The sequence below is a fragment of the Pleurodeles waltl genome, chromosome 4_1 (assembly GCF_031143425.1).
Source record: "Pleurodeles waltl isolate 20211129_DDA chromosome 4_1, aPleWal1.hap1.20221129, whole genome shotgun sequence".
NCBI lineage: Eukaryota > Metazoa > Chordata > Amphibia > Caudata > Salamandridae > Pleurodeles > Pleurodeles waltl.
Genome location: NC_090442.1, coordinates 635176506 through 636160533, shown reverse-complemented (window position 1 = coordinate 636160533; position 984028 = coordinate 635176506). Strand labels below are relative to the sequence as shown.

The window sequence follows — 984028 nt, the reverse complement described above, 5'->3', positions numbered from 1 at the left end:
CTTGATGGATTGCAGGAAAGCCTCAATGACCAGATTAATGGCCCTCAGCTCAGGCAGGCTGATGTAAGACAGCCCTCCAGTTGAGACCAGAGAACTCTCATCTCCTCCTCTCCCAGTTAAACCCTTCAACCCAGCAGTGATGCATCCCCAGCAGTGATGCATCCATCACTACTGCAGAGCATGCATCACTGGGCATAGTTAACAAGGGGAATGCATGAGGCGAAGAGACCAAGAAGCCTCTGTGCCACCCTCACTGTAATAAAGGACCAAGCTTGAAATATTGGGATATTAGCCCGAATGTCCTGGACCCGCAGCTGTGGAGGATAAGCCCTGAACTCCACAGTGTACAGTATTGACCCAAAAAATGACCCAATGAGGTCAAGAGTTTCTCTGGGGTCTAGAGCTGGTCTTCGACTGGCCAAGGTGACCCCCCCTTAAGCAACCAGTCATCAAAGTACAGAAATACAGGAAGTCCTGACCTCCAAAGACTGGTTGTGTCTCTTTCATGAACACTCGAGTGCCACTGGTGAGGCGAAAGGGGAGCACAGCAAACTGAAAATACACCTTGCCCAGGTAACACCTGTGGGACTACAGGACCTGTATAGGAAAGATTGCATCTTGCAAGCCCAAGGGCATCATCCAGTTACCCAGGCTAAGAGCAGATAGAATCTCGGCCAATGTGAGCATTTAGAATTTGTCCTTTCTTAAGAAATAATTCATGGGACAAAGGTCTAGAAAGAACCTGAGGCCCTTGCCCTTTTATAGGATGAGGAAATAGTGACTCCTGCTTTTCTCTGAATCCGGTACTTTCTCTAAGGCACCCTTGGAGAGCAACAAGCATACCTCCTGTAGCAGGATGGACAAAAACTTTTTCAAAATGTGTTCTTGTGGTGAGAGGGATATTGAGCAGGATGGAGAAAAGAACAGGTCAACAAGTTACTTACCTTTGGTAATACCTATTCTGGTGGATACTCACAGAATCCTCACCTTTAGAAATCCCAGGCCAGATCTGGAAATTTTCTCAAGAGGGCTCTCACTTGCTACTAGGTGGTTCCATGCAGAGCAGCGTTGGCTTTGTTCTGCTCCAGAGGTGATGGAGCGGAGCAGTGTGTCAGCACCATTTCTGTGCACAGACATCAGTTTCTTGCTTACCTATTTATTTGGAGGTGGAGCACAAAACAGCTGTTGGTACCAGAGTGTAATTTGGGAGTATTTTTATGGGTAAAAAGAGACTTTTCAATGGAATGGGGAGGTAGGACGGCAGTGCGAAATATGCAGGTAGAATATCCATCAGAAAGAGTGTTACCAAAGGTTAACAATTTGTTCTTCTGATGGATATTCTGAACTGCAGATTAGTTGCCATAGAATAAATACCAAAGCAGTATCTCCAGAAGGTGGATGGTCACAGACACTTCACGCACTGCTACAGTTGTGTCACCCTTAGCCCTAGTCAAATGGGCTCTCAGACTATCCAGAAGTTGCTTTTCAGCTAATTCGTAGCCATATATTAATGCAAAGTACTGTCCCTTTTGAGGTCGAGCAGATGGAGTCTCTCCTGTTTCGCGGGGTGAGGCAGGGAGAAGAAAGCTGGAAAAGTGATGAATTGTCCAATGTGAAAAGAAGTCACAACTTGTGGCAAGGAAGCTGTCCCGATCCTTAGCAACAACTTGTCTCCAAAAAAGGTTGTGTAGAACTAAAAGAGCCTGGAATTCACTTGCTTGACAAGCTGAAGTGACTGAAAATAGGAATACAGTCTTGAGAGTCAAACTGTTGTGAATAGGCTTGAAGGACGTACATGTGAGGAATGTCAAGACCAACCTAAAAGTCCCACTGTGGCATCACAAATGGTTTGGAAGTTAATATATGTGTTAAAACTTTAAGAAACCACATAACAACAGGTGATTAAAAGAAGGATGGTTGGTCTGATAAATGCAAAAAAGTCAAAAGAGCCTTAAAAATAGCCTTTAATACTGTACACTGAAAGACCTTGCTCAGTCAAAGACAAACCAAACAATACAACATCCAACAGTTTGGCTTAGAAAGGGTCTGTGTTGCAGACTGCACATCAAGCCACAATTTTGCACCAGCGCCAGGTGTAAATGGACTTTATAGGGCGACACATGGCAGTAAGGATGTCATCCACAACCTTGGATAGAGATCTAATACAGTCTACTGCTGCCACTCAACCTCCACACATGGAGATGTAGGTTGCACCGATTTAGGTGCAGAACTACTGCAGCAACAGAAAGTTCTCTGGAAGCTGTTGGCTGATTTGAGGACAGATACTCATGCCCAGAAGTCAAGGATAGGGCACTCTCCTGGCCCAATCCGAAGCCACAAGGATGGTTTGGGGCAGATGTTCCTGAGATTCTTCAGGGTAGGTGAGGTAGAGGTGGAAAGGCGTACAGGATTCCTGTGCTCAACTCCCTGGAAAGCTACTCTCAGAGAGAACTTTCTTGACAAAAATCTATATTCAGGCTTCTCCCTACTGTTGGAAGATGCCTTGAACTACCTAGGGTTGCAGCTACCATTTATGATCCCACCCACTGCACCTTCAGAGATACAGTGCTTTCTGACACAGGACCCAGAATCCTACTCCACACTACTTTCTGTAGTACCACATGTCAGTGGTGTTGCCTATGAGAAGTAGCAACAACTTCCCTTTGATGGATGGCATGAAGGCCTTCAGCACCAGGTGAATGCCCCGCAACCCCAGCAGATTGATGTAGAGCCAGGATGCAGATGGAGACCAGAGTTCTTGGTCCTCCACCTCTTCGAGATGACCTTAGCAACCTAACACAGACAGGCAGGGAGAGGTGTCTGTTGCTAGTCCAATTGTAGTCGAAAAGTCTCCACTGTAGAACTATCACATACGAAGACTGGATGGAATCAGAAGGTTTCCTTGGTGCTGGTCCCACAAGGATTTCAGATTCCATGGCAGAGCCTGCATATGCCACCTAGCTTAGTCGACATAAGGATGCAGGAGGCTACAGGCCCAGAAGCCTTAGAGCTACTCTCATCAAGATCCAGAACAAAGGCTAAAACATCAGGATCATAGCTCGAATGTCCTGCTCTAGTTGTGATGGAGGGAAAGCCCTGAACTGCACCGTGTCCAAGACAGCTCATGTAAAATGGAGACTCTGCAAAGGAGTCAGATACAACTTCTGCATGTTGAACAAAAGCCCCTGGAGGTTCACAGTCACCTGGAGGTGGTCTTCAACTGACTGCAGTGAGCCCACCTTCAGCAGCTAGTCCTCGATATAGGGGATAACTGGTACCCCTCACCACCAAAGATGGGCAGCTATCACTCCCATCACTTTCATGAACACCTGAGGATCACTGGTAAGGCAGAAAGAGAGCATGGCAAACAGAAAATGCTCCTAGTGTATTTTAAATTGTTACCTGTGGGATCGCAGGACAGGTGTATTAAATTACATGTCCTGCAAGTCCGAAGCCACCATCCAGTTGCCAGATCAATGGCAGACAAAACCTGGGATAACATGAGCAGTTTGAATCTGCCCTGTTGCAGGGAGCCATTCAGAGTGCGGAGATCTAAAATAGGATGATGGCCTCCATCCTTCTTAGGCACATGAAAATAGTGGGAGTAATACCCGATTCCTATCTGTGTGCCTGGAACATTCTCAATGACACCCTCGGGGAAGGGGAGCTCACATCTCTTGCAGCTATATTGTAAGGAAATGCCTCCTTGGCATGGTTACCCCCTGCCTTTTTACTTTTGCTGATGCCAAGTTATGATTTGAAAGTGTGCTGAGGCCTGCTAACCAGGCCGCAGCACCAGTGTTCTTTCCCTAACCTGTACCTTTGTCTCCACAATTGGCACACCCTGGCATCCAGGTAAGTCCCTTGCAACTGGTACCCCTGGTACCAAGGGCTCTGATGCCAGGGAAGGTCTCTAAGGGCTGCAGCATGTCTTATGCCACCCTGGGGACCCCTCACTCAGCACATACACACTGCTTGCCAGCTTGTGTGTGCTGGTGGGGAGAAAATGACTACGTCGACATGGCATTCCCCTCAGGGTACCATGCCAACCTCACACTGCCTGTGGCATAGATAAGTCACCCCTCTAGCAGGCCCTACAGCCCTAAGGCAGGGTGCACTATACCACAGGTGAAGGCATAGGTGCATGGGCACTATGCCCCTACAGTGTCTAAGCAAAACCTTAGACATTGTAAGTGCAGGGTAGCCATAAGAGTATATGGTCTGGGAGTCTGTCATACACGAACTCCACAGCACCATAATGGCTACACTGAAAACTGGAAAGTTTGGTATCAAACTTCTCAGCACAATAAATGCACACTGATGCCAGTGTACATTTTTTTGTGAAATACACCCAGAGAGCATCTTAGAGATGCCCCCTTAAAACATACCCGACTTCCAGTGTGGGCTGACTAGTTTTACCAGCCTGCCACACACCAGACATGTTGCTAGCCACATGGGGAGAGTGCCTTTGTCACTCTGTGGCTAGTAACAAAGCCTGTACTGGGTGGAGGTGCTTCTCACCTCCCCCTGCAGTAACTGTAAATCCTGGCGGTGAGCCTCAAAGGCTCACCCCCTTTGTTACAGCGTCACAGGGCATCCCAGCTAGTGGAGATGCCTGCCTCCTCCGACCACGACCCCACTTTTGGCGGCTAGGCCAGAGGAGATAATAAGAAAAACAAGGAGGAGTCACTGGCCAGTCAGGACAACCCCTAAGGCGTCCTGAGCTGAGGTGACTCTGACTTTTAAAAATCCTCCATCTTGCAGATGGAGGATTCCCCCAATAGGATTAGAGATGTGCCCCCTCCCCTCAGGGAGGAGGCACAAAGAGGGTGTAGCCACCCTCAGGGCCAGTAGCCATTGGCTGCTAACCTCCTAGACCTAAACACACCCCTAAATTGACTATTTAGGGGCCCCCAGAACCAAGCAAGAGAGAGTCCTGCAACCTGAAGACGAAGAAGGACTGCTGACCTGAAGCTCTGCAGAGAAGACGGAGACACCAACTGCTTTGGCCCCAGCCCTACTGGCCTGTCTCCCCACTTCAAGAAAAACTGCAACAGCGACGCATCCCCCAGGGTCCAGCGACCTCTGAAGCCTCAGAGGACTACCCTGCATCTAAAAGGACCAAGAACTCCTGAGGACAGCGGCCCTGTTCCACAAAGACTGCAACTTTGCAACAAAGAAGCAACTTTTAAAGGACACACGTTTCCCGCCGGAAGTGTAAGACTTTCCACTCTGCACCCAACGCCCCCGGCTCGACCTGCGGAGAACCAACACTACAGGGAGGACTCCCCGGTGACTGCGACCCTGTGAGTAGCCAGAGTTGACCCCCCTCAGCCCCCCCAGCGACGCCTGCAGAGGGAATCCAGAGGCTCCCCCTGACCGCGACTGCCTGCTTCAAAGAACGCGACGCCTGGGAAACACACTGCACCTGCAGCCCCCAGGACCTGAAAGATCCGACCTCCAGTGCAGGAGCGACCCCCAGGTGGCCCTCTTCCTTGCCCAGGTGATGGCTACCCCGAGGAGCCCCCCCCCTTGCCTGCCTGCATCGCTGAAGAGACCCCTGGGTCTCCCATTGAAACCTATTGCAAACCCGACGCCTGTTTGCACTCTGCACCCGGCCGCCCCTGTGCCGCTGAGGGTGTACTTTTTGTGCTGACTTGTGTCCCCCCCGGTGCCCTTCAAAACCCCCCTGGTCTGCCCTCCGAAGTCACGGGTACTTACCTGCTGGCAGACTGGAACCGGGGCACCCCCCCTTCTCCATTGAAGTCTATGCGTTTTGGGCACCACTTTGACCTCTGCACCTGACCGGCCCTCAGCTGCTGGTGTGGTAACTTTGGGGTTGCCCTGAACCCCCAACGGTGGGCTACCTTGGACCCAACTTTGAACCCTGTAAAGTAAACAAATACTTACCTCCCCCAGGAACTGTTGAATTTTGCACTGTGTCCAATTTTAAAATAGCTTATTGCCATTTTTGCCAAAACTGTACATGCTATTGTGATGATTCAAAGTTCCTAAGATACCCGAGTGAAATACCTTTCATTTAAAGTATGGTTTGTAAATCTTGAACCTGTGGTTCTTAAAATAAATTAAGAAAATATATTTTTCTATATAGAAACCTATTGGCCTGGAATTGTCTTTGAGTGTGTGTTCCTCATTTATTGCCTGTGTGTGTACAACAAATGCTTAACACTACCCTCTGATAAGCCTACTGCTCGACCACACTACCACAAAATAGAGCATTAGAATTATCTCTTTTTGCCACTATCTTACCTCTAAGGGCAACCCTTGGACTCTGTGCATGCTATTTCTTACTTTGAAATAGTACATACAGAGCCAACTTCCTACATATATGAAATATGCTCCACTGACAGCTGCTCTAACATAGAAGGAAACTATGGTGGGTCAGAAAGAAAAGTATGGACATAACCCTGTGGGACTATTTGGAGGGCCATCTATCAGATATGATAGGCTGCCATCCTTACAGTGTTGGATCCTGCCACCCACAGGATGGGTAGGAGTGCTAAGAGCGAGGGCGGCTTGGTAGCTGATACCTAAGGGGAAGGAGACTGGGAAGATTGGTGCCTTTGGGGAACTGAATGATGCCTGCCTGAAACCCGTCCCCGATCACAAAAGGACTGGGTTGACTGGTTGTTGTGGGGATGAGGGAGCCTTGCACTGCCTGTACAGCAACCCTCTGAGTAGCCCCAGAAAGAGGCTGAATGATGCCTGCATGAAATTCTTCCTGCCTGGAACCCGTCCCTGGCTACGAAAGGACTGAGTTGACTGATGTGCGTGTAGGGAAGTGTGGCACTGCCTATACAGCAACCCTCTTGAGTAGCCCCGGAGAGGCCAAAATTCATGGGGGATCTATCTGGCAGAGGTTCAGAGACATAAAGAATATGCCCCTGCCTGGCTCTCCTTAGAGCATCTTAAGGTGGAATCAACATTTTGGCCACATAAGCAGGATCATCACCATGTATATCCATAAGGGATGCCTCCACTTCTGCTGAGAAACTAGTGGATCTCATCCACTCATGGCAACAGAGCACCACGCTAGGGTAGACCGCTCATCTCAGACAGTCAATCGTATTTAGGCCAGCATGGTTTGGCGTCTTCTGCTGGAATCAATAAGATCCACTCAGGAAGAAAGGTTTCATGAAGTGTAATCTCTAACAAAGGACTCCATCCATCTTCAATCCCAACAGCCAAGAACAGTTTCTCCTGCAACTTATAAAGTGTCACTCTAGTTGTTGAGTACAGGGTATACCTAAAAACCTCAACACAAACTAATTTCTCTCCAATCTCTACCCCCACTTGTAGCATTTTGTTACTTCCCTTCAGTTTTCTGTGGATTCTTTCCAGCATGTTATTTTTTCGCACATGGTAGAGGGGACTTTGTTTTATGGGTTATACCACTAACTTAAAAAAAAAACATTACATTTCACAAGATATCAGCTGAATGCAATTAGTAGAAAGAATGGGACATAATTGCTTTATTTTCCAAACATTTAAAAAAAAACTTGATAACTGAACAGGTAGCTACACCCTTTACTAAACTGCCACTGATCAATGTCAAACGAAAGCTTTTCCAAGGGTCTGGTTGGTAAATCTCTACATATCATTGCTGGCATTGCAGTCTTCTTAATTTTATCACTTTAAATACACTCCACACAATCTCTCAATTCTCTGTCTGCTTCCATTCCTGGCCACTAATAAAAATAATCTTAGCCTTTCCTTGGTTTCACAGGTGTCTTGATGACCAATTGAGACTCATTTGAGATGTCATCAAATTATGTCAGAACATGTCATCAGTGATGTAATATGTGAGGTCATAAGCAGTGCAAACTATAACTGGTGAATTTATGTATTTTTTTTGTTCAAAACGTTAATGTTGTCACTGACATATTCACCAAACTATACCGTTACTTTAACATTTGTTTCTTCAGTGAATTTCTAAAGCTTTTTTTTAAGAAAAGCAGATCATTTTATCACACCTAACTATTATGTTACTTTACCCTTTGTTTTTTCAGTGAATTATTAGGTTTTTTTAATTGCAAAGTAATATTTTATTACCATATATAAAGTCAACCTCCCCCGCACACTGAATTCAGCTGTGCGGGGTGGGGGGTGGCAACAGGGCCATACCATGTGACCAAATGACCCAGAGGCAGCCAACCCCTCCACTGGAGGCAAACACCACATTGTGCACTGCATTTTGTCGCATGTGCTGTTGGCCACAGGCAGCTACTGAGAGGCAGCCAACCCAACACTCCACACAGCCTTTGGCTGTGCATGGTTAGTCTCCCCGCACAGCCAACTCCATACTGCACACCAACATGGGCCATGCACAGTGGGTGGTGGCCACAGGGCTTGGCCGGCTGCCAGACCATGTGGCCAAAACCCCAGCAGGCTGCCAACCACACACCATGGACAGCCTTTGGTGTGTGCAGCACAGGGTTGGCCTTCAGGCTCCTGCAACCCTATCCCCCGGGGCCAAAACGTATATATTAAGGGAAGGGGGCATGAGGCCCGTTGTCATGACCACACAAACTTGCCAAGTCAAATCAAAGAAGTGCATGAGAAAAGCAAAGAGATATCCTCAGTGGAGAAGCAAAGCCCAAACTGGAAGAAGGTTTGCAGAGTAATCTTGCGCTTATTTCAAAGGAAGAATCAAGAAGAAAAGATCCAAGATGGCCGCTGTGAGTCCTGAAGGTTAGTTACAGTTCTAGTCTTGCAATCGGTTGGTTGCTAGGTTACGAGCTCTCCAGCTGGAAGCCTTGCACTTCAACTGAGGTCTAACAGGAATCAGCTGTGTGGAGAGAGAGCGCGCTTCAGAACAGAAACTCCTGTGAGGTAAAATTACATTTGAAGATTATATTACAGAAAACGGATAAATATTGTCAAGGTTTATTCGAAGAGTTTGATAGTAGACCGTTCCCGTGGAAGTCGGCAAGGCTACAGAGTTAATGTATGAATTAACCTTATGTTTACAAGGTTCTTGTTTAAGATATTAAAGTCAAAGAAAAAACAAACTTTAAAAGAGCAAGCATCTACAAATGTCAAGGTTATAAACAAAGGCCAAGTTTAAAGGAGAAACGAACTGTTAACAAACAAGCATTTACAAATTCAATGGTAATAAACCAAAATAGAGTTTAAAAGAGAAACAAACTTAAATAAACAAGCATTTACAACTACAAGTTATCGACAGATGTCGAAGTAAGGAAGGAGAAACTAACTGTAAGAAACAAGCATTAACAAATACAAGTTATCAACAAATGTCGAAGTAAGAAAGGAGAAACGAACTTTAATAAACAAGCATTTACAAATACAAGTATTGACAGAAGTCACAATAAGACAGGAGAAATTAAATAATATCAGCTGATTTGAAGAACGCATTATCACCAACTATATATATATATATAGCAACATAAAACCAATCTCTAACAAAGGTTGAGAAGTTCTTCCAGAATCAGTAATAAGCATTTTTTAAGAAGAGCTATCATTTATAGAGAGAAGCAAGGCTACAGAGAACTCAGGGTGAGTGAAGAAATAATAGAATTAAAGAGAATTAAGTGTTGAGAGTAGAAAGTGAAAAAACTGATGTTGTATGTGCCTAGTAATTGCGACTGTGACTCTTGCAGGTGCTGTATCCAATCTTAGATGTGAAGAGGCAGACTGAGTACTGGCGTTCATCATCTCTGTGGCAGTCTCTCTACCATCCCATTCCCCTTTCCCCCTTCGGGGTACTCAGCACGAAGGATTAATATTCGTTGTGAGTAGCTCGGGTCGGGACTGAGGAGTTATCTTCTGCTTCTGAGGAAATCGAATTGAAGTATCCTGACAGATTGAAGTGCCCATCACCCTAATTTTAGGGAAAAAACAGATTTCCTCCTGAGCAGAATGGCAGAAGGAATTGATATAAAAGCATTAGCCACCGTTTTGGAAGGGTTACAGAAACAATTAAATAACACCATAGAAGAAACAGTCCAAATAAAACAGCAAATAAATGAGTTAGGGAACACCGCTAAATCAAATGAATCTGTGTTTTCACAAATCCCTAGCCCTTCACAATCTGCAGGTATATCCACTCAAGTAATTCATGCGGTTTCCCCTATTATTCCTTTGGCTCAACCCGAGCGCTTCGGTGGGGATCCAAATAAGGCGCAGATTTTTCTGACCCAATGCTCATTGAGTTTTTTATGTAGACCAGTCATTTTTTCCGAAGACCAGTCCAAAGTGGCATTTATATTGTCTTATCTGACAGGAGATGCGGCCGCATGGTCCATGCCAATAATTTCCAGAAATGATCCTGTTTTATATAATTTCCAAAATTTCAAGGAAGAGTTCTTAAGAATATTTGATCGGCGAACTGCAGCTCAAGCCACTGACAATGAACTACTGGAAATCAGGCAAGGTAATAAAGATCTAGTAGCCTATCTGGCTCATTTCAATAAACTCATTGTAGAGACTGCCTGTCCGGAGTCAAAAAGAGCCGCCATATTTTATCGTGGACTGAGAGATGAATTGAAAGATGCCTTAGCACAAGTTCCAAATAGACCCACCGAAATTTCGGAGTTAATTGATCTTGTGTTACAGATTGACCACCGGTTAACTGAACGAAGAGCAGAAAAGAGAAGAGAGTATCGACCATTTCCCCTGAGAATTGATCGTGTAAGAAATGATCATACGAGAGCCGGAGAAGGGATAACGATAGAAGAACCAATGCAAATTGGTTCCATCCGAGGTCCTTTATCTAAGGAAGAAAAAGAGAAAAGAAGAGTGAATCAACTATGTTTATATTGCGGTGCATCTGGGCATTTTGTTAAAAACTGTCCCAAGAAACCCAAAGCTCTTCAGTCGGGAAAAGGCCAGCTTCATCAGTAGAGGGAGTTGCCCTGATGAAAGCAGAACCCAAGACAACTCCTTTAGATCAACGAGTGGCGAATACCTTACAAACCGCAGCGCCACATTTGGTACAAACAGTATCAGTTAAGACCCTTGAGAAGGAAATTCAAGGGATCTCAGTTATGATAGACTCTGGAGCTACGGGCAACTTCTGTGATATCAAATACGCTCGTAAAATGGGTATTCGATTTATCAAGAAATCTACTTTGGAAGTAGTAAGGGCTGTGGATGGAACCAATCTTTCTTCAGGACCCATTTCCCATGAGACCGAACCAATTCAGATGCAAGGTTTTGGTGGACATCAGGGGCAGATAATCTTTAATTTGATAGATGCTCCACAATTTCAACTCATTTTGGGTCTGCCCTGGCTTACAGAACATAATCCACAAATTGATTGGAGCAAAAGAACGATCAAGATGAATTCCTCTTACTGCAAAGAGAATTGCTTTCATGATGGAGTGGAAGTGTCCACCAAGTCCCAAGCGGCCTGTTTATCATCACACTCTTCAATGATCTGTGCACTAAAGACAGCAGAAATCCCAAAAGAATATGAGGATTTAGTCGCCGTTTTTGATGAAAAGGAGGCTGAGAAATTGCCACCACATCGACCCTACGACTGCAAAATTGAACTGGAGCCAGGTGCGATATTGCCATGTAGCAGAATATACGCATTGACCGAAGCAGAGAATCAACATTTAAAGGAGTATTTGGATCAATATCTTGCTAATGGTTTCATTCGTCCTTCTGAATCTCCAGTGTCATCCCCACTATTTTTCATACCAAAGAAGGATAGGAGTCTTCGAACTTGCATTGATTATCGAGCCCTCAATCAGGTTACCATCAAGAATCGATACCCACTGCCTTTAGTGTCAGTTTTATTAGATCAAGTAAAGAATGCTAGAATCTACACCAAATTGGACCTGCGAGGAGCATATCATTTGATTCGAGTGGCTTCAGGGGATGAATGGAAAACCGCTTTTCGGACTCAATACGGATTATTTGAATATCAAGTGAGCCCTTATGGGTTATGCAATGCTACCGCTGCCTTCCAGCATTTCGTTAATGATATATTACGAGAATTCCTCGACCGGATTGCCGTGGTTTATATAGATGACATTTTAATCTTTTCCGGCAATCTACAGGAGCACATTTCCCATGTTCGATCCATCCTCACAAGGTTGCAAGAAAACCATCTCTATGTAAAATTGGAGAAGTGTGCATTTCATGTGTAACGAGTTGAGTTCTTAGGATTCATTTGGTCACCAGAAGGAGTTAGTATGGATCCTGCCAAGATAAAGACAGTGCAACATTGGCCTTCTCCTTGCAATGTCAAAGAGATCCAGAGTTTCTTGGGGTTCGCTAATTTTTATTGAAGATTCATATCCAATTTTTCTCAAACAGTTACACCCATTACTCGATTGTTGAAGAAAAGAGTGAAGTATGAGTGGACAAAAGAAGCTGAAAATGCTTTTAATTTTTTGAAGAATTCCTTCGTCTCAGCTCCAATCTTGCTCCACCCCAATCCAGATGAGCCATATTATGTGGAGGCAGATGCTTCAGGTGTTGTCATAGGAGGTATCCTTTCCCAGCGTCATAAAGATACAGGTCAATTACATCCAGTGGCCTATTTCTCTCGAAAATTAACACCACAAGAGATAAATTATTCAATTGCGGATAAGGAGCTATTGGCAGTCAAAGAAACTTTTCGTGAGTGGAGGCATTACATTTTGGGAGCTAAGCATAAAGTGACCGTTTACACGGACCACCAAAATTTACAGTTTTTAAAATCAGCTTGAACTCTAACAGCTAGACAACTGCGTTGGTCCCTATATTTTGCAGACTTTGATTTTGTTATCACTTTCAGACCAGGAAAAGTAAATGGGAAGGCAGATGCTCTATCTCGAATTGATACCGGTGCAGTTAAAGAGCCTCCAGAAAAAGAATTGATTATTCCACAAGAGAAGTTCGTATCTGCCATATTGTATGAAAATTTAACCAAAGAAATTCAAGAAAACTTAACATTCGAAGGAATGCTGAAGTGGTCCAAAGAAGGCCAAGGAAGAGAAATCAAAAAAGGTTTGCCATACTTTAAAGGTGCACTGTATGTTCCGACTGTGGAGCTGTAAGAAAAAATTCTTCAGGCTTATCATGACGATCAATTGGCTGGACACAAAGGAATTCAAAAGACTCAAAATCTAATACAACGAGAATTTTGGTGGCCAAAAATGAAAACTCAGATAAGACAATATGTGTCAACTTGTGACAAATGTCAAAGAGGGAAATCAAATAGAACAGCTTCACAAGGTCTGTTAAGACCTTTTCCCACTGCACCCCATGCCTGGCATACTGTTACTATGGATCTTATAGTGGACCTCCCTAGTAGCCAAGGTTTTAACACTATCCTAGTTTTTGTAGACACTTTCACTAAAATGGCGCATTTCATTCTTTTGAAAGAAATCCCTCGAGCCCCACAGGTTGCACAGTTGTTTACAAAACACATAGTACGCGCCCATGGTATCCCAAAAATTCTAGTTTCAGACAGGGGATCCCAATTTGTTTCTTGCTTTTGGAAGGCCTTTAGTAAAAGATTAGGAATTGATTCTCGTTACTCTACCAGTTACCATCCTGAAACCGATGGGCAAACAGAGAGAGTGAATCAAGAGTTAGAACAGTATTTAAGACTCAATTTATTCGATAAAGAGAAGGAATGGCCCGAGTTGATGTGGGCAGCTGAATTTGCTTACAATAATGCTGTTCATTCCACCACTGGGTTCACCCCCTTTTATCTGAACCATGGTAGACATCCTAATGTAATGTTGGGTAAAGAAGATGATTCAGTGCCTGCAGTAGAAGAGATGGTGAGGGATTTGCAGACCACGTTAGTTAGGGCTAGAAAAAACATAATTCAAGCAAAAGACTCATATAAGACTCAGGCTGATAGAAAAAGAAGAGAGAGCCCCATTTATTCGAAAGGAGACAAAGTTTGGTTATCCACTTATCATTTACATCTCAAAGGAAATCGCTAATTTCAGCCACGATTTATAGGCCCATTCAAAGTTGACAAGATGATCAATCCAGTGGCAGTTAAATTGCAGTTGCCAGTTCATCTAAAGATACATCCTGTTTTCCATGTCTCCTTGTTAAAGAACAGTCCTCCAAATTTACGTCAAAACTCCCTGTGGTAGGCTGGACGGTATAAACAAGACTGAGACCGGGCAGTAGGGTAAGTAAGGGTTTTATTTTTAATTTTCTTTGTTCCAAGAGATTACAGTCTACTATAGGGTCTTTGGCTGGGGTTCTTCTCTTTTTTTTAACTCTGTCTTCTTCTTCTTCTCCTTGCTTCCTAGGTCGGTGGATTCTGGGAAACTCCGACGGCTCCAGTGGATTACCGCCACGAGAAACAGAAGAACGCCAAGGTAAGTGACTGGGTATTTCTGGGGTTTTCCTTACTATAGAGGAGGGGAAAAGGGTTGTAGGGAGATAGGGATAGAGTGCCGATACACCAGTGCAAGGGACAACAAATAGTGGTGACGGGTGCCTAGTTACCACATCGTGCTCCCGGGTTGGGCAAGATAGCCAGTCTCCCCTCGATTACTGGAACTGCGCCCCTCCCCCTTTCTCCTCTCCCAACTCCCCGGTTCCCTTCCCCAGTGCCCTTTTAGTTCTAGGTTCTCGTGTCCCCAAGAGGGACCGTACCTTTGCAAGCCACGACCCTCCGGGGTCGTGGCTGGCTCCTCGGTTTTCCGTCTCCGGTTCGTCTCCGTGGGCGGTCTCCTTCTCCTCGTCTCCTGCCACGGCTGCTTCCTCGTCTGTCTCGTCACGCTGCTCTTCTTCTCTCCGTTCCGATCCACAATCGTTTGCTCCTCCGACTCCTTCTCCCTCCGTTCTGCGCACCTTCCCCTTTTCACCCTCGATGGCCCGGAAGTCCTTGAGCGTTTCCCTGGAAACAGGGAAACGCGTCATCGACGCCTGGAGCGTTCCCATGTTGCCATGGGAACGCGGAACTGACGTGTCGGGTTTGCCCGACACGGAGTTAGATGACGCTGACGTGGACGTGGTCGGGCGGCCCGGTCACACACCCCATCCCAAGAGCGGTCCTGATCGAGGACCGAAGAGGAGCAGGGGAACCGGGACAAGTAATCCGTAGGGCCCTGTTGCGACCCAGGCACATGGCAAACCTGGAAGGTAAAAGGTTGTAGCTCAAGGAACCATCGTAAGACCCTAGAGTTGGAATCCTTGTGGGAGGCACGCCAGGTAAGAGGAGCGTGATCGGTATACAGTATAAAAGGCCTGCCCAGAAGATAATATTGCAAGTTCTCCACCGCCCATTTAATGGCCAAACACTCCTTCTCAATGATAGGGTAATGACATTCTCGGGGAAGAAGTTTCCTGCTGATAAACACAACCGGGTGATCCCGACCCACCTTATCAGGCTGAGCGAGCACCGCCCCGAGACCCACGTTAGAAGCATCAGTGTATAGATGAAAAGGTCTAGAGAAATCAGGACATTGTAAGACAGGATCCGATGTAAGGGAGGACTTTAAACGCTCAAAACTAGCCTTTTGACATTCCGTAAAGGGTTCTAACCTGTTAGGGTGATGTTTGGCCAATAGATCAGTAAGTGGGGCCGCAATAGTGGAATATCCCGGTATAAATCTACGGTAATAGCCCACTAAACCTAAGAAAGAATGCAGGTCTTTTTTCATTTTTGGGGTTGGGGCTTGGTTAATGGCCTCAATTTTAGTTGTTTGCGGTTGTAGGGTACCATTGCCTATCTTATAGCCTAGATACGATATGTCAGTATTCCCTAATATGCACTTCTTGGGGTTAGCTGTCAATCCGGCTTCTGCCAGGGTGGTAAAGATTTGGTTGAGATGGTGCAGATGGTCCGCCCATGTATCGCTAAAAATGACGACATCATCTAGATAGGCTGCAGAGAATGTGTGAAAGGGTTTTAGTAGCCTATCCATTAATCTCTGAAAGGTAGCCGGGGCTCCGTGAAGACCAAAGTGTAGAACTGTGAATTGATAAAGACCGGATTGTGTAGAGAAGGCTGTTTTCTCTTTGTCTTCAGGGGAAAGGGGAATCTGCCAATACCCTTTAGTGAGGTCCAATGTAGACAAATATTTGGCTCTCCCTAGCTTCTCGAGGACATCATCCACTCGAGGAATAGGATATGTGTCGAACAGGGATATTGCATTGAGTTTGCGGAAGTCAATACAAAATCGGACTGATCCGTCAGGCTTTGGAACCAAGACTACTGGAGAGCTCCAAGGGCTACTAGAGGGCTCAATTACTCCTAAGGTTATCATTTTCTCTATTTCCTCTTCTATGACATGTTTCCTAGCCTCGGGAATGCGATAAAGTCGTAATCGGATAGTTTGTCCTGGTGGTGTTTTTATTTTGTGACAGATCAGGGAAGTTCTTCCGGGTATTTCCGAAAAGAAATGTGGGTATTGTTTTAACAGGGAGAATAGCTGCCCCCTCTCTGACATTGCCAGAGAGGCGTTGATACAGGGAATACTCTCCCTTTGTCGGTTTTCCAAGGGAAACAGTTCTATGTCCAACTCCTTACTGGGAGAGACAAAACGCCCCATCTCCACTTGGCCGCCAAACTCTTCTACGGCTTCCCATTTCTTGAGGAGATTTATATGGTAGATTTGGTTTTTTTTGGGGTTGACACTCAGTTCTATGAGATAGGTGACGGGGGAGACTGCTCTAATAACCCTATAGGGTCCCTGCCATCTAGCCAATAATTTTTGTTCAGACGTGGGTCGCATTATCAAGACTTGATCATTCGGAAGAAATGTACGTAATTTACTTCCCTTATCATAATAGTGTTTTTGTGTCTCTTGGGCCCTTTCCAGATGTTGCCGTACATCCTCCCATAATTCTCGTAAGTGTGATTAAAGTTTTTGGACATACTCTAACAATGGCCTTCCTTCCTCTTCCTCTTCTTCCTCCCAGGTTTCTACGGCCATATCCAAAAGACAACGTGGTTGCCTTCCGAAAACCAGTTCGAACGGGCTATGTCCCGTTGAGGCCTGTTCGTGGGTTCTAATGGCATAAAGAACTAAAGGTAATTTCTGGTCCCAATCCCTCCCAGAGTCGTCTACTACCTTCCTCAATAACGTTTTAATGGTCCGGTTATAGCGTTCCACTAGTCCGCCCGTCTGTGGATGATAAACTGAAGTTTTTATTTGGGTAATTCCTAATAACCTACATATCTGTTTCATGAGGTTCGACATGAATGGTGTACCTTGGTCAGTGAGGATCTCTTGGGGAAACCCTGTCCGAGTGAAGACCGTTATCATGGCTTGTGCTACTGTTTTAGTCGTCATGCTTGCTAGGGGGAGGGCTTCTGGGTACCTCGTAGCATAGTCTACGATAACCAAAATATATGTGTGTCCTCTAGATGAGGGAAGTAGGGGTCCAATTAAATCCATACCCACCCTGCTAAACAGAATGTCAATGATGGGAAGAGGTAGTAGGGGTGCTTTCCTGGGCATGCCTGGTTCTGTGAGCTGACACCTAGGGCATTGTAAGCAATATTTCCTAATGTGGGCGAAGACCCCTGGCCAATAGAACTTCCGGAGGAGATATTCCTCGGTCTTTTTTCTGCCGAAATGGCCCCCTCCCGGTTGATTGTGTGCTAGGAAGAGTACTTGGGTCCTGTAGGTTTCTGGGACTACTAATTGGTGTTTGCGTTCCCCTGTTTTGGTCGTGGTAACCCTGTAAAGAAGCTTTCTTTGTACAAGGAAATAGGGACCCACCTCATCTGTTTCTTCGGTTTTCGCTGTTCTCCAAGCATGAGTGAGGGTAGGGTCTTCTCTCTGATGGTGGCGGAAGCTTATGGGTGCGCTACAATTCTCTGCTACAACTCTTATGGGGTGGTTGTTCTCTTTGGTCGCCTGAAATTTCAATTTCTCGTATCTTTTTTCCCTTCTGGAGAGTTTCCTGCGGTGTGGGGGACACTCAATGGGGCTACTAAAAAAGGGAGCCTCATTCCACCATTCGGGGTTCTCCTTCTGGGTTTGGGTGTGATTTAAGAGTTGTTGAAAACGCATATAGTCTGTGCCGATAATACAATCTTCAATCAGTTGGTCCATAACTCCCATGGGAAGGAAGTCTCTATATTCACCCCACTCGAGCTCAACTACCGTTAGGGGATATTGCTCCTTATCGCCATGTATACAGCAGATAGTGACCCATTGACTGGAGGTCGTACCAACAGGGCCTACTGAATTTTGTCGTATGACGGATTGACTACAACCCGAATCTATGAGGGCAGAGAGGAAGCGTCCATTTATTTTTATGATTTGTTTAAATTTGGCATCCCCCCCTCCAGTACATAGGACTCTGCGTCGGGTTACCCCTATCTCCATAGGTTCAACTCCTTCTATTTTCCTGGGGCATACTCGGGCTATGTGACCCCATTCGCCACAGTTAAAACATTGTGGTCCCTGCATCGGGTGACCCTCCCCTTGCTTACGGGGGCTCGGGTCTTCCAAAGGATATCTCAGGACGGGTTTTGGTGGTGGTGCGAGGGGTTTTATGTTGAGTCTGGGTTGTAGTGGTCTCACGTCGGTGGACCTGTGCTAAGCACAGGCCAAATCTATGGCAAGCTCTGTATCCACCTTTGGATGTTGCCTTATCCAATTTTTGGTACTGGTGGGTAGGGAGTCTAAGTATTGTTCGAGGATGATTGTCTTTATAACATCTTCTCTGCTGGTTCCTATAGGGCCTAACCATTTAAGTGCTAAATCTTTAACCCGGAAGTAAAAGGTTCGGGGTTCCTCATTCTGTCCCCATTTTACTTTCCGGAATTTTACTCTATAGTACTCAGCATTGTGGCCAACCCTTTCCAAAATGCTCCTCTTTATGTCCTTATATGACGTGGTACCACCTGGATTAGCCGCTTGATAAGCCGCCTGCATAAGTCCTGTGAGCAAAGGGGCGATGTATTGTCCCCACCTTTCCTCCGGCCATTGGGCGGAGGAAGCCACCCGTTCGAAGTTGGTAAAGAAAGAGTCCGGGTCTTCCCCCTCCTGGAATTTTTGTAGAACCGAACTGGGGACATGTGACAGACCGAACAAGATGAGGACAACTGAGACAAGAAGTTGTGGTGCTCAGGTAAGTGTTTTATTATTCTCTAAACAAAAGGATAAATCAAGTGAGAGTCCGTTCTGCTGTTACTCTTAGTCTCTTGTGAAGTCCTTTTTGGAAATGATGTATCTCTTCTCTTTAGGTGGAGGCACTGTCAGTCTCTCGGACGTCCCATGTGGATATCAGGAAAAGAAATAAAGAAAACGAGGGTAAGTGGGACGTTTAAGAGATACGTCTTTCTTATTAAATTTATCGGGCTGGGGTAGACAACAAAGGGAAGGGGGTGGTGTCTGTGTGGAACAGAGGGAAGTGCTTATTAATAATTTTTACTAGCGTGTTATTGTGTCCCTAGTGCTTCTTTGTGCCCTCCCACCTCTTTTCCCCATTCACCCTCTACCCCTTCCCTAGTTCCCTTCCCCAGTCCCCTTCCCTGCCGTGTGCCCTTTACTGGCCCAGAAGGACCGTACCTTCGTAAGCCACGACCCTCCGGGGCCGTGGCTGGCGTTGAGGGGGTCCTCCCTGAGGTAGGTCTCAACAGGGCTTCCTGGCTCCAGTTCTCCGTCCTCCAGGTGGTGTTCCCTCTCTTGGTCTCTCGTCGCGCTGGGTGTCGGATCCCTTGCCTCGGTCTCCCTCCGTTCTTCGTCGTCTCCGTCTTCCTCCACCTCGTCTCCGTCACCTTCCTCCTCCTCCTTCTCTCTCCCCTTCCTTGCCGGCTCCACCGGCTTTTCATGGCCGACCTCCTTCCGTGGCCAATCCGTGGCCGAGAAACCTATCCAGGTTTCCCTGGCAACGTCCTGACGCCGGCCTCCATCGGGACGCGTCTCCCCGGTAACAGGGGGACGCGGAGATGACGTGTCAGAGGAGTCCGATACGTCATCTCCGGCCTCCCGTCTCGCGGTGATCAGGTTTACCCCGTCACATACCCCTTCCCAAGACAGGTCCTGCTCCAGGACCGAATCGGAAACAGGGAAGCGAGAGAGATAATCCGCAGGGACTTGCAAACTCCCAGGAACATGTCGGACCTGAAAGGAGAATGGTTGAAGTTCAAGGAACCATCGGAGGATCCGGGCATTCGTATCTTTATGAGCGGCAAGCCAAGTGAGGGGGCGTGATCCGTAAAAAGTACAAAAGGCCGGCCCAACAGGTAATATTGTAGACAATCCACGGCCCATTTAATGGCCAAACACTCCCTTTCTATTATGGGGAAACGACGTTCCCGAAGGCTCAGTTTGCGGCTGATATACACAACGGGATGGTCGAGTCCCTCTGCTCCAGGCTGCGTCAGAACCCCCCCGAGCCCCACATCGGAGGCATCAGTGTAAAGGTGAAAGGGTTTTGAAAAATCCGGGCATAACAATATGGGTTCTTTGGTTAAAGAGTTCCTCAAGCGTTCAAAACTAGAAGTTTGAATAGCAGAGAAAGGTAATAGTTGATTTGGATGTGATTTGGACAGGAGGTCCGTAAGGGGAGCGGCTAGAGTGGAATAGTGAGGTATGAAACGCCGATAATATCCTACTAGGCCCAAGAAAGAGCGCAAGTCTTTTTTATTTTTCGGGAGAGGGGCATGTAAGATCGCGTCCACCTTCTGAGCTTGGGGTTGAAGTGTTCCCTGACTGATTCTGTATCCCAGATATGAAATGTCGGTTTTCCCGATAACGCATTTCTTGGGATTGGCTGTCAAACCAGCCTCGGTGAGTGCATTAAAAACTTGGCTTAGATGGTCTAAATGGTTTACCCAGGTATCGCTAAAAACAACTACATCATCTAAGTAGGCTGCTGAAAAAGCAGGGTATGGTTTTAATATGTTATCCATTAACCTTTGGAAAGTGGCTGGTGCACCATGTAGTCCAAAAGGTAATACAGTAAAATGATACAGCCCGGACTGGGTAGAAAATGCAGTTTTTTCTTTATCTTCGGGGGCTAAGGGTATTTGCCAATATCCTTTGGTTAAATCTATTGTGGACATATATTTCGCTTTTCCTAGTTTCTCTAGGACATCGTCCACCCTAGGGATTGGATACGTGTCAAATAATGAATTCTCATTAAGTTTTCGGAAGTCTATGCAAAACCTGACCGTACCGTCAGGTTTTGGTACAAGAACTACGGGCGAACACCAGGGACTGGTAGAGGGCTCTATTACTCCTAGTGTCAACATTTTCTGTATTTCATCTTCTATAACTTGCTTTCTTGCTGCTGGGATGCGATAAGGTCTGACCCGGACTACTGTGTCGGGGTTTGTTCGTATTTTATGACGGATTAGTGTGGTTCTACCGGGGTCTTCTGAAAACAATTGGTGGTATTGCTGCAACAAGCGGTATACCTGCCTCTTTTCCGTTTCCGTTAATGCTTCGTCTATAGTGGGTAGGGTTGTCCCCTTGGCTAGTGTGGTAGGGCAAAATTCAATTTTCAATTCCTTACTCGGGCACAGAAGGCTAACCAATCTTGGGGCAGTGTCGGGTGTCTCGGGTGTCTCCCACTTCTTCAAAAGATTTACATGATATATTTGGGTTTTCCTGGGGTTGGTCGTTATTTCCACTAGGTAAGTTACAGGGGAGACGGCTCGGATGATTCTATGGGGGCCTTGCCATTTCGCAAGCAATTTATGTTCGGACGTGGGTCGCATGATTAAGACCTGTTCATTGGGTTGGAAAACTCTTAACTTACTCCCCTTATCATAATAATGCTTTTGGGTTCGTTGAGCCTGTTCCATATTGTCTCGTACTTCGTCCCACAATCCCTGTAAATGCGTTCTCAAGTTATGAGCATATTCCAACAAAGGAGTCCCTCCCTCCATGGCTTCTTCCTCCCAGGCCTCCACCGCCATGTCCAGAAGGGAACGCGGTTGTCGTCCGAACACTAGCTCGAATGGACTATGCCCCGTGGAAGCCTGTTCGTGCGTTCGAATCGCGTATAATACCAATGGTAATTTCTGGTCCCAGTCTCTCCCTGTGTCATGCACAATTTTTCGAAGTAACGTTTTGATAGTACGATTATATCGTTCGACCAAACCATCCGTTTGAGGATGGTAAACGGATGTTTTGATCTGAGATATGCCTAAAGTTTTACATACTTGTTTCATCAAGGTGGACGTAAAGGGAGTGCCCTGATCGGTGAGTATTTCCTGAGGGAATCCCAGACGCGAAAACACCGTTATCATCGCCTGGGCTACGGTCTTTGTTGTCATACTGGTCAGGGGAATAGCCTCGGGGTAGCGGGTAGCATAATCAACTATGACCAGTATGTAAGTGTGTCCTTTTGAAGAAGGAACCAAGGGTCCAACCAAATCCATCCCTATCCGTCTAAACGGAATATCTATAATGGGGAGGGGTATGAGTGGTGCTTTTTTTGGTTTACCTGGTTCAGTCAGTTGACACCTGGGACATTGGGCACAATATTTCCTTATGTTGGCAAAGACACCGGGCCAATAAAATCGCCTGAGGAGATATTCTTCTGTTTTGTCCCTCCCAAAGTGTCCCCCTCCCGGATGATTATGAGCGAGCGTAAGGATGTGATCCCTATAGTATTCAGGTACTATGAGTTGTTTTCTTTTTTCCCCTGTTCGTGTGGTGTTTACCCGATATAGGAGATTATTTTTGATTAGGAAGTAGGGACCCACCTCATCCATTTCCTCTGACACTGCAGCTCTCCAGGCGTGAGACAGGGAGGGGTCTTCTCTCTGTTGTTGAGCAAAACTGACAGGTGCTTCGTGGATTTCTGCTACCACTCCTCGTATGGTGTTTTGGCTAGTACTATTTCGGAACTGTTCTCTTTCTATTCTTTTGTCCCTTCGGGTCAGTTTTCTACGGGTTATTGGACATTCAATTGTACTTCCTGAAAACGGGGCTTCACCCCACGAGTCCTGTGAGATTTTAGAGTCTCTAACCTGATCCAATAGTTCTTGAAAGTGAAGGTAATCTGTTCCCACGATACAATCCTCGATCAATTTTGGCATTATCCCCATCGGGAGACTATCCCGGTAGGGCCCCCATTCTATCTGTAGTACTTTTAAAGGGTATTGCTCCTTGTCCCCGTGAATACAACAAATTTGTACCCACTGTCTTGTCTCTGAACCCAAAGTGGTTATCAGGTCTTCTCTTATCACGGACTGGCTGCACCCGGAGTCAACGAGGGCACACACATAACGTCCATTGATTTTTACAGTCTGCTTGAACTTGTGGTTACCCTTCCCTGTACATAGGACCCTACGCCTTGTAACCCCTATTTCCATAGGCTCACCTCCTTCGTGTTTCTGAGGACACATACGGGCGATATGTCCCCATTCCCCGCAGTGGTAACATTGGGGTCCCTGTACAGGGGGGCCTTCCGGTATTCTACAGGAAACTGTATTGTCCAGTGGATTCTTTGGGAGGGTTTTTATAGGTGGCAAGACAGGTTTTATGTTGGGCCGTGGTGGTATATTTCTTATGTCGGTGGAGCGGTGATACGCGCAGGCCAAATCAATTGCCGTGTTAGTGTCTACTTTTGGATGCTGCCGTATCCAGTGTTTTGTGGCTAAGGGTAGAGCATCTAAGTATTGTTCCAGTATAATTATTTGTATCACTTCTTCACGGCTATCGCCAATAGGCCCCAACCATTTTAAGGCCAAATCTTTTACCCGGAAATAAAATGTACGGGGGTCCTCATTTGGTCCCCACTTGACCTTGCGGAATTTCACCCGGTAGTATTCAGTATCATGCCCGACACGTTCCAGAATACTGGATTTTATATCCTTGTAGGGTGTGAGACCTCCGGGATTAGCAGCCTGATAGGCTGCTTGTAAGAGGCCAGTCAGTAACGGAGCAACATATTGTCCCCAGCGTTCTTCAGGCCATTGAGCTGACGACGCCACCCTTTCAAAGTTAGTAAAGAAAGACTCTGGGTCTTCCCCCTCTTGATATTTCTGCAATACTGAGCTGGGAACGTTCGGGTGGACCTTACTAGCGGCAATGGTCTTGGTTAATCTTTTCATGGCCGTTTCGTGTACCAGCTGGTTATTTGCAAGAATGGTGGCCTGGCTTTTCAAGGCCGATTGTAAAGCCTCTCTGTCCTCTTTTGCTTCCTGCTGGTGAGCCTCCCATACCAGCTGCAAATGTCTTTGTCCTTCCGCTAACTGTTTGATCATATCCTCGAGGGAAGGGTTGTCACTCATTGTGTACCCTGTTCGGTTGTCGTAGGGCCCCTAAGGATCCCACTTCTGACACCACTGTGACAGACCGAACAAGATGAGGACAACTGAGACAAGAAGTTGTGGTGCTCAGGTAAGTGTTTTATTATTCTCTAAACAAAAGGATAAATCAAGTGAGAGTCCGTTCTGCTGTTACTCTTAGTCTCTTGTGAAGTCCTTTTTGGAAATGATGTATCTCTTCTCTTTAGGTGGAGGCACTGTCAGTCTCTCGGACGTCCCATGTGGATATCAGGAAAAGAAATAAAGAAAACGAGGGTAAGTGGGACGTTTAAGAGATACGTCTTTCTTATTAAATTTATCGGGCTGGGGTAGACAACAAAGGGAAGGGGGTGGTGTCTGTGTGGAACAGAGGGAAGTGCTTATTAATAATTTTTACTAGCGTGTTATTGTGTCCCTAGTGCTTCTTTGTGCCCTCCCACCTCTTTTCCCCATTCACCCTCTACCCCTTCCCTAGTTCCCTTCCCCAGTCCCCTTCCCTGCCGTGTGCCCTTTACTGGCCCAGAAGGACCGTACCTTCGTAAGCCACGACCCTCCGGGGCCGTGGCTGGCGTTGAGGGGGTCCTCCCTGAGGTAGGTTTCAACAGGGCTTCCTGGCTCCAGTTCTCCGTCCTCCAGGTGGTGTTCCCTCTCTTGGTCTCTCGTTGCGCTGGGTGTCGGATCCCTTGCCTCGGTCTCCCTCCGTTCTTCGTCGTCTCCGTCTTCCTCCACCTCGTCTCCGTCACCTTCCTCCTCCTCCTTCTCTCTCCCCTTCCTTGCCGGCTCCACCGGCTTTTCATGGCCGACCTCCTTCCGTGGCCAATCCGTGGCCGAGAAACCTATCCAGGTTTCCCTGGCAACGTCCTGACGCCGGCCTCCATCGGGACGCGTCTCCCCGGTAACAGGGGGACGCGGAGATGACGTGTCAGAGGAGTCCGATACGTCATCTCCGGCCTCCCGTCTCGCGGTGATCGGGTTTACCCCGTCACAGGACATTAGGGTGAACTTTACTGGCAGCTATTGTATCTGTTAACTTCTGCAGTGCCGTCTCATGCACAAGTTGATTGTTCGCCAAGATAGTAGCTTGGCTCTTTAGGGCGGACTGCAAGGCCTCCCTATCTTCCTTGGCCTCTCGCTGGTGGGCTTCCCATACCAACTGTAAATGGCGCTGGCCTTCTGCCAGCTGTTTAATCATGTCCTCCAGAGTAGGGCTCTCACTCATTGTCTATACCGTTCCTCAGCCTTAGGGGGGGTTCCAATCCCACTTCTGACACCACTATGGTAGGCTGGATGGTATAAACAAGACTGAGACCGGGCAGTAGGGTAAGTAACGGTTTTATTTTTAATTTTCTTTGTTCCAAGAGATTACAGTCTACTATAGGGTCTTTGGCTGGGGTTCTTCTCTTTTTTTTAACTCTGTCTTCTTCTTCTTCTCCTTGCTTCCTAGGTCGGTGGATTCTGGGAAACTCGGGCGGCTCCAGTGGATTACCGGCAAGAGAAACAGAAGAACGCCAAGGTAAGTGACTGGGTATTTCTGGGGTTTTCCTTACTATAGAGGAGGGGAAAAGGGTTGTAGGGAGTTAGGGATAGAGTGCCGATACACCAGTGCAAGGGACAACAAATAGTGGTGACGGGTGCCTAGTTACCACATTGTGCTCCCGGGTTGGGCAAGATAGCCAGTCTCCCCTCGATTACTGGAACTGCGCCCCTCCCCCTTTCTCCTCTCCCAACTCCCCGGTTCCCTTCCCCAGTGCCCTTTTAGTTCTAGGTTCTCGTGTGCCCAAGAGGGACCGTACCTTTGCAAGCCACGACCATCCGGGGTCGTGGCTGGCTCCTCGGTTTTCCGTCTCCGGTTCGTCTCCGTGGGCGGTCTCCTTCTCCTCGTCTCCTGCCACGGCTGCTTCCTCGTCCGTCTCGTCACGCTGCTCTTCTTCTCTCCGTTCCGATCCACAATCGTTTGCTCCTCCGACTCCTTCTCCCTCTGTTCCGCGCACCTTCCCCTTTTCACCCTCGATGGACCGGAAGTCCTTGAACGTTTCCCTGGAAACAGGGAAACGCGTCATCGACGCCTGGAGCGTTCCCATGTTGCCATGGGAACGTGGAACTGACGTGTCGGGTTTGCCCGACACGGAGTTAGATGACGCTGACGTGGACGTGGTCGGGGCGGCCCGGTCACACTCCCCTCCAGGGGATGAGGCTGTGTGACCCCCCCGCCCAAGCCTTACTTGACCCTAGGAACCCAATTTCCTGGCACCAAATATAATAAAAAAGGGGAGGGGTTGCACTGACTCCCCTACCCTACTGTGAGCCTTATTAGAACCTGAGGACCCCATCCCTGGGGTCATGTGTTTTATTTAAAGGGGTGGGGGCCACACAGCCTCCCTCCTCAAGCCTTTTCAGACCCGGGCAACCCCATCCATCGGCCCATCAATTTTTGTACGAAGGGGAGATGGGCCACACAACACCCACCCCTGAGCCTAATTTGGGTTCAGGTACTCTATACCCCAGGGCCTCTATTGTTTAAAGGTGGATGTCTCAGAGACCACCAGAGGCACCCACCAAGCACAGCATTGGGAGCTGCGGAGCAGCCCCAGGGCCAGCTCCTCCCATACCACAGGATCTGGCATTGCTCCCACTGATAGGGAGCAGCTATCTATGCTGCTCCCTCGAGGCAGGCATCTGTTGTTCAGTTTACCTGACTGCATTAGTGGGGGTGTAAGGAAATGCCTCCTTGGCATGGTTACCCCCTGACATTTTGCCTTTGCTGTGCCAAGTTATGATTTTAAAGTGTGCTGAGGCCTGCTAACCAGGCCCCAGCACCAGTGTTCTTTCCCTAACCTGTACCTTTGTCTCCACAATTGGCACATCCTGACATCCAGGTAAGTCCCTTGTAACTGGTACCCCTGGTACCAAGGGCCCTGATGCCAGGGAAGGTCTCTAAGGGCTGCAGCATGTCTTATGCCACCCTGGAGACCCCTCACTCAGCACAGACACACTGCTTGCCAGCTTGTGTGTGCTGGTGGGGAGAAAATGACTAAGTCGACATGGCACTCCCCTCAGGGTGCCATGCCAACCTCACATAGCCTATGGCATAGATAAGTCACCCCTCTAGAAGGCCTTACAGCCCTAAGGCAGGGTGCACTTAGGGCACATAGGTGAGGGCATAGGTGCATGAGCACTATGCCCCTACAGTGTCTAAGCAAAACCTTAGACATTGTAAGTGCAGGGTAGCCATAAGAGTATATGGTCTGGGAGTCTGTCATACACAAACTCCACAGCACCATAATGGCTACACTGAAAACTGGGAAGTTTGGTATCAAACTTCTCAGCACAATACATGCACACTGATGCCAGTGTACATTTTATTGTGAAATACACCCCAGAGGGCATCTTAGAGATGCCCCCTGAAAACATGCCCGACTTCCAGTGTGGGCTGACTAGTTTTACCAGCCTGCCACACACCAGACATGTTGCTGGCCACATGGGGAGAGTGTCTTTGTCACTCTGTGGCTAGTAACAAAGCCTGTACTGGGTGGAGGCGCTTCTCACCTCCCCCTGCAGGAACTGTAACACCTGGCGGTGAGCCTCAAAGGCTCACCCCCTTTGTTACACCACCCCAGGGCACTCCAGCTAGTGGAGATGCCCGCCCCATCCGGCCACGGCCACACTTTTGGCGGCAAGGCCAGAGGAGATAACGAGAAAAACAAGGAGGAGTCACTGGCCAGCCAGGACAGCCCCTAAGGTGTCCTGAGCTGAGGTGACTCTGACTTTTAGAAATCCTCCATCTCGCAGATGGAGGATTTCCCCAATAGGATTAGGGATGTGCCCCCCTCCCCTCGGGGAGGAGGCACAAAGAGGGTGTAGCCACCCACAGGGCTAGTAGCCATTGACTACTAACCCCCCAGACCTAAACACACCCCTAAATTGAGTATTTAGGGGCTCCCAGAACCTAGCAAGATAGATTCCTGCAATCTAAGACGAAGAAGGACTGCTGACCTGAAAGCCCTGCAGAGAAGACGGAGACACCAACTGCTTTGGCCCTAGCCCTACCGGCCTGTCTCCCCAATTCAAGAAAAACTGCAACAGCGACGCGTTCCACAGGGTCCAGCGACCTCTGAAGCCTCAAGGACTACCCTGCATCTAAAAGGACCAAGAACTCCCGAGGACAGCGGCTCTGCTCCAAAGAAGAAACATCTTTGCAACAAAGAAGCAACTTTTAAAGACCACACGTTTCCCGCCGGAAGCGTGAGACTTTGCACTCTGCACCCGACGCCCCCAGCTCGACCTGCGGAGAAACAACACTACAGGGAGGACTCCCCGGCGACTGCGACCCTGTGAGTAGCCAGAGCTAACCCCCCCTGAGCCCCTCCAGCGACGCTTGCAGAGCGAATCCAGAGGCTCCCCCTGACTGTGACTGCCTGCTTCCAAGAACCCGACGCCTGGTGAAGACACTGCACCCGCAGCCCCCAGGACCTGAAGGATCCGACCTCCAGTGCAGAAGCGACCCCCAGGTGGCCCTCTCCCTTGCGCAGGTGGTAGCTACCCCGAGCAGCCCCCCCCTTGCCTGCCTGCTTCGCTGAAGAGACCCCTGGGTCTCCCATTGAAACCTATTGCAAACCCAACGCCTGTTTGCACTCTGCACCTGGCCGCCCCCGTGCCGCTGAGGGTGTACTTTTTGTGCTGACTTGTGTCCCCCCCGGTGCCCTACAAAATCCCCCTGGTCTGCCCTCCGAAGACGCGGGTACTTACCTGCTGGCAGACTGGAACCGGGGCACCCCCTTCTCCATTGAAGCCTATGCATTTTGGGCACCACTTTGACCTCTGCACCTGACTGGCCCTGAGCTGCTGGTGTGGTAACTTTGGGGTTGCTCTGAACCCCCAACGGTGGGCTACCTTGGACCCAACTTTGAACCCTGTAGGTGGTTTACTTACCTGCAAAACTAACAAACACTTACCTCCCCCAGGAACTGTTGAAAATTGCACTGTCTAGTTTTAAAATAGCTTATTGCCATTTTTGTGAAAACTGTACATGATATTTTGCTAATTCAAAGTTCCTAAAGTACCTAAGTGAAATACCTTTCATTTGAAGTATTACTTGTAAATCTTGAACCTGTGGTTCTTAAAATAAACTAAGAAAATATATTTTTCTATACAAAAACCTATTGGCCTGGAATTGTCTTTGAGTGTGTGTTCCTCATTTATTGCCTGTGTGTGTACAACAAATGCTTAATACTACCCTCTGATACGCCTACTGCTTGACCACACTACCACAAAATAGAGCATTGGAATTATCTCTTTTTGCCACTATCTTACCTCTAAGGGGAACCCTTGGACTCTGTGCATGGTATTTCTTACTTTGAAATAGTACATACAGAGCCAACTTCCTACATTGGTGGATCAGCGGTGGGGTAAAAGACTTTGCATTTGCTGGACTACTCAGCCAATACCTGATCACATGACTAAGTTCCAAAAATTGTCATTAGAAACTGATTTTTGAAATTTGATCTATTTTTCAAAAATTTTAAAAGTCCTGCTAGGGCCTTGTGTTAGTCCCTGTTAGCATTTCTTTTAGAGTTTAAAAGCTTTGTAAAAGTTTGAATTAAGTTCTAGAGATAGTTTTAGATTCTTGAAAAGTATTCCAACTTTTAGAAACATAGGCGGTCATTCTGACCTTGCCGGACGGCAGAGGCCGTCCGCCAAGGTACCGCCGTCAGAACACCGCACCGCGGTCGAAAGACCGCGGCGGTGATTCTGACATTTGCCCTGGGCTGGCGGGCGGCCGCCAAAAGGCCGCCCGCCAGCCCAGGGCAAATCAACCTTCCCACTAGGATGCCGGCTCAGAATTGAGCCGGCGGAGTGGGAAGGTGCGACGGGTGCAGTTGCACCCGTCGCGTATTTCAGTGTCTGCTGGGCAGACACTGAAATACTTTTTGGGGCCCTCTTACGGGGGCCCCGCGGCACCCCCTACCGCCATCCTGTTCATGGCGGGAGAGCCGCCATGAACAGGATGGCGGTAGGGGGTGTCTGAATCCCCATGGCGGCGGAGCGCGCTCCGCCGCCATGGAGGATTCAGGCGGGCAGCGGAAAGTCGGCGGTAGCCCGCCGGCTTTCCGCTTCTGGCCGCGGCTGAACCGCCGCGGTCAGAATGCCCAGCGGTGCACCGCCAGCCTGTTGGCGGTGCTACCGCCAACCTCCGCCATGGCGGAAATTACCGCCAGGGTCAGAATGACCCCCATAATGTCTGCTGCAGAAGAGATAGTGTTGGAACTCAACCTCACCCCTTACCTGCATCTTAGGATGTCAGAGTTAAGGTCTCTCTGCAAAATAAAAAAGATAAAGACTGGTTCAAACCCTACCAAAGTACAGCTCCAGGAGCTTTTGGCAGAGTTTGCTAAAAACAACCCCTCTGATGATACCTTCCCAGAGGGGGAAGCTAGTGATGTGGAGGATTTCCCACCCCCACTCCTAGTTAGGGAGACCAGGGTTCCTCCAACCCTGACTCCACAAGTGATAGTCAGAGATACTGCTTCTCTCACAGCAACTCTGGAAGCATTGAGGGCAGCCTCAATGAAGATGACCTCCTGTTAGCCAGGATGGCCAAAAGATTGGCTTTGGAAAGACAGATCCTAGCCATAGAAAGGGAAAGACAAGAGATGGGCCTAGGTCCCATCAATGGTGGCAGCAACATAAATAGGGTCAGAGATTCTCCTGACATGTTGAAAATCCCTAAAGGGATTGTAACTAAAAATGAAGATGGTGATGATATCACCAAATGGTTCACAGCTTTTGAGAGGGCTTGTGCAACCAGAAAAGTAAACAGATCTCACTGGGGTGCTCTCCTTTGGGAAATGTTCACTGGAAAGTGTAGGGATAGACTCCTCACACTCTCTGGAAAAGATGCAGAATCCTATGACCTCATGAAGGCTACCCCACAGGGGGTGACCAAAAGAAAGGGGTCACAAAGGCTCCCCAGGGGAAGAGTGTTAAGACATCCAAGGGAAAAAGTAAAGAGTCTTCTACAGGGCCACAAAAACCTGCTCAGGAGGGACGGTCCAAAGCCTCTTCACAATCCAATTTTGGATACAAGGGTAAAAACTTTGATCCCAAAAAGGCCTGGTGTCGTAGCTGTAATCAGCAGGGACACCAAACTGGAGACAAGGCCTGTCCCAAGAAAGGTTCCACTTCTAACTCTACTCCAGCTAACACTGGAATGGCCAGTCTCCAAGTGGGATCAACAGTGTGCCCAGAGCAAATCAGGGTTCACACTGAAGCTACATTAGTCTCTGAGGGTGGGGTGGACTTAGCCACACTGGCTGCTTGGCCCCCTAATATGCAAAAATACAGGCAGCAACTCTTAATTAATGGGACAAGTGTAGAAGGCCTGAGGGATACAGGTGCCAGTGTCACCATGGTGACAGAGAAACTGGTTTCCCCTGGTCAAAACCTGGCTGGACAAACTTATCCAGTCACCAATGCTGACAATAAGACTAAAGTACATCCCATGGCTATGGTAACTTTAGAGTGGGGAGGGGTCAATGGCTTGAAACAGGTGGTGGTCTCCTCAAATATCCCAGTAGACTGTTTGCTTGGAAATGACCTGGAGTCCTCAGCATGGGCTGAGGTAGAACTCAAAACCCATGCAGCCATGCTGGGTATCCCTGAACTGGTGTGTGTCAAGACAAGGACACAGTGCAAGCCTCAGGGTGAAAAAGTGGTATTGGAGGCTGGAAAAAGGGCCCAACCCTCCAAGAGAAAAGGAAAGAAGACTGGGAAACCAGCTTCAACACAAGAAGAGAAAGAGAACCTCTCTTCCCAGGAAGAAGTTCTGCCCTCTGAGGGAACTGAGCCCATGGAGTTAGAACCTTATCAGGTTGAGCTCCTAGACCTAGGGGGAACCACAAGGGAACAGTTGTGTAAGGGGCAAGAAACCTGTCCCTCTCCTGAAGGCCTTAGGCAGCAAGCTGCTGAAGAGTCCAAAGGAAAAATCACTGGAACACATAGAGTTTATTGGGAAGATGGACTCCTCTACACTGAGGCAAGAGATCCCATACCTGGTGCCACTAGGAGAGTGGTAGTGCCTCAGGAGTTTAGGGAGTTCATTCTAACCTTAGCGCATGATATTCCACTTGCTGGGCATTTGGGACAGACCAAGACTTGGGAGAGGTTAGTCAACCATTTCTATTGGCCCAACATGTCCCCGAACGTAAAGGAGTTTTGTGTCTCCTGTGCCACCTGTCAAGCCAGTGGTAAGACAGTTGGACACCCAAAGGCCCACCTCATTCCACTTCCAGCGGTGGGGTCCCCTTTGAAAGAGTGGGTATGGACATAGTGGGTCCACTTGAACCTCCCACAGCCTCAGGGAAACAATACATACTAGTAGTACTGGATCATGCTACTAGATACCCTGAAGCAATTCCCCTTAGGTTCACTACTGCCCCTGCAGTAGCAAAAGCACTCATTGGTATTTTTACCAGAGTGGGATTTCCTAAGGAGGTGGTGTCTGACAGGGGTCCCAACTTTGTGTCAGCATACCTGAAGCATATGTGGAATGAGTGTGGGGTGACTTACAAATTCACCACACCATACCATCCACAAACCAATGGTCTTGTAGAAAGATTGAAAGGCATGATCATGGGGCTCCCTGAAAAACTCAAAAGGAGATGGGATGTCCTCTTGCCATGTCTGCTTTTCGCCTACAGAGAGGTGCCTTAGAAGGGAGTAGGGTTTTCCCCCTTTGAACTTCTGTTTGGCCATCCTTTAAGAGGACCACTAGCTCTTGTAAAAGAAGTCTGGGAGAGACCTCTTTATGAGCCTAAACAAGATATAGTGGACTATGTACTAGGCCTACGTTCAAGGATGGCAGAGTACATGGAAAAGGCAAGCAAAAACCTTGAGGCCAGCCAACAACTCCAGAAGATGTTGTCTGACCAAAAGGCTGCTATGGTTGAGCTTCAGCCAGGGCAGAAAGTCTGGGTTCTGGAGCCTGTGGCTCCCAGGGCACTTCAGGACAGATGGAGTGGCCCTTACCCAGTGCTAGAAAGAAAGAGCCAGGTCACCTACCTGTTAGACCTAGGCACTAGCAGGACCCCCAAAAGTGTGATCCATGTGAACCGCCTCAAACTCTTTCATGACAGGGCAGATGTGAATATGTTGATGGTAACAGATGAGGACCAGGAAGCTGAGAGTGAACCTCTCCCTGATCTCCTCTCCACAGACCCTAAAGATGGCTCAGTTGATGGAGTGATCTATTCAGGCACCCTCTCTGGCCAACAGCAATCTGACTGTAGGAAGGTCCTACAACAGTTTGCTGAGCTCTTTTCCCTAACCCCTGGTCAGACACACCTGTGTACCCATGATGTGGACACAGGAGACAGCATGCCTGTCAAAAACAACATTTTCAGACAGTCTGACCAAGTTAAGGAAAGCATCAAAGTGGAAGTCCACAAGATGCTGGAATTGGGAGTCATTGAGCATTCTGACAGCCCCTGGGCTAGCCCAGTGGTCTTAGTCCCCAAACCTCACACCAAAGATGGAAAGAGAGAGATGAGGTTTTGTGTGGACTACAGAGGACTTAATTCTGTCACATGGACAGATGCCCATCCCATTCCAAGGGCAGATGAATTAATTGACAAACTAGGTGCTGCCAGATACTTAAGTACCTTTGACTTGACAGCAGGGTACTGGCAAATCAAAATGGCACCAGGAGCAAAAGAAAAGACAGCATTCTCCACACCTGATGGGCACTATCAGTTCACTGTTATGCCCTTTGGTTTAAAGAATGCCCCTGCCACCTTCCAAAAATTGGTGAATTAAGTCCTTGCTGGCTTGGAGTCCTTTAGTGCAGCTTATCTTGACGATATTGCTGTCTTTAGCTCCAGCTGGCAGGATCACCTGGTCCACCTGAAGAAGGTTTTGAAGGCCCTGCAAGCAGCAGGCCTCTCTATCAAGGCATCCAAATGTCAGATAGGGCAGGGAACTGTGGTTTACTTGGGACACCTTGTAGGTGGAGGCCAAGTTCAGCCACTCCAGCCCAAGATCCAGACTATTCTGGACTGGGCAGCTCCAAAAACCCAGACTCAAGTCAGGGCATTCCTTGGCTTGACTGGGTACTACAGGAGGTTTGTGAAGGGATATGGATCCATAGTGACAGCCCTCACAGAACTTACCTCCAAGAAAATGCCCAAGAAGGTAAACTGGACTGTAGAATGCCAACAGGCCTTTGAAAACCCTGAAACAAGCTATGTGCACGGCACCAGTTCTCAAAGCTCCAGATTACTCCAAGCAGTTCATTGTGCAGACTGATGCCTCTGAACATGGGATATGGGCAGTTTTGTCCCAAACAAATGATGATGGCCTTGACCAGCCTGTTGCTTTCATTAGCAGGAGGTTACTCCCCAGAGAGCAGCGTTGGAGTGCCATTGAGAGGGAGGCCTTTGCCTTGGTTTGGTCCCTGAAGAAGCTGAGACCATACCTCTTTGGTACTCACTTTGTAGTTCAAACTGACCACATACCTCTCAGATGGCTAATGCAAATGAAAGGTGAAAATCCAAAACTGTTGAGGTGGTCCATCTCCCTACAGGGAATGGACTTTATAGTGGAACACAGACCTGGGACTGCCCATGCCAATGCAGATGGCCTTTCCAGGTTCTTCCACTTAGAAAATGAAGACTCTCTTGGGAAAGGCTAGTCTCATCCTCTTTCGTTTGGGGGGGGTTGTGTAAGGAAATGCCTCCTTGACATGGTTACCCCATGACTTTTTGCCTTTGCTGATGCCAAGTTATGATTTGAAAGTGTACTGAGGCCTGCTAACCAGGCCCCAGCAACAGTGTTCTTTCCCTAACCTGTACCTTTGTCTCCACAATTGGCACACCCTGGCATCCAGGTAAGTCCCTTGTAACTGGTACCCCTGGTACCAAGGGCCCTGATGCCAGGGAAGGTCTCCAAGGGCTGCAGCATGTCTTATGCCACCCTGGAGACCCCTCACTCAGCACAGACACACTGCTTGCCAGCTTGTGTGTGCAGGTGGGGAGAAAATGACTAAGTCGACATGGCACTCCCCTCAGGGTGCCATGCCAACCTCACACTGTCTATGGCATAGATACTTCACCCCTCTAGCAGGCCTTACAGCCCTAAGGCAGGGTGCACTATACCATAGGTGAGGGCAAAGGTGCATGAGCACTATGCCCCTACAGTGTCTAAGCAAAACCTTAGACATTGTAAGTGCAGGGTAGCCATAAGAGTATATGGTCTGGGAGTCTGTCATACACAAACTATACACAGCACCATAATGGCTACACTGAAAACTGGGAAGTTTGGTATCAAACTTCTCTGCACAATAAATGCACACTGATGCCAGTGTAAATTTTATTGTGAAATACACCCCAGAGGGCATCTTAGAGATGCCCCCTGAAAACATACCCGACTTCCAGTGTGGGCTGACTAGTTTTACCAGCCTGCCACACACCAGACATGTTCCTGGCCACATGGGGAGAGTGTCTTTGTCACTCTGTGGCTAGTAACAAAGCCAGTAATGGCTGGAGGTGCTTCTCATCTCCCCCTGCAGGAACTGTAACACCTGGCGGTGAGCCTCAAAGGCTCACCCCCTTTGTTACAGCACCCCAGGGCACTCCAGCTAGTGGAGATGCCCGCCCCCTCCGGCCACGGCCCCACTTTTGGCGGCAAGGCCGGAGGAGATAATGAGAAAAACAAGGAGGAGTCACTGGCCAGTCAGGACAGTCCCTAAGGTGTCCTGAGCTGAGGTGACTCTGACTTTTAGAAATCCTCAATCTTGCAGATGGAGGATTCCCCCAATAGGATTAGGGATGTGCCTCCCCCCCCTCAGGGCTAGTAGCCATTGGCTACTAACCCCCCAGACCTAAACACCCCCCTAAATTGAGTATTTAGGGGCTCCCAGAACCTAGCAAGATAGATTCCTGCAACCTAAGACGAAAAAGGACTGCTGACCTGAAAGCCCTGCAGAGAAGACGGAGACACCAACTGCTTTAGCCCCAGCCCTACCGGCCGGTCTCCCCACTTCAAGAAAAACTGCAACAGCGACGCGTTCCACAAGGTCCAGCGACCTCTGAAGCCTCAGAGGACTACCCTGCATCTAAAGGACCAAGAACTCCTGAGGACAGCGGCTCTGCTCCAAAGAAGAAACACCTTTGCAACAAAGAAGCAACTTTTAAAGACCACACGTTTCCCGCCGGAAGCGTGAGACTTTGCACTCTGCACCCGACGCCCCCAGATCGACCTGCGGAGAAACAACACTACAGGGAGGACTCCCCGGCGACTGCGAGCCTGAGAGTAGTAAGAGTTGACCCCCCTGATACGCCCCACGACGCCTGCAGAGGGAATCCAGAGGCTCCCCCTGACCGCAACTGCCTGCTTCCAAGAACCCGATGCCTGGTAAGGACACTGCACCCGCAGCCCCCAGGACCTGAAGGATCTGACCTCCAGTGCAGAAGCAACCCCCAGGTGGCCCTCTCCCTTGCCCAGGTGGTGGCTACCCGAGGAGCCCCCCCCTTGCCTGCCTGCTTCGATGAAGAGACCCCTGGGTCTCCCATTGAAACCTATTGCAAACCTGACGCCTGTTTGCACTCTGCACCCAGCCGCCCCCGTGCCGCTGAGGGTGTACTTTTTGTGCTGACTTGTGTCCCCCCCCGGTGCCCTACAAAACCCCCCTGGTCTGCCCTCCGAAGACGCGGGTACTTACCTGCTGGCAGACTGGAACCGGGGCACCCCCTTCTCCATTGAAGCCTATGCGTTTTGGGCACCACTTTGCCCTCTGCACCTGACCGGCCCTGAGCTGCTGGTGTGGTAACTTTGGGGTTACTCTGAACCCCCAACGGTGGACTACCTTGGACCAAACTTTGAACCCTGCAAGTGGTTTACTTACCTGCAAAACTAACAAACACTTACCTCCCCAGGAACTGTTGAAAATTGCAGTGTGTCTAGTTTTAAAATAGCTTATTGCCATTTTTGTGAAAACTGTACATGCTATTTTTCTAATTCAAAGTTCCTAAAGTACCTAAGTGAAATACCTTTCATTTGAAGTATTACTTGTAAATCTTGAACCTGTGGTTCTTAAAATAAACTAAGAAAATATATTTTTCTATACAAAAACCTATTGGCCTGGAATTGTCTTTAAGTGTGTGTTCCTCATTTATTGCCTGTGTGTGTACAACAAATGCTTAACACTACCCTCTGATAAGCCTACTGCTTGACCACACTACCAAAAAATAGAGCATTGGAATTATCTCTTTTTGCCACTATCTTACCTCTAAGGGGAACCCTTGGACTCTGTGCATGCTATTTCTTACTTTGAAATAGTACATACAGAGCCAACTTCCTACATGGGGCAAGGAAACTAATTACAAGTATGATTCCAGCTGGCGGGAGCATTTTTAAAGCTCTCACCTGCTGGGAACAGCTCTTGTGTTTCCTCTTGTTTGGTGGGAAATTTGAAAATGCTCCTGCCAAATGGGAGCAAACACATGTTTCCCTGCCCGCGCCGGTGCGGGCAGGGAAGCCACTGTTTCGGGGGTGGGCTCCCTGGGACACAGTAAGTGTGTCGGCCCCGGGGGTTGGGGTCCCAGGGGCCAATAAGGCCTCATGTAGGTGAGCTTTGTAGCCCCCATCCCTTTTAGTGTATGTATCAGCCCTGGGGGGGAGTCCCTAGGGCCCTTTTAAAGGCCGGACTGCACGGCCTACTTCCCCTTATTGAATACATTAGCCATAGGGGATGGGTCCCTGGGGCATTATATGGCTTGGGAGGGGGGTCCCCAGGACCAAAAACAGCTGGGGGAGGAGGACCGAAAAGAGCTCATGTTGGGAGCCGCGAACTGCCCTCCTCTTCATAACTAGTATCGGCCCAGGGTATGGGCTCCCTGTGGCCAAAAAAGGCTTGGGGAGGGGGTGTGTGCCTCCTCCTCCTTAAATATACATACACATCCCCAGCGGATGAGTCCCCAGGTTCTAAATGGACTGGGGAGGACACCCTCCTCCAAAAATATATTTTAAATAATCGCGATTGCCATTTTTTAAATTTTTTATTATTATTATTTTTGGGGGGGGCCAGGATACCCCACACCTCCTAATCGGGCCTAGTGGGGCAGGGTATCCCTACCATGCCCCCCTTGTATCATTTTTTTTTCAATTTCAGAACAGGGGCCTAAGTCCCTGAGTCCTGTAATAGCCACCAGCAACATTTTTCTCATGTTGCTGGCAGCCAATCAGAGCTCTTGTTGCAGCAGGAAGCTGACTCCCGCAGGAGCAAATTGGCCAAGGGGAAAAAAAGCTTTGTGGGCCAAACAGAACACTCTATTTTTTAAAGTAAATTATCACACTGTACCTAGGAATTTTTTTATGTGTCCATTCAAAGGATGTACTCCAGAACTCAGCTGGTAACACCCCCCCTTCATTGCCTCTCAAGGAGAACCAGTCTTTGTCACTGTGGTACAAGTAACTCCATAAATTAATGCATACACTAGCCTAGCTGCCAAGCAGCCTTTATACTTGGTGACATACCTATATTTCTTTCAGGTAGCAAGCACCCTGGTGAGAAGGCTTGTTTCTTCTTTAGTCTTCTGTCCCTCCCTCAGCTTCATAGCACAGAAATAACCCCTCTTCACTTACAGGCAGAGGCTTAGTAAGGTTAGCCTTAACCTTTCAAGTACAGTTGTTTTTGTAAAAGGGTGAGTCCGGTGTGTGGCCGGGAGGAAGCCAGAAGGGTTGCATTTGAATGGAGAGGCCCGATCATCTGGGGCCCCAGAGCAATGGTCCAAGTCAAAGAGGAGAGGGGTCAGATCCATGGATAGTGTCAAAGAGAATGCATGAGGTGTGGGATTTGTTTTTCTTGTTTATAAATGTACAGAGACAGCTTCCTTGGAGAGATGCCCCTGGGTAAGGGGGAGATATATGGTGTTTTTCTTATGAGGTGTTATCATTACCTTTAGTGGAACATGTGGTGTGGCACTAGGACCAAAGATGTGAGTGGCCACTGAATCCAAATTATGTCTGTCTTAATACCAAAAGCTAGTATTAGAGCCCAAGTCACCCTTGCTGTGCACAGAAGAGGGCCCAAGGGAGTGATGAGATGTGGGTCTTTTTCCTTTTTTTTTTCTTTTAAACCAATGAAGGGAAAGCATGCCTTGTGTCCCAAGCCTAGGAATGATGGACCACTGGAGGAGTCTGAGCATGCAGACTGTTTCGCAGAACTCTAGTCATCACTGGTGCTGCGGTTCCAGGGCCCAGCTTTAAGAGGGAGCAACTAAACCCCAAATATGGTTGTTTTAGTATCCTTCTTTGTTTGCATTATGGCCCAGTGCACATTTGCTGTGCCAATCGTGAGCTGGGCCTCCTACACATGGCCTAGGGGAGATGCAAATTAAAGCAGAAGAGTTACCTTAGTTTGGACTTTATGGAGATGACAGGGAGAGGTATGAGTCAATATGCGAGCCCATATTCTTAATAAAGGACTGAGGAGCCAGCCCTTTTCTCAAGGCAGTAACTTTTATTAGTGAAGCAGGTGTAGCTGGGGTCTAAGGGCCCATTGCATCAAAATTATGATTGCCTTTCTGTAATAAAGGGGTATAGGGAACACGTTTTCTTTCTAGTATTAGGGTTGAGAGCACCTTTACTGCAAAAACAGGCGCAACACATAGGAGCTAATTTTTTTCTGAAAGGGACTAAGGGCCATATGTATGAAGAAATGGCTTTGCGAATCTCAAATAGCGATTTTTAAGAAATCGCGATTTCCTAGTTGCAATAGGCCATGTATCATAATTGCGATTCATTCAGAATTAGCGATTTCTTAAAAATCGCTATTTGTGATTTGCAAGGCCCATTTACCGAATCGCAATTTGCATTTTCGCAAATTGCGATTCGGTAATTGAAAATCGCAAATTGCGAGAAATTGCGAGAAAGCACACCTGGAGGAGCCTGATGGCATCACAAGCCGGAAGTGAGTCATCCCAGGCAGGTTCAGGTGCCACACCCAAACTAGCATCCAGGGAGAGTCAGCCCAGTCACACTGAGCAACACTCTGAAGGAGGCAGTACGACAGAACAACCAAGGACACCTCAGCCCATGGAAATGAGAAGGGAGAAAGAAAGCGTAAGCTCAAATTTAGCGAGCAAGAGCTGGAGGTGCTGACAGAGGAGGTGGTCAGGAGCCATGACCGGCTTTTTGGCAAAAGCTCACTCAAGGTGCCTGAGAGTGAGAAAAGGAGACTCTGGGCAGACATACAAACAAAGATCTGCGCTGTTGGAGTGGCACAGGGCTCGGTTGAAGAAATTAAGAAGAGGTGTTACGACCTGCGGTCCCATGCCAAGGAGAGGGTGGCAAGAAGACTGCAGGACGCCAGGAGCACAGGAGGCGGCCCACCCACAGAGTCACCCTCCACCCCATTAGAGGACCTAGTGGAGTCCACACTCCTCCCTGAAGCAGTGAGTGGGGTCACAGAGATAGACACCTCCGGCACACCAAGTACCAGCAAAGGTAAGTGCAATATTGAATTGTAACCCCAAATGTGTATGCACAAAAGCCCCTTAGGAATTAGCAAGTAATGTAAAACATTGTGAGAAGTAGTCCATTCCACATCCTAGAAGCAGCACAACAATGCATTATGGGAGTGGCAGTCCACAACCCAGAGCTGAAAGTAGCACATACAATGTAATTAAGTAGAGCGACACCGAGAAGAACACAACACCCACAACACAGTGAAGAGAAGTACCTGTACCTTTATTACCATTGTGTGACCGTAATTGTAACAAACATAACTGACATGCTGCATACTGTCGTTGCAGGTGGGCCAGGCCCAGCAGCCACAGCATGTACCAGCTTAGGGGAGACTGACACCCATCCAGCTTCAGACTCCAACACGAGTGGGTCTCGGACCATTGCGCCACTCCGACGCAGGCCCATGGCACTGCCACTGCCAGAGCTCAGTCAGGACTCCGATGAGCAGCAGGAAGGCCCACATACACCATCCCCAACTGGCCGATGCACCCAGATGCAGGACCCTAGTTCGCAGCAGACCACAGCACCCTGCAGGATGGCTACAAATGCAGGTGCACAGGCGTATGAGGCAGGTGAGGGAACCTCCTTTGGTGGCCTGGAATCGGCTATGTTGCCGCAGCAGCGCCTGCAGAATAAAAAGATCACTGCATTACACAAACAGATGCAGCAACATAATGCCAACCTTGGGGGCCTGCATTGCCAGCTGGAGTGCCTGAATGCAAACATTGAACAGCTGCATGAGGGACAGGTCCAGGCATCGCAGGACACAAGGGAGCTCACTTCTGCTGTGCGTGAACTATGTCAGGAGCTGCGCCATGACAGTGTGAGCCACAGCAGGCAGGAGCGACGCTTCATGAACATGTTCGGGGGATTTTGTCGCTCTGTCGACAGGCTGGCTAATTCCACCTCCCAAATTTCACGTCGTGCAGTGGCTGCACAGGTGGAGGCAGCACACAGCAGCAGGGATGTGGCTCATGGACTAGTCCAAATCACAAATGTGATTGACAACATCATGGGAAACAGGTCAGCCACACCTAGCGAGCTTGGACTGGGGGACATGGAGAACACATCCAGCCTCAGCAGCCTAGCTGTGCCTGCAATGGACACCAGCCGGGCAGTGCAAGGCCCAGCACTGCCACAGAGGCAGACAATTGAGGTGCCAGTGAGGCAACTGGGCACCCGAGTGGCGTGCATGGGCGCAAGAAGTGACTGTGGTGGCCAGAGGGGTAATGAGTACACTATGAAGGAATAGTGCTTTACTGTGGATTGTTTTTTGTTAAAATCACTTTTGCTGGTATTCGTTGGACTAACATTGCCTGACATTAAGGTAATAAATTTACTCACTACAGGTACATTTGTGAGTGGATTTGTGTTGTTCATACTTACATCTGAAATGGTTGTGTGTGATGTCAGCACGCCTTTGCCTTCCCTCTGCTGCACTGGTCCTGTCTGCTGGCTGTAGGGGTGGTATGGGATCATCATCCTCATCAGATGCAGAATCACATATTTCTACGGGTATGCCCTTGGTGGTAGCTATATTGTGCAAGATTGCACAAGTAGCCATATTCTACATGTTGTCTCTGGGCTGTACTGTAGTGCCCCTCCACTTTTGTGGAGGCACCGGAAGCAACTCTTCAGCAGTCCAAATGTGCACTCCACCACATTGCGGGTCGCCCTGTGTGCTGCATTGTATCTCTGTTCAGAAGGTGTAGTAGGATTTAGGTAGGGCGTCATCATGTAGTTGCGCACTGCGTAGGCACTGTCTCCTGGAAGGGACAGAGGGTATATTGAGTAACTGAGCCATCTGACATCAGCACGCCATCAATACACAAGTGTACAGAGGGACAATACCTAGTAGATGTCCTTCTCCAAACTCCCCAGCTAGCAGTCTTGTGTGAATGCCGCTATGGCGAAAGATGTATGAATCATGGGTGCTCCCTGGGTACCTGGCCATGAGATCAGTTATGATGTAGGAGACATTGCATATCATCTGTATGTTCATGGAATGTTGGTATTTACGGTTGCGGTACACATACTCTGTGGCTGATGGTGGACAGATTGCAACATGTGTCCCATCTATGGCACCTAGGACATGGGGGAACTGTGCTATCTGGTAGAAATCTATTTTTGTCTGCTGTATTTCCTGTGGGGTGTGGGGGAATCTGATGTACTGGTGTATCCTGCTCAGCATGGCGTTAATAAATGCATTGAAACATCTAGAGAGGGTACTCTGTGAGACCCCTCCAGCTGCTGCTATGACCCCATGATAGCTCCCTGAGGCAAGTAGGTGGAGGGAGCATAATACCTGCAAATGGGTGGGGATGCTATGAGTCCTATGTGTTCTGCACTGCAGTATGGGTTGTAGCTCAGCTATCAGATCAAGTATCATGGCTGAGTTCAACCTATACCTCTCAAATATTTCCTCCTCAGTCTGGTCAAAAAGTGTAATGCGCATTCTGAAAATGCGCTCCTGTCTCCTCCTCCCTCTCCTCCAACCTGCCAAGATCCTAATCCTCCTCGCCATGTCATGGAGTGCAGCCATTGTTGAAAAAGTCTGAGGCATTCTGGGCCTCTTTATATAGGTTGCACCTGGTTACCACCTGGTTTCACTTAGTGGTATTTTGCATGTGCAAAATGCCATTCTGCGAAAAATCTCAATTTGCGATTTTTTGGGGCATCGATTTGCGACTTGGATTTTGCAAATTGCATTTTGCGCCTCGCAATTTCCTACTGGAAATACCGAATCGCAAAATGTGACTCGCAAAAACAGGTCTGCGAATGCCTTTCATGCATCGCAGACCACGTTTTTGCATTTGCAAACAGTCGAATTTTGTGATTCGCACCGTTTTCGAATGCAAAAACGTTTCATACATCTGGCCCTAAGAGCATGTTACAAGACTCGAGTGAGATTAGACATGGTGGTGAAGGAATGAAAGAGGCAGAGGAGATAGCCTGCTACTCAGGGTGCAAGATATCATTAGGGTAGCATGTGCAGTTGAATTGTGGCTCTGGATTGCCAGCTGAGAGCACCCCAATTGTGGTGAACAGAGTTTTTTTAGTCACTGTTTGTTTGATGCATTTGCACTTTTATAACTCTTACTTTTAATGTGAACTACTCCCTGAACATTAAACATTTAATGTGAACATCCTCCCTGTGCTCATCAATGCCTTTCCCATTCCCCAATCCTTGCAATATACTTTTGGAGGGGGGTCCCAAATTAAAAACATTTATTATGGGATGCAGGGGACTCTGCCATGCGTTTCTCAACACAACTAGAGCACCAGCACTGGATACAATGCATGGATTACTTATACAGCTGCATCTTGACCATCTTGAATAGTTTCACCTATATAGGACATAAATACATCTGGGGCAACTGGCAAGATCCCATTGGCCATGTCCCAAAGAACATGGGTGCAGTCACCTAACAGGCAAACAGCATTAACCGACCTCAAGGCTACGATGGCTGAAGAGTTTAGTTGTTTCAAGAATGCTTCAATCCCCTGTGACTTCTTGTCCAGGGATGGGCAGGGGATGGGGGGGTCAGGGGCTAGAGGGATAGGGAATTCATTGGCATTCACCATGCTGGTGGTAGAACGGACCACCAAACTCTCTGGAGTAGGATGCTGGTGTAGGGAAACCAGGGTTGCAGGGTGCTGGTCTGTGGCATTTGGCACTCTACCTGTTCACCGGTGGGCAAGAGCAAGGCTTAGACAAAGTGTCTAAGGCTTCGTTGAATGGCAAAAGAGCTCAGAGGGCACATGCCCTGGATGCAGAGCTTATTTAAGGATGTTTAATTTCCACTGAGGGCAGTTTTATGTCCAGGACCTTAGCATTAAATCGATTTACAACAGCAAAGGAAGCCCTCTCTTCTTTTGGGGACCCAAGATGGGAAACCAACCCCATATCAGGGGAAGTATCAAGTCCACCGGCTTTCTGTAGAAATATATGTAATTTGTCATCATCATTATATGCGGGTAAATCAACCTCATCATCACCACTATCATCTTTGGCCTGAATTAGACTCAAATGGTGATGGAGCCTGTGGACAGCTATGCGGTTGTAAAATGTCAGAATCAGTCTGTACAGGAACCGGGTGCACTGGAGTAGAATCAGAGTGAGGCCTGGGTTGGGTCAAGATGGATTTGGCTAGGGCTGGACATCAGAGTTGGCCCCAGGTGCTATCATCTTTGATGAAAGGACCGGTGCAGGTCTTGGAGCTGAAATGGAAGTCAGCACTAAAGTCGATGCAGAGCCGGAGACAGGTTCTACAGGTTCAGATGGTGTTGAGATGGAATCTGACTGAAGGCCCCTGCGGATCTTTGGGGCCAGAAAGTGTACAAGAGAGAGCCAGGAGAGTGCCAAAACAAAGCAGCATGGCCTCCTTATAGGACCAGTCTCGACCTGCTGCTGCATCTTGAATGGCACCGGTAATTCAGGGCACATCGTGATCAATTGCAGAATTGGTTCCACAATCGGGGATCATAAGTGAGATTGATTGGCAAAACTTTTCTTTAGATAGAGAGCGGTGGCATGGAATCAAGTCCCACTCTCCTTATTATGTTCGGACTTATACAATAATTTTGAACTTTATGAAGAACTTTCCCGGGATCAACCTCGAGAGTAGGAGCAGGTCAGTGCCCTCGATTTGGAGGCCTGGGGGGTTTAATGCAAGTTCTGTGACTTCACTTGATGTTCTGCAACGTACAGCTGTGCTTCATGATCCCAGATGACATTTGGGTGCATAAAGGTACACTCATTGCACAACTTGAGAGACGTGCCCCTAGCCCAGACAGCAAATGCACATCTTGTGGGGGGCCATTACTGACATCTTTTATTAACAGTTACAGCATGGTAGCTTTAAGTGGGGAGATCATTCCATTGCAAACTGGATTAAAATGGAAAAACTTGTTGAAAACTAATGAAAAAGTGAATTAAGCTCTGGATCCAGGTTTGAAGGTAATGCAAGAATGGAACTGACATCGGTGTGTAGGGGTGATGCTTACTGCGGGCTCTGCTCCAACACTTCCAGGGTGGTACAAAGCCAACGTGGTGCTGAGCAGTTGTGCTCAGGGGCACGTCTGAGAAAATTTCCAGAACCAGTGTGGCGCCACAGGATAATTTAAAGGACAGAAATCTGCAGCTAGAGGTATCCATCAGAAAAGAGGGGCATAGCCTTTTTGAAACAATTTGCAGGACCCATCTGAAGGACATGATGGATCACCAATCTGGGAAGACATGCTGGGTCCCGTCTCCCACTACCTGGGTATGTGTTGCTGAGGGCAAACTAAAGTGGTTCACTGTCTGTTGGATCAGGGAAGGGGAAGTTGGAAGACTGCATCACTGGCTGGGAAAACTGTCTCTTATACTCCATCCCTCTGGGATGGATCCTAAATTCCCGGAACTGATGCGGAAATTGTCTAGCAGGGCTGATGAGCAGCAAGGAATGTGCAGTACGTCTACTCGCTTTAAAGCATTTCAAAACGGTATGGTTTCTCTCTGGAGAGGCATGACTTATCAAAGGCCGTCCCCATTAGGGAAGGCTGTACTTTGTCAGAGAACCTAGTGGACCACATCCAAGCATGTCTATGAAGGCCAACACTGTTATCAACTGCCCTATCCAGGCAATCTATGGTGATTGGATCTGCAGAGATAACATACTTGGCTATGTCCTGCCCATAATATATCATCTGAGCCAAAGAGACTCTGAGCTTCTCAAGGACTTTAGGGCAAGATCGCCCAGTCCATGTTCCAAAGGGCATGTTTGTAATGGCCAGATTGACAGACTGCAGTGCTAAAATGTTGGAGGAAAACATGTTGGCAAAAGGCATCACTCTTCTTGGTTCCTCCATCTGGGGAGTTAGGATTCACTTTCCTAGCTGAGGCCTTTACAATATGGATCTCTTGAGTGGAGTGCTTGATCAGAAAATCTGTTTTACAAGGTGTTAGTCTATAAAGTCTGGCAACCTGCCTGTTCTGAAACAGGAAGAACATAGTTTCAATGAGGTTGCAAACACTGTGGCCCTCATTATGACATTGGTGGTAAATCCCACTTACCGCCACGCTGAGTGCTGCCAACTTACCACCGCCGCAGAGGATATCCGTTCACCATATTAGGACACACACACCAATCCGTCAGTATTCAGCCACAGACACAAATTCGCCACACCAAAGGTCAGTGATAAACTGGCGGTATCCAAACCCACACTGTTACGCCAACAGAACAACACCCACCACATTATGACCCACGGATCACCACCGCAGACATTCAACAGTGGTAAACCATTGGTGGTACATACCGTTGCATTCAAAATGGACACCCACAGACAAAACACCACCACATTGGACAATTCAAACAACACACACGTGACACCCATACACACACCATATCCACACCACTATAAAACACACACCACATTACCCACAACCCTTTACTATTCCAAACCATTGCCAGCAGATAGACATCAAGACCACAGACACAACCAGAGCCACACACTATACACACCTATACACCACTCACGCACCCCACATCACACACCCTCAACACATTACCCAACACACCCTCAACCTACACACCTTACACAACACCCATGGCACCACAAAGACACCCCCGTTTCACAGAGGAGGAGCTAAGGGTCATGGTGGAGGAAATAATCAGGATATAGCCACAGCTATTTGGAGCACAAGTGCAGTAGATATCGATAGCTAGGAAGATGGAGCTATGGTGGAGAATCGTGGACAGGGTCAACGCCGAGGGATAGCACCCAAAAACTAGGGATGACATCAGGAAGAGGTGGAACGACCTACGGGGTAAGGTACGTTTCATTACAGCAAGACACCAGCTTGCTGTACAGAGGACTGGCGGTGGACCCCCACCTCCTCCCCCACAACTAACAGCATGGGATGAGCAAGTCTTGGCAATCCTGAGTGCCTGGCCGGAATAGGAGGAGGACTGGATTCTGGTAAGTCAACTCTCTAATACTACCACCCCTTACCTGCATGCCATCACATAGCCCCACACCCACCTTCACTCCCATCACTCCACCACTTCCCACTCACCCCACCATCACATCTCACTCATCCCAATGCCAACCCCTGCATGCTCTACCAATGTATGGACACCACACACAGCACTGCATGGACACTCATCACTAAAGCATGCACACTATAGAGAACTAATCATCCCACCATACACCAACATACACAAGTGAAAGCTGCCAGAGTAAATACAACCAAAGAGGGCAAGCCACAGATGCACAACATGTCAGACACAGAAACCATAACACATCATTTACATTCCCACAGGTACCCCAGCCAATGCCAGCAGAGAGGAGGTGCCAGCAATATCCAGTCCCCCAACAGAAGAAGCCCACAGTGATGACAGCAACTCCAGTCTTCAGGATCTGGATGACCTACCTGGCCCATCAGGGACCACTAGACAGCCGGTTATCCAGGCCCAGTCACACACCACCACAGAGCCTCCCCCATCAGGAAACAACACCACAGCACCCAACCAGCGTACCCGCACCTCTGTCTCCAGGACACATCAATCAGCAGTGTGTCCACCTCTACAGGGACCCCAGGCCACACCTCATACCCAAGACAATCAGGGACCTGGGGTCAGTGGCAGTGGGCACACGGTTCAGGGGACAGAGGCACAGGCCAACAGGGAAACTAGGAGGACTGCTGTGCACCAGAGGAGGACAGGCCCAGGGAACCGACTCTCCAGGAGGCACTTGCAGAGATCCCTGGACTTTCCTTTATCATCACCCCATCCCATTGCACTTGCCTCTCTATATTTTAAACACCCTTGAAAAAAAAAGGTTTGGAGTATGTCATGTATATCAATTATGCATTCATTGAAAGAGGTACAAACATTGCAATTCAACTGCACAGAAAATGAGCATAGATTAACGACCTGTAGCTGGCTGCAGTGATCACACCAGGTCACCAACATCTGCAAAATAAATTGCCAGAGGGAACAGTGGGCCACATGTACAAAATGTCGGATTTGCAACCAATTTGCGGGTCGCAAATCCAAATGTAGGATGGTGTCCCTGACACCATCTGCGATTCGCAAGGGGGTCACAAATGCCCACCTCATGAATAATCATGAGGTGGGTCGCAATTTGCGACCTCCTTGCGAATGGCGGCCCTCACCGGGATGGTGGCCTGCTGCAGACAGCAGACCACCATGTCTGTGACTGCATTTCAATAAAGCAGTTTTTTTTGTAATGCAGCCCGTTTTCCTTAAAGGAAAACGAGACGCATTACAAAAACAAAAAATTAAACGTTTTTGTTTCATTTTTTCAGAGCAGGCAGTGGTCCATAGGACCACTGCCTGCTCTGAATTTTTTTTTACAGTGACATTCACAATGGGGAAGGGGTCCCATGGGGACCCCTTCACTTTTGCGAAAATGGGTTAGCACCCATTTGAAATGGGTGCAAACTGCGATTGGTTTGCGACCGCGATCACAAAACAATCCTACATTGCACTGCGAGTTGCTATTAGGAAGGGAACACCCCTTCCTAATTGCGAGTCGCAAACCCGTTTTGCGATTCGGTAACCAGGTTACTGAACCGCAAAACTGGGTTTGTGCATAATGACGTGCTTTTTGCACGTGGCAAACAGCAAAATTCGCTGTTTGCGGCAAAGATACCTACATGTGGCCCAGTAAGTGGGCACAGAGGTGGGAAAAAGCATGCCAATGCCATAGAAATTCAAACAAATGTCATTGAAATGTGAAGTAACACTTTCCTACCTGTGTGTCATTGGAAGTATTGTCTTATCACAGATGTTCTGTTGTCCTCATCCTCAACCTCTGTCTCCTTATCCTCACTGTCCACAGGGTCCACTGCTGGCACACAGGCCTCTCCAGCCTCCTCCTCCTGCAGGAATGGGACATGGCGTCTGAGGGACAGGTTATGCAACATGCAGCATGCCACCACTATCTGGCAGACCTTCTTGGGTGAGTAGTACAGGGATCCACCTGTCAGAGGAAGGCACCGGGACCTGGCTTTCAGGAGGCCAAAGGTCCTTTCAATTATCCTTCTGGATCGCCCATGGGCCTCATTATAATGTTCCTCTGCCCTTGTCCTGGCATTCCGCACAGGGGTCAGCAGCCATGAGAGGTTGGGGTAACCAGAGTCACCTGAAATATTTAGGGACAACATTTAGCCACACACTATCCATTATGGCCCACACCATACCCATACACCAACATCTACTGGGTGGGAACAAGGGCTCACCTATTAGCCACATCCTGTGCCTATGTAGTTGGCCCATCACATTTGGGATGCTGCTATTCCTCAGGACAAAGGCATCATGTGCCAACCCAGGATACTTAGCATTGACGTGGGAGATGTACTGGTCCGCCAAGCACACCATCTGTACATTCATAGAGTGGAAACTCTTCTGATTTCTGAACACCTTTTCATTCTGGCAGGGGGGGGGACAAATGCAATATGTGTTTCATCAATCACCCCAATTCTTGTTGGGGATATGTCCCATTGCATAGAACTTGGCCTTCACTGTGGCCAAATCTTCAACCTGGGGGAAAACAATGTAGCTGCACATGCATGTGTTTAATCAGGGCAGAGAATACTCTTGTCAGCACTATGGAGAACATTGGCTGTGACATTCCTGCTACCAAGCCCACTGTCACTTGGAAAGAACCAGTCGTCAGGAAATGGAGCACTGCTAGAACTTGCACAAGAGGGGGGATCCCAGTGGGGTGATGGATAGCAGATATCAGGTCAGGCTCCAATTGGGCACACAGCTCTGTGATTGTAGCCCTGTCAAGTCTATAGGTGAGTATAATGTGCCTATCCTCCTGTGTTGCCAAGTCCACTAGTGGTCTGTACACAGGGGTATGTCTCCATCTCCTATTCATCCGCAGCGGAAGGAATCTATGGGGCAAAAGAGTGAGGAGCTAGTCACAAACTGAACATGGAGCTACAACAGAACTTTGCATGCTGTTAACTTGTAGTGGGTCAGTATAATTTGTCCAGTATGTCCTAAGTTTACCAGTGATGCAGCAATTTTCCAGGGCTTGCACCCCCCCACCGAAATGGCATCCGCCTGTCCTGTGTGGACAGACAGGTGGAAGTAAGATAATTCCACTGACGTTGGGTGCCATTGAGGGAGGCGGTCGGGAACCGCCGTGCAACTCCTCATTGGCTAACATTGGGCCCTATGGGTTACAGTGACCAATGATGATATACGCCGGTGGTGACTGTATGCACCGCCAAGGACGTGACTGCCATTTTCTATCTGATTCCTCACTTGCTACCTGATCTTCCATAGGAGAGGACCTACACTGCATGTGCTCTTGTGACCTGTGTCTGGAACCTACCATGGCACGTCTGACTGGGGAAAGGGCCCCAGCCTTCAATTAGGAGGAGTTGGAGAGACTGGTGGATGGGGTCATTCCCCAGTACGGACTGCTGTATGGGCTTCCAGGTGAGTATACTGTGGGCACGATGCATGTGGCATGAATGCATGGAGTGGTGTGTGTGAAGGCCTCGTGTAAGGGGGGTGGGTAGATGTCCTCTGGGCGCTGTATAGGTTGTGTACTGGGCCATGTGTGTGCCAATGGTGATGGAAACGGGTATGGTGGGCCATATGTGTAACAGGCAGGACTGTTTGTGTAATTCAATTTTCATGTGTGTATTGCCTCTGCAGGTCAGCGCCTATCAAAAGAAGGGTATATGGTGTGCCATCCCCAAGGAGGTGCAGACCCTGGGGGTCTATGGCAGGCGGAGCACCCACTGTCGCAAACGGTGGGAGAACCTGAGACGCTGGGCATGGAAGACTGCGGAGGCCCAGCTGGGGATGGCCTCCCAAGGAGGAAGGGGTGCCTGTCAAACACTGCCCCCCCCCCCGATGGCCCGCATACTGGCGGTGGGCTATCCTGAGGTGGATGGGCGCCTGAGGGCATCACTGCAGCCACAAGGGGGTGAGTACAGTGCCCATCAGTACAACGTACGCATGGTAGGGAGGTATCCGGGTGGGGAATGTGTGTCAGTGGGTGCCCCAAGGCCAGGCCTGACATTGCAGTGTAGGTCTCCTGGAGGCTAGGATTCTGAAGGGAAAATCTTGCTACCTAGCTCGTATGCATCCACTACTGGTCAGGGCTGCAGGGGTCCCAGGTTTGCTGCTTTGGCGGTGTGTGCCCCTCCCCATGCCTTGGCTGCTAACTATTTCTCTGGTAGAGCTATGGCATATTGCATATTGAGTGAGGGTGCTGTGTACGCCAACAGTGTTGTTAGTGCAGCCATTGACCAAGTGTATCCTTTGTCTCTCCCCAGCACTTTTGTTTTGTCATCTTGTCCTTATGTGCATCAGCATCATCTGGCGGAGGAGCAGAGGCACCGGCAACGGAGGGAGCTGCATCCCACAGGACCCAGGAGGCAGAGTCCACCAACACTGAGGGCATCAGTGGGAGAGAGGGCTAGGGGAGCACCACGCCAGAGATTGGAGGGGACAATTCTGACATAGATACCTCCTCCGAAGGAAGCTCCCTGGTGGTGGTGGACACTTCTGTGACCAACCCAGCTACAGGTACATCTGCCACCCCTGTACCAGCACCGCCCTCCCAGCAGACCCTCATCGAGTTTCCCGTGCCCGCTCACCCAGGAGGGTGGGCATCTCCTTCTCCCCGGGCACCTCAGACCCTGCCCCAGTTAGCCCTGCTGCCCTGCTGCCCTGAGTGAGAAGGCTATTGATATCCTGAGATCCATCTCTATAGGGCAGTCAACCTTTGAGAATGCCATCCAGGGGCTGGCAGCCAAGATGCAACAATCTAATGTATTCCTGGAGGGCATTCACAGTGGATTGGCAGCCCAACAGAGATCGATCCAGGCTCTGGCCTTCTCTCTGATGGCAGCCATTGTCCCTGTTTCTACCCTCCCCCCTCCAACTTCCACTGCCCAGTCCCATTCTCCTCAACCCCAACCCATCCCAAGCACACAGGTAGATGAGTATGCACACAAGACAATACACAAGATTGGTACAGGCAAACTAAAAGTGCTCTCTTCCCAAACTGGTACATATGAATTGGTATTCCCAATTGGAAAGTACTTTAACCCCCTTATAGGCCCTAATATATGGTACCAGTGGTACCCAGGGCATGGGTATTAAAGGGGTCACCAGGGCCTGAAGCACTGGTGGTCCACCCTAAGTGACCGAAGTGAACTTCTGACAGCAGGCCTGCCATTGCAAAGTGCAGGAGCAGTCTAATATGCTTGAACTCGACAGTGCCCACAGACTGTGCCCACACCATGTGTGGCACAGCCAAAGCACTATCTTTAATATATGTCAGTCTCCCCTAAGGAAGTCCTCCTGAGTCCAGAAGGCAGGGTGCATTATATTAAAGGTGTGCACATATAAAGGCAAGCTTATAGGTCCCTATAATGTCCTTTCCATTGAAAGCTACTATAGGTGAACACAGGATAACATGGGCTGGAGGCTGAGCAGACCCAAAACTCCATTATGGTACCTCCAAAATGGGTCAAGTTTGGTATCAAACAACTTGCCTTCTGACCCCTGACATGAATCTCATGACAAGGGTGATGTGGCATGGACCCACAGAGCAACCTTAGTGGTTGCCAAATGAGTTGTCTCAGTTTTCCTGTGCTCTGGCTACCAGCGCGCAGCTGCTGCTGCCAAGACAGGATTCTGACCCCCTGGAAAGAAGTGTGAACACTCCCAGGAGTCACAACAATGGCCTGGATGGGAAGGAGGCCATACCTCCCTCCCTCCCAGGAAAACTAGTGAAGTGGCACATCAAGGCGGTGAGCTTCAAAGGGCACACTGCCTCTGATATATGAGCACTCGGTCCCCGAGTGGAGAACAAAGCTACTACCCTTCCCCTAGGAACATTTGTACCCGGGCAGGTAGGAAAATTAGTCAGGAGGCGTACACCCCCAGAAGGATAGCCACACCTCTAGGGTGGAAGCCTGATCTTTACAATCGAGGAGAACTCTGCCGTTTTGAAAAGAGGCAAAATAGAGGGTTCTGGGTAGAAAAATGTGCCACAACCCACCAGCTGTGGTCACCTCATGGGTGGATAAGTGGCTGGGGTTAGTAGCCTATCGGCTACTTGTACCCACACCCCTAACACCTCTAAATCTAGGATTTAAGAGGCACCCTTGGCGCTAGAACCTGAGATCTGCAAAAACTTGTGAAGAAAGTACAAGAGGAGACCCACAACAATGACAACAGGAACCTGGATAAACCAAAGGTGTGATACCTTGAACCTGTGGTAAGCTTCTTGGAATTGCTCAACTGCAGCTTCTCCTGGACCAATGATTGATTACCCCAGTCAGAGGGAACCTTTTGTGATCCAAAGGCAAGACCAGACTCCCTTGGACTAGTGGCACTAGTCCCCTGACCACCGCAGGTAAAAAGCACCTACCGGAACAGAAGAAGCACTGGCCATACTGCCCTCTCAGGGGTCGCTCAAAAGCAGGTGTTCCAGTGCGTTGTGCGAAGTGTATTCCAGCTCGCCACCAATTACAGCCAGCTACCTTTTACCTAACGACCTCTGGAAGAGAAGATAGCTTCTTCTCCACATTACCACTGCCAAGGCTTATTGGTGGCCAGTCTAGGAAGCTGGCTTGTATATACTATACCAAAATGAGCTATTGTGTGCACAGATTCCAGTGGATCCCCAGTGGCTTAACAAAGGCTAAAGTAGATAATACCAATGCTCTGTTTTATGGTAGTGTGGTCGAACAGTTAGGCTTATCAGAGGGTAGTGCAAAGCATGTGTTGTACACACACAGTCAAGAAATGAGGCACACACTCAGGCCCATATTTATACTTTTTGACGCAAAACTGCGCTAACGCAGTTTTGCGTCAAAAAAATTAGCGCCGGCTAACGCCATTCTGAAGCGCCATGCGGGCGCCGTATTTATTGAATGACGTTAGCCGGCGTTAGGCGCCGTCTGGTGTGCGTTAAAAAAAACTACGTACACCAGGCAGCGCCGGCGTAGGGGAAAATGGAGCTTGGGCGTCAAGAAATGGGGCAAGTCAGGTTGAGGCAATTTTTTCGCCTCAACCCGATTTGCGCCATTTTTTTTCACTCCCAACCCCCATAGAAATTACTCCTGTCTTAGCAAAGACAGGAGTCATGCCCCCTTGCCCAATGGCCATGCCCAGGGGACTTCTGTCCCCTGGGCATGGTCATTGGGCATAGTGGCATGTAGGGGGGCACAAATCAGGCCCCCCTATGCCACAAAAAAAAAAAAAAACACTTACCTGAACTTACCTTAATGTCCCTGGGATGGGTCCCTCCAGCCTTGGGTGTCCTCCTGGGGTGGGCAAGGGTGACAGGGGGTGTCCCTGGGGGCATGGGAGGGCACCTCTGGGCTCCTTCAGAGCCCACAGGTCCCTTAACGCCTGCCTTTTGCAGGTGCTAAAAAACGGCGCAAAAGCGGCCGTACGTCATTTTTTTTGACCCGCCCACTCTCGGGCGTGAATTTTGCCCGGGAGTATAAATCCGACGCATATGCCTCGGAGTCGATTTTTTAGACGTGAACGCCTACCTTGCATCTCATTAACGCAAAGTAGGTGTCCACGCAAAAAAATGACGCAAACTCCATGGACTTTGGCGCTAGACGCGTCTAACGCCAAAGTATAAATATGGAGTTAGTTTTGCGTCGAAATTGCGTAAAAAAAAACAACGCAATTCCGGCGCAAACGGAGTATAAATATGCCCCTCAATGACTAACTCGAGGCCAATGTTTCTCTATAGCAAAAATATATTTTGTTACTTTATTTCTGGAACCGAAAGGATCTTTGTTGCAGGTATTTTGGTAAGTTTGTATCAAGCTTATGTATCAAATGCATTTTGTTTAGGTTTTTCAGATAAAACAGTTTACAAGTAAGTAACACTTTTCAGTTTCAAAAGTAGACAATGCAATTTCTCCAATATACTCCTTGGGGAGGGAAAGACTTAATACAGTTCACAGGTAAGTACTCGACTTACGATCCAAACCTTCGGGGTTTAGGATGTCCACATGTCAAGGTTCAAGTTGACCTCAAAAGTGAACCACCAGCAACACAGGGCGGGCCGAATGAAGAGGTCAAAGTTGGTGTTGAGTTTTAATGGAATCCTATGGAGACTGGGGAAACTCGGAAAGAAACAGGTTGTAGGTAAGTACCCACGACTTCAGGGCACAGATCTGGGGGGTTTAGATGAGCATCGGGGGGCCACAGGTCAGCACCAAACACACACCCTCAGTGGCACAGGGGCGGCCGGGAGCAGGGTGCAAACACAGCGTTGATCTCCCAATGTTTTTCAATGGGGAACCCCAGGGGTCACAAAAGTGCTGCAGGGTGAGTCCAGGGAGTCGGTTGCGGAAAACCAAAGGCTGAACAAGTAGAAGATTTGCCACTGGATGAAGATCAGGGGGCTTTAGCTGCAAGGGTACCTTTAGGCATCGTGAATCTTCGTCCGATCCGGTCGAGGGGGTCCTCTAGGTTTAGGCTGCAGGTGTCGTCGTCCTGGCCAGGAGGGGTCAATCCAGGGTGGACTTGAGGTTGGAATCATCTGGGGACCTTCTCTGGACTGATGGGCCACCTGGACATGAGTCGTGGACATCAGGTGCGGAGTGGGCAGGGCTCACGGATCCAGGGCGGTTCTGGAGTCCTTCTTGGATGTTTCTTTGTGGACAGGGCCGGAGTCCTCTTGAGTTCTTGGCCCTCTGGTGGGCAGGCAGTCCTATGGCGGGGTTGTAGAGGTCGCTGGTCCTGCAGGACGCATCGCCTTTTTGTAGCAGGAGTCTTGAAGTTGCAGACAGGTTGGTAGGGCTGGGGCAAAGTCAGTTGCCATCTGGAGTCACTGCTGGTGTTGGCTCTTCACTCCTTCTTCTTTTTCTTGAACTCACCAGGAATCTGATGAACAAGGTTCAGAGGTGCCCCTAAATTATAGATTTTGGGGTGTTACAGGGATCAGAGGGCAGGAGCCAATGGCTACTGTCCCTGAGAGTGGCTACACCCATTCTGTGCCCACTCCCTTCAGGGAGGGGTGGCACATTCCTATCCCTATTGGCTCTTCTCCTCCAAAGCAAGATGGGAGATTCTGCAAGGAGGGGGTCACTTCAGCTGTGGACACCCTGGCAGTGGTCCCAGCTGCAGTGGTCACTCCTTGTTTTTCCTAATTTTCCCACTGGACCTGCCTCTAAAAGTGGGGCTTGGTCCGGGGGCAGGCATTTCCACTAGCAGGAGTGCCCTGGGACAGTGTAACAGGAGGGCTGAGCCTTAGAGGCTCAATGTCAAGTGTTGCAGTTCCTGTAGGGGGAGGCATGGAGAACCTCTACCCAGATCAGGCTTTGTTCCTGACCACAGAGGGCACAAAGGTTCTCCCCCAATGGGGTCAGAAACTTGTCTGTTAGTGGCAGGGTGGCACAGACCGGTCAGCCTTGCACCGTAGGGTTGAGTGAAATACAGGGGCATCTCTAAGCTGCCCTATGTGAGTATTTTTCAATAATTCCAACACTGTCATCAGTGTGGGTTTATTGTTTCTGAGAAGTTTGATACCAAACGCCCCATTCTTCAGTGAAGCCATTTTGGTGCTGTGGAGTTCGTAACGACAAAATCCCAGCCTGTGTACTTTATATGTCCACACTGCACTTACAATATCTAAGAATGGACTTAGACACCGTAGGGGCATATTGCTCTTGCAGCTATGCCCTCAACAGTGGTATAGTGCACCCTGCTTTAGGGCTGTAAGGCCTGCTAGAGGGGTGACTTACCTATGCTACAGGCAGTGGTTTGTGGGCATGGCACCCAGAGAGCGATGCCATGTCAACTTCACCTTTTTCTCCCCACCAGCACACACAAGCTGCAAGGGTAGTGTGCACGTGTTTGGTGGTGGGGTCCCTTAGGGTGAGATAATACATGCTGCAGCCCTTAGGGACCCTCCCGGGCCACAGGGCCCTTGGTACAACTGGTACCTTTTACAAGGGGCTTAGCTGTGTGCCAGGGGTGTGTCAATTGTGGAAGCAAAGGGACAGTTTTAGGGAAAGAATACAGTTGCTGGGGCCTGGTTAGCAGCATCCCAGCCCACTCAGACAAGTTATCATCAAATATCAGAACTGGGGGGGTACTGCAACAAGGGGCCAGTTTCCTGCAAACAGTCTGATCATCACCACCTTTACTTGATGCTCCAACTTGAGGGTAGACTGCAACACCTGCATCCGACATCACCAGTGACTCCCTTGATGAGTTTTTGCATCCGTTTCCTTGCCTGCACTGTCACAGTGGTAAAGCCAGCAACTGTAGATCCCATTCAGCACCACACAAAGCGAAGCACACTTCTGCCCCCGAGACACCTGAGCTAGGTGGAGTTGTTCTGCCTGGTGATCCCTGGTCCAGGAGCCCACACAAGTCTATCCCCCGTGGGCTTCTAAGAACTCGACCTGCAAGTGACAGAGTGTCACAAGTACAATTTTTCAGCAGCCTCGGCTCCCGCGTTCAACATTAAAGAGAGCAAGGATACCTCAGCACCCAGGGCCCACAAACCAGGTAAAATTGGTCTGAGTGTCACAGACCCTCACAAGCTTAACTACCAGTGGGTTCTTTTGAAATCACCCCACAAGTGATCAAGTGCCACTAGTGAGTTTCTCCATTGACCACAATGGTAAAGGTTTGACAGCATGAGCTGCACTGAATTGTTTTTCCTTCGAAAATCCATAAGTCTGGTTATATGTATGCGACTTACTTTGTTTTGGTGTCTGAATATAAAAATCTACTATATTTTCATAAATTAGTGTCGGATTTCTTTTGAGTTGTGTCAATTACGTATTGCCCATGTTGGTACTCTGAAATGCATAACACATGTTCCTCTAATAAAGCCTGACTGCTCTACCAGGATTGAGCTAAGGATTTATTATTGTGAATCCAAAGGACCATCTTTGTGGTACTGTGAGAGTATTACATAGTTAAGCCTAACTGGCATCACTACATAATACTCCACTTTCCTACATTGGTGTTACAGCAGTGGAATCATGAACTTGCACAGTACCACTTGGTCATAAGTATTTTTAGTGCACAAGAAATCCTCAATTGTCATTAGAATCAAAGTAAATTTTCAGATTTTTTAAAACAGGTTTTTAAAATGGAATTGTTAGGGTTGTGTGTAGACCCCCATTCCAGCAGTGTTTTAAAAGTAAACAAAACGTTTTAGAAAGTTAGGCATAAGTTTTTAAAAGTTGTAACATTATAATAAGGTCCCAAATTCCAAATAAAAGTTAGCTTGACCTGTCAGTCATCCTGTACCCTGAGGATCAGTAATCTAAGGGTTCTGTGCAAAGCCAGGGGCATTAGCTATAGAGCTAACGCTGAAAAGGAGGAGCTTGAAAAACTCCTTAGGTCCTACGAAGAAGAGAGGTTAAAGAGGGAGGCCCGTACCTCAGAAAGTGACCTTGGAAAAGGTGATGCCCAAAGCTAGAACCCCTTCATCAGTGGGAAGTGACAGGAGTGACTCTAGCAGCCCCTTCCCCTCCATTGGTAAGGTGGTAGCAAAACTTTGAGAATGATCTTGACCTACACTCTCTAGAGGAGAGAAAGCTGGAACGTGAGGAAAGGAAACTAGTCCTTGAAGAAAGAAGGGTCAAAATTGGACTTAAGCCCAAGGAGGATGGTTGCAGCAATACTGTCATGGGTTCATTTTACTTAATCGCTTGAGCACAGTGACAGCTTAGCCTAAGCTTGCAGCCTGTACCCTTTTACTCAGTTATGCTCTGTTGTTTTTATTCATTTTTATTTTCTTACATTTTTAGATGTATTATTTTAAATTCAATATCAGCTGCTATTCTGCAAAAGTGTCATTATCAGTGCTATGGATAACATGCTTTGCATCATGTTCTTTTTCTCAGAATCACAAGAATGGAATGCGAGGCACACAGCATAATATTTTGCATTGCCGGCCCCAAGCCTGAGCAAATACTCCAGTACTTAGGTACATACCAGCGTCAGGCTTCTATGCATGAACATAAACATGTCCCCTATAAAAATATCTTGTAGGGCAAAGGGCATTAGAGGGGGTTCCAGCCATAATTTCCATCCATGGTGCATGCTGGTTTTCGGCCAACCTCAGCCTTTGTGTCTCCACGGATCCTGATCTGGAGGCTGACGGCCTGACCTTGTACCAAGGTTACGGAGGTGGGCTGTGTTTCTCATGGACACTGTACGGACAGATTTAGCTTACATCAGCTTGATCTTGCTTAGGGCTAGGGATTCAGCTTTTAGGTAGGAATTGCGTATTAATGTTATGACCAATATGTTGAGGCTGTTTATAATCATATCTCTGATTTTCACAATCCTGATTTTGTTATTCCTCATTATCCTAATCATTGCAGCTCATGCATTTTATAGTAGATTGCAGTCTTTTAATACGTGTTTTGAAAACTGTCCTTCTTCTCTTTTCTTGCTCTGTGTGTATTCAGAGTCCATACAGGGCTCCCACAAATCACCTTTACTGGTTGGGTTTTGGTGAGGTGCTGCTAATGAGCTGGGAAGGTTGGGCCAACAGCTGCCAACTGGTGTGGGAGTGACTCAATGGCCTACAATGAAGAGGTGCTGCTGCCCCAAATCCTGCAGTTTTGTTACTTTGCGAGAGTCCATATGACAATACCCACAGGGAAAAAGAGGAATCTTTTGTCCCTAAGATCACCAAAGGGATTGTTCCCAAGTTTAGTGATGGTGATGACATTGATAGATGGTTTGCATGTGCTTGAGAGGGCCTGCAAAATGAGAACACTGGGGCTTTCTACTCTGAGACTTATTCTCAGTGAAGGGCAGAGATACTTCTGACCCTTAATGAGGAAGTGGCCGTGTCCTATCAGCACATGATGGGAACCCTCATAAAAGGGTTTGGACTCACCACAGAGAACTTCAGAGTCAAGTTTATGGACACCCAAAAAGGCTAAAACCAAACTTGTGTGGACTTTGTAGACTCCTCAGTCAAAGCACTAGAGGACTGGGTTAAAGGCAGTGAGGAGGACACATGCAAATGGCTTTATAATTAAATTATAAAGGAGCACATTCTAGCCAGCTCCATCACAGCAAAATTGAGACAGTATCTAGTAGATTCTAAGTTGTCTTTTCCCAGAGAGCTGGTGAGGATAGCTGACAAGTGGGTCAGAATCAGGGTGTCCAGGAAGACCCAGGGTGGGGGTGACATCAAGAAGGGTGGTCAAACTTCCCAGCAGGAGAAAGAGGTGAGTACTACCAAGAATAAAAAGCAAGAGTTCTCTAAAGGTCTCACAAAATCTTCTCAGGAGAGTAAGCCAGAGACTCTTCCCAGTCCAAAGAAAAGGGGTATCAAGGTAAAAACTGGAATCCTAAGAAGGCTAGGGTATGCGAAGACTGCCTGCAGTCATGGCAGAAGAACGAGGATGCAGCATGCACCAAGGAGTCCCCTAGTGTTGCACAATTCAAGGGAGTGGGGGTGCAACTGTACTGTGGAGAGGCCAGAGGTTACACTGAAGCTACTTTAGTTTCTCTGGGAGGGGTGGATATCGAAGCCCTGGCAGTCTTACCTCCAAGCTTGGAGAAATATAGACAAGGTCCTAAAATCAATGGGACTGAGGTAGAGGCTCTGAGGGATACAGATGCCAGTGGCACCATGGTAGCAGCCAGGCTGGTTTCCCCACAACAAATGATACCTGGTGTTAGTCACTAGGTGAGCAGTGCTGACAATAAGACTAAGGTCCATCCAATGGCACTGGTAAGCTAAGAGTGGGGAGGGGTTGCGGGCCCACAAAAGGCTGTTGTATCCCCTGAATGTCTGTTGGAAAATGATGCCGAAACTTCTGCATGGGCAGAGGTAGAAAGGAAGGCTCTTGCAGAAATGCTGGGTCTCCCAGAGTGGGTGTGCATGACAACATGAGCACAGGTAGCACAACATGGGAGTCAAAGGGACTTGGAGCCTGAAATAATGTCCCAAGACACTAAGATGGTCATTATGACATTGGCGGTCTATCTGGAAGACCGCCATGGTGACGTGCACCAACAGACTGCCATGGAGGCGGTAATCTGCCCACCAGATTATGACACACAAACACAAAACTGACAGAAACCAACCTCAACTATAAGTCCGCCAGACCCAACAAAGGTGAAAAACTGTCAGACCCACCACCCTCACCGCTACACCAGCAAAACACTGCCCTCCAAATCATGACCCACGAATTACCACAGCAGACATTCAACGGCAGTCAGCCATTGGGGGTGCACACCGCTGCAGCAGAATTGGGCACCCAACACCACTTCAAGCCAACATTGGCCAGAACAAAAATCCCACACCTGACACATATACACACACCCACCAATAGCACTATAAAACACCCCCCCACACATAACCCAGAATCCTTTGCAAACACAAAAAGACTGCTACACTTTGCCAGACCTACCCCTTAGAGAACAGCACACACACACCACCTCTACCTATACATCTGTCATGTATCACACACCACACACCCTACCACAACACTGAACACCCTCTGCACAACACACACAATAGGCATGTCCCCAGAAAAGCACCCCCGTTTCACTGATGAGGAGTTGAGGGTGATGGTGGAGGAAATCGTCAGGGTAGAGCCACAGCTGGTTGTTGCACAGGTCCAGCAGATCTCCAGTGCCAGGAAGATGGAGCTATGGCGGAGGATGGTGGACAGGGTGAACTCCATGGGACAATAGCCACACACAAGGGACGGCATTCGAAAGAGGTGGAACATCCTACGGGGGAAGGTGCGTTCCATTGCATCAAGGCACCAGCTCGCCATCATGAGCACTGGCAAAGGTGGGAGGACAACACGAAACCCATAGAGAAAGGTAGAAATGCGGAAAATGTGACAGAGAATAACCCTAATAAATCACTTCCATCCCTACAGGTGCCCCAGCCAATGTCAGCAGCGAGCAGGTGCCATGGCAATCCAGTCCTCCACCAGAAGATGCCCTCAGGGATGAAAGCAACTCTGGATGGTCTGAGCTGGATGAACTCCCTGGCCCATCTGGGACCACTGGTCTGTAGGCTTCCACATCCCACAGTCAGTCCACCACAGGCCCCCCTCTCTGACTCCAACACCACAGCAACCACTGATCATCCCAAGACCCTTGTCCCCAGAACATGTCGATCAATAGTATGCCCACCTGTACAGGGACCACAGTCAACAACACACAGGCAAGACGGTGAAGGTCCTGGTGTAAGTGGGAGTGGGCACACCATTCATGGGACACAGGCAAGGGGGGCCAGGGACAGTGGTATGTCAGCTGTGCGCCAGGGGGAGGCCAGGCCCAGGGAACCAACTGCCCAGGAGGCACTCACACCTGTCCTGGGGGCATAGCAACAATCCCAAGACAGGATGGGCCAAGTAATAACCATCTTGCAGGAGAACCAGCGGCTGCAGGGGGAACACCACCAGGAGGTCATGCAGCAGCTGCAGGGCTTAAATGCAAACATGGCCTCCATTGCAGGGGTACTGGGTGACATGGCGAACATTATGCGTGAGTACACAACACACCAGGGGGCACCTTCCACTAGCCATTCCACTCACCAGCCATCAACATCTGCTATAGCTAGTGGGCAGGAGGACCTGCCACAAGACTCACAGGCCACCAGCACCCCTCCCTCTGCAGCAGAAGAACCACCCCGCAAATGCTTCCTGTGACCCAGACAGACACCAGAGACTGTTGCCAAGACCAGCGCCAGGAAATGACCCTTTCCAGAAGGTCCCCCTTGTGTGACATTGAGTCACCTTGTTCACTTTAGACTGCCATTGCTCCTCTTCCTACGGCCCCCTGGACAATGGACCTCTGCTACAAACCAACTGGGCTACTAGACTTTTCCTCAACCATTACCCCACTCTATTGCACTATCCCTTCATCATTATCACTTAAATAAACACCCTTGAACACAACTTCAGTATTAGTGCTTTATCAGACAGAAATGTGCAATGTTTTGAATTGTATTATCCTGTGCAAATGTCCTGTAATGTGTGAATACTTCCAACAAATGTGTTTCAGCAGTCTGTAGACATCACATCAGTACACAGTTTTAACCACACCAATATCTGCAAAAAGGGAAGGCATAAGTGACAGTCAATTGTAATTTAAAGGTAGTGATTGGCACAACACAGCTGGCACAAAGCACTTAACTAAGATAGAGATATGAACAGATCAACAGTCTTACCTGAGTGTCACTGGAAGTACTGTTGTACAATATGTGTCCTGTTGTCCACATTCTCCTCCTCTTCATCCTCCTCACTGTCTTCGATGTCCACTACTGCCACAGGTGCATTGTCTCCCCCCTCCTGCAGGTAGGGCACATGGCGTCTGAGGGTCACATTGTGCAGCATGAAGCAGACCACCACAATCTGGCAGACCTTCTTAGGGACGTAGCAAAGGGACCCACCTGTCAAATGGAGGCACCTGAACCAGGCTTTCAGTAGACCAAATGTGCATTCTACAACCCTCCTGGTACAACCATGTCCCTCATTGTGCTGATTTTCAGCCCCAGTTCTCGGATTCATAACAGGGGTCAACAGCCAGGACAGGTCTGGGTAGCCATGGTCACCTAGAACAGGCAGGACAGGTTTGGGTAGCTGGAGTCACCTGAAAGAAGTGAGGTACACACATTACCATGTACAATGGCATGGAGCACAATGGCATGGAGTACAACTCCAACACCAACTACATTGTGTGGAGACTCAAGCTCATCTATGAGCCACACTCTGGGGGTCATTCTGACCTCGGCGGTAAAAGGCGCTTACCGCCGGTCAGAAGACCGCCATAACACCGCCACGGCCGCGGTAAACCGCCACGGTCATTCTGACCCGCAACTGGCAAACCGCCAAAAACCCGACATCCACAAAAGTCCGCCACACCAAAGGTCAGCAAAAAAAAGGCGATGACCAAACCTCCACCGTCACGCCAACAGAAATACGCCCATACCATTACGACCCACGAATCCACGCGGCGGTCTTTCAAACGCGGTATTCCATTGGCGGTACACACCGCCGCGGTCAAAATACACACACCCTTACAAAACACAACCACATTGGACAATTTGAATACACACACCTGAGACACATACACACACCACCCCCACACACCCAATACAATATAAAACACACACCCACATTACCCACAAACCCTTACTTCCACAATTGCGAATCAAGGACAGAGAGAGACAGCACTGCTTAGAGTAGACCATCACACAGAGGCTAATCACAACACCACCCACACAATTACAACGCACAAAACACCATACACCACCACATTCACCACACTCCACAACACATACAACATCCCTCACCTCATCCACACCACCCCATGGCACCCCAAAGACACCCCAGGTTCTCTGACGTAGAACTCAGGGTCATGGTGGAGGAAATAGTCCGTGTAGAGCCCCAGCTCTTCGGGGCACAGGTGCAGCATACAACAATTGCTATTAAGATGGAGCTATGGCAAAGGATAGTCGACAGGGTCAACGCGGTGGGACAGCATCCACGCAATCGGGAGGACATCAGGAAGAGATGGAACGACCTACGGGGGAAGGTGCGTTCCATGGTATCAAGGCACAACATTGCGGTGCAGAAGACTGGCGGCGGACCCCCACCTACTCCCCCAGAATTCACAGCATGGGAGGAGGAAGTCTTGCACATCCTGCATCCTGAGGGCCTCGCAGGAGTAGCTGGAGGAATGGACACTGGTAAGTCAAATCTTAACTACTACTTCCCACCCCCACCCCATCTGCATGCCAGCACATAGCCCCACCCTCACCCACACCCCCATCACACCAACTCCTTCTAAATGTACCACCATCACAACCCACCCATCCCAACACCTAGACCTGCATGCGACCACAAAGCATGGACACCCATCACCAAAGCATGCCCACTGCACATAACCATCTCCCCCACAAGACACCCTCACAAAAGCCCCCACACGGGAATGCCTGCACTTGGGTACACGGACACCCATCCATCCCACGAAAAACTACACACAGAACCAATAACCATACCCTTATACCCCTGCAGGACCCGAATGCCACCACACCGCCACGGAGGGTACAGAGATGTCCATCCCACCCCCAGAAGAGTCCCCCAGCGATGACAGCAGCTCTGTCGACCTGGACCCAGATGACCAGCCCGGCCCATCGGGGACCTCTGGATAGTCGGTTCCCCACAGACAGCCACAGGCTACACCAGACCTAACCCCCTCTGGGAACACCAGCACAGCTCCCACCCAGCGGGCCCATGCCTCTGTCTCCAGGACACGTCAATCAGCGGTGTGTCCGCCACTACAGGGCACCCAGGTTGACCCACCACCCCAACAACAACAGGGACCTGGGGGCAGTGGTAGTGGGCACACCGTCCAGGGGACAGAGGCCCAGGGAAACAGGGGAACTGGGAGGGCTGCTGTGCGACAGGGGGGGACAGGCCCAGGGAACCGACTCTCCAAGAGGCCCTCACCATCATCATGGGAGCATACCACCACTCCCAGGAGACGATGGCGACGGTACTGGCCAGGTTCCAGGAGATCCAGGCACAGCAGGAGGAACGGTACATGGGGTTCAGAGAGGAACTGAGGAACATCGGTTCCGCAATGGGGACCATCGTCCTGGCCCTTAACCAGATAGTCACCACATTGCAGGACCATGTGGCACCCCAAAGGGCCCCTGTCACTAGCCCAGGCCAGGAACAGCCTACCACCTCCGCCGGCGCTAGTGGACAGGAGGCCCCCACACAACGTCAGGCCACCAGAACCCCACCTCCTGCTGAAGAACAACCACCCCGCAAGCGGAACCTGAGATCACACAAGAAGACAGAGTAGGATTGCAAGACCCCCGCCAGCATAAGATACCCCCTGATGTCATCCCACTGTCCCACATTGTCACCCTGTCCAACCTTGAACTGCCCCTGCTCCATCCTTCCACAGGCATATGGACAATGCACCTGTGCGACTGAGAACTGGACTCTGCCATGGACATTTCTCCACCCCCACCCATCACCGTTTTACTATCATGTACCTATATGTAGCACTTATAATAAATCACCTATTGCACTTACAATTTCAGGAGTCTGCTTTTATTTTACTATTATGTATCACACATAACGATGCAATTATGTTCTGTCACATTGTAATGACAACATACCAATGACAACAAGCTGTAGTCCATGGGCAAACAAAGCAGAAGTCACCCAGTTGGTCAAACAGCTCTGAAAAGTGAAGGGAAAGTCACAATTCAGCTAAAAGGAAATGGTGGGAAACACAGAAAGTAGAGACGCAGGAGGCCTCAAGTAAATGTAAAATGGCGTGGGTGAATCTTACCTGTGTGCTACTGAAAATACTGTTGTATAACTGTATCCCTGTTGTCCGTGTCGTCCCCGTCGTCTTCCTCCTCTTTACTCTCCACAGGCTCCACAGCTGCTACAACACCACCATCTGGACCATCCTCCTGCAGGAAAGGCACCTGGCGTTGCAATGCAAGATTGTGAAGCATACAGCAGGCCACGATGATATGGCACACCTTCTTTGGTGAGTACATTAGGGATCCACCTGTCATATGCAGGCACCTAAACCTGGCCTTCAGGACCCCGAAGGTCCTTTCGATTATCCTCCTAGTTCGCCCATGGGCCTCATTGTACCGTTCCTCTGCCCTTGTCCTGGGATTCCTCACTGGGGTCAATAGCCAGGAGAGGTTGGGGTAACCAGAGTCACCTAATAACCACACACGGTGTCTCTGTAGCTGTTCCATCACATAGGGGACGCTGCTATTTCGCAGAACATACGCGTCATGCACTGACCCAGGGAACTTGGCATTCACATGGGAGATGTACTGGTTTGCCAAACAGACCACCTGGACATTCATAGAATGATAACTCTTTCTATTTCTGTACACCTGCTCACTGCCTTTGGGGGGTACCAAAGCCACATGGGTCCCATCAATGGCACCAATGATGTTGGGAATATGTCCAAGGGCATAGAAATCACCCTTCACTGTAGCCAATTCATCCTCCTCAGGGAAAACAATGTATCTCTGCATGTATTTCATCATGGCAGACAACACTCTGGACAAAACCTTAGAAAACATAGGCTGAGACATCCCTGATGACATGGCCACTGTTGTCTGAAAAGACCCACTTGCCAAAAAATGGAGTACTGACAGAACCTGCATCAGAGGGGGAAACCCTGTGGGTTGGCGGATGGGGGACATCAGGTCTGGCTCCAGCTGGGCACACAGTTCATGAATAGTGGCTCTGTCAAGTCTGTAACGAAGTATAATATGTCGTTCTTCCATTGTCGACAGGTCCACCAGCGGTCTGTACACGGGAGGATTCATCCTTCTCCTCGCAAGTCCCAGCGGACGGTGCCTAGGAAGGACAACATGGAGTACAGAGTCAAGCAAGCCACAGGTTCGTTCAAACAGCTTGCACAGTAAATGAATCGCAATGCAGTGAAAGGCGTGTATGAGTGGCAATGCACGGCCTAGGCCTGTGTGACGCAGTAGAAATTAAGCCATGTGGGCCTTTGAAATGGCGGCTGCCTGACCTGTGAAGTGTGACAATGGGATGTGAGGTCAATGCGCTGGCGTGGCACACCGTGGCGGTAGGCGGTCGAAGACCGCGGTGCGAAGCCGCATTGGTTAACATTGAACCCTATGGGTCTCAGTAGCCAATGACGATGTGCGCCGGCGGTCGCGGTACGCACCGCAGCGGTATGCACCGCCGTGGGCGTGACCGCCATTTTGTAGCTGCCTAATCACTCGAGACCTGATCATCCACAGGAGAGGACCTATACTGCAACTGCTGCTGTGACCTCGGTCTGGGAGATACTATGGCTGCTGCGACTGGGGAAAGGGCCCCTGCCTTCACTTCAGAAGAGTTGGAGAAACTTGTTGATGGGGTCCTCCCCCAGTATGCGCTACTCTACGGTCCTCCAGACCAACAGGTGAGTACACTGGGTGCACGTTGAATGGGCTATGCCTGTGTTGAGTGGGGTGTATGTAAGATGGTGGGGAGGGGAGCGAATGAGGACTGCAACGCACAACAGATGAGAGCATGTGCCACATGCCAAGGTTGGGGAGGGGGGGCCACTCACATCTACCATGCAGAAAAGTGATGATATTTCGTTTCCCACCCTGTACATGTCACATAGGTCAGCGCCCATCAGAAGATTGAGATTTGGCGTGCCATCACCAAGGACGTCCGGGTCCTGGGGGTCCACAACAGACGGGGCACCCACTGCCGAAAGAGGTGGGAGGACATCCGCCGCGGGACCAGGAAGACCGCCGAGTCTCTGCTGGGGATGGCCTCCCAACGTAGGAGGGGTGCCAGCCGCCAATTGACCCCCCTGATGTCCCGGATCCTGGCGGTGGCCTACCCCGATTTGGATGGGTGCGTGGGGACATCACAGCAGACACAAGGGGGTGAGTATCAGCACATTCTGCTATCTTTGCGCACAGTGGAGGTGTCTGGGTTGGGGAGGAGGGCTGTGGGTGACTTTAGGCCAGGGCGCTTTTTGTAGGCTAGTCCCCTCCTTTAGGCATGGCCCTGTGCCCCCGCCCCCCACCTCTGTAGGGTGCCAGGTCGAGCTATCCATGGTCCTGCATCACCCATGTGTGCATTTGTTGTCCATAGACCTGTAGGCCTAGTCACAAGTACTGAGTAGTGTACCCCGATTGCGCGGCGTAGTGCAGGGGGCTTCTGTGTCTGTCCTCTCCGCCAACGGTGTTGCCAATGCATGCACTCAACCTGTCTTTATTTCTCCCCCCACCCATTTTCTTTATCTTCCTGTGCATGTGTGCATTAGCATCATCAGGCGGAGGAGAATTGGCATCGGAGCACGAGGGAGCTGCAACTCACATGGCCCCGGAGGGCCATGCTACAGACACCGAGTTCACCAGTGAGACGGAGGGCGAGGGGAGCTCCACAACGGGGACCCGTGGAGACGTCAGCGACACCGACACGTCCTCGGAAGGGAGCTCCCTTGCGGTGGCGGCAACATCCGTGCCCACCGCCACAACATGTACAGCCGCCACCCAGCGCATCAGCCCCGCCCTCCCAGCAGCCCCTCTGCCTTCGCTCCGTGCCCACTCGCCCAGGAAGGCGGGCATCTCCTTCGCCCCAGGCACCTCAGGCCCTGCCCCAGTTACCCCTGCTGCCCTCAGTGAGGAGGTCATTGACTTCCTCAGAACACTCATTGTTGGGCAGTCTACCCTCTTGAATGCCATCCAGGGTGTAGAAAGGGAGGTGCATCGGAGCAATGCATACCTGGAGGGCATTCATTCGGGTCAGGCTGCCCATCAACGATCGTTCAATGCTCTGGCCTCAGCACTGACGGCAGCCATTGTCCCGGTTTCCAGCCTCCCTCTTCTAACTCCCTCCACCCAGTCCCAGTCTCCTGTTCCTCTGCCTATCCCATCCACACCATCAGACCAGCCTGCACACACCTCAACACCCAAGGGCAGCTCATCCAGACATAAGCACCACAGATCCCACAAGCATTCACACAAACAACATCCAGATGCAGACATGGCAACAGTCACAACCACCTCTCTGTCCCCCTCCTCCTCGTCTCCCTCCTCCCTCCCTGTGACGTCTCCACTCACACCTGCATGCACACCACCATCAACCAGTACTTCCATCACCAGCACACCCTCCAGTACAGTCCGCACACGTGCAGTCACCACCCCCACTGCCATTTACACGTCCCCTGTGTCCTCTCCCAGTGTGTCTGTCACCCCCTCTTCCAAAACACACAATCGCAGGCAGCCACCCACCCAACAGCCATCCACCTCACCACAGCCTACGTCACAAGCACCTGCACCCAAAGACAGCACACTTGACTCTCCTACAACCACATCCTCTTCCTCTTCCTCCACTCCCATACCCACTGCACCTACCATTCCCATTGCTCCTAAAAAACTTTTCCTCTCCAAAGTTAACCTCTTTGCATCACCTGGCCCACCCCCTCCATCTGGTAAGAGTCCTAAGAGCACCTCAGCCACCACCAGCCCTGCATCGAGGGCGACCATTGTGCACGGGTTTTGGAGTTCACCTTTCCCGAGTGCAGATACATCGGCCAGCAGCAAGGGGACAGCCAGCCCACCCCCTGGGAAGAGAACCCGAAAAACAAAGGGCCGGCGCGAGAAGGCTGAGACGGCTGCCACCAAGGAGCGTAGTCGTGGCCCGTCACCTGCCACAACATCAAGGGGAGGCAAGGGCCAGAGAGCTTCATCGAAGGAGGGCAAGGGCAGCAGGGCGGAGAAGTCAGCCAGCAGGCGCGCGGACCAGGAGGGCCCCACCAGCCCCATACCGGGTGTGACGGAGGACACCCACGGGCCCAGGACTCCATCACAGGAGGAGCCAGCAACCGCACGGTCGGAGGGCGACTAAGCGGGGAGTCCTGGCCAGGTCTGGCTCCCTTGAAAGACAGGACAAGCACCGCTGAAGAGGGCCCCGCCAAGACAGGCACCGCTGAAGAGGGCCCCGCCAAGACAGGCACCGCTGAAGAGGGCCCCGCCGTGAAGAGCACCGCTGAAGTGGGCCCCGCCAAGACAGGCACCGCTGAACAGGGCCCCGCCAAGACAGGCACCGCTGACGAGGGCCCCGCCAAGACAGGCACCGCTGAAGAGGGCCCCGCCGTGAAGAGCAACGCTGAAGAGGGCCCCGCTGAACAGGGCCCGCCAAGACAGGCACCGCTGAAGAGGGCCCCGCCGTGAAGAGCACCGCTGAAGAGGGCCCCGCCAAGACAGGCACCGCTGAAGAGGACCCCGCCAAGACAGGCACCGCTGAAGAGGGCCCCGCCGTGAAGAGCACCGCTGAAGAGGGCCCCGCCAAGACAGGCACCGCTGAAGAGGGCCCCGCCAAGACAGGCACCGCTCCGCTGGGCCCCGCCGTCTCAAGCACCGCTCCGCTGGGCCCTTCATCTCAAGCACCGCTCCGCTGGGCCCTTCATCTCAAGCACCGCTCCGCTGGGCCCTTCCTGTCAAGCACCGCTCCGCTGGGCCCCGCCGTCTCAAGCATCGCTCCGCTGGGCCCTTCATCTCAAGCACCGCTCCGCTGGGCCCTTCCTGTCAAGCACCGCTCCGCTGGGCCCTTCATCTCAAGCACCGCTCCGCTGGGCCCTTCGTCTCAAGCACCGCTCCGCTGGGCCCTTCCTGTCAAGCACCGCTCCGCTGGGCCCCGCCGTCTCAAGCACCGCTCCGCTGGGCCCTTCATCTCAAGCACCGCTCCGCTGGGCCCTTCCTGTCAAGCACCGCTCCGCTGGGCCCCGCCGTCTCAAGCACCGCTCCGCTGGGCCCTTCCTGTCAAGCACCGCTCCGCTGGGCCCCGCCGTCTCAAGCACCGCTGGACCATTGACAGTGCCGGTTCTGTGTCGAGCTGGTGTTCACGCTGCACTCTGAGCACCCTGCCTCCTCCAATACCAGTGGAGTCGGTTATTCATCTGATGGACTGTGGCTTTGAACTCCCCAGGATGGCACAGTGGGCAACCCACCCACTGTAGAGACTTGAGAGACTGTGGCATTGCACTCCCCAGGATGGCACAGTGGGCAATCCACCCACTGTAGAGACTTGTGAGACTGTGGCTTTACACTCCCCAGGATGGCACAGTAGGCAAACCACCCACTGTAGAGACTTGTGAGACTGTGGCTTTGCACTCCCCAGGATGGCACAGTGGCCATGGAGGCCCCTCGTGGATCTGGCGTCGTGGACTCCTGTGGCTGTGGTGCCCCCCCTTCCCTTCCCCCTGAGGTGCCTGTAGTTTTATCATCTGATGCCCCAGCAGTGTTCTCTCCAACGGTATCTGGTCTCCTGTGTGGGCTTTGCCCATGTGTTTGTGGACATTGGCCCACGGACTGTGGAACTTTAACAAAATGAGCTGGACATCTTGCCTATGTATTTAAATAAAAAGCACTGTTCATTTGTTTTTTTTAATATTTAAAATAGATGATTTTCCATGACTTCAATTAACCTCTGAGTTGTTGCTCTGCATTGGTGTGTAGATAGTTGGGGGGGGGGGGGGGGGGGTGGGTGTATGGCATATGTGTGTGCCCGTAAGCTTTCCTCCTCCCCCTCCCCTGTGTCGTCGGTGCAGTACTCACCGTTGTCGTCTGCGCCGGCGTTCGTACTCGTGGTAGATGAGCAGGTAGACAATAGCTGGTAGGATGTTTAATTCAGGTTCCATGCTGTCCAGGTTCCTCGTGGAGTGTGTATATGTGAGCGTTTTCCCGTTCGTAGTCTGTTTCCGCCGTGTTTTTATCGGCGGGGCTCCCGCCCCGGAAAAGTTGGCGGATTGGTGAGTTGTGAGAGGGTGGGCGGTACATTGTCTGCCGCCTGCCTGTTGGCGGTGACCGCCGCGCTCTTTGTCTGTCCCGCCGTGGCGGTCGGAGTGTTAAAGTGGCGGGCTGTGTTGGCGGTTCCCGCCAGGGTCAGAATTCCTTTTTTTTAACCGCCTGCCTGTTCGCGGGTTGGCCGCCGATTTATCACCGACCGCCAGGGTTGGAATGACCCCCTTTGTGCCTGTGTAGTTGTGCCATCACCTGTGGGACGCTGCTATTCCTCAATACATAGGCATTATGCACAGACCCAGGAAATTTGGCAGTGGCGTAGTGTGGGAAATGTGCCTGCCATGTTACCCCCATTTTTACTTGTGTGTCAGTTTGTTTTTGCATGTGTCACTGGGATCCTGCAAGCCAGGACCCCAGTGCTCATAGTTTGTGGCCTATATGTGTTCCTTGTGTGGTGCCTAATTGTATCACTGAGGCTATGCTAACCAGAACCTCAGTGTTTATGCTCTCTCTGCTTTTAAAATTGTCACTGCAGGCTAGTGACCATTTTCACCAATTCTGATTGGCACACTGGAACACCCTTACAATTCCCTAGTATATGGTACCTAGGTACCCAGGGTATTGGGGTTCCAGGAGATCCCTATGGGCTGCAGCATTTCTTTTGCCACCCATAGGGAGCTCAGACAATTCTTACACAGGACTGCCACTGCAGCCTGTGTGAAATAGCGTCCACGTTATTTCACAGCCATTTTACACTGCACTTAAGTAACTTATAAGTCACCTATATGTCTAACCCTCACTTGGTGATGGTTAGGTGCAAAGTTTCTAAGTGTGAGGGCACCCTGGCATTAGCCAAGGTTCCCCCATATTGTTCAGGGCAATTTCCCTGGACTTTGTGAGTGCGGGGACACCATTACAGGCGTGAACTACATATAGGTCAATACCTATATGTAGCTTCACAATGGTAACTCCGAATATGGCCATGTAACATGTCTAAGATCATGGAATTGTCCCCCCAAGACAAATTTGGTATTGGGGTGCCAATCCTATGCATCCCCGGGGCTCCAGCATGGACCCCGGGTACTGCCAAACTAGCTCTCTGGGGTTTTCTCTGCAAATACTGCTGCTGCCAACCCTCAGACAGGTTTCTGCCCTCGTGGGGTCTGGGCAGCCCAGTCCCAGGAAGGCAGAACAAAGGATTTCCTCTGAGAGAGGGTGTTACACCCTCTCCGAGGAGTAGCATCCCCCAGCCTCTGGAAATGCTTTGAAGGGCACAGATGGTGCCCTCCTTGCATAAGCCAGTCTACACTGGTTCAGGGAGCCCCCAGCCTCTGCTATGGTGCGAAACTGGACAAAGGAAAGGGGACTGACCACTCCCATGTCCATCACCACCCCAGGGGTGGTTCCCAGAGCTCCTCCAGTGTGTCCCAGACCTCTGCCATCTTGAATGCAGAGGCGTGAGGGCACAATGGAGACCTCTGAGTGGCCAGTGCCAGCAGGTGATGTCAGAAACCCCTCCTGATAGGCTCTTACCTGGTTAGGTAGCCAATCCTCCTCTGAGGGCTATTTAGGGTCTCTCCTGTGGGTTTCTCTTGAGATAATGAATGCAAGAGCTCACCAGAGTTCCTCTGCATCTCTCTCTTCGACTTCTGCCAAGGATCGACCACTGACTGCTCCAGGACACCTGCAAAACCGCAACAAAGTAGCAAGACGACTACCAGCAACATTGTAGCGCCTAATCCTGCCGGCTTTCTCGACTGTTTCCTGGTGGTGCATGCTCTGAGGGTTGTCTGCCTTCACCCTGCATTGGAAGCCAAGAAGAAATCTCCTGTGGGTCGGTGGAATCTTCCCCCTGCAAACGCAGGCACCAAACCTCTGCATCACCGGTCCTCTGGGTCCCCTCTAATCTTGACGAGCCTGGTCGCTGGAACACAGGAGCTAGAGCCACATGACCCTGACAGTCCAGTGGTCCTTCTGTCCAAATTTGGTGGAGGTAAGTCCTTTCCTCCCCACGCCAGACAGTAATCCTGTGTCCTGCATGATCTGCATCTGCTAGGGCTTCTGTGCACTTTTGCAAGGATTCCTTTGTGCACAGCACAGCACAGGTCCTGCATTGCTCAACTTGCTGAGTTGACCACCGGCTTCGTGGGGCCCTCTTTTGTTGTGTTGAGACCACCCCTGTGCTCAGATTTCTTGAATGCCTGTTCAAGTGCTTATGCGGGTGCTGCCTGCTTCTGCATGGGCTCTCTCTGTTGCTGAGTGCCCCTTCTGTCCCCTCCTCTAAGGGGCGACCTCCTGGTCCTTCCTGGGCCCGGGCAGCACCCATTATCTTCAACCGTGACTCTTGCAGCTAGCAAGGCTTGTTTGAGGTCTTTCTGCGTGGAAACAACTCTGCATCCTGCAGCACGCCGTGGGACATCTTCTGACCAAAGGAGAAGTTCCTGGCACCTTCCGTTGTTGGAGAATCTTTGGCTTCTTCCACCCAGAGGCAGCCCTTTTGCACCTTCATCCGGGGTTTAGTGGGCTCCTGCCCCCCTGGACACTTGTGTGACTCTTGGACTTGGTCCCCTTCCTTTATAGGTCCTCAGGTCCAGAATCTGTCTTCAGTGCTTTGCCGTTAGTTGTTGCCTTTGCAGAATCCCCTGTCTCGACTTTACTGTCTTTCTGGGGTAGTAGGGTAGCTTTACTCCTACTTTTCAGGGTCTTGGGGTGGGGTATCTTGGACACCCTTAGTGTTTTCTTACACTCCCAGCAACCCTCTACACACTACACTAGGCCTGGGGTCCATTCGTGGTTCGCATTCCACTTTTGGAGTATATGGTTTGTGTTGCCCCTAGGCCTATTGTCTTCTATTGCATTCTATTGTGTTCTACAGTATTTGCACTACTTTTCTAAGTGTTTACTTACCTGATTTTTGGTTTGTGTGTCTATTTTGTGTATTTTACTTACCTCCTAAGGGAGTATATCCTCTGAGATACTTTTGGTATATTGTCACTAAAATAAAGTACCTTTATTTTTAGTAACTCTGAGTATTGTGTTTCTTATGATATAGTGCTATGTGATATAAGTGGTATGGTAGGAGCTTTGCATGTCTCCTAGTTCAGCCTAAGCTGCTCTGCTATAGCTACCTCTATCAGCTTAAGCTGCTAGAACACTACTAATGAGGGATAAGTGGACCTGGCACAAGGTGAAGGAACCATCAGGTACCCACTATAAGCCAGGCCAGCCTCCTACATGTTGGAGATGTATTGATCAGCAAGGCACACCATCTGAACACTTAGAGAGTGGTAACTCTTCCTATTCCTATAAACCTGTTCATTTGCCCTGGGAGGGACCAAGGCAATATGGGTCCCGTCAATGGCCCCAGTCACGGGGAAACATCCTTTTTTACGACTTTTTTATTACGAAAGTCGTGGTTAACGAAAGCGTAACAACGCTTTTTTTAACCACGACTTTGTATTTTTGTGCCTTAACTACGTATGTTCTGAACAACAAACATGCATGGTTAAGGTACAAAGAAGGGAGTTGGCGAAGGTAAGTGGTGGGTTTAGGTTTTGGGGTGGGGGTGGGGGGTCAGGGGGTTTTAGGTTTTGGGGTGGGGTGGGGGGGTGTGGCGTTTTTGGTTTTGGGGAGGGGGTGGGGGTTAGGGGGTTTTAGGTTTTGGGGTGGGGTTGGGGGGTGGGGCGTTTTTGGTTTTGGGGAGGGGGTGGGGGGTTAGGGGGTTTTAGGTTTTGGGGTGGGGTTGGGGGGGTGGGGCGTTTTTGGTTTTGGGTAGGGGGTGGGGGGTCAGGGGTTTTTAGGTTTTGGGGTGGGGTTGGGGGGGTGGGGCGTTTTTGGTTTTGGGGAGTGGGTGGGGGGTCAGGGGGTTTTAGGTTTTGGGGTGGGGTTGGGGGGGTGGGGCGTTTTTGGTTTTGGGGAGTGGGTGGGGGGTCAGGGGGTTTTAGGTTTTAGGGTGGGGTTGGGGGGTGGGGCGTTTTTGGTTTTGGGGAGTGGGTGGGTGGTCAGGGGGTTTTAGGTTTTAGGGTGGGGTTGGGGGGTGGGGCGTTTTTGGTTTTGGGGAGTGGGTGGGGGGTCAGCGGGTTTTAGGTTTTGGGGTGGGGTTAGGGGGGTGGGGTGAGGGATGTAGGGTGAATGGTGCCTATTGCTAATGATTTTATCAGGAATGCCTTTACAACGAAATATCGTTGTTAAGGCATTCGTGGTAAAATCATTAGTAGTAAGGACGAGGTCGGTGTTCCGACCTCGTTGTTAAGGTTAGTAGTTGTTTTTAATTTGGTGTTCCGTCATATAATCCCAGTCACGTGGTATATGTCCCATAGCGTAGAATCCAGCCTTCACAGCGGGCACATCTTCAACCTGGGTGAATGAGATGTTGCTGCTCATGTGTTTGAGCAAGACAGCCAAACCCTTTCAAGCACAATCAAAAACATTGGCTGTGACATTCCTGCAGGCAAGCCCACTGTCACCTTGAAAGAACCACTTGCCAGGAAGTGGAGCACTGACAGTACCTGTACAACAGGGGGAATTGCAATAGTTCTACAGATAGCAGGAATTAGATTAGGCTCCAATTGTGCACACAGCTCAGTGATTGTGGCCCTGTCCAGAGGATAGGTGAGTATGATGTGCCGGTTCTCCAGTGTAGCCAAGTCCACCAGGGGTTTGTACACAGGTGCTTGCCTCCTCCTCCTCATCATCATCATCCGCAGTGGTTGGTATCTAAGTTAGCCAAAATTAAAATGTGTGTGACTACAGGAAGTATGGACACAATATCACAGTGCACAGAGCATGTAAGTATGTAGAACACTGGAATTGTATAGGTGGGTACAGTCTATACCAATGATGCACATAAATGAGTCCAACATGAGTACTAGCATTAGGAAATGGCAACCGCCTGTCCTGTATCCAGGGACAGTTGGAAGTGACTTCACTCCGCCGGTGTTTGGCGTCATGGCGGAAGGCAGTCTGCACCGCCGTGCAACTCCTCATTGGTAAACATGTAGCTCTATGGAGTACAGGAACAAGTGATGATCAACGCTGGTGGTGACGGTGTTCACTGCCGCCGACTTGACCGCCATTTTCTCTGTACCACTTCACTTGATTCCTGACTCTCTCTGGATTAACACCTCCACTGCTTGTGCTGCTGTGACCTGTGTCTGGAACCTGCGATGGCGAAAAGGCGCCAGCCTTCACAACGGAGGAGCATAAGAAACTTGTGGATGGGTCCTACTCCTGTATGGGCAGTTGTATGGGCCTCAAGATGAACAGGTGAGTACATCATGGGTACGTTAGATGCAACACGGCTGCATGTAGATGTATGTGTGTGCTGGCAGTGTGTCATATGGTGGGGGTGTTTGGTAGCATTCAATGTGTATGCAGAGGTAAGGGTCATGTGTGTGCTTAATGTGGGTAATATGCAGAATGTATGCCATCTGTCTTACAGAATGGATTGTTGAGTTCATAGTGTCCTTCTGCCTGGGTCTTCTCTGCAGGTCAGCACCCATCAAAAGAAAGGGTTGTGGTGTACCATCGCCAAGGACGTGCCCGTGCAGACCCTGGGGGTCCACAGTCAGCGTTGCACCCACTGCAGGAAACGGTGGGAGGATCTGAGATGCTGGGCCCGGAAGACTGCGGAGGCCCAGCTGGGGACAGACTTCCAACGAGGGAGGGGTGCCCGCCGGAGCTGTAGTGTTGGGGGCCCTAGGCCCGCATGCTACGAAAGAAGGTGACACAGACATAGTGGTATGCTTCTGGTAACTGGCCACGGACACGTGCCCCCAGTCCTTTTTATTGGCAGGGTCACCTGATTGTGACACCTATGTTGGATGGGTGTGGGTGGGGTGTAAGGCCAGCTGTAGGAAGTTGGCTCTGTATATACTATTTCAAAGTAAGAAATAGTGTGCACAGAGTCCAAGGGTTCCCCTTAGAGGTAAGATAGTGGCAAAAAGAGATAATTCTAATGCTCTATTTTGTGGTAGTGTGGTCGAGCAGTAGGCTTATCAGAGGGTAGTGTTAAGCATTTGTTGTACACACACAAGCAATAAATGAGGAACACACACTCAAAGACAATTCCAGATCAATAGATTTTTATAACAAAAATGTCTTTTCTCAGTTTATTTTAAGAACCACAGGTTCAAGATTTACAAACAATACTTTAAATGAAAGGTATTTTACTTAGGTACTTTAAGAACTTTGAATTATCACAATAGCATGTACGGTTTTGGCAAAAATGGCAATGAGCTATTTTAAAAGTGGACACAGTGCAAAAATCAACAGTTCCTGGGGGAGGTAAGTAAATGTTAAGTTCACAGGTAAGTAAAACACTTACAGGGTTCAAAGTTGGGTCCAAGGTAGCCCACTGTTGGGGGTTCAAGGCAACCCCAAAGTTACCACACCAGCAGCTCAGGGCCGGTCAGGAGCAGAGGTCAAAGTGGTGCCCAAAACACATAGGCTTCAATTGAAATAGGGGTGCCCCAGTTCCAGTCTGCCAGCAGGTAAGTACCCATGACTTCGGAGGGCAGACCAGGGGGGTTTTGTAGGGCACCAGGGGGGACACAAGTAGGCACAGAAAGTACACCCTCAGCGGCACAGGGGCGGCCGGGTGCAGAGTGCAAACAGGCGTCGGGTTTTCAATAGGAATCAATGGGGAGACCCGGAGGTCTCTTCAACAATGCAGGAAGGCACAGGGGGGGCTCCTCGGGATAGCCACCACCTGGGCTAGGCAGAGGGTCACCTGGGGGTCGCTCCTGCACTGGAGTTCGGTTCCTTCAGGCCCTGGGGGCTGCGGGTGCAGTGTCGGGTTCCTTGAAGCAGGCAGTCGCGGTCAGGGGGAGCCTCTGGATTTCCTCTGCAAGTGTCGCTGTGGGGGCTAAGGGGGTCAACTCTGGCTACTCACGGCCTTGCAGTCGCCAGGGAGTCCTCCCTGTAGAGTTAGTTTTCCGCAGATCGAGCCGGGGGCTGTCGGGTGCAGAGTGAAAAGTCTCACGCTTCCGGCGGGAAATGTGTGGTCTTTAAAAGTTGCTTCTTTGTTGCAAAGAGTTGCAGTTTCTTGAACAGGGCCGCTGTTCTCGGGAGCTTCTTGGTCCTTTAGATGCAGGGTAGTCCTCTGAGGCTTCAGAGGTCGCTGAACCCTGTTGGATGCGTTGCTGTTGCAGTTTTCTTCAAAGTAGGGAAACAGGCCGGTGGGGCTGGGGCCAAGTCAGTGGTCTTCTCCGTCTTCACTGCAGGGCTTCAGGTCAGCAGTCCTTCTTCTTCTTTAGGTTGCAGGAATCTATCTTCCTCGGTTCTGGGAGCCCCTAAATACTCAATTTAGGGGTGTCTTTAGGTCTGGTAGGGCAGTAGCCAATGGCTTCCTGTGGGGAGGGGGTCACATCCCTAATCCTATTGGGGGAATCTTCCATCTGCAAGATGGAGGATTTCTAAAAGTAAGAGTCACCTCAGCTCAGGACACCTTAGGGGCTGTCCTGACTGGGGTAGTGACTCCTCCTTGTTTTTCTCATTATCTCATCCAGCCTTGCTGCCAAAAGTGGGGGCAGTGGCCGAAGGGGCGGGCATCTCCACTAGCTGGGATGCCCTGTGGCGCTGTAACAAAGGGGGTGAGCCTTTGAGGCTCACCGCCAGGTGTTACAGTTCCTGCAGGGGGAGGTGAGAAGCACCTCCACCCAGTACAAGCTTTGTTCCTGGCCACAGAGTGACAAAGGCACTCTCCCCATGTGGCCAGCAACATGTCTGGTGTGTGGCAGGCTGGCAAAAACTAGTCAGCCCACTCTGGAGTCGGGTATGTTTTCAGGGGGCATCTCTAAGATGCCCTCTGGGTGTATTTTTACAATAAAGTGCACACTGGCATCAGTGTGCATTTATTGTGCTGAGAAGTTTGATACCAAACTTCACAGTTTTCAGTGTAGCCATTATGGTGCTGTGGAGTTTGTGTTTGACAGACTCCCAGACCATATACTCTTATGGCTACCCTGCACTTACAATGTGTAAGGTTTTGCTTAGACACTGTGGGGCATAGTGCTCATGCACCTATGCCCTCACCTGTGGTATAGCGCACCCTGCCTTAGGGGTGTAAGGCCTGCTAGAGGGGTGACTTATCTATGCTATAGGCAGTGTGAGGTTGGCATGGCACCCTGTAGGGAGTGCCATGTCGACGTAGTCATTTTCTCCCCACCAGCACACACAAGCTGGCAAGCAGTGTGTATGTGCTAAGTGAGGGGTCCCCAGGGTGGCATAAGACATGCTGCAGCCCTTAGAGACCTTCCCTGGCATCAGGGCCCTTGGTACCAGGGGTACCAGTTACAAAGGACTTACCTGGGTGCCAGGGTTGTGCCAATTGTGGAGACAAAGGTACAGTTTAGGGAAAGAACACTGGTGCTGGGGCCTGGTTAGCAGAGTCCCAGCACACTTTCAAATCATAACTTGGCATCAGCAAAGGCAAAAAGTCAGGGGGTAACCATGCCAAGGAGGCATTTCCTTACCCCAGCACTCAGCCGAGTGTCTGGTGAAACACTTGAACGTGTCCAGCAGGACATTATAAGAGCCTGACCACCCTAATGGTCCGCATACTGGCGGTGACCAATCCTGAATTGGATGGGCGCTTGAGGGCAGCACAGCAGCCACAAGGTGGTTAGTACAGATTGTGTGGTATTTATTGTTTGAGTGCACAGGTTCTAGTCAGTGGGTGCCCCAATATGCTGTTTTAGCTATTCCAATGTGGCCCTGCTTAGCTATGTAGGGTGGTATGCATATTTGGTATTGGTAAGTAGCTAGCATACTATGGCAGACAGGGCTTAATGAGTCCCTATAGGTGTGCAGATGGTAGTGTTTGGGTTCATTACTGCTGTTGTACCCAGGTAATGGCTTGTTATACTGGTCCATACTGTACTGTGTTAATTACTGTGTTAATTACCAGTGACTGATAGTGATGTGTATGCCATATGTGATGTTAGGTGCTGTGATTGACCCTGTGCTCCCTTTCTTTCTCCCCCACCTCCTCTCCTTTTCTCATCCTGTCCTTGTGTGCATTAGTATCATCTGGCAAAGGAGCAGGGGCATCGGCGAGTGGGGAGTTGCAGCCCATGGGACCCAGGAGGCAGACAGCACAGACGACGAGGGGACCAGTGGTTTGGAGGGCGACAGGAGCCACAACTACAGACTCAGATTCCTCCTCCGATGGAAGATCCCTGGTGGTGGCAGACCCCTCTGCGACCAATCCAGCTACTAGATCTTCCACCACCCCCTCTACTAGTACCACCCTCCCAGTAGCTCCCCACCCAGTTGCCCGTGCCCGCTCTCCCAGGAGGGTGGGCGTCTCCTTTGCCCCAGGCACCTCAGGCCCTGCCCCCATCAGCCCTGCTGTCCTTAGTGAGGAGGCTATTGACCTCCTGAGATCCATCTCTGCAGGGCAGTCAACCATAGTGAATGCCATCCAGGGGCTGCAATGCGTACCTGGAGGGCATTAACTGTGGATTGGCGGCCCTACAGAGATTGTTTCAGGCTCTGGCCTCCTCCCTGATGTCAGCAAGTGTCCCTGGTTCTTCAGTTCCCCCCCAACTACCTGTTCCCAGTCCCAAAGCCCTCTCCCCAACCCATCCCACACACACAATCTGACAAGCATGCACCCAAACTTCAGACAGGACTCGCACAAACACACTTCTGTCCACAAGCACACAAACAGCCAACACACACATGCACATACTACAACAGCCACTGCCTCCACTATCTCCCCCTCCTCCTCCTCCCTCACAGTCACATCAACACCCACACCTACATGCACTCCATCATTGAGGGCAGCATCTCAATGCCATCTGTACAGCCTTGCCCACAGTCACCACAACAGCAGACACGCAGACATGCACCCCACACACCACATGCGCAGTCACCACCACCACTATCACATCCTCATGCAGCACACCCACCTCACTTGCAGACACCATCACAACATACATACACATGTCCTGTTTGTCCTCTCCCACCCTGTCTGTCCCCCTCCAGGTACACATAAACGCTCCCACTCAGACACCCAACAGCCATCCACCTCACACACGCACACTGTCCATGCATGCGCACCCAAGTCCAGCACACCTACTCCTCCTACAACCACTCCCTCTACCTACCCTCCCAAACCTCCTCCCACAACCCGCCCCATTGGTCCTAAGAAGCTTTTCCTTTCCCGCCTTGACCTCTGCCCCCTCCCTACCCCATCCAGCCGGTAAGAGGAAGATCCTTCCCCCAGCCCAGTACCTCCAACTCCCATTCGACTCCTGTTCCTCCCCCTAAGACTTCACCACTAAGGGGCACAAGAGTGGCACTCCGCCCCCTAAACAGAAGGGTAAAGACCCAGCCCTCCCAAGCCCAAGGACCCCCCTCCGAAGAAGAAACACACACCACAATCCCCACCCTGCCACCCCATGAGGTGCCTGCCTATTTACAACAAGATGCCACTGCCCAGTGGAGTGACCGGGCTGTCAGAAGTCAAGTTGGGCCTTGGACATTGCCCTGTGGCTATCCAATGACATTGGACAGGCTAATGGCCCTTTCTGTAAACATATATATGGATATATATATATATATATATAATTTTTCAATTGAGGTCGCTGTTCCCAACTAAATACAGTGGTTGGACAAAAGGTATGTATTCTGGCTTTCTTTGCCCCTGGGTTATGCTGTTGTTGAATAACTCTGCAGATGTTTCTCGGAGTGTGGTTTGTGTGTTTGTTGTGTGTTGTTCGTGTGGGTGTGTCTCTCTCCCCTCCCTTTCTTGTGTGTTAGATGGCTGCACTCACCATCGTCTTCGTTGGCACTCCTGGACTGCCATCGCATGGTACAGCATCAACAGGACTTACAGTTCCGGTTCCATGGTGGCCGGGGACTCCTCTGTGTCCCTGGAGGTGAGTGTCTCCTTTTATATGATGTGTTTCTGCCAGGCTTTTGGTGGCAGTGGTCCCGCCCTGGAAATCCTGGTGGTCTGCTATGTCATAATATGGTGGGCGGGTCGTTGTCTTTCACCTGCCTGGAGAAGGCAACCGCCGTGGTCAGTGGACGGACAGCACTGGCGGTCGGGGTGGTACATTGGCTTTCTATGGGAGGGATCACAGCCATGGTCATAATTTGGGGGTCTTCACTGCCAGCCTGAAGAGGATACTACAGCCATCGCCGGCATGGTGGTCAGCTGACTGCCAATGGCATAATGAGGGCCTAAGTTCAAGAGAAATGGAAGAAGTCTGAGAAGGCAGCTTCAAAGAGGTCACAGGAGTAGGGGAAGAGTTCTCCTGAAGGAGATGCCCTGGCACATGAGGAGGGAACTGCAGCTGATTGAGCCTGGCCGGACCTGGCAAAGGCAAATTACATACCCTACTCTGGAAGGCCTTAGGCATCCGGCTGCAAGGGAAGAAGAGCGTGATGATAGTGGAACTCACAAGGTCTGTTGAGAAGATGGGCTCTTGTACACTGAGGTCAGGGACCCAAACCAGAGGCAGCTATGAGAGTGGTGGTCCCCCAAGTGTACAGAGAGTTTATTCTGACTTTAGCCCATGAAATCCCCCTTGCTAGACATCTGGGACAAACCAAAACCTGGGAAAGGCTGGTTGCTTGTTTTTATTGGGCCCAGATGTCTGAGACGGTGAAGTGGTTTTGCCGCTCCTGCACTACCTGTCAAGCCAGTGGCAAGACAGGAGGACAAACAAAGGCTCCCTTAATTCCACTTCCAGTGTTTGGGACACTTTCCGAGAGGGTAGGGGTGGGCATTCTTGGTCCCCTTGACCCTCTCACTACATCTGGAAACATATTTATTCTAGTGGTAGTGGACCATGCCACTAAGTACCCAGAGGCGATTCCCCTCAGGGCTGCCACTGCCCTTGCAGTGGCAAAGACTCTCTTTGGAATCTTCACCAGGGTAGGGTTTCCTAAAGAGATGGGTTCTGATAGAGAGACACATTTCATGCCTGCATACCTAAAAGCTATGTATGTGGTGTAAGTTACAAGTTCTCTACTCCTAGTCATCCCCAGACAAATGGTTTAGTTGAGAGATTCAACAAAACCACGATAGGCATGATAATGGGCCTCCCTGAAAAAGATGGGATGTCCTGTTACCATACCTCGTGTTTGCTAAAGAGAGGTGCCTCAGAAGAGGGTTGTCTTCAGCCCCTTTGAACTTCTCTTTGGCCATCCTGTAGGGGTCTTCCAAGTCTGGTAAGGGAAGGTTGGAATACACCTCTCAAAGTCTCCAAACAAGATACAGTGAACTATATGCTGGATGAATCCAAAACTTGTATACCAAGGCACACCGCAATAGTTCTGATAATCCATTCCTTGATGTACTGAGTCAATTGAAGTTCAACATAAACATATATGCGTGATAAACATTTTATTCATCCAATGCAAAGTGAATCCAATGGAACAACAGCCAATCCGATGACACAACATTCGACACGTTTCGTCAATATGACTTTCTCAAGGCTGTAAGTTGAACATACAAGAAAAGGCGTATAATCAAAACATTTTGAACCTTTTTAGTTTACTTTTTGTACATATAGAAGGTGCAAACCAAGAGCATAGCCACTGTGTTTGTATCGTACCTATATGCTGGGTGTCAGTTCACACATGGCTGAGTACATGAAGAAAGCAAACAAAAAACCTAGAGGCCAACCAAGAGTTTTTCAAGCTTTGGTTTGACCAAAGGTCAGCACCAGATGAGTACCAACCAGGTCAAGTGGTTTGGATGTTGCAGCCTGTGGCTCTCAGGGCCCTCCAAAACAAGTGTACTTGGCCCTTTCGCATTTTGGAGAAGAAAGGGGAAGTCACTTATCTGGCAGACATAGGCACTACTAAAAAACCCACACAGGGTGCTCTATGTGAACCGCCTGAAGTCACACCAAGACAGGGCTGACATGACCATGCTGATGGTCACTCATGAAGGATAGGAGGAGGAAAGTGAACCCCTCCCTGACCTGCTGTCAACAAATTCACAAGATGGTTCAGTGGAAGGGTTTCTTTTATCTGACACCCTCACTGCACAGCAACAAGCTGACTGCATGCCAGTCCTCAGCCAGTTTGTAGAGCTTTTCTTTTTGACCCTTGGTCAAACAACCTGGTGTATCCATGATGTGGACACAGGTGACAGCCTCCCTGCCCTGTCAAAAATAGGACATATAAACTGTCTGATCAAGTCAAAGCATGCATCAAAGCTAAAGTAAGCAAGATGCCAGAGATAGGGGAAATGGAACCGTCTGACAGTCCTTGGGCTAGCCCAGTGGTACAGGTCCCCAAGCCTCACCCAAAGGGTGGAAAACCAGAGAGGAGGTTTTGTGGGGATTACAGGGGTTTGAATGCAAGCGCCAAAACTGATGCACATCCCATACTGAGAGCAAAATGAGCTAATTGATAAGCTGGATGTACCAAATTTCCTCAGTGCTTTTGATTTAACATCAGAATGCTCCCAAATTGGACTTACTGAAGATGTCAAGGAGAGATCTTCATTTTCTACCCTTGAAGGACACCTGCCACTTTTCAAAGGCTGGTGAATAGAGTTTGTTCAGGAGCAGGTGCTTTTAGTACAGCATATCTTGATGACATTGCTGTCTTTAACTCCACCTGGGAGGATCACCTGATCAACCTGAGAGAGGTTTTACAGGCTCTGCAACAGGCAGGCCTAACTGTCAAGGCCAGTTAGTGCCAGATAGGACAGAGTTATGTTGTCTACTTGGGGCACCTTGTAGTTGGAGGTCAACAGACCCTGTTCAACCCAAAATCCAGACCATTCTGGATTGGGAGGCTCACAAGACGCAGACCCAAGTCAGGACATTCTATGGCTTGACTGGGTACCAGAGGAGGTTTCTGGAGGGGAATGGTACCATTGCCACCCCCCTCCCCTCACTGAGCTTGTATTCAAGAAGCAGCCTTAGAAGGCTATTTGGACCACTGGATGTCAAAAGGCCTTTGACACCCTGAAAGCAGCCATGTGCTCAGCACCAATCCTAGAAGCACCAGACTATGGGAAAGAGTTAATTGTTCACACAGATGCTTCTGAACAAGGGATTGGGGCAGTGTTGCCACAAACAAATGAGGAGGGCCAGGATCAAGTAGTGGCCTACATAAGGAGGCGACTCCTCCCTAGAGAGCAACATTGAGAAGGATGCCTTTGCTGCTAACCAGGCCCCAGTGCCAGTGACCTCTCACTAAATTGGTCAATATTAGTTGGTATTCCCAGTTGACAAGTACTTTAACCCCCTTATAAGTACCTAGTATATGGTACCAGTGGTACCCAGGACAATGGTGTTAAATTGGTCACCAGGGCCTGAAGCACTTGTGCCACCCTGCGTGACTATTGACAGCTGACCTACCATTGCAGACTGCAGGAGCAGTGTAATCTGCTAGAACTCAACTGTGCCAAAGCACTATCTTTAATATATGTCAGTCACCCACAAGGAAGGCCTCCTGAGCCCAGAAGGCAGGGTACATTCCATTAAAGGTGTGAACATACAGGGCTAGCGTATAGGTCTCTATAGTGGCCTTTTTCATTGAAGGTTACTCTAAGTGATCAATGGTTCATAGGATAACATGGGCTAGCACGAGGGCAAACCCGAGGTCGCTGGCTCCATTATTGTACTGCCAAAATGGGTCATATTTGGTATAAAAAAACATACCTTTTCACCCCTGACACAAATCTCATGTCAAGTGGCATGGACCTAGAGAGCAACCTTAGAGATTGCCCACAGAGTTGCCCCAGTTTTCCTGTGCTCTGTCTGCCAGCTCGCAGCTGCTGCCTCCAAGACTGGAAGCTGACCCTCTGAAAAGAAATGTGAATGGCCTGGACGGGAAGGATGTCACACCCCCCTCCCTCCCAGGGAGGATGGTGAAGTGGCACATCACGGTGGTGAGCCTCAAAGGACAAACTGCCTCTGATATGTGTGCAGGCTGTCTCCCAGTGGAGGACAAAACCATCTGCTTGCCCCCAGGTAAATGTACACCTCTTAAAGTCTTGCCACATCCCTTGGATGGGCAGCCTGGTCTGTACCTCTCAGGAAGACTTCTGCCATTTGGAAAAGTGGCAAAATAGAGGGTTCTGGGTAGAAAAGGTGCCACAACTCCCTGGATGTGGTCACCACAGAGGCAGATTAGCTGCTTGGGCTAGTAACCCATTGTTTACTTGCATCTACGCCCCTAACCCCCTAAATCTAGGATTTAAAGGGCACCAGCACCTCAAATCTGCAACAACTTGTGAAGAAAGGACACGAGGAGACAAGCATCGATGACAATGGGAACCTGCACAACCCAAAGGCTTGATACCTTAAACCTGTGGCAACCTTCCTGGAACTGCTCGACTGTGGCTCATCCTGGACCAAAGACCGATTCCCCCAAGAAGTGGGAACCCTTTGTGAGCTAAAGGCAAGACCAGACTCCCCTGGACTAGTGGCTCTAGAACCCTGCCCACTGCAGGTACAACAAGCATTTGCAATGCAACAGGTGTCACATTATCTTGAGTTAGAGCTATTGGCATTGTAAATTCATAACAGGAATTTTCCTGCCATACAATTCCAGTGGCCCACCATTTAACTAGAGCACTTCAATTTACCTTCTTCCTTTATCTTAAAACGTATACAATGATCATACAAACCTTTATCAGAAATAAACTTTTGGCATTAGAGTGTAATGACCAAGACTTCATGACAAAAATATAATTTGGGACGGATTGGAGGGTGAAAGGAAAGAGGGAGTTGAGACTAAAGATGGAGAGGTCAAGTGGCGTAGTAACAGTCTCATGGGCCCTGGAGAAGGAAAGGAAAATGGTTGACTGCAATTTTGGTAGGAAAATACAGCAGTGATTAGAATTCAGTGAGGTCCATAGGTCTCTGAGCTCAGGTGCCACTGCACCTGTTGCTTTGTTGATAACTAGGCCTCAGGAGAGAAAGGGGATGGAGCAGAAAGAGAGAAGTGAAAGGAATATAACAGACAAAAGGAAGAAAGAGAACAGGTTGCAAAGAAGTAAAAGAAAGAAGGGAGAGAAAGAGTGAGAACATGAAAACACTACTAAGAAGAAATAGAGCAAATGTGTGAGACAAAAGAAAAAAGGGCAGGAAGCTAGCGAGGGAAAGATAAAAAGGAAAAAATAATAATGAGAAAAATGTGAAAAGAAATTAAAATGAACATTAAAAGAAAAAAATGAGAGATGGTGCGAGAAACAAGCAGAAAAAGAACCAGGGCATATATGTACTGATACATTTCCCACAGTCACAGAATGGGAAAACCACTTTGACACTTCGGGACCCGACACTTAAATTGTGGTTTCCACATACAGACGGGAAAAAGAGGGATTTATAGTAAGACGTGAATTGACAGATAAAGATAAGAAGAACACCAGAGAAAGGAAGGAAGAATTATCTAAAAAAAAAAGTGAAAGACTGCATACTGAGTCTAAGGAAAGAGCAAATAAAAAAGACAAGGAAAGAATGAAGGGAAAAGAAAAAACTGTGAAAGAATGAACGCCTGATGAAGAAAAAAGAAATGACCGAAACAAGGAAAGAAATAACCAAGTTTTTGCGAGTTTGAAAGAAGAGGTAGCAAGAGGATGAGGGAAATAAAAAAGGGAGAGTAGTAGAGAGAAAGAGCAAAACTGTTAAAGTGTGGATTTTAAGAACTGGGAAGAGAAAAGTGGGGGAGAAAGAAAACATTAAGATTAAACAGAGTAAGGGAAAGAACAGAGTGAGATAGATGAAACAGACCCTCTCACACAAAGAATAGATTTAATTGGCTGCCCCACATCCTCAAACAGAAGTCAGAAGGGGCACTGCAGAACAGCGGGAGGTGCATTAGCAGAATTGTATGTGAACCCCAAATACAGTAATATTGGGGCACTTCAGATCAGGATTAGGGGTACAGACAGAGCTGTGTCGAGGCCCAGTGCTCGAATAAAAGAAAGATAGCAGGTGAGGCATGAGAAACGGAGTGCCGTGTAATTCCTAGTATTGGAATAATGGGGCGCTGCAGGTTAGGGTTGAGGTGCACTGACAGAGTTGTATGTGGGCTGAAGTACTGGAATGGTAACGGGTACACAAGGTCATAAATGAGGTATGTTAATGAAGCTATGTGTGGAACCTAGTATTGGCATGCTAGTGTTGCCGAGTGTTAGCCTGGAGGTGCCCTGGTGAAGCTGTGAGTGGGGCCGAGTATGGGAGTGGCATTGCCTCTGAACTACAGAAGCGAGAAATCCTGAAAAAGAGAGAGAGGGGGGAGGGGTGTGTGTGTGTGTGCCTTAGTACTGAGAAGAAATGTGCACTGAATTGATGGATTCTGGCGGAGCTGTAGTGGTTCCCATCAACAGTGGCGTTGGATGTTAGTCTTAAGGGGTACAGGCTGAGCTGTGTTTTGCTCTTTTGGGTCCAGTATTGGCTTGGCAGTGGGACTGAATATTAGAATGGAGCTGCTGTAATGGAACTGTATGTGAGTGGTGTCCCAGTTTAGGAAAGGAAGTGACCTCACAGGGTTAGAACTGAGGTGCACTGACAGAGCTGTGCCCGAGGTCCCAGTACTGGAACAGCAGAGTGTACGTACTGCAAGAACTGAGGTGCTCTAGCAGACAGTGTGGGTGGGGTTCTGGCACGGCTGAGGGCTTGGACCGAGTGAACTGAGATGCACTGATGGAGCTGCGCCCGAGTTCCCAGTACTAGAACAGCAGTGTGTACGGACTGTAAGAACTGAGGTGCTCTGGCCGACATAGTGTGGGGTTCTGGCACTGGCACGGCTGAGGGCTTGGAGTGAGTGAACTGAGATGCACTGATGGGGCTCCGCCTGAGGTCCCAGTACTAGAAAAGCAGTGTGTACTGACTGTAAGAACTGAGGTGCACTGGCAGGCAGACAGAGTGTGGGGTGCTGGCACTGGCACAGCTGAGAGCTTGGAGTGTGTGAACTGAGGTGCACCGATGGAGCTGGGAGTGGGATCCCAGTATGGAGCAGAAGTGGGCACAGTCCTCTAGGACTGCAGAGCCCTGGTAAAGCTGGGTGAGGGGTCCCAGCACTAGGACAGCAGTGGGCACTGAGTGCTTGGAAGGAGGTGCATGTGGGTATCAGAGCTGAAAGAACAGGGATGCCTTACAAAGGTTTCCTAGGTGACATCAGGTTATATCTGGGGGCGGGGCCTCTGGATGGGGGAACATTCCTGTATGCTCATTGAGACAAATGTGGAGGTGGCAGGTTCATTTACACATCACTGAATTACTTAATTAGGAAAGATCAGGCACATCTGACTAATATAGCAGGAAATGTCAAGCAGTCACAGTTTGTTCCAAAGTTCATGAAAACAATTTTGTGGTGCGCAGATACCACTGCTAATTTTGTTGCAGACCTTGATGTAAGAAGCCCTGAGTGGCTAGGCTATAAGCAATTACAAGCCATCATCCCTTGCTCTCAGCACCATGGACTATGGGCAGGCAGACCAAATGTGACCAAGATAACAGCCTGCTTTATAGCCTTGTTTACAGCTAAGCTCTGAAACTGAGGTGCTCTGGCAGACAGTGTGTGAGGGGTTCTGGCAGGGGCCCCTGTGAAAGCTTGGAGTGCTTGAACTGAGCTGCACTGAAGGAGTTGCGCCCAAGGTCCCAGTACTAGAGCAGCAGAATGTACTGACTGCAAGAACTGAGGTGCTCTGGCAGATAGCATGCGTGGGGTTCCTGGCACTGGCACAGTTGAGGGCTTGGAGTGTGTAAACTGCGGTGCACTGATGAAGCTGGGCCGAAGGTCCCAGTACTGGAACAGCAGAGTGTACTGACCGCGAGAACTAAGGTGTTCTGGCAGACAGCGTGTTTGGGGTTCTTGGCACTGGCACGGCTGAGGGCTTGGAGTGTTTGAACTATGGTGCACTGATGGAGCTGCACCCAAGGTCAAAGTACTGGAGCAGCAGAGTGTACTGACTGCAAGAACTGAGGTGCTCTGGAAGACAGCGTGTGTGGGGTTACTGGCACGGCTGAGGGCTTGGAGTGTGTGAACTGCGGTGCACTGATGAAGCTGCGCCCAAGGTCCCAGTACTGGAGCAGCAGAGTGTATCAACTGCAAGAACTGAGGTGCTCTGGCAAACAGGGTGTGTGAGGTTCCTGGCACTGGCACGGCTAAGGGCTTGGAGTGTGTGAACTGCAGTGCACTGATGGAGCTGCACCCAAGGTCCCAGTACTGGAGCAGCAGTGTACTGACTGCAAGAACTGAGGTGCTCTTCCAGACTGTGTGTGTGGGGTTCCTGGCACTGGCACAGCTGAGGGCTTGGAGTGTGTTAACTTTGGTGTACTAATGGAGCTTCGCCCGAGGTCCCAGTACTGCAGCATCAGAGAGTACTGACTGCAAGAACTGAGGTGCTCTGGCAGACAGTGTGTGTGGGGTTCCTAGACCTAGCCCGGCTGTGGGCTTGGAGTGTGTGAAGTGAGGTGCACTGATAGAGCTGCATTATGGGGCAGAAATGGGCACTGTCTCTAAGGATTGCGGAGCCCTGGTACAGCTAGGTGCCTAGGCTATAAGCAATTACAAGCAATCCTCTGCCCTTGCGCTCAGCACACAGGGAGGCACACTTGGTAAAGAAAATCCAAGCAAGCCAATAAAGGGCTCGAGCCAGGCAGCTGAGAGAGGGTGCAGAGAGCCCACAAAGACCAAATGTGACCAAGATAGCAGCCTGATTTATTGCCTTGATTACAGCTAAGCTCAGAAGAAGAATGCTCTACAAATGAAAAGGGAAGCTTCGCTGGACAGGAGTCCCCTGCAGACCAGATAAACAGGGAAAAGCGTAATTATACAGTAGTTGGTCCCTGCTCCCACACAGAAGAAGGAGGGTCAAAGAGGCATGCCTGACGACTAGCAAGCAAGGATTTTCCAATGAAACTGAAACTAACAAATGAAATAGCTGGAAGCCCAAAAAATAGGTATACCTAAAAGTATACAAGAAAGTATACAAACTAGACCTTCAAGTGACCGAGTGTCCCAAGTAGCATTTTTCAGTACCGGGGTCAGCACAAAGGACAGCCAGGACACCTCTGCACCCGGCCCTCATGAACTAGGTAAAACTGGTTGATTGTCTCAGTTCGGTCCTGGGACCCACACACCCTTAAATACCAGTGGTTTCCTCTGATCTCACCCTGCAAGGGACTGAGTTTCATCAGTGATTTTCCCCATTGACAGCAAATGTAAATGTTTGACAGCTTGAACTGCATTTAATTATTTTTCCCTAGAACATCTGTAAATGTGGTTATGCATATCTGACTTACTTTGTTTTGGTGTCTAAATTAATATAAAAATCTGCTTTCTAATGATAAATTGGTGCCAGATTTCTTTCGAGACATGTCCATTACTTATCCGTTGAAAAACTAATGGAGGATGTTTCACCATCAATAATTATCCATAACCAAATGTGTCCTGTTCGTATCTTGACAGATGATTCAACAAACAGAGATACAAATATGTTTCCTTCCAAAGATCCTTGAATATAGACAGCACATACAGCCAACCAACGTTTTTCGTTTACGACATGTAAACTTCTTCAGGGCTGTAACATTAATAAAAACATACACTTATAGTCATTTAAAAACCATGTTGTATACAAACACAAGTACAAAAATACAGCACACCATCCATTGTATTATACCAACCCAATTCCAATATGCACATCCATAAAACAGCAATAGTAAAGAAAACAATCCCAAATAGTGCACCCACAATTTAAATAGTGTATATATTCAATACATTTAAATACTTTAAAATACAAGTCTAACATATCCGGCAATTCCTACGAGCACAAACTGCTTCCTATACTGTGAAATAAAAAGTATAGCAACATTCCATCATCAATTCAAACCCAATCCTATGGACATGAGAACAAGCAGAAGGAAGTACCTTAAACATTCCAAAGAAAAGGTTATTGACATGATTCAAATAATGCCATGGTGAGAAAATGTAAAATTATTCAATTTAATTCCACATAACATTAATCCTTCGGAATTATCTGATTACAATCGTAGGTGATCAATCAAGTCCCCCACACAACTATATATGGTCATATAGTTCAGCAGGCAAGTAGTTAAGTCCAACTAACACCAAACATTATATTAATACTATGGTTAGGATACCCCTTTGTGGCACCTATTGGAACAACAAAATATTTTTTTCTTGTGAGCAATATACACAGTAATGTACATATATATGCATGCATATAACAATTCCCCTGCAGAGGAATATCAAGTAACAAATAGCAACCACCACTTCCCTATTTCTCCTACAGTCGGCTCACATCAATGATAAAGATTTTAGTATCTACCTCGATTATTCTCAAAAGAAGATCATTATTATGTATATATATATATATATATATAGAAAGAAATCAATGATAAATCATCCAGCATCTGTGACTTTAAAAAAACATACCAACTCGACAGAAATTTACAGTCCTTTCATATCAGGCATATTATGCGCGCTAAATCATCCAATCAGTATGTTGCTGCATTGAGAATCCTCTTTTGATAATATTAATCTTGACATAACCAGATATTATATGTTACATCACAACCATGAGAAAATCATTATCAAAGGCCAGACTGCCCAATCAATGCCTAGATAGATCAAAGAGCTCCATGTTAGACGGCGTGAGAAAAGTTGTGTTAGAAGAACAAGTTACTTACCTTCGGTAACAAACTATCTGGTAGAGATATATTCTAGTTGCAGATTCCTCACCTTAGAATTTCCCCCAGGCATCAGACTGGATCTGGAGATTTTTCTTTGAGCAGTACCCTTGCACGCTATCAGGTGGCCTTGGTTGACTCAGTGTCTGTGTTGGCATCGTGGTTGCCCTGATGACATCATGGCCGTATATAGGTGCCACCCTGGCGCGCTGACATCAGTATCTTTTCAAGACTTTTCACACCAGAAGCGCGGAGCCATGAAGTACACTGAGACTGGTGGGCCAGAACTAGGGCCCTGAAATGGAAGTCCCTGTCACTAGAAAACAGTTTTGCAGAGCGAGAAAGATGGGTGGGTCAGTAAGGAATGTGAAATAAGAATACATCTCTATCAGATAATTTGTTACCAAAGGTAAGTAACTTGATCATCTGATAGAGACTTCTAGTTGAAGAATCCTTTCCCTAGAATAGAAACCCAAGCAATATCATCCTTGGAAAAGGATGTGTGAACTAAGATCATACTAGGAAGTCCTACAGGAATGAATGTGCAAAGTAGCTGTCCCTACGGACCTGACTGTCCAGGCAGTAGTGTTTAGTGAGCATGACCAGGAATGCCTACGTTGCCACCTGGCAGATGTCCAGGATTGGAACTCCGCATGCTGATGCAGTGGATGCAGCTGTTGATGTGGTAGAATGAGAACCTCAGAAGGTTGCTTCTTAGCCAAAGCATAGCACATTTTGATGCAGAAAACAACCCATCTAGAGATGGTTCTCTTATGCACTGCCTTTCCTTTCTTCGCACCCACATAACTTGAAAGAGTTGATCATCTACACGGAAGACTTTGGTACAAATAAGGTAGGACGCCAACGCTCTTTTTGGATCCAGGCGATGGAGTCTCTCCTCTTCACGAGAAGGATGTGTGGGTGCGTAAAAAGTAGGCACTGTGATGTGTTGGCCCATATGAAAGGGTGTGACCACTTTAAGTAGTAAAGAGGCCTTGGTAAGAAGCATCACTTTGTTAGGATGGACAGAGACGAAGGGTACCTTCGAAGAAAGAGCTTGCTGCTCACTCACGCTACATGCAGAGATGATGGCAACAAGGAAGGCTGTTTTTAAAGTGAGAAGCTGAAGAGGACAATTGTGAAGAGACTCACAAATAGCACACATGAGGAAAGTGAGTACCAGGTTCAAATCCCACTGGGGCATTACGAACAGGGTAGGCGGAAACATGTGGGTAAGATCTTTGAGGAATCTCCCAACAATAGAAGATTTAAACAAGGAGGGTTGATCAGGTAATCTGAGGAAAGCAGAGATGACAGACAGATAACCCTTAAGGGTTCCCAAAGCAGAGCCCTGCTGGGCAAGAGAGAGTATTAACATTAGAACCTCAGACAGAGGTGCAGAAAGAGGATCAACAGACATGTTGGTACACCATGCCACAAATTTATTCCAACAACAGGCGTATACCATTTTGGTGGAGGGACGCCTGGCTGCTATGATAACATTGCAGACTTCGGGTGGAAGGTCGAAAGCTGTCAACTGCTGCCGCTCAATCTTCATGCAAGAAGACAGAGACTAGACAGGTTTGGGTGGAGAACTGTCCCCTGCTGCTGCGACAGAAGATCCTCCCAAAGAGGCTGAGTGGAGAATTAATGGTCATGTTCAGAAGTTCGGGATACCATACTTTTGGTGCCCAGTCGGGAGCCACAAGAATTACTTGGGCCCGGTTGTTCTTGATTTTCTTGAGAACTCTGGGCAGAAGTGGTATTGATGGAAAGGCGTAATGGAGGCCTGAGTTCCACTGAAACGAAGGACGTGGCTGACCGAGTGCCGCATTGTAAACCCCAAAACAGCCGACATTGCTCATCTCGGCGGAGGCAAACAGATCTAACCAAGGGTCTCCTCACTGCTGAGAGAGAGCTTGTGCCACCTCTGGATGGAGATGTCATTCGTGATCGACTATGCACTGAGGGCTGAGTTTGTCTGCTCTGGTGTTCATAGAGCCCGCTAGATGTTGAACCACTAGGAATATGTCCAGAAGTTCCATCCATGGCCAGACATGCAGGGCCTCTTGACAAAGGGTCCATGACCCCACCCCACCCTGCTTGTTGCAGTACCACATGGCGGTGGTGTTGTCCGTTAACAGCTGCACCACATTCCCTTTGAGAGAGGGAAGGAATGCTTTTAATGCAAGCCCGATCGCCCTGACCTCCAGAAGGTTTATAGGGAGCCCAGACTCCGCTGGAGACCAGAGGCCTCTGATCTCCGCCTCCCCCATGTGGTCACCCCATCCCATGAGTGACTCATCTGTTGCTACTGTTAGATCTGGTTGGGGAAGGGAGAGTGATCTGCCCTTGACCCAATCGCAGTTCAAAAGCCGCCACTGCAGATCAGCGCAGTTCCTTCTGATATCTGGACTATGTTGGAGAGATTCCCCTTATGCTGCACACACTGGAACTTCAGGTCCCACTGCAGAGCCCCCATATGCCACCAGGCATGTGTGACTAGCAGGATGCAGGAGGCCATGAGTTCCAGCAGCATCAGAGTCATTCTCACTGAAACCCAGTTCTGAGGCTGAAACATCAGTATCATAGCTTGAATATCCTGGATTCACCGCTTGGGGGGTAGGCCCAAAATTGCACTTTGTCCAGAACAGCTCAGATTAAAGGCAACGTCTGAGAGAGAGTCTGGTGTGGCACGTTTGCAGTGAACACCAGTGAATGCAGGAGGTCCGCCGTAGTCTGGTAGTGGGAGACAACATCCTGGGGCGAGCCCGACTTCAACAGCCAGTCGTTGAGGTAGGGGAGGACTGAAACTCCTAGCCGGCGTAGGTGAGCTACGACCACTGCCATCACTTTTGTGAAAACCCGAGGGGTGCTGGTAAGGCCAAAGGGGAGCACGGTGAATTTAAAGTGCCCATGAACTACAACTAACCACAAGTAACGTCTGTGGGCAGGCAGGACGGGATTGTGAAAGTAGGTGTCCTGCTAGTCCAATGCTGTCATCCAGTCTTCTAGATCCGGGGCCAGCTAGGGCCTGAGCCAGAGTGATCATTTAGAACTTCTCCTTTCTGAGGTAGAGAACTAGGGACAGGAGGTCCAGGATAGGGCGGAGGCCCTTGTCCTTTTTCGGGCACTAGAAAGTAGTGAGACTAACATCCACAGCCTACTTCTGGCATAGGGGCCCTCTCTATGGCTCCCTTGGCCAAGAGAGCTGTAACTTCCTCGCGGAGAAGTGGCATCTGATCGTAGAATGGTGGCATGGCCGGAGGGGTAGTCTCGAAGGGGTGGGAGTAGCCCTTTCAGACAATTTGCAAAAGCCACCGGTCCATCGTGATTAATTCACAGTGGGGCAGGTGATGGCGAATCCTGCTGCAAATGGTCTGTGATGTAACGATGGACTAGGAAGGTTTGGAGGCTGCAGTGGTGGGGGAAGAGGGTGCCGTGGTGGTAGACTAGGCCACCTCTGGCTCCCTGATTCACAGGAACGTAGGATCCCGCATCCTCATCCATGCAGAAGTTGGGCAGCATGCGCAGCAGGGTGGTTGGAGGTAAATGGACGTGGTTGGGCTCCCCTTCCGTAGCCATGAAAAGGGGCAAAAAGCAGACTGAGGGGGAAAGGAGCAGCTGTGAGGGCAATTGACGAAGTCGTAGCCTGGGACTCCATAAAGCACTTGAGCGCTGAGGCTGCTTCATCTCCGAGGAGACAGGTGCCACTGAAAGGCGTGTCCATAAGCGATTGATAGACACCCCCAAAAAGCCAGATGTCCTCCGCCAAGCGTGGCGCCTCAAGGCCAATGTCGACGCAACAGATCTGCCTAGTTTGACGGTCATGTCCAGCCCACAACAAATAGGGAACTTGGCTGCATTTCTCCTGTCAGCAACAGATTGCGAGAGAACAGCCAGGGCCTCCCCTGGAACCTGCAGCAGCACCTGCGCCACTATACCCCATAAAGTATGGGAATAGTGACCCAAAAGGCATGCGGTGTTCATGGACAGCAATGCCAGACTGGAGAAAGAGAATACCTTCTTCCCAAGTTGATCCAGTTGTTTTGATCCCGTATCCGGCGGTACGGATGGGAATGTGCCAGAAGAGGAAGAGACCTGGATCTGGCTGGAATTCTAAAGGGTCCAGTGACCCCTCCATCCTCTCATCGCACCCAAAGGAATAAGGGTCAGAATCCAACTTGGGGAGCAAGTGACAGACGTCACACAGATTGAATCCAGTCTTGCGTTACATCTCGATGCACCAAGTAGTGTCAAAAAAACTTAAGCAAAAAGTCAAAAAGTGACTCAAGGTACCTCTTTCTCTGGATCTGTGCGTAAGCTGGCACAGAAAGAAAAATACTGATGTCAGCACACCAGGGTGGTGCCTACATATGACCGCAACATCATCATGGCAACCACAACGCCAACAACGGATGCAGAATTGCCCCACGCCACCTGACGGCACGCAAGGGTACTACTAGAAGAAAAATCTTCAGATCCAGTCTGACGCCTGGAGGAAATTCTAAGGTAAGGAATCTGCAACTAGATGTCTCAATCATATAAGACTATATAAAGATTAAAACACTATGGCCCTCATTAAAACATTGGCAGTAAGTGCCGCCTGCCTCAGTGGCGACGGGCACCAAAAGACCATCACTGTGGCTAACATCCATCCGCCATAATATGACCACAGCCGGATTTCCGGTACAAAAAAGGCAGAAATCCGGCTGTGGACATACTGGCGGATGGTGTTAAGGTGGCGCTGCTACCACCACCAGCGCCACGCCAGTAGACCGGCACCAGCCGTATCATGAAAAATAATACGGCCTGGCGGTGTTCTGCTGGCGGGTGCTGCTGGCAGTAGCAGCGCCCCGCTCCGTCCCGTCCCATGCCGGAAGACTCCCTGGATTCAGGTAAGTCAGGTTTCCGACAGGGGAGGGGGATGGCGGGTGTTGTGTGTGTGTTTGGGTGTGTGCACGACTGTGTGAGTGGGTGCGTGCATGCACATGAGTGTGTAGTATTGCGTCCGTGTGTGGATGCATGTGTGGGAATGCGTGTATGAATGGAAAAGTGAATGTGTGCCTGCATGTACGTTTGGATGTGTGTACAGATGTGTGTGTAAATGAATGGATACATGCGTGTATGAATAAGTGTATGCCTGTCTGAGTGAGTCTGTGAATGCATGGTGTGTGCCTGTAGGTGGGGGGAGGGGAACATGGATGGAGGGGGGTTTGGGGGCTGTATGGGGAGTGTTGGGGGGGTGGGCCTCCTACCAGTGTCGTGGCTTGGTAGGCAGGGTCATAATGCCGCCGCCGGGACAGTAGCGGCCGCCGGGTTGGTGATAGTTATCTCCAGTCCGGTGGCTGCTACCGCCATGGAGTTCGGTCTGGTTCATTGGCGGTTGGCTTCAGCCAACCAGCCAATGTCATAATGACCGCCGGGGTCATAATGACCCCCTATGTCACAATAGGCCCCAATGTGAAAACGGCCAACCCCTAGATCTTAATACAACCATGAGTGACCTTACAGTACCATTAAACGCTTGAATGAGAATAACGATATACTAAATTAAGGCAATACTGCAGGTCTTTTAAGCAATATCATTAAATCCTCACAGTCACATGAAGTTCATTATTAAAGTAATGAAAGGAAAACTTGTAGTTAAACATATGGTCAGATGCCGTATACGCTCAACAATTGTACCCACCAAGCTACTTGGATAGATAATTCACAGCCCAGAAAGTAATCTTTACCATAATAAGTGACTCACTAATCGGACAATACTATGTCCGCCGTGGCCATGTCCGTGTTTAAATACATGCTACAATAACCATAATTAACGCCAAAGAGACCCACGCCAAGGGCCGAAAGTCTACTCATCGGCAGTTTGTAATATAAAATAAGATCTTATATAGCATAATAGATACCACAACATTTTTTAAACCCTTCTTAACCATCTTGGGGAAACGCTGCAGAGGATTATTCTGTATCTATATATGTCAAATATGCATAAACAATGATTTTAGTTATCCCTTAATGGCCACCACCAAAAGCCTGTTTTGTTCTCATATGTGCCTCAATGACCAGACCGGATCAGACCTTTTGTCCCTGATGAAACAAACTATATTTAAAAAAAATTGTTGGCCATATTGAAAATGCTCACTCTCATGAATCCTGCATGATGATGTACATCAATACAAACAAACTACCTGGTAGATAATGTTTTAATTCAACAATGTGTTCCAGGTTTAGCAATGGGTGGCCACTGTTGAGAATATTCCTCCCAGTGACAAGTAACTTAAGTCAGCATTAACAATTCAGTAATCCAACACACTGGACTAAATTGGAAAGAGGTGTCAGCCAAATTGGAACAGTGTTTTTCACATACACAACAAGTCGTGGTTATTGCAAGTAAAAACAGGTAAACATCTGGGTTGGTATCTACCTACCTCAAATGGGCGGACTCAGTTCAAGCAAATGCAACCCATTACAGCCTTCAACTGTAAACACAATTACAATTATTCTAACATAAGCTAAAGCCAACAAAACAAACTAAATTTAAAGATGTGTCAGCCATATTGAAAAATTGTTTCTCACATACACATACACACCAAGTTGCAATTCTTGCAAGTAAAAGCAAATACATGTCTGGGTTGGTAATTTTCTAACCCAACAGGGTAAATATGATTTTAACAATTGCCAGCCATTATAGAGAATCTTATCTCCAAATATAAACACATTTACATTGATACAAACCTGGGCTTAAGAACCCTGTCAGCCAGGTAGAAAAGCGTTGTCGCTCTATATACAATATTTAACACTAATAAAAAAGCATACAGGTCATTAAAGCTAATCTAAAACAACCAGCAGTTTACACTCCTATTTCCATCCAGCAAAACTTAGGGGGTCATTCTGACCTCGGCGGTAAAAGCCACTTACCGCCGGTCAGAAGGCCGCCACAATACCGCCGCAGACGCGGTCAGCCGCCACGGACATTCTGACCCACAACTGCAAAACCTCCGAAAATCCGCCCTCCACTGCAGTCCGCCACATCAGCGGCCAGCGGTAAACTGGAGAAGACCAAACCTCCACCGCCACGCCAACAGAAATACGCCCATACCATTATGACCCGCAAATCCACGCGGCGGTCATTCAACCGCGGTATTCCATTGGCGGTACACACCGCCGCGGTCAAAATACACACACCTTTACAAACCCCTACCACATTGGACAATTTGAAAGGCACACACCTGAAACACATACACACACCATCACCTAAGCATGACCACTGCACATACCCATCACCCCCCCACAAAACACCCTCACAACACCTCCCCCAAGGGAATGCCAGCATTGGGGGACAAGGGCACCTATAAAACGCAAGCTAATGCACACACAGAAACAATAACCATACCCTCTTACCCCATGCAGGACCCGAACGACAACACACCGGTCAGGAGGGACCAGAAATGTCCATCCCACCCCCGGAACAGGCCACTAGTGAAGACAGCAGCTCTGTCGACCTGGAACCTGACGACCAGCCCGGACCATCGGGGACCTCTGGGCAGTCGGTTCCCCTCACCCAGACACAGGCCACTGCAGACCCAACCCCCTCTGGGAACAACCGCACAGCTCCCACCCAGCGGGCCCATGCCTCTGTCTCTAGGACAGGTCAAGCAGCGGTGTGTCTACCACTACAGGGCCCCCAGGGTAACCCACCAACCCAACAACAACAGGGACCTGGGGGCAGTGGGAGTGGGCACACCATCCAGGGGACAGAGGCCCAGGGAAACAGGGCAACTCGGAGGGCTGCTGTGCGACAGGGGGGGGAGGAGAGGCCCAGGGAACCCACTCTCCAAGAGGCCCTCACCACCATCATGGCTGCCTACCACCACTCACAAGAGACGATGGCGACGGTACTGGCCAGGTTCCAGGAGATCCAGGCACAGCAGGAGCAACGCTACATGGGGTTCAGCGACCAACTAACCAACATCTCAACCGCTATGGGGAGCATAGTCCAGGCCCTGAACCGCATAGAGGACACGTTTCGGGACCATGTGGCATCACACCGGGCCCCTGTCACTACCCAGGAACAGGAACAGCCTACCACCTCCGCCGGCGCTAGTGGACAGGAGGCCCCACCACAACGACAGCCCCCCAGAACCCCACCTCCTGCTGAACAACAACCGCCCGCAAAAGGAGCCTGAGATAAAAAAAAACGACAGAGTAGGATGTCAAGTCCCCCGCCAGCATCACATACCCCCTGAAGTCCTCCCACTGTCCCACATGGCCACCCTGTCAAACCTTGAACTGCCCCTGCTCCATCCTGCCACAGGCGTATGGACAATGCACCTGTGAGACTGAGAACTGGACTCCGCCATGGACATTACTCCACCCCCACCCATCACTGTTTCACCATCATGTACCAATATCTATGCACTAATAATAAATCACACATTGCACTGAAATCAATCAGGACTCAGGCTGTCTTATTTACAAAAGTATGACACATTACATATCAATTACGTATTGTGAACATTGTGAATTACACATACTGAGGTAACTTAGCATTAGTCCATGGGCCAACCAAGCCGAGGTCACGCAGTGGCTCATACAGCACAGAAAAGGCAAGGGAAATTCAAACATCATGTCCATAGGTCTGGGGGGAAACCGACAAAGTTGAGATGCAGGAGGCTTTCAGGAAATGTAAAATGGCATGGGTGATCATTACCTGTGTGCTACTGGAAATACTGTGCTATTACTCTGTCCCTGTTGTCTGTGTCGTCCTCTGAGTCTTCCTCCTCTTCACTCTCCGCAGGCTCCACAGCTACTTCAACACCACCATCTGCACCATCCTCCTGCAGGAAAGGGACCTGACGTTGCAATGCCAGATTGTGAAGCATACAGCAGGCCACGATGATGTGGCACACCTTCTTTGGTGAGTACATCAGGGATCCCCCAGTCATATGCAGGCACCTAAACCTGGCCTTCAGGAGGCCAAAGGTCCTTTCGATGATCCTCCTAGTTCGCCCATGGGCCTCATTGTACCGTTCCTCTGCCCTGGTCCGGGGATTCCTTACTGGGGTCAGTAGCCAAGGCAGGTTGGGGTAACCAGAGTCACCTATTAGCCACACACGTTGTCTCTGTAGCTGCTCCATCACATAGGGGATGCTGCTATTTCGCATCACATACGCGTCATGCACTGACCCTGGGAACTTGGCATTTACATGGGAGATGTACTGGTCAGCCAAACAGACCACCTGGACATTCATCGAATGATAACTTTTTCTGTTTCGGTACACCTGCTCATCGTCTTTTGGTGGTACCAAGGCCACATGGGTTCCATCAATGGCACCAATGATGTTGGGGATATGTCCAAGGGCATAGAAATCACCCTTCACTGTAGGCAAGTCACCCTCCTCTGGGAAAATGATGTAGCTCCGCATGAGTTTCATCAGGGCAGACAACACTCTACTCAAAATCTTTGAAAACATAGGCTGAGACATTCCAGATGACATGGCCACTGTGGTCTGGAATGACCCACTCGCCAAAAAATGGAGGACTGACAAAACCTGCACCAGAGGGGGAATCCCTGTGGGTTGGCGGATGGGGGACATCAGGGCTGGCTCCAGCTGGGCACACAGTTCATGGATAGTGGCTCGGTCAAGTCGGTATCGTAGTATGATGTGGCGTTCTTCCATTGTCGACAGGTCCACCAGCGGTCGGTACACGCGAGGATTCCTCCTTCTCATCGCAAGTCCCAGCGGACGGTGCCTAGGAAGGACAACATGGAGCACAGAGTCAGCCAAACCACAGGTACGTACAGACAGCTTGCACAGTTAAAGAATGGCAATGGGTTGAAAGGCGTGTATGTGTGGCAATGCAAGGCCTAGGCCTGTGTGTCGCATTCAAAATTAAGCCATGTAGGCCCTTGAAATGGCGGCTGCCTGACCTGTGAAGTGGGACAATGGGATGTGAGGTCAATGCGCTGGTGGGGCACACCGTGGCGGTAGGCGGTCGAAGACCGCGGCGCAAAGCCGCATTGGTTAACATTGAAGCCTATGGGTTTCAGGAGCCAATGACGAAGTGTGCCGGCGGTCGCGGTACGCACCGCCGCTGTACGCACCGCCGCGGGCGTGACCGCCATTTTCTATCTGCTTAATCACTCGAGACCAGATCATCCACAGGAGAGGACCTATACTGCAAGTGCTGCTGTGACCTCGGTCTGGAAGATACAATGGCTGCTGCGACTGGGGAAAGGGCCCCTGCCTTCACATCTGAAGAGTTGGAGAAGCTCGTGGATGGGGTCCTCCCCCAGTATGCGCTACTCTACGGTCCTCCAGACCAACAAGTGAGTACACCGGGTGCACATGGAATGGGCTATGCCTGTGTGGATTGGGGTGGATGTAAGTTGGTGGGGTGGGGGGCGAATGAGGAGTGCAACGCCCGACACATGAGAGCATGTGCCATATGGCAAAGTTGGTGGGGGGGGGCAATCACATCTAACATGCAGGTCATTGATGAATTCCTCCTTTCCACCCTGTACATGTCAAATAGGTCAGCGCCCATCAGAAGATCGAGATTTGGCGTGCCATCGCCAAGGAAGTTCGGAACTTGGGGGTCCACAACAGACGGGGCACCCACTGCCGCAAGAGGTGGGAGGACATCCGCCACGGAACAAGGAAGACCGCAGAAACACTGCTGGGGATGGCCTCCCAACCTAGGAGGGGTGCCAGTCGCACCATGACCCCCCTGATGTCCCTGATCCTGGCGGTGGCTTACCCAGAATTGGATGGGCGCTTTAAGACATCACAGCAGACACAAGGGGGTGAGTATCAGCACATTCTCCTATCTTTCTGTGCAGTGGAGGCGTCTGGGTGGGGGAAGAGGGCTGTGGGTGACATTAGGCCAGGGTACTTTCTGTAGTGTAGTCCTCTCCCTTAGGCATGGCCCTGTGCCCCCGGCCCCCACCTCGGTAGGGTGACAAGTACAGCCATTGAAGGTCCTGCATCTCCCATGTGCGTGTTTGACGTCTCTTGGCCTGTTGTCCTAGTCAGTAGTACTGAGTAGTGTACCCCGAATGCGCGGCTTAGTGCATTAGGCTCCTGTGTCTGTCCTCTCCGCCAACGGTGTTGACATTGCATGCACTCAACCTGGTCTTCTTTTTTCTCCCCCCACCCTTTCTCTTCATCTTCTTGTGCATGTGTGCATTAGCATCATCAGGCGGAGGAGATTTGGCATCGGAGCACGAGGGAGCTGCAGGACACAAGGCCCCGGTGGGCCCAGGAACAGACACCGAGGGCACCAGTGATCCGGAGGGCGAGGGGAGCACCACGACGGGGACCGCTGGTGAGAGCACCGAAAGCGACACGTCCTCGGACGGGAGCTCCCTAGCGGTGGCGGCAACATCCGTGCCCCCCGCCTCTACAGGTACAGCCGCCACCCAGCGCACCAGCCCCGCCCTCCCAGCAGCCCCTCAGTCTTCGCTCCGTGCCGGTTCGCCCAGGAAGGCGTGCGTCTCCTTCGCCCCAGGCACCTCAGCCCCTGCTGCCCTCAGTGCGGAGCTCATTGACCTGGTAAGGACGCTCATTGTTGGGCAGACGACCCTTTTGAATGCCATCCAGGGTGTGCAAAGGGAGGTGCAACAGAGCAATGCGTACCTGGAGGGCATTCATTCGGGTCAGGCTGCCCATCAACGAGCGTTCACTGCTCTGGCCTCAGCACTGACGGCAGCCATTGTCCCTGTTTCCAGCCTCCCTCTTCTTACTGCCTCCAGCCTTTCTCTGTCTCCTGTCCCTCAGCCTATCCCATCCACACCATCAGACCAGCCTGCACACACCTCAACACCCAAGAGCAGCTCATCCAAACACAAGCACCACAGATCCCACAAACACTCACCTAAGCAACACCCAGATGCAGACATGCCAACAGCCACTGCCACCCCTGTTTCCCCCTCCTCCTCGTCTCCCTCCTCCCTCCCTGTGACGTCTACACTCACACCTGCATGCACCCCAACATCAGCCAGTGCTTCCATCACCACCTCACCCTCCAGTACAGTCCACACTCGTGCAGTCACCACCCCCACTGCCATTTACACGTCCCCTGTGTCCTCTCCCACTGTGTCTGTCACCCCCTCTTCCAAGACACACAAACGCAGGCAGCCACCCACCCAACAGCCATCCACCTCACGACAGCCTACAGCACCAGCACCTTTCCCCAATGACAGCACACCTGACTCTCCCACATCCACCTCCTCTACCTCCACTTCCATCTCCACTTCTCCTACCTTTTACCTTGGCCCTAAAAAACTTTTCCTGGCTAACCTTGACCTCTTTCCCCCCGATGAGCTCCCCCATCCATCTTCAAAGAGTCCCAAGAGCACCGCAGCCACCACCAGCCCAGCTTCGGGTGTCACTGTTGTGCATGGGTTCTGGAGCCCACCCTTTGCCAGCAGTGACACATCCATCAGCAGCAAGGACACGTCCAGCCCCCCCCCCCGGCAAGAGGACCCGCAAAAACAAGGGCCGCCGTGCGAGGACCGACAGGGCTGCCCCCAAGGAGCAATGTGCGGCCACTTCACCACCCACACCATCTAGGGGAGGCAAGGGCCCGAGAGCCCCATCAAAGGAGCGGAAGGGCAGCAGGAGCGTGGAGAAGGTGGACCCCACATGCCACATCCCAGCTGGGAAGGAGGACACTAAGGAGGCCAGGAGTCCGTCCCCGAAGGGTCCAGAAACGTCACAGTCCGAGGGCGACTGAGACGGGAGTCCAGGCCAGGTCTGGCTCCCTTGACCTGCTGGATGAGCACCGCTGAACAGGGCCCGCGGGGCAGAAGAGCACCGCTGAACAGGGCCCCGCCGCCCGCGGTGCAGAAGAGCACCGCTGAACAGGGCCCCGCCGTGGAGATAGGCACCGCTGAACAGGGCCCGCGGTGCAGAAGAGCACCGCTGAACAGGGCCCCGCCGTGGAGATAGGCACCGCTGAACAGGGCCCGCGGTGCAGAAGAGCACCGCTGAACAGGGCCCCGCCGTGGAGATAGGCACCGCTGAACAGGGCCCACGGGGCAGAAGAGCACCGCTGAACAGGGCCCCGCCGTGGAGATATGCACCGCTGAACCGGGCCCGCGGGGCAGAAGAGCACCGCTGAACAGGGCCCCGCCGTGGAGATAGGCACCGCTGAACAGGGCCCGCGGTGCAGAAGAGCACCGCTGAACAGGGCCCCGCCGTGGAGATATGCACCGCTGAACCGGGCCCGCGGGGCAGAAGAGCACCGCTGAACAGGGCCCCGCCGTGGAGATAGGCACCGCTGAACAGGGCCCGCGGTGCAGAAGAGCACCGCTGAACAGGGCCCGCGGGGCAGAAGAGCACCGCTGAACAGGGCCCCGCCGTGGAGATAGGCACCGCTGAACAGGGCCCGCGGTGCAGAAGAGCACCGCTGAACAGGGCCCCGCCATCTCAAGCACCGCTCCGCTGGGCCCTTCATCTCAAGCACCGCTCCGCTGGGCCCTTCTTCTCAAGCACCGCTCCGCTGGGCCCCGCCGTCTCAAGCACCGCTCCGCTGGGCACCGCCGTCTCAAGCACCGCTCCGCTGGGCCCTTCATCTCAAGCACCGCTCCGCTGGGCCCTTCTTCTCAAGCACCGCTCCGCTGGGCCCCGCCGTCTCAAGCACCGCTCCGCTGGGCACCGCCGTCTCAAGCACCGCTCCGCTGGGCCCTTCATCTCGTGCACCGCTCCGCTGGGCCCTTCTTCTCAAGCACCGCTCCGCTGGGCCCCGCTGTCTCAAGCACCGCTCCGCTGGGCCCTTCATCTCAAGCACCGCTCCGCTGGGCCCTTCCTGTCATGCACCGCTCCGCTGGGCACCGCCGTCTCAAGCACCGCTCCGCTGGGCCCTTCATCTCAAGCACCGCTCTGCTGGGCCCTTCTTCTCAAGCACCGCTCCGCTGGGCACCGCTGTCTCAATCACTGTTTATGGTTCACTGTGCCCACCATGCCTCCTCCTTGACCAGTGGAGACTGTCATCCACCTGATGGCCTGTGGCTTTGCACTCCCCAGGATGGTCCAGTGGGCAGCCCACCCACTGTAGAGACATTGAGAGACTGTAGCTTTGCACTCCCCAGGATGGTCCAGTGGGCAGCCCACCCACTGTAGAGACATTGAGAGACTGTGGCTTTGCACTCCCCAGGATGGTACAGTGGGCATGGTGGCTCCTCGTGGATCTGGCGTCGTGGACTCATGTGGCTGTGGTGCCCCCCCCTTCCCTTCCCCCTGAGGTGCCTGTAGTTTTTACATCTGATGCCCCTGCAGTGTTCTCTCCAAAGGACTCAGGTCTCCTGTGTGGGCTTTGCCCTTATTTCTCAAGACTTTGGCCCACGGACATGATGAATTCGTAGGATGTGCAGGACTTGGTACTTCAGTTATACACTGATGTGTATGTCATTAGTTTTCTTGTGAATATCTTTCATGGTTGTACGATAATTTTCTGGAGCTTTTTGGTACATAAATATTTATTCCAAATTGGATTATGTCCTAGCATTTTTCAGGGGTGTTTGGGTGGTGTCACTGTGACTTGTTGCTCTGCATTGGTGTGACAATAGTTGGGGGGGGGGGGGCGCATATGTGTGTGGCCGTAACCTTTCGTCCTCCCCCTCCCGTGTGTCGTAGGTGCAGTACTCACCGTTGTCGTCTGCGCCGGACTTCGTACTCGTGGTAGATGAGAAGGTAGACGAGAGCAGGTAGGATGTTTAATTCGGGTTCCATGCTGTCCTCCTTCCTCCTGGAGTGGACAGAGTGAACGACTAAAGGTTACGGCCACACACATATGCGCCCCCCCCCCCCCAACTATTGTCACACCAATGCAGAGCAACAAGTCACAGTGACACCACCCAAACACCCCTGAAAAATGCTAGGACATAATCCAATTTGGAATAAATATTTATGTACCAAAAAGCTCCAGAAAATTATCGTACAACCATGAAAGATATTCACAAGAAAACTAATGACATACACATCAGTGTATAACTGAAGTACCAAGTCCTGCACATCCTACGAATTCATCATGTCCGTAGGCCAAAGTCTTGAGAAATAAGGGCAAAGCCCACACAGGAGACCTGAGTCCTTTGGAGAGAACACTGCAGGGGCATCAGATGTAAAAACTACAGGCACCTCAGGGGGAAGGGAAGGGGGGGGCACCACAGCCACATGAGTCCACAACGCCAGATCCACGAGGAGCCACCATGCCCACTGTACCATCCTGGGGAGTGCAAAGCCACAGTCTCTCAATGTCTCTACAGTGGGTGGGCTGCCCACTGGACCATCCTGGGGAGTGCAAAGCTACAGTCTCTCAATGTCTCTACAGTGGGTGGGCTGCCCACTGGACCATCCTGGGGAGTGCAAAGCCACAGGCCATCAGGTGGATGACAGTCTCCACTGGTCAAGGAGGAGGCATGGTGAGCACAGTGAACCATAAACAGTGATTGAGACAGCGGTGCCCAGCGGAGCGGTGCTTGAGAAGAAGGGCCCAGCGGAGCGGTGCTTGAGATGAAGGGCCCAGTGGAGCGGTGCTTGAGACGGCGGTGCCCAGCGGAGCGGTGCATGACAGGAAGGGCCCAGCGGAGCGGTGCTTGAGATGAAGGGCCCAGCGGAGCGGTGCTTGAGACGGCGGTGCCCAGCGGAGCGGTGCATGACAGGAAGGGCCCAGCGGAGCGGTGCTTGAGATAAAGGGCCCAGCGGAGCGGTGCTTGAGACGGCGGTGCCCAGCGGAGCGGTGCTTGAGAAGAAGGGCCCAGCGGAGCGGTGCTTGAGACGGCGGGGCCCAGCGGAGCGGTGCTTGAGAAGAAGGGCCCAGCGGAGCGGTGCTTGAGATGAAGGGCCCAGCGGAGCGGTGCTTGAGACGGCGGTGCACAGCGGAGCAGTGCTTGAGACGGCGGGGCCCAGCGGAGCGGTTCTTGAGAAGAAGGGCCCAGTGGAGCGGTACTTGAGAAGAAGGGCCCAGCGGAGCAGTGCTTGAGATGAAGGGCCCAGCGGAGCGGTGCTTGAGACGGCGTTGCCCAGCGGAGCGGTGCTTGAGACGGCGGGGCCCAGCGGAGCGGTGCTTGAGAAGAAGGGCCCAGCGGAGCGGTGCTTGAGATGAAGGGCCCAGCGGAGTGGTGCTTGAGACGGCGGTGCCCAGCGGAGCGGTGCTTGAGACGGCGGGGCCCAGCGAAGCGGTGCTTGAGAAGAAGGGCCCAGCGGAGCGGTGCTTGAGATGAAGGGCCCAGCGGAGCGGTGCTTGAGACGGCGGGCCCTGTTCAGCGGTGCCTATCTCCACGGCGGGGCCCTGTTCAGCGGTGCTCTTCTGCCCCACGGGCCCTGTTCAGCGGTGCCTATCTCCACGGCGGGGCCCTGTTCAGCGGTGCTCTTCTGCCCCGCGGCCCCGGTTCAGCGGTGCTCATCCAGCAGGTCAAGGGAGCCAGACCTGGCCTGGACTCCCGTCTCAGTCGCCCTCGGACCGTGACGTTTCTGGACCCTTCGGGGACGGACTCCTGGCCTCCTTAGTGTCCTCCTTCCCAGCTGGGATGTGGCATGTGGGGTCCACCTTCTCCGCGCTCCTGCTGCCCTTCCGCTCCTTTTTCTCGGGCCCTTGCCTCCCCTAGATGGTGTGGGTGGTGAAGTGGCCGCACATTGCTCCTTGGGGGCAGCCCTGTCGGTCCTCGCACGGCGGCCCTTGTTTTTGCGGGTCCTCTTGCCGGGGGGGGGGCTGGACGTGTCCTTGCTGCTGATGGATGTGTCACTGCTGGCAAAGGGTGGGCTCCAGAACCCATGCACAACAGTGACACCCGAAGCTGGGCTGGTGGTGGCTGCGGTGCTCTTGGACTCTTTGAAGATGGATGGGGGAGCTCATCGGTGGGAAAGAGGTCAAGGTTAGCCAGGAAAAGTTTTTTAGGGCCAAGGTAAAAGGTAGGAGAAGTGGAGATGGAAGTGGAGGTAGAGGAGGTGGTTGTAGGAGAGTCAGGTGTGCTGTCATTGGGTGAAGGTGCTGGTGCTGTAGGCTGTCGTGAGGTGGATGGCTGTTGGGTGGGTGGCTGCCTGCGTTTGTGTGTCTTGGAAGAGGGGGTGACAGACACAGTGGGAGAGGACACAGGGGACGTGTAAATGGCAGTGGGGGTGGTGACTGCACGAGTGTGGACTGTACTGGAGGGTGAGGTGGTGATGGAAGCACTGGCTGATGTTGGGGTGCATGCAGGTGTGAGTGTAGACGTCACAGGGAGGGAGGAGGGAGACGAGGAGGAGGGGGATACAGGGGTGGCAGTGGCTGTTGGCATGTCTGCATCTGGGTGTTGCTTGGGTGAGTGTTTGTGGGATCTGTGGTGCTTGTGTTTGGATGAGCTGCTCTTGGGTGTTGAGGTGTGTGCAGGCTGGTCTGATGGTGTGGATGGGATAGGCTGAGGGACAGGAGACAGAGAAAGGCTGGAGGCAGTAAGAAGAGGGAGGCTGGAAACAGGGACAAAGGCTGCCGTCAGTGCTGAGGCAAGAGCAGTGAACGCTCGTTGATGGGCAGCCTGACCCGAATGAATGCCCTCCAGGTACGCATTGCTCTGTTGCGCCTCCCTTTGCACACCCTGGATGGCATTCAAAAGGGTCGTCTGCCCAACAATGAGCGTCCTTACCAGGTCAATGAGCTCCGCACTGAGGGCAGCAGGGGCAACAGGGGCAGGGGCTGAGGTGCCTGGGGCGAAGGAGACGCGCACCTTCCTGGGCGAACCGGCACGGAGCGAAGACTGAGGGGCTGCTGGGAGGGCGGGGCTGGTGCGCTGGGTGGCGGCTGTACCTGTAGAGGCGGGGGGCACAGATGTTGCCGCCACCGCTAGGGAGCTCCCGTCCGAGGACGTGTCGCTTTCGCTGCTCTCACCAGCGGTCCCCGTCGTGGTGCTCCCCTCGCCCTCCGGATCACTGGTGCCCTCGGTGTCTGTTCCTGGGCCCACCGGGGCCTTGTGTCCTGCAGCTCCCTCGTGCTCCGATGCCAAATCTCCTCCGCCTGATGATGCTAATGCACACATGCACAAGAAGATGAAGAGAAAGGGTGGGGGGAGAAAAAAGAAGACCAGGTTGAGTGCATGCAATGTCAACACCGTTGGCGGAGAGGACAGACACAGGAGCCTAATGCACTAAGCCGCGCATTCGGGGTACACTACTCAGTACTACTGACTAGGACAACAGGCCAAGAGACGTCAAACACGCACATGGGAGATGCAGGACCTTCAATGGCTGTACTTGTCACCCTACCGAGGTGGGGGCCGGGGGCACAGGGCCATGCCTAAGGGAGAGGACTACACTACAGAAAGCGCCCTGGCCTAATGTCACCCACAGCCCTCCTCCCCCACCCAGACGCCTCCACTGCACAGAAAGATAGGAGAATGTGCTGATACTCACCCCCTTGTGTCTGCTGTGATGTCTTAAAGCGCCCATCCAATTCTGGGTAAGCCACCGCCAGGATCCGGGACATCAGGGGGGTCATGGTGCGACTGGCACCCCTCCTAGGTTGGGAGGCCATCCCCAGCAGTGTTTCTGCGGTCTTCCTTGTTCCGCGGCGGATGTCCTCCCACCTCATGCGGCAGTGGGTGCCCCGTCTGTTGTGGACCCCCAAGTTCCGAACTTCCTTGGCGATGGCACGCCAAATCTCGATCTTCTGATGGGCGCTGACCTATTTGACATGTACAGGGTGGAAAGGAGGAATTCATCAATGACCTGCATGTTAGATGTGATTGCCCCCCCCACCAACTTTGCCATATGGCACATGCTCTCATGTGTCGGGCGTTGCACTCCTCATTCGCCCCCCACCCCACCAACTTACATCCACCCCAATCCACACAGGCATAGCCCATTCCATGTGCACCCGGTGTACTCACTTGTTGGTCTGGAGGACCGTAGAGTAGCGCATACTGGGGGAGGACCCCATCCACGAGCTTCTCCAACTCTTCAGACGTGAAGGCAGGGGCCCTTTCCCCAGTCGCAGCAGCCATTGTATCTTCCAGACCGAGGTCACAGCAGCACTTGCAGTATAGGTCCTCTCCTGTGGATGATCAGGTCTCGAGTGATTAAGCAGATAGAAAATGGCGGTCACGCCCGCGGCGGTGCGTACCGCGACCGCCGGCGCACTTCGTCATTGGCTCCTGAAACCCATAGGCTTCAATGTTAACCAATGCGGCTTTGCGCCGCGGTCTTCGACCGCCTACCGCCACGGTGTGCCCCGCCAGCGCATTGACCTCACATCCCATTGTCCCACTTCACAGGTCAGGCAGCCGCCATTTCAAGGGCCTACATGGCTTAATTTTGAATGCGACACACAGGCCTAGGCCTTGCATTGCCACACAAACACGCCTTTCAACCCATTGCCATTCTTTAACTGTGCAAGCTGTCTGTACGTACCTGTGGTTTGGCTGACTCTGTGCTCCATGTTGTCCTTCCTAGGCACCGTCCGCTGGGACTTGCGATGAGAAGGAGGAATCCTCGCGTGTACCGACCGCTGGTGGACCTGTCGACAATGGAAGAACGCCACATCATACTACGATACCGACTTGACCGAGCCACTATCCATGAACTGTGTGCCCAGCTGGAGCCAGCCCTGATGTCCCCCATCCGCCAACCCACAGGGATTCCCCCTCTGGTGCAGGTTTTGTCAGTCCTCCATTTTTTGGCGAGTGGGTCATTCCAGACCACAGTGGCCATGTCATCTGGAATGTCTCAGCCTATGTTTTCAAAGAATTTGAGTAGAGTGTTGTCTGCCCTGATGAAACTCATGCGAAGCTACATCATTTTCCCAGAGGAGGGTGACTTGCCTACAGTGAAGGGTGATTTCTATGCCCTTGGACATATCCCCAACATCATTGGTGCCATTGATGGGACCCATGTGGCTTTGGTACCCCCAAAAGACGATGAGCAGGTGTACCGAAACAGAAAAAGTTATCATTCGATGAATGTCCAGGTGGTCTGTTTGGCTGACCAGTACATCTCCCATGTAAATGCTAAGTTCCCAGGGTCAGTGCATGACGCGTATGTGATGCGAAATAGCAGCATCCCCTATGTGATGGAGCAGCTACAGAGACAACGTGTGTGGCTAATAGGTGACTCTGGTTACCCCAACCTGCCTTGGCTACTGACCCCAGTAAGGAATCCCCGGACCAGGGCAGAGGAACGGTACAATGAGGCCCATGGGCGAACTAGGAGGATCATCGAAAGGACCTTTGGCCTCCTGAAGGCCAGGTTTAGGTGCCTGCATATGACTGGGGGATCCCTGATGTACTCACCAAAGAAGGTGTGCCAGATCATCGTGGCCTGCTGTATGCTTCACAATCTGGCATTGCGACGTCAGGTCCCTTTCCTGCAGGAGGATGGTGCAGATGGTGGTGTTGAAGTAGCTGTGGAGCCTGCGGAGAGTGGAGAGGAGGAAGACTCAGAGGACGACACAGACAACAGGGACAGAGTAATAGCACAGTATTTCCAGTAGCACACAGGTAATGATCACCCATGCCATTTTACATTTCCTGAAAGCCTCCTGCATCTCAACTTTGTCGGTTTCCCCCCAGACCTATGGACATGATGTTTGAATTTCCCTTGCCTTTTCTGTGCTGTATGAGCCACTGCGTGACCTCGGCTTGGTTGGCCCATGGACTAATGCTAAGTTACCTCGGTATGTGTAATTCACAATGTTCACAATACGTAATTGATATGTAATGTGTCATACTTTTGTAAATAAGACAGCCTGAGTCCTGATTGATTTCAGTGCAATGTGTGATTTATTATTAGTGCATAGATATTGGTACATGATGGTGAAACAGTGATGGGTGGGGGTGGAGTAATGTCCATGGCGGAGTCCAGTTCTCAGTCTCACAGGTGCATTGTCCATACGCCTGTGGCAGGATGGAGCAGGGGCAGTTCAAGGTTTGACAGGGTGGCCATGTGGGACAGTGGGAGGACTTCAGGGGGTATGTGATGCTGGCGGGGGACTTGACATCCTACTCGGTCGGTTTTTTTGATCTCAGGCTCCTTTTGCGGGCGGTTGTTGTTCAGCAGGAGGTGGGGTTCTGGGGGGCTGTCGTTGTGGTGGGGCCTCCTGTCCACTAGCGCCGGCGGAGGTGGTAGGCTGTTCCTGTTCCTGGGTAGTGACAGGGGCCCGGTGTGATGCCACATGGTCCCGAAACGTGTCCTCTATGCGGTTCAGGGCCTGGACTATGCTCCCCATAGCGGTTGAGATGTTGGTTAGTTGGTCGCTGAACCCCATGTAGCGTTGCTCCTGCTGTGCCTGGATCTCCTGGAACCTGGCCAGTACCGTCGCCATCGTCTCTTGTGAGTGGTGGTAGGCAGCCATGATGGTGGTGAGGGCCTCTTGGAGAGTGGGTTCCCTGGGCCTCTCCTCCCCCCCCTGTCGCACAGCAGCCCTCCGAGTTGCCCTGTTTCCCTGGGCCTCTGTCCCCTGGACGGTGTGCCCACTCCCACTGCCCCCAGGTCCCTGTTGTTGTTGGGTTGGTGGGTTACCCTGGGGGCCCTGTAGTGGTAGACACACCGCTGCTTGACCTGTCCTAGAGACAGAGGCATGGGCCCGCTGGGTGGGAGCTGTGCGGTTGTTCCCAGAGGGGGTTGGGTCTGCAGTGGCCTGTGTCTGGGTGAGGGGAACCGACTGCCCAGAGGTCCCCGATGGTCCGGGCTGGTCGTCAGGTTCCAGGTCGACAGAGCTGCTGTCATCACTAGTGGCCTGTTCCGGGGGTGGGATGGACATTTCTGGTCCCTCCTGACTGGTGTGTTGTCGTTCGGGTCCTGCATGGGGTAAGAGGGTATGGTTATTGTTTCTGTGTGTGCATTAGCTTGCGTTTTATAGGTGCCCTTGTCCCCCAGTGCTGGCATTCCCTTGGGGGAGGTGTTGTGAGGGTGTTTTGTGGGGGGGGTGATGGGTATGTGCAGTGGTCATGCTTAGGTGATGGGTGTCCATAGTTTGGGGGTGGCATGCAGGGGTTGGTGTTGGGTGGGTTGTGCTGGGGAGACATTCTCAGGGAGGATGTGTGCTGGGGGGTTGGGGGTGAGGGTGGGGGTTAGCATGCTGGGGGTGGGGTGAAGTGGTTGGCCTTGTACTTACCAGAGTCCATTCCTCCGTGTACTCCAGCGAGGCCATCAGGATGCAGGATGTTGAGTACCTCCTGCTCCCATGTTGTGAATTCGGGTGGAGTGGGTGGGGGTCCCCCGCCAGTCTTCTGCACTGCGATGTTGTGTCGCGAGACCATCGAGCGCACCTTCCCCCGTAGGTCGTTCCATCGTTTGCGGATGTCCTCTCTATTTCTGGGATGCTGTCCCACCGCGTTGACCCTGTCCACGATCCGCTGCCAGAGCTCCGCCTTCCTCGCTATGGTGGTGTGCTGGACCTGTGAGCCGAAGAGCTGGGGTTCCACTCTTATGATCTCCTCCACCATGACCCGGAGTTCTTGGTCCGAAAAGCGTGGGTGCCTTTGTGGTGCCTTTGTGGTGCCATGGGGTGGTGTGTATGAGGTGTGGGGTGGTGTATGTGATGATGTGTGTGTTGGTGTGTGGTGCTTTGTGCTTCTATGTGGTGTGTGTGATGTTGCGGTGTGCCTCTGTGTGTCTGGCTATCTATTCTCTGATGTGTGTCTCTCTCTCCTTCGTCTCTGGTTTTTGTTGGTAGGGGTTTGTGGATGATGTGGGTGTGTGTTTTATATGGTATTGGATGTGTGGGAGTGGTGTGTGTATGTGTTTCAGGTGTGTGCCTTTCAAATTGTCCAATGTGGTAGGGGTTTGTAAAGGTGTGTGTATTTTGACCGCGGCGGTGTGTACCGCCAATGGAATACCGCGGTTGAATGACCGCCGCGTGGATTTGCGGGTCATAATGGTATGGGCGTATTTCTGTTGGCGTGGCGGTGGAGGTTTGGTCTTCTCCAGTTTACCGCTGGCCGCTGATGTGGCGGACTGCAGCGGAGGGCGGATTTTCAGAGGTTTTGCAGTTGTGGGTCAGAATGTCCGTGGCGGCTGGCCGCGGCGGTATTGTGGCGGCCTTCTGACCGGCGGTAAGCGGCTTTTACCGCCGAGGTCAGAATGACCCCCATAGTCAATGTACTTCCCCAAAAGGACAATAAACTCCATCCAGACTCCAGGCATGCTCTCTCTCATAGGAGGTAGCAAACCTGTAACCCGTCGCTGTATCCTGAAGATGGTGGTACCAATGACCATCGTGCATGAAAAAATGTTCTTAGACAAAATAATTTCAAACATTTTAATGAGCATTTCATTACGCTCCAAAACATCCACAGTTCTTGCCCTCAGAAAGGACTCCACTACCAATATTCCAAATTCCTTATGAATGCATGTGTAGAGACTAGTCACATCAAATGTCACAAAGATCAACTCCTCTGATCATGTCACATCATTAAACGTAAGAATATCTTTACCATCCTGAATATAGGACGGAAGATTATATACAAAACTTTGTAGAAATGTGTCTACATATTCAGATATATGCTCTGTAGGAGAGGCCGCCCCAGATATTTTAGGTCTACCAGGGGTAACCCTCCCATTATGGATATTGGTTAATATTTATATGTAGGAAGTTGGCTCTGTATATACTATCCCAGAGTGAGAGATAGCCTGCACAGAGTGCAATGGTTCCCCTTAGAGGTTGATAGTGGCAAAATTAGATAATACTAATGCGTAGTAGTGTGGTCGAGCAGTAGGCTTGTCAGAGGGCAGTGTTAAGCATTTGTTGTACACACACAGGCAAAAAATAAGGAACACACGCTCAAAGCCTGAACTCCAGGCCAATAGTTTTTATATAGAAAAAATATTTTCTTAATTTATTTTAGAACCACAAGATTCAGGATTTGAGGTAAGTACATAAAATGCAAGGCACTTCACACAGGTAAGTATCGAACTTTGATTTAAAACGGTAGTACACACAGTTTAGATTAAAATGGCAATAGGCTAATTTAAATTGGACACTGCAAAAATCAACAGTTCCTGGGGGAGGTAATTTGATTAAGTTTCTCAGGTAAATAAAGCACTGACACAGTCAGTCTCCTGGGCATAGGCAGCCCACCATTGGGGGTTCAAGGCAATCCCAAAGCCACCGCACCAGCAACACAGGGCCGGTCAGGTGCAGAGGTCAAAGGAGGGCCCAAAACACAACACATAGGTGCCAATGAATAACAGGGGTGCTCTGGACCTAGCCTGCTTACAGGTAAGTACCTGTGTCCTCGGGGAGCATACTAGGGGGTTTTGTAGAGCACTGGGGGGGATGGGGGTGAGGGCACACACAGGCCCACAAAACACACCCACAGCGGCACAGGGGCAGCCGGGTGCAGTAGGCAAAGTAGGTGTCGGGTTTGCTATTGAAAGCAATGGAGGGACCCGGGGGTCACTTAGGCGATGCAGGCAGGCCACAGGGGGGCTAGGATGAGGGGCGCCTCCTGGTCACTCCTGCACTGGTAGGTGGTTCCTCTTGGTCCTGGGGGCTGCGGGTGCAGTGCTTGGTCCAGGCATCGGGTTCCTTTGTTACCAGGCAGTCGCGGTCACGGGGAGCCTCTGGATCCTCTCTGCAGGCGTTGCTGTGGGGGTGCAGGGAGGTTGACTCAGGGTGCCCACGTCGTCGTAGTCGCCTGGGAGTCCTCTCTGCGGTGTTCTCCTGAACTCAAGCCGGTGGCGTCGGGTGCAGAGTGTGAAGTCTCACGTTTCCGGCGGGAAGAGAGAGTTCTTTAAAAGTTTTTTCTTTGTCGCAAAGTTGTTGCAGGTTCTGAACAGTGTCACTGTTCTTTGGAGTTTCTTCGTCCTTTAGGTTCAGGGCAGTCCTCTGAGTCCTCAGAGGTCGCTGGACCCCGTCTGATGCATCGCTGTGCAGGTTCTTTGAGTCTGGAGACAGGCCGGTAGGGCTGGGGGCAAGTCAGTTGATGTCTCCGTCGTCTCTGTGGGGTTTTCAGGTCAGCAGTCCTTCTTTCTTCAGGTTGCAGAAATCTGATTTCCTGGGTTCAGGGTCACCCCTAATTACTAAATTTAGGGGTGTGTTTAGGTCTGGGGGGCAGTTGCCAGTGGCTACTGTCCTTGAGGGTGGCTACACCCTCTTTGTGCCTCCTCCTTGAGGGGAGGGGGGCACATCCCTATTCCTATTGGGGGGATCCTCCAAACTCAAGATGGAGGATTTCTAAAGGCAGGGTGGGTCACCTCAGCTCAGGGCACCTTAGGGGCTGCCCTGATTGGTAGGTGACTCCTCCTTGTTTTTCTCATTATCTCCCTTGCCGCCAAAAGTGGGGGCTGTGGCCGGAGGGGTGGGCATCTCCACTAGCTGGGATGCCCTGGGGTGCTGTAACAAAAGGCATGAGCCTTTGAGGCTCACCGCCATGTGTTACAGTTCCTGCAGGGGGAAGTGAGAAGCACTTCCACCCAGTACAGGCTTTGTTCCTGGCCACAAAGGCACACACCCCATGTGGCCAGAAACTCGTCTAGTTGTGGCAGGCTGGCAGAAACTCGTCAGCCTAGCACTAGGGGTCGGACTGGTATTCAGGGGGCATCTCTAAGACGCCCTCTGGGTGTATTTTACAATAAATCCCACACTGGCATCAGTGTGCATCTATTGTGCTGAGAAGTGTGATACCAAACTTTCCAGATTTCAGTGTAGCCATTATGGAACTGTGGAGTTCGTAATTGACAGACTCTCAGACCACATACTCTTTATGGCTACCCTGCACTTACAATGTCTAATGCTTTTGCTTAGACAGTGTAGGGGCATAGTGCTCATGCAACTATGCCCTCACCTGTGGAATAGTGCACCCTGCCTTAGGGCTGTAAGGCCTGTTACAGGGGTGACTTACCTATGCCACAGGCAGTGAGAGGTGGGGATGGCACCCTGAGGGGAATGCCAGGTCGACTTAGTCATTTTCTTCCCACCAGCACACACAGGCTGTGAGGCAGTGTGCATGTGCTGAGTGAAGGGTCCCCATGGTAGCATAATACATGCTGCAGCCCTTAGAGATGTTCCCTGGCCATAGGGCCCTTGGTACCAGGGGTACCATTTATAAGAGACTTATCTGTGTGCCAGGGCTGTGCCAATTTTGGGAACAAAGGTACAGTTTAGGGAAAGAACACTGGTGTTGGGGCCTGGTTAGCAGGGTCCCAGCACACTTTCAATCATAACTGGCATCAACAAAAGGCAAAAAGTTAGGGTGTAACCATGCCAAAGAAGGAATGTCCTTACAGTATAAACAAGGGAATCTTGGATGTTCCAGCCGGGAGGTATTTATATTCTTCCTTAGAGATCAAACAGCGCTCTCTGCAAACATTCAACGTAATTTCAATAAATGTATTCAATTCCTTCATGGGATTTTGGTTAACACACTCATAACAACTGGTATGTGACAGTTGCCTATCTCTTTCCTGTATATAATTGGATTTATTAATTAGCACAACATTGCCCCCCCTTATCCACTTCTCTAATAACATTCGAGGAGTCTTTCTGTAATCTGTGTAATGCCAATATTTTACCCTGTGTCAGGTTGTCACAAGATCTAACAAATCTCAATGGCTTATCAAATACATTACTTAAGTCATCCATAACTTTTGTTCTGAAAGAATATATATATAGGGTGTGGGTTAGATTAAATACATTTTGACCTAGGTCTCAATCCACTGTCCACATCCACATTACTCATTATACTCAATTCCTCCATTACTGTTTGGACATCCATTGATTCTCCACCTGATAGAGACAAACGTACCTGTAGATCATAAATATCAAATACTATATGTACAGAAGCTTTAACTTTAGGAATTGGAACTGGCCAGTGATTTATTTTTCCAGTGAAAATTTCCTTTAATTTTAAGAGGCGTTTAAAGTTGAACAAATCAATATGTGTCTAAAACATTAGGAGTTCCCCCAGCCCACAGTTACTTTCAATGGATGCTAAACCACTGCTGCTGGCAGTATTAGTCTCAACAGTCTCATCCCGTCCTCTCTTTCTCTTACCAGTCATGTTAACATTGCTACATATCGTCCATGTTGGTACTTTGAAATGCTTAACACACAGGCCCTCATTTCAACCTCGGCGGTCTTTTTCTAAGACCGCTGAGGTACCGCTGTGCTAAAGACCGCCAGTGCAGGCGGTTTTCCGCGCAGCGAATCATGACTGCTGGCAGCCGTCCGTCCTTTTTCACGCGGAGAGCCGCCAGCAGCCATACTGGTGGTCGGTGGGGAAGTGGAGGCTGCTCCACCTCCACCGCCCCGTCATCAGAACACCGCCCACCGAATCCCAACCCAGGAATCGGTGTGGCAGTGTTCTGGTGACGCGGAGCTGGTGGCGGAGCAGCCCCATAGATCCCGTCCACTCACGGAGGATCAGCGGACAAGGTAAGGTGATCGTCCGTTAGGGGAGGGGGGGTGTTGTGTGCGTGCATGGGGGTGTGCGTGTGAGTATGTAGAGGGTGTGTGTGAGTGCGTGTATGCATGCAGGGTGTGTTGTGTGTCTGGAAAATGTGTGCGGGTCGGTCTGTTTGCATGTCTGTTTGTATGTGTGCGGGTATGTGTTGTAGTGTATGTGTGCGTGTGTATGTTGATGTTGGGGGTGGAGAGTGTATGTTGATGTTGGGGGTGGAGGTGGGGAGGGGGGTGTGTATGTTGATGTTGGGGGTGGGGAGGAGGGTCCTGCCACCTTTAAGGGGTGGTAGGGGGGGTCGGGGTGTGGGGGGAGGACTCAGGGTGGGGGAAGGGGGTGGGGAGACCCCTATCAGTGCCAGGGAAGTAATTCTCTGGCACTGATAGTGCCTACCGCCATGGATTTTGTGGCAGTTCCAAAACCACCCGAAATCCATGGCGGTATGCAGGGTCCTGATACCGATGGCGGTCTGGTGACGGAAGTCTCCAGCCCAACGGTCGGAGTGGAGAAGTGGGGGATGACCATGGCGGTTACCGTCATGGTCATAATTCCATTATTTTTCCGCTGGCCTTTTGGCGGTATGACCGCTACTTCTCCCCCGCCCGCCAGGGTCGTAATGAGGGCCATAATCCTTTAGTAAAGCTTCACTGCTCTTTCCCACGCTACCAGGACTGAGCTAATGATTTATAATTGTGAATCCAAAGGACCATTTTTGGGGTATTGTGAGATTATTACATAGTGAAGTGTAACCAGCATCACAGACAGCCTTAGTTACAATCAGTGGCTACTACTGCTCCAAATTAAGCAGGATACCAAACATCTACAACATAACAGTGGGTGAGTGCTAATGCATGATGATCATTGTCTGGGACCAAGGAGTGACCAGACAGATTTTGATAATTCTCCTTCTAACACTAAAGAAGGATGAACAAGTAGATGAGTGTTGAATCCTGTAGTTTTAAACACGGAAATATGGAACACCAGATAAATGGCCCGGGGTTACACAAGACAAATAGACAACCACTAGTTTACTGATCTTGGGGATGTTATCTAGACCAAACAAACCCTGCAAAGCCAATAGGTTTTGCCTATGCAAGATCTATTGACTGTCAATGGCTTTTAGATGTGAGCTGATGTGCCTTATTACAGCTTTTTTTTTCTTTAAGCCATGTTGCACAGCAGCCTGTGGCGATGTGCAATATTTCTAAAAACAAATTGACAAAGCCAAATAGCTCTTGCGTATGTGAATGCTATTTGGCTTTATTTAATGTTTTGCTTTGGCAGATGAGAGGATTCGGAGGGAGCATGTAGAACTGTGGAGTCAGTGGGAGGGGTTGGGGTAAGCAACACAAGGGAGGTTTCTGTTACACTGCTGCAGCACCCCTCCCCCACACTCATCTCCGACTTTTCAGCTTTATTGGAAACCCGATACATCTATCCTTGACATTTTCCCAGTGCGCAGGAGTGCTTTGAAGGTAAAGTAGTGTTTGACGGGCCTAGCGGGAGGTCATTCACACAGTCATGCATGTCTCTCTCTTTATGGGCGTGGTATGGGCATGCTACCAATCCCAGATTTCATTTTGCACAATTTTGTGATCTTCCACTTCCACTGAATTCTTGTTACTGGACTCGCACTGTTTCTGATTTTACATTTTTCGTCCCTGTAAAACACCTTCTACCAAAAGTATGACAGGCACCAAAGCACTTTCTTAATTTACACCCCCTCACACTTGGATATATCTAAGAAAATCACATAAAAGGGAGGGTGGAATGGGCAGACAACCATTAACTGCAGCCCAGTCTCTTGAAAAACAGAATACATGCAGTTAAGTGATAGTCTAGCGCCTAGATACGGGTAAGCTCATACACAAGGAGCTAAAAAACCCACTTTGAATGTCTTTGGGGCATACAATTCTTAAGAGGGGCAGCGTGGCTGTGGAGCCCATGCAAACACATGCTTGTCCAGTCTCTGCCTCAATCACGTGTTCCAGGGTTCCGAGGGAGTAGCAAAATGATGGACAGAAGGAGGAGGGCAAGGAACAAACAACACGGGGGAGATGTTGGGAAGGAGTGAGGGTGCAGCAACATAACAGACCGTTGGAGGAGGCAAGCAACATGAGTGCGATGTGGAGGAAGAGGGAGAAGCAACACAACGGGCGGCTGGGAGCAAGCAACATGAGGTCGGTGTGGGGGTAGGGAGCAGCAACACAATAGACAGTGGAAGGAGGGCTTGGAAGTTTGGGCAAGAGCACGGAGAGTGGGAGAAGGGAGGGACAGCAGACACATGCACTCTTATAGAGTGCATGGAAAAAAAAAAGAAAAAAAAAAAAGAGTACCTGCAGGAGCAGGTCAGTGGAAGGACACTGGCTGCACACAGGAAGTTGTACTTTGTCCATGCTCCACAACAGGTACAACTCAAAGTTCAGACGCTGACCAGTAAGAAGCAAGGAAATGAGAGGGCTCTAAGCCCATAAGTGTTTTGTTTTTTACAAAAGATTTCACAGACAGCATAACCTAAAAATCAAGTAAATAGTTTCTCTTTACTACCAGAAATATGCTAAGATAACCAGAACTAGCCCTCCACAGAAAATCAAGATGCCCTTCCTTTCGGCTGTGTCAAAAACGCATGCATGCTTGTGAATGTATAGTTTGAATACATTGTAAACATTAATTGACCTTTGGTGCAAAAGTTGGATTAAGTATTTCCTAACAAAACAAAAGGGAAATTCTTGTGGATGAATGGACAGTTGTAGGCATACTCGACTGTCGTCTGCTAATTAGGTCCAACCAATTTTCTTCAATTTTGTAACAACAACAAAATAAATAAATAAATAATTTCCATGGTGTTGCTCTGCCACCAAGTCTGGCCATCTTATTCTGGATGAGAGCTTGATAAGAAACAAAGGTCTTAGATTTATTCCAAATGCTCCCTGTAGGAAAACAGAAAACTCACTTGTCCGCACAGATACTCTAATATTTCTCTGCTAAAGTCTGCTGGTATTTTGACTCTGCACAGTTCATTGTCTGCTGTCTCATTTCTTGTGCCTTAAATGCAGAAAGACTGCAAGCTGCATCAAAGGAGAGCTTGTTATTTAATTTCTCAGTTGCACTTCCTGGCTATATTTTGTACTGATGAACTATACTCCCTTTGCAGGAATCCTGACATGTAGCACACGGACAAGGAAGAGGTCCCAAAGTAATGTGTAGTGAGGGGCTAGGCCCAGCAACCGCAGCACAGCCTTCATGTGCCCATTATATAAAATGGAACAGATAAGACCTGTTTTCCTAAAGGGACTGGGTTCCTGGGTAATGAAACCAGTTTGAAAGAAAGGAATTTTGTTTTACCATAAGAGGGAGTTAATGTACATGGCCTTTTGTCAGCGGTACAGTATTTTTACTGCTAACAGTTGTCATATCTTGAAAAGCTTCAAACTGACCACGGAAAATTGAAAAGTTTTAGCCATAAGTAATTAACCCGTAGTAGACGAGGGAGTGGCAGGGGGTGTCTGTTCAACCTAAGGACACCACCCGCCCAGCTATATCTGATGGTGTCTGAGGTCAAAGATTCGGAGTTGCAATATCCATGCTGGGAGGGTATCTGAGGAGGCGAGTGTGCGTTGATCGCACGGCTAGGGAGCATGTTGTTTGGTTACATGGTCATCACTTGAATCGGCAACCTTGCGGTTCAAACTGCAACAGCATTCATGGTCAACCCCAAGGGTGCTCTGTGACTTGAGAGGAGGATTAGGTTGGCAGAGCAGTGACAGTACTGTGGAGTTCAGCATTGGACAAAAGATATCCAACTTGGTCGTCTTCTTCATGTGACTCATCTACAGTATAAGAATTCAAAAAGAACTTGTCTAGCATACCCTGAGAGCATTTGAACTTGAAGATATGCCTCATCAATTCTAGCAGGTAGAGAGCTTCCAAAACTGGTATCAGGATTCGATTCAGAAATATCTGAATCATGACTTAAATAACTACAACCCTCTAAGAAGGAGAAGAAGCTTCCCTGCAGGTTGAGTCCGCATAGCACTGATGAAACTAAGTCTCCAAGTGGGAGCAAGGAGGGACTTATGGATGTTAAAGGAGATGCTGTGTCATGCAAAACAGTTATTGTGCACTAAAGAGGGCCATTGTTTAGTGTAGTAAACTCCACGATCACCAACCTTTTGTCAAAGTAAAGAAAAACAATGGCTTCTGATCTCCTGAGTTAAGTTGCCATCACAGTCAGTCTTTGGGTGAATATTTGAAGCCAGCCCAACTGGAAGAACCACAAATTGGTGATGCTGGGTACCCACCATGATTTGGAGATAACACCAGTGAAATGGAAGGAAGGAATTATTGGAAAATGTAAATAGACATCCTGGAGATCCAGGGACAAGATCTAATCACCCACACACCGAGGCCATGGAGCACTTGGCTTCAGGAAAACATTTTAAACATGTTCAGTGTGATGAAAAGAATGAAGAGTCTCAGGTCCAGAACGATAACCAATAAGTAAGGTGAGTAAAATCCCTTCACCTCCAGGGACAGCATCTCTGTGGTTCTCTTGATCAGTAGATCAGATCAAGTACCTCCATTTCCAAGATTAAAGGGTGTGCCACAGAGCACATCCCTGTCAAAAAGGTGGTCCTGAAAGAGACTGCAAGGGTAGGGTGTAGCCCTTGAAGAGAAGAGAAGATAAGCTAAGTGCCCAATGAAACCTTATAATCATCTCTCCATTGGAGATGAACTGTGAGAATAATCCACCCCACCTGAAACAGGGCGTACAGAGGAGTCACAGAGGTTTGGATGCTACAGATCCAGCTGAAGATGGGGAGACTGGATCTACTACTGCTGCTGTTCTTGGCATGCCGTATGCCCTTTTCTCCCAATAAAGAACAGACTGGACTGCTTGGAGACCTGGACCATCTGTGATGGTTGGTATTTCCATGAGAGCTGTTCTCTGGAGAAGCCCTAGTATTGTAGGCATAATTGTTTCATTGGCAAGGACAGGAATAGTGAATGGGCAATGGCATAGCAGTTCTTGAAATGTTTTAAGGAGGTATATGTCTTCTTTCTGTTAAGCGATTTGCTGTCAAAGGGCATGTCCATCAGTTCTGCCTCGACATCTCATGTGACATCCATTGAATAAAACCATGTATGCCTGTGGAGTATGACCACTGAGACCATGAACTTTGCCATCAGGTCAGCAGACTTGGCTTGAATAACCGGGTTTACAAGTGACAGATTTGTAGATTAAAAACTAGCTGGTTTATGGTGCCGTGCAATCTGTCTGTAGACTGCTGGGCCCAAAATGTAAGCAACCAATACAGACTCCAAAACAGCTTTGTTGAAAGGATTACGAGACTGTGGAGCTGCAAAAGCATGTTGGACTTTGCCTCAGCAGTTGATAAGGGCAATTATAGTGCCTCTTCGGCACTCTGTACCACAGTTGTTAAAAAACCGACAACCTTATAAGAGGTACTACAGGGATAAGGAATGTCCCCCTCTGGGGATGTGTGATGAACATTACCACTTTGGAAGTGTAGGAAAAGGAAAACATCCATGTCCAAAGGAGGGAGAAGGTTATCAGCCTTTGAGTCATTTTCTGTGCACTATCAATCTCTGCCGGATATTTCCATGTAATCAAGACTAAGAGATGAAAAGTTCATCTATTTGAAAGAATCGAGGGAGCTGACTTTGAAGGTAGAGGCAGTGGTGAACGCAGCTCTGAGAATGTGGCAGGAATTGTGATCGCCCCGAAGTTAAAGTGGTCAATGCCTTGGTAGGTAGGGGTTTTCTCAGAAATGGCGCTAAGGCTGGAGCATGTGGAATTAGGAGGCAGCTCAGTGGCCTGATTCACCAACTTCTCAAGCTCTGGGTTGCTTCTGGGGTGTGGTACAAAAGTATAAGGGCCCATTCTGAAGCTATGCAGCATAACCTTTTGAAAAGCCTCCACCGAGGCAGACTAGGCAGATGGAATCAGAAAAATTCAGTTTTGTGCTTTTAAGTAACAGAATCTGCTCTGAAGATGAAGAAGAGAACAGCATCAATCAAAGGGGCTGCAAAATCTTGCAATGTTCCCAGGAACAGCAATGTTTTCTCAAGGAAGAAAATAATATCTCCCTCCTATGAAGTTGTTTTGTGTTTCCTGTACGGAGCCCATTAGGTGTTTGCTCCCTGTCAGGAGTCTTACATGTGGGGAGACGGACCATTTTGTAGTATATACCTGTAAGCCTGTACCAAAATTAGCATGGCCTACCGCTTCCTGATGGCTATCATGTTCATGAGCGAACAAAAAGTAGCATGACTAGGAATCATGACTGAATCTCAGATACAACATGAAGCTGTTGTGAGGATCTGATGATGACATCTTATGAGACACTGACGTAGACTGAATTCAAACAGTAATTTAGATGGTGAAAAAACATGAGGTGCTCCAGGCCCTCATTGTTAAAGCGCAAAAAACATGTCAGATGGAGACATGATTGGAGTCATGGGGTACCACATGGCAGCAATAAAGAGATATTGTTGGGAAAACGTTTTCCCTATTTGGTATAGTGCCTGGAGAATATTCATAAGGTGAGGAATTTGCAGGAAGACGTTCTCCATATTAATCAGCTTTCAACTTTTTTTTCCAAAGAATCCAGATGTTGCAAGAACATTTTGATGTAACACCATGCACATTAATGTAACACTCTAGGATATTATTTATCCAACTGAAGCAAGTTTTAACATTATAAATCTTCTCTTCTTGGACTGTTTCACGACAGTCCAATATCTATCTTTCAAAAGAAGTTGACAATTTGCAAAAAAAAATAAAAATAATAATAATAAAAAAATAAAGGTTAGTGGATACGGAGCGTGATTCTAGTTTCTACGCATTAGAAAATGTGAATACCAATACAAAAGCTTTGTGGCTAATACCCTTATGTTCTAAATCAGGGGAAATGAAAGCCCATTGTAACACAATGGAACCTCAGGCTTTGCAGTGCATCAAAAAAATTGAAGAAACTAAATAAGGCCTTAAATATCTTTATTGAAATTTGTATAAATAAATAAACATGCACATTTCAAATGTAAACCCAGGTGAACTCAAGTGCAGACCAGATTGTAACCTCTGTCATGCAGGAGGTTGTTTACATAAAAAAGCAGCTTTAAAATACCAGGATGTAACACCAGCTTCAATATCAAGGTACAAAGCAAAGCCAAGTCCAACATACCTCATTTATCCTGGTCAATGTTTAATGCTAATGTATAAATAAAATAATTTACCAAAATGTGCACTCACAGAGTGAACTTTTATTTACAATACACAATTTATAACCTATTGTATCTGTATTACATTAGTTCGAGTGAAGAACATACTTTTCCATTCTTTTCATAGCAGTGGGAGAAAGATTAATTCCTCAGGTAGTAGATATGCAGTGTTTTGTCCCGTAGTATGCAGACGTTCTTAACAAAGGCAGAATTGTATACAATTTAAAAATGCCTGCTTTTTAAAGCCATTTTTGCCCATTTTGGCATCAGGTACCCTTGAAATGGTTAGATGAAGTAAGTTTCAAGGTTTATATGTTATCTTTACTGCACAATTTCTGAATCTTTCATGCAAATGCCAGTTCTCCGACCGTGTCACAAATTGTATTTTGAGATGAGCTGTAAGGCTACGGTGAATTCCACGAGGAACACAAATAAATTGAATAGACCTGCCTTACAACAGTCTGGTTGCAATTTAAAGGCAAGCTATTTCAAAATAAAAAAGCGAAGCTTGATGCACCTTCTTTAGAATGGCCATGTCGAAATGCCAAATGAAACAGTTCTACGATAGTTGGGAGGGTGAAAATCACCAAGCTACCAGAACTAGAGAATGCCCACAGCACAACTTTGAAGATGACAGGCAGGCGAAATGTAAGAGCTCAGAAAGAAAAGCGAGAGAACAAGAATCCAACAAGCAACAATGGATACATACATTCAGGTGAAACACAACTTTTTTTGTGTGTCATGAACACCCTTCAACCCGTTCCACAGCAGCGATAAGTAAACCATAATACTCTGAAAATGTAACTATACCACAAAAGGTTAAAACACCTTTGCTATCCATTGTCTCTTTTCATTAACATAATTAGGTTTTCACAAAGGCCTGCACTGCTTTCAGGGTAACCCTAGAAAGCATAGTGTTTAACAGTACAGCATTTTTACATGCCACACTTGCTAACTACCATCATAATACAGCGAGTATGATGAATGAGTTAAGTGTGTGTGGCTGCCTAAGAAGACAGACAGTTCATTCAAAACTAGAGCCTTGCACCAGTTTTCTTGGAAATACACAACAGGATAAATTACCAATGCCCACAAATTTAACATATTAACTCACATCCAAAACAATCAATGAAAAACATACAGTTCTTCTAAACAGCAGCAGAAAACGTATATCAAGGTTTGTGAATTCCTAAATATATGTACCTTTTGGAGACAAGACTGCAAATGAATTATAGGCAGTGCCTGTCAAAGGTTTCATTGGGATTAACATCAAGATGCTCGCTGCTGATAAAAATTGAAAAACGATCTACATTCGGTCATCTCAGATGTCCCAACATTTTGTAAAATTTATTACCACACACACACATATGTATGTGTGTGTATATATATATATATATATATATATATATATATATATATATATATATATATATATATATATATATATATATAGAGAGAGAGAGAGAGATTTATACACACATTTATTTGTGTGTATGATTTCTGGTGGATAGTACGTGTTTTAGAAGCTCATTCATTAGTGTTCATACAATTTTCATTTTCTATATCATTGTCATTCTCATTGCTATCTTCGTCACTTTCAACTGGAAGGCTTGAGGCATATGAAGCGCTAGGCAGAGAATCCTTTTCCACAGGAAAAAAGCCTGTTCCACTGATGGTGTCTTGCCGCTGGTAGAAGAGTACATATGCTGCCTTGGACTGTTAAACAAAAATAGCAAATCAAAAAACAATTAGTCAAAGTTCAAGGTATGTTTGATTGCAAAGATTATTAAAATGATGCACACCATTCTGCTCATTTCATTTCTGAAATATGTGTACAGTAGGTTTAAATTCTGTAAGACGAGGTCTTCAAGGGGCACATCTCATAAAGGCAAACAATAAACACTGTTTTTGAAAGGTAGTCAAGTTTTAATAAGTTGCACAATTCACTGATTTTTACAAAGCCATTACATTTCTTATGCACCTCTACCGGTACAAAAAGAGCATAATATCTACTATTTTGGGGTGATTTTACAGATATCTTCATATTCTGCTTCATACAAAAGCATATGTGTGACAAAGTCACCCTTTTAGCAAGCTCACCCCAATTTGTCTGTCTGATAATGATGGTTACTGACCCTGTCAGTGCTCTAGGCTCTTCTTAACAGGCCCAGCATCAGTGCTGTGAATCAAAGGTATATGGTCAAACGGTACAATGTTATAATTTTAATTGGCAATGACAGACCTTGTAAGACCTTCGTAGATAAAAGGGCAAGGGGGATTCAAACTACCTTTAAGTCCTCAGTATATAATAGGGCAGGACATTTAGAGGACCAGTAGATTTGCTGCACTGAAGTGTGCAGTGCTGTGTGTCTGGTGTCAATTTTAAAGGCAGCCCTTCCTTGCAGACTGTCTGTAAAATGCAAAATGTATGCAAATTCGTCTTTGGGATTAAAGGTACTTCCAAAGTAACAATCAACCTTATTGTTACATATAGGTCACCCCTAAGGTCTCTCCTAGATGTCCCAGGGGGTAAGGTGCCATGTGACTATAAGCAGGGACATTTTAAAAGATGTTTTGTAACGACATGGTGAGGGCAAAAACTGCACCTTTCATTTCCCCCCATTGTAGAAAGATGGCTCTATAGGCTAAAATGGAAATATTTTTCATAAGCCTAAATATTGCTAGGAAAAAGATAAAAATGCAAAGACTCAAACTAATGTAATGATAAATGCAACAGTTTGCAATTGCTGAATTTATCGTAACTTATACAGAAAAGAAGTTATGAGACTTACTTTACTGTAAGCCAAATTCCAGGCAGCTAATGGTCTCTCCTGATTGGTAAAGCCCTAATAGGATTAGCTAGGCTTCTTTGATTAGGTGACAAGTGGCCTGCACTGAGAAGAGGGTATCTGATGGGGGAGGTAATGTTCATCTCTCTTTGAGGTCGATTCCCCTTATAGGCTCTGGTCCTGAGCTGTTGCTTAATCCAGCTGTGAATCCGGCAAGTGACTGTTTGTTTCTCTACGACCCTTCAGTGTCTTGATAGAATTTTGTATTCTATTTTGCAGCTGCTGGACAAAAAGACTGACAGCTCTGATCCTATGCTGGACATTAACAATAATTTTGAAAGAGCTTCTAATAAAATGTGAGGGGGTTGATGGTTCTGGTTGTGTGCAACCGGGTTTGATAAAATGATCAGTAAATGTAGTACAAGTTGGTTGGTCAACATTGAAACTCTTAGCTCCTGTTGATGTGAATAAAACTTGGAACGGTGAGATGGAATTATCATCACTAGAGCTCTTAATTTATGGAGAAAGATTGTACCCCAGTTGTTGATTTGGAGGGTAGGGAATTTAAAGTCCCCTTGCATGTATTCCAGTGGTATAAAACTATTCCCAATATTTCAAACAAAGGGAATCACAAAAGAAACAAATCATAATCGTACAAGTTACTTACCTTCGGTAACAAAATATCTGGTAGAGACATACCAGATGGAGGTTTCGATGAAAAGGCTTGAAGCTCACTCACCCTGCGAGCAGAGTTGATAGCAACAAGAAAGACAGAGTTGAAGGTGAGGAGCCGCAAGGGGCAATTGTGCATTGGCTCAAAGGGAGTACACATTTAATAAGTAAGGACAAGATTGAGGTCCCACTGAGGCATGATAAATGGAGTCGGAGGAAATAAATGGGTGAGGCCTTTTAGGAATCTACTCAAAACAGGAGATTTAAAATGTGAAAGGCTGATCAGGTAACCTAAGGAAGGCCAAAATGGCGGATAAATACCCTTTAAGGGTGCCCAAAGCAGAGCCCTGCTGGGCAAAAGAAAGAATGAACAGAAGAACCTCGGATAGAGGGGCAGAGAGGGGATCAACAGATTTGTTGGTGCACCATGCCACAAATGTATTCTAACGACAGGCGAATACAGTTTTGGCTGAGGGACGCCTGGCTGCCAAGGTAACATCGCAGACTTCAGGTGGAAGATCAAAAGTCGTCAACTGTCGCCGCTCAATCTCCACGCATGAAGGCGGAGGTTGGACAGGTTCGGGTGAAGAACCGTCCCCTGTTGCTGGGACAGAAGATCCACCCGAAGAGGCAGTCTGAGTGGAGGATCTATGGACATGCTCAATAGCTCTGGATACCAGACTCTGTGCCCAGTCCGGAGCCACCTAGATGACTTGGGCCCAGTTGTTCCTGATCTTCGTGGGAACTCTGGGCAGAAGGGGTATAGGTGGAAAGGCGTAAAGGAGGCCAGAGTTCCACTTGAGACGAAAAGCGTCTCTGAGCGAGTGCTGCCTTGGAAATTCCAACGTGAAAAACAGCTGACATTGCGCGTTCTCTGCGGAGGCGAACAGATCTAACCAAGGCCTCTGATCTCTGCCTCTCCCATGTGGCTGCCGCAACCCAGAAGTGACGCATCTGTCACTATAGAGAGATCTCGTTGGGGGAGGGAGATGGATGTGACGTTGTCCCAATGTGGATTCGAAAGCCACCACTGAAGGTCTTTGGCAGTCCCCTCTGAGATCTGGACCATGTTCGGAGAGATTCCCCTGATGCTGCACCCACTGGAACTTCAGGTCCCACTGCAGAGCCCGCATTTGCCATCTGGCATGTGTCACTAGCAGGAAGCAGGAGGCCATGAGGCCCAGCAGCCTCAGAGTCAGTCTTACCGAAACCCAAGACCTAGGCCGAAAGATTGGAATCACAGCTTGAATGTCTTGGACCCGCTTTTCGGGAGGATAAGCCCGAAACTGCATTGGGTCCAGAACAGCTCTGATGAGAGGGGGGGGCGTCTGAGAGGGAGTCAGGTGTGACTCTGGCACGTTTATAGTGAAACCCAGCATGTGCAGGAGGTACGTCATAGTCTGAAGGTGGGAGATGACTTTCTTTGGTGAGTCCGCCTTCAACAGCCAGTCGTTGAGGCAGGGGAAGACTGACACCCCTACCCTGCGCAGATGAGCTGCAACCACCGCCATCACTTTCGTGAACACCTGAGGGGCGCTGGCAAGGTCGAAAGGGAGCACCGTAAGTTGAAAGTGCTTGTGACCTACCATGAATCATAGGTAACGTCTGTGGGCAGGCAGGGTGGGGATGTGGAAATAAGCGTCCTGCAAGTCCAACGCTACCATCCAGTCTTCTGGGTCCAAGGCAGACAGAACCTGACCTTTAAAGTAGGAAGCTCAAGGCCAAGGACCTCAGCTGCCCTACTGACCACCATACCATAAGTCGGTCCCTCTGCTGTAGCCCCGGTAGGCGGAGACAGCATGCCAGCATCAGGAGAAGTATCCAGACCACTAGCGTCGCCCAATTCCTGAGCCCAGTCCAAAGATGGGTCATCCTGGTATTCATGAGGGTCCCGGGATCCCTCCAAACCCTCCCCAAGTTCGTACCCATAGGAAAAAGGGTCTGAATCCACCTGGGGTGAATAGGCCCAATCGAAGACAAAGGTGGCATCGGCCGACGCTGCTCCGAGTCGTCGGGGATAAGGATCAGGTCAATGTCCATAGTGGGCACTACTGACTTCGAGAGCGATCCAGCGCCAGGGAAGGTCTCAAGGGTGCGACCGGCGCCAGTGCGGATCCGCAAGCGGATCTGGAGGTGACCTCGGTGGCCGCAGCCGAAGCCGCCGGCGTGGAACCCAAAGGCCCCTCAACCGAACCCCTTGGGCCTGAAGGCACCATATCGGGGCCAGTGCGGCCAAAGATGAGGCGCATGGCCTCATAGAACTCTTTAAGCTGGGCGAGGGGCACTCCGGGAAACTCAGGGAAGTGCGGAGCCGACCCAGACGCAGGCTCCGAGGACAGAGGCCTTGAGCGTCGATGCTCTTCCCGCATCGCATTAGCCGAGTGACGGGGCAAAGTCTGAGAGCGATGGGACCTCTTTGACTTCTTCTTCTTATCTGTACTCGAATATTTAGAAGAAGACGAGTGGTGATGGCTCAGTGAATGGTCTTGAGACCATGACTTACGCGGAGTCGAGTGCCGGGCCGCCATTAGCTTTAGGGACCGCTCCCTCAAAGGCTTCGGGTGCATGGCCCGGCACTCGGAGCATGACTTTGGGTCATGGTGGCGTTCTAGACACCGCAGTCAAACCCGATGCGGATCAGTCACCGACATCGCGTGGTGACAGTCCTCGCACGGCTTGAAACCGGTCTTCGGGGACATCCTCGACGCACCAAAAGTCTCACAAAAGCTCGACAAAAAGGTCAATGCCGGTCAAAAACACAGGGTAGCTCTTCTCCGGATCAGCGCATGGCGTTGAAATAAAAGAACTGACGTTACTGGGCGGAGCCGGCATCTATATACTACTCCCGACGTCATCACAGCGACTACAACGCAAACGACGCGCCTGTGGAGTCTACCGACGACGCCTACCGACGTGCAAGGATTTTGCTCTAAGAAAAATCTCCAGATCCAGTCTGAAACCTGGGGGAAATTCTATGGTAAGGAATCTGCAATTAGAAGCGCCTATCAGATATTTGGATTTAGGTGTAGTTCCTGGGAGAAGAACAAAAAAAGTGGGGAAAAAGGCTAAATGAAAATTAAGACGCTTTAAGAAAAGAGGAATTAGGAAATTCAAGTTCCCAACTGAGCCCTCTCAGTTAGCAGTTCCTAGGGAAAGTGTGCAGGCCACCCCGATGCAGTACAATTGGTTACTCAGTCTGTGAAAGGGGGTGGGGGCTGTAGGAAACTGCCCCTTTTGGGATCGTTACCCCCCACTTTTTGCCTGAAATTGATGCTGACTTGACTGAGAGTGTGCAGGGATCAAGCTAATCAGGCCCCAGCACCAGTGTTCTTTTCCTAAAAATGTTCCATTGTTCCCACAATTGGCACACACAGGGCACATAGCTAAGTCCCTTGTAAACAGTACCCATGGTACCAAGGGCCCTGTGGCCAGGGAAAGTTCCAAAGGTCTGCTGCATGTATTATGCCACCCTAGGGGACCCCTCCTACATGGCACCCTTCTCAGGGTGCCATGCCCAAAACCACTGCCTGTGGCATAGGTAAGTCACCCCTCTAGCAGGCCTTACAGCCCTAAGGCAAGGTGCAATATACCACAGGTGAAGGCATAGGTGCATGAGCAATATGCCCCTACATTGTCTAAGTCCATTCTTAGACATTGTAAGTGCAGTGTGGCCATATAAAGTACATGAGCTAGGAGTTTGTCATTATGAACTCCACAAATCTATGATGCCTTCACGGAAGTCTGAGAAGTTTGGTATCAAACTTCTCAGCACAATAAACCCACACTGATGATAGTGTTGTATTTATTGACAAATGCACCCAGAGGGCATCTTAGAGATGCCTCCTGTATTTTAGCCAAACTTCTAGTGGAGGTTTGACCAGTCTGTGCCAGCCTGCCACTTCCAAAAAGTTTGTATCTTTGTGCTCTCTGTAGCCAGAAACAAGGCCTGCACTGGGTGGAAGTGCTTCCCACCTCCCCCCAGCATGAACTGTAATGCCTTTCGGTGAGTCTCAAAGGCTCAGGCCTCTTGTTAGAGTTCCCCAGAGCACTCCAGCTAGTGAAGATGCCCCTCCCACCGGACAAAGCCCCACTTCTGGCAGCAAGTCTGGCGGAAGAATTAGGAAATTAGGAAAACCAAGGAGTGACCACTTCAGCTCAGACCACACCTAAGGTGTTCAAGTGTTCAAAACTGAAGTGACCCCCTTCCTGCAAAATCCTCCATCTTGGTTTGGAGGACAGGAACCCAATAGGGTTAGGTCTGTGTGTCCCCTGTCCCCCAAAAGGGAGTGGACACTGGAAGGGCGTAGTCACCCTCAGAGACAGTAGCCATTGGCTACTGCCCCTGAAGCCTGACCCCTGTAATGCCACTAAATCCACGATTTAAGTGCTCCTCTGAACCTAGCTCGTCAGATTCCTGGCAGCCTCAAGAAGACAACCAGAAGGAAAAAGAAGGGCTGCTAAGCTGATCCCTAGCAGAGAAGGCTGAAGACACCAACTGCTTTGGCCCCAGCCCTACCGGCCAGTCTCCAGCTTTTGAAGCCCCTGCTACAAAAAAACGACGCATCCTGCAGGACCAGTGACCTCTTAAAAGCCTCAATAGGACTGCCTGCATACATTAGGACCAAGATCTCCCATGGACAGCGGCCCTGTCTGGAAAGAAACTCCAACAAAGGACTCCAGAACCGCCCCAGATCCGCGAGCCCTGCTCACACTGCCCATGGCCCGTGTCCAGCTGGCCCAACGGACTAGAGCTGATCCCCAGGCAATTCTGACCTACTGTCCACCCTGGGGTGACCCCTCCTGTGCCCCACGACGACGTCTGCAGTTAAATCCAGAGGACTCCACTGCCTGTGAAGGATCCTGATGAAGATACCCAATGCTAAATGGTACCCTGTACCTGTAGCCCCCTGGCCTTTGGGAACCTGACATCCGGTGCAGCAATGTGCAGCAGGCGGCCCTCCTCACTGTTCAGCCTGTGGTTTCTCTTAACCGACCCCCTGGACCCAGCCTGCAGCCTACTTGTGATCCCCGGGGTCCCCCTACTGAAAAGCATTGGGAGCTGAACGCTAAGTTTGCACCCTGCCGCCCCTGTGCCGCCGAGGGTGTGTGTTTGGTGCTGACCTGTGCCCCCCCTGGTGCTCTCCTAAACCCCACAGTTCTGCTCTCCGAAGACGCAAGTACTTACCTGCAATCAGGCCTGCTTCCGAGTGCCCTTGTCTCCATAGGAACCCATTTTAAATCTTGAAACAACTTTGACCTCTACACCTGTCTGGCCACATGCAGTCTTGTACTTACCATGGAATTGTACTAACCTTTCTTTCTCCCTAGAACTACCTTTGAAAATTGCTGTCAACTTTTAAAATAGATAATTGCTATTTTATAGAAAACCGTTTTACTTGCCAAATTGAAACTAAATGGTGTTGATACATATGCTTGCTACTTACTTGCAAATGTGCTCACCTGCAAACTGAATCTTGTGGTTCTAGAAATAAAGTAACAAAATATATTTTTGCTATATAAAAACAATTGGTCTGGAGTTAGTCATTGAGTGTGTGCTTCATTTATTGCCTGTGTGTATACAACAAATGTTTTGCACTACCCTCTGATAAGCCTAACTGCTCAACCACACTACCACAAAAGAGACCATTAGTATTATCTACTTTAGCCTCTGTTAAGCCTCTGGGGAACACTTGGACTCTGTGCACACTTTGGCCCTCATTCTGACCCTGGCGGTTCCCTACCGCCAGGGCCAACGGGGGCGGGAGCACCGCCGACAGGCCGGCGGTGCTCCCTTGGTCATTCTGACCGCGGCGCTTTGGCCGCGGTCAGAACGGGAAAACCGGCGGTCTCCCGCCGGTTTTCCAATGACCCTTAGAATCCTCCAAGGCGGCGCAGCTCGCTGCGCCGCCGAGGGGATTCTGACCCCCCCTACCGCCATCCTGTTCATGGCGGGAAAGCCGCCATGAACAGGATGGCGGTAGGGGGGGTCGCGGGGCCCCTGGGGGCCCCTGCCGTGCCCATGCCCATGGCATGGGCACGGCAGGGGCCCCCTAACAGGGCCCAACTAGGCTTTTCAGTGTCTGCGATGCAGACACTGAAAAGCGCGACGGGTGCTGCTGCACCAGTCGCACGCCTTCCACTCCGCCGGCTCGATTCCGAGCCGGCTTCCTTGTGGAAGGCGCTTTCCCGCTGGGCCGGCGGGCGATCTGAATCAGATCGCCCGCCGGCCCAGCGGGAAAGTCAGAATACCCCTCGCGGTCAATTGACCGCGGGGCGGTATTCAGGCGGATTCCGACGGGCGGGCGGCAACCGCCACCCGCCTAGGTCGGAATGACCACCTATATCTAATTTAGATATAGTATATACAGAGGCAGTTTCCTACAGGGGCGTTATCAACCATGGAAATGTGGGTGTCCCTGTTGGGGAACTTGGGGTGGAAAAGGAAGTCATTATGGCCAAAGAGTTTGAGACTGATCCTTTTAAAACTACGGCTACAGTACCAAATATTTTTATGCTAAGAGATAGGAAAGACCTAAAAAAGTTGATAAGTTCTCCTCTGGTGACTATGGATTCCATCCCTTCAGTTTTGGTGCCCCAGAATATATCAGATAAAGCAATTAATAGCAATCAAAATTATCAAGTTTCTTAAAGTACAAGATTTAATAATATAAAAGAAATAACATCCTTAGACTTTATTGCTTTATATGATGATGACTCTTATTGTTTGAACCGCTCCTTTTTGTTAAATCTTCTAACACATGGTACATCTACTTAGATTGGTTAGGAGTAGTGATTTAGAATTGGTAGAACTGCTATATTCCGGTAGGGAGAAGAAAACAAGGATTAATTAAAAGTCCTCCGTAATAGTAAACTTGATTCTGATAAATAGTGGCTTTTTCTTGTCCCAAGGAATAGATATTATTCTCTCTTCTCTTCAGAGGAAAGGTTTGCTGGATGGGGTGGGTCAGTGTGCACAAATGTCATGTGTTCTTGAGGAGAGTTGAGTGTCTTAATAAGAAATTAAAGTTCATGCTAAATTGTCTGTGATGTCTTGTAAAGATGGTAGGCAACTGGTTGAATGCACTGATCAAACGTCAGGTTTGTTATTCAATTATGAAGCTGTTCTAAATGAGTTTGGCTTGCTGGTTGCTTAAATACAAGAAACCCTTTACTTCAAAGTTTTTGAAGAGGGGTGTTTACTAGTATGTTGAATGATATCAGAATACTGTCATGGAATATTGCTGGCTGCTGGACTAATTTATGGAAAATCTGGAATCTAGACGCATGGGATGCCGCAATAAGTTACCTTTACAAAACTTGGGCTCATGCCCATTTTGAGACTGAAAGTTTTTATGTCATTAGCAGTCCAGCAAAAAAATCTGAGCGGCCATGCTAGTGGTGGCATAGCCACACTTCTGTCTACAAAATCTCCTTGGGTGTATCAAGTCTTTAATCGTCATTCAAATATATTACATTGTATTGCAATCCCTCAGTAGAACTGGATTAGATGTCGCCTTGCTCCTTTTATCTTAGCCAATTTGTATATCCTACCAGGTCAAGAAAACACTTGTTTGCTGAATGATTTTTCGATTATATCACCATGGTAATGTCTAAGGTGGTGACTTCTAGGGTCTTAATTATGGGAGATTTGAATGCCACTATTTCTAATCACTCCCTTGCTCTTTCTGCAGATAAGAAAAGGGAGCAGGTGTTAAATATTCCGGTTGCCGTGTTCCCTCAATCCCCTAGGACAAATAGAAGGGGTGCTCTTCTCCTGGGTGCTTGTAGGAAACACAATACTGTTGTTCTCAATGTGAGGCTTCAGAGACACACTCCGGCTTCTTATACCCACACTTCAACAAAATCTGCAACCGTTATTATGTTATTAGCTCTTTTTCGGGTTTCCCTTGAATGTCCGATTTAAAAGTAATAAAGAACGTCTGGGGTGACCATAACATAACACTCTCTACTATCCTAGGGAATCAGGAGCTTAGTTTCCCCTGGCAGATATCTGATGACTAGGAGATTTTGTTTAGTACTGAGAATGGGAAGGTTCTACGAAAGACAAACAATGACTCACCAACAAATTAAGGAAAATTATTGAGTCTATGTCCTCCTCTTGTTGGCTACCAATCCGTTTTTGAGGAGGCTAGGAGGAAATTTGTGTGTAGATATTCAACCCCGGAAAGCCCTATCAGGAAGAAATATCTAATGCAGTCAAATAATTTTGATAAAAGATTTGCTTTTAATTGTCTTATTAATAATCTACAAAGAAGGCAATTCGCCCCTTATTCCAAAGAGAGGAAATAAATAGATTTGATGTCTAACACGAAAAAGGACTAGATGGCTAAGAACCCAAAAAGGGTGTAGTTGTGATGATATCTGGATCAAGCTAGCAAGTGTAACAACTCAAAAACCTTCTGGAGAATTTCCAGTGGAAAACACAGGTTCTCTGGTTGAGCCAAAAATAAAGACCATTACTAGTATGGAATGGCAGGATTATATAAAAAAGTTTATATGCCATGAATCCCCAGTCCTCTGTTGGGCATATTGAAAAGCTCCAAGATGTTGGGGTAGCTGAAAGAACTTTCTCCCTTTTGCTCCCTTTGCAAAAGGAAGTATTGCACCACCTTAAGGCTGCTAGAAACACAGGGGCTAGAGGTCCAGATCAATTGCGTATTTATATTTCAAAATTAGATATGGATTGTTGGGCCACTTACCTATCTGGACTTTTTCGTTATTATTATTCCAGTGGGAGGGTTCCAAACTCATGGAAAGGGAGCATTATATTGCCGCTCCATAAGAAGAGATCTACAAATTCTTTGGGCAATTATAAGAAGATTACCTTATTAGATGCTACAGTAAACATCTCTGACAGATGTATTTGAAATAACTTACTAGACAGGGTAGAAAAAAAAAATATCATCCCACTGGAACAAGCTGGGTTTGGAGTTGGGTATTCGATCCTCGATAATGTAACAGTGATTCATCTGCTGTTGGGAAAATATGTGAAGTGGAAGAAAAGCCTGCCTACGCAGCTTTTATAGATTTTTGAAATGCGTTATATCGCATGACAGGCCTATTCTATGGAAGAAGTTGAATGCCATGGGTATCCCTAGGGGCCTTTTCAAATGTATTATTGCCCTTCATACAGACACATGGTGTCATGTCATGTTAAGGGGTAGGCGGGCATGACACCGAAAATTTCAACTAGAAATGGGATTAAACAGGGCTGTTTATTGGTTCCTTTGCTTTTCTCTTATATCTGGCGGATTTACCCTTGGGGTTGAGTAAGATTGGTGGAGATGCTCGAAGTTAGGTTAGTCTTTGAGGACTCTGCTTTATGCGGATGGCACTGTCGTATTAGAGTGGACTCCTAAAGGTCTTCAGAAGTGTTTAGATGCTTTATCAACTTACTCTGATGCCCAGTTTCTAAAGGTTCATTTCAATAAGACTTAAGTTATGAGATGCTCTACAAAAGGTTGTCCGAGGGATAAAGGGTATAGGTGGTCCTTTAAAAATATATCTTTAGAGGTAGTAAAATCGTACCCCTAACTGGACAGAATTATCTCCGCAAATTTGGCAGATAATGATCATATTGCCCATATTTCAAATAAGGCTTATGCCCATGGAAATGCATTAAAAGTACTCTATGGGGAAACAGGTTACAGACATTTTAAACACCTTATAAAGGTATATAAAATGAAGGTTCCTTAGACTTTTCTTTATGCTGCTGAAACAATCAAAGTTAGAGGTTTGCCCTTAATGCATAAGGTGGAAGGTAAGATTTTTCGTTTTATTTGCACTTTAAATTCCATGGCCTCGGTGGAAACTTTACAATTAGAATTAGGACTAGTGAGTATGTATATTAGAGGATTAGCAGCTATCTTGAGATGGTATTAATGTATTTTACATGCTAATACTTTGAGTTTTATAGCTGTGCAAATTCGTCTTGGCTATGTTTGTTCTGTTTCTATCAAACATTCAATTTGTACTGAAGCACTTAACATTGTCTAAATCAGACATTCAGAATGTGAGGTATGTTCCTCTTATGTCATTTTTAAAGTGTCACATGAAGAATTCTTCCATGCTGTATGATGTGAAGATCCATAACGCCAAGCCTCATTTTATTAATGCGATTCATTCATGTTATCCGGCTACCCCTCAGGCATATTTAAACTGGAATTTGGAGCATAGGGTGCGAAGGTGTATGTTGTTCTTCAGTATAAATTGCGTACCGGTAAAGGTCATAACTGATGCTAGGAGGGGATTTCCTAGGAAATAAAGAATTTGTAACCTGTGTCATTCAGATATACAGACTACTAAGCATGTTATTTATGTTTGCCCAGTTTTAAGGATATTTTAATTAAGATTTTTAAAACCATTATTTAAAAAATATGTAGTAAGAACTGCAAAGGAAGCTATGTAGTTGTTAAAATATCTGATTAATGAATTAATGTGTGAAAAACTAATTTTTTTAAAGTTCCTTTATGAATTTGTATTGAATTGTTTTATATACTGTAGATCTTGATGCAAGATCTAAACCTTTAATAAAAACCCAGTCAAACCTTGATGGGGGAGGTAGGCAGATGGTAGAGCCAGGCCAGGAAGGAGGCTGGGTGAATCAAGCTAAAGGTTCAAAAGAATACCAGTCAGAAAGGAATGAAGCCAGGACTGCCCTCTCACCCCTGTACTGCACAGACAGATGGTGGGCTTTGGAAAGGAATTTGCAGATGCCCAGAGGGGGAGTTAATCGAAAAGAACTACGCCAGAGGTATGGTTTAGCCAAATCTTACTCCCACTGAGGAAAACCATCCATCTTGGAATGTTAGAGTGCAGTGCTTTGTGAGACAAGAAGATGCCACACTTTGGAGGAAGTTGTGATACTTCACGGTGGAACTCTGAAGCTCATTGTTCAAGGATGCCCACTGACTGTCCCCCAAGATGATTAAATAAAAACGGGCTGGCCTGAATTGGAATTCAGATCTGCTGCCTAAAATCGCAACAAGTAGGACTGTCCTGTTGCACACTGCAACCACAGCCCAAAGGACTTTGCCTTGCTTCAAAAAGGACTCAGAGGTAATCTCCCTGAAGCAAGAGCTTAAAAGAGCTTCCCTACACCAACTTCCACAAAAGTCCTCAGCCTGGAGTGGGTCCAGTGGACTTGCATGGGTTTGGCCAGGTGCATTGTGCGAACCGAAGTCCCAAGAAGCAACTCAGAGATTCTGGAACCTTGGATTGGGGTTGTGGATCACTTTTGTGCATCAGGAAGTAAGGGCCAGATGTAGCAAGGTCTGAATTTCCGAATCGCAAATTCGGATGCAGAACGGTGTCTCAGACACCGTCTGCGACTCGCTATGGGGTCGCAAAGACCCACCTCATTAATATTAATGAGGTGGGTCGCATTTTGCGACCCCACAGCGAGTCCCTGCACTCACAGGGATGGTGGCCTGCTGAAGTCAGCAGACCTCCATGTCTGTGACTGCTTTTTCAATAAAGCAGTTTTTTTCTTTCATTTTGGAGCCCGTTTTCCTTAAAGGAAAACGAGTTGCAAAATGAAAAAAATTACTAAACCATTTGGCTTCGTTTTTTCAGTGTAGGCAGTGGTCCATTGGACCACTGCCTGCTCTGAAAAAACCCTTTTGCGAATGAGTTACCACCAGTGTGACACTGGTGGTAACTGTGAATTGCTTTGCAACCGCATTTGTGGTCACAAAGCAATTCTGCATTGCGATGCGAGTCGCAAATAGGAAGGGGACACCCCTTCCTATCTGCGAGTCACATTCACAATTTGCGAGTCGGTACGACTCGCAAATTGTGAATGAGCATCGCGTTAGGCTGTTTGCATGGCGCAAACTGCGATTTTCGCAGTTTGCACCATGCAAACGGCTTCCTACATCTGGCCCTAAGTTTGAAAGTGTTACATTGCAGACGGCTGGAACTCGGGTGCCGATCCAGTGCAACCTTCCCTTTGTGTGCTATTTGCTTCAAAGTGTCGTTTTACTTTTTATCTTCAAAAACTCATATCTCTGGTTCCCTATTTTGGAGTTTTGTTGTTCTGGTGTCATTGTAAAGATACAAATATTTCCTATTTTTATAAATTGGTTATGTAATTTTATTGTGTGTTGGGTATTACTTATTTACTGTATTGGTGTACTTAAATGTTTTACATTCCTGTCTCCTGAATTAAGCCTGACTGTTCGTTGCAAAGCTACCAGGGGTTGAGTTGAGCCAGGGGGCTACTTTGTGGGACCTTAAGTGGGCACAACCCTGTGTTGTGGGTGTATTGTTAGTGGTAGCTGTGTACTTACCTCTACCAACACCCAACCTCTAACAATATGCCCATTAGTACTACACATGTTATGGAAAATTCAGTCTATATGTACTTTGCTGAATACCTTCCAGTATGAAAAGCTTACAGCAAACAATCAGATCTGTTGGATGATGTAATCAGTGATGCCAGCAATGATGAAATTTAACATATGAGTGATGTAATATGTTAGATAATAAGCAGTGTACAACAGGACACAAATTATCAGTAGCACAGTATAATATAACAAGTGAATTTCAGTATTTTTTGTTTTTAAAACATAAATTTTTGGATTAATCCAACACCTAACTATAGCGCCACTTTAACCTTTGTTTTTTTTTCCAGAGGATTTTTAGATTTTTAAACCTTTGTTTTTTCAGTGACTATCTTGTTTTTTAATCATATTTACCAAACTCTGTCTCTATGCATACATTTAAGACTGTAGGTGTCCATCCCCCACGGCCTTCAGTCATGCACAGTGTGGGTTGGACACAAGTCCTGGCCTGCAGTCAGGCCCTGCATTCATGCCCGTGCTGGCTGTCAACCCCAGTTTTTAAACCATAGTGCTTTTTAAGTCAATTTCTATATATATTTTTTTTTAAACGTAAGTTGAAATCCTAATAACTTCCTTAGATGTAACTAACATATTTTTACTTTAATCATGGCACGTTTTAACACACCAAAACTCCACGCTCCGGATTTGTGAGCAGTGATTAGTTTATTGTGCTAGTGACAATTATATGGAAGCACAAATTGTATTTTCATCTAATGGACTCGTCCGCCTCTTCTTCAGCATCCCCATGGAGTAAAAGAGCACTGGAGCCGATGTGCGAGTCAGAAGCTATATATTCCATATATGGAAAATGTCACTTACCGAGTGTACATCAGTTCTAGTGGCATGTAGTGCTGCAGATTCACATGCTATGCATATCTCCCCTGGCATCTAGTGTTGGGCTCGGAGTGTTACAAGTTGTTTTTCTTCGAAGAAGTCTTTTCAGAGTCAAGGGATCAAGTGACTCCTCCTCTCGGTTACAGTGTGCATGGGCATCGACTCCATTGTTAGATTGTTTTGCCGCAAAGGGTGAAGGAAGGAGTGATAGAGTATAAGAATATAAAGAGATGTCCATGCAAATGTAAATGTATCTACATATGTACAAATGATAAACTTAAACGACTACAGGCTTCCGGGGAGGAGGGAGGGTGCATGTGAATCTGCGGCACTACATGCCACGAACAAATGTACACTAGGTAAGTGAAATTTTAAGTTCAATGGCATGTGTAGCTGCAGATACACATGCTATGCATAGACTACAAAGTAGTTAATCCTCCCAAAAATAAGCAGTGGCTAGCCTGTAGGAGTTGAAGTTGTCTGAAATAGTGTTCATAAGACAGCTTGTCTAACATTGGCCTGTTGCTTTGAAAATACATCTACACAATAATGTTTTGTAAATGTATGAGGAGTAGACCATGTGGCAGCTTTACATATATCAGCCATTGGTATGTTTACTAAGAATGCCATAGACGCACCTTTCTTTCTTGTAGAATGTGCTCTATGTGTGATCAAAAGTTGTCTTTTTGCCTTAATGTAACATGTTTCTATGCATCTAACAATCCATCGTGCTAACCCTTTGCCTTTATGTGGTTACTGAAAAGCAACAAAATGTTGTTTTGTTTTCCTAAAATCTTTAGTTCTATCTAGTACATAAGAGCTCTTTTGAGATCCAGAGTATGAAGGGCTCTTTCTGCAACAGTTCAGGCTGTGGAAAGAAGACTGGCAATTCCACTGTTTGGTTGATGTGAAAAAGAGGTACTACATTTGGAAGAAATTTAGGATTTGTTCTAAGCACAACTTTATGTTTGTGTACTTGGAAAAAAGGTTCCTCAAGAGTGAATGCTTGTATTTCACTAACTCTTCGTAATGAAGTAATAGCTACGAGGAAGCAACCTTCCATGTCAAAAATTGAATTTGACAAGAGTGCATGTGTTCAAAAGGTGGGCCCATGAGTCTGGTAAGTACGATATTTAAATTCCAAGACGGGACAGGTGGTGTTCTAGGTGGAATAATGTGTTTTAATCCTTCCATGAAAGAAGTGTGTTGAATAGTCTGTAAGTATGCAGATATTGTAGAAAGGTGAATTTTGATGGATGAAAAAGCCAAATTAGATTTTTGCAAATGAAGTAGGTAGCAAACAATATCTTGTATTGATGCTGTAAGTGGATCAGTGTTTTTAGATTGACAGTAGTAAACAAATCTTTTCCATTTGTTAGCATAACATTGTCTATTAATAGGTTTACATGCCTGCTTAAGCACTTCCATACATTCTAATGGAGTGTTCAGGTATCCAAATTCTATGACTTCAGGAGCTAAATCGCTAAATTGAGAGCACTGGGATTTGGGGGCCTGATTTTACCTTTTTTTTGTGTTAACACATCTGGTCTGTTTGGGAGTTTGGAATGAGGTACTACAGACAAGTCTAGGAGAGTTGTGTACCAATGTTGTCGTGCCCACGTTCGGGCTATGAGTATCATGGTGAGAAAAGTCTGACGTAGTTTGTTGACCAGAAAGGGAAGGAGTGGGAGAGGGGGAAAAGCCCAACACTAGATGTCGAAAGAGATATGCATAGCAGTTACACATGCTATTGAACATATGTATATATGGAAAAAGTCACTTACCCAGTGTACATCTGATCGTGGCATGTTCTGCTGCAGCTTCACATGCTATGCATAGGTCCTGCCATCTAGTGTTGGGGAGGCGGTGGGCGCATGTGAATCTGCAGCGGAACATGCCAAGAACAGATGTACACTGGGTAAGTGACATTTTCCGTTCAATGGCATGTGTAGCTGCAGATACACATGCTATGCATAGACTACAAAGCAGTAATCCTCCCCAAAGCGGTGGTCAGCCTGTAGGAGTTGAACTCGTTTGAAATAATGTTCTTAGTACAGCCTGTCCTACTGTGGCTTGTTGTGTTGCTAACACATCTACACAGTAGTGTTTGGTAAACGTATGAGGTGTAGACCAAGTGGCTGCCTTACAAATCTCTGTCACTGGTATGTTACCTAGAAAGACCATTGTTGCTCCTTTCTTTCTAGTGGAGTGTGCCTTTGGTGTAATGAGTAACTCTCTTTTAGCTTTGAGGTAACAGGTTTGTATGCATTTGACTATCCATATGGCTATGCCCTGTTTGGATATAGGGTTACCAGCATGGGGTTTTTGGAAAGCAACAAACAATTGCTTAGTTTTACTAAATGGTTTTGTTCTGTCTATATAATACATTAGTGCTCTTTTTATGTCTAATGTATGCAGCGCTCATTCTGCTACTGAGTCTGGCTGTGGGAAGAAGACTGGGAGCTCCACAGTTTGGTTTAAATGAAACGGTGAAATGACTTTTGGCAGAAATTTTGGATTTGTGCGGAGAACCACTTTATGTCTGTGTACTTGTATAAATGGTTCTTCGATAGTGAATGCCTGTATTTCGCTAACTCTTCGTCGTGAAGTGATGGCTACTAGAAATGCTACCTTCCAAGTTAAGAATTGGATTTGGCAAGAATGCATGGGTTCAAAAGGTGGGCCCATGAGCCGTGTAAGTACAATATTAAGATTCCACGAGGGCACCGGTGGGGTTCTTGGAGGTATGATCCTTTTTAGTCCTTCCATAATGGCTTTAATAACTGGTATTCTAAAAAGTGACTTTGTATGTTTAATCTGCAGGTAAGCAGAGATTGCAGTGAGATGAATTTTGATGGAAGAAAAAGCGAGATTTGCTTTTTGTAGGTTTAGTAAATAACTCACAATGTTTTGTATGGAGGCATCTAACGTGTGATTTGGTTTGCTTGGTAGTAAAAAACAAACCTTTTCCATTTATTAGCATAACAATGCCTTGTTGTCGGTTTTCTTGCCTGTTTAATGACTTCCATACACTCATTTGAAAGATTTAGATAGCCAAACTCTAAGACTTCAGGAGCCAGATTGCTAGGTTGAGCGATGCTGGATTGGGGTGTCTGATCTGTTGTTTGTGTTGTGTTAACAGATCTGGACTGTTTGGGAGTTTGATGTGAGGTACAACTGAGAGGTCCAACAGTGTGGTGTACCACGGTTGGCGAGCCCATGTTGGTGCTATGAGTATTAGTTTGAGTTTGTTTTGACTCAGTTTGTTGACTAGGAAAGGAATGAGTGGGAGAGGGGGAAAAGCGTAAGCAAATATCCCTGACCAATTGATCCATACAGCATTGCCCTTGGACTGAGGGTGTGGGTACCTGGATGCGAAGTTTTAGCATTTAACATTTTGTTTTGTTGCGAACAGATCTATGTCTGGTGTTCCCCAGTGGTGAAAGTATTCTTGTAGAATCTGGGGATGTATTTCCCACTCGTGAGTTAGCTGGTGATCTCGACTGAGATTGTCGGCTAACTCATTGTGAATGCCTGGTATATATTGTGCTATTAGGCGAATGTTGTTGTGAATTGCCCAATGCCAAATTTTTTGTGGTAGGAGGCATAGTTGTGATGAGTGTGTCTCCCATGTTTGTTTAGGTAGTACATTGTTGTCATATTGTCTGTTTTGACAAGAATGTGTTTGTGAACTAGAAGGGGTCAAAAAGCTTTTAGTGCTAGGGAGACCACTAGCAGTTCTAAGTGATTTATGTGTCATTTTCTTTGTTTATTGTCCCATTGTCCTTGTATATTGTGATTGTTGAGGTGTGCTCCCCAGCCAATCATTGAAGCATCTGTTGTGAGAATGGCGTGAGGCACAGGGTCTTGAAAACGCCGCCCTTTGTTTAAATTTACAGGTTTCATCCATTTAAGCGGATAGTGTGTTTGGCGGTCTATCAACACTAGATCTTGAAGTTGACCCTGTGCCTGCGTCCATTGTTTTGCTAGGCACTGCTGTAAGGGCCGCATGTGTAGCCGTGTTTGGGACAACAGCGATGCATGATGCCATCATAGGAGTTTCATGACAAATCTGACTGTGTAGTGCTGATTTGGTTGTATGTTTGACACCATGTTTTGAAAAGATTGAACTCTTTGCAGGCTTGGAGTGGCAATTGCTCTTTGTGTGTTGAGTGTTGCTCCCAAGTATTGTTGTAGTTGGGATGGTTGTAAGTGAGATTTTTGGTAATTTATAGAGAAATCTAATCTGTGTAGGGTATCTATTACATACTGCGTGTGATTTTGACACCGATGTTGAGTGTTGGCTTTAATTAGCCAATCGTCCAGATATGGAAATACATGCATGTGATATCTCCTTATATGAGTTGCTACTAAAGCGAGGCATTTTGTAAATACTTTGGGTGCTGTTGTTATCCCGAAGAGCAATACCTTGAATAGGTAATGTTTGCCCTGTATGACAATCCTGAGGTATTTTCTGTGAGATGGATGGATGGGTATATGGAAATACGCATCCTTTAGATCCAGTGTTGTCATGTATTCTCTGTGTTTTAGTAAGGGGACTACATCTTGTAGTGTGACCATGTGGAAGTGTTCTGATTTGATGAAAAGGTTTAAAGTTCTGAGATCTAAGATTGGTCTAAGTGTTTTGTCCTTTTTGGGAATAAGGAAATATAGGGAATAAACCCCTGTTCCTTTTTGTTGGTGAGGTACTAGTTCTATGGCTTGTTTTGTTAATAGTGCTTGTACCTTTATTTGTAACATGTCTAGATTTTGTGCCGACAGTTTGTGCACTCTTGGGAGAATATCTGGAGGGAAATGTGTGAATTCTATGCAGTAACCATGTTGGATAATTGATAGGACCCATGTGTCTGTGGTTATGTCTGACCAATGTTTGTGGTAAAATGTTAATCTTCCCCTTACTGGTGATGTGTGTTGAGGAAGGGTGACAGTGAAGTCACTGTTTGTTGTTGGTGGCCTGCTTGGTAGGCTGAAACTTTCCCCTTGATCTTGGGAATTGTCCCCTGAATGATCCGCAAAACCCCCCTCTTTGATATTGGGATTGGTAGGTGGGTTTTGCTTGAGAGGTGGATGCCTCTGAAAGTTGCTGTCTGAAACCTCCCCTAAATTGCGGTTTCCTAAATGTCCCTCTATACTGGGACGAGTAGAGCGCGCCCATGGCTTTGGCCGTGTCAGTGTCTTTCTTCATCTTTTCGATGGCTGTGTCCACTTGTGGCCCAAACAGTTGTTGCTGGTTAAATGACATGGTCAATACTGCCTGCTGTATCTCAGGTTTGAATCCTGAGGACCTTAACCAAGCATGTCGCCTAATTGTGACTGCCATGTTCACAGTTCTTGCGGCAGTGTCAGCGGAATCCAATGCTAAACGAATTTGATTGTTCGAAATTGCTTTCCCTTCCTCTACCACCAGTTGAGCCCGTTTTTAATACTCTTTAGGTAGATGCTGGATGATATCACACATTTCATCCCAGTGAGCTCGGTCGTAACGGACGAGGAAGACTTGTGAATTTGCAATATGCCGTTGGTTGGCAGCTTGTGACGCCACTCTCTTTCCCGCTGCGTCTAATTTGCGACTCTCTTTATCCGGAGGTGGTGCATCTCCCGAGTTTGCTTTTTTCTTGCGGAACCAACCACTACGGAGTCCGGTGGGAGCTGTTGCGTAATGAACACTGGGTCCAATGGGGGTGGTTTGTACTTTTTTTCCACCTGCGGTGTGATGGCTCTTCCTTTTATCGGCTCTTGAAAATCTTGCTGTGCATGTTTAAGCATGCCTGGTAGCATAGGCAGGCTCTGGTATGATGCATGCGTGGAGGCCAGGGTATTGAAGAGGAAGTCATCCTCCAAAGGCTCAGAATGCATACTAACATTATGGAATGCAGCAGCCCTGGCCAAGACTTGGGTGTATGAGATGCTATCCTCCGGTGGAGATGGTTTTGAGGGGTAGCACTCAGGGCTACTGTCCGAGACAGGGCGATCGCAGAGGTCCCAGGGGTCTACATCATCTTGCGTTTGCATAGTATGTGTGGGTGACTGTGCAGTGGGCGTGCCAATTGGTGACCCTGTCCTTTGTGGCGAATGCGGGGGAGAAAGATCCGGCGAAAATGGTGAGTTGGTGATTTCTCCCTAGCCACTTTAGCTCTTGGCTGATCAGTCTCAGTATCTGATTGAGGTTGGAAAGCCAGCTTTCTCTTGAGAGGAGGGGCAGTTTGGATCTTTCCAGTATCCTTATGGATCTGTATCCGTGCCTGTGTTTGGTCAAACTCTTCAATGTCCAACTCCTCTTCAAATCTGTGCCTCTCCTTTAGTTGTTTAGAGAGCCCATGTTCCTCTTTGTAAGAGGTCTTTTTCGGCTACGAAGCCGGTTTTCTCGGCACCGAAATGCCCATGGTGATGGTTGGCCTCGGCTCCGAAAGGCTCTTTCGAGGCTTAGTCGATTAAACCAGGCGATGTCGACTTTTTTCAATGCCGGGTTCTCTGCTCGAGTCGGAAGACTTCGGCACGATTTTGCCCTTTTTCAGTGCCGAAGGTGTTGCTTGGTCACCGCTTTTTTTTTATGGGTCGAGCCATGGCCTTCAGGCAGTGGCGTCCCTGAGGCCTTATGTTTTTTCGGTTGACTTTGGGATTGGGTCGGGGCAGGCGTACTCACTTGTTGGCCTGCTGTAGGCGGTCGGTCTCCGTCGGAGTCGTCCGAGTCCTGGATGGAGATAGCCATCTCCTCCTCTTCAACGTCGAGGTGTTCCGATGATTTCGACACCATCTGCATGCGCCTTGCCCTCTGATCTCTCAAGGTCTTTTTCGATCGAAAGGACTTACAGGCCTCGCAAGTATCTTCTCTGTGCTCCGGTGAGAGACACAGATTACAGACCCGATGCTGGTCTGTATATGGATACTTAGCGTGGCACTTCGGACAGAAACGGACGGGGTCCAGTCCATGAGGCTTCGATGACGTGTGTGGTCGGGCCAACCAGGCCTTGGCTGGGCGCGGAAGCCCCGAAGGGTCACCGAAACGGTTGTCTCGTCGGTGTTGACAGAAGATCTTTCCTGATTGCAAACAATACCAACGCTTTTTTCGAGGATTTTTATACTTTCCCGATTCGAATCACGGAGCGAAGAGGAACACGTCCGAACCCGATGGCGGAAAGAAAACAATCTAAGATGGAGTCGATGACCATGCGCAATGGAGCCGAAAGGGAGGAGTCACTTGGTCCCGTGACTCGAAAAGACTTCTTAGAAGAAAAACAACTTGTAACACTTCGAGTCCAACACTAGATGGCAGGAACAGTGCACAGCATGTGTATCTGCAGCTACACATGCCATTGAACATATAATTATTTCTTATTTTATTTACTTGAGGAATATGAACAATTTTAGTCTTTAAATTAAAAAAGTACTACACTGATAACAGGCAAGGTGAGGGCCATCAAGTAGTTTCTGAACAAGGTATGGGAGGAGTACAAAATATACAGAGGCATAGGTGAGGAGGTCCTAAAGATCTAAATATTAACAGCAATATAGTCAGCTGTACAAGGACTATACCCTATTCCTAAATTTGACAGACGCCTTCGACTCAGGCCTTTAACGCTGGAGCGGGGCTTTAATGGCCGGTACAGCCCAGCTACGAAGGGGTATAAGGCTAATAGAACATTCTGCCACTAAAAGGCAGAATCTTCTAATAAATAAAACAAAGTCCTCACTTGAGGTCCGAGGGGATTAAAATCCCCTTGGGCTCTGTGAGGCCTTTGTTCACAGATGTTGCTGTTAACAAAGAACGTTGGAATGTTAATGCTCAGGCTTTTACTAGCCACTAAAAGCCCATAGCATTCCAATGTTCTAATAAAACTGAACTCTTTCCTAATCCATTTTAGCACAGGAAAAAAAAATGAAAACTCTATTGCATAACTACCACACTCCTTTACCCATGTATGTGTTTCTACATCATTGAGCACATTTATAATTTACGAAAGAGAAATTTCTGTGACGCTGACAGTATCTTCTACAGGGGAGCGGGAGCAATTAAGATGTTCGCAAGAGAGGTAGCCTTTTTGATAACTGCTACTAAAGTCAGACGTTATTTTTATTATTGAGTATTCATATTGTATTTGGTATAGTCCGCAATCTCTGGCTCAAATGCTTTCCATGCTAGCCTAAGTTACTCCACTGTACATTAAGTGGCACTGCGATTTAAGCAAACTCAGATACACGTTCAGCTTTGTATTGTTTTTATGACAGGTCGCACCATTTATTTTCAGTCAGACCAACATACAGTGACGGAAGCATAACAGAGACGAATCCTCCCTCACAAGCACGCTACATTTAGAAATCCCTGCCTGTTCCACTGAAAATTCTATGCTTCAATGAATCCAGTGCTACAGCCGATGCTATAAAGGAACAGATGAATGCTGAGTGCACACTAGGGATGAGTAGGCCACTGAAAGCTCGAGCCAACGCGAGGACCGCTTGGAACCTCGAGCTCAAAACAAGCTGGGAGGTGGCATGGCATAGTGTTTACTGCAACTCATGATGTATCACCAGAGAACTGTGTTCGATTCATGGCCTCAGCATCTACTGATTCCAGGCAAATCCTTCTTGTGCTGATAAAAAAGGCAAGTGTGCCCTTGGGCAAGGTTCACAATAAGTTAAACTTTGACAATGGAATGTGGATTCTGCCGTCACCCGCATTCTAATCTCACCCTCTTAGAATTGAGGACAAAGCATCAACGTTTGAAATCAGAAAGAGATGCTGGGTTGTGCAGTGTGAACGTGTGAAATCAATACCAGCTTTCTTGCTTGACCAAACTGTGTAAACTTGGGTAATTTTTTTATCTCACAAGACCTCCTTTTTCATTATTACCCAAGAGAGCATCTTTGCATACGTGAGTTCAGAATGTATGCTGTACAAAACCCTCTTGTTTTAATAGCCTATAATGTTGATATCCGTAATAATAACAGGGCCATATTTAATATATGGCAACTGACTATCTTAGTTCACTGGCATGCATCCTTATCTGGGTGGAGGAAGGAATGTTTCTCAGTTCATGTTTAAAAACTTCGACTTTTAATAAATATTCTACAATAAAATCTGTACTAAGGTGATACCCTTTTGTGTGTTAAACAAATATGCATTCATGAAATATGACGTAATTTCATCATATTTAAGATAATGTTTGCTGCATGATTTATATGCCTAATGCACTGCAACTTCTGAGATGAAAGGGGCCCCCTCAACTTTCTTAGGGACCTCATTCAGCACAATGCCAATGAATATCTGTGAGCTATGGGAGGCGCTAGGTGCCCCTTTTCACATTCTGTAGGGGGCTCCATCATTTTGTCTTAAGCCACTGGTTTGTTAAGGTCGCCCAGCGTTCATATTTTGTTTTTACTGACACATCCCAAGACGGGAGTCTGTTTCCATAAAACAAAAATAAAATGGCTCTGAAGCACAGGACGTTTTCTCACTGTTACCCCTACTCTAAATAAGGCAGGGGACTGCGACGCTGGCAGGTGTGAGCATTGCCAGTTTAAGGCATTTCACCCGTCTTACCAAACTCTAAATGAGGCCCTAAATCAACTTGACTAGATATGTATTATAGGGATTTTCCGTTTTGAGATGAACAGCTTCTCGCATTATCAGCTATTTGTTAATCAATGTTCTTTCTCACATACTGCTTCCTTTACCACCCAGTTCCCAATTCTCAATTTCCTAATGAAATCACCAATCTACGATACGTACCACTATTTGATCTTGTGATGCAGTTGAGACACTACTGTCATCAAAGTAGTACCATTTTCCGTCATCTTTATTCTTTGCAAAAGCTGTATCTAAGAAAGGAAAATAAGATTGTAGATGTTAATGATATTGACTACTGTTCAAAGTAAAATGTTTCTGTATTCTTCAGAGTGCTATTCATCTTGCCACTTAGACTAATCATAATACAACATAATGAAGCAAGGCAATAAAAAGAGAGTCATAACTCGCCCACTGTCGAAGACCTATTTATTTCTTAAATAGTGCAATAATAGTGTTTGTGCTGCCTTTCTTGATCAAACGTTTCCAGCTCCTCTTAGGCATTGCCAAGATGCCAAAACTCTGTCAACTGAAAGTATATTTAAAATGCGTTTTAAATATTTTAGTACTTCAGCAATACTCTTGGTGAGAATAAGATGAATAATTGTTATGAATTAAAGGTCTGTTTCATAATCCACTGCTTGCAATATTAACGTACATATTGGCATTCTTACACAGTTGCCAAACCTGACAATATATGACAACATCTTGGAGTGTACCGGTTATATTACTCCCTTTGAATGCTCCTACTGCGTTTAACCTGGGTACCGAGCTGAGGCCCTGATTAGGACCTTGGTGGCAAATGCCGCCTACCGCCAAGGCGATGGCCACCAACATACCATTGCCGTGGCTACCGACCGTCCATGGCATTATGACCGTAGACGGAATACCGCCAGAAGGCTGGTGGTATTTCGTCTACGGTCATGGCAGTGGACGGCGGTAAGGTGACGCTGCTCCCAGTAGCAGCGCCACGCCAGCAAATCGCCAGCAAATCACCACCATCGTATCATGTTCCATGATACGGCCTGGCGGTGTTTTTTCTGGTGGATGCTGCTGCTGGCAGCAGCGCCGCGTCTCGTCTCCTGTCGGAGGACCCCTGCAAGCAGGTAAATCGGGTTCTCTGACAGGAGAAGCAGGTGGGGGTTGTTTTGTGGATGTGTGGGGGTGTGTGTGTGTGAGTGTGTGTGAATGCGTGCATGTGTGTGTAATGCGTGTGTGCATGAGTGTACGTGCATGTTGTGTCGTGAGATTGAGTGTGTCTGGATGTATGTTTGTGAGTGTTGCTGTGAGTGTGTACAAATGTATGAATGCGTGGGTGAATGTGTGTATGCATGTGTGTTTGGAGGGTGGGGGAGGATTCTGGGGTAGGGGGCGGGGGAGACCCCTATGAGTGCCAGGCAAGGAATTCCCTGGCACTGATAGTGCCTACAACCATGGTTTCAGTAGCGGTACTGAAACCACTGAAACCATGGCAGTGGGTGGGGTCATAATGCCATGGACGGCCGCCGGGCTGGAGATTGAAGTCTCCAGCCTGGCGGTCATTACCGCTGTGCCGGTCGGTGTGGTACATTGGGGGTTTGGCTTTGGACAAACCGCCAATATCATAATAGTGGAGGTATGTACCGCCAGCCTGTTGGCGGTAATACCTCCACTATACCACCGACCGCCGTGGTGGTAATGACCCCAGCAGTTTCTTTTTGCTACTTGCGACTTCATAGAGAAAAATTCCTTAACAAAGAGTCTTATTTAATAATGACCACTGTGTAAGCACATCTAAAAATAAAATATGAAACTACTATATTTATCCATTCGCCCATTGATTTCTAGTAGGTCATTAGCATTTGGAGAAGTTAAACTTTGGAGACTGGCGCTATGTCAGGCAACACAATAGAAATAGCTTAGTAGAGACTCATGTTTAAAGTTATTCAGAGCACAACTCCCAGCGATCCCTTAGTGTTTTCTTTTCTCTACTGTTTTTGTATAAATAGCTTTATTATTAAAACTAAATCCAATACATCCACAACTACCAAAATAAGCACGCTTGTAAATATTCAGTTATGAAGATTGATGTTTGTTTACATATATCTGAAATAAAATTATTTTATCTGTTATTCAATTCAATAATTAGAAAAGGAACCCTTTAGAAACACACACACACACACATATATATATATATATATATATATATATATATATATATATATATATACATAAACAAATCCTGGAGTTAAAACTAATGTTAAGAAGCTGATATGGCAAACTATTCCATTGATGCAACTGCTCTTAATCCTCCGTAATCCTCCCAAAACTGGTGGAAAACTACAGAAGGTCAGACTGGTTAGCAATGGCCATAAAGTGGCTTTGAAAATCTGAACAATGGGCATCTCAAATCACACCACAATCTTAACGCCAGCACACAGTACTTTTGCAATGTATTTTGTTGGAATACGTCTTTGGTAGCGCAAATCAGCTTCAAAAATTCCCTGATGAGCATAACCTAATCCTTCAGGAATTACATTTGGAAGCTAAAAAAATATTTTATTTCCTGGCAAATTACTGTGGTGTGGTTTTTAGCTCCCATTCCCTTCACTGCTAAGGCATGATGGAATTTATTTCTTCATTGTGACATTCATTGCAGCATCCACGCAGGTAGTATATCTTGTTGTAGGGTATAGTTCTTTAGTAATTACGCATGCTACCTCCTAAACCTATAGGGCCTAGCAGTATTTGTCTATATGTATGCTGCCATAACGATATGATAGTGCTAACACAGTATATTCTTTTGGAAACTAGATGCACAAATTGTGCATTGCCATAACAATGCGTGATTTACCAACAATTTTCATGCCGATTTCTTGGGAGAACTCAGTAAGACATGGGGTAGCAATACCACCTTGCCTGGCCACTAAGCAACCGGGCCGATAAAGGGTACAAAGTGCTCTCATCGAGCAAAGGATTACTAAGCACCCATGTCCAGTAACAGATTCCCATGCCAGATTCAGTAGGCATCCCACTGTAACGGTACTGAGACTATGCAGTCCTGTGTTTCCTTATGACGGGGAAGGACCACCGACACCCCTGGGAGCCATGTCCGCCCGAAGGATATTCTCGCTACTAAACCAACAGCCTAATCATCTGGGTCGTAGCAAGTTGCGAGGGGCAGTTTTACTTGACTCAGCAAGTCTCAAAACAAAGGTAAACTAGGATTCTCGATAATGAATTCCAATGTGTGTCATTTTTATTCGCTTTACTGTAATTTCATTTACTTTTGCTTCTATTTGTATTATAGCTATCAGTAAAACGATCCCTATTTTGTATAACAAGTTGGTGTATAATAAATTAATGTTAGAGAATAATGTTAGTTTACAATAAAAACATAATTGCGACTTGTGTGTATATAGATTTGGGAACTGAAACAGGGTAAAATCTACTAATTCCATACAAATCCTCTCTACATTACCTGTCCTCCAAACAACTTTTTTTCCCCACTATGCTCTTCCCAAAGGGAGGGGCAGGAGATATATGTGCGTTTTCTATTCCTCCGCACAGATGCGTTTGTACACACGGCTCTGAGGGCTAAAGAATCTAATCAATGTGGCCTCTCGAAAGGGTTAAGTATGCAACAGACAACCCACTCATTAAGAATGCCCGGGATTTAATTATTGGACCAGAGTATAGATCCCGAAACCCACTGTTGAAATTGAGGCAGTGTTTGCAGGTCGGGCTCACAGACACTCAATTTTGGAGATCAGTACTTTATATTTTTCCTCCTCAGACTTTCACTTAGAGGAAGAGACAGAAAAATAGAAAAGGAATTAGAGGTAGAAAAAGGCGTAAAAACAAATACACAGGAGAAAGCAGAGATGAAATAGAACGTGCCAGATGAATCTGGCAACCCCAATTTTCTTACCAATGGCCACAGGCTTCTGACCAAAACTTAAGACCTCAAAGCTTTAGTTCCCAGAACTTATTGTTTTAGAAATTAAACATTGCTAAAACCTAGTACTGTCAGGTTTAGGCTGGTACTATAAACATTAGGGAGAAGTTGAATCTATCTCTGAACATTTTTGTACACGTTTACTCTATGAGAAACCTAGGGAACTATGGAGCACCAGATCAAATCCAAACTAAAAGACTACAGAGGGCAATAACATTGTTATAACTGGTAAGAGTAAGCCCAAGTGTTTATTATCAAATGTAGCAATTGCTAGTATAGTGTAAGGAGCAACTATAGAGTAGTTATACATCCTTATTTTTGAATCTCTATTGACGGGTAGACGTTAACTCTAGTTAGCATTAAAGCAGGTTTATAAATGGGAACTTGTTTCTTCACATTTGTCAAGGTATTACATGGCAATAGTTATGTCAATATAAATGTGGACCACTTCCCGTAGGCAGAAAGATTATCTAATCGAGAATATTGATGTGCAACCTGGAAACCTCCTACGAGCAAAAGGCTGAATTGAAATAGAATCAACTGTAAATGAGTTCAAACTTTGAGAGGTAAATCCTTAAAAACGAAACAGGGAAGAGTTTAGAGGTTATGACTTGGAAGAATAAGGCGTCAGCTTTTGTTATAATAAAAGAAACAAATAGAGGTAAAGACAGTTAAGTAAACTTCTAGAGCATACAAACTAACCTGGAAATAATCTGTGCAGATACTGTGTGAATAAATCGTACCCCAAAATGTTGACACTCCAAAAACCTACCTCATTCAGTTCTCCCACAGTTTACTGGATCAGAGACAGTGTTAAACATCAATTACATGAGGCAGTGTGTCCCCGCGATTAGGCACCTCCCAGAACATTAAATGAGCAGATTAAAAACAATTCAAAAGTTAATGGGGTCCACTCAATAACTGAGTTCTAGATCAATGAAAACTTAAAGGGTTTTATTTCATTAATTCAAAATAAGCGGTACAGAGCCAACGCCATGAAGGCTCTCAGATGCAAATTAGACAGACTGTAAAAATCTGAAAATATTCGAAGACCCAAGTCAGAAGCAAGATCACTATAAAATTGGGCAGCATCCATAGCTGCAAAGACAAGCTAAGGAAATTTCCATAGCTCGCCCAAAATTCAAGATGTTCTTATGAACAGGAGTGGGTGATGAATTCTGCTTTGCCAGCGGAGTTGGCGGAATTCCGCAGAGGTCTGGATGAATTTCGCCACCTGCCGTGTGATGGAGTTTTTTCTCATGTGTGGCTCACCAACGGTAAGTTGGCGAGTGCAAATTAGCATCAACTAGTGCAGTTTTAAGCAGTGAAATCTTCCCAACTCAAGTGGCAACAAAATCAACTCGCAGCAGCTTCGCTTGGTGCCATTCACATTGATTTTTCAGTGTGGAAACACACTCCTTGCGCAAAACATCAGCGCAAGTAGCTTAATGTGCCGATTTCTGCCCATTTGCATAGCTCCTGGCAATCTCACAGTTTTCACGTAACTCCGAAGAGTGAAACTCCACAAATTCTGCCCACCCCTTCTTATAAAGGATGTATGTGAAATAATGGAAATATAAACAAGCATTTGCAATAGGTTTTGCTTTTGTGAGAGTTAGAGCTACTGGCACTGTAAATGACAATGTCTTTTACCTATGTGTTTTGGTTTGTGGTGTAGTAGTGGATGTATGCCAGGTGCCATAGCAACCATCCCAGGCCTGTTGCTGCAGGAGAGAGGACACAATAAGTCCGCCATATACCTACGAGTGTTTTTGCCTCATTCTTACAGACTGGCTGTGATACCCTAGAGATGCAACCCTTTTTCCTAAATCTACCCCTCCCCCCTCGAGCCACACAATGAATATTAGCCTGATTCTGTGAAGCAGTGGTTGTTTTCACCATTTCTTTATCTGCCACCTTAACTCTTTTCGTGTAAGCAGCCTGGATCCACTGCAGAATTCCAGCATATTTCACTGAGGTGTTTGTCATTAAGATATCTGATAGGGTTCACACCAATGTTCCTCAAAGCAATTCTTCCTCACGTTATCCGACTACCATCCAGTCTCTAGCATTCAATCCATTACATAGTATGTCTTTTGTTGCTTCTGTTGCTCAATTCACCATATCAGCCAGACCTTTTCAGTAATATGCATGATCTCATCAATTATTGAAACTATGGAGGATGTCACAAAACCTCTATGCAACCACAGTTCACCATCTAGTGCAACACACCAACACCATACTGGCTATTTATACAGACTGTAACATTTACATTTTCTGACAAGCAATAAACTCTTGTCAATGCAACCAACTCTGCTACTTTTGCTGGTTACATTTGGCAGATGGGATGCTTTAAGAATTTCAGAAATGGAACATACTGCAAAGGCAGCCTTCAATGTTCCACAGTCACATCAGCCATTTCCACAGGAGTTTCTTTAATATCTGATCTTGATTTCGTACATAATTTGGTAACTGCAATGTAATCATGCTCACTTTCATTACATTCACCCTCCTTTTCGTCAGTGTCTCTGTTTTCACAACTTTTGTCCAGAATAAGAACCAGTGACTCTGGATTCAGTTAATTGAATCTCTTAATTCAAATATTTTCTGCAGCAAGACTTGCTCATATCTGGTTAGCTGACTGTTTGTCATGTCCTTGTACGTGGGACATATACAATGAGAGTATGACCCATTGCTATGACTTCACTCCATTCTAAGGCAATGTAAACACCTGCAAACCATTAAGAGAGCCAATGTAGGAATCTGGCTCTGTATATACTATTTCAAAGTAAGAAATAGCATGCACAGAGTCCAAGGGTTCCCCTTAGAGGTAAGATAGAGGCAAAATTAGATAATTCTAATGCTCTATTTTGTGGTAGTGTGTTCGAGCAGTAGGCTTATCAGAGGCTAGTGTTAAGCATTTGTTGTACACACACAGGCAATAAATGAGGAACACACACTCAAAGACTTACTCCAGGCCAATAGGTTTTAATATAGAAAAATATATTTTCTTAATTTATTTTTAGAACCACAAATTCAAGATTTGAAGTAAATACATAAAATGCAAGGTACTCCACACAGGTAAGTAAGGAACTTTGAATTAGAGCAATAACATATACAGTTTTTGTTAAAATGGCAAGAAGCTATTTTAAAAGTAGACAGTGCAAAAATCAACAGTTCCTGGGGGAGGTAAGTATTGGTTAGATTGTGAGGTAAGTAAGACACTTACAAGTCTCAGTCCACCGTTGGGGGTTCAGGGCACAGGAGTCCGCCCTGTGTTGTTAGTTCTCTGGATCTCGAGCCAGGGGCGTCGGGTGCAGAGTGTGAAGTCTCACGCTTCCGGCGGGAAGAGTGAAGTTCTGTAAAGTTGCAAAGTTGTTGCTGAAGTTGAGCAGAGCCGCTGCTCACGGGAGTTTCTTGGTCCTTAGGTTCAGGGCAGTCCTCTCAGGCTTCAGAGGTCGCTGGTCCCTGTCGGATGCATCACTGGTTGCAGGTTTTTGAGTCAGGAGACAGGCTGGTAGGGCTGGGGCCAAAGCAGTTGTCGTCTTCCGTCTTCTCTTCAGGGCTTGTAGGTCAGCAGTTATTCTTGTTTCTTCAGGTTACAGGAATCTCCTTTCCTGGGTTCTTGGGTGCCCCTTAATACTAGATTTAGGGGTGTGTTTAGGTCTGGGAGGGCAGTAGCCAATGGCTACTGTCCTTGAGGGTGGCTACACCCTCTTTGTGCCTCCTCCCTCTGGGGATGGGGGTATATCCCTAATCCAATGGGGGGAATCCTCCAAAACTAAGATGGAGGGTTTCCAAAGGCAGGGGTCACCTCAGCTCAGGGCACCTTAGGGGCTGTCCTGACTGGTGGGTGACTCCTCCTTGTTTTTCTAATTATCTCCTCCAGCCTTGCTGCCAAAAGTGGGGGCAGTGGCCGGAGGGGCGAGTATCTCTACTAGCTGGGATGCCCTAGGGTGTTGTAACAAAGGGGGTGAGCCTCTGAGGCTCACCGCCAGGTGTTACAATTCCTGCCGGGGGAGGTGTGAAGCACCTCCACCCAGTGCAGGCTTTGTTCCTGGCTGGTCCATGGCCTGGTCCATGGCTACACTGAAATCTGGGAAGTTTGGTATCAAACTTCTCAGCACAATAAATGCACACTGATGCCAGTGTGAATTTATTGTAACATGCACCCAGAGGGCATCGTAGAGACGCCGCCTGAATACCAATCCGACTTCTAGTGTGGGGCTGACCAGTTTCTGCCAGCCTGCTGCAACCAGACGAGTTGCCATTATGGAACTGTGGAGTTCGTTGTTGACAAACTCCCAGATCATATACGGTTATGGCTACCCTGCACTTACAATATTTAAGGTTTTGCTTAGACACTGTAGGAGCATAGTGCTCATGCACATATGCCCTCACCTGTGGTATAGTGCACCCTGCCTTAGGGCTGTAAGGCCTGCTAGAGGGGTGATTTACTTATGCCACAGGCAGTGTAAGGGGAGTGCCATGTCGACTTAGTCATTTTCTCCCCACCAGCACACACAAGCTGTGAGGCAATGAGCATGTGCTGAGTGAGTGGTCCCCAGGGTGGCATAAGACATGCTGCAGCCCTTAGAGACCTTTCCCTGGCATTAGGGCCCTTGGTACCAGGAGTACCAGTTACAAGGGACTTATCGGAGTGCCAGGGCTGTGGCAATTGTGGAAGCAAAGGTACAGTTTATGGAAAGAACACTGGTGAGGGGCCTGGTTAGCTGGGTCCCAGCACACTTTCAATCAAAACTTAGCATCAGCAAAGGCAAAAAGTCAGGGGGTAACCATGCCAAGGAGGCATTTCCTTACAGCCAGGAAGACTTAAAGCTACTGGATCTAAAACAGCTGAGAGCCAGGCTACTGGTCTCATCATCCCGCCATGTTTCTGTGTATGAATTGATAATGCATACCCACCTTTCTCATTCATTGCATAAACTCGCTCTCAATACCTGAAATGCCTCTGAACACTATTCGCCAAATGGCCAGGTCCATCATAAGTTAAAAAGGTTTTGCAACCAATGAAAAGTTTGGAATCCACTGACGACAGCAGCCAACAATTCCTAGAAACATTCTTAACTCCCTCTGGATGGGAGAAGGATTAATTTTTCAGAACTGTAGAACCATGTTCTTTTGAGTCTTTCCCCCCATTTTCCTCAATATGTAGGCCAAGAGAAATTACTTCCTGTTTACAATACTGCTTATTTGTTAGGGAAATGTTATGACCACAATCAGCTGAATGATTCAGCAAAGCAAATGTGTTAAGTTCACAGTCCTCTTTTGTCTTTGATACAACCAATAGGTTATCAGCAGAATGTACTGAGTTGTAAAGCAGCCTTACATTTTCTAGGTATTTGTTTGGAATTTGGCTGTAGACTGAAGGACTACCAGTATATCTTTGTGGAATTCTACACCACACAAGAACTTTATTTTGAAATTGAAACGCAAAAAGGAATTGGCTCTCCTTGCGAAGAGGAACTGAGGAACATGTAGAATAAGTGATTGACTATATAACATTCTGCATCTGTAGGAATCTGGAACAAAATCACTGCAGGATTCGGTATTCTGGACAATAAGGAATGACAATTTTAGTAACATTCTTAGGCTCTGCACAATTTCCCACTGAGTTTATTTATTCCCATCACAGGAGAGGGCTAGCAAGCACTCCCGAAGGATTCCCTGCTCAATCAGTTTTTTCAATAACCGGCTTCATTCCTTCCGCTGCTCCTCCTGAAAGTTTATACTGCTAATTTCTAGGAAAACCTGCATCAGGTTTTATTAGAATGTTAACAGGTTCTGCACTTTCCATCAGTTCCATCTCTTTACTAGAGAAATAACACATCTTTACTTTGACAGCATGTATTAAATCCAGAGACAAATAATCTTTTGTTAAAGCTGAACCCTCGAATCTTGTGATTTGATTTTGAACACTAAATCTTCATCTTGTGTTTCAATCACAACACCATCTGGTATGCAGTAAATCTTACAATTCATTTTGTAAATCTTACAATTCATATCTCCTGCCTAACAAATGTACAGGAGTTACATCACACAAAATGGACTGATGATTGTTCTCCATTAACCCTAATTCACCGGGGACATCTGCAGTAACCTGATTAACAAATTGTCTTTTACTGATCCCTACAACTTGGACTTTAGTTCAGAAGAGGGATAGATCTGGAACTTCCACAGAACGAACTACAGAATGGGTAGCAGGTTATACGTCGGAACAACGCATGCTGGAACCATGCATACCTGAACAACTAGGTCGGAACAACGACCTCGTTGTTACCACTAATACCTTTACCACAAATGCCTTAACAGCGATTTTTCGTTGTAAAGGCATTCCTGGTAAAGGCATTAGTGAACGGCACGCATGGTTCCAGCATGCGTCCCCCCTGGACATCCACCCCCACCCCTAAAAATTACCGCGACCCCCACAACCACCCTAACCTTCACCCCTAAAATTACTGCAACCCCTCACCCGCACCTTAAACCACCCCAACCCCTACCCCTAAAACCTAAAGCATCCCAACCCCCCACCCCACCTCTCAAACCTAAACCCTGACCCCCGCACCGTTAAACCTTAATCACCCTGAGCCCCCCACCACACCCCCAAAAACTAAAAATACCCCGACTCCCCACCCCTGCCCCTAAAACTAAAAATACCCTGACTCCCCACCCCGCCCCAAACCACCCCAACCCCCACCCCCTAAATCTAAAAATACCCCGACCCCTCTGCCCTTAAAACAGCCCCAGTCCCAGCCCAACTTACCTCCTCCTTGATCGCATCGTCCTCCTCCGCCGACTCCCTTCTTCTGTGCCTTAACCATGCATGTACGTGGTTCAGCACATGCGTGGTTAAGGCTCTGACCAAGAAAGTTGTGGAAAACGAAAGCGTTGTTCCGCTTTCGTTTTCCACGACTTCGTTGTTCAGGAGTCGTTGTTCAGGATGCTTCCCTGAGTAGCATCTGTATTATTCATTACTCATAATCAGATTCGGTTGGTACCCTGGAATATATGGCATTTTCATTTTTGACATTTTAGCTGCACCACAGGGCTGAAGTCATTGCCATGCAAAATTGTTTTTTATCATGCATACTCTGCACAGAAGTCGATTGGGTTGGAACCATGGACAATGTATCTTTCTGCATCTGAGGAATAAAACTTGGATTCTCTCTGGATTTTGTTTGAAGCCCTGTTTCCAGTGCCCAAATTTACTGTTTACCATGGAGTGACAAGCAGTGTTCCTCCTCAAAATTTCTATTAATTCTAGAATTATTCATCATTTGCCCCACCTTAAATTAGAATGTACCCATTTCCCATACCTTTTAAGTCATTCCATTCACTCCAGCCTTTCTAATCTGAACATAACCCATGTCTGAACTTATCAACTCATTTCCCTAATGTCCTCCTTCATTTAACATTCTTCTTGAGAGCAAATGTCTTTTGTGAAAAATATGTATGAAACTCACCTTCCATGGACAATACTTAAATCTGACCTGTGTGTGATTGATTCCATTCAATATGCGCACATATACACGATGAACAACCTAAAAATTCTATGCCTAAATCTTAATGATAGCAACCATCCAGTAAAAGACACAAAATACTGAATTACTGAGGAAGATATAATGACATACTATCCCTCAAGAAACCAAGAAACATCAAAGAGAAGCCCTAAAAGCACATTAAAACTGGGCAAGGCGAGAATTTTCTTCTTGAGGCAACACCAAAAAAAGACTAGCCTTTTTGCATTACAAAACTGATAATTTTTTTCTTGGATTTCTACATTTGTGTTCATTAAAGGTTTTAACATGTATAACCAATACTTACATAAAGAAACAAGTTACTTACCTTTGGTAACACTCTTTCTGGTACAAATTCTATCTAGCTTCAGATTTTTCATCTTCTGAATACTCCGCAGGTGTCAGACTGGAACTGCAAACGTTTCAACAGTAACCTCTGTGCGCCGGAAGGTAGCACGGTGCAGCTAAGCACCGACACTGTCCTGCTCTGGAAATGACCAGCAGAGCCTATATAGGAGCCACGCTTCCGTGTTGTCAGTTGCTTTTGAAAACTCTCTGCGGTTCCAGACGTAGAACCCCAATAGCAAATTGATTGACCAGTGAGATTATTTCTAGACTTGGGATCTTATTAATTGATGGAGTCCAATCACAGAACGGGGAGGAAGGGAGAGATGGTGAGGAATCTGTGGCTAGATAGAATTGGAAAGGACATTACCAAAGGTAAGTAACTAGGGGCCAGATGTAGGAAAGGAATTGCAACTCGCAAACGGCAAAAACTGCAGTTTGCGAGTTGCAAATCACATTTTCCTATGCAGAAATGCATTCTGCGAGTCGGAGAGACTCGCAAAATGCATTTCAGAATCGCAAATAGGAAGGGGTGTTCCCTTCCTATTTGCGATTCCTAGTGGTATGCAACACCATTTGCGACCGCATATGCGGTCGCAAATGGTGTTGCAGTTACCATCCACTTCAAGTGGATGGTAACCCACTCGCAAATTGGAAGGGGTCCCCATGGGACCCCTTCCAGTTTGTGACTGGACCCAGAAACATTTTTTCAGGGCAGGGAGTGGTCCAAGGGACCACTCCCTGACCTGAAAAAATACCGAAACTAAAGGTTTCGTTTTTTTTTTTTAAGTGCAGCTCGTTTTCCTTTAAGGAAAACGGGCTACACTTAAAAAAAAAAAAATGCTTTATTTAAAGCAGTCACGAACACGGAGGTCTGCTGACTACAGCAGGCCTCCATGTTTGCGAGTGCCCATAGTCGGTATGGGGCCGCAATTTGCGACCCACCTCATGAATATTCATGAGGTGGGTCATTGCGACCCTATACCGACTTGCAGACGGTGTCTGAGACACCGTTCTGCATAACATTTTGCGACTTGCTAACAGCGAGTCGCAATGACTCGCTATTTGCAAGTCGCAAAATGTTATTTTGCTACATCTGGCCCTTGGTTTTCTGATAGAGACTTCTAGCTGCAGATTCATCACCTTTCAAATAAATACTAAAGTAGTCCCTATTTGGAGGTGGACCTGTAATGGACTCAAACAAGGAAGTCATACAGAACCAAGTGCACAAAATGTCACTCTCAGCAAACCTGACTGTCTAGGCATTAGTGCTTTGTGAATGTATGGAGAGATGCACACATAGCCGCCTGGCATATGTCCAGGATTTTGGACTCAGCGTGCCAATGTTATGGTAGCAGCTTTGGCCCTGGTAGAATGACCACATAGTTGCTTTTTGGCTAATGTGTAGCAGATCTTAATGCAAAGCACGATCTAGCAAGAGATAGTCCTCTTCTACACAGCCTTGCATTTTCACTCCAGAGAAACCCACAAAGAGCTGATATCCACTCTGTGTACTTCGGTACGATCAATATAAAAGCTTGGCGCTCAAACAGTGGGTTCTGTTAGAGGGGAGAGGCTGATCACAGAACGCTGGCAGGGAGAAGTTTTGACAAACATAGAACAACCCACAAATTTAGGCAAGAAAAATGCCAGTGTCCACAAAAAACAGCTTGTCTAAGAAGAAGGTGGTGTATGGCAGGTTGACAAAGAGAGCATGAAGCTCACTCAAACGCTGCACCAATGTATGTGGTGAAAAGCTGGCGCTAAGGTTGTCCCCATTTGCAGGAGAGACCATGTGCCACCTCAGGTGTAACTGCCACTGTTGATTCACTAGGTGCAGACAGCTGAGCTCATCAGCCCTGGCATTCAACGATCTTGCTGTGGGCTTTACCACCAATAAAATTCCCTGGTGGTCCAGCCATTTCTAGAGCCACAGGGTGTCCTGGCACAGGGTCTGTGACCCTGTACTGTCTGTTGCAGTACCACATGGCAGTGGTTTTGTTGGTGAGCACCTGTACCAGCCTTCCCTTGATGGATAGAAGGCTTTTAACACCAAGTGGATGACCAGCTCCAAAAGGCTGATATGGAGCGGGGACTTTGCAGGAGACCTGAGGCTTCTAATCTTCACCTCTCCTGGATGGCCACCCCAACCCAGAAGCAATGCATCAGTCACCACTGTCAGCTCTGGTGGCAAGTGTAGAGAGGTCGCAGTAGTCTTGCAACTATCAATGCAGATCTTTTGCAGTCTCCTCCGAAATCTTGGGCAGAGAGAGACTTCAGATCCCACATATGCCATCTGTCGTGCTTTAAACTGCAGGATGCAGAAGGCCATCCATTTCCAGCAGCTTCAGAGTCGACCTCACTGAAATCCAGGACCAAGGCAGATAGATTAGGATCATATCCTGAATGCCCTGATCTATCTTTCCTGGGGAAAAAGGCACAAAACCAAATAGTGTCTAGAATGAATCCGATGAAGGTGAGTGTCTGAGAAGGAGTAAGGTGTGACTTTGGCACATTGATAGTGAACAAATGGTTCACTGTGATCTGGAGGTTGTTGACGAATGCCAGTTGTCGACGAAGGGGAAATGGTGTTAGGTGTTAAAGCAGAAGGAGTGCTGCTACCACTATTGCTTTCGTTAACACTCAAGGGGTACTAGGGAGATCAAAAGAAAAGCACAACAAAATGGAAATACTTCTATCCCACTATGAATTAGAAGTGGCAACCGCTAGACTGGTATTAGGAAATAGGCATCCTGCAAACCTTATGGCAACAACCAGTTTTCAGGGTCAAGGACAAACAAGACTTTGGACAGTGTGAGCATTCTGTAATTTAACTTCTAGAGGAAGGCACTGAAAGGATGCAGGTCTAAAATGGGACAAAGGCCTCCGTATTTCTAGTGGACTAGAAAGCAACAGGGCTTACAACCACATCCTAAATCCGGGGCCAGCCACCCTCTCGATAGTCCCTTTGGCCAAAAAAGTTTGCACTTCCTGCTACAAACCGGACAGAGGGTCCTCTATCTGTAATTGGGGGGGGGAGGGGGGGCGGGGAACAGTGGAAGGTGTGGTTGCATGAAAAGGAAGGATAGGGCTGATCCCTTCCAAACAATTTGCAGGACCCACCTATCTGATTTTATGGCTTGCCAACCCAGCAAGAATTGTCAGATTCTGCCTCCCACCAAGGGGCTCTACGACACTTAAGGCACACTAAGTGGTTTGGCAAGTGGGGGCTGCGGAGGTGGGGGGATGGACTGGGAGGCTCATTACCGTTACTTCAGGAACAATGTGCACCATGTCCTCACACACAAAACTGTTATGCAACTTGCTGAGAATGGGTTGGCTGAAGGTATGTGGTACCTCTGCCTAAGCTGTGAAAGGAGCGATAGAGCTGATGCAGTTGGGCAGATAAGCTCAGGGAGCGTGGCGTAGCCCTACTCTCCTTAAATCACCAGCGAGTGCAATCCGCCTTGCCTCAAAACAGACGAGTCCAGTCAAAAGACATGTCCATGAGGAAGACTGGACACATCACAAACATTTTTCTTTACAGCAGCCAAGCATGGCGTGGAATGTCAACACAAGTGCCAATAGCCCACCCGATGAAGTCAGTGGTGTCCAAACCACAAAGAATTTTGAACTTGGACACGTCATGACCACTCTGTATAGCCTGAGTGAGGAAGGTCAGTGATCTTCAGGAACACATAGGAGGATTGGAGCCACAAAATCTGAAATGGTGTGGGAATATCAGGCCAGGAGGGAACTGGCATTCACTGATTTAAGAGCCAAGCTGGCGGGCGAGAAGACTCTCTTCCCAAACATCTCTCCTTGTTCTGACCTCCCTAATGGGGGTGAGTAGTTGGATTTGTTTTTCTTCTGCTTGTAGATGCCTGCATCACCAAGCTGTCAGTCAAGGAGTGCTGTGCTAAAAACGCAGGGTAGACTGGGCAGGGCGGTGACACCATGCAATCTGGCAGTCGATTGGGGGACTAGCACAAGACTTGGCCCACGACCCCAATAAGGTATCCATAAGTACCTTGTTAAAAGGCAAGGGGGCTGAGTGGATGTTTGCCCCAACTGGAGAATTTCTGTCAGGACATTAGTCTTGACCTTCAATGGAGGGAGCTAGAGGTCATGGACACCACCCGCCCTACGCATCACCATGATATAAGAAGCCCTGTCCTTATTGGCAGGACCAGGGTGTGAGAGAAGCGGCAACTACGCGGATGTGCCAAAGCAACTAGCTTCCTGCAAGTAATCACATCAATTTTCCTTGTAGTATGGCTGCCCAATCTCATCACTGGCATTTTAGTCATTGCCTGAATCCATCCTGAGCAGGGAAAGCAGGGTGTGTGGTCTCCTTCGTGAAAGCAGCAGAATGAGTGGAGAAGTGAGGCCTCTACAGGCGTCGATGGAGTCAGCTCTGGCGTTCAAGTGCCAGGAACTGGTGTGGAGCTGGAGGTGGCACCGGGATGGTCTCAGAGGGTCCACCTAATGCAGAAGGTGAAACCACTGGTTGTATTCTAGAAAGAGAAATTCTCAGCTCCGTGAGGCCTAAATGTGCTCCAGAGGAAGTCAGCAAGGATCTAAAGAGTCAGAGCATGGCTTCAAGGAACTCGTAGATCAGTTTTGGAATAGCTGTCAGCCCTGAAAAAAGGACTTGCTGGGACAAGTTGCTAGATAGGCTCCAAAGTCGATCAACTTCAGTAGCGCGACTGAGACAATTGAAGCCGCCTCTTCTTAGGAGTGTGTGAGTAGTGGGTAGGGGCTGAGTTCAGCTTAGATTTCTTGTGCATTTTCTTTACTTACCTGACAACGTTGATGAAGATGGAAGATCGACCTCTCGAACAACTCCTGCGACTTCTGGATCTGGAAAAGGCCTGGACCAATCTTTTGACTTGGATCAGTCTCTTCGTGGAGCCTTCTGGCGCTTAGCGATGTAAAGTTTCACATTGATGCGCAATCACTGCTGGCCTTAGAGTCATGACTTGACCTCAAGCACCATAAGCGGATCTGAAACAGACATTTGTTTCCAACAGTCCTTAAAGGGCTTAAAACCTGCCATTTGCGAGGTGACATTTCCCTAGCACACTGAAATTAGAAAGATTTTAAAGAGGTAACGGTCTCAAACAAAGAGGTGGTACCTCTGGATCCACACCTGGAAGCACAGAAAGAAAGAAATAGACGTCAACACACTGGAGAGGTGCCTATATAGGCCCTGCACATAATTTGTGGAGCGCAATGCCATCAGTGCAGAGCCACCTGGAGCAACTGTCAGTCAAACTCAAATCTGACCAATGAGGAATATTCAAAAGATTAAGAATCTGTGGGTAGAAGCTATTTTACAAAGCACCTATACACATGTTATCTTCCACTACTGAATAACGTACGTTACTACAATATACAGATGTTGACAGTTTTGATTTTCTGACAAAAGAATCACATCATAAATCTGTGCATTGAATTTACCATTGCACATAAGGTGCTCCTAAGTCAGTGGGGAGAAAGAGCAGGAGTAGAACTAAAAATCAAGACAGGGTATAGGAGATAAGGAAGGTAGAGGAAGTTCACTATGCATTAAAACTACTTCAATTTTAACATTACAATTGAAATATATAATTCATTAATAAAATACTGTCAGATTTCTGCATATAAATTTCAACACTGTAGTGGCCTTCTCCTGGCTTACCAATTCAACCATATCTTCAAGGTAGTATGGGTTTCTAGACACTTTCAAGGAGTAAGAGGTTCATTCTTTACACATCACAGCTCTCAACATCCACATTTCCTTAAGACTAAAGAGCTAACTTACATTCTAATATAACTAAAATGATATCTAGCTTCACTTACCCAAAATCATCCCCATACTTTCAAGCTTTCTTTCCAGAATTAGTAGTTTTGTTTGGGCGCAACCAAAATATATGTTTTAAAGTACCCTCCTCCTACTTACAACTCCAGCAAACATGTGAATTTACCAATCCTAAAAGTGTGTTTTTATCAGTGACCAACATATCCTAAATGTGTTTTTGTTGCATCCAATATATCTTGAAAACCCTAGCACTTTTATGGTATGGATATTAGCAACAAGTTTTAACCAGTCACTTAGCTAATGTTACAAGCTAATTCCTTCTATTAATCCGTAGGAGTTGTATTACTAAGCACACGATCTGCTTTAACACCTAACACCATTTAAATGGGTCAAGTTTACAGCACTTAGTGCCAGAACGGACTTAGAATAGCATCCCTATCAGTTTAATTTAGAAGAATCAGATCTCTGCCTTCTTATTCCATTTAGGTGGAAAGGAACATGGAATAAAGTAGGAACATAAACATGTCTACTTTAAAGCCACTACTTAAATTGTGGTAGGAAAGTAACATTTGGATTACTTCATAAAGATAAAGATGCACTTTTAAATTTGCAGCTAAACGTGGTCATTCTTTTCATAGCTCATATCACAGTTGGGAGAGATTTTGTACTTGAAGGGTGCCCGTGGCGGATTTGGCGTTGCGGGTCCTATATAGATGCCGCCGGGCGCGTTGATGTCAATTTCTTTTCAAGACTTTCCACGTCAGAAGCACAGAACTATGAACAACAATGACCACTGGTGTGTCAAAACTAAGGCCCTGAAAGGGAAGTCACTGTCCCAAAAAATCAGTTTGCAGAGAGGGGATGGGTAGGCCGGTAAGAAATTCGCAACTAGATATTGGCTCTACTAGATAAGGTATTACCCAAGGTAAGTAACTTGTTCATCTGGTAGAGACTTCTAGTTGCAGATTCCTTACCTTAGAATAGATACCCAAGCAATATCATACCATGCAGGTGTGCAAACTAAGATTATACTAGAAAGTCCTGCAAGACCTAACAGGCAAAATACCTGTCCCTATGGACCTGGCTGTCCATGCAGTAGTGTTTGGTAAACGTGTGCCACCTGACAGATGTCAAAGACTGGAACTCCGCATGCTAACACAGTAGTTGCAGCTGTAGCTCTGGTAGAATGAGCATGCAAACCCTCAGAAGTTTGTTTCTTGGCCAGTGCGTAGCAGATTTTAATGCAGAGTATGACCCATCTGGAGATGGTCCGCTTCTACACTGCCTGACCTTTCTTCGCACCCACATAACCAACAAAGAGTTGATCATCCACCCCTCTTCGGTACAATAAAGGTAGAATGCCAATGTTATTTTTGGGTCCAGGTGGTGGTGTCTCTCCTCCTCCTTAGAGGGATGTGGGTATGCGTAAAAGTAGGCAAGGTGATGGATTGGCCTACATGAAAGGGCGTAACCACTTTTGGCAAAAAGGAAGCCCTTGTGTGAAATAACACTTTGTCAGGATAGATGGAAAGATAGGTGACAATGCCTGCAGCACACTCACCCTGTAGCAGATGTAATGGCCACAAAGAAGGCAAGGCTGTTTTCAAAGTGAGAAGCCTGAGAGGACGATTGTGGAGAGACTCAAAAGGAGCACACATAAGGAATGTCAGAACCAAATTCGAATCCCATTGGGGCATAATAAATGGGGATGGAGAAAACATGTAAGTAAGAACTTTGAAGAACCTATTAACAGTAGGAGACTTTCACAAAGAAGGTTGATCAGGCAACCTCAGAAACACAGAAACAAGAGATAAATAACCTTTGAGAGTGCCCATAGCAGAGGCCTGCTGAATGATAAACAATAGAACCTCAGAGAGCGGTGAAGAAAGGGGGTCAACAGACCTGTCTGTGCACCATGCCACAAATTTCTTCCAACAGCAGGTGTATACCGTTTTGGTGAAGGGACAATTACGTTACAGACCTGGCGGAAGGTCAAAAGCTGTCAACTGTCTCCGCTCAATCTCCATGCAAGAAGGCAGAGAATGGACAGGTTCAGGTGAAGAACCCTCCACTGCTGCTGCTGGTAATTCTTAACAGCTCAGGATACCCGACTCTCCGTGCTCAGACCTGAGCTATAAGAATGACTTGCCCTGGTCGTTTGTGATCTTCTTGAGAACTCTGGGCAATAGTGGTATAGGTGGAAAGACGTACAGGAGGCCGAAGCTCCACTTGAGATGAAAAGTGTCACTGATTGAGAACCACCTTGGAAACTCCAATCTGCGGAACTAATGATATTGAGCATTCTCAGCAGTGGCGAACAGATCTAACAAAGGCTCTTCCTGCTGCTGAAAGAGATCTTGCACCACTAGGATCCGCTAGGCATCTTTGTTTGAATTTGTCCACTCTGGCATTCAGAGGGCCTGCAGGATGTTGAACCACCGGGGAAATGCCCTGATGTTCCAGCCCTGTCCAAAGATTCAGGGTCTCCTGACATAGAGTACATGACCCTACTTCACCCTGTTCACTTCAGTACCACCTGGCGTTGGTGCTGTCGGTAAACACCTGCATTAGCCTTCTCTTGATGGGAGGGCAGAAAGGCATTTAATGTCAATAGAAACTGCACCGTGTCCAGAACAACTCTGATGAAAGGAAGCATCTGAGAGGGAGTCAGGTGTGACTTTGGCATGGAGGTGGGAGATGAAAGCCTAGAGAGCGCACACCTTTAACAGCCAGTCCACATTATATGGAAAAACTGGACCTCTGATATCTGTAAGTCCAAAACAACCGTCCAGTCTTCTGGGTCCAGGGCAGATAGGGCCTGAGTTAGAGTGAGTATTTTAAACTTCTCCTTCTTGAGGAAGAAATTGAGAGGACGCAGGTCGAGGATAGGACGAAGGCCTCTGTCCTTTTTGGGCACCAGATATTAACGGGAATAGCAATCACAATCTACTTCTGACTTTACACCTTCTCCCCTCTATGGATCCCTTGACTAAGACAGCCATCACTTCCTGGTGGAGAAGGGGAAAGGTTGTTCTCCATCATCCTGTTGCTTGAGGATGGCATGGGTGGAGGGGTAGTCTTAAAGCAGAGGGAGCTGCACCCTTTGGACAAGCTGCAAACCCACCTCGCAGTGATGTTATGAGGGCAGACTAGGAGGGTATAGAAGCTGTAGATGCCATGAGCGGGGAGGGAGTTGGTGGACTGCCCTAACCTCTGGCTGTCTGTCCCACAGAGTCTGTAGGCACCGTATCCTCAGCCTTGCAGACGTTGGGACGCATGCACATGACGCTGGCTGGGTGGGTAAGGATGCCGATGGAATCCCTTTCCATGGCCACAAAAGGAGAAAAAGGTGTACTTTGGGGGGGAGCCCAAGGACCTGGCCGTAGCCCTGTTGTCCTTAAAGTGCTCCAGTGCTGAATCCACCTTGTCTTCGAAGAGACAGAGCCATCAAAGGGCATGTCCATGAACGATGCGTGGACTTACCCAGAAAAGCTAGTTTTTCTCAATCAGGCTTGGCGCTGTAAGGCCACCGTTGATAAAAACGCTCTGCTAAGTGAGTCGGTGGTATCCAGTCCACATCTGACGGTGATCTTTGCTGCATCTCTCCTGTCAGCAACAGCCTGAGAAAGCAAGACCCGGGCCTCCTCTGGGAATGTTGCCAACATCTGTGCAACTGTATTCCACAGTGCATGGGAGTAGCCACCCAAAAGGCATGTAAAACATCTTCTTTCCTAAGGTTTTCAGCCTCTTGGATTCTTGATCTGGTGGTGCTGCTGTGAATGTGTCAGGATTTACATGAGAGGTGGAGGCTTGGACCATCAAGCTCTCCGGAGTGGGGTGTTATGTAAAAACACTTGGGTCCCCTGTTACAGAGCGGTGGGCAATCGTCCTGTTCACAGGAGCCCCTGTGTTGGGCTTGGACAAAGTCCCTTTGAGGACGTTAGTAGGTGCCTCATTAGAAAGAGAGAAGCAGTTCAGAAGGAGACACTCCTGACTGGCGCATTTTTGCCAAGACGTGTGTTGACTGCTACTGATGGCAAACTGAGGCCCAAGACCTTGGCCGCCCTCCTCACCACCACTGCGAATGATGCTCCCTCATACGCAGCCAGAATAGGGGCAGAAAACATACCAGTGCCTGGGGAAGTGTCCAGTTCCCTGGCCTCAGCCAGATCTTCAGACCAGTCCAAGCTGTCATAAATCTGGTATTTCTCAGGTTCCAGAAACCCCTAACATTCCTTCCCGAATCCTAGCCTATAAGATTAGGGCATAGGCTCTGGCCTGGAAGGTATGGCTCCAGATGGTGCTGGAGCCTGTGTCAGCGGACACCCCTCTGAACCCTTATCGGAGTCTAAAATGGGGACAGCGCCAGGAGCTTCAGCATTGGAACCGGCATCAGGGAAGGTCGGGGTAGCATGGCCAGCGTCGGTCCGGATCCAGAAGTGGATCTGAGGGCCCCTGTTGGCACTCGGGCCTAAGCCATCAGTACAGAACCAGGAGGGGCACCTGCCAACCCCTCAGAGCCCGAAGGCGTGCCAGAGGGTTGGCCCGCCCATACATAAGGCACATGGTCTTATAGAACTTTTGCAGTTGGCCGGGGTTTGAGCTGCCTCCTAGCAACTCGGGGAGGCACAGAGACGGCCCAGGCGCAAGCTCTACTGTGGAGCCAGGCCTCATATGCGAACACTCCCTCATGGCCTCTGCTGATGGACATGGAGAAGTAGAAGAGCTCTTTGATGTCTTCTTCTTATGACAGGACTTTCCCGAGAGACCTGATGACTAGGAGTGCGTCAAGGATCTTGGAGTCCGTGACCGCTCCCGGGACCTTCCTCTCAACCGGGATCTCAACCGTTAAGGCGTCATACGCCATGCCGTCAGGAGCTTGAGGGATCCCTCCCTCAAGGCCTTTGGGTTTATGGCGCGGCAATTGGAGCAGGACTTGAGATCATGGTTGCGCTTGAGGCACCAAAGTCATACAAGATGAGGGTTCCTCACTGACATCGGCCAGTGACAGAAGCTGCAGGCTTGAAGCTGGCCTTCTTAAATGACATTCTTGCCATACTAGGAGGAAAAACCCCAAAAGAAGTCGACAAAATTTCAAAAAAGTTAGTCAAAATTTTTCTAGGGCTAGCTCCCCTCTGGACCTGTGCTGACTGGTGCAGAAAGAAAAGAACTTACATCAGCGTGCTATATAGGCACTACGCATGTCACTGCCAGCATGTTTGATGCCAACAAAGCCACGCAGAGCCGAATGACGACACCTACCGACATGCCGGGGTACTGCTCACAAAAAAGTTTCCTAGAATGGTCTATCAAATTAAGGAACGTAGGTCAGATACAAAAACAACCTGATAGGGTAGTCAGATATCCTTTCACAGGAGAGACTGACAAGCTTTGCAGAGTAAAGCAAAGTGCAGCATGACAGAAAGGCTAGCCATGAAAGGGTTTATGTCTGCAGATTCGCTCCTAAAAACAAACTCAATCAATCAAATGGCCTGCAAAGACAGACTTGGTAACAGGTTTCTGGGCAGCGAAATTACATCTGCACATGTAGCAGCAGGCACAAAGCATTTAATTGACTTAGTCAAGCACCATAAATGTAGAAAAAGGTGCCTAATGAGTGCGGTGGAGGACCAGACCACTCGGCTGCAAAAGAGGGTGGCTTCTGGGAAAGAGGAGGAGGGCGAATACAGCGTTTCACCAATCCTTCTAGCCCATTGCGGGTGATAAGAATCAATTGTGTGCAATTCTCTTGCACCATCTGCGGGACTTTCAAAAGCAGAGGAACTGGAAGCAAATGTCACTTCTTGAGCGGAAAGAGCTGAGACTGAAGCTACATGGTGCCACCTGCTGGCATTAGAGAGCTACTGGTGGGGGAGAAAGATTTTTTGATCTAGTCTGGCACCTGGGAATAGTCACAAGGAATGGAAGCTGTCAGAAGGCATACACAGAATATAGCATACAACATTCTTCAATCATTTTTTCATAATCAGACCCTCCTTCAACAAGTTTTAAAAAAAACATTTTTGTCCTCCTATAAGCAAACAAAAGACCACATGTCAGATCTGCAACAATACCGATCTGAAGGAATAATCTGCTAGAACCTCTCAACTGAACTAGCTAGACTTTTAACCCAATAGGTGCGGGCATCGGCCACTGGCACACCCTCCCTGGTGTGGGTCATGACCAGTGGCCGACACCAGTGAGGGGTTTGAAAAATCCTCCGGTGCATTACACCAGAGAATTTGTTTTTATTTAAATATCTCCTGGGAGACACGGAAGAGCTTCCATGTCTTCCCCCATCCACCCACCAGTCCCTTTGTGACATCACCGCGCAGCAAGGCGCACTGACGTCACACTTGTTTTCCCCACCGGAGCAGGAAGCAGCAGGTAAAGCTGAGGGGAAAAAGGGCCCAAACTGGCCTCCCCACCGTTTGGAAATACCTTGTTTGAAAGGAGAGGTTCTCCCCGTTCAAAACAAAGCCTTCCTGAAACTGTTTCCTGGCCGTGGATCGCAGCTGCACTGCGATCCAGGGCCAAGAATCCCCACTAGACACCAGGGATTTCACTTGGGGGGGTGGGGGGTGGGGGTGGGGGGGGTGGACACGAGGGGTCGGCCCCCTCTGAAAGAAAAAAATTGTTGTTTACCCCTGTGGGGGTTAAAAAATAACTGAAAATGTAAAAAAAAAAAAAAAAAAAAAAAAAATATGAAATTGACAGGGGGTCGCCGTGAGCAGGGTTGGCCCCTTGTGAGGGCAATTTTTTTCATAGCTTTATAGTTTAATTTCGGGGGATAATATGCCCCCCACAGAACCACACAGTTATTAAAAAATATATGTAGATATATATATATAGATAGATCTATATAAATAGATATATCTTTATGTAGAAATGTGTATCTATCTCTCTCTCTCGATATATGGAAAATGTCACTTACCCAGTGTACATCAGTTTGTGGCATGTTCCGCTGCAGATTCACATGCTGTGCACTGTTCCTGCCATCTAGTGTTGGGCACGGAGTGTTACAAGTTGTTTTTCTTCAAAGAAGTCTTTTCGAGTCACGGAACCGAGTGACTCCTCCCTTTCGGCTCCATTACGCATGGGCATCGACTCCATCTTAGATTGTTTTCCCACATAGGGTGAGGTAGGAGTGGTAGAATGAGAATAGTAAAGATGTCCATGCAATGGAATAGATATGTATGTACATAGTTTGTGCTAAAGGAATGTTTATTTACATATATACAATTTCTAATTGCAACTTAAACGGCTACAGGCTCCCGGGGAGGTGGGAGGGCGCATGTGAATCTGCAGCGGAACATGCCACGAACAGATGTACACTGGGTAAGTGACATTTTCCGTTGTATTGCATGTGTAGCTGCAGATTCACATGCTGTGCATAGACTACAAAGCAGTAATCCTCTCAAAAGCGGTGGTCAGCCTGTAGGAGTTGAAGTTGTTTGAAATAATGTTCTTAGTACAGCCTGTCCTACTGTGGCTTGTTGTGTTGCTAACACATCAACACAGTAGTGTTTGGTAAACGTATGAGGTGTAGACCAAGTGGCTGCCTTACAAATCTCTGTCATTGGTATGTTACCTAGAAAGGCCATTGTTGCCCATTTCTTCCTAGTGGAGTGAGCCTTTAGTGTAATGAGTAACTCTCTTTTTAGGTAACAGGTTTGTATGCATTTAACTATCCATCTGGCTATACCTTGTTTGGATATAGGGTTACCAGCATGGGGTTTTTGGAAAGCTACGAACAACTGCATAGTTTTACGAAATGTTTTTGTTCTGTCTATATAGTACATTAGTGCTCTTTTTATGTCTAATGTATGCAGTGCTCTTTCTGCTACTGAGTCTGGCTGTGGAAAGAAGACTGGGAGCTCCACAGTTTGGTTTAAATGAAACAGTGGAATTAATTTAGGCAGAAATTTTGGATTTGTGTGGAGAACCACTTTATGTTTGTGTACTTGTATAAAGGGTTCTTCGATAGTGAATGCCTGTATTTCGCTAACTCTTCGTAGTGACGTGATGGCTATTAGAAATGCTACCTTCCAAGTTAAGAATTGGATTTGGCAAGAATGCATGGGTTCAAAAGGTGGACCCATGAGTCGTGTAAGTACGATATTAAGATTCTACAAGGGTACCGGTGGGGTTCTTGGAGGTATGATCCTTTTTAGTCCTTCCATAAAGGCTTTAATAACTGGTATTCTAAATAGTGATTTTGTGTGTTTAATCTGCAAGTAAGCAGCGATTGCAGTGAGATGAATTTTGATGGAAGAAAAAGCGAGATTTGCTTTTTGTAGGTGTAGTAAATAACTCACAATGTCTTGTATGGAGGCATCTAACGGTGTGATTTGGTTTGCTTGGCAGAAGAAAACAAACCTTTTCCATTTATTAGCATAGCAATGCCTTGTGGTAGGTTTTCTTGCCTGTTTAATGACTTCCATACACTCATTTGGAAGATTTAGATAGCCAAACTCTAAGACTTCAGGAGCCAGATTGCTAGGTTGAGCGTTGCTGGATTGGGGTGTCTGATCTGTTGTTTGTGTTGTGTTAACAGATCTGGTCTGTTTGGGAGTTTGATGTGAGGTACTACTGAGAGGTCCAACAGTGTGGTGTACCGCGACTGGCGTGCCCACGTTGATGCGATGAGTATTAGTTTGAGTTTGTTTTGACTCAGTTTGTTGACTAGGAAAGGAATGAGTGGGAAAGGGGGAAAAGCGTAAGCAAATATCCCTGACCAATTGATCCATAGAGCATTGCCCTTGGACTGAGGGTGTGGGTACCTGGATGTGAAGTTTTGGCATTTTGCGTTTTGTTGCCAACAGATCTATGTCTGGTGTCCCCCAGTGGTGAAAGTATTCTTGTAGTATCTAGGGATTCATTTCCCACTCGTGAGTTTGCTGGTGATCTCGACTGAGATTGACGGCTAATTGATTGTGAATGCCTGGAATATATTGCGCTATTAGGCGAATGTTGTTGTGAATTGCCCAATGCCAAATCTTTTGTGCTAGGAGGCATAGTTGTGATGAGTGTGTTCCCCCCTGTTTGTTTAGGTAGTACATTGTTATCAAATTGTCTGTTTTGACAAGAATGTGTTTGTGAACTAGAAGAGGTTGAAAAGCTTTTAGTGCTAGGAAGACCGCTAGCAGTTCTAAGTGATTTATGTGTAGTTGTCTTTGTTGACTTTCCCATTGCCCTTGTATATTGTGATTCTTGAGGTGTGCTCCCCACCCAATCATTGATGCATCTGTTGTGAGAATGGCGTGGGGCACAGGGTCTTGAAAAGGCCGCCCTTTGTTTAAATTTACAGGGTTCCACCATTGAAGCGAATAGTATGTTTGGTGGTCCATCAACACTAGATGTTGGAGTTGACCCTGTGCCTGCGTCCATTGTTTTGCAAGGCACTGCTGTAAGGGCCGCATGTGTAGCCGAACGTTTGGGACAACTGCGATGCATGATGCCATCATGCCTAGGAATTTCATGACAAATCTGACTGTGTAGTGCTGATTTGGTTGTATGTTTGATACCATGGTTTGGAATGATTGAACTCTTTGTGGGCTTGGAGTGGCAATTGCTCTTTGTGTGTTGAGTGTTGCTCCCAAGTATTGCTGTAGTTGGGATGGTTGTAATTGAGATTTTTGGTAATTTATAGAGAACCCTAGTCTGTGTAGGGTATCTATTACATACTGTGTGTGATTTTGACACCGATGTTGAGTGTTGGCTTTTATTAGCCAATCGTCGAGATATGGGAATACGTGTATGTGGTTTCTCCTTATATGAGCTGCTACTACAGCAAGGCATTTTGTACATACTCTGGGTGCTGTTGTTATCCCGAAGAGCAATACCTTGAATTGGTAATGTTTGCCCTGTATGACAAACCTGAGGTATTTTCTGTGAGATAGATGGATGGGTATATGGAAATACGGATCTTTTAGATCCAATGTTGACATGTATTCTCCGTGTTTTAGTAAGGGGACTACATCTTGCAGTGTGACCATGTGGAAGTGTTTTGATTTGATGAAAAGGTTTAGAGTTATGAGATCTAAAATTGGTCTTAGTGTTTTGTCCTTTTTGGGAATGAGGAAATATAGGGAATAAACCCCTGTTCCTTTTTGTTGGTGAGGTATAGTTCTATGGCTTGTTTTGTTAATAGTGCTTGCACCTCTATTTGTAACATGTCTAGATGTTGCGCCGACAGTTTGTGAACTCTTTGGGGAATATCTGGAGGGAAATGTGTGAATTCTATACAGTAACCATGTTGGATAATTGATAGGACCCATGTGTCCGTGGTTATGTCTGACCAATGTCTGTGGTAAAATGTTAGTCTTCCCCCCACTGGTGATGTGTGTTGGGGAAGGGAGACAGTCAAGTCACTGTTATTAGTGGTCTGCTTGGTGGGCTGAAACTTTCCCCTTGATCTTGGGAATTGTCCCCTTAAGGAGCCGTGAAGCCCCCCTCTCTGATATTGGGATTAGTAGGTGGGTTTTGCTTGAGAGGTGGATGCCTCTGAAGGCTGTTGTCTGAAACCTCCCCTAAATTGCGGTTTCCTGAATGTCCCTCTATATTGGGACGAGTAGAGCGCGCCCATGGCTTTGGCCGTGTCAGTGTCTTTCTTCATCTTTTTGATGGCTGTGCCCACTTGTGGCCCAAACAGTTGTTGCTGGTTAAATGGCATGTTCAGTACTACCTGCTGTATCTCAGGTTTGAACCCTGAGGACCTTAGCCAAGTGTGCCGTCTAATTGTGACTGCTGTGTTCACAGTTCTTGCGGCAGTATCAGCGGAATCCAATGCCGAACGAATTTGATTGTTCGATATTGCTTGCCCTTCCTCCACTACCTGTTGAGCCAGTTTTTGATATTCCTTGGGGAGATGCTGGATGATATCACTCATCTCGTCCCAGTGAGCTCGGTCATAAAGTGCGAGGAGGGCTTGTGAATTTGCGATACGCCACTGGTTGGCAGACTGTGATGCCACTCTCTTTCCCGCAGCGTCAAATGTGTGACTCTAAAGTTGGCTCTTTTTTCTTGCAGCACCAACCACTACAGAGTCCGGTGACAGCTGTTGCGTGATGAACACTGGGTCCGACGGGGATGGTTTGTACTTTTTCTCCTCCCGCGGTGTGATGGCTCTTCCTTTTACCGGCTCTTGAAAAACTTGCTGAGCATGTTTAAGCATGCCTGGGAGCATAGGCAGGCTCTGGTATGAGGTATGCGTGGAGGCCAGGGTATTAAAGAGGAAGTCACCCTCCAATGGCTCTGAATGCATGCTAACATTATGGAATGCAGCAGCCCTGGCCAAGACTTGGGTGTACGAGGTGCTATCCTCCGGTGGAAGCGGTTTTGAAGGGTAGCACTCAGGGCTATTGTCCGAGACAGGGGGATCGTAGAGGTCCCAGGGGTCTACATCATCTTGCGACTGCACAGTGTGTGTGGGTGACTGTGCAGTGGGCGTGGCAATAGGTGACCCTGTCCTTTGTGGCGAATGCGGGGGAGAAAGTTCTGGCAAAAAATGGCGAGTTGGCAATTTTTCCCTGGCCACTTTAGCTCTTGGCTGATCAGTCTCTGATTCTGGTTGGAAAGCCAGCTTTCTCTTGAATTTGAGAGGAGGGGGAGTTTGGATCTTTCCAGTATCCTTATGGATCTGTATCCGTGCCTGTGTTTGGTCAAACTCTTCAATTTGAAGCTCCTCTTCAAATCTGTGCCTCTCTTTTAGCTGTTTAGAGAGCCCATGTTCCTCGGTGTACAAGGTCTTTTTCGGCTCCGAAGCCGGTTTTCTCGGCACTGAAATGCCCATGCTGATGGAAGGCCTCGGCTCCGAAAGGCTCTTTCGAGGCTTAGTCGATTCGACAAGGCGATGTCGAGATTTTTCAACGTCGGATTCTCAGCTCGAGTCCGAAGGCTTTGGCACGATTTTGGCCTTTTTCGGTGCCGAAGGTGTTGCTTGGTCACCGCTTAATTTTTTTATGGGTCGAGCCATGGCCTTCATGCAGTGGCGTCCCGAGGCCTTATGTTTCTTCAGTTGACTGTGGGGTTGGGTCGGGGCAGGCGTACTCACTTTCTGGCCTGCTGTAGGTGGTCGGTCTCCATCGGAGTCGTCCGAGTCCGATCCCTGTATGGAGATAGCCATCTCCTCCTCTTCGACGTCGAGGTGTTCTGAAGTTTTCGACGCCATCTGCATCCGCCTCGCCCTCCGATCCCTCAAGGTCTTTTTTGATCGAAAGGACTTGCAGGCCTCGCAAGTATCTTCTCTGTGCTCCGGTGACAGACACAGATTACAGACCCGATGGTGGTCTGTTTAGGGACACTTAGCATGGCACTTCGGGCAGAAATGGAAAGGGGTCTGGTCCATGAGGCTTCGACGACATCTGTGGTTGGGCCGAGCAGGCCTCGGCGGGGCGCAGAAGCCCCGAAGGGCCACCAAAATGGTTGTCTCGTCGGTGTCGATGGAAGATGTTTCCCGATTGCAAACAATACCGACGCTTTTTGAGGATTTATAGTCTTTTTCCGATCCGAATAACGGAGCGAAGAGGAACACGTCCGAACCCGATGGCGGAAAGAAAACAATCTAAGATGGAGTCGATGCCTATGCGCAATGGAGCCGAAAGGGAGGAGTCACTCGGTCCTGTGACTCGAAAAGACTTCTTCAAAGAAAAACAACTTGTAACACTCCGAGCCCAACACTATGGGGGTCATTCTGACCCTGGCGGCCGGTGGCCGCCAGGGCCACCGACCACGGGAGCACCGCCAACAGGCTGGCGGTGCTCCCACGAGCATTCTGACCGCGGCGGTTCAGCCGCGGTCAGAAGCGGCAAGTCGGCGGGCTCCCGCCGACTTACCGCTGCTCGGGGGAATCCTTCATGGCAGCGGAGCGCGCTCCGCCGCCATGAGGATTCTGACCCCCCCTACCGCCATCCTGTTCATGGCGGGAAAGCCGCCATGAACAGGATGGCGGTAGGGGGGGTCGCGGGGCCCCTGGGGGCCCCTGCCGTGCCCATGCCAATGGCATGGGCACGGCAGGGGCCCCCGTGAGAGGGCCCCGCAAAGTATTTCAGTGTCTGCCTTGCAGACACTGAAATACGCGACGGGTGCCACTGCACCCGTCGCACCTTCCCACTCCGCCGGCTCGATTACGAGCCGGCATCCTCGTGGGAAGGGAGTTATTCCCTGGGCTGGCGGCGGTCTTTTGGAGACCGCCCGCCAGCCCAGGGAAAAACTCATAATACCCTCCGCGGTCTTCTGACCGCGGAGCGGTATAATGGAGGCGGAATTCTGGCGGGCGGCCTCCGCCAGAATCAGAATCACCCCCTATATGTCAGGAACAGTGCACAGCATGTGTATCTGCAGCTACACATGCCATCAAACACACACACATATATATATATATATATATATATATATATATATATATATATAGATCACTTTTGTCAATGCGTGTGTGGTTTCCCTGTGGGCTGCAATCGTCCCTCAGGTAAACCACACCCACATATAAAAGTGATCTCTTCACATATATATAAAAAATGGAAAATGTCACTTACCCAGTGTACATCTGTTCGTGGCATGTAGTGCTGCAGATTCACATGCTATGCATTATTCTGCCATCTAGTGTTGGGCTCGGAGTATTACAAGTTGTTTTTCTTCAAAGAAGTCTTTTTGGAGTCACCGGATCGAGTGACTCCTCCTCTCGGTCATACTGCGCATGGCCATCAACTCCATTGTTAGATTGTTTTCCCACAAAAGGGTGCAGGAAGGAGTGATAAGAGTGTAAGAATATAAATGTTCTATAAAATTATAAAGTAAAAACAGATGTCCATGCAAATGTAAATGTATCTAGGTAAGTACAAATAATAAAACTGCAATGACTACAGGCTTCCGGGGAGGAGGCAGGGTGCATGTGAATCTGCAGCACTACATGCCACGAACAGCTGTACACTGGGTAAGTGACATTTTCTGTTTGATGGCATGTGTAGCTGCAGATACACATGCTTTGCATAGACTACAATGCAGTTACTCTCCGCAAAAATTGAGGTGGCTAGCCTGTAGGAGATGAATTTGTTTGAAATAATGTTCTTAAGACAGCTTGTCTAACATTGGCCTGTTGCTTTGAAAATACAGCTACACAATAATGTTTCGTAAATGTATGAGGAGTAGACCATGTGGCAGCCTTATGTATGTCTGCCATTGTTATGTTTCCTAAGAATGCCATAGATGCACCTTTCTTTCTAGTGGAATGTGCTCTAGGTGTGATCAAAAGTTGTCTTTTTGCCTTAATGTAACATGTTTGTATGCATTTAACAATCCATTTTGCTAATCCTTGCTTAGAGATAGGATTGCCTTTATGTGGTTGTTGAAAGGCAACAAAAAGTTGTTTTTTTCTAAATTCTTTGGTTCTATCTACATAATACATAAGAGCTATTTTGAAGTCAAGAGTATGAAGGGCTCTTTCTGCAACTGAGTCTGGCTGTGGAAAGAAGACTGTCAATTCCACTGTTTGGTTTATGTGAAAAGGTGATACCACTTTTGGCAGAAATTTGGGATTTGTTCTAAGTACAATTTTATGTTTGTGTACTTGGAAAAAAGGTTCTTCAACAGTGAATGCTTGTAGTTCACTAACTCTTCGCAATGAAGTAATGGCTACTAGGAAGGCGACCTTCCATGTTAAAAATTGAATCACACAAGAATGCATGGGTTCAAAAGGTGGGCCCATGAGTCTGGTGAGTACGATATTTAGATTCCAAGTAGGAACAGGTGGTGTCCTAAGGGGAACAATATGTTTTAATCCTTCCATGAAGGCTTTTATAACTGGAACTCTGAATAGAGAGGTGTGTTGAATAGTCTGCAAGTATGCTGATATTGCAGTAAGATGGATTTTAATGGATGAGAAAGCTAGATTTGATTTTTGCAAATGAAGTAGATAGTATATAATATCTTGTATTCAGGGTGTAAGTGGATCAGTATTTTTAGATTGACATTATTAAACCAATCTTTTCTATTTGTTACTATATCATTGTCTAGTCGTAGGTTTACGTGCCTGCTTGAGCACTTCCATGCATTGCAATGGAAGTTTTAGATATCCAAATTCTATGACTTCAGGAGCCAAATCGCTAAGTTGAGAGCACTGGGGTTTGGATGCCTGCTTTGTCCATTGTTTTGTGTTAACAAATCCAGCCTGCTTGGAAGTTTGGAGTGAGGTACTACCGACAGGCCTAGGAGTGTGGTGTACCAATGTTGTCATGGCCACGTTGGGGCTATGATTATCATGGTGAGAGATGTCTGACATAGTTTGTTGACCAGAAAGGGAAGTAGTGGGAGAGGGGGAAAAGCATAAGCAAATATCCCTGACCAGTTGATCCATAGAGCATTGGCCTTGGATAGAGGATGTGGGTTTCTGGATGTAAAGTTTTGGCATTTTATGTTTTTGCTTGTTGCGAATAGGTCTATTTCTGGTGTTCCCCACTTGTGAAAGTACTTTTGAAGTACCTGAAAGTGAATCTCCCATTTGTGTATCTGTTGGTGGGTCCTGCTTAGGAGATCCGCCAACTGATTGTGTATTCCTGGAATGTATTCTGCTAATAGATTAATGTGATTATGAATTACCATTTCCATATTGTTCGGGCTAAAAGGGACAGTTGAAATAAATGTGTACTGCCATGTTTCTTCAGGTAACACAAGGTCGTCATATTGTCTGTTTTTATCAGAACAATCTTGTGTTTGAGAACGGGTTGAAACGCTTTTAGGGCAAGGAACACAGCTAATAATTCTAAATGGTTTATGTGAATCTTTTGCTGTTTTGAATCCCATTCTCCTTGAATGGTAAGGTTGTTGAGATGAGCTCCCCAACCTATCATTGATGCATCTGTTGTTATTGTGGTCAGAGGCACAGGGTCTTGAAATGACCGCCCCTCCATTAAATTGCTGAGATTCCACCATTGAAGAGACTTGTGCGTTTGGTGGTCCAACAACACTAGATCTTGCAATTGACCCTGTGCTTGAGGCCACTGTTGTGAGAGACACTGTTGTAGTGTCCTCATGTTCAGTCTTGCATGCGGTACTATTGCTATGCAGGATGCCATCATTCCTAAGATTTTCATGATAAATCTTACAGTGTATTGTTGATTTGGCTGTATTTGTGGTATGGTATTTTGGAAACCTTGTATCCTTTGTGTATTTGGATACGCTAGGGCTCTTTGCGTATTTAAAATAGCACCTAGGTAAGGTTGTACTTGTGCTGGTTGAAGATGAGATTTTTGGTAGTTGACAGTGAACCCTAGTGTATGTAGGGTCTCTATTACGTATTGAGTGTGTTACTGGCATTGTATACAATTGCTTGATTTTATTAGCCAATCGTCTAGATATGGAAAGACATCTATGTGTTGCCTTCTTAGGTAGGCTGCCACTATCGCTAGGCATTTCGTGAATACCCTTGCAGCTGTTGTGTTATGCCGAATGGTAGAACTTTGAACTGATAATGTTTTCCTGCTATGACAAACCTGAGGTATTTTCTGTGAGCTGGATGGATGGGTATATGGAAATACGCATCATTGAGGTCTAATGCAATCATGTAATCTTGTTTTGTAGTAGTGGACTGACGTCTTGTAGAGTTATCATGTGAAAGTGTTCTGACAGGATATATAGATTTAGAGATCTGAGGTCTAATATGGGCCGGAGTGTGCCATCCTTTTTGGGAATAAGGAAGTATTGTGAGTATACTTCTGTTCCTTGTTGAGAATGTGGGACCAATTCTATTGCTTATTTTAGTAGTAGCAATTGTAATTCTTGCTGAAATAGAACATTGTGTTTTGGGGACAGCTTGTGGTACGTGGATGAATGTTTGGAGGGGTAGAAATCAATTCTAGGCAATAGCCATTGCGGATAATTGGCAATACCCAATGGTCTGATGTGACCTTTAGCCAATGGGAGTGGAATTGCTGCAGTGTTCCCCCCACAGTAGATGTGTGGGGTTGAGGGATGGCAAATAAGTCACTGTTTAGATGGGGTAGTGGCTTGTTTTGAAGATTGGAACTTGCCTCTGTTTCCAAAGTATTGGCCTCGGTAAGACCCTCTAAATCCCCCTCTCTGATGTTGCTGGTGCTGTTGCCCTTGCTTTGCCTGGGAGGTAGAAGCCCCAGTGGATTGTGGCTTGAATCCTCCTCTGAACTGTTGTCTGCGAAAGGAGCCTCTATATGGTGTTGTGTATAATGCTCCTATTGCTTTGGCAGTGTCTGAGTCTTTCCTCAGTTTTTCTATGGCTATATCGACTTCAGGGCCAAACAAATGCTTTTTATCAAAAGGCATGTTGAGCACTGCCTGCTTGATTTCTGGTTTAAAAGCAGAAGAGCGTAGCCGTGCATTCTTTGTATAGTAATGGCAGTATTGACACTTCTAGCTGCTGTATCTGCTGCATCAAGGGCAGATCGTATCTGATTATTGCTTATGACCTGACCCTCCTACACAATCTGCTGTGCCCTTTTTTGGTGTTCCTTTCGGAGATGCGGTAGGAGTTCCTGCATCTTGTCCAAGTGGGCTCTATCATATCTCACTAGCAAGGCTTGCGAGTTGGCAATTCGTCATTGGTTGGCTGCCTGTGTGGCCACTCTTGCCAGCAGCACATAATTTCCTATTCTCCTTATCAGGGGGAGGAGCATCCCCTGATGATTGGCTATTAGCCCTCTTTCTAGCCGCACTTACTACCACAGAGTCTGGAGGAACTTGGTGTGTAATATAATCAGGGTCTGTAAGAGCAGGTTTATATTTTTTTAATCAATGTGTTGAGTAGCTACTCTAGCTTTGACTGGCTCATTAAACATTTGATCTGCACATTTAACCATACCAGGTAACATAGGAAGGCATTGATATCTTGAGTGGGTTAAGGATAGAGTGCTAAACAGAAAATACTCTTCTAGGGGCTCAGTGTGCATAAGCACCCCATGGTATGCAGCTGCCCTGGAAACAACCTGCGTGTATGCAGTAGTGTCCTCTGGTGGAGAAGGTTTGGAAGGGTATAAATCAGGGTCATTGTCAGGAATAGAATCTGGGTCATATAGATCCCAAGGATCCACTGTATCGCCATGTGAATACTGCAAATGAGTTGGTGAAGATAAAGGTGGTGGGCTAGTGGGTGGAGGCAAAAAAGAAATTTGTGGTGAATGAGGGGGAGAAGTAGGGGCAGGTGCTGGCTTCTCCTTCTGTTTATAATTTTTTTCTGGTGGTTGAGCAGTGTCTAATTGTTGCTGAAAGGCCAGCTTCCTTTTGGTTTGCAGAGGAGGTGCAGTAACTATTCTGCCAGTCTCTTTGTGGATGTGAATCCTGGATTGTCTTTCATCCATAACCTCAGGGATAGGCTGAATCTCAGTGTCCTCATCAGAATGTTTATAAGATTGTTCAAGCAGTGATTTTGAGCTCTCTTTAAGATGACTGGAAAGTTCTTGCTCTTCTGAATAAGAAGATGTTTTGGGTTCCGAAGATGGAACCATTTTCGGTCCCAAAAATGGGGTCGGTTGTTTCGGCTCCGAAGCAGGGCGTCGAGGCTTCGATTCCAAGGAGTGAGTCCGAAGCAGAACTCTTCATGGATTTACTCGACTCTGATACCGACGAAGGAGTGGCCTTTTTTGGCACCGAACCCGAAGGTCGGTCGACGATAGTCTTTTTTCAGGTCGAACCATGCTCTCTGGCAGTGGTGTACCCAAGACCTTCAATGGTTTTTTATATGTGGGCGTAGGGGCAGACGTACTCACGTGCTGTCCAGCAGTGATAGGCCTATCTTCTCCCGATTCTTGTTCGGAGCCGGTGTCTCTGATGGAGACCGCTGCCTGCGCCTGTTCTTCCTCCATGATGTCAAGATGTTCCGTACTCTTCGACGTCATTTTCAATCTTCTGCCTCTTCTGCCTCTTCTTGGATCGAAACGATCGTCAGGCCTCCCAATCTTCTTTGTGATCGGAAGAAAGACACAGATTACAAACAAGGTGTAGGGAAATTTTGTGTGGCATCAAGGACAAAATCGAAATGGAGTCCGATTCAACAGGCTTCAACGGCGTAGGCCCGAACAGGCCCGAGTCGGGCGCACGTGCCCGGAAGGGTGAAAATCTAGATTCCGACAGTACTATCGGTTCGATGCTAGGTGGAAACCTGATCGAAACAATACCGATGATTAAGGGAGTTTTCTCAAGTTTCCGATTCGAAACTTGGAGCGAGAGGAAACACGTCTGAATCTGACAGCGGAAAGAAAACAACCTAACAATGGAGTCGATGCCCATGCGCAGTAGGACATAGCGGAGGAGTCACTCGATCCCGTAACTCCGAAAAGACGTCTTCGAAGAAAAACAACTTGTAACACTCCAAGCCCAACACTAGATGGCGGAATAATGCATAGCATGTGTATCTGCAGCTACACATGCCATCGAACATATATATGGAAAATGTCACTTACCCAGTGTACTAATGCGACTAATGCCACAAACAGATGTACACTGGGTAAGTGACATTTTCCGTTCGATGGCATGTGTAGCTGCAGATACACATGCTGTGCATAGACTAGTAAGCAGTTATCTCCCCAAAAGCGGTGGGTCAGCCTGTAGGAGTTGAAGTAGTTTGAAATAATGTTCTTAATACAGCTTGACCTACTGTTGCTTGTTGTGCAGTTAGCACATCTACACAGTAGTGCTTGGTAAATGTATGAGGCGTAGACCATGTTGCTGCCTTACATATTTTGTTCATTGGAATATTTCCTAGAAAGGCCATGGTAGCACCTTTCTTTCTGGTTGAGTGTGCCTTTTGTGTAATAGGCAGTTCTCTTTTAGCTTTAAGATAGCAGGTTTGAATGCACTTAACTATCCATCTAGCAATGCCTTGTTTTGAAATTGGATTTCCTGTATGAGGTTTTTGAAAGGCGATAAATAGTTGTTTTGTCTTTCGAATTAGTTTTGTTCTGTCAATGTAGTACATTAGTGCTCTTTTGATGTCTAATGTATGTAGTGCTCTTTCGGCTACAGAATCTGGCTGTGGGAAGAACACTGGTAATTCTACCGTTTGATTTAAGTGGAACGGTGAGATTACTTTTGGTAAAAATTTAGGATTGGTCCGTAGAACAACTTTATTTTTGTGTATTTGAATAAATGGTTCTTGAATGGTAAATGCTTGAATTTCACTCACTCTTCTTAGAGATGTGATGGCAATTAAAAATGCAACTTTCCACGTTACGTATTGCATTTCACAAGAGTGCATGGGCTCAAAAGGTGGACCCATGAGTCGTGTTAGGACAATGTTGAGGTTCCATGAAGGAACTGGTGGTGTTCTTGGTGGTATAATTCTCTTTAGGCCTTCCATAAACGGCTTTATGACTGGTATCCTAAACAATGAAATTGAGTGCGTAATTTGTAGGTAAGCAGAAATTGCTGTAAGATGTATTTTAATGGAAGAGAAAGCTAGGTTAGATTTTTGCAAATATAGTAAGTATCCTACTATTTCTTTTGCAGATGCGTGTAAAGGTTAATGAAAATGTCACTTACCCAGTGTACATCTGTTCGTGGCATCGGTCGCAGTAGATTCGCATGTTTTGCAATAGCTCGCCATCTGGTGTTGGGCCGGAGTGTTACAAGTTGTTTTTCTTCGAAGAAGTCTTTCGAGTCACGGGACCGAGTGACTCCTCCTTTTGTCTCCATTGCGCATGGGCGTCGACTCCATCTTCGATTGTTTTTCCCCGCAGAGGGTGAGGTAGGAGTTGAATTGTAGTAATAGTGCCCATGCAATGGAGTGACTAAGTATGCACCTATTTAAGGTTGAGATGATACATATATAAATAATTGAAGGTAACTTCCAAACTGCTACAGGCTCCCGGGGAGGCGGGTGGGCACATGCGAATCTACTGCGACCGATGCCACGAACAGATGTACACTGGGTAAGTGACATTTTCAGTTCGATGGCATCTGTCGCTGTAGATACGCATGTTTTGCATAGACTAGTAAGCAGTTATCTCCCCAAAAGCGGTGGATCAGCCTGTAGGAGTGGAAGTAGTCTGAAATAATGTTCTTAATACGGCTTGACCTACTGTGGCTTGTTGTGCGGACAACACGTCTACACAGTAGTGCTTGGTGAATGTGTGAGGCGTAGACCATGTGGCTGCCTTACATATTTCTTGCATTGGGATGTTTCCTAGAAAGGCCATGGTAGCACCTTTCTTTCTGGTTGAGTGTGCCCTTGGTGTAATGGGCAGCTGTCGTTTAGCTTTAAGGTAGCAGATTTGGATGCATTTAACTATCCATCTGGCTATACCTTGTTTTGATATTGGGTTTCCTGCATGAGGTTTTTGAAATGCAATAAATAGTTGTTTAGTCTTTCTGATGTTTTTTGTTCTGTCAATGTAATACATCAATGCTCTTTTGACATCTAATGTATGTAGTGCCCTTTCAGCTACAGTATCTGGCTGTGGAAAGAACACTGGAAGTTCCACTGTTTGATTTAGATGGAACGGTGAAATAACCTTTGGCAAAAATTTAGGATTGGTCCTTAGGACGACCTTATTCTTGTGTAGTTGTATAAAAGGTTCCTGTATTGTAAATGCCTGAATCTCGCTTACTCTTCTTAGGGAAGTAATGGCGATGAGAAATGCCACCTTCCAGGTTAGGAACTGTATGTCGCAGGAGTGCATGGGTTTAAAAGGTGGACCCATAAGTCTAGTTAGGACAACATTTAGGTTCCATGAAGGAACAGGTGGTGTTCTTGGTGGTATAATTCTCCTAAGGCCCTCCATGAATGCTTTAATGACTGGTATCTTATATAGGGAAGTTGAATAGGTAGTCTGCAGGTATGCAGATATTGCTGCAAGGTGTATTTTAATGGAAGAGAAAGCCAGGTTAGATTTTTGTAAGTGAAGCAAGTAACCCACTACATGTTCTGGAGTTGTGTGTAATGGTTGTATTTGATTAATATGGCAGTAGCAAACACACCTCTTCCATTTACTTGCATAGCAGTGCCTGGTGGATGGCCTTCTGGCTTGTTTTATGACTTCCATACATTCTTGGGTAAGTTGTAAGTGCCCGAATTCTAGGATTTCAGGAGCCAGATTGCTAGATTCAGCGATGCTGGATCTGGGTGTCTGATCTTTTGGTTGTGCTGTGTCAACAGATCTGGCCTGTTGGGCAATTTGATGCAGGGTACTACTGATAGGTCTAGCAGCGTTGTGTACCAGGGTTGCCTTGCCCAAGTTGGTGCTATCAATATGAGTTTGAGTTTGTTTTGACTGAGTTTGTTTACCAGGTAAGGAAGGAGAGGGAGAGGAGGAAAAGCGTAAGCAAATATCCCTGACCAGTTCATCCATAGGGCATTGCCTTGGGACTGTTTGTGTGGGTATCTGGATGCGAAGTTTTGGCATTTTGCGTTCTCCCTTGTCGCAAACAAGTCTATCTGAGGTGTTCCCCAGAGTTTGAAATAAGTGTTCAGAATTTGGAGGTGAATTTCCCATTCGTGGACCTGTTGGTGATCTCGAGAGAGATTGTCTGCGAGTTGATTTTGGATCCCTGGTATAAATTGTGCTATTAGGCGAATTTGGTTGTGAATTGCCCAACGCCAAATCTTTTGTGCTAGCAGGCTTAACTGCGTGGAGTGCGTCCCCCCTTGCTTGTTTAGATAATACATTGTTGTCATGTTGTCTGTTTTGACGAGAATGTATTTGTGAACTATTATTGGTTGGAAAGCTTTTAGTGCTTGAAAAACTGCTAGAAGTTCTAGGTGATTTATATGCAGTGTTGTTTGATGTACGTTCCATTGTCCTTGTATGCTGTGTTGATTGAGGTGTGCTCCCCACCCTGTCATGGAAGCATCTGTTGTTATTACGTATTGTGGCACTGGGTCTTGGAAAGGCCGCCCTTTGTTTAAATTTATGTTGTTCCACCACAGAAGCGAGAGGTAAGTTTGGCGGTCTATTAACACCAGATCTAGAAGGTGACCCTGTGCTTGTGACCATTGTGATGCTAGGCACTGTTGTAAGGGCCTCATGTGCAGTCTTGCATTTGGGACAATGGCTATGCATGAAGACATCATGCCTAGGAGTTGTAGTACCATCTTTGCGTGTATCCTTTGTGTTGGATACATGCGTTGTATGATGGTGTTGAATTTTCGAATTCTTTGTGGACTTGGAGTGGCTACTCCTTTTGATGTGTGTATTATGGCTCCCAGGTATTGTTGTACCTTGCGCGGCAGAATTTTGGATTTTGTGAAATTGACGGTGAACCCTAGTTTGAAGAGGGTTTGTATGATATGATTTGTGTGATTTGAGCACTGTATTAACGAATGGGCCTTGATTAGCCAGTCGTCTAGATATGGGAACACATGTATTTGCTGCCTTCTTATGTGTGCAGCGACTACCGCTAGACATTTGGTAAAGACTCTTGGTGCGGTTGTTAATCCGAAAGGCAGTACCTTGAATTGGTAATGTATTCCCTTGAATACAAACCTTAGGTATTTCCTGTGCGATGGGTGTATTGGTATATGGAAATAAGCATCCTTGAGGTCTAAAGTTGCCATGTAGTCGTGTAGTTTTAGCAATGGCAATACTTCTTGTAGTGTGACCATGTGAAAGTGGTCTGATTTGATGAAAGTGTTCACTACTCTGAGGTCTAGGATTGGTCTCAGCGTTTTGTCCTTCTTTGGTATCAGAAAGTACAGTGAGTAAACTCCTGTGTTTATTTGTGTGTTTGGCACTAATTCGATTGCATTCTTTTGCAATAGTGCCTGCACTTCTATCTCCAGGAGATTGGAATGGTGCTTTTGGTGGTATGTTTGGAGGGAATTGTAGAAATTCTATGCAATAACCATGTTGGATAATTGCTAGAACCCAAGTGTCTGTAGTGATTTCCTCCCATGCTTTGTAATAATGACTTATTCTTCCCCCCACTGGTGTTGTGTGGAGGGGGTGAGTGACATGTGAGTCACTGTTTAGTAGTAGGGGTTTGGGGGCTCTGAAATCTTCCTCTATTTCTAGGGAATTGCCCTCCTCTATATTGTCCCCGAAAACCTCCTCTATACTGTCCCTGGTAACTGGACGGTGTTGCTTGTGAGGTGCTGGCTTGTGTGCTCTGACCCCGAAACCCCCCTCGAAAGGGTGTTTTACGGAATGTGCTGTAATTCCCTCTGCTCTGCGGGGAGTAGAGTGCGCCCATGGCTTTGGCAGTGTCCGTATCTTTTTTGAGTTTCTCAATCGCTGTGTCCACTTCTGGACCGAACAGTTCTTTTTCATTAAAAGGCATATTGAGAACTGCTTGTTGAATCTCTGGTTTAAATCCAGACGTTCGGAGCCATGCATGCCTTCTGATAGTTACAGATGTATTAATTGTCCGTGCAGCTGTATCTGCAGCGTCCATGGAGGAGCGGATCTGGTTGTTGGAAATGGTCTGTCCCTCCTCAACCACTTGTTTTGCCCTATTTTGTAAGTCCTTGGGCAGATGTTCAATGAGATGTTGCATCTCGTCCCAGTGGGCTCTGTCATAGCGCGCAAGTAGTGCCTGGGAGTTCGCGATGCGCCACTGGTTTGCAGCTTGTGCTGCGACTCTTTTACCAGCTGCATCGAACTTGCGGCTTTCTTTATCTGGGGGTGGTGCATCTCCAGATGTGTGAGAGTTGGCCCTTTTCCTAGCTGCTCCTACAACGACAGAGTCTGGTGGCAGCTGTGTAGTGATGAAAACCGGGTCTGTAGGAGGCGCCTTATACTTTTTTTCCACCCTTGGTGTGATTGCCCTACTTTTGACCGGCTCCTTAAAGATTTATTTCGCGTGCCGGAGCATACCAGGGAGCATAGGCAGGCTTTGGTATGAGCTGTGGGTGGAGGAGAGTGTGTTGAATAAAAAATCATCCTCGACCTGTTCTGAGTGGAGGCTTACGTTGTGAAATTGTGCTGCTCTAGCCACCACTTGAGAATACGCGGTGCTGTCTTCTGGTGGAGATGGCTTCGTAGGGTATGCCTCCGGACTGTTATCTGACACTGGGGCGTCATATAGGTCCCATGCGTCTTGATCTTGGTCACCCTGGCTTATGGTGGTGTGAGCTGGGGAGTGTGATGGAGTTCGTGCTGGTGAGACGTTAATCACGGGCGGAGGAGAGGGTGGTGGGGTAACTCTTTTCACCACTTTTGGTTGTGGTGTCTGTTCAGTTTGGAACTCCAACCTTCTCTTTCTTCTAATGGGGGGAAGGGTGCTTATTTTTCCTGTCCCCTGCTGTATGAAGATACGCTTTTGCGTATGGTCCACATCAGTCGATTGTAGCTCTTCCTCAAACCTATGCTTTTGCATTTGGGAGGTTAGCGAGTGCTCTTCTGTATAAGAGCCTGAAGCTGGGTCGCTTGCAGTTTGTTTCGGCACCGAAACCTTGTCTGCGTGTTTTTTCGGCTCCGAGGTGACTTTTTTCTTTTTCGGGGCCGAAACCTCTCGGCGTCGATCTTCTTCGGTGCCGCTGTCTCGGCGTCGAGCCGTGTCCACACCGGCATCTCGGTGTCGAGGCTTGTCTCCAGCACTTTCTCGGTCCCGAGAAGGCTGCGTGCCAGTGTCTCGACCGGAGTCGGACGATCTCGGCACTGTTTGGGCCTTTTTCGGTGCCGAGGGTCGGTCACCGAATTTATGGGTGGAGCCATGGCCTGATGGCAGTGGCGTCCCCCGGGCCTTGTAAATCTTCCTCTGTGTGGTTTTCGACGTCTTACTCACGGTTTGTGTATCGTCGAATCCTTCGGAGTCCGATTCTTGGATCGAGAAGGTACCTTCCTCTTCCTGCTCCTCGAACTCTCGGTGGGCTGTCGGCGCGGACGCCATCTGAAGTCTTCTGGCTCGACGGTCTCGGAGTGTCTTTCGGGACCGGAACGCACGACAGGCCTCACAGGTGTCTTCACTGTGCTCAGGTGACAGGCACAGGTTACAGACCAAGTGTTGGTCTGTATAGGGGTATTTATTGTGGCATTTGGGGCAGAAACGGAACGGGGTCCGTTCCATCGGCGTTCTTCAGCACGCGGTCGGGCCGACCAGGCTCCGACGGGGGATCGAAAAACTACCCCGAAGGGCACCGGAGCTCTTCGATCTTCGATGCGGTGTTGAATCTAAGTACGCCGATCCCGAACGCAACAATACCGACGAAAATCTTCCGAAATTAGCTAATTTTCCGTTCCGAAACTCGGAGCGACAGGAACACGTCCGAACCCGATGGCGGAAAAAAAACAATCGAAGATGGAGTCGACGCCCATGCGCAATGGAGACAAAAGGAGGAGTCACTCGGTCCCGTGACTCGAAAGACTTCTTCGAAGAAAAACAACTTGTAACACTCCGGCCCAACACCAGATGGCGAGCTATTGCAAAACATGCGTATCTACAGCGACAGATGCCATCGAACATTTGATTATTATGGCAGTAATAAACAAATCTTTTCCACTTATTTGCATATTAGTGTCTAGTGGTAGGTTTTCTAGCTTGTTTTATGACCTCCATACATTCCTGTGTGAGGTCTAAGTGCCCGAATTCTAGGATTTCAGGAGCCAAATTGCTAGATTCAACGATGCTGGATTTGGATGTCTGATCTGTTGTTTGTGTTGTGTTAACAGATCTGGTCTGTTGGGTAGTTTGACATGAGGTACTACTGAAAGGTCTAGTAGTGTTGTGTACCAAGGTTGCCTTGCCCATGTTGGTGCTATTAGTATGAGTTTGAGTTTGTTTTGACTCAACCTGTTTACTAGATATGGAAGGAGAGGGAGAGGGGGAAAAGCGTACGCAAATATCCCTGACCAGTTCATCCATAGAGCATTGCCTTGGGATTGATCTTGTGGGTACCTGGATGCGAAGTTTTGGCATTTTGAGTTTTCCTTTGTTGCAAATAGATCTATTTGAGGTGTTCCCCAAATTTGAAAGTAATTGTTTAGTATTTGGGGGTGAATTTCCCATTCGTGGGTTTGTTGGTGATCTCGAGAGAGATTGTCTGCCAACTGGTTCTGAATCCCTGGAATAAATTGTGCTATTAGGCAAATGTGGTTGTGAATCGCCCAATGCCATATTTTTTGTGTTAGGAGGCACAACTGTGTCGAGTGTGTCCCTCCTTGTTTGTTTAGATAATACATTGTTGTCATGTTGTCTGTTTTGACAAGAATGTATTTTTGGGTTATTATGGGTTGAAATGCTTTCAGCGTTAGAAATACTGCTAACATTTCTAAGTGATTTATGTGAAACTGCCTCTGATGTATGTCCCATTGTCCTTGGATGCTGTGTTGATTGAGGTGTGCTCCCCACCCTGTCATGGAAGCATCCGTCGTTATGACGTATTGTGGCACTGGGTCTTGGAAAGGCCGCCCTCGGTTTAAATTTGTACTGTTCCACCATAGAAGCGAGATGTATGTTTGGCGGTCTATCAACACCAGATCTAGAAGTTGACCCTGTGATGGTGACCATTGTGATGCTAGGCACTGTTGTAAGGGCCGCATGTGCAATCTTGCGTTTGGAACAATGGCTATGCATGAAGACATCATGCCTAGGAGTTTCATTACCATTTTGACTTGTATCTTTTGTGTTGGATACATGGCCTGTATTACCTTGTGAAATGTTTGAACCCTTTGTGGACTTGGAGTGGCAATCCCTTTTGCTGTGTTGATTGTCGCTCCTAAGTATTGCTGTGTCTGACACGGCAAAAGGTGTGACTTCGCGTAGTTGATGGAGAAACCTAGCCTCTGAAGGGTCTGTATGACATATTTTGTGTGCTGTGAACACTGTCTTAGCGTGTTGGTTTTGATTAACCAGTCGTCTAAGTACGGGAACACATGTATTTGCTGCCTTCTGATATGTGCAGCTACTACTGCCAGGCATTTTGTAAAAACTCTTGGCGCAGTTGTTATTCCGAATGGCAACACTTTGAATTGGTAATGTATTCCTTGGAATACGAACCTTAGGTATTTCCTGTGTGAAGGATGTATTGGTATATGGAAATACACATCTGTTAGGTCTAATGTTGTCATGTAATCTTGCTGTTTGAGCTGACCATGTGAAAGTGGTCTGATTTGATGTAGGTATTTAGTGTTCTGAGATCTAGTATTGGTCTCAGAGTTTTGTCCTTTTTGGGTATTAGAAAGTACAGTGAGTAAACTCCTGTGTTTTTTTGTAGATTTGGTACTAATTCTATTGCGTCCTTTTGTAGCAATGCTTGAACTTCTAGTCCTAGAAGATCTATATGTTGTTTTGACATATTGTGTGTTTTCGGTGGGACGTTTGGAGGGAATTGGTGAAATTCTATGCAATAACCATGCTGGATAATTGCTAAGACCCAAGTGTCTGTTGTTATTTCCTCCCAAAGTTTGTAAAATTGGCTTAGTCTTCCCCCCACAGGTGTTATGTGATGGGGTTGTGTGGCTTGTGAGTCACTGTTTATTTTGAGGAGTTTTGGGGCCTTGGAATTTTCCTCGATTTCTGGGGAATTGGCCCCCTCTATATTGCCCCCGAAAACCTCCCCTCTGATATTGACCCTGGTAAGTAGGCCTTGTTTGTGAGGTTGTGGTTTCTGTGGGTTGACCTCGAAACCCTCCCCTAAAAGGTGTTTTTCGAAATGTGCCTCTGCTCTGCGGGGAGTAGAGTGCGCCCATGGCTTTGGCTGTATCAGTGTCTTTTTTGAGTTTCTCAATGGCAGTGTCTACCTCCGGCCCAAACAGTTGCTGTTCATTAAATGGCATATTGAGCACAGCTTGTTGGATTTCCGGCTTGAACCCTGAAGTGCGCAGCCATGCGTGCCTTCGTATCGTGATTGCAGTGTTTATTGTCCTTGCAGCTGTATCTGCTGCATCCATGGAAGACCGTATCTGATTATTTGAGATACTTTGTCCCTCTTCTACCACCTGTTGCGCTCTTTTTTGGAACTCCTTGGGTAAGTGTTCGATGAAATGTTGCATTTCATCCCAATGAGCTCTGTCGTATCTTGCCAAAAGTGCTTGTGAATTGGCAATACGCCATTGATTTGCTGCTTGTGCTGCAACCCTTTTTCCCGCAGCATCAAATTTGCGGCTCTCTTTGTCTGGAGGTGGTGCGTCTCCTGAGGTATGAGAGTTGGCTCTCTTACGAGCTGCCCTGACAACTACTGAGTCTGGTGTTAGTTGTGTTGTAATATAGATTGGATCTGTTGGCGGTGGCTTGTACTTTTTCTCCACCCTTGGAGTTATGGCTCTGCCTTTAACTGGATCCTGAAATATTTGTTTGGATTGTCTTAGCATTCCTGGGAGCATGGGAAGGCTTTGGTACTGGCTATGGGTGGAGGATAGGGTGTTAAACAGAAAGTCATCCTCAATTGGTTCAGAATGTAAGGTGACGTTGTGAAATTCCGCTGCCTTTGCGACCACCTGTGTGTAGGATGTACTGTCCTCAGGTGGTGACAGTTTTGTAGGATAGGAGTCTGGGCTGTTGTCAGACACTGGAGCATCGTAAAGGTCCCATGCATCGGGATCATCCTGACTCATTGTAATATGAGCTGGTGAGTGCATCAGTGGTGGAGTTGTTGCTGGTGATGCATGTATTGATGGTGGTGGGGACGGTGGTGGGGTTGTTTTCCTTGCCACTTTTGCCTGTGGTTGCTTGTCCTTTTGTTGAAAGGCAAGTTTCCTTTTTATTTTGATTGGGGGAAGAGTGGTTATCTTCCCTGTGTCCTCATGAATATGAAGCCTTCTTTGCGTGTAGTCAGGCTCTACAGCTTGAAGCTCCTCTCCAAATCTATGTAATTGGGAGGTTAATCCTTATTCCTCTGTATAGGAACTAGTTTTCAGCTCCGAGGCTGGATGTTTCGGAACCGAAACCTTTTCGGAAGTCTTTTTAGGCTCCGAAGAAACCTTCTTTGTTTTCGGCGTGGTGTCTCTGTGCCGAAATTCTTCGGTGCCGCTATCTCTGTGTCGAAGTTTCTCGGAGCCGCTGTCTCGGCTCCGAGGTTGCTGTGTGGCGGTATCTCGACCGGAGTCGGATGACTTCGACACCAGCATGCCCTTTTTCGGTGCCTTGGATCGGTCACCTAGTTTTCGGGTTAAGCCATGGCCTGTTGGCGGTGGCGTCCCCTGGGCTTTTGTGGACTTCTCGTGAGTCTTGATTTTCGACGTCTTACTCACGGTTTGGGGTGTTTCTTCGGCGTCGAGTTCTTCAGAATCCGACTCGTGGACGGAGAAAGCTTCTTCTTCCTCCTCGAAACGTTCTTGACCTGTCGGCGTGGACGCCATTTGTAGTCTCCTGGCTCTTCGGTCTCTCAGCGTCTTCCTCGACCGAAACGCTCAACAGGCTTCACAAGTATCCTCCTTGTGCTCGGGGGACAAGCACAAGTTACAGACGAGATGCTGATCCGTATACGGATACTTGTTATGGCATTTTGGGCAGAAGCGGAATGGGGTCCGTTCCATCAGCCTTGAAGTCGCACGTGGCCGGGCCGACCAGGCCCCGACGGGGGATCGAAAAAACCCCGAAGGGCCACCGGAGCTCTTCAAAATTCAGTGTCGATTTGTTCTAACTAACCCGATACCGAACGCAAACAATACCGACGATTTTTTCCGAGATTCTAACTGACTTTTCGACCCGAAACACGGAGCGAAAAGGAACACGTCCGAACCCGATGGCGGAAAAAAAACAATCTAAGATGGAGTCGACGCCCATGCGCAATGGAGTCGAAATGGGAGGAGTCCCTCGGTCTCGTGACTCGAAAAGACTTCTTCGAAGAAAAACAACTTGTAACACTCCGAGCCCAACACCAGATGGCGGACTGTGCACAGCATGTGTATCTGCAGCTACACATGCCATCGAACATATATATATATTTGTCACCAGTTCTCTTGCAGCTTGCGTCTTCAAGCAATGTATACTTCAACTGACGCTTTTCAACTGTAGCTTTTAGGCAGCAATAAAAAAAAAAAGGTAAGTAACTCTTGTGATTATGTTTCTGATAGAAAAGGATCTGTCTTTTGTCTAATGGCAGTGGCAGGTTTAATGCCATAAAGTAGCGCAGAAGGTTTATATGCGTACTGCAAAGATCAAAACTGTATTACATGTAAATAGCTGAGTGGATTAGTAAAGCCAGCCATTAACTGTGCTATAATATAAATTAAATGCATGTGCGAGGGGGGCTATGGTGAGATGAAGGGCACTTTTGCTGGGTGGTAGTGAGGTAATCAGAAGAGGAGGTCACGGGAGTAGGAGCACCAATAATAATTGTTGGACTGGGCTCTAGCGGTGCTAAAGACTGTGATGATTGGTATGTAACAAGGTGAAGTAATTGTGTGTCTTTTTGGGGTTTTTTGTGTGTATTGAGAGAACGTGCTGATTGAAGGAAGAAGCGAAGGTAAGGTGACTTTTAATGTTGCACACATCACACACACACCCACCAGCAATTTTGTGACTGTCTTCGTAGGCTAGTGTTTTAGAGCGACAGTTTCGTCAGTAGCAGAGATGGCGTATCGTTAGATGACTGCTGCTCAAGCCCTAATTCGGGTTACAGAGGACAGCTCTGACGTAGGATCAGAGACTGAGACAACAGATGCTGAGACAGCATCTGAGGGATAACTCCCTTTCCAGTGATTCTGAGGGAGGTGATGAGGACAGTCCTGCTGTCCCTTCGCACGCAGTCTTTGCAGCGGGACAATAGTGGGTTAGCCAAACCCAGAGAGCAGGTTCATGTGGCGGCAAACAAAGAGATTGGTCTCTTGGGAGCGCACTAATTTAGTTCAGCCCCAAATTCCACCGCCTAAATCGTAATGAGGAGACATTAAAATTATCTACCACAAAACAACCTGGCTTTGTAAGGCCACACCATGGAAACTGTTGCAGTTGCTGGCTGGGGCTGAAGTTGCAGGTCACAGGAGTCGTCCTGGATACTTTGTTGCAGTTACAGGGGTTTCTAGAGCAGTCTGTTGTTGATCCAACAGTTAGAAGGTGAAGCAGAGGATGCAGAGGATTCCTGGAGGAGTCCTGCAAGCTGAATTTGTAGCAGCTGTAGCTGCAGTGCAAGCCTCAGAGAGCTGGCTTGGCAGTACTGGGGGTCTATGGTGGAGTCCCCAGGATGCATGGGATAGGCCCCCCAATAGCAGCTTTGGAATGGGGGGACAATTCCATGATCTTTGACACCCTCACATGGCCATATTCGGAGTTACCATTGTGAAGCTACATATAGGTATTGACCTATATGTAATGCACATGTGTAATGGTATCCTCGCACTCACGAAGTCCGGGGAATTGGCCCTGCACAGCGTGGGGGCACCTCTGCTAGGGCAAGGGTGCCCTCACACTTAGTAACTTTGCATCTAGCCTTCAGTAAATGAAGGTTAGACATATAGGTGACTTATAAGTTACTTATGTGCAGTGAAAATGGCTGTGAAATAGTGTGTGCACTATTTCACTCAGGCTGCAGTGGCAGTCCTGAAGGTTTGTCTGAGCTCCTTATGGGGGGCAAAAGAAATTCTGCAGCCCATAAGGATCTCCTAGAACCCCAATGCCCTGGGTACCTAGGTACCAAATACTAGGGACTTATAGGGGTGGTTCAGTGTGCCAACTGGAATTGGAATATGAAGTCACTAAACTATAGTGACTAATTAGGAAGCAGAGAGAGCATAAGCACTGGAGTTCTGGTTAGCAGAACTTCAGTGACACAGTTAAGCACTACTAACAACACACACATTAGGCCAACCACACTGACAAACAGGCAGAAATTGGGGGTAACATGCCAAGAAAGATGGTACTTTCCCACACAGATATTCCTGGAAACTAGACACAGAGGTGTGGCTTGTGTGGATTCCCCGACGTTTTCTTACCCAGAATACCCTGCAAGGGTGAAATGTTGAATAAAAACAATTTTTTTGCATTTCTGTCACACAAACTACAGGAATATTCTGGGATCCACAACAATCCTACCACCCAGTGTTTCCACACCTGTCCTGATAAAAACACTACCTCACTTGAGTGCCTGCGTCAGGAATGGATCACCCCAGGGTCAACAGTTGCCCTCAGGTAAAGACTAACATTGACTGTTGTGTGATCTATTCCTGACACTGGTACTAGGCCTACCCACACAAGTGAGGTACCATTTTTTATCAGGAGACTTGGGGGAATGCTGGGTGGAAAAACATTTGTGGCTCCTCTCAGATTCCCGAACTTTCTACCACCGAAATGTGTTTTTTGCCATATTTTGAGGTTTGTAAAGAATTCTGTGTAACAGACCCTGGTGAGAGTGCCACAAGATACCCATTCTGGGTTCCCCTAGGTGTCTAGGTTTCAGAAAGGTCCAGGCTTGCTAGGTTTTCCTAGCTGCTGGCTGAGCTGGAGGCCAACATCCACAGCTAGGCACTTCGCAAAAATCAGGTCAGTTTTTTGGGGAAAATGTGATGTGCCATGTTGTGTTTTAGCGCATTTCCCGTTGTGGGCACTAGGCCTACCCACACAAGTGAGGTACTACTTTCATCGGGAGACTTGGGTGAATGCTGGATGGAAGGAAATTTGTGGCTCTTCTCAGATTCAGAACCTTCTATCACCGAAATGTGAGGAAAAGGTGCTTTTCTGGCCAAAAGAGAAACCTTGAAGGATGTACACAAATGACCCTTTGCTGAATTCAGAATATTGTCTACTTTTGAGAAATGTTTCACACCCATTTCGTTCACTAACTGGAAGGAGGCTGAATGCACACAAACTGTAAAAATGGGATATGTCCCAGGAAAAAGCCAAAATTGTGTTGAAAAATGTGGTTTTCTGATTCAAGTCTGCCTGTTCCTGAAACCTGTGAAGATGGTGAGTTTAGCACCGCAAACCCTTTGTTGATGCCATTTTCAGGGGAAAAAACACATACTTTCTTCTGCAGCCCTTTCCCCCCATTTTTCTGAAATTTTAGCTGTATTTTGGCAAATTTCTTGGTATCCTCCAGGGGAAGCCACAAACACTGGGTACCTTTAGAATCCCCAGGATATTGGAAAAAGCACGCAAATTTGGCGTGGACAGCTTATGTGGACAAAACGTTATGATGGCCTACACGTGAACTACCCCAAATAGCCAAAAAAGGGATAGAACCTCAAAGATCTTTTTGGATCCAGACGGTGGAGTCTCTTCTCCTCATGAAAAGGATGTGGTAGTGCGTTAAAAGTAGGCAAAATGATGGACTGGTTCACGTGAAAGGGTGTGACAACCTTGGGAAGTAAGGAGGCCCTTGTGCGTAGCATTACTTTGTCAGGATGTACAGACAAAAATGGAGGCTTCAAAGAAAGAGCCTGGAGCTCACTTCACTCTGTGAGCAGAGGTGATAGCCACCAGAAAGACAGTATTGAGGGAAAGGAGCCGTAGAGGACAACTGTGTAATGGCTCAAATGGAACAAACATCAAGTAGGTGAGGACAAGATTGAGATCCCACTGAGGCATAGTAAATGGAGTGGCCGTATACAAATGAGTAAGACCTTTGAGGAAACTCCCCACAAAAGAGGATTTGAAAAGCTGAAATAGCCTGAAATTAGCCTTTAAGAGTGCCCAAAATAGAACCCTGATGGGCTAAGGAAAGAATGAACAAAAGAACCTGCGAAAGAAGGGGCAGAGAGAGAATCAACTGACTTGTCTGTGCACCATGCCACAAATTTATGCCAACAACAGGCGTATACTGTTTTGGTGGAGGGGCGCCTGGCTGCCAAGATAACATCTCAGACTTTGGGCAGAAGGTCAAAAGCTGTCAACTGCTACCGCTCAATCTCCACACAAGAAGGCAGAGACTGGACAGGTTCGGGTGGAGAACCATCCCCTGCTTCTGCAACAGAAGATCCTCCCAAAGGGGCTTTCTGATGGGAGGATCTGTGGCCATGCTCAATAGCTCTGGATACCATACTCTTCGTGCCCAGTCCGGAGCCACAGGAATGAGTTGGGCCCGGTCATTCTCAATCTTCTTCATAAATCCGGGAAGAAACTTTATTAGTTGAAAGGTGTACAAAAGGCCTGAGTTCCATTCGAGATGAAAAGTGTAGCTGAGAACCGATTTGGAAACTCCAACGTGCAAAACTGCTGACATTGCGCGTTCTCTGCAGAGGTGAGCAGATCTAACCAGCGCTCTCCCCAATGCTGAAAGAGGCATTGTGCCACCTCCGGATGGAGACGCCATTATGATCGACTGTGCATCGATGGCTGAGTTCATCTGCCCTGGTGTTCAGATAGCCTGCCTGATGTTGAACCACCAAAGAAATGCCCTGATGTGCCGGTCGTGTCCAGAGGCCCAGCTCCTCTTGACAAAGGGTCCGGGACCCCACACCATCCTGTTTGCTGCAGTACCACATGGCGGTGGCGTTGTCTATGAACATCTACACCACTTTCCCCTTGATAGAGGGAAGGAATGCTTTCAACGCAAGCCTGATCACCCGGAGCTCCAGCAGGTTGATGTGAAGTCTGGACTCCGCCAGAGACCAGAGGTCTCTGATCTTCACCTCTACCATGTGGCCACCCCAGAATCCCAGAAGTGACACGTCTTTCACAGTCCCCTCCGAGATCTGGTTAATGTCAGAGAGATGCTGCGCGCACTGGAACTTCAGATCATACTGCAGAGCTTCCATATGTCACCCTGCATGTGTCACTAGCAGGATGCAGGCGGCCATGAGGTCCAGCAGCATCAGAGTCATTCTCACCGAAACCCTGGTTTTAGGCTGGAACATTGGAATCCTAGCCTGAATATCCTGGACTCGCTGATCGGGAAAATAACCCCGAAATTGTGCTGTGTCCAGAACAGCTTCGATGAAAAGGAGCATTTGAAAGGGGGTCAGGTGTGACTATGGCATGTTTATAGTGAACCCCAGTATTTGCAGGAGACGACTTTCTGGGGCGTATCTGGCTTCAACAGACAGTCGTTGAGGTAGGGGAAGATTGAAATCCCCGATCTGTGCAGATGAGCTGCAACCACCGCCATCACTTTCGTGAAGACTCGAGGGGTGCTGGTAAGGCCGAAGGGGAGCAAGATAAACTGAAAGTGCTCATGACCTACCACAAACATAGGTAACGTCTGGGGGCAGGCATGACGGGAATATGAAAATAAGCGTCTTGCAAGTCCAACGTCACCATCCAGTCTCCTGGGTCCAATGCAGAAAGGACCTGAGCCAAGGTGAGCATTTTGAACTTCTCCTTTCTGAGGTAGAGATTGAGGGTCCTGAGGTCGAGGATAGGACTTAAGCTCTTGTCCTTTTTAGGCACCAGAAAGGAATAACAACCACAGCCTACTTCTGGTGCAGGAACCCTCTCTAAGGTCCCCTTGGCCAAGAGAGACGAAACTTCCTCGTGGAGAAGTGCCGAATGATCCTCTGTCAAGTGGCCAAAAGATGGAGGTATGGTCGGAGGGGAAGTCTTGAAGGGGAGGGAGTAGCCCCTTCGAATGATCTGCAAAACCCACTTGTCCGTTGTGATGGATTCCCAGTGGGGTAGGTGATGGCATATCCTGCTGTCAACTGGTCGGAGGTGGGGGGGACAGAAGGACTAGGAAGGTTTGGATCCCACAGCCTCAACATCCTTTCCTACGCTGACGACACTCAGCTCATCCTCTCCCTCACGATGGACCCTGCATCCGCTAAGAACAACATCCACACCGGACTCCACGCCATCGCCAACTGGATGAAAGCAAGCCGCCTCAAACTGAACTCAGAAAAGACAGAGATCATCATCTTCGTCCCAACAGCTCTGCATGGGACGACTCCTGGTGGCCTGCCACTCTGTGGTTGGCCCCAACGTCAACCACCCACACACGCAACCTCGGCTTCATACTGGACTCTGCAATCTCTATGAGCCAGCAAGTCAACGCCATCTCGTCCTCATGCTACAACACCCTTCGAATGCGCCGCAAGACCTCACCCACACCCACGTCAGCAGCAGACTGGACTACGGCAACGCCCTCTACATGGGAACAACGGCCAAGCTCCAGAAGAAACTCCAGGGCATCCAGAACGCCTCAGCACGACTCATCCTCAACCTCCCTCGCCACAAACACATCTCAGCCCACCTCAAAGACCTCCACTGGCTACCCGTCAACAAAAGGATCGTCTTCAAACTCCTAATCCACGCCCACAAAGATCTCCATGACGACGGACCAGCCTACCTCAACGAGCGCCTCCACTTCCACGTCCCGACACGCCAGCTCCGCTTCGCCAACCTCGCCCTTGCATCCGTCCCCTGCATTCACCGTACCACAACCGGCAGCAGATCCTTCTCCCACCTTGCCACCAAAACCTGGAACTCCCTCCCCGTCAACCTACGTACTGTAATGTGGTTAGTTTTACGTATTCATTGCGCTTTAGCTTCAGGCTTTAGGCCTTTGTGCACTTTGCCCTGAATATATTTTATTCATTTGCTGACAGCTTAGAGCCTCTGTGCACTTTGCTCTACATGCTTTTTATTAGGCTTCGTACTGTTATTTTTCAAATAGCCAGTTCTACGGTGTTGTGTTTTTATTCATATCACACTGTTTTGCCTACTTCAGCACTGGAGTTCTCCATAACATATTTACTCTGTGCTTCAGTCAAGGATACAGTCTGGTACATTGCCGATAGACGTGGTAAGAGTTTAGACTTGGCATTCCTGCGTAGGGACATTTTGTGATCACGATGACATGTTAGTTATAAAATCACTTCCTCGTCCCAATACACGCAAGAGGGAGATTCCGACCAGGGAACCACAACTAGACGCTGACTGCCTCGTTGCAGATGCTGAACCAAGATCACAGGTCTTTGCTCAGGTATGAGGGCTGATGTCTCCACAGTGATTCTAATAGGCAAGCTAGAATTTTAACATGCTGTGCTCTAGATAGAACAAGCAGAGGGAGAGTAGAAACTGTTTGACAATATGATAGCTTTGTTTTTATGTTTTACTCTCCTGGTAACTATTACAATCCTACTGTGTTGTATCGTTCTGGTTATTGCGGCTCACGCCTTAATATCTAAAATACAGTCGTTTTCTTAAAACATTATATAAAACTTATACTGTCTTTGTCATTTGTATATGAGATCATATTGGAAATAAGAGAGTTGGTTTGGATCTGAGTAACCACGACTTCCCTGAGAAGTTCCAAAGATGTCATGCGCTCAGCTGCCAAATCATTCCTTCCACATGGGAGAAATGAGGCACTGCTAGTTAGCCGGAGCAAAAACCGGATTTAGGGTGACAGAGTTCTTTACACGTGGGTCAGACTCAGTCCCCCACACCGTTATAGATCCTGCTACCTAGAAATCCAGTAGTCTCATTTAGAATAATGAGAGCCCACGCGACAGTACGACCTAGGACCTCCTTACCTTTAGGAAGCACCTCAAGACCTAGCTCTTCGAACAGTAGCACCCCACCTACCCCAGCGACTTGAGCCCCTCTGGTTGAGTAGTGTGCTTAACAAATATCTGATTGATTGATTGAGGCCGCATCGGGGGCAGGGGTGGACTGGGCAGACCTTGGGCTGGGAAAGTCCAAGGGACTGAGCCGTAGCCCGGGAGTCCTTAAATATCTCCAGTGCCAAGTCCGCCTTATCTCCGAAGACATGAGAGCCATCAAAGGGCATGTCCATGAGGGTCTGCTAGACATCCCCCTAAAAACCAGAAGTTCTCAACCAGACATGGCGTCATAATGCCACTGTTGATGCAACCAATCTACCTAGAGAGTCAGTCGTGTCCAGCCTATATCGTATGGTGATCTTGGACGCGTCTCTCCTGTCGACAACAGCCTGGGAGACGGTCGCACAGACCTCCTCCGGGATCTGCGGCAGAACTTTCGAGGCCCTATCCCACAAAGAGTGAGTATAACAGCCCACGAGGCATGCGGTGTTCACTGACCGCAACGCCAGACTGGAGGAAGAAAACATAATCTTTCCAAGATGGTTCAATCTTTTTGATTCCCTATCCGGGGGAGCGGAAGGGAATGCGCCAGATGACGAAGATGCCAGAATGACCAAGCTTTAGGCGTGGGGTGTTCGGTCAGGAATTTAGGGTTGTTCGGAGTGGACCGATGGCGTCAAGCGATTGCCCTATTCACAGGAGCCCCTGTGCTAGGTTAGGACCAGGTACCCAGAAGGACATCGGTGAGGGCTTCATTGAATCGAAGGAGAGGCTCTGAAGCAGACGGTTCAGGCTGAAGCACCTCTGTCAGGAGATTAGTCCTGACCGCAATAGGAGGAAGTTCAAGGCCAAGGACCTAGGCTGCCCTACTGACCACCATGGAGTAAGAAGCTCCCTCTGGGGTAGCCATGGTAGGAGGAGACAGCATGCCAGTGTCTGGGGAGGAATCAAGGTCTTCTTGCTGGTATTCATAAGGGCCCAGCAATCTCTCCAACACTTCCCCATTCATACCCATAGTAAAAAGGGCCTAAACCTGGGGACATCCTTAGACGCACCAACAGTCACCACAAAATTCGATTAAAGTGTCGGGCCGGTCAAAAAGCGACCAGGGTAGCTCTTTCCGGATCAGCACATGGCGCGGAAAGAAAAGAACTGACGTCACTGTGCCGAGGCGGTGCCTATATTCGACTTCGACATCAGCGATGGACACGGAGCCGACCGACGCCACCTAATGGTGCGCAAGAGTACTGCTTGAAGAAAAGTCTCCTGACCCAGTCTAACGTCTGGGTGAAATTCTACAGTAAGGAATCTGTAACTAGAAATCTCTATCAGATTGAATGTTTTTATAATCAACGCACCTCTACCTTTAATAAGGGAACCTATTTTTTGGTTGGAAATCTGATGGTAGAGTCTACTATATCTAGCAATAATAGTGGACTAGGAAATGACCCCAAAGAGGGTACCATCTTGGCAACTGAGAATGCAAAAACGTGATTGTCTGATAACAAAATCTTAATCTTCACAAACAGCTGAAAAATCATTATAGAACACATTATGAATCACACCACGTAAGTCAAAATGTAAATAAAGAACTAGACCAGGTTATCGCTGCTTTAACGCTACAGTCCACATAAAATTGGAAATTAAAAGAGGTCTATAACAACCTATGGAAAACAATATTATCACAATACGCACACGATTGAGGATTTTAAATAATCTCAGAACTAGGGCACATTAAGAAACACAGCATATTGTCAAACTGTTTTTGAATGCCCATTTTTGATATATTATGGAGACAGTAGTTGATGGATCTAAAAGCGGAATGTGCAAACAGGCAAATTGCGAAGTTTCTCAAGAAAGCTCAGCGTTATCCTTCCAGGAAGAAGGAGCTAATGATGGCTTTGGTTCATGCTGAACAAGATTAACCACCTCAAAAGTAAAATGAAGTCATAACCTTCTTGTTGGAGTATGACTCCATTAATTGACAAATCAGCTACTCAGAAAATCTGATGTTACTCAGTCACAAGAACCACGGCTATGAAAGAAAAATAAAAAATGTTTGAAAAAGCTTAGGTAAAAGTATGGAATAACTGACTACATGTACAATGCACGATAAGGATAAACTCAAATTAATTGAGAAGTTGAGTAAGACAATTTAAGCAGTTCAGATCACACTTGACCCCCAAGTTCAACAAACTGAAACATACTATTCACACAATAAGAATACTGCAGCAACAGCAGTAGGGCTTGGAGTAACATGCTCACATTTACTAAAAGATGTTAGTCCTACAAACAGACAAGAAATCATTCAACACAGCAAATTAACAATTAAACAGGAAGGTGGCATAGTAAGGCAGTTGATCTACCTAGTGGGTGTAGGGAACAAAAACACCATAAAACTGTTTACAACTTTTATCTTAAACTCTCACAGAACATGTATCAATTAATACTTTAAATTCACTAACTAGGTCATTCAAATATTGCATTATTCATAATATTTCAACAGTGAAACATTCAGAGTAAAACCAAGCTCAAAATGGTCCCCCTGGAACATCTCAAGTACAAGCCTTTTTAAAATCTGTTTCACCTATAAGGTGTATGTTAAGTAATTCACACAATTTACCAGTCTCTAAGGATAAGACCATTATTACTCCCCAGGCATAGCAGCTGAGCACTTTCCTCACTCTCAATCGACTATTGAGACTGGAGGCAGGAAAGCTACTATTGTGACATCCTCTGCATGTTTTTTGTTTAAGAGCGAGCAAAGGCTGGGGCAGAACAAGGAAATAACTACAAGGGCATTAATCTAGTTATATTTCACTACCAGGAGTCAAATCTGATATTCTCAATATGGGGAACATACTATTTCTCTTTAGAGCAATCCCTGACTTAAAAACGTTTGGCACAGAAGCAATCAAATGTGCTAGTTTCAAGTTTTGGGCAACTAGGAGATTCACATCTGCCTGTGCAGACACAGGCAGATGTGAAGGACGCCAAGTTAATTCACTCGTATAGTAAGACGCCCGCAGCATGAGGTATTTGTGCCCCAAGATCAACTTCTGATTATAACCCACAAATATTAGGTCCCAAAACAGAAGAATCATGTAATGCTCACATAAACATCCTGGCAAAGCTAAGGTCAAAGTATTTTCTGGCAGATGTCTTCTAAGGTAGGCTAAAGGGCAGAATGAGCAGCAATTTCAAGCAAAAGCCAAAGAAAAAGAAAAAATATGCATAGCGGTAAAGGGCCACAATCCAGACGGGGGATGGTTGGCAGGTGCATTACAACAGGCCCATCAGTTGCCACATCACACTATCAATTCCTAGCAAAATGAGGATGAGTTTACTGAATGATTTTGCAGTTTCTATGAAGAAATGTTTATCAATGTGCTTTTGAAAAGCTAGAGAGTGTAATTGTTTTTTAATTCACATGATATTGTTTGTTTTCACAAAACCTTGTTCTTGCACATCCAGTTATCCGGGGATTAAAGCATCAGCAAGCCAGGCAGTTTAAACAAACATTGGCAGAGCCAGTAAGTCATGTGCCCTTATAAGCCATTAGTTTTGCCAATGTGTTTTGCTGATACTACGTAATGTCAGTAAAGAGAAAAATGTTTAGCATTTAACAAAATAAAAAAGGCGCTGCTGGCAGTTGCATCATTTCTTATGTGCATGCATGATACCAAATGCATGCACATGCATGATGTATACACACACACACACATGCAAGCTCCTAAGGAATTGAGGTAAGCGCATTGTTAATTAACAGATAGTATATAGCAGATGACATTCGGATTGGTAAATAGAAAAACAATTTTAGTAGAATGCAGCATTTTTTCGCACTGCAGAGAGGCAACATGACGGCTGCATGGCCCTTCGAAACAAAAATAATAAAAAAACATTACAGACTGTGAGGGGGCTTGGGGAGCAATGGAAGGGCAGATGGGGGAATTGATGGAGAAGCAACAGTGGGGGAAAGGGTGCCAAGGAGGTGCTTGAGGCTTAAATAAAAATGCCACAGCCGAGTGGTGAAAGCAATGGCCGAGCTTGGGTGGAGGGTTGAGGGAGCAACAAGGGCCACACAGGGGGCTTGACCTTGGGAGTAGGGAAGAAGCACACGAGGGCAAGAGCTAGAAAATCCATGCCCTCTCACAGAGTGCTGAAGGAAAAAGAAAAATGTAGTCCCCTAAATGGGAGCAGTGGAAGGATACAAGTCAGCCATTCAAAAGGATGGTAAAGAAGCTATGCTACGGGGGTGGAGGACAACACAAGAAGGTGGCGGCCAGCCATGGAATAATAAGAAGCAAGCAAATGATAGTGATAATAAAACCATCCAGTGGTAATCAGTGGGCTTTCACCTACAAACAGTTAAAAGCTGTCTGGTAAGTGAGACCTAAATATCACAGAAAGGTAGGGCAAAGGGGAGGAAGTTGGCTGTTTTTGAATCTACAAACTATCAACGCACGATCCAGGAAGTTAACTTAAATATGACATTTGTGCAAGCATTAAAATTTATATCAATTTAGTATTCAAAATAAGGAGTGATTATGTTCTTATGAATTTGTATATTAACAATGCTTTACAGGATAAAAGGAAACTAGATCATTTAGCAAATGTTGGGGAGATTTCAGACATCAACATATTACCTTAGAGTTTATTGTCAAATGACACTTTAATCTACATTTGAGCTATCACAATCTGGAGGAAGAAACGGTATCAGTCTGTCTTTCACTGTAGTATGCCACAAAATATCAGCTCCTTGTCGGTGAATAAATAAGTATGGATGTGGACCTTTAGATTCCCTACAAGTTTTAGTAATAAATGACTGGTCGTGGCTAGATCCAGCAATTTAATACAATCATATATCATCAAACAGGTCAGCTGTTCTAGATTACAGATTATTTTCTTTGGAGTTACTGGAAACCAACCCCTTCATGAAAAATTGGTAGGAAAAGTCTTTTATCAGTAGAGGTCTCCTTCATCTATAGAGGCACTGGGCACCTTTAAAATAAAGCAGAAGAAGACCTCAGGGGTAAAATGACCCCTGCAATCAATATAAAGATTCTAAAGACCTTTGGACCGAGATTCACATTTCAAACAAGGACACAAAGTAATTATAATTAAGTAAATTTGATGGCATTTTTTACAATACCTTCTATTAATCAGCAATATTACCACACAGATTTTATGTTGCATCTATAAAAATGCTTCCCACTCTGAGCAAGTAATTACCAAGCCAATGGTTTCCTAAATATAGATGTTTAATAGTATGCCTTATTGTTTCTGGTGGATATGGCAGTATGGGCTAAAGGCGGTCCCCTGTTACCAAGCTGGTTTTAGGGCAGACAGCGGAACACAGGATAACACCTTTTCTCTGTCAATGTTAGCCCATCATCATGTGAGAGCAGTAACACATATATTATGTGCTTGCTTCATTGGTTTTTAAAAATTCTCATGAGATTGACTGGAGAAGGAAATAGCATAATTGTACAGCTTGGGATATACAGGCTAATCTGCTAAGAGCAATACACGATCTTTCTACTAACAACTTGGTCCAAGAATGGGGACAATTCAAAGCTGATGAAGACAGGGTTTTAAAAAAGTGTGGGTTCTTACAACAATGCTATTAAATCTCTACGTCACTGAGACGGGAACCACTTTATCAAATGATCAGGTTTGGTCACCCAAGATGAGGGAGGAGGTAATTTCAATAAGTCAATATGTTGATGATACAGTATTACTAGATAAAACGAAAGTTGGATTTCTCAGGTTACTGTATTGCCACTAATTAAATAATGCGTACTGTAAACTCTAATGACAATATTTGGGAGAAGGAGAAACAAGAGAGGAAAGCAGTTTTAAAATAGCGAGGAAATCAACAGTGTGTGGCTATAAATATCTGGGTCTTTAGTTCCATGCTAGAGGCCATCTGATGCCTTTGACATCACTGGAATCCAAGAATGAGTCACTGAAATTTAATTATTGTGTATAGCAAAATGCTGAATAACTAATCTTTCCATAAAACATCTCTTAGAGATTATGAAAGAAAAAGATCATGCCCTCTGATATACGGTTGTGAGGTGTTCATGGGTTAACTTGACAGCTGGTCAGAAACCGTGAAACGTAATTACTTCAGAAGGATTGTTCGGTTTCCCAACTGTGACAACAGAAGCATACGTTTTGAATGTACTCTCTCCTCTGATAAACTGTGCCGCTACAAGCTTGTGTTCTGGGATTTTGGCATCAATGGGCAATCGGAGGGGGATCTGTTAAAAGCTATTCGTTAGCTAGAGAAGGAGGCCTTATCTAACCCCCCTTAATCCATGGATAAGCACAATTGGTTTGGCATTAGACATGCAGAACATGAGATCAGAAAAAGATTCAACAGCTTTGTACTTGAATTTCAATATTTTATGCGGTTGAAAAGCATTCCTAAATTAACAGGATTATTATCTTTAGCAATGTGAGCACCTACTACTCTAATGATGTAGTTAAGTTTTAACAGTACTGACATGCAGCTAGTCATTGGCTTCACAATATTTATGAAGGCCGCGAGCAATAGATTGGAAACAATAATTTTATTAAAATGCATAAAGCCTTGTAGGATCTGCCATTTTATGTTGTTGAAAAGCATTCCTAAATTAACAGGATTATTATCTTTAGCAATGTGAGCACCTACTAGTCTAATGATGTAGTTATGTTTTAACAGTACTGATATGCAGCTAGTCATTGGCTTCACTATATTTATGAAGGCCACAAGCAATAGATTGGATACAATAATTTTATAAAAATGCATAAAGCCTTGTAGGATCTGCCAGGGGCCTTCCCCACCTTTACTAACTCATTTAGTGCCTGTATTTCAGGGCAGACGTGAGGCTTTTATGCTGCATAGTTTCTTTATCTACATTTTATTCTCAATGTTTAATGTTATTTTTCATCTATTTTAATTTGGATTGTGATTACTGAACACAAGCATTACCTTTTTTCTAATAGTTTGATTCAGCCAATCAATAAAGATACATCCAACACCACGAAGACCACATTGAAAGCTTGGTTCTACACATTTCAACACTAGCTGACACTACCAGATCTCTACAGATACCTGACTATATATTATGTATGAATTGCGTACAATGAGACAATCTGTGGGCCAAAATCAGAGAAGAATAAAGAGAAAGTTTAGATGTACACTCAGGAAAGTTCTTTTGGGATTGTCTGCAGACACACCTACAGTACCAATGGACAAGAAAGGATATATAATATTGCTATAATTATTGACAGCACCATCATCTAAAACATTACTCTGCAATTGTAAAGAGCCTGGAAACAAAATAAATTATCACTCCATGCTTGGTGGTGGTCATGGGTGTGTTAAGCACTCAGGTGTGATGCTAAAGCAATCAATAATTGATACTTCAACATATCGACTGGACAGAGTATGAGATACATGTGATCTTCTAAACTACTGTAATCTTACAAATAAAATAGAACTGCAGTAAATAGCTAAAATGAGACTTGCTGTTACTTTTGTTAATGGGTGATACTGGACAGGAACACCAGTTTCCCTCTTTCATACTGCTATACAAAAGAGTCTGCTTGACCTCATAAAAGTCCATGGGACATAATGGAGGTAGTTATTTTCTTTTCCTTTCCTTCTTTTGCTTTTCCTTCCTTTCTTTCCTCTCTCTCTCTCCTCTTCTTTGTCTTGGTTCACTTCTCACTCCTCTCCCTTTGCAGCTCCTCCCTTATTTCTTGTTCTCTTCCTCATTTTCTCTGCTCCATTTGAAAACTACACATTAACCTATGAACACAAAACCATTAAAGGGTGGATGTAGATGAAATATTATACCCTACCATGGATATTATATAAACATTATGAAAAATAAATATATAAAAGTCGCGGAGTCAACCCATCAAAGATAAATACACTGTGTGTTCAAGACTTGTGTTGTGATCTCACTTTGCTCTAAATCATTACATTGGTAATGGTTAGTGAAAAGTTTATGTCTGCCAATTCTGTTGCCATGGTGATACTTAGAACTCTGCAGAACGGCAGTTGCCGCTGCCTGGTGAGAGGAGCACCACATAATGAAGAGCTGTGAACCTAATAAACCTTTTTACAAGTACCGATGGCGTGTTGGACCCCTCCCTGATTACAGCTTAAATTTGTGATGAGGAGCCAGCCAAGGGGACCTAGATCTCTTCATGCGTGGGTGAGAAACAATGGGTTAAAGGCACACAGATAAGTGGCTTATAGAAATGAGTGGGCTAATAGCGCTAAACACAGGTGAAATCAAGCACAACATATACTCTGTGGCAAAGGTTATCAGCATATTAGGTGTGGGGCAAAGACTTTAATTGAACTTGAGTGTTAATTTTAGAGCAAGCTAAAGTGGCACTGTACACGCACTGCTGTGCGCAAAAGGCTAAAAGCACTAACATCATTGCAAAGAAATGCGAGGAGAGGCCTGCGCGACCTACGGTCAGCGGCCAGCCACTATAGAGGAATGCAAAGCGCAACATGCGTCTAGTAGAGCTAGATCAGCTGTCACTGGAAATTGGATGCACCACAAAGTTTCTAGCTTTCAAGACTTTTTGTGGTAGCAGTGAATGCTCCGCTGCAAGTGCTGTATATGTGCTAACGCGTCCCTTTATGATAATTTATTACACATCAGGACTCCTTTTAGGCCAATGAATCTTTTGACCCAGTTGAGAGACACCTTAGGACGAGATAGCTAATCAATATGTCAATCAATACGTCAATAATGTCATCAATGTTTATTACCACAATGCATTTCACTTTAGAAAAAGACATTAATCGATTCAAGGCAACACCATGACCTCGCAGTCATGAATAACCACACCAGTTTAGTAGAATTTTTATGAGTTTTATTCCCTATTGGTTACAATTCTGAAAGTAGGTGTGTTAATCTCAAAATCAAGAAACACAATAGAATAGTCACAATATGGCAACTCTGATAAGATTTCATTAAGGCAAGAATCACAAACATTAAAACATAACACAGTGTGAACATAGATCGATTTTAGCAGAGTGTCATTAACGCATCAGTTCAACGAAGCATAGATTCAGTCGTTTGTCTATTTGCGTCAGTTTTAGTGAACCCCTATCCTAACCACTGATTAGCATTGGCATGTTGGGCTTCAGGCAAAATAATTTGGAACACCAATTTGGAAAACATCTAGCTATGGTCTCTGTCAAAAGTAAGCAGTTGGTACCTAGAAAGGAAAAGCAAACAGACAAATCACAATTGTATTGTCATAGTTACCCTCCAAGGTTTAGATCAGCACTCAGATTCAGTCTTGGTCTTCAGGACCTCAGTCTAATCGCCATCAATCAGAATTCAGCTCCAGGGCAAAAGGGAGCACTTCCCTCATAAGGAGGGTAAGTGCAAATGGGCAATCTAAGGAAGAGGATGGTTCTAAGTAAAATCAGCAAAGTCACCAAACAGAGTGACAAAGTTTCTGGATAAAATCAATAGCATTCCCTACCTAATTCTAAATGGTTCCATGTGTCATGGGTTTTAATCCCTTTTTCGTAGTACATTCCCCTAAAACTTGATTGGTTGAACATTATACCCCACTATCTTTTACCCAATTAGAAAATGGATTGTGTCATTTAATCTTTCACCCTATATTATTTTACAAGCTTCTTATTGGTCCACATGATTGACGTCTTCGGAGGTAGCACGTCCTTTTGCATGTCAGCACACTGCACGTTAGGAAAAATACGCTTAATATGAGAGCCAGGCAGCTAAGCTTTGGCTCATGCTAACTTAAGGCCTACAAGGATTTCAACCCAAATTCAATAACGCAATCATTAATAATTCGTATAAATCTTATACAGTATAATAATTCATAAACATTTAGTTAATTTATTAGTCCACGTATACATTGGCGGCCACTCCCCGTGGTCACATTTCAAGTGCACGTTTAAGAAAATTACATTAATACAATTTCTAAGCGACATTATCACACATAGTTCATAAACATTTCAAGTTAATATAGATTATATAAGCTACGCTCTCTCAGTCCCTCCTCTGATGACGTTCGTCATCACACAAACCTTTCACCTTTCAACCTTTTCACATTTAATTTCTCACCTTGCGCATAATGCACATTTCAACATCTTGTCCCTTGTGTGAACTTTCCCAAATTTCATTGAACATTTTCTCCCTTTCACTTTCCTCATTTCTCTTTGTCCAATTTCTTTTAATTTTGCCATAAATTTTGCATGCTACCCATAAGCCTAATAAACAGACCAGAACAATTAATAGACCCCCTAGTATTTTTGCAAGAACCCCATTCCAAATGTTGCTAAACCAGCTCCCTACTCTGGCAATTCCTTTTCCCACTTTCTCCCACACTCCAGGTTCCTTCAGTTCCTTCAAATCTGTACTGTCTCTAGTTAGGTTAGTAAGCATACCTTTAATCTTTTTACTATTGTCCGGTATAAACGAGCAACAATGATGCTCGTTGAGCATCTTGCAGACTCCGCCGCTCTTTGCTAAAAGAATGTCTAAAGCAAGCCGATTTTGAAGAGTCAGCTCTTTCCGCAGCAAGTTCAGTATCCATCAGGAGTATAGCCCCTGTAAAATTTGTCAGCATGTTATCCACAATAGTGGACAACTTTCGAATCTTTATGGAGTTTAGAATAACCCCTACTGAAGGAATTATGGCTCCAAATATGTCACCAACGACAGTAGCCGCTGTCTCTCGTTTTTGTCTAGCATGTTGTAATTCGGACATTTTAGGTATTTGCTTTAAGTCATCAATCTGGTATATCTTTGGGAAGACTATTCCCAAATAACATGTCTCATACCATCCCTTAGGGAGATGGTAATAAGCATTAAGTCCACAGATATAATAGATCCCAGGGATCCCTGGATCCTGTCCATTTAACATGAATGTCCTTTTACTCTGAAACAAAAATACATGCCTGCATTCACTCGTTCCCACAAATAAAGTGTCATGATCCGATTTTGGCCTGTATATACAAAGCCTCCCTACATGTAATGCATCTATAGCTAATTTGCCTTGCGTCTTTATTGCAGTGTAAGCATAATCATTTGTGTATGTGCGTTTCTCTAGCCCCTTTTCTAATCTTTCATTCAGTGCTTTGCGTCTATCATCAGTGTGATCTAAGAAGCTTTTCTCTACAGGTGTTAATAAGCAAGTCAGATTGTTGCGGTGTGCATAAGCTGTCCCAAATGTACGTGTCGGTTCAAAGAAACCTCTAACAAATTTTATACTATGCTCCTTAGCTAATTTATTCAGAAACTCAATCACTGGCACAAAGGAAAACACCACATCCAAATTTGAGTAAAAATATTGCACATGCTCCTGGTCATAAAATCTTGTTAGTAGCAAACTACAACTTATCCCATATGTTAATGGCAAGCTATGATAAGTGACTCCCTCCTGTACTGATGAAGGAATCTTTGTGCACACATAACAGTTTCTCGCATCCATGGTTTCAACATACCCATTCAGCAAGCGATAGAAGACGTTAATGGAGAGTTCCCCTTTTGAATTAGTTCCCTCATGCAAGTGTTTTGTATCTTGCTCAAACTTTTCCCACGGTGTTAGTGTTGTAGTCTCAGGTTTTGAAGCATTGTTAGTCGCTTTCTTATCCAACCACGGCATTCCCACAATCACACCTACAATTATTATCGCACACACAATACCTAATATAGCACTTAACCAACCACATACTTTACCTTTCTTGCTACTACCTCTATAATGAGCAATGGTCTGTAAAGAATCAGATAGCAGAATAACTCAAAGCAAATCAATCAACTTGAGGACAATTTAAAAGCTCTTCTTTTTTTTTCTCTTGATGCAAAGTCTCTCTTTCTCTCTGCGTGTATTTACAGCTTTTCACTCACTCCAGGAACCTTTTGTCAAATTAGGTTAGCAGCTTGTCATAATTGGGTTTTCAAAGTCAATTCAGGTTATCAGTGCCACATCCGGAAGTTTATAAGTCTCTTTCTCAGCTTTTCAGCTTTCAATTTCAATTTTAGTTTTAACACAGTCTCTTTCTCTGATTGATTTCAGGTACCGTAATATTGGCCTGGTACTTCTCGATCAAAACAGAACGCTAAGAATTCTCGTTGCCATTCGGATATTGTTGCATATGCCCATTCAGGACCTGCGTACCTTCTATTTGCGGTTCTTTTTCTTTTCAACCTGCGTTCACTTTGTAATTCTCCTTCACTTAGATCCTCTACTCGGGTTGTATCGATTTCCTCCACTATTGTTTCACCTGGTACGACCTTTTCTTTCGCAGCCTGCTTCTCTGGCCAGTTATCACCTTTATGCGTCTTCTTCTTGCTTGGTCTTTCAGGACGCTGAACAGCACCCTCCTCTTGTGCTATGGTGTTTTCTCTTGACGGACCTGCAATTGGCTCAGGGGATGCCGGTGTGCTTTGACCTCTCTACTATTTCCCCTTCTTCTTCTTCTTCTGGGTCTGTAACAGGTTCAAGCTCTAACCCGCACCCGTCTACTTCTGGGAGAACCTCTCCTTGACTTAGTTCTCCTGCTGCCTCTACTGAGATAGGCTCACTGTCACCTGTAAGGAAATGCCTCCTTGGCATGGTTACCCCCTGACTTTTTGCCTTTGCTGATGCAATGTTTTGAATTGAAAGTGTGCTGAGGCCTGCTAACCAGGCCCCAGCACCAGTGTTCTTTCCCTAACCTGTACTTTTGTATCCACAATTGGCACACCCTGGCATCCAGATAAGTCCCTTGTAAGTGGTACCCCTGGTACCAAGGGCCCTGATGCCAAGGAAGGTCTCTAAGGGCTGCAGCATGTCTTATGCCACCCTGGAGACCCCTCACTCAGCACAGACACACTGCTTGCCAGCTTGTGTGTGCTGGTGAGAACAAAACGAGTAAGTCGACATGGCATTCCCCTCAGGGTGCCATGCCAGCCTCTCACTGCCTATGCAGGTATAGATAAGTCACCCCTCTAGTAGGCCTTACAGCCCTAAGGCAGGGTGCACTATACCATAGGTGAGGGCACCAGTGCATGAGCACTGTGCCCCTACAGTGTCTAAGCAATACCTTAGACATTGTAAGTGCAGGGTAGCCATAAGAGTATATGGTCTGGGAGTCTGTTTTACACGAACTCCACAGCACCATAATGGCTACACTGAAAACTGGGAAGTTTGGTATCAATAAATGATTACAGTGTACATTTTATTGTAAACTACACCCCAGAGGGCACCTTAGAGGTGCCCCCTGAAACCTTAACCGACTATCTGTGTAGGCTGTGTACCCACCCTCAGGGCTAGTAGCCATTGGCTACTAACCCCCCAGACCTAAACACGCCCTTAAATTTAGTATTTAAGGGCTCCCCTGAACCTAAGAATTTAGATTCCTGAAACTACAAGAAGAAGAGGACTGCTGAGCTGAAAAACCCCTGCAGAGGAAGAACAGAAGACACCAACTGCTTTGGCCCCAGACTTACCGGCTTGTCTCCTGCCTTCCAAAGAAACCTGCTCCAGCGACGCTTTCCAAGGGACCAGCGACCTCTGAATCCTCTGAGGACTGCCCTGCTTCAAGAAAGACAAGAAACTCTTGAGGACAGCGGCACTGCTCCAAAAGAACTGCAACTTTGTTTCAAGGAGCAGATTTAAAGACCCCTGCAACTCCCCGCAAGAAGCGTGAGACTTGCAACACTGCACCCGGCGACCCCGACTCGACTGGTGGAGAACCAACACCTCAGGGAGGACCCTCCGGCGACTCCGAGACCGTGAGTAACCAAAGTTGTCCCCCCTGAGCCCCCACAGCGACGCCTGCAGAGGGAATCCCGAGGCTCCCCCTGACCGCGACTGCCTGAACTCCATTTCCCGACGGCTGGAAAAGACCCTGCACCCGCAGCCCCCAGCATCTCAAGGAACGGAACTCCTGTGCAGGAGTGACCCCCAGGAGGCCCTCTCCCTTGCCCAGGTGGTGGCTACCCCGAGGAGCCCCCCCCTTGCCTGCCTGCACAGCTGAAGAGATCCCTTGATCTCTCATTGAAAACCATTGTAAACCTGACGCGTGTTTGCACACTGCACCCGGCCGCCCCCGCGCTGCTGAGGGTGTACTTTTTGTGCTGACTTGTGTCCCCCCCGGTGCCCTACAAAACCCCCCTGGTCTGCCCTCCGAAGACGCGGGTACTTACCTGCTGGCAGACTGGAACCGGGGCACCCCCTTCTCTCCATTGAAGCCTATGTGTTTTGGGCACCTCTTTGACCTCTGCACCTGACCGGCCCTGAGCTGCTGGTGTGGTAACTTTGGGGTTGCTCTGAACCCCCAACGGTGGGCTACCTTGGACCAAAAACTGAGACCTGTAAGTGACTTACTTACCTGTTAAAAATAACCATACTTTACCTCCCCCAGGAACTGTGAAAATTGCACTTTTAAAACAGCTTATTGTGTTTTATGTAAAAAGTATACATGCTAATGTAATGATTCAAAGTTCCTAAAGTACTTACCTGCAATACCTTTCAAATGAGATATTACATGTAGAATTTGAACCTGTGGTTCTTAAAATAAACTAAGAAAATATATTTTTCTATAACAAAACCTATTGGCTGGATTTGTCTCTGAGTGTGTGTTCCTCATTTATTGCCTGTGTGTATGTACAACAAATGCTTAACACTACTCCTTGGATAAGCCTACTGCTCGACCACACTACCACAAAATAGAGCATTAGTATTATCTCTTTTTGCCACTATCTTACCTCTAAGGGGAACCCTTGGACTCTGTGCATGCTATTCCTTACTTTGAAATAGCACATATAGAGCCAACTTCCTACATCACCTCTCTCTAACTCGTTTACTGTTTGAGGGACTAGGTCGTCCTCAGTGGGCTCTCCAGTAGTCTCAGTTCCCCCTTGGCTGTTTTCTGGCCCTGAGACTTCCTTCTCTGGAATTGCTGAGTTGGAAACTTCAAGTTCCTCATCAGTCAGACATGTTACCTTCTTTGTGTGACTGGCATGTATCCAATTTGGAACGCCTGCACATTTCACAGCAGTGGTTGTTGTCAGTATTACTTGATATGGCCCCTTCCAGCGTGGCTCCAAACATGACTTTCTCACGTGCTTCTTGACAACCACCCAGTCACCGGTAATGCAGGTTGTGACCTGGATCACTGATCGGTGGCAATGTGTTGGCATCCACCTGGAGGAAAAAGAGTGAACCACATCAGCCAAACCTTTGCAGTAGTCCAACACCATATCATCTGTGATATTCACCAGAGCATTTGCGGGTACTGCAGGTAGCCTCATAGCTCTGCCCATCAATATCTCGTGGGGAGATAGTCCTGTCTTCTTATCGGGTGTGTTTCTCATTGACATTAGCACTAAAGGCAATGCCTCTGGCCATTTCATATTGGTAGCTGCACACATTTTTGCCATTCTTGACTTCAAGGTACCGTTCATCTGTTCCACTAGTTCTGATGCTTCGGGGCGGTAGCTACAATGCAGCTTTTGTTCAATGTCTAATGCAGCACACAAGAGCTTAATCACCTCATTGTCGAAGTGTCTGCCCCTATCTGAGACCGGAAAACCAAACCTGGGTATTAGTTCTCAAAGCAACAGCTTTGCAACTGTGAGACTGTCATTCCTAAGTGTGGGGTAAAATTCAATCCAGTGGCTGAAAACACACACAATCACCAACACGTACCTCAATCCTCCACAAACAGGCATTTCAATTAAATCCATTTGCATCTTGCTAAATGGACCTCCAGCTCTCCCTATGTGGCTCAAAGTTACCACAGTTCCTTTTCCAGCATTCATCTGTTGACAGATGATGCACCTGTGACAAGTAACCTCTGCAGCTTGTCTGAATTTCGGGTTAAACCAGTCAATTTTGAATAACCTGATCATTGCATCTCTCCCAAGATGTGCCTGTCCATGATAAAGCCTTGCAAATTGTGACAAAAGACTGTTTGGTAAAACCAGTTTCCCCTCCTCTGAGACCCACAAGTCGTCAGCTCTTTGCACGCATTGCATTCTCTGCCAAGACCGTTTCTCCTCCCTGCTTGCACGACCCTGCAGTGATTTTAACATACTAAGGTATCAACTACTCTTAAGGCCAAGTTCAAACATGTTTCATTTTCAGTTTGCGGTAACAATTCCCACTGATCCTTGAACGATATACAGTTTAATGCGCAAAACCTTGCGACTTGATCTGCATAGCCGTTTCCCATTGACACAAAGTTTTGTGATTTAACATGAGCATTGCATTTCACCACGGCAATTTCAAGAGGTAACTGAATCGCATGTAACAAATCCTTAATCTGTTCACCATTTTTCACTGGAGAACCAGAAGATGTCATGAAACTCCTCTGTGACCACAATTGGCCAAAATCATGTACAATGCCAAATCCGTATCTGCTGTCAGTATAGATAGTGACTTTCAAATTTTCAGCTGCGTGGCATGCCTTAGTAAGGGCAATTAATTCCGCCACTTGTGCGGAATACACTCTCTCGAGCCAAGAAGCTTCAATAATACCAGCGATTGTACACACAGCATAACCGTCTCTCAGTATTTCGACTGAGTCTCTCAAACAGGATCCATCAACAAACATAATGCCGTCATTTTCTTTTAACTGCGTATCTTGAATGTCAGGTCGAGGCTTGGTACATAGTTCTGTTACCTCAAGACAATCATGCTCAACTTCCTCTTCATTATTGATCTCAGTACTTTCAACAGGAAGTAGAGTTGCCGGGTTCAATACAGTACATCTCTTTAAGGAGACATTTGGCGACCCCAAAATAATTGTCTCATATCGGGTAAGTCGAGCATTTGTCATGTGCTGGGTTTTAGTTCGAGTCAACAGAATTTCAACGGAATGTGGAACCATTACTGTTAAGGGATGTCCCATCACTATGCCTTCACACTGCGTGAGGCTCTGACCAACTGCTGCAACTGCACGCAAACAACCCGGTAAGGCTGCTGCGACTGGGTCCAGAGTAGCTGAAAAATATGCTACTGGGCGGTTTGCACCTCCATGGACCTGTGTCAAAACAGACAAAGAACAAGCATCACGTTCATGACAACACAGTAGAAAAGGCTTTGTGTAATCAGGCATACCTAAAGCTGGTGCCCTGCACATACACTCTCTCAATTCCATGAATGACTCAAGCTCTTCCTTGGACAGGGTTATAGTATGCGGTTCATCCTTAGTTTCCTTGCCTGTCAGCTTTATTAATGGTTTAGAGATAATTGATAAGTTGGGTATCCACTGGCGACAGTAGCCCACCATTCCCAAAAACATCCTGACATCTCTTTTTGTTGTCGGTGGGTTCATCTGTAGTATAGCTGTCACCCTTTCCTTTGATATTCTTCTAGACCCTCTCTCAATCAAGTGCCCTAAGTATTTTACCTCTTTCTGACAGTACTGCAGCTTCTTTGGAGACACTTTATGTCAGTTTTTCCCAAATGATCCAGTAAGGCAATTGTGTCATACCTGCAGTCGTCTTTTGTCCTGGACGTAATCAGTAAGTCATCAATGTATTGTACCAGAGTCGAACTGAAAGGCAGTTCTAATGACTCCAAATCCTTCTTCAATATCTGATTGAAGATAGACGGTGACTCAGAAAACCCTTGAGGAATTCTGCACCAACTGTACACCTTGTCCAGGAATTTGAAACTGAAGAGAAATTGGCTGTCCTCATGAAGAGGCACTGAAAAGAAGGCTTGTGACAAGTCTACAACGGTGAACCATTCTGCATCACACAGGACTTGAAACATAATCACTGCTGGGTTCGGCACTATGGGGCAACATTTTACCACAATCTCGTTTATTTTCCTTAAGTCCTGCACAATTCGAACCTTCCCACAAGGCTTCTTCAGACCCATTATTGGTGAATTACATGGGCTGCTCAATACTTCTTTCAGAACTCCTTGTTTCACAAAATCTGCAATTATCTGCGACACCTGAATAAGGACATCTTGTACCATGTGGTACTGCGGCACCTGGGGAAACACCGCATTCCGCTCAACCTGTACTTTAACTGGTTCAACTCCTTTTATCAGTCCCACTTCCTTTCCTGTTAGGTCCCACACCTTCTCTGTCACTGTTCCCTGTAACTCAGCTGGTAAGTCAGTCACTGTAAGCATCAGGAATAAGGTTATCAAAGGGTAATCCTCATTTGCGGTCTCTGTCTCTAACTCTGAGAACTGACCATCATCCCCTTCATCATCACTGTTTGTCTGCACCTCAATTCCATCGTTGGAACAGGTAATTGAACATTTTGTCTTGGACAGTAAGTCTCTTCCCAGTAGGGACACTGGACTAGAATCGCAGACTACAAACTTATGCAGTCCCTGAAAGTTGCCAATCTCAACTTGCACCGGATCTGTGATCGGGTTTGTCAAGTACTGGTTTGCTACTCCTAACACTCTTATGGTACGCCCTGAAAGTGGCAATTTCGGAACCTCTGCACTTCTGACTGTAGAGCGTGTAGCTCCGGTGTCAACGAAGAATGAAACCTTGTGACCCATCACTTTACCCTCTACATAGGGTCCCCTCTGGTCTACTTCTAGGGACACTGAAAGCCTGCACTCTTCACTGTCTGAACTCTCATACGACCATTCATCATTAATTCCATCTTCACCACGTAATGGGAACTGCTGTACTGTATTGTTTTGACTCACTACTTGACCTGTGACCTGCTGAGGAAGCATCACCTGTTGCTGTACCATTGGAGCTAATGGTAATTGCATTTGCTGTCTAGGTACCATGGGAACCTGCTGTTGTACCTGCTGCATTTGTGCTGGTTGAACATGCGGCATTTGCATTTGCTGCATGGGCTGTAGCCCCTGCATCTGAACCATGTTATTCTGAAAGTTCTGATTTTGACCTCTCATTTTTGGACCTCTCACGTTTTGAAATGTACTGACATCAGTGCTTTGTTGAACAACACCATCATGTGCCACATTTGGACATTCCCGCTTCTAATGCCCCACGCATGACATGGTGACATCTTTTTCCTCCCTTGTACGTCATTTTGAACCACAACAGTATTTAAGTCTGGACCGCGATTCACAAAACCTCGACCTCGGCCTCTCGGTTGCGCCTGAAACACGCCATTCCCTTGCGGTTGTTGCTGTATCATCTGCTGGATTCCATTCCCTTGCATACCTGCCTGCGCTGCCCTTATCTGCATCACCATCTCTTTCTCCTTCAATTTTCTCTGCTTCAGCTCAATCTCGTCACTACAGTATTTTGCATACTGCAACACCTCATCAATCGGCTTCGCTTGCCAACAAATCAAATGATTCTTAATCATCTGGCTAACCTCTGGTCTTAGCCCTTCAACAAATCTAAACACAAGATGGTTCATGTCTTTCGGCTCAATAGCCTCAGTGCCACTGTAATGTTTGAACGCTTCCAATAACCTCTCATAGTAAGCATGGATTGACTCTTTAACCTCCTGTGAGGTCCAGTCGATTTTCTGCCAATCTGTTACTTTCGGCGAAACCTTTTGATTCAAAAACTCAATCACTTTATGATAGTATTTCATCACCTCCTCAGATGGTGCTCTGGTCGCTTTATCTCTTGCCGGCTCCTGTGTCGGCCAGTCTACACCTCTCTTGCACTCAAGTCATAAGTCTGGTGGGACAATAATCTCAAACGGGTATTCAAGTCTTCCCAGAGACACTTCGCAAGTTTCACAAACCTGTCTGTCTGCTGATACCACTCTATTGGTTCCTCCCTCAATCTGGGGGAAAGACAGAATGTCTCCCCTGTGAAAGACAGAATGTCTCCCCCGGACCACGGTACATGGACTAAAACCCCCCCAGCTGTTTCTCTTATTGGTAGTATCTTTACTGTCCCAGTGTCTGGTGAGGCTTTAGTCGGACTCGATCCCGGACTGTCACTTTTCTCCTTATCTCTTTTCTTTGCCCATCTGCCTTCCCATTTCTCTAAGGCTCTCCAGATCTGAGCACTCTGCAGTATTTCTTTAAGATGCGCTTTTATTCCGGACGACCTCATATGGTAAACATCTTTAGAGTCGAAGTCTAGTCTGTACCTTCTTTTCAAATGCTTCGTATTCTCAATATCAATATTGTATTTGTCTGCCAGGTTCGCCAACCTCTGATGCACCTTAACCACTTCTTTAGTAAACTTGGGGCACAGATACCTTAGCTCCGCTTCTGTGTATGACTCTAATCTGTTTACCCCTATTGTTCCTTCCACTAGTTCAGCAGCTTCCACACACAGTCTCACAAAGTTCAGGTACTCATCTTTTTCTGACCTTTCTGGCTTCTCTGCAGTTACTGCAGTCTTTTGTGAAGCGTACGTTTTTTCTAGCCACTCATTTAATTGTTGTACCGTAAAACCTTGCAGTGAAATATTCCCTGCATGCATCATTGGCGACTGCGAAGCATTCGTACTTATTGTCTGTGGGGTTAGCACACCTAGCCCTGTCTGTCTCATTGCCTCCAAAGGTGTTTCAACCGGGCTAAGGTCTAACAAAGACCTTGGTCTTTCGACTGATTGCTCTCCCGGGGCCATTAACTGGGGAGTTCCTATGGATCCTCCTCTTATTGCATCTTGGGCCATTACTCTCTGATCACACATACCAGGCTTACCTTGTGCATACAATGGTACCGGGGGACCAACAGTAATTGGTAATGATATGACAGCAGGTGTCTGGCCTGGTCCAAAACACAGCGGGGCAGCAACTCCCAGAGTTTGATTCTCTGAAGCCGGGGCAGGTACTAATGGAGGTCCTGCTGCTGGATTATACCCTGGTATCAGCTGTTGCTGTGACTGGGGCAGCAATTGTGGAGTTGGCTCAATCTGTACTAACCTCGATTTTGTATATATCGGGTCAGGCGGCACTATCAGATTTGTAGTATTCTCTAGTACTGGGACACCTGGATAGATCCTCTGTATCTACGGTGGAGGTTGCAACTGTATCTGCATGTCTGGCGCAGTGGGTACACTGACACCATTCTGTATCAAACCTGTATCACTAGTCTGTACTGTATCAGTAACTCCCTTCTCCTGCGTCTGGTTCCCAGGACCCGCACTGGTGCTCGGGACATTGTTGTCTACCGCATAAGGTGGCAGGCGATCATGTAATAACTGATTTAGGAATTCTTCATTGTCTGAATCATCTTCTTCTATCCAAGACCTCTTAGTCTCTTTGGGCTTATTAGAGTCCCTGTCGGTCTTACAGGTGGCTTTCTTCCCCTGCGTCTCGTCTCCCTGTGCTATTGCTGGAAACAATTTGAGTCAGTCAACTATTCCCCGTCTCCACATTTTGCTCTCATTGTCCCATCTAGCCTCAGCTAAAGTCTTTTCTGCCCTTTTCATTCTCCTCTCGAATTTCTGCTGTCTTTGTTTAATAGCCATTAAATCCCAGACTGCTAAAGCCTCGTAACTGAGCTGGCCTCGGAGGTGGCTTTTGTACACTTAACATCCACCTCAAATTCTATAAATTTCTCGTATTGAACGTTCCATGCTTCGGAAACGCCAAGCATCCCTCCTTTTCTGTCAGTTTGCGCCACTGTTTCATCCACAAGCAAGGCGCGACACCCTTTTCCTCCATGACTATATAAGCTGGAGTAACCTCAGGCGGTGTAGGCCCCCCTTCACTCGCCATAATGTATGCGTCTCCTTTCAGAGCGCTCTTAAAGGCTTTGATCAAATACATTTTTGCGTCTTTCCTTTTGCTTTGTATTTAATCAGGTAGTGACTTTAATTCCCAGGACATTCTTCACCCACCTTTCTCAACCTTTTGCCTCTCATGGACGGCAGCCAATCCGTGCGCGACCCCTCTCGGCAACTGACCTATCTCAGCTCGGCACCACTGACGTTACACTCACACACTGCAGCTGACAAAGTCTTGCGGCTTGTCCGCCCCTCACTGGATTCACACCAAACTAATGCAACATATTGCGAGCACCTTTAACAACAACAACAACAACAACTCAAATTTGCCGGTGTACTACAGGAAGGGTACACAATCGTTTCAGAACTTTACAGAGATTTCACTTGGAGCCTCGGCCGCTACTCTCTCCTTCTCAGTTCCCGCATACGCAAGCAGAATTCGACCCGCAAATCCTACTCTTGACTTGTCAATGGTTTGTCCTAGTGCACTTTAGAACTTGCCAAATCTCCATCGAAGATTTCATTCACACAATTGACTCAAACTCGACTTGTCAACCACGTCCGATTGACCTATTAAACCGCACAAATTACAACATAAGCCCAAGTGTCTCCTACACTTGTCAATGTACTCCGGATTCTTAGACCGCAACGGGTCCGTACATTAACAACCAACCACGTGGATAATTTTGAGCACAAAGCGCCACACTCATATGAAGTTCGCCGACTTCCCTCCTCTCATACTGTGGAGTACGACCACTTCTACTAAAACAACATTTACCTGGCCTAAACACACAAACTTCACAAATCACCTGCAAAATGCATAAGCTGAGCAAGCGCAAATTCTACACCACACATGCTATGACGCCGAGAACATTCCCAACTCACTTAGGCAGGTTCCGAGATCCCGGGAAAGTCATGGTGAATTTAGAAACACATCATACCTCCAATTTGTATTATCTCAGAAAAACAATCTAAACAATAATTCTCCGTCCTAGGGCCCCAAAGGGCCAAATCGTCGCTCTGCTACCAGAAACTGCTAACGTGTCCCTTTATGATAATTTATTACACATCAGGACTCGTTTTAGGCCAATGAATCTTTTGACCCAGCTGAGAGACACCTTAGGAGGAGATAGCTAATCAATATGTCAATCAATACGTCAATAATGTCATCATTGTTTATTACCACAATGCATTTCACTTTAGACAAAGACATTAATCGATTCAAGGCACCACCATGACCTCGCAGTCATGAATAACCACACCAGTTTAGTAGAATGTTTATGAGTTTTATTCCCTATTGGTTACAATTCTAAAAGTAGGTGCGTTAATCTCAAAACCAAGAAACACAATAGAATAGTCACAATATGGCAACTCTGATAAGATTTCATTAAGGCAAGAATCACAAACATTAAAACATAACACAGCGTGAACCTAGATCGATTTTAGCAGAGTGTCATTAACGCATCAGTTCAACAAAGCATAGATTCAGACATTTTTCTATTTGCGTCAGTTTTAGTGAACCCCTGTCCTAACCACTGATTAGCATTGGCATGTTGGGCTTCATGCAAAATAATATGGAACACCAATTTGGAAAACATCTAGCTATGGTCTCTGTCAAAAGTAAGCAGTTGGTACCTAGAAAGGAAAAGCAAACAGACAAATCACAATTGTATTGTCATAGTTACCCTCCAAGGTTTAGATCAGCACTCAGATTCATTCTTCGTCTTCAGGACCTCAGTCTAATCACCATCAATCAGAATTCAGCTCCAGGGCAAAAGGGAGCACTTCCCTCATAAGGAGGTAAAGTGCAAATGGGCAATCTAAGGAAGAGGATGGTTCTAAGTAAAATCAGCAAAGTCACCAAACAGAGTGACAACGTTTCTGGATAAAATCAATAGCATTCCCTACCTAATTCTAAATGGCTCCCCGTGTCATGGGTTTTCATCCCTTTTTCGTAGTACATTCCCCTAAAACTTGATTGGTTGAACATTATGCCCCACTATCTTTTACCCAATTAGAAAATGGATTGTGTCATTTAATCTTTCACCCCATATTATTTTACAAGCTTTTTAATTGGTCCACATGATTAACGTCTTCAGAGGTAGCACGTCTGGTATGATTTCATCCTTCTGTAATTCTTTGCACATCTTTTGGTCAGTAGCTCCATTGTCTTCACCGGTTTAAACAACCTTGTACATTACATTAATCTACACTGTTGCATTTTGTCTAATATTTTCTACAAGCAATGGGGATTTCATGAGAACCGATCTACTATGGTTACATTCAGCTTCTAGTTTGAAGAAAACAAGAGGTCATATCCTTTTGCGAGTCAGCACACTGCACGTTAGGAAAAATACGTTTAATATGAGAGCCAGGCAGCTAAGCTTTGGCTCATGCTAACTTAAGGGCTACAAGGATTTCAACACAAATTCAATAACGCAATCATTAATAATTAGTATAAATCTTATTCAGTATAATAATTCATAAACATTTAGTTAATTTATTAGTCCACCTATAAATTGACGGCCACTCCCCGTGGTCACATTTCAAGTGCACGTTTAAGCAAATTACATTAATCCAATTTCTAAGCGGCATTATCACACATTAGTTTATAAACATTTCAAGTTAATATAGATTATATAAGCTACGCTCTCTCATATGCATGCCTTGTGCTTGCCTTACTGAAGAAAATGTGTACAGGAAATCATGACGCATCGAGTAGCCACACCCATTAAAGGGAAAACCACAATTATTAAAGAAAATGAGTCTATGAATGCACATGGAAAAGAAAGAAAACAAGCAAAGGAAGCAGCTTTTGTAGAAAAACTTGTTTGTTTTAGTGTACACTTGTACTATGGCAAATACATATACATTTTACAGTTGGAAAATTGGCCGGCTCTAGGCCAATCAAAACAAAATAAAAAATGGATGTCACTGCAATTACACCGCCACCATGTTTTTTAAACTCAACTTGCAGTTTAAACATAGAATGGGAGGAATGGGTGGATATGTTCGACAATTGTTTTGAGGCACTAGATGGGAAAGCATTTATACTTATCAGAAAGAGAGCGATTCTTCTTAGTACCTCAGGAAAAGAGGGGCAACAGTGAATAACGATGGTCAACCTAAAGAGATTGTGAATACTAAAGCCCGGAAAAGACTAGTGATGAGATTTGCAAAAGAGACCAATGTTGTGATGAGAAGGTATAAGTTCTATACAAAACCACAGAGGGTTGGTGAATCCTTAAATGATTTCATTACAATGTTACGCGAAATATCAGCCAAGTGCAGATTTGAAGCATCGGCTGGGGAAATCAGTTTATTGTTCAATGCAAAAGTAGGAAAATGCAGGAGCGTTTATGGGCTGCTAAGGATCCATCTCTGAAGGATGCAAATGGGATTGCAAAATAGTAGAAGAATCGGAGTACTGTATGAAAGAGATGGAGCGTAGGGACATTAAAGGAGACACCAGGGGAGAGAGCGAGGCAACTGCAGTGGACAAAGTAGATGAAGTAGCGACAACGTCCAAGAGGAGCTCGAAAGGAGGAAAGAATTTTTCAGGAAATGAAAATGTTGGCAATAAATCTACTAATAGGATGTGCAGCAAGTGTGGGAGTAATTATCATAATTCTGAGTCAAAAAACTGTTTTGCTATTGCGAAAGAAAGCAGGCGGTGTGGCCACAAAAAGGCACTTTGCCAGGATATGTAAGGAGGTTGGCAAGGGCAAGGTGGAAGTGTTGACAGTGGAAATTTCTAATGCAGACCATAATCCACACCCAGATACAGTTTTATATGTAGGTGCATCAAACAGTGAAGACAGGAGGGATACTGCAGAAAGTAGTGTATGTACAGACAAGTGTCTTGTTTGGAGGGAGGAGAGGGCAAGGAAGTGGGTCTAACAGTGAAGACAGGAGGAAGAATAGTGGGAAGGCAGAATTTACCATTCTGGACTAAAGAAGTGGAATTAATGGTAGATTCTGGATCAGTGTATACTATTGTATCCAAAAGTTTATTCCTAAAAGAGTGGACCAATGTGAGATTGTTACTGAAAGATACTAATCCAGGAGGGTAACAAGGTGAACAGATAAACATTATAGGGTATACGCATACATATATTGAGTTCAAGAGCAAGCATGTTAAAGGTAATGTTTACCTAGCAGAGTCGAGGCCACCAACATTAGGTTGGTTTCACCAATATGACCATCACAGAAGAACTCATCCACATGCAGCAGTGGAAGTGATGGTGGTGGACAACTTAACAGTGGGTGGCATAGTGGAACGTGCAAATGAAGTATTCACAGAAATGTTAGGGCAATCAAAAGGGTATAAACATTAAATAAAGCTCAAACAAAGAGGCATACCGGTCTAACACAAGGTCAGGAGGGTTCCAATCATAGTAAGGGAGTAGATAAAAAAGATAAATGCTGGACAAAATGTTGGGCAATAGCATTATTAAACCCCTTGAGGTATCTCCATGGATTTCCCCAGTGGTGATCACAGAAAAAAGCAGATGGTAAATTGCGTTTTTGCGTAGATTTGAGAAGTTTATTTCAGAATACTGTCTAAGATACCGTCCTGCTACCAAACATCACTAAGCTAATCATACTGCTGGGAGGAGAAAAGTATTTCTCTAAATTAGACTCGCAGCATATGCACCACCAAATTCGTCTTAATGATTCCTCTTGATTGAAACCCTTGACTGCTTTCATTACCATGAAAGGTGCTTTCCAAGGAATGGGCCTTTCTGTTTGTAATGTTGCCGTGATGTGGTATTGGAAGCCATTTTATTTGTCTGGTAAAGTTACTACACTCCCTAAAATTAGCCAAGGTCAAAACAGGCCCCTTTAATCTCAGAACCAATACACATACACAGAGGCACCCGTCAGATGCCTGCTCTCCCTCTGCTCTGGCAATACAGCCACAGGCCCTTCGTGAGTGGGGTGGCTAATGGGGCACTCCCTGGGAGAAGGCACACATATCTTCTTACTTTATGCAGAATATCTGCTTCTTTATCGCTGAGATGTGTAATCAATTCATGCCACAATCGATCAGTTGTTATGCTGAACTTTCTGGCCTGAGGGTCAATTGGGCAAAGTCATGATGGTTCCCATTCACACCATCCATCCCAGACTTCATCCTCAAAGGGGCCAAATAGCTTGGCAACCCACTATGTTTTGGTATTTGGGCATCCGGGTTTATCACTCACCCCTAGTCCTGTTAGATGAAAATCTCACACGTCACCACTTAGGTCCCAGACACTTCTGTTGAAGGTAGGGTGCATAGCAATCCTCAAGATGGTAGCGCTCCCTGAACTTGTATATTATTTCACCAACCTTCCCATTTACATCTTGCCATCTTTTTTCACTCCTTTGAGATTTCAATGAGAGACTTCATTTAGAATAAGTTCTGATGCGGAGTGGCCCTCCTGAAACTCTACCTACCTACGGATCGTGGAGGCCCTGCTGTACAAAACGTTGAACAATATCACCTTGCATCTCAACTCCAGTGGGTGGCCAAATGGTTTGTGGGTTTACAACTGGCTGAGACTGCCACAACACTACCTGCCTGGACTCTTTCCCACATCCTCCACCTGTTCCACCTTTGCTCCAGGATACCCACACCTGATGCCACCATCCTGAAAGCGGCAAGCTGCTCCTTCAGGCCAATGCCTTTATATTACATGATCCTCAACTCCCTAAGTTCTAGCAATGGCCTTATTTGGTACACCCAGAGAGAAGGCACTACTTCATCAATGGAGCAGGCTGTTTGGCATGCTGTAGGCATACACACCCTGGGAGAACTCTATCAGGAAGGAATTCTTCTTCCCTATGAGACCTTGATGGAGGAAGAATGTCTACCCCCTGGTCACTTCTTCCTTCACAACTCCTTGATCAGAACACTGAGGAACAAGTGCGGTGACATGACACAAGAACACCAAACACATCTCACCATGCAGTATCTTCAAGTGATCGGGTCAGGCAGACTCTTTATCCACTGGTTCTCTGACTCACTATTTGTTCACACCGTGCCATCGCTCACATCTCTCCGCCGTCAGTGGGAAAAGGACTTGATCCACCCATGCACAATCAAGGAGTGGTCTGCTTATTGGAAAGTCCAACACAAATTCCCTGTAATACTCGTTTCAGACTTATCCAATATTACGTTATCCACAGAGCCTACCTTACGCCTTCAAAAATCAACAGTTATTTCTATAGCACTGATGCTGTCTACCCTTGTTGCTATTTCATTGATGCAGACATACTTCACATGTTGCGGGCCTGCCCATACCTCCATCAATCCTAGCAGGGAGTCACATCACAGCTCTTCATTGCACAAGGCATCCTACACTACACACAAGAGTTTTACCTCCTGGGTCTCTATCACAGAGACAAGAAACACAGGGCCACCTCCCACTTCCCAGACCTAGGCTTTCTGATAGCTAAATGTCACATTAAAAGGAGATGGAAATGACATGAACCTCCAGCCCTTGTGGCCTGGACACAATCCCTTATCACACTGGCCCAGGTGGAAAGTGTTGCCCCACACAGGGAAGATAACCTGGGGCTACATAAATATCCAACAGAGTCCAGCTGGTGTGTGATTCTGACAGATCTTCAGATGGCCACGCAGTCCATCCCTGATACACCAGGTAATTCATCAGCGAATGGGGAAAGTTGCCAGGGACGTTTAAGGATCCATTTAATCACAGGATCTTGATGAGATGCATGGCCTTCCCCTATGCACTCTATTCCTGCAATTAGAATTGTTGTCATGTCATATCCTACTCACTTTCATGGTCTCCTATCTAAAAGTGATGAGGGTTGCTGTGTGGGGGACGGGGATGGGCTCAGGCATCTTCTTAGTTTTTCTTTACCCTTGTTTTATTATCAAATTGAACTGTTGCCCTCTGTAGCAACTGCTGTTGATTCTTCCAATACCCAAACGGACAAGCACTGTACTTAAGCTCACCTAAACTTGCTCTTATCCTGGAAGCCATGTGTGCCATTGTATCTTTGTTAGATTATGCAACTCACTGTCTCATACACTCTACTGTACTCGCCTGTAATCTAAGGGGAAATTGTAATGACTATATAATTGCATTTATGATTTGACTGTAAGCGCGACTCTTTAAAACCTTCCAGTTCGCAAGAATGCCGTTCGTTCTGCCATCAGAGGATAGTGTCTTCCAAAAGGATTGTATGTGAGGAATTCAAGGGTTTAAAAAATGTGATCTATTTCCAGGATGACATATTGATATTTAGCTTCTGTGTGAGTACCCATAACAAAAGCTTTGAAGGAGGCACTGGGCAGACATGCAGAGGGACGTTTAGCTTTCACACCAGGAGAAATGTGCGTTCCTGGTCCAATTGGGTACTTGAAACACACACTGTCACTGAAAGGAGTGAAACCAAAAAATACTTGCTTGCAGCAATAAGACTGGTGCATATTCCACACAACAAAGACCTGCTACAGACCCTTTCTAGGACTTATAAATTATTATTCAAAATTTGTTAAAAATATTGCCAGCAAAACTAAGTGCCTGAAAGCATGAAAAGAAAGGGGATTGATTTCTAATGGGGTGCTGGGCAATACAAATGTTTTGATAATACAAAGAAAGATTTGTGAATCAAGCATCCTTGTACTGCTTCATATCAATAGGAACACAATTTTAACGTGTGATGCCAGTGACACTGGCATTGGTGCAGTGTTATGGCAGAAGGTTGGCCAATCTGAGAGAACTGCTGCATTGCATTTGTGCTCCTTGACTACTGTTGTGCTTCCATACTCTGTTATAGAGAAGGAGACTGTAATACAGTGACTGGGGATAGCAATGTTTCCGACATGGCCCCGAAGGATGTACCTTGTGTGGAATCCGGCAACACTCCAGTAACCCGCACTGACGTCATTCCGGCATCCTATGGACCGAGAAAAACAGTAGTCACAATGGGAGTTTAAAGGAGCGTGGCACAAGAAGGAAGTGTCGACTGGAGGCCGAGAGGCAAAGGACCCGCAGAGTGGAGACCAGAGCGGCTGCCCGAAAACTGAGGATGTGGCGGAATGGAGACAAGGAGGGAGGCGGCTTGCGTGCAGACCAGATGGGGACCGGAGGAAGCACTCTGAGTCAAAAGCACATGTCCAGCTGTCCCAAGGAGCAGGAGGATGCTGTGGCACCTCACACTGCGACCCAGGAGGGTTGCAGCCTCAGGCATGTGTTGGGGCTGGGTCCAGCAAAATAAGGAGGTAGTGGGGGGTCTGAAGGGCACACATTAGTGCACAGTATTTTTATTTACCAAGTGTGCATGTTTTCAGTCACCACGTAGAGTCACTGGCATAAGGTAAAGGCCACATGAAGAGTGAAATGTGAGTGATACAGGGACAGGGAAATCAGTCAAACACTAAGCAGGCAAGTAGTGAGGTACAAAAAGGAAGCACCTAGCCCTGGGTACATCTTGCCTAACTAAACGCCAATACTTTCTTTATTCCGACGCTGCTGGGACCACTTTTCCATCCTTGCCCAGAAAGGATGGCCGAGACAGGACACCTTAAGGCAACTCAAAGATATTCGGTCTTAAAATACAGGAGAAAGTGGAGACACCAGAAAATGGAGCAGTCCACAGATAGAAGGACTTTTGTTTTGGGATCACTACTTACCTTTTACAACAATAATAATAATAATAATAATAATAATAATAATAATAATAATAATAATGAAAGTACCTGAGAACTCCCACTGCAGTATCAGACTGCCTGTTCCTCCCAGGGACCTATACCAGAGAGACCATGGCAGCAGCTTGGGGTGTGGACCATTTTAGGACATATGACTGAGACATCAAATTACTCTTCGTACTAACCATAATCCTCTGTTGAAGATTTTCTTCCCTGTGGAACTCGAAAAGGTTTAGCAAGGCTTGCGAGACTGGCTTCATGGTTTCAAGAATACAGTTTCATCATAGCATATATACTGGGATGGGGGAATGTTCAGGCCAATTGCTTGTCTCTGAAGTTGTAGACAGGTGTGTGAAGGAAGGTGGGGGAGCGTGGATTATGTGGTCCAGTGGAACCGGAGAGCAGCTGATACGCTAGTGTGGTCTCACGCCATGGAGAATCATGAGGTGTTAAAGGCAGTATAAGTGATGATCAAAAAAGGAGGGGGAAGAGAGCCCCTTAACCAATATGCTGAGGCTTTCAACAAACTGTTGGATGGGTTGTCAGTAGTGGCTGATCAAATGATTGTGCGAAGGGATACAATTGTACCACCCAATGACATCTGGAAAAGACTGTTTGAGATAGTGCATAAAGGACATCTTGGCCAGACAGTAACCAAATGGTGGAGAATTGAGTTTTGGTGGTCGGGCATGGCCAATGATGTGGTGTTGTGGGTTGAACAGTGTGTGGAAAGCAAGGAATGCAAGAGGAGATTGAAAGTGGGTGCCCAAGCAGATTTAAGCAATATTCAAGATCCTGGTCGGGTATGGCACAGTGTGTGTCTTGTGTCAATAGATGTCGACTCTAAGTGGATGATTGTGCGGTTCCTTCCTGTGATTTCCACAAAGATCACAACTGGTGAGAAAAAAAGGCTTTCCTGCAGCATTTATAACTGATAATGGAACTCAACTGACTTCCTACGAAATGAGATAATTTTTGTATGTCTTTGGTGTCAAGCACTCACGCACTGTACTTTACCATCCCCAAGGCAATGGGATCGTGGAGAGGCCCAACCAAATGGTTAAGGGCACATTAGAATTGGCCTTAGTCAGTAAGTTGGACATTGAGGAAGTTGTTTCAGATTTTGTTTGTGCATACCACACCACAAAAATGCTACCACTAAAGTGGTGCCCTTTTGTGCCCTGAGAGGGAGGACACCCACAACTAAGCTGTTTTCATCATGGATTATAGAACTGATTGAAAGAGAAAATGGGACAATAAATGGTGGGACTGTGGTTCCTACAAGGCCTAGGGCTGTTAAGAGCAAGGGAACGAACAATCCTGGTGATTCGGTCAAAGTGAGGTTAAGACACATCAAAAGGGGATTGAGCAAGTTCCATTGCCTATTTCAAGTGAAGGAAGTACATCAATGTGGTGTTTGTCAATGGGGATAGATAGAATCTCTCTACAGTGGCAAAATATTGTTCTGCTGACAGTGAGGAAGACAAACAAATGAATAAAGAAAGTAGTGTTGGTGTATATGGTATGGATGCTTGTAATGGATACAAGTTGGCACAGGATCATCAGATTTTGGGGAATACAAGATTGAATGGCATTCTGAGAGCTATAGGGCCAGGAGGAGACAACTTAGGAAGTTACAGAGTTTTTTATGAAGAGGTCATATAAACACCATGTAGGCAGAGACCACTAAGAATCCTGAAGTCCCAAAGTTACTTGCAAGAATATGTGTGTTAATCGAAACTATTTTTACATGAAAACAGTTTTCTTACATGTGGTACGTGAATTAGTGTCACTGATGTTTCTGTGTTATTTTGCTCAGTAGATGAAAAGTTATACTGTTTATGTTTATCAGTTTTTGCTGTTCAATTGGTTTTCCTATGCTTTTAGTGCTTGTAAATATTCTATATATTTATACATTTCAGTTCTTCACCCTACGTTTCAGGCACATACATTCTTCACCAAGCATTTACTTAGCAGTGTGAAGAAAGTGAGATGTTGTGATCTCACTTTGCTCTATATCATCACATGGTAGCGGTTAGTGGAATATTTACGTCCAACAAATCTGATGTCATGGTGCTCTCAGAATTCAGGGAGAACTTAGCGAGACTGGCAGTGGCTGCTTGCTGGTGAGAAGGACACCATGTAATGAAGAGCTGTGAACCTAATAAGCCTTTTTACAAGTACTGATGGCGTGGTGGACCCCGATTACAGCAACCTGCAAGTCTTTGCCACCATCATAGTGCTGATCAAAGTACTTGCAATGGTTTGACTAACATGCAACAAAGCACAATGGTTTTTCAGTTTAAATTTGTTTCTACAGTGTGCATTTTGTTCACTATAAAAGTTACATATCTTAAAAAGATAAGGAGTTAAAACAATTGCACCAAGACTCTATCATACCTAGAATGAGACACTATTTCTCTTCAGGTATATTGTGTGGTCTGCAAAGGAATGGTTAGAGGTTGAATGAACTTTGATTAAAATTGTATTAAGATTTCCTTGAGAGAGAGTAAGCCCATCTCTCTGAGATAAAGATGGTCTGGGCAACATAAATGAAGGAGATGAAAATCATATTTCAAAGCCCTAGCCCTCTGCTTCTCCAGTTGGCCTGGAATATGTCCCTTGATTTGAAAGCAAGGATGATGTTTTGCTCACTAGAAAATCTTTTGTTAGTGCTTTAGGAAGGTGCCTGACCGGGGCCTGCTGGAGAAGGTTATAGCTGATGAGAACCTCACTTAGGTTTTATTTCCTTGCTGTGAGTGGAATGGATAGAAATAAGCCTTGACTTTCAGAAGTTCTTGGCTATCTACTATTTGATTGTCATGGAAGCAAATTGTGATGTTGCCCCTTGATGGGTCTTTGCATACTACTTCTCAAGCACTGGGGGATATTGTGCCATATATAACGTAGTAGTTGGTAAAAGCCTGAACAATTCAGAACAATGTCTTTTGTGAGCAATAAAGGTCTTGTATTTTTTATGTTTTATTTTATGGGCATGGTCCATCAATAGGATTTATTGACTCTTGATTAGTATGAATTCTGCATTTCCTTTTCAGATTATCTGAGTTGTGTCTGGTTCAATAACACTTTGGAATAAACTGATTCATCATTGGGAAAGACTGAGGAGCGTGGAAGGAAAGCTTCTTAAAGAATCTCAGATACTCTCGGGAAGGGGAGTTTGATAACTGAGTGTCAAGAGGACCAGTTTACAGTGTGGCTTAATTCCAAGTGTCATGTACTGATTCATGATAATGCTTTTTTGGTCACCCTTTCACCCCACTGTGCAGCAGGGACGAGCACAGACTGAGTGAAAATCAGCCAGAATCAATACTCTAATTTTCTTCAGCAAAAATGCTCTTTAGGTTTTGTTAAAGGAGCAAGACAGTGAAACAAAGTCTTCTTAGATGAGTATATAAATCCATGAGACCTTAAACTGTTGAACTTTATTCATCTGCAACTGCAGCAGGTGTGGCCATCACTGACTGCCACACGATTTGATCGTACAAGTAAAAATAAACATCTCTCTAACAAGATTTTTTAGCAATATCAGCAGACCACTGCAAGGTTGAAAGAGCTGCAATTTATTTGTTGTTTACAGAAAATCCCCAGTGTTTAGATACATAATGCTTTTTGACCAACATGGTCTTGATGAACAGGTTACTTACCTTCGATAACATCTTATCTTTTAGAGACTTTCTAGCTGCAGATTCCTTACCTTACAATATTGCCCAGGCGTCAGGCTGGACCTAGATCTAGCACGCAAGTAGGTGGTGGTGTTCGGGTCTGCAAGGGCATAAAAAAACTGAAGCACCAAAAAAAAAAAAAAAAAAAAAAAAAACTTACCTGGGCATCCACAAAATTCCATCCCAAATATTAAAAAAGAAAATAAAAACAACACACACACATCCCAGAAATACCTCTGCATGCACGCAGGCAGACCCACAGCATCCCTACACAAATCTAAGGTCAAATGTAACCTATAAGGGGAGCTATGTATAAGCACAGATTGTTTACAGGACAACTGTAGTCACTCTAAAGCACCTATAGAGAGATTCACATCCCCAACTTTATGCTGTGAGACTCTGGGATAAACAGGCTCCAGCATTCATGCAGCAGCTATGTCAAGAGGAACAAAGGCATATAAAACACATACACCCAACTGAAGATCATCATTTACACAAATGGCTTCATCCCTCTGCCTCCATATGCATCTTTTGCACCCTCTCCGCTATCAAACTCTTTATGGGAGGTACAAAATAAGAAACTGTATGGGTTTACTACGTCTGATTAAAGTTCTTTATCTTCAGAGTAATGGATGGCGAAGGCCCACACAGTAACCATAGGTACTTCAGGAAAGACACTTTTTTGTGCAGGTTGGGTCAGGTATCCATACACTCAGTGGACCTAATGGTAGAAATATTTGAGACTTCTGTAAAACAATAACTCTCCTGTATGAGGGCAATGTGAGAGAAAAGTCACAGGTGTGGAAAAATTGCAGAATTACACAAGAACTACATTTCAGTGTCATTTCCTGACAATGTTCTTAGATTTCTTAGAGTTTAATCAAGTGTTTGGGGGGGGGCAGAGCTCTGATGTGCAACTCTGCAAATAAGGTGTCACCACATTCAGAATACCAGAGATCTGTCACACTGTTCGAATGAACCCAACATTTCATAAGTGCTTCTGCAGTTCACTAACCATATGAAAATCTACACACATTTTGTGGGACATACAAGGCACTTCCTTTTTAAATGATATAGGTCTTGTGAATGTTTGTACGTAAAACAGCAAATCAGTGGGAAAGACTGCAAGAAATATTTATGTTTCACAATATCTTCAGTGTGTAAACAAATACTGAAGCAGAGTTGAATCCAGAATAATTTCTAGGGTTAACATCCACTTTCCTGGTGGGAAGCTTCAAAATGGAATAGCAAGAATAGAATTCCTGGTGTTCTAACATGTTTGAGACTATATAAATACTGATTTCTATGTGTCTTGACAGGTCAAAGGGAATTACAAAAAGTTGTTTTTTGCAGGGGTGCGGTAGACTTTGGCAACAAAGTTACCAGAAAGGTGGACATTTTGATCATACTGAAGTGGCCTCCTACCAGAATTTGAGGAGTGGGCCCTGCCTATCGATGACAAACTTCTTGGTCTCCTAACTGGCAGGAGATGAGGAAATGTCTACAGGTTCTGTTTTATTCTTGCAAATACCTTGGTTGAGATGGCACTGATCATCCAAGAGTTCAACAACACATTTGTTTCAGTGAGATTCTGCCATAAAATAGAAAGTGACTGTTTTATAGAGCAATGTACTGATAGCACAGTACTGAAATGTGTCTATTATGACATTCAACAAATACATTTGTTTACTTGACGCTTGAATGTTATGCTGTAGTTCATGGTTTAGCCATTTTTAAGGAAATCTAAAATAAGAACTGCATGCAAAAACCCTTTAAAGCAAAACCCATAGGCCAATAGCAAACACATTGAAAAAAATATCGAAGCACAGGAGTGAATTAAATTATCTTACTGCTTAAAAACAAACAGATGTCATCCTAATTAGGGCCACTGGTGGCATGCTAGTTAAAGGATACAATGCACATTTTCAGCTTCTGTATCTAAATAACTGGGAGGGGTGGAATGGTAGATGAGGGGGTGATAGTTCTTATATAAACAACAGAGCTGATTATGATATTATAAAACTGAATCTATACCCCACGTACAGAGAGTAGTTTTACAGTAATGACTCATTACCACTTAATAAGACATAAAAAGACATCAAAGAGGAACTTACAATGACCTCCTCCCATTCCTCCATAATGGTTTGACACAGCAATCAAATTATAACGGCTAGGTCCAGCATTTGGATTTATCAGGAATTCAGCCATGTCCAAGTCACTGTAAAAAGAAAACAAAAGACTAAGAATGTACTTTTAAATTAATCGATCCCATCATTATAAAAAGGTACTTAAATACCACCAAGGCACACATGCTCCCAAATTCAATAACACATATAGTAAGAAATCAATAATAACAAAGTGACATGCAGTCCTTTACTGGTATACTACAGCTTTGGTATCCTTGCAAAAGCAGTGGCCTTTGGGTGCCAACGTGGTCCACGTGAACCATATCATGGTGTGAAGGCTGTAGCAATGACAATTTATATTTTTAACCAAAAACAGTATTTCACTAGAATGGCTACTCCAAAAGATAGATGCCCACAAAAATTGTCTTGCAAATCAATATGACCCGGAAATACTTTTCAAGAAATGTTTAACTTAATAATAAAATGAGACTTCAGATTTTCAGGTTCCCTGAAAGCACCATCCCAAAATGTATTCTGTTCGAGGTGACCTAGAAGAAAAACATGTAAACACTAGTTCAGTACTCTTCCTAAAACAGTATTGGGAAGGGTCAGTCAGGTGTATGAGCAAGACAGACAAATGCTGAAGAACTAGGGCCACAGCGACAAACTTTTCTGTGGTAAGAATTAATCTTCCTCATATTCACAAGCATACAATCCTAATTACCAAAAAGTATAAAAATAATGGTTGGATGAATTTTGTTGAAAAACCTTGGTAAATAAGGAAAAGAATCATGGGAGGTGACCAACACGCGTCCAAGCTGGCATAAAAATACACAACTGTGAACATAAACATACCAAGTCTAGTAGGGTAGGAATCCCCAATTCACAACTGTGTACATAAGCATCTCATGTCTATTAGGGCAACCACTTTTGGCTTTCTGTGTGCAGATTAAGTTTGCCTCCCCTTTTAAAAGCTGTGTTCAAATAAATACAAAAAACTTCCACCCTGATACTTGATTGAAAACTGTCTGATCTACAACAAGTACTATTTTTATGAAGATCATATTCAAGGGCGATAGCAGCCTCTAAAAAATAACACAAGGCCGTAGCTCACTTGCACTTTTTTGGAAAGTGACTGGTCAAATAGCTGGATGCTCTTCAGACACCTACGCGACAAGACAAGCCTCCCTGAGCTGCTTCTCGCAAATTCACCATCAGCCGACATCTGCTAATTTAAAAAGCTGGGATGCCCCTTCTGTTGCAGGGAGAGAGCAGACAGTAGAAGAGCTCATCCATGTGAGGAGGCAATAAGGGCCTTGGTTAAATGGTGCTGTGCGTGCTGACAGACGGCAGCAGCTGCGAGCGCGGTGCACCACCAGGGAAAGAATCCTAACGGCACAGACAAACTTTACTCATCCCGAGGGTGCTGGCCTGTGCAGTGCGTGCACCTAGGACTGCATTCGAGCGGAGTGTGCTCCTCACCCTCTCCTTGCTATCACCGCGCCTGTAGCCAAGGTAGGCTGTTGACTGCCCCGTTGCCATTGGTGTGTTTGGTTCTGACCTGTGGCCCCTCCGGTGCTGATCTAAACTCTTCAGATCGGTGCCCTGAAGTCGCAGGTACTTACCTGCAAGCTGTTTCTTTCTAAGTGCCCCCTGTCTCCATAGGATTCCATGGGGTGCCCGACATCACCCGGCTGGTCCCGTGTTGCTGGTGGTACACCCTGGGTGTCTTTCTAAACTTTGCCTTGTGGACACCTTAAGCTCCTGCAAGTTGTTTTTTTCACTTTTCCTCCCCTAGGACTGCATTGCTTTCCATAATAGATTGCACTGTATCCACTTTTGAAACTTAGAAGTCTAACTTACCTGTAAACTGTTTTACTTGTACATTCTAAACAAAGTGTATTTAATACTTGAAAGTGATGCATTCTTGAAACTACATACCTGCAACAAAGATCCTTTTAGTTTTAGAAATAAAGTAACAAAGTATATTTTTGATACATAAAACAACTGGCCTGGAGTTAGTCATTGAGTGTGTTCCTCATTTCTTGACTGTGTGTACAACAAATGCTCAGCACTACCCTCTGATAAGCCTAACTGCTTGACCACACTACCACAAAAGACAACTTTAGTATTATCACTCGACTCTGTGCACACTACACCTTACTTTGGTATAATATACACAGCACTAGCTTCCTAAAACCCCCTCTTCAAGGGGGTGCTCTACACTCCCTACTGCCGGAGGAGTCAGGCCCATTAAAGAGAGAGACCAGGACACCGGGTCCAGGCTCACAGGTGAACCGGCTGCTGTATAGGAGGAGACGATCCATGAAAAATAGCTGGGCCAGGCGATAGCGGGCCCAACATTACAGGACATTCTTCAGGCCTCTGGGGATGCACTCGACTCTGTGCACACTACACCTTACTTTGGTATAATATACACAGAGCCAGCTTCCTAAAACCCCCTCTTCAAGGGAGTTCTCTACCACTTCCTACTGCCGGAGGAGTGAGGCCCATTAAAGAGAGAGACCAGGCGATAGCGTGCCCAACATTACAGGACATTCTTCAGGCCTCTGGGGATACACTCGATTCTGTGCACACTACACCCTACTTTGGTATAATATACACAACGCCAGCTTCCTAAAACAGAGAGGGTCACGGAAGCGGAGCACCTAGTGGCGGAAATACCATGATTCGGATCTTGGAGACTAGAGCTGAGGACAGCGAAAACAGATCGTGTAGGAACAACATGCGAGTTATTGGCATCCTGGAGCGAGCCAAGGGTACGAATGTGGTGGCCTTTCTTGAGAACTGGCTGTGGAATGAGGTGGCTCTGGAGGGCCTGTCCTCCTTTTACGCACTTGAACGCGCGCATAAAGAACCTTCTTGTCTGCCTGCACCAGAAGTGCCGCCAAGACCAGTGGTTGCCAGATTATTGTATTATGGGATCTGGACTACATTCTGGCACAGGCCAGAGCTTGAGGAGAGCTCAAAATAGAAAACAGCAACATTATGATTTTCCCTGACTTTACAAAAGAGGTTAAGAAACAACAATCATAATTTCAAGAAGCCAAGAAGCAACTCCGAGCCTATGGCCTACAATATGCCATGTTGTTTCCAGGCAAGATGGGAGTGGTCACACCTGAGAGGGTACAATTTTTTCAGTCTCCTAGCGAATTGAGGGACTGGTTGGAGGCTAACCCACAAACCGGGCCGAGCGGTCACAAGCGGTGACGTACACCCCCAACGTCCAAATCAACGACACTTAGAAAGACGGCCCTGTCCACAGGTTCCACCGGACACAGAGGCAGAGAGAGAACATTGATGAGCACTTGTAGCCGTGGCAGCAATGAATAGGGAGGACGGCAGCCCTGTGCCTTCCCCGGACCTGGGGGCTGCTGGGCACTCTGCTGTCACATCTGACTCCGGATCAGAGGCATCTAGTGACCCACTACCTGTACTCATGCCATGAATAGCTGATGACTTCAGCTAGAAATTTGAGAAAACTCCCAATTACTGTAAAGTAGAGAGCCACTGGGTCCACGAAGACCACCGTAGAGTGTTGTTGGTTACCATAACGCATTCAGCCCCCTAGGGCTGCAATTTCTATTATGTCACTTGTATGTAGGCTGTATGCCGGAGGCATGGCAGCAGAGTCAGGCACCATCACCTCCCCTCCCCCCCCCAAACGCTGCATGATTAGATGGAGGTATATTTGCAACTGCACCTGTTCAGAGTTTTGCTGAATATTTGGATGAGTGGAATTGTGCTGCTTGTCCTGGGGAGTCGGAGTTGGAAAGTTTATGTTTATGTTTTTGTGAAAGAGGGAATTATTGCATGCAGAGCCTTGACCATCTACCTTATGTCTTTGGTGGGGAGGGGGGACCTGCTGATGTGGAAATTAACCCTGAAGCAGGGATTAGAGGGCCACTTCAAGCATGTCAAACGGCTACCTCCTTGAATTATAAAATGCTCACATGGAATGTAAAGGCAATGACCAAACATCAAAGTATTCTCCCATCTCATTAGACGGGGTGTTCAGATAGAACTTCTCCAAGAGTCCCACCTTGACGTTAAGGAAGGACTAGCATTACACCGCAAATGGAGAGGACAAGTATATTATACAACATAATCTGCATATGCAAGGGTGGTCCTCGTTTGGGTAAAACCCACGGTTCCATTTCAACATACTCTATCCGTAACTGACCCCATGGGACACTATGTAGTGGTAACAGGGAGACTGGATAGCCATGAGGTTACAGTATGAAATATCTATGGCCGAAATACCGACTAAACAGCCTTCTTGGTCACCCTGTCTACCCACCTGGCCCCGTATTTGGCAGGTTCAGTTATACTGAGTGGAGACTTCAATTGCATGGCGCACTCTGCCGGTAGAAACACCACGCCCTTCCTCCCCCTCTTAGATTAATCAGTTTACCACAGCACCAGGGCCTTTACCGCTTGGCAATTGGAAGGGGCCTTATCGACTCATGGATAGCTCATCATCCCAGAGAACATGATTACCTGTTCTAGTCCCCTCTCTATGAGCTTCAGGTTTGCTTGCACACTTTTTTGTGTTCGCCTGATAGTCATGAGTGAATATTGGACTCTGAATATTTAACTAGGACTATATCAGACCACAATCCACTACTGCTAAGCCTACACTGGAGCCGATCCTGAGCTCCCAACCCTACATTGGAGGCTTAAACCTGAATCATTGGAAGACCAAGGTTTCTGAGACACCATTGGTACTGCCATAAGAGCCTATTTCGAGACTAATGAGGGGTCTATCCCATCACCAATAACATAATATGAGACATTTAAAGCAGTGCTCAGGGACTGTTGTATTTTTGTGGCTGATGTGGTATGTGGTACACTGATGCAGGATATTACGGCGGCGGAAAAGTAGCTAAGAACACTGGTACAGAGCAGACCAGGCAACCCAGACCTCTAGACTAAAATCTTGGAGGCCAAGGGAAAAGTGGCAAAAGGGGTGGAAAGATTACAATGTTTTGATTATAAGAACTACATGGTCCAGGCACACACGGAGGGAGAATGTACTGGTTCACTCCTGGCGTGGCTGGCGAACCCCACTAAAAGGGGATCAGTTAGAGTGAAGCTTCAAATCGCCCAAAACCGCAAGGTTTACTGGCAGGCTGATATCAATCAGGATTTTTTCTTCTACTATTCTAAATTATATCACAGTTCTGCTACTGCTACGGTTATGGATATCTGAGAGTTCTTGTCCCGGGTAGACATACCAACACTCCTGCTTCAGGACACTGAGGTCTTAGGTCAAGACATCCTGCTTCCGGAGATCTCTCTGTGCAGCCATCAAGGCCAGAAACAAAACACCAGGTAAAGATGGAGTCTCCACTGAATTTTACTTGTCCTATATCAAGGACTTAGCCTCTCGAATGGGGACCCTCTATAAGGCAGCTAAAGACCGAGGGACACTGCCTCCGTCCACCCAAGAGGAACTCATTATTCCCCTTTTAAAAGTGCGGAAATCGCCTACGGATGTCACTGCTTATCACCCGCTCTCAATGCTGAATATGCATTATAAAATACTAAGTAGGATCTTAGCTACCCGGTTACTTCGGCTTATGCCTTCCCTTGTCCCACGGGACCAAGCAGTTTTCATACCAAGCCTAAATATGCCTCTAAATATTCAGAGATTATTCTCGATTTTAGAAGACACTACTTATGATAAGGTCTGAACGTCTACTTTTGCTGTAGACATTGAAAAAGCTTTTGATGGAGCTTGGAATGGGCCTATCTTTATGATGTGCTATGTAAATTTGGGCTCGGTGAGAGCTTTGTAACCTCGACCCGGCTGCTCTATGCAGCACTGAGGGCGAGAGTCCGCACGAGCAGAACTATTTTTGAGACCTATGAGGTGGAACGGGGTACTCAACAGGGCTGCCCTTTATCGGCCCTCCTGTTCCCCCTTGCCATGGAGCGGCTGGCCTATTGTGCTTGTACAGAGAATGACTTTGAGGGGCTCTACGTTGGAGGGCAGCAGCAGTATATTGCACTGTATGCAGACAACCTCCTGTTATTCCTGAGATACTGAAGGCGGCAAGGACCCTGTTGGAGCGCTTTGGTTCCTTTTCAGGGCTTTGTGTGAATTGGCAAAAATCTTGACTATTTCCTGCATCGGCCACAAGGCGGACTCCTGATGACACTGGCACCCTGCAATGAGAGCCACAATGTTTACACTATTTGGGTTGCATGTGTATCATGACTCACTTGATCTCCTCGAGAGAAATGTGAGACGGGCCGTGTGGGGTGTCCGCGGCCATATGGATTTCTGGAAGTCACTACCTCCGGCAGTAGCGGGATGGGCAGCGAGATGATAGCCCTGCCCTGTCTCCTCTATTTTTTTATTACTTTACCACTGTGGATACCGGGAGTGATCTTCACCACAAGCTTTCTGTGGGGCTGTGGACGGAGGAGGGTGACCTTGACCACAATTCAGAGGCCGATAGCAGAAGGAGGAATGGGCATTCCAGATTTTGAGTCCTATTACCTAGCGGCCAATTATAGTGGCTGAGCCCAATGGATTGCGAGTTGAACAATGCCTGGCAGAGATGTAGGCCCCTTTACCCTGGTTGTGCATACTCTGGCCAAGAAGCTACTTTGGATACGGCGTCCTGCTGTTGGCGACTCTGTGGAGCTTTGGGTGCTGCACCACTACTGTCTTCTGTGTCTTCGCAAATCCAGGTGGCCTATACCCTACTCCCCGGATCTACTGCTGCGATTTCTGCTGCAGCTGCCTCAAGGAGGTGACTGGCAGGAACTTTGAGACAGGGTGGAGGCGGGGGCGATCACCATGGGCACCCTGTAAGAGTCGAAGACGTTTCTGCCCTTCGACAATTTCCGCTCAAATTATGACTTGTCCCAGGTACAGTTCTGCTATAAAGAGCGGTCACAAACATGATCAGCAAGCACTGGAAGCAAGGGCACACAGAACCACTTCGGTCTAATGTCTGAGATTACCTAACGGTAGCAACGGGCACGTACAAAACAGTCACCTTCCTCTATAGGAGGATGCGAGGAGTTATCATGCTTCCCCTAAGTGCCATTAAGCAAAAGTGGGAAGAGGACCTGTAGGCCCTCATTACTGATGAGGCCTGGGCGGGAATCCTTGAACATACCCCTACAGTATCAAGGAATGCCAGATTTAAGCGTATTAACTTTTATATCCTCCTTAGAGCATACCTCACTCCAGGGAAACTACGTCGCCACTTTGGGGTAAAGGATGGCAAATGCCTGAGGTGCGGGGAGGGAGCTGCTGAATTTCTCAATATACTCTGGAGCTACCCAAGCCTGAAGGAATATTGGGGAGCTGTCATGGATACGTTAACTAAGGTAGTAGAAAGAGACATTCCATGCACCCCAGAGCATGGCATGTTAAGTTGGTTCCCTTACACTGCTAAAATGAAGATCACTAGTCAGTTCCAAGACCTGGCGTACCTCCTGGCCAAATGGGAAATCACTAGAAATTGGAAGGCCCCGAGGGCCCAAGATACACCCCACGAGACAGGCGCTGCTGAAATGGGTGGGCTAAAAGGGTATGGTGCACCTTAGAGAAGCCAAGGACACCCGGGGTACCCTTTAGGGAGCCAGGACCTGGAGCACCTTAATACATGCCCTCAAGAGTACAGACCCTCATCCTTTTGAACATAGCCGCCCCACCCTCCACCCCCTCGCTTAGCAGATAGGGCACAAGTAGAGTTCCCTGAGTATGGGAAACAGGTTATCCATATTACACACCACAATGGAATACGGCAGCTAGTCGATTCTTTAATGCTAAACACCGCATCGTGCTCACCCCTCCCACTACTAGGCAGACGAAGGTCATTAGACTGGCTAAGACAAAAAGGCATGGGTGAGGGGGAGAGTAAAGGGGTTTAGGTTCATCGAGAGTCAAACTCTACTCGACTCATTTTGAACGACACTGAATGACTAATTCAATTATCCTGCAATGAAGTGGGTTTATCACGCGCATAAGAACGCATCGAGCCCAGTTGTCTTCTCATGATGCTGTGTTACCCAATAGTAAATAACCCTGCATGGCATGAAGTAATATAATCCTGTGACATTAGAAGGCAACTCTTGACTTGTTTAGTTGTATGTGTGCTCAAAAGTTAATAAAAAAAGAGCAACAAAACAAAACGTAAGAAAAACACCGCTTGATACTATTGAAGGCAAATACCGAGACGTATGGAAGTAAAGTACATTGGAGCATGGCATCAAATACAACTAAACATAATTATTTAAAAAATAACAGAACATCTATAAGTCACTTTGGGATGATGACTCGCATTTGAATAAGTGACAAGAAGAGAATAAATATAGAAGAATTAAGAATGACTGATTTGTGTATGGGATTAGGTTTATGGATGGGAGAAGGAGAGAGCTAGAGAGTCAGGGGAGACATTGGAGAGTTTGTTTAGTCAAGGTTGCAACCAGGGGTCGTAATCAAATGATAAGGATTGGTAAGTCCCCCACTATGAGGATACGCTGTGAGTAAAGATGTCAAGTGTTTCCCATATACATTGAGAAATTATAGGATTGCTTTTATTGAGGAATTGGTGTATATGTGTGCTTCGCAGGCAGGTAACCTAAGCCCACCAAGTATGGCAATATACAGTGTTGATGGATTTCTAATCGATGAAAATTAATTTTAGGGCAATGCTGAATAGAAGATCAAGTAAGGTGACGTCTGAATCCGGGAGATCAATTGGAGGATCTGCAAAGTGTGGGCCCACAATAATTAGTGGAACGGATAATGGGATGGTGGTCCTGAAAATGTTATGTGGCTGGGAAGAGATATCAAGCCAAAAGGAAGACAGGCATGTACAAGGGAAGAACAAGTGTTCCTTTATCACCAGATGATGAGTCGCCAGCCCAACATGTGTCTGCGTTTTAATCTGAATAGCTTAGCAGGACTCCAGTAGAGGAAGTGAGGGGCGAAAAGTTTGGTTTGTGTTAATAAAGGGATTAGCTTGCTTTAGAGCAGATGTGACCTGATCTTCAACCATGCCTTCTCACTAGGAGGTGTGGACTCTTTGGAAGAGAACTATGAAGACCATTTGTATGGTAGTGGGGAATGATATTGTTCCATGTGTATATGGAGAAGGATTTATGTATGTCAGTCTCAAGTGCTTTATCCGGGGCCAATAAGGAAGAAATACTGTCTTTGAAAATTTTCTTAGAGTGGCTATTTGAATGTTGTGACATTGTCAGATTGGCTAATAGAGTAAAAGGGTGGCTGACTGACACTTCCATGTCAAGCCATAGGGGTTGTATGAATGGATCAGTGGCGAACCAGTGTGAACCTTGTGCAGCTAAGTATGCTGTTTGAAATGTATTCCAATTTGGGAAACTACAACCGCCTACTGTGTGGGGGGTTCTCAGTTTTTTTAAGACTCATTAGAGATTTTTACTATTCCAAAGAAATTCTGAGACAACTCCAACAGTCTCATGGACGAATACTTGAGATAGGCGGACAGGGAGCATACTAGTCAAAAAAATGATTCAGTGGTGTTCCCATATTGTTTATGGTTTCAAGCCTGCCCCACCATGAAATATGTTTGGGTAACCATGCAGACAGCAAGTCCTTTATTTTATTCAACGTTTTACTTTTATTGACAGAGACAGATTCAGAGAGGTCATTGGAGAACCAGATACCAAGACACTGAATAGTAGATTTCCACTGACTCTTGAAAGGGTCAACAAACGAAGGACTGAAATGAATATTCAGGGGAAGGATCTTAGTTGTGTCTCTATTTAAGGAGTAGCCAGAGAAATGGGAAAATTGGTCAATAATATTTAGTGTTGCGAGAATAGCTAGGTTTGGATATTCTGTGAACATCAAAATGCCATTTGCATATGCAGCCATTTTATATGGGACATCCAAGAAAGGCAAGCGTGGGATATCAGGGGACTAAGCACCCTCTGATAAATCCTGTTTGGGCTAGATGGACTTATTTCAGAATCAGGGGAGCAAGGAAGTTGGCAAGGATTATTGTATATATCTTTGCCTCCATGTTAATAAGGGATATGGGTGAAATGTTTAGGGTCTTACTGGTCTTTTCCATCCTTGGGAATGACCACAATGGTGGCAGACCATGACACAGAGCCAGAAGTTGTGATGTGGGACAGAGCCAATTCTAGCGGAGCAACGATTGTAGGGACAAATGTTTTATAGAAGCCAACTGGGAAACTTTCTGGTCCTGGTGCTTTACCAGCTAGTATACTTTTTATGGTGAGCCTAATCTCTTGCCTGGTAATTGGACAGTTGTTCGTTGTTAGAAATTTGTTTAATTGGTAAGGTATTCTAAACAAGGGTTTTTAGGAGTATTGATGAAGGGGGAGTATAGTTTAGTGTAGAAGCTTTAAAACACCTTGAGTATTGCTTCTGTTGAGGTCTGTATCTTTCCTTGTTCATCTTTGATTGTCTGGATGAGGTTGGAGTAGCGCTTTAACTTAAAATTGGCTGACAGTGACTTTTTGGCTTTATTCAGCTAGAACAGTTTTTTGCCCTTTTGGGCATGTACCAATAAGTGGGCATGTTTACTAATAATGGAGTTGAATTCGTATTTGAGACATTTTTATGTTGTCATGATAATGGGATCATTACTTTGCATATAAGTCAGTTCCTTAGATTTTATTTTGGGGGCTAGTTTGTCTAGGAAGATTTTATTTATTTATGTTTCTGGACATTTGGCTTATGATTTGGCGCCTAAAAAAGCATTTTAGGGTATCCCAAAGCATTGCTGTAGAGGATGTAGTCTTTATTTAGCTGAATGAATTGAGACACCACTTTGTCAAGCTTGGCAACCCTGTCAGTATCATCTAGTACCTTGAAGTTCATTCGCCAAGCTTTTGTTTTTAGTGGAATGGGAGGGAGATGAAGGGTAATTCAAATTGGTGTATGATCTGAAATTGTGATGGGCTCTAAGGAGGCTGAATAGGTCTGATGAAGTAGGGAGGGATCGACTAAGAGGTAGTCGATTCTCGAAAAAGTATTGTGTGGGGGAGTGAAAATGTGAAGTTGCTACCGGAGCGGCTATGAAGTCTCCAAGCGTCAGATAGCTTATGGGCTGTACAGTGGGCATGTAATGCTTGGTGGGACTTGGGAATTCTATATCTAAAGGCAGATTGTCTAAGATGGGGTCCATTGGGAGATTAAAGTGTCTGCCAAGGAAAATATGTGCATATGTGTGGGGATGGGGTGGGATGGGGGTAAGGGGAATTTGTAGGGCGAAGAAGTGTGAGCTTAGCAGACAGGTTGTCCCAGAATCTAGGGGGTTGTTTATGGTGGGGCGTTTAAGTTTGCTGCATATAATTCTGTAGTGTTATTCTGGAGACGTGCTATCGACCATCTGCCGGCGTTACCGGGTTCTGATGAAACAATCGTGAGGCCTGAATTTCTGGAAACACCAAGGGCCTGATTCAGAACTCAGCAGACGGATATACTGCCTGAAGAAATATAAATCCCATCATATTCTATGGGATTTATATTTTGGCTGATGGGATAACCGTCACAGTTGTGATGGAGTAACCGATCCGCCGAATTTTAAATCAGGCCCAAAGTCACTTTTAAGAGAGTGACAATAAACAGAGAATTTCCTGCTTTTACATGGTGGTTGAGCCCCTTGGCATTGAGGGAAACAACCTTGAGTGTAACGACGTTTAGGTCAACCATTTGCATAAGGGATATCAATGGTGGACATAATACGACGTATGACCATTGATTTTGGTAAGGACAGTGAGAAATTGAAGCAATCACATGACTCAGGGTGGGTGCTGGCAACAGAACAAAACTTATTGCTTAAGAGAGAACAAAGGGTTATGGGGATCTTTAGCAACACTCCCCAATGAGGGCAGAATGTTTCTAAGAGACGAGGTGTTGAGTGCAGGGCAGTGGGTATCGCTCATAAGTAGCAGGAGACAGAGTAATAAGGAGGGCACGAGTCCACCGCATCAATAACCAGTTGGTAAAGAGATAAACAAGGCCCTGTTGGGCGATAAATGCATAGAGAAAACATTTTAGAACCTAATACAATTGTCCTGTCTGCAAAAAGGGACACTATCCATATAAAGGATATGCAAGGTAACCAAAGGTCTGGGTATACCATAATAACAAGAAATGCTATTGCAGTAGTCACAGAAGCAATGGGGTACACTGGTGTGTAGGTAACCACAGTTGGTGTGTGGGGATCTGTTACACAAAGTGGTAAAATGTACTAAATTTAACTGAGTAATAATGAAAATGTCACTTACCCAGTGTACATCTGTTCGTGGCATCAGTCGCAGTAGATTCGCATGTTCTGCAATAGCTCGCCATCTGGTGTTGGGCCGGAGTGTTACAAGTTGTTTTTCTTTGAAGAAGTCTTTCGAGTCACGGGACCGAGTGACTCCTCCTTTTGTCTCCATTGCGCATGGGCGTCGACTCCATCTTCGATTGTTTTTCCCCCGCAGAGGGTGAGGTAGGAGTTGAATTGTAGTAATAGTGCCCATGCAATGGAGTGACTAAGTATGCACCTATTTAAGGTTGAGATGATACATATATAAATAATTGAAGGTAACTTCCAAACTGCTACAGGCTCCCGGGGAGGCGGGTGGGCACATGCGAATCTACTGCGACTGATGCCACGAACAGATGTACACTGGGTAAGTGACATTTTCAGTTCGATGGCATCTGTCGCTGTAGATACGCATGTTCTGCATAGACTAGTAAGCAGTTATTTCCCCAAAGCGGTGGATCAGCCTGTAGGAGTGGAAGTAGTCTGAAATAATGTCCTTAATACGGCTTGACCTACTGTGGCTTGTTGTGCGGATAACACGTCTACACAGTAGTGCTTGGTGAAAGTGTGAGGCGTAGACCATGTGGCTGCCTTACATATTTCTTGCATTGGGATGTTTCCTAGAAAGGCCATGGTAGCACCTTTCTTTCTGGTTGAGTGTGCCCTTGGTGTAATGGGCAGCTGTCGTTTAGCTTTAAGGTAGCAGATTTGGATGCATTTAACTATCCATCTGGCTATACCTTGTTTTGAAATTGGGTTTCCTGCGTGAGGTTTTTGAAATGCAATAAAGAGTTGTTTAGTCTTTCTGATGTTTTTTGTTCTGTCAATGTAATACATTAATGCTCTTTTGACATCTAATGTATGTAGTGCCCTTTCAGCTACGGTATCTGGCTGTGGAAAGAACACTGGAAGTTCCACTGTTTGATTTAGATGGAACGGTGAAATAACCTTTGGCAAAAATTTAGGATTGGTCCTTAGGACGACTTTATTTTTGTGTAGTTGTATAAAAGGTTCCTGTATAGTAAACGCCTGAATCTCGCTTACTCTTCTTAGGGAAGTAATGGCGATGAGAAATGCCACCTTCCAGGTTAGGAACTGTATGTCGCAGGAGTGCATGGGTTCAAAAGGTGGACCCATAAGTCTAGTTAGGACAACATTTAGGTTCCATGAAGGAACAGGTAGTGTTCTTGGTGGTATAATTCTCCTAAGGCCCTCCATGAATGCTTTAATGACTGGTATTTTATATAGGGAAGTTGAATAGGTAGTTTGCAGGTATGCAGATATTGCTGCAAGGTGAATCTTAATGGAAGAGAAAGCTAGGTTAGATTTTTGTAAGTGAAGCAAGTAACCCACTACTTGTTCTGGAGTTGTGTGTAATGGTTGTATTTGATTAATATGGCAGTAGCAAACAAACCTCTTCCATTTACTTGCATAGCAGTGCCTGGTGGATGGCCTTCTTGCTTGTTTTATGACTTCCATACATTCTTGTGTAAGTTGTAAGTGCCCGAATTCTAGGATTTCAGGAGCCAGATTGCTAGATTCAGCGATGCTGGATCTGGGTGTCTGATCTTTTGGTTGTGCTGTGTCAACAGATCTGGCCTGTTGGGCAATTTGATGCAGGGTACCACTGATAGGTCTAGCAGCGTTGTGTACCAGGGTTGCCTTGCCCAAGTTGGTGCTATCAATATGAGTTTGAGTTTGCTTTGACTGAGTTTGTTTACCAGGTAAGGAAGGAGAGGGAGAGGAGGAAAAGCGTAAGCAAATATCCCTGACCAGTTCATCCATAGGGCATTGCCTTGGGATTGTTTGTGTGGGTATCTGGATGCGAAGTTTTGGCATTTTGCGTTCTCCCTTGTCGCAAACAAGTCTATCTGAGGTGTTCCCCAGAGTTTGAAATAAGTGTTCAGAATTTGGGGGTGAATTTCCCATTCGTGGACCTGTTGGTGATCTCGAGAGAGATTGTCTGCGAGTTGGTTTTGTATCCCTGGTATAAACTGTGCAATTAGGCGAATTTGGTTGTGAATTGCCCAATGCCAAATTTTTTGTGCTAGCAGGCTTAACTGCGTGGAGTGCGTCCCCCCCTGCTTGTTTAGATAATACATTGTTGTCATGTTGTCTGTTTTGACGAGAATGTATCTGTGAACTATTATTGGTTGGAAAGCTTTTAGTGCTTGAAAAACTGCTAGAAGTTCTAGGTGATTGATATGCAGTTTTGTTTGATGTACGTTCCATTGTCCTTGTATGCTGTGTTGATCGAGGTGTGCTCCCCACCCTGTCATGGAAGCATCTGTTGTTATTACGTATTGTGGCACTGGGTCTTGGAAAGGCCGCCCCTTGTTTAAGTTTATGTTGTTCCACCACAGAAGCGAGAGGTAAGTTTGGCGGTCTATTAATACCAGATCTAGAAGGTGACCCTGTGCTTGAGACCACTGTGATGCTAGGCATTGTTGTAAGGGCCTCATGTGCAGTCTTGCGTTTGGGACAATGGCTATGCATGATGACATCATGCCTAGGAGTTGTAATACCATCTTTGCTTGTATGTTTTGTGTTGGATACATGCGTTGTATGATGGTGTTGAAATTTTGAATTCTTTGTGGACTTGGAGTGGCTACTGCTTTTGATGTGTCTATTATGGCTCCCAGGTATTGTTGTACCTTGCGTGGCAGAATTTTGGATTTTGTGAAATTGACGGTGAACCCTAGTTTGAAGAGGGTTTGTATGATATGATTTGTGTGATTTGAGCACTGTATTAACGAATGGGCCTTGATTAGCCAGTCGTCTAGATATGGGAACACATGTATTTGCTGCCTTCTTATGTGTGCTGCGACTACCGCTAGACATTTGGTAAAGACTCTTGGTGCGGTTGTTAATCCGAAAGGCAGTACCTTGAATTGGTAATGTATTCCTTTGAATACAAACCTTAGGTATTTCCTGTGCGATGGGTGTATTGGTATATGGAAATAAGCATCCTTGAGGTCTAAAGTTGCCATGTAGTCGTGCAGCTTTAGCAATGGCAATACTTCTTGTAGTGTGACCATGTGGAAGTGGTCTGATTTGATGAAAGTGTTCACTACTCTGAGGTCTAGGATTGGTCTCAGTGTTTTGTCCTTCTTTGGTATCAGAAAGTACAGTGAGTAAACTCCTGTGTTTATTTGTGTGTTTGGCACTAATTCGATTGCATTCTTTTGCAATAATGCCTGCACTTCTATCTCCAGGAGATTGGAATGGTGTGTTGTTAAATTTTGTGCTTTTGGTGGTATGTTTGGAGGGAATTGTAGAAATTCTATGCAATAACCATGTTGGATAATTGCTAGAACCCAAGTGTCTGTAGTGATTTCCTCCCATGCTTTGTAATAATGACCTATTCTTCCCCCCACTGGTGTTGTGTGGAGGGGGTGAGTGACCTGTGAGTCACTGTTTAGTAGTAGGGGCTTTGGGGCTTTGAAATCTTCCTCTATTTCTAGGGAATTGCCCTCCTCTATATTGTCCCCGAAAACCTCCTCTATACTGTCCCTGGTAACTGGACGGTGTGGCTTGTGAGGTGCTGGCTTGTGTGCTTTGACCTCGAAACCCCCCTCGAAAGGGCGTTTTACGGAATGTGCTGTAATTCCCTCTGCTCTGCGGGGAGTAGAGTGCGCCCATGGCTTTGGCAGTGTCCGTATCTTTTTTGAGTTTCTCAATCGCTGTGTCCACTTCTGGACCGAACAGTTCTTTTTCATTAAAAGGCATATTGAGAACTGCTTGTTGAATCTCTGGTTTAAATCCAGACGTTCGGAGCCATGCATGCCTTCTGATAGTTACAGATGTATTAATTGTCCGTGCAGCTGTATCTGCAGCGTCCATGGAGGAGCGGATCTGGTTGTTGGAAATGGTCTGTCCTTCCTCGACCACTTGCTTTGCCCTATTTTGTAAGTCCTTGGGCAGATGTTCAATGAGATGTTGCATCTCGTCCCAGTGGGCTCTGTCATAGCGCGCAAGTAGTGCCTGGGAGTTCGCGATGCGCCACTGGTTTGCAGCTTGTGCTGCGACTCTCTTACCAGCTGCATCGAACTTGCGGCTTTCTTTATCTGGGGGTGGTGCATCTCCAGATGTGTGGGAGTTGGCCCTTTTCCTAGCTGCTCCTACAACAACAGAGTCTGGTGGCAGCTGTGTAGTGATGAAAACCGGGTCCGTAGGAGGCGGCTTATACTTTTTTTCCACCCTTGGTGTGATTGCCCTACTTTTGACCGGCTCCTTAAATATGTCTTTTGCGTGCCGGAGCATACCAGGGAGCATAGGCAGGCTTTGGTATGAGCTGTGGGTGGAGGAGAGTGTGTTGAACAAGAAATCATCCTCGACCTGTTCTGAGTGGAGGCTTACATTGTGATCTTGTGCTGCTCTAGCCACCACCTGAGAGTACGCGGTGCTGTCTTCTGGTGGAGATGGCTTTGTAGGGTATGCCTCCGGGCTGTTATCTGACACTGGGGCGTCGTATAGGTCCCATGCGTCCTGATCTTGGTCACCGTGGCTGATGGTGGTGTGAGCTGGGGAGTGTGATGGAGTTTGTGCTGGTGAAACGTCAATCACGGGCGGAGGAGAGGGTGGTGGTGTAACTCTTTTCACCACTTTTGGTTGTGGTGTTTGATCCGTCTGGAACTCCAACCTCCTCTTTCTCCTAATGGGGGGAAGGGTGCTTATTTTTCCTGTCCCCTGCTGAATGAAGATACGCTTTTGCGTATGGTCCACATCAGTTGCTTGTAGCTCTTCCTTAAATCTATGCTTCTGCATTTGGGAGGTTAGCGAGTGCTCTTCTGTATAAGAGCCTGAAGCTGGGTCGCTTGCAGTTTGTTTCGGCATCGAAACTTTGTCTGCGTGTTTTTTCGGCTCTGAGGTGACTTTTTTCCTTTTCGGGGCCGAAACCTCTCGGCGTCGATCTGTTTCGGTGCCGCTGTCTCGGCGTCGAGCCGTGTCCACCCCGGCATCACGGTGTCGAGGCTTGTCTCCAGCACTTTCTCGGTCCCGAGAAGGCTGCGTGCCGGTGTCTCGACCGGAGTCGGATGATCTCGGCACTGTTTGGGCCTTTTTCGGTGCCGACGGTCGGTCACCGAATTTATGGGTCGAGCCATGGCCTGGTGGCAGTGGCGTCCCCTGGGCCTTGTAAATGTTTCTCTGTGTGGTTTTCGACGTCTTACTCACGGTTTGTGTATCGTCGAATCCTTCGGAGTCTGAGTCTTGGATCGAGAAGGTACCTTCCTCTTCCTGTTCCTCGAACTCCCGTTGGGCTGTCGGTGCGGACGCCATCTGAAGTCTTCTGGCTCGACGGTCTCGGAGTGTTTTTCGGGACCGGAACGCACGACAGGCCTCGCAGGTGTCTTCGCTGTGCTCAGGTGACAGGCACAGGTTGCAGACCAAGTGTTGGTCTGTGTAGGGGTATTTATTGTGGCATTTGGGGCAGAAACGAAACGGGGTCCGTTCCATCGGCGTTCTTCAGCACGCGGTCGGGCCGACCAGGCCCTGACGGAGGATCGAAAAACTACCCCGAAGGGCACCGGAGCTCTTCGATCTTCGATGCGGTGTTGAATGTAAGTAAGCCGATCCCGAACGCAACAATACCGACGAAAATCTTCTGAAATTAGCTAATTTTCCGTTCCGAAACTCGGAGCGACAGGAACACGTCCGAACCCGATGGCGGAAAAAAAACAATCGAAGATGGAGTCGACGCCCATGCGCAATGGAGACAAAAGGAGGAGTCACTCGGTCCCGTGACTCGAAAGACTTCTTCGAAGAAAAACAACTTGTAACACTCCGGCCCAACACCAGATGGCGAGCTATTGCAGAACATGCGTATCTACAGCGACAGATGCCATCGAACAATATGATATTGGCAGCATAATGTTGCAATAATAACATGGACTATTAAATGATATCACTGATGAACGTGGATCGCAATATAAAGTTCGAAGCACAGGACTGAGGATTGGCAGGTAGCCAGGTATGTTAAACAGTAATGTCAATGGAACTCAATATAGATTAACAGAGAACAAGGAACTTGACTCGGATGACAGGGATCACCCTTGTCCACTCTGGCAGTCTTCCATTTGAATTTCCCAGGTTTTGTCTAAGAAAGCTCTTAATTCAGCGTGTTCCAGGAATACATGAGTCTTGCCTTGATAGCTGACTTTAGATTTGGAGGGTTCAATAAAAGAATGGTGGATAGTTTCAGTGATTTCTTAAGAGCTAGAAAACCCTTATTCTTAGCAATTGTCTCTCTGGCATAGTTGTGGGAGATGGAGACCCTGGCACCCTACCGGGAAGTGATTTGGCCTTCTCAGTGTAGGAAAGAATACGTTCTGCATGCTGGTATCGTAAGGGTCTGAAGATCATTGCATGTAGCATAGAAGCATTCTTTGATCTAAAGGAGAGCACTCTATGGGCTTTCTTGAGCTCAAAATTATTATTAAATGAGATTCCAAGAGTCACCGGTATCCAGGCTTTAAGGAAGGCTATTGTAGAAAAGGCTTTGTCTTCTGTTTCTTCTGGGAGACCAACTATTCTGGGAATTCCCTCCTGTTGCGGTTCTCTAATTCAGTAATTTTGCGCTTGTGAGATGAGAGTACATTGTCATGTCTGAGTAGTTGTTTAGATTGTGCAGTGTGACGGTCCTCTGTCGTACTTATTCAGCTTTCGGTGTTCAGTACTTTTAGATTCAGTTCTTTAAGGTCACTTGTGATTGCAGCTACTTCCACTTGGAACATGTCAGTAATGGTGTTGGTGCTCTGAGCAATGTCATGGATGTTGTTTAGTTTTTTAAGGATCGCTTCCAGGGTGGAATGGTTCTCGTGTGTGTCTTTAATAGGTGATTCAGGAATTGAGGATTCCTGTTTAGATCTCTGTAGGCCACTTTTTGTTCCCCTTCTGGTCTGCCATGACACAGCATGTCAAAATGAGTATGGAGAGTGCGACTGAGCAATGCACCAGGTCTTAGAAATGGACTCAGGCAGGTGTTCCAATAAAAAACACACACAAGCCTTTAACTAGTTTGCACTTAAACCATGCGAATGTATCCAATACACTGTGGGAGCACTGTAGAGGGCACAGGTATCTGAATGGAATATTTTACTTAACCTGAAAGCATCTGTTTGCCGCATGTAGTGCTGTAGATTCACATGCTCTGCATACTCCTGTCATCTAGTGTTGGGTCCGGAGTTGTGCAAGTTGTTTTTCTTCGAAGAAGTCTTATGAGTCACAAGGTCGTCTGACTCCTCCTCTCAGTGACGGTGCACCTGGGCATCAACTCAACAGTTAGACTGATTTCCCGCAGGCAGGTGAGAAAGGAGTTTAAAGTATGTTGAAGCATTGTAATGTCCATACTAAATGTAAATGTATAATGAAACTGTAGACACAAACGTAAATGTATAATGAAACTGTAGCAGTCACAGGTGTCCGTGGAGAAGGGAGGATGCAGGTGAATCTACAGCACTACATGCCATGAACAGATGAGTACAGGGTTATTAACAAATTCAGTTTGAATGCATTTGTGGCTGTAGACACACATGCTCTGCATAGACTGTAAAGCAGTCCCTCTGTAGAAGCAGTGGCTAGCATGTGGGTGCTGCAGTGGCTTGAAAGGGAGTACGTAGCACTGCCTGTCCTAAACTGGCTTATTGGCGTGCTAATACATCCACACAACAGTGTTTGGTGAAAGTGTGTGGTGTGGACCACGTAGGTGCTTTACATATGTCAGCTATGGGAATATTTCCTAAAGGACCATGGTTGCTCCCTTTGTGAGAGTAGAGTGTTGTTTGAAATAGGGTCTTTGGTTGGCAGTCAGGTTACCCCCTGTCCAAGCAAGGACCCTCACTCTAGTCTGGGTAAGTCACACACAATCCAAATTATCCTGTGCCCACCCTCTGGTAGGTTGGCACTGAGCAGTTGGGGTTAACTTAGAAGGCAATGTGTAAAGTATTTGTGCATTAAATCATGCAATAACACAGTAGAACACCACAAAAAACACCACACAGTGTTTAAAAAAATATATATTTATCTGGTAAGATGTAGGTCAAAACGATTAAGATGCAATAAGTATATGCTGAAAATATCACTGTAGAAATGATATATAGTGTCTTTAGTGTCTTAAAAGCAACAAATGTCTCTTGCAAGCACAAAGTACCTGGTTTGCGTTCAAAATCTCCGCAAAGAACCGCAGAGGAGGAGATGCATGGAAAACAGGGAGGTGTGTGTCGATTTTTTCGGGCCGCACACAGCGACACGTAATTTATATTTCACGCAGGAAAGGCTTTGCTTCGTTTTTCAACGCTCGGTCTTGGATCCTCTTCGGGTTGTGGGATTTTTGGACGCACTGGGGACAATGCATTGAAATCCAGCGCTGACAGGAAGAAGTCACAGGGGCTGCGTTGATCTGGTGGGCGTGGAAATTTCTACTGCTGCGTCCATACCTCTCAGGAAGTTGGGCTGCATCGTTCCGACTCGGCGTCGATTCAGAGGGCTGTGCGTCGGAATTCCGGTCACTAAGCTGGTGCTGCGTCAATCTTCTCCTTGTGAAGTCAGGCTGCGTCATTCCGGTTTGGCGTGTGGTGAATTTTTCACTGCGATGCAGGCTGTGCATCGTTTTCTGCAGGCTGTGCGTCGATTTCTGCCTCACAGGGAGTTTTTCTTGCAGGAATGAATTATTTTTGGTCCTGAGACTTCAGTGAACAGGAGGCAAGCTCTATCCAAGCCCTTGGAGAGCACTTCTCAGCCCATCCAGAGAGCAGCAAGGCAGCAGGGCAACAGCAAGGCAGCAGTCCTTCTTAGAAAAGCAGCCAGTTGAGTCCTTTGGGCAGCAAGGCAGTTCTTCTTGGCAGGTTGTAGGTTCTGGTTCAGGGTTTCTTCACCAGGGAGTGTCTGACAAAAGTGTCTTGTCAAGGAGTGTCTGAGCTGGTAGGGGCAGAGGCCCTGTTTAAATACCCAAATGTGCCTTTGAAGTGGGGGAGACTTCAAAGAGTGGCTTAGAAGTACACAAGGTCCCATTTCAGTTCCATAATGTCTGCCAGGGTCCCAGTAGGGTGTGTGGCAGTCCTTTGTGTGAGGCCAGGCCCTCCACCCTCCCAGCCCAGGAAGACCCATTCAGTATGCAGATGTATGCAAGTGTGAATGAACATCCTGTGTTTGGGGTTTGTCTGAGTGAATGCACAAGGGAGCTGTCAAAGAAACCTAGCCAGACGTGGATTGGAAGGCACTGAAGGATTTAAGTGTAGAGAAATGCTCACTTTCTAAAAGTAGGATTTCTAAATTAGTAATATAAAATTAAACTTCACCATTAAGCAGGATTTTGTATCACCATTCTGGCTATACTAAATATGACCTGGCTACTCCTTTCAGATCAGGATCTACCACTCAAACAGTATATGAGGGTAGCCCTAATGCTATCCTATGAAAGGAGCAGGCCTCACAGCAGTGTAAAAACGAATTTAGGAGGTTTACACTACCAGGACATATAGAACACACATGGTAATGTCCTGCCTTTTACCTACATAGCACCCTGCCCTATGGGCTACCTAGGGCCTACCTTAGGGGTGACAAGTAGAAAAAGGGGAGTTTAAGGCTTGGCAAGTACTTTTAAATGCCAAGTCGAAGTGGCAGTGGAACTGCACACACAGGCCCTGCAATGGCAGGCCTGAGACATGGTTAGGCGGCTACTTATGTAGGTGGCACAACCAGTGCTGCAACCGACCAGTAGCATTTCATGTACGGGCCCTGAGCACATGTAGTGCACTTGACTAGGGACTTACAAGTAAATTAAATAAGCCAATTGGGTATAAGCCAATGTCACCATGTTTTAAGGAGAGACCATATTCACTTTAGCACTGATTAGCAGTGGTAAAGTCCTAAAGCCAGCAAAAATGAGGTCAGAAAAAAAGAAGGAGGAAGGCAAAATGTTTGGGGGTGACCCTGCAGAAAGGCCATTTCCAGCAAGTGTGCTCTGAGCGGAACAGGTACAGGTATTTTGACTTTAGCATAACATGTTTGAAAACATTTTACTATTCATCTGGCTATGCTTGATTTGGATATAGGGTTATTGAAAAGAAATGCCTCCTTAGCATGGTTACCCCCTGACTTTTTGCCTTTGCTGATGCTAAGTTTTGATTTGAAAGTGTGCTGAGGCCTGCTAACCAGGCCCCAGCACCAGTGTTCTTTCCCTAACCTGTACTTTTGTTTTGACAATTGGCACACCCTGGCATCCAGGCAAGTCCCTTGTAACTGGTACCCCTGGTACCAAGGGCCCTGATGCCAGGGAAGGTCTCTAAGCAAAACCTTAGACATTGTAAGTGCAGGGTTTCCATAAGTGTATATGGTCTGGGAGTCTGTCATGCACGAACTCCACAGCACCATAATGGCTACACTGAAAACTGTGAAGTTTGGTATCAAACTTCTCAGCACAATAAATGCACACTGATGCCAGTGTACATTTTATTGTAACAAACACCCCAGAGGGCACCTTAGAGGTGCCCCCTGAAACCTTAACCGACCACCCGTGTAGGCTGACTGGTTTTAGCAGCCTGCCACACTCGAGACATGTTGCTGGCCACATGGGGAGAGTGCCTTTGTCACTCTGTGGCTAGTAACAAAGCCTGTACTGGGTGGAGATGCTTATCACCTCCCCCTTGCAGGAACTGTAACACCTGGCGGTGAGCCTCAAAGGCTCACCCCCTTTGTTACAGCACCCCAGGGCATTCCAGCTAGTGGAGTTGCCCGCCCCCTCCGGCCACGGCCCCACTATTGGCGGCAAGGCCAGAGGAGATAATGAGAAAAACAAGGAGGAGTCACTGGCCAGTCAGGACAGCCCCTAAGGCAACCTGCGCTGAGGTGACTCTGACTTTTAGAAATCCTCCATCTTGCAGATGGAGGATTCCCCCAATAGGGATAGGAAAGTGACCCCCTCCCCTTGGGAGGAGGCACAAAGAGGGTCTACCCACCCTCAGGGCTAGTAGCCATTGGCTACTAACCCCCCAGACCTAAACACACCCCTAAATTTAGTATTTAGGGGCTCCCTAGAACCTAGGAACTCAGATTCCTGCAACCTAGAAGAAGAGGACTGCTAAGCTGAAAAACCCTGCAGAGAAGACGGAGACACCAACTGCTTTGGCCCCAGCTCTACCGGCCTGTCTCCCCCCTTCTAAAGACACAGCTCCAGCGACGCTTTCCCCAGGGACCAGTGACCTCTGAATCCTCAGAGGACTGCCCTGCTCTAGAAGGACCAAGAACTCCAGAGGACAGCGGCTCTGTTCACTCAAGACTGCAACTTTGTAACAAAGGAGCAACTTTAAAACAACTTGTGTTTCCTGCCGGAAGCGTGAGACTTGCTATTCTGCACCCGACGCCCCCGGCTGTGGACTCCCCGGCGACTGCGAAACCGTGAGTAGCCAGAGTTTCCCTCCCCCCCCCAGAGCCCCAACAGCGACGCCTGCAGAGGGAATCCCGAGGCTCCCCCTGACCGCGACTGCCTGTTCCTCAGATCCCGACGCCTGGTAAAGACTCTGCACCCGCAGCCCCCAGGACCTGAAGGATCCGAACTCCAGTGCAGGAGTGACCCCCAGGAGGCCCTCTCCCTTGCCCAGGTGGTGGCTACCCTGAGGAGCCCCCCCCCCCCCTGCCTGCATCGCTGAAGAGACCCCTTGGTCTCCCATTGATTTCTATTGTTAACCCGACGCTTGTTTGCACACTGCACCCGGCCGCCCCGTGCTGCTGAGGGTGTACTTTCAGTGCTGACTTGTGTCCCCCCCAGTGCCCTACAAAACCCCCCTGGTCTGCCCTCCGAAGACGCAGGTACTTACCTGCTGGCAGACTGGAACCGGGGCACCCCCTTCTCCATTGAAGCCTATGCGTTTTGGGCACCACTTTGACCTCTGCATCTGACCGGCCCTGAGCTGCTGGTGTGGTAACTTTGGGGTTGCTCTGAACCCCCAACGGTGGGCTACCTTGGACCCAAACTTGAACCCCGTAGGTGGTTTACTTACCTGCAAAAACTAACTAACTCTTACTCCCCCCAGGAACTGTTGAAAATTGCACTGTGTCCAGTTTTAAAATAGCTATTTGTGATTTATATGAAAACTGTGTATGCTATTTTGATTATTCAAAGTTCCTAAAGTACCTACCTGCAATACCTTTCATTTGAAGTATTACATGTAAAATTTGAACCTGTGGTTCTTAAAATAAACTAAGAAAATATATTTTTCTATACAAAAACCTATTGGCCTGGAATTGTCTTGAGTGTGTGTTCCTCATTTATTGCCTGTGTGTGTACAACAAATGCTTAACACTACTCCTTTGATAAGCCTACTGCTCGACCACACTACCACAAAATAGAGCATTAGTATTATCTCTTTTTGCCACTATCTTACCTCTAAGGGGAACCCTTGGACTCTGTGCATACTATTCTTTACTATGAAATAGTGCATACAGAGCCAACTTCCTACAGTTATCTTTGTGAGTTGTTGAAAAGACAACAATAACTTGTCTAGACTATCTAAAAGTTTTAGTTCTATCAATGTAGAACATAAGTGCTCTTTTAACATTTAATGTATGAAGAGCTAACTCCGCAACAGTATCTGGTTAAGGGAAAAAAATGGCAATTCGCTTGGATTCGTTGAGATGAAATTGAGATACATCCTTAGATAGGAATTTAGGGTTGGTACAAAGAACCACCTTATCTCTGTGTATTTGGAAGAAAGGTTCTTCCGCGGTTAAAGCCTGGGACTCACTAACACACCTAAGTGAGGTGATGGAGACTAAGAATGCCACTTTTCGAGATAGAAATTGAATAGGGCATGAGTGTAGGGGTCAAATGGAGGCCTCATAAGTTTTGTAAGTACTACATTAGGATTTTAAGAAGGTGCAGGAGGAGTCCTTGGTGGAATTACTCTTTCAAGACCTTCCATGAAGGCTTTGATGACTGGAATTTTGAAAAGAGAAAGGTGCTGCCTATTTTGTAGTTAAGCAGCTATTGCAACCATTATGCAACCATATAGAAGTGTATGCTAAGTTAGTCTTCTATAAATGAAGCAGGTAGCAGAGAATGTCTTGCACCGGGCTTTGAAAGAGTCAAGTTGTTTTGAGTGGCAGTAGCAAACAAAACATTTCCATTTTGCTGCATAACATGATCTAGTGGTGGGTTTGCATGCTTCCTTAAGACTACTCATACATTCCTATGGCAAGTTAAGGTAGTCAAACTCTATGACCTCAGGAGCCAAATTGCTAGGCTGTGAGTTTTGGGGTCTGGGTGTCTGATTTGTCTTTGATTCTGAAGGAGAAGTTCCGGTCTGCAGAGGAGCTTAACATGTGGAACTACTGAGAGAGCTAGCAGTGTTGTGAACCAGGACTGACATGCCCAAGTGGGAGCTACCAGGATCATTGTGAGAGTCATTTGCCTGAGCTTCTGCTTTGGTGAAAAGGTCTATTTGAGGGACCCTCCCCACTTTTGGAGGTATGACTGGAGGACTTGTGGCTGGAGTTCCCACTCGTGGACTTGTTGCTGCATCTTGCTGTGCAGGTCTACAAAATCATTGTCCTGATAGGTATTCCGCTAGCAGATGAATGTTGTGATGTGGAGCCCACTTACAAACGGCCTGCGACAGGAGTGATAGTTGTGGGGATCATGTCCCTCCCTGTTTCTATAGGTAATACATGGCATTCATACTGTCCGTCTGGACTTAGGCAACTTTGTGAGTGAGGTGAGGAAGGAACACTTTCAAAGTTAGGTGAATAGCTTGAAGCTCTTGGTAGTTGATGTGGAGATTCTGGTTTTTGGCATCCCAGAGACCCTGAACTGTTAGGTCTAGTAGGTGTGCACCCCATCCCGTCTCTGATGCGTCTGTTGTGAGAGTGATGTGGAGAACAGGGTCAAGAAAAAAGCCGCCCTTTAAAAAAGTTCCCCCATCGCAGACAACGTGAGTGTGGTGGTTTAAAAACACTGGATCCTCTAGCTAGACTGAGACCACTGACGCGCCAGACATTCCTGTAACGGATGCATGTGTAGTATTGTTTGGCAGACCTATGGCAATGCATGAAGTCATCATCCCTAGACGTATAACTATCCTCACTGTGAGTTGGTTATTTGTCTGAAACTGGTCCGATGACAGATCTTAAGTATTTGCAATGAGCTGGATGTATTGGTGTAGGCATCCTTCAGTGAAGGAGAAGGTAGTCACTGTTTTGCTATGGGTGTAGCACCGCAAGAGAAGGCACACTGGTCCCTACCTTTGTTATTATTTCCTCTGACAGAGCCTCTGTAATGACCTGGGTGTAAGAGGTCTGGGACTGTTTCTATTGGAAGGCAGAAGCCTCTGCGGAGGTGGCTTATAGGTAACCCTGTAGCTTGGGTGATGAAAGGTGCCTTGGGAGTGGTCATTTGTAATTTATTCCTCTAGCTGCAGTACCTGCACTGTTGAGGGCACAGTGAATAGAGTTGTTGGTAATGGCCCGCCCTTCTGTAACAATCTGTTGGCCCCTCTTTCTGTGTTCTACAGGGAGGTACTGTAGGAGTACCTCCATCACGTCCCAATGGGCTCTACCATAATGGGTCAAGAGGGCCGGGGTATTGGCAATACACTAATGGTTGGCAGCCTGCGCTGCAACCCTTTTCCCAGCAGCATCTTTGAGTTTGCTTTCCCTTCCTGGGAGGAGGTGAGGTATACCCAGTAGCCTGAGAATTAGCCCTTTTGCATGTAGTGTTTTTAACTAGAGAGCCTGGTGAAAGTTGACCCCGAATGAATAAGAGGTCTGATGGTGCTGTCTTATATTTTTCGTCCACCCTAGGGGGATGACCCTAGCTTTAACAGAATGAATAAGGTGTTTGATGGTGCTACCTTATATTTTTGCCCACCACAAGGGTGATGGCCCTGGCTCTAACAGGGTCCTTGACGATGTAGTCTGCATGTCTCATTATGCCTTGTAACATTGCCAGGTATTGTGTGTGGCTGTGTGTAGAGGCTAATGTATCAAATATGAAATCCTGTTCAAAGGATTCTTTGTGTAATTCAACATTATGGAAAGCTGCCACTCTCACAATGACCACCTGGTAGGAGGTTGCGTCTTCAGGAGGGGAGGGATGAGCTGGGCACAGGTACGGATCGTTTGGTGTAGTGGGATTCGTATCATATGTCTCAAGGGTCAGGATCTCCTAATGGCCCCACTAGTTCACCAGTATCCAAATGTGTTGATCTCTGATGTGAGGTATCTAGTGGATCATGTGTTGGTGACAATGGATGAGGAGAATGAGGGGGGATGGAGCTGGTGGTGGATGATAGGCAGGGCTGGTAGCCTTGTCCTTTGTTTTTTTCCTGGGAGAAAGGGGTATATCCAGTGCCTTCTCAAAAGTCTATTTCCTCTTTAGAGGTGGAGAGAGGAAGTAGGAACAATAATTCGACAAGTTCCACTTGGAATTGTATTTTCCTGAGAAGAATGTCAAACTTCTCCAGAATGGGCTCGACAGGAGATGTGGAAGCCAATGAAATTCTGAGGTTTTTCAGCTCCAGAGGTTTCGGTAGTGAGTGTTTCGGCTTCGAAGTCTGCAGCGTCGTTGGTGCTGGGGAAGATGGAGTCACCACCGAGGGCCTGTGCCAAAACATACACTTGGTCCAAGGAGGTCGATTCCAAAGGCTAGTCCTTGGTAGCAATCTTAAGTGCTGGGCTCGAGGGAGAGGTGTCCAAAACAGTTTTTTGGGTCCGACCGTGGCCAGAAGGCAGTGGTGGTCCAGCGACCTCTAATGGTGGGAGTGCTGAAACTACAGATTTTTTGGTAAGCTTGGGTGGAGGAGCAGGGGCAGGAGTGGTGGTGGACGGATGGGACTTCCTGCATCTCCAGTCTATCTCAATGTCAGAGCCGGAGCTGTCCCAGATTAAGAAGGCTGCTTCTTCCTCAACGGTTGGTTCTTCTTGGGCATGTTCTTTGCCAAAGAGGTTGGGAATGTCGTCTGTGCCCTTCTGCAAAATTTCGAGCCAACAAGCCCTGTGGTCCCGAAGGATCTTTGATCCAAACGATTTACAGGCTTCGTAGTCGGCCTCTATGTGTTAATGTGAAAGGCACACAAAGTGTAAGTCAGTGTGCGGAATCTAAAAGGCATGCGCTCCATCAACAGAAACGCATTTTCTTTGAAGCTGGTGATACACTGAAGGTAAGCCAGAATGAGCGGTAACCCGAGGGTCAGTCAAAAGAACCTGAACCGACAAATTTTCCAAAAGATGCAGATGTGGAAAAGCACAATCGAAAACTATAATGTTGAGGACAACAAAGAACAGAAGAACTGAACCACACCGAGTGGAAGCACGAAGCAAAGGCACACACCTCTGAACCAGATGGCAGAGACAAAATCTAATAATGGAGTCGATGCCCATGTGCAATATCACCGAGAGGATGAGTCACTCAACCTCTTGAACCAAAAGACGTTTTCGCAGAAAAACAACTTGCACAACTTCGGGCTCAATACTAGATGGCAGGAGTATGCAGAGCATATCTATCAACAGCCACAAAAACCATCAAAAAATAGCTATGCGGGTTGTGGAGAGAAAGGCTGCAGCACTATTTATCCCCAATTGGAGCTTCTAGATAGTTAACTGTGGTTAATAGTTGCCCTAGATCAGATGGGGGGGGGGGTTGAAGCAGTGGTATTAGACAGAATGGTTTGGTGAGACAGATTAGGCTGCTGCACTAAACTGTTAGGCGGTGGAGCTGGTCTGCAGTAATAGACACTGATGACTGTGTAGTGGGCTTCTGCATCTACATCTGAACTGCTGTTTTGATGGGATTAACTGAAGATTGCACCAATTTACATTTGGCTAGTAGTCAACACTATTGATGGTTATATTCGTATCATGTTATGTATGCATCTGTCAAAACTGAATTATTGCAGTAATTGTGCTGTTAGTGCGTAAATTAAATGAGGAAGCACATTATGTCACACGTGCAGATTGAACTCAGACATGTCCAGTAGGTAACGTTTATATTTGACTCTTAGGAGGACGTAGGGACTGCTTATCACGCTGCACAAGTATTGCAGACAGAGTGCTGTTTAAGTAGAAAGTCTCACTGCATTACACTTCACGCTTTGTGGGCATAGTGATCCATAAGCAGATGAACAACGCTGTGAGGGAACCGATCTGCAGGTCCAGTAGCGGGGGCTGTATGTCGTCTGATCAGAGCAAGGAGCGCCAAATTCTTTAGATGCTAGTCCTGGTGAGGGTCAGTTGAAGCAGCCTCCCGGAGTCCTTCGAGGCTGGAAAAGTCCTTGGAGGTGTAAACAGGTACATCAGGGCAAAGATCCTTGTGAGAGAGAGGCTAAGTTGTGTGGGGCCAAGAAGTGAGGTTGACAATGTGGCAGACTCAGCGGAGCTTAGCAGGGAGCTGCCATCTTGTGCGGATGCTAGCCACGCCCCTCTGATGGATACCTCTAACTGCAGATTATTGACCTTGTGAAGCGATATCAAAGAAGTACCTTCACAAGGTCTGTGGAATGGATCAAGTTGACACAGATACCAGATGTGCAGTGGTTCAAACAGGGAGCACATAAGGAAAGTGAGAATCAAATTAAGATCCCACTGAGACGTTACAAATAGCACTGATGGAAACAAGTGAGTCAACCCTCTCGCAAATGCCTTACAACAGCTGAAGGGATGTTAAATAATCTGTAACTGTTGCAACAGCAAGGACTTGCTGGGTTAGCAAAAATAACAAAATAACAGTATGCCAGACAACTGTGCCGGCAGAGGATGGATATTCTGGGAGGAACACCAAACATTAATCTTCTTCCAGTGTCCCATATAAACTGCTTTAGTGGAGGGACACTGGCCGTCAAGAGGACATCTGCTACCTCAAGGGAAAGATCAAATGCCATCAACTGTTGTCACTCAATTTCCATGCAAGGAGGTGGAAGCTGGGCAGGTTTGGGTGGAGGACCCTGCCTTGTTGCGGTGACATGAAGTGATCCGGAAGGGGCAGCCGGATTGGAGGAAAGTTACAGACTCTCCTTGCCTAGTCCAGATCCACTAGGATGAATTGGGCCCGGACTTTCCTGATCTTCTTTAGAACTATGAGCAACAGAGGTAGATGCAGGAAGGCATAAAGAAGTCTTGTGCTCCAATCCAATGAAAGGTGCCTCCAAATGAGTTCTGCCTTGGGAACTCCAACGTGCTAAAGTCTGGACACCATGCGTTTTTTGCAATGGCAAAATAACCAAGTCAGGGTTTTCTCTATTGCTGAAAGATGCCCTGTGCCACCTCCGAATGTGGCTGGCATTCGTGATCTGCTACGCAACGTTGATTGAGTTAATCCGCTCTGATGTTTAACGATCCTGATAGGTGGTGTATGACTGGGGAGATGCCTTGGTGATTCAGCCACTTCCAAAACTGCAAAGCCTCCTGGAACACACGGCCATGTTTGTTGCAGTACCACATGGCAATAGAGTTGCCTGTGAGAACCTGAACTCATTCCCCCTTAATCAACAGAAGAAACGCTTTCAGTGCCAAGTGTATGGACCCCAGCACCAACAATTTGATGTAGAGACAGGCTTCAGCCAGAGACCAGAGTACTCTGATCTCCACCTCTCCCAGGTGACTTTCCCCAGCACAGCAATGATGCATCTGTAACAACTGCGGGCCTTGGCGGGAATCTAATCTCAAATCTCGGAGGTGAGTCACCAGGTGCAGAACCCCACTGAGCTGGTGAGGCTCTTAAAAAGCAGGGCCAAAGATGCATAAAGCAGAGCCAGGCACAGCAACATCTGAATAGTGAACAGCATCAAGTGCAGCAACATGGCTGAATACTTAAGATAACTGGATTTCAGGATTAGCTACCCCACAAAAACTATTCCCTTTCTTCTCCATTGAGAGAGCTTATCGGGTTCCTATGCTATATCTGGATCCATGAACCGCGTACAAGTCCACAGTGGCCAAACTAAACACACTAAACTAAACAGACCCAACTCATGACCCCAACTGTGAAGCAGGTAGAGGAGAATAAAAAGGAGGCACCGCTGGTGGTAGCCACCTTGCTTCTGTGACCTGATCACCCAGTCAAAGTGATGAAGACGGTGACAGATCAAATATACTAAGCACAAGCACTGGGCAGCTGTCAAAGGTGATGCCTTAATAAAACTTAATAGACAACCTCTCTGTGCCAAGAGTTTATGTGGCCCAGATTGTGGGTACAAGTTGCTTAGACTAGGGAATTGCCTGTCAGAGGCTTATATACTAGCACTTTATAACTGTCTAACTTGCAATGTTTGAGGGCTGGGACATGTTGAAAAGAGGCATCAAGTGCACACCTATTTAAAAATGCAGGGGTCTACACTGCCATATTGCAGGGAACATATCTAACCGAGCTAAAAGGAAGAAACTGCATCACAATTGGAGTAATCAGTTGTTTTATATGTCATACACTGTGTACTCGAGTGGGATATTAATCTGGATCTGACCCGGGGTTCTCTTCAAGACAACACAGCACCAGATAGATCCAAAGGGGTAGTATGTTTATGTATCTGGGCATCTTGAAACAGGAAGCTCCAACGTTTGGCTTTATTTATTATTATCACTGGGCAGGTGGGTCTGCTACAAGAGGTCACCTGACTAATGAGTAAGGAGCTGCTTTAGCATCAACTGAAAGGTGGCGACTTTACTTGTGTTTTGAACAACAATGTGGGTAGTGCTACAGGACAGCTACCTGAGAACATCTTTGCCTGGGCATGTAATCGAAACCTGACAGGATATGTCCATGCACCGCAAGTATTTATACTACTGCCCAATTCATTACCTACTCACTCTTACAGATTTGCCCTTTTCGACTGCGTTCCTCCAGGGCTACATCCACAGAGCAGAGTATCTAGTAATGACAGAACTACAATGTGTCAGAGTACTAATAAGACTGCCCGAATGGCGGTTGCAATAACTGACACTTGAAGATGCAGTATATAGGAGCACTATGGCAGATGAAGTAAAAAACTATTTAAGGGTTAACAAGGGCTCCACTGTGGATTTCGAAACTGAATGGGAGTCTTTCAAGCTCTAAATGAGGGTGATCAGCATCAAAACCACAGTGGGAGTGCAGGCAACTCTACAGGACCAAGAGGATAGATAGAGGAAGAGCTATGCAATCTGTAGAAGAAAGCTATAAGCTTCAAATACAAACAGGAATTTACACTTTAAAGACAAATGCACAAGGAAGTGTGGGCAGATTAGGGCAACATTACCACAAAGAGCATATTTCCCAATGATATTTGTAGGGGGATAAGGCAGGTTGACTGCTGGATTGGTTAAGTAGATAGGATACTCAACAGATCCACACAGGATGAGGAGACATGGCGATGGTCATCTGCTGCATTCATACGCTGACATTAATGAGCTAATGGCAGAATATTGCAGACAACTGTACGCCAGACAGTTAGCAGTCAGTAATGACACACAGGAGACCTACATATGTAGAGCTCAACTCCACTGACTGACTTTTAAACAATCAGCAGATCTGGAAGCCTTTCTCTTGTTGGGAGACATAAGGGAGGTTCTGAAGCGGCTAGCAGTGGGCAAAATGTCTTGCAGTAACTGGCTCCCAGCAGAGATTTATAGGACTTTCCACCCACAATTGGTAAAACAGTTGGAAGAGTTGTATATTGCAGCTAAAGATAAAGGAACACTGCTGATCACAACATGGATGGCAATCAGTTTAGTATTACCCAAGGCTGACCAAGTATGCTGACTCTCCCACGTATTGTATCAGATAGACCACAGAGACGCAACCAAAATTTCCATTGATATGTAAAGAGTTTGATATGCTAGATTGGAGATACCTGTTTAAAGTATTGGAGTACATGGGTGTGGGGATGGATTATTGTACACCAATCCTACAGCCCATGTGAAATTTGAGACAGCAATAGCAGAAGTCTGGCAAGCTCACAGGGGAACTAGACAGGGATGCCTCCTGTCCCTGCTGCTTTTTTGCCCTGGCCATGAGGCAGTTAGCCAGCCATAAGAGAAACGCGATACAAGTTACTTACCTTAGGCAATGCTCTTTCTGGTGGACACTCTAACAACAGATTCCTCATCATCGGAATATTCCTTAGGAGTCAGACTGGATCAAGAAATGTTTTGCTCTGGAAATGAGGCACGGAGCCGCATGCAAGCACCACCCAAGCATGCAGTTGTCACTTGCTTTCTAGGCTGTCTGTGCCTCCAGAAAAAAAAACAATAGCAGACTGGTCTTGACTAGTTTGCATATTTCTAGACTAGAAAATAGCCCAGTTCACAAACTGAGAGAATGGGAGGGTTGGTAAGGAGTTGGAGAGAATATCCACCAGAAACAGCATCACCAAAGGTAAGGGACATGTTTTTTATATGGATACTTCTAAACACAGATTACTCACCTTTTGAATAGGTACCAACGTAGTACATCCCAGATGGTTGGTCTCTGAAATGGCCAAAACCAAAAAGTTCTGCAGGACTGAGCATTCAAAGTGCCCTTCTCATCGGACACGGCTGACCAGTCAATAGTGTTTTGTTAATGTGTGGAGAGACGTCCACATAGCAGTATGGCAAAAGTCTAGAAAAAGCACTCTGTGTGCCAGCGCAGTGGTAGCAGCTTTTGCTTTGGTGGAACGAAACTGGAAGGCTTCTGGAGACTGCTTCTTAGAGTGTAGCAGATTTTGATACAGACAACTATCCAGTGAGCAGCAGCGTAACAAAACTTGACGCAGCTCCCCTGCAATGTACATGGAGGGGGGCCCCCTTCATTGCCTACCACCTTACACCTGCAAGACCCAGTCAGTGTAGCAAGCTGAGGGTGCCTGATGGAGCTCAGGGCCCCCGCCTGCCCCTTTGGTTATGCTTTTTCAGGTAGAGACTATCACAGCGCAGATTCCTGACTAGAATATTCCCCAGGTAGCAGATGGGATCCGGAAAATCTTCAGCACAACCTCTTTGTGCCTGTAGGTGGCTTTGTGTGGCCCAGCATCTGCATCGTCTGTGTCAATGTTGTGGTGCCCATATAGGTGCCACCCAGTTGCCCTCACATCTGTTTCTTCTGTGACTATTTCCGTGCCAAAAACAGGTGGAGCCATGTAAAAACTAATGTTTCTGTTTTGGCCAGTATGCAGAGTCTAACAAGATCTTTTGAAAGTGTGGAAACAGGTACGGTTGGGTAAGAATCCACGGTCCTTAACAGAAAAGCATTACCGAAGGTAAGTAACTTGTTCTTCTGATAGAAACTTCTAAACGCAGATTCCTCACCTCAGCATAGATACCTCCCTGGAGGTGGGTATGTGAACTGGCTCAGACCAAAAAGTCCCAGAAGGCCTAACGGGCAAAATGCCATCATGAAAGACCTGACTGTCCAAGCAGTTGTGCTTTGTGAACATGTGGAGGGATGTCCATGTAGCAGCTTGGCAGATGGCCTGGACAGGTACCCAGCACACTAACACAGTAGGGCTAGCCTTGGTCCTTGTGGAGTGACCCTGCAAGCCCTCAGTGGGTGCATCTTCATCAATGAGTAGCATATTTTTATGCAGATTACTATCTACTGGGAGATGGTGTGTTGCTGCACAGCTTTGCACATCTGCTTTCTGGTGAACTCAGTGAGCAGTTGGCCATCCACTCAATGGTCTTTGGTGTGTCTTCTGCTCTTGGGAAGGACTAGGCAGAGTGTAAAAAGCAGGCAGAGTGATGCTCTGGCCAAAACTAAAAGAGGTGACTACATTTGGGAGGAAAGAGGCATGAATCCAAAGAACTAGCTTGTCCGGGAAGGAGTTGGTGTATAAAGGGTGAACTGACAGAGCCTGAAGCTCACTGACCCTTCTGGTTGATGTAAAAGTCACCAGAAAAAAAACATTTTGATGGTCAAGAGTCACAAAAAGTTGCAATGCAGGGGCTCAAAGTGAAAACACAAGAGGTAAGTAAGGACCATATTAAGATCCCACTGGGGCATCACAAAGGAGAAGGCTGGAATAAATGTTGTAAACCTTTCAAAAAACAAGTCACAACTGGTCACTGGAAACAGAAAGGGCTGATCAGCCAGCTGCAGAGAAGTGGAGAGAAGTGACAAGTAACCCTTAATGGTAGTCAGATCAATGTCTCTCCAGGCTAAAGACAGAATAAACAGCAAAACCTCCAGGAAATCCACATGACAGAAGGTACACCAAGGCACAAACTTATCCCAATGGTAGGCATACACAGTTTTAGTGGATAGACGCCTTGCTGTCAAGATGACCTTACAAACTTCGGAATGGAGTTTGAAAACACTCAATTGTTGCCGTTCAATATCCAGGCATGAAAGTGGCGTGTGAGAAGGTTCGGGTGCCAAGCCCGTCCCTGTTGCTGTGACAGGAGATCATAATAAAGGGGTAGTCTAACCAGAGGACAGATTCTCATGAGTCTGGGTTACCATATTACCATAATCTCCGTGCCTAATTTGGAGTCATTAGTACGACTTGAGCCTGGTTGAGCCTGATCTTGATAATTCTGGGCAGGAGTGGTATCAGTGGAAAGGCATACAGGAGTACCAGGTTCCACTCGATGAAGAACACAGCTCTGAGTGAGAGCCATGTCTAAAGTTCCGATGAGCAGAAGGGATGACACTGCATGTTCTCTGCAGTGGCAAACAGATCAAGCCAATGTTCCATCCATTCTTGGAAGAAACCCCCTGCCACATCGAGATGTAGCTGTTATTCGTGCCTTGCAAGGCATTGATGGCTGAGTTAATTCGCTCTGGCGTTCAAGGAGCCTGTCAGGTGCTGCACGACCAGGAAGATGTCTTGGCCTGCCAACCAAGTCAATAGGCGCAGAGCCTCCTGGCACAGGGTCCATGATCCCACCCTGCCCTGTTTGTTGCAATACCAGATGGCAGTGGTGTTGTCCGTGAACACCTGAACCAGCCTTCCCTTGACAGACAGATTGAAGGCCTTCAATGCGAAGCAATCAGCCTTCAACTCCAACAAATTGATGTGGAGATGAAACTCTGCCAGAGAACAGATAGCTCTGATTTTCACCTCTCCCAGGTGGCCACCCAATCAAGGAGTAATTTATCTGTCCCCACTGTGTACTCTGGATGAGGAAGAAAGAGGTCTGCTGCTGACTCAATCGCAGTTCATCCGCCACCACTGCAGATCTTTAGCAGGCCCCTGAGATATTTGGACCAGGTTGGAAAGGATCACCCGCATGCTGCGCCTACTGGGACTTCAGATCTCACTCCAGGGCTCACATTGGCTGAGTTAATTTGCCCTAGTGTTTAATGAGCCTATCAGGTGCAGAATAACCAGGAAGATGACTTGGTCTGCCAGCCGAGACTAGAAGTGCTGAGCCTCCTGGCAAAAGGTCCATGATACCACCCTGCCATGTTTGCTGCAATACCAGATGGCAGTGGTGTTGTCCGTGAACACCTGTATCAGCCTTCCCTTGACAGACAGAAGGAAGGCCTTCAATGGCAAGCAAACAGCCCTCAGCCACCACTGCAGATCTTTAGCAGTTCCCGCCAATATCTGGACAAGGTTGGAAAGATACTGGAACTTCAGATCCCACTGCAGAACCCGCATATGGGTCTGGCTCCTGGGCCCATTTTAGGCTCCACGGCCCAGCCATCAAAAGGACTGGCAGACTGCTGGACTGGGTATGGCTGGTACAGCAGATGGCCAAAGTAGCCGCTTCCACATCTGCGATAGGGGGAGAAAGGTCTGCTGTTGTGTCCGGGTCAATAAAGAAATGACAAGGGATCTGGCAGTGACCTTGCTCTTGCAAAAGCGCTCGAATGCTGAGTTGGTGTTAACACCAAACAGGTGGGAGCCATTGAAGGGCATGTCAATCAGTGAGGATTGGACATCCCCCAAGAACCCAATGGGCCATAACCAGGCATGGTGACGCAGTGCCACTGTAGAAGCCATTGCTCTACCTCGGGAGACTGTGGTTTCCAGTCCGCACTGGATGGCAAACATTGCTGCATTTCTGCCATCCATGAAAGCTTAGTTGAGGGTGGTAGGGCCTCCCTCAAACAGCTTGGGAAGCCGCTGTGTAACTGAGTCCCACAGTGCATAGAAATAATGGCCCAAGAGAAATGTGATGCTCACTTCGAGGCAAGGCTGGTGGAAGAGAATATGCGCTTTCCAAAGGTGTCAAGTCACTTGGGTTCCCTATCCAGTGGAGTGGTAGGAACGTTCTTGGGTTAACTTTCGTTTTTGTGAGTCGTGCACCATCAGACTCTCAGGGGTGGGGTGCTAGATAGATAGTGTGGGGCTCTCGAAGCAAGACAATGTCAACAGGCAATTATTCTGATGCACAGGGTTTGGCCCAGGTCCCCAGGAAAACGACGGTGACGGCTTCATTAAAGGGGATTAGGAGCTCAGATAAGCTCACCCAAGGTTGAAGCACCTCCATCAAGACATGGACTTGACCTTGACAGCAGGAAGGTGGAAGTTGAGGGCCCTTGCCGACTTGTGCATCACAGTGGCAAAATATGTGTCTTCCTCCGATGCATGACTTGAACGGGAAAGCAGGTCAGAGTCTGGGGAGGTATCCAAGCCACTGGAGTCATCCAGCTTTTCATACCAGTTTCCTCTTCAGTGTACTCCTCTTGGGGACCTTCAGGGAGGTGGGGCCTGCCAGTGAGTGGAAAGTCCCAGGACTGGAAGGACCTGGAAGGCACTAGCATTGACAGAGTGGCGTAAGGGTGGCAGTGGGTCAGAATCAGGGATTATGATTGGCTTGTTGTGGAGCTGCGCCCATGTGGGGGCGGAAAGGATTTAGTGCCGGATGGGATGGAACCAAGCTGGATGGAGGCACCCGTGGTGGCGTCAGTCTGGATTCTGGAGCTGAGCTCAAGGGAATGGCTAGCGTCAAGGTTGAACCTGCCGGTGTTAACCCAGCAGGGGCACCTCTTGGATCAGTGGATGAAAGATGGCATGCTTAAATTGGGTGGGAGTTGCTCTGCCGTCGGGAAACTCAGGGTAGCAGGAAGCAGGCCCTGATAATGTCTCTGCAGGTAGAGTGTGGGAGCGGGGTACATCTTCCTGTGCTTCTTCGGTTTATCCGACTTTGACGAGGATCCCTGGAGTTCGAAGACAATCACCAACGCGAATGGCCCCAACATCGTCCACGGAACAGCGCAAAGCCATACTGCCAGGAGGTTCATTGTATGCTTGCAAATTGCCTTTGGGTGCATCAACATGCTCCCGACGCAGGCCTTGGGGGTTGTGTCCCAACCCCAGGCACCAAAGACAGACCAAGTAGAGACCAATTGGGGATGAGAACCAGACATCTGCCTGTTTTTCTCATTATCACCTCCCACCTTGCTGCCAAAAGTGGGGGCAGTGGCCGGAGGAACGAGCATCTCCACTAGCTGGGATTCCCTGGGGTGCTGTAACAAAAGGCATGAGCCTTTGAGGCTCACTGTCATGTGTTACAGTTCCTGCAGGGGGAGGTGAGAAACACCTCCACCCAGTACAGGCTTTGTTCCTGGCCACAGAGTGTCAAAGGCACTCACCCCATGTGGCCAGAAGCTCGTCTGGTTGTGGAGGCTGGCAGAAACTGATCAGCTTAGCACTAGGAGTCGGACTGGTATTCAGGGGGCATTTCTAAGATGCCCTCTGGGTGTCTTTTACAATAAACTCCACACTGGCATCAGTGTGCATTTATTGTGCTGAGACGTTTGATACCAAACTTCCCAGATTTCAGTGTAGCCATTATGGAACTGTGGAGTTCGTTATTGACAGACTCCCAGACCATATACTCTTTATGGCTACCCTGCACTTACAATGTCTAAGGTTTTGCTTAAACACTGTAGGGGCAAAGTGCTCATTCACCTATGCCCTCACCTGTGGTATAGTGTACCCTGTCTTGGGCTAAAAGGCCTGTTAGAGGGGTGACTTACCTATGCCACAGGCAGTGAGAGGTGAGCATGGCACCCTGATGGGAGTGCCATGTCGACTTAGTCATTTTCTCACCACCAGCACACACAAGCTGTGAGGCAGTGTGCATGTGCTGAGTGAGGGGTTCCCAGGGTGGCATAAGACATGCTGCAGTCCTTAGAGACCTTCCCTGGCCACAGGGCCCTTGGTACCAGGGGTACCATTTACAAGGGACTTATCTGTGTGCCAGGGCTGTGCCAATTGTGGAAACAAAGGTACAGTTTAGGGAAAGAACACTGTTGCTGGGGCCTCGTTAGCAGGGTCCCAGCACACTTTCAATCATAACTGGCATCAACAAAAGGCAAAAAATCAGGGGGTAACCATGCCAAGGAAGGCATTTCCTTACAGGAGGGAAGAATACTTGGTGGGTGAAATTTTTCCCAACATGAAAAGGAGTTACTACTTTCTGTAGAAAAAACGCTCCGGTCCTCAACACCAGTTCGTCTGGAAAGATTGTCATGGACGGCAGGGTGACATAAAGGGGTTGTAGCTTACTCACATGCCTCACTGATGTTATAGGGATGAGGAAAAATGTATTTTAAGTAAGATGCGGCAACGGACAACAGTGCAGTAGTACAAACGGAGTACACATTAGAAATGTGAGAATGGAAACAAATGTTGCAGTCCTACCACAAATCTCATCACAACATGTGGGCTAAATAAAGTGGGTTGGTCTGGCAAGAGTCACGACAGAAAGCAACACGTCGAAACGTTTGGTTTGAAGTGGGTAAAATTGCCAACGACAGGCGTATTGGGATTTTGTGGAGGGATGCCATCAAATACTTTGGGAGGAAGGTCAAATGAAGTCAGTTGCAGCCACAGAATCTCTAAGCATGGAGAGGAAGAAATGCTAGATCCAGGATGCAGGATCCCGCTCTGCTGCAACAGGAGATCCTTCCAAAGTGGCAGCCTGATGAAAGGACAGATGTTAATGACCTGGAGTTACGGGTACCACACACTCCTTGGCCAATCTGGGAAAAGGATGATTCAGGCCTGTTCATTCATGATCAATGGAATGTGTCTCCATTAGAGAGCTGTCTTGGGAACGTCATACGAAAGAATGAAACAAAAGGAACACATAGGTCTGAAAAACACAATGAATTACATGTATTTTCTGAAAGTACAATATCAATGATCAATTTCATCTAAAGTGCTCGGTATAGGCACAGTGCAAAACATGTGATTGCAATGCAACCAGAGCAGCAGACTGTACATATAAGCAAATTACAAATTCAAATTGTTTGTTAAGGGCCTGTCCAATCCGTACAAGTATTGGTAAGGGCCTGTCCAATCCATACAAGTATTGAGTCTCTATTTAGTGGGCCAAATGAACAAGGTCTTTACCTTCTGGAACAACTTATCTGGTGGAGACTATTTTGCTGCAGATGCCTTACCTTAGAACAGTGGTTCCCAACCTGTGGTCCGGGGACCCCTGGGGGTCCGCAAAGCCTCCTCAGGGGGGTCCGTGACTGCTTAAAAAATTAAATAATATTAACCTATATGATCCCCAGCTTTCAGTAATGATTCAGAGGGGGGTCCCCGGATTCCAATAATGGTTCAGTAGGAGTCCCTGGGTTCCAGTAATGAAAAAGTGGGGGAATACAGAAGTCAGAAGGTTGGGAACCACTGCCTTAGAACATTTCCCAGGCATTAGACCTGATACAGAAGATTTTTGAGCAGTATCCCTGCATGACAGTACGTGGCATTATTTGGGTCCGCATCAGGGTTGTCCGTGCCAGAAAGGAAGTGCGCAGCACATATATGAGCGTTACCCCAGTGCACTGACGTCAGTTACTTTCTCAACTTTCAACACCAGGAGTGCAGAGCCACGTTCAGAACTGACCACTGGTGTGACAAGCTAAGGTCCTGAGAAGGGTGTCCCTTACACGGTAATCGGTTCGCACAGTGGGGAGGATGAGAGGATCAGTGAGGAACCTGCGGCTAAATAATCTCTCTACTGGATAAAGCGTTAATGAAGAAAAGTAACTTGTTCATCTGACAGACTTCTAGCCGCCGATTCCTTACCGCCAAATAGATAACCAAGCAAAGTCTCCCTAGAGGTGGGACTACAAAGTCAAATAAATTATAAAGTCCTGCAGGATCGAATGGTGAAGTACCTGTCATAACAGACCTGACTGCCCAGTCCTTACTGCTTGGTTAACGTGTGCAATGAAGACCATGTTGCTAACGCAGTGGTTACAACCTTGGCTCTGGTGGAGTGAGCCTGCAAGCCCTTAGGGGGTTGCTCCTTGGCCAGTGTGTAGCAGATCTTAATGCATAGAACTGTCCACCTCAAGATGATCCATTTCTGCACCACCTTCCATTTTTATTTTTTAGCTCCAACACATCACAAGAAGAGCGGATTGTCCACCCAGAATTCTTTTGTATGGTCAAGGAAAAACAACAAGAGTCTTTTTGGGTCCAGACGGTAGAGTCCCTTCTCCTCTTTGGAGGGATAATGCAGGGAAAACAAGACAGGCACGTTGATATTCTGCCCTACAAGAAAGGTAGGCCTAACCTTCCGAAGGAAAGAGGCATGTGTCCGGAGAACCAGCTTGTCCAGGTACAAGAAGGGTGCAGAGTGACTGAAATTCATTTTACATCCTATACCTGCACTATTTCTCATCCCATGCTTCACCTGCCTGCAACACCTGCAGTCTTCACTGATATCCTGTCCATCACTATTTTACACCTAGTGCCTATACTCTCTTAGCTTTACTAGATGGATTAACACCTCCATTCTGCAGTGAAGTTACCATCCTGTACTGTTGCACATCCTGTGCCTGCATTGTTCTACCCTTTGGGATTACTAGATATCCCCATATTGTGCCAGGTTCCAACATGGACTAACATCTGGTGTCTGCATTGCTCTGTAGCAGTAGGAAGCCCAGGCTACAAAGTTAGGCAATTTGGCTCGTTTAATTTCCTCACCACCTTCAAAGTGCCCTCAGAGGACCTTTAGCAGTGTGTGTATTGTGTGGTTGTTGGCTGGTAGTACGGTGGTTGCGGTTTGAAGGAGTTGTATCTTTTTAATACAGTTTCTGTTAAGCGCACTAGACAGCATTGCCAAAGGCAAATTATCTTGAATTGCGTTGAAATGTCAGCATGTATAAACTCACTTAAACATGCAGTGCTCTTGCATTATCTGAAATGTGCACATCTTTCTTGTCCCTAAAATAAAACCACCACTCATCACATTTATTACTTTGTAATTTTAAATATGATTTAACATACATTTAATTTACATGCTGTATAAGTACCCCTTTTATCGTATGATCTGCCCTCTAAAGTCTATATAACCCAATAAACGTTTTAATCCTCTCAAAAATGTGTGATGTCCAAAAGCTAACCCTCTAAAACATGAATCAAGCACACAAGATATATATAATCCATTTAAAGCAGTTACCTTATATTATATCAAATTATATTCAAGGTACGTGTTACTCCCACGTTCTTGTTAGTCACTTTACTGTTAATTGGCTGGTGGTTCTAACTTTTTAGACGAGTCTAAAGAGTCGACCCTTAATTTACAACCCCAGCTTTTCGCTAGAGTATTTCAAACGTGTATTTGTCTAAAAAACAGTGTTTTGTTCTGTGGAAAGCAGTATACCACTGGCAATTTCAAAATGATATACTAATTTTCGAATAAACTTTATTCAGTCAAATTCTGACCATAAAAGCACATAATAAAATACACAATCACATATCAAAAAGATGACACTTGCTAAAGCAATAAATAAATAAAACATTACTAACCACAAAACAACTCAATCTTTTTGCAGCATATTTCTCCCTCAGTTTCAAAGCAGCAAGAATAAAATGTTAAATGTTATTCTTGACACACTAGTCATTTACGATGGAAAGATACACAATTAAAATGTGTAATATTTTTACACACAGTGCCAAGGTTTGGCCCAAATCATACCGATTTAGAACCAGTTTGTTTTTTTAATGTTCCTTGGATCCCTTTCACATTTGCCTCCCTGTGAGACATTTCCAATTGTACACTTTATTTTGGTAAACTTGCGTCAATAAGGGGACCAATAAGCGTTTGCCCCGTTTTATAGAACTCTCCCAGATATGCGTCCTCTCTTGGTGATTTACATGTGGGTAGGGCAAAAATGGCCTCCACCACCTCTTCCTCTATACAATTTCCTTCCAAGTACTCCAGCCATTCTCTGTGAGGTGCATTTTGGCCAACTCCAGTTTTTTCTGCAGTGCACTAGACGGACAGCTCAGGACTTGGATCGTCTTCTCTAGACCGTGTAGCTCTATGTGGGTCTTATGCTTTGCCACAGCTAGGTCCTTAGTCAGGACCTCCCTATTGTACCTTTAACTGATGCCCAGAGTATCCTATGAGAGTCTAATGAGCCCTATTTGCTCAGGTAGTTTATAGGTGAACATCATCATTCTCCGTCTTACCAGTGGGGGCATGTCTAGTGCCAGTTAGATCTGGCTGTGGTCAGTAAGAGCTGTTCTATGGAGTGTAGGGCTCGGGGTGGGGGTGGGGGGGAGGAAGGTGTATATGTAGGCCCGAAGAGGAAAGCACTGCTGCTGGGAACTTAACTCAGAGGAATTGTCAACAGGCGAATAGGGACATGTATTTTCTAACAAAAGTTGTGGAGTGAAAAGTAAACCCTGTACTCCAATGGGAGGGGGTACTAACAAGAAGAAAGGATAAGCCCTTTGGCTCTTGAGCTAACTCCTGTGCTGAGCTGCATGACTAGCATCCTTCGCTCAATAAGAGGAAAAGAACCAGAGTGGGGCTAAACATGCTTCTGAGGCTTAATGCTACATTGGGGAGCTAGTAAGGAAATGGGGAGGGCAACAATATTAGTACTGAAGTCACGGGGAACTCCAAATCCTTTGGTTAATAAAGTGTTGTACAAGTAATCCTGCTGCACTGTTAATGCACCGCCAGAGGAACTCTCATTGTACGAGTGACCGGTTTATTGGACTGGCACTACTTCCACCCGATCTGAGTAATGTCCGTGAGAAGATTGGATATCATTACTTTATCACCACTCAGGGGTTACATCTAATCCCCTGAGTAAGTACATTAAGTTATTATCAGCACTAGTGATCGATACAACGTGTCAACCTAGTTTGGACTGATTACTACTGATTAATTTCCATAATCTGCCAGTATGTCCCTCCATCAAGTAGGTGCTAATGAGTCCCCAGTATCACACTGAAGGTCAAAACACTGTTGACAGTACAAGGTAACAAAAAAAAAAATAGATCATGCCATTGTACTAAAGATCATGCCATTGTACTAACATTTTACCATGAATTGATGATTGATATCTACACAAGAAATCCTGATGAGTTGCTGCCCATCAAGCACCACCACTCCTCACATGAGGTAGGTGCAGCAGTTTTCTTAAAGCAGGTCATGTACTCCATTTTTCCAGCCTTGCTCAGTGCATATACTTCTATGATGATCTGCAGATGTCTGTCCTGCTCAGGAGTGTGGTAAACTAGTATAAGATTATAAGATTAGTTTACTTTCTTTTGGCTTTGTACCGTGCTTATCCAGAGCATATTTTTTTCAAGTTGTGACTTGGATCATAGAGAAGTATGGCCGGACGCTGAAGGACTGATGACAAGGCTACAAGACCAGATTAGTGCACGGCCTTCTTGGAGGCTACCTCTCTGCTCAGTCAACCTCCGCCACCTCAGAGTAAAAACAATTTACATGAAGGAACGTTCTCGTAATTTGGCCTAGGATAAACAGGATGATAATTCAAGACTTAAGTCTTCTAACACCTTCTACATTTAGCTGAAATCATGATATAAACCCCATGTAAAATGTAAGCCAGGCCAACTTAATATTATGTTATATTTACAAATAATCGTGCAGGTTAGACATTAATTACTGCATGCATGCACTTTATTCTTACAGTATGGGGAAATCAACTAGGGTGTCCAATTTATCTCTCATGTATCGGCTGTAGGAAAAGCGTTTCAAGTGGACCACAAGCACTGGAGGTAATGACCAGAGATCAAGCTTTTTAGTTGCTTGCTGATGCTCCTTGCAATTTGGACAGTACCTAAAATTTAAGAAAACATATTATACACAAATAAGACAAAACAAGTACAAAATCTTGTACTAAGGAACCTTTTTAAAGTGAATGCATAACTGTGGGTTGCTACTTTTTTAAACCAAATAAGAACATTCCTCAAGACAAATATTCCCAAGAAACAAATACATGTTTTGCAAGCATGATAGGGTGAGACAATCTGGTGTACTGCAAAACAAAGCAATTGCACAGGCTATTTAATACCAAAGAAAACACAAGGAGGTATTACTGCTCTGTAATTTGGTTCCGCCAACCATAAATTTTACTGAACTGGACAATTTACTCATTCAATTTAACACCGATTCTAAAACAAACAAGTAAAAATTCGGACCCATTCAAATCTAAATCATAAGTAGTGGGAATTATGGCCCATATTTATACTTTTTGACGCAAAACTGCGCTAACGCAGTTTTGCGTCAAAAAAATTAGCGCCGGCTAACGCCATTCTGAAGCACCATGCGGGCGCCGTATTTATTGAATGACGTTAGCCGGCGTTAGCCGCCGGCGCCGTCTGGTGTGCGTTAAAAAAAACGGCGTACACCAGGCAGCGCCGGCGTAGGGGGATATGGCGCTTGGGCGTCAAGAAATGTGGCAAGTCAGGTTGAGGCATTTTTTTCGCCTCAACCCGTTTTGCGCCATTTTGTTTCACTCCCAACCCCCATAGAAATGACTCCTGTCTTAGCAAAGACAGGAGTCATGCCCCCTTGCCCAATGGCCATGCCCAGGGGACTTCTGTCCCCTGGGCATGGTCATTGGGCATAGTGGCATGTAGGGGGGCACAAATCAGGCCCCCCTATGCCACAATTTTTTTTTTTTAAAAACACTTACCTGAACTTACCTTAATGTCCCTGGGATGGGTCTCTCCAGCCTTGGGTGTCCTCCTGGGGTGTGCAAGGGTGACAGTGGGTGTCCCTGGGGGCATGGGAGGGCACCTCTGGGCTCCTTCAGAGCCCACAGGTCCCTTAACGCCTGCCTTTTGCAGGCGCAAAAAACGGCGCAAAAGCGGCCGTACGTCATTTTTTTGGACCCGCCCACTCCCGGGTGTGAATTTTGCCCGGGAGTATAAATCCGACGCACATGCCTCGGAGTCGATTTTTTTAGACGGGAACGCCTACCTTGCATATAATTAACGCAAAGTAGGTGTCCACGCTAAAAAATGACGCTAACTCCATGGACTTTGGCGCTAGACGCGTCTAACGCCAAAGTATAAATATGGAGTTAGATTTGCGTCGGAATTGCGTAAAAAAAAACGACGCAATTCCGGCGCAAACGGAGTATAAATATGCCCCTATATTTTTTATTTATTTATAATGTGTACATGATGGACTGAGCCATATTAAAGAGTGGTGAAATTCACATTAAAAAAAACAGATAATGAATCCTTTCTCTACCATCGAAAAACCAACCTCTGGTTCTCCTCTGAGCTCAGGACAGTCATGCTTGACAAGCAGAGAAGAGGTGAAAGATTTAAAATTCAAAACACACCAGGGGTCTAACGGGAGCTAATGACTGAACCAACTACATATCACTCCCTGCACAAATCCAAATGACAAAAAAGTATATCAGGTTCCAGAAAGAGAATGTGTGTGAATGCAAAATAATATAAATAATTTAGCGTGAGAACCCACACCCAACCAAAGGTGGCATGCGTCTTCATAGGGTCCCTCCTAACACCTGGGCTGATGGTACCAGGTACGGGCTACAACCCTCTGTAACTGAGAGGAGTTCTTGAGGTAATTTTTTGAAGGGTCCTAAACCTAGGTGAGAGTGTAGATGTGGGTGAGAGGTACAGAGTGCTAACTAAATGAAAACGAATTGGGTTAAAACTACCTCTTGGTAGGCTAATACTGAATTTTATTCTGGTACCTAACAGTGGAACACCGGAGTTCAATGAGTTGTAAACGATCCAACACTAAGCTGACCCGACATTACAAACAGTACAACACAATAAGGATGATATTAGGTGGATGGTCATAGCCTTATTATACCTCTCATATGGGTAGTTTAGAAGAGGTACTATTCCGGAGAGAACAACACTGGGTTTTTAGACTGAATAGTCATATTGAGGGACTGAATTATGACTTCCTTGGACTGCTCTGTCTATGAAAATCCTTGACTATCAGGTGAGGTAGGAAAGCCTTTAGTGCTCGGTGAACTGCTAGAAGTTCCAGGTAATTGATAAGGAGGCCCTTATGTCTGGGTTCCCACTGTCCCTGGACAGTCAGATCTTTTAAGTGTGTGCCCCAACCCATAAGGGAGGTGTCCAATGTAAGCATCTTCTGCGGAACTGGGTCAAGGGAATGTCACCCCTGCATCAGGTTGTTGGTGTTCCACCACTGCAGAGAGCAATAAGTGCGGCGGCTGATCAACACTAGATTGTCCCAATGACCCTCCAACTGAGACCACTGTTGCGCTAAGCATTCAAGCAGTGGACGCATGTGCAGCCTGGCATGTGATAATATGACAATGCATGAGGCCGTCATGCTTACGAGGCACATGATTGTTCCCACAGTGAGTTGTTGATTTGGTTGGAAAAGAGACAGCAGGGCCTGAAAGGACTGGATCCTGGCAGAGTTTGGATAGGCAATGCCTACCTCTGAGTTGAGAATAGCTTTTAGGTAGGGTTGGAAATGGAGGGGTTAGAGGTGGGATTATGTGGTGATGATGGTACACCTTAACTGATGAAGGTCTATTGTGACCTGTGTGTTCGTGGCACTACTGGCAGGTGGCACTTTTGATCAGCCAGTCATCCAGATATGGGAAACGCGGGTGGCCTGTAGGTGCAGTTGTGCAACCACCACTGTGAGGCACTTAGTAAATACCAGAGGAGCAGTAGTAACCCCAAATGAGAATATTTTGAATTGGTAATGATTTCTGCCGACCACAAATGTGAGATATTGGTGATGGGCCGGATGTATGGGTATGTGGAAATAGGCATCCTTCAGGGCAAGCACGACTATGAAATCACCTTGCTGGAGAAGCAGAATGGCATCCTGAAGGATGACCACAGGGAAGTGCTCTGATAAGATGGATTCATTTAGGGGGCCTGAAGTCAGGAATAGGTCTGAGGTGCCTGTCTTTTTTGGGTATTAGGTAGTACACTCCTGTGACTTGCTGATGGCGAGGGATGGGATCTATAGCCCCTTTGAGGTGGTGCGCCTTCGCCTCCTCTCTTAGCAGCCTTTGGTGTTCTGGTGAGAGTCTGTGAGCTCCAGACAATAACCAGGTTGGATAATATCTAACACCCACTGGTCAGAGGTGATGCTTCACTATGTGGGAAAGAAGCCTATTGGTGCCCCAGTATCCTCACCCGCTGTGCGGGAAAATTAATTTAACAATAGAGTTGGCCCCCGACAAATGTTTGTGAGATCAGGGGGAAGAGGCAAGTCCGAATTTGGTGTTGCTGTAGATCCTTTAGGGGAGCCACCTTTGCCTCTGCTCTAGAGTTGGTGCCCCAGTAGGACCCTCTAAAATACCCCCTGAGAAGTGTATGGCTGGCCCTAGGTGAACTGATAGGATGTGGAGGCTTCGGGGGAGGTGGTATTCAAGCCTCATCAGTAAAGTGTGGAGTGAAAAGAGAAGTGGCCCCATCACTTTAGCTGTCCTGGTATCTTATTTGATATTTTCTAAAGTTTGGTTCCCTGTGGACCAAAGAGATGCTGACCATCATAAGGCATGTTCAACAGGTTCTGCTGAACTTCTTGCTTAAAGCCGAAGATAGGGAGCCAGGCATGTCTTCGTAATAGGGTGGTGGAATTTACCCCCCCTGGCAGGGGTGTCTGCTGCATCCAGGTCACAGCAAATCGAGGTGTTAAATATCTGCTTGCCCTCAGAAACTATTTTGTGTGCCCTTTTTCTGTGCTCCTCTAGGAGGTATTGAAGGAGCTCCTCCAGCTAATACAAGTGGGCACGATCATATCTAACAAGAAGGCGGTAGTATTAGCTATATGCCATTGGTTGGCTGATTGCGCAGCCACCTTTTCCCTGCAGCATCTATGCGTTTATGTTTCTTCTCTGGTGGGAGAGCATCCACGCTGGGCTGAGAGTTGGCTCGTTTACGAGCAGTAGTCAGTATTAGTGAGTCGGGTGGGAGCTGACCCCAAAAATATGAGGTCAGTAAGGGAGGTTTTATATTTCTTATCCACCTTAGGTGTTATGCCCTAGCGTGGACGGGGTCTTTGAAAATGTCAGGAGAATGGCATAGCATGTCTTTGAGCATGAGTTCCTGATAGGATAGGAAAGGGCGGGCAGGGTAAAGGTCAGGGTCTGTGTCCCCTGGAGGGTCTACATCGTAGGAGTCTCATGGGTCACCCTATGGAAATGTGTCAAATGTGTCACCCCCATGCCTACCCATGTCAGAGTGTAGTGAGCCCCCTGTGTGATGGTAAAAGGGGTCCCCTGGAGAAGTAGGCAGGGAGGGTGAAGGCTGAGGAATAGGGCAAAGGAATGGTTGTGCATGGGGTAAGGGGTTGGTAACCTTATCATCTTTATTATGTTGTTTTGTTAGAATCTGAACAACGCTTCCTTGAAGGACAACTAACGTTACAAAGAAGGAGCAGCAGGGCCCGAAGGCCGGGCTAGGATTCTGTCCATCTAGGGATGGATAACCAGATGTGTGTCATGAGTTAAGCTCCTCTTGCAGCTTGTGAAGAACTGCCTCGGCTGCGCCAGTTTCGGATGTGGAGACTGACAGAGAGGTCTTAGGCTCTGTGGTTACCTTTGAATTTGGGGCCAAGGTTCTGGTCAGCATTGAGGCAGATTTAGTCGGGGACAAGGGTCAGCTTGGTGCGGGTGTTCGAGTAGCAGGCACCGAACCGGCCAGTCTCTAAGGCTTCTTCAGGGCAGAGCTGGAGCTGGGAAGAGCATCCAAAGTGGTTTGTCAGTGCTGACCTTGGCCCGAAGGCAGTGGTGGGCCACAGGCCTGTCTCTGGTGCTCCAGAGTAGCTGAGTGCCTTTTAGCAGGAGGTTGTTCGAGTTGCAAGCAACGTTGAGGGGGAGGGGGTTGCTGTACTCATGGACTGCTGGAAGGTCCTTCATCTCCAGGTCGAAGCAGGAGCTTTCTTCAGGGGAGAAAGCCTCTTCATCTGCAGCCCACAGTTGCCCCTCAATGTCCTCGGAACCACAGAGTTCCAGGGTGTCGCTGCCACCCGTGCATGACATCTCGTATCAATAAGCCTGACAGTCACAATGTTTCTTCTTTAGTAGAAGGAGCAGCAGGCGCTGTAGGCAGTTTCATTGTGTTTGGGCGAGAGGCACAGACTGTAGACCTGATGGAGATATACTTGACGATATTTTGTGTGGCAGCAAGGACAATACCAATATGGCGTGTATTGCATCACCGTCAAGGCATGGTGGAAAGATGCGACAGACAGATGGGAGGACTCTGGAGAGGCTAAAACCCGACACCGGACAGCACCACTGCACCTGTGCCCCTAGTCCAAGTCAAAGTGGGCCAACTGTGTCAGCGTGGTTCCCAGGCCTTCCAGGGCAAAAGCCCACCCTAAGTTCCTCAGCTGTGGACTCTCGCATGTCGAATGCAACCTCTTTGAGCAGGCCCCCTCTATCGTCTCTGGTGACAAAGACTTGTCGCCTCAGGACATCTCTGCACCCGGCCGACTCGAACTGAGGAGAAGAGGACCAAAAAAGTCTCTACGTCCCAGAGCATTCCAAGGCTTGAGCCCCACTGTTGGTTTAGTCAGACTGGACTCCCAGTCCTCACTTGCAGCTTATTTTCCCCAGGAGAGTTTCCTATTAAAACCAACTGGGCACATGACATCGCGAAACTCCTCTGCACCCAGACGCCCCAGAGTTCCCCGAGGTCACCTGTTGGTGCTGCCTTGGACAGTGCCATATACTTACCTTAACTCCTGAAGACTGGTCCTGTAAGTCACTGTTGAATGCCCGGACGCAATACATGTGTTTTTCTCCATAGGTGTGCATTACCACTTTAAAGACACTACAAGTATTTGCCTGTTCTCTTCAAAACTGCACCAGTATTTATTCTTGCAACAGTATTCTGGTGTTGAAACATAATATAAACAAAATATTTTCGAGTTCCTTCTTGAGTGTGTTTCTCATTTATTGCCTCTGAGTACAACAAATGCTTAGCACTACCTCCTGATAAGCCTAACTGCTTGCCCACACTACTAAAAAAGAAAGCTTTTGGGATTGTCATCTGTAACCCTGTAAACCAATAAGGGTCACCAGCACTATCTGCATAGTCTCCCTACACACAAGTGCACTACAAAGAGAGCCAGCTTCCTACACCCACAGTCTGGAACTCAATTGTAGTTGAATCTCAGCTTCAGAAAACTCTCCTAAAATGACTGAAGAAATATTTGCTTGCTGTCTTAGGAACCTTTTTTGGCAAGTTGTTCTAAAAGCTTGCTTCTAACCAAATGCAGAAATCTGTAGAAAAGAACAAGTTTACTGGACTTATTTCAAGTAGGTTTTTAATCTGTCTGTAGCTTAAAGTAGTGGTACTCTTTGTTCTACATGATTGAGGAAGCTTGTTATTGGCAGTAGTGTTGGCTCGCTGGACATTTTGATTTGTTAGTGGCTTTGATGCAACAGGCCACCATATGTTAAGAGCTTGTCAAAAGCCAGCTTTGCAGGCACTCTCACAGAGTGGGTTGAACCCTCCTGAATCTATCTGATAAGGCAATTGTTTGCCCAGCCTCTTCTGCTGAAATTCAGGAAATTAGCTGATGTGTAGGGTACTGCCTAAACTTCTTTCTATTTAGTTTGTGTATGTGTACCCTTACTAAGCTTCTACATGAATACACATTACACCCTGCTCATGCTTCAGATTAGCTCACAACAGGAACATGGAGGTCATGACCATCTGTCTGGCTATCAAACAGTGGTGGATATCTTCAAACTTCCTGAAGCTCAGGCCAAACAAACACATAGCTTCTTACACTGCTGACGCAGCATAGAAGAGCAACATTGTGTGGCTTTTGGGCAGGAGTCCACCTCCTAAACCAGCCAAAGTAGTAAGCAATTTGAGGAAACACATTGATTCCAGCTTGTCTCATGGCCCCCCAAGTGACCATGGCTGCTTGCACTTGTTTTGTACTCCAGTGGAGCCTTAAAGAGATCATTCAATTTACTTACGCTCGCATCCTCATTTAAAGTCATAGAAACTGCAGGTAACATGGGTAGAATACAAGTTAAAAATGTGGTTGGAATATCTCCTGTCCTAACTATGAAAGCAATGGTAGCAGGAGGATGATCAAAAGCACCCAAGAATGCAGCGATATGGTAGACAATAGGTAAGAACTGACAGTCCTTTTTATTCAAGTTTTCTTTGTGGGTTTTTTAGGTACATGCAAAACATTTCTTGACTGACAGTTGAGTGCATAGATACACAAACCATTTAACTGTGCATGATACACATAATAACATGTTCATAACCTATTGAAGCATGTATCACCGGCTTTGTCATATAGTGTCTGCACCCATATACAAGTATGAATATTTTACTAATTTGTATTGGAAGCTTCAGGTGCATAGCGTTACTTGTTACTTCTGTCTCTACCAAGTAAAAAAGAACTTATAATTAACCGTAACAATTAACAAAGAATTTGCTCAGTTTTGATCAATGTGGAGTTGAGTACCTCTGCTTAAGGTGTCAGTGGTATAGTTTACTCAGATGGGGTGATACGAACTGACAGTCCTTTAAGGTGCACTTTTTATGAACGTTTTCTTGTTTTCAGTTTTTTGAGTTTAGGACTACATTTAAATCTGCCTGCCACCTGGTCTGAGTTGAAAGATGTGGGACGGAATATGTCTCCAAAGGTACAATTATTTCATGGTGAAGCGTTTAAATAGTTAAGTGTGGCCCACATGGTTGGCTTTGTTTTTCTGTCAAGTAGTGAAATTGGCAACCATAACTCCATCCTGTTCCAGTTGTGGCTGAAACATGAAGACAAATAAAAATATTAGCCATTAACTTTTGTGTGTCCCAAGAGGGTCTCACTCAGCATGCACAGTTTAGTCTCCATTTAGTTGGCTGCATCTTAGTTTTGTATAAAGAACGGCACAGTTATTGTTTTGCAATGAGCACATCATTTCCATAAATAAAACTAAAAAGATGAATGGGCAAGGTGGCTCAGTATGCTATAAGTCTGATCTGACATTAGGCAGCTTTGAGTCAAGGTTTGGAACATCAGCCATGTTATTTATCCATTCACCTTAAACACAAGTAGAAAAGAACATCAAAAGAATGAGAGGATTATGGTTGGATTCAAGTTTATAAACATGAAAGGTGATAGGTTCCAGAACATGTTTTCTACAAACAGAGTTACCAAGCCGCCTTACTGCATAAGATGGCAAACAACTTAAAGCGGGAGTAAATGTGATGGATGCTTCTTGCATCGTTGTCAAAGTAAAGAGCTGAGAACTGTTGACAAATATTCATAGATAGGTGGTCACTTCTATCACCAGAAATCATCTGGAGCAAATTACTTCTATAAGTATTGCACTCAAACATTAATCGGCTATAAGGAATCAATAACATATGAGCGAACAACATATCTTGCACTACCCATACAAGGATGCAAGTGTCACCTCATTTCCCATTGTTTTCTGATGGCTTTCTCCTGCTTTTCCCTCAGTTTTAACTGTTTTCCCCCTCCTTTCCCAGCATTTTCTGAATTCTTTCTTCTGATTTTCCCTTGTTTTTGATAGCTTTCTCTTTCCTCCCCCCCCCCCGTTTTCTGAGTGCTTTCCCCTCCTTTTCCCTTGTTTTTCACTGCTTTCCCCTTCCTTCTCTTACCTTTTTTGAGGGCATTCTCCTGCTTTTCCCTCATTTTTTTTTACTGCTTTCCCTGTCCTTTCCCCTTGTTTTTGGAGTGCTTCCTCCTGCTTTTGCCTCATTTTTTAACCACTTTCCCCTTCCTTCCCCCCCTTTTCTGAGTGCTTTCTCCTGCTTTCCCCTCAGTTTTCACTGCTTTCTCCTTCCTCCCCATTTCTGAGTGCTTTCTCCTGCTTTTCCCTCATTTTTCACTGATTGCCCCTTGCTCCCACCTTCGCTTTCACTGCTTCTCCTTGTTTTTCCCTCATCTGCCACTCCTGCCTGTTCTCCAGCCTAGCCCCGCCCATCGCCTCCCAGCACCCCTCCCTCCTCCACGCCAAAGGCAAGCCTGGTTCTTACAACCCAGGCACATCGACAACTGTTGCCGCACATCTCTACGCACCATCAGTGGGCCATTCTCCTGCCAGCACTGCCACTTCACCTGCAACACCGAAGAAACCAACAATGCCGGAGACACCGCAAACATGAACTCACTCACCAACCGCGCCGACCCACACCACCGCAGCACAACTCCAGTGCATTCTACTCAATGCACAATCGCTGTGCAAACATGCCACGGATACCTGGGTCACGATCTTATCCCTCCCCCTGGACGGCATCTTCCTCACAGTGACCTGGCTGAACCCCCACTCTGCGCCAGACATCGGCATCACCAAACCCAAAGGCTACAACACCGGGACAGAATGAACAAACATGGAGGTGGAATTGTCATCATCTACAAGGACACCACTTGCTGCACAGCCTCCTCAGATAACTCAACCCTGATAACAGAGCATCTCAATTTCCAACTTCACACAGTCTGAAAAAGCACCATCAGAGGCACCCTCGGGACCACGCCCAAGCTTCTGCAACACCATCCCTGACCTCATTGCCTCAATTGCAGTCAACCTCAAGCACTACATCTTCCTAGGAAATCCTAACTTCCACCTCGATGACCCCCAACAACAGCAACACAACCGACCTCCTGGAAAGCAGGAGCAAAATCGGTCTCCAACAACTTGTAACCGACCCCACCTACATCTCAGGACACACGCTTTACCCCATTGTTATGTTCAGCAAAGGATTCAAGTACAACCACGTCTCACAGCTTACCTGGACCGACCACTACAGTGTCCACTTCACCATTTCATGATCTACCAACACTGGCACCATGCCTTCCCTGCTCCACATGCAGAAAATGGAAAAAGGTATCAGAAGACCAGGGAAACAACGCTCTCAATTCCCACCTCTCAGACATCACCAGACCCAGAACAGGCTGAGAAGACCTTCTCCCAGTGGATCACAGGATACCCCAACAAACGCCCCCACCACCAGTCAAACCCAAAGTCCCAGCTACAAGAGCAAGCTGCTTCACCCCGGAGCTGAAATCCTCCAAATGCAACTGCTGGCCACTAAAAAGGAAGTTGCATCCTAGCAAAAAGACAGAAGACCATACAGTCTTCAAAACAGCACTCAACCAGTACCACCGCCTCCTGAGAGAAACAAAGAAGAACGCTCTAGCAGACTGTATAGAGGCCAGCAGAAAATACAGCAAGGAGCTCTTTGCCATCGTGAAGGAGTTCCCTAAACCCGCTGCCACCAGGAACTACATCACCCCCTCCAAAGAACTGCGTGAACCTGTTTCCTACCATTCACCTCAGAACCCAAGACTATCATTTACAGCATTTCTCAAGGATAGTCCCTCAGCCCCACTCTCTTCAGCACATACATGAGCCCACTGGCCAAAACCATCAGATCACATGGACTAAACATCATCTCCTATGCCCCCAGCTCATCATCTTGCAGTCAGAAGACCCCTCCACCACCAGAACTAACTTCCTCAGCAGTATGATGAACGTTGCTGCCTGGATGAAGGACAACTGTCTCAAGCTTAACAAGGACAAGACGGAAGTCCTCATCTTTGGGAACAACACCTCGCCATGGAATAACACTTGGTGGCCTGCTGAACTCGACCCTTTCCACGCCCCAACAGACTAGGCCTGCAACCTCTGCATCATCTTGGACAGAATGTTATCTATGTAGAAACCGGTAAACGCAAGCTTGTTTGCTGCTTCCACATTCTACGCATGATCCGTAAGATCTTCAGGAGGCTCCCAATCAACACCAGATGAACCGTCGCTCAAGCCATCGTCACCAGCAGGGTGGACTACGGTAACACTCTTTACGTAGGATTCACTGCATGCCTCAAGAAGAAACAATGGCTCCACATCCAGAAGAGATGCAAGTTCCAGATGTTGACCCACGCATATAAAGCCCTGCACAATGATGGACCAGCATACATCAACAAATGAATGAACGAACGAAAGCAACGCCGAGCGAGTGCCACCTTGGAAACTCCAAAAAGCAAAAGAGCTGATATTGCACATTCTCTGCTGAGACGAACAGCTCTAACCAAGGCTCTTCCCACTGCTGAAAGAGAGCTTGTGCCACCTACTGCTGAAAGAGAGCTTGTGCCACCTATTTGTGATCGACTATGAATCAATGGCTGAGTTTGTCTGCTCTGGTATTCAGAGAGCCTGCCAGATGTTGAACCAACAGGGAAGGTAGAGCCTCTTGGCAAAGGGTCCAGGACTCCACTCCGCCCTGTTTGTTGCAGTATCACATGGCGGTAGTGTTGTCCGTGATAACCTGCACCACTTTCCCTTTGAGAGAGGGAAGGAATGCTTTCAATGCAAGCCTGATCACCCGGAGCTCCAGAAGACTAATGTGGAGTCCAGACTCCACCGGAGACCAAGCAACTCTGATCTCTGCCTCTCCCATGTGGCCGCCCCATCACAGGAGTGAAGCGTCTGTCACTACTGAAAGATTTGTCTAAGGAAGGGAGAGAGATCTGCCTTTGATCTAATCTGGATTCGAAAGTCACCACTGCAGATCTTTTGCAGTCCCTTCTGAGATCTGGCCCATGTCAGAGAGATTCCCCTGATGCTGCGCCCACTGGAACTTTAAGTTCTACTACAAAGCCTGCATATGCCATCTGGCATGTGTCACCAGCAGGATGCAGGAGGCCATGAGGCCCAGCATCCTCTGAATCATTCTGACCGAAACCCAGGATAGAGGCGGAAACATCGGAATCATAGTCTGAATATCCTAGATTCGCTTTTCGGGAGGAAAGGCCCGAAACTGCACTGTGTCCAGATCAGCTCTGATGAAAGGGAGCATCTGAGAGGGAATCAGGTGTGACTTCGGCATGTTTATAGTAAACCCCAGTGTGTGCAGAAGGTTCGCCATAGTCTGATGGTGGGCGATGACTCCCTGGGGTGTGTCCGCCTTCAACAGCCAGTCATCGAGGTAGGGGAGGACTTAAACCCCTAACCTGCACGGATGAGCTGCAACCACCGCCATCACTTTCGTGAACACTGAGGGGCACTGGTAAGGCAGAAGGGGAGCAAGGTAAATTGAAAGTGCTCATTGTATTAATCTGGCCTGGTGTGTGGTGAGCACCTATGGTGTTATCACCTTATACTAGGTCCAGGTAGTGAGGTGCAGTCAGTGTCTAGGAAGCCAGGGCTCTCTATAAGGTAGCTGTGGATGAGCAGCCAAGACCTATCTAGGAGACATGCAAAGCTTATGCTGTACCAATGTAGTCATACAGCATTTACACACAGAAAGAACCACAAAGTGTTACAAAAATATAGGTACTTTAATATGATAACCCAAATACCAAAATTCTGTATAGGCAAATATCCCAAATGGAGGTAAGTATACACACTATTATGTACACATTAGGAGTCCGTGATTAGCATAAAAGGCAATTGAAAACAATGAAAACAATAGCAAGTACTGAAGAGGGGGTTAGGGAGGGGAGAATGTCGAACCAAACAATATACTAAGTAAGTGGAATGCGAAAGTCAGAATCGGTAGAGGGGAGATGCAAGATCCGTTCAGCTCTAGAGGAAAGGAGATCTACGTAGCAGGTCGTCATTGCAGTTGGTGACTGCCGATAAGATTCCTTCTTGCTTCTTGTGCAGACTGAAGACTCGTCGTCCTCAGAAGATGCACAGCCAGAGAAATGTTGCAGTAGCTGGAAGGAGCCAAAGAAACAATGTTGCAGAGTGGAGTCATCGCTGAAGTTGCAGATTGTCGGTTCCTGGAGAGTCCAGTTGCAGTCCCAGCGGCCAGAAGATGAAGTAAACAGATGCAGAGGAGTCATGCTGGAATCTTGCACATCGAATCTGAGGACCCACCTAAGAGGGAGACCCTAAATAGCCCAGGAAGGGGGACTGGCCGCCTAAAAGGTTGACCAACTATCAGGAGGGGGCTGTGATGTCACCTACCTGACCAGGCCACTCAGATGCTCCCAGGGGCCTCTGCCCACCTTAGATTCAAGTGGCCACCTGGAAGATCTCTGGGCACGACCCCTGGGGGTCATGATGGACAGGGGGGTGGTCACTCCCTTTTCCTTTGTCCAGTTTCACGGCAGGGTGGCGACCGGGGGTCCTGGACTGGTGCAAACCGGTTTATGCAAGGAGGGCATCGAATGTGCCCTTCAAATCATACCGGTGGCTTGGGGAGGCTACCCCTTCTAAACCATTTAACACTTATTTCCAAAGGAGAGGGTGCTACCTCCTTCTCCCACAGGAAATCCTTTGTTCTATCCTCCTCTGCCTGAGCTTGTCAAGCAGCAGGAGGACAGAAACCTGTCTGAGGGGTGACAGCAGTGCAGGCTGCCCGGAAAACCCAGAAGGCTGGTAGGTGCAATGCTGGGGGGTCATCTAAGGAGCCCCAAGAGTGCATGGGATCATACAACCAATACTGGCCACAGTACTGTGGTATGATTTTGGCATGTTTGATACCAAACATGCCCAGGTTCGGAGTTACCATCATGTAGCCTGTGTCTAGTACAGGGGTAAAATGGCTTCTCCGCACTTATGAAGTCCAGTGCAATGGAGCTGGAGTTCGTAGGGGCACCTTTGCTCATGCAGGGTGCCCTCACACACAGGTATCTGCACCATGACTTGCAGTGACCTGTAGTGAAAGGGCATGCACCTTTTCACGCAGGATGCAATGGCAGGCCTGCAGACACACTTTGCATAGGCTCAAATGGGTGGCACAATACATGCTGCAGTCCATGGGGAACCCCTGGTGCCCAAATGCCCTGGGTGCCTAAGTACCATATACTAGGGACTTATATGGGGACACCAGTACGCCAATTGTGGGGTGTGCAAAGTCCTAAGCAACCAATGCTTGATGCTGTATCACCTTACATAGGACTGACGCCTGGTTGGTGTAACTGTTTAGGCCTGGAGACAAGTCAAAATGTATGAAACAAAATAGCATACTATTCCTGTTCTGGATAATGGAAAAGAAATTCTCAAAAAGAAACCTTAATCTGTAGCATATCACCCTATCATTTTTAGGGTGAAGCTATCTTCGTGGTCCTACGGGAAAAGTGCTTGAAAGCATCTAACCTCATGCTATCTCATGCTGAGGAAGCCTGAGGGGCTGCTAAGTAAACCACAGCAGGAACATTTCCTGTTGATACATCCTCTTCCACAGGTGAATCGCTGCTGAACATAGTATCCTCATTCCCACACTTCCTTGCATGTTGACATTATTTACGGTAGTGGTGTTGTCTGCCAGAATTAGGACTTTGGCCCCTGAGTTGGAAGGACAAAGGCCTTCAAAGCAAGCCAGACCACCCACAGATTGAGCACATTTGCATGCTACCACTGCTCTGTTATGGATCAAACGCCCTGTGCCTTCATGTTGCCCAGATAAGACCCTAACCAGCAAAAAGGCTTGCATATCTATGGTAGCCTGAGCATTCACAGGGTAGAATCTGAGACCTCTTAGAATGTTGAAGGGGTTCCATCACCAGAGCAGATTCAGATGTACTGATAATGACTGGAAAATCTGCATCTGAACCAAAAGATTGCCTTGGTGGTACTGCCAATGCCATTTCAGACACCACTGGAAGACTAGCATACACCATCTAGAGCCAGGCACCAAGGGGATGCACAAGGCTTTAAGCCTGAAAGCCTTCAGGATCTGCAGGACTGGAATCCATGTTTTAGCCTGACCAATTGGAATCAGCCCCTGTATATCACCCATCCTCTCAGGGGGAATGCTTCCATAATGGGCTGTATTGAGTAACGTCCCAATAAAAGTCAGTCTCTGTGCGGGAGTGAAATGAGGCCCTAGGACAGTGAAAGAAAAGCCAGATTGTGGAAGACAATAGTCACCTGCTGGAGATGTTCCTGGACCAGCGTTGGGGATTCTCTCTTGACCACACAGTTGTCCAAACCGGGAAGTGCATGGACTTCTGAACTCTATTGCAGGGCTGCCATGCTAGCTCGCACTTTTGTAAAGATGGGGGGATGCCTTCAGCTTGAACGGGAGGACCGCAAATGTTAGGCTTACACTGTGAACCTCAAGTAGCACCTGTGGGTGGTGAAAACTGGAAGATGGAACAGGCATCCTGGGCATTCAGTTACATCAATTAAACCCAAGAGTTCAAGGCTAACAAGACATGGCTCAGGGACAACCGAGTGAACTTGTCCGTTGGATGAACAGGTTTAGAAGGTGTTGAACCAAGAAAGGCTTCAGAACTCCGTCCTTGTTGGGGACCAAAAAAAACATAAATAATGGGGGCTGCCCATCTCACCACACGTAAACTGGGCACTGCAGAACTACACAAGTGTGGTACACCATAGGTACAAATTAATGTGCAAAACCACAAATCAACAATGAAACAATCAGTTTTCACTGGATAATGAATTTAATTCCACATAAATCAAATTGTTAGGCCTACCTGCATACAAGTACACCCTGTGTGGTTATTTCATAATCTCTGATTCAAAAACAACAATAAATGTGAGCGCGTCACAAGCACCTTACAAAATGGCCACCGGACTTTGAGCCTCCCGGCCAGCCTCGACTGTTTATTTAATACGACGCACAGATTCCAGTCAGTGCTGGATCTCGGATTTTGATATCTGAAGGTGGCGTCCTTCCGTTGATGCGTTTGTTTTGACCCTGGAGGCAGCAATTCTTTAGATAATACCAGGGAAGTGGAATGCACTTAATCTTCTGTCGCCATATTTACTGCCTGACAGGAACTCATGAGGAAAACAGCGCAACGGAACGGATACTCTTGTCTTCTACTTCGTGAAAAAAGAATGTTCTGATTGTGGAGTTCAGTGTCAGAAAGTAACGACCTTCACATGACATATTTTCAATGCTTTCTGCAGGATGCTTTTGCTTACATACCCATTCAAGAATGCGAAGAGCTTTTCTGTCAGAATCCCTGAGGTGAAATACAGTTTGTTTCCCAGCCTTCAAATTAAAATCTACGAAGATTACTAGTAAGACATTCATTTCCAATTGCTTCATATTACTAGTGCTTTTATCCACAATAACTGCTATTGTGTTCATATCAATTTAAAGACCACGTTTTATTTTGGCTCTTTTTAATAAATTAACTTTGACCTATTTTATATATGGGCAAACCGCCAAAGCAAAAAGATAAAGATTCTTCTTTTTCCTTCTCGTCTAAAAGTATTAAGGCTCAAAGGCTCATAAGTTATTTTAGTCCCTAAATCTTTGTCGATTTAAATGGAAGGAGCAAGGGAAATCGGAACAGGTTGCTTGTCCACATCTTCTGGTGCAACTCCCAAGAAGCTTTCTGCCACAGTTAAACGACATAAAAAAAGACACAGAATCACCTTCAAAGTCACCTTCACCATGGATGATGTTATGGAGGAACTGAGAACCTTAAAGCCTTTTGTGGTAGACACCAATGCCTCCCTTCGAAGGATTGAAGATAAACTATCTTCTCACGATCAATGTATTACTGCAACAGAACAAGGGATTACCGATCTTGAGCAATCCATTCCAAACATGAACACACTTACTAAGGAAATTGAGTCTCTCAAGCGGGCCAGTGAAGATTTAGAAAAAAAGAAATAGCAGGAATAACTTTTGTTTAAATGGTATTCTGGCGAACTCAGAAGGACCAAATATGATCTCTTTTTTTTTTTTACAACGGATACTACCTTCTATTGTTCAATTACAAGACCATGGTCCGCTCAATATACAAAGAGCACATTGACTGTGTCCAAAACTATCAACAAACGAGAAAAATGTGATGCCAAAAGGTATCATTATGTTATTTATTAAGTATACTGATTTAATGTGGATTCTTGTAGCAGCTAAAAGCACAAAACTTATACAACTGTCTGGTCATAAGGTCTTCTTGTCTTAAGATGTCTCTAATGCAACAGCTGCCAGCTGGTAAACGGTGTTTGGCTTTTCGTCCACAACTTAATTCTCTGAATATAAGATGCGGCTTACTTCATCCTTGCATCTTTAAGATAACATATAAAGAAACATCTTATTCATTTGAAGATCCTGCTAAACTTCAAGATTTCCTTTGTTAGCATTGTCATGAAGACATGGAACTTGGAGCTACAGCGAAATGACTTTTCATTTATTTGCATTTACTATACTGAGTTTACTTCATACTTTCTTCATGGTCCTTGCTTCTTGATATTATATATCATTACATTTATTTAAATATTGTGTTTCTTTTTTATTATTATCCAGTATCAACAACTCTGGATTGTTTATCTTCTGTGTCGTGGTCATCTGTTGATTATCACATATGCCTACCTCTGTTATTTCCGGTAAGTCCACTGGTATTTTATTTTCCTCATGTTCCTGTATTTTTTTCATTTTTGTTCTATGTGTCTTAAACCCCTGTTTTCATTGATTCGTATAAAACGTTGTTTCTTTTAACTGTCACTATTACCACTTAGATTTTTTTTTCCACCGGGGTAGAGTTTGTCCATCTTTTTTGGCTCTCCACACATATACTTTGGAATATATCTCTATTACCTTAAGGTTCTTTTTGCAACTAAGATTTCTTCTGCCTGAGTAGCCTTCTTTTCTAACATGCTTTTTAAGTATTTTTTTTTTTTTACCCTTTTTCTCTCTTTTTCTCTCTCTCTCTATTCCTTGTTCAGGACTTTTTCTTCATTTACGAAACTCCTTTTGTCTGTCTTAAAGGAATTAAGTAATACTCCTAATGTATATAGATGACTTCACACGACACACCGCTCAGAATTACTTCTTGGAATGTTAAGGGTTTGAAGAACCCAGTTAAACGCCAACGTGTGCTTTATCACCTCTCTTGCTTACATTGCCATTTGGCACTTCTTCAATAAACTCACATAACAAATGCAGATTCACGCAAGTTTAAATGGGTGGGGGACATATATCTTTCTCCATCAGTTCAAGGTAAAAATAGGGTAGCAATCCTTTTTCATAAAAGACTAAACATTAATTTTGTAAAGCAAGAGACTGACAATGAAGGTTGGTGGGCCATTATACAAATTAACATACATGATATTCTATATACTGTTATGAACGTGTACGGGCCCACAAATCCAGACCCTCGTTTTTGGAGAGCAGTTTCCCAAAAGATTTTAGAACATTATACCAATAACCTTAATGTAGGAGGATATTTCAATACTATTTTTGATACTTTTTTAGATTGAAAATCCACAAGCAAATTAATTCAGAACAATGCACATAAAGCCTTTATTCATACACTTAAACATAACCCTCTTTCAGATTCTTGGAGATAAGCCCACCCTTCTCTTCTAGAAAACACCTTCTATTCTAATCCCCAGGGGTCCCAAACTAGAATAGATTCTATTTTTCTTAGTCAACATCTTATAGTCAGAAATAATATCCATCTTATTTTCAGAGCATGCTCCGGTCTCTACAGATATAGACATTCCCCAGAATTTTTCCCCAAAATCTAGATGGAGTTTTAATAATTCTTTGCTTTCAGATAAAAGTGTCATATTCGCATTTAAAGAATTTATTTCAGAATACTTTGCTAATAATGACAAATGATAATTCCTTTCAATTTGTTTGGGATACTTTTAAGGCTGGCTACAGAGGTTTCATTATCAATTACGAGTCCAATAAACGGAAAACTATGGAAAAACAATCAGCTTCAATCTTAAGTAATATTAAAGCACTGGATCAAAAATTCTATACTTCCAAACAAAACAAAAAGGACCTCCAGGAGCTACTTACTGCTAAGATTCAGTTCAATAAAGTCACAACAGAAAAGGCATGCAGGACTTTTAAAGATTAACACACAATACTATGGAGGCAAGAATAAATCAGGTGCTCTCTTAGCTAATTATCTTAAAGGAAGAAGGGAAAAGAGTTCTGTTAAATCTATTATCAATTCATCTGGAGATACTCTTTTTACAAGATACAGATATTGTGAAAACTTTGCAGAAGTTTATAAAAACCTCTACACCCCGGAATGCATACCGTCCAATGATCTAATAAGTAACTATTTCTCTCTTCCTTCAATGCGCAAGCACTCTCAAATTGGTTTATCTCTTGTATATGCTCCATTAAAATTAGATGAATTATATACAGCTGTCAGAAATCTCCCATCTGGTGAAGCACCAGGTCCTGATGGATTTACTATAGAATTCTACCTCCAATTTTCTAATAAAATTTTTCCTCAATTATTTAAACTCATTACCCATTTCACCACAAATAACAATTCATCTGGTACCTTCACAGAAGCAATGATTTGCGTCACCTCTAAAAATCAAAGAGATCTCTCTCATTGTAAAAATTATCATCATATTTCCCTCACAAATACAGACTGTAAAATCTATGCAAAGGCACTTGCCATTAAATACATGTATTACTGATTTAATGGAGGTCGAACAGTCAGGTTTTGTCAAAGGTAGGAATATAGTAGATAACTATAGTAGATAACTAACATGGCTTTCTGAATATTCTCAGCAAAAGCCCCCAAACAAATTCTTTAACTGCGATTGTTCTAGATGCCGAAAAAACATTTGACTGAGTCAACTAGAAATGTATGAATCAGGCCCTACGCTGGCTTGGCTTTGGTGCAGGATTCATTAAATTAATATCATTATTATACTCTTCTCCACTCTCTTCTGTATTAGTTAATGAAATTCAATCATCATACTTCTCTTTAAATAGAGATATGCAACAGGAATGCCCGTTATCCCCATAGCTTTTCATATTAGCATTAGAACCTTTTTTTACACAGACTCAAAAATTCTGACAATTTCTCTGGTTTTCAATATAGAGATGTCCATGTTAAATTTACCGCTTACAATATTTTATTATACATTTCCAAACCAGACTCCTCCCTTCCTTTTTTTTTGACCAATTGCATCAATATTTAAATGTCTCGGGTTGTAAACTTAACATAGATGAATCCGAAATAATTCCTTTAAATAAATACTGTCGTAGAAGTGAATCTGCAGATACAGGTCTGGCGTGGAAACCTGATAAAATTAAATGCTTGGGAATATTATACTGTAATAACCGTAGAGACACTATTAAAATCAATATGGACGTTATGCTTTCCAAAATTACTAAGCTGCCCCAAAACTGGTCTCCTCTTTTTCTTACTTGGTGGAGAAGACTTGATTCTATTAAAATTATGTTTCTCCCAATTATCAATTATGTTTTAATGATGTCGACTCTTAAAATACCTGGGAAATGTTTTAAGTCAATTGATAAGATTTTAACACACTTCTTATGGAATGGGAAAACACCTCGTATTTCTCCAAATTTAGTTAAATGTCCTAACTTTTGCCTATATCATACTATATTTAATATTAAACAATGTCAAGGATGTTTTTTAAATGATTTGCAGTCTCAAACTAAACAATGGTATCAATTAGAACAAGCTTTAATTTGTCCCTTCCTTCATGAACATATCTTATATATGTCGCAGCCCCCTAAATATTGGATACCATCATTGCTTTCATTCTCATGCTCCCTATTCCGACCTTATCTTATCAGTAACTCTTCTTCTAGAGAACACTTTCTACGTAGTCCTATTTGGTACAACAAACATCTTTTGCATAATGGCAAACCAGTTTTTTGGTATACTTGGTTAAACAAAGGAATTGTTATAATCTCTCAACTCCTTCTTCCTGATTGGGTCATTATTTCCATTAGTTTCCTTTCCTACACTTATAATCTATCTACCACCTGTAATCAGCAATATCAGATTCTGAAACTCCTTCTTTCACATACTATAACAACGTTTTCTTCTTCCTTTTCACACCAAACTAATTTACAGTCACCCCCAGATCCTATCACAACCTATTTCAAAGCAGCACTTATATATAAAACCCTCATAACTCCTTCAATAGATAGGTCTAAATCTAAAACAGAAAAGCTATGGGAACAAGACCCACTTTCTGATTAGCCTATCTCTTTATGGCAATGAATATGGGATAAACTCCACTTCACTGTGTGCCCAGCACATCTTACTCAGACTTTATATTATTTTTACAATAGAATGTTTCATGCACTAGATCACCTTTTTAAACAAAAAATTCTGAAAACACTTGTTGGTTTTGTAACTCTAGTTCCGGAACTTATATTCATATGTTTTTCTAATGTTCCACGGTTACCCAGTTTTGGGCAAATGTTTGGGTTACCACTGAGAAAATCACTGGTTCTCATGTTCCTTTTTCTATCAACGCACTTTTCTTAGGAAGTTTGAGCAAACTCTGGCTTCATAACAAAAGGTGTCATAAATTAATAGATCTGCTCCTTGATATCGCTTACCAGGTGATTACTTCCAACTGGATTCCTACTGAAAATGTTTCTTATGTGCAGTGGTGGATGGAATTTTGTGTGCCACAGTCACCGTCTGAATCGCTATAATTTACCTTCAACTTTATTAGCGACCAAGAGGTAAAATTATGGGAACCACTCACGTTATTTTTATCAACTACTACTAAGATCCTTTGTTAGGAATCCTTCAGTTTCAGCAGATTACGTTACTCTACAGTTGTATTTTATTTATTATATTACTAAACACTTCTTTTATATACAAAAAGCTTTTTGCTTATTGTTTTTATAGTTTTATCACTTATACTATGCTATTGTTATATAACGTTGAGGTTTTGGTATACTTGTCTTTATATAACCAATATTGTATGAATTATGATACTTATTATATCCAGATTTTACTTCTTTTTCTTCTCTTTATATCTTTCCTTTCTTTTTCACTCTTTTCTCCTTTCCTTAAAAATTTCTTTTTACTGATACATTGCTATAATTCGTTTAACATACAGCTGTATATAATATTGAGTATATTTTATTTGTACATGATATATTGGAGTTGTCATGAACAATTGTGTTGCTATCACTCCATTTACTCAACAAATTGTTATTCTTGAATATTTGTTCTATATTAATCTTCATCTCAATAAAAATATTAAAATTAAAAACAATACACACTAATAACTACATTTATACACACACACACATATATTCACACACACATATACAACGTTTTGTGTCACATATTTAACAATTTTTACTTCACATATGTAGAAAGTTGGCTCTGTATGAACTATTTCAAAGTAAGAAATAGCATACACAGAGTCCAAGGGTTCCCCTTAGAGGTAAGATAGTGGCAAAAAGAGATAATTCTAATGCTCTATTTTGTGGTAGTGTGGTCGAGCAGTAGGCTTATCAGAGGGTAGTGTTAAGCATTTGTTGTACACACATATGCAATAAGTGAGGAACACACACTCAAAGACAATTCCATTCCAATAGGTTTTTATATAGAAAAATATATTTTCTTAGTTTATTTTAAGAACTACAGGTTCAAGATTTACAAACAATACTTTAAATGAAAGGTATTTCACTCAGGTATATTAGGAACTTTGAATCATCACAATAGCATGTACAGTTTTGGCAAAAATGGCAATAAGCTATTTTAAAATTGGACACAGTGCAAAAGTCAACAGTTCCTGGGGGAGGTAAGTATGGGTTATTTTCGCAGGTAAGTAAAGCACTTACAGGGTTCAAAGTTGGGGGTTCAAGGCAACCTCAAAGTTACCACACCAGCAGCTTAGGGCCGGTCAGGTGCAGAGGTCAAAGTGGTGCCCAAAACGCATAGGCTTCAATGGATAGGGGTGCCCCGGTTCTAGTCTGCCAGCAGGTAGGTGCCCGTGACTTCGGAGGGCAGACCGGGGGGGTTTTGTAGGGCACAGGGGGGGAGGGGGGGGGGATGGGGGGCAAGAGACACACAAGTCAGCACAGAAAGTACACCCTCAGCGGCACAGGGGCGGCCGGGTGATGAGTGCAAACAGGCATTCGCAATAGGTTTCAATGGGAGACCCGGGGTTCTCTTCAGCAATGCAGGCAGGCAAAGGGGGGGAAGGGGGGGGGAGAGGTGCTCCTCGGGGTAGCCACCACCTGGGCTAGGGAGAGGGCCTCCTGGGGGTCGCTCCTGCACTGGAGGTCGGATCCTTCAGGTTCTGGGGGCTGCGGGTGCAGTGTGTTTACCAGGCGTCGGATTCTTTGAAGCAGGCAGTCACGGTCAAGGGAGCCTCTGGATTCCCTCTACAGGAGTCGCTGTGGGGGCTCAGGGGGGGTCAACTCTGGCTACTCACGGGCTCACAGTCGCTAGGGAGTCCTCCCTGTAGTGTTGGTTTTCCGCAGGTCGAGCCAGGGGCGTCGGGTGCAGAGTGGAAAGTCTCCTGCTCCCGGCGGGAAATGTGTGGTCTTTAAAAGTTGCTTCTTTGTTGCAAAGTCGCCGTTTCTTTGGAACAGGGCCGCTGTCCTCGGGAGTTCTTGGTCCTTTTAGATGCAGGGTAGTCCTCTGAGGTTTCAGAGGTCGCTGGACCCTGGGGGATGTGTCGCCGTTGCAGTTTTTCTCGAAGTGGGGAGACAGGCCGGTAGGGCTGGGGCCAAAGCAGTTGGTGTCTCCGTCTTCTCAGCAGGGCTTCAGATCAGCAGTCCTTCTTCGTCTTCAGGTTGGAGGAATCTATCTTCCTAGGTTCTGGGGGCCCCTAAATACTCAATTTAGGGGTGTGTTTAGGACTGAGAGGTTAGTAGCCAATTGCTACTAGCCCTGAGGGTGGCTACACCCTCTTTGTGCCTCCTCTTGGTGGGGTGGGGATGGGGTCACATCCCTAATCCTATTGGGGGAATCCTCCATCTGCAAGATGGAGGATTTCTAAAAGTCAGAGTCACCTCAGCTCAGGACACCTTAGGGGTTGTCCTGACCGGCCAGTGACTCCTCCTTGTTTTTCTCATTATCTCCTCCGGCCTTGCCACGAAAAGTGGGGGCTGTGGCCGGAGGGGGGACCATCTCCACTAGCTGGGATGCCCTGTGGCGCTGTATTAGAGGGGGTGAGCCTTTGAGGCTCACCGTCAGGTGTTACAGTTCCTGCAGGGGGAGGTGAGAAGCACCTCCACCCAGTACAGGCTTTGTTCCTGGCCACAGAGTGACAAAGGCACTCTCCCCATGTGGCCAGCAACATGTCTGGTGTGTGGCAGGCTGGTAGAAACTAGTCAGCCCACACTGGAAGTCGGGTATGTTTTCAGGGGGCATCTCTAAGATGCCCTCTGGGGTGTATGTCACAATAAAATGTACACTGGCATCAGTGTGCATTTATTGTGCTGAGAAGTTTGATACCACACTTCCCAGTTTTCAGTGTAGCCATTATGGTGCTGTGGAGTTCGTGTTTGACAGACTCCCAGACCATATACTCTTATGGCTACACTGCACTTACAATGTCTAAGGTTTTGCTTAGACACTGTAGGGGCATAGTGCTCATGCACCTATGCCCTCATTTATGGTATAGTGCACCCTGCCTTAGGGCTGTAAGGCCTGCTAGAGGGGTGACTTATCTATGCCATAGGCAGTGTGAGGTTGGCATGGCACCCTGAGGGGAGTGCCATGTTGACTTAGTCATTTTCTCCCCACCAGCACACACAAGCTGGCAAGCAGTGTGTCTGTGCTGAGTTAGGTGTCCCCAGGGTGGCATAAGACATGCTGCAGCCCTTAGAGACCTTCAGGGCCCTTGGTACCAGGGGTACCAGTTACAAGGGACTTACCTGGATGCCAGGGTGTGCCAATTGTGGAGACAAAGGTACAGGTTAGGAAAAGAACACTGGTGCTGGGGCCTGGCATCAGCAAAGGCAAAAAGTCAGGGGGTAACCATGCCAAGGAGACATTTCCTTACAACATAGGAGTAAATTGTCCTTTCATTTCTTTTTCCCTTCCTTTCCTTATTGTTCAAAATAAGGTGGTTACAGGAAGAATTCAAATGTGATTCCACCTCGAGATAGCCGCAGAGTTGCAGAAGTTCTAGGGCATTCCCCTTTACCAAATCTCCTATGGCTCAATATTAATCTCACAGTCTATCTTATGGCGCTTCTCCAAAACAAAGGTCCTTGACCCCCATAAGACATATTGTTAGACTGATATTGAGTTCTAGGAGATTTGGCAAAGGGTGACGCCAGGAGACTCCAGAGAGACTGCCTACCTCAAGGTGGAATCACATTTGCTCTAGTTCTCTGGGAAGTTAATATGAGAACTACTCATTCATAGCTTACTAATAGTAATACTGTACTGCAAAAACGATCTCAAACACTGCAGTCCTAATATAACCTGCATCATGAAGACACATGTTAGCTTATATATAAGGGAAAACACTTATTACCAGTAACATGTACTACCAGAATAAAGGGAGGCGAAGGCACTACTCAGTGGTCACTAGTAGTCTCACCTGCTTTAACACAACAAATAGTTAGATGTTGGGGGGTGGACAAGCAGTGGGGTTATGTTTTAGTGATGGGACTAGGTTTTTCTGCTTTTGGTTCCTTTGCTTGATTGCCCTCAATTCTATTTCTCCTTTGTTGGACCTGGCTCTTTTTGAAGGGTTATCCCCAAACTGTGTGTGCAGTGTTAAGCTGCCATTTGGACCTGGCAAGCGCCCAAACATTCAGTTTCTTTACCTATAAGTTACACCTAAGGTAGGCCCAAGGTACCCCATGGGCAGGGAACAGGGTACAGGGTACTTAAAGGGTAGGACATGAAATAGTGTGGTTTACACGTCCTGATAGTGAAATACTGCTAATTTTGTTTCTCACTATTGCAAGGCCTATCTCTCCAATAGGTCTCTGAACTCCCAATTGAAAACTACATATTTTGGTGAAGTTGGTTTTTGAATCGTTAATGCCACTTTTAGAAAGTGGGTGTTTTCTTGCTTAATCATTCTGTGACTCTGCCTATCTGCTGAATACACGTCTGGGTCAGGATGAGAGTTGGGTTGTCTGTGCATTCACTCTAGACAATCACACAAAGGTAGCTGAGGTGAGCCCTGTATATCCTGATGGCCCATCACCAGGCTGATGGGTCTTCCTGAGCCAGAGTGGTGGGAGGAGCTGACACTTGCACCTGAATAGGGCTGTGCCTCTCCTCGCACAAAGCAGTCTCCAATCCCCTGAAGTGTGTCTGGGGCCAGGATAGTAGTTTGCCTACTTCAAAGACAGAAATGGGTATAGGTAATGGACCTCTGACACCACATAGTTAGAATCCTTCTGGACTGAGGACTTTCTGCCAGGAAGAAGAGCTGGATGCTGTAGGAGGAACTGCCACTCTTCATGCTGCTTTGCTGTGCTAGCCTACTGCTTCCTTCCTGGGAGTGAAAGGACTGGACTTGGCTTTCTACATCCTGCTTCCAAAGGTTCTCCCAGGGCTTGGACTGAGCTTTACTCCTGTTAAGAAGACTGAGGAGAATGAAAGACTTCACATGCCAGAGCATGGGCTCTCTTGCTGAATCCTAACTTGCCAAGTGGTGCCAAATACAGTTCCTAGGCCATTGGGAGTGAGTTCTGATCCAACAAGGAAGAAACTAGTGCATCGACTTCCAGAACGACTTTGGAACTGGCGGCGCTCTCTGACCCCGTGCCACTGCCTGCATCCGAGCCGGGGTCCCCGTTGAGTGCTGTGTCACCGACATCCATGGCACCTAACTCCAACTCCGCCGCACCTGTAGCCCAGTAGTGTGATTGTGACTGCAAAGTTAATGCCTCGCGTCTTGACCTGCTGGATTCATCAACCCTGCCTTGTCATAAGAAACCAATGCCTTGCTGCCACCACCACATCACCTATTCTGCAACAGTAAGGAGCTGACACCTCATCTCTCTTGCCTAGCAGTAGGGAACTGACACCTCACCTCCCCGGTGGCAGTAAGGAACTGATGCCGCACCGGCTCAAGCTACGCCTCACCTCCCCAACTCCATTCAACGTCTTTGTTTCCTCATCCTTTCCAAGGTACTGTAACAAACAAGTCCCTTACCTTCAGTAATGCCTTATCTCATAGAGACATATCCTAGTTGCAAATTCCTTACCTTAGGTTCCTTACCTTAGAATTTCCCCCAGGCATTAGTCTGGATCCGGAGATTGTTCAGGGCAGAGGAAGAGGCAGAAGGAGAGGAAGAGGCAGAAGGGTCCATTGGGCACCGGCGGAACCACGGATGGTGACTCGGAGTCAAGGAAAGAATCAACTAAATCGGACTTAGTAGACCTGTGGGAGGAGTCTTCCCTTTATGAATCTTAGGGAGACAATAGAAATAAGGGATACCTGGGTCCTTGGTGTCCAGGAACTCCGCCTCTTTTTGAGAGATCCACGAGTTGCCGCACGCTTCCTCTATCATCCCTCGTATCTCTATTTGTAGTCTCTCAGTCGGGTCTCGTGTGATCTGAGCATAATAAGTCGAATCTCCCAGAAGCCGTTAACACTCTTGCCTGTAGTCTACGGTATTCATGACAACTATTGCACCGCCCTTATCCGCTGGTTTAATTACAATGCTAGTATTGGATGCTAGTGTTCTGAGAGCATTCCGTTCAGTGTTAGGTAGGTTGACAAAGCTCCGTCTGGGATGCAAAGCCAAGAGATCATTCATGACCGCCTTCTCAAAGGCTAACACCTCACAGGGCAAGGAAGCTGCGGCGGGCATGAACTTGGATGGTTTCCTAAGGCCTGAATCTTCAGGCTAATTGTCGAAAGGTCTATCTTTGAAAAAGACCTGAAGTCTGATCTTTCTGAAACATTGGGAAAGCTCACAATGAAGATGAAAGAAATCTTCGGAGGGGGGTTGGGACAAAGCCTAATCCTCTATTCAAGACCCTATTCTCATCAGGAGATAGTAGTCTAGAAGATAGATTTACTACTAAGTCCGATTTAGTTGATTCTTTCCTTGACTCTGAGTCACCATCTGTGGTTCCGCCGGTGCCCAATGGACCCTTCTGCCTCTTCCTCTCCTTCTGCCTCTTCCTCTGCCCCGGCCTTGGCCTACAAAAGGCAAGTATGGTCCCATTGGGAGTGGTTGGTAGAAGGGGAATGGAGGTTGCCATGCTAACGGCTGGCCATGAGGGTACTGTGGAAAGTGGAAGTAAGGTTGAGATCTATCGTCATCTGTGCTCCATCCATCCGAGGAAGAGCTGTTACTGAATTTACGAGTTTTCTTGACAGTGGAGTAGGAATCCTTGGAAGAGAGAGATTGAGTATCAGCTGCAAAGTCCTCCCTAATATATGGATAGACCTTCTCTCTGCTGAACTTGGTGATTGCAAACCAAGATCATACTAGGAAGTTCTGTAGGACCGAAAGGGCAAAGTACCCGTCCCTACGGACCTGGCTGTCCAGGCAGTAGTGCTTGGTAAATGTGTGCAGAAATGCCCACGTTGCTCCCTGACAGACATCCAGGACTGGAACTCTGCATGCTAAAACAGTGGTTGCAGCTGTTGATCTGGTAGAGTGAGCATGCAAACCATCCGGGGGTTGCTTTTTAGCCAATGAGTAGCACATTTTAATGCAGAGACAAACCATCTGAAGATGGTTCTCTTCTGCACTGCCCGACCTTTCCTTGCACCCACATAACCAATGAAGAGTTGATTGTCCACCTGGAACCCTTTGATACTATCAAGGTAGAACGCCAATGCTCTTTTTTGGTCCAAGCAGTGGAGTCTCTCCTCCTCCTTAGAAGGATGTGTGGGTGCGTAAAATGTAGGCAAAGTGATAGACTGGCCTACATGAAAGGACGTGACCACCTTTGGCAAAAAGAAAGCCCTGGTGCAAAGCATCACCTTGTCAGGATAGATGAAAAGGAAAGGAAGAGTGGCTTAGATGACAGTGCCTCCAGCTCACTCACCCTGCGGGCATAAGTGATGGCCACAAGGAAGGCTCTTTTTGATGTCAGACACCTGAGTGGACAATTATGAAGCAGCTCAAAAGGAGAACACATTAGGAAAGTAAGAAATAGATACAAATCCCAGTGGGCCAATATAAATGGTGATGGAGGATATATGTGGGTAAGACCCTTCAGGAATCTGCTAACAATAGGAGATTTAAACACAGGGGGTCGGTCAGGTAATTTCAGAAAAACAGAGATAGCGGACAAATTACCTCTGAGGGTGTCCAAAGCAGAGTCCTGCTGGGCCAAAGAAAGCATAAACAACAAGACCTCAAAAAGAGGGGCAGAAAGGGGGTCAACAGATTTGTCTGCGTAGAATGGTATTAATTTGTTCCATCCGCAAGCGTATACCGTTTTGGTTGATGGACGCCTTGCGGCCAAGATAATGATACAGACTTTGGGCGGAGGGTCGAAAGCTGTCATGCAAGAAGGCGGAGACTGGACAGGTTTCGGTGGAGAACCGTCCCTTGCTGCTAAGACAGAAGATCCTCCCAAAGGGGCAGTCTGATCGGAAGATCGATGGCCATGTTCAACAGCTCGGGATACCATACGCTATGTGCCCAGTCGTGCCAAGGATTACTTGGCCCTGGTCATTCATGATATTCTTGAGAACTCTGGGCAGTAGTGGTATGGACGGAAAGGTGTACAGGAGCCCTGAGCTCCACTCGAGACAAAAAGGGTTGCCAAGCGAGTGCCGCCTTGGAAACTCCAATGTGCAAAACAGCTGACATTGCACGTTCTCTGCGGAGGTGAAGAGATATAACCAAGGCTCTCCTCACTTCTGAAAGAGACCTTGCGCCACCTCTAGATGGAGACATCATTCATGATTGACCAAGCATTATCGGCTAAGTTTGTCCACTCTGGTGTTCAAAGTGCCCTGCAGGTGTTGACAAACAAGAGAAACCCCTGATGTTCAAAACATGTCCAGTGGCGCAGAGCCTACTGACAAAGGGTCCACAACCCCATCCCGCCCTGCTAGTTGCAGTACCACATGGCGGTGGTTTTGTACGTGAACACCTGCATTACTTTCCCTTTGAGAAAGGGGAGGAATGCTTCTAATGCCAGCCTGATCGCCATGAGCTCCAAAAGACTGATGCGGTGCCCGGAGTCCGCCGGAGACCAGACGCCTCTGATTTCTGCCTCTCCCATCTGGCTGTCCCATCCGAGGAGTGACACATCTGTCACTGTCAGATCTAGTTGGGGAAGAGAGAGGGATCTGCTTCTGACCCAATCACGGTCCAATATTCACCACTGTAGATCTTGGCCATTTCTCTCCGAGATCTGGACCATGTAAGATAGAGTTCCCTGATGCTGCGCCCACTGAAATTTCAGCTTCCATTGCACAGCCTGTTTATGCCACCTGGCATGTGTCACCAGCAGGATGCAGGAGGCCATGAGGCCCAGCAGCCTCAGAGTCATTCTCACCGAAATCCAGGATAGAAGCTGAAACATCAGTATCATAACCTGAATATCCTAGACTTGCCGCTCAGGATAGGCCCGAAAATGCACTGTGCCCAAAACACCTCCAATGAGGGTGAGCATTTGAGAGGGAGTCAGGTGTGACTTTGGTACGTTTATAGTGAACCCTAGTGAATGCAGGAGGTCTGCTGTCGTCTGGAGGTGAGAAACGACAGCCAGGGGCGAGCTTGCTTTTAACAGCCATAGGTCGAGATATGGGAAAAATGAAACCCCTAACCTGCGCTGTGGTGAATCCAATTTAGTTTCATTGGGACTCAGGAAATTAGCTTAGCCCTTTAACTTGCAGGTCTTTGCCCCGTCACCCAGTGACTTTTAACCTACTTAGCTTGCTCTGTTTTAATCCATTTATTTTATTAATTCTTTTAAGATGGCTGCCTTTGTTTATAGTTATAGGAATGTTTTGATTTGCATTAGCAGTGCCACTCTGTGAAGGCATCACTATCAGCGTCATAATCAAGTGATGTACGTAGGTATTAACATCATGTCCCTTTCCCACTTACGTGCAACAGGAACATAATGTACACTTGTTGGGGATTGTTTATATAATTCCCGCCACAAGTCTGCCTCCTTATCAATTGTTTGGGAACATACTTGCGTCAGGGGTCCTACATGATCTGTATAAATACATCTCACAGGGACAAGGTCATTAGAGGGATTCCTTCCAGATGCCATCTACACTGCATGTCACCTTGCTGCAGAACTCAGCCTTTGTGTCACCACATTCCAAGATAACGAGGGTTGGAGGGCGATTCTTATGGATATCGTACAGGCAGATTAGATTTCATATAACTAGCTCTCATTAGGTTAGAGATTAGGATCTCTATGCTAGGGATTTTGCATCTCATTTTTATTGCAAGATGGTGAGATTTTTTGTATTCACAACTCTCATCTTCACAATTATGTTTCTTTTATTGTTCTTTATCCTAATCATTGCAGCTGATGCATTTTAGCGTAGATTGCAGTCTTTTCAATAAACCTACTGAAAACTCTCTTGAATCTCCTTTATTGCCTGTGTGGGACTGAGACTTATTACCAACAAGAGAAAAGGGTAACTTCTGTTGCACCACGACTTCCCTTAGAGGTCTTAACTAGAGTCCATGAGTAAGGCTGCCTGAAATCACCTTTTAATGTTTGGGTTTTGGTGAAGTACTGCTTGTGAACCGGGAGGGTTGGGCCGACAGATGCGACTTGTTGTAGGAGTGGCTTAGTTGCCTACAAACAAAAGTGCTGTCATCCCTAAACCAGCAGCCTTGTCTAGAAGTGAGAGTCCAACCACGACATGGTGTCACCAATGATGTTTTAGCACTAATTTATGGATATCCTGGATATCCTGAGTATCTCTGTCTCACACACAGCAGGTACCCTAACTACCATTATACAGAGATGTCTATGGTGTTAGTGGTAATCCTCCCCAGCTGAATAGGGATTACTTAACTAGGCTGTAGGTTGTTCAAGCTTGAACTCTTAAAAGGACTTTCGCCCCATTTGGTGTTCCATCTCTGCATCTATTATTCAACGTGGCTAAAGCCAAAGACATTTCAGAAAATGTCAGACACACATTAAAACAAAGCTTAGAAGCCCATGGCTTAACAAATGAGGACGGGGATGTCACATTTATCGTGGAAGCTTATGACGCTCACCAAACGGAAACATTCTATTCCTGGGTCACCTTTACTGAAGAAAATGACAGAACACATACACTTCACATTCATAAAATAGCAAACGTACCACAGCGGTACAAAGCTTAGCGGTATTTAGACATATGGCTTTCCTATCAAGAACATCAAAATTGGTTCAATGGCGCCCTACCACATGTAATACAACCCGTGAGTTTAGGTCCTTTAAGTAATGACGGACCAATATGGCCCATGTTTGCCACATACACACCGCATCCTGGCGTGCAGGAAATGCAAGTAGCTGACGTATGTACACTTTATAATGAGCTAGTACAACTTTACAGAGGATTAGTACTATTCGCTCTGCGAACACTGAACAAGCTTGGGCTGCACCAGCTGGTCACCAATTGGCCGTTACTAGGATTAACCCACAAACAGTACATTCTATCATGGGCAAAGCGCCCACGGAACATGAGAAGATTCTGTTCTGTATAGCTCAAAAAAATAACCAGCTGGAAGCACAGGTTTAGAAAAACAGGAAATATTTATCTAAACAAAACAAGATAAAAACGACAAAAATCCAACATACACAAGTCAAGATATTAATTAAAAAGCAAAAAGAATGTTAAATCCTTGAGAACACAGTAAAAACACTGTTAGCGTTGAAAAGTACCTGGGTAGTGTCAAAATAACACGCACGGGCGATTGTGTGTCGAAAAAGGTAAGCGGTGCGTCGATTTCTCACCCGCAAGCAATACCGTGCGTCGTTTCTCCTTCTCCGGTCGGCGTGCGTTGTTTTTTCTCCCCGCAGAGGAGCGATGCGTCAATCCGGGCAGGCATTGGGTCATTTTTCCACGCCCAGCAAGGTTTGCATTGAAAATCCTGCTGCACGGTATTAGCAAAACCACACAATGTGGGTTGCGACGTTAACAGCCTCCAGCGGGTGTTGCACGTCGTTATTCCATCTACGTGTGTTGATTTTCCAGCCACGATGGCGGTGGAGCAGCAATTTCTGCAGCGAAGCCGGCGGTGCATCGTTTTTCAGCTGCGTCTCGGAAGGTACGTTGAAATTTTCACTGCACGGCAGTCTGTGCGTGGATTTTCAGTCTTGATCTGCCAGCTTCACATTCCAAGGCTCCACGAAAAGGATAGGGCACCACTTGGCAGGGCAGGAGTCTCAGCAGAGAGTGCAGGTGCTTGCAGGAGAAGTCTTTGTTGGCCTTGTGACTTCAACAACAGGAGGCAAGCTCAGGACAAGCCCTTGGAGATTTCTTCACAAGCAGGAATGCACAACAAAATCCAGTCTTTGTCCCCTTGCATATGCAGAAGCAGCAACTGCAGGATAGCTCCACAAAGCACAGTCACAGGCAGGGCAGCACTTCTCCTCAGCTCTTCTCCAGGCAGAGGTTCCACTTGATGTGCAGAAGTGATCTAAAGTCTGTGGTTTTGGGTACCCTTCTTATACCCATTTCGCCCTTTGAAGTAGGCTTACTTCAAAGGAAAGACTCTCTTGTTTGTGAAATCCTGCCTTGCCCAGGCCAGGCCCCAGACACACAGGAGGGGGTTGGAGACTGCATTGTGTGAGGGCAGGCACAGCCCTTTGTAAGTGACCACTCCTCCCCTCCCTCCTAGCACAGATGGCTCATCAGGATATGCAGGCTACACCCCAGCTCCCTTTGTGTCACTGTCTAGAGAGAGGTGCAAACAGCCTAGCCCAGACAGGGAATCCACAAACAGGCAGAGTCACAGAATGGTTTAAGCAAGAAAATGCCCACTTTCTAAAAGTGGCATTTTCAAACACACAATCTTAAAACCAACTTTACTGAAGGATGCATTTTTAAATTGTGAGCTCAGAGACCCCAAATTCCACATGTCTATCTGCTCCCAAAGGGAATCTACGCTTTAATCATTTTTAAAGGTAGCCCCTGTGTTAACCTATGAGAGAGATAGGCCTGTCAACAGTGAAAACCAAATTTGGCAGTATTTCACTGTCAGGACATATAAAACACATTAGTATATGTCCTACCTTAAACTTACACTGCACCCTGCACGAGGCTACCTAGGGCCTACCTTAGGGGTGTCTTCCACATAAGAAAAGGGAAGGTTTAGGCCTGGCAAATGGGTATACTTGCCAAGTCGAATTGGCAGTTAAAATCTGCAAACACAGACACTGCAGTGGCAGGTCTGAGACATGTTTACAGGGCTACTAAGGTGGGTGGCACAACCAGTGCTGCAGGCCCACTAGCAGCGTTTGATTTACAAGCCCTGGGCACCTCTAGTGCACAGTACTAGGGACTTACCCGTAAATCAAATATACCAATCAAGGAAAGCCAATTACATACATATTTTATACAGGAGCACTTGCACTTTAGCACTGGATAGCAGTGGTAAAGTGCCCAGAGCAACAAAAACAGCAAAAACAGAGTCCACCACACATCAACAACCTGGGAAACAGAGGCAAAAAGTCAGGGGAGACCACACCAAAGAAGAAAAGTCTTTACAGGTCTTCCTCTCCAGAAATCCACTGCTGGTTTCATGCAGTCTTTTCTGGGTGTCTTCTTTTCCTTCCTTTTGGTTTGTTTTAGGAAATTCCAGTGATTTACTCCTGCATTCCTGGTTGCTGGGTGTTACGGTGTTACTTACCTCTGTGGTTTTCTAGTACTCCTAGCTCCTCTCTACACATTCCACTTACCTAGGTGGGGGTCCTGTGTTCGCATTCCATTTTTTTAGTATATGGTTTGTGCTCCTCCTAGGGTCACTATTGGTTATTGCTATTTGCACTGTTTTCTAACCTTTTCTATGCTTATTACTGTTTAGCGGTGTATATATATATAGTGTATTACTTACCTCATATTGGAGGGTTGCGCTTCTAGTACTTAGTAGCATTGTGTTTCAAAAATAAAGTACCTTTACTTTTGTACAATTGAGTGTTTCTTTCATGTGTGTAAGCGCTTTGTGACTACAGTGGTTTTGCATGAGCTCTGCATGTCTCCTAGACAAGCCTTTGCTGCTCATCCACAACTACCTCAAGAGAGCCTGGCTTCTAGACACTGCCTACACTTCACTAAAAGGGGTACCTGGACCTGGTATAAGTACCTTGGGTGCCCATCACACACCAGGCCAGCTTCCCACACCATGGAATTATCTGTGGATACTACTGACATTGCATAAGTTTCTGTTATGGATTGGTTTTGTGACTGTTTTCTTCCTCTTGATAAATGGTAATTTTCTTCCTGAACGTTCTTCTGTCGAGCCAGTGGATAAAGTTCTAAAATCATATCTTTCCTCACATAAGGTCCGAACAGACTTGCCCTTTGTGAACATTTCAGAAGTACCAAATCCAGGTGGGATTGTTTGGGATGAAACTCCTTTTGATATTTAGGGTCCTACTGGGTTATCCAAAATCCATATGTAGTTAAGATATCAATAACTGATGAAATCACACCTGGTGTTGTTTCTGATGACAGGGATGTTAAAACAGTTGATTCTATGCTTGTTGAGCGGCAGGATTACACCGTATTTGAAAAGTGATTAAGTGTATATGAACACAGCAAATTATGGGGACATTTTCTGTTCTCACCATTGGGGGCATTACTTTCTGCACCGAGCAGCTAAACTTAGATCAGTATTTAATTACACACAGTGGGGACACTATTCATATCCACCTGTGGGGGGTGCGAAAAGATATGTAGACAAATATGCATACTTTTCTGGGCATGACATTACAAATGCAGAGTCATATTATTTCAAACTACCACCTTCTAAAATACTAAAGATTTTGATGACACCAAATTAATCTATTCAGATTCCTTTGTTTCCCGACTTGCTGCTGAAGGTTATGAATACTGGAAGAGCACTATAGATGTGAAAAGTGTATGGTGAACACAAGATTGGCAAATTCAGGTTAGGGAAACTTTGTTTAGAGCACGCCTTATTCCTGTCCAAATTATATTTCTAAATGACACAGTTCAACAAACATCCTGCCTACAGTTAACAAAAATAAAGGACATAAAGGACATTAATGCACCCATTATCCCCACACCAGTCAAATTCACTGATTGGCAAACATTCCTAAATGTCACAGAGGAAGAACTGAATGCTTGGGTTCAGGATGGTTCCTATAATTCCACACTTTTAAGTCCCAGCGGGTGGTTATTGTGGCAGGTAGACGCAAATGGGCATCAGGTGCGTTTTGTCAATTTCTTAGGGGGAGTGGCTTCAAGATTAGCTGTCCGGACCCTCGCTATGTCTCAGGTCAACACTCGGGCATAGTTACCACATACACTGTGGGTAAACTGTGCCAACAATGGTTACGCACTAACACCTTAGCTGCAGTTAAAGAACATCTAAGTCTCCTATCAGAGGAAGCAGACTTGCACGATTTCTTGCTAGGCCCAAAAAACCCCGTTCTAAACGATTCCAGTATGCCATATACAATGAAATAGGGAAGCTTTCTCAAATGTAAGCGGCTGCACGTTTTAAGGAAGATTGATAAGGAAAATATAGAAAAAGCTTTAGCTGTTGTCGATAATGGCATAATTACTCTGCCCAACAGAATATACACACTTAATAATATAATCTCTTCTGTGACTGAATGACATGTCCCTCTTATATCGTGGGCAAAGTCAGCTGCGCTCCATCATGCAGTTGGGTTGGATGTTACATACTCTGAAAAATGGCCGCGTCCCATGGAAATACATCAACAGTGGTGACTTGTTTGCTGCTTTTAATTTGTCCAGGGAGCAACAAATAATGACTAAAAAGGAAGCAAGTTACACCATGCTCAATATTGAAAAGTTAGAAAAGCTGCCTTTCACAGTAGCTGAAAGTCCTTCAACAGCATGGCTCGTAAATGGCGTTATAAATCTGCCAATTTCCATCTTTTGTTTCAGAAAACGTTTGAAACATTTTGCTGTGGGCACATACCAGTGGCTAGGAGATAGCTATATAAAAGAAGAATGGGAGTTGCCTTTTGAGTTCAAATGTCTGAACGGTGAAACAGAAGTCTTTCTGAGCAGAAGCGAATGTGAGAGAACTATTAGTCATTCAATGATTTTCAAACAGGTGTCACTTCACAGTTTTTGCAATGCAGGGGTCGCGAACTTGGCATGCTTTCTGAAGGGTACTCCTGTCTCTTTGATTCGTCCGGCATTTCATATACTTTCAAATGGAAGTTATGTGGTCTTGAATGATCAGAACTGTTGCGGAATGAGACCAGGAATTGCCTACGCAATGTCAATCTGTGAAATTGTAGCTGGTTGTGGACATGTTCTATTCCCCCCCACACAAGAGAGAAGAGCAGCAGAAATGTGGCCTCACATTGATACTACTAATGTAAATGATGATAAGCTAAGCAGACTAAAGGGGCTACTGTTCCAAAAACAAGTGGTGTTGACATTGGCCAAAGAGACATATGCTCTCCAGATAGCAAGATGATCAGCCAAGATACGATCCCTATTAAATACCAACTTCCGCAAGCACAATGGAGAGCTGGTCTTCAGAATTTTCAACACCTTGAGCGCTGTGGGGATTGTACACTTCCTCAAGGTGTTGGGTTTGGATTTGTTTCCATCTTCCAGACTGTCTTCTGAGTCATTCCATCAGCTATACATTCACTCATTTCAAGTGTGTTTGGCGGCTTTCCTGTGACTTTGGCACCAATTGGTGGGATACTGCTGCTTCTATTCTTAATACATAGTTGTTGTGCCTTCTCAGCTAAACGGAGTGATGGAGCTACTACCACCAGCCCAGCTATGCCGTGATCTCGCATGGTAGAGTTCTTTGGTGCTGTGTTGCTAGAAGAATTGGAGCATGATCTGACAATGCCATTCCGACCAGTCCTGTGGTGCGTGCAAGCTTTCATTGCACCTGGTGCCTCTCTGAGTGTCACAGCCTACTGTGGACAAGGAACTTCTAATGTCCCTGATGAGGGTTAATTCACAAGTGTGCCTCATGAGACTGAGGTTGATTTGCGAGGCCACTTATGAGCCACCGCTGGTTAACTATTTGGCTCCATCGACTTAGGGCACTATGGATGGTGCTGCCTACGATCCTGCGCACTTCTGCTCCGTGGATCCATCTGTCAATCCTGTAATTGATCTGAAATCTCATGATGTGGAGTCATTCCTGGAAATGCTCCCATTCAATGACTTCGGAGACATTCTTCAAGACCACGATTATGGTTAAATGATTTGAATATTGGCCTTACTCAAAAGATTTAAAGTTTAATGCTAAATTGCCTTATTAATTCGATTCGCATTTGGCCTGCTGTGCTGGTCATGGTTGACATTTTATCTCTTTGTATGTTTTTAGCCTAGTTTTTAATTAGATTGTAACCTGTTTTTAGCTCAGAGCATTTTATCTTGGACCCATGCACCCTCAATAGAGATAATTGGGAGGGTGTGTTGAATCCTATTGCGTTTTATTGGGACGCAGGAGATTAGCATCGCCCTTTGGCTTGCAGGAAGGTGTCCACATCACCTAGTGACTTTTAATCTACTTAGCTTGCTCTGTTTTAATCCACTTATTTTAATATTGTTTTTAAGATGGCTGCCTTTGTTTATAAAGATGTTTTGATTAGCATTAGCAGTGTCAATTAGTGAAGATGTCACTATCAGCGTCATAATCAAGTGATGTACGTAGGTATTAACACCATGTCTCTTTCCCTCTTACATGTGACAGGAACATAATGTACACTTGTTGGGGATTGTTTATGTAACTGTCACCACAAGTCTGCCTCCTTATCAATTGTTTTGGAACATACCTGTGTCAGGGGTCCTACATGATATGTATAAACATATCTCACACGGACAAGGTCAAAAGAGGGATTCCTTCCAGATGCCATCTACACTGCATGTCACCTTGCTGCATTCCTCAGCCTTTGTGTCACCACAAAGTCTGACCCAGAGTCCTCATTCCAAGTTAACGAAGGTTGGGGGGGTCCTTTTCATGAACATGTTACTGGCAGATTAGGTTTATCATACCTAGCTTTCATTAGGATTAGAGATTAGGTTCTCTATGCTAGGGATTTTACATCTCATGTTTATTGCATTGCACGATGGTGGGGGTTTTGTATTCACAACTCTCATCTTCACAATTATGCTTCTTTTATTGCTTGTTATCCTAATCATTGCAGCTCATCCATTTTACCGTATATTGCTAGTCTTTTCAATAAACCTACTGAAAACTCTCCTGCATCTCTTTTATTGCCTTTGTGTGACTGAGACTTATGGCTAACAAGAGAAAAGCTTTACTTTCGTTCCACCAGGTCTTCTCTGAGGGGTCTTATCTAGAGTCCACCGGTAAGGCTATCACATATAACCTTTTACTGTTTGGGTTTTTGGTGAGATACTGCTTGTGAGCTGGGAGGGTTGGGCTGGCAGTTGCGACTTGTTGTAGGAGTGGCTTGGTAGCCTACAAACAAAAGTGCTGTCACCCCTAAACCAGCAGTCTCGCCTAGGAGTGAGAGTCCAACTACGAAAGCACAGATTGCAGTAAAGTACCCCAGTGACTGTGCTCTCTCTCTCGAAATTTAGTTGCTTAGGCCATTGCACATCCCACAATTGGCATACTGATACCTCCGTATAAATCCCTAGTATATGGTACTTAGGTTCCCAGGGCATTGGGTACCAGGGGTCCCCCATGGGCTGCAGCATGTATTGTGCCAATCATGGGAGCCCATGCAAAAGGTGTTTGCAGGCCTGCCATTGCAGCCTGTGTGAAAAGGTGCAAAGGTGCATTCACCCTTTCACTACAGGTCACTGCACCAGGTCGCTGAAAGTCACTCCTATGGTAGGCCCTCCTAGCCCAGAGTGAAGGGTGCAGATACTTTTGTGCGAGGGCACACCTGCATGAGCAGAGGTGCCCCTATGAACTCAAGCTCCATTGTAGTGGACTTCGTAAGTCTGGGGAAGCCATTTTACCCGTGTACGGGACACAGGTGTCCAGCTACATAATGTTAACTCTGAACCTGGGCATGTTTGGATTCAAACATGTTGGAATCATACCTCAGTACTGTTGCCAGTATTGGTTGTATGATTCAATGCACTATGGGGGATCCTTAGAGGATACTCCCAGTATTGCTCCTACCATTCTTTCAGGGTTTTGCAGGCAGCCCACGCTGCTGCCACCATCCAGATGGGTTTCTGCCCTCATGTTGCTTGACAAGCTCAGGCAGAGGATGGCAGAACAAAGGATTTCCTGTCGGAGAGGGAGGTAACACCCTCCCCCTTGGAAATAGGTGTTACATGGCTTGGGAGGGGTATCCTTCCCAAGCCACAGGTATGCTTTGAGGGCACATCTGGTGCCCTCCTTGCATAAACCCGTTTGCACCAATCCATGGACCCCTGGTCTCAGCTCTGCGGTGAAACTGGGCAATGGAAAGGGGAGTGACTACTCCCCTAGCCATAACCACCCCAGGACTGGGGCCCAGAGCTCCTTCAGGTGGCCACTTGAGTCTGCCATCTTGAATCCAAGGCGGGCAGGGGCTCCTGGAAGCATCTGACTGGCCAGGTCAGGCAAGCGATGTCACAGCCCCCTCCTGATGGGTGGCCACCCTGCTAGGTGACTAAACCCCTTTCCTGCGCTATTTAGGGACTAACTCTGGGGTGGGTTCACAGATTCGACGTGCAAGATTCCAGCATGACTCCTCTGCATCGTTTACATCATCTTCTGACGCTGAGACTACTGCTGGACCCTCCAGGAACTGACAATCTGCAACTTCAGCGACGACTCCGCTCTGCAACATTGTTTTCCCGGCTCCTTCCAGCACCTGCAACATTTTCCCGGCTGTACATCCTTTGAGGACGACGAGTCTTCAGCCTTCACAAGAAGTAAGAAGGAATCTCCTTGGAGTGGAGTCACTCTCCTGCATCCGCAATCACCAACTGCAACGACGATCGGCTACGTGGATCTTCTCTCCTCCGGAGCTGCGTGGATCCTGCATCACAGGCAGTGGTCCGGAGTGGTCCCCTTTGTCCTCTCTACCAGCTGTCCAACTTGGGAGACGGTAACCCCTTGCCTCTCATTGCAGGACAGTACCCCTGTGCACTGCAACTCTTGCAGCTAACAGGGCTTGTTTGGACCTCATCCAAGGAATTTTCAGGCTCTCCAGCAGTCCCTTCTGCAAAGCCCAGTCTCCTGCCTGCTGCTCCAGCGACTGGGAATCCCCTTCAGGTGTGCTGAGTGGGCCTCACTGCGACTCCTGTGCCTGCTGCCAGTGGGTTGCCCCTTGGGGGCTGCCTCCTCTTCTTGTGACTCTCCCAGCTGCTGAGGGTCACACCGGACTCCCCTCCTTGAGTAAAGTTCCCTGGACCTTGCTGGTCCTTTGCAGCCTTGCAAAACCTTCTTCTCTGACTTTTGCATTTGCCAAGGCTTGTTGGTGGTTTTCCAGCACCACTGACCGACTGCATCAGGACCGTCAACGTGGAACATCACTTGCATCCCTTCTGGAACTCCTCTTCTGCTCCTGTGCTGCACTGCTGACTTTCTCTGTCCACCGTCGGCCTCGTCTGGCATCCACAGAAGGCTCCTGCCACAACTTGACACTCCATCATGAAGTGGACTTGGTCCCCTTCCTTTGCAGGTTTTCTTCTGTCAGGATCCACCTTTGGGTTCTTCCAATCTTGTCTGGGTCTTGCACAATCCTTTTCTAAAGTCGCCCTGTTGGTTTTAGGGAAAACCAGGGACTTACCTCTGCTCTCCAGGTTGCTGGGGGTCACTCTGGGACTCACCTCTAGGGGTTCCTAGTTCCTCCAGCTCCCATCTACTGATTCCACTTCCATGGGTGGGGGAACTGCCTTTCACATTTCACTTTTTTAGTATATGGTTTGGCCCTCCCCTAGGGCCCTCACTGTTTGCAATTGCTTTTATCGAAGCCTATTGCCTTCTATGTTATTTTCTGATTGCTAAGGTGTATATAACAGGGTGATTACTTACCTCCAGTTGGGGTATTGACTATAGTATGTCAGTTACTATAATTAAGGACCTTTATTTTTGTAACACTGCGTGGTTCTTTCATGTGTATAAGTGCTGTGTGACTGCAGTGGTATTGCATAAGCTTTGCATGTCTCCTAGATAAGCCCACAGCTACCTCTAGAGAGCACTGGCTTCCTAGACACTGCCTGCACGTCACTAATAGGGAATACCTGGACCTAAGGTAATAACACCATAGGTGCTCACCACACACCAGGTCAGCTTCCTACACAGATGAGCTGCAAGCAGCACCACTACTTTGAGGAACACCTGAGGGGCGCTGGTAGGGCTGAGGGGGAGTAAGGCAAACTCCCATGAAGCGCAAGTAACATCTGTGGGCAGGCAGGACAGGAATATGGAAAAAGGCGCCCTGCAAGTCCAATGCTACCATCCTGTCTCCTGGATCCAGGGCAGATAAAACTTGAGCCATGGTGAGCATTTTGAACTTCTCGTTTCTGAGGAAGAGATTGAGGGGCCACAGGTTTAGGATTTTGCAAAGGCCCTTGTCCTTTTTGAGCACCAGAAATTAGTGGGAATAGCAACCACGGCCTACTTCTGGCACAGGGACCCTCTTTATCGCGCCCTTGGCCAAGAGAGCCTAACCGCCTCGCAGAGAAGTGCCACATGATCCTCCGTCATCTGATCCTAGGATGGTGGCATGGATGGAGGAGTGGTCTCGAGGGGGGGGGGAGGAACCCCTTCGGACTATATGCAAAACCCACCTGCCTTAGGGTGATGGCCTCCAACAGGGCAGGTGATCGCAAATCCTGCCTACGACGGGTCCCTGACGGAGAAGTGTCAGACTAGGACGGTGTGGAGTCTGCAGCAGGGGAGGCAGTGGGTGGGCTGGGTAGACCGCTGGGTCCCTGAGCCACAAGGACATTGGATCCCACGTCCCTGGCCATGCAAAGGCTGGGCAGCATGCAGGCATGGTGGCTGGAGGGAAACAGACATGGTGGGACGCTACTTACGTATGCCATGAAAGGGGCAAAAAGCAGACTGAGGGGGAAGAGGGGCAGCTGCGAGGTCCACGGACCTGGCCATAGCCCAGAACTCCTTAAAAGACTTGAGCACTGATTCTGCTTTGTCTCCAAAGAGATGGGTGCCATCAAAGAGCATGTCTGTAAGAGTGGATTGGACATTACCCGAAAAGTCAGACATCCTTAACCAAGTGTAGCGCCTTAAGGACACTGTCAATGTAACCGATCTGCCTAGTGAGTCCATTGCATCCAGCCCACATCGTATTGTGAACTTAGCTGCGTCTCTCCCATCAGCAGCAGCTTGGGAAGGAATGTCCCGGGGTTCCTCCGGGACCTATGGCAGCACCTGTGCAACTGTGTCCCATAAGGTGTAGTGTGGCCATTTTTAGTGCCATTTTAGTGTAGCGTTATGCACGTTAGGTTTTCATATTAGGCCTCAGTGCACTTTACCCTAGACATTATTTTATAATAACCAGTTTTACGGTCTTGTTTTATTCTTTCTATCACACTGTTTAGCCTAATTCAGCTCTGTGTTCACTAACACTGCATTCTTTCTCACTCTGTGCTTCAGTCAAGGCTACAGTCTGGTACATTGCTGGTACATGTGGTAGAAGTTTAGTCTCTGGCAGTGCTTGAAATGGAGAAAAAAAAAGTGCTGGTACTCTGTGCCAGAGTACCTGCTTGTTTCCGAGAAGTGCCGGTACTCTCCAATTAAAAGTATTACGTTTTTCCTGAGATGTGCCGGTACTCACCCTCTCAAAATAAAAAAGTGCCGGTACTCAGTACCGGACAGTACCGGCCCATTTAAAGCACTGGTCTCTGGTATTCGTAGACGATACACATCCTTACGTAGGGACCTCTTCTTAGAATGTCTGCATGTTAGTTATAAAATCACTCCCTAGTCCTAGTACAGGCAGAGGGAGATTCCGACCAGGAACCTACAACTAGATGCTGACTGCCCCGTTGCAGATGCTGATGCAGCTTACAGGCCTTTGCTCAGGTATTTGGGTTGATGTCCTCCCGGGGAAACCAGAAAGGCAGGTTTAGAGCTTCCCATGCTGTGCTCATAATATAACTTAAAGAGAACTTAATATAGTTGTACTATGATAGCCTTATTCTTGTGCTTCACTCTCACAGTCACTATTTTAATCCTACTGTGTTGTTTCGTTCTGGTTATCGCAGCTCATGCCTTACTATATAAAATGCAGTCGTTTTATTAAACCAATCTTTAAAACTTAAACTGCCTTTGTCATTTTTATATGAGACCGTACTATGTATGAGAGCACCGGTTGTGACCTGAGTGACCATGACTTCCCTGGGAAGTAATAAGATGTCATGCGCTCGGCTGCCCAATTGTCCCTTCCCTTCGGGAGAGATAATGCACTGCTAGTTAGCCGGAGCATAACCTGGATTTGGGGTGACAAGGGTCCTTCACCGTGAGTCAGACTTAGTCCCTCACACTTTGAAATGATCTTTCCGCCCAAAAATCCAGTAGTCTCATAAGGATAATCAGAGCCTACGCGACAAAGGTATGAGTGCAAAGGCCCAAAAGGTATGCAATGTTCACTGACCACAATGTCAGGCTGGAGGAAGAAAACATCCCCTTCCAAAGCTAATCCAGCCTTTTTGGATTCCCTATCAGGGGGTGTGGAAGGGAATGCGCCTGGGGACATAGAGGCTTGGATAACCAAGCTCACAGGGGTCGGGTGTTGCGTGAAGAGCACTGGGTCATTTGGAGCTGGTATATGGTGGTATATGGTGATGGGCGATTGTTCTGTTTACAGGAGACCCTGTGCTGTGTGTGGTTCCCAGCAGGACATCAGTCAGGGCTTCGTTAAAGGGCAAAAATGGTTCAGAAGAGGAAGCGCCAGACTGAAGCACTGTAATCCAGATCTCGGACACTTTTCGCACCACTATGGAGCAGGACGCTCTCTCCTCTGTAGCCACAGGAGGCCACAGTAGGGGGAGAAAGCATGCCAGCGTCAAGAGAAAAGCTTCACCGAGGTCCGTACGCCAGTCCATAGGACCTTCAAGCTAGTATTCTAAAGGGTCGAGCAACTCCTTTCAATCCTCACAGTACCCCAACCCAAGGAAATAAGGGTCAGGGTCCGATTTACTGAGTAAGGTCCCTGTAAAAGTCAGAATCTGCATGCACGACGTCGGTCGAGCTCTGTGTCAGAGTCAGCAATGAGAATGGGGTTGATGCCAACAAAGGGCATGGGAGGCGTCAGAAACTAACCATCCTCGGCGAAGGTTGAGGTGGTACGACCGATGCTGGTTCGGATCCAGGAATGGAACAATGTGGGCCCTCGGTGCTGAGGCCAAAGTCGCTGGTGCAGAACCTGAGAGGCCCCTGCCAACTCCGCATGCCCAAAGGCGCTCCAGCGGTGTCGGACTGCCCAAATATGAGGCGCTTGGCCTTATAGAACTCACAGAGTAGGGCAGGTGGGCTCTGGCCTCCTGGAAAATTGGCGAGGAGCAGAGCCAGGAAGCAGGGTCCGAGGACGGAGGCCTAGAGTGACAACGCTCCTTTTTCTGCATCGTGTCAGCCGACGTGAATCTGAAGAACGTTTGAGTTTCTTCGAGAAGTTCTTATGCCTTGACTTTCCTGATCGTCCTGAGGACTTAGAGTGGGACGACAAAGAATGGGGGCTCTGCGGCTGTTCTCGGGACCTTCATCTCGACCGAGATCAGAAGCGACGTGGAGCGGAGAGCCGGGTCACAAGTAGCTTTAGGGGCCGCTCCATCAAAGCTTTTGGATTCATGGCCCGGTATTCTGAGCACGACTTCGGGTCTTGGTCACACTCTAAACACCTTAAGTAAACGAGATGCGGATCCGTCATGTCGCAGGGCATGAACCCGGTCTTCTGTGACGACATCTCAATGCACCAGGAGTGAAACACTAAAAAATATTCGACAAAACATCGAAAAAGATCAGTCAAAAAGTGACGGGGTAGCTCTTCTTCAGATCTGCGATTGGCGGGTGCAGAAAGAAAAGAACTGATATCAGCATGCCGGGGTGACGCCTATATCGGTCATGTGACGTTATATTCGGCGCACACGACACCAACAACGGACGCAGAGCTGACCAACACCACCTAACTGCATGCAGGGGTACTGCTCGAGTAAAATCTCTGGATCTAGACTGATGCCTGAGGGAAATTCTAAGGTAAGGGATCAAAAATAGAAGTCTCTATTAGATAGCGGTCTCTACAAATCTGTGGCCAACTGCGCTCCATGGCGGCTGGCACCAGAATGTTGGAAGCGACTCGATCAAGCCATTTTGATAGCCCGAGTTGGAGCTATTGTGTTTTTAAGAGCTATACTACATTCAATCTTTAAAAATGTTTACATTTAATTGTGTATGTTGGATTTTTGTCGTTTTGGTCTTGTTTCACTCAGATAAATATTGGCTATTTTTCTAAACTGGTGTGGAGTATTTTTTGTGGTGTTATCACTGTGCTACTGTGTGTGTGTGTGTGTGTGTATATACTTTACATTTGCCTCTGAGATAATCCTAAATGCTTGAGCTAAACTCAAGTAGGTGAGCAGGGGTTATCTTAGAGGTGTGACTCACTTAGCCTGACTAAAGTGAGGGCCCCTACTGTCAACTAGAGACCCCATTTCTTGTATCCTTCCTTTGATTTTCCCTTCCGACTAGTCACTCAAAGATGTCTCTATTCATGTAGTCCAACTGACTTGCTACCCTCATTACTTGGATAACACTAAACTTGCAAAGGTGTACATCGCCAATGAGTCAAGTAGATGACAACCACCTCTAAGACAGCAAACCTACCATGGGAGTCCCTAGGGTAATGGCCTTTAAACTTATAATAGCATCCCCCTTTCTTGTATAAAAGCTGATAGCTCCTTCTCCCAACAATGACAAACATATTTTCTCAAAGTTATTCGATAAAATTGGCAGCTTTTTTTTTTTTAAACCTATTTACAAAGTCAAAAATTGCAGTTATACTTGGTTATTTCTTTTAAACAGGCATAATTTGCAGTGTTCTATTGAAAGCTATGTCGTCTCAAAGGTGTGAAAGTATCTACAGTGTGATCCTTTATCAGAAATAGGTGGAGGGACTTCGATGGTTATTTGCATCACTTCCACCACCTCACTATGAGTTACCCCAGCCAGACCGTAAGTGGCAAAGTATTACTGATAGCCCATTACAGAATGGCTCACGGCCACTGTGTTTTCTTTCACCAAAAACACAGCACTGTTTTCACCATGGTGTTTGTCTCTGCGCTCTAGAGCATAACAAATACTTTTCTTGGCCAGAGCCACTTGGTAAGTCTGCTTCTCCTCTTGGTGTTCCACTTTCCTCTTTATTAACATTTCAAGATTTCTAGTATATCTTTTAGGTACTATCTTCTCTCAGTTTGTGGTATGAACTGTTGGGACTTTAGCAAAGAAAGAGTGAACACACATCATTCTGAAACATGTTGAAAACATATGGTGCCTTTACTCACTGAAATGTGTGAAGGTATATCTATTTTTAATATACACAGGACATTCTAGCTTTAGCCTTCCCTCCTTGGTGAGTAACACTCTTTCATTTCTCTTTTTTTGTAGAATCTTCACCAAGCCGGATGCTATCCAAACCTTCTCAACTTCACTCCTAACTCGTTCATTTGACTGTCTCAATATCCCACAAATTAAGAAATCATCTCCAACTGGGGCATCCAATTCTCTAATTAAAATATGTTTTGATGAGAAGATTACCTTGGTAATATACTTTGCGTTTCCTTTGATTGTCTCACAAGGTTAGTTAAGGTCAATCACTAGAATCACGTAATAGTAAATTTAACTAGGACTTCACTAAGTTAGTTAGGTCCACTACATAACACTATTATCTAGTTTCATTCAATCTAAAACAATTGAAATAATACTAATAAAGAGTCTTGGATACATTAGGAAAATAAAGCTTAGGTCCAATCACCGACGGGACAATAAGATTTATCCGTAAAAAGCAGTTGAACACTATCTGCTATGTATGATGAATTTACTGTCTCTCTTTGAATGTGCAGGTACAATCCAGGTACTATGGAAAATAGTGGCAAGTCGCTCAATCAGAGATTAGAGGTAATTCTGCAAAGTAAAATAATATCAGGCACATTCTGCACATCTGAATTAAAAGCTAGAACAAACTACAATTTATACTGAATGACCAAAAGTGTTTCTTGCAGTCGAGCAGAGCGAGTGCATTTCAACATTTAGATTAATGTACATTTTTAAATAAATAAATAAAAAAGAACTAAATTTAGTTTCAAACAGTAGCTTAGTAGACTTAAAAATCCACACAATAATGTCACGTAATAAGTCTATTTTTTTTTCTTCACAGGACCAGTGCTTTAAGCAGCCTAAAAGCAGAACAATTTCATGCTTTGTTCTCTTGCTTTAAGTCGCCAAGGAAAGGCAGCAGTAAACATCAAACAGCTGAGTCGCATCAGTTACTTTGCTAGATAGCAGCACATGGAAGTGGCTGGAATGTGGTTTATGTTAAAAGTTGTTAACCAAACATTCATGGCAAACATGTACAGATGCTGTCTAGGGGCTGATGAAGGTATAGACGTTGTATGGACACCTGGAAGTGCACCTACAATTAATCTTTTGCACCCATGCATGAGAATCAGCACTGATACGTCACTATGGCACAGTAACAGCTGAGGGAGGTTAAATATTTTGAAGAACAGCAGCCTTTTATAAGGGCAAGGGGCTATGTTGAGTGGAAGTGTTCTCTTCTAAGAGCATACACTATTTTATGCTGCAGCTTTTTATCTAGAACCATGGGAGATACAACATGATCAAGAACAGTTCAGATTGAATCATTTTATAATGCACACAAACTACAAACCTAGGAAAGGACAAAAAACCTTGAGAAGTCCACTAATGGGTGCCCATCTGAAAGACACTGGAGCTGCAGTTTAACCTATTTTTATTTTAACATGGATAGTGGAAACTTCAAATGGTTTATAAAATAAGTGTAGGGGAAGCCTGAAAAGAACGAGGCAACACACCAGGAATTAACCAGAGAGTCTTGAGAATAAAAGAATATGTAGACTCTGCTCGAACATCAATTGCAGGAGTAAAAAAAACTGTGGAATAAAAGAGAAACAGCATCAAAAACAATTAACTAAAATGGAACAGCTAGGACCGTGCACTAGTACCACTTGTGTGCTGTGAACCCTTAAGCATCTTGCCTACTTACAACTTCATGGTAACACGTTTTCGTAGGCAGTCATTTGTTAAAAGTTTTTTAAAAAAATGCCCGCACTGTCATGCAATTTCGGAAAAGAAACTGCTGGCAAGTTTAAAAAATGTCTCTCCTTCCTGGAAGAGGATTACTCGCTAATGGTACAATGCATGCAAAAGCACTTTACTAAACTTGGTAAACTCAGACACATATGATAATGCAATCAAACTTACCATGGATCTTCAGCACCTAGTTTTTCCTTGGTCGTAAATAGTTCAATGCAATCTTTTAATTTCACAGATACTTTTTTCTGGGGCTTATATTCCATGCTTTCATGTTTTTCAAAATCCTAAAGAGAATTATTTCTTCAGTTAAGAAAGAACAGATGAAATAAAACTAAATTTAGTGATTTCTTATTGCGGTGGAAAATGTCTAGTTAAGCCTCTTTCTAGGACATTTGTACCCTGCAAAATGAGTAATACCTTTTTTAATGTGTTTTCTGTTATTATTTCTACATCATCTATTTTTCTTAAAACTAAGGTTTTAAAAAAATTGAATAAACATGCTATCACTTAAATACAACATATTAAAATTAGTGAAAACAAAACGTAAACTACTTCTAAGGGACTGAATCTGTTTAGCCATTCTGTTTTGCTAGACATACCACACCAAGGACAGGCTATAAATAGGCACCTCCTGATCCCCTGTAACCATATGGGCAAGGGGTAGAGTGAGTGGGTCTTAGGTATTCTCTCTGTTTCTATTAACAGTAGAATGTCTCCGTGCTTTACGTGGGTGCCCAAGACTACCAAGATTAAAAACATTTTTACTAAGGAATCATGTGTGTAAGATGAAAATATTTGTTACCAGGGGTAAATCACCAATAGGGCAGGCACCAGCATCACACTGAGTGCTGCAGTTTTCCCAACTGGTTTGGATGTGAACTGTTTTATATAAATATACAACACTGAGAAAATAAAAAATTAAAGTGAAATGGGTAAGAAGACCTTAATGTGCATTTAAAAAGATTCTCAGAAATTCACTTAAAAACACACAGTTAATTTGCAGTTATGTCTACAAAACAAAACACCACTGAAATTCACTGGTTATGGAAACTAACCAATGTCACACACTGCTTATGATCTTACACATGACATCACTCCTGACATGTTAAATGGCATCACTGACAGTATATCAAATAGCATCATCAAGGACATCAATGATGTCAGCAATGAGAGAGACCAATGATCTGCCTCTGGCCATGCTTGGTGGGGGCTAGGGACCAGACTAGACTTGCCTAGCTCTCTGTGAGTCACGAATCCATGCTGCGCACTTCGTTTAGCTGTGCAGAGTAGGGGGGTTGTCCAGCCCTTCCACAGGCAGAAAACCTTGCTGCACGTCGCCGTTCAGCTGTGCACAAGAGGTGCAGGTCCTGACTGTCAGCTAGGTCCTGAGCCCAACTATCCACAGTTGGTCAACTCCTACTGCACATGGCCTTTGCTTTCAGCCAGACCCTTCGCCCAAACTACCTGCAGCACAATCAAGGGGTTGGCCACAGAGCAGCCTCTACCGTGCCTCAGCAGTTCATCAATCCCCGGTGCAGGCAGTCAAAGGCTATGCTTAGCGGGTCCTGGGCAAGCACAGCTGTAGCTTATAAAGTTCTTTATAAAAATTACAATTTGTCAAAATTCTGGCACCCCAGGAAGGTTTGTGGGACCCAGGGGTGATCTCAGAGTTGATGAATCCTACAATAAAATCATTATTTGTCAATATTTATTTGAATGTCAAAGGGGCCCCTTAGGAGGTCCCCTCACATGATCCTGGAAGTCAGGTAGGATCAATCTCCCCCTTATGCCTTTTTTGTTTCTCATATATCATGAACAGAATGCCAAGATAAAATACGCTTCGCCCTCGTGGATGGTTCCAAAGGTGAGGTCAAAGAGACAAAACTATTGACCAATGACTCAAACATACCACAGTTCTGGTGTTAGTGTCAATTCAGTATTGTCTGGTGAACTGTCTCATTTTCAGGATGCCAAATTACAGATACCTGGAACTTGAACATTCGGCTTCAGCAGTGGCTGCTTTTCCACATTTGGAATGTGCATTAGGCTTACTCAATGTGGTCTGAGTGTATTTTGGTATAACTATAGAGGACAATATCCATCTAGCTATGGCTTGTTTTGATGAAGCCACACTGGTCTGAGCCTCTGATTTAATTTAAAAACAGCTGTTTGGTTTCTCTAATAGCTTTAGTCTTACCTAACTAGTATTTTTGTGCCCCTCTCACATCTAGGTTATGGGATGGTCTTTCTACCAGTGCTGAATGGTCTATAAAGAAAGTTGAAAGAGAGATTATCTGTTTGATATGAAAATCTGAAATTACGTTTAAGAGGAAAAAATGATGGGTTCTTGAAATAGTGTTCCAGAGCAACAACAAAAACAGTTCCTTTGGAAAAAAGAGCTTTAAGCTCACTCACGCATCTAGCTGATGTTATAACACCAAGAAATGACAATTCTTAAGAACTGTGTTGCAAGTCTGCCTTGTGCATGGATTCAAAGGAAGGGCTGATTAGTTTGGAAAGGCCAATATTAAAACCCTGCAGACAAACAAGTATCCTGTCCAAGGGTAAAAAAAAACAAAAAAAAACATAACGACATGGATGCTGAAACAAAATGGCTGAGAACGGTTCTTCTATTAGCACTGATGGCAGACAAATGTACTTTAAAAGAGGAAAATTGAAGGACAGATTTTTCTAGGTAAAAAGGATTAGTAAATACATGTTTCTTCTTGGCAAGATCTAGGGTGCACCTGCCTGTAAATGCACCAGTCGAAGGCCCTCTTCCACTTGAAGGTAGAATAAAAGTGAGTGGTTAGTCATTTTGCTTCTTTCAGGACCTTTATGACGTCATTTCAAAGACTCTGGTGGCTGTAATGTGGGTACTTAGGAGCCAGGTAGACAAGTTCAGCGAGTGCAGCCTGTAATTAAATATTCTACCCTGAATCTTGGAAAGCCAATATGGCATAAGAATAAGTCTCTTGTGCGGTTGAAGCAACAGGTGAAGCATACCCAGATAGCATTACTGCCCTGGCTAATTCAGATGAATGAGGATCATTGTAATACTGCACTGCATCGTGTTGATGATAATATGGAAAGCAAGGGAATTAAAGGATAGTGATAAGTGAATGTCCTTAACCAATCTGTCAAAAGGACATTACACCTGGATCTGTGAGCAAAAGTGTGGAATTTATATATCTTATCTTGTGGTAATCAAGTCAATTTGTGGAGTACTCAGTGTGTGAAAGAGGTTTTGTAAACTGTTGTCTAGTACTCACTTGTGCTGCTGTAGAATATGTGCTGAGCTCATTCTGCTTTCCTGTTATGTAAACATGGTAGGTGATCTGACATCAGAAACTGCTTCTTGCTACAGCGCAGTGACAGATTAATTGTACTCCGTTGGTTGTTGGAATACTACATGGCTGGTTGCTTGACTTACAAATGTTGATGAAGAAATGGGCTGAAGAAAGATTAGGCTATATTAACACCTCAATGCTAGCATGCTGATATATTACGGTTTCTCCACTGGAGGCCATCTGGCCTGGATAGGTATGTCTCAGATGAACTCTCCAGACTACAAGACCGGCATCTGTACATGAAATAGGAGTGGGAGCTTTCTGGAACAGGGCTCCCAGTAGCACATTTACTCTCTTGTACCACTGCCCGAGAGACTGAGCGATAGTTGTTCAGTGTTACTGTGTCTTCCCTATCATCCGTCTTCTGACACCACTGGTCCTCAGCTATTCTTGTAGTCAGTGTATATGTAGTCTGGCATTGGGAACCAGAAAAATGCATGACACCATTCCGCCTAGGAAGAATGCAGTTGTTTTTCATGTTCATTTGGATAGATGACAATCTTTCCTGCAAATGAGGCACACTTACTTGTAGAATGTCTGTTGTAGCCCCCAAGTATTGCATTCTTTGCACAAAGTGTAGAATCAATTTTGTTAAATTGATGTGAAGACCCAGATCATAGAGAAAGGACAGGACAGTCTCCATGTCATGTTGAAGTGTCAATGCAGAATCATTCTAGTATGGGTCAAATATTATTTTCTCCCGTAGAGCTGCTGCTGCCACCATACATTCCGAATTAAAACTTAGAGCCGATGTCCAGCCCAGTGTAAGGACACACTATAGATAAAGAAGATTTCACACTCATAGGGGGAGAGACAGTGTATCTTGCAGATGGGAATGTGAAATAGGCATCTTTGTCTATTGATTTCATACAATCTCCTTGGTGACAGTGATGAAATATTTGTTTTAGAGCCGGAATGCACAATGTCTCTCTCTGAACTCATCTGTTGGCACATATTAGGTACAGGATGGGATTCCAGGCTCTGACTTATCTTGTTTTTCTGCCATATGCTGATTTTCGCTATGTGACAAATGTGAGTTTTCAACGTCTGAGTCAAAAGTTTCAAGTGTAATGATCAACACCTTCGAAGAACTGGAAGGCAGATGAGCTGGAATTTTATTTTGTAACTGAATTTGACAATGACAATGTATCCTGCTTGGCAGGAAAAATGCCAAAATAAGCTGCTTCGATGTTCAATTTTGCCGCTTTGTTCGTCACTTCATGAAAGGAAACCATGTCAACTACAGGGGAAACTCTAGGAGGTTGCGAACTGGGAGATCTTACTGATCCATAGGAGGACGGAAACATTCTCCATGGAGTGTGGCATCTGGATCTGTGGGAGCTAGCAGAACCTTTCTTCTTAGGGCACCTACGTGGTTGGTGGTGGTTCTTTCGGCTTCAATCCTTCTTTACTGAATTTTCAGCAAGCTAGTATTACAACATATGGGTCTACTGACACCGCCCCTAGCCTCAGAACTCTCAAATGTTTGAAGTGAGATATCCCTCTAAAGTTTGTTTTGCAGAAATGAAGGAGAGGACCTAAAATTTTACAGAACATCTTATCTAAATTCAAGGCACCATAAAGAAGCTTCTTATAACTCATCCACACCCACACTCGTTGAGTCCAGAGGTCGATCATCAGAATCTGGTCCTTGCCCCACAGTATCAAAATTACTTGCTTTGCCACTAAAAGGGTGGAGGGGGTGGGGTGAGAAAGTCTTTCCCCTACAGGAGTGTAGGGGATAGCCCCCCCCCCTCCAATGCCAGGTGTCTCAACAGAGCAGTTTCAGGAAAGCATGTTACCTGCAGTGCAGATATGAGTACCAGGATATCCCAACTGATAATTACGATTAATATAATTAATGTGGTGTAAGTAAATGCCTCTTTTTGTATGGTCATCCCCATGTCTTTGGACTGATGCTACTGATTTACCGACTCCACTGAGGCCTGCTAACCAGACCTCAGTGCCAGCGCAATGACCTTAAACATGTATGCTGAATTGGATTATACCCAATTGGCATAAGCTAACTTATCGATATGTCCCTATTAAATGGTACCAAGGGTACCCATGGCATGTACGTTAAAAGGTACCCCAAGGGACTGCAGCACTATTTGTGCTACCCTTGGTGTGACATAGGTAAAATGAGTCTCTAAGTCCGCCACTGCAGACAGGAAAGGCAGTTTTAAACTGCTAGCCCGGCTTTGGCATTTAAAGCAATGGCAAAGCCAAGCATACCTTGTAATATGTGTAAGTGATTCCTATGGCAGGTCTACCTAAGGCAGGGTGCAGCATATTTCATGGACAGGATATGCATTTTATATGTCCTGACAGTAAAAATGCAAAAGTTTCATTTTTACTGGGGAAAGACTTTGTCACCCCACAGGTAAGTACAAGGTCACATGCTGGCTCCTGAATGGTGTGATCAAATTTGATACTCCAAGAAATGAAACAGCTTGCTAAATTAAGCCCAACTTGCTTTTCAAGCCCAAATTAATTTAACTTGCTGAAGTATGTAACATTAACAAAGTTGCTACTTTGTTTCCTTTAGTCTCCTGTGCCCTTAACGGTTGCACAAGGAAGGTTATCTCCGAGACAGCTTTCTGCCCTCCTGGGGAGGCGTGCTAATGACTCCCAGTAAAGATTACAATAGAAGCCTGCACAGGAGGGAAGTGTTACCTCAATTAAAGGAAGCATACAGGTGTGTACCCAAAAGGCGACTGATGGAAGCTGGCTCTGTATATACTGTATCAAGATGAGATATAGGTGGTCATTACAACCCTGGTGGACGGTGTTAAAGCTGCGGTAATACCGCAAACAGGCCGGCGGTAAAAAAAAGGGAATTATGACCGTGGCGGAAACCGCCAACATAGACAGAAACTTTAAGACTCCGACCGCCACGGCGGTACAGGCAAGCAGCGCGGCGGTCACCGCCAACAGACAGGCGGAAGACAATGTACCGCCCACAGTATCACAACCCGCCAATCCGCCACCTTTTCCGGGGCGAATTCACCGTGGATAAAAACACGGCGGAAACAGCTCTTACAATGGGAAAACGCTCACCTCAACACACTCCACGAGGAAGGAGGCCACCATGGAGCCGGAACTACAAATACTCCCTGCGCTTGTCTTCCTGCTCCTCTACGAACACCAGCAACGTAGGCGCCGAAGACAACGGTGAGTACTGCACCTATGACATAGGGGATGGGGGAGGCAAAAGTCAGGGGGAGACACACGCAACACCCCCACCCCCAACCCGACCCTCACCCACTACAACACACACACCAATGCATTTCCAAACAGCACAGTAACAACCCACAATCCCCCCGGAAGAATGCAAAGACAAAAGGAAATCAGTTCAAACATTGTAATGTATCAAAATACAGTAACCAAATATATACATATATATATAAACATTCGAAAAACCATACATCACGATTAGTACTGCAGGTATGCACATATCAATGTCCGTGGACCACTGGGCCCACACTAGATATCTGTCCACAAACGGAGAGAACACTGCAGGGGCATCAGATAGAAATACAACAGGCACCTCAGGGGGAATGGAAGGGGGGGGGCATCTCAGCCAGATTACAACACCACGCCAGATCCACGACGGGGCTCCATGCCCATTGATGTATCCTGGGGAGTGCAAAGCCACAGTCTCTCAAGTCACTCCAGTGGGTGGTTTGCCCACTGCTTTATCCTGGGGAGTGCAAAGCCACTGTCTCTCAAGTCTCTGCAGTGGGTGGGTTGCCCACTGCTTTATCCTGGGGAGTGCAAAGCCACAGTCTCTCAAGTCACTCCAGTGGGTGGTTTGCCCACTGCTTTATCCTGCGGAGTGCAAAGCCACAGTCTCTTAATTCTCTGCAGGGGGTGGGTTGCCCACTGCTTTATCCTGGGGAGTGCAAAGCCACAGTCTCTCAAGTCACTCCAGTGGGTGGTTTGCCCACTGCTTTATCCTGCGGAGTGCAAAGCCACAGTCTCTGAATTCTCTGCAGGGGGTGGGTTGCCCACTGCTTTATCCTGGGGAGTGCAAAGCCACAGTCTCTCAAGTCTCTCCAGTGGGTGGTTTGCCCACTGCTTTATCCTGGGGAGTGCAAAGCCACAGTCTCTCAAGTCTATACAGTGGGTGGGTTGCCCACTGTTCCATCCTGGGGAGTGCAAAGCCACAGTCTGTCAAGTCACTCCAGTGGGTGGTTTGCCTACTGCTTTATCCTTGGGAGTGCAAAGCCACAGTCTCTCAAGTCACTTCAGTGGGTGGTTTGCCCACTGTACCATCCTGGGGAGTGCAAAGCCACAGTCTCTCAAGTGAATAACAGTCTCCACTGGTTCTGGAGGGGGAACGGTGCCCAGAGTGCATCACGCTCCCCGTGACGGTCCCAGTTCTGTCACTGTCCCAGCTGCACATGGGCTAACGATGCTTGATTTGGTGGTCTTTGCCCTGTTCAGTGGTCTTCACCATGGCGGTCTTTGCCCTGTTCAGCGGTTTTCACTATGGCGGTCTTTGCCCTGTTCAGCAGTGCTTTGCCCTGTTCAGCGGTGCTTGCCTTTGCTGTCTCTGACCTGTTCAGCAGTCTTCACCATGGCGGTCTTTGCCCTGTTCAGCGGTCTTCACCATGGCGGTCTTTGCCCTGTTCAGCGGTGCTTGCCTTTGCTGTCTCTGACCTGTGCAGCGGTGTGTGGCATGACGGTCCCTCAGTGCCCAGCAGGGCTGTGGCTGCCGGGGCCCTCCAGGGCACTGACGCTGGCGGTGGTCTCTGGACCAGTGACGATACTGCTGCCCTCCAGGGCACTGGCTCTGGCGGTGGTCTCCGGACCAGTGACGATACTGCTGCTCCGGACCAGTGACGATAGTGCTGCCCTCCAGGGCACTGACTCTGGCGGTGGTCTCCGGACCAGTGACGATACTGCTGCCCTCCAGGGCACTGACCCTGGTGGTGGTTCCGGACCAGTGACGATAGTGCTGCCCTCCAAGGCACTGACTCTGTCGGTGGTCTCCGGACCAGTGACAATAGTGCTGCCCTCCAGGGCACTGACTCTGGCGGTGGTCTCCGGACCAGTGACGATACTGCTGGCGGTGGCGTCCCGGCCGGCGGGGAGGATGGCGCCCTTATCTGCCGTGCTGCTCTTCCCAGACTTTGGAGACTTCTTCTGCCCCTTCACCACCTTGGGAGGAGTCACAGCTGACTCGGCACTCCCCCTGGGACCCTTGTGAGCTGTTTTGCCAGCAGGAGTCTTCACCCTCTCCCGTCGGGCACTTTCCAACTTAAGGTGCTTTACAGGTGGTGGACTGGCAGTGCTTTGGCTCCGTGTCACACTGGCTGCCCTGGTGGCCGGTGCACTCCACAGACCTTTAACACGCACCACTGGTACCGGACTTTTTTTTGGCTGAGGTGCTACTACGGGACCTATGAATTGGAGGGGTGGGGGTGGTGGGAAAGAGGTCAACGTTGCTGAGGAAGAGTTTCTGACGAACACTGGGATGGGTAGCCGGAGGGGGTCTGGGAGTGGAGGAAGTGGTTGTAGGAGGTGTAACTTTAGGTGATTTGGGTGCAGGTGCAGGTACTGGAGGCTGTCGTGAGGTGGATGGATGTTGGGTGTGTGGGTGCCCGCGTTTGTGTACTTTGGGAGGGGGCGTCACAGACACACTGGGAGTGGACACAGGGGAGGTGTAAATGGTAGTGGGGGTGGTGAGTGCAGGTGAGCGGGTGTGGTGCTGGGTGTTCTGGTGCGAGTCCTAGTGCCTGTAGATGTAGTGCATGCAGGTGAGAGAGTAGACGAGACTGGGAGGGAGGAAGGAGACGACGAGGAGGGGGACACAGTGGAGGCAGTGGATGTTGCTGTGTCTGTATGTGGGTGATGCTTGTGTGAGTGCCTGTGGGATGTGTGGTGCCTATGTTTGCCTGAGCTACTTTTGTGTGTTGAGGTGTGTGCATGCTTGTCTGATGGTGTGCTTGGGATAGGCTGGGGTACAGGGGACTGGGTCTGGGTGGAGGAAGTTGGAGGGGGAAGGCTAGACACAGGGACAATGTCTGCCATCAGTGCTGAGGCCAGAGATTGCAGGGTTCGATGATGGGAAGCCTGACCAGAATTAATGCCCTCCAGGAATGCATTAGTGTGTTGCAACTCCCTTTCTACACCCTGGATGGCATTCACAATGGTAGACTGCCCAACAGTGAGTGACCTGACGAGGTCAAATGCGTCCTCACTGAGGGCAGCAGGGGTGACAGGGGCAGGGGCTGAGGTGCCTGGGGCGAAGGGGATGCCCACCCTCCTGGGTGAGCGGTCACGGAGCGAAGGCTGAGGGGCTGCGGGGAGGGCGGTGCTGGTAAGGGGGGTGGCGGCTGTACCTGTAGAAGAGGGGGGCACAGATGGTGCCGCCACCACAAGGGAGCTCCCATCGGTGGACGAGTCCGTGTCGCTGTTTGCTGATCCGCTGACCGACGTGAAGCTCCCCTCGCCCTCCGTCCCACTGGTGTATTCAGAGTCTGTGGTATGGCCCTCCATGGCCATGTGGGATGCAGCTCCCTCGTGCTCCGGTGCCACTGTACCGCCGCCTGATGATGCTGATGCCCAAAAGAACAGGGAGAGCACAAAAAGGGGGCAGAAGAAAGACAGGTTGAGTGCATGGCTTACCGCTACCGTTGGCTGACAATACAGACAGCAGCCCCCTGCACTACGCCGTGCTCTTGGCCTCTACAGATGCAATTCCTGGGATATGGCCTACATGCATATGAGTGTCATCTGTCCACATAGATGACACAGGGGCATGTATACCTGTACTTGGCACTCTACAGAGGTGGGGTGGGGGCCACAGGGCCATGCCTTACGAAGAGGCCTAGCCTACGTAACTCGCCCTGGCCTAGGAAAACCCACAGCCCTCCTCCCCCACCCAGACACCTCCACTGCGCGCAAAGTCCGCAGAATGAGAGTGTACTCACCCCCTTGTGTCTGCTGTGATGCCCTCAAGCGCCCATCCAACTCAGGGTAGGCCACCGCCAGGATCCGGAACATCAGGGGGGTAATGGTGCGACGGGCACCCCTCCCACGTTGGGAGGCCATCCCCAGCTGAGCCTCCGCCGTCTTCTTGCTCCAGCGGCGAATGTCCTCCCATCTTGTGGCACAATGGTTAGAGCGGCAGACCCTGAAGCAGAGATCTGGCTCAGGACCAGTGTTCAAGTCCTGTCTCTGCAGGTCTTGGGCTCAATTCCCTTGGACCAGATAATTCTCGCCTCGGTGCCTAATCTAATTAATGGGTCCCACTCTGTAACTCTGGGCAATAGCTTGCTTAATCTCCACAACGGCCCCAACAGCGCTTGGATGCCTGGCTTCACCCTGGGGGTGCCCAGGAGTGAGCACCTCACAGGGAAAAGCCAGGAGGGGTTCCATAGCGGTATGCGTACAGTGCCTTGAGACCCTAACGGGTGAGTAGTGCGCTATACAAGTGCAAAGTTTACAGTTTACAGTTTTCCGGCAGTGGGTGCCCCGCCTCTGGTGGACCCCCAGGGTCCGGACGTCCTTGGCGATGGCACGCCAAATGTCCTTCTTCTGATGGGCGCTGACCTACATGACATGTACAGGGGAAGAAGAGAAGTCATTACCAACTGCACCGTCGAAGTGAGTGGCCCCCATCCCTACCCTTGCCATGTGGCACATGCATTCACACTTCTTCATGGTAGCAGACCTGTGCCCCCTTCCTGACATCCAGCCCTCTCCACCCAGCATAGCCCATACAACGTGCTCCCTGTGTACTTACCTGTTGGTCTGGAGGACCGTAGAGTAGTGTGTACTGGGGGAGGACCCCGTCCACGAGCTTCTCCAACTCCTGAGCAGTGAAGGCAGGGGCCCTTTCCCCAGACGCAGCAGCCATTGTCTCTTCCAGACCGAGGTTACAGCAGCACTTGCAGTGTAGGTCCTCTCCTGTCGAAGATCAGGTATCGAGTGATTGAACAGATAGAAAATGGCGGTCACGTCCGCGGCGGTGACGTTCGCGGCGGTGTGTATCATCACCGCCGGCGCACTTCATCATTGGCTCCTGGGACCCGTAGCGTCCAATGTTAACCAATGCAGCATTGCGCTGCGGTCTACGACCGCCTACCGCGACGGTGTACAACGCCAGCGCAGGTACCTCACATCCCATTGTCCCAGTTTAGAGGTCAGGCAGCCGCCATTTCAGGGGCCCACATGGCTTCATTTACACCTGCGTCACACATACCTAGGCCTACACTCAACACACATAGAGGAAGAGTTTTGTATTTGGTGTCGTGTTCTGTGTAGCTGTGGGTACATACCTGAGAATTTGTTGACTCTGTGGTCGCTGTTGTCCTTCTTAGGCACCGTCAGCTGGGACATTTGAGGAGATGGCGGAATCCTCTGGTGTACCGACCGCTGGTGGACCTGTTAACAATGGAGGAGCGACATTTGATCATCACCTACAGGTTTGACCGTGCCACAATCCAGGAACTGTGTACCCAGTTGGAGCCAGACCTGATCTCACCAATCCGCCATCCCACAGGAATCCCCCCTGAAGTGCAGGTGCTATCAGTGCTCCATTTCCTTGCAAGTGGATCATTTCAAACAACAGTGGTCATGGCATCAGGGATGTCCCAGCCTATGGTTTCCAACGTGTTGTCCAGAGTGTTGTCTGCCCTGCTGAAACACGTGAGGAGCTACATCGTTTTCCCTCAGGTGGAGGATTTGGCTACAGTAAAAGGTGACTTCTATGCCCTGGGACATATCCCCAACATCATATGCTATTGATGGCACCCATATAGCTCTGGCCCCCCCGCAGGAGTGAACAGGTGTACAGGAACCGGAAGAGTTATCATTCGATGAATGTACAGAAGGTATTTTTGGCAGACCAGTACATCTCCCAGGTAAATGCTATGTTCCCTGGCTCTGTGCATGACGCCTACATCCTGCGGAATAGCAGCATCCCGTATGTGATGGGTCAACTCCAGAGGCACCGTGTGTGGCTATTAGGGGACTCTGGTTACCCCAACCTGTCATGGCTATTGACCCCAGTGAGGAATCCCAGGACCAGGGCAGAGGAACGCTACAATGAGGCCCATGGGCGGACTAGGAGGGTGATCGAACACACCTTCGGCCTCCTGAAGGCCAGGTTCAGGTGCCTCCATATGACAGGTGGTTCCCTCTTCTACTCACCAAGGAAGGTGTGCCAGATCATCATCGCCTGCTCGATGCTTCACAATCTTGCTTTGCGACGCCAGGTGCCTTTTCTGCAGGAGGATGGTCCAAATGACGGTGTTGTGGCAGCTGTGGAGCCTGTGGAGAGTGATGAGGAGGAAGCTGAGGAAGAAGACATAGACCACAGGGAGTCAGTCATACAGCAATATTTCCAGTGACACACAGGTGAGAACAATTTTTTTACTATTACATTCACTTTCACACTTCTACCTCTATCCTGTCTGTTAATTAGAAGCAGTACTTGGTAACTGAGTTGTACATTTCCATTACGGTTTCACAAGTGTGGTTACCAACGTGTGTCATCTGCGTGCATCCTTCATGGACTTGTGATGTGTGACATAGGTATGTTGGCATTGCATTTGAAAAAGGATTTTGCCACTGTCATTGCTAATAATACACAATTTAAAAATCACAGACTGACTCCAGATTGTTTTGTGGTTCAAGGGTGTTTATTGAAGTGCTAATTATTGGAGGGGGTGGCAAAATGGTGATGGTGGAGGAATGTCCATGGCAGAGTCCAGTCTATTAGTCTCACAGGTGCACTGCCCATATGGGCATTGGAAGTGGAGCTGGGGCAGTTCCAATCTGTACAGGGTAACAAAGTGGGACAGTAGGATGACAATCAGGGTGGTTTCATTTCCTGGTGGGGGTCTTGCTATCTTGCTCTGTTCTGTTCCTGGATCTCAGGGACCGCCTGCGGGGTGGTTCTCCGTCTGCAGGGTGTGGGGTGCTGGTGTGGTGGTCCTGTGGTGGGGCGTCCTGTCCACTAGCGCCGGCGGAGGTGGTGGGCAGTTCATCGTCCAGGCTAGTGTCTGGGGCCCCTTGGAGTGCCACGGTGTCCCTCATGGTCTTTTGTATGTCCTCCCTGAACCCCAAATACTGTTCGTCCTGCAGGCGCTGGGTCTCCTGAAACTTGGCCAGGACCGTAGCCATCGTCTCCTGGGAGTGGTGGTATGCTCCCATGATGGAGGAGAGGGCCTCGTGGAGAGTGGGTTCCCTTGGCCTGTCCGCCCCCTGTCGCACAGCAGCCCTCCCAGTTCCCCTGTGTTCCCGTGCCTCCGTCCCCTGGACCGTGTGCCCACTACCACTGCCCCCAGGTCCCTGTTGTTGTTGGGGTGGTGGGTTATCCTGGGTTCCCTGTAGTGGTGGACACACAGCTGATTGACGTGTCCTGGGTACGGAGGTATGGGCCCGCTGGGTGGGTGCTGTGCTGGTGTTACCAGAGGGTGGAAGGTCAGTGTTGGGCTGTGCCTGTGCAAGGGGAACCGACTGTCCCGAGGCCCAGGATGGTCCGGGCTGGTCATCTGGATCCAGTTGGCCAGAGCTGCTGTCGTCACTGTGGGCCTCTTCTGTGGGTGGGGTGGAGATGTCTGGACCCTCCTGTGTGGCGACGTTACCTAGTGGTCCTGCAGGGGTATAAGAGCATGATTATTGCATGTGTGTGTGTGTCATGGTGTGCAATGGGTGGGTGTGCGTGTACCCCAGTGCAAGCATTCCTGTGTGGGGGCTTGTGTGATGATGGTTGGGGGGGTGTTATGGGTATGTGCAGTGAGCATGCTTTAGTGATGGGTGTCCATGCTTAGTTGTGTCATGCAGGGCTTGGTGTTGGGATGTGTGGTTTGTGTTATTAGTACATTAGTGAGGAGTTGGAGTGATGGGGAGGGGTGAGGGTGGGGATGTGTGATAGCATGCAGGTAGGGTGGGGGATATGATAGTTAAGATTGGACTTACCAGTGTCCATTCCTCCACCGACTCCTCCGAGGCCCTCTGGATGCATGATGGTCAAGACCTGCTCCTCCCATGTTGTTAGTTGTGGGGGAGGAGGTGGGGGTCCGCCGCCAGTCCGCTGAATCGCGATGTGCCTAGAGACCACTGAACGCACCTTCCCCCGTAGGTCGTTCCACCTCTTCCAGATGTCCTCCCGATTTCTTGGATGCTGTCCCACAGCGTTGACCCTGTCGACGATTCTTCGCCATATCTCCATCTTCCTGGCTATGGACGTGTGCTGCACCTGTGATCCAAATAGCTGTGGCTCTACCCGTATGATTTCCTCCACCATGACCCTGAGCTCCTCCTCGGAAAACCTGGGGTGTCTTTGGCGTGACATGGAGTGGTGTAGGTGATGTGTGGGGTGGTGTATGTGTTGATGAGTGTGGTGATGTGTGGTGGTGTAGGGTGTTTTGAGTGTGGATGTTGTATGGGTGATGGTGTTGTGTGCCTCTGTGTGGTGGGGTTGTCTATTGCTGTGGTCTCTGTCTGTCGCCTTCGTCTCTGATTTTGGGTTGTAGGGGTTTGTGGGTGATGTGGGTGTGTGTTTTATATTGTGTTGGGTATGTGGGAGTGTTGTTTGAATGTGTATCAGGTGTGTGTATTTTGAATTGTCCAATGTGGCAGTGTTTTGGAGATGTGTGTGTATTTTGAGCACAGCGGTGTGTACCGCCAATGGAATACCGCGGTTGAAAGACCGCCGCGTGGATTCGTGTGTCGTGATAGCATGGGCGTGTTTCTGTTGGCGTGACGGTGGAGGAATTGCTTTCGCCAGTTTATCACTGACCTTTGTTGTGGCGGACTTATGTGGGTGTCTGAATTTTGGCGGATTCCGTGCTGTGGGTCATAATAGCTGTGGAGGAATTCTGCGGCCGCGGCGGTGTATTGGCGGTCTTCTGCACGGCCGTAAGCGGCTTTTACCGCCAATGTTGTAATGACCCCCATAGTGTGCACAGAGTCCAGGAGTTCCCCAGAGGCTTAACACAGGTTAAAGTAGATAATACTAATGCTCTCTTTTGTGTTAGTGCGGTCGAGCAGTTAGGTTTATCATCGGGTAGGGAAAAACATTTGTTGTACACACAGTCAAGAAATGAGGCACACACTCAATGACTAACTCCAGGCCAATGTATTTATATTGGAAAATATATTTTGTTATTTTATTTCTAGAACCAGAAGGATCTTGTTGCAGGTAAGTATACTTGTAAGTAAGTAGCAAGCATATGTATCAAAGATACTTTTTTGGATTTCACAAATAAAACAGTTTACAGGCAAGTAACACTTTTCACTGAAGTTGACAGTGCAATTTTCCAAACAGCCTGGGAAGGAAGAGGTGGGTGGAGGTTTGGTGCTATTTTGAGGTAAGTACTCGACTTACAGTTCCAGTCTCCAGGGGTTAGGATGTCCACTGGTCAGGGTTCAGGTTGACCCCAAACTTGCACCATTAGCAACATGGGGCCATCCGGGTGCAGACGTAAAAGTTGAGGTTAGATGTAGAATGGGATCCTCACCGCTAAGTATTACAGTTCCTGCAGGGGAGAGGTGAAAGACCCTTACCCCCATGGGATCAGAAACTCGTCTTTTAGTAACAGGCTGGCACAGACTGGTCAGCCTCACACTAAAGGTTGGTTAAAATACAATGGGCATCTTTAAGATGCCCTCTGGTTGCATTGTACAATAAATCCGGGTTTATTGTGCTGAGAAGTTTGATACCAAACTTCCCAGCCTTCAGTGAAGCCATCATGGAGCTGTGGAGTTCGTTATGACAAACTCCCAGCCCATGTACTTAATATCGACACACTGCACTTACAAAGTCTAAGAATGGACTTAGACACTGTAAGGGCACATTGCTCATGCAGCTATGCCCTCACCTGTGGTACAGTTCACCCTGCCTTAGGGTGGTAAGGCCTCCTAGAAGGGTGACTTACCTATGCCATAGGAAGTGGTTGGTGGGCATGGCACTTTCGGAGGGATGCCATGTCGACTTTACCTTTTTCTCCCCATTAGCACACACAATCAGCAATGGCAGTGTGCATGTGCTTCGTGAGGGGTTCCTTAGGGTGCCATAATACATGTTGCTGCCCTTAAGGACCCTCCCTGATCACAGAGCCCTCGGTACCACTGGTACGTTTTACAAGGGACTTAGCTGTGTGCCAATTGTGGGAACTATGATACAGTTTTAGGGAAAGAACACTGGTGCTGGGGCCTGCTTAGCAGGATTCTAGCAAACTCTCAATCAAGTCATCATCAATATGCAAAAATGTGTGTGGCGGGGGCTAACCATGCCAAAAGGGACACTTTCCTACAGCGAGCTTCAAAGGAAAAGTCACCTTTGCAGGTTAAGTAGGAAACACTAGGGAGAGGAGCTGCTCTATTGTCTAAGTAGACAGGCTGGCACTAGGGAAAGGGAAGGGGAACCAAGTTGCCAAACCAATTTTCCAGGGTCGGGTAGCACTTTTTCTAGCCACACCTCTTCATTAGGCTAGGGAGAACTGGACACCAAGAGAGGGTTTTTGTCATGCTGGAAGTGAGCAGGAAGGTGCATCCTGGGATAGCCAGATGCCACACTTCACAAGAAGTGATCATCAGGAGCGAGGGAATCTGGTAGCCCACTGGCTAACAACCACATACTATCCTGAGGGCATTTCCTGGGTATAAAAAGGGCACCCAGAACTCAGACCTCGACTGGACTGGAAAAAGGACTGCCCTGCTGCACCACGTTTCCGGTGAAGAGAGGCTGTACTGAAGCAGACTGCCCCCTGCCACACCTGGTGGCTAGCAAAGGAGAAGAGACTGTGCCTTCTGTGTCCTGCCCATGGAGAAGTCATTTCCTAAGCTCAGCCGAACCAAGAGACTCCAAGGATCAGTTGGCTGACCTCCCATTTGCTGCACAGGGTCATAACAGATGAAGTCTGTGAAGGGCGAGTGATAGCCCAGATCACTGCTCCTCATCGCCGTGCAGCACTAGGGCCAGAGACCTGAAGCTCAGAAGTTGCCCCCAAGTCAGCTGGACCCTGGAAAGTTGATGGAGTACAGCTTGATCGCCCAGAAGGCAACTACAATCCAGTGGCTACTGGACTTCTGTCACACCTTGAGAGGACCCTGAAAGACGTCGATACCTGTGGGCAGGACCGCCTCTCCAAGCCAGTGGACTGAGGAGTACCTGTAGGAAGATCCCCATCGACCACATCACATCTACAGAACCTTCTTGCTCAAAAAGTTTCCAGGTCTTAAATTTGTTGAATTTGCCAATGCTTGTTCACGGATGAGTAAAAGGTGCATAATTAACGCACCCTGGAAGATATATATCCCCAGAACCCTCTGGTAAATCTTTTTCATTGTGGTATCCGAACGTACATAACAATACAGTCTATATTTATAAAATGGAAGGGATATATACCACATTGAATCTATCAAGAGTTGAGCCACGGCCATAGGAGAAAGCCTTGTCTTTTATATTTATTCACTTCATTAAGGGATCGATGTCTGCCCTGCTGGTAATTTATCTGTGTCTTATAACCACTATCAATGCCAAACCAAATTGGGATGCACTGTAGGAGGCTGGCTCCGTTGATGGTGTACACCTATGGTGTGGCACCCTATACTGAGTCCAGAAAACCCTTAGTGATAGTGTTTTGGTGCCTAGATAACCAAAGCTCTCTAGAGGTAGCTGTGGAGAGCAGCTCAGGCTTATCAAGGAGGAATGTAAAGCACTTACAATACCACAGTAGTCAGTCAGTGATGTTCACACAAGAAAGTGTTACAAAAATAAAGTACTCTTTTTATAACACTAGTGCTATCCTAATGTTGATATAGCTCCACTTGAAGATATCTACACCCAGAAAATATACTTAGAACAAATAGGTAAAGCACAGAAATAAATGGATCCCTATGGGTGGGGTGGAACCATATACTAAGAAAGTGGTATAAGAAAGGAGATGGGTGTTGGGATTTTGAGGATACAGGACCCTTCCCAGAGGACCATGAGAAAGCCAGATGGCACAAGGAAGGTTTGATAGTGCCCCCACCTGTGGATAATCAGGAAAATGGAGTACCTACACAAGGGAGCCTGGGTGCTTAATGGTGAAGTGATGTTGGAAACCTTTGTTGGAGTCAATGGGAGTCTTGTTTGTCCAGCTGCTGTCACAACCCGTGGACCAAGTTGGTGGTTGTGTATTCCAGACAAGAAGAACCTAAAAAAGAAGGAGACAGTGTCCAGGCGGTGGCATAGGTAAGCCAGCCGTTCTTGGGGAGAGGTTCCTGCAGGTCGGTGAAGGAAGGAGTACGTCTGCGGAGTCTGGTGTTTCAGAAAGATCCTTGGAGTTGCCCACAAGCTGTCCCACGTTAGTCGCCGGATTGCAGAGGGGACAGTGGTCAGCAGAACTACCAACAAGCTTTGGCAAAAGCATGAAGAAGCTGCAGGGAAGTTTGTAGGATCTTGGGGACCAGCAAGGTACAAACGACTCGTCCCTTGGAGGGGGGTCAGAGCTGGCCCTCGGCATGCAGGAGAGCCAGCAGGAATCTCTGGGGGCCCCATGAGGAACCAATGGCAACAGGCTCAGGGAGTCCCAGGGAGGCCTCTGCAGCACAACAAAGAAAGAGTCCCACGCCATGGGAGATGCAGGGTGGATGCTGCTCTTGCAGTTGCAGAGTGTTGGAGGCTGGGACTTCTTGGAGCTCCAAGGTCTGCTGGTGGAAGAGGCAATAAGCCTTGGTAACAGCAACAGACATGGTGCACAAGGGTTCCGTCCCTGTGGCTACAGCAAAGACCCACCGTCTCCCAAGTTGGATAGAAGACAAGTTGGACCTGAAGAGGGCCAAAAAAAAAAACCACCTGTGTTGCAGAACCTTTTCGTGTCTGTGCAATAGCAGGATCCACCAGCTGGTTGTTGTCGTTGGGATGCCTGCAGATGCGGGGGAGTGAATCCTTCACTCCAAGGAAGATTCCTTCTTATTTTCTGATGCAAACAGAGTCCTTGTGACCCTGGAGGATGCACAACCACGGATGTTGCAGAATTCGTGCAGGAGCTCTCAAAACAATGTTGCAGTGGGAGCCCACCCAACTGGATAGTCTTCTTTCAGTTTCTAAGGCAGACCAGCAGCGGTTCCAGAGGCCAGGTTGCAGAAGTGTCTTGCAGAGAGTTCCTTGAAGAGTCTTGCTTAACAAATCTGGGGACCCATCCTCAGGGGAGTCTTTTAGTAACCCTAAAAGGGGGTTGGACACTATCAGCAGTGACCCACCTCTCAGAGGGGGTCAGGAATGTCACCTAGCTGGCTTAACCAGTCAGATACTCCCAGGGGCCTCTGCACATCTTATTTTCAAGATGGCAGAATCACGTGGCCACCTAGTGGAGCTCTGTGCACCTCCCTAGGTGAGGAGCTGGACAGGGAGGTGGTCACTCCCCTGTCCTTTGTGTGGTTTCATGCCAGAGTGGGAACTCTGGTGCAAACCGGGTTATGCAAGGAGGGCACCAAATGTGCCCTTCAAAGCAGTCTGGTGGTGCTGAGCGGCCACCCTACCCCAGCCCAGAGACACCTAGTTCTAAAGGAGAGGAGGTCACACCTCTCTCCTACAGGAAACTCTTTGTTCTGCCTTTGCCTGCTCGAGTTAGGGTCAGTTGCATTAGGGCAGAACAATGTCTGGGGTCGGCTGCAGCACGGGCTGGAATGCAGACCCTGCAAGGCTGTACAGACAGACCTGGTGAATCCTCTAAGGAACCCCTGAAGTACATGGTATCATGCAACACTGGAATCAGTGTATGTAGGAAGTTGGCTCTGTATGCACTATTTCAAAGTAAGGAATAGTATGCACAGAGTCCAAGGGTTCCCCTTAGAGGTAAGATAGTGGCAAAAAGAGATAATACTAATGCTCTATTTTGTGGTAGTGTGGTCGAGCAGTAGGCTTATCAAAGGAGTAGTGTTAAGCATTTGTTGTACATACACACAGGCAATAAATGAGGAACACACACTCAGAAACAATTCCAGGCCAATAGGTTTTGTTATAGAAAAATATATTTTCTTAGTTTATTTTAAGAACCACAGGTTCAAATTCTACATGTAATATCTCATTTGAAAGGTATTGCAGGTAAGTACTTTAGGAACTTTGAATAATTACAGTAGCATATATACTTTTCACATAAAACACAAATAGCTGTTTTAAAAGTGGACACAGTGCAATTTTCACAGTTCCTGGGGGAGGTAAAGTATTGTTAGGTTTTGCAGGTAAGTAAACCACCTACGGGGTTAAGATTGTGGTCCAAGGTAGCCCACCGTTGGGGGTTCAGAGCAACCCCAAAGTTACCACACCAGCAGCTCAGGGCCGGTCAGGTGCAGAGTTCAAAGCGGTGCCCAAAACGCATAGGCTTCAATGGAGAGAAGGGGGTGCCCCGGTTCCAGTCTGCAAGCAGGTAAGTACCCGCGTCTTCGGAGGGCAGACCAGGGGGGGTTTTGTAGGGCACCGGGGGGGACACAAGTTCACACAAAAAGTACACCCTCAGCGGCACTGGGGCGGCCGGGTGCAGTGTAGAAACAAGCGTCGGGTTTCCAATGTAAATCAATGGGAGACCAAGGGGTCTCTTCAGCGATGCAGGTAGGCAAGGGGGGGGCTCCTCGGGGTAGCCACCACCTGGGCAAGTGAGAGGGCCTCCTGGGGGTCACTCCTGCACTGAAGTTCCGATCCTTCAGGTGCTGGGGGCTGCGGGTGCAGGGTCTTTTCCAGCCGTCGGGATTTTAGAGTCAGGCAGTCGCGGTCAGGGGGAGCCTGGGGATTCCCTCTGCAGGCGTCGCTGTGGGGGCTCAGGGGGGACAACTTTGGTTACTCACAGTCTCGGAGTCGCCGGAGGGTCCTCCCTGAGGTGTTGGTTCTCCACCAGTCGAGTCGGGGTCGCCGGGTGCAGTGTTGCAAGTCTCACGCTTCTTGCGGGGATTGCAGGGGTCTTTAAATCTGCTACTTTGTAACAAAGTTGCAGTCCTTTTTGGAGCAGGTCCGCTGTCCTCGGGAGTTTCTTGTTCCTCTTGAAGCAGGGCAGCCCTCTGAGGATTCAGAGGTCGCTGGTCCTTGAGAGAGCGTCGCTGGAGCAGGTTTCTTTAGAAGGCAGGAGACAGGCCGGTAGGACAAGGGCCAAAGCAGTTGGTGTCTTCTTTCTTCTTCTGCAGGGGTTTTCAGCTCAGCAGTCTTCTTCTTCGGTAAGTTGCAGGAATCTCAATTCTTAGGTTCAGGGGAGTCCTTAAATACTAAATTTAAGGGCATGTTTAGGTCTGGGGGGTTAGTAGCCAATGGCTACTAGCCCTGAGGGTGGGTACACCCTCTTTGTGCCTCCTCCCAAGGGGAGGGGGTCACATTCCTATCCCTATTGGGGGAATCCTCCATCTGCAAGATGGAGGATTTCTAAAAGTTAGAGTCACTTCAGCTCAGGACACCTTAGGGGCTGTCCTGACTGGACAGTGACTCCTTGTTATTCTCATTATCTCCTCCGGCCTTGCCGCCAAAAGTGGGGCCGTGGCCGGAGGGGGCGGGCAACTCCACTAGCTGGAGTGCCCTGCGGTGCTGGAACAAAGGGGGTAAGCCTTTGAGGCTCACCGCCAGGTGTTACAGCTCCTGCCTGGGGGAGGTGATAGCATTCCACCCAGTGCAGGCTTTGTTACAGGCCACAGAGTGACAAAGGCACTCTCCCCATGTGGCCAGCAACATGTCTCGAGTGTGGCAGGCTGCTAGAACCAGTCAGCCTACACGGGTAGTTGGTTAAGGTTTCAGGGGGCATCTCTAAGGTGCCCTCTGGGGTGTATTCCCAGACCATACACTCTTATGGCTACCCTGCACTTACAATGTCTAAGATTTTGCTTAGACACTGTAGGGGCACAGTGCTCATGCACTGGTGCCCTCACCTATGGTATAGTGCACCCTGCCTTAGGGCTGTAAGGCCTGCTAGAGGGGTGACTTATCTATACTGCGTAGGCAGTGTGAGGTTGGCATGGCACCCTGAGTGTGTCTGGGCTGAGTGAGGGGTCCCCAGGGTGGCATAAGTTATGCTGCAGCCCTTAGAGACCTTCCCTGGCATCAGGGCCCTTGATACCAGGGGTACCAGTTACAAGGGACTTACCTGGATGCCAGGGTGTGCCAATTGTGTAAAACAAAAAGTACAGGTTAGGGAAAGAACACTGGTGCTGGGGCCTGGTTAGCAGGCCTCAGCACACTTTCAGATCAAAACATAGCATCAGCAAAGGCAAAAAGTCAGGGGGTAACCATGCCAAGGAGGCAGTGTAGTTGCATGATTCCAACATGTTTGATACCAAGCATGCCATAGATTCAGAGAAGCCAGTATTTCGTTGGACTACTCGTGTTGGCCAGTGTCCACTAGCTACCTCAAAATGGCTTCCCCGCACTTACAAAACCCAGGGAATGGAGTCTGAGGTTTGTAGGGCACCTCTGCTCATGCAGGGGTGCCCATACACTGAGGACCATTCACCCTGCACTTGGGATGAAAGGCCTACCATAGGGGTGACTTACAGTGTCCATGTGCAATGACCCCCTTATATCTAAAGTGAAAGGTGCATGCACCATTTCATGCAGGCTGCATAGGCAGGCCTGCAGACACAGTTTGCATGGACGGCATAATACATTTTGCAGCCCATGTGAGCATGTACCAGCCCATGTACCAATGCCATGGGTTCCTAACATGGGTGCAACAGTACGCCAATTGTAGGGTGTAAGGGTTATCATACAACCAAATTTAGAGGAGAGAGCACTAACACCGGGATCGCACTGTACTACAGTCTAAACACACTGGCAAAAAAAGGGGATAACTACTTTACTACATACATTGTGTATTTTCATCCCGTAACAATATGTACAGATACCACTCACAGTGATTTACTGTAGTCCTGTATTTATAGGGGTGATACATTGACAGTGCAAATAAAGACATGATGAAGATTGGACTTAGTAGGTTCATTTTTTCCACAGTGTCTTATTATAGGGAGAAGCTCCTCCTCAATCCCAGTGGTAAAAATGTATCTTAAATATGCAGGGCAAGCTCCCACGAAGAAGTGACTTGCTTCTTCCTCCTCAAATGTGTGCAGTTTCTCACTGTGTGACATCATTCACTCAATAATGCATGACTGTCATTCCATAACCTGTGTGTCTATGTTAATAATCAGTAGTAGGAAAATGCCTCTCATGGCATGGTTACCCCCTAACTTTTTGCCTTTTGTTGATGCTAGTTATGATTGAAAGTGAGCTGGGATCCTGCTAACCAGGCCCCAGCACCAGTGTTCTTTCCCTAAACTGTACCTTTGTTTCCACAATTGGCTCAGCCCTGACACATAGATAAGTCCCTTGTAAATGGTACCCCTGGAACCAGGGGCCCTGTGACCAGGGAAGGTAAAAACTTATTGGCCTGGAGTTAAGTCTTTGAGTTTGTGTTCTCATGTATTGCCTGTGTGTGTACAACAAATGCTTAACACTACCCTCTGATAAGTCTACTGCTCGACCACACTACCACAAAATAGAGCATTAGTATTATCTAATCTTGCCACTATCAACCTCTAAGGGGAACCCTTGGACTCTGTGCACACTATTTCTCACTTTGAGGTAGTATATACAGAGCCAACTTCCTACATTGCTGGATCAGTGGTGGGGTCTAAGACTGCATTTGCTGGACTGCTCAGCCGATACCCGATCACATGACAAAATTCCAAATATTAGAAACTGATTTTTGAATTTTTGACCTGCTAGGGCCTTGTATAAGTCCCTGTTAGCATTTCTTTTGAATTTTAAACGTTTGTAAAAGTTAGGATTTAAGTTCTAGAAGTAGTTTTTAGATTCTTAAAAAGTAATCCCAACTTTTAGAGTCATAGTGAGTCAAACAGATGAGATAGTGATGGAACTCAACCTCACCCCTTACCTGCATCTAGGCATGTCAGACTTAAGTTCTCACTGTAAGACAAAAAATATAAAAACTGGGTCCAACCCTACCAAAGCAAAGCTCCAGGAGCTCTTGGCAAAGATCACGAGGGACCACCCCTCTGATATGGAGGATACTCCTTCAGATGGGGAAATTAGTGAACAGGAGGAAGAAACCTCAACCCCTCACCCTTCCCCCCTCACCAGCCCCCTTTTCCTGTCGTAAATAGGGAGGACAGGGCTCCTAGAACGCTGTCCCCAAAAATCATAGTCAGAGAGCCTGGTTCTTCCAAATAGGAGTCCAGTGCCTCTGTAAGCGTTGAGGACAGCCTCAATGAAGAGGACATCCTGTTAGCCAGGATGGCCAAGAGATTGGCTTTGGAGAAGCAGCTCCTAGCCATAGAAAGGGAAAGAAAAGAAATGGGTTTAAGTCCCATAAATGGTGGCAGCAACTTAAATAGGGTCAGAGAGAATACTGACATCCCAAAAACCCCCAAAGGGATTGCAACCAAATATGAAGAAGGTGATGACATCACCAAATGGTTCACAGCTTTTGAGAGGGCTTGTGCAACCAGAAAAGTAAGCAGATCTCACTGGGGATCTCTCCTTAGGGAAATGTTCACTGGAAAGTGTAGGGATAGACTCCTCACACTTTCGGGTAAAGACGCAGAATCTTAAGACCTCATGAAGGCTACCCTGATTGAGGGCTTTGGATTCTCATCTGAGGAGTACAGGATTAGGTTCAGGGGGGCTCACAAATCCTCAAGCCAGACCTGGGTTGATTTTGTTGACTTCTCAGTCAAAACACTAGATGGTTGTATAACTGGCAGTGGTGTAAGTGACTATGATGGGCTGTATAATTTATTTATGAAAGAACATCTGTTAAGTAATTGCTTCAATGACAAACTGCATCAACATCTGGTAGACGTAGGTCCTATTTCTCCCCAAGAACTGGGAAAGAAGGCAGACCACTGGGTCACGACTAGGGTGACCAAGACTTCGAGACGGGGTGACCAAAAGAAGAGTTTCACAAAGCCTCTCAAGGGGAAGGATGGTGAGACATCCAAGGACAAAAACAAAGTCTTCTACAGGGCCCACAAACCTGCTCAGGAGGGTGGGCCCGAGCCTCTTCACAGTCCACAAATGGGTATAAGGGTAAAAACTTTGATCCCAAGAAGGTCTGGTGTCACAACTGTAGACAGCATGGATACCAAACTGGAGACAAGGCCTGTCCAAAGAAAAGTCCCACAACAACTACTGCTCCAGTTAGTACTGGAATAGCCAGTCTCCAGGTGGGATCAACAGTGTGCCCAGAGCAAATCAGGGTCCACACTGAAGCTACTTTAGTCTCAGAGGGTAGGGTGGATATAGCTACACTTGCTGCCTGTCTGCCTAACATGCAAAAATACAGGCAGCAGCTCTTGATAAATGGGAATAGAGTAGAAGCCCTGAGGGATACAGGTGCCAGTGTCACCATGGTGACAAACTGGTATCCCTAGGACAGTACCTAGCTGGACAGACATATCCAGTCACAAATGCTGACAATCAAACTAAAGTCCATCCCATGGGAATGGAAACTTTAGAATGGGGAGGGGGTCACTGGCCTGAAACCGGTGGTAGTCTCCTCTGCAATTCCAGTAGAGTATCTGCTAGGGAATGATCTGGAGTCCTCAGCATGGGCTGAGGTAGAGCTCAAGACCCATGCAGCCAGGCTGAACTGGTGTGTGTCAAGACTAGAGCACATTGCAGAGCACAGGGTGAAAAAGAAGTGTTGGAGTCTGGAATAATGGCCCAACCTTCCAAGAGGAAAGGAAAGAAGACTGGGGGACCAGCTTCTTCACAGCAGAAGATACAGAACCTCTCTTCTCAGGAAGATGTTATATACCCTGAAGGAACTGAGTCCACGGAGCTGGAGCCATCTCAGGTAGAGCTCTTGGGGCCAAGGGGGACCCTCAAGGGAACAGCTGTGTCAGGGACAAACGAGTTGTCCCACTCTTGAAGGCCTAAGACAGAAAACAGCTGAGCAAGAAAAAGGTAATGTTCGCGGAACCCACAGGGTCTATTGGGAAGATGGACTACTTTACACGGAGGCAAGAGATCCCAAAACTGGTGCGACTAGGAGAGTGGTAGTGCCTCAGGAGTTTAGGGAGTTAATTCTGACCTTAGCCCATGACATTCCCCTTGCTGGGCATTTGGGAGAGATTAGTTAACCATTTCTATTGGCCCAATATTTCCCAGACGGTTAAGGAGTGTTGCAGCTCCTGTGTCACCTGTCAAGCCAGTGGTAAGACAGGTGGCCATCCAAAGGCTCCCCTCATTCCACTTCCAGTGGTGGGGGTCCCCTTTGAGAGAGTGAGAGTGGACATACTGGGTCCACTTGAACCTCCCACAGCATTAGGGAACCAATATATACTGGTAGTAGTGGATAATGCTACCAGGTACCCTGAGGCAATTCCCCTGAGGTCCACACCTGCCCCTGCAGTAGCTAAAGCACTCATAGGTATTTTTTACCAGAGTGTGTTTTCCTAAGGAGGTGGTTTCTGACAGAGGTACCAACTTCATATCAGCTTACTTAAAGCATATGTGGAATGAGTGTGGGGTGACTTACAAGTTCACCACACCATACCACCCACAAACCAATGGTCTTGTAGAAAGGTTTAACACGACACTGAAGGGCATGATCATGGGGCTCCGTGAAAAACTCAATAGGAGATGGGATGTCATCTTGCCATGCGTGCTTTTCGCGTACAGAGAGGTGCCACAGAAGGGAGTAGGGTTTTCCCCCTTTGAGCTTCTGTTTGGCCATCGTGTAAGGGGACCACTGGCACTTGTAAAAGAAGGCTGGGAGAGACCTCTCCATGAGCCCAAGCAAGATGTCGTGGACTATGTACTAGACCTCTGCTTTAGGATGGCACAGTACATGGAAAAGGCAAACAAAAACTTGGAGGCCAGCCAACAACTCCAGAAGTTGTGGTATGACCAAAAAGCTGCTATGGTTGCGTTTCAGCCAGGGCAGAAAGTCTGGGTTCTGGAGCCTGTGGCTCCCAGGGCATTTCAAGACAGATAGAGTGGCCCTTACCCAGTGCTAGAGACAAAGAGCCAGGTCACTTACTTAGTGGATCTGGGGACTAGCAGGACACCCAAAAGGGTGATCCTTGTTAACCGCCTCAAAGTCTACCATGACAGGGCAAATGTAAACATGCTGATGGTTATTGATGAGGATCAGGAAGCAGAGAGTGAACCTCTCCTTGACCTCCTCTCAACTGACCCTAAAGATGGCTCAGTAGATGGAGTTATCTACTCAGACACCCTCTCAGGCCAACAACAAGCTGACTGCAGGAAAGTCCTTCAGTAGTTTGCTGAACTCTTTTCCTTGAGCCCTGGTCATACACACATGTGTACTCATGATGTGGACACAGGAGATCAGTTTACCTGTCAAGAATAAAATATTCAGACAGTCTGACTAAATCAAGGAAAGCATCAAAGTGGAAGTCCACAAGATCCTGGAATTGGGAGTGATAGAGCACTTTGACAGACCCTGGGCTAGCCCAGTGGTCTTGGTCCCAAACCTCACACCAAGGATGGAAAGAGAGAGATGAGGTTTTGTGTGGACTACTGAGGGCTCAATTCTGTCACCAAGACAGATACTCACCCCATACCAAGGGCAGATGAATTAACTGACAAATGAGGTGCAGCCAAATTCGTAAGTACCTTTGACTTGACAGCAGGGTACTGGCAAATCAAAATGGCACCTGGAGCAAAAGAAAAGACAGCATTCTCTACACCTGATGGGCATTATCAGTTTACTTTTATGCCCTTTGGCTCAAAGAATGTCCCCGCCACCTTCTAAAGGTTGGTGAACCAAGTCCTTGCTGGCTTGGAGTCCTTTAGTGCAGCATATCTAGAGGATATTGCTGTCTTTAGCTCCAACTGGCAGGATCACCTGGTCCACCTGGAGAAGGTTTTGCAGGCCTTACAAGCAGCAGGCCTCTTTATCAAGGCACCTAAATGTCAGATAGGGAAGAGTACTGTGATTTACTTGGGACACCTTGTAGGTGGAGGCCAAGTTCAGCCACTCCAACCCAAGATCCAGACTATCTGGTCTGGGAAACTCCAAAAACCCAGACTCAAGTCAGGGCATTCCTTGGCTTGACTGGCAACTACAGGAGGCTTGTGAAGGGATATGGATCCATAGTGACTCCCCTCACAGAACTTACCTCGAAGAAAATGCCCAGAAACGTTAACTGGACCTTGATCTGTCAAAATGCCTTTGACACCATGAAAGAAGCTATGTGCTCAGCACCAGTTTTGAAAGCTCCAGATTATTCAAAGCAGTTCATTGTGCAAACAGATGCCTCTGAACATGGGATAGGAGCAGTTCTATCCCAAACCAATGATGATGGCCTTGACCAGCCTGTTGCTTTTATTAGCAGGAGGTTACTCCCCAGGGAGCAGCGTTGGAGTGCCATTGAGAGGGAGGCCTTTGCTGTGGTTTGGTCCCTGAAGAAGTTGAGACGATACCTGTTTGGTACTCAGTACACAGTTCAAACTGACCACAGACCTCTCAGATGGCTAATGCAAATGAAAGGAGAGAACCCTAAATTGTTGAGGTGGTCCATACCCCTACAGGGAATGGACTTTGTGGTGAAACACAGACCTGGGACTGCACATGCCAATGCAGATGGCCTTTCCAGGTTCGTTCGCTTAGAAAATGAAGACTCTCTTGGGTAAGGTTAGTCTCCTCCTCTTTCGTTACTGGGGGGGGGGGAGGGTTCTGTAGGAAAATGCCTCTCATGGCATCGTTACCCCCAAACGTTTTGCCTTTTGTTGATGCTAGTTATGATTGAAAGTGTGTTGGCATCCTGCTAACCAGGCCCCAGCACCAGTGTTCTTTCCCTAAAACTGTACCTTTGTTTCCACAATTGGCACAGCCCTGGCACACAGATAACTCCCTTGTAAATGGTACCCCTAGTACAAAGGGCCCTGTGACCAGGGAAGGTCTCTAAGGGCTGAAGCATGTATTATGCCACCCTGGGCACCCCTCCCTCAGCACATGCACACTGCCTCACAGTGTGTGTGCTGGTGGGGGAGAAAATGACATGCACACAACACAGTGCCTGTGGCATAGGTAAGTCACCCCTCTAGCAGGCCTTACCGCCCTAAGGCAGGGTGCACTATACTACAGGTTAAGGCATGGTGCTGTTAAGGCATAGTAGCATAAGCACTATGCCCCTACAGTGTCTAAGCCAAATCTTAGACATTGTAAGTGCAGGGTAGCCATAAAGAGTATATGGTCTGGGAGTTTGTCAAACACGAATTCCACAGTTCCATAATGGTAACACTGATTTCTGGGAAGTTTGGTATCAAACTTCTCAGCACAATAAATCCACACTGATGCCAGTGTGGGATTTATTGAAAAATGCACAGAGAGGGCATCTTAGAGATGCCCCCTGTATACCAGGCCAATTCCTAGTGTTAGGCTGACCAGTTCCTGCCATCCTGCCACATCCAGATGGGTTTCAGGCCACATCGGTGAGTGCCTTTGTCACTGTGTGGCCAGGAACAAAGCCTGTACTGGGTGGAGGTGCTTCTCACCTCCCTCTACAGGAACTTTAACACCTGGCGGTGAGCCTCCAAGGCTCAAGCCTGGTATTACAGTGCCCCAGGGCACTCCAGCTAGTGGAGATGCCTGCCCCTTTGGACACAGACCCCACTTTTGGCGGCAAGTCCGGAGGAGATAATGAGAAAAACAAGGAGGAGTCACCCACCAGTCAGAACAGCCCTTAAGGTGTCCTGAGCTTAGGTGACCCCTGCCTTAAGAAATCCTCTATCTTGTTTTGGAGGATTCCCCCAATAGGATTAGGGATGTGCCCTACTCCCCACAGGGAGGAGGCACAAAGAGGGTGTAGCCACTCTGCAGGACAGTAGCCATTGGCTACTGCTCCCCAGACCTAACCACCCCCCCTAAATTTAGTATTTAGGGGTGACCCTGAACCCAGGAAATCAGATTCCTGCAACCTGTAGAAAGAAGGACTGCTGACCTGAAAGCCCCACAGAGACAATGGAGACGGCAACTGACTTGGCCACAGCTCTACCGGCCTGTCTCGAGACTCAAAGAACCTGCAAAGTGACGCATCCAGAGGGACCAGCAACCTCTGAGGACTCGGGGGACTGACCAGCACCTAAAGGACCAAGAAACTCCAGAGGACAGCGGCTGTGTCCAAAAACAGCAACCAAGAAACCAACTTTAAAGAGACTCCTGCCTCACTCCGGAAGCGTGAGTCTTCACACTCTGCACCGAACGCCCCCCCGGCTCGAGTTCAGGAGACCCAACACCGCAGAGAGGACCCCCAGGTGACTCCAACGACGTGGAAATCCTGAGTTGACCTCCCTGCACCCCCACAGCGATGCCTGCAGAGAGGATCCAGAGGTGAATGTCTGGTAACAAAGGAACCTGTCGCCTGGAAAAAGCACTGCACCCACAGCCCCAAGGACCGAGAGGAGCCAACCACCCGTGCAGAAGTGACCAGCAGGCGGCCCTCATCCTAGCCCAGTCGGTGGCTGGCCTGAGAAGCCCCCCGTAACCCTGCCTGCATAACCAGAGTGACACCGGGTCCCTCCATTGCTTTCAACACAGTAGATTATTCAAGTTACTCGACCTGCAGGTCTAGTAAAAAGTTTTTGATTTTTCGAGGTCTGCATTGGTCAATACGAGTTCCCCGGCTACATGATGGCTTCACTGAAAATAGGGATGTTTGGTATCAGGCATCTTGTATTAATAAACCCTCACTGATTCCAGTAATGGATTTACTAATACACGCACCCAGAGGGCACCTTAGACGTGCCTCCTGAAAAACTACCAACTGCTGGTGAGCCTGACTATTTCTAACCAGTCTGCCACCAACAGACGAGAATCTGACCCTCAAGGGTGAGAGCCTTTGTTCTCTGGAGGTCAGAAACAACGCCTCCTCAGGCTGAGGTGTAACACACCCCTCCTCCACAGAATGATCTGCATTCCAAGGCAGTAGGCTTCAAAAGAGCCCACTGCCTTTGGTATACAGAACTGGCCTTCCTCAGATGGAGAGGCCAACCCTACTGCTCGAGGGCCCATTTGGGACCTGGCAGACTGAAAATTAGCTATGCAGGAGACATGCTGCATATCCAGACTGGACACTCTGAAATGAACACAGCCTCAGGAATTCTGCCATCTTGTGTGTGGTGGATTTGGAATTCTGGGACAGGGGATGCCCACTCCCCAAAGGAAGTGGTCATCTAGGGGGTGAAGTGACCCCAAGGGTAAGTAGCCCATTGGCTACTATCCTTCACTCCTCTTAATGTCCCCTAATGAAAATGTCACTTACCCAGTGTACATCTGTTCGTGGCATCAGTCGCAGTAGATTCGCATGTTCTGCAATAGCTCGCCATCTGGTGTTGGGCCGGAGTGTTACAAGTTGTTTTTCTTCGAAGAAGTCTTTCGAGTCACGGGACCGAGTGACTCCTCCTTTTGTCTCCATTGCGCATGGGCGTCGACTCCATCTTTGATTGTTTTTCCCCGTAGAGGGTGAGGTAGGAGTTGAATTGTAGTAATAGTGCCCATGCAATGTAGTGACTAAGTATGCACGTATTTAAGGTTGAGATGATACATATATAAATAATTGAAGGTAACTTCCAAACTGCTACAGGCTCCCGGGGAGGCGGGTGGGCACATGCGAATCTACTGCGACTGATGCCACGAACAGATGTACACTGGGTAAGTGACATTTTCAGTTCGATGGCATCTGTCGCTGTAGATACGCATGTTCTGCATAGACTAGTAAGCAGTTATTTCCCCAAAAGCGGTGGATCAGCCTGTAGGAGTGGAAGTAGTGTGAAATAATGTTCTTAATACGGCTTGACCTACTGTGGCTTGTTGTGCGGATAACACGTCTACACAGTAGTGCTTGGTGAATGTGTGAGGCGTAGACCATGTGGCTGCCTTACATATTTCTTGCATTGGGATGTTTCCTAGAAAGGCCATGGTAGCACCTTTCTTTCTGGTTGAGTGTGCCCTTGGTGTAATGGGCAGCTGTCGTTTAGCTTTAAGGTAGCAGATTTGGATGCATTTAACTATCCATCTGGCTATACCTTGTTTTGATATTGGGTTTCCTGCATGAGGTTTTTGAAATGCAATAAATAGTTGTTTAGTCTTTCTGATGTTTTTTGTTCTGTCAATGTAATACATCAATGCTCTTTTGACATCTAATGTATGTAGTGCCCTTTCAGCTACGGTATCTGGCTGTGGAAAAAACACTGGAAGTTCCACTGTTTGATTTAGATGGAACGGTGAAATAACCTTTGGCAAAAATTTAGGATTGGTCCTTAGGACGACTTTATTTTTGTGTAGTTGTATAAAAGGTTCCTGTATTGTAAACGCCTGAATCTCGCTTACTCTTCTTAGGGAAGTAATGGCGATGAGAAATGCCACCTTCCAGGTTAGGAACTGTATGTCGCAGGAGTGCATGGGTTCAAAAGGTGGACCCATAAGTCTAGTTAGGACCACATTTAGGTTCCATGAAGGAACAGGTGGTGTTCTTGGTGGTATAATTCTCCTGAGGCCCTCCATGAATGCTTTAATGACTGGTATCTTATATAGGGAAGTTGAATAGGTAGTCTGCAGGTATGCAGATATTGCAGCAAGGTGTATTTTAATGGAAGAGAAAGCCAGGTTAGATTTTTGTAAGTGAAGCAAGTAACCCACTACATGTTCTGGAGTTGTGTGTAATGGTTGTATTTGATTAATATGGCAGTAGCAAACAAACCTCTTCCATTTACTTGCATAGCAGTGCCTGGTGGATGGCCTTCTAGCTTGTTTTATGACTTCCATACATTCTTGGGTAAGTTGTAAGTGCCCGAATTCTAGGATTTCAGGAGCCAGATTGCTAGATTCAGCGATGCTGGATCTGGGTGTCTGATCTTTTGGTTGTGCTGTGTCAACAGATCTGGCCTGTTGGGCAATTTGATGCAGGGTACCACTGATAGGTCTAGCAGCGTTGTGTACCAGGGTTGCCTTGCCCAAGTTGGTGCTATCAATATGAGTTTGAGTTTGCTTTGACTGAGTTTGTTTACCAGGTAAGGAAGGAGAGGGAGAGGAGGAAAAGCGTAAGCAAATATCCCTGACCAGTTCATCCATAGTGCATTGCCTTGGGATTGTTCGTGTGGGTATCTGGATGCGAAGTTTTGGCATTTTGCGTTCTCCCTTGTCGCAAACAAGTCTATCTGAGGTGTTCCCCAGAGTTTGAAATAAGTGTTCAGAATTTGGGGGTGAATCTCCCATTCGTGGACCTGTTGGTGATCTCGAGAGAGATTGTCTGCGAGTTGATTTTGGATCCCTGGTATAAATTGTGCTATTAGGCGAATTTGGTTGTGAATTGCCCAACGCCAAATCTTTTGTGCTAGCAGGCTTAACTGCGTGGAGTGCGTCCCCCCCTGCTTGTTTAGATAATACATTGTTGTCATGTTGTCTGTTTTGACGAGAATGTATTTGTGAACTATTATTGGTTGGAAAGCTTTTAGTGCTTGAAAAACTGCTAGAAGTTCTAGGAGATTGATATGCAGTTTTGTTTGATGTACGTTCAATTGTCCTTGTATGCTGTGTTGATCGAGGTGTGCTCCCCACCCTGTCATGGAAGCATCTGTTGTTATTACGTATTGTGGCACTGGGTCTTGGAAAGGCCGCCCCTTGTTTAAATTTATGTTGTTCCACCACAGAAGCGAGAGGTAAGTTTGGCGGTCTATTAACACCAGATCTAGAAGGTGACCCTGTGCTTGAGACCACTGTGATGCTAGGCATTGTTGTAAGGGCCTCATGTGCAGTCTTGCGTTTGGGACAATAGCTATGCATGAAGACATCATGCCTAGGAGTTGTAATACCATTTTTGCTTGTATCTTTTGTGTTGGATACATGCGTTGTATGATGGTGTTGAAATTTAGAATTCTTTGTGGACTTGGAGTGGCTACTCCCTTTGATGTGTCTATTATGGCTCCTAGGTATTGTTGTACCTTGCGCGGCAGAATGTTGGATTTTGTAAAGTTGACGGTGAACCCGAGTTTGAAGAGGGTTTGTATGATCTGATTTGTGTGATTTGAGCACTCTATGAACGAATGGGCCTTGATTAGCCAGTCGTCCAAATATGGGAACACATGTATTTGCTGCCTTCTTATGTGTGCAGCGACTACCGCTAGGCATTTGGTAAAGACTCTTGGTGCGGTTGTTAATCCGAAAGGCAGTACCTTGAATTGGTAATGTATTCCTTTGAATACAAACCTTAGGTATTTCCTGTGCGATGGGTGTATTGGTATATGGAAATAAGCGTCCTTGAGGTCTAAAGTTGCCATGTAGTCGTGTAGTTTTAGCAATGGCAATACTTCTTGTAGTGTGACCATGTGGAAGTGGTCCGATTTGATGAAAGTGTTCACTACTCTGAGGTCTAGGATTGGTCTCAGCGTTTTGTCCTTCTTTGGTATCAGAAAGTACAGTGAGTAAACTCCTGTGTTTATTTGTGTGTTTGGCACTAATTCGATTGCATTCTTTTGCAATAGTGCCTGCACTTCTATCTCCAGGAGATTGGAGTGGTGTGTTGTTAAATTTTGTGCTTTTGGTGGTATGTTTGGAGGGAATTGTAGAAATTCTATGCAATAACCATGCTGGATAATTGCTAGAACCCAAGTGTCTGTAGTGATTTCCTCCCATGCTTTGTAATAATGACCTATTCTTCCCCCCACTGGTGTTGTGTGGAGGGGGTGAGTGACATGTGAGTCACTGTTTAGTAGTAGGGGTTTTGGGGCTTTGAAATCTTCCTCTATTTCTAGGGAATTGCCCTCCTCTATATTGTCCCCGAAAACCTCCTCTATACTGTCCCTGGTAACTGGACGGTGTTGCTTGTGAGGTGCTGGCTTGTGTGCTCTGACCCCGAAACCCCCCTCGAAAGGGCGTTTTACGGAATGTGCTGTAATTCCCTCTGCTCTGCGGGGAGTAGAGTGCGCCCATGGCTTTGGCAGTGTCCGTATCTTTTTTGAGTTTCTCAATCGCTGTGTCCACTTCTGGACCGAACAGTTCTTTTTCATTAAAAGGCATATTGAGAACTGCTTGTTGAATCTCTGGTTTAAATCCAGACGTTCGGAGCCATGCATGCCTTCTGATAGTTACAGATGTATTAATTGTCCGTGCAGCTGTATCTGCAGCGTCCATGGAGGAGCGGATCTGGTTGTTGGAAATGGCCTGTCCCTCCTCAACCACTTGTTTTGCCCTATTTTGTAAGTCCTTGGGCAGATGTTCAATGAGATGTTGCATCTCGTCCCAGTGGGCTCTGTCATAGCGCGCAAGTAGTGCCTGGGAGTTCGCGATGCGCCACTGGTTTGCAGCTTGTGCTGCGACTCTTTTACCAGCTGCATCGAACTTGCGGCTTTCTTTATCTGGGGGTGGTGCATCTCCAGATGTGTGAGAGTTGGCCCTTTTCCTAGCTGCTCCTACAACGACAGAGTCTGGTGGCAGCTGTGTAGTGATGAAAACCGGGTCTGTAGGAGGCGCCTTATACTTTTTTTCCACCCTTGGTGTGATTGACCTGCTTTTGACCGGCTCCTTAAAGATGTCTTTTGCGTGCCGGAGCATACCAGGGAGCATAGGCAGGCTTTGGTACGAGCTGTGGGTGGAGGAGAGTGTGTTGAATAAAAAATCATCCTCGACCTGTTCTGAGTGGAGGCTTACGTTGTGAAATTGTGCTGCTCTAGCCACCACTTGAGAATACGCGGTGCTGTCCTCTGGTGGAGATGGCTTCGTAGGGTATGCCTCCGGACTATTATCTGACACTGGGGCGTCGTATAGGTCCCATGCGTCCTGATCTTGGTCACCCTGGCTCATGGTGGTGTGAGCTGGGGAGAGTGATGGAGTTTGTGCTGGTGAGACGTGAATCACGGGCGGAGGAGAGGGTGGTGGGGTAACTCTTTTCACCACTTTTGGTTGTGGTGTCTGTTCAGTCTGGAACTCCAACCTTCTCTTTCTCCTAATAGGGGGAAGGGTGCTTATCTTTCCTGTCCCCTGCTGTATGAAGATACGCTTTTGCGTATGGTCCACATCAGTTGCTTGTAGCTCTTCCTCAAACCTATGCTTTTGCATTTGGGAGGTTAGCGAGTGCTCTTCTGTATAAGAGCCTGAAGCTGGGTCGCTTGCAGTCTGTTTCGGCATCGAAACCCTGTCTGCGTGTTTTTTCGGCTCCGAGGTGACTTTTTTCTTTTTCGGGGCCGAAACCTCTCGGCGTCGATCTGCTTCGGTGCCGCTGTCTCGGCGTCGAGCCGTGTCCACACCGGCATCTCGGTGTCGAGGCTTGTCTCCAGCACTTTCTCGGTGTCGAGAAGGCTGCGTGCCGGTGTCTCGACCGGAGTCGGACGACCTCGGCACTGTTTGGGCCTTTTTCGGTGCCGACGGTCGGTCACCGAATTTATGGGTGGAGCCATGGCCGGATGGCAGTGGCGTCCCCTGGGCCTTGTAAATGTGTCTCTGTGTGGTTTTCGACGTTTTACTCACGGTTTGTGTATCGTCGAATCCTTCGGAGTCTGAGTCTTGGATCGAGAAGGTACCTTCCTCTTCCTGTTCCTCGAACTCCTGTTGGGCTGTCGGTGCGGACGCCATCTGAAGTCTTCTGGCTCGACGGTCTCGGAGTGTTTTTCGGGACCGGAACGCACGACAGGCCTCGCAGGTGTCTTCGCTGTGCTCAGGTGACAGGCACAGGTTGCAGACCAAGTGTTGGTCTGTGTAGGGGTATTTATTGTGGCATTTGGGGCAGAAACGGAACGGGGTCCGTTCCATCGGCGTTCTTCAGCACGCGGTCGGGCCGACCAGGCCCCGACGGGGGATCGAAAAAACTACCCTGAAGGGCACCGGAGCTCTTCGATCTTCGATGCGGCGTGGAATCTAAGTACGCCGATCCCGAACGCAACAATACCGACGAAAATCTTCCGAAATTAGCTAATTTTCCGTTCCGAAACTCGGAGCGACAGGAACACGTCCGAACCCGATGGCGGAAAAAAAACAATCAAAGATGGAGTCGACGCCCATGCGCAATGGAGACAAAAGGAGGAGTCACTCGGTCCCGTGACTCGAAAGACTTCTTCGAAGAAAAACAACTTGTAACACTCCGGCCCAACACCAGATGGCGAGCTATTGCAGAACATGCGTATCTACAGCGACAGATGCCATCGAACATTTAGTATTTAGGGGAATCCCTGATACCATGACCTCAGATCTTTGCTGGACACAAAAGGAGTGGACAAGAAGCCTGCTGAACCTGAGAACAGAGGAACACGACTGGCTTATCGGCAACCCTGGCAGTCTGCCTCCTGCACCAGACCTTTGAGGAGCAATTGACCTGTCCGGCCGCTGCAACCTCCAAAAAGCCAGGAGAGCTGCCAATGCTTTGCAAATCGCCAAGAGGAACTCCCTTGGAACAGAGGAGTTGCTTCCCTGCATCTGCAGGTACCCAAGAGAGAACTGTGAGGAACAGAGCTGCCAAAAACCTGAAGCCAGATTTCACCACTGCACCTGAGCCACCTAGCCCGAGCTGAAGTAGGCCCATGGTGTCAGTGCGGTTCCCAGGCCCTCCAGAGGCGAAGCCCACCTTGAGTTTGCCCACTGTGGACTTCCTGATGGTGTCTGCTGCCTGTTTCTGCAGACCCCCAGCAACCGCGAGTGACCTGAAGACAAAGACCCAATGCTTCAGGACACCTCTGCATCCGTCCGCCCCAGACAGAGGAAAAGAGGACCAAGGGTGTCCCCATGACCTGAGCGCACTTGTTAGCTTGGTTGGACTGGACCCCCAGTCCACACCTGAAGACTGTTTCTGTGCACCCCATTCACCCCCCCATCCCCTCCTGCCTGCAACTGCTAGGAACTCCAGCCCCAGACCCAAAGCCAGAAGACACCACTGCACTTGAGCCCCACAGCCAGAAGAGAAGTGGACTGACTGTGTCCCCACATGCCCGACGACCTCAAGGGTCGAACACCCTGTGGGTTTTCCTGGACTTATCTTCCAGTCCATCCATGCAGCAACTTTGTAACAGGACCAATCCCCATAGATTTACAAGGGGCACCCAATGCTGAACTGCACCCCTGCACCCAGCCACCCCAGTGTTGCCTGAGGTGACCTGCCGGTGTAGTCTTGGACCTTGCCCCAAACTTATCCTAAGTCCAGGAGATTGCTCCCATCAGTCGCTGTAAAGTGCCCGAATGGAGTACATGTTTCCCCCCCATAGGATAACATTACCGCACAAAACAATTGCACTGTCAACTTTTCAAAACTCAAAAAATTCCTATCTCGAAAATACTCATCTGATTCCGGTGATATTGGTATCAAAGTTTATATAAAAGTATGTGTTATTTATATAAACTGGTGTCGGATTTCTCTTTTGAGTGAGTGCCTACTTACTGTATGAGTGTGTGTTACATGCTTAGCACTACCCAGTAATATGCCTAACTGCTCGACCACACTACCACAAAAGAGAGCATTTGGGATGTCATTTGTGCCTCTGTGCCACCTCTGGAGTTGGCTTGGACTCTTTGCACAGTGTACCTCATTTTGGTCCACTACATAAAGAGCCAGCTTACTACACCCTGAAGTCCGAGAGACTGTCCAAAGGAACAACCCCATAATGCTCTGGGTGTGGAAACAGCCAGAGAGAGTGAGCAACTGCCAGGTTCTGATCAAGTCTTCTTTAAAAAGCAACCACTGAGAGAAATTGCCACAGTTGAAAAATTGCAGTTGCATTCAGAGCCTGAGTGCTCCTGTAAAGTCAAGGTATGCATCCTGATCAGTCTGGAGAGGTCTTACTTGCCAAGACCATCTGCAAAAATGAGATTAGCCCAAAGGCCAAACTGGTTGAACCAGAATTCCTCCAGCTGTCGATCTACAAAGCCTACTAATGCTGAATCTGCCAGACGCAGCCACCTCACTGAGGTCATATAATTCTACACAACCCCAGTGACAACGCAAGCCTGACTGCTGAACATGTCTGTCCTGCAGCAGCAAGGACTCCTACTGCCCAAAGCTGGTAACTAGAGGGCTACAGAGCATATGTGAATGAGAAACTGTGACACGGATGGAAGCATGCTGCACAAACTAAGACTTCTTCCAAGCTAATATTGCTCTGAAGGAAAGGCAAACCGAAATATAGGTGCACATCCTCAGAAGGGTGTGGTGACTCAAGCAGAACTTTAACCCTGTTCTGCTTTCCCCAGTTGCTCTGCTGTGTGTATGAAGTGAAAAGAAAAGTAAATTAGGATGTGCACTGTGTGTATTACACACCATACTTTTGTTAAATATTGTAACCACAGAGTTTTTTTCAGTTGATATCCATTTCTGTTGCAATACACTTTTTATTCCCTAAAAATGTGATTTCTCCCTGGCAAACAATTGTCATTGCCTTTTTCCATGTCTCTGAGTTCACCCCCTAAATGCTGTGGAATTTGTTTTCTACAGTACAACATTTTGTTTTTACACTGCCTATTTTAAAATGGTGAAAAAAACAAAACAATTCCTCTCATCAGCTAATCGCATTTGAGAAAATATTCAAATGAGACTGCCGGAATTCATTACTTTTACAATCATGATTACACCACTGATATACAAAAGGGTCCACCCTTTAAAACTTCCATTGCAACTTTTTTAAACAATTGTGTCTCAAACAAACTTAATGGATTAACACCAAACTAATGAAAGCACAATTTCTGAGTAAAGTTCCAATTTCATGCCGATTTAAGTGCAGATGCACAGGCAAAACTGGGGAAACACATCTCTATTCCCCATCATTTATCTTTCAGTTCTGTGTATGGATGTGCACAAAAACTAGCACTGCAAAGTGATCGGCATACTTGGTGCAGATGAGTTCATAATTTCACACATTATAGGCAAATCAAAAAAAGATCTTTCAATTGAAAGTGTGGCTAAATCATAATACAAAACGTTGAACTTATAGGTATGTTTTCTTAGTAAAAATGTTTTTACAAAAGGTATTCTGGGGATCCCTTATGTATCCTGAGATATTTAACTTCATTGGGAGCCGCAGGTGCACTTTAAGAGCCTTTGGCCCAAAGGAGAAGGTTCGGTCATCTGGGTATTATTGTATCAAACTTTATGGTAAAGAAATATCCATTCCTCTTAAGACCCCACTGACCACCAAAACACAGTGTGAATATAGTAACAAGATGGAGACAATTGCTAATTAAGGGCTTAGTCAATGCAAGAGGCCCTCACGATCAACCTTGAGACAGAGAGTCTTAGTTTAAAGGTCATCAGTGCATGTAACTTAGAAACCACATTAGTAACCAAAGACCCAGACAGCCCTTTGGAAGGGAAGTGGCTAGTTCAATCCTTATTGCCTAAAAAACACACCACTCACAGCAGGGCCTCCTGGAACAAATACACAACATGTCTCATTGTGCAGGTGCTAACTCTAGTGTTGGGTCTCTTAATGGCACGATGCGATAAGCAGAGACTACTCTTGTGCTACAGAAGGCACTGATTATGCTTGCAACAAGTTAACACTCTTACAAAGCTACAGGGCTCGACAGAGATGGAGAGAGAGTCAATAGTCTCATCTAATTTTCTTTATTAAGAAAGAATATGGCAGAAGTATTTCACAAACTGGACACACCAGATTACAGTCTATCTGCTTGTTTCAAAACACTTGGGCTGTCCTTGGCTGGGGTACAGATCTTTCTACATTCTGGCAATAATGGGCTCTAAAATAGGCCACACTGAGGCCTAACTACATAGATCCATATTCAACTGTAGAGTCAATGTAACAGGCAATGGCTAGCCCGAATGTGCAACAGTTGCTATTCACTTGCAAATATGGAAGGTATTTGATGCTCTTCAATATTTATAATGGGGTATGTAGCACAAAGATGAATCACACGTTTCAAACTCCAGGTTTAACGCGCCCAAAGGCATATTAAGAATTAAGAGTTTAGAAAGGTTTATGAAAGTAGTTGCGGGTGGCTTTATTACAACATTTAAATCATGTAGTTCAACCTGCTGTTCAGGAGCTGGTCATCACTTACCATTGATAGCTTCATCACATGGTTTGTGTGCGTATTTTGGGAGATCTGTCTCTGATTTAGATAGGAGACACCTTTAAAAATGGTTTGAACATCAGCATAATTGATTATACTAGACTGGAGATCCCAGCCGGAACCTTATGCTTTGAGGAGGACAACACTCTGGTTTTACATTGTACAACAAGTGCTTTTAAAAGACTAGAACGACATTCTGAGACTAGTGATAACGTCTTAGCCTCAAATAATGAACAAAAGTTGAAAGTGGATTATGTAGAGTGAGGTGCACTACTCTATTCTGTATCAAATCTGGCTGCATCTGTAATAACTTCACCCAACCTTGCCTCTCTAGATTCACATCAACTCCCAGTGTTACACTTGATCACCTGTGAGCGTATTGTTTTGCACATCACCAAACCCACATGCCACTAAAACCTAAAATGCACAAATGTTTTGACAGAGACTCAAGATTAGCCAAGGTCTACCCATTGGAGGCTAAAAAAAGCATGATTCCAAGGGAAATTAGAGAATACAGAAAACAATATAAAATCATCTGGTCCCAGAAAAAGGGAGAGTGGGAACAGATGGCACAACTTAGTCAGGACAGCCGGGTCGTGCAATATGACACTATTCTGGCCATTGAATGGCAACAATATGCTCATCCAAAAGCCTGAAATGCATAGAGCATAAGAACACTAGCTGCCACACTATTCGTGGCTGGATTAGGAGGTTACGGGCTAGACTGGTTGTGGGCCTTCTTGTCCTATGCTGTTTGCTGTCAGCTCTCTTTTAGAACTCCTTACATTAAGTGAGGTCCATTCAGTTATGAGAGGAAAAAAAATGGGAAAGAGGTCTGGGCCCAGATAAAAATCTGGCAGACATATACAAATCTGAGACTGTGCTATTGGGCAAACGCATTTTGCTCGTAAGCACTGCAACTCTGCCGAAATTCTGTCTGGGCACTAGAATAGTGTGTTTACATAACAAGGGCAGCAAGGATACAGCCGATTATGATTCAATAAACCTTTTAGACAATGCACAAACAATGTTTTAATGGGTCTTATTAACTAGATGGGAACCTTAGGCCTAGGATAATAGCATTCTCTCAGATGGTCATGCAGGATTTAGAACAAATGAACAGTACAGTGGGCCAAATGTTCAAGTTTCACCAGAGCCAGGCAATAGACATTACACTTAAGAGCTGTGTTGCATGTGGCACTTGTAGACCTGCGGTCCGCATGCAACAACGTCCCTAGACATCATCTTCAAAGCTTGCTGGGTAATCCAGGAATTTCACCTGCCTTTCTTAGTATTTTGGAAAAACGAAAGCAGGGAATTATGCCGCAGTGCATTGAGGTGCATCCGGGGGAAAATACAAGTCCCTTCCTGGTGGGTTGGGGTATGTGAGACTCCAGAGCTAAGTCACTACAATGACTGCTTCCACAACGTGTTGGAGTATTCCATTTGGCTGGTTTAGACAAGTTAGTAAATCTGCAACACATATAGACAGAAATACATTTTTCTGTGCCGGCGGTATGCTATGCTGCAAACCAACTAGTCAGGATATTTAAAGGGAAATGTGAGCACATGCAAGCTGATGCAGGGTTTAGGCAATGTGTTAATCTGATACATCTAGAAAGGTGATTTTTGTTGCGTCATGCTATTTATTGGCATCATGTATGAGGAGGACTTTCACAAGACCAATACACTTGTATCTGATGCGGGGTCCAACGCAGTCACCCCCAAATTGTACACTGCTCACAGTTTTGGGCCTCTTTCCTCTGTAAGGAGTGACCTCCTTGTCTTGCTTCACCTGGTCACGGAAACCTACATAGCATCACCAGGCCAGTCAGTTCTCTTGCAGATAAGGAACTCGGTTCCTGTACAGGAGCCTCAGCACACCTTAATAAGATTCATGTAAGATTCACGTAAGGGGCAAAAAGGAACGCACCAATTCTCTGCTTACCATCCACCCTTAGGGATAGATCTGAAAGTGCTGGATCTCTCAAGTACATCTCCTAGGATGGAATTGCCAACTGAAGGTGGGCACAGCAGCAGTTTATAGAGGGGCCATTAGGAAATCAGTGAGAGATAGTTATATCAGAATCCACATTATCCATATTTAATACATTAATATCCTAGGGTTATAAGAGAATAAACAGAATGATGTTTGCAGTGGGATTGTCGGGGAACAAGAATGCATTTTTCTGAATGCAAGTAGTTCAGCATCTAGTGGCTTAATATGGGTAGAAGTAATGTATATCAGCTTACTAAACCGAGAAGGGAAGTAGTTTTAGGTGTTATAACCTCAATTTGATTTTTTGAATTCAGCTATTTCTCCAACAGGGCAGTCATGAACATTAAATAAAAGAATAAAGCAAAAACAATATAGTTAATGTACAGCAGATTATAGATTAAGATGCAATACCTACCTCTGCAGTGTTTTCATCAAAGAATTTATTTTTCAAATCGGGATCCCAGTCCAAAGCAAGATATGACCGTTCTACAACAAGAGAAGATATAATAATTTTTTCTAAAATTATATGCAATGACAAAGGCATACAGGTTGACAGTATAGCTTCTAAATCATATTATGAGCTATTTCTTCTTACTCAAAAAACTATGCCTTTACTGCTCTTAGACGACATTTAAAAGTAATCTAACCAAAAATCTAGAGCTGCTTGTTTTGGGATTTTCTCCCCTGCATTGCTATAGAGATCTCATCAATTAGGCTGCTGTAATGTACTTAAATACTGTCATATTCTGCACGTTGTCTTGCAACTTCACATATCTAAACAATAAATGAACAGGAACGCCTCCTCTGTGAGAGCGGGGAGGGTCGCACCGCTGAAAAAGTGCCCCAGAGCAGGGGAAAAATAAAATGGTAATATTGTTTATTTATAAGCATTTTATTTTTCAGCAACCTTGTAACCAACCAAACAGCAGGGAGCTTGCCAGCATCCTTAACACCTCCATCACCATGGCAGCCTTCCTGAGCAGATGCCAATATGCAGAGATCATACCCCTCCAAAAGAAACCCTCCTCCGACCCCAGCAAAGAAAAATTATCGATCAATCTCTTTGCTCCTTTACCATGTCAAAGTACTTGAGAAGGCCATCAACCAACAGCTCACAGAATACCTAGAACAAAACACTTGCTTGACGCCTCCCATTCAGGATTCTGAGGCAACCACAGCATGGAGACAGCACTGATCGCAGCCACAGACAACACCAGAACTCTCCTCCATCACGGAGAAACTGCAGCCCTGATCTTCCTTGACCACTCTGCTGCATTCGACACCGTATCCCACCACACCCTCATCAACAGACTCTACATCAGCATACCACAAAACACCCTCAGGTGGATTGCCTCCTTCCTTACAAGACACACGCAGAGCATCTGGCTACCTACATTCACCTCCGAACCAAAGGACATCATATGCCGCACACCCCAAGTATCCCTCAGGCCCACGTTTTTCAACACCTACATGACCCTCTTCGTTGACATTGTCAGATCCCACAGTCTCAACATAATTTCCTACACAGATGTCACACAACTTATCCTCTCACTCACTGAAGACCCCTTTACCACCAGAACAAACTTCTGAGGCGCCGTGACCTAAGTAGCCAACTCGATGAAAGGCAATTGCCTTAAACTCAACTCTGACAAGACAGAAGCACTGGTCTCCGGGAAAAACACATCCATATGGGGTCACAGCAGGTGGCAAGTTGAACTCGGACCTACACCAGCGCCAACAGACCAAGCATGCAACGTAGGCATCATCCTCAACAGCAAACTGACCATGAAAAGACAAGTCAAACCAGTTGCCTTTTCCTGCTACCACACACTCCACAGAATCTTCAGATGGATCCCAGTCAACACCAGAAAGACCATCACCCAGGCCCTCGTCACCAGCCACTTCGACTAAGGAAATGCACTCTACACCAGCATCTCCACCCAGCTCCTCAAAAGACTCCAGATCATAAAGAACGCTGTAGCCAGACCTGGCTTTTCGATGGAAATCTTGCACCCTGGCACCCAGATACCCCTAGGTGTGATGTTGGTGTTTCGCTTGATTGATAAACAAAAACAGAGAAACTGGATCAACCTTATATCTTTTCTGCAATACAGATATGCTAGAAACAGGCCACAACTGCCACAGTCAGAGGAACTTGCAAAGTTCTCTTCAAAAGTTCAACCTCAAAGAACTACATGCTGTCTTTATTTATTCTTATCACCATAACGTTAGGCCACACCTCCACGGTCATGCCTCACTCTTTTTGCCACAGTCTTCTTGGAGGCTCAAAGACATGACTTCCGATTATAACAACAGCACGCCTCACTCTGACTCCCAGACACTCCTCCTGTCCCATGCTACCCGCTTTACATTCTGTGCATGCATGGCAAACTTATAATTCTGCGGAAGCCATGCAGCACCTGTTGGACACTCAGGCTTGCACCTCATGATTAGGGGAGTGCGAAAGTCACATCATTTTCTTTTGCATAATCATTTCAAATATCAGCAAAATTGTGCAGAAATAGATGGAGCACAAATCTGCCATTTTGCACTAATATTTTCATTGAAGTACTCCCTTGCATCGAAAATTTACAGTGTGCCTTTAGCACTTAAAAAAAAAAGAAGCAATTAACACATGTGCTACAAACAATAGGACCTGCTCGTATTCTGTCCTTTTGCATTGTTCCATTGCATCTCTTTCTGCAGAAACAGTTGAATGTGTCATAGTACAAATATATCCCCATGGGCAATGCTTTCAGACGGGTTCTGGGTCATAACGCTCTTTCATGATCGTAGGTGAAAGTGAACCAACAGAATATCAAACGCATTGATGTTTCAGTAAAAACTGAACTGAGCTCAGACCTCTGTGTACCTGTTGTGGTCTTCGAGTTACAGTAAAAATGTCTACATTTGAAATAATTATGTTACTGTTGCACAATGAGCTATGAATGAGAATTATTTTTTCTGAAATAAAATGAGAACTCACCATCCAGCCTTAATTGCTTATCATCAAATCTAATGTGCCTTGTGTCATCTTTGATGTAGTTGACATCGGTGTTGCCTAAGTTGTTAAACTGGAATGTAAAGAAACGTTTCTTGTGTCCCACAGGTAGCTGGCCTTTACAACTCTCCTCACTGCACAATCCATTTTCAGAATCGTTATCTCCCCCAACAGAATCTTCCGACTGGCTGTTTTCATTTTCTGAAGGAAGCTCCTGGTCCTGACTAGATTCGTCATCTGGCTCATCCGTTTCCATCTCACCTGTGGCAGCAAAAACAACTGGTTCCATAAATTAAGAGTACTTTGAACGTTTAGAAAAAACAAAGGGAGTCTTGACATATTGTGTATCATGGCATAAACATATAACGTAAGTGATACATTTTACAAAAAAAGTGTGATAAGGAAAAGTGGACTCAAGATTAAAAGATTGGAAAGTAACATTACTTAGGGCAAATTTCACGGCAAACAATATGTTGGGTGTAGTCAAGAAATGACAGGGAAGAACAAGGATTAAGTTAATACACAAAAGGCCAGCTGAATGAACCCTTTGCATAGAATTACACCGTTTGAAACGGCACAAAGGCTTTTTATGTACGAAACCCAAACTGTGATTCTGTACTGAATCGCAATTTGAGTTTGCAATCAAATACCGGTTCGGTATTTGGAAGGTGAGTGTTTAGGGCATCCCTTTCAAATACCAAATCAGATTTGCATGTATAGATGTTTTGCGATCAAAATCTGGCTGCAAATCATTATTACTTTACAGACTACTGAAAGGTAGTGATAAGGTATTCGCAAACTGGAAGGGTCCCCAACACTTCCCCTTTTTGAAGGCTGAAACATTTGTTTGAAGAGTAGACCACTGTCCTAGAGACTACTGTCTCATCCTACAATTTTTTTTTTTTGTAAATGCATCCTGTTTCCTTTCAGGATAATGGGGGCAGTTAATTGTTTTTTCCTTCAATGCAATCACAGACATAGTGATCTGCTGACGTCACAAGGCCAGAATCTCTGTGATGGCTGCGATTCATTGTGGGTCGCAATTTGCAACCTACCTCATTAATGTTCATGATGGTAGGTCACACCGTAACCCACTATGAATCAGTATTTACGAGCCAACCTATTAGTGAGGCCAGGCCACTTTGCAAAATACCACATTGGTCACAAAAACACTGATATTGCATCCAATATTTTGCAACCACTGCTGTGTGTATCTGGCCCAAAATCTGTAAACAAACTATTATGGCTAGGTTAATGACATACAAAATGGACACATAAGTAATTTATCCTACTAAAGCTAAATTTTCTTAGGCATACTGAACTTTATAATGGCTCCCTTCAGCATTGTATATCTCCTGAAGAAGGCCAAAATACATTTTATTGCAATTCATATTGTTATGTTCTATACCAACCTTTCTGTAACCTTCATTCTTATCATTTACTCAACTCAACCCTTCATTTCAAATAACATATTACTAAAGAGTAAGGAACATATACATTGATGGGCACTAACATGACAAAAACAATTATTGCGTAATTACCTTCCTGCATGTATAAAACCACAATAGGGTGGTTTAGGTGAAGTCTGCACATTTTATGGTTTGTCCCATCCATGTACAAAAGAATCATTTGAATCTTCATCCCTTCATCTAATACATAGCTCAATATAAGGAATTGCAATGAAGGAATAAGGCTAGTAAGGAAAATGTCACTTACTCAGTGTACATCTCTTCGTGGCATGAAGTGCTGCAGATTTACATCCTGTGGATAGCTCGTCTGACATCTAGTGTTGGGCTTGGAGTGTCACAGGTTGTTTTTTTTCGAAGAAGTCTTTTCGGAGTCACAGGATCGAGTGACTCCTTCTCTCAGCTACAGTGCGCATGGGCATCGACTCCATTGTTAGACTGTTTTCGCAAAGGGTGAAGGAAGGAGTGATAGAGTATAAGAATACAAAGAGATGTCTATGCAAATGTAAATGTATCTACATATGTACAAATGTTAAACTTGAATGACTACAGGCTTTCGGGGAGGAGGGAGGGCGCATGTTAATCTGCAGCACTTCCTGCCACAAACAGATGTACACTGGGTAAGTGACATTTTCCGTTCGATGGCATGTGTTGCTGCAGATACACATGATATGCATAGACTACAAAGCAGTTAGTCCTCCGAAAAAAGTGGAGGCTTGCCTGTAGGGGTTGAAGTTGTGTAAAATAGTGTTCTTAAGACAGCTTGGCCTAAAGTGGCTTGTTGCTGTGAAAAAACATCAACATAATAGTGTTTTGTAAATGTATGAGGAGTAGACCATGTGGCTGGTCTACATATATATCAACCATTGGTACGTTCCCTAAGAATGCCTTTGACACACCTTTCTTTCTTGTACAATGTGCTCTAGGAGTAATAAAAAATTGTCTTTTTGCTTTGATGTAGCATGTTTGTATGCATCTAACAATCCATCTTGCTAAACCTTGTTTTGATATAGGATTGCCTTTATGTGGTTGTTGGAAAGCAACAAAAAGTTGTTTTGTTTTCCTAAAATCTTTGGTTCTGTCTATATAGTGCATAAGAGTTCTTTTAAGATCTAGGGTATGAAGAGCTCTTTCTGCCACAGAGTCTGGCTGTGGAAAGAAGACTAGCAATTCCACTGTTTGGTTGATATGAAAAGGAGATACTACCTTTGGTAGACATTTGGGATTTGTTTTAAGTACAACTTTATGTTTGTGCCCTTGGGAAAAAAAGGTTCCTCAAGAGTGAAGGCTTGTATTTCACTAACCCCTTTTAAAGAAGTAATAACTACAAGGAAAGTGACCTTCCATGTCAAGTACTGTATTTGATAAGAGTACATGGGTTCAAAAGGTGGTTCCATAAGTCTGGTAAGTACAATATTTAAATTCCATGATGGAACAGGTGGTGTTCTAGGTGGAATAATGTGTTTTAATCCTTCCATGAAGGCTTTAATAACAGGAATTCTGAACAGAGAAGTATGTTGAATATTCTGTAAGTATGCAGGTATTGCAGTGAGATGTGTTTTGATAGATGAGAAAGCCAAATTTGACTTTTGCAAATGATGTAAATAACATACAATATATTGTATGGATGCTGTAAGTGGGTCAGTGTTTTTAGATTGACAGTAGTATACAAATCTTTTCCACTTGTTTGCGTAGCATTGTCTAGTAGTAGGTTTACGTGCTTGTTTAACTACTTCCATACATTCTGGTGGAAGTTTTAGGTAACCAAATTCTAGGACTTCAGGAGCCAAATCGCTAGATTGAGAGCATTGGGATTTGGATGCCTGATTTGACCTTTGTTCTGGGTTAACAAATGTGGTCTGTTTGGAATAGGGTACTACAGACAAATCTAGGAGTGTTGTGTACCAATGCTGACATGCCCATGTTGGTGCTATTAGAATCATGGTAAGTGATGGTTGATGTAGTTTGCTGACCAGAAAGGGAAGTAGTGGGAGAGGGGGAAAAGCGTAAGCAAATATCCCTGACGAATTGATCCATAGAGCATTGCCCTTGGATAGAAGATGTGGGCATCTGGATGCAAAGTTTAGGCATTTTGAGTTTTCGCTTGTTGCGAATAGGTCTATCTCTGGTGTTTCCTACTTTTGAAGTACTTGAGAGTGAATCTCCCATTCGTGTGTTTGTTGGTGATTTCTGCTTAGGAGATATGTCAGCTGATTGTCTGAGATGAGTGTGTCCCACCCTGTTTGTTGAGATAATACATGGTTGTCATGTTGTCTGTTTTTATGAGAAGAGGTTGAAACACTTTTAGAGCAAGAAATACAGCTAGTAGTTCTAGGTGGTTTATATGAAGCGGTTTCTGTTGTGCATCCCATTGCCCTTGAATGGTCTGATTGTTGAGGTGAGCTCCCCAACCGATCATTGCTGCGTCTGTTGAGATTATGGTCTGAGGAACAGGGTCCTGGAATGACCGCCCCCTCATTAAATTGTTGCTATTCCACCATTGAAGGGACATATGTGTTTGGCGGTCCATCAACACTAGATCCTGAAGTTGACCGTGTGCCTGAGACCATTGTTGTGAGAGGCACTTTTGTAAAGGCCTCATGTTTAGTCTTGCATGTGGAACTATGTCTATGCAAGATGCTATCATTCCTAGGATCCTCACGATAAACTTTACAGTATATTGTTGATTTTGCTGTATGTCTGGTATGAGATTTTGGAAAGCTTGTATCCTTTGTGTATTTGGATAAGCTTTGCCTTTTGAGTATTTAGGATAGCACCTGAGTAAGGGTGTAATATTGTAATATTGCTGGTTGAAGATGTGATTTTTGATAATTGAGAGTGAAACCTAGGGTATGCAAGGTTTCTATCACACAACAAGTGTGTTATTGGCATTGTGTAAAATTGCTTGATTTTATTAGCCCGTCGTCTAGATATAGAAAGACGTGGATGTGTTGTTTTCTTAAGGAGGCTGCTACTACTGCTAGACATTTTGTGAACACTCTTGGAGCTGTTGTTATGCCGAATGGCAACACCTTGAACTGGTAATGTTTTCCTGCTATGACACACCTGAGGTATTTTCTGTGAGCTGGATGGATTGGTATGTGGAAATACGCGACTTTGAGGTCTAAAGCAGTCATGTAATCTTGTCTTTGTAGTAGTGGAATAACATCTTGCAGAGTTACCATGTGAAAATGTTCTGACAGGATGTACAGTTTGAGGGGCCTGAGGTCCAAGATGGGCCTGAGTGTGCCGTATTTTTGGGGAATGAGGAAGTATAGTGAGTATACTCCTGTTCCTTGTTGATAATGTGGAACTAATTCTACTGCTTGTTTTAACAGTCGAGATCGTACCTCTTGTTGCAACAGAACAGTGTGTTCTGGGGACAGCCTATGGTATCCTGGTGGAATGTTTGGGGGGGGAGGGGGTGGAAATGATTTATTCTAGGCAATAGCCATTGCGGATAATTGATAATACCCAATTGTCTGTGGTGATATTTTACCAGTGAGAGTGGAACTGCTGTACTCTTCACCCCACAGGAGAAGTGTGGAGTAGAAGGAAGTCACTGTTTAGGTTGTGTTGTGGTTTGCTTTGAGGTTTGAAATGTAACTCTGCTTCTGAAATATTGTCCTCTATAGGACCCTCCAAACACCCCTCTCTGGTATTGGGTTTTCTTGTCCCTGTTTTGTTTGGGAGGTGGAAGCCTCAGAGGATTGTGGTTTAAACCCTCTTCTAAACTGTGGTCTGCGAAAGAAGCTTCTATATGGTGTGGTGTATAAAGCCCCCATTGCTTTCTCAGTATCTGAGCCCTTCCTCAGTTTTTCAATAGTAGTGTCTACTTCTGGACCAAATAGATGTTTCTTGTCAAAAGGCATATTAAGTATTGTCTGTTGAATTTCTGGTTTGAAACCAGGGGAGGGTAGCCATGCATGTGTTCTAATTGTGATGGTTGTATTGACACTTCTTGCAGCTGTAGCTGCAGCATCAAGGGCAAATCTTATTTGGTTATTGCTGATAGCTTGTCCCTCTTCCACCACCTGTTGTGCTCTTTTTTGATGCTCCTTTGGCAAATGCAGTATAAGATCCTGCATTTTGTCCCAATGGGCCCTGTCATACCTGGCTAGAAGTGCCTGAGAATTGGCAATTTTCTATTGGTTTGCTGCTTTTGTGGCAACTCTCTTCCCATCTGCATCAAATTTTCTACTTTCCTTATCAGGAGGAGGTGTGTCTCCTGATGATAGGCTGTTTGCCCTTTTCCTTGCCGCACTGACTACTACTAAGTCTGGAGGGACACGATGAGTGATATAGCCTGGGTCAGTGGGAGCAGGCTTATACTTTTTATCAATTCTAGGGCTGATGATTCTAGCTTTGACAGGCTCATTAAAAGTTTGGTCTGCATGTTTAACAATTCCAGGTAACATTTGGAGACACTGGTATCTGGAATGAGTAGAAGACAGTGTGTTAAATAAAAAGTCTTCTTCCAGGGGTTCAGAATGCATAACCACTCCATGATAAGCTGCTGCCCTAGATGTTACTTGGGTGTAGACAGTGGTGTCTTCTGGAGGAGACGTTTTAGATGGGTAAAGGTCTGGATCATTGTCTGGGATGGGATCAGGGTCATAGAGATCCCATGGGTCTACCGTATCTCCATGTGAGTATAATGAATGTGCTGGAGAAGGCAATGGTGGTGGACTATTATGAGGTGAGAAAGAAAGCTGTGGAGAGTGAGGAGGAGAAGTTTGGAGAGGTGCTGGCTTCTCCTTTTGTTTCTGCTATTTTGCTGGTGGTTGAACAGAATCCAAGTCCTCTTGGAAAGCCAGCTTTCTTTTGGTTTTCAAAGGAGATGCAATGATGATTCATCCTGTCTTCTTATGTATATGGATTCTTGATTGTCTCTCATCTATAACCTCTAGTATTGGTTCAATCTCAGTCTCTTCTTCAGAAGTCTTATTGATTCCATGATGGGCTTTGAGATTTGCTTTAATTTTCTCAAAAGTCCCTGTTCTTCTGTATATGAGGATTTTTTCGGCTCCGAGGTGTGTATCTTTTTCGGTCCCGAAAAAGTAGTCAGAGGTCTCGCTCCGAAACCGATTGCCGAATTTTCGACTCCGAGGAATGGGGTCTTTTACCGGAGTGAGAAGTGGAGGTTTTAATCGATTTAGTCGACTCCGAGGTAGACGGAGGAGTGGTCTTTAGGGGCGCCGACCCCAAAGGTTGGTCGCCAACAGTGTTTTTCAGGCCGAACCATGCCCTTCCGCCAGTGGTGTACCCAAGGCCTTCAAATGTTTTTTCTGCAGTGGTGTAGGGGCAGACGTACTCACCTGCTGGCCAGCTGTGATGGGTCTGTCGTCTTCCGATTCCTGTTCGGAGTCTGTGTCTTGGATGGAGACTGCTATTTGCGCCTGCTCTTCCTCCATGACGTCGAGATGTTCGGTGCTTTTCAACGTCATTTCGAGTCTTCGAGCTCTGCGATCTCTCAGGGTCTTCTTTGATCGAAATGATCGACAGGCCTCGCAAACTTCCTCCCGATGGTCTGGAGAAAGGCAAAAATTACAAACCAGGTGTTGGTCTTCACGTGGCACTGAGGGCAGAATCGGAACGGAGTCCGATCCATCAGGTCTAACACACGGTAGGCCCAAACAGGCCTAAGTTGGGCACGCGCACCCCAAAGGGCAAGATGAAGGTTTCGACGGTGCTACCGGTTCGATGCTAGATGGAAAACGCAATCGAAAAATTACTGACGAATAATGAAAATGTCACTTACCCAGTGTACATCTGTTCGTGGCATCAGTCGCAGTAGATTCGCATGTTCTGCATAGTTCGCCATCTGGTGTTGGGCCGGAGTGTTACAAGTTGTTTTTCTTCGAAGAAGTCTTTCGAGTCACGGGACCGAGTGACTCCTCCTTTTGTCTCCATTGCGCATGGGCGTCGACTCCATCTTCGATTGTTTTTCCCCGCAGAGGGTGAGGTAGGAGTTGAATTGTAGTAATAGTGCCCATGCAATGGAGTGACTAAGTATGTACCTATTTAAGGTTGAGATGATACATATACAAATATTTGAAGGTAACTTCCAAACTGCTACAGGCTCCCGGGGAGGCGGGTGGGCACATGCGAATCTACTGCGACTGATGCCACGAACAGATGTACATTGGGTAAGTGACATTTTCAGTTCGATGGCATCTGTCGCTGTAGATACGCATGTTCTGCATAGACTAGTAAGCAGTTATCTCCCCAAAAGCGGTGGATCAGCCTGTAGGAGTGGAAGTAGTTTGAAATAATGTTCTTAATACGGCTTGACCTACTGTGGCTTGTTGTGCGGATAACACGTCTACACAGTAGTGCTTGGTGAATGTGTGAGGCGTAGACCATGTGGCTGCCTTACATATTTCTTGCATTGGGATGTTTCCTAGAAAGGCCATGGTAGCACCTTTCTTTCTGGTTGAGTGTGCCCTTGGTGTAATGGGCAGCTGTCGTTTAGCTTTAAGGTAGCAGATTTGGATGCATTTAACTATCCATCTGGCTATACCTTGTTTTGATATTGGGTTTCCTGCATGAGGTTTTTGAAATGCAATAAATAGTTGTTTAGTCTTTCTGATGTTCTTTGTTCTGTCAATGTAATACATCAATGCTCTTTTGACATCTAATGTATGTAGTGCCCTTTCAGCTATGGTATCTGGCTGTGGAAAGAACACTGGAAGTTCCACTGTTTGATTTAGATGGAACGGTGAAATAACCTTTGGCAAAATTTTAGGATTGGTCCTTAGGACGACCTTATTCTTGTGTAGTTGTATAAAAGGTTCTTGTATTGTAAACGCCTGAATCTCGCTTACTCTTCTTAGGGAAGTAATGGCGATGAGAAATGCCACCTTCCAGGTTAGGAACTGTATTTCGCAGGAGTGCATGGGTTCAAAAGGTGGACCCATAAGTCTAGTTAGGACAACATTTAGGTTCCATGAAGGAACAGGTGGTGTTCTTGGTGGTATAATTCTCCTAAGGCCCTCCATGAATGCTTTAATGACTGGTATCTTATATAGGGAAGTTGAATAGGTAGTCTGCAGGTATGCAGATATTGCTGCAAGGTGTATTTTAATGGAAGAGAAAGCCAGGTTAGATTTCTGTAAGTGAAGCAAGTAACCCACTACATGTTCTGGAGTTGTGTGTAATGGTTGTATTTGATTAATATGGCAGTAGCAAACAGACCTCTTCCATTTACTTGCATAGCAGTGCCTGGTGGATGGCCTTCTGGCTTGCTTTATGACTTCCATACATTCTTGGGTAAGTTGTAAGTGCCCGAATTCTAGGATTTCAGGAGCCAGATTGCTAGATTCAGCGATGCTGGATCTGGGTGTCTGATCTTTTGGTTGTGTTGTGTCAACAGATCTGGCCTGTTGGGCAATTTGATGCAGGGTACTACTGATAGGTCTAGCAGCGTTGTGTACCAGGGTTGCCTTGCCCAAGTTGGTGCTATTAATATGAGTTTGAGTTTGTTTTGACTGAGTTTGTTTACCAGGTAAGGAAGGAGAGGGAGAGGAGGAAAAGCGTAAGCAAATATCCCTGACCAGTTCATCCATAGGGCATTGCCTTGGGACTGTTTGTGTGGGTATCTGGATGCGAAGTTTTGGCATTTTGCGTTCTCCTTCGTCGCAAACAAGTCTATCTGAGGTGTTCCCCAGAGTTTGAAATAAGTGTTCAGAATTTGGGGGTGAATTTCCCATTCGTGGACCTGTTGGTGATCTCGAGTGAGATTGTCTGCGAGTTGATTTTGGATCCCTGGTATAAATTGTGCTATTAGGCGAATTTGGTTGTGAATTGCCCAACGCCAAATTTTTTGTGCTAGAAGGCTTAACTGCGTGGAGTGCGTCCCCCCTTGCTTGTTTAGATAATACATTGTTGTCATGTTGTCTGTTTTGACGAGAATGTATTTGTGAACTATTATTGGTTGGAAAGCTTTTGGTGCTTGAAAAACTGCTAGAAGTTCTAGGTGATTTATATGCAGTTTTGTTTGATGTACGTTCCATTGTCCTTTTATGCTGTGTTGATCGAGGTGTGCTCCCCACCCTGTCATGGAAGCATCTGTTGTTATTACGTATTGTGGCACTGGGTCTTGGAAAGGCCGCCCTTTGTTTAAATTTATGTTGTTCCACCACAGAAGCGAGAGGTAAGTTTGGCGGTCTATTAACACCAGATCTAGAAGATGACCCTGTGCTTGAGACCACTGTGATGCTAGGCACTGTTGTAAGGGCCTCATGTGCAGTCTTGCGTTTGGGACAATGGCTATGCATGAAGACATCATGCCTAGGAGTTGTAATACCATCTTTGCTTGTATCCTTTGTGTTGGATACATGCGTTGTATGATGGTGTTGAAATTTTGAATTCTTTGGGGACTTGGAGTGGCTACTCCCTTTGATGTGTCTATTATGGCTCCTAGGTATTGTTGTACCTTGCACGGCAGAATGTTGGATTTTGTGAAGTTGACGGTGAACCCTAGTTTGAAGAGGGTTTGTATGATCTGATTTGCGTGATTTGAGCACTCTATTAACGAATGGGCCTTGATTAGCCAGTCGTCTAGATATGGGAACACATGTATTTGCTGCCTTCTTATGTGTGCAGCGACTACCGCTAGACATTTGGTAAAGACTCTTGGTGCGGTTGTTAATCCGAAAGGCAGTACCTTGAATTGGTAATGTATTCCTTTGAATACAAACCTTAGGTATTTCCTGTGCGATGGGTGTATTGGTATATGGAAATAAGCATCCTTGAGGTCTAAAGTTGCCATATAGTCGTGTAGTTTTAGCAATGGTAATACCTCTTGTAGTGTGACCATGTGAAAGTGGTCTGATTTGATGAAAGTGTTCACTACTCTGAGGTCTAGGATTGGTCTCAGCGTTTTGTCCTTCTTTGGTATCAGAAAGTACAGTGAGTAAACTCCTGTGTTTATTTGTGTGTTTGGCACTAATTCGATTGCATTCTTTTGCAATAGTGCCTGCACTTCTATCTCCAGGAGATTGGAATGATGTTTTGTCAAATTTTGTGCTTTTGGTGGTATGTTTGGAGGGAATTGTAGAAATTCTATGCAATAACCATGTTGGATAATTGCTAGAACCCAAGTGTCTGTAGTGATTTCCTCCCATGCTTTGTAATAATGACTTATTCTTCCCCCCACTGGTGTTGTGTGGAGGGGGTGAGTGACATGTGAGTCACTGTTTAGTAGTAGTGGTTTTGGGGCTCTGAAATCTTCCTCTATTCCTAGGGAATTGCCCTCCTTTATATTGTCCCCGAAAACCTCCTCTATACTGTCCCTGGTAACTGGACGGTGTTGCTTGTGAGGTGCTGGCTTGTGTGCTCTGACCCCGAAACCCCCCTCTAAAGGGTGTTTTACGGAATGTGCTGTAATTCCCTCTGCTCTGCGGGGAGTAGAGTGCGCCCATGGCTTTGGCAGTGTCCGTGTCTTTTTTAAGTTTCTCAATCGCTGTGTCCACTTCTGGACCGAACAGTTCTTTTTCGTTAAAAGGCATATTGAGAACTGCTTGCTGAATCTCTGGCTTAAATCCAGACGTTCGGAGCCATGCATGCCTTCTAATAGTTACAGATGTATTAATTGTCCGTGCAGCTGTATCTGCAGCGTCCATGGAGGAGCGGATCTGGTTGTTCGAAATGGTCTGTCCCTCCTCAACCACTTGTTTTGCCCTATTTTGTAGGTCCTTGGGCAGATGTTCAATGAGATGTTGCATCTCATCCCAATGGGCTCTGTCATAGCGCGCAAGTAGTGCCTGGGAGTTCGCGATGCGCCACTGGTTTGCAGCTTGTGCTGCGACTCTCTTACCAGCTGCATCGAACTTGCGGCTTTCTTTATCTGGGGGTGGTGCATCTCCAGATGTGTGGGAGTTGGCCCTTTTCCTAGCTGCACCTACAACGACAGAGTCTGGTGGCAGCTGTGTAGTGATGAAAGCCGGGTCTGTAGGAGGCGCCTTATACTTTTTTTCCACCCTTGGTGTGATTGCCCTACTTTTGACCGGCTCCTTAAAGATGTCTTTTGCGTGCCGGAGCATACCAGGGAGCATAGGCAGGCTTTGGTATGAGCTGTGGGTGGAGGAGAGTGTGTTGAATAAAAAATCATCCTCGACCTGTTCTGAGTGGAGGCTTACATTGTGAAATTGTGCTGCTCTAGCCACCACTTGAGAATACGCGGTGCTGTCCTCTGGTGGAGATGGCTTCGTAGGGTATGCCTCCGGACTGTTATCTGACACTGGGGCGTCATATAGTTCCCATGCGTCTTGATCTTGGTCACCCTGGCTCATGGTGGTGTGAGCTGGGGAGTGTGATGGAGTTTGTGCTGGTGAGACGTTAATCACGGGCGGAGGAGAGGGTGGTGGGGTAACTTTTTTCACCACTTTTGGTTGTGGTGTCTGTTCAGTTTGGAACTCCAACCTTCTCTTTCTTCTAATAGGGGGAAGGGTGCTTATTTTTCCTGTCCCCTGCTGTATGAAAATACGCTTTTGCGTATGGTCCACATCAGTTGATTGTAGCTCTTCCTCAAACCTATGCTTTTGCATTTGGGAGGTTAGCGAGTGCTCTTCTGTATAAGAGCCTGAAGCTGGGTCGGTTGCAGTTTGTTTCGGGACCGAAACCCTGTCTGCGTCTTTTTTTGGCTCCGAGGTGACTTTTTTCTTTTTCGGGGCCGAAACCTCTCGGCGCCGATCTTCTTCGGGGCCGCTGTCTCGGCGTCGAGCCGTGTCTACACCGGCATCTCGGTGTCGATGCTTGTCTCCAGCACTTTCTCGGTCCTGAGAAGGCTGCGTGCCGGTGTCTCGACCGGAGTCGGACGATCTCGGCACTGTTTGGGCCTTTTTAGGTGCCGACGGTCGGTCACCGAATTTATGGGTCGAGCCATGGCCTGGTGGCAGTGGCGTCCCCTGGGCCTTGTAAATCTTCCTCTGAGTGGTTTTCGACGTCTTACTCACGGTTTGTGTATCGTCGAATCCTTCGGAGTCCGAGTCTTGGATCGAGAAGGTACCTTCCTCTTCGTGTTCCTCGAACTCTCGGTGGGCTGTCGGCGCGGACGCCATCTGAAGTCTTCTGGCTCGACGGTCTCGGAGTGTTTTTCGGGACCGGAACGCACAACAGGCCTCGCAGGTGTCTTCACTGTGCTCAGGTGACAGGCACAGGTTACAGACCAAGTGTTGGTCTGTATAGGGGTATTTATTGTGGCATTTGGGGCAGAAACGGAACGGGGTCCGTTCCATCGGCGTTCTTCAGCACGCGGTCGGGCCGACCAGGCCCCGACGGGGGATCGAAAAACTACCCCGAAGGGCACCGGAGCTCTTCGATCCTTCGACGCGGTGTTGAATCTAACTACGCCGATCCCGAACGCAACAATACCGACGAAAATCTTCCGAAATTAGCTATCTTTCCGTTCCGAAACTCGGAGCGACAGGAACACGTCCGAACCCGATGGCGGAAAAAAAACAATCGAAGATGGAGTCGACGCCCATGCGCAATGGAGACAAAAGGAGGAGTCACTCGGTCCCGTGACTCGAAAGACTTCTTCAAAGAAAAACAACTTGTAACACTCCGGCCCAACACCAGATGGCGAACTATGCAGAACATGCGTATCTACAGCGACAGATGCCATCGAACGTAGGTTTTCTGAAGTTTTCTGAATTGAAATCGATGCCCATGCGCACTGTAGCCGAGAGGAGGAGTCACTCGATCCCTTGACTCCGAAAAGACTTCTTCGAAGAAAAACAACTTGTAACACTCCGAGCCCAACACTAGATGTTGGAAGAGCTATGCATAGCATGTGTATCTGCAGCTACACATGCCATCGAACATATTAAAACAGTAGTGATGCTGATATCAAAATATGATGCTTGATAGGGAATGTTTGAAAACATTTATAAGTTAACTCATTGCTACCTCAGTGCACACATTTCTGCAGGTCAAACAATTTATTGTTACCTAGTAGAAAAAAACAATAAATGGTGATGGGGTGTTCTGAGAGAAGGAAAGACTGTGTGGAGTGAGAGCATAGACAAGCTTGCTGTTCTTCCTTCGCTGGGGAAGGACTTCAGTTGAGTGATACTATTTACAAAATCAAGAGGGTGGGCCTTTGGTAATTAATATGAGCTGCAAAGTGACTTGGAGGCTCTGTAAAAGTCAATGTTGTCCCCACTCATGCCAACATGACTCCAGTATGTCGCCCAATGACATTTGAGATGACACAAGCATTGCCAGCATGTTAGTATGTGGATAGGTTTCAGCTTAGAAGAGCATAGGCTGCAAAGATCAGGCCCAGTGAGTACAAGGGAAATGGTACCATTTGATGTGTATTCTAAGTCTTGGAAGCAGTGGCACAGGTAAATACAGATGGAAGCATGTAGCCTTAGCAGTGACTATGGGGCCAACTGAGCAGGGGCCTGAGGCCTACCGCGGTCCTGACAGGTGATAGGTGAATCACAATCCTGGTTCAAGAGTAGAGGCACTGTTCTGCACTCTTGGGATAAAGTAGAGCAGTAATCATATCCTGAAGCAATGACTGACTTGAGATCAAGCCATACAGTTCCTACATCTCCTTGAACCCTTTTTACATTTGTTGCATCAGAGCGTCAGAATGACTAATTCATTACACCTTTCTCAACACCATACTCCACATTTAACAGGAAAAAAGGTTTTATTGTGACAAATTAAGGTAAGTGTCACTCCAGTGCTCCCTTGTCAGAAAAGTTAACATTTGGTCAAGGCACCTTTGGTAGCCATCACAGCTATAGGCCTGTTGGGAGAGGTCTAAACAATTTTGCATATCTAGCTCTGCCATGTTCAATGAGGAGCTATGGACAGCAATCCTCAAGACATGCAACAAAGGTTCTATTGGATTAAGGTCAGACCTCTGGCTGGGTCAATAAAGGGCATTTTCCTTTTAGTTTATTGGCCATTCCACTGTTCTTTTGATTGTCTGCATTTCTTCACTCGTTTGCTGAAAGATCACCAACATCTGGTTTAGATTGATCACTCAACAAATGGGATTCAAGGGGGTATTTCTTGAGTAATGAGGTCCTTCTTGCCACTCTACCACACCGCTCAGATTTGGGGAGTTCTTGAAATATTGTTGCTATGTGCACAGATTCAAATTTGCCCAAAAACTGTAGTGCCTTCTTAATTGGCAATAGCTTCTTGGCAGCCTCCCGGATAAGTGTTCTTCTTGCCCTATCATCCAGCTGTTGAGGTGAACTAATACAAGCAGGGTCTTGGTGGTGCTAAACATCTCCCATTATGTTATAATTGTCTTGGATATTCAAGGCCTATGATTTTTTTTAAATCCATCTCCTGATCTGTGTCTTTCCACAACATTGTCACAACATTTGTTTAAAAGCTCCACAGTGGTCATGGTTGAATATTTGCTTTGTAATTTACTGAAATACTTTAGAATTTTATTTTTGCTTGGAAGATGTATAAATAAAATCAACCATGTTTATGCCTTTTAATTACAGACTATAAGGAAAAAAGACAAATATTTTGCAAGGGTATGTCGAGTTTCTATATGCACTGTATATTGTCAGGTGAAAGAAGGAGCTTACTGACCCCTCTTCTTAAAATGTCATTTGAACAGTACAAGGAGCAATGCAAGAAGAAAAACGAATTAAACATTATACTGCCCTGCATCACAGCACTAAATGAACAATCAGAGAAAGAAAAATCTAAAATTTCACCAGACATTACAGCATTTACTCAGCAGGAAGTTCTGATTAAAAACGTTCATAAGACAATTGAGTCAAAGATGAAATGAAATGAAATTAATAAACTGGAAGTTTGAAACAATGGAATGGGAGTGAAACTATGTATAGAAACCAGAAAATATATGACAGTTTGATTTTACACCTGGGGTTGAAGTCAAGAATCTTGAAGCCAAAATAAATGGATGCTGTGGTCAAGTTAATGCATGTTATGAGATCCGGCAAAGTGAAAGAAGCTACTGAATGAGCATTAATCAATATTGCAATATTGAAAGCAAAGAAAATAGTTTATTTTCCCAGAGCACAGAGACTGAAACAAGCAGAACAGAGAGGAATTGCAAAATCATTGAGCTGAACGTGAAGGGGACCATCTGCAACTGGCCAGACTTCATGGGAACATGGACATATATATGACAATGGTGACAAATGATCTTTGAGGACTCCTGAAGTTTAACTAAAAAGCAGGACACGGCTATGCACACATTACTGATTCTGGACAACAGCATGCATTTAGTTAGAACATTCCAACCATTTCTTTACACAGTCCTGCTTTTAATCATATGACATTAAAATATGATAATGGTTTTTAGCTTTTTCAGATTCTTATTTTAATTGAATCTAAACATTTGGTCATAAGGGACTTTTAGTAACAGCTGCTAATGAAGAATTCCTGAAGATACCATACTAAAAGTCTATTCTACAACTGATTGTGAAAGGGAGCAGTGACTATTTCCAGCTATCTAACCACATACACTGCACAAAGTTATGCTAATCTTACTGGTGACAGAGCAAACTTGCATAGAAAATGCAACACACAAAAAGGTTCAGACCCTACTTCAAATGTCAGTAGAGACTACTACCACAGTGAAGGGTCTTGCCTTTACTTTAGGGTAATTGCTTGGTAGACTGTGTAAGTACTGCCAGAGAGGTAAGGGAGCACTAGCACTAGCATTGCAACATTTGTACTACTGACCATCCCAGTTAGATGCACTGGTTGAAGAAAGTACAAACATGCATATTTTACATACCTTGAGTCAAAATATTGTAATAATGATAAACTGTCTGCCTTGTGTTAGTTATTAATCTGGTTTGCTGTTGAACGACACTTGTCTTTCCGACTTTCAAAACATTTGAGATAGTTATGATCACACTTTTATTGATGCCGTTGCTACTCTTTATTCTACTTGAAAGCTAAGCAAAGTGTCACAGAAACATGTGTCTTATTTCAATTATTGCCAGAGCCATACATTTCTCTTATGCTACACTGCTGTTTTCTTATATCATATTTTGAAATCTAGAGTTTTGTGGACAACTTATACGCATGTAATGTAGCTTTGCCTACTCACATGTATCAAACTCTATTTTTTAAAACAGGGCTATTTTCTTGAGAACAATGTGAACCACGTAGGGTTATTTCTAAAGCACTGTGTCTGGAACACTCAAATCTTACTGGGGGAGCCTTCTTCATGTATTCCGTTTGGGCCATTTCCATTGATGCTGAGATCTTTACAACAACGTGACGTTCCTTCGCTGTCTTCACATTCCACTGCTGTTTTTACATATCGACTGCAACACAAAATGGCAAAGATAAAAAGTTATTCAATGTCAATAGTTTAGATATTGGCTAAGCTACTGGGGCATAAATCATAACTAAACAGTTTAAATATATGTTCCATTTGCAGCTATCAGCTTTGAATTTTAACAGGTATAGGTAGTTGCATAAAGTATTAAAACATGTATTTTCTAAAAATATAAAATAAAAATAAATAAAATTTTGCTAACAGAGTACAAAATCACGGACCATGTATTCTACTTTTTGTTGTTTTAAGTATTTAATATGTATATTTTTACTGTACAGCCCTGATTTACCATTCAAACTAACACATTCAACATGAATAAGGCAAATCTTTAGTTCAGCAAATATCATTGTGCAAGATCACCATTTCTATAACATGTCTAATTTCACATACTCACTGACTTGATCTTATACAAACATCATCTCCCCTCGTGGTAAGACTCATACCATATTTATTCCAGTATGCTACAACTGTTTAATCAAAACAGTGGTATTCTGTGCAGGAGGCCTATTTTTTTTTTTTTTAAAGTCTGGAGCATGCCATGCACAAGTCAATTTTTCAACCCTATTATTTTCTAAAAGAGACATTAACACACCACGTTTGTGCTATATCCCTTTTTATAATTATCAATCCCACAATAATAAATGGTGTCTGATATCCTGTGATATCCTGCTTTTTTATATTATTTTAATATATCCTACATCGTTTTTTCTGTGGCCAGCGATGTTAAATGTTAGCACATTCCCATAATACGTGGATAAAACTACCCACTGCCTAAACACCATAAGGCAGGGATAATGTTCCACTTTTACAATTAACTGAAGATGTGTATACAAATATCATATGCAGTGTAAAATTGTACTGGATCGGGCAGAAACATGAATTAATGGACACTGAGTAAGTTAAGCCTTTTTCCATACTGCACAATTTATCTCACTTTTGTCACGTTTCAAATGCAGTTTTAAACTTAAATTTACACAGAGATATGGCTTTTTTTATTCGGCCTACTCATAAACCATCTAGCTTTCTGGGCGACTCACCGGGATGTCTATGTTTCTCAGGATACATTTTAGCAGGCCATGGTTGAGTTGTAAAAACTGAAAGAATTGAGCTTTGTCCTCCTCAAATTTGGATTGTAGCTGGTTACATCTTTTTGTCTTAACGCTATCCCAGATATCATCAAACGGGGAAATAGGTGTGACATCCCATTACATGAATTGGTAGTTGGGTTCCCGCCGTAAGGATCTCTTCCGTGTCAGTTTATATTTCCATTCCGTTTTCTTATTGGTTCACTTCAAGACGTCTAGGGAGCTCTTCCGTGTCAGGTCATATTTCAATTCAGTTTCCCACTGGTTCACTTCCAGGTGTCTATCATTCGTTTTTTTCCCTGGATATCTGGAATGCAGGAGGAGTTCTACCCCATAAAGTATCTGCGAAAATCCTCCTGCTGATATAGCATGATAATCTATTCTAGTTGCTACTTAAAGGGCCAGGAATTCACTATCATGAGGTAGGTACCTTATAATACACCTTAGCATATGGCAATGTGGTCCCACCTTCAAATGTACTGTCCTTTAACGTTTTCAGCAAGACACTAGCCTTCTTTCCACCACATCCAATAAGGTGGTTCATGTTAAATAATATATTACAAAAAATCTGGTACTGAAAATGCCACATTCTGCAGTGCATATACAAAACAGGACAGTAACATTATTGTGAATTTCATAGGTCAGAGGAAGAGAGAGAGAGAGACATCTGCCTTCAATGTGACACATCCGCACTACATTTACTCAATAGAGGGTCTAAATTATTCATCATGAATCTGTTCGGGTTTTGTGAGATGCACACTGCTAAATATTTGGAGTACTTTTGCTACTCTCTGTGACATAGCTATAATGGTAAAGAACCACTTTGTCTCTAGATACAACAATGATTCTAGCAATTGATATGAAAAACAGTATATTGGCCTAAATTGGACTGACACAATCGACAAGGCAATATTTTCCAGTTCTGAATATGTATTCTCACTATATAATTAATTCCATTAGTGTTTTCCATGCACACTTCTAGGTCTATTTGACCTTCACAGATGATAATCAATTGGGTATAAAGTAAATAAAAGTAAGTCTATCCATCCAGCCCTGGATTTTAGTTTTACCTCCTAATATTTGCTGGAGTCACAGATTTAGAATGGCCTCTCTTCCTCAAGTTCTACCTGCGGTGACATTTGAAGTCTCTCCAAATCTGCAGGGCTGCCATGCTGCTGTTTCACCCAGCTCTGTCAGAAAGTGCATCTTTCTTTGCCCTGCTCTGATCAGTTTCAACTCACCTGCACTTTTTGCAGCATGTTATGTAAACCTGTGGGGTGCCTTTGGCTTGCATAATGACGGCCTCCTTTACATCTGTATGAAATCACCTTATCAACTACGGAGGTCACTAGGATTTACTGTTTGTGAATGGTGTCTGAGTTGATAGGTGACTGCTTTTCAGTCACACTGACATTGTGTAAAGTATTTAGCAGTAATAAAAGTGTTAAGAAGTCAAAACACAAACCAAGAAAAATCCCACAGCCAATTTTGAAAAAAGGGTGAAAATTTAGTGAGCAAAATGACAACAATCTAATCTGGGGAATCACAGATATGACCTTTTAAGGAATTAGGGCAAACAGTGCCAAGAAAAGGTAAAGCACCAATCTGAAGTCACTATTCAAGGTTGACCGGGACCAGACCCAGGTGCGACCTCGATGGAGCGTGTGTCAGATAAACCAAGAAGGTCGTCCCAGCTAAATAATTTATCTTCTGACTTAGGGGGACAATCCGAGTCTTGAGGTCACTAGACTGATAGACTCACAGATGGCAGTCAGAACGCCCCCAAGGCGGTGGTCTAAGCGCCAGATTACACCCCTGGTCAGCCCGCCAGGGTAACATCAGCTCCACCAGGATCGGAGATCCCAGCGGTCTGGAGGTGGTGGCGGTCCTAATGCACCAGGGCAGTGCTGCAAGCAATGCTGCCCTGGGGATTACGACCCCCCTTCTCTGTCAGTGGTTTTATGGCAGTACCACTGCCATGAAAATGCTAGTGGCAAACGGATGCATCAGGCCCCAGGGGGGGCCCTGCAATGCCCATGCACTTGGCATGGGCAGTGCAGGGACCCCTTGGCCAGTACTCTGCAGGCTACAGCACTGCCGCCAGCTCAATTACGAGCCAGAGACAATGCTGTAGCATGTTTCCCGCTAGGCCAACGGGCGGAAACTTAGGTTTCCGCCCACTGACCTTGCAGGAATCTCTAACTCCGGTGGGGAGGTCGCCATGTAGGCGGCATCCACTCTGTCAGGAGTTTAGAGGACGGAGTTTTCCATCCGCCAACCTCAAAATCGAGCCTGTAGACTCTGAAACGGAAGCTGAAAGCCGCTAACCGGGCAAGGTTAGAGGCTGCTTCCAACAAAGTCCTCTTGAAGCCAATAGATTTTGAATGAGGATCCACTGAAGCCTTTTGGCAAGAAACGCTCAGAGTTGGAGAAATTTAATTTGCAGTTGCCAAAGCCCTTACATTTGGTGGACATTTTTCACGCCTTTGCCCATTCATGATTTGTAGCTCTGGACTTCGTCTTTTTTATGGAGCTCAAAACCTTCCAGTGGGGCAAGGTTGATGCGGTATTCAATGAGGTTCCCTCTAAATCAGACACCTTTCCTGCAAAGTTCTACTGACGCTCCAGAGATCCTGGAAGGACAAATATTTTGTAAGTTCACTTTTCTGACTTTTTGGAGAACATCTTTTTTGTCCCTTCTAAGGCTCCTAGCACTTAAGGGGCTGGAGTTATTCTTAAAGAGGCCACTAATAAGGTCCAGTTGATACTAGTCAGTAAAAAGGTCTTCTAAAGCTTGTAGTGTCCTTGTAGTCCTTAAGTCGTCATCAAAATGACCCTTAAGTCCACACGTGGGAGCAGGTGCCACCTTTTATCTCTCCACACAAGTCGCAAACAGCAAGTCCAGTCTTCTGTTCATACACAGTCCAGAGAGTGTTCTGATGATGATGAACTATGGATAAAATACCCCTTTTGTATATTTTACTAGCCAGAGAGTGGGGGGTGACTCCTGGCCACTTCCTAACCAATGAGAAAAAAGTGGCAACCGTACTCATTCTTTTCAGTGCAACCTGTTTGTCTTACTGCAAACTATTCCACTGTGCACTATTCTGAAACAAATCCAAAACAGAAGCAGATTTCTGCCCTTGGGGGCTGCTGCTGTGCTAGGCCAGGGTGTATTTAGGAATAAGAGCAGTTCCCTCTTCTGAAACTGCACTAAACTTGTTCTGGGACCAACCTCCCTCTCAGTGGGATGATGACAGGCTGGCCCAGAAAGCAAAGGCTTCTGTTCCCCAGCTATCCCTTTACACCATACTATGAATGGAAGGCTTTATCCTGGCCCCTTTCAAGTTACTGAAGTTCCTGAACGCTCCCTAGCTGCCAATCCTAAACTGATAGGAGCCAAATTACTCACACCTAGGTCTTCCTACCAAAATGACTAAGCCATTGTTTCTTCTCAGACAGTTGTTTTCAAACCACAAAAAGGGGAAACACTGACAGTAGCATGCAGCTGGTTGGCAGGCTAATGCTAATTAACCTACTGCTGGTTCAAGCAGATACAGTCTAGCCAATTAAAAGTTACATTTCCTAAATATTTATTACAATTGGCCTTCACCACATTAACAACAGTAGTTGAATTATTCAGGTAACTTGTCCCAAATCAGAGAGAGCAGAGTTATGAATTTATTGTGACTTTAATTTTTCTCATAGGACAGCTACAGCCCTGTTTACAAGGAAAATAGTTTTGAATGTTAGTCACCGTAGGTACACAAAAACACTAAATCTTGCTATGCAACACTTTAAACGCTAGACATTCTACTGTGGGGGCTACAAAGGCTACTTAGGGGTGATTTATTTAATATTTAAAAGTAGGGTAACTTCCTGTGCAAAACAGTTATTCTGACAGGGTCATTTGCAGGTTTAAAAGCTGAATGGCAGTCAAGCTGCGAGGTAGGCGTGAAGCCAGAGGATGGCACAACATGTGCTGCAGCCCACAGCAGAGATTTACATTTTCCATGCCATTGGTATACTTTTCTAAAGCGTATACTATGGCCTTATTAGGAAGCTAAATACGGCATTTATGAGTTAGATAACTTTACAATGGCTTAGAGCTCAAATCACATTTACTGGAGACTGCTAAGCAGTTCCTCAGTGTGAATATTTATAACAGCATCAATCTACAAAAAATGAGGGTGGCCATGCAACAAGAGGCACTTTCTCACAGTCTCCTTCACTTTTCATCTACTATACTCCACTTGCTTTGATTCTTCTTGTAGGTAGTGCTGTGAATTTTAGATCAAAGTCTGGCAAGTTGTTATTTCCTTCAAGTCCTTCTTTGATTGTCTGCAAGCAACTGACTTCCAATGTCTATTGTCCTTAATATTTGTCCCACTCTTTTTTCTTGCAACATCAAATACTGCTCAAAACCCATGGGCAGTTTCTGATTCTATCTTTATCATTCATGTCCTACAATGCCTATAGGTGCTGCTATCCAATCTTTATTATCTTCAAGATGCAGTCTTTCTTACCCATTATCTTATTCTGTTTTTTTTCCTCACAATTACTGTTCATTGCTTCACCTTGCCATTCTGGGGGGACTTGCTTCCTATTAGAAGCACAGTATTATTTGTAAGTTAGGCCATGTAAAAGAAAGTACTTGAATTTTTGAAAAATACATTTTCAGCAGCTGCAACCACTACCTGGAATATGCTGCCCTTTGTCGAATCTCACACTATTTTTAGACCTCACTTGAAAACCTGGCTTTTTAATAAAAAAGTAATTTACCTCTACCAGGTATAGTTTACTGCTTAGGTTATTCCTAGGGATTTGAAGCTGTGTCAAGAAGTGCCAAGAAGTTCAGTGAATGAGTGCTTCACAAAATAAATACAGCTCCCCCATATTCAGTTGCAACATATATTTTCATTTCTCAGCATTTTCATTGTGGTTATTTTGTTACTGGGTACTATAATGCATTTCTTTACATTTTCATTTTGGTTATTTTGTTATTCAGTACTAATTATCTTAATCTTTATCTGTCCAATGTCTTTAGTCTCTATATTCCTTCTCAGTCTCTCTGTGTGAAAACTTAAAAGTCTACCTGCTCGTGCCCTTTCTACATGTGTGCAATAAGGTTCAATTACTTTAAATGCTCCAACATTCTGGAATATTTCACCTTTTGACTCTGATTTCTCTCATTCTTTGGTCTGATTTCCAGAATCTCCTCCTCGGGGATAGAACGTTAAGACTTCTCTTTAACTGAATGACTCCTGAGCCATCTATTATGCTTTCCTGAACCAGCAAGACCATCAACTGTTCATGTGCTAAAGTCCACGCCCTAAGGACTACCACCTGGGTACAGGTAATGTGGTTCTAAGGAGGTAAATGAGTTCAGAATGCAACTACAAAATTCTACCACATAGGTCATAATATCAAGTGGGAAGCAGACCCGCACAATTAATTCTCTTAACAATAGTCTAACAGGCGGGCCAAAATGTTTAACTCATCAAGATGACTACAAGACAAGAAAAATACACAAGGCATGTATTTTGCACAATAATACACCACAGCCCAATAAGCCCATGTATTACCAAATGTATCATTACTACAATGGACTAACTATGGCCAAGTTGGTATGGTGTTTCATATTTGGTGGCGTTCTAAAGAAATAAACATTTACTGAAAAGGAATCTTATTTTGCAAAGAGAATATCACAAGATTACCAATCCGACTAAAACTTTAATTGTGTTTGTGTGGGATTCAGAAGGCAACTATATTTTCTTCTTGAGATATAATATAAGCAATCATATTACACAGTTAATGGTATCGCTAACATTGATCACAGACCACTTGAACATAAAATGCAGCATCTCCTTGAAATAATCTATGGTAGCAAGGTTGAGGTGATAAGAGACTAATGGTGACAAGGTGTCCAAATACTTTAGAAGATATGTAGCGTGAAGGGAGAGGAGGGAAGAGAAAGGGTATGACTGATATCCTTGAGTGTCTGTATTTAATACTATTAGCTGCCATGTTTTCAGTTTGTTCCTGTGTAATAATCCCAGTGTGCTTTTGTGCGTTGTTGTGTTGTTACTGTGTGGTATTTAGCACAGGAAGAACAAAGCAGTCATGTCCATTCAGTGAAGTAAATTTATAAACTACACTTTCACTCGCTTTATTGTGTCTAAAATGCCCTTACAACAATGGTAATGCTCTTGAAGTATAGAGGTACAAGATACATAACATACTACTTTGTTCGAACATAGGTGTCCCTCCCCTATTTGAAAATGGGACATTTCAACAGTGGACTGGGATAGTATAAGCAACAAGCTAGTAGGAGGTACATTTCACTATGCCGCATACTGCAAATATTAGCTTTGTAGAAGTGGTTGTGAGTAGCCAGTCTTTTTATATGAAAGATTGGGAAGATGAGGTGTAGTTGAAAGGCTGTAATGCACAACACGAATTCAGATACTGATTCACCTCTAGTCATGCTAATAAAGAGAAACACGAGCACATGAAGTGATGCACGCTTAAACCAACAGGCAACCAGTCCAAAAGCCTGTAGTGAACCAAGTGAAAAAGATCTGACTTTGTAAAGCTAATGGTCAGTCAACTCTTGTGAAAAGATCAACTACACACCCCAGAATGGAAATTGCTCTTATCTAAAACCCAAATAATAGCCAAAGGTTTCATGCCATTTGAAATACAGCCATTTCATGGGCTCAGCTCACACCTCCTCCACACACAACATTATAAGAAAGGATTTCAACTGAATGATGTTCCCCATCCTCAAACAAGGAAATTAAAACTATGCAATTTCTTTCCATTTGCTTAAAATTCTTTTTTAACATAAAGATGGACCTGAAAATAACAATTCACAGAGGTCCTTGCTATACATTAGTATTCAATTGTTGGCACAATCTGACCACAAGGTAAGACTTGTATGACTCACTTGCACTTAAAAAAGAAGAAATGGGTGTTCCCAAGGCAGCAATGGCAAAGAAAGTGATCTCCCTGTTCTTTGTCCACACCTTGTCATTCTAACACTTGATATCAGCGGCCACCTGGTGCTGCCTTATCCTGCGTGCCCTTACAATTGGGGGAACCGAGCACCCATACATGGACATAGGAGACTGGCCTAGTAGTGCATCCAGGGAACACACTCTATGGCATCAGACTAGGACCAAGATTGTGGCATCGGAGTGCAAGCTTGAAGCAGAGCCTCCAGCTTGTATACTGGACACAACAGCAGACAACAGTGTCTGCTGAGTAGACCCTCTGAGACTCCCCTGTTATGTGCATCAGGTGAGGCCCACAAATTCTTGGTGGCACCTGATACGAAAAAAGAGGTTAGAGCAGCAGAGAAAGGGAAGTTTGAGGAAGAGGAGGAGTGTACTAGGCAGTTACCCTCAGGTCACTGGGGACATACACTGAAATGATGGGAGCTAACCATCACTGAAAGACTGAGGGCCAAACCACTGCTTGCAACCAGGGTCAGACAGGGGTCCCTGCAGAGCTATCCAAGGATGCACAATAGACCCAAGTAGTCTCAACAGAATCAATGCCAGCCAGTGGCCCAAATGGGCTCTCGGCACAACTGATGCAACCTAAGCTATCACGTCAAAGACCTGTAAAGGGCTACAGGCTCATATTCAGGACTCTGCAGGCCATGGTGGCCCAGCAGTCAGACCACTAGGGATTGCATCTGAAGAAAGGCCCAGAAGGTTGGACACAGTGAGATTTCTTTGGTGAGACAAGCATACTCATTCAAAAAGAGCAGGGTTTTTCCGGCCACCTCGATTCAATACCTGGGAGGTACAACAGGTGAAGACCACCCACCCACAATTGGTGTAGAACTAAAAAACAAACAGAGCTGCTGCCACGTGGTGATCTCTCTAAGGGCATCTAGCATGGAATAAAGGGGAACTTCTGGGTACTATACAGACACTTTTGATAAACACAAGGTTCAACCAAATTCTCGCATCAGTTGTTCTCTGCTGAGTTACACACTAGCCCCTATAGAAGTGGCGGTCTAGGACACATGCTTCTATGGAAGTAAGCGGCCCAAAATACATGTTTTGGGAGTCCCCATATGTTCATATTGAAGCTGACATTATCTTGACTAGCTAAGCTGTTTTTAAACAGCTATATCAGTTATTAAAAATAAAAAGGAGCCCTCTGTGATGAGGTTGTTGTCATGTCAGGCCAACACAAGCGAGATTCACACAAAAGAATGAAAAGGGCGGAGGAACTGGCCCCAATAAAGTCCTAAGATGTGCATGACCAAAGTTCTAGAGACTTTATGGTGTTGCTTTTCCGTGGCCTGAAGAAGAAACTTTACTTGTAAAAAAACAACCCTAAAAAAGATTTACAACCGGTCATAAAAGAGGTGCACAACTTGCAGGACACGGCTTTTCCTTTGAGGAATCTACAGACAACACATCAATGGAACAGGAGTATCCAAAGTAACAGTGGTGGCCACTGAGGAGCAAAACTTGAGCACTTGGAAAATGCTCACAGAGAAAGGACCTTGACGGGTTTATCAATGTGCACATGTACAAAACTAAGAAATAAATCCAGAGGCTTTTCTAGTCACTTCGGGACTGGGAGTTTCAGAAACTTTGAAAACACCTGGCATCCACAAAATGGTGCCAGCAACAGTATATTCAAACAAAGAGCTTAAACCAGAGGTCTTCAAACTATGGGGCACAACCCACTGGGGTGCTGTGGATGTGTTCCCACGGGTGATAGGGGTGGAAATGGATCTGCAATTACATGTAAATTAAGATAGCCTGGAAGAGCGAAAAGCGCGTTTCTTGGCTGTCTTTATTTGCATGCAGCAGTTAAAGCCCACTAAAAAAGTACTGGGAGGGTACTACTGAGTGGCATGGGGTAGAATCAGCGAATGTGAAAAAAGGTTAAAAGGCATGACTAAAAGAGGAACAAACAGGGCATTTTATTGTTTTTCTTTTCACCACCGTGTAACTGCATATAAAAACACACACCTCAAATAAAAAATAAGTGCAAGAAACAAATCAAAAGGAAATGTACTATTTTACCTTATGAAACCTCAGTTGGTTAATAGATGCCTTTTCGTGTAACCAGAGTCACAGAATTAAATCCTGATTGGTGCAGTAAGGAATAGAGACTTGTTTATAGTGCTATGAGGTCCTTGTCTGTGACAAAAAGCACTGTGAATGTCATTATTTCAAAACTGTATATCACACTGTATAAAACAGACTGCTGCAAAATACTGTTTAAGATAAAACAAGTCCCTTAAAAATACACTTTATTTTTTAATGATAAGCATTCAGACTGTATTTAGGGTAAATATTTTATATGTCTTCATTAAAAGGGTGCACTGGACAAATATATTACCTCTCAAAAAGATGAGATATTTATCTCCATGAAGCTGAGCGACTCCTTTATTTAAAACCTACTCTCACTCCAAAGCAGCCTTTACATTTGGTGATTAACCACTGCACACACATTTCTTTTAGATAGCGGGCACATTGGTGAGAAGGCTTTTTTCTTTTCTTTTTTTAGCTCTCACTATCTGTTTCACAGCACAGAAGCCATCCTCCACAGCCACCCTGCTGATAGTGGGCACTGGACCCCAGTTATGGCAGCCTTCCTATGAAAAAGAATACAGGGTGTTTTTTCCTTGCTAGTATTTGGCTCATTTCACGACTGTTGTGCACGGAACAGGGCCCGAGCAACAATGTGTGTGTGTGTGGGGGGGGAGGGGGGGGGGGATAGGGGGAGGGTGGTGAATGTGCTTTTTGTTGTTATTTTTTACACATAGAAGAAGAAAGCCTGCTTTGCAGAGCTGCAGGTATCATTACTGCTGCAGCTACATTAGAGGCCCAGGGCATACTTCCTAAGCCAGTGTTTCTTTGAGCAATGGCCCAAGGGAGGGGATAATGAAGCAAAGAAGACACCTTGATTTGGACATCAGAGAGATTGGAGGGAGAAAGATGGTGTGACATAAGAGCTTGTGTTGTTAATAAAGGTCAGAAGCGACACAAGACAGCAGCTATCATTAGTAAAACAGGTGCAATAACACTTCTGCTCAGGGGCCCACTATATCACAATTATGAATGTTTCACAATAATAAATTGGGCACGAGGGCTCATTTTCCTTCCTAGCAATAGGGGAGATGGCGACCGTGGTGCATGAAAGGGGTGTGGCATGTAGTAGCTCATTTTCTTTCAGAAATAGACAGGACTTGTTTTGAGACCCAAGTGATGGCCAGACATAGTGGGGAAGGAGTGAAAGAAGAGGAGCTAGCCTACTTCTCAGGGCTACATACATTATTAATGCAGCAGGTGGAATGCACTGGGGCCCACAGCACCTTGTTTGGTGTTGTTGCTTTTTTTTTTTTTTTTTTACCATGCCCTGCAATCATCCCTCCACCTCCAACTTTCGAAATTCTCAAATCATTGTCATATAGTTTTGGAGGGACGGGGGGGAGGGAAACTTCAAACCATTTTGCAGTGCAGTGGAGGGGAGAAGTCAGAGCAAAAAAGTTTGCAAACCTCTAGCTTATGCAGAGAATTATGGTTGCAACAAGAGGGACTTCACTGTTGACAGTCACAAGATATAATTCTTACAGGATCTGTCAATAGGTATTCTATCCAGTTGCAGACTCCCTGTGGTTCAGTAACATGTTGTACAGGTAGGATCAGACCTTCAGGTCAATTTACCAATTGCAAGATAAGCTTTACATGGCAAAATTGCCATCTGATGCAAAAACAATCCTTCAGATGTATGAAAAACCAAAGAGAGAAGACAATAGTCGAGACCCATAGTTGCCACAAATCACCTAAGACTCTTGATGAAGACAAAAGCAACAAGACCCAAGAAGGATATTGGGCCCACTGTGGAAGGCATAGAAAAGGAGAGTAAAGAGAGAAGGAAGTGTCTCCTAACAGCCTGGCAGGTTAGCCAAGAACATGAAGGTGCATTGATTGGAGGATGTGGTTCCTCAGCCCACTCTGGGCACTCAGTGACTCTCGGATATGGGAATGGTTGACCCATATCAGCAAGGGCTTTATATCGAGAACGATTGTTCAAACTTCTTAGCAGCACACAGCACTTATGGCACAACACACTTATTTCTGACAGATTGCAGATAAAAAAAATTCTACAACAGGCAGACCATGCGGATATCACCATATCCAATCATTCACCTGTAACATGTACACTTGTTTGAGCTTGAGAGGAGGAGTCTTTGAAGGTAACATGGAGGCTCAACTATGGGCTTCTTATCAACCCAGTAGTCCAGGACAAAATAAAGGAATGTTTGGCTTATGACAACATTAGAGATTGCATTCGGGATGAAGTCTGATACTTGTTAAAATTGATTGTAATGGTGCACCTAACAGCTGAAGCTGCAGGTCTCATAAAGATCATGGAGGTGAAATCTTACTCCAGAAGCAATTGGGAGAACACAAAACTCAATTATCAATGGAACAAATAGCCAGTGGTGTGGCAGAAAAAAATGGTGTTAATAGTAAAGGATAGGGAGCTTATTAACACAGAATACTTCCTGGCTAGGTATATCCAGAAATTGAAATCTATGAGGTAGTGATAAAGCAAGCCTTGAAACTCAAAGCTCGCCAGGCCACCTTGTTTATAGCAGCTGTTATAGAAGAAAGAAGCATTCAACACGAGGCGGAACAAGATCAATTGTTCCTTTGGAATGAATTTACCAGCATTTATACTCATCTAAAACTACATTTTTGTAGACCACCAGGGAGTACCTTCAGGGGCACAATTACTGGCTTATTGCCATTCAAGTTGACAGGTTTGAGAAAACAATTTCAGAAAGCTGTAGGTATCATTGGTGCTGCAGCAGCATTAGAGAACCTTAAAGACTGAGAGACTTAATTGATTCAACATGCATTTTACAAAATAGCCTACACATCCATTTTGGGTGTCCTAACCGGACATTTTTAAGAACTTCATGTCCACCTCATTGTTCAGTATGTCAGAGGCAAACCTGTAGCTTTTATTTTAAACCAAAAGGGTCTATGTAGCATATGATTCTTACAGGTCCCTCTTACTCAGTACTGACATGAAAGTTTTCACTAAAGAGTTGCCTATGAGGTTAAGTCTCATACGTCACCTGACCCACCCAGATCCCGTTGGCTTCACAATAAAACACAGTGGGTAATAACACTAGGTATGTAATGTATATTACTGAATTACTGATAAAGTGGGCCGTGACAGAAGGCAATTAACATTCCTGTAAGAAGATGAAGGAAATGTCTTTTACAAGGTAGACTGTATATTCCTAAAGAAAGCTTTACTAGTCAGTCCTGGCCCTACATTTTTAAGCATTATGTTGGAAGGCTATGCTGACCACTTGGCAATAATACAAGTGAATGGGCTCGACACTCCCCCAGAAGCTGAGACAGGGCATGAGACAGTGACACTCTTTCTTCCCTTCTGTTTACCCTAGATCTTGAACTTTTGGTGGAGTATATCTTTGAGCAGGAGGCAATCAAAGGTGCCTGACTTTCTGCTGTTTGCTGTCTCTTTCTGCAGACAACATTATGGTGCCACTTCCCATTCTGATGTCCTATCTTCTTTCCCACCTGCAAGAGCTGCAAAATTTTCAGAATTAATATGGCCAACCCTAAATCTTCTGACAACTAACCACAGATTTCAGGAGGATCTGAAAAAACTAACCTTCGTACGGAGCATTACATCTATTTAATACTTCAGAACATACCAGACACACTCTATTCCGGCCCTCTTCAAGGCAAATTATTCCATCTAGACTTTAAGAGATTAGGGTTAAACTCTGTTTACCAAAAGGTGTTACAGAGGGTTAAAATAGAGGATAGCACCTAATCTTACACAGATACATAAGGATTTAACTTGATTTAAACATGCAAGTTAGGTGGCATTTCTAAAGAGTTTGGGGGTATTTATGCAGGGTGTTTGACGATAACCAACTAGGGATAGTGTGGGAATGGGGTACTGCCTGGAATATCCATAAGGGAAACACTCATTCATAAAGGTTGGAATCCAGCATCAAAAACCTATTTAGAGAGCCATTCATGCTTGCAAGCTAACATGTGATGGACCATTCAGATACCTTCTGAGGGGGACTATGGTCACAAGAGCACGATTTCACACATTGTGTGGAAGTGTGAACCGAAAAGATTCTTAGAAAGAAATACTGCTAGATATTGAATAGGACATAGCAATCAAGGTCAGGTCAGGTCAGCTGCAGATTGTCAGCTCCTGGAGAGTCCAACTGCAGTCCCAGTGGCCACAAGATGAAGTAAACGATGCAGAGGAGTCCTGCTGGAATCTTGCATGCCGAATCTGAGGACCCACCAAAAGGGAGACCCTAAATAGCCCACCTAGCATGGTGACCACCTATCAGGAGGGGCCTGTGACGTCACCTACCTTACCTGGCCACTCAGATGCTTCCAGGGGCCTTTGCCCAACTTGAATTCAGGATGGCAGAATCTAGTGACCACCTAGAGGAGCTCTGGGCATCACCCCTGGGGAGGTGTTGGACAGGGGAGTAGTCACTCGCCTTTCCTTATACAGTTTTGCGCCAGAGCCGGGACCGGTGGTCCCATGACTGGTGCAAACTGGTTTATGCAAGGAGGGAACCAAATATGCCCTTCAAAACATACCGTGGCTTGGGGAGGCTACCCCTCCCAAGCCATGTAACACACCTATTTTCAAGGGAGAAGGGTGTTACCTCCCTCTCCCACAGGTTATTCTTTGTTCTGCCTTCCTCTGCGTGAGCTGGTCAACCAGCAGGAGGGCAGAAACCCTTCTGGAGGGTGGCAGCAGCTCGGGCTTCTTGTAAAACCCTGAAAGACTAGTAGGTGCAATACTGTGGGGTCCTCTAAGGAGCCCCCACAGTGCATGGAACCATGCAACCAATACTGGTAACAGTACTGGGGTATGATTCAGACATGTTTGATTCCAAACATGCACTGGTTCGGGGTTACTATTATGTAGCTGGACACTACAGTGACCTGTAGTGAAAGGGTGCATGCACCTTTTCACGCAGGCTGTAATGGCAGGCCTGCAGACACATGTTGCATGGGCTCCCATGGGTGGCATATTACATGCGGCAGCCCATGGGGAACCGATGGTGCCCCAATGCCATAGGTACCATATACTAGGGACTTACAAGGGGGCAACGTATGCCAGTTGAGGGTTATGCAAAGTCCTAGGCAACCAAATTTAGAGGGAGCGAGCACAATAACTAGAGTCCTGGTTAGCAGGATCCCAGTGAAAAAAAAAAAAGTGGGTAGTTTCCTACAGTGAGCAATAAGTATAATAAAGTACAACTGTGCTTCTATCTATCTCCCTAATATGTTGCCTGGGTAACACTTTAGAGGTTTCTAGATGTCTTGAGAGAATTGCTGTCACTTATATATATGAGAAATGGCAATTTTTGTTTGCACGATAGATGACTCGAGAGCAAGTCTAGGGCATGAATACCTAGTACAAGTTGATCTTATAGATATATGGTTTTCAAAAACTGGGATAAGAAGGGGATATATGTTCCACAGTATGGCATTTCTCAATGGCCTACTTTTTTGTTTGGTTCAGGGATCCTTGTGGAAGGATATGAAGGAAATAATCTTCTAGTTCGTCCATGTATCTGACCATGCGTGGGAGAAAAATGGTACTGAATGGAAGCTATTTTTGGACTCAAAATTGTAGACAGTGAATTCAGCTACATCTAGATATTTCAAATATAACTGTATGGCTACTTCCCTTCAAATGTTGTGGGCTAAATACAAGGTTTTCTTTAAAAATAAATCCTTATGTACCTTCATATAGAAAAAAGACACAGGAATCACAAGGAAGGTCATCCTGGGTTATGTTAGAGCACGAAAGACAAAGGCAAAGACTAGGAGTTGTTTTATTTGCACAGTTAGAGATCCAGAATCCCATCTAGGATTGTAAGCTAATTATAAGATTCAAACAGCTTTTTTACAGCTTTTTCAAAACCTATATAAGTAAGCCAAAAAGAACTCGCCTAGAAGACCAGGTTACTTAACTTTGGACGCCTTATCTGGTAGAAACTCTAACTAGCAGCAGATTCTTTAACTTCCCCAGGAGTCAGACTAAATCTGGAAATTTCTGAGCAATCCCCTCATGTCATCATTCAGTTCCACATGGCGTCACTGGCATTGTCTACGATGTAAGTGACGTGAACTGTGCCTACATAGGAGCCACCCCAGCACAGAGAACTCAGTTTTCAACTGTTTTTCGGCCCAAAAAGCACAGAGCCAAGCAAAGGTAGTAATGATTAGTGTGCCTGAGGTCCTAAAGGAACTTTGTAGTTGAGAGTTACAAACAATCCGCAGAACGGGGAAGATGGGAGGGCCAGCAAGGAATCCGCTGCTATATCGAGTCTCTAACAGATAAGACGATACCGAAGGTGAGTAACTTATTCATTTCATAGACTTCTAGCCACAGATGCCATTTAGAACAGTTACCAAATCCGGGCATATGAGCCTGGTCGGTGCAGGAGCAGACATTGCGCAAAGCTCATCTTGCTCTGTATCGGAGTCGGAAATCATGATGGGATTGGTACCATCAACTCACGTTGGTGGCCCTAGAACGGTTCCTGGTGGAGGTTGCAAAGTCACAGTTGGAGGTGGTCCAGATCCACCAATGGATCCTGAGGGGGTGACTGGCGTGGAGGGCGGTGCCCCCGGCAGAGCTCCAGTCAAAGACCCTACTGAACATATGGGATCCAAAGGCACTCCAGAGGGGTTCGGCCGAGCAAGTATGAGGCTCATGACCTTTTAGAATTCACAGAGTTGGGCAGGGATCGCTCCAGCTCAGGGAAACTCTAGGCAGCGAGGTGCAGACCCAGTGTCAGACGTCAGCTGCTTAGGAACAACCTGTGAGTGGGGCCTGTATTTGTGGCATTCAAGTGCAGTGGATTTGAGCGCTTTGACCTCTTTGACTCCTTCTTAGGGACTTACCAGAAGAAATCCTGGGGCATGACTAGAATTGACGCAAGCATCTCTGGGGTCTTGAGACCTCCCTCGCGAACAGGACCTGGAGCACTGCTGAGTCAAATAGCGAGCACCCAAGAGCTCCATAGCCCACATGCAAAGGGCCTGAAGGTTTGTGGTCTGGCACTACATGCATAACGCTCTGCAGGCACCAAAGACACACCAACTGGGGGGGTCCGTCGATGAAAGGCTGTAGGAAGTTGGGCTCTCGTTGCCAAAAGCCCTTAACTTTTTGCATGTTTTTTGATGCACCTTTGACTGAGGTGCCCTGGGTTCCTGCTAACCAGGTCCCTAGTGCCAGTATTCCTACCCCAAAAAAAGACACCCCGTCACTTGATTCCCAAAGTGGCCAGGCCCTTTAAATGGTGCCTCTTGTACTAAAGAGGATCCCCCAAGAGTTGCAGCACAGCTCACCAAGCATCAAACTCATACAGACTGCCACTGCGTGACAAGGTGCTCCAAAAAGTGAAAACATGACATAGCACACACTTGTGTGAAATGTCCCGGAACACTGCCTGTAATACTTGTAGGCCACCCCTACAGCAGGCCTTACATTCCTAATGCAGGGTACATTATGTTACAGGTGAGGGCATAGCTGCATGAGCGAATATGCCCCTACTATGTCTTTGTCAATTCTTAAGACATAGGTGGTCATTTTGAACACGGCGGAAACAACCGCCGTGTTCATGCTGGCGGTCAAAACACTGACCGCAAGCGACCCTGGAACCCCGCCGCCCAGATATTGAACATTTCTGTGAGCCGGCGGGTGGAAACCTCGTTTCCGCCCGCCGGCTCACAGAAAGGCTCGCCGGGACATTGTCAATGCCTCTGTGCGGCAGGTGCAGTTGCACCCGTCGCCCAGATCACTGACTGAAAATCGGGCAGTGACCTGCGCGACAGGGCTCTGCACCTGGGCCCCTGCACTGCCCATGCAAAGTGCATACACAGTGCAGGAGCCCCCAGGGGTGCCTGGGGCACCCCCTCCGCCAGCCTTTTCCTGGCGGGATATGGTGTTTCAACCTGCCGCCAGGCTGCCTGACGCGGGAGCCTGGCAGTGGATGACGGCTGCTGCTGGCAGCCGTCACCATGTACATTATATGGCGGTTTTGACCCCCATGCCGGCTGGCGGCTTCAGCCGCCACTGCTGGCATGGCGGGCCAACCCACCATGATCATAATGAGGGCCATAGTAACTGAATAGGAAAGCCATTTTAAATACATTTGCTGAACACCGGTCAATACCAGTTCCCTAGCTACATGATGGCATCATCTCTAGCATTAATAAACCCTCATTGATTCCAGTGATGGATTTATTAAAACATGCAACTAGAGGGCACCTTAGAGGTGTCCCCTGAAATCCTACCAACTGCTGGTGGTGTGTCTGACTAGTTTCCACCAGCCTGCCACCAACGGACGAGTTTCTGACCCCCCCTAGTGGTGAAAGCCTTTGCTGCTGGGCGTTCAGGAGCAAAGTCTGCTGTGGCAGGGGTGTTAATCTAAACGCAAATCAGCATTCCAAGGCAGGCGAGCTTCAAGGAAGCCCACCGCCCCATGGTATGCAGATCTGGCTTTCCTCAGAAAGGTGCTGGCGATGCCCCAGCCCCAGGGCCCATTTGGCACTTGGGCATGCAGGAAAATTAGCTATGCAAGAGGAGTGTTGTATTTGCAGGCTGGACACACTTCTAGGGTGACCACCCTGAAACAAACGCAGCCTTAGGATTTTCACCATCTTGTGTGTGCTGGAATTAGGAATTTTGAGACAAGGTGATGCCAACTCCCCAAAGTAAGTGGTCATCCCTGGGGCATAGTGACCCCAGGGGTAATTAGACTATTGGTTACTACCCTTCACTCCCCTTAACGCCCCTAAATTGAGTATTTAGGGAACCCCCTGATACCATCACCTCAGATCCGCCGGACTACAGAAGAAGGAAGACTCAAGTAGCCGCGAAAAGCAAGAACTGAGGAGTAGCAACTGACTCGGTCCCAACCCTGCCAGCCTGCCTGCTGTCCTCAACGATTCCGCCAAAGACGACTTCCCTGCAGATGTTCTGCCTCCAAAAGCCTGGGAAGACTGCCAGCACTTTGAGAAGCAACCAGGCTTTCCAGTGGAGTTGCTTTCCTGCACCCCGAAGATACCAAAGAAAACTCACGAGGTATAGAAAAATGTAAGAAGGGTATTGACCAAATTACACCAGTCATGACAAGTTTGTTCAAACTTATTCTATCTTGAGGGGTGACAACTACCATCTGGTCTCAATCATGAAGCGTGTCAAACACCCAACTACATGTGAAATGTATTGAACTATCTCGCTTAATTGTGTTTATAAATGTTTCTCAGTTATAATGGTGAACAAGATGAATAAAGAAATAGGGTTCTAGTTCTTGACTATAAAAAAGGTTTTATCCCAAAAATAAGATCTTATCCACATGTAAATTTGCACCATTGTGTTGGCGGTGTCATATTGAGCAATACTAGCTGTATACAATATAGATCCTGCTAAGGCATTTGACTGTGTTATTTTCCAGGTTTTGTTGTGTACCCTAAAATGTCGTGGCAACATAGTAATCATGGCAATTAATGCATTGTATAATTCTCATGGGCTCATTTATATATGAAATGTCACCCAACAAATTTGCCATTACTACGATGGCAAAACAGATGTGCTCACTCTTGCCAAGTCTGGTTGATATATATATTGAACTTCTAGCTCAAAGGTTAGTGATAGACCCTGAAGTTATTCCAGACAGTCAACTAAGCTACAAAAATAAGAGCTATCTGCAGATGATGTGATTTTCACTTCAAACCCTGGAGAAACTATTCCTAGGGTGAATGGGATTACAGTTGAGTTGGAGGGCTTATGAGATATTTAGAGGTGTTAATCACAAAGGATGTATATACCCTAGTTACTGCCAATACACAAGTAGTAAGAGAGAAAAAGAATTGATGTTGAAGCTGTATGTCCATTTAACACTCGCTGTCTATGGTAAGGTTAATTTAGTAATAATGTTGATATTTCTGCAAATCACCTTTTTATTTGATGCAATTGCGTTGTACTTTGGTAATGAAGGCACAGCAGAGAACAGGGGGCGGGGGGAATTAACAGCTTTATCTGGTAGGTGGCGTAACAAAACAAATTATTGCCCCCCCAGCAGAATATGATGAGGGGGCACTCTGCCTATCATGTCTCACAGATGTGCATGGATCTTAGCCTGATAGGTGCCCCCTTAGAAGCTGGGCCACCCCTGCACCACAGGGGTTGCAGGGGCTTTTGTTACGCCCCGGTGTCTGTTCCTCCATAGGGCGCAACTACCCCGGAAAAAGTAAAAGTTAAGGAGATCTATAAACGGTTAGGGAATTAGAACTGCCAGATATACAAATATGTTTCTGGCAGAGCTAAAAATATCAGCAATATGAGTTATCAATTACTTGGGGATAGACCAGGTGACTTTTGATGCCCATTTTACAAGGGTTTTGCATTTAAATATTCAACACCTAAAAGCTTAAAAAAGGTGAGATTGAAGGCTCTTCAAACCATAGTAAGGAGTCTATTATATATTATCCGGGGAGCAGTAAGAATCTCATGCTTTGGGTGCTGCCAACCAATCTGGGATACTCCTAGCGTCCCAGAATGCATGTGTGACACTCTTATGGCACCAATCTGAAGGGCACACCAGAGTTTCTGGCCATGAGATGCAGCCCTCCTGCATAACATATTTTTGGGGAAAGTTAAAAACGTAGAATTATTTAAAAACAGAAGGTTCAAAAGTTACAGTTTTGCATTACTGAGAAGAGCTGCACTGATAGCAGCGCTCAAGGTAAAAAATGTAAAATACTATTTGGAAGACAGGATGTTTAACCCCTTCCGTGCTGAGGACGGCTTGGAGCCATCCTTAGCTCTGGTGGGCAAGTGCACCCACCCGTGTTGAGAATGCTGGTGCTCGCCCCACGGGTCCCAGTGCAATATACCTCCATTGGGGATGGCAGCTGGAATGCTCCTGTTGCCATACTGATCCCCCACCCCACCCACAGCGATCTGATGATATCAGCACACACACTGACCTCATCAAAACACGCCGGGGACGCGCTGGAAACTACTTGCTTCCAGTGCGTTGGAAGACAGAGGTAAGTTTTCTCTCCCAGGAGGGATAGTAAGAGCAGAGGGAGAACGGAAAGCTTTTTTTTCTTTCCCCTGGAAAGCTTTTGTTTCTTTCCCCTGCTGCCTTTCAGCAATGCATTACTGCTACAGCAGGGATACTCAAAATGTGGCCCCTCTGACCTTTACATGCGGCCCCTGGGGCAACAGGAGCACTGGGCAGCTGTTTGCTTCACTCCGCACTAACAAAAATATTAAATACACACACAATCATTTATTTCAAACTTAATTGGTGTTAATGAAAGGAAGTAACTAGGGACTCCTGCACTAAACTTTAGAAACGCCTTCATTTTTAAAGACATCTTGCAGCATACGTGGAAAACTAAGACAGTCTCTTCAAAATTAATTACGTGTATTTAGTTAACATGCAAAACCTTTTTGCCTTAGTACAATTTATTTTATCAGTGCATTGAGATGTATCCATTTTAAAGTGATAGTTTTCAAACATAAATTTGGAAACATTAATTATTTCCCTTACCCTGAGAACACCACCAATAGTAAATTAAAGAGGCAAGTCACTTGGTATGTGCCCTTTATGGGGGGCCTGGGTTCCTATCATACATAAACAACATTATAGTTTATTAAATCAAACATAGAAGAAGTTTTTGTGCAGCGCACACCATTAATCATGTATTTCGAGGTCATCTTAAATGTGATAATGCAGAAAAAGGAGGGAAAGTGACACTAAACAATTGCCTAGGATCACAAAATTTGCAAAAGTGGGTAAGCCGGGATTAATTCCAGGTTTTCTGGTTTCCCATTGTTTATTTCACCCACTAGATGTATATCCTTTGGTTCCCCTACCCCTACCTTGCCACCAATCCCCCTAGTCACCCCACCCGACCTTCACCGCCCTGGCATCAATGCGGCCCCCAGGCACGTCACAGACCAAACTTTTTGGCCCCTGGGAAAATGTTTGCGAGTACCCATGTGCTACAGGATCGCTGGTGGGACTGCGATCCCGAGCATGAATGTACCCACTAGCCACCAGGGATTTTATTTTGTTTTGGGGAGCAGCCCCTTAGACAAGGGTCGTTCACCTTTTATGCGGGCACATATTTTCGCTGTTTTTGTCTCTCCCAATCCCCCAAGGCGGAAGATTGGCATACAAATATGACCGATCTGCCCACAAGTAGGGCAGAAAGCCACGAGACACCAGGGATATAAGTATAATGTACATGTCGGGAAGCAGCACTTTGGGCAACGGTCACCCCCCTATTTTGGGGGCACTTATTTTAGCAATGTTTTGCCCCCCTGAGGGCAGATCAGCCATATTTATAGGTCGATCTGCCTCTTAAGGAGGCAGAAAGCCACTAGATACCAAGGATTTAATTGATGTGCATGTTGGGAAGTGGCCCTGTAATGGACAATGAAAAACCCAGAGGCACAAGTATGGTGTAAGGTGTTTAATGAGAGAGCCTTTTGGCAGTCCTCTGGCGCGGCTCTTGTTAGATAACCTTGGGGAAATAAAAGGGGTAGAGGCCGTAAGTCCTAGGCAGTAAGGATTGAGAGAGTACCCTCCACCCCACTTTTGATCAGGCTTTTGAGGTCAAGGAGTTACCTCTCGGTGCACAGCAAACATAACAAGGGAAATTTAGTTTCTCAAAGTAGTTAGAGGTTTTGCTCTTTATCACCTAAGTGCTCCCCAATTTGTCTCATGCTTTGGTAGAGTATTTTCCTTAGTGGTATTGGACAGATGGATAATTGTGCCTCCCTAACACTCCCACCAAGGACCCCCAAGCAGTGACCCAGCATAAAAGAATGTAACCCCTGTCTGATTACTTGTATGAAGCTGCAACTCTAGCTTAGAGTTGCGGCTGCCTCGCCCTCCATGCCTTAACCCGGGTTGGTCTGGAATTCTGGATCTGTAGCCAGAGGGGTGTCGTCGGGTTTTCTCTCTCTCTCTTCTTCCATGTAGGTAACCTCCGCTCGGGGTCCGGAGTCTCCATCAGCTCTCTGGCGTCCTCGGGTGTAGTTGGCTTCGGGCTCACTCGCTTCTGTCTCGGTGGTGGTGTCTCCTTCCATACGCAGGTCTCTCTCCTTCCTCCATTTGCCGTGCGCCATGTCTTCGTTGCATGCCAGATGTAAAAAAGGATTGCAGCTGATGGGGAAGACATCACAAGAAAGTGTTTACCTGTGTACTCTAGCTGACCCCGGGCTTCCCACCAGGGGCACTGTTGCATATACTCCTGTTCTTCCTGTCATAGGCCCCTTGGGCAAGGGTCACTCCCCTTCAACCTACCCAGGGGGCAGACTCAACATATTGTTAGGCCCATCTGCCCTCAGCGGGGGGAGAAAACCACTAGATACCAGGGAATAAGTTTGTGTGTTTGGCTGACGGTTTGCGTGTATTGGCATTTGGCTAGCTGAGTTTGTAATGTGATTTGGCTGGTGGTTGTGGACAGGCTTTTGGCTGATGGTGTGTTTGAACTGGGGATTTTGCTTTGTATGGACTGGATTCTGGGAGGCGATGTGTGTGGCAGGCATTTGGATGGTGGTGTATGTGAAGTGGTGTTTGGCTAGGGTAAGGGTAGCTTCTTCAAGTCAAGTCAATTTCTTGCCTTTGCTTTGTGCCCTCCGTGGGGGCAGATCAGACATCTGTGATGCTGATCTGACCCCAAGGTCATACTTCATAGTGTTTTATAAAATTAACTAAATTATTTCTTGTCATCATTTGTATTTGTGATCTTAATGTTTTCATTCTATTTTTCAATTTAGTGCAAAGCTTTTCATTTCCTTGGAAGCGGCTACTTCTCGCGGTTTCAGCAATGGTATATCTGGAGTTTGTGTAGTTGCATGTGTTTGGTAAGAAAGCATTTTTGTGCTGTTTACTTCAAATGAGCATCTTCTCCCTGCATGAATCTGTTTTTATTTTAAATGGGGTAATAATTGCATAATATATAGCTTCTGTTTTATTGTCTGTCAAATTTTCTTTGGATTTGTAAAAGATGTGTAATGTGTTGTCTTGTGTGTATTTTTATTTTGGCTTTCTTTTTTTGGCTTTATTTTTGGTTTCTAGTGGGAAATCACTGGTTCTTGCTGTGTGTATGCAGAATAGGTGCAAGTGATCTTCAGTCTAGCTATCTACGACAAGTTAGTGGTATCGTTTTTGAGTATATAGGCGTCTGCATGCTTTGTACTGATTGACTTTTCCTTCCAGATTACTATATGCCAGTAGTTTTACTTTCTGTATGATAAAGCTACAGTTTGTTTATTACTTATTTTACACAGTGTTGGTTTATTGTTGACTTATTTGTTATGTTACTTTTATTAGTAAGGATTATAACTAGCTGCAGGATTACCACTCAGCCGGTTGTTGGCTTGCTTTCTGAAAGACTGCATCAGAGGCAGAGGAAGAAGTCCAAAATTCTGGCAGTGATTTTCTGTCCTAGATGAATCATCTGATGATGAAGCCCTCTCAGTGCGGTGGAAGTGCCTCTTTTAGAGGAGGCCACTAATATGCTGAAAGTGTAGCAAGAGGAATGTGGTTTGAAGCCTAGGGCTCAAAGGCTTCCCATTGGAAGTGCTGAACTCTGGGTTGCCACAAACATGGTGCAGCCTGTATTGCCTGTCTTTACTGGTGGCACAGGGTGTAGAGTGAATACTGAAAACATTTTGCCTAAAAATGTCTTTCAGTTGTTTATGGACGATGTATTTTTGGATGAGATTGTTGACCAGACTAATTTGTATGCTGAACAGTAGTTGAGGGACAACAGTGCCAGACTTGAGCCCCACTCTAGAGCTTGCAGGTTGACTCCCACAAATCTGAATAAGTTGAATGTGGGTTTAACTTTTTTGATGGGCTTGTTAAAAAAGCCAATATAGATAATACACTGTTTCAGCTGGAAAAAGAGAGAGGATACCGGGGAAGGGTCGTAAAATTTAGGAGCAAAAAACCTCACACACCCAGAAGAGTGTCATGCTTCATCATCGGAGTTGCTCCTCGTCAGACCGGCACTGCAATGTCTGACGGGCAACACCCCAAACGGGGGGGCTCTTTGCCGGAGATCTTATCAGTGATGATGCCACGACCCTAAGTATGAGTATGAAAGGAAAGGGAGAACTAGGAGATCAAAGATGGGGGTTAAAATTGGCTCTCGAAACATACAGTGGGTAATCAATTTATTAATCCAAATGAGGGATAGAGGCCAAGATTAAAAATAGTCACAAGAGTGAAACAGAGGTAATGGTCAATCACTCTATAACGGAAAGGGAATGAGGGTGGGGAATTTCCAAGCCATCCCTATCAAGGGTCAACATGTTTCGTGGCTCTGTGGCCCATACGGGTCCGGTGACGCTTCTTCAGGACCTACTGACTATGTGTTACCTCCTAATCATGAAAAGCGTGGATAACTGCAGCCTGAAATTATCAGAAAAAAGTATCCAATCACTTACACTAGTCTGGGAAGGATCTATTATTCCTAACTGTCGCCCTGTAATCAAATGAACACAGGTCAATCAAGGGAAATGAAATCAATACGTATCCACACAATGACGTAATCATCAATATGAGAATAGGGAAAAGGTGGTGTCAAAACAGTAGTGCGGCACAGTGAAAGTGTCAACGCGTGATAAAAGGATGCATGCACATGTAAATGGACAGGCTTACCGTCCTCATTAGGGAGCGCGCTACATGGGACCACACAGACCAGTGGTCAGGCGCAAAGCTGCTCTAGAGGCGGAGTGCAAAGAATTGAGAAGTAGTACAATAATTAGTTATTGTAACAAGTAACACGTCTTAATCAAACATAGAGGCAGTTCATATATATATATATATATATATATATATATATATATATATATATATATATATATATATATATATATATAAAAAAATATGTATGTCTTGGTACTGAGGTTATAATCTCTAATTTAGTGCAGACGTCTTCATCACAAATCAAGAAGTATCATGTGCGTGATGGAATCAACACTCATCAGTATAGCAAGGATCGAATTAACTCGTAAGGGTAAGATTTTAAGGTCTACAGATGGCCACGCCATGAAGGCGGCGTTCTAATGGTTCAAATTAGTGAGTAATAAACAGGGAGTAATGAGCGTCTGGCCGAGGCGCAGCGTAGGTGAGTTTATCTCACTCTCCTGGAGATTAGAGTCTGTATATTTAAAAATAAAAGGCAGGCTCGGGTCTTAGTAAAAGACGTGAGTCGCCGACATCGTTAGAAACAGGGTCTGTATAAAAAGAAAACAAGACTTACTCACTTTTGCTGACCCCAATGGTGGGTAACCTACCCGGGTCCGTGTCTCCCGAATGGATAGGGAAACGCGGTGCGACCCGGTTAAGAACATTGCGGCCCGGAAATGAACCACACGTAACTCAGAGAAGTGCTGGGTCACGTGGTATTCCAAGAGTCAGAGGGAGAGTGAAAAGTGAGAAAGAACTCTGTAATAAGAGCCAAGGGGATAGACACAAAAGAAGGACTTGAAAACAGCAGAGAGTCCGAGGGTTGGCAAATAAATAGAACCTCCAAGGGAAATGTCATGATTAAAGAGACTTCCCTGCTCAGGAATGATAAGTATATGTAAAACAACAAATGAACACCAAAAAATGGAACAAATGTATGATACAAGGTAATAATCAGGGTAATGTCAATGAGACCAGAAATATAGCACCAGTCAGAAGAACTAATGGGACAGACTGGTCCAAGGGATATCGTCATTCAGTCCAATGATGTGGGTGCGCAATTTGAACACCCACCGTTGTTCTAGTTCAAAAAGGGAGCTGGTGTTGTTGTGTGGGCTAGTCTGTAGAACAACCCACCACATGTCGTCTGGGCTGTGTTTAACCTCCAGGAAGTGAATGCTCAGTTTGGTGGTAGCACAGCCGCACCTAATATTACTGCGATGTTTGTTAATTCGCAGTTTTACTGCTCGTGTGGTCATCCCCACGTAGTGTAACCCACACGGGCATGTGATCAAATATACACAATTTCGAGTGTTGCAATTAGTATGTTTAAAGAGGTGCCACGTACCTATTGGTTCAAGGATGAGGGACTTAAGCCGTTTTGTAAGGGTACATACATTACAACTGCCACACGGAAAATGACTGGCGACAGGGGGAATATCCCACAGAGACTTCTGTCTGGGTGGTCGAGTGGCAGAGAGGGGTCTAGTATGGACTAATAGATCTTTAATATTAGTGGTTCGTTTGAAGGCAAAGAGGGGTTTTGGAATCTGTACCCCTCCACTGCATAAAATGGACTATCTCTTATTCACCACTTTCTTAATGGAATTAGATAGGGGGGTGAAAGTGGACACACAAGTGAGTTTAGTGACAACAGTGCGTGGAATGGTGGAAAGCAAAGTACCTCTACTGCAAAATTTCGCCCGCTTGTAAGCTGCCTTCACCACCGGGTTGGGGTAGTGGCTATTGCCAAGTTTGTTAGACAGGTCTCTAGCTTGAGAGTTAAACGTGTGTATACTGCTGAAGTTACGTCGTAACCGAGGGAACTGACCGTATGGTAGATTATCTCTTAGTGCTTTTGGATGATGGCTGTCATATAACAAGAGACTATTGCGGTCAGTAGTTTTTTGGTAGGTGCATGTGTATAGTTTGCCGCCCTCTATCTAGATCAAAAGGTCCAGAAAAGGTATCTGTGTACTAGATACAGAGGACGTGAAGTTCAAAAACGGGTCCAAAGTGTTGACTCAAACTGTAAATTGGTAGACCTTAGCCAGAGTGCCTTACCAAACCATCAGGATGTCGTCAATATATCTGCGCCATAATTTGATGTCGCCATGAAATGGATTACTATTAGGCAATATGAACCGTGACTCAAAGTTAAACATGTAGAGGCAGGCGAGACTAGGGGCAAAGGTACTGCCCATAGAAGTCCCGCGGATTTGATGGAAAAGGAGGTTCTCAAATTGAAAAAAAATTTATTTCATAGCTAAGGCAGCACAGTGCATGATAAAATGATGGGTTTGGGTTTATCGCAACAAAAACAAATCAAGCTAACATCACATCCTCACAAAGGGACCCTCATTGATCTTGGTTTGATTTCTTTTGTCGGGATACTAGGCCCAGTCACACAAGTGAGGTACCATTATTACCAGAAGGCTTAGGGGAATGCTGAGTGGAAGAAGGTTTGTGGCTCCCTCCCTGCAGATTCCAGAACTTTCCATCACAGAAATGTGAGGGAAATGTGTTTTATTCAAATTTTTAAGTTTGAAAGGGTTTCCAGGCAACACAACCTAGCGAGAAACACGCAAGATACCCAATCCTGGATTCACCTATGTGTCTGGTTGTCAAAAATGTACAGATTTGCTAGGTTTCCCTTCGTGCAGGCTGAACTGGGCCCAAAACGTTCAGCTAGGCACACTGAAAACAAAGGGTCAGTTTTCAGCGGAAAAATGCTATGTATCCACACTGTGTTTTGGGATGTTTCCTGTCGCAGGCACTAAGCCTACCAACACAAATGAGGTACCATTTTCATCAGAAGACTTCAGAGAATGCTGGCTGGAAGGAAATGTGTGGCTCCCTGCAGATTCCAGAACTTTCCCCCACAGAAATGTGAAGAAAATGTGTTTTTAGTTAAAGTTTGAGGTTTGCAAGAGATTCTGGGTATCGCAACCTGGAGAGAGAAATGCAAGTCACCCCATCCTGGATTCCCCTTGGTGTTTAGTTTTAAAAAATACACAGGCTTGTTAGATTTTCCTAGGTTCCAGCTGAGCTAGGGCCCAAAAACAACAGCTAGGCACACAGTAAAATAATGATGAGTTTTCAGTGAAAAGATTTGATGTGTCCATGTTGCGTTTTGGGCCCTCAGGAAACAGTTTGAGGGAAACGTTATCCAACCAAAGACGTGGAGACGTGTTACAACCTGTTGCAGAGCAATGCTGAAGAAAACTAAAAGCCACCCAAAAAAGTGTATGGGACTTAAGGCATATCTTTTCTAAATACAGTGAAGAAAGCTGCACCCACTCAAAAAGAAACAACTTTTTTTTTTAAACAATCCATCCGCTTCCCCAGTATCAAGTTAGCTCATGAAAGTCTTGAACTGTCCTGAATTGCTATTTAGGCACACCACTTGCAATAGCCTTTCCCGACTGGCATTTGTGGTTAATCTCCTTTTTCTGCATGCTCACCCCGGATCTTTAACCTGCTGCTGGACTCCATATTTTTGCTGCCTTTAGAACTCTGTGCACTTTACCTCTGCTAACCTGTAGTAAAGTGTCCAGTCTCCCTCTTTTCACCACAGCTGAATTGGCATATGTAACTTGTTTTCACTTCCTTAGTAAATGCACTTAGAGCCTATAAGTTAAATATCACTAATGGACTGCAGCACCTATTGTGTCACCCACTACAATGGTAGTGCTAACCCGGCTTCAAGCCCACCATTGGAACACAACTGTAGCAGTGTAAAAACTGCAATTCAGCCAGTGAAAATAAACCCTTAGACAGGTTACTTTTAAATACTAGGAAGTCACCCCGATGTAGGCCTTGTAGCAGGGTGTATGGAATTTAAAAGTAGGACATGAAAAAAATAATTTTAACCTGCCCTTAAAGTGACTACCAAACAAAAGCTCTTTTCACTGTTGCAGGCCCATCTGTCCTATGCAGAAAAACAACACAGAGAATAAAATACTAATACTGTATTTTGCAAATGGAACCATCTAGAAAAATATTTAAACAACTATTTTTAATAGTTATTAAAATCCACTTCAATGGCGAAGTTCGATATTTAGTAAATATTAAGGAAATATTTATTATAGAAAAGTTGCCTTTTCCCTGACTGAAATCGCTGGAGGTTAATTTGCATTGGCTCTCTAGTTTCTCCTAGTCAGTAATTAGCCTTGAATAAGTGTGAATTTCCTTCCAGGATCAAACAATAGGCTGACCTGAACTGGTAAAGATGACTCCTCTAATCCCCACAAAATATGCAGCACTGTGCTGTGGGAATGTTTTTTGACACTAGTGTCAAAGCCTTTGTTCAATGTCAAATATTGTTTGATAAGTCTGGTAGGTTCACATATTATACTAGGAACACACATGAAAGGAAGAAAAAAAAGTTTCCAAGACCATTCTTGTGAAATTCTTGTTGCCGAATGACTCTTACTTTTGTCTTACCAGACTTCAGTCTCTGGCTTTGTATTGGGTTAAGTGGCCACCTCAAACTGGATTTTACTGTTACACGTGGGAGAACACTTGATTACCAAAGTTCACACCCCACACCCACCAACATCCCTCAGAGTACAGGTTTCCGGTGACCAAAGTTTTTTTGGCCATCTTGCAAATGCCAAAAGCCGGTATGGTTGCCCTGGGAACCGTTAACCCATTCGTTGTAGAATATACAGGATTCCTTCCCACCCACTAGCTAGTGCCAGGAATAAGTGTTACACCCAAGGCACCAAATTCCAAGAACATCTGGACCTGCGGATGATCAGAAGACCTGCTGTCTGTCACCTGGGAGAACCCTTGAAGGACTGGACCTGGAAGGACATTAAAAGTGGCATAAGGCTGGCCTCCTGTTCAAGCTACAGGAATACATTAAGATATAAGAGGTCTGACATCCTGCGAGTCTCCAAGTGCCGTCCCTACGGTCCAGGGGGGCTTTAGAAGTGTACTCCTGTGGTGATTTGGGGCTAAAAGGAATGAGTTAGAAGGTAAAATCTTTGACCAGGGCAATCCTGGTTTCTGTATCCAACCCACACTCCTTCATGAGCAGCCTCAAATTGCATCTCGGTTCCAGCCTACTGCGTTCCCTGACTTTCACTGGCACTTTGTGTTCTTTTGCTCTATTTCTACTTAAAACCTTAAAATTCATCTCTCTGGTTCTCTTATTGGATTTTTGAAATTTTGGTGTCAATTTGTTTATTAACGTTTCCTCTATTTTTCTGATTTCTTTTGGGGTGATTATCGTTTTGCATTTGGACTTTAACATTAGTTTGGTACTATATAAATGCTTTTCACATTTCCCTAAATTAAGCCTGTCTGTTATATGGGGGTTGAACGCAGATTAATTTAGTGACTTTGAGGGTTCATCTGACAAGGCTTGTGATTATTCCTTGAGGTGGTTAGTTACCCACCCCAAATAATAATCCAGTTTCTTACAGAATTCTCTCTTAATATTGACATCCTCACAAGCCTTACCGAGAGCATTTTTAATATGTGCCTTTTACTATCTTCCTATCCATATAATACTATGCAAAACTAGAGTGCCTAGTATTCTTCTTTCAAAATGGAGGCATATAAAGTATGGTTTACTAGCAATTTATAGCCAGTCAGAATGACTCAATTATGTTCCACCGATCTTTGGGTTTTGGATTTATTCTGTTTCAAACATTCGCCGAATAGCATACAGCAGCCTCAAATTAAGCCAGAAGGAGAACGAAACCATGGTTAGGCTATGACTGATCCTCAACAAGCATCATCCAAATCTAGAAAAAAGTTTGCATTAGTATGATATGTTATGATGTTTCAACTGTTACATCTTTCTAAATTCTTACACATTAAAAAAGCTGTGACCTGATATAGAAACACTGGGGAGTGCTTACTTCTATATCCTAAACAGAATTTTAATCAGTTAATAGTGCCCAAAATGATCACTGGTGGTACAATTCAAATTTAATACTCAAAATTGCACAAACACATAAATAAAACAAGTGCTCACCACATTCTCAACAATAACAGGTTGTAAAGCTTATCTTCAGTGATGTTCCTAGGTACTGTCATAAGAAAAGGTTGGCCAAATAATGTTGAGCCATGATGACTATAACCCGTGTGGCGATACTTTTCTCTTAAATAAATAGGAATAACAACTTGTTCTGTATCTTCTGTTCCATTTATGGCAGTTTCAAATCTGAAAAACAAATATAACAGTAATTATGAAAAGGTTCTTGTCAACAAAATATTCACATATTTGTAAGCAGTGAGGGGTGATGGATTGGAGACATTCAAAATGCAGACTGGCACCACCTTCATAAGTATGTTTTTATTATTACTAGATATCAACAAGTGAAAATCCCTGAGGCTTTGCATTTGGAAGGTGTTAAACCTGTACGAACAGCTCAAAAATGTAAAAAAAACATTTACTTTTATATGTATTTAGTATTCTCAGCATAACACCACAAAGCTTAAGTGCATGTAAAGACCTTTCCACTGGAGTTGTAGAATTCTGCATAAATGGATGTTAGCCAAATGATGTAATTAATGCAAGAATCATTTTAAATACATTTTCAAGAGCTGGTACTGTATCAACTCAGGAACCAGATGCTTCAATTCAGAGATGGTAGGCTGAGATGGAGGATCCAGTTTGGTATTGTAGTATTCAACCCCAATTTGCTATACCTTTGGAAAGTACAGTGGTTAAAGAAAAACAAGAGAAATCCTCTCTACCAAAGAACTCAAGGAGTATTCCACAGACAACATGGTCCTATAAATATGAAGGTGTAACTGTGGCATTTAGGGTTTTCATTTTGGGGTAGGGGGACCAATTTGCACAGCTCAGATGGATTCTCAACTCATTGGTCTTTGAGTTCTTCAGACCTGTCTGCTGAACAGTTGTATGTTTCTCACCAGAACCTGTTGCAGATGGACTCTCGCTCCTAAGCGAGACTGCTGGTTTAAAGATGACAGCACTTTTGTTTGTAGGCGACCAAGCCACTCCTACAACAAGTCACACCTGTCAGCCCACCCCTCCCAGCTCACAAGCAGTACCTCACCAAAACTCAAAAAGCAAAGGGTATTTCTGAAGCCTTATGCATAGACTTCGGATAAGACCTCTCAGGTAAATTGTGGTGGAAGGGAAATTGCCCTTTTCTCTCGTTAGCAACAAGTCTCAGGCACACCCAGGTAATGAAGGAGATGCAGGAAAGTTTTCAATATATTCATTGAAAAGACTACAATCTATGATAAAATGCATGTGCTGCAATGATTAGGATATTAAACAGCACAAAAAAACTAAAAAACTAAAAAACAATTGTGAAGATGAGAGCTGTCAACATAAAACCCCCCACCATGTTACAATAAACATGACATATAACATCCCTAGCCAAGAGATCCTAATCTCTAACCTAATGAGAGCTAGGTGTACTAAACCGAATCTGCCAGCACAACATCCATGAGAAGCGCTCCCCAACCCCCATAACCTTGGAATGAAGTCTCTTGGTCACACTCCCTGGTGATACAAAGGCTGAGTTCTGAAGCTAGGTGGTGTGCCGCATAGATGGCATCTGGAAGGAACCCCTCTAATGACCTTGTCCGTGTGAGATGTATTTATACAGATCCTGTAGAACCCCTGATGCAGTTATGTTCCCAAATAACTGATAAGGAGGCAGACTTGTAGCAGCACTTATATAAACAATACCCAACAAGTGTACATTATGTTCCTATCACACATATGTGAGAAAGGGACATGATGATAATACCCAAGTATATCACTGATCATGACGCTGATAATGACGCCTTCACAGAGTGACACTGATAATGCAAATCAATAAATTTCTATGAACTATAAACAATGGTAGCCATCTTAGAAAAAATAATAAAATAAATGTAATAAGACAGAGCAAGTTAAGTAGGTTAAAAGTCACTATATGACGGGGGCACAGGCCTGCAAGCCAATGGCTAAGCTACACTCGTCCCAATAAGAACTAGAATGGATTCACCACAAACCCAATACAATATTGCCTGATCTTCCTGTGAAAAGTCTGGATTAAGTCTCTCCCTCTTTTTCAGACATACACAGTGGTCAACATAGATAAAATAGATGTCATATTGACTGTCTGCAGAAGAACAGGAGAGGACGTGCTTGATGGAAGGAAGGATATGAAAGGTAGACGGACTGTCTGTTCTACAGTTCTTTTATATCTGTATGACACACCATTCCACTGGAGACCATGTTCTCTGGGTTGATAGATCTATTTCCCTGTGTGGGTTTGATATCCATTCGGAAACATGTCATCAGTGTTCAAGAAGTGAAAAAGGAACTCAGCCAAGCAAATTCTTCTTTCAGCCCCACCACTGAAGAAACTTGATTGCTTTTGAAGACATCAGGAATTTTCTCAAAACAATTCTCTATCTTCTGGTAACACTGATCCTCTAGGCACTCTTAAAGGGGTGTCATCTGTAGTGTGACATCCTACATGAGAGAGGCAGGATGCCAAGGAGCTCAGAAGATGCAAAACTACCCTTACTCAACCAGATGAAATTGTTGACATTCAGTTGTACAGAAAGTTCTACCCTTCTCGGCATCTAAATACATTATGGGGCTCATTCAGACCCCGGCGGGCGGCGGGAGCCGCCCGCCTGGAGGGAACCGCCATATGGCCGCTCCGCGGTCGAAAGACCGCGGAGGCCATTCTGGCTTTCCCGCTGGGCTGGCGGGCGACCGCCAGCAGGCCGCCCGCCAGCCCAGCGGGAAACCCCTTCCCACGAGGAAGCCGGCACCGAATGGAGCCGGCGGAGTGGGAAGGTGCGACGCGTGCAGTTGCACCCGTCGCGAATTCCAGTGTCTGCTGTGCAGACACTGGAATTCAAAGTGGGGCCCCCAGGGGCCCCACGACACCCCTCACCGCCATCCTGTTCCACCAGGAACAGGATGGCGGTGAGGGGGTCGGAATCCCCCATGGCGGCGCAGCAAGCTGCGCCGCCATGGGGGATTCCCAGGGCAGCGGAAAACCGGCAGGAGACCGCCGGTTTTCCTGGTCTGACCGCGGCCAAACCGCCGCAGTCAGAATGCCCTGCGGGGCACCGCCAGCCTGTTGACGGTGCTCCCGCATCCCGGAATGAGCCCCTCTGTGTGGAACTTAGACTAGGTCACCTTTTATTGATTTGAAGATCCACATCATGAAGAAGCATTGTCATCTGAAGATCTCGAACAAATCTTGCATAGGGAAAAGCTTTACCGCAGCAACACCTTAGCAAAGTGTAGATGTAACTCCTTCTCTCTGAAGAGATGTGACCACCAACATGAATTTCAATAAAGCTCTGCTAACTGACTTCAGTCACAAAATAAGCTCCATGTAATGAAAATGTTTCTTCTCCACTTTTAATTGCAGGAATCTCACATGTCTTGTTCAGATCAGAACATGAAGCATGCATCCTGTAGAGCTATTGCACATATACATCCCCTGCTGCAAGTACGGAAAAACTGGATACGAGCTAACATCTTGAACGGTTCTCTTCTGATTCATTTGGTCACTCTAAATATTTAAATAGGATGAAATTTCTGATTGGGGCTTTTTTCTTCATCAGGAATTCATAAGGGTTTACAAAACTGATATTTTTGTTACATCGGTAGTTGCTTTTTCTTGAAAAGAGTTTCTAGGGAATCAGTCAGCACCACAATGCAGAATCTGACCTGTCTTGTGAAATCTGGAGAGGGGCACTAGAAACAGATTTTTTTTACCCATTCAGTACAATATGTATTATTTACTAATCTTGCATCACAGCCTGCAAAGTTGAGCAATACGTGCAAATATTCCTTGTCACTGGGGCGCTGGACATGGGGCCAGCACAATGGCAGCCTCTGTAAATTTCTGACCTTTGCCCCTACCTTGTGAAGACTTTAGGTGCTGAAATTGCTACTGCTGCCATTGTTCCATAAGAGGTCTACTCCAAAATGGAATACGAGTGTGACGCTTCCTTTGCCACATCCTTTTACCTCAACTTTTGGAAATGCCTTCCATTTTATACAATCTTATAGATTTTAAATTCTAGGATTTAGTCCTCATATCTCATCTTCTGAATGAAAGCCAAAACAAAAAAGCTTCATTGAAGGGTAGATCCTGTATGCTCTGTTGAACCAGTACAGATTACATTTTAGCAATTAGACAGGCCACATTTAGAAACCATGACAGTAGTCTGAAGTGGAATGGTTAGCAGTAGATCTTGCTGCTCTGGCAATGCTGTCTGATGGTGACATTCCCCACTTTAATACCTTCAAAACTCTTCTCTTTCTTAGTAGATACTACAAGAACTGACTGAATCCCAAAGGGACCTATCATAAAGGTGACAATCAATCTTCCTTAAATTGTCCAGTTTTCTAGACTTCCTTTTCAGGATGTCCTGTGGAGATGGTAATGGATACTGTTACTTTCCGTAGCGTCTACAAGACAGCCTAGAATAGATTTCCCCTTAAGGAACTTGGATCATATCATGTTCTGAATTTCTTCTATAGTCACCTCTTTACAGAGAAGAGATTTGAAAAATAAGCTCTACTAACCCAGGAACCAGAGGCTTGATAGGTCTTTCTTGCTGTCTGCTATGGTCTTGTGTAAACAAATAACATTGGAGAAGGTGGACAGAAGGTGCCCCCATCAGTAAAACATTCATAGTCAGAAGTGCTGCTGTGAGTTATATTTCTGTGACATCCCTCCACCTTAAGGTGGGAGATTTTCTGTAAGGGCTCAGACCTTGTTGCTTCCTTAGAATTTTTTCAATGGACTGTTCTTCTAGATTCTTTCTTTGAGATTGGCAGTTTTACAGCTCCTACTTAGTTAATAGGACTGAGTGTTAGGACAACAGAACTTCAGAATGCGAGGGACTAACCATCGGGTGCACCATCAGAAATTGTTGGCCCAATTACACTCTAACTTGCCATGGAAGTCATCAAAAGTAGATCTCACACTTTTGTTGCATTACTTAAGCACATTTCATTATATTTATTGAAATATTCATAATCTTGCATTAATAGAATGGGGTGCGATAATTAGGCAGATAAAACAAAGTAAAGTAACCCGCATTATTAACATGGTAAAGACAATAAATAATCCAACTATGATAAATTAGTTTGAACAAATATGACCACAGCACTCAACAACATATAGAAGCTGAGCTTCGTTTCTCACACAACAAGGAGCTCCCGGACTCTATGTCGGAATTACCAAGGTCCTTCCAACCTTTTACGTGCCTGGGATGTACCTACCTTGTACTCTTTGACGATACCACATCTGAATACAGCTTATTACATTTAGCGGATCGACACACAGTATTGGACTCCCATGTTCTACTTATACTAACACAGGTGCCACGGTACTTACCTCGATTGGATACTCCATTCGTACACTACCACTTTAGCCTTGATAAAGTCACCGTTGTGACGAAACACGTGTTGGCTGTGCCTGTTTGACTGTATTTCTGGATTTACGAAAATGAATCCTAATAAACGACCTTCTGGAACACCAAGAAGAATACCGATTAATTTATAAAATTGCTACACGCAAGCTTTCACCTGTACTTTCCTAATCTATACGTTGTTGAGTGCTGTGGTCATATTTGTTCATGATATGCTATGTAGATCCTTATACACTATACTGTGCCTTCAGGTAGTAGGGCACTTGGTCGCGCGCACCTAAGTATACTGTATTGCTGTTTACACTAACCACTGCGGACACCACATGGAAGTGCAATTTTCTGCCATTTACTACCTGTGCGTTTTTTATTACATTTGCTAGGATAAATTAGTTCTTGAGGTTCCTACCTAACCCTAAGACTATACTGAGAGCATAGTAGGTGTACCCTTCTGCCTGGCCCGATCTAAGGGAATAACCTTAGCCCCATACCTGGAAATAGCGTCTTTCTGCAGTATGGATGGCAATTATCTCAGGAAGGTGGAAGATTAGCACCAGCAAATCTGCATGTTGAATACAGCATTCATCCTGGGATGGGGGCAGCTGAATGTCAGTCTGTCCCTTCTGGGTCAGTACACCACTTATACAATAAACCCACACTCTGCTGCAAGCACAGTTCTGATGTAATACTATGTCTGGATGTTAGAAACTGTCTCCTGAACAGGCAACAGAAATGGCAAAGTGGAAATGCTGGACCATGTTTGGAGATGTCACAGTGATAAATGGAGTTAGGAAAAAGTGTGATCCTCTGAAGATGGATTGGTGATGACTTCTTCTCAAGCCAGAAGATGCTCTGCACATAAAGACTGTTCTGGTTTTCCTAAGTGTGAAGGCTGAAGAAGATCATGCTCCAGTCAGAAAAGGGTAGAATCTGTCTAATAAAGACACTATGGCCACTGAGATCTGCCTCAATGACAACTCCAACTACTCTGAGATCTCACCATCAAAACAGGAAAAAAAGCCAACACTGAATGCTTCAATGCTGATTGGTGGGATGAAGCTATCCTCAGCATTAAGGGCCTCATTATGACCCTGGCGGCCGGAGGTAAGCGGTAACACCACAAACAGGCTGGCGGTGTTCCTACAGATATTATGACCATGGTGTTATAGCCACAGCCATACTGCCGGCCCCTTCACAATACCGCTGCCCTGGGGATTATGAGTCCCCGACCACCAGCCTGGCCACTGCAGTAAACACCGCCACTGAAAGGCTGGCGGTAAGGGGGACTTGGTGTGCCCCTGCACTGCCCAGGCACTTGGCATGGGCAGTGCAAGGCCCCCTAGACATAGCCCCGAACTTAGGGCAGTGTAATGTGTGACGGGTGCTACTGCACCCGCTGCACATCAGCATTGCCGCCTGCTCTATTACGAGCCGGCAGCAATGTTGATGTGACTTTTCCACTGGCCCAGCTGAAAATTCGCAATAGGGAGCCAGAAATACCGCTGGCACTGGCGGTATTCTGGCTTCCGCAGCATTGGCGGTCTTTTGAAAAGACCACCGAGGTTGTAATGAGGGCCTAAGTGTCTTACAACACACCATCAGCAAGCTTCCGATGCCCCCCCTCGTTTTTCAAAGTGACAGAAGCATTCCCTTGAAATGCAGAGAGAGAAGTGAACATCAAATTCAACATCAAAGTGGCATATATAACCCTAATGATTTCCCCTCTTTTAGCCTTCAATATTCAATTATCCTCTTGCATTTTCCTACAACTGCTTCAGTCCTTAATGGAGGGAGGATCCAGAAGGCAGACCACCAGGGGATTATGGATTTTTTTTTTCTAAACATAATACCATCACATTTTTGACACTCCATGAAAAGTACAGCAATTGCGACCAAAGACAAAAAACGGGTGAAAACAACTTTAGAGCGAAAGGAAAAAATAAAACAACCATCCTCCTGAGAAGAAAAGGCTGAAAATAACTTTACTGGCATAGATAGATGTAGAGTGAAGTAAAAAAAAAAAAAAAACAGGTTTGGTGTTTTAAGCATTGGAAGAAGGCAGCAAGTATTTTGGACTTTCTCCATTCAGTGGAAAAACAAGCTATCTCATTTCCTGTATGGCATGATGATATAGTGCCTTCTCCAAAATTCCTAAATTAGTAGGGGTAGTTCTCATTTGTTTAGCAGGCTAACAAAAGGTCTTACTTTGCTACTTTCATCTCCTAGTGTTCAGGGGCTAAATATTGTTTTAATCTGCAATAGTTTTAATTTAACTCAATGATTTAACAGAAAATAAAAAACATACTTTCGCCTACTGGAATGTTTACTAGCTTATTTTTAAGGGAAATTGCATGAGGTATGGTTAAAAATGGTAGAGAATCCGAAGAATCAGTAAAAGTACCTAACTATATTGAGAAATAGGAATCATAGGACAGCATACTCTTTATTACTTCAGGATAAAGTACAATGGTGTCTAACTTTCACCCAATATATTGGACTCTATCATAGAGAAGAAGTGTCATACACAAACCCAACATAATCTACATACTAGCAACTTTGAATATTAAATTGCCAGATGATACACTATGCATTAAGAGTTGTTTTTGGTGAATTAAAAACAGCAAAAGCTTGAAAAAGAGTGTAAGGGTAACTAAGAAAGGTATTTTATACAAGTCTTTATGTGCACTTAGGTTTCACAACCACAACTTGGTGCCTAAAATGTCTAGCTAATAGCTGCATAAAAGGTTTGTAGCAGGACAAAGCTGCACAATTCCAAAACCAAGATTTGGAGATCTAGCCAAGTTTCAAGTAAGTGGCAATCATCCTGACTGTTGCAATCAGTTATAAACACCAACATGAATTCCCATAATGCCCAATTTAAACATCATACATGTACACAAAGAACACCTTGGGAATACTGATTATATTGCCTTTTGAAACGAAAGATATTATTTCTGTCTTTTGGTCATGCGAATCAGTAACTTTGCTCTCCCCACTGCTGAAAGAGACCTTGTGCCACCTCTGGATGGAGACGCCATTCGTGATCGACTATGCATCGATGACTGAGTTTGTCTGCTCTGGTGTTCAGAGAGCCCGTCTGATGTTGAACCACCAGGGAAATGCCCTGCCATTCCAGCCATGGTCAGAGGCGAAGAGTCTCTTGACAGAGGGTCCGTGACACCACTCTGCCCTGCAAGATGCAGTACCACAGGGCAGTGCTGTTGACGGTGAACACCAGAACCACTTTCCCTTTGAGAGTGAAGAAATGCTTTCAAAGCAAGTCTAATCGCCTGGAGCTCCAAAAGGTTGATGTGGAGCCCGGACTCCGCAGGAGACCAGAGGCCTCTGATCTCTGCCTATGCCATGCGGCCGCCCCATCCCAGGAGTGACGCACCTGTCACTACAGTGAGATCTGGATTGGGAAGGGAGAGAGATCTGCCGCTGACCCAATCTGGATTAAACAGCCACCACTGCGGATCTAGTGCAGTCCCAGCCGAGATCTGGACCATGTCAGAGAGATTCCCATGATACTGGACCTTTAGGTCCTACTACAGAGCCTGCACACGCCATCTGGCATGTTGGACCACCAGGATGCAGGGGGCCATGAGGCCCAGAAGCCTCAGAGTCATTCTTACCGAAATCCATGATAGGGACTGAAACATCAGAATCATAGCCTGAATATCCTGGACTCACTTTTAGGGAGGATAAGCCTGAAACTACACTGTTTCCAGAACAGCTCTGATGAAAGGAAGCATATGAGAGGGAGTCAAGTGTGACTTTGTCACGCTGATAGTGAACCACAGCAAATGCAGGAGGTTTGCCGTAGGTGGGGGACCACATCCTGGGGAGAGTTTGCCTTCAACAGCCAGTCGTTAAGGTAGGGGAGGACTGAAACCCCTATCCGGCGCACATGAGCTTCAACCACTACCATCACTTTCGTGAACACCCGAGGGGTGCTGCTAAAGCCCAAGGGGAGCACGATGAACTGAAAGTGCTTGTGACCTACGACGTATAGCAAGTAACGTCTGTGAATATGGAAATAGGTGTCCTGCAAGTCCAACGCTACCATCCCGTCTACAGGGTCCAGGGCAGACAGGACCTGGGCTAGAGTTAGCATTTTGAACTTCTCCTTTTTGAGGAATATATTGAGGGACCAGAGATCTAAGATAGGGCAAAGGAACTTGTACTTTTTGGGCACTAGAAAGTAGCAGGAATAACAACCACGACCTACTTCTGGTACACTGACCCTCTCTGTGACTCCCTTGGCCAAGACAGCCGTGACTTCCTCATGGAGAAGTGCCAAATGATCCTCCGACAGACAACTGTATGATGGTGATATTGCCGGATGGGGAAGTCTTGAAGGAGAGGGAGTAGCCCTTTTGGACAATTTGCAAAACCCACCTGTCCGTAGTGATGGATTCGCAGTGGGGCAGGTGATGGTGGATCCTGCAGCCAACTTTTTCCAATGGACTAGAAAGGCTTGGAGTTGGTGGAGGGGGTGGGAGTGGACTGGGTGGATCGCTGGCTCCCTGATCTATGAGCACGTGGGATCCCGTGTCCACGCAGAGGATATGAAGCATGTGTGGGTTGCCACGAAAGGGGCAAAAAGAAAGCCGGGCAGGGCGAGGAGAAGCTATGAGGCCAAAGCACCAAGCCGTAGCCCGGGAATCCTTAAGCACTCGAGCACTGAGTCCGCTTTGTCTCCGAAGAGACCGGTGCCATCAAAGGGCTTGTCCATTAGAGATTGCTGGACATCTTCTGAAAAGCCAGATGTCCTCAACCAGACATGGCGCCTCAAGGCCACTGTTGATGCAACCAATCTACCTAATGAGTCGGTCGTATCCACCCCACAACGAATCATGAACTTTTCTGCATCTATCCCGTCAGTAACAGCTTGAGAAAGGACCACCAGGGTCTCCTCCAGGACTCAAAGTAGCACCTGTGCGACAGTGGGTATGGTACTATCGGCCCAAAAGGCATTCGGTGTTCGCGGACCGCAACACTAGACTGGCGAAAGAAAATAATTTCTTCCCAAAGTTATCCAGTATTTTTGATTCCATATCCGGGGCAGGGGAAGGAAATACACCAGAAGAAGGGAAGCCTGGATTACAAGGCTCTCAGGCCTTGTAGGAAAGTCCTGTATTTTTGGCATGGTTAGCCCCACTTTTTGCCTGCTGTCAGTGTGTTTTGACTGTTTTCACTGGGATCCTCCTAACCAGGACCCCAGTGATTATGCTCTCTTCCCCTAAATTAGGACTTTGCACACCCCACAATTGGTATACTGGTGTCCCCATATAAGTCTCTAGTATATGGTACCTAGGTACCCAGGTGTAAGGAAATGCCTCCTTGGCATGGTTACCCCCTGACTTTTTGCCTTTGCTGATGCTAAGTTATGATTTGAAAGTGTGTTGGGACCCTGCTAACCAGGCCCCAGCACCAGTGTTCTTTCCCTAAACTGTACCTTTGTCTCCACAATTGGCACAACCCTGGCACTCAGGTAAGTCCCTTGTAACTGGTACCCTGGTACCAAGGGCCCTGATGCCAGGGAAGGTCTCTTAGGGCTGCAGCATGTCTTATGCCACCCTGGGGACCCCTCACTCACCACATGCACACTGCCTCACAGCTTGTGTGTGCTGGTGGGGAGAAAATGACTAAGTCGACATGGCACTCCCCTCAGAGTGCCATGCCAACCTCACACTGCCTGTGGCATAGGTAAGTCACCCCTCTAGCAGGCCGTATAGCCCTAAGGCAGGGTGCACTATACCACAGGTGAGGGCATAGGTGCATGAGCACTATGCCCCTACAGTGTCTAAGCAAAACCTTAGACATTGTAAGTGCAGGGTAGCCATAAGAGTATATGGTCTGGGAGTTTGTCACACACAAACTCCACAGTTATAATGGGCATAATTGCATAATGGCTACACTGAAAACTGGGAAGTTTGGTATCAAACCTCTCAGCACAATAAATGCACACTGATGCCAGTGTGCAATTTATTGTAACATACACCCAGAGGGCACCTGAGAGGTGCCCCCTGAATACCAACCCGACTTCCAGTGTAGGCTGACTAGTTTCTGCCAGCATGCCACACACCAGACATGTTGCTGCCCACATGGGGAGAGTGCCTTTGTCACCCTGTGGCCAGGAACAAAGCCTGTACTGGGTGGAGGTGCTTCTCACCTCCCCCTGCAGGAACTGTAACACCTGGCGGTGAGTCTCAAAGGCTCACCCCTTTTGTTACAGCACCACAGGGCATCCCAGCTAGTGGAGATGCCCGCCCCTCCAGCCACTGCCCCCACTTTTGGCGGCAAGGCTGGAGGAGATAATTAGAAAAACAAGGAGGAGCCACCCACCATTCAGGACAGCCCCTAAGGTGTCCTGAGCTGAGGTGACTCCTGCTTTTAGAAATCCTCCATCTTGAGAGTGGAGGATTCCCCCGATAGGATTAAGGATGTGTCCCCCTCCCCACAGGGAGGAGGCACAAAGAGGGTGTAGCCACACTCCAGGACAGTTGCCATTGGCTACTGCCCTCCCAGACCTAAACACCCCCCTAAATCTAGTATTTAGGGGCACCCCAGAACCTAGGAAACTAGATTCCTGCAACCTTAACAAGAAGGACTGCTAACCTGAAGCCCTGCAGAGAAGACGGAGACGACAACTGCCTTGGCCCCAGCCCTACCGGCCTGTCTCCAAACTTCGAAGAAAACTGCAACAGCGACACATCCAACAGGGACCAGCAACCTCTGAAGCCTCAGAGGACTGCCTGGCACCCAAGGACCAAGAAACTCCTGTGACCAGCGGCCCTGTTCAAAAACCTGCAACTTCTTTTCAACAAAGAAGCAACTTTAAAGACTTCACGTTTCCCGCGGGAAGCGTGAGACTTCCCACTCTGCACCCGACACCCCCGGCTCAACCTGCAGAAAACCAACACCTCAGGGAGGACTTCCCGGCGACTGCGAGCCCGTGAGTTACTAGAGACGACTCCCCTGTGCCCCCACAGCGACGCCTGCAGAGAGAATCCAGAGGCTCCCCCTGACCGTGACTGCCTGTAACAAGGGACCCGATGCCTGGAACCAACACTGCACCCGCAGCCCCCAGGACCTGAAGGAACCGAACTCCAGTGCAAGAGCGACCCCCAGGAGACCCTCTGCCTAGCCCAGGTGGTGGCTGCCCCAAGGAGGACCCCCCTATGCCCGTCTGCATCGCTGAAGTGACCCCGAGTCCCTCCATTACTTCCTATACAAAACCCGGGCCTGTTTGCATACTGCACCATGTCACCCCTGTGCCGCTGAGGGTGTACGTTCTGTGCCTTCTTGTGTCCCCCCCCTGTGCCCTACAAAACCCCCCTGGTCTGACCCCGAGGAAGCGGGCACTTACCTGCTGGCAGACTGGAACCGGGGCACCCCTGTTCTCCATAGAAAGCCGCCTAGAAAACAACGCCCACGACTGCAAAGAACTTTTCAACATCGTAAAAGAACTCTCCAGCCTAAGCGCCACCGTCAACGACATCGCCCCCTCCCAAGAACTATGCGACGCCCTAGCAACCACCTTTCACCGAAAAATCACTGACATCCACGACAGCTTCAACTCCCCCCATACATCGGCACTCCTATTCCGCCCTCCACGAACTCCACCCGCTCCAGCCGACTGACCTCCTGGACCAGCATCAGCGACGACGAAACCCGCAAGACCATGAACTCCATCCACTCAAGATCACCATCAGACCCCTGCCCACACCACATTTTTAACAAAGCAGACACAGCCATCGCACCACACCTACGGAAAGTCATCAACATCTCCTTCGAAACTGCAAGATTCCCAGAAAGCTGGAAACACGCCGAAATCAACGCTCTTCTCAAGAAACCAAAGGCAGACCCCAAGGACCTAAAAAACTTCCGGCCCATCTCCCTGCTCCCTTTCCCGGCAAAGGTCATTGAGAAAATCGTCAACACTCAGCTCACTCGGTACCTCGAAGACAACAACATCCTCAACCCCTCCCAGTCCGGCTTCACATTCAACCACAGCACCGAAACCGCCCTCCTCACCGCCACATACATCAGAAGCCACCTAGACAATGGAGAAACATCAGCCCTCATCCTCCTAGACCTATCAGCCGCCTTTGACACTGTCTGTCACCACACTCTGAAAACCCGCCTCCGCGCAGCAGGAATCCATGACCAGGCCCTCGAATGGACCGCATCCTTCCTCGCTGGCAGAACCCAAAGAGTCCATCTCCCCCCGTTCCAATCCAAGGCCTTCAACATCATATGCGGCGTACCCCAGGGCTCATCCCTCAGCCCGACGCTGTTCAACATCTATATGGCCCCCCTCGCACAAGTGGCCCGTCAGTACAAACTCAACATCATCTCCTACGCCAACAACACCCAACTCATCCTTTCCCTCACCACGGACACACACTGCCAAAACCAACCTCCACGAGGGATTAAAGCCATCGCCGACTGGATGAGAGACAGCTGGCTAAAAGTGAACTCGGACAAAACAGAGTTCCTCATCCTTGGGCCCACCCCCTCCGCCTAGGACAACTCATGGTGGCCGACAACGCTGGGTCCCCCACCAACACCTACCGACAGCGCACGAAACCTCAGCTTCACCCTCAACTCATCACTCTCCATGTCAAAGCAGGTCAGCGCCATCTCCTCCTCTTGCTACAACACCCTCTGCATGCTTCGCAGAGTCTACAAATGGATCCCAACAGAAACAAGAAAAACAGTAACCCTGGCCCTCGTCAGCAGCAGACTCGACTTCGGCAACGCCCTCTATGCCGGTATCCCATCCAAACTCCTCCAACGCCTCCAACGCATCCAAACGCCTCCGCCCGACTCATCCTCAACATCCCTCGCCACAGCCACATCGCTCCCCACCTAAGAGACCTTCATGGGCTCCCCGTCAACAAGAGGAACACCTTCAAGCTCCTCACCCACGCACACAAGGCACTCCACAACACCGGACCAACATACCTGAACAACACTCTCAGCTTCTACACCCCCACCCGGCAACTCCGCTCCGCCAACCTCACCTCCATCCCCTGCATCCGGCACAAATCTTCCGGCGGAAGATCGTTCTCGTACCTCGCCGCCAAGACCTGGAACACCCTCCCGTCTGACCTAAGACAGACCCAGGACCTTCTTTCCTTCAGAACACACCTCAAGACCTGGCTCTTCGTGCAGTAGCAGCACCCCCCCTCCCCAGCGCCTTGAAACCCTCATTGGTATGTAGCGCGCTTTACAAATATTTCCGATTGATTGATTGATAGAGTCCTATGTGTTTTGGGCACCTCTTTGATCTCTGCACCTGACCGGCCCTGAGCTGCTGGTGTGGTAACTTTGGGATTGCCTTGAACCCCCAACGGTGGGCTTCCTATGCCCCAACTTTGAGACTTGTAAGTGTTTTACTTACCTTCAAAACTAACCTTTAATTACCTACCCCCAGGAACTGTTGATTTTTGCACTGTGTCCACTTTGAAAATAACTTATTGCAATTTTTACAAAGACTGTATGTGATATTGCTTTTATTCAAAGTTCCTAAAGTATCTAAGTGAAGTACCTTACATTTAAAGTATTACTTGTAAATCTTGAACCTGTGGTTCTTAAAATAAACTAAGAAAATATATTTTTCAATATAAAAACCTATTGGTCTGGAGTAAGTCTTTGAGTATGTGTTCCTCACTTATTGCCTGTGTGTGTTCAACAAATGCTTAACACTACCCTCTGATAAGCCTACTTCACCACACTACCACAAAATAGAGCATTATAATTATCTACTTTTGCCACTATCTTACCTCTAAGGGGAACCCTTGGACTCTGTGCACACTATTTCTTACTTTGAAATAGTATATGCAGAGCCAACTTCCTACACCAGGGCATTGGGGCATCAGGGGTTCCCCGTGTGCTGCAGCATGCACTGTGTCACTCATGGGAGCCCATGCAAAATGTGTCTGCAGGCCTGCCATTGCAGCCTCTGTGAAAAGGTGCATGCACCCTTTCACTACAGGTCACTTCGCCGGGTCACTGTAAGTCACCCTTATTGTAGGCCCTCCTAGCCCAGAGGGCATAGTGCAGGTACCTGTGTGTGAGGGCACCCCTGCATGACCAGAAGGGCCCCTACGAACTCCAGCTCCATTGCAGTCGACTTCGTAAGTGCTGGGAAGCTATTTTACCCCTGTACATAATGGTAACTCCGAACCTGGGCATGTTTGGTATCAAACATGTCGGAATCATACCCTAATACTTTTACCAGTATTGGCTGCATGATTCCGAGCATTCTGGGGGCTCCTTAGAGGACCCCCACAATATTGCTCCTACTAGTCTTTCAGTGTTTTGCAAGCAGCCGGCGCTTCTGCCACCCTCTGGGCGGGTTTCTGCCCTCCTGCTGCTTGACCAGCTCAAGCAGGGGAAGGCAGAACAAAGGATTTCCTGTGGGAGAGGGAGGCAACATCCTCTCCCCATGGAAATAGGTGTGACATGGCTTGGGAGGTGTGGCCTCCCGAAGCCACCGGTATGCTTTGAAGGGCACATTTGGTGCCCTCCTAGCATGAACCAGTTTGCACCAGTCAGGGACCACCGGTCCCTGCTCTGGTACGAATCTGGACAATGGAAAGGGGAGTGACTACTCCCCTGTCCATCACCACCCCAGGGGTGGTGCCCAGATCTCCTCTGGGTGGCCACTTAGTTTTGCCATCTTGAACCCAAGATGTGCAGTGGCCCCTGGAAGCATCCGAGGGGCCAGGTCAGGAAAGTGACGTCACAGCCCCCTCCTGATACGTGGTCACCTTGCAGGTGACCAAACCCCCTTTTAGCGCTATAAAGGGTCTCCCTCTTGGGTGGGTCCTCAAATTCAACGTGCAAGAATCCAGCAGGACTCCTCTCCATTGTTTACTTCATCTTCTAGCCACTGGGACTGCAACTGGACCCTCCAGGAACTGACAAACTGCAACTTCAGCGACAGCTCCGCTCTGGAACATTGTTTCAACGGCTCCTTCCAGCAACTTCAACATTTCCCTGGCTATGCATCCGCTGAGGGTGGTGAGTCTTCAGCCTGCACAAGAAGTAAGAAGGAATTTCCCTTGGAGTGAAGGAGTCACTCCCCTGCGTCCGCAGGCACCAACTCCAACGACGACCTGCTGCGTGGATCTTCTCTCCTCTGGAACTGCAATGATCCTGCATCACAGGTGGTGGTCTGGAGTGGTCCTCTCTACCAGCTGTCCAACTTGGGAGATAGTAAGTCCTTGCCTGTCCTTCCAGGCCAGTACCCCTGTGCACTGAAATTCTTGCAGCTATCAAGGCTTGTTTGCTCCTCCTCAAAGGGAACTTCAGGCTTTGCGTAGCTCCGGCCCCTAGCACTCCTTCCTGCAAAGCACAGTCTCCTGCCTGCTGCTCAAGTGACGTGGTTCTCCTCTTCAGGGGTACTGAGTGGGCTTCACTGCGACTCCTGTTCCTGCTGCCAGTGGGTTGCCTCTGGGGGCTGCCTCCTCTTCTTGTGACTCTTCCAGTTGCTAAGGGCCACCCTGGACACCCCTTCTTGGGTCAAGTCCCCAGGACCTTGCTGGTCCTCTTCAGCCTTGCAAACCTTCTCCGTCTCTTGCATTTGCCAAGGTGTGTTGGTGGTTTTCCAGCACCACTAACCGACTGCATCACGACCGCCGACGTGAGACATCACTTGCATCACTTCTGGAACTCCTCTTCAGCTCCTGTGCTGCACTACTGACATTCTTCTTCCACTGTCGACCTGGTCCTACATCCACCAAAGGGTGGGTAGTGGTTTCTGCCACAACCGGACACTCAATCTCGAACTGGACTTCATTTTTAGGTCTTCTGCAGTCAGGATTCACCTTTGTGGCCTTCCAGTCTTGGTTGGTTATTGCATAATCCTTTGCCAAAGTCCTCCTTTTGGTTTTGAGGAAAACCAGGTACTTACCTCTACTCTACTGTTTGCTGGGGGTCACTGGTACTCACCCCTTGGGGTACCTACTTCCTCCAGCTCTCTTCTACTGATTCCATTTCCTTTGGTGGGGGACTGCCTTTCACATTCCACTTTTTTAGTATATGGTTTGGCCCTCCCAAGGGCCCTCATTATTTTCTATTGCTTTCACCAATGCCTATTGCTTTCGATGTTATTTACGGATTGCTAATGTGTATATAATAGTATGTTTACTCACCTCCAGTTGGGGTATTGCCTATTCAGTATTCTAGTGTCTGTGTTACTATAATAAAGTAACTTTATTTTTGTATCACTGTTTGGTTCTTTCATGTGTGTAAGTGCTGTGTGACTATAGTGGTTTTGCATAAGCTTTGCATGTCTCCTAGATAAGCCTTGATTGCTCATCTACAGCTACCTCTAGAGAGCCCTGGCTTCCTAGACACTGCCTACACCTCACTAATAGGGGATACCTGGACCTGTTTTTTCAAGGTGATAACACCATAGGTGCTCACCACACACCAGGCCAACTTCCTACATTGGTGGTGCAGTGGTGGGATAAGACACTTGCAATTGCGCTACCACTTTGTCACTAACCACTTTCCACAGAAGAGACCATTACTAGTTGTAAGGTGCACACTGCACTTAGTTATCAGGATTTCTAACCTTCTAGTTTGGGTAAGGTAGGGGTCTAGCATTGCCTATTGGTTCTGGAGATTGAGGACACTATGGACTGAGGTATGCTTTTGTTGTGAACAAATTGAATATGGCTCCAAGATAACTTTGTATCTGGAGAGGCTGTGAATGGGATTTGGTAGCATTGATTATAAACTCCTGTCTGTGTAAAAGATTGATTGGGGCTTGGGGATCGTGTAGATTATTGTGTTTGCTGGATCTCTTATATGAGCCAATTGTTTAGATAAGGAATGAAAATGTCACTTACCCAGTGTACATCTGTTCGTGGCATTAGTCGCTGCAGATTCACATGTTTGGCACAGTCCGCTGCCTGGTGTTGGGCTTGGAGTATTACAAGTTGTTTTTCTTCGAAGAAGTCTTTTTGGTCACGGGACCGAAGGACTCCTCCCTCTTTGGCTCCATTGCGCATGGGCGTCGACTCCATCTTAGATTGTTTTCCCCGCAGAGGGTGAGGATGGAGTTGTTTGGTATAAATAGTGCCCATGCAATGGAGTGAATATGTATGTATGATAAGAGTTTCTAATAATTATTTACAAATGTTCAGATGTTTAAGGTTTATGATCTACTTCTAAACGGCTACAGGCTTCCCGGGGAGGTGGGAGGGTACATGTGAATCTGCAGCGACTAATGCCACGAACAGATGTACACTGGGTAAGTGACATTTTCAGTTCGATGGCATATGTTGCTGCAGATACACATGTTTGGCATAGACTATAAAGCAGTTACCTCCCCTAAAAGCGGTGGTTTAGCCTGTAGGAGTTGAAGTAGTTTGGAATAATGTTCTTAGTACAGCTTGGCCCACTGTAGCTTGTTGTGCATTTAGTACGTCTACACAGTAGTGTTTAGTAAACGTATGAGGCGTAGACCAGGTTGCAGCCTTACATATTTCGCTCATAGGAATGTTTCCTAGAAAGGCCATTGTAGCACCTTTCTTTCTGGTTGAGTGTGCCTTTGGTGTAATAGGCAATTTTCTTTTGGCTTTAAGATAGCATGTTTGGATGCATCTGACTATCCATCTAGCAATGCCTTGTTTAGAGATTGGATTTCCTATGTGTGGTTTTTGAAAAGCTATGAACAGTTGTTTTGTTTTCCTGATTAGCTTTGTTCTGTCAATGTAATACATTAGTGCTCTTTTGATGTCTAATGTATGTAGTGCCCTTTCAGCCACAGAATTTGGTTGTGGGAAGAACACTGGCAATTCTACTGTTTGATTTAAATGGAATGGTGAGATTACTTTTGGCAGAAATTTTGGATTTGTTCTTAGAACTATTTTATTGTTGTGTATTTGAATAAATGGTTCTTGTATGGTAAATGCCTGTATTTCACTTACTCTTCTGAGGGATGTGATTGCAATGAGAAATGCGACCTTCCAGGTTAGATATTGCATTTCACAGGAATGCATGGGTTCGAAAGGGGGACCCATGAGTCTTGTTAAGACGATGTTAAGATTCCATGAAGGAACTGGTGGTGTTCTTGGTGGTATAATTCTTTTTAGCCCTTCCATGAATGCTTTAATAACTGGTATTCTAAATAGAGACGATGAATGAGTAGTTTGTAGGTAAGCAGATATAGCTGCGAGGTGTATTTTTATAGATGAAAAAGCGAGATTTGCTTTTTGCAAATGTAGTAAGTATCCTACTATGTCTTTAGTAGAGGCATGTACTGGTTGTATTTGATTGGCATGGCAGTAGTAAACAAATCTTTTCCACTTAGATGCATAGCAGTGTCTAGTGGAAGGTTTTCTAGCTTGTTTTATGACCTCCATGCATTCTGGTGTGAGGTCCAAGTGTCCGAATTCTAGGATTTCAGGAGCCAAATTGCCAGATTCAATGATGCTGGGTTTGGATGTCTGATCTGTTGTTTGTGTTGTGTTAACAGATCTGGCCTGTTGGGTAGTTTGACATGCGGTACTAGTGAAAGGTCTAGTAGAGTTGTATACCAAGGTTGTCTTGCCCATGTGGGTGCTATCAGTATGAGTTTGAGTTGGTTTTGACTTAACTTGTTTACTAGATATGGAAGGAGAGGGAGAGGGGGAAAAGCGTACGCAAATATCCCTGACCAATTCATCCATAGAGCATTGCCTTGTGATTCGCGGTGTGGGTACCTGGATGCGAAGTTTTGGCATTTTGAGTTTTCTCTTGTTGCGAACAAATCTATCTGGGGTGTTCCCCAAATTTGAAAGTACTTGTTCAGAACTTGGGGGTGAATTTCCCATTCGTGGACTTGTTGGTGGTCTCGCGAAAGGTTGTCTGCTAGTTGGTTTTGTATTCCTGGAATAAATTGTGCTATTAGGCGAATGTTGTTGTGAATCGCCCACTGCCAAATTTTTTGTGTTAGGAGGCACAATTGTGTTGAGTGTGTTCCTCCTTGTTTGTTTAGATAATACATTGTTGTCATGTTGTCTGTTTTGACAAGAATGTATTTGTGTGTTATTATGGGTTGGAAGGCTTTTAACGCTAGAAATACTGCCAACAGTTCTAGGTAATTGATATGAAATTTTGTTTCGTGTATATCCCATTGTCCTTGAATGCTGTGGTGATTGAGGTGTGCTCCCCACCCTGTCTTGGAAGCATCTGTTGTTATAACGTATTGAGGCACTGGGTCCTGAAATGTCCGCCCTTTGTTTAAATTTTTGCTGTTCCACCATAGAAGCGAGAGGTATGTTTGGCGGTCTACCAACACTAGATTTTGAAGTTGACCCTGTGCCTGTGACCATTGTGATGCTAGACACTGTTGTAAGGGTCGCATGTGTAGTCTTGCGTTTGGGACAATGGCTATGCATGATGACATCATGCCTAGAAGTTTTAGCGCAAATTTTGCTTGTATCTTTTGGTTTGGAAACATAGCACTTATTAGCTTGTGGAATGCCTGCACTCTTTGTGGACTTGGAGTGGCAATTCCTTTTGATGTGTTGATGGTTGCTCCTAGATATTGTTGTGTTTGACACGGTTCTAGGTGTGATTTTGTGTAGTTGATGGAAAACCCCAGTTTGTGAAGGGTTTGTATGACAAAGGTGGTGTCGCTTGCGCATTTTTTTACTGTGTTGGTTTTGATTAGCCAGTCGTCTAGGTAAGGGAACACATGTATCTGTTGTCTCCTGATGTGTGCTGCTACTACTGCTAGACATTTTGTGAACACTCTTGGTGCAGTTGTTATTCCGAATGGCAACACCTTGAATTGGTAATGTATTCCTTTGAATACGAACCGTAGGTACTTTCTGTGAGAAGGGTGTATTGGTATATGAAAGTACGCATCCTTTAGGTCTAATGTGGTCATGTAATCTTGCTGTTTGAGCAGTGGAATGATGTCTTGTAGTGTGACCATGTGAAAATGGTCCGATATGATGTAGGTATTTAGTGTCCTGAGATCTAATATTGGTCTCAATGTTTCGTCTCTTTTTGGAATTAGAAAGTACAGGGAGTAAACTCCTGTGTTTTTTTGTTGTACTGTTACTAATTCTATTGCATCCTTTTGCAGTAGTGCTTGAACTTCTAGTCCTAAAAGTTCTAAATGATGTTGTGACATTTTGCGTGTTTTGGGGGGGATGTTTGGTGGGAAGTTGTGGAATTCTATGCAATAGCCATGGTGGATTACTGCTAATACCCAATTGTCTGTTGTAATCTGTTGCCAAGATTGGTAGAATTGGCTTAGTCTTCCCCCCACTGGTGTTGAGTGAAGGGGTTGCGTGACGTGAAAGTCACTGTTTAGGTGGAGGTGTTTTTGGAGTTTGGAATCTTCCCCTACTCCTTGGGAATTGACCCCCCCGATATCCCCTGAAACCTCCCCTTTGGAAGGAACCCTGATATGGTGTGGTTCTTGATTGTTGGCTGGTGGTGTCTGTGGGTTGGCCACGAAACCCCCCTCTAAATGGAGTTTTCCTGAAAGAGCCTCTGCTCTGCGGGGAGTAGAGTGCGCCCATGGCTTTGGCCGTGTCTGTGTCCTTTTTAAGTTTTTCAATGGCTGTATCCACTTCCGAGCCAAACAGTTGTTTCTCGTTGAAGGGCATATTAAGGACAGCCTGCTGGATTTCAGGTTTGAAGCCTGAAGTGCGTAGCCAAGCGTGTCTCCTTATGGTGACAGCAGTGTTGACTGTTCTTGCTGCAGTATCGGCTGCGTCTAGTGAAGAGCGGATTTGATTGTTTGAGATCGTTTGTCCCTCTTCCACTATTTGCTGCGCCCTTTTTTGGTATTCCTGGGGAAGATGGTCTACGAGAAGTTGCATCTCGTCCCAGTGTGCGCGGTCATATCTGGCCAGCAGCGCTTGTGAATTTGCGATGCGCCACTGGTTGGCTGCCTGTGACGCCACTCTTTTCCCTGCCGCGTCAAATTTTCGGCTTTCTTTGTCCGGAGGTGGGGCGTCGCCAGATGTATGTGAATTTGCTCTTTTGCGAGCTGCCCCTACTACCACAGAGTCGGGTGGTAACTGCGAAGTAATAAACACTGGGTCTGTGGGTGGTGGTTTGTATTTCTTATCCACCCTTGGGGCGATGGCTCTTGATTTTACGGGCTCCTCAAAAATTTGTTTTGCGTGCCGTAACATCCCTGGTAGCATTGGGAGACATTGATATTGGCTATGTGTAGCCGAGAGGGTGTTAAATAAGAAATCATCCTCTATAGGATCGGAATGCAGTTGGACATTGTGGAAGTCTGCAGCCCTAGCCACCAGTTGCGAGTATGAGGTACTGTCCTCTGGCGGTGACGGCTTTGTGGGGTATGACTCGGGATCATTGTCCGGCACTGGGGTGTCATACAGGTCCCAAGCGTCTTGATCCTGATCGTCATGACTTATGGTAGTTTGCGCTGGTGAGTGCATTTGTGGCGGTGTTTGTGCCGGTGATGCCTGTGGAGGAGAGGGCGGAGGCGTGACTTTTTTAACCACTTTGGCTTGTGGTTGTGTGTCATCCTTTGGAAGTCCGATCCTTCTTTTCCTCATGATTGGGGGAAGGGTTGATATCTTCCCTGTATCTTGCTGGATGCACAGTCTCTTTTGTGTGTAGTCCGATTCTACACTTTGGAGCTCTTGTACAAATTTGTGCATTTGGCCACTTAGTCCTTGTTCCTCTGAGTAGGATGAAGGTGTGGTATTTTTCGGCGCCGAGAGAGAATCTTTTTTCGGTTTCGGCACCGACAGAATTTTTGTTCCTTTCGGCAAGGATTCTCGGTGCCGATGTTTTTCGGTGCCGGTATCTTGTTTCTGTCTCTCGGAGCCGCTTTCTCGGCTCCGAGGTTGCTCCATGGCGGTCCCTCGACCGGAGTCGGGTGTCTTCGCTATGGGCGTGCCCTTTTTCGGCCCCTTCGACGGGTCGCCTGATTTATGGGTCGAGCCATGGCCTGTTGGCAGTGGCGTCCCCTGGGCTTTCGGTTTGTCGATGGATTTACTTTTCAACGTCTTACTCACAGTTTGTTGCTGTTGTTCGACGTCAGAGTCTCCGGATTCTGATTCCGGAACCGAGAATGTTTCCTCTTCGTCGTCGAAACGTTGTTTTGTCGACGTGGACGCCATTTGGTGACGCCTGGCTCTTCGGTCCCGGAGTGTTTTTCTGGACCGGAAGGCTCGACAGGCTTCACAGGTATCCTCCTTGTGCTCGGGGGACAAGCACAAGTTACAGACCAAGTGCTGATCTGTATAAGGATACTTACTGTGACATTTTGGGCAGAAACGAAACGGGGTCCGTTCCATCGGCTTCGATGTCGCACGCGGTCGGGCCGACCAGGCCCCGATGGGGGATCGAAACTGCCCCAAAGTCTTCCGATGATCGGTGTCGATGTACCTAACTATCCCGATACCGAACGGAACAATACCGACGCTTTCTTCCGAGATTCTGACTAACTTTCCGAACCGAAACACGGAGCGAAAAGGAATACGTCCGAACCCGACAGCGGAAAAAAACAATCTAAGATGGAGTCGACGCCCATGCGCAATGGAGCCAAAGAGGGAGGAGTCCTTCGGTCCCGTGACCAAAAAGACTTCTTCGAAGAAAAACAACTTGTAATACTCCGAGCCCAACACCAGGCAGCGGACTGTGCCAAACATGTGTATCTGCAGCAACATATGCCATCGAACATATATTTATGTTTTCCCTTCTTAGTTTTGCCGCTTCTATAGCTAGACATTTTGTGATGTGCAAGGTGGATATGCATCATTTAGATCTAATGCAGTCATGAAATCGCCTTCCTGTAGTAATGGTATTACATATTGAAGAGTTACCATGTGGAAGTGTTCAGATATAATATACTCATTGAGAAGGCATGACTTCAGTTTTGGACATAGTGAGCCATCCTTTATGGGTATTAGAAAATATAGGGAGTATAACCCCTTGTTGTGATGTCTGAATGGGACTGGTTCTATTGCCCTTTTTTGTAACAAGGCTTTTACCTTTTCCTTTAGCAAATGCAGATGCTATGGATTTAGAATGTGCCTCTTTGGTGGGATATTTGGTGTTTGTTGTTTCAATTCCAGGCAATATCCCTGACTGGCTATATCTAACACCCATTGATCTGATGTTATTTCTGACCACAACAGGTGGAACTGTTGCAGCCTTCCCCTGAAAGGTAATTTGTGGGGTGAAGTGTTGGGGAGTCATTGTTTAGTGGGTGAGGCTCCATTTGAGGGTGTGCCTCTGCCTTTTTTCGTCTAGATTTGTATCTACATCTATGGTACCCTTGTCCTGCTTGTTGGTGGTGTTGTTGTATTGTCTGATAGGTAGGGGTCTCTGTGGTGGTAGTTTTTGAGGCCCCTCTCTCTCTCCTCGTAGCAGCGAAACACCCATTAATTTTGCTGTGTCTATCCTTTTTGATTTTTCTAATTGCTTCTCTACAACTTGGACAAAGAGATGTCTCCATCAAAAGCAATATTATGAATGGACTGTTGCACTTCTGAGTTAAAACCAGATATAAGTAGCCTTGCATGCCTACATAGTGTAACAGAAGAATTATTGCCTCCTGTCGCAGTGTCTGCACAATCCAGTGCACACCTGATGGTCCAGGCTTCGAAAAATCATAAAAATGTTACTAGACCTGCAGGTCGAGTAGCTCGAGTAAACTACTCGACCTAACTGTAATGTACTCGACCTAACTGTAATGTACCAGGAAAAGGGTCTCAAACTGTGTGATCCTAGGCAAATATTGCATTTTACAGTCACCTTTTTCTTTGTTCTCACATATGAGTGCACCTTCAAATATGTGACACCAACATTTTTACTGTAAAAAAAATCCTATTTTGTTTGCTTAAAAACACTAAACGTTTGCTCCATGTATACAAAATCGAGCCCACATATTGGGTACACATGATCGATGCATGACTTGCCTCTTAGTCTACTAATAGCTTTGCCATCAGTGCAGGAGTGTCTCTCAGTTTATGTTTAAACACAAACTTTTAATAAATATATTACTAAAGCATGATGTGGTAGCGCACTGTCATTTACAGACAGTAAATTTTCAATAAATATCCAAAAACCTTACCACTAACTTGTCGCTTTACTGATAAAACTATATAGTGTATTAAAACTATTCTGTGAAAATTGTGGTTTCAGAAAGCAATTATCATTTGCACAGCTCCAAGTAAAGTGTTCTAACTTTTTTCATTCTATTAAAATATATTTTTCATCACACAGAAGTAGAAAAAATGGTCTTTCACAGCTACTGAAATATTTTTTTTAATGTTTGTAAAGTTGATTTAGTTATATAAATGTTGTGTGTTAGGAAAAACCTGATACCAAAAGCCTTTCATCTCACATAGGTCAGACAGTTCACCGTAAAAAAGTATTTGCATAGTAAGAAGACAAACTGACTTTTGACCTGTGTCTCTGAACACAGAGCAAGTGTTACAAGTATAAGATTTAAAGACATCCGAATCTTTGTCCACTCACCAGAAGGGTAGAGTGGGATCTAAATATAGCTCAACCTCATAAATTAAAACTCCCCATAGCGAGTGGTCGAGTAGATTTTTCGAGCCCTGTGGTTGCAATGGAGATTTGTTTAGCTTCAGCCACTTAGGCCCTCATTACAACCCTGGCGGTCGGTGATAAAGCGGCGGTAATACCGCCAACAGGCCGGTGGTAAAAAAATTGGAATCATGACCACAGTGGAAACCGCCAACACAAACAGCCACTTTAACAGTCCGACCGCCATGGCGGTAGCAACAAACACTGCAGCGGTAACCGCCAACAGCCAGGCGGAAGACAATGTTCCGCCCACTGCATTTAAACACACCCATCCGCCAGCTTTTCCGAGGCAGTACCAACGCCATCAAAAGCACGGCGGAAACAGAACACAGAAGGTAAACGACTCACCTCTCGACACTCAAGGAAGAACCAGGACGCAATGGAGCCCGAACTGCAGGTGTTCCCCATGCTGGTGTACCTTCTCATACACCAGGAGCATGAATGCCAGCGAAGACGACCACAGTGAGTACTGCATCTAGCACCCAGGGGAGGGGGGGGGAGGAAAAAGAGTGACACAAACACGCAGCACCCCCACCCTCACCCCCAACACCATACACACAAACACATGCATTAACATTACATATACACCCCGTAACCCAGGAATAACGCAAGGACAACAAGGAATGGAGTAAAATAAGTGTAATATTAGTAATTTTGAGAAATACGTTCATAAAGAAATAAACCGTATGTACAATATATACAATATATACAAAAGGAGGGACAATGCCCACTCCAAAATGTCCGTGGACCACTGGGCCAAAACACATAGGCCAAGGCCTCACTTGACTCCTGCCTCAATACGGAGAGAACACTGGAGGGGCATCAGGTTGATAACACACAGGCACCTCAGGGGGACGGGGAATGGGGGAGCACCTCAGCCAGAAGATGGTATAACGCCACTGGCCTGGGGGAGGGGGGCTCCATGCTTACTGCTTGGTCCTGGGGAGTGCAAAGCCACAGTCTCTCAAGTGGGTGGTTTGCCCACTGCTTGGTCCTGGGGAGTGCAAGGCCACAGTCTCTCAAGTGGGTGGTTTGCCCACTGCTTGGTACTGGGGAGTGCAAGGCCACAGTCTCTCAAGTGGGTGGCTTGCCCTCTGCTTGGTCCTGGGGAGTGCAAAGCCACAGTGTCTCATGTTGGTGGTTTGCCCACTGCGTGGTCCTGGGGAGTGCAAGGTCACAGTCTCTCAAGTGGGTGGTTTGCCCACTGCTTGGTACTGGGGAGTGCAAGGCCACAGTCTCTCAAGTGGGTGGCTTGCCCTCTGCTTGGTCCTGGGTAGTGCAAAGCCACAGTGTCTCATGTTGGTGGTTTGCCCACTGCGTGGTCCTGGGGAGTGCAAGGTCACAGTCTCTTAAGTGGGTGCCAGTTTTCCACTGGTTCTGGAGGGGGCCTTGTGCCAAGTGTGCTTCATCCTGGCAATGAGGGGCTAAGTGGATGCCTTCTTCCACTGGTTCTGGAGGGGGCCTTGTTCCCAGTGTGCTTAATCCTGGAAAGGAGGGACTGAGTGGATCCCTTCTTCCACTGGTTTTGGAGGGGGCCCTGTGCCCAGTGTGCTTCATCCTGGCAAGGAGGAGCTGAGTGGATGCATTCTTCCACTGGTTCTGGAGGGGGCCTTGTGCCCAGTGTGCTTCATCCTGGCAAGGAGGGGCTAAGTGGATCCTTTCTTCCACTGGTTCTGGAGGGGGCACTGTGCCCAGTCTGCTTCATCCTGGATGGGGCAAGGTCACAGTCTATCACCTGTGTATCACACCGACAGGTGTTGCAGGGTCCAGGACACACTGCAGACCATGTGGTCACCACTAAACACTGCTCTCCGGCGGTGACGGCTGCTCAGTGGATGCCAGTTGCGCTGCAGGTGGCAGTGCAGGCAGTGGTGGTGGTAGCCTCCAGGTCATCACCTGCAGCCTCGGACTGCTGCCCACTGGGGCTGCTGCTGCTGGCAGTGGTGCTGCTGGAAGCAGGGCAGGTGGCGGTGCTGGCCGCGGTGCAGGTGGCGGTTCAGGCAGTGGTGCTGGTAGCCTCCAGGCCTTCACCTGCAGCCTCGGACGGCTGAAGTGCCATGGCTGGTGTTCTGTGCCCCTTCCTGCCCTTGGCAGATGGTGGTGCCTCCTTGCTTCTGCCAGCTAGAATCTTTGTCTTGCCCTTTCTGGCTGGTTGTGCCTCCTTCCCCTTGCTGGCTGGTGTCCCCTTCTTGGCCTTGGCAGGTTGTGCTGGCACACTGGCTGGGCTGACGGGAGCCTCCTTGGAGCCTCTCACAGCTGCAGAAACCACAGTGGCCGTGGACTGGGTGGCTGAGGTGCTGTGCTCAGTTCTGGCCACCCTGGCCCGACGTAAACGACTGGTGGGGGGTTGATTTAGTTGTTAGGGGTAGGGAATAGGTCAATGTTGGCGAGGAAAAGTTTCTTAGGGACATTGGGGCGGGAAGAGGGTGAAGGTGTGGGAGTGGAGGAAGAGGGAGTGGTTGTAGGAGGTGTCAGTCTGCTGTGTTTGGATGCAGGTGCATGGGCTGGATGCTGTTGTGAGGTGGATGGCTGTTAGGTGTGTGTGTGTGTGCGCTTGCATTTGTGTACTTTGGGAGGAGGGGTCACAGACACAGTGGGAGAGGACACAGGGGACGTGTGCATGGATGTGGGGGTGGTGACTGCCAGTGAGGGGCGTGTAGTGATAGGCGTGCTGGTGATGGAGGTAGTGGATGAGGTTGTAGTGTATGCAGGTATGAGTAAAGATGGTACTGGGAGGGACGTGGACGAGGAGGAGGAGCGGGACACAGTGGAGGCAGTGGATGTTGGTGTGTCTGCATGGGGATGGTGCTTGTGTGAGTGCCTGTGAGATGGTGTGGTGCTTGTGTTTGCCTGAACCACTTCTGTGTGGTGATATGGGTGATTGCTGGTCTGAAGGTGTGCTTGGGATAGGCTGGGGTTGAAGGGATTGGGTAGAGGAAGTTGGAGGGGGGAGGTTGGAGACAGGGACAATGGCTGCCATCAGTGCAGAAGCCAGAGCCTGGAATGCTCTCTGTTGGGCCGCCACGCCAGAGTGAATGCCCTCCAGGTATGCATTTGTTTGCTGCAAATGCCCTGCTACACCCTGGATGGCATTCAGTATGGTTGCTGGATGAGGGATCTCAGGAGGTCAATAGCCTCCTCACAGAGGGCAGCATGGCTGACTGGGGCAGTGTCTGAGGTGCCTGGGGTGAAGGAGATGCCCACCCTCCTGAGTGAGCGGGCACGGGAAACTCGCTGGGAGGGCGGTGCTGGTACCGGTGTGGCGGCTGTACCTGTAGTTAGAGTGGGCACAGAGGTGTCTGTCACTGCCAGGGAGCTTCCATCGGAGGAGGAGTCACTGTCGGTAGTGTCCCCTCCTGTCTCCGTCGTGGTGCTCCCCTCGCCCTCCGTCCCACTGGTGCCTTCACCCTTGGTGGATTCGGCCTCAAGGCCCATGTGGGATGCAGCTCCCTCCGTCGCCTCTGCTCCTCCGACAGATGATGCTAATGCACACAAGACAGGGTGACAAAACAAAAAGGGGGGGGGGGGGGGGAGAAGACAGAGGATACACTTGGTCAATGCCAGCAACAACACTACAGTTGGAGTACACAACACACAGGGAACAGCCCTATGCACTAGGCCATGCATTACCAGTTACAAAGCTAGTCACCAGCCCATGGGGTACAATGCCTAACGCCATTAGCTGCACACCTGAAACCCACAGGACCCTGCCCAGTAGTAGATGCCCACTAACACTATTGGGGTTGGCGTGCATCTGAGCTTGCCCAACATTGAACATAACCTGCCATGTTCGTCCTGGCCTAGGGGCACCCACAGCCCAATCCCCCACTCAGGTAAAACCTTAACGCGCGCAAAGTAATGATTCTGAATCTGTGCTCTCCCCCTTGTGGCTGCTGTGATGCCTTCATGCGCCCATCCAACTCCAGATAGGCAGCTGCCAGGATGCGGAACAGCAGGGGCGTCAGGGTACGACCCCTTCCTCTTTGGGAGACCAGCCCTACCTGGGCCTCTGCCGTCTTCCTTGCCCAGCGGCGCAGGTCCTCCCACCGTTTGCGGCAGTGGGTGCTCTGCCTGTCAAAGACCTCCTTAGCGATGGCATGCCAAATACCCTTTTTCTGATGGGCGTTGACCTGCAGAAAAAACACAGCAGAAAAGGGATTAGTCATACCGTCCGGACTGTCATACTCATGGCCCACCATATCCCTTTCATCCCCTTACGCACATACATTGACCACCATACATGCAGCACTCTTCCCAGGACCCCTCAGACACCCACCTACAAAGGGCTTACACACACACACAGCAATCCATACATTCATGGCCTATGCATCATGCTCACAGTGTACTCACCCGTTTGTCTGGAGGACCATTGAGTAAAGTGTACTGAGGTAGGACCCCATCCACTAATCTCTCCAACTCCTCAGAAGTGAAGGCAGGGGCCCTTTCCCCAAACACTTGAGCCATTGTCGCTTCCAGACACAGGTCACAGCAGCACTTGCAGTGTAGGTCCTCTCCTGTTGAAGGTCAGGTAGCAAGTGAGAGCACAGATAGAAAATGGGGGTCACGTCCGCGGCGGTGCGTACCGTCACCGCCGGCGTACATTGCCATTGGCTCCTGGAACCCATAGGGCCCAATGATAACCAATGCGATCTTGCGCGGCAGTCGTCGACCACAATGGCGCACAACGCCAGCGAAACTACCTCATTTCCACTTGTCTCTCCTCACAGATCAGGCAGCCACCATTTCAGGGGGGCACAGGCCATGGCAACTAACTGCGTCACAGCAGACATTGGCACATAACTGACTCACGAGTTCAAATACTGTTGAAATGCATATTAATATTGACATATGTGTGAATATGACCTTCTGCTCACCGTTTGTCACCCTATAGTTCAACCACTGAGAATGAATAGGAGATGGAGACATACCCCCTTGTACAGACCCCTGGTGGACCTGGCAACAATGGAGGACAGGCACATTATCCTGACCTACAGATTTGATAGGGCCACAATCCAAGAACTGTGTGCCCAATTGGAGCCAGACCTGATTTCAGCTATCCGCCACCCCACAGGTATCCCCCCCCCCCCCCTTTACTGCAGGTCCTGTCAGTGCTCCATTTCCTGGCAAGTGGTTCCTTCCAAGCGACAGTGAACATGGCATCAGGGATGTCTCAGCCAATATTCTCAAAGGTGCTGACCAGAGTGTTGTCTGCCCTGCTGTAACACATGCGCAGATACATCGTATTCCCCCAGGGGGAGGATTTGGCCACAGTGAAGGCTGACTTTTATGTACTGGGACATATCCCAAACATCATTGGTGCCATTGATGGTACACATATTGCATTTGTCCCCCAATACCACCGATAAATGAACAAGTGCTCAGAAATAGGAAAAGCTTTCACTCTCTGAAAGTGCAGATGGTGAGTTTGGCGGACCAGTACATCTCCCATGTCAATGCCAAGTATTCTGGCTCTGTGCGTGATGCCTTTATCTGGAGGAATAGCACCATTCGATATGTGATGTCTCAACTCCAGAGGCACAGGGTGTGGCTAATAGGTGAGCCCATGGTCCCCACCCAGTTGATGTAGGTATATGGGTGTGGGTTTGGCCCTAAGGGTAAGTGTGTGGCTAACAGGTATCCCTTGAATATTTGCAGGTGACTCTGGTTACCCCAACCTCTCATGGCTACCGACCCCAGCAACGAATGCCAGGACAGCTCAGAGGAATGTTACAATGAGGCACATGGGCGAACAAGAAGGATCATTGAGAGAACCTTTGGGCTCCTGAAGGCCAGATTCTGGTGCCTCCATCTGACAGGTGGATCCCTGTACTACTCACCCAAGAAGGTGTGCCAGATCATCGTTGCATGTTGCACAACCTGGCCTTGAGATGCCAAGTGCCTTTTCTGCAGGAGGATGAGCCTGGGGATGGTCGTGTGGCAGCGGTGGAGCCTGTGGACAGTGACGAAGAGGTGTCAGAGGAAGAAGTTGTAGACAACAGAAGTACACTAATTCAACAGTACTTCCAGTGACACACAGGTAAGACACAGTAACTTCACCTTCCATTGCAGTTTTGTGTTTGACATTGAATATGCCAGCCTGATTTCCCTATTTCTGTGGCCACTTACTGTACTCTTTGGCATCTCTATTTTCAGATCTCTGTGCCCTACTCTGGCTCCTGGTGTGTTTACTGCTGCCCACTGCATGTCATACCTATGTAAATATTACAGTACATTTGAATTTCAATGTTTACAGTTTGTGAAACCAATACATAGAATTCACAGACTCCAAACTTGAATTTGCTCCAAGGGTATTTATTAATGTGGTAATAAGTGTATGGGGTATTGCAATGAGCTGGGCTGCTGATGGAGGAAAGTCCAGGGTAGAGTCCAGCCTATATGAATCACAGTCTATTTGTAGCACAGGTGCATTGTTCAATGTGGCATAGGAAGTGGAGCAATGGCAGTTCAAGGTGGACAGGGTGACAGAGTGGGACAGAAGGGTGACAATCAGGAGAGTCTTATTTCCTGGAGGGGGTCTTGACAATGTTCTCTGGCTTCTGCATGGATCGCAGGGACCGTTTGTGTGGTGGTTCTCCTTCTGCAGGGGGTAGGGTGCTGGTGGCCTGCTGTTCCTGTGGCGGGGCCTCCTGTCCACTAGCGCCGGCAGAGGTCTGTTCTTTGGTTTGGCTAGTGTCAGGGGCCGGTTTGTGTGCCACTGCCTCCCTCCTGGTGTTGGCCATGTGTAAGGAAATGGCTCCCTGTTGCAATTATCCCCCACTTTTTGCCTGATACTGATGTTGACTTAACTGAGAAGTGTGCTGGGACCCTGCTAACCAGGCCCCAGCACCAGTGTTCTTTCACCTAAAATGTACCATTGTTTCCACAATTGGCACACAGATAAGTCCCTTGTAAAAGGTACCAGTGGTACCAAGGACCCTGTGACCAGGGAAGGTCCCTAAGGGCTGCTGCATATATTGTGCTACCCTAAGGGACCCCTCACCTAACACATGCACACTGCCATTGCAGATTGTGTGTGTTGGTGGGGAGAAAAAGGGAAAGTCAACATGGCATCCCCCTCATGATGCCATGCACACAAAATGCTGCCTGTGGCATAGGTAAGTCACCCCTCTAGCAGGCCTTACAGCCCTAAGGCAGGGTGCACTATACCACAGGTGAGGGCATAGCTGCATGAGCAATATGCCCCTACAGTATCCAAGTCTATTCTTAGACATTGTAGGTACAGTGTGGCCATATTAAGTATATGGTCTGGGAGTTTGTCAAAAACGAATTCCACAGCTCCATAATGGCTACCCTGAATACTGGGAAGTTTGGCATCATACTTCTCTGAATAATAAACCCACACTGATGCCAGTGTTGGATTTATTAAAAAATGCACACAGAGGGCATCTTAGAGATGCCCCCTGTATTTTACCCAATTGTTCAGTGCAGGACTGACTGGTCTGTGCCAGCCTGCTGCTGAGAGACGAGTTTCTGACCCCATGTGGTGAGGGCCTTTGTGCTCTCTGAGGACAGAAACAAAAGCCTGCTCTGGGTGGAGGTGCTTCACACCTCCCCCCTGCAGGAACTGTAACACGTAGCAGTGAGCCTCAAAGGCTCAGGCTTCGTGTTACAATGCCCCGGGGCACTCCAGCTAGTGGAGATGCCTGTCCCCTGGACACAGCCCCCACTTTTGGCAGCAAGTCCAGGGGAGATAATGAGAAAAACTAGGAGGAGTCACCCACCAGTCAGGACAGCCTCTAAGGTGTCCTGAGCTGAGGTGACCCCTGCCTTTAGAAATCCTCCATCTTGATTTTGGAGGATTGCCCCAATAGGAATAGGGATGTGCCCCCCTCCCCTCAGGGAGGAGGCACAAAGAGGGTGTAGCCACCCTCAAGGACAGTAGCCATTGGCTACTGCCCTCCCAGACCTAAACACACCCCTAAATTCTGTATTTAGGGGCTCCCCAGAACCTAGGAAACTAGATTCCTGCAACCTGAAGACGAAGAAGGGCTGCTGACCTGAAGCCCTGCAGAGAAGACGGAGACACCAACTGCTTTGGCCCCAGCCCTACCAGCCTGTCTCCCCACTTCAAGAAAAACTTCAATAGCGACGCATCCCCCAGGGTCCAGCGACCTCTGAAGCCTCAGAGGACTACCCTGCATCTAAAAGGACCAAGAAGCTTCCGAGAACAGCAGCCCTGTTCAACAAACCTGCAACTTTGCAACAAAGAAGCAACTTTTAAAGACCACACGTTTCCCGCCGGAAGCGTGAGACTTTCCACTCTGCACCCGAAGCCCCCGACTTGACCTGCGGAAAACTAACTCTACAGGGAGGAATCCCCGGCGACTGGGAGCCCGTGAGTAGCCAGAGTTGACCCCCCTGCACCCCCACAGCGACGCCTGCAGTGGAAATCCAGAGGCTCCCCATGACCGCGACTGCCTGCTTCAAGGAACCCGACGCCTGGAAACCACACTTCACCCGCAGCCCCCAGGACCTGAAGGAACCTAACTCCAGTGCAGGAGCGACCCCCAGGCGACCCTCTGCCTAGCCCAGGTGGTGGCTACCCTGAGGAGCCCCCCCCTGTGCCTGCCTGCATAGTTGAAGAGACCCCCGGGTTTCCCATTGATTCCTATTGAAAACCTGACACCTGTTTGCACTCTGCACCCGGCCGCCCCTGTGCTGCTGAGGGTGTACTTTCTGTGCCTGCTTGTGTCCCCCCGAGTGCCCAATCTTAAACTAAGAAAATATATTTTTCTATATAAAAACCTATTGGCCTGGAATTGTCTTTGAGTGTGTGTTCCTCATTTATTGCCTGTGTGTGCACAACAAATGCTTAACACTACCCTCTGATAAGCCTACTGCTCGACCACACTACCACAAAATAGAGCATTAGAATGATCTCCTTTTGCCACTATCTTACCTCTAAGGGGAACCCTTGGACTCTGTGCACACTATTTCTTACTTTGAAATAGTATTTACAGAGCCAACTTCCTACACCATGTCTGCCAACACCCCTGCAATAGTGACCAGGGTGGTGTGTTTGTCCCTCAGGTCCTCCATTATCCCCAGGTACTGTCCCTCCTGCAGCCGCTGGGTCTCATAAAGCTTTGCTAGTATCTGGCCCATGGTCTCCTGGGAATGGTGGTATGCTCCCAGGATCCCTGCAAGTGCCTTGTGGAGAGTTGGTTCCCTGGGCCTGTTCTTCCCCTTTCGCACAGCAGTCCTCTGAGCTTCCCTGTTGTCCTGTGCCTCTGTCCCCTGAACCGTATGCCCACTGCCACTGACCCCAGGTCCCTGATCGTCCTGTGTTTGTGGGGATGCCTGTAGTGGTCACCTGTAGTGGTGGACACACTGCTGATTGACTTGTCCTGGGGACAGAGGGATGGGCCCACTGGGTGGGTGCTGTGGTGGTGTTTCCTGAAGGGGGAGGCTCTGTGGTGGGTTGGGACTGTGGCTGGATCACCGACTGTCCAGAGGTCCCTGATGGGCCAGGTTGGTCATCGTGATCCAAGCGTACAGAGCTGCTGTCATCACTGTGGGCCTCTTCAGGGGTGGGACTGGATGTGGCTGGCCCCTCCTCTCCGGTGACGTTGAGTGAGAGTCCTGTGGGGATGTAAATGCAGTGTTTTGTATCTGCGTGTGCCATCTTGTGCATGGATATGTTTCCCTCTATGGTTGTTATTAGCAAGGCAGCTTTGGCTTGTGTGAGTTGTGTTTGGTTTGGCTAAGTGCTTGTCACTAGTGTGCATGCTGTGGTGATGGATGTCCATTCAGGTCTGTGATAGGGTCCATAAATTGGTGTTGCATGCAGGGCTTGGTATTGGGGTGGGTGGGTTGTGATGGAGGGGTATATGTGAGGTGGCGGAGTGATGGGGGTGAGGGTAGGGGTTGTTGTTTGTGATGGTATGCAGGTAGGGTGGGGGATAAAGTAGTAAAGATTTGACTTACCAGAGTCCAGTCCTCCTGCTACTCCTGCGAGGCCCTCAGGATGCATGATCGCCAAGACTTGCCCCTCCCATGTTGTTAGTTGTGGGGGAGGAGGTGGGGTCCATCGCCAGTCCTCGTACAGCTACCTGGTGTCTTGCTACCACGGGACGCACCTTCCCCTGTATGCCGTTCCACCTCTTCCTGATCTCATCCCTTGTTCTTGGGTGCTGCCCCACGGCGTTGACCCTGTCCACGACTCTCCGCCATAGCTCCATCTTCCTTGCAAAAGATGTCTGCTGCACCTGTGATCCAAATAGCTGTGGCTCTACCCAGATGATTTCCTCCACCATGACCCCTAGTTCCTCCGTAGAGAACCTGGGGTGTCTTTGAGGTGATATGGGTGTAGTGTGAGTGGTATGTATGAGGGTCTGTGGGGTGATGTGTTGGGGTGTGTGCTGTGAGGTGCGTAGATTGTGTACGGGTGATGATGTTTTGTTGCTCAGATTCAGTGGGTGCTCCTGGCTTGTCTCTATCTCACTTGCCAAAATGTTTGGGTCGTAAAGGGTTGTGGGTATTGTGGGTGTGTGTTTTATAGTGTTGTGGGTGTGGTGTGTGTATGTGTGTCTGGTGTGTGTAGTTTGAATTGTCCAATGTGGAGCTGTTTTGTTAGTGTGTGTGTATTTTGGGCGCGGCGGTATGTACCGCCAATGGTTTACCGTGGTTGAATGTCCGCCGCAGTGATTCGTGGGTCATGATGCTGTGGGCATATTTCTGTTGGCGTAATGGTGTGGGTTTTGGTACCGCCAGTTTATCACTGACCTTTGGGCTGGCGGACTTGTGTGGGTGTCTGTATAGTGGCGAATTTCTATGTGTGGGTCATAATACCCGTAGCAGTATACTGCCACGGTCACAGTATGTTGGTGGCAGTCAGCATGGTGGTAAGCGGCACTTACCGCCAATGTTGTAATTAGGTCCTAAGTCTTCCCCTCACTTTCAATGTTGTTCTGGGAGATGTTGCATTAGTTCTTGCATTTCGTCCCAAGTTGCCCTGTTGTATCTTGACAGTATGCCCCCACTGAATTTTCGATTCTCCAGTGATGTACTCTGGCCACCCTGTTACCTGCAGCATTGATGTGCTTACTCTCCTCAGGAGGTGTAGCTTCCCCAGTGCCCTGCAATGCTTTTTCTTTTCCTTGCTACTGTGTCTGCTAGGAAGTCTGTTGTAGGGTGACCCCTGATAACCTAATATATTGGGTCTGAAGGTGAAGGTCTGCATTTTCTTTTAAATCGTGGAGTAAGTACCCTGGATTTCAATGGGTAGTTAAAGATGTTCTTCGAAACATTTATCATAGAACCAATCATAGGCAGATACTGCACTGTGTGCTCTTCTTCTGTGGTTTGCACTGGAAGTTTATGATATTCTGCACCTCTCTGTATGACACTATGGTAAGATGAAGTGTCATCAGGTGGTGAGGCTTTTGTAGGGACTGGTGGTTCTGTATCTGTGTCAGGCAGAACCACATCATAATCGACCCATGGGTCTGGGCTGAGGTGGGTATCTCCTCGTGAGTCATAGCCCTGCTGAGAAGTATCCCCACCTTCCTCTTCATGTGTAGGTGAAGGAGAACTAGGTTATGGGGACTGAGGTTGTTCAAATGTAATAGGGCTTGTGGCCCTGTGTTCGATAGCCACTCTCTCTGGTGGTGGTGGTGTGACTTCTAAGTCCTGTGCCTAACTTTTGAAAGTACTGTTATTGTTTCTTTGGCATATACTTGTGCAGGCCTTCAAACGCATTGCCTTCCTCTTCTAGTGGCTTTTGTTTTTGTGTTGATTTTAACTGCTTCTCTTGCACTGTTATTGTGGCTGAGGAAGGCGTCTGTCTTTGCTACCACTGTAGCATAGGTCTTCTTCAGCATCAAAGAATGACCTTGCTGTTTTGCTTTTGTAAATGGATACCTGGATTCAGAGTGGCTTGATGTCGAGTTTTTCTTCAGCGCTGATGATGTTTCCGGTGTCAAAGCCGGTGTTGTCTTCTTTGGCGCTAATGCATGTGTCGCTGTTGATGTGGGTTTCGGTACTGAAATGGTGTCGGTGCCATCCCCATGTTTTGGACTTGCTGCCCAATTGGGATCGAGAATATTCTTGTCCCTGCTCGGCTCTGAGGCATGCTTGTGGTGTCAACCAGAACACAAAGGTTGTGGTGCAACGTGGCGTGGAGGCGGAGGTGTGTTCAATATTTCCTTCAATCTGGGTGAGTCAATAGTATTCACGGTCCTTGGCGCCTCGACCCAGGCACCGGAGTCTTCTGCGTGAGCTCCTCGACCTGCACCAGCGGCTCCTCTTCCCCAATGGATTTGTCCCTGGCAACATAATGTGGAACTGCGATGAAAAGGTAAATCAGCGTCAATCTCACCCTCGTTGTGTGACTCTTCATGAGAGATTTCTGCCCCGGCTGCCATCTCCATGTTGCGCACTAGGCGACAGTCTCCTCTACTTAACAGCATATTCGTATTTTCCAAAAAGCTGCACGCTGGGCTGTCTTGTTCCTTGTGTTCTGCTGATAAGCACAAATTACAGACCTTGTGAGTATCAGAGTATGCATATTTGGTCCTGCACTGAGGGCACCATCTAAATAGGCTTTTTTTCTTGCCTTCATGGAAATCCAATGTGTGCGCTCGATGTGTACACCTTTTCAGCGTGTATCAGAGTCGTATACTATTTTTTGTTGTTGTTCTTCTATCGTCTTTTTCTTCCGTAGGCCACGTGGTTGTCGAAACTGAAGAGCTCCTACACAGACTGTTCGAGTCCAATGGTGGGAAAATATAACTTAACAAAGGAGCCACTAAACAAGTGCAACACCTTGATGAGGAGGAGATATGACTCATGAAACCGACCATACAACGTCTTAGAGAAAAACGACTTGCAGAGTCCGGGACCAATGCTACATGGCAGCGGTGTGCATAGCATGTGTATCTGCAGCCAACACATGCTACAAATAGAGGCATTTCCTTATAGGCACTCTACATTAATGAATTATGCATACTACTGGTAGTGTCCCCATTCCACACTGCTTTAACAGAAGGGGGTTTTCAGCCTACAGTCTATTACTTTCTGAAGCCATGCATCATTGTATCTTTTCTGAACTTTTGCTGCCCACTGAATGATGACTGCTGATCATCCAGTGGCATGGGAGAACATCATATCCACATTATAAATTTGACCCTTTGTTCCTTTTAAAACTTCAGCCCCTATTAAATGAACTTCCCATCAGAGTAGAGGCTACCTGTTGTGCTTTACATCTCTTTCTGTACTGTCATGTTGAATACAATGTACTCGGGTGCAGACCTGGGAATGTATCTGGGGGCTGGAGCAAGATGCGTGCCCATCAGCACTGCTGCCTCCCACACCTGGCTGTAACATGCCAAATGGGGCATTAAGCCAGTAATATAATGTTGGCACATTCATTATGCCCACTGTCAGGGGCATGGTACAGAAGATGAGTACAAGTTGCTTTCATAACGACGCAGCTCAGCTTGCTCCACCTTCTGTGTCCCTGTAAAGGCAACAACACACCGTCCAAGGAATGAACTGTTGCGATTGCATTTAATCTCATCAACATCCCTACCAGTGGTTTTGTGTCTGGGCCCTATGTCCTGCACCCTGTTCTTATAATGGTGTTTTTTGCAAGACCATTCACCAGTGCAGATCCTGAAATTTCTTACGCTTTAGAAGATTGTCAAGAGAATCCACACCTTCCTGGTCAATGCCTTCAGCTCTATGGGGGAAGGTAAAGCAGCTTGAGTTTTCTTTAATGGCTATTTACTGCTCTTACTGTAGAGCTATATCACTAAGGCATAACCTTTAATGTAATTTCCGTCTTTTTGTATAACATGGTTATATTCTCTTCTGCAATATATTAAGCCAGTTTTTGAAGGAGTTTTAGCATTTTCTCATTTCTTCTGAAAATTCTACATCTCTACAGCAGATGTGCCACTTTCCTCACTGAAGAAAATTTTAATTTGAAATTTTGCAGAGGTCATTATCATTCAATTTCATAGAGGACAGATATCTGTTAAGTCACAATATTTCCATACATTTAGAGTATACTGAATATTTAATACAATTTTTGGGGTCTATTGTGAAAACAGCATCAATTCTGAAACACAGTTTAGCTCCCATCTTTAGGCATTCCATTATATATGGATAAGGGAGGCTAATATTACTTTCACACGTTTTAGCCCAGAACCTTTACAAGTGAAAATAGGGAAAAGAAAAACATTGAAAATAATAGTATTAATTATATTTGCATGAGGAGGTTATAGAAGTAGCAAAATAAAAATTGTTCATGCTGTCAAGGGTGGGTGTGGGGCATTCTCTAGCTGAAAAAGGAGGCAATCGTATAAAGCCCAGAACTAGAATAACTTTTTTTTTTTTTTACTAAGGACTGCATTTTTAAAGTAGACATCTATGATCAAATATTATCCTCCTTCTAACCCCAACCCGAAGTTGATGAATGGCTATAACACCAAGCACCTCCCTAATCCCCCACCTTGTTTACAGGAAAAATAGATGCTATCACCAACCAGGAAGCAACGGTATAAAAGGTGAGAGACACAGGGTAGGATTTTCACAAGTATTGGACTCTTCCAAAAGCAACTGCCAAAGCAACAGCTAATGGAAAGGAATTGGGAAGTCACAGTCAAATACATTTGGTATACACAGAAGAATTATTTATCTGCAAGCAGCATAATGTCAAAGATTTGTGCTTCGGAAGCCACAAAGACATGGTTTGATTGTCAGGTTAGACAGTTTCCTTTGTAAGGACTCAAATAAGCTACCATATTCATGTGAAGAAGGGTAACCAACTACACAGGCTCATTAGAGTAACAACCACCAATAAAGTTCACTCAGGTTACGGCAATTGAATCACGCTACAGAGTAGCTGCAAGGAGCACACTGATATGATTGGGACAATGAAAATAAAGAGATCAGAGGTAAAAAAATAAGTTGTGATAATTAAAGAGCAGAAGCATCCAAAAGTGAAAGCACACCTGCCAATTGTTGTAAAAAAAATAAATAAATTTAAGAAAACTCTCAAAAAACACAGTAGTACACTGACCAGTAAGATATTCCTTGTACAAAGCACTGAGGAAGAGACATGACAAGATACCCAAATAAACACAAAATTATTGTGTTAAATCAGACTTTGGCTCCTTAACAACCAGAAGCTTTCTAACCTATCTTCAAGGACTCGATAGTCGAGAATCGCATCCCAATCCAAAAGTATGAACAAGCAAACGCTACAAAAAAATACATAAAACCCACAAGCATTAAGTGGAATGCATGAGGGAAATAGATATGGGAAAACTTTTTTTAATGAGGGTTTGGATGGTGGAGAATGTTCCTATATCATCAGCCTAGTATATCAACATGAACGTTCTGTAAAATGATCTCAACAAAGCGGCCCTGTGCCCAAAGAGTCCTTCATGAACTGGATCAATATAAAAAAAATCACTTGAGAGATATGTCCTATAATCCCTCAAGGACTTGTGGTTTGAATCTAATAATAGATTTTTTTTTTACCAATGGTAGGTTTCTCACATTTTGGGAAGTAGATTTTGGGAGGATGTCCCAAACATAACTCTAAGTTGAATCGGTCTAGGAAAGGGACTGTGGAGCAGAGATCAGCACAGAAGTATGGAAAAGGGATTGTAAACTGATCAAGTAATGTCTAGTAACACTAGCCGTAAACTGGCTTGATTGCACATAGTGCACATAACTTAAAATGAGCATAAGGCTCAAATGTGATAATTGCCCCAAATACAACTAGGGAGGAGCTACTCTTCGAATCACATTGAAAGGGGATGCCCACTCATTGCTCAAAACTGGAAATATGACAGGTTTTGTAAACACGTCAAGAATTGAGATATAATGCACACATGAAGCATATGTCCTGGTTATTAAATCACTAAAGTCAAATATGTCAATAAAGAGAAGCGCAGCACGACTCGTATTGGCAATATGTAGAATCGCCATTAAAAGGATGCTTCCAGAACCAACTATGGATGAATGGATGAGGAAACAATGAATTGCTCACAGCTGAAACAATAAGGTTATTTGCAGGAATTCTCTTGCCACAGGGCTACAAGCTACACTGAGTGTGCTATAAGATATATAATCTATCTGACAACTAAGATAAGATTTGAACTAAAGCATGTTATAATTAAAGCTGTTACAGTAATGTTCATGTATAAATAATGACTGTGGGAAACTGCCACTGTATGTACTAGATCAAAATGAGATGTGTAGTGTACACAGAGTACAGGGGTTCTCCAGAGGCTTAACAAAGGCTAAGTAGATAGTACTAATGCTCTCTTTTGTGGTAGTGTGGTCGAGCAGTTAGGCTTATCAGAGGGTAGTACAAAGCATTTGTTCTACACACACGGACAATAAGGGAAACACACACTCAATGACTAACTGCAGACCAATGGTTTTTTAAAGCAAAATTTATTTATTTCTAGAACCAAAAGATTCAAGTTGCAGGTAAGTGCATAAATAGGTATTCCACATATGTATTGATACCACTTTGATTAGAATTGGCAAGTTATAAAGTTTTTGAATAAATGGCAAGAATTTGTTTTAAAAGTTGAGAGTGCAATTTTCAGAAACAGTTCTTGGGGGGAAGAAAAGTTAGGTCGATTTGAATGTAAGTACAAGACTTACAGGTCCAGTCTCTGGTGGTTAGGAAGTCCACAGGTTGGGGTTTCAAGTTAACCCCAAACACCCACCCCCAGCAACACAGGGCCGACCGGGTGCAGAAGTCAAAGATGAAGCAAATTTAACATGGGCTCCTATGGAGACTGGGGGCACTCGGAATCAGGCTTAATTGCAGGTAAGTACCCGAGTCTTTCGGAGGGCAGACCTGGGGGGTTTAGAGGAGCATCGGGCGGGGGGGACACAGGTCAGCACTAAACACAAATCCTCAGAGGTGCAGGAGGGAGCGCGGGGGGCTGTATGCAGGGTGCAAACACAGTGTCGTGCTCAAAATGCTTTTCTTTCTATAGGGGAACCCCAGGGGCCACAAAGATGCTGCAGGTCAAGTCCAGGAGGTCTGTTCCGGGAAACCAAAGGCTGGACAAGGAGAGAGGCCACCTGCTGGACATTGCTGCACTGAAGGTCGGATTCCCCAAGGCCAGGGGGCTGCAGGTGCAGGGGTACCTTTTGTGTTGGGAATCTCAGTCCGGTTCTGTCGTGGTCAGGGGGGTCCTCCGGATTAAGGCTGCAGGCGTGGTGGTGGTGTGGTGGACTGGCGGGGTCATCCCAGGATGGGCACTTTCTCAGAATCGCCTGGGGGCAGCTCTAGTCGGTTGGGCCACCTGGACTCAGGCCGTGGGGTGCAGAGTGATCAGGATTCGCACATTCAGGATGGTTCTGAAAGTCCTGAGATGGAGTTTCTTCTTGGACAGGGCCGTTGTCCACTGGAGTCCTTGGTCTTCTGTGATGCAGGCAGTCCTCTGAAGGCTTCTTAGCGGTCGCTGGACCTGCAGGATGGGTCACTTTCTTTTGCAAGGCTTTCTGAAGCAGGAGACAGGCCGTTAGGGCTGGGGCCAAGTCAGTTTTCGTCATCCGTCTTCTCTGCTGGGGTTTCAGCTTAGCAGTCCTTTCTTCTTGTGAGGTTGCCAGAAATCTGATGAGCTAGGTTCAAGGGAGCCATTAAATACTAGATTTAGGGGCATTACAGGCGTCGGTGGGCAGTAGCCAATGGCTACTGTCCATAAGGGTGGCTACACCTTTCCTGTGCCCAATCCCTTTGGGGAATGCAGCATATTCCTAACCCTATTAGTCCTTATCCTCCAAACCAAGATGGAGGATTCTGCAGGGAGGTAGTCATTCCAGCTCTGTACACCTTAGGGGTGGTCCCTCTTCCTTGTTTTTCCTAAGTTTCCCACTGAATTTGCAGCAAAAAGTGTTTTTTTTTTGCCCGGGGGGTGGGCAACTCCACTAGATGGCCCTGGGGCACAGTAACAGGTGGCCTGAGCCTTCATGGCTCAGTACCAGGTGTTACAGTTCCGTGAGGGTGGGAAGTGTGAAGCACCTCCACCCAGAGCAGGCTTTGTTACTGTCCTCAGAGAGCACAAAGGTCCTCACCCCACAGGGTCAGAAACTTGTCTGCTAGATGCAGGCTGGCACAGATCAGTCAGCCCTACACTAGAGGATAAAATACAGGGGGCATCTCTAAGATGCCCTCTGTGAGTTTTTTTGAATAAATCCAACACTGGCATCAGTGTGGGTTTATTGTGCTGAGAAGTTTGATACCAAACGTCCCAGCCTTCAGAAAAGCCATGATGGAGCTGTGGAGTTCATAATGACAAACTCCCAGCCCCTGTACTTAATATGGCCACACTGCACTTAAAATGTCTAAGAATGGACTTAGACATCGTAGGGGCATATTGCTCATGTAGCTATGCCCACGCCTGTGTTGCAGTGCACCCTGCCTTACGGTTGGAAGGCCTGCTAGGGGGGTGACTTACCTATGCCACAGGAAGTGGTTTGTGGGCATGGCACCCTGAGAGGGGTGCCATGTCGATGTTGCCTTTTTCTCCCCACCAGCACACACAAGCTGCAAAGACAGTGTGCATGTGCTTGGTGAGGGATCCCCCCAGGGTTGCATAATGCATGCTGTAGCCCTTGGGGACCTTCCCTGGCCCTATGGACCGTCGTACCGTGGTTACCTGTTACAAGGGACTTAACTGTGTGCCATGGGTGTGCCAGTAGTGCAAACAAAGGTACAGATTTTGGAAAAGAACACTGGTGCTGGGGCCTGGTTAGCAGGATCCCAGCACACTTTCAATAAAAGTTGGCATCAACATCAGGCAAAGTGTGGGGGGTAACCATGCCAACAAGGGCACTTTCCTACAATAAATATCAGGCAAACAGTGTGTGGGGGTGGCGGTAACTACAACAAGAGCAGTTTCTTACAATGACCTTCTTGTTTTTACTACTGGTAAGAAAGAGTGTCATATGGTACTGCAAAGTGGAAGATCCTTTTTCCTGCAGTCTATCTTGCTTGTTCTATCTGCAAACGTTTGGGGAGAACCTAAAGGTTACTATATAATAAAATATTGACAACAAACTGAAATACAGTTTAAAAATATACATATCGACCTGAACTAGTCAGCAACCTCGAAATGAGAGGGAGTCAATCACAAGATGATTCATTTATTACAAAAGTCTAAATAAAACCCCCTGAAACATACTACTAAAAGTTTAATAGCTTCAAACAACAGTAAATGGCTGCATAAAAGGAAAATACTTGCAGGACCGGAAAGGTTAGCTCCCTGGGGCTCTCTGCTGACACCTAGGTTTACCATGCAAAAGCATTTTTTCAAAAATGCCTTTTAGCACTACTGAACCTAAAATAAGAAACATAATTGTGCGTGCACATACGTGTTATATGATAAATTTCACAAAGACAAGGTGTAGGAGGCTGGCTCAGTATATGGTGTACCCCTAGGTGAGGCACCCTGAACTGAGTCAAGGCAACACTTAGTGATAATGTACGTGGTTTCTAATGACCAAAGCTCTGAAGTGTTAGAAAAATAAGGTGGTATTTATTAACACACAGGCACTAAACTAGCTTTGGTATATCCCCTAACTGGAGATATACACAGAGAAAATATACTTAAAAACAAGTAAGTAAAACCATGAAATGACATGAGCCTCTATGAGGGGGACAAACCATACACTAAAAAAATGGACTAAGAACAGTACAACCTGCCAAGACTAATACTCAAGGATCCTAAGGACTGGGGAAGTACTAGAACACCAGAGGTAAGTAACAGAGTTTCCCCAGAAGCCCGTATGCAGAGGTGTTAATTAGAATCAGTGTTAGTAAGACAAAATGGGATAGTCGCGGTCAGAAGGACCCTTCCCAGAGGACACTGAGGAAACTCATTTGAGAACGGGAGGTTCAAGAGTGCCCCCACCCGTGAATACCCAGAGAAATGTAGTACCTACACCAGGGAGCCCAGTGCACAGGGGTGAAGTTGTGTCAGAACATCCAGCTGAAGACAATGAGGACCTCAGCTGTACAGCTGCTGCAGTGACAAGTGGACCAGGTCGGAAGAACCCAGGTGTGGATTCTGGACAAGGAATACCTGAGGAAAGAGGGGAAAGAGTCCAAACCACTCACCCAGGGAGTGCAGGAGGTCAATGCCCACCCTTCTTGTGGGTACTTGTATGTTGGATGGTTGTAGTGAAGAGGCAGCTGCAGCATCCAGGTGATGCAGGTGCATCCCATGAGTCGTCCATGAGCTGTTCCACAGCAGTCGTCGTATTGCAGAAATCAGTGACCAGCAGGGCCATCAACAAGCCTTGGGAAATGTAATAGGAAGGATGCAAGAAGAGTAGCAGTAGATAGAACCATCAAGATCCAAAGGACTCTACCTTCATAGGTAAGTCAGGGCCAGCTCTCAGCAGTGAGGAGAGCAAGCTGGAATCCATGGAGCCCCAGGAGGACCCTCTAGCAGCAGACACAGGGCACCACGAGAAGGCCTCAGCAACATCAAGAAGATTCATGCCCACGCTGCAGGAGTTGCAGGTAGGACGTCAGTGTTGGAGCTGTGTGATGGTTGAGGCTGCAGCTTCTTGGAGCTAGGCTGTCTTCAGACTGAAGAGCCAACAAGCCTTGCTAACGACAAACAGAAGCAGGGCACAGAGGTTCCATTCCAGCAGCTCCAGCCAGGGAACATAGACTTCCCTGCTGCAAAGAAGATAGATCAGACCTCTGGAGAGCCACAGAATCACCACCTGTGTTGCAGAGCCTGGAGGAGTCCGCGGGACAACGGGATCCACAAACCAGTTACCAATGTTGAGACGCCTGCGGCTTCAGGGGAGTGACTTGTTCACTACGAGGAAGATTCCTTCTGGATGTCCTTAGTGCAGGAGGAATCCTTGTGACTCTGGAGGATGCACAACCACAGTAGTTGCAGAGTCCTTGCAATGCTCGAGGACAAAGTTGCAGTAGGAGCCCTCCTACCAGTTGCAATCTTGTCTTAGTCCCCGGCAAAGTCCATCAGCAGGATCCGCTGTACAGGTTGCAGAAGAGTCTTGAATACGAATCTTGTAAAATAATCTAGGGTCACACCCTCAGGGGCACCCTTATGTAGCCCAGGAAGGGTGCGATGATCTACCTATTGGGGGTGTTAGGGACGTTACTATACTGGACTGACCAGACAGAAGCTCCCAGGGGCCTCTGCTCATCGTGTTTCCAAGATGGCAGAATTAAGTGGCCACCTGGCAGCGCCCTGGGCATCTCCCTAGGGCAGGAACTCAATAGGGGGATGGTCACTCCCCTGTCTTTTGTGTGTTTTGCGCCAGAGTGGGAATCTGTGGGTTCCTGCACTGGAAGAAACCAGTGTTGCAAGGAGGGAACCAAATATGCCCTTCAAACCACTCTGGTGGCACTCAAAGGCACTCCCACCCTAGCCCAGAACCACCAATTTCTAAGGGAGAGGTGGCAACACCTCTCCTCTACAAGAAATCCTTTGTTCTATCTTTCCCTGCCAGAGTTAAGCTCAGCAGCAGAAGGGCAGAACTGTGTCTGGGGTCGGCAGCAGCACTGGTTTGCACACAGACCCGCTGCACAGGCAGACATGGAGGACCCTCTATGGAAACCCCGAAGAACATGGTTTCATTTAACTAACACGGCAAGCGGTGTAGGTGCATGATTCCAACATGTTTGATACCAAACATGACTAGGTTCGGTGAAACCACTATGTAGTTGGACATCTCGTTTTGACCAGTGTCCACTACATACCGTAAAATGGCATCCCCACACTTACAAAGTCCAGGAAATGGAGTCTGGGGATTGTAGGGGTACCTCTGCTCAGGCAGAGGTACCATCACACTCAGAACCATATACCCTGCCAGTGGGCTGAAGGGCCTACCTTAGGGGTGACTTACAGGGTCAGAAGCGCAGTAACCACAATATAAGGTAAACCTTATATCTGGGGTGAAAGCTGCATACACCATTTCACACAGGCTGCAATGGTAGGCCTGTAGACACAGTTTGCATGGCCTCCCAGGGGTGCCATAATACATGCTGCTGTCCATGGGGGACCACTGGTGTGACGATGCCCTGGGTACCTAAGTATCATATACCAGAGACTTTTAGGTGTACACCAATATGCCAACTGTGGTATGTAAGAAGTACTTACCACCAAATTTAGGGGGGTGAATACCAACACTGGCATCCTACCAGTGTACTACAGTCAAAACACACTGATATCAGTCAAAAGGTGGGGGCATCCATGTCAGAAAGATCCTACTTTCCTACACAAGGGACTGATAATCTAGCTAAAAATATCAGAAATCAGGCAAACCACAGTAACCGAAAAAAACGTGATGAAGATCCATTTTGAGAATTACATTGGAAACAAACGTATTAGAAAAGTGAAGTGCAAAAACAAAAACTGCAAAAACGCACTCATTAGGCAGCATAGTTAACAAGATCAACATCTGGCAGAAGCAAAACTTTTCAAGTGGCTTAACATCTGGTCATTATACACTCATGGTTATTGGTGAGTTCCCTTCTGATTAAAAAAATGTTTAAATACAAATCTCAGGAATCCGATTTGACAATAGTAGAAAAACAAGCCAAAGCATGGAGCGATGAGGGTGAAGGATCAGAAATAAAGATGTGCAGAGGGGTAAGGTTGTACAGACTAATTAACCAGTCTTTCATAATAAAATTATGTGAAAGCTGAAGAGTTAATTTTGCATTCATAGCTGCTGCTACCTGAAGTAGAGGCCAATGGAAGTCCTTCTGGCTGACAGTCCAGCTGAACTGATTTGTGTTCAAAGTAAGCTTCATGTAGGGAAACAAATTCTTTAGGCTCTATATTACCTAGGGGCTTGGGAAGTTAGTGGTGTTCCAATGTCAGATATTGGTCTTTACTTTGCAATTTCCAAATGCAATTCCAATATTTTAACCACTATGTGGTGTCATAATTTTCACATACACAGTAGTTTATCATGTATACGAAGTAATAAATGTTTATTCAGCTGAGTCGATATTCAATAATCAAAATCACATTTGAAGTTTTAAAGCAAGAGGAAATGATTGTGAGTCTTAGCCTGTACATGATGCATTAGTGATGTCCATGGCATATCTAACTTCATGGACACAAACATTTATGTGAGAAAGAAAACATAGTATCAATCTGGGAAACAAAGACATTCCAGGCATACAAGCAAAGCACATATGGCACATCATAGGAGTAGCACTTACACATAAATGTCATCCCGTTCCATGATATTACTTAGGTTTTCATCTGTGGCAAATATCCTGTGAAACCTGTGATTGTAAATATCTGTAACTATCATCTAAACAGAAAGAAAACAGTCACATTTAAATTTTGAATTTTTTTAACACCAACTCAAACATGTTAATATTATGTTACCAGATTGGCTCACCTTATCTGCAGGAATTCCAGACAAAGCGGACAGTCCTGTGCAAAGATCCTGTATATTTCCTATTTTTGGGACAATCACCTTGTACTGAAATGAAAAAGGTATAATATCACGTCAAACAAAGTTTACAAAAGAAAGTGTATCCACAAATGCTAGTTATATTGTTGTATCATTTCATTTACAAAAAATACCCTATGTTAAACTATCCTGAAGATGGATTATGGTAATTCAGTAAAAGAGAAAATACGGAATCACAACTATACATCATTCATATTCTTGAGGACGGTTCCCGGCTTCAAATAAGAGGAATCCTGATACGGACGTAAGTTAAAACCTTCAAAATAATGTTAAAATCTTTAACAGAGCTGGAAAGTGTTTTATGCCATGAAACATTTTGTTTACAGAAATAATATGACACTGAGGTCAGAGCATTCAGAACTGACAAATATACCCTGGGGCAAAAAGTAAATGTTTGACAATCAATGGATTTAAGCAAAAAGAATAGATGGACGGAATGCTGAACAATGCAAACATTCACCCCCAGTCACGAAGATCTGGGTTTAATCCATTGTTTTCTTGCTCACCACGCCACCCCAGTTTGGACTCAGCCATTTGCAAATCAGTCTTGACCCTGTTCCCCATGGGAACAGTCCAGCCCGAATTGCCAAGTCAGGTCCTCTCTGGACTGGAAACAGGCATCTAGGACCAGTTTCAGGGTAAAAGCAAAAAGAACAGATGATGGATGGAATGCTAAACAACGCAGACATTCACCCCCAGTCAAAGTAGCTGTGTCCAAACTGGGGTGGCATGGTGGTCAAAAACATAATTGATTAAACCCAGATCTTTGTGACTGGGGGTTAACGTTTGCATTGTTCAGCATTCCATCAATCATCTGTTCTTTTTGCTTTTGTCGCCCTAAGTGGGCTAGCCTGGCTGAGGAAGGGTGATACCCTGAAACCAGTCCCAGGATGCTTGTTTCCGGTCCAGGGAGGACCTGTCTTGACAGTTCATGGGGTACAGGGTCAAGACTGATTAGCACATGGCAGAGTTCAAACTGGGGTGGTGTGGCGGGCAAAAAACAATGGATTCAACCCATATCTTTGAGACTGGGGGTGAATGTTTGCATTTTTCAACATTCCATCCATCAGCTGTTCTTTTTAATCAATGCATTTAAGTTTTAATGTTTGATACTAAGCTTGTATGTTAGTAGCCTTTGATATTGCATACCCATGATTTTGGTGGATGGATGTAAAAATGGATTTGTATTTTTACCCTACCACAAGACAGACACCGGTCTTGAAACTAATATAACCTGTTCCAAATGTGTAAAGAGGCTGTGGCCAGGCCACACAAGTAAAAAAAGAATAAAACAGTTAACTCCCTATAGCAGGTGTATTCCTCTTAGTTTCATAAGCAGTGAATTAATTCCATGTTTCATGTCAGATCTCAGAATGCTTTGCTTTCTTTAAACATTTTTAAAAAGGTTTTCTTTTGTTTTTATTCAGGCCAAAGCAATTATAATTAAGAAACATTCAAAAGTACAGAGTGGACAAATTATCTTATTCACATTTGAGACACTTGCCTTTGATGCAATGGTCTGTACAAGGGAAGCCAATCTCCGTCTTTGTTTTGGCTCATATGACCAACATTTGCCTTTCATAAATGGGCAGGAGTAAAAGGTGTTCATAAATAGGGGAATGTTACCTTGACATTAGAGTAAAACTTTACTGTCCCTCAGCAAATTTAGCTCAGACAAATGCACCGTTTCTTCATCAATTGTTTTCTTTTTCAAAATAAACAATCATGCTGAGACCCTGAAAACATATGCCCGTTTATGGTGGCATAGAGTGTAGCTTATGGTTTTGAGGGTGCTGCAATGTGAGACAATGGAACACTCTTTTGGGAACTCCCTACACCATAGTCTATCAATGACAAAGGACATAGGTGGTCATTCCGACCTAGGCGGGCGGCGGTTGCCGCCCGCCCGTCTGAATCCGCCTGAATACCGCCCGCGGTCAATTGACCGCGAGGGGTATTCTGACTTTCCCGCTGGGCCGGCGGGCGATCTGATTCAGATCGCCCGCCGGCCCAGCGGGAAAGCGCCTTCCACAAGGAAGCCGGCTCGGAATCGAGCCGGCGGAGTGGAAGGCGTGCGACGGGTGCAGCAGCACCCGTCGCGCTTTTCAGTGTCTGCATCGCAGACACTGAAAAGCCTAGTTGGGCCCTGTTAGGGGGCCCCTGCCGTGCCCATGCCCTGGGCATGGGCACGGCAGGGGCCCCCAGGGGCCCCGCGACCCCCCCTACCGCCATCCTGTTCATGGCGGCTTTCTCGCCATGAACAGGATGGCGGTAGGGGGGGTCAGAATCCCCTCGGCGGCGCAGCTCGCTGCGCCGCCTTGGAGGATTCTAAGGGTCATTGGAAAACCGGCGGGAGACCGCCGGTTTTCCCGTTCTGACCGCGGCCAAAGCGCCGCGGTCAGAATGACCAAGGGAGCACCGCCGGCCTGTCGGCGGTGCTCCCGCCCCCGTTGGCCATGGCGGTAGGGAACCGCCAGGGTCAGAATGAGGGCCATAGTATAGATCTGCTGCGCAAACACCTGTTCTGACAAGTTGTTGCAGCAGTTCTTCCTTCATCAAAGTTTGCCATAACGCATTCAACCTGAAAAGAATTTTGGGGGAAAAGATGCTGTCAATCTGAAGAAACTATCATTTAAGATGAGTAAACTCTAAGTCAGGTGACACCGTTTTCAGTTTTATTAATACTACGTGATGAATTAAAACCATTGCAAAAGGAATTAAAACAGTGTGAAAGGGTAATATCATATTTAAAAAATTGAGCTAAAGCGAATTGGATCTTAATCATAAAAACTGTATAAAAAAATAAAATGCCTCTGTGCTCTATCAAAAGGTATTGCTTCTTACACGGCAACCTCCACATGAGCTAGACATACACAATTATTTCAAGGGATATCAGTACTTATTTGAGTCCTGAAGAGTTTAGGCAGTAGTTTCATTAGTCCAACTAGTCACTGCCAGACCATTACCAGTTACCACCTGAAGGTTACTGGATGACTGAGTAAAAGACATGCAGTCTGTAATAGGTTTTTGGGTGAAGTTGAGTGGCTTGATTGTAAGTCGTGGGCACGGGAGGGCTCTAAGTTGGCATAACTTGCCAGAGTTCTTACTTCTGATCGTGCAAAGTATACTGCTGAAGCCTCCTTGCAAGTGCAAGCGTCTTTAGATAGAAATACCAGATTCAATAATGACCTCCTAGCAGCCTCTAATGCAGGGCGGCAGCAGAATAGATGAAGCCAAGATTCTTTACGAAAATCAGAGAGCCTGCAGGCTCCCCTCTAAACCATTTGGGCCAGGCTGAATGGAAGTCCTACACAGATATAGCTAGCAGCTGTAGACACGTAATGTTTTTACGTGTGCAGGGTTTGATAGCTTCAAGGACCAAACCAATGTTTGTATGTAGAGGAAGTCTATGGCCCACAGAAGGATGGTGGGGATACTCCAGTTACTTAGTTTCTTCCATAATACTGGTCAATGGAATTTATCAAAAGTGGCACTGTAGCTGATAAAACAGGAGAAAAGGGGGAGCTGACCCCCCTAGGCAGCTTGTTTACTTAATGCAGCAAGAGCTATGATGTTGTCCGTGGTTGAGGCTGCTGCACGAAAGCCTGTTAGAGAAAACATGAGAATGTTCTTGTTCTGTACCCAGGCTTCTAACTCCTTCAGCAATAGTCATGCATAGGCCTTCGCCTCTAGGTCTAACAAAGCTATTAGTCTGTAGTTAGATGTTACTGTAGGATCTCCCCTCTTGAAAACTGCGCACAGGATTGAGCCCCTCTATTGCTCCAGAATATGTGCAGACTGCAAAGCATGGTTATAGAGAGGTGTTAACAGCGTGGCCCAGTCCTCCACTGCACATTTGAAGATTCCAGTGGGAAGTCCATTTGATCAGGGGGCACCATAGTTTTTCATTTCCTTAAGGAGACAGCATACCCGAGTCGTGTTTGTAAGTTGTGGAAGATTCTCCATCAACTGGTTGTCCTTTTCCACGTAACCCTGTTCCATTAGGGGCGAACTATTACTCAAACAGGAGGAAGTGTACCTATAATTGCCCCTGAACACTGGAGGATTCCCATGAGTTCAGTTAGGAGAGTACTCCATCCAATAGCTGGTTCCTGTAACGGGCTTCTCTGGCTCGTTATAACCTTGCGGAGCCACTCTATCACAGGTTTGGTGTCTGCTGTCCTCCATTTTAGTTTCAACACTGTGGAAGCTCCCACTATCAAATGTTTCTCTGATGCATGAGTTCCCATTTCAATGGTTAGCGGCAGTGGATTGTGATCGCTTTCTGTCCTATTGTGTATCTCAAAGTTCATGGAGTTAATAGCTAAGTTTTCTGATAGAAGCATATAATTGATTGTTGAGCTACCTCTAAATGTCTGTGAGAGATGTGTTTTGGCAGATACCGGTTTTAATACTTGGGCAGTCGAAACTAGTCTAAAAGAGTTCAGTAGTGAGTTCATTTCATCACGTATCTTACAGTTTCTCCCGTCGGGTGCCTCAGATCCCAGGCCCCTCAGGCTGAAGTCACCCGTCAGAAGAACCTTGTCTGAGGAGTTTTCCAAGAGGAGAGTTTTCAGACTGCTGCAAAGTCATTTTGTCGCAAGTTGTTTTGACACTTTCAATGTAATATGATAGTAATTGATCAAGAGCAGAGGCCTTTCCCTTTGACCGATGGACAGCTCAGTGGCTGTAGCCGCTTGCAGGGCATGGGAGCTAAGGTCGAGAGGCACAACTTCAACCCAGCCATTTTGTCTGATGTAAATTGAGTGACCTCCCAATGGTCTGCCAAATTGGCTTAGTTTGCTTGCTGGTTTAAAAAAAAGCTCTTGCAGGAATGCCACTGCCAATTTACTGCTTAACAAAGTTTTGAGACCTGCCACTTTCCATGAGGTTGCAGAAAGCTTAGATACTTCCAAAGGCTTCCAAGTTTGTTTTTTAAATGAAATGTACTGGACAGGAATGCATCTTGTGGGTTCTCCTGTGGGGCAAGCTCTGCTGATTCCAAGTGCCAGATTTACTGCACTTTCAGAAACTTGTCTAAAAGTGGCAGGCTGGGACAGACTGGTCAGTCCTGCACTAGCAGTTTGGGTAACATACAGGGGGCATCTCTAAGATGCCCTCTGGGTGCATTTTTCAATAAATCTCACACTGGCCTCAGTGTGGGTTTATTGTTCTGAGATGTTTGATACCAAACTTCCCAGTATTCAGTGAAGCCATTGTGGACAAACTCCCAGACAACATACTCCATATGGCTACACTGCATTAACTATGTCTAGGAATGGACTTAGACAGTGTAGGACATAGTGCTCATGCAGCTATGTCCTCACCTATGGTATAGTGCACCCTGCCTTAGGGCCGTAACGCCTGCTAGAGGGGTGACTTACTTATGCCACAGGAAGTGGTTTGTGTGCATAGCACCCTGAGAGGGGTGCCAAGTCGACTTTGCCTTTTTCTCCTCACCTGCACACGCAAGCTGCAAAGGCAGTGTTTATGTGCTTGGTGAGGGGTCCCCCTGGGTGGCATAATACATGTTGTAGCCCCTGGGGACCCTCCCTGCCCAAAGGTCCCGTGGTACCAAGGGTACCTTTTACATGGGACTTAACTGTGTGCCATGGGTGTGCTAATTGTGGAAACAAAGGTACAGATTTTGGGAAAGAACACTGGTGCTGGGGCCTGGTTAGCAGGATCCCAGCACGCTTTCAATCAGAGTTAACAACAATATCAAGCAAAAAGTAGGGGAGGGGTGTAACCATGCCAACATTGGCACTTTCCTACACATGCTCACTGTAAGTATTTCATTTCCACAGCTAAATATGCACAATTATTCAGTGGGGAAAAGAGTATTATTATTAGGGGTGGACAAGTGTTTACCCCCAAAAGATAATGCTACTACGTGCTAGAATTTACACGATTTAAATAAAATAGACTTGTGTTCAATCACTGGTAACGTGACGCAAAACAGTCAGGGTTAAATCAAAGGTAATGTTCCAAGTATTTAAGTAGTGCACAATCACAAAAAAATAAAAATAAATCCACAATCAATTTTTAAAAATAACTATTTGATGAGCAAAATAAGATCAGAATGACAACTTTCCAATAAGGGGAGGCAGAAATAAGAATTTTCAAAGATGCAAGTGGAAATATCACCAAAAAACGTACAAGGTGCCAATGATAGTCTATAGCAGCCAACTACACTGGAGGCCTCATAAAATACAATAAATGCACTGGTCCCGGGTGAATGTCTGGAAGTCAAAAAGCTTGAAAAACCTTTCAAGTCCTAATGCAGAAACGGACTCTGTAACTTTTTGAGATTAACTATTCCTACCTGGACCACTGCTAAAACTGCGTAGCTGTCACCATGGAACTGAAGGATTAATACCTGAAGCAGGTTAGTCCTTCCCCTACCAACCTTATCTGAAGTTCCCGTTTGTCCTACTGGAAGCAATCGAAGGGTGCGCCTCACTCTCTAAATCCAATGTATGGAAGCCCATCTCTCCTTGTGCAGAGCCTGTGTGGACACCCAGAGATGCGGCCAGGGTAATGAGCAGTCCTCTCCTTTATGGTCATTAAAAACTGGTTCTGAGATATCTTTAATCTCACTGGATTTGGTGCCAGCCTGACTAATGAGACGAACGCAGGGACCTTTCCAGGTGTTACTCCACACAAACCAGTGACATGGAAGGCCCCTTTGAAGTGAACTAGATTTCTGGGCCCACACCGACTGGTCTTTCTGACAAAGGAATAAAACACTTTCACACTCCCAGGCCACTGTCTCAGCTCTAGGAGAAGTTTTCACACCATACACACAATTCAGGCCAAATACTGGCAGGGCAGTTGCTGGATAGCTAATGTAAATTAGCTTCAGCAGGGTAAAGCTAACTTTCTAAACGTTATATTTCCCATATGAAGATTTAAAATCCAACTTCACAATTAGAATGAATTTGCATTAATTATAAAACTCAGTCCTAAAATAGAATCCATAGCTTGTACAGTTATAGATTAAAGTGTATTATTGTATAGCTTTACTTTTCCTATGTACCAGTTATACCCTGGCTAGTGACAATGTCAATGTGGGCCTAGTCACAGGGGAAATGCCATTTCTGTTGTCACACATGTCCCTTTCTTAAATATAATGTATCCTACAACATGGGCATCATAGTATGCTTAGTGGTGGATTATTATTTAAAATCAGGTATCCCTACCTGTCAAAGGGATAATTTTAACAGATCTGATCAGCAGGATTCATGCTGCTGCTGTCAGGCTACACAGGACAGATCTGAAGCCATGTCTTCAATGCCACTATAGTGGATGTGCTACAGTCAACGAGTGTCTTACTTTCCATGCCAGTGGTGTATTTCTGCATCATATGCTCTAGTCTTGTAGGAAAGTTAATGCGCCAGTTAGGTTTTAAGTACCATATCACCAGCAGATGAGCCTCAAAAAAAAAAAAAAAAAACAACAACAACAAAAAGGGTCACATTGCAACAATCAGCAAAAACCATGTATTGGAATTGATAAGCCTGAAATCACTTGCAGACTCCAAGGGTGTGTAGCCCATTGGCTACTATCCTTCACTCCCTCAAACAACCTTAAACATAGTATTCAAGGGAGCCATGAAACAGCGAGACCATTTTTGGCAAAAAGGAAGCCCCAGTGCGAAGCACCACTTTGTCAGGATAGATGGAAAGGTAGGGCAGCTCAGATGACAATGCCTGCAGCTCTCTAACCGGTCAGGCAGAGGTAATGGCCACAAGTAAGGCTGTTTTCAAGGTGAGTAGCCTGAGAGGATAATTGTGGAGAGGCTCAAAAGGTGGGCACAACAGAGATGTTAAAACTAAATTCAAATCCTATTAGGGCATAATAAATGGAGGAAACATATGAGTACGCCCTTTAAGAAACCTATTTACAATTGGAGACTTAAACAAGTAAGGCTGATCAGGCAACCTAAAAAATGCAGAGATAGCATATAAGTAACCTTTGAGAGTGCCCATAGCAGAGCCCTACTTGGCCAGAAAAAGTATAAACAAGAGAACCTCAGAAAGAGGAGCAGAGAGGGGTTCAACCGACTTGTCTGTGCTCCATGCCATAAATGTTTTCCAACAACAGGCGTATATTGTTTTGATTGAGGGATGCCTAGCTGCCAGGATAACATTCCAGACTTTGCTGGAAGTTCAAAAGCTGTCAACTGCCGCCGCTCAATCTCCATGCAAGAAGGCAGTGAATGGACAAGTTCCGGTGGAGAACCCTCACCTGCTGCTGCAACAGAAGATCCTCCTGAAGAGGCAGTATGATTGGAGGATCAATAGCCATGCTCAATAGCTTGCAATATCAGACTCTTCTTGCCACAAGGATTACTTGGGCCCTATTGTTCTTGATCTTCTTGAGAACTCTGGGCAGAATTGGTATGGGTGGAAAGGCACACAGAAAGCCTTAGTTCCACTTGAGACGAAAATCGTTTTTGAGTGATTGCTGCCTTGGTAACTCCAACATGCAATTCTGTTGAAATTGTGCACTCTTTGCGAAGGCAAACAGATCTAACCAAGGCTCTTGCCACTGCTGAAAAAGACCTGGTGCCACCTCCGGATTGCGGCACAATTTGTGGTCGACCAAGTATTGTCGGCTGAGTTTATCCACTTTGACGTTCAGACAGCCCACCTGATGTTGAACAGCCACGTCCAGAGGTGTAGAGCCTTTTGACAAAGGGCCCATGACTCTACTCCGCCCTGCTGGTTGCAGTAAAACATGGTGGTGTTGTTGTCTGTTAACACCTCCACTACCTTCCAGTTGAGAGAGTATGGATTGAAGAGTCCAAGTTCTTCTCACCCAGAAGCAGTAAATTAAAGAAGACCTATCTAGTGTAATCTCATAAATACAGGATTAAAACCTCCTGCCCAGAGCACAGCCATGTTACTCATACCTATTGTGGTGGCTGCTAAAGAAGTAAAAGACTTCAGGCTTGCTGTAGATGGGATGTAAATGTTCAGAAACAAGACCGTTATCCTGTTGATGCTGCCCTTTACCAAAACCCACTTGCTCTGGTCATCACATATGTGAGTTTTGATATTTTAGGGAAGATATTTATCTATAAGGATACATACCCCTGCTGTAGAATAAGAACAGAAATTTGGTACTTCTCTAAAGTCTGTCACATTGTACCTTTTTTCAAACACTGATTTCCATCACTGCATAAAATTATAAGGGATTAATTGGTTTACAAATCTCCTTCATGCTGAGGGACTGAAAGTGAGTTTGGAACAGTGTCCTAAAGTAGGTCAGAGCCAAACGCTGTGCTTCCCCATTAGCGGAAGCAAGATGTACTACAGTGACACAACTAGCTTCTTTCAGTACAGATTCCGAATGCTTACCACTTATGCTGTCCAAAAAGCACGTCAGGTGCTCGGAACCACAGTTTTTAATAAGATCTATGCACCTTTGCTAGGGTGTTACTCTTTGGTGCACCTGCTCATTGAGTATTGGTAGCCATAAACTACACAATGAGTAAAAGGACAACAACACAAGAAGATCAGGTAAGGTACTCCATCTCATCCCTGAGGAATCAGGTGAACCAGGCACAAGAAACAGGTAGCAATGAGTAATGTAATGTAATTCAAGATTTATAAAGCACGTTCCTACTCAAAGAGCATCGAAGCGCTGGGAAGAAAGCACGTAGTAAAAAAATAGACAGAGGATAAGAAAAATAACAGAAATAATGAAGATAGAAAAACATCCAATAGAAGAAACAGAAACGAACTAAATCAAAGACCTTGATCTTGATGTACCAAAAAATTAACGAGGAAAGAGCCAAGTTTTCACCATTTTCCTAAATTTCATATAACCTGATTCTTGCCTAATATTCTATGGGAGAGAGTTCCATCCTCTGGCTGCAGCTACTGTAAAAGCTTTGTCTCCCCATTTGGCTTTATGTGTGCGAGGGACCTGAATCAAGTGAGCTTGGGAAGACCTCAAGCTTCTTCTAGGTACATGCAGGAGGAGTCTGGAAGTCAGGTACCGTGGTCCTATTCCATGAACTGCCTTAAAAGTAAGACAGAGCGACTTAAACTGGATACGCTGCGCCACTGGTAACCAACGTAATTTCCTGAGACTCTCTCTAACTGATATACATTGTGGGAGATTGAGAACCGCTCTGACAGCGGAATTCTGAACTAATTGGAGTCTTTTTATCAGCCTCTTATACAGATTAAGGAACAGTGCATTACAGTAGTCTATCTTGGACATTACCAATGCCAGGATAGCAGATACTCTCCATTCATGTAACAGATAGGCAGATGAGCATTTTAATTGACCATAAACTGATGTTTACCACATGATTAATCTGTTTTTTAAAAGACAGATGTTCGTCGAACAAGATGCCTAGGTTTCTAGTAACAGTAGTGGGTACAGGGCAGTTACCACATTCAGAGGGTCACTACCGTGAGTTCCATAAATTCTTTCCAGGTCCAAAACATAAAACTTCAGTTTTGGTGGCATTCATTTTTAGCCAATTGGTCTTCATCCATTTACTCCCTTCCTCCATACAATTAGTGAACCGATCTGCAACCTCCTCCCATGGCTGATTAATAGGAATAATAAGCTGGGAGTCATCAGCATAGGAAGATGGAATCAAACCAAAAGTACGAATTAGACTAGCCAAAGGCGCTACATACACATTAAACAATGTGGGGCTGAGGGAAGATCCCTGCGGAATCCCACATGGCAGAAGATAAGGTCTAGATTTGAAATCACCACAGCTAACTGTGGTCCATCTATTTGTAAGAAAAGACTTCAAAAGTTAAAGCGCCTTGTCCCTCAAGCCCACATGATGCAAACGGGACATTAATAGTGTGGGAGAGATAGTGTTGAAGGCAGCGGATAAATCTAAAAGAAATAAAACGCCCCCCTTGCCTTCATCAACCATCCTTCGAATAGTATCAGAGGATGAGATTAGGGCAGTTTCAGTACTATGCCCTTTTCTGAACCCGTATTGGGAGATATCAAGAGCATCCACTTTTGTTAAAAACTCTATCAATTCAGAGTTCAAATTTTTTTCTAGAATCTTTGCCAAAAACGGGAGACATGCTATTGGCCGCAAATTACTCATGTCCTGATTATCCCCCTCTGTTTTTTTCTTGAGAGGTACTACTATCGTTTCTTTCCAGATAGATGGGTACTCCCCAGACATAGCTACCTCTTGGTAAATGGGGACCAACATCCGTGCCATTAAATCCGGAACCAAGTGAAAAATTGAAGGAGGACACTGATCCAGAGGAGAGCCTGATTTAATTTCAAGAATCTTCTTTTTAATAGTATCCATGGAAGGGGGTTGGAAATATGACATTAGTGACTGGCCATCTGCTGTAGCTCTCTCTGTTATCATGTAAGATAACAGAGATAAGATATAAAGAAACAATATGCATCAGTGGAGCAATATTTACTGGACTCCAAATCATTCAATTACTACAAAATGCTTGGGCTGAACAGGATTATCAATGGACTGCCAGTAACTCTTCACTTGCAGGTTCATTCTGACCACAAAAGCATATTTCACTTACAGGATTTGCTACTGCTTTTTAACCACATGCTATGCATTGAGTGGCTTGGAAGACAAATGATGGTACAATTCTAAGCTGTTCCTCCCGAGAGCCCGAGTTTCCCTGCTTCCCTCAACATGGAGGGTATTATTATCTTCGCCAGAAAACATCAAGATTGGCCAGAGATTAAACCTAGAAGTGGAACTTGTAGGAAAGTACTCTCTGTTTAGCCTGGTTACTCCCCACTTTTGACTGCTATCAGTGTGCTTAGACTGTTTTCACTGGGATCATACTAACCAGGACCCCAGTGATTGTGCTCTCTCTCTCGAAATTTGGTTATCTTGGACCTCTGTGCACTCCACAACTGGCATACTGGTGTCCCCTTGTAGGTCCCCATAATATGGTACTTGGGTACCCAGGGCACTGGAACACCAGGGGTCCCCCCTTGGGCTGCAGCATTTATTATGCAACCCATGGGAGCCCATGAAAAATGTGTCTGCAGGTCCGCCATTGTAGCCTGTATGAAAAGGTGCATGCATCCTAACACCAGGTAACTGTAAGTCATCCCTATGTAGGCCCTTCTGGCCCAGAGGGCAGGGTGCAGGTCCCTGTGTGTGAGGACACCCCTGAATGAGCAGAGGTGCCCTTACGAACTCCTGTTCCAGTGCACTGGACTTTGTAAGTGCGGCAAAGCCATTTACCAGTGTACTGGACACAGGTCAATACTTGTGTCCAGCTACATAATGGTAACGCCGAACCTGGGAATGTTTGATATCAAACATGTCGGAGTCATACCCCAATACTAATGTCAGTATTGTTGGCATGATTCCATGCACTCTGTGGGCTCCTTAGAGGACCCGCGCCCAATATTGCTCCTACCAGTCTTCCAGGTTTTTATGGGCAGCCCATGCTGCTGCCACCCATCAGACAGGTGTCTACCCTCCTGGTTGACCAGCTCAGACAGGGGAAGGCAGAACAAAGGATTTTCTGTAGGAGAGGGAGGCAACACCCTCTCCCTTGGAAATAGGTGTTACACGGCTTGGGAGGGGTAGCTTCCCCAAGTCACTGGTTTGCTTTGAAGGGCACATTTGGTGCCCTTCTTGCATAAACTAGTTTGCACCAGTCCAGGGACCACCACTTGGGGTTCCTCTGGTCTGGTCCTGTTCTTGCACAATCCATTTTTTATGTCCCTCTGTTAGTCCTTGTAAAAACCAGGAACTTACCTCTGCTCTCCTGGTCGAGGGGTCATTAAGGTACTCACCTCTTGGGGTTCCGAGCTCCCTAGGCTCCCCTCTAACTACTTCATACCCTTGGGTGGGGGACTTAACTTTGCATTCTACTATTTTTAGTATATGGTTTGGCCCTTCCCTACGACCCTAGCTATTTTCTACAATTCTTGCCAAAGCTTATTGTTTCCTATGCTAATTCCTAATTATAAAAATATATATATATATATATATATGGAAAATGTCACTTACCCAGTGTACATCTGTCCGTGGCATGAGACGCTGCAGATTCACATGCTGTGCACATCCCACCGTCTAGTGTTGGGCTCGGAGTGTTACAAGTTGTTTTTCTTCAAAGAAGTCTTTTCGAGTCACAAGATCGAGGGACTCCTCCCCTTTCGGCTCCATTGCGCATGGGCGTCCACTCCATCTTAGATTGTTTTCCCCGCAGAGGGTGAGGTAGGAGTTGTGTATATAGTAATAGTGCCCATGCAATGGAGTAAATATGTATGTACATAATGTGGTTAAAAGTGATATATTTACAAATTTACAAATGTTCAAGGCCAATTTTTTCTCAACTTAAAACGGCTACAGGCTCCCGGAGAGGTGGGAGGGCGCATGTGAATCTGCAGCGTCTCATGCCACGAACAGATGTACATTGGGTAAGTGACATTTTCCGTTCGATGGCATGTGTAGCTGCAGATACACATGCTGTGCATAGACTAGTAAGCAGTTATCTCCCCAAAAGCGGTGGTTCAGCCTGTAGGAGTTGAAGTTGTTTGAAATAAAGTCCGTAATACTGCTAGTCCTACTGTGGCTTGCTGTGTTGTTAACACATCCACGCAGTAATGCTTGGTAAATGTATGAGGCGTAGACCATGTGGCTGCCTTACAGATTTCCGTCATTGGTATGTTTCCTAGAAAGGCCATGGTAGCACCTTTCTTTCTAGTTGAGTGTGCCTTTGGTGTAATAGGCAGTTCTCTTTTTGATTTTATATAACAGGTTTGAATACATTTAACTATCCATCTGGCAATGCCTTGTTTGGATATTGGATTCCCTGTATGAGGTTTTTGGAAAGCAACAAACACTTGTTTTGTTTTGCGAATTTGTTTTGTTCTATCAATGTAGTACATTAGTGCCCTCTTGATGTCTAATGTATGTAATGCTCTCTCAGCTACATAATCTGGTTCTGGAAAGAACACTGGGAGTTCCACTGTTTGATTTAAGTGGAACGGTGATATGACCTTAGGTAAGAATTTAGGATTTGTTCGTAGAACTACTTTATGCTTGTGTATTTGAATAAAAAGTTCTTGTATGGTAAAGGCTTGTATTTCACTTACTCTTCTGAGAGATGTCATAGCTATCAGAAATGCTACTTTCCATGTTAAATATTGTATCTCACATGAGTCGTGTTAATACAATGTTGAGGTTCCACGAAGGAACTGGTGGTGTTTTTGGTGGGATAATTCTTTTCAGACCCTCCATAAATGCTTTTATGACTGGGATTCTGAATAATGAAGTTGAGTGCGTAATTTGCAGATAAGCTGAAATTGCAGTGAGATGTATTTTAATGGATGAAAAAGCTAACTTTGACTTTTGTAAGTGCAGTAGGTAGCCTACGATGTTTTTAGCAGATGCGTGTAATGGTTGAATTTGATTATTATGGCAGTAATAAACAAATCTTTTCCACTTATTTGCGTAGCAATGTCTTGTGGTTGGTTTTCTAGCTTGTTTTATGACCTCCATACATTCGTGTAAGGTCTAGGTGTCCGAATTCTAAGATTTCAGGAGCCAAATTGCTAGATTCAGCAATGCTGGATTCGGGTGTCTGATCTGTTGTTTGTGTCGAGTTAACAGATCTGGTCTGTTTGGCAGTTTGATATGAGGCACTACTGAGAGGTCTAGTAGTGTTGTGTACCAAGGTTGTCGTGCCCAAGTTGGTGCTATTAGTATGAGTTTGAGTTTGTTTTGACTCAATTTGTTTACTAGATATGGAAGGAGTGTGAGAGGGGGAAAAGCGTATGCAAATATCCCTGACCAACTCATCCATAACGCATTGCCTTGAGAATGAGCCTGTGGGTACCTGGATGTGAAGTTTTGGCATTTTGCGTTTTCTTTTGTTGCAAATAGATCTATTTGCGGTGTTCCCCATCTTTGAAAGTAAGTCTTTAGTATTTGGGGATGAATTTCCCATTCGTGGATCTGTTGGTGATCCCGAGAGAGATTGTCGGCTAACTGGTTTTGAATTCCTGGTATGAACTGCGCTATTAGGCGAATGTGGTTGTGAATCGCCCAATGCCATATCTTTTGTGCTAAGAGACACAACTGTGTTGAGTGTGTCCCTCCCTGTTTGTTCAGATAATACATTGTTGTCATGTTGTCTGTTTTGACAAGAATGTGTTTGTGGGTTATTATAGGTTGAAATGCTTTCAACGCTAGAAATACTGCTAGTAGTTCTAAGTGATTTATATGAAGCTGTCTCTGCAGAGTGTCCCATTGTCCCTGGATGCTGTGTTGGTTGAGGTGTGCTCCCCACCCTATCATGGAAGCATCTGTTGTGATTACGTATTGAGGCACTGGGTCTTGAAAAGTCTGCCCTCTGTTTAAGTTTATAGTTTTCCACCATTGAAGCGAGGTGTATGTTTGGAGGTCTATCAACACTAGATCTTGAAGTTGACCCTGTGCTTGTGATCATTGTGATGCTAGGCACTGCTGTAAGGGCCGCATGTGTAATCTTGCGTTTGGAACAATGGCTATGCAGGAGGACATCATGCCTAGTAGCTTCATCACTAATTTTACCTGGAACTTTTGTTTTGGGTGCATGGCTTGTATTACGTTTTGGAATGCCTGTACCCTTTGTGGACCTGGAGTGGCAATCCCTTTTGTTGTGTTGATTGTTGCTCCTAAGTACTGTTGTATTCGACACGGCTGTAGGTGTGATTTGTTGTAGTTGAGTGAGAAACCTAGTTTGTGAAGGGTTTCTATGACATACTTTGTGTGTTGTGAACACCGTTCTTGCGTATTGGTTTTGATTAACCAATCGTCTAGGTACGGGAACACATGTATTTGCTGCCTTCTGATATGGGCTGCCACTACGGCCAGGCATTTTGTAAAAACTCTTGGCGCTGTTGTTATTCCGAATGGCAACACTTTGAACTGGTAATGTACCCCTTGGATTACAAACCTTAAGTACTTTCTATGAGAAGGATGTATAGGTATATGGAAATACGCATCCTTGAGGTCTAGTGTTGTCATGTAGTCTTGTTGTTTGAGCAATGGGATCACGTCTTGCAGTGTCACCATGTGAAAGTGATCTGATTTGATGTAGATGTTTAATGTTCTGAGATCTAGGATAGGTCTTAGAGTTTTGTCTTTTTTGGGTATGAGAAAGTACAGGGAGTAAACTCCTGTTCCTTTCTGATGAACTGGTATTAGCTCTATTGCGTCTTTTTGCAACAACGCTTGGACCTCTAGGTGTAATAGATCCATGTGTTGTTTGGACTTGTTGTGTGTTTTTGGTGGGACATTTGGAGGGAATTGTAGATATTCTATGCAATAACCATGTTGGACAATGGCTGGTCTGTTGTTATTTCCTCCCAGTTTTTGTAAAAATTGGTTAGTCTCCCCCCCCACTGGTGTTATGTGTTGGGGATTTGTGACGCTGAAGTCACTGTTTATTTTGCGGTGTTTTGGGACTCTGGAACTTCCCTCTATTTTGGGGGAATTGTCCCCCTCTGTATTGTCCCCGAAAACTTCCCCTCTGATATTGACTCTGGTAAGTGGGTCTTGTTTGTGAGGTTGAGGGTTCTGTGCTCTGTCCCCGAAACCCCCCTCTAAACTGTGTTTTACGAAATGTGCCTCTGCTCTGTAGGGAGTAGAGTGCGTCCATGGCTTTGGCCGTATCTGTGTCCTTTTTAAGTTTTTCGATAGCAGTGTCCACCTCCGGCCCAAACAACTGCTGTCCGTTAAAAGGCATATTCAGCACCGCTTGTTGAATTTCCGGCTTGAATCCTGAGGTGCGTAGCCACGCGTGTCTCCGTATGGTGACTGCTGTATTTACAGTCCTAGCAGCTGTGTCTGCTGCATCCATTGCTGACCATATCTGATTGTTAGAGATACTCTGGCCTTCTTCCCCCACTTGTTGTGCTCTCTTTTGGAACTCTTTGGGTAGGTGTTCTATGAAATGTTGCATTTCGTCCCAATGAGCCCTATCATATCTAGCCAGCAAGGCCTGTGAGTTGGCAATTCGCCATTGGTTGGCTGCCTGTGCTGCGACCCTTTTCACCGCTGCGTCGAACTTGCGACTTTCCTTGTCTGGTGGTGGTGCATCTCCCGAGGTGTGTGAGTTCGCCCTTTTGCGAGCTGCCCCTACTACGACTGAGTCTGGTGTTAATTGCTGCGTGATGTACACAGGGTCTGTTGGTGGCGTTTGTACTTTTTCTCAACCCTTGGAGTAATGGCCCTGCCTCTCACAGGCTCCTGAAACACTTGTTTTGAGTGTTTCAGCATTCCCGGTAACATAGGGAGTCTCTGGCACTGGCTATGTGTGGACGACAGTGTATTAAACAGAAAGTCATCTTCTATTGGTTCTGCATGCAGGGTGACATTGTGAAACGCAGCTGCTCTTGACACCACCTGTGTGTAGGCAGTACTGTCCTCAGGTGGTGACGGTCTCGCCGGATAACAGTCAAGACTCACATGCGTCAGGATCATCGTGACTCATTCCTGTATGAGTTGGAGACTGCATCATTGGTGGAGTGGCTACCGGTGATGGTTGTGGTGAGCGTTGTGGTGATGGTGGTGGAGTTATTTGTTTTGCCACCTTTGCTTGTGGTTGCTTGTCTTTCTCTTGGAAGGCAAGTTTCCTTTTAATTCGGATTGGAGGGAGAGTACTGATTTTCCCTGTGTCCTTCTGAATGTGGAGCCTCCTTTGAGTGCAATCTCGCTCCCCTGCCTCCAGCTCCTGTCCGAATCTGTGTCCTTGCATCTGTGAGGACAGGCCCTGTTCCTCGGTGTAGAAACTTGGTTTCGTCTCCGAGGCCGGATGTTTCAGTATCGAAACCTTTTCGACCGTCTTCTTCGGCTCCGAAGACACTTTTTTGCCTTTCGGGGTTCCGATCTCTCGGTGCCGACTCATTTCGGTGCCGCCCTCTCGGTGTCGAGATTGCTCTGACCCAGTGTCGAGTCTGTTCTGTGCCGGTATCTCGACCGGAGTCGGGTGACTTCGACACATGCGTGCCCTTTTTCGGTGCCGATGGCCGGTCACCTAATTTTCGGGTTAAGCCATGGCCTCTTGGCGGTGGCGTCCCCTAGGCTTTAGTGAATTTTCTGTGAGTTTTGGCCAGTGACGTCTTACTCACGGTTTTTGGCGTCTGTTCAGTTTCGGCCTCGTCCGAGTCCGAATCCGTGATGGAGAAGGTTTCTTCTTCTTCCAAGTGTTGTTGTCCTGCCGGCGCAGACTCCATTTGTAGTCTTCTTGCTCTTCGGTCTCTTAGCGTTTTCCTCGACCGAAACGCTCGACAGGCCTCGCAGGTATCCTCTTTGTGTTCGGGAGACAAACACAAATTACAGACCAGATGCTGATCTGTGTAAGGATACTTGTTGTGACATTCGGGGCAGAAGCGGAATGGGGTCCGTTCCATTAGCCTTGAAGACGCACGAGGTCGGGCCGACCAGGCCCCGCCGGGGAATCGAAAACCCCGAAGGGCCACCGGAGCTCTTCAAAATTCGGTGTCGATCTGTTGTAACTAACCCGATACCGAACGCTAACAATACCGTCGAATTTTCCGAGTTTTAACTAACTTTCCGAACCGAAACACGGAGCGAAGAGGAACACGTCCGAACCCGATGGCGGAAAGAAAACAATCTAAGATGGAGTTGACGCCCATGCGCAATGGAGCCGAAAGGGGAGGAGTCCCTCAATCTCGTGACTCGAAAAGACTTCTTCGAAGAAAAACAACTTGTAACACTCCGAGCCCAACACTAGATGGCGGGATGTGCACAGCATGTGTATCTGCAGCTACACATGCCATTGAATATATATATATATATATATATATATATATATATATATATATATATATATATATATATATATAGTGTACTTCCAGTTGGGGCGGGCTGCCTACAAGTAATCTAGTTCAGTGTTACTATAGTACAGTACCTTTATTTTTGCAACACTGTGTGGTTCCTTTCAGGTGTGATAAACTACTGTGTGTCTATTGTGTTATTGCAAGTGCTTTGCATTCCTCCTAGATAAGTTTTCGCTGCTCATCCACAGCTACTTCTAGAGAGCCCTAGCTGCCTAGACACTGTCTTCATTCACTAATAGGGGTTGCCTGGACCTAGTATAAGGTGCCAACACCATAGGTGTCCACCACACACCAGGCCCGCTTCCTACAGCACTGACAATGTGTAACATAGACACTGCTTTTCTGAAACCAGTAGGTATATTAAGCCCTCACAGCAGGGTTCTATGCTTCCCTCCAACAGGGCCATTAAAAGCAGCTTGTTCTTTCTGGACCAGTCCGGCATGTCCTTTGTGTGGTTTGGTGGCACTCTACTGCACCCATATTACTCTTAGGACTCAGTCCCTCTATCCTATTTCATCATCCAGGCCTAAAATCCTAGGCAAAAGCTCCCTTTCTCACTTATACTTTACAAAAGAACTTTGCATAATCTGTTGAAGCAGATACTGTGAACATTTTAAAGTCAAGATTCTTATTTCCTTTCATAATTAGGCATGCAGCATCAGCAAGGTGGTCACAAGAAGACTGGGAATCACCAGTTAACTTAGCCATGTCTTAATGAGTTCCAAGACGATGGCATCTGAGGATACTTAGGACTTTGATTTTGCAAAAAAATACAATGGCATGCTTCAATGAGGACAGGAGTATGTCTTGCATTAAGAACTATCATCCAGACAAGGATAACGAGGGTGAATGTAGCTATGCAGCTGACGCGTATCTATCATTAAAGGCATACACTACCAGAACAAGCCATACAACATTTGACAACACCTACTATCACAAACTGATGTGGCAAGTTAAATAAATGATAGTGAACAGGTCAAGTTCAATGAAACAGTGCTGCAGGATAATAATGGCTATTGCTGCTCCGACAAGTCTCACCTGGCTACACTGCACATCGCCCTCACAATGAATCCAGGTGCCCCAGTTAGGGGCTGTGAGGAGTGCCACAGCAAGAAGGATGAACACTGTAGCACACATGGGGAACAGGCAGACTAGACTCCTCAAACATTAAATTGTAAACAAAGAAAGGGGAATACCAAAAGGCAAAGAAGGAGATGAAGCATTTTAGGACTGCTACGGCTAATTTCACATACCACATGATTCCCTGCTGTGGCATCAGATGTGCCCAAGTGTTGCCAGTTAAAATTAAGCTAATCCACTCTCCTCCGCAAAAGTTCTATTGAGATTAAGTAAAAGCCCATGGAAAACCCTTGCAGGTTCATAAAGATAAAGCCCCAAACAATGGGAGTGCAAAGCTGTATATTGCGAAAATGAAAACAACATGCAGTTTTTGGAGGGCACTGATCGATGCACACACCAGCTAGCCCAGCAATCAGGGAAGTCTACTACAAAGTGTTAGCAGTACAAAGAGGCTCCATCCCACTCCAGAAGTAGAACAAGCCCATGTGCCGGACTTCAAACTACTGCTGCTCCACCAAAGACTGCACTTTTATTCATGACTGATTACAGTGTCACTTATTTTGATGCGCATGTATGAAATTTGATTTGAAACTTACACAATGTACTTGCAAACATTTTACTGCAATTAAATTTTTATTGCTCTGTTTCTGCTAATATTGTAGCATGGCATATGTTTCTTGCCACAGAAAATTATATCTGTTTTTCCTCTTCATGTGCTGTTCATAATTTTGAGCATAGCTTTTTTCATGACTTAGATCATTTCATCATAGAGACCTTTTCACTGTTTTAAGCGGACTCATTTAACTTGCATGCTATTTAAGTTATTGAGTACAGACGTTACGACACTGCTTATAAGGATCATATAAAAAAATGTCATGCAATTTGCAACTGCTCATTAATGTAGGACTGAGTTTAATTTCTGAGTAATTAAGCTTTCTTTGGTCTACCAGGCCAACACTTGTCTTTTTCCAGTAGCCCTCTCCAGTATATAAGGTCACCACACCTGCTCCTCACCTCAGGCGATGGCTCAATCAGCACAGCAGAAGGTTCCTCTTCACGGCGGCCTCCTCTGGCATACGGGGGTCACAGACTTACATGCCGCACATGGGCGATGGCCCAGTGGGCACAACAAACTTCACAGCAGCACCCTCTGGCACATGGGGTGCAGACTTACACACCACAAAAAGACGACAGCCTAAATGGCATGGCAGCTTCAAGTTGGGCCATCTGGTATATGGGGTCTGTTAGACCTGACAGCATTAGGGTGGTGACCCCTAACTTTTTGCCTGTCTCCATCCACTTCTTAGACACTGTTTTTGCTGGTTTTAGGACTCTGCGCACTTTACCACAGCTAACCAGTGTTACAGTGTATATGCCCCCTTCCTTTAGAATATGGTGACATTAGTTCATACCCAATTGGCTTATTTAACCTACTTGTAAGTCCCCAGTAAAGTGTACTACATGTGTCCAGGGCCTGTAGATTAAATGCTACTAGTGGGCCTGCAGCACTGATTGTGCCACCCACATGAGTAGCCCTTAACCATGCCTCAGACCTGCCACTGCAGGGCCTGTGTGTGCAGTTTCACTGGCACTTCGACATGGCATTTAAAAGTACTTGCCAAGCCTTAACCTCCCCTTTTGCCACATATAAGTCCCCCCTATGGTAGGCCCTAGGTAACCCATTTTCGCATAGGCTCTCATTATTCTAATGAAACTACTGGATTTTGAGCAGCAAGATCGTCCACGGTGTGGGAGACTGAGTCTGACCCTCTGTGGGTGACACCTGTTGCTCTAAATCCGGGTTTTGCTCCGGCTAACTAGCAGTGCCTCAACTCTACCAAAGGATAGGGATGATTGGGCAGCCGAGCGCATGACATATAAGCTTCTCAGGAAAGTAGTGGTCACTCAGGTCGCATCCGGTTCTCTCATTCACAATTCAGTCTCATATATAAATGACAAACAGAAGCAGTATATGTTTCAATGATTGGTTTAATAAAACGATTGCATCTTAGATAGGAAGGCGTGGGCTGCAATAACCAGGACGACACAACATGACAGTCTTAAAATGGTGACGAGGAGAGTGAAGCATAAGAATAACGCTATCATATTGTCAGTAAGATCGATGGACTATTTCTTATCTAAATCTTAATCTGAGCACAGCATGTTAAGCTCTAATTCTGCCTTTCAGGTTCCCCCAGGAAGACATCAACCCTCATACCTGAGCAAAGGCCTGTGGTCTGCGTTAGCATCTGTAGCAAAGCATTCAGCAGTCAGCATACAGTTGCGGTTCCCTGGATGGAATCTCCCTCTTAACGTGTAATGGGACTAGGAAGTGTTTTTATAATAACACAGCTGATGTTCTGAGAAAATGTCCCTATGTAAGGTTGTGCATTTTCTACGAATGTTGGAGACTAAACTTCTACCACGTTCACCCGCAATGTACCCAACTGTAGCCTTGAATGAAGCACAGAGTATTCAAGAATGTCTTGTTTGAGAACACAGTGCTGTGCTAAGCAAAAACATTTAGACAGATAAAAATAAAACAAGACCATAAAACTGGTTATTGTAAAAATAACAATGCAAAGCCAAATAAAATATATCTAGGTTAAAGTGCACAGCGGCCTCGTGTGCTAAACTAATGTGCTATAATTAGCTATAACTAAAATGGCTACACAACACCATAGGGCAGGGTGCTATATAGGTGAAAGGCAGGACATATACCTGTGTAGTTTTTATGTCCTGGTAGTGTAGAACTCCTGAATTCGTTTTGCACTGCTGTGAGGCTTGCTCCTTTCATAGGTTAACATTAAGGCTACCCTCATATACTATTTGAGAGGTAGATTCTGATCTGAAAGGAGTAACAAGGTCATATTTAGTATGGCCAGAATGGTAATACAAAGTCCTGCTGACTGGTGAAGTTGGATTTAATATTACTATTTTAGAAATGCCACTTTTAGAAAGTGAGAATTTCTCTGCACTTAAATCCTTCTGTGCCTTACAAACCACGTCTGGCTAGGTTACTTGACAATTCCCTTGTGCATTCCACTCAGACAACCCCAAACACAGGATTCTCAGTATCACCTGCACACATCTGCATACTGAATGGGTCTTCCTGGGCTGGGTGGAGGGCCTGACACTTACATTTAAAAGGGCAGTACCTGCCATCACACAATGGACTCCCAAACCCCCTACTGGGACCCTAGCAGACAGGATGGAACAGAAAGGGCACCTGGTGCACGTCTAAGCCACTCTTGGAAGTCTTCCCCACTTCAGAGGCACATTTGGGTATTTAAACATGGCCTCTGACCATTCCAACTCAGGTACGTCTGGATAAGATACCACTGGTGAAGAAACTCTGAACCAGACCCTGCAACCTATCAAGAGGAACTGCCTGGCTGCCCAAAGGACTCACCTGACTGCTTTTCTGCAAAGGACTGCTGCCCTGCTGTTGCCCTGCTGTCTTGCTGCCCTCTGGCTCAGCTGAGAAGTGCTCTCCAAGGGCTTGGATAGAGCTTCCCTCCTGTTCCTTGAAATCTCAGGACCAAAAAGACTTCGTCCTGCAAAGAACTCCTTGTGCGGCGAAAATTCGACGCACAGCCTTCCAGAAATGACCCACAGACTGGAACGACGCAGCCCGGCTCCCCGAAAGGAGATCGACGCAGCACCAGTGTTGCGTCCGGAACTTCAAAGCACGGCCAACTGGATGGACGCATAGATGAGCCGGAACAACGCAGCCCGTCTTCCTGCGAGAAGAATCGACACAGCACCTGCAGTGCGGCAGAAATTTCCCCACATCAACGCAGCCCCTGTGACTTCGTCCTGCACGCACAGGATTTTTTCGCATCGTCCCCGGTGCGCCCGAATACCCCGCATCCCGAAGAGGATCCAAGTCGGCGCGTCGGAAATCTACGCAAAGCCTTCCCTGCTTGGAAAATTATCGATGCATCGTTTGTGTGCTTCTGGAAAAACTGAAGCACAACTCCCCGTTTTCCACACATCTCCTCCTCTGCAGTCCTTTGTGGAGAATTTGAACGCAAACCAGGTACTTTGGGCTTGTAGGAGACACTTGTTGCTTTTTAAAGACTAAAGACTCTTTATCATTCTCTGAAGTGATATTTCTACGTGTAATTATCAAATCTTGATCATTTTGACCTGCATTTAACCAGATAAATATTATATATTTTTCTAAACACTGTGTGGTGTATTTTTGTGGTGTCATACTGTGTTGTTGCATGATTTATTGCACAAATAGATTACACATTGCCTTCTAAGTTAAGCCTGACTGCTCAGTGCCAAGCTACCAGATTGTGGGCAAAGGATAATTTGGATTGTGTATGACTTACCCTGACTAGAGTGAGGGTCCTTGCTTGGACAGGGGGTAACCTGATTGCCAACCAAAGACCCCATTTCTAACAGGGTGTCAGACAAACCTGCCTACAGGCAACAACCTGACTGGCATGGAAACGTCATAGTGGCCAGTGGCATGCACTCTGCACATGGGCACCGGTCCCATCAGCTTGGCAACTTTGCGCCGGCCTCCTTGGAATACAGGGTCGCTGCCTTGAACCTGCACGTGCGCCACAACCCAATCATACCAGCAGTGGTCTTCTCACACCTTGCTACAGGGATCCACTCGCCAGGAACCCCACTGGACCTTGCCCTCTTCAGCACTCTCCTCTTCTTCACAGGGCTCACTAGTGTTGGCTAGAAAGCAGACACGTGCGCTCTATGCCCCGGGGGCAGGTGGTCTTAGATGTCCCTGGATGAGGTACCCTCACCCAGCTGGTAGACTTCCAGGCCTACGGCTCTAGCCATGGTTAAAGGCCGAAGTCTAGCAGAGCTTCTCCTCTTCGTATAGCCCTATCTGGCTGCCTGACAGTGAACAATTTTGAGGGCCTCAATCTCCCCTTCTTATAGTCCATTTCCACACACCTAATGTGATCTAGGGTCTGAGTCTTTGAAGTTTGCATGGGGGTGTATTTCCTTATTAAGTGTCCTTTCTTCCAGAAAGCAGTCTGTCACAGCTGGAGCGACTGCAAATTTGATAGCCCCATGTCAGCCACAGTAATATAAGTATCAAACGGCTAGCCCACAGCCCCAGCCCTACTCTTAAAGAGTCTGTTATCAGCCTCATCTCCTTCCTGAAATGTGCCCAGGTCCCTTTTCCACCGACCTCTTTCTGAATCAAATCACCTTTTGAAGTAATCTGGACAGCCTTCAGGCCTTGAAAAATCTGAAAAATGTTACCAGACCTGAAGGTCTACTGACTTGAATAATCTACTCGGCCTAACTATAAGGAGCTTGGCACAAGAACCTGTCTCAAACTGGGTGATCCTATGCAAATAATCTATTTCATAGAGTCACTTTTTCTTTATTATCATGTACGAGAGCACCATCAAATATGTGAGTTCAGCATGTCTGCTGTACAAAAAACCTCTTTTGTTCGACTTAATAGACTAACATTTTGCTCCAAGTAGAATAAAAATGTAGCCCACATATAGGGTAAACATGACCCCTGACCTGAATCTTTGTTCACCAATACCATTGTCATTAAGGGCAGCGGTAGGAATGTTTCTCAGTTTATACATAAAAACTCCAATTTTTGTTAAATATATTACTAAAGCTTGATGTGGTAGTGCACTATTATTACAGGCAGACATTTTCCACTGAAATGGCCACAAAATATTTCCATTCACATGCAGTTTTACTGAAACGATATAGCATATAAATGATAATGTGTGGATATCAGGTTTTAGCAAATATTTATCATTTACACATCACCAAGTAAAGTATTCTGATTTGTCTTGATCATAGTAAAAGGAAAATATTACTTACCCAGTAGACATCTGTTTGTGGCATGTAGTGCTGTTGATTCACATGCTTTGCATAGGTCCGCTATCTAGTATTGGGCTCGGAGTGTACAAGTTGCTTTTCTTCTAAGAATTATTTTCGAGTCACGTGATCGAGTGATTCCTTCTCTCGGTAATACTGCGCATGGGCATCAAGTCCTTTGTTAGATTGTTTTCCCACAGAGGGCGAAGTAAAGAGAGTATAAATGTATATTTAGATATATGTAAAAGAAAAAGAGATGCCCATGCAATGTATGTACATATTTACAATATTATGTACTATTACGGCTACAGGCTCCTGGGGAGGAGGGAGGGTGCATGTGAATCTACAGCACTACATGCCGCAAACAGATGTCTACTAGGTAAGTAACATTTTCCGTTCGATGGCATGTGTGGCTGTAGATACACATGCTTTGCATAGACTGTAAAGCAGTTCCCTCCCAAAATAAGCGGTGGTTAGCCTGTAGGAGTAGTTTTAAATAGTTTTCTAAGTACTGCCTGTCCAACATTTGCTTGTTGGCGAGATAACACGTCCACACAGTAGTGTTTAGTAAATGTGTGTGGTGTAGTCTATGTGGCAGCTCAACATATATATGCTATTGGTATAATCCCTAAGAATGTGCCACTGAAGCTCCCTTTTTCCTAGTGGAATGTGCTTTAGGAGTTACTGGGAACTGTCTTTTAGCTTTAAGATAGCAAGTTTGAATACACTTAATTATCCATCTGGCTAATCCATTTTTTGAAACAGGATTACATTTGTGAGGTTCTAAAAAATGTCACTAAGGATTGTTTGGATTTTCGGAAATCTTTTGCTCTGTCTATATAGTAAATGAGAGCTCTTTTAACATCAAGGGTGTGAAGAGCTCTTTCAGCAACTGAATCTGGCTGTGGAAAGAGGACAGGCAATTCGACTGATTTATTGATATGAAAAGGTGAAACCTCCTCCAGTAGGAACTTTGGAATTCTTCTAAGAACTACTTAGGCTTTATGAATTTGAAAGAAAGGTTCTTGTAAAGTGAACACTTGAATTTCGCTAACTCTTTTTAAAGAAGTAATTATTACAAAGAAAGCAAATTCCATGATAGGAACTTCAGAGTACAAAAATGCATGGGTTAAAATGGTATCCCTCATAAGTGTTGTGAGTACAATAATAAGATTCGACACAGGAGCTGGAGGAACTGTTGGTGGAATAACCCTTTTAAGACATTCCGTAAAGGCTTTCACAGCAGGAATCCTGAACAGGGAAATATGTTGTCTGTTTTTAAGGTAAGCAGTTATAGTTGCTAAATGAATCCTAATAGATAAATAGGCCAGGTTTGCTTTTTGTAAGCATAGAAAATAGGAAACAATATCTTAAACTGAAGGTTTAAGTGGATCAAAGTTTTTGGGTTGACAATAGTAAACAAATGTTTCCATTCAGATGTGTAACTGTCTAGTTGTGGGATTGCATGCTTGTTTTAGAATATTCATACATTCAGATGGAAGTTGTAAGTAGCTAAACTCTAAGGTTGAGAGTGCTGGGATTTGAATGTATGATTTGTCCTTTTCTTTGAGTCAACAAATCTGTTCTGTTTGGCAGCTTGTGATGTGGTACTTCAGACAGGTCCAACAGAGTTGTGTACCAAAGTTGACATGCCCATGTAGGAGCTATGAGTATCATCGTGAGTGAGGTTTGTTTCATCTTTTTTTTTTATCAGGGACAGAATTAGTGGGAGAGGTGGAAAAGCTTAAGCAAATATCCCTGACCAGTTCCTCTATAGAGCATTGCCCTTGGATTGAGTGTGTGGATACCTGGATGCGAAGCTTAGGCATTTCAAACTTTCTTTTGAGGCAAATAGATCTATGTCTGGGGTCCCCCACATTTGGAAGTATTGTTGAATTAATTGTGTGTGAATTTCCCATTTGTGGACTTGTTGCTGCATCCTGCTTAAGAGGTCCCCTAGCTGATTGTGTATCCCTAGAAGATACTCTACCAGTAACTGAACGTGGTTCTGAATTGGCAAGCTCCAAATAGTCTGTGGTAAAAGGGACAATTAAGATGAGTGCCCACCCCTCCCCTGTTTTTGCAGGTAATACATTGTGGTCATATTGTATGTCCATATTAACACTACCTCGTGTGTGATTTGTGCCTGAAAAGGTTTGAGTGCCAGGAATACTGCTAGTAATTCCAAGTAGTTTATGTGATAGGTCTGTTGAATTGAGTCCCTTTGCCCTTGTACAGTGATGCATCTGTTGGGATTGTGGTCTGAGGCACAGGGTCCTGAAAGGGCTGCCCTTTTGAAAGGTTGGTGTAATTCCATTGTTGCAGAGAGCGGTGAGTCTGGTGGTCCAACAACACTAGATCCTGAATTTTGCCAGAGACCACTGTTGAGAAAGACACTGCTGTAGTTGTCTCACGTTGAGTCTTGCACTGGGGACTATAGCTATGCATGAAGCCATCATTCCTAATAGTTTCATCACTAGTTTTGTTGTATCAGAGCGGTTGTATTGTAGTTGAGATATGAGATTGTGAAATGCTTGGATCCTTACTGGGTTTGGATATGCTAATCCTGATTGAGTGTTTAGAACTGCTACCTTATAAGGTTGTATCTGTGATGGCTGCAGGTGAGATTTGTGATAATTGATTGTGAATCCTAGATTGTGTAGGATTTCTATGGTATATTGAGAACGATGTTGACAAATTTGAATTGTACTGGCTTTTATGAGCCAGTCGTCTAGATATGGGAAGACATGTATGTGTTGTCTGCTGAGGAATGCTGCAACGACTGCTAAGCATTTGGTAAAGACCTTTTGTGCTGCTGTTACCCCGAATGGTAGCACTTTGAATTGGTAGTATTTTCCTGCTATGACAAATCTAGATATTTCGAACTACTAGAATGTGAAAGTAAGCATCCTTGAGGTCTAATGCTGTCACGCAATATTTTGTAGTAGGGGAATGATGTCTCGTTGAGTGACCATACGAAAGTATTCGGAAAGGATATATAGATTGAGGGGTTTGAGATCTAAAATTGGTCTCAGAGTACCATCTTTCTTTGGTAAGAGGAAGTATAAGAACATACTCCGGATCCCTGATTGGGATATAAGCACTATCTCGGTGGCTTTGAGTAGTAGTGATTGTACCTCCTGTTTTAATAAAGTGAGATGTTCCTGAGTAAGTCTGTGTGAACGAAGGAGAATGTTTGGTGGAACAGAGATGAGTTCTAGGCAATAGCCATGTTGAATAATTGAGAGAACCCATTGATCTGTTGTGGTGTTGCACCACTGTAGGTAAAAATGTGCCAGCCTTCCCCCCCACTGGAGATGTACGCTCTGTGGGGATTTGTATAAAGTCACTGTTTTGTTGAGGTAGAGGAACCTCTCAGAGTGGCTGATTTACTGCTTCCTCTATAACTAGATTCTTTATAAGAGCCTCTGAATGACCCTCCGTTATAGAAGTGTGGCGCTTCTTTTTGTAGTGAGGTGGACGGTTGTGGTTGATGGTTTGAAATCACCCCTAAGTTGTGGTCTACGAAAAGTGCCTCTAGTGGGTGTGGTGTATAACGCACCCATAGCTTTGTATGTTTCGGAGCCCTTTTTAAGCTTATCTATTGTGATATCAACTTCTGTCCCAAATAAATGTTCTTTATCGAAAGGCATGTGTAGGAAGTTGGCTCTGTATATACTATTTCAAAGTAAGAAATAGTGTGCACAGAGTCCAAGGGTTCCCCTTAGACGTAAGATAGTGGCAAAAAGAGATAATTCTAATACTCTATTTTGTGGCACTGTGGTCGAGCAGTAGGCTTATCAGAGAGTAGAATTAAGCATTTGTTGTACACACACAGGCAATAAATGAGGAACACGCACTCAAAGACCAATTCCAGGCCAATAGGTTTTTATATAGAAAAATATATTTTCTTAGTTTATTTTAAGAACCACAGGTTCAAGATTTACAAACAGAACTTTAAATGAAAGGTATTTCACTCAGGTATTCTAGGAACTTTGAATAATCACAATAACATGTACAGTTTTGACAAAAATGGCAATAAGCTAATTTAAAAGTGGACACAGTGCAAAAATCAACAGTTCCTGGGGGAGGTAAGTAAATGTTAAGTTCACAGGTAAGTAAAGCACTTACAGGGTTCAAAGTTGGGTCCAAGGTAGCCCACCAGTGGGGGTTCAAGACAACCCCAAAGTTACCACACCAGCAGCTCAGGGCCGGTCAGGTGCAGAGGTCAAAGTGGTACCCAAAACACATAGGCTTCAATGGAAATAGGGGTGCCCCGATTCCAGTCTGCCAGCAGGTAAGTACCCGTGTCTTCGGAGGGCAGACCAGGAGGGTTTTGTAGGGCACTGGGGGGACACAAGCAGGCACAGAAAGTACACCCTCAGTGGCACAGGGGCGGCCGGGTGCAGAGTGCAAACCGGCGTCGTGTTTCTAATAGGAATCAATGGGGAGACCCGGGGGTCTCTTCAACGATGCAGGCAGACACAGGGGGGCTCCTTGGGGTAGCCACAACCTGGGCTAGGCAGAGGGTCGCTCCTGCACTGGAATTCGGTTCGTTCAGGTCCTGGGGGCTGCGGGTGCAGTGTGGTTTCCAGGCGTCGGGTTCCTTGAAGCAAGCAGTATCGGTCAGGGGGAGCCTCTGGATTTCCTCTGCAGGTGTCGCTGTGGGGGCTCACGGGGATCAACCCACGGGCTTGCAGTCGCCGGGGAGTCCTCCCTGTAGTGTTGGTTTTCCGCAGGTTGAGCCGGGGGCGTCGGGTGCAGAGTGGAAAGTCTCACGCTTCCGGCGGGAAACGTGTGGTCTTTAAAAGTTGTTTCTTTGTTTCAAAAAGTTGCAGTTTCTTGAACAGGGCCGCTGTTCTCGGGAGCTTCTTGGTCTTTTAGATGCAGGGTAGTCCTCTGGGGCTTCAGAGATTGCTGGACCCTGTTGGATGCGTCGCTGTTGCAGTTTTCTTCGAAGTAGGGAGACAAGCCGGTGGGGCTGAGGCCAAATCAGTTGTCGTCTCAGTCTTCACTGCAGGGCTTCAGGTCAGCAGTCCTTCTTCTTCTTTAGGTTGCAGGAACCTATCTTCCTCGGTTCTGGGAGCCCCTAAATACTCAATTTAGGGGTGTGTTTAGGTCTGGGAGGGCAGTAGCCAATGGCTACTGGCCCTGAGGTTAGCTACACCCTCTTTGTGCCTCCTCCCTGTGGGGAGTGGGGCACATCCCTAATCCTATTGGGGGGAATCCTCATTCTACAAGATGGAGGATTTCTAAAAGTAAGAGTCACCTCAGCTCAGGACACCTTAGGTGCTGTCCTGACTGGTGGGTGACTCCTCCTTGTTTTCCTCATTATCTCCTCCAGCCTTGCCACCAAAAGTGGGGGAAGTGGCCGGAGGGGCGGGCATCTCCACTAGCTGGGATGCCCTGTGGCGCTGTAAAAAAGGGGGTGAGCCTTTGAGGCTCACCGCCAGGTGTTACAGTTCCTGCAGGGGGAGGTGAGAAGCACCTCCACCCAGTACAGGCTTTGTTCCTGGCCACACAGTGACAAAGGCACTCTCCCCATGTGGCCAGCAACATGTCTGGTGTGTGGCAGGCTGGCAAAAACTAGTCAGCCCACACTGGAAGTCGGGTATGTTTTCAGGGGGCATCTCTAAGATGCCCTCTGGGTGTAATTTTACAATAAAGTGCACACTGGCATCAGTGTGCATTTATTGTGCTGAGAAGTTTGATACCAAGCTTCCCAGTTTTCAGTGTAGCCATTATAGTGCTGTGGAGTTCGTGTCTGACAGACTCCCAGACCATATACTCTTATGGCTACCCTGTACTTACAATGTCTAAGGTTTTGCTTAGACACTGTAGGGGCATAGTGCTCATGCACATATGCCCTCACCTGTGGTATAGTGCACCCTGCCTTGGGGCTGTAAGGTCTGCTAGCGGGGTGACTTACCTATGCCACAGGCAGTGTGAGGTTGGCATGGCACTCTGAGGGGAGTGCCATGTTGACTTAGTCATTTTCTCCCCACCAGCACACACAAGACGGCAAGCAGTGTGTATGTGCTGAGTGAGGGATCCCTAGGGTGGCATAAGACATGCTGCAGCCCTTAGAGACCTTCCCTGGCATCAGGCCCCTTGGTACCAGGGGTACCAGTTACAAGGGACTTACCTGGGTGCCAGGGTTGTGCCAATTGTGGAGACAAATGTACAGTTTAGGGAAAGAACACTGGTGCTGGGGCCTGATTAGCAGGGTCCCAGCACACTTTCAAATCATAACTTGGCATCAGCAAAGGCAAAAAGTCAGGGGGTAACCATGCCAAGGAGGCATTTCCTTACAGCATGTTTAATACGGCTTGCTATACTTCTGGCTTAAATCCTGTAGCCCTTAGCCATGCATGTCTCATAATGATTATGCTGGTGTTGACTCCTCATGCAGCTATATCAGCTGCATCAGTAGCACATCTAATTGCAATATTAGAAATAGCCTGTCCTTCTTCCACTATTTGTTGCCACCTTTTTTGATGTTCCGTTGGGAGATATTGTAACAAGTCTTCCATTTGGTCCCAGTGAGCCCTATCATATCTTGCTAGGAGTGCTTGTGAATTTGCAATCCTCCAGTGGTTGGCAGCTTGAGGAGCACATCTTTTACCTGCATCAAATTTGTGACTTTCTTTGTCTGCAGAAGGAGCATCTCCTGTAGAAAGGCTACTGACTCATTTTCTTGCTGCTCTTATCATTATAGAATCAGGTGGTAATTGTGCAGTAATAAAAACTGTATCGGAGGGTGTAGGTTTTTATTTTTTTTATCAACCTTGGGAGTAATGATTCATGCTTTTACAGGCTCTTTAAAAATGCCGTCAGCATGTCTAAGCATGTCTGGAAGCATAGGGAGACATTGGTACTCTCTGTGAGTAGATGTTAAAGTATTAAACAAAAAATCATCCTTAGTAATAATTTTGATACGCAGCTGCCCTGACTATAACTTGATTATAAGCAGTGGTATCATGAGGGGGAGATGGCCTTGTTGGGTATGAATCTGGGTCATTAGGGAGAATGGGATTTCTATCATATATATCCCATGGGTCTACCTCTTCTTGAGGATCAGTTAAATCATCCCTATGTGGTGATGTAGATTAGGCCTGTGAAGAGAACAGTGTTGAATACGTAGGTGAAGGTGGTGGTGGTGGTGGAGTAAAAGGAAGGGAAGGAGCATGTGGTTCTGAAGCGCAAGGTTATTGCATCGCCTTTTATTTCTCTTTCTGTTTAAGGACTTTGAAAGGTGGAGGGCCACCATCAAAAGTTTCTTGAAAAGTCAGTTTTCTTTTCATTGTTGGAGGAGAGGCTATGATCCTTCCTGTTTCTTTGTGTATATGAATTTTTCGCTGTTTAGTGTCCAAAACCTCTAATATAGGTTGTGTCTCCAGTGACTCCTCAGTAGCTGGAGAACGTTTACTACTGGCAGCTTTCGATTCCGAAGGTTTGGATATGGAATGCTTGGTTCGGACCGAAAATGTCAGGTCCAAAAGTGCTGTTAAATTTTTCACCTGCAAGGTGGAAAGTTCCGATTTTCGGCTTGGTATCAAAACAGATGTGGCAATCTGTTTAGTATATGCCAAATGCACTTTGGTCTTTTGTTTCGGAGCCGAACCTGAGTGTTGGTCATCCGAAGGTATTTTTCGGGTCCGACCATGGCCCAAAGGCAGTGGAGGTCCCAAGACCGATGTAGGAGTCTTTTTAATTGTCTTTGTTTGGTGTGATGGGGATGGTGTACTCACGTACTGCGCCGGTGGGATGGAATTGCTGTTGACATCTGAATCTCGATCTGAATCTGAATTTGCACTGGAAACGGCTACACACTGTCCTACTTCATCTTGTGCGTGTTCTTCTCCAAAAATGTCGCTGTGTGTTCTGACGGCTTGGACGCTATCTCCATTCAAAGTGCTCTTCGGTCCCAAAGAGTCTTTTTGGATCGAAACGATCTACACGCGTTGCAGGTCTCTTTTCTGCGTTCTGGAGACAGGCACAAATTGCACACCAAATGCTGATCGGTGTAGGGACATTTTGCGTGACACTGAGGACAGGATCGAAATAGAGTACGTTCCATCAGCCTAACAATGTTTGACTACAATGTGTCAAAGATGGCCCAAAATGGGCCAGGTCGCCCTTAAGGGTGTAAAATCGACACAGACTACTACAATCGGCTTGACCATAAGAGTGGAAAAACACTATTGAAACTATACCGACGTTTATAGAAAGTTAGAAGAAGTTCAGAAGATACCGAACCGAGATGTCCCAGAGCAAGGGAAAACACGTCTGAACCAGACAGCGGAAATAAAACAATCTAACAAAGAAATCGATGCCCATGTGCAGAATTACTGAGAGGAGGAGTCACTCAAACCCGTGACTCTAAAACCTTCGAAGAAAAACAACTTGCAACACTCCGAGCCCAACACTAGATGGCGGACTCATGCAAAGCATGTATACCTACAGCTACACATGCCATCAAACTCTTTTTTTCCATCTCACTACAGATTTACAAAGAAAGTGCTTCCCTAACTACTGAAATATACATTGAAATAGTTGGACAGTTAATTTACAAGCGATTTAAATGTTGTGTACCTGGCACAATTGTGTGCCAGTTCATTTTACAAAATCCTTTAACTTTGCAGTCACAGAATGTAGGAAGTTGGCTCTGTATGTGCTATTTCAAAGTAAGGAATAGCATGCACAGAGTCCAAGGGTTCCCCTTAGAGGTAAAATAGTGGTAAAAAGAGATAATACTAATGCTCTATTTTGTGGTAGGCTGGTCGAGCAGTAGGCTTATCCAAGGAGTAGTGTTAAGCATTTGTTGTACATACACATAGACAATAAATGAGGTACACACACTCAGAGACAAATCCAGCCAATAGGTTTTGTATAGAAAAATATCTTTTCTTAGTTTATTTTAAGAACCACAGGTTCAAATTCTACATGTAATATCTCATTCGAAAGGTATTGCAGGTAAGTACTTTAGGAACTTTAAATCATAAAAATTGCATGTATACTTTTCAAGTTATTGACAAATAGCTGTTTTAAAAGTGGACACTTAGTGCAATTTTCACAGTTCCTAGGGGAGGTAAGTTTTTGTTAGTTTTACCAGGTAAGTAAGACACTTACAGGGTTCAGTTCTTGGTCCAAGGTAGCCCACCGTTGGGGGTTCAGAGCAACCCCAAAGTCACCACACCAGCAGCTCAGGGCCGGTCAGGTGCAGAGTTCAAAGTGGTGCCCAAAACACATAGGCTAGAATGGAGAGAAGGGGGTGCCCCGGTTCCGGTCTGCTTGCAGGTAAGTACCCGCGTCTTTGGAGGGCAGACCAGGGGGGTTTTGTAGGGCACCGGGGGGGACACAAACCCACACAGAAATTTCACCCTCAGCAGCGCGGGGGCGGCCGGGTGCAGTGTAGGAACAGGCGTCGGGTTCGCAATGTTAGTCTATGAGAGATCTCGGGATCTCTTCAGCGCTGCAGGCAGGCAAGGGGGGGATTCCTCGGGGAAACCTCCACTTGGGTAAGGGAGAGGGACTCCTGGGGGTCACTTCTCCAGTGAAAGTCCGGTCCTTCAGGTCCTGGGGGCTGCAGGTGCAGGGTCTCTCCCAGGCGTCGGGACTTTGGATTCAAAGAGTCGCGGTCAGGGGAAGCCTCGGGATTCCCTCTGCAGGCGGCGCTGTGGGGGCTCAGGGGGGACAGGTTTTGGTACTCACAGTATCAGAGTAGTCCTGGGGTCCCTCCTGAGGTGTTGGATCTCCACCAGCCGAGTCGGGGTCGCCGGGTGCAGTGTTGCAAGTCTCACGCTTCTTGCGGGGAGCTTGCAGGGTTCTTTCAAGGCTGCTGGAAACAAAGTTGCAGCCTTTCTTGGAGCAGGTCCGCTGTCCTCGGGAGTTTCTTGTCTTTTTGAAGCAGGGGCAGTCCTCAGAGGATGTCGAGGTCGCTGGTCCCTTTGGAAGGCGTCGCTGGAGCAGGATCTTTGGAAGGCAGGAGACAGGCCGGTGAGTTTCTGGAGCCAAGGCAGTTGTCGTCTTCTGGTCTTCCTCTGCAGGGGTTTTCAGCTGGGCAGTCCTTCTTCTTGTAGTTGCAGGAATCTAATTTTCTAGGGTTCAGGGTAGCCCTTAAATACTAAATTTAAGGGCGTGTTTAGGTCTGGGCGGTTATTAGCCAATGGCTACTAGCCCTGAGGGTGGGTACACCCTCTTTGTGCCTCCTCCCAAGGGGAGGGGGTCACAATCCTAACCCTATTGGGGGAATCCTCCATCTGCAAGATGGAGGATTTCTAAAAGTTAGAGTCACTTCAGCTCAGGACACCTTAGGGGCTGTCCTGACTGGCCAGTGACTCCTCCTTGTTGCTTTCTTTGTTCCCTCCAGCCTTGCCGCCAAAAGTGGGGGCCGTGGCCGGAGGGGGCGGGCAACTCCACTAAGCTGGAGTGCCCTGCTGGGCTGTGACAAAGGGGTGAGCCTTTGAGGCTCACCGCCAGGTGTTACAGCTCCTGCCTGGGGGAGGTGTTAGCATCTCCACCCAGTGCAGGCTTTGTTACTGGCCTCAGAGTGACAAAGGCACTCTCCCCATGGGGCCAGCAACATGTCTCTGGTGTGGCAGGCTGCTGGAACTAGTCAGCCTACACAGACAGTCGGTTAAGTTTCAGGGGGCACCTCTAAGGTGCCCTCTGTGGTGTATTTTACAATAAAATGTACACTGGCATCAGTGTGCATTTATTGTGCTGAGAAGTTTGATACCAAACTTCCCAGTTTTCAGTGTAGCCATTATGGTGCTGTGGAGTTCGTGTTTGACAGACTCCCAGACCATATACTCTTATGGCTACCCTGCACTTACAATGTCTAAGGTTTTGTTTAGACACTGTAGGGGTACCATGCTCATGCACTGGTACCCTCACCTATGGTATAGTGCACCCTGCCTTAGGGCTGTAAGGCCTGCTAGAGGGGTGTCTTACCTATACTGCATAGGCAGTGAGAGGCTGGCATGGCACCCTGAGGGGAGTGCCATGTCGACTTACTCGTTTTGTCCTCACTAGCACACACAAGCTGGCAAGCAGTGTGTCTGTGCTGAGTGAGAGGTCTCCAGGGTGGCATAAGACATGCTGCAGCCCTTAGAGACCTTCCTTGGCATCAGGGCCCTTGGTACTAGAAGTACCAGTTACAAGGGACTTATCTGGATGCCAGGGTCTGCCAATTGTGGATACAAAAGTACAGGTTAGGGAAAGAACACTGGTGCTGGGGCCTGGTTAGCAGGCCTCAGCACACTTTCAATTGTAAACATAGCATCAGCCAAGGCAAAAAGTTAGGGGGCAACCATGCCAAGGAGGCATTTCCTTACACAACCCCCCCCAAACGAAAGAGGATGAGACTAACCTTTCCCAAGAGAGTCTTCATTTTCTAAGTGGAAGAACCTGGAAAGGCCATCTGCATTGGCATGGGCAGTCCCAGGTCTGTGTTCCACTATAAAGTCCATTCCCTGTAGGGAGATGGACCACCTCAACAGTTTAGGATTTTCACCTTTCATTTGCATCAGCCATTTGAGAGGTCTGTGGTCAGTTTGAACTAGGAAGTGAGTCCCAAAGAGGTATGGTCTCAGCTTCTTCAGGGACCAAACCACAGCAAAGGCCTCCCTCTCAATGGCACTCCAACGCTGCTCCCTGGGGAGTAACCTCCTGCTAATGAAAGCAACAGGCTGGTCAAGGCCATCATCATTTGTTTGGGACAAAACTGCCCCTATCCCATGTTCAGAGGCATCAGTCTGCACAATGAACTGCTTAGAATAATCTGGAGCTTTTAGAACTGGTGCTGAGCACATTGCTTGTTTCAGGGTGTCAAAGGCCTGTTGGCATTCCACAGTCCAGTTCACTTTCTTGGGCATTTTCTTGGAGGTGAGTTCAGTGAGGGCTGTCACAATGGATCCATATGCCTTCACAAACCTCCTGTAATACCCAGTCAAGCCAAGGAATGCCCTGACTTGAGTCTGGGTTTTTGGAGCTACCCAGTCCAGAATAGTCTGGATCTTGGGTTGGAGTGGCTGAACTTGGCCTCCACCTACAAGGTGGCCCAAGTAAACCACAGTTCCCTGCCCTATCTGGCATTTGGATGCCTTGATAGAGAGGCCTGCAGATTGCAGAGCCTTCAAAACCTTCTTCAGGTGGACCAGGTGATCCTGCCAGGTGGAGCTAAAGACAGCAATATCATCAAGATAAGCTGTGCTAAAGGACTCCAAGCCAGCAAGGACTTGATTCACCAACCTTTGGAAGGTGGCAGGGGCATTCTTTAAACCAAAGGGCATAACAGTAAACTGATAATGCCCATCAGGTGTGGAGAATGCTGTTTTCTCTTTTGCTCCAGGTGCCATTTTTATTTGCCAGTACCCTGCTGTCAAGTCAAAGGTACTTAAGAATTTGGCAGCACCTAATTTGTCTATGAGCTCATCAGCTCTAGGAATTGGATGAGCATCTGTCTTGGTGACAGAATTGAGCCCTCTGTAGTCCACACAAAACCTCATATCTTTCTTTCCATCTTTGGTGTGAGGTTTGGGGACTAAGACCACTGGGCTAGCCCAGGGGCTGTCAGAGCGCTCAATTACTCCCAATTCCAGCATCTTGTGGACTTCCACCTTGATGCTTTCCTTAACATGGTCAGACTGTCTAAAGATTTTGTTTTTGACAGGCATGCTGTCTCCTGTGTCCACATCATGGGTACACAGGTGTGTCTGACCAGGGGTTAAGGAGAAGAGTTCAGGAAACTGTTGTAGGACTCTCCTACAATCAGCTTGCTGTTGGCCAGAGAGGGTGTCTGAGTAGATCACTCCATCTACTGTGCCATCTTTTGGGTCTGATGACAGAAGATCAGGGAGAGGTTCACTCTCTGCCTCCTGATCCTCATCTGTTACCATCAACAGATTCACATCAGCCCTGTCATGGAAGAGCTTAAGGCGGTTCACATGGATCACCCTCTTGGGGCTCCTGCTTGTGCCCAGGTCCACCAAGTAGGTGACCTGACTCTTCCTTTCTAGCACTGGGTAAGGGCCACTCCATTTGTCCTGGAGTGCCCTGGGAGCCACAGGCTCCAGAACCCAGACTTTCTGCCCTGGTTGGAACTCAACCAGTGCAGCCTTTTGGTCATACCAAAACTTCTGGAGCTGTTGGCTGGCCTCAAGGTTTTTGGTTGCCTTTTCCATGTACTCTGCCATTCTAGAGCGAAGGCCAAGTACATAGTCCACTATGTCCTGTTTAGGCTCATGGAGAGGTCTCTCCCAGCCTTCTTTAACAAGGGCAAGTGGTCCCCTTACAGGATGACCAAACAGAAGTTCAAAGGGTGAGAACCCTACTCCCTTCTGTGGTACCTCCCTGTAAGCGAAAAGCAGACATGGCAGGAGGACATCCCATCTCCTTTTGAGTTTTTCTGGGAGCCCCATGATCATGCCCTTTAATGTCTTGTTGAATCTCTCAACTAAGCCATTAGTTTGTGGATGGTAAGGTGTAGTGAATTTATAAGTCACTCCACACTCATTCCACATATGTTTCAGGTATGCTGACATGAAGTCGGTACCTCTGTCAGACACCACCTCCTTAGGAAAACCCACTCTGGTAAAGATACCAATGAGGGCCTTGGCTACTGCAGGGGCAGTAGTCGACCTAAGGGGAATAGCTTCAGGATACCTGGTAGCATGATCCACTACTACCAGGATATACATATTTCCTGAGGCTGTGGGAGGTTCTAGTGGACCAACTATGTCCACACCCACTCTTTCAAAGGGAACCCCCACCACTGGAAGTGGAATGAGGGGGGCCTTTGGATGCCCACCTGTCTTACCACTGGCTTGACAGGTGGGGCAGGAGAGGCAAAACTCCTTAACCATGTTGGACATATTGGGCCAGTAGAAGTGGTTGACTAGCCTCTCCCACGTCTTGGTTTGTCCCAAATGTCCAGCAAGGGGAATGTCATGGGCCAATGTTAGGATGAACTCTCTGAACAGCTGAGGCACTACCACTCTCCTAGTGGCACCAGGTTTGGGGTCTCTGGCCTCAGTGTACAGGAGTCCATCTTCCCAATAGACCCTATGTGTTCCATTTTTCTTGCCCTTGGACTCTTCAGCAGCTTGCTGCCTAAGGCCTTCAAGAGAGGGACAGGTTTCTTGTCCCTTACACAGCTCCTCCCTTGAGGGTCCCCCTGGGCCTAAGAGCTCAACCTGATAAGGTTCAAGCTCCAAAGGCTCAGTTCCCTCAGAGGGCAGAACTTCTTCCTGAGAAGAGAGGTTCCCTTTCTTTTGCTGTGTTGCAGTTGGTTTCCCAACTGACTTTCCTGTTCTCTTGGTAGGCTGGGCCATTCTTCCAGACTCCAGCTCTGCTTGTTCACCCTGTGCCTTGCACTGTGCTCTTGTTTTCACACACACCAGTTCAGGGATACCCAGCATTGCTGCATGGGTTTTTAGTTCTACCTCAGCCCATGCTGAGGACTCCAGGTCATTTCCAAGCAGACAGTCCAGTGGGATATTTGAGGAGACCACCACCTGCTTCAGGCCATTGACCCCTCCCCATTCTAAAGTAACCATTGCCATGGGATGTACTTTTCTCTGATTGTCAGCGTTGGTGACTGTGTAAGTTTTTCCAGTCAGGTATTGGCCAGGGGAAACCAGTTTCTCTGTCACCATGGTGACACTGGCACCTGTATCCCTCAGGCCCTCTAATCTAGTCCCATTAATTAAGAGTTGCTGTCTGTATTTTTGCATGTTAGGCGGCCAGACAGCTAGTGTGGCTAAATCCACCCCACCCTCAGAAACTAGAGTAGCTTCAGTGTGGACCCTGATTTGCTCTGGGCACACTGTTGATCCCACTTGGAGACTAGCCATACCAGTGTTACCTGGATGGGAGTTTGGAGTGGAACCTTTCTTGGGACAGGCCTTGTCTCCAGTTTGGTGTCCATGCTGTTTACAGCTATGACACCAGGCCTTTTTGGGATCAAAGTTTTTACCCTTGTACCCATTGTTTTGTGAAGAGGCTCTGGGCCCACCCTCCTGTGCAGGTTTTTGGGGGCCTGTAGAAGACTCTTTACTATTTTTAGTTTTGGTTGTCTCATCACCCTTCCCCTGGGGAGTCTTTGTGACCCCTTTCTTTTGGTCACCCCCTGTTGAAGTCTTGGACACCCTTGTCTTGACCCAATGGTCCGCCTTCTTTCCCAATTCTTGGGGAGAAATTGGTCCTAGGTCTACCAGATGCTGATGCAGTTTATCATTGAAACAATTACTTAACAGGTGTTCTTTCACAAATAAATTGTACAGCCCATCATAATTACTTACACCACTGCCTTGAATCTAACCATCTAGTGTTTTCACTGAGTAGTCTACAAAGTCAACCCAGGTCTGGCTCGAGGATTTTTGAGCCCCCCTGAATCTAATCCTATACTCCTCAGTGGAGAATCCAAAGCCCTCAATCAGGGTACCCTTCATGAGGTCATAAGATTCTGCATCTTGTCCAGAGAGTGTGAGGAGTCTATCCCTACACTTTCCTGTGAACATTTCCCAAAGGAGAGCACCCCAGTGAGATCTGTTCACTTTTCTGGTTACACAAGCCCTCTCAAAAGCTGTGAACCATTTGGTGATGTCATCACCATCTTCATATTTAGTTACAATCCCTTTGGGGATTTTCAACATGTCAGGAGAATCTCTGACCCTATTTATGTTGCTGCCACCATTGATGGGTCCTAGGCCCATCTCTTGTCTTTCCCTCTCTATGGCTAGGATCTGTCTTTCCAAAGCCAATCTTTTGGCCATCCTGGCTAACTGGATGTCCTCTTCACTGGGGTTATCCTCAGTGATTTCAGAGGTGTTGGTCTCTCCTGTGAGGGAACCAGCATCTCTGACTATTATTTTTGGAGTCAGGGTTTGAGGGACCCTGTTCTCCCTAGATAGGACTGGTAGGGGGGAATTTTCCTCCAAGTCACTATCCTCTTCCTCTGAGTTGCCACCCTCAGAGGGGTTGGCCTTTTCAAACTTTGCCAAAAGCTCCTGGAGCTGTATTTTGGTAGGTTTGGGGCCCATTGTTATTTTCTTTATTTTACAGAGTGACCTTAGCTCCCTCATCTTAAGATGGAGGTAAGGTGTGGTGTCGAGTTCCACCACAGTCACATCTGTGCTAGACATTTTGCTTCTAAAAGTTGGAATACTTTTTAAGAATCTACAACTGGTTCTAGAATCTAATTCAAACTTTTACAAACTTTTAAACTCTAAAAGAAATGCTAAACAGGATCTAACACAAGGCCCTAGCAGGTCTTTTAAGAATTTAGAAAACTTTTCAAATTGCAAAAATCAATTTCTAATGACAATTTTGGAATTTGTCGTGTGATCAGGTATTGGCTGAGTAGTCCAGCAAATGCAAAGTCTTGTACCCCACCGCTGATCCACCAATGTAGGAAGTTGGCTCTGTAAGTGCTATTTCAAAGTAAGGAATAGCATGCACAGAGTCCAAGGGTTCCCCTTAGAGGTAAAATAGTGGTAAAAAGAGATAATACTAATGCTCTATTTTGTGGTAGTGTGGTCGAGCAGTAGGCTTATCCAAGGAGTAGTGTTAAGCATTTGTTGTACATACACATAGACAATAAATGAGGTACACACACTCAGAGACAAATCCAGCCAATAGGTTTTGTATAGAAAAATATCTTTTCTTAGTTTATTTTAAGAACCACAGGTTCAAATTCTACATGTAATATCTCATTCGAAAGGTATTGCAGGTAAGTACTTTAGGAACTTTAAATCATAAAAATTGCATGTATACTTTTCAAGTTATTGACAAATAGCTGTTTTAAAAGTGGACACTTAGTGCAATTTTCACAGTTCCTAGGGGAGGTAAGTTTTTGTTAGTTTTACCAGGTAAGTAAGACACTTACAGGGTTCAGTTCTTGGTCCAAGGTAGCCCACCGTTGGGGGTTCAGAGCAACCCCAAAGTCACCACACCAGCAGCTCAGGGCCGGTCAGGTGCAGAGTTCAAAGTGGTGCCCAAAACACATAGGCTAGAATGGAGAGAAGGGGGTGCCCCGGTTCCGGTCTGCTTGCAGGTAAGTACCCGCGTCTTCGGAGGGCAGACCAGGGGGGTTTTGTAGGGCACCGGGGGGGACACAAGCCCACACAGAAATTTCACCCTCAGCAGCGCGGGGGCGGCCGGGTGCAGTGTAGGAACAGGCGTCGGGTTCGCAATGTTAGTCTATGAGAGATCTCGGGATCTCTTCAGCGCTGCAGGCAGGCAAGGGGGGGATTCCTCGGGGAAACCTCCACTTGGGTAAGGGAGAGGGACTCCTGGGGGTCACTTCTCCAGTGAAAGTCCGGTCCTTCAGGTCCTGGGGGCTGCGGGTGCAGGGTCTCTCCCAGGCGTCGGGACTTTGGATTCAAAGAGTCGCGGTCAGGGGAAGCCTCGGGATTCCCTCTGCAGGCGGCGCTGTGGGGGCTCAGGGGGGACAGGTTTTGGTACTCACAGTATCAGAGTAGTCCTGGGGTCCCTCCTGAGGTTTTGGATCTCCACCAGCCGAGTCGGGGTCGCCGGGTGCAGTGTTGCAAGTCTCACGCTTCTTGCGGGGAGCTTGCAGGGTTCTTTCAAGGCTGCTGGAAACAAAGTTGCAGCCTTTCTTGGAGCAGGTCCGCTGTCCTCGGGAGTTTCTTGTCTTTTTGAAGCAGGGGCAGTCCTCAGAGGATGTCGAGGTCGCTGGTCCCTTTGGAAGGCGTCGCTGGAGCAGGATCTTTGGAAGGCAGGAGACAGGCCGGTGAGTTTCTGGAGCCAAGGCAGTTGTCGTCTTCTGGTCTTCCTCTGCAGGGGTTTTCAGCTGGGCAGTCCTTCTTCTTGTAGTTGCAGGAATCTAATTTTCTAGGGTTCAGGGTAGCCCTTAAATACTAAATTTAAGGGCGTGTTTAGGTCTGGGGGGTTAGTAGCCAATGGCTACTAGCCCTGAGGGTGGGTACACCCTCTTTGTGCCTCCTCCCAAGGGGAGGGGGTCACAATCCTAACCCTATTGGGGGAATCCTCCATCTGCAAGATGGAGGATTTCTAAAAGTTAGAGTCACTTCAGCTCAGGACACCTTAGGGGCTGTCCTGACTGGCCAGTGACTCCTCCTTGTTGCTTTCTTTGTTCCCTCCAGCCTTGCCGCCAAAAGTGGGGGCCGTGGCCGGAGGGGGCGGGCAACTCCACTAAGCTGGAGTGCCCTGCTGGGCTGTGACAAAGGGGTGAGCCTTTGAGGCTCACCGCCAGGTGTTACAGCTCCTGCCTGGGGGAGGTGTTAGCATCTCCACCCAGTGCAGGCTTTGTTACTGGCCTCAGAGTGACAAAGGCACTCTCCCCATGGGGCCAGCAACATGTCTCTGGTGTGGCAGGCTGCTGGAACTAGTCAGCCTACACAGACAGTCGGTTAAGTTTCAGGGGGCACCTGTAAGGTGCCCTCTGTGGTGTATTTTACAATAAAATGTACACTGGCATCAGTGTGCATTTATTGTGCTGAGAAGTTTGATACCAAACTTCCCAGTTTTCAGTGTAGCCATTATGGTGCTGTGGAGTTCGTGTTTGACAGACTCCCAGACCATATACTCTTATGGCTACCCTGCACTTACAATGTCTAAGGTTTTGTTTAGACACTGTAGGGGTACCATGCTCATGCACTGGTACCCTCACCTATGGTATAGTGCACCCTGCCTTAGGGCTGTAAGGCCTGCTACAGGGGTGTCTTACCTATACTGCATAGGCAGTGAGAGGCTGGCATGGCACCCTGAGGGGAGTGCCATGTCGACTTACTCGTTTTGTCCTCACTAGCACACACAAGCTGGCAAGCAGTGTGTCTGTGCTGAGTGAGAGGTCTCCAGGGTGGCATAAGACATGCTGCAGCCCTTAGAGACCTTCCTTGGCATCAGGGCCCTTGGTACTAGAAGTACCAGTTACAAGGGACTTATCTGGATGCCAGGGTCTGCCAATTGTGGATACAAAAGTACAGGTTAGGGAAAGAACACTGGTGCTGGGGCCTGGTTAGCAGGCCTCAGCACACTTTCAATTGTAAACATAGCATCAGCAAAGGCAAAAAGTCAGGGGGCAACCATGCCAAGGAGGCATTTCCTTACACAGAACGAGAAGTTAACACAAATATCCAGAATAAAACAAGCAGTAATTTGTTAAAACACAGTGCTGGCATTTGTTTTTCAATGCACAGCAAATGTGACAAGATAAAAACAAGAATTAAAGGCATCTTTACTGCGTATTCGCTTTCTGAATAAACAGAACATCTATTTCTTGTCAGCTCGAACTCTCTCGCCAGACCTGGCTAGTTAGCCCTAAAAATAGCTTGTTGAGATAAAATATGACACGCCATGGTGAGTGGATTTCTTGAGCCCTGTCCTTCCTCCAGTGTGTGTCCTACCCAGCTGACAAGGATGCAGCAATCCACAAATCCACGTGAGCGGATGCCTTCACCTCCCCTTCTCTTCCATTTGGGCATGGGTCTCCCAAAATGGAACCCTGAATCTTCCACATATTCTACAGGCATTCATACACCCTTCATGTGCATACAATACACATACACTGTACAGAACTGCATACTAACCTGACGTAGAACAAGGGTGAGATACGCACACAGCAGCAGAACTTAACATGAGGCCTTAATCGAGTGACACAGGTAAAAAGCCTGTTTACTTTTAGTAACTACTACATGTTATGATGTCACCACCACACGTGTGCTGCTTGAACTCCTAGCAAAGGCAGTAGCCTTTCACAACTATTAGGGGAGCACTTAGGGTTCCCCACTCCGTCTAAAAATAACACAATCTGTAGGAAGTTGGCTCTGTATATACTATCTCAAAGTGAGAGATAGTGTGCACAGAGTCCAAGGGTTCCCCTTAGAGGTTGGTAGTGGCACAATTAGATAATTCTAATGCTCTATTTTGTGGTATTGTTGTCGAGCAGTAGGTGTATCAGTGGGTAGTGTTAAGCATTTGTTGTACACACAAAGACAATAAATGAGGAACACACACTCAGAAACGTAACTCCAGGCCAATAGTTTTTATATAGAAAAATATATTTTCTTAATTTATTTTAGAACCACAAGATTTGAAGTAATTACATAAAATGCAAGGTACTGCACACAGGTAAGTAAGGAACTTTGAATTAAAGCAGTAGTACACACAATATAGTTTAAAATGGAAATAAGCTATTTTAAAATTGGACATAGTGCAAAAATCAACAGATCCTGGGGGAGGTAAGTAAGGTTAAGTTTCTGAGGTAAGTAAAGCACTTATAATTTCAGTTTCCTGGGCATAGGCAGCCCACCGTTGGGGGTTCAAGGCAACCCCAAAGTCACCGCACCAGCAACACAGGGCCGGTCAGGTGCAGAGGTCAAATGCGCCTATGGAAAACAGGGGTGCTCTGGTTCCGGTCTGCTGGCAGGTAAGCACCTCTGTCCTCGGGGAGCAGACCAGGGGGTTTTTATAGAGCACTGGGGGTGGGGAGGTGGGGGAACACACAAACAGGCACACAAAACACACCCTCAGCGACACAGGGGCGCCCGGGTGCAGTGTGCAAAGTTGGCATCAGGTGTGCTATAGAAAGCAATGGAGGGACCGGGTGGTGGTCACTTAGGCGATGCAGGCAGGGCACAGGGGGCTTCTCGGGCCAGCCACTGTCAGGGCTAGAAAGAGGGCCGCCTGCTGGTCACTCCTGCACTGGAGGTTGGTTCTTTTCGGTCCAGGGGGCTGCGGGTGCAGTGCTTGGTCCAGGCGTTGAGTTCTTTGTTACCAGGCAGTCGCAGTCGCAGTCAGGGAGAGCCTCTGGATCGTCTCTGCAGGCGTCGCTGTGGGGGCGCAGGGGGGATATGTCTGAGTACTCACGAGGTCGCAGTCGCCTGGGAGATCTCTGCTGTGTTGGTTCTCTGGAGCTCGAGCCGGGGGTGTCAAGTCTCACGCTTCCGGCGGGAAGAGTGAGTTCTTTAGAAGTTGTTTCAAAGTTGCAAAAATGTTGCTGTTGGTGAACAGTGCCGCTGTTCTCGATAGTTTCTTGGTCCTTCGGTTAAGGGCAGTCCTCTGAGTCCTCAGAGGTCGCTGGTCCCTGTCGGATGCTTCGCTTTGCAGGTTCTTTGATTCTGGAGACAGGCCAGTAGGGTTGGGGCCAAGTCACTTGTCTCCGTCGTCTCTGCAGGGCTTTCAGGTCAGCAGTCCTTCTTTTTTGTGTAGGTTGCAGGAATCTGATTTCCTGGGTTCTTGGTCGCCCCTAAATACCAGATTTAGGGGTGTTTTTAGTTCAGGAGGGCAGTAGCCAATGGCTACTGTCCTGGAGGGTGGCTACACCCTCTTTGTGCCTCCTCCTTGAGGAGAGGGGGGCACATCCCTAATCCTATTGGGGGAATCCTCCAATCTCAAGATGGAGGATTTCTAAAGGCAGGGGTCACCTCAGCTCAGGACACCTTAGGGGCTGTCCTGACTGGTGGGTGACTCCTCCTTGTTTTTCTCATTTTCCTCTCCTGCCTTGCAGCCAAAAGTGGGGGCAGTGGCCGGAGGGGCGGGCATCTCCACTAGCTGGGATGCCCTGGGGTGCTGTAACAAAAGGCATGAGCCTTTTAGGGCTCGCTGCCAGGTGTTACAGTTCCTGCAGGGGGGAGGTGAGAAGCACCTCCACCCAGTACAGGCTTTGTTCCTGGCCACAGAGTGACAAAGGCACTCTCCCCATGTGGCCAGAAACTCGTCTGGTTGTGGCAGGCTGGCAGAAACTGGTCAGCCTAGTACTAGGAGTCTGACTGGTATTCAGGCAGCATCTATAAGATGCCCTTTTTGTGCATTTTACAATAAATCCCACACTGGCATCAGTGTGCATTTATTGTGCTGAGACGTTTGATACCAAAGTTCCCAGTTTTCAGTGTATCCATTATGGAACTGTGGAGTTCGTGTCTGACAAACTTCCAGACCATATACTCTTTATGGCTACCCGACACTTACATTGTCTAAGGTTTTGCTTAGACACTGTAGTGGCATAGTGCTCATGCACATATGCCCTCACCTGTGGTATAATGCACCCTGCCTTAAGGCTGTAAGGTCTGCTAGAGGGGTGACTTACCTATGCCATAGGCAGTGATAGGTGGGCATGGCACTCTGAGGGGAGTGCCATGTCGACGTATTCATTTTCTCCCCACCAGTACACAAGCTGTGAGGCAGTGTGCATGTGCTGAGTGAGGGGTCGCCAGGGTGGCATAAGACATGCCGTAGCCCTTAGAGACCTTCCCTGGCAACAGGGCCCTTGTTACCAGGGGTACCATTTACAAGGGACTTATCTGTGTGCCAGGGCTGTGCCAATTGTGGGAACAAAGGTACAGTTTAGGGAAAGAACACTGGTGCTGGGGCCTGGTTAGCAGGGTCCAAGCACACTTTCAATCATAACTGGCATCAACAAAAGGCAAAAATGTCAGGGGGTATCCATGCCAAGGAGGCATTTCCCTATTCAACCCATGAGAAAGGCTGATGTCATGGCACACACACATTATCCATTTTCATCCCAGATAACAGATATCGTCACCAGGGATCCAGACGCTGTTGTGGCTGGGGCACATGGTGTGGCGCGTGTCCATCACTATGAGAGGGATTTTTTCTTCCAAACAGTTGTTAGAGAGCTGAGATTTGTGTAGTTGCTCTAGTGCTCTGGGTCAACAATAAGCTGAAAGATAGGAGCCTGGACACCTCACAGCGTGGTTTGGCTTGCTGAGGATATTCTTCTCTGCAGAGTAACCTCTAGGGTTAGGGTCCTATGGATGAGAGAATTGGGTAAGACAAATTGTAATGGGAGCAAGCATAGCTATAAAAACTATAGTTAGAGGTTTTAATAGAGTACTGTGCTAGGATGATAGCTAGCCTAGTGATATGCTCACAATCAATCTAGTAACAGGTGAATGCCGCTGAAATACAGAGAACAGGTGTTAAAGTCAGGCAGCATATACATGGGATGGGTAAATTCACTGAAATAAGTGTTAAAAAAAAGGAAATCATTTAGGTACAAATGTGCAGATATTAATACAAAGAAGGACAGGAAAGAGGAAGACTGAAAGAGTGTCATCGGTGTATAGTTTATAGGAGAATCCGAATGAGTATGTATCACGCCACCCAGGAATGTGATGTGTAACAAGAAATGGATTAGTCCCAGGAGTAAGCCTTGGGAAATGCATACTAACATGGCCAGAAAATGAAAAAGGAAATAGGTGACAAGCTCAAATCATATAGTGAGAGATAGAATTAGTTTAATGAGCTACTTCAACAAAAACTTTATTTCAGAAACCACTTTTGATAATCAGTTTATCTTTATTTACAAACCAAGGAAAAGTAGAAATGTCAAAGTTTCAAAAAGAAGAGGAATTTGAGCAAACTGCAAATCCAAGCTAATTGGTTTAAACCTATTGCGCTTTCGATGTAAAAGTACTTTTTCAAACTGCAAAATAAACTGGTGACGTGTGGCTATCTTGAGTTTGGATAAAAATTGAGTCAGCGGAATGAGCACATCATGCTAAAGGGTTTTAGAAAACAAATGGGAGATCAGAAGTGGGTGGGTTATCAGAGTGGAAGGAAGAACTGTGGGTGATTTGTTTGCAGGATGGATGATAACAGTGAGACTGAAACATTCCTATTCCTGTTTCTTGTGTTCCAGAATAAAGAGTACATGGATTCAGGTGAACTGACTTTTTTGAGGCCAAGACGGATTGGCAAATGATTGGTCTCCATCTGTACCGGCACAATGTATCCATAAGTAATTACCCATAGCTGACATTAACACATACTTAATGTACATAATTATTGTTCTTTGCAGATTTAAAGTGCTATGCTTTGGAATCTAAACGTGGATGAAGGGTGAGGTCAGGAGGAATAAAAAACCTGGAGTTGGAACCCAAGTTTTGATTGCTTGATGAATGAACGGGCAACAGAGACAACCCAACACTTTGGCAGACTGTAGGATTGGATTTATATGTGCAGAAGATATAAGGAAAAAACTAGCTAAGCAATGAGAAGGGGTGATATTGATTGCAACAATTTTCAGATAGGGATAAAAGAGTCAGACAGGAACGAATGAATTATGCTGATAAAATGGCAAAAAGTACTTCATTAATACTTTAAATGCATTGTTAAGATTGAGACTGTAGCTAAGCGTTGAACACTGAAAGGAAGAATTGGCAGTGACTAGGGTTGTCTGATGAGCGCTGATACCGTTTTTATAAAAAATAGAATGTGCTGACCCAGAAGTTTCATTATCACTAGTTTCTAAATGTATTGCATATGGGTGACAAAAGATAAAATTGCTATGCCTACATAAAGGTTCAGTGTCCTTGTCTGGCCTGTGGTTGTTCTAGTAAAGTTAATCAAGTGTTAAAAAACACTTCAATAAGCAACTACATTTTATCATCTGTAAAGTCAACATAATTGTTTCTTATTTGAATTACAACAATGCAAAAAATGATGGTCAGCTAAGAAAAAATACAAAGAAATACTAGAAAAAATTATGTCTAAGAAGACCAGAAATCTTGCAATGAGAGGGAAAGATCCTAACATTTTACATTTGGAAATGTTTGGAGGTTTTCATGTGATATGAAAAGTGAAGATTATTGAAGCACATTTAAAATTGTGCATGACGTTAGTGCTAAAATTGCAACATAGTTAAGGTATGCAAACAAAAGTAAACAATTGTAAACATGAATGAGACTGATCTGAAAAATAATATATTTCTCACCTGCATAGGTTTGGCAAGTGGATCCATTCTTACTAAATAGACTTCCAAAGACCTTTCTTTTTTCATTGGAAGTGGAAGGGTTAAATAACAAAAAGGGTCGAACGTTACAGAAATCTTTGCACATTCAGGACAAACAAGAGTGGATTTAAAAAGGCCATGAAATATATCTACAATGATGGAATCATTTCTTTTTATGTGGTTCTCCCAGGATTCCTCGGCCACTATCTAAAAAAAATGAAGAAAACAGATTTTAGTCTTAAAAGGCACTAAAATACAACATATTTAAACCTTACACAACATCTGATTTCCAGAGAAAAGTACCTTGTCTGGCCTGCCTTCTGCATCTTTCAACTGTATGTAGGGCTTTTTTCTAATACGATTCAAATCCTCATGGAGGCCATCTAAGAGGAATGCTAGCAGTTCTTGACAATCTTGTTGCTGATAACCAGAAAACTGTGGTGCAAAACGTCCTACTTGGGTCTGTATGAAGTAAAGTGGAATTAAGAAAAGGAAAAATAATGAATATGACATTGCTTTGTTAGCTGATGAATTTACATGATGGAGGATTAAATGTACAAAACATATTTAATGACTAATGATACAACATATTTCACGCTGTAAAAGGGAGAAGTACCATCTTAGCCAGATAGTTCTAAGATTCTCTGGCTAACACCTTAGTAAGAGGAACCACTGCCATTTTTAATCTGCACAACAACTTAGCACATTGAACAGCTCAGTAATAAAAATGTGGCTCCGATGCACCTCTTTAAAAGGACTCGTCCACCTTTCTTCCACTTCTTGGTACCATTTGCAAGCACTATCCCATAGGTATTAATTAATCTATGTTTTTGTAAAGCACTACATACTGCTCAGAGGCCACCTCAGAGTGCTTTTGTGGGGAAGAAAGTGTGTATGAGTGCGCAAGAATGCTGATGGATTGAATAGACAGAGGTATGTTTGTTTAAACGTTCTTTGCGAATGCCATGGTATATTGAGTTAAGGTGAATCTGTGAAAGAGGGTAAGTGGGGAGCGAAAATCTTTGAACACCTACTGAGTGGCAGGAATTAGGGCTTCTGTTTGTGTGTGAAACTAGCAAGAATGGGAAGGACAAAAATCAAGTCCACTACAGGGCAGCAGAGTCAAAGACATATCTTATTCACAAGCAGGGCATTTGATGCTTCTCTTTTGGTCTATGCAAAGTTTGTGTAGGTTTTCCTTCAGTTGGACATCAGAAGTCTTAAATAGACTTTCCACAGAATCATAGGCAGCATGCTCTGTTTTTGGAAGGTTTCAAGTGGTAGATGAGCTATGGCTAGGAAAATGATTATACATTAACCATAGGCCTGAATTGAGCTTGCTCTATAACCAGTGAAAAATCTGCAAAGCAATGTGCTGGCAAGTTCTAGATTCTCCTGAGCCTAAAAAAATATTTTTTGAGAATCACTTTGCAGAAAACACTGCATTAGTCCAGTCAGGATGTAACAACACCAAGCATAAGGGCAATTCTGTGGGGGATGCAAGAAGAGAAAGAGTCTTTAAAGTTGGCACAAGTGGTAGCGACAGGGAGGCGTGAAAGAGAGCTCACGGTCAGCCAAGTCAGTTCCTTTTAGTAGTGGCCTCAGAAAGGTGCATGACACACTAAGGCCACAAGAAAGAGGTCAATAGTATGCTACTGAGGCATAGGCATTTCCTCTGCATAGATCTTGAACTGTTTTTTAGGCATCAGGTCCATCCTCCAACTTGATGTAAACAGAAAACATCAGTGAACATCTGTTCTTGGCATGTAGTGCAGCAGATTCACATGCTTTGCATAAGTCCGCCATCTAGTGCAGGGCTCGGAGTGATACAAGTTGTTTTTCTTCAAAGAAGCTTTTTCAAATCACAAGATTGAGTGACTCCTCCTCTCGGTGATAGTGCGTATGGGTATAGAGTTCTTTGTTAGATTGTTTTCTCGTAGGAGGGTGAAGTAAGGAGTGAAGAAATGCATATGTACAGATATATATATATAGTAAGAAAAGAAGATATCCATGTATATGGAAAATGCCACTTACCCAGTGTACATCTGTTCGTGGCATGTTCCCCTGCAGATTCACATGCTGTGCACTGTTCCTGCCATCTAGTGTTGGGCTCGGAGTTTTACAAGTTTTTTTTTTTTCGAAGAAGTCTTTTCGAGTCACGGGACTGAGTGACTCCTCCCTTTGGGCTCCATTGCGCATGGGCATCGACTCCATCTTAGATTGTTTTCCCGCATAGGGTGAGGTAGGAGTGGTAGAATGAGAATATTAAAGATGTCCATGTAATGGAATAGGTATTTATGTACATAGTTTGTGCTAAAGGAATGTTTATTTACATAAATACAATTTCTAATTGCAACTTAAACGGCTACAGGCTCCCAGGCAGGTGGGAGGGCGCATGTGAATCTGCAGCGGAACATGCCACGAACAGATGTACACTGGGTAAGTGACATTTTCCGTTCAATGGCATGTGTAGCTGCAGATACACATGCTGTGCATAGACTACAAAGCAGTAATTCTCCCAAAAGCGGTGGCCAGCCTGTAGGAGTTGAAGTTGTTTGAAATAATGTTCTTAGTACAGCCTGTCCTACTGTGGCTTGTTGTGTTGCTAATACATCTACACAGTAGTGTTTAGTAAACGTATGAGGTGTAGACCAAGTGGCTGCCTAACAAATCTCTGTCATTGGTATGTTACCTAGAAAGGCCATTGTTGCCCCTTTCCTCCTAGTGGAGTGTGCCTTTGGTGTAATGAGTAGCTCTCTTTTAGCTTTTAGGTAACAAGTTTGTATGGATTTAACTATCCATCTGGCTATACCTTGTTTGGATATAGGGTTACCAGCATGTGGTTTTTGGAAAGCGACGAACAACTGTTTAGTTTTATGAAATGTTTTTCTTCTGTCTATATAGTACATTAGTGCTCTTTTGATGTCTAATGTATGCAGTGCTCTTTCTGCTACTGAGTCTGGCTGTGGAAAGAAGACTGGGAGCTCCACAGTTTGGTTTAAATGAAACGGTGAAATAACTTTTGGTAGAAATTTTTGATTTGTGCAGAGAACCACTTTATGTTTGTGTACTTGTATAAAGGGTTCTTCGATAGTGAACGCTTGTATTTCGCTAACTCTTCGTAGTGAAGTGATGGCTATTAGAAATGCTACCTTCCAAGTTAAGAATTGGATCTGGCAAGAATGCATGGGTTCAAAAGGTGGACCCATGAGTCATGTAAGTACAATATTAAGATTCCACGAGGGTACCGGTGGGGTTCTTGGAGGTATGACCCTTTTTAGTCCTTCCATAAAGGCTTTAATATCTGGTATTCTAAATAGTGATTTTGTGTGTCTAATCTGCAAGTAAGCAGAGATTGCAGTGAGATGAATTTTGATGGAAGAAAAAGCGAGATTTGCTTTTTGTAGGTGTAGTAAACTCACAATGTCTTGTATTGAGGCATTTAACGGTGTGATTTGGTTTGCTTGGTAGTAGAAATCAAACCTTTTCCCTTTATTAGCATAGCAATGCCTTGTGGTAGGTTTTCTTGCCTGTTTAACGACTTCCATACACTCATTTGGACGATTTAGATAGCCAAACTCTAAGACTTCAGGAGCCAGATTGCTGGATTGGGATGTCTGATCTGTTGTTTGTATTGTGTTAGCAGATCTGGTCTGTTTGGGAGTTTGATGTGAGGCACTACTGAGAGGTCCAACAGTGTGGTGTACCACAGCTGGCGTGCCCACGTTGGTGCTATGAGTATTAGTTTGAGTTTGTTTTGACTCAGTTTGTTGACTAGGAAAGGAATGAGTGGGAGAGGGGGAAAAGCGTAAGCAAATATCCCTGACCAATTGATCCATAGAACATTGCCCTTGGTCTGAGGGTGTGGGTACCTGGATGCGAAGTTTTGGCATTTTGCGTTTTGTTTTGTTGCAAACAGATCTATGTCTGGTCTCCCCCAGTGGTGAAAGTATTCTTGTAGTATCTGGGGATTTATTTCCCACTCGTGAGTTTGCTGGTGATCTCGACTGAGATTGTCGGCTAATTGATTGTGAATGCCTGGAATATATTGCGCTATTAGGCGAATGTTGTTGTGAATTGCCCAATGCCAAATCCTTTGTGCTAGGAGGCATAGTTGTGATGAGTGTGTTCCCCCCTGTTTGCTTAGGTAGTACATTGTTGTCATATTGTCTGTTTTGACAAGAATGTGTTTGTGAACTAGAAGGGGTTGAAAAGCTTTTAGTGCTAGGAAGACTGCTAGCAGTTCTAACTGATTTATGTGTAGTTGTCTTTGTTGACTGTCCCACTGCCCTTGTATATTGTGATTGTTGATGTGTGCTCCCCACCCAATCAGTGAGGCATCTGTTGTGAGAATGGCATGAGGCACAGGGTCTTGAAATGGTAACCCTTTGTTTACATTTACAGGGTTCCACCATTGAAGCGAATAGTATGTTTGGCGGTCTATCAACACTAGATCTTTAAGTTGAACCTGTGCCTGCGTCCATTGTTTTGCAAGGCACTGCTGTAAGGGCCGCATATGTAGCCGCGCGTTTGGGACAATAGCAATGCATGATGCCATCATGCCTAGGAGTTTCATGACAAATCTGACTGTGTAGTGCTGATTTGGTTGTATATTTGATACCATAGTGTGGAATGATTGAACTCTTTGTGGGCTTGGAGTGGCAATTGTTCTTTGTGTGTTGAGTGTTGCTCCCAAGTATTGCTGTAGTTGGGATGGTTGTAAGTGAGATTTTTAGTAATTTATAGAGAACCCTAGTCTGTCTAGGGTATCTATTACATACTGTGTGTGATTTTGACACCGATGTGGAGTGTTGGCTTTTATTAGCCAATCGTCGAGATATGGGATGTCTCCTTATATGAGCTGCTACTACAGCGAGGCATTTTGTAAATACTCTGGTTGCTGTTGTTATCCCGAAGGGCAGTACCTTGAATTGGTAATGTTTGCCCTGTATGACAAACCTGAGGTATTTTCTGTGAGATGGATGGATGGGTATATGGAAATACGCATCTTTTAGATCCAGTGTTGACATGTATTCTCCGTGTTTTAGTAAGGGGGCTACATCTTCTAGTGTGACCATGTGGAAGTGTTCTGATTTGATAAAAAGGTTTAGAGTTCTGAGATCTAAAATTAGTCTTAGTGTTTTGTCCTTTTTGGGAATAAGGAAATATAGGTAATAAACCCCTGTTCCTTTTTGTTGGTGAGGTACTAGTTCTATGGCTTCTTTTGATAATAGTGCTTGCACCTCTATCTGTAACATGTCTAGATGTTACGCCAACAGTTTGTGCGCTCTTGGGGGAATATCTTGAGGGAAATGTGTGAATTCTATACAGTAACCATGCTGGATAATTGATAGGACCCATGTGTCCGTGGTTATGTCTGACCAATGTTTGTGGTAAAATGTTAGTCTTCCCCCCACTGGTGATGTGTGTTGGGAAAGGGTGACAGTCAAGTCACTGTTTGTTATTAGTGGCCTGCTTGGTGGGCTGAAACGTTCCCCTTGATCTTGGGAATTGTCCGCTAAAGGAGCCGCGAAACCCCCCTCTCTGATATTGGGATTGGTAGGTGGGTTTTGTTTGAGAGGTGGATGCCTCTGAAGGTTGCTGTCTGAAACCTCCCCTAAATTGCCATTTCCTGAATATCCCTCTATATTGGGACGAGTAGAGCGCGCCCATGGCTTTGGCCGTGTTAGTGTCTTTCTTCATCTTTTCGATGGCTGTGTCCACTAGTGGCCCAAACAATTGTTGCTGGTTAAATGGCATGTTCAATACTTCCTGCTGTATCTGATAGTTTCCTTTTAGCTAAAGAAGGAGGAGAGGCAATAATCATTCCAGTATCCTTATGGATTTGGATTTTTTTGGTGTCTATGTTCCATCACCAAAAGTATGAGCCTAATGTCTGGCGATTCTTCTACAGATGGAGCATATTGCTTTCCCAAAGTTTTGAGCTCCGAAAGCTTGGACACTGACTTTTGTAATCGGGCCGAAAATGTCAACTCTGAAGCAGGTAGAAGTATTTTTGGCTCCGAAGAGGACGTTGGGTGTTTCGGCTCCGAGGTGGAAGACAACTGCTTTGGTTCTGAAGTGGAAGCCTCCACTTTTCGAGTCGATCTCGAAACAGGCACGGCAGTCTGTTCAGTTGACATTGAATGCATTTTGGTCTTTTTCGACGCCGAACCAGAGGGCCGGTCATCGAGATGTAACTTTCGGGTCCGACCAAGGCCGGCAAACAGTGGTGGACCCAAGACCAGTTGTGCTGATTTTCTGGATGGTTTTTGGTGATGGGAAGGAGCTGGCATACTCACATACTGCACGGCTGGAATCACTTAGCTGTCCCCATCAGAGTCACGGTCAGAATCAGAATCCGCGATGGAAACCGCAGTTTGCGCTTGTTCCTCACTGAAAATGTCGGCCATTTGTTTGGTCGACTTGGATGCCATCTCTAGCCGACTCGCTCTTCAATCCTGCAGAGTCTTCTTGGGGCGGAAGGATCGACACGCCTCACAGGTTCCTTCCTTGTGATCGGGAGAGAGGCAGAGGTTGCACACTGAGTGTTGGTCGGCGTAGAGGAATTTAGCAAGGCACCGAGGGCAGAATCAAAACAGTTTCCGATTTATGAACTAGTGTCATAGGTCCGAGAAGCCCCAAAAAGGCGCTTAATCGATCCCGACTATACAATCAGATCAATAGTAGTCAGAAAATGTGTTTGAAAACATTACCGAAGTTTAAAGGAAAGATAGACACGTTCAGATAGTACCGAACCGAGATCTACCGGAGAGAGAGGGAACACGTCAGAAAACAATCTAACAAAGGGCTCTATGCCCTTGCGCACTATCACAGAGAGGAGTTACCACTCGATCTTGTGACTAGAAAAAGCTTCCCAGAAGAAAAACACCTTGTAACACTCCGAGCTCAGCAGTAGATGGTGGACTTATGGAAAGCATGTGTATCCGCAGCTACACATGCCATCAAACATGGGTTTTTCATGCTGGCTTGGACACATATATGTTAAAGAGGCACAAACCCTGGGAGACCGCACAGCTGTTATCGAACAGTTATGCAGGACAGAGAAAGGCTTAAAACTGGATCCAGGCTTCCCTTTCAAAAAAAGGGACAAGTTAAAATATTTTTTTAATCAGTCTGATCCACTAGCCTATGGAGTCCCAGGATGGACATTTGCCATAATTATTATATCATGTGCTCATGAGAAGCTGTTTCATTTACACTGATTCAAACTTGTGGCCCTTTAAAGATGTTTTTACAGCAAGTGTGGTTGTGCATTGCAAATAAAAACAAAACATTGGGTAGCCATATATCGGATTTGTTTTACTTGAACTAGACCCAGTATAGACTGTGTGCAAGTCCTGTCTTTGAATATCAAATCACGAAATATTATGAGGTGCTTCCAGTGTATTGAAAATGTCACTTACCCAGTGTACATCTGTTCGTGGCATCAGTCGCAGTAGATTCGCATGTTCTGCAATAGCTCGCCATCTGGTGTTGGGCCGGAGTGTTACAAGTTGTTTTTCTTCGAAGAAGTCTTTCGAGTCACGGGACCGAGTGACTCCTCCCTTTTGTCTCCATTGCGCATGGGCGTCGACTCCATCTTCGATTGTTTTTCCCCCGCAGAGGGTGAGGTAGGAGTTGAATTGTAGTAATAGTGCCCATGCAATGGAGTGACTAAGTATGCACCTATTTAAGGTTGAGATGATACATATATAAATAATTGAAGGTAACTTCCAAACTGCTACAGGCTCCCGGGGAGGCGGGTGGGCACATGCGAATCTACTGCGACTGATGCCACGAACAGATGTACACTAGGTAAGTGACATTTTCAGTTCGATGGCATCTGTCGGTGTAGATACGCATGTTCTGCATAGACTAGTAAGCAGTTATTTCCCCAAAGCGGTGGATCAGCCTGTAGGAGTGGAAGTAGTCTGAAATAATGTCCTTAATACGGCTTGACCTACTGTGGCTTGTTGTGCGGATAACACGTCTACACAGTAGTGCTTGGTGAATGTGTGAGGCGTAGACCATGTGGCTGCCTTACATATTTCTTGCATTGGGATGTTTCCTAGAAAGGCCATGGTAGCACCTTTCTTTCTGGTTGAGTGTGCCCTTGGTGTAATGGGCAGCTGTCGTTTAGCTTTAAGGTAGCAGATTTGGATGCATTTAACTATCCATCTGGCTATACCTTGTTTTGAAATTGGGTTTCCTGCGTGAGGTTTTTGAAATGCAATAAAGAGTTGTTTAGTCTTTCTGATGTTTTTTGTTCTGTCAATGTAATACATTAATGCTCTTTTGACATCTAATGTATGTAGTGCCCTTTCAGCTACGGTATCTGGCTGTGGAAAGAACACTGGAAGTTCCACTGTTTGATTTAGATGGAACGGTGAAATAACCTTTGGCAAAAATTTAGGATTGGTCCTTAGGACGACTTTATTTTTGTGTAGTTGTATAAAAGGTTCCTGTATAGTAAACGCCTGAATCTCGCTTACTCTTCTTAGGGAAGTAATGGCGATGAGAAATGCCACCTTCCAGGTTAGGAACTGTATGTCGCAGGAGTGCATGGGTTCAAAAGGTGGACCCATAAGTCTAGTTAGGACAACATTTAGGTTCCATGAAGGAACAGGTAGTGTTCTTGGTGGTATAATTCTCCTAAGGCCCTCCATGAATGCTTTAATGACTGGTATTTTATATAGGGAAGTTGAATAGGTAGTTTGCAGGTATGCAGATATTGCTGCAAGGTGAATCTTAATGGAAGAGAAAGCTAGGTTAGATTTTTGTAAGTGAAGCAAGTAACCCACTACTTGTTCTGGAGTTGTGTGTAATGGTTGTATTTGATTAATATGGCAGTAGCAAACAAACCTCTTCCATTTACTTGCATAGCAGTGCCTGGTGGATGGCCTTCTTGCTTGTTTTATGACTTCCATACATTCTTGGGTAAGTTGTAAGTGCCCGAATTCTAGGATTTCAGGAGCCAGATTGCTAGATTCAGCGATGCTGGATCTGGGTGTCTGATCTTTTGGTTGTGCTGTGTCAACAGATCTGGCCTGTTGGGCAATTTGATGCAGGGTACCACTGATAGGTCTAGCAGCGTTGTGTACCAGGGTTGCCTTGCCCAAGTTGGTGCTATCAATATGAGTTTGAGTTTGCTTTGACTGAGTTTGTTTACCAGGTAAGGAAGGAGAGGGAGAGGAGGAAAAGCGTAAGCAAATATCCCTGACCAGTTCATCCATAGGGCATTGCCTTGGGATTGTTTGTGTGGGTATCTGGATGCGAAGTTTTGGCATTTTGCGTTCTCCCTTGTCGCAAACAAGTCTATCTGAGGTGTTCCCCAGAGTTTGAAATAAGTGTTCAGAATTTGGGGGTGAATTTCCCATTCGTGGACCTGTTGGTGATCTCGAGAGAGATTGTCTGCGAGTTGGTTTTGTATCCCTGGTATAAACTGTGCAATTAGGCGAATTTGGTTGTGAATTGCCCAATGCCAAATTTTTTGTGCTAGCAGGCTTAACTGCGTAGAGTGCGTCCCCCCCTGCTTGTTTAGATAATACATTGTTGTCATGTTGTCTGTTTTGACGAGAATGTATCTGTGAACTATTATTGGTTGGAAAGCTTTTAGTGCTTGAAAAACTGCTAGAAGTTCTAGGTGATTGATATGCAGTTTTGTTTGATGTACGTTCCATTGTCCTTGTATGCTGTGTTGATCGAGGTGTGCTCCCCACCCTGTCATGGAAGCATCTGTTGTTATTACGTATTGTGGCACTGGGTCTTGGAAAGGCCGCCCCTTGTTTAAATTTATGTTGTTCCACCACAGAAGCGAGAGGTAAGTTTGGCGGTCTATTAACACCAGATCTAGAAGGTGACCCTGTGCTTGAGACCACTGTGATGCTAGGCATTGTTGTAAGGGCCTCATGTGCAGTCTTGCGTTTGGGACAATGGCTATGCATGATGACATCATGCCTAGGAGTTGTAATACCATCTTTGCTTGTATGTTTTGTGTTGGATACATGCGTTGTATGATGGTGTTGAAATTTTGAATTCTTTGTGGACTTGGAGTGGCTACTCCTTTTGATGTGTCTATTATGGCTCCCAGGTATTGTTGTACCTTGCGTGGCAGAATTTTTGATTTTGTGAAATTGACGGTGAACCCTAGTTTGAAGAGGGTTTGTATGATATGATTTGTGTGATTTGAGCACTCTATTAACGAATGGGCCTTGATTAGCCAGTCGTCTAGATATGGGAACACATGTATTTGCTGCCTTCTTATGTGTGCTGCGACTACCGCTAGACATTTGGTAAAGACTCTTGGTGCGGTTGTTAATCCGAAAGGCAGTACCTTGAATTGGTAATGTATTCCTTTGAATACAAACCTTAGGTATTTCCTGTGCGATGGGTGTATTGGTATATGGAAATAAGCATCCTTGAGGTCTAAAGTTGCCATGTAGTCGTGCAGCTTTAGCAATGGCAATACTTCTTGTAGTGTGACCATGTGGAAGTGGTCTGATTTGATGAAAGTGTTCACTACTCTGAGGTCTAGGATTGGTCTCAGTGTTTTGTCCTTCTTTGGTATCAGAAAGTACAGTGAGTAAACTCCTGTGTTTATTTGTGTGTTTGGCACTAATTCGATTGCATTCTTTTGCAATAATGCCTGCACTTCTATCTCCAGGAGATTGGAATGGTGTGTTGTTAAATTTTGTGCTTTTGGTGGTATGTTTGGAGGGAATTGTAGAAATTCTATGCAATAACCATGTTGGATAATTGCTAGAACCCAAGTGTCTGTAGTGATTTCCTCCCATGCTTTGTAATAATGACCTATTCTTCCCCCCACTGGTGTTGTGTGGAGGGGGTGAGTGACCTGTGAGTCACTGTTTAGTAGTAGGGGCTTTGGGGCTTTGAAATCTTCCTCTATTTCTAGGGAATTGCCCTCCTCTATATTGTCCCCGTAAACCTCCTCTATACTGTCCCTGGTAACTGGACGGTGTGGCTTGTGAGGTGCTGGCTTGTGTGCTTTGACCTCGAAACCCCCCTCGAAAGGGCGTTTTACGGAATGTGCTGTAATTCCCTCTGCTCTGCGGGGAGTAGAGTGCGCCCATGGCTTTGGCAGTGTCCGTATCTTTTTTGAGTTTCTCAATCGCTGTGTCCACTTCTGGACCGAACAGTTCTTTTTCATTAAAAGGCATATTGAGAACTGCTTGTTGAATCTCTGGTTTAAATCCAGACGTTCGGAGCCATGCATGCCTTCTGATAGTTACAGATGTATTAATTGTCCGTGCAGCTGTATCTGCAGCGTCCATGGAGGAGCGGATCTGGTTGTTGGAAATGGTCTGTCCTTCCTCGACCACTTGCTTTGCCCTATTTTGTAAGTCCTTGGGCAGATGTTCAATGAGATGTTGCATCTCGTCCCAGTGGGCTCTGTCATAGCGCGCAAGTAGTGCCTGGGAGTTCGCGATGCGCCACTGGTTTGCAGCTTGTGCTGCGACTCTCTTACCAGCTGCATCGAACTTGCGGCTTTCTTTATCTGGGGGTGGTGCATCTCCAGATGTGTGGGAGTTGGCCCTTTTCCTAGCTGCTCCTACAACAACAGAGTCTGGTGGCAGCTGTGTAGTGATGAAAACCGGGTCCGTAGGAGGCGGCTTATACTTTTTTTCCACCCTTGGTGTGATTGCCCTACTTTTGACCGGCTCCTTAAATATGTCTTTTGCGTGCCGGAGCATACCAGGGAGCATAGGCAGGCTTTGGTATGAGCTGTGGGTGGAGGAGAGTGTGTTGAACAAGAAATCATCCTCGACCTGTTCTGAGTGGAGGCTTACATTGTGATATTGTGCTGCTCTAGCCACCACCTGAGAGTACGCGGTGCTGTCTTCTGGTGGAGATGGCTTTGTAGGGTATGCCTCCGGGCTGTTATCTGACACTGGGGCGTCGTATAGGTCCCATGCGTCCTGATCTTGGTCACCCTGGCTCATGGTGGTGTGAGCTGGGGAGTGTGATGGAGTTTGTGCTGGTGAAACGTCAATCACGGGCGGAGGAGAGGGTGGTGGTGTAACTCTTTTCACCACTTTTGGTTGTGGTGTTTGATCCGTCTGGAACTCCAACCTCCTCTTTCTCCTAATGGGGGGAAGGGTGCTTATTTTTCCTGTCCCCTGCTGAATGAAGATACGCTTTTGCGTATGGTCCACATCAGTTGCTTGTAGCTCTTCCTCAAATCTATGCTTCTGCATTTGGGAGGTTAGCGAGTGCTCTTCTGTATAAGAGCCTGAAGCTGGGTCGCTTGCAGTTTGTTTCGGCATCGAAACTTTGTCTGCGTGTTTTTTCGGCTCCGAGGTGACTTTTTTCCTTTTCGGGGCCGAAACCTCTCGGCGTCGATCTGTTTCGGTGCCGCTGTCTCGGCGTCGAGCCGTGTCCACCCCGGCATCACGGTGTCGAGGCTTGTCTCCAGCACTTTCTCGGTCCCGAGAAGGCTGCGTGCCGGTGTCTCGACCGGAGTCGGACGATCTCGGCACTGTTTGGGCCTTTTTCGGTGCCGACGGTCGGTCACCGAATTTATGGGTCGAGCCATGGCCTGGTGGCAGTGGCGTCCCCTGGGCCTTGTAAATGTTTCTCTGTGTGGTTTTCGACGTCTTACTCACGGTTTGTGTATCGTCGAATCCTTCGGAGTCTGAGTCTTGGATCGAGAAGGTACCTTCCTCTTCCTGTTCCTCGAACTCCCGTTGGGCTGTCGGTGCGGACGCCATCTGAAGTCTTCTGGCTCGACGGTCTCGGAGTGTTTTTCGGGACCGGAACGCACGACAGGCCTCGCAGGTGTCTTCGCTGTGCTCAGGTGACAGGCACAGGTTGCAGACCAAGTGTTGGTCTGTGTAGGGGTATTTATTGTGGCATTTGGGGCAGAAACGAAACGGGGTCCGTTCCATCGGCGTTCTTCAGCACGCGGTCGGGCCGACCAGGCCCTGACGGAGGATCGAAAAACTACCCCGAAGGGCACCGGAGCTCTTCGATCTTCGATGCGGTGTTGAATGTAAGTACGCCGATCCCGAACGCAACAATACCGACGAAAATCTTCCGAAATTAGCTAATTTTCCGTTCCGAAACTCGGAGCGACAGGAACACGTCCGAACCCGATGGCGGAAAAAAAACAATCGAAGATGGAGTCGACGCCCATGCGCAATGGAGACAAAAGGAGGAGTCACTCGGTCCCGTGACTCGAAAGACTTCTTCGAAGAAAAACAACTTGTAACACTCCGGCCCAACACCAGATGGCGAGCTATTGCAGAACATGCGTATCTACAGCGACAGATGCCATCGAACACATAATTTCAATGAAGCTAGACTTCGACCAAAATGTTGATAACAGGGACTTGTAAATTACACCCACTGTAATAGGCAGAACTGCAAACCAATACAATCAACAGAGTTGAAAAAGGTACTTACCTTTGGTAACGCTCTTTTTGGTAGAGACTTGATTTAGCTGGAGATTCCTCACTTTTTAAATTTTCCGGAGGCATCAGACTGGATCTGCAAACTTTTTCATTGTACCTCTTTAGGTCGGAAGGTAGAACTGTGTGGCTTTGCAATGATGCCACTACACTCTGGAAATTACGTTTGGGCCTATAAAGGTGCCACTTATGCGCACTGAAGTCAGTTGCTTTTGAGAATGTCTGTGCTTCCAGAGTGGAGCCCCAAAAGCAAATCCAGAAATCAGTGTACAGATTCTGAGCCGTGAGATCTTATTAAAAGATAGAGTTCAGTCTAGGAGTTGGGAGGATGGGAGGGTCGGTGAGAAATCTGCAGCTAGAAAGAGATTCTACCAGATAGAGGTTACTGAAGGTAAGTGATAGAGACAGCTAAAGACTTCTAGCCGTATATTCCTCACCTTTTGAATAGATCTCAAAGCAGTACCTAAGAGAGGAGGGCAGTGAATGGACTCGAACCAGAAAGTCCTGCAGGACTAAGCAAGCAAAGTGCCCCTAACGGCAGATCTGGCTGTAGAGACAATAGTGCTTCGGGAACGTATTGTGGGACACCATCATAGTTGCCTGGCAAATGTCTAAGACTGGAATGATGTATTCCATCATCCATGCATTCCATGTATTCCCTGCCAACAGGGTTGGCCCTGGTGGAATAAGCATGCAGTCCTTCCAGAGAAAGCTGCTTCACCAGTGCATAACAGATCTTAATGCAGAGCATGATCCACAGCGAGGTGATACATTTCTGCACTCCAGCGAACCCCACAAAGAGCTGATCATCCACCCTGTGGTCTGATCAATGTAGAAGCTGGGCACCCTCTTAGGGTCCAAACGATGAAGCCTCTCCTCTACCTTAGACGGGTGAGGTCTAGCATAGAACTCCGGTAGAGTGATGGATTAGCTGACTTATAAAGGCGTCAGAACTTTTACGAGAAAGGATGCCCTAGTATGCAGAACTAGCCTGTCCAGAAAGAAGGTAGTGTATGGGGAATGAACACACAAAGCCTGAAACTCACTTACACGTTGTGCTAACTAGGAATACAGATTTGATGGGGAGAAGCCCTAAAGGACAACTATAAAGCGGCATGAATTGAGTACACATAAGATACATAATGTAGGAAGTTGGCTCTGTATGTGCTATTTCAAAGTAAGGAATAGCATGCACAGAGTTCAAGGGTTCCCCTTAGAGGTAAAATAGTGGTAAAAAGAGATAATACTAATGCTCTATTTTGTGGTAGTGTGGTCGAGCAGTAGGCTTATCCAAGGAGTAGTGTTAAGCATTTGTTGTACATACACATAGACAATAAATGAGGTACACACACTCAGAGACAAATCCAGCCAATAGGTTTTGTTATAGAAAAATATCTTTTCTTAGTTTATTTTAAGAACCACAGGTTCAAATTTAACATGTAATATCTTGTTTGAAAGGTATTGCAGGTAAGTACATTAGGAACTTTGAATCATTTCAATTGCATGTATACTTTTCAAGTTATTGACAAATAGCTACTTTAAAAGTGGACACTTAGTGCAATTTTCACAGTTCCTGGGGGAGGTAAGTTTTTGTTAGTTTTACCAGGTAAGTAAGACACTTACAGGGTTCAGTTCTTGGTCCAAGGTAGCCCACCGTTGGGGGTTCAGAGCAACCCCAAAGTCACCACACCAGCAGCTCAGGGCCGGTCAGGTGCAGAATTCAAAGTGGTGCCCAAAACGCATAGGCTATAATGGAGAGAAGGGGGTGCCCCGGTTCCGGTCTGCTTGCAGGTAAGTACCCGCGTCTTCGGAGGGCAGACCAGGGGGGTTTTGTAGGGCACCGGGGGGGACACAAGCCCACACAGAAATTTCACCCTCAGCAGCGCGGGGGCGGCCGGGTGCAGTGTAGAAACAAGCGTTGGGTTTGCAATGTTAGTCAATGAGAGATCAAGGGATCTCTTCAGCGCTGCAGGCAGGCAAGGGGGGGCTTCCTCGGGGAAACCTCCACTTGGGCAAGGGAGAGGGACTCCTGGGGGTCACTTCTGCAGTGAAAGTCCGGTCCTTCAGGTCCTGGGGGCTGCGGGTGCAGGGTCTTTTCCAGGCGTCGGGACTTAGGTTTCAGAGTCGCGGTCAGGGGAAGCCTCGGGATTCCCTCTGCAGGCGGCGCTGTGGGGGCTCAGGGGGGACAGGTTTTGGTACTCACAGTCGTAGAGTAGTCCAGGGGTCCTCCCTGAGGTGTTGGTTCTCCACCAGCCGAGTCGGGGTCGCCGGGTGCAGTGTTGCAAGTCTCACGCTTCTTGCGGGGAGTTGCAGGGTTCTTTAAAGCTGCTTCTTGGGATAAAGTTGCAGTCTTTTTGGAGCAGGTCCGCTGTCCTCGGGAGTTTCTTGTCGTCGTCGAAGCAGGGCAGTCCTCAGAGGATTCAGAGGTCGCTGGTCCCTTTGGAAGGCGTCGCTGGAGCAGAGTTCTTTGGAAGGCAGGAGACAGGCCGGTGAGTTTCTGGAGCCAAGGCAGTTGTCGTCTTCTGGTCTTCCTCTGCAGGGGTTTTCAGCTAGGCAGTCCTTCTTCTTGTTGTTGCAGGAATCTAATTTTCTAGGGTTCAGGGTAGCCCTTAAATACTAAATTTAAGGGCGTGTTTAGGTCTGGGGGGTTAGTAGCCAATGGCTACTAGCCCTGAGGGTGGGTACACCCTCTTTGTGCCTCCTCCCAAGGGGAGGGGGTCACAATCCTAACCCTATTGGGGGAATCCTCCATCTGCAAGATGGAGGATTTCTAAAAGTTAGAGTCACTTCAGCTCAGGACACCTTAGGGGCTGTCCTGACTGGCCAGTGACTCCTCCTTGTTGCTTTCTTTGTTCCCTCCAGCCTTGCCGCCAAAAGTGGGGGCCGTGGCCGGAGGGGGCGGGCAACTCCACTAAGCTGGAGTGCCCTGCTGGGCTGTGACAAAGGGGTGAGCCTTTGAGGCTCACCGCCAGGTGTTACAGCTCCTGCCTGGGGGAGGTGTTAGCATCTCCACCCAGTGCAGGCTTTGTTACTGGCCTCAGAGTGACAAAGGCACTCTCCCCATGGGGCCAGCAACATGTCTCTAGTGTGGCAGGCTGCTGGAACTAGTCAGCCTACACAGACAGTCGGTTAAGTTTCAGGGGGCACCTCTAAGGTGCCCTCTGGGGTGTATTTTGCAATAAAATGTACACTGGCATCAGTGTGCATTTATTGTGCTGAGAAGTTTGATACCAAACTTCCCAGTTTTCAGTGTAGCCATTGTGGTGCTGTGGAGTTCGTGTTTGACAAACTCCCAGACCATATACTCTTATGGCTACCCTGCACTTACAATGTCTAAGGTTTTGTTTAGACACTGTAGGGGTACCATGCTCATGCACTGGTACCCTCACCTATGGTATAGTGCACCCTGCCTTAGGGCTGTAAGGCCTGCTAGAGGGGTGACTGACCTATACTTGCATAGGCAGTGAGAGGCTGGCATGGCACCCTGAGGGGAGTGCCATGTCGACTTACTCGTTTTGTTCTCACTAGCACACACAAGCTGGCAAGCAGTGTGTCTGTGCTGAGTGAGAGGTCTCCAGGGTGGCATAAGACATGCTGCAGCCCTTAGAGACCTTCCTTGGCATCAGGGCCCTTGGTACTAGAAGTACCAGTTACAAGGGACTTATCTGGATGCCAGGGTCTGCCAATTGTGGATACAAAAGTACAGGTTAGGGAAAGAACACTGGTGCTGGGGCCTGGTTAGCAGGCCTCAGCACACTTTCAATTGTAAGCATAGCATCAGCAAAGGCAAAAAGTCAGGGGGCAACCATGCCAAGGAGGCATTTCCTTACACATAAGAACAAGATTGAGGTCTCAGTGAAGCATTACAAACATACATGGGAAACATATGTTGTAGCCCTTTCAAAACTGTATGGCAGCAGGTGATTAAATAAATACGACTGATCAGGCAACTCGAAGAAGGCAAAGAGGGCCGAAAGATAACCATTAACTGTGCCTAAAGCAAGACCTTGCAAGGCAAGAGACAGCACCAAAAAAATAAAAAAATAAAATCAGGCAGTGCGGCCTGTAGGAAGTCAAACTGGTGAGCGCAGCACCAGAATTTGTCCCAACAACAGACGTATAAAGTGTTTGTTGAGGGATGCCTGGCTGTCAAGATAACGTCAATGCTCCTCCAGAGGAAGGTCGAAGGTATTCAGCTGTCGCCGCTCAATCTTCACGCACTGGCGATTGCGAAGGTCGGGGTGAAGAACCCAACTGTTCTGCTGTGACCGCAGATATTCTGTAGCAGCAGCCTGATTTAACTGCAGGCCTGCTACATGATTTAACCCAGTCCTCTAGAAGGGTAATCATCACTGTCTCACTGAAGGGAAGGGAAGGTGCAGAAGTAATCCGGCGAGACTGCAGGACTTCGGTCAGGATTTTTGTTGGTGGTAGGCCCCTCCCTCCGTGGGCCCTAAAGGCACACCAGAGGGAGTCGGTAAGGAAGAGAAGAGATAGAGCATGGCTGAGCGAAACTCTTCAATTTGGCACAGCGTGGCTGAAGGCTCCAGAACCAGCTGCAGATTTCAGCTCTGAAGTTGCTCGACTTCAGGAGCAGGAACCGGACCGTTGGCACCACCCATGTGTTTCGTCAGGGACATGGGAATGGCGGGCAAAGGAGCAGAGCTACGCTTCAACTGCTTATGTTTTTTCTGCTTAGCTGTGGATTTGAAGCATAGCAAAGACCAACCTCAAGAGCAACCCCACTGTCTTCGGGAGCAGGAAAGTGGTGGCCTTCATGTCTTGGCACAATATTTTCTTCTGCTTGATGATGTAAAGTTTCGCTTGCGTTTCCTGATTGCCTTTGGGTTAATCAATGCGCAGTTTCCACTGGTTTTGGAGTTGTGGCCTGACCCCAGAAATCACAAGCAAATCGGGTGGGAATCCATTACAGACTCTGTGTCCAGCAGTTCTTACGGGGCCTAAAACCTATTGTCCTAGGGGTGTCATCCCTTGCACGCTGTGGAAAACTTGGAGAAATAGCTGATAAAAAGAAGGTCAGGAAACTGTGGCTAGAAGTCTCTTTCTGAAATTAAAAGCACTTCCGTGAAACACAGTCTGCAAGTCATATATAAACAGTTGGTATGAGATTAGTTTACAGTCATAAATTACATCACTGGTCACAAAACTAACCTTGAAAGCTTTAGGAGTTACATAGCTGTATTTTCCTGACCACATCTGTTTGATGTGCTCTGCATACGCTTTAGCTATTTCACCTCGCATTCCTAAAGGATTATCAAAATTGAGCTCATCCTGGTATTTGTCATTGAGAAAGTATTCGGTGAGAGGAGGGGTGTTGCTTAAACACTGAAGAAAGAAAGAGACATATTAATGTACAGAGCCATAGTTTCAATCAGACCATTACTTTTAAATACACATGAAAACTGTCAATTCTGTAAAATTCTGATAAAGAAATAACTAAGTCTTCCATCCTCAGGGATGCTGTGCACTGGTTTGAATGGATCGTAGAAACATTTGGCACACAAACAAAAAAGATATATTGCTAATCACCATATTTCATAATTTTCCTTTGCTACAGAATGATCCTCAAACTGTACAATCCAATGTGAAACAGATGTGCTACAATTACATATGAGTAAGAAGGAAAGCACCAGATCCATAAACTGATGATGACTAGATGGGCTCCAACCCATGCTCCAGCCAACAGTTCCCAATTTATTTCCCACTACACTGGTTCACTATAATACTTTTTCACATGACAAATGGGCGGTAATGATCCCCGACCTATGTCCAAGACAGTTTTCCAGCAAAGTAGAACAAATAAAGTTTAAAACAGATCCAAAAAAAAAACTTAATTGATATAATTGTGGTAAGCATATATCCTACGGTAAGATTCACAGTAACTCCATTCAACATATATTCATTAAGTGGCTTTAATTGTTAGAATTAGTTTTACATAAAACTAGCAACAAAGCTCAGTGACAATTGTTTTTAAGAGAACACAGTGATAACAAACAATACATCTGTCAACTGCGCTTAACGCCCAACACTTACTTGAATTGCAGAGTTCATGAAACATGTGTTTCCTAGATTACTGAGCCCACACAGACCCGGTTGCTCATTGTGCCTCCCAGGCTCTGAGTAATCATAATTCTTATATGAATTGTATGAAGGGAGGGTGTAGGTGGAATTTTTCACACTGCAGGAACAAAAAGTAGTGCTTACACCATTGTAGGATATACTTGGGGAAAACAGACAGTTATAAGAAAAAACATCATTCAACCAATTTGATTAAATCCATTCACATTAATTCTATGACTGGACTGGAGGCAGATATTATGAATTACTTTCTTTGCCTACTAGTTAGCAGCTCCAACAAAACTTAAAAGCAGACTCAAACTACATTTCCCAGAGTACACTGGAAATTAGAAAAATCAAACAATCAATCAAAGTCCATAGTTGCCAGAACAAGAACTCAAGTGAGAAGCCTCCCCTTTTTTTTATTTCTTTGCAGCTCAGCACATAAGTAAACTTGTTTTTTTAGTCATGACTTGTTATGCTGGTTTTGTTACACTATGTTAATAGAGACAGTCAGGTACTACTTAGAGCTAAACACCTCGATACTCTTGATAGTCGAAATACTGTGATGTTATTCAGTAAATTTACTTGCCTTGTGTTGATGCGCTGCTGTGCAGATCATAAGGTAGTCACCAAGCTTGTGCTTTGTGATCCTTTGTGTGTGTGTGTGTGTGTGTGTGTGTGTGTGTGCCTCTCGTCTTAGGTTTTGGTGGTACAGTGCACATCTAGGTCCTCTGTGCTGATGGATCAAACTTTCAAAGTTTTGCCACTGGGAGGAATAGTCTAAGACATGTCAGTTAGCAGTGCAGCTGCAGGAGAAGAAACAGGCAAGGGTGTGTGGTGGGGGGTAGGAGGAGTGATACCCCACAGATCGTGGTGTACCTGATCTACCACTGCTGTAAGCACAGGAACCTTGAGAGTTTTTCTTTCTTGCCAGTGGGTGCAGCATATCAGTTACACCATGGCAGTCGTTGCTGACCTGAGAGCAATAGCTTTTGTGCCCAGCGCCTTTGGGTCTACTGTTTACACTCACTGACCCCATTTAGTTGACGTGACAGTGCCTGGCTCTTTGCCCAAGGACCTGTACTGTTTAGGCATCTAATTCTGCTGAAGTAAAAAAATATATAAATTGTTCACAGAGCAGGTAGTAGCAACACCTAACTTAATCTGGTGGAATTGGGAAAAGCAGCGCAGAAAGGCAGAATTTTACAAGGAGTATCGGCATGAAATACTCCATTGAGAGATGAGCTTTCAGATGTTATTAATGCCTCAGTTAAAAGGTTAGTGAATGATGCACTCAAGTTCCTGTGGAAGAAACTTCTTTGGCAGGCAGCACGTCACCCAGAACATCTCTGTTGAATACTTGGGTCCCTGGAAACCCTTCATTCCAGCAGTAAGAGATACCCAATCCCAGCCAGGCGAATGCCAAGAGGAACAGATACTAACCAGGGCAGACAAATGTCTTTGAAAGGCTAAAAAGAGGTGTGTATGTCGAAGACACAAGCACAACGCAATTCACTTCTGACTTATGACAAGGTTACTTCAGGTGCCTCTTACAACCTGATTACTCCTTCTATTCCCCTCTCCTTTGGGAGAGGTTCCTTCATACAATGAAAGGACATATTGGGAGGGTACCGATAGGATGCGGGTGACTGGTTTGACTCAGAAGACTATGGCATCTGGAAGCAGAATCTAATCATCAGGTAGGTTATCTACTCTCCCAAATCTTACACATGGACCCTGGCATAAAAAGTGGCAGAATATGTGGCTGGTAGACAGGGGAATCCAATGAGTATGGAGGTCCAGGGTGGGTCTAGGGTACAACTCCCTTAACCATTCCTGGAGGGCTAGGTTGCCCTTATACCTGAGATATATGGCTACTCACCTGACCAGGTTTGTGAAGGAAGCGATAGGTCCTGTTCCTTGTGCCTAGATAAGATGTTGGACGTGATATTAACCCAGAGCTGGATACAGACAGAAGGCTATGGATCCGGGTAGCCTCATCCCTCCAAGGTTCAAAACACTTTGAGGTGAGGTGAGCGTGCAATCGCTAGAGCGCTGTTTTGATCTTTCTGACTTTATAGCCATTTGTTTTATTGATGTCTTTGTGTGTATCTGTTCTCTATTTTTTTTTTAACTTTTTAAACTGAGTCATTTGCTTTACTCTTTACTGTCGTTATTTTTGGAAGTAAGGGTCTGTTAGAGCCCTTCTTCCGGTTTTACTACAACTTCAACTGCATAGTTAGCGGTCTAGTCGCCGAAGGATCGGTCTTTCTGACCAAGAGCCATAAATGCCAGCACTAGTGTGGCTGCGCCTAAGGCAAGACCGTCTGTGCCCGAATGGGCCCAAGGGGAAGGATTCTGCCCAATTTTTTAATTAGGCACCCTCCCCCAGGCATCCCTTCGCATGACTGTTGGTAAATCGTGCAAGCATAAGGTGCCCTCTGACAGCACTACAATTTGGAGTTGTAAGGACTGCAACTGGGAACTTCAAGCTCCCTTAGCTCTGAAGGAGGCCAGAGCTCAGCACAAACGGACACCTAAGTCAGGAAATATTTCTCACGGCAATTAGGTGGGTTATGGTAAGCCGCTCTGCCATGCCCTGATTAATGTTCGCTCGCTTCCCAAACATAAATTAGAAATTAGGGAGATGATTGACATTTTTAATATTGACTGGTCATGTTCAAAATAGATTACTGTAATGCCCTCTTTCTTAATCTGGACAAAGCCTTGCTGATTAAGTTACAACTGATCCAGAATTCGGCTGCTAGAGCTGTCCTTAATCTTCCTCGCTGGGCTTCAGTCAGAGACAGCCTTAAACAACTACATGGGCTTCCGGTGGCTCAGCGCATCACTTTCAAAACGCTCTGCTTGACCTACAAAGCTGTTGGTCCTCAATACCTGACTACTAAGCTCTGTTGGTATAGACCCAAGAGACATCTTAGGTCATCCGAGTCCTACAGAATTCAGGTCCCTCGTACCAACAAACTTAAATGGGGTGATAAAGCTTTCGCCGTGGCCTCAGCAAAATGTTGGAACTTGCTTCCCTTGAATATTAGGAAAGAACCTAGTTATTTAAGTTTCAGGAAACTTATCAAAACCTGGCTTTTGCCGCGCTAATCTTTGGGGTCGCTATCTTTTCCTGTTGCTTTTTATAATCGGTCTTTGAGTCTCTCACCTTTCTGTTAGTGCTTCGATGCTCTTTTTAAGCCGGAATGCGCTTTATAAATTTCAACTACATACATACATACTTTACCAGGTTGGGCACTGTGTCAATATTTTCTAGGGTAATGTCAATGATACCACCTTGAGGAGGTGAAGATCCCTCTTCATTAAGGTTGACCCAAAGTTAGGAGACTTTGTCCAAAGGCTCAGAATAGTTTCTTTATAGATTCTTACTTGAAAGAGCTGGGGAAGTCTGTGTTAAATTTGCCTCGCAGATCAAGGTAAAGGCTTCAATCAAGAGGATATCTGAACCAAACATTCTGAGGCTGGCCGAGGCATGGGCACTAGCTGATCACTGCTCAATGCCCACAAAGGGAGCAATGGCAGTATCAGACATGCTTTAGAGGGTTTTTCTCATCAAGAAGTAGGGACCAAGGTTTTTAGTCCAGAGGAGCCCTTATCAGCAAAGCCAATGTGCTGAGAAGATACTCAAATAAGGATTATTCCCAGCTAAAGGTAAGGCTAGCACATTTCACAGACAAGTGCTTTGAGTTGAAAGAGTACATTTGGACTTATCAGATGGTGGTAATATTCCAGATAGAGTTTTATGTTCCACATGAAAGTCACAGAAATGTCATCACGTTTTCTTTTTGGATTTGGAAAGTGTCCTCAAAGACCAGGAGGTGGTGGCCTTGCAAGAAAAATGGGCCATGGTATTTTCTTCTCTGTAGCCACCATTTCTTTCCCCGTTTTTCTTTCTTTGAGCAAGCTGTTCCTGGTGGAGAAAAATCTGGGTTGTCATCCTATCACTGACCTATGGGAATTAAAGGGTCAGCATCCCATAACTGACCTACTGGAACTGAATGAGTGGCGGATTTATCACCACTTTTACTCCCCATCGCAAGATCCAATGATTCATTTGCTTTGCTGTACCAAGCCTCTTATGCCAAAGATGGAATTCCTCCAGGCCAAGGGCTTCACAAAATGAATTTTAAGCGGCAGTGAAAGGAAGAAGAGCGCAGTTTTTAAGATTAAGGCTTGAACCAGTTGAGTTATATACGGTTCTGACCTAGTACAATAGATTTGGATTCCATGAAATATACTTCACAGAAATTGTGGATGTGAAGGAAAGTATCAGTGTTGATGGTTTAAATTGACCTGTATGGAGGTTTTATCGAACCATATTAGGGAGCATAATATATAGTCCTGAAGAAGGTGGTGAAAAAAAGTTTGGAAGCCCACCGAAACGCGTCAACGCATTACCTTGACTGGACCCATAGAAGGAGGCTTTTATCGAATAAAGAGTGTGGATAATTATCGATAAACCTATTCCTATCAACATTGGGACAGTTTGTTTTTATAGACTATTGTGTATGTCTTGTGTTTGTCTCCCTTTTATTTGACTTCATTTGATATTTATTCCATGTTATTGAAGTTTTAGTATTTATGTGGTTGTGTTGTCTTTGTAAGATTTGGATTTTATCTGAATTTTTATTAAAAATACTTACCCTTGATTTCCTTGATTTTAGCTGATCAATAGAGAGATTCATTACTTGTATGACTGAGGTGTGATTGATTTGGTTTCCTTGTGGGGGATTTCTTTATGATTTTATTGAGCCTGATCATCTACATGGATGAGTCTGTCGATAGCTCAATGTCTGGGAAGCTGTTTTCTACCTTGAGCATGATGATGCATTTGCTACAGAGCCTGGTGTTCACCATTATTGGAGAGTAGACTTCTCCCTAAACAGATGATGTAATTCTTTCAGTTTATTATTGACTTAGAGTGAACTCAAGAAATATCTTGTGAAGAAAATAATCTTTCTTGCACGAACCATGGGGTTGAATGTATCTTCTGTGCAAGCAATCTCCCAATGGCCGTGTACTACGGGGCACTTCAGAGACTCAAGCCCTCCCCATCTGAGAAGCCTCCAGTGTTTGAAATGGCTGGTCTTTTTGTCAGAAGAAATTTCAGAGATCCAATGGTGGCTGGAATATATGGAGGCCAGGAATAAGAGGGGGATCTTCAAGTCAATCCCAAATTTTCTTTACACGTTCAAACTATTTTACTTTACACCAGTGTCGGGTATGGTTAGGCTGGTGGTTGGCAATCTTTGAATCATAATCCTTCCCGATAGTCCAACCAGAATGTAAAACATTCTAGCAAGTGTGAAAGAAAGCTTAAACTTGGTTACAGACTCAGAGGTGAGGATTATCTCATCCAGCAAAATACAGAATATCTGTAAACCATGAGGGAGGAGACTACTTGGAGAATAAGTAGATGTTCTGGCCCTTCAAGATATACAATTCACAAACAAATAATGCATGATGCTTGTATATAACAGTCCCTTTCTCTCTGTACAGGAGGACTTTCTATATGATTGATTGTATTTTGTTTATATAATGGTTGGATCACAACCAAGACTGAGGACTGGAATTTTCACTGGAGTTGTGCTTCATAAGAAGAAACAGGAAGTGCAGATGCTCTCTTGAAATTCTTTCCTGGGTACGATGAACTGTGATGGGCTGTTTTACTTACTTAACTCCTTGTGTTTTCTTGGAAGCATAGTATGAGACTGATGAATAATGTCCATCTCTGTACTAAAGATTTCCTTCATGCTAAATAGTAAAATGTAAATACTTTAACACAAGCACTGAAGGCAATTGCTGTGGAAACTTTTTCTTCAGTAATTCAATAAATGTATCACTAACATAAAACAGCATGCCATCCATTTTTCCAGGGATACTGTACTATTACTCATCACCACAAAGCCTAGTGAATAGATTTTATTCTTGCAGCAGCATGTAAATTAGATTCCTGGAAGGCAGAGATAACTGGAAACCAAGAAAGATGTTCAGTAACAAAGTTACAAGTGTTTTAGCAGCCTTACCAGTCACAATGCCTCGCCTGTGGACTGGAGCAACAATGCAGAGGTATAGCACACGTAGAGATAAATTAGGTGAGGTGGGAACGCAGTCATAAGCAAACACACAAATGTTATTGTGCGCAGTGGTTTCCTCCAGTTTAAATGAAAGAGAACATGACAGTAGTCTGAAACCTATTGCAAGACTAGTCCTCCACACCATAAGCAGGGGCTGCTGATGAGCTTACGGGCGAGGAAATAAGCCATTGTGGGAAGGACTGGGTTGTGATCACTAGCAAAAAAGAGAGCAGTCACACATTCCCTTCACCCTAGAGTAGAGAGTTCAGGCTAACATGGTGTGAAAGGATTAAGAAGGGAATCCAGGTTTCAAGTAAGCAGCTCTTCTTGAATTATTTCAAACCTCCTTTTAGTGGCTACAACACAGACATTCAGTGGTAGTAATGTCCAATGTCTGTTTTCAGTAGGCATGGAGTTAAGAGCCTTTTAAATGGCTTATGTGATCTTAGCCCTCCAGGGTTTGATTCATTCGATGGACCTTCAAGTAATTAATTATAATTATCACCAGCCTGGATTGTTGCAGTTCTTTCTGACTACTGAACAAGAGCATCAGATGTGCGATCTACCAGCAATCTGTTACCATTAAGACACGACTTCAGACACGGATCTGTGAAAAAATAGCTATGTAACATCATACCTTAAACGTACCAGTAAGTGTTGAACTCCTTGAAAAAAACTAAATATATTATGCAGCTATTCAAAAGAACGCAAACATATGAAAAATAAATATGGAAGAACACACACAACATGATGTACCCCAAAAATGTATCCTCCAATGGGGATATTACAGAAGCTATTCCTACGCTACCCCTTCTATAAACATTTCAGGACTTTATTTGTTGGAAAAAAAAAAAAAAAGTTGTGTGAGTTTTTGGCTAGATTAATGCAAATGAAATAATCTAAAGTAATAAGTACTTTTGTTAATAAAACAGATATCAAAGTCTGTTCTCACTTGGTGTATGTGCATGTAGGCCTTTTAACGCCCATTTGACAATTTCAACTAAATATGTATGGATTTACTCCAATAAAGGTAAAGTTTAAAGTCTGTGTTCCATTTCCTAAAAACTATTCCTTTCCTGGAACCATCTTTCCTTGCATGTACGCAATGGATTTAAGGGGTTAGGTGGCTTATTCCACCCCTCTTCTAATAAAGGATTTCAATTGTCGACCTTTGTGGTGCTTTTACGCCCAAAGATAGACAGTGACATGAAGTGTCAGGTAGAAAAAGCTGGACTGACGGAGGTGGAGACATAGGAAACTAATCATTCTGAAGTAAAGGGCAGCATACAACTAGCAATTGAGAGCCTCACAAAGAGCCACAGTTATATTAAGATTTCCTTATGAGCACCACATAAGAAAATGGCAAAAGCAGAAAAGACTATTGTGGTTGTAGACGGTAGTGTCAGCGCATTGAATCCTGCATGGCATGAGCAGAAACTCAAATCACCACAATGGAGACCAGAGCCTCCAAAATGGAGAATAAGAAGCAATGCAGAACTGGGAAAACCACAATCAAAGCTACAGTCGAGACTCACATTTTCCCTAAGCGAATTAGATCATGAAAAGTTTTAGACTTTTTCACTGAGGAATTAATCCAACATGAATTGGCAACATTATCAAAATAAACTATGTGTTGAGGCTGCTCTAAAGGGGAAGAAAATAAAAGGAAACCGCTCCAAGGACATTGTACAATCCTAAATTCTAAATGATCTGGAGGGATATTTGAATATCCAGTTCTCAAGCATTAGCCGAAGTATAAAATGAAGAGCATTTTAGTTTTCCCTAACCTAAACCTAGAAAAGCAAGCAGAGAGAAGTATGCTCCCGGATATATATTTATAAAAAAGCAACCCCTCTCCACAATGATCCAGCATATGGAATCTAGTCAAGCTGTAAGTGGTTAAGGAGAAAATTATGTTTTCACACAGCTGGCAGCAGCTAAGAACTTCCTTGACAAAGTTAGATGGGGATTGGGACTGTTTGAGCCAAAGGCCACAATTGCTGACCCAATGATGGTGAAAGTCTGCCTACATATCGTCTGATATGTCATCCGTCTTTGTACCAACTCCCCTTGCTGCTATTCACCAGTACACCAATTTTTCTTATGCAATCAGGTAATAGTTCCTCTCAGAAATAGTTGTTCTACCACCGGTCTTCTAATGTCCTGCTTCCTTTCATAAAAGTCAGCTAAGAGAAATATTTTACTGAGGCAGAGGTTGATGTTTGGCACTTCAGTACACTCCCCACTTGACTGGAGTCCCAACATGTTCTGTTCTGCAAACTGTTAAATATGTATGGTTCTAAGAAAGCTTTCAGGTAAGCACTCAGTTACTGGACTTGCCCCGGGAGTTGGAGCTATACTCAAGACGGTTGGCAGTACGGAATTAAAGCAATTACACTTTATGATCTACACATGCAAATGGCCATGTCATCTCACAAAAGACTAACAAATACATTTTCAAGACACCTTTTTTGTGGTTACAAGAAACAGCCCTAAGTTTGCTTAATGCCTACCCGTGTCTTGATGCTTCCTCTCCACAAGAGAGTCAGAAGCCTGCTTCAGTGATAGCATTGCATATGACTTCTGGGGCAGAGAGAAAGAAATTGACTCAGAGTATAATTTTTTTGCAGATCATCCTTGCAAGCAGGGAGCTATAACTGAAAGCACTGACTGATCAAGATTTAAATTTCAACACTAACAACTCACTGATGCATAGTTTCCAGTAGTCATTTTCTTGATCCTATCCACAGATGGCCCTAGCCATAGCTGCCTGCAGTAACCTTTTCATTAATATAAATGGCATTCAAAAATGGTTTAGATCTGGAAATTATAAAACAAAGTATATCTTAACTGCAATACACAAAACTTTTAGGTTTCTTATGTACCCATGGATGACTGAGAAGACAGACCAGAAACATGTGACTGGATAGCAATGTTCCAGGAGAAACAGTTAATTGTAAATCAGGATTAGAGTCTCATATTATGCTTTTTGAACCTGCTTTGAATAAAGTAACATAACTCAAACTATGTTTCCCATGAAGCACAGGGACAACCATAAACTAAAAAACAATCACACTTTCTGAAATCCATAACACTTTCCTAACAACAAGCCTCATCCTTCACTAGCCCAATGGCAAGTTAAGTGCTCTCTCTTAGTCTCTCTGCTTTACTATTGCTAGTGCAAATTGCTGGATATGTACTTATTTTTATTGAAGGTGAATCTGTGTTGATGGTGGGCATTATATCCCTGCTCCATTTGGCGAGTAATACGGATTTCAGTAGCTTCTCAGCCGATCTCCATGCTCACAGCTTCAGGCTGCACTTGGCTTGGGCCCTGAGGGTGCTATTGGGGCCATGTATTAGAATTGGCTCCATTCTCTGCGTGGCTGTTGGAGTTGGGAGACAAACAGAGCCTATCGGAGACTTGCCAAGATCTGGAAACCAGAGGCTTTTCCTCAGTTACGCTCAACAGGTGGGGCTGGTATTACGATAGCTGTCAATATAACTGCAACTGAGTTTGGAGGTATTATTTAAAGTACAGGACACACAGCAAGCGTTTCAAACTGTGGAAGTAAAGTGATGTGTCCATGGCAAACACAGTCTCTCACATTCCCTCTACTATTGCACTGGGTTACTTGGAGCATGGTCTCCAAGCAGCACCAAACATTCTCCACTACTTTGAAAAGGGGGGGCGGGTAAGGGGAGCCTCTGTGGCTGTGGAGCTTCTCGGGAAGCAACTACTGCTTCTGGCCGCTGAGCAACCCGAACCCGTCGCTTGAAGGAACGACCTAGGTTCCCCTACGGGAGCGCCAGAATCGCAAAGGCAGGGGGCCCAGAGTGCCACCGAGGAGAGGGACAAAAGAAATGGCGCGATCCGCAGGAGTGAATGCCTTTGAAAGCCTTAGTGAGGCCTTACTTTCATGGTCCAACGCCACACAGGAAGGTAAGAAAGCAGGACGAGTTCCATTCCCAAGCCCACAGAGCCAGTCTCACCCCTCGTCCCACCCAGAGTCATGGTAATGATTCCCAGGTCAGATGATGGTTACGTTGTTGAGACACCCGCTCCAGTCCCTAAGCATTGCAAACTGGGGGAGCCAGGACCAACAGGATAAAATCCCTTCTGACCTGCATCTGGAGGACATATTCCACCTCCTCAGAGTGGCCACCTACACATAAAATGGTGCAATACATGGCTGGGTTCCTTCGCAAACCTCTTGATAAGGGGGTAAGAAACTGCCTAAGAGAGGAATGCCCCAGCCCAACTCCGGATGGCAAGTTTGCAGCTACTCCCAAAATAGATGAAAGAAGGGCCACCTTTCTTGGCGCTAATTTGTAAAGGATCCCAAGAAAGGGATCAACAGGTTTGGACAGCATCACAGGACAAATTAGAACATGTTTCCATATCCGTTGCCAAAATTGTAGATAAGACAGAGGGTGCGTAGGAACCTGGTTGTCTCATCACCCAGATATTCTTTTAGGATGGGCCCAAAAAGCCATCATTTTCCTAAGAACACCAAATATGCAATTTCTACTGGAAGGCACATATCCCTGCTAATTTCAGTGGATCCCAAACTGGGGGATTTAGCATCTTCGGAGGCAGGCTTTGTTGCCGAACGAGGCTTTCTAGTTGACCCCTTCTTGAAAGAACTGGGAAAATATGCCTTCATCTTTGTGTCTTGCACAGTAATCTATAAAAAAGATCTTTGGACAAATGGATCTTTCGACAGAAGGATGCTGGAGAGGCCGAGAGAGGAAGAGGATACTTGCCCAGCCGCTTCACTTGCCAAGGTCCTTAGAGAGGGCAAAGGGCATTTCCAGTAATGCTAAGATACTCCAGACAATCTCGAGGCAGTATCAAGAAAGAACTGAGGAGAGCCTTGAACAATCCCAGAAAATCCCTCCATTGACTAGCTCGGCTAGTTAGACTCATTTAGTCATTGATGCAAGCTGCATTACCAGTCCCTGCAATGTCCCAAGATTTTGAACCTATGGCGAGGCCTAACATACTCTTAACAGACAGACCTGTCTCAGGAGGCTAGGGAAGAGATCCTCTAGTGGTTACAATATAGGGAAGTAAGGAATGGGGGAGTTGTCTTCAGATCGTCCCTGGATCTGGTTATAAAATTAGATGCCAGCAGGTCAGGCTGGGTTTCCAGGTGCAGAGAATTTTCTACCACAAAAAAATAGTCAGAGGATAAACTGAAACTTCTGCCTGTAACACTAGACAGCAGTTGCAGTGGAATACTTTCCAGGACAACAAAACTTCACTGTGGATTGGCAATCCTATCACTTCTAGGGTTCCAGTGCACAGAGTACTTCCAGAGATTTTCCATGCAAATATGAACAGATAGGCTCAAAGTCACAAGGATCTCTCGGCATCCCACAAGGACCTTCAACTCGTGCTGCACTTCAACTGGAGACCGGATCAAGGGGCTGTAGTGATGGATGCATTTCTTCAGGAATGGGGCACTGACACCAACTACGCCTTTCTCCTGATCACCATGCTCACCAGAATGGCAGTGCAGCTCAAGATAAGGAGTGAATGTGCTTCGCATCACTTTGATTCAGAGGTGACAAGTTTGGTTTCCAATTTTCATGGAACTTTCTTCTGAATCACTACACCATCACCTGGTTCAAGAAGGTTCCCAGAGACTAATTATGTGGCAGATTACAGGCAATGTTGGTCAAATCCTAGTCCTTGGCAACAGGCTGTTTCTTATTAGATGAGCCTTGTCAGACAGCAGAATTAAATAATACTCATCTGAGAGGCGTTAAGTGGTCCTCTTGGTGTCTGGGACAGGATCTTGATCCTGTGGGGGCAGATACTGTCCATATCCTACATTTTCTTTTGGTAGTAGTATCCAACACAAGAGCATAGAGGTCAGTAAATTCCTACAGATCAGTCATTTCAGCAGATCATGTGTTAGTGGATGGACTGCCTATCACAGAACACCCTCTGGTGTGCAGCATCCTGAGAGACTCTCTATCCCATCAGTGTTGTGGTATGTGGGAGGTTAAACGTATGCTGATCCTCTTCCTTTCTTGGCAACAGAATCAGTTCCCCTCCAGGAAGAAACTGTTGGGTGACTTATTTCTGTGCTTGGTGTCCTGGAAATGGGCTTCTGATAACAGGCTTTGGACTCAACAGGTATGATGTAGGAAGCAATCACTGTCAAGTCAACGCCACCGGAGATGCTATAGCCTTGAAGGCTTATTCTCTGTGAGCTTCCTTAGAGGTCATCATGAAGGCGGCAGACTGGGCACCTAAATAAACCTTAAAACATTTCTATTTCAAGCAAGTTGGAAATGAAGCATCATTGGTGGCACAGAAGCTTTAAACTAGCATAATAGGAGTCTCGGTCCTGACACAGAATTAAAAAAAAATCCCAGCTATCACAGAGGAAAGTTTAAATTCTAATGAGGACATTATGATGATGATTAACCAATAGGGAATTTATCCATATGGCACAAAGGATGATCCACTTGTGGAATTAAGGGAAGTATCACACATGTATATTGGTATTTAAAGTATTGTTTTCTTTGGGGTATTTTATGGTTTATAGCGATGACATACTGAATGCACATGGTTTGTTTATGCGATGACACTGTTCATGTATATGGTTTGCATAGTTATGTACAGTGTAATTACTCAAACCTGTAACCATTTTTATCTGCTTGCAAAGGAATGGAACAGAAACAGTAGTGATGAAAGGACTCACAGATATCTGCAGGAAGAAAACAGAACAGAGTTGTTGTTTGGACAATAATATGTACACGACGATACATGATTGTGTTTTGGGCTACTGTCATCCCTGTATTTCATGGGAAAAGTAGTTTGAGTTATGTTACTTAAAATCAAGCTTTTGTCAGAATAAATAGAAGTCTGCAAGCATAATCCTCACCTCTGTGTCCTTAATAGAATTACAACTTTCCTTCAAATTAGCTAGGACATTTTTTATTATCTTACAAATTTTCTGCAATCCAGCAAACCACAGGAAGCCTGTCAAACACAAGGAAATGTACTGAAACAGACAGCTAAAGCAAACGCTCACACCTAGGACGGAGCTAAAAAGATACAAAAAATATATTTTAAGAGTTTATGTCCAGGTATAAAGAAATGTAAACATATTAGGAGTCTGCAATGTAGTGAGAAGGACAACAGGTTAGTGCAATGCTGGGAACATCACAAAAGGCATAGTACTTGCTTGTTGGGGTTGTTTAATAGCTTGGCGTTGCACAAACTGAGAAAAGTGGACACTAAAATCTTTTACTTAACTATTACATGGGAGTGCCACCTCCACTGGTGAGAGCCTGCATGCCCGATACAGTAAGTGTGATTTCACTTTCCAAGTATTGTAATGCAGATTATAAACGCATAGAACAACTGGAGAAAACCTTTGCTTCCCATAAATCGAAACCTAAAACAAATAACCTAATTTGTAAAGGAGAAATGTAGCTTTTAGCTAAGCGAAGAATATCTGACAATCTTCTTTCAAGCATAGTCAGTTGTCCATTATTTCACAAATGTGAATCTCCTGTAGCCATAAAGTAGAGGGAAAATGTTCTGTATGCAGAAGACAGAGGTTGTCTGCAGGACAATGAGAAGCCTCTTCACTGTAGCCTCCTGGGAGCAGACCAGAAATGTGATAACCGAAAAAACGAGGCAGCCTATCCTGTGAGACCAGTAAGTTTCAAAGACAGGGAGAGCAGGTAAGAAAGACTGGAGGCTAACTACACCTGGGAGGCGCATAGAGCCGAGACTTACCCAAAGAACTAGGAACATCAATTCTGGTTTACAAGCTCAATATATATGGGGAAACACTAAGACAAGGCAACATGGGGACTGGTGATAAAGGTGGATAATCTACACCCAGGATAACAAAAAGGTAGTATTTTGCAGACGCAAAGGCACTAGTACATTGAATAAGACCCTGGGAGTAGGGTACAGCAGCCTATGTTCAAGTAGTTCCTGGCCTTTGCCTACCGGATCCTAGGTTAGGAAAGAAACAGCCTTGACTAGAGAAACTCAGACAAACATTTCCACCAAAGAACCAATGTACCTATGTCTCACTTACAAGTGATGAAGAGTGCTATTTCTGTTCTTTGTGGGAAGTCTAGGACTTCAAAATTCAGAATTGTACAGATGACACTACATTGCTGACTGGGTTTAGGCAGAGAGCATAATACTGTGCAGAAAAAAAACATGACGTGCAAAGGACGCACAGATTGAGAGGTTGCAAGCTCTCCGCTTGCTTGACAAAGAGCCCCTATGGAGATAATACTCAATGCGCTGAAAATCCTCAATGCGCTGAACCACATCAATTAAACTTTGTTGGGCCAGGGATGGACAATGACACCTCCCTCTCCTATTTCCTCTCCCCCACCAGAAACAGCTCTGATTGTAGACAGACGTCTGCTTGCTGAAGTAGCAAGAGACTAGAACGTGTCGAATCCTGCACTATATAAAAACCTTTAACACAACATAACATGAATAAAGCAATAGGAATAATGGCAACAGTGGCAGAAATGTGCATGGGAAATGTCAAATAAACTACTACTGCAAGTAAAGATGAAGACCATGAAGTAACATTTTCTTTTCTTCAACATGCTAAACTGGAAAAGCTACTTCACAGTTTAAAAGGATCCAGCAACACATAAACTAAAATAAGGAAAATTATGAATTGGACACAAGTGGGTGGATCATAGGATATTGAGATAAATGTGTGTTCAGTGCATCTTTTTTTAAATTGGGCTTGACCTGTCTACTTTACCAACAGCCAACTGAAAAAACAGCACAAACACCCAATTAATAACAAAGAAATTCTGGTCCTTCTGTCAGTATAGTCCACTATTTAAACAAAATCAAAGTCTTTACAGTTTGGTATTTGTTTTAGACAATATTAAATTTCAAATGCCTTTACATGCAATGTCTTTTCGCTTACATCCACCTTTGGGGAAAATCAAAACATTCAATGCTTCACATTCAACAAAGATAATATCACAAGACGATACCCGGTAACAGGCATGAGATGATTTGAAAATATGAATTAAAATTGTATTAAGGGTCACTGACTTCTAGTCACTTTGAATAAAACCTTATCACTAAATCTACACCACTAATTCATCCCACTGACAGTAGGAAGAGAGCCAAGCACAAAGCTTGGGACCCCACAACTACCACTTCTCCAGTGACAGATGCTGAGGCTAAGCATTGAAATCTGGATTTTGTTTATGTCATGCACCACATATATCGCAGTGGCTGTTTCACAGCATATGGTTCTCATCAACCTGGCATACTAAAAGGGGTTTAATAGTCTAATAAAGCCAAACACTGATTTGAATGATCCCACGCAAAAGCCCTGCAAAAAACGTCAGTCCTTAGCAATTTCTGGAATCTGTGTTGTTTTCCTATGATCTCAACAAGGCCCCACTACAATCAAACAACACACCACAAAATTGATTGTTTTAAATCTGGGACTGTAAGTGTGGACATTGAAAGCATTCTCAGACAATGTCTAGCAGATTTCATTTGAAGAATGGTAAAAGCACCTTTCTGAAATTACTTTGGGGCAATGTCGACATTTTCAAATAAATGTTTTTTTTCCTGTCAGGATCCAATGCACACAGCTGCCTGTGAGGGATCAATTGTGCCTAGGTTTTCAAACTTTGATTTTTATCTTGTTGTAGAGTAACTGCAACTGCAAAATTGAGCAGGTCAACATAAAGGGTGTTTGTGCTGTCCACTCGAGAAACCATGGCTGCTTGAAACAACTCAGTCACGTTTATGTGCTATATTTTTGACAGTTTTAAATCACAGGGTTGCCAACTTGAAAAAAGATTGTGTGGGTGGAGCATTTACTCTAAACACCAGGATTTCCGTGTTTAGTTTCAGTAAAGGTCATAATGCTAAGATTCAGTCAAGAACAGAAATCGATTAGATACCCCCTCACAGACTGCTCAACATCACCTATAAGTAATATGTTGCTTACCCTATAAGCATCTGTTCGTGGCATGTAGTGCTGTGGATTCACATGCTTTGCATACTCCTCCATCTAGTGTTGGGTCTGGATGTGTGCAGGTTGTTTTTCTTCAAAGAAGTCTTTGAATCACAAGGGAGTGTGACTCCTCCTTCTCGGTGATACTGCATATGGGCATCAAAGATATTGTTAGATTGTTTTCCTGCAGATCACCATGTGAAAAAGAGTGAAACTGCAGCAGCCACCAGTGTCCAGGGAGGAGAGCAAATGGATGTGAATCTACAGCACTACATGTCACAAATAGATGTTTACAGGGTAAGCAACTTATTCTTTTTGAGCCAGGTGTGGCTTAGATACACATGCTTTGCACAGACTGTGAAGCAGTCCCCTTCATAAGCAGTGGCTAACATGTAGGTGTTGCAGTTGTTTGAAGAAGTGTACATAACACTGACTGACCTACTTTGGCTTGTTGGTGTGCTAAAACATTCACATAATAATGTTTCATGAAGGTGTGTGATGTGGACCATGTAGCTGCCTTATATACGTCAGCTATTGGAATATTTCCTAGGAAAGCCATGGATGCTCCTATCTTCCTAGTACAGTGTGCTCTGGGAGATTTGCTAAAGTTTTTTTGTCTTCAGCATAAAATGTTTGTAAGGAAATGTCTCCTTGGCATGGTTACCCCCTGACTTTTTGCCTTTGCTAATGCCAAGTTATGATTTGATAGTGTGCTGAGGCCTGCTAACCAGGCTCCAGCACCAGTGTTCTTTCCCTAACCTGTACATTTGTCTCCACAATTGGCACACCCTGGCATCCAGGTAAGTCCCTTGTAACTGGTACCCCTGGTACCAAGGGCCCTGATGCCAGGGAAGGTCTCTAAGGACTGCGGCATGTCTTATGCCACCCTGGGGCCCCTCACTCAGCACAGACACACTGCTTGCCAGCTTGTGTGTGCTGGTGGGGAGAAAATGACTAAGTCGACATGGCACTCCCCTCAGGGTGCCATGCCAACCTCACACTGACTATGGCATCGATAAGTCACCCCTCTAGCAGGCCTTACAACCCTAAGGCAGGGTGCACTATACCATAGGTGAGGGCATAGGTGCATGAGCACTATGCCCCTACAGTGTCTAAGCAAAACCTTAGACATTGTAAGTGCAGGGTAGCCATAAGAGTATATGGTCTGGGAGTCTGTCGAACACAAACTCCACAGCACCATAATGGCCACACTGAAAACTGGGAACTTTGGTATCAAACTTCTCAGCACACTAAATGCACACTGATGCCAGGGTACATTTTATTGTGAAATACACCCAGAGGGCATCTTAGAGATGCCCCCTGAAAACATACCTGACTTCCAATGTGGGCTGACTAGTTTTACCAGCCTGCCACACACCAGACATGTTGCTGGCCACATGGGGAGAGTGCCTTTGTCACTCTGTGGCCAGGTACAAAGCCTGTACTGGGGGGAGGTGCTTCTCACCTCCCCCTGTAGGAACTGTAACACCTGGAGGTGAGCCTCAAAGGCTCACCCCCTTTGTTACAGCGCCACAGGGCATCCCAGCTAGTGGAGATGCCCGCCCCCTCCGGCCACGGCCCCACTTTTGGCTGCGAGGCCGGAGGAGATAATGAGGAAAACAAGGAGGAGTCACTGGCCAGTCAGGACAACCCCTAAGGTGTCCTGAGCTGAGGTGACTCTGACTTTTAGAAATCCCTCAATAGGATTAGGGATGTGACCCCCTCCCCACCGGGAGGAGGCAGCACAAAGAGGGTGTAGCCACCCTCAGGGCTAGTAGCCATTGGCTACTAACCTCCCAGACCTAAACACACCCCTAAATTGAGTATTTAGGGGCCCCCAGAACCTAGGAAGATAGATTCCTGCAACCTGAAGACGAAGAAGGACTGCTGACCTGAAGCCCTGCAGAGAAGACGGAGACACCAACTGCTTTGGCCCCAGCCCTACCGGCCTGTCTCCCCACTTCGAGAACTGCAACAGCAACGCGTCCCCCAGGGTCCAGCGACCTCTGAAGCCTCAGAGGACTACCCTGCATCTAAAAGGACAAAGAACTCCAGAGGACAGCGGCCCTGCTCCACAAAGACTGCAACTTTGCAACAAAAAAGCAACTGTTAAAGACCACACGTTTTCCGCCGGAAGCGTGAGACTTTCCATTCTGCACCCGACGCCCCCGGCCCGACCTGCGGAAAACCAATAGTACAGGGAGGACTCCCTGGCGACTGCGAGCCCATGAGTAGCCAGAGTTGAGCCCCCACAGCGACGCCTCCAGAGGGAATCCAGAGGCTCCCCCTGACCGCGACTGCCTGCTTCAAAGAACCCGACACCTGGTAAACCCCCTGCACCCGCAGCCCCCAGGATCTGAAGGATCTGACCTCCAGTGCAGGATCGACCCCCAGGCGGCCCTCTTCCTAGCCCAGGTGGCGGCTACCCCGAGGAGCCCCCCCTTTGCCTGCCTGCATCGCTGAAGAGACCCCCGGGTCTCCCATTGAAATCTATTGCGAACCCAACGCCTGTTTGCACTCAGCACCCGGCCGCCCCTGTGCCGCTGAGGGTGTACTTTCTGTGCTGACTTGTGTCCCCCCCGGTGCCCTACAAAACCCCCCTGGTCTGCCCTCCGAAGTCGCGGGTACCTACCTGCTGGCAGACTAGAACCGGGGCACCCCTATCTCCATTGGAGCCTATGCGTTTTGGGCACCACTTTGACCTCTGCTCCTGACCGGCCCTGAGCTGCTGGTGTGGTAACTTTGGGGTTGCCCTGAACCCCCAATGGTGGGCTACCTTGGACCCAACTTTGAACCCTGAAGGTGCTTTACTAAAGGTGCAACAGAGTCTACTTAATGTTCCATTTAACCAGGAGCATCTCTTTGTTCCCCACGTCGACCAGACCTTACAGAAAGTTTGAAAAGATACTGAGATGGCGAAATCTATAGACACTGAGACAGCAAAATGAATGGGGGGTCCTTCAAACATGTGGTTATGTTAAGAATTTGTAGAGCATACCGTTACTCTAAGCGGAGTGTCCCCACGCTGGACTTTCAAGAAAAATGCAGGTCAGCTGCGGAACGCTCTATGAACTCACTTAAAAAAACTGGTTTTAAGTTTTTTTCAGGGGGAAAAGATATTAATGGCCTTTCTGAATTAGGATTCTCCGACAAAAGCAAAGTGCTTTGAATGAGACTCTTTCCTTTATAGACAGCCAATGGAGTTTAGAGAGCACTGAACCAGTACCAGAGTACCTGGGGATTTTCAAAAGCAGCAACGCAGCCACATTTTGAACTCTCTGCTCCCCTTGGCTCTTTTCGCTGCTCTAGTTTTCGTGGAGGCTCCAAAGCCACCTCTTCTGAGGCCTCCACTTGGTACCAATGCAACCAAAGTCAACTCTCTTCTCCAAGAGGCTACTTTAAAGGCTCATAAAGGGGCAAGTAATGCCAAGGGTAGAGGCGAGGGTTCTTCCCCATGAGGTGGAACATCCACCACCAAACAATGAATTCCCTCTTCTCCCCCCGACCATACAACACCTGTTGGGTCGATTACAAGATTTATTGCCCACATGGTAAACAATAACATCAGACTAGTGGGTGATGGACTTTATCCAACATGGTTATTGTCTGGAGCACATTGCCACACCTCTCAACATTCTACCTCACACTCTTACCGGCTGTCACTGGAACATGAAACATTGCTGAAACAGGAAGTCCAAGCTGTTATTCTCAAAAGGAGCTATAGAGCCTCTTCATCACCAAGGTTAAGGGGTATACTCACCTTACTTCCTAGTACCCAAAAAGGATGGTTCCTTATGGCCAATCCTACATTTAAGGCCACAAAATGAATTTATGTGTCAGAGAACTCCCACATGGTCACCTTACTAGGTTTAATTCCACTCCTTCAACAGGGTGATTGTATGACTACACTAGATCTAAAAGATGCATATTTTCCAATACCAGTACACTCAGCCCATTACAAATACCCAAGGTTTATAGTGGGTGGGAAACATTATCAGTTCCAAGTCCATCCCTTCGGGTGACTAGTGCACCTAGACTATACACCAAGGGGGTCATTCTGACCCCCGCCGGCGGCGGTAGCCGCCAGCCTGGCTGGGACCGCCAGAAGACCGTCCCGCGGTCAGAAGACCGCGGCGGTCATTCTGGGTTTCCCACTGGGCTGGCGGGCGACCGACAAAAGGCCGCCCGCCAGCCCAGTGGGAAACACCCTTCCACGAGGAGCCGGCGGAGTGGAAGGTGTGCAACGGGTGCAGTGGCACCCGTCGCGAATTTCAGTGTCTGCAAAGCAGACACTGAAATTCAAAGTGGGGCCCTCTTACGGGGGCCCCTGCAGTGCCCATGCCATTGGGGGATTCCCAGGGCAGCGGAAAACCGGCGGGACACCGCCGGTTTTTCTGTTCTGACCGCGGCCAAACCGCTGCGGTCAGAATGCCCTGCGGGGCACCGCCAGCCTGTTGGCGGTGCTCCCACCGACCCCGGCCCCGGTGGTCCTTGACCGCCGGGGTCGGAATGACCCCCCAAGTGTCTGGTGGTAGTGGCCCCCCATCTACAATGACAAAAGATGCACGTGTTTCCCTTCGTGGACAATTGGCTTATCAAAACCAACACTCTCCAACAGTGTCAACAGTACACTCAGATTACAATAGATCTGCTTCACTTCTTGGGATTCACCATTAGCGTTCCCAAGTCTCACCTGCAACCTCTACAGATACAGCCATATCCAGGGGCCACCCTAAACACGCAAATAGGGCTAGCTTACACCAGTTCTGCAAGAGTTTGGAATTTCCAGATACTATTACCTCAATTACAAACAAATCAACAGATAACAGTGGTGACAGTCGTGCCTCCTGGGATGATGGCCTCCTGTATCCTCCTGGTACCCCAAAACTGACTACACATGGGTTCATTACAGGAATATCTAGCTCACCAGTGGTCTCAATCACAGGGTAAGTTACAGGATCTAGTGTTGATAGACCACCAAACTCATCACTCTCTGCATTGGTGGAATACCAACATGTTGAAGGGGCAGCCTTTTCTCTACCCTGTTCCCCACATGTAGGAGGCTGGCCTGGTTTGTAGTGGGTACCTAAAGTACTTAAACCTCATACCAGGTCCAGTTATCCCTTATTAGTGAAATGTGGTCAGTGTCTAGACGCCAGGCTCTCTAGGGGTAGTGTGGATGAGCAGCCAAAGCCTAACTAGGAGACATGCAAAGCTCATGCAATACCACTGTAGTCACAGAGTACTCACACACATGAAAGAAAATACTCAGTGTGTTACAAAAATAAAGGTACTTTATTTTGGTGACACAAATGCCAAAAATACCTTAGAGACTATACTCCCTTAGGAGGTAAGTAATATGCACAGAATATACACTAGATTGCAGTAATAGCTGTAAAAATAGTTAGAAAACAGTGCAGCTAGTGAAAATCACAATAGTTAGAAATGGGCCTGGGAGAACACAAACCATATACTAAAACAGAGGAATGCGAATGTAGATTTCCCACCTAGGCAAGTGTAGTGTTTAGGGGGGCGCTGGGAGTGTAAGAAAACACCAAAGGTAAGTAATAGAACCCACCCCAGAGCCCAGTAAGCAGGAGTAAATCACAGTAATTGTCCTAGAACACACAATAACACATGATAGAAGATTATGCAAGAACCAGAAGAGACTGCAAGATCCTGGACCTGAAGGCCTGTGGAAAAAGGGGACCAAGTCCAGGTAGCACTGAAGAGTCCATGGAGAAAAGGGGCCCCTGCTAACCGGGATGACAGTGCAAAAGAAGAACCACCGGTGAAGAAGAACAGTCAGTACTGCACCCAAGAAGACAGATGCTAGTTCCTGGTTGGTGCAGATGATGTCCCACACCGGATGGATGATTGCAGTCTGGTTTGGTGTCACTGGATTCCGCCAACAAGCCTTGGCACACGCAAAGCTTGTGGCCTCTACTCAGGAGGGAGAGGCAGAGGGGGCTCTCAGCAACTCAGAGAGCCCCTCAGAAGACCAGGCAGCGCGCTCAAGAGTCCCACAGCATGGGGACAAAGAAGGTGCAAAGGAGGCCCACGCAACACTACACAAAGGGGTCCCACGCTACCAGAGAACCACCTTGGAGGCTGTGTGTCACAGGAAGGAGTGCTGGTGGCCAGAGCTGCACAGTGCACGAAGAACTTCGTGGAAGGATGCCAACAAGCCTTGGCAACTGCAAAACATGCAGTGCACAGGGGTACTGTCTTGTGTAGGGAGGCAATCTCTTACCACCACCAAAGTTGGACAGTAGGACGTCGGGACCAATTCAGTCCACCACCCATGATGCTGGATCCACACACTTCTTCAGGAGATTGGACCCAAGCCACCGGTCGTCGCTATAGAGGGGTGCCTGCTAAAGCAAGGAAGTGACTCCTTCACTTCAAGGGAGATTCTTTTGTTCTTCTGGTACAGGCTGAAGACAGGCAGACCTTGGAGGATGCACGACCTGGAAACAGTTGCAGTTGCTGGCAGGATCTGAAGATACAGTTTTGCAAAAGTCATCTTTCCTTCTTTGTTGCAGTTTGTAGAGTTCCTGGAGGGTCCCGATGTTGGTAGAAGGTGAAGTAAAGGATGCAGAGGATTCCTGCTGGAGTCTTGCAATCCGAATCTGAGGAAACACCCAGAGGAGAGACCCTAAATAGCCCTGAAAGGGGTATTGGTCAGCTACACAGTTAAGCACCTATCAGGGGAGGGCTCTGACGTCACCTGTTGACACTGGCCACTCAGATGCTCCCAGAGTGCCCCACCACCTTGGAATCCAAGATGGCAAAACCCAGGGACACTCTGGAGGAGCTCTGGGCACCACCCCTGGGGTGGTGATGGACAGTGGAGCAGTCCCTCCCATTTCCTTTGTCCAGTTTCGCACCAGAGCAGGGTCTGGGGGTCTCTGAACCAGTGTGGACTGGATTATGCAAGGAGGGCACCCTCTGAGCCCTTCAAAGGATTTCCAGAGGCTTTGGGAGGCTACCCCTCCCATGCCTGTAACACCTCTCCCAAAGGAAATGCGTTGTTCTGCCCTCATGGGCTCAAGCTGCTTGAGCATCAGGAGGGCAGAAACCTGTCTGTGAGGTGGCAGCAGCTGGGGCTGCCTGGAAAACCTAAGAAGGCTGGTATGGCAGTACTAGGCTTCCACTGCGGAGCCCCCAGAGTGCATGGAATTATGCAACCAATGCTAGAATCAGCATTGGGGTATAATTCCAAGATGTTAGACACCTTACATGGCCATATTCGGAGTTACCATTGTGAAGCTGGACATAGGTATTGACCTTTGTCCAGTGCACGCATAAAATGGTGTCCCTGCACTCACAAAGTCTGGGGAAAAGGTCCTGGACGACATGGGGGCACCTCTGCTGGGGTTCCCTCACACACAAGAACACTGCACCCAGCCTTCAGGGGTGGAAGGCCTGGTATGAGGGTGACTTATAAGTGACCTTGTGCAGTGTACATGGCTGTGAAAGGGTGCATGCACCATTTCACACAGGCTGCAATGGCAGTCCTGTAGAAGCCTTTGCATGGGCTCCCTTTGGGTGGCAAAAGTAATGCTGCAGCCCATGGGTATCCCCTGGAACCCCAATGCCCTGGGCACCTAGGTACCATATGCTAGAGACTTATAAGGGGGCACTGGCATGCCAATTATGAGTTGAATACTGTGTTAGCAGTATCAATCAACTACATTTAAAGGGGAGAGAGCATAAGCACTGGGGTCCTGGTTAGCAGGATCGCAGTGACACAGTCAAACACACTGACAGACAGGCCACAAATGGGGTAACCATGCTAGAAACCATGCTAGAAAGAGGCTACTTTCTTACACCACATAACTCTTACAACGGACACATCACTCAAGTAGTGGGGTGCACATCTGAAAGACCTCACAGTACAAGGCATATGGGACATCAGAAACCGGAGTCTCCATATCAACTTCCTCGAGCTTCAAGCTGTTCCCCTAGGCTCAAAAGTTTTCCTTCCTCACCTCATTCACAAAGTTATCCTAGTCCGGACGGACAACATGTCACCCATGTACTATCCACAAATACAGGTGGGGACACAGTCTCTGCAGTTACCATAACTGTCACAAAGCATTTACAGATGGGTATTACATCACAACATTCATCCGCTAGCAGAATATCTCCCAGGCACGGACAAGGATTTTGCAGACCTGCTCAGCACGAGTGGGAACTCCATCCACAAGCATTCTCCCATACTTCCAGATATGGGTGTTTCCTCAAATAGACATTTTTACAGCTGCAGAAAACACATAATGCCCAGACTTTGACTCCAGGTTCCCACGACCCACTTTCTAAGGGCAGGGCACTATGGATGAGTTTGTCAGGGATATTTTGCCAGATGGATAGTTAAGTGCATTCAAACATTGTAGGAAGTTGGTTCTGTATGTACTATTTCAAAGTAAGAAATAAAATGCACAGAGTCCAAGGGTTCCCCTTAGAGGTAAGATAGTGGCAAAAAGAGATAATTCTAATGTTCTATTTTGTGGTAGTGTGGTCGAGCAGTAGGCTTATCAGAGGGTAGTGTTAAGCATTTGTTGTACACACACAGGCAATAAATGAGGAACACACACACTCAAAGACAAATCCAGGCCAATAGGTTTTTATATAGAAAAATATATTTTCTTAGTTTATTTTAAGAACCACAGGTTCAAGATTTACAAACAATACTTTAAATGAAAGGTATTTCACTCAGGTATCTTAGGAACTTTGAATCATCACAATAGCATGGCAATAAGCTATTTTAAAATTGGACACAGTGCAAAATTCAACAGTTCCTGGGGGAGGTAAGTATTGGTTAGTTTTGCAGGTTTTTTTTGTTGTTGTTTTCTTTTTAAATCGACCCTATGTGTGATTACTCTAGGCCTTTAAAAATGTATTCAGTATTTTGTAACATGCCCTTTAGCATGGTTAAGTATTGGGTGAACCTTTGTTTAGCTGAAAGAGTCTCAAAACGGAAATCATCCTCTTGAGGGTCTTTGTGTAACGGCATATCATGAAATGCTGCAGCCAACCAGTTAGCTCCTGATAAGTTGTAGAATCATCAGGCGTGGGGGGGACGGGCTGGATGTAAGTCCAGGTCTGTGTCACCTCAGGCATCTAGATCATGTGAATCACAAGAGTCAGTGTGTGATGGTATGCCAACGGTGCCATGCAATGCACCGTGGCTGCCTGTATAAGATCGGGGGAATCCCTGAGGTGAAGTATGTAGAGGGTCTCCAAAGGAGTGTGGTGCAGACAATGAAAGTGGTGGCAGCGGAAGTTGTGGAGGTGGTGGTGATGATGAGGGTGGTGGAAGAGGCAAAGGACTCATCACTTTGTCCAATTTTGTCCTTTGTTGCGGTGGTGCTGGAAAGTCCAGAGCCTTCTGGAAGGACAACTGTCTTTTGGGTGGTGAGGGAATGGTGTCCGAAGGCTTTGCAAGGACACGGTCCGTATGAGGCTGAATATGTATCCTATTCTGTTGAGCATCCAACTTCACCTGCAGTTTGTGAAGGATAAGTTTGACTGCCTTGCCAGAATCAGGTTTTGGAGCCAGTTTTGAAGGTTTCAGTTCCCAGACATGTTTGTGCTTCGGTGCCGAAGTTCCACTCTGAGTTGATGGGGTGGATGTCAATGGTTGGCTCGCCACTAATGGTCGGCTTGAGGTGCTTGATGCCAACAGCTACAGCTTCAGTTGGTGTTGCCGTGCTGAGTTTGAAAGTGGGGCCTCCGAAACAGTTACTCAGTGCCAATCATGGCTATAGGGTACTGGTGGACCAAGGGCCTCTTAATCAGAGTGGGCCGTGTGATTTATTTCAAGTGTTCGACACGAGGTGTATGTAGAGAGGGAACCATACTCACTGATTGTGAGCCAGCATAACTTCCTGCATCTCCAGGTCGACTTCAAGATTGAAGTCAGAACTCCCCTCTTGAGAGAACAGCTCTTCCTCCACAGCGGATGCCTCTAGGTGTTGTTCTTTCTCTTCCTTAATGTCTTCATTGCCAAAGATGTTGGGAATGTCTTCAACGCTTCTCCTCTGCACTTTGAGACGATATGCTTGGCGGTCTTGTAAAGTCTTCTTGGAACGGAAAGATCAATAAGCCTCGCAATCTGCCTCCTTTTGTTCTGGGGAGAGACACAGGTTGCAGATGTGATGTAAGTTTGTTAGGGGATATTTTGTGTGACAGCCAGGGCAGAACCTGAAGAGTGTCTGGTCCATCACCAGTAGGGCATTCTCTGCAGAAACTGGGGAAGACTGATAAAGATGGCCCCAAATGGAAAGGCCCTAAAGTGCAGCAGTAGACGCTAGTCGACCCGATGGTCAGTGTAGCTATTCCTCGATACACCAAGTAAGAAAGCACGATCGAAAACAATACTGATGAGGGTAAGACAGAGTCGAAACGGTACCGTAATGGTCCGGATCCTGAGCGTTAACACACATGTCCAACCCTAACAGCAGAAAGAAAACAATCTAACAATGGAGTTGATGCCCAAGCGTAGTATCACTGAGAAGGAGGAGTCACTCCACATCATGACTCTTTGAAGAAAATAACCTGCACACATATGGACCCAACACTGGATGGCAGGGGAAAGCAAAGCATGTGCTTCTACAGCCACAAATGTCGTGAACATCTAATTCTACGGGTGATTTTTCTGAATTATTACTTTTGGGATAGAACTGAGATAAGTAGCACTCAGCAATGTAAGTGCTTGTGAGATACAGGAACTGATACACACCATCTGGTTTCAGCCATCTATAAAGGACAGAATCCACAATTTCCCTTTCAATTTATTTATATCTTGAATGTGCTCCACCAAATACTATAATTCACCAGAAATGGCAAATGTCCACTTTATCTTGCATTTAGAATCAGACATGGATATTGAGCAAAACAAGATTCTGTTTTCTGAGCCCAGGCTGATGAGTGTCAAACAGGAAGAGATGCCTCAAATGGATCTGAAGTTCCTTACATAACTCTTGCTCCGTCAGGCAGACTAGAGCAGGGGCAATGATTGGTCATTACACCAGCAACAGAATGGCTTTCTTTCATAAAGAGGTGAACACGTTCACTAAAGTTTTGGAGGGGTCTTCACAGTCATGAGAAAGAAGAAAATTTGAACTTTAAGTGCCACAAGATGGCATTTTTTTCATAAACAGGGCGACACGTGGTGTGTATTTATTTAGCGCACAACTCACCAAGGTGGGCATCCTGTCATAAGCAGGAGCTAAATGCACTCGGCCAGGGTCGGGGGAAAGTGAGAAGCCAGGCTTTTAGTTTCTTGCAGAATTCAAGAAGAAAGGAAGAGGCTCTGATATGCAGAGGCAGGCCATTCCAGGTCACAGGAGATAAGTAGTAGAAGGCGCAACCTCCGGATCTGGTTCTGAGTAAACTTGGGGGATGTGATTAGGAGTCCGGCAGAGGTGTCTGATAGGCTTGTGGACATTTATACAGTTGTTGAGGTATGAGGGCCAATTTTGTGTAATGCTTTTATATGTATGTAGGAAGTTTGAAGAGTGCTTGTTTGTGGATTGGGTGCCAGTGAAGCTGTTTGAGGTGCAAGGTGATGTGAGTGCAGGTTTGGAGTTTGAGTGAGAGCGTGGTCCAGATTCTTCTGGTCAGTGAGTACTGATTCCAGCATAGAGCATGTCGCCGTAGTCTAGCTTGCTGGTAATGAGGGCTTGGTGACGGTTCTGCAAGTGTTGATAGGGAGCCATTTAAAGATATCTGTGAGCATTTTGAGTGTGCGGAAGAAGGAGAGGAAGACTGCATTCACTTGGCCGGTCATGGTGAGTTGGTTGTTGACTACAATTCAAACGTTTTTTCCATAGGTTGCCTGAGGGGGGTTTCTAAGTTCCACAAGACACCAGATGGAGTCCCAGAGTGAGTGTCTTTGCCCAAGTTTACTACCTCTGTCTTGTTCTTTCTGAGCTTGAGGCAGTTGGCTTTCATCCATCTAGCAACTTCGGTCAAACAGGTGGAGAAATTGGTTCAGGTATTTTGGGTCTTGTCGATCAGGGGAAATATGAGCTGGGTGCCAACAGAACAGAATAAGATGTTGATTCCGCAGTCGTGGATGATGCTGGCTAGTGGGATCATGGAGGCACTGAACAGAGTGGGACTGAGTGAGGATCCTTGTAGACCTCTGCAGATGAGGCTGATGGCATCCAAAGTGAAAGGGGCCAGGCTGAACGACTGGATTCAGACTGTCAGAAAGGAGCAAATCCAGCAAAGTGCAAAACCTTTGTACAGTCATTGAATAATGGAGTGGAAGATGAGGTTGAATGCTGCAGAAAGGTCCAGAAGGATGACAGCTGCAGTGGCACTTCTGTCCATCATCATATGGTTGCCATCCGTGCCAGAGATGAGGGCGTTCTCAGTACTGTGGTTGGGCCTGAATCCGGACTGAGTGGTATTGAGGAGGTGTTTGTCAGTGAGGTGTGTGGCAAGGCACTTTATCATCTTTTCCAATACTTTTGCCAGGAAGGGTAGCAAGGAAACAGGCTGGTAGTTGGCTAGGGTCTATGTGTCTGCTAACGGTAAGGTGGAGGAGTACTGTGGTGTGCTTCCAGGGTTCCGGATAGGTGGCTGAGATTGAGTCGCTCAATATCGGGGTAGGAGCTGCCTGATGGAATCTAGTCTTTTTGAGGAAGACGTGGAGAGGGGAGTGGTGAGACAGTGCTCTGGAGTGTATAGACTGCATGGCAGTTTCTTGGGTGCTGATGGTGGTTACATGGTTAGGGTGGCACTCTGGATGTGGAGAGGGATGAGCAGGAAGAGGGCATGGGTGAAAGGGTCCGGTTTCGGTTTTCGTAGATGCTGGTGATCTTGTTACTGAAGTTTAGGTGCAGCTGGGTGCATAAGTCCTGCGAGGGGCAGGGAGGGGCGGTTTTACGTTGGTGCAGTCTGCTGCCGGAGAGGTCAATTCTTTCACTTTGGTAAAGATTACCTTGCCACTGTTGATGCCTCTTTTGCTGTTGTCACAGAGTGGAGCAGTTGATGGCTCTGGTTTGCTGACGGTTGACTTTGAAGGTGGATTTTTAAGTGTTGTTATGATTTCTCTGTCTCCGTTCACGTTGCGTACAGTGGGGTTTGATGAGCCTGAGCCCTGAGATCTTCTGTGTACCTGCTTGCTTGTGGTCTGGTTTGCGTGGCTTGGAGAAGGGTAAGGGCATATGCGCAGGCGGTGATTGAGGTGCTGAAGTTGGAGATTAATTTGAGGCGGTTTGCAGTTGTGTCGAGGATGTTAGTGTAAAAATCTGTAAGACCAATATGATGCTGAAATTCTGTTCCAGTCCTGTTGTCATAATTTAGTGATTGTGCTTCTGTGGGGGAGACACTGGTGCAGAGAGGAAAGGTGTCTGATTCAATCACTGTTTTGAGATAATGCTATGAATCCAATATGGGGTTAAAGGAAGCCTTCAAATTAATATCCTGTTGTTCTTGGAAGAGGATATATTTAAATAAAAAAGGACATTCATAGTCTCTCCCAGTTACCTGGAAATATGGAGCTATGCTTCAAAGGAGGTTGAATGAGTGAAGCCTTAAAAGTGATCAAACAGGATGAATTACATTACTGTCTACTTCACCTATCAATATTGTAAAATATTTTATATGGCCCTCATTGATGCAGGCCTCTCCCAACCCTTCTATGGGTTGGCTTACCTCCTCCATCCCTACACCTACATTCCTTCCTTGCCATTCTCCTGTCCTCTGTAAACAACATATTTACAGTATGAGGTTTACCCCATTTCCTTAGTGATCAGAGGGAGCAAGTTCTCTCTTACTGCAGTTAGGGAGTCATGAAATCAGCATAATTAATCTGCACTGACCCAATGCACCACTATCTGTTCCTGATGATGTTCAGTTATTTTGCTTTAAGTGGTGCCCATCTTTATCAAATTAAGGTTCATTTTATTAACATTTCGGTCCTAAAAGGGAAAAAAGGTTTAGGAAACAGTGGATGATTTCATCAAAATCCAATCTTACCCACAAGACAAAGAGTTGAACATGCTAGGGAAATCTCAGGTCAGATCATTCATCGAACTTAGAATCTTGAAAAATATGTGGTTACAGGGTTATTGCCCCATATGCCAATAACTTAATTCATTCTGGAAACCAGAATCAACCAATAACTCGAAGTGTTACAAACGGGGGAAGAGGGAAATGTGCTATAAAGTACCCTGATAGCAAAGACCTGTCAGGTCCACTTTGACAAGATTCTTCATTCAATCACTTGAACAGTCCTCTTCCAAGGCAGTTTAGAAGGGTACTGCAACTTCTAGTAAAATGTTTCACATCTAGAAAAGTGGTGATTTTCAAAACCTCTTCATGAGAGTTAACAAAACAGGTATAAGTTTCCCTCTCAAAATACAGTTTAACTGTTTTGCAATCAAAGGAATGGCTGGCCTTTGCCCACATCTTTGCAACTACCCAAACAGCCAGGCACGTTATTGCTTGAGAAGTTTAGGAAGCATTGTTGTCAATGTCCAACCGCTATTTGTGCAGTATCATTCTGAAGTATATCGCTAACTAGACACATTTACAGCTCACAGTCCCCGTGTCATGCATTCTTGTGCCATTTCCAAGGCTTTATCCCAGGCACCAATGACATTGAGGTGTGTGAGAGAAATGGCAGCCAGATGTGTCAGATTGCTCTGTACAGACTGCAAGTTTAGTGTATAATGGACTCCCCTTTAAACACATCCTTGTTATTTCAAGGCTAAAGAATGTCAACTGTCAGTGACACTAAACCTATTCAATTGCATATCTGCCAAATTATTTCTATAAAGTCGGCTAATTCGACATGGCCATCTTTATGTAACATCATGTTTGCACAGTCCTTTCCTGCATGGATGGTGAGAGGTCAGTGATTCCAAAGATCTGTCTACAGTCACTGTTACAAACCCATAAAGTAGGTACTAAGTGCCAACATGATTCCTTAACACCAATGGACATCCTTGGTGACTTCCAGAACTCACATGTTAGAAAATGTAAAAGTTTCAGTATTTGAAAATTCGAAGCCCCATCAATTAATATTGTTTACCACCTTGAACTGAAACTGATGTTAAAGAATTTGTAGACTTGTGTGAATAATATTGAATGTAAAACACGTAAATGTACAAGTAACTAAAAGGTAAACCCTGTAAGAATGGATGGATACCTCTTCCACTACTGGGGGAATACCTACAAAGGTCAACAATTTGTATAATGGACCAAGTGATAGGTTATATTAACTTGGCAAAACGCTTCTACAGTTACGCTTACTGAATAAGTGCACTGCGATGTTCAGACCCTTGAATAGTAATGAAATATTGTACAGGTAGTTGTACCAAATGTATTTATACAACACTAAGAAGTTAATCAATTTTAACAACTGGTACTTAATATAGTTTTGTAACAAATGAAATTATAGAAGTGAGTATATCCTAGCCCTAGCACTAGAAACTATTTAATGCTGGAGTCATGGATTTACAAAGCTGATTGGACAAACACACCTTAATTACAACTGTAACACAAGGTGCACAGTAAATCTGCCTTGATGTGTGTAATAGATTACATAAAATGGTTCTTAAGAGGCAATGCTTACTTTTGGTTGTTGAAGCCGTTATAATTATTTGACAGTGATGGAGAGATCTTTGGTAAAGCTGAAAAATTGGATGCACCTGGGGAACTTCAAAAAATATGAAAATGTTAAATTAGGAGAAAACGCTGAATATTTCAAATTAGTCATGGAGTGAGGAAAAAATAACTGAATGGGTAATGTATGCAGAAAAGAAAGCATGATCAACAAAGGAAGACCTACCAGGTAGAGAAAAAAATAATCTGCAAACTGGTTTCCCATTCTCACATCTGGTTACTTTGGCTTCTTCAAAGAAGCACATTTATGTTTCACTGTTGCATAATGAGAAGAGGTATTCTACCTTTACACAAAAGCACACAATTTGTCATTTAAACTGTATCAAGAAAATCAGGAATATAGAAACATAGTAAAAGTAAACTGTGTCACACTTTACTACCAACTGGATAATTGGCCAAACAGTGATTTACAATTGGGTTTGAGTGACAAAGTCTTATTGTGGTGTAATGCTGGAAGGCTGAGACGCCTCAAAGATGGAATCTCAAGATTCTGATCTAAGCATAAGTTCAGACTGCTACCACTACAACCAGAAACTGAAATAATTCATCCCACGAGCATGATGTGAAATCTGCATGAAACAACAACATTTAGGCCCTCATTACACGTGTGGCGGTGTTAAGACCACCACACTCGCGGTGGTGGTCCGACCTCCAAATTACAACCGTGGCAAAAGCCATATTTTGAAAGTCCCACGGCCTGATGGTGCCAGCAGTCTTAATCTACCAGGGCAGCGTTGCAAGCGAGCCGGCGACAATGTTGTGGTATGTTTCCTGCTGGGCCAGCGGGCAGAAATCCGGAGTGGCGGTTTTCCATCTGAGAGAGTTTGGCAGGCAGCCTCCGCCACCCACCAAACTCTAAATGAGGGCCTTAATGTCCAAAGGTCAAAATCTGTACTGACAAATAAGAGCAAACCATAAAAAGTATGTAATTTTCTGATTAAACATTTTAGAGAACTGTTGCAGCACAGAAAAGAACAGGCTCAATAGTTTTCACATACTAAAGCTAAAGTCACATTCACATCTGGGGTAGGTAATTCAACCTTCACTATTTTAGACATTTTAGAGAGTGTTGTAGCTTGATTGAACTGTTATGGTCTATATAGAGGCTTAAATACATTCGGAGCAGCAACAAATCAATATGAAATTTAAACAAAACATACTACTCTAGAGAGGAAATCAGAAATCCAGTTGAAAATGTGTATTCCTATTATCACATGTGTAAAAAGAAGCAAATGAACATGAACAGAAACATTAGTTATTCCAGCAACTAGTGAGTCTTCTGGTAGATGGCACCAGACACACATTCTGGAAGCTAACTCAAGATTGCGGAGGCTGAAAACATAGCAGCAACAATTTCAGAAGACACATTTTACACTCCACTTCTCTAACTCTTGAAATAAATAACACATATTAGAGAAATGTCACTCTAGGCAGTGGACATATTCCAGATTCTGAGTCACAGCTACAGTATTGGAATTCTACTATCCTCAATAAGCCCATTTAGAAATGTTTTTAAAAGTATTAGCTACCTTCCCCTGTAAAACTGCACATCCCCAAATCGGTCTGCATGGGCATTCAGTGCAATATATGTCACATCCATGCACTTCGGTAGTGTCCTATGCAAAATGCATTGATGCAGGTGATTCAAATCATCTGTTTTTACCAAATATCGTGAAACTCACATCATGCACTGTATGTGCTGCATCCACCTTTATGGTTCACTCCTCTACATAGACAATGACAAACCAAAGAGAAATAGATCAGTGCATAACAATTTATTTACAAGTTAAACATTTTCAATAAGTATGGTGACCTCCATAGTATTTGCCATTTCAGTGCCTATGACAGCAGGCAGCTTGACGTTTTGATCCCATGAGAGAGTATGTAGCAAATAGAACTTTGTATGTACAGTTTGTGTACTGAACCATCAGAAACCTCCATTTGTAAGAATGTGGTATTTAATACAATAAACAAAAATACAACTTCTTCTCACAGTTTTTCATTGACTTGACTTCCCGATTTCATTTCAGCTGAGTTTGCAGAATATTACTATACACTCCCAGGAAGAGGCCTCAGAGGGATGCAGTATATCCCTTAGTATTTGACAACACGATGCCCACGGTGTCTGTGAGCGACAGCGCAGGTTTGGACCAGCCTATTGAAGCAGAGGCAATCACTCTAGCCCTCTGGGACATCATCTCAGGGAAACTCCAGGCCCAATGACTTCCCATGGAATATTATAAACAATTTCAGGCCTGACTGACTCCCAACCTTCTTGTCCTTTATCAAGAGGTGGTACACAAGGCACACTTTCCTCCCAAGCTTGACTAGGCAGCCACTGTGATCCTACCCAAGCTCGGCCAACCTGTAGATAGATATGTGTTGTATAGCCCGATCTTGCTCACTAAGTCAGGGGTACAAAATCTTTGCGAAACTGGTGGTGAACCAGCTGCTCATGGTCCTCCTACAGCTGGTCCACCATGATCAGTGGAGGTTTATGCCCCGTAGGAGTACTAGGCACTGGCCTTGCGAACCCCACATGGCACTCACAAGTCTTTCTCTGCTGGGGGACTGAACACCTCTCCTTCTTTTGGAGTTTATGAAGGCTTTTAATTCTGTTAGTTGAGCTTTTCTAAAGGAGGTGTTTATTAGGCTGGAGCTGGAGCCTAATTTCGGGCTTTTGTGTAGGTGCTCTATTCTAACCCCAAGGCACAAGTAAGGGTCAATAGCACCTTATCTGTCACTTCAACATCGTCAGGGGGACCCAGCAGGGGTGCCCACTTTTGCCATTTTTGGTTTGCTCTGGCGCGAGTGCCGTTGGTAGTGTGGATTTGATGCTATGCTCAGATTTGAGGATCTGACTGGGGGGTGGCGAAGGAGGACCGCATTGCACTCCATGCAGATGATGTGCTTCTGTATATTTCGCGCCTGTCGCCCATGATTCCTCGGGTGTTGCACATCCTTGGTTTATGGGGATGCCCCAGGGCTTACCATTAACTGCCCTAAATCGTTCTTGGTCCCCCCCTGAAGGGGCCGTCGCTTGACGCGGAGTGGTCCACGCGGCTTACGGTGCGCAGGCTGAGTTTTTGATACTTGGGAACATGTGTAGCACTGGCACCAGATCTAACTTCATACCTGAATATTTGTCTCTTGTTGTCCCGCCATATGACGGACCTCACCCGATGGGCTAAGTTGCCTTTTAATGTCTTGGGACGAACCGCTCTGTTCAAGATGATTACACTCCCCTGTTTGCTATACACATTACAAAACTATCCCTTGCTTGTGGCACAAGCTGCAGGCCAAAATCCAGGTCCTCCTGTGACTTAACCAACCTCCCCACAGAGTATAGGAAATTACCCCAATCCACATGGGATGGGGATGGCAGATGTGCACCTTTACTACTGGGTGGCTCAGTTACTGGTGGTCAATGAGTGGCTAAGTGAGGGGTGGGTAGACCCAGCATTTCAGCTGATGTGGCCGGTATGGCCTGACACAACTGAGGGGTTGCTGTATAGCATTTCTATTCTCTCCCATCTCCCCGAACTCAAGACAGTGGTTTATTGGACCTGGCGTATGGTACTATAGTGGACTGGTTGGAATCTGCAGATTACACTTGCGACTCCCCCCACCCCTTTGGGTAGGTGGATGGTTTCAACAGGGAAACGTACTCTACGCCGACTCTGTAACAACGAAGTCCTGGTTAACAAAAGCGGAACAATGCTTTACTTAACCACAACTTCGTTTTTTTGTGCCTTAACAACGCATGTCCTGAACAACGAACATGCGTGGTTAAGGCACAAACAAGGGAGTCGGCTGAGGAGGACAGCGCGGATGATGAGGCGACGACTCAGGTTAGTGGGGGTGGGGGTTTTAGGTTTTGGGGTGGGGGTGAGGGGTTGGGTTTTTTTAGGTGGGTGGGGGGTCGTGGGTTTTAGGTTTTGGGGCGGGGGTTTTAGGTTTTGAGGCAGTGGTGGGGGTTTTTAGTTTTTGGGGCGGGGTGGGGTGGTCGGAGTGTTTTAGGTTTTGGGGAGGGGTGGGGTGGTCGGAGGGTTTTAGGTTTTGAGGCAGGGGGTTTTAGGGCGGGGGTGGGGGGGTTTTAGATTTTGTGGCAGGGTGGGGGTTCGGGGGGTTTTAGGTTTTGAGGCGGGGTGGGGGTTTTTAGGTTTTGAGGTGGGGTGGGGGGTTTTCGTTTTGAGGCTGGGTGGGGGGTTTTAGGTTTTGGGGCGGGTGTGGGGGGGTTTTAGGTTTTGGAGCGGGCGGGTGTGGGGGGGTTTTAGGTTTTGGAGCGGGCGGGTGGGGGGGGGGTTTTAGGTTTTGGAGCGGGCGGGTGGGGGGGGGGGTTTTAGGTTTTGGAGCGGGGTGGGTGGGTGGGGGTTTTAGGTTTTGGAGCGGGGTGGGTGGGTGGGGGTTTTAGGTTTTGGAGCGGGGTGGGTGGGTGGGGGTTTTAGGTTTTGGAGCGGGGTGGGTGGGTGGGGGTTTTAGGTTTTGGAGCGGGGTGGGTGGGTGGGGGTTTTAGGTTTTGGAGCGGGGTGGGTGGGTGGGGGTTTTAGGTTTTGGAGCGGGGTGGGTGGGTGGGGGTTTTAGGTTTTGGAGCGGGGTGGGTGGGTGGGGGTTTTAGGTTTTGGAGCGGGGTGGGTGGGTGGGGGTTTTAGGTTTTGGAGCGGGGTGGGTGGGTGGGGGTTTTAGGTTTTGGAGCGGGGTGGGTGGGTGGGGGTTTTAGGTTTTGGAGCGGGGTGGGTGGGTGGGGGTTTTAGGTTTTGGAGCGGGGTGGGTGGGTGGGGGTTTTAGGTTTTGGAGCGGGGTGGGTGGGTGGGGGTTTTAGGTTTTGGAGCGGGGTGGGTGGGTGGGGGTTTTAGGTTTTGGAGCGGGGTGGGTGGGTGGGGGTTTTAGGTTTTGGAGCGGGGTGGGTGGGTGGGGGTTTTGGAGCGGGGTGGGTGGGTGGGGGTTTTAGGTTTTGGAGCGGGGTGGGTGGGTGGGGGTTTTAGGTTTTGGAGCGGGGTGGGTGGGTGGGGGTTTTAGGTTTTGGAGCGGGGTGGGTGGGTGGGGGTTTTAGGTTTTGGAGCGGGGTGGGTGGGTGGAGGTTTTGGAGCGGGGTGGGTGGGTGGGGGTTTTGGAGCGGGGTGGGTGGGTGGGGGTTTTAGGTTTTGGAGCGGGGTGGGTGGGTGGGGGTTTTAGGTTTTGGAGCGGGGTGGGTGGGTGGGGGTTTTAGGTTTTGGAGCGGGGTGGGTGGGTGGGGGTTTTAGGTTTTGGAGCGGGGTGGGTGGGTGGGGGTTTTAGGTTTTGGAGCGGGGTGGGTGGGTGGGGGTTTTAGGTTTTGGAGCGGGGTGGGTGGGTGGGGGTTTTAGGTTTTGGAGCGGGGTGGGTGGGTGGGGGTTTTAGGTTTTGGGGTGGGTGGGTGGGGGTTTTAGGTTTTGGAGCGGGGTGGGAGGGCGGGGTTTTAGGTTTTGGAGCGGGGTGGGAGGGCGGGGGTTTTAGGTTTTGGAGCGGGGTGGGAGGGCGGGGGTTTTAGGTTTTGGAGCGGGGTGGGAGGGCGGGGGTTTTAGGTTTTGGAGCGGGGTGGGAGGGCGGGGGTTTTAGGTTTTGGAGCGGGGTGGGAGGGCGGGGGTTTTAGGTTTTGGAGCGGGGTGGGTGGGCGGGGGTTTTAGGTTTTGGAGCGGGGTGGGTGGGCGGGGGTTTTAGGTTTTGGAGCGGGGTGGGTGGGCGGGGGTTTTAGGTTTTGGAGCGGGGTGGGTGGGCGGGGGTTTTAGGTTTTGGAGCGGGGTGGGTGGGCGGGGGTTTTAGGTTTTGGAGCGGGGTGGGTGGGCGGGGGTTTTAGGTTTTGGAGCGGGGTGGGTGGGCGGGGGTTTTAGGTTTTGGAGCGGGGTGGGTGGGCGGGGGTTTTAGGTTTTGGAGCGGGGTGGGTGGGCGGGGGTTTTAGGTTTTGGAGCGGGGTGGGTGGGCGGGGGTTTTAGGTTTTGGAGCGGGGTGGGTGGGCGGGGGTTTTAGGTTTTGGAGCGGGGTGGGTGGGCGGGGGTTTTAGGTTTTGGAGCCGGGCGGGTGTTTTAGGTTTTGAAGCGGGGGTTTTAGGTTTTGGAGCGGGGCGGGTGTTTTAGGTATTGGAACGGGGGGTGGGGTTTTTAGGTTTTGGAGCGGGGGTTTTAGGTTTTGGAGCGGGGCGGGGGTTTTAGGTTTTGAAGCGGTGCGGGGGCGGGGGTTTTAGGTTTTGAAGCGGGGTGGGGGGGCGGGGGTTTTAGGTTTTGAAGCGGGGTGGGGGGGCGGGGGTTTTAGGTTTTGAGGCGGGCGGGGGTTTTAGGTTTTGGAGCGGGCAGGGGTTTTAGGTTTTGGAGCGGGACGGGGGGGCGGGGGTTTTAGGTTTTGGAGCGGGACGGGGGCAGGGGTTTTAGGTTTTGGAGCGGGACGGGGGCGGGGGTTTTAGGTTTTGGAGCGGGACGGGGGGCGGGGGTTTTAGGTTTTGGAGCGGGACGGGGGCGGGGGTTTTAGGTTTTGGAGCGGGACAGGGCGGGGGTTTTAGGTTTTGGAGCGGGACGGGGGGGCGGGGCTTTTAGGTTTTGGAGCGGGGTGGGTGGGCAGGGGCTTTTAGGTTTTGGAGCGGGGTGGGTGGGCAGGGGTTTTAGGTTTTGGAGCGGGGTGGGTGGGCGGGGGTTTTAGGGCGGGAGTTTTAGGTTTTGGAGCGGGGCAGGGGTGAGGGGGTTTTAGGTTTTGAAGCGGGGTGGGGGTTTTAGGTTTTGAAGCGGGGGGCGGGGGTTTTAGGTTTTGAAGCGGGCAGGGGTTTTAGGTTTTGGAGCGGGACGGGGGTTTCGGTTTTGGGGCGGGGGTTTCTGGTTTTAGGGCGGAGGTTTTAGGTTTTGGAGCGGGGCGGGGGGTTTTAGGTTTTGGAGCGGGGGCGGGGGTTTTAGGTTTTGGAGCGGGCGGGGGGCAGGGGTTTTAGGTTTTGGAGCGGAGGGGGGGTTTTAGGTTTTGGAGCGGGCAGGGGTTTTAGGTTTTGGAGCGGGGCGGGGGTTTTAGGTTTTGGAGCGGGGCGGGGGTTTTAGGTTTTGGAGCGGGGTGGGGGTTTTAGGTTTTAGAGGGGGGGTGGGGGGGCGGGGGTTTTGGAGTGGGGCGGGGGTTTTAGGTTTTGGGGCGGTGGGGCAGGGGTTTTAGGTTTTGGAGCGGGGTGGGGAGGAGGGGATTTTTAGGTTTTGGAGCGGGGTGGGGGGGCGGGGGTTTTAGGTTTTGGAGCGGGGGCGGGGTTTTAGGTTTTGGGGCGGGGGTTTTAGGTTTTGGAGCGGGGTGGGGGGTCGGGGTGACACATGCAGGATCAATGGATGCCTATTAGTAATGCCTTTACCAGGAATGCCTTTACAACGAAATATCGTTGTTAAGAAATTCGTGGTAAAGGCATTAGTGGTAACAACGAGGTCGTTGTTCCTACCTCGTTGTTCAGGCACTCGTTGTTCCGGCAGGCGGCATTCCGACATACAACCGTTTCAACAGCCTACTACTTAGAAGGGTTTAGTGGTTAGGATAGGATTGGGATCTCCAAGGTGGGAGACGTCTGGTGGGGGCACACCTGAAGTCTTACCAGGAGCTACAGGAAGAGTTTGGCTTGCACCGGTCTCTGTTTTTTAGATACCTGCAATTGTGCCATGCCCTAGAGCAACACTGCAGTTCTTTGGGAAATGTTCCTGAATGTAGTGGAGTCCCAGATTCTTATGGAACCAACAAATATATAAATCCCTTATTGTTCACTCCACTGAAGGCCAGATGGGAACAGAGGGTTGGGCCCCTGGATGATTCTGATTGGAGAGATGCTCCCATAGCACTTAGGGTACACATTGTCTCTTTCTGGCTCCGGTTCATCCTGCTTAATTACCTACACATCACCAATAAGACGCCGGAACGGGTTTGGTGCCCAGGCGCACTCTGGAATTGCCGTTGTGCTGGTGATGTTTGGGAACACCTGCTCACTTCTACCAAAGGTATGGAAATTTCCAGTGATCGCAAGATACTTGGGTAGGATAACTGAAGTCCTGTCAGGGTACTGGGAACACCTATTGACAGCTCCCCAGTGCCTGTTATATTGGGAGTACTGAAGGAGGTGTATGGCAACAGTGGGGATAAAACTTTGGTGGGGACTAGAGCCGAACTAGCAAAGAGAGATATCGTTAAATGGTGGAGGTTGGTCTCTCTTCCTCCAATAGCTCCCTGGAAACAGGCAATGGATTTGTGCACAACCCAAGAGAAGGCTGTATACACGGTTGTTGTGAAGTACATGATATAGTGGGATGCAGTCTTGTACAAGCGAGTGTGTCATGCAGCCTTGGGCCTGTGGAAATGTTGTGGCTTCAGGATTGCTTCAAAAATAACAGCTGATTAAAACACGTCACTGGTCTTAAATTCCTTACAATAATGCATCTGAAAAGTTGCAATTGATGACTAATCATGATCTCAAAGTCACCGGCAGAGGGATTAGTGATGCTTATCAACCAGAGCAGCTCAATTTGGACTTAAACAGGATTATGACCGGTGCCGCTGTTCTAGAGAAGTTGAGTTAGGAATGTGAATAAGGTCTGGGCCAGACAGGAATATTAAGACTATGGAACACAAAAGACAAAAAAGGCCTGCTGGCCAATTTGATAATATAATTGAGAGAGCAGTATATCACACTTCAATGTAGTATATCTTTTTATATTTGAAAGCCTTTGAAAAAATATGACTTTCACAACACAGCCTACTGTCTCACTAGGATTGAGTTGCTTGTTTTCCAGCTCCTTGAAAGCTAAATGCCAATAAAACAAAAGTTCTAAATTCATTGACATTAAATCTCATATAAAGTATATTAGTGATGCAGGGCAATTCAGAAATATTTACAAAATGTAGACCTTTTCAACATAATGTTTGACATAGCTCTTTCAAGGAGTTTTAATGTAGAAAATATGGTGTGGGAGTGGAGTTTGAAATCACAAAGCATCAGAAAAATTAATGTAAGCCAAACCAGATAGAAAACCAAAAAAGTACAGATCTCGGCTTTGAAGAGTATTAAGCTAGCAGATAATGGTAATGTGGTAATGAAAGAAAGCTGCTATCATACAGTAGAAGATACAGTATAAAGGTCAGAAATGCACAAAAGGTGAAAGAAGTAGTACATCAAAATTAGCATTCAATCCAAAAACAAGTAAGGTAACATAATGATAGACAAAGTTGATTGTTACGCACAAGATTTGCAGACAATCCAGAAAGAAATCAGAATCTTTGACCATGTTTATTTTGTCAGCACCAGACCAGTTACCTCATTTAGGTAGCATAATGCATCCAAAAGAATGGATTGTCTCTATGAAATCATCACCCGGAACACTTGGGGACATGAAACCTGAATCAACATGCGATCATCTAAACACCTTCGAATCTCACACTTGCCTTTTGCGAGAGATCAGGCAAGCCAAAGAAAAGATGGTCAAAAAGCCCTATTAGAACACATCCTCTTCCTTTTCCGAGTACTTGTCAGCTGCCCCAACTGTGACTCAGAGTCAGATCATAAACCCAATTTTGGACCTGAGGGACTTTTGGAGCAAAAACAAAATCCACTGAAACACTTATATCACACAAATGATTTCAACCAAAACGCAATGTGTATAAAGTGTTCCAAAAACCAATGGAATCTTCTATAAGGGGAAGACAAATGTGTCCGCAATAGGCAAAGCTAGAGGTCAGAATCTGCAGGTGGAAAAAAAAAAAAAAGGTGAAGATATGCCACAAATCCGGAAGGAACAATTCACCTCACTGGAGAAGGTGGCGGAACGCTCCTCAAAATCAATAAAAAGGCAACGCCTCTTCCAGACAGGCGAAATGACAGGCCTGAAAGACAGGCCTGTTTGTGGATGACATGTGTACCTCTAAACAGATTTTGGACGCCTGAGAGGAAAATGGTTTTCTGAACATTAAAACTAATTGCATCATTCCTATCAAGTTGGTGGGATGCACGTAATTCAAATTATTATTATGGACCACTAAATCAGAAGAGAATAATTAAATAACTGTATAAAAGCTATGCAAGATAAAAGTCACCACAACACAATTAAAGAGGACCAACAGATTTTACTGCGTTTTCTCTTCCAATATCATGTCTAAACTGTTAGCTGAATAGAGGGTGAAAATACATATTATTCAACTAAAGACTTACTTAGATGCAGAGGGTCCTCTGGGCCAGGTCCCATCTTCATTTTTCTGTTCGATAACAAGGACCTAGGCATTCATAGAAAGAAATAAGACTAAATTTAATGAAAAATGCCAATTAAACCACTACATAACATTTACTGCAGATATTAAAGTTAGGGCCTTGCTAAGAGATGGCTATGTGCCAAGTTTGGTTTTTAATTAAAGTAGAAATCAATTGAACAGTTATCTATCTACATAACATATTTGCAAAATATCTGCTAATATGCTGCAACAGGTCAACTCGTTTAGCTGGCAACAATGTACTCAACAACACTTTATTAAGAATTCCCCCAGTAAAAACCTACCTGCCAGGGACATTTTAAAAAGACTTTGGGACTGATCTTAACTAATAGTGGCAATGGGATGTAAAGTCCCTTGCATTGCTTGGAGAGGAGCACTAGATGCACTGAGTCTTTTTTCTAGGCAGCTATAACGTTTTCCATCAGTGGGATCAAAAATATTCTGACCCATTTAAGTGCTTTACCATTCAAAAAGTTATGAGACCACAGATCTGGGCTACTAGATTTAGGGAAAAACTAAAAGTGCAAACTTCTCTCCATTCTTTGCCCAGGCTCTGAGAAACTGGCAGTGGCGGCAGCTTAACTGTATGCATTTTTTTACATGTGCTCCATTTGAGGAACTGCCTGCAGGACTCCACCAGATAATATTTCATTTACTTCCCTTAACTGAGATCCTTTGACCCCCTTATATGCGCAACAGGGTCACCACATTTGTATGTATTGTAGCTGAGTTTGTGATCCTTAGGTATAGAAAGAAGAGTCCACAGACTCCACATGTTTGGTGATAAAAAAAGACTGTGATTGGCTTTGCACGAAGCTACCCAGGGTCAATGCTGGACAGGGGAGCCTACACATTTTACATTCCTCTTCCTCCATAGATGCAAAGTATGCTCAGATCTGATTGGCTGGGTCTGGGCATAAGTCCTAAGTCTCTTCACAAGTGCTGTTTTCTACCTTTCTTTACATCCAAAGTGGAGCTGCACACCCCTATAGCAGAAATACTTGTGATGCTGGTTGCCAAACTGCCACCATACTACAGCTAAGAGGGGTACTCAAGAGTTTGGCGGATGAGGGGCATCTGCCATAAAAAAAAAAAAAAAACATTTAGAGTGTATAGCAAGGTATACCCTCTATGTACAGCAGACGCCATGCACACCTCTAAAAAACCTCTAAAAAAACTCTCAGCAAGCCTAGTGAAGACACTGTTGTAGTGGACAGAACATGTAGCAAGACCTACTTTAATAGATGAAGAGGCAGGACTGCATCTTCTCAGGATAAGTGATCAACTGTGAGACACGTGCAGATTTGGGACCATAATTCTCACTAGGAAGGTGCAGGGCTCAGGGGTACAATGGTGCTCTTCCATCTTACCCTAACATCACCCTATGTACTGTAATTTCTTATTTGTTTAATAAAGTACTTTTCATGTATAAAGTAATGCACTGACAGAAAGGTTGCCAAACTGATAGGTATCACTAAATTCTGGGTGCATAAACCATAATTACTGTCTTGATTAAGCCTCGGACATCTCTCCTAGGTTACCTTAAGGAAGTAAGAGCTAAAAGGGAGTACCTGGACTTGTCCAGTCTACATGAGCTCAACAGTACTGGACTCCAGTGGAAAGCGACCACAAATGTCACAACTGGAAACGGTTCTCATGTAGTGCACACCAGCAAAACAGTATTTATATGATTTATTTTTTATGTATGCTTGTAGAAGGCCATCAAGAAGTTACATCTTCAGCACTTAATAGACTGAAAGAAAACATAAGATGCAATTTCCCTGGAAAGTAGGCCAATTGAGCTTTGTTTGAACACAGACTTGATGGTGGCTATTAGTCACTCCCTTTTCTTAATAAGTAGGCTGGAATATTATTCATAAAAATTTATATAAAGTTATCATCCCTTTCTGGTTTACACTAAGGATTTTATATTACACAGAAAATGCTTGACACAAATGGGCCTGTGAAGCAACCTCAGATGTTAGGTTCCGAAGAGAAATTTGATTATGTGGTGTGCTAAGAGTTATTCAAATGCCTAAATTCAGGAAATTATTATTTACTGTTAGTGGAACTACAAAGAGGATAAAAATAAAACAGCAACCCACTTGGTGATAGCTAAGGTGTTAAAAAGCATGAGTCACCCAAAGTTGAGTTGACGTGATATGTAGTATTAGCAATAAAGGCTTCAATTCTTATTAACTGTTAGAAGCTCCAATTGCTTCTAGATAGGTGTGTGAACATCTCATGCATAAAAGCACATCAGAGGTTACTGAATTATCAGTGACAATGCAAATCAATTAGAACCTATCCCTATGATTCCTTTAACCTTCAAACTGGAGTTCTAACAAAGAAACAAATGTGGGGTAAGGGAACTGGATGAGACAGTTCAGTATGCTCCCATTCTCAACCTTTAGCTGATAAGCCTTCTACTGAAGGAAGTCATTGGGAACCTTTCTGGTTATCTTTCAACGGATGAAAGACAGAGAAGACGGTCTCACTGAGCAGTCAAAAACCTTTGGCACAGTACACCTGCTTGGATTAATGCTATTGGAACAGGAAGACTCAACTGTTGTCAAAAAGCTTTAAAAAATAACGAAACCTCATATTCTATAAGAATAATTATCTGATGTACCACCAAAATAAAAAAGACAGCACTGGCAGCATAGTTAAGTGGAGACAATCAAGGGCTGCCTGGCCTATACCATAGTGAGGCCACTCCATAACGGTACCCGCAATCTTTTTTATAAGCTTAGCCTACTCAGATGAGGAACTACATCACTGCTACTAAAACCTTAATTATTTGTTGAATACAAATCTGAGGAATACAACATATCCTAAAAGGTCTACAGTAAACATAATTAGCTCCACAGCAGCATGCTGATAATCGGCAGTGACATTTTAAAGAAAATTAACATCTATCCTTAATGGTTCAAGTGACCACAAGAAAATCGGCTTCATTTAAAACAGCATAAGTTATGGGCCACCTGAAATATTCCATATTCAATCTGACCTTTTCGAGATAATTGAGACATCTTTTTGTCGTAGTTCATGATATATAGACATGATTAAACATTTATTTCCAAAGTAATAAACCAACATTGCTTTTATGGAACACTGCTCATAAATGGCTGGATGCCTATAATTTCAACATGTTAGCATCCTTTGAAACTCTCAATTTCATCTATTGATGTTTTTGAAAAGTTGACCTTAGTTCCCAGGAACGCTTATATTTTCATTGTATTTGCTTACTTTCCATACACTGAGGCTCTGATACGTTTGCACGTAACATGCAAGCAAAACATTATTTTCATGAAAGAATTGAGGTCCTAAGTGTTATCAGTTTATGGTTACTGTTGGTTAATTTTTCAAGTCTTTCAGGTGAGTTTTCAATGTAGCATCAGTAATTTTGAAAAACAAGAGATTGCTTCACTGGCAACACTTGTTTCACAACAATCTAATCGCTTCTTCAGGTCAAATCAATCACAATTTCTAATCTAGCATCATTTAATAATTCTTTTATGAAACTCTGCACATTATAAATTTCATCAAATTGAGCAGACAAAAAATACATGAGGCAAAAAAGAAGACATTTGGCAGGTCACAGAGAAAAAAGTTTAGAGATGTTTAATGTTACCTGCTTAACTGATTGGAAGAACTAGGTGCGGAAAGGAAAATCCACTGTTCTTACCAATTCTCTCAGTTGGAGTGCACTGAGCCCTAAATGGAGTTTAAAGATGGTTGCCATGTTTCAATCACCTGCACCAGTTTTTGCTGTAATAAAACTCTTGTAATATTGAAAGAGCGTGAGGAGACTCAAAAACATGTGCAATCTCTAAGAGGCTGCACTTCACTAGCGTTATTATGGGATAGTGATCCATCTGCATGCGTGCGTTGTCTTCTGAGAAGAAAGATCAAGTGGCTGCAGTTGTCGATTTGCACATTTGGGTGAATTTTGATAGCGTCTCTTAAAAAACACAAGTAATTCCTCTTTGGAACCTGTGGAAGAGAAGTCCTTGCTAGACACTACTCCCGACTCGGCTAGTAAATATTTATTACTAGCTCTGGGTTATAAATCTCGAACACACACCACTCCCTACTGAACAACAAATCCTGTAGGACAGCATTTACACTGTTCTACAACAGCGAATCTGTTGTTCCCCACGCAAGTATTGAAACTGGGTTAAAAAAATCCATTGAAAGTAAATGTTCTCTGGTGACTATTTGTTGCATGTTTTGCAAACTTTACTAAAGAAGCTCAATTGTTTACAACTCCCAACCAGTCAAAATAGGCCAATCTTCTATGAGTGGTAGAAGAGGCTGCAGAGCCACAGAAACAGCTGATGGATTTCCTTCAGAATGTTGTAATTTGCCTCAGTAGGTGGTAAGTACAATTCTAGTGCCTCCACTGCCTGCCCCACCAATATTATAAAGTAAAGACTTCCTTAAAAGGAGGACCTGAGAGTTAAGTAATGCAGCCCTATGGAGATGTGTCAAGATAACTAGCATTTAAGGTCTAGAAGAGACTAGAAGAGGAGGCTGTCGGTCTCTGAGTCATCCTCCTTTGTGTGTAATTTCTTTTGGGTGTTTATAAAACACTATATTTGGACCCAACGAGTTCACCCATTAGCGTGAGTCTCTTGTTCTAGGGAGAGGATCCAACAGAGGCTGGGGCTTGAAGGAGGCTCTGACTTTTTCTCTCCTCACTTGAATAATGTCATCCGACTACCAGGGCAGAGGTGGCACTGGCATTGGCATGGCGACTGGCTCTCGCAAGCAGAACTGGTAAAGTTGAGGAGTTCGGAGGGGTTGAGGACTGAGTCACCTGACGGGCCAACCCCTCAGTTTAGCATTGGAGATCGTCGGAGAGAGATAAGGGTCTATCCTGAAGACAAGCAGCACAGTATGTTGTAAAGCTGTGACCATGGGAGGGTCAGTAGAATGGGCTAGATTTTTTTAAGATCGGGAATAGGCACTGAAGTTGAAACTAGAGTGGCTGCGAGTAGTAGTTACTCCGAGCTGCCAAACCTTCTCAAGAGTGGGAATGTTTTGAGAAACAAAAACATTTCTTGTTCCTTTGTTTTTCAATATATATTTCTTGTGGGAGAGCTCTTTGGGTGATTGTTGTCTGTCAGAAAACTCAAATGAAGAAGGGCAGTGGGACCGTTTTGGAGTATCCTTGCAAACCCCTGTCAAAAATAGCTTGGCCTCTCACTTTCTGATGACTTTCAGATGCACAGACGAATAGGAGCCATAAGACAAGGAGTTGTCCTGAGATTCTGAGCTTGTTTGGACACAATAGGAACATTTTATATCATTATTGCCTAGGTTTAAACTCCAAGACTTTAGGAGGTTGCTATTACATTCACTGAGGAACTTGGACAGTGAAATCACTCATAAAAGTTTCATATCTATGAAGTTAAGGCAAGGAAAAAAGGAACTAGCACCAGCATGTCAGACGGCATCATATATAGTCTCATGTTATTTCATCTGGGACTGATGGACCTGTGACTTGTGTAGGTTACGCCCATGTGGCGTCACCTCCTGTTACAACCTGCCACAGCTGGAGAGCTAATGCTTCGATATACAGTCTGATGCCTGGTGGACAGTCATACAGTGTGGAATCTGTAACCTTTAAGCACAGAAAAACTGCACTAAACTGTAGGTTTTGTTTTGCCAAAAAATGACTCATGGGTTTACACATTTTTCATACAGGAATTAGGAAAAGAAAACATGTTTAAGAAAAAAATGAAAAGGTTTAAATTCATAGAAAGGTATAACTGGATTAACAAATTAATGGCATTTATAATTAACTAATTTTATAATGCATAACTATGGACCATGGGGAACCATGTTCGAAACCCAGCTTTGGTTCAACATTGTGTGGTTTTGGGCAAGTCACCCATCGCCCTGTGCCTAAAGTAAAACTGAGCTGTGCAAATGGCATCTGCTTCAAGGTGCCCTTTTCCTTAACAAATAAACACCTCTATTGTGAAATGAAATACCTGTCCCTGGTATAAACCAGCATCCTGTATTGTACTATCCGGTTTATTTAGAGGTTCAAATGTATTGCTCATGTACTTGTTCCACAACCTGGTCTCTTTTTCATTTGGAATATTGAAGGCTTTTCTCATTTCCTTCTCAATGGAATCTAGGTTAAGAGAGAAAACATAAGTGAAATGAGAAATTATAACACTCTGCAAGATGTTTGAATCATTCTACAAGTATAACAACTCTTAAGAAAGTGGAACAAATAATGATGACAAAGATAAAGGGATACTTTATATACATAAGTGGACATCTAAACTGGAAATAAATATAACAGGCAAACATAGTCACAAATCAATGGGAACATTCCAGTAGTTTTTGAGCACCTTGTCAATTTACCAAACACAACCATATGCTATAAAGAACATTTACAAATGCCTGAACAGCAAATGAAAGACTCATTGGGACAGGAAGGTGAAATCAATAACCATAAATAAACCTACATGCTTGTTTTCTTTCACCTGGATCTTTCTATCTCAGCCAAAAAAGTAATTCATGCTTTATACGTTCTGAGGCATAGTGGTTTCAGAGTTGGTTTCCTCACACCTCGTTTATCAAGGACCCAGGTAGAGCCTAATGTAAAAAGACATAACTGACAAATCTGACTGCAAAGTGCATGGCCAAATGTGGCCTGGTTGCAGATCCGGTGCAGGTTTAAAACCTGATATTGCTGTATGCACATTGTATCAGATATGCATTCCAGTAAGGCAACAGATCTTAACTTTTTAAGCCTGAATGGTAGCCTGGGCAAGCCATTAAAGAGAAGCAAAAGCCATCTCAATCTCCCAAAGCATATCAGAAGTGGTTTGGGTTAATGCTTCTGCATTACTGAGATACCCAAGCACAGATGACAGGTGGTAAGAAAATCAGTGGTGGTCTGAAAATGTGGGAGACAGGGAGATCAGCATGGGAGCAAACTGTACACCTTGGCTACATCTGGGCAACACTTTACTTAAAGGGGGGAGGCAGCATGAAAAGAATAGGTGATATGTGGACTTCAAATCACCACAAAGGGCTATACATCAGTACACCTTAAGAGATGACTCTAGAAGTCACTCTAAAACTCAATACTTCCTTTGTGACACAGTCATAGCACAATCTACAACATCTGCAGTTTCAGTCATAAGTGACAGGCAGAGTATCCCCAAATATTCCTCTAAAGTAAGTTGAAAAATAAGAACTAGAACTATCATTGCTGAAGGAGAAATAATGCTTTATGTAGGGACCGGTCCACTATGCTAATGGAGGAGGACTTTCCCCTTACTAAGAGTAACCTGTTGGTCCACAAGCAAACCAACAAATGAGAGGACCGCTTTCTAGAGCTCAACATGCGACTGGGAAGGCCAGTTCACAAAGCAACCTTCCAACTGGGGAAAAAAGAGAGTGGATACTACGCCATGGCATACGCCTGTCTTTAAAGCCCTCGGCGGTTATGATTCTATGAACTTTGCAAAGTATTGAGCTTAAGATTATCTTCTCTATCCATTCTACAGAGATCCCTGTCCCTGGTGGAACATGATACACAGTTAATAACAACAGTAATCTAGAATGGTGATGCCAGCATTTGTGCTTGCGGATAGTGAGTTAATACTGGATGTCTATCACATATACCAGACAAGGGAAACTGCCGACACAGAAGAGGATCGTAAATAATTTGGCCTCATTTAATGGATGAAACACAATGTGATTCTAACCACATGAACATAACATGAAATACTGGAATAGATAACTTATCTGTTAATGCACAGGGAAACTATTTGGAAGCTATGGCACTTTCTTCTGAATAAAATGTAGTGGGAATGAACAGCACCTAATTTGCACATGTATCTCACAGATCACCTAGAAAACATCTCCACTTCAACACCAGTGAAACAGTAAACTATAATGAGCTTTTTTAAACAATAATGGTGCTCAATCGTATTTACAATGGATCACTAGTGCAATACATGACACATTCCAATACACAGGTCACAGTAAATCCGCACCCGAATGGCACCAAAGAAGTGTCAAAGCCATTGACTATAAATCAGGGCGAAAGTAAAACTTGAAATAATATAACTTTCAGAATTCCTACAAAGAAGACAGCAACATCTTCTGAAACACTTTAGTTATCTACACAAATAAAAGCAAGATGATGGTCCTGTTTGAGAAACTACAGAAAAGACTGCACTAAAGTATATCAGTATGGACTATACAAAACTGTCCCAAACATACAAGAAAATAATATAAAACCATAGTATATCAACTATACTTCATGTATCAAAAGCTTAACGGCATGTCATGATTAAAGAACTTTCTGTAGACAACACATTTGAATAGGTTTCTTTCTGAAGAGGTTTTTGTAATCATTTAACCCCAAAAATGTGACGTACTAGAATGTTACACATTGATGTTTAGATAATAAAAAGTGCTACAGACTTTAGCATGGGTCTTTGGAGCTAGGGGAAATACTACTTAATGATAAATGTAAATATAAATAGATGTGTACACTAGGAACAAGCCACAATATACAGGCGCAAAACGCTCAATGTGGCCTTTGAGTTAGTGGTACACTGATCAATTGTTATTTTATCTATAACTAGGTAGTGCTTTCTATTTTCAACACAAACTCATAACTGTCCATCTTCTACTACATCAAACAGGTCTTTACCCGACCATATGTATGCCTCAGAGTAAGCCACAAAACGGATTGTATGTACAATAGTGAAAACACGATAGGGGGCAGCAATGAAAGAGGAACAGGAACACACAGTAGGTCTGGGGAAATCATTTCTAAAATCACTACATCCCTTACTAAAAAGGCACTTCTTGAAATTAGGAGATCAGGGAAAGACAATATCATGAGGTAGAAGTGCATACCTTGATATGAATATGATATCATAAGGTAATCAGCTATTAAAAGTCCACAAAAAGACAACACAGCAATGTAGTGATATGTGAAAAATGTGTCTTACTGAGTGAACAGGACTGTGAAGCATTAGTGGACCTGGCTTGCTCTCTTATACAAAGACTTAAAGATTTTGCCAGGTTTCTGAAGATGGTTTCCAAATATTGTTGGAAAAAATAGCAGACACAAATGCAAAGGTTGCAAAAAAACAACATTGGAAACATCGAGACAGATTAAAAAAGTCAGATAAACTGAGTGAAGTGTTACAGAATTTGGAAATTAGGATGCATGGAATGCAACCTAACTCTGTGATGCAGTAGATACAGTATTTGCAACTAGCCCCGGAGAGTGTGGTGATCAGGGAATACAAAAACCCAGATGCAATGGTACAAGAAAATCGGTAAATAAATAACTGGACAAAAATACCGGAAACATTTTGTGAGAGCTACTGTATTCAGAACAGGGGTTTAGAAGGACACCTAAAAGGACATAGCTAGAGGAGCAGGTGGGCATGGCCCAAGAAAAAGGGAGGCTAAAACTGCAAAATGCTGACGCACTCAACGACACAAAAGAAAATACAGTGAAAATAAATAAAATAAAATAGAAGGAAGATCGTATTTGAAATGGCCCGGGTACTAGCTTTTCTAGATGTCTGCAAAGCAACTGAGAATAGGAGACGTCACGTTTGCCACCTCATCTGATGATAATGCATGAAGATCAAAGAATATTCTGTCACCACTTTAATAAAAATGTTGTTAAAAGGGCAAGAGGAACCAAAGAACAAAAGAGGCACAAAGGCAAACAGATAAGAACTGAGTGCACAAAAATTCGACCACTCAGTAGGAATGTTGTGGTCAAAAAATATTCTGGATAAAAAAAAGATTGTACACATTCAGATACAAAGGAATGCCCTAATAGAGAATGAAGGAATATATTGTTGTTGTCACATCAATAAATCTTAATGTTGAGTGGGCGAGAGACCTATCCTAGGGATGGGTAGTAGAAGGAAAGCAGGGTGTCAAGGTAGGAACAGCTGCTTTAATTTGGAGATATATAGCTACATAAATGCATGGTATGGTAAAACAATGTTCAGCAGATTTTCAGAGACAAGGGGAAAATAGCTATGATTTACCAATGTGTGTGCACAATGCTTCAATCCCATAAAACCAATGTACTTTATTTTGGCATAACTGATAAAATTATGTTCTTAAAAACGTTGAAGAAGGAACTTCAGGATTTGAATATTTTTTAGCTGGCTAAGGGGACTAATTCATCAATTGTATGTGCTGATGAACTTTCAAATGCTCTTCAATGTACACCCTGCTCTTGCCACAAAACTTCCTTATAAGCTGTGGCTTTTAATCTGGATATCAACTGCATCCTCTCTCACAAGTAACAGCAGATGAATGGGTTGATCAGAGATTTACAAGCCATAGCACAACATTTCCAGTTAGTGTCAATGAGATCATAGAGCTATAAATTATCAAAACCTAAAGAACTGGAATCACAAAGATAAATTAATTATTCAGGTAGCTGCTTCACTTGAGAAAGAACTGCTTAAAAGTTGAAGATTATTTGAAACAGGTGAATTTCAATCTTTTTATCTGCTAGTTGCCTGGACAATTTAAAATAGTTCAGTTCTGCAATTAGGCACCGTTCAGCAATCAGTATTCCCCCTCTAATGGACGACCACTGAAAGGAGTAAGCAATACTTTTGGTCCCATTGTAATATCTTGACATTAGGATTAAAGGGGCAATTTTATACTAAATTAACCTATTCTTCTCGCGGTGCCAGACAAAACTCTTAAAGCAGCCAGATGGATACAGTTTTAGAGACATGAGCATTAAAACACAAGACAGCATCTTAATATAGACATTTCTCACCAGTTACTGGGGCGCCAATGTTTAGTGTGTTTTACTGGTGGGATACAAGTGTGCCAGTGTGAAGTGACCATTTTAGTACAGGCAGAATAAAAAGTATATCAACGTGACCATTATTTCTGTGTAGATGTGCTGAGCATAATTGTGGATTGATGAATGATGGAATGATAGGAAGATCTTTCCTTTCTCCTCACAGGTCAACTCTCCCGTGATTGTACTACAAAGGCAAGACGTATTCACACTTTAATTCTTTCCCTTTCTAGCCATTTACCCATACTACTGAGTAGCATTGACGGCAAGACATGAGAAAATCAAGTTTGGGACCCAGTACTTATGAATGCCCTGGACCAATTTTGGTGATAAATAAGGGTTTGAAACATGGGACACGTTGCTAAGGGTCTACACTGCTCAGATTCTTAAAGTGTATTTCCTTTTTTGGTGTTGTAGGGAGGTATCAATAAACTTATTAACAACTAACCAACCTTTATGCATTGTTATCTGCCTTCAAGGTCCCAGGTTAATATACCAGTTGGAATGTATGCCTCAAGACCCTCTCACAAGAGCTTCAGGAGAGAGTACACCATGGTAACCGTCTGGCTGATCACGGTTAGGAGGGGCTCAATGATAAAGCAGGACACAGGCATGGGTTAGGGACGTTTTACTTTTCAAGGAAAAACCTTTAGCCCCCCACTGAGCTGTCATCTTTTGAGCTTAAGTATCATGTACTATGATGGGTTTAATGTTTCTGGAAGAGCTATCACCAATTAATTAGTGCAATCACCAATGGATTAGAGGGCAAAAACCCAGGTGCTTAATTAACTGCAGGATCAAGAACACTATTCACCTAAATATTTATTCAAGTGGGAAGGGCAACATTGGCGAAACTAGCAGAGAAACTAGGATCTGCTTTGGCGAACACAAGTCAGTTGTTCAGACAAAGAAAATGATGACTGCCATGCCATATGTAGGCAAGTGCCATAATGAGAGAGTTTCAATGAGTTATTATAGAGAAGATCAAGGGAAAAATCAGAGGTTGGGATCTAGATTGAAACAAACTCTTGACGACAGTTCAGGACCTTTAAATGTAATATATACAGATAAGGTATGAATTAACATATTAGCTGGCGGAGTATCATACTCTCATGATTTAAGCACTCCTCATTCAAAATTTAATCACCTTCCTATGGCGAACCTTTATGTCTGGATTTTTTAAATTTTTATGCCAGGGTTGGTAGATATATGTGTTCACAACTGTACAACACCTGAAAATGATGAAATTACAGATTTAATGAGTTCTGAATGTTATCACCATCTAGAATACGCTCCCTTTCAAATCTGACAATTTAATTTCTCTCTTTACTGGTAATATAAAGTTGTTTTTTTTATTGATACTCACTGCTGTGCAGAAAAGTTCAGAGTCGAGTTGGGGATGAAGAGTCTTGCTGGAAGGGATGGGTAATGCCACATAATAAAACATGAGGAAATTATTAATACAAGGAAGCATGTTTATGCGTTTGCCCTATGAGGATCAGGATTGAGGACAGTTTCCAAGGTGGCGCTTAAATTTCTCTCTGCATACGGGAAGGCAAGATTGCTGCACTAGGCCGGGGAGAGCATAAACAACCATAAAGTTACAACAACTTTTCTATACAAGGGATAGTGTAACCATGCAAAGGTAAGCAATGTTACATTCTGACCGAAGATACTGTTAGAAGTATAGTGCCAGAGAACTTTGAATAGAAAGAAAGGGAAATTGTTTTTCTGAAAAGCCATTGTAGAGTCATACTATAATGGCAGAGGACATGAATTAACTGGTGATGGAACCAACTTCTACTACTTGAATTAAGAAACAATCATGAGACGTAATGGCGATCTTAAATCACAAAGATTCCTATATTAATGTTATGGGTCATTGTAGTTCTATTAATAAATAGGTTTTAGTTAAAAAAAAAAAATGGAAATTGATGAAAAAAGAGAACAAACTCTAATGGAAATGAAGCAAGGTATTTGTAAGCATATGCACTTTAATGTTTTTATTAGCTTAATGATTAGGGGCCTCCGACTACTGTTTTGATGAAGGCTTTGTGTGCATTATTGTGTTTTTGCTTTCAATTAAAGAAAGCAAAACTGGTGGAATTGTATTTGATGTATATTAGATATTATGATCTTCGCTATATTATGAATGTGTTCTTCTAGATTGCAATATTAATGCATAATAATATTTTCTACCGTAGGTGTGCACTCATTGAGTTTCTGAAGATAGACTCTTCTGTGTAAAAGATTATTTCACAAGAAAAGATTGTCCCTAGGATGGTGATTGTAACCCAGCAAAATGCTGTATCAGTGTTTTAATGTGGAGTGGCTTACTTTGCTGTAATACTGCAGATGTACGTATTGTCATTAGATGTAACAGAAACAAGTGTGATTATTAATCTGATTAGTGTTTGAGGGGGGTATAACTGGTGGAAGGCAAAGATAATTATTTTTGCCATTGTAAATCATTTTAGATATTGTGATCAATGATGGATAACTTAATTTCATACATAGTTGTTGTGAAACCAATAACAATGTGATAAAACTTGCCTTAAAATAATGATATGGAAAAACATTAAATGACAGGGCTTTGTTGATTTTTTCTGTTTACTGATAGCACCTGACCACAGAATTGTGTTTCCTTTTTAATATTTTGAGTGCTGCTAAGCTTGAAAATGCACTTTGGTGGGCACCCTGCACTCAGCACTAAACTTCCTGATAAATGTACTGTGACTCTATGTTTCTTTCACCAGACATGTCAAAGTAATGGTGTGATCAGAGGATTACAAGCCTCAACACACCATTTCCAGATAGTGACATAGAGGCCATCAAGTTCTAATCTAAGCTGGAGATAAAGAAATTGGAATTTATTGCAGAGTCAGATTACGTAGAAGTAGTAATATGTACATTAAAGAAATGGTATGCTTAAGTGCCTCAATAAAAAAACTGAAATAATCAAACCATTTTTCTAACAAAGAACTTTGGAAACACTTACAAGTGGCGACTGTGGATATTTCTACTTTGACATTTGATTCATAAAGAAGCAAATGGATCTAATATAACACAGGTGAACAATACGAAATAAGTTCTTATCTAATTTGCCCGAAAGATGCCAATAACGGTCAAACTATTTTAACTGTACAACAATTCCCTAATTTATCAAAGCAGATTTTGAATATAAGAATGACAGTGATTTATTTATGAACACACACGAAAAACAACACATAATTCATACCTATTGTATCAGCTTTGCTAAATCTTCGTGTTACCAAGTTGTTCATATTTCCATTGTCACAGAGCTTTAATTCTGTTAGATACACTTCTACTTTGCAGTGCTTCACAAACATACCCTGTTCAACCACCTGAAAACATAGCAAAAATTAAGTGTAAACAGTAAAACTATAGATTATGTATTATAGTTCTCCATGATGCACCAGAAATTTGCAAGTGAGTTTTTTCAAACGTTTGTTGGAACATTTGTATCAGAAAGAGTTCAATTTGAAGAATCGTATTATTTTAAGAAGGTTTGTGTCCTCCTGTTCTTATCTACAATGCAAGGCATTTTTTTGGCTCAATGAAGAGGTCAATCAAAATAAAATTGATGACAAGAAATACCCAACACCATGACACTAGTTACTTGGCCAACTCTTCCTCACAAATATAATGTTTGGAGGAGGAAGATAGTGCTTTGAAAACAGATGACTCGGGAGAAACATCAGTGGTTTAGATGAACTAACATGGGACAGTTGGTGGTGAGGTAATAGCAACTTGGAAGACAATAGCAACCAGGGAAGAAATGGTTGTGAGAGGAAACACTGACTGTAGTTTGGTGTGGACTGATGGCGAGATGGAGTACAAAGCTGAGGTGAGAACAGAGTGATACTTGTTGTCAAGGGGAGTGCAAGGTAATCAAAGGATGATGTAGGGAAGGGTTACTGAGGAATAATGATGGTCTGTGGAATGATATATTGTGCTGTGTTGGCTTCAAGTGCCCTGATGCAGATGAGCTGACCGCTGATATCGGGCATATGCATGATATTGTGGCATGGTCTGATGGTGAAATGGGAGACCAATGGCAATTTCAGATGGGGTAAATCTTGTGTTCCTTTACGGATGTAGCGCTGTAGAATTTCTACCGACAGAATAATGCCAGTGAGTAACTCAATAGTATTCCGTCTCCATGATGGAAAATATAAAACAAATGGACGTATGGGATCAAGGTCTCCAGCCTTAAAAAACATATGTCAGCGGAATTTACATTGAATGTTAAAATACACCCAAATACAAATAAGCAATAGATGGCATCTTTTAGCTCTTCATCAGCTCCATGGGTTTATATTTTGTTTCTACCTGCTTCATTTTTGCATTCCATAAAGTAAGTGCCTTAACATGACAAATATATAACCCTCATTGAAGAAAATTAACACTGGCATGAATCTTATGCACTTTTTTTTGTGGGGGAAGGGCGGGACAGAATCTTTTTTTTTTTTTATGCGTATCCATATGTTACCTTTGATCAAATGCTGTTCACATTTCGAGCAGTTCTAAAAGGTTTCCATTGAACACAATGAAGTAGGGGGGACACCTACACCTTAAAGCCCTAAAATTGGCAGAGGCATTAGAGAGATCAACAAAGCTATTTCTTCCATGTGCAGCTATGTCCCACAAAGAAATTAATCTAAGTCTGAGCAATCAAGGAACACTTTTAAAAAGTCAGTGTGAACTAAGGAGGGTTTCTGGAAACTTTAGCAATGAGAGAAGAATGCAGAGACTCGTAAATGAAAGGAGGAAAAGAAAAAGAAGTGAAAAACTGGAAGTTTTAAGAAAACTACAGCTTCCTTTGGCACTCCGTTAACAGCTGAAAATCTAGCAACTCAAAGCCAGTTTGCAGAAGCAGACACAGAGGAGAGGCTCACTTTGGGAGAGCTTCCGATGCAAATATTGGCATACAGGTTGACTTGTCCTCAACTGATAAAATATATTGCAAAAAAGGGAGAAGGAAAGAGAGGTTGGGACAACTAACACCTAGAGAAGTAGGGGTGTTCATTAGAAGGCAAAATGCAGAAATACAGACTGGGCGTGCATGCTGTGTGGAGCTTAGCATAAAGACTTGCAGCAGAATATTAGCAGCATGAAAGCGATGAAGTCTAGGGGCCTCCAGGATGGCTTTATCTGAAGGGACAAGTGAATCAATGAGACCACTGGAGGCTATCAAACCAGTCCCAAAGCGTCTGAAGATGGGAATTCACCTTGTGCTTGCTTTGTAGCTGGCAGAACTCGTGCCAGAATTGGGGGCCAGAACTGGACCAGAAGTTGATAATAGCATTAAGAGAACGTACCAGTACACCAGTCAAGAAGTGGGATATTGTGATGCCTGAGCCACATTGCAAGAACATCTTCTTGTATGCTGTCAGCCTACCCAACCCATCTGCCCAGAGTACATAAGTGGGACTATGAAGAAAGAGTAATGAGGGGAGTGTTTATCAAGCAGGTGTGTAAAATTGTCCTTTGGCTTGAGGAGTGAATGGGCAGGGATTAATCATTGCAATAAAAAGTTCAGAAAGAACAATGACCCCCAACCCATGGTCTGCATACATGTACAACCAATTTTTCTTGCTCTGACACATTTGCTGCTCCTAAGAGCCACAGAACTAGGGAAGAACTGTATTAACTTTTTGTTGGAGGGCGCCTTTGAAATAGAGTGTCAAAGGGGTTCCTTTCACATGAAATAATACAACACAATTAATTGTGGGTTAAATTTAAGCCAGAAGCGAGTGTGTAATCTTTCACATAAAAGAATAACGGGGCAATTATCCTAAGAACTACATATTACAGCATGTGTCACTTAAGAATGACAGTAGGCAAGGCATCTTAAAAATAAATTAACTGAGTCCCAAACATGGGTAAAGCGGACTTAAGGCGCACCAAGCTGCATTTCCACATGTAACAACTAAATCATTGTTTGGATCTACCACTCCAGTGATGGCAATCTTGATGCTTACTCGATATACTAATAATGAACCTCAAACAGATAATACATTTCTAAGATCCCCTATGAAATTGGAAATTCAAGCTTGAGTTCACTTTATGGAAGAGATGGATATCAGAACCTCAATCATTGTCCAAATAAGCCCACAATTCACTCACAGATGAGATTCTTGGTCAAGGAAGGAGGAAGTGATAATCCCTTGTCTGCCATCTACAAGACAAGGGATCGCCAAAATTACTGTACAGGTTAGGAACACAACAGTTAGAACATTGTACTTTCTTGGTTAAGGATGTGGATGACTACCCTTTCCCAGTGCTACTAGCCATTCGTGCAATTTCTGATACTGTTGAATGTTATTTCAGAAACACAGATTGTTCAAGACGGTGTGGCATGTGTCTGATAAGGTGGTCACCTTGCCCTGGTGCTCCACTCCTGACCCCTGGATTTTGGTGTCCCAGGGCTCCTGAATATCTTTTTTAGCACGTGGTGATCAACTGAAAGTACTCAGAAAAGATACTGCTGCTACTAGCAAAACTGAAATAATTCAGACGAAATTTTACTGCAGTTTAGACTAAGTTGGCTACATGAGGTTGTTCTTACAAACACACAACCCATCATTGTATGCGCTTGTATACCGAGATCGCCTACAGCAATTCAGCAGCTCCACAAACTGAAACCCATCAAAGCAAATTCTGAAGTGAGTGTGTACAATGTCTCGACTCGCAATAAATGAATGTAGTGTTCCCAGTGTCCTGGAGCATCTTTGCAATTCTCAGTCTCTCTCTGTAGGAGGCTGGCATGGCTTGTAGTGGGTACCAAAGGTACTTACACCTTGTGCCAGGTCCAGTTATCCCCTATAAGTAGAATAGAGGTGTTTCTAGCAGCTTAGGCTGATAGAAGGTAGCTATGACAAAGCAGCTTAGGCTGAACTAGGAGACATGCAAAGCTCCTACTATACCACTTATATCATATGCACAATATCATAAGAAAACACAATACTCAGAGTTACTAAAAATAAAGGTACTTTATTTTTATGACAATATGCCACACGTATCTCAGTGAGTACCCTCAGTAAGAAGGTAAGTAATATACACAAGTTATATGTACACAAACCACAAATAGGTAAGAAAGAGTCAGAAAAGTAATGGAAACAGTGTAGAATTACAATAGGCAAGCATAGGTCTAGGGGCACCACAAACCATATACTCCAAAAGTGGAATGTGAATCATGAATGAACCCCAGACCTATGAGAGCTTGTAGAGGGTCGCTGAGACTGTAAGAAAACAGTCAGGGTGTCCAAGATACCCCACCCCAAGACCCTGAAAAGTAGGAGTAAAGTACACCTACTACCCCAAAAGAGCACAATAGTAGTGATAGGGGGATTCTGCAAGAACAACAAACACCAGCAGTGCACTGACAATGGATTCCTGGACCTGAGGACCTGCAAAGCAAGGGGACCAAGTCCAATAGTCGCGACAGTGTCCAGGGGGGGCAGGAGTCCAGAAAACCCCGGATGAAGGTGCAAGGAAGCTGCCCCCAGATGAAAGAAGCTTAGAGTTCTGCAAGAAAGAAGAGGACTAGGAACTTCTCCTTTGGAGGGAAGTTGTCCCACGTCGCGATGAAGCTTGCAGAGGTGTTTCCACGCAGAAATACCGCAAACAAGCCTTGCTAGCTGCAAGGGTCGTGGGAGAGTTGTTTTTGGGTGCTGCTGAGGACCAGGAAGGACCCGGATGTCGCCCCTTGGAGGAGGAGACAGAGGGGGTGCTCAGCAACTCAGAGAGCCCTCACACAAGCAGGCAGCACCCGCAGAAGTACCTGAACAGGCACTTGGAAGATTTGTGAACCGGAGTCCACGCAGAGTTACAAAAGAGGGTCCCACGACGTCGGAGGCCAACTCAGCGGGTTGAGCACTGTAGGACGGAGTGCTGGGGACCCAGGCTAGGCTGTGCACGAAGGAAATCCTGGAAGAGTGCACAGAAGCCGGAGCAGCTGCAAATCACGCAGTACACAGGTTTTCAGTCTAGCGTGGGGAGGCAAGGACTTACCTCCACCAAACTTGGACTGAAGGGCCACTGGTCTGTGCGAGTCACTTGGGTAGAGTTCCTGTGTTTCGGGGACCATGCTCATCGGGGTGAGAGGGGCCCCAGAGGACCAGTGATGCAGTCTTTTGGTGCCTGCGTTAGCAGGGGGAAGATTCCGTCGACCCACAGGAGATTTCTTCTGAGCTTCTGGTGCAGGGTGAAGGCAGGCGACCCCCAGAGCATGCACCACCAGGAAACAGTCGAGAAAGCCGGCAGGATGAGGCGCTACAATGTTGCTGGTAGTTGTCTTGCTACTTTGTTGCGGTTTTGCAGGCGTGCTGGAGCAGTCAGCGGTCGATCCTTGGTAGAAGTCGAAGAGGGAGATGCAGAGGAACTCTGGTGAGCTCTTGCATTCGTTATCTGAAGAATTCCCCAAAGCAGAGACCCTAAATAGCCAGAAAAGGAGGTTTGGCTACCAAGGAAGGAGGACTGGCTACCAAGAAAGGTAAGAGCCTATCAGAAGGGGTCTCTGACATCACCTGCTGGCACTGGCCACTCAGAGCAGTCCAGTGTGCTCCCAACACCTCTGTTTCCAAGATGGCAGAGGTCTGGGATACACTGGAGGAGCTCTGGGCATCTCCCCTGGGAGGTACTGGTCAGGGGAATGGCTAGTGCCAGGGTGCCCACACAGTAAGTAACTTGCCACCCAACCTTCACCAGGTGAAGGTTAGACATATAGGTGACTTATAAGTTACTTATGTGCAGTGTAAAATGGCTGTGAAATAACGTGGACGTTATTTCACGCAGGCTGCAGTGGCAGGCCTGTGTAAGAATTGTCTGAGCTCCCTATGGGTGGCAAAAGAAATGCTGCAGCCCATAGGGATCTCCTGGAACCCCAATACCCTGGGTACTTAAGTACCATATACAAGGGAATTATATGGGTGTACCAGTGTGCCGATGAGAATTGGTAAATTTAGTCACTAGCCTGCAGTGACAAATTTAGAAAGCAGAGAGAGCATAAACACTGAGGTTCTGGTTAGCAGAGCCTCAGTGATACAGTTAGGCACCACACAGGGAACACATACAGGGCACATACTATGAGCACTGGGGCCCTGCCTGGCAGGGTCCCAGTGACACAAGGACTAAAACAACATACATACAGTGAAATGTGGGGGTAACATGCCAGGCAAGATGGTACTTTCCCACACTTTCTCTCTTTATCTTCCTCTTCTTGAGGAAAATCTGAGATGGTACCTCAGTTCTAGCAAAGAACTGGAGAATATGGAGAGATGTCCAATTCAGTTCATTGCAGAGCATCCAATGCAGTGGATAAGAGAAAACAAATGAAACCAGAAAGAGCTGAAGGCAGGTAAGATCACCAATAACCTTCTATTTTTCAGAAATACATGATGTTTCACCACACTGTGAATTGAAACCAGAGCTAAAGTCTCTTCCAAAAGCATTCAGTTACACTTTCCCTTCCAAGGTTTTAACATAGACTACTATGTCGGATCATGCAATTGACTTACATTTATCCTGCCATTAAAGACTTGTACCACAAACACATGTTAGAAATATAATTAAGTTTTGGGCGATCACCAACTTATCACAGTACTCAGTCAAATATTTGGCAGAGTCAGAGATTGTAGCCATGAGTGAATCCAAGGAAAAATAGCAGACAACCAACACAAAAACACCCAAATCCGAACTTCCTTCACCAGACTTGTTAATTAAGGACAAAAAAGACTCTAATGTCACCATGAACCTTATAATGAAAAAACTGGCTGCGATACATGATTTTGTAGAGCGCACAATCATCAACACAGACATGAGGCAAGTTGAATGGCTTGCATATGTAAAGACTTTCTGGAACTAGCCAACTGAATCATAGACAAGCATCAACTGCCACCTGGAAGACTCCAATACAAAGCTTAAGAAAAAAGCTGACCTGCCGACTTAACTGCTAAATATTAAAAGAAAAATTAACAAGTTAGAGTAACACGGCAGGCAAGGGAACATACATATTTTTGGTATACTGTAAGGAGATGAAGACAGCATGAAATACTGTGTGGATTTCCTGGAGTCCAGAATTACAAATACACTGGGCATGAAGTCTAAGAAAGACTTTTAGCAAGAAAGGTGTCAAAACATTCCATCAATTAAACCAAACTGAAGAAGTTACTTACCTTTAGTTAAGTTCTGCCTGGTGGACACTAACTGCAGATTCCTCTCTTAAGACTCCCCGCCCACCAGACGATATTGAGAGAATTTTCACAGCAAAGTTCCCATGCTCTAAAAGATGGAGCCATTTGGATCCGTGATGACTCCCTACTGCATCAGAAATTACAGAGCGGAGGTGAATTTAAGTGAGCCGACATCAGTTTTCTATATTTTGCCTTTTGCACCCACAGATATAACAAACAAATTGCAGGTGAGCAGTGTACCAAAACCTAATTCTGAATCTTATTATTATGGTTTCAAGTCTTCTCTACAGAATGGGTAGGTGGGGAGGCACTGAAGAATTGAGGTTAGACAGAGTATCTATAAGAAAGAGTGTTATCAAAGGTAAGTAACTGGTTCTTCTAAGAGATACTTCTAACAAGATTCATCACCTTAAGAATAGATACAATAGCAGTACCTCCCAATGGAAGCAGGTCTGGGGAATAGACTAAGACCAGAAAATCCTAGAGGCAAAATGGCTCTCCTATTAGTCCAACTGTCAAGGCAGTAGTCTTTTGTGAACATGTGCACTGACACCCATGTCCCAGCTTGGTGAATGTCCAGAAATGGCACCACCCTCACCAAATATGTTGCAACAGCTGTAGCCCTGGCGGAAGGAGCCTGCAGGCCTTCATGCAGATGACTATCATTCTTATTAGCCCTTTTCTGCAGTGCCTTCCCCTTTTTAACTCTAAACAAATTGGCTATTCATACTATTATCTTTTGTCCAAGGCCTTGCTGGGCCAAAGATAACAAACAACAAAACATTCAGAGTTTGGATTGTGTATAACAAGCACCACACCAAAACATTTCTCAGCATCCAGTACTGAAGGACTTTCTTGAAAGGTGTAGGGCTGCACAGGACTACTTTAACTGCAGCATGCATTCCACTGTAGCTGCTCAATTTTAACAAATGGAGGTGAAGGTTAAAGAGACTTGGGTCTCCTAGTTCCTTAGACAAGAGCTCCTTCCAAAGGGACTGCCAGATAGGGGGTTTAAGGGCAAATGCTTATGTTCTGGAGCTTCGTAGTCCCCCGTCACTCCCACCACCCCCCTCAAGACGAGGAAGTAGCGTGAATAGATCGCTCGCTGCTCTCTGAAGCTGGAACCCACTGAATGGCATTCTTGGCCAACAGAAGAATAACTTCTTGTAGCAAGATTGCGGAATGGTCCGCTGACAGCATCTCTGATTGGGATGGGGAAAGACAGGGAGTAGCTCCTTCAAATTATTTTCAAGACCCATCTGTCTCAAGTGACAGATCTCTAACTGGGGCCCTAACTTTCTGTACTACTGATGGATCTGTTGGGCAGGAGAAAAGGGTCATTAATTCGTTTGAGAGTCAATTCAACCTTCCCGCCAAGCAATCTGGAGCCAATGAAGAGCATATCCTTAAGGAGTTGATCACATTCAGATGCTCCTTCTAAGCACTAAACAGGTAACATTACTGTGCACGCAATCCACGGTGTCCAAACCAGCATGCAAGACATACTTCCTAATGTCTTGGCCATCATGTATCTTTTTAGCCAGGGAGGCCCGATGTCGTCCAGGATGTCCAGCATGATTTAGCTGGCTACGATAGGTGTGCATGCCCAGAAGTATACAGTGTTCAGGGATCTTGAGGCTGAACTAGTGAACTAGTGAAGAAAAGACTCTTCCCAGAGGCATCAATAGGTTTCGCCTGTCTATCTTCGGGGTTGTTTGGAAAGACATTAGGAATTACTTTACCACAAGACTTTCAGGGGTAGCACACCATGTCAGAAAATCGGAACCACTGGAGGCTGCATATGTCACCTAGAAACAGGATGACTGACGGGAGGGCCTGAACATGACTTGACTCAAGTAGCCATAAGGGTGACCGTAAAAGCCTTGCTGAATGGTAAAACTAGTTCAGATGTTCAAGGATCTCTTTTAAAAGGTTTCCCTTGTTTTCAACAGCAGGCACCTTTAATTTAGGTACTTCTGCTGCCCTTCACACAACTACTGCCAAAGAGGCATTTTTCTCCATTGGTTGCAAACTCATTGGTTTGCCTTCAAAATCTCACAGCGCAGCGTATGTCTGAAGCAAGCCAACCACGCTTCAATGTCAGTGACCGATGGTCAAATCAGGTCATAAGCCAGCGCCAGCAGAGTCGGCATTGTCATGGCACAGGAGTGAAAGTATGACATGGTATTGAAATAAACCCAGGAACAGGCCCCATAAGGTAAGTTGGTGCTTAGGGAAGACTCTCTGGCTGAGGTTAAACTGGACTGCTGCTCCTTGCAGTTTCGTGTGGCTGGAAGAAATGCCTGAGGGAGCTGAAAGCATCTGAAACAGCAACAGTATGGCTTCCTTGAACGCAGCAAACTGCTGCTGGGTTGACGATGGCCCAGGGAATTCGAGATGCGCCAGGACCAACTGCAGGACTGGATCAGAGTCAGAAGATGCCTATGGAATATGACTGTTTGAGGGACGCTCTGGCGTCTTCTCGTTTGATTTTGAGTGGCAGGATGGCTTTGAGTACCGCTTTGTCTTCTTGTCCTCATGATTCGTCTCAAACTTACCAGAAGCCTTCGAGGTGGGACAGGACTTTGCGAGGGACTGTCTCGTTCAACAGGCTTGTAAACAGTCCCCCTACTTGGACTGTGTGCTATGTTTTGACCACAGCCCAAACTTCTGTTCCGTGATGTAGTACTTTATCTATGCTTCTAGATCACCTCTGAGTGCATGAGGACAATTTAGCACATGGCAGAGTAATCTAAAGAGCCCAAAAATCAAGTGTGCTCCGTGACCGACATTAGCTTCCAGCAGTCATTGAAAAGTTTGAATCCTGCTGTTTTCAGGTAGACATTGCCCTAGCACACAGTCTTACATATTTTAGAAGTCATCTGAAAATTGCCAAAAGACTTCAATGTAGCATATAGGCTCTTTGTACAGCAACAAAGTTAATTTGATGAACTTAAAAGAAGAAGTATTTTTATTCATATAGGTTCTAATTAAAAGACAGTAAAAGTTATTCTTAATCAACTATATAAACTCTTTATTAATGAAAATAACTGATGGCACTTAGCACACAGATAGTTAGAGAAACTTGGAAGATGGCCCAACTAAAGAAGTGAACAACAGCGTTAATGGAACACAAGTTGTCAGGCTTGCACCTTAGTCCATGGAAGTTCGTAAACTCATCTGAGTGCCACAAGGTTCACTGCTCAACCCCACCCTCTCCAAAGTATACATGATCATTCTGGTTAACGTTATCCGCACTCGACATCCATATCCTCTCCAAAGACTACAGCAAATCATCCTCTCCCTTCTCAGACAAGACCCCTAACACAAGAAACAAGTTCACTGCCTGCATGACCAAAGTCACTAACTTGATGAAAGCAAACTGCCTTAAGCTCAAAACTGACAAGGAAAAACAGTGATCTTCAGCAAGAACAACTCACTGTGGGACTCCAAATGCTTTGGAACAATCGAGAGCAAACCAGACATGACCGCAGAAGTCAACGCCATCACTGCATCCTTTATCCACACTCTAAAAATGCTGAGGAACAACTTCAAATGGCTCCCAAGCAACACTAAAACGTTCCCTTTAAGTCCTAGTCACTAGCAATTTGGACTATGGGATTACCAAGCAACTCACTAGAAGACTAGAAACTATCTATAGCACAGCAGGCAGGTTCATCCTCAACCTTTCACACACACCTCACATCACACCACACTTAGGGGAACTACATTTACTACTGATACACAAAAGTGCTCAATTCAAACACCTCACACACATATTCAAGGCACCACACAAATCTTTCCCCATCTATCTGAATAGTCATATCTCCTATCACCAACTACTTAGTCACCTCCTCTCCACAGGAATCCTACTCACACACATTGCATGCATACACAGAGAACCAGATCAGGAGTATAGGGTTTCTCTTACACTGCTCCTTAATTGTGGAACGGCCTACCACTCCACATCAGAACCACCTCCTCTCTTCTTGAATTCCACAAAAAGCTAAAGATCTGGCTTTCAATTAACCAACTTACTATAGGCAGAACTAGGCACCCACACCTGCTCAGGTCTAGGATACACATGTTGGTGAGGCACTTTATAAATACACATTAAAATAACATATCCAATTGATTGGTTTGTTCAATCCAATCATATTCCCAAACTCTGGATCCAGATATTTATTGATTTCTATACATTCAACAAAACAAGCCTTAAGCCCTCAAATAAATTAACTTGTATGGCTATTCATCTTAAGTTAATGCAGAACATGAAGGTATGGTTTTTATCAACATTCTAATAGGAAGAATTTACATAGCCACACATTGCCTGACAGAGAAACTTCCTAAATACAGACAATAGTTATACTGTTTTATGGACCATGCAGATATAAGGATTCCAGGGTCACAGGAAGTATACTGCAAAAATATGTGGCCCAGTTACAAAACAGCTGTCTTGGATGAAAGAAGGCAAAATGTATATCTTTAGGGCTTAGTGAAGTATAATAATGTAAATGTATGAACTTGATATAAGTATATCCAAAATTCTAGATAGCAATCAGCAGATTCAAAAACAAATTAATATGGATTTGTGTGATGTTTTTCTCCTTATTGGCTGAACCTACCAGACAGTAGAAGCTGACTGGTTGTAAAAGACCTAATGTTGGCTTACAAGAACTTTCAAGGGTGTGCAGCCTGCCCATGGCATAACATTGGTTGGCCTGTCACTCATTTGCTTGCTTTTTATTTGAGAGCTTTCCACGTCTGTGTTTGTTCCACCTCTGAGCGCGGCCACTTTGCTATCTTGCTGACTGGCTAGCTTCTATCCTTCCACTTCTCACTTTGAGGATTTTTTTGGGGGGGGCTTAAGCACTCTGTGCGAGGGCATGTGTTTTCCAACTCTCTCCTTCATGTGCTTCTCCCTTGCGCTCTATGTTTCTATATTCCTTGTGCCTCAAGCTCTCTCTTGTGTGCTTCTCCCCATGCCTAATTACCAGTCTACCTATGCTCTGTGTTGCTTTCTCACTCATGGTATTCTCCCCTAGTTTTGCGCTCTCATGTGCTGCGTTTTCCATCTCCCTGACAACTCCCCATTGCTTTCCCTACCTGCTACTCTACTGCCCCCACACTATCTTTTTTTTAACTTTTTTATTTTTTTATGTGAATAGGTGTTTGGTGGGGTGGCAGACCAGGCAGCAAACTGTTGCTAGCCCCCTTCAAAAACACACTTCTTCATGCTACTATAGTTTCTTAGTTTTTTTAATCTATCAATCCATTTGGAATTGATGCATAAAAAATTGCACTCATGTAATTTAGTATAATGCATGTGCAATGGGCAATCACACATGCGCACGCACACACATGTATGCGTACAGAATGACGCAGGCACAAAAGACGCTTAACTGAGTGTAAAGAAATGGCTCCCTGTTGCAGTTACCCCCCACTTTTTGCCTGATACTGATGCTGACTTGACTGAGAAGTGTGCTGGGACCCTGCTAACCAGGCCCCAACACCAGTGTTCTTTCACCTAACCTGTACTTTTGATTCCACAATTGGCACACCCTGGCACCCAGATAAGTCCCTTGTAACTGGTACCTCTGGTACCAAGGGCCCTGATGCCAGGGAAGGTCTCTAAGGGCTGCAGCATGTATTATGCCACCCTAGAGACCCCTCACCCAGCACAGACACACTGCTTACCAGCTTGTGTGTGCTAGTGAGGACAAAATGAGTAAGTCGACATGGCACTCCCCTCAGGGTGCCATGCCAGCATCTCACTGCCTATGCAGTATAGGTAAGACACCCCTCTAGCAGGCCTTACAGCCCTAAGGCAGGGTGCACTATACCATAGGTGAGGGTACCAGTGCATGAGCACTGTGCCCCTACCGTGTCTAAGCAAAACCTTAGACATTGTAAGTGCAGGGTAGCCATAAGAGTATATGGTCTGGGAGTCTGTTTTACACGAACTCCACAGTACCATAATGGCTACACTGAAAACTGAGAAGTTTGGTATCAAACTTCTCAGCACAATAAATGCACACTGATGCCAGTGTACATTTTATTGTAAAATGCACCACAGAGGGCACCTTAGAGGTGCCCCCTGAAACTTAACCAACTATCTGTGTAGGCTGACTGGTTCCAGCAGCCTGCCACACTAGAGACATGTTGCTGGCCTCATGGGGAGAGTGCCTTTGTCACTCTGAGGCCAGTAACAAAGCCTGCACTGGGTGGAGATGCTAACACCTCCCCCAGGCAGGAGCTGTAACACCTGGCGGTGAGCCTCAAAGGCTCACCCCTTTGTCACAGCCCAGCAGGGCACTCCAGCTTAGTGGAGTTGCCCGCCCCCTCCGGCCACGGCCCCCACTTTTGGCAGCAAGGCTGGAGGGAACAAAGAAAGCAACAAGGAGGAGTCACTGGCCAGTCAGGACAGCCCCTAAGGTGTCCTGAGCTGAGGTGACTCTAACTTTTAGAAATCCTCCATCTTGCAGATGGAGGATTCCCCCAATAGGATTAGGGATGTGACCCCCTCCCCTTGGGAGGAGGCACAAAGAGGGTGTACTCACCCTCAGGGCTAGTAGCCATTGGCTACTAACCCCCCAGACCTAAACACGCCCTTAAATTTAGTATTTAAGGGCTTCCCTGAACCTAAGAATTTAGATTCCTGCAACAACAACAAGAAGGACTGCCTAGCTGAAAACCCCTGCAGAGGAAGACCAGAAGACAACAACTGCCTTGGCTCCAGAAACTCACCGGCCTGTCTCCTGCCTTCCAAAGAACTCTGCTCCAGCGACGCCTTCCAAAGGGAGTAGCGACCTCTGAATCCTCTGAGGACTGCCCTGCTTCGACGACGACAAGAAACTCCAGAGGACAGCGGACCTGCTCCAAAAAGACTGCAACTTTATCCAAAGGAGCAGCTTTAAAGAACCCTGCACTCTCCCCGCAAGAAGCGTGAGACTTGCAACACTGCACCCGGCGACACCGACTCGGCTGGTGGAGAACCAACACCTCAGGGAGGACCCCCGGACTACTCTACGACTGTGAGTACCAAAACCTGTCCCCCCTGAGCCCCCACAGCGCCGCCTGCAGAGGGAATCCCGAGGCTTCCCCTGACCGCGACTCTCTGAAACCTAAGTCCCGACGCCTGGAAAAGACCCTGCACCCGCAGCCCCCAGGACCGGACTTTCACTGCAGAAGTGACCCCCAGGAGTCCCTCTCCCTTGCCCAAGTGGAGGTTTCCCCGAGGAAGTCCCCCCTTGCCTGCCTGCAGCGCTGAAGAGATCCCTTGATCTCTCATTGACTTCCATTGCGAACCCGACGCTTGTTCTAACACTGCACCCGGCCGCCCCCGCGCCGCTGAGGGTGAAATTTCTGTGTGGGCTTGTGTCCCCCCCGGTGCCCTACAAAACCCCCCTGGTCTGCCCTCCGAAGACGCGGGTACTTACCTGCTGGCAGACTGGAACCGGGGCACCCCCTTCTCTCCATTGAAGCCTATGCGTTTTGGGCACCACTTTGAACTCTGCACCTAACCGGCCCCGAGCTGCTGGTGTGGTAACTTTGGGGTTGCTCTGAACCCCCAACGGTGGGCTACCTTGGACCAAGAACTGAACCCTGTAAGTGTCTTACTTACCTGGTAAAACTAACAAAAACTTACCTCCCCCAGGAACTGTGAAAATTGCACTGTGTCCACTTTTAAAATAGCTATTTGTGAATAACTTGAAAAGTATACATGCAATTGAAATGATTCAAAGTTCCTAATGTACTTACCTGCAATACCTTTCAAACAAGATATTACATGTTAAATTTGAACCTGTGGTTCTTAAAATAAACTAAGAAAAGATATTTTTCTATACAAAACCTATTGGCTGGATTTGTCTCTGAGTGTGTGTACCTCCATTATTGTCTATGTGTATGTACAACAAATGCTTAACACTACTCCTTGGATAAGCCTACTGCTCGACCACACTACCACAAAATAGAGCATTAGTATTATCTCTTTTTACCACTATTTTACCTCTAAGGGGAACCCTTGGACTCTGTGCATGCTATTCCTTACTTTGAAATAGCACATACAGAGCCAACTTCCTACATTGGTGGATCAGCGGTGGGGTACAAGACTTTGCATTTGCTGAACTACTCAGCCAATACCTGATCACACGACAAATTCCAAAATTGTCATTAGAAATTGATTTTTGCAATTTGAAAAGTTTTCTAAATTCTTTAAAGTCCTGCTAGGGCCTTGTGTTAGTCCCTGTTAGCATTTCTTTTAGAGTTTAAAAGTTTGTAAAAGTTTGAATTAGATTCTAGAACTAGTTTTAGATTCTTAAAAGCATTCCAACTTTTAGAAGAATAATGTCTAGTACAGAGATGAATGTGGTGGAACTCGACACCACACCTTACCTCCATCTCCAGATGAAAGAGTTAAGGTCACTCTGTAACATAAGAAAAATAACAATGGGCTCCAGACCTACCAAAGTACAGCTCCAGGAGCTGTTGGCAGAGTATGATAGAGCCAACCCCTCTGTGGATAACACAGATGAAGATGATAGTGAATTGGAGGAAGATTCCCCCCTACCAGTCCTATCTAGGGAGGACAGGGCTTCTCAAGCCCTGACTCCAAAAATACTAGTCAGAGATGCTGGCTCCCTCACAGGAGGGACCAGCACCTCTGAAATCACTGAGGATAACTCCAGTGAAGAGGACATCCAGTTAGCCAGGATGGCCAAAAGATTGGCTTTGGAAAGACAGATCCTAGCCATAGAAAGGGAAAGACAAGAGATGGGCCTAGGACCCATCAATGGTGGCAGCAACATAAATAGGGTCAGAGAGACTACTGACATCCTAAAAATCCCCAAAGGGATTGTAACAAAATATGAAGATGGTGATGACATCACCAAATGGTTCACAGCTTTTGAGAGGGCTTGTGCAACCAGAAAAGTAAACAGATCTCACTGGGGTGCTCTCCTTTGGGAAATGTTCACTGGAAAGTGTAGGGATAGACTCCTCACACTCTCTGGAAAAGATGCAGAATCTTATGACCTCATGAAGGGTACCCTGATTGAGGGCTTTGGATTCTCCACTGAGGAGTACAGGATTAGGTTCAGGGGGGCTCAAAAATCCTCGAGCCAGACCTGGGCTGATTTTGTAGACTACTCAGTGAAAACACTGGATGGTTGGGTAACTGGAAATGAAGTGCATGACTATGTTGGGCTTTATAATTTGTTTATGAAAGAACACATTTTAAGTAACTGCTTCAATGAAAAGTTGCATCAGTATCTGGTAGACCTAGGTCCAATTTCTCCCCAAGAATTGGGAAAGAAGGCAGACCACTGGGTCAAGACTAGGGTAACCAAAACTTCCACTGGGGGTGACCAAAAGAAAGGGGTTACAAAGCCTCCCCAGGAGAAAGTGGGTGACACTAGAAATAAAGAAAAAGAGTCCTCTGTAGGCCCCCAAAAACCAGACCAGGTGGGTGGGCCCGAGACACAACCCAAAACAAAGGTGGGTACCAGGGTAAGAACTGGGATGCCACTAAGGCATGGTGCCATAACTGTAAACAGACAGGGCACCACACCAAGGACAGTTCTTGTCCCAAAAACAAACCCCCTAGCAAAATCCCAGGGGTGACCAGTGTAGCCATTGGGGATGACTCCTCAGATGAGGAGGTCTTCATAGCCTTCAACTGGAAAAAGGGCCCAACAGGTGAGTTGGAGATTCCAGAGGGAAGTAGACACTTCCACCACCTACTGGTGAATGGAATCCCAGCCACTGCCCTGAGAGACACTTGTGCCAGTCACACTATTGTGCATGACAGGCTGGTGTTCTCAAACCAGTACATCCCAGGTGAGATGGCCAGAGTAAGAGTTAGCCCAGACAGGGTCACTGATAGGCCTGTGGCTTTTGTGCCCATAGAAGTGGGTGGGACTTTTAGCTGGAGAAGGGTGGTAGTCAGTACAGACCTCCCCCTTGATTGTCTCCTTGGAAATGACTACCCAGAGGTTAGTCAGAGCCCAAGAGAGGAACTGGTCCAGTGCCAGTCCTCTCCCAAGGATTCTGGAGTGCCTGCCTGTAAAGAAATGGCTCCCTGTTGCAGTTACCCCCCACTTTTTTGCCTGATACTGATGCTGACTTGACTGAGAAGTGTGCTGGGACCCTGCTAACCAGGCCCCAGCACCAGTGTTCTTTCACCTAAAATGTACCATTGTTTCCACAATTGGCACACCCTGGCATCCAGATAAGTCCCTTGTAACTGGTACCTCTGGTACCAAGGGCCCTGATGCCAGGGAAGGTCTCTAAGGGCTGTAGCATGTATTATGCCACCCTAGAGACCCCTCACTCAGCACAGACACACTGCTTACAAGCCTGTGTGTGCTGGTGAGAACAAAATGAGTAAGTCGACATGGCACTCCCCTCAGGGTGCCATGCCAGCCTCTCACTGCCTATGCAGTATAGGTAAGACACCCCTCTAGCAGGCCTTACAGCCCTAAGGCAGGGTGCACTATACCATAGGTGAGGGTACCAGTGCATGAGCACTGTGCCCCTACAGTGTCTAAGCAAAACCTTAGACATTGTAAGTGCAGGGTAGCCATAAGAGTATATGGTCTGGGAGTCTGTTTTACACGAACTCCACAGCACCATAATGGCTACACTGAAAACTGGGAAGTTTGGTATCAAACTTCTCAGCACAATAAATGCACACTGATGCCAGTGTACATTTTATTGTAAAATACACCACAGAGGGCACCTTAGAGGTGCCCCCTGAAACTTAACCGACTGTCTGTGTAGGCTGACTAGTTCCAGCAGCCTGCCACACCAGAGACATGTTGCTGGCCCCATGGGGAGAGTGCCTTTGTCACTCTGAGGCCAGTAACAAAGCCTGCACTGGGTGGAGATGCTAACACCTCCCCCAGGCAGGAGCTGTGACACCTGGCGGTGAGCCTCAAAGGCTCATCCCTTTGTCACAGCCCAGCAGGGCACTCCAGCTTAGTGGAGTTGCCCGCCCCCTCCGGCCACGGCCCCCACTTTTGGCGGCAAGGCTGGAGGGAACAAAGAAAGCAGCAAGGAGGAGTCACTGGCCAGTCAGGACAGCCCCTAAGGTGTCCTGAGCTGAGGTGACTCTGACTTTTAGAAATCCTCCATCTTGCAGATGGAGGATTCCCCCAATAGGGTTAGGATTGTGACCCCCTCCCCTTGGGAGGAGGCACAAAGAGGGTGTACCCACCCTCAGGGCTAGTAGCCATTGGCTACTAACCCCCCAGACCTAAACACGCCCTTAAATTTAGTATTTAAGGGCTACCCTGAACCCTAGAAAATTAGATTCCTGCAACTACAAGAAGAAGGACTGCATAGCTGAAAACCCCTGCAGAGGAAGACCAGAAGACGACAACTGCCTTGGCTCCAGAAACTCACCGGCCTGTCTCCTGCCTTCCAAAGATCCTGCTCCAGCGACGCCTTCCAAAGGGACCAGCGACCTCGACATCCTCTGAGGACTGCCCCTGCTTCGAAAAGACAAGAAACTCCCGAGGACAGCGGACCTGCTCCAAGAAAAGCTGCAACTTTGTTTCCAGCAGCTTTAAAGAACCCTGCAAGCTCCCCGCAAGAAGCGTGAGACTTGCAACACTGCACCCGGCGACCCCGACTCGGCTGGTGGCGATCCAACACCTCAGGAGGGACCCCAGGACTACTCTGATACTGTGAGTACCAAAACCTGTCCCCCCTGAGCCCCCACAGCGCCGCCTGCAGAGGGAATCCCGAGGCTTCCCCTGACCGCGACTCTTTGAACCTAAAGTCCCGACGCCTGGGAGAGACCCTGCACCCGCAGCCCCAAGGACCTGAAGGACCGGACTTTCACTGGAGAAGTGACCCCCAGGAGTCCCTCTCCCTTGCCCAAGTGGAGGTTTCCCCGAGGAATCCCCCCCTTGCCTGCCTGCAGCGCTGAAGAGATCCCGAGATCTCTCATAGACTAACATTGCGAACCCGACGCCTGTGCCTACACTGCACCCGGCCGCCCCCGCGCTGCTGAGGGTGAAATTTCTGTGTGGACTTGTGTCCCCCCCGGTGCCCTACAAAACCCCCCTGGTCTGCCCTCCGAAAACGCGGGTACTTACCTGCAAGCAGACCGGAACCGGGGCACCCCCTTCTCTCCATTCTAGCCTATGTGTTTTGGGCACCACTTTGAACTCTGCACCTGACCGGCCCTGAGCTGCTGGTGTGGTGACTTTGGGGTTGCTCTGAACCCCCAACGGTGGGCTACCTTGGACCAAGAACTGAACCCTGTAAGTGTCTTACTTACCTGGTAAAACTAACAAAAACTTACCTCCCCCAGGAACTGTGAAAATTGCACTAAGTGTCCACTTTTAAAACAGCTATTTGTCAATAACTTGAAAAGTATACATGCAATTTTGATGATTTGAAGTTCCTAAAGTACTTACCTGCAATACCTTTCGAATGAGATATTACATGTAGAATTTGAACCTGTGGTTCTTAAAATAAACTAAGAAAAGATATTTTTCTATATAAAAACCTATTGGCTGGATTTGTCTCTGAGTGTGTGTACCTCATTTATTGTCTATGTGTATGTACAACAAATGCTTAACACTACTCCTTGGATAAGCCTACTGCTCGACCACACTACCACAAAATAGAGCATTAGTATTATCTATTTTTACCACTATTTTACCTCTAAGGGGAACCCTTGGACTCTGTGCATGCTATTCCTTACTTTGAAATAGCACATACAGAGCCAACTTCCTACATTGGTGGATCAGCGGTGGGGTACAAGACTTTGCATTTGCTGGACTACTCAGCCAATACCTGATCACACGACAAATTCCAAAATTGTCATTAGAAATTGATTTTTGCAATTTGAAAAGTTTTCTAAATTCTTAAAAGACCTGCTAGGGCCTTGTGTTAGATCCTGTTTAGCATTTCTTTTAGAGTTTAAAAGTTTGTAAAAGTTTGAATTAGATTCTAGAACCAGTTGTAGATTCTTAAAAAGTATTCCAACTTTTAGAAGCAAAATGTCTAGCACAGATGTGACTGTGGTGGAACTCGACACCACACCTTACCTCCATCTTAAGATGAGGGAGCTAAGGTCACTCTGTAAAATAAAGAAAATAACAATGGGCCCCAAACCTACCAAAATACAGCTCCAGGAGCTTTTGGCAGAGTTTGAAAAGGCCAACCCCTCTGAGGGTGGCAACTCAGAGGAAGAGGATAGTGACTTGGAGGAAAATTCCCCCCTACCAGTCCTATCTAGGGAGAACAGGGTCCCTCAAACCCTGACTCCAAAAATAATAGTCAGAGATGCTGGTTCCCTCACAGGAGAGACCAACACCTCTGAAATCACTGAGGATAACTCCAGTGAAGATGACCCCCTGTTAGCCAGGATGGTCAAAAGATTGGCTTTGGAAAAGCAGCTCCTAGCCATAGAAAGGGAAAGAAAAGAGATGGGCCTAGGTCCCATCGATGGTGGCAGCAACTTAAATAGGGTCAGAGATTCTCCTGACATCCTAAAAATCCCCAAAGGGATTGTAACAAAATATGAAGATGGTGATGACATCACCAAATGGTTCACAGCTTTTGAGAGGGCTTGTGTAACCAGAAAAGTAAACAGATCTCACTGGGGTGCTCTCCTTTGGGAAATGTTCACTGGAAAGTGTAGGGATAGACTCCTCACACTCTCTGGAAAAGATGCAGAATCTTATGACCTCATGAAGGGTACCCTGATTGAGGGCTTTGGATTCTCCACTGAGGAGTATAGAATTAGATTCAGGGGGGCTCAAAAATCCTCGAGCCAGACCTGGGTTGATTTTGTAGACTACTCAGTAAAAACACTAGATGGTTGGTTAACTGGAAATGAAGTGTGTGACTATGTTGGGCTTTATAATTTGTTTATGAAAGAACACATTTTAAGTAACTGCTTCAATGAAAAGTTGCATCAGTGTCTGGTAGACCTAGGTCCAATTTCTCCCCAAGAATTGGGAAAGAAGGCAGACCACTGGGTCAAGACTAGGGTAACCAAAACTTTCACTGGGGGTGACCAAAAGAAAGGGGTTACAAAAACTCCCCAGGAGAAAGTGGGTGACACTAGAAACAAAGAAAAAGAGTCCTCTGTAGGCCCCCAAAAACCAGAACAGGTGGGTGGGCCCCAAGACACAACCCAAAACAAAGGTGGGTACCAGGGTAAGAACTGGGATGCCACTAAGGCCTGGTGCCACAACTGTAAACAGTCTGGGCACCACACCAAGGACACTTCTTGTCCCAAAAACAAACCCCAGAACAAAATTCCAGGGGTAACCAGTGTAGCCATTGGAGATGACTCCTCAGATGAGGAGGTCTTCATAGCTTTCAACTGGAAAATGGGCCCAACAGGTGAGTTGGAGATTCCAGAGGGAAGTAGACACTTCCACCACCTACAGGTGAATGGAATCCCAGCCACTGCCCTGAGAGACACTTGTGCCAGTCACACTATTGTGCATGACAGGCTGGTGCTCTCAAACCAGTACATCCCAGGTGAGATGGCCAGAGTAAGAGTTAGCCCAGACAGGGTCACTAATAGGCCTGTGGCTCTTGTGCCCATAGAAGTGGGTGGAACTTTCAGCTGGAGAAGGGTGGTAGTCAGTACAGACCTCCCCCTTGATTGTCTCCTTGGAAATGACTACCCAGAGGTTAGTCAGAGCCTAAGAGAAGAACTGGTCCAGGGCCAGTCCTCTCCCAAGGATTCTGGAGTGCCTGCCTCTGCAGTAAATGCAAGTAGGCCCCAGAGGAAAAAGAAAAGGAAACAGAGTAGGAAAGGTGGACAACCTTTAGCCAAGGTTCCAGCAAGCCAAGGAGATTCTGCTCCAGTAGGGGAGAACTCCAAAAATGGCTCTGATAAAGTCCAACCTGACCCACAAGAAGTCCTGGCTAGTCAGGCAACTGTTAAGCCTGAGTGGGTGGCTCCTCAGCTAACAGAAGAAAGAGTGGAAGACGGGTGTTTACTACAAGATGTGGTAACCCCCCACTCTAATACAGCAGACAGGCACCCTGAACCCAAAGAAGCCTGTAACTTAGCCCCTTCCCTTGTAGGTGAAGAGCTAAAGGTGTGGTTCTGGGCACTGACAGCTGTCAGTGGCCTCTGCTGGGTGTTAGCCTTTATGGCTGCACTATCCTTGGCATGGTGGTCTGACCCCATGCCAAATAACAAGTTAGGCCCCCTGACCCTGTTGGTCATGGTGGGGTTACTCCAGCTCTGGGTAACCTCTTTGGGTAAGCTAGGGGTGACCCTGGCTAAGATAAGATTAGCAGAGGTGGATACCTCTGACCTCAAAATAGAGAGAATGGGTGAAGACATAAAAAGCACAGACAAGAGGCAGTTCAGACTAGGTCCTATCACTGTGGAAGTGGGTCAGTTCCCCAGAGGGAATGACCTGAACAGGAGGATGTAAGGCAGAGTAGGCCCTGCAACAAACCAGCCATTTCCTCTACTCTTCCTCGCCTGACAGACTAGGAAGACTCTTCCAGCGTTGGCTGAGTCTCCTGGCCTGTGGGCTGGGGGGGGCTTGTGTAAAGAAATGGCTCCCTGTTGCAGTTACCCCCCACTTTTTTGCCTGATACTGATGCTGACTTGACTGAGAAGTGTGCTGGGACCCTGCTAACCAGGCCCCAGCACCAGTGTTCTTTCACCTAAAATGTACCATTGTTTCCACAATTGGCACACCCTGGCATCCAGATAAGTCCCTTGTAACTGGTACCTCTGGTACCAAGGGCCCTGATGCCAGGGAAGGTCTCTAAGGGCTGTAGCATGTATTATGCCACCCTAGAGACCCCTCACTCAGCACAGACACACTGCTTACAAGCCTGTGTGTGCTGGTGAGAACAAAATGAGTAAGTCGACATGGCACTCCCCTCAGGGTGCCATGCCAGCCTCTCACTGCCTATGCAGTACAGGTAAGACACCCCTCTAGCAGGCCTTACAGCCCTAAGGCAGGGTGCACTATACCATAGGTGAGGGTACCAGTGCATGAGCACTGTGCCCCTACAGTGTCTAAGCAAAACCTTAGACATTGTAAGTGCAGGGTAGCCATAAGAGTATATGGTCTGGGAGTCTGTTTTACACGAACTCCACAGCACCATAATGGCTACACTGGAAACTGGGAAGTTTGGTATCAAACTTCTCAGCACAATAAATGCACACTGATGCCAGTGTACATTTTATTGTAAAATACACCACAGAGGGCACCTTAGAGGTGCCCCCTGAAACTTAACCGACTGTCTGTGTAGGCTGACTAGTTCCAGCAGCCTGCCACACCAGAGACATGTTGCTGGCCCCATGGGGAGAGTGCCTTTGTCACTCTGAGGCCAGTAACAAAGCCTGCACTGGGTGGAGATGCTAACACCTCCCCCAGGCAGGAGCTGTGACACCTGGCGGTGAGCCTCAAAGGCTCATCCCTTTGTCACAGCCCAGCAGGGCACTCCAGCTTAGTGGAGTTGCCCGCCCCCTCCGGCCACGGCCCCCACTTTTGGCGGCAAGGCTGGAGGGAACAAAGAAAGCAGCAAGGAGGAGTCACTGGCCAGTCAGGACAGCCCCTAAGGTGTCCTGAGCTGAGGTGACTCTGACTTTTAGAAATCCTCCATCTTGCAGATGGAGGATTCCCCCAATAGGGTTAGGATTGTGACCCCCTCCCCTTGGGAGGAGGCACAAAGAGGGTGTACCCACCCTCAGGGCTAGTAGCCATTGGCTACTAACCCCCCAGACCTAAACACGCCCTTAAATTTAGTATTTAAGGGCTACCCTGAACCCTAGAAAATTAGATTCCTGCAACTACAAGAAGAAGGACTGCCTAGCTGAAAACCCCTGCAGAGGAAGACCAGAAGACGACAACTGCCTTGGCTCCAGAAACTCACCGGCCTGTCTCCTGCCTTCCAAAGATCCTGCTCCAGCGACGCCTTCCAAAGGGACCAGCGACCTCGACATCCTCTGAGGACTGCCCCTGCTTCGAAAAGACAAGAAACTCCCGAGGACAGCGGACCTGCTCCAAGAAAAGCTGCAACTTTGTTTCCAGCAGCTTTAAAGAACCCTGCAAGCTCCCCGCAAGAAGCGTGAGACTTGCAACACTGCACCCGGCGACCCCGACTCGGCTGGTGGCGATCCAACACCTCAGGAGGGACCCCAGGACTACTCTGATACTGTGAGTACCAAAACCTGTCCCCCCTGAGCCCCCACAGCGCCGCCTGCAGAGGGAATCCCGAGGCTTCCCCTGACCGCGACTCTTTGAACCTAAAGTCCCGACGCCTGGGAGAGACCCTGCACCCGCAGCCCCCAGGACCTGAAGGACCGGACTTTCACTGGAGAAGTGACCCCCAGGAGTCCCTCTCCCTTGCCCAAGTGGAGGTTTCCCCGAGGAATCCCCCCCTTGCCTGCCTGCAGCGCTGAAGAGATCCCGAGATCTCTCATAGACTAACATTGCGAACCCGACGCCTGTGCCTACACTGCACCCGGCCGCCCCCGCGCTGCTGAGGGTGAAATTTCTGTGTGGACTTGTGTCCCCCCCGGTGCCCTACAAAACCCCCCTGGTCTGCCCTCCGAAAACGCGGGTACTTACCTGCAAGCAGACCGGAACCGGGGCACCCCCTTCTCTCCATTCTAGCCTATGTGTTTTGGGCACCACTTTGAACTCTGCACCTGACCGGCCCTGAGCTGCTGGTGTGGTGACTTTGGGGTTGCTCTGAACCCCCAACGGTGGGCTACCTTGGACCAAGAACTGAACCCTGTAAGTGTCTTACTTACCTGGTAAAACTAACAAAAACTTACCTCCCCCAGGAACTGTGAAAATTGCACTAAGTGTCCACTTTTAAAACAGCTATTTGTCAATAACTTGAAAAGTATACATGCAATTTTGATGATTTGAAGTTCCTAAAGTACTTACCTGCAATACCTTTCGAATGAGATATTACATGTAGAATTTGAACCTGTGGTTCTTAAAATAAACTAAGAAAAGATATTTTTCTATATAAAAACCTATTGGCTGGATTTGTCTCTGAGTGTGTGTACCTCATTTATTGTCTATGTGTATGTACAACAAATGCTTAACACTACTCCTTGGATAAGCCTACTGCTCGACCACACTACCACAAAATAGAGCATTAGTATTATCTATTTTTACCACTATTTTACCTCTAAGGGGAACCCTTGGACTCTGTGCATGCTATTCCTTACTTTGAAATAGCACATACAGAGCCAACTTCCTACACTGCCTCTGCAGTAAAGGCAAGTAGGCCCCAGAACAAAAAGAAAAGGAAACAGAGTAGGAAAGGTGGACAACCTTTAGCCAAGGTTCCAGCAAGCCAAGGAGATTCTGCTCCAGTAGGGGAGAACTCCAAAAGTGGCTCTGATAAAGTCCAACCTGACCCACAAGAAGTCCTGGCTAGTCAGGCAACTGTTAAGCCTGAGTGGGTGGCTCCTCAGCTAACAGAAGAAAGAGTGGAAGAAGGGTGTTTACTACAAGATGTGGTAACCCCCCACTCTAATACAGCAGACAGGCACCCTGAACCCAAAGAAGCCTGTAACTTAGCCCCTTCCCTTGTAGGTGAAGAGCTAAAGGTGTGGTTCTGGGCACTGACAGCTGTCAGTGGCCTCTGCTGGGTGTTAGCCTTTATGGCTGCACTATCCTTGGCATGGTGGTCAGACCCCATGCCAAATAGCAAGTTAGGCCCCCTGACCCTCTTGGTCATGGTGGGGTTACTCCAGCTCTGGGTAACCTCTTTGGGTAAGCTAGGGGTGACCCTGGCTAAAATAAGATTAGCAGAGGTGGATACCTCTAACCCCAAAATAGAGAGAAGGGGTGAAGACATAAAAAACACAGACAAGAGGCAGTTCAGACTAGGTCCTATCACTGTGGAAGTGGGTCAGTTCCCCAGAGGGAATGACCTGAACAGGAGGATGTAAGGCAGAGTAGGCCCTGCAACAAACCAGCCTATTTCCTCTACTCTTCCTCGCCTGACAGACTAGGAAGACTCTCCCAGCTTTGGCTGAGTCTCCTGGCCTGTGGGCTGGGGGGGGCTTGTGTAAAGAAATGGCTCCCTGTTGCAGTTACCCCCCACTTTTTGCCTGATACTGATGCTGACTTGACTGAGAAGTGTGCTGGGACCCTGCTAACCAGGCCCCAACACCAGTGTTCTTTCACCTAGCCTGTACTTTTGATTCCACAATTGGCACACCCTGGCACCCAGATAAGTCCCTTGTAACTGGTACCTCTGGTACCAAGGGCCCTGATGCCAGGGAAGGTCTCTAAGGGCTGCAGCATGTATTATGCCACCCTAGAGACCCCTCACCCAGCACAGACACACTGCTTACCAGCTTGTGTGTGCTAGTGAGGACAAAATGAGTAAGTCGACATGGCACTCCCCTCAGGGTGCCATGCCAGCCTCTCACTGCCTATGCAGTATAGGTAAGACACCCCTCTAGCAGGCCTTACAGCCCTAAGGCAGGGTGCACTATACCATAGGTGAGGGTACCAGTGCATGAGCACTGTGCCCCTACCGTGTCTAAGCAAAACCTTAGACATTGTAAGTGCAGGGTAGCCATAAGAGTATATGGTCTGGGAGTCTGTTTTACACGAACTCCACAGTACCATAATGGCTACACTGAAAACTGAGAAGTTTGGTATCAAACTTCTCAGCACAATAAATGCACACTGATGCCAGTGTACATTTTATTGTAAAATGCACCACAGAGGGCACCTTAGAGGTGCCCCCTGAAACTTAACCAACTATCTGTGTAGGCTGACTGGTTCCAGCAGCCTGCCACACTAGAGACATGTTGCTGGCCTCATGGGGAGAGTGCCTTTGTCACTCTGAGGCCAGTAACAAAGCCTGCACTGGGTGGAGATGCTAACACCTCCCCCAGGCAGGAGCTGTAACACCTGGCGGTGAGCCTCAAAGGCTCACCCCTTTGTCACAGCCCAGCAGGGCACTCCAGCTTAGTGGAGTTGCCCGCCCCCTCCGGCCACGGCCCCCACTTTTGGCGGCAAGGCTGGAGGGAACAAAGAAAGCAACAAGGAGGAGTCACTGGCCAGTCAGGACAGCCCCTAAGGTGTCCTGAGCTGAGGTGACTCTAACTTTTAGAAATCCTCCATCTTGCAGATGGAGGATTCCCCCAATAGGGATAGGAATGTGACCCCCCCCCTTGGGAGGAGGCACAAAGAGGGTGTACTCACCCTCAGGGCTAGTAGCCATTGGCTACTAACCCCCCAGACCTAAACACGCCCTTAAATTTAGTATTTAAGGGCTTCCCTGAACCTAAGAATTTAGATTCCTGCAACAACAACAAGAAGGACTGCCTAGCTGAAAACCCCTGCAGAGGAAGACCAGAAGACAACAACTGCCTTGGCTCCAGAAACTCACCGGCCTGTCTCCTGCCTTCCAAAGAACTCTGCTCCAGCGACGCCTTCCAAAGGGACCAGCAACCTCTGAATCCTCTGAGGACTGGCCTGCTTCGACGACGACAAGAAACTCCCGAGGACAGCGGACCTGCTCCAAAAAGACTGCAACTTTATCCAAAGGAGCAGCTTTAAAGAACCCTGCAATCTCCCCGCAAGAAGCGTGAGACTTGCAACACTGCACCCGGCGACCCCGACTCGGCTGGTGGAGAACCAACACCTCAGGGAGGACCCCCGGACTACTCTACGACTGTAAGTACCAAAACCTGTCCCCCCTGAGCCCCCACAGCGCCGCCTGCAGAGGGAATCCCGAGGCTTCCCCTGACCGCGACTCTCTGAAACCTAAGTCCCGACGCCTGGAAAAGACCCTGCACCCGCAGCCCCCAGGACCTGAAGGACCGGACTTTCACTGCAGAAGTGACCCCCAGGAGTCCCTCTCCCTTGCCCAAGTGGAGGTTTCCCCGAGGAAGCCCCCCCTTGCCTGCCTGCAGCGCTGAAGAGATCCCTTGATCTCTCATTGACTTCCATTGCGAACCCGACGCTTGTTCTAACACTGCACCCGGCCGCCCCCGCGCCGCTGAGGGTGAAATTTCTGTGTGGGCTTGTGTCCCCCCCGGTGCCCTACAAAACCCCCCTGGTCTGCCCTCCGAAGACACGGGTACTTACCTGCTGGCAGACTGGAACCGGGGCACCCCCTTCTCTCCATTGAAGCCTATGCGTTTTGGGCACCACTTTGAACTCTGCACCTAACCGGCCCTGAGCTGCTGGTGTGGTAACTTTGGGGTTGCTCTGAACCCCCAACGGTGGGCTACCTTGGACCAAGAACTGAACCCTGTAAGTGTCTTACTTACCTGGTAAAACTAACAAAAACTTACCTCCCCCAGGAACTGTGAAAATTGCAGTGTGTCCACTTTTAAAATAGCTATTTGTGAATAACTTGAAAAGTATACATGCAATTGAAATGATTCAAAGTTCCTAATGTACTTACCTGCACTACCTTTCAAACAAGATATTACATGTTAAATTTGAACCTGTGGTTCTTAAAATAAACTAAGAAAAGATATTTTTCTATACAAAACCTATTGGCTGGATTTGTCTCTGAGTGTGTGTACCTCCATTATTGTCTATGTGTATGTACAACAAATGCTTAACACTACTCCTTGGATAAGCCTACTGTTCGACCACACTACCACAAAATAGAGCATTAGTATTATCTCTTTTTACCACTATTTTACCTCTAAGGGGAACCCTTGGACTCTGTGCATGCTATTCCTTACTTTGAAATAGCACATACAGAGCCAACTTCCTACACTGAGCCTTTTTTTTTTTTCTAGTTTTGACCATGCTGTACAGCATCTTGTCAATGCTGTACCGCACTGCAAAAAGGCACTGGCAAATTAACAGGCCCCAGAGGTCAGACCTATTGGCTTTGCCAATCCTTTTTTTCTGTACTGACCTTCCAGAAAAAAAGAACATGAAAATTGAGAAGGGCAGACCTAAAGATTGAAAAAGACCATAGTACCTGAGGCAGACAAAGGTGGAAATAGCATAGCCAAGAACAAATTAGATTACAACTGTTGCTAAGTGGACCACTTTGGGTGGTCCCTGTAAGGCGAAAACATGCATGCACCAGGACTTTCCCGAGCATCCAATTTTGATTGTGAAGTACGCACACTTCACACAAGAGAGTTTTTGCACCTGGTGCATTTGAAATGGGAGCAGCGTAAAACAACAGTGGAACAACGTGTTGTAGTAAAGGCACAGGGAACAGTGACAGCGTACTCGTGTGGAGGAGCAGATCACTGTGGAAGAGGAGTACATCAATTTCGCATTCCCCTTCCACGGCACTGAGGCTGCATGAGGTCGAAGGTTTCTGCATTCGTTTTGCAGATAGCGGAGGCAGCAGTGAGCTTTTTTTTTTTAGTCTGTGCTCCGAGCTTTGTTCACGTTTACGAGCCAACAGTTGATACTGCAGGAATGGCTTCTGCTGTTCTTGGTCCACCTGTTCCACTCTGTGAGGTGATAATTAAGCACATAAAGATCAGCCAACTAGCTGACTCTTCTGACTATTGGCAATTCCAGCATTTCTGCAAGTTGAGCCCTGAAATATTAGCCATCTAAATCATGCAACAAACAACATGTAAAACATGATGAAGTCTTCAAAATTCAGAAAGCACCTTTCATTAACATGTGGAAGCTTTGATATTAATACGGGACTTTACATCCCTGGCACTTATTAAAAGTCCAAGTTTTCAAACATGAACTTAGAACTATTCCTGCCCTCACCCTGGTGACATGTATGTGAGCTAAGAGACAAGTCAGTTGGCATGTGCACCATGTATGTGGTCCACACGCCTGGTACTGTGAATTCACTTACTGGAAGGTGCTTTTATGCGGAATAATGAAGAAAATGGAGGATTACTGAAATAAAATCTTTGCCTAAGGTCATATGTTTTGGTTAAACAGGGGAGTTGGGATTAATCTTGGTTTTTGGTCTGACTTTCTATAAATTAGTCACAAAATGGGTATCTATTTGTCTCTTTCCATTGTCTTAGAATGCTTCAGGAATATACTTTGATACACAGCTCCAATGGTGCAGCCAGTTTGGCATGGGCCCTAGTGCAAGAAAGAAAATGGCCCCCTTGACTGCTGTTTGAACTATGAAATACAGCAATTATCAGCATTCAGTGGGCCCCTCTGGCCCCCATGCCACTGCACCTGCTGCACCAATGGAAGCTATAAATCATCACAGAACTAACTGTAGCACTTTCATTTAGAGGCATCTGCTGCTGTTTTCTTGTACAAGGCATGAGCAGCTGCTATTACTAGGAGCATAACTACCGTTGATGCAGCAGGTGCAGAGGCAACGGGCCCACTGAACTATGTAAACTGATGTATTTTACTACCCCAATTGCAGTAAATTGGGTCATTTTCCCTGCTTTCATATATTATGTCATTGTGCATTACTGGAGAGGATTAGTTGTGCATCTGTAGTTTGTAATACAATAAGACTCGTAAAGTGCATGTTGTGAACTGAGTTCATCCATGTGTCTTATTAAGTAGAAACTGTGGGTGTGTGCCTGTGACTGAGAGCTCTGCAGTTAAGGCAGATTGAAGTGCCTATTTCTCACAGCGCCTATCAGTAGGTTCTAAAGGTATTCAGAATACATGCACCTCCAATTTTTGGCCACAGAGAGCGATGGTCAAATATGTCCAAAATGTAACTAAGGGAAATGTGTGGATGAGTTACACAGCTTTCAAAATAAGACATTGCCAAAGGGAAACAGAATGCAGCATTTGAAGCAGGCGAGTAGATGGGGGATGTTGAAGTAGAGTAGATGAAAGGATGTATGTGCAGGAGAGAGTGAAAAAACAGTGCTGAAGAGGAAAGAGATGATGTGTGAGATATGAATATGAAGGGTTTCAGAAAGATGTGGGGAGAAAAAGGCGTGCGTGTTACAGAAATAATAATTGCAGAGAAAACTAGTGTGAAAGACACATTTTCAGTTCACATTATCGCAACAAAATGAAAATGTCACTTACCCAGTGTACATCTGTTCGTGGCATTAGTCGCTGCAGATTCACATGTTGAGCACAGTCCGCTGCCTGGTGTTGGGCTCGGAGTATTACAAGTTGTTTTTCTTCGAAGAAGTCTTTTTTTGGTCACGGGACCGAAGTGCCCATGCAATGGAGTGAATACGTATGTACATAAAAAGTTTATAATAATTATTTACAAATGTACAAATGTTTAAGATTTAAGATTTACTTCTAAACGGCTACAGGCTTCCCGGGGAGGCGGGAGGGCACATGTGAATCTGCAGCGACTAATGCCACGAACAGATGTACACTGGGTAAGTGACATTTTCAGTTCGATGGCATATGTTGCTGCAGATACACATGTTGAGCATAGACTATAAAGCAGTTACCTCCCCTAAAAGCGGTGGTTTAGCCTGTAGGAGTTGAAGTAGTTTGGAATAATGTTCTTAGTACAGCTTGGCCCACTGTAGCTTGTTGTGCATTTAGTACATCTACACAGTAGTGTTTAGTAAATGTCTGAGGCGTAGACCAGGTTGTAGCCTTACATATTTTGCTCATAGGAATGTTTCCTAGAAAGGCCATTGTAGCACCTTTCTTTCTGGTTGAGTGTGCCTTTGGTGTAATAGGCAATTCTCTCTTGGCTTTAAGATAGCATGTTTGAATACATCTGACTATCCATCTAGCAATGCCTTGTTTAGAGATTGGATTTCCTATGTGTGGTTTTTGAAAAGCTATGAACAGTTGTTTTGTTTTCCTGATTAACTTTGTTCTGTCAATGTAGTACATTAGTGCTCTTTTGATGTCTAATGTATGTAGTGCCCTTTCAGCCACGGAATCTGGCTGTGGGAAGAACACTGGTAATTATACTGTTTGATTTAAATGGAATGGTGAGATTACTTTTGGTAGAAATTTTGGATTTGTTCTTAGAACTATTTTATTTTTGTGTATTTGAATAAATGGTTCTTGTATGGTAAATGCCTGTATTTCACTTACTCTTCTGAGGGATGTGATTGCAATGAGAAATGCGACTTTCCACGTTAAATATTGCATTTCACAGGAATGCATGGGTTCAAAAGGTGGACCCATGAGTCTTGTTAAGACGATGTTAAGGTTCCATGAAGGAACTGGTGGTGTTCTTGGTGGTATAATTCTTTTTAGCCCTTCCATGAATGCTTTAATAACTGGTATTCTAAATAGAGACGATGAATGAGTAGTTTGTAGGTAAGCAGATATTGCTGCGAGGTGTATTTTTATAGATGAAAAAGCGAGGTTTGCTTTTTGCAAATGTAGTAAGTATCCCACTATGTCCTTTGTAGAGGCATGCAATGGTTGGATTTGATTGGTATGGCAGTAGCAAACAAATCTTTTCCACTTAGATGCATAGCAGTGTCTAGTGGAAGCTTTTCTAGCTTGTTTTATGACCTCCATACATTCTTGTGTGAGGTCTAAGTGTCCGAATTCTAGGATTTCAGGAGCCAAATTGCTAGATTCAATGATGCTGGGTTTGGATGCCTGATCTGTTGTTTGTGTTGTGTTAACAGATCTGGTCTGTTGGGTAGTTTGACATGCGGTACTAGTGAAAGGTCTAGTAGAGTTGTATACCAAGGTTGTCTTGCCCATGTGGGTGCTATCAGTATGAGTTTGAGTTGGTTTTGACTCAATTTGTTTACTAGATATGGAAGGAGAGGGAGAGGGGGAAAAGCGTATGCAAATATCCCTGACCAACTCATCCATAGAGCATTGCCTTGTGATTCGCGGTGTGGGTACCTGGATGCGAAGTTTTGGCATTTTGCGTTTTCTTTTGTTGCGAACAAATCTATCTGGGGTGTTCCCCAAATTTGAAAGTAATTGTTCAGAACTTGGGGGTGAATTTCCCATTCGTGGACTTGTTGGTGATCTCGCGAAAGGTTGTCTGCTAGTTGGTTTTGGATCCCTGGAATAAATTGTGCTATTAGGCGAATGTGGTTGTGAATCGCCCACTGCCATATTTTTTGTGTTAGGAGACACAATTGTGTTGAGTGTGTTCCTCCTTGTTTGTTTAAATAATACATTGTTGTCATGTTGTCTGTTTTGACAAGAATGTATTTGTGTGTTATTATGGGTTGAAAGGCTTTTAACGCTAGAAATACTGCTAACAGTTCTAGGTAATTTATATGAAATTTTGTTTGGTGTACTTCCCATTGTCCTTGAATGCTGTGGTGATTGAGGTGTGCTCCCCACCCTGTCATGGAAGCATCTGTTGTTATAACGTATTGAGGCACTGGGTCCTGAAATGTCCGCCCTTTGTTTAAATTGTTGCTGTTCCACCATAGAAGCGAGAGGTATGTTTGGCGGTCTACCAACACGAGATCTAGAAGTTGACCCTGTGCTTGTGACCATTGTGATGCTTGGCACTGTTGTAAGGGTCGCATGTGTAGTCTTGCGTTTGGGACAATGGCTATGCATGATGACATCATGCCTAGAAGTTTTAGCACAAATTTTGCTTGTGTCTTTTGGTTTGGAAACATAGCACTTATTACCTTGTGGAATGCTTGAACTCTTTGTGGACTTGGAGTGGCAATTCTTTTTGATGTGTTGATGGTTGCCCCTAGATATTGTTGTGTCTGACACGGTTTGAGGTGTGACTTTGTATAGTTGATGGAGAAACCCAGTTTGTGAAGGGTTTGTATGACATGTGGTGTTGTTTGTGCACTTTCTTACTGTGTTGGTCTTGATTAGCCAATCGTCTAGGTAAGGAAACACATGTATTTGTTGTCTCCTGATATGTGCTGCTACTACTGCTAGACATTTTGTGAATACTCTTGGTGCAGTTGTTATTCCGAATGGCAACACCTTGAATTGGTAATGTATTCCTTTGAATACGAACCTTAGGTACTTTCTGTGAGAAGGATGTATCGGTATATGAAAGTACGCATCTTTTAGGTCTAATGTGGTCATGTAATCTTGCTGTTTGAGCAGTGGAATGATGTCTTGTAGTGTGACCATGTGAAAGTGGTCCGATATGATGTAGGTATTTAGTGTCCTGAGATCTAATATTGGTCTTAATGTTTTGTCTTTTTTTGGAATTAGAAAGTACAGGGAGTAAACTCCTGTGTTTTTTTGTTGTACTGGTACTAATTCTATTGCATCCTTTTGCAGTAGTGCTTGAACTTCTAGTCCTAAAAGTTCTAAATGTTGTAGTGACATTTTGCGTGTTTTTGGAGGGATGTTTGGTGGGAATTTGTGGAATTCTATGCAATAGCCATGTTGGATTATTGCTAGTACCCAATTGTCTGTTGTAATCTGCTGCCAAGATTGGTAGAATTGGCTTAGTCTTCCCCCCACTGGTGTTGAGTGAAGGGGTTGTGTGACTTGAAAGTCACTGTTTAGGTGGAGGTGTTTTTGGAGTTTGGAATTTTCCCCTACTCCTTGGGAATTGACCCCCTCTATATCCCCTGAAACCTCCCCTTTGGAATGAACCCTGATAGGGTGTGGTTCTTGTTTGTGGGCTGGTGGTGTCTGTGGGTTGGCCACGAAACCCCCCTCTAAATGGAGTTTTTCTAAAAGAGCCTCTGCTCTGCGGGGAGTAGAGTGCGCCCATGGCTTTGGCCGTGTCTGTGTCCTTTTTACGTTTTTCAATAGCTGTGTCCACTTCAGGGCCAAAAAGTTGTTTTTCGTTGAAGGGCATATTAAGGACAGCCTGCTGGATTTCAGGTTTGAACCCTGAAGTGCGGAGCCATGCGTGTCTCCTTATGGTGACAGCAGTGTTGACTGTTCTTGCTGCAGTATCGGCTGCGTCCATTGAAGAGCGGATTTGATTGTTCGAGATCGTTTGTCCCTCTTCAACTATTTGCTGCGCCCTTTTTTGGTATTCCTGGGGAAGATGGTCTATGAGAAGTTGCATCTCATCCCAGTGTGCGCGGTCATATCGGGCTAGCAGCGCTTGAGAATTTGCGATGCGCCATTGGTTGGCTGCCTGTGATGCGACTCTTTTTCCTGCCGCATCAAATTTTTGGCTTTCTTTGTCCGGAGGTGGGGCGTCGCCAGATGTATGGGAATTTGCTCTTTTGCGAGCTGCCCCTACTACTACGGAGTCAGGTGGTAACTGTGAAGTAATAAACACTGGGTCTGTGGGTGGTGGTTTATATTTCTTATCCACCCTTGGGGTGATGGCTCTTGATTTTACGGGCTCTTCAAAAATTTGTTTTGCGTGCCGTAACATCCCTGGTAGCATTGGGAGACATTGATATTGGCTATGTGTAGCCGAGAGGGTGTTAAATAAAAAATCATCCTCTATAGGATCGGAATGCAGTTGGACATTGTGGAATTCTGTTGCCCTAGCCACCAGTTGCGAGTATGAGGTACTGTCCTCTGGCGGTGACGGCTTTGTGGGGTATGAATCGGGATCATTGTCCGGCACTGGGGTGTCGTATAAGTCCCAAGCGTCTTGATCCTGATTATCTTGACTTATAGTAGTTTGCACTGGTGAGTGCATTTGTGGCGGAGTTTGTGCCGGCGATGCCTGTTGTGGTGGAGAGGGCGGAGGCGTGACTTTTTTAACCACTTTGGCTTGTGGTTGTGCGTCATCCTTGAGAAATCCGATCCTTCTTTTTCTCATTATTGGGGGAAGGTTTGATATCTTCCCTGTGTCTTGTTGGATGTACAGTCTCTTTTGTGTGTAGTCTGATTCTACACTTTGGAGCTCTTGTCCAAATCTGTGCATCTGGCCACTTATTCCTTGTTCCTCTGTGTAGGAAGGAGGTGTGGAAGTTTTCGGCGCCGAGAGAGAATCTTTTTTCGGCTTCGGTACCGACTGAATTTTTGTGGCTTTCGGCAGTGTGTCTCGGTGCCGATGTTTTTCGGTGCCGGCATCTTGTTTTTGCTTCTCGGAGCCGCTATCTCGGCTCCGAGGTTGCTCCATGGCGGTCCCTCGACCGGAGTCGGGTGTCTTCGCTATGGGCGTGCCCTTTTTCGGCACCTTCGACGGGTCGCCGGTTTTATGGGTCGAGCCATGGCCTGTTGGCAGTGGCGTCCCCTGGGCTTTTGTTTTTTCGATGGTCTTTATTTTCAACGTCTTACTCACTGTTTGTGGTTGTTGTTCGACGTCGGAGTCTCCGGATTCTGAGTCCGGAACCGAGAATGTTTCCTCTTCGTCGTCGAAACGTTGTTTTGTCGGCGTGGACGCCATTTGTAGACGCATGGCTCTTCGGTCCCGGAGTGTTTTTCTGGACCGGAAGGCTCGACAGGCCTCACAGGTATCCTCCTTGTGCTCGGGAGACAAGCACAAGTTACAGACCAAGTGCTGATCTGTATAAGGATACTTACTGTGACATTTTGGGCAGAAACGGAACGGGGTCCGTTCCATCGGCTTCGGCGTCACACGCGGTCGGGCCGACCAGGCCCCGATGGGGGATCGAAGCTTCCCCAAAGTCTTCCGATGATCGGTGTCGATGTACCTAACTATCCCGATACCGAACGGAACAATACCGACGCTTTCTTCTGAGATTCTGACTAACTTTCCGAACCGAAACACGGAGCGAAAAGGAACACGTCCGAACCCGACAGCGGAAAAAAAAACAATCTAAGATGGAGTCGACGCCCATGCGCAATGGAGCCGAAGAGGGAGGAGTCCTTCGGTCCTGTGACCAAAAAAGACTTCTTCGAAGAAAAACAACTTGTAATATTCCGAGCCCAACACCAGGCAGCGGACTGTGCTCAACATGTGTATCTGCAGCAACATATGCCATCAAACTCATTGTTACTCATTTATTGGATACCGCTACAAAGCATTTACAAATGCAATAGGTCTGAATTGTTTTGGGTGCAGATCTATTGTTGTTTTAGGCCTGGATTTTGTAAAAGAAAACTTGCAAAGGCACACAAATACTGGTTAGGTTTGTTGCAGTGTGAAACACAGGATTCTAGTTCACATGTTTTCAGTCATACCTCTTGGAAAGGACGCTAAGTCATATGTCTTCAACCATGCCCCTTTTAGAGAATCATCACCAGTTTTAGTCATTTAAAGAACGGCTACATATGTGCAATAACGTTAGGACTTTCTCTGAACTGGCACTGCAGGGAATGGTACCTGCATGTTATCTGTAGCTTCTCCAAAGGGCTGCCATTCAAGTGTGTGCCCATCTCAACTCCTCCACCCATCGGTGCAGGGTCAGGGAGACCGTTTCCTTCTACATTCTGTGGGTGTACCTATCCCCACACACACTCATGCACACAGTACAATCACACAGAGCCACATAACACAGTAAACAACACATGTCAACACAAACACCACACAATACCAACACAACATGTTCCCAACATACACATCACACAACACATCCATCACTGGGGGAGAAATGCCATTCATATAACCACATATGCAGCCCAGACTCACCTGGTAGCACAACCACCACTCACACCCAAATGCATACACACAAACAATGTCAGCCAAAACCAAAACTGCCCTAAGTAAAGAAATGCTGGACAAAGATGTAACCCTGACACCAACAACAGGTTGGTCCTGTTATAATTTAAATATAAATGAGAAAGTGATCAAGGCCAGCCCAATAACAAAAGTGCAACATGTACAATATGCACATGTCTGTGCCCCAGCTTGACTCCTGACTGCCATGTAACCTACGCAGTTTGGGTCAGGCAGGCACCTCAGGGATTGGGTGTGGGTGTGTGGGGGATGGGGTTTGGGCTTAGACCTGGGTGGGTAGTCCTTGGGGTTGGGAGGGGCAGTGCTTATGGGAGGACTGAGAACTCTTAGCAGGGGTCGACTTCTTGGCAGGGGGAGAGGAATGCAAACTTAGATGAGTGGCATGGGAGATCTTGTAGGTGGAAAGGCAGGACTTGGGGAGGGACACAGACTGTGCAGGGGAATCACGGTGTCAGAGAGGAGTAGGGAAAAGGCACAACTCCGAGAGGAAACACTTCTTACTCACATGGGGGCAGTCATAGCAAAAGGGTTTGGGAGTAGGGAAAGAGGGAGTGGTTGTAAGAGGTGTCCTGGTGGAGGTCTTTGGTGCAAGTGTGTGTGAGGTAGGCTTATGGGTGGTGGGTGAATGTGGGCATTTATGTGTCTTGGAAGGTGGTGAGGTGGAGGTGCAGGTAGATGCCATGATGGATGGGTGACTGTCTGTCTGCAGGCATGGTGGATGTGCTGCATGTAGGTGTGTCAGTAGTTGTGGTGGCTGCCGATGTGGTGACGGGTGGATGTCTGTGGGTCCGCTGTCATGATGACTGTGGGTAAGATAGGTGTTGTGGCTGTAGCGGTGAATGTTGGTGTGGTGACAGCAGGTATGTCAGGTGTAGTGTCTGTGGTGCTGGGGGTTGTGGGAGTGTCAGGGCAGGAAGTGACTGTTTATGTGTCTGCAGGTGGGTGTTTGTGTGCATGACGGTGGTGGGTCTTGGGGTGCTTTTATTTGTCAGCTGCACCCTTGGATGTTGAGGTGGATGCATGCTTGTCTGTCTGTGTGCTTTGGCTGGGTCGGGGAAGAGAGTTTTGGGATTGGGAAGAGGAAGGTGGAGGGGGGACAGAAGACAAAGGGTGACTGTCGGCCGTCAGTGTGGAGACCAGAGCCTGAAAGGATCTCTGTAGGCCAGCCAGTGCACCGTGAATATCCTCCAGGAACGCATTACTCTGCTGGACCTGTGTGGCCAGTCCCTGGATGGCATTCATGATGGTCGACTGACCCACAGAAATCGACCTCAGGAGGTCAACAGCCTCCTCACTAACAGCAGCGGGGCTGACAGAGGCAGAGGTGCCTGCGGCGAAAGAGACTCCCACCCTCCTGGGTGAGTGGGCACAGACAACTGGGTGGGGAGCAACGGGGATGGCGGTGGACAAGAAGGTGATGAGGTAGTCCCAGAAGGGTCCACCACCGCCAGGGAGTGTCCACTAGAGGAGGCTTCTAAAGATGATGAAGTGTAAGATCTGGTCTCCCCCAAGGCACTCCCCTCGCCCTCCGGGCCACTGGGTCACTCGCTTTTGGTGGTTTCAGCACTCTGGGTCCCTTGGCTGGCAGTATCCCCACTCGCCTGTGCCCAGTTTCCTTTGCTTGCTGATGCACACAAATAGAGAGAGAGGGAGGTAGAGAAGAAGAGAGAGGCTCATCACATTCTTCACATACACACATGAAAATATGCATAACTGTAGCTATACATCTTCTGGCAAGGCTACCCTGTATGGGATACCACATATACTACCTCATTTCACAACATGTCACTTCTATCCATCCTTTCAAGTCATATCTCTCACCGATATCATAATCCAAGTAAGGTACCACACCTGGAGCCTTTCATCAAATCACCTGTAAACCTATGTCAGCATGCACATCATACCCTAGCTAAAACTTAAAATCAGTCCTAATCCTGGTCATGTCTCCCTTATCACCACTGAGAAGCAGTTGACAGTTAACACCACACCATACCATGCATGTTCAACCCCTGACCCGTCCATGTCCATAATTAATGTACCATACAAGTGAAGACAACTCTACTCTCTAACTACACAGCACCTGCCATTGAAATGGCATTCCTAGCTGGACGCTCAGTACAGATCTTACACTATGGATACAATCCCTGATGAAGACACAACACGTGGCAGTCCCATTCAGGTGGCATCAGAGTCCTAGAATACATGTCTGGAGAACAGCTATATCACTACGTGTATCAACTTCCAGAGGCTTTGTTGCAATAACCATACACAGATACCCCACATCACACCATACATGCATGACGGCAACAGTGTCCTACCTAGCACACATGATACATCCACTGACAATCACAGACAACAGTGTAACTACAACTAAACATAGGACAGCCAACTGATACCTATTATGGCAACTTATACACCACATGACATGCAGATACAGAGCCACGACATGTCAATATGAGTGAACCCACACCAATCCTGACATGTGAATACTAGTATCTAGGTCCACACAACACACATATTCCACTGTAAAGACATGTTCACATGATGCACACATGGACCTAGACCAATGCCATTGCACTTTCATCAAATGCCACAACAACAACACCTTGATAACAAATAGCAGTATAGGCAAGGCATTACATCTCGAAGTATGAAGTAAGGCTAAATCAATGCCTGTCCAATATGTCCACATCAGCTAGGCTAAGGGTAAAAAGATTTGTCCCGCTCTACTAGAGCTGACCCCAAATAATCGCTGACCCCAAATAATCATTGTGGCATGATGTAGGCGGATAATACCATATGTTGCACTAGTATTGCTAGGCCATTGGCAGATATTGCATGCACACTGCAATCTGTCTAAGGGTAGGAAAGCCCAATCACTTACCTCCTCTAATTCAAAGGCACTGGCATAATAGTGAACTGCCTACATTAATATGGCATGAAAAGCATGGGACACCCAAATACACAATATCAGACACCCGTCCTTCAGTTACAACCATTACAAACCCCGTAGTTTGCATAAGAAGGGACAACGGGGACAGCACCATAAACCCATCTGTACAGTCCAAATCTGCCCATACCAGTAGGCTGAATGAGATGCCAGACTCACATGAAGTCAATACTGTAGTAATGATATCAAAAGAAGGAATGGAATTGGAATTAATGGAGTGTGGGGATTCTAGAAGGAGTGGAGAAGGAGCTGGGAACGGTAGAGTGAGGAGCTTCTGCTGGGGGTTGTTATGATGTTACTTGAAGTTGGAAACTATTCAAATAAAGGATTATATTCTTTCCGTCATCGTGAGATTTGTACATATTTTGGCGACGAGGGACAAGGAGAACCAACAACCCCAAACCCCTGGATAAAATAAGGAGAGAAAAGAAGAAGAGAAATTAAGAGGTATTTAAGCGACCTATTAAGAAAAGAACAGAAGCTTAATGGAGAAGCGTACATAGTACTGAACGTCCGTTACATTATTTACAAAGAAGACTTTTAATGTAACTTTCTAACTGTTGGAGTTGCCCGATTTATTCAAATCTATAACTAATTAATTAAATCGGGGAAGTATTTCCGTGTACTTCGTACTAGAGTAGAGAGTGTATTTTTATTCTTAACGCGATTGTCACATCTATTTCCTGCAAACGGTGAGGAGAGGCAGTTGGAGCGATATTAGCGCAAGCTATCCCTCGCGCACAAGTCGAAAGCAAACAGGATCCAGTGCGTGCTGTTTCTCGCGCACGGTTTTGAATTTGGATCCAGCGCACGCGGCACACCGAAAGTCGAGTCTCAGCACAACGTACTGAGTTGCAGCGTACGCGGTGAATGCGGCCTGCTTTAAATAAACTTTTATTGACTAATTTCATTCGGCAATTTTAAAACAAAAAAAAAAGAGACGAATCCTTACCTAGTGCGGGGATTTCCTTCTCGTGGTTTTGATCTTTGGACTTTGACACGGCATGGAAATAAAAGTTGGACTGAAGTTTGTGGACGCCGTGATAACTAAGAAAGCACTAAAGGATCGAATTTAAAAGAAAAGAGGGAAAAGACTGTTGAGAGCTTTAGAAAGAAAGACTAAAAAAAAAACATAAAAAAAATATATATATATATATACATAGTATTTATTTATTTTAGATTGTTATTTTATTTAATTATTTTAGATTGTTATTTTAATAAATTTTGGTAATTTGTTATTTTTATTTGTTCATGAGCATGGCTGAACAAAGTATTTCTGCTCCACCATGTTTCTTACCGGTGCCAGGTGAACCATCTATTCCATGGAAGAGGTGTAAAAACATTTTTACTACTTATCTATTGGCAATTGGAGGTGATAAATATAGTCCTCTTAGGAAACAGGCGATCTTATTGCATCATCTTGGAACTGAAGGCAGGAGGATATATGACGACTTGCCAGAAGTATCCTTGGGCATTGGCGAAGGACAACCTATAAATCTTTATGATATGTCTTTACAAATGTTGGAAAAACACTTTACACCAAAGATTAATGTTGTGTTTGAACGTCATAAGTTTTTCTTGCGTGTCCAAGGTTTAGACGAAGATGTGATGACTTATGTGGCTGCACTAAGGGGGTTGGCAGTAACGTGTAACTTTCAGGATTTGACTGATTCTCTCATTCGTGACCAAATAGTGCGATGCACTAATAATAAAAAAGTAAAAGAGAAACTGCTATCTATTGACCCTTCGTTAGAGGAGTCAATACAAATAGCAAGAAGTATGGAGCATACGGAAGCTTGGATAAAGGGAATTGAATCTAAAGTGCACATGAGAGAGTCAGTTAAAGAGAGCACAGTAGAAGTAGAACAGCTTAAAACAATAAAACATGAAAAGGGTATTGCAAGTAGCATGGGGGAAAGGAATTTTTTTTATATATTGTGCTATAGGTGTGGATGTCCGGGACACATCGCTTCTAGTCCTGTATGTTCTGCTCGTACCTTGACGTGCAGAACATGTGGAAAGCGTGGCCATTTGACCAAAGTGTGTAGGTCAAAGGGAAAAGTTTGGAATAAGACTGTTAAGTCAATTGATAACATACAAGGTGAACATGAAGAAGAGATAATTTTAACTATCAATAGTATTTCAGGTAACAAGTACTGTGATGGAGAATCAAAGGCCTGTGTGAACCTAAAGCGTGAAAGCCAATGTGAATCAAAAAAACCTCATTGCGATGTAACACTGAAAACTAAAACTGTAAGGATGCTTGTTGATTCTGGGAGTTTGTATACCTTAATATCTAAGGATGTTTATGTGGGAATCTTGGAAGAAAAGTTTGAAGATTTACAGACTGCAGATGTGAGAGCTGTAGGTTATGGTGGTAAAAGAATTGACATTGCAGGAATTAAATGGATGGACATTATTTTTAGAGGGAATGGTGTATATGGAAAGGTATACGTAACTTTTGAAGGATCAAATTTATTAGGATGGAGGCATCAGAAGGATTTAAATATCGTTCTCAATCCAAACGCTGCTGAACCAGTTATTGTTGGGGAAGATTCAAATGTTGAGTATATGGGAACTCAAGGATCTGCAGAAGAATGGAGGAAAAAATTAATAGAAAGATTTCCAAAAGTCTTTACTGAAAAACTTGGAAAATTAAGAAAGTTCACACACCGTATAATCTTAAGAAAAAATGCTGTTCCAGTTGTACACAAAGTAAGATCAATACCGTATATGATGAGAGAACCTCTTCAACGAGAAATTGACAAATTATTGCAGGAGAAAATAATAGAACCAATAGAGTCGTCGGAATGGTTGGCACCGATTGTTGTAGCACCCAAGGATGAAAACAAGATTCGCTTATGTATAGATTTGAGGGACTTGAATAAGAACATTTGGGTGGATAGACAACCCTTGCCCAACATCACGGAAATGTTAAGTATGATGGGAGGTGGAAAGGTATTTAGCGTTTTGGACATGTCAGCAGCTTACCATCAAGTTGATCTACATCCTGATTCACGCCCGTTAACCTCTTTTGTAACACCTTTAGGTGCCTATCGTTACTGTAGGATGCCTTTTGGGTTAGCATCCGCATCTGCTGTATTTCAACGTATTATGCATAATATTTTTGAGGGGGTGAAGGATGTATTATGCTTCCAAGACGACATTATCATAGTTGGGAGATCTGTAGAAGAGCATGATGAATTGATTGTGAAAGTGTTGGAAAGAATTGAGAATCATGGATTGACTGTGAGAAAGGAAAAGTGCCAGTTGAGGAAGAGTAGCGTGAACTATTTAGGTCATGTGGTGTCTGCAGAAGGTATAAAACCTAAAAAAAGTATTGTAAGGGCGATTAGCGAGGTACCAAGACCAGGTAACAAAGATCAGCTTAAATCGTTTCTAGGGTTGGCCGAATATTGTTCTAAATTTGTGCATGATTTTGCTGGAGTTGTGGAACCAATGAGATTGTTATTGAAGAAAGGAGCAATGTTTGAGTGGGGAGCAGAATGTGAATTAGCTTTTAAGAAGATCAAGAATTCAATTGCTTCTGCGCCTACCCTTGGACATTTTGACGTGAATAAGAAAACAATTTTAATGACAGATGCCAGTGGTGTAGGATTGGGTGCAGTTCTCATGCAGGTAGTGGACAAAGAAGAAAGAGTCATTGGGTTTGCGTCCCGCAGGTTACAAGGAGCAGAATGCTCATACTCTGCCATTGAGAAGGAGGCGCTAGCTTGTTGTTGGGGTATTAATCATTATAGATATTATTTGTGGGACTGCCTTTTGTAATTCGCACAGATCATAAACCTTTACTTCAAGTTTTCAAGAGTGGTCGAGGTTTAGAAGGTAGTATGACACCTAGAATTTCGAGGTGGTTAATTAGTATCATCGATTACAATTTTGTGGTGGAATTTGTGAGAGGTAAAAAAAATGTTGTAGCAGATTGCTTGTCACGCATGCCGATTGATGAACATCCTGAGGAGGCTTCAGTGTTGGATGAGATGGAAGTAGAAGCATTTTTGATAGATGATGAACTCACCTTGAAGCAAGAAGAGTGGGAGGACGCCATGAATGATGATAAGGAGTATGAGGCACTAAAGAAATGTATAAGTGGTTCTGGTCAGTTGGAAAGTGATATACAAGATCTGAAACTATATTTACGGGTAGAGGATGAACTAAGTGTGCACGGTCAAAAAGTATTTAGACGTGGGAAAGCGATACCACCTGTGAAGCTAAGGATGAGGTTGATAAAAATTGTTCATGAGGGGCATTTAGGGAGGAGTTTGACAAAGAGGAGGCTAAGACATTCGTATTGGTGGCCCGGAATGGACAAAGATGTAGAGCGAGTTGTGAGTGAATGTGCAGCGTGTGCAAACAGTGACAAATCTAGAATAGTCAGACAGCCACCTATGGGGTGTGTACAATTTCCTGAGAGGCCGTGGGAGAAATTAGCTTTGGACTTTGTTGGTCCTGTAGATAGACTTGGAAGAAGGAATCGTTTCTTAGTGGTCTTGGTGGATTACCACAGTAAATGGTTTATAGTTAAGAGCATGGAACATATTACAACTGACAATGTTATCGAATTCCTTAGGAATATATTTTTGGAGGAGGGTGCACCCAAAGTTCTAGTGACTGACAATGGGGTGCAATTGGTGTCTGAGAAAATGACAGAGTTTCTCACTGGATTGGGAATCAAACATGAGAAGGTTGCTTTATTTCGACCACAAGCTAATGGTTTAGTAGAAAGAATTAATCGAATAGTCATGGAAAATATTAAGTTATCTTTAGCTAATAGACTGGGATGGAAAGAAGAGCTGAATAAGTTGATATGGGCACATAGAGTGACACCGCATTCTGTAACGGGGGTGGCACCATTTGTTGCTCTCAAAGGGAGAGAGCCAGCGACGAAAGAGTCTCCTTGGTGGTTGTGTGAAAAGAAACGAGTGTGGGTGGATCGTGAAAGAATGAGGGCGAGAGTAATGGGTTGTCAAGAACGCAACAAGTTGAACTATGATATGAGAAGAAAAGTGAAAGACATGGGGATAGAGGTAGGTGATTGGGTGAGAGTAAGGAAACATGGTGTGATAAGGAAGGGGGAAAGTAGATTTTGTGAACCACGGAAAGTTGTGAAGACATTCAAATCTGTAGTTAGGCTGGATGATGGGAGAGAATGGAGTACAGGAAATCTGTGCAAAGTTAAGTAGGGATACAATACAGTTATTGAATGTACTTTCAGTTATTGAATGTTTCATATTGATATAACTTGTAAATAGGATATGTTTATTTAATTATTTGTTAAAACTATCTTTGTTCTTTTGTTATTATGATGTATGGGGGGAAGATGGTGTAGTAATGATATCAAAAGAAGGAATGGAATTGGAATTAATGGAGTGTGGGGATTCTAGAAGGAGTGGAGAAGGAGCTGGGAACGGTAGAGTGAGGAGCTTCTGCTGGGGGTTGTTATGATGTTACTTGAAGTTGGAAACTATTCAAATAAAGGATTATATTCTTTCCGTCATCGTGAGATTTGTACATATTTCTGTATCAAATACAGATGATGCACATGAATGTGAGTGGTCTGCCACCATAGAGCTACATAATCATATATCCTGATTCATGGACCAGGAATTACTGGACCGGTAGGCTGCTACAGCAGGCTACAGAGATGTATATATGGCTGGGTGGAGACACGTGCCACTGTCAACTGCACATCTCCACATGCAAACATAGATGTATATTTACACATGCGATAGCCTAGGGCTAGATCTCCCTCTCTCAGTCAGGCAAATAGAGTACTATGTAATCCCTGTAGTCAATATACATGTAGCAACTCCTACATTTTCACAGCTTGTGGCTTGAGTGCTGCCCTCAAATGCCCATCCACCTCAGGCCACTGCCAAAATGCGGGCTATTGGGGAGGTCAGGGTCTGACGGGCACCCCTCCCTTGAAGGGAGGACATCCCCAGCTGGGCCTCCACGGTCTTCCGGGCCCAGAGTCTCAGGTCCTCCCACCGCTTTCTTCAATGGGTGCTCCGCTGGCTAAGGGTCCCCAGGGTCCACACTTGCTTAGCGATGGCATGCCAGATCTACTTCTTCTGATGAGGGTTCACCTGCATGGATGACACAGGCATAAGGAGAAAGTCATGCATACTGGCACCATACCAAGAGGAGTGATCAGTGCACACCAGTCACAGCTAGTTGGCCCACATATCCATCCTCTCAGCACACACGCCTATACATCATGCCATCTGCATGCATCTACACCCACGCTAGTGCACACAGCCGATGCAACGTCACACCCACACCATCTATCACACATGGCTAAGGCACAGGACTCACCTGCTCCTCTGGTGCCCCATATAGTTGTTCATAGAGGGGTAGGACCTCATCCACCAGCCTCTCAAGTTCTTCCAGGGTGAAGGCAGGGGCTCTATCACCTGCAGAACGTGGCACGATGGATCCTAGAGGCAGTACACAGCAGCTCACGTCATGGAGGTCTTACTGTCAACATATCAGAAGTCAAGTGAGCAAAACTGCAGAAAATGACTGTCACGGCCGGCACGTACAGGACTGCCACTGCCGGCGGTCATCGCTAGTGGCCCAAGTCTGCCAAAGGCAGCAATGTTACCCAATGGCAGGTTGCACGGCTTTTGAGTCCGCCTACCGCCATGACGACTTCTGCCAGCGGACTTAGGTCACTCTTAACTGTCCAGTACAGTAGGTCAGGCACCTGCCATTCTGAGCACATTTCATCGATGGATGTGTTTATTAATTTGCATCATTCACCTATACCACCAAAAGAAGTGTAGATACATACGTAGTGCCATCATGTATGTGCAACATAATGGTCATATATTTAGCAGTTTACGTGATGAGAGAGTATAAATGGTGAGAACTATGTAAAGCTACTCTCAGAGACATTGGCCATGGGTAGATATTGGTAGGTTACAAGACATTTGTGTGAATAGTGCAGGACAGCTATATCTTACACACATATACACAAAAATAGTTTAACATGTACATTCCCATCAACATGTTAGCCAATGTGCAGTATTGATGCTGGAATCTGTGCATATCTATGGGCTGTACTGCATATTTCAGAACTGCTAAGCATCCTAAACAGATGTTAGGTGTCAGATAATTCACACTGGGTTAATGATGTGTGCATACTGCATAACTCAAATTCTCTTCTCTCTACATAGTCATGCTGCCATGAGGAGAGTGAGACACCCACCACTGTACCCGCCACTACTAGGACTGGAAACCATAGAGGACAGGCATGCCATCCAGACCTATCGTCTGAATCGTCAGACCATCGTGGATCTTTGTACACAGTTGGAGCCAGATCTGATGCCGGACATTTGCAATCCCTATGGCATATCTCCCAATGTGCGGATTTGGCCTATGTGAAGGCAGACTTTTATGATATGGGACACATTCCTCATGTGGTAGGAGCCATTGATGGCACCCAGGTAGCCCTCATCTCTCCCAGTGCCAAAGAACAAGTGTACAGGAACAGGAAGAACTACCACTCAATCAACGTGCAGGTGGTGTGTCTGACAGACAAGTACATCTCACAAGTCACAGCCAAGTTTCCAGGATCTGTGCATGATTCCTACATCATGCGGAACAAAAAGTCCCACACATAATGGCACAACCGAGAGGGCCTGGTTGCTTGGTAAGTGTGCTTTGTGGTGTGTGCCTGCGAGTTATGTCTCCTGTCATCACAATCAAGCCAGTCTCACATACAACAAATGTGTTTTCGACCATTGTGTAAACAGGTGACTCCGGCTATCCAAATCATCCTTGGCTGTTTACACCCAGCCACGCCAGGGGAACTCCATTACAATGAGGCCCTTGGGAAGTCAAGGTGTGTATTTGAACAAACATTTAGGCTCCTGAAAGCAAGATTCAGGTGCCTGGACCTATATGGAGGAGCCCTCCTCTATTCCCCCCCAAAAGGCATGTTAAATAATTATTGCCTGCTGCATGCTCCACAATCTGGCCCTGAGGCGTCAGATACCATTGATTGCATATGAGGGGGAGGCAGCTGGAGCTGTGGGTGGAAATGCAGATATGGCAAGTGATTAGGAGCCAGAGGAAGAAGGTCAGGTGACTCTAGGGCAGAGCTCATCAATCAGTACTTCAAATGACATACAGGTATGTGAAGTGGACCTACTGATGTGTTGTATGTGTACAACTTGAAGTAGATGTCAGCTATTACACCTCTTGACTAGCTGCATCAGTGGGGGAGTCATGAGTTCCCATGACTAAGTGTGAGTTGTGGATGCTGACTGATAGGCTGTTAAGTGTACAGTACATTTTTTTGAGCTTTGTTATGTACAGTTACACCAGATCCTAACATATATTTCTGTAATGGAATACAGTATAGAGCTGTAGGAAAATGCCACTGTTGGCATGGTCACCCCCCCCTTTTTGCCTAGTGTTGATGCCAGCTTTGATTGGAAGTGTGCTGGGACCCTGCTAACAAGGCCCCAGCACCAGTGTTCTTTCCCTAAAACTGCACCTTTGTTTCCACAATTGGCACAGCCCTGACCCACAGTTAAGTCCCTTGTAAAAGGTACCGCTGGTACCAAGGGCCCTGTGGCCAGGGAAGGTCTCTATGGGCTGCAGCATGTAGTATGCCACCCTTAGGGACCCTTACTCAGTACATGCACACTGCTTTGCAGCTTGTGTGTACTAGTGGGGTGTAACGAAGGTCGGCATGGCACTCCCCTCAGAGTACAATGCCTACAAACCAATGCCTGTGGCATAGTTAAGTCACCCCTCTAGAAGGCCTTACAGCCGTAAGGCAGGGTGATGGCCCTAAGGCAGAGGTCTTCAAACCGGGGGGTGGGCCCCCCACGGGGGGCCTCAAATAGTCCCAGGGGGCACACCAGACTCTGACCAAAAGAAGCATTATACGGATAACAGGCCTTTGTTTTAAGCAGAAGCATGTTATTGCCTTTTTAAAAAGGAAACAGTACTTAACTGCAATGTTTAAATAGGTCTAGACATATTTAAACATTGCCTTCTTTATAAAAATAATTGTGAAAATTTCTGAGGGGGTGTGCAATGATTTTTTTATTTTCCAACTGGGGTGGTGCGGCATTAAAATGTTTGGCGACCACTGCCATACAGTGTCTAAGTCAAATTGTAAGTGCAGGGTAGCCACACTGAGTATATGGTCTGCGAGTTTGTCATCACGAACTCCACAGGACCATAATGGCTACACTGAATACTGTGAAGTTTGGTATCAAACTTCTCAGCACAATAAACCCACACTGGGATTTATTGAAAAATGCACAGAGAGGGCATATTAGAGATGCCTCCTGTGTCTTAGCCCAACTGCTAGTGCAAGGCTGACCGGTCTGTGCCAGCCTGCCACTTCCAGACGGGTTTCTGACCACATGGGGTGAGTGCCTTTGTGCAAAGCCTGTCCTGGGTGAAGGTGCTTCACACCTCCCCCTGCAGAAACTGTAACAACTGGTGGTTAGCCACATAGGCTCAAGCCTGGTGTCACAGAGCCCCAGGGCACTCCAGCTAGTGGAGATACCCTCCCCCTGGACGAGCCCCCACTTTTGGCAGCAAGTCCGAAGGGATAATGAGAAAAACAAGGAGTCACCCCATCAGCCATACCACCCCAAAGGTTTCCAGAGCTAAAGTGACCCACTCCTTGAGAAATCCTCCATCTTGCTTTGGAGGATTAGGACCAATAGGGATAGGGATGTGCCCCCACCCCAGAGGGAGTGGGCACAAGGATGGTTTAGCCACCCTCAGGGACAGTAGCCATTGGCTACTGCCCTCTGACCCCAACACACACCAAAATGTATTATTTAGGGGCAACCCTGAACCCAGCTCTTCAGATTTCCTGACAACCTCAATGAAGAAGAAGTACTGCTGAGCTGAAAACCCCACAGAGAAGAGGAGACAACAACTGACTACCGGCCCATCTCCTGCTTCAAAAAGCTGCAAGAAAAGAAGCTACGCGTTCTGAAGGACCAGCGACCCCTGAAAAGCCTCCAGGGGACTCCCTTCATCACCGAGGACCAAGAAACTCCAGTGGACAGTGGACCTATCCAAAAAGAAGACAAAGAAACCATCTTTAAAGGGACTCTCACCTCACTCCAGAAGTGTGAGTCCAACTACTCTGCACCCGACACCCCCGGCCCATGTCCAGAGAAACCATATAGCCAGAGAGGATCCCCAGGTGACTCAGACAACGTGTTCACCCTGGGCTGACCTCTCTACACACCACGATGACACCACCGACTGTGACTGCTTGGGACGAATATATCCGTCGCCTGGAGAAGCACTGCACCCAGGCCCGAGAGAAACCAACCACCAGTGCAGCAATGACCAGCAGGTGGCCCTCACCCTTGCCCAGTCAGTGTCTTGCCCGAGAGTCACCCCGGTGCCCTGCCTGCAGCGCCTAAGTTCTCCCCGGGTCCCTCCACAGAGTTCTATTGAGAACCCGATGCCCTGTTTGCACACTGCACCTGGCCACCCCAGTGCCGTTGAGAGTGTGGTTTTTGTGCCTACTTGGGGCCCCTGCAGTACTCCTCTAAACCCCCCTCGTCTGCCCTCCAACAATGCGGGTACTTACCTACAAGCAGATCGGAAACGGATTACCCCCGGTCTCATAGGGGCCAATGTTATTTTGGCCCCTGTTTGACCTCTGCACCTAACCGGTCCTGTGTTGCTAGTGCTGGGTGTTTGGGGTTATCTTGAACACCCAACGGTGGGCTACTTATGCCTTGGAGATTGAACCCATAAGTTTTTAACTTACCTCGAAAACTGTACTTTACATACCTCCCCAGGAACTGTTGAAAATTGCAGTGTCCACTTTTAAAATATCTTTTTGACATGTTAAAAAAACTGTGTACATTGTTGATTTCATTCAAAGTTTCAAGTATTACTGTGTAAAGTACCTTTCATTAAATGTACTTACCTGCTTAATGAATTGTGTGGTTCAAGAAATAAATTAACAAAGGAATATTTTTCTATATAAAAACCTATTGGCCTGGAGTTAAGTCATTGAGTGTGTGTTTTCACTTATTGCTTGTTTGTGTGTACAATAAATGCTTAACACTAGGCTCTGATAAGCCTAACTGCTCGACCACACTACAACAAATAGAGCATTAGTATTATCTAGCTGGTATATCAAGCTTCTTGGGGAACCCCTGGACTCTGTGCACACTCAATCTCATTTCGATATAGTATATACAGAGCCAGCTTTCCTACATCAGCTATGTGTGTGGCATTCCACTATCCTCTTTTCTTTCCACTCAATGATACTGTAATTTCCTATTTGGCGCTGCAAACTAGGTTTGAGGTATTCATTGTCATTAGGAAATGGCAATTGCTAACAGTCATGAGAGGTGTACCAGACAGATAAGTGATAATATTGATGTAGGTACAGTGGGTGGTATCTTGTTTGTACTTCCTCCGTCTGTGCAAGTGGGGTTGTGAATGCTTAATCCTTTCCTATTCCCAGTGGGGTTTGGGGGGGGGGAGGGGGGGGGGGCGAAATGTCTGTTATGTGTCAGTTGTAGTTAGTGGCCCATTTGTGATGTTTGCATCATGGCCTGTGCCTTCACAAGGGATGGAGTACTTGGTGATGAGCTTGGCACCTAGTTGTGTTTGTATACTGATGTTAATGTCCAAGGTACAGATAACTGTATACTGACAAAGGTGATTGACAATCCTACAGGTATGGAGCCTTTGTTTGTGTATGGTTTTAGTACTGTGTTCCTCTGTGATGATATTTGTGTGTTCCATGGGATATGTGATTGTGTAGCTATGGAATAGGTATGTGAAGAGCCTGTACCTGGTATTGGTCCAATCTGGGTGCCCCTGCTTTGTTGGTAATCTACCATGGGCACGACTTATATTACCTGTAAATGTGCTTAGTATACCACCATGCCTTCCTTCCTGATGGTACTCTCTGTCATGCTCTAATTACAGACTGGAATACAGACTATACCCTGCTGTGTCTCTGGATTTCAACCTCTCTGACATTTGCCCAGAGACATTTCTGTGGTCATGTGTCTCCTGCTGATGGAGCCTCAATCTGATTACCATAATACTGCCTGTTCGATTCAGGGGGTCATTACCAGACCACAGTTGGCAAACATGACAAATGTTGGTGTTACATTAAAGACACAAAGAATAGCTGTGTCCAAATGTGATTTATTGTGCATTTCAGGATAGTAAAAGTAAAATTAAATGTGAACACAAATAAAAAAAGGTGACGAGTGAAGTCATGGTAGATGGATTCATTTGAATAGCTGCTACAACAGTTGGTTTCAAAGGTACTGTGTCCTTGTACCATAGGGAAATGGAGTAATGTCTCAGAACAATCAACAGAGTGTCTCAGTGGCACACCAGGATGACAAATCAGGAGAGGTTCACTTCCTGGCAGTAGGTTTGGTCTTAGCATCTACTTCAACCAGATGAATTGGTGGACGTCCACCTTTGGGGAGGGGTGGGGGGGTCTTGAGCTACAGAGGTTGGTGTGTCTGAGGCATGTGGTTCCCCTTGCAGGGCCTCCATTCCTCTAGCTGCCGCTGATGTAGATCGGGCAGATGTTACGTTGCTAGTGGAAGGGGCCTGATTGCGTGTTGAGGAACCAAGCAGGGTGGTGTTGATGTCCCTCAGCACCCGTGCAATGGAAGCCATGGTGGCATTATGTGCCTACCACTACTGCATGACTTCCTGGTGGTATTCCCTCTGCAGCCTTTGATTCCCCCCCTCCCCCCCCCCCCCCCCCCCCCCCCCCCCCCCCCGCCCCCCCCCCCCCCCCCCCCCCCCCCCCACCATGGTGATAATTTGGCCCATTCTGTCCTGGGAACTTTGGAATGCTCCAAAGACTTGAGATGGTTTCCTGGTCAGTGGAGTCCCTCGGAGGGATCCATCCTCTAACACACAGCATCCCGCCCACACACCCTGCCCCTAGTGCCTGTGCCTCTGGCACAGTGTGTCCACTTCCAGTGGTAGCAGGACCATCATTGTCTGGGGTGTCAAGGTTTGACTCAGGTCCCTATACTGTGGGGCACACAGTTGATTGAACAGTCCTTGGGACACAAATTTGGGGGCAACTGGTTAGTTGTGACGTGGATGGCCATAGGGTGGGAGGGATTGATGTGGGCAGGGTGAGGCAGGGAGTTGTTGACTGACCAGGTGTCCCAGATGGGCCAGGTTGTTCGTCACTGTCCAGACATCCCAGTGTGTTATCCTCACTAGGCCTTCATCCTGAGGCGAACTGTCAGTCTCTGGTATCCTCTCCATGGTGGCAATGGCAGGGTTACCTTTGGAGGGAGAGACAGAGGTCAGAATAGATAGGGTGTTTGGTTAGCTCTTTGTGAGATGCAGACAGTGGCTTGACATGATTCCCTGCAATGACACTGACAGATGCTACACAGCGTACCTTTGTTGTAGATACAACTCTGTGACTTGATTTCCATGCTCCATGTTGGGAGCTGTCATTCAAGTATGGTACATTTTGCACTGCGGATGGGTTATGGGTTTGTCTGATACTTGACATGACTGTTCAGCTCTGTTACCCAGTGATTAGTCAGGCTTTCTAGAAGTCATACATTATAGCTGCATATTGCACAATGGTGTCCTAGTGGGAACACAGTATGTGAGTATGCAAAGGTAATAGTCATGCCTCTGGATTTTCTGCATGTGCATGGAGTCTGCCATCTTACTTTCCAAACAATGGTCAGTCTATTTCACGCTCAGAGATATGGATCAGTGACCATTAGGAAAGGTAAGTGAGCTGGAGCTGTGTTTTGCTTTTGTAACTATTGTGAGTGTGCCATTGCACTGCTGTCATTGCCATGTACTGGTCCTCACTAGAACAATCTAGATGGTGTGGCTTGTATTTTAGATGTACATACATTACATGTGATGTGTTGTATACATGACAAGTTTTCACATTGGTGGTTTGTGCATTCTGGGAGTCGTATAGTGATATTCTTAGTCAGTAGTTGACGTGCATTTGCGCAGGGCTGTGGGGGGCTGTTGGGCTGAGTGGGGTGGTGGCATGCAGGTAAGGGCCATTGGGTGGATAGATGGTAGGTGTATTGGGACATCCAGTTAATTAGGGAGTATTAGATTTTTGAGGTAGCATGCAAGACAAGACTAATGTGTAACGTGGATGTTGTGGGTACTTACGAGACTCCAGTCCCCCACATATTCCAGTCAGGCCCTCTGGATGCAGTATGTGCAAGACCTTTTCCTCCCAAGATGTGAACTGTGGGGGAGGGAGTGGGGGCCCACCATCAGTCTTCTGCACGGTGATCTGGTGGTGTGATGCCATGGAAAGCACCTTCCTCCGTAGGTTGTTCCACCTCTTCATGATGTCGTCCCTTGAGCGTGGACTGGCTGCCAACTCAATTGACCCTGCAGACTATCCTTTGCCACAACTCCATTTTCCTGCCAATCGATGTTTGTTGGACCTGTGCTCCAAACAGTTGTGGCTCTATCCCGACAATTTCAGCCACCATGACCCTCATTTCGTCGTCAGTGAAACGTGGGTGTTTTTGTGGGGACATGGTAGTGGTTATGCAGACGGTGTGTGGGGGTGTTGTGAGTGTAAGGGTGCAGTGTTGGGTGATTGGTGAGGTGTGGGTGGTGCGTTGTGAGGGTGAGACGTTTGTAGTGGATTGTCTGTGCTTGTTACATGTATAATGTGCTAGTGTGTGCTGAGTGTAATGTGTTCGTGAGCCTATGGTGTAAGGGTGCTGTCTGGCTGCTCTTGGTGTCTCAGAATGGTGCTCTTGTTCCAAAGGATTGTAGGTTGTGTGGGGGTGTGTTATGTAGTGCAGTGAGTAGATGTGTGGGGTGTGTGGACGTTGCAGTTCGCACTGTCAATGGTTTTCCGCCATGGAAGAACCACTGGTGATTTGTGGCTCGTAATCTGGTGGGTGGATTTTTGTCGGACTGGCTGCGCTGCTGGTGGGACTGCCTCTTTTCCGCCATCCAGTGTCCTGGTGGTTTCAGATTTTTTACTGTTTTTTTGGCTGTCTTCACAGTGTGACTCTTAATACGGCGGTCAGATGACCACCAACATGGCGGTCTTTTGGCGGCTGCCACCGCGGCGGTCTTGCCAAAAGACCGCCAAATTCGTAGTGATGCCCATTGTTTGGGGTCAAGGACAACAAGTTTTTCATGTTTATTTTGTGTGTTTGAAAGGTAGTCCAAATGCTGTTCAGCATAAACCATTTCAGTTCCAATTTATAGTGAGCAAATTGGATTATATGCTGCAAAGAAACATATGCATCCATACATATAGGTTCTACATCATAATATAGATGCCTCATTGGTGCAAAGCCTTCAGTATTAGGGAGGGTGTTCTAAAGAACTAAGGAAATACTCCAAGGAAAGAAAGAAAGTAAGCTCAGTTTGAATTACAGTGGTTCCAATATTAAGATCTGTCCACATGTGTGCTAAATTTCACAGTCTGTGGCCATTTACAATTCACCAAGAATTATACATGCAAAAGAATGGAGGCATCACTGGTGACGGTTTTAAAAATAAAATGTATCCAAATAAAATGTGCAATTTAAAAAAAGTAAGAAAATTACAGGATGTTTTCCAAAATAACTGTGCAATTTTTAAAGGACAAATTGAATTACCATTTGTCTAAGGCATTATTTAATAAAACATGTTTAATGCATGCTAGTAATTCAAAAAATGATAACTAAGAGTCAGGGGGTCATTAAGAGTTTGGCAGGCGGAAAAGGCTGCTCGCCAAACTCCAGCAGTCAGGTTACCGCCAGAGCAGCCGCCTTCCTGCAGGCCATTTTAGGAGTTCCCCACTGCGTGAGTGGGCCCAGCGGGTAACAGCCCACAATATTGACGCTGGCTCATAATAGAGCCTGTGGCAATGTTGTAGTGCGTATGGTAAAACAGCACCCATTTCGCTTTTCACTGTCTGCAATGCATACAGTGAAAAGCACTGTGGGGCTGTCCATGGGGGCCTCTGCTCTGCCCATGCCAGGTGCCTGGGCAGTGCAGGGGCCTCCTGCACTCCGTCGTCACCAGCTTTTATATGGCGGTACAACTGCCATGTAAAAGCTGGCGGAGAGGTGGGGTCGTAATCCCCAAGGCGGTGATGCACGCAGCGCTGCCCTGGCGGATTAGGACCACCAGCACCATCAGTCCCTCCAGTGGAGGGAAACTGGCGGTGCTGGCGGTCTGACGTCGCCCAATCGCCAAGGTCATAATGTGGCGGTCTGACCACCGCCAAAGCGTTGAGACCACTGCTTTGGCGGCAGTCAGATCACCACAGTGGCCCTGGCGGTCTGAAGACTGCCAGGGTCGTAATTAGGGCTCAGTGTCAAAATAAATGCCTCCCCTCTAGGCTTACATTTTTTCCATTACAATACATCTGGTTCTACTGTGTACAAATGAAAATGTCATACTTAACATTTAATATTTTACTTAACATGTTCCAGTAACTTATCCACAGATAGGTCAGAGCACATTGTAAGTTAAAGAACAGTTCTTGACATGTTTGCTATGAGTTGTGCAAAAATGTGCTCCTAAACAAAGTGCAAAGTGAGTCACTCAGGTTGGTCCATGACTCCCAAAGTTGAATAATGCTGCATGAGTAATTCACAGATGGAAGAATTCCAAAAGACAGTCTTTGTTTTTTAACACTAGTCCTTTATTTAAAAAAAAAGATTTAGGTGGTCATTATGAACGTGGCGGTGTGGTCCACCATGCTGGCAGTGGCGAGTAAAACCACCAGCCAGCATGGTGGGCCACACCGCCATATAATGTAACCCATGAGGGCCACCATCGGCAGCCCTCACTCACTGCCAGGCTGCCTCAGTTAAGCAGCCTGGCGGCGGTCGGAAACATTATCCAACAGGGCTGCGGTGCTGCCCCTCAGATGTTTCCTCAGCCACCAGCCTTTCCGTGGCAGTTTCTCCGCCAGGGAAAGGCTGGCGGAAGGGGTGCACCGGGGCACCCCTTGGGGGCCCACACTGTCCATGCATTTGGCACGGGCAGTGCAGGGGCTCAGGGCAGTGTCCAATCGCGCAGGTCACTGCCCGGAAATGCGCGACAGGTGCAGCTGCACCCACCGCACAGAGGCATTGGTGGCGCCCTCAATGTCCCAGCCAGACCTTCCTGTCGGCGGCGTTGGCCCACAGGAATGTTCCTAATACGGCCAGCATAAACACGGCGGTTTTTACCAACGTGTTCATAATGAGGGCCTTAATTCTGAGGATAGATTCTCTATTATACGACACCCCACTTTAAATGTTCCGTGGTCTATGTGTGGACCAACTTTGGCCTATGGTATCCTCTACTGAGTAGAATGGAACCCTCTGGCAACTTTGTTATTGACCAGTTCCCTTGAGCATCTAGTTGTCAGCACGTTTCAACTTCCTGCCCTTCTGAAGTCTCCTCAAGACAGGGGCTGTTGACAGTCTGATGTTGGAGTTAAAGAGTCACACTAAAATGTACGTCGAAACTATGTTGGAAGTTGGTGTGGAAGTTTGTGACAGTTTTAAAGACAAATAACATACTTCCTGTTTCTCATGTGATGACCATCTTTGTATAAAGGAAGGGTTCTGTAATAAAAATGAATGTAAGAGTGGTTAAGTCAGAGAAAAGTATGAGAAAAAGGGGATCACACTCATCTAGGTACTTTCAATAATGATCATACCTGAAACTGTGAGGATGGATTGGATTTTCTGGGGAGACTCTGAGGAGTGTAATTGATGGTAACACTATAGTGGAAATCATGCTGGAGTAAACCATATCATGGGTTCACCTTTGCAGCGGTAGAGTGAATATTTAAGGTCCTGCTGCCTCAGTAAAACACCCAAACTGTTCTGACATGTATGATCAGGTAGTTCCAGTGTGGCTGTTCAAGAATGTTTTTTTTTTTTTTTTTTTTTTTTTAAAGACGGAGCCTTTGAAAGGCATAACTGCAGATGAAAAAGTTGTAAAAATCATGTTGTAGTAAAAACACATACTGGGCTCACCTTTGTAGGCGCTGTTTAGTTATCTAAGGTCCTCCTGCTTCAATAAAATACAAAGAAAAAAGCAAACATCTAAATAATGCTGTAATGATTTTAAGATGCCTGCATTATACTAATGAGTCAGATGGAGCACTCACCTGCGTAATTCAGGGAAGACCAATTTGTTTACTTTCTGATGTCCGGGGTCAGAACAGTGATCTGAATGGTGTACTTGTTGGAACCCACTTCCGTCTGTCCCGGGACCATCCTTATTCAGAAAAGGTGCTTGGCGTGTCACACCTGTCTGTTGCAAGATCTCCCAGGTATTGTAGTCTATCACCCAGCTGCCACAGCTTGTGTGAATGAATATAGTGGGAACAAATAATGCCATAAAAAGATTATATTGTCTCAAGTCATGCCACTTGTTTAATTGTATGTTCAAACTGCCTAAGCACCTGAAAACTGGGGGAACCACAAGTGGAAGTCACTTGAATGTATGGACGGATCCAAAATTGGCATAGTTATTGAAGGGGAGGGAGGAAAACAGCTTTAAGCCACCTCTATGATGTGTGGAAACACAGCCACCTCTAAGATGGAAAGGTTATACCATGGTGGCAACCATGGTGATCCTCAAGCGTAATACTAGTGGGTGAGACTAGAATTAGACTGTGCCATACTCTCTGAATTTCTGATAACTTGTTTAGGCCAGAATGGATAGTGTCATATTTCAAAATTAATGTTGCTTTTTTCTTCAACAAGAGTCTTTCCATGTTGCCACCCGTTGTCTTTCTGTATAATGTAAATGATGGACAATTTGAGATCTTGCTCTCTTCGTCCATGCTCCTTAAAATATCTGACAAGTGGGGCTGGTTTGACATTACTTACGATGTGTGACTTATGCTGGCTGACTCTTTAACAAAGTTCCTGGCTTGCTGAACAAATGTACAGCTAGTTTCATGGCAAGCGTTACCATACATAACATTTTTATATTTGCACTAATAAATTACTTTGGGGGGGAGGGAGGTTGGGGAGTTTGACCCCTTTGTCCTCAAATATGGTCTCTTCTATAGTTTGGTCATAGCATTCTAAGAGTGTTTCACATGGGATAAACTGCGCTTATTGGATACACTTGTTGGCTCAATTTTTTACAAAGTTCTTCTCCATGTCTGAAGCATTCTTCTTTAATTGAACAGTTTCTACCTGTTCTCAAGAACTGCCCAAAGGGCAGGTTATCATACAGGTTTCACAGATGATTGCTACCATATCGTAGGAGGATAGTTCTGTTTGTGGCCTTTGTGCAGAGAGTGGCGGGTAGAAAACTAGCCAATTGCATCACAGTGACATCTAAAAAGTTGATCTTCCTTTTATCAGAGACAATGTTGACTTTATCGTCTATTGTTCTGGTGTTCAGCCATTCGAAAAAGGGATGCAGATCCTCTAGACCATCCTATTCAAATGTAGACTATAACATCAATAAACTGGTACCAAGTTGTTATCTTCTGGCCAAAAGGGTTGCTATTATACAGAAACATCTCTTCAAATTCTGCCAAGTACTGCCATTTGTGGGGCAATGGAGCATCCCACTGCAGTACCTTTAGCTTGTAACAAGTAATCTTCATTGAATACAAAAACAGTTTCCAGTCATAGCTAACCTTGCAAGTTTAAGGATGAATCATACAGTAAGACCAAAGATGTACTTACCATTAATGAATTCCATTCACTGTACGATAAATTATATCCCTACTTCAAAATTATGTACAATGGTATCTTAGTTATAAATTGAATTTCATATTGTATTAAAGGATGCATGTTCCCTTTTAGGACCATTTTTTTGCATCTGTGCATTATTACACTTAATAGTATAAAGTAAAAACTGATAATGCATTTGCCTTCTTGGTTTGACTGTCAGTGTTGCTTTTTTTCTACACTTACAGGACTCAGAATTTTGACCATATAATAATGCTCTGCTTCTCCCATATTTTCATGTCACCTAAGTACCTGGTGTATTATCTTATATAACGTATATTTAAACATGAATATTTTCCAGTATATAGCACATTACTGCATACCATGTTTAAATTAATTTCACATGGCAGACTACAAAAAATCTAAATCCATAGCCATCATTAGTCATTCAGAACTCCTTGGAAGTGAGGCAGAAAGCTTTGGGCACCCCATGTCATATATCACAGATTGGTTTAGTTACCAAAACCATGATAATAATTTTTCAATCTACTAAGAAGTGCTAGCTTTCATGATCTGTGTTCAATCCTTTCTACAGCTTTGAGACTTATGACCTGATGCACTTCTGAGCTTCATAGTTTAGATTCCCAATCTCCTCCTCCCGTACTTCCGGTATGCTGTACTACATGAAAGCTTACATTAAAACCTCTGTATTTTGGCACTCATGATAGTGCATCACAGGTGTTTACAAGACATCAGTTTGATTTATTGCACTATTATGTTCTAGAATCCTCTCTCATAATGGTCTAATAGTGCTTCTAACCTAAATCTTCATTGATCTGCATCTGGTCAGCCACATCACATAGGTAGTGGCACAAGAAAAGTAGTTCCTTGTATTATAAATTCTGTTAGCAAGGTAACAAAAAACATAATCTACGGAATACCTACACATTGACAGCTGCCACATTTGTACAACTCTTTATATTATGTGAGTCAGTCCAACAACTAGACCTCTCACCAGCAGCATAACTGAGGTTTAACAATGCCTCATGGTGTATGGTTTCTGCGAAATATAATGCTAGGATGTGTATTAACTATTTGTGCAATATGTTGGTCACATACTCAATTATGCCAATGTTAGCCAGGATTTTGACAAACCTGGTTATATCCCTATTGTACTTAGAAGTAAACTGCACACATGCCTTCTCTGAATTCTAGAAGTCACTGCCCCAGCTGTTTGTTCCCATCTATGCTCACTGCCTTTTCTTTGACTTTGTTAATGGAGACCTCATCAAATCCTTTGCTGAAATCCCATCATTGTGTCACCTGTATTGTTCATAAACTCTGAATCGTCACTGCAGTTCCTCCGAGACGAGCCTACTCTCTATATGGGATAGATTTTATGTATGTTGTTGGATGTATGCTAGACGTATACAAAATGGAATTGCTTGATGCCTTTTTCCAATACAACGGGCTTTCAACTCTTTTTGCTGCAGTGTAATTAAAATTCGAAATAGGATATTCCTTCATTCCCTGATGTAAGTGTGAAGTTTGTCATATTGGTGATGATTCACATATTCATGAAATTGATGCAGTTCTTTTTCTGTTTTGGACCATATCACATGATAGATCTTCAAAAATATATTTTATTTGTAGACTGCTCTGCCCTAGGACCCCAAACATATAGGTTGGGGGACAATCTTGGTCTGAAAAAAAGGTTCTGTTCTAAAACGTCCGCTACCTCCAAAAAGCAAAATGAGGCTGATAAATTACTAAGACTGAAGAATATACACATATTAACTGATTTGCATGGCCATGTAATAATGAAACATCTAAAGGCTGGTACAGTTCCTTTTGGCCTACAAATTAAAAATATACCAGACATTTTCATTGAAGATCCGGTCTATAAAAACTACTTTAGCTGCACTGGCATGAATGCAGCCGAAACTAGATGGTCCTCTTGATAGAAACAGCACAGCAAATCTGTAAGAAACCCTGAAACTAGAACATGAAATTAAGAACTTCATTGTAGATCTAAATTGCCAAACTAGAAAAAGATAAAAAGAATTTCAAGTTGGAGACCCTCCCCAATCTATACTTGAGGGAAGATTTGTAATCATGCCTAGAGGCTACAAGATCCCTAACGGATTACTTTAGCCAATGCCGCCAGAGGCTCATTACCTCCTCACATACGTCACAATCGGATTCCTTTGCCAATCAGGGCGTGGGCAAAGGCTTTAGGAAGAGACAGAGGGAGAGCACAAGGAGATCAACCATGGGAAATGTGCACACATCGGAGGTTTTACAAGAGGTAGTAAGTCCAGTCCAAAATATATCGGACATTGCCTATCTGAAGACCAAGTAGCTGCACTATCAAGAAGACTCTCCTTCATACTAACAGTTCCCAATGACTTTATTTAATTAAAAATAGAAACAGTAGAATGTTTTTTACGAAATATAACTACTTAGTTACTTTAAAGAAAAGAGATCAATAGAACAGAATTAACCAGGTTCAAGAAAAAAATCCACCTTGGTCCCCCCCAATTCTGAAATTCCATCAGAGATTATAACTTTTGAAAACAAAGTACTCTCAGCTATAAACCAGATACCTAATCTGCCACAACCCTTGATCCAAGCTCTGACTGAACTAAAAGTGGTCATCAAACCAGCAGCTAAAGCTGGGGCAATAGATGCTTAGATGAAAATATTGCAAAAGGCACAAGAAAAGTTCTGAATGAGAACTGCTACTGGACACTGGAAAGGGATCCCTGGTGGGAACTACTGAAAGAAGTTATTTTCCCACTACTAGAGGCATCGGCATGTGTAAGGTTGGATCAGACCTAAGGACTTAAACTCTCATAAATAAAATGTTGAGAACACCTGTATTATACCTCTGCCTTCTTCCTACAATTCCTAAAGATATACAGAATCTGCCAGGCTGACCGACTGTTTTGGGTTATGAATCCATCCGTGAGCCTTTGTCCTAATTTGTGGATTTCTTCCCAAACTTCTTTCCTCAAACAACAAGATCATTACTATGAAACACAACCTAATTTATTGACCACATGGAAGGCAAGACATTTGTTACAAACACTCAACGGTTGGTAACTTTAGATGTCATCTCAGTATACATTAAGATCCTGGTGTGAATGGTAGGACTGGTTCGGGCAGTGGAGCCTGACAGTGATAACAAGTATTTATATACAAAACTCACATCATAGCTGTGAGAAAAGTCGGTTGGTTTTAGAGTCTGTACACTGGAGCATGGCTGTTCAGTGCCCTATGTATGTGCTCCGACCCATAAAACAGGTAGAAATTGGCTACTCCTTGTTAGCATGTTTAGCTCTCATATAAGGCCACAGCAATGGTTTAATATGGTGCAAAATTACACTCATGGCATACAAAGTTAAATGTCATCTGTGAACTGCAGCACTTATTGTGCCATCCAATATTGTGGCACAGGAAAACATGGCTTCATGTCTATCAAGGGAGCTTGACTGCAGCAGTTTCAACCTGTAGTCCTACCTGTCAAAATAACTATTTTTGATAGAGAAAAGCTTCCCTTTTAAATCTTAGTAACTCACCCTTAAGGAAGGCCTTGTAACCCACACACAGCATGCATGGTATTTTAAAAGTGGACATGTAGAAATATAATGTTGCCAACTGACAAGGCTCCAAAGGCTACTTTCACTGTAGAAGATTCTGGCTGTCCTCATTAACGTAGCAAATATGAAACAAGCCCTGGCACAAGCTAGAAATATGGTACATTTGACTTCAGATGATGTAGTAAAATATGGTGATTATCGTTGTTCAATGAGCGCTTCAAAGCTCTGGGGTCTGATACTTCTGCACCTACAGCATCAATGGTATCTACACCACTGGCTGTCCTATAAAGACAACTACAGTACAGATACAATCATTAATGCTAATATCTTGGGCTTGGGACCACCCAGATAAATAGTTCAACCACTATTTTCAATAGTTATTAAAGGCCCAGTTCAACAGTGAAGTGGATTTTTACTACATATTTAGGAAACATAACTTTAGAAAATTACCTTTCCTTACCTGAAACTCTTAGAGGCTAATTTGCTTTAGCTCCCCAGCAAATACCCAGCCAGTGCTTGATCCTAAAAAGGTGTGAAAACTTCTCCTAGAGTAGGAATTATGATGTGGGTGTGAGAGTTGCTTTTCCACGGTTTGCAGGAAAACCAATTATAGTGGAAGCAGGAATCTAATTACCTTGTTAAGGGGCCTGTCCTTTCACAAGCAAATATGAGGTAAGACCAGAAAAAGGCAACCCTTTGTTCCCCCAGTCAGGGTGATATCAGACCCAGTTGAGGGGGCTACCCACAGAACTGATTGTGAGTGACCACAAAAGAGGGGACTGGTAATTTCCCTGGCATCATTTCTAGATGAGCACACAGACTCTATCCCAGGGAGAAAGGGTTCCCTCATTTGGGACGTAAGGTGCACTGCTGAACTGTTAACAGCAGAGCAAACAGGAACTGCTGCAACAGTGGTGAGGGTTGTCCCTAGGAACTTTGACCCCATTGGTTAGGGAGGTTTGAGGAGTCTCCACACTCACTACCAGGTGCCAACAATAAATGTAGCACTCTAAGGTACCCTCCTCAAAACACTTTCTGGACATGTGGAAGAAAAGAAGACGGACTGCCCCTGCTGTTTGAGAACTGTGAGGAGGCCTGGAAGACTGGACCTGCTTCCCCTAGGACAAAGAAGTGGATTCCAAGGGTCAATGGGTGACCTCTTGAGTGACTATAGCAACACAACATGTTGCAAGATGCTTTTTCCGTGAAGTGCCAAGCTAACCAGTAGCAACTGGACTTGGGCTGGACCCTACTGTTGTCCTCTGCTGGAGTGAGACTTCACCCCCAAGTGACGTTTCTGTGGACCTGGGACCACTGGCTGTGTCTAACTGGTATTCTATTGCTATTTCTGAAAACCTGTAAGGATTAGAAAAATGTTGTCTTCAAGCAGTGAGAGTACCAGGACCCACCCTCAGGGCTAGTAGCCATGGGCTACTAACCCCCCAGACCTAAACACGCCCTTAAATTTAGTATTTAAGGGCTCCCCTGAACCTAAGAATTTAGATTCCTGCAACTTAAAGAAGAAGAGGACTGCGGAGCTGAAAAACCCTGCAGAGAAGAAGAAGACACCAACTGCTTTGGCCCCTGCCCTACCGGCCTGTCTCCCTCCTTCAGAAGAAAACTGCTCCAGCGACGCTTTCCCTGGGACCAGCGACCTCTGAATCCTCAGAGGACTGCCCTGCTTCCAAAAGACCAAGAAACTCCATAGAACAGTGGCCCTGTTCAACAAAGACTGCAACTTTGTATCCAGAGGAGCAGATTTAAAGACCCTGCAATCCCCGCAAGAAGCGTGAGACTTGCAACACTGCACCCGGCGACCCCGACTCGACTGGTGGAGAAACAACGCTACAGAGAGGACCCCCAGGCGACTCCAAGACTGTGAGTAACCAAAGTTGTCCCCCCTGAGCCCCCACAGCGACGCCTGCAGAGGGAATCCCGAGGCTCCCCCTGACCGCGACTGCCTGACTCTAAAATCCAGACGGCTGGAAAAGACCCTGCACCCGCAGCCCCCAGCACCTGAAGTATCGGAACTCCAGTGCAGGAGTGACCCCCAGGAGGCCCTCTCCCTTGCCCAGGTGGTGGCTACCCTGAGGAGCCCCCTCCTTGCCCGCCTGCACCGCTGAAGAGACCCCTTGGTCTCCCATTGAAATCCATTGAAAACCTGACGCGTGTTTGCACACTGCACCCGGCCGCCCCAGTGCCGCTGAGGGTGTACTTTTTGTGTGAGCTTGTGTCCCCCCCGGTGCCCTGCAAAACCCCCCTGGTCTGCCCTCCGAAGACGCGGGTACTTACCTGCTGGCAGACTGGAACCGGGGCACCCCCTTCTCCATTGAAGCCTATGTGTTTTGGGCACCACTTTGAACTCTGCATCTGACCGGCCCTGAGCTGCTGGTGTGGTGACTTTGGGGTTGCTCTGAACCCCCAACGGTGGGCTACCTTGGACCCCAATTTGAACCCCGTAGGTGGTTTACTTACCTGCAAGAACTAACATTACTTTACCTCCCCCAGGAACTGTGAAAATTGCACTGTGTCCACTTTTAAAACAGCTAAATGTGTTTTATGTAAAAAAGTATATATTCTATTGTGATTATTCAAAGTTCCTAACGTACTTACCTGCAATACCTTTCAAATGAGATATTACATGTAGAATTTGAACCTGTGGTTCTTAAAATAAACTAAGAAAATATATTTTTCTATAACAAAAACCTATTGGCCTGGAATTGTCTCTGAGTGTGTGTTCCTCATTTATTGCCTGTGTGTATGTACAACAAATGCTTAACACTACTCCTTTGATAAGCCTACTGCTCGACCACACTACCACAAAATAGAGCATTAGTATTATCTCTTTTTGCCACTATCTTACCTCTAAGGGGAACCCTTGGACTCTGTGCATACTATTCCTTACTTTGAAATAGTGCATACAGAGCCAACTTCCTACATTGGTGGATCAGCGGTGGGGTACAAGACTTTGCATTTGCTGGACTACTCAGCCAATACCTGATCACACGACAAATTCCAAAAATTGTCATTAGAAATTGATTTTTGCAATTTGAACTATTTTTCTAAATTCTTAAAAGTCCTGCTAGGGTCTTGTGTTAGTCCCTGTTTAGCATTTCCTTTTAGAGTTTAAAAGTTTTGTGAAAGTTTGAATTAGAACCTGGAACTAGTTTTAGATTCTTAAAAAGTATTCCAACTTTTAGAAGCATAATGTCCAGTACAGAGATGAATGCGGTGGAACTCGACACCACCCCTTACCTCCATCTTAAGATGAGGGAGCTAAGGTCACTCTGTAAAATAAAGAAAATAACAATGGGCCCCAGACCTTCCAAACTACAGCTCCAGGAGCTTTTGGCAGAGTTTGAAAAGGCCAACCCCTCTGAGGATGGCAACACAGAGGATGAAGATAGTGACTTGGAGGAAACTTCCCCCCTACCAGTCCTAACTAGGGAGAACAGGGCCTCTCAAGCCCTGTCTCCAAACATAATAGTCAGAGATGCTGGTTCCCTCACAGGAGGGACCAACCTCTCTGAAATCACTGAGGGTAATCCCAGTGAAGAGGACATCCAGTTAGCCAGGATGGCCAAAAGATTGGCTTTGGAAAGACAGATCCTAGCCATAGAAAGGGAAAGACAAGAGATGGGCCTAGGACCCATCAATGGTGGCAGCAACATAACTAGGGTCAGAGATTCTCCTGACATGTTGAAAATCCCTAAAGGGATTGTAACTAAATATGAAGATGGTGATGACATCACCAAATGGTTCACAGCTTTTGAGAGGGCTTGTGTAACCAGAAAAGTGAACAAATCTCACTGGGGTGCTCTCCTTTGGGAAATGTTCACTGGAAAGTGTAGGGATAGACTCCTCACACTCTCTGGAAAAGATGCAGAATCTTATGACCTCATGAAGGGAACCCTGATTGAGGGCTTTGGATTCTTCACTGAGGAGTATAGAATTAGATTCAGGGGGGCTCAAAAAACCTCGAGCCAGACCTGGGTTGATTTTGTGGACTACTCAGTGAAAACACTGGATGGTTGGATTCAAGGCAGTGGTGTTAATAATTATGATGGGCTGTACAATTTATTTGTGAAAGAACACCTGTTAAGTAATTGTTCAAATGATAAACTGCATCAGCATCTGGTAGACCTAGGACCTATTTCTCCCCAAGAATTGGGAAAGAAGGCGGACCATTGGGTCAAGACTAGGGTGACCAAGACTACAACAGGGGGTGACCAAAAGAAAGGGGTCACAAAGCCTCCCCAGGGGAAGAGTGTTGAGACATCCAAAAACAAAAATAGTAAAGAGTCTTCTTCAGGCCCCCAAAAACCTGCACAGGAGGGTGGGCCCAGAGCCTCTTCACAAAACAATTTTGGGTACAAGGGTAAAAACTTTGATCACAAAAATGCCTGGTGTCGTAGCTGTAATCAGCCTGGACACCAAACTGGAGACAAGGCCTGTCCCAAGAAAACAACCACTTCTAACTCCACTCCAGCTAACACTGGAATGGCTAGTCTCCAAGTGGGATCAACAGTGTGCCCAGAGCAAATCAGGTGTCACACTGAAGCTACATTAGTCTCTGAGGGTGGGGTGGATTTAGCCACACTGGCTGCCTGGCCTCCTAACATGCAAAAATACAGGCAGCAGCTCTTAATTAATGGGACAAGTGTAGAAGGCCTGAGGGATACAGGTGCCAGTGTCACTATGGTGACAGAGAAACTGGTTTCCCCTGGTCAATACCTGGCTGGACAAACTTATCCAGTCACCAATGCTGACAATCAGACTAAAGAAGTACATCCCATGGCTATGGTAACTTTAGAGTGGGGAGGGGTCAATGGCCTGAAACAGGTGGTGGTCTCCTCAAATATCCCAGTAGACTGTTTGCTTGGAAAAGACCTGGAGTCCTCAGCATGGGCTGAGGTAGAACTGAAAACCCATGCAGCCATGCTGGGTATCCCTGAACTGGTGTGTGTCAAGACAAGGGCACAGTGCAAGGCTCAGGGTGAAAAAGTAGAGCTGGAGTCTGGAAAAAGGGCCCAGCATACCAAGAGGAAAGGAAAGCCAGCTGGGAAACCAGCTGCAACACAACAACAAAAAGAGAACCTCTCTTCTCAGGAAGAAGTTCTGCCCTCTGAGAGAACTGAGCCTATGGAGTTAGAACCCTATCAGGTTGAGCTCTTAGGCCCAGGGGGACCCTCAAGGGAGCAGTTGTGTAAGGGGCAAGAAACCTGTCCCTCTCTTGAAGGCCTTAGGCAGCAAGCTGCTGAAGAGTCCAATGGCAAGAAAACTGGAACACCTAGGGTCTATTGGGAAGATGGGCTCCTGTACACTGAGGCAAGAGATCCCAAACCTGGTGCCACTAGGAGAGTGATAGTGCCTCAGGCGTTCAGAGAGTTCATACTGACCTTAGCCCATGATATCCCCCTTGCTGGGCATTTGGGACAAACCAAGACGTGGGAGAGACTAGTCAACCACTTCTACTGGCCCAACATGTCCCAGAAAGTTAAGGAGTTTTGTGTCTCCTGTACCACCTGTCAAGCCAGTGGTAAGACAGGTGGACATCCAAAGGCCCCCCTCATTCCACTTCCAGTGGTGGGGGTCCCCTTTGAAAGAGTGGGTGTGGACATAGTGGGTCCACTTGAACCTCCCACAGCATCAGGCAATATGTACATACTAGTAGTAGTGGATCATGCTACTAGGTATCCTGAAGCTATTCCCCTTAGGTCGACTACTGCCCCTGCAGTAGCCAAGGCCCTCATTGGTATCTTTACCAGAGTGGGCTTCCCTAAGGAGGTGGTGTCTGACAGAGGTACCAACTTCATGTCAGCATACATGAAACACATGTGGAATGAGTGTGGAGTGACTTATAAATTCACTACACCCTATCATCCACAAACTAATGGCCTTGTTGAGAGATTCAACAAGACATTAAAGGGCATGATCATGGGGCTCCCAGAAAAACTCAAAAGGAGATGGGATGTCCTCCTACAATGTCTGCTTTTCGCTTACAGAGAGGTGCCTCAGAAGGGAGTAGGGTTCTCACCCTTTGAACTTCTGTTTGGCCACCCTGTAAGGGGACCACTAGCTCTTGTGAAAGAAGGCTGGGAGAGACCTCTTCATGAGCCTAAACAAGACATAGTGGACTATGTACTTGGCCTTCGCTCAAGGATGGCAGAGTACATGGAAAAGGCAAGTAAAAACCTTGAGGCCAGCCAACAGCTCCAGACGTTTTGGTATGACCAAAAGGCTGCACTGGTTGAATTTCAACCAGGGCAGAAAGTCTGGGTTCTGGAGCCTGTGGCTCCCAGGGCACTCCAGGACAGATGGAGTGGCCCTTACCCAGTGCTAGAGAAGAAGAGTCAGGTCACCTACCTGGTGGACCTGGGGCACTAGCAGGAGCCCCAAGAGGGTGATCCATGTGAACCGCCTTAAGCTCTTCCATGACAGTGCTGATGTGAATCTGTTGATGGTAACAGATGAGGATCAGGAAGCTGAGAGTGAACCTCTCCCTGATCTTCTCTCATCAAACCCTAAGGATGGCTCAGTTGATGGAGTGATCTATTCAGATACCCTCTCTGACCAACAGCAATCTGATTGTAGGAAGGTCCTGCAACAGTTTGCGGAGCTCTTTTCCCTAACCCCTGGTCAGACACACCTGTGTACCCATGATGTGGACACAGGAGACAGCATGCCTGTCAAAAACAAAATCTTCAGACAGTCTGATCAAGTTAAGGAAAGCATCAAGGTGGAAGTCCACAAGATGCTGGAATTGGGAGTAATTGAGCACTCTGACAGCCCCTGGGCTAGCCCAGTGGTCTTAGTCCCCAAACCTCACACCAAAGATGGAAAGAGAGAGATGAGGTTTTGTGTGGACTACAGAGGACTTAATTCTGTCACCAAGACAGATGCCCATCCCATTCCTAGAGCTGATGAACTGATAGACAAATTAGGTGCTGCCAAATTCTTAAGTACCTTTGACTTAACAGCAGGGTACTGGCAAATCAAAATGGCACCTGGAGCAAAAGAAAAGACAGCATTCTCCACACCTGATGGGCATTATCAGTTTACTGTTATGCCCTTTGGTTTAAAGAATGCCCCTGCCACCTTCCAAAGGTTGGTGAATCAAGTCCTTGCTGGGTTGGAGTCCTTTAGTGCGGCTTATCTTGATGATATTGCTGTCTTTAGCTCCAACTGGCAGGATCACCTGGTCCACCTGAAGAAGGTTTTGAAGGCTCTGCAATCAGCAGGCCTCTCTATCAAGGCATCCAAATGCCAGATAGGGCAGGGAACTGTGGTTTACTTGGGACACCTTGTAGGTGGAGGCCAAGTTCAGCCACTCCAGCCTAAAATCCAGACTATTCTAGACTGGGCAGCTCCAAAAACCCAGACTCAAGTCAGGGCATTCCTTGGCTTGACTGGGTACTATAGGAGGTTTGCAAAGGGATATGGATCCATAGTGACAGCCCTCACAGAACTCACCTCCAAGAAAATGCCCAAGAAGGTAAACTGGACTGTAGAATGCCAACAGGCCTTTGACACCATGAAACAAGCAATGTGCACAGCACCAGTTCTAAAAGCTCCAGATTACTCCAAGCAGTTCATTGTGCAGACAGATGCCTCTGAACATGGGATAAGGGCAGTGTTGTCCCAAACAAATGATGATGGCCTTGACCAGCCTGTTGCTTTCATTAGCAGGAGGTTACTCCCCAGGGAGCAGCGTTGGAGTGCCATTGAGAGGGAGGCCTTTGCTGTGGTTTGGTCCCTGAAGAAGCTGAGACCATACCTCTTTGGTACTCACTTTGTAGTTCAAACTGACCACAGACCTCTCAGATGGCTGATGCAAATGAAAGGTGAAAATCCAAAACTGTTGAGGTGGTCCATCTCCCTACAGGGAATGGACTTTATAGTGGAACACAGACCTGGGACTGCCCATGCCAATGCAGATGGCCTTTCCAGGTTCTTCCACTTAGAAAATGAAGACTCTCTTGGGAAAGGTTAGTCTCATCCTCTTTCGTTGAGGGGGGGGGGGGGGGGGGGTTGTGTAAGGAAATGCCTCCTTGGCATGGGTTACCCCCTGACTTTTTGCCTTTGCTGATGCTATGTTTTGATTTGAAAGTGTGCTGAGGCCTGCTAAACAGGCCCCAGCACCAGTGTTCTTTCCCTAACCTGTACTTTTGTTTTACACAATTGGCACACCCTGGCATCCAGGTAAGTCCCTTGTAACTGGTACCCCTAGTACCTAGGGCCCTGATGCCAGGGAAGGTCTCTAAGGGCTGCAGCATATCTTATGCCACCCTGGGGACCCCTCACTCAGCACAGACACACTGCTTGCCAGCTTGTGTGTGCTGGTGAGGACAAAACGAGTAAGTCGACATGGCACTCCCCTCAGGGTGCCATGCCAACCTCACACTGCCTATGCAGTATAGATAAGTCACCCCTCTAGCAGGCCTTACAGCCCTAAGGCAGGGTGCACTATACCATAGGTGAGGGCACCAGTGCATGAGCACTGTGCCCCTACAGTGTCTAAGCAAAACCTTAGACCTTGTAAGTGCAGGGTAGCCATAAGAGTATATGGTCTGGGAGTCTGTCAAACACGAACTCCACAGCACCATAATGGCTACACTGAAAACTGGGAAGTTTGGTATCACACTTCTCAGCACAATAAATGCACACTGATGCCAGTGTACATTTTATTGTGAAATACACCCCAGAGGGCACCTTAGAGGTGCCCCCTGAAACCTTAACCAACTACCCGTGTAGGCTGACTGGTTTTAGCAGCCTGCTACACTCGAGACATGTTGCTGGCCACATGGGGAGAGTGCCTTTGTCACTCTGTGGCCAGTAACAAAGCCTGCACTGGGTGGAGATGCTATCACCTCCCCCAGGCAGGAGCTGTAACACCTGGCGGTGAGCCTCAAAGGCTCACCCCCTTTGTTCCAGCACCACAGGGCACTCCAGCTAGTGGAGTTGCCCGCCCCCTCCGGCCACGGCCCCACTTTTGGCGGCAAGGCCGGAGGAATTAATGAGAAAAACAAGGAGGAGTCACTGGCCAGTCAGGACAGCCCCTAAGGTGTCCTGAGCTGAAGTGACTCTAACTTTTAGAAATCCTCCATCTTGCAGATGGAGGATTCCCCCAATAGGGATAGGAATGTGACCCCCTCCCCTTGGGAGGAGGCACAAAGAGGGTGTACCCACCCTCAGGGCTAGTAGCCATTGGCTACTAACCCCCCAGACCTAAACACGCCCTTAAATTTAGTATTTAAGGGCTCCCCTGAACCTAAGAATTTAGATTCCTGCAACTTAAAGAAGAAGAGGACTGCTGAGCTGAAAAACCCTGCGGAGAAGAAGAAGACACCAACTGCTTTGGCCCCCGCCCTACCGGCCTGTCTCCCTCCTTCAGAAGAAAACTGCTCCAGCGACGCTTTTCCTGGGACCAGCGACCTCTGAATCGTCAGAGGACTGCCCTGCTTCCAAAAGACCAAGAAACTCCAGAGAACAGCGGCCCTGTTCAACAAAGACTGCAACTTTGTATCCAGAGGAGCAGATTTAAAGACCCTGCAATCCCCGCAAGAAGCGTGAGACTTGCAACACTGCACCCGGCGACCCCGACTCGACTGGTGGAGAAACAACGCTACAGGGAGGACCCCCAGGCGACTCCAAGACTGTGAGTAACCAAAGTTGTCCCCCCTGAGCCCCCACAGCGAAGCCTGCAGAGGGAATCCCGAGGCTCCCCCTGACCGCGACTGCCTGACTCTAAAATCCCGACAGCTGGAAAAGACCCTGCACCCGCAGCCCCCAGCACCTGAAGGATCGGAACTCCAGTGCAGGAGTGACCCCCAGGAGGCCATCTCCCTTGCCCAGGTGGTGGCTACCCTGAGGACCCCCCCCCCCCTTGCCTGCCTGCACCGCTGAAGAGACCCCTTGGTCTCCCATTGAAATCCATTGAAAACCCGACGCGTGTTTGCACACTGCACCCGGCCGCCCCAGTGCCGCTGAGGGTGTACTTTTTGTGTGAATTTGTGTCACCCCTGGTGCGCCCTGCAAAAACCCCCTGGTCTGCCCTCCGAAGACGCGGGTACTTACCTGCTGGCAGACTGGAACCGGGGCACCCCCTTCTCCATTGAAGCCTATGTGTTTTGGGCACCACTTTGAACTCTGCACCTGACCGGCCCTGAGCTGCTGGTGTGGTGACTTTGGGGTTGCTCTGAACCCCCAACGGTGGGCTACCTTGGACCCCAATTTGAACCCCGTAGGTGGTTTACTTACCTGCAAGAACTAACATTACTTTACCTCCCCCAGGAACTGTGAAAATTGCACTGTGTCCACTTTTAAAACAGCTAAATGTGTTTTATGTAAAAAGTATATATGCTATTGTGATTATTCAAAGTTCCTAAAGTACTTACCTGCAATACCTTTCAAATGAGATATTACATGTAGAATTTGAACCTGTGGTTCTTAAAATAAACTAAGAAAATATATTTTTCTATAACAAAAACCTATTGGCCTGGCATTGTCTCTGAGTGTGTGTTCCTCATTTATTGCCTGTGTGTATGTACAACAAATGCTTAACACTACTCCTTTGATAAGCCTACTGCTCGACCACACTACCACAAAATAGAGCATTAGTATTATCTCTTTTTGCCACTATCTTACCTCTAAGGGGAACCCTTGGACTCTGTGCATACTATTCCTTACTTTGAAATAGTGCATACAGAGCCAACTTCCTACACATACCCAATGCACTTGATGAGGTCATCCCTCCATTTGCCCAACCTAGGGCCCCTAGTGGCCTTCCAGTGCGTGGTAGTTTCCCACTTCAAAAGGATCAGGGCTAGGTCCACAAATTTAGTAGTGATTTTATGTTTTATGTGGGAACCTCTCCCCCCCCCACCACAAGGAGGCCATATGAGTACAGGGTGTCATCAGTAGGGTAGTCCCATTAATACATTCTAGTACCTCCCTTCAAAAGTCAACTAATATAAGGCAGTACCACACCATGCAGAGCATTTCAGCTCAATGTTCCCAGCATCTGGGTCGGGGCGCCTTGGCCGCTAGGAAAATCCTCAAAACTTTGCTATGGGTGAGATATGCCAGATGCAAAAAATAAAAATTCTAGCATTTTAGAGACGCTGTATACATGTTGGCGAGTATTGTGGCCCATTCCACCTCCGTGATTTGGAGCAAAATGTCCTCTTCCCATTTCTCACACAGCTCCACTAATGGTGTAAGAATATCAATCTCCAAGGCCTGATAAGAGAGACGTACCTGCCTTGACACGGGCAGTCGTGGTGCACCGAACTTGGCAGCATTTGTGAGGATGGGGTTTCAGCCGTGCCAGCCCTCCAGCTGTCACGCAGCATCGCAACAACTGCCAAGTACAACAGGAATTGACCCCTCAGGATTTCAGAGGCGGCTGATGAGCCGTTGAATGCTTGTAGCTTCCCATCTTTGATGAGGTCAGCTACCCAGGTCATCCCGTATGCAGACCATTCCGCCAGTCCCTTCAATGCTCCACCCTGAGCCACCTGTTCCAGCCCCCATAGCAGAAGACACAGTGAGTAAGGTACGCAGACGAATAACCTGCAAGTCAATGGGACCCTCTCAGAGTGGCCATGTCGGATTCAAAAGAACCGGAAATAGAATGTGGAGGCTCAGCATCATGTCATTGGCAGACCTCTCCAAATCTTCTCCTACCCACCCCGCCCCCAAAGGTTCATCTAAGAATAAATCCATTGGTTGAACCACTGGAACTACACAGCCAAATAGTAGACCTCAGTGGCGCCAGTACCCCCTCTGCCCGTCGGGCGCTGCAACTTGGACAATGCCACTCTGGGTCTACCCACCCCCTCATAAAAGTTCTATTATCAGTGAATCCTGGTCCCAGAATATCCAGTGGGGAAGAATAATAGGCAGCGTGGAAAAGAAATACAGCAGCTGGGGGAGTTCCACCATTTTTGCCACCACAATTATTCCCACCACATATAGCGGTAAGGACTTTCAGAAGTCTATATTGATACGGAGTGCTCCGAGGGCTACGCCATTGCTACTCTCCAGAAGATCATGAGGGTCACAGTAAATGCTAAGAACTAGGTTTTTCAGAAAAGTTATTTTCCAGGCAAGTCTGAGCAGAACGTGAGGTTAAGAGATGTCACCACAGAGTGAACAAATTAGATTTCTGGCAATTATTGCAAAGGCCTGATGCACTTCCATAGTTCTCCAGGGGCTGTATCACACATACGACGCATGTTCCTTGTTTGCTCTGACACACTTTTTAAAAGGTACGCCTGGCGCACACAAGGAAAATGTGCCATATCAGCATGAATGAGCTGCCGCTGGGACAGCCGCAAACTCAGGCTGCTATGGGGGCAGTGCATTCATGTGAAAAACAGAGCGACTGCTTTAAAGTCGCTCTGTGTTTCACTGTGCAGGCAGCAACCTGCCTGTACTTTTATGGGGGACTAGAGATCCACTTGCTGGCAGGTGCATTGCATTACTGCACCTGCCTTCAAGGGGATGTCTTGGGGTCAATGGGGTCCCCTTTTCACCCTCCAGAGGACTACCATCAGCGGGCGCACAAACAGTGTGCCACCTTTTAGATGGTGCACTTCCAGTGGTCCTTCTGACAGCTTCTTTGCCAATGCTCTCACATCTATCATTCGGCGCGGGTGCATTCAAAATAGAGAGCACTCTCTGGTGATAGCGCTGGCGCTATATGTGTGCCAGCGCTATCGGTATTACATAAGCGGCCCCTTCTGTAATACCAAAGTGCGCCAGGGGCATGCAAAGTACGCGCACATGCTTGTTGCGCCCCTGAGGCACTTCTGTAATAAGGACCCAGGAGTGCTATCACATCCACAATGTGGACATCCTTGTCCACATTGTGCAGGAACAAGAGCTTATCGTCTGCATATAAGGCAGTGAAGCGTGACATGCCCTGTATTTCTGTCCCCTGATACGACGTGCCAGAGCGTGCGCTGCAAGCAAATGCTTCAACTGCGATGGCAAACAGTAACAGGTAAAGTGGGCATCCCTGTCTAGTTCCCTGCCCATCAATTGCCACAATCACTGCCCTGTGTTTTTCTAGGACCTCCACACTGAGGACTGAAAGGAGCCTGCGAATATTAATTGTTGCTTCCAGCTTGGTCAGCATGGATCCACTTAGGCGTGAGAGGCGAGTGGCTAATATCTGGCTAAGAATTTTATAGGCCATGCTAGGCATGGGTAAGGAGCGGAACACCCTAACATCATGAGGGGGCAGCCTGGTTTTAGTAGTGGGACCACTAAATCTTTGCCAGTGGAGTCGGGCAAGAAGCCCACTTCCTGGGTCGCAATATAGAGGACGACCAACTTTGGCACCAGTTCCTCAGCATACATTACATAAAATTCTACTGGCAGGCCATCTGCCCCAGGAACATTGCCTTGTGCCATGGCCTTGATTACACCGCACCTCCTGAGTTGTGGTGGCACTTCCCAAGTAATATGAATCATACTGCATAAGTCACCGGAAGTACCACTGGGTCCAAGAATTTGTCAAGAATAGAATTGGGAGGGTGAAAGAAGCACAGAGTGTTGTATAGTACTCCGCAAATGTAGTCTCTATCCTGTCCTGAGTGTAGAGGCGCTCACCTACCTCCGATTCTATTTCTAGGATCAAGGAGCTCCCGGACGTGGGGTTGGGAAGGGTTCCTGCTTTATCACGCTCAGCGTGGGCACAAATCATGTGTAGTCGAAGCAGTGGAGCTTTTCAGTTTGGGCCACAATTAATTCTTTAGCATCTAAGAGCTGTTGCATTAAACCTGGGTTCCCATGTCTGGCTAGTGCCAGGTCTCTTAACGCTCTCTCATGGGTTTTCAACTCCACCTACTAGTGTACACCGTACTCCCACGATCTCAGCTATACATCACTCCCTAATGACTGCATTAAAAGCATCCCACTTGATCAGGCGTGAAGTGGCAGTAGCCCGATTGTCTACAAAGTAGTTCCAAATGGCTTCGCCCTTCGTATGTTGGAACACAGGGTCCTCTAAAGTTTCTACCCTCAGGCGCCAGTCTGGTATTCGTGGGCGCTGTCTGTGCCAATCTGGTGACTTACGTTGTCTTGGCGTGTTTTTACTGAAAGCTTTCAAAATTCATATGTCCAGTTTCCCTTACTGGGTTTTTGTCTTTTTGATGTAATTTCGTTAACTAACTTACACTCCAATTTCATACATTGGACAGGGATTTTTATTGTATTACGTTTTTTGACTTTTTAATCCTTTTTTGTACTTCTTAATGCTTTTTAAAAATTTTTACGTTAAGCTTGTCTGTGCCATCACTACTAGGGGATGAGCTGGGTTTAAATGAGTGAAACCTTAGTCTGGACCTAACAGGTTTGTATTGTGACTTTATTACATGCGGTGGACTACCAGCCACCACAACTAATAATTGACTTTCTCAAAAGATACCCTTGTCGGTGATAGTTTCCTTTAAAAATGCACATAACGCAACAATAGCAATTAATTCTCTTTTGGAAAAGAAAAAAAAAAACGAATTTTGGAGTGTGAATTATTTAAATCATCAATGACATCTAATGAGAGATTTCTCATGCTTATATTTCAATTAAAATGTAAATTTGTATATAGTTTTTTTCACAAAACGTTCTTCATGCTGATGGAGATTATGACTAGGAGTGTAAGAAATACAATGTTAACTTGATGGGGTCTGATTCCTCATTCCTAAATATTCTGCATGTTGTGTGTTATAACAATATGGGCTAGGTACATAATTATTTATTACCATAGTTGGGAAAACTGGGGCAATTGCAGAAGTCCCCTAACTTTGTGCCCCTACTTTTCACTCATACTGCTGTTTTTCTGATACGGATAGTGCCCTTGGCACTGCTAAACAGTTCCAGATCATCTGATTAAAATGACATGTGCAAATTAGGCTAATTATAATTGGCTGTACCAACCTACCTATAGGTCAATAGTATATGGTAGGGCATGTAGGCTTAGGTACCCCACTATAGGTAGTACACTCATAGGTGTTCTGCTGTGGTGCCCAGTGTCATTTCAAAAGCAGGCCTGCCTTGATGGCTGCTTTTAAGTTAAAGTTAACCCCAAATTTGATTTTGGAATGAAAAGTACTTCCAAAGTCCTACGCTACCTTATTTGTGCATAAAAGTCACCCTAAGGTCTACCCTAAATGTCCCCAGGGTGGGTGCAGTGTAACTATAAACAGGGACTTTATAAAAGGTGTTTTATAAGCCCTGGTGAGGGAATAATAGCCAGATTTGTTTACCCCATTGTAGTGAATGAGCTCCATGGGCTAACATGGAGAGACTTCATTTTAAAATAATAAAATCTAATTGTCCATAGGAAGGAGCTAAATATAGTACGTTTGGTCTCAAATTAAATGTTTTAATAAATCCAACCGCTTTCCACTGTTTAATTGAATATAACTTGCATAGGGAAAGAGCTTTAGAACTATTTCTAAAAGTTACCAGTTTCAGCCCTGTAGTGCCCTTCTCCAATTGGTCAGTCTCTGGCGGCCTCAGCCAGGCTGCCTTGTGAAGTGCCCTGGGCTAAAACAAATAAAGGATCTGATGGGAGGAGATCTTCCTCAGCAAATGGTAGATCAGGATGGGAGAGAGCAGCAAAACTGGACTTCAAAGGAAGGACATTTGGGACAACAAAAGGGCCGCCCCCATTTCCTACAGCCCCAGACAACCAGGTGCCCCCCTGATTAGATTACAAGAGGGCTGGAAAGGGGTGTGTTAAACTTAGCTACACCAGTGGGTGGGCTCAGCCAGATCTAAACTTCAAGACTGAATTTTTGCCATCTTGGATTTTGGAGGAATGTTGCTCCCTGGGCTTGATTTTTGCCACACTTGCTAGGAAGTGGTCACTCAAGAGGGTGGTGGACTGCACATGATTGGACAGGAGCACCTTCCTGCTTTCTAACACATGGAGCAAGGATAAAATTGGCAGAGCTGGCCCACACTTCAGATCCCTACTAGGACAAGACAAGAAGAAGAAGGACTGCCCTGCTGGACCTGGACACTGCACTCAGAAGGACTACACCAGCTGCACACTTTGGGCTTCACCCAGAAAAGGACTTTGCCTGGCTTCTACTACTCCAAGAAGGGATTTTCTGTAAGCTACAGGAAGAAAAGAGCTGGCCACAAACCCTGCACCAAGCCTTGCAAAAACTGAGAAGTGGTCATTTAAGAATTTGAAAAAGGTGCATTCTGGGAGCTAGAGTCCTAACTCCCCAAGGAACAACTCAGAGCTTCTAGAACCTTGAGGTGAGTTGTGGACATCTAAAGAACCTTGGAAGTACTTCTGGAAGAAGATCCAGAAGCTTGGAGCAAATTTTGAAAAAAGCTCCATAAGTGGACCGACCTGAAGTCGTGAGTCAAGCTGGCCAACGCCAATCACGACCCGGCCTGACTTGCAGGTTCCCCCTGCTGAAAAGCCCCAGAGTTCTAGGATTTCACCCCGGGCTCGTGGAAAGGCAATCCGGCTACACTGTATTGAAATCGGTTTGCTGAGGATGGTTGTCCGGCGTCAGGGAAAAAAATGCTCCAAAAAAGTTTCTAACTCTGAAGGTAAAAGGTTGACCAAGGCTTCCAGCGCAGAGTATCTGAGTATGGCTCCATCGAGGTCGGCTTCAACTTTTGACTTGGTCCCGGATGAAAATTTGCATCCCGAAAACGCTTGTAAGTCTGAACGTAGGAACCAGTTTCGAGGCCTCCTGCGACGTGTATCCGAAGAGGGCTCTAGCGAGGTTGGCCTCAACTTGAATCTTAAAAAAGTTGTCTAAGTGCGAAGGTAAAACTTTGAACGAGGCCTCCTGCTCAGTGTAGACAAGAAGGGTTCCAAAGCAGTCAGCCTCATCTTTTGACTTTGCCTCGGTTGATTGCGACCTGATTTTCAGATTGTGGCTTTTGGTTTCTAAGCGCTAGAAAACATTTATTCTTTATTGGATTTTGTTGTTTTGGTGTCATTTTAAAGATAAAATATTTATACAGTTTTATAAACTGGTGTTGGATTTTTATTGTGTTTTACTTATTTGCTGTTTTGTTGATATTAAATGCTTTATACACCTGTGTCCTAGGTTGAGCCTAGCTACTCTTTGCCAAACTACTAAGGGTTGAGCCACGATTAATTTATTGAGACCTTGACTGGACCTAGTTGGGGTGTTAAGTGTAGGTATTAACCTGCCCGCACTAATAATCCACTTTCCAACATATAGTATGATTAATTCTACAATTTTACAATGGAGTTATATTTTGTACTGAATTGATGAGACAATAACACAACATAGTTCATTTTTAAATGTCAAAAATCTTATTCAGTATCTCTAGGTTACTATAAGGACTGCATTAATAGTATCTGTATGAGCATTTTGGCCATGATTAATGTATTATTTTCCAATAGGAAATAATTGAGAAATGTACTTTTAGCATTACAAAATGACACCCACTTGTAAGTTATACACGAACAACAATAACTAAGTTATACACTGCTATATGAAGCTGAAAAATCACTACATACAAGACCATTAAAGGGCGACAAACACAGCTTTCACATGGAAAATGGAGCAGAGACTGCTGGGAGGATAGATCCCCACTAGAAGAGTACATTTGACCAATATATTTATAGACCACCTAGCATTATACTCTTAACTATATTTAGCAGTGTTTTTATTTTTCAGATCTACAGGCTAATATTTTAACTCAATAAATATATGATGCCCTGTACCATCTCAGGAATGCTCTGTGTTGGAAGGCAGGGCAGTGACACTTACATTATTATAATTATAATTGCTATTTAATACAGGTGTCTTTTTACAAGTAATGAAGATGTTCATGCACAAATTATGGTAATTTTAGGTAATTATGCCACATCTTGAGGTGAATGATGCAGAAACAATGCAGGAAAAACAAGTTGCTCAATGCCCCTCATGTCTATTCACAACCACTTCTTGATGAACTTTGCAAGCTCTTTCTCAACAAGGGTTACAAACTCTTTTGAACCTCGTTATCTTCCCAATCATGCAGATGATGTGCTGCCTGTTCTTGTTAGTAATTCTCACTTTCCTGTCTCTTAAAGGAACTGTTTTTCCAAGACACTTTTTGAGGGACCCTGGTCCTTATCATGTGTAACAAGAAATGAGCAGCTATGGCAGGTGACGACCGGGAACCTCAAAGATCAGGTGGCCTGGCTGCTGACTGACACCGCAACAACAGGGCCAAACTGGAGGACACTGAAAGCCGGTCCAGGAGGAATAACATCTGGGTTGTGGAAGTCCCGGAGAGGTCATACACTGGAGTGGCATAGATCAGAGTGGACTGGTGCAGAGTGCACTGGTGAAGAGTTTTGCAGAGTATAGTGGCGTAGAGTGCAGTGGCACTGAATTCAGCAGCGTACAGTGTCGTAGAATGCAGTGGCACAGATTTCAGTGATGCATAGTAGAGTGCAGTGTAGAGTGGCGCAGACTAGAGTGGTGTACAGGGCAGTGGTATACAATACAGAGAGGTCGTAGGGCCTGTTATGCTCGGCCCAAGACCTTCCGTCTCACATTTGAGCATACTCCACATGGGCCTTGGCAGGGTCAGGTAGAATACCAGAAGCGTCCAGTTGCTGATAACTGTTCAGCCACTTGGTCCTCTTTGCATACTCAGGAGATCAATGATGAATCCATCAGGGCTGTGTTGGATGACTTTCTTCCTTTAGTTCTACTCAGTCCCACCTCCTGGTGAGGAAATTTGCAAGAAGTAGTATCCATCAGAAGAAAAAGATTCTTAACCTTCTGTAATGTTTTTTCTGGTGGATGCTATAACCTCCTGCAGCTTCCTAATCACCATCACCCCTACTTCCCCTTAATGAGTTAGTGCAGATTCTTAGTAGGTTCCCAAGAAGATATTTAATGACATTCTTGCAGTTACAAATATGATTCTAATGCATGCAATCCAATAAAAAAGTTACTATTTTATTTAATATTTAAGGCCATAGAGTATATGGCTCAAACATTCATCAAAACCTAGTTTTAAAATCTTCACAAAAGGACAAACGTATTTGTATTCTTTTTTGCCTTGTCAACACATTTTTCATCAATGGACAATTAGCTCCATGACTTCCTAAGAGACAATAATAGAACATTAAAAGCATAAACTACAGCATTCCTTACCCATCTGAAGTAACAGGTCAGGTCAGCATTACCACTCATATACTCATGGTAACAGTTTCACAACAGAAGGTCGAATGTTCTTTTCTCCCCAGAAAGACATACTGTACTCAGCATATAGCGTATAAGATGAGAAACTGAGAATATATCATGATATTATCACTCATTATCACCTTAGTATCAAAAACATGTCTATCCGATAGGAAGATCACCATTAGGCCATGCAAACAGACAAAAATGTAGATGCATGTGTATTGCCAAATAGTGTCATCATGGTCAGATGAATAATTACCTAAAGGACCAATTTTTAGAGGGCTTGATAATGAATATGTCAAAGCCAAGGGGACTCTCAAAGATTTTCTCAATATCGTGCATATGGCCACCATCATCCCGCCTCGACCAGGTGTAATGCCACAGACTATTATAGCCTGCATTTTCAATCACTGGGATTCGAACATGATGCTTCAAGCCACCTGGCAGAGTACACCTATTAAATACGAGAACGCCACCATCAGCATCTTTCCTAATTTTACACTCCGAGTACAGAAGTTCCGGCACAGCTTTCACAAGGTCAAAAAGGTCTTGAGGCAGTGGGATTCAATGGTGTTTCCAGCGAAATAGAGAGTGGTGGATGAAGGAAAAATGTGGTATTTTGCTTCGATTAAAGAGGCTTGGAACTGGTTGGATGGCTGGCGACAGGCATGGGATAGACAGACACAAGGACGGCACCCTACGCCTCCAAATACTACTGCACAAGACATGGAAAGTCCCCAATGAGATTCCTAGGAGACCAAGAACCCAACGATGTTGCTTGGGGACATACAAGAACACCTAGAGACAGGAAGATCAACGATGGTGCTTGAGGAAATACAAGAACCCCTAGACAACGTCGTCAGAGGAGAGTGGACAGAGGCCGACTTTGAAACTACAGAGAGAGACTGCCTCCTAGTGGTATCTGTGGCAATGGCTGTCACTAGGGAAACTATAACTAAAGAGACCCCCAGCCAAACATGGAGACTGGAAATAGCCATCAATATGACCTGCCACTCAACAATGAACAATAATTAGTAAGCAGGGATGGAGGAGGGAGGGACTAGTTGTCTGTATTGGCTGAGCTATCCAGTCGAGATACACTGAATTTGGGGCGACAGGCGCTCTGCAATGTTGCAGGTGAGCAGTTCAAAGCCTGCCTTGTCAGATGCAGGGAGGTGGGAGATTTATGCAGAAGTTACCTATTTCAGGTGTTTTCTTCTTGGTTATTTCAATTCACTGTTGAATCTTGTAAAAGGCAAACATTACCTAACTCCACATGAGCGAGTCAGCAACTTCCCAGCCACACGGATGAAACAGACCAGACCAGAAGCAGTAACGCCCTGACATGGCCAATGGGCACTCATTGAGAGTATTCTTGAGGAATGTAAATGGTCTGGGGGACAAGATAAACAGGAGTATCCCTACAATATCTTAGACAGCATGACCCGGAAATAGTTTTATTACAAGAAACACACAAAGGGCAACATGTATAAGGTCATGGACCCATGGGGATACAAAACACTAGCTCATGCCGGGTACACCACAGGCTCTAGGCGGTGGGCATACTACTTAAGAAGTCAATCCCTCTACTACATCAACTGACATAGATTGCCCTGCAGGGTAGCTATGAGGCTCTGTCAGGAAACTGGGAGTATTTAATGGTGAATATTCCCTCCATCCACATCCCACCCAAGCTACATGCCCTTGCACTGCCAGACTTGAGCTCTTTACTTCTGCAATTCCTGGATGGAGTGCTGATAACAAGTGTTGACATTAACATGATAGTGTATGAGGAATGAGATAGGTTAATAACTAAGCTAGACAGGCAATACACTTACCACTCGGAAGTGCATAGCAGCCTCTCCCGCATTAACTATCTCCTCACTTGGCACCCACAGGTGCAAAGATTCTAAGAGGTCTGACACCTGGCCACGGGAATTTCATATCTCTCCCCAATGTGAACAGTGCCTAGTCAACAACTGGACACTAGGGGGAGGGTTGGGCAGATCAACCAGTGGTACCTAAAACAGCACAGAGTACAGGAGGGACTCGATATATGCACAGATTTGACTCACATTATAGGAAGCATACAAAACTGTGGTCAGGAGCCTAGCCTTGCCCTTGATATCAGGATTCCAGCGAGATAAGAGAGCAAACATGGATAAGCTAGAGAAAGAAATAATGGAACAGGAACAGCTTCTGGAGAACTGGGAGCTTAGGGAAGGGATGCAACATGGACTGATCCTCAAGCAACAACAGTATAACAAGCATTGGCAGATCCAACAGGTCTTGCGTATGCAAAAGCTATTTGCTTTGCCAATGTTGTTCACCAGCATGGCTGCTGTTCAGCATGGTTAAACGTTACTGGCATAGAGGAGAGTTGTGTGTACTGGAGTGGCATAGTGTGCAATCGAGGACAGTGGCATACACTGGAGTGCCATAGGTCAGAGTGGACTGGCGTAGAGTTTTGTTAAGTATAGTGGCGTAGAGTGCAGTGGCACTAAATTCAGCAGCATACAATGCAGTGCCACAGATTTCAGTAATGCATAGTAGAGTGCAGTGGCACAGAGTAGAGTGGTGTAGAGGGCAGTGGCGTACAGTTGAGTATTGCAGTGGGCAGAGGAGCAGAGTAGAATCGAGTGGTATAGAGTGCAAAGGTGCAGAGTAGAGTGGAGTAGAGTAGAGGGGTGCAAAGTAGATCAGCAGCAGCATTGAGTGGTGCAGAGTAGAGTATAGTGCCGTTGAGTTCAGTGGTGTAGAGTGGAGTAGTGCAGAGCAGAGAGACGTAGAGTTCAACTGCAGAGAGTGCAGTGTAGCAGAGGAGTGCAAAGGTGCAGAGTGGTGTAGAGAGCAGTGATGTAGAGTACAGTGATGCAGAGTAGAGTGCAATGGCATAGAGTGAAGTGACAGTGCAACTGTGTAGTGTGAATTAGCACAGAATGCAGTGGTTAAAGGTAGAGTGGATTAGAGTGCAGTGGTACAGAATAGAATGTTTCAGAGTAGAATGAAGTGGCATAGAGTGGAGTCGTGCAGGGTAGAGTGCAGTTGAGCAGGCTGGCATAGGGTGTAATGGCGCAAAGTGGTGTAGAGTGCAGTGGCATAGAGTGCAGTGGTGCAGAGTAGATTAGAGTGTCGTACAGTGGATTAGCGTATAGTGCAGGTGCACAGAGTTGAGTGCTACAGAATATAGTGCATTGGCGTAGAATGTATTGGCACAGAGTGCGGTGTTGCAGAGTGCCACAGAGTACAGTGGTGTAGAGTGGAGTTGTGTGGAGTAGATTGCTGTTGCCTACAATGGACTGGTGTAGAGAGGCTAAGAGTGCACTGTCAGAGTACAGTGGTACATGGTAGAACACAGCAGTGTAGTGAGAAGTGGCATATAGTGTTGTGGCATACAGTAGGGTGGTGCAGAGTGCAGTGGCAAGGAGCGGTGCAAAATAGAGTTCAGGAGTGTGGAGTGGTGCAGAGTGGCGAAGAGTGAAGTATTCATGGTGTGGTAGCATGCTGTCATTACAGAGAACACATTTTCAATTGAAATTATCATTACATGTGCACTGACATACAGTTTTACTAAGAAAACTATACTGGGCACAGACGAAAATATGTTGAAATTGTACCTCTTAGTTTAATGATTCATTTTGATCAAAATAAAGTATTTGTTTCCAGCACACTTCAGAAATAACAAAAATGTGCTTCATTTGTGCTGTCTGATATATTCTGAAATACTTACACAGTTCATTTAAAGGTTGTCGTGCGCTAGAAAAAAAGCTCTCCGGTCCCCAGTATCAGGCAATATTGTCACATACATCCTCTCACTTTAGAGTCAGGGAAAGAAAGGTAAAAAAAAGCACCATGGGAAGACAGCGCCTGACATTTGACCTGGATGCATAGCTAATGTGACAAGATAAGAACAAGTGTTAAAAGCCTTTTAACAAAAAGCAAGTTTGTGAAAGGATACAGAAAACATGATTTAGGCAATGGGAGGGACAAACTGAACCTGGAGAGCTAAAAGCAAATAACAGCAGCAAATGGAAAGCCAGAAAGTGTGAGTTACATACCACAAAGCCAATGGTAATCAACAAGTGGAATGCATTCCTAGGTTATCTTTCTGAAAGTGCCCAAGATGTTTTTAGTAAACCAGACAGCCGCGCTGCTGGCAAGCTGCAACCTAAAATTCTAGCCACTGATACTTTCTGGGTAGCACACAGAGCCACCAACCATAGGCTGTCTGACTTTGGAAATAAAGTGGACAAACTTCCTGTCTGGCTGGTTAAGAGTGATCAGTACCAAAACTAAGTGTTTGAGGTCAAGAATGAGGCAGGGAAATGGTTGGGGTGCTGTATAGCTGAAGCTTTCCCTCCCTACTACACCCAGATATACTCCCCAGTGGTGACGAAGATGTCAAAGGAATCAACCACGCTTCTCAAAGATATCTGCAGCCCACGAATAACACAGGACTATATCAAGTATCTAGACATCGACATACGAGTCAAGGAGATTGGGGGTGGGAAAACGAGAGCCCAGAAGGGGAAGCCTTGGGCCCCCAACAGACTCCCGGTGGAGCTCTATAAAGCAATGGTCGCGAAACTAGCCTTGCACCTACTAACCATGTACGAAGAGAGCAGAAAGCGGGGCATCCTTCTGCAGGATCAACGATTCGCTTCCAAAATAGTTATTCATAAAGAGAGGAAACTCCCGGCAGATTGCACCACTTATAGCCCAATATCATTAGTAAAAACTCAGATTAAAATACTGGCAACGTGACTGAGAAAGGGTATTCACACCTTGAGCCATCAGGCTCAATAAGGTTTCATGTCTAATAAAACCACAAGGCTTAAACTCTGCCGTTTATATGGACTGTTGGGTCAGAGAGAAAACCTAAGTGAGACTGTGATGGTAATGTTGTTGAATGCAAAAATGGAATGACACAATGGAATGGCCTTGTATGCTTGGGGTATTGTATAAGTTAGGATTTAGCCGCGATGTACGCAGTAGGTACTCTTACTATACAATGGCCCAAAGACAAGGGTTAGGGTGAACAGGGCATATTCCACAATATTCACACTCCAACAAGGCACCAAACAGAGATGCCCCTCGTCACCAATGATACTTGCTCTGGCACTGGAGCCCTTGGCGTCCTGGATATGATAAGACCCACAGATCAATGGACTAGACTAGGATGGATCTTGGGTAGTCAAAATATTTTTAGACACAGATCATTTGCTACTCTATATTTCCGACCCTGAGCTGACAGTGGACAGATAATGTAAATACTTAAAAATATTGTGAAATACTCAGTGTATGTAATCAATTGGCACAAGTCCTTACTATACCCAATAAGTAGAGAAATACCAAGCCTGCCACCAAACTGTGGGGGGACCTCTTTATAGAGACGATTCTGCTACTCGAGTACCTACACAACACTTGAAGCGGAACTCTTTCATGAGCTGACTCTGATCCTGCTACTGGACCAACTGAAAGGTGATGTGTGACACTGGCATAGCTCTGCTGTGCTCCCTTCACGGCAGTGCGGCTTTATTTAAAATCATGCCCTTCCCGCATTTCTTAGATGTGTAACAAAACACGCTCTATGACATCCCTAAAGCGTACTTCAAGGCAATTAAGGCAGATGTTTGTCTTCTACTATGGGACGCTGGCCCAGCGCGGATCGCCTTGCCCAAACATATGAATGGCTGGTACGACTGGGGAACTGCCCTTCCAGATATAAAAAAATACTACTGGGCGTAGCAATTAATTACGATCAATGACTGGGCCTTCATTGCACAGACAGAATCTGTGTTTCAAATGGAAAGACGTGATGGGTGCCTGGGGATACCCAGCGGCACTCTATGAAGGGCGGACTGGTAAAAGGTTACATCATACTTAGGATGGGGGAGAATAACAACAAAGGTCACCCTGCTCTGGGTGCTGAGAAGTTGGTGGCACTGGATGAGCCAGGAAGGCTTTGCCAGGTGGGACTTAATTGGCATATCCACAGTGGAAGATATATGGATTGAGGGAGATGTAATTCCTCTGATTGAATTAACAAGAGACTACCAATATCTACAGGTGAGAAATGCTCTACAATCTGTGTTAGTGATAGATTCGGAGTTGGAGGAATCCTCTCCAATGGAGGTCGGACTCATAAGCGAACCTATGCTACAAATAGCCACATCTTTGACATATAAAAAAAAATCCCAAACCACACCCCTGATGGACCTGGATGACTCTGAGGATGGGGAGTGGGAGGAGGCCCTTGGCGCCCCTAGAAAGGTTGCTATAAAGTTGGGGTTTCGATTGGGACAGCTACATACATCGATATGATATGAACAATATTTATTAAGTGCAGCAGTTACCCGTAGAGGTCAAAGCAATGTGGTTTTGGTTGTGCGAAAGGACAAGAAACTAATTAACAGAACTGCAAAAAAAAAAAAAAAAAAAAGCTGAGAGATATCCCTTTAATGTGAAAAGCCAGGTCTTTAAGGCTTTCCTAAAGGGAAGGGGCAAATCAATGCACTTCCGATGAAGAGCGTGTGAGTTCCACAGTCTTGCTGCCGCGACCAAGAAGGCTCTACCTTCCCATCTCTTCTTCTGGATTCTAGGCATTGGTCATACTATTCCAGAGCGGACCTTCTGAAAATGGGTAGGACAACCTCTGGCCTGTGTAGATGTGGGAAGGTAGGCTCCTTCTTCCACATCCTCTGGGATGGCCTGGTGATACTAGCCTTTTGGTTGAAAAATCATGGATCAGGAGAGGGGGGTGGGGGGCAACTGGTGAGTTCAGCAAAGAGATATGTGCCTAATGTGTGCTGGGGAGGTAGACAAAGGTGACTAGATTCCAGGAAGTATGGATCACACTGGGATTAATGGTAGAAAAAAGGAATATTGTGAAGGCCGGGGGCGCTGGAATCCCTCCGGATCCAGAAACCTGGAAGCAGGACATGGAGTAGGCTGGGGGAAGAAGTGATCTATGAAAGAAGGGGCTGCCCTAGGAAATGGGAAAAGATCTGGAGTAATTATAACTCTTATTATAGTGGGTTGATGCAGACAAGAATGGAACCGCAGTCCCCGTTCAACGACGATAGTACTTCCACCTCGGCACAGACCCAGGAGAGGAAGACTCGATGAGAGGGGAGGGATGATAAGCCTCTGGGGGCGGGAACTATCGACAAACACAAGGATTGTGCCTACGAAGGTGAAAGTTGTAAATATTTTTGGATTATCTTTAAAATCATTAATAAAAGAATATTAAAAAATGACGAGCTATGTTGGCTTTGAATAAAGCCATCCAAATGCTAGCTTGGCTTGACTTCTCCAAAAGTAGATAATTCTCAAAGTTACCCACAGCAAAAATGAAACATTCCCTTCTTTCTTATCACTGACATAAAAGTCCTTGGCTCCGCACACAAGATACAGTGATCAAACATTCTACATGACATTTATTCTAAAACTTTAAGAACTCTTTTAAATTGGCTAACATGCTACAGAACTGAAATAGTAACACTCATATCTACATTCAGGACAGTTGTTACTAAGGCTAAAGTCCTTTGAATTTTGACTGTTTTAAAAGTTATAATGTGCCCAGTTTGTTGGTCGAGTGCAATTAACCTATGCTGAAAAGAAAAGTCAAGTCACTTTACCTGATGGTCAGGCTAGAGAGCACACTAATAAAACCACACACCCTCCTAAAAACCCAACTACACGACCTAAAATCTGCAGGAACTACCAGAAGCAGAGCAGAAGATGCAGTCCAACAGGCAGGAAATTTGGACAACAGTTATTAGAAAGGAGTGAAAAGGGGCATCAGTAAAAAAATGTTTGAAGAGAAGACACCATGGTTATTCACATTCTTGGGCCAATGATTAGTTTAGATCCTGGGTATATTTAGAATACCCCCTTAAATAATGTTGATACTTACTGAATTTGCATTGTTACAAGAATACTTGGTAATGGTCATGGAATTGTATGTGTTTCTGTTTAGGTGGCAACCTACAACAATGTCGAGGACAGAGCAGTTGCTGAGAAGAGTGAAGGAGAACCATGCACACCTTAAGAAAACATAACTGTTGTTAATAGAATTATATGCTGTAGCTGACCAAAGAGCACATTGCCACTATTTTTAGGAACAGAGGTCACTTGTGCTGATTTTCAGTACACTGTACAATATAACAACTACAGTAGCTGGACGATGTGTAATGTGAAGCTCAACTTAGCAAAAACAAAATTAGAAAATAAAACATGAAGATATAGCCTACAACATGATTCAAAGGGCAATAAAAGCAGCACTTTCCAGGTGTGTACACTGTTCTCTGTACAGTGGTACTGCTCAGCATTCTCTTGTTGAAAAAACTGCACATATGCCCTACTCACGCAGATAAACAATTGTTCCCCTTACAGCGCTATTGCGGGGAGCCCAAATGTCAGATCCACATGCCCTTGTGCTACAAATAGCTTAAGACGCTTAAGGTAATTATATTGCTGATCATTCATTTATTAATTTAATAGTAACCTGATGCTGCAGCGGTCCTCCCAAACATGCCATATGTTTTTTTCTTGGCTACTTGAGAAGAAAGTTTTACGTGGTTTTAGTTTATCTGTATTTATTAGCAGTTTTGAATTTGTGTTACATTATAGTACAACAGATGCATCTATTATTTTTTACAAACAAATTATAATTGTTGCAAAGAAAGCATTATTGAAAATAGACATTGTGATTGCATAAAAAAAACTCAATCAATGTTGAAGATTACCTTGCGTGCAATAGGCTCTTGACCCTCCATCAAAGTGTACCAGCTGACTAGTTTATTCCAGCCCTCCGTGGGCAAAAGGATATAGTCAAGTTCATCAATGAGGTGCTCTTTAAGAGACTGCGAGTCACTATCTATAAGAAAATATTTTATCAATGAAACAGGTCAAAATATGTTTGATATTACATTGATAACAGAAGGAAAATGTCACTTACCCAGTGTACATCTGTTCGTGGCATTAGTCGCTGCAGATTCACATGCTGTGCATAGTCCGCCGTCTGGTGTTGGGTCGGAGTGTTACAAGTTGTTTTTCTTCGAAGAAGTCTTTTCGAGTCACGAGACCGAGGGACTCCTCCTACTTTGGTTCCATTGCACATGGGCGTCGACTCCATGTTAGATTGTTTTCCCCGCAGAGGGTGAGGTAGGAGTTGTGTATGTTAGTAATAGTGCCAATGGAATGAATAAGTATGTACAAAATGAAGGTTAAAGTAATATATTTACAAATGTACAAATGTTGAAGATTACTTCCAAACGGCTACAGGCTCCCGGGGAGGCGGGTGGGCGCATGTGAATCTGCAGCGACTAATGCCACGAACAGATGTACACTGGGTAAGTGACATTTTCCGTTCGGTGGCATGTGTAGCTGCAGATACACATGCTGTGCATAGACTAGTAAGCAGTTATCTCCCCAAAAGCGGTGGTTTAGCCTGTAGGAGTGGAAGTAGTTTGAAATAAAGTTCTTAGTACAGCTTGACCTACTGTGGCTTGTTGTGCAGATAACACGTCTACACAGTAGTGCTTAGTAAATGTGTGAGGCGTAGACCATGTTGCTGCCTTACATATTTCGTTCATTGGAATATTTCCTAGAAAGGCCATGGTAGCACCTTTCTTTCTGGTTGAGTGTGCCTTTGGTGTAATAGGCAGCTGTCTCTTTGCTTTAAGATAGCAGGTTTGGATGCACCTAACTATCCATCTAGCTATACCTTGTTTTGATATTGGATTTCCTTTATGAGGTTTTTGAAATGCAATAAATAGTTGTTTTGTTTTCCTCATTAGTTTTGTTCTGTCAATGTAGTACATTAGTGCTCTTTTGATGTCTAATGTATGTAGTGCTCTTTCAGCTATTGAGTCTGGCTGTGGAAAGAACACTGGCAATTCTACTGTTTGATTTAAGTGGAACAGTGAGATGACCTTTGGTAAGAATTTTGGGTTGGTTCTTAGAACTACTTTATTTTTGTGTATTTGAATAAATGGTTCTTGTATAGTAAATGCCTGAATTTCACTTACTCTTCTTAGAGATGTAATGGCAATGAGAAATGCAACTTTCCACGTTAGATATTGCATTTCGCAAGAATGCATGGGTTCGAAAGGTGGACCCATGAGTCTTGTTAAGACAATATTGAGGTTCCATGAAGGAACAGGTGGTGTCCTTGGTGGTATAATTCTTTTTAGGCCTTCCCTAAATGCTTTAATGACAGGTATTCTAAATAGGGAAGTTGAATGAGTAATTTGCAGGTATGCAGATATTGCTGCGAGATGTATCTTTATGGAAGAGAAAGCTAGATTTGACTTTTGCAAATGTAGTAAATACCCTACAACATCTTTTGGAGATGCATGCAATGGTTGAACTTGATTATTATGGCAGTAGCAAACAAATCTTTTCCATTTACTTGCATAGCAGTGTCTAGTGGATGGCCTTCTAGCTTGTCTTATGACCTCCATACATTCTTGTGTGAGGTTTAAGTGTCCAAATTCTAGGATTTCAGGAGCCAAATTGCTAGATTCAGCGATGCTGGGTTTGGATGCCTGATTTGTTGCTTGTGTTGTGTTAACAGATCTGGCCTGTTGGGTAGTTTGACATGAGGTACTACTGACAGGTCTAGTAGTGTTGTATACCAAGGTTGTCTTGCCCATGTTGGTGCTATTAGAATGAGTTTGAGTTTGTTTTGACTCAATCTGTTTACTAGATATGGAAGGAGAGGGAGAGGGGGAAAAGCTTATGCAAATATCCCTGACCAATTCATCCATAGAGCATTGCCTTGAGATTGCCGGTGTGGGTACCTGGATGCGAAGTTTTGGCATTTTGCGTTTTCTTTTGTTGCAAATAGATCTATTTGAGGTGTTCCCCAAATTTGGAAGTAAGTGTTCAGGATTTGGGTGTGAATGTCCCATTCGTGGACCTGTTGGTGATCCCGAGAGAGACTGTCTGCTAGCTGGTTCTGGATCCCTGGAATAAACTGTGCTATTAGGCGAATGTGGTTGTGAATTGCCCAATGCCATATTTTTTGTGTTAGGAGACACAACTGTGTTGAGTGTGTCCCGCCCTGTTTGTTTAAATAATACATTGTTGTCATGTTGTCTGTTTTGACCAGAATGTATTTGTGGGTTATTATGGGTTGGAATGCTTTCAACGCTAGAAATACTGCTAACAATTCGAGGTGATTGATATGAAACTTTCTTTGATGTACGTCCCATTGTCCTTGTATGCTTCGTTGATTGAGGTGTGCCCCCACCCTGTCATGGAAACATCTGTTGTTATCACGTATTGTGGCACTGGGTCTTGGAAAGGCCGCCCTTTGTTTAAATTTGTACTGTTCCACCATAGAAGCGAGATATATGTTTGGCGGTCTATCAACACCAGATCTAGAAGTTGACCCTGTGCGTGTGACCATTGTGATGCTAGGCACTGTTGTAAAGGCCTCATGTGCAATCTTGCGTTTGGGACAATGGCTATGCATGAGGACATCATGCCTAGGAGTTTTAATACCATCTTTGCATGTACTTTTTGTGTTGGATACATAGCTTGTATCACCTTGTGAAAATTGTGAACCCTTTGTGTACTTGGAGTGGCTATCCCCTTTGTTGTGTTGATTGTCGCTCCTAAGTATTGCTGTGTTTGACACGGCAGAATGTGTGACTTTGCATAGTTGATGGAGAAACCCAGTTTGCAAAGGGTTTGTATAACATAATCTGTGTGGTGTGAACACTTTGTTAGCGAGTTGGTTTTTATTAACCAATCGTCTAGGTACGGGAACACGTGTATTTGCTTCCTTCTGATATGTGCAGCTACTACTGCTAGACATGTCGTAAAGACTCTTGGCGCGGTTGTTATTCCGAATGGCAACACTTTGAATTGGTAGTGTATTCCTTTGAATACGAACCGTAGGTATTTCCTGTGCGAGGGATGTATCGGTATATGGAAATACGCGTCTTTTAGATCTAAGGTTGTCATGTAGTCCTGCTGTTTCACTAGTGGTATTACGTCTTGTAACGTGACCATGTGAAAGTGTTCTGATTTGATGAAGGTGTTTAATGTTCTGAGATCTAATATCGGTCTCAGAGTTTTGTCCTTTTTTGGTATTAGAAAGTACAGTGAGTAAACTCCTGTGTTTTTTTGTGGACCTGGTACTAATTCTATTGCATCTTTTTGCAGTAATGCTTGAACTTCTAGTTGTAGAAGGTCTAAATGCTGTTTTGACATATTTTGTGTTTTCGGTGGGACGTTTGGAGGGAGTTGGAGAAATTCTATCCAATAACCATGTTGGATAATTGCTAAGACCCAAGTGTCTGTTGTTATCTCCTCCCAAGATTTGTAGAACTGGCTTAGTCTTCCCCCCACTGGTGTTGTGTGAAGGGGTTGAGTGACTTGTGAGTCACTGCTTGTTTTGAGGGGTTTTGGGCCCTTGAAATTTTCCCCGGTTTCTTGGGAATTGGCCCCCTCTGTATTGGCCCCGAAAGCCTCCCCTTTGATACTGTCCCTGGTAGGTAGACGGTGTTGTTTGTGAGGTGCTGGCTTGTGTGGCTTGACCTCGAAACCCTCCTCTGAAAGTAGTTTTGCGAAATGTGCCAAATGTGCCTCTGCCCTGCGGGGAATAGAGTGCGCCCATGGCTTTAGCTGTGTCAGTGTCTTTCTTTAATTTTTCAATTGCAGTGTCCACTTCTGGTCCTAACAATTGCTGTTCATTGAACGGCATATTGAGCACTGCCTGTTGTATCACAGGTTTGAAGCCGGATGTGAGCAGCCATGCGTGCCTCCTTATCGTTACAGCAGTATTTATAGTTCTTGCAGCTGTATCTGCTGCATCCATAGAAGAACGGATTTGGTTGTTGGATATGTTTTGTCCCTCTTCAACCACTTGTTTTGCCCGTTTTTGGAATTCTTTGGGGAGGTGCTCGATGAGATGCTGCATCTCGTCCCAATGGGCTCTGTCATATCGCGCTAGGAGTGCCTGCGAGTTGGCGATGCGCCACTGATTTGCAGCTTGTACTGTAACCCTTTTCCCGGCTGCATCAAACTTTCGGCTCTCCTTGTCTGGAGGTGGTGCGTCGCCGGATGTGTGCGAGTTGGCTCTTTTACGAGCTGCTCCTACGACAACTGAATCTGGTGTCAGTTGTGATGTAATAAAAGCAGGGTCTGTGGGTGGTGCCTTGTATTTCTTCTCCACCCTTGGGGTTATTGCTCTGCTTTTAACTGGCTCCTTAAAGATTTGTTTAGCGTGCCTTAGCATTCCCGGGAGCATAGGAAGGCTTTGATAATTGCTATGGGTGGAGGACAGGGTGTTAAAAAGGAAGTCATCCTCGATAGGCTCTGAATGTAGCGATACGTTATGAAACTTTGCTGCCCTAGCTACCACCTGAGCATACGCTGTACTGTCCTCAGGTGGTGAGGGCTTAGTGGGGTACGACTCAGGGCTATTGTCCGATACTGGGGCGTCATAGAGATCCCATGCGTCCTGGTCATCTTGGCTCATGGTGGTATGAGCTGGTGATTGTGACGGAGTCTGTGCCGGTGATATATGAGTTGCCGGTGGTGGAGAGGGTGGTGGAGTTACCTTCTTTACCACTTTTGCTTGTGGTGTTTTTTCTTGTTGTTGGAAATCTAGTTTTCTTTTTCTTCTGATTGGGGGAAGGGTGCTGATCTTCCCTGTACCACTTTGTATAAAGATCCGCTTTTGCGTGTGATCTACAGCTGTTGTTTGTAATTCCTCCTCAAATCTGTGTTTTTGAAGTTGGGAGGACAGTGATTGTTCCTCTGAGTAGGAACTGGCTTTCGGTTCGGTTGCTGGGTGTTTTGGCACCGAAACCGTGTCTTTTGTTGTTTTCGGCTCCGAAGAGATTTTCCTCTTTTTCGGTGTCGTACCTTCTTGGCGTCAACCATCTTCGGTGCCGCTATCTCTGTGCCGAGCAGCTTCGGTGCCGCTGTCTCGGTGTCGACCCTTTTCTGCGGCAGTTTCTCGGTCCCGAGATTGCTGCGTGCCTGTGTCTCGACCTGAGTCGGACGATCTCGGCATCAGCTCGCCCTTTTTCGGTGCCGATGGACGGTCACCTACTTTATGGGTTGAGCCATGGCCTGTCGGCAGTGGCGTCCCCTGGGCTTTGTCTGTTTTTCTGTGTGATGCTTGTTTCGACGTCTTACTCACGGTTTCTTCGACGTCGAATTCTTCGGAATCCGATTCGTGGATGGAGAATGATTCTTCTTCTCCCTCTTCCTCGAACCGTTGTTGTCCTGTCAGCGTGGACACCATCTGCAACCTTCTGGCTCTTCGGTCTCGGAGCGTTTTTCTCGACCGAAACGCTCGATAGGCCTCACACGTTTCTTCTTTGTGCTCGGGTGACAGGCACAAGTTACAGACCAAATGTTGGTCTGTATAGGGATATTTACTGTGGCATTTAGGACAGAATCGGAACGGGGTCCGTTCCATCAGTCTCGATGTTGCACGCGGTCGGGCCGACCAGGCCCCGAAGGGGAATCGAAATTACCCCAAAGGGCTACCGGAGCTCTTCAAGATTCGGTGTCGATTCTAATCTAACCCGATACCGAACGAAACAATACCGACGAATTTTCCGTTGATTCTAACTAACTTTCCGACCCGAAACACGGAGCGAAAAGGAACACGTCCGAACCCGATGGCGGAAAAAAAACAATCTAACATGGAGTCGACGCCCATGCGCAATGGAACCAAAGTAGGAGGAGTCCCTCGGTCTTGTGACTCGAAAAGACTTCTTCGAAGAAAAACAACTTGTAACACTCCGACCCAACACCAGACGGCGGACTATGCACAGCATGTGTATCTGCAGCTACACATGCCACCGAACATGCTTTTACACTATAGAGATATGTGTTACCCTATGAGGTTGGTTCTTAGTGGACTGAATAACTAATTTCTTTAATGTTAAGTTTATGATTACATTTTGCACATCAAGTTGATTAGAAATAGTGCTTCTCCGAATCCTGAATATGGCCAGAAATAGGGTCTCTCCGAATTCTGAATGTTTACATACACAACAAAATGACATTCATTCATACCATGGTATCTTATCTGTGACAGGCTGGTGAGCCAATACCTATAGACATGATGGGCTGGGTAAACAGTGGTCCCTGAAGTGATCTTGCCCAACAATGTACTATGCATGAACGGCTATGTGCCACTAATCCACGGCTCTTAAATCATGTGCAACAATTGCAGCAGTCACCGCAAAAAGATCATTATGCAATTAAACAATTATATACTGGAGTGGGTGTTGACATGGTAAGGTGGAGGTTAGAAATGAGAAGGCTCAGAGGATCTCTAGTTAGTGGCCAAAAGTGGCTATTTTAAATAGATGTAAAGGACATGTCAATGGCTTTACATTGGCTTTTGGGCTACCCTTCTTCATCAATAGAATCTGGAGCACTGGTGATAGCGTGGACAGATTTCAAATTAGTTTAATAGCTGGACGTGGGTTGATGGGAAATATCAGAACCAAGTTAAAAATTACCCAAATTGTGAAGGCAATGCAGGCCCAGTAAATGGGTGAAAATGCACTATACAGATGCAGAAAACAAGGGAACATGAGCTTTATCCTGGAGAATCAACCATTGTTCTTGCTTTAAGTCAAACAGAGGATTATGATTGCGTTTCGAAAAATATCCCTCTGGTTCCCATAAAGGTATTCATACTGTGGTCAAGTTCTGCTTTTAAGCTAGATATATTATTGTTTTTTATTATTATTGTCTTTCTATAAAGCTATGCCATCTATCTAGAACACAGACTGTAAAGCTGTAACACACTTTGTGTGGGTATGAGGAAATAAGACTAAGTTTTGTAGGCAGGTAATTTCTGCATTAGTTCTCAATTTAGAATGCAGCCTAGTTCAAAGCTTGTCTGCTGTCATTCATGAGGATTGCAGGGTCAGCACCCAACTAATTATTTTTTATTCTGTTCCAACTATTCAGTCTCATTCAGCCTACGGCTGTCGGATAATGACTCTCAGTGCTTCCCCAGTACAGGGTGTGATGTTTTGAAGTAGTTATTTTCTCTTTTGTTTAGAAGGGCACTTCTCTTGCTCTGTTCAGGAACCTCCATCACATTTAACATGTCAGTTGAAAAGCATGCATATACCTCAACATAGTACTCTATAGAACACTGTTCGTACTCAGGTTTTGGTTGTCAGAGTATGCACCCTGTACGAGCAGAAACCACCACTTCTAGTCAGGGCAAGCTAGAGACACACTTAGAGATAACCTGTGCTCACCCCCTGGTAGTTTGGAACACAGCAAGCAGGCTTATCTAAAGAGACAATGTGTAAAGTATTTGTGTGCCCGTGTGTGTGCGCGCAGTCGGGTCTGGCACAGTGTCGAACTCTTTTCAAATGCAGACACTCGATTGTAGGCGAGCTACACAGACCATCACTGTCAAGCCGCGCCGGCTGTAGAACAGCTGCAGCATCTTCAAAGGGTGATAAATCAGTTGTGGGACTGGCACAAAGTCACTGATGCGTCGACATTGATGCAGAAAAAGCTGCAGAGGCCCACTATTAAGGCTGACTGGACTGGCACCTCAGGCAAGGGTAGGGTTCACAGATGGCAGAGTCCATCAGCAATGTTGTAGGAAGTCTTTAATTGCCCAGAGGCTTCAGAAACAGGAGGCAAGCCCTTAGGGGTCATTCAAGGTTCAGATGAGATGTGCCCAGTCCCTTCTTCAGCAGGGCAAAGATCAGCAGGGTAAGTCATCAAAATAGTCCTTATTGGAAAGCAGTTCAGAAGAGTGGCACTCCTTGTATCACAACAGTCCTTACTCCTGGCTCAGTTCCTCACAGGTCCAGTAGTGTCAGATTTGGTAAGGTCAGAGACACAGTTCTTATACCCAAATGCACCTTTGAAGTGGGGGTGTCTTCAAAGAAGGGTCTTTGAAGTGACCAGGGGTCCTTTCGTCCTCAGCCATGGCTCCAGATTATCAATAGGGGGTACTCAGCTCTTTGTGTGGGGACAGGTACCCTCTAATCAGGTGTAAGTGTCAGCTCCCCTCCACCATTCCAGCCCCAAAAGATCCATCACAAGGCAGATGAATGCAGTTAAGTGCTCAGACACACCTAACTTTCCTGTGTGTGTGGCTGTTCCGAGGGAATACACAAAGTGTATCTGTCATCCACCCCAGACGTGTACTGGAGACAGGCTGCAGGCACACAGAGCTGTAATAGCAGAGAAATGCTGACTTTCTAAAAGGGGCATTTCTAAAATAGCAATGTTAAATTCAAATTTACTAGTAAAGTGGATTTATGATTACCATTCCAATAATATGAAACATGATGCAGCTCCTCCTTTCTGATCAGGAATTACAGCTTAAAAGTATATTAAGTAATTCTCAATGCTGGCCTATGAGAGGAGTAAGCTTCACAGTAGTGAAAAATAACTTGGGAGTTTTTCCCTACCAGGATATGTTAAACTTAGAAGTAAATGTCCTGCCTGTTACTAACATAGCACCCTGCCCTTTGGGTTACCTAGGGCCTACCTTAGGTGTGACTTATAAGTAATAAAAGGGGAGTTTAAGGCTTGGCAAGGGGTTTTAAATGCCAAGACGAACTTGCAGTCAAACCGCACACGCAGCCTCTGCAGTGACAGGCCTGAAACATGTTTGAAGGGCTACTTAATGTGGGTGGCACAATCAGTGCTGCAGGCCTACTAGTAGCACTTAATTTACAGGCACTGGCTACATGGTACACCACTTTAAAGGGGACTTACAAGAAAATTAAACAGGATTATTATGGATACACCAATGTTATCCTATTTATGGGAGAAGCACATGTACTTTAGCATTGGCCAGCAGTGGTAAAGTGCTCAGAGTCTTAAGGCCAACGTAAGATGCAGTGCAAATGGGAGACATACAGGCAAACATTTGGGGGGAAGACCACCTTAAGGCTGAAGGTCTACCACGTGTCCCCCAAGCTGAAAGGGGGAACAGCAACCCAACCTCTTGGGATTTCTCATTATTAAGGCGGAAAAATCTGGATAGACCATTAGCATTGGCGTGGTCTACACCTGGGTCTGTGTTTCACCCTGAAGTCTATACCGTGTAGGGAAATGGACCACCTCAACAATTTGGGATTCTGGATTCATTTGCATGAGCCACCTGAGGGACCTTTGTTCCATCTGAATCAGAACGTGAGTGCCATACAGGTATGGCCTCAACTTCTTCAGTGCCCAAACCACAGCAAAAGCTTCTCTTTCCATAGCACTCCACCTCTGTTCCCTAGGAAATAACTTACTGGAGATAAAGGCTGCAGGTTGGTCCAGGACCTCCTCTTTTAGCTGTGATAAAACTGTCCCTGTGACATGCTTGCGGTATCTCTATGAATGATAAACTCCTTGGAGAAGACAGAGGCCTTAAGCACAGGTGCTGTGCCCATGGTTTGCTTCAGAGAGTCAAATGCTTTTTGACATGCCTCTGTCCAAATCACATTTCTAGGCTGCTTCTTAGAACTCAGCTCTGGCAAGGGAGCAACAATGGCGCCATATCCCTTGACAAACGTCCTGTAGTATCCAGTGAGGCCAAAAAATGCTCTGACCTCAGACTGGGATTTGGGGGGCTCCCAGGCCACTGAAGTCTCTCTCTTAGACTGGAGAGGCTGCATCTTACCCATGTCCACCAGGTGTTCCAAGTACATCACAGACCCCTGCCCTAGCTAGCACTTGCTGGCCTTGATAGTCGGGCCTGGAGCACTTTCTTTTGGTTAAAGAGGTGGTCCTTCCAGCTGCTACTGAAGACAGTTATGTCACTCAGATAGGTAGTTCAGAAGTACCCCATACCAGCAATGACCTGGTTCACGAACATTTGGGAGGAGCATTTTTGAGTCCAAAGGGTATTACACAAAATTGGTAATGGCCCTCTGGAGTGGAGAAGGCTGATCTCTCCTTGTCAGCGTCTCTTAGGGAGATCTGCCAGTAGTACCCTTATGTGAGATCAAAGGTACTTAAGTACTGGGCAGCCCCTAACTGGTCAATCAGCTCATCAGCCTGGGGAACAGAATGAGCATCTGTCTTAGTCACTAAACTAAGCCCTCGGTAATCCACCCAGAACCTCAGCTCAAGTCTGATGCCTGGTGCGGCAGCTTGTGGTACCAGAACCACAGGACTGTACTAAGGGATACTGCAGGGTTCTATTACCCCCATACTCCAGCATTTTAGAGACTTCACTCTTACTGCTGGCCCTCACCTTATCTGACAACCTGTTTAAGATTTATTCTTGACAGGGAGACTGTTCCCTGTGTCTACATCAGGAGTACACAGGTGGGCAATCTCAGGGGTAAGGGAAAACAGAGAGGCAAACTGTCCCAACACTTGGCAGCAGTCTCTCTGTTGTTCAGAACTTAGACTGAGGGAAAGAATTGCCTCCACCACAGACCCATCTTTCTCCTTGGAGTCAAAGAGGTCAGGGGTAGGGTCACTCTCCTCCTCCTCTTCTCCATCAGTCACCAACAGCATCAGATCGCTCAAAGTTGGGTTAGAGGCGATTGATGTGGAGCACTCAGTGGGGTTATCTGGGGGTCTTAAGGTCCACAAGATAGGTGTCCTTACCTTTCCTCTCAATCACCTCATAGTGCCCGGTCCAACAGTTCTGGAGGGCCCCAGATTTTAAAGGTTTCATAAGTCACACTTTCTGCCTAGGCTGGAATACCACAGTGGCAGAACTGTGGTCATACCACTCTTTCATTACATCCTGGCTGGCTTTTAAGTTGTCAGAAGCTTGATTCCACAACTTAGTCATTTGGCTCCTGAAGGCCAGCATGTAGCTCACTACATCCTCTGGAGTCTTCCTGTGAGCCTGCTCTCATCCTTCCATGTCCAAACTCAGAGGTCTTCTGACAGGGCCCCCATACAGAAGCTCAAAGGGGATAAAGTCTGCTCCCTTTTGTGGTACCTCCCTGTAGGCAAACAACAGGCATGGCAAGAGGATATTCCACTTTTTCCTCAGGGCCTTAGGTAGGCACCTGATCATGTCTTTTATGGCTTTGTTGAAGCTCTCAACAAGCCCAAATGTTTGTAGGTGGCAAGGAGTGGAGAACTTGTAGGTGACCCCACCACACTCCTTCTACGTTGACTGCACGTAAGCAGACATGAAGCTTTTTTGCCTCAGTTAGACACAACTTCCTTGGGGAAACCCACTCGGGTAAAAATCCCCATCAAGACTTTTGCCTTCTTGGAAAGCAGTCCAGCAGAGTAAAACTCCTTGTATCACCGCAGTCCTTACTCCTGGCATAGTTCTTCACAGGTTCAGTAGTGTCTGATTTTGTATGGTCAGAAACCCAGTTCTAATACCCAAGTGTGACTCTGAAGTGGGGGTGAGTTCAAAGAAGAGTCTTTGAAGTGCACAAAGGTCCTCTCTTCATCAGCCCTGGCTCCAGACTATCAGTAGGAAGTAATCAGCTCTTTGTGTGGGGACAGGCACTCCCTATTCAGGTATGTCAGCTCCCCACCACCCTTCCTGCCCATGAAGAGCCATCGGAATGCAGATAAGTGCTCAGACACATATAGCCTTCCTTTGTTTGCTCCTGTCTAGATGGAATGCAAAAGTTGTAGCTGGTACCCAACCCAGACGTGTACTGGAGACAGGGTGCAGGCATGTGGAGCTGTAGGAGCAGAGAAATGTCGACTTTCTAAAACTGTCATTTCTAAATTAGTCATATTAAATTCAACTTTACCATTAAAGAGAATTTATCATTACCATTCCAATGGCATGGAAAATGATGCAGCCACTCCTTTCTGGTCAGAATTACAGCTTAAAGTATATTAAGGAATTCCCAATGCTGGCCTATAAGAGGTGTAGGCCTCAGAGTCGTGAGAAACGACTTTGGGAGTTCTTCACTACCAGGACATATAAAACTTAAGAAGTACATGCCATACATTTTACTTACTTAGCACCCTGCCCTATGGGCTACATAAGACCTACCTTGGGGTGACTTACATGTAATAAAAGGGGAGTTTAAGGCTTGGCAATGGGTTTTAAATGCCAAGTCAAAATGGCGGTGAAATTGCACACACGTTCTACAGCAGCAGACTTAAGACATGTTTAAAGGGTTACTTAAGCGGGTGGCACAATCAGTGCTGCAGACTCACTGGTATAATTTACTATACAGGCCCAGGGTATAGGGTATACCACTTTACAAGGGACTTACAATTAAATTAAATAGGCCCATTGTGGCTACACCAATGTTACCATATTTGGGGGAGAATCACATGCACTTCAGCACTGGTCAGCAGTGGAAAAGTGCTCAGAGTCCTAAGTCCAACAAAAAGATAGAGCACAAGTGTGAGACAAACAGGCAAAAGGTTTGAGGTAAGACCACCCTAAGGCTGACAGGTCTAACAAAAACTAATATTTTAAGTTAGGTAGCCATAAAGAAGGCTTTTTCATTTTTAAACTGAAAAGACACTTCTGTATTTTAAGTACAAACGAAGAAAAAAAGATTATATAAAGCTTAAAGGCAAAATAAAAGTGCTTTCAAAACATCTTAGCATTGTTCTTAGTCGATGTAAATCATGCAATGGCCAGTCTGTGACACAAAGTCTATGACAATAAAAATAATAATAATCACAATTTGTATTCACAATTATATAGTACTGTCAGTTATCAGTCTCATGTTTTTGTGAAACTTCAGAACTACCTCTGGGTAGATTAAACATGTCTGAAAGCAAAAGAAATAAAATGAATGACCTTTGAGTAGCCCGAAGTTATCAATGGGACCAGGGTAAACATTTTGTTCTCCCATCTGGTATTTGTCCCAGCTGTCAAACCCAACATACTTTTTCCACTGTTTGAACCAGCGACTATCAACCAAATACCTAAGGAAGGAGAAAAAGAGAAAATAAGATCCCGGGTGACTGAAATAAAAAATAATAGCAAGAACGCATTTTCCAGCACAGAAAATAGCTGCTTTATGTTGACATCTGAGGCCATTTGCTTAAAAAACACAATGCATCATAAGACTTAAGATGTTGGGGCCAGATGTATCAAAGGTTTTGACCCATTCTGTGTCTATGGGAAAAAGTGTTCGTACATATGGCCCTTGGTGTGTAAAACTGTAAAATACATTTGTATGTGTTTACAAAATGGAGAGATTAAGTTACATTGGCCGCCCGGAACCCGCTTCCGAAGATGAGTGTGAAAATATATCACTGTAAATAAGTCATAGTGAGGCAATGAAGAGTAGGCCGGGATGGGGAAGCACAGAGACCACAGGGGGTAGGGTTGGAAAAGCAAACTGAGGGTGCGCATGGAGGGTTGGAGAACCAAAGGGAAACCGAGGGGTGTGAGAAAGCAAGTAGGGTAACAGAAGGAAGGAGGGCAGGGAGGAAGCAAGAGCGCCAACTGAGAGAGGGACGGTGAGGGGAGAAGCATACAGGCAAGAAGGAGAAACACAAAACCGGCGAGCATGACACAATCAATCTCTGACCACAGTTGATGACCTCTTCGCTGCAGGTCACCTTCTTACCTCTGACCAATTTCTCTTAGACCATGCTATTCCTCAAGGACAATTTTTTACTTAACAACAACTGCACCTTACCTGCCATAACCTTTGGTCTACACAAGACAAAGAACCACAAACACACCCTGCCATGCAATCTATTCCGCACAAGGGGGTTGGGCATCATCAGATAACATGTATCTATAAGGGCAAATGAGAACACACTGGGACCCTGCTTGTCACCCCACAGGACAGGTGGTAGGATGATTTCGACTGGGAGCTGCATGATTCAGAATGGAAACAGGTACTAGAATTCCCCCAACGGATGTCTAGAAATGCCAGATTCAAAGACATTCAGATCTCCATCCTACACAAGCCTGTCTGACACATGAGCAGCTCAATCGCTACTTCCCCACTGCACGAGTGTGTTGCCCACACTGTCACTCCTGTCCTGCCCTGGCGCTCAGTCTACTAATGGGGGTGTGAAGAAAGTACACTGGCTCTTCATTTTCTTTCTGTTGAGTTTATTTCTAAGTTGAATTGCAGATAACAGAGATACACGAACTCGCCCAACCGGCACAACTCAAACAATTAACGAACTACACATATCACCCCCCCGTCACAGCCTACCCCAACATTCCACTCCCCCATGTCATAACTTTTCCCTGATGTCACTACATTCTATAAAATACATCACTACACATCCCCTTCCCCCCCCCTTTTTTTTTTTTAAAGAAAAAAAAAAAACTTTTTATCACACACAAAGTTTTCTAATACCTTAGGTTTTCTCAGAACCCTGCCGAAACAACTTTTCTTCACTTCACCACATTCCACATTTTTATCCTGTTCACACTCATTCACATCATATTCCCCCATATTTATGAGTCTGAGCACATTCCTGAAAGCCAATTGTATCAAACACCCCAACAGCGCTAGACTCTTTGTTTCCATTATTTTCACACTGTAACCACCAATATTTGCTATTATTAACTTCCAGCAAATCATCCTGCAAGATATTTTGTTTGCAAGGCCACGCGACTCATGTGACATACATTACCATCATCCAATAAAACAGTATTTCTCATCACTTTCTTAATTCATATAGGCTTGCTAAACTTGCTCTCGCATTTGCCGACTTTCCTTACGGATTTCACTCTCACCCAATCTCCCACATTCGAATGTACTTCCTTAGTACCATATTTATTATCAAAATACCACGTATTCTTTTCTTGTGAACCCTTTATGCACTTTCTTACATGTTCCTTGCTCCAAAATACTTGCATGCTTCTTTGCATCCAACCAGGACTAATCTTCGAAAATTGAATCATACCTCGCATTATATCAAACGGACTTTGACCTACTACTGTTTCATGAGGTGTTACTCTGTAAGCCCATAACATTTTCTTTAACTCAGCATCTACATTACCTTTGTTCCCATTCTATGCAATTTGAATGATGCCCTTGAAAATCCTATTTATCCGTTCCACTACAGCATTTCCCCAAGGATGATACAAAGCTGTAAACCTTTGTACTATTCCAGTCATTTTGGCAAAAGTTTTCATTTCCTCCAATTTAAATTTAACAGTCAACAAAATCCTAGGAAATCCTTCTCTCAAAAATATTTCCTCTAAAAAATTAATCATAGCCTTAGTATCAATTTTTTGTATCACAGAAAATTCAATCCACCTGGAAAACAAATCCACTAAAACCACTATATACTTTGAAGTACCATCATGCCATGTAATAGGGCCCATAATGTCTAAAGCAACCCCCCTCTCATGGTAAATTATGACAACTTAAAGAAGAAATTGGTGGGTTCAGTGTCTTTTGAGCTTTGTCACTATTCTCACACTCCATGCAGCCACGTACAAATCTTTCGATTTCCACATCAATTTTCGGCCACCAATAAAGTACTTTAGGTCCTTTTTTTGTGCGAGAAATTCCTGAATGACCTTCATGTCGAAAAGCAATAAGTTTATTCCTAATACCACAAGGAGGAATAATTTTCCCACCTTTACACACAAAATCGCCTTCAATAATCAATTCATCTCTCACTTCCCAAAATGCCCTTAAAATATCACTGTTTTTGACTTTCATGTCATCATTCCAACCAACACATCATCCTTCTCATACTCCTTGATCCATTCTTCTTCTTGCAATGAGCTTAAGGTATTACCAACAAACACACCAGCTGCACACCAATCATTCCACGGATCTTGATCCAACTCTCTTGAAGGTAAAGACATTCTACTTAAGAAATCAGCAGTAACATTTTTTACCCTAGGAACATATTGCACTTCATATAAGAAATCTTGTAGCCTCATAGATAATCTACCTATTCTTGCAGATGCTTTACATAAACCTTCCGTAGTTAACAATTTAGTAAGAGGCTTATGGTAGTCCGTATGATGCATTTTTGTCCCCAAATACATTTCTGAAAGTGTTCTAATGCCCACACACATGCCAAAGTTTCTCTCTCTATCACAGAGTATTTTTCCTCTGTGGGAGATAAAGAACGGGATGCAAATGCAACAACATACTCTTAACCCATATTGTCAATCTGTGTTAATACACTTCCAAGACCCTCACCACTTGCATCCGTTGTGATAATAGAACAAGCTTTTGGATCGTACCCATGCAACATTGGAGCACTTACAATTGCATTCTTAATTCCTTGAAAAACCTTCTGACAGCTTACAGTCCATTCAGATTTTACTTTGTTTTTAAGTAACATTCTCATTTGGTGAGTTTTACATGCAAAATTGTCTACAAATTTCGAATAAAATTCGGCTAGCCCTAAAAAGGATCTCAAATCATCTTTAGATGTAGGAGATGGAGCATTCTTAATAGCTTCCACCAACTTTCTTTTAGATTTGATGCCTTCATGATCGAACTCATGTCACAGGTACGTCACTTTCCTCTGAGCAAATCTTCCTTTGCTGCTCTCTGCGGTCAAACCTGTTTTTTGTAAGATGTTCAAAACATTCCTCAATTCTTTATCATGATGTTTCTTGCTACTCCCCATAACTAAAATGTCGTCCTGAAAGAATGTGACTTTAGGTAAGTGCCCAAATAACTGTGTCATCAACCTTTGAAAGACGGCAGCTGCTGACGCCAAACCAAAAGGCATACGTTAAAAAACGAAAACAACCCCATGGTGTACAAAACGTTGTTAGATGTCTACTATGATAATCCAACTTAACCTGGTGGTATGCAGACGACAAGTCCAAAGTAGAAAACCATTTGGCATCTCTCGTAGCAGACAACATCTCATCAATACGAGGCAAAGGAAACTGGTCTACAATTATATTATCATTCAAACCTTTCAAATCTATACACAAACGCACTTTGTCATTAGCTTTACGCGCGACGACCAAAAGTGAAACCCATTCAGAAGCTTCAACTGGTTCTATAATCTGCGAATGTTGTAATCTGTCCAACTCTTTCTTTAACTCATTCCTGACAATAAACTGAATATTACGTACCTTATGAATTTTGGGTTGGGCACCTTCTTTGAGTCTGGTACGATGTGTGAAACCCTTCAGTTGACCTACATGCCCATTGAAAACTCCTGGAAACACTTGTACAACCCATTTTCTGTATCCTCCTCATCACACATTACTAAGACTTGCTCTACACTGTTAGGATCTAGTACAATATTCAGTTTCTTTGGGTCTTTCCAGACTCAGACCGACGGACCATCTTTAGCCACATATAACTTACATACTGCTTGTCTTTGCTTAAATTTGAATACCTGCAATCTAAAACCAATTATATCTATACTATCACCAGTGTAACTTTCAGGAGAAATGTCAGGGATTTCTAAATGCCCCCCAATACTATGTACAAAATGCTTTTGCCATGTGCTTTCTGAAACAATAGTATATGGAGAACCGGAATATGCTGCCACTTGCAACATAACTTCCCCAAATGATACCCAACACAAAGGTTTGTTTGAGGTTTGTCCTGAAATGTTTAAAACAATAGTTTTATGACCCCTAAGCTTATTATTCACATTTTCATCACAATCATCAGAACATTCTTCCTCCACGTCTTTAATACAGGCCACTTTACTATTCACCTTCTTCATTTGTTTCTTTCTACAAACCCTAGCACATTCCAAACATTTTGCATTTTTAGCTGGACACCCATCATATTTTTCAGAGTGATAAGCACTCCCGCAACGGAAGCACTCATTCTTGGATCGATCAGTCATGTAATATTTTTGACTCTCTGCAAAAGTGTGATATTTTTCTTTTTTAAAGTCATTATTCCGCTTATCCATGGATCCTTTGTTGTGCTTCCGATCATTATCTTTGGCAACTACCTCTTCAGATTTCTTATCCTGTGCCAAAGTAATTTTCGCACAACTTCCAGATAACTCTGCTTTCTTCACTAAAGCAATTATATCCTTAAGACTGGATTCACCCTCAATCCACAACCTCTCTTGGATAGATTTGTTTTTAGTATACATTACAATTTGGTCCCGCACCAATTCATCGCGTAAACCAGCAGACCTACATGAGCTGGCTAAGTGTTTTGAAACAGAAACGTAGCTCTCTATGTCCTCATGTTTATCTTGTTTCCTCTGGAAAAATGCGTGACGAGTAACCGCAATGCAAACAGGAGAAAAATGATTGTTTAAATCCAAAATAGCACTATGAAATACATCTTCATCGCCTCTGTCATGTTTTTGTAGTTGGTTATAAATACGAAGACCTTCAGGGCCTAGACAGTGCATTGAAATCCTTCTTTTCCTTTCAGCAGTGAGTAAACCACTGCAATCTTCTAAATTCGCAATGTAATTCAAAAAATATTCTTTCCACTCCTTCCATTGTACAAGTGGTTCACTAGGAGATGCTAAACATTCCTTGGGGGTGTTCAACTACAGAGAAAGTGCAATTCCCGTGCCAGAAGAATCTCCACTTGAAGACATAGTGCACTGGCAATCACAGTTGCAAACTATAAACCTTCAGCTTACTTTTCACAAAGTCATGTATCTCTGTTAAGCAAACTATTTCTTAGTGTGCCAGCTAGTTTATAAAAAAAAACACGCTCCGTGAATAGTCGCTGTCTCTAACAACAAAACTGTTGTCCAGGCAACCTGTAGACACACAAGAACTAGTGCATGTATGAACCAACTAAAATTCCAGCGCAAGAACCAGAGCATTCACAGGGTGTTGTCCAGGCAACCTGTAAACATGCGAGAGTTAGCACGAGAGCCAACGCGTGCATCTAATATCTAACGTTTGAGCGGCACGCACTAACAACAGTCCTCCTCTAGCACGCCCAAAACAAGGTAAGCAAACAGCAAATGTTAAAAGAAAAGCTTCCCTCCCTTGCTTCCAAAAAGTTGCTTTTGACACAGCAGATTCCCAAACTTCGGGAAGATCCTCAATCCGATGATTGCCGCTTTCCAACACACAACCTCAGTCTGATGCTTGCCACTTTTCGACACATGATCCCGCTCGTCGCCATGTGAAGAAAGTACACTGGCTCCTCGTTTTCTTTCCATTGAGTTTATTTCTAAGTAGAATTGCAGATAACAGAGATACACAAACTCGCCCAACCGGCACTACTCAAACAATTAACAAACTACACATTCCATCCCCCGTCACAGCCTACCCAACATTCCACTCCCCCATGTCATAACATTTCCCTGATGTCACTACATTCTATAAAATACATCACTACAGAGTCACAAAGCTAACTGATCTCTAATCGTGGGAGGCCTGTGCCCTCAACGTCTTCAAGCACAGGAAACAACATAAGGTGCGGGCACACTTTGATGGCTTGGCCCTCCTGCTGGCCAAGAGAACCCTAACTCTGCAGTGGAAGGCTACGCTAGGGAAATGGGGAAAGACAGATGGCGAGACACTGAGCTACGAACAGGTTCAACACCTTTGCAAACAGCCAATCTTTGCAGCCTTGGACACCCGCCTCAAACACTTAAAGCAACTTACCCACAACAATGACTTACCCCAGTGAGCCTCCTAGCACAGCCCACTGTGTTCATATATTTCTTCCTGCCAATTCTCCTTATCCCTCCACTTTTCCACCCGCCTCGACCCCTCCTCATCCCTCACCCCACCTAGAGATTTGGAGCTGAGACTGGCCAAACAATTTTGAGACTACTTGGACAGAATTGACGACACAGGGGGAGCTTACCCAGCTCACACACTGTTCAACTGACCTGGCCGTTGCCCAGAAATGGTTGTGCCAATCCTCCTTCCCAAACCAGTTCCCTACTCACGCAGAGGGGGAAGCCCTGCCCTGGCCTTTCTTCACTACTCTTGGTAATCACAACTCAATCTTCCCCCAGGTTTGAGTCACTACCCCCTTTCCCTGAGTCTTTCCGTCTTGGAGTAGTATCTCTGCTAGCCAGAAAGCCTATGGGGCATGCAACACTACAATGCCCCTTCATTGGTCACCCACAAATGGGACACTTTAACAGTTGCCTCACCTATTTCCCAATTCAACACCTATGTTTCTATTTAACATGTATCTGTAATGAGATTATATATAATGTCTTGTATTATCATATTGCTACTGCATCATTGTCTTTGTTCTTAACTGAAAACCCCAATAAAAATAGTTTTAAGAAAAAAAAGAAAGAGCGAGGAACAGAACGCACTCTCCTAGCATGCTCAACAAAAAAAAAAGCACCTGAAAAGGAAGCAGTGGAAGAACATGAGTAATGGGTCCATGCTCCACGGGAGAAGCAAACTCAAGAAGAGGAAGGAAAGCACACAGAACCTGACAAATAGGAAGCAAGCAAATGAGAGTGACAAGGCCAACCAACGGCAAGCAATGGGCAGGTTCTAAGCTCACTATGAGCAAACATGTGTCTTTGTTCTTTTCCTTGTCATCATGGTGTTTCACTCCAGGGGTGTCACCCGACACAGATTAGCAAGTACACTAAGCAAACACTCACATTTCTTGATAACACTTTTTAACTAACACCACCTTGGTGGTTTCCAAAACTCTAGCTACTCAGTGAGCAAGTTGTATGCATGTATTTGAAACTATATGAAAGTCAGCAGGCACCAACAGAGGGCTAAGAACGCTAAAACAGTCAACTTGTAATTTGAGAGGTAGCTGGTTTTCTAAGGGAAAAAAGTGGACTTTCACTGCATCATTATGTTGTAAAAGCATTTATTGATATTCTAGAAGGCATCATCATTGAGATGATTTCCTTATACTCTCATGCTGCATCGCTGTGAGTGGTACAGGACGTGGAACTTGGGTGGTGTATGATTAGCTCACATTGTTGCCCCTAGAACAATCAGTGTAAAAGTCAATCCAGCAGGACACTACGTCCGGGGTATCTGTAATTCCGCATAAACAAACTAAAATGCTGAAATTCTGTGTTTAAAAACTCCTAGTGTATGGTAGTAAATATGAGAAAAGCACATCAACTTTAACAAGTTTTATTGATTGATGTCACCCAAGTCAAAAAGTATGCAGAAGCAGACAATATGCAGACTTTAACGAAGAAACAGGCACGTTGTGACCTCTGTGATTCCTTGGCAGGATTCAGAATAATGCCATGTGCAGTAGGCATTGTCTTTTTATTCAAATGTGTCTATCAATTGAAGAATAAAATCCCTCAGATGTGTTCAACAATCATAGACAAGGAATGCCGTGTATGGCTTTCGTCAGTTTAATGCACATACTCTCTGAGACTGAGAAATTTCAAACTTAGATGTAATGCTGAATTTCAAAAATGTGAGATTGTGGGGAGGGGAAGCTGACTTTGTGGGAGCACATCTTCCTATCTTCCTCGGTATTTGTGTTTGTTCAAAAATTGAGAGCCAACATGAGCAGAATGGTCATTCTACCACACTGCAAATCTGGCATTTTTCCAATGACCCCTAGATAAGGACAGCAAAGCAGGTTGGACTGCCATAACACTTGACACAATTCTTGTCCTAGCCTTCTGCAGAGTAGGATTACTTGGGTCCAGCTTGGCGCTGGGAACCGAGGGTGGAAATCTTGAGTAGGTGCTGTGTGTGGGGGCTGGCACATTCTGTTTGTTAATGAAGCAATGCACAACCGCACAGCTGCTGGCGGGACCACAGAGTTGAAATGTGAGTCAAGGAAATGAAAGGAAAACCTGAAAACTGAATCAAGACCTACAAACACTGCCAAAACCTGGACGAACCAAGCAGCAGACATAGAAAGTACCAGAAAAGATTATGGAAAGTGTGTGTATGAAGGTGCATTTACTATGTACAGCCGGGGTATGCTGATTTATATCACTGGAAGGTGTCTCAAGAAGTGGATCTGAAGAACACCTCTCAATGGAAGAAGAGTACTACCTGTCACAGTCTGTGTGCTGTCTGCAAGTAGAGGCAGTGTGCATGTGGTGTTTGTAAGCAGACACAGCCCTGCTCGTAAGCACAGGCAGTCTATATATGTTGCTTGTAAGCACAAGCAATCTATATATGCTGCTTGTAAGCAGGGACAGTCTACATGTAATGAAGGTAATCAGACATAGACAACACATGCTGTTTGTAAACAAGAATTACAGTATGTTTGTAAGCATTTCTGTTCTCTGTGTGATCAAGCAAAAACTGTAAAAGCTAATAGTGTTACAAAGTAGAGAAAAGGTGCAGGAGAAAAAGTGGGGAAATGGGAGGTTGATGTTTTTTAACACTGAAGTATGTGGTGGGAGAAGGGTAAAAATACAGAACGTAAGAAGCAAATGCACTTTCATGGAGCGACTTTTTACAAAAAAGGTCCCCAGTAAGCAGAAACACGTGGAAGCATTATAAGAGCCAGTCGGAGAGATGGTAAACAGGTTATTCTCCACAGGTGGGGCAAAGAGTAGTTGGATTGGCTAAAACAAATAAAACCATCAAACAGAAAGTAAGCAAAACAGTGACAAACAAAGAACCAATGGAAAGAAATGCTGGCTGGCAGGCTTTGACTTAAAACAAGCATTGGCACTGCCAGTAGGTCTCGCCTTTGGGACCTACTGGTTTTGCCATTGCCTTTGGCGATGCCCTTCAGCATTGGCAAGATGTAGCATGGGCAAAACAAAAAAACATCAAGTATACATGTGCTTGGCGAGTATCTCATGACATAACACTCTTCTTCCACTGAAGGGAGCAAGATAGCGTGACGCTGGCTTTTGAACAATGGGACATGACACCACCACAGAGAATGATTGAAAAGCTTTGTGTGTATCCCTAGAAACAAACTTTTCAAGCGAGAGCTCTGAAAATAATATGCTAAACTTAATGTGAAAATTTGCCCCTTAGTCTGACTTTTATGCGTGGCTAATGTTTATTAGTGACAGTGTCTTGTAAAACAACCCTGAATTGGAGAGAGCTGAATGTATTCGCTGCTCATGTATTTAAACAAGAGGCCAGTTGTACAAGTTTAGCTCCATACCCATCATTTCTCCACCCACTACACCTTAATTTCTGTATATTTTACCAAAGATGTAATTGCACCGAAACCTGTCAGTTTACTGACTGTGTTAGGTGCACATATTTCTAATGGTAACCAAAAGTCCTTAGTTCGGTCCACAGGTCTGTCTGCCATTGAGTAGTTTGTTTGTCGAAGATGACCATTCTGGCAGTCATGGGATTCTATCTGGAGACACCAAGGGGCGTGGCTAAATTGAGAGTATTCCACATAAAAGCATATATTGACACCTATCATGAAAGGAAAGCGTAACGTGTGAGAAGCAGGCCCATGGAATCAGTTGTCTGTTTTGTATTCAATTAATAGGAATATTCAGTGTGAGAGGCGCTGCCACTTTTATGAATAACAGCTTTCACGTTCTGCTTTTTTAATGACTGTTTTGTCACAGAAACATGCTCTCATTTTCAGTTGGACATCCTAAGTCAGGGACTTGACTTAGCCATGCATCTTAGTGCGACCGACACATTTAGACTATGAAGTCTATGTTATCTTGTTTTGCTGTTAAGACCAAACTTCCTGTTTGTGCGAAGCAACTGAGATACCAGAATGGGCCCGAGACACATCACCTGCCACTCATAAGGCCTATGGTTGTATGCTAAAAATCAGGTTTCTTAAAACTACCAAACAGAAGCATTTCTTTGCCGTTTTAATACCGTTCCTGTTTATACACATATCATCACTGAGAGGACAGGGTAATAGCTGCGAGTGAACGAGAGGCTGTGGATTATAAGACAGAGACCTTGGACTCTTCCCACTCAACGGTTGTGTATATATAGTTAATAATGTATGTTAAGAACACCAGTGCAGCAATCTGCTGGGTGCCATGGGAGACTCATGTGTAAGTTGCTAACTGATGAAACAAAATGCAGACCCGAGTAGCAAGCATGTATTATAAAATGTCGCACCGCCTGCTGTTGTCTGGGACCTCTCAAACACATCGCCGAAGATCAGTTTTGTCAGCTTTGTGGCTGGGTGTGGAGTGGGCGTCCTGAAGCATTGGCGATACACAACCACCACTGGACCAGGCCTGTAGGCACTGCAGTCTGATCCGAACAGCCCGGTACATAAAGAACGCCTGGACCTAGTGGCGGTTGCTTGTGATAACGCTCTGAACACTTAGCTGCCTCATGCCGACTCTGTGTTCCTCATTGGCTTGGTGCTTCTCTGCTTCTTCATGCTGTTACCCAGCATGAGAGAAGCACTTGGATTGGTCTGAGCGGCCTGAAGTGCCACTCAGCTAGGAACTGGGAGCCTGCATTGGCTCTTCACCTTGGCTGTGCAATGCAGCCCGGATGGAGAGTCCTAAGTGTGCATGTCGGTATGGCCAGCCTTGGACAGCCATCCGACTGACACGCGCAATTAGAGTGCACACCATTCCTTCTCCCCCTGCTGCAGACGAGGATCCCCTGCCCTGTGAGGAGGAGGAAGCGAAAAATAAAATGATAATACAATAATTGTATTATCATTTTAATTTTCTGCTGCTTTTCAGCAGTGTGGTGACGCTCCTCCACCATAGCGGAGGGGTCGCTCCTGCATGAACCACCCCGTTTATCAGGGACTGAGTCATACAAGCACTATTCATAGGCATGTTTTGCTCCCACTGTTCACCCTTTCATGAGTATTTCTGTTACATATGTGCATTTGCTTACAGTGCTGATTGAAATACATCGGTCAGTTTTCCTTCAGTCCACTACAGGCACATAGCTCCCGTCAGCAGCGCAGCCCTTTCAGGGATCATTTTGACTGTAGATTAAGCATGACGAACATGAGAGCAGTGCTTGGAAGGGCAGGGTGTGTGGGACCCGGCAAAGAGCCAGTTACAGGGGCTGCGGCAGTTGCCTTTATACCTTCACTGTTATACGGAACATCTTCAGGGAGAGAACAGATTTGCACAGACTCACACTGTTTGCAGTGCTCAAGTTTAGACACAGCATTAGAGCTCAGTCGCAGCAATCCAAAGTTCCTCTGTACATGTCTCGGCAACATGGCGCAACGCTAATGTGCTGGGCAGTCCCCAGCTCAGCCATAACCAACACTTGTGAAAAGCACTCTTAAAGAAATAAAAAAGTAGTGCAGAAACAATGCACTACAATACCAGCAGCGTATGTTTAAAAGTAGTTGGGCAGTGCTCTTGGGGAGGGCTGAGCACTGAAAGACGCATGACCTATGCATGCCCTTGACAAATGGGGAGAACAAGAATCTGAGCGACGATGGTGCCAGAAAATGGGAAGCCTATGGACGGGCTGTAGGGCCACACAGTAAATACAGCGTATCTCTTCAAGACACCGCATGCGCGCCATCTAGAACCAAGATCTAAAAAACGACTTCAAATGACGGAAATGCCTCCACATCATACACTGCTAACCATTTGTTAAGCCTGCAGAAAATATCCTACAGGAAGTCCCATTTTATTAATAAGTAAAAAAAAAAAATAGCTACGAGCCCCTTATAATTTTGGATCGTTCTGCACCAAATCTGCACATTCTTAAGATAGCCTCCCAACAGTTTAAAGTTGCTTGGGGACAACAAAAGATGCCTTGGTCTCGGCCACTTCATCCTGGCAAACAGTAAAGAGGATTTACAAAAAACGTCACCCTCGCCTTGCTTGAAGGCCAGGGAATGACAGAATAAGACTCCTCCAAGGACGAGGAGGGAATACACGTCTCCCCTTTCCCCCATGCCCAAGTGGAAGGAGGGAAAATAAATTTGGCATCCCTTGCCGTGAACAAGGGCAGGGGCGTACATCCATACCCGCTTCACCTTGCCAAAGGGTAAAAGTGCAAAATAAACATTCCCTCACCTCTTGAGTAAGTGTAAAAATAGGGCGCTAGCAGGGTAAAAACTGATACAAAACTAGACAGCTCACAGATGCACCAGGGTCGTTTGTGCACTGCCCACTCCAAACTCAAAAACATACTATAACTCCTACCACCAATGTAAGAAATTAGGTTATTGTTCTGAGGAAGGGGGTGAAAGTCCCACTCAGGCAAAAACCACAATCCTTTCAGGGTGAACCATAAGTCACTAGATTAACCCGAGCTTAACCCTCTGGTGGCTTAGCCATAAAAGCAATCAGGTTTCATTTGAAGATAATGTGTGAAGTATTTATTCAGCACACAAACAGTAATAATGTGAAACTACAACACATGAAAAATCCCAAACCAACTTAGAAAAATAAATAAATAAAATGTGACCAAAATGAGAAAAATCCAATCAGTAAAACCGGAGAAATGCAACTGCAAAATGTTAGGGCCTGCCGTAGGGGTGAAATTTTTATAAAAGGAGGAGGCTTAGGCTATGCAAAAGTTTTAATTTGTCAGGTCAAATTGGCAGCCTAAAACTGCACTACAGGCTGCGATAGCAGACATGAGACATGTTTTAAAGAGTTACTCTAGTGGGTGGCACAAAGAGTGATGCAGGTCAACTAGCAGTTTAGGCTGGACAGTTCCTACTGGAGTATGACACATATGGCTGGTCCAAACAGAGGCAGCAATGTGTGAAAAATAACAATGTATTGGGATGCGGACCAGAGTATTTCCAAGTGGATGAGATCAACTTAAGCATTCCTTCCATCACTTTTTGTCTACTTTAGTGTGTCACCCTAAGAGGAACCGGTATGCCCAAATGTGGGTCCCATGCACACTGTGCCAGTGGAACCAAGCTATAACTGGCTGATGGGTGAAACCGGTCCTAGGTTGCTTATCTTCCGGTTCACAGAGGACCTGCCCTAGCAGTTTGGGCTGGACTGTTCCCACTGGAGCAAGGGAGCACAGTAAAGACTGATTTGCACATAGTAAATCCAAACTGAGGTGCCATGGTGTTCAAAATAACAATGGACTGGGATGCGACCCGAGTAATTACCAGTGGCTTAGAATAATTCAAGCATTCCATCCATCGTTTTTTCATACTTTAGTAGGCCACCTAATAGCACTTAATTTACAGGCCATGGATACATGCAGTACTATATATTAGGGATGCATAAGTAAATTAAACAGGCTAATGAGGTATAAGCCAATTTTACCATGTTTTAAGGAGACAACACAAGCCCTTAAGCACTGGTCAGCAGTGGTCAAGTGCACTGAGTGCTAGTGCCAAAAAACACAAATGCACTAAACAGGAGGGTTGAAGGCAAAAAGTGTGGGGTGTGTCTGCAGAGAGGGCCAAGTCCAAAATATGGTGGTATAACAATCATGTCAAAGTTAGGAAAATTCTCGTGGGGGGCTAGTGAGGATGGGGTCATGTGACAGCAGGGCAGTGTTAGGCCAGTAGATTGGTGTGTGCTCTCCCAAGGTGCTTCAGGGTGGGGATAGGCTATGCCCTTGCCCTCAGCCCCTGCTAACAGGTCTCCATCAAAACATTATGGCTTCAGGGAGGGGACAGGCCATGTATGCCCTTACCCACAGCCCCTGCTGACAGGTCTTTATTCTAAAAGCTAAAACTATATTTTACCACCATAATATGAATGGATGCTGGGGTACATTACATATGTACACATAGATATTGGCCTACAAAAACACAAATACAGTGCAGTTATGGTTACAAATCAAAACAGAAAAAACATTTAAATTCGCAAGTTATGGTTAGGATCAGAATCCATAACTCACACAACATCCATGCAAACCATAACTCGCTTATAAACTGCATGGCCGTTGAGTAAGTTAATAATACTTATCCGAACAATAACTTTTCAGTTTTACCCATCCCCCCACTGGTGCCAACTTTAAATGCGCACAGCCTAAGACCATGCTCAGTGGAGGTTGGCTGCAGGGCTGGGCCTGTCCAATCCTTCCCAGCAGTCAAGACTCTGCAGCCAGTCAATCCAGACTGTGCATGCCCAAGTGCACAGGGCCTTACCTCCTGAATCCATTCCACCAGCAGGCCTCGAAAAATCATAAAAATGTTACTAGACCTGCAGGTCGAGTAGCTTGAATAATCTACTCAACCTAACTGTAATGTACTTGACCTGGAAATGGGTCTCAAATTGTGTGATCCCAAGCAAATATTGTATTTTACAGTCGCCTGTTTCTTCATTCTCACATATGAGTGCACATTCAAACGTGATTTCAGCATTTCTACTGTAAAAAAAAATCCTCTTTTGTGTGATTAAATACCCTAAACGTTTGCTCCATGTATAATAGATTTAGCCCAAGTTTAGGGTACACATGATCCATGCATGACTTGCCTCTTAGTTTACTAATAGCTTTGCCATCAGGGCAGGAGTGTTTCTCAGTTCATGTTTAAAAACTCACTGTTCATAAATATATTACTAAAGCATGATGTGGTAGCGCACTGTAATTTACAGACATTACATTTCCAAGAAATGTCCAAAAACCTTCTCACTAACTTACTGATAAAACTATATACTGTATTAACAATTAAGTAAAGTGTTCTGACTTTTTTTCATTCTATTAAAATATATTTTTCATCACATAGAAGTAGAAAAAATGGTCTTTCACAGCTACTGAAATATATTTTGAAATGTTTGTAAAGTTGACATAGTTACATAAATGTTGTGTGTTAAGAAAAAACAAAAGCCTTTCATTTCACATAGGTCAGATTGTTCACCTTACAAAATCCTGGAACTCTGCCGTCACAAGGAAGAGTAGTCGCATCGCAAAAAGAAAACTGACTTTTGACCTCTGTCTCTGAACACAGAGCAAATGTGACAAAATTATAATTTAAAAGCACCTTAATTGCTAATTCAGTTTCTGACTGAACAGAACACCTGTTCTTGGTCTACTCCCCAAAAGGTTGGAGTGGAATCTAAAAGTAGCTCAACCTCATAAAATAAAACTGCCATAGTGAGTGGTTGAGTAGATTTTGCGAGCCCTGCCCAGAGATATGCAACTCCTGCTGTGCACAGCCTCTGACTGTGCACAGCAGGGTTGTCTGTAGGGCCTGGCCTCCGGTCAGGCCCCTCACCCAGCCTTCCACAGCCAGTGAACCTGATGCACAAAGCCTGAGCAATCTGGGATTGCCCACAGTCTGGTCGGTGAGGAGGGAGTATATATCCAGGGAGGTCTTTAGTGCTTCTATTCCGTCTATAACGTGCTCTACACTACGTATGTTTGAACAGACTGCCTTTATTTGTATCAAATACACAGTTTTAATAATTCCTTAGAGTATGCTGTGATGATGTATTGGTATTATGTCTCTCGTTTCCTTCCCCGTGTGACAGTTTCTTTCTTTGTTTCCATTGGATGTCAGGCATTCCTCTGCCTTCCACTCCCACGTAGCCAGCAAGAGAAGGGGAGAAAACAAATATGAAGCCTCTAGCAGGTACATTTTTTTCTCTTTTTATCACTTTATATTCTAGTATTATTTTTCCTTTTTGTGCATGCAGGTTGGGGTGTGGTTAGTGGGCGGAAAAAAAGAAACTTCTCTTTGTGAACACACAAGGTTTAATTAGTGCTGCCCAACGGTTCGTTGTCGGGTTCAGTAGCTTAGGTTTTGTTTCCAGTTTTTTTTTTCTTTTTATTGGGTGTCATTTGAGAAAAGAGAGAAAAAACAAACAAACTACAGTGCTGAAAAGGTGCTCTTTCCTATTGGGTAGTGGCTTACAACTTCTTTGCCCTCTTCACTTCTGGGTGCCCGTGCTTCCCAGTGCATACTTTTTTAAGAGTTAAAACTGAATGCAACTCCACAGCTTGATTAGGCATGGTTATCTAAAACTAAACTCTCCAAAGACAAGAGGAGCGAGCCAAAAACTATGGTGATTTGCAAACGTCTAAAAACCTCATCAATCAATTCATTTTTCTTTTTGCGCGAGTGCTTGGATGTCATCTTTATGGTGGGAGCCATGGCTTCAGATACTTTGGCAGGAGGATTCTCACTGTCCTTAGGGATGCCTGCTATCCTGATTAGCTCATGGAAGCCACCACCATGACCACTTCCTTCCCAGCAGTGAAGTCTATCAAGAAGGTACCATGTTTAACGAGGCCACTGGGCAAACCTTTTTGTTCAGAAAAAAGACAAAATCCCAAAGTGGGAGTTTGTTTTTTTGTGATCAAAAATTGAATGGTCCTGGCACACAGGGTGCTTATATCGTACGCATGGGTCCCATTTAAAATGTTGCCTACCTGTTTCCACCATACCTCGCATTACGAAATGGGACAAGGAAAGTAAATGACTGCAATCCTGTTCCGAACACAGCAGAATGACCATTACTGTGACCCAGCTGTTATTGACTCCAAGAGTCTTTACTGTGTACAAGGTCTTCAACCCCTTTATCAGCCTCTTTAGCACCACATAATTACTCCTAATTAGGCCACGTTGTGGGAAGGGAGACTGAAGAAGCTTTGAAAACATTAAAGCTTGTATTTCACTGCAGGCCCACAAAAGTCCCATCTGGAAAACTCGATCTACAACAGTATTTTTGTCTATTTTTATAAATGACAAATAGCTTGTGACCAATTATTAACAGAACCTTTGCGTTATGTTACCGGTTGTATCCTTCTACTCGAGTTAGTGTTCGTCTGTATGTTGCAGCCATTTGAAAGTCTATGTAAGGTACATGTAATCAGCCAGGCCTCCCAGATACCACAAATAAATCCAGACAAAATGATTCAAAAGGATCACAATTTTATGACCATCCGGAATTTACTGTGTAAAACTTAAACCTCAACTGGAATGTTTCTTAGTTCTTTGGGATCATAATAATTGGTGAATTACAGATACTGGCATGGAGAGTTTAAGTAGGCCCCTAGTAGAACAGGAGTGCTTTTAACCACTATGAGTCCTGGAGATTAGCCACAAAATATGGAAGAGGTGGAACCTGGAGAGTTCAGAATTGGAGAGCTTGAAAGAGAAAAAGCTGACTCAGGAAATTTTAATGGTACTCTGCAGGGTGAACTGCAATTTAAAAGGACAATTATATATTTACCTTAGACAGAGAAGGAACATTCTAGAAAAATTAAAGGGCAAACACTTACAAAACTTTGCCATACATCTCTATTTATAGAACTCTCATCAAGCCAAACTCTGAGCGGCCATTTGCAATGAATCTGAAGAATCCTGTGTGGGCAAGTGATTTCACTATGCAAAAAAAAGGTGATAGATGGAATGCTTGAATTAATCACAGCCACTGGAAATAGCTTGAGGTGGTATCCCAGTCTATTGTTTTTTTGCCCACTATGCCACCTCAGTTTGGACCCAGCCATTTGCAAATCAGCCTTGATCCCGATCCTCATGGGAACAGTCCAGCCTGAACTGCCAAGCCAGGTCCTCTCTGAACCAGAACAAAAGCAACCTAGGACTCGTTTTCCTTAGTTAGGGCTCTTCAGCTAGGTATAGCTTGGTTCCAGTGGCCCAGTCAGCCCGGGACCCACAGATGGCATATCCGGCGCACTTAGGGTGACAAATGCAAAATTGAAAAGGTTGATGAATGGAATGCTTAAATTAATCTCAGCCACTGGCAATTGCTCGGACTGCATCTCAACCCATTGTTTTTCTTTTTTTTCTTTTACACCATGCCACATCAGTATGGACCCAGACATATGTAAATCGGTTTTGACCCTGCTCCTCATGGGAACAGTCAAGCCCGAACTGCCAGGCCAGGTCCTCCCTGAACCAGAACACAAGCCACCTAGGACCAGTTTCGCCCTAGTTAGAGCTTTTCAGTCAGGTATAACTTCGTTTGAGTGGCTGGGTCCAAACTAAGGTGACATGGTGGGCAAACAATTGATGGATTTGGATGCGCCCCGAGAAATTAACTCACACACTCCACCCATCGCCTTGCAGGTAGTTTCACCATTACAAATACTAACTGCACCACTGAGCTACAAGTGAAAGAAGGCTTGGCAGAGGTAAAAGGAGCAAGTAATTGTTTTAGCTTTTTAATTTTAAAAAAGGCTGCTCACCAAAAATCTCTTTATAGTGCAATACTTTGAGAAAGTTCCAAAAAAATCCCAACTAGGATTCCAGGACTATTTTTCTGGAAAGACGAACATACTACACCAAAAGTGCAAATATCCCAACTCAACTGACTAACGTGAAAATACAGTTGGGCCTCGTATTGTCATCACAAAAACAACACCTTCAAATATCATTATGGAGGCAGGAAGATTGTAATAGTTTGGACTGGAAAATACATAACAATAACAGAACAATGAATAGTGTATCCAATTTAATATCATAAATATTGCATTTAAGACTCACACTGACAAAACAGGGTAATCATCCTATTAAAAGCAGTCTTCTGGTCAGAGGCTCACTTTCAAAACAAGGGCTCAGCTTTTGGACCGAATGCTTCATGAATGATGACTGGGCACATAGGTATCATACTGCTAGGGCCAGTCCTTCCTGTTACTGATATAGTCTACAGAACACGTGTTCAGCAAATCCTTTCAACCTTTTGGTGCAAGCTCTGTCTCGTTGTGATGTCTCGATGCTAGTAAATCTGAAAAATGTGTCATCAACTTATAGTGGCAAAGAAGTGAAATATTTTAATGCAACAAAACAGTTTGGCCTCTATAAAGTTTAGTTCTCATCTGAAAAGCGCATGCGCTGTCGTTTGCAAGACATTTTGTTAGCTTACAGGGGGCTTAGAAATGCCGCCCACCAGAATTATCACTGGTTAGCTTAATCATCACTGTCATTCCTTGCGTATTCTTAATCAGCTCATGCTGGCTTTACTTCCTTGTCATTCATCCCGAAGTTCTTTTTTTTACTTTAGCTGTAGCACTCCACCAGAGTGCATGTGATTGCAGGCCGTCTCTCCCCACTTCCCACCCTGCGTTATTGTTGCTTGCCTCATTATTTTTGTTCTCTTCGTTATTTTTCCTCGTCATTGCTTGCCCACTCTGTCCCCTCCTCCCACATTGTTGCTTGCAGCATAACCCCACCCTATTCACACAGTCTGGACCTCCTCACGTTCTTGCTTGCCTCCACCTGCATTCTTGCTTGTGCCACCACAATTCTGCTTTGCTGACTGCCCCACTCCCACAGCTGAGAAAAACAAGCACTAACAATGCCAACAGGTCTCGCCTATGCAAGACCTATTGGCTTTGCCAATTTTTTTTTTTATAACCTGAGAGTGCACACACACAAACAAAAAAACAAACAAAAAAAGCACTGGAAAAGCCGGTAGGTGTTGCCTATTCCAGAACTATTGGCTTTGTTAATGTTGTTCAAAATAGTCAAAAACTTGTAACTGGTGGAGGAATGGTACTTCCTTTTTTAAGTGGATCCTGGGGGTTCCATTCTGAATACCATGTAAATCTGCACCAGCATATTTAACAGGGCCCTGGGTAATGCTAACTTCGGAGGTGCACACTTACCAGGCGTGGTCCAAAGAGCTCCCACTGAAGCCCTTCTTGAAAAGTAATTAAAGAAGTAATGACCAACTCCTAGTTTAATCAACTGAGCTCCACTCGCCTGGTTTCAGCTCATGTTTCTGCACCAGAAGGACGCTTAGGTTGTAATGTTAGAAGTCGCTTGATACAGATCACCCTCACATTAATGTCTGACAGATGATTTAATTTGGTTGGTTTGAGCTCATAACTGCGCTTTGTATAGAAACAGCTGTGAGGCATTGCTTATTTGTCTACTGATTGATAAATACAAAGGGAAGAGAGATAGAAGCAATGCAGCAAAGATACACAATAGCTATTTTAGTGCACTACTGTGACACACGGTCATTTATACTGTTTACAATGCAAGTATTGAGTCACATTTAAAGAGGAACTGGGTACTTACTAATTGAACTGCCCACAAGCACATTTTCACATGAAACAATTCAATATTTTAGATGGCAGTGTTGTACCACCTAGCATTTCTCTTTACTCTGTCTTATTCTTTTTGTTTCTTTATCTATGAACATGCAGGTGTACATGTACCCAAAGCTCCTAGAGAAGACCTGAGGTGAGGTGTCTAACCCAACTTTTTGCAGGTAAGGGAAGCCTTTTATTTATCTACGTATATTCTTTGACTGTCTCACAGTATTGCTTTTTAGAGCACCCTAGGCGGTCATATTATTTACCCACTTGAGGTCCTGCTGCTGTAGTCACGGGCCTTGGAAGATGGGGGTTTATTTGTGGATGTTTATAAGTGGCTTAGCCATGACATTTAAACTGTCATGTATTAATGTCTGTACAGATTTCCCCCAGCGGGTGGCTCTCATCATTCCAACTCACTTGGTGTCACAAAAGGACTACTGACCGATTCTGCATAACTTAACTCCTGTTTTATTATTTTCGGTTTGGGGCCGTTAAGAAGGCAGAAGGTTTAGTTTATGTCCTGTACAATGCAACTACACCTCTCCCGAAGGTTATAGGCAGAAACATGTTCACCTTCGTTGAAATTTGAACAGGCAGGTTTAAACTACTCCTGTTCTGCTTTGGTTTTTAATCCTGACCCAGAGATGCACAAATAAAGATTCAAGCATACTCTGTGGACCACACTCTGCTCATCATTTTAGGTCAATCATATCTCTAAAACACCCGAAGAACCCCTCCCTCCCAGGAAAGGGGGTTGTAGCCCACACTGTGATCAGTCACCACAGTTCAAGGGGGTTCCCTAAGATGAAGCATGCCACATTTGTGTGAGTGTGGGAATTTGTCCTTTAAAACAGGATGACTTTTTGTAGCTAAACCACTTTGTCAGGTCTTTTTCGCTCATACTTCCTGTTTTTTCTCTACTTTGAATTACTTGTGTCATAGACCAGGGGAATTTTTAGTGATAAAGTTGTTTACTCTTGGGGAAATAACCCCTGCGGGTCTTTAACTTTCCCTTAGCTTGCTTTGTGAAATGAGACCCTTACTTTAAACCACAAGTAGGAAGATTGACTTATGTTCAAATGTAGACATTGGGATATGTTAATACTGGACTCCTGACAAAGACAGCTAGGCTAATGAACACCTATGGACACTGGCAGGTGAGCATAGACAGGTCTGTAGACAACTGAAAACAGAACAGGACTACCCAATCTCCAGAGAGGGATCGGGATATTTAACAAAAGAGAACAATGATGGTCCCAGAGTATTTATTCAGAGGAATATATATGTTTGAAACAGTGTAGATTGCTGGTCAACTGTTCCAAGAAGGTATGATAAAAAAAGAATCAAAGGTTTGTAAACATTTAGCCTTATTGACATATTTAAATATTAGATGTGGCAATAGGACTAAATAATATTCTTAAGCTTGTTGCTTTGGGTGGTTCTACGGGGTGGATTGATAAACTGTACTGCTGCTGTAATTAAATCAGAAAAGATACAGAAGTGCCTGAGAAAATACTGAGAAAGTGGTATAGGTGAGAACTGGCTAAAGAGTAAATGGGCATATTGCTGTTCACAAATTGCAAATCATGGCAAATTATAGAGACAGATTAATTCATTTCAGATTTTCAGAGAGGATATACAACATCAATTTGACTGCACAAAACAGACTCAAAACACCAAAATGCAACAGGTGTAGAATCCCTCATGCAGACTTTATCCCCCAATCTGGCACTGCCTCACAGATCAACAATGTTGGTGGAAACTGGAAGACGAAGAAATGCAAATGATTGAATGCTGAATCTGCTCTGGTAATGCTGCTTGGATATGCAAAGGATCTTCTCAAGCATGTGAGGAATCTCACAGTGGTGGTGATGTTTCTGGTAAAAGGTAGAATTGAGATGGGATAGATGAAAAGTCCACTTCCTAAGATTGCTCCGTGGAAGCAAAATATAGCATGCCACTACAAATGCAGAAACGTATACCACACTTCAATCTGTGCTGAGCAGACACAAAGATTTATGGGAACCTGCCCATAGCTATCTAGCAGATAAAATACCCCAATCAATTGGCAATTAACGTAAACACAAACTGCCACAAAATGATGGCTAAGTGGAGGGGAATGAGAGTATGTGATCTTTGTGGCATTAATAATTATATTACTAAACTATATGCCCTGCATATCATTAATTATTTCTTTGTTGCAATGACAACTTGCACACACATGTACCCCAATTAGCTTGTACTGAAGTCAGACCACAATGTACGAACTCTAGTATGCAAAGCTGTATGCAGATTTTGTTGAATTAACTTAAGATTTTTTATTTTTTATTTTTAAATGTGCTTTCTCCTACAAAAGTATACTGAGGTACTGTGATGAAAACAAGCATAGTAATGCAGGTCCTGTGTAGCTCTTAAAGATTTACATGAGTCCAGGTCAGTAGGTAAGAGTTGATGTTTCAAACCAACACAAATGTTCAGGGCCATCATCAGGACTAATACATATTTTGCCACTGTGTCCTTTTTGATTTTGGATAATTCTATACAAAGATAACGCATTTTTCATCTTTCTGTGTGCTTATTCTAGCACTGAGTGCTGCACTAGTTTTTTCACAGTTTCTGTACTTTTTTAGTTTATTTTGATTAAGAATGATTGCTTTTTCAGTATAGGTTGCTCTTCTATAACAACTGACATTTACTCAGTTGCTTGGAGAGCACGCACGTCAGCACATTTTAGTAGTGATATGCATAATTAGAACAGATTGAGCAAGTCTGCAAAATTGCTCAATTGCTCAATCTTCTTTGAAAAGGATGACTGGTGTGTTTAAATTCACAATCAAATACTTTTAGCGAAGATCTCCCACGGTGACAACCAGAGGAATTTTAAACACCCCCTAATTTAAAAAAGCCAGGATTAAACTATGCACACAGGTAGACACAAAGGGCCAGGTGTACGTGGTTTTGGGTTTGCAATTTCCTAATAGCAAATTCCTGTGATTTGCTATTAGGAAATCGCAAACAGCTATGTACAACAGTTTGTTTCGCACTGTTTGCGATTTCCAGGGGGGTCGAAGTTAACCTATCTCGTTAATATTCATGAGGTAGGTCGCAATTTGCGACTCACTGGGAATCGCTAAAAACAAAGGGATGGTGGTCTGCTAAGGTCAACAGACCACTGTGTCTGTGTTTGCTTTTAAATAAAGCAACTTTTTTTAATGCAGCCCGTTTTTCTTAAATGAAACGAGATGCGTTTCAAAAACAAAAACAAGAAGTTTATTTTTCATTTTTTAAGAGTAGGCAGGAATCCATGGGACCACTGCCTGCTCTTAAAAATGTTTGCACTCACATTCACAAAGGGGACGGTGTCACTTGGGGACCCCATCCCGTTTGCGAATGGGTTACCACTAACTTGAAGTTGGTGCAGGGATGTGGAATTTCCACGCCCGACGCCAGGGACATATTGTTTGTGGTCAAGGGCAACAAGTTTTTATGTTTATTTTGTCCTTGGGACATGTAGGTCCAACCCCCTGCAGCACAAACCCTTTGGCTGTCAGTTTACAGAGAAGGGAATGGTCTGCAGTTGAGGTAATATGTGTGTCCATATGTTAATGCTGTTAGAACTTTTATCTATGGTTCTTCAATGAAAAGCCTTCTTTATTAGGGTGAGCACTGTGAATAAATGTTTTGAGGTCACACTGCACTACTGACAGTGGTTCCAATAAAAAAAAAAAGTGTACACGTTTGAAAAGTTTAACAATATGACGTTAAATATAATGCTCCCAGACTGCTCTGCGATTAGATGCTAATGTTTGCAGGAGCTTGTAAGGAAGAGTGATGATTCTTTGCTTTCAAAATAGGATGTTCAGAAAAAAATACAAGTAGGAAAAAAACTGTTTCGCTACTATGAACCTTTAGGTGTTATTCTTTGAAAAGTAATTTAGTAAAATGTGGTGTTGCGTGCTAGTATTTCCAAACAATATTCTTAATGGGAAAATCTGTGTAACCATTTTCAACAAGATTATGGGAGGCATGAAAATAAACAAGCACTGTCAAAGCCAACCAGAAAATAAACAAGCACTGGCAAAGCCAACCGATCCAACTTTTTTTGTGTCTTTTGGTTTCATCAATGCCTATCTTGTTTTTACATGGCTTTTAAAACAATTTATTGTTGTGGGAGCTGCCAAGCCCTTGCTACTGTAATATACACTGGCAAAAAGAAAAAAAAATTGGGTCACAAAAAGCACAAATTGCCACCAGTTGTGTAACAAAGGCCCTGCAGCCCCCCTCAGCACAGCACCTGCCCTAAGTGAGGCTGGAGGGGGGCCTCCATGTTCTTTGTAGGGGCCCCCTCCAGTTTTGATACATCACTGATTGCCACAGTATTTCCTGGCATTGAATAAAACTATTTTGTGTGCCAATTCCTTGTGGAAGAGTAGAATGTGATCACTTACAGTAAAGCCAGCAGATAGATTAGAGAAATAGAAGTTTAATAAAAACAAAATGTCTTTGTTAACACCAGACCTAGTTAGGGACCCAATTCTTAAAGGAAGACACAAAAGTGCACCCATGGCATATGTCTTTGAATAAGTGACTTTCATGGAGTCACGAGAACTTACAGAAGTAGACCAGTAAATCGTACTCCTAGAAAATATTTGTGAACTGCATTTTAGCACAAGCAAATATGCATGTGTAGATTTGCTCATGTGAACATTTATTGAGCATTAACAAGTTCACTTTCTCTCCAACCACTTTTTTCCCTAACCCTGGAAGGACTTCTATTTCTGCCAATGTCAGGAGTAAATTTCCAACCTTTCTCATTATGAGAAAAGCTTGGAGAAGAGCTGGTGAAAATTCTTAAAACATGCAAGCTAGTAAGGGCCGCAGACTGAAAGGCTTTCTCCAGCCCACGTATGTAGATCTGTGGAAAGGTGGCAAAATAAGGACATTGCTGTAGTAGGGATTGAAATTGCAAGTATTCAAGCCCACTATAGTAGAAGCCCTGGCATAATCAGACAGGCTATTATCAGAGCTCTTACACAAGGAGTCTGGTGCTATAATTTGTTGCCCCATTACATGGCACCAAATGGACAAGTAGATTGTTTTACTGGACAAGTAGATTTAAGAAGCAGCCTGTCCCATAGACAAGTAGATATTTTAATAAATTACACACCCCTGTGGTGGTACACTGCGAATGTTTTGTTACTGCATTTCGGTTGCAAAACATTCTTACATCCCCTGTGAGTTGCTATTAGGAACAGACCCCCTTAACATACCTATTCCTAATACTGAATCGCAAATCCATGTTGCGATTCGGTAATAAGTTACTGAATTGCAAAATGGGGTTTGTACATACAAAAAGGCTCTTTTGCAGTTGCAAACAGCTTGAATCTGTGAATCAGGCCACTTACAAGCACACAAAAAAGCTATGTACAGCTGACGCAAAGAGCAGAGCTTTTGTTTGTGAATCAACATGACACACGGGGTTACATATGGTCCTCACCCACAAGTCTCCCCACCCTTAGACATACATTAAGAATTGCTGCAAGCAGCAGCTTCTGCATTTAGGCACTGGTTTTATATCATGCACCAGATAAAAAGAAAAAATACACTCCCCAGGTTTATTCTGACAGTCTGCTAGCACATGTTAAATACAGCTTCCAGAGAGCAAACTCTAAATTGTGCACTTAACATCTGACACTGTGTTGGTATACGCACTGAAGCCTGCCTTTTGCTTTTCAGCTTTGAGCACTATCTTTGTGGAACCCCAAGTCTTGAACTGCTCCGGCTTTGCCTATTTTACTTTCATTAGAGATTTCACACCACCCTGTGCAGGTCTCGCATAATTAACTGTCAGATTTCAGGCTTGATTCGTGTTTCCCTAAAACTTTAAACGAGTGCTTATCTCCTCTGTTAATGACAGGAATTATGTGTCCCTTCCTTTTTTTTCCCCTCCGTTGGCATCACTCGATTTCCATGTTACATTATATTGTGCTTTACTGTCGAAGAATTGCCCTCACCTGTGTTTTATGCTAACTATAGATGTACCAGTGCATAATACTTCCATGCTAGAAATGTTGACGCCTTATGCAGTTTTAAACCACAGAGAGGTGGACGCAGCACAGTAGAGCAAACGTAGCTATATATCTGACAAAGGGCAAAGTAAGTTGTCATAGATTTAAGTAATGCCTCCCAGTCTGAAAGGTATTTGGGCTTATCAGCCTCACTTACTTCAGTGTGGTTCTTATATATATCATCATGGGTCTTGTAAAGAGCTAAACCCATCCACATGTGACATCCAATTTGTAGTAATAATCATAGGGAGAGGAGGGCTGTTTCTTAAATAGAAGAATTTCCTACTGCACAGACTACGTGTATTTAACTAACAGGGGAGGCATAGGTCTCACTCACTCCTACAGTCACTGTCACCACACCTGAGATGGTCAGTCGTGCTTATGTCTTGACTGTATAGTGACAAACAATCAGGATTAAGATGATCTCGGAATAATGTAAACCCAGGCTTATGTCTGCCCTCTGACAATGACAGCCCATCTTAAGTCTTTCCGTGGATACTGACAATCTCCTGTCTGCCACTGGATACTCGCAAACAAGTTTATGTCTGCCACTGTGCATTGACGTAAGATTATGTATACACCTAGACATTGGCCAATAAGTCAATAACGGATAACAGATAATAAATCGATAAACTATAGATGTATATTGCTCCACACTTAAAAATTGGATGTGTCTGCTCTTGAACACTAAGACTAATGTTTCCTAGGCGTTAGCAGCCAACCATTTAGTCTATTCCGAACACGGATAATTGATGTCCGCCAACATTTGTCAACAGGTCTGTTTCCGGTACTACAAATACAAGTGGGAAAATGGAAATATATTACTACTACTAACTAACCCCTAGACTGACAGTAAAGCGTACATCCATAAAGAAACCTGCACACATGTGGGACACTGACCGGCAAACTTGCATCTACCCTTTGACAGAGAGATTCAGAATTTTGTCAGCCACCATATACTGACAGTCGGACTTACATAAGCCTCTAGGCACCGTCAGCAGGGCCAACAATCAAATCCAACACAGACAGCAAGAGCCAAGACAGAAATCGACAGTCAGATTTATGTCGACTCCCAGATGTATTTTTATAGCAAAGTAGGTTTATGTCTACCGCCAGGCACTGATTGCTGAGGTTACACCCACAGCCAGAAATTGACAACTGAATTAATATCTACCATCAAATATTAACAGCTAGTTTAACTTATAACTTCATGCACTGACAGATGATCTTATGATCATCTCCAGACACACACATCTGATGTTATGATCAACACTTGAACACAGGTTTATTACTGCCCTCCAAACACAGACAGTTGCATCTTCACAGTTACTCTTCCCTATCCAACACCTAAATTCATATGCCTTATTTAGACACTAGCATGCAGACCGAATCACGATCCTAAGAGGGCGACTCTCTATCTCTATAAGCGTTTTAATAGACAGAAGAGCACCCCCCCGACTCATGACCGACGTGCAGACTGGTATTCCACTTCGTAGCTAACAAATGGTCTCGTATATCCCTTCCAGTGGACTCAAGTCTCACTCCAGAACCTATACTGCGCGACACATCAATGTCTTCCCTATTATGCCATATTGACTCGAATCCCCTTGGTTTCTACTGGTAAAGCCCCATGAACTATCCCTGCACTATGCTTCTTACGATTTATCTTGTAGTTCCTAAGATAGGTCTCTGTGGCACTGCGCTCTAGCCGTCCGCGCTGATGTCAATTGCACATGGCTCTCTGGCTGTCCGGACTCCATTCCCTGAGGGGCATAACCCTTTAGATACAAGGGCCGTTTCCTTCTGTTCACTGTGGTTTAAGGTTCTAAAGCACGGCCTTACGGGGCCAGTGGCTATCTGCCTTTTCGTCCAATGCATAACATTTGCAGTTGCTGCTCTCTAAGGTTCATGTCTCTCATCCATCGCTTTTCGTCCCTGCGGCACATCTCTGATACTCAGTACTATTGGTGTCCTCAATGGTCTCTGCTTCCATGTCATTTTTTTCTCTAGCTGCTGCTGCTATAAGATACCGACCCCTGGCCTGCCATTGCCAAAGATGCTCAAGTGTCCAGAGAGCACACTCTGCAAGGGCCACGCCCATGCACCTGCCCACACCTAGCCCCGCCCCATTACCAGGTGTCTCCTTTCCGAAGGGGTGTCTTCTGTAGCGCCGCAACCTCGCCCCTCTGGGTCTCTAGGTCCACCACCCCACCTTCCGCCATCTTCCCAGGCTCAGGCAGCAGCCGCCGCCACCCGCAGCATGCTGGGAGTGACGTCACGCGCCGGGTCCCGGCGACGTTAGAGGGAGAAAGAGGACAAGGTAAATCTTCTCCATTCTCCGACGTAAACATGGCGGCCATCTTGGTAAGTGATGCTTTTAACTCCGAAACTGATACATTGATGTCAGTGGCTGTAGTCTGTGTCAACAAATCGTTCTAGATCAAAGTTTTGTTAATTTTTTGTAACTTTAAAAACCCTAAAAAACAGGCACGCTGTCTTGGGCTGAGCCGAATAATTCTTCACGATACAGCTTCCGTCACTGCGGCAAAGTTTTCATTTCGAGTTACTATTGCTGGCGTCTTTTGCCTAATATGTCAATCTTAAAGCCTTCTGATTGACTGAGGGTGTTAATCTACCAAGGATTTTATTTATCCTCAACTCGCTCTGGTTTACACATTTACAATGCAAGCTGTAACCATACCCAAGTCAACAAGCATTAGTAAATGTATTCGGTTTCGCCTATGCGCTGTGCAGGCAAAACCTAAAAAAAGTGCATGGGGAACAGCGTCACGAGAGCAAGGGTGGTGAAGCCACGATTTTAATTATGATCTTCCCATAGTTACATACATTCAAGATTGGCTTTAACATGCACGCTTGAAATGCGTGCAGCAACGGGGAGATTAGATAAACCAGCACAGCGCTGTTTTTATTTACCTAATCTCCCCGTGGCTGCACGCATTTCCAGTGTAAATGTTAAATGCAATCTTTAAAAGATTGCAGCTATGGGCAGATTCTCAAACGCTGTGCAGGGTAAATCCAAAAATAGCGCAAGCGCTGAGTAGGGTGCATCACAAAATTATAAATGGAGAGCGCAAGCGCTGCGCAGACAACTTAAATAAAATGTCCCATGAAGCGAAAGGAAACAGCATTTCGGCCTCGGGACGCTGATAAGCAGTGCTTGAAATGGAAAATTTAAAGTGCAGGTACTCTGTGCTAGAGTGCTTGTTTCCGAGAAGTGCCGGTACTCTCCAATTAAAAGTATTACGCTTTTCTTGAGATGTGCCGGTACTCTACCTCTCAAAATAAAAAAAGTGCCGGTACTCAGTACCGGACAATACCGGCCCATTTAAAGCACTGCTGATAAGAGCAAACATACAAGAACAAAGCATTCGTGAAGACAGGAAATATGCTACAGCCAATGGAAACAGAGGAAAAGTAGATGGCAAGCACAGGAACCAAGGGAAAAGCAAGGGCGGGATGTAAATTCTATGTCAGGACCGGAGGCTCAGATTTTTTCTTACTATTGTGATTTATAACGTGTTGGGAGCGGGCTTTTCCCCTCCTTATAAGCGGCCATTGGAGCGCTTTTGTTACGTGGAGTGGGAGCAAAGGGAGCAGGACTCGCGCTCTTTTGCGCAGTCCTTCCATGCCGAGAGATATTTCTTCTATTTAAAAAATGCTTTATTTTACGACCCGCGCTCTGGTGAGTGCGTTTTTATGGGGCCCACGTCGCTTCTTACCCTCTGTACTCGCCGTCCTCGCCGCGTGTAGAGCAGCAGACGCGCGTTCGTTTACTCCGTTCGTTCCTTGCCAGGCAGCTTAATTTCCCTTTGTTGTCTTCCCCGAGGCTCCGATTGTTAACGCTCGCCCGGAGCGTTTATTTAGAATTGTATTTCACGCTTGACGGAGCGTTTATTATATTTACCTTCTCCCCCTGGTGACGGCCGTCAGCGCTCGTGCCGGAGCGCTCTCTAGGCTTCCCCTGTCATCTTCCTCCTCCGGGGCTCCTAAATTCCATCGCGCGCTCAGGGCGCTTCTTAGAGAAATTGTTCACGCTCGTCCGAGCGTTGAACAAATTAGTTTACTTATCTCCCCGGGGTACTGGCCTCTCAGCGCTCATACCGGAGCGCTTTTAGAACGTTTATTTATTTATTTAATTACTCTTTGTTCTCCTTGAGGGCATTATTGAGGCTCTGCCTCAGAGGCAATCAGCGCATTTGCGCTATTAGACTCCTTGTCAAGAGGATATTATTATTAGAGGCTCTGCCTCAGGTATATTAAGTGCTACAGCGCTTTAAGCCCCTCTGATTTATACCTCCTCTGGCTCAGCTCCCACTACGCCCCAGTGCTTGGACACTGAGGTTGAAACAATTTTTATTCAGGCTGGGCCTGATTCAAGGGCATTTAACCCTTTCAGGGCAGCTCCCTCCACATCTAAAAAGTTGACGTTCGATTTCTGCCCTGATTTATTATTTTATTGGTGAGACTGCTCCTCGTGAGCTACCTTTTTGCTGTTTTCAGTATGGCTGGCTATGATGACCAAGCCGAGGACTTGGACTATATTGATCATACTGCTGGCTCTTTTGACCAGGATTTGGTGTATGCTCTAGACGCGGGGGTGCGTCATTCAGTTAATCAGGCCTTGGTTCAGGCCATTCAGCCCATCAAGCATCACCTCTTGGACTTGGTTGATCAACAAGCTTGGACAGCGCCAGTGGGCGCACCTTCCTTGGAAGATCCTTCCTTTGCAGCTGGCCCGCAATCGGCAAAACAGCCTCCTAATCAGCATGCTGCGGATTTCCAATCCCTTTTAAGGAATATGGCTAGGGAACATGATTACAACGCAGGATCACAAAAGAAAGCTGTGGATGATCCAGCTTCTTCTTCTTCTTCTTCTTCTTCTTCATCTGACCACACTTCCGAGCAGGAGGACGCGCCTCCTCGTAAACGCAAGAAGAAAGCCCACCACCAGGAGGTCTCTACCCCTAAGGTGTTGACTTTCGAGCCTGAAGACATTGTGCATCCCAGATCCTCTCTGTGGTTACCACCTCCTGAGGTGGCAGACTATGTCGAAGCACATATCAGACACAGATTTGATAAGGATATCCGATCTAGATTAAGGTCTGAGTGTCCCAGACCTGATTTTCCCTCCAAGGTTACAGAGACTCCAGAGTTAGATCCTACCCTTGTTACGTTCCTCAAGAAATCGGCTAAGGATCCTAAGAAGGGTATCGATCGTGCTTGGAGCGGATGTCAAGATAAACTTTTAGACATTTCCGGACCTCTAACTAAGATTCTAGAATTGGCCTTCCAAGCCAAGGAATCGGGTGACCCTATTAACCCGGATATTCTGGTAGGCTGGGCTCAGAGCTCTATGTTTCTCGGGCAATGCTAATTGCGCTATTTCATCTGAACGACGCAGATCGGTTTTGATGAAACTGGATCCCAAACTGGCGGATCTCGCTGCATCGGAATCGGGCCCCGTGGCCCAGGGTTTACTATTTGGTTCCCCCTTCATGAAAGAACTTGCTAAGTTCGTATCCACCTACGCCAGTCTGGACAAGGCACAAGGATCCATCCGGAGAGTGCTGCGTCCACTTTTTCGAGGGGCCGGACGCTACAGAGGGCGTGCCTTTGGCCGTTTCAATCAGAAAGGCCCCCATCGTGGATCCCTCCAGCAAGGAAGAGGGTGTTATCAAGGTTACGACTCCTCCTCTTCTACCTTCTACCCGTCAAGACCTAGGTATGATCGAGGCAGATTCCGCAGAGGAAGAGCCAAAGGACAACAATCTTTCTCCCAGGAGTCGGGAGCCACAGGTGAGATTGGTCTTGAGTTCAGAAGTAATTTTGGGGGGCAGAACTCAGAAGTTTTTGGAGAATTGGCATCTAATCTCTTCGGATGCTTGGGTCTTGGAGACTGTACAGGGGTTCAAGCTAGAATTTTACAAGACCCCTTATCAAACATGCCTTCCCAGACAGGGATATTTTTCCCATCAAGAGCACAGTCTTATTTCCGCACAAATTGCAGCCCTGATCAAAAAGGGTGCCGGGATCAGAGCTCCCCTTCACCCTTCAGGTTTTGTCAGTCCAGTGTTTCTTGTAGACAAGAAAGGGGGCGGCTCGCGCCTAGTTCTAAATTTAAAAGACTTCAACGGTTTTTTGCTATATCGTCATTTCAAAATGGAGGGTATCCATTTACTAAGAGATGTTCTCCAAGAGGGAGACTGGTTAGTTCGCTTAGATCTAAAAGATGCTTACTTTACCATCCCTATTTTTCCTTCACATCGGAGGTTCCTTCAGTTCTGTTGGGAGACCGATTATTACGAGTACAAGGTCCTTCCCTTTGGCCTGTCCTCCGCCCCTTAGTGTTTCACGAAGGTTATGCGTCCAGTAGTAGAATTCCTTCGCTCCCAAGGGGTCAGGCTGATTGTATACCTAGACAACATCTTGATCATGGCTCAAGATCGAGACCTCCTGTTAGACCACCTCAATTGGTCGGTGTCTCTTCTTCAGAGTCTGGGTTTCATAATCAATGCCCAAAAATCCGTTCTGGTCCCCTCCCATCAGATAGACTTTCTGGGGTTCCAGATAGACTCATTACGGTCTCTCCTGATTCTTCCTTCTGGGAAGATCCGGTCAATCAAGAGAGAATTGAAGTCTCTATTATCCAGACAGACTGTTTCCTTGAGAGCGATTGCTCGCATGGTGGGCCTGCTGTCTTCTTGGATTCAGGCGATTTTCCCGGGTCCTTTGCATTACCGAGCCCTTCAACGTTTGAAGATTTCTCATCTTCAGAAGGGACTCAGTTATGCAGACCAAGTTCCCTTGTCGTCGGAGTCCCGTGCGGAGATGCATTGGTGGCTCGATCATATGGAAGCCTGGAACGGCAGAGCCATATTCAACTCTCTCCCGGATGTAGTGATAGAGTCCGACGCCAGTCGTTGGGGCTGGGGAGCCCGGTGCGGCTTAGTGTCCACGGGAGGCAGGTGGTCCAGCTTGAAGTTGAGTCTCCACATAAATTGCTTGGAACTCCTAGCAGGCTCTTTTGCAATCAAGAGTCTTTGGCCCATCAGAGCGAATTGTTGCATTCTTCTTCGAATGGACAATATCTCGGCAGTGAGATATGTCAACAAGTTGGGGAGAACTCGTTCCCGCATCCTGGCGGAAATAGCCAAGGAATTCTGGCACTTTTGTCTTCAGCACAGGATTTCTGTGGTGGCGGAGTACCTCCCTGGGGCCAGCAACTTGGTGGCCGATTGGAACTCTCATCACCTGAGAGACTTCAGCGATTGGAGGTTACATCCCAGAGTTTTCCGAACTCTGTCTGCGAAGTGGGGTCCTTTTTCGATAGATCTGTTTGCATCTCGTCTCAATCGGCAGATGAAATGTTTTTTCAGTTGGAGGCCAGATCCAGAGGCCTCAAAGACGGATGTGTTCCTTCAGGACTGGTCTCAGGAGCTGAGTTATGCATTTCCTCCCTTCCTGATGATTCCCAGGGTTTTGGCCCAAATCAGGCGTCAGCAAGCGGAGTTAGTTCTAGTGACATCCCTTTGGAGATCGCAAGCTTGGTTCCCGATAGCAATGGAACTGAGTTGCGACCATCCGATCCTTCTTCCTTTCCGGGAGAATCTCCTCCAGGACCCTCAGGCTTGTTACATCCATTGATTCTGGCAGGCAAGCTATCCCTGATGGCATGGCGTCTTTCAGGCAAAGATGGGTCATCCCAGGACTTTCGCAGGAGTCTTCCGACTTCATTGCAGGTTCCTGGTCCTCCAGTACTCACAAGAGGTACGCTTCGGCATGGAAGCGATGGAGTGCTTGGTGTAGTTCTAGGAGTGCAGCTCCTTCTTCAGCAGGTAGCTGTCTGGTCCTGAATTTCCTTTCCTCCCTAGCAGCGTCAGGTTTGGCTTATCGTTCTATCAATAATTATAGGTCCGCTATTTCACCAGGACATTTACCAGTAGAAGGTAAACCCATCGGTGAGTCTCCTATTGTATGTAAATTAATGAGGGGTATCAGGTTAGCTAATCCTCCTCGCCCCCGTTATTCATCCCTTTGGGATGTTAATGTTGTTCTTAGATTTTTAGAATCCTGGCCTGCTAATAGATTTTTGTCTAGGAAACAGTTATCTGCTAAACTCACCATGTTATTGTGTTTAATATCATGTAAGAGAGTGTCAGATGTTAGAGCTCTAGATTTAGCGGGGAGAGTGTTTTCTCCTGAAGGAGTCTCTTTCGCCATTTCGCGTAGGACTAAGTGCAATTTTAAGTCAGTGACTTACCCTTGTTTTGTGGACAGCCCCAAGCTTTGTGTGGTACAATGTCTTAAGGCTTACGAGGTAAGTACAGAAGAATTTCGTTCTGATATGGGGGGTCAATTACTCATTTCTTTAGTTAAACCATATCACCCTGTTTCCTCAGCCACGCTCGCTAGATGGATGCGTTGGTTGCTGAGTGAAGCAGGTGTCGATGTTTCTAAGTTTGGAGCGCATTCTGCCAGAGGAACTATGGCATCAAAGTCTTTGGTTTTAGGTTCTCGTCTGGAGGACATTTTAAAGGCAGCAGATTGGTCTTCGCCTTCTACATTTAAAACCTTTTATTGTAAACCTATATTTGGTATAGCATCTGTAGCTGTGAATCAGCTTTGAACAAGCATAATCTGAGCCTCCGGTCCTGACATAGAATAAAAAAAAATCTAGCATTCGCGCTAAGAATTTTTCAATTCTATTAAGGACACGGAGGCGAGGATTATCCCACCGCACTGTATATATATGATGTTGGAATATCATGGTATTTGTTGATATTATGTGCAATTTACTGTACGTCAGTGCTATCCCACCCTACTGTTTAGTAATATAAGTATTTCTTCTGTTATTCAGTTTTTATGGCCTGGATTTTTTCATTTTTTCTAGGAAATGTGAGAAGTAATGCGATCTACCACAATTTCGTTCTTCTTCCAGACAAGGGGGATGCCAGTTCGTCTGCTTTCGAGATTCCGTTTACAAGTTTTGGGATTAAGAATTTGTTTTTTTCTGTTGCAAATTTTGGTGTTTGATGTTGATTTTTGAATTTTGGACAAAGAAAGAGGAGTGGCTTGGTGTGATTCAATACTTTATTGGCTCCCTTCTCTATGGTTGATCAGGTGTCATGACTAGTATTGGGTCATGTAGTTTTTTACTTTCCATGATGTTCATTGGCTGCTGTTTAATAATAAAGTATGGAAAGAGAAGCATAATCCTTGCCTCCGTGTCCTTATTAGAATTGAAAAATTCTTAGCGCGAATGCTAGAATTGTTTTCACTCCTTTTAAGGTACATTTAACGCAATCGATTTCCCAAGCTCAGTACATGCGTTGTGCAGGCGAAACCTAAAAAGGAAGATCATACCGGAGTCATTCTAAAGTCAAACTCGGCCATTCCTGTAATTATTTGAGGAGGTCATTTCAAGCCACCCTGGGGTCAGCCCTGCCATGTACCATATATCAAGTGTTAGAATAACGAATTTTAATGTAGTGGTTCGCATCTCCGCATTAAAGTGCATTATCACTCATTTTAGAGCCAAATGTCCGCCTGCGTGCGCAGACCCTGGTGAACTAGGCAGGCAGTGATCGCGATCGCTGCGTACAGGACCTTCTGTCGTTTTTAAAGAGAGTTGTTTAAATTAATGCAATCACTGCACAATGTCACTGCTGGTGCTGTGCTCAGCTCTGTGTGCCGTTGAGCAGAAAGTTTTAACATTATTTAGGAGCTCAATGAGCTCTATCAGCTGTAGCCCGACTCGCCGCTCAGTTACCTGATAAAAACAACTGCCTAAGGGTTAGAGCAGAGCAGCTGAGAGGGCCAGATGAGATGTCTGATGGTCTTTCATGGCACCCACGACTTCTGACGAAGGCATGCTTAACAGCCTGTTTGTGCCACTAACTGAGCTGCACTTATATTGTGTATGTTAACTCTGTTAGTGCACGTGCTGAGAGAGCGGAAGAAACATCCCTGAAGGGGCATGTTAAGCGAGGCTACCTCCTATCTCAGCTTTGCTCTCCCGATGCCAATTAATTGAGAAATGTGACATTTAGTGCCAGTCTGAGATATGTTATTTTGTGCACAGCAGATAGCAGCAGGTGGGTTCAGTAAATCTGAGTGCACAGCTGAGATGCTTGTCTGATATGCTTTTATTTATTGTCAGCAAGCTACTTCTTGTCTGTACTGCATTTTATATTTAGAAACATCCACAGAGAAAGCAGCATAATTTTCTGATACATTGAAGCCTGATAACTAGATTACAGGAAGCTTGTGAGTATCTCACATATGTTGTTTGGGAGGATTACATGCTGATCATATCATAAATGTGCAATCTGCACCAACTAAAGTTCATACTGCTATCTATGAAACTCTCTTAAATTATTTCATGAGCTGCATTCGGCTCAGCTCAGAAGCAAAGAAGAGCGATCAATGCTCCCTGTTCCTGAACAGTGAGCTCTGCAGCTCATCATGAATTTTAGAATGACATCTTAGAAAGAGGTTTTAAGTTAGTGACTTTAGGAGTTTTGCATTAGGTTCAAGTTATTTTTAGCTCAAAAGTTTCAAGTTTCTTATATTTTAGCTCTTTCAATGCACTTGATTGCTTGCTTTTATTCGTGACAAAATGTCACTCATTTGCTACTGAATCTCACTCATAAGTGCATTGAAACTATGCAAATGTCACAGATAACCAATCTGAAACGTGGCAGCTATGTGAAGTATGTGTATAGGGCAACATATTTATATGAAATGACTGCAGAATGGGTTCCTGATTACTTAATTTTAAAATATGATAATCATTTACTACTGCAGAATGATCCCAGGATGATTTGAGGATTAGGCTGGATTACTCCATGATGATTACTTCAATGTAAAACATTAGGGGTGGGCGGTGAATTTCACTCCGCTGGCAGAGTTCACAGAGTTTTGGCACTCCGCGCTTCTAGCGGAGGGTGGAGTTCGGCAAACAAAACTCTGCCAGCCATCAGTGGACCAGAGTTCACTGGCACACCACTCACCAACCCCTAGTATGGTTCATGTGACACAGTAGAGCAGTATCACAGAGATAGAAGTGTAAGGGTGGGGGACTGTTCCTGTGTGTGCAGATGCAGTGGGAAGGCGGTAGACTGGGCGGAACCTGGGAACTTTATTTGCTAAGTGTAGACACTGTGGGAGAGTCACGCACTTTTTGCTGGCTTGAGCTCTGGTCTGGCACAGGCCGGTGTTTGACGGTGGTCTGTCTCGGAAGGCGTGGTGTGCTTGCTCAGGAGGTTGTCTGCTGGTGGTGGGGTGAGGGTGTTAATGCTAAATTTTTACAAATTAATATTCATGTATTCTGAATGTTGAAATTGCATAGAAAATGAGTTAATGTAGAGAAATAATACACACATTTGAAATTGTGCCTACTTGAGTGATCGTCAATATTCACGAAGCGTACTTATTAACAGCTTTTTAATGTAAAATGTTGAGCTTATGTTTGGATTAGTGTAGTAGTATGGCATTTTAAAGGTTATGTATTCAGTATTTGCTTTATTAATTGTAGCCTTACTTTAGCGAGGTCTTGGGTCTAGTTGCACGGCCTCATGTCAAGCTGCATTTCTTAGGCGATTTATAAAATGGCTGCTTAGAGAATTAAAATGTGATTTTCCACTACATTGGCCAAATGCTCTTAGCTGAAATTCTTTCCCATGTGAACTGCTTGCTAGAATATGCTGTACTAGCTAGGGATACATTGTATAACTCAGTGTGTGTAAAGACGACCTTCCCAGGAGAAGATAATGGATGCACTGACTGGAGTATAAGCTGAAACGATATTGATACCTGACAAGCCCATTGACGGGAACAGGAGAAGAGGAACCAATCGTCGACATGGGAACCATGTACTAGTAAATTCTTAGATTTGGTATTTCATTGAACTAAACGTAAACGTATGATTCTTTGACCAATAGCAGCGTGGGAATTCGTTTTAGGAAATTTTACTTAGCCAGACTCCACCGGTAGGAGAGCGGCCATTCTCCCCATTTTTCTTGAGCGTTTAGATAATATTATTTTTAGAACTGCATGAAGAGACTTTACTTTCCTGAACTTTAATGCTGAATTCCGATGCCTTGTTGACTGAACAGATGTCCAATTGACAAAGACTGTCACAGCTTGCTGAACCATATTGAGGCAAGGTATTAGACGATGGTAATGATTATTATGTCTATTTGCTTTTGTCCCTAGGTACCAACTGCTGATTTTGACAGAGCCATAGTTATATATATATTTTTTTAAAGCCCAAACATGCTATTCTATTCTGAAGGTTAGTTAGGATACTCAGGATACTCACTGATGATGCTCTCTACCTGTAATAACAGTTGATGTATTTTCTTTGCTGAATCTAAATGTATGCCATTTCTCTTGCACAGTTATTCTTGCTATTGATTTGTACTGTAACCTTAAAATGTGTAGTGGTCTAAGCCTTTATTAAATTGCAATTCTTTAGGAGATTTATGCAGCCAGTATTGTTTTTGTATGCTTACCATTTGATTTTGAGACCAAGTTACGTGACATTAGCATTGTTAATATAGGGAAATAAACATTCTAACTTTTACATAAAGGTGTGATTATTCATGGCTGAGAGGTCATGCTGTATGGAAATTACTGACTTATGGTTGTCGATGCTATTGATTGCTATTGCTAATGCTTTGTATTGGTACAGGGTCTCGTGGTGGAAACTACTCTAAGCGCAGTCAAAAGGTCCATTGACCTATAAGCGCGTCCCCTTATAAATTAATGTCAATTAATCCAATAAGGTCAGATGTGCTAACAGAGATGGTAGTAGAGTTTGATGGTTTGTCTCTTTAAGAGCCCATCGTAAAGGTCCTGTACATGGTTAGTCTCTTTAAGAGCCCATCAGAAGAGTATTTGGCCCCAGAGACGGTAAGCGAGAAATAGTAAGTTTTCCCAGAGATGTTAGTGGGCTAAGGGTTAGTCTCCTACAAATAGCAATGTAATTCACAGATTTGGTAAGCGAAATTGGGGAAAATTTGGATTTTTTCAGATTCGATGATACAAAGTGGAGGGAAAATGTGCCCCTAAGTACATAGAATGACTTTTCCAGAACCTTGGAGCTTGCCAATGATTGTTTGAGGATGTTCCTGGCGTTCTAGTGACAGTGTGAATGAAGTAGGTTTGAGCTTGCACAGCTTATGCAAATCACAGGTGAATTGTGACGTTTGTGAGGGTTTAGGGCGCTTGTGTACTCCAAATGAAGTTCTAGAAGGAGTGTGCATACTCCAAAATTATGTACATGGGTGTTGGTATACAGACTCTGCGTGGTCGAAGACTCCTGAGTATATTGAAAAGTGTGAGACACTTGGTTTTTGTTGTAATTCGTCTGGTTTAATAGGGCAATCGGGCGTGGTTGACAAGTCAGAGAGTGAGTCAAAGTGAGGGAAATAATTTTTTCGACTGAGATCTGGCGAGTCCTATGTGCACCAGGACAGACCCACTGATTAGTTGAGAGTAAAACTTTGTGTGTCGAATTTTGCTTGTGAATCAGGGAAACTGAGAAAGAAGGAGTAGCTGCTAAAGCAAAACACCATCAGTGAAAAATCCGTAAGGTTTCTGAAGCGACTGTGTTACCCCACCTATACTAAATGGACAAATAGGGTTTTGATTTTGTTTAGTGCTCGCAATAATTTTGTATTAGTCTAGTGTGAATCTGAGTGTAGGAGTAGAAGTCGCAAGACTTTGTCAGCCGCAGTACGTGTGAGTGTGATGTCATTGGAGCCACACTGGGATAGGTTGGTTAGTGAGAAAGGTCACACACAGATTGGCAGACAACTGTGAAGAGCAATTGGTTGAGAAGGTTGGTGAAGAGGATTCTGGGATTAAAAGTCTCTTCCTGATTTGATTTAGAAGAACATAAAGGTCGCAGAAATTGAATATTTTAAAGTTTTAAAGAGTGCTTTAAGGGGAGATATGTACATTACAACCAGTATAGGAGATATTGCACTGTCAGAAGGTACACCAGCTTACATTGTAATCGAAGAAAAGGGTGCTGCGCCGTGTCTTTGGCTGAAACAATGATGCAAAGTGACAGAGAAAGATGGGAGCTTAGCATATCCTTCCCACAGAACATTTAATTTGAGGAGCTTAGAGAATATGAGGAGGGTGCTATATGATTTGAAACCCCCTCCAAGACCAGCACAGTTTGAGGCATTAGCAATCTGGGAATTAGTAGCCAGCAACAGAAATGTGAGAGAAGGATGAGGAAGGACGAAAAGACATGAGCGGAGGCTAGATGGGACAGTGATCAGAAATTTAGGGGAACCAAAACTTTACAGGGTATTAAATCTTTCACAGGACTGCGAGAGAGAAGGAAGGAAAGCCACTAGAAAGAGAAACAGAAGCCCATCTCAGAGTAGAGAGCAGAGATCAAATGAGTCTAGGAGATCTTTAACATTTGAGGAAGAGTCAGATAATGATTTGTTTATTTTACAGTTATTGAGAAATCGTCCCCCACCATATGCAGCACAAGAGAGCGGTCCAAACACTAGTGTAAACCCTTCAGCACCGACACCGGTTAAAATGACGATGAGTCCAGTGCAGATTGATCTTAGAATGACACATGAGTCCAATGCAGAGCAGTCTTAATCTACCTACCACACCGGTAGCACAAAATCAGATGCCACAGCCAAATGTCCCGCAAATTTACCCAGATGTTCCTATTGTGGAAACTGTCACAAACCTAATAGTGCAAACAGGACAGGTTTTCCCGAAACCGACATTGGCTCAGACAGAACCAACTCCACTCTTACTGCCTCAAGTGCAGCCACAAGCAATGCCAAAGTACACTCTGATAACAGACAGATAGTCTGTACTGATGAGCCAGAATACGGGGATTTCGCACCCAGAGAACCTGAATGTTAGACCAAGCCCAGAAGCTGTATCTGTCACCATTGGCCCAATTGTACTTTTGTTTGCACTTGCGAATAACAGTGCAAGTGGACAGGGAGTTCTGACTCAGAATTCAATGAGGGTAGGACTCAATGAGGATACTCAAATAATCTCTCCTGTGGGATGAACCTTTGACAGAACAAGATCATTGCTAGACCTAAGTCCGTTCAGAGTTCCATGGATACTGTAATAGGGTCAAACGTCAGTCACAGCCTGAAATTACTGACAGTGCACTCTCCAAGTGTAGTTGTGCAACTGTTGCCTGACGCTCATCCTAACAACATTTTGTTGCAGGTTTTGACTGCACAACAATTGACTTGATGGTAAGATAAGCTGAATACCCTGCAGAGTGCTCCTCTGGGAGAGGAGTACTTGAACTATACGAGTCTGGGAATGGAAGCAGGTGAGCTCATTGAAGGAACTATGGTTGTGAACAGACTCAAATCTTGCACCAAAGCCAAACTGAGATACCTGTGCCTGAAAATTATGAGGGAAGTGATCAGTGTGAATCAAAAGCTATCAGATTTGGCAGAGAAGTACAGTGTTAGACCTGACGGCCTTAGGTTGGTCACCCCTAACTTTTTGCCTGCCTCCCTCCACTTTTTGGACACTGTTTTAGCTGGTTTAACGATTCTGCACACTTTACCACTGCTAACCAGTGCTAAATTGCATATGCTCTCTCCCTTAATACCCAATTGGCTTATTTAATCTACTTGTAAGTCCCTAGTAAAGTGTACTACATGTGCCCAGGGCCAGTAGATTGAATGCTACTAGTGGGCCTGCAGCACTGATTGTGCCACCCACCTAAGTAGCCCCTTAACCATGCCTCAGGCCTGCCATTGCAAGGCTTGTGTGTGCAGTTTCACTGCCACTGTGACCTGGCATTTAAAAGTACTTGCCAAGCCTTAAACTCCCCTTTTTCTACATATAAGTCACCCTTAAGGTAGGCCCTAAGTAACACCTAGGGCAGGGTGCTATGTAGATAAAAGGCAGGACATGTACCTGTGCAGTTTATATGTCCTGGTAGTGTAAAACTCCTAAATTCGTTTTTACACTGCTGTGAGGCCTGCTCCTCTCATAGGCAAACATTAGAGGTACCCTCATACATTGTTTGAGTGGTAGATTCTGATCTGAAAGGAGTAACAAGGTCATATTTATTATGGCCAGAATGGTAATACAAAATACTGCTGACTGGTAAAATTGGACTTAATATTACTATTTTAGAAATGCTACTTTTAGAAAGTGAGCAATTCTCTGCACTTAAGTTCTTCTGTGCTTTACAATCCACATCTGGCTAGGTTACTTGAGAGCTCCCTTGTGCATTTCACTCAGACAACTCCAAACACAGGAATGCTCAATCACACCTGCACACATCTGCATACTGAATGGGTCTTCCTGGGCTGGGAGGGTGGAGTGCCTGACACTTACATTTGAAAGGACCGTGGCCTGCCCACACACAGTGGACTGCCAAAGCCCCTACTGGGACCCTGGCAGAGAGGATGGAACTGAAAGGGGACCATGAGCACTTCTAAGCCACTCTTTGAAGTCCCCCCTACTTCAAAGGCACATTTGGGTAGTTAAACAGGGCCCCTAACCCTACCAACTCAGACACTTCTGGACAAGATACCACTGGAGAAGAAACCCTGAATCAGGACCTGAAGGCCCTTGCTTGGACAGAGGGTAACCTGACTGCCAACCAAATAACCTATTTCTAACATACGGCATAGAATAAGAGAAGACAAAACATTTGAAGAGGAGTTACAGGTTAGATTTTGACATAAAAGATTTTGAACACATGAGATATGCAGGAATGAAAGCACACCTTAGAGAGTTACTCCAAAGTGTCCAGAAATTGGGAGTATTAGACAAGTGGGAAGGCAGATGGGTAAAGAAGAGAGATAAAAGGAAAAGGGATTCTGTGGATCTTACTGCAAATGTGCAGCAGGGTAAGGATATGGTGAAAATGTTAGAAATGAGAGAGTTTTCAGGAGGGAATTTTGTTCATGTCCCTTGGAGAAAAAGTGACATTCTGTCCTTCTCAAATGAATATCCTAGGCTGAGAGAGAAACCACTAGATTGGTACCAGCAGATGGACAGGTTCGTGAAACTTGCAAAATGCCTGTGGGAAGATCTGAACACTCTATTAGAGATAGTATTTCAAGCTGATTTGTGGATAGAGTGCAAGAGAAGTATAGATTGGCTAACAAAGGAACCAGAGAGAGATCCTACTACAGGTGCACCATCTCCGTAGGTGATGAAATACTAGTACAAAGTGATTGAATTTTTGAAAATGAGAATTTCTCCCAAGAACATTGACTGGCAGAGAATAGACAGGACAGTTCAGGAAGCGAAAGAGTCTATACATGCATATTATGAGAGATTGTTGCAAGCGTTTAAGCATTACAGTGGTACAGAGACAATCAAACCGAAAGACATGATTCATTTTGTGTTTAGATTTGTGGAAGGATTGAGACCTAAAATTAGCCAGATGATTAAGAGTCATTTGATTTGCTGGCAAGCAAAGCTGATTGATGAGGTATTGCAGTATGCAAAGTACGGTAGCAACGAAATTGAGCTGAAGCAGAGAAAACTGAAAAAAAAGGCGATGGTGATGCAGATTAGAGTGGCACAAACAGGGGTGCAGGGAAACGTTCCACAGCAGCAACAACAGCAAGGAAATGTGGTATTTCAAAATCAGATGAGGGGTAGAGGTCATGGAGCAATGGGAAATGGAAACCATAGCCCAATTTGGGTACTATATGTAGGAGGCTGGCGTGGTTTGTAGGTACTTACACCTTATACTAGGTCCAGTTATCCCTTATTATTGAAATGTTGGCAGTATTCTAGCAGCATAGGCTGTCGATGGGTAGCTGTAGCAGAGCAGCCAAGGCTGACCTAGGATGCACAGGGATACTGTCGCAGCACGGGCAGGCAAGCTCTTACCTCCACCAAATTTGGACAGCTGGGCCTTTGGACAGTCTGGGTCACTTTGGTCTACCACCTGTGTTCCAGGGAGCATGCTCGTCGTCAGGGGAGGAGTCCCAGAGTACCGGTTGTCGTCGCAGAAGGGTGCCTGCTGACGCAGGAAAGTAACTCTGTCACTCCACGGGAGATTCCTTCAGTTTTCCTGGTGCAGGGTGAAGACAGACAGTCCTCAGAGCGTGCACACCTTGGAAACTGTTGCAAATACTGGCTGGAGCTGAAGTTGCAGGTCACAGGAGTCGTCCTCGATACTTTCTGCAGTTACAGTGGCTCCTGGAGCAGTCTGCGGTTGATCCGACGGTCAGAAGCTGAAGCAGAGGATGCAGAGGAGTCCTGGAGGAAACCTGCAAACTGAATCTGAGGAAACACCCAGAGGAGAGACCCTAAATAGCCCTGAGAGGGGGATTGGCTACCTAACCAGGTATGCACCTATCAGGAGGGGTCTCTGATGTCACCAACTGGCACTGGCCACTCAGAGGTCTCCAGAGGGTCCCCACACTGTGGAATCCAAGACAGCTAACACCAGGGACACTCTGGAGGAGCTCTGGGCACCACCCCTAGGGTGGTGATGGACAGGGGAGTGGTCACTCCCCTTTGTCCAGTTTTGCTCCAGAGTAGGGACTGGGGGTCCCTGAACTGGTGTAGACTGGATTATGCAAGGAGGGCACCATTTGTGCCCTTCGAAGCATTTCCAGAGGCTCCGGGAGGATACCCCTCCCATGCCTGGAACACAATTTTCTAACGAGGGAGGGTGTAACACCCCTCTCCTAAAGGAAATCCATTGTTCTGCCTTCCTGGGATTAAGCTGCTCAAATCCCAGGAGGGCATAAACCTGTCTTTGAGGTTGGCTGCAGCTGGGGCTGGAGTGGAAACCTCAGATAGCTGGTTTGGCAGTACTGGGGTTCCATGGTGGAGCATGGGTGCATAGGATTGGCCCCCCAATACCAGATTTGGATTGTGCGGTCAATTCCATGATCTTGGACATCTCACATGGCTATATTCGGAGTTACCATTGTGAAGCTACATATATGTATTGACATATATGTAGTGCACGCTTATAATGGTGTCCCCGCACTCACGAAGTCTGGTGATTTAGGCCTGGACAACGTGGGGGCACCTTTGCTGGTACAAGGGTGCCCTCACACACAGTAATATTGTACCTAGCCTTCAGTAAATGAAGGTTAGACATATAGATGACTTATAAGTTACTTGGTGAAGTGAGAAATGGCTGTGAAATAGTGTGTGCACTATTTCACTCAGGCTGCAGTGGAAGAGCTCCTTATGGGTGGCAAAAGAAATGCTGCAGCACATAAGGATCTCCTGGAACCCCAATGCCCTGGGTACCTAGGTACCATATACTAGGGACTTATCAGGGGGGGTCCAGTGTGCCAATCAGAACTGGAATATGGAGTCACTAAACTGTGGTGACAAATGTGGTAAGTAGAGAGAGCATAAGCACTGGAGTTCTGGTTAGCAGAACTCCAGTGACACAGTTAAGCATAGTGACAACACATATAGGCCACAAACTATGAGCACTGGGGTCCTGGCTAGCAGGATCCCAGTGAGACAGGCAAAACACACTGACAAATAGGTTTTAAACTATGAGCACTCGGGTCCTGGCTAGTAGGATCCCAGTGAGACAGTAAAAACACACTGACAAACACTCACAAACAGGCCATAAATTGGGGTAACCATGCTGAAAGAGGCTACTTTCTTACACTGTAGTGGTTAAGAATGATGTGCAGGGAATGAAGAGATTGTTGCCTTGTCACAATTGCGGAGCGGTTGGACATTGGAAGTGGGAGTGTCCAATGATGGTACTGGAAGGTGTTGTTCAACAAGTGACATCAATTAGTTGCATAATATGAGAGGACCAAGAATGAGAGGTCATAATCCACATTTCCAGAATAATGTGAATAATGTGAACCAGATGCAAATTTTTCAACCCATGCACCAGGTGCAACTGCCATGTGTACTGACGACACAGTTGTAGCCAGTGCAACAGCAGGTTCAAATGGTACATAGACAGCAAATCCAACTACCTCAAGCCCCAATTCAACAGCAGCAGGTGATGCTTCCTCAACAGGTCACAGGTCAGAGGTCCAACCAAAATAACAACACAGTACACCAATTCCCGTTACACAGTGAGAATGGAATAAACAATAATTGGGTGAGCGAGAGTTCAGATGAAGAGGAATGTGTACTGGCAGCTTCCTTAGAAGTAGATCAGAAAGGCCCATATGTGAAGGGAAAAGTAATGGGTCATAAAGTTTCCTTCTTGGTTGACACAGGAGCTACACGCTCTACAGTGAGAACTGCAGAAGTTCCAAACCTGACACTTTTAGGAAAAACTGTTCAGATTGTAGGAGTAGTGCAGTGGTTCCCAAACATTTTCGACCCACGGCTCCCTTGATCTATTGGCCACTGGCTGCGGCTCCCCATTATGTTACTTTTTGTTGGCGGGTGGGGGATGTAAGCCTGGCCTAGGGAGTACATCCATTTTTCTCCCTGAAAAGAATTGGGATGACGCCAATGAAGGTATTGTAATTCTATATATAACTGTAAAAAATAAAAATGTAACAGTTGTTTAATTACAGCATGCATAGGGTTTTTTAGTAAGGGGAAAATATTGGTTGACGGTAACCCTAGTAAAATGGGCAGGTCTCATTTTTATGTAGTTATAACATAACTGTTTAAATATTGTGAAATGTAGAATCCCTTTAGTTGTGTTTAACCACCAGAGGGCGCTCAAGGACAAAATTAAAAAAGAGCTGCTACAACTGAGTAGTTTTATTTTGTACGAACTGGCCCAAGGGCTATAAATAGCTCAGTGGTTCCCAAACTGTGTGCGGCGCCCCTGGCTAGTTTTGATGGCGCACCAGCGAGCCGCGGCGCACAGATTGGGAACCACTGGAGTAGTGAATCAGTATTTGATCAATCCAATCACAGAACCGGTTCAGGTTAAAATTGGCAACTTTAAAGGATTGCACAAATTCATAGTCTGTGATTCCAGCCCAGTATCCATATTGGGGAGGGACTTGCTTTGTAAAACAAGATGTCCGATTACTTGCTCAAATGATGGAATCAAGATACAGATGAACAGTGATGATGAGGATGATCCAGCTCCAGAGACAGTGTGTGAAGTAATAAATCAGGAGTACCCTCTGATTAGTTCATTTCCAGTATTCACAGTAAAGGACCTTCCTCCTGATTTGCAAGGAACAGTTAAAGAGAGAGTGTGGGATTTGACAGGGAAAGAGATTGAACTGATAAAGTGAGTTGAGACAGTTAAAGTTCCAATAAAGCCGAATGCAATTTCCCCCCAGATTCCCCAGTACCACATGCCACAGTATTTCATAGAAAAGGTTGCTCGTATAATTGCAGAATTTGTAAACCAAGGGGTCTTGAAGGAAGTGTTGAACAGTCCATGTAATTCACAGACAATGGGATTGAAAAAGCCCTGTGGGAAAGTTCAGATTGTTCAGGATCTGATAAAAATAAATGACATTGTGATCAAATGTTGCCCTCTAGTGCCAAATTCAGCCATGATTTTATTCCAGATTCCATGTGACGCTGAATGGTTCACCGTCATAGACTTGTCACAAGCCTTCTTTTTTGTGCCTCTTCGTGAGGGTAGTCAATTTCTCTTTTGTTTAAAATTTTTATGTTGAGTTTATTGTTGGTGTAGAATTCCTCAAGGGTTTTCAGAATCACCTTCCATATTCAACTAGATCTTGAAGAAGAACCTGGAGTCATTGGAAATGTCTTTCCAATCAACATTGGTACAGTACATTGATGATTTGTTGATTGCATGCAAAACGAAGGAAGAGTGCAAATATGACACGATTGCCTTACTAAACCATTTGGGAAATAATGGTCATAAAGTCTCCCCACTTAAATTACAATACTGTCAGAAAAAAGTGAAGTATTTGGGTCACCAGTTTAAGAAAGGGAATAAGGAAATTATCCAGAGAAAGGGTCACAACCATATGGAAGATGAATCCTCCAGCCGCACAGAGAGGTATTAGGATGTTTTTGGGGATGGTAGGCTACTGTCGCCAGTGGATTCCCAACATATCGGTCATTTCAAAGCCATTGCAGAAGCTGACTCACAAAGAAGTCACTGATCCCTTACTGTTAGACCAGGCTTGTATGAAAGCATTTTCTGAATTGAGACAGTTTGTGCAAAGCTCCGGCTTTGAGAATGCCTGATTACACTAAGCCCTTCATGTTGTTTTGTCATGAGCATGATGCATATTCTTTGTCTGTCTTGCTTCAGGTCCATGGGGGTGTAAACCACCCAGTAGCATATTTGTCAGCTACTTTGGACCCAGTTGCAGCAGCTTTAGCGGGCTGTTTGCGTGCAGTTACAAAAAGAACAGATGATGGACGGAATGCAGAGCAAATCAAACATTCACTCCCAGTCACAAAGATCTGGGTTTGATCCATTGTTTTTTGCTCACCACGCCACCCCAGTTTAGACCCAGCCATATGCAAATCAGTCTTGACCCTGTTCCTCATTAACAGTCCAGCCCGAACAGCCAAGCCAGGTCCTCCCTGTACCGGAAACAAGCATCCTAGGACCGGTTTCAGGGTATCACCCTTCATCAGCTAGCCTAGCTTGAATCCAGTGGCACAGTGAGCACGGGACCCACGTTTGGGCATACCCTTCCCACTCGGGGCGACAAATGCAAAAAGAACAGATGATGGACGGAATGCAGAGCAAATCAAACATTCACCCCCGGTCACAAAGATCTGGGTTTAATCCATAGTTTTTTTGCTCACCACGCCACCCCAGTTTGGACCCAGCCATATGCAAATCAGTCTTGACCCTTTTCCTCATGGGAACAGTCCAGCCCGAACAGCCAAGCCAGGTCCTCCCTGTACTGGAAACAAGCATCCTAGGACCGGTTTCAGGGTACCACCCTTCATCAGCTAGGCTAGCTTGAATCCAGTGGTGCAGTGAGCATGGGACCCACGTCTGGGCATACACTTTCCACTTTGGGCGACAAATGCAAAAAGAACAGATGATGGATGGAATGCAGAGCAAATCAAACATTCACCCCCATTCACAAAGATCTGGGTTTAATCCATCATTTTTTTGCTCACCACGCCATCCCAGTTTGGACCCAGCCATATGCAAATCAGTCTTGACCCTGTTCCTCATTAACAGTCCAGCCCGAACAGCCAAGCCAGGTCCTCCCTGTACCGGAAACAAGCATCCTAGGACCGGTTTCAGGGTATCACCCTTCATCAGCTAGCCTAGCTTGAATCCAGTGGCACAGTGAGCACGGGACCCACGTCTGGGCATACCCTTCCCACTCGGGGCGACAAATGCAAAAAGAACAGATGATGGACGGAATGCAGAGCAAATCAAACATTCACCCCCGGTCACAAAGATCTGGGTTTAATCCATCGTTTTTTTGCTCACCACGCCACCCCAGTTTGGACCCAGCCATATGCAAATCAGTCTTGACCCTTTTCCTCATGGGAACAGTCCAGCCCGAACAGCCAAGCCAGGTCCTCCCTGTACTGGAAACAAGCATCCTAGGACCGGTTTCAGGGTACCACCCTTCATCAGCTAGGCTAGCTTGAATCCAGTGGTGCAGTGACCATGGGACCCACGTCTGGGCATACACTTTCCACTTTGGGCGACAAATGCAAAAAGAACAGATGATGGATGGAATGCAGAGCAAATCAAACATTCACCCCCATTCACAAAGATCTGGGTTTAATCCATCATTTTTTTGCTCACCACGCCATCCCAGTTTGGACCCAGCCATATGAAAATCAGTCTTGACCCTGTTTCTCATGGGAACAGTCCAGCCCGAACTGCCAAGCCAGGTCCTCCCTGTACCAGAAACAAGCATCCTAGGACTGGTTTCAGGGTATCACCCTTCATCAGCTAGGCTAGCTTGAATCCAGTGGCGCAGTGAGCACGGGACCCACATCTGGGCATATCCTTCCCTCTTGGGGCTACAAATGCTAAAAGAACAGATGATGGACGGAATGCAGAGCAAATCAAACATTCACTCCAGTCACAAAGATCTGGGTTTAATCCATCGTTTTTTTGCTCACCACGCCACCCCAGTTTGGACCCAGCCATATGCAAATCAGTCTTGACCCTGTTCTTCATGGGAACAGTCCAGCCCGAACTGCCAAGCCAGGTCTTCCCTGGACTGGAAATAAGCATCCTAGGACCTTTTTCAGGGTATCACCTGCATGCAGTTGCATCAGTTGGGAAGAACCTCGCTCAGTGTGAAGGCATTGTGATGGGACATCCCCTGACTATCATGGTCCCTCACTCCATTGAAGTTTTACTTACAAGGACCAAGACACAGTACTTGACAGGTGCCAGATTGACTCACTATGAGGCAAGCATCTTGGAGTCACTTAATGTCTCACTGAAAAGAAGTACAGCCCTTAACCCGGCAACCTTACTCCAAATGAAAATGTTGAAATTGAAAAATTGGAAGACATTGAGCATGATTGTCTTGAAGTAACTTATCTGTGAAAAAATCTGAGACTTGATATTTGAGACACCCGATTGGAAGAAAATGAGCAAATCATCTTTGCTGATGGTTCCTGTCTAAGGGACAATACGGGAATACTGAGAGCAGGATATGCTGTATGCACAATTTCTGGTATACTTGAAATGTCCTGGCTTCGAGGAGTATACTCTGCACAAGTAGCGGAAATGGTAGCCGTCACTAGAGCGTGCCATGTTTCTGCACAGCTTAAAGTTACCATCTATACGGATAGCCACTATGGATTTGGAATTGTGCACAATTTTGCCCAGCTGTGGTCACAGAGAGGTTTCCTGACCTCCTCTGGTTCAACTGTAAGAAATGGTGAGAGAATTCAAGAGTTGTTGCAAGCTATCCAAATGCCTGAAAAGATTGCCGTGATTAAATGCAGTGCACATCTGAAATCGCACGATTTTGTGTCAATGGGAAATGGATATGCGGATCAAGTCACAAGAGTTTGTGCATTGAAGTGTATATCGTTCAAAGATAAGTAGAAACTGTTACCTGAAGAAGCTGAGACATGTCCACGTTATGCATTACATGTTATAGACACAAAGGAAGAACTGAGAACGCTGCAGAATAATGTTGGCAGGGAGGAAAAACTGTCATGGGGCAAAATGAAATGTGTACAGAGACAGGATGAATTGTGGGTTTCAGAAGAGGATCAATTGGTCTTGACAAACAGTTTGTTGACTCGAATTGCTAGATATTATCATGGTCAAGCGCATGTTTGGAGGGATCCCATGATTCGACTGTTCAAACAAAATTGGTTCAATCCGAAATTTAGACAAGTTGCTGAAGCAGTTTGCCATTGCTGAGTCATTTGTCAACAAATGAATGCGGGAAAATGGACAGTGGTCAATTTGACCCAAATTGGAAGAGCTGGAGGTCCATTCAGCAGAACGCAGATGGAACATTGAGATGCTTGTTTGTGGAGGATTGATATATGTCTTGCTGATTTCATGCATCTTTAGTCATTGGATTGAAGCTTACCCTACAAAGAGAAATGACAGCCTCACAGTAGCGAAACTACTGCTTAGGGAACTGATACCACGTTTTGGGTTTCCAATCTCTTTAGAATCAGATAGAGGAAGTCACTTCAATAATAAAGTAGCTAAATTACTATGTGCAGCCTTATACATTGAGCAGAAGCTGCACTGTAGTTACCGCCCTGAAGTATCAGGATTTGTGAAACAGATGAACATTACCTTGAAGTCGAGAATGGCGGAAATGTGTGCGTCCATGAATCTGAAATGGCCAGATACACTACTGTTAGTTCTGATGAAAATGAGAAACTCCCCGGACAGAAAGACAGGATTGTCAATGCATGAGATCCTCATGGGGAGAGCAATGAGGTTGCCAGGGGTTCCAGCAAATGCTCTTGTGAACATAACAGATGATATGGTGTTGGACTACTGCAAAGGTCTGGCTGATGTGGTTCGCTCTAGCCACCACACTGCAACCGTCCAAGATCAAGGACGCAACCTGAGGACTGGTAACTTGGTTGTGATCAGAAAACACGTGAGGAAGACGTGTTTGGAACCTCAGTGGAAAGGCCCTTTCCAGGTAGCTCTGATCACTACCACAGCTGTGAAGTGCGCTGGAGTTCCAAAATGGATCCACGCAAGCCATACGAGAAAAATGGCATGTCCTCTGGACAATGAAGAGGAGTTGTTGAGAGTACCAACAATGACCAGACCAACCTCAGAGCCAGAAAGAGAAGAAAGAGGAACTGTGACCTGATCTGAGCACGTTGAGAACGGTTCAGTCACTCCTGTGAGAGACAAAAGAGAAGACCTACAGGAGAGTGACAGTGAGCCAACCTCAACTGAGGCAGCAGGAGAGTCTGGTCAGAGGAGGGCTTTCCCAGACGTAGACAATTTTGAGAGACAAACAGAGCAAACAACAGACCCAGAGGGGGAAGGAGTTGAAGCAGATCAAAGCCAATATAGTCTGACTCCTCCTGAACCAGTCGCAGGTCCGCCAAGCGAAATTACCACAGAGCAAGAAGAAGCTTCAAGTTCAACACTGAAAAGAACATTGACCAAGGGTCCACTGAAAGGAGGTAAGTGGCCGGAGTCACAAGCAAAGAGAAAGGAAGCAGTTGCAGTGACAACAATTGAGGCGGAAGTAGATACGACAAAAATAGAAGACCTGAGTGAAGGAGAATTGAATGGAGATCGAAAGTTGAAAAGAAAGAGAACAGTAAGTCGAAGGTACTCTGGTCCTGAATGGGTCTTTGCAACAACAAGTGAATAGCAAAGAGAATTTTTGTTTTGATCAAGACATTCCAGGTCAACATTTTGGCACTTGAAGGTAATCAATGAACTGAACTATTGAAATTACAAGCTGAGGAAAGTACAAAGGAGAAAAAGAGACTGTTAAAAGTATCCGGAAAAGACTTTCATAACCTGATTTGATGAGAAAACCTGATTTGACAAGCTGTAAAACTGATTTTTTTTTTTTGTGTTGTATTTTTTTATTATTTCAAATCATTAAACAGGTGAACAAAAGCAAAAAGAGTCGTACCCTTCAGGGCTTGCGTGACACTTACAGTCGGTGATCCATCATATACATACTTGTCAAATTAGGAAACAATTAAAACCAAAATTAATATTTGTGTTTTAGAACCATTAGTGCCAGTATATTGATCTCATAACAATAAATAGTTAGAGTACAATAAATCAAGGAGGTTCTCGTACCTTATCTTATTATGATATAACTGTGGGTGTAGGGTACATCCGTTCCGGGGTATAGCTATATGGAAGTAGAGTTATACTAGTGGTAGGATTCAGTAGTAGTCTGATGATCTCTCACTATCCTATTCTGTGTCTCCAAGAGGGAGGGGTCAGCTTATTGCACAAAGGGGGTGTTCATGTAGAGATAAGGGATACAGGGAGTGGTGGGGTTGGGAAATGAATCATCTATGCTAGGTTGTGAGTGGGCATTCAATAGGGTATCGTTGTTGAGGCAGATCAAGGGGGCAGGAAGAGGGACATAATGTAGCAGGGGGCAATATTGAATGAGTTAATGGAGTAGCGGTGTGGCTTCGTTTGTGTAGTTTAGTTGTGGGCCCTTGTACGTTAAACATAATTCGTCAATTCAGAGAGAAAGGGTTTGTAAGAATACGTCAGTTTTATCCTGTAAATCATATATGAGTCGCTCATGGGAGGCCGCCTGATACATTGCAAAGATCCATTCTACGTGGGAAGGAACAGCTGTTGCCCGCCAATGTCTGAGGATGCATAATTTTGCCGTAGCCAATGCGGTGTGTAGTAGTCGGCCTTGGGGTCGGGAGAGATGATGTAACTCCCCAGTATCTTGCAATAGTAGAAGGGATGGGGTGAGGAGTAGCGGTAGGGGTAGCACTTCCCTAAGAGTGTGTCCTGTCACCCGCCAAAAGGGTTGTATAGCTGAACAGTCATGTAAAATATGGGTTAGGTCACAGTGAGTGTGGGAGCATCTCCAGCAGGACGCATGGGGTAAGAGTCTTGCCGCGCATAGTTTCTGGGGGGGTCCAATACCAGTCATGTAGAGTCTTAAAAAGACAAAACTTTAGGCGGGCCTCACGAGCGCCTCGATCTCTGGCCTCAATCAAGTCAGCCCAGTCCTCTAAGTCATAGTCATTCTGTAGGCGAGCCTGCCATTTAGTCTTAAGGGAGTTAAGAAGGGGGTAGTGAGAAGAGGTGCCGGTTCAGCACTGCCTGTAGTCCAGATACAGCCCCCTTCAGTTGGCCCCACGTTTCTAGATATTGGAGTATTGGGGAGTGTACAAGTCGTCGGGGAGAGCGCCCTAGCCGTTGTACTAGACAGTGTCGTAGTTGTAGATAACGCCACGAGTAATGTTCAAGGAGATCGAATTCATCTTTGAGTTCTCCGAACGTCTTCCAGGTGTCTCTGAAAATAAGCTGGTCTATCCGCATGATTCCTTTTAGGTACCACTCCTTCCAGTAAATAGTTTTCCCCCCTATCTGAAACCCTTTATTGCCCCATAAGGGGGCTCTATCATGTAGATGTGGGTCTATTTTCAGGGAGCAATGTGCCTGTCGCCAAATTTTCCTCATGGCTCCAATTATGGGGTTGGTGGATCGTTGATCCGTCAGGCCTGTATTGTATATTATCTGGAGGCCGTGTGGAGCGTTTGCAAGCGTTCTTTCCACTTCCACCCAAAGTGGTGGGTCTTGCGCGTTCAGGAGTAGGAAGATCAACTGTGAGAGATGTAATGCGGAGGTGTAATGTTCAACTGAGTGGAGGTTTAAACCTCCAAATTCACGCCGGGCTAGTAATGTGGCTCTAGGTAATCATGGGCGCATGTATCCCCAGACGAAAGCACGGATACAGCGGTCAATCTGTCGGAGTAGAGATAGTGGTATATGTAGGGGGAGCATACCCAGAACATAGAGAAATCTTGGGAGGGTTACCATTCGCACTGCTTGCACTCTACCCCACTTGGAGAATCCCAGTTGTTTCCACTTCTCGAAATCTCGCTTCATATTGTTAATTAAGGGGTCTAAGTTATCTGTCACTATTTTTTCTAGGCCTCTATTTATGTCACTGCCCAGGTAACGAAGATGTGAGTGTTTCCATATGACCGGTAAGCCTTGTAAGGAGGCGCTGACTGTTATAGGGGATAGAGGTAGCGCTTCGCTTTTATCCCAGTTTATCCAGTAGCATGAGAGATGTTCAAATTCCGTTAATATCTGCTTGAGGGCTGGGAGGGAATTGGGTAGGTCAGTGAAGGTGAGCAAAATATCATCTGCATAGAGGTAGATGGTAGAGCATCCGCCTGGAATTAAAATTCCTGATATAAGGTTGGAACTCCGCATTACCGCTGCTATGGGCTCTACGGCCAGCAGGAATAGTAGGGGGGATAACGGGTAGCCCTCTCGAGTTCCTCTGTGGATCGGGAAGGTGTCCAAAAGAAACCCTCTACAGTTTACCTGGGCTGTCGGAGAGTCATAGAGTAATCGCACTCTATTGATGAAGTTAGTCCCTAATCCAAAACGTTTTAGGACTTCGAAGCGATACCACCATTCTATTCGGTCAAATACCTTCTCAGCATCTAATGAGAGGGCAAGAGCCTCTTCCCGTGAGTCTTGAGCTGTCCAGATGGTGTGGAATAATGTACGGAGATGGTTCCTCGATGAGCGACCCGGTACAAAGCCTACTTGAGTGTGGTGAATTAGGGTAGGAATTACTTTTTTGAGCCGTGTCGCCAATATCCCTGCTAATATTTTGATGTCTCCATTGAGTAGGGAGATAGGGCGGTAGCTTCCACAGAGAAGAGGGTCCTTCCCTGGTTTGGGTAAAACTGTGATGGTGGCCTTATTGGAGAGAGGATGTAGGGATCCCGTGTGGTCGGCCCCCCAGAATGCCTCGTATAAAGTTTCCACAGTGTCGACCCCGGACCATTTATAGAATTCAGATGTAAACCCGTCCTCTCCTGGTGCTTTATGATATGACAACTTGGCTATGGCCTGTTGAATCTCTGCTTTCCTGATATAACCCTCTAATAGCGCCTGACCTTCAGCTGTGAGACAAGGTATATGTGCTCTCTCTAGAAAAGCATCTAAACGGTCAGTAGCTTCTACTGTTTCTGGGGTATAGAGGGCTTGATAATAGCAGCCGAATTCATTTGCAATTGCCCGCGGATGTGTAAGAAGTTCGTTGTCTCGGTTATTTATTGCTGGTATAGCTAGTGTGGCTTCTCTTTGATGTAGTTGAGTGGTTAGTAGGCTACTCGCTTTCTCACCATGTTCGTAGTGGCGCCCTTTAGCTTCTGTAATGCATATTCCGCCCGTGAGGTGTAGAGTGAGTTGAGCTCCATTTTAGCTTGTTCTAGGTGGCGGAGGTTAAGTGAAGTAGGCGCTCGAGTGTATTCCCTGGTCGTGTGGGCTATACTTTCTTCTAGTTTGGCCTGTTGGTCCCTCTTTTGAGCATTGGAGATGGCAGCATCTCTCATTAGCTGGCCTCTAATAGTTGCCTTTGCCGCTGCCCATAGAAGTTGGGGTGAGGATACTGAGCCCTTATTATCCTTAAGGTATGTGGCTAGATGAGCTTTGAGTTGTTCCTTTCCCTTCGGGGTTCGATATCTGGAGTTGGGGAGACGCCAGGGCTTACAGCCGGGCATAATCATCCCTAGTTCCAATGTTATTAAAACCGGGGAGTGGTCGGATAGTGCGGCCGTGAGGATGTCTGACAGTCGTATCGATTGCATCAGTCGCTGATCAATCAGGAAATAGTCTAGTCGTGATTGGGTCCCATGGACCGAGGAGAGAAAGGTGTATTTGCGGTCAGAAGGGTGTGATAGACGCCAACAGTCTAACAGGCCATGATCAGAAAGAATGTCATGTAGAAGAGCCTGATCTGCATTGTTGCCTGCATCGAGACCGCTTGATTGATCAAGAATGGCATCTTGTGCAATGTTCCAATCTCCTCCCAATATATATTGTGAGGCGCCAATCTGTGAAAATAACCGATTGAGAGGAAGAAGGTGCGTTTAGAGCCTGTGGGAGCGTATATGGAACCTATGCAAATTGTGGAGAGGCCTACCCTGAGTTTGGCGAGTACGTAACGTCCTTCCGGGTCATGCCATGTTTTGAGCAGCCGAAACTGTAGTGAACGACGGATGAGAATTGCTACCCCGCATCTCCTCCCAGTACCCTGTGTTCCGTCAGGTATGGATGGCCGTCCACTAAAGAGCACTTTGCCCACCCAATCTCTACGGAGTTTTTCAGATTCTACTGCGGTGAGGTGCATTTCTTGCAACAGGGCAATATCAGCATGTTTAGAGCGGAGATAGGATAATACCTTCTGTCGTTTGACATAGTGGGTCATACCATGTACATTCCAGGATAGGATTGTGAGTGGAGTTGTCGTTCCCATGGGTGCCTTGTAGATGGGATCTAGTCTATGGTGTGTATCTGTGTTTTGTGTTTGGCGATGAAAGAAGAGGGGGAAGAAATAGGAGAAGGGTTGTCAAATGTAGGATAGCCCCACCTGAACGTGCAGTGAGGGTGATGCTGTGAAGAGTAAAGAATGCGGTGGATCCAGAACCCTCGGTCACCGAGAGGAATAAATAAAGTAGGTAAAAGGAGAGAGTAGAAAAATAGTAAATAGGGTGCAGTGAGGGATATAGGAAGGTATAAGAAAAGGAGGACTAGTCTCCAGATGGTCGGGAAGTGGCTGGTGACCTAAGTTGGTATACTGTTGAAAGGGAGGGTATGAAGCTCTCAAATTAAAGATCCGGAATGAGTGGGAGAAGGGGTAGGGGAGAGACCAGTAGCAAGAAATAACTCACTACTGAAAATTCTATTAAACTGCAGGTTTGAACCTGTAGGGTCCGCGCGCTGAAAGGATGTTGTTATGGGGTGGAAGTACAGTGGGGGGGTTGATGGTTCTTAAACAGCTTTGAAGGTCTGTCAGGCAGCCTCCTTATCGTATGTGTTTTGTGTCATGGGGGTGATGGGGCATTAGGGATTATAGATGTGAGGGTAGAGGCTTGGAGGCTTGGAGAAACGGAGATGGTAGGGCATTCGTACTTCTTATATGTATGAATATATGTAGTTCTTGGTGTATGTATTGCTAGGTGTTGCAAAGTACCAAACATTGTGGTGGATAGTGTTGCAGTCTGTGGGAGTGCTCAGATAGAAATTCGAAGGGTATGGACCCAATGCTGGTAAATACGGGATGGAGATAGCGTTATTATTGTCTTTATCTGAGGAGGGTGTTGCCGAATAAATCTGTTTTAGCAGTTGATATTCGTGTCCTCGGTGGTCTATTCGTCAAGAGTTGGCCGTGGGTCTTTGTCTGGGGGGCGTGTTTAGGGAGGACCTATAGGTCTACCAATAACATAGTGTGGTTGTGGGATTTTGGTATGCTAGTAACCTGCATACTTTTCCCATCTATCGTGTGTGAATGGAATGTTTTACTAATGTGGAGCCGTCCTTTCCTGTATCTAATTTGCAAAATAACCTTGAGGGGTGAGTGCGGAATAGACTCCTCATGGGAGAGGGATACTCTCGTAACGATTATATCAGGGAGGCCTGATCATAGAAAAATAAAGAGTACAATATGTAATAACATATTTAACATGACATTTACATCTCCTAAAATTGCTACTATATGTCCGGGCAGAAGTCACAATTGTGGCCCTGAATTGGTATGGTAGAAGCATTACTAATAAACATCAACCGTTATGGATCTTTTTCATACAGAAGGATGGTAGCAGGACCCAGATTTCACCCCACCAAAAAGACAGTCCTTGATTAGATTAATTGGATTTGCCACTTTGCTGTCCGGAGGTAGGTGGGCCTGGCGATGGGTATAAATCCGGCATTCCTCCGGGGCTCTGGGTACTCAATGTCCTGGATGATCGTCCAATGACGGTTTCAGGGGGAGCGGGATTTGTCTCTGCCCATGTCTTGGGTGTGGTCAATTACTGCCTGTAATATATGTTCACGGTTGTTTTGTGATTTAGGGGGGGAATCATATATTCTGCCTCTCTTTTGTGAGGAAGGGCGCTGGGGTTGGGATTGTAAGATTGTGGCAGTAGGGGTGTTCCTAGTCTGAAAGGAGTCAGGATCCACGTGTCCAGATGAGATGTCCTTGGGGTGTGAAGCAAGGTCATTCAGAAAGGAGCTGAGGTCTTCCAGCTCGATAAAGTCCTTGGATTTGCCATGGTAAGTGATCCACATCCGTGCTGGCCAAATTTAATGTCTAGGTTCCTGAGTTGCGGCTGAAGAGCCAGGAATGCCTTTCGTTTTTCATTTGTCAGTCTGGAAAATCCGCAGCTACTCTGATCTTGTGACCGTCCAGTGAGACCGGGCCATGTGTTTTAGCTGCGGAAAGAACTTGGCGAGCTTGCTCATGGCGTAAAAGCATGCTATGATAGGCCGTGGTTTGTCGGAGGTGGCTTTATGGGGTGGGCCGATCCTGTGTGCTCTCTGGAACTCTGGTGGTGGTGAAAACTCTATGCCAAAGAGGTCAGGCAAGAGTGATTTGAGGAAGGTCTTGATATCAGATCCCTCTTTGTGTTTCGGAAAGCCAAAGAAGCGTACGTTGTCCCGGCGACTCCGATCTGGCAGATCAGTAACCTTTGCTCGGAGGGATAGTAGCTCTGTCTCCTGATCAGGTAATGCCACTACTTGGGCTTCCATAGCTGTGAGTCGTTGATCTAGGGCGTTCGCTGTCTCCCGGAAGCCGGCGATGTCCGCTCAGATGGAGGAGGAGGCTACAGTTAAGTCTGTTATCTTTAGGTCCATTGCCTCGAGACGACGTCCCACCGAGGCGATCTCCTGCAATATACAATCTGTAGCTTCCAGTGCAGGAGGGTCCGCTGGCGAAGACGTGGGGCAGGGTGTTGCCGTTTGTGCCACCATGGTTTTTGATTGTGCAATAGCCTCCGAGAACAGAAGTTGCTGGGAGTGTTTGCCTGAAGACTTCCCGTTGGGCATTTCCCTCAGAGTGTGAGGGCCTCTAGAGGGGGTTACATGGTGTATGGGCACGTGGTGGATCCGAGTTGCGCCGCTCACAGTCCTTGTGCCTATTGATCCAGGTGTTGAGGCCGCATTAGTTGCAGAGGGTTAGTCTCCGTAGGCGATGGTTGAGAAGAGGGTGAATTGACACGTAGTATGGGGCAGTTGAGAAACTGTGCGGACTGCGGGTGGCGTTCTCACTTTCTTTTCAAGCTGTCCGGTTGGCGATAGGCCTCGTGTCCTGCGTCATCTAGTGCTTTGCGCTCTATGCCTCGATCTGCCTCTGGGTCCCTTTCAGGTGTTGAGACTATTAGGAAGGAGGCGACATCTGTAGTGGGGTGGTCCTGTAGGTTGGGCCTGAGTACCTACTACATCAGGTAGGACGGTTTTGCAGGTGAGTGTTGGGTCCTGCCCCTCCGTATTCGTGCTGTCCTGCCGTGATGTTCTATCTCACTACCTCAGCGAGGGGCCCTTTACGTGGATCTCCGAACAAGGTAGTAGTTTGCATCAAGAAGGGGGATACCGTTTATATTTGCAATATCCTCTTGGTTTCCTGCCATGGGTGTGCATAGAGATATTTCCTCCGTTTAGGGCATAAATGTTATGTGGCCAGAGTTCAGAGTTCCTCACTCAAGTATGCCCTTCAATATTTGATGGATATTCTGGGGGCCACCTGGTGCTGTGTTTCATGCTGCTAGCACTGTCGTGTCAAAGCTTGGTGCTAGGCCATAGCAAGAGCAAAATGTAATTTGCAGCGCTGCCCGTGGAGAGGGGGTGTGTGGGTGAGGGGGGGAGAGGAGCTCCAGCCCCCCTATTTCTTACTTGCGCGCCCCTCAGCGTCCGGCCCCGTTCTTTTGTTGCTAGCTGCACTGTCAAGGAGCGGCTGCGTCGCAAATCCCTTTCGTGGCCGCTCCTCAGGACAGATGGGTCGCTTACTCCAGGCCACGGCTCGTCGCGTGTCTGTAGGCCTTAAGCGGCTCGCCGTTCGGCACTGTTACGGCAGCTATGCCCCGCTGTAAAACCCCATTGCCTCTCCGGGTCCGTGTTTCCTGCGGTACCGGGGGGTTGTATAGGAGGCTGCCTGAGGAGGACGTCGCTCCTGCTGAAGCTGAAATCCGACCCGGCCCGCGGAGCTCCGTCCTCAGGCAGCCATTTTCCTCGGCAGCCAAACCACGCCCCCGTAAAATGGATTTTTGACAATCTTACCAATTTTGACAAAGGGTCCTGGAAGTGAAATTGTGAACTGTAAATAATTGCTGAAACGAATTCATTCTGATTCTTCACAGTTCATGAGTAACCTTAGCCAGCAGGGTAGAAAAAATAGGTGCTGTAAATACATAAGTGTTGGTTTGGCAATTGTGTGCGTGATATTGTGCGTGGTATTGATTGTGGGAATTACTGTTTGTGACAAGAGTAAAGCCAACCATACTTCAGCTTTAGAGACAACTACTGCTATAACAGAAATAGAGAAGTTTAGGTTAGATGAGAAGTATCTGCATGTAGACAATACACAAGGGGAACTTTTTTCTAATGTTTTCTATCGCTTATTGAGTTGAGACGATGGATACAAGAGATTTTTATGTATGCACGCAGTCATTCAACAGTCGAAGAAGGAGTTACTTATCATAGTTTGCCCCTCACTTATGGGATAAGTTGTAGTCTGTTACTAACAAGATTCTGTAACCAGGAGTACATTCAGTATTTCTTTTCTAACCATGATGTAGTGTTTTTGTTTGTCCCCATAATTAAGTACCTGAGTAGAGTAGCTAAACAGAACAATATAGAATTAGTAAGAGGGCGCCAGATGTAGGAAGCACTTTGCGAGTCGCAAACGGCAAAATTTGCCGTTTGCGACTCGCAAATGCGTGTTTCCTATGCAGAAATGCATTTTGCGAGTCGTTACCGACTCGCAAAATGCATTTCCGAATCGCAAATAGGAAGGGGTGTTCCCTTCCTATTTGCGATTCGCAATGGTATGCAATTCCATTTGTGACCGCTTATGCGGTCGCAAATGGAGTCGCAGTTACCATCCACTTGAAGTGGATGGTAACCCATTCGCAAACGGGAAGGGGTCCCCATGGGACCCCTTCCCCTTTGTGAATGGACCCCCAAATATTTTTTCAGGGCAGGGAGTGGTCCAAGGGACCACTCCCTGCCCTGAAAAAACCGAAACAAAAGGTTTCGGATTTTTTGAAATGCAGCTCGTTTTCCCTTAGGGAAAACGGGCTACATTTAAAAAAAAAAAAAACTGCTTTATTGAAAAGCAGGTCGCTAACATGGAGGCCTGCTGACTACAGCAGGCCTCCATGTTAGCGAGTGCCTATACTCGCTATGGGGCCGCAATTTGCGACCCACCTCATGAATATTCATGAGGTGGGTCATTGCGACCCCATAGCGAGTTGCAGTCGGTGTCTGAGACACCGTACTGCATAGCAATTTGCGAGTTGCAAATTGCGAGTCGGAAGGACTCGCAATTTGCAACTCGCAAATTGCTTCCTTCCTACATCTGGCCCAGGATTCTTTAAGCCTACATTAACGTTTGTCACGGCATATGCGCACAAGAATAACTTGACATGCTTGCTTACATCATTAGAAAAGAGCTTCTTAGATCAGACAGATGACAGGAGAATGGTATTAAAGGAGAAGTTAGAAAAGGGTTTAGAGAAAAGGCCTTTTGGAAATAATTATGCTTTTAGTGAAATAAAGACACAAGGTAGATTAGCTTTAGATGCACAACATGTAGGAAAGCTTTGTGTATATAGGCCTAAATCTAGTGCTGGCACTTTGTTTGTGGGAACGAGTGAATGTAGACATGTGTTTTTGTTTCAGAGTAAATGGACATTTATGTTGAATGGACAGGATCCAGCGATTCCTGGTATGTATTACATCTGTGGACCAAATGCTTATTACCGTCTTCCAAGAGGATGGTATAGCACATGTTATTTGGGGATAGTTTTCCAAAGATATTCCAACTTGAGGACTTGAAGCGATTACTGAAAATGACTGAGTTACATCACATTAAACAAAAGAGAGAGTCTCTTTCTGGTATAGAAGGAGATATATTTGGAGCAATGATTCCTTCAGTAGGAGTTGTTTTGAATTCTGTATAGATTCAAAGGTTGTCTACTATTGTGGATAATATGTTGACAAATTTTTCAGGAGCCATGATCGTAATGGATACAGAAATGAATGTGGTAAGATCTATGTCTCTTCAGAACCGCCTTGCGTTAGACATTCTTTTAGCAAAGAATGGCGGAATTTGCAAAATGCTTAATTGGAAGCATTTCTGCTCATATATTCCTGATAATAGCAAAGAAATTAGAAGCTTACTTACTAATCTGACTAATGAAAGTGCTGATTTGAAAGAGTTGAAAGAACCAGGTGTTTGGGAAAAGGTTAGCAGAGCTTTTGCTTCAGTGGGAAATTGGCTCAGCAACATTGGGAAAGGGATAATATTGAAAATAATACAAGGAATTTTGATTATTGTGATTTGCTTAATTGGAGCATGGGGAATATGTAAATTGTGTTGCATGATTAAATTAAAGAAAATGAAAAATGATCAGCGGTGGGAAGAAATGACAAGGAAAAATTAGTTTTGGGAAAATTTGAAGAGGAAACAGATTAAGGGGGATTGAAATGACAAATTTTAGCTGAAGCGGAAACTTTGTGCGGGAAGATGTAGATGTGATGACATATTTAGTCATCATAGGAGGGATTGTTAACGCTGAATTTTTACTAATGAATATTTATGTATTCTGAATATTGAATTTGCATAGAAAATGAGTTAACTTAGAGAAATAATACACACATTTGAAATTGTGCCTACTTGAGTGATCATCAATATTCATGAAGTGTACTTATTAACAGCTTATTAATGTGAAATGTTGAGCTAATATTTGGATTAATGTAGTAGTATGTCATATTAAAGGTTATGTATTATGTATTTGCTTATTAATCGTAGGCCTTACTTTAGCAGGATCTTGAGCCTAGTTTCAGGCCTCATGTCAAGCTGCATTTCTTAGGTGATTTATAAAATGGCTGCTTAGAGAATTAAATTGTGATTTTCCACTGTATTGCCCAAATGCTTGTAGGTGAAATTCTTTCCCATGAGAACTGCTTGCTAGGATATGCTGTATTAGCTAGGGATACATTGTATAACTTAGTGTATGTAAAGACGACCTTCCAAGGAGCAGACAATGGTTGCACTGACTGGAGTATAGGCTGATACAATATTGATATCTGACAATCCCAATGACGGGAACGGGAGAAGAGGAGCCAATCATCGACAAGTGGACTGTGTACTAGTAAATTCTTAGATTTGGGGTTCTACTTTCATTGGACTAAACATAAACATACAATTCTTTGACCAATAGCAACGTGGGAATTAGTTTTAGGAAATTTAACTTAGCCAGACTGCACCAGGAGGAGCAAGGCCATTCTCCCTATTCTTCTTAAGCATTTAGATATTATTCTTTTCAGAACTGCATGAAGAAACTTTGCTTTCCTGAACTTTAATGCTGAATTCCAATGCCTTGCTGACTGAACAGGTATCCAATTGACGAAGACTGTCACAACTTGCTGAACCATACTGAGGCGAGGTATAAGACGATGGTATTGATTATGTTGTATTGTATTGTATTGGTATTTATAGAGCTAATTGCGGCCGTAGCATTGAAGCACTGAGCGGCAAAAAAGTGAGAGAGAGAAAAGCACAAAAAGATGTTGCAGAGTAGCTGCCAGGAACTTAAAGAGAATTAATTTGGAAAAAGCCAAGTTTTAAGCTGCTTCCTAAAGGATAGAAAGTTATTGTCCTTCCTAATGGACAGAGGAAGAGTATTCCAGCATTTGGCCACTGCTACTGTGAAAGCTTTGCTACCCCACCGGCTGCGGGGGACTGAAATCAAATGGAGACCTAATGACCTGAGCTGACAACCTGGCACGTACCATTGTAAAGAAGAGCAGAGGTATTCGAACCCTACTGTGTGAAGTGCCTTATGAGCCAGGCAAATAGCCTTGAACGTAATGCGCTTCTCGACAGGTAGCCAATGCAACTGTCTCATGCTGTTGCTAGCCGAACCTGAGCAGGGAAGATCTAATATCAAGCGGGCAGCAGTCTTCTGTATCAGCTGCAATTTGACCAGAGAGCCTTTATCGATATTCAACATCAGCGTGTTGTAGTCATCTAGGGCCAGATGTATGAAAAAAGCCTTTTGCGAATCGGAAATAGCGATTTTTAAGAAATTGCTATTTCTGATTTGCAAAATGCAATATATCATATTTGCGATTCGGGAATAGCGATTTCTTAAAAATGGCAAATGCTATTACCGAATCGCAAATTGCGATACCGGTCCCCATTCGCATCTATAGGCCTGTCAGCCCATATTTGCAAATATTTTGCATGTCCCAAATTGCGAATTCCTAACTGGAATTCGCAATTTGGGGAAATGCAAAGTCCAGGGTGCTGGGGGACTAAGGCCCCCTCTGCTGCACCCCAAAACATTTTTTAACAACATGTAAGGTGCACACATGCCAAAAGGGCTTGTGTGCTTTACATGTAAATTTAAAAAATGCATTTTAAATGCATTTTTAAAATTTGCACATGGTTACCACCAAGTTCAACTTGGTGGTAATAGCGATTCCTTAATGCCCAATTCGCATTAAGGAATTGCTTCATACATGTGCTTTAGAAATCGCAAATAAGGATTCCTTATTTTCGATTTCTTATTTACGGAGTCGCAATTTGCTATTTTAGCGATTCCTTAAAATTGCATTCAGAATGCCTTTGATACATTCTGAAAGGGCTTTTTGCATTCGCAAATGGCATTCACACCGTTTGCGAATGCAAAAAGCTTTGATACATCTGGCCCCTAGTTTGGAGATCACCACGGCCAGAGACACTGAAATTCAAAGTACCTTCTGGAGATTTGCTTCTGTTCCTCAGTACCAACCGCTAATTTTGACAGAGCCATAGATATATTTTTTTCCAAGTTTGTGTTAATAAAATTGTTTTGCATGAATTCCAAACATGCTATTCTAATCTGAATGTTAGTTCGGGTACTCATTGATGATGCTCTCTACCTGTAATATCAGTTGATGTCTTTTCTTTGCTGAATCTAAATGTATGCCATTTCTCTTGCACAGTTATTCTTGCTGTTGATTTGTACTGTAACCTTAGAATGTGTAGTGGTTCAAGCCTTGATTAAATTGCAATTCTATAGGAGATTTGGGCAGCCAGTATTGCTTTTGTATGCTTACCATTTGATTTTGAGACTAAGTTATGTGACATTAGCATTGTTAATGTAGGGAAATAAACATTCTAACTTTTACATAAAGGTGTGGTTATTCATGGCTGAGAGGTCGTGGTGTGTGGAAATTACTGACTCTTATGATTGTCGATGCTTTTGATTGCTATTGCTATTGATTTGTATTGGTACGGTACGGAGTCTTATGGTGGGAACTACTCTAAGTGCAGTCAAAAGATCCATCAACCTACAAACACGTCCCCTTATAAATTAATGTCAAGTAGCCCAATAAGGTGAGACACGCTAACAAGGCGAGGGCAGGAGGCTGGCAGAGAGAAGTTTAGCAGTAGGTCGGCAGATGGAGGCACATTACAGAAGGCAGACGGACTGATATGAGCTCTCTGGGCACAGCACGGCAGGAGCATCAGCGCCTCCTCCTCCTCTGACACACCACAATCTGCCAGTGTGCCAGCAAGAACCAGCGGAGCTCTCAACCAAGTCTCGGCTCATTGAGGAGCAGCACCAAGCCAGCATGGTGTCCGGAGGTAGATGGAAAGGAGCAGGTACTGGAGGTGCAGGTACCAAGTAATGAGGAAGACTGGCTAGGGCACCCACTACTGAGGTGAAAACCTTGCTTTCAACTGCTTGTAGCTTACCCCGAGGGTGCAAGTGCTCTCTGGATCTGTGACTCCATTTGTTGATCTTGTTTGCCATGTCTGGTATCACATGGTGCATCTGCCTTTTCAATGGTCCAGTTGTGAAATGCAAAGCAAGGGATCCAGCGTCTCGAAGCAGTTCATGATAGTTTGTTATTTAATCTTGTTGCTGAGTCAGGGATTTGGATGCAGCATGCACTGCAAGTGGCCCTAGAGTTGCCCTTTTCACTACAGTTATTCTGTTCTGTTCCCATTCCTGAAAGCTTGGCACTCATTGGACTTTTACTTCTGTCTCTCTTTGGCTGCTGCTGTGACGTCAGTAATTCGTTTGTGTGTTGAACTGTGACAACTTCTAAGTCATGCAGAATGGTCGAAAGTTTAAACATGTTCTGCTGTAGTGTATGCTTTGTAACTAGAAATACGCCGGGGAACTCTACACCCCAGTGTGCGGATTCAGCTCCTGAGGGGCAGTGCTGTGTCTGCGGGAAGCATGTTTCAACAAGTGCGGGAGTGGGGAAGGAAAGGCAAGTTGGGCATGGTGACTTTGCTGCAGTTTCAACCACCTGGGAATACCGGGTGCTGTAGGCATTTTGCATCTCGCTGACAGTAGGTAGTGCTTGTCCGTATTTCAAATACACAGCTTCCTCGCTAATTTCACTTTTATTTTTTATTTCTTCTACTCTTTTTTCCTTTCTGACAAAATAAATTAAAAAACAGCAATAACATCAAAATACATGTGGCCCATAACTTTCCCAAGGAAAACCGAAAACTGTGCTGCACTTTACATGCAGCCCAAAATGAAGGCAGCATTTGCCCTACGACACGCCAGGGGCCTTTACACAAGGGTTTGTTTTCTGCCAGCCGGTGTCGAGCTGTTGCAAGCTGCATCCACAAGCTGCTGCAAGCTGCTGCTGAGGGGTTGCACTGGCACCAACACCAATTCCAGGCTTCTCTCCTTTCACTGTCCTTAGCAACCCATGGGGCAGGGGGAAGAGGGAAGCAGAGAGCCAGGTTGCTGGCGATGTGAACCCAGGACCTAGCCAGAATTTCATCTCAGTTTCTCTTCTATGTGCATACAGGGGCGGGCACTGGGTCTGGACGTAATTTGCATATGGGAGAGGGGAGGTCTGTGTGCAGGAAAAAGCAAACTTGCAGGCAGAGCTCCACTTGAAAAGAACATATCTCCCCAGAGTCCCTCACAGTCCCTGAGAAAGGAAGTGGTGTTATGGAGTATGGTGCTGAGGCAATCAGGGAGAGCTGGAGACGGGTGAACTATAAGGACCAGGCAGCATTTCACTTCATGCGGAACTCCGCGAAATTTCACAGAGTGTTTAGATAACTGTGCAGAATTCCACGGAGTAGAACTCCACGAGCTCCCACTATTAGAATACATGTGATGATCATTTACTACTGCAGGATGATCACAGGATTATTTCAGGATTATGCTTGATTACTCCAGGAGGATCCTAGGAGTATTTCGGGATGGGGCTGTATTATTACAGAATGATCTCGAGATCAATCAATCAATCAATCATAACATTTATAGAGCACTCTATGTACCCGTTAGGGTTTCAAGGCGCTGAGGGGGGAGTTGTCTTCTAGGTGGTGGGTGAGCTGAGCGATGACGATCTTCTCGATGACCTTCGCTGGGAAGGGGAGGAGGGAGATCGGGCGGAAGTTTTTGAGGTCGTTGAGGTCAGCCCTGGGTTTCTTGAGGAGGGCTTGGATATCGGCGTGCTTCCAGCTGTCCGGGAAGGTCGCAGTATCGAAGGATAGATTGATGATCTTGCGAAGATGGGGGCGATGGTGGAGTCGGCTTTATTGTAGACGTGGTGTGGGCAGGGGTCTGAGGGGGATCCAGAGTGGATGGAGTTCATGGTTTTTTGGGTTTTGGCGTCGTCTACATGGGTCCAGGAGGTGAGGCAGTTGGTGTTGGAGGAGTAGCCGGGGGCGGGTTCTGGCAGAGGTGTGGTGTTGAGGCTGTCGTGGATGGCCGCAATTTTCTGGTAAAAGAAGGTGGAGAGTGCGTTGCAGAGTTTCTGGGATGGTGGGACGTCGTTGACTTTGGCACTGGGGTTGGAGAGCTCCTTCACGATGCAGAAGAGCTCCTTGCTGTTGTGTGCGTTGTTGTTTAGGCGTTCTGTGAAATGGGAGCGTTTGGCGAGTCGGATCAGTTGATGGTGCTTGCGGGTGGCTTCCTTGTGAGTTGCCAGGCTGTCGGGTGTGCGCTTGAGAAGCCATTTTTTCTTAAGTTTCTGGCAGGTGCTTTTGGAGGTGATCAGTTCGTCTGAACCAGGCTGCTTTTTTCTTTTCTTGGTTGATGGTGGGTCTCTTGAGTGGGGCGAGGATGTTGGCGCTGTTGAGGATCCACTGTTGGAGGTTGGTGGCTGCGGAGTCCGGGTCGGTAGGGTCGGTCGGCGGGTTCTTGGCGAGGGTGCTGGTTAGTTGGTCCTCAGTGACTTTGCCCCAGCGGCGGCGCAGTGGTAGTGGGGGGCGGTAGTGTTCGGTGTGTTTCTTGAATGTAAAGTGGACGCAGTGGTGGTCGGTCCAGTGGAGTTCGGTGGTGTGGCTGAAGGAGATGTGTTTGCTAGCAGTGAAGAGATGGTCTAGAGTGTGACCGGCGATGTGGGTGGGTGTGTTGACCAGTTGTCTGAGTCCGAGGTTGGAGAGGTTGGTGGCCAGTGATGTGGTGTTGGCGTCGTTGTTGTTCTCCAGGTGGAAGTTGAGGTCTCCAAGGAGGATGTAGTCCGTTGAGGCGAGGGCGTGGGTGCTTGCGAGGTCGGAGATGGTGTCACTGAAGGGGGCTCTTGGTCCTGGTGGTCGGTATATGAGAGTTCCTCTGAGGGTGGTGTTGGGGTCCGTGTGGCTCTGGAAGTGAAGGTGTTCAGCTGTCTTGAGGGTGTCGTCCGTGTGGGTGTGGATCTTGAGGGTGGATTTGTGGACGATGGCTATTCCTCCACCGATTCCGTTGGTGCGATCTCTTCTGGTGATCTTGTATCCGTCAGGGATGGCGATGGCGATGTCTGGGGCCGAGGAGTCGTTCCACCAGGTTTCAGTCAGGAAGGCTACATCTGGGGCGGTGGTGTCGAGCAGGTCCCAGAGCTCGATGGCATGCAGTGGAGGTGGTTGGTGTTGGTAGCTGCAGGCTTCGTTGTTCTGTTGCAGGTGAAGTTGCAGGTGCGGCAGGAGAAGGGTCCTTTGGTGTGCTTTGGAGTGGCCTGGAAGCAGGCTGTGGAGGAGCCAGGGTTAAGGGCAAGGAGTTCGCTGGCCGAGTAGCGAAGGCTGGTGGTGCGGGGGGCGTGTGGACCAGGGGGGGTGGCGCTGGGCGCGGTCCAGGCGCAGACGGGCTTGCCTCTGGCGCGCCAGTGGCGCGGACACACAGCGCCAGCCATTAAGAAGGGAGGGGGGGAGGGAGGAGCAGCTGGGAGGCGGGAGGCGGGAGGGAGCTGCGAATGGGGGCGCGAGGGGGGCGGGGCCACAGGGAGGCAGCGGCAGGGAGAGATCGGCAAGGGGGAGCGCCCAAGGGGCGAAAACCAGGAAAACAAGGCACAAAAAGTAAAGGCACAAGTTAAAAACAGTCACAAAATACAATAATGGCACAAAATACAATCGGGGTAACGCAATCAGAAGGGGCACAAATGGGGGCAAGAGCGCAAGGAGGCAAGGCGCTGAAAAGTGGAAAAACACTTACAGAAACGGCGAAAAGCGGCACACGGGTCTAGTGAAGCTTACCAGAGCCCACTAGACACCAGGGATGAGGCGCAGGAGGATGCCTGCGGGTGGAGGAGGGCCTCGAACACGCTAGCAGCAGCGTGGGCGGGGGTCAGGGGCACGAGACAGCAAGGTGGTGCTGCGGACGTGGGGGGCGAGCTCTAGACCTAAAACAGGTCAGAGGTCGCTCACTCGTGACGTGCAGCACCAGCCATTAAGAAGGGAGGGGGAGGGAGGAGCAGCTGGGAGGCGGGAGGCGGGAGGGAGTGGCGAATGGGGGCACGAGGGGGGCGGGGCCGCAGGGAGGCAGTGGCAGGGAGGGATCGGCAAGGGGGAGCGCCCAAGGGGCGAAAACCAGGAAAACAAGGTACAAAAAGTAAAGGCACAAGTTAAAAACAGTCACAACATACAATAATGGCACAAAATACAATCGGGGTAACGCAATCAGAGGGGGCACAAATGGGGGCAAGAGCGCAAGGAGGCAAGGCGCTGAAAAGTGGAAAAACACTTACAGAAACGGCGAAAAGCGGCACACGGGTCTAGTGAAGCTTACCAGAGCCCACTAGACACCAGGGATGAGGCGAAGGAGGATGCCTGCGGGTGGAGGAGGGCCTCGAACACGCTAGCAGCAGCGTGGGCGGGGGTCAGGGGCACGAGACAGCAAGGTGGTGCTGCGGACGTGGGGGGTGAGCTCTAGACCTAAAACAGGTCAGAGGTCGCTCACTCGCGACGCGCCGCGCCAGCCATTAAGAAGGGAGGGGGGAGGGAGGAGCAGCTGGGAGGCGGGAGGGAGCGGCGAATGGGGGCGTGAGGGGGGCGGGGCCGCAGGGAGGCAGCGGCAAGGAGAGATCGGCAAGGGGGAGCCCCCAAGGGGCGAAAACCAGGAAAACAAGGCACAAAAAGTAAAGGCACAAGTTAAAAACAGTCACAAAATACAATAATGGCACAAAGTACAATCGGGGTAACGCAATCAAGAGGGGCACAAATGGGGGCAAGAGCGCAAGGAGGCAAGGCGCTGAAAAGTGGAAAAACACTTACAGAAACGGCGAAAAGCGGCACACAGGTCTAGTGAAGCTTACCAGAGCCCAATAGACACCAGGGATGAGGCTCAGGAGGATGCCTGCGGGTGGAGGAGGGCCTCGAACACACTAGCAGCAGCGTGGGCGGAGGTCAGGGGCACGAGACAGCAAGGTGGTGCTGCGGACGTGGGGGGCGAGCTCTAGACCTAAAACAGGTCAGAGGTCGCTCACTCGCGACGCGCAGCGCCAGCCATTAAGAAGGGAGGGGGAGGGAGGAGCAGCTGGGAGGCGGGAGGAAGCGGCGAATGGGGGCGCGAGGGGGGCGGGCCGCAGGGAGGCAGCAGCAGGGAGAGATCGGCAAGGGGGAGCGCCCAAGGGGCGAAAACCAGGAAAACAAGGCACAAAAAGTAAAGGCACAAGTTAAAAACAGTCACAAAATACAATAATGGCACAAAATACAATTGGGGTAACGCAATCAGAAGGGGCACAAATGGGGGCAAGAGCGCAAGGAGGCAAGGCGCTGAAAAGTGGAAAAACACTTACAGAAACGGCAAAAAGCGGCACACAGGTCTAGTGAAGCTTACCAGAGCCCACTAGACACCAGGGATGAGGCGCAGGAGGATGCCTGCGGGTGGAGGAGGGCCTCGAACACACTAGCAGCAGCGTGGGCGGGGGTCAGGGGCACGAGACAGCAAGGTGGTGCTGCGGACGTGGGGGGCGAGCTCTAGACCTAAAACAGGTCAGAGGTCGCTGACCTCAAAATGTGGCTGCAATATTCAAGGATGATCCCAGGATAATTTTAAAATAAGGCTGTATTAGTTGATGATGACTTCATCATCATGGGGATGTATTATCCAGAGATAAGATCTGGCTGTATTACTCCATGATGATTTCAAGATGTAGATTTATTACGCCAAGATTGTTGTGTAGCCATTTTAGTTATAGCTCCATGCACGTTTTAAACATACTAGGCCTGCCGCTGTGCACTTTAACCTAGATATATTTTGTTCGGCTTTGCTTTATTATTTTTACAATAGCCACCTTTACGGTCTTGTTTTATTTATTTCTATCTAACTGTTTTCGCCTAGGCCAGCACTCTGTTCTCAAACAAGACATTCTTGCTCACTCTGTGCTTCTTCCAAGGCTGCAGTAAGATAGGTTGCCGGTGAACGTGGTATAAGTTTAGTCTCTGACATTCATAGAAAACACACATCCTTGCGTAGGGAAATTTTCTCAGAAAATCAGCTGTTTTATTATAAAAGCGCTTCCCTGTCCTTTACACGTTAGAGGGAGATTCTAGCCATAAAACCACAACTGTATGCTGATTGCCGAATGCTTCACTACAGCTTCCTTTGCAGATTTCAGGCCTTTGCTCAGGTATGAACCTGAAGGGCAGAATTAGAGCTTAACACACTGTGCTCTATTATAGCCTAGGTAGGTATTAGTCTATTGACTCTAGTGACAATATGGTAGCATTACTGTTTATGTTTTACTCTCCTTGTCACAATTTTAATCTTATCATGCTGTATCATCCTGGTTATTGCAGTCCACGCTTTGCTATCTATGATGCAGTCGCTTTATTAAAACATTATTGAAATATATACTGCCTCTGTCATTGGGTATGTGAGACTAATGTAAGTCAGAGAAACGGATGAGACCTGAGTGACCATGGCTTCCCTGAGAAACCAGTTATGTCATGCGCTCTGCTGCCCAAGCATCCCTGCCCTTGGGTAGAGATGAGGCACTGCTAGTTAGCCGGAGTGGAACCCGGATTGGAGTGACAGGTGTCACCTGTAGTGGGTTAGACTCAGTTTCCCACACTGCAGGCGATTTTGCCTCTCAAAATCCAGTAGTCACATTAGAATAATGAGAGCCTACGTGACATAGCGCCCAATGTTTGGTAAGGCTCTAATTTTTGGGTCCTCCTGAGTATCTCTGTCTCATTATATACAAAGACACCTCAGTACTCCATATACGGAGACGTCCGTGGTACTGAGGATTTCCTCCTCAGCTAAGTAGGAAATCCTATCTGACACTGGAGGTTGTTCAAGCTTGAACTCTAAAAGGAAAATCCCTATTTGGCATGCCTTCTCTGAACAAATATACCATTGATTATGGCAAACCAGCAACAGGTAGCAATTGCGGTCAATATGAGACAATCCCTGACTGCACATTTACTGGCAAATGGCCTAGCGGCCCGGGGGGTCCAGTCACATTTGTGGTGGACGCCCATCCAGCTTATAGAACAGAACTTTTCTATTCTTGGGTCACATTCCCAGCAGTTAATGGGAACACAAACACATTTCATCACTATACACTTGCAAACGTACCTGGACAATACAGAGTGTACGCATATTTAGAAATACCTTTATCTTAATTGGCTTGATGGCGCCTTACCCCACACAATTATACCAGTTAGGTTAGGTCCTCTAAGTAATGATGGTCCCACCTGGCCTTTTATTGGCCCATTATTCACATCACCCTGCAGTAGCAAACGTAGCAGTAGCTGAAGTCCGTCGCTTATATACTGAGGTGATGGCAATATACAGACATCTACTACAATTTGTAATGCAAACACTGAATACAAACCCAGCACATGCTGCTCCAGCGCAACCACATGCAGTAACGCCAGGCATTAATCCTACATTTGATCATGGGTAAAGTACCTGCCAAAAGAGAAGAAATTCAGTTTTGGTTAGCTCAAAAAATAAATGCACTGGAAGCAGTATTTCCCCATAGAATTCTAACGATGTGCTTGCCATTTGGGATGGTCCCCACAGTAGATAACTTTAATACATGGGGCACGGTATTTGCCACGCTCTATACTACCGCACACGGTACCCCAACACTTGCCAACTTACCAGAAGTGTTGAAACAAATTCAAGATTAATACGGGGCTGCCCTGGCCCTAGATTTGGGGATGCAATTAATGGGCAACTGTGCCACAGTATCCTCAATTATTTTGAGTAACCTTAAAGGGGAAGCGGTCGCACTAGCGGTGCGCATGAGGCTCTGGGATGTTCCTCAACAGGTTCAAGAACGCGAGCTGCCAAAGATTATCATAGAAACCTATTTCAGTATTGGTCGAGATAGTCTAGGGGCCAGACCAACTAAACCACAATTTCAGGGCAAATCTAATAAATATTTTTCAAGCAAGCTCCTGAGGGTAACAAGAAACACTGGGATAAAAAACAAAAAACTCCTAAAAAAGAAAGGGGAGAATCTCCGCGTACGGAGACCCCACAGAATAAATATAATCTGCGAAATAGAGATAATATAAAAATGCCTGATAGATATCAATATACTGATACACGCCAATCTTGTTCCTTTCAGGAGTCATTGGAAAAAAACGCAGTGAGAGAGGTGGGCCATCAGAGTGAAGAACAGAGTACGTGAAACCGAGACAGGAATCGCAATGCTCATCAGAGGTTTCTGTTAAAAAGGAAGAGAAACCTCCCGAACAAAAACTCCAATTTAAAAAGAAAAAGGTGATAGGAGTTGCAATACGACATGCAGCTCAAGAAGAGGGTCCTCTTGAGGAACATGAAGTGGGCATTAGCGCTGCTAGACAGCGCAGCAGAGGTCACAATAGTTCGCCGGAGTCTTCTAGAGCATCTGGAGGTGAAAGCAACTGATGACTTTCTACAAGTAGAAGCTGAAGAGAATGCGTGTCTCCACGCCTGATAGGGTGTATAAAGTAACGCTTCAGTTAGAAGGAGACATTGAAAGCACAATAGATGCAATCTTTTGGGATTGTGTGGTAAATATATATGATATCTTGTTGGCTAAACAAGATTCGCCACCTGAATTTGTCCGTACCTGCCCATATGGGGAAGAGGTTATCAAACGTTCTTTCTCGCCCCTTGTTCCGGAGGAACTCGCTGAATCCTACGCCACTGATTGGGCTTTGGTGCAGGCACCCGCGTTATAACACAACCACATAGGATGGGATCAAGAATCCCCCTACCATGTAATTCCTATTAAAAATGAACCCCAACCACAACCTCAGTATCCAATAAAACATGATGCAAAAGCACCCGTGAGAGAAATCCTCACACAACTAGAGTACCAGGGCGTAATTGAACCCTGTGTCTCCCCAATGAAAAATCCCTTATTCCCAGTAGCTAAACCAGACCATTAATACAGAATAGTTTTAGACTACAGACACCTAAACAGTCATACACGCACATATGCTATACAAAACTGACATAGCACAGCACTAATGAACAATATAGTACACAAAAAATACAAAACAAAACTGGACATTTCCAATAGTTTCTTCTGCCAGAATATAGCGCTTGAGAGTAGAGACTTAACAAGATTCAGCGCACTAGGCTCCCAGAAAAAAATCTGTTGTTTACCGCAGGGGTATAAGAACAGACGAGGACTGTTCGCAGCTCGTGTGACTGCAATTTTTCACAACATTGATCCTGAAGCATTGTCCTATGTAGATGATATCTATCTTATGGATGATGAGTTGCTACAACATTTAAGACGGTAGCCCGCATTGTTGTGGCATTTGCAGAATTTGGCTACAAATTCATCTTAAAAAATAAAATAGCCTTCCTTAGTGTCCTGTTTCTGGGATATGAGTTATTGAGTGAAGGAAAGAGCCTAGCGCCACAATTCTTAGAAAATGCGCAGAATTACAACCTCCAAATACCATTAAAAAAACTCCAATCTCTATTGGGTTTCCTAAATTTTGGCAGAACTTACATTCCAGATTATGCATCACGCATAAAACCCTAATATGACTTAAAACAGCCAGACTTTTCAAGTAAATTTTGGACAGTCGAACACACATGTATTCTCAGAGACCTGCAGACAGACATGCTTGCAGCACAACATTTACTCACATGGGACAACAAAACACACTTGGTCATCAGAGTAATTGCTGGGGCCATTGGTTTCACCTATGTAACCTTTAATGAGGGTGAGACTGTCCCGATTGCATACAAATCACATTTATACTCAGCAGCAGAACAACGCCTTGGTTCCACTGAGAAAATTCTCACTGCTGTTCAGATGGCTGTCATTAAAGAAAGACCTCTAGCCTAGGGTAAACGCATTATTGTCGTTTCTCCCATCCCAGCCCTAGAGGCTGTTACAAAAGCCAGCGTTCCTAACGCTAAAGCATTACATCCACGTTGGATACAATGGGCCACGTCTTTGACAGCCACTGATGTAGTCTACATTTTTGACAGTGTACATGACTCTATGATATTGTTCAATAGGCAATGTATTTGCTGGAACTGGGTACTCTAGTTCATATTGCAAAAATTCTTGAGTTTTGACAAATTACAAACTCAAGAATTTTTGCAATACGAACTAGAGTACCCAGTTCCAGCAAATACATTGCGTAATGAACAATATCATAGAGTCATTGTAAGGAAATGCCTCCTTGGCATGGTTACCCCCTGACTTTTTGCCTTTGCTGATGCTATGTTTTGAATTGAAAGTGTGCTGAGGCCTGCTAACCAGGCCCCAGCACCAGTGTTCTTTCCCTAACCTGTACTTTTGATTCCACAATTGGCACACCCTGGCATCCAGGTAAGTCCCTTGTAACTGGTACCCCTGGTACCAAGGGCCCTGATGCCAGGGAAGGTCTCTAAGGGCTGCAGCATATCTTATGCCACCCTGGGGACCCCTCACTCAGCACAGACACACTGCTTGCCGGCTTGTGTGTGCTGGTGAGGACAAAACGAGTAAGTCGACATGGCACTCCCCTCAGGGTGCCATGCCAACCTCACACTGCCTATGCAGTATAGATAAGTCACCCCTCTAGTAGGCCTTACAGCCCTAAGGCAGGGTGCACTATACCATAGGTGAGGGCACCAGTGCATGAGCACTGTGCCCCTACAGTGTCTAAGCCAAACCGTAGACATTGTAAGTGCAGGGTAGCCATAAGAGTATATGGTCTGGGAGTCTGTCAAACACGGACTCCGCAGCACCATAATGGCTACACTGAAAACTGGGAAGTTTGGTATCAAACTTCTCAGCACAATAAATGCACACTGATGCCAGTGTACATTTTATTGTAAAATACACCCCAGAGGGCACCTTAGAGGTGCCCCCTGAAACCTAATCCAACTACCCGTGTAGGCTGACTAGTTCTAGCAGCCTGCCACACTCGAGACATGTTGCTGGCCACATGGGGATAGTGCCTTTGTCACTCTGAGGCCTGTAACAAAGCCTGCACTGGGTGGAGATGCTAACACCTCCCCCAGGCAGGAGCTGTAACACCTGGCGGTGAGCCTCAAAGGCTTACCCCCTTTGTTCCAGCACCACAGGGCACTCCAGCTAGTGGAGTTGCCCGCCCCCTCTGGCCACGGCCCCACTTTTGGCGGCAAGGCCGGAGGAGATAATGAGAATAACAAGGAGGAGTCACTGGCCAGTCAGGACAGCCCCTAAGGTGTCCTGAGCTGAAGTGACTCTAACTTTTAGAAATCCTCCATCTTGCAGATGGAGGATTCCCCCAATAGGGATAGGAATGTGACCCCCTCCCTTTGGGAGGAGGCACAAAGAGGGTGTACCCACCCTCAGGGCTAGTAGCCATTGGCTACTAACCCCCCAGACCTAAACACGCCCTTAAATTTAGTATTTAAGGGCTTCCCTGAACCTAAGAATTTAGATTCCTGCAACTTACTGAAGAATAAGACTGCTTAGCTGAAAACCCCTGCAGAAGAAGAAAGAAGACACCAACTGCTTTGGCCCCAGTCCTACCGGCCTGTCTCCTGCCTTCTAAAGAAACCTGCTCCAGCGACGCTTTCTCCAGGACCACCGACCTCTGAATCCTCCGAGGACTGCCCTGCTTCAAGAGGAACAAGAAACTCCAGAGGACAGCGGCCCTGCTCCAAAAAGACTGCAACTTTGTTTCAGAGGAGCAGATTTAAAGACCCCTGCAATCCCCGCAAGAAGCGTGAGACTTGCAACACTGCACCCGGCGACCCCGACTCGACTGGTGGAGAAACAGCGCTACAGGGAGGACCCTCCGGCGACTCCAAGACTGTGAGTAACCTAAGTTGTCCCCCCTGAACCCCCACAGCGACGCCTGCAGAGGGAATCCCGAGGCTCCCCCTGACCGCGACTGCCTGACTCTAAAATCCCGACGGCTGGAAAAGACCCTGCACCCGCAGCCCCCAGCACCTGAAGGATCGGAACTTCAGTGTGTCGTAGTTTGGACTCTTGCTCTGAGCAAGACTGCTGGTCTCAGGATGACAGTACTTTCGTTCGTAGGTGACTAGGTCTCTTCCTACAACTATTTGTAACTGTTGTCCAAACCTTACCGGCTTACTAGCAGTACCTCACCGAAAACACAATAGTAAAAGGTGATTTGTAGCAGTCGCTTACGCATGGACTCAAAATACAATATCTCAGGGTTGTCGTGGTTAAACGGAAATTACCCTTTTCTCACAGATTTATAATGTCTCATACAAACAAAGGCAATAACACAGATGCAGTAAAGTTATAATAGTTTTTATTCAACATAACTGCAATTTGTGATAAGTTACATGAACTGCAATGATTAGGATAATGAATATACCAAGCAACAGTATAGTAAAGAGGAGAGTCATTGTTATAAAGACCCCCACCATTATGCAATATAAGATAAAAATATATGTATATGTAAAAGATGGAATAAGCCCTAATACCCTAAGGAGAGTAGATCTAACCTTCTACCTAAAAAGGAAGAGCTGGGTTCGTTAAACCTAATCTGCCAAAACCGTGTCCATGAGAGGAGCCCCCAACCCTCGTTACCTTGGAATGAGGTCTCTATCTCAGACTCCGCAGGGAAACGAAGACTGGATCAGTGTCAAGATGACTGCAGCATCGGTATCAGCGATGGTGGCGATGCCCTCTGGTCGGAATCCCTCTGATTATCTGTCTAAAAGTGTGTTGTATTTATACAGATCTACAAGGTCCCCTGTCATAAGTGTTATTCATAACAATAGATAACAGGCATGCTTGGGACGGCAATTAATATCAACAATCCCTCGAAAGTATAGAGAGGGAAAATCCCTTAGTGTGAATGCCTACTGTATGTTTGTCTTTCGTGCTTGATCTTGACGCCTTGGCGCAGTGACACTGATAATAGAACCCATAACAAGTGGCCTAACTATAAACAAGGCCGCCATTTTAAAGGAAATAAATAATTAAATGGACTAAGCCAGAGCAAGCTAAGTAGGTTAAAAGTCACTGGGTGACGGGGGCACGAGTTTACAAGCCTATGGCTAAGCTAACTCCTGTTAACCCGTTAAAACAAACTAGAATTCACTACACCCTCCCCATTGCCGTAACAGGTATGATGAAGGTAAAAAAAAAAAACAATCGCTAAAAAGCTGCTACTGAACTAAAAGGCCAAAAAACTTAACGGAAAAAAAAAATTAAATGCCGTGTTATAAAATTAGTTTCTTAAAATACATTTCAGAGACTTTAATATCAACCATGACAAGTATAGCAAACTTTTAAGTATAATTGCTTCTTTTATTAGAATCGAGAACTGGCAAGCTAATTCACCAAATTATGTGCTATATGCAGGATCTTGAAGAATGTCATCGAAGTCACCATTCAAGGATCTCAAAAATGAGTCAACATCGTCTGAAGTGAAATTGAGAGCTGGGCGGACAAACGGATCCACAGAGCAGAAGTGAGCCATATTCATCGGTGCATCGACACTCGCTGCAGCGTCCTCATCCATGTTAGTTTGTATAACAGAAGGCTCATAGGTGGCCTCGCGGAGCAACCTCAGTCTCAAGGGGCATGACTGTGTATGAACCCTCATCGGGGACATCAGCAGTTCGTGGTCCACAGGAGATGTCGGTGCAACAGCAAGACAGACCATAGGCAGATGTTCAAAGAGACACCATATGCAGCGGAACACCGGTTGTACACACCATAGTAGAGGCCGGAATGACAATGACCAGTCAAACTCTAGTTCCACCAGCAAAGGTGTACCGAAGATCCGAACCATGCGTTCACGGCACAGCGGGGTTGACGGGAGCGGTTCCATTGCTCTGTGTCGCTGGAAAGAAACAACCACCGTGAATCAGAAAATATAGCAGTAGTAGTCCGCCAATTAAAGCCAAAATAATTGGAAAGCCACCAAACACCCTGGAAAAGAGTGAATGGATGGCTGATGGGATGACTCCGAAGACAGTCTGGAAGATGGACATGAAACCAGACCCGACAGCCTTAAAGAAATGAACAATCCCAGTGGTGCTTGAAGCATTGAATATTCTCGATACCAACTCTCCAAAGTGTAAGGGGAAATCGGTATTTAAAAGGGATTGTATCTCGGCTGATGATCTCGCAACCTGGAGAGCATACGTCTCTTTTGCGGATGTCAAGGCGACCTGTTTTTGAAACAATAGCGCCTTCAGTGTACTCAACTTGTCATAGTTCACATTAATAGTATCAATGTGGGGCCACATTTCAGATACTTGTATCTCTCGTGTGGGGGGAAACAAAACATGGCCACAACACGTAACGACCTTCGTGACTGAGATTGCGTAGGCAATTCCAGGTCGCAAGCCGCAACAGCTGTCATCGCTCAGAAGAACATAACTCCCATTAGAAAGAACATGAAACACTGAACGAATCAAGGGGACGGGAGTACCCTTCAGAAAACAGGCCAAATTTGCGACCCCCGCATTGCAAAGACCGTGAAGAGACACCTGTTTGCATATCATGGAATGACGAACATTAGTCTCACATTCACTTCCGCTAAGAAAGACCTCTTGTTCGCCATTCAGACATCGATACTCAAAGGGCAACTCCCACTCTTCCTTAATAAAGCTATCTCCTAGCCGTTCATATCGTCCCACTGCAAGATGTTTCAGGCAGTTCGAGAAACGAAACGTTGAAAACGGTAAATTAATAATGCCGTGTAAGAGCCAGATAGTTGAAGGACTCTCTGCTACCGTGAAGGGCAACTTATCTATTTTTTCTACTTGAAGCAAGGTGAAACGAGCCTCTCTTTTAGCCATTGTCACTTGTTCACCGGAAAAATTAAAAGCAGCGAATAGTTCACTCCCATTAAGGTATTTCCATGGAATGTGGCCACTTTTCAGCGTCTGCAATGCCCAACTCAGCTGCATGATGGAACGCAGCTGTGTTTGCCCATGATATAACCGAGACAAATCAGTCTGAGTGATATCAATAGCAGAGGACACTATATTCGACAGGGAATAAATCCTGTTGGAAAGTGTGTTCATGCCATTGTCGACAACAGCTAATGTATTTTCCAAATTCTCTTTATCAAGTTGCCGTAAACTTGCAGCAGCCTCAATTTGAGAAAGTTTCAACATTTCATTATACACGGCATATAAAAACCGCTTCGAGCGTTGCTTTCTAGGACCTAACAGGAAATCTTGTAGGTCTATACTGTCAGAAAGAGTATTCAGGTGTTGTTTCACCGCTGTTAAGGTGTTCGTTTGTACCCATTGTTGGCACAGCTTGCCCACACTGTAAGTTGTAATTATACCAGCATGCTGACCTGACAAAAAGCGAGGGTCTGGTCTATGAATGGGAAAAACCCCTGAAGAGTTCAAAAAACGCCTTTGACACTCATCAGTATCGGTGGGCCATACCAACCATCCCCCGGGACTGGAAAGTGAAGAATTATAGTCACCACCCTTAACCAATGCATCTAGCCTATCCTCAGAAACATTTAGAAAGTGTTGCCAATCTTTAAATTTTGTCGGTGTAGGGATACTGGGTGTGTTTAGATCCTTTATTTTAGCTAATCCTAGACATGATATCTGCTCAACAGTGTCATTTAAAAAAATCATTTGCACAGGAATTAAGCAAGCTCGAAACAAAGCCTCCCTACCCTGTATCTGCCAATCTTGCGTCCCCCATACACTCTTCAAATCGATAGTGTTCTTCCAATATTCATAACCCTCAATTGAAAGTCGGGAAACAAAGGGATCTGAATAAATCAGTTTGGTATCTGTTAGCAACAGTTTTCTAATGTGTGTCTCAGGTAATTTAAAATAATATGATTCAGCTTTCGTTGTATCATGCCCAGAAAAGTATGTGAATTTGTCACTGTAATACTGTGGACTCCCCACCCGTGGTGTTGAACAATGTTCCCATTGTGTGTAGTTAAAAAGAGGCCTATATCTAGTTGCACGGTGCAGGTAGTGATGTCCCCAATTATTATAGCAGAACATTTCACCATAATTCATTGTAAAATCATATACATCATCACTTCCAAAAGCGGAGTAGTCCTTCATTTCATTTAGCATGGAATCTACTGTTTGGACATCCCAATCATCAGAGACAACATTAGGTGTAATAACATCAGACATAGAAATTTTGAACACGTATGGTATTTGAATTATCTCTGTAGGCCCGTATATATTGAACGGAACTTTGTCCCAAACAATCCCATCAGAAATTGGAATAACTGTACTATTGACAGGGGACAAATCACGTCGGACCTTATGTGATGAATGATGCGGTGTTAAAATTACATCAACAGGCTCCACTGAGGAGCGATCAGCAATATAGTGACCATTAATTAGTAAAAAGAAAACAGTCACAAAACCAATCCATAAAAAACAATGCAATAAATGTCAAACAGAACCAGAGATAGTTCCATGGATATATCAAATAGTTCTTTTTAAGCCATTGATAGAACTTGCTACCTCTGGAAAGTTTGTCAGTCTCAGTTGAGGATGAATCTGAAGAAAAATCATCAATGTCCACAAAATAGCCAGATGAAGTCTCCGCAAACATAGGACTCATCGAATTCCCATCCGCTGGTCTTGGAGGTTCATGATAGATGACGTTATCAGTCGTGGAAGTGTTCGTGTAAAATACAGCCAAATCCTGTAGCGGTGTGTTCTCCGAAGTTGTTACAGGAACCAACAAAAGTTCATTTTCTGCCCTCCCCATGGTCGAGGAAGTGTCTGGAACAGCAGCTGACATAGTTGTATAGTCTGTAGTAGCGATGGTCATCCTACTATGTAGAGGGATGTCCTGTTGGGTAGTGAGAGGGGATCGGGAACTACCCAAGGGACCTCCTGGTCTACTGTGAAGAATCGGCCACATGGCGTAATTTGATGTCATCAATGGAGATGAATCTGTTTGATTTGGAACCAGACAATGGCGGAAGGATGACAGTCCTGGTGCCTTTTATTCCCAAGACCAGTACAGGTGCTCTGTATGCGGGACCAAACTCTTTTCTCACAGAGATCTTCTCACAAACCAGATCCCCAACGTTAGAAATCCAACCAGTCGAAGTTTTCGCCAAATCCCTTATTCCCAAGGTGGCAGCGCTTGCAGATGATTTATCATCACGGAATTGTTGAAGCTCCTGTAAAACAGCGAGACGTTCTTTTATGTCAAATGGTGTTTCTGCTGCCACCATACCAGGGGCATCAAGATCGGGAACATACATAGTTGTCCCAAAGAGAACCTCATATGGAGACTTGCCCCTCAAGGACCGTCTTGGCAGATTATTCAGTGCTCTCTGGACCCCATATAGGTGATGTAACCAACTACGGCCTGAACCTAATACTCGAGCTGTTAAGGACTGCTTTAGATCACGATTCTGCCTCTCCACGACCGAATTTCCCTCGGGATGGTATGGTGAGGAGTAATGGAGTTCAACACCCATCGTCCTCATGGTGTCCCTGAAAGCCTTAGAGGCAAATGCAGGGCCCTGGTCCGAATGGAATGCTGCAACCGCATATGTACCGATAAAGATCAGCAAATCTTTTATAACAGTCGACCGCTGTGGCCATACCCACAGGAATCTAGAACAGGAATCTACAGCCACTAAAATGTATTTGTATGCACCATCAGGTTGCAAAGGACCACAATGGTCCAGGTACACACAATGGAGTGGTTTGTCTGACACTAAGAGAGATGTCTGCGGAGGGCGTCTGATAGTCGAGCCCTTAATCTGCTGACAAATGTCACAACAAAGGACATACTGTTTAGTCTGTCTGCATAGACCAGGCCACCAGTACCGTTGTTGTAGAATGGTGATAGTGGCCTGTATACCAGCATGTGCAGAAGCGACACCCTCATGTGCAGCTGTAATTAATTCCAATCTCTGATCTTCATTTGGGATCACTCGATCACCAACATCTGGAATTGTTGCAAAAGCAACATTCTGTGCACTGATATGATATGTATAGTTCGTAGGGTATCCTTTCGGAAGGGGCTTGTCTGTAGCCGAGCCTTTAACGGCAAGCAGTATTTCATTATCCAACCTCGTCCGAGAACGAGTCACTGCAGCCACAGAAGCCGTAGCTACTGAAGCTTTGGCTGCTTCGTCAGCCAATGTATTACCGGCAACATGTATTCCTACACGTTGGTGCCCCAATGTATGAACTACATGGACACATGGCAGCTTATCCTTAAGATCAGCCACCCTTCCCCACAATATTTTGTGTTTAATGGTGTTCCCTTTAGAATCTCTAAACCCGTTCAGTATCCAATGATTGAGGTATTCATTGTATGACTGGACACAGTAATACGAATCACAGACGATCAAAATCTGCGTTCCTTGCTCTGAATGTTCGAGCGCTAGAAGAAGAGCCTTAAGCTCGGCCAACTGGGCTGTGCAGTCCCCTAAGGTCTGAGTGTACGTGTTATGAGGACGAAAAACTCCGTCTTCCATTACCCCGCACACGGCTGCGCAAGCTGCCGAGTATTGATGTTTAGTACCCACAGCCGGTTGTGCCGATCCGTCAGTGTAAATGATGGTATCATAACTGTCTATTGGCAATATGTTTAAGGGAGCGGGGTACTCCTGTTCATACTGGAGAAATTCTTGTGTCTGAAGTCTGGGGTCAAACACATAATCAACATCAGTGGCGGTCAGAGATGTTGCCCATTGAATCCAGCGTGGATGCAATGCCTTAGTGTTAGGAACGCTCGCTTTAGTGACAGCCTCTAAGGCCGGAACCGGGGAGACAACAACAATGCGTTTCCCCTGGGCATGCGGTCTCTGAACTACCGTCAGAATTTTTTCAGTAGGAGCTAAACGTTTTTCTGCATTGGAGTACAAATGTGATTTGTATGCTATTGGCACCGTGTCACCCTCATTAAAGGTGACATAGGTAAATCCTAGGGCACCAGCTATCATTCTGATGACCAAATTTGTTTTATTGTCCCGTGTGTACAAGTGTCTAGCTTCTATCATGTCTCGTTGTATGTCCCTTAGGATGTGTGTGTGTTCAATTGTCCAGTGCCTGCCAGAATAATTGGGCTGAATTAAGTTATATAGTGGCTTTACGCGTTCAGCATAATCTGGAATATATGTTCTGCCAAAATTAAAGAAACCCAGTAATGACTGCAATTTCTTAAGCGTGTTCGGAGGCTGTAGCTGAGCACACTTCTCTAGGAAGTGCGGGGCCAGGCTCTTCCCCTCGTTTGATAGTTCATATCCTAGGAACAATACACTAAGAAATGCTATCTTGCTTTTCTTAAAATTAAATTTATATCCGAAGGTGGCAAATCCCAAAATTATCCGATCGACCCTGGCAAGATGAATGTCAAGGGTGTCATCAGTGAGATAGATATCATCCACATATGATAATGCCTCGGAATCAAGCTCCTGTAAGATTGATGTGACACGGGCCGAAAACAGTCCTGGGCTGTTTTTATAGCCTTGAGGTAAACGACAAAAGCGTTTCTGAGAACCATAGGAAAATGCACTTAGGTCTCTACTTTCATGTGCTAAATTCTGGCAGAAAAAACCATTAGATATATCCAATGTAGTTTTGTATTTTTTACGCACTATATTATTTATTAGCGCTGTGCTGTGTGAATTTTGTATAGCATAAGTGCGTGCATGACTATTCAAGTGCCTATAATCAACCACTATTCTATATGAATGATCAGGTTTCGCAACGGGAAATAGCGGATTATTCATTGCCGATGTACAGGGCTCAATTACTCCCTGGTATTCAAGTTGTGACAGTATCTCCGTCACTGGAGCTTTTTCTTCATGTTTAACAGGGTATTGTGGCTGCGGGTGTGGTGTAGACTGAATGGGAATAACATGGCAAGGAGAGTCCTTGTCCCATCCTACATGATTACGGTATAATGCAGGTGCCTGCGCTAAAGCCCATTCAGCAGCTAATGCTCGTTTGTCTGTCTCCGGAACAAGATCGGAGAAAGAAGGCAAAATGACATCTTCCCCATGTCGGAGCATGCGGACATGTTCTGGTGGCCAGTCTCTCTCGGCCAACAGGATATCACTAGTAAGTTCATCCCAGAATATTACACTAATAATGCGTTCCACGTCTCCCTCTATCTGAATTGTTAAATCAAAAACCCGATCGGGTGGAAGTACGCGGCCATCCGCCGTTTCAACTGCGATGTAATCGCTAGTTGCTGTCGCATCCAGATGATCTTTCAGATTCTGGCGACATATCGTGACCTCTGCCGCGCTGTCCAACAGAGTCACTGCCCACTTCTTGTTCCTCAACAGTGTTCTCAATACTACTGGCATTTTTAATGGTCAGTGCAGCCACTTTTTTCTTTTTAAATTGTGGCTTTTGTTGAGGAGTCTTTTCTTCTTTTTTAACAGTAGACTGTGGCGAGTCTTTCTTTTCTTTCACGTATTCTGGACGTCGATCTTGACGGCCCCCTCTCTCGCTACGTCTATCCGGTGCGTCCTGAAAGGAACGAGAAGGACGTGAATCAGTATATCTGTCTGGAGTTCTAATGTTATCCCTATTTCTGAGATTATATCTCCTTTCGGAGTACTCCGGATGAGGAGAATCAGCTCTTTTAGTTCTCCTATCCTTGAAATCTTTTTGTTTTTCCCAGCGCTTCTTAGAGCCCTCTTGTGCTTGCTTCGTACCTTCCTTATGGGTGGTACTTGGTATGTCCAATTTTTTAGGTTTGGCTCCCAGCCCATCCCGTCCTATACTAGTATAGGTATCAGAGATTATTTTGGGTAGCTGTCTCTCTTGATCCTGGTGTGGAGTTTCCCGGAGACGCTGGCGTATCGCCAGTGCTACTGCTTCCCCTTTAATATTACTCAATATTATCGAGGAGACGGCGTCAAAATTACGCATCAATTTCATCCCCAGATCTAGGGCTGGTGCAGCCCCATGCTCATTTTGTATTTGTTTCAATACTTCCGGCAAATTGGCCAGTGTAGGGGTACCATGCGTGGTAGTATAAACGGCAGCGAAGACTGTACCCCAAGTGGCACATTCATCAACCGAGGGAACCATCCCGAATGGCAAGCACATAGTGAGCAATCTATGTTTCTCCTGTGGCCCCGTATGGGGGAACACAGCTTCCAGCTGATTTGTTTTCTGAGCAATCCAGAACGGTATTCTTTCTCGATCCGAGGGCACTTTACCCATAATGGTATGCACCGTTTGTGGATTAATCCCAGTAGCCAATTGATAACCACCAGCTACTGGCGGTGCTGGACGCGCTGGTGCAGTGTTCAATGTTCGCATTACGAACTGTACTAATCGTCTATATAATGCCACTAATTCATTATATAATATCCTTAAATCTACAAGCGGCATAGTCTGAATGCCTGGATGAGGTGTATATGTGGCAAACATGGGCCACGTCGGCCCCTCATTACTTAAAGGACCTAGCCTCACCCGCCGCAGTATATGTGGTAGGGCGCCTTCAAACCAGTTTTGATGCTCCTGATATGTGAGCGATATTTCATGATACTGGTATGCTTCGTACCTTACGGGTACGTCCGCAATGTCATAAGTGTGAAATGTGTGCGTTCGTTGGTCAGCCTCAGGAAAGGCAACCCAACAATAAAATGTTTCCGTTTGGTATGCTTCAGTTGCTTCTATAATCAAAGTAACTTCCCCGCCCTCTTCTGTAAGGCCATTCTCTAATAAATGTTGTGTAAGTGCATGTCTAGCATTTGCAGGAATGTCTATGGTATTAGCCATAGTTGTTTTTAGAGAAACGGAACACCAAAATAGGGGACGTTTTTCCTTTTGTGAGTTCGAGCTCGAACAACCTACAGCGTAAGCAGGTGTTACCTGTTTGGCTGAGGAGGATTCTCCCAAAGACCACGGACGTCTCCGTATAATGGTACTGAGGGTACCTGTTGTCTGTGAGACAGTGATAGTCAGGGTATCCGTAAATTAGTGCCTAAACACCATCGTTGGGGGCGCCATGTCGTAGTTTGGACTCTTGCTCTGAGCAAGACTGCTGGTCTCAGGATGACAGTACTTTCGTTCGTAGGTGACTAGGTCTCTTCCTACAACTATTTGTAACTGTTGTCCAAACCTTACCGGCTTACTAGCAGTACCTCACCGAAAACACAATAGTAAAAGGTGATTTGTAGCAGTCGCTTACGCATGGACTCAAAATACAATATCTCAGGGTTGTCGTGGTTAAACGTAAATTACCCTTTTCTCACAGATTTATAATGTCTCATACAAACAAAGGCAATAACACAGATGCAGTAAAGTTATAATAGTTTTTATTCAACATAACTGCAATTTGTGATAAGTTGCATGAACTGCAATGATTAGGATAATGAATATACCAAGCAACAGTATAGTAAAGAGGAGAGTCATTGTTATAAAGACCCCCACCATTATGCAATATAAGATAAAAATATATGTATATGTAAAAGATGGAATAAGCCCTAATACCCTAAGGAGAGTAGGTCTAACCTTCTACCTAAAAAGGAAGAGCTGGGTTCGTTAAACCTAATCTGCCAAAACCGTGTCCATGAGAGGAGCCCCCAACCCTCGTTACCTTGGAATGAGGTCTCTATCTCAGACTCCGCAGGGAAACGAAGACTGGATCAGTGTCAAGATGACTGCAGCATCGGTATCAGCGATGGTGGCGATGCCCTCTGGTCGGAATCCCTCTGATTATCTGTCTAAAAGTGTGTTGTATTTATACAGATCTACAAGGTCCCCTGTCATAAGTGTTATTCATAACAATAGATAACAGGCATGCTTGGGACGGCAATTAATATCAACAATCCCTCGAAAGTATAGAGAGGGAAAATCCCTAAGTGTGAATGCCTACTGTATGTTTGTCTTTCGTGCTTGATCTTGACGCCTTGGCGCAGTGACACTGATAATAGAACCCATAACAAGTGGCCTAACTATAAACAAGGCCGCCATTTTAAAGGAAATAAATAATTAAATGGACTAAGCCAGAGCAAGCTAAGTAGGTTAAAAGTCACTGGGTGACGGGGGCACGAGTTTACAAGCCTATGGCTAAGCTAACTCCTGTTAACCCGTTAAAACAAACTAGAATTCACTACAAATGCAGGAGTGACCCCCAGGAGGCCCTCTCCCTTGCCCAGGTGGTGGCTACCCCGAGGAGCCCCCCCTTGCCTGCCTGCACCGCTGAAGAGACCCCTTGGTCTCCCATTGATTTACATTGCGAACCCGACGCTTGTTTGCACACTGCACCCGGCCGCCCCCGCGCTGCTGAGGGTGTACTTTCTGTGTGGACTTGTGTCCCCCCCGGTGCCCTACAAAACCCCCCTGGTCTGCCCTCCGAAGACGCGGGTACTTACCTGCTGGCAGACCGGAACCGGGGCACCCCCTTCTCTCCATTGAAGCCTATGCGTTTTGGGCACCACTTTGAACTCTGCACCTGACCGGCCCTGAGCTGCTGGTGTGGTGACTTTGGGGTTGCTCTGAACCCCCAAAGGTGGGCTACCTTGGACCCCAATCTTAACCTCGTAGGTGGTTTACTTACCTGCAAAAACTAACATTACTTTACCTCCCCCAGGAACTGTGAAAATTGCACTGTGTCCACTTTTAAAACAGCTTATTGTGTTTTATGTAAAAAGTATATATGCTACTGTGATTATTCAAAGTTCCTAAAGTACTTACCTGCAATACCTTTCAAATGAGATATTACCTGTAGAATTTGAACCTGTGGTTCTTAAAATAAACTAAGAAAATATATTTTTCTATAACAAAACCTATTGGCTGGATTTGTCTCTGAGTGTGTGTTCCTCATTTATTGCCTGTGTGTATGTACAACAAATGCTTAACACTACTCCTTTGATAAGCCTACTGCTCGACCACACTACCACAAAATAGAGCATTAGTATTATCTCTTTTTGCCACTATCTTGCCTCTAAGGGGAACCCTTGGACTCTGTGCATACTATTCCTTACTTTGAAATAGTGCATACAGAGCCAACTTCCTACAGTCATGTACACCGATGGCTCTGCACAACCTGCAATTGGCACAAAGCATCAATACTCTGTCGCCTGCCCAGTCGTAAGTGGCTACATGGAGGATAATACATTTTGTCCCCAACATACATTCACGCAAACCCTAGGGGATTGCACAGCACAAATAGCAGAGCTGAAAGCTCTGGTGATATCACTGGAACATACGGATCCTGCAGAGCACATGCTGGTTGTTTGTGATTCGTACTATTGTGTCCAGTCCTTCAATGAATACAGCGCGTTGGAATACACGTGGCTGGGAATACACTGGCTAATGAAGCCGCAAAGTTAGCAGTTGCTACGGCCACTGTTGCTGCAGTAACCCGCTCAGGAGCGAAACCGGACGCAGACATATGGGCTGCCGTGAAAGCTATGGCTGATGGTACGCCATACCCAAAAGCATTTCCTGCAAAATATTCATACCGAATGGGAGGCTGCCCAAACACTGAAGTTAAAATACCAGGCATAGGGGTTTGAGAAATTCCAAATAGAGATATAAGACCAGAGTTGATTAAAGCAGCACATGAGGGGGCAGCATCTGCCCATGCTGGTGTGGCGGCTACAATATCATTACTACAAACACGTTTTTGGTAGCCAAGCCTATACAAAGAGGCTAAGCAGTACGTCTTTGTTATGACAACAAATCAAAGTCTCTACTGCTAAGCGCCCACCGCAGACACCCCTCTTAATTTCTAATAAACCTTTACAATATGTGTACTTGGGCCATTGCGGTCCCCTAACACCGCAGTGCATACAAATAAATTTTAGTCACTGTTGACTCTTGCTCCAGATTTCTGTGGGTGTGGCTACAACGCTCGGACGGTTATTAAAGATTTGTGAGTCTTTATCAGTACATTTGCAGTTGCAGCTTTCCACTCGGACCAGGGCCCTGTTTCGCCTCAAGGGCATTCAGGGACGCCATGGCTTCATTGGGGGTCCAACTCCAGTACTTGTCTCCATTTCATCCCGAGGGAAATTGTGTCGTGGAGCGATTAAACCATAATTTAAAGCAATCCATAACAGCCAGAGTCATAGGTACGTGTCGTAGTTGTCTTAATCACCTGTATGGAGTCCAGAGAGCACTTAACAATCTGCCTAGAAGGTCCCTGGGGTGTCCAACTTCATATGAGTGCCTGTTCAGAACACAAATGTATGTTCCAGATCTTGATGGTCCTGGCGTGGAGGCGGCAGAAACACCTTTTGACATAAACGAACGTGTCACTGTCTTACAGGAATTCGAGCAGTTCCGTGACGACAACTCTTCTGCCAGTGCTGTCTCCATAGGAATTAAGGATGTACCTGTAACGCCTACAGACTGGATTCCTAAAGTTGAGGATCTAGTACATGAAAAGGTTGCTGTGAAAAAGGAATTTGTTCCTTCTTATCGTGTACCGGTCCCAGTCTTGGGAATACAGGGCACAAGAACTGTTATTCTACCTCCGTTAGCAGGTGCCAAAAAAAATTGTTTTGTCTCCATCGACAATGTCAAACTACACCATGTGGCCGATCCTACACAGCTGACCAAAAGGAACAGCCAGTAGTTCCTGAATCCCGTCACTACTGGTCAAGACGTTCCTCTACAAGTTGTAATCAGCAACAAAGACACCTCTCCGAGATTAGGGAGTGTGGAAAATTAGCTTGCATTGGTTCCACGACATAAAATATTCATGAAACAACTGATTGATTTGACACAACTTCGACACAGACAGATGGTGCTATTTATTCGGTGCCACCACGGGAAACACCAACTCCACCAACTAACACTGCTCCAGTTTTTGCACGAACTGCTTCTAGATATTTTGCCGACATCAACGATGACGTCTCGGACTCATTCGCCTCTTCGACACCTGAACTGTCAAAAACACGCAAGCTGATAAATTGGCTTAAAGTAACTTACTTCATTCTTCCATGGAACTATCTGTGGCTTTCCTTGACAATACTAGCTTTCCTGCTTTGGATTTGGCTTGTCATCACTTTCATTTTGTTAATACATGGTCATTTTCTTCCTGAAAAATTAACAGTTGAACTGGTGGATGAGGTCTTAAAGCCACATTTTTCTTCTCACAAGGTCCGCAGAGACTTGTCTTTTGTGAACATTTCTACTATGCCTACTCCTGATGGGATTGTTTGTGATAAAGTAACATTCGATATATACGGCCCTACGGAGGTCAATCAAATACCATATATGTTTAAACTTTCAATGAACGATATAATAATACCCGGAGTTATTTCTGATGATTGGGATGTGAAAACAGTTGATTCTATGATGACTAAATTGCAGTATTATACCGTATTTGAACACAAAGATGTTTATCAATCTAAAGAGAATTATGGTGATATATTTTGCTATAATTGTTATGGGCACCATTTCATCCACAGAGCAAGCCGCCCAAATACTGTTTTTAGCTATACACAATGGGAACATTGCCTGACTCCACCACAAGGGAGTTCCAAAACTTATTCTGAAAGGTTTACATATTTTTCTGAGCATGATGTTAAAAATGCTGAGTCGTATTATTTTAGTTTGCCACCTATAGAAAACATACGCATACTATTGACAAATACAAAATTTATATATTCGGATTCCTTTGTTTCCCGGTTGACTACAGAAGGCTATGAACATTGGCTGAATTCGATTGACTTAAAAAGTGTGTGGGGAAATAGAAATTGGCACATACGGGGGAAGGAAGCTTTATTTAAAGCATGCCTTATACCTGTTCAAATTATATTTTTTAGTGAAACTGTACAACAAACGAGTTGTTTAGGCTTAGCAAAGATTAAGGAAGTGAACACGCCCAGTACACCTGCCCATGCAAACAATTTTAAGTGGCAAAAATATATAAATGCAACTGAAGATCAGCTCGATGAATGGGTCCAGAATGGCACATTTAATGTTTCACTGATACGTCCTGGTGGGTGGTTATTGTGGCAAATAGATACAAGTGGGTGTCACAAACGTTTTATTAACTCCTCGGGGGGACTAGAACTAGTAGGCCGGACCCTCGCTATTTATCGTCCAATCATGCGATTATAGTAACAACATACAGTGTAGGTAAACTATGCCAGCAATGGTTAAAGACTTCCTCACTAGACGCGATTAGAGAACACCTCAGTCTCCTGTCTAATACCACCGACTTACAGGACTTCCTGTTAGGCCCCAGAAAACAAAGCAGAAAACGCTTCCTATATGAAGTATGTAATGAAATCTGGACGCTTTCACAAGAAGAAGCTGCTGCCCGGTTAAGGCAAATAGACCAGGAAAATGTGAAAAAAAGGCATTAGCTGTTGTAGATAATGGGATTAATACCCTGCCCGACCGGATATACACCTTAAGTAACATTGTCTCTTCTGCTATAGACATTATACAAACAGATATGTCTTCCTTACATCATGGACAGAGTCAGCTGAGATCTATTATGCAGTTGGGTTGGACACTTCAAACATTGAAGGCGGGCCGCATTCCCTGGCAACATGTCAGCGTAAGGGAGATATTTTCTTCCTTTAATTTAACGCAACAACAACAACTAATGGTTAAGAAGCAACTTATGTCATGCTAAACATTGAAGAATTTGAAAAATTGCCTTTTACTATGGCTGAAATACCATCTGCTGAGTGGTTAATGCACAGGGTCATTAATCTGCCTATTTCCACACTTCATTTCACCTCCATGTTTAAAACACATTCCGGTAGGCAGATATGAAAGGCTGGGAGATAGTTACATCCATGAGGTGTGGGAGCTACCCTTCGCATACAAATGTCTTAGTGGCATGAAAGAGGTATTTCTTAGCGGTAGTGAATGCAAGACTTCTGTTAGCCATTCAATGGTTTGTAAACAGCTGTCCTTGCATGGGCCGTGTAACGCGTCTGCAGCAAACTTGGCTTGTTATCTGAAGGGAGTTCCAGTCCCCCTGATTAGACCTACATTCTAGGTGCTTTCAAACAACAGCTATGTTCTCCTCAATGGTGAAGACTGTTGTGGGATGCAAGCCGGAATAGTTTATGTTGTTTCGGTCTCTAGATTGTTACATGCTGCAGGAACGTACTCTTTCCTCCCACTAACATAAAAGAGGTAGCGGACATTTGGCCTCCTATTGCTACTTCTAATGTGAATTTTGACAAGTTGAGCAGACTCAAGGCTTTATTGTTTCAAAAACATGTGGCTCTCACATCTGCACGCGAGACCTACGCACTTCAGGTGGCAAGGTCGTCAGCAGAGATACAGTCCATTTTAAGTACTAACTTTCCAAGACACCTTGGTGAACTTTGTGGGACGGATATTTAATGCATCCAGTACAACTCGAATCGCAAATTTCTTTAAGGCTGTTGGTTCTGGTTTCGTTCACACCTTCTCCTACATATTCGATTTAATACCATCAGACATCCACTCAATATTCTCCAGTATTTTGGGGGGATTTCCAATAACTGGCTATAATAGTTGGTGTTTTGCTATTTTTATGCGCAATGGCTGCCCCCTCGCAACAAAGAGGAATGAAAGTGCTCCCATTAGCGCAGCTGTGTCATGAACGCATGATGCAGTATTTTGGAGCAACACTCCTGCAGCAATTGGAGTGTGACTGGTCCCTGTCATTCAGACCGGTTTGGCATTGTGTGCAGCCCGTGTTTCGGTGCCTCTGGTGCTCTTTTGAACATGCATGGAAAGTTTGCCTTTCTAAACAGTGCTTGCTTTCATTGGACGTTGATCTGTTGAAGTTCTCGCTGAGGGCTCATTACCAGTCATGCGCGTTGAGGGTGTATTTGCTTCGGGAAGCTCCTTATGAGTTGCTCTTCCTTGAGGATGTGGCTCTTAACTCATCATTGGGCACACCACGGAATGCCACCTTGGCTGAGGCTCAGGCTATGGAACACGACTGCTCCTTGGTCCTTCTCGGCCATGCCTTTCCAACTTTAACACCTGCAGAAGTGGAAGATTGCCTGTCCTCCATTGTCCCGGAATCGATTGGAAATACTAAAAATAACTCTGACTCTTGAAATTCGGTCCTTTTTATGCCACATGTTAACATTTTAAATTGTTCTTTTATATATGCTCATGTGACCCTTTAACTTGTCATTATTGACACTTTTTACATGTATATCTTAGGATGAGTTTTATTAGCTTTTATGTATACTTAGGCTTTAAACCACCTTCAACCGATAAGGGGAGGGTGTTGTGTAGCCATTTTAGTAATAGCTCCATGCACGTTATTAAACATACTAGGCCTGCCGCTGTGCACTTTAACCTAGATATATTTTATTCGGTTTTGCTTTATTATTGTTACAATAGCCACTTTTACGGTCTTGTTTTATTTATTTCTATTGAACTGTTTTCGCCTAGGCCAGCACTCTGTTCTCAAACAAGACATTCTTGCTCACTCTGTGCTTCTTCCAAGGCTGCAGTAAGATAGGTTGCCGGTGAACGTGGTATAAGTTTAGTCTCTGACATTCATAGAAAACACACATCCTTAAGTAGGGACATTTCCTCAGAACATCAGCTGTTTTTTTATAAAAACACTTCCCTGTTCCTTACATGTTAGAGGGAGATTCCAGCCAGAGAACCACGACTGTATGGTGTTTGCCGAATGCTTCGCTATCGCTGCCTTTGCAGACTTCAGACCTGTGCTCAGGTATGGGGGATGATGTCTTCCTAGGGGAACCAGAAGGGCAGAATTAGAGATTAACATGCTGTGCTTTATAATAGCCTAAGTAGGAATTAGTCTATTGACGCTAGTGACAATATGGTAGCATTATTTTTATGTTTTACTCTCCTTGTCGCAATTTTAATCTTATCATGCTGTATCGTCCTGGCTATTGCAGTCCACGCTTTGCTATCTAAGATGCAGTCCCTTTATGAAAACGTTATTGAAATATATACTGCCTCTGTTTGTCATTGTGTATGTGAGACTAATGTAACTGAGAGAAACGGATGAGACCTGAGTGACCACAGCTTCCCTGAGAACCAATTATGCCATGCGCTCGGCTGCCCAATCATCCCTGCCCTTTGGTAGAGATGAGGCACTGCTAGTTAGCCAGAGCGGAACCCGGATTGGAGTGACAGGTGTCAACTGTAGTGGGTCAGACTCAGTCTTCCACACCGCAGGTGATTCTGCCACTTAAAATCCAGTAGTCTCATTAGAATAATGAGAGCCTACGCAACAAGATGATCTCAAGTAGTAATGGGTAAACCTTGTATGGCATACTGTGAAAGTTAAGAATTCCACTTTTTAAACATTTTGTCTGCAGAGCAGATAATTGCTACAAAAAAACAGAAATCACCACTTCCTGAACTGTTCCCAAATAAAAAAATAATTGATTCATAGTCTGAACAGCAGAAAACCACTCTCAACCTGTTCAATAGAGGCATGGGCTGCCCATTGTTACTCTAAATTGGGACCTAGCATCAAATCAGAAGGGTCTAGCCATAGAGAACTATTCTGATTGCCTGAAAGCAGCATACCAGAATTATTATAAGAAAAGGCTGTGGTTAAACTCTTGTGATTGGCTTGTAGGAAGTAATTCACCCTAGCACTGTCCTTGCTTGTCAGTCACAAACTGCGATCGGAGGGATGGGAAAGTATTCTCTAAGGTGCTAACGGATCACCATGGGATACTTTTAGCTCTTCACTATGTTATAAGTGCACAGAAAACAGAAATAGGAAAAGGCAACCTGGCTTGGAATTCAATTCAAGTTACCACAGAAAATGTACCCAGCCTTACCTGCAAGGACTTCAGGGTATGTTTAGGTTACTCCAGGGAAATTTAACGATTACTACTTTAAGAGTGTTCTGTGATCAACTTAATAGCACCAGTGTGTTAAGCAATTACACAAAGCAAAGAACCAGTAATATTATTGCACCCCTTTTAATCTTGTCTCACCTCTATTATTTTATTTTGATCTTTGTTATTTCAATATAGTAATTTTCTTGACAAAAATATACAACAGTCACTGTAGGTGCAGGAGTTAGCACCATTAGTACAGGAGTTAATGCGGTTTTGAGTACTTGTGCATGCATGAGACTGCTCAAGATGTTGTGATTGAGTGTCTTTAAGTAAACCTTTGAAGTGGATTTGTGTGCAATCAAGGGGGTATTGTAGTTTAGTGGAGGTGTGAGTTGGTCTTGTGGTTGTGAGCTGTAGAAGTAGCTGATTGTGCATAGTTTGATCAAAATATGTGAGCGGCCATGGAATCTGTGTGTGAAGAAAACAGTGCTTTGTGTGGGCAAGGGCATTTTAAGTGGCTTTAGTATGTAGTGTCAGGGAGGTCAGATACCCGAAGAGTTCCTGGATGTGTATGAATGACAATTTGGGTTCAAACGGCTGAGAATAATTATATGATATATGTGGGTGGAGGCAAGCAATTCTTTTGGTAGTCAGTGATGTTCTGAGTGGGGGCTGTGGGTGACTACAGGTAACTAGTAAAACTGGGTTATATTATGAATGTAGTTTAATAGTATAGTGAGTGTGGGTGTAGAGGATTTTGAGTACTGTTAATGGCTACAGGAATGTTGCCAGTGATATTGCAGCTGACTGAATAACATTGCTATGGTGGTGTGAGTGGATATGGGGCAGGCCAGAGTTGTTGAATGACTGTGGGTTAGTGCAACAAATTGCTGGGGATGTTGTGAAGGACTTTGGTACATAATGAGTGAGGTGGGCTGCAATTGATGTGAAATAGTGAATGAGTATTGTAAGTTGCTGAGTTGCAAGTGACTGCAGGTAATCATGTGAAAGAAAAGTTTTAAGAGGCTTGGTAATGCTGTGTGAGGCAAATAGGGTTGCACAGAGCTGTAAGTGAGATGTGACTAAATGGTTAATGTGAATGATTACATTGGTGAGTGATAGCTGGGTTTGGAGAATGGTGTGAGCAAGTTAGACATTTGCGTGAGTGGATGCAGCTCATTGCTGGTGCGAGGAAAGCATGTGATTGTGGCTAGTGCTGCTGGTGGGTGGTCTGAATGACCAGTTGTTTCTTACTAGCAGATAATGAATGATGCATGTAGCTGAATGCGAGCGGTTCTTTTGAGGAGTGGTGTAGCAAGTAGCAAAGTGACAGAGTTGGCTGACTACTGGAGAGGTGTGTAGTGAAAGTGGTTTTGTGAATGGTTAAGGTATATGAGCGGCAGTGTAATGTGGCAAGTGATAAAGTTAATGGTTGAGTTGAGAGATAGTTGTAGAGTCAAGTTATCCTGTGTTTGGGCGAAAATGTAACTGGTTGGTGGTAACAGAAACTGCTGTTGCAACTTCCTAAAGGCAAGAAAATGGATTGAGTGGCTGGTGCAGTAAGTGGTGCTGAGAGCATTTGTCATAGTGGTGTTCTGAAAGGATGATGGTGTTGGGTGCAACAGAATGTGTGCTGTGAGATGTCAGTGAAAGGGTTATGGATGCTATTCCATCTTGTATGTATTCAGTGTCTCAACTTGCGGATTGGGTGATGGGGAATCAGTGGTGTAAATCAGTGCTGTGAGCATGTTATCAGTTTTACTGATGTTGCTGTGTAGTATTTCAGGAGGTTGAATGGTGCTCTGTGATGGTGTTATGGTGAAGGATTGAGATGAGCGATTAGTGTTGTGAGAAAGTTATATGAGTAAGGTTATAAGTGAGCGGAATGTGCTTTTAGCATGTGGATAGTTGAGGTTTGTTGCGCATGGCTAACTGAAGTTATGGGGTGAATGCTTTGAGCAGGTGCTTATGTGTACATTTATAATGGAGAGGTGTTGTTGAAGACTGATGTTACATGAATCTTGTAAGTAATGAATTTTGTAAGTGATCAGCACTGACTGTAGTGTGGAGACACACTGGTGGTCATTACAACCCTGGCGGACGGTGTTAAAGCTGCGGTAATACCGCAAACAGGCCGGAGGACAAAAAAAGGGAATTATGACCGTGGCGGAAACCGCCAACATAGACAGCCACTTTAACACTCCGACCGCCATGGCGGTACAGACGAGCAGCGCAGCGGTCACCGCCAACAGACAGGCGGAAGACAATGTACCGCCCACAGTATCACAACCCGCCAATCCGCCACCTTTTCCGGGGCGGATTCACCGTGGATAAAAACACGGCGGAAACAGCTTTTGCAATGGGAAAACGCTCACCTTAACACACTCCACGAGGAAGGAGGCCACCATGGAGCCCGAACTACAAATACTCCCTGCGCTTGTCTTTCTGCCCCTCTACGATCACGATCTACGTAGGCGCCGAAGACAACGGTGAGTACTGCACCTATGACATAGGGGAGGGGGAAGGCAAAAGTCAGGGGGACACACACGCAACAACTACACCCCCAACCTGACCCTCACCCACTCCAACACACACACCAATGCATATCCAAACAGCACAGTAACAACCTTCCCCCGCCGCCCCGGAAGAATGCAAAGACAAAAGGAAATCAGTTCAAACATTGTAATGTATCAAAATACAGTAAGCTAATATATACAGATATATATATACACATTCCAGAATTGATACATTACGATTAGTAGTGCAGGTATGCACATATCAATGTCCGTGCACCACTGGGCCCAAAATGCATGGGCGAGTGTGAGAAAGTAGCCTCTTTCTAGCCTTGTTACCCCCACTTTTGGCCTATTTGTGAGTGTATGTCAGGGTGTTTTCACTGTCTCACTGGGATCCTGCTAGCCAGGGCCCAGTGCTCATAGTGAAAACCCTATGTTTTCAGTATGTTTGTTATGTGTCACTGGGACCCTGCTAGCCAGGACCCCAGTGCTCATACGTTTGTGACCTATATGTATGTCTTCCCTGTGTGGTGCCTAACTGTCTCACTGAGGCTCTGCTAATCAGAACCTCAGTGGTTATGCTCTCTCTGTACAAATTGTCACTAACAGGCTAGTGACCAATTTCACCAATTTACATTGGCATACTGGAACACCCTTATAATTCCCTAGTATATGGTACTGAGGTACCTAGGGTATTGGGGTTCCAGGAGATCCCTATGGGCTGCAGCATTTCTTTTGCCACCCATAGGGAGCTCTGACAATTCTTACACAGGCCTGCCACTGCAGCCTGAGTGAAATAATGTCCACGTTATTTCACAGCCATTTACCACTGCACTTAAGTAACTTATAAGTCACCTATATGTCTAACCTTTACCTGGTAAAGGTTGGGTGCTTAGTAACTTAGTGTGTGGGCACCCTGGCACTAGCCAAGGTACTCCCACATTGTTCAGGGCAAATTCCCCGGACTTTGTGAGTGCGGGGACACCATTACACATGTGCACTATACATAGGTCACTACCTATGTATAGCTTCACAATGGTAACTTGGAATATGGCCATGTAACAAGTCTAAGATCATGGAATTGCCCCAACAATGCCATCCTGGTATTGGGGAGACAATCCCATGATTCCCCGGGTCTCTAGCACAGACCCGGGTACTAACAAACTGCCTTTCCCGGGGTTTCACTGCAGCTGCTGCTGCTGCCAACCCCTCAGACAGGTTTCCGCCCTCCTGGGGTACAGCCAGTGTGCTCCAGACCTCTGCCATCTTGGAAACAGAGGTGCTGCTGGCACACTGGACTGCTCTGAGTGGCCAGGGCCAGCAGGTGACGTCAGAGACTCCTTCTGATAGGCTCCTTCAGGTGTTGCTAGCCTATCCTCTCTCCTAGGTAGTCAAACCTCCTTTTCTGGCTATTTAGGGTCTCTGCTTTGGGGAATTCCGTAGATAACGAATGCAAGAGCTCATCAGAGTTCCTCTGCATCTCTCTCTTCACCTTCTGCCAAGGAATCGACTGCTGACCGCGCTGGAAGCCTGGAAAACTGCAACAAAGTAGCAAAGACGACTACTGCGACATTGTAACGCTGATCCTGCCGTCTTCTCGACTGTTTTCCTGGTGGTGCATGCTGTGGGGGTAGTCTGCCTCCTCTCTGCACTAGAAGCTCCGAAGAAATCTCCCGTGGGTCGACGGAATCTTCCCCCTGCAACCGCAAGCACCAAAAAACTGCATCACTGGTCCTCTGGGTCTCCTCTCAGCATGACGAGCAAGGTCCCTTGAACTCAGCAACTCTGTCCAAGTGACTCCCACAGTCCAGTGACTCTTCAGTCCAAGTTTGGTGGAGGTAAGTCCTTGCCTCCCCACGCTAGACTGCATTGCTGGGAACCGCGTGTTTTGCAGCTACTCCGGCTCCTGTGCATTCACCGAGGATTTCCTTCATGCACAGCCAAGCCTGGGTCCCTGGCACTCTAACCTGCATTGCACGACCTCCTGAGTTGTCCTCCGGCGGCGTGGGACTCTCTTGTGCAACTTCGGGTGAGCACTGATTCACTCCACTTTGTAGTGCCTGTTCCGGCACTTCTGCGGGTGCTGCTTGCTTCTGAGTGGGCTCTTTGTCTTGCTGGACGCCCCCTCTGTCCCCTCACGCAATTGGTGACATCCTGGTCCCTCCTGGGCCACAGCAGCATCCAAAAACCCTAACCGTGACCCTTGCAGCTAGCAAGGCTTGTTTGCGGTCTTTCTGCGGGAAAACACTTCTGCACAACTCTTCACGACGTGGGACATCCATCCTCCAAAGGGGAAGTTTCTAGCCCTTGTCGTTCATGCAGAATCCTCAGCTTCTACCATCCGGTGGCAGCTTCTTTGCACCCACAGCTGGCATTTCCTGGGCATCTGCCCACTCCCGACTTGATCGTGACTTTTGGACTTGGTCCCCTTGTTCCACAGGTACTCTCGTCTGGAAATCCATTGTTGTTGCATTGCTGGTATTGGTCTTTCCTGCAGAATTCCCCTATCACGACTTCTGTGCTCTTTGGGGAACTTAGGTGCACTTTGCACCCACTTTTCAGGGTCTTGGGGTGGGCTATTTTTCTAACCCTCACTGTTTTCTTACAGTACCAGCGACCCTCTACAAGGTCACATAGGTTTGGGGTCCATTCGTGGTTCGCATTCCACTTCTAGAGTATATGGTTTGTGTTGCCCCTATCCCTATGTGCCCCCATTGCATTCTATTGTGACTATACATTGTTTGCACTGTTTTCTATTGCTATTACTGCATATTTTGGTATTGTGTACATATATCTTGTGTATATTTGCTATCCTCATACTGAGGGTACTCACTGAGATACTTTTGGCATATTGTCATAAAAATAAAGTACCTTTATTTTTAGTATATCTGTGTATTGTGTTTTCTTATGATATTGTGTATATGACACTAGTGGTACTGTAGGAGCTTCACTCGTCTCCTAGTTCAGCCTAAGCTGCTCTGCTAAGCTACCTTTTCTATCAGCCTAAGCTGCTAGACACCCCTCTACACTAATAAGGGATACCTGGGCCTGGTGCAAGGTGTAAATACCCCTTGGTACTCACTACAAGCCAGTCCAGCCTCCTACATTGGTTGTGCAGCGGTGGGATAAGTACTTTGCAACTACTTACCACTTTTGTCATTGTACTTTTCATAAGAGAAAAATATACAAAACAAGTTCAGTGTATGTACACCTAACCAAAAAGTTTTGCTTTTCTTCTCTCACTTCTTTTCTAAGTGCTGAAAAGTACCTCTAAACTTTCAAAAAGTTCTTTAAAAGTTTTAAAAGTTTTTTTTTCTGTCCTTTAAAACGTTCTGAAAAACTTTTTTCTCACTTTTTCTGTCCCTTAAACACTTTCTATCATGTCTGGTACAGGCCAAACTCTTGATCTGTCCAACATAGCTTATGACAACCTTAGCTGGAAGGAAGCAAGGAGTCTCTGCATAGATAGAGGTTTAGGGGTAGGGAAGAATCCCTCAAGACAACTGTTAGTTAATTTGCTCATTGAACAAGATAAGACCTTAGGTGGCACTTCTGGTGAGAAATTGGCTGATGGTTCCCAATCTGATCCTGGGGCACCCCTAGCAAAAGATTTGGGAGGGAGTCTTTCCAACCTGCCCCTTAGCAAGCCACCTAGCATAGCTGGTACTGATCTGAATTCACATCACAGTAATAGTGTTGTTTCTCATCACAGTAGAAGTGTTACTTCTGTATGCCAGAATGTTAGAGTGTCATCTGTTAGGGTCAGGTCTCCTTCTGTTCATTCTCACCATACTTCTCTTTCAGGACATGCCTCACCCACCCACCCTGATGACAGAGTGTTAGAAAGGGAGCTCAATAGATTGAGAGTGGAACAATCCAGGCTGAAGCTCAAGACACAATAACTGGATTCAGATAGGCAGTCCTTGGAGATAGAAAGAGAAAGACAGAAATTGGGGTTAGAACCACATGGTGGCAGCAGCAGTATTCCAAATAGTCATCCTGCAAAAGTGCATGATTCTAGGAATCTGCACAAGATAGTTCCCCCTTACAAGGAGGGGGATGACATTAACAAGTGGTTTGCTGCACTTGAGAGGGCCTGTGTTGTACAGGAGGTCCCTCAAAGGCAGTGGGCTGCTATCCTATGGCTATCTTTCAGTGGAAAGGGTAGGGATAGGCTCCTTACTGTGAAGGAAAGTGATGCCAATAATTTTGCAGTTCTTAAGAATGCACTCCTAGATGGTTATGGCTTAACCACTGAACAGTACAGGATGAAGTTCAGAGAAACCAAAAAGGAGTCTTCACAAGACTGGGTAGACTTTGTTGACCATTCAGTGAAGGCCTTGGAGGGGTGGTTACATGGCAGTAAAGTTTCTGACTATGAAAGCCTATATAACATAATCCTGAGAGAGCATATACTTAATAATTGTGTGTCTGATTTGTTGCACCAGTATCTAGTAGACTCAGATCTGACCTCTCCCCAAGAATTGGGAAAGAAGGCAGACAAATGGGTCAGAACAAGAGTGAACAGAAAAGTTCATACAGGTGGTGACAAGGATGGCAAGAAGAAAGATGGTGAGAAATCTCAAGATAAGCATGGGGATAAGGGTAAAACCAAAGATCCCACTTCAAATCTTAAACACTCTTCAGGGGGTGGGGATAAAACAAATTCTTCCTCTTCTTCTCAACCTACACAATTTAAAAATCCTTGGTGCTTTGTGTGTAAAAACAGAGGCCATAGGCCAGGGGATAAGTCCTGTCCACAGGTAAACCCCCTGAGCCTACCCCCACTAATACATCAAGCTCTAGTGCCCCTAGCAGTAGTGGTACTAGTGGTGGGACTGCTGGCAACAGTCAAGTTAAGGGTGTAGTTGGGTTCACTTATGGGTCCATAATAGAAACTGGGGTAGTTAGTCCCAAGACAGTTTCTGTCACACCTAGTGGCATTGGCCTTGCCACACTGGCTGCTTGTCCCCTTACAATGGATAAGTACAGGCAGACAGTTTCAATAAATGGTGTTGAGGCCTTGGCCTACATGGACACAGGTGCCAGTATCAATTTGGTGACTGAAAACCTAGTGCATCCTGAACAACACATCATTGGACAACAGTATAAGATTATTGATGTCCATAACTCCACTAAGTTTCTTCCCTTAGCTATAATTCAGTTTAGTTGAGGTGGAGTTACTGGCCCTAAGCAGCTGGTAGTATCACCTAGCTTACCTATAGATTGTCTCTTAGGTAATGACCTAGAGGCCTCAGGTTGGGCTGATGTAGAGTTTTATGCCCATGCAGCTCTGACAATTCTTACACAGGCCTGCCACTGCAGCCTGAGTGAAATAACGTCCACGTTATTTCACAGCCATTTACCACTGCACTTAAGTAACTTATAAGTCACCTATATGTCTAACCTTTACCTGGTAAAGGTTGGGTGCTAAGTTACTTAGTGTGTGGGCACCCTGGCACTAGCCAAGGTGCTCCCACATTGTTCAGGGCAAATTCCCCGGACTTTGTGAGTGCGGGGACACCATTACACGCATGCACTATACATAGGTCACAACCTATGTATAGCTTCACAATGGTAACTCCGAATATGGCCATGTAACATGTCTAAGATCATGGAATTGCCCCAACAATGCCATCCTGGTATTGGGGAGACAATCCCATGATTCCCCGGGTCTCTAGCACAGACCCGGGTACTTCCAAACTGCCTTTTCCGGGGTTTCACTGCAGCCGCTGCTGCTGCCAACCCCTCAGACAGGTTTCTGCCCTCCTGGGGTACAGCCAGGCTTGGCCCAGGAAGGCAGAACAAAGGACTTCCTCAGAGAGAGGGTGTTACACCCTCTCCCTTTGGAATAAGGTGTCAGGGCTGGGGAGGAGTAGCCTCCCCCAGCCTCTGGAAATGCTTTGATGGGCACAGATGGTGCCCATCTCTGCATAAGCCAGTCTACACCGGTTCAGGGATCCCTCAGCCCTGCTCTGGCGCGAAACTGGACAAAGGAAAGGGGAGTGACCACTCCCCTGACCTGCACCTCCCCTGGGAGGTGCCCAGAGCTCCTCCAGTGTGCTCCAGACCTCTGCCATCTTGGAAACAGAGGTGCTGCTGGCACACTGGACTGCTCTGAGTGGCCAGGGCCAGCAGGTGACGTCAGAGACTCCTTCTGATAGGCTCCTTCAGGTGTTGCTAGCCTATCCTCTCTCCTAGGTAGCCAAACCTCCTTTTCTGGCGATTTAGGGTCTCCGCTTTGGGGAATTCCTTCGATAATGAATGCAAGAGCTCCTCAGAGTTCCTCTGCATCTCTCTCTTCACCTTCTGCCAAGGAATCGACTGCTGACCGCGTTGGAAGCCAGCTAAACTGCAACAAAGTAGCAAAGACGACTACTGCGACATTGTAACGCTGATCCTGCCACCTTCTCGACTGTTTTCCTGGTGGTGCATGCTGTGGGGGTAGTCTGCCTCCTCTCTGCACTAGAAGCTCCGAATAAATCTCCCGTGGGTCGACGGAATCTTCCCCCTGCAACCGCAGGCACCAAAGAACTGCATCACCGGTCCTCTGGGTCTCCTCTCAGCACGACGAGCGAGGTCCCTTGAACTCAGCAACTCTGTCCAAGTGACTCCCACAGTCCAGTGACTCTTCAGTCCAAGTTTGGGGGAGGTAAGTCCTTGCCTCCCCACGCTAGACTGCATTGCTGGGAACCGCGTGTTTTGCAGCTACTGCGGCTCCTGTGCACTCACTGAGGATTTCCTTCGTGCACAGCCAAGCCTGGGTCCCCGGCACTCTAACCTGCATTGCACGACCTCCTGAGTTGTCCTCCGGCGGCGTGGGACTCTCTTGTGCAACTTCGGGTGAGCACCGATTCACTCCACTTCGTAGTGCCTGTTCCGGCACTTCTGTGGGTGCTGCTTGCTTCTGAGTGGGCTCTTTGTCTTGCTGGACGCCTCCTCTGTCCCCTCACGCAACTGGTGATATCCTGGTCCCTCCTGGGCCACAGCAGCATCCAAAAACCGTAACCGCGAGCCTTGCAGCTAGCAAGGCTTGTTTGCGGTCTTTCTGCGGGAAAACACTTCCGCACAACTCTTCACGACGTGGGACATCCATCCTCCAAAGGGGAAGTTTCTAGCCCTTGTCGTTCGTGCAGAATTCTCAGCTTCTACCATCCGGTGGCAGCTTCTTTGCACCCACAGCTGGCATTTCCTGGGCATCTGCCCACTCCCGACTTGATCGTGACTTTTGGACTTGGTCCCCTTGTTTCACAGGTACTCTCGTCTGGAAATCCATCGTTGTTGCATTGCTGGTGTTGGTCTTTCCTGCAGAATTCCCTTATCACGACTTCTGTGCTCTTTGGGGAACTTAGGTGCACTTTGCACCCACTTTTCAGGGTCTTGGGGTGGGCTATTTTTCTAACCCTCACTGTTTTCTTACAGTCCCAGCGACCCTCTACAAGGTCACATAGGTTTGGGGTCCATTCGTGGTTCGCATTCCACTTCTAGAGTATATGGTTTGTGTTGCCCCTATCCCTATGTGCCCCCATTGCATTCTATTGTGACTCTACATTGTTTGCACTGTTTTCTATTGCTATTACTGCATATTTTGGTATTGTGTACATATATCTTGTGTATATTTGCTATCCTCATACTGAGGGTACTCACTGAGATACTTTTGGCATATTGTCATAAAAATAAAGTACCTTTATTTTTAGTATATCTGTGTATTGTGTTTTCTTATGATATTGTGCATATGACACTAGTGGTACTGTAGGAGCTTCACTCGTCTCCTAGTTCAGCCTAAGCTGCTCTGCTAAGCTACCTTTTCTATCAGCCTAAGCTGCTAGACACCCCTCTACACTAATAAGGGATACCTGGGCCTGGTGCAAGGTGTAAGTACCCCTTGGTACTCACTACAAGCCAGTCCAGCCTCCTACAGCGAGGCCCACACTAGATACCTGTCCACAAACAGAGAGAACACTTCAGGGGCATCAGATAGAAATACAACAGGCATCTCAGGGGGAAGGGAAGGGGGGGGCACCTCAGCCAGATTACAGCACCACGCCAGATCCACGACGGGGCTCCATGCCCATTGATGTATCCTGGGGAGTGCAAAGCCACAGTCTCTCAGGTCTCTACAGTGGGTGGGTTGCCCACTGCATTATCCTGGGGAGTGCAAAGCCACAGTCTCTCAAGTCTCTATAGTGGGTGGGTTGCCCACTGTTCCATCCTGGGGAGTGCACAGCCACAGTCTCTCAAGTCTCTACAATGGGTGGTTTGCCCACTGTACCATCCTAGGGAGTGCAAAGCCACAGTCTCACAAGCCTCTACAGTGGGTGGGTTGCCCACTGAACAATCCAGGGGAGTGCAAAGTCACAGTCTCACAAGCCTCTACAGTGGGTGGGTTGCCCACTGAACAATCCTGGGGAGTGCAAAGTCACAGTCTCTCAAGTGGATAACAGTCTCCACTGGTTCTGGAGGGGGAATGGTGCCCACACTGCATTAGGCTCCCGGTGACGGTTCCTGTTCCGTCACAGTCACAGTTGTACATGGGATAACGATGCTTGATGTGGCGGTGTTCCCTTGTTCAGCGGTGCTTTGCCATGGCGGTCTCTGATCTGTTCAGCGGTTCTCTGCCCTGTTCAGCGGTGCTGTGCCCTGTTCTCTGCCCTGCTCAGCGGTGCTTTGCCCTGTTCAGCGGTCTTCACAATTGCGGTGATTCCCTTGTTCAGCGGTGCTTTGCCCTGTTCAGCGGTGCTTTGCCCTGTTCAGCGGTCTTCACCATGGCGGTGATTCCCTTGTTCAGCGGTGCTTTGCCATGGCGGTCTCTGATCTGTTCAGCGGTTCTCTGCCCTGTTCAGCGGTGCTTTGCCCTGTTCAGCGGTCTTCACCATGGCGGTGATTCCCTTGTTCAGCGGTGCTTTGCCATGGCGGTCTTTGATCTGTTCAGCGGTTCTCTGCCCTGTTCAGCGGTCTTCACCATGGCGGTGATTCCCTTGTTCAGCGGTTCTCTGCCCTGTTCAGCGGTGCTGTGCCCTGTTCAGCGGTCTTCACCATGGCGGTGATTCCCTTGTTCAGCGGTGCTTTGCCATGGCGGTCTCTGATCTGTTCAGCGGTTCTCTTCCCTGTTCAGCGGTGCTGTGCCCTGTTCAGCGGTTCTCTTCCCTGTTCAGTGTTGCTTTGCCCTGTTCAGCGGTCTTCACCATGGCGGTGATTCCCTTGTTCAGCGGTGCTTTGCCATGACGGTCTGTGCCCTGTTCAGTGGTGCTTGCCTTTGCTGTCTGACCTGTGCATTGGTGTGTGGCATGACGGTCCCTCATTGCCCAGCGGGGCTGTGGCTGCCGGGGCCCTCCAGGGGAATGACTCTGGCGGTGGTCTCCGGACCAGTGACGATTGTGCTGCCCTCCTGGGCAATGACTCTGGCGGTGGTCTCCTGACCACGGACGATTGTGCTGCCCTCCTGGGCACTGACTCTGGCGGTGGTCTCCGGACCAGTGACGATTGTGCTGCCCTCCTGGGCAATGACTCTGGCGGTGGTCTCCTGACCAGTGACGACAGTGCTGGCGGTGGCGTCCCCGGCCGCCGGGGAGGATGGCGCCCTCCTCCGGCGTGCTGCTCTCACCAGACTGTGCAGACTTCTTTTGGCCCTTCACCACCTTTGGAGGAGTCACAGCTGACTCTGCAATCCCCCTGGGACCCCTGTGAGCAGTTTTGCCGCCAGGAGTCTTCAACCTGTCCCGTCGGCCACTTTCCAACTTGAGATGCTTTACAGGGGGTGGACTGGCAGTGCTTTGGCTCCGTGTCACACTGCCTGCCCTGGTGGCCGGTGCACTTCACACACCTGTAACACACACCACTGGTACTGGAGTCTTTTTGGCTGAGGCGCTACTATGGGACTTATGAATTGGAGGGGTGGGGTTGGGGGCAAAGAGGTCAATGTTGCTGAGGGAGAGTTTATGACGAACACTGGGATGGGTAGCTGGAGGGGGTCTGGAGTGGAGGAAGAGGAGGTGGTTGTAGGAGGTGTCACTTTAGGTGTTTTGGGTGCAGGTGTAGGTACTGGAGGCTGTCGTGAGGTAGATGGATGTTGGGTGTGTGGGTGCCCACGTTTGTGTACTTTGGGAGGGGGCGTCACAGACACACTGGGAAAGGACACAGGGGATGTGTAAATGGGAGTGGGGGTGGTGAGTGCAGGTGAGCGGGGTGTGGTGCTGGGTGTTCTGGTGCGAGTCCTAGTGCCTGTAGATGTAGTGCATGCAGGTGAGAGTGTAGACGACACTGGGAGGGAGGAGGGAGACGATGAGGAGGGGGACACAGTGGAGGCAGTGGATGTTGATGTGTCTGTATGTGTGTGATGCTTGTGTGAGTGCCTGTGGGATGTGTGGTGTCTATGTTTGCCTGAGCTACTTTTGTGTGTTGAGGTGTGTGCATGCTTGTCTGATGGTGCGCTTGGGATGGGCTGGGGTACAGGGGATTGGGTCTGGGTGGAGGAAGTTGGAGGGGGGAGGCTAGATACAGGGACAATGGCTGCCATCAGTGCTGAGGCCAGAGATTGCAGGGTTCGCTGAAGGGCAGCCTGACCAGAATGAATGCCCTCCAGGAATGCATTACCGTGTTGCAACTCCCTTTCTACACCCTGGATGGCATTCACAATGGTAGACTGCCCAACAGTGAGTGACCTGAGGCGGTCAATGGCCTCCTCACTGAGGGCAGCAGGGGTGACAGGGGCAGGGGCTGAGGTGCCTGGGACGAAGGTGATGCCCACCCTCCTGGGTGAGCGGGCACGGGGCGAAGGCTGAGGGGCTGCTGGGAGGGCGGTGCTGGTAGGGGAGGTGGCGGCTGTACCTGTAGAAGTATGGGGCACAGATGGTGCCGCCACCACAAGGGAGCTCCCATCGGCGGACGAGTCCGTGTCGCTGGTTGGTGATCCGGTGACCGACGTGAAGCTCCCCTCGCCCTCCGTCCCACTGGTGCATTCTGAGTCCGTGGTGTGGCCCTCCATGGCCATGTGGGATGCAGCTCCCTTGTGCTCCGGTGCCACTGTACCTCCGCCTGATGATGCTGATGCACACAAGAACAGGGAGAGCAGAGAAAGGGGGGGGGGACAGAAGAAAGACAGGTTGAGTGCATGGCTTACCGCTACCGTTGGCGGACAATACAGACACAGCAGCCCCCTGCACTACGCCGTGCTCCTGGCCTCTACAGATGCAATTTCTGGGATATGGCCTACATCGCTATGGTGGACATCTGCACACATGGATGCCACAGGGGCATGTATACCTGTACTTGTCACTCTACTGCGGTGGGGTGGAGTGCCACATGGCCTGCGTTACGGAGGGGCCCAGCCTATGGAGGTCGCCCTGGCCTAGGGAAACCCACAGCCCTCCTCCCACACCCAGACCCCTCAACTGCGTGCAAAGTCCCCAGAATGAGGGTGTACTCACCCCCTTGTGTCTCCTGTGATGCCCTCAAGCGCCCATCCAACTCAGGGTAGGCCACCGCCAGGATCCGGAACATCAGGGGGGTCATGGGGCGACGGGCACCCCTCCCACGTTGGGAGGCCATCCCCAGCTGAGCCTCTGCCGTCTTCTTGCTCCAGCGGTGAATGTCCTCCCATCTTTTCCGGCAGTGGGTGCCCCGTCTCTGGAGGACCCCCAGGGTCCGTACGTCCTTGGCGATGGCACGCCAAATGTCCTTCTTCTGGTGGGCGCTGACCTACATGACATGCACAGGGGAAGAAGAGAAGTCATTAGCAAGAGCACCGTCGATGTGAGTGGCCCACATCCTTGCCCTTGCGATGTGGCACATGCATTCACAGTCCTTCATGTTCACTGCACTCTGCCCCCTTCCCTCTTCCAACCAGCCCTCTCCACCCAGGCATAGCCCATACAACGTGCTCCCTGTGTACTTACCTGTTGGTCTGGAGGACCGTTGAGTAGCGTGTACTGGGGGAGGACCCCGTCCACGAGCTTCTCCAACTCCTGAGCAGTGAAGGCAGGGGCCCTTTCCCCAGATGCAGCAGCCATTGTCTCTTCCAGACCGGGGTCACAGCAGCACTTGCAGTGTAGGTCCTCTCCTGTCGAAGATCAGGTATCAAGTGATTGAACAGAGAGAAAATGGCTGTCACGTCCACGGCGGTGACGTCCGCGGCGGTGCGTATCATCACCGCCGGCGCACTTCATCATTGGCTCCTGGGACCCATAGGGTCCAATGTTAACCAATGCAGCTTTGCGCCGCGGTCTTCGACCGCCTACCGTGACGGTGTACAACGCCAGCGCAGTTACCTCACATCCCATTGTCCCACTTTACAGGTCAGGCAGCCGCCATTTCAGGGGCCCACATGGCTTCAAGTGCAACTGCGTCACACATACCTAGGCCTACACTCGACACACATACAGGAAGATGTTTGTCTTTGCTGTCGTGTTCTGTGTATCTGTGGGTACATACCTGGGATTTTGTTGACTCTGGGGTCGCTGTTGTCCTTCCTAGGCACCATCAGCTTGGACATTTGAGAAGATGGCGGAATCCTCCGGTGTACCGACCGCTGGTGGACCTGTTGACAATGGAGGAGCGACATTTACTCATCACCTACAGGTTTGACTGTGCCACTATCCAGGAACTATGTACCCAGTTGGAGCCAGACCTGATGTCACCAATCTGCCATCCCACAGGAATCCCCCCTCAAGTGCAGGTGCTGTCAGTGCTCCATTTCCTTGCAAGTGGATCGTTTCAGACAACAGTGGCCATGGCATCAGGGATGTCCCAGCCTATGTTTTCCAACGTGTTGTCCAGAGTGTTGTCTGCCCTGCTGAAACACGTAAGGAGCTACATCGTTTTCCCTCAGGTGGAGGATTTGGCTACAGTGAAAGGTGACTTCTATGCCCTTGGGCATATCCCCAACATCATAGGTGCTATTGATGGGACCCATGTAGCTCTGATCCCCCCCCCACAGGAGTGAACAGGTGTACAGGAACCGTTAGAGTTATCATTCGATGAATGTACAGATGGTATGTTTGGCAGACCAGTACATCTCGCAGGTAAATGCTATGTTCCCTGGCTCCGTGCATGACGCCTACATCCTGCGCAGTAGCAGCATCCCTTATATGATGGGCCAACTCCAGAGGCACCGGGTGTGGCTATTGGGGGACTCTGGTTACCCCAACCTGTCATGGCTACTGACCCCAGTGAGGAATCCCAGGACCAGGGCAGAGGAACGTTACAATGAGGCCCATGGGCGGACTAGGAGGGTGATCGAACGCACCTTCGGCCTCCTGAAGGCCAGGTTCAGGTGTCTGCATATGACAGGTGGTTCCCTATTGTACTCACCGAAGAAGGTGTGCCAGATCATCATCACCTGCTCAATGCTTCACAATCTTGCTTTGCGACGCCAGGTGCCTTTTCTGCAGGAAGATGGTCCAGATGGCGGTGTTGTGGCAGCTGTGGAGCCTGTGGACAGTGATGAGGAGGACGCTGAGGAAGAAGACATAGACAACAGGGAGTCAGTCATACAGCAATATTTCCAGTGACACACAGGTGAGAACAGTTTTCTTTTTTCCATTACATTCACTTTCACACTTCTACCTCTATCCTGTCTGTCAGTTCATAGCAGTATTTGGTCACTAAGTTGTACCTTTCCATTACGGTTTCACAGGTGTGGTTAGCAACGTGTGTCATCTGCTTGCATCCTTCAAGGACTTGTGATGTGTGACATAGGTATGTTGGCTTTACAATTGGAAACGCATGTTGACACTGTCATTGATTATACATATTTACCAAATCACAGACTGACTCCAGGTTGTTTTGTGGTTCAAGGGTGTTTATTTCAGTGCTCAAAAATGGAGGGGGGTAGTAATATGGTGATGGGTGATGGTGGAGGAATGTCCATGGCAGAGTCCAGTCCATTAGTCACACAGGTGCACTGCCCATATGGGCATAGGAAGTGGAGCTGGGGCAGTTCCAATCTGGACAGGGTAACAAAGTGAGACAGTGGGAGGACAATCAGGGTGGTCTCATTTCCTGGCGGGGGTCTTGCCATCTTGCTCTGTCCTGTTCCTGGATATCAGGGACCGCTTGCGGGGTGGTTGTCCGCCTGCAGGGGGTGGGGTGCTGGTGTGGTGGTCCTGTGGCGGGGCGTCCTGTCCACTAGCGCCGGCGGAGGTGGTGGGCAGTTCATCGTCCATGCTAGTGTCAGGGGACCCTTGGAGTGCCATGGTGTCCCTCATGGTTTTTTGTATGTCCTTCAGCACCCCTACGATGGTGCCCAGGGCGGAGCTGATGGTTCTGAGCTCCTCCCTGAACCCCAAATACTGCTCCTCCTGCAGGCGCTGGATCTCCTGAAACTTGGCCAGGACCGTCGCCATCGTCTCCTGGGAGTAGTGGTAGGCTCCCATGATGGAGGAGAGGGCCTCGTGGAGGGTGGGTTCCCTTGGCCTGTCTGCCCCCTGTCGCACAGCAGCCCTCCCAGTTCCCCTGTTTTCCTGTGCCTCCGTCCCCTGGACCGTGTGCCCACTACCATTGCCCCCAGGTCCCTGTTGTTGTTGGGGTGGTGGGTTATCCTGGGTTCCCTGTAGTGGTGGACACACTGCTGATTGACGTGTCCTGGGTACGGAGGTATGGGCCCGCTGGGTGGGTGCTGTGCTGGTGTTACCAGAGGGTGAAAGATCAGTGTTGGGCTGTGCCTGTGCAAGGGGAACCGACTGTCCCGAGGCCCACGATGGTCCGGGCTGGTCATCAGGATCCAGTAGGGCAGAGCTGCTGTTGTCACTGTGGGCCTCTTCTGTGGGTGGAGTGGAGTTGTCTGGACCCTCCGGTGTGGTGACGTTCCGTTGTGGTCCTGCAGGGATATAAGAGCATGATTAGTGCATGTGTGTGTGTAATGGTGTGCAATGGGTGGGTGTTTGTGTACCCCAGTGCAAGCATTCCTGTGTGTGGGTTTGTGTGATGATGGTTAGGGGGTTGTTATGGGTATGTGCAGTGAGCATGCTTTGGTGAGGGGTGACCATGCTTTGTTTTTGCATGCGGGGCTTGTTGTTGCGATGTGTGCTTTGTGTTATGAGTACATTAGTGAGGAGTTGGAGTGATAGGAGAGGGGGTGAGGGTGGGGGTGTGTGATGGCATGCAGGTAGGGTGGGGGATATGATAGTTGAGATTTAACTTACCAGTGTCCATTTCTCCACCGACTCCTCCGAGGCCCTCTGGATGCATGATGGTCAAGACTTGCTCCTCCCATGTTGTTAGTTGTGGGGGAGGAGGTGGGGGTCCGCCGCCAGTCCGCTGTACTGCGATGTTGTGCCTGGAGACCACAGAACGCACCTTCCCCCGTAGGTCGTTCCACCTCTTCCTGATGTCCTCCCGATTTCTTGGATGCTGTCCCACAGCGTTGACCCTGTCGACGATTCTTTGCCATAGCTCCATCTTCCTGGCTATGGATGTGTGCTGCACCTGTGAGCCAAATAGCTGTGGCTCTACCCGTAGGATTTCCTCCACCATGACCCGGAGCTCCTCCTCGGAAAACCGGGGGTGTCTTTGGCGTGACATGAGGTGGTGTGGGTGATGTGTGGGGTGGTGTAAGTGTTGATGTGTGGGGTGATGTGTAGTGGTGTGTGGTGTTTTGTGTGTGTAATGTTGTATGGGTGATGGTGTTGTGTGCCTCTGTGTGGTGGGGTTCTCAGTTGCTGTGCTCTCTGTCTATCTGGCCTTCGTTCGTGAATTATGGTCATAGGGGTTTGTGGGTGATGTGAGTGTGTGTTTTATATTGTGTTTGGTGTGTGGGAGTGGTGTTTGTATGTGTATCAGGTGTGTGTATTTTGAATTGTCCAATGTGGCGGTGTTTTGGAGATGTGTGTGTATTTTGAGCGCGGTGGTGTGTACTGCCAATGGAATACCGCGGTTGAAAGACTGCCGCGTGGATTTGTGGGTCGTGATAGCATGGGCGTGTTTCTGTTGGCGTGACGGTGGAGGTTTTGTTTTCGCCAGTTTATTACTGACCTTTGGTGTGGCGGTCTTGTGTGGGTGTCTGAATTTCGGCGGATTCCGAGATGTGTGTCATAATAGCTGTGGCGGAATTCCGCGGCCGCAGCGGTGTTTTGGCGGTCTTCTGCACGGCGGTAAGCGCCTTTTACCGCCAATGTTGTAATTAGGGCCATAGTCTTTTTGCATGAGGGCAAAGAAATAATCTGAACTTTTTCTGGAACACCATAGGAGTTGTATTAAAGAACTTATTATGCGCATATAATGTAACATCTAGAATTCTAACACTTAGTTTTTAAATGCAGAAACATGAATTGCGCACATTGTTGATTTCAACAAGAATATGCAAATGCCATGAAATGATCGTGCACACTGCATACGATCTGAAACATCAAGTTCAATTGTGGGAAATGAATTGCGCATCTTGCCAATTCGAATGGCACCTTGTAAGTGCCAAGAAATGGTTGCGCACAATGAGCATCAAGAGTTACACACAAGGAATAATTGCGCGTCTTGCCGATTCGAATGCTACAATGTAAATTCCATGAAATGGTCGCGCACAATGAATATCATGAGTTAAGCACAAGAAATGAATCGCGTGTTTTGCCGATTCGAATGCCACCTTGTAATGACCATGAAATGGTAGCGCACAATGAATATCATGAGTTAAGCACAAGAAATGAATCGCGTGTCTTGCCGATTCGAAAGCCACCATGTAAATGCCATGAAATGGTAGCGCACACTGAATATCACGAGTTAAGCACAAGAAATGAATTGCGCGTCTTGCCGATTCGAAACCCACCATGTAAGTGCCAAGAAATGGTAGCGCACTTTGAATACCACGAGTTAAACTCAGGAAATTAATCGCGTCTTGCCGATTCGAATGCCACCATGTAAATGCCAAGAAATGGTAGCGCAGAATGAATATCTGAAGTTACACACAAGAAATGAATCGCACGTCTTGCTGATTCGAATATCAGCATGCAAATGCCAGAAAAAAACAAGCGCACATTCACATGCTCAAGGTAAAATCTTTTATCATGAAAATTACGCCCAAGAACTCAAAAGCCTTCGAGAACGGGATCGGGGGCCCAGCCCGACCTCCGTCTTACCACCCTGATCAAGGATCACCAAACACAGTGAAGGGCAAGGCCTGGAAGATCAAAGTAGGCCTCCGGAACAGGAGCTCAGGAAGTTGCTGCTGCTCTGCACCAGGACCTCTGAATAGTGAGCACGTGGAGCTGGGCTGACTCCCTCATATAGAGTCTTGGCCCAGCCCACAAACCACACCCAGTCATGCTGCAGAGGAAGCTTCTAGAAGGCCCTGGAAAGGGACCACACCCTGACACACTCTGAAAGCCTGCTGCAATACATTGCAAATGAACAGTATTTATAAGCACCTTGAATATAAGTCTTCAGGATTAAACTCTGCAATGCAAAAGGTTAAACAACAGCACATCAGCATAATGTATGAATTACGTTATCTTGTAAGTGCTGGGTTTTTGCATTCCAGTCTCCTGTAGAGCGCACACTGCCCTGATGTTGACAGTACTCCCCTCTCCCAGAAGCGCTCTAGGGCCTGGCTTGCCCGGAATGAGACGATGAAAATGCCTCACAAGTAGTAGAGCATGAACATCAGATGCAGAAACCCATGAGTTACTTTCAGGGCCATAACCTTTCCACGAGATTAAGCACCTATAGGTTACGCCCTCTCAGTTTGGAATCCAAAACCTTCTTGACTTTGTATTCCACTTCCCCCTGTACTAGAACTGGAGCTGGATGGGGGAGGACCTTCTGCTACCACAAGGATTACTGAATGTTGTTGAATCACAGGTAGTCCTGTAATGAAGTCTAAAGAGATGTGTTCCCAAGGTCGACATGGAGTTGGGAGTGGATGCAAAACCCTTTCGGTTTTGAATGACTTGTCTTGATGCGAGCACAGACTTCGCAGTCGTTTACCATTGTTTTGACGTCTTTTGTCAGAGTAGGCCACCAAACGTAGCGTTGGATTAATTCAAGAGTTTTAGGAGTTCCTGGATGACCTGCTGTAGGTATAACATGCAACCAATGAAATACTAACTTGCGAAGCTTGGTAGTGGGCACGAACAAGCGAGCATCATGGAAAGGTAGTCCTTGCTTGATTGACCTTTTGGGGTCTGCTTGAGCCCATGTCTGCCATTTCTCAATGGTGAAGGAATTACGGATATCTTCAAAGAAATCTTCAGTTTTTATGATGCATAGGACTTTGGGTCTCATTCTGACTTTGGCGGGCGGCGGAGGCCGCCCGCCAAAGTCCCGCCGTCAGAATACCGCTGCGCGGTCAAAAGACCGCCGCGGTAATTCTGAGTTTCGCGCTGGGCTGGCGGGCGACCGCCAGAAGGCCACCCGCCAGCCCAGTGGGAAACCCCCTCCATGAGGATGCCGGCTCCGAATGGAGCCGGCGGAGTGGAAGGGATGCGACGGGTGCAGTTGCACCCGTCGCGATTTTCAGTGTCTGCTTGGCAGACACTGAAAATCTTGGTGGGGCCCTGTTAGGGGGCCCCTGCAGTGCCCATGCCAGTGGCATGGGCACTGCAGGGGCCACCAGGGGCTCCGCGACACCCGTTACCGCCAGCCAGGTTCTGGCGGTCAGAACCGCCAGAGCCAGGCTGCCGGTAAGGGGGTCGGAATCCCCATGGCGGCGCTGCCTGCAGCGCCGCCATGGAGGATTCCCCAGGGCAGCGGGAAACCGGCGGGACCGCGGTCAGAATGCCCATGGATGCACCGCCAGCCTGTTGGCGGTGCATCCGCGGTCGTTGGCCTGGCGGTAGTCTACCGCCAGGGTCAGAATGACCCCCTTTGTCTGGAGCAATGATAGCTCTGGAGGGCTGGACTGCAGGCAGTGTGGTTGACTCTTGGCAGAACAAGGCGTCAGCTTTGCAATTGTCTTTACCAGGACAGAAAGTTACCACAAAATCAAATTTGGCAAAAAACAACATCCAGCGTAATTGCCGAGGAGTCAAAAGTCTGGCTGAACTCATGAACTGGAGATTGCGATGATCAGTATATACTTTGACAGTGTACTTGGCACCCAACAAATGATGTCTAAAATTCTTTAAAGGTGTCACAAATCGCCAGAAGCTCTTTCTCAGCGATGACATAGTTCTGTTCGGCTTCGTTCAGCTTTCGAGACATGTAAGCTACAGGATGAAGTTGGCCAGTATTGTTGTGACAAGACTGCACCAATTGCCACATCTGAGGCATCGGCTTTCACTATGAAGGGACGATCCCCATCAGGGTGAGTCAAGACTGGGGCAGTGGAAAAAGCTTCCTTCAAAGTTGAAAAGTCTTGGTCAGCTTCTGGGGACCATACACATTTTTCTTTCTTTCTCAATAACTTAGTTATTGGGGCCACTGTTTGAGAGAAATGGTTTATAAACCTGCGGTAAAAGTTTGCAAACCCCAGGAAATATTGTACATCTCGAACAGTCTTTGGAGTGGGCCAATCAGATACGGCTTGTACTTTCTTTTCTGCCATAACCATACCTTGAGGGGTAAGGATAATCCCTAAAAACTCAACTGTGGTAACATGAAACTCACACTTGGTTAGTTTGCAATATAAATGGTGCTTTTGAAGAGCTGCAAGAATTTTCTTGACATGTTGTACATGTTCGTTTTCATTGTCAGAGTAGATCAAAATGTCATCGATGTAGGCTATTGCAAATATGTCGAGATACTCTCTAAGAACGTCATTCAGGAAAAATTTAAATTCTGCTGAAGCATTACACAGACCAAAATACATGACGGTGTATTCAAAGAGGCCATATCTTGTCTTGAATGCTGTTTTCCATTCATCGCCCTCTCTCATTCTGACTAAATCATAAGCACCTCGCAGATCGAGCTTAGTGTAGATTATAGCTTTCTTTACTTTTTCCAGCAAGACCGGAAATCAGGGGCAAGGGGTGTTTATTCTTGATGGTGACCTTGTTCAAACTCCTATAGTCAATACAAGTTTAAAGATCTCCATTCGCATTAGGGACAAAAAACAAAGGAGAGGCTGCAGGAGACTTAGAAGGGTGGATGAAACCATTCTGAAAATAATTGATCTAGATACTTTCGTAAATGTTGGTTTTCATGTTCTGACCGGGCGTATACATGACAGCTGGGGAGTATCGCACCTGGGATTAGATCAATTTGACAGTCATAAGGTCTATGAGGAGGCAAGTTTTTTGCTTCTTTTTCATCAAACACATCTTCATAGGATGAATACTGCTTGGGCAACTTAACTTCTTTTTCCGCTGCAGTGGCTATGTAAGAGTTGCCAACTTTGGTTACTTGATACTTTTGGAAGCATTTTTCTTTACATAGAGCTGATGAGAATATGACCTTTCTTTCTGCCCAATTAATCTCAGGATTGTGATGAGTTAACCGGGGTAAGCCAAGGATAATTCCATACTGAGTAGCATGGATCACGTCAAGGATGAGTTTCTCTTTATGTTTGTTTCTTTGGTTCTTCCCCTCACAGATCACCGACAAGGGGACAGTCTGAAGAGTTACTGGGCCTCCAGTCAGGAGTTTTCCATCTACTGCTTGTATTATTTCTGGAGTCTTCTTCTCGATGCATGGGATCCCCCATGCACGGACCAATTGGGCATCAACAAAGTTCCCGGTAGCACCAGAATCTACGAGGGCCTTCTTGAAATAGTTTGTTTTCTTTACTTGAACTTTTATGCCCAGCTTGAGATGTCTAGATTGTGAAGGGTCCACAGTGACACCCAAGAGCAACCCTTCTTTACATCTTGGGTGATTTAGTTTTCCGGCTCGACTTGTGCATTGGCTGCAAGTTTTTTGCCAGGACCTCATTTTCTCTTTGGTTTGATTGGATATTCCTTGGCAAAATTACGCTTGCGCCCGCAATAAAGACATGGTCCATTCTTCCTACGTAAGTCCTTTTCGTCTTGGGTCAGATGCCTCCTGATTGTACCAATTTCCATAGGTTCTGGCGTTCGTTCTTTCTGAGTGCGTGATTCTCTATTATTGTGAACACGCCAGGAATATTTCTCAGTCTTTTTGCATGTTCCCCTTCGTTACGCTAAACAATGATCCAGTCTAAAAACAAGGTTTATCAGGTCTTGACAGTCTGTAGGCTGCTGGTCTATTTGAGCTAGAATATATTTGAGCTCCTCCTTGAGTCCCTTGTAGAACAAGGCCGCTTGCTTTTCTTCAGGCCAGGATGTCTCGGCTACCATCCGATTAAAGTTTGCTAAATATGACACTAGATCCTGATTACCTTGTTGCAAGTCTAATAATTCACGATCTGCCGACAATGTCACAGTTCTACGATCAAATACTCTTTCAAACTCACGAACAAAAGTTTTCCAATTGTAAAGCAGGGGACTGTCTTTACACACAAGAGGAATAGCCCAGGTAGCTGCATCCCCAGACAGGTACGATAACAAGAATGCCACTCTGGATTAGGCATCAGGGAAAGTGTGTGGTTGGCAGGCAAAATGTAATTCCACTTGAACCAGGAAAGATTGCGCTTTCAAGGGATCACCTGAGAAACGTTCTGGAGGAGCTAGGGGAATGGCTGAAGGAACGTTGAGGGAATTTGTAAGGAAATGCCTTCTTGGCATGGTTACCCCCTGACTTTTTGCCTTTGCTGATGCCAAGTTATGATTTGAAAGTGTGCTGAGGCCTGCTAACCAGGCCCCAGCACCAGTGTTCTTTCCCTAACCTGTACCTTTGCCTCCACAATTGGCACACCCTGGCATCCAGGTAAGTCCCTTGTAACTGGTACCCCTGGTACCAAGGGCCCTGATGCCAGGGAAGGTCTCTAAGGGCTGCAGCATGTCTTATGCCACCCTAGGGATCCCTCACTCAGCACAGACACACTGCTTGCCAGCTTGTGTGTCCTGGGGGGGGAGAAAATGACTAAGTCGACATGGCTCTCCCCTCAGGGTGCCATGCCAACCTCACACTGCCTATGGCATAGATAAGTCACCCCTCTAGCAGGCCTTACAACCCTAAGGCAGGGTGCACTATACCATAGGTGAGGGCATAGGTGCATGAGTACTGTGCCCCTACAGTGTCTAAGCAAAACCTTAGACATTGTAAGTGCAGGGTAGCCATAAGAGTACATGGTCTGGGAGTCTGTCATACACGAACTCCACAGCACCATAATGGCTACACTAAAAACTGGGAAGGTTGGTATCAAACTTCTCAGCACAATAAATGCACACTGATGCCAGTGTACATTTTATTGTGAAATACACCCAGAGGGCATCTTAGAGATGCCCCCCTGAAAACATACCCGACTTCCAGTGTGGGCTGACTAGTTTTGCCAGCCTGCCACACACTAGACATGTTGCTGGCCACATGGGGAGAGTGCCTTTGTCACTCTGTGGCCAGGAACAAAGCCTGTATTGGGTGGAGATGCTTCTCACCTCCCCCTGCAGGAACTGTAACACCTGGCGGTGAGCCTCAAAGACTCACCCTCTTTGTTACAGTGCCACAGGGCATCCCAGCTAGTGGACATGCCCGCTCCCTCTGGCCACGGCCCCTCTTTTGGCGGCAAGGCCGGAGGAGATAATGAGAAAAACAAGGAGGAGTCACTGGCCAGTCAGGACAACCCCTAAGGTGTCCTGAGCTGAGGTGACTCTGACTTTTAGAAATCCTCCATCTTGCAGATGGAGGATTCCCCCAATAGGATTAGGGATGTGGCCCCCTCCCCTCAGGGAGGAGGCACAAAGAGGGTGTAGCCACCATCAGGGCTAGTAGCCATTGGCTACTAACCTCCCAGACCTAAACACCCCCCTAAATTGAGTATTTAGGGGCCCCCAGAACCTAGGAAACTAGATTCCTGCAACCTAAGACGAAGAAGGACTGCTGACCTGAAGCCCTGCAGAGAAGACGGAGACACCAACTGCTTTGGCCCCAGCCCTACTGGCCTGTCTCCCCACTTTCAAGAAAAACTGCAACAGTGACGCGTTCCCCAGGGTCCAGCGACCTCTGAAACCTCAGAGGACTACCCTGCATCTAAAAGGACCAAGAACTCCTGAGGACAGCGGCCCTGTTCCACAAAGACTGAAACTTGCAACAAAGAAACAACTTTTAAAGGACTGTACGTTTCCCGCTGGAAGCGTGAGACTTTCCACTTTGCACCCGATGGCCCCGGCTCGATCTGTGGAGAAACAACACTACAGGGAGGACTCCCCGGCGACTGCGAGCCCGTGAGTAGCCAGAGTTGACCCCCCTGAACCCCCACAGCGACGCCTGCAGAGGGAATCCAGAGGCTCCTCCTGACCGCGACTGCCTGCTTCAAAGAACCCGACGCCTGGTAAAGACACTGCACCCGCAGCCCCAGGACCTGAAGGATCTGACCTCCAGTGCAGAAGCGACCCCCAGGTGGCCCCTCCCTTGTCCAGGTGGTGGCTATCCCGAGGAGCCCCCCCCCTTGCCTGCCTGCTTCTCTGAAGAGACCCCTGGGTCTCCCATTGAAACCAATTACAAACCCGACACCTGGCAGGCTTAACTCAGAAGCAGTGTGTAAAGTGTTTGTACTAACATACACACAGTAATGCAGTGAAAACACCACAAAATGTACACCAGACCAGTTTAGACAAATAGGTAATATTTATCTAAACCAAACAAGACAAAACTGATAAAACAAATCCAACATACACAAGTTAAAATATGAATTTTCAAAAGAATAAGGCCCTCATTCTGACCTTGGCGGGCGGCGGAGGCCGCCCGCCAAAGTCCCGCCGTCAGGTTACCGTTCCGCGGTCGAAAGACCGCGGCGGTAATTCTGACTTTCCCGCTGGGCTGGCGGGCGGTCTCCTTCAGACCGCCAGCCAGCCCAGCGGGAAAGAGGCTTCCACGATGAAGCCGGCTCGGAATCGAGCCGGCGGAGTGGAAGCTGTGCGACGGGTGCAGTTGCACCCGTCGCGTATTTCACTGTCTGCGCAGCAGACAGTGAAATACATGTAGGGGCCCTCTTACGGGGGCCCCGCGACCCCCCCTACCGCCATCCGGATCTCGGCGGTCCGACCGCCGGGATCTGGATGGCGGTAGAGGGGGTCGAAATCCCCGCGGCGGTGCAGCAAGCTGCGCCGCCGCGGAGGATTCAATGGGGCCGCGGTACACTGGCGGGACCCCGCCAGTGGTGCCGGTCCGACCGCGGCTTTACCGCCGCGGTCGGAATCCCCATTGGAGCACCGCCGGCTTGTCGGCGGTGCTCCCGCGGTCCTCCGCCCTGGCGGTCAAAGACCGCCAGGGTCAGAATGAGGGCCTAAGAGTCTTAATCCATAGAAAACAATGGAAGCGGTGATTTTGCAACAATTACCTGGTTTACATCAAAAATAAAGTGGTCCGGGCAAGCGTGCCTTGGAAAAGTCAGCGATGCGTCGATTCTTCCTGGCAAGGGAGGCCGTGCATCGTTTTTCTCCAGCCGTGTCGGAGATGCATAATTTTTCTCCCTCTCAAGAGAGCAATGCATCGATTTCCGGACAGGACACCTCGGATCTACACGGAGTCAGGATGACTTTGATGCCTATGGTCAATGAGTGAAAAATCTGGTCGCACGGTGTTAGAAAACTGTCATTTTGCATTGTTATCAGCAGCCACAAGCGGGTGGTTTGTGTCTTTTCTCCAGCCACGATATGCCGATTTCAACTGCAAAGCCGGCGGTGCATCGTTCACTATCCACATTGCAGATGGTGCATCAAAAACTTCCCTGCTCGGTGTTCTGTGCATGGATTTTCAGCTCTTGTTCTGCCAACTTCACCTTTCAGGGAGCCACAAACTGGATAGGGCACCACTTGGCAGGGCAGGAGTCTCAGCAGAGAGTCCACGTGCTGGCAGAGGAAGTCTTTGATGGCCCTGAGACTTCAAAACAGGAGGCAAGCTCAGTTCAAGCCTTTGGTGATTCTGCTCAAGCAGGAATGCACAACAAAGTCCAGACTTTGTCCCCTTTCACAGGCAGAAGCAGCAACTGCAGGATAGCCCAACAAAGCACAGTCACAGGCAGCACTTCTCCTCAGCTCTTCAGCTGTTCTCCTTGGCAGAGGTTCCCCTTGAATCCAGAAGTGATCTAATTTTCAGGGTTTTGGGGTCCAATACTAATACCCCTTTCTGCATTTGAAGTTAGTAAACTTCAAAGGAAAGTCTCTCTTGTTTGCAATATCCTGCCTTGCCCAGGCATGCCCCAGACACACACCAGGGGGTTGGAGACTGCATTGTGAGAGGGCAGGCACAGCCCATTCACGTGTAAGTGACCACTCCTCCCTCCCCTCTAGCACTGATGGCTTATTAGGAAATGCAGGCTACACCCCAGCAAGCAGCCCAAATGTCAAACTGAACCGTTAAGGAAGCCACAAACAGAGAGAGTCACAGAATGTTTGAAATAAGAAAATGCCTACTTTCTAAAAGTGGCATATTCAAACCAACAATCTAAAAACCAACTGCACTAACAGATGTATTTTTAAATTGTGAGTTCAGAGACCCCAAACTCCATATTTCAATCTGCTCTAAAAGGGAATCTGCACTTTAAGGCAGCCCCCATGTTAACCTATGAGAGAGATAGGCCTTGCACAGTGAAAACAGAATTTGGCAGTATTTCACTGTTAGGATATGTAAAACAGATCAGTGCATGTCCTACCTTAAACATACACTACACCCTGCCCATGGGCTACCTAGGGCCTACCTTAGAAGTGCCTTACATGTATAAAAAGGGACGGTTTAAGCATGACAAGTGGGTACATTTGCCAAGTTAAATTGGCAGTTTAAAACTGCACCTACAGGCACTGCAGTGGCAGGCCTGAGCCATGTTTACAGGGCTACTCAGGTGGGGGGCACAACCAGTGCTGCAGGCCGAATTGTAGCATTTGATTTACAGGCCCTGAGCACCTATAGTGCACTTTACCAGGACTTACTAGTAAATAAAATATCCAATCATGGATAGCCAATCAAACATACATTTTGCACAGGAGCACCTGCACTTTAGCAGTGGTTAGCAGTGGTAAAGTGCCCAGAGTATAAAAAAACAGTAAAAACAGAGTAGATGGGGGTGGGGGGACACCACATGCCTCTGCAGCAAATCACCACATGAACTACCCATGTGCATACTTGCAAACATAGATCCAGATGTAAAATCCATTTCAAAAGTCATAAATGGTCCAATTCAGCATTATTTGCAATATTTACCATGTTTTTTTGCAATGTACCTATTTCATTTTAGGCATTTGAAAAGTTTTCTCTCTTCCTAAAATTGTATTTTAGGTATTATGAATGGCAATAGGGTGCTGATTCAGAACCCCGAAGCGACGTGTAGTAGGCATCTGTTCCAAATAGCAAATCAGTATCATATATAGCAGTATCTTCACACCAAAATATCGTTGCAAAACCATTCAGAAATATTGGCTACAATTTTTTTAAAAAAAGGCAATCACAGACCTGGTAAGCTCCTGACCAGAGCAGGCCACCATCTCAGTGATGGCCTCTAATCGGGGTAAGTCACAATTTGCAACCTACCTCATGAATACTGAGGTCACAGATCAGATTGCATCCTCCTCTGAATCTGAAGTTTCTGAACCAACATATTTGTACATATGTCATTTTCGAAAATTATTTAGTGATCGCAAACATACTGGTGGAAATTGCAACCAGTATTTAGCAAGCAGGAAATAGTACATGTGGCCTCTACTAATTTTAATGGTAGGCTACTGCGTTTAATTTTCCTCTATTGCCTACAGTTTTTACTCTTCCATCCTAAAGTTTTTCTTGAGAACAGCGTAGGCCTTGCCAATGCACTGAAACATTAAAAGCAAGGCCTAGTAGAGCCCAATATGGAGTCTGCATGAGAGTGACAGTTATCTTAGTATCTAATCAGCTACTAAATCAGCACGTCCAGCCAGGGTAGAATTGACATCTGTCAGTGCCTTCTCCTGAGTACTATGATTAGATCAGATAGCCAAAGAATCTGGCTCCTGGAACTGATGATAGAACCCATTCAATAGATACTTTGCAAGGGAACTTCTTGGCGTGTGATGGAAGTGTACAGAGGTTATCATGAGAAAGTCAACAACCATGTATGTCTAAAGGCTACAGAACAAGGTATGGTGGTACTCTGGAGTGCGTGTTCACACACAAGTCCCAGCCGAGTGACACTTACCTCATACTATGTTAATAACAATGCACAGGGCATGTCCTGTAGCCTCCTGTTAACTAGTGCTGTCTGATGTTCACCAGCCCCAGGACTCTTCAGTCACACAACTCAGCTCTCCATTGTTTAATGTTACAATGGAAGGGTCCCCTTATTTCGCAATGCTGCTTCACAGCTTTGTATTGAAAAGTGTGGAAGATGAAAAATACTTACATCAGAGATGGAAAGTGGACTTTTTGTTTAGCTGCGAATGAACATAAGAACATCCTAAAATTGTCATGACTTCACAGATTGCATATGGATTCATGTCACACACCCCTTTGTCAACTATTATCCATGCCTGTTTGCCATGCCTTTTAGTAATCCCACCATCAATTACTGTCTTCTGCTGCCACTAATATTGCCCAGTTCAGACCACATACTTCATTCCTACCTCATCATGTCTCTCTCCTTACACCCAACATAGTTTCCATCCTGTCATTGCACCATCTCCATGTCACCATTCTGTGATTCTGTCTTTGCACCAAAACCACTTCTCTTTTAAACGTAGCTGTCAACTATTCTTGTACCCATCTTTTATGTCACCCAACTCCATCTTCACATGCCTTGCATCCACTCCTACCACCTGTCCCTATTCTCAACCATCCTCATCCATCTCATATCTTTTCCTGTCACCTGTACACTGCACCTCACATCTATCATGTCTCAGTTCACCTTGTCTTAACCATCAGCTATAAACACTTTTTACACCCATTTCCTGCTCCCAACTGTGGTTTATCCTCTGCCTACTCCTGGTGCCTGTGCCACAGTCCTCTCCTATTTAATGAACATAATCTTGCACCAAGCAACTCATTCCTGTGCTCATCCGTATTTTACTCCAACTCATAATGAACTCTAGTAATGTATAGATCATGAATTCAGTCCCTCCGACACAAATTCAGTCTTCCGCCCTTTTGAGATTGGCAAATGGAGTGTGATACAGCAGTGCACTAGTAATAACATTTAACATTTAAAGTTTGCATGAACAAAACATGTTATCGTCTGCTTCCCCATAACCACCTGAGGTCTTCAGGTACTTTCATTCACTAACGCTGGCCCTCATCATCACCCACAGTAATCAAATGTTACTCAATCATAGCACTTGCATCATGTAAGGTTATCTGTATCAAAAGCCACACCATCTCAATCCCATGGTATGTGATTTCCTGTTAGGTTATTGATAGGCCAAAGCCGTCAACAGAATGCTATTTAAAGGTTTTGCAATCCTTCATTAGACAGTCACTTAACTGAAGTACTCCACTATGATGACAGCACAATGCAGGGAGCTTTCCTACTGACTCGTAGCTCTATTTTTAAGTCTGCTGTGCACCAAAAACCTGTTGATTTTAATACAATTCTATGGCCCTCATTCTGACCTTGGCGGTCTTTTCGCAAGACCGCCGAGTTACCGCCGCGGTAAAGACCGCCGACCGCGGCGGTATGCCGCTGCGCGTATTCCGACCGCTGGGAGCGTTCTGCCGGAAAACCGCCAGCAGCCACACTGGCGGTCGGCGGGAAAGTGGAGACTGGTCAACCTCCACCGCCACGCCAGCAGAACACCGCCCCCAGAATTACGACCCACATTTCTGTGTGGCGGTCTTCTGTTGGCGGTCTTCTGTTGGCGGTCACGTCCCTATGGCTCCCGTCGCCTCCCGGAGGACCAACGCACAAGGTAAGTTGATCGTCTGTGAGGAGAGGGGGTGGGGGGGTGTTGTGTGATGTGTGCGTGCATGGGGGTGTGTAGAGGGGGTGTGTGAGTGCGTGCATGCGGGCGGGGGGTGCTGCTGTGCCTATGGGCAATGTGTGTAGTTCGGCGGGTGCGCATGTTGGCATGTATGTGTGCGGGTATGTGCCCCCGTTGTGTATGTGTGTGTGTAGGGGGTGTGCATATGTGCATGTTGGGGGTGCGTGCATGTCGGGGTGCGTGTATGTGCATGTCGGGGTGGGGGGGGCAGGGGGTTCGTACCACCTCTGGGGGGGTGGAGGGTGTGGGGGGAGGACTCGTGGGGGGTAGTGGGGGGTGGGGGAGACCCCTATCAGTGCCAGGGAAGGAATTCCCTGGCCCTGATAGTGCCTACCGCCATGGTTCGCATGGCGGTTCCCGACCGCCAAAAACCGCGGCGGTAAGCAGGGTCATGATACGGTTGGCGGTCTTGGGTCGACCGCCGGGCCGGAGTGCGCAAACTCCAGCCCGTCGGTCATGACCGCCGTGGCGGTCGGAGTGGGAAAGTGGCGGTCGATCGCGGCGGTGACCGCCGCGGTCAGAATGCCATTTTTTGGACCGCCGGTCTGTTCGCGGTCCGACCGCCGCCTCTCCGCCGACCGCCAAGGTCAGAATGAGGGCCTATGTGTAATATTCTTAATTACGTTGCCTTTCAGCCACCCTGCTTTATCCAGTGGTCTCGTATTGTGTCATTTGCATTTTTTATCCATCCACAGTAGCATACAGCACAGGACTATGCGTTAGCCTACTTCAGCCACTGTCTCAGTGCTTAATTTGTGCTTGTTGTTTCCGGTGCTGAGCACCGGCACTTATTTTTGAGCGCTGGGGCTTATTCTTCTGCCTCAAGCATTTGCTACGAGCAAAAGACACGTATGGAAAAGAAGGATGAGCAGAAAAACAAAAAAGCGTCACAAAGGGAGAAAGTAGAAAGCTGCAAGAGTGAGCTGAAGGTGCGGGCAGTGGCTCGAGATGGCTTCAGGTTTACGTCGCCTCAGTATTTCATGTTCACACATTCAATTGCAGCAGCCGCGTGTTTAGGAGGAGGGCTTTGAGCACCGGCAGCTTTTTATTTATAAATTGAGCACTGCACTGGCTAGCTTCATTGTGAATGACGACATTCTTCCTTTTCACAAGAAACACATCTACAAAGTTGTTCCTCTAAGAGCTAGAGACTACTATTGATGGCAATGTGTACTTTTTGAGCCCAAACATATTTTTGTTCTTACCCAATTTTATTTTTTTAGGTTGATGTGTGTCTGGTAGGTTCCCTAACAATAAAGTTTTGCATAAAACATAACAAAACTAAAACAATGGCAAAACCAAAAGGATGGCGGTCATATCCAGACTTATTGACTTCCCATTGCTGTTTCATATTTTAAAACATTCAAACCCAGGCCTGAACACAAAATGTACTCAAAAGGATACATATATATTAATATTTAACAATTGAAATGAAGGTGATACTAGAACCACTGTTAGCAGCTCCCAAAGTTAAGGCTGAGCTGGGCAGAGATGGCCGGTCTCCCACGTTTTTTTTGTAGATTTCAAGAAATGGAACAAGTGCAAGACCACATGAGATTCTGCCCAACCTGCCACTTTGTGGCCCTACTGTGACCATTGCTAAACAGTAGCTTCATCGCAAGAGAGTGATTCTCAGCATTGTGGCCTATGCTGGCCTGGGCATGTAGCGCAGGGAAGAGGGCTAGGGAAGGTTGCTTTCAGTTGTTATGTGCACTGTCAGGAGAGCACTGCATGCTACAGTTTTGCCAAGAATGAGTTAGAATTCGTCTGGGCAGTTGAGTCCACAGCAAACAGTTTTGGGTCATAGCAGTATTGCATAAAATTAAATAAACATCCTCACACGGCATGAACTATCATTGCACTAATGGACCACCTTTCTCAGGTGAAGGAGTGGGGAGGAATTGACTGTGGATAAGGAAGGAAGGAAGCAGGCAGAGATGGAAACCATGAAATATTGGTGAGAAACCGAAAACAGATGAAAAGGGAGAGTGGTGAAAGAGGAGAGATCGGAGGGAGAGCCAAAAACAGAAAACATGAAAAGGAGAAGAGTGAAGAGAACTGGGAAAAGCAGAGATTGAAGCAGAAAAAAGGAATATGATGAGAATAAAAAATAAAAAGAGGGGAAAGGAGAGGGGATAACAGAAGGGAATAAAAATTGACCTAGAAAGAAGAGCATACACGGGGAGAGAAAGAAAGATGGAAGGGAACAGCAGAAAAGTGAAAAGCAGTTAGTGCCAACCCTGGTATGGGGGAACCAGCAGTGGCAGAGCCAGAATGTCATGGGCCCTAGTGCAAGGAAGGAGGAGCCCCCCATGGATGCTGTTTGAATTGTAAAATACAGCAATAATCGAGGTCAGTGGGCCCCTCAGGTCTGTGAGCAATGGGGCTCCTGTACCGGCTGCAACAACGAAAGATACGCTCCTTGGAACCAGGTGCTAATCCCAGCCTGGCTCAACATCCTGTGAATCCAGCCTGATGTCCATGTGCTGACAATAGAGAAAAGGTGTAACACGGTCTGTGTTGTGGGTGCACTTATGTCCTTGGCCATGGGGTGCGCTACATAAAATCGCCAAAAAGTGGTTTCTAACAGTCATTCATGCTCCAATCACATACAGCAACAATTGAAGACAAGACATTACTTTTGATGGAAAAAGAGATACACATATAGTGGCTGAGTTGCCCAGTAAGAAATCATAAAACCTGGATTATTCCCAGCTTTCCAACTTCACCAAATTGGTTGATCCTGGGCAAATAAATTTAGTTCATTGTCATATACAAGATAGATTACCTTCAAATACTGGATTAGTGCTGCAGAAAAACCTCTCCTGTTTGATTTAATTAACTTCAATAAGAATGAAGCCCACATATAGGATACACATGACAATGGACTTGCCTCATAGCTCACTAATAGCATTGTTATCAGGGTGGAAGCAGGGCTGTTTCTCAGTGATGTCCTAATGGGAAACACTTCTGAATGTTAAAGGAATGTACTTTTGGGATTTTGAGACATCTTATCATACTGTAGCATAATTGTTGCAATACTTCAAATACCAATCAATCAATCAGCATTTATAAAGTGTGGGTTATCTGAAGGTGCCAGCTGGGGGATGCGGGTCAGTCATAGAGCCAGGTCTCGAGGTCCTTCTTGAACTGAGCCAGCCAGGGGGACTGCCTGAGGTGGAGCGGCATTGTGTTCCAGGCCTGCGCAGCGAGGTAGAAGGATCTTCCTCCAACTGTGTACTTCCTGATCCTGGGGATGGTGGTGAGGGCCAGTTGAACAGAGCAGAGTTGAATGGAGGGTGTGTAGAAGGAAAGGCGGTGGCTGAGGTAGGCAGGTTCGATGTTGTGAAGGGCCTTGTATGCGTGTGTCAGGAGCTTGAAAGTGATGCGTTTGTTGATGGGGAGCCAGTGTAAGTCTGTCAGGTGACTGGAGATGTGGCTGTGTCGGGGGATGTCCAGAATCAGTCTGGCTGCGGCGTTCTGTATTCTCTGAAGTCTAGTTTGGAGTTTCTTGCTGATTCCGGCAAAGAGTGCATTTCCGTAGTAAAGTTTACTGTTGACGAGTGTGTAAGTGCGTGTCCTTACTGCATAGATGGGTATCCACTTTAAGGTCTTCCGGACTAGGCAGAGAGTGTGGAAGCATGCAGATGGGATGGTGTTGACTTGGCAGGTCAGGGAAAGTGGCGAGTCGAGGATGATGCCAAGGTTGCATGCATGGTCAGTAGGGGACGGGACAGTTATGAGGGCGGTAGACCACCAGGAGTCGTCCCATGCAGTATGGTTGGGCCCAGGATGACGATCTCCGTCTTGTGTGGGTTGAGCTTGAGGCAGCTGTCTCTCATCCAGTCAGCGACTGCCTTCATTCCATTGTGAAAACTCTCCTTGTCTGTTCATGGTCTGTTGGTGAAAGAGAGAATAAGCTGTGTGCTGAGACGTTGAGATGTTGTTGGGCCCGTGGTGTAGGAGGCTGGCCTGGTTTGTAGTGGGTACCTGGGGTACTTACCCCCTTAACCAGGTCCAGTTATCCCTTATTAGTGAAATGTAGTAGTGTTATAGCAGCTTAGCCTGATAGAGGTTGCTATAGCAGAGCAGCTTAGGCTGAACTAGGAGACATGCAAAGCTCCTGCAATACCACTTATAGTTACACAGTACTGATACACAAGTAAAGACAATACTCAGTGTTACCAAAAATAAAGGTATTTATTTGGGTGACCCAGTACCAAAAATATCTTAGAGACAATACTCCTTCTGGAGGTAAGTATTATACACAATATATACACTAGGCACCAAAATTAGACAAGTAAATAGTCATAGAACAATGCAAAAAATAGAAAATGCTATAGAATGCAATGGGAGAAAATAGGTCTAGGGGCAACACAAATCATATACTAAGAAAGTGGAATGCGAATCACAAATTCCCGCCTAGACAAGTGTAGTGTGTGCAGAATTGCTGGGAGTGTAAGAATACAGTAAAGGTAAGTAAATTACCCCACTCCAGAGCCCAGAAAAGCAGGAGTAAAGTACTGTATGTTTCCTTAGGACACACTACACCTCGTGATTGGTATTTTGCAGCAAACAACCAAGTCTGCAAAGAACAACTGCTGTATTCCTGGACCTGAAGACCTGCAAATGAAGGGGACCAAGTCCAGAAGTCGAAAGAAGTTCCAGGAAGGACAGAAACCCCTGCCAACCCAGAAGAGGGTGCAAAAGAAGAGTCCACATTTAGTTGAAGACTGCAGAAATGCACCCTAGGAAGATGCCAGCGGGTTCCTGCATGATGCAAAGGATGTCCCACGACATGAAGATCGTTGCAGATGTGATTTCGTGTTGGAACTCGCCAACAAGCCTTGGCTACGAGAAAAGTGCGGTTTGTGTAAAAATGCGTCAAAATGGCGGAACCCAGGAGGGACCTGGGGGCCTCAACTCTGTGAGGAGGAAGAGGGGGCTCTCAGCACTTTAGAGAGCCCTCAGGATGCCAGCCAGCACTCCCAGAGGTCCCAGGACATGGGGACAAAGGAGGTGCAAAACATGGTTGATGCAACGCAACAAAGGAAGGTTCCACGCTGACGGAGAACAACTCAGAGAGTTGAGCGTCGCAGGATGGGGTGCTGGGGACCTGGGCCAGGCTGTGCAGAATGGAATTTTGCAAATAGTGCACAGAGACCTCAGGAGGTGAAGAAGACGCAGTACACAGGGGTACTGTCGCTCTCTGGGAAGGCAAGGTCTTACCTCCCCCAAATTGCGTCCGCAGGACCTCAGGACAGTCTATGTTGATGATGTCCACCCTCTGTGTCCTTGGGAGCATGCTTGTCATTGTGAGAGGAGTCCAAGGGTACTGTTCGTCATCTTGGAAGGTGCCTGCTGGAGAAGGGGAGTGACTCTGTCACTCCACGGGAGATTTCTTCGGTCCTACTGGTGCAGGATGAAGACAGGGAGTCCTCAGAGCATGCACACCATGGAAACTGTTGCAGGAGTTGAGGTTGCTGAAGAAAAGTATCTCTTGTGGATATTTTGTTGCAGTAACAGTGGTTCTTGGAGAAGGCTGCGGTTCATCCGAGGTCAGAGGATGATGAAGTTGTTGCAGAGGATTCCTGAAGGAACCTTGCAAGCAGAATCTGCAGAGAACCCACAGGAGAGACCCTAAAGAGCCTTGAGAGGGGTACTGGCTACCTTATCAGGTATGGACCTATCAGGAGGGGTCTCTGATGTCACCTGCTGGCACTGGCCACTCAGAGGTCTCCAGAGTGCCCCACACCTTGCAAAGTAAGTTGGCTGAAGTCTGGGACACACTGGAGGAGCTCTGGGCACAACCCATAGGGTGGTGATTGACAGGGGAGTGGTCACTCCCCTTTCCTTTGTCCAGTTTCGTGCCAGAGTAGGGGACAAGGGGTCCCTGAACTGGTGTAGACTGGCTTATGCAAGGAGGGCACCATCTGTGCCCTTCAAAGCATTTCCAGAGGCTGAAGGGAGGCTACCCCTCCACAGCCTGTAACACCTATTTCCAAAGGGAGAGGGTGTAACACCCTGCTCTCAGAGGAAATGCTTTGTTCTGCCTTCCTGGGACTGTGCTACCCAGACCCCAGGAGGGCAGAACCCTGTCTGTGAGGTGGCAGCAGCTGTAGCTGCAGTGCAAGCCTCAGAGAGTTGGTTTGGCTCCCCAATACCAGATTTGGAATGGGGGTACAATTCCATGATCTTAGACATGTTACATGGCCATATTTGGAGTTACCATTGTTGTTAGAATTTTCATCCTTGGTGTAGTCTCCCTTAACCTTTTGCCTCTGTTCCCCAGGTTGTTGATGTGTGCTGGACTCTGGTTTTACTGTTTTTGTTACTCTGGGCACTTTACCATTGCTAACCAGTGCTAAAATGCAAGTGCTCCTTTACAAAATGTGTATGTAATTGGCTTATCCATGATTGGCATATTTGGTTTATTAGCAAATCCCAAGTAAAGTGCACTAGAGATGCCAGGGCCTGTAAATCAAATGCTACTAGTGGGCCTGCAGCACTGGCTGTGCCATCCACATAAGGTAGCTCTGTAATCATGTCACAGACCTGCCATTGCAGTGTATGTGTGTACAGTTTTAACTTGCCAGGCCTAAACCTTCCATTCCCTACATGTCAGACACCCCTAAGGTAGGCCCTAGGTAGCCCCAAGGGTAGGGTGCAGTGTATGGTTAAGGTAGGACATATAGGGGGTTATTCTAACTTTGGAGGAGTGTTAATCCGTCCCAAAAGTGACGGTAAAGTGACGGATATACCACCAGCCGTATTACGAGTTCCATAGGATATAATGGACTCGTAATACGGCTGGTGGTAAATCCGTCACTTTTCCGTCACTTTTGGGACGGATTAACACCTCCTCCAAAGTTAGAATAACCCCCTTAGTAATCTGTTTTATATGTCCTGACAGTGAAATATTGCTAAATTCATTTTTCACTTTTGCAAGGCCTGTCCCTCTCATAGGTTAACATGGGGGCTACCTTCAAATCTGATTAAATTGTAGATTCCCTTTGGGGGCAGAGGGGCATGTGGAGTTTGGGGTTTCTGAGCTCACAATTCAAAAATACATCTTTTGGTAAAGTTGATTTTACGATTGTGTGTTTGAAAATGCCACTTTTAGAAAGTGAGCATTTTTTTGATTATACCATTTCTGTGACTGCCTGTTTGTGGATTCCCTGTCTGGGTCAGTTTGACATTTGGGCTGGTTGCACAGTGACACGAAGGGAGCTGGGGTGTAGCCTGCATATGCTGATGAGCCATCTGTGCTAGGAGGGAGGGGAGGTATGGTCACTCGCACCTGAAAGGGCTGTGCCTGCCCTCACACAATGCAGTCTCCAACCCCCTGGTGAGTGTCTGGGGCCTGGCCTGGGCAAGGCAGGATTTCACATTCCAAAGAGACTTTACTTTGAAGTAGGCCTACTTCAAAGGAGAAACTGGGTATAAGAAGGGCACCCAAAACCACAGACTTTAGAACACTTCTGGAAACAAGAGGAACCTCTCCCTGGAGAAGAGCTGAGGAGAATTGCTGCCCTGCCTGTGACAGTGCTTTGTGGAGCTATCCTGCAGTTGTTGCTTCTGCCAGAGTAAGATGGCAAAGACTGGACTTTGTGTGCTTTCCATCTTGTGAAGAAATCTCCAAGGGATTGATTCAGAGCTTGCGTCCTGTTGTTTGAAGTCTCAGGGACAGCAAAGACTTCTCTCTGCCAGCACCTGGAGTCTCTGGAGAGACTCCTGCTCTGACAAGTGGTGCCCTATCCAGTCCCTGGGCCCTTGAGAGGAAAGCTGGTGGAAATCCAAGGGAATCGACTTCGGATGACTTCGGACCGACGCCGCTGCTGAATCCGGTGACACCACCTGCACCCGACGCTGTGACCTTCGCTGGAACGCAACGCTCTTCGCAGGCCGGATGCCGCTGCAGCCCCGCTGAAGTCTGCGACTCCGTGGAAGTCGCCGCACCACGTCATGACCGACGCCGCTCGAAGTGCGCGGGTTCAACGTTTTGCACCGATGCCGCGATCCCCGACTTCGCTCATCGACTTGTTTTCACTCTTCACCAAAGGTACTGTACTTGGGAGTGTACGCGACTCCGTGTCCGGCGCCGCTGGTGTCGGCTTGTTGGGAACGACACCATCACGATGCCGTGTTAACACCTCATCGAAGCATTTTTGTTTCTAAGCGCTATTTTTGAGTTTAATCTTTAAAAATTCATAACTTGACTTGTGTATGTCGGATTTTTGTCGTTTTGGTCTTGTTTTGTTTAGATAAATATTTGCTATTCTTCTAAACTGGTGTTGTGTCATTTTGTAGAGTTTTCATTAAGTTACTGTGTGTGTTGGTACAAATACTTTACACCTAGCACTGTGAAGTTAAGCCTACTGCTCTGCCAAGCTCCCAAGGGGGTAAGCAGGGGTTAGCTGAGGGGGATTCTCTTTTACCCTGACTAGAGTGAGGGTCCTTGCTTGAACAGGGGGTAACCTGACTTTCAACCAAAGACCCCATTTTTGACAGGTTGACAGTTGGGCTGGTTGCGCCCTCACACTAGACAGTGACACAAAGGGAGCTGGGGTGTAGTCTGCATTTCCTGATGAGCCATCTGTGCTAGGAGGGGGGGTCACTTACACCTGAAAGGGCTGTGCCTGTCCTCACACAATGCAGTCTCCGACCCCCTGGCGAGTGTCTGGGGCCTGGCCTGGGCAAGGCAGGATTTCACATTCACAAGAGACTTTACTTTGAAGTAGGCCTACTTCAAAGGAGAAACTGGGTATAAGAAGGGCACCCAACACCACAGACTTTAGAACACTTCTGGAAACAAGAGGAACCTCTGCCTGGAGATGAGCTGAAGACCTGAGGAGAAATGCTGCCCTGCCTGTGACTGTGCTTTGTGGAGCTATCCTGCAGTTGCTGCTTCTGCCAGAGTAAGAGGGCAAAGACTGGACTTTGTGTACATTCCATCTTGTGAAGAAATCTCCAAGGGCTTGATTCAGAGCTTGCCTCCTGTTGTTTGAAGTCTCAGGGACAGCAAAGACTTCTCTCTGCCAGCACCTGGAGTCTCTGGAGAGACCCCTGCTCTGGCAAGTGGTGCCCTATCCAGTCCCTGGGCCCTTGAAAGGAAAGCTGGTGGAAATCTAAGGAAATTGACTTCGGACCGACGCCGCTGCTGAATCCGGTGATGCCGCCTGCACCTGACGCCATGACCTTCGCTGGAATGCGACGCTCTTTGCAGGCCCGATGCCCGATGCCGCTGCGGCCCCGCTGAAGTCCGCGACTCCGTGGAAGTCGCCACACCACGTCGTGACCGACGCTGCTCGAAGTGCGCAGATTCATTGTTTCACACCGATGCCGCGATCCCCGACTTTGCGCATCGACTTGTTTTCACTCTTCACCAAAGGTACTGTAGTTGGGGGTCAACGTGACTCCCTGTCCGGTGCCGCTGGTGTCGGCTTGTTGGGAACGACTCTGTCACGACGCCGTGTTAACACCTCATCGAAGCATTTTTGTTTCTAAGCGCTATTTTTGAGTTTAATCTTTAAAAATGCATAACTTGACTTGTGTATGTCAGATTTTTGTCGTTTGGTTTTGTTTTGTTTAGATAAATATTTGCTATTTTTCTAAACTGGTGTTGTGAGTTTTCATTAAGTTAGTGTGTGTTTTGGTACAAATACTTCATACCTAGTACTCTGAAGTTAAGCCCACTGCTCTGCCGAGCTACCAAGGGGGTAAGCAGGGGTTAGCTGAGGGTGATTCTCTTTTACCCTGACTAGAGTGAGGGTCCTTGCTTGAACTGGGGGTAACCTGACTGTCAACCAAAGACCCCATTTCTAACAGGTTGACAGTTGGGCTGGGTGCATCTCACACTAGACAGTGACACAAAGGGAGCTGGGGTGTAGTCTGCATTTCCTGATGAGCCATCTGTGCTGGGGGGGTGGTCACTTACACCTGAAAGGGCTGTGCCTGTCCTCACACAATGCAGTCTCTGACCCCCTGGTGAGTGTCTTTGGCCTGGCCTGGGCAAGGCAGGATTTCACATTCACAAGAGACTTTACTTTTAAGTAGGCCTACTTCAAAGGAGAAACTGGGTATAAGAAGGGCACCCAAAACCACAGACTTTAGAACACTTCTGGAAACAAGAGGAACCTCTGCCGGGAGAAGAGCTGAAGAGCTGAGGAGAAGTGCTGCCCTGCCTGTGACTGTGCTTTGTGGATCTATCCTGTAGTTGCTGCTTCTGCCAGAGTAAGAGGGCAAAGACTGGACTTTGTGTGCTTTCCATAAAGAAATCTCCAAGGGCTTGATTTAGAGCTTGCCTCCTGTTGTTTGAAGTCTCAGGGACAGCAAAAACTTCTCTCTGCCAGCACCTGGAGTCTCTGGAGAGACTCCTGCTCTGACAAGTGGTGCCCTATCCAGTCCCTGGGCCCTTGAAAGGAAAGCTGGTGGAAATCCAAGGAAATCGACTTCGAATGACTTCGGACCGACGCCGCTGCTGAATCCGGTGTCGCCGCCTGCACCCGACGCTGTGACCTTCGCTGGAATGCAACGCTCTTCGCAGGCCCGATGCCGCTGCAGCCCCGCTGAAGTCCGCGATTCCATGGAAGTCGCTGCACCTCATCATGACTGACGCTGCTCGAAGTGCGCAGATTCATTGTTTCGCACCGACACCGCGATCCCCGACTTCGCGCATCGACTTGTTTTCACTCTTCACCATAGGTACTGTAGTTTTGGGTGTACGCGACTCCGTGTCCGGCGCTGCTGGTGTCGGCTTGTTGGGAACGACTCCGTCACGACGCCGTGTTAACACCTCATCGAATAATTTTTGTTTCTAAGCGCTATTTTTGAGTTTAATCTTTAAAAATTCATACTTGACTTGTGTATGTCGGATTTTTGTCATTTGGTCTTGTTTTGTTTAGATAAATATTTCCTATTTTTCTAAACTGGTGTTGTGTCATTTTGTAGTGTTTTCATTAAGTTACTGTGTGTGTTGGTACAAATACTTTACACCTAGCACTCTGAAGTTAAGCCTACTGCTCTGCCAAGCTACCAAGGGGGTAAGCAGGGGTTAGCTGAGGGTGATTATCTTTTTCCCTGACTAGAGTGAGGGTCCTTGCTTGAACGGGGGTAACCTGACTGTCAACCAAAGACCCCATTTCTAACAATTGTGAAGCTACATATAGGTATAGGTGCACGTGTGTAATGGTATTCCCGCACTCACAAAGTCCTGGGAAATGGCCCTGAACTATGTGGGGGCACCTTTGCTAGTGCAATGGTGCCCTCGCACTTAGTAACTTTGCACCTAACCTTCAGCAAGTGAAGGTTAGACATATAGGTGACTTATAAGTTACTTAAGTGCAGTGAAAATGGCTGTGAAATAATGTGTGCGTTATTTCACACAGGCTGCAATGGCAGGCCTGTGCAAGGGTTTGGCTAAGCTCCCTATGGGTGGCAAAAGAAATGCTGTAGCCCATATGGATCTCCTGGAACCCCAATGCCCTGGGTACCTAGGTACCATATACTAGGGACTTATAATGGGGGTCCAGTGTGCCAATTGAAATTGGTAAATGAAGTCACTAGCTTACAGTGACAAATGTAAAAGCAGAGAGAGCATAAGCCTTGAGGTTCTGATTAGGAGAGCCTCAGTGACACGGTTAAGCACCACACAGACACATACATTAGCCCATAAACTATGAGCACTGGGGTCCTGACCAGCAGGATCCCAGTGAGACAGGCAAAAACATACTGTCATACAGGTAAAAATGGGGGTAACATGCCAGGAAGATGGTACTTTCCTACACGTGGTGTCTGACTATCTTGGCGAGCAGGGTCATGTAGAGATGGAGGAGTGTTGGGCTCAGTGAGGATCCCTGGGGCACTCCGCATCTGGTTTTGGTCGGCATTGAGGTGAAGGGTGGGAGTCTGACTCTCTGGGTTCGGCCAGAGAGGAAGGATCAGATCCACTCCAGGACTCTGCCGCGGATGCCAGCGTTGTGTAGTCTGGTGTACAAGGTGGTGTGTGAGATGGTGTTGAAGACAGCAGAGAGGTTGAGGAGGATAAGGGCTGCTGTCTCACTGTGGTCCAGAGGATGAGAGAGGATGTCATCCATGGCTGCTAGGAGTGAGGTTTCGGTGCTGTGGTTAGTCCTGAATCCAGATTGGAGGGGTCGAGGATGTGGTTGGTCTCGATGAAGTCAGTGAGCTGTGCATTGATCGCTTTTTCAAGCAGTGAGATCAGCCTGGGGTTGTTTCACAGTATTTTCAAGGCTCAGCTTGTGCTTGGGTTCTTATAGCCAGACCATCTCTTGTCTCAGCTTTAGCTTGACTCTACCTTTGTTAGCTCGCCCATATCTAGCCCTTGTAGGAAATGCCTCATTTAACAGTTTCTGCAGGGCTCCAAACAAAGGCCCACAGTTATGCAAGCACACAGATTTTGGGGGTTATTATCTCACCTAAAAATAAAGCACAATTGTTAAAGATCACAATGGAGAGCCAGACCCCTGAGCATATTGCACCCAGCATCAACCTCTCTCAAATAAAAACAACATTTAATTGCAGCTTTTAAATGGTGGACTCTTGCCTTTCAAACAAACTGCCTCTCTTGCCAAAAACGCCAAAGGGTGAAGAAACCACACCTGCCACTCCTCCGTTTCCATCCACAAACTGCCTCCCACTGAAAAAATACCAAACAATATGGAACAATGCTTTCTCCTTCCCCTCTCTAGTAAGCACAGCACTGAATCCAAACACTGCCACTGCTCGGCACAGCACCACTTTCTCTCTTCCCTCACCCAGTGTTGCCAGATTTTGGGAACTATACCTAGCCCAAAGTTGTCTGAGTTCAAGTTCAAATTCAGCCCAACACAGACTAGTAGCAGCCCAAAGTTGCAACCCTCAATGTATGCAAGAACAGCCGTCGGGAAACATTCTTACCATAATTCTAATTTCTGTTCAATATGTGTATAATGGGAGGAGTCTCAACTGGCACCTATGCACTTCTGCAGTCATGTCCAAGTTCTATGAAAAATTAATGATTTTTGAAAGTTGGCCCTCTCTATGATCCTTCTGTCTGGCACGTCTTGCACCACAAATCTGTACCTGAGTCTGGCACTGATTTATGAACCTAACAAGAGCAAGTTATAACCCATCTTAATTAAGCCCAAGTGTGGAAATTTTGAAAGCATTTAAGTAATGTGGCTTCTAAAACATTATATTTAATTGATCTCGCAGGATTAACAGCACACCACACAACGATACACATATAAAGAAACCATCATGGGGTTAAAGCAATTCCAACACAACTGGTTTGACAAGCTGGAAGAGTCATAACTGTACGACAGTAGGCCCACTCCCTATAATTGAAATGTAAGAGGGCCAGAAAGGAGATTGTCACCTACTCTGATGAGTCCTCTGCCCTCCACTTCAAAGTCCTTCACCATGGCCACTTACTTTGGCACTAAGGGCCCGAACTAGATTTCGGCAGACGGGTTACTCATTCACAACGATAACGGATATCCGGTCCGCTGAAATATGAATCCCATTATTTCCTATGGGATTTATATTTTGGTGGACGTGATATCTGTCACCATTGTGACAGAATAACCAGTCCGCTGAAATCTAAATCAGGCCCTAAATGTTTTAAACAACCTATGTTGTTGCCTTTGTGTTGCAGCACAGGCTAGACTAAAGCTCCCAATGTTGAAAAGAAGCAGGTGGGTTTGTTTGGGGACCAAATGAAAGCAATGCTTTTACAGCACAAAGGAAAAAGAACCCTTTTCCAACACCTTTAGTGATACCCTCCTCCAAAATCTTAACACTAACGCTCCTTCAAGTCTGCTGACACCGTCATCACTCCCCTTATTCCATCCCACTTTATCCTCTTTACTCATTAGCACTGTCCCATTCAGTTGTTACCGCTGACCTGTGCAGTCTCAATAGGCTGCACAGCTCCCTTACACCTACCACCCACCCGGGCTTTAAGTAGGGCACATCCTAAAACTGACATTGAAACAGGTCCCTAATGGGGCTTATGTTCATATCCTCAAATTTTAAGCCAAAAGCATAGATTTATTTCTCAGTAATGCATGGAAAAAACGTAAGATAATTCTTTTCAGCATTCTCCATTTCCTAGAAGTATTTGCTTTTTTAGGTGTGTATCTGTAGCTTTATTTTCATGCAGCATGAATCTTGTATAGTGCACATTGTGAACTGAGTCACCTCCATTGTCTAGCTGAGTTCAAATTGTGGGTGAGTGTTTGACGGGGCACTAATGAGTCCTGCGGCTGAATGAGTTTCCCACAGTGACTGCCAATGTGCCATTCAAGGCTTTGGACTACATTCACAACCAATCCTTGCCCTCTCTGCAAAGCAAACAGAATGGTGGTAACATGTAAATTGCACCAATCCAGCTGGAAGCTGGGTCACAGGGAGTTTCATATGCCCATCTTTCTGGGCATAGTGAGGCTAGGGCTATGGAGTCTGTTTTCTTCTCAACACCTTTTTGAAATCCTCCATCTGCATATCTCACACCATTGCTTTCCTCTTCCGGACAAGCATTTCACTCTGATCTTTGTGTATACAAATTCATTAGTGCAGGATATGATAGGGACCCAGACAGTTCTGGCAGCAAATATTGGTCACAATCCGGGCCAGCATCAGTGAAATATGATGAATTTGTCCGAGTGTAATTTGCGGACACTAGGACTCACTCAGCAGCACCCACAACCTGTTTGATTTCCTCTGAAAACAGCAACCTTTGGAGTGTAGGGGGCATGGACTTCTTATTGACACTTCCAGCTGGGACCAACATACAGGTCATATAAAAGTCCACCAGTCGTCTTTTAGTTGACATCTCATCCTGGCTGGGAGCTATCTAGAGCCTAAAATCTAGCTGCCAACACAATGAAAAGAAAAAAACACTCATCTTGGTATCACTTCACAGGTGCTTAACAGAAACTATGATTTGGAGGTATGTTTTTGAGTTTGTTCAACCCCTGTATATAAAAGATATGCATGCTGTTAGAAATGGGGTCTCTAGTTGGCAGTTGGTTTGCACCCTGTCCAAGTAGGGACCCTCATTGTAGTCAGGTGTAGGAAGTTGGCTCTGTATATACTATTTCAAAGTAAGAAATAGTGTGCAGAGAGTCCAAGGGTTCCCCTTAGAGGTAAGATAGTGGCAAAAATAAATAATTCTAATGCTCTATTTTGTGGTAGTGTGGTCGAGCAGTAGGCTTATCAGAGGGTAGTGTTAAGCATTTGTTGTACACACACAGGCAATAAATGAGGAACACACACTCAAAGACTGATTCCAGGCCAATAGGTTTTTATATAGAAAAATATATTTTCTCAGTTTATTTTAAGAACCACAGGTTCAAGATTTACAAGTAATACTTCAAATGAAAGGTATTTCACTCAGGTATTCTAGGAACTTTGAATAATCACAATAGCATGTACAGTTTTGACAAAAATGGCAATAAGCTATTTTAAAAGTGGACAATGTGCAAAAATCAACAGTTCCTGGGGGAGGTAAGTAAATGTTAAGTTCACAGGTAAGTAAGCCACTTACAGGGTTCAAAGTTGGGTCCAAGGTAGCCCACCGTTGGGGGTTCAAGGCAACCCCAAAGTTACCACACCAGCAGCTCAGGGCCGGTCAGGTGCAGAGGTCAAAGTGGTGCCCAAAACACATAGGCTTCAATGGAAATAGGGGTGCCCCGGTTCCAGTCTGCCAGCAGGTAAGTACCCACGTCTTCGGAGGGCAGACCAGGGGGTTTTTGTAGGGCACTGGGGGGGACACAAGCAGGCACAGAAAGTACACCCTCAGCGGCACAGGGGCGGCCGGGTGCAGAGCGCAAACAGGCGGCGGGTTTCTGATAGGAATCAATGGGGAGACCCGGGTGTCTCTTCAACGATACAGGCAGGCACGGGGGTCCTTGGGGTGGCCACCACCTGGGCTAGGCAGAGGGTCGCCTGGGGATCGCTCCTGCACTGGAGTTCGGTTCCTTCAGGTCCTGGGGGCTGCGGGTGCTGTGCTGGTTCCAGGCGTCGGGTTCCTTGTTACAGGCAGTTGCGGTCAGGGGGAGCCTCTGGATTTCCTCTGCAGGCGTCGCTGTGGAGGCTCAGATGTGTCAACTCTGGCTACTCACTGGCTTGCAGTCGCCGGGGGGGCCTCCCTGTAGTGTTAGTTTTCTGCAGGTCGAGCCAGGGGCGTCGGGTGCAGAGTGGAAAGTCTCACGCTTCCGGCGGGAAACGTGTGGTCTTTAAAAGTTGCTTCTTTGTTGCAGAAAGTTGCAGTTTGTTGAACAGGGCAGCTGTTCCCGGGAGCTTCTTGGTCCTTTAGATGCAGGGTAGTCCTCTGAGGCTTCAGAGGTGCTGGACCCTGTTGGATGCGTCACTGTTGCAGTTTTCTTTGAAGTAGGGAGACAGGCCGGTGGGGCTGGGGCCAAATCAGTTGTCTCCGTCTTCACTGCAGGGCTTCAGGTCAGCAGTCCTTCTTCTTCTTTGGGTTGCAGTAATCTAGTTTCTTAGGTTCTGGGGTGCCCCTAAATACTGAATTTAGGGGTGTGTTTAGGTCTGGGAGGGCAGTAGCCAATGGCTACTGTCCTTGAGGGTGGCTACACCCCCTTAGTGCCACCTCCCTGTGGGGAGGGGGGCACATCCCTAATCCTACTGGGGGAATCCTCCTTCTACAAGATGGAGGATTTCTAAAAGTAAGAGTCACCTCAGCTCTCCCCATGTGGCCAGCAACATGTCTGGTGTGTGGTAGGCTGGTAGAACTAGTCAGCCCTCACTGGAAGTTGGGTATGTTTTCAGGGGCATCTCTAAGATGCCCCCTGGGTGTATTTTACAATAAAGCACACACTGGCATCAGTGTGCATTTATTGTGCTGAGAAGTTTGATACCAAACTTCCCAGTTTTCAGTGTAGCCATTATGGTGCTGTGGAGTTCGTGTTTGACAGACTCCCAGACCATATACTCTTATGGCTACCCTGCACTTACAATGTCTAAGGTTTTGCTTAGACGCTGTAGGGGCATAGTGTTCATGTATATATGCCCTCACCTGTGGTATAGTGCACCCTGCCTTAGGGCTGTAAGGCCTGCTAGAGGGGTGACTTACCTATGCCACAGGCAGTGTGAGGTTGGCATGGCACTCTGAGGGGAGTGCCATGTCAACTTAGTCATTTTCTCCCCACCAGCACACACAAGCTGGCAAGCAGTGTGTATGTGTTGAGTGAGGGGTCCCTAGGGTGGCATAAGACATGCTGCAGCCCTTAGAGACCTTCCCTGGCATCAGGGCCCTTGGTATCAGGGGTACCAGTTACAAGGGACTTACCTGAGTGCCAGGGTTGTGCCAATTGTGGAGACAAAGGTACAGTTTAGGGACAGAACACTGGTGCTGGGGCCTGGTTAGCAGGGTCCCAGCACACTTTCAAATCATAACTTAGCATCAGCAAAAGAAAAACGTCAGGGGGTAACCATGCCAAGGAGGTAACCCCCCCCCCAACCGAAAGAGGATGAGACTAACCTTTCCCAAGAGAGTCTTCATTTTCTAAGTGGAAAAAGGCCTCCCTCTCAATGGCACTCCAACGCTGCTCCCTGGGGAGTAACCTCCTGCTAATGAAAGCAACAGGCTGGTCAAGACCATCATCATTTGTTTGAGACAGAACTGCCCCTATCCCATGTTCAGAGGCATCATTCTGCACAATGAACTGCTTGGAGTAATCTGGAGCTTTGAGAACTGGTGCTGTGCACATAGCTTGTTTCAGGGTGTAAAAGGCCTGTTGGGATTCTACAGTCCAGTTTACCTTCTTGGGCATTTTCTTAGAGGTAAGTTCTTTGAGGGGTGTCACTATGGATCCATATCCCTTCACAAACCTCCTGTAGTAGCCAGTCAAGCCAAGGAATGCCCTGACTTGAGTCTTGGTTTTTGGAGCTACCCAGTCCAGAGTAGTCTGGATCTTGGGTTGGAGTGGCTGAACTTGGCCTCCACCTACAAGGTGTGCCAAGTAAACCACAGTACCCTGCCCTATCTGATATTTGGATGCCTTGATAGAGAGGCCTGCTGCTTGCAGGGCCTGCAAAACCTTCTTCAGGTGGACCAGGTTGTCCTGCCAGCTGGAGCTAAAGACAGCAATATCATCAAGATAAGCTGCACTAAAGGACTCCAAGCCAGAAAGGACTTGATTCACCAACCTTTGGAAGGTGGCAGGGGCATTATTTAAGCCAAAGGGCATCACAGTAAACTGATAGTGCCCATCAGGTGTAGAGAATGCTGTCTTTTCTTTTGCTCCTGGTGCCATTTTTATTTGCCAGTACCCTGCTGTCAAGTCAAAGGTACTCAAGTATTTGGCAGCACCCAATTTATCAATTAACTCATCTGCCCTTGGAATGGGATGGGCATCTGTCTTGGTGATAGAATTAAGTCCTCTATAGTCCACACAAAACCTCATCTCTCTCTTGCCATCTTTTGTGTGAGGTTTGGGGACTAAAACCACTGGGCTAGCCCAGAGGCTGTCAGAGTGCTCAATGACTCCCAATTCAAGCATCTTGTGGACTTCCACTTTGATGCTTTCCTTAACTTGGTCAGACTGTCTAAAAATGTTGTTCTTGACAGGCATGCTGTCTCCTTTGTCCGCATCATGGGTACACAGGTGTGTCTGACCAGGGGTTAGGGAAAAGAGCTCAGCAAACTGTTGTAGGACTTTCCTACAGTCAGCTTACTATTGGCCAGAGAGGGTGTCTGAGTAGACCACTCCATCTACTGAGCCATCTTTAGGGTCAGTGAAGAGGAGATCAGGGAGAGGATCACTCTCAGCTTCCTGGTCCTCATCTGTAAGCATTAACATGTTTACATCTGCCTTGTCATGAAAGCGTTTGAGGCGGTTCACGTGGATCACCCTTTTGGGGGTCCTGCTAGTGCCTAGGTCTACCATGTAGATGACCTGACTCTTTCTCTCTAGCACTGGGTAAGGGCCACTCCATCTATCCTGAAGTGCCCTGGGAGCCACAGGCTCCAGGACCCCGACATTCTGCCCTGGCTGAAACTCAACCATAGCAGCCTTTTGGTCATACCACATCTTCTGGAGTTGTTTGCTGGCCTCAAGGTTTTTACTTGCCTTTTCCATGTTCTCTGCCATCCTGGAAGGTAGGCCTAGTACATAGTCCACTATATCTTGCTTAGGATCATGAAGAGGTCTCTCCCAGCCTTCTTTCACAAGAGCTAGTGGTCCCCTTACAGGATGGCCAAACAGAAGTTCAAAGGGGGAAACCCTACTCCCTTCTGAGGCATCTCTCTGTAGGCAAAAAGCAGACATGGCAAGAGGACATCCCATCTCCTTTTGAGCTTTTCAAAGAGCCCCATGATCATGCCCTTCAATGTCTTGTTAAACCTTTCAACAAGAGCATTGGTTTGTGGATGGTATGGTGTGGTGAATTTGTAAGTCACCCCACACTCATTCCTCATATGTTTAAGGTATGCTGACATGAAGTTGGTACCTCTGTCAGAAACCACCTCCTTAGGAACTCCCACTCTGGTAAATATACCAATGAGTGCTTTAGCTACTGCAGGGGCAGTAGTGGACCTAGGGAATTGCTTCAGGGTACCTAGTAGCATGATCCACTACTACTATGATAAACTGATTCCCTGAGGCTGTGGGAGGTTCAAGTGGACACACTATGTCCACTCCCACTCTTTCAAAGGGGACCCCCACCACTGGAAGTGGAATGAGGGGGGCCTTTGGATGGCCACCTGTCTTACCACTGGCTTGACAGGTGGCACAGGAGGCATAAAGCTCCTTGACTTTCTGGAACATGTTGGGCCAATAGAAATGGTTGACTAACCTCTCCCATGTCTTGGTTTGTCCCAAATGCCCAGCAAGTGGAATGTCATGGGCTAAGGTCAGAATTAACTCCCTAAACTCCTGAGGCACTACCACTCTCCTAGTGGCACCAGGTTTGGGATCTGTTGCCTCAGTGTAAAGGAGTCCATCTTCCCAATAGACCCTGTGTGTTCCACTGACTTTCCCTTTTGTTTCCTCAGCAGCTTGCTGCCTAAGGCCTTCAAGAGAGGGACAGGTTCCTTGCCCCTTACACAGCTGTTCCCTTGTGGGTCCCCCTGGGCCTAAGAGTTCAACCTGATAAGGTTCCAACTCCACGGGCTCAGTTCCCTCAGAGGGTAGAACTTCTTCCTGGGAAGAGAGGTTATTTTTATTTTGCTGTGTTGACGCTGGTTCCCTAGTCTTCTTTCCTTTTCTCTTGGAGGGTTGGGCCATTCTTTGAGGCTCAACACCTCTTTCTCCCCCTTGAGCCTTGCACTGTGCCCTTGTCTTGACACACACCCGTTCAGGGATACCCAGCATGGCTGCATGAGTTTTGAGTTCTACCTCAGCCCATGCAGAGGACTCCAGGTCATTTCCAAGCAAACAGTCTACTGGGATAGCAGAAGAGACTACCACCTGTTTCAGGCCAGTGACCCCTCCCCATTCTAAAGTTACCATAGGCATGGGATGTACTTTAGTCTGATTGTCAGCGTTGGTGACTGGATAAGTTTGTCTAGTCAGGTATTGTCCTGGGAAAACCAGTTTGTCTGTCACCATTGTGACACTGGCACCTGTATCCCTCATGGCTTCTACACTAGTCCCATTAGTTAAGAGCTGCTGCCTGTATTTTTGCATATCAGGGGGCCAGGCAGCTAGTGTGGCTAAGTCCAGCCCACTCTCTGAAACTAATGTAGCTTCAGTGTGGACCCTGATTTGCTTTGGGCACACTGTTGATCCCACCTGGAGACTGGCTATTCCAGTGCTAACTGGAGTAGTAGTAGAAGTGGAATCTTTCTTGGGACAGGCCTTGTCTCCAGTTTGTTGTCCCTGCTGATTACAGCTACGACACCACGCTTTTTTGGGATCAAAGTTTTTACCCTTGTACCCAAATGTGGATTGTGAAGAGGCTTTGGACCCTCCCTCCTGAGCAGGTTTTTGGGGCCCTGTAGAAGACTCTTTACTTTTACCTTTGGATGTCTCAACACTCTTCCCCTGGGGAGTCTTTGTGTCCCCTTTTTTTTGGTCACCCCCTGTGGAAGTCTTGGTCACCCTAGTCTTGACCCAGTGGTCTTCCTTCTTTCCCAATTATTGGGGAGAAATTTAACCTAGGTCTACCAGGTGCTGATGCAGTTTATCATTTAAACAATTACTTAAAAAAGGTGTTGTTTCATAAACAGATTGTACAGCCCATCATAATCATTTACACCACTGCCATTAATCCAACCATCTAGTGTTTTGACTGAGAAGTCAACAAAATCAACCCAGGTCTGGCTCGAGGATTTTTGAGCCCCCCTGAACCTAATCCTGTACTCCTCAGTTGAGAATCCAAAGGCCTCAATCAGGGTAGCCTTCATGAGGTCATAGGATTCTGCATCTTTTCCAGAGAGTTTGAGGAGTCTATCCCTACACTTTCCAGTGAACATTTCCCAAAGGAGAGCACGCCAGTGAGATTTGTTTACTTTTCTGGTTGCACAAGCCCTCTCAAAAGCTGTGAACCATTTGGTGAAATAATCACCATCTTCATATTTTGTTACAATCCCTTTGGGGATTTTTAGCATGTCAGTATTCTCTCTGACCCTATTTAAGTTGCTGCCACCATTGATGGGAGCTAAACCCATCTCTTGTCTTTCTCTTTCTATGGCTAGGAGCTGTCTCTCCAAAGCCAATCTTTTGGCCATCCTGGCTAACAGGAGGTCATCTTCATTGAGGCTGCCCTCAATGCTTCCAGAGCTGTTGGACTCCCCTGTGGAAGAAGCAGCATCTCTGACTATCACTTGTGGAGTAAGGGTTGGAGGAACCCTGGTCTCCCTAACCAGGAGTGGAGGGGGGAAATTGTCCTCCACTTCACTAGCTTCATCCTCTGTAAGGGTATCTTCAGAGGGGTTGTCTCTAGCAAACTTTGCCAAGAACTCCTGGAGCTGTACTTTGGTAGGGTTTGATCCAGTTTTTATCTTTTTGATTTTGCGGAGAGTCCTTAACTCTGACATCCTAAGATGGAGGTAAGGGGTGAGGTTGAGCTCCACCACCATCTCTTCTGCAGTGGACATTATTTCTCTAAAAGTTGGGATACTTTTTAAGAATATTAAACTATCTCTAGAACTTAATCCAAACTTTTACAAAACTTTTAAGCTCTAAAAGAAATGCTATCAGGGACTAACACAAGGCCCTAGCAGGACTTTTAAAAATTTAGAAAAATAGCTCAAATTTCAAAAATCTGTTTCTAATGACAATTTTTTGGAATTTAGTCGTGTGATCAGGTATTGGCTGAGTAGTCCAGCAAATGCAAAGTCTTGTACCCCACCGCTGATCCACCAATGTAGGAAGTTGGCTCTGTATATACTATTTCAAAGTAAGAAATAGTGTGCACAGAGTCCAAGGGTTCCCCTTAGAGGTAAGATAGTGGGAAAAAGAAATAATTCTAATGCTCTATTTTGTGGTAGTGTGGTCGAGCAGTAGGCTTATCAGTGGGTAGTGTTAAGCATTTGTTGTACACACACAGGCAATAAATGAGGAACACACAATCAAAGACTGATTCCAGGCCAATAGGTTTTTATATAGAAAAATATATTTTCTTAGTTTATTTTAAGAACCACAGGTTCAAGATTTACAAGTAATACTTCAAATGAAAGGTATTTCACTCAGGTATTCTAGGAACTTTGAATAATCACAATAGCATGTACAGTTTTGACAAAAATGGCAATAAGCTATTTTTAAAGTGGACACTGCAAAAATCAACAGTTCCTGGGGGAGGTAAGTAAATGTTAAGTTCACAGTTAAGTAAGACACTTACAGGGTTCAAAGTTGGGTCCAAGGTAGCCCACCGTTGGGGGTTCAAGGCAACCCCAAAGTTACCACACCAGCAGCTCAGCGCCGGTCAGGTGCAGAGGTCAAAGTGTTGCCCAAAACACATAGGCTTCAATGGAAATAGGGGTGCCCCGGTTCCAGTCTGCCAGCAGGTAAGTACCCACGTCTTCGGAGGGCAGACCAGGGGGTTTTTGTAGGGCACTGGGGGGGACACAAGCAGGCACAGAAAGTACACCCTCAGCGGCACAGGGGCGGCCGGGTGCAGAGCGCAAACAGGCGGCGGGTTTCTGATAGGAATCAATGGGGAGACCCGGGTGTCTCTTCAACGATACAGGCAGGCACGGGGGTCCTTGGGGTGGCCACCACCTGGGCTAGGCAGAGGGTCGCCTGGGGATCGCTCCTGCACTGGAGTTCGGTTCCTTCAGGTCCTGGGGGCTGCGGGTGCTGTGCTGGTTCCAGGCGTCGGGTTCCTTGTTACAGGCAGTTGCGGTCAGGGGGAGCCTCTGGATTTCCTCTGCAGGCGTCGCTGTGGAGGCTCAGATGTGTCAACTCTGGCTACTCACTGGCTTGCAGTCGCCGGGGGGGCCTCCCTGTAGTGTTAGTTTTCTGCAGGTCGAGCCAGGGGCGTCGGGTGCAGAGTGGAAAGTCTCACGCTTCCGGCGGGAAACGTGTGGTCTTTAAAAGTTGCTTCTTTGTTGCAGAAAGTTGCAGTTTGTTGAACAGGGCAGCTGTTCCCGGGAGCTTCTTGGTCCTTTAGATGCAGGGTAGTCCTCTGAGGCTTCAGAGGTGCTGGACCCTGTTGGATGCGTCACTGTTGCAGTTTTCTTTGAAGTAGGGAGACAGGCCGGTGGGGCTGGGGCCAAATCAGTTGTCTCCGTCTTCACTGCAGGGCTTCAGGTCAGCAGTCCTTCTTCTTCTTTGGGTTGCAGTAATCTAGTTTCTTAGGTTCTGGGGTGCCCCTAAATACTGAATTTAGGGGTGTGTTTAGGTCTGGGAGGGCAGTAGCCAATGGCTACTGTCCTTGAGGGTGGCTACACCCCCTTAGTGCCACCTCCCTGTGGGGAGGGGGGCACATCCCTAATCCTACTGGGGGAATCCTCCTTCTACAAGATGGAGGATTTCTAAAAGTAAGAGTCACCTCAGCTCTCCCCATGTGGCCAGCAACATGTCTGGTGTGTGGTAGGCTGGTAGAACTAGTCAGCCCTCACTGGAAGTTGGGTATGTTTTCAGGGGCATCTCTAAGATGCCCCCTGGGTGTATTTTACAATAAAGCACACACTGGCATCAGTGTGCATTTATTGTGCTGAGAAGTTTGATACCAAACTTCCCAGTTTTCAGTGTAGCCATTATGGTGCTGTGGAGTTCGTGTTTGACAGACTCCCAGACCATATACTCTTATGGCTACCCTGCACTTACAATGTCTAAGGTTTTGCTTAGACGCTGTAGGGGCATAGTGTTCATGTATATATGCCCTCACCTGTGGTATAGTGCACCCTGCCTTAGGGCTGTAAGGCCTGCTAGAGGGGTGACTTACCTATGCCACAGGCAGTGTGAGGTTGGCATGGCACTCTGAGGGGAGTGCCATGTCAACTTAGTCATTTTCTCCCCACCAGCACACACAAGCTGGCAAGCAGTGTGTATGTGTTGAGTGAGGGGTCCCTAGGGTGGCATAAGACATGCTGCAGCCCTTAGAGACCTTCCCTGGCATCAGGGCCCTTGGTATCAGGGGTACCAGTTACAAGGGACTTACCTGAGTGCCAGGGTTGTGCCAATTGTGGAGACAAAGGTACAGTTTAGGGACAGAACACTGGTGCTGGGGCCTGGTTAGCAGGGTCCCAGCACACTTTCAAATCATAACTTAGCATCAGCAAAAGAAAAACGTCAGGGGGTAACCATGCCAAGGAGGTAACCCCCCCCCCAAACGAAAGAGGATGAGACTAACCTTTCCCAAGAGAGTCTTCATTTTCTAAGTGGAAAAAGGCCTCCCTCTCAATGGCACTCCAACGCTGCTCCCTGGGGAGTAACCTCCTGCTAATGAAAGCAACAGGCTGGTCAAGACCATCATCATTTGTTTGAGACAGAACTGCCCCTATCCCATGTTCAGAGGCATCATTCTGCACAATGAACTGCTTGGAGTAATCTGGAGCTTTGAGAACTGGTGCTGTGCACATAGCTTGTTTCAGGGTGTAAAAGGCCTGTTGGGATTCTACAGTCCAGTTTACCTTCTTGGGCATTTTCTTAGAGGTAAGTTCTTTGAGGGGTGTCACTATGGATCCATATCCCTTCACAAACCTCCTGTAGTAGCCAGTCAAGCCAAGGAATGCCCTGACTTGAGTCTGGGTTTTTGGAGCTACCCAGTCCAGAGTAGTCTGGATCTTGGGTTGGAGTGGCTGAACTTGGCCTCCACCTACAAGGTGTGCCAAGTAAACCACAGTACCCTGCCCTATCTGATATTTGGATGCCTTGATAGAGAGGCCTGCTGCTTGCAGGGCCTGCAAAACCTTCTTCAGGTGGACCAGGTTGTCCTGCCAGCTGGAGCTAAAGACAGCAATATCATCAAGATAAGCTGCACTAAAGGACTCCAAGCCAGAAAGGACTTGATTCACCAACCTTTGGAAGGTGGCAGGGGCATTATTTAAGCCAAAGGGCATCACAGTAAACTGATAGTGCCCATCAGGTGTAGAGAATGCTGTCTTTTCTTTTGCTCCTGGTGCCATTTTTATTTGCCAGTACCCTGCTGTCAAGTCAAAGGTACTCAAGTATTTGGCAGCACCCAATTTATCAATTAACTCATCTGCCCTTGGAATGGGATGGGCATCTGTCTTGGTGATAGAATTAAGTCCTCTATAGTCCACACAAAACCTCATCTCTCTCTTGCCATCTTTTGTGTGAGGTTTGGGGACTAAAACCACTGGGCTAGCCCAGAGGCTGTCAGAGTGCTCAATGACTCCCAATTCAAGCATCTTGTGGACTTCCACTTTGATGCTTTCCTTAACTTGGTCAGACTGTCTAAAAATGTTGTTCTTGACAGGCATGCTGTCTCCTTTGTCCGCATCATGGGTACACAGGTGTGTCTGACCAGGGGTTAGGGAAAAGAGCTCAGCAAACTGTTGTAGGACTTTCCTACAGTCAGCTTACTATTGGCCAGAGAGGGTGTCTGAGTAGACCACTCCATCTACTGAGCCATCTTTAGGGTCAGTGAAGAGGAGATCAGGGAGAGGATCACTCTCAGCTTCCTGGTCCTCATCTGTAAGCATTAACATGTTTACATCTGCCTTGTCATGAAAGCGTTTGAGGCGGTTCACGTGGATCACCCTTTTGGGGGTCCTGCTAGTGCCTAGGTCTACCATGTAGATGACCTGACTCTTTCTCTCTAGCACTGGGTAAGGGCCACTCCATCTATCCTGAAGTGCCCTGGGAGCCACAGGCTCCAGGACCCCGACATTCTGCCCTGGCTGAAACTCAACCATAGCAGCCTTTTGGTCATACCACATCTTCTGGAGTTGTTTGCTGGCCTCAAGGTTTTTACTTGCCTTTTCCATGTTCTCTGCCATCCTGGAAGGTAGGCCTAGTACATAGTCCACTATATCTTGCTTAGGATCATGAAGAGGTCTCTCCCAGCCTTCTTTCACAAGAGCTAGTGGTCCCCTTACAGGATGGCCAAACAGAAGTTCAAAGGGGGAAACCCTACTCCCTTCTGAGGCACCTCTCTGTAGGCAAAAAGCAGACATGGCAAGAGGACATCCCATCTCCTTTTGAGCTTTTCAAAGAGCCCCATGATCATGCCCTTCAATGTCTTGTTAAACCTTTCAACAAGAGCATTGGTTTGTGGATGGTATGGTGTGGTGAATTTGTAAGTCACCCCACACTCATTCCTCATATGTTTAAGGTATGCTGACATGAAGTTGGTACCTCTGTCAGAAACCACCTCCTTAGGAACTCCCACTCTGGTAAATATACCAATGAGTGCTTTAGCTACTGCAGGGGCAGTAGTGGACCTAGGGAATTGCTTCAGGGTACCTAGTAGCATGATCCACTACTACTATGATAAACTGATTCCCTGAGGCTGTGGGAGGTTCAAGTGGACACACTATGTCCACTCCCACTCTTTCAAAGGGGACCCCCACCACTGGAAGTGGAATGAGGGGGGCCTTTGGATGGCCACCTGTCTTACCACTGGCTTGACAGGTGGCACAGGAGGCATAAAGCTCCTTGACTTTCTGGAACATGTTGGGCCAATAGAAATGGTTGACTAACCTCTCCCATGTCTTGGTTTGTCCCAAATGCCCAGCAAGTGGAATGTCATGGGCTAAGGTCAGAATTAACTCCCTAAACTCCTGAGGCACTACCACTCTCCTAGTGGCACCAGGTTTGGGATCTGTTGCCTCAGTGTAAAGGAGTCCATCTTCCCAATAGACCCTGTGTGTTCCACTGACTTTCCCTTTTGTTTCCTCAGCAGCTTGCTGCCTAAGGCCTTCAAGAGAGGGACAGGTTCCTTGCCCCTTACACAGCTGTTCCCTTGTGGGTCCCCCTGGGCCTAAGAGTTCAACCTGATAAGGTTCCAACTCCACGGGCTCAGTTCCCTCAGAGGGTAGAACTTCTTCCTGGGAAGAGAGGTTATTTTTATTTTGCTGTGTTGACGCTGGTTCCCTAGTCTTCTTTCCTTTTCTCTTGGAGGGTTGGGCCATTCTTTGAGGCTCAACACCTCTTTCTCCCCCTTGAGCCTTGCACTGTGCCCTTGTCTTGACACACACCCGTTCAGGGATACCCAGCATGGCTGCATGAGTTTTGAGTTCTACCTCAGCCCATGCAGAGGACTCCAGGTCATTTCCAAGCAAACAGTCTACTGGGATAGCAGAAGAGACTACCACCTGTTTCAGGCCAGTGACCCCTCCCCATTCTAAAGTTACCATAGGCATGGGATGTACTTTAGTCTGATTGTCAGCGTTGGTGACTGGATAAGTTTGTCTAGTCAGGTATTGTCCTGGGAAAACCAGTTTGTCTGTCACCATTGTGACACTGGCACCTGTATCCCTCATGGCTTCTACACTAGTCCCATTAATTAAGAGCTGCTGCCTGTATTTTTGCATATCAGGGGGCCAGGCAGCTAGTGTGGCTAAGTCCAGCCCACTCTCTGAAACTAATGTAGCTTCAGTGTGGACCCTGATTTGCTTTGGGCACACTGTTGATCCCACCTGGAGACTGGCTATTCCAGTGCTAACTGGAGTAGTAGTAGAAGTGGAATCTTTCTTGGGACAGGCCTTGTCTCCAGTTTGTTGTCCCTGCTGATTACAGCTACGACACCACGCTTTTTTGGGATCAAAGTTTTTACCCTTGTACCCAAATGTGGATTGTGAAGAGGCTTTGGACCCTCCCTCCTGAGCAGGTTTTTGGGGCCCTGTAGAAGACTCTTTACTTTTACCTTTGGATGTCTCAACACTCTTCCCCTGGGGAGTCTTTGTGTCCCCTTTTTTTTGGTCACCCCCTGTGGAAGTCTTGGTCACCCTAGTCTTGACCCAGTGGTCTTCCTTCTTTCCCAATTATTGGGGAGAAATTTAACCTAGGTCTACCAGGTGCTGATGCAGTTTATCATTTAAACAATTACTTAAAAAAGGTGTTGTTTCATAAACAGATTGTACAGCCCATCATAATCATTTACACCACTGCCATTAATCCAACCATCTAGTGTTTTGACTGAGAAGTCAACAAAATCAACCCAGGTCTGGCTCGAGGATTTTTGAGCCCCCCTGAACCTAATCCTGTACTCCTCAGTTGAGAATCCAAAGGCCTCAATCAGGGTAGCCTTCATGAGGTCATAGGATTCTGCATCTTTTCCAGAGAGTTTGAGGAGTCTATCCCTACACTTTCCAGTGAACATTTCCCAAAGGAGAGCACGCCAGTGAGATTTGTTTACTTTTCTGGTTGCACAAGCCCTCTCAAAAGCTGTGAACCATTTGGTGAAATAATCACCATCTTCATATTTTGTTACAATCCCTTTGGGGATTTTTAGCATGTCAGTATTCTCTCTGACCCTATTTAAGTTGCTGCCACCATTGATGGGAGCTAAACCCATCTCTTGTCTTTCTCTTTCTATGGCTAGGAGCTGTCTCTCCAAAGCCAATCTTTTGGCCATCCTGGCTAACAGGAGGTCATCTTCATTGAGGCTGCCCTCAATGCTTCCAGAGCTGTTGGACTCCCCTGTGGAAGAAGCAGCATCTCTGACTATCACTTGTGGAGTAAGGGTTGGAGGAACCCTGGTCTCCCTAACCAGGAGTGGAGGGGGGAAATTGTCCTCCACTTCACTAGCTTCATCCTCTGTAAGGGTATCTTCAGAGGGGTTGTCTCTAGCAAACTTTGCCAAGAACTCCTGGAGCTGTACTTTGGTAGGGTTTGATCCAGTTTTTATCTTTTTGATTTTGCGGAGAGTCCTTAACTCTGACATCCTAAGATGGAGGTAAGGGGTGAGGTTGAGCTCCACCACCATCTCTTCTGCAGTGGACATTATTTCTCTAAAAGTTGGGATACTTTTTAAGAATATTAAACTATCTCTAGAACTTAATCCAAACTTTTACAAAACTTTTAAGCTCTAAAAGAAATGCTATCAGGGACTAACACAAGGCCCTAGCAGGACTTTTAAAAATTTAGAAAAATAGCTCAAATTTCAAAAATCTGTTTCTAATGACAATTTTTTGGAATTTAGTCGTGTGATCAGGTATTGGCTGAGTAGTCCAGCAAATGCAAAGTCTTGTACCCCACCGCTGATCCACCAATGTAGGAAGTTGGCTCTGTATATACTATTTCAAAGTAAGAAATAGTGTGCACAGAGTCCAAGGGTTCCCCTTAGAGGTAAGATAGTGGGAAAAAGAAATAATTCTAATGCTCTATTTTGTGGTAGTGTGGTCGAGCAGTAGGCTTATCAGTGGGTAGTGTTAAGCATTTGTTGTACACACACAGGCAATAAATGAGGAACACACAATCAAAGACTGATTCCAGGCCAATAGGTTTTTATATAGAAAAATATATTTTCTTAGTTTATTTTAAGAACCACAGGTTCAAGATTTACAAGTAATACTTCAAATGAAAGGTATTTCACTCAGGTATTCTAGGAACTTTGAATAATCACAATAGCATGTACAGTTTTGACAAAAATGGCAATAAGCTATTTTTAAAGTGGACACTGCAAAAATCAACAGTTCCTGGGGGAGGTAAGTAAATGTTAAGTTCACAGTTAAGTAAGACACTTACAGGGTTCAAAGTTGGGTCCAAGGTAGCCCACCGTTGGGGGTTCAAGGCAACCCCAAAGTTACCACACCAGCAGCTCAGCGCCGGTCAGGTGCAGAGGTCAAAGTGTTGCCCAAAACACATAGGCTTCAATGGAAATAGGGGTGCCCTGGTTCCAGTCTGCCAGCAGGTAAGTACCCACGTCTTCGGAGGTCAGACCAGGGGGTTTTTGTAGGGCACCGGGGGGGACAGAAGCAGGCACAGAAAGTACACCCTCAGCGGCACAGGGGTGGCCGGGTGCAGAGTGCAAACAGGCGTCGGGTTTCTGATAGGAATCAATGGGGAGACCTGGGGGTCTCTTCAATGATACAGGCAGGCACGGGGGGCTCCTCGGGTGGCCACCACCTCGAGACTGGCCGGTGGGGCTGGGACCAAATCAGTTGTCGTCTCCGTCTTCACTGCAGGGCTTCAGGTCAGCAGTCCTTCTTCTTCTTTAGGTTGCAGGAATCTAGTTTCTTAGGTTCTGGGGTGCCCCTAAATACTGAATTTAGGGGTGTGTTTAGGTCTGGGAGGGCAGTAGCCAATGGCTACTCTTAGTGCCCTTTGGACCCTCTTAGTGCCTCCTCCCTGTGGATAGGGGTGCACATCCCTAATCCTATTGGGGTAATCTTCCTTCTACAAGATGGAGGATTTCTAAAAGTAAGAGTCACCTCAGCTCTCCCCATGTGGCCAGCAACATGTCTGGTATGTGGCAGGCTGGCAGAACTTGTCAGCCCACACTGGAAGTTGGGTATGTTTTCAGGGGCATCTCTAAGATGCCCTCTGGGTGTCTTTTACAATAAAGGGCACACTGGCATCAGTGTGCATTTATTGTGTTGAGACGTTTGATACCAAACTTCCCAGTTTTCAGTGTAGCCATTATGGTGCTGTGGAGTTCGTGTTCGACAGACTCCCAGACCATATACTCTTATGGCTACCCTGCACTTACAATGTCTAAGGTTTTGCTTAGACACTGTAGGGGCATAGTGCTCATGCACATATGCCCTCACCTGTGGTATAGTGCACCCTACCTTAGGGCTGTAAGGCCTGCTAGAGGTGTGACTTACCTATGCCACAGGCAGTGTGAGGTTGGCATGGCACTCTGAGGGGAGTGCCATGTCAACTTAGTCATCTTCTCCCCACCAGCACACACAAGCTGGCAAGCAGTGTGTATGTGCTGAGTGAGGGGTCCCTAGGGTGGCATAAGACATGCTGCAGCCCTTAGAGACCTTCCCTGGCATCAGGGCCCTTGGTACCAGGGGTACCAGTTACAAGAGACTTACCTGAGTGCCAGGGTTGTGGCAATTGTGGAGACAAAGGTACAGTTTAGGGACAGAATACCGGTGTTGGGGCCTGGTTAGCGTGGTCCCAGCACACTTTCAAATCATAACTTAGCATCAGCAATGGCAAAACGTCAGGGGGTAACCATGCCAAGGAGGCGACCCCCCCCCCAAACGAAAGAGGATGAGACTAACCTTTCCCAAGAGAGTCTTCCTTTTCTAAGTGGAGGAACCTGGAAAGGCCATCTGCATTGGCATGGGCAGTCCCAGGCCTGTGTTCCACTATAAAGTCCATTCCCTATAGGGATATGGACCACCTCAACAGTTTAGGATTTTCACCTTTCATTTGCATTAGCCATCTGAGAGGTCTGTGGTCAGTCTGAACTACAAAGTGAGTACCAAAGAGGTAGGGTCTCAGCTTCTTCAGGGACCAGACCACAGCAAAGGCCTCCCTCTCAATGGCACTCCAATGCTGCTCCCTGGGGAGTAACCTCCTGCTAATGAAAGCAACAGGCTGGTCAAGGCCATCATCATTTGTTTGAGGCAGAACTGCCCCATCCCATATTCAGAGGCATCAGTCTGCATAATGAACTGCTTGGAGTAATCTGGAGCTTTGAGAACTGGTGCTGTGCACATAGCTTGTTTCAGGGTGTCCAAGGCATGTTGGGATTCTACAGTCCAGTTTACCTTCTTGGGCATTTTCTTAGAGGTAAGTTCTGTGAGGGGTGTCACTATGGATCCATATCCCTTCACAAACCTCCTGTAGTAGCCAGTCAAGCCAAGCAGTGCCCTGACTTGAATCTGGGTTTTTGGAGCTACCCAGTCCAGAATAGTCTGGATCTTGGGTTGGAGTGGCTGAACTTGGCCTCCACCTACAAGGGGTCCCAAGTAAACCACAGTACCCTGCCCTATCTGACATTTGGATGCCTTGATAGAGAGGCCTGCTGCTTGCAGGGCCTGCAAAACCTTCTTCAGGAGGACCAGGTTATTCTGCCAGCTGGAGCTAAAGACAGCAATATCATCAAGATAAGCTGCACTAAAGGACTCCAAGCCAGCAAGGACTTGATTCACCAACCTTTGGAAGGTGGCAGGGGCATTCTTTAAGCCAAAGGGCATCACAGTAAACTGATAGTGCCCATCAGGTGTAAAGAATGCTGTCTTTTCTTTTGCTCCTGGTGCCATTTTTATTTGCCAGTACCCTGCTGTCAAGTCAAAGGTACTCAAGTATTTGGCAGCACCCAATTTATCAATTAACTCATCTGCCCTTGGAATGGGATGGGCATCTGTCCTCTATAGTCCACACAAAACTTAATCTCTCTCTTGCCATCTTTTGTGTGAGGTTTGGGGACTAAGACCACTGGGCTAGCCCAGGGGCTGTCAGAGTGCTCAATGACTCCCAATTCAAGCATCTTGTGGACTTCCACTTTGATGCTTTCCTTAACTTGGCCAGACTGTCTAAAAATGTTGTTCTTGACAGGTATGCTGTCTTCTGTGTCCACATCATGGGTACACAGGTGTGTCTGACCAGGGGTTAGGGAAAAGAGCTCAGTAAACGGTTGTAGGACTTTCCTACAGTCAGCTTACTATTGGCCAGAGAGGGTGTCTGAGTAGACCACTCCATCTACTGAGCCATCTTTAGGGTCAGTGGAGAGGAGATCAGGGAGAGGATCACTCTCAGCTTCCTGGTCCTCATCTGTAAGCATTAACATGTTTACATCTGCCCTGTCATGAAAGAGTTTGAGGCAGTTCACATGGATCACCCTTTTGGGGGTCCTTCTAGTGCCTAGGTCTACCAGGTAGGTGACCTGACTCTTTCTCTCTAGCACTGGGTAAGGGCCACTCCATCTGTCCTGAAGTGCCCTGGGTGCCACAGGCTCCAGAACCCAGACTTTCTGCCCTGGCTGAAACTCAACCATAGCAGCCTTTTGGTCATACCACATCTTCTGGAGTTGTTGGCTGGTTTCAAGGTTTTTACTTTCCTTTTCCATGTTCTCTGCCATCCTGGAACGTAGGCCTAGTACATCGTCCACTATATGTTGCTTAGGCTTATGAAGAGGTCTCTCCCAGCCTTCACAAGAGCTAGTGGTCCCCTTACAGGATGGTCAAACAGAAGTTCAAAGGGGGAAAACCCTACTCCCTTCTGAGGCACCTCTCTGTAGGCAAGAAGCAGACATGGCAAGAGGACATCCCATCTCCTTTTGAGCTTTTCAAGGAGCCCCACGATCATGCCCTTCAATGTCTTATTAAACCTTTCGACAAGACCATTGGTTTGTGGATGGTATGGTGTGGTGAATTTGTAAGTCACACCACACTCATTCCTCATATGTTTAAAGTATGCTGACATGAAGTTGGTACCTCCGTCAGAAACCACCTCCTTAGGAACTCCCACTCTGGTAAAGATACCAATGAGTGCTTTAGCTACTGCAGGGGCAGTAGTGGACCTAAGGGGAATTGCTTCAGGGTACCTAGTAGCATGATCCACTATTACTAGGATATACTGATTCCCTGTGGCTGTGGGAGGTTCAAGTGGACCCACTATGTCCACTCCCACTCTTTCAAAGGGGACCCCCACCACTGGAAGTGGAATGAGGGGGGCCTTTGGATGGCCACCTGTCTTAACACTGGCTTAACAGGTGGCACAGGAGGCACAAAACTCCTTGACTTTCTGGGACATGTTGGGCCAATAGAAATGGTTCACTAACCTCTCCCATGTCTTGGTTTGTCCCAAATGCCCAGCAAGTGGAATGTCAATGGATAAGGTCAGAATTAACTCCCTAAACTCCTGAGGCACTACCACTCTCCTAGTGGCACCAGGTTTGGGATCTCTTGCCTCAGTGTAAAGGAGTCCATCTTCCCAATAGACCCTGTGTTTTCCACTGACTTTCCCTTTTGTTTCCTCAGCAGCTTGCTGCCTAAGGCCTTCAAGAGAAGGACAGGTTCCTTGCCCCTTGCACAGCTGTTCCCTTGTGGGTCCCCTTGGGCCTAAGAGTTCAACCTGATAAGGTTCCAACTCCATGGGCTCAGTTCCCTCAGAGGGTAGAACTTCTTCCTGGGAAGAGAGGTTATTTTTCTTTTGCTGTGTTGAAGCTGGTTCCCCAGTCTTCTTTCCTTTTCTCTTGGAGGGTTGGGCCAGTCTTCCAGGCTCAACACCTCTTTCTCCCCCTTGAGCCTTGCACTGTGCCCTTGTCTTGACACACACCAGTTCAGTGATACCCAGCATGGCTGCATGGGTTTTGAGTTCTACTTCAGCCCATGCTGAGGACTCCATGTCGTTTCCAAGCAAACAGTCTACTGGGATAGCAGAGGAGACTACCACCTGTTTCAGGCCAGTGACCCCTCCCCATTCTCAAGTTACCATAGGCATGGGATGTACTTTAGTCTGTTTGTCAGCGTTGGTGACTGGATACGTTTGTCCAGTCAGGTATTGTCCTGGGGAAACCAGTTTGTCTGTCACCATTGTGACACTGGCACCTGTATCCCTCAGGGCTTCTACACTAGTCCCATTAATTAAGAGCTGCTGCCTGTATTTGGGCATATTAGGGGGCCAGGCAGCTAGTGTGGCTAAGTACACCCCACCCTCAGAAACTAATGTAGCTTCAGTGTGGACCCTGATTTGCTCTGGACACACTGTTGATCCCACCTGGAGACTGGCTATTCCAGTGCTAACTGGAGTAGTAGTAGAAGTGGAACCTTTCTTGGGACAGTACTTGTCTCCAGTTTGGTGTCCCTGCTGATTAAAGCTACGACACCATGCCTTTTTGGGATCAAAGTTTTTACCCTTGTACCCAAATGTGGATTGTGAAGAGGCTTTGGACCCTCCCTCCTGAGCAGGTTTTGGGGCCCTGTCGAAGACTCTTTACTTTTACCCTTGGATGTCTCAACACTCTTCCCCTGGGGAGTCTTTGTGTCCCCTTTCTTTTGGTCACTCCCTGTGGAAGTCTTGGTGACCCTAGTCTTGACCCAGTGGTCTGCCTTCTTTCCCAATTCTTGGGGAGAAATTTTACCTAGGTCTACCAGATGCTGATGCACTTTATCATTGAAACATTTACTTAAAAGGTGTTCTTTCATAAACAGATTGTACAGCCCATCATAATCATTTACACCACTGCCATTAATCCAACCATCCAGTGTTTTGACTGAGAAGTCAACAAAATCAACCCAGGTCTGGCTCGAGGATTTTTTAGCCCCCCTGAACCTTATCCTGTACTCCTCAGTTGAGAATCCAAAGCCCTCAATCAGGGTAGCCTTCATGAGATCATAGGATTCTGCATCTTTTCCAGAGAGTTTGAGGAGTCTATCCCTACACTTTCAAGTGAACATTTCCCAAAGGAGAGCACCCCAGTGAGATTTGTTTACTTTTCTGGTTGCACAAGCCCTCTCAAAAGCTGTGAACCATTTGGTGATATCATCACCATCTTCATATTTTGTTACAATCCCTTTGGGGATTTTTAGCACGTCAGTATTCTCTCTGACCCTATTTAAGTTGCTGCCACCATTGATGGGAGCTAAACCCATCTCTTGTCTTTCTCTTTCTATGGCTAAGAGCTGTCTCTCCAAAGCCAATCTTTTGGCCATCCTGGCTAACAGGAGGACCTCTTCATTGAGGCTGCCCTCAATGCTTCAGGAGCTGTTGGACTCCCCTGTGGGAGAAGCAACATCTCTGACTATCACTTGTGGAGTCAGGGTTGGAGGAACTTTGGTCTCCCTAACCAGGAGTGGAGGGGGGAAATTGTCCTCCACTTCACTAACTTCATCCTCTGTAAGGGTATCTTCAGAGGGGTTGTCTCTAGCAAACTCTGCCAAGAGCTCCTGGAGCTGTACTTTGGTAGGGTTTGATCCAGTTTTCATCTTTTTGATTTTGCGGAGAGTCCTTAACTCTGTCATCCTAAGATGGAGGTAAGGGGTGAGGTTGAGCTCTACCACCATCTCTTCTGCAGTAGACATTATTTCTCTAAAAGTTGGGATACTTTTTAAGAATATTAAACTATCTCTAGAACTTAATCCAAACTTTTACAAAACTGTTAAGCTCTAAAAGAAATGCTAACAGGGACTAACACAAGGCCCTAGCAGGGCTTTTAAAAATTTAGAAAAATAGCTCAAATTTCAAAAATCAGTTTCTAATGACAATTTTTGGAATTTAGTTGTGTGATCAGGTATTGGCTGAGTAGTCCAGCAAATGCAAAGTCTTGTACCCCACAGCTGATCCACCAATGTAGGAAGTTGGCTCTGTATATACTATTTCAAAGTAAGAAATAGTGTGCACAGAGTCCAAGGGTTCCCCTTAGAGGTAAGATAGTGGGAAAAAGAAATAATTCTAATGCTCTATTTTGTGGTAGTGTGGTCGAGCAGTAGGCTTATCAGAGGGTAGTGTTAAGCATTTGTTGTACACACACAGGCAATAAATGAGGAACACACACTCAAAGACTGATTCCAGGCCAATAGGTTTTTATATAGAAAAATATATTTTCTTAGTTTATTTTAAGAACCACAGGTTCAAGATTTACAAGTAATACTTCAAATGAAAGGTATTTCACTCAGGTATTCTAGGAACTTTGAATAATCACAATAGCATGTACAGTTTTGACAACAATGGCAATAAGCTATTTTAAAAGTGGACACTGCAAAAATCAACAGTTCCTGGGGGAGGTAAGTAAATGTTAAGTTCACAGTTAAGTAAGACACTTACAGGGTTCAAAGTTGGGTCCAAGGTAGCCCACCGTTGGGGGTTCAAGGCAACCCCAAAGTTACCACACCAGCAGCTCAGGACCGGTCAGGTGCAGAGGTCAAAGTGTTGCCCAAAACGCTTCAATGGAAATAGGGGTACTCCGGTTCCAGTCTGCCAGCAGGTAAGTCGACCAGGGGGGGTTATGTAGGGCACCGAGGGGGACACAAGCAGGCACAGAAAGTACACCCTCAGCGGCACAGGGGCGGCCGGGTGCAGAGTGCAAACAGGCGTTGGGTTTCTGATAGGAATCAATAGGGAGACCCGGGGGTCTCTTCAACGATACAGGCAGGCATGGGGGGGGCTCCTCGGGGTGGCTACCACCTGGGCTAGGCAGAGGGTCGCCTGGGGATCGCTCCTGCACTGGAGTTCGGTTCCTTCAGGTCCTGGGGGCTGCGGGTGCAGTGCTGGTTCCAGGCGTCGGGTTCCTTGTTACAGGCAGTCGCGGTCAGGGGGAGCCTCTGGATTTCCTCTGCAGGCGTCGCTGTGGAGGCTCAGGGGGGTCAACTCTGGCTACTCACGGGCTTGCAGTCGCCGGGGAGTCCTCCCTGTAGTGTTAGTTTTCTGCAGGTCGAGCCAGGGGCGTCAGGTGCAGAGTGGAAAGTCTCACGCTTCCGGCGGGAAACGTGTGGTCTTTAAAAGTTGCTTCTTTGTTGCAGAAAGTTGCAGTTTGTTGAACAGGGCAGCTGTTCTTGGGAGCTTCTTGGTCCTTTAGATGCAGGGTAGTCCTCTGAGGCTTCAGAGGTGCTGCGTCACTGTTGCAGTTTTCTTCGAAGTAGGGAGACAGGCCGGTGGGGCTGAGGCCAAACCAGTTGTCGTCTCCGTCTTCGCTGCAGGGCTTCAGGGCAGCAGTCCTTCTTCTTCTTTGGGTTGCAGTAATCTAGTTTCTTAGGTTCTGGGGTGCCCCTAAATACTGAATTTAGGGGTGTGTTTAGGTCTGGGAGGGTAGTAGCCAATGGCTACTGTCCTTGAGGGTGGCTACACCCTCTTAGTGCCTCCTCCCTGTGTGGAGGGGGGCACATCCCTAATCCTATTGTGGGAATCCTCCTTCTACAAGATGGAGGATTTCTAAAAGTAAAAGTCATCTCAGCTCAGGACACCTTAGGGGCTGTCCTGACTGGGGGGGTGACTCCTCCTTGTTTTTGTCATTATCTCCTCCAGCCTTGCCGCCAAAAGTGGGGGCAGTGGCCAGAGGGGCGGGCATCTCCACTAGCTGGGATGCCCTGTGGCGCTGTAACAAAGGGGGTGATTCTTTGAGGCTCACCGCCAGGTGTTACATTTCCTGCAGGGGGAGGTGAGAAGCACCTCCACCCAGTACAGGCTTTGTTCCTGGCCACAGAGTGACAAAGGCACTCTCCCCATGTGGCCAGCAACATGTCTGGTGTGTGGCGGGCTGGCAGAACTAGTCAGCCCACACTGGAAGTTGGGTATGTTTTCAGGGAGCATCTGAAAGGGGCCCTCTGGGTGTATTTTACAATAAAGTGCACACTGGCATCAGTGTGCATTTATTGTGCTGAGAAGTTTGATACCAATATTTCCAGTTTTCAGTGTAGCCATTATGGTGCTGTGGAGTTTGTGTTTGACAGACTCCCAGACCACATACTCTAATGGCTACCCTGCAGTTACAATGTCTAAGGTTTGCTTACACACTGTAGGGGCATATAGTGCACCCTGCCTTAGGGCTGTAAGGCCTGCTAGAGGGGTGAGTTACCTATGCCACAGGCAGTGTGAAGTTGTCATGGCACTCTCGGGGGAGTGCCATGTCGTCTTAGTCATTTTCTGCCCACCAGCACACACAAGCTGGCAAGTAGTGTGCATGTGCTGAGTGAGGGGTCCCTAGGGTGGCATAATAGATGCTGCAGCCCTTAGAGACCTTCCCTGGCATTAGGGCCCTTGGTACCAGGAGTACCAGTTACAAGTGACTTACCTGGGTGCCAGGGTTGTGCCAATTGTGGAGACAAAGGTACAGTTTAGGGACAGAACACTGGTGCTGGGGCCTGGGTAGCAGGATCCCAGCACACTTTCAAATCATAACTTAGCATCAGCAATGGCAAAAAGTCAGGGGCTAACCATCCCAAGGAGGCATTTCCTTGCATCAGGATAAGGGAGATACCCACTCAAATAACCCCTGCTCACCTCTTTGGTAGCTTGGCAGGAGCAGTCAGGCTTATCTCAGAAGCAATTTGTCTGTGTAAAACAGACCAAAATGATAAAAATCCAACATACAGTGTTAAAGATATTAGTGTTGCAAGATTTACTCAAAAATACAGTTCCTTGAAGTCGATAGTTCCGCTTGGGGCTGTCACAGTGTTGTGATGAACAAAACCAACAGTTGAGGCCAGCTGCGGCATTGCAGGACAGCTACGGTGACGGGAAGACCTGCAAAACAGTATCTTTGGAATTGCAGGGCGTCGTGATCCTTGCGGTGAGTTCCGGAGAGCGGCGTCGCTGAGGTTGCGTTGTTGGTTCCAGAGTCGGTGCAGGGGTCATCGGGCCCTGGAAGTCACACGTGTTGCAGATCAAACTCCTGGCTGATGAAGCCAGGAGCGCTGCCATCAATGGTGTTGGGGCTGCGGTGCGAAGCGGGGTGATGCGACGTGCGGTGCCCACAGGTCACGGTGCAGGCAGCGGATCGGTGACGGCGTACAGCGACATCGGTGAGACCAGGGCGGCGGTGCGATGTGCGGTGTCACCAGGTCACGGTGCAGGAGTGTCGTCGTTGCTGAAGCGCTGTTGTCGGTAGGCCCAAGCCGGCGATGCAGGATGGGACGGTGCTTTGTGGCCCTCATGAGCGTTGTCCACAGGCTATGGTGCAGGCAGTGGCACCGGTGTCAGCAGGAGAGCAGTTGTAAGGGATGCCCAGGCTGTGGTGTGAGCAGGCAATGCCGCAGTGCGGGCCCACAGGTCGCGGTGCGAGCAGCGGCTCAGTGAAGTTGTCCGATGGCAGCCTTTGTAAGACCAGGGTCGCAGTGCAAAGTGGGGCAGGTGCGGCATCGCCAGGTTACAGTGCAGGCCAGCGGCGTAGTTGGCAGCGTTGTGGTGATTTCTCCTCTTGAACAACACAAAACACACAGTTCCCAATGTTGCAGGTCGAGGAAACTGAAGTCTTTGGTGTCCCTGAGACTTCCAAAAGAAGGCAAGCACTACTCCAAGCCCTTGGAGAACTTTCTCAAGCAGGACACACAGCAAAGTTCACCTTTTGAACTCCTTTCAGGCAGAAGCAGCAACTGCAAGCCAGTCCAGCAAAGCAACACAGCAAAGAGACAGTACTCCTCCTACAGCTTTTCAGCTCTTCTCCTTGGCAAAGTTCCTCTTGATTCCAGAAAGATTATAAAAGTCTGGGGTTTTGGGTCTTCTTCTGCTACCCCTTTCTGCCTTTGAAGTTGGCAAACTTCAAAGCAAAGTCTCAAGTGTTTGCAAGATCCTTCCTTGTCCAGGCCAGGCCCCAGACACATGGCAGTGGGTTGGAAACTGCATTGTGTGAGGGCAGGTACAGTCCTTTCAGATGTCGGTGACCACTTCTCCCTCCCCTCCAGCCCAGATGGCTCATCAGGATATGCAGGCTACACCCCAGCTCCCTTTGGGTCACTGTCTAGAGGAAAGGTGTGAACAGCCCAACTGTCAAACTGACCCAGACGGGGAATCCACAAACAGGCAGAGTTCCCGAATGGTTTAAGCAAGAAAATACCTACTTTCTAAAAGTGGCATTTTCAAACACACAGTCTAAAAACCAACTTCACTAAAAGGTGCATTTTTAAATTGTGAGTTCAGAGACCCCAAACTACAGAATTCTATCTGCCCTCAAAGGGAATCTGCGCTTTAAGGTTATTTAAAGGCAGTTCCCATGTTAATCTATGAGGGAGATAGGCTTTGCAACAGTGAAACCTGAATTTGGCAGTATTTTACGGTTAGGACAGGTAAAACACACCAGTACATGTCCTACCATTTAAATACACTGCACCCTGCCCATGGGGCTACCTACAGCCTATTTTAGGGGTGCCTTATATGTACCAAAAGGGAAGGTTTGGGGTCAAATTGGCAGTTTAAAACTGCACACACAGACACTGCAATGGCAGGTCTGAGCCAGGTTTACAGGGCTACTTGTGTGGGTGGCACAATCAGTGCTGCAGGCCCACTAGTTGCATTTGATTTACAGGCCCTTGGCACCTCTGGTGCACTTTAATAGGGACTTACCAGTATCTCAAAATGCCAATTATGGATAAACCAATCAACAGTATAATTTTACCTATGGAGTACGTGCACTTTAGTACTGATCAGCGGTGGTAAAGAGTGCAGAGATAGTAAACCAGCAAAAACAGTAAAACATAAAAACAGGAGGTCAGCAAGCAAAAAGACAGGGGAGACACACCAAAAAGCTGCCAGGTCTAACATATGCACTGTACAGACGTCAGATGTGTCTCAATGACACTAACAATAATTTAAAAAGTACTTTTTATTTAATTTCTTTTGTAGCGCTACTCATCCCAGGGTGAAGGTAGGCTGCCAGAATGCTTTATATCTCACTCACATTATTCGATAAATCATAGAAGTGTGCAAATCAATGTACAAGGAATGTAACATAGGACAATGAGGGTTGCAAGGATCACATATCGGCCTTACTGGTACGTGTTATACGTTTAGAATGTTAAGTCTGGAGAAATACAAAGTCAGAATTAAACACCTAATGCAGTATTTGGACTTGTGTATACAAAAAAGATATTATTACTATCCAAAGAGAATTATTTTTAGTATTTTAATTAGGGTCAATTAAATTGTGTTATTCAGTGTCAGCTGCGTTTTTCACATAATTATGTTTTGCCGCATTTGCCACATAAGTCATCAATTGCTGCCTAATCTACAGATTTTAACCAAAAAATATTTCTAACTCAAATACTTCAAAAATGACTAAAGATGCAGCAATACATTTTTATTGTAGTGGATCACCATTTACAAAGGTTGACTGGTTGCCTTTCTGTGTTTATTTTCTATATTTTGCCCAGACAGCGTTAACAAGTGTAACAAGCATTTTCAATGCAGTGGTTCTTACTTTTGCTCGAGTTACAGCTATTAGCGGTTTAAATCTCTAACTGGACTTTTCTTGCCACGTAAATTGAAAATGAAAAGTAAAACAGTTGACATAAGCAAGCCAATTCAAAGCGCCACGGCTGCCATGAGCATGAGGGCCAAGAAGAGATACTAAAGAGAAAAGAAAAGCTCTTGCAGTCAAATGCATCGACAAATGTGCAATTATCCATGTAACAGGGTCGATGACCAAGGCAGTAACAAAACTGCCCCAAGGAGGGACAAACGTAAAGCATTTACCAATGATAACAAAGGATTTTTGAAAGGTAAGCCCATGAACGAATGATAGTGATGGGTGTGCGGTGGGCGTGGTTTACTGGCACGCTCAACCTTAAAAGTGATCAGGGGGAGAGCAGGACTGCGACCGTGTTAAGTGGCTTTGTAGTTTTAACTAAGCACTGGATATTACAGCTGAGCTTGTTTATATATATACCATCTTGGAGAGCAGGAAAATGTGTGTGTGAGGCGGAAGACACAGGAGGATGGAAAGAGGAGAATGTAGTGAGGCTTCAGCCGCATGCCACAGGGAAAGAAAGGACGAAAGGAAATTAGACATTATGTATGCGTCTGAGTAATGGAGGAGAGGATGACAACTTGATTCGTGTTAGATGGGGAATGAAGCTGCCACCAGGGAAGATAAAACGCTCATGTCAGAGATCACGAAAGTAATGGCAGCCAATGGAGGATTAAAGGGAACCAATGAGTGCCTGATGTTGTGGGGAAGGAAGTGGTAGGGAGGAGTAAACCTTGTGTTTATTGAATGGGGTGTGAGAGTGCATGTGCGTGCTGTGTAACCACAAAGGATTATCCTTGTGAAAAAGGGGGTAGGGACCCCTAGAATCTCACTCAGGCTGGCTGCTTCATAAGTGTACGATGTCCTGGGTTGAGAGGTCCTGCACTACAAAACCTACTGTACTCCATGTTGTGTAAGTCATAGGAGGGTGATAGTGAGGGAATCAGCTGATGTGTGCATCACTTTTACTGGCAGCAGGGAGAGATGGTTTCAGCTAGCTCCCCAGTCCTTTCCCTCCACCTCAATTTCTCAAAATCTTCTTTACTGGTGAAAGAAAGGTTGCTGATTAGTCCTAAAGGTTGGATGTGGTGTTGTTGCTTTTGTATCATGCTGTGTGCTCCAAGTATTTACTATGGCAACGCTGGCGTGGCTTGCCATTCAAAGGAGGTATTTTTTGCATTTTATTGTTCTGGGTAGCTTATGTTCCATAAAGCATGTTACTGAAGGGGGAGGAGGGGTTGAAAGAGAAATGCACTAACCAAGCCCGGCATGGGTGGCGTTCTGAGAAGTCAAAGGCATGCCTTAGACAAATAGACAATACTGTCAAGGGGTCATAGGTCATGGCTCGTGAAAGGGAAAGGCTGAGATCGGGGCTCAGACAAAGTTTATGAGAAGGCCCTAGTGCCCCGTAACTCCCTCCCAAAAAGACCCCTAAAGAGAAACAGAGCTAGTCCCTCTGGGACAAAAAGCAGAGAAGGCTGGAGTAGCTCAATGGATGGAACTCTACCTGTGTGAGGAGAGTGGCAGAAGGTTTAAGAAAATATGTGATCACGAGCAATGACATTGGCGGCGGGGCGCCATCCTATCTGTGGCAAGCCGCATATCTCCATTATTTGAAACCCCTCATCTCATGAAAAGGATGGGATATAGTGAAAGTCAGCACCAGGATGTATATAAAGTCCATAAAACTGTGTGGGGCAGCTGTGGGAATAAGGGATGAAGTTGGCAAGGGAAAGAGAGGGGAGCAACCCTCATCCCACAAGACTAGTGCAGTGCATCTGTCAAAATTGGGGGTGCTGCCCCTACTAGGAAAGATGAAAATGAAAAGTAATAGTTTTACATAAGCAAGCTGAGTTAAAGTGCCACGCCATGAGCATGAGCGTGAAGCACACAAAAGGAAACAGAAGTTCGCTCGCAGTCAAACGTATCAGCAGTTTTGCAATTATCTATGTAACAGGGTCGATGTTATGAAAAGTGCTCGACTACTGCCCAGCCAGATCTAGCTGTGTAGGAAATAAAAACAAAAAGTAGTCCAGAAGCCATGCAGAAAACATGGAGCATCGTATGTTTTCTGTAGATTACCAGAACTGTTGAGGAGGGCTAAACCTACCGGAAAAGGCATGACATATGCATGCCTTTCTCTAATGAAATCAAGCGAATTTTAAAAGGCAAGCCCATGAACCAACGAAACTGATGGGTGTGACATGGGGGTGGTTAAAAGCCCACAGAGAGATTACAACAGGGGCCAGAGCGATTGCGCTCGACCCTAATAATGAGAATGTAATATTACAAATGAGGATCAATAATATAAAATGTGCCACATTAATGCAGCATAATTTGCCTTTTCTTGTCACATAATTTACTCCACGCTTTCACATAATTTGGTCCTCCCCTGCCGCATAATTCCAGTGGCCCTGACTTTAATACACTTTCATACAGTACTTGAAATGGGCAGGTACTCTCAGATACTGAGTAACTTCACTCCTTTAAATAGAAAAAGAAAGCACGTGCACTGGTAAGCGCTGGACAATACTTTAAAAGAGAGAGTACCAGCACTTCTAAGCAGGAATAACTACTCTGAGATGGAGAGTACCTGCACCTAAAAATTTAGATTTAAACTAATACCCCTTTTTGCCTGCAGATGCACTGTATTCTAGAAAACGTCCCATGTGAAAACTTATGCTGGCAATGAACAGCAGCACAGACACCGTACCTGTCGTGTACTGGTGCAGTCAGCTTTCCCCCACAGCTCCAGATATTTTGCTAGTGTTTTGCCATTTCGACCTCCCGTGCCTGAGTGCAGCCTTTAATCACTGTTCATGTCAGGCTGGCGCTCAAACACAACCAGCGAGATATAAGAGGAAAGGAGACTTTCTCTTCCAGAGTTGGTCACTGAGCTGCTGCCAAGCTGCTGCCAAGCTTGAATCTCAATTTCTCTCCAGAGAGAAAGTCCCAGCACTCACTGAAAGACTTGGGGCCATATGTACGAACACTTTTTCCCATAGACACAGAATGGGTAAAAACCTTTGCTACATCGGGCCCTTAGATGCACACTGAGCGTTGATAGGCATCAGCGATTCTTCAAACGGGGCTGTCATCAGAAATGGTTTCTCACAGTGAATTGGATTGACGGCCCTGCAACCATACACACCTGGTGGGTGGTGTCTATAGATAACAGTAGTTACATGAATGGTCATGTGTAATTGAGCGTTAATATAACTACTTGTATCATTATTGTGTGAGCATGTCACATACCATTGCCTCAGAGATGGATGTGATCGCTGGCCTAGGGGCGTGGGGTGGGCTAAATAGCAGGCAGTTAGTGCGAGGTGAGCAAACAGTTGAGCTCAGGGCACCGTGCCTACCCTCAATGTGAACCACAGATGGGGCACAGCCTCATTTCGGAAAAACACACACAGGGCCCAACCCGGCCCAAAAATTAGTTGCTCACCACATGTGTTTTTTCCTGCACAAAGGGGGAAATGTTGCCCATTTGTGTGGGAAATAGCCCAATCTGGCAACACTGCCCTCGCCCTCGGTCACACTCGAACTGCACATCCGCCTCAGTTCTGATGCAAAACATGTAGATAAAAGAAACAGAAAAGGGACTACCTCAAATATAGAATGCAATAATTAACATAGCAGCCATCAAGCATTGCCATAGACAATCTGTTCCTAGCTTATACCCACAACATCTCTGCAGATGTACACACCATCTTTAGGAGGCTTTATTTTTCTTGTTTGAGCTAGCTGTTGTAGGAGCAGGCAAGAAACTGCACAAATCTTAAATTGGTTTGAAAGTAAAACATTTAAGTGCAGCTTTGTGTAAACTTGGCCGAAAGACATCAAAGAGCTTTATTTGAGAACAAGATATTTTTAAACTTGAGAATTAGATGTTGCAATTTTTTTAGGACCAGGGAGGTTAAGTGATTCAATCCGAAGATGTTGACCAGAGGTTGAGATTCGAACCACTAAGTTGTTTCAATGCTTCACTTGGAATTATAATCTCTTCATATAACTGCCACACATATTGTTGCGGAACTGTGTATTCTTTTACTTTAGCAGCCATATATATTAGGGTTTTTAAGAGTACTTAAAACAAAGTTTGTAAAGTAATCGTAAATTTAAGACTCTAACAATTTAAAGTAATCTTAATAATCTAGCAAAGAACACATATACAAACCTGCATATATATATATGTTCTAGGCAGTAGGTGGAATTAATATGCAAAATAGTTCTTTACACATACAGAAACAATTTTAAAAACGTTTATCTGTAGGGATGCAAAATAATAGTATTCCTAATGTAACAAACTGCAATGTAAAGTTACTCCCAATGTATTTACCTTGTAATGACCCCCAATGTAGTGCACTGCAAAATAACTATTGATATTCCGATTTGCATGCATTAGCAAACTTGCATAATCAGGTGCTTATTGTTAGACCTGACAGCCGTAGGGTGGTCATCCTCAACTTTCTGCCTGCCTCCCTCCACCTTTTGAGACAACTTTTGCTGGTTTTAGGACTCTGCTCACTTTACCACTGCTAACCAGTGCTACAGTGTAAATGCTTTCTCCCTTAAAACATGGTGACATTGGCTCATACCCAATTGGCTTATTTAATTTACTTATACGTCCCTAGTAAAAGTGCACTACATGTTCCCAGGGCCTGTAGATTAAATTATACTAGTGGGCCTGCAGCAGTGATGGTGCCACCCACATAAGAGGCCCCCTAACCATGTCTCAGGCCTGCCAGTGCAAGACCTGTATCTGCAGTTTCACTACCAATCCGACTTGGCATTTAAAAGTACTTGCCAAGCCTTAAACTCCCATTTTTCTACATACAAGTCACCCCTAAGGCAGGCCCTTCGTAACCAATAGGGCAGGATGCTATGTAGGGAAAAGGCAGGGCATGTACCTGTGTAGGTTATATGGTTGGTAGTCTAAAACTCCTAATTTCATTTTTCACTGCTGTGAGGCCTGCTCCTTTCCTAGGCTAACATCAGGAATGCCCTCAAGTACTGTTTGAGTAGTAGATTCTGATCTGAAAAGAGTAACAATGTCATATTTAGTATGAGCAGAATGGTAATACGAAATCCTGCTGACTGGCAAAGTTGGATTTTATATTAATATTTTAGAAATGCCACTTTTAGATAGTAAGCATTTCTCTGCATTTAAATCCTTCTGTACCTTACAATCCACACCTGGCTGGGTTGGTTGACAGATCCCTTGTGAATTTCACTCGGACAACCCCAAACACAGGATGCGCAGTCACACCTGCACACATCTGCATACTGAATGGGTCTTCCTGGGCTGAGAGGGTGGAGGGCCTGACACTTACATGTCAAAGGACAGTGGCCTGCCCTCACACAATGGACTGCCAAACCCCCTACTAGGACCCTTGCAGACAGGATGGAAGTGAAAGGGGACCTTGTGCTCTACTAAGCCACTCTTTGAAGTCTCCCCCACTTCAAAGGCACATTGGGGTATGTAAACAGGGCCTCTGACCCTACCAGCTTAGACACTTCTTGGCAAGATACCTACTGGGAAAGGAACTCTGAACCAGAACCTCCAACCTACCAAGAGAAGTTGCCTGGCTGCCCAAAGTACTCACCTGACTGCTTTGCTGAAAAGGACTGCTGCCTTGCTGTTGCCCTTCTGCCTTGCTGCCCTCTGGCTCTGCTGAGAAGTACTCCCCAAGGGCATGGATTGAGCTTGCCTTCTGTTTCCTGAAGTTTCAGGGCCAAAAAGTCTTTATCTCTGCAAAAGAACTCCGTGTGTGGGGAAAATCGATGCACAGCCTGCCGGAATCGATACACAGCCAGCACCGCAGTGAGAAAATCACCATACGCCAAACCCGAACAACACAGCCCGTCTCCCCGAGTGCAGATCGATGCAGTGCCAGCGTTGCGACTGGAACTTCGATGCACAGACAGCGGGATTGACAAGAGCTGAGCCGGAAAGACAGAGCCCGACTTCCTGCGAGAGGAATCGACGCAACACCTGCCATGCGACAAAAATTTCACTGCATCGATGCAGCTCCTGCAGACACTGAAAATCGCGACGGGTGCCACTGCACCCGTCGCACCCCAGCAACTCCGCCGGCTCCATTCGGAGCCGGCTTCATCGTTGCTGGGTCTTTCCCGCTGGGCGGGCGGGCGGCCTTTTGGCGGTCGCCCGCCCGCCCAGCGGGAAAGTCAGAATGACTGCCGTGGTCATTTGACCGCAGTGCGGTCTTCTGGCGGGGGAACTTTGGCGGGCGGCCTCCGCCGCCCGCCGAAGTTGGAATGACCCCCATAGTTTGGGGTCAAGGACAATAAACCTTCAGGTTTAATTTGTCCTTTGGACAAGTAGACCCAAGCCCCTGCAGCACAAATCCTTTGGATGTCAATTTACGGTACCACATTATGAAGCAGGGAAAGGAATTGCCTGCAGTTGAGGTAATATTTGTGTCCATACCTTAATGCTGTCAAACTTGTATTTATGGTTCATTACTGCAAAGCCTTTAATATTATGGTGAGCAGTCTAAGGAAATGTTGTAAGCTCGGACTGCACTACTGACAGTGGTTCCAGTATAACAATGTATATACAAGTTTGCAAAGTTACCAATGTTAGGATATGTAAAATGCTCCAGTAATGCTCTCTGATTAGATACAAATATCTTCAGAAGCTTAAAATCAGGCCTGATATTTTTTTGCTTTCAAAATAAAATGTTTGCAAAAAAATGCAACTAGGAAACATATTCTGCTACACTACTGTGGAATTTTTGGTACCATGTCTTTGAAGCACCATTTATTAAAATGTGTTCATGCATGCCAGTATTTCCAAAACAATATTCATAATGGAAAGTCTGTGTAACCAGTTTCAACAAGGTTATGGAAAACATGAATATAAACATCATTGGCAAAGCCAATAGGTCTGACATTGGTGGTCAGCCTTTTGGTTTTGTCAATGTGTGTCTTGTTTAGACATGACTTTGTAAAACTTTATTGTGTGGGAGCTGCTGCTCCCTCACCATTGTAAGAAACATTAGCTAAAGGCAGCAATGTTTTTGTTATAAAAAAGCATATATTGCCACAGTAGTTCCTGGTACTGAACAAAACTACTTTGTGTGATGACATTCTCCTTGTGAAAGAGTAGATTGTGATTATGCACAGTGAAACCAGCTGATAGATGGATAGATAGAGAGAAAATTTCTATAAAAACAAAAGGTCTTGGTTAACCCCAGACCTAATTAGGGCCTCAATTCTTAAATAAAGTCACATAAGTGCATCTATTGTATGTCCTTGCATTAGTGCAGATTAGTAGCTTTCATGAATTCACAAGAATTTACAGAAGTAGACTAGGAAATCATACTGCTGTAAAATATTTGTGAAATGTATTTTAGCATGAGCAAATTTGAAGTGTAGATATACTTTCTATGGCGTTTCATTGAGTGATTGCAGAGCTTGGCAGATCGGCTTATCATGGCTAGGGAAATATGGATTGGATTGCAGTGCCCTGATGAAGTTCACGTATGGTAAATGAAATGCGTTGGCTGGTTTCCATTGAAGTAAATAAAAGCTGCATTGAAGCAATGTATTTGGATGATTTTACATTTCCTTGAATTTTGTTGGTGCCCCTCCATCCATAATATATATATAGATTTACTCATGCAAAATACTGGTGAGCGTTTACAAGTTCACGTTCCTTTTAACCACTTTTCCCCCACCCCTGGAAGAAGTTTTTCTTCTGACCCTTGTCAGGAATACATTTCTAGCATTTCTCAGTATGGGACATGATTAGAGACGAGCTGGTGAAAAACATTAAAACATGCAAGTTAGTAGCTTTGCACAGACTCAAAAGGGCATTCCAACCTTGGAGCTTACTGCTACTTCCAGCCCCAATATGTAGATCTGTGGATCTGGGGAAAGGTGACAAAATAAGGAAATTGCTAGTATTCAAGCTCCACTATAGCATGAGCTCTGGCATAATCAGAAAGGCTATTATCAGAGCTCTTATATAATGAGATTGCTGTCATAATTTGCTGTTGCACTACATGTCCCCAGAGGGACAAGTAGATTTTTTTACACAACAAGTACATTTATGAAGCAACCTGTCAAATCGACAAGTAGATATTTTGTTAAATTCCACACCCCTGAATCAGATTAAAGAAAAAATTATACAGTTTCTGAAATCACATGTGGAGCTGCCGTCAATGACTCGGCCAGGTATTCCTCTGGGCCGGCAGGCAAAAACAATGTTTCTGCCTGCCGGCCCAGAGGAATGTTCCTAATAAGGCCGCCGTGTTCATAGTGAGGGCCAAAGTCTTTATTTCAACTGCATGTTAATTTCCTTTTGTAGTGTTGATGCTATTGGGTGTATAATTATAAAACTCTTCATCACCATTCACCTTTTAGAGTGTTGTAGTCAAATCTCTTCCTGTTTGAAGTTTGCATTGGCCCTTTAACCTATTTATATCACAGTTGGGTTGGGTTCTTTAGATGCCAAAGCGCTATGCACCTTTTGACGACTGTGTGACTACAAAGGACATCATCCCTGCCCCAGACCAGGAGCAAGTATCCCCTATATTTTAGGGTCTTTACATCAACCCCATGACTCAGGTAGGACTTGCTTGTTGTGCAGCATTAGAGTTAGATTATTAGGGTATTAGGTAGGGATCCGCAACCCTGAGATATGCCCTAGACCAGTATAGGAATGAAGTATCAAGTGTAAAAACCCTGTCCAGCCTATCAGTTTTTAAGGTACCAATCCCATGGATAATTATAAAACAATGTGAGGCTTAGTGGTTCCTCATTAAATATGTATTCATTACATCTCTTCATGTTAATATCGACATTTTTCATTAGCACTTGAAACATGATGCAGGCCTGCCATTGCAGAGCCTGTGTATGCAGTGTTAAACTGCCATGTTGACCTGGCAAGTTAACTCTCTTGCTAGGCCCAAACCTTCCTTTTTAATACATATAAGTCACCCTTAAGATAGGCCTTGGACAGCCCCAAGGTCAGACTGCAATGTATTTCAAAAGTTGGACATGTAGTTTTTCAATACTGCAAGGCCTATTTCTTCCATAGGTTAACTTTGGGATTGCTTTATTACCTTTTATAAGTGTAATTAAAAATTGGGATGAGATGGAACCCCTAACTTTGGTGTCTCTTGACAACAATTTACAATCACAACTGATAGTGAAGTAGGCTTTTAAATTGTAATTCTGAAAATGTCACTTTTAGAAAGTTGTCATTTTCTTATTTTAAATCATCTAGTGCCTTCTTCCTGTCTCTGAGTACATGTTTGGGTGGGTGACAGCTGGGCTCTTGTGCATTCACTCCAGACAGCCACACACAAAGAGAGATTAGTTGTGACTCATGGACCATCCACATCCTGATAGCCCATCTGGGGCAGGAGTGGAGGGAGGGGGGCTAATACTTATACCTGAATGGGCTGTGTCCTAATCCCACAAAAAAACGGCATAATCCCCTGCAGTTAGTCTGGAGCCAGGGCACAAAAGACAGGGACTCTGTGCACTTCAAAGGCCTCTTTTTGAAGTCTTCCCCACTTCAAAGGCACCACTGGGCATAAGAACTGGACTTCTGACCCCACCAAATCAGTACACCTCTGGATGTGAGGACATTCTGCCAGGAAAAAGGACTGCTGTGTTGCTGAAGGGACTGCCACTCTCCTGGACTCTATTGGACTTTGCTTGACTCCTGCTCTGCTGCCATCCTTGCCTGGAAGTGAGAAGGACTGGACATGCACCTCTACAACCCCAGCACCAAAGTGACTTCAAGGGCTTGCCTCCTGCCCTGAAGTCTCAGAGACATCAAAGACTTCTCTTCATCCTGCAAAAGCACCTGTACTTTGCTTGCTGCAAGTCTTGCCCTGCCAAGTGGTGCCAATTCAGTCCTGGGCCCATGGAAGTGCTACAACTGCCAGAGCCTGTGCATCACTGATGTTGTGCTGGTCGGAAACAATGTATTTCCCTTCGACGCCGACCCATTGCCGCTGCTGCAGAGGACATGTCACCTTCGGCTGCACTGCTCGACAAGAATGCATCTCCTAGTGAGTGGCTCAACAACAATGCATCACCTTCATCCAGGGCTGCTCGATGTCAACGCTTCCCTGAGTGCGCAGCTCAACGACGACGCATTGCCTATGAACCAGGAAGGAACGAAACTGACACATCTCAACCCTGCTCCATGCATCTGGTCCCTGACATCGATGGATCTTCCAACAAGGTACTTTTTCAGTGGGACAAGGTTGTATCCGACTCACCCTCCATTGGGGTTGGACTGAACTTTTAGATTTACTTTGATCAAGCATGAACAGATAGCTCCGGTTGGCGCTATAAGCTGTTAAGCACTATAAATGCAGATATACTTTGAAAATCCATAGCTCAACTTCTACTTATTGACTTTTTGTTGTTTTGATCTTGTTTTGTTCATTAGATTACAATCTTTTTTTCTAAACAGGTGTGATATCTTTTTGTGTGGTGTTTCCACTGTTTTACTATTTCAAGTGTTTCACAAATACTTTACATATTGCCTCTTAAGGTAAGCCTGACTGCTCAGTGCCCAGCTACCAGAGGGTGAGCACAGGCTAACCTAGGGTATTTGTGTTTTACCCTGACAGGGATTGTGTTCCTGCTTGGACAGGGTGTATGCCTCTGCCCATCAGAAACCCGGTTTCTAACAGGAGTGGAGAGGGAGTGTGAGTAACTTCGGGTAGGAGTTGCACAGCTTTACAGGTCTCTGCATTGGATCTGGTGAAGCTTTCTGATTACATCTATGGATGTGGTTCTGCGATGATTTGTGCTGCTTTGCATCAGAAGTGTTACAGCCTTTGCTTTGTGTTGGACCTGGCCCTTTTTGCAGTGTCATCATGATTCCTTTGACCTCCATCCTCCTAATTTTCTGACCTGTTTTTGTCGGCTTTAGGACTCTGGGCACTTTACCCCTGCTAATCAGTGCAAAAGTACATATGCTCTGTGTCTAAATTGCATTGGTGATTGGTTTATCTATAATTGGCATATTTGATTTACCAAAAAGTCACTAGTAATGTGCACTATGTGTGCCCAGGGCCTGTAAATCAAATGCAACTAGTGGGCCTGCAGCACTGACTGTGCCATGCACATGAGTAGTCATGTAAACATGTCTCAGACCTGCCACTGCAGTGTCTGTGTGTTCTGTTTTGTACTGCCAGTTCGACCTAGAAAGTGCACCCACTTGCCAGGGCCAAACCCTTCCCTTTTTACTACATAAGTCACCCCTAAGGTAGGCCCAAGGCAGCACCCTGGGTTGGGTGAAATGTATTCAAAAGGTAGGACATGTACTAATGTGTTTTACATGTCCTAAGAGTGAAATACTGCTGAATTTGTTTTTGACTATTGCAAGGCCTATCTCTCCCATGGGATAACATGGGGGTTGCCTTGAGATATCTTTTAAGTGCAGTTTCCCATTGGGAACAGATAGAAATATGGAGTTTGTGGACAATGAACTCAAAATTTTAAAATACATCTTTTGGTATAGATGTTTTTTAGATTGTCTGTTTGAAAATGCTACTTTTAGAAAATGGGTATTTTCTTGCTTAACCATTCTGTGCCTCTGCCTGGCTGCTGAATAGACGTCTGGGTCAGACTGACAGTTGGGCTGTTTGTGAATTCACTCTAGACAGTGGCACAAAGAGAGCTGAGGTGTGGCCTGCATATCCCGATGAGTCTTCCTGAGCTAAAGTGTAAAGGTAGAGCTGATACCTACACTTCAAAGGGCTGTGCCTGCCCTCACACAATTCAGTCTCTACCCCCAGATTATGCCTGGGGCTGGGCAAGGAAGAGGCAGGGTCTTGTGTAGTACAAAGTATTTCCTTTGAAGTTTGACTACTTCAAAGGCAGAAAGGAGTATAAGTATTGGACTGCTGACCCCACAACTTTAGATGACTTCTGGATCAAGAAGAACCTCTGCCAAGGAGAAGAGCTTCATGCATGACGAGGGCCCGCCACTCTGCCCATTGCTTTACTGTGCTGGCCTGCTGCTTCTGCCTGAAGATGGAAAGGAGTGGACTTTGTTTTCTGAAACCCTGCTTGAGAAGTTTCTCCAAGGGCTTAAACTGTGCTTGCCCCCTGTCTCGAAGTCTCAGGGACATCAAACAATTCATCTGCTGAAAGTCCTGACTTGCTAAGTGGTGCCAAATACAGTCCCTGGGCCCTTAGAAGTGGAAGCTGGTAACCTGTATATGTGTACACGTGTATATGTACGCAGAACTCAAAATTGAGAGCCGCACCCACTGGGGAAAAACAAAAGATTTGTGTAGTATAACCCTCACCCACCAGGGCTATGTCTTGGTGGCATGCTTCATCATTGGGCTCTTCCCATTCGCTGCAGGATAGGGTGTGCTGCTACCTGTGAGTTACATGGGAGAACCGGATAATATCAGGCCACTAATAATGGAAGATAGGAGGTGGAGGGGTTCTTTATCGGTTAAAAATACCTGGTTTGTTGGAAGTCATTAAACCCCCTGCAAACTTCCATCTTACCTGTCCCTAATTTTAATCATACTGAATGGAGGATTTAATAAACAAGATTTCCAATGGTGATGGTTGTATTAACATACAGTAATTATATATTACCTTAGAGCGGTTTGAAAAAAACATTGAAATTCACTGAAAAAAACAAAGGTAACAGGGACATTATGGTTAGGTTCACGTTTTACCCACACAAAACCATAGAAATTCAGCAGATAGTTATATTTATGTTTATATGTATCTGAAGAAACTATAACTCATACCAGCAAGTATCTTTAGGCCACGAGTTATAGTTTCTTAACATAAGTATAACTAGAAGTATCACTATAACTGCAGAATTTCATGATTTTGTGTGGGTAGAACGTGAGCCTAACTTTAACATTCCTGTAACCTTTCGTTTTTTCAGTGTATACATATATATACATATGACCTACCTGTCGGTCTCCAGTAGGTAGTTATAGTTAGGAACATGTATCTATAGGAAAAACATTTTTTACCTTGCCTATATCTTTGGTGCTGTTTGACCGATATTCACAATACTTTTCCAAAACAGTGTGCCAGTAATTCTTGTTGTGCATGGAAAGTTTCAGCATGATCTGTCTAGAGGGGGCTGAGAAAAAGGGGGGAGGGGGAATGTGTTTCCCATGTTAATAACCACAGGAGTCTTGAACACAACTACAGCCCGAACCACTGGACAGAATTACACCAAATTTGGTAGAAAGCTAGCCTTTGTTCCACACATTGTGCTTTTTCTGATTTGGTGTAAATCTGTTCAGTAGTTGTTGAGAAATTTGAGGAAATCCAAAATTGTATGTGTAGGGCCTCGGATCCTTCTCGTTGACTTTCACGAAGAATAACGAACGTGTACAGGGAAATGCAGAGATCTGATTGACCACCAACACTTCAACTAGGAAGTGTTGGCAGCCATCTTGGGACTTAGTTTGAGCCGAGTCTCGCAAAAAAAGTGGAAAAAAAAGAAAAGAGGGCACAGTAGGAATACCCTGACACCCAAGCCTTGTTCTTGGGGTCCTAGAGGGACGCAGGCAGGTTAAAAATGCATTTCTTTAAAAAAAGTTTTTTGCAAATTTTCGGAATTTGTGGATTTACAGCAACAATGTAAAAAAAAAGAAGCATGGTCTCCTGAGCTAGTTTTTAATAAGTCCACAGGTGGGCCAGGTCGTGGGAACATGCACTGCTTTTATTTATAAAAATTGAGGAAGACCCACAGGGCCCCCCTCCAAGGGCTTATTTATGCCCCAGTGACCGCCACCTCCTAGGGCCTTAAAGTAATTAGTATGTGGGGTGGTGTGTGTGGCCCCCCTCAGCCCAGGGACCACCACCTATCTGGGGCATAAAACTTTAAATGTAATGTGGGGGTTCCTGCGGACCCCCTGTGCCTCGGGAACCACCACCTTCCTGGGGCTTGAAGATAAAAGTATGCAGGAGGCCGAGTGGCCCCCTGCAGCCAAGGGACCACCACCTCATGGGACAAAATACTATCATTACAAATGGGGCTCCCAGGGGGGCAGAAATCCCACTAGACATCACAGATTGCTTTTTTAAAAAGTTGTAGGGGTGGGGTCTGCCCAACATGGGCAAGGCCATGCTTTAATCCCCATAAAAATGGGTGAACAGTCTGTCTGCTCCCCCAGAGGGCATATGGGGGCAACTACTCCATCCACCTCCCCCAGGGCGAGGGGGCAGAAAGCCCACTAGATACCAGGGGTTACTTTTTTTAATTGTAGAGGTGGGTGCTGCTCAAAATGGACACGGCCATGCCCCTACCCGCATGAGAAAAGGGAAACAGTCTTTCTGCCCCCCAGGTGACAGATAGGGTAATAATCCCCATCTGCCCCCAGGGAGGGGCAGAAAGCCCACTGTATGGCAGCAATATATATCTTTCCCAGTCAACATCAGGCCCCACCCTTGCCCCTTAAAATGTCAATAGTCTAGATGTTCCTCTGTGGACTAAATCATCTAATCTCAGTGGGAAGCAAAATGTCATTTTATTCTTTTAGATGTTTTAACGAATGGGCCAGGAGAGTTTGGCTAACTCTAAGTTTCATCCCACTTGCAATGGTGAACGGCTGCACTTTTTGGGCTTGGGTAGGCTGCCACCTGCTAAAACCTGCCAGACCCAGACAGTTCTGAAAACTAGGAATCTGGGGGAGTTCTGGGTGGTGTGCTTCTCATGCATCCCACACCATTTTCTCACCCTGCAAACCTCAAACGTTGACTAAAAATGCATATTTTCCTCACTTTTTTGTAAGAAACACTTCTTGAATCTGTAAGGGAGCCACAAATATCCTGCCAGACAGCATTCCCCCAAGCCTCCTGATACAAATGGTACCTCACTTGTGTGGGTAGGCCAAGAGACCTTGACACAAAAGGCCCAAAAGTGCTATGCGTAGAGATCAGCAATAGAAGTAGCTGTGGGATTTGGGCCATATCACCCATGGAACCCTACCAACCACAGACATTTTTGAGAAGTTGCCAACCCGGGAATTCCTGGATGGTGTGTTTTGTGGGAGTCCCATGAGGTTTTCTGAATCACAGTGCTCTACAAACCTCAAACTTTTCCTGAAATCACACATTTGTCCTACATTTCTATGATGGAAACTTACAGAATCCACAGGAATCCACAACATTCCTACCACGCAGCATTATCCCACTTATGCCAATATAAATGCTGTGCCACCTGTGTGGTTGGGCCTAATGCCAGCAGGGCCCATAATCCACCTCTAACCGCAATGCAAAAAATGGGTCAGTTTTGAGTGCAAAAATGTGATGCATCCATGTTGCGTTTTGGGCTGTTTCCTGTCTCTGGCACTAGGCCTACAGCTGATATGAATAGTCCAGTAAGAAGTAGACTTAGAGGAAGTTAAATTCATGAAGTTTAATATTTCAGTAGAAGGAACCCATGTCCAGCATATCCTGTCTCCACGACATCCAGACAGCAATTGCCAGAGTTGTGGATGGATAACATAGAGAAGAAACACAGAACGTGAGGAGGTCAAAGATATATACATATGCAATAAATATCATGTTAGATGCAAGACTATTGACATAATAAATACACTTATACAGTAACCATAAAGAAAGGGTTAAACTAACGTACATGCCTATCACTACACCTACCCACACACATGAGGTACCGTTTTTCATAAGAAGACCAAGGGGAATACTGGTTGGTAGGAAGTTTGTGACTCCCAACAGATTCCAGAACTTTCCATTAAAGAAATGTGTGAGAAATGTGTATTTGTTAGTCAAAGTTTGAGGTTTGCAAGGGATTCTAGGTAAGACACTGGTGAAAGTGACACAAGCCCCCCCATCCTGGATTCCCCAACGTGTCTGATATTCAAAATGTACAGGTTTGCTAGGTTTCCATAGGTGCTGTCTGAGCTAGGGCCCAAAATCCACAGGTACCCACTTTTCAAAAAACAGGTCAGTTTTGAGTGGAAAAGTGTGATGTATCCATGTTGCGGATGGGGCCGTTTCCTGATGCTGGCACTAGGCCTACTCACACAAGTGAGGTACCATCTTTATCACAAGATGTAGGGGAATGCTGGCTGGGAGGGAATTTGTGATTTCCCACAGGTTCCAGAACTTTCCATTGCCGAAATGTGAGGAAAATGAGTTTTTTCAATCAAAGTTTGAGGTTTGAAAGCAAATCTAGGCAAAATAGCTTGGTACCCCAGCCTGTATTTCCCTAGGTGTCTAGGTTCTATAAAAGGTACAGGTTTGCTGGGTTTCCTTATGTGCCAGTTGAGCTGGGGCCCAAAATCCACAGCTACCCACTTTACAAAAAAACAGTCAGTTTTGAGTGAAAAATGTGATGTATTCATGTTGCGTTTTGGGCCATTTCCTGTCATGGTCGCTAGGCCTACCCACACAAGTGAGGTACCATTTTTATTAAGGAAATGGTGGGTGGAATGAAGTTTGTGTCTCACTGCAGATTCCAGAACTTTCCATCACAGAAATGTGAGGAAAATGTGTTTGTATAGTCAACGTTTGAGGTTTGCAAGGTATTCTGGGTAAAACAGCCTGGTGTGAGTCACACAAGTCATCCCATCCTGGATTCTCCTAGCTGTCTAGTTTAAGAAAAGTTACAGGTTTGCTAGGTTTCCCTGGGTGCCAGCAGAGCTTGAGCCCAAAATCCACAGCTAGGCACATTTTATCAAATGGGTCAGTTTTCAGTGGGACAAATTGTCAGTGTCAGTGTTGCGTTTTGGGGGCTTCTCTGCAGCTACTTGGCTTACTAATACAAGTGTGGTACTATTTTTGTTGCGAGATTTAAGGGAACACAGAATATTAGAAGAAGTGTTATTAGCAATTGTTTTTCTCTGCATATGTGCCTTCCAAATGTAAGTCAGTATGTAAGAACCAAAACATTTTCAGAAATGTCATATAGTTCACATGCTAATATGAGTACCCAAAAATTCTTAGATGTTCAAATAACCACTGCTTCTAAACTCCGTATCTTATGCCCATTTCAGAAATATATGTTTCCTTGATATCCATTTTTCACCCTTTATATTTTACCATATGAATTGCTCTCAGTGCATGTCAGGGTGTGTCACTCTACTCATTAGTACACATCTGGGGATGTTAGCCGATACATCACAGTGTGCATAGGTGTGTCAGTGTACAGATCAAAGTGTGCCTAGGTGTGACAGTGTATGCATCAGTGCATTCCTGATTGTGTTATTGAATCTATCAGTGTGATCCCTGGTGTATGGCTTGGTAAATTAATATCTGCACTGGTGGATACCCAAGTGACTTTATGACTATTTCACTAGATATGAACCTGTCTGTATCTTTTCCTTATTAGCTATACAAGTACCGTATGTCCTAGTAGAGTGCATATGTACTTGGGCATAGGCCTCTACCTTCGTTCATCTCAGTCACTTAAACTCAGAACAGCATGTTCATCTTTTAATAAAAATACACTCTTTTCTATAGTCTACATGCATCTCATTTAAAGGGCGACTTTTCTTACAACACACAGTGTAAACCTACTTAAACACATTTTCTAATGTTGTGTATTTAAAAATAAAACTGTTTACCTATGCTCACAATTATTACCCTAAACCATATTTAAAACCGCAATTTATAGAAATAAGAATCTATATTATCAATATACAAAATCACATATTGCATTCAGTGTATTACATCCTAAATACATCTCTTACTACAGCATATGTACTTAAATACTCTATATCTACATTAATATACAAGTGGTTGTTAATGTCTCTAAATGAATATGCCTCCCTTAATATTTGTATTATTTTCTATCTCCTTAACAGTATTTATTAGACAGTACACATATACCTTAACATACCGAGTGCACCTTTGACACAATAAAGACACTTCTTTTCTCTTCTATAGACACAGTAACCTCTCTTTAGCCTACACACAGTATATCTGACCCCTTCACCTTCTACAGCAAAAAATCATTCAACCTGCTCTCACCTAATCCTTTTTCTTACCTTTCCAAGTAATATACTTCACTCATGTAAATGTCCAACTCGTAGTGAAATAACCTCTGTCATCTCCCAATACATGTGTGACTCTCTGCATGAATTCAGCATTGCTTTTATACATACCCATTTCAGTATAGACAAACACATTGCATTTCGAGAACTCAATATAACATTTGTAACCATTAAATTACTTATTAGTGCATTCTCCATACTAGTGTCAGCATACATGAGGGATCACTTTAGTATACTGACAGAAACTGGAAATATCCACGAAAACCCTTATCCAAGTTCAGCTGAATACCTTTCTTATATAATGAATTACTTGTATAATGCCTTTACATAAATCACAGACCTAGTATTTATATTGTTAATAGCATTTTGTGAACACACTGCTTACTTTCTTCAACCTAATATCAATTTATTCACATACTAACACTTTCTAAAATAAAGTACATTTCACCGCACATACCTAAAGATTCTCTTTTTTGTGCTTTGTGTTTCTCTTTCAGTATCAGTTAGAATTTCTTCTCACTGAACAAAGCTCAGAAAACCAACCACAAGAATGGAAGTCCACTCTCATAACAGGCAACCAGTAATGGCAACCTCTTCAACTCTTCTTTCAAGGTTACTGAGTCTGTAAACCAATTGCAATCTCCCTTTCATGTTATATATATATATATTAGAACAAAGTCACATTCTAGTTTTGTTTCTATTCCCTTTCCCCCATGCTCCTCTAGCTCTGTTGCCATGGTTACACAGTCTGCAACATTCTACTGCACCAGGTCATAAATTATACAGTTTTTGACTAGAACATACTTATTTTCAAGCCACATTTAGCAGGTGTGGTTGGATTTTTCAGAATAAACATATCACAGCTATTGTTGCTGTTTTCTGAATTTCCTGAACCCAATCCAACATATATTTACAATTCACATAACCACACTACCTACCTTCACCCAAAAAGCAAATGGAATCACTTCTTCCAGACTCTACTACCATCCATTTTAACTGATTTTCATTTCATACCAGCCTCATTCAGCTGCAGCCATCTCCTGTGTGGTTCTCCAGATTACCTCCAAGATGCTTAGAATGTGGATTGTGGGTCACAGCTTTTTGTTTGGGGCCAGAGAGAGTGCAAAAAGAAATGATATTGATAGGGAACTAGGTTTGTCTAATGTGGATATTACTTGGATTAGCCAGAGAGGGTTAAAGTAGCATCAATTACCTTTGGTTTAAACTATTAAGGATTGCCAACATCCAGACCGTATGATTGTATACTGTGGTGGCAATGACCTAGGTGTAGTCACAGGAGCTGGTTTGGAAATCCTAATGAAAGAAACCTTTGGAAACTTAATGACACTCTTCCCACACACTGCCTTCGTTTTTTTCAAACATTTGCCAAAGGCAGAAGTGGAACTGGTCAACTCAGTTTTACCCACAAATAGAGAAATCCAGGAAACATGTCAATAAAACTGTTTATTCCTCAGGGACCATAACATGATTTATATATACCACAACAACTTACAATTTGATATGGACGGTACATACAGAAATGACAGAGTTCACCTAACAGAGAAAGGCAACAAACTATTTCTGCCTAACTTGAAAGACTGTATCCTCTATTATGTGTAGTAATCACTTACACATCGTAAACACAATGGCTCTTTTCAGAGCCAATCTTTTACCCATATACATGTATATTTCTATTTATATACTTCTTTTTTTTCAAATCTCGCTCGGATCCACGAATGGCTCCGCTGATCTCATAAAAGGGGAAAATCACTTTTTTGGTTGCGAGTGTGTGTGAGAGTGTCTTTCTGAGTGTGAAAGTGAGTGTGAGAGTACCTGTGTATATGTGACACTGTAAGTAACAGCATCCCTGTAGTACACCCTGTCTGGGTGTGAGGATGAGTGTCAGAGTGTGTTTGTATATTTCAGATTACATGTGAGAGTCTCTAGGTTAGTGTGACAGTGAGCGTGAGAGTCTGTGTCTGGGTGTGAGAGGGAGTGTGACAGTGTCTGCCTGGATGCAAGGGTGGGTGTGAGAGTATCTCTCTGAGTGTAAAAGTGAGTGTGAGACTGTCTGTGTAGGTGTGAGAGCGCTTGTAACAGTGTCTGCCTGGATTTCAGACTGAGGTGCTCATTATGAGTTTGGCGGTCTTTTCAGACCGCCGTATTACAAGTCAGAAACTGAAGACTGCCCAAAAACAGCCACAAATCGGACACTGCCAGGCTGTACTGTGGCAGGAGAGAGGCTGTCCCACCACCCACATAGCCATGCTGACAACATCTCACCCTCCAAAGTGCGACCCACAAATCAGCACAGCACTCTTTTCACAGCAGTAATCCATTGGTGGTCCGAACCGCAGTGGTCAAAAACTCAACTCCATGAGAACACAATATCACATTTGACATTACGAATACCCCACATCTGACACACATACACATACCACACACATCTGATCACTCCACTATAAAACAGCCCCCCACACATACCCCCACCCCCTTGTAGCCTGAAGTTTTCACAGAGAAAGGGATGAACGCACAAATAGAAATGCACCTGGATACCATAGACACCACCACACCTAACACACAGCACACACTACGCAACTGCACCCCTGCACAAAACAAACACGTCACCACTGAACACAACCTCCACATACCACAAGCATGATAAAACCAAACAAACCCACCTCACAAAACAGCACACCCTGCTTCTCTGCACATCCACCATGTCACTACAGAAACAACCATGATTCACAGACGAGGAGTTGAGGGTCATTGTAGATGAAATCATTGGAGTGGAGCCACAACTGTTTGGAGCACAGGTCCAGCATACATCCATAGCCAGGAAAACGGATATAGGGCATAGGATCGTCGACAGGGTGAACTCAATGGGAATCCATCCACGCACAAGTCAGGACATCAGGAAGAGGTGGAATGACCTACGAGGGAAAGTCCGGTCCATGGCAGCAAGGCACCAGCTAGCCAGGAACAAGACTGGTGGTGGACCCCCACATCCTCCCCCAGAGTTATCATCGTGGGAGGAGAAGGTCTTTGCCATCCTGCACCCAGAGGGCCTGACTGGAATACCAGGAGGACTGGACTCTGGTAAGTCAACAACACTCCTGGGCACCATGTACTCCTGAACAGCATGTACCCCCACCACCTTAAACCCCCTCACAGCACCCTTACGTGCACCAATCCACCCTGAACCCAATAGCCTCCCTTGCATGCCATAGCTCCCCACTACCATTAATCCCACACAGGCCCACCAAGTACATGGATATCTCCAACTGTAGCAAGTACTAGTGGAAGGTAATTCTCCCCACCCTTGTATAACTGCAAATTCCACTCCATATTAGAACACCTGCATGTATAACCATGTCACCCCCTTCACCTACAGGATACTTAGCCTTCTCACTAGTACATGGCAATGACAGCATTGATGACCCCAACCTTCTATACTAAAAGCATACAACTGCACTATGCACCAGTCCTTAAACATTGCCAGTGGACAAGCAGCTGTCATTGCCATCAGTGGAAAGCATTTCAAGGCTATGATTGCAAACAACCATGTGAACAGCACTTACCTTTCTACAATGTAACACACTTCCTCTCCATCCACAGGTATCCCTACTACTGCCATCCAGCAGAGGATGCCAGAGACAGACAGCCAGCCCCTGGAAGTAGGCCCAGTTGATGACTACAACTCTGGATGTCTGGAAAGGGATGCCTCACCTGGCCCACCTGGGATGACTGGTCAATCCACCACCACCAGCTTCACCCTGCCCACATCTGAGTCCCCCACCTCTGTGGCTATACAGCACAGGAAACCCCTCCTCCCCAAACCTGTGTCCCAAGGACAGATCAATCTATAGTGTGCCCTAAAGTACAGAGACCTGAGCCAACTCCTAACATCCAAGATGATGAAGGTCCTGGTGTCAGAGGGAGTGGGCACACTCTGCCAGGGTCACAGGCACAGGGTGCAAAGGGCAGTGGGACGGCAATTGTGGGATGAAGCACTAATGAGACACGACTGGCCAGGAGGCCATCTCCAGAGTCCTGGGAGCATACCAGCAATCCCAAGACAGGATGAGTCAAATACAGACAACCTTGAAGGAGAACCAGAGGCAGTAGAGGGAATACCACCAGGAGGCCATGCAGCAGTGGCAGGCACACAATGCCACCATGGCCTCCATTTGTGGGGAGCTCAATGGTCTTACAAGCTTCCTGTGTGCATCCTCCAGCAGGCCCCTACCAGTAGCCAATCAATACCTGTGCCATCTACATGTACCACATCTACTGCAATAGAGGCCCAGCCAGAGGTCCCACTGGCTAGTAGCACCCCTGCAGCTGAGGATCCCCCACGCAAATGAAGTCATCCATCCAGGTATCCTACAGGACCTGAGGCCAAGACCAGAAACACCGCCAGGAAGTGATCTCTCTTCTGAATATTCTGCCTTGTGTGCCATTGACACACCCATTTGGCTCTCCACTGACAAAACTCCATTTCCCCTGGCCCTTGGAGACTGGATCTGTGAAACCAATAGCTGGGCTACCTACTCTGATACTTTCAAACCTCATGACTCCATTCTTCAGCAAATGCACTTTGAATCACAATGAACACATTTCAGCACAGTAAAGGCTTACGTGTCTTCATTGTCAGCAGTACAATTTAATGTGAAAGATATAAATTTAAATGCACATACAGGTATCAATACGTCTAACAGATGGACACATGTGGCAGGAATGTCCAGCAGGTGTGTCATGACGTCCTTCCTGTACTGTAATCCTATGCCAAGGGTGCCAGCAGTCATGTCAGAAAGCAGAGTGGAACCACACATCTGACCTGAAGATAGAACAAGATAGGGTAAAGCTTCAATGATGTCTCCCATGTTGCACATTCAACACATATATAGGACATAAGTAATCAATAGGAATCATGTTGTAGTGGGGAGGTCACCACATATCTACAAGGTAGGTCTGTCGGTCACACACATGCAGAGTAAAAGAACCATTCCTCAGAGCTAACATCAGCAATATAAAACCTATCTTGATGTGCCTAAAACAGGTAGGTACCAGACATCAGCTTTGGGAACAGTGTGGATGGGTAGCTGGACTGTTCTGTGATAGGATTAGGCCAGACCATTGACATACAAACTGCAGTTCTGAAGCCATGCAACATGGGTAACCCTATGCTGAAGTCATGCCATGCCAACAGCAAGTACCACATTGCTGTGGCAGTACAGCAGTTACACCTCCCCTGATGGAAAGTCAGCACCCCATCAAAATGCATAACACAGATGGATGGATTTAGTGCACTCCTATCCCCTGATGCAAAACACAAGCAGGGAAAATGCCACCATGCAGACAGGGTTAGAGGATCTATTAACTTTAGACCACACATAACTGGAATTCATTGCAAGAATTGACGAATCAACTCAGTCCTAGAGTTCAGTTGCATCCTCCTCATCTGCCACCTCGTCAGTTCCAAAGTCATCAGCCTGAGCCACTGATCCAGCTGCCACCTCCACCTCATTCAACAGTGGAATGTGTCTTCTCAAGGCAAGATTGTGTAGCATGCAACATGCTACAGTGATTTGACAGATTTTCTGTGGTCTGTACTATAGGGCACCATCGGGCACAGGTAGACATCTGAATCTTGCTTTCAGTAACCCAAATGTCCTCTCAATTACACACCTTGTTCGGCTGTGAGCCTTATTGTAACTGTCCTCTCCATCTGTTGCAGGGTACCTCACTTGTGTCATGAGCCAAGGCAGGTTGTAGTAGCTTGAGTCACCCTTGTGCACAAAGGTGCAAATCATTAGGGAACTATGGGAGGCACAGGGCTGACTGTGAAGTGAAGTTGCATAGACGTTAGACATAGACAGCGGTACACTTACCTATGAGCCAGATCCTCTCTCTCTGCATTTGCAACATCGTTTGTGGGGCACTGCTGTTCCTCAAGATGTAAGAATCATGTAAAGATCTCAGAAACTTTGCTGTCACATGGGATATGTATTGGTCGGCAAGACACGCCACCTGCACATTGATCGAATAGTGATTCTTCATGTTCCTGTAGACTTGCTCATTGGCCCAGGGAGGAACCAAAACAATGTGGGTGCCATCAATGGCCCCTATTACAAGTGGAATGTGTGAAATGTCATAAAAGGACTTCACAGTGTACAGATCAGCAGGCTGTGGGAACCTGATGTAGCTGTTCAAGTGCTTGAGTAAGGCATCCATTATATCCTGTAACACTAAACTTAACATCAGGTGTGACATTCTTGCAGCCAGTCCCACTGTCACCTAAAAAGATCCTGAGGCAAGGTAATGCAGTACAGATAACACCTGTACTGTTGGTGGAATGGCATAGGGATTACGTATGACTGGTAGGAGCTTCGGCTCCAACTGGGTACACAGATCCCTGATGGTCTGATGGTTCTATCTTCCATGGTAGCAAGGTCGACTAGGGGCCGATAGACCAGTGCATTTCTCAATCTCCTCATTGGACAGTATCTAGGCATAGGGCAGAACAAATTTCAGGACATCTGTTACACTGTTGTTACTAACATACACCATAGGACTAGTCATGTAAGGTATTTGAAATCTGACACAGGGAAACAGTTATTCACAAATTACTGTGACATCCTGGCTCTCAATTCCATTGCTATACTTGTCAAAAGGGGTCTGTACAGAGATGGAAGTCAGACATTGTGAACTTGTCCCTAAGTCGTATGCAGTTATCAAACGTCCACACAATGAAAAGATAACAAATCAGACATATTGGCAAGTGACACTCCCTTCACTAGTAAGTTCACATGAGTTAACATTGTACTTCAAGCAACTAGTGTTTAACATCAAGCTATGATGCACTAGGATGACATATATATCTTAAAGATATGTAAAATGGCAGCTGCCTGTCCTGCATACAGAGGACAGATGAAAGTGACCTCATTCCGCCGGCGTTAGTTGTCATGGTGGGAGGCGGTCGTAACCCCAGTGCAACTCCTCATTGGTTAACATTGATGTCTATGGGAAACTGGGGCCAATGATGATCACCGCTGGCAGTGACGGTCATTACTGCGGTGGCTGTGACCGCCATTTTCTATAGCCCGGCTCATTTGACTCCTGACACTCGAGCAAGCAAGACCCCCACTGCATGAGCGGCTGTGTTCTGTATCTGGAAGCCACAATGGCACGTCCTGCAGGAGATAGGGCCCCAGCCTTCACCCCGGAGGAACTTGAGAAACTGGTGGAAGGGGGCCTACCCCGTATGGACAGTTGTATGGGGCTCCATACAAGCAGGTCAGTACAATTTGGAATACTTATCAGCTCGGGTGGTGTTTGACGGCGAAAGTGTGTGAATATTGACATGGCATGATTGACTGCTGGGGTTGTGTTGTATGAATGATAATGGCGTATTGTGGACTCTTCATGAGCATATGCTGTGCATGCTGTGTGTAGGCCACTGCTGTAGGTGTACTATAACTCTACATGAATATCTCCGTTTGTCTGTGTCTCCCATGCAGGTCAGCACCCATCAGAAAAAAGGGTTATGAAGAGCCATCGGCAAGCAAGTGTGGACCTTGGGGATCCATAGCCAGCAGAGCAAGCGGTGGGAAGACCTGAGACGCTGGGCCCAGAAGACTGTGGAGGCCCACCTTGGGATGTCCTCCCAACAAGGGAGGGGTGCCCTTCGGACCCTGACCCGCTTAATGGCCCGCATATTGGCAGTAGCCTACCCGGAGATAGATGGGCACTTGAGGGCAGCACAGCAGCAACAAGGGGGTGACTACAGACTGTTTAATATCAGTTGTATGGGCATCTATTGTGTCAGTAAGATTACTTAGGTACTAATGAGGTGTGTGTACATTAGATAAGATTATTGTCCTAGCTATTACTTCCACTGTTTAGAAGTGGTGTAAGTTAGCTTTTAAACACAATGCAAGCAGTAATATGTTGGTGCTATACCTCCTTGTCCCGTTATGCTTAGACACATTCCTATGTAGAGTGATTTCCAAGCCTTAATTGCCTATCCCTGAGTCTGCTTTTGATAGCCAATGTCATCTTGTTAGGGTGATATTAGGTTATAAGTCCTGTGAGTAGGGAACTTCTACTATGACATCATTGCATTGTCAATGGACTTCTGTACATAATGAGTCCTTTACCAACCTGTCCTGTATTTTGTGTGCAATGTACTTATCAGGACATTTGAAAAACAATGTGTCAAAAGTGTTCAATTGGTAAGTATATCTTCTGTGATGGCAGCGAGTGTCCCTTTATCTTCCGTCTCCCCTCCAGCTACCTGTGTCCAATCCAACACCCTTCTCCCTTCACCCATCCAGAGCACACATACAGACCAGCATTCACCCATACAACAGACAAGGTGCGCAAAGACAAACACAGGCACCACAGGACACGCCACAAGAATGCATACAGCCAACACACACCTCCAGACACAACAACATTCACTCCCTACACTATCTCCCCCACCACCACCTCTATCACAGTCATATCACCACTCACACCTGCTATCACTAAATCAACACTCAATGATCCTGCCACCACAGACACCACAAGAGCAGACCCGCAGACATCCGCCTCACACACCACATCCGCACTCACCACAACAACCTTCACAACATGCAGCACATCCACCTCACTTGCAGCTACCACCCCAACATACACTCACACATCTTGTATACCATCTCCCTGCATCTCTTCCCCCTCCTCCCAAAAAACATAAGTGCCCTCTCTCACCCACCCAACATACACCCACCACACATAAGCACACCTGCATCTACATCGAGCACACCAACTCCTCCCACAACCACTCCCTCTACCTCCACTACTAAAACTTTTACCCATGACCACCCCTGTGTACTCAAAAAAAGATTTTCTTGACAGTTTTGACCTGTTCTCTGCTCCTGTCCCACCCTGTGATGCCCCTAAGGGCCAAGTCTCCCTGCCTCAACCCAGGCCTTCCACCTCCCAGTCCTCCCCTGGCTCCCCTAGTAGTGTCCATGCCCCCTTCCCCCTATAAAGAAACCATCCCCTCCAAATCCTACTCCTACCCCAAAATCCAAACTCCCTTCCCCACAATCAAAATCTAGGCCTAACCCCCTCTCCTAAACCTAAACCCAAGGACCCCACTTCCAAGCCCAAGCCCTTACTACCACCCACTCTCACCCCTGAGGTGCCTGCCTGCCCCATAGATGCCCCTGCCATGTGGAGGGAAGTTTGCAGTCAGAAGTCAGGTTGGGGCATGTGACTGTGCCCAATGTGCCTGGGACACATCAGACTTTTGCTGGCCTGCCCAGTAGGCCTCAGTCGTACATAATTTTAACTTGTTCATTATTTATTCAATACATCTGCCCACATGTATGTGGATGGCAAGGTTGAGAAATTGTCCTGGATTTCCTTCAACATGGTTGTGTTATATCTGTATACTTTGATATTTGTGTTGTATGTGTATGGGATGTATCTGTGTTGTTGCATGCACTGGGTTGGTGACCTGTGTCATGTGCTTGTTGTGATGTGTTGTTAAGGTAGTGTGTGGCATTATTTGGTAGTGGTGTGTGCGTACGTGTGTTTAGTGATGCATGTGTGATATCTTTTGTATGTTGGTTGGACATGGCATGTCACCTGAGGCCTTGTTTGGATGTCTGTACTATTTATATGATTGTGTGTTGCTGCTACGTTTTGCTCCCAGTAGGTGTTGTCTGGTGGAGTTGCTCGATGTGCATTTCTGACAGTTCATTTGTGTGTTTGTGTTGTTGTTGTGAGATTGTGGGGTGTTGTTTATGGAAGTGTTTAACAGTGGCTGTGGTGTGTGTGTGTGCGGTGTGCTGTGTGAATGGCACGTGTCTGTTGGCCGTGGTGTGTGTATTTATTGTATGCATTTGTGTAGTTAGTGTGTGTGTGTCTGTAGATGTGTGTGTTGATACGGGCGTTTGTCTGTGTGTGTGGCCATGCCGGGTGTGTTATACTGCCCTTCCCTCCAATGTGTGCAAGAGGAGGGTACTTACGGTTGTCATCTTCGTCGTTATCGCTGGTCCTGGAGGCGTATGGCAAGATACAGCAGTGGGAAGACTTCCAGTACGGGTTCCATGGAAGCTGTGGATGCGTCTGTGTACCCGGAGGTGAGTGTCTCCTTTTATAATAGCGGTCTCCGCCAGGATTTTTGTGGCGGTCGGACCACCCTGAAAAATCCTGGCTGTCTGCTTTCTTGTAATATGGTGGGCAGTGAATTGGTCCCCGCCGGCCTGGAGATGGCTACCGCCAGAGGCGCTGGTCTGACCGCACTGCCGGAACCGGCGGAACCTTGGCTGTGTTGTGGGGGATCACGGCCATGATCATAATATGGCGGTCTACTCTGCCAGGCCCGAGGTGGTGCGACCACCTCCTCCATTGTGGCAGTCCGGTGACCGCCAAACTCGTATTGAGGGCCTGGGTGTGAGAGTAGCTATCTGGGTGTGAGAGTGAGTGTCAGAGTGTGTCTCTGGGTGTGACACTACATATGAGAGTCTCTATGTTAGTGTGAGACTGAGCATGAGAGTCTGTGGGTGTTAGAGTGTGACAGTGTCTGTCTGGATGCAAGGGTGGGTGTGAGGGTGCCTCTCCCAGTGCGAGAGTGAGTGCGAGACAGTCTGTGTAGATGTGACACTGGATGTAACAGCACCTATTTAGATGTGAGACTGGGCGTGTCAGTGTCTGCTTGCATCTCACACTAGGTGTGAGAGTGTTTCTCTGTGTGTAATACGGAATGCAGAGTGTCTCCATTAGAATGTACTCTTTTTTAAAAATGTTTCCTGAGCTCCGCGGATCCAACCGCGGATTCACACAGGGGCCGCTTTTGGCCCGCGGGTGGATCCGCAGAGGTCGTGAAGCATCCAAATTCTTTTTTGAATATATAATTTTGCCTATCACCACAACTATATATCAATCCCCTGGGGTCAGGGAACCTGTACCCTGACCTCATCAAGGCAATTGCCACCCACAGTTCAACCCCGGGGACCATTTACAAAGAAAAGAAAATTACAGCTGTCACATTTTTCTTAGGTTGCAGGCAGCCAATCAGATTCTCCCTCTGTCACGTGGATCCTTGGAACGACCTGCGTTGGATCCGCAGAGGATCTGCGCAGGTTTTTTTGGCCTTAAATTTCTCTGAAACTACTGAACATATTTGCACCAAATCACAAAAAGGGTGATCTATGGATCTACCTTCATGCCAAATTTGGTGTAGTTCTGTTCAGTGGTTCAGGCTGTATGTGTGTCTATAGAAAAATGAATGAGGAAAATGCATTCGGGACCCCCCCTTTTTCTCAGCCCCCGCTTGACAGATCACCCCGAAACTTTACAGACAGAAGCTGAACTCAGCAAAGAATAAGTATGAAAATTTCGTGAATATTGGTCAAGTTGCACCAAAGTTATAGGCAAAACAAAAAACGCTCTTTCTATTGAAATTAGGTCCTAACTATAACTACCTACTGGCGACCGCCAAAGGTTATAAACCTTTGTTTTTTTCAGTGAATTATATATAGATGGATAGATAGATAGATCAGAATTACTAGTCTAATTCCAGGGCAACTAACATTTGGAAAAAGTGCTTACATTGTTGGGGGAGGCAGATTTACTGTTGTAACTCCAGGATGACTACCATTGGATGAAGCTATGAATTTGGGTGAGTCAGATTTATTATTCCAGTCAAACTGACCATGGGGATAATGCATGTATTTGGAGGGATTTAAACTCCAATCTAAGTAAAATTGTGAAAGTACTCTTTTGCTCAATTCCTGCTAACCATTGGTCAAGTACTTGGGCTCTCCCTTCGCAACATGGTAAAATTGGTATACCTCTGATTAGCACATTTTATTTACCTTTAATTCCATAGTAAGTGGCACTACATAGCCAGGGCCTGTAAATTAAATGATGCAAATTTGCTGCAGCACTCATTGGGCCGCCCACTAAAGTAGCACTTTAAAAACATGCTTCAGGCCTGCCACTACATCCTTTAATGCACTTTTAAACTACCAATTGGACCTGCCAAAATAAACCTTTCATTAGACCTAAATCTTCCTTTCTAATACTTATAGTTCACCCCGAAAGAAGGCCCTAAAGGTGTATAGGACAGGGTGCATGGTATTTAAAAAGTAGAGAATGTGTACTTAACTTTGACATGTCCTGGCAGTGAAAAACACTAAAATTGTTTTTCACTGCAGAAAGGCTAGTTCTCCCAGAGGCTAACAGAGAATTACTTTATTATGTTTAATAATTGATAACTTCAGATTGGGAACAGCTAGAAAAATACTTACACATTGCAGCACCTGATATGCGGATCAGCGGATCTGAGGCAGATCCACAGACAGCCTTACATCTCACAGCTCTTGACTGGCGACTTGACAGAAAATGCAATATGACACAGAGCCTTGCATTACAGCACTCTCCAGAAGCCACACCAAGGACAAAAGATACAACTTCCAGCAAACTGCATTTGGTCCCATACCCGACCAACGCTCTATCGCTGTCAGCCCAAACCTTTGACTTTGTCCTGGTCTGGATCGACCAGATACCAACAGTTGGTGCGTCTACCTTTTTGGCACTATGTTCACCATAACCTTTAAAACCTCAGAAGTCCAGTTCTACTGATTGGATTTTTGTCAATTTTACGTAATTATATTTATTAAAATATTCTCTATTTTTCTAAACGTAATGTGGGAGTGTTCTTGTGTTGAGTTGTCACTTTATTACTCTTTGAGTACTGCATAAATACACATTGCCTGTAAGTTAGGCCTGATTGCTTTGTGCCAAGCGTTGGTTTATTCAGTGACTTTTTGAGGTTCACACTGACAAGGAGTGCCATATTGATTGAGTGGAGCTCTCACCCCTCTCAACTAATGGCCACATTTTTTACAAGCACATAGATTCAAGTGGTATTTTATTTACTATTCTAACTCTAACCCAGGGGGTCAAATTTACTATTCTAACTCTAGTCCAAATAACATTGTGAGACGTGCACATTATGAGGGCAGTCAGATTTAATATTCTAACTCCAGTTCAACTAACAGTAGTGACAGGGCATATATTTTGATGATGGTGGGGGGTGGTCAGACTTACTATTCTAACTCCTTTCTTTCCAAATTGAGATGAGCACTTATAATTGGCAGGGAGCCACTTTACTATTGTAATTGCAGTCTATATACTTAGGCATACCACATTAATTTAAAATTAGCATGACCAGAACAATATGTTTACAAAAACATGTTTTGCCTTTTAATAATGCTATTTTTTTTTTTAAATAAAAGCTTTTATTTTTCAGGTATTACCTAGTTATTCAACCTAATAAAATCACATGAAAAATCAAGTGTAAACAAAGATATTTAGATAATTATTCAAAAAAATTATTTTCACAAGTCAGTGTTTTGATAACTCAACATGTTCATTACTAAATTTTAGTCCAAAATAAAATATTTTTAATAACATCTAATAAAATAAAAACAATTTATTTCAAATTTCTCTCGATCCTATCCCCAATAAAAAGCACACCCAATTAATAAAAATCCCCAAAACTAAGACACAATTGTAAGTGTCACTTCTGCAGGGTCATCTCAGACTTTTTGCCCTCCCCTCCTCGTTTTCTGACCTTGTTTGTGTGGCCTTAGGACTCTGCATACTTTACCACTGCTAACCAGTGCTTGTGGTCCCTCCTTAAAATGTGGTAACATTGGCTTATTTACAATTGGCATATTTAATTTACTTGTAAGTCCCTAGTAAAGTGCACTATATGTGTCCAGGGCCTGCACATTAAATGCTAGTAGTGGACCTGCAGCACAGATTGTGCCACCCACTACAGTAGCCCTATAAACATGTCTTAGGCCTGCCCCTGCAGAGCATGTGTGTGCAGTTTTAAACCATTCCTGGCATGTGTAACGATTTGCCAGGCACAAACCTTCCTTTTTATTACATATGTCACCACCCTCATTAACCCCAAGGGAAGGATTCAGTGTATTTAAAAAGTGGGACATGTACTTTTACGTTTAACATTCTGGTAGTGAAAAAATATTAAATTTGTTTTTCACTACTGCAAGGCATATCTCTCCTGTTGGTTAACATTGGAGTTACTTGAAGCAACCTTTAAGTATAACTTCCAATTGTAAAAATATATAAATGTGGAGTTTGGTGTCTGTGGACTCACAATTTGAAACCACAACTTATGGTGAAGCCAGATTTCATATTGTAAGTCTGAAAATGCAACTTTTAGAAAGTTGCCAGTTTCTTACTTTAACCATTCTGTGCCTCTGCCACTCTCTGAATGCACTTCTGGGCTTGGTGACATCTGGGGTAGGTGACATTTAGTATTGCGCCGCTAGGATGAGGGTTGGCCCTGGTCTTGCAATTTATGTGAAAAAGGAGTGAAGGCTTAACATGACCTAATTAAATATGTACTTTAAATTGTGCATTAAAGAGTTAAAGGAACTGTTAGAAATGGGGTCTCTGGTTGGCAGTCAGTTTGCACTTTGTCCAAGCAAGAACCCTCACTCTAGTTAGGACAAGAGATAGACTTAAGATAACCCCTGCTTACCCCCTTGGTGGCTTGGCACAAGCAGTCAGGCTTATCTCAAAGGCACTGTGTAAAGTATTTATACCAAAGCACACAGTAATACAGTGAAAACACTACAAAATGGACACCACACCAGTTTAGAAAAATAGCCAATATTTATCTAAATCAAGCAAGACCAAAATGACAAAAATCCAACATATACAAATCGGGTTATGATTTTTTAAAGTAAAAAGAGTTACTCCATAGAAAACAAAGGAAACATTGTTGTTACTCAAAGTACCTGGTTTGCATAAAAAATAAAGGAGCACAGGCGAGCGTGCATCAAAACCATCAGCGATGCCTTATTTTTCTCTCCTGCAAGTGAGCTATGTATCTATTTCAGGACGGGTCACGTTCAAGTTGATTTTGATGCCCATCGATGATGCATGCCAAATCTGCCCGCACGGTGATGGAAAACCGTGCTGCGTGGGGTTTGTGTCATTTTCAGCTGCCACAAGTGGGTGTGGTGTCACTTCTCCAGTCGCAATGCAGGTGGTGCATCGATTTCAGCCACAAGGTGGGTGGCGTGTCATTTTTACAGGCGCATTGCAGGTTTAAGAAAAGTTGACCTAGGAATGATTTCAGCTCGTTGATTACCATTGACTTTGTGGGTTGTAACTCACACTTGCTGGATGTCCATTTGCTGGCTTTATTTGATTTAGGTTCTTCAGGTGAAGTTTGTCCCTCCCATTCCATAAACCATGTGATCTGTATCCTTCCATTAACTCACTTTCTATTAACAGGCCTTTAAATCTTGTTCTTATCTTGTCACAATTGCTGTGCATGCAAAGACCGAGGTCAAATGTCAGGTTCTGTCTTCCAAGGACACTTGTTTACTTTTTTTTCTGACTTCAAGGTGAGAGGATTTATATGACAATCTTGCTGGATACTGGGGGGTTGCAGAGACCCCAAACTCCATATTTCTATCTATTCTCAAAGGGAAACTGCACTCTAAGGATTTTTAAAGGCAGCCCCCACGTTAACTTATGAGAGAGATAGGCCTTGAAACTGTGAAAGCCAAATTTGGCAGTATTTCACTGTTAAGACATGTAAAAACACATCAGCACATGTCCTACATTTAACATACACTGCACCCTGCCCATGGGACTCCCTAGGGCCTACCTTAGGGGTACTTGGCAGGTATAAAAAGTAAAGGTGTTGGCTTGGCAAGTGAGTGCACATGCCAAGTCAAAATTGGCAGTTTAAAACTGAACACACAGACACTGCAGTGGCAGGTCTGAGCCATGTTTTCAGGGCTACTCATGCAGGTGGCACAATCAGTGCTGCAGACCCACTAGTAGCATTTGATTGACAGGCCCTAGGCACCTCTAGTACACTTTATTAAGGCCTTATTGATAAATCAAATGTGTCAATTATGGAAAAGCCAGTTACACATACAATTTCACGTAGGGAGCACTTGTGCTTTAGCACTGGTCCGCAGTGGTAAAGTGCCAGAGTAACACAAACAGCAAAAACAGAGTCCAGCACACAGCAACCGCCTAGGAAGTAGAGGCAACAAGTTAGGGAAGACCATGCCAGGATGCCAGGTCTAACAGGAACAGATCCAGTACAAATTTGAAATTAAAGATACAGGAGAATCTAGAAGGGTTGTTGCGTAGGTTCTCATTATCCTAATGAGACTACTGGATTTGAGTGGCAGAATCACCTGTACTGCGAGGGACTGAGTCTGATCCTGCACCATGTGACACCTGTCAGCCTAATCTGGGTTTATTCTGGCTAACTAGCAGTGCCTCATCTCAACCCAAGAGCAGGGATGATCGGGGCAACTGAGCGTATGACATACATGACGCCTCAGGGAAATCGTGGTCACTCAGATCTCCTCCGTTTCTCTCAGTTACATTAGTCTCATGTATGCAAGGACAATCAGAGGCAGAATAAAGTTCAATAAGGTTTTATTGAAGTAAATGCATCTTAGATAATAAAGCATGTATTGCAATAAACAGGATGACGAAGCACAATAAGATTTAAATTGTGACAAGGAGAATAAAACACAAGAATAATGCTTCCATATTGTCACTAAGGTTTGTAGGGATAGTTCCTACCTAAGCTTTGTCAGAGCACAGCATGTTAATCTCTAGTTCTGCCTTTCAGGTTCCCCCTGGGAAGACATCATCCCTCATACTTGAGCAAAAGGCCTGTAGTCCCCATAAACAGCTGTAGCGAAGCAATCAGCATACATTCGTGGTCATCTGGCTGGAATCTCCCTCTAACGTACATGGGTCAAGGTTGCGTTTTTATAACAAAACAACTGAAGTTCCAAGAAAGGATCCCCACGTAAGAGTGTGTATGTTTCTGTGAACATTGGAGACAAAGTGTACCTCTTTTGCTGGCAACCTATCTTACTGCAGCCTTGAGAAAAGCACAGAGTGAAAGAAATGTCTTGTTTAAAAGTGCTGACCTAGGCGAAGAACAGCTAGATAGAGAAAATAAAACAAGACTGCAAATGTGGCTAATGTTAAAATAATATAATGAAGCTGAATAAAATACATCTAGGCTAAAGTGCACAGCAGGCCTAGTTTGCTAAAATAACATGTATAGAATTAAAGCTAACAATGGCTACACAACACCCTCCCCTTGCCGGTTCAAAGGTGGGTCAAAGCATAGCCTAATATATAAAAGCTACTAAAATGCATCTTAAAGCATATATATAGGAATGTCAATGATGGCAAGTTAAAAGACACTTGAGTATGTATTAAAAGGACAATTTAAAATGCTAATTGTGGCATCACAAAAAAGCTGAATTTCAAAAGTTCGAGTCATTTTTAAAGTCGCCAATTTAATCCGTGATTATTGAAGATAGGAAATCTTTCACTTTGGCAAGTGGTAAGGTAGGAAGTTCATCACCAAGGAAAACCAAGGAGCATTCATATTCCAAAGCCTGAGCTCCAGCCGAGGCAGCAGCATTCCGTGGTGTGCCCAACAGTGAGTTTAGAGCTGCTTGATCCACAAAAGGCAACTCATAAACAGCTTCCCGTAGCAAACGCACCCTGAACACGCATTTCTGGTAATGAGCCCTCAGTGAGAACATCAACAGGTCAGCGTCCAATGAAAGCAAGCGCTACATAGAAAGATAAACTTCCAGTGCACATTCAAAAGTGCACCAGAGGCACCAATACACAGGTTGCACACAATGCAAAACCGGTCTGAATGACAGAGACCAGTCACACTCCAATCGCTCCATGAGTTGTGCTCCGAAGTACTGCATCATGTGATCATGACACAGCTGCGCTGGTGGAATCACTTCCAGTCCTCCTTGTTGCAACGGGACAGCCATTGCACAGAAAAAGTAGTAATAGCAAAAGGCCACCTATTGTAGCCAAAGTTATCGGAAATCCCCTGAAAATACTGGAAAATGTTGATTGTATGGCTGAAGGTATTAAGCCAAATATAGAGGAGAAGGTGTGAACAAAACCGGAACCAACAGCCTTAAAAACCGTGCGATTCCAGTAGTACTGGACGCATTAAATATCCAACCCACAAGTTCACCAAGGTGTCTTTGGAAAGTTAGTACTTATAAGGGACTGTATCTCTGCAGATGACCTCGCAACCTTAAATGCATAGGTCTCGCGTGCAGATGTTAGTGCCACATGTTTTTCAAACAATAAAGCCTTGAGTCTGCTCAACTTGTCAAAATTCACATTTGAAGTAGCGATATGGGGCCAAATCTCAGCTACTTCCCTCTCTCGTGTAGGGGGAAAAAGTAAATTCGCGCAGCATGTAACAATTTGGAGACTGAAACGACATAAACTATTCCAGCTCGCATCCCACAACATCTCTCACTATTAAGGAGCACATAGCTGTCATTCGAGAGCACCTGGAACTCAGGTCTAATCAAGGAGACTGGGACTCCCTTCTGATAACAAGCCAAGTTCTCTGCCAAAGCATTACATGCCGCATGCAAGGACATCTGTTTACAAACCATCGAATAGCTGACAGACGTCTTGCATTCACTACCGCTAAGAATAACCTCTTTCATGCCACTGAGACATTTGTACGAGAAGGGCAGCTCCCACCCCTTGTGTATGTAACTATCTCCTATCCTTTCATATTTGCCCAATGTGAGAAACTAGCCTCTTTCTAGTATGGTTACCAGCATTTTTGGCCTGTTTGTCAGTGTGTTTTTACCGTGTCACTGGGATCCTGCTAGTCAGGACCCCAGTGCTCATAGGTTGTGGCCTACTTGTCAGTCTGTTTCACTGTTTTTGTCAGTATGCTTAACTGTGTCACTGGAGTCCTGCTAACCAGAACTCCAGTGCTTATGCTCTCTCTGATTCCAAATTTGTACTTACATTATGGTAACCCAGTATTCCACTCCAAATTGTCTTTATAAGCCCCTAGTATATGGTACCTAGGTACCCAGGACATTGGGGTTCCAGGAGATCCTTATGGGCTGCAGCATTTCTTTTTCCACCCATAAGGAACTCATACAAACACTGTTCAGCGGTGCTTGAGTTGGCGGTGCCCTGTGCAGCGGTGATTGAGTTGGCGGTGCCCTGTGCAGCGGTGCTTGAGTTGGCGGTGCCCTGTTCAGCGCTGCTTGAGATGGCGGTGCCCTGTTCAGCGGTGCTTGTGCTGGCGGTCCTTCATGGCCCAGCGGGGCTGGTGCTGGCGGTCCTTCATGGCCCAGCGGGGCTGGTGCTGGCAGTCCTTCATGGCCCAGCGGGGCTTGTGCTGGCGGTCCTTCATGGCCCAGCGGGGCTGGTGCTGGCGGTCCTTCATGGCCCAGCGGGGCTGGTGCTGGCGGTCCTTCATGGCCCAGCGGGGCTGGTACTGGCGGTCCTTCATGGATCAGCTGGGCTGGGGCTGGCGGTAGGCTCCTGGGCAGCTGGGCTGGGGCTGGCGGTGGCCTCCTGGGCAGCTGGGCTGGGGCTGGCGGTGGCCTCCTGGGCAGCTGGGCTGGGGCTGGCTGTGGCCTTCTGCGCAGCTGGGCTGGGGCTGGCAGTGGCCTCCTGGGCAGCTGGGGCTGGCCTCCTGGGCAGCAGGGCTGGCAGTGGCCTCCTGGGCAGCGGGGATGATGGGGGTCTTCTCCGCCGTGCAGCTCTTCCCAGACTTGCTGGGTTTCTTGTGGCCCTTCCCCACCTTGGAAGGTGTCACAGCTGGCTCCACACTCCCAACGGGACCCCTGGGAGCGGCTTTGGTGGCTGGAGTCTTCCCCCTCTCCCGCCGGGCACTGGCCAACTTCTGATGCTTCACAGGTGGGGGACTGTCTGTGCTGTGGCTCTGTGCCACACTGGCTGTCCTGGTGGCCGGTGCACTCCCCAAACCGGTGACTACAGGCACCACTGGTCCGGGAGATGTTGTGGCTGAGGTGCTAGTTCAGGACCTATGAGATGGACGGGGTGGGGGAGGTGTGGGAAAAAGGTCAAGGCTGGACAGGAAACGTTTTTGGGACACACTGGGACGGGTAGCTGGAGGGGGTTTGGGAGTGGAGGAAGAGGTGGTGGTAGTAGGAGGTGTACATTTGGTGACTTTGGGTGCACGTGCATGCGCTGGAGGCTGTCGTGAGGTGGATGGCTGTTGGGTGGGTGTGTGCCTGCGTTTGTGTATCTTGGGAGAGGGAGTCACAGACACACTGGGAGAGGACACAGGGAACGTGTGAATGGTAGTGGGGGTGCTGACTGCACGTGAGCGGGGTGTGCTGGTGGGAGTGCTGGTGAGGGACGTAGTGGCTGTAGAGGTAGTGCATGCAGGTGTGAGTGTAGACGAGACTGGGAGGGAGACGATGAGGAGGGGTACACAGTGGAGGCAGTGGATGTTGGTGTGTCTTCATGTGTGTGATGCTTGCGTGAGTGCCTGTGGGATGTGTGGTGCTTATGTTTGCCTGAGCTTCCCTTGTGTGTTGACGTATGTGCATGCTGGTCTGATGGTGTGCTTGGGATAGGCATAGGTACAGGGGATTGGGTCTGGGTGGAGGAAGTTGGAGGGGGGAGGCTAGAGACGGGGACAATGGCTGCCATCAGTGCTGAGGCCAGAGTTTGAAAAGCTCGGTGAAGGGCCGCCTGACCAGAATGAATGCCCTCCAGGAATGCATTAGTTTGTTGCAACTGCCTTTCTACACCCTGGATGGCATTCAAAATGGTAGACTGCCCAACAGTGAGGGAACTGAGGAGGTCAATGGCCTCCTCACTGAGGGCAGCTGGGGTGACTGGGGCAGGGCCTGAGGTGCCTCGGGCGAAGGTGATGCGCACCCTCCTGGGTGAGCGGGCACGGGGCGAAGGCTGAGGGGCTGCTGGGAGGGCGGTGCTGGTAGGGGGGTGGCGGCTGTTCCTGTATATGCGGGGGCACAGATGGTGCCGCCACCACAAGGGAGCTCCCATCAAAGGACGTGTCCGTGTCGCTGGTCTCAGCTCCTGTCCCCTGCCGTGAAGCTCCCCTCGCCCTCCGTCCCACTGGTGAATTCCGAGTCCGTAGTCTCGCCCTCCAGGGCCATGTGGGATGCAGCTCCCTCGTGCTCTGGTGCCACTGCTCCTCCGCCTGATGATGCTAATGCACACAAGAACAGGGAGACCACAAAAAGGGGTGGGGGACGACAGAAGAAAGACATGTTGAGTGCATGGATTACCGCTACAGTTGGTGGACAAGACAGACACAGAAGCCCCCTGCACTACGCCCGCTCTTAGGCTCCAGTGTTCAATTCCTGGGAAATGGCCTACAAGGCTATGGACGACATCTGCACACATAGATGACACAGGGGCATAAATAGCTGTACTTGGCAGTCTACAGAGGTGGGCTGGGGTGCCACATGGCCTGCCTTACGGAGGGGCCTTGCCTACAGAACTCTCCCTGGCCTAGGGAATCCCAAAGCCCTCCTTCCCCACCCAGACAACTCCACTGCGCGCAAAGTCAGCAGAATGAGAGTGTACTCACCCCCTTGTGTCTGCTGTGATGCCCTCAAGCGCCCATCCAACTCCGGGTAGGCCACCGCCAGAATCCTGAACATCAGGGGGGTCATGGTGCGACGGGCACCCCTCCCACGTTGGGAGGCTATCCCCAGCTGAGCCTCCGCCGTCTTCTTGCTCCCGCAGCGAATGTCCTCCCATCTTTTCCGGCAGTGGGTGCTCTGTCTGTGGTAGACCCCCAGGGTCCGGACGTCCTTGGCGATGGCATGCCAAATATCTTTCTTCTGGTGGGTGCTGACCTACATGAAATGTACAGGGGAAGAAGAGAAGTCATTACCAACTGCACCTTCAAAGTGATTGGCCCCCATCCCTACCCTTGCCATGTGGCACATGCATTCACTGTCTTTCATGCACACAGCACTCTGCCCCCTTCCTTCTTACATTCAGCCCTCTCCACACAGGCATAGCCTATACAACATGCTCCCTGTGTACTTACCTGTTTGTCTGGAGGACCGTAGAGTAGCGTGTACTGGGGGAGGACCCCATCCACAAGCTTCTCCAACTCCTCCGATGTGAAGGCAGGGGCCCTATCCCCAGACGCACAAGCCATTTTCTCTTCCAGATCGAGGTCACAGCAGCACTTGCAGTGTAGGTCCTCTCCTGTCGAAGATCAGGTATCAAGTGATTGAACAGATAGAAAATGGCGGTCACGTCCGCGGCGGTGCGTACCGTCACCGCCGGCGTACATCGTCATTGGCTCCTGGGACCTATAGGGTCCAATGTTAACCAATGCAGCATTGCGCCGCTGTCTCCGACTGCCTACCGCGACGGTGTACAACGCCAGTGCAGTTACCTCACATCCCATTGTCCCAGGTCAGGCAGCCGCCATTTCAGGGGCCCTCATGGCTTCATTTTCAACTGTGTCACACATACCTAGGCCTAGTCTCAACACACATACAGGCCACCTTTTGTGTATGATTGGTGTTCTGGGTAAACTGTGTGTACGTACCTCTGAGTTGTTTGACTCTGTGCTTGCTGTTGTCCTTCATAGGCACCGTCCGCTGGGACATGTAAGGAGATGGCGGCATCCTCCGGTGTACCGACCGTTGGTGGACCTGCCGACAATGGAGGAGCGACATTTGATAATCACCTACAGGCTTGACCGTGCCACAATCCAGGAACTGTGTACCCAGTTGGAGCCAGACCTGATGTCAGCAATCCGCCATCCCACAGGAATCCCCCCTCAAGTGCAGGTGCTGTCAGTGCTCCATTTCCTTGCAAGTGGCTCTTTTCAAACAACTGTGGGCATGGCATCAGCGATGTCCCAGCCTATGTTTTCCAACGTATTGTCCAGAGTGTTGTCTGCTCTTCTGAAACACATGCAGAGCTACATCGTTTTCCCTCAGGTGGAGGATTTGCCTACAGTGAAAGGTGATTTCTATGCCCAGGGACATATCCCCAACATCATAGGTGCCATTGATGGGACACATGTTGCTTTGGTATCCCCCCACAGGAGTGAACAGGTGTACAGAAACCGGAAGAGTTATCATTCTATGAATGTACAGATGGTATGTTTGGCAGACCAGTACATCTCCCATGTGAATGCCATGTTCCCTGGCTCAGTGCATGACGCCTACATCCTGTGGAATAGCAGCATCCCTTTGGGATGGGTCAACTCCAGAGGCACCGTGTGTGGCTATTAGATGAGCACCTGGAAGCAAGTCAGTGGGAATGGTTGTCTGGGTCTGGGGTTATCCCTCCAGGTTAGTGTGTGTCTAACAGTTGCCCCTCACCATTTGCAGGTGACTCTGGTTACCCCAACCTGTCATGGCTACTGACCCCAGTGAGGAATCCCAGGAACACGGCTGAGGAACGCTACAATGAGGCCCATGGGCGAACTAGGAGGGTGATCGAGCGGACCTTCGGCCTCCTGAAGGCCAGGTTCAGGTGCCTCCATATGACAGGTGGATCCCTATTCTACTCACCAAAGAAGGTGTGCCAGATCATCGTGGCCTGCTGTATGCTTCACAACTTGGCTTTGCGACGCCAGGTGCCTTTTCTGCAGGAGGATAGTCCAGATGGCGGTGTTGTTGCAGCTGTGGAGCCTGTGGACAGTGATGAGGAGGAAGCAGAGGAAGAAGACATGCACAACAGGGACTCAGTGATCCAGCAATATTTCCAGTGAGACACAGGTAAGAATACAATCCTGCCTACTACATGTACTTTAACACTACTACCTCTCTCCTGTCTGTCGTTTTCACCCAGTGTATGGTCACTGAGTTGTCACTTTCCCTTACGGTTTCACAGATGTGGGTCCCACTGTGTGACATCTGCTTAGATTCCTCATGGACTAGAGCTGTGTGACATAGGTATGTTGACATTACTATTTCAAAAACATTTTGTCACTGTAATTGCTAATACACTATTTCGAAATCACAGACAGACTCCAGATAATTTTGTGCTTTAGGTGTGCTTATTTAAATGCTAAATATTGGAGGGGGTAGTGAAATGGTGAGGGGTGATGGCGGAGGAGTGTCCATGGCAGAGTCCAGTCTATTAGTCTCACAGGTGCATTGCCCATATGGGCATAGGAAGTGGAGCTGGGGCAGTTTAATTATGGACAGGGTGACAAAGTGGGACAGTAGGATGACAATCAGGGTGGTCTCATTTCTTGGTGGGGGTCTTGGCATCGTTCTCTATCTTGTTCCTGGATCTCAGGGACCGTATGCGGGGTGGTTCTCCCTCTGCAGGGGGTGGGGTGCTGGTGTGGTGGTCCTGTGGCTGGGTGTCCTGTCCAATTGTGCCGGCGGAGGTGGTGGGCAGTTAATCGTCCATGCTAGTGTCAGAAGCCCCTTGTAGTGCCACAGTGTCCCTCCTGGTGTTGAGTACTTCCTTCAGCACCCCTACGATGGTGCCCAGGGTGGAGCTGATGGTTCTGAGTTCCTCCCTGAAGCCCATATACTGTTCCTCCTGCATGCGCTGGGTCTCCTGAAACTTGGCCAGTACCGTTGCCATTGTCTCCTGGGAGTGGTGGTATGCTCCCATGATAGAGGAGAGGGCCTCATGGAGAGTGGGTTCCCTTGGCCTGTCCGCCCCCTGTCCCACAGCAGCCCTCCCAGTTCCCCTGTGTTGCAGTGCCTCCGTCCCCTGGACCGTGTGCCCACTACCACTGCCCCCAGGTCCCTGTTGTTGTTGGGGTGGTGGGTTATCCTGAGTTCCCTGTAGTGGTGGACACACAGCTGATTGACGTGTCCTGGGGATGGAGGTATGGGCCCGCTGAGTGGGTGCTGTGCTGGTGTTTCCAGAGGGGGGAAGGTCTGTGGTGGCCTGTGCCTGTGTGAGGGGAACCGACTGTCCAGAGGTCCCCGATGGTCTGGGCTGGTCATCTAGATCCAGTTGGACAGAGGTGCTGTCATCACTGTGGGCCTCTTCTGTTGGTGGTGTGGACATGTGTGGACCCTCCTGTCCGGTGACGTTGGGTAGGGGTCCTGCAGGGGTATAAAAGGATGTTTGTAAAATGTGTGTGTCTAATGGTGTGCAATGGGTGGGTGACCGTGTACCCCAGTGCTAGCATTCCTGTGTGGGAGCTTGTGTGATGGTGGTTTAGGGGGGTGTATGGGTATGTGCAGTGGCCATGCTTTGGTGATGGGTGTCCATGCTTTGTAGTTGCATGCAGGGCTTGGTGTTGGGATGTGTGGTTTGTGATGTTGGGACATTTGTGAGGAGTTGGGGTGCTGGGGGTGAGGGTGGGGTATGTGATAGCATGCAGGTAGGGTGGGGGATGTAATAGTAAAGCTTTGACTTACCAGAGTCCATTCCTCCACCTACTCCTGCGAGGCCCTCAGGATGCAGAATCGCCAAGACCTGCTCCTCCCATGTTGTTAGTTGTGGGGGAGGAGGTGGGGGTCCGCCGGCAGTCCGCCGAACCGCCAGGTGGTGTCTTGAGACCACGAAACGCACCTTCTCCCGTAGGTCGTTCCACCTCTTGCTGATGTCCTCCAGATTTCTTGGGTGTTGTCCCACTGAGTTGACCCTGTCCACTATTCTGCGCCATAGCTCCATCTTCCTAGCTATGGAGGTGTGCTGCACCTGTGCTCCGAATAGCTGTGGCTCTACCCGGCCGATTTCCTCCACCATGACCCTAAGCTCCTCCTCCGAGAACCTGGGGTGTTTTGCCGTGCCATGGGGTGGTGTAGGTGATGTGTGGGGTGGAGTGTGTGGTGATAAGTGTGGTGATATGTAGTGGTGTGTTGTGTGAGGTGCGTGGAAGTTGTGTGGGTGATGGTGTTGTGTGCCTGTGGATGCTGTTGTTCTTGCTGTCTCTCTCTGGCCTTCTTTCTGAATTTTTTGTTGTGGGGGTTTGTGGGTGATGTGGGTGTGTGTTTTATATTGTAATGGGTGTGTGGGAGTGGTGTGTGTATGTGTCTCAAGTATGTGTATTTTGAATTGTCCAATGTGGGGATGTTTTGTAAGAGTGTGTGTATTTTGAGCGCAGCGGTGTGTACCGCCAATGAAAGACCGCAGCGTGGATTCGTGTGTCGTGATAGTGTGGGTGTATTTCTGTTGGCGTGACGGTGGAGGTTTGGTTTTTGCCAGTTTATCACTGACTTTTGGTGTGGCAGACTTGTGTGGGTGTCTGACTTTTGGCGGATTCCGAGATGTGGGTCATAATAGCTGTGGCGGAATTCCGCAGCCGCGGCGGTGTGTTGGCGGTCTTCTGCACGGAGGTAAGTGGCTTTTACCGCCAATGTTGTAATGACCGCCTTTGTCTTTTCACCGGTGGTTCTCATTTTGCACCTTCATCCTGGTTAGCAGTGGCTCCGGTTCTCCCTGGCCTCTTCAGTGCTTCTTGGACTTGGTCCCCTTCGCCCACAGGCCTTTAGGTCCAGGAATCCATTGTTGGTGTCTTGCAGTCTCTTCTGGTTCTTGCACTGTCTTCTACTACCACGACTTCTAGTGTGTTTCAGGAAACTTGCTGTATTTTACTCCTGCTTTCCTGGGCTCTGAGGTGGGGTATTTTACTTTCCTTTTGTGTTTTCTTACACTCCCAGCGCCCCTCTACACACTACACTTGCCTAGGTGGGAAACAGAATTTTGCATTCCACTATTTTAGTACATGGTTTGTGTTCCCCCTAGGCCCATTGCAACCTATGGTGATTTCACTATTTGCACTAATTTCTGACTGTTTACTTACCTGTTTTTGGTTACATGTATATATATATATATATTGTGTAATTTACTTATCTCCTAAGGGAGTATAGTCTCCAAAGTATTTTTGGCCTTGTGTCACTAAAACAAAATACATTTGTTTTTGGTAATACTGAGTATTGTCTTTCTTGTGTGTAAGTACTGTGTGACTACGGTGGTATTGCAAGAGCTTTGCATGTCTCCTAGCTCCGCCCACAGTTACCTCTAGACAGCCTGGCTTCTAGACACCACTGGCTACATTTCACTAATAAGGGATAACTGGAGTTGGTACCCACTCCAAACCAGGTAAGCCTCCTACACCCACTGGAATGTGTTTTAAGCAGGATGTGAATTGAAGTGTTGTAATAGGCAGATTTGTGACCCAGTGTATTAACTACTCAGGAGATGATATTTCAGCCACAGTGAAAGGCAACTTTTCTATTTTTTCAATATTTAACATGACATAATCCGCTTCCTTCTTAGCCATTAGTTGTTGTTGTTGCATTAAATTAAATGTAGAAAATATGTCCCTTGCACTAATGTGTTGCCAGGGAATGCGACCTGCCTTAAGTGTTTGTAGTGTCCAACCTAACTACATAATGGATCTTAGTTGCCTCTGTCCATGATGTAAGGAGGACATGTCGCTCTGTACTATGTCTATTGCAGAAGAAACAATGTTGTTTAAGGTGTATATTTGGTCAGACAGGGTATTAATCCCATTATCTACAACAGCCAATGCCTTCTGTAAATTTTCCTGATCTACTTGCCTTAACCGGGCAGCAGCTTCTTGTTGAGAAAGCTTCCAAATTTCATTATAGACTGCATCCAAGAAGCGCTTTCTGTGTTGTTTTCTGGGGCCTACAGGAAATCCTATAAGTCAGTATTATTAGACAGGAGACTGAGGTGTTCTTGAACAGCATATAGTGAGGAACTCTTCATCCGTTGCTGGCATAGTTTCCCTACACTGTATGTTGTCACCATACCCGCGTGTTCAGATGACACATAGCGAGAGTCAGGCCTAATTGTTCTATAACACCCTGTGGAGTTTACAAAACGTTTATGACACCCATTGGTACACATTGGCCACAATTGTTGAGACGGGGCAACTCACCTGAAAAGCAGGATGTCTGCAGGGGTGATGGTATGCCCCGACCTCCTGGAACACCTCTCAGCACTTCCTGGTGGACACAGAAACCCCATCAGGTGTCCCAAAAGGAAAGGGGGAGTGGAAGAGAAAGAGAAAGAGACAAAACACTGCCACGTCTTGCTGGTCCAGCCAGGCACCCTATATCTTCTGGGGGCAGGCCGTTGTTGACAGAGTGATAGTAGAGTTAGTGCACTCAACTTCATTGAAACGGAATCTCTCTTTCTGATATGGGCACGGGAGCGGTAGAAGAACACCGGGATGCTCCAGCACTTTTCTTGGATAATAATTACTAACACTGCATTACCAAAAACCCAAACTGAGTACCATAACAATAAGTACTGCAACACTAGTGCTGGCTTCACAGAGATTCACTGTTGCACTGTGGTTGCACTTATCATGCACAAGAAGGACAAACAAGGGTATTCATTATATCACATATAACTTTCCTGCATGCATAGGGATAAACTAAAAGGAACAAAAACAATCCAAGAAATACAAATGTCCACTCTGGGTTCAAATAGTTAGGGTGGCACAGTTTGGTTTGGTTTCACTCTGTGTGTGAAAAATCCTTCAAAAAGCAAATTCCTCAAACCTGAAACACAGGCATGAATGACACAATTTAAATCCAAGAGTTATGCTATTAGAGAAAGAAAAGTCACATAAATGCTCTTTTAAAATTGCACTGTCACTTTTTGTAGTACTTGAGCTCAAACCGATTTCCTGAAGCACATTTAGGTGAGTAACTACAATAATAATGTAGAATGTTCATAAAAGCATTTGTCTGTTCAAGATAAGCACTCTGCCAAAATACGAGGTCTGAAATACACCAGCTGTTCTATGAAAGCGCGGAGTTCAAAGAACAAACTCCCTGGAGAATACTAGTTACTTAGCTGCAGTCTTTTCCGGAGTGCTGGAGGAATGCCTGGGGTCAGCTGGTACAGGAACAAAGAAAATAATTGCCTCAAAAGTCCTGACTACGAGGATGACAGCAGGGGCTGGACTGCCAAATCAGATGCTGAGATCAGGATGCAAAACAAAGCCAAGCAGAGGGGCATGCTTCACTCAGCTATTAATAGCCAATCAGGAAAGCAGTTGAGTTTCCACATGTGGATGAGTCACCACACCCAATTAGAAGCACATGTCTACACCTGCTCACATTAGCAAACAAGCATTGGTAAAACAAGCATTGATAAAAACCAATTGTGTAACATAGCACATTATGTTTACTTAGAAACATGAAGGTTTAACCAAGAACAGAGATATGATTTAACCCTAATCCCAGATAACGCAGGAGGCACCTTGGGGATTCCTGACAACAATAACCACCCACCAGAACGTGAAAGTGAAGCATTAAATGGGCCATTTTGGACCCATTCATCGAGCTGATCTTCGGTAGCATTGATAAACTTTTGCCATTTGTAAAATTTTGCAGGGCTAGGAATACTGGCCACATTCAAATCCTTAATTTTTGCTAAGCCTAAACAACTTGTTTGTTGTACAGTTTAATTTAAAAATATCATTTGAACAGGTATCAGGCATGCTCTAAACAAAACTTCCTTTCCCCTTATTTGCCAATTTTTTGTTCCTCACACACTTTTTAAGTCAATTGACTTCAACCAATATTCCTAGCCTTCTATAGCCAACCAGGAAACAAAGGAATCCGAGTAAATGAATTTTGTATCTGTCAATAATATATGTACATTTTCCATAAATGGCAATTTTAAATAATATGACTCAACATTTTTAACATTGTGCCCAGAAAAATATGTAAATTAAATTTTCCAGAATGTATTCTAGAACTTCCTTGTGGAGGAGTTGGACAAAGATCTCATTGTGTGTATATAAAAATAGTTTTCGGGGTACTTGCTCTGTGAATGAAATGGTGGCCATAATAATTATAGCAGAACATGTCACCATAATTTTCTTTGGATTGATAAACATCCTCACTTTCAAATACAGTAAAATACTACAACTCAGTCATCATAGAACCAACTGTTTTCACATCCCAGTCATCAGAAACAACTCTGGGTATTATTATATAATTTATAGAAAGTTTAAACACATATGGTATTTGAATGACCTCTGTTGGGCCGTATATATCAAATGTGACTTTTTCCCAAACAATCCCATCAGGAACTGGTATAGCGGAAATGTTCACGAAAGACAAGTCTCTGCAGACTTTGTGCGAAGACAAATGGGGTTTCAGGACCTCATCTACCACTTCAACTGTTGATCGTTCAGGAAGGTAATGACCATGTATTAGTAGCAAGAAATTAATAACAAAGCCAATCCGAAGGAGGAAAGTTAATATAGTCAAGGAAAGCCACAGATAGTTCCCTGGAAGAACAAGGTAATTTGTTTTGAGCCAAATTATCAGTGTATGTGTTTTTGACAGTTCAGATATAGAGGAGGCAGATGAGTCCGAAAAGGTGCCATTGATGTTAGAAAAGTATCCACAAGCATTTCGTGCAAAAACTGGAGCTGTATTTTGAAGAGGAGAACTAACAGTGGTCTCCCGTCGTGGTTCACAGTGGACAATGCCATCCGTCTGTGTAGAAGTTGAGAGTGATTGGTCAACGTTTTCTGTGCTACTTGTAAAAGATGCTGGCGGAACTAATGAAAGACCATTTTCCATCCTCCCCAAGCTCAGAGAGGTGTCAGTGTTGCTGCTCAAAACCTGTAGAGGGACATCTTGACCAGTAGTGAGAGAGATTCAGGTACTACTGGTTGTTCCTCTTGGTCTGCTATGCAGGATTGGCCACATGGTGTAACTTGACATAGTCGATGTAGACCAAGCAGTTTTCTTTAGAACCAAGCAGCGGTGATAGAATAACAGTTGTGGTACTGTGTATTCCTAGGACTGGACCCGGTGCACGATAGGAAGGACCAAACTCCTTTTTCGCAGCAACTCTTTCACGTACTAGATCCCCAACCTTTGGAATCCAGCCAGTAGATGATATTGGTACATCCTTAATTCCTAAGGAGGCAGCACTGGCAGAAGTGTTGTCATCACAGAACTGTTGTAATTCCTGCAAGACAGTGACACGTTCATTTATGTCAAAGGGTGTTTCTGCTGCCTCCACGCCAGGACCACCAAGATCTGGAACATACATTCGAGTTCCAAACAGGCACACATCTAAAGTACGACCCCCCCCCCCAGGGACCTTCTAGGCAGATTATTAAGTGCTCTCTAGACTCCATACAGGTGATTAAGCCAACTACGACCCTTACCTAGTACTCTGGTTGTTAAGGATTGCTTTAAATCTCGGTTTCGTCGCTCCACAACACTATTTCCCTCAGGATGAAATGGAGTATTGGAGTTGGACCCCTAATGAAGCCATGGTGTTCCTGAATGCCCTTGAGGTGAAAGCAGGGCCCTGGTGTGAGTGGAAAGTCGCAACTGCATATGTGCCGATAAAGACTTGCAAATCTTTAATAATAGTCCGAGCATCAGGCGAGCGTTTTGGACAAACCCATAGAAAGCTGGAGTAGGAGTCACAGTGACTAAGATGTATTTGTATGCACTGCCAGGGGACCGCAATGATCCAAGTACACACATTGTAATGATTTGTTAGAAATTAGGAGGAGTGTCGGCGGTGGGCGTTTGATGGTGGACCTCTTAATTTGTTGGCATACATCACAACAAAGGACATACTGCTTTGTCTAATTGTATAGACTTGGCCACCAATAAAATAATGAGCTTGCAACAATGATATTGTAGCCACCATACCAACATGAGCAGAATGAACTCCCTCATGCGCTGCTTTGATCAATTCTGGTCTTAGTTGGGAATCTTGCGATTACCCGTACCTGGTCTTATAGCTATGGCTGAAAACAAGTCTGCCATCCGGTAGGAATATTTAGCAGGAAATGCTTTTGGCCATGGCATGCCTTCAGCCGTGGCTGTCAAGGCAGCCTATATTTTATCATCCGGTTTTGTCCTAGAACGAGTTACTGCAGCAACAGAAGCCGTAGCTACTGCTGATTTGGCTGCTTCATCAGCCAGTGGATTCCCAGCACTGTGTATTCCAATGCGCTGGTGTCCAAGTGTATGTACAACACAGACATTTGGTAGCATTTCCTTCAGGTCGGCTACTGTCCCCCACAGAAGTCTATGTTTGATGGTGTTACCGTTGGAATCTCTGAACCCATTCTGGTACCAGTAATTCAGATATTAATTGAAGGACTGGACACAATAATACGAATCACAGGCAGTGAGTGTTAGCTGTTCAGGATCGGTATGTTCCAGTGCCATCAACAGAGCATTTAGCTCTGCTAGTTGTGCAGTGCAATCCCCTAGGGTTTGTGTAAAGGGATGTTGTGGATAGAATTTACTACCCTCCATGGCTTACGACTGCACAAGCAGTGGAGGATTGATCATTTTTACCTATAGCAGGTTGTGCTGAGCCATCAGTGTACATGACTCTTTGATACTGAGTAAAATGCAATGTATTTGTCGGAACTGGGTATTCTAGTTCATATTGCAAAAATTCTTGAGTTTGTAACTTTGGGTCAAACATATAGTCAACATCAGTGGCTGTCAAGACGTTGCCTATTGGATCCAACGTGGATGTAATGCTTTAGTGTTTGGAAAGCTGGCTTTTGTTACAGCCTCAAGTGCTGGGATTGAAGATATGACAATAATGTGTTTTCCCTGGGCTAATGCTCGTTCTTTAATGAGAGCCATCTGAACAGCAGTGATAATTTTCTCAGTGGGAGTAAAACGTTGTTCTGCTGTAGAGTACAAATGTGATTTATATGCAATCAAGACTGTCTTACCTTCATTGAATATTACATAGGCGAAACCAATGGCACCAGCAATTACTCTGATGACCAGATGTTTTTTATTGTCCCTAGTTTGTAGGTGTTGTGCTGCAAGCATGTCTTGTTGCACTACTCTGAGGATGTGTGTGTTTGAGGTCCAGAATTTACTGTGGAAGTCAGGATGTATCAAGTCATATAAGGGTTTGATGCATGATGCATAATCTGGAATGTATGCTCTGCCAAAATTTAGAAAACCCAATGATGATTGGAGTTTTTTAATGGTAGTTGGAGGTTGTAACTGTGGGCATTTTTTTAAAGAATTGTGGCGCTAGGCTCTTTCCTTCACTTGATAATTTGTATCCCAGAAACAGGACACTAAGGAAGGCTATTTTTGTTTTTTTTAAGTTGAATTTACAGCTGAATTCAGCAAATCCTACAACAATGCGGGCTACCCATCTTAGATGTTGAAGTAATTCATCATCCGTAGGGTAGATGCTTTAGGGTCAATGTTGTGCAATATTGAAGTTACACGAGCCGCGAACCGTCCTGGACTGTTCTTTTACCCCTGTGGTAAACAACAGACTTTTTTTCTGGGAGCCTAGTGCACTGAAACTTGTTAGGTCTCTACTCTCAGGTGCTATATTTTGGCAGAAGAAGCCATTGGAAATATGTTGTTTTGTATTTTTCACACTATGTTATTCAAAAGTGCTGTGCTATGAGAGTTTTATATAGCTTACGTGCGTGTATGACTGTTTAAATGTCTGTAGTCTAAGACTATTCTATATTAATGGTCCTGTTTAGGGAATATAGGATTTATAATTGGTGAGACACAGGGTTCTATTATGCCCTGGTACTCTAGTTGTGTAAGCACTTCACTCACAGGTGCTTTAGCATCATGTTTTATTGGGTATTGGGGTTGAGGTTGGGGTTGATTCCTAATTGGAATTACATGATAGGGGGAATCTTTATCCCACCCTACATGGTTGTGATATATCGCAGGTGCCTGCACAAATGCCCAAGCAATGGCATAGGATTCTACAAGCTCATCTGGAACAAGAGGCGAGAAAGAAGGTTTGATAATCTCTTCCCCAAATTCAGGTGGCCAATCTTTTTCTGCCAGTAAAATATCATAAATGTTAACAACGCGGTCCCAAAAGATTGCATCAATTATGCGTTCAATGTCTCCTTCTAACTGCATTGTTACTTTGTACACCCTGTCAGGAGTGGAGACACAGATATCCGCAGTTTCAACTTGTAAGAAGTCATCAGTTGCTTTCACCTCCAGATGCTCTTGAAGATTCCAGCGAACTATTGTGACCTCTGCTGCACTGTCTAGCAGAGCTAGTGCCCACGTCTTGTTCTTCAATAGAGGCCTCTTCTTGAGTGGCATGACGATTTGCAACTGCTGCCACTTTTTTATTTTTAGATTGGGGTTTTTGCTGGGGAAGTTTCTCTTCTTTTTTAACAGAAACTTCTGTTGAGCGTTGTGATTCCTATCTCGGTTTTTCATAGTCAGTTCTCCACTCTGACCGCCCATCTCTCTTACTGTGTTTTTCCGTTGAGTCCTGAAAGGAACGAGATTGGCATGTATCAGTATATTGATATCTGTCAGGTGTTTTAATATTATCTCTATTTCTGAGATTATATCTATTCTGAGGGGTATCCGAATGCGGAGGTTCTCCACTTTCTTTTTTAGGTGTTTGTTGTTTTTTATCCGAGCGTTTTTTAGAACCCGCAGGTGCTTGCTTGGTAGAATCTTTATTAGATTTAAGCTGAAACTGTGGTTTCATGAGTCTGGCCCCCAGATTATCCCGACCAACACTAGAGTAGGTCTCCCCGATAATCTTTGCCAGCTCACATTCTTGATCCTGTACAGGAACGTCCCGGAGCCGCATACGCACTGCTAGTGCTACTGCTTCCCCTTTAAGGTTACTTAGTATAATGGAAGATACAGTGGCAAGGTTGCCCATAACTTGCCTCCCCAAGTCTAGGACCGGGGCAGCCCCATATTCATCTTGAATTTGTTTTAACACTTCCGGACGATTGGCAAGCATCGGTGTACTGTGTGCGGTAGTATAGAGCGTGGCAAATACCGTGTCCCAAGTATTGCAGTTATCTACTCTGGGAACCATACCAAATGGCAAGCACATAGTTAATATTCTATGCTTATCCTGAGGTCCCGTATGGAGAAACACTGCTTCCAGAGCATTTATTTTTTTAACTAACCAAAACAGAATCTCTTCCCGTTTTGTGGTAGCATGTATTTCATTTGTATTTGTATTTAATGTTTGCATTACAAACTGTACTAATAGTCTGTATATTGCCGTCAGCTCAGTATATAAGCTGTGAACCTCATCTACAGTCTAGGTTGCTGCATCAGGGTGCGGTTTATATGTGGCTGATAAAGGCCAGGTAGGACCATCATTATTAAGAGGACCTAGCCTAACATGAAGAATTGTATGCGGTAGGGCGCCATGAAGCCAATTATTATGGTCTTGATAAGATAGATGTATTTCAAAATATGCATAAGCTCTATATTGTGCAGGTGCATAATGGTGAGATGTATTTGTGTTACCATCAACTGCTGGAAATGTGACCCAAGAATACAAACTTTCTGTTCTGTAGGAAGCATGAGCTTCAACAACAAATGTAACTGGACCCCCCTTGGCTGTTAGGCCATGTGCTAATAAATGTGAAATAAGGTTGTGGTCGCATATTGCCTCCAATTGCTACCAATTGCGGGTTCCACATGATGAATCATAAATTTAGTTCAGAGATAAACACACCAAATGGGGATTATCCTTTTAGGGTTCAAACTTGAACAACCTACAGCTTTAGTTGAGTATTCCCTACTTAGCTGAGGAGGAAAATCCTCAATACCACAGACTTCTCTGTATATAGTACTGAGGTGTCTTTGTATGTAGTGAGACAGAGATACACAGGAGGACCTGAAAATGAGTGCCTGACCAAACATTGGCGGCACCATGTCGCGTAGGTTCTCATTATCCTAATGAGACTAATAGATTTGGGTGGCAGAATCACCTGTACTGCGGGGGACCGGGTCTGATCCCGCACCATGTGACATCTGTCGGCCTAATCCGGGTCTATTCTGGCTAACTAGCAGTGCCTCATCTCCACCCAAGAGCAAGGATGATCGGGGCAACCGAGAGCATGACATACATGACTCATCAGGGAAATCGTGGTCACTCAGATCTCATCCTTTTCTCTGAGTTACATTAGTCTCATGTATGCAAGGACAATCAGAGGCAGAGTAAAGTTCAGTAAGGTTTTATTGAAGTAACTGCATCTTAGATAAAGCATGTATTGCCATAACTAGGACGATGAAGCACAATAAGATTGAAATTGTGACAAGGAGAGTAAAACACAAGAATAAAGCTACCATATAGTCACTAAGGTTTGTAGGGATAGTTCCTACCTAAGCTATGTTAGAGCACAGCATATTAAGCTCTAGTTCTGCCTTTCAGGTTCCCCCGGGAAGACATCATCCCTCATACCTGAGCAAGAGGCCTGTAGTCTACATAAGCAGCTGTAGTGGGTCAAAGTAGCGTTTTTATAACAAAACAACTGATGTTCCAAGAAAGGATCCCCAGGTAGGAATGTGTATGTTTCTGTGAACGTTGGAGACAAAGCGTACCACTTTTGCTGGCAACCTATCTTACTGCAGCCTTGATTAAAGCACAGAGTGAAAGAAATGTCTTGTTTAAAAATGCAGTGCTGACCTAGGTGAAGAACAGTTAGAAAATAAAACAAGACCGCAAATGTGGCTAATGTTAAAATAATATAATGAAGCTGAATAAAATATTTCTAGGCTAAAGTGCACAGCAGGCCTAGTTTGCTAAAATAACGTATAAAATTATAGCTAAAAATGGCTATGTTGCATGATACCTTTAATGCTGTTTTGCGTGATACAGGCATACCCCTAAGGATGATATACACTGTGACCTTTAACTATAACTAGCACATTTGTATAGGGAATGAGTTGCAGCCACAGAATGGGACACACCAACTTAATTGGCAGGAACACTGAGTATGGTCTTGGGGGGCAGCTGAACACAGTTCTCATGAAAACTTCAGACAGTTCTATTGTACTTGAAGGAATAGTTTTATGAGAAAGTTAACACAGCAGATATAATACTGGTGGCAAGGTTGCATGGACAGGAGGCTGGATCTTCTATAGTTCATATCTTGAATTTGAAGCGGTGATGGGTCTAATCAGAGAGGGAAACCTGAAGAATTCCTGGCTGTGTATAAAGCATTAAGCAGACAGGAAGATTTTTAACCCAAAAACATAAATAATCTTTCCTGATATGCCCAAACATGTTGCACACCCATGGGAAACAAAGGAACAAATATCAGGAGATTTAGCCTGGCAAGCGATAAAGTGATTTTTTAGGATCAGAAATCTACCAGTCTGAATGGTTTTACAGGGGTTTTCATAGAAATTTTCTGATCTTCAACTACCTTAAGGGTATAGTGTCACACAAGGGAGTGCCTTATATTTTGCTTTAAAAATATTGCAACAAAAGTATTGTTAACCAAAATATTGACACAATATGGATATATAGGTAGGCATAGACTTACAATACTTTATTCCATATCTTTTTAGCCTGGCTGATGAATTAATTTGGACAATAAACCCTTTGGTCAATCTTTGCTTCAAAGGGCTGAGGGCTGAGCAACTAGGACTTTTAGTGGTCATAGCTTTGCAGTAGTGCAGGACCTGCACATAGGGCAACATCCAATGTGTATTGAATGTTGATTGCAGGGTCTGGTCTATGTCCACTGTGTATATCCTAACTCTGTGATTAGTGTCGGTTGGCCAATTGTAGAGGGATGGGTGCAGACTCTAGTCACAGGCTAAGCCTTGTGTCAAACGTGTTCTATGTATGGGTGAAAATTGTGCAACATTTAGTTTGATGCTTGTGAAGGGTTGGCAGGATCTTGCCATACCAAGGTAGGGAGTCCAAGTTCTGATGTCGATTGAATGCAGAATTTTGCTGGAGGCTGTGCCTGGAATGTCTTGAGAGATATCATCAATTATGTAATTTATCATGTCATAAGTGAGGTACTATGTGAGGTCATAATCAGTTTGTTATGGGAACCCACGTAAGTTCATTAACTCAATAAATAACTGGTGTGTTTTCATGTTTTTTCTTACCTTGTGTCTCAATTCAACACTATATTGTTACTGTAACAATTGTTTTTTACAGTAATTTTTCATTTTTTTTAACATACTTTAGTGTCTTAGCACCTACCATAACTATAATATCTCTTTATCCTATGTTTTTTTTAGTGAACATATGTATATTTGTCTACCAAAATGTTACTATTTTAAAATTATGGAGCTGTTGATCAACTGAGATAGGTTGAGCAAAGAGATGTGAAAAAAGGGATGCTATACTTATGTAGACATCATTAACTATTGTTAGCCCCTTTGAAAATTCATTATGCCTCAAACTGCCAAAAGCCCATACCTCCCCTTACATTTTTACATTTAATTTTTAATATGGGAAATCTATGTTTTGGAACCTCCCCCCTTTTTTTCTTGGACCCTGCTTGACAAATAAGCCCAGACATTTCTGCGAAGGAGCTAAAGTGCATGAACGTTGCTTTAAAGGTTTCGGGCAGATTCATCAAACGAACAACTCAGTCCCTTCACAGCGTGCTCACCAGCTGGTGCCTGCATCAGGGATGGACCAATTCCCTGTAATATGTTTCCTCCAAGCAAAGTTACACGGCACTCCAAGAAATCCAGAATTCCTTTTTATTGAGTCAACACAACTTATTTTTTTTTAAACTGAAAAATAAAATAAAATGTATACCAATTAGGTACAATTTAAAACGTCTTTTAGAGGGCTGGTATTGGGATCATAAATAAATTATATGTTGTTTGTGTTTGGAACCATGTTTTATCCCCATATGTGTAATACATTTAATATGAGGCTTTTGCCCACCAAACTCAAGAGTATAATGATCTATTAGAGTGAGTTAGAGGAGCTTTTTGGGGTATAGTACCCAAACACTAGAGGTTCTACCATGGTCCATTTTGTATACAGCCACATACGTTTCTTATGACCCACATGTTTTCATGTTCTATTTTTTCACTTCTAAAATAGAATCCACTATTTCACAGATGACAATACAGTTCTTCATCCCCATTGATCCTATGCGGTGTCTTTGTTTTAAGTCTTATAATGAATCTTGGTTCCAACCGTCTCAGTTGCAACATCCTGTCTTCCCCTCTCCCATGTCTTTTTGCCAAGGCTATTCCATAATATCTCATTTGGAGCCAGTCTGCCCCATTGTGGAACTTCAAATGTCTTGCCATGGCATGGTTCAGATATCCATTCTGCACCACCCTAATATATTCTAGTATTCGTTTCTTGAAGGGAAAGATTGTACTCCCCACATATCTGAAACCGCACAGACACTCAATCACATAGAACACAAACATTGTATCACATGTAATTTTATCCCCGATAGGAATCGTTTTCTCTTGGAAATCCATCATTTCTTGCTTGTTCCATCCAATTCAACATGCCTCACATTTGTTGCAACATATTAAGCCTCTATTACATTCCTTTAACCAGTTGGGTGCCCGTAATAGTTCAAAATGGCTCTTTACCAAATGATCCTTCAGAGACGGTGCCATCCTTTAAGTCACATCTGGTTGTGTTCCTAAAAGTTGTCTAGTGTCAGGATCCTTCTTGATTACATACCGATATTTATTTAAAGTATTAAGAATCTGATGATTTTCTTTACTGTATGTCAAAATCAGTCTGATCGTTTCTTGCCCCCTCCTTTTTCATGTGATTCCCTGTTTAATATCCTGAAATTTATATCTTCTCCTCAAGAATCTCTGATGGGTTTCTTTAAACTTTTTCTCCATGTCCATACTGTGAAAACAGTTTCTTTTCATTCTAACAAATTCACCATATGGAATATGGTTCATTAGTGATTTTGGATGAAAACTAGATCTGTGCAATATGCAATTGGTTGCAGTTGGTTGCCGATGCAATTTTGTTTGTATTTTCCCATACTCCATGTATACCATAACATCCAGCAATTCAATGTGGGTCTTACTACTTTTGCATGTAAATTGTAGACCCACTTCGTTGGTATTTAGAATTGTGAAGAACTCCTTGAATTGCATCTCAGTGCCATTCCAAATTAAGACCAGATCATGTATGTACCGGAGCCAGATCTCTGTTTTCTCCATATGGTTATTATTCCCCTCTCTCCAAGCCACATGTTTCTCCCACCAACCAATAGTATGATTAGCACAGATTGGAGAGAAGGAAACTCCCATCGCAGTCCCGCAGATTTGTGAATATATCTCATGATTGAATAAGAATATAATATTGCTCAAACATAGTTCAGTCATCTCTAAAAGCACCTTCGAGTGCCTCAATTCTTGGATGGCGCCCCCGGGGCTGATTCCAGCACAGAGAGGAGGCTAGTGGCCCCTTCTCCTTTTAAAACAAATTCAGCCCCAGAGATGGGTCCCCGGGGCCTGACCAAGCTCAGGGACGGGGAACGTGCGCTTTCTCCTTTTTTATTATAATACGGCCCCAGGGCATATAGTCCCCTGGGCCTCTAGAGGATCAGGGGAGCACCCATCCTTCTATTGTATATCATCCCTAAGGGATAGGGTTCCAGGGGCCTTTAGAAGGCTCGGAAAAGGGAGCACACGCACACCCCATCTCTTAATAATTAAATTTATTGACCTCCTGGCCATGCCCCACCATAGAGGTCACAGTAATTATTAAACATGACAGTGCCATTTGTTCCCCATGCTCCTGCAAGAATACCGCAGGACTGGAGAAAAAAAGTACAGTTTTTCAATTTTGGCCTTGCGGAAGTCCATCTTGGACCCCTCCCCTCAAAAGCTAGAGTGTCAAGTTATCCCTACCCTGCCTCCTTATATTGTTTTTTGGTAAACATTTTTAGGACAGGGGGTTATGTCTCAGAGTGCTGTAAAGTCTACAGCAACATTTTTGTTCATGTTGCAGGCCGCCAATCAGAGCACTCACTCCAGTGGGAGCAAGATGACCCGGGGGATAAAAAAAAAACCTGGACAATCAGAAAACTCTAATTTCTGAAGTTGTGCTTGCAGGACTCTTGTAAGAGTCCCTCGGACCCAACTGTCCAGATATACAAATGTTTCTCAACCTTAATTTCTTAAGCTACTGTCCAGGTTTATAGCAAATCACAAAAAAATACTGCTTTCTGCACTAAGATCTAGCTTCCTGACAAATTTGGTGTAATTCCGTTCAGCTGTTTGGGCTGTAGCCCTTTAAAAAATAAAGTCAATAGAAAATGCCTGGGAACATTTGGTTTGGGGACTCCCCTCTTTTTCTCAGCCCCTCGTTCACGGGACATCCTGACACTTTACAGAAAGGAGCTGAAGTTGATGGTCATTTGTTATGGAAAGTTACGTGAAAATTCAACAAACAGTGCCAAAGTCAGTAGCAAACCAAAAAATGTTCTTCCAAAGGAAACGCAGACCTAGCTATAACTACCCACTGGCAACCAATAGTGGGTACTATTATTATATATATGTATATATCTTCAAGGGCCAATGATGTGGAATTAAGAGTAGTACATTTGTGCTCATACGCACACACATATATGTGTGTGTGTATAATTATGTATATATATATATATATATTGGAAGATGAAAGATCACAGGAAAACAACAGCTAGCCAGGGCAAAAATCTGGATCCCAAAGGATGCAATGAGTCACAAGAAAATGTGCTATCCAAGAAAGAAGTGACAGATGATCTCACCAAAGAACCAAAATATATTTCTCTGCCTTCCTCAGGTAGTACGAAAGGTAGAAGCTGAAACGTTGTAGAAATATATTTTTGTATTTTTGTTCTTTGGTGAGATCATCTGTTTGAGTCACTTCTTTCTTGGATATATATAAAATATATACACACACACACACACACACATATATATATATATATATATATATATATATAGAGAGAGAGAGAGAGAGAGAGAGAGAGAGCTCCACAATATTTGGATCATTATATTTTGATTAGGATACTTTTTCAACACAATATTCTTGTAGTTGATACTTTGACTTACAACTATCTGAATTGAAGGCCGTCTTTAGTTCATTTCTTGACACTAGACCTGGATAAAAAACCATGACCAAGGCAATATTAGCTCCAATTCTTAAGAAAGGTAAGAGCCCAACAACTCTCATTGAAGGGGATGCTAAAATCCATTAAAAAACCTTGAAACAAGAGTTGAAAGCCTGGTGCTGTTTTGGGTCCATCCTGATCATGCAAGGTTATAAATGGAAGGTAAACCTACTATATCATGGGTACTCACAAACATTTCCTCGGGCCACAAAGAACTCTCTGTGGCTTGCCCGAGGGCCGCACCTAAACCAGCAGGGAAGGGTTCGGGTGATGAAAGGTGGGAGTAGGGGGATGCCAAGCAGATGCGGACAACAAACCAAGTCTTTGCGGGACTTCTGTCTGCCACCAATGCTCTCTTCTCATGCACCAAGAATTAAAGTCAGAGCATAAACTTCTCATGTGAAACACAAGAGGAAATGAGAGACTCATCTGATGGTTGAATTGCAAAATGTGAAACCAGAAAACCTGGTATCTGTCCTGGCTTCTCACGTGAGCAAATTGTGTGATCCTAGGCAATTGATTAATTTCACTTTGCCTCATTTTTCTTCATTATCACATGAGAGTCCTTGAAATCCAGGTGTGCGATGTACAATACCTTTTCTTGTGGTTTATTTAATAAACTATAATGTTGTTCCAGTTACATACCAACCAGGACTATGCACAAGGTGCACCTGGCAAATGACTCTTCTTTTAATAATGCCATTGATTTCAGAATATGGGCAGTATGATTGTTTCCAAGATCATGTTTGAAAAATATCACTGCTAATAAATGTCTCTCAATGCAGTGACATAACCTGATGTACTAAGGAAAAACGCTCATGTATGATAATAAAGCACACTTTTTTTAAGTTTGCAGAGACGTTTATCATGTCTCTACATGTTTAGTGCAAGATGTCTTTAAAACTAAAGGTGTTCCCAAAGATAAGTTGGCTAGGACACCATCTTTGCTTCTTTCCTATTACTTTAGTCAACATGTAAATAAATTATGTGGATTTCACGGTTTTCTAAATTTTCCTTCTCTGTCATGTGTACAGCAGCCAGTGCTGCCATTAACCAGGGGGCCACAATTAGAGGTCAAGAGGGCCCCATGCGGCCCCCGGACCGTACTTTGAGTATCCCTGTACTATATTATTAAGTGGGTAACCCACTTGGTGGAGAAGAGCCATAAGAAAATGTACCGGCACTAATAGTATGGTATTTAACATCAAAAACACATAGGGGAAAACATGATCAAATATATACTGGCTAACTGTGAAGCCCTATTAACCAGGCTACAAGTTGGTGGGGAACCCAGTGAAAAGTGTAGACTTTATAGGGAGACAAAGCAGGGCTACCCACTGCCAGCACGTTTTATCATTGTGGTTGAATCACAAACAATCAGGGAATGAGGCATTCTAGGGGTGACGTGTTAGAGGTTTGGGGGAGAACCTAACAATGCTGATGATTATTTTCTGACATTGGTGGACCTAATGAGGTATCTTTCTGTTTTTGTAAGTACATTTTTGGAATTTGGATAGGTATCAGGATTTAAGGTGAACATGGGCGAATAGGGGACCCTTAACCTTTTTGTCACAGGTTCCATGATGGAGAAACATAGAACTAGCTTCCACTTTGCGGGCCTGTTAGCAAAATCCAGTTATTAGGGATCTATATTATGCTCTCTTTGGGTTGTTAGAGCAAGGCCAGCTGCCCAGGGCTGCTGGTTACTGTTTGGAAGGCTCTCCAAAGATGGTCACCCCTGTACAACTCTTAGCTGGGAAGGGTAGCAGTTCTAAGACACTTCCCTAGGCTGCTTTACTTATTTTAAGAATTGCCCATAGTACTCCCTCACTTTGCTTCATGAGTTCCTTACTATGGTCAACAAGATTGTTTGGAGTGGGTGGGAAGCACCAAGGCTACTGAGCAATCAATATCATGAAGACTACTAAAAGAGGATGCCTAATTTCAAGGAATACTATAGAGCATCCCACCAACAATTTACATCTGAATACAATGTCTGTGATGCACCCTGAAAAGCAGTAGGTTCACATGGAGGTGGAAGTGGCAGACAGGCCAATAAGACAATTGCTACGGCTGCGGAAATCAGACTGCCCGAAACGTATTTGGGGAAGAAGGACACCACACCGGCTTGTTGTGTTTGTAAAAGGCCGCTTTATTGGAAACAAGTGCACTCACATTCTTATACCCTAGGCCTTCTGCCTCACAAAATTCAAAACCTCACTAGACATAAAATGTCCTACTACCTCTCCCCTCCACCCCTACCCATCCCACCCCCTCCCCTCATTTGAACCGCATGTCCTCAAAACCTTCAACTGTAAATCCCCTTGTCATCATCGAAACGTCCACGTTACTAGTCTCCTAAAGTCGAACTATCTGTCCTCATTTGTCCTGTTGTTTTCTACTCCCTTTTTACCTGTGAGTATGTTGTCGTCCCTGCCGCCCTTCCCTGTTGTCACATTCCTGATCCGGACCAATCCCCCGCCATCAGAAAAAGGCACACCCTGCCTTTTTCTGCCCCCCCCCCTCAACGTTCACGGAAAAGAGACTTCAAAATTTCTTTCATCTGCAATAGGTATAGCTCCATGCCCATAAAGGACAGGTGCACAGCGCCATCTCTAAAAAATTCCTTGTCCTCGAATCTCAAATCAGCATGCTCAAGCCAAGTAATTCCTTGAATAACGCAAAAAACTCTCATCTCATTATTTATCTTTTTACGCGCCTTTTCTATTGCTGCCGGCTTCCTAGCCCCTCTCCAAACCCTACGTGTCACAAACGCCATCCACACTATGTGGCAGCCATGCCAGCACCTCTGAACCTCCTATAAGTCCCCCTTCATGTCCCTTATTATGTCCAGTCCCGTCCGTCGTACCAAATCGTTTTCACTTAAATGTAACAGCAGCACGTCCGGACAAGCCCCCTGTCCCTTCATGCCCTTCAATGTCACCAATAGCTGACCCCACTGCATCCCCCCTTTTCCCTGCCATCGCACCCTGTATCTGTCCCTGTCCAACCCTAAATTGTCCCCCATAGATGTTGGCCGAGCTTGACGCTGCGCCCACTTCATGAAAGAGTATCCCACGACCCATATCTGGAGAAACTGCACTTCAGGACCCGGCACAGAACCTGTGATGGAAAACAAGGGGGGGAACCCCGTTACTGTGGAACAATCAAGCCCGGCCCACCTTTCCTCACGTAGCGCTTATACGCTTCAGACTGCCATCGCCCTAAAACCATTTCTCACCTGTCTGTCCACCCCCTACACCCCGCTTCTGTTGCCATCCCGATCCGAAAAGAATGAGTGCCGAATAGCACCTCACACTGTCCTACGCTCCTCAAGCCGGCACGCAGCACCCGTAGTAACTGATATGACGTCACAACTGCCCCTGAACTGTGCCTAAAAACTGGTTGACCGTCCTCGTAGGACGCCATGCGCAGCTCACGCGCCAATCGCAAGGGACATACCGAATTATCTGGGTAAGACGCCAACACCACCCTCATCCCAAAACCTTTCTGGTTCGCTTTTGAACGCGCAAGCCGTAAAACCAAGTGATCCCTTCCAAGTACCACGTTGTCCCACGTCACCGCCCCACGCCCTCGGGCTCCCAACAGCTCCAAAAAACATCCAAGACATCAAAGTATGAAATAGTATACGTTCAAAATTATCGTAACAAATATCACCCAACACCACCGTCACGTCCTTCAGCAAGCCCAGTGTCAGCGGTTGTCTCCTCAACCCCTGTCTTCCACCCTCCCTCTCCCACCCCTCCAAAATACGCTGCCCCAGCTCACCTGCCGATGGTGGGTAACCCCATAGCAATTTTCCCATGAACGCAATACCTGCCAACTTCCCTGCAATGGTGACCCTGGATTGGCGTCTTTCGACCAAGTCCAAAATGAAACTTACCACGTCGTCAACTCTATCTCGCCCTCCTGTCCTACGACCGGCTCCGGACCGAGTGAATTCTCTCCATGCCCGCAGATACGCCCGCTGTGTGGATGGCGCCAGTGAATTCAGCAACAGCTGAAGCATTCTGTCTCTCCCGCGGACCACAACACTTCCGGCATCCTCGTCCTGCACAATTCTTCACCTGCAACCAGCCCATGGAATCTCTCCCACTGCGAACGAGACAAAGCATCCGCAATGTCATTGTTCACACCCGGCACCTGTCGAGCAGTAAAGTGGATATCATGACGTAAGCAATGGAGGACAAAAATACGCAGCAAACGGAGGACCTGCACCTCCCTCGCGGACTGCTTATTTACCACGTGTACGACTGCTAAGTTGTCAACCCGAAAAAGAACCCGCCGATGGGACAAAAGATGTCCCCACACGCATATTGCAACAATAAGGGGGAACAACTCAAAAAATGCAATGCTTCGTCCTCCCCCCGTCCATGACGCCGGCCACGATTCCGCACAATACTTACTGTCCCAGTACACGCCAAACCCCGACCCACCAGCCGCATCGGAAAATATCTGAACGTCCCAGTCCACTACCTGCCAAGACTGCAAAGGAATGCCATTAAAGTGCTCCAAAAAAGCACCCCACATTCTCAGATCCGCTTTTACCCCCGCACTCAGACGCACATGATGGTGCGGAAGCTTTCCTCCCGCCAAAGCCAAGCCAAGTCTCCTACAAAAAGTCCGCCCAGCCCGTACGACCCAACACGCAAAATTGAGATACCCGAGCAGCACTTGAATGTCCCTCACTGTCACCTTTCGTCTTTGCAGCATTTCCGTCAGGGTCCTTATCATGACCGCCTTCTTTTCAACGGGCAGCCTCGCCACCATGTTGCAGGTGTCCAACTCAATGCCCAACCGTTTTCTCAGGGGCCAGGGACACACCCAGGTCCGCCATGAGCTCTTGAAAACGCAGCAGCATGACCGCACATAGGTCCGAAGCCGGCGGGCCAACGAAAAACAAGTCATCCAGATAATGCGTCACCGCATTATGCCCTGTCGTTGTTGTAAATACCCACTGCAGAAACGTGCTAAAGCACTCAAACAGGGTGCATGATATGGAACATCCCATAGGGAGCGCTTTGTCTACATACCAATGGCCACCGAACTGGATGCCTAGTAACCCAAAGTCATCGGGGTGTACTGGCAACAACCGAAATGCCGACTTAATGTCTGTTTTGGCCATCAAAGCTCCTTGACCGAAACCGTGTATCAACTCAATGGCCACGTCTACCGAAGCATAGGACACCTTGGTCCGCTCAACCGGAATGAAATCATTAATTGATGACCCCTCAGGCCAAGACAAATGATGTATAAGCCGATACTGGCCCTGCTGCTTCTTTGGCACCACATCAATGGGAGAAACCAGGAGATTTTCGAGTGGCCAATCCGCGAATGGACCCTCCATGCAGCCCTCATCCAGCTCCTTCCGCAGCTTTTCCCGAACAATGTCCTCTTTCCCAGTCACCGACCGCAAGTTCTCTGCCCACCGACGTACCCGTGGCCCTTAGTAACCCAAAGAAAACCCTTCTGAAAAAACGCGTAGCAAGGTCGTAGCCGCACCCCTGTCCTCGTACACGTGCAACCATGGGGCCAACCTGTCCCATCTAACCGGCGTACGAGCTTTTTTCCAATGGCCCCTGTCCTCCCCGGTACCGCCCTGTCTGCTGATTACCCCCGGTGTTGCCCCCTGAGTGTTGGCCCTGGGCAGTTTCCACAACTCCTTGTGAAGCCGGGACAGTACATTGCAGGACCGTTTGATGTCCTGTGCAACTGGAGCATTCGTGTCGAAATTTACAATATTCGCGGGTGCATAACCCCTTGTGGTAATCCCAACACGCCCCCGTTTTAGCTGTCGAACTATCCGCTGCAGACCCTCCTTTTGTTGTTCTGCTTGCCCCACCCTGTGTGGGGCGCTCCCGAAAGGGCCGGTAAGTAATCGGTAACCCGCTGGCTGTATACACAGTCTTACCAAATTTTGCAGGGCCCATGGTATGCTGCCACAGGTCCGTATCAATCTCGCCCCACTTCACTTCCTCGTCAGCCGCCATTCTAGCACGAAACTCCTCGTCATATTGCACCCAAGCGTAACCCCCATAATTCAGGTACGCCTTCCGGATGACATCCATATATTTGAAAAGCGCCACAGCCCTTTCCGGGAAGCGCTCACAATACACACGGGCGTAAATTAAAAACGCCGCCGTCCAGTTTTCTATAGTGACCTGTACCCTAGGGCGTTTTGCCAGCTCGTTCTCCTCCTCTTTCGAGCCTTACTTCACCCAGATCTCCCGATGCAGCAACTTTAGCATTTCGACATACTCGCCCTTCCAAATTTTCTCCTTTGTGACCAACATTAAATGGGCCCCCAACAGCTTTGCCATCCCCATGTAAGGCAATTTCTTGACCTTCTCCCCCCCGGTTGCTGCCTTATCCGACCCTTCTCCCGACGCCTTCTCCTCCTTCCCAGCTGATGGGGCCCCTGCGTTCTTCTGTACAACCTGTTTTGCCTGGTCCCCGTTACCCTGTTCCGGGCCAGGCCCAACTCCGATATCAGCTACATATACCCCTTTATACAGCCGTTCCTGATCTTCCCCCATCTTCGCCTCTACCGCCACCGAAACAGCCCCCACTGCGCGTTTCTTACCTGGTAACAAAACATGTTGACGGTCTCGCATCCTCCTGCGCAGCGGGACCTGCTGACGACGATCCTGGGCTGGAACCTGAAACAACTGAAGAACATCATTAGACTCCCCCCCTGCTCTCTCCACCATACCCCTTCGTCCTCTTCCCGCAACTCCCCTTCTTCCAAACTGTCCTCGTCATAGTCCAGCTCGTCCATTAATTCCAACCGCTCTTCCATGACCAATTGAAAGTTTCCCAAACCCCGCTTCTGTCCTTGCGCCGCCACCCTGGTCTGTTGTTCCGCCGTTGCAACCGTCGCACCAGGCTGTCGCTCCCGCCGACCAGCTATGGCGTGGGGCGCAAAACCCACTCCGCCACTGCTCTCTGCGGAAGCCCTCTTGGTCGCAGTCGCACCATACTCCACCTCCACTGCTGGCCTCCGGCCGGCCGCACTTAGGCCCGCCTTCACTTCCTCCCGGGGTCATCGGGCCGCCCATGACCCGCCCTGGTCACTGCATACCAATGAGCTCTATCTGCCCCGCTCCTTCATCCTCCCAAACCTCCCAGTCCCGAGCTCCCCAAACTCACAATCCTCCCCCCCCAGCCGACCCGTGGGGCCCCCACCTCCCCCCCACGAAGGAACTGACCGCGGCACCTGCTCTAGCATAAGTTCGCCGAGGAGGAAGCACGCAAAGTGTAATACCATCCTCCTCCACCCCCACCCCCCTTCCTCCTCCTCCTCACCCTCCTCGTCACTCCATTTCCAACTCTCTGGCCCCTTCGCCCCTCCCGACCCCTCCAAGCTGCCTGCCTTACCTTCTGGTGCCCCAAACTCACCTGCAGGGCCCCCCGCCGACTGGGCCTCCTCAACGGGCACAACCCCGACCGAAACGGGGCCACCTACTCCACCCTGAATGAGGTTGAGGCGACCCGCCTCCCTCAACAGCCGCAACGCCACCTGCACCTTAGCTTCCGACATCCTCGCCGACACCGGACCCGGGCCCTGAACGCCAAAAGGACCGTCGCTCACCAGGTAAGCACGGGCACGATCAATCAAATTGTAGCAAGCTAATTCTACAGTCCCCACTAAATATTAGGGAACAAAAGGCAATAACTATCTTTCTGTTTTTAAAAAATTCCCCTACTACCTAACGTGTCGCCACCAACAAAATGGTGGCGACCCCTAAAATGGCAGGTTTTAATACCTGCCGCCCCATAGCCCAAAAGGCGCCCAACGGCGCCCGTGGGCTAATCCACTTCCCCAAACCTCACGGGGGGATACCCTCCCTTTGGTGATTCCCCCCCGGGACCTCCTTGTATATCAGTGGGGTGTGTGGGTGTGTGCGCGTGCGCACGCACGCACGCACACCCACACATCATAATTCCTTTCAGTATTACATCATTGGACGTTTCAGAGGCGTAAACTGGAGTATTCTGTTTTGTGTTGAGAAAGGTTTTTAAAGGTTTTACAGGGTTTGAGTTTTTTTTTAACTGAAAATGCTAATGAAAATGCTCACCTTCCGCTTTGCTGCTAGATCCAGACCACTGTTGAAATCCCCAGTCTGCAGGACCCTTGCATTTAGGGAATTCACCTCACTCCATTTCATAATGAACACTGTTGTGAGTCCTGGACTTTCATTTGTGTACACCTAAAGTCTTCTGGGCATTTTAGTGTATGTTTGCGTCCCTTGAAGTAATTAGACTAACATATCAGAAAACAGTGATTTGTAGGTTTAAAGCCTAGGACCGGAAACTGTGCCTATAATGGCATTTTATTTATTTTAGGTCGTTATATAGCGCACAAGCAATGAGATGTATTTAAGCGCTTTAGATTTTGCATTCAATTGTAACTAAGCATTTAACAGTTCAATATCAAAACACAATAGCACAGTGCAATAAAGTAAGCCATTCACTGAGCTAGCTTAGAGGAAGGTGGAGCGTGGTCTATTCAAGGAAAAGATAAAATACATTTCTTTTTAGCTGTCTGTGGGATGCAGTGAGGTGGGCTGAGCAAAAGAAGATCTATTCCCTTTGCATTTTCTGTGTATGAAGGTTGTGGCTGGGTGTGGTAAGGGTTGTGACAGTGTGGATGTATGAGGATGAGTTTGGGAGTGTGAGTGGTCTGACGAATGGGGGTGATACCAATAATGCACGCCGCTTTGTTGTGCTACATTGTGCTATTGTTTTTATGGAATGTAATATGTTCAATGCATTGCTAGCTCACTATGACTGTTTTGAGCGATATAAAAAATGTTTTGATACATAGAAAAAAGAAAAGGAATATATTTAAATTAATGATGAATAATCAGTAAATAAAATGAATGTAACAATAATTGTTCTAATTACCAGCATTGGTTTTCTTGGTCAGACCATAGTGAACAAAGCTTGTTTTGAGCGATATAAAAAATGTTTTGAAACATGGAAAAAAGAAATGGAATATATTTAAATCAATGCTGAATAATCAGTAAATAAAATGAATGTAACAATAATTGTTCTAATTGCCAGCATTGGTTTTCTTGGTCGGACTATAGTGAACAAAGCTTGTAATCATCGAAATACAGATCAAGTGGGATGCACTTTGCTAGCTCTAAGAATCACTTTGCTGACCCACAGATGCCTGCTACTGTTTCTTACAGGCCCGCTGGTGACAATCCGACACCTCACTTGGTCAACAACCAGCCCTTAGAGTCCTTCATCACACCATTGCAAACCATCGAACTGTTCATCAACTCGAAAAGATTATCAGACAAGGTTGACACAGAGTATTGTCAATATGACCTCAGAGCCTTTATCCACCTCCCAGGCATGCTTTGCTAAATTTTTGGACGTCCACCTTGAGCCCTACGAGACCCTCAGTGCCTTTTCTGCAAACCCGCAAGAACTGGTCTGCTATTCCTCAAGAGCCCTTTTTCAATGGCCCTCGGCCCCTTTTCAGCTGTTGGCCCTCAAGAGAGCCGTCTCCTTGCACAAAGATTCTCACTAGTGAATCGAGGAAACCCCTGGCTTGCTCAGAGCCTCTCAACTAACCCTCAGACTCTGTTTTCTGGCTATCAAAGTACTCAGTTGGCCCTCAACCAACCTCAGAGAACTCCATCCCGTTCTGTGGGAGCTCATATAGCCTCAGTCATAACAACCCTGTTAGTGATCAGAGAAATCAGACCACATGCAAGCATTATGAAATGCTGGCACCCCACTGCAGACACTAACCTCCCACATGCCAGTTCTCAAGTGTTCCTCAGATAATTCTCAAGAGCATCGATTTGCCCCTCCCCTTTTTAGAGTTGATGGAGATCCTCAAACCACAATTCAGAGTCCCAAAGTAGCCCTTAGATCCCTTAACAGCCCTGCTGGCCCTCAGAGCACTTTTGCTAGCCCTTGGGTCCATTCTTTAACCTAGGAAACCCTGCCAGCATTATCTTTCTTCAGCAGCACTCTCTCCTGTCCTCATGCTCCCTCCACTAGCTCTTAGAGGCTGCACTCATTCACCCCACAGAGATGCTCGAAACCCCAGTTTTACATCTCAGAACACCTCTGTCCCAAATGGATCACCTTTAAATAGCCCCCCACAACTCACATCTATTTTACCAATCTTCAAACCCACTCTGATGACTCTAAATTGAATGCCCTTCAGCAACCCTCTAAATTGTCCAGAGGCCACAAGATGACCAACCAGATCCCAACTAGACTTCACACTTGACCCCCAAGTAGCACTCTATCTACTCAGAACCACGTGTCAATCACCATTTACCAGCCCTCAGAACCCCGAACTTCTTGGCTTGTGAATGAGGGGGAAGGCCAATATTGAAGAAGGTGACTCCGTCAAAGTGATGAAGATTGAGCCTTTTAGGTGGTGATTCTGTTTGAAAAGTAGTTGAAAATCACTGAAAAAAGGCTCATCTTCCAAATTAAGGTAAGCGGACAGATATGCCTGTGATCCCTCTCAGGCTGCTCCCACGGATTCTCCACTGCGCCCATAGCCACTAATTCAGGCCCTTGAATGTTACCGAGATCTATACTTTACAACATTTTGTTACTAAAAGGGGGAAAGATTAAAAAAACCCATTTCTTAGCATTATCATAATAGCGCAGAAAATGATATTCTTTGGGACCAGGAAGGGGAAAAAGAATACGGGGGACTTCTGAATCGGATAGCTTTACGGGAAGTGTGTGAAATGTAAAAGTCCGAGGGCCTTGGGCACTGTGGTAATAACCAAACTGGAGAACACATCTCAACATGCCTGTGCAATGCAATATTATCAGTCACTCAAGCAGCATTTCGGAACACTACACAGCGTTCATAGACTTGTTGCCAACCTCATTCCTCTCCGGAAGCTAGAGTTCACCTCTTAAAATGTTCAATCCACGCTTTGTGCATTTACAGAGAGTAGAGTCATTTACCTCTTAATTTTGAAGTGCTGACAAGAATGCCACTCGATATAAATGACTGTGAGATTTGGTGTTATTAATCTGGTGTAGGACACCCCACAAACTTAATAGCACAATATTGTACGAGGCCAAAACGCAGTTTCAGTGAGAAAGTCTTGTTCATCCCATGGTTCCTAAGAGATAAGTATTAGCTTTTTCCACACGAAAAGTGTACAAGGAATTTAGGGAGCGCCTAAACAATATTAATATGAGAATGAATGGTTTTACAACGCATACCATTACTATACATGTCTTTACCATGCATTTACTGTAATGTGGTCGTATATTTAACAAAATAAGATAAATGGTAAAAATCTGATTAAGGGAGTTGAAGATACGAATTTTTAAAGTTGTGAAGCAAAAGCACTAAGAAACAACAAAGCAACATTGAAATCGTCATCTATGTGTGATTTAAGACTTACCGCCAAGAGGTAACTGTTGGATGAGCTTTGTGTCTCACACCAATGACAAGATTTACCTTAGTATTTAGGGGATCTTTTAGAGCTTAGTGGTGAGAGTAAACGGCCATAATTTGGTTGTTCACATGCGCTGCTAAAATTGTGGAACCCCTGTCCTGTTAAAGGTGGGTGTTGAAAATGACCATCTTTAGCGTGGTACTATCCCAGATTTGTGGCTTGCCTGTTTTTGCTGGCTATAGAATTTGCTGCATTTTACCCCTGCTATCCAGTGGTAAAGTGACTGTGCTCCCCCTCTCAGCATGATGAACTTGGCATCCCCAGATTAACATATTTAACTTACCTATAAGTTCCTACTATATGGTACCGCAGCACTTATCGTGCCATCTTTTATAGTGGCGATGTAAATATGCCTACATGTCACCAGTAGCCTGGCTGTGCAGGGTTAAACTGCAAATTGAATCTGCAAATTCTCCTTTTAAATATTAATAAGTCATCCCTAAAATGGCTTTACATGCCCATATGGCACGGTGCATGGTAGGACAAGTAAAGTCTTAATGTTAAACATGTCCTTACAGTTAAAAAACCTTCAGAACTATTTACACTGTAGTAGGGGTAGCTTTGCCATAGGAAAGCATTGGGATACATGATTAAATTTAATATTTGTTATTGTCACTTAGGAAGCAGCTGCAAAGTTCCTATTTGCAATTTTTCAAATATGTATTGCAAGCCCACATTATTCGTAAAGTCAGAATGTTAATAAGTATTTCAGAACAGGTACTTTTACAAACGTTACTTGTTGCCTGCCCAAAGCCTGCAGAGGCCCATTTGCATGAGCTGCCAAGTGTCCCCAAGAAGCTAAATAGCTTTCCTGATGAGTGTATATTTGCCACGAGTTCTGAGACAAAGGCCTTGTCTCAGCTAGCCACCTGGGCTGTGCCCAGGAACTTAAGTAACTTCAAAGGGGCCTACGCTGTCACAGACAGATGTAGCTTACATCTGTGCTACTCCTTTCCTTTGTCTCCCTAGCCATTCAGACACTGGGCCCAATGGGAGAGGAGCTGCCTCAGAACCAGTTTTGAGTGACTATAGAGAGACCATCAATTCCCTGACCAAACCTCGAGGGTGAACACAGGAGCTCGGCATGGGGGAGGAAATGTTCTGCCATGTTGGTATTTGGTAGAGAATGGAACTGAGAGATTATTTGCACTAAAACACATAGTAAGTGATTCCAAGGTAGGTATGGCCACCCTGGGAACTTTTACCCCATTGGCTAGGGAGTGGCCAGGGGTTTCCCCCAATAGCAGCTTGCCACTAGGCATAAATGTGACACTCACAACACCCTCCTCAGATGACCTCTGGACATGTGGAAAAACAAAAGAGTTCTGGACCTGCTGTCTGTGACCTTAGAAGAGACCTGAAGACTGGACCTTCTCTCCCGTTTATTCCCAGGACAAAAAAGTGGACTCCAAGGGTCACAAGGCTGATGTGCTATTTGGGCTACGGGGACACAACAAGCTTCAAGAGGCCTTTTCCTGCCTTTCCAGCTGTCCAGTTCCAAATGGACCTGCCCTGGGCCCTCTTTCTGGTCTGTGCCGGAGTGAGTCTTGGCCCTCAAGTGTTGTCCCCAAGATCCTGGACCCTTGACTGGTGTCAAAGCATACCCCTCCTAACAAAGTGTGAAACCTGTGACTTAGAAACTTTTTTGCCAACATTTTGCTTTGAGAACCAATGGGAACCTGGACCAACCTGCCAAGCTGATCTGGCGAAGGTGCATTGCTGTTTGATCAGAGACCCTGTTACTCTCTTCTCCGTGGCTAGAAACTACATTCAGTGAGACCCAGGGGGAAAGGTATCCAGCTTTGTGGAGCCCTCTGTGGCTACTTCCTGAAGCCTTTACCCGCTGGAAGAACTGAAGGTCCAAAAAATGTAACTAAACTTCAAGGTAGAAATCTTCACTGGGTGAAGGCGTGAGAATTATTCGGCTGCTGAGGGATATTTTCTGGGCACGAAATTCACATTTCTCCTGCCTGGAGCTTTCTCATCAAAAGTCAACAGCTTCACCAAGATCTCATCCAGCAACTATCCGATGACGTGGAGCTCTCTTTGGCCACAGCCCGCTTCCTTGTCCCACTGAAGATTTTTGACTTCCATTCCACTTCTGTTCCAAAGTCTAACGGCCTCATTACGAGTTTAGTGGTCTCGTGCCCACCATGTTGGTGGTGGTGGTCTAACCGCCAACAGGCTGGTGGAGTGGACCGCCAAATTATCAGTTTGGCAGTGGTACACACATAGACCACTAGCAGTCTGCCGGCACCGCCAGGCATCACAGACCGCGGCGGTCATCTGGAGGCATAAACAGTCAGGCCGAGACCATGTTTCTGCCAGACCTATTAGGAGGTTGCACACCGCCGATGTGACCGCTGCGGTCTAACCACCATGGAGCACCAGGCAGAAATGAACATTATAAAAGGAGACACTCACCTCCAGGAAGCCACACATATCTGAAGCTGCCATGGAACTTGGACTAGACATCATCCCACTGCTCCTGCTTGCTGATTGACAAGAGAATCATTGAAGACAACAACAACCGTAAGTACACAAACTTACCTGTTATATATGTGAAATGTATACATTTGTACAGTTACATAACATACCAAAGGGCTGCACACACATGGAACAGCATAGTGACACACACACTCACATACTGCATCAAGGACACCTACACATACATATCATGCACACTTCAGCCACCGCACACACACCATACGCCAATACCACACATTTACGCACAGCAACATAGCACAGGACCAGGCTCACTGATTCCCATATAACATACAAACTCGTAACAACAACATAACAACTGCACAACTACAAACACATGTCACATACTCACACCCAACACTGGCCTGAGACTGGTCACACATACAAAACACATGTACACCCATGTGTAATGGAACACACAAAACAACACCATTATTCAACTGAGCAGTTGACACACACAGCACATCAAACCTATCATGCCATGCACAATACATGCAGACACAAAGAGTCAAAACACACAAAGTGACACCTCACAATATGACCGGCTCAGCAGCAATGGGAGCAGCAAATCCATAAATGGAAGGAGGCCGTACTGGGACACATCTCAAGCCCACAAAAACATGCCCACATGAACGGGCCTCACTACAATTTCATGGACAAGCAATACCAACAATAAATGTAATGCACAGTCACACATATGGGTGAAGCGCAAGGCTACAAATCATACACTACTCCAAACACCATCCAAGACACCAGCCAGCTCTGAGACACACACACACATAAATAGTCACATGCACTCAAAAGCCAAGACCACTTGCAGAGCTCAACACACTCCATGTCTGCTATGACCACACTCCACAACACACACCACATGTACACAATAGCCACATCAGGGGACAACGCATACACATACAGAACCATATTGCACATCACTAAAACAAACACATATCACTACAAACACAACACAATACCATGACACCATAATTTCAGCTACATACACATACCTATCACACAACTCACACACTACCACTGGGGGACAACAGCACTGCACACAACCTCACATACTGCTCAAACAATCCAGGAAGCAGCAAGCAGCACACACAACAAAATACTGGCACACAATGTCAGCCAAGAACATCTAAAACTTAAGAAAGGAAATGCAGGACTAAGATGTAACCAAAAAACCAACAACTGGTTGGCTTTAATAATGTTAAAGTACAAAACAATATGAAAGTCTAAGGCCAGTTGTGTGGATTTCGAATATATCCAATGTAGTGGTGTGTATTACTGCGCCGAATTCCACGGTTTGTGCCATCATTGGATGCCCGCCTTGGAAGAACCGCCATTGTGAATTCTGAGTCGTGACAGGTGCGGTAATTGGTGGACAGACTGGCGGTGCTGGTGACTGGACTGCATAATTCCTCCCCTCCAGAGTCCTGGCAGTGTCAATGTCTTTTAGCGGTCCTAGCTGTTCAACTTGTAATACAGCAGTTTGTGAGACTGCCAACATGGCGGTCTTTTGGTTGTCGCCACCAAGGCAATCTGACAGTCAGACCGCCAAACTCGTAATGACCACCTAAGCCATAAGGTAAAACTTTTAACGGGGACAAACCTTGTCCCTGTATCCAACCTGTGCTCTATCGCTGTCTGGCTTTAAATTTACTCTTGTCCCAGTCAGGCTCAACCAGATGGCTGCGACTGGCCCTTAACTAGACGTGGGTGGTAAACTCCCCTCTGCCCATGGAGTTCACTGAGTTTTGCCACTCCCCACTCCACTTGGAGCACAGAGCTTGGCAAAAACTCTGTGAGCTCCGCAGGTGGAGCAGACCAAAGTTTACCGCTCACCAAAGGCCCACTGCTTAGAGAACATTGGGTTCTTCCGGTCACAGAACTCAGGCTTGCCAAAATGCCAGACGATGCTGTCTGAAACCACAAGAAACAATAGCTGCTTTTTCTCATATTGCTGGAGTGGGTGTTCCCGTACCAGAGCTGTGCTGATTGGCTGCAGAGTCGCAGAGCCAGTGACTTCACTCAGAATGGATAACCCATCCAGGCATGGTGGGTCCGCACACAATGATCAAAGCTCAGCACACTAATGACACTCAAAGAGATACACATACCCTTCCTGTGAATTCTTAAACAAAGTATGACATCTTAAGAACAGAGTGTTGATTGTTCCACTGCCAAAACCCACGTAATAGAAACATTAGCTGCCAGATAACTTTTAATGTGTCAGTTTAATGGCTCCTTAATGTGAGAATGACTTTAATGGTATGCAACTCCGAGCTGAATAAAGTCAAGAAGATTGAGGCTTGTCCGGTGCTGCTCTTGCCATAATACCTCTGAAAACTGCAGAATATTTAAAGAAATTATGAGACAAGCCCAATACTCACAACATAGTTTCTCTTCAATTAATCAACAGAGGGGGGAAACGTCACCTCAGCAGCCATGTTAGAGTGGAGTCATAGAGTGAGCCTATATCACAACTACCTCTGCTGTTATGAGGAGGTTAGTGAGGCATGGAACGCACCCTTCACTGGTAGTTCCTCCTGTGACAGGCAGTGTGTGCTACAAGAGCAACATTGGCGGTTGAAGTGCATGCTGTTTGCAAACTACACTCTCATAAGGATGCCCTGGGTGGTGATGGCTAAGAGTTTCCAGGTAAAATGAAAATGTCTATTTATGCCATGTTATGTAGTGCGGGCAATGCTTGAAGGCGTTAGGAAAGTAACTAGGGTGATGCAGCGACTCCGCTGGGGGCTGCCAGTCCGTCTGCACTAGCGAAAGGGAGGGTCTTCCTCCGGAAGAGGTGTCTGGGTATAAGAGTGCGGAAGAATTGTCAGTCATCAGGTGTTGGGGGTGGGGCGGGGTCACATTTGAAAGATAAAATCTGCCCCACGTTACCTTGAGAGTACCCCATAAATCTCACAGAGGAAAGCGTTTTAGCTGAAAACCTCGAGATGACGTGAGGTTGGCCCACTCAGCAGATATGAGTGCTGAGCGTTAGAGAAAAGGTGTATATTTTTGGGGTTGCACGAATTTCTACTTAAGATACTTAACAAAAATAGTGACATTCTCGCTTTTCTAAAACATGATCTGTTCAATTCGTTGGTGTAACAAGTTACTTAAAACCACATATATCGTTATATTGCATTTTTGTTTTACTGTGGTCCGTGATTAGTAATGTTATAATGCTCCGCTGGTTTATTTTCTGTGATCGTCGTCCTACTTTTTCAGGTGCATTACTAGCCCTGCTACTTGATTTTCTGTATGACAAATACATGTATAATATTGACAACGAGTTTTGTGTTAGTTGTATAGCCCACGTTTTACTTACATGTCTTGATAGAGCGAGTTCAAACCCCATTGCATTGCTTGTCGGCAAATGTTCGGTTGAAATACATGCAAATCCACACGGGGATGTAACAGCATTTGAATAACTTATATCGTCAAGAAATAGCAAATCTTGCAATACAATTGTGAAGGTTCTTGGCCTAAAATAGATTTCAGATTAAACTTAGGGGCTAAGTATCAAAAAGGGAATTCATGTAACTGATGAGGTTAGGAGCGTCTTATAAACATACACAAATGAGCCCACACTTCAGTAGTTTAAGAGAGCCGAACACTTGGGCAGGCGGAACTCCGCAGAATTTTACGGAGTTTTGAAATCACTCCACGGAATTCCATGGAGTGACTTTCTTACTGTTGTACTGATTACATATTTCACACATTGTCTCTCAGTTAAGCCTATCTGCTCTGTGCTGTAGCTACCAGAGGGTTGTGCTCTGGTTCATTTAATGACTTTAGTGGTTCACCCTGACAAGAATTGTGGCTATTATTCCAGGTGGGTACTCCCCCCTTCAACTAATACCCTAAATACTTAAAGCAGGGAACTGCAGGGGAGGCCCAGCTATCTTTGCTGTTGAAAACCATTGACCTGGTGGTCCGTCTGCCTCTACAATGTGCTGTACTACTTGGTCTGGAACGACAATCACAAGATTTTCCTATCTGAGACCGCAATGCGAGGCTTGGCAATCCCAAGAAGGGAAATTAATTATTGATGCTGATGCAGTGTAAGGGTTCTTCTCTTACCTCATCTGTATAGCATTTCGGTGCAGGTTCTGTAGGCCCTGACCCATCTTCATTTCTCTGCTACCTCCCGTTACTCCTCAGTGAGCTTGCTGTCTAGGATGCAATGGTGTCATAGAGTGCCACCATCTTGTTTTTCTCTGACGCTCGTCAGCAGATGAAATAAACTATGAAGTATTTTAATGTCCCATCTGGTACAAAAATTAGGAAACTCACCCAAAGCCCATATTTTCCCTTCATCAATACATACTTTTAAACATTAAATGTGTTCTGCAAATGCCTTATTAACCCCTAGTTGATATTTAAACTAAATCAAGACAAAAAGCCATGTTAAAAGTCATTGAGAAAGCCAATAGGTCTTGCCTATGCAAGAACTTTGCCAGTGTGTTTAAGCTATGTTGCACACCAGCGTGGTTGGTGTTCAGCATGGCTAAAAGTTAGTGGCATAGATTGGAATGGCAAAGAGTGGAGTAGAGTGTTGTAGAGTGGAGTGACATAGAGTACGGCATATTGGAGTGGTATAGAGTGGAGTCACGTAGGGTGCTGTACAGTGGAGTGGCATAGAGTATGGTGAAATGGTGTTGAGTTCATTGGCGTAGAGTGTTGCAGAGAATAGTGTCATAGCGTGGAGCTACATACAATTTATTGGCGTACAATGCAGTGTTGCAGAAAGCAGTGCTTCGATTAGAATGTTGTATAGTAGACTGAAGTGGCATAGACTGTAGTGGTGCAGAATGGACTGGTGCAGAGTAGAATGGCACAGAATGGTGCAGAGTGTAGTATAGACCTGTAAAGTGCAGTGGCATAAAGAGGAGTGCAGCAGAATGCAGTGGCATAGAGTGAATGGATGCAGTGTAGAGTGGCATGAAGTGCACTGGCATAAAATGCAGTACTTCAAAGTAGAGTGTCATAGAGTGCACTGGTGTAGAGTGCATTAAGTGTAGAGTGCAGTGGCATAGAGTAGAGTGCAGTGTTGAGTAGAGTGTCAGAGAGTGCAGTGGTGTTGAGTACAGTGATGCAGAGTAGAGTTCTGTGGTATAGAGTGGTGCAGAGCAGAGTATAGTACAAAGGCATAGAGTGGATTGGTGGAGAGTGCATTGGCATAAAGTGTTGCAGAGTATAGTGGTATTGAGTGTAGCAGGTTAGAATTGAGCGGCGTACAATGCACTGTCATAGAATGCAGTGGCATAGATTAGAGTGCAGCGGCATAGAGTGGGGTGGTGCAGAGTAAAGTGGTGCAGAACAGAGTGGCATAGAGTGCAGTAGATTAGAATACAGTTGTGCAGAGTACAGTGGTGCAGAGTAGAGTGGCCTAGAGTGCCAGAGAGTGCAGTGGCATAGAGTGGTGCAGAGTGGAGCAGCATAGAGTGCAGTGGAATAAAGTGGAGTGATGCAGAGTTCAGTGGCATAGAGTGCAGTATTGCAGAGTATAGTGGAGTTCAGTAGCGGTGACTTCAGTATTACAAACTAGAGTGTCTTAGAGTGCAGTGGTGTAGAGTGATGTGGATTCCAGTGACTTGGAGTAGATTGACATAGAGAGCAGTGGCATAGAGTACAGTGGTACAGAGCAGAGTGCAGAGGCATAGAGTATAGTGACAGAGAGTGCAGTTGCATAGGGTGCAGTGGTTTAGAGTAGAGTGGCATAGAGTGCAATGGCATAGAGTAAAGTGGCACAGAGAAGAGTGGTGTAGAGTGCAACGGAGTAGAGTGTCAGGATGTAGAGTAGATTGTTTCAGAGTAGAGTGAAGTGGTGTATAGTGGAGTGGTGCACAGTACAGTGCAGTAACATAGAGTATGGTGGCACAGAGTGTAATGGCCTAGAGTAAAGTTGTGTAAAGTGCAGTAGCATAGAGTGCAGGGGTGCAAAGTAGATCAGAGTGGTGTACAGTGGATTGGCATAGCATGCAGAGGCACAGAGTGTATTGACATACAGAGTAGTGGCATAGAGTGCAGTGGTGCAGGGTGGGGTAGAGTAAAGTTGTGTGAAGTAGAGTGGAGTGGCCTAGACTGAAGTGGCGTAGAGTGCAGTGGTGAAGGATGGAGTGGCATAGAGTAGCGAGGCATAGAGTACAGTGGTGTAGAGTGGAGTGGGGCAGAGTTTACTAGAATGCAGTGGCGTAGAGTGCAATGGCATAGAGTGGTGTAGAGGGGAGTGGTGCAGAGTAGTGTGCAGGAACATGGAGTGGCGCAGAGTAGAGTGGAGTGGGGTAGAGGGGAGTATGCATGATGTGGTAGCACACCGCTGTTTCAGGCAACGCATTTTCAATTAAAATGATAATTACATTTGCACAGACATACAGTTTTACTATAAAAAATATGCAGCACACAAACGATAATGTGTGGAAATGGTATCACGTGGTGTATTGATTTGTTTTGATCATATTAAAGTAAATGTTTCCAACACACTTCAGAATTAACAAAACATGTGCTTTCCTAAATCTGATACATTCTGAAATACTTGCAGTTCATTTAAATGTTGTTGTGTGCTAGAAAAAACCAACAAGATTGTCACATAAATCCTCTCACTTTGAAGTCAGAGAAAGAAAAGCAAACACCATCTCTCTTGGAAGATAGAGCCTGGCATGTGACCTCTGTCTTTGAATGCAAATGTGACATGATAAGTACAAGATTTACACACCTGTTTAGAGCAAGGAGAACTGTGGAAGAATACAACGTGAGGTAGTGTGAAAAGGCTTTACTCCTTGAGAGGGAACAAACTCACACAGGACAGTCTAAAACAAATAAAGCCAGCAAATAGAAAGCCAGAAAGTGTGTGTTACAAACAACAAAGCCTATAATAAGCATTGGGAAGAATAGATTTCCAGGAAAGCTTTCTCAATATCCCCAAGATTTCTTTAGTAAACCTAGGCTACAACCTCAAAATGAAAACAGATGATTTAAAATAAAGTTGTGCTCAAAGCTGCCAAGTTTCCAGTGTGCCTATGCATGAGATTTCTGTATTTACAGTGTGTTTATGTGTGACCATGTGACCATGCAGGGCTTTGTGTATGACACTGACTTCATCATTAGCAATAAAAAGTAATTTAGCATGTGTAGTGAGGTTAAATTCAGAAATTAGCAGTTTTTGAACTTTGTAATGACTATCTCATGGACAAGGGTAGTTTCTCAGGAAGTGAAGGCTAGAGGTGCTGGTTTAGATAATAAATGAAGGAGGCCATAGCATAGTTCGACCCACCTCAGTGTCACACAGTATGGTATAGACACATGTCAAATGGGTTAACAGTGAAGAGTTCCTATCACACGATGAACCCTCAGGTGAGTTGGAAACACTTCCGCAGAGCACATATTCCCTTTTCATTTCTATGGGATCAGTAAGTGAGCTGAGGGAAGTTGTTCATACTGTCTCACATGCCCCCCTAAACTGAATCTCTACCTTTGGAAGAGGCCTATTAGTACAGTGGGCACTTATGAAATTCAAGGTCAAACCTAGTTACAGATTTCCAACAAACGGAAAATATTTTGTGCTGATAAATTGTGATGCTTGTGCAGCACTTCTTAAGAATTAGTGGCACTATAATGAGGGATTGCACTTGCCATATTTATTCTTCTCAAGATATTTCAACATAAACATCAGATGAAGATTAAGGCTTGTTCTTTTCCGTCTCTCTATAATGGTCCAAGTAGGTGGTCCGTCTGACGTTCCCTCGAGAGAAGCACAGGAAGTAATAATAAGTATTTGATTCTCCTTCTTAGTTTGATACCATCACCGTTAACACCATGAAAGTGCACTGAAACTCAAAGGGGTGGAAATGAAAGCTTAATTTCCCTTTTAGATATGGGAGGAAAAAGAAGAATATAAAGACAGGAATACATTGTCCCAGTAGTGTAGTAAGGCTTATCTTCAGCCTCTTCACCGACATGCAAGAGAGAGCCCCCCCTCCTCTACCTCGTGATTTCTCTTTGTTATAACTACTGGGGCAGTCGGATAGCCGCAAGCTTCTTTCTCAGTCCCTTCACCCAGCCACACACCTGATGGAGGCGCGCTCCTCCTCAAGCGTGGCGGAATGATGCAGCTCCACGGCAAACAGCCTCCTGAGTCACCCCCTTGTCTGCTTTGGGTTGCTCCCTTTTTGTTATCTCTTGCTCTGGGTCACACCAAAGGAGGTTCCACCCCTCTTCTTCACTTCCAGTCGACCCCCGAAGATGTCCGAGCATCTGTTCATCTTCTGGTCGCTCGTCACTGTTCTCTCCTGGCTCTGCCTCCGGTTGCCACTGCGAAGAGGCAGTCTCCAAGTCTGGTCCCTCTTTTCTTCCTAATGCCAGGGTCAGTACCCAGAAGCTATCCTCTAGCTGCTCCTCCTCTTCAGAATGTAAACTTCCCTTATAGGGATGGTATTCATCCTGCAGGGGGTAATCCGAACGTATTGAGATCTCATTCTCCCAGCGATTGGGCAGTCACTGACATATCTCCCCACAAAGAGTTTCCCGATCGGGGAAAAGACGATAACGTGAGAGAGTCAGCATTGCCCTGCTCCCTGTCTTTCCGATGCAGTACCTCAAAACTAAAAGGTAATAATGCCAAAACCCAATGAAATATTCTGTTGTTCTGTCCTTTTTTCTTATGTAGCCACCTCAAGGGAGCATGATCTGTATAGAGAAGAAAATGTCTCCCTTCTAGGTAGTATCATAGTTTTTCCACAGACACTTCAGGGCAAGACATTCCTTCTCAATAGTGGAGTACGTCTGCTCCAGAGGAAACAACTTACGACTAATGAATACAAAGGGATGTTCGTCTCCTTTCTCATATTTCTGAGCTAATACAGCCCCTATTCCTACGTGTGAAGCATCCGTCTGCACTAGGAACGGTTTGCCAAAGTAAGGGGACACAGGACAGGTTTCGTAGTGAGAGCTTTCTTTAGATGGTCAAAGACCTCTCTTGCTATTGCTGAGAGATGGTCAAAAACACGTGGCCAAACTGAATTTTTCAGGAGGTCTGTTAAGAGAGTTGATATCTCAAAAGACCGTGGTATAAAACGGCGATAATATCCATTAAATCCTAGGAACACTCTCATGGCCTTCTTATTAGTAGGGAAGGGCGTGTCGAGGATTGCTTTAATGTTTTCATTTTGTGGCTCTATACTTTTGTCCCCTAGTAAATAACCTACATACTTGACCTTATTGTATGCAAATCTGGACTTCTTGGTGTTAATATGCAGATGAGCATTTTGTAGCTCAGAAAGAATTAGAAACCGGTTTTGCTGCACACAACTATATCGTCCAAATAGGCCGAGGAGTATGCCTGATGATTATGCAGTTCAGTATTCATTAGTCTTTGAAAAGGTTGTGGGAGCACCATGTAGGCCAGTCAAACAGTAAATTGGTACAGACCAGATGGAGTTCCAAAGGTGTTTTTTCTTGATCCTTGGGGCTCAATGGCACCTGCCAATACCCTTTGGTTGAATCAATGGTGGTAATGAACTTAGCTTCCCCTAGTTTCTCGATTAGCTTGTCCACCCTCGGCAAAGGTACTCATCCGTGTTAGCTACCTTATTGATGGCTCGAAAGTCAATGCAGAATCTCATACTTCCATCAGGTTTTGGAACGAGAACGATGGGAGAACACCAGTTACTGGTAGATGGTACTATAACTCCCTTTTCTAACATGTTGTCGATTTCTGTTTGGAGTGGCTTACTGCGTGCTTCGGGGATTCTATAGGGTTTTTGTCTGATAATCACTCCATCTGGGTTTGGGATGGTATGTTCGATTAGGTGACTTTTTCCAGGACGGTCAGAAAATATGTTTGCAAGCACTTTAAGGGTTTCGATTTTGTGTGTTCTCATTTTGGGGGTCAACTCTTCATTGATGTGGATTTCCCCAAGAGCGTTAGAGGCAGGTAAGTTACGCACATTTTTAGGGGATGGTCCTAACCATTTTTAAGAGGTTGATAATGTATATTTGTTCTTTTATTGGAGACAGTTGCAAATGGTAGGTCACCTTCCAACCTTTCTGACTGTTCTAAAAGGACCTTGCCACTCGCTGTTGAGTTTGTGAGCGGATGAAGGTAAGAGTACCAGGACCCATTCCCCTACATAATAGGTCCTCCATTTCTTTCCTTTGTCATATATACATTTGTATTTTTGTTGGCTTTTCTCTAAGTTCTCCTGGGCCAATGCCGTAACTTTCCCAGGCGGGACTTTAACTGGGTGGTGTCAGGAAAACTATTGCCAGTGCTGCAAAGTTCTTCCCTCAGCAAAAACAATTCCCCTTTTCCTTGTACCCACGTTGGTTGCAGCAGCATCCTCACTCCCGGTGGCTCTTGCTGAGGCTGTTCTTAGAAGTAGCTTCTTCAGGTTTAACTGCCACTCAACATGGTGGCCGAAAATCTTTGTGAGCTCAGCGCTCTAGTGTTTCTACCTTAGTCTTGTGCTGAAGCTTCTCTCCAGCTGTTTCTCTCTGAGAGCTGTGCACTTCAACTGTCATCCTGAGGAGAATGAGCAGTGTTCCTCAGGTGCTTCGTTTCATAGAGAATTCTTCCAGTTTGAGTAATTAATTATTTTTTTTGTTATGGTGTGCACACCAGCTACTTTTCCCCTTCTGGAGAAGCTGAATTTCTTCCTTCATCCAACAACTGGCTATCGGCTTTATGAGGAGAATTTGTTTTGGCTTAACAGAACTTCAAGCAACTGCAGAAAGGAATCCTTTTGTTTGATTTCCAGACTTGCCTAGAGACAAACCTCAGTGCTCAGACTAATTCCTAAACACTGTGATTGAGAAAACTGAACCTTGAGCAAGAGTTTTCGTTTCCTGTAAAATACATTAGTAGATTGTATATTTGTGAACCTTTGAATTGTTCTCCAGAGAACCTTGGATACCACTGACTCCTGGAGAAAAGAAGATATTAAGTTAACGTTGTTCTCTTAGAGAGAGGCTAGTCTCTCAAAAGAACCAGGTTAGGAGAACGATAGAATTGGGTGAATGTGAATGGCTGAACAGTTGAATGTGCAGTCGGAATGTACGTATCTATGCTCTTATCACCCTACTGCAGGTCCTTCCTTTAAAGAAATCCCACTAAGAAGAAAGGTGCAGGTTACAGAAGCACACACTGAATATCCTATCTTCAAGTGGGAAACACAGGCTGGAAGTGGATCTGGAGGCGGTCTCACTTTTTCTATTCCCATTCCCCTTTACCCCTAGTGGATGCAGCGTTCAGATAATCAGTGAAGTCTGAGCACGCATCTGTTGGAGGGAGTTGGGTAAAAGGCATCTGCTCCTGTGAAAGTTTGATTTAATGGGTAATCTCATGACAGATTGAAGTGCCTAAAAAATACTTATTTCCACCCAAGCAGAATGGCTGAAGGTTTGGATTTGAATGCCTTGGCGGCACTTATGGAGGAAAAGCAAAAAAAGTTAACCCTTGCCCTAGACGAAAACAAAAACTTGAGAGAGGGAATAAAAAGATCCCATGTTGAGACTCAACAGTTCATGGACAAATTAAATAACTTCACTTCTGGGAATACCACTGGGACTAGTGGGGTTTCAGGTAAAACTTTCCCTATCTCTACCTCAGAAATATCCACACAAGTCATTCATTCCATCTCCCCCATCATTCCCTTGCCCCCACCTGAAAGTTTTAGTGGAGATCCTTACAAGGCACAGATATTTTTAACAAAGTGCTCCTTACACTTCCTTTGTCGACCCGTTATTTTTTACAGAGGATCAGTCAAAAACAGCATTCATTGTGTCTTATTTGAGTGGAGATGCGGTTTCATGGTCCATGACTTTTTTTAAAAACGAATTCCTTCAAATTTTTTACCGCAGAACAATTTCCCAAGCTCCAGATAATGAATTACTAGACTTAAAACAAGAAAATAGGGATTTGATTCCTTATCTGGCCCAATTCAACAAGTTAATTGTGGAGACTGGTTGGCCAGAGAGCAAAAGGACTGTGTTTTTTTACAGAGGTTTACAAGAAGAACTAAAAGATGTGCTAGCCCAGGTTCCAGATAGACCTACTGATGTGTCAAAATTAATTGATCTAGTCTTACAGATTGATCAGCGTCTGTTTGAAAGAAAAGCTGAAGGAAAGAGAGAATTTCATCCTATCCCACCGCACTTCGACAGGAGTAAAGTGGAAACTATCAAGACCTTCGAGACACACTCTTCGGAAGAGCCAATGCAAATCAGCAGTGTTAGAGGTTCCCTGTCTAAAGAGGAAAAGGACAAGCGAAGATCTAAGAATCTATGGGCCAGATGTATCATCATCCCGGTATGCATTTCCTAAATAGCGATTTTTAAGAAATCGCTATTTAAGAAATGCAAAATGAGATGTATGAAAATTGCGATTCGGTAATAGCGATTTCTTTAAAGTTGCAATCGCTATTACTGAATCGCAATTAGGGAATGGGACTCCATTCATCCCCAGGGGCCTGTAGGCCCATAGGTGCGAATGGTTTTGCATTACCTAATTTGCGAACTCCTGTTAGGAATTTGCAAATTAGGTAATGCAAACCCCAGGGTGCTGGGGGTCTAAGGCTCCCTTTGATGCACCCCCAAAAAATATTTGTGGACACGTAAACCGCACACATGCCCAAGGGGCATGTGTGCACTACATGTCATTTTTAAAAATGCATTTGTAATGAATTTTTAGAACTTGCACATGCTTACCACCAAACTTGAGTATGTGGTAATTGCATTTCCTAAATGCCAAATTTGCATTTAGGAAATGCATGATACATGTGAATAGGTAATCGCAAATAGGTATTACCTATTTGCTAGTACCCATTCCCTAAGGGGAGTCACAATTTTAAGGAATAGCTTTTTTTGCAATTCCTTAAAATTGCACTGCAAATTCCTTTCATAAATCATGAAAGGCGATTTTGCATTTGCAAACAGTGGAATTTTGCGATTTGCACCGTTTGTGGAGGCAAAATCCTTTCATACATCTGATCCTATGTCTCTGTTGTGGGTTGTCTGGGCATTTTGTAAGAGAATGCCCAAAGAAGCCTAAACAAGATAATTCAGGAAAAGAGAAAACTCATTCTACTAAGAGAGTAACCCTGATTGACTCACAACACCAACTAGCCCCTGAATCCCAATTAGTGGCAAACACCTTACAGTCTGCTCTCCTCGTCTGACCATCTACTTTGACCTCATCTTCAGAGAAAAGAAGCTGCAGAAGGTTTCAGTGATGATTGACTCAGGAGCTACAGGAAATTTCTGCGACATCCAGTATGCCACAAAAATGGGAATACATTTTGTCAAAAAAAGAATCGCAAAGCCTGTTTGTGGATGGAACAAACCTGTCTTCAGGCCCTATCACAGATGAAACGGAACCTATAGTTCTGAAAGATCATCTAGGACACCAAGAAAAGATATCTTTCAATCTCATGGATGCGCCTCAATTTCAGCTGATCTTGGGCTTACTGCGGCTTACAGAGCACACCCCTGAAATTAATTGGGAAAAGAGGACTGTCTAATTAAATTCAAGCTACTGACGGAAAGATTGTTATGGTCCTCAAGAGATAAGTAATGCACCATCTTCCACTCAAGTTTTAGCTACTAAATCCATTGTGGTTTGTGCTCTGGAAAAGGGTGTAATTCCCCCAGAATATAAAGAATTGTCTGCAGTGTTTGACCAAGCAGAGGCAGAGAAGCTACCTCCTCACAGATCTTATGATTGCAGGATCGAAAATGAGCCAGGTGCGAATCTACCACACAGTAGAATCTATGCCCTTACTGAAAAGGAGAACAATTTCCTAAAAGAATATTTGGAAAAATATCTGGCATACGGTTTTATTTGTCCCTCGCAATCCCCAGTCTCTTCCCCCCTTTTTTTCATCCCAAAGAAGAAGAATGACGAGTGTATCGATTATAGAACGTTAAATCAAGTTACGGTGAAGAATCGATATTCCCTGCCCTTGATTTAATTACTGCTAGATCAGGTAAAAGATGCAAAAATGTACACACAAAAATCTACACCAAACTAGATTTTCGCAAAGCGTACCATTTAATTCGAGTTGCTAAGGGAGATGAATGGAAAACGGCCTTCTGCACCCGATTTGGTCTACACGAGTAATAATGGTGCCTTATGGGCTATGTAACACGCCAGCCGCTTTTCAGCACTTTGTGATGATGTTCTGAGAGAGTTTTTTTTAGATCAATTTGTAGTAGTCTACATTGATATTTTAATCTTCTCCCAGAATTTGCGAGACCATGTAGATCACGTGAGAGCAGTTCTAATGAAATTGTTGGAAAATAAGCTATATGTGAAGTTGGAAAAGTATGCCTTTCATGTGAAGGAAGTAGAATTCTTGGGATTCGGCTTTTTGGGAAATGGAGTTTCCATGAATCCTGCTAAAATTCAAACAATCCTGGATTGGCCTTCTCCTAAAACGGTGGAGGAGGTACAAAGTTTTATTGGCTTTGCCAATTTTTACTGTCGGTTTATAAAAGAGTTTTCTAAAAAAAGGTGGTCCCCATTACAAAACTTTTGAGAAAAGGAGTACCCTTCCATTGGTCAACTGATGCTGAAGAATCTTTTGAGTTCCTCATAAGAGCCTTTACGACAGCCCCGATCCTTCTCCATACTAACCCTGAGGAGCCATTTTATGTGGGAGATGACGCCTCCGACCAAGCAATTGGTGGTGTATTGTCTCAGAGGCACAAGGAAACTGGTCAACTTTACCCAGTGGCATTTCAATCCAGGAAAATAACTCCTCCTGAAATAAATTATCCAATTGCTGACAAAGAGCTATTGGCAGTGAAGGATGCCTTTCAGGAATGACGGCATTATTTATTAGGAGCTTGTCATGTAGTCAATGTATTCACCAGTCATAAATATGTTCAGTTTTTAAAGACAGCTATGACATTAACTCCAAGGCAATTGAGATGGTCCTTGTACTTTGCACATTTTAATTTTACCATTACCTCTCGACCTGGTTCTGACAATGGCAAGGCAGATGCGTTATCGAGAATGAATAATATACCTGGAGCCGGAGAAGCTGAAAAGATTCCAATTATTCCAGCAGACAAGTTTGTTTGTACCTTAGCATTTTCCAAAATAAAAAGGAAGGTTCGAGAATCCATGTCTGACCAAGAAATTTTAGATTGGGCCAACAAAAAAGGAAGGAAGAAAGGTTCTAGAAAATCTCCCTTTTGTTGAAAATGCTTTATATTTGCCAACTTGTGAGTTGCAGGAACTAGCGCTACAAGCGTGCCATGATGATCATTTAGCTAGCCATAAAGGAATTTTGAAGACTACCAAATTAATTAAGAGGTATTTCTGGTGGCCTGCCATGATCCCCCAAATAAACCAATACGGTCAAACCTGTGATAAATGCATTTGAGGAAAGACAGCACGACTAGCTTCTGAAGGTGAGCTTCAGCCTCTTCCCATTGCACCATATCTCTGGCACACCATTACTGTGGATTTGATTGTAGATTTACCTTCAAGTCAAGGTTTTGACACAATCCTAGTTTTTGTGGACACCTTTTCTAAAATGAGTCATTCCATCCCTCTGGAGAAGGTTCCTAGAGCCTCTCAGTTAGCACAGTTATTTTCATAGCACATAGTGAGAGCTCATGGCATTCCGGTGGTTGTAATCTCAGTTCGAGGTCCCCAATTTGTTTCCCAATTCTGGAGGGCCTTTATGAAACAACTTGGAATAGACTCACGTTATTCTACTAGTTATCATCCAAAAACGGATGGACAGACAGAAAGAGTTAACCAGGAGATAGAGCAATACCTACATTTTTATCTTCTGGACCAAGATAATCATTGGCCAGATTTCATTTGGACAGCAGAATATGCGTACAACAATGCTATTCATGCCTCCACTGGTTATTCTTCTTTCTATTTGAACTCTGGTAGGCACCCAAACATTATCTTAGAAAGGTCAGGAGGCTCGGTCCCAGTTGTGAATGAGTTCAGTAAGAAAATTCAAAAGACCCACCAATCCGCTAGGGAACATTTGACCAAGGCAAAGGTCTCTTACAAGAAGCATGCTGAAAAAGAGGAGGGGCAATCCTGGTTATTGCGAGGGTGAGAAGGTCTGGCTATCCACTCGACATTTACATTTAAGAGGGAAACAAAAAACTCCAGCCTAGATATGTAGGACCCTTTAAAATAAAGAAATTTGTAAATCTAGTAACAATCAAACTCGTCTTGCTTCCTCAGATTAAGGTTCATCCAGTATTCCATGTCTCGCTACTTAAAAGAGGCCTTCCCAGTGTTAGGACAACCACCCCTCCAGAACCTATCCAAGTAGATTCACATTTAGTATATGAAGTGAATAGAATTTTAGACTCAAAGTTTAAAAAAGGAACATTATATTACCTCATTGATTGGAAAGGTTTTGGCCCAGAAGAAAGGTCCTGGGAAGCCTTCCGAAATGTGCATACTCCAAGGCTGATAAAACAATTTCACTACACTTTCCCCAGCAAATCGTCTGTGGGAGGGACTTCTTTGGAGGGGGGTAATGTCAGGAAAACTATTGCCAGTCTTCCCTCAGCAAAAATAATTCCTCTTTTCCTTGCCCCCACGTTGGTTTCAGTGGCATCCTCACTCCTGGTGGCTCTTGTGGAGGCTGTTCTTAGAACTAGCTTCTTCAAGTTTAACTCCACTCAAGATGGTGGCCGCAAATCTTTGTGAGGTCAGCGGTCTAGTGTTTCTACCTTAGTTTCGTGCTGAAGCTTCCCTGCATCTGTTTCTCTCTGGGAGCTGTACACTTCAACTTTCATCCTGAGGAGAATGAGCAGTGTTACTCGGGCACTTCGTTTCATAGAGAATTCTTCAAGTTTTTAGTAATTAATTCTTTTTCTTGAGAAGCTGAATTTCTTCCTTCTTCCAACAACTGGATATCGTCTTTCTGAGAAGAATTCATTTTGGCTTAACAGAACTTCAAGCATCCAGACTTGCCCATATATATATATATATATATATATATATATATATATATATATATATATATATATTCATAACTCTTCGCCTTGCAGACTTGCCGGTCTTAGAGACAAACCTCAGTGCTCAGACTAATTCCTAGAGACTGTGGTTGAGAAAACTGAAACTTGAGAAGGAGTTTTCGTTTCCTATAAAAGACATTAGTAGATTGTAATTTGTGAACCTTTGAACTGTTCTCCAGAGAACCTTGGATACCTCTGACTCCTGAAGAAAAGAAGATCTTAAGTTAACATTGTCTCTTAGAGAGAGGCTAGTCTCTCAAAATATCCAGGTTAGGAGAACAATAGAATTGGGTGAATGTGAATGGCTGAACAGTGGAATGTGCAGTAGGAATGTACTTATCTATGCTCTTATCACCCTACTGCAGGTTCTTCCTTTAAAGAAGAAAGGTGCAGGTTACAGAAGCACACACTAAATATTCTATCTTCAAGTGGGAAACATAGGCTGGAATTGAATCTGGAGGCGGTCTGTCTTTTTCAATTCCCATTCCCCTATCCCACTAGTGGATGAAAGGTTCAGATAATCAGTTAAAGTCTGAGTACGCATCTGTTGGAGGGAGTTGGGTAAAAGGCATCTGCTCCTGTGGAAGTTTGATTTAATGGGTAATCGCCCGACAGGTGGCATATTCTAGAAGAGACTCAGCATGCTCGCCATCATCTTTCTCCCATGCCTCTTTTGTGATTTCCAAAAGGGTACGTGGCTGTCGTCCGAAGAGTAACTCAAAAGATGAGAACCCAAGACTGCTTTGGTTTTCACTCCGTAGAACAAAGAGGGCCAAGGGAAGCAACTGATCCCAGTTGTTCCATCTTCAGACAAAAGTTTTTTTTAGGGTTAACTGCAGGGAGCTGTTGTATCTCTCCACCAGACCATCTGTTTGTGGATGATAAACTGATGTCCTTAATTATTTTATACCTAGTTGTCAACAAACTTGCCTCATTAGGTTGGAGACAAAAGGGGTACCCTGGTCTACTGTATAAGTACTTCTCAAGGGAACCCCACCCGGAAGAATATTTCCAACAGATGTTGGGCTACGGTTTTTGTATTAAGGGTCCTTAAGGGGATGACTTCTGAGTATCTGGTCATATAATCAACCAAGACAAATACATATTGATACCCACAAGATGTACAAGAATGGGGAATGATCAGGTCCATTCTAATTCTTTCAAAAGGTTTCCCGATAATAGGCATGAGTTGTAACGGCACCTGTAGGGGTCGGTGTGGGTTCTTTTTCTGGTAGATCTCACACTGTTGGCAATAGCGTTTGATGTCAGCGTAAACACCAGGGCAATAAAAGCATTTTAGGATAGAATCTCTAGTCTTCTCTGTCCCTTTGTGTCCATCCAGCAAGTGTGAATGTTTTCTCGTTTACTTGGGCAAAGCGGAACCGTCTGTCTAAGATCCATGGTTCTGGTTGAAGATAGGTTGCCTGTTTTCTTTCTTTGCATTCTGGATTTTCTCAGACCTGGTCAAGTCTTTGCTCCAGTGCTTCTAGGAAACAAGGATTATCTGTCACTGGGTTCAGGACTTCAGGTAAGGAGAAAATAACCCCCACCTCTACCCTATAGTTTTGCCCGCTAGGGCTGTTTAGGTCTAGGCATCTTTATCCCATGTACACAGCGTATCACTACTACTCGGTTAGGAAGAATTTGTGAGGGAAGGATTAGGTCTGTTCTAATAACAGACTGCCTACACCCTGAGTCTAAAAGGGAAGGGAACCACTTATGATTGACTTGTAGACTAACATAGTGTGTGTGTCCGGTTTCTTGGGTATATAAGATAACTGACATCTATTGGTCCTTCTTCTTGCTTTTCCAGCCTCTTCTTACAAAATCTAGCTATGTGGCCTCATTCCCCACATCCAAAACATTGTGGTCCAGTGGCAGGATGTTGTTCAGATTTGGTACTTCCTATTTTTGGGACTTCAGGTATAGGTTTGGTTGAAGTCTTTCGGGTAGCTTTTGATTGTATGGAGGTTACAGTGTTGTTCATTTTCTCCAATATAATTGCCGGACCTTGGGAATGAACCCCTGTAAAGGTTGTGGCCATATCCACAGCTTGTTCTACTGTGACCCCAGGATATTTTTTAAGCCACCTTTGGGTTGGAGAGGGTAAGGCCTCTAGATATTGTTCTATGTATATCTTTCTCATGATCTCCTCTTTAGTAGATTCAGAGCGTTTAAGCCATCTGTCAGCAGCATCCTTTGGTTTAAAAAAAAGGATTTTGGGGGTATCGCCTGTTGTCCTTGTTCTTTCCTGAACTTGAACCTGTAAGTCTCATCATCCAAGCCTAATCGCTCAAGGACCACCTTCTTGATATCAGCATGAGCAGATGTCCTGTCAGCATTCGTGACTTGATGAGCTGCTTGTGCATCAGAAGTCAAGAGTGGAGCCTGATAAAATGGCTATTTCTCCATAGACCAAGCACTGGCCCTAGCAGCCCATTTGAATTCAGGAAGAAAGCAATGGGGCCTTCCCCAGGCATGAATTTGTGTAGTGGCACCATAGGAGCACTCATGGTTCCTGCTCTATCCTGTGATAGTCTTGACATTATTTGCCCTTGACTCTCAGCCATCTTGGTCATATTCTACCCTTGGGAACGAATAGCATTTGTGAATACGGTTCTGTCTATTTCTGTTCTTCTAGCATGCATTCCAGCCGTCTCTGTCCTTTCTGTAGCTGTTGTACAACGTTTTCCATCCTGTATCAGATGGCGCATCCAGGTCCCTTTCGTGGTTGCCACTTGTGATGGTTGTGCAGCGCTTCTTAAGAATTAGTCACACTCTAATGAGGGATTGCACTTGTCATATTTATTCTTCTCAGGATATTTCAACATAAACATCAGATGAAGATTAAGGCTTGTTCATTTCCGTCTCTCTTCTATGGTCCAAGGAGGAGGCCCGTCCGCTGTTCCCTCGAGAGAAGCACAGGAAGTAATAATAAGCATTTGATTCTCCTTCTTAGTTTGATACCATCACCTTAAACACCATGAATGTGCACTGAAACTCAAAGGAGTGGAATGGAGGGGTAAAGAAAGGGTTCTTTCCCTTTAAGATGTGGGAGGAAAAAGAATATAAAAAAACATATATGTTGTCCCAATAGGGTAGTAAAGTTTATCCTCAGCCTCTTCCCTGACATGCAAGGCAGAGCCCCCGCCCCACCTTGTGATTTCTCTTTGTTAGAACTACTTGGATGGTCGGATGGCCACATGTGTCTTTCCCAGTCCCCACACCTGGCCACACACCTGACGAAGTCAAGTTCCTCCTGAAGCGTGGTGGGAAGATGCAGCTCCACGGCAAATGGCCTCCTGAGTCGTCTCGTGGTCTGCTTCGGGTTGCTCCCTTTTTGTCATCTCCTATTCTGAGTCACAGCGAAGGGGGAGTTTCCCACCGTCTTCTTCACGTCCAGTCGACCCCCAAAGATATCCGAGCGTCTGTTCTTTTGTCAGTGGCTCAGCACTGTTCTCTCCTGGGTCCGCCTCCAGTTGCCACTGCGAAGACACAGTCTCCAAGTCTGGCTCCTCCTTTCTTCCTGATGCCAGGGACAGTACTCTGAAGTTATCCTCTAGGCGCTCCTCTTCGGAATGTAAACTTCCCTTAAAGAGATGGTATTTGCCCTCAAGAAGGACGTATTGAGATCTCGTTCTCCCAGCGATTGAGCAGTTGCTGACATAAATGTTTTGCTGATATCTAGCATTTACTTTAAGTCATTAATGTGTTGCTTAAAATCATCAGACTTTCTTCATGTGTAGGTTCTCACGCAGAGAGATAGTGTTGTTTTTGCACACACTGTGGCAGAGCTCCAGGGAAAATAACTGAGCCACTGCTTTATGAGAAACAACAGTGCAGCTCCATGTGCCAATACCGCAGCCACAAAGTGAAAATCAGTACAGAGAAGTCGATTGTAAAATAGACTTTTCTGTAAGAAAGGCTGCATCAAATATCACACTAGGTGTTACAAGGCAGTACTAGGAGGGGAGTGTCGCATGAAGTACGTGGGTGTTGAGAACTGGCGGGGAGGCCTAACAGGCATTAATCTCTGACAGGTAGCATTATCAGTCTGTTAAAACAAGCTTGAGTGTCTGAAGATAACCACTTAAACAAAAAACAAAATAAACCACAGAGCTGTACACTGAAAAGCAAAATGTTTGATGTGGATTTTATATTAATATCGAGAAGCAATAGCTATCTAGTTTGTTCTTTCAGAAAGGGGTCTATGTGCTTCTTTGCTCATTTTTGTTCTGATTTCTGATGGAGTGCAGGACAGGGTATATATAACATGTAAAAAGACATTGCCTTAAGAACCTTTCTGCTTTGTTCCAACTCACTTGTCTTTGCAGTGTGCCTCTGCCCGCAGCACAGAG

The 984028-nt window shown here is 45.9% G+C and overlaps 1 protein-coding gene across 8 annotated transcripts; it reads right to left on the bottom strand.

The window, feature by feature from the left end:
• Nucleotides 1-129018: 129018 nt before the first annotated feature.
• Nucleotides 129019-746251, bottom strand: USP15 (ubiquitin specific peptidase 15). Of its 8 annotated transcripts, none has more exons than XM_069229069.1 (22): nucleotides 746059-746251; nucleotides 716957-717084; nucleotides 703989-704119; nucleotides 612470-612596; nucleotides 604391-604536; nucleotides 598333-598394; nucleotides 588124-588207; nucleotides 556400-556544; nucleotides 555518-555691; nucleotides 537219-537377; nucleotides 536898-537122; nucleotides 486341-486424; nucleotides 486156-486250; nucleotides 436965-437153; nucleotides 404953-405068; nucleotides 388295-388588; nucleotides 385724-385794; nucleotides 342155-342270; nucleotides 292642-292791; nucleotides 247504-247607; nucleotides 155668-155756; nucleotides 129019-130975 (listed from the first exon to the last, which is right to left on the bottom strand). In XM_069229069.1, the coding sequence occupies exons 1-22, from the start codon at nucleotides 746145-746147 to the stop codon at nucleotides 130787-130789; spliced, it is 2967 nt and encodes a 988-aa protein (XP_069085170.1). In that variant the 5' UTR covers nucleotides 746148-746251; the 3' UTR covers nucleotides 129019-130786. The 8 variants fall into 8 exon arrangements, 7 of the variants coding, with proteins under 7 accessions (XP_069085170.1, XP_069085171.1, XP_069085172.1 ...); XM_069229070.1 differs by having other exon boundaries at nucleotides 388295-388570; nucleotides 746059-746250; XM_069229071.1 differs by lacking the exon at nucleotides 588124-588207 and having other exon boundaries at nucleotides 746059-746250.
• Nucleotides 746252-984028: the final 237777 nt, after the last annotated feature.

Bases quoted from the DNA above. Each gene is read 5' to 3' on its own strand.
- USP15 (XM_069229069.1), bottom strand. From the start codon at position 746,147: ATGGCGGAAGGTGGGGTGGTGGACCTAGAGACCCAGAGGGGCGAGGTT. The intron at 704,120-716,956 runs GTCATTCATTTT...ATTTTCTTATAG, and splicing joins TAACTTCGGGCTACTCAAAG to ATAGTGACTCGCAGTCTCTT. The intron at 486,425-536,897 runs GTGAGAAATATA...TTTTCATTTCAG, and splicing joins CACTTGCCAAACCTATGCAG to TACAAGGTGATTGTCCCAAA.